This window comes from Anser anser (assembly GCF_964211835.1).
Source record: "Anser anser genome assembly, chromosome: 1".
In the NCBI taxonomy this organism is placed as follows: Eukaryota; Metazoa; Chordata; class Aves; order Anseriformes; family Anatidae; genus Anser; species Anser anser.
The window spans coordinates 141353061-142484693 of record NC_139720.1 but is presented as its reverse complement, the minus strand read 5'-3'; the positions used below and the strand labels follow the sequence as shown (position 1 = coordinate 142484693).

At 42.0% G+C, this 1131633-nt stretch overlaps 22 protein-coding genes and 2 long non-coding RNA genes across 74 annotated transcripts; 17 read left to right on the top strand and 7 right to left on the bottom strand.

Annotated features, from left to right (window-relative positions):
* Positions 1-104316: 104316 nt before the first annotated feature.
* On the bottom strand, positions 104317-111409 carry PDCL3 (phosducin like 3). Its single transcript, XM_083811620.1, has 6 exons — positions 111260-111409; positions 110152-110281; positions 109474-109564; positions 108643-108786; positions 107594-107802; positions 104317-105261 (listed from the first exon to the last, which is right to left on the bottom strand). Exons 1-6 carry the CDS (start codon positions 111263-111265, stop codon positions 105119-105121), a joined length of 723 nt encoding a protein of 240 aa, XP_083667746.1. The 5' UTR covers positions 111266-111409; the 3' UTR covers positions 104317-105118.
* Positions 111410-123258: 11849 nt separating this feature from the next.
* Positions 123259-123678, top strand: LOC310900456 (histone H2A-like; the record flags this gene model as incomplete). Its single annotated transcript, XM_083838486.1, has 1 exon — positions 123259-123678. The coding sequence occupies one exon, from the start codon at positions 123259-123261 to the stop codon at positions 123676-123678; it is 420 nt and encodes a 139-aa protein (XP_083694612.1).
* Positions 123679-137562: 13884 nt separating this feature from the next.
* On the top strand, positions 137563-139536 carry LOC310902251. The gene is made up of 3 exons (XR_014586582.1): positions 137563-137731; positions 138405-138491; positions 138641-139536. It is a non-coding gene; the product is annotated as an uncharacterized lncRNA (long non-coding RNA).
* A 1616-nt stretch (positions 139537-141152) lies between these two features.
* NMS (neuromedin S) lies at positions 141153-149577 on the bottom strand. Its single transcript, XM_083843466.1, has 8 exons — positions 149470-149577; positions 149296-149351; positions 148927-148977; positions 147645-147704; positions 144092-144127; positions 143609-143650; positions 142606-142636; positions 141153-141388 (listed from the first exon to the last, which is right to left on the bottom strand). Exons 1-8 carry the CDS (start codon positions 149555-149557, stop codon positions 141372-141374), a joined length of 381 nt encoding a protein of 126 aa, XP_083699592.1. The 5' UTR covers positions 149558-149577; the 3' UTR covers positions 141153-141371.
* A 13950-nt stretch (positions 149578-163527) lies between these two features.
* CHST10 (carbohydrate sulfotransferase 10) lies at positions 163528-181073 on the top strand. 4 transcript variants are annotated; one of them, XM_083832973.1, is made up of 7 exons: positions 163776-163792; positions 167072-167208; positions 168625-168759; positions 171035-171132; positions 173867-174101; positions 176784-176889; positions 178440-181073. In XM_083832973.1, exons 2-7 carry the CDS (start codon positions 167079-167081, stop codon positions 178975-178977), a joined length of 1242 nt encoding a protein of 413 aa, XP_083689099.1. In that variant the 5' UTR covers positions 163776-163792; positions 167072-167078; the 3' UTR covers positions 178978-181073. The 4 variants fall into 4 exon arrangements, with proteins under 4 accessions (XP_083689101.1, XP_083689099.1, XP_083689102.1 ...); XM_083832976.1 differs by lacking the exon at positions 163776-163792 and adding an exon at positions 167677-167770; XM_083832975.1 differs by lacking the exon at positions 167072-167208 and having other exon boundaries at positions 163528-163792.
* Positions 181074-201980: 20907 nt separating this feature from the next.
* Positions 201981-236626, top strand: LONRF2 (LON peptidase N-terminal domain and ring finger 2). Its single transcript, XM_083820176.1, has 12 exons — positions 201981-202871; positions 217564-217682; positions 221122-221244; positions 221987-222148; positions 222627-222852; positions 224878-224974; positions 225334-225448; positions 226113-226234; positions 227061-227219; positions 230109-230271; positions 232244-232393; positions 232749-236626. The coding sequence occupies exons 1-12, from the start codon at positions 202082-202084 to the stop codon at positions 232905-232907; spliced, it is 2385 nt and encodes a 794-aa protein (XP_083676302.1). The 5' UTR covers positions 201981-202081; the 3' UTR covers positions 232908-236626.
* Positions 236627-293488: 56862 nt separating this feature from the next.
* On the top strand, positions 293489-630224 carry AFF3 (ALF transcription elongation factor 3). 3 transcript variants are annotated; one of them, XM_083821502.1, is made up of 21 exons: positions 293489-293808; positions 341558-341678; positions 347088-347891; positions 442397-442441; positions 485535-485621; positions 494754-494790; positions 500025-500076; positions 529744-529795; positions 545533-545573; positions 576769-576934; positions 584751-585803; positions 588300-588424; positions 592635-592836; positions 595398-595522; positions 607642-607705; positions 610372-610508; positions 612570-612641; positions 615208-615301; positions 618326-618375; positions 618503-618717; positions 620098-630224. In XM_083821502.1, the coding sequence occupies exons 1-21, from the start codon at positions 293756-293758 to the stop codon at positions 620217-620219; spliced, it is 3717 nt and encodes a 1238-aa protein (XP_083677628.1). In that variant the 5' UTR covers positions 293489-293755; the 3' UTR covers positions 620220-630224. The 3 variants fall into 3 exon arrangements, with proteins under 3 accessions (XP_083677628.1, XP_083677627.1, XP_083677629.1); XM_083821501.1 differs by having other exon boundaries at positions 576766-576934; XM_083821503.1 differs by lacking the exon at positions 293489-293808 and adding an exon at positions 336666-337021 and having other exon boundaries at positions 576766-576934.
* LOC310893039 lies at positions 531697-544056 on the bottom strand. Of its 6 annotated transcripts, none has more exons than XR_014578660.1 (4): positions 536245-544056; positions 534800-536068; positions 533908-534090; positions 531697-533489 (listed from the first exon to the last, which is right to left on the bottom strand). It is a non-coding gene; the product is annotated as an uncharacterized lncRNA (long non-coding RNA). The 6 variants fall into 6 exon arrangements; XR_014578661.1 differs by having other exon boundaries at positions 531697-534090; positions 534800-534943; positions 535942-536068; XR_014578663.1 differs by having other exon boundaries at positions 531697-534090; positions 536245-536477; positions 537232-544056.
* Positions 630225-647872: 17648 nt separating the features above from the next.
* On the top strand, positions 647873-705043 carry REV1 (REV1 DNA directed polymerase). Of its 4 annotated transcripts, none has more exons than XM_083826906.1 (24): positions 647873-648028; positions 659854-659962; positions 661511-661577; positions 662372-662504; positions 663528-663696; positions 668823-668972; positions 671416-672125; positions 673993-674100; positions 675203-675319; positions 679941-680070; positions 681099-681227; positions 681978-682132; positions 684416-684535; positions 687222-687442; positions 688500-688672; positions 691537-691639; positions 693206-693359; positions 693664-693866; positions 695689-695922; positions 700502-700610; positions 701606-701817; positions 701988-702144; positions 703050-703152; positions 704612-705043. In XM_083826906.1, exons 3-24 carry the CDS (start codon positions 661521-661523, stop codon positions 704721-704723), a joined length of 3759 nt encoding a protein of 1252 aa, XP_083683032.1. In that variant the 5' UTR covers positions 647873-648028; positions 659854-659962; positions 661511-661520; the 3' UTR covers positions 704724-705043. The 4 variants fall into 4 exon arrangements, with proteins under 4 accessions (XP_083683032.1, XP_083683031.1, XP_083683034.1 ...); XM_083826905.1 differs by having other exon boundaries at positions 679938-680070; XM_083826908.1 differs by lacking the exons at positions 647873-648028; positions 659854-659962; positions 661511-661577; positions 662372-662504 and adding an exon at positions 665649-665754 and having other exon boundaries at positions 663558-663696; positions 679938-680070.
* Positions 705044-707849: 2806 nt separating this feature from the next.
* EIF5B (eukaryotic translation initiation factor 5B) lies at positions 707850-742466 on the bottom strand. Its single transcript, XM_083826928.1, has 24 exons — positions 742301-742466; positions 728634-728759; positions 728467-728551; positions 727420-728065; positions 726716-726936; positions 726462-726612; positions 725461-725556; positions 724208-724300; positions 722762-722851; positions 720295-720599; positions 719519-719626; positions 719274-719384; positions 718164-718231; positions 716857-716998; positions 715644-715775; positions 714873-715055; positions 714549-714710; positions 712980-713111; positions 711833-711964; positions 711630-711706; positions 711344-711508; positions 710225-710363; positions 709487-709648; positions 707850-708639 (listed from the first exon to the last, which is right to left on the bottom strand). The coding sequence occupies exons 1-24, from the start codon at positions 742333-742335 to the stop codon at positions 708532-708534; spliced, it is 3669 nt and encodes a 1222-aa protein (XP_083683054.1). The 5' UTR covers positions 742336-742466; the 3' UTR covers positions 707850-708531.
* A 497-nt stretch (positions 742467-742963) lies between these two features.
* On the top strand, positions 742964-753787 carry TXNDC9 (thioredoxin domain containing 9). 2 transcript variants are annotated; one of them, XM_083843398.1, is made up of 6 exons: positions 742964-743299; positions 743663-743736; positions 744916-745132; positions 747294-747412; positions 749792-750046; positions 752273-753787. In XM_083843398.1, exons 3-6 carry the CDS (start codon positions 744944-744946, stop codon positions 752388-752390), a joined length of 681 nt encoding a protein of 226 aa, XP_083699524.1. In that variant the 5' UTR covers positions 742964-743299; positions 743663-743736; positions 744916-744943; the 3' UTR covers positions 752391-753787. The 2 variants fall into 2 exon arrangements, with proteins under 2 accessions (XP_083699524.1, XP_083699525.1); XM_083843399.1 differs by having other exon boundaries at positions 743222-743266.
* Positions 753788-756592: 2805 nt separating this feature from the next.
* LOC310902229 (lysozyme g-like) lies at positions 756593-767075 on the top strand. 3 transcript variants are annotated; one of them, XM_083843441.1, is made up of 6 exons: positions 756593-756650; positions 763366-763440; positions 764062-764151; positions 764519-764715; positions 764980-765118; positions 765953-767075. In XM_083843441.1, exons 2-6 carry the CDS (start codon positions 763398-763400, stop codon positions 766081-766083), a joined length of 600 nt encoding a protein of 199 aa, XP_083699567.1. In that variant the 5' UTR covers positions 756593-756650; positions 763366-763397; the 3' UTR covers positions 766084-767075. The 3 variants fall into 3 exon arrangements, with proteins under 3 accessions (XP_083699567.1, XP_083699566.1, XP_083699568.1); XM_083843440.1 differs by lacking the exon at positions 756593-756650 and adding an exon at positions 762005-762032; XM_083843442.1 differs by lacking the exon at positions 756593-756650 and adding an exon at positions 762223-762244.
* Positions 767076-774985: 7910 nt separating this feature from the next.
* LOC310902223 (lysozyme g) lies at positions 774986-780018 on the top strand. Of its 2 annotated transcripts, none has more exons than XM_083843417.1 (6): positions 774986-775092; positions 775808-775881; positions 776135-776236; positions 776410-776606; positions 776719-776857; positions 779285-780018. In XM_083843417.1, the coding sequence occupies exons 2-6, from the start codon at positions 775839-775841 to the stop codon at positions 779416-779418; spliced, it is 615 nt and encodes a 204-aa protein (XP_083699543.1). In that variant the 5' UTR covers positions 774986-775092; positions 775808-775838; the 3' UTR covers positions 779419-780018. The 2 variants fall into 2 exon arrangements, with proteins under 2 accessions (XP_083699543.1, XP_083699544.1); XM_083843418.1 differs by having other exon boundaries at positions 774999-775088.
* A 3320-nt stretch (positions 780019-783338) lies between these two features.
* On the top strand, positions 783339-789801 carry LOC310900016 (lysozyme g-like; the record flags this gene model as incomplete). The annotated part of the gene is made up of 4 exons (XM_083837233.1): positions 783339-783391; positions 783969-784157; positions 785539-785723; positions 786500-789801. 4 exons carry the CDS (start codon positions 783339-783341, stop codon positions 786625-786627), a joined length of 555 nt encoding a protein of 184 aa, XP_083693359.1. The 3' UTR covers positions 786628-789801.
* A 133-nt stretch (positions 789802-789934) lies between these two features.
* On the bottom strand, positions 789935-792552 carry MRPL30 (mitochondrial ribosomal protein L30; the record flags this gene model as incomplete). Of its 2 annotated transcripts, none has more annotated exons than XM_083806735.1 (5): positions 789935-790118; positions 790207-790280; positions 791134-791280; positions 792102-792182; positions 792415-792552. In XM_083806735.1, the coding sequence occupies 5 exons, from the start codon at positions 792550-792552 to the stop codon at positions 789986-789988; spliced, it is 573 nt and encodes a 190-aa protein (XP_083662861.1). In that variant the 3' UTR covers positions 789935-789985. The 2 variants fall into 2 exon arrangements, with proteins under 2 accessions (XP_083662861.1, XP_083662862.1); XM_083806736.1 differs by lacking the exon at positions 792415-792552 and adding an exon at positions 792269-792307.
* MITD1 (microtubule interacting and trafficking domain containing 1) lies at positions 792511-796734 on the top strand. The gene is made up of 7 exons (XM_083806724.1): positions 792511-792805; positions 793124-793225; positions 793352-793488; positions 793568-793654; positions 794293-794408; positions 794765-794825; positions 794913-796734. Exons 1-7 carry the CDS (start codon positions 792652-792654, stop codon positions 795006-795008), a joined length of 753 nt encoding a protein of 250 aa, XP_083662850.1. The 5' UTR covers positions 792511-792651; the 3' UTR covers positions 795009-796734.
* A 3243-nt stretch (positions 796735-799977) lies between these two features.
* Positions 799978-802779, bottom strand: LIPT1 (lipoyltransferase 1). Of its 2 annotated transcripts, none has more exons than XM_083806682.1 (2): positions 801736-802779; positions 799978-801468 (listed from the first exon to the last, which is right to left on the bottom strand). In XM_083806682.1, exon 2 carries the CDS (start codon positions 801185-801187, stop codon positions 800066-800068), a length of 1122 nt encoding a protein of 373 aa, XP_083662808.1. In that variant the 5' UTR covers positions 801188-801468; positions 801736-802779; the 3' UTR covers positions 799978-800065. The 2 variants fall into 2 exon arrangements, with proteins under 2 accessions (XP_083662808.1, XP_083662807.1); XM_083806681.1 differs by having other exon boundaries at positions 801741-802779.
* Positions 802780-803921: 1142 nt separating this feature from the next.
* LOC310884682 (centrosomal protein of 135 kDa-like) lies at positions 803922-810970 on the top strand. 2 transcript variants are annotated; one of them, XM_083806757.1, is made up of 5 exons: positions 803922-804143; positions 806574-806717; positions 808421-808637; positions 809322-809376; positions 810833-810970. In XM_083806757.1, the coding sequence occupies exons 2-4, from the start codon at positions 806712-806714 to the stop codon at positions 809369-809371; spliced, it is 273 nt and encodes a 90-aa protein (XP_083662883.1). In that variant the 5' UTR covers positions 803922-804143; positions 806574-806711; the 3' UTR covers positions 809372-809376; positions 810833-810970. The 2 variants fall into 2 exon arrangements, with proteins under 2 accessions (XP_083662883.1, XP_083662884.1); XM_083806758.1 differs by lacking the exon at positions 803922-804143 and having other exon boundaries at positions 804730-806717.
* Positions 810901-839227, top strand: LOC310884597 (testis-specific gene 10 protein-like). Of its 6 annotated transcripts, none has more exons than XM_083806581.1 (16): positions 810901-811033; positions 811480-811635; positions 812315-812488; positions 812648-812725; positions 815282-815433; positions 816865-816980; positions 822525-822679; positions 823878-823933; positions 824165-824333; positions 826263-826373; positions 826926-827111; positions 828814-829023; positions 831349-831551; positions 831856-831960; positions 833714-833836; positions 836322-839114. In XM_083806581.1, exons 1-16 carry the CDS (start codon positions 811007-811009, stop codon positions 836329-836331), a joined length of 2031 nt encoding a protein of 676 aa, XP_083662707.1. In that variant the 5' UTR covers positions 810901-811006; the 3' UTR covers positions 836332-839114. The 6 variants fall into 6 exon arrangements, with proteins under 6 accessions (XP_083662707.1, XP_083662706.1, XP_083662709.1 ...); XM_083806580.1 differs by having other exon boundaries at positions 836588-839112; XM_083806583.1 differs by lacking the exon at positions 826926-827111 and having other exon boundaries at positions 836588-839111.
* A 1281-nt stretch (positions 839228-840508) lies between these two features.
* On the top strand, positions 840509-902469 carry CRACDL (CRACD like). 10 transcript variants are annotated; one of them, XM_083806410.1, is made up of 11 exons: positions 840509-841455; positions 876279-876355; positions 877314-877476; positions 880247-880382; positions 880744-880908; positions 881529-881597; positions 884758-884988; positions 887088-888696; positions 898957-899156; positions 900864-900999; positions 901815-902469. In XM_083806410.1, the coding sequence occupies exons 1-11, from the start codon at positions 841097-841099 to the stop codon at positions 901958-901960; spliced, it is 3291 nt and encodes a 1096-aa protein (XP_083662536.1). In that variant the 5' UTR covers positions 840509-841096; the 3' UTR covers positions 901961-902469. The 10 variants fall into 10 exon arrangements, with proteins under 10 accessions (XP_083662536.1, XP_083662534.1, XP_083662540.1 ...); XM_083806408.1 differs by having other exon boundaries at positions 840520-841455; positions 901812-902469; XM_083806414.1 differs by lacking the exon at positions 840509-841455 and adding an exon at positions 841482-842779 and having other exon boundaries at positions 901812-902469.
* Positions 902470-917324: 14855 nt separating this feature from the next.
* MGAT4A (alpha-1,3-mannosyl-glycoprotein 4-beta-N-acetylglucosaminyltransferase A) lies at positions 917325-996057 on the top strand. Of its 5 annotated transcripts, XM_083806630.1 has the most exons (17): positions 918134-918228; positions 919763-919837; positions 920305-920597; positions 946252-946419; positions 948972-949112; positions 950934-951067; positions 962302-962348; positions 962884-962997; positions 963594-963669; positions 965148-965262; positions 974702-974832; positions 975462-975569; positions 975959-976152; positions 986969-987047; positions 989209-989275; positions 990059-990171; positions 990341-996057. In XM_083806630.1, exons 3-17 carry the CDS (start codon positions 920504-920506, stop codon positions 990365-990367), a joined length of 1608 nt encoding a protein of 535 aa, XP_083662756.1. In that variant the 5' UTR covers positions 918134-918228; positions 919763-919837; positions 920305-920503; the 3' UTR covers positions 990368-996057. The 5 variants fall into 5 exon arrangements, with proteins under 5 accessions (XP_083662755.1, XP_083662758.1, XP_083662756.1 ...); XM_083806629.1 differs by lacking the exons at positions 918134-918228; positions 919763-919837 and adding an exon at positions 917325-917427; XM_083806632.1 differs by lacking the exons at positions 918134-918228; positions 919763-919837 and adding an exon at positions 917504-917814.
* On the bottom strand, positions 995969-1001419 carry UNC50 (unc-50 inner nuclear membrane RNA binding protein). Of its 2 annotated transcripts, none has more exons than XM_083806700.1 (6): positions 1001280-1001419; positions 1000706-1001020; positions 999741-999861; positions 997020-997159; positions 996841-996942; positions 995969-996278 (listed from the first exon to the last, which is right to left on the bottom strand). In XM_083806700.1, the coding sequence occupies exons 2-6, from the start codon at positions 1000983-1000985 to the stop codon at positions 996142-996144; spliced, it is 780 nt and encodes a 259-aa protein (XP_083662826.1). In that variant the 5' UTR covers positions 1000986-1001020; positions 1001280-1001419; the 3' UTR covers positions 995969-996141. The 2 variants fall into 2 exon arrangements, with proteins under 2 accessions (XP_083662826.1, XP_083662825.1); XM_083806699.1 differs by having other exon boundaries at positions 1000706-1001016; positions 1001280-1001415.
* Positions 1001420-1001504: 85 nt separating this feature from the next.
* Positions 1001505-1077452, top strand: COA5 (cytochrome c oxidase assembly factor 5). 3 transcript variants are annotated; one of them, XR_014574330.1, is made up of 5 exons: positions 1001505-1001639; positions 1001799-1001882; positions 1003961-1004125; positions 1074695-1074758; positions 1077234-1077452. XR_014574330.1 is itself a non-coding variant. In XM_083806780.1 (3 exons), the coding sequence occupies exons 1-3, from the start codon at positions 1001538-1001540 to the stop codon at positions 1004000-1004002; spliced, it is 228 nt and encodes a 75-aa protein (XP_083662906.1). In that variant the 5' UTR covers positions 1001505-1001537; the 3' UTR covers positions 1004003-1005161. The 3 variants fall into 3 exon arrangements, 1 of the variants encoding a protein (XP_083662906.1); XR_014574331.1 differs by lacking the exons at positions 1074695-1074758; positions 1077234-1077452 and adding an exon at positions 1006984-1008900; XM_083806780.1 differs by lacking the exons at positions 1074695-1074758; positions 1077234-1077452 and having other exon boundaries at positions 1003961-1005161.
* Positions 1077318-1130017, top strand: INPP4A (inositol polyphosphate-4-phosphatase type I A). 10 transcript variants are annotated; one of them, XM_083806507.1, is made up of 24 exons: positions 1077318-1077452; positions 1078279-1078323; positions 1079853-1079971; positions 1080087-1080203; positions 1081175-1081254; positions 1083767-1083878; positions 1084894-1084984; positions 1085636-1085783; positions 1089033-1089163; positions 1089515-1089619; positions 1090418-1090526; positions 1094571-1094585; positions 1097195-1097378; positions 1098727-1098945; positions 1101878-1102016; positions 1105229-1105261; positions 1109458-1109630; positions 1111034-1111157; positions 1112029-1112155; positions 1114504-1114644; positions 1116020-1116117; positions 1119072-1119184; positions 1119538-1119692; positions 1127069-1130017. In XM_083806507.1, exons 1-24 carry the CDS (start codon positions 1077347-1077349, stop codon positions 1127199-1127201), a joined length of 2817 nt encoding a protein of 938 aa, XP_083662633.1. In that variant the 5' UTR covers positions 1077318-1077346; the 3' UTR covers positions 1127202-1130017. The 10 variants fall into 10 exon arrangements, with proteins under 10 accessions (XP_083662633.1, XP_083662625.1, XP_083662632.1 ...); XM_083806499.1 differs by having other exon boundaries at positions 1101878-1102154; XM_083806506.1 differs by having other exon boundaries at positions 1094568-1094585.
* The last annotated feature ends 1616 nt before the right edge of the window (positions 1130018-1131633 follow it).

Here is a 1131633-nt window from a genome sequence, read left to right as displayed (position 1 = left end):
CAATGAAGTATAACATCAAATCTTCAAGCCTTGTAAGGTTAGAGAAAAGGAACTTCCCATGATTACATACCACAGGATTTGATAGTCCAGCCCTTTTGAAAATGTACCAAAACCCTGCCCCGAAACAGTCGCACAGGCTCAAAAGCTGGGGAGAGGACTGCCTTGAGGACAACGCTGAGATGAGGGGCAATCGGCGAGGCACTGGGACGCGCATGGAAAACCACATCTGTACCATGTTTTCACACTTTCCCTGTGAATGCGCAAGGACTCCATTGCACAAGTGGGCAAGTGAAGCTGGTTGAGGTGTGTTTCTTCATTCATTCCCTAGGTTACCAGCATAAACTTTAATTAGGGCACCAACCAGCAGGCTGGCAGAGGGTGAGGCAGGGTTTTCCCAGCGCATACCTGAGCCCCGTTGTGAAACACCAGCCTCTCGAGGCGCGCAGACCTTCCTCCAGTCCAGTGGCAAATGGAAAATAACTGAATGCTATCAGTGCCGCGCTTGGCTTGGAAGTTAACCAAAGGACTACGCTGGGTGCCACACACAAGGGCACTGGGGAAAGAGTCCAGCATTCAATTTTAAAAATGAAATCATTTTATAATCGCAAAATATTGGTAAATGACTTCTCAGGCATCAGGAGTCGCAATGCCTTTTGTTTCGACTAGAATGGGCTGGCCAACCTTCACGGCCCAGAAATGCCACACCAGGGTTTTCAATGGGCCGCCGACCACAAGATAGGTGCCTCCCAGGGCGGAGGGCCGCGGTGAGGAGCGGGAGAGGACAGCGTCTCCCCCGGGACCCCGCTGCTCCATTGTGGCGAGCCGGTGGGTGGGCCGTGGGGCTGGGTGCGAGTTCAGCTGGGGCGTGCTGGGCTTAACCCCGCTGGCTTTGCTTTCTCTCGCTGCCAGGGATTCGGGTTATGCAGTGCCACCACCACCACGTGGTGCAACCCTCAAGGAGGAGCAGAAGCTCCAGAGCCACAGCCCGGCCACCGCACCCCAGAAGCATGGGCATCACCTCTGCAATGCCAGTGCTTTTAACCTCTAGTGGGTGCAAATGCACGTTGTGGGGAAGTAGGATGCAGTTTGCGGCCAATAACTTACACGTAAAACCTATATTTGGATCAGCGTTTGTGGAGGAGGAAAAAGCGGTCCCGAAATAATCATCCCCCCAATAATCATCCTCTTATCAACATAAATGGCAGAAGTGATGCAACAGTCCTGGGTGGCATGGTGGGAGAGGGGGCATGATGGAAAAGAATAAAGGACCCTCAAAGAACAGACCAATTTACACTGAATATGAAGCTATTCTCTTAAGCTTTCCAGTAAGAAGGAGTTGGGCAAGGATTAATTTAATTATTTCTACCCTGTATTAATTCAGGGCCAGGACAGACCTTGGGCCACTTATCTCCCTGCCCTCTGTGCTGAAAGAGACGGCAACAGGGAAAACTGCACAGCAGCTAAACCTGGTGGGAGCACAGGGGCAGATGTGGGGAGCTGCTTCTCTGTGTAATACACCTCTGTAACCAATTTTGGCAGAAATTTCTGCAGAGAGGAATGGTCTTCAGAGGATCAGCATTATTTTTCATTCTGCGGCTTACAACTTGCTGAGGGAGGGAGAGGTAATGCACACTTATCAACCAGCGGCACTGCTGCTGAAGCAGAGGAAGGCAGAGAGATGCCACAGAAAAATGGACTTCAAATGCATCCTACTGGATCCATTCCCAGGGTTTTCATGGAAGAACTCAGCCTCGTGTACAACCTTCCTGAGGGGTTGATTTTTTCCAGCTTATTCAAAGGAGGGTGCGCAGATTTTCTTGAAGTGTTTAATGCGAGGAGGAGGGAGGAAAAAGGCATGGGTTGAAAAACATGACTATACATTGAGTAGATTTCATGTCTGGAAGGGCTGAAATTGCTGCTGGATGTACAGAAAGCCCTAAAGCCTACCGCTGCCTGGCAATGTTGAGGCTGAGCATTTACAGCCTTCTTGCGAAGCAAAACTGTTCTGCGGTGTGAGCTGAACACATGCACTCAATTGCTGCAAAGGAAATGGCATGTGTGTGTCAGCCTGGAGAGCCCAAGCTCAAGGCTGTGGAAATAATTCTTCCTCGTGTGGGAAAGACAAGATGATCCATTTATCCTCTGGTTGGCAGTGGCCTTGGTTCCTCCTGGCCCATACAAGGCTCTCGCGCTGGGCTGGGAGCACATCTTGCAGCAAAGTCCTGTTCCTGTGCTGGTTCATATGAACAAGGAATTACCCCACAGCTGTACCTGGAAGAAAGGCTTTGGTCTGAAATCAGGCTGATGAAGTTTGTTTGGCTTTGAGAGCTGTTCAAGAAAATGAAGTTCAAGCTCAAAGCCGGCAGTAAAGGTTCTGTTATTTTTCTCTGGAAGTCTCAGTGAGACAGAAGATAATAAAGGGTTGCAGCACCACAACTGAATTAAGAACAGCTGGGAAAAGCCTCAATGCAAACGCAACATCTTCAGTTTTACCTTGACTAAGAAAAGCAACCACATTAATGGATCTATGGATCTGTACAAATATTTTAATTCCTGGCAGGTTTCAAGAGACTTTCTACCACTTCCAGAAGCTCTTGATCATCAGCAGGAAGGTGCATCAAACCATTGCCTCTCTCCTTGCAACAGCAGCCTGGTTCCCCTCTCAGCTGACTTCAGGAGGAGATGGATTAAGCCTGTAGTTCATCATCACTTTCAGGATTCTGCACATTTTCCCAAATTCTTTGTTAACTGCTCTCTCTTCCTTTTTTTTTTCTTTTTTTTTTTCTTCTTTTTTTTCCCCTTTTCCTTTTTCTGAGTACTGTACTTCTCACAACCTTGTTGGCACACTACTTACCGCCACGCTCGTTCTTTCAAATTCTTCTCAGCTTTCTTTGATTCTGTGCAGCACTATGATCTTGCACTTAACTTCAGCTCAAAATATTTAACGCAAATTAGTAAAACTATGGAAAATTTAAATGTGAAAGCTAAGTAAATAACAGAAGTAGTAAAAAAATCTTCAGACTTAGGGGCATATGGACCTGCCCTTGTATGTAAGTGTTGCCATCTATGACTTTCAAAGGATTAAGAAGCTATCAGTATCTAGAGAATGTGTTAGCCTGAATTTAGATGCTTAACTTGAAAAAAATCAGCTCAGAAGATTTTGCTCCAGGATGCTTATAGCATACACACTGAGATCTTTCTCATTATGTTCTCTTATACAGGCCCTGCATGTGAGAAAGGACTACTGTGGCCATTGATTTTGACCTCCTGCACCTCCAGGGCACAGAATTTCTCTTGAGTGCATCTGGTCAGGTATCAGGTATTGTTAACCTGAAGCCTGTTTTAAAAAGATGTTGGTCTTGACTTAAAAAAATCCAAATCAGCATCATTTCTTCATCATCTCTTTCAATATTTTGACTGGTTTTGCCTATATTGCGGAAGCCAGCAGGTACTGTCAATGAGGCAACAGAAATGTTCCTCAAGATATTCTCTCCTGCCCAAAGAGAGGCTAAATTCTTGGTAGTAATAAAACAAACAAACAAATAAAACAAACACATTGAATTTAATCATGCAGTTAAAAACTAATTACCTTGCTTTTTTAAACTTGGTTTGAGCATAGTCATCCAGTATATATATATAAATATATGTATATATATATACACTAATTACAAAACTTCTTTTTTTCCTTTGGACTAGTTCATTTCCTTTTTATTTGTCAATGGCAACGAGCTTCTTCATGGACTGTTCCTTCATTTTTGTCACTGTCAGCTCCTCTCCGTGATATTCATGCAACACGCAGTTCTGCTTTCACTGTGAGTACTCCGGGACAGTGCTGATACGCAAACAAAACCTTAGAAAACAACTTCACCAATGTGAAATCCGGTGAGGTGTTCTGTTGTTTTTAGCAAAGTCAAAAGCTTTGACTCTTAAACCTTGGAGTACGTGTCTGACGGCGGCTGTCAGTGCGGGCTGGTGGGAGAGGCTGGGCTGTTCTGCTCGCACGGAGCCTTATGGGAGGGGAGGAAGCAGAGGAAGAGAGTGTTGAGGAGGTAAATATTGACTCAAAGAAAGGAGACATAAAGGAGAATGTGGGAGAGCTGCAAATGAGCCAGAGAGGATGGAGAAAATTCTTCAGCAACTGTAATTAGGTTAGATTTCAGAAGTAATTGCAGTGTTCCAGCATCAGCAGATACTGTAGGCAATATTTGCCCTCAGCTGCGTTCGCAGAGAAGCAGGCGAAGTTGTTTCAGCATGCAGGGCCTGATCCTGACATTGCTGCAGTAATTACACCCAGATGTGAGCCCGCCGCCCCGCCGTCGATGCGACTGGAAGCGGGAGCAGCGTCAGGCCTGGCTGCTTCCAGCCCAGGGAAGTGGCAGGCGGAGAGACAAAAACACAGCTGTGTGTGGACACAAACACACAGCGCCTTTTGTTTCTCTTGCCTAAGTGGAAGAATATGCAGCTAACGGAGCTGCCCGCGAGTTTGTGTTAGCAACTCCGTATTGAAAAAACGTGTTGAAAAGAGGCCTCGAAAAGAGGCTTCGAGGCGGGTTCTCGCTCGTGGCCCAGCTGCGGCCCGGTGGTGCTGTGGGTACCACATGTCTGGGAGCCAGGTTATGTACTGCTCCCCCTTGGAGGGACACAGGTTCACTCTGACATTATCAGCCTGACCGATGACATCAGACAGGCTGGCATGAAGACAGGGCCACAGGTGAACTGGCACCAGTGCCTGGCTGGGGCCGCATCCTGTGCAGAGGGCCTTAACTCGCCCCACAGGTGTGGGGAACCATGATGCCCGACCTGTAGCCCCCTCCAGTTCCTTTAAATGTCCTTCTGCTTTATAAGACCAGATTAAGTAGGCTGTCTGTAGGGAAAAGAGATTTCACCTGTAAGTTTTCCGCAGAGGTTTTACATTAGCAGTTCACGCATCATCAGAAAATCAATTACCATCGGTATTACATGCAGATGAACAGCACAGCATAATGGAGAATTCATTTTACACAATGCATTTAATGAAATGCTAAATACAGCAAAATATTTTCCAAAGGGCTATGTACAGGCTCTGTGTCGGAGGCAGGTCACTGCAGGGAAATCTGCTCCTTTGTGGTCTGGATGAGGAGTGAGTCTCACCCTTCTTAGTACTGACATTGGTCAAGTGCATATTTCTGCCACCATGGGCTGAAGAAGACGGCGGCCTATTATCTACATTGCCAAGGCCTGAGCTTCACATGGAAAGAATAATTTTTCTTTCCAAAAGTAGAGTTTCACAGACTGTGTTATTGCAGTGCCAGTTGTTGCAAGACCCTAAAATAACTGAATTGTTCCCTCGTTCTTGACACTCTTATCATCTTCCCCTGTTCTTAATGCCAAAGCAGTTTGCTGATTAGATTTACTGTGTGTATTTGAGTAAATCATTGACATCAGCACCTCTTTACAGACATATCTGAGACAACAGCCCTATCCCTACCTAAGATTGTGCATGCAGCTGGGGCAAAGAAAGGGACTTAGATAGCTTTATCAGGAAGCAATTATGAAAATAAGATCAGCAATGCAGGGCCAGACCAAAGTATGCTGCCTCTATCTGTGGCCAGAAGGAGATGTGTGAGGGAGTGAGTAAGAACAGCACAGGCATGCACTTCCCTGGGGTGCTCTCTCAGCCATCAATTGTTTATGCTCAGGAGCTCCCCTTATGCCCATGTAACCACCATGGGCAACATCTTCCTGCAGGGAACCCCACAGCTTAACTATACGCTTTATGAAGAGCCATCTGGTTTTGCTCGTTTTGAACCTGCTAGTTTTATGTGGCATCCCTTCATTCTCATGCTGGAAGGGAAGGGGAATACTCAGTCCCTCTTCACCCTCATTACGCTGCTCACAGTTTTATAGACCCTTGTCATATCCCTTCTCCATCATCTCTTTTCCAAGCTGAAGAGCCAAAGTTCCCCTTCTTTGCTCCTCATATGGAAACTCCTCCATGTTTTTGATCATCCTCACTGCTTTTCTCCTCTGTTTTACTTTCTTTTCCTTCCCTAATAATTACTAATGTGGTTCAATGGCTCTTGTGTTTTTAAGATCTTCTCAGATTAATGGTACATTTCAGCTACATGAGCTCAAGATTTCTTATTTTTCAATAACCCTGTTGAATCCAACCCTAAATAATAAGAATTTGTTATAACTTATCTACATATTTAGCTTTATGGAAAGAAAGGAATGGCTAGGATTGCTAAGGAGAAAATGTGTTCTTATTCATTGTGACTTCCAAAATTTCTGGAGGGGTTATATTAAGATACGTACACAAAAAAAAAAAATAGCCTTTCTGAAGGGGAAAGGGGAATCCATCACAGAAAACTTGAACAGCAAAGGGAAATGTTTCAAAATGTGCTGGGCTTCTGAAAATAAACGTATGCTAGAATAATAATAATAAAAAAGCACGTTGACAATTTCCCTACAACAGAAGGTACTACTTTCTTTTAAATATTTTTGTTAGAGCTAAAACCCATGAAACCATGAAGACAACTAAAATAACAGATGAGTCCTTCTTTCAGTTGCTATTGCAATCTATTAGTTGCAGGAAGGAAGCATGTTTATTTAAAAATATCCTCCTTGCCCTTAAAGATGTAGTCAGATGTTTGTATTACTTGAAAACTGTTGTAAATATCATAATTACCCAGTTCCTTTTTCATTTCGCAATCCTTGCTAGGTATATGACTTTATGTCCTACAAATCTGCGCTGGTGCTATTAAGTAAGATTGATATGGTGCTACAGAAAACCAGCAGCAATGGCCTAAGCTGTGTCAGTCTGACCTTTTCTCCTTCCAGGGAAACATATTTCTCACTGGGCTTTACCAAACAAACCACCAAAACGCTGTGGAGCGCATGCTGTGCATGACACACAGCACATGTCTGGCAGTGTGATGGGGAGCACGTCTCAGTTTCTGCCTGGTGAAACCAAAGCCTGTAAAAAAGTGATGGAGATGCACTGATGAGGATTTGATATGAGGGGACCCACGCTGCTGTATGCGAGGCCAAATATTTAGCATGTACTTTAAAATGCCTCTCCAAAGTTATGCCTAAGTATCCCCAGCTCCTTTATGGGAGTAAGTAAAATAGACAGAAAGCTTCATTTCAATTAAAATAATCCCTGCCCTATCTCTGCTTGCAACAAGCAGGAGAGGCATTCAACTTTCAAACGCTGATGGCAACACGATATTGGCAGGAGTATGCTGGCCTGTTCACTACTTCTGAGGAGAGCAAACAGCTCTGGTTCTACATCACACAAACAGAACTTTGCATTTTTCTAAACCTTTGATCTGTAAATTTCCTACCCTACCACTCTGTCTTGGTTTAGATATTTGAAAGTTTTCCATGGTGATGCAGACATTTCTTTGGGGCACGATGAGCTTTTGACTTTTCCCTTTCTTTGATTATTTTTAGCAAGAGAGAAAGCAAAGATCTTTTCTGTGAGCACGCCTGCCCTAGGCAGCTACTATTCACAGTGGAAGCTGAGTAGCAGTTTGCTATTCAAACAGAAATCTGTGCCTGTTGTAGAATTGCAACAATACAAGATGGACATGGAAAGATGGCATGGAGCCACTTCTTCTTACCTGGCAGAGAAGGAAACTCTTGAAAAGGCAGGTGGAGAGAAGGGTATGGGTGCTATATTGGCAAGGCATGAGGTGAGGGTGAAGAAGCCACCAGCAGATGCCTGGAATGGGGCATGGAGAGAAGGAGAGCAGTCAGCATGAGATGCAGAAGGCTGGTGGGAGGTATGGACTACTACCTTAAGGGACTCAGTGTGCCCTAGTGATGTGGGCACTTTGCTGAGACCCTGGAGACTTGAGGGTAAGTCTGACGTTCAGGGAGCTGCCTTATTGCCTCTGGCAAGTCACTTCACCTTCCCACGTCTCAAATATTCACCCCATCTCTTTCAAACACTGCTTGCCAAATCAGCATCAGTGATGAAGAGCCAAGAGTTGAGGAAGGAAAGATAAATTGTGCTGGTACTGAAAGATGAGGACAGAGAGCCTGAGTCTGAGACAAAGGCGAGATGAGTCTGTGCTGTTTAGGGGAAAGAGAAGAGATGACGTCAGCTCCCTTCAGCTAGATCTTAAGCAGAAGATCTGACATCGTTATGTTCTCAGCTCTAAATGCAAAGAGAAAGCTGCTACGGATGAGGTACAGAACGTGCAACACGCAGCCAGCACGGCAAAGTCGTTGCCAGGTAGAGATAAATGTAGGACAGCTGAATTACATAAAGCTCAGCTCTCTTGGTCTTTGGCTGCTGAAGAAAGGCAGGGCGTTCAGCAACCCCTCCCGTGTGATAGGGCAGAGCACAGGGAGCCAAGCGGCCTCTGTAAGAGTGCTCTAGGAGTAACACATGCCAGAGCTGCTCTGTGAGGATTTTTTGTTATAATAATTAAAATCAGAGAGGCTGTGTCCTCACGGATATACTCATGTTTGTTTTCACATCTCACGCCTGTGACGATGCAGTTTATCACGCACCAGGGGGTTAGTTTGCTTGCACAAGCGTGGCTGCAGAGGCTGAGTGTGGAATAAGCACAGCCCAGCGGGAAGTGCTGCAGCCCCAGCCTCGAGTCGTGACCACCGTCTCCACTCAAATGGCCCCACAAAGTGGCACTCCTGTCCTGCTTGCTTCACCCACATCCCCTCAGAGGTGGATATCAAGGCTGCAAGTCAAGTTTTAAGTAGTTTTGGAGACATTGAGATGATGACTCCAAGCCTTTTGGAAATTGCAAGCTGTCTATGTAGACACAGTCATAATGTATCACCTTTCCAAAAGTATCCATTGCTTTGAAAATCTTCTAAAAAGTCAGAAAAAGAGACTTACCTGCAAATCTCAAGAACTCATTTGGTGCTTCCAGCTGGCAAGGTACAGCCCCTCTGTCTACCAAGACGGGGGAGTTTAACCCAGGCTCCTAGCTGCTGTTACAGAAGAAATCCAATGAACGGTATGCTCTCCTGAACATGTTCTCCTGAAATAACCATTCCTTTCCATGGAAAAAAGAGCCATTGATTGGTATGAGGGAGATCTGGGGCTCCTGAAAATACCAAATCCATTCAGCACAGATTAATTATTTATAACTCCACAGGGTTTAACTGAAATTATGAATGAGTCCGTCTTCACAGTAACAGCTCCAAATTTCAGTGTCTACACGTCAGCTGGGTGTCTGAGCTTCTGTTATAGTCACTGGACATCTAATGGATAAGGTCAGTTGAGCCTGAGGTAACCCAGCTAGGAAAATGTGGGAGTTTATTTTACAATGTCTTATATGACCCTATAAAGAATTGTCTCTCTAAACTCCATTACCTATTGATGAATTTCCCTTGACTACAATGGGAGCCGAGACACCTAGATTATGTACAGATATCTTTACTCCAGTCCCCTAAATTTAGGTGTCTGTATCAGTAATTAAATCCCTCTCTATCAGGCTTATTAGGTCAAACTCATCTGGGCAGGTGTCTGGCCTTCTGTTCTGCGTGCATTACTTCAGTGCAGAACTTCTCATTCCGTCAGGATTGAACATTGAAGTGACAGGTCTCAAAACAGAATAAATTGCTTCAGAATATGCTTCATATAGATGAAATGTATTTGATCTTTCAGACTCCTGAGAACTAAAATTAAATGTGCTACAGAATACCCGAATGCACCATCCAAAGAAAATGATCCTGAAATAGCCTGCCTTAAATAGTGGGGCTGATTGGCACCATCATGTATCATAGTGGCTTAAGAAGCCTGAATTAGGCCAGGGTCGAGGTCCATCTAACCTCACACCCAGTTTTCAACACAGACGATTAGGAAATAGTTCAAGAGGAAGTGATCCTTCCCTTTCTGTGCCCTTTGCAACTTCCAGCAATCAAAAGTCTGGGCACATCCCGGCAACTCTTTGTAGTGTCCCTATGGGCTCCCTCCTTGATGAAGCCATTCAAACCCTTTTGGAATCTGTCCATCCCGTGGATGGTCTCAACGTGTGTTTCTTCAAGATGTGAAATTCAGGACCTCCTGCTGTGACAGTAAGCTCCACAATTTCAATTTAATCTGTGAAAAATAGATATTCCTTTGGTTTGCTTCAAATGTGTTTCTCAGAGGTATCTCCTTGTTCTAGCATCATGAGAAATAGTAAAGTGTCATTCTGGACTCATTTCTCCCCCACTTTTCTGATTTTATAGCTTTATATTGTATTCTATTTCTGCCAGAACAAATGTTATTTATAATGAGTTGCAAATGTTTGAGGAGACATTAGTGTATATGAGAATCAGCTGCAGGAACCTGAGTGAGAGCTCAGTGTGGGAAGATGTCCCTAAAGAATATGAAATATCTGGGAAGAAAAAAAAAATAATCTTTAGAGATCTAATACTGGCTATTCGCCCAACGGAGTCCTTTGATTTGGCCAGACATTCTTAGTACATGAGTTTGTCAGTTCCTGTAAAACAATAAGATGTAGGATGATCAGAATCTTTCTCCATTTGTTTGAATTCTCACAAGAGATCCAAAGTTTGAAATCCTTACCATTCACAAAGTCAAGTCAAATGCATTATTAGGGGCATCTTCAGTTTTCATTACTTAGGAATGAAATCTGTACATCTTAAAATATAAATATTTGTAAATGTATATTGTGAACCCCTAGTTTAGATAAAGCTTGTCTATATATTTCATATCACCTTAAAGCCTCAACAAGTATTTCAGTCATCACAGAATATCATGTTTAACAGCAGTTTTTAATACGGCCATAATAAAATGCACAACCCTAATGGTCATTACCTTGCAGTTCTAGATAGAGGGTATACATGCCTTTTTTAATATGTTGATGGAAGTATACTTATTTTAGGTCATTTTAGTAGGTAATTTTGTTATTCAGTGATAAAATAAGGAGACGATACTCCGCTTCTATTGTTGTATTACTCGCACATTGCTTAACGCAACCTGGGGAAATTAACTAGAAGAATTTCAGATGAATTTCACAGTAAATACTCTTTATGTATTTAATAGATCTGCTGAATAGTACTTATGAGAGATAATTTCAACCATCAACAGGAATATGCACTGAAAAATTGAGTGCAGATTACTGAGAGGAAGATTGGAAACTGATAGATGAGCATGAGAAATTAGTACCAATAAATGTAACATAAATTACAGAGAACTCAGTTTGCTTTAGAACAGATTCCTTATTATGTCTGAAGAAAAACTTGGGATCTCAAACTCTGGGTGCTAATGTGAAAGCCCTGCTTTTCCCACATGACTCCTAGTGCGGTGCATATGTTCAGTCTATCAGTGAATCACAGCTTTTTGCTGAACCCTTTCTTTTGGGACATGCTATATTATCCAATACATTTTAAGTGGGATGGGGAAATGAACCATTTTAAACAAATTAGCTTCCTGAAGCACCTGCCTTCCTTATAGTTTTTCAAATCAAGACCTGGTCTGGAAAAAGCTCCAGGTTCAACATTTCATATATACAATTAAAATGCTTAATTGTGCAGAGCATTAGTCAGTGCTGATCTCCTGAGGAAATAGGAACTTTATGAATGATGCCTGCTTCCCACTGTGAGGAGCAAAATTACACAGTTTAAAGAATATATGTGTTAAGCACCTAAGGCTGTTTAGAGAAATCTGAGATCCCATAATACACCATTATGATATTGTAAAAAAGAGTTTTGTGAAGCAAGGTATTTAGTTTGGAAGTTAAGAAGAAGAAATTGTGCAACAAAATTGGGTAAAATCATTTTTACTTTACTGGTAAGTAATTTACTAATTAAGAAGAGGAAAGTGATTATCTTGAGCTATGCTGATGGGATTTTTTTTTTTATTAAAAGGAACTAAAAGTCTAGCTGCCTTTTGGAGGGAAAAAGGGAAATGAGATTTGCAAGAGCACCATGTGCATCTCAAAAGCATGCTGATGAATCTTAGTCCGTGAGCAACTCTAACTCATGTGGAAGTGTGCTATCAAGTAAAATACTGAGAACAAACCTGTGGTCTGCTAGGCATAGAACTATGGGCTCTGATTGGGATGCCAGCACTATGGCCTTGGGCAGCTGGTTTAAACATGCACCTATACATCACACTGCAGGTAAAGGGGCTCTGCCTGCTCTTGGGAGTGCAGCAGAGAGGCAGCCCCAGTTAAAAGCCAGGGAGATGCTCTCGCACAGCAAAGGTACATCCCTCCCACCCCCAGCACTCTCATCGTGCACAGTCTGGGTGGCTCTGGTGTGTCTGGTGACAGAGGGACAGAGGAGCCCAAGAGCTTTACCCAGACCCGGCTGTCTCAGCTCCACTGCTCCCGGGAGCCAGCCTAGGAGCTGGGCACCTGCCTGGGAAATGTGCTGCAGGACATCGGCAGAAGAATCATGAATGCAACCACAAGGAGTGGAAGTTTCAGAACCAGGCTAGTCTTTGGCTTTGTTTTGGCTTTAGTTCATAGTCCTGCCAGCATGCAGTCCTGGTAGCATCCCTTGCATGCTGCAGGTCCGAGGTGCTTCCTTAACTCATCCTGGAGCAGGACACTGCTGACTGCAGTGCCAGTCGTGTTTTCAGTGACAGCGATGCATGTGCCTGCCACAAAGCCCTGGGACATGCCAAACCTCGCTGTTTGGAAACTTCAGTTGTTTTTCATGGAAGAGAGAAAGGTGTTTTTGTTTTTTTTTCATTGGTTTGTTTTGAATGTGTAAGTGACACTACTGGGAAAAAAGGTGGTGTCTCATGACAAAAGAAATCCCAAAAGCCATGTGCATCATCTAACTTCAAGCCTTCTCTAAATATTGTCCAGGTAACATCTACATCAATAAGGATCAAGCAAGACAGATGTGCAAACACACTTACACCCTCTATAAATTCCTACTTTCATCTGCAAGTCAGGAAAAGTAAAAACAAACAAACAAGCAGACTAACAAAAACAATAAAAAACCTGCTGGAGTAAATACTGTCCATAAATATTTTATCAGTTTATTTTGTTTTTCTTGTGGAGTACAATTAGAAAGAGAAAGGGCAATAGAAGAAGGGAGAATGGAGAGGCAGAAAGTACCTGCAGATTTCAAAAGAAATACCAAGAACTTTTCCAGAAGGCATTTTTAAGCTGAAAGTGCCTTGGCAAATCTGTAACATGATTTTCCAAATGGTGCTCAAAATGTCATCCAATTTTAAATCTGTAATATTGCTTTAATCTCCAAAAAGGAAATAATAATGTTTTTCTTTATTATGGGTGATCCAATCTTGTGCTCCTTTCCAGGCTCAGCTCCTACCGATTTTAGTGATCTGGGCCCAATAATACACATTTGACTTATCAGTTTATTTACAGCTTAGATCTGCCATTGCCATTAGGTATCTAGGATACATATTTTGCACACATACGGCACATACAGAAGACATACTTGCAGACACACTTTCATCGAATATGATAATGTAAGAATCACTACCCTACCTAAAGAAACGCGTTTGAATTGCATACGTCTAGAGCTACCCTCCAAATACCAGATAAATACCTTCCCAAAATAGCATCACTCAGTTTTCACAGCAGGTGTCATTCATCAGGTACGAGGCTGCATCTAAACGTGTTAGCAATAATAATTCAGCATGGTGTGCAACTCCGGCTCATTACCAGCAGCCCCGGGCGCTGAAGGCTAGCGAAGTCACTGCAGCAGCACCGAAATATTTAATCCCATAACAAACATATAGTCCTTTGACAGGAATATTATACAAATATTGATCCCGTAAGTCAAAAAGACTCTGAAGAACCTGGCTTTTCTCCTTCAGCCACCTGTGGGCCACCCGCTGCCCTTCAGCCTGTCCTGGGAGCAGGTGGTGGCACAGGAAGGGGACCACGGCCAAGGGCAGCCACGATGGCACGGGCAGTACCCCACAAACAGCCTGTCAAGGGCAAGCCCTGTTACGGCACGTTCATCGCATCGAGCAGTCAGATGAGAAATGCCACCACACAATGGCTAATTAGGAGTCTGCAGGGAACCTCATTGCGTGTTTCTGCATAATTTGTAATATTCACACCAGGCCTGACAGAAAACCGCTGAGGGGACGGGACCGTTCTCAGCCACTCCCGAAGGGCTGAATGCACCAGGACACCAGTGATGAAGGGCCAGTTTGCACAGATGGTGACAGGGCTCTCTCCAGGCCCCACCAGGCACCAGAGACTGCTGGCCTTAACTAAACGCCATGTCATGCTTGGCTCAGCCCCGCAGTAATTGCTTGGTCTTAACACGTGTTCTCTCTCCTAGGCCGGGCAGCACAGGGCCTGGTGCCCTTCTGCCAGTGGTGCCCTGTGCATCTCGTCCTCACGTGCCTCCCTTCTCCATGTCCTCCTTTGGTCCTCCTCCCCTCCTGCTCTTCGGTCCCTTCTGGAGCTTTCAGTGTGGTGAATTTCTTTAGCAGCGTGGCAGTGATAAATAATTGCTTTCCCAATTATTACTGATTACTACCACTATAGAAACACTTCCAAGACTTGTTTACACCCCATGTGCACAGAGCACAGAGCGGGAGCCAGTGTCCACTTTCCAAGGCCTTACCACCCAGAGGTCTGCCAGCTTTGTTTTCAGACCTCAGCTCTCTGGGAAGAGACTCTTTATCAGGGAGGGCAGTGACAGGACAGGGGATGATGGCTACAAAATAAAGAGGGTAGAATTAGGTTAGGTATCAGGAAGAAATACTTCTCTCAGAGGGTGGTGAGGCCCTGGAACAGGTTGCCCACAGAAGCTGTGGATGCCCCATCCCTGGAAGTGTTCAAGGCCGGGTTGGATGGGTTTTTGGGCAACCTGGTCTGGTGGGAGGTGTCCCTGCCCATGGCAGGGGGTTGGAACCAGCCGGTCTTTAAGGTCCCTTTCAACCCAAACCATTCTGTGATTCTACAGAAACACAAGACAACCTGAGGTCTCCCTCTCCTTATCTCTGCCCTGAAGAAAGGACCTAGGCCTGTGGGGATCAGATTTCCTCCCAGCAGCCTACAGACATAGACCAGAGTCTGGAAGAGACATTGGGAATGAGCAAGCTGATGGGCCTGAAGTGGCTTGGTCCCCACAGGAGGGCACAGGGCATGACAGGTGCTGGTGTACACACAACATAGTATTCAAAGAACAATAGAGCCAAAGGATGTCTGTGGGGTGCCAACACCACGGGAGGGGAGGTATCAGGATCTGGCCTCACTGGCTGGGAAGCATGGAGGGGATGGCCAAGGCTGGTGGAGAGGGGTGCTCTCACAGGGTAGGAGGCCAGCCCAGTGAAGCCCATGACTTTGTTCGCACTGGCAGACCACAGACCTAGAGAAGAAAATTTCCCTGCAAGCCATGAAAGTTTTTATCCTCCCCTGGGGTCTCAGGGAATACAGTGAAGATCCCACCATCTCTCCCACTTTTTCTTTCTTTGGGGTCTCCTGGAAAGAGAGATTTCTTCCCCAACAGTCCCCAGGAAGTCAGAAATAGAGTCTTCAGGCTTTGATCATCCCCTTGAGTGAAAGAAGAAAAAAAAAAAAAGTAGAGAAATGGGCAGAAGAGTGTATGCAATGCTGAAGAGACAAAAGAAGGGTGAAAAGAGGGGAAGAAGAGGCTCGGGTGAGGAGAGAACAAGGAGAGGTGAGGAGTGGAAGGGATGGAAAGCCGAGAACAAAGGGGAGAAGCTCTGAGCATTTGAAAGAGCAGGTAAATGAGGGAACGAGTGCAGATAGGCACGGGAAGAGGAGCAGTGCCTTAAGAGAGACATTTAACAAAGGGAAGAAAAGGGAAGTCTTAGCAATGTTTTAAATAGGGAAGAAATGGGGAACAAGCAGCTAAAGAAAGACATAATCAGAAAGAGGAGACTTCCTTGCAGAGAAAGAGAGATGAGAGCAGACTGACTCAAAAGGGAGAAAAGTCCTGGATTCTGAAGAAATACGTTAAATACATTACAAGCTTGACATACAAAAGAAGAGGCATAAACTACATAGAGAGAAAGAGAATGAAGTAGAAAAAGGAAGCAGGTGGAACAAAGGGAAACAGGGCAAGTAATGTAGTTTTAAAATATTATTAAAAGTAAAAGTTGGATTAAAAAAATTCTTATTGCCAAGCTCATTTCTCCCTTTAGAACTCTACGATATGAAACAAAACATATGTATAGTCTGGCATTACTGTTAATATCCCTTCCTTCAAATCCGCTTTTAATAGGTACAGATAATAAAGCTGGTAACCATTTAAGAGCAAATGCCATTACAAATGATGACCTGTAATCCACTATAAACTCTTATCCTCTGCTTACACAAACAGACCTGGGTGCTTGAAATGAAAGGAGACTTGTATTTTCTTTCTTTCCATGCACAGATCCTCAATCTTCTGGCCAAATTTCAATTGCCAAAGTACAAATGGCTAAAACACTGAGCTGCAAAGTCTACCTAAAAAGAAAATAGTTTTCCTTGATCTTCACTATTTGTGATGCAGAATTGTATTTTGTTTACTACCTCAGAGTGGCATGTGGAAGATTACTGAACAATTTGGCAGAGGGTAAGTTCTTTTTCAAGTGGTAAGGTGGCCCAAAAGATCTGCTTGCTGGCAGCACAGCCTCTTGCAAGCTCCCTGGAAGGCTCCTTGCTCCTTCCTGCCATGCACAGCACAGGAGGTTGTACACTGTGCTGTGCCGAGGAAGGAATAAGCCAAATGCTTCAACATATCTAATGCTGTCTTACCAGGCATGCACTTGAGCACTGCAGGGGCAGAGGGTGTGACCCTCAGCTCTTCAAACTCATGCTCATGCAAAACTCTGAGGCTTTTAACCAGTATTACTCCTCACAGGCTCACCCAACTGCTACAGCTCCTTATGCAGTAACTGAATGTACGATCACATTGCTTGGCAACATTGTCCTTCCAGAATCAACACTTTTACAGCCGCCCCAGCCCCTTTCCTTCTCCCTTTTCCCCATTTTTAACAATCACTTGCAGCCCGCTTCCCCCTTTCTCATCAGAACAACAGGCATGCGACCTCTCTGCCCTCGCTGCGTGTGCTGCAGAGACGGCCCCAATTAGAAGTCTAATTTTAATGTTGTTTTAACCATCACTGCATTTGTGAGATGATGGCAAGAGACTGTAACGAGGATGGACAAAAGACATACAAACCCACAGGAAAAACTAATGATGAATCATTGTTTGAAAGGTGAGTCATGCCTGAGTGCATGCATATGTCAAGCATGAGACTGGCATAGCTTCACTTGATTAACCCAAATCTGCTTGAAGTCTCCTCTTGCAGCTATGCTTTTAAGGGAACAGTAACACACCACAATTATTTGTACAGTGATTTCCTTCCCTGTCTGTTTCTATGAACATTTTGTTGGGCTCCAGCATAGAAGGAATGGCTATAAGAGACATCCAGTCTTGCCTCTAGTCCCGGGATGGGGTCAGCTTCACCTTAGGTAGACCCTGCAGCTCAGTGTTTTAACCATTTAACAAACCTTAACAGAGGTTTGTATAGTCTGCTCTTAACATTTTCTGAAGCGGGGGATTCACAGCATCCCCATGCAGAGCACACCAATCTGACACTGTAGATCCAGGCCTCTCACAACCATCACTGGATTAACAATGAGAGCTGGCAACCTCATTTAGCAGGGGCAATTTCACGACCACGAACGAACGTGTTGTTTCACTGGCCATGTGCTCTCCCCGGGTCCCCTGACCAGCTCCAGGGGGCTGCACAGTGAGTGGGGTTTGCTTTTGCACGGGGGTCCCTGCCGGCCACCTACACGCTGGTGCTGCTGCCAGGGACGGGGCAGGGATGTACGGCCCCGCGGGCAGCATCTCCAGCTTGGGTCAGCATGGAGCGATGGAGCGGCTGAGCCCCAGGTGGTGACCTCTCATCCAGCATCTCCTGACAAGCACTTTCAGCTCACACGAGGCAGCAGTGATGCAGATCGAGGTGGTGGTGGGACTGCAGCCAGGCTGCCTGCTCTGCCTGGAGGTGAGATGTCCCCTTCAGGTATGGGTCTGCTCCATGGTGCGTGGTGAGGCTCATCTGCTGCCAGCAGCACTGGTGCTAGCGGGGATACCTTCCCCATCGGAGGTGGGCTGAGTGCCCTGCTGTCCCCATCCATTTGCAGGGCACTGCAGCCCATCAGCACTGGTGCGTCTACATCTGCACTGCTCTCCAGTCCCACCTCACTGCCAGCATTGTCAAAGCTCTGCGGGCATTATTCGTGAGTGCTACCAAAAAAAAAACCACCACACCAAAAGATGACCTATTATACTCATTTCTATGTATTTTCTGGGTAGTAGGAGGGAAGATCAGCTTCATGACAGCAGAAAGTGTGTAGCATCTTTCCATGGTAGGCATAGAGAGTTTTATGCCAAATAAAATTTATTCATTTATTGCACTGAAAGGCACTTGCATATTACTAGCTGTCCTTTTTTTTTTTTTTTCTTTTTTTTCTTTCCTGCCCTGATACAGAAGGATTGGGGTTTTGTATGCTGGTGCAGGTGATGTAAATCATTCAAAATGGGATCTAATGCTGGTAAATGCACCAAAATGTGCTAGGCAGCCAGGTGGTCTGCAGAAGCTGAGCTCAGATCCCCCGATTCCTAGTCAAGTGCTGAGCTGCACGAACACAGAGATAATGCTGTGTAACTCTTGCAAGCATTTAGCCATTGGCGAACAGCTGCCTAGCAATCTCTTTATGAGATTTATTTCTCTCTTATGGTTTTGTCAAGGAAACAGTAGCTGTTGATAACATTCAGAAGCACAGAGGTGCTATTTAATACTCGGGACAGTGAGCAAGCCAAAAATCCTCTGTGAAAAATAAGCTTGTGTGATCGTTTGACTTTTTTGTCATTTTACAAATCATATGTGCCCAGGGTTTTTCATTCAGGGAATGTTTATTTGTAAATAACATCAGGCTTTAGGAAAACTTTGTGCTCTATTTTATGCAAACAATTCTATTTTAACTGGTATTTCACATGGCATTCAGACCGTGGGTTGCAGCAACATCACTCATCTTCCTGCAGGCAAAACTCTGCCTTGTTTTGACAGTTGTTCCTGATGCTTTTTCCTTTTGCGAAGGAGACATACCCAAGATAAGAGCTGGGACAGCCGTGGGGGACTAAAAACTAGAATGCACGTAGCAGGCCCCAACGTGATGAGAATTTATGCTTTTCTTCCTTCCGAGCAGCGCAGGATCATCTCCCTGCAAAGGGACGAGCTGGGCAGCCAGTGCCAAGGTCTCTCTACCATCTAAACACCTCTGTTTTTCTCCAAATGCAAGCACTGCCTGCATCCCTGCGCCCGCAGGAAAACCACTCCTGACAGCTGAGCACCGTGAGCGCGGTGTTTGCTGATTCCTTTCGGAGGAGAGAAAGGGCAGGCTGGGAAAATAACACCAGAGAATTTATTCCAGAATATCAGAGGCAGCTCCATCCCCCTCACCTGTGCAATTCCGGCAGCTGAACCCTGCGAGTGGCTGCTAGGAGGCAGAAAACCGTGCTGAATCTGTGCTGCAGCATACACCATTTCGCCTTAATTTTGGCTCACCTCCCCAGAACCCCCCCAGGAAAGCGTTCCCCCAGGCTCCGCAGGCAGCGTGCGGCTGAGCGCCATGTTAAATTAGCTCTTTCTTTCCACGCAGCACGGCGGTATTGGCAGAAAGGAGGAAACGCAAAAGCAAATCAAATGAGCGGAGGCAGGTTTTGAGCTGCAAACTTACCCTCTGCATTGTGGCAGTCCTATAAGAGCTGGGTGCTACCCCTAGGGGGAATGATGGGATTTGGCACCACTGTGCTCCATTTATTCTCAATTAGAAGAAAAAATCCCTGCTATGGCCAATTTATATATTAGTGCTAGCACTGAGCTTATGAATTAGGAACCTGCATTTTGTTTGTTTTCCGTGATTGCTGCTTCCCCCCATGAATGTTTCTCTGCTGCTTGTATTTCCCTGTGTAGCGATCCTGTGGCATTTGGGAACCTCCACATACACGTGTGCATGTGTGGTGCAGGCCAGCTGACCAAATCCAGCTTCTGCTCGAGTTTATAGCAAGCGTTTCACTCCAGCACAAATAACCCAGATTTAAGAGCAAGAGCTAGGCACCGCAGTGCCTCAAATGCACTCTTTTTCCTCCTGAAAGCCTTTGAGTCGCAAGCGAAGAGTGATCTTTGGGCGCATCCCGAGGGCACACATCTGCGTGATCAAACAGCCCCAAATCTGACAGAACGGTGTCAGTTCAGCCAAGGGGACAGCCGCGCTCGGTGAGCTGACAGCAGCAAAAGGAAGGGGTCGTGGCAGGTCACCGCTCTCATGCAGCTCGAATCCCGATGCGTTCCCTCCGAATTCGCCTGTTCCTGGGCGAACCTCCCGAAATGTGCACGGCTGGAGGCACGCAGACCCGCCTGGCCTCCGGAGTGACGGCAGGGAGGAGGAAGGCGGAATTACCCTGGCGATGCCGGCCGTGCTTCCCAGCCGCTGCAGTCCTCAGCTGACCCCGGCAGGCAGGGACTGCGGGAGTTGCGTGGGATTACGGATCCCCGCTGCTCTTAATCCGGGGGCAGCCGGCGTTCACCGGCCCCCTCCGCAACCTCCACACCAGGGACTGCCTGCATTCATGGTTTCATTGCGCCGGGTGCTTGTTTATACACTCCTCTCCAGTTCTGTTTGTCTTTCCTTTATCCCTGAAAATCCTCTCCTTCCTTAGAGAGTCCTTCCTCCATCCTTTGGTACAAACTGGGACATGGCAAAAAGCCCTCGCCCAGCCAGCCTGCCCAGACACCAGGCTGGTGTCCGGTGGTGGAGCGACTGTCAGCCGCAGCACAAGCGTGCTGTGCTGGCATGAATTGCCTGGTGGTGGCTGGGACCTCATCACTTTTCCTTTTTGAGTCTGTCTGAGAATTCACACCCCTTGTGCAGAATGCATCCTTGCTTCGTTTTGGAGAAAGAGGGTGCATTTCTCCTTGCTAGCCCCGGTATCTTTGTCTTCTATATTTAGCCTTCTAGGAAAAAAGTATTTATACCATCTACATCACTTCTCTCCCGATAGCTTGTTTTTCTGCTCATAGTTATTATATGTACAAACACACCTGGCTGGCTGGATCGCCTACATCTCCCACCACTGTCACTTCTCCCGCTGGGAGCCCCCCAGCACTGCTGCCGTGCATGCCCAGAGCTGTCCCGTGAGAGCAAGGTGGCACCGGGAGGAGGCCCCTCACCTGGGCCTGTCCCCAAGAAGCCTTGGTCAAGTCAACCATGCATGGGGGGTAGCAGCAGAAGGGTAAAAAGCAGTGGCAAAACTCACATCGGCTTTGAAGAGAGAGAACATTTCCTTCGATGTACTCTACTGCTCAAATCTATTTATGGTTTTGTTGTTGCTGTTGTTGGGTTTTGTGTTCTTGTTTCGTTTTCTATTTTTTCTTATACTAGAAGAATTACCTGTCTGTCAGGTGTGTTACATGTGCGGCCTCAGGAAAAAAAATAAAATATGTTGGTTTGTTTGTTTTTATTCTTAAATATTTCCCATTGTTTCCCTCTCAGATTCCTACCGCAGAATATATGGTGTAACAAGACTAAACAGATCTTCCTGGAAGGGCACTATTTTGGCTCCTTCGCGTACATCTAAGTCACTCTAACCCTTAACAGCTGATCAAAACCTGCATGCAACAAGAGAGCTTGCATTGCTAAAAACACAACTTTAGAAGATGCTACGAATAACAGAGTCAACGGGGTCCTTCCCATGGCAGAATATGGGCCAGGATAGCAAGCAGCGCAGACGTGGGACCGTGAGGACCTGAAGTGCCCGGCCAGTGATCAAAGGATCTCGTGTATCCCACAAGAACTGTCCACAGTTTCACAGATTTGGGGGTTAAATTACTTGACATCAGGAACAGAAACTCCTACGCGCTACCCTCACAGCACAGCAATAAAACTGCTATTCCAACACTTTCTGTTAAATAAAATCGGAGCCTGCTTTGCTTAATGCACTGGATATTTAAAACTTATTATTCTTGATCTGCATTTGTGTGCTACAGGAGAAGTAGCCAACTCCAGATGACAGGACAGATGGAGTTTTACGGTGCATAAAAAAATGGGTTCTCGATAATAAGTCATATGTTACACTTGCACGTTCTTCTACACAATTAAGATATTTCCTTTAACAATTAGCAAAAAAATGGAAGAGAATTGGCACCGCGGTGTTTTGACTGAGCTGTAATAAAACTGCAGAGCTGAGGCGGAGGAACTTGCATATTCTTCCCACAGGACTCTACCCAGAAAAAAAGATTTCAGGAAGCACTGTGAACTCATTGAGATATGCTACAGCAGAAAATGCTCCTCTTTCTGGGTCGGAAATAACTCTTTCGATAAGGAAAGCCCGGTGCTTGTGGCTGCTCTCTCTCTGCACAACAGGCTGCCCAGAGTCAGAGAAACCTCTCCAAGGATGTGCCATGGGAAAAGAGAGCAGGAGTGCTCAGTGACTTGTATTCCCTCCCCCTCCACCTCCTTTTAGCAGCCAACATTGGATGCAACCTTTGGCTCCCAGCCTTCCAGCAGCCCCCAAATCTATAAATGGTGCTGGATAGGAGAGAAGAGATAACAGGTCCTAAGGAGGCAGGAATCATCCACGTCAGGTGCCTGCAGCCTCGGATCTAGATAGCAGCTACAGCTGTTTACAAAGATTGCCTAAAGGACTCTGGAAAACACATTGAAGGCAGGTTTGCAACCTCATCCGATGTAGGTCTGGCAGGCACCATGCTACGCCACAAGCCAAACCACGCTTGTTATGCAAACCTGCCCCTTCTCTTCTCAAGGAGGTTGTTTGTTTCCTCCGTGATCACCAGGACCTGCAGAGTCCATCTCTGCTTGCAAAGAAAAGGAAGAAGAAAAAAGCAAAATAAATACAGGCAGAAAGGTCTACTAAAATGGTTTTCGTCTCCTTACTAACTCCAGTGATCATCCAGAAAGGAAAGTTGTCACACAGTTGTTTGACTGCCTACTTTTGGGTGGCAGAGTTTTACTCAATCACTGCGTTATCTGGAGCACGACATTGCAGCCACTGAAGCCAGTGGACGCTGTATTAGTAACTGAAGGAGTAGCTGGGCCAGATCCTGGACCTGAAATCATGTCACTGGAATCCTACCACCCTGGCTGACGTGCAGGAGGGCAGCAGCGATCAAGCATTCTGGTGAAGTGCTGCATAACCTACTTGCCCCTGCCCACTGCCTCAGAATTAGCAGGAATGGTGCTTGCCATCAGGTTACATCAACGTGCAGCACAGCAATAGAAACGCACCTCTTCTCCTCCACCCCTTCCTCCCTGAGTCTCTGCCAAAGCTGTCCTTCGCTCAGCGCCATCCTCTTCCTCCCGAGTTTTTGCAGGAGCAGATGTGGCAGCCCCAGGCCAGCGCGGTGGAGCCTGTGCCATGTGTGCTGGCACACCCTCCGGTCCCTGAGCAGCGCTCGCTGCATCTCTAAATCCCGGTGGGTGATGTGTGTAGCTTAGCATGAGTATTTCTGGTTGCCCAGAGATAAATCTTCCCTCTCCCATGGCAAAATAAGGCTCAGCCTCATGACGGCCACAGGAGCAGAAAACTTTTCCTGGTGATTGTTCCCATAACGTGGCTCAGAGCTCAGCCGAGCACCGTGCTCACCGCTGGGCTGTTGGGATGGGAGCAGTCAAGCAAGGGAAGTCAAGGCCTTGGGCTTCCCAGAGGAGACCCTCAGCAGTGGGAAGGTCTGAGCCTTCTGCTCTTCCCAATGAGCCCACAACTAAGCAGCACTGGAGCACTATGATTTTCTGAGTGTTTCCGCTGGTATTTAAGGTTTAATTGTTCTCTGTATTACAGGAGGTTTGGTCATTTCCTCCCTATTATTCTTGCATAAAGTAACAGATACCGAGTGTCATTAGGCTCATCCCGGTATCAGTGGGTGGGGAATGACCCCCACAAAGGCATCCACCAGTCTGAGTTGTAAAGGAGACAGAAAACTATGAAGTAGACTGCTGGGGAGGAAAGCCAGGGAGCCACAGACAGAAACCTGCTCTTGGAGCTCGCAGGGTCCCTTTCCCAAATCACCCCAATGTGCAATGGCTCAGTCCTTCTCTTTTGGCACGAACCATGTAACACAACTTAACCCTAAGGACAACATTAATAAATTGTGCTCAAGTCAATTGAGCATTGTAGGCAGCTCCTACAATGCACTCTTCTATGGGGCCGAATACCGAATTTGAGGTAACCAGCCCTGTCTCACATCATCTCAGCAGGTTGCAGTGGGAAAGTGTGAAAGCTTTGGGGGAAGAAACAAAACACACGAAGAAACAACTATAATTTTTCTTCAATATTTCCTTTAAATTTTGCTGAAAGAATCCTCTCTCTGGGGTCTTCTCACTTAAAAAATACGGTCTTTTTTTCTTATGAACTGGTGTTTTAATTGTGATAATTTTGAGGTAAGGGCAAAGATCCTTTTCAGCTGCTATGGGTTATCAGGGGCAGTTTATTTGTGCATTCCACCTTATCGAGCACTTTTATGAGTAATTCTATTGAATGTTTGGCTTCCTGTGACCTTGACCGACTGCCTTATCTAACTGAATCATGCCCAGACTTCCTGTAGTCTCTGGATATGTCTATTTTGGTGCTAAAATGGAAGTGACTATATTTACTTGTAGAAATTGTTGGACATGAATACTGTTATGTGGACATTAGAAGCTAAGACACAGGGATGACCTGTTGGTTTCTTTTATTATTATCCAGCTTTTTAAACAGCTCCAAATACCCTGTCCAGCTGTGAGCATTTTTAGTTCACTTTTTCAGTATCATTATGGGATTGTCATTTATTTTCATCTATTTCGTGCAACACCTTAGGAAGAATGAAAACTAAAGAGGGATCCTGAGCTTAATGAATCCTCCCATAGGGAACATTTGAAATCTGCACATAATTGCTTGTTCATATGTAAAAAAGACCGAGGATCATGCTGATGGTAACATGAACCTCACAAGAAAGGATAAGCAACCACATAATAGATCACTATGGAAAGACCTACCACAGGGAAACTCTCTCTTCCAGGGCCTGGGTGTTTATCTTATGTGCTAAACTTTGAGGGTGTCTGTTCCTCCTATAGTTTATCTCTTTCCATTGCTGACATTTTCATTGTCTCTATGTGCTTTAAATCCCCTTTGAGACATGTGTGTTTGTGTTTTCTGCTTTTTTTACACTGTGCGAGGTTCCCAGTACCTGCGGCAGTCCCTGGTAAAGGGCTCCTCGAGTTCATTATGAATTGTGCGACCAGGAGCCTGCCCGTTTTGCCTATTTGCCCAAACACCTCTGCTCCAACAGCAGCACCTCTGCAAGTGCATCTCCATGGCAGCACCTCTGCAAGTTTATGGCAAAGTCACGGGTCGGCTGAATGCTAACAGTGTCCTGTGGCTTGCAAACAAGTTCTTAGGTAGTCATAAACCAACACGCAGATAACCCCGGTAGGGAGATTAAATGAAACCTGAATTATAATTTGATCCAAAGTCCTTTTTCCAGAAGTGAACCACAGGTTTTGAAGCAGGAAGAAGCTGTCTTATTCCAGAGGTGTTTCTAGCTTTTGGCAAGCTCTGAGGGGAAATGGCGTGCCCTTATACCAGAGCTGTCCCTCACAGATAGTTGCCAGGGATGCCTGCCCCTCCATATCTGAACTCAGCTGTCCTTTGACCGTGCCTTGAAGGGAAAACAATTCTGGCACACCCTAGAGAGCACATCAGCTGATCTTGTGATCTCCTGATATCCTCCTGAAGAGCCACTTTTCCCAGAAACCATGACTTTAAAGGAGACCAATGATCTCTGTTCTGATGGGAACACGGTGGCTGATTTCCTCCAGTTGCACTGTTGCTACTATAGATGTCCTCCTGAAAATTTTAAAAAGTTCCTGAAGAGTTTTCCTAGCTCCTGTTGTCTAATTGCTGGAGAAGCGAGGTTTGGTTGTTTTGGCGATTGGAGCCTCAGAAGGCAGTGACCTAATGAGAACAGCTTGGCACCACAGGAACCATGCTTCTCCCATTTAGTGGGCAGACTGGTGAGAAATGAGTGACCTGCATCCAATGGATCTTTTCCGCTATTTCATACTGAATGAGTAGATCCTTTAACTAGCCAGTTGCAGGTTTGGAAATCTTTTTTTTTTTTTTTTTTTTTTTGGAAAGGGGCATAAAGCATCTTGTCTAATGAATCACATCTCTTAGTTTATAGCCTCTGCCTTGCGGCCAACCAGTATGGCACTGAAGTAGATATACCACCCCATAAATAAAGCTGTACTGGATGAAAAAGGAATAAAGATGCATGAGCTTTGCTGTAGTACTGAGGGGAATAGCAACAGGGCAGTAAAAAGACAAGATATTAATTTACCTTGTACTTCCTTGACACTGATATGCATACACGTATACACACCAGAAAATCATCTCTGTGACCTCTGCTTTACAATGATAATATGGCAGTAATTGACTTTTCACTGTTGTATAGCCATGAGAACAGAAATAGACATACTTTTAGAAGCAAGGTTATCATCAGTTACAGCTCCATCAGAAATTCTTCCAGGTATTTTCTACCTTAATTCAGCTCTGGAGCCTAATTCTCTTTGTAATTAGCAATTACAGTGCATATTGAAAAAGCACATAGAGGAGGCAAATTGATGTGAAATTAATGTGTATCATTCGCACCAAGTTCCTTGAAACCCACTATTTCTGTTTTCCTTTTTCATAAAATGGACAAGCGAGTCTACTTTAAAGAAAATTACTCCTTGGCAACAGTGACCTGAGAGGCCTGCAAGTCTGCATAGCAAGCAGGCTCAAAAACTTGATTATTTGTTATAAGAACAGGTTTGAAACATTTAATCCATAGAGCACGTTATGATTTCAGCTGAGAAATTTCATCTTCAATATTCCTGAGGACTGAACTAAAGTGAGAGGCGGGCAACTGCAAGTCACTCATTAGTATCCACACTGTGGTTTAATCCTTGTTAGAGGAGAATAACAAATGTAGAAGGGTTCATTTTTCCCCTCACATGGGAAATGTGATTCAAGAGTGTATTTTTCAGTCTGCTCAGAAGCATGCAAAAATAATGTTCATTAATGTTAGGGAAGATACAGATGCTGCATGAGAAAAGGATATAGCGATGATCATTGATTCTGGCAGAAGACTTCAGGAGCTCTCTTTGAAGTCTGACAACAGGAATCTGTGCCCAGATTTATGCCAGGCTTTAATCTGTGACAATTAAATTAGGGGATAATGAAGGAAGATGGTGCTATCTTTACTCTCGGTTGAATTAATGATTTTTGAGTTGTGAGGGATGCTTACCTCTCCGGCTGGCAGTCACAGAACTTCTGTTCCATCAAACTGTGATTGTAAGCTTGGATTTAAAGCCCTGAAACTGCTTATAATTCCTTCCTGTGGCCCCAATGTTATTTCTAGGGACCGACAAGCATACTTTGTTAATGCTCCTGGGACACGTATTAACATAGCTAATCCAAGGATGCATGGAAGGGATGCGAACGCCTGTTATCCCTGAACAAGGACCTTGCTCACCGGGCGGTGCAGGCAGACACAGAGGGGGATGCATCTTATGGCAGGGAGGGTGCTGGTGACAGGATGCGGGCAGTGCAATTTCACCTCTCTCCATCCCTCCCCACGCCGCCTTGCTGCTCCTTCCTCCGCCACATCGCCACACGCTGAGCTTTGCTCCCACCTTCAGCCACCCGTGGTCGGTGCCCGAGCATCTACCACACGCCTGCATTGCTCCCGTGGCTGGACCAGGCTCATGTGACCTGTTACAAAACCATGTTATCGTCTGGCTTAAAAACGACATAGTTTACAAATGCCTCGGAGCAGCTCAAAATTTTCCTTCTGGAGAGCTCTTCAAATAAGATTTACAGTGCTCGTGTTTAAAAATCGTGCAGTTTAATAAAAAGAGACGACTGTTTTCTTCGGATGCAGCTGGATAACGTATTGCCAGAGGTACAAAAATAATAGTGATTTGGAGATTATTAATATTTGTCCTCAATTTTTTTACTTGGAACATTTTGTCATGTCCTAAGGCCTTTCCTGTGGCCCTCAGGTGATATTTATTTATCATTACAGTCAGTGTTTAGAATGTGTGCTATGACAATTAATATTTATACCCGTGGCACAGAAAAAAAAATACTGTGTTATTCCTTGATTGAGCAAGCGATCTCCGTCTAACATGGACCACGATCCTTGAAATTCCTGAGGAGGAGGTGAATTTGCCAGCAGTCAGGTATTTTGTTTCCAAAAAGTCTGTTTTACTTCAGCTACTAGGAAAAATACGCTTATTTTTCATAAATTCTTCTAACTATGGAAGAAACCCAAGGTTTTTCTCCCTGAATATAGAATGACAAGATACATAAACATGGAAAAAGAGAGAGAGTTGCGTTACCTCAAGATGAATTGCTACCGGGGCAGGGAGACACACACCACCGTGGCTTTTTAAGCTCCAAATTTGGAAATGAACTAAATCTTATTAAGCTTCCAACATATTTTATACAGTTCCCTCCAGCCGTGCCCTGTCTAGGCAGGATATATCTGCTGTAGCTCAGGCATCTGAAAGTCAAACATCTAAGTTTGACTTAGTCACCCAGGCTCCCTTTATAGTCAAAGGAAGGGGCCGACACCTGCAGAGGGCAGTTCAGCTCATCCCCACGTCCGTGTTTAATGCAAGGTCAGAGCTGCTGCCCTGGGGGAGTGCCCAGCTCTCGCCACTGACTATAAAGAAAGTCCCCCAGGGGCTCCATCTTAGATCTCTCCAACACCCCGAGTTCGGTGTGATTAGTCCGTGCTCAAACAGAAATATCTTCATAACGCTGCTGGCGGCAGAATACTCATGTCCACTTACAGAGTAGATTTCAGCCTGGTTCCCATTAAAAAAAATAATAATAATAATAATAAAAAGATAAGACGTGTGATGTGCACGAGATATATAGGAGTGATTTCTCTATTCTATGATATTTGCTTGGGTCTCTCTGAGACTTTAAAGGCACTAATGGGTGCCAAACTTCTTGAGATCTGATTAGTTTCAGCAATGCAAAGCCTTTATGGGGATGCTGCAGATTTGCTTTGAGAAGAAAGCAAGGAAAAAGTGCTCTGCTCTCTGTGTTACTTAGTCAAGGCTATCTGGCAAGGTAGCCTGCCTGCCTTTTAATTTGCAATCCAGCTCCAACAAGAAACTGAGACAAAAAGGAGGCAGGGAGTTAGCCTGAAAAGCAGTTGTCATGGTGTAGGCAGGCATTTCAAGCACACACACTGGAGCCACATAACAGTTTTGAATTTGTTGGGATTCACATTGCAGCTGAAGTTGTATGTGGTATGTCACAGTTCTGCTGCTGCTGCTGTTTGCCTTGTGCCCCAACAGAAAATGAGAACTATTGTCTTTGGTAACATGAAAGATAAACGTTCACATCTTTCTTCCACCTAATTTAATGGAACTATTCAATTATTTAACAAGTTATTCTATTTTCACACCTACTGCCTTTTTCTGCTTTGGATTCACCTACCAGCCTTTGTGTTTTTGGCTGTCTCTCGGCTGTTTGATAGCACGAGACAGCCACCTGAACCCCACCTTGAGAAAAGCCTTTGCTGCTCTCTTCTGCGTGGAGAGACTTTGTATTTTCTTGTCACCCTTCCCAAGCCCTGCCAGAGCCTAGTGAGAAAATCAAACTCTGCATTGCTCAAAAGTCATCCCAGACTAACAGAGAGAAATTTGTCAGCATCCCAACAAGACGAACTACTGTTTGTGTCTGGTTTCAGTCAAGAGCCTGCAGATTGCTGTATGCAGCTATCCTGTTGAGGTGTTTGTGTCGTGTGCTCCTGCTACACAAACAGCGTGCCACAGGATATAATGGCCAGAGAAATGCCAAGCAGCCACCCAGGGAAGGAGACTCTGCTGACACAACATTGCTCACTAGCCAGTTAAATGCAGGGGATGATTCTCAGCTAACAGAGAGGCATTTCCATATCTAACACAGGAGAATCTGTTATTTAACTTATGAGGTGGCCAGAATGCAGCCTGCTAGAGGAAGGAATAATGTCAGCTTCAGGATGAAAGATTAAACCTGCCTGGACCCTGGAAGATCTCAAAATGAAGTCTGAACACACAAGCTAATGTGACTGTGAACAAGAAGTGACCTGATGGTGAAGGAAAGGTGAATTGAGGTGAAGGGAGGCTCTTGGAGAGCGACTTTTTACACAGGCAGATAGTGATAGGATAAGGGGGAATGGTTTTAAACTGTAAGATGTTAGGAAGAAATTCTTCACTCAGAGGGCGGTGAGGCCCTGGCACAGGCTGCCCAGAGAAGCTGTGGATGCCCCATCCCTGGAGGTGTTCAAGGCCAGGCTGGGGCTTTGGGCAACCTGGTCTGATGGGAGGTGTCCCTGCCCATGGTGGGGGTGCTGGAACTTTGGGTGGGCTTTAAGGGCCCTTCCAACCCAAGCCATTCTGTGGTGTCCCCCAGGCAAGGTCCCTCGGAGGCCTCCCAGCAGAGGCACCCAAGAGCGACACGCACAGCATCTGGAGCCCCAGCCAAACTTGCTGGGTCTGCTGGCCGAGGGGCATCCTCCCAGTACAGATGCACACCTTCCTCTTTCATTTCCTTGGCTGCCTCTTCTATATGCACCTGTAACGGTGTTGCCTGCTCCGGATGTTATGAATAAACGACAGTATTTGCCTTTTAGCTTAACCTGGGTTGAGCAAAGTGTGATTTCAGGTAACCCGATAACAACAAGTCATTCTTTCCCCAAGGATGTGGTGAATCTGTGAATGAGGACCTGGTTTGGATGACAGGTCACTTCTGATATCTTTTTCTCTGCCATCTCAAATGATGAGTGTCCGTGCGGGGTATCGGTTCAAACTGCGGCGCTGAACCATGTTGTAATCAATATGATGTCCCAGGGTGGAATTTCAGTCTTCCTCTTTGACTTTTTTATAAACTTAGAAAATTAAAAACACATACCTACACACACTGTAGAGAAAGAATATTAGTAAGGTGTAGCATCTAACAACCAAAAGTTAGTACTAGAATTATGGTCCCCTGTGCAAATTTAATTTGGACTTCTTGTAAGTATGAACAGCAATAATGTCTGTAATTATGTGATCAGCTACTGTTTGTTTTCTCTGGTCCCTGCATCATTTAGTATACATTAAACTCACTCCAAGGACAATCAGTGGTATACAGGACATCACTTCCCTCTCATTTTGTATATGGTGAGGAAGATTGTCATGAGCGAGACAGCTGCGTCCTGCCTGGGACAGGGATTCTCTCCCTGACTCCTCAGAGAGCCTGCTAAAGGCTGGAGAAGTCAAACAAGTCCCCTCTGGGTGGTCACCAAGTCCCTGACTTGAGACCCTGAGGTTTTACCGCCAGGAACATTGAGCACTAACAGCTTCAGATGGCACCAAAGATATGGGGCTGTGCTAACGAAACTGAGCATCCCCCATCACCCCCCCTCCAATTAGCTGTCACTGTAGCCCCTTTGCACATTTCTTGGTATGTCTGTGGTCACTTCATGAGGACAGGGTGAATTTTAACTTGTTCCTACATCACATGCATATTGAAGCTTGAAAAATTTTCACTAAATCAGAAGAAGAGCTACCGACTGAACAAGAAGACTGTTCTCATTAACTGAGCAAGTGCTATCTGCTCAGCTATCTTGTGATCTATGGGGAAAAAAAAAAAAGTATGCAAACATTTATAACACAATATCATATTTGGTATAACCCAATGGCTTTTTAGTATACAACTTTGTCATATCACTTTTAAGTGAGATATATTGAGATTGAACAGGCATTATCAAAATTTGGACAGTTCGATTTTGCAAAGCCAGCAATGGTGGTATAATATTGTTTATAAGTTGTGTAAAAAGTGCATTTATGTGCATGTTACCTATATCTATGTCTACAATGTATGTACAGCATGCATGGATACATAAATAACACACCCAGACATGTATGTATAATTTTGGATGCCAAATTCTATGTCAAGAAAGGCTCAGTCCATCTCCCAGAACTTTGTAGCTTGCATAAGACTTAGTCAGCACTGTACATACACATAACACTGACCAAAGACAAGATCATTTCAAATCTCTCTTGTCTCAAGATGTATATGGCGTATTTTATCATTTCATTGCTGTTAAAAGTATGCCATGAAGGGGCCTTTCAGGATATTTTCATACCACTTAATAATTAATGCAAAATATATCCCTGTGTTATTGTTGATTCTGGGAAAGTTAACTACAGACTCAAGACCAGATCTTCAGTGGATGTAAATCAGCATAGCCACCGTTGAGGTCAACTGAGCAGAAACAGCCTGTGGATTTATCGTAGGAATAATAGGAAAATTCACATTGGATGGGACCTCAGGAGGTCTCAGGTCCAACCTCCTGCTCAAAGCAGGGCCAGCCCTGAGCTCAGACCTGGTTGCTCAGGGCTTTGTCCAGTTGGGTTTTGAAAAACTCCAGACAGGGAGATGGCACATCCTCTTGGAGCAACCAGGTCCACTGGACCCAGGTCCTCATGGGCAAAATCTTCTCCTTATATCCAACCTGAACCTCTCTTTTTCTGTTTACACCCATTATCTCTCACATTCTTGTTGTGTAATCCTGTGAGGAGCCTGGCTCCATTTCTTGACAACCCCTGCTAGCTGATGGGGGCCATTAGGTCGCCCTGAACCACTTCTCCTCCAGGCTGAGTAAGTCCAGCTTCCTCCTGCTCCTTATGCCCCACATGCTGATGCACAGGAGTTGCACTGCTTCATCTTCTGAAGGTGAGCAAAAGCACTTCGTTCCTCCTCTGGGAGTGGACGGCTGAGCCCTCATTCATCCCACTAGCATCAGGGTGTTTTGAGAGATGGATCTTGCAACATGCACTGATTGATTCTGTTTTCTACACTTTTGCTTAAAATTCTGCACAGGTATTAGAAGGTGTTTTTGTTGTTTGTTTTTTTTTTTGTTTTGTTTTTAGTGATAATGCTGTCTTTGTCTCTCCTTCATCAGAGAGTGAGAGAGATAGGCTGGATTGCGTTATCTCTCACCCTCAGCTTGGTGCACTGAGCTGCAGTGTCATTTTTCAACCAAAGCTGAAAGACTTGCTCTATCTGGGCAATTTTGATTTCTTACTTTACCCACTCCCATCTCCCTCCTCCCTGCAACAAGATGAAAACATCAATATCTGTTTTGGGCTCCCAAGGTATGACACAATGTCAATGGAATTTGTTTTTAATCTGGGTGACTAACAGTTATCTGACAATTCAAGTAATATTTTTCCACATCCATCCATCAAACTCTAGCCAACTTACAAGGGGAGACAGCATCAGATTTAGCAACCAAACAAGCCCATTAACACCCTGGGATTGTACTTCTAACTCCCCGTGATACAGTTTTCCCCCAGCCTATCCTGAGCTGCCCTTTTCATTTTTTATTCATGTAAAATTACAACTCTTGTGCTTGAAAGTCATCCTCTTCGTTTCTGGGGCCATTTCCTACAGTGAGTCAGGTCAGGCAAGCTATTATTAGGACCATGTTTATTTATAACAAGCAGTTTAGCATCCAGCAACGAGCGGGGACAGGCTGCGTGGTCCTGGAGGACGATGGCAGGCTGGCGGTGCTGTTGTGAGCTCACGCTGGAGGCGCAGGGCTCCTGGCCGTGCCGTGCCGCGGGCAGCTCACTGCCTTTATGAAACAGGATGTCGAGAGCAAAGAGGGCAGGCTGGAGCCGGGTGACATGGGCAGCTCAGGGCTGACAGCCCTCCCTCCCAGGTCACAGGCAGGGCTCACGGGACTTAGACCAACATTCAAAAGCAGGGTCTTGCGGTATCCCTCATTTTGCCCCCCCCTCCGCTTGCTTTCCCTGACCTTTTTGGTTTATTGCCCCTTTTCTGCCGTGTTTAATCCAGTTTGCTGGGCTGCATTCCACAGTTTTCTGCACATTTCAGCAGCACATTCAATCAGCATAATTACAGAATCACAGAATGGCTGAGGTGGGAAGGGACCTCTGGAGATCATCCGGTCCAAGCCCCCTGCCGAGCAGGGTAACCTAGAGCACTTTGCACAGGATGGCACCCAGGTGGGTTTTGAATATCTCCAGAGAAGGAGACCACAGCCTCTCTGGGCAACCTGTCCCAGTGCTCTGTCACCCTCACAGTAAAGAAGTGCCTTCTTATATTCACCTGGAACTTCCTGTGCTTCAGTTTGTGCCCGTTGCTTCTCATCCTGTCACTGAGCACCATCAAAAAGAGTCTGGGGAGCTCAGAACTGGACACAATACTCCAAGTGAGGCCTCACCGGGGCTGAGTAGGGCAGGATCACCTCCCTCGACCTGCTGGCAACACTCTTCCTAATGCACCCCAGGCCACCATTGCCCTTCTTGGCCACAAGGGCCCATTGCTGGCTCATGGTTCACCTGCTGTCCACCAGGACCAGCAGGCCAGCCCCCAGCCTGTACTGGTGCACGGGGTTATTCCTCCCTAGGTGCTGCACCCTGCCCTTGCCTTTGTTGAACTTCATGAGGTTCCTCTCGGCCCAGCCCTCCGGCCTGTCCAGGCCCCTCTGAATGGCAGCACAGCCCTCCGGGGTATCAGGGAGTCCTCCCAGCTTTGTGCCACCAGCAAACTTGCTGAGGGTGCTCTGTCCCTTCATCCAGGTCACTGATGTGTAAGTTGAACAAGACTGGGCCCAGTCCTGACCCCTGGGGACACCTCCAGCTGCAGGCCTCCAGCTGGACTGCTGATCACTCCAACACCGCTGAGCACAACCCCCTGAGCTCTGCCATCCAGCCAGCTCCCAATCCACCTCACTGGCCCCTCATCTATCCCACACTTCCTGAGCTTGCCCATGAGGATGTTGTGGGAGACAGCATTGAAAGCCTTGCTGAAAACAAGGTAGACAATATCCACTGCTCTCCCCTGGTTTCGCCAGCCAGTCATTCCATTGTTGAAAGCTATCAGATTGGTTAAATACGATTTCCCCTTGGTGAATCCATGCTGACAAGTCCTGATTGCCTTCTTTTCCTCCACATGCTTAGAGATGACACCCAGGATGAACTTTTCCATCACCTTTCCAGGAAAATTATGTCATTCATTCATCTTTATTCTATCTCATTATTCATTATGTTGACTATTCATGTTTATTCTAGCCCATCTCACCTGGCAGCTCGCTATACCGTAAGCCCAACAGGAGGGCCCTGCCCAAGGCTGCAGAAGCAGAGAGGGGTGTGCTCCTGTGGTGATACCAAAACTGGAGCAGCAAAAGGGGCCAAAGACCACAGAGATCCTTTCCTGTCAGTGTAAGGTTAAACAGACAGTAACGCACAGCTCAGGCTGCCACACCAAGTGGCAGCACCTGCAAACTACCTCGTTTTCCCTCAGATGAAGAAGCCACTTCTCTTTTGCAATCTGGTCCTGTGACACCACGGGGAACTTGTCCCAGCTGAGTAACTCCCTGCAGACATACGCCAGGCTCAGGTGCATCATTTTGCCTCTTCTCCCCTCCCAGGGACCTCAGCAGCTCATTTCACACAGTGAACCCTGCTGTTGGAGGCCCAGGCACTCACCATCTCTCCAGGAAGGATGTGACCTTCCCACATGGGCAGGGGTAGGATGCAGGTGTTGGGGTCCTCACTCACCTATGGTCTCTTGCCAAAGGCAGCCCCACACATCAGGCTCACAGCTGCAGAGGTTTCAACCCTTCCTGTTAACTCCAGCACCTCCTCTCTCTCCCCATGAATGTGAGCAGTGGCCAGGAAAATGGTGCTGGGGATTGATGAGGGGCTAAGCTCTCCTTTTTTCCTTCCTCCAGTAAATCTCCACCAGCACTTTTCATCTTATCGGTTTGCATTTGGTTGATTTCTGCTTATGCTTTTGAGGAGATAGGTGCCCTACTTCGATGTCTAGCATCCCACAATGACATCTGTGCTTTCACATCCATCCCTCTGAGTGGGAAACTGTGACCATGGCTGTCAGGAGACCGATGTCCAAAGCAGCTACCACTGAGATAAATCCCGCAGCCCTTATTCAGTTCTTAGCTTGGCAAAACCCCAGTGAAGATAAGGAGAGTTTTAACTGATTGAAGATGTCAGGTTCCAATAATGAGCATGGCCATGGTTCCTGAAATCTGTTTTCATGAATTTGCTCAAGACTATTCAGAGGTGTTTCTGACATTTGGCAACATTAATATTTAAGCCTTCCTGTGTTATTTTTGCTAAAGGAATTAGAAATTAGCATGTCATGATCATAATACAGCAGCTGAAAATAAAGGGCCAGATTGTGCCCTCAATCCACACGCACAATTCCCACTGATGTCATTGGAAATTGTGCGTATGCCTCTGAGGGCAGAATTTGGCCTAGCCTGCCTCTTCTCTTCTTGCAGCGTGCATATTGCACTTGCTGCTGCTAACAGTAGTGCTCTGCAACAAGAGAGGAACACATGCCTAAATTATTTAGCACATTGATGACCTGCAGAGTTTTTTTCTTCCTTTTTTTTTTGTAAAGACTGAAACTGTAACTCTTCTTATAGCTTAAATTGATGCCTTTGCAGACAGGTCCTGCAAAGAAGGGGATGTCTCTGGCAGATGAGCATATTGGGGCCTGGACAAATGGGCTCAGCACGTTTCTGAAAAGAGTGACAGAGATGTCACCGGGACTGCCGTGGGGCAGGGGTGATGGCAGGGGTGACCACCTGTTGCTCTTTCCAACTCTGGGTGATAAAGCACTGCATCATTTCTTCCCCTGAGTTGAGACCTGATGGACTTGGCCTATACTACATGCTGTCCTAAAGAAGGATGCTTTCCTGAGCCAAGACATTTGGCTGTAAAGTTTTTTACTTCATAAATCATCAGAAGAATGGATGCTTACATTGGATTTATAACTATTAAAAAAGTCTCTGATAGAAAAAATGCTCAGAAGATAGGGATGGGGATAGTTCTTTGAAAAATAGTCTTTTTCCTTTGCTTTCATCCCCCAAAATATTCAGAAATAAACCAATCTTGAAAACAGCTTGATTCATCAGCAACAGAGTACTCTCATGTAGCAAAATCAAAAAAAGGTGTCAGCTGTGACAAGACTGTATGTGCTATATGTACGCTTTAAAAGTGAGTGGTAGCAGACATTTTGAGACACCATATTGTGATGTAGCAAACTACATAAATACAAATCTTTGCTGCTGAATCCAGGGATCTGACTCAAACCCTGACAAAGTCTGAATGACTGCTTTTCCATTGACTTTGTTGGCGTCCGTCCTGCTCTAGGTGCTCAGAAGGGCAACTTCCAAATTGTGCTCCACTGGTCACTGCTGCTGAAACTGCAGAGAGATGAGTTTCCACTCCCCTCGCTTGTCTCCAGCTGTTAAATAGCAGTAAGAGAAACACACCAAATACTTTCCAACTGCTCTTTACCCGTGATAATAATTGCTTTATCATAGTTACCACAGGGATCCAATGCCATCATGACTAGAAGGAGATATATTCCATATGGGGGGAGATGGTCTATTACATATCTTGCTGTTGAATTTGAATCACCCTGTAAAAAAACTGAGAGGACTGAGAGGAGTCTACCACATGCTGGATATTCAGAGGTGATTAGTCTTTCCTGGGCTTCCACTTTGAGACAGTAGATTTTTTAAATGGTGGACATGCAGTGTAGGCTCTTCCCCAAAGAAGAGCATGTAAACTGCAATCCCTACCCCAACGAAGCTACAGTCCATCACTTGCCACTTCTGCAAGTTTAGGATTTCAGGCACACAGAAACACACTGGAAAAAAAACAAAATCCAACTTTTTTGGTCTGTGACTATGCCATGCAATCAGCAAGACCAAAGCCAAAAACATCAGCAGCAGAATTACACGTCTGCTGACATAACTAGAAAGAAGAATTAATGCTGAAAGTAGTGAAAAGAAAACCATCACACAGGATTCTGTACACTGTACTTTAGGATCGGAGAAAATAAGAGGCTTTCAGAGCTCCAGGACAGCGTTTCTGGCATTACTATTATTATTAAACATTTTGTATGAAGTAGTTATGGCAGACTGGGGAAGAAAGGGTCAGGGGTTGCAAATCTTGCTGTCAGTACTAAGGCCTTGCTCCTGCTCCCAGTGAAGGGAAAAGGACATCTCCTGAGGCACATCAGAGAAAATATATGAGTTGACACTTTAAAAATTAAGCGTCCTAGAATTGCTGTGTCGATTATTATCCCAGAGACAGCTTAAGCGATTTGCGCACAGTCACAGAGCGAATTGGGGCTGAGCCAGGAATAGAAGACAGGGCTTCCAGTTTCTGGTCTTGCTCTCTTACCACTAGGCACATCCCCAGCTGTATGCTGAAATCCACGTGGGGAAGGAAATCCAAAATCAAAGATTTATCTCACTTTTAATGCAGCTTCCTACTGCTCTGCAGCACAGACACAGAGTCAAATGTTACTGCCCTGGCTAAGCAAGATAACTCACTGATTTCAAAGGAATCGCTCACCTGATGGATTTTGGCTTCACAGCACCAAACAAATCATTCAAATCCCTACAGCATCAATGCTTGTTGGGAGAAGAACAGACCAAGTGGTAGTCTGGGATTAGTGGCTTGAGCAATTTTAGATAAACCTATTATAAAAAATTACAGTTGTGTGTTACTAATGGGTTCTTCACTCATTAATATGCAAAGGAAAATAACTTTGCTAGAGCTCTTGGTATCACCTGGCTACGCGGAGTGGAGAGGTTAAATACAGAACAGACCATACTTGTAAGAAGATTAACGCATACAACAGGGGTAGTAGCAGGCTTCTGCTGGCTCTAATCTGGCATCTGACCGGGACAGGGAGAGAGAGAGAAGGAAACTCTAAGCCAGTTAAAGTAGTGGATTATTGATGACAGAGGATTCACAGCTGATAGGGGAGCTGGAAAGAGCAGGTAGTAGGGATGAAACACAGGGCAGAGCACATAGCAAAAAGACAATACTAGATTTTACAGGGAATGCCTAACACATGGAAAGGAAAGCAGTGGGTAGGACAATGATAGGAGCTTTCCAAGAGTACAGGGTTGGGGTGAGCAAGGAGAAAAGAATCTGTGCAGGTCCCAGCTTCCACTCTAAAATTACATTTTACACACCAAGCTTTTGTTTTGGTTTGGTTTGTTTGTTTGTTTGTTTAAAAAAAAAGACACCAAGCTATTTGAGTGAGGATTTGAACTTGGAAAAATAAATGATCTGAAAAGGAAAAAACTCCAAGACCTCCCTGCCATCCTCTGCTCAGACAAACACTGGGTGGAGAAAAGCACTGCAAATTACTAATAATTACAGAAAGTCTGGCGAAGACTTCCATGTAGATAATGTTACCTTGGGAAGGAGGCAGCTGGGAGTAGGCTGGGGTAACACCAAGCTTCTGCAGCACAGCTGGCTAGTCAGGATAAACCCCAAGAGCCACTTTTAGTGATGGGTAATCTTAAAGAAAATGACTTTGTTAAAGTTCTGAAGTGATGTTTAGCAGTGACATTCGGGAGCAGCTTGATTCTTTTTCTTTGCTTGCTTGGTCCTGAAGAAGGGTGGTTGAGGCACTGAGTAGGGCCCCAAGGTATCAGAAGTAGGTGACAGATTTGAGGGGAGAAATGGAAATCAGTTGCCTTCGCCAGTAAGGAATTTGGCACAGCAGAATGGCAAATTCACAGTCGGGAGGCATTTATTAGGATTTTCATATTATACCTGATGGGCTGAGTGGAATTATTAATATAATTCCATTAATATGCTTCTAGGCAATTAAAATCATTACGCTCCCAGGGTTTCTGCCCTGGGATAGAGTTTGTTAAAACCAGCACTGTTGGAACTTCTTAGATTTTAAATTTCTTTCTGTAGCTCCTCTCCTTGTCTCGTAGATCCTGGTGATGCTACAGGTATGACTGAGATGATGTCTCTGTTCCAAGTTGTTGGCATTTTAGTATGAATTTTCTTTTCATTTGGGGTGTGAATAGGACAACTTGTAGTGATGTGTTAAGAAACCGTACTACAGTCTGGGTCATGATTAAGTTACAGTAAAATTACAGACTGTCTAGAAGAAAATGAGCAATCTCAGCTGTGAATATTGTAGAATGCATTATCTCACAGATTTATTTATTTCAATACTGCCTGTTTAAAATTCTGCAGGGCTCCTTGAGCTGTATATAGGTGCTAATTTAAGTCAGAAAGGAAAAAAAAAGGATGTATGTTGAATTATATTTGTGCATAGAATTCACAAAATGAGATTGGATTTTGATCCACTTGTTTTTGTTGAGACAGTAGATACTACTAATAGTTGATACTTCAGAGTAAGTTAAAGAAACTAAAATCTAAATGGCTTGGAAACATAATTTCCATGACAGCTTTGTCAATGCACAACCTTTTACTGATTTTCTTAGAGGAATGTATTGGCTATGTAGATAATACAACTTAAAAGCAACTCATTTTCTTTTATCTTAGATCAATTTCTAATCAACTTAGCCATGCAGAAATAAAGTAGCTTTAAGTACTTAAGTGTTTATTGAACATCCACAGTTCTAGTCCCTTGCCTGTGCTGGTTTAAATCTACATCTGTAGTTAAACTACTCCAGAGATGTGTGTAGCCATGTGCCTCTTGTTGGAGCATCCTAGTCATGGAGGCTGCTTGACTGCTTGGTTTCTCCATGGCCTGGCGATGAGCTGTTGTAACTGGGGGACCAGTCAGCCCAAGGTCTGCTCCTCAAAATCAGTATGAATAAGAAAGCACCAGATTTTACCTCCTCTACCCTATCCAACCCTTCTGGGAATGTATGCCCCTCTGCTACTGCCCATTGCCCTTGGTCCTCTCTTGGTCAGAAGTAGATATAACCGTAAGGGTTGCCTTTTGAGCAGTTGGGGTTTGGGGTCTCCAGGGACAAGGTAGCACAAAATAAATTACAACAACAGTAAAATAAAAATTCTTACCTTTTGATGTATGGACATGTGCAAGCTCGTTCATCTGCACGCATGAATGTAGCCTTCCTGTTGTGCAACAAGCTGAAGGTATTTGTTGAGCATCTACACTGAAGCTGAGTACCTGAGTTCAGCCTGTGTGTGTCTTATTTAGTGGTGCAGACACCCCCTCTGAGGGCCAGAAGTGCTCGGGAAGGTCCAGAGGACGCTGGAAACCACCACAGGTAACCTGTGTGCCAGGAAAATTCATCAGCATGAGTTTGGATGCATGTGGATAGCTCACAGCCCTTTGGCTCTTTATTCCTACAAGTATTGATTCCCTGTCATAGGCATCAGGAATACTGGGAAATGCTAAATCAATGTTTATAATCATCACAGCCCCCCAAGAAAGAAGACAATAAAAGTCAATCACTAAAGCAAGAATCAAATACAGTATGTAAGACCTGAGTGGCTATAGCCAAAATACAGCCTTTCAACCAGGTTGCAAAGGATACAATCATACCTGGGACCTGCACGTTAACTGAGCCACCCTTATCATTTTCTCCTGGTCGAGTCATGGACATACCTGCAAAAGGAAGAAAAAACCTTCCACCCCTGGGAGGGGGATGGAAACCAGGCTGCCAAGCTCTCCATTCCAGCTTGTGTGGTCACTGCTGAATTTGGGTGGCATTTTGAATGCACTGGGGAGGCTGGCTGATACCTGAGACTGTAGCTGTGCCCACACATCCTTAGGGAACTTTGAAATAGCAGAGATAATGTCAGCCCCGTTACCATATGCTTTCAGTCTGCCCGGGCAATGATTGTATAATAATCCCTAACAGAAAACTGAAGACGAGATTTCAAGTGGCTGCCAGAAAACAGTTTTTCACTTAGAGTGGCAACTCTGAATAAGGAAGCATCTGGCACATTTGATCAGACAAAGAAAATTAGGTCACTCAGAAAAATATTTGATGTTCTTCCTGAGGAACATAACACTAAAAATGCCTCTATGTAGAATGGCAGTATTCTCTTCTTCGGCACCGCTTCTCACATTATTATGTTTTGTACTGTTCTGAGTTGCTGCACTATATTTAGTATCTGTTAAATAGTAGAATATAGATTATATAACCTATCATTTTTCTCCTGCCAGTGACAGGAGTTTAAGAGCAAAGAGGGCTGTTTTTTTGTTTTGTTTTGTTTTGTTTTGTTTTTTAAAGGATTCAAGGACAATTGGTTTGATGTAATTAACTGACAGATGTTTTCTATGAGTTTGTTGTTTTTTTTTTTAAAATTGCATTTTAAATGAAAAAATGTAAATGATCTTTTGCTTTGTACTTCTTTTCTTCTGGTTTAAGCACTCTCCATTCATCTGTCATTCCCGGACAGTCAGCGTAGCGAGGCTTCACCTGAGGGGTCCTGAGGGCAGGAGGAAGCTGCTATATGGCTCCTTGTTGGGGTGGGGGGAAAGAGGGGTGTCGTGAGGGTCCTGCCATGTGCTAAGCCTTGCAGGAGGGATGGAGAGAGAGCCTGACCGTGTAAGGCACAGAGTAGTATTTCTGCTGAGTATGATTTCCTGAGAGCCGAGTGCCCAGCCTGTCCCAGGGAAGCACCTTCTTGAGGTGTTCGAATCAGCTGGGGGAATAAATACCAATATTTAAAGAACCAAGGTGCTCTGATTATTTCAAAGAAGGGAAAGCCCAGGAGCTGAAAAGCCCAAGCGACTGCAATCATAACAAAAAAGCCTGCAGTGAGAGAAGCTCGGGCCTACGCCTGGTGGCAGGGCCTGGCTTCTCTTCCACCAGCTGGCCGTGCAGCAGCACAGCCTGGACACCTGGGCATCTGTCTGGAAGGGAGCTGATCCTGACCCTGACGCTGCCAAGCAGCACCTGGGTGGCATGGTTTGTCACCCCCGTGTGCTGGATGCTGCTTGGGGAGACTGGGGAAAAGAGGAGTCCCGAAGGCGAGCCCTGGCTAGCTGCAGAGCCAGCCTCATGTGTGGCTTGCGGTCTAATTGCTCATGGAAAAAACACATATCTCCAGCAATCTTGCTCCATTTAGTTAATTTCCAAGAATGTCTCCTCAAAGAAAGCAACCTAGAGATGTGTTTTTAAGGGAAAAGTGTTGTTAATTTACCTCGATTTTTTTTTCCAGCTTCCTAAAACCAGGAATGGAAGCAGTGACCGCAGATTTTTCAAACCCTACAGACAAACTCCAGCCTGATTTAACACGTAAAGACATCACTGTTCCTACATTAATCTCCCCAGCTGGTAAATGAATCAGTTTGTGGCATTTTCATTTGGTTGTGAGCATGTCAGGTAGCTGAAAAGGAGATCCAAGCTGCTGCCTTGGTCTAATTTACTGCAGTGTGGCACTATGACTGGGTTAGTCGCTATAAGCCTATGATTCTTCAAATACTATATAAAGAATTGGACTGAAATACTTGCATAATACACATAAAAAGTGGTCTTGGCTTTCAAAATGGTTTACACATTGAAATGAATGCGTCCTCATTCCTGGGCATATTTAGTGTTGCAAATTTTGTCAGCAAATAAAAGAAACTTTTGCAAGGTGAATACTTGCCCAAGGTCAAGTGACGTGTTAATATAAAAGGGGAATTAGGCTTCAGGAGGTTTCTGGCACTTTGTCATGAACTTAGTTCATTTGTCCTGCCTCTTTCCAGTTTCTCCTATTCAGCCTTTAATTTTGTACCAAGGGCTCAACTGCCCTCATAAATCATAAATGAAAAAAAAATGTTGAGAGTCTCCCTTACTTCAACAGCCTCAAAATAGAGTTTTTAGCTTGAAACTGTACTTTTGAGAGTGTACTAATGCCAAGCATCTGGCGTAAGAGCTGGCTGAACAAAGTGGGTTGTCTCAGCTTACCAGCACCCATCCCAGCCTGGAGGAGCTTCACCACACACTTCTTTTTTCCCTCCTTCAGGCTAACCATTAAATCCCCAATTCAGAAAGATGAGTTATTTCACTTTCTCCTTATTGTAAAGTTGTATTAATAGGTAAATAAAAACCTGCTTGCACTACACTGTTCTGGAGTCAAGTCTAGTCCACACCAGAGAGGATTTGCCAGCATGGGTACATCCACGTGCTGACACAATCTCACCCCATAGCCACAGCTTTTTTCCTGGAAGATGTGTCTTTGGGTTTTGATCACAAATTTGATGCAAACTCTATTCGCAAAAGCACATTTTTGCCTCTGGGAACTGTAGATAGAGTAGGAGATTTACTAATATTTATATTTTATCACAGGGATGTCCCTAACCTGCGCTTTATACCAATGGCCATTATTATTGTAGCTTTGGACAGAATCCTAGTATTTTGCTGCAACTCCCAGAGAATACTGTACTGAAAGAAACTGCATTTTATCCTTTATTAGGTGTTTTCTTACAAAATAAAATCAAACAACAAAAAAAAACTTATTTTGTAGCACAGCAATATTTGCTTTCTTTCCTCTATTGACCCCCCAAAATGCAAGTTCAGGGAGCATATGTCAGCTAATCCCCAAGTCTGTGCTAAGAACACAGAGGAAACTCTCAGAGAGTTCAACAGAATCTCAATGTCTCGCTGGTTCGGTACAAGATTACGCTCCCAGCAGATAAGCCCCTGCATTTTGACTTGGAAGCTCAAAAGGGATAAATAACATTTCTGAAGCCAGCCAGCCAACAAACGGAATTTCTTAGTACAATGCAATCTTGCTGTGGGGGTTTTCCTGGGCATGTGTTTCCCATCAGGCGTTATTACACTGCTGTGTACACGGGGCTTATCTCCGAGCGAAGGTGGTGACACCCGGCCATTGATACCCTGCAACTCACTGAAGTTGTAAGACGGGTGAGAAAGGATTAGTTGAGCCCTTTGATTCACAGCTGATACTTATTAAATAAGTTTAAGGATGTGACATCACTATTTGTCATAAATTTTCTTGTTATGCTAGGGTGTGTATGGGGCAGGAGCTGTGAGGAGTTGTCATCATGCAGATAACGAAATCATTAGTAATGAATAATTCACTGTGCAGAAAACAAGCAACAGACAATGTCAGGCAACGGAATAGTGCTAGTTCAGTTACGTCTTTTCTTGTGTCTCTGATGAAAGGTTTTTAACCCTGTTTACACCCTATCTTAACAGTGAGGTTTGCTTTCTGTAGGGACATTCAGCTCCAGGCAAGGTAGAAGGATGTTCCCAAATCCAGTAACTGGGTCAAGTCTAATTATCATAGATAATTTGCACATTTCATTTATGGTAAAGGAAATTTTGTCTCAAGGTAGGTGAATCCAGTTTGGTTTATCAAAGACAGACTGAGATAGCTTCTAGACCGAAAGAAAAAAGGTCTTTTGCAAGATCCTAGACTGAAATAGGAAGACAATGTTGAAACCCTCGTTCTGAACTATTTTCAACAATAAAATTAAACAAAGCTGTCACAGGCAGCAACCACCCTCCTGAATTTCCTGTGTCCAAACCGTGGAGTTCCCCCCTTGTCCGAAAGTCAGCATTTCTATTTGGAAAACAGTTATGTTGGATTTTAGAAATTGATTTTCATCACTTGAAGCTGGAGTTGGAAGGATTGTTCATCAATGCCTTCTTTGCTCTCTCTATACATTGTATTAAAAGCAGCCCAGCCAGATGTGAGAAAGCTACAGAAACTCTCAGCGAAGAAAATAGATTAAAACATCTTTTTGGTTACAGTAGAAAGCTTATTTCTTTGTATAATCAGTTTCTTTAAGAGACTTTTCTAGAGTATGTGTTTGTTCCCTCTCTGTCTTCTCTGTCTCTCTGTTGAGATAAATAATAAATTCAGAACCCCTCATAAAAATGGACACAGCTGTAAAGACTGGAGATTTTTAACATTTTGGCACTTAGTATCAGCAAATAGCTTTACAGAAAAACATCCAGTGCTCTTGGATAAGCAAATTCCAGTACACATTCATAAATGTTCCTAAATTTAATATTCAGTGTACATGTCAACTTTCTGAAAAAGGATGTGCATCTGGCATATTAGATGCAGCATTTCTTTATGCACAGAGTGTATATATACAAGTATTTGGGCCCAGGTGCTTGGTGAGAGCAGACTCAATCAATATGTCTATGTGTTTTTCTCTGCTTCATTTTTCCACTGTAAGGTATTTGTTCCCTAACATAGAGATGTGGTGCAAGTATTCAAAATGCAAGTGCATCTATTCATAATAGAGGCTTTTTGAAAGGGAAAGAGGAACAAGAGGAAAGGGAAGGGAAGGGAAGGGAAGGGAAGGGAAGGGAAGGGAAGGGAAGGGAAGGGAAGGGAAGGGAAGGGAAGGGAAGGGAAGGGAAGGGAAGGGAAGGGAAGGGAAGGGAAGGGAAGGGAAGGGAAGGGAAGGGAAGGGAAGGGAAGGGAAGGGAAGGGAAGGGAAGGGAAGGGAAGGGAAGGGAAGGGAAGGGAAGGGAAGGGAAGGGAAGATATACATTGTAGATTGTTCCATATGTGTTGTATAGAACTGACTGATGAAAAATCAAAGAAATTACAGGAAAAGACCTTTTCTTTTCTCTTTTCTTTTCTTTTCTTTTCTTTTCTTTTCTTTTCTTTTCTTTTCTTTTCTTTTCTTTTCTTTTCTTTTCTTTTCTTTTCTTTTCTTTTCTTTTCTTTTCTTTTCTTTTCTTTTCTTTTCTTTTCTTTTCTTTTCTTTTCTTTTCTTTTCTTTTCTTTTCTTTTCTTTTCTTTTCTTTTCTTTTCTTTTCTTTTCTTTTCTTTTCTTTTCTTTTCTTTTCTTTTCTTTTCTTTTCTTTTCTTTTCTTTTCTTTTCTTTTCTTTTCTTTTCTTTTCTTTTCTTTTCTTTTCTTTTCTTTTCTTTTCTTTTCTTTTCTTTTCTTTTCTTTTCTTTTCTTTTCTTTTCTTTTCTTTTCTTTTCTTTAATACTAGATGTATTTCACTACTTTCACCATAAAATCCAAGGATGTTCAGATGCACTACTTCAGCTTGTGTCCAATTTTAATACCTCAGGCTAATTTCTGCCTCCTGACTTCTTCTTTCCTTATTCAGAAGGAAGTGGAAAGACAGCTGGGCATGCTGTCATGCCAGGAGTCTCAGAAGGTATCAGCTCTTTCATTAATTACTTCTTTGCTCTCCCTCTGCTTTATGTTAAAAACAGCCTAGTTGAGTATGTAGAAGTTGCATAGGCTTCAGTGAAAACGTACTTACGGGACCCTTTAAACTGTCAGGTTACATCACATAAACGGAGGGGATCATATTCAAACAATTGTAAAACTATTTTCTTGCCCGAAAGAGCACACCATGATGCCATTTAGCTGGAACCTGAAGCTATGGGTATCCTGCTGTGGTATCATGTGCAGCAAGCGCATGTGATTGTTCTCCTGAGGCATTTGTTACATGCATCTTGTTAACCCTAGTTCAGTCAAAATAACTGCCTTCTCTGCTGCTTGACCTATTTTAGCATAATTTAGCCCTGAATGCGGTGCATTTCAGTTGCAGAAAGCTATTCAGCTGGCATTAATAGCATGGGAACTGAAAATGGAACCATAAGAGTTTGAAAATATCATTCTTATTAACTCAACAGTTTGGTTTCGGTAATTTATGCATCTTTCAGAACTGACCTAATGCTTAAATGTACATAAAAGAGTGAGCAGTAATCAATCCCAGACTTAAAAGATTATTTTCCTGGTAACAAACCAGCCTTTACCCAGTCTGTGGAAAAAGGAGTGTATTTAAGACTTCTCTAAGCCTTGTTAATAGCTGTACCTATAGGAGTCATAAAATTACATCATTGCTAACAGTGAAATGAAGATTAACTGCCATTTCTGCAGCAGAAAGAATAGACTTAGATTTGTTTAGAATAGACTTAGATTTGTTTAAGGCTTGAGCACTAAAGGCAAGATCCAGACTGCTTCATTACCAGGATAAAGGTCTGAACCCACTAGCTCTGGCTTAGCACCAGGCTAAAGAGGAAACAGAGCAAATACAATAGGAAAATGCTGTGGTGGGTAACTCTTGTGTAAGGGCTTCTGCATTAAAAAGGGGCAGAAGGGAGGCCCCAGACTTGCTCCCAAGACTGTTTCTGATTTTCCCCACTAACTGTCACATGAAAAAAAACATGCGGGGTGCAAGGAGCAAGACCCTCCCAGATGAGACCTATGACCACCATGAAGGGGGTAGCACCTCCCCAGCTCCTAGAAAATCAGTGCCTTGGATGTAAAAGAGGACTGCAAGGCAAAGAGGCAGGTAAGTCTGGTCAGGAATCATGTCCCCGTGCTACAGAGGAGGTCTCTCGACCATTGCCTGCATCGTGGCAGCTCTCTGCTCAACAGAGAGGACTTCTGGAGTGCCCCTCTGCACCAGTTACCCTCCCCTCTGGCAGAATCAGATTGCCAGTTACCAAACTGGGCAGTCTAGGTGCCTCTCCTGAGGCCAGGCAACTGTTGCTGAGACACCACAAAATCTAAGCCAGACACTTAGAATTATGGAGTCTGCCTCATGCACCAAAATCTGGTTTAGGACAGCTCTACGCAGCTAGTAAAGCTGCCATAAACCTCTCATCTATTAGCACAAGGATTGGCATAGCCTTTTGTTTTTCTTTTTTAAGGATCACTGTGTGCCTAAGGATAGGCACACACTTACAGACCTTGTTGAAGCGGGGTTGCAGAACGCGTCTCCTGGTCCTTGCTTCGGGAACTGTTGTACAGTGAGCTATCGTGACCTAAATATCGTGCCCTGTCCTGACATTCCATGTCACGAGGGAAGATCCATTCTGCAAGTTTTAAGGGTATATAATTCAGCTAGGGGGGAGAGAGACAGGAGTTGAGAGTTAACCAGTACCGGGGCTTTTCCTTCATTCCCTCAGGTTTAAATTAGCCGGACATAATTCAACCCATACTCGCAGCCCTTTGGCAAGGGGGGTAAATTACCGCTTTCCACGTACAGTCTTCTGCGTGAGCTAGCTGACTCACACCGATGCCCACAGTTCAGGTTTCCAGGTGTGGCCGGGGACTCGTGGTCCCAAACGAGCATCCTCAGAGGCGAAGGTCCATCCCAGCCTGGGTTCAGAGGAGGGAGCAGGAGCCGGAGCTGCGCCCAGCAGACCTCGCGGCAGAAGGGCTCTGCAGTAACTTTATGTGGAGTCGAACTTGACTTCACTTGTCAGCCGGCTCTGTGTGACTCACCGAAGGTGCTGAACAGACTAACGAGTGGGAGGAGGAAACAGGGGGAGAGGAAGAAAGGGAGACAGGCAGCCGAATGGAAGTAGGAACACTGATTTATGACCAAAAAAAAAAAAAAAAAAGAGGCTGTGTTTTAGAAAGTTACACCAGTCCTTTTCCTGCTTTAATATGAGTGGCATACAATCCAAGATCTCCCAGGTTTGAGCAAAAAAAAAAAAAAAAAAAAAAAAAGTGTGAATCAGAACTTTTAGCTAAAATGAGATAATAACACTTTTAACCTGATCGTTATGATGGAACTCCAGGGGTTTGATTTATTCAGCTGTCACTTACCGCACATCCCAAGTGTAACAGAAGACACGTTGGAACTGCAACCTTTATTTAGGGTTTGTTGGCATGATTTCATTTTATACTGGCCTTCTGGGAGTTATTTTTCATCTTTAGGCAGTTACCACTGCTAACAGGAAAAGGGAAAACCTTTTTTTGTTAGCTCCTAGTGCAGCGTGGTTATTAAGAAAGGTGGAATTCGAGCCTGCTGGGGTGCGAATCAGAGCACTGTGGGGGATGCCTCCCGGCCCGCGATGGGAAGGGGATGCTGCAGCCGTGCCTTTTCGGTACAGCACCAGAACTGGGGGGAAGAAGAGCCTACTTTGGACTCCCCTGATTTGAAGATACTGCAAAAGAGCAGGTAATCCTGAACACTAACCCAGATTTTTTTACTGGCATTGAGAAGAGGATATTTCGTCCAGGGAATCATGATTGGCAATGGGATGTGTGATGGCTCTAAAGGCCAAAAGTCAAGTGTGTTATTTCTCCGGGAGAGGCTCCCTGCATCCTGACCTGGCTGTGTTTCCCCCGTCTCCCCCATCCTACTTTGTGTCTCACCAGGCTCTCCTGGGAGTAGTTTCTCATCAGAGACTGTGGGTTTGCCAAACTCTGCAATGGTGCTGAGAAGTACACACACACACACACACACACAAGATTTTGTTCAGATAATTATGTTCACTCGAGAACCAGATTGAGATTTCCGCCCCAGTGTCCATAAATAAAGGGCCACGGAGTCTCTGGTTTGAACACAAATATCGCTGCCCACCCGCTGCCCCCGGATGAACCTTGTGGGGGGGTGACTGCAGGATTCCTCCAGCCGGACTCCCGCGAGGCATTCCGTAAGTATTGCGAAGTGGTTTTCCATCCAAAGAAAGGCTGACATGAAGGTACATCAAAGAAAACAATGAATGCCTCCTGCTCTGACCTACATATTTCATTCCGAGAGACTCAGCTACATCTGCTAGATCACTTGGAACAACTGTTATCCTTTAGAAATGAAAAACCATTTCTTCGGGCAATAAGATTGGGAAAGGGGGGGACCCTGTAGTGGCCTGCTAGGGCACAGAACATTTAAACTCTGCTGTATTGATTGTAGTCTATGATTGAATGCAATCATTACTGTGTCTATATTTTTCTGTTTCAATGAAACCATCAGGCAGTGAGTCATGCTGTGCATGTAACCTGGAGGAAAGTGCAAAGAGGCTGCTGAGGAGCAGCAGCACAAAAATACCATTGGCATCTTTTCCCTAGGAGAGCAGGGCTCTGGACAATTTCCACAGTCCATTGCTGTTTTTCTATTACATGCATTCTCCACTAAAATGTGTAATAGAATTGAGGACACAGTTATGAGTGAAGAGTCTTCTCGCACATGCTGTTCCATAATTAAAGAACAGCTATAATAGAAATCCTACTTTTTTTTTTTCCTCTTGCATTAACGAGCTCAAATTCTTATAGGCATTAAAAGGGCATATGCTTTTTTTTCTAATTTAGAGATTAAAAAATCTCACAGCAGATCAAGAGGGTAGTTTGAACTCTTTAGTGAAAGAAGATGCACTATCATTAGCAACAAAACAATTTTAATTAGCCCACTCCTGGATATGCAGTGACACACGCCAAATGTATAGAAGTTTGGGAGAAGAGGAGATATTATCCTCTTGGCTTGCTGAAGAGGGTTCAAGTCCATAAGAATTGAACACCTTTCAAAGCATTCTAATTTGCAATTTTTAATTACCTAGGCTTTGTTCTGTCTTTTTTTTTTTTTTCTTCCAATGAACGTAGTCAAATCTGTTTGGGAGATTTCCCCCTCCCCACTTGAACTGTGCTTCTCTCAGCTCCACTCGCGGATGGAGCATATTTTTATTAAGCCTGAAGAGGAGAAAGCCATCCTAATTAGCAACGCCTCGTTGCATCGAGGTCTGTGGCTACCAACCTGCGGAGACGCAGTGGGGAGACATGATTGCAGTTTGATTCAGCGGTACCAGGCGCTGAGCAAAGATTACGCACTCAAAGACAGGCACCCTGTCTGGGAGCACAAGCGAGGGACGCGGTCCTGCCTGCACTGAGCGGGGCTGCAGCGCTGCGTGAGCAGCGACAGCACGTCCTCGCTTTTGTGGTTCAACCAGGGGAGCCAGAAGTCTCAGCTCTGCTGTGTTAAAAAACACATGATTTTAAAGGAGTTTCCCACAGACCTCAGCTCTGGGACACGCTATGTGCCAAAACCGCCCCAGCAGCTGCGTGCTGCAGCACAGTGGCTTGCCTCTTGCCCCAGTGGAGCCTGGAAGGATTTTAAAGGGAAAGGCTAATTGCAACGCAGGGTAGCTGCGTGCCTGAGCTGGCTAAAATATAAGTCCCAATTTCTCATCCCCCTTCTTGCCAGCTTATACCAGACATGGAAAGTAGCTGTGGAGCTGCCTTGATGGTGTCTGGTGGCATTGTTTTGGAGGCTTACGACTGTGGCATAGCTCTGCGATGGTGGCCCTGGCCACGGCATCCAGCTCAGTGCTGAAAATGGGGGCCTTGCGCCAGGGCCACGGGGAGTACACATGGGGCTGGAGTCATGCCAAGGCACCCCACTTCGTACGAAAATCAGATATTGATTCTTTTCTGAAAAAGGTAAAAACAGCTCCAATCCCAGAGCCATCCCCAGGAGGAGCAGTCAGCACCGGGTGCTCCCAGGAGCCCACACGGGTTGACAAAGCCTCTTCAGACCTGCAGAGGCATTTAATACCATTTGAGGTGTGATTGGTTTTTCTTCTGTCTCTTTGGAGATTTACCCTATTTTTGTGCCTTTTTTTTTTTTTTTTGAGGGACAATTTAGTCTTCCGGCTTTTAAGTCCATTCTAGGTATCCTGGCACGTATCAGTATGTGCTCCAAGGTGCTCTCATCAGCTGGGATTGAAAGGACCTTGTAAGTCTAGCAGGGGTAACACTGCTGGTGTTTGATGCGATTTGCTTTGATAGGACCTTCTCCCTGTTGCTGAGAAAGATACACTCCGAGTCTCTCAGTAGAGAGTAGGTTTGATTTTTCACCCTTTTTTTCAGCAGAGCAGTGCAAGGTGACATTTTGGCACATGGCGTGTGGTTAAGCCAAGCAATGTGACACAGAAATAGAGGTAAATGTGAATAAACTCTTTTTTTTTTTTAAAGAAATACTAAATGAGAAACAGTGTTATTCTTTTGAAGAATCTCTTTCTTAATGTCTGTAAAAAAATAAAGTCACCGCTAGCTGAGCAAAAGACCTTCACCCAGTGGCTTTGCTGAAAAAAAGGGCTGGCACTTTGACAGCAACATCTTTCTAGCTTGTTGAATCCTATGTTGCATGGAAACGGCATAAAACAAAGGGCAGGAATCAGAGAAGTTGGTAACTACACAAACTGAGAATTTTATCTTCTTCCTTTACCCTGGGGCAAAAGTTCCTTGTAGAGCTGTCACGTGCCACCGACCCCAGGGGTGACCCACGCACCCTCCCATTGCCACCACTTTGCTCCCAGTCCAGGCTGGCAGCTAGAAACCTTTTTCTCTTGCTGGTAAATAAAATATATTTGAGCTAGATATCATTCACATGGCAGAAGCCCCAGAATAACAGCATAAAAGTCCTTTTTTTTTTTTTTTTTAATATGAACTGTATTTTAAAGAGATTTGAAACTTATTGGGCAAATAACGTCCACCTTGAATGTACAAATGAATGGTAATGGTAGTCTGCGTACTAAAATGTACAGCTGTTATCTATTTCATTAGTCACTTCTTGGATCTCAAAACCAAAATCTGAGATTTGCCAACATTGTCAAAATCCTACAGTGCTTCCACAAGAAATAAATACTTTGGACAAAACACATTCTGAGGCAGCTTTGATATTTGCATTAAATTCCTGTTCAGAGTTATTTCCTTGGGTGCAGCATTTCACAAAACCTCTTCCTTTGTTTAATTGCAATGTATCATATGAAAACACAGGCATTTGGATTTAATTCACAACAGCGAGGTTTACTTCATGATGAAACAGGGCACCCTCTTGGCCCGTTCTGTGTTTCCTGCAGATGGGTTAGATGTTGTGAAATAATTTCTAGCATATTCTTCTTGCTTTTTTATTTTGTGTACCCTTTCCTGACAAACGCAGTGTACTGTGGTACTCTTAAAGCCTTTTCAAAAGTGAGGCAAATTCTCTTTCTTTTTGGCTTGTTTTCTGGAGCGACATACTAAATTATAATGATGAACTATTTCACGTTCCACTCATCCATCTCAGGGAAATAAGCATAAAAGTATCAGAAGCCATTCATAATCTCCAGAAAATGTTGTTATACATAAATGCAAGGGAAAATGTTTTCCCTCTCTGCCACACAGCCCTCACAAAGAGCACTTGGTGAGTAAATGGTATTTCACTAAAGCCTAGCACTCAAGGAAACTGAGTTGATCAGGAAAATATTCAGGAAAGTACACTCATGTGCCCCAGAGTGTTTGTTTCTCTGTTAAGATAGCAAAATCCATGTAAAGCTGGGACCTTTCAGCTAGGCACCACTCACATCTGTGTCTGGATTTGTGTGCGCATACATATGCAACCCTTTAGTCCCCCTTTAATGCTGAATTTGCTGATGGGTAGATGGATAACGACTGTTTCCATCTCTGGGTGCTTAGATATTTGTGCTACAGATACATTTCATTAAAAGAAATAGTCTGCAAAGGGTAATTTTCGGACACCTCCCATAAGCTGTGAGTTTTTGCAAGTCTACTGTGTGTCCTCAGCTATGAGAAGAGTGCTTGAAAACTGAGCTAGCTGCATGAACAAATCACTGGGGAGCCTGAGAGCACGTCCTTCTAAATACACTTTCCTGGGTCAAAAAAAGGCCACGGAGTCTTGCCCTGCTCTGCACCAGCATGTCTGTGACCATGCTGGTGATCGTCCACACTCCCCCTTCCCACTCCTGGGGAGCTTTCTGCCCAGAGAAGAGGTCAATTGCCCCCATTGCATCTCCTGACAGTAGCAGAGCCCAGTGCCAGGTATTGCTGCCCTCCAGCTAACCAACACCTCCAGCCCCCGTTGTCTGCCCTGGGGTATCTGAGTAGACGCATTTTTTTCCTTAGGTCAGTGTCACGGTGTTTTCTGCAGGATTTTGTCATTTAAATATTCCTCAGTGCACCTCCAAATGCATGTTCATTTTTCTTACCTTTTGAAAGAAAGGCTTGGCTTCTCTTCTTTATCACTCAGAAAGACTAAATTTGCTTTGCTACTGATAGTAGACAAGATATACTTCATATTCCGGAGGCAATCTGACTACAAGACCCGAACTGAGTAAGAGTAATTCAATTGACTTCACTGAAGCTGCACTAATTTAGACCAACTATAAATTCATCTTTTCTTGTGAAATATGTCTACGAGTGACCCTGCACTACCCAACCAACTGAATTTATTCCGGGCAGCATCTCACCCTCAAAATAATGCAGAAATTGGGGAACTCCTTTTTTAGGAAATTGGCTGAAAATTCACATTTCCACCCTCACAGAGTAAGTCAAAGGGCACTACTGGAATAAAGATGAGGGCAGAATTAGGTCAGTGTCTTACATCATCTGCTAACTATAATTTATCCACAATGCTTTCAAGATACGGATGAGGGAAACACAGTATTTTTGACAGTATCTATCTTTCCTCTCCTTGCTTGTTCCCTTCTTTTCACGGTAACTTTTTTCTTCCCTTCAAAGATGACTTCTTTCTGGATAAAATAAAACAATAAAATAACCACTCTGTATACTTTATTGAAGATTTATATGAAATGCAGAAGATCAAAGATCCAGGTGGCTACATAAAGACTGGGAGTCTGCAAGAGAGATCTTTGCAACCTTTTCTTAAGCCATCTATGTTTCATTTATCTGTTGGAGGTCACAGCTCTTGACAGGAGAGTCAAGAGAGTGCAACCACAGGGAGGACCGTGGTGCTTTTCTGGAAAGGCAAGGGATAGCAAGAATGATCACAGGCAGTTTTCTGGACAGGGCACCCAATTTCAAGCAACGAACTAGGGCTCAGGCCAGCCAAAGCCAGCCGTGTCATCCCACCTGCAGTTTCTTTACAATCACAGTGGAAATCCATACACGTTGGCTCATTCAGATTGAATGCTGCTGGGATATTTGGGACAGCAATGGAAAAGACCTGTTAGCATGAACCTTCCTGGCTTTCCAAAGCCAATGTGAAAAGGTCACTCTCAGGAGTATTCAGGAGAGCAGGGGTGAAGAATACACATTTTCTTTTCTATGCAAAAGCTACATATTCTAAAAAAAACAACAACAACAAAAAAAAAAAAACAACCAAAACCACCACCAAACTGACAATTCAGCAAAACCTGACTTTACTTACTGTCCCTTCTCTGAAGAAAAGTTGAACCGACACCTCATCTCCCTTTCTACCTGACAAATCCGATCTCTTTACTTAAAGTAAATAACTGAATACATTTGCCTTAAGCTACCCTAGCTCCTTTTTAATCAGGGAAAGAAAGCACTTACAGTAATTAAAGCAAAAATCAGTGTATAAAAATCAGCTTATAAATGAGTTTCTCTGCATTGCCAATTATTTTAAAAACATTTTTGACTGCTGAAATTAATTCCAATTGGAAATCAAGATGCACGCTACCACAGAGTGAAATTTAGGATACGATTTTTTTCTCACCACTACTGAGTTTTACAGTCATATCTTTTCTCCTTATTTTTTTCTTCTGCTTGTATTGAGTCATCACTAATGAAAGTTCTAAATATAGGTATGACTAACAATGCAAACTTTAGAAACTGTATGTAAACTACCACAAGAAAAACAGATCAGAGAGTTATGCTCACCAGAAATTCAAACAACTGTTGCCAACTACTACACACGAGTAATGATTACTGCATTTTTCTCATTAGAAAGGCAGCTGTCATATAGCTTACGGTTTGGACAGAAAGAAATAAGTTAGCATATTGCTTAAGAGCTGTCTGCTATATCCCTAAATGTGACTCTTTTACTGCATTTTGCCAAAAATATGCTAGAACATAAAATCCTTCATTCTGCAGAATAATAAATGTCATGTTTCCATTTCCCAGTGTCTTGTCAGACTGTTTAAGATAATCAGGATCAAATAAGACACACACGGTGTGCTCAGGACCTCAGATCTCAGAGCAGTGGTTTTGACACTGCCAAAGACAAGTGACAAGCTGAGCAAAGACTTAGATGCTTGGTAGCACTGCTGAAACCACCACAAAGATCTGGTTCATATCTTTCAGCCACAGCTTTTGACAAGAAGCTCCCGATACCACCTGAGAACTCTGCTATCAGACAATAACACCTACAGACTGTCACCAAGATACAGTCAGGAACAACAGCAATCAGCCTGCATGCCCAAGCAGAGGCACGTAAATCAGCCTGGTGTCATGTGCTGAAGGACCCAGGTCTACGACCAGTTCTGAAAAATCCCAGCAAAAGAAATGCAGAAGTAAGTTTTCAGCATGTGTTGCTTGTTTAATCATATCCTACTGACACCAGTCTTAAGGAATGAATGAATGCTTCTCTCTTGTTCCAGGGACTTTCTGCAGATGGAGTGGAAGTAAAGCTGCTTAGCACTCATTACAACTGGGACCAAAACAAGGATATGTCATCTATATTCTTTCCATAGTGCCTGCAAGTTTTCTTTAAAAAGCCCAGAAACCTATAATTCTGATTTTACCCTTGGATGGGTAACACAAAAGAAAGTTCACTTTTCCCCAGTCATTCTCTGCCACTAATTCTCTCAAGGTCAGTTCAATCGTCCCCACAATTGCAATACACTGCCAGGCAGAAAGAATCGGGGTTGATTATTTTTTGCATATAGTGTAATTAAGTATCCTGTGCTTTGAGATGCAACTTATCACCAAATTGTGTGAAGAAGTAAAAACAAATTTGCAAATAACTTGACCAAAACCTAAACAGTGCTGATGCAAACTCAGTGATGCTGAATTCAGTGGAAGCCTACCATCCTGTGTGGACTTTCACTGGGAGTCTTCTGGTCTTTCCTATCTTACTCTTACTGTATTCAATGCTGTAGTGTCTGAACCCATAAGGATAGCATTGAAAAAAATCTGTCAGCTTGAGATGAGATACTCAGTGGGATTTTCAAAAGAGCTTATGTGTTTTTTTACCTTGGCGTTTATAAAACTGCCACATTGATGAGAATGATTCCCCAAGTTTTGCTATACCATATGGTCCATGTGCTGTTAGGAGGCCATCTACTGTGTTTCCTTGTTAGTCATTCAACTACATATTGCGTCCATCTGCAGCTCTCATATGTAGTTTCGCTGTAATTGCCCTTTTCAGAGTAGTGCATTTCATTCTGCTTTGTGCCGGCTTGTGATAATGTTCTTTCCAAGACACACTTCACCATATACTCCTTAAAAGGTGCAGCAGTGCCTCGCTGAATGGTGCAGTAGATGCGTGCAGAAGGCTCAGCTATGATGTAAAGGAAGAGGAGGACTGGTGTTCAGCTTGGGGATGAAGAGAGCACATTCCTTTCCTTGCTCTCCTCCCCATGAACCTGACATCACCAAAGCACTTCAGCTGTTCCAGAGATGCAAGGGACCTCCTCAGCCAGCCAGGTTTGCACTTACTTTTCTTTCACTACTGCCACTCTGCCACACTTCAGAAGGCCCTGTCCCGGCTCAGTGCCTCCTGGGAAGTTTTTAACAAAACCACTACCTCGCAGCATCTGCAAGATCCCTGGAAGCAGCAATATGAGTGCCATTCATGAGAAGCCGGAGCCATGGATGTGTTATTACCCTGGAGCCACAGAGAAGTGCGGTGATCACATCACACACTCCGACCTGGACAGGAGCAGCCAGTGTGAAGGTCAGACACTGCACTCTGGTGTCAGCAGAGTGAGCAGAGTTAACAGGAGGCACTCTTCCCCTCTGCCAGGACTCCACAAATCCTTCAGCACAGCACTGGGTTTCGGGATAATTTCAGACTGACACAATTTGTATTCCCTTAAAGACCTCATTACACATATTGCTCATTTAACCTTTAAAAAAGCTTGAAGAAAGTATGCCAATGGATTCTGGCTGATAAATATCTAAATTAAGTAAATTTAATTAAAAACTGATGTAAATGTCATCTAATCTGCGGATGCTGTGACAATTATGGCTGTAGCTTTGAACCAATTTCAAAACGTGTAAAGATACCCTTACACAATTTTGTACTGAATGGTTTTTTTCTTCTTTGTTTCATGAGAAGAGGCAGGTTGGACTTTTATTGCTCAGTAAAAATACTGAACTGAAATCTTGGAGAACTTTCTTGCATCTTGTTACTGCCAGGTGATGTTGGCTGGAACAATGGTTTCTCTCTGAAGCCATTATGTGTTTTTTTTTGCCAGACAAAAGGTGGGGGAGGAAAGAAAGATACACGCTAAGTTTCAGCTAGGGAATCCTACTTCTCAGTACACAGGAAATGAAAAGATCAATGCGTTTTTTCAGCTTCTATTCTGGACACATTGTGCTGTTTGGGTGAACACACCATCAGCCCCTCTGTTACTTTAGTGCACACCAGTGATATCTACTCAGTGGGGAGCACAGTTTGATGAATTTAGCAAAATCTTGTTGGCTGACCTTTCCGTGCTGGAGACATGATTTCATTTCTGTTGTCTGAAAATGAGCACCAACAAGACAAGTTATTTCCATGTCCCAGCTGGAATACTGCAGTACTAATGTGTTTCCAAATATTTCTTTATCTGTACAAAGCTATTACTTTCAGGTCTATCTAAGAAAAATAACATTTATTTCCTTTCTGCTTTCTTCAGGAACCAGCAAAAATCAGTTTATTTTGCACTCTTTTTTTCCAGTCAATTTGTATGCTGCAAATATCAAACCAAAAATTCATTCTTGGAACAGCTAGGTAGAACTGCTCACAGAGATGTACTGTCAGACAGATTCTAAGGCGCAAGCAGAAAACAGTTCAAGAAAAACTTCACTTGTAGCATCCACAATATTTGGGATTCCATATAGACAGAGTAGAGTACTGGTGATATGAGTTCAGTCATTATTTTACTCCAGTCACCGTCCAATATTGCTGCCAAATTAGTTCTTCTGGTTCAGTCATTCCTCTGTTGGTGTCATTAACACTCAAGTTTAAAAGCCCCCTCCTATTATAAAGGGCATTTCTTTTGCTTTTGATAAAGGCAAACAGGATCGTTCAACAGAATGGGCTTAGAGAGCGATTGGGCAAAGCTACAGCAGCATAACCGAGGTGCTGTGCGGCCAGGAAAGTAAAGGAGCAACATACAGCTATAGTGGGGCAGAAGAGGTAACCCACATCAACAACATGAACAGCTTATCAGACTGCACCGTCAGACTGCTCTCTACGGAGGTGTGAAAAATAAGCATCTCTGGTCTGTTCCCTTAAAACCTACATCGAGGAAATGCAGGCATCTCCTGTAATATTTCAACAGGTGGCTAGTGCCTGAGTGCCTTTTGTGATTTTGCTAACATTCCTCTGCAATTGCACCCTGCAGCAAAGTGGTTTATGAATCCCAAAGAAACCCAAGAATGATGTAAAAAATGTTCAGATAATTCGAAATATTCAAATCACCATTCACTAGGTCACAGGTCAACTTCTACCATAGTTTGAAAAATGCTTTCCTCTCACTTAATAATTCACCTTTTGAAGACTTTTGAAACCTTTCTCTGCTGCTAGAGAACAGATTTGGGCCTAGGACACACTCACAGTTTTATTGCTTGTTGATCAGATAGTCCAAGACAGGAAACCAATCCTGCTCCCAATGAAGCCAGTGGCACCTGTAGGACTGAACATATGGAACAGATTTTGTATAAGGTGAAATAATATAGCTAATATGCAAATGGATGTATAAAAACATGTTTTGGGTCAATCCAGTTTTGTTACTAAGAGAGGGAACAAGGACTATGCTTCCCTTTCCCTGAGTCCAGTTCTCAGGTCTTCACAGGTATGTCCATATCAAAGGGAATTTCATTCTTCTTTTTCTTCTGGCATCTCCTATGCAGAGGTGAGCAATCTTTTTTTTTTTTCAGTTTTGGTTAAGGATTATTATAGCAGGTACAATACAGAAAATCATACCTAAAATAGATTAATTTCCATTTACAAACTTACTTTTCAGTTTTGCCCACAACTTGCTCTTGAGACTTTTTTTTTTTTTTAACGCATATATTCTATTAGTACTCACAAACCCCAATTAAAAATAGCCTTTGCTTGGAAAAAATGAGATCCCACTAGCAGATCCAGATCAGGCCCAATCTGGCTAGATCTATGTATACCTAGCCCAGCTGATCTCAGGACCTCCTAAGACCACGGTCTTTTCCTTTTTTTTTTTCCTTTTTTTTTTTCCTTTTTTTTTTTCCTTTTTTTTTTTCCTTTTTTTTTTTTTCCCCAGGAATACTAAATCCCTGCATGAGGCTTTTCTATCCACAGCTGTACCCTCACCCAGACCCTTTGCCACAGAAAGGCATTTCCAGGCAGGGTCTCCCGCCAGAGCTGAGATCTGGCTCCTAGTGGTCTTCAGCGCACAGCCAAGAACAGACCTCAATTACAAGCCTGACCAAGTGAAGTTGCTCAGGTCTGGGGACAAAAGCAGTGGTACCCCACCTCCACTATCCTCCTCCACCAAGCACCAGGCCAGTGCGCTCCTTGCGCTGATGCTGCATGGGGGCAAGATTGGAAGAGAAGTGGCATCAGCCTGCATGGGCCTCAGCCAGGGAGCAAAATCTGCCCTGTTCTTACTGGCATTTCTGCACGCATCCCAGTGAGGCTTGCAGCAACCTCCAGCTCTGTGAGTGCAAGTTGTTTCCTTCTTCAAAATCCGGTTCCAAGGAGTAGTCCCATAGAAAGTGGAGGGCCAATTTATGTGAATAAGCTCCAACCATATTAGCAACAGCTTTTAACACTGAGCTGTAATGAGGCCAATTCAAATTTGAATGCATGTAGCCCCAACTCTTACTGTCTGAATTTCCATAGAGACTGTCTGCATTCAACAGAGCAGAACATTCAAGTGAATTAGACTAAAAATCACTATTCTTTAACATTAATTTGCACACATTTTCTTTCAATGCCTTCTCCCTCTTAAAAAAAAAAAAAAAAAAAGAGGCTATTTTCCCCCTCAACATTCAGTCACAGGGCTGATGCCTTTGCATGCAGAGCCAGCAACAGAACCGGCAGGTGAACCGCTCATTCTCATGCCTAGGAGACGCATATTGTGTTGCTCCCTTATAGCACTTGTGCTTTTCCGCTGAGCTGGACACCCAGCATTGTCACTCCTAAAATATTTGTGAGTGCCACAGGATTTTCTACGGAAAGATTTCTCAGGGCAAGATTTAGTCAAATTTAATCCGAGTCACTCGGTGCAGCTCTATTTGTTAAGAACGGCTCCTATGCAGAGAAGAGCCCGTCACTGTGTTTTGCCTCACAATGTTTCAGAACACAATAACAACAACATTAAACTCAATACCCTTAAGGGGCAGTTGTAGTCAAGGGTCACATTTTCCTTCATTCCAATTAACCTACTTGTCATATTGGATGGTAGATGCACTCCGCAAACTGCCCTCGAGTGTTTCTCATGCTCTTTTAGCAATAGAAAGTGGGGAGAAATAAAATAGATCATGCTTTGCTGTTTGACTTGTCCTTGGTATTTTATATTATCGGTAAACCCACAAGAAATGAATACTCTTCCAAAGATTTTAAGGTTTTGAAAGTACAAACAGGCTTCTGACTTGTGCTAGTATGCCTGGCATGGCAGCACTTGTAATGTTAGTCTTGGGGAGAAAAGGGACCAGAAACCTGGGGTGACCTTCCAGGTTTTGTTCAACCCATCTGGCCCCATGCCAGACAAAGAGTAAATAAAAAGAAAAAACTGTACAGCAATATAATATTATGTGAGAAGAAGAACCGCTGTTACTTGAGAAGAAGAAAGGAGTCACTTGCCCTGAAGGTACCACCAGGCCTGACTGTCCCTGGCCAGCCCCACCAGGACCTCCAGCACTCCATTTCAGCCCCTGAGGCCTTCCCCAGGTCCAGAGCCACACATCAGCCATGGGGCCACCAGCTCCTGCCCCACTGAGGCCACAGCTGGGCCAGGGCTCCCTCCCGGCCGGGCCCATCCCCGTCCCCATGTCCCCATGTCCTAGCCCAGGATGGGCCCACCCCAGGGAGGTGCCCAGTTTCAGGGCCAGGGCTGCCATGGTGCTCCCAGCTGCCCTGCTGCTGGCTATGGTGGTGGGACAGGTCTGGCTGCTAGGGCCTGCCCTGAGCCCCCATGGGAAGCCCCCATGCCCCTAAGAAGCCCCCAGCCCCACAGCACTATGGCTGGCTGTGCTGGAGGGTGCTTAGGGTCTGATGTGTCCTGGGCCTCAGGTGCTTCTGCTTATGTCTCTCTGCCTGCCTGTGCACATGCTAGACACCTTGTGCCCTTCCCCTTCTCGTCTCCAAATTTTCATCCTCTGAAGTTGCTGTTTGCAACACTACATCTGCCATTCCCAGCAAGATATTAATGGCAACAAGGTTTATAACAACTCCTGCCAAGTTCTCAGAGACAAGCTCTTCACCAAACTCACTGACAGGGTCAGATTAACCTTGGAGGTGGCTTACATAGTCAAGTGAACCTTTGGGTCTTTCGTCATACATTATGGGCTGAAGGCAGTTAACCCAGAACTTTGTCCAAGGGCTTCTTGTCCTTATCCATACGCAACAGCTCTTGTCTGAGCCTCCAGACAGACGGGTTGACCCAGTGCCATCCAAAGAGACCCTCTCCAGAAGGAGAAGTGTCATCTGCTGTTGAATGTCCCAGCAGGCTGACAATTTCTTACAGTCTCCAAACAGCCATGTCTCTCTTTGCAAACATTAGTGTCCATGCCCAGTTACACCTGGACAGTTGCCCAAATTTATTGACCCCCACTCATGATTTCCTTTGAATGACCTAATCTGTTTATTTGTACACTTGCAAATACCAGTTCCTCTGACATGAATTTCTGATGTTATAGGCATTCTGATCCTGAGTTTCGTGTTAAATAAATCATCAGCTTATGGCAGTGTGTGTTTCACTGGCAACATCCTGTAATTCTATTACATAAAATATGGATCAGTGGTTGATCCTGCCATCTTTTACCGGGTGCTTTATTTTTACTCCATATTCACCGCCCCCCTGGGCTGATGTGATACAGACCATAGGTTTCATGTCCGAACCACTGCTCCACTGCAAACCACTTGAACTCATGCCATTATATTGTAACCCCTTGTTAAACAACATATCAGACATGTCGACTGACAATGAACTTGGCATGTAAAGAAGTCTTTTGGACTCTAATATCCACTAGTAAAGTCAAATCAAAGGAGTGAGCAAAATAGTTTAGAATAAGTACTTTTTTCCAGACAATTACAAAAATAATAATCTATGCTTAACATTTTCCAAGGGAGCAGTGGATTTTTTAAGTGTTACTATCCACTAGAACCGTATCTTAGATTTTTAAGGCTCTAAATTAACCCCTAGCATTTTTTTAAACATAATTTCCTGTGATACTTAGGGGATTAACATCCTGGCGTCTCTAAGTAGAGCTCTCTCAAGAGCTGAAAGCTTTCTTTTGGAGGGCAGAAGAATGCCATACACATCCTGGCAGGATGTCCAAGTACTTTATGACTTTCTTCTTCCTCACAGTAGTGTTGGCCTGTGGCTCTTCTGTGTCTTCTTAGGTTATATTTCACATTCACAACTTTTAACTCTGGACTGTTCTGAAGCAACTTTATCAAATGCTCCATAGTCATTGTCCATGGACTAGGTCAAGGTGTTCCTCTGAGGCTCCTGGGGGTTGTTTTTAGGTAGGCAGGAAAGGCAACATGCAGCTTTGTACTCTTCAAAACTGCGGATAATGACGTTCTGGACAACATGTTTGCAGCTACCCTGTTTCTTCCAGGGTTGCATTCAACTTCCAAATCCTGTATTTGTACTTGAAAAAAAAAAATACTGTGCTTTCTGGAACTGATTTTGCCCAGTTTCTATTAAAGACATGTGCCCATTTTGAGCTAACTTTCTCCATAAATAAAGGCAGGCATTGTTTTGTACCCCTATTTCTCCTTTCTCAACTGAATATGTTGTCCTTTGGAAGAGAATGTAATTCACCTGTCAGAGACACCTCATTCGTGGAGACCAAAGATCTCCCATTCCTTGGTTCCCCAGCAGATCATAATGCATATTCACCAAATCAATAGCTCCACTACTTTTCCTGAGAAACAGCACATCTTGAGCTTGAGACGTTACCACTTCTTTGCTCTCCCTGCCATTGAAGGAGCCAGAGGGGACTTGCGGGTGTCAGAGCGGCGTGCTCTCACGTCTCACCTCCCACTTGCTGTGAAGTTGCATGCCAGCCTGCACCATGCTCCCATGCTGAAGTGCAGCCACAGTCCATGAGGCTTTGCTCTCACTGATACCTCAGAGCAGCCAGTGCTGTCATTGACATCTTCCATATCTTAACATACTTCATGCTCATTGGACATCTTTATGAAGATTACTTATTTAAGTGATTCAAGTACAGATAAATTTCCCCTCTCCAGTTCACAATTTCAAGGAATATTTGTGTCCCTTCATCTGGTTAGAACAAGCATTACAGCAACAGCAAGCTTCTGTGAACTACCTGTATGTCCCACTGTGTTAACTACTTTTCATTTCTGTGGGGGAGTTTGGCACTCTTAACATTTCCGTGCCACAGTTTTATTGTTAACTTCCCCTGCTTGAGTTAACTGAAAACTATAAAGCTCCTGAAATGCCTCAGAGGCTTCTGCTGTCAATAGTGAGATGAGCTTTCCACACATCTTAATTTTCCTTGGAAAACATTGCTTCTAGATACAGAATAAAACACAGCTTGAACTTTGCTTGGTTGTTTCCTCTGTTTCCAGCTCATTTTGAGCTCAGATGAAGCTCTTAACTGTTCCAATCTTCTTTAAAAAGGAAAAATAAAATAAAAAAAGCATAAAAATGGACCTTGATACTGAGAGATGTTGGGAAATCTCTCTGAAAGTGACCTCTGTGCTGTAGCCAGGAGGTACACTGATATTTGCAGATCGGAGAGGCTTGTGGCTTTTCAGTTAGCAAAAGCTGTTGCTCGCATACTGAAAGGGGCAACCAGTGCTGGGACAAGGGGATCCCTGCTTCCCAGCTGCAGAAAGAGACCCCCTGAATTGCAGGGGCCACATGTTGCTCCTGCACTGGTGGCTGGCAGCACCAGGGATGCTAGCCATGGCACTGGCTTGGTACACATCTTCTCCTTCTGCTGGCTTTGCAAGAGGTGGAGGCTTTGCAGCCATGGATAGCAGGAGCCCGCTGTGCTTTTCCTCTTAGATTTTGCCCAAGCTGTAGTTGGATCCTCACTCCCTGCCAGCATTCCCCATTCACCACACCCCTGACCATCATATGTTGTTCTCTGTTTTGGGTGTTCTGGATCTTAAATCATGATGTCCAACAAATCGTGTTTTGTCTGGACTGTAATATCCCTGCCTGTAATATCTAAGCCTGCAATATCCCTTTATAGCAGCAAATTTGAGGCTTGTAAGCAGAAGGATAAGGGGAATCCACTCAGCTTCAGGCTACAGCTGGCTGATGAGATCTGCTAAGAAGTGGAGAGCACAAGGCAGTCATGAGGACAGGAGCCTGCTGGGACACCCATCTGCATGTGTGCCCTTCGCAGGTTGCTTGCAGGTGACCTGGCATCATACTGGAGCAGTGGTAGCCATCATCCTCCATCTCTCATCTGTATGTGGGCAGAATGACTACCTGGCACATTCTTCCACCTCCTTGTGGCGTGGGGTGAAGGGCTGCCACATGCAGCTGTTCCCAGTGAATTGCCAGCTGGCTGGAGAGGCTGCATACCACCTCCTTGGGAAAAGAAAAAAAAAAAAAAAAGTGTTTGTCAGTCTTGCAAGATCACCAGGGAAAGCAGGGAGCCCCAGAAAGCATTTGTCTCTTAGTCACCGGTGCCTTCACCTTCTGGGGCTTTGTCTGGGGCTCTGAGGCTCACCTTGCCTTGAATGTGAGAGCTGTGCAAAGGTACCCTGATTTAGCCAAGAACTTAGGTACATAAAGCCATATACATGCTGAATTTTAAAAATAATGCACCGAACTGTCACAATATCCAATCCAGACTGACAGGGTTGCTTAGAATCACAGAATTGTAGAATCGTAGAGTCATCTAGGTTGGAAAAGGCCTTCGAGGTCACCAAGTCCAACCATCAGCCTGACCTACCATGTCCCATCACTAAACCACGCCCCTTAGTGCCACATCCACATCTCTTAAATACCTCCAGGGATGGGGACTCTACCACTTCCCTGGGCAGCCCATTCCAATGCCTGACCACCCTCTCCATGAAGAAACTCTTCCTGATATCCAATCTCAAAATTGCTGTCCTGATGAAACTTGAGGCCATTTCCGCTTGTCCTATCACTTGTCCCCTGAGAAAAGAGACAGACACCCTCCTCATTTCAATCTCCTTTCAGGTAGCTGTAGAGAGTGATGAGGTCTCCACTCTGCCTCCTCTTCTCCAGACTAAACAGCCCCAGTTCCCTCAGCCGCTCCTCATTTGCCTTGTTTTCTTGTCTCTCTGCTAGCTTCATTGCTCTTACATGCCCAGGCTCAAGAAACTCAATGTTCTTGTAGTGCGGGGCCCAAAACTGATCACAGCACTCAAGGTGCAGTCTCACCAGTGCCAAGTGCAGAGGGACAATCACTTCCCTCATCCTGCTGGCCACACCATTTCTGATTCAGGCCTGGATGCCATCAGCCTTCTTGGCCACCTGGGCATGCTGCTTACTCAAGTTCATCCAGCTGTCAACCACTGCCCCCAGGTACTTTTCTGCTGGGTGACTTCCCAGCCACTCTTCCCCAAGCCTGTACTGCTGCATGGGGTTGTTGTTACCCAGATGCAGGACCCTCCATTTAGCCTTTTTGAATGCCATACGGTTGGATGTGGTCCATCAATCCAGCCTATCCATATTCCTCGGCAGAGCTTTCCTACCCTCAAGCAGATCAACACTCCCATCCAACTTGGTGTCATCTGCGAACTTACAGAGGGTGCACTCAATCCCCTCATCAGGGTCATTAATAAAAATGTTAAAAGCAGCCCCAGTACTGAGCCCTAGGAAACACCACTTAGATGGGAAACCTCCGGAAATGGCCACAAAGGAAGGTTCTGAGCTGGAAGCACTTTACCATTCAAGAACTGGAATTTCAAAAAGACTGGGTTTTTGTATGATAATAGAAAACATCTTCCTCTCAGGCCAAAATCTGGGAGCAATCAATTTGGATCTTCCTTGCTAGCTGTTTTCGCAGAGCATGGTGGTTTTGTTGTCTGTTTGTAAGCAGGAGGAGGGAAAGGTCTGAGCAGAGACTCACAGAGGGCAGATCCCACCAGCCTGACATCAGCCTGATGCTCAGCCCCAGCCCACTGCTGCAGGGAAAACCCTCGCAGCTGGGGACCCAGCCACAAATGAACACTGTCCTGATTGGGCTTGTGCCTTGAACCCATGCAGTTTATCCTGACCCTTGAAATTCAGCTCTACTTGCTACCTAAGGAAGCATGAAGTTGTCTGAATATGTATGAGCACAGACTCCCCAACATCTCTTCTATTACAGGTACCTAATCGAGCAGGCAAAGTGACACCCATACAGATAATTTATTTCTATCATCACTTCCCCAGTTTCTTCTCCCCAGTGAAAGTGTCTTGAGCATCCAGTTATCTGACAGCTAGAGTGATAATGGGAGGATTTTTTTTAACCGCGGTGCTATTCAAGATCAGAAGACTTCACATCATAAAACATCATTAAAGTGTGAATATAAGGTTGGGAAAGATGAGGTCTTTACAAGACTAATGCAATTAATTCTGCTCGTTAACTACAGCCCCAAAATACAGAGACTGATCTCACTTCTGCTGTGGAGAGTTATGTCTGAAAAATGATTCCTTTCCAGTGGATTTCCCAGTGATAAGGGAGCATGGGAAGCTCCTCATATCACATACCAACGAACACAAAGTCATTGCATGAGGAACACTGTACGCTCAAAATCTTTTGGTGTATAGTAACTTCTTGTCAAAGTAAGAAGCTTAAATAAATTAGGTTCAATATTAAATAATTTCAGTAATTGAAATGTGCTAGATTGAAAGTGGGTTTCTTTGCTTTTTTTTTTTTTTTTTTAGCGTAATCCTTCTCACGCTGCCATCCGCCTCAGCACTTGAATTCTGGAAAGCCTCAGTTCTTTACAGTTTACCAGAGCTAATTCCAACCTCAGTCTTTCTTGCTTTCTTTTCAAAGAGGAATTTGCACAGTGGGACATTTTTAATATATGGGAACTTTGATGCAAAAAAGCAATTTATTTTGCCAGCAGCTTTCACTATTCCTTTTGCTATAGCCAAAGGTGTAGCAATAGCATCCTCATAATCAGTCTCTTCTTTCTATCTGGTCCTGCAAGAAGGGCTGTGCTTGTCTTTGCCCACAATCATTAAATCAGTGTGTTTGTGTGAAAGTGAGAGAAAGAAGAAGAGAGGAAAGACACATCTGTCCTACCAAAATATAGCCCTATTAGCTGGGCCCTGGGGAGCTTTCTTCTTTTCCTGTCCCCTCTATGCACATTCACGTGGCTTTCCTTCTCTCTCCAGTGATTCCCCACACTGTATTTCCACAGTCTGGCATTTCCTTGGGGCAGGGACTTTATTCTGTATCTTGAGAAGCATAACGTTACCATAAACTAGTTATTCTGCAATAGTACATCATAGTGATGAAGCCTGCTCTCGTATGGACATGAGGGGAAGGGTGAGAAGAGAAAATCAGGAAGCTCTTAGCTCTGCCCTGCAACGGGGAGGGGGAAAGGGTGGCTTTAGAAAATGAGCTCACAGAAAGATATTATAGCTAAGAGACTAATAGCTAAAGCTAAGGAACACCAGAAGCCTGATTCAGTGCAGTGCATTTGGTATTCTCCCTTGCTTGCACTGAAAATGTTGCCCTCAGTTTATTTTTTTTCCTCCTATGGATACTTTTCTTTAATGCTTGTTTCATAGATTTTTGTTTCCATCTTATGGCCTTAATGTCTATTAGAAACACAGCCTTGAGGCAAACTTTCTCACAGTAGTGCCTTACTTTGTTGTATGCTGCTGTACACGTAGTTGGCTCTGACAGCGTTAGTTCTGCACTGGTACACTGTCAAACTGGCTGCAAGAAGAATTGTGAAAAAAACATGTGCTAGCTGAAAAAAAATAAATCCTGATTTGGGTTTTTATGTGAATATTTAACTCCATTTCAGTGTCCTTTTTCTCCACATCTGAGTTTCGCAATGAAAATCTTACAGCAGCAACCAAATTTGACTTATCTTTGCAGTTCTGAGTCCCACTGATTATGCTTAGGTGTGCCTTCAGACTCCCTGTCTTATAAGCCCTTCTCTGAACTGCCCAAAAACTCAAACAGCGTTGCAATCTAGCTGGTTTCTTGGGTCCTTCTTTAATCAAAACTAACTGAGATAATACAGGCTGAAAATTAAACTCAGATGAATATGAACGTCTCTCCCAGGGCTGTTTATTCAACCTAGGCCAAATATTCATACCTAGTAATGACACTAAGAATCAAGAAATTTTGCAATGAGAGGTACACACTGTTCGTACTGTATGGATAACTTAAATAACTTGAACAGAGTCAAATTTATGACTAAGCACTTGCGTAAAGCTTTGTAGCCTGAACAGATCAATCACAGAGGTGTTTCAGACAGGGTCATGGTAAGTGTAACTCTGACGACAAGTAGGATATTCCTTCTCTGTGGCATGGGAAAGACCAAGTAATATGCAGTCTTCTTTTAGGCAGATTAAAACAAACGCAGAGGTTTTACCTGCTAGGGAAAATTGCTCAAGAGGTGATGCCCTGCTTGCACTCCACGTCTCTGAAGTGCTTAGGGATGGTTTATAGGTGCTCCAAAGGTAAGAGTAGCTCACAGGACACCATGGTCTCCTTAAGAGGAGGCAGACCACTCATATACTCATGTTCTCCAGAGGCCAAAGGATTATTCTTGCCTTCAGTCCCTCCTTCTCATTTAACAAGCATAAAGCCATGACGTTACCATCACCACCCGAGAGTGGCTTACAAGCAACAGGCAGTTGTGTACACAGAAGTGTCTTTAAATCTTGGCTGTGTGGTCAGTGCAGGTGTGTGCAGGGTAACATCCTTGCTGCCTTTTTTCTTGTCTCCCTGGAAGGTGTATACTTCTGCACCCTGGTTAGTGGGAAACGCTTCGTGTTACTCATATCTTCTTTTCTCTGGTCGCTGTAATGTAGCTCATTATTTCTTCTCACTTGACTGGAATTCTCCAGCTGGCAGGAACGTAATGAGAAATTTACTCTTACAAGGGCATTAGGTAACAAAAAAAAATATATTGTTTTCAAAAATCTCATAGATGAAATCCTGAAACCATGTTTGCATTGCTTTTAATGTTTTGCCACATTGTTTATCCTTAGTGAAGCGCAAAACTGAAGCACATCAGTGTTGCCTAGGAATTAGAACGAGGCAGCTAAGACAATTTGTTAGCATTCACTTCTTCCCTTACAAGAATTTTTCTGTATTTGTGTATGAAAGACTACAATGAACTTTTCAAAACACTGCCATTATTTAACTGTACTGACACCATGTTTTTCTTTTGAAAGAAGGAAATGTGTCTCAAATTTATATAAAGGCTGCCACCCTTGTCCCTGCTTTTACTATAATCCATTGTTTGTGCTGTGACACTGACAAAGTCCTTATGTCCCTGAAGTTAATATAAAATACAAGAAAAATAATTTGTCTCTGTATCACTCTCTTTTTTGAATTGCAAGTGTTTAACATAACAAAAAAGTATTTCACAGGCCTCATATCCAGAGTATTTTTAGAATCGTAACCAATAGCATTAGTTTAAAACTGCTGTTCCAGTTTGTGGCGGGTTCATTGGTTCCTTTTCTCAGCTGAACTCGGGTAGAAACTTGCTGGAATTACAGCTGGAACTACAACTGAACACAGAAATGTCTCGTCAAGTCCTGTTATGTTCCTGTAAGAATAAAATAAAGCAAATCTTAAATAAATTAATATCGTTTGACTTTTACGTTCATTTGATTGACTCGCTGCTCACAGAAACGTGGAATTTTACTGCAATCTGGTTTCAGTTTTCAGTCCACTGGTTTACTTGGATCAAATACTGATGAAAAGATCCAGGCTAACAGATCCCACACTGACAAGAATCAGATTCTGGCCCCATCAACATCAGTGGGAATTTTGTCATTTAGCTTCATAAAATCCAGATTTCATGTAGCTTTGCAAAACAGTACCCAGACAGTAAAGGTGCTGTCTTTCCACCTGGTATGCTGCTTCTTTTCTCTCTTACTCTCCATCCATGGTCTGATAATCATGAGTCTGCTTCAGAAAACCCTTCCTGACCTTGTTTGCTCTGTCTCAGTGAGAGTTTTGCATCCGGGGTGAATCATGGAAGACCAACCCACAAGGTCTTAAACTAATACCATGAATTAACTTCCATCATCTTGTCTTAGAGGTGGCCCACAGCTGTGACTGTACATCAAGTCAAAGTTTAAATAGTGCCCAAGGTGTGAAGTGTCTGTGGCTCCTGATGCACCTCTTGAGTGTGGCAGAGCTCACACGCAGTCTCTGCTTGCACACTTGGACACATCCCCTCAGCAGTGTGTCCTTCTCAGTGCTCTGTGTCCTTCTCTGGTGCTGCAGGGATGGTGTCGGCTTTTAGAGGGGCTGCAGCTGGAAGGTACACCAAGGGATATTTATCCAACCCATCTTTGGCTACTGAACTCTGAAAAACTGCCTAAGCCAGTGACAAGGCTCCTTATGCTCTCCAGATGTTTGGGTGCCCCTGGAGTGCCTCCTCCAGCTTGGTTTCACCCCAAAGGAAGCCAAGAGCTGCTCTGCCATGAAAACCAGCCATAAGTGGGGATGATCAGGATAGTCACTCATAAAGCACACTCCTGATCTGAACAGAAATACCTGGTGGCACTGCCAAAAAAATGACTCACAGCATCTGCTCTGAGCTGCTCTCTGGAAGCCCACTGTCTAAAGAAGGATGTAAGGGAAACTCTACTGAAATGTCACTGGACAGAGCTGTCAAGAACTGTCTTCATTTTTTTCCCTTCCTGCCCTGCCCTACAACCTCCCAGTAGCTTAGATAATTCTTCCGTCTCAGCTTTTTGTAAATGAAGAAAAAAAATTTAGTTGTTGGTCTGTAAGTCTTCTTCTGTCATCCACAGTCTATATTTTGTGATGCATATTTCTGGTATCCAGCTTTCCCAAGTCACAGTGATATACTGTAATTAGGGAGTATGTTTGGGATTCAGGTTAAATAAAACTCACTTTTAGCTCTTGATTTTTCTGGCAAAGTTACAATAGGAAATCAAAGTTTCCATTTCTCAATTTAGAAAAAGGGTTGATCAAGGAAGAGCTCAGAAAAAAAGTGTTTCAGAATTCTTTTTTTTTCCAATGGGAGTCAGAGAAGGAGTTGGGTATTTGGGACACAAATACCGATTCATTGTGTACTGTCCTCATTTTCCCTATGCAAAGTACAATTGGGAAGAAAAGCTCTCATTGACTCACATGCTAATTTTTCTCATTGCCTCTTTAACATGCACAGATTTTTCAAATATTGACTAGGCTTTGAACCTGACCTACTTAAAACACTGGATATGGTTTTCACTTAAACAAACACCCCTTCAGATCATGTCAGTATTAAAAAGGGGCCTTGCAGCTACTGTGAACATTGAGAATATTGGTATCTTAATACTGCTTTGTGTTGCTAGACATATTGTGAGGGAAGTCAGTTGTTGTTCTCTGCTTTACATGGCTTTCATGGCTTTCACTTTTCCTTAGGACCTATTTACACTAATTGGTATGGGATTTAATTCATGTTCAAGCCTGGACCTGCTGATCACCCCTGTGTTAAATCCTCTGGATCAACCTTCACCCATAGCCAAGCCTGAAGCAGGAAGCTCTTTTTGAAGGCAGGGGTTGAGTCTGAGGTAAGACACCACTCCCCTCTGTGTCCTCTCCTCCCCTGCCAGCAGCGACTCACAATTCATCTTGGTTGACTCCTCATTGCTTGGGGAGACATTTTGTGCTTTCCACAAAATCAGCCCCCTGGTTTCTGATTATTCTCAACAAGCAAAGAAGCAAAACACAATTCAAAGTTGGGGCAGGTATGAAAACTCACAGGCATCTGTTGAAAGAAATAAATAAAAATGATGCGGTGCTGTGGCTTGCGTGAAGTGGCAGCTCACGTGGATTTTTTGGTACGTAACATCCTTTTCCTTTTACACAGTTTGGCAAGGAATACTCTTGCAGCCAAGAGTATTCTCAGCTCACCTGAGAGGAATAAAATAGTCTTGCAAAGTAGAAAATTTTTAGCAACCCAAGAAGAGAAAAGCATGATCTTTCTTCTACTCCAGCAAAATCAAAGTACGCCAGTCTAAAAAAAAAAAAAAAAAAACAAAAAAAAACAAGAAGAATGATATTAGTAATAATAATAATTTTTAAAAATTAAATTATTACTTTTATGGTCTAATCAAGATTGCTGCAAGGAAACTAAACTTAGTCTAGGGTGCTGTAGGATGAATAGGGCAGGGTGTGAGAAGGGACAGAGCTTTATTCCAGGCAAGGGGGTGGCTGATGGGCTGGGGTTCATGAAGCGAAGGTTGTGGATGAGGGCAGGAGAAGTCAGAGCAGTGCATCAGCCCCACCGCTGAGGAAATAGGAGGTGGGTAACACATGGTGCTGCCTGTGTCTGCTTGGCCCCTGGGGCTCCCAATAGTGCTAGCCCCATGCTGCTGCAGCACAACCACCTGCCCCGTGCTGCCAGCACGACAAGCCTTCAGCCGACAGCCCAGCGTTATTTAATTCTTAAAGGCGTGTGTACTTTAACTGGGTTCTCTTATTCAGCCTGCTGAAAAATATTCTGTTTGATGTTTACGCAGACAGCATCTTAAGGCATTAACTTCGGCTCCTTCTTCAGCGCTGCCCTTTCCGAAGTCATTATTACTCATTAGGTATATTGTGCAGAAAGCAAAGTAGGTCACGGATGAAAAGCCCCATCTTAGCAAGAGGCACCAGTATTGCACAAAGCTATTTTCAACTTTCATGAGATAAAAAATGTTTTCTGTAGGATGAAAGCTGTCACTGCCAACTTACAAATGAATGCCAAGTATGTAAAAACTTTCATTTAGGATTCCCGGCCTTTCATATGTTAAATGCATTGTTTTAGAATTCGTTTTCAAAGATTACTCTCCCCGTGTAACCTATGCTTTCTGGCTGCCGAGTACAGTATGCACCAAGCTGAGGACAGCTGGTGTAAGTCACTGTTGGCTTTGCCAGGACAGGACCTTTTCCCCACACGTGGATCCATCCCTGAGAGTCCCCAGGAGGGATGCAGCAGAGGAGATGCCCCCCAGGGGACAGGTCGCACAGGGTGATGACCCAGAGCTCTGCTGCCCCTAAAGATCCCTGACAGCCCCTGGCTGGCTGCGCAGGGCACTGGGAGGGTGAATTTGCATCCGCAGTCCAGCATGACCTCTACGGTGGAGATGACAACTTCAGAGCAAACTGTTCTCCCATCGCTATCACTTTGCATTGTGACCCATTAGTTAAAATGAAGCTTTAATTTCTGCTTGGCTGCCCGCCCAAGTTCTGTTTTCCTGTTACCTGGAGATGTCAAATAAATACTTAGACTTCCAAAAGTGATCCTTAATCTCTGTAAATTGGTGGGCATCCCTCTGCTGGCTCTCAGTTTAACAAAACACTCAGCAAATGCTTCATTTTGTTTGATTTCCAAAAGGACTTAAGCATGTGATTTCAACAGAAATTAGACTGCGCTCATAGTATGTCCCTCCATCAGCAGAACGCACCTGAAGCACTTTCAACTGCTATAGAGGTAATTAATAAAATTATGCTTTCAAGTTATTACTGTGTATAATAAGTTGGCATATATGGCAACAGTAATGCTGCTAAATTTGTTTTGTTGGTATAATCACCTTGCTCCACTGATTAGAGGAAGGTTGGTTAATCTTTTCATTAAAAGTTTGGATTCATTACAGTTGAAATTAGATCGTTATTTTTCTCTTTAAAATAATGGTTGTTTCGAGCTAAAATGTAAAAATGGGAACATATGGGAAGGCCTACATTTATTATCATATATTAGAATAATATAAATTACATTAAAAGTAATAAGCAGTGCATGTTTTGTGCGTGTACAAGCAGCTACACTTGTAAAGAAAACCATCCCACAGCTGGTGGAAGTTATTCACTAAGTCCTTGGAAGTAGGTCTTGCTACAGTGACAAACCATTTTTTTATCAGAGATAACTTCTACTGTAAGTACAGAAAGAACATTTTCTGCATTACATTATAGTCAGGTAGCTCAGGGCAAGATGACTTGAGTTGAAAACGAAGTACTCACTTAAAAACCAAGAAAACTTGTTTTCATCCCCTGGTTTCTGAGTGAAAAATAATGTGAGAGAATGAAATCTACCAGTTCTAAGATAATCAGAAGACTGTCTTTTGATTGACCATAAATAATCAATTTAATTTGACAAACAGAAACATTACAACTCTTGTTTAATAAAACCGTTTGCTTGTTTAATTACTGTGGCACATTTACTTTGTCCCACGCATACAATACATATAAGGTAGCACTACTGAGATAATTCAAATGATAAAATGTTGATTTCACACATTTTAATCCATTCAATTTCCATCCAAATAGTAAGTAAGAAAGAAGTATCATCTGACGAAAGAGGGTTGTTTCTCTGACATTTCAAAATTAAATAAGTTAAAAATAAAGGATCTGAATAAATGTTTGTAAACCACTACTCCACAGATAAATTCCTTTAGATTTTGTTTACTTTCTAGGCATGCAAAAATAAATATATCAAAATTTATATTAATTATTGAGCGTGGGCTTTTGTGAGGGGACATATTTTAGAAGTAAAAGTTCAAAACAAACTGCAGACAAGATTAACCATTCTCTGTTAATGACTGAAATTGTAATTAGAAACAACTGCCTTAATCACTTTGATTTAAATCGGTACAACCTGTAGATATCCATTAGTTTTTTATGTGACTCCTTCAAGGTAGTGGGAGGCTTGTCATCTGTTCCTTGCCCTGTTGCAGAACTGCTGCCTGCGTCAGGTGAATTATTTCACTCTTGAAGGGGTCACAGACTGTCCTGACCAGAACAAGACATCAGGATCCACAATCCGGAGCAGTCACCCATACCTCTGTATGGAGATGTGCTGCGTTGCTGTAACATACACAGCTTGCCGACTGCCATTACCTGCCGTTGTTGCCCTCACCCTTTTGCTGGTTTTCTTGCTCATAATTTCAGAAAAGTTTGAGGCAAACCAGGCAGGACAGTAACTGGGGTGTGGCTGGCTGGCATATGTTATGGTGCTGTCTCTGTGCTCAGTTTTTCCAAGCGGTCCCTAAAAGATATAAAGTTGGCAAGAAGAAGAAGAAAAAAAAAAAAGGTCAAACAGGTGAAAAGAAATCAAGGAAATTATTGCGTGGAAGAGAAATGAGAAATCTTAACTCTAAATTTCTGTGCTTGCTTATATGGATTTTTTAATGACTCTACCCTCCAAAAGACTAGTGTGTTTATCAGATGTTTTCTAGAACTAACATGTTATGAAGGATGAAGCTGCAACAGGTTTCTTAACTGCTGACTCTGAAGTTCCTGAAAGGGGCTTTTCAACGGGGGAAATCCAACACCGGAAATCCAAATCCTCCCCGTCACACCTCCCTTGCCGTGCATAAGGTGAAAGCCGCAACGTAACTAAAGGAACGAGGAGGAAGTTCCCAACACTGCATCTATCGCTTCTTCTTGGAAAATGAAATGTCAGAAATACTTTGGGCTCTCAGGAGCTAACAGAAAGATGACAGGCATGTTAAGGGTTAATTGCCTTCGTCAATAACAGAAATAAGGCCAAAGAGGTTTCTGAAAATGATTTGCAGTGTACCTAGGCACACAGAAATTATAACATATGTTGCTTTTTCAGTGTGAAAAACCCACTATATCTCTAAAGCGATTTGTGCGGTCTGCACAATGAGAGGATGAAGGCATTTCAGTCTCAGAGATGTCCTCAGATCTGTGATTTGGCTTGCAGTATTTGAACTGCAATGCCTATTTAGAGGCAATGATATGCACACAGTGCGTCAAATGTAAGAATGTGCTAAACCTCTTGCTTTTCAGCGGGTCTGGGTTTCTTTCCCGTCAGGTTTGCATTAATGACCCACTGACCTACTTTCCTGATCCACCTGGCAGAACTCTGCATCCCTGAAACCTGAGACTCCGGCTTCACAGATTTGTTTTGTTTAGATTTTGTGACAGAAACCATTAGGAGAGTGACACTGCAGATAAAAATGAAATGTGGGCTGCTCTTTCGTATTGCAAGCGTATTTTTATTTAATTGTGTAAGCGTTATCCATCACGATGGCATTGTCTGCTTTTTTTTTTATTTTTATTTTTTACAGCTCTGTGTTTTATAAGGTTTTCTCCTCCCTCCCTCATGTTAGAAAGAAAAACGAGCTGTGTACATTGATCCAGCAATTTCTAACCAGTGCAGCTTCTTTGCCTGCTGCAGACCAAGAGTGAAGGGAAGAGGCAGACATAATGGATCAGTGAGGAAAAGGCATCTTCTGCCTGTCTTAAATCATCTACTTTACAGAGAAGCTTAAATTGCTAGAAATAAAAAAAGCTCCTTGGCAGCCTAACAACTGCATATAAAACAAATCATATTTTTCAGTGAATTGTAAATGTCACCGTCTCAGATAACATTTATGCTTTCATAGAAATAGGAACTTAATTTTCCCCAGTTATATCATTACCTCACTTTGGTGAATCAGATCACCTACATTAAAACAGAACGAGCCAGTGACTCAGAACAGCGATACGTTTAAAGATCAAGCGCGGCGTATGCGAGCACCGAGCTGCACGCAGATGGAGCGGCTTCGCTGAGCCACCAGATAGAGACTGATCTGTTACAATTCTGCTAAAAATGGGCACCAAATGCTTGTTGTCAGAAGTGACTGGCAGCCTGTGTCCCGAGCCGAAATGAGGTTGTTTTTGCCTATTCATTCAGCGGGTACACAGTGACAGCACAGGAGAGAAGGAGGACTGTGATGGGCTGTCATGTGGCAAGCTGATTGTCATCTCCTTATTGTCCTTTTAGAAATTCTGGTAGTTTTAAAAACAACACTGTTATTGCAATATATTAAATAACATTTATCATTTAACATTTCAGCCTTTCTGATTTGCTCCCTCTAACTTGGTACTTGTATGGCCCCTCCTCACCCTAGTATGCAAACCCATCATGACCATTTATGAAGATATCTTTGAAATTACTAAAAAACAGTACCTTTATCCCAGTTTTACAGATGAGGAATTAAGATGGGAAGAAAAGGAATAACTAGACTAAAACCAAACAGAAAAATGCAAAAGACGAAACCTGGACCACCTGAGGTTCATAACCACGAGCCTCTGCCCCCAGGCTGTGCACTTTATTTGTTTCGGAGCTGGGCAATGTTGAATTGGACATGCCCAAAGCACGCTGCAGGCAGAAGTCCTGCTTTGCCCACGCTGCACAGCAGCCAGATTTGTGTTGTTCTGAACCGAAAGTGGAGTGGCCATTGCCAGCCTGGCACCAGGGACAAACCAGTCGGCTTTGCCGTGTCTTGGGGTATATTAAATGGAGCACTAAAATTCATGCAGCTCCAAGGGCACTCGGAGCACCGCCAGGATTTGCTTGCTTTCTCCTGTAGGTTTATCCTTAGCAGTAACACAGCATTTGGGGCAAAGACTGGCCTTTCCAGGAATGGGAATGTCCTCTACAAAACTCAGTGAGTTCATTTCCCTTATTATGAACATTAATGTTCAAAACACTGAAAAAAAAATAGTTTACCTAATTCCTAGAAAGTAAGGGGCTGATAGTTTCATATAAGATAAGTATTACTTGATTACAATTTAATTTATGCTTTACTCATCTCAATTTAAGAGTAAAGAGATCCTGCTTGTGACACTGACAATCTTTTTCATGCAGCTATTTGTTTGACTTAAAGCAAAAGAGCCCAGAGACTGACACAGATACTTTGAAAATATGAGCTGTAAGTCTAGCTCACACAAAAATGTGTGTGAATGATGATAGCAAATCCTGCATGCCAGCAGAACAGTAGCTGATGGTAGTATTTCAGAATATTACCTAAATGAAAGGTTTTCTGCTAGTTTAGGGGTTGTGGCATCTAATCTGCATTTTCATGAATTAGTGGTTTTCACCATGTGACTGAAACATTTTGATATATTAATGAAAGCAATGAAAAACATATGTCGCTGTCAGATTTCAAGCTGAAAAAAAAAAAAGGGGGATGATATTTTCTCACTATGCATATTCCATCCATTCTAACTACATGTATATTCCATTTCATCCTAGCATCCCTTACTCATGAAAGCAAAATGAATCACAAGGTAGATTGTACAGCTATTTGATTCAGTCCCTGCAGATTGCATTGATTTTTGTAACACAATAAACACTCTCTTCACCAGTATGCTTTGCTCAAAAGATGTTTATATTCCATTTATTAGACTTCAGAGCTGTCGAGTTTGGAGCTATCTTTTAAGGCAAGTCTTTAGAGGTTTATTTTATGCTTCAGATTTTGAAGGCCGACTTGACATTTGGCTGATTTAAGTCATTCTTTTAGGGTGCTAATTTTGAGTAAAGAAATTCTTAAGATATCACTGGATTTGACCATGGTTCTTTTATAAACCCCAGTGTGCCTACAATTGACCTCAGCAACATAGAGACACAAATGATGGCCTGACTTATATATTTAACTATGTAGCATTAGACTCTGTGACCCAAGAAGCAGTTGTTGAGGAAAGATGTTGAATTGTTGAATGCATGTGAGCTGACCCAGTTTGAGCGTTTATCTGTATTTGAGTCCTACGGCTTAAACAAAATCACAGTCTAATACAAATTTCAGGCATCTGGGATTCTTTTCAGCATTTTTCATTTTTTACATACTTCTCAGTCTTCATGACTTACCTTCATGATCTTTGGGTTAGTAACGGCTTGTTTTTCAAGCCAAACCTGTGTTGAGCCAAAACCTCATATGCACAGTGGCATACACATGTTCATAGATGTTCCTTCATGAAAAATAGAAGAATACTTTAAGAGTAGCAAATTCAAGGGTTGCACTAGGTTTAATATGTGTTGAGCTGCAGAAAATCCTGGGCATCCTCCTTTCACAAGCCCTCATGTGGATATGGGGCACACAGCACATCAAATGCCTAGCTTGGTATTTTGCAGGAGCAAGCCCCTGGGCCTCTGTCTTTCCTCCTTGTCTTTTCTTTCACATAATCAGCCCAAGAGCTATCTATAATTTTTGTCACTTTCATTTCCAGTATGTCACCATGGATTATGAAAAGTAAGCCACCGTCCGCCCATTTAATGGAGTGCATCACTGCAGATAATCGCTCTGGAATGTAAATCAGTTTACTGTTACCTGGTTACTGCTGGTACATGCACGAAACGGAGAGGAGACAGCTCTAGCATGCTGAAGGTTTAATGTGCAGTGGTGAATATATATCAAACTCCCCTTATTCTAATAGTTGTGCTCAGATCAACACAGCAGTATGACGCACTTGTCTGCGTGAACGGGAACATGTCTGACTGTATTTACAACATCATGCTGATGAGAAGCATTCCCACAAGCAGGCTTTAAATGGAGGTTGTCTATCACATCCGCTTTTCTTCCAGAAAAGCTGGTGTGGTCTTCCTAGAAGACAGCAGAGCAGACAGGCTGCAGGGAAGGAAGGCCAGCCTGGGTTGCAAACCTCCCTTCCTAGCATGGAGTCCAGCTCCAATGGTCTGGAGGAGCTCACAGCAAACAGCCTCGGGAGGCACAGCACAGCCCCTCTCATCCCTGCACATCACCTCCAAAATGGATAAAAATGTTGCAGAAAAGAGCAAGCCTCAAACAGAGCCCTCACTTGCAGCTATGGGAGCAGGAGTAGCAGGGCAGAGGAGAGGGTGAGGAAGAGGACCAGGGCAAAGATGCTACAAGCTCTGGGTACAGTGGTACTAAAACAAGCTACCAAGGAACAAATTGCCACGTAGTGCATGAAACATGGGGCAATTAAATACTAAAAATTACAGGTCCCTGTTCCGTTAAAGGAGCAACATGAGAGCATCATCGCATTTGGTGCTGCCTACTTACCTGACAACGATGCTGCCACTGTAGTTTCAAGTGGATTGTCATTGAAGTGTCCAAAATCCTTTAAATCAGTTTTTCTCTTACAGGCAGACTTTATTCCACATAGTCTGAGAAAAGCTCTGCCCTTGAACTTGAGCCATTTCTTTGGCTGTGCTCAATGGAAAAGTACTGGATGGATTACAGTAATGATGCAGGTTTCCCTTGCTTTTGTCCCCACAAAGTGCTTAAGTTAGACATAAAGAATGACATAAAATCACAAAATCACAGAATATCTTGAGTTGGAAGGGACCCAAGGGATCACTGAGTCCAACTCCTGGCTCCAAACAGGACACCTAAAAATCAGACCATGTGTCTGAGCGCATTGTCCAAGCACTCCTTGAACTCCGTCAGGCTCAGTGCTCTGACCACTGCCCCGGGGAGCCTGTCCCAGTGCCCGACCACCCTCTGGGTGCAGAACCTTTCCCTAACACCCTAATGCCTGACACTCCCCTGTCCCAGCTCCATGCCGTTCCCTCGGGTCCTGTCGCTGTCCCCAGAGAGCAGAGCTCAGCGCCTGCCCCTCCGCTCCCCTCGTGAGGGAGCTGCAGGCCGCCATGAGGCCTCCCCTCGGCCTGCTCTGCTCTGGGCTGAACAAACCAAGGGGCCTCAGCCACTCCTCATACTTGTTCCTCTCCAGACCCTTCACCGTCTTTGTAGCCCTCCTTTGGACACTCTCTAGTAGTTTTATGTCCTTCTTGTATTGTGGTGCCCAAAACTGTACACGGTACTTGAAGTGAGGCCGCACCAGCACAGAGCAGAGCAGGACAGTCCCTTCCCTCTACCAGCTAGCAGTGCTGTGCCTGATGCACCAGGGTACAGCTGGCCCTTTTGGCTGCCAGGGCACAGTGTTGGCTCATATTCAACTTGCCATCAACCAGAATCTCCATATCCTTTTCCACCGAGCAGCTCTCCAGCCTCTCCTCCCTCAGACTGCATGTATAACCAGGGGTGCCTCGTGCCAGGTGCAGAATCCGGCACTCACTCTTGTTAAACTACATATTGTTGGTGATTGTCCAGCTCTCTAACTTGTCAAGAGCTCTCTGCAAGGCCTCTTTACCTTTGAGGGAGTCGACAGCTCTTCCCAGTTTAGTGTCATCCACAAACTTACCAAGTATACCTTCAAGTCTTCCATTCAAGTCAGAAATTAAGTTTACAAAAACCTTCAAGAGAACTGGCCCTAAAATGGAACCCTGGGGAACCCCACTACTGACTGGCTGCCAGCCTGATGTAGCCCCATTTGCTATAGCACTTTAAGCCTGACCCATCAGCCAATTTTTCGTCGTGTTGCCTTTTTGTCTAACTGTACGCTGAACATTTTGTCCGGTAGGATACTGTGAGAAACAATATCAAAAGCTTTGCTGAAATCCAAAAAGATTACATCAGCTGGCTTCCCTTGGTGAACTAGATGGGTAACCTTGTCATAAAAGGAAATTAAGTTTGTTAAACAGGACTTTCCCCTTGTGAACTTGTGTTGGCTGTGACCAATGACTGCATTGTCTTTCAGGTGTTTTTCAATAACTCCCAAAATAATCATCTCCATAATTTTACTAGGCACTGAAGTGAGACTGACAGGCCTGTAATTACCAGGGTCTTCTTTCTTGCCCTTCTTGAAAATTGGAACAACATTTGCCAGCTTCCCGTCGACCAGGACCTTTCCAGATTCCCAAGACCATTGAAAAATAATCGAGAGATGTCTCACAATAACATCAGCCATCTCTCTCAGTACCCTGGGATGAATCCCATTGGGCCCCCTAGATTTGTATGCATCCAGCTGGAGCAGCAAATCCTGCACAAGTTCAGGGTTGGCTGGGAATTTATCATTCCTGCCATCACAGTCCTTCAACTCAGGGCTCTGGGACCACCAGAACTCCCTATTTGTGAGGTGACCATCCTCATCAAAGTAAAGGGCTAATGTTATCTCTGGTCCTCCTTTTGCTGTCAACATATTTTTAAAAGCCCTTTTTATTGTCCCCCACAGTACTGGCCAGCTGAAACTCTAATTGAGTTTTAGCCATACGAGTTTTCTCCTTACTATGGCAAACAGCATCTCTGTAGTCCTCCCATGTATCCCAACCTTGCTTCCAGTGGCCATATACTTTCTTTTTCTGCCTAAGCTCTAGAGCCTTGTCTCTAGAGCCAAGCCTAGCTTCTGTCCTCCCTGCTTGACTTTTGGCATTTTGGAATTGCCTGTTCCTGTGCTCTTAAGAGGTGGTACTTAAAAAGTGACCAGCACTGATAGACCCCAATGCCTTCAAAAGCAGTTTCCCAGGGGACCTTACTAACCAATTCCCTAAAGGTTGCTCTCCCCATATCCAAGGCTGAAGTTTTGGTGGCACTTTTCCTCCTATTACCAAAGATTTTAAACTCAACTACTTTGAGATCACTATGGCCAAGATGGCCACCAATCATCACTTCACTCATGAGAACCTCTCTGTTTACAAGCAACAAATCTAGGAGGGTTCCTTTCCTAGTTGGCTCCCTTAGTACCTGTACCAAGAAGTTGGCAAACTTCTTGGTGCAGGCAAAATGTTTTAGGAATCTTCTGGACCTGTTTGTTTCAGCTGTATGGTATTACTAGTTAACATCTGGCAAGCTGAAGTCACAACGGTGGCTGATCTAGAGGTATCTCTTAGTTCCTTAAGGTTTAACTCCAGGGTGTCATCACCCTGGCTGGGTGTTCTGTAGACTCCCGCAACAACATCCATTTTGTTTGTCCCTTAATTCTAACCCTGTCCTGTCCCATAGTTTATCATTGGTGGGCCTGGTTTTATCTCTTTCCCCCTTCAAGTGTAGTTTAAAGCCCTGCCAGTGACACCAGCCTCTGAGCCATGTATTTATCAACAGGTTCTGCCTGTTCCTTTCAATATTGTTCCCTGCTAGAAGGGAAGGATAGAGGAAAACACTACCTGTTCTTTTAACCAAATGCCCCAAGGCCCTGAAGTCCCTTATGGTTGCCCCTGAACTTCTCTTTGTTACTTCATCACAGTCAACATGAGAAAACAATAATGGATAATAATCAGAGGGCTGTACCTGGCTAGTGAGTTTTCCAGTAATGTCTCTTACCCAGACACCAGGGAGGCAGCAGGATACAGATTGCGTCTGCTTGGCATATCGGGCCCTCTGTTTCCCTCAGAAGGCAGTCATCTATTTTTTCTTCTTTTTTTCATGGCAGAGGTGGTTGTGATACGGGGCGTAGGCTGACTTGCCTTAAGTGACCCCTCCAACCTGGATGGACCTTCATCCGCACCATCGTTTGCCTGTCCATCGAGCTCCAGAGCCTCATTCCTGTTGCGAAAGCACACCTGGGAAGATGGGGTAGGCAGGGAAGGTGAGGTCGGCCCTCTTCCTCACAAAGCTCTGCCACCATGCTGAGCAGCTCTACCTGGGCACACCTCCCACAGGTGTACTCACTGCTGCTGTCAGACACTGACAGAAAACTCAGGGACATTTTGCAGCCTGAGATCTGGGTGGCCACATGTGCCCTGGGCAGCTCTGTCTGGGTAGCTGCTTCGCTTTGTGTGGCTGGAAAGTCTACAGGGGACACAGAGGAAAGCTTTCTGCTGGGTGTATACCATGACTGGAGCACCCTTCCACATGAACTGCTGTACCTTGCCCCGTTATCCCCACCCTGGTCACAGTGCTCCTGGATTTAGTTATAGGTGTCCGGTTTCCACAGTAAAGGCTTGTGAAAAAGTGCACCGACACGTACATACATGCATACACACACACATGCCTATGGCCACAGAGACACTGACATGAAAAGATATTGAACCTCTTAACAGATGTGTCAAAACTAACGTTCTTTGTATTAAAAATAACTGGCAGTGTTTTGATAGTGGTTCAACCACTTACATTGCTGTCCATGTTTACTACCAGAAACAGGGGCACTTCCAAGCAACAAAATCCATAGCACGTTGTTTATCATATGTTTTAGCACAAAACCGTGCAAGCCTTACATCTTTGACCAGCTCTGCCTGATGTGACCGACAGTGACAGCACGTGAGGCTTACCCCTAACGACACCGAGCAAGCCCCCTGGTGACACTGAGCAAAACCCATTCTTACTCTTCCAAGGTGCCACTTCTTCAGAAGGTTGCTTATTCACCGTGCCCAAACTGCAAGACAGTTGTTTCGTATCTTACTGCATTCCTGATATGGTCCTCAGAGCCTGCCTGGAGGGAGAAATCCCCACTGCTAAGGAACTCCTTTGGGAGGAGGATGGGGAGGGGGAACAGAACTGTAAAGCTGTAAAACAGAACTGTGAAAGTGACTAGCTCTTTTTTGTCTGGGGACAATTCAAAGGCTACTTCACAAGGAAACCTGATGTGTCGTGATCTCTGCATAGCAGTGACCTCAACTGATGATTTAATGGGAAGTTGCAACGTTAAGGGTGGATCTAACCAATATCTAACTTGACCTCTGATTATTTGCTAAAATTTTTGAAATATGGAATCCTCTGTTTATACTGTCACTACTTTTTATTGTGAGCCTTTGTTTTGTGCCATGGAGCTATGACTGATTAGTGGATTTTTTTTCTCAAAAGGGAAAATATTTTTCTCCCCTTCCTCCTGCCCAGGTATTCAAATCACCCCTTTCTCTGCCAGCAAAATCACTCTGCAATAGTTCTGATTTTACTGCCAACATGACTGAGTTTAGAGACACTTTTCTGAATTATACTTGACAGTTCATTCAAGTAGCCCCTTGAGTCTACACAGGTATCTTCTACATTATCTGTTGGCATAGATACTTTTCCTACAATTCTTTCTAAAGTTTGTGCATATTCCTTTTTTTTTTTTTTTGGGTTCCTTTACTTGAAATGTATAAAGTTAAAAGAAGAAACATTCTTGACAGCTTATTGTGTAAATCCTTCTGACACAGTTTCCACATTTCTGTAGGAGATGAGAACTGATCGGTACAAAGTAGGTCAAGAACTCCTAAGAGACACGGTGACTGCCTTTGATTTTTCTACCTTGAAGTTCAAAGAGCATGAGTAAGTTCATTGAAAGAAGGAGAAGTGAGTTATTTAAAGAAATAAGGATTCCACTTTGCATGTTGTGCCCTGAGTACTTAAGCAAGAGCAGGTCATGAGTCAGGCAGAGTGTGCATGCATGTGCGCGTGTCTGGATGCACTTTCCAAATACTGTTTGGAGCCAACACTCTCATTAATTTATGATGAAGACTTCCCAGCACTGAAAGCTATTCTTTTAATGAAGAGTTCAATGAGAAGTTTGATACTGTGTGTTACACTTGTGTACTATGCCTCATATCAACCTGAGTAGAGCAACTATCTCTTCAAGCAATTTACTTGGGCTAAAACCAAGTGGACTAAAATTTAGAAAAGAGAACAGCTACCCTCTCCCTCAGATTATGTGAACTGAAAGTAAGATTTTAGAACAGGAATTGTACATTTGTATAGAAACTATACCCAGTGAAACACTTGTTTGGGGCATCAGTCATTGGTACCTAATGCAATTTTTATTTGCAGCACAGGCATTGCCTACAATATTACAATGTAGAGCTACCACAGAATAGAAATATTAAAGAGATGATGCACACTGGTGTGGAGTTAAAGGACCAGAACTTAGATCAGTGGTGACAGTGCTGCATCTGCCAAGAAGAGTGCTATTTTTCACTGTTCTTCTATTCAAAGGGCAGATAAATTGGGGAACTATTCAGGAGCAGCAGGCTCAGCTGCCACAGTAGTGTTGCCTGGTGTATGTGTGCCAAGCCAGGTGGTGAGGAAAGACCTGAACTGCTACAAGGCCTTCCTGGCCACGTTGTGGCCACATCTGACCTGGTTAGCTAGCATTTAGAAGGGACAAATCAGAGGAAGGTTAGCCTAACAGATGGAGACAAAATGCAGAGAAATGATGGAGACCTTATCCCAGAAACGCTAGCGTGGTCAATTTGAAAGCTGTTGCTTGGATTAATTCCTCTTACGAGCAGTGAAAGATGTTCTGATTAAAGCTGTGTAGGTGGCTGATTTTTTGTTGTGTATGGCTGTATCACAGTTAGAGACGTTCCCTTTGTTTCATACCAGAGAGGGAGAGAAAGTAAGCCTGTCTGCTGAATTAGAGGTAATATGAATACAAATTGAGAGTAAATAGTTTCAATTTACTTTCACTTTATTATATATATTTTTGTTAAACACCACACGTTACCGCCATATGAAAAATAGGTTTTTCATGCTCCACAGCACTGGGAAGATGTGCTATAGCACTGCAACGTGCTCCTCTCTGCGCATGTTTTCTCTGGCTCACTCTTAAAGCGGGCACAAGACGCTGGGAGGACATACCTCCAGGGCTGCTCGTGGATGAACTCCAACTGTGCTTTAAGGGGAGTGAGAGGAGCCCATCACTCATCTCCTCTCTTCCCTCCCTGATGCTATGAGAAGCAGAGCCTCCTGCTGCAGAGGATTAACCTTGCATTTGACCAGAAAGGGGTGGCCTTTGGAGCAGTTAGGCATGGAAAAGCTGTATACAGGCAGGAACAGGAACATTAGGGGTGGTCTGTCCCTCTTGTAGCCCAAAGCGATGGTGTTTGGCTCTCAGTGAGTCCAGCACAGGACAGCTGAGCTTTGCTGGTGACCTGAGAGCACAGTCTGTCCCATGGCATCAGCTGCCTCAGCATTAACAGGCAGCACGCATAAAATTTAAATAGACAAAGCTGTTTACAAACAATATAGCACTGAACTTCACCAGGATATTTTAACAGGGACCTGAGCCACTCAATTGTTGAATAGTGACAGGAACTAAGAGCAACACTGCAGTAGCTGTGATTGTCAGAGATACAAGTGAGCCATGATTTATAGTGAGGTGCTATTTCTTCCTAGACTGGCTGATGTAGCTGCATGAGGAGCCCAGATAAACCCTCAGGAGCAGAAGCCCTTCTTCAGCTTGCCAGGCTCTGTTTCAGACTTCATTCACAGCCCAAAAGCTAGGCTACTCTTTTCTTACTGGATCAGCTGGTGGAAGGGAAGACGTTACTTCTGCTAACAACCCTCATCTGGCTCAGGGGGAGAAATCAGACTTTGCAGCTCTGGGATAGGCTGCTTGTGAATAGCTCTGATTTTTTTCAGCTGTGCGGTGACCTCGGCCAACACGAAGTACATAGCTCCTTCTCGCTAACCTGTAAGCCTAATTGGTATTCTGTAAAACTCCTCACAGCACCTTTTAGTTGAAGCAAATGTCAGAAAACACAAGGTCCTGTTTTCTTTGTGAAAAATCCTCCAAAGGGAATCACACGAACCCCAACTGCGCAAATGCTACCCCTCAACACAGGCTGTGCATCCAAGCACTTAATTTGGGCTTTTCAAAGCAGGGCTGCGCAATACAAGCTTCAAGATGTTTACTTTCCTAAGTCTCTCTCCGGCCAAGAAGAATGACTTAATTCACAGGGTGGTCCAAGCTTTGTTTTGTGTGCCTGGAGCCCAGATGCCCGCTTTGAGGCTCCTCTCGCGAGCCGTGTGGAGGCAGCACATCCCCGGGCTGAGGGTTTGGCTGTGTGCTAGCACGGTAGGAGGCATTAGGAACTGCTGGACCTCACCCAGGGTGTGAACAGCTGCTCCCCATCACCTCCCATCCCACCACGGAGCCGCGGCGGCAGCAGCAGAGCTGCGCCAGATGGAATCAGCCCACGGGCTGGATTTGGCCCCCGGTTGGAACTGCCTGACTTCATAGCTTGGAGCTAATTAAGCTAATGATTGATTATTAGGTAGTTTTTTTTTTTCTCTCTCTCTCTAATTACATTTAGATAATCTCTGAAAAGCATTGCAGTTTCACTCCGATAGCTGCTGGGACCCTAACTTTGGGTTCCTGTGAGTCAGATGTTGAAACCTGAATTGGTCCCCTGAGACTCATCATATAGATGATGCAGGGAAATGGGCACCTCCGGAGGGTGAGTTGTCCGATCACCCTCAGCCATCTCTTCCATTTCTACCAATTACGAAGTCTGGGGAGCTCATTTTTCTCTTAAGATGCCTAATTTAAGGTAGATGAATTTCTTGCTTGTTAAGGCAGATTACCAAATTAACTAGAAGCATCCAGTAGCCCCTTTCTCCAAAAAGTGCTTCCTAAGAAAGCTGATAAACAGGATCCTCAAAAAAAAAAAAATGCCCTATATGTGCAAAAAATAAAATATGCCCTATATGTGCAAAACTTAAAAGAAAAAAAAAAAAAGTTGGTCTCAAGAGTATGGTGGTTTTCTGGCCTGTTTCTGGGGCAGCCTAGTTTCTTGTGCTCAAGAACTCTCCTTCTATAAGAAAGGGTAGGAAATCTCTACCAGGTTTCTCTCTTCCATCCCCGTTAAAGAAGGGGAGCAGCACTGTCAGCGAGCATGGGAATACTGGTGGCCTGCCTCTCGCTGTTGTCCACCCCTTGCCGAGCAGCTAAAGGTGAATGCTCAGCCACTCCTGCCACAGAGCCTCGAAACCCAGCCACATCTCCAAGCTGAACCCTTTGCCAGGGAGCTTCTCTCCAGCAAATTTCAACAGAAAAACTGGAGAAGCCCCGCTCGCCCCAGCACTTCTGTTCCTTCCTCCTTGACAAGAGAGCTTTCAGACGGTGAATGGGTATTGAATTTCTGTGCGTCTGAGCCGTGCATGGTGCAGAGTGAGGTTAATAAATTTTTGCGGCCAGAGGGAGCATCCTGATCACCTCAGCTGACCTCCAGCATAGCACAGGCCACAGACAGGAGCTGTAATTACACCAAGTTTCCAGCAGAAATGAAGGAGCGCAGCACGTACGTAATGGTCCTGCCAATCAGGTCGTCCCACCAGTCCCCAAATTCTTTCACCCTCGGTCATTTTGCTGGGGAGAGTTCATAATCACAAGGCAACTCAGCATGCAGCTCACATCTTGTGAGAGAGAAGATGGATGTCTTGGGCTTCGGAAGAGGAAGAGAAATAATCCATGCATAGCTTCTTGTGAGATGATTTTCCCTTTCCTCTCCTTTCCTATTTTTCCTATTCTTTTCTCACAAAATAAAAGCAAAAGGTAGGAGCAGTTTTCTGCTTCGCTGACGGCTGTTTACAGCTGTTTACAGCTGTGCTGAGCTCACTCTGGCTGAGCCAGGCCAAAGGACAGAGTTTCAGCTCCTGTCTAGCTGCAAGGTAATTAACAGCAACCATTGGCCCTCCGAAATCTCAGCTGGTGACGTGTCCCCAAATGTGCTTCCACACAGATCCAAGCTGGAAAGACTCCCTCAGACAAACTCACGTACTTAAAAATACATGGAAGGTGGAGAGACAGCTCCTAGACAAACTTCTTGTTGATTTTCTTCTGTTAGATGGGTTAATAAAATGGCATTCTGGTTTAAGGAAACTTGGATCAGAGAGTATTCAGACACTATTGAAAATACTCCTCGGAGCTGGTCTCACGTTATCTTCTGCATTAATGAGGGATAATCTCTATTTGCTCCTGTTCTCCAGCAGCACAATCAGCAAGCAATTGATCTCCAACAGGCATGAGGCTTGAGAGAGGACTCCCTGCACACGGGCACAGGCTGCTTGGGCTTAAAACAAACCCACGCAGGGGCTGTAACTCTCATCTTCCATCCCAGCCATCAACCCGCCCAATATATAAGGATTTTTTTTCACTTAGTACTGAGCTGTTATTTCATCAGCTCCTATGGAATGTGTACGTTGTCCCTCTGCTAGTGTCATCCTGTTTGGCAGCGCATTGCAGGGGCTGTTGGAAAGGGCACAGTGGATAGTGCTTGCCAATGTGTCCTTGGGTGTGGTGGCCAACTTGGCAATCGCCTGCTTATCGTCTTCCCATTTCCACCTTCTGACGCACCAGCTCAGTGCTCGGCCATCGCTCAGAGCAGGTGTCATTCCTCCTCCTGGATTGCCCCGACAACGCTCTCCATCCGCCTTTGGCAGCAGAAGGCCCCCTGAAGAAGACAGGAGGAAAATCTGCCTTCCTCACTTGAATGGCCTGGAAAGAGATGAGCTTTCCAGAGAGTGATACTGCTCCAAGTGCCCCCGGGTAAGTCAGTGGTTCAGAGCTGCCAAGTGCAGCCCAGTATGGAAACCTATAAACATGTCCCCTTCACATTGTGTTATTTTTGTGTTTTGATGCTGGCATACCTCATAAAACTTAGGATGCTTGACCGGATGATTACAAAAGGTTATAAGAGGTAGGAAAGCATTAACAAAAACTTTATTTCCTTTTCCCAACTTTCCTCTTTGACAGTGGCCGAGCTTTTTTCCAGGTGAACAATTTTCCGCTAACATGCCATGGTAGTCCCTTTAACATTAGGGCTAGGATAGTCCTCCCGAGGTCATCTGCTCCTTTCCTTTGCCCAAGAGGACAAATTGCTTAACGTGGTTGTAAAGACCTCCAGTGGGGTCTGTTTCATCAGACAAGCCTGCCCAGTGTTTCACTTTTCTTCCTTAGAAAGCTTTTTCATAATGCCTAACTTAAGTCATCCTTGCTGCAATTTGAACCCATTATTTCTCTTGCTTTCCACCAGGGAGAACATTTTTTTCCTGCTCTCTCAGCAGCAGTCTTTTGCATATTTGAGGAATATTATCATCCTCCCTTCCCCCCCCCCCGCCTTAATCTTCTTTCCTTTAAGCAAAGCAACCCCGACGCAGTCATTCTTCCCAGTGGGTCATGATTTCTAGCCCTCTGATCCTTCCTGCAGCTCCCTTCTGGATACACTCCAGCTGGTCCGTATCTCCCCGGGAGCATGGCACCCAGCACCACGTGAAGTGCTCCAGCTGAGCCATGATCTGTGCTGAGCAGCGCAGACAGGTATTTGTTCAAGATGGTGTGCGCGTTTCTGTGCTACGCTTAGTGATTTCCAAAGGTGAAAGAGAATCCTCTCTTCTACAAAGAGCAACAAACTATGCCTTTGATCATGATCCAAATAGGTTTCCTTACTTAAAAAAAAAATAAAAGAATACTGGGAGAGAGTGAAATTAATAGAATTCAAAACTTATTTTGAACGTGTCTAAGAAAAAAATACATTCTTAATCCTGTGCATGGTGCACTAGAGACTCCTGCATAAATAGACGTTTGCTGAAACATACTGGCAAAACACGTTCAGGAAGTGAAAATAAGAAGGTTTAGTTGGGACTGGGGAGCAAGGGCTTGCCTCTTCCTGGTGATCTTGGATAGCAATCTTCAGTCTCAGTTTTCTTGGCTCCCAAAATCACCCTTATTTTGGGGAACCCTAGGGTACATCACGCAGTATCAAATATCAAAATAAATAGCATGCTGAAGGGAGTAGTTTTTGTTATTGTAGTTCTTTGATTTGTTTCGTTTTTGTTTTCTAGAAAGACTAGATTAGGATCTAGCTTGTCTTTTGCTATCCTTGTGTGCTTGCAAGTCTCCAACCATATGAGTCAGCACCGACAACCCTGGCTATACGTACAGACTGGGCGCCGAGACGCTGGAGAGCAGCCCCGCAGAGAGGGATCTGGGGGTTGTGGTCGACAGCAAGCTGAACATGAGCCAGCAGTGTGCCCTGGCAGCCAGGAGGGCCAACCGTGTCCTGGGGTGCATCAAGCACGGCATTGCTAGTTGGTCGAGGGAAGTGATTGTCCTGCTTTGCTCTGTGCTGGTGCGGCCTCACCTCGAGTACTGTGTGCAGTTCTGGGCACCACAGTACAAAAAGGACGTTAAACTGTTGGAGAGTGTCCAGAGGAGGGCAACGAAGATGGTGAAGGGCCTAGAGGGGAAGACATATGAGGAGCGGCCGAGGTCACTGGGCCTGTTCAGCTTGGAAAGGAGGAGGCTGAGGGGAGACCTCATCACGTTCTACATCTTCCTCATGAAGGGGAGGGGAGGGGTAGGTGCAGATCTGTTCTCTTTAGTGATCAGTGATAGGACCCGAGGGAATGGTGTCAAGCTGAGGCAGGGGAGGTTCAGGCTGGATATCAGGAAGAGATTCTTCACTGAGAGGGTGGTTGTGCATTGGAACAGGCTCCCCAGGGATGTAGTCACGGCACCAGGCCTGTTGGAGTTTAAGAAGTGTTTGGACTATGCACTTAGTCACATGGTCTGAATTTTTGGGTAGACCTGTGTGAAGCCGGGAGCTGGACTCGGTGATCCTTGTGGGTCCCTTCCAACTCGGGATATTCTGTGGTTCTATGATTCTACGACAATAAGGGCCAACGCGTCCCAGTCTCAAGCAATGGTATTTAAATATGAATGAGGTTTCAGCTGGGACCCATAGCTAGCAGCATAGCAAGGCATTTCAGCTGGGGTGCAGTGAGAAAGAAGGCCCCCCTTGCCCCATGCTCAGCCCCACTGGTACAGGCAGAGCTGCTGAGCCCCTGGCAGGGTGAGGCACCCCCAGCCAGGTGCAGGGTTTCCACCGTGTGCCTCTCGGCCGTGTGTGAATGTCACCTTTTAGCAGAGATGACTCGCCGGCTTTGTCTGACTGACAAGCACTTGTGTTTCGCCTCGAATCTTCGAAGGCAGGCAGGCACGGGGGCAAAGAGCACTAATAGAATTCCTCAATGTCATTTCAATAGGATCACTCTTTTTTGATGGCTATTTTTTCCCCCCTCTTTATCTTTCTCTGTCCTCTGCTAAGCTCTGTGTTAATGCCCTCTGGCGATACCGAATTCCTTCCAAGCTTCTCAAAAATAAATAAATAAATAAATAAATACAATCCCACCAGCATTAATTATTGTTCCAGGAGGATATCTTGTCTTAAAGATGCAAGGTTTCTCTGAAGCCATCTGCCTGGGATTTTCTTCCCTTGGGACAGAGAGAACAGTTAGCAACTCGGTGTTTCCAAAGGGCGACTTGCAGCTAGAGGAGATAATACGAGTGACCCAGTTGCCCTGGGAAGGGAAGCGCTGTCTCGTGTGCGGTGTGCTCCATATGCTATCCATCCACCTTCCTCACTTAATGAGCCTCAGACTTCTTCATGCTGGTCAAGACAAATATAAAGCTTCCTAGCCCTGAAATCACCATAGTGAGGTTGCCATGGTAAAAAGAGGAAAAGGAAAAAAAAAGTTCAGTCCATCACAGATTAGGCTAAAACCTGATACAGAGAGGCACTTGTACTGCACTGCGATGCAGAAACATGTATGTGATGTTCTCCAAATTATCGTGAACTAGGTACAGTTTAGATTTTTAAAAACATCCTATCCTCTTCATTTTTCTAACAAAATACACTGGGATTCTGTCTTAAGGGAAGGTGTTCTGAGAACAGGGCTGGGAAATTGGAGCTTCCTAAGCACCTAACTCAAGTATTGATGCTGAGCCATGCCAGAACCAGAAATCCTGGCCCAGACCATTTGGATTAATGTTTTGTGACCTGACCTGTGAAAGAAAAGGATATCTCATCCAAAATCTAGATCCTAACTCCACATTTCAGTTCCACTGTTGATAAGCAGGCGGCTTAATTACCTCCCAAAGTGATTATGAGGCTAGGTTATTTAAGGATTGAAAAGCTCTGTGGAGGCTCTAATAGCAGAATTATTCACCTTACAGGAGCAGAGACGAGCGGGGCGCATCGTCTGTGGGCGCAGGCAGTAAGCTTATACAGGCACTGTACAGGACCCAGGGCTCTTCTGGCCCGCCGTGCCCACGCACACGGAGCCCATACCCCTGGAGAGCCCTTCAGCTCTGTGTGAAAAATGTAAATTGGGGGTTGTGCCTGACACAGCTTTGTTTTCTCTCAGTTGCAGCATCCCAAATGGGCAGGGGTCTGAGGGAGAGGGCAAAATGCCCAGTGGCTGGTCCATTGCAAGGAACTTCACTTATTGCCTGAAATTTATTTTTTTGTTCTGTTCTGAGTAACAATGCACTTTCCAAGCAGTAACCAGTTCACCAAGACACAGGATCTTCAAATCTCACAGAACAGTGCTATAGCTTTGCAAAAGGCAGGGTTAGATCCTGAGATTTCAGAGACCACACGACCAACCTGAATATAAAGGGGAGATGTCCACCCTGCTGCTTTTGTAACTAATGGGTACATTGGATGCTGCATGCTCCAGTAGTTCCAGGCAGGTCCTCTTTGGCCATTTCTCAGTCTGTTCATCCAGAGTCCAGCTGTGATTTGGAAACTGCCTGGATTGATGCCGCTTTCCTCTTCATCATACCTGTTTTTCGCCATAAAAAAAAAATATTCTGATTCTTCCATCATAAATAAAATTGCAAAGCAATGCAGTCCTGCACAAATGTGCCTTCAGGAAGAAAGAGGAAGGTGAGCCTATGAAGATGAGCTTGGGCACCACCTGTAGCAGGGAGCTAGGACAAGAGCCTGGGAAAAAGTATCATGTTAGGGCTAAGATCCCTCCTAGTCTGCTCAGTGAGCGATAGATGCTGAAAAGCTCCTGAAGTGATTACACAGTGTTGAGCACTCCCACTGTTGGTGGGAGATGTGAGACCTCCTGCTAGTCCCTGAGCTCTGCCACAACAGGACCGCACTCTGCTTACAGCTGCCAGGAGCTTCGGTACCGTACAGCAGGAGAAAACAACGCGACTTTCAGTTATTAAATGCCCCACAGGGCTGTGCCTAGGTGTGCCCTCATCATATCTAGAAACTAATTTTTGCTAGTGGGGACATCAAGTAAGTCCCGCTGCTTTCTTGAAGAGCTGCCTCCAGTGCCTCTGAATGGCTTAAGCAAGGGGGGAGAGCTGTGGCAGTGAGAGACAGCGATGGCATCTGCCCGGCAGCATCCTGGGGCCTGGCTCAGCTGCAAGGAGGCTGAGGGCTGCTCTGCTCTAGTGGCTACCAAAAGCCATCTCTTTATGTGGGCTTTTCTCCAAAACAGAAGTAGACCAGCCTAGAGAAAGGCATGGCAATGATCCTGCCTCCAACAGGGACTGAAATGAGGAGCTGGCGCAATTCAGTCCTGTGAAGACTTCCACACGTTCACCTCAAGCACTGGGATGGGACTGCTCTAGTTCACACAGGCCAAGCCCATTCCTCAGCATCTGCTGGATTTGGATCCAAGGAAATTTTGGATCCTTCTTGCTGAGGACTGATTTAGATGTGACATTTTTGTCGACAGCTTGCCCGAAGCTGTGGTGATGGGTGAAACAGAAGTGTGTATGACCAGCTATTCCTGACCAACATGGCGACAGAGGTACTATTCCTGAAAAAACTGTTTTGTGAAATTAATGCTATAGATGCCGTGTTCATGTGCAGTAACAGAGCCAGGTCATAATGCAGGAAAAACAAGCTGACAGTCATTAGCTAAAGCTAGTAGAAACCTGTGGGACATACCTGAACATTCAGCTGGTGTGCACACCTCACTGTAAGCATTCACGGAGACTGCGATCCTGCGTACAGCAGAATTGAACATCTCAAGTACTGCCACTGGTATTTCACTGAAACCAGCATTATGTCTAAAAGTACACAGACTGTAGCAAAGGAAGAGAGGTCCTTTTCGTGGAGAACATTGCCATCTTGTGCACGACTGCAGTCACTTTGTGCCTGGCACACTTGTGAGAGGTGACACTGTGGAATTACTCATCCCTCCCACGTTCCCTGAGAACTCCAAAATGCCTGAAGCAGAGTTTGAGCTCCTGAATGAAAACGTCTCCCTAAATAGGATGAGTTTGTTCCAGTCCTCCAACACTGAGAACAAGACCTGGACTACTTTCTGTGATAGAAGAATTTCCTTTTTATCTTGCAAAGTGCTTTAAAAGTACAATCCATGACAAAAAAAAAAAAAAAAGGAAAAAAAGAGAGAGAGATGCATCACAATGAAACCAATAAAATAGTAGAAAATCAGGACTAACAAAGACATTCAAAAGCCTGCTACTCTTTAACAACTGGAGTAGCATCCTTTACTCACAGACTATCTGCAAGTGCTGGCAGCCACAGGAACACATTAGGTATGGTAATAACAGAGCACTCCAGGTACTTTTTTGTCTCGCTCAGGGAAGCTGGGAGTTGAGCAGAGAGCTCCAAGCACTCCCTGGATGTTGGTGACTCCGACGACCTGTCCTGCACAGCCCCACTGGCTGCTTGGCCTCAACCAGGATTGTATCTACATCAACAGCATCGCCCGGCCGGCCATGATACTCTATGTTTTCCCAGTTTGAAGGAGTAAAGGAGTACAATCCATCAGCACTGATGGGGAGAACATGACTTTTGTGCCATTGAACAGAGGTGCTCTGCTCCAAGGGGTCCTTTGCGAAGAGGAGGAAAATGCTTGGCCTTTTGGGGGGCCCTCTGTGCAGGCAAGCTGAGCCTCCCACCACGAGAGGAGGAGGATAGGGGGTTCTGTAGAGATGCCACCAAAGCTCTTTCACCAGTGGAGACCCCTCATCACCATTACCTCGTCAGGAGAGGTTTTGAGGCTTGAGGTACCAACTGTCCGCCTCTCAGCAAATAGACAAAGCGATGTTTTTTCCTCTCTCTTTTCTATATCAGCATGCTTCAAAGTGCAACAGCTACAGCCAAGCCAATGATGGCATTGCTACTGAACTGCTTATAAAATTGCCCTGGTATCTCTTTTAAAATGGAACATAAATAGGGCAGTAGCTAAGTTTGAAAATGTCACTACAGTGCTATTTAAGGGAAAACAACATTTGACATGTTAGTGGAAAGAAAGGCCCACATTCCCAGCTGGGCTGGATCTGTAACATATGCCGGGTGACATGATGCCACCAGTGCTTCATATGTCTCGTAAAACTGGATATAAGCAGCTCCCATCACCTGAACATTTTATAGCCTTTGCTGAGCTTGAAGGAAACTAAAGACAGCTTATTAGTATGTAAATATTACAGCAGTGCCTTTCCCTGGCTTGAATTAGGTATGTTTTTTTTTAATGATCGATTCTACCTATTGAAAACCTGCCTGATTACTGCTCTCATGGGTAGTGGCACTTCCTTTGCAGTCTACCTCCTAATACTTCTCTATGGATCAGCACATTTGTACTTATCTGACTTTTTTCTTCGTATATACTGAACTCAGGGATGAAGCTTGTATGGTTCTGCCCTAGACTTGTCCCCTTGGTCTGATTTAACACTCTCATCCACTCTGTTACCCTCTGTGCAGTCTCCAGCTACACAGGTGAAGCTCTTCCTTTGAGAAGAATAATGTTCTACTAGTACATCCCAGCACCAAATACCCTTGGATTTTCCTCATAATGCCAGCCCTTGAATTTATCGTTGTTATCTTGTTTCATCTCTACCCTTCTTCCTCAGAGATGGAAAAACTTCTCATTGAAGCCTCCCACCTCAGCCCCTTTTAACTACCTGTGTCTATCACCCTTCACGATAAAGGTTGGATGTGGTGCTTAGGGACATGGTTTAGTTGACGACATTGGCAGTAGGGTGTTGGTTGGACCAGATGATCTTGGAGGTCTTTTCCAACCTTAATGGTTCTATGATTCTACGTATTCCACTGCCTCGAGGGCCTTCCCCCTCCCTGCTTGTTGAGAAGCAACATCTTCAAGCATTTCCAGGACCAGCCCTTTGGTCTGGACTTGGTTCACCCTGCAGGATCTAGTTTCCATCCCACTCCTCAGCACCACTGAATTTGCTAGCTAGATGTAACCAGAGGTTTGAAGAAGTTTGGGGATGTTTACCGGCCACAACTTTTGATTCATCCCATCAATTTTTAACTGTTTCTTGCTAAAGAAACTAGCCCCTGCCTTGGTGCTGTGGCAGAGGTCGACCTTCACTGGTGTCTATTGCTGGCCTTCTCCTGCCACAGAGGGGCCCTCACAATTGCTCCTCTAATTGCCCAAGCCCAGAAACAGCTACACCCCAGAAAGCAGGCGCCAGCTTGAAGGATCCAAGATGTCCCTACTTTCAGCTTTACAAAACAAATATCATCTGCATCCGAGCAGATAATTGATGAAGTTTCCCAGCACCCCTAGAAGGTCTGTACTATTTTGCGGATGGATAAACTGCAATGAGGCAAGTAATAAATTTCAGCAGCTGGTTCTCCTGCCTTTCTTGCTAATGGAAGGATTCCTGTGGGTATTTAAGGGAGTGGGATCAGGATGGCACACGCCATAGCACGAGTCAGTGTTACTTTGGGTATAGGCAACAGCTGTCTGGAAAATCAAGACCTGCTCTTGCTATTACGTGTTGTAACTTCTGCATCCATGAGCTGCATCTTTGTAAGTAGTTTTGTGCTTAAACTGTTCAATATACTGGAAGAAATACACTTCTTATATTAGATACAGTGATCCAGAGGCTTACAAATATGAATAATTACATTCCTCTCATTAATTGTCCATTAACATCTGTTACACATGGTTGTTCTGCCTTAGGTTATATAATTCCTTGCCCACTTAACACTTCAAGTGTTAAACGGAAAGGACCTCAGATGTACTTGATATTTAATATCTGCCATTTCTGATCAGACCTCAATTCCTTCAGTCAGCTCTGTAAATTAAAATTAATCTGGTGAAGGCCTGAAAAATGGTACGGTGTCAGGAAATGAAAGATTGAACACATTACATGAAAACAAGTCAAGAGTGTTCATCAATCTCCCACGCAAGTCTAGAGTGATTCTCTCACTGCTTGGATTTTCTTTTTAGTGGTTCTTATCTGAAGCCCAGAACCGTATTCCAGGGGAGAGGATGAAGCCTTTCCTTGCATCACAAACGCCACCTGCAAATAGGCCTAAGGAGTTCAAATTTTTTTTTATAATTCTGTGAAGAGCTGAATGCATCAATAAAATACTTTATGCCTCTCGCAATCCTTTGATGACTGAATTAGCTAAATGAGATTGAAATGAAGAGTGATTTAAAGCTGGCTGTAATGAGAAATGAGTTCAACTGGATACGTACGGCATTCCAAACAATTGGCAGGGAATAGATTAGGTTTAGCAATGCAGTGATTTAAAAGTATGTGACCAGCATATGGAGAAGGGAAAGCAATCCCCTTTGATCTTAGCAAGAGCGACATTTCTTTAGACATGATCCAATCCCAATAAATATGCAGCAAAAGATTCATATAATGATGCTTTTTTTTTTTTTAACCTCCTTCACAAAACAAGAGCTAGTCCAAACTAAGTTACTGAGGTTTGCATTAGAACTCTCATTTCTTATTGCTACCCAGCCTGTGAAATATAAAACTTCCCTGGATTTCCAGAGAATAACGATAAACTATTTTGACCTTGGCCTTGCAATATAGGAATAATAAAATAATAAAAATGATAATAAAAAATACAGTTTTCGTTTCATGGGAATCACTATAGGTCAGAGCTACTTTCTTCATGAACTCTACGAAGACAAATAATTATGTTCAGATGTTGTGCTAAGTTACGTCCTTAACATTGGGTCTTTATTCTGTACCCCAACCCAGGAGCTGGAAGCACACACCTAGCTTTTTCACTGTAAATCAACTCATTTAAGGTAAACTACTCCCTGCAGTGAGGCTAACCAAAGACCAATCTGAGCATATTTGGGAATGAAGATGATGGTTCAGACCCAAAGCCAGGCATGGCTGAGCTGAGCCCTGGGAATGGAGTACCTGAGCAAGACAGGGGTATGACAACATGGGTATTCACAGGACACTCCTTCATTTCACCTCCTGAGATCCAAGTCCTGAAGACACTTCTGCCTATGTGCAGTACCCTGAACACGGTAGGATTAAGTACCCAGAAAGCTGGCTGCCCCTTGCCCTGCTTGTACAACACTGGGCTTGGTTTGGCAGGGCTTGATGAGTGCAAACTATCAGTGCAAGTAGGTCTGGGTAAAGTAAAATCAGAGCAGTGACTTACCTGGATCTGGGCAGCCTGACATGAACTTAATGTGGCTGCGCATATAACCTGGGTAAAACAGCAGACTTCAGCCACATGCTGCGAAGAAAACACTCTTTATTACTAGAAGTTCACTCACATTTCACACAAGAACTCCATAGTGACTGGGCACTAATGGCAAATCATCTGCACCCCTCTATGGCCCGTGGTTATTTTTCCACCCGCTGTGTGGGATGAGTCAGGGATGCTCTCACAGCAGTACACAGAACAGGGACTTCCACAAGCCTCAGCACTGTTTACAGGATCAGTGCCTCTGATTCTCCCATGATAGCTGATAAAAAAGAGCCTCCATGCACTGGTGAGAAGTGATCATCAGTCTGACAATGACTGTTGACAAGCTGCAAAAATATTGATAGTGCTTTTAGCAACAGTGCCCCAAATCTTTGCAAATGAGAGTTGAGGCTCCCCAGTTGTTTTCTCACATTATATTGCCTCATTGTGCTGTGTATATTAATTGGCTGGTTTCATTTGTGATTTAGCAACTGGCTTCCTTTTAAACTAAAGCTCATTCCCCTTACTGGGTGCTTCCATAGCTTCTGTTATGCTGAAAGGTTAAACAGAGCTCATTATCCATTTCCAGCAGAGATTTAATTTCTACAAAAGGCCTTGAGCAGAGAAACATGACTGGCAAGAAAAGGAGTAAGATTACAAGAAGCCATTTTCACACTTAGTCAAATACCAAGAAGCTCAGCGACCATTCAAAATCACGCTCCGTGTGGGTCTCAGCAGCTCAGCAGAACATTCAGCCTCTTGTTTTCTAGTTACTGCTCCACCTGCATTGTTCAGCGTAGCATCTTCTAATGGCATGCCCCAGCACGTCAACACATCTCAGAATAAAAGCATCTCAGGATAAAAGATGGTACAAATCAAACTTTGTCCACATTCCTCCTAATTGTTGAATGCTGATGAATGACACCAGACAGCCCCTGCTGTAGCCCTGACAGACAGCGGGGAGCAGGCCAGAAGAGCCGATCCCCCCTTCCCCTACCCAATCTCATGGGTAACCCAGGAGGCAGGCCTGATTCACTCCTTGCAGAGGAAAGAACTAATACCTTGGGGTACCTCTATTTGTGGGGCAGGGGGTGCCATAAGCAGCGTTCATAGGCACACTCTAGCTGTCCTACCGTGGCCGAGCAGCTTGGAGACAGTGCGATGTCTCCACACAGCCCTAGTCCTCCTTGGAAACTCAGTCCTCTTGGTGGACCCAGCGCCCACACATCCCATTGCACTCCTGTATAAAATGCTGTGGTTTTCTTTTAAGACCCTGCTGGAAGAGAAGATTGTAAAGGAAATAGTCCAAAAGAAGATTGTAAAGGAAATAGTCCAAAGTCCCACTTTCCCCTTGTATTTATTTTGAATTAAACACTGGGCACAGAGGGGGCAGGACCACAGCTCTATTTGGTAAAAGGACCACTAAGGGCTGCCTGCGACAACTGACCGAACTCGGTCACTGCTTTCAGGAAGGAGGACTTGTGAACTAGTTACTGTATCACCCATCAGCTAGTTAGGGTGAAGTCCTTCCTGGAGCTCGCTGAAGCTCCATACTACGCAAGCTTTATAACTATACAAGGATGACAGCTGCTTTTTGGAATCCATTTAAAAAACACCTGAGGCAACAATAATGACTTCATGGAAGATGTGCTTGGTTTCCATACTCCTTCAGCTTACAAAAGGAAGAGAAGAGATTAGGCAAGTCTTATTAAAGGACCTGGCTCTTCCCATTGATGAACCTCAAAGGCACTAACAGGATGAAGGATTTATATTTTAGAGATGGAAAAACGTAGGCACAGAGCTGTTGACAGTCAGCAAATACTGGATGCAGCACAGAACACAGTGCTCGTTTCTCCTGTTCTGGTCTATGAATCAACAGCCTAGAAAACCAGAAAAGCCCACATACAGAGTTATTGCACTCTCCCTCCTTACAGAGGATCAAAAGAGGGAATAACAGAAACAGAAATGTATCCGAAGTGTTACTTACTTTTTAAATCTGATTTTAAATTTAAGCTGTTGCAGCAATGACACAAAATAGACTGTAGATTTTACCCTTCTTCCTAGAAAGTTTGATTAACTTCAAAAACAAAGTGAGAGGAGTATGACAGCTGTGACTGCATTAAGTCAACTGAAATGCTAAGAGCAGCAGGTGTGGAGAGACAGAGGCTGAGGATGTGACATTCACTCCACACACGTTTCAGAGGGTCTCATTTCAGACTAGCTTTAACTTAGCTTTTTGGATCAAATGCCCTTTGGTGGCTGGGTTGGCTTCCTCCAAAAGAAACTCAGCTGATGTGCTCAGAGGTCATTCTAAGATGTGAAGAAGAGTACAGTTAAATGAGGACAAGCAAAGAATAAGCAAAATGTGCTGACTTCTGCTAGAACCTCTTTAACACAAAGTAGGTTAATCCTCTATAGAGGTCACTTCTTGGCTTTTCTGGGCAGGAGGAGTTGTCCTCTTCCTAGACTGTAAGAAGATGTAGGTAAGTACGAAAAGAAAACACTAGGTCTGACAGCATTTCGGATATTCCAGTGTCAAGAGAAGTGTGTCAGTATGTACAATATGTAATAATCAGTATTTATCAGTTTTTACCCTGCTGCATTTTTGCTCACTTCCAGTGTTAATGTTTTACCTGTTTTATCAAAAAATACAAAAAAGAAAGACAAAAAGACTGAAGTGAAACCCAAATCCCCATCCAGATTTCAAAGATAAAGCTTTGCATCAGGGTCTTGTAACTGTTTCTTGAGCTTCAGGTGAAGCTGTTTGTTGTTTAAGCTACACATTAAATTTTACTGGGGAGAAAATTTTACTGCAGGAAACATGCTTAAGTTATTATGAAACACACACAAAACTTAAAAACCAAACTTTTGCTTATGCAGTGTTACATTCTGTACCACCCATCCACAGAATCCACCAGAAATATAACATGTCCATGGCACAGGCTTCTCAGCGAAAGCTCAAAGCTTGTTAGCCCAAGCTTAGACAAATTGAGAGCCTTCCTTAGAAAGAAGATAGGAGGTTTTTATTTTTGTTTTAATATAGGAAGACGTTTTCCAACACCATTTTCCCTCTCATTTGGTAATGCCAGTACTGTAGTAACACATCAGACTTCTGGTTCTGTGCAAGAAGTCACCAACTTCACACTGGAGTACCACCATCTCAAATTTTCTTTCCCGATTAGTAGTGTGGTGTTGGAGATCCAGCCCCCTGCAAAAGGGGAGGTATTGCTGCTATGCAAATAATTGTGCATGGAAGGGAGTTCTGGACTTGGCAGGTCCCAGGAGATGACGGCCATCACCAGCATCTCTGGAGATGCTGGCACCCCCAGCTCTCAGCCTCGTGCTGGTCCTTCTGCCAACATCTGCACATGATGGGCTAACAGAAGGCCAAATTCAGAGCTGTGCTATAACCTGTCACATTAAGACCAGCTGTTTATACACACAATCATGTCAAAACTATTAGGCTTTAGGCCACTTAATATTTCATATTGTTAAAAAGTCATCAATTTATTAAAATAATAACAAGAGACTTTTGTGTCTACTGATGCCTGTATTTTAAAACTGAGTAATATTTACTCAAGCTTCATAACATAAAATGTCTTTCGGGATCTTAAGTGAAATTGCAATAATTTCCTCCCCACCTCCAAAAAAAAAAAAAAACAACCACCTTTAAATTTCTAGATAAATGTCTGTCTTGAAATACCACTCTTCCAGGGTTCAGCAATATCTTGATGATCATCTCCAGTGCTTTAGATGGGAACACTGGCTGCAGGCCTATTGTATCACTCTTGATGCTGATGCAGGAGTTAGTCATCCTCTGAGTCACTCTCTCCCCTGGTTGGGGCACACGCCCTAATCGAGGACATGAGCTGGTCCTGGATCTGCTTCCTGGGGTTCTCCTCAAGGTCTGTCTTGATGGCACCTGACTCCGAAATCTTCCACTCCAATTCTGCATGGAGCAAAATGAGAGTGCCTTGAATATAGGGAGCAAACTGGGCTTTTTCCACATCTGACTCTTTTTGACACATGCTTATTTACCTCAGTACACAGTTCTTTGCCTTTCTGGTTTACTCTCAAAAGGAGAAAAGGACCTCAGACCTTGACAATTTTCCCACCCCTGCTTTCCCAGCTGACTTCTCACCCTACCATCACACCCACCAAAACCAGGGCCCTGCTCTATTCCTCCCTGTCCTCCACCACCCTCCGGTCCCGGTCCCAGCCCCTGCCCCATCTCCCACACCCACAGCAGCCAAGCTCTCCCTTCAGGACTCAGGAGGGCTGGCATGGATCTCACCCCAGGGCACAGATCCAAAGTACAGGCTCACAGCACTGCTCTGCAGCCCGCCCACGTCACACCCTGTGCCCCCCTGCTCCCTTTACAACTGGGAGCATCAAAGAGAGAATTGATACAGAGCAGCAGCTTTAGATAAGGCAGCTCTCCTGGGGAAAGAGAATACCACCTCCTTCTACCCACATACGGACAGAAATCAGGTTTGCACATCTACTGCCAATACATTACAGCTGTTTGCATCGTACAGCAAGTCCATCACAGGCAGAAGACGCAGGGAATAGATTGTTTGCTGAGTGGCAAAAGAACAGTAGCAATTCCATTTATACATCTGAATTCTAGCTATTTTCCAGGGATGTACTCCATAGATGCAATCTACCCCTTTCCCACTACTCCATGCACTGATTATTAGTTCCTTTCAAGACAGTAAAAGAAACTCCACCATCAGTAGTGGGCCTGTTACTATATAGACCCAAATTGGATTGCTTCCCAGAAGCGGTAGAAAGTCAATACAACACACTCAGTTGAAACCTCTCTCCTAGTTCTGCTGCAAAACCCATCATTAAATCTAATTTCCTTCAGACATTACAGACTAATGAATACAACCTCACACTTTCTTTAATCTCCAGTGGAAGTCACCTAGACTTAGGGGATAAAGAAAGAAAAAAAAATAAAAAAGCGTAGAATTTCAGTACCTAGCTTTTTGCAATGACTGAATTAAGCTGGCTCGGCTACCTTTGGATCCCTCAAAATCAATTATTTATGAGCTCAAAACGGGAGAAAGATGACTATGTTCTGCTACCATTGCTCCCTTCAGTGCATAATTAGGCAACCTCTAAATGTGGAGTTAGTTACTCTCAAATTAGCGATCTCACTGGTGAGCTTTTTGCCTTCTGACATTTCAGACAGAGAAGTGTTTTCTACAGCACACATTCAAGGTAATCCATAAATTTCAGGGTTTTATTAAAAAAAAACAACAACAAACTCTTTGCACTCTGTGCCAGTATAGGCAGCTGCCATCACTCAGCAGGGTCCTGAAATGCTCCTTATTTGTGGTTCACTTCAGATATAGGTGCCCTTAAGTCTGACTTTGAAAAAGCTTGAAGGCATCTGGACCAACACACCTACTCAGGAAGCTGATGAGTATCCTTCTAGCTCCAATAAAATCCACTGAACTGCATCACAGTTGCATTACTTTCCAACAGGAAGAGCCTTTTCCACTGCTGACCTCTGTCTTCAGGCACTGCTTTATGACACCATACCCTGCCAACCTCTCCAAATAACAGCTTTTCCTGCAGAGCCACGGTGCTCTGCAAGATCTGTGGCACAGCCCTACGACCCTAACCTCCCGAAGCACATCATCCTGATAAGGCTGCATGACCCCTGATCTGGCACCAGAAGGGCTGAAGCAGCAAGGAAGAAATAATCCAGGCAAAACCATGATCTCCAGGAAAGGCTCTCCATCTCTGAGATAGAGAGGAAAAGGGAGCAGCCCAACTGGGCAGCGGGAAAGGCTCTCCTTAAAGGTTAATTAGGAGCGGAGCCTGTGTGTCAGGAAGGTACAGACACTTATATGCCTTCAGCTTGGAAGTGAAACAAGATGCCTTGCAATGCAATGAGCAATCACCAGTTATCAAGTGCACAGATTACCAAGCAACTGGGGGCAAGATCAGTCTTTCAGGTTAAAAAAAAAAAAACAAGTGTGGGGGGTATGACTTGCCCTTTTAATATATTCAGGAAAATTTGCTTCACAGGGTATGAATACTTGCATACACATTAAATAAATAACTGTATCTTGGCCTACTCAGCCACTTGCTGCTTGTACAATATAGCTTCAATCACGTCATTAAGCCAAAAGGGTGGGGAAGAAAAAAACCCTCATGACTTTTAGTGATCTCCATTCTCCTATTTCTCACTTTACTTCTTTCTTTCCCAGCAAAACTGTTCACTATTTTTACTTTTCCTTTGGAATATTTAAGATGCAGACACTCACCATCCCTTGTCAAGTTCATGCCACCAAACACCAAAGGCCCAATGAACTGAGCTTTGATGTCTCCTTCAAGGTAGACAAATATTGTAGGCAGATTCTTATCGGGGTAGTTGGGTATGCAGGTGGTAGAGATAGCTTTGATGAATTTCACATCTCTGAACTTTCTTGCAAGCCCATTCAAATGCTGGTTTATTAAGGCACAGAGTGGAATTCTGTAAAGAACAGCAGTAGACATGCATAAGAAAAACCAGAAGACACGTTGGACAGTAATCTTCACCAGAAGAAAGGTCAGAAATAACAGTTCAACAGCAAGACAAATGTACCAGAAGCAACTTCTGAATAATTTTGTTGTCCGGTACTCCAGCATTCAGAGGAAGTCAGCATCGCTGGAGGTTTTGTTTTTTAATAAAAAAAAATATTAGCAGTACCACTTTCCCTCTTTTTATACAAAAAGTTTGGTTTACAAGATCTGATGTTTGAAAATTGCACGAGCATAGGCAGAACAGAAAGAAAAGCGACTCCTGGAAATGAGAAAGCTAATGACAACAAATACCTGTGAGGCAGTTAGAGACCACAAACAAAATCAAGTATTTCCAGCCCTTCCCAGAAAAATATATCTACTTATAAGACCTTTTTAACAAGACATTCCATCCTGTTGATGGGACTGAAAACCTTGTTCACTCTGTTTTTATACATCTAGCAAATAGGTCAAAGCCACACAGCTATCCTTCTAAGAGCAAAAACACTTTGCACTTTACTCAGAATAATTTTCAAAGATTAGTATTTCCGTAGCAGAGGAAATGGGAAGACGTCTATAGGAAGACTAATCACACAGTGCAGTGTTTGTGTATATACATATATAAAGAGAGCCACTTCCTGGTAACATCCTTTTAAGAGCAAAGTTTGGCTGTCTTCAGCCAACTGTAAGGAAATTATTAATTCAATATTTCTTGCAACTCCAAAATCAGTTCCTTAATTTCCACATTAACTATACGCTTGTCTAGAGTATTTTCAGCCATTGACAGCGAAAGGTTTAAAAGAAAATTTCTTACCCTTGTTTGTACAGGTGCAGGACTACCCATATACCTTTTCCAGCTTTTGTAACCTCTTGAACATAATCTTTTCCAGAAATCTCCAAAACTTCCCCAAATTTATTCTTCATTTGAGCTGCTTTCATTTCTGCTAACCTTTGCTGTCTGAACAACAAGGAAAGAAAGCTTAAAAACAGATGTATTTTTGACAGAAAAATCTTTATAGTCTAAACCTAGACTTCAGAGGCAGATTACAAACATCTTCAAAGCCCAGAGCAACAAAAGTAAGTTAATGTAGGCTGTAGATGTTCTTACATTTGAATCACAAGTTAAAGCCATCAACATACAAGAAGTACAACTATGTTCTGTGAATGGAATTTGTCATGCCTGCCCCCAGCAGACATTTCTTCTGCAGATACTACACTACCAAACTAGATGGTAAAAATCATGAGATGAAAAAAAGATGACGATAAATCAACACTGCAATCATAAATATGCAGCACCTTATTGTCATTCCTACAAAAACTGAGAAAACTTGAAGGTGATTATCAAAGCTCTAACAGTCCCCATTTCACTATTCGCTCAGTGGGCGTACATTATCTCTGCAAAATTGGGTTGTAAATAAAGGACACTGAATTTAAACTCCAGCATCCTTTTAAAGGCACTCAGAAGGTCCACGTGAGATCAAAAAACACATTGCACTTTTTCTAGCATCAGGCCTAAGAACATCCTTCCTCTTTGATACCATCTAATAGTGTGTATCTACATCTAGAAAACAAACAAAACAAAAAAAAAACGAACAACTACATGCTCCAATTTTCATTAAAACCAAGTTCTGTATGATTCTCTAACCTGTACATTTCAATAGCTTTCTCATCTTCCTCATTAAATTCATCTTCATTTTCTTCTAGCTCTTCTAGAGTCATGTCCTCGTAAGTCTTCACTAGAATGGAAGCAATATCAAATCAGCAAAAATCTAATTCTGGGAAATCTCAGCCTTTCAGACTAACGGAATTTATTCATTTTAAGGATAAATTAACTATAGGAAATGTGGTGGGTTTTTTTCCTGCAATATTATTGTTACTGGATTTTTAGAAAATATTATGCACTCTATACATGTAAATGGAAAGACAGTGATGTAAAGGACTGAGCCAGAGGCTGGCTACTCTAGTACAGAAGTACCTGAGCTAGCTTTCAAGTTCTGTGACTGCAGCAGAGACATACAACACAGCAGGGATGCCTGAATAATAGGGGAAGCATACAAAAGGTAACGATCATGTTCATTAGATACTTTCGTTTGTGCATCCATATGACAAACTCCCTTCAGACTGCTCTTATTTCAGTTTTGAAACATTTACAAAAACATGGCACTGGCATTGCGAACAAAGTCTTCCTGTACTGGAAGATGCCATGTATTCAGGAACATATTTGTCTAATACTGGTAAGACATGGCTATGCTATACAAGAATTAGCTTTGGTATCCCTTACAGGTTTAGAAAAGGACACATTGCTTCACAGGCACAAACTCACCAATAGACTTCTGTAGGATCATGAGCTGCTCCTCCTCCTTTGCACGCTCCTGTTCTTCGAGGTTCTCCTTTGGAGGAAGGATACCTTTCTTGCGCAGGATGTCATTCCACTCTGTGTCTTTGTCTGGGTCCTACAAAGAAACAAGAAACGGATGACATGCATTCAAGAAGAACTTTGACACATCCAGAAGTTAACAGACGCAAGTTTTTCAAGGAACACATGGCATTGATACAGCAGTAACTGTCTTGATAGCATCAGGAATTCAGTGGGCACCCTCCTGAGGCTTTTTTGTGGCCCCAAGAGGGGCCAGAAAAAAGTGACTTTGTTTTATTTCACCCCACTCACAGCATGCCTTGGCAAGCCACGAGAATTTGAAGTGTTACAACCACCACTGCAGCTCTCGCAAGGTGAGAGGGGCAGAAACAGGGTGACAGGGGACATGTGCTGGCCACAACGCTAGGGAATGGAGCCTCAGCAGAACAGATCGTTGTCCTGGGAAGCACGGGTTAGAAAACAGGTGGGTGTCAGCCCTGTGCACACACTGGCAGCCTCCCTGGTGGAGTCTGTCAGCGTGAGGACAGCAGCGCTCGGAGAGCAGCGAGCGTGGTCACTGCTGAGTAAGGGCCGCTGCTAGGGAGCAGTTCTAAATCTATGCCTAGGTTATTCCTGAATTTTAAAAGCTTTTGTAAGGAAACAGCTCCAATAATCCCAAAAAAGAAGGCCAACAGGCTCCTATGCATTGCTGAAAAGCTCAAGTATTTAAGTTACACCGCAGTTTCTTGTTTTAAACAGGAAACACTCGTGCTCTGATTTTGGTTCCTCCCTGACTTGAGCCAAGTCCCAAAGTCCCCTGAGGTCCAGCAGCAAAACAAACGCCGTACTTCAAGATAAAGAAATAAATAAAGAAATAAAACAATAAACAGAAGTAAAACGAGAGACCGACGAGAGCCCAACCCGCAGCGCACCCCCGCCACGGGGGCCATGCCGGGCCCGCCCGCCCCAGCAGGCAGCTCCGGGCTGCGGCGGGGCCCGAGCCCGGCCCCGCGGGGAGCACCGGGGCGGCCCTGCCCGGCCCCCCGCGGGCTCCACCGCACCCCCGGGCCCTCACCTGCATCTTGCCGGCGGGGCCGGGTCCCGGGCCCGGGGTGCGGCGGCGCTGGGCTGGGCCCGGTCCCGGTCCCGGCGTGCGCGGCGCGGCCTGGGGTGGGCGGAGCGGGGCGGAGCGAGGCCGGGCCAGCGCCGCTGCTTCCTTCAGTGCCTAATAAGGCCCGGCCGGCTCGGCCTGATGGGGCAGGGTTAAACATAGCGAAGGGTTTCGGCCCTGGGAGTGAGGCTGAGCGTGTGTCATGGCCCCCTCTTAGGGTTTCGTGTGTTCCCCTCCGCGTGCGGCTTCAGTCTCTGCTGCCGCCCAACGCTGCGGCGTGATAACAGGAAAAGGGTTTAGTATCAAGCACCACGTCCGTATTAACAGGATACAACTCATTAATCGAGGTGCCCCCCGTCTTGGCTCCCGTTGGGAAGCCTGGCAATGTTTGCTTTTGAAAAGCCCGTTTTTAGGTTCTAAATTCCAGGCAAAACCACAGCATTCCAAGGAATGCTGCTTTTCACAGAATCACAGAATCATCTAAGTTGGAAGAGACCTCCAAGATCACCAAGTCCAACCTCTGACCTAACACTAACAAGCCCTCCGCTAAACCATATCACTGAGCTCTACATCTAAACGTCTTTTAAAGACCTCCAGGGATGGTGATTCAACCATTTCCATGGGCAGCCTATTCCAATGCCTAACAACCCTTTCAGTAAAGAAGTTCTTTCCATCAATCCCAGTGAGAATACAGGCAATCCTTTCCAAATCACTCTTGCCCAGAGGATTTGTGGATGCCCCATTCCTGGAGGTGTTCAAGGCCAGGCTGGCTGGGGCTTTGGGCAACCTGATCTAGTGGGTGGCATCCCTGCCCATGGCAAGGAGTTGGAATTAGATGGTCTTTAAGGTCCCCTCCAACCCGAGCTCTCTATGATATGACTCTATAAATTATAGGCTTGATGGGGCCTTCTTATTTTCTCTAAAGGACTGATAGCAGGCTTTCCTGGTTAAGAAAACCCTGTGCCTTTTCAGCTTTGATTTCAGATACCAACATAGTATCCCTCACCTTGGTGTCAAACTGCCTCACACAACTAAGTACATCACCACAGTCTTCCCCAAACAGTAATTATTTTGCACTGCTGTAAAGGGTCCATGACTCTCAAATTGGTGGTGTTCTCCATTTGGAGCATTTAAAGCCATCCCACGGTTTCCCAGTCATTACTAGATCCCAGGCTCATCTGTCCCAGTGACCCACTGAGTCTGTGGCATGAGGCTAGTGCTAAGTGGTCTCCATTTCCTCGGGGGCCCTCAAGATCTGCGTTAGAGCAGACAGCACTGCATTGCCTTTAACAGACAATGCCCAGTGCCCCCCTCAGTGGGGCTTTAATGCAATAAAAGCCTTAATAATTCAATTACAACAAAACAATGCATACGGAGATGCCCCCACCCTGTCCTCATACCCCTCAAATCAACATCAGCATGGATGTGATGGAGGAAGAGAAGGTGCATTTTCTGTGGGTCAGAACAGACGTTCTTACACTCCCTGCTCTAACATAAGTTCATGGGTACCCTCGTGATGTGGCCACAGAGCCCTACTGCTCCTGCCCAGCCCCGGCTAGCTTGTCCTTGTCGGCCACCAAAGTTGTGCAGGGGAAGCAGTGTGGCCCTGGGGCATGGTATGCCTAGCAGACAGCATGCTGAGCTGGGCACGGCCTCAGCTCCTCACCCTCACCAGACAGCTTCCTGAAGCTACACTGAACCTGTTGGTCCTAGAGCAACCTGCTTTAGGTGTCCCTGCTTGAGCACAAGATGGCCTCCAGAGGTCCCTTCCAACCTCAGCCATAATGATCTCGTAAACATGTAAATCAAACTAAGCACCATCACAGAAAAACCCCAAATAAATTGCCAACCATAAGGAATTTCCCTATAAGCATGCAAATACATTTGGTGAGTTTTGGGGCTCTCCTCTGCCTTAGTTTTTCTCTGTGACACTTTCCTTTATTCTGCATTGAGTCCATTCTTGTCTGTCTGTGTTTCATATCCTGTGTTATTGCTTCACGGGCTCCTCTCCTCACTTTTCTTTTAATGCTCTGTTTAAATAAATAAACAAATCTAAACTACATATTGTCTATTTTTAACACATAATTATCATCCGTACCCCCGCCATTCCATTTAGGATCAGCACCCCATTCCATAAAAATAGGCACCTCTGCCACTGAAAAGAATTGAGTGGATGTGGTGCTTAGGGACATGGTTTAGTGGGTGACATTGGTGGTAGGGGGATGGTTGGACCAGATGATCTTGCAGGTCTCTTCCAACCTAAATGATTCTATGATTCTTCTGAAAAACACACAGCAGCAGAGAAGGGGGAAGATGCCTGCTCCCGCCTCCCCCTCCATTTTGTGCTCACCCAGGAATGGGGAGCTGAGCTCTGGGTCCCTGGAAAACTGCCTCACCACAACCAGCCCACAGGCCTCAGGATTGTGCTTGTTCTGATCATGCAGAGAAACAACTGTCTATCTCTGAATTAAAATAAATGGGTAGCCACAGCTGTGCTTTGAGAGGACATCAATCATTATGGTGAATATTTAGATGCATGGAGAGTGTCCCATACCCACCTCCCAGGGCCCTGGAGGGGAGGAAGACTCTTCTTGGTGCTTATGTTAGCGTAGCAACCACGTAACCACCAAGTGATTATATGAAGGTGCTTTATTCAGTGCTGGAAGCCGGGGCAGGTGCCCAAATCTGGCTTCAAGTCCCGTTACATCCCGATCGTTATTTATACCTTCAACATTACGTAAGGTATACATATTCATTACAGGTTGCAACATCAGCCTCGCATTCCATTCTACTTAGCTCTCCTCCCATTTGCACATGCGTGGTGCCCTCCGGTGGTCGTCCAGGTGGTCGTCCAGATGAAGTAGGGAGTCTTCCTCGCTGTTAAACTTTTCACCTTTCCCACTCGACGCATGCTCTCTCCGCTCCTTGGTTCTGCTTCAACTCGTTTCAACATTTTCAGGTTCTTATCAAAGGTCAGGTTGTACCTGTTCTCTCTCAGGGGTCCCTTTCAAGGATTCATTTGACCGTTCGGTATACTCCCTATAACAAATATCTCAGTATACATAGATAAATTTGATAATGTAGATACATTTAATAACGCTTATCTATATTTTATGACCCATCACCTAAGAAACATTAAAACATTCATTTGGTTTTCCCCAACACTAACATTTCCCCCCTTTGAAAATACTTCACTCATACCAAGGGCAAGTATTTTCATTATTATTAAGTTGAATCAGGTTAGTAAAGGTTAGTAAGTATAGCTTGATATATCTTTATTAGTCTACTATCTTATTGATACCTCCATGCCTACTTATTAGTGCTAGTACTATAAGGTGGGGGTGGAGTAAATGGGACAGGGTGTTCTGGGTGATCCTTGGTAAGGACTCTCATTATTCGGCGATTCCATGCACTACTCCTAACTATTTCACCCTTTACACACAAGTACATTACTCCCATTGCAAAGAATACAATTAGCAGCAACACAATGGTTTGTAGGAGAGACTTAAGCCATCCTTCCAGGTGGAGGCCTAGTCCCTCAAAAGTTGCTCCCAACCAATTTTGCTCAGCTTCATGTTTCTCTTCCTCTAGCTTATGTTCCACACGAGCTAGTTGGGATATGTCATTTTCTACATCTGCAGTTACATTTGGAATATGCACACAGCAATGATCAATTCTATCTTTCAAATATCCACACACCCCATGCTCTTTTAACAAAAGCATGTCCAGAGCCATTCTGTTTTGCAGGGTTATTTTGGTTGTGGCCTGTAATTGTAAGTTTAAATCTTTGAACCCCTTCTTGCTTACCTTTGCCAACCTGTTTACCAGTAACATGTATATTCGGATTCGGTTCAGGAGACTCGTAAGGTTTCCCATACATGATTTCATAGGGACTTACTGACATCCCACTTCTTGGCTTTATTCTAATTCTTAGCAAGGCTATTGGTAAGGCCTGTGGCCACTGTATCTTAGCTTCCTGACAAATTTTGTTTAGTTGCCCTTTCAAAGTTTGGTTCATCCTCTCTATCTGACCACTAGATTGAGGCCTCCATGGGGTATGTAAATTCCAGGTAATTCCCAGTAACCAACTAACCTCCTTAACCACATTGGCAATAAAATGTGGTCCCCTGTCTGAAGAAATACCCAACGGTACACCAAATCTAGGGATTATTTCCTGTAGTAACCATTTTACCGTTTCCTTTGCTTGGTTGGTGCAACAGGGAAGGGCCTCCGGCCATCCTGAAAAAGTATCAACCCCTACCAATAGGTATTTGTAGCCTCTTGCTTTAGGTAATTCCATGAAGTCAATTTGCCAATAATCTCCAGGCTCTATCCCAGTCCTAGTTCTTCCCATCTCAGCATGTTTCCTTGCTACCGGATTATTCTTTAGGCAAAGCTGGCACTTCGACATTACTAACTTTGCCATTGTTAACATGTGTATTGAGATGACAACCCATTTCAAATAAGTCACCATTGCTTCTGCACCCCAGTGACACTCATTATATTTTGTTTGTAAGATTTCTCGCATTACTACAGGAGGCACTATGACTTGCCCTGTCGCAGTCACATACCATCCGTCGGAATTCTTCTGAGCCTTCATCAAATTCGCAAGTCTCTCATCTTCTGACGAATACTTTGGGTCTTTAGGTAAATTAGAACAAGAAAGGCCTACCTTTGATGGAATTAGAGCCATCACTTTCCATACTTCGCGCGCAACGTTCTGGGCCGTCAAATCTGCCAGTCTGTTACCTTCTGCAATCTCTGACACCCCTCCTTGATGGGCTTTACAATGCATTATAGCTACCTGTTGGGGTTTCTGTACAGCTGTTATTAATTTCAATATTTCTTCTTGGTATTTTATATTAGTCCCTTGTGAGGATAGCATTCCCCTTTCTTTCCATAATGCCCCATGTACATGAACTACTCCAAATGCATATTTCGAATCTGTCCATATATTCACATTCTTACCCTCGCTTAGTTCCAGAGCTCATGTCAGGGCAATTATTTCTGCTCACTGGGTTGAAGTTCCCGGAGGTAGGGAGTTTGCCTCAATCACTACTTTTGACGTAGTTACCGTGTATCCTGCATAGCGGGTTCCATTTTCCACAAAGCTGCTTCCATCCGTGAAAAGTTCCCAATCCGGTTTCTCCAGAGGTTGGTCCTTTAAGTCTGTCCTGCTGGCATAGGTATGTTCGATGATTTCCACACAATCATGACTGAGGTCTCCTTCCTCCGTAGTTGTTCCTAGAAACACTGCTGGGTTCAATAGGTTAGTAGTTTTTAGAATTACATCATCTTGCTCAGTTAGTATGGCTTGATATTTCATCATTTGGCTGGGTGACAGCCAATGGCCCCCCTTTTGCTCCAATAACATAGTCACCATATGTGGCACGAACACCTCAATTCGTTTTCCTAATGTGAGCTTCCTGGCTTCCTGTATCAAAAGGACTGTGGCTGCCACGGCCCTTAAACACGAGGGCCATCCAGCCCTTTCTGCATCCAATTGTTTAGAAAAATACCCCACAGGTCTTTTCCAGCTCCCAGTCGCTGGGTCAGTACTCCTAATGCCAATCGTTGTCTCTCATGCACAAACAGTTGGAAATCCTTTGATAAGTCCAGCAAGCCCAAGGCAGGTGCCTTTATCAGGGCTTCCTTTAATTTCTTAAAGGCCTCTTGTTGTGGCTTTCCCCAAGTAAATGTACAGGCCTTTTGGGTTTCACAGAGGGGCTTTGCTATGAGTCCATAGTCCATTACCCACAGTCTGCACCACCCGGCCATACCTAGGAAAGCCCGTAGTTCATGCAAATTTCGCGGCTCGGGAATTTCACAAATAGCTTGTATTTGGTTAACTCCCAGTTTTCTTTGTCCTTGAGAAATTTCACATCCCAAATAAATTACTGTTATGCACGCGATTTGTGTCTTTTGTTTAGAAACCTTGTATCCATTTAGTCCCAATTGATTCAAAATATCAATAGTTACCTGAATACATTCTGACTCTCCTTCGGTAGCTATTAATATATCGTCCACATATTGTAATAGCAAGTATTGATCCCTTGGTACCTGAATTTGTCCTTGGTTAATCCAATCTTCTACTTCTTTAGCTAGTTGACTGCCGAAGAGGGTCAGTCTATTCTTGAATCCTTGAGGTAACCTTCTCCAGGTCAGTTGCATCTTTCGTCCGTTCCGTGGATTTTCCCATTCAAAAGCAAAGAGTTCTCTACTATCCTTGTCAATGGGTATGCAGAAGAAGGCATCTTTTAAATCTATTACCGTAAACCACTTATATTTCTCTTTTACAGATGTTAACAATGTATAAGGATTAGCCACCACTGGGTGAATGTCTTTTGTTATTTCATTTATTGCCCTAAGGTCCTGCACTAGTCTGTATTCCCCATTAGGTTTCTTTACTGGGAAAACTGGGGTATTATATTCAGACTTGCATTCTTCCAGAATGCGGTAGCTAAGAAATTTATCTATAATCTTTACTATTCCTAGCCTAGCTTCTAGCTTCAACGGGTACTGTTTAATCCGTACCGGTCGGGCCCCTTCCTTAAGTTCAATTTTTACTGGCTAGGCTACTTTCGATTTTCCGGGTACGTCTGTTTCCCAAATCGTAGGTATTACTGCATTTTCTACCTCCTTTGGTATACAAGGAACAGCCTTCTCTTTAATCATCAATATTTGTCCCAGTTTTGATTCCGGGATTCTCATAATCAATCCCCCATCTTCAAACGTTATGGTAGCATTTAGTTTAGTTAACAGATCCCGTCCCAAAAGAGGAATAGGGCATTCTGGTACATATAAAAATTCATGCGTAATTTCTTTACCTCCAAACCATAAATCAAGGGGTTGTAAGAACGGCTGTACTTCCTCTTTCCCGGTGGCACCTACAATAGTAGTTTTCCTTTCCCCTATCCTACCACTTAATTTATTGAGTACTGAATATGTGGCCCCTGTGTCAGTTAAAAATTTTACTTCCTTATTTCCTATTTGAATTTTCACTAGGGGCTCTTTAGTTTCCGTTAGCGAATCTCCTAGTCAGCTACTATATTCCCCCAGGACCATCGCCTTTGCTGCTTCTTGGTTTCAGAACAGATTTCCCCCACCAACAATCAGCTGTCCACGGAGAGGGCACTCGTTTTTCCAATGACCTTCCCTCTTACAATGGGCACACTGGTTAAGACTTAACCTATTTCCCCCTGAGCTCGGATAGCCTTTCCCCGTTCCTCTACCTCAACCATTAATATTTCCTCTTTCCCTGCCTCTTAATCCTGCATGTTCTCTCCCTTGAATTACTGCTAACAAATTCTGTTGTTGCCTTTTTGTTGTTTCTTTTTCTCTGTTATTATACACTTTCCAGGCTATTTCCAACAGCCTATCCAAATTTCTCAAATCTGCACCTTCCAACTTTTGCAATTTCTTCCGAATATCCTCTTGGGCTTGTCCCAGGAAAATGAGTGCTAATTGAGCTTTAGCTTGCTCAGTTTCTACGTCTAAATCCGTATATTTCTTAGGAGTTTCTTTTAATCTCTCCAAAAAGGTGGAAGGTGATTCTGTTTTTTCTTGCCTGACATTATACAATTTTGACCAATTTATGGTCCGGGGCATGGCATTCTGTACCCCGACTTGTACCCAATCTTGATATCTCTTCAGCCTCCTTATTCCATCCCCCGTGTTATAATTCCATTGGGAATCCTCAGTGGGGAAGTTTTGACCTATATTCCCAGGCACTAATCCGTTTTGTATATCCTCTCGGGCTCTCTCTCTAGCTGCCCGCAATACCATGTCTTTTTCAGTCGAGTCCATTAAAGTATCCAGGATCACCTGGAGATCATCCCAATCGGGATTTTGGGTTTTAATTATCATTTTCATTACCCTGGCTACTTTATCTGGGTTTTGTCTATAGGTGCCGGCTGCTTGTTTTCATATCATTAAATCCCCAGCCGAAAAAGGCACCTTAACGTATACCGGTCCTTCCGTCCCCACTCCCTGCCTGAGGGGAGCGATTATTTTCCCTCTCTGTTCATTTATAGTTTCTCCTGCCCTCTGCTGTTGCCGAGTCCTGTGTGACACAGGGGAGACTAAAGTCGGGGGTTGTCCATCACTACTGCTATCTTCATTCTCCCTTTTCTCTCCCTGTCCTGGCTCTTCCGGAGCCGACGGCGCAACTTCCAGATCAATATTTCCATTATTCATTTCCCCATAATACTTATTATTCTCTATTGCCTGATGCTGCATACAGCGCCCTTCCTTAGTACATGCACAGCAACGTTCCTCGGTCGGAACTTCAAACACCATTATTCCACAAGCATGCTGCCATTCAGGCTTTCGGCGCAAATAAAAGAATAGTTCCACATACGGGAGTTCATCGTATTTTCCTTCCCGCTTGCAAAATAGCATTAATTGTAAGATTGTATTATATTGCAATGTTCCATTCTCAGGCCAAGTTTCTTGGTCCTCTAGTTTATACTGTGGCCACCAAATATTACAATAATCAATCAGTTTTCCTTTCCGCATCTCTTGACCAAAACCTCCCTCTTTCCAATGCGTTAGCAAACATCCCAGTGGGGATGTTCGTGGGATAGGTACATCTTTTCCCAGAATTCCTTTAAATTTTTCCATTTCGAGCTTGTGATACAAACCCAAAAGCTGCCGAAGCAGCAGCAAAAGGCTGCCAAAGCAGCAGCACACTAACCCAGAAGCTGTCAAAACAGCAGTGTGCTTTACCAAATACCAATAATACCAAGTGCTGACCCTTCCGCAAAAAACAATACAATTACCAATACCAAACCACCAATGCCGAACCTGCAGGGCTTTCGCTCTGTCTAACGGACGGCGCCTAGGCTTACCCCAGGAGCTCCCTGCCCAACCGAGCGTGGCTTTCGCCGCGTCTGACCGGCAGGCTTTCCCAACCAAATCGGTACCGAATACCCAAAGTAGAAAGCACCTTTGCTTACCACTCCAGTGGTACGTCATGAGCAGCAGAGGTCGGTCGTGGTCGACTGCTCCCCGAGAATCCCTCGGTGCTGACTGGAGCGAAACCGAGACACGATCCGCCTCAGCAGTGCCCATGCCATCCCATCTGGGTTGCCAAAATGTTAGCGTAGCAACCACATAACCACCAAGTGATTATATGAAGGTGCTTTATTCAGTGCTGGAAGCCGGGGCAGGTGCCCAAATCTGGCTTCAAGTCCCGTTACATCCCGATCGTTATTTATACCTTCAACATTACGTAAGGTATACATATTCATTACAGGTTGCAACATCAGCCTCGCATTCCATTCTACTTAGCTCTCCTCCCATTTGCACATGCGTGGTGCCCTCCGGTGGTCGTCCAGGTGGTCGTCCAGATGAAGTAGGGAGTCTTCCTCGCTGTTAAACTTTTCACCTTTCCCACTCGACGCATGCTCTCTCCGCTCCTTGGTTCTGCTTCAACTCGTTTCAACATTTTCAGGTTCTTATCAAAGGTCAGGTTGTACCTGTTCTCTCTCAGGGGTCCCTTTCAAGGATTCATTTGACCGTTCGGTATACTCCCTATAACAAATATCTCAGTATACATAGATAAATCTGATAATGTAGATACATTTAATAACGCTTATCTATATTTTATGACCCATCACCTAAGAAACATTAAAACAATTCATTTGGTTTTCCCCAACACTAACACTTAGGTGCACTAAATGCACATCCTTGTGGAAAATGCAGTTTTCTGAATGGCGTTGGAGCCACAATTAGAGGTGATGTGAGACCATTAAAGCAGGAATTAGTAGGCTACAGCGCCTTCCAGTGAGGCAACACCTGAATTCAGGTTTTTGGGATCACAATTCTGAAGTCTTCTGCAGGCCCTCTTTAAGAAAGTCTTTTGGCTCTGACCCACAGTTAGTATCTGGCAAGCAGAACTGAAGGCTTAGCTGTCTGTGCCAGTTTTCAGCGTGCAACTGTTTTATCAGAGCCTGGGCTTTACAGAGGACGTGTTAGTTTAATATTCATCTTTTGTGCCTGAAACACCACTCACCACCGTTCTTGCATGTTGCTGGTTGGAGCCTATTCTAAACACCAGGAAGCAAAGAGAAAGACACGAGCACAAACAAAGCATGCTCTCATTTTTTAAAAGGTGAATGAAAACATTCACTTGCATTAGGTGAGATTCTTGCCCAGGTTAATTCAGAGGAACTAACCAATGACCCTGAGCACCAGGAGCCCCTGTTCCCACAGCAAACCCTGGGTTACAAGAAGAGCCCCAAGTCTTAGGAGCAGCCCCCTCCTGTCACTTGATGGGGCTTTGTTCACACAATACGAGCAAAGCTAACAGTCTCTCTGTCCCCTTCACCCAACAAAGGCTCCCTCTGCCTAGGGCACACATAATATGCTGTTTCCACCTCTCTCACCCAACTAAAAATACTTGGCATTTATAAATCACATTTCCCCTGTGTACTTTTGAAAATCAAGCCTCAGCAGGAAAGAGAAGATTGTTTTTACACAAGGTGTACGGACAGAAATACTCCAGGCAGAGTGCCTAAGAGCTGGCACTGTCACGGAGAGACTGAAATATAGCTGTAGCTTGGCCCTTCGAGACAGATTTGCATCCCCCCAGAGAATTCACTTCAGGGTGTCTGTAATGTATTTCTTCCTTTTCCCTCAAATCTAGGGTTAGGAGGAAGGTGAGCCACAGGTGGAAATGACTCATTAATTGTCCAGGTGACCCACTAATGAGGAGAAAATGTTGCTAATAAAAAGGCACTGCTCCCTGGAGTTAGGGTGAATGATAGGTGGCTTGTTTGCCTTTGAGTGTTGGCTGTAGCAAGGCACAGACTGGGCTAAAATAAGATTTTTTTTTTTTGAAGGTAACAGGATATATTTTTCATCTACAGTACATAGTTAAAAAATTGGGGTTATTTATATAAATATGGGGTGTATTTATAGTACAGCTATAATGAAAATAATCAGAAAATGAGATATATATTTTTGGGGGGGGCGGGGGGATGTCTGATAATAGAGGTAATGATCTATGGCTTGGTTTGCTTGGGTTTTGTTATGGGTTGGTTTTTAGTGGGTTTTTTTTTTGGATTTGGTTTGGTTCTTTCCTCTGTAATCTTACTCTGATTTTTCTTAAATATTTACATTTTTTCTATAAAAACTAAACAAAAAGCTATGTTAATCTGGTGATGGATGTTCTTGTATATTACAAACAGCTGTGCTGAAACTTACTCAAATTCTAAATAATGTTTAGATTAGTATTTTTGCCATTCTAATTGGACTGAATTTCATTATTCTTCATTCTAAATTGGCTATAACATCTATTTTTGTTAACAGTATTCTGTCTAAGTTGATTCTTCCTTTTACTAGTGCAGGACAGCTTCAGTATTCTCAGGGCAGCTAGAGAATGTCCCTCAGGGAATTAATTTAGGAACTTGTGTGAACTCCTCTTGGAGTACCTCAAGTGTAAGATGCTATGGGTAGTAGGAATCTTACACTTTTCATACTTAAAATGAAGATCTGAATAATGGGAGAACTTGGAATACAGATTCCTCTAGGATAAAAAGATAGGCTTAGCCTCAAGTTAAATTTGAGAAAACAGTTTAGTGTTTAAGAAGTCTTGTATAAGAAGAACCATTGTGCTCCAATCTCCAATACAAATTAAGTACCAGAGAAAAAGACTTTTTTTTTGGAGCTCTTCATATCTGCTTCAGTAAGTCTTTACAGCTTTTCAAACTACTTTGGTTTTATGAAAAGGCCTCTCACCAAAAGGCAGGCTATAAAAGGGCAGTAGAAGTTAAAATCCTAGTTCTGCTGTTAATGAACTGTAGTGGGTAGCTCTCCATCCCCTTGCAAAAAGAACAAGCTTTCTCCTTGATGTGGAAGAGTAGGAAGTTTAACTCACTTGGCTGTAATCTCTTCTCGCCCTTCCAAGCACCTGGGTAATGTAAAGGTCTCAAATCCTCTGTCTCTTTGTGCCAGTCAGGATGTCTGGACGTGGAAAGAAAAATGCAGTGGCTGGCAAACCTGGAGCTACACCAAGGAAAACTAAATCAGCCCTGGCTGGTCTGCAGTTTCCCGTGGGTCGTGTCTACAGGCTCCTTAAGAGAGGCGGCTATGCTGACAGGGTTGGTCCCGGCTCTGCCATCTACCTGGCCGCGGTGCTGGAGTACCTGACAGCGGAGATCTTGGAGCTGGCAGGGAATGCTGCCCGGGAAAACAAGAAATCCAGGATTCTGCCCCGACACATCCAGCTGGCTGTGAGAAATGACGAGGAGCTGAACAAGCTCTTCTCCTGCGTGACCATTGCTCAAGGAGGGGTTATGCCAAATATCCTTTCCGAGCTCCTTCCGAAGAAAACTGTCCAAAGTGCTGCTCCTTCTGAAGAAAAACCTGGTAGCCAGTGAAACTTGCTTTTCCTGGTCTGTTCTGTGCGCTTATGGATGATGGAACTCAGTAGCACTGATTTGTATGTGATTATCTCTTTGTACTTTTTCCACTGATTTTTTTAATGTTTTTAAAGCTTCTAATAAACTTACTAGAAAGCAACATTGTTCTCCTTTCTCTTCACTGCTCTCCTTCCAGGGATCTAAGAATCCAAGAAATGTGGTTTTCTAAGTCTAGCATACCATCCAAATAACTCTCTTAAAAAGTAAGAGTATACTAATTTTTGAAAACATGTTTTAAGTAATAGTTGTGGAGCAGGCAGAGGAGTCACAATGCATTGCCATTCTTATGAACTCTTCTGCCATCACAAACTTCCTAATGCAGTTGGTTCAGCACCTTGTAGGTTAACTCTGCTTCAGAAGTTACTGACTTACTGCTTTAAGGCTCACTGCAGCTCTACAAGCCATAGAGAGAGCCTCCAATGTGAGTCTAAACCGCTGTCCCCTTCTTGTATACTGACTGTAGGAAGTGTATTTGAAGCCCAGTACAGTGTTTGTGCTGCTAGTAGAGGTGACCGTCCTGCTTCTGTCAGTGCAGAATAACACTTCTCCAGCTCCAAACAATCCCCTAGGCCACTGCTGACCAACTCACCAAAAGTCTTCCTTCAGGAGGGCTCCTGGGATTTTCTCTCTGTTTGTAGTGGATGTTGAGGCTCCCTGCTGAAGGGGAAACCAGTGGTCTGGTGCAGATGTGTTAGGATCAGTCTGGCCCCAAGGCAACGTCTCACAAAGTTCGCAGCATCTAACACAAGTGCTGGTAAGGACCAGCTTCCTAACCTGCAGCCAAAGCATCAGACTGTTATTTGAATAAGATCTGCCTGTTGTTTTGAGTTTGACCTAGCTCCTTTGCCCTCTTCAAAGCATCATTGTGTCAGAGCCTACAGGTCAGGTTTTATGATCCTGAAGGACATCAGAGCTGTGTGAGATACGCAAAGTAAATGTCTCAAAATTGCACTTGGGCAAGGAGTGGGAAGAGAGAAGGATACCTGGCAGAACAGCCACCTTCATTTCTACAGTGGTAGGCAACTGAAAAAGTCAATGTATATTGCTTGCTTTTAAAGAGCAAATTGATGAGATCTTGGCTAGCCTGCAACTAAAGTAAAAACGTGAGGAGTAGGTCTGCAGCTTTGTGCATATAGTAAAGATGTGCTATGTGCAACTTCAGATATGTGCTGTTTACGCCTGTTAATGGAGAAAAAAAACACTTTAAGGGAGGCATATGAGAAATGAACATATGAAACTCAAATTAGTTCCTCCATCTGACCACGGCAAAGGAAAACAGGTCTTGGAATGATTATTTCTTTCAACCAAGCAAAAGTCTACATGTTTGCAGTAATGAGAGAAGACTCAAGTAATGTACTAATTTCATGCAGTTTTAAGTGTGGCATTTATAGCACCATCTATAGCATCATCTGCTGATCTAAGAGGACTGTGTTTCAGTGATCGTGCTGCTCCTGTGGCTCTGCTCTGCACCACACCAAACATCCCTCCAAGGCATGTCCAGCCTTCACTTGACATTTTCTGTATGACAAAAGACTGAGGGAGCAGTGTGGCCTTGTCTTTGCTTACACCCAAAGACTGCGTGGGTACACCAAAGACTGTGGTGAGGTACTGGTCCAATTCAAAGGTCCATTTTTTTGGTATTTCTTTGATCAAAATCAATCTCAATGGCTTTCTTCTAGCCAACAGTTTAAGCCATTTGTGAATTAACCAGATATCAGAGTGATCTGAAAATTTACCCCTCTGGCTTTACAGTGACAGAGGATGGATACCTTCTAATCCATCTGCTCAGAGAGTTTCTGTTGGGCCAGGGCTCAACCCTTCAGCACTTACGTATTGGAAAAAAAAAAAAAAAAAGATTCAATTACACTCAACTCTAGAATGGACATATTATGCCCTGTAACACAACTATGTATGACTTTGGAAAAAAAAAAAAGTGTAAAATGGGGATAAGACATAGAATGCAGACAACCCAATATCAGAGGTCCTGAGCTTTCACAGGCTCTACAGTGGGGTCACTAGGCAGTGTGGCCAATGCTGGCACCACAAACCACCATGATATAACTTGTGTTTAATTCTTTATGACTACAGCAGGATGAGCTGTGCCCCCTTCCAGCTGTAATAAATGAACTGCCAATCAGGGGTATTGCCGTTCGTTAAGTCAGTAAATAATATACATGTTTTCAGAGGAGAACATCAGCTGACGAAGTGCTAAGCAGCCCTACAAGGAATAGTGACAAATTCACATGCTCTTGAGTGCTGTATCAAGTTGCTCAAGTGTTGTGACCTTGATTGTTTTCCATTTTGAGTGGCTGAATCATTACTCACCCAGGTGGCATTAAATGACAGAAGAGGTGCTAATGATATGGCTACCACTACAGAGTTTAAAAGGGGGCAGCTCTTCATAGGAAGTGTAGTCTGGCAGATTTGGGTTATGATATTGTTGAAGAAAAGGATAATAACTTGTTCAGGTAAAATTTTGTTTTTAAGAATAGAAACTTTGTCTCTCAGTGTTAGGTAAGCTCTTGAGTTTTGTAAGTTCTGAGTTGGCATAAGGCTGTTGATTAAGGTGGTTATTTAATTTTATTTACTTATCTGGGCTATTTCTAAAATTCTTCTTTTTTTTTTTTTTTTCTCTTAGGGCCCTCAGAAACCTCCTGTAAGAACCTTTTATTCTATTTCTAAGGGCTTCAATTTGGTATCTGATTTAGTTCCTCATCAAATCTGTGTGGAGTCTCTTTTTACTTAAAAAAAAAAAAAAAACAGCTAATGATCAAATCTTAAAAGCAATCCTATACACAGGAGCAGAACCTTCCTCTGTTCATCTTTTAGCTGCTTTGTGTTATACATTAAAGAGGAGTTAATGCTATTCAATACCAGAGACTTTATCAGTAACAAGTAATAGAGACCCGTTGAAATGGGAGGAATATTGTACAAGCAGATGGCACTCGTGCATTTGTAGTAGTCTGACTCATAGTGTGCTGAGTAGAGTAATTTTGGTGTCTGATGTGAAAAACAAAGTTTCTCTTCTCGTAAGTCTTGTTCCTCATTGTGACCTGTTACTTTGCAGCAATAGGTCCCTCACCTTTGGCAAGATCCCCTTGAAGTGGTTTCCAGCAGATATATTTTTCTGATGTAACAACAGGAAAAAAAAAATATTAACTTCTAGTATGGGTTCTCTCAAGGCTATGATTATAGAAGCTGCTTAGTGTTGTGCTTTCTTGTTTTCTTTTACTAGAGGTAAGTTCAATGAAGATTCCCTGCAGGCTTTCTGGACACTTGTGGGTATGTTGAAGCCTTGTTTGCTTAAATTTTCTCGTTAAAAGCAATACTCATCTGATGCTGGTTCAGAAGGCCTTGCTCCTAAGTTCCACTTTACTCTCTTGAAAAGTCCTGGAGGTCTAGCAGATGGCTGGTCTGCTGCTCTGATTGAGCCTGTAGATGGTTCTTGGCTGGAAACTTCTCAGACTCCTAGAGGAGCAGCCAGACCCATCTGCTCCTTCAGACAAAAGTATGAAACAGCTAGCAATCTTTCTGGGAAAAGAAAACTGACTTCTAAGGAATTAGGCAGTGGAATGAGGAGCATGGAAGGAACTTAAATGCTAAGCTTTTGTTGGTGGTGATTTTGTTGTTTAATTCCTCTTCCTTTCGTACTAGATTGATGTTAGAATGTCTGAATGCAAAAAGAAAAACCCAAAGCTCCTCCTTGTGCCAAAGAAAACTAAATCATCCATGGCTGGTCTGCTGTTTCCCGTGGGTCGTGTCCACAGGCTCCTTAAGAGAGGCGGCTATGCTGACAGGGTTGGTCCCGGCTCTGCCATCTACCTGGCCGCGGTGCTGGAGTACCTGACAGCGGAGATCTTGGAGCTGGCAGGCAACGCTGCCCGGGAAAACAAGAAATCCAGGATTCTGCCCCGACACATCCAGCTGGCTGTGAGAAATGACGAGGAGCTGAACAAGCTCTTCTCCTGCGTGACCATTGCTCAAGGAGGAGTGCTACCTAATGTTCTTCCTGAGCTTCTGCCTAAGAAGACCATGTCTCTTAAACCACCCCACAAAAGTGTCCGGTCACAGGAGTTCTAGCTGCCACCATGCTCTTGAGCTTGTGTTGCTGCTAGTGCTGGCATTTTCCACAGCCTGGACCTCTACATGCTTTTTGGCAACTTTGGTTTACATTCATGTGTGTACCTAGGTGCATGTCTGAGAAGTGCTAAAGACAGGGTTGCTAGTTCGGTTTTCCTACGTCCTTCAAAAGAATGTTGACAGACTACTTCTATGAATGTCTAAGTGTAAAATGGACTCATGTTGATCTTCTGTCCTTCTATAAAATATTTGTTGCATCATTTTCTTCCCAGTGTAGTTATTTAGGGAAACCTGGCCTTTTGTCTTTAAAGAATGGGGGTGGGTAGCTGGGATCTACTTATTCAATGTGTGAGAGTCTGCTTCATCTGACAACTGTGCCCATGAGGAGGTCTGAAGTGAACTACTTAGTGTAAGTAGACGCACTCAAGAGACTTACACTGGACTTCCTTATACATCAGCTTTACTGTCCTTATAATCTTCTCTCATCTTTGGATGCTGAAGTAGGGCTGTGCTGTAACTTCAGAGTGTCACCACGCACGCCTTGGTCCAAGGATGGTGGAATTGTTCTCTTAAGTTTCGGTATTCATGGAGTACAATCTGAGGAGTCTTCAACAGACAGTGTATAAACATGGTCAGTGTTTGAGCCTTAAAGATCTAGGAAGTCTTCTTAAGATTGCGTCCTGATGAGATGCTCCTTAGTTTCTTTGAGGCTTGTTCCATTAGGATCCAGGTCAAGCAAAGCTATGCATTAAAGGGCAATCCAGAAAGTAGCCTTTCCCAGAACCTTCCAACTCTTGTGTCCTACAGCTACACGGTTTGAAAGGTTACCTAAGCACTACTGGGTTTTTACTCTAGATTGTAATACCAGTGAGGACGTACCAAATTTGTTGTGCTACAGGTTTTATTTAACAGCTTCACCAGCAGGATGCCACTTAATACACTTGTAATGTCCTAGAATTTATCAGCCATTTGAATTTCTCTACTTATAGCACAGCATCAAAAGACCCTACTGTCTACTAGGTTCAGATATATTAATCCATTCAGACAAAAAGGTTATTTGGAGAACTGCCTCCACATTGACCCTACTAGGCCAAGATTTGGGAACCTGTGTTTGTTGAGTTTGCCCCATAGTCATCCATAAGGTGCTGCTGCTTTCTGTAGTGCAACTTGGAAAAACTCCTTGTTTTTCTGGTCTTGAGGGTATTGGGAACACTTGAACTGTTTGCAGAGAGCTCTTCTCCTTGTTTAGGCAGGCTAGAGAATTTAAATGAAAGATGGGAAGCCAGGAAAAAGCAGTCGTGGGACTGCCGTTGGAGGACTTTCAGTATGTAAAACCTCTGTTATGTATGCATGTGGGTATACTGAAAGCTCCTACTAGAGGCAAGGCCATGAAAAGACAGATAGAGGAGAGTCTGTAGGTATCAGGTCAGTCCCGGTATAACTGGCTGCTATGAGCACTGGAGATGAGTGGTCTGTAGTGTGAGTAGTAGATGAATGTTGTTTAGAGGGCAGCCGGAAGATCAGCCATTGCTAGCTGTGTAATCATAGGCAACTTTCTCCAGAGATTTAGAGGGTGAAATGGTGCTGAAGCACTGACCTGTGTAATACACTATTGCCTTGGAAAGTAACAGCAGCTCCTTAGGGGGCCGCTGGATGTTTTTCTACAGCAGTTTCAGTCAACACTGACAATATGAGCTGTGTTTGAAGAAAAACAGTCCCTTGTTCCCCTGTCAGGCTGGTGGTTACATTTCATGCTGTGTTGGCTCAGAGACCGGCTTCTGGATCATCCAAGATGCTGTCCACAGCACGGGTGCTCGAGCAGCAGCATGGGCTCATGCAGCTCCTGCAGTGCTGCACTGCTCCCTCCGCTGGGTCAACACAGCTGCTCGCAGCATCTGCTGGCCTCATGCATGTTAAATTTCTTTGCTTTGGACTTGGTGGCTTTTTTGTCTTCCTAACAAGCAAAACCCGTGGCTTTTCAGCAAGCTACTTCTGTGCATGCTTTACCCTGGTGCCCCAATTTGGGGAGCTGCATAGTTTGTGCTGAGACAAGCTGGCCAAGAGGCATTGGTCCTGCCCAAGGCATAGGATTTGGCCTCAGACTGGGTCAGAGGGAAGGCCACCATCAGGGTGGTGCTGGTTGGTGTTCATATATTAGTTGCTGAATAACCAATTCTATACAGCTTATAAACTACCTCTGCCAAAAATCTTACATACTTAAGCACTACCTGTGGGTGGCTGGCAAAAATGAGGTGGTGTTCCATTGCCCTATAAGCTGCAAACTTAGGAAGATGTGGTCTTCCAGGGCTCAATGCCCAGTAGACACTCTGGGGTCTCCAACTCATATCTGCGCAACTGCAAGGGCCAGTTTGGAGGCTGGTAACTCGAAAAGCTGCCTGGGGAGAGGCATCACCTTTGGCAGTGTCTCACCCACTTCTTTGGCACAACTGCACAAGCAAGCATGACCTGGAGGAACACTGGTCCAGAGGGAACCACAGGGAAAGGGCATTCCTGGAGCACACAGGAGTCCCAGCAGCTATCATGCAGCTCTACTGTCATTAGTAGTTTGGGCTGACCTATAGATGTGCTAGTTCCTGAAATAGGTCTTGCTAAGGCTCTTCTGTTCTCTGTGCTCGCTGCTAGAGCTTTTATGTTCCATTTCTAAATGTTAAACCACTGATGCATTCATTTCTGTGTTTCTTGCAATGTCTGCAGACAATTAGAAAGAGAACACCTCATATTAATTTCAGGGAACTCTCATTAATTCTCCAATACTGTTTCTCTCCTGCAGCTGGGAAGCCTGTTTGGTCTTTCTTTTGAAGATGCGTATGTTTACAGCATTATGCATGCTTCAGTGGGGTGCTCTTAATCTTTGATTAAAAATCCATTGTCAGTTTAAATATAATAAAGCATAATTTTTCTTTTAGCATATCCTCAGCCCTGTTCGTTACCAGACTGCACACTGCTATACCCCCAAATAAATACTTTGATGAGATGTGAGGCATATGGCTTGTGGAGGCTGCCCCAGCAGCTGGGTCAGACTTTGCCCCTGTTTCCAATTCTTTCTCAGTCTCCCTTCCTCAGCTCTCCGTGGTGTCACAGCTTATGTACTTTCTTGACTTCAGGGGGCAAATTGCTTATTTACTAGCTAATGTTTATTGAATGTTTTGAGGCTGCTAAGTATTAGAAAGGCTGGAAGCCATTGTTTTGTTTATACAAGCGCTCATTAGACTCCCAAACAAGGGGTTATATAAAGAGTGCGTGGGAGAGAAGGGAACAACTGTTTCCAGCACTGCAGTGAAAGCTATGCTCTCTCCAGCTATCTGTGTGGCTTTCTTTGCAGTGCTGTGCATAGCATCTGGGAGGATATTTTTGCCAGAAGTATCATGGTGGGTCGTCTTAATTGTTCTACCCCCAAAAAGGACAAGCTCACTTAAACTCATTTTGTAATGATTTTAACATTTGTCATGCCAGCAACAACTTGGCAGCTGGGGAGAGGAGGCAGTCATACTGTTAGATGTATGTGACCAATGAACCAGTAAAATGTGCAAGCTGACCCCGCACTATCTGTGCTCTCATCTCCCTTGATAGCAAGGAGTGGGGGACTTAGTCACCAAGCTGCATGAGAGTTTAAATGTATTTGTCAAACTGAGAGGGACAGAAAGAACCTTCCCCGTGTCCTAGTTGCATCCTTTATCAGAGTTCAAACACAGAGCTCCAGGCCAAGGAAGGCATACACAGAGTCTCAGATATTTCCTGGTTTGGGTGTACCTCTGTTCTTCATTGGCATCAGGGTTTAGGCATCTTTCTACACAGACTCTTGACAGAGGAGGTCTACCTAAGGCTTGGTTTGGTTGCTATACTTTCTTTCAGACTTGCTGCTGTCAGCCCAAGGCATTAGACCTTTCAGTTCTGTTGCTAACAGCCTACATTGGAATTGTATCATCCCAGTACCTCCCTTTGCTCCCGGTGTCGGATCTAGGGTTCTGTCCAGCTGCCAAGGACTTGCAGTAACTGAAGATACCATGCGGAGCCAGCACAGCAGCAGAAAAGGGGAGCCTGACTCCATTAATCAAAGGCTGGGTACATCAGTGGGGATACTGACGATTCTTGGTGTTTTTGTTTTTTTTTCTCCACAGTGTTCAGTCCAGATGTGATATCAGCCTACAAGTACGCTTCTAGGTCATACCATGTTGTGATAAAATGGCAGAGTCAATAGGCCTACCTTGCATAATGGAGAACGCAAGAGATGTGCAAGTCAGTAACCTGAAAATAGCCGTCCTTCATCTAGGTCAGAGGAGAAACTTGGCTCTTTTTCCTTGCAGCAAGCACTGAATCCAGGGTACTGGTAAAGCTGAATTAATGACACAAAGCAGCAAACAGTGAGGGGCTGTGCCAAGCCATCACAACGCTTGGCCAACTTTTTCTTTTGCAACTCAGATATCTCTCCGTCTTTCAGACGTGCTTGGAAGGCGGTGAAGATTGCTGCTTGAGCTAGGAAAGAGTTTGTTTTGTTTTTATGAGCTTCTCTATTCATTCAGACATGCAGTTGCTTGATGAGGCTTAAATCATACTTTGCTAGCTGAATCCACCAAGGAATGCACTCACTTCTGTAAGGGAGCACGCACATAGCCCATGCATCTGTTGAGGAACAATTAAGCATCTGTCATACATCTCAGTCCTTTTCCCTTTCCAAGTTTTAACATCCCTTCTCAGTTCAAATTTAGTTCCCTCTTTTTGATCTCTCCTATGAGGGTCATTGTAACATATCAGATAACTTAGCTGGGGCCTAACTTTTCCAGGGTGGGTGTATATGTGTACACTATGCGCTCTGGGACACCATTCAGTAATAGACCCAGAAAGCCTTCCTTTGTGGGCTTCTTATTTAGCAGTTGAGGAGCTTCTTCCTACATGGCATTACACAGGCCTGATTCTTCTGCTAAACCACTAGGAGTTAGGTGTCCATCTGTTTGGACTGATGGACATATGCTGGTGTAAAGCTGCCTTGCAGTGTGGATCATGGCCTACCTCTGGCTCAACACTTCCATTGTGCCCTCCACTCTGGTTTCCCCGGTGGATGTAAGTGGCTGTCTTCCATGAGAAGACAAGGGGAGAATAAATCCAGGTAAAAATAATATCTTTGTAAACGACTGAGCACTTCACCATCACTTAATACTTACCATTGAAGCATTCTTCTGAGAAACTTCATAGATACATGCACTGGGACTGCCCTGCCTTTAAAGCGTCTCTCTGTGAAGAGCACTCTCTTTGGAAAGGCCTAGTCTTCCTTCCACTGAGATCACGGCAAAAGATCCAGAAACAGACAAAACCCTGTCGTCATCTTTAACACAGATTACAAATTAAATACTGGTCTGTGGCAGAAATTAGTATGCATTAGTTAACAAATGATCACAGCTGAGGGTTCTCTATACTGCCCCTTCTACCCTCTGCAATCCATCTCTTTTCACAATGGATCTCTCTCTCTAGAAATATCTTTTAATTGTCATTTTAAAAACAGTAAAATGACACTTCCATATCCAGGAGGTTTTATCTTGCTTTTGCTACATTACTGACCTACAGTTCCTCTCAGAGGAAACTTGCTCTGGTACCTGCTTCAGACCATGTTCCTCCTCAGATCACAGACATAGCCTTCTTTGTCTGTGCCAGGGCAAATGGAGGGGGATGGCCAGTGTAGAAGTTGTTGGGAGAAATGTTGCCAAAGTGGTGAAAAACTATGAAATAGGAGACCAGAGATGAAAATGCTGTAAAAACAGAAAGAGAGATGTAGACAGTGAAGGAAAGAGCAGCATAAACATCAGCAGGAAGTGAACGTGAAATTTATTGTGTGGAGTAGCGTTTCATGATAGAATGAAGCAAAACAAAGAATAATTCCCTTCGTGGCAGGAATTACTGAGTGATGTTCTTTGCTTTATATTATAAAAGTTATCAAGCAAGATGAATGTCAGGGTGTACTTTCTGGCCATTATGGCTGTGCATTTATACCTGTGTGTTCCATTACCTACTCAACAGGACCACTGATATTTTCCAGACATATTCTTCCTTCCACACAGCTTGTTAAAACTGAATGTAGCTCATTAAGTTTAGTACCAGCCCTGGCAGGGGCCACCAACAGATCAAATGTCTGCTGCAGGAAGGGAAATAAATATGACACTTGGTTGCTGCCTGCCTCATAACGCATCAACAGAGAAATGATAGCTATCCGGGAACCTGTGGGTAGAACAACAACAAAAGTTTTTTCATTAGGAGTGTAACCAGCCTAAACAGGATGAATGCAGAACTGGGTTTGGCACCTGGTTTTGCAAAACATATGCTGAAGAGTACTTAGGCATTTACTGGGGTAGAGCTAATCACACTGATAAATAATGATGCATAGAGATAATAAGATAACAGCTATTATTTAAGGAAGGATTTAAAAGTAAACATAAATTCTCTCATTTGATTATAAGATAAACTTAATGAATAAATATTACTGGTTTATTATAATTAATTTCATTATTTATCCTTGACATAATGATTGGGAGCAAATTCAGACAAGTATCTAGACCATCAATATTTGTCTTCCTTGGATGGCCTGGGTTTTAACAGGGTTGATTAATAGGTGTTCTTGTTTCTGAACAGAAATGAACTGGGTATCATAACAAAACTTTGAAGCTGACAAGTAACCATACCCATGTTTCACCAATGGGGAAGCTGAGGTAGAAAGGTGCCGTTTCAGTAGCATGCATGCAATAACTCATACACAGGGGTAAAGCCCTGTTCAGCAAAGCACTTGAGAAGTATGGAAATCATGCACTTAAGTGATTCACTGAAATGCAGGCTATTACTATACATCAAGAGAGCCGGAACTAGAATTCAGACATCCAATTTACCGTTTTATGCCCTACCTACTGAGCTGCCTTACTGCCTTCAGTTTCTGGCCTTACTCCTAAGAAAACAACATTTATGGCAGCGTACCATTTGCTTGCCTATCCATCTGTCCCCTTCTATTAACTTCTGAATCCACAGCTGTAGGCAAATATGATGGAGAGCTGAAACCACAAGCTGATCCCTATCAATTGCATGGCGTTAGCTCTGTGAAAGGAAGAGATCCTGTGAATGCCCTGGCTGAAATAAGGGCCACAGCATGAGATTATGCTAATGAAATGATAATAAAAAGTATCTTTCATTAAATACAATATAGGAAATCCTCCTTGAGTCGCATATCTAATAGAAATAACTTCGCTAGTTCTGCTGATCACAGAGCTGCTCATTTACTTTTCTGAAACAAGACATTAATTGCACAGTAATTTCACACTTGGCTAGTTCCCTCATATCCCATGCTACACATTTCAGCTTATGTCAGCCTAGTCACCTGTAGCCAAGGCTGCTACATGACTTAGTTGTAAAGCAAAGCAATGAAAAATTTCAAAATGCAGCTCCTCTGGCAGCTCTCTTGTTACCAGTGCTGCAAAACACGTTTATCTTGATGTAGCGTTACTTTCTTAACTCGATTGTGGTATGGTGCAATTATCTGTCAAGGAAAATGGATGTTTTCAATAACAGCCATTAGAAAATGTGTCTACATGGTACTCCACAATTCAATGAAGCTGTGGGCAGATGGAAGCATGGAAATGAAATGATGCCTGGAAAAAAAAAAAAAAAAAGCTCTTCTGCTACCCGTCTAGGGGATTGATCTTGCTGATGGATGCATCAGTTTTGCAGAGTGCCTGCAGATCACTCTGTGCTGAGACTTGTGTGCTTACGAGTTTGCCACCTTTTGTCGCTGCTTCCTTTGTGAGGAGAATAAAATAAATAAATAAATTACAAGTTATGGCCTCCGATAGCTTTGCCCAGGTGAGTACAAGGGGTGCGCGGTCTTAACCCATTTGTTACCCGAGTTAGCGTCGGAACGAGCACGTTGCACCAGCGGCCGCAGCACGGCAGTGATGCCTCGCAGAGAGCGGGGTGGGTCCTGGCGTGCCTCTGGTGTTAGCATCCCAGGCTTGCTGGCAGCGTTGCCCTCTGCTGCCCAGCCCCAATATTGCAGCGCTAAGCATCCTGCCCCCTTGAAAAGCCAGCTACACCCCCTGCTGCAGTGTACCGGCTGTCATGAAATAACAACTTTCAGGTATCCCAGCGCCCAGTGGTTACACTACACAGACTATACATGGCTATGGAACTAGAGGAGACAATTTGGTATAGACTACCGAGTTATAAACAAAGGCTGTTTGGGGTATTTACATAGCAGATCTATGGTGCAGCCCATGGAGAACCCACGGTGCCCATGTGGCTGCGGCAAGTCCTTCACTCCAGGGTCGTGCGAGGAAGCAGGAGCTCGGCCCTGCACTGAATTACCCTCCCAGATTTTGTTTCTTTTCTGACGGGTCACAGGATTGGTGATCCTTTGTACTCTGGCGTCAGTTTATGTGCGTACTGTATTTTGCCTTTTCTGTTGGAAATTCTAGTTCGTATGCTGGTCTTTCGCTGCTTTACGTTTAGATGGCTGTGCTCCAGAAATATGTGTGCTCCTCACCCCAGGCAGGAATTCAGCAGGGACTATCTGAACTGCTGTGCGGAGGCCCCTGGGCTTTGTGGTTAAGATATTCAAAAGCTTTGTGGCAAAGATATTCAAAGCATTTTTTTCTTTAAGTTTTGTTCTATATTCTCCTTCAGACTTTGTCTATTGATCTCTCCGTAGGTTTAAGGATAACAGATAGGTGGTATTTGGTGTGCAACGTTCTTTCCCCTAGAGAAATGTCAAGTTTTTAGGTGGTGAATCATAACCAGTTATGAGACCAGTTACGTTTTTGTTCCTTCACTGTAGAAAAAGTAGATCCAGAAATGACCAGAGAAGGAGAGTTGGCAGCTGCTTCTAGTTGTTCGGTGGAGAAACCTATCAGGGTGATAACTGCCTGCATTAAGACAGTTTATGGCCATCCAGCCCTGTCAAACACAGGCTTTTTCTCTGTCTGGTAAGGTAGAGGGGTGGCAAAAGCGATGTGTGAGTTGTCTGGAGCAGGCAGGTAAGACAAGCCTTCACAGCGATCTCCACACAAGCATCCATCCCAGCTGCCAGTAGCGATCCTGCAGTCACTGCTCGATTCTAATAGCCCAGCAAATAAATAAACATTTTGGTGCTGTCTTTAGAATAATAAGCATATCTGTCTTGTAGCAGGGGGTTATTCTGTGGCCTCACAGACACAAGTAAAACTGCTACAGGGTGCAGGGAGCTTTTGGCCAGCCTGTCAGGAAGCTGCACATCTTCTGTCAGATTGGTTTTGTTAAATGGTTTTAAATCTACAGCAGGTAGATTTGCAATTTCTGCAGCTACTTCTGTCTCATTACCTGCTGAGGGCTGTGAAGAGGAGACAAGCAGTCAGCTGATGTGTGTTTAGATAATATTTCTTGTTGGGCATATCTGGCAGTTATCTCACCGGCCTTTGGTTTGTCCTCATTGCCATTCGTCTGAATCCCCCCATTTGTTTTCAAAGGACTCCAGTTTGTATGCAGTCTGAGTTTGCAGATCCCAAATGGGCATTTCATTTTTTATTTTTTTTTCTGTAATCCATATACTTCTTTTTCCACACTGGGATGTCTTCTCTTGTGCTACACAAGCATCCCAGAAGCAAAGACAGCGCCCTTCCCGGGCTGCCCCATAGCTGCATAGTATGTGCAGCTCTGGGAATAAGGTGGCATTTGTCACAGTTTTTACTAACACAAGATGAACTGACCTTTACATGTCAATGCTATGAATTTCTCCTCTTCCACAGGTGGCATTTGCATTGGCAAAGGTTTCCGCTGAGTGTCAAACACGATGAACTTTCATCTACGTACAGTCTAAGTGCTGAGCTCTCTGAGATTGAATCTTCCACCGCAGAAGCAGTCAGAGTAACTTCTCTCTGAAGTATGCTAGATATTCAACAAAAGAATGGTACTAAATTTCATTAAATGAAGCATAATTAGCAATAAACATTGCACTGTGACATAACACAGAGGAGAGAAAATGCTGCTCATGGTTATTTCAGAGCTAGGACTTTTGTAATGTACAGTCCAAGTCAGGTTTCAGCCCACCTGGAGAATTTATATGACCAAGAAAAGATAACTCTGCCTATCAGTCAGGGCTTCATTCTCCTGATTGTCAGATATAACGAGAATCCTTCCTCATTTTAAGCTTACTGCTCCTGGCTGTATCCATGGGCGGTGGTTACTGCCAGGACCAGTAAGCTTAAAATGAAATATTTTATCACTCCCCGCTTCAAACCTTCCTTCTTGCAACCAACCCATCTTCGTTCAGGGTTACTAGCTTCCCTAGCCTGCCTTTCCTCTCCACTGGGCTCTCCTCTGCTGCCTTTCCCTCTTTCTCCTCCAATGCTACTCTGTAAGTCTTCCCTACGGCAAGCAGTGCAAAATCTCCCATGTCTGCCTTTACAGCTTCTTATTCACTTCTCATTCACTCCACATTGTATTTTTGTGCTCTCCCAAACATTGATACTTGACTGCTTGCAGTTACCCACCCGTTTCTGCAAAGCTGAGACTAATTATTCTTCTGCACGTATGATACCTTGTTCTCATCCTCAGTGAGCCATACATTTTTTTTTCCACAGATATATCTTTGCCAAGACCTTCCTGAATGCTGACTCTGTCCTCCAGTACTTGCAGTCCCTCCCGGCTTGCCATTGCCTGGAGATTTAGTAAGTGTGCCCGCCCGGTGGGAGCCAGGTTGTGAGCGAGTGCTATCAGCCCTGCAAAACCCCGCTCATTGCATTTCGGCAAAGAAGCTTCAGGAACAAATAAATACAATTTGTCACGTTAATTCTGCCACAACTTTTTTGCATCCTAGGTTCAGCAAAGTGTTTATGCAATGCTAAAGGGCTAGCCCCTTTGCTAGAAGCAGGAGTTGATGCCCGTGAGTCCTGCCTGACCTAGGACTGTGGGAGAAGCCTGCACAGTGCATTTCACCTTCCACCTACGGTGCAGAAATGGAGCAAGGGGGACCGGCAGGGAGCGAGGCTGTCCAAGGCAACAGAGCATGAAGGGACCTCAGAGAGCGAAGCAAAGTGCCAGGAGGGTTTTCCTCTCATGCTTCGTGCTCTGGCTCTTTAGCAAGCAGCCCGTGGTGAGGGCACGCAGCACTCACCCCCGCCGGCCAGCCCATTTGCAGGTTCCTCGCTGTGCGCTCTGCTGAGCGGTGCCGTGCTGCGGGAGCCGCTTAGCCGAGCCCCGGCAGCCCAGGCTTTTAACACAGGAGGTCCTGGACCAGCCTGGAGTGATTTTCGAGGTAAATTAGGCGGCGTGAAGTTGTGCCTGCCTTGCTGAGAGCCAGCAGAGCTGTCTCGCACGGCATGCTCTAAGCTTCAGCAACTAGTTTCAGGAGTTGATTAAGTGTCAGAAAAAAAAAATAAATCCCCTTTGTGGCTTAAATGTATTGCCTCTCAGAGTAATTGAATCTCCCCTGTTGCTCCTTTTCATTACAGGAGGATGGATAAGCTTTGGATTTACTCTTCTAAACATGCTCATTACTTTGTATATCCTGTCACGTCCCCTTTTATTTGTCCCTTCTCTTGCTGACATGGGGAACTGAGCTTTTGTTCCTTTTTCTCACTGAAATTTTTCTGTCCTTCCGATTGTTGTTGTCACCCATCTGGACTCCTCAGGTTTCTGCTGTGGGTTTTGCAGTGGGATGGATGTTCAGAAAGAGTTTTGGGCCAAGGATGACCTCTGCATGTCAACGCTATGAATCTCTCCTCTTCCACAGGTGGCATTCGCATTGCTCCAGGGAGCAAAGGTTTCCACTGAGTGGCGAACAAGAGCTCTCCTGTGCATGTTACCGAGGAGCCACAGTTACTACAGAAACACGGCTGAGGAATCTCAGCTAATTAATTACCTGCAGATTACCATGCGTTTATCACTTTTATTTAGCCAGCTTTAAGGCCTCACTAGACGTTATTCTTGAAACCTGCTGTGGGTGGAGGAAGGCGCTGCTGCCGGCGAGAGCACAGCATGAGCTGCCTGTAGTACAGTGCTCACGCAGAACTAGCAAGACTTGATCGTCTTTAGCTTTGGCCTCTGATGTGAAACAGGCCACAAGTGCCATTGCTGTGCTTTAGCATCATTATCTTGCAATTACATGCATTACTGCAGCGCATCCCCACCACTTGTGGTTGGTTCAGCTTCCTCCCAGCTGGCTCCTAGCACTTCAGGAGCTGGAGGAGCCAGCATCCCTTTGGCAGGCCATTAGGTGCCCTGAAGCCATCCCTCCTCCAGGCTGACCCAGCCCTGTTGCCCCTGCATCTCCTCATGGACCAAGCGCTCCAGCCCCAATGGTTTTGGGGGGGATCTACATGCGCTCCGGTTTGTCTATGTCTTTCCTGGATTAGGGTCCCACAGCTGGATACATTAACCTAGATAGGGTCCAACCAAATAACTCATCACTTCCCTCTGTCTACCGGCCAAAATTCTGCTAATACAGCCCAGATTGGAACCTTACCCAGTTGAAAATAAAAATAACACACAAGACGAACAAAACAAAAACACACACACAAAACCACCACTAGTTTCTCAGGGTATGTTTTTGAAGACCGTGGACGTGGCAAACCCCATTCACAGACACTTATCCCAGCGTAACAGAGATGGTTTCATGCCATGGTACAAGGGCTGAGTTAATGGGAAGATAATGTTAAGGGAATTCCCTGAGCTAAGGGAAGATAATGGAGAACCTGAGGAAACCACTGCTGTGGGACAGCTTTTTACTGGAGAATCCTAACCTGGTGTATTTCCACCAGGTAATTCTTGTAACCCAGACCCCGGCTTTTATTATACTCTTTTCCGAAGGAAGTAACTATTTCAGTACTTTAAGCTTTCTGCCCCTAAATAACTCCAACTTCCCAAACAAATCACCCCACTCCTTATAGTGCAAACACACTTGGCTGCACCACAGATTTTAATTCCCCATTTCAGTAAAAGGGGCAGATGTTCAGAATCTCTCTCATAAGTGACTCATTTGTGCTTTATGATAGCTGGTAAGGCAAGGTGGAAAAAAAAAAAGTATCATCTGATTGAATAGCGCCTGTCTGAACAGCAGTATGTGTTCCACTTCCTTCAATGTGCTTTGGGTTCATCATTTATCAAACTCAACCCCTTAATTATTCAAATTAATAAATAATTCATGAAAATATTCACAATAATTTTAATGTGTTGTTTAGGATGTATATCCTGAAATTATAGGAAAATATATTTTCTTGTCAGAAGGACAGCTCATCATTCATGACCCTATTAAAGAATATGCAATAAATATAAAATGCATTGTTGAAAGTATTTGAACATTATCTATATTCAGATGATTGATTTCCTCTGAATACAGTTAGAATGAGACGATGCTACAATACAGCCCGACGAGGTTTAGTACCTGCTACAATAAAAAAGGACAACAAGAAGAATTACTGATTGCAAATTTATTACATGGAACACTAAATTCCAGACAACTGAGTCACATAATAGACGAACAGGGCAACAGGAAGTCTCTTTTCTTTGTATAAACCAAGTTACCGAGCTAGTAAACCGACCCACAAACTTCATATTCCATGGTATTCTGAAACAAATTAACACAAAATCATATTTTATGTTGAGAAGTTGATCTGAATATGATTTAGCATTCACTTATGTACGTCTGGTCCTCAAATCCTCAAATCCTAGCACCAGAAGATAAAAATAGGTGAAAGTTTGAAATACTGGATAAGTGCCCTGATCTGTTACTTGCATTCAAATATGTATCCTCCCTCCGGATATAGTCCTTCTCTCTCCACCATGTCCTAACTTCACTGACTTTCATTCAAAGCACTGAATGCAGAGCTGATCCTGCAGCCCAGATGATTCAGGGCACTGAGCTGTGGGTAAGACCAGAGCAAGCACACTGCAATGCTGCTCTTTGATACTCACAGTCTTTGTCTCCTTTCTTTCTGAAATGCTTTAATCTTGAAAATACAGCAAAGGTATTATTTGCTTTATTTCTTTGCATTATTTCTTTGCTATTCTCCTGTCTTGTTCCCCCCCCAGAAAAACAACCCTTCCAGCCAGGAGTTGGATGTAATTCTTATGCTGCAAACAAAAAATATTTATCTTTTATTGTGGGATAAAAGATTGGAAGAAGAGTAACAAGGAGATGCATTTACATTGACTGTTTTGTGCATTTCCCATTAAAGCTAACTGATACCTTCAACAGGCCCTTCCAAGGATGGATAAAGAAGAGCTACATGATATTAGATCTCACTGTCCTCCTTCTTTACATCACCACCCCACCTCTTTTTAGTTAACGTTTACTCAAAAAGAGATCCTAATGCTGAGGTGAGAATGACTCCCTTCTGCATGCAGAGAGCTGTATTAGTGGGTTCTCACATGGGATTAGGTGACTGAAGGTCTCTTGGAACGTCGGTCAGTGCACATATTTATCACGGCGAAGGACCTGGCTAGTTTTTATGTTCAAAGTACAGTTTACAGCCTCTAGAAACAAAGGATTGTTTTCAACCTTTATCATTTTTGTATCACTTCTATAATTTTTACAGGGGATGAAAGCTCCTCCTGAACCAACCCTGAAGAAAGAAAACAGTCCTTTTGTCAAAAGTATACACTGTAACTCCTTGAGCATGCAAGAAAGCACTTCTACCCTGACAGCTTTCAGAGACCATTTGAAATATCCAAATGGGTATCTAGGTTTTTACTATAATACTCCTCAGTAACTCCTTCTGTCACAAGGATCATCATAACTGAAACACAGAACAAATACTTCTCGCCTTTGGATGGCCTACTCACCACTGCTTTCAATAGTTCTTCCATTTCGAGGCTGAAAAATACAATAAGGAGGTAGCAGATTTATAAGATGGTATTTACAGTAGTATTAGATGCCAGATTTATATGCACACCAAAATACACCTCCCAGAGCATGTGAAAAGGCTGCAGTAAGATTTTCTTTAAAGGGACATGTCAAATACCAGGAGGAGCCATGCAGGCTGGGTTTTGCCTTTGAACCTGAGAAGTATTTATTCAGCCTCTGTCTAAACAGTTAAATAGTCTGAGTTTAATTATTCTCATTAAGGATCTTGGTCCCACTTCATCAAGGTACTAACCTGATGACCAACAGATCATATAAATACCAGGATTGAAAGTACCTGGCTGGCCTAAACTGGGACTCTGGTTACCTGCCAGAATCTCCTTTTTAACAGATTTCTTTTCTGATGTGTTGACAACATTCCTAATAACTAGTTTGGTGTTAATCAAATAAGATTAATCATATAATAATAGACCAGCATATTCTGCTTTAGACTATGCCATAGTTCATCAGGCCAATGGGTGAAAAAATTGAGGGAAATGATGATCTCTGTAACATTGCTTTGGCTTTCCACCCTAATACACAGGGTACCTTTACTTACTAACCGGACCTTTCAGACCATGTAGACAGTCAGCTCAGGCACATGTTTCATGTGGTGAATTTAGTACGAGGGTACCTTGGTGATTTCCGACACACAAGCCACGTACTACTTCTATCTTTGGATGACTTGACTTGAGGCAATAATTGCAGAGTCACCTCTTCCAAGAAAAAAGGTTTAGTCCATTACTACCCCAGATCTCATTATCTTGTGGTCTTTTAGCTGAACCAGAGCTTTTTAAGCAAATGGCTTCTTCAGCTTTCAAGGAAGGGTTATTTGGTATCTAATCAAAACGAGTGCAGCAAGAATTTGTAACGGTAAGCAGTTCCTCATATCCATATATAACATTGTCTGCTATGCAAATCTTTAAGAGCAAAAGATTCAGATACCCTGAAAAGGAAAAACGGCCGTCCCAGAGTCCCGTGACTATCCTGTAAAATAAAATACAAAACCATTAACAAAACACTTTAAGCTCAGTTCCACAGATCTGTTTACAAGTTTTGGTGTCTGTCCATCAGATTACCAATAATTCAGGGCATTTTTCAGCAGCATGCAAACAATGAGATGCTGATAGTCTCCAATGCCCGTTCATCTGGCATGCTCATTAAAAATTAATACCCAAAGGGCAATGTCAACAACTATCCATTCTGTCTAGTGTAAATATACTAAATTACCATAATTAAAGATTCACAGGCTTGAGAAAAATGTAGAAAAGAAAGCTTTATACACAGTGCATTTCTCTGCAGAAGCAGGGTCAGCACAGCTTTCTTCCCAACCATCAAAAAAATGTACTTGTATAAAGCAGCAAAAGAAACACAGAAATGGCCATACACCCCGTCTACTGCTACTCGCTTGTCATTACATTTACATACCTTCTTTGTAAACTCTGCAGTAGCAATCTGTGATTCCTGCAAGTTGACAGTGTAAATTAATCAAGATGCTGTCATTTCTTTGGTTTGTTACATTAATCCTCTGTCACTGATCAGATTCTCCACTCCGTGTGAGAAGAGAGAGAACAGTACAAACTGAGAAGACAGCTACAAGAACAGCAGCAGCAAACGGATCTTTTTAAAGATTTATTTTAAATCTCACTTTGACCAACCTCATCATTCAACATGCTTCCAGCTCTGGGGGGCAAAACAACTCAAACTGCGGTGAGCACAGCAGCTCCATTCCTCAGGCTTGAATGGTACTGATAGCTCTTACCTTCTTAAAGTCGGCCTGCTTTCGGATTGCCCTTCTGAATTACCCAGGCATCATAGCTGTTCTTAAGCCTTTCCCTGCACCCTTTTTATTCCTCAGGAAATTCATAATTTTTCTATTCATCCTGACATCAAAGAATAGAAACTTTCCCCATGACTTCATGGGAGCAGACCGAGCCTAGTGTCTAACGAAGCTCTGAACCTGCACTCTGGTACACCTGTGAGGTCTGGGAGCCCTCCTGCCTGCAGCACAGCTGCCTGGCTCCACACTTATGGCTGGCCAGAAGCTCTAAGCCAGAGCCACTCTTACATCAGTGTATTGGCTTTATGTGGCAAGGGCTTGGCAGCACGGGGGCTGCAGGGGTGGCCTCTGTGAGCAGAGCCCAGCAGCTGCCCCAGGTCAGACCAGAGCCAGCTCCAGCCGGCTCCAAAAGGGACCTGCTGCTGGCCAGAGCTGAGCCAGGGAGCGACGCTGGGTGGTCCTCTGGGAGAGCAGAGTTAAGGAAAATCTGATGTGCAACAGCAGCTGGGAGGAGAGAAAATGTGAGAGAAGCAGCCCTGCAGACCCCAAGGTGAGTGCAGCAGGAGGGCAGGAGGTGCTCCAGGCAGGCAGCAGCAGTTCCCCTGCGGCCTGTGGAGAGGCCCCTGGTGGAGCAGGCTGTCCCCCTGCAGCCCACGGGTCCCACACGGAGCAGATCTCCACGCTGCAGCCCGTGGAGGAGCCCCCGGTGGAGCAGGTGGATGTGGCCTGGAGGAGGCTGCGGCCCATGGAGAGCCCCCGCAGGAGCAGGCCCCGGGCCGGAGCTGCAGCCCGTGGAGAGGAGCCCACGCAGGAGCAGGGGGTCTGGGGGGAGCTGCCGCCCGTGGGGGACCCGTGCTGGAGCAGTTTGCTCCTGGGGGATGGATGGACCCCGTGGTACAGAGCCGTGTGGGAGCAGTGCTTGAAGAGCTGCTGCCTGTGGGCAGCCCCCGCAGGCTCAGTTCGGGCAGGACGGCATCCCGTGGGAGGGACCCCACATGGAGCAGGGGCAGGCAGACGCAAAGCGTTAGGGACTGACCGCAGCCCCCCATTCCCTGTTCCCCTGCATCACTTGTGGGAAGGACGTAGAAGAAGGTGGATGGAGGGGAAGGTGTTTTTAGTTTGACTTTAGTTCTCACTGCTCTAGTCTGTTAGTTGTCTGGGGTGAGCTTGAAAAACAAGCACATATAATGAGTGAGGATATGAAGACAAATGAGGAGATCACATGAAATGTGTGCACACGGGAAACTGGGGAGTAGGAATTTGAAAAGAAAAATATACATGAAAGGAGGGAATTGGGATTCAGGGTATGAGATGAGGATTTCCTCGTTAACCTGTTCTTGGTTCAAGCCTTGAGGCAATGATTTATAGAACAAGTCCCAATAATGCCAGCTCAGTATGAAACAAAGAAGAAAAGTACATGCTCAATCAGGATGCTTTAAAGGATGCAAAGAAGGAGAATACAAAGATTGTTTGTTCTCAGATGATATATATCAAGTAAAGAGATACCAACTCATGAGTTAGACTCATTTTCAAATATCCTATCGAATTTATGATTTTATCCTATGGAAGAAACATGGCAACAAATGAGCCTCTAAACAGTGCATTGGCTTGATTTTAGGAGGGGATTAATGGAGATTATTCTTATGTAGCTGGGTTTAGATATTTAGTTCCTATTGATATCTTTGAAAGTGCCATCTACAAGATATACCTGAAGATTAGATGCAGAAACTGAGTAGTCTGTTAGTTGTCCCAACAGACTGTAAGTTCCCCAAATGAAGCTCAAGTCCCATTATGCCAAAATTGCCATTGACTTTGCCTTTCATGATGCTGAGGCATCATCTCTTCTCTTGAAACGCCATCTGCCTTCTCTGCTTAATCTACAACTCTGAATCAAAATTTAAATAAAACCACACAAACACAGGATTGTGAAGAAAGTTCAGGTCCAGGTGAAATCAGTAGGATTTTATAACTGTTTCATTTGCTGCACCACATATAGACTCACGTTTGCAGTGTCTTCTCCAGAGTCATCATGGGCTGAGAAAATACAGCTTCATGTTGTAAGAGATTTGAACAGCCGGGTAACAATTAGCATTTTTGTTTAGTTCTTCCATATCTCATTTAGCTTCAGTCCACCACTTAATAAGACTACACCTAGAAATCCTACTGCATATATGTAACTAGTATTAGTCGTACCTCTTGAAAGGATACTGTATAGGATACAGCTCCCAGTCTTGAGGACTCAAAACAGACGGTGAATTTTTGGCAAGTTTAGTAACTAAATCAGCCTTAGAAATAGGGCTGCACTCAAAGTTACTGGCTGATTCTGGATGTCCCCTCATTATCTAAGCTGTAGAAGCACAGGAGTTAATGCTGAACTCAAAACATTCGGTGGACATTTAAGATTGAAATGCTAGAATCTTTATATAATAAACTTCAGTATTGTACATTCTTATAGCTGCTTTAAGAAAGCATGCATGGAATTATAAACTACAGACAATGACAAGAAGAGAGGTGAAATACACGTCAAAATACTTTCTATTATTGTCTTGAAGGCTCTTTTTTATTAAATCACAACTATAGGACTCAAGCTCCACAAGTGAATTAGCTTTCATAACATACCTACAGGCAGTGTGAATTTTATGGGAAAGGAACTGTTGATTAACTGGTGATAATAAGAAAGCAGTATAAAGCAGAACTGACATTGAGCTAGGTCCTAATACGACTGCACCAATGAGGAAGTGCTATACTCAATAACTCAATCTTTCAGCTTAAGTTTTTGAATCTGATTCAGGCACACACCCACACACACAAAAAAAGCTTAAATAAAGCATCAAAAAAATCAGTAAAGCAGCTCATAATGTTTCCGTGTTCAGCATGATCTTAAATATGCTGTTGAACCAATTTTTTTTTTTTAGCATATTTAACCCTTTATTATTCAAAAGTAAGGGTCAGGTTAAAATGCTAGCCCTAGTCGCAAGGGGACATTTTGGCTCTTGAGGTCTAAAAACAGCAATTTGATTTATAATGTAATGGAATTAAGAATTACATGCAAACCACTAATGAAAAGAAATATTCTATTATATACTTCATAGTTACTCTCCTGCATCGCCTGATTCATGACAATACTAGATTACACATTATTTTTTGGAGAATCATTTAAGTAAGGGATGCTTTTAAGTAAACGAAGCAATTACACCTTACCTCATTTGTATGCATGCTGTTGAATATGGAATAACAAAGATCCAAAACAGTGCTGGAGATCTGCAAAGTCAAACAGCAGTTTAATACATTTCCTGATAGGATGTAGTATACAGGGTTTTTACACAGAACAGGCTTAATTGTGACCCCAGTGCAATTTAAATTGTACACAGTTCCACTCAAACCACTCAGAGCAAGGTAAGACTTCCTAAAGCTATTATGAGATGAAAAACAAACATTTTGCACAAGCAGAATGCACATAGTACTATTCATGTTGTCAGTAGAGTCTCTTACTATAAAGAGATTTAAATAAGTCTTTCATATTTAAAATACACTTTCCTGTGCTAAGTGTTCTAAGAATTGGCTGGTTTTTTGGCATATTTAATGTACGCATTTTCATCTATAAGCATTTCAGCTGAAACTGTTTGGTATGTTTGACCACAGAGCCCACTATATTCAACAGGGATAATTCTACCATTAGATGCTAAAATCACGATGGTCCAGTTGTACACCTGTAGGATAAGTGATCACGGGCCGAAGAGTAACTGTGCTGAAGTCAATTACCACAGCTCTTTTAATGGATTTTATCTCAGGACTCTCAAGGAGCAAGAGAGAAAAGGTGGGGGTGAAATAGACACCCTCGGAAGAGCGTGGTGCGGGGTGTTGCACACTCACTTGTACAGAATAAGGGTTTGCTTATGTACACAGTCATGTCAGATGAGAAATAACTACAGCGCAGGAGATAAAATGCAAGACATGCGAATAACCGGCTTTGAGAACTATTTCCCACCAGTCTTACAAGACTGAAAGGTATCAGAAAAAAAGCTCAAAATTTCCAGGTAACTGCTGATCCTACGAAGACTTTCTCAACCCTTTGAAAATGGAAATGACCCTTGGGCTCGGTGCTGAACGCAGCGGGCTTGCTCTTTCAAAGTCACTCGGCTGCCTGAAGTGCTCGCAAGCTCCGGGCCAGCGGCACCACCGCAGACACGAGCTGCGGAGCCTCCCCCTGCTCCCCAAGCCTCTGAGGACCTCAGAGAACCCCCCTACACCATCCAGGACCCCACTGGTATCTCCCGCAGCACTCAGCAGCGCTTTGTGCTCCACTGTGACGGGAAGAAAAGCACTCCGGCTGTCCCTAGGACCGAGTTAGCCCTGCGGGGAGGACAGCACATCCTCCAGCAAGCTCTCTGGCTCTCGGGGGTCCCGCAGCATGCGATGCTGGGGGGCACGGGACTGTTTGTGAGCCTGCAGAAGAGGAAACGCATTGCCAAAGGCAGCTTACCTGGGGTTGGTGAGACAGCTCCATCCACTGACTGAAGCACAGCGCCAGTTGCTTGAGGAGTAAAGACCAGACATTAACAGAGGGTTTTGCATAGCCGGGGGCCCGCATTTAGCCCGGGGAGCCAGGACCGGGTGCCTAGGAGCCTGCCTGGCTCTTGCTGTCCCGTGTGCCCGATCCCTCACACCAACCCCCCACATCCCCATCCCACCACCTCCCCGGGCTGCAGAGGGCTTCACCCCCCCTGCCGCCCTCACCAGCCGCTTGGGACCCCCCCGTCGGACCCCCAGCCCGGCGCCCACCTCCCGCAGGGCTTTCACACGGCGGCCAGCCCGGCTCTGCCCTGGTGCAGGAGGAGGAGAGGAGCCGTACCTGACTTTTGGGCAGCTCCGCGCCGTCCCTGTAGCGGGAGAAAGGCTGGGGAAACCCTGCGGGGGGACACAGCGCGTACAGAGAGATGCAGGGAGACGGGGCGGCCCCGAGGGCAGGCACCCCTTTTATTTTAAAATTAATAAATATAAAGGGGAGGGGTTGTCGCCGACCTACCTGAGCCCCGCGGCAGGGCGCAGAGGCAGCAGGCGGCGAGCAGCCAGGGCAGGGCGGGCGGCGGGGACGGGGACGGCGGCGGGGACATGGCGGGGGGCGGCGGGCGGGCAGCGGCCGGGCCGGGCCGGGCTCGGCCGGGCCGCCGCCTTTATGGGCCCGCGCCGAGCCCCCGCCCCCGGGCGGCTGAGGGGAGGAGGAGGCGGTGGTGGCCCCGGTGGTGGCGGTGGTGGCCCTGGTGGTGGCGGTGGTGGCCCTGGTGGCGGCGTCGTGTCAGGGTTTGGGCGGTCTGGCACCTCGGCGCGGCTTGGGGAAGGAGGTGTGCCTCCTCTGGAAGAAGGTGCACACCGGACAAGTGCTGGCCCTCTGTTATATCGGTCTTCATGAGGAAAGACCTTGTATCTGTTCTTTATTTTTTCTTTCAACTCACCGCTTCCAGCCCCTGGTCGGTATGGTTATGGGAAAACCAAGGCGCTGCTCATGGTGGTTCGCTTTTCTTCCCGATTTAATCATTGCCTTCGGCTTTGGGAAGTGCTTCCCTGTTATCTCCATGCTAGTTCTCAGGGCAAAGCTTTCCCTTAGAGCTGAGACAAGAGAGGCAGAGTCCTCAGCTCTTCTTCATAAACTTTAACCTGCTGAAACAAAAGCGTAACTTCCCTTTCTCCAACTTGTAACATACAGAGGGCAATGCCCCGCTGTGGGATGCAGGGCATAACAGGCTGCCGGAGGCACTGCTGGCACAGGGTACCTGATACCGCACGTAGCTGCAATCCAGATCCTCATGCACCCCCACCCCACAACCTCCACAGGCTGCGCCGTGCGCTGCAGGGATCATGGCAGGGCTGCTCCTGGTGGGAACATCTCGGCATCCCAGGGTGGCTGGAGAGGAGAAGAGGAGCATGTAAGGAGGCACGGAGCAGCCGAGTGGCCCTGGCACCATTAGTTTAGTTCCCCCTTCACTTCTTCCCCTGGTAGTGGTGGCTGTCCATGCCTCCTCACAGCCCCCTGGGTGCGAGGCGCTGAGTGGAGAGCCAGCGGGAGAGGTCAGGCCTTGCCAGAGCAGCACCCACCTGCGACCCTCTTACCCGTCTTGACTAGAAACGGGACTTTCAGGCCAGGTCAGTATCCAAAGAGATCGCTCCTGCTGATGGCAGAATGCCTGCCCTTTATGGAAGCTGAAGCAGATTGCAGCGAGTTTTGTGGTTATGATTCCTCAGAGCAAATCCTCATAGGCTTTGAGTAGGAAGGAGATGCAGGGTTTCAGGAAATCCATGCCCTTTTTCTGCAGTGACTGCTGGCTGTCCGAGCCCAGGCAATTCAGGAGCGAAGGGACTGTCTGTGTTTGTTAAATTTTCTCAGCAAAGGAGGATGGCATTTTAATTTTGTCAGCAGCAAGAAGCGTGTTCCTGCTTGGTGTAATTTTATTTAAGCTGATGTAGTCACAGAAACATGACAGCAGAGCCCCACCAGTGTGAGAGGTAGATGACAAAATGATAGATGGTAAAGATACTCTGATGGATTGCACAATTCATATTAACCATCTTCCCTCTGTCTTTTGACATTTTACTTTTAACCACACTGAAAATTGTTGTTCATCAACAATGTTTCTGTTGCCACACTTATCACAGATTATGCACCCAAATCACTCCCATGGTGCAGAAACATGGCATCCAATAGATCCGTTCTAGATTCAGTGTTAGTTGCTATCTTTTCAAACACTAGTATATTAAATAGTAATTCTTTTAAATACTAATTAGTTGTATTGTACCCTAATTAGAGGCTACCAAGTCGCTACTAATTATTCACTGTAATGGGACGTGGTTCTCTGGCTTTCCCCGTCTGGTAAGAAAGGCACAGTCTGCTGCTTTCTTCCTCAGGATATTCATTATCTGCCTAAAATCACGCTTCCATCCCACGCAGCCTGTTAAATAATAGCCCCTTTCAAACTATTTAAGTACGTCCAATTTCAGGAGTGTGCAGTGTTTGCTATAGCATAAGGAAAGAGGCGTATGATCATGTTGGGTGGGTAAGACCTACCCCTCTTTGAAGTAAAATACTGGATGCTGCCTGAATCTTTCCTTCCTTCTTTACATGCACAACGCAGCATCCACTGCTTTATTTCACTCTTTTCCGATGAGTACCTTAAATGTACACTTCAGCAAATCTTGCCTACATGTTGGTCCCATGAAGCCTGTGGAGCTGCTCATTTGCTTCAAGTGAGGCTTATACTTAAAGATTAGATAAAAAGTAAGTCATACAAGTTCCATTTAAAAAAATAAAAAAAGTACAACTTATTACCAAATTGAAAATAGGATTTTATCAGTCACAGTGCAGTGTGAGAGAAGAATGGATAAAAGTGTTTAAAAGTAAAATTTTAAATAGCTGAATGTGTCACATTATGAACCCGTCCTCCTTCCTTAAATCTGAACTCTCTTCTGCTGCTGTACATGTCGTTTCATAGGTGTTAGCTCGGGTGCAGTTCTGCCAATAGATATAGCACCAAGATAGATTAATGAGCCATACTTTTAATGCACAAGTGAAATCCCCCCTTTAAGGTTCTCGGCTTCCTGTGTGCAAAGAAAGAAATAGGTTAAGAGTTATTATCAGTTATTCATGAACAAGTTAAAATGAAGCTTTGCTAGGGGGGGTCAATGGGAAATGAGGATTTTTTATGGTGAGTCAGGAGGCTTGGCATATATTTAGTACCAGTAACATTTTGGCACCCATAATTTTAGATTAAAACATGCTGTGATAGATAAATGAAGAATAAGAAGAAAATTTGTTTTCAGCAGGCATACAGGTGAGGGCTGGCTTCCTTTTCGTAAATGATCTCTGCAATGAAATCAGCAGGTTATCACGGACAGTGAGGACACAATCCATAAAATGTCACCATCGTGCAGTTCCCAAGTGCATCTGAACTGCCTGCTGCTGCCTCCTTACGCCTCGCACCCTCTGCAGCTTGGCACTATTTGGTAAAAAACAAGCTGTGTGGTCCGTTGGGAAAGATGGAAAAAAGCTGCAAAAGTTGCAGGATATTTATGAGGCAAACCTGCCATAAAGCTTGCAGATATCTCCCAGTACTTGTCCTGGATTAAATATGACAGTGCCTGCTTATGCTGAAGTTTAATGTGATTTTAAGTTAACATGCATTTGTGTTCCCAGCACAGACAAATGGTCCAAACAGTGAACGCTCTCGTCTCGTTTTTGTTTCAAGCTGGGCAAGACTCAGCTCAGCACTCGGAGCTGTGGGCCCAAACCTTGCTCTCACCAGCACTAAGTACGGGGTAGGTTTCTTTTCTTTCGTTTGTGGTTGGATTGCTGTGCTTTGTAGATATAAGTCCATGGTCTTAATGTGCTGTATGTCAGCAAGTCTTTAAAGAGGATCGGTACAAGTATGCCTCATACAGTAGGAGATCAAAGACAAGCTAACTGAGAGCCTAAATGTGGAGGAGTAGTGCAAATGGAGGAGTTAGGAGCTAGACTGGGAATCTAAACTGTTAAATTACGTTGGATCACTCCTTGGCTATTTCTTGGATAAAGGAGATTTTATGATTGTTAGGTTGAGCCAGAGAAGCGGAAACTCCTCTGAAATGAAGCAATTTATTCCTACTATGTTGTATTGTATGGAAGCAGTACAGTGTGACGGGCTATATGGGGCTACGCTGGGCTGAAAGTTCATTGTGATTGGCATGCTTCGAGGCATTTGGAAAGATCTTCAATCTGAAACTCCCACTTGCCTTAATTTTAGCAGTGTCCTGTTCAGCTCAGGCAGAACAGTGGGATAACTCTGTCAGTTATCGGTGGGATAACTCCATCAGTTTCAGTGGCTGAGCTTTCATTTGTCCGGAATGATTTGTTCCTGACTCCTCAGCTTTTGCCTTACCAGAAATTTCTGGTGGTCTCCCGGGCAAATAGTGGAGTGGCTGACATCACCAGCTGAACAGATCTGATTTTAACAGCAGCATTATAGTGCTGACACTCATTCATCCACAACTCCTGCATGTGAGGGATTTATCTCGTAGCTTTAATTTTCTCTGAGTATAGTTACGTGTAAATTATAATTCTGTGTTTAGAGAGGGACCACCACAGTCTGTGGTACTGGATACCTTATACTGATTTTATACTCTATTATATATTGTGTAACTGGGAGCTCACGCCTCTGGGCACCCCGAGTTATGCTTGTATGACAGCAAGGAGTATAACCCAACGCTTTGCTTCCTTCCCTTCTGCGTATCTAGCAGCACTTACTCCCACGAGAGATCTGAGTCAAGTGGCATTCAAAGTGAGTAAGTACTCAAACTCTGTCACTTACAATTATTTCTGAAGATATCTGTATTTTTCTTGTTAAGTAATTTGACTCGCTTAATATGAAGGCAATTAATTTTCTCACTCTGTTTCAGGCAGGAGAGATTTATACAGAATTTTACTGGTATTGAAAATGAACTGATGGCTTCCCTGACATGTTAAATTTCATTTGCATGAATTCTTGTAACTAGTCGACTGACTCTTGGTAGCTGTAAGACTTGAGTTAACTTTTATTTTTGCTTTTTGGCAGAAGTGGTTATGACCTGGACACTCACTGGCCAGAGTGTCACGCAGTTTTTCCCTGTGACATTTATGCCTCTGGATGTTCTTCAGAGCTAGCAATAGTGTACAGGACATGCAGCGAGGTGAGCTCTCTGTTCCCTTCTGTAGTAACACATCTTGAGGATGCATCTTTCCTGTCTTAAATGACAGCTGCTGCACTTTCACTGGCTCTGAAGGTTCTCAATAAAGAAGGAATTATGCTAAAGCCAAAAAAAGAAAGGGGAAAAAATGAGAGAAAACAAGCATGACTTGTGGGAAATAATGACAAAGAACGCAGTGATGAGCCAGGTCTCTCAGCGTGAATACCCATAGAGAAAACAGAGTTGTGAGGAGTGCCACATCACCCCGATTAGGTCAAACCCAGTATCTTCCAGTCTCAGCCCTGCTGCCAAACACAAGCAGAGGCTGGAGTCTCTCTACCTTTCTTGTCTCCATATAACTGGAGAAAACAGATTTCATTTTTGTTCACTCCACGGTATAATTTGCTAATATAATTTATAATAATATAAACAGGACAGACACCTCCCCTGGTTTAGCGCCATACAGCTGCTAGGGAAAAAATAACTCTATCCCAGCCTAAACCAGGACAACATCACACTTAGAAACAAGCAGAATACATGCGGTTATTACCTGAAAAGGCTTAATTCCTCGGAGAGGACTAAAAGCCAAAACTTGAAAAGGAAACAAGCAGGCAGCAGTTGTCAATCACTCCTTCCTAAGCACATCCCTCTGGGGAGAGGTTTTAGCAGAGATGACATATTGGGACTGGATCTCATCACTTGTTAATGTAAAAAGATACAGTGCAGTAACTGGTGAATCCTGTTTGGCTTATCACTGCTGTCCCCAAATACTTCAGATGGCTGCGGCTACGTGACTCTCATGGAGTCATATGAAACTAGAGATCACATTGTGTTGATTTAGTTGGATGAACAGTCCCAAGACAGGAAAATTCATTGCATTCAATTTAAATTTTCTTTTTCTTTCAGTTGAAAAAGTTATCATGCATATTCCTGGCCAGCAATAAAATGTCCAAAGAAGGTAGTATTTAATGGAAGAAGAAGGAGGGCTGCAAAATTAAAATCTAGGTCATCTGTGGGAAAGACGGTCAGATATATGAGAACATTAAAGAAGCCAATAAAGACTATATTAAAGCTTCATGATGCGTAATATAAAATTTCAAAAGCAAGTTCTAGAGGCTGTACAGGATACGTTTCCAAAATCCAAGCTAGCAATTGAAAATATTTTTGTGTGTGCCCTGCTCTATATGAGAAACATATTCATGTATACAATTTCAGCTGGTTTTACACTTAAAAAAGAATTTACATATTCACTTTGCAGTGTAGCCTGACAGGTTCTAGTCCTTTGCTGATTTTTTGGTACATAGCACTGATGCTGCTACAGTCCATGATTCTTCCCTGCAAGTCTGAAAGGCAGGGCTGAAGTGACTTCAGTATCAAACTACCATTAACACATGTTTTTTAAAGCAGCTCTGTTTTCACCATGGAATAAATAATGCACTTCACTTATCCGCTAGTGAAATCCTAGTGAACAAAAGGAATTTTTCCTGGGGAAAGGGGAAATCGGACAAGGTGAAACGTGTGTTTGGTGACTTAACATTAACCTCATACAGACTACGGTGTGACAATAAAACAAAGGCAGATGCAATCAAGCAATGCTCCCCCAACTTCTGCTCAGAGAAAACGTAGCCAAAATGATTTTTCCCTATTGCAACCCCAGGAACATCACCAAGAGAAGAGCAGAAATTGATTTGACCCAATCATTTCTGTAATAGGAACACATTTAGACAACAACAGTGCTAGGCACAATTTAACACCATGAGTTGTCCAACAGAACGAAGCTTCGTGTGCTGCGGGTTTTATTGTTACTGGAGAACAAAATAATCTGCCCTCTTCACATTGCCTGGATCAGCGAATCACTGTTCAGTGACATGGTTTCCTTAATGAAGTAAGTGCTCAGGGAAGCTGCATGTAAATTAGGAAATAAGGATGTTGCAACAAAGCACATGCTAACTGCTCTGGTACTTTTTTTGAAAGCAGGGAAAACCTACTCGTCGAATGATGTCAAAAATAAAAGGACAGAATGTCTAGAGGGAATCGTAAGTGGGTGGATGGATGGCAGCCTCCTTCTTTTCTGGGGATGCAACTTAAAATAAATACAGTGTTGCTGGGGAAACGTGCCTAAATCGTGTGATGCTTTGAAATGCAGGGCTGGGGTGTCCCTTATGCTAAAAAAAGAAATAGTTGTGGTTCTGTGAGATTCCTGTGAGTGGGGCTTGAGGATGAACATGGGATCTGGTGCCCAGCAACAAGAGCTGACAGCCTAAGAATGGGAAAGGTTTGGCTCTGAACGGTCAAAAAAAGATTGTATTCAATAAGCGTTTGTTATGTTAGAGGAAGAATGTTTGACACAGCTGATCTGGGCTAAGCACAATATTTATTAGGGAAGTGGATAGGAACTGAGAACAGAGTTAGGATCTGTGCTCTGAGAAGATATCCTCAACCACTCAGAAAAACACTTTTTGTGGTAATACTAAATTCACATTGGAAAATTGTCTTTGATTTGTTTGGTCGTTTTTTTAAATTTGTTTCATCATTTTGAGTTCAGTTGTAGATTTTGTAATTTAGAGCAACATCAACTGAAAAAAAAAAAAAAACACATCCTGATACTTGTTTGAACACTTCAGTGATTGACATAAAGCATAGTCTAATACATTAAACAACAATGACATTTTTCTTTGTTTGAAGTACAAAATCAAAACCGGCACCTTCAATACTGCTGTTTATCAAGCAGCAGCTGCAGTGGCAGCCATGACTTCATTTATTTGTGTGCTTTGTAATTGAGTAACTTATAATACTCGTGAGAGATTGCCTGTGAGCGCAGATTTCATCGCATTAACCCTTTTCCTTTTAAGCAGAAAGTGAGAAGATAGTTGATAGCAAGAAGATGTAAAGTCATTCTCCCTCCTTTTAGGTGAAAAAATGCCTGGTGATAAGCCGTGATCTTTCTCATGGTTGGTCTATCATGGTGAGTGCTCATATATGGCTTGATGTATGGTTGGTGTTCAAGCAGATCCAAAACACCAGCTACTCTTAGGAGGAGTTGAATAAATGAAGAACTTGGTTGTTGACCATCAATTATACTTGAGGACATTCCAAAGCTTTATAGTAAATGTTGAAATTATCTTACAATCTCAAGCCTTTCCTTGTAGTGAGGCTGAAAGCTGTGTTATGATGCTTTCTACATTTACCCAGCCCCTCATATTTCAGGGCTCTCCTTGGTGGTTGTTGCCATAACAGCTTAAAATATGCTCATTTTAAATACAGGACCTTTCAAAATTAAGACTTCATGATCTTAGAGGTCCTGTCCAAGCTAAATAATTCAGTGGTTCTGTGAGTCTATGAATAGACGTCTAGTCTCCCATTATCACCTCAGTGAGAAGATTTCACTGGTACAGCCCAGGACCTGCTGTGCACCAATATCCTGGGCAACATTAAGCTGAAGGAGACCAGAATTCTCAACAGAAAATCAAGGTAAAGCTAGAAGATTTTGTGAGGGGTCAGAAGGCCTGATGTCTTTCAAGGGGAAGAAACTTCAACGTGTAAGTTTCCGTGGCCAAAGAACTCTGTTGACTTCTGTGTTGCAGGTCCAAAGGCCACATTCTTCTCCACCTTAACTCTTCCTCCTATCCCTATTTCCTTCTACATGTTGATTGGGGAAGTTCCATGGTTTTTTTTTTGTTGTTGTTTTATTATTTATTTATGTATTTATTTCTTCCCTTTTAATATTTCAGCATGTGAACACGCACGGCAAGTTTAAACATGGATGTGGTAACATCATTAATAGTTGATGGCTGGGAATGCAGAGGAGTAATCCCCTGGAAACATACAGGAATTTCCACCTTGTGTTTCTCAGTTCTTTTTAAAGAAAGGATCAAGGAAATCCTGGACTAGGCCTTGAATTTGGGGGAAAAAGAAAAAAGTAGGCTCTTAATTTGCATTGAAAACACTCAGGTATAAATAATTCCAAAATTACACTTTGTTAGCCTAGCTTCACAAGGTTTAGATGTTGTGTGCCACCTAACCCTTAATGGCCATGGCACCCAGAGGGCCAGCACCAAGGTAAGACACCTTGGCTGGGAGGACGTGCCAAGAAGAGCTGTGAAGTACAGTCCCAGCCCTCACAGATTTGCTGTCCTAAGTTTGGGTTGCAGAGCAGCGACTGTCATTTTAGGACTGCACTTCTGGACTTACATCCCCTAGAGCTTCTGGTATGAACATTTTTTCTTGCCTTCACAGGAGTGGTGCTGTTCCTAGCTAATTACTGGGCTGCTGGGATGTGGGAAACAAACGTTCAGCTTCCTCCTGATAGATACCACATCTGCCACTTCCCAAGAGCCAGCCCCAACCAGCAAGTTATAAATTATTTGAAGCACTCAGTGTCCCTGTGAAAGCTGTTCCATTTAGTGTAAAACTCATGTCTTACACGCATCCATGAGCAAATGGGACCCCGGTTCTCTGCCTGCACCTTTTCCAAGCTCTCCCTTTCCCTGCTCACACTCCTGTGACCCAAAGTTATTCCATGTGTTTCTGCGTGCCCCAAACCTGGCCGGTGCCCAGAGCAGCTCTGCTGCTTTGTGCCTGCCCATGGGGCACAGCACCACGTAGGCATGAGCAACTTGCACTTGCTGGAGCCAAAATCAGCTCTGTAATGGCAGTGTCACAGCAGCTTCGGCACCTGGAAGCGGGCTGTGCTGGTTTGCCTGATGGTGGATCTGGTTGCTGAGTTTAAGGCTCAGCTGCTTGTCAGTTTGTTAGCCACAGAGAGAAATGAGAGCCGGTGAATGCAGCTGTCTGATTCAGGTCACGGCTAAAGGAGGGGGTTAAGGGAGCGTAGCAGGTTGGTTTGAAGCAGACTAGCTTGTTTTGAATACTAATTGATTCAATCAATGGTTTTAATTTCTCTATTTGGGAAAATACCCATAACTAAGGCTTAAAACTCAATTGTTATTTTGTTATTTCTTCTTTTATTTATTTATTTAAGAATTGATTTATCTTGCTACATTAACATAATAATTTGCTTGTTGGCTGCACTCATATGATGACCTATATAATTAATCTTGAATTATTGGGTTCGAATTTAATTGACATTGATTTGATAATTAAATGTAGTTCTTAGCTACTCTAGGCCAGCCCTGGCAACATGCTAGGCTCATTGTTGTTAATAAACCCCACAAAGCTGCTTTCTCTTTCAAATGACCAGCTCAGACTAAAAGTCTTAACAAATCAAGGTAAGCTACATGGTTCAGCTAATGACCTACTTACCTCAGTCTACATTTTTTGTCTCATATTCAGAATGAAATCTAATGGTGTGCAGGTACACAAAGATTTAACAGTTTCCAAGGCACTTATCATGAGATGAATTTTTCTACCCTGAAATTAAAAGTGGACTTAATCTTCAAATGAAAATAAGTCTCATTTGCTGCTCATGGATCTGATCCTGCCCCTGCCAGAGGATTTTGATAGTTATCAGCCCTAAGCTCCCCACTAACACAAACACTTAACTAGCTCAGTCCTTCCTATATACCAGCTATTTTAGACATGCACCTTATAGGTGATTCCTTGCTTATATTATTATTATAGAAAAATAATTAAAGAAATATATAATACTTGGCTGTATTACATTACTTATAACACTTCTCATTGGAATTACTGTTTAGACCATACCAGTGAATCCTGCATCTATACGAGGATGTACACCCTTGCTAGTATTGCAGTATTCCTCGGCCTGATTTTTTTTGGATTTTTTGCTGCAGTGTAATGGCTGTAAACGCCACAAGGTATTCTATCTTTTCTATCTTGCATCAACCAGATCCACATTTAAACTAGCTTGCTTAAGTTCCAGAAAGAGAGTGAAGCTGGTGATGAAGATCACACCCTAATAAATGTACTACATGCCAGAGGCACCATGTCAGACCAGTTGCAAAGCGTGATCAGTCGTGCCTCAGAAGTGCAGCCATGAAGCAGAACAGTAACCTTCCCAATAATGACACCTCACCAGTAATGAAAGGAAAAGCATCTGTTCCTGCTGATTTAAATAAGATTTATTCTTCCCGAGTACTTGATGTGGAACGGGTGACTTGTCTTAGGGTCAGCTTTTATGGAGGCAAAGCATGACTGATCCAAGTAATTGGCATTGGATTAAAACCAGAAATAACAACAAGGAGAGAAGGAAAAAAAATCAGCATAAGGTTAGCAATACGGGCAAGCCTATGCTTTTGCTGAATACCATGAAAATGTCCTCTCCCCGCCTTCAGGTTCAGGTTTAGTGGGTGACATTGGTGGTAGGGAGATGGTTGGACCAGATGTTCTTGGAGGTCTTTTCCAACCTTAATGAATCTGTGATTCAGCAGTGTGCTTAGGCTGGGTGCATACAAATGCAAACTGCAGTGTGGATGGTTGCTTATCTTGTCCAAGCCAGGGTCTTGCTTCAACATGTAGGTATGTTTAAATGCTATTTAGGATTAACTCATACCAAGAGCAGTCAAGAGGATCTGCTGCTGACAGACAGTCATTTCTTAAAATGCTTGAATGTGCCTCTTGCAGCTCAGATGCTCCGTGCCACACCCGGTCTTTCTGACCGGCCAACCTGCAAATACTGAGCTTTTGCAAGTAGGACTCTCCTGGGAGAAACATCAAATCAGCAGTAACATTATACAAGAGTTATTAGGACACAAAAACCTTTCTAACAGCACAAACATTGCAAGTGTTATTAAGATCAATTTTTCCAGCTTAGACCCATGTCCTTGGAGGAATCTGGGTGCATCACTTCCACTGGCTGCAGAGGTATAGAACCATAAAACCATTGAGGTTGGAAAAGCCTTCCAAGATCACCTGGTCCAACCAGCCCCCTAGCACCAATGTCACCCACTAAACCATGTCCCTAAGCACCACGTCCAAACTCTCCTTGAACACCCCCAGGGACGGTGACCCCACCACCTCCCTGGGCAACCCGTCCCAATGCCTGACTGCTCTTTCTCAGAAGAAATGTCTCCTCATTTCCAACCCCTCATTTCCTCATTCCCATTCCCCATTTCCTCCCCTGGCACAACTTGAGGCCATTCCCTCTAGTCCTATCACTAGTTACCTGTGAGAAGAGGCCGACCCCCAGCTCCCCACACCTTCCTTTCAGGTAGTTGGAGAGAGCAATGAGGTCTCCCCTGAGCCTCCTCTTCCCCAGACTAAACAACCCCAGTGCCCTCAGCCGCTCCTCACAGGACTTGTGGTCCAGGACCTTCACAAGCTTCATATATCTCTGAGGAAGCTGTGGTCACCCTAGAACTTCCCAGAGAGAGCAGGGTGGCTTTTCACCAGCACAATTGTTTTCCATGTTGTTTTGATAGTATGAAAAAATCTCTAGTATTAAAAAAAAATGGACTGAAATATTGATTTTGCTGCCAATTTAAAGCACTAAACCCCACTACAGTTTAACATTCCTAGTAGCAAGAATCCTGTCGGTCTGGACTAGCGACTGTATAATCCAACTTTACAGTTGCCTATGCGACACATTCTTCAACTTCATCAGACACTTTCAGGGCCAATTACTGAAAACAAAGCTTATTAACTGTGCTTAGTCTGGAAAAAAATGGTTCCTTTTATACAGGATTAATTATTTTACATGTCAGTAACAACATACTTGAGAGGTTAAAATGCTTGGGTTGAGGCTGATAATCTGTCAGAAATTGGTTCTACAGCTGGAGGTTGCTTATTAATGTATCTACGTGGCTGCAGCTGTAGAAAGAAGCAACTTCCAAAGCTGCTAGCCTATGCAAGACTCAGACTGGTGACAGCCACAGACTTCCAATGTGCTTTACCAGCAAGGTAACTTTCACAATTTCTAGAGGGATGAGGTTGTGGTGTCCCAAGATGCTGGTACAAGCAAACAGTACAGTCAGGCAGAGGACTTGGGTTTCTGGTTAATGTTCTTTGGCCACTGGTTCACAGCGAGATCTGAGTTTCTACAGCCTCGTCGGTGTTTATCTGCCAACAGCGTAGCATTGAAGGCACTGCTGTTGATATATCTGCATTGGCCTGATCTGCTCCAGAGGCTGGCCACAGCATCTGTACCAACAACTTCCTTGGGCTTCCTTGGGCTCTCTTGGCCAGGCTGTAGTGCAGCGCATCATGGTGGTCAAGTCTGGAGAGGCAAGGATTAGAGGGACTAAATCCTGCTCTAGCAGGGAGGACTGCTGCCTCTTGGCCAGAGATATTTAGCAAGGCGTATGGAGTCCTTTGGCTTTTCTGTTTCTTTTATTAATTGGTAACTGGACACAGACAGAAACTTCTCCTACAATTCTGTCTCTTCTGAATTTGTCAGCTCTTGAGCTGTTGATCCTGACCCTACAGCAGGCTTCCCTGTGCTCCTCATAGACCTCAGAGGGTTCAGGGCAAGAAAAAAATCTTCCACTGTAAATCAGTTTCAAGGGGCTGGGTGTTATTTAGGTATTTACTTATTTACACAGTCACACAATTATAAATTTTCTTATGTTCACCACATGAGATTTTACAGGAAAAACAGGGTGAAGTGCCACACAGCATGAACTATGACACTACTGCAGAGGGAGCCAGCCCTGCACAGTGTGGACATCAGATCATTTTACCTGGGAATCAGGGATCCCTCCTCAAAACCTGAAAATCCACTCAGATTTCTCAGTCATGTATTCTTCCTCGTGTGGATTTTGGGTCTCCCACCTGTCCTGTGAGTCTTCCTGAGCACAGAACATGTTCAGGGAGAAGATACAGAGATGTAAGAGATGAAGGTATGCAGTATGCGTATGTCTGTATGGCTAATTTTGGCTGACCAACAAGACTCTTAAGGATGCCGTTTACTCTGACTTTTCATCTGAAAGATGGGGTTTCCGTGTGTCCCTCATTTCGTTTACCAGTTCCCAGCAGACAAATCGATTCTTATGACTGGACTGAGGGGACATGACCGCTTTTGTGCTGGGTCAGATAGCAGGAGCACGTCTCTTGGGGCCTGTCCTTGGTGTCGTGCCATGATTTCACACTGGAAGGTGCATGAGTATCCAAGGAGCACCAAACGAGGTGGCTTTGCTCTGGTACCACCGCTTCCTTCAGAAGGCCTGGCCCCCACGGTGTTTTGATGGCACTCGGGGGTAGTGAAGCCCTGCGAACGCGCAGAGGTCCTATTTTCAGCTGCCTGTTTTGAGACGCGACCGCTAGAGGCGCGTCCAAGACCCTTTCTGAAGACCAGATTGGTAAATACACGCCAGCCCACCTGCCTGTCGGCTTTAGGGCCCCGGGGACGAGCCCCGGCCGCCCTGCGAGCGCCGACAGCCGGCCGGGCCGAGCCACCAGGCCGCGGCGCCCGGAGCCCGCCGGGGCCAGGCGAGGCGGGGCGAGGCGAGCGGCGCATCCGTCCCTCCCTGCTGCCTCCGCCCCGGGGCGGCCGGGAGCGGCGCTGCGGCTCCTCGGAGCGGGGCCGAGCCGGCCTCCGCCTTCCTCCCCATCCCCGCGGCGGGGCCGGGGCTTGCCGGCGGCGGGAGGAAATGGAGGCGGCGGGGCCGGGCGCAGGAGGAGGAGGAGGAGGAAGAAGAGGAGGCGGCGGCAGGAGCTGAGCGGGGAGGCGCCGCCGCCGCCCGCAGCCGGGCGGGGGGGATGCGGCGGCCGGGGCCGCCTCTCCGGGCCGCCGAGTGAGGCCGGTAAGTCGGGGCCGGGGTTGGGGAGAGGTGGGTGCCCCCCCCCCCCCGGCCCGCCGCCCGGGAGGCGATTTTGGGGCGGCGGTGGAGGAGGGGAGGGGTGCGGGGCCGGCTGTGCGCTGCCTGGAGGAGGGAGAGGAGGAGACCCAGCTCCGTGGGCTCGGTGGAGGCTGCCCTCCTCGCCCACCCGGAAAGTTTGCTGCGGTCCAGCCTGCCTTCTGCTGGGGGCCCCGCCGCTGGGCTTGGCTCGCCCCGCGGCAGACCCCAGCCGTGCCCCAGAGCGGGCTCCCCACGCTTTTATCCCTCCCTCGGGGCAGCGAGGGGAGCCCCCAGCGCCGTGCCAGGTGGGGAAGCCACGGTGCAGGGGAGACAGCGAGCACCGTGCACCCCAGCAGCGTGGTGCCCGCCGCGTTGGACCTGCTGTGATGGCACGGGGCCTGCTCCTGAGCACCTCGGCGCGTCCCGGCGTGGAGAAGGTGCCTCGACGGGCCGGCGTCCGGGGAGCTGGCACGCTCCTTGGTGCCCAGCCCGCTCGCGGGTGAGGTGGGTCGTGCAGCTCTCACAGGGGCTGCTGCTCCTGTGGCGAGTTCGGCTCCTTCCTGCTGCCAGGTGGATCCCGTGCGCTCAGCGAGGGCTCGGCTCGCCAGCAGTAGCTGCGAGAACAGACCGTGGGCCTGTTAATGCCAGCAAGGTGGTGGAAAGCCTTCGGAGAGAGTTGGCTGTCAAAAATGCCTGTTACGATGTGCGTTAGAACATCTGACAGCACCCCTCAGTTTATCGAATGAGCAGGTGCTAGGTTTTAGCCTAGATGGTTTTTTTTTTAAAGTATAAGAAATTGTCCAGATCTCTTCAGATAACAGAAAGGAGGCCTCGATGAAAGTGAATTGGGCATCCCAGCTAGCTGCTGTTTGTTCTTCGTTACAAGTTGTGCTTTGGGTTAGAGCATTAGTCACGAGCTAACGGGCGAGCAGTTGGTAGTCAGAGGCTACTGGCGTGCTGCTGTCATTCGCTGTGCATGCAGAGAGTGTCCTGCCAGGGAGCCCCCGTCCAGGCAGCAAGAGCTGCAGAGCAGGGGCCTGTGCTTTGATTTTTAAAGTTGTTTAACTCCTCTGCACTTTGTTCTGTCACTCACATGAAAAGCATCAGTCTTCCCCAAAGTCCTAGTGTTTTTTCCAGCTAACGTTACTCCCAGACCGCGGGTCAAGCCTGCCACTCTGCCTCTTGTTCCTTGGTTCATGGCTGTGCATATGTTTGCTATCACGTTTTTGCACGTTGCATGTGCTTTACCGAAACTGGCGTCTGGCTGGTATGAGGGAAGTGTGCCAGCTTGGGTTTGAACATGTTGCTTGGAGAGGGAAAGACAGAGTAATAGATGCAGAGAGAGTGGATTTTTTTGTGTATGTTCCTAAAATATGGAATTGCAATTAGACTGAGAACCCTGTGTATTTCCTTGTGAGAAGATGGACTGAGACTTCAACAGCTCCCTTGCTTTTTCTACCTGCAAGGAAAAAATATTTTAGGCAATAGGAAGTTAAAGTCACATTTAGAAGCCAAAGGAAACAATTAAAGAGGAAAAACAGAAGCTAGTATGTGTTCACTAGAAAATAAGTAACAAGAGGTAAGAGAAAGGCAGTAAAATTGGAGGTATAGCAGGAAGTGATTACCGTATGTAAAAATGATAAAGCTATCTTTATTAGGGAAGAAGAAGCTAGAGAAAGGGAAACAACATAAATGCCTTCTTTTAGAAATGTTAATGGTCATTGCTTTTAAGTGAGAATAATGACCGAGTTGCTTCTGTATATCGTTTTGAATAGTTCTGCTTCTTGAGATAGATGTAGTTTTGTTTAGGGTGCTGGCAGTGAGTACCAGTGCCAGCCATTGTAATTACATTATGATAAATCCTCTGACAACACAGTGAATTTGGTTGTAGATTTGCTGTGTGCGTAAGTCGCTTAATACTTTCCTCTCGGCTCCAACGTCTTGAAGGATAATGATGGTGGTCATTACGGATGTGTCTGCAGTTCTGTCCCCGTTCTGGTCTCTGAGCCTTGTCCACGAGGTAAATAACGCGGTGCTCTCGAGTGTCTGGAGCACAGGGTCTGGCTGCAGGGTCCTGTGTGTGCTAACTGCTGTCGCTTCTCAGGTCAGAGCGCACTGGAACTGCTCTCCCCATGTCGTTTAGCACAGCTTCTTAGAAACCCAATACATAAACTACATAAGGAGATATAAATCAATATTTCTTACTGAGTGGTGTGTATCCATCATCATTACAAAACTTGGCAGACCGGCAGGGATACTTCGAATGTTGTAGGCCCACTTCTGCCGCTTTTATGTAGAGCAGATGCAGTGGGTTAGACAGGAGGGTCTGTCCCAGACCATTCGGCACGTCTCTGAAGAGCCAGCAGCTGATGGTTAGAAAGAGATTTTCCTTCTGCAGGCAGAGTGTTCTCTGCAAGCTCCTGTCAATCTGCTGCCTTGAAGATGGGTTAAGTAGTGTTTTGCATGTTGAATGGTTCTCGTGATATTAGTAGAGCTACCCAAAAAGCAAAAATGTCATTGCTACATTTTGTGCCCCGTCGCCTGATGTCTGCTTTGCATTTCTCTCTTACTTGTTGGAGTCGGTAAATTTTCCAAATCATTGTCATGTCTGAAAGCAAAGGTGGTAAGTTCTAGTGCCTGAACAGGAGACAGCAGATGTTGTGGCACTCTGGAAAAAAGAACCTCTGAGACCTGGTGGTTTCCAGCAAGAATCTTTGGGCAACTTCGGCATTAGTGTAATGGTACAAAGAGAATGACTTTGAAAACGCTTTGCTGAGCTGAGCTGGAAAGAGTCCGTGCTCTAGAACTCCCGTGGGATACGCCCATCCTGGCCAACAACTTTTGATGTTGAAGAATAAAGTGTCCAGGACATTGCATGCTTAGTTGATAACCAGGGAAATGCAGCAAAGAGTGGGAGATGACAATCATCATCCTCATGGAGGTCAAAGCACTGGTAATTGTCCAAAAGACAGTTGATCTGTCTTTTTTACTTAAGTGTGGTGTTTTAAGAAGTTTTTAGAAATGAAATCTTAAAGGAAGGTGGAAATAAAGGGCCTTTCAAATCCAAACTGAAAAATACTGCTCTGAGAAAGTAAAAATAGGCCTGAATGCTGCCAGCCAAGCTAAAAATTGTGAGTTCTGTTTTTGTAATGGGAGATGCTCTGTTCTTTTCCTCCTCTCGCCCATTTCACTTACATCCCTAGGTTCCCAAATCTGTTTTGAACTGCTTGCCTGTCTGCACAGGTTTTCAATGTACCCTGAAGATGTTTCATTTCTGTCAGCTACAATGAGAACCCTTCTTGGAAGCACTTGCATTGCTCGAAGGCAAAAGCTCCTTGGAAAAGCAATCAGCACCTCTAGCAGCAGTACTGATGTAGCAGGTGGACGCGTTGGAACAATGTCAAAATAGGCTTACTTCTGTTATTTAAGCTTTGTGGGAACGGAAAAGGTGAAACATGAGTATACAATCAAAAACTTAATACAGATTTTGCTCAGGAGCATTAACTAGCATGATTTTAGCTGGGAATGAATGAGGGCCTCACTTACTGTCTGGCATTTCGCTCCAGTGGCTGTGCAGAAGGTGTGCTCACAAGGCCACGCAGGTGTGCTTATCTTTGAAGCGGTGCATGGTTCCTTTAGGACTGAGTTTGATCCTGGTGCTAGATGTGTGATTTCTATTTATTTTTTTTGTATTTGCGGCTACATGTACAAGTCTCACAAGACTCTTGTAAGAATCTCATTTTATGAGATTTTTGTTTCAAATCCTCTTTGGTGAAGTGTTGTTTTATTATCTGTATCCTCAAAAGGAAAAGTTCACTGACATTTGAACTTTCATCACCTGTGTTCAGCCTCCCAGGTGTCTTATCTCTCCAGCAACAACTGACACAGCAGTGCTTTATTTTTGCAAGATAAATATTCAGGCCTGATAAGCCTCAAGTTTTGGTAGGTAATGATGTTTCCTGTTAGATTTCTATTTTAATTAATTTCTTTTAAAGTTATGTAAGCTTAAATTTTGCAGTGGGGCTTTCATAGATGCTCAGTGTCAGCCCCAGTTCTTCCACAGATGTGTTGCCCATCAGAAGTTGAATATTCAGCAAAAGATGCAGCTTAAAACTATGCATTTGTCTTAATGGTCGGGACTTTATTTTGTAATTGGCTTTCTTTATATTACTTCTTACTTTTTAACAATTAAAAAAAAATAAATTATAAGGGCTATGGTTTCTAAACTCCAGCTAAAAAGTACTGGGAGCACTCCAGCAAACATACAAGCTGTGGGAGGTAGGCCATATACCACGTGCTTTCAATGCTGTGCTGTGTCCTCATCCTCCCTCTGCCTCGATTCAGTTGGTGCCTTTTGGTTCTTTGCGCACTAAATCTGCGGTCTGAGTTCTTTGGGTAGCCCTTCCTGCGCTCCTGGGGAGGTCATACCCATGATACTTGCGTGGATTCAACTACAGGTAGTAGGCACTGCTGCAAGGAACCCCCTTCTGCTGGTTGTGTGGATAATGCCTAGCATGATGGAAATCAAAAACTTTCCAGTTGATACTTTACTGGCAAAAAAAGGTGGCAAAACAATAAGAAACATTACTACCTGTAAATGTAGCAGCAGGTTAAGCTTAATAGTACCAGTTTAAAACCCAGCCAAAAGAACAAAAAATAGGAGGTGAAATCTGCTGCTTTTGTTATGTTTTAGGACCCACGTATATAATTACAGATTTGTCATTTTGGTAATGGAAAGTGTTTTTCTGAAGTGGAACAAAAAGAATTAACGTGTCAATCTTTCCTCTTTCTAACAGGAAGCAGCAACTTTATATGGCTCATGTCTGACAACATGCACCACCAGTGGCTGCTGCTAGCTGCATGCTTTTGGGTGATATTCATGTTCATGGTTGCTAGCAAGTTTATCACATTGACTTTTAAAGACCCAGATGGTAAGTTCAAGTTTAATATTTGATGAGAAAGAGAAAACTGAATTAGTGGTTCAAACATATACTCTTTCTGTGCAAAGCAGTTCTCAGCACGTTCTCAGCGCTCTTCTTCAGTAGGATTGAGGACAGAACAGATAAATTTATAGAAATAGCAGTGCTGATACTCAATTTCTGCTTTTCTTGGTAGTAGTCTGCAGAACTAACAGCGGGTCTTTTTTTTTTCCCTTCATCGTTAAGAACAGAGGGGAACAGGTTTTGCAGTTCTGTCTCGTGAGGCCTACTTTTTCAAAAGTATTCAGTGTCAATATCTTCATCTACTAGGAGGAGAATTTGTGTACAAAACAGCGGTCAAAACTACCTGTTTAAAAACAAAGGAGTTTCTTAGGCATTAGAATCCCTTTCCCATGATACTGGTTTCTGTCCTCTTGTTACTGCTTGTCCTGACACTTAGCCTAGCTACTTTTACCCTGCTTCTTGCATTCAGTTTTATCCTCTGCTGTTTGACTGACAAACAGCTTATAGGCTTTTCCTTAGCATAAGTAGCCCAGCTGGTGTTAAGCTGGAGAGGAATTTAAGCCATTTGATGACACCACACAGTGTGTTACAGCTTTCTGTCTATTGAGGAGCTTCTGTTAGGGGAAAAAAAAAAGTCCTGCAGGGAGTTTATGGTGAGGGTGATGAGACAGCCTACATAGAGTCCTGAGGGATCTGTACTTCAGCATCTTCCTAAGATATGCCAAAAATGTGCAATTTTTGAAGCACTAGGATTACTCATGTCATTTGTTTCATTGACTTGATAGCAGATAAACATGCTAGGTGTACCTTTTAAAATAGCATACCTCTGTGTGAAGATCTATTCAGCAGGTCTTACAGATGAGAACTGTGGGCTGACTTTATGGATTTCCTCACTCCTGGCTGTGCTTGAGCCTTAGTACATCTGCAAACAAGCCAGTCTTATGTTATGTAGTTAAATGTTCCAGCATGTCATGTGGTATCAACTCATGTTTCTGAGCTTAGGTATTCTTGGAGTAGTTATTTCCACCAGAAGTTGTCAGGGGAGCTAAAATGTACTTAAAAAAAATTACTAGAGTACACCCTTTGCATTTTTTATGCTTTTTATTATCTGTCTTGCCATTTTTATGCTTTTATTATCTTGTCTTGCCATTTTTTATCTTTTTCATCTGTGCTGAATCCTCCTTCCTCTTTGAACAGCTCTCTGAGCAGAGACTTCTTAAGCTCCAGTCCTGCAAGGGCATGACTGTAGTTAAGCGTATGTATGGAGATAGCAGCATTTGTATTGGGACTGGTGAAGGGGAGTAAAGTGAATATACCAACAGAGTTTTGGAGGAAGTCTAAACAGGATGGCCAGGTCTGGAGGAACTCATAGACTGAATACAATGTGGCTTGTCAGAAATTTTCCTTATTTGAACATGTCTGCTTAGGAGCTAGAACAAAATCACAGGATATTATGAAGTAAGTCTGTGCATCCAAGCATTGGATACTAACCTTGCTTTCAGTTTTAACTTGCTTTTTTATCTGTGTCCTTAGTTAAAATCCAGCGTAGGCACACTTGAGTACTCCCTTAAAAAAGGGACATAGTGCATATTTTCTTGAGCATAAAACTGTAAGCCATCATAGATGCAGTTGAAGAAACTTTATTCATAAAAGAACAAACTATATGAAGGGTATCACTTAGAGCACCAAGGAAATTAAAGATGCTCCTTAATGATGCTTTTTTGTTGTTGTTAATGTCTAAGAGTTTACAATAGATGAAACATACCTACTGATACAGGGGTGAGGAGAGCCCAAACCTGGTAAATTACATTTTTTTATTTGCATGTGCTGCAGGAAGCCTAGTGGAAAAATAAAAATCTCGTACTGTCACGTCCATATAGTTGTTCATCTACCAAAGAATATTAAATTATCATATATTGGCACTTAAAACATATCCAAAACAAATTATTTTTTCCTGGTATTTGGGTTTATGATTTCTGTTTCTCTGTACGCAGTTTGCTTTAAATAGACCAAAATAAAATACAATGGTCATGTTTCTTTGATGAAACTAAATTAAAGTTGCATCCAAAACTCCCACAGAGCACATACTTTAAAATATTCATAGCCTGTCTCATGTCTTCTCTAGTACCTTCCCGTTTGGAAACAAATCCTAATGTTTTGTAGGCTTAGTGCAGAAAGTGTTGTTCCATTGTGTTAGCTGTAAAACAGAAGCAGTTCCCCCTCCCCTCCCTCCGTAATGCTCTTCTCTCTCCTCCTTCTTTAGGCTATGGTGCCAAGCAAGAGCCGTTAATACTGACAGCTGTGACAAAAGTGGAGGAGGCACACAAGCCAGAGGAAGAACGTTGGCCTGAAGAATTCCAGGTGCATACCGTTGAGATAAGGGCTACATGTATAAGGAGTGGGAGAAAAGAAGGATTAAGTAAGGGCTTCCTGTGGTTAAAGGAATTGCTAGTCAGGAATTATTCAGACTGTTCAATTTACATAGAACCAACAGAATTCATTTCAGCTTCACAAAGCTAGTTTCTTATGGTGACTTTCAATCTTGTTTTGTCAGAATGATTCAACTTAATGTGTTTCCATTTCTAGGAGAAAATAGTTACGCTGCTACTTTATCAAGTCAGGACGATTATTTTTTGCTAGCCTTTCATATATAATGGCCCAATCTTGGGTTACCTGTAGTCTGCCTTGTTATAGCCATCAAGTTTGTGGTTCTTGAGGGAAAGCCTGTGTCTTGCCTCTTCTTTTAGTTCCTTTTGGTTCTTTGCCCAATCTCTCTGATTCTTTTTAACAGACTCCATTTCTTCTTCATGTTTTGCACTTCACATCTCAGAGTTTGTCCAAAGTAGAACATGGCTACAATAGCGTTCAGTACAAATTGATCCAGGTGCACAATTCTGTGCTTTCAGAAATAAAGCAGAACAAATGTCATATGTGCTAACTCACAAGGAAACTCTGAAAATTCTGTATGCAATTGTGAACTAGTTGCATGGAGGGCTAAGGCCAATTTATTTTTGCTGTTGATTAAATAAGTAACTAAGGTTTAGAGTATTTTTGTAATGTAGCATGAAAGATGCTACAAAGATGCTCTCTCTATAAGCATGGCATTTTTTGTTTTCTTACTTGAAAAAAAATGAAACATAAGTTATCCTCAAAAACATTTGGGAGAAAGATCTGCCAGCTTTTCAACTGAAAAAAGCCTATGTAGCAAGTTTTAATATCTTCCTTTACTTGAATGGAAGAGGATAATAAGGTTTCTGGATCCAAAACTATTCCCTCTTGACTTCCTGACAGCATGAAACATAGAACAATAATACTAATTCTGGTCATATGGAAAAGGAATTGCTTTGACAGATAAGCAATCTGTCAGGCTGTCCAGATTACGTCCTGAGCAGGGAATATCGGGGAGGAGTAGCAAACAAAAAGCAGGATAAGATATTTCTTTTTCTTATGAAGAATTGGGACAAAAAGTAAAATCATCCCTTTTTCATGTGTTGCTTGGACACTGTATCTAAAGGACTGTTTGTATGAAGACATGAATGACATGCTTGGATATAATGACTTGGTCAAATGCTTCTTAAATTTACCTGGGTAACAATGAAGTTCCCACAGCACAGTGAATGTCTGGGAGTTATTTGTGAAAATGAGACAGAAAAAATTATTTTACAGTATATCTTTTTAACATCATACTTGCTGCAAAAGGTAGTGGCATTTAAGTAAGGAAGTTATGAAAGTGAAGAACAGTTTGACACCATAATGTGCTGTGCTATGCCAAAACTGTAAGTGAATTTTCCTTGTGTGTTAAATTTTGGCCCGTTTCTAAATGCTCATTTTCTCCAGCTGGCAAATTAGGTCAAAGCAAAAGTAGATTTTTTTACCCCTTCCTACTCACATGGAAGCACAAGAAAGCTAGAAAATTCACATTTAGCAAAGTTCATGAAACCAGTATTCTCCAACTTTGAGAGGAGCAATGTGGAAAAAAAGAAAACAGGTGACTTGAACCAAGTTGCTGAATGTCTGTAATGTTTGCTCTCTTTGCATGGCTTATCAGAGTAAAATTCAGCTAACTTCACTCATCTATTAAAGATGCTATACTCGTGCTTAAAGATGAGTCGGTGCAACTGACAGACTTTAAAAGAGTACTATCTGGGTAGTTGGTTTGTTTTTCTGTGCTCAAATAGGGTTTAAAACAAACAAAGAAACAACACTTCCACCCCCGCGCACACACAAAAAAGGAAACCACATTATTGACAGTGTACGTTCTGTTTTTCTGAAGACAATTTTAACTCCCTCCTTTACCAGATCCAATTCTGTAAATCAGGTAGTGGAAAGTGAAGATTTTTTTCAACATAAATTTTGAATTTCACATCATATGTTAATCAAACAAGTTTATTCCTCCTCTCTCCCTATTAACTGTGAGGCAGAGGGGTTGTGGTTGTAAGCACAATTCCTGTCTTAGTCTCAAAAAAGTGGGGTGTGTCAAACAGGTCATCCATTTTGGGGTAAGTGGAATGCTGCATGTTTTTTGCATTTGCCACAGTAAGTGCTGATGCTTGTTGTGTGAATTTTTGTCCACTTAATTTTGTCGCAGGTTGGGTGAGTGAAAACCCTGGATGCCTGCAGATGCTAGAAAACAACACAGAACTTTTATCCTAAACGCTTCTGTCCCAAACGGAAGGGTTAGCTGCCTGAAGCCCCACCTCCTCAGAGATTAAAGCATAATTTCTGTGGAAAGTAACGGTTCTGCCTACTTGTACCAACCCCTTAGAAGTTTTCTTACTTTCTGTTGAAACTTTGGGGGAGTTCCAGTCTTTGGTCAAGGCAAAGACTGGAATAAGGCCCAGCTGCTCTGCGAAGAACTTTAAGTTGTATGGAAAAGCTCTTACTACTTCCCTCTACTATTTAGTGGATTATTTGTACCAATATCTACAGCAGCAGCACAGGAGGGAAACAGTGCTACTCCTTCAGTTAATAGCCAGCCATGTTTTATTATGAGCCTGGGAGTCATTAAGATGCATAGTTTGGAGATTTTTATGCCTTAGAATTTGATCTGAAAACTAAACTTCTGCACTCTTTTTTCTTTCTCTATTTTATAAAGCCAACTGGAAAAGCTTTTACTGGAAATCTGATACGCCAACCCCTGGTTCATATGGAAAGGCTTGAGCTTCTCCGGAATGTCTGCAGAGACGCTGCATTGAGAAATCTCTCTCACACTGCAGTTTCCAAATTCGTCTTGGACCGAATATTTGTGTGTGACAAGCACAAGATCCTGTTTTGTCAGACACCGAAAGTGGGCAACACTCAGTGGAAAAAAGTCTTGATCGTTTTAAATGGTATCTACTCAGCTGTGGGTGTGTGGGTTTCTCTGCGGAGGAGGAAGGAGCAGAATTGGTCCAACTGGGACAAGATTAAAATGGATTCTTTCTGCTTTTCTGTACACTGATACTTGATTTTTAGCTGCTCATTCTTCACAGTTGCTTCTAGCCCTTTCAAAACATCTCTTAAAGAAAATAAACCTGCTCTTTCTGTGGAAAAAAATTGTTATTGTTTGGCTCAAAAGTGTTTTGAGTCATAAGAGAGTACTCATATGCATGTGGTAGGTAGAATGGTTGTATTAGAAGGGCGTGGTACTAATTTAAAGAATGTGAAATAAGTAAATTAAAGGTATCACAATTCCCTAAGCAATAATAATACAAAGTCTCAGACTTGAACCTGCCAACTTATAACTGTAGTTTATTTAGGCACGAGGAAAGCTAGTTAAAATTGAGCAGCCACTTTAGGTCTGTAGTGCTGAAATCCTATGTATGTGTAATCACTGAGCCATCATATGAGTTAGGAGACTGATGTGTTTAAGGATATGATGTTGTCGGAATAGGTATGTTATGAAAGACTGAAGAAGGGGTAAAGGGACTGGTGTGTTTGAACAGCAATCTGTGAGGTGATTACTCTATCTGCCTGCAGCCTAGCACACTGTTCTGGTAGCATGGCGTGCCAATACAAATAACTCACTTCCTCAGGGTTTTCTACTGTGCCACTGTGTGCACACAAGCTTAAAGTGATCATATTTAACATAACGCACCATTTTTTGACGTAGGAGATCATCTTGCTTGTCTGTGCACCAGGGCTGCAACCTTCCTACGTATAGTCAGGTCGGTTGGGGCCCTTCTGTGGTTTTGCAGGTGGCATAGCTCAGCAAGATGTGGGTAAAACCTGAACACAGTAAACACATCTTGTTACATGAACCCCAAGAACAGCCACCTCTGCGCTTACGTTCTTGTATATACCTTGTGTGGGGTAGTTCACACATCAAGGAGGAAATAGTCACAAACTGGCAAAGGAGCTGTGTCCCTCGGGATAACTTTTGGAGTAAGGAGTATGTCTCTAGAGACTTGAATATTAATTTCAATCTTGATACATGGGTTGGAGCTGAAAATCCAGAAGTATGGATGCACATAGGTATGCACACGTATCTTAAGTGCCTATGAAAGCCACACTTGAAGAAAATACTTAGTATGAAATTAGTATGAGTACATTAGAAGTACTTACTCTTACTGGAATTTAACAAAGGTAACATGCAAAGAATTGCTTAGGACAAATAGGTGTTTTTAGCTGTGTTCAGTGGAGGATAACTCATGTCTTACCAGCAGGATACCTTTCACCTTGAGGTTCCTGGTTCTGGCATATTGGATAGTGATAGAAAATTGTTTCTGTGTAAACACTGGTTTCTTCTGCCTTGAGCTTCCAGTGCGCTAGTATCTGCTGATGAAGACTACTGCTGCAATTGTTCAGACTTTTTCCTCTTTGGGTAGTTTTTCCACAGACAGAATTGATACTTGATGGGGAATGCTTTGCATCCAAAAAATGGTATTTTGAGGTTCAGGATGGAGAAACGCATCTGTGGCACTGTGGGGAAGCTAATTCTGATACTGCTCGTACTGAACCTCAGCTCTGGATGAGTATAAGCGTTCAGTTTCTGAGGATGTCTAATCTGACATCTGTTGTGCACATGTAATTCCCCTAGAGCACCAAAAAATATAATTAGAAAAATGTAATAAAATACTGCCCCCTCCTCCACCCCCAATTAGAAAACTGAGAATCTGAGTGGTGTGGATTATTCACTGCAGTTCTGACTACCCCTAAGATTTTTATTGAAACTTTAATTATCTGCATTACGCCTGCGGTAGGAGTATTGGAACAGAGAATGCCATAGAGGCTTTTACCTGAAGAGCTTGTTTTGTTTCAGCCTGTTCTCGCTGCAGGTTTGTACTCTGAATTGGTGCTGTTGTCTGAAGGCTTATTTCTGATGCCAAGCATCCACATGAGATACTTCTCAAGGTCATAATAACTTCAAGGATCAGGATCTTAAAATTAATGCATTAGAATTTAGTGATGTTATTTTTCTTGTCAGCTTATGTGTTTGAAAAAAATGAGTATCTGGAGGCTTTCTGTTGTTAATTTTGGTGCTTTTTAATCTGTGTAATATTGTATGATTGGAATTTTTGTTTGAGTACAGTGTAGTCATTAAAGGAACTTCATGGATCCTGACAGCAAAGTGCTTTTGTGTTGACGCAGTTCCAAAAGCAGCCCACAGCATTTATTTTTTGCTGGTGGTGGAAACTGAGCCAAAAATCCAGTTCCTTCTTTGGAGTTAATTCTCAAAGTCTTACTCTGTTTTGTACGTGTGGGCAGAGGGACAGGGTGGGGGGACAGTGAGGTGGGGGGCTCTAGGCTTAGGTATAATTGCTGATGAAATATTTGTAACATGTGTTTCTGAGGGTTTTCAAGCCATGTGGTCTTGGATCTTTATGTCACATGCCCCTAAGAATTTTAACAGTTTTCAGCTTTGCAGTCAGAATCTCTTATCATTTAACAGTTTTAAATATAGTAACCATAAACACTAAAAATACAGGAAACAGATAAACCAAAGAGCTATCTGCCAAAGGCATGCTTGCTTGTGCTCACTCTTTTTCCCCCTCCCTTGAAATACTCTTGCTCTCTCTTTTCAATTTGCCTAGGAGCATATTCTTCCATAGAAGACATCCCAGAAAATATTGTACACGATCATGAGAAGAATGGCCTTCCACGCTTGTCCTCCTTCAGTGACTCTGAAATTAAAAAACGGTAAGAGCTGGCTTCCCAGGGAGGTGGCAGGGATTTGGATTCATAGGTGGGATGAACAGTCACTAGGACAGTTAAGTCCACACATGGAATTGAGGACAGCGGGGTTTCTGTTCTGCCACTTGTATTCTTCTTTTATCCTCTTAAATGTTACTGGAACGACCTCGCTACTGGCTTTGAAGAGGAACACCGACGTTGTTGTTGATGTAGTTAAGCAATCCAACCAACTCCCTCTGGATATAGAGTGTCTGTAGTTCAGCACGTACCTACTTGTTGCTTAATTCACCTTCAGAGGGGGGAAGGTTTAGTGAGAAGTTCCACCCCGAACACTTGTAGAGCAAATCTTGGCTCTTAACATGTAGGATTGTCATTGCAGTCAGATTCACTTGCCAGAACTGAGCTGGATAGGTTTAAAAAGTTATTGCTCCTTAGCCTGAGAGTATTGTCCTTTCAGCTGAAACATTTTATCTTCCTTTTTGAGTGCTTGTAGTTCTTCTCAGAGCAGAAAAAATACTTCTCTGCAGTAGAACCTTCTAAATTATTTTGGCTAGATTTTTGACTCTGTCTACTCTCATCTCTAGTAGAGCCTTTTCCATAAATAATCCCCACAGGGTGATACAGCATGGAGAGAACAGGAAGCAAGTTGACAGTGGACAGTTGTAAGGTTGTGCTTGCATGGTTGTTGTGTATATTGAGCCATTCTGAAGAGTTAGCACCTTCTGCATGAGGTGTCAGCTATCATTAGAGCTCCGTGGTGTTGATGATCTTGTGTTGTTGATCTAGTTTGCTCACCTCTACTCTTGCCTGGTTAGGATTAAGTCAGGAGAACTTGAAGATTGAGTCGAGTGCCTGTTGCGGCTGGAAAGTGTCCCTTCACTTACTTCAGCGAGGACTGCGCTTTAAATCTTCTTGCCCTGCTATTTACTGAAATGAACTTCTGGTTTTGGTTTACTCCTACAGATAATCTCTGATTACAGAATCTTACAGTTCAGTGGCATCACAACAAAATGTGAAATTCTGTTGAAAACTGTTGTTCTCATTAAAATAATGTTCTCAGACATTATTGAAATCATGATGAAACTTCAAATATATTTTTGTTTTACTGAAGCAGTGATTTGTCTAACTACCTGCCATTGAAAAATATAACCCTCTGTTGCATTTAGCTGCAGAATCACTTTTTCTATGACATTGTGTGTATTTTGCTTTTCATTTTGAGCTTAATCTCATGACATTAAATACCTTGAATTCAGAGCTTTCAGCATCACAGAAGGTTTGGTCTCCTGTTTATATGGGTTGAGATAAACTTAGCTCCCCCAGTTTGAATAAAACATGAAAACTAGGAAGCACTGTTTACACTTTGTACTGTATACAAAAACTGTTAGTTAAAAATACAGAAGTCCTATCGGTTATATTGTTGATTGACTGTGCAAGTGGTATAAGATTTATATTGCGTTCTCTGTGGTCAGGGTTTACATATGGTTTATAAGTCATTGTTAAACACTTACATTTCTTTAATTACTCGATTTCTGATTTTTTTTTCTTCCTCTCTTTAGACTGAATTTATACTTCAAGTTTTTTATCGTTAGAGATCCATTTGAAAGACTTATCTCTGCATTTAAAGACAAATTTGTGCACAATCCTCGTTTTGAACCTTGGTACCGGCATGAAATTGCTCCTGGCATCATTCGTAAGTACAGAAAGAATCGCACAGAGACCAAAGGGCTGCAGTTCGAGGATTTTGTGCGCTATCTGGGCGACCCTAATCACCGCTGGCTGGACGTTCAGTTTGGCGATCACATCATTCACTGGGTAACATACGTGGAACTTTGTGCCCCCTGTGAAATTACGTACAGTGTGATTGGACACCATGAAACCCTGGAGGACGATGCTCCATACATCTTGAAAGCAGCTGGCATAGACCATCTGGTGTCGTACCCCACGATCCCACCAGGCATCACAGTGTACAACAGAACAAAAGTAGAGCGGTATTTTTCAGGAATTAGCAAGAGGGACATAAGACGCCTCTACGCTCGCTTTGAAGGTGATTTTAAACTCTTTGGTTATCGGGAGCCAGATTTCTTGCTTAACTGACACCTGGAATAAGCTCCGGAGAAGCGTCTAATGGATTAATCTAAACCTGGGTGAATACCAGCTGCAACACTGATAGAGCTGAGAATGACCATTTTGTTTTCTAGCTTTTTGATGTTGCTCCATTTTTCAGTGAGATATTTGTCATATGAAAAATTAGGGGCTTATAGTTGTTGTTTACTGACCATATTTTCAATATGTGACATTGCAATCTGTTAGGAATGAAGTCTGTTATCTAAAATACAGAATTCTACTTCTCCCCTCTTTTCCTCCAGGAAAAAAAAAAAAGAGGAAGATTGAATGGGTGATGATCTTCCCCCTCCCTCTACCAGAGAGAATGCAATTTAAAAAATGTTGCGAAGTATTTATAAAGATGGCAATTTCACTGTAGGTAACTCTGACATGTGGGTGAACTTGATGATTCATGCTCATGAGAAAGGCATGTAGTCCCATGAGCTATGAAAATTAAAGGCCAGTACAGGACTAAAAATTGATTGAATGCTTTACAAGTAAAATCATCTAGGTTCTGTCATGTGGCTGCTATAATAATAGTAATGCTGATCTAATCCCATTTTTGTTTGTCACAAAATGAACCGAATTTGACTGAAGCTTCAGAACTGTTCAAAAAGGGGCTGGTTGCATAGCCAGTTGTCTTTGTATTTTTGTCAAGTGTTTACTGTACTTACTACTGGTCTGATGAGTCTCATAATTCTACTTTTGATTTTCAAAGTACTGTTTAAATCCCAGCTGTGTAAATTATCTGAGAACACCAGATGCAAGTGGAGCATAGAAGAAAAACAAAACTGTTAAGGAAACTTTAGGGAAAATTAATTTAAAATAAAGAATTAATTGTATTTGTGGGAGTACATACAGAAATCGAAGATGATTTCTAAATATCACACGCTTTAACTTATTTTGTCTTCTAACAGTTAAGATTAATAAGAAAGCCACAAAAGCAGGATACCCTGTAAAAGAGCTGCTAGAGTTACTTGGATTAATGATCCACCTTTTTCTCATATCCGGCCTTCCTCAGTGTTCAGTACCTTAGAGAACAGATAATTTCTTTCTGAAAACTCATCTCCCTACTGCTGAAGGAGGCAGGATTTGAATCCTTGTTTTTTTTCCAATGATTCACTGTCGTGGTGTCCTGGGTTAAAAATGCCCAACACTTGTGTTACTGATAGGTGCAGTGGCAACTTGCCAGGAGTTTGAGTGTCACTGAAATTTCTGTACACATTTTATACATAAAAAAAAAAAAAAGACGAAAACCAGACCTGTATGAATGCAGCCATAATATTTGCCTGTGCTTGCACTGTGTCTGGTAAAGAGAAGTCTTGTGTTTGAGTTCACCAGCAATAAAAATCACTGTGCTGCCGCCTCATCCTGCAGTACGTGGGAGGGACCACATACCTGAATTACAGGCACTGGTCTGTCACGAGTGTGCACGTGAGCTTTTGTTTCAAAAATCTTGGTCCTAAAGGATTACTTTTCAGACCAGTATAACATTGCAGGCTAGAAAAGCTAGTGGTGGTCAGTGCTGGGGAATCTGCTCTTGAATCCAGCCACAGTATGTTTTCGATAGCTCCCTCTGTCAACACGAGGAAGCATCCTGCACTTGTGGAAAAGGAAGGTTGTGGCAAACTGATGTGCTCTGCTATCCACAAAAACGAAGCCATGTTGTAGCTGGAAGTGAGTTCAGAGACATCTCGACAGACTAATTGAAATAAGGGAGACTCACTGACCGAGCATCATTAGCAAGAGAATAGTCCAAGGTGGCATAACCGGAAGGTGAGATTTTCTTGTTTTATTTTTTGAAAAAGAAGCAGCAGCTACAGTGCCCTAACTTGTTAGTTCTTAACCAATGATAAAAAGATGTTAACAGCTCCAGGTTTCTTTGTGTTTTCCTTAATACGGGAGCTTAGCAAAATGTATTGTTAAATGCATTTTGGAGCTAATGAGCTGATTGATTACCTCTCTGCCGATTTAAAATGTAACAGTGTGAATAATGTATAGTGAATTCAGGCCTTAAAGTTTAATTCTAATAAAGATAAAAGTAGAATTGTTTTCCTCTGAAAGCATAAGCTACTGATCACACAGAACACAGTTGTATCTGGTTTTATTTTCTTTGGTAAGTTACCTAATGTATCAGTTGCTTAAAAATTGCAGGTGGAAAGTGCTAGGTAAGTATTAAGTCACTTTTTTTTCTAATGACTTTTTCTGAGTTGAGTTCTCTGGGGCCTCTGACAGCAAATGTGGCAGAGCTCCATATGATGCAGCGAGCTCTGGCAAAATGTCCTGTGCACTGCTCCCCCCGGATCTGTGCTTCTTTGCTTTTCAGGCTGGCTCTGGCATGCTCCTTTTCTTCAATTCAGACATGAACTTTCTCCTTTCCGTGGTACCCTCCCAAGCTATATTTTATTTCTGGAAGCAGTTGTGGGTTTGTGGGTTTTTTTTTCTCATGTGGCTGAAGTGATTAGTCAGGTTTGGTGCAGGTCAGGGTGGAAGTTCTTGCCGTGCTAGTTATGATGAATTAAATGCTTGCATTTTGTTTCAACTTAATTGGACTTTCTTCAAGACTTACAAATTTAGTCCCAGTGGCATGTATGAATGCTGTTAGGACATCATTTGCATACTGCTTTCAAATTGCAGGTGATATTTATGTCTTGTTTTTGGAACTGGTGGCCTGGAATGTTACTTCTTTTTTTTTTATTGTTACAGTTTTGGAAAACAAACTTGCATCCTTACCTTGTGAATATCTGTCTGTTTCTTTTTGTTGTCTGTCAGCAGCTTTTCAATCCTTTGGCAAATTGGAAACACGTTTTACGGAGGAAAATTGAGTTTTTAGAGATAACGAATGGCAGCCATCTTCCCAAAAACAGGAAAGGAGAGAAGTGTTCTGTGCACATCAGAGTCTGTGCTGTATATTAGTTTTAGGAAAAGTACAAGCAGGAAACTGAGCTTTGCTGCTTCTGCTCGTCACTGAACTCTTTGTTTCTCAGTTTTCCTTCCCTTATGCTCTAAGTCTGCCCTCTGGTCTGAGCTAGCAAAGACCAAAATAGTGGATTAAAATGTTTTCCATGGCTCCGTTATCTTCATGTGCCATATAAAATTAAGAATACTTCTTGACATAAGCTGATTTTTTCTTAACATGTGTATCCCTCTTTCTTGCAGTAAAAGTGGATCCAGAAATTACTTGTTTGTGAACCAGCTTAAAGAGTGATGCCTGTCCTCTTGTCTTTTAACTTCACACTATGAATTAGCAGAAGTGTGCTTTGTAATTCACGTGCTATGAAGATGTTTTTCTGTAGTTAGTATACACACGCAAATTTTTATTTTGGGGAACTGTTCCTTAAAAGAAGGAGCAATTCAAAAGTGTCCTGAAAATACGTATTTTTCACAGGTAACCTTGTTGTTTTTCTATTCATTATTTCAATATTTCCTTAGATGTCGCCCTGTTTGTGCTGAGGGTAACAGTTCCCTGCTGCTAGCGCTTGCTCTGTAGTCAGATACACGAAGCCATCAGACAGCTCTGGCTTTATTGTAATGTTGCTTCTTCCTTCAGGTGTTAATAAGTTTGTTGGCTGGGAAAGTCACCTTTGATCTTACCTGCGCTCCAGAGAGTTTGTGAAGAAAAGAGTGATTATATAGGGATTGCTTAAGCTTACTTAGATGAAAAAGGATGTCTTGTCAGTGTGTCTGTATCTGATACCCCTTAATTAACAGTGGGGTAAATGATCTTTCTACTTAATGGTCTTACTGCGATTTACACTGAAGCCCCATCCCATTATGGCAATGTGAAGGAGCCCAGAAGGAGGTGTAAATTCTACCTGTGCTGGTTTTAAATGTAACGGTGTAAAGGAAACTTGATGTAGGAATTGGGTCCTGACGATTTGTCTTGGCTAATTGCTTGTTACGTATCATCCGCAGAGGCTGGTGTGGTTCCTTCATGGCTTGCACTTGAGAAGGTCTCTGCAAGGTAAAGAGAGGTGTGTGGGTGGTGGAAAATTCCCTTTCAGCCTAAGTTAGCTGCACACATTCCTGGCCCGCTGCTGTGGGGAAGGTTTTGGAATTAAATTATCCTCTTAGCAGCAAAGCCTGCCGTGCTCAGGCTGGGGAAGGCAGAACGCTCCCTCCCTCACGCCGATGTGTTCTGCTGACTTTGGTGCAGCCTTGTATAAATCTCTATTTTTGTGCTTTTAATGCAATTGCGTGCAACTGAGCTGTTGGTTTGTTTTCCTGCGTGTGGCTGTAGCCTGGGGTGCCTTGTCTCATCGCCACCAGAGCGCCTTTGAAAGGTCTGCAGCCTGTTTTGCTGGGCAGCAGCAGAAGTTTCCTGTATGAAGGGAGCAGCTTTAGGCCTGCAGTCATGCAGCTGGTGGCAGCAGGCCAGTGTAAGATCAGAGTTGTTGCTTCTCAGGGCTAGCTACTGTAAAGTCATTATTTTCCCTTTCAATCCAGGAAGGAGTGAAAAGGAAAAAAGCTGTGTGTCATAAAAAGAAACCCTGCTGGTAGAAATTCCTGATTGTTAAACCCAAACAACATCTGGATGAAAAATGCTGAAAAAAGCGGCGACACTCACTTCAAAGCCCCCAGAGATGCTGGGCTCCATGCTGAGTGAAACTTGCTGAAGCTTTACAGAAAGTGTTAGAAAAGCAATGTGCTCCCCTGTGTTGTGTATCTGCACACCCGAGAAGCTGCTGCCGACAAAATGCACGTGGCAGACTTAAAACATGAACTATACGCTGTAAATGTCTGCTTGAAATCACAAAAAGGGGGGGGAAAAAAAAAAGAGCTTTGTAAAGAAGTAATTAAAAAATAATCCTGAAGGTCGCACACCTGGAAATGCAATACCCACCTAGTTGCCATATACACTGCCCTGGGAGTGTATAAGTCGTTTCTCAGTAGCTCATGGGACAAAAGTAAGTTTGCAGATAGGGCGTACATGGACCATATAGCACCTGCATACCCTCTGGAAAGGTATTTAATACTGAGAACCCAGCCAAGGCTCCCAGTCATGCCTAAACAAATGGATCTCATCTAGGAATAATGTATGGCTACGCTGGAAGCTTACAAGAAGAAGAAAAAGCCTTTGTGGAATAACTAGCTCTTTCAACAACTACAATTTGGACACCTACTGTGATTTAAGAAGTTAGAACATTTTGTCTTATCGATCTTTTTTTTTCTTCTTCCTTTCTGTGGCCTTTCTTTTTTATTCAGTTTTCTCTCCCTTGCCCTGGGAAGTCTTTGGATGATATGCGATAGCATGACACGTCATTCTTCTCCTGTCAGTTGGGTGGGAGAAGCTGTAGGAAATACAAAATCCTCTCCATAATTTTGGGGAGGACAAAGAGGAAATTCAGAGCAGAGAATTGTTATCAATCGCTCGTGGTGGCGGTGAAACATCCAGATTGCATGCAGCTACTAATTAGATGTTTCATGTGTGGGTCAGGAATTCAGTTAAGGAAAAATTGTTGCTGTTCTGTTCTGTATTTGGAAGCTTTGTTCTTATGTTTTGAATGAGTTCCAGTAAGGTTTCACAACAAGTAAATTTGAAATGTGCCATACAACAGCTTCACTTTGGATCTGCCTGTTCTACTCTCATTCTGCTTTGAGTGTTGGAGTAAGAGTAGACTCTTTACCCTTACTCTCTTTTCCCTATTTCCATCTGTTCTTTGAAATTCCCTACCTCTTGTTCCTTTAAAAAGGCAGCAAGCAAGAAGATTCAGAAAGCATCCTGAAGAAAAACAGGACTCCAAAGCGCGTCTGTATTTGTATGCCTCTGTCTGCCTCACAAGCTGCTTTCATCTGACAGCATCTCTTTTCCTTTCATTGTCTTTTCAGTCTAGCTCTTTGTCGGAAAGCCTGTCGAGGTATGTATTTATGATTAAAATTACACATTGAGAAATGTGTGGGAGTAAAAGGGTTAGGGAAAGCGTTGGAGCAAGAAGAAAAGCATGAGGAAGGGTCTTCCACACCTGTTTTACAGTTCCACCCCATTTGCTCTGGTTTTTTTTGCTCTTGCTTGGATACTTTTGGGACCCATTGGTGTCTCAGTGTCATTTTCTTGATTTGTAAGTGTTAGAATTGCATCTAGAAGTAAGAAATGGGAGAGGGGGAAGCTTGGGGCAGGGGCTTTCCACCTTTTTCATGAAAATGAAAGCAGTGGCAGTGCATTGCTTTGCTCCTCTTGAGTAGCAGGCGGTGTAATGTCATTTTTCTGTAAGCTGACCACTGAAAACAACAGAACTTTAGACAGGTTTTAATTTCAACACACTGTTTGAATACATCTCTGTGTAAGTCATTTCAGTAAGTTGCTTTTTTTTTTCTTTGTGGGTTTGCAATTGACTTAATAAGTTCTTTGAAATGCCATCTGATGGAAAACAACTTCGGTGTGTTACTGCTATCACCAGGTAAGGAAGGGTCTATCGTATGTTTGCTTGCCAGATAGAAAAAAATCACTTCATTAGATAGTGATACTTTTTTTTTTTTTTGTAATCCTCTTACCAATGGATTTTGGGCTTAAAAATACAGCATAGCAGATTTACTTTGTACTCTCCTCTCCTGTACAAGAGTAGTATTTGCAGAGTTTTTATATTTCTGTTGGTTTGGGGCCTCTTTTCTCCAGTTTCTGGTTGGAACTGGTTCATATTTAAACACTTTGTGTTGGAATTAAAGGAAAGTGTGTAACTGGTCCATAGGTAGGCCAGAAGGACAATGTGAAGCCACGGTGGACTTTAATGCAGAGCCATACGCCCGCAGTGTAACAGGGCTTTGAGAAAGCTGCCACCTGACGCTGCATGCATCCAGCCAAATATTTCCAGTAGCGTCCCACGAATGTGAATGTGGTGAATAAGGCTGTGGAGAGACCTCACCTTGCCCCCTGCTTCCAATTCTCAGCGGTGATCGGGGGATCTAGCAGAGACACGGAGAAGGGCCGCTAGCCTTCAAGCGGGCCGAAGGGCCTACGTCCCGTGCAGAGAGCGGGGCTGCTGGCTTGTTGAGCCTGAGAAAGGAGAGGAGGGTTTATTGCTGTCTAAATCTGCATTGGGGAAGATGAAGGAGTAATGGGAGAAGCTCACATCCAGAGAAGGAGGAGGGCCAAAAGACGACTCAGTCACGAAGACAACCCAGTCTGAGCTGACCAGCAGCCAGCTGAGGCCAGAAACCAGAAGGACATTTCCCACGTTGAGGCTCCACATCATCACTTCGGTGTATACAAAGGAAGCAAGATAACACGAGGGTGCTATGCTGCTGCCTGCTGAAGCAGCAGATTTCACATCCTGGCTGACCCTTCAGGTCCCATCTCTTCTCTCCAGCCAGTGAAGCGTGGCTGCGAGCACAGCGGAGCGGTGTCAGGGTGTGAGGGGTGGGCGGCCTGACCAGGAGGAGGAGGATCAGCAGGGGCAGATGGGGCTGATCTCACATGGCTGCGTATGTTCAGCCTGCTCTTACATGCCAAGTTATAGCTGTTGTCATCTCCTGCCTCTTTACTTCTTTAGCCCAAGCTAATCGTAGTTGGAAGAAACGTGAAGTTTTGTAAGGAGACAGCAGTATAAAGTTAGTTGCCTGACTATTTCTGTAGTGTAAATCTTAGGGTGCTTCACCGTGTCCATGTCTGAGTTGGATGACTGACACAAACATACGTGACTTGGTAGGAAACGAGAAAAGGAAGAGCATTATGGAGTGACTCCTTCATTTGGTCAGTGATGTAGTGGCACCCTTCATGACTACTGTGCCCCCTATGAGTTTCTGGGAGCCCCTGTCCTACCTCCCTAATCCAAGGGCGAGGTAGGGCAGCACACCAAAACTGGATTTCTGCTCCAAATCCAGATCTCATCCCTGACTGACCAGGCTGACTCCAACTCTCATTGTGGTCCAGGCACGCAGACATCCTTGTGGTAGGAAGGGCCTCTGTGAGGCACTGCTGCTGCAGGCTCTGCTGATCCTGCTCAGACAGGTACAGCCTTCTGAAAATGAATCGCGAAGCTTCAGTCCTCCTCTTCTTCCCCATCCCTTAAGGGGGGTATGATGAGCACTTGCTGTGGAGGGGAGCTGCCATCGTCAGACATGAAGGAGCGGTTGCTGGAGGGACAATGCATCAAATCGGTTTTATTGATGACTGCACCTTGTAAACAATACTTTCCCTATGAGGCCGCGAGTATTAAAGGTATTTGTAACGTGTTTAGAGAAGGTGGAAAGTTCCTATAGGAGACGGAGCAGGAATAAAATATTAATGGCTCCATTATCAGCAGATACTTTTAAAAGACAATTGTAACCTCTGGGTTCGATCATGCAAGGTGAATTTAGCATGTAGGCTGCCAGCGCTTACCGCTAATGCGGGTTATGCTGAATATTGTCAGGAGCTTAATTTGATGCATTATTTTAATTTTGCCCTGGCACACAAACGATCGGAGGTGCATGTGTTTGCAGTCAGTGCCGCAACCTAGCACTCCAGACGATGAGTGATACTTTCATTAGGCACCTGGAACTTTAACATGTAGTTGAGGGCTTTCTTTGCAATATTTTATTCTGAAACGTATTAACTCTGCTTTGCACTTTACTTGAGCTAAAAGCGGAGAAAGATTTAAAGAGCTGAGCAATCTTTCTTCTGCTGCCCGTTCTTGTGCTCTTTCAGTTTCTAGCCCGTGGTCTCCATGAATGCAGTATCATTTAAATACACAGGAGAGTGCAGGAACTGGTGAGAGTCCAGAACCTTGGGCTCTGTGGGGTTACTTGGGTTTTGCTTTGTTCAGTGCACTTGTTATTTGTGGTGAGTCCTGCAAGTGTGACTGGATCCTAGAGCACCTCATCTCGTCTGCAACTCTGAGGAGGTTACCACGGGCTTAAGGCATTTGGCTGAGGCAGTTTCCTATATGGGATGTATTGCTGATAGTGCCAGCTGTAATTAAGTTTTCTAAATACTTTCATTTTAAATCTCTGGCTTTGATTGCCTATAATTTAGATAGTCTTATAAGTAATCAGGCTGGCATCTCCTGTAGCACGTGTCTACCTTAAGCTAGCTTGTTAAAAGCTGAAATGGTCATGCCATTTCTGGGAATAACATTTGGGACAACTACTTAGGTTGTGTTGTGCCCTTGATGGGAGGAAGAAGAAAAAAAAAAAAACACTTTACTATGCTGTACCTTTATTATTATTATTTATTTATTTGAAAGGGATAAAAGACAACTCAGTGAGAAAGTGAGGTCACTGCTTGAAATGCGCTTTTGTTCCTTGTGTGATAAAGCCACTGGAGAAGTTGCAAGTCTGAAGAATTCAGGCCACGCAAACTGGGAAAAACCCTAGTGTCTAAACTCTTCCTAGAGGGTATGACCTGTCTCGGCCTGCAAATGGTGAAGAAGGCTCTTTTATCAGTCACTGCTCCTCAGTGCAGGAGCCTGCTCCAGCCCCTCGTGCTAGACCCAAGTGGTGGCTTTTCCCTGCCCTTTTCTCCTTCAGTTCTTAGCACAGTTGTTGTTGCATTGTCACATGCTACTGTTTTCACAGAATCCATGTCTCATTCGTTGCACCAGAGAGGTGGGTGCTCCCGTCTCGAAGAAGAGTAAGATGCCTGTGGTTCTGCTTTATCTCTTCCAGCAGCTAGAAGGTGGGTACTGAGAGAGGGGAGAGGACGAAGATAATCTTACAATCTTGTCAGCAGTTGTCACAAAAGTTTTGCGTGGTGCTAATTAAGTCATCTAACCCTGACTTCTCAGAAACGGTCACTGACAGGTTCCTCATTCACTGACCACAAGCCTTGGGATGTGCCTGGCACAAGCACTGCCTGTCCACAGCTGCAGCTGAAGTCAGTCAAGTCTATAGCCTGAATACAATATTAAATCAGGTTTTAGGTGACTCAGATGAAACTCCAAAATGGGAGGACATTATTTCCTTAGGCTTTCTGATGTCAGATCTTCACCTATAAAGCTGGGTTAATATGTGTTCCTTTGCCTCATTGGCATTTTGGGAACGTAATTTCTGGCTGGAAAACTTGCTGGCAGCCAGGGGGTTACGTGGGGCACCTTGTAGTCACCATTATCACATCGTGTGACAGCATGCACATTTCCTTAGAGGCCAGTGCTGCTGCATTAATGATGGCTATGAGGATATAAAATCACTGACCCTCTAGTGCGTGTCTGTATTAATGTTCTAGTTTGGGTCGGGAGCATGCCTTTGAAATGAAGCTCTGACTGACCCTGCTTTGATTCTCTGGTTTGTGTGCTGTGGTCCTGGGGCACCAGAGATGGGCTTCTGAGCTGAACTTGAGAGCACCTGAGGTGTCCTACTGTGAACAAGGAATAGCCCGTGGTGCCAGGCTAGAGCTAGTCTGAAGGGAAATGCCTTGAGTGTGGATGCAGCTTCCTCTGCACATCCACTCCGGTCAGACTCTGTCCTTGCCAGTGAGGATAAAGCCTGAGTATCTCTTTGTAAGCTCACACCTGTTTAGACCGCTCTAACTTTAGCATTACTTAACTCTTGAACTTGACTTTGCAGCCTCAGCATTCAAGGAATTTGTGGAGAATGGTGTTGGTGTGGGTGTGTGCAGTGATGGACTTGGTGTGTTTCTTGAGGGACAGTCACACTGGTTCACTCTAGTGGTGAACATGTGAAAAGCACACGCTAAATAAAGCCACGATACACAAATTCCTTCACTGCGATCTTAATTCCAGAAAAAGCATTTGTCTCCTTTCCATTATGATACGTGTATTAGTGCACTGCAGAAGTATTAATCTACTGCAGGCATTTTTCTCACAAATCCTCGGGGCTGGATGGGATTCATTCAGAGGGCGACGTGAGTGCTAGGCTGCTGCCATCATCTACAGAAAATCATGGAGACCTGCCTTGTGGTGGGAGAGGGATAATGCTAATGAACGAGGATCTAGGGAGCAACAGGTCAGCCAGCCTCCCCTCAATCCCTTGGGCAGCAAGGATTGCACAGCACGTGCCCCAGGGATTCATTTTCAGGCTCATGAAGTTGCCAGGTGGCAATCAGGATCAGTCAGCACGGATTTACGTTGCATAATCATTTCTGGTTGGCCCAATTGCCTTCCGTGTTGGAACGGCTGGCTCTGAAGACACGCGGACAGCAATGCACATAGTGTGTCTCGTCTCTAAAATGACTTGGCATGGCCTCACGCAGGATCCTCATTTGAAAGCTGAGGAAACGTGGGCTGGGTGAAGGAAGTGGAAGGTGGGTTGGAAGTTAGCTGAACTGCCAGACTCAGAGGTAAGTAATCAATAGCACGACGCCCAGGTGGCACAGCCTAACAAGCAGAGTGGCCCGGGGTCAATACAAGGGGTCGTTATTGCTTGATATGTTCATCACTGGTCTCAGGTGATGAGGCAGTGTGCACCTTCAGCCATTTTGTGCGTTGCATTAAATTGGGTGTTGTTTGCTGTCCTGGATGGTAGAGCAGCAATGAAAAGCCTGAGGACTGGGCTATCAGATATGTGAAACCTAGCTGGATGCAGCAACCTGCTTGACTGAGCGTCTTGATCTAACTTTGAGGCTGGCCCTGTGTTCAGCAGGGTTTGGAGTGTGTGACCTCCAGAGATCCTTTGCAGCCCTCGATGTTTCATGATTATGGCCTGGGGAGGCAGTAAGCATAGTTCTTACTTCTTACTTTATCTTTGTCTCCTTTTTCTCTTGAAAACAGAAGTTATACAGGGTAGGAGGAACCTACGGAACATGCCTGTTACAGTTTCATGACACTGCCAGCACAGAGGGTGAAATGCTGGCCAGATTTCATCCACTGCAAGCACGTTAGGGAGACTTATGTGGTCCTTTCTGCTACTAACCTTTACTCTCCAGGTGATTAATGTCCTCTCTCACCAGCCCCCTAGGACCCCAAATCCCCTATTTGAGACACAAATGGAACAATGCTTGCTTAGCTGTTCTCCTGACCTCCTTACCTTGTTTTCCATGAGCACCTTCTTACCCTGGCAATGTGATCTCCTGCTCACACGCTGTTTTCAAAGTGGCATGCACTGGGTGTGACGTGCTGAGCAAAACACAAACAGCAATTTCACTTGTCAGGAAGTTCCTCTGGCTTGACAGCTCATGCTGTTGACTCACTGGCAGGTTTTTCACCTGGAGAGCCACTGCTACGGACCAAGTGTTACCGGAGGACAGCACTGCTCGTGCACCTGAGCTGCACCGTGCGTGTGCTGTGCGTTTCAGAAGCATACAGCGAGCGTATGATGGCTGCTAAGCGTTGTATTGGTTCACGCTTGACACCCACGTAGCAACTGGGGTGTTCAGTGTGTGGTAGGAAAGCAAACCCCTCTGTTTGTTAATAATACTTGCACAGCTGCATAAGCCAGAAGGTGTGAAGGTAATGAAACATGCGTGGAGAAAATCCTTGTAAATGCGTAATGGTTAGCTTCCACCGTTACTGCATATTTGGCCCTATGGGGTTGATGTTTTTTTTTTTTTGGTTTGTTTTACAGGCTGGGAGGAGGTCCAGCATCAGACCCTGGAAACAAAGAGAGTCTTTTTTGTTAATTAAGAAAAATTATGTTTGAGTTCTAAATTAAGTCAGAATACTCTTAAGCTGCCCTGCTGTGAATGCTTTTTTGCAGATCTTCTGGCAGAGAGTCAAGCGTTGTCACCACTCCTGTGCCTAGTATTTGCTATTTAGGCATTTATTCAGGGATTTCTGGTGAAGACAGGGCAATATTAATGCTGCTGCGCAAGCCGCAAGTGAAACTTCACCCAAACATGGGCACGCAACTCCAAGACAGATTGTGTCCAACCAGAACGAGTGCAGAGGGGCTAGAAAAGAGTTGCGCTAGGGATCTGTCTCCTGGACGGGTATATAAAGAGACTCTGTAACCATCTACTCTGATTTTCTGCATCACACAGCCATTATCAATACTCCTGAAATGATTCTGTGTTGACTGAGGGTGAGGAAAGAGGAGGAGGAAGGATTCTGACCTGAACTTACAAAGGTCCATTAATGGAGAAGTCACCACAGCCCTTAGTAAAATGTCTTAGTTTTAATTACCTGCACAGTTAATTACCTTCAATTATCATCACAGTTAAGTATTTATTATTTCTAGTCCACACTTTCTTCAACCTTTGTCTGTCAAAACTTGGGATGCTTCAGTTTGCTACGGTCAGGAGATTAGATGTGATATCTCTTTTGGCATAGATGCTGGTGGAGGATCCTGGACCGTACCATAACAGTCATCAGCAGTGGAAAGAACTGGGACTGACCCGAGCAGTGGGGTTTCTGCCTTCCCGAATTTTTTCACATACGTCACAGCTCATATAACCTTCCACGGAGCAAAGCTCTGTTCTTGGCATGGACTGCAAAAGCATTGTCAGCTTTTCAGCTTCTTTGACCTCATATGTCAGCCCCATGATACATGGTCTCAAGAGAAATGGAAAGGGGAAAATTAAAAGACAAAAAGAAAAAAAAATGAATTGCACCGCTCTGTTTCTCCAGCCCTCTTTCCAGAAATTTGCTTTAGGAATCGAATCAGGTTGGCCGAGTCTGGAATAAGAGAAGCATTAGGAGCGATTTTATTCCCTTGTGGCTTAAATCTAAATCACTTGCATGCTATTGAGAAGACATTTAATTTTGCAGCTGTCTGGCAGCAGCTTGTATCTTTCTGGAAATCACCTGCATTTACTCACAGTGAATGGTACTTTTGTTTGTTCTCCTTGACCTTACAAAACAGAGATGCGAGGATTAGATTTCCAGACGCTGCAAGCCTTTCTCTCAGGGACCAGTTTGAATTTCAGGCTGAAGTGATCCATTTTGCTGGGCAGCGAGGCGTAGCACGCCTCGGAACTAATTAGTCACAAACATGGCTGTAACTCGTTGGTGACGTTTGTCTGGGTTACACTACCTGGCTAGCTGACACCGATTCCCTGGTACTTGAAATCTGCTGACTTTGTTGAAGGGTTGGGCTTGCCACCCCACCTAGAAAAATAAGGAAGTTGAAAGACACTGTCTAAATAAAGTTTGTAGAGGATCTGAGCCAAACTGTCTGGGGAGAAGAGGCATCTAGAAGGGACAAGAGAGTCGTGAAGTCTGCAGATTACTAAATTCATAAAACCAGAAAACGGACATGTGTACGTGCTCAAGGAGAATAAAGGTAGAAAACAGGTTGTGCACAGGTTGCTTGCTAGTAAGCTGGAAAAGGGTAACATACAACTTCATGGTCAGCTTTAGCAGTCAGCTGTGGGTATTCCTTACTAGGATTTTAAAGGGGCAACTGTTTAAAGTATATTTCCCAGTACTTCTTAAAAGTAAGTACCATATCCTTCTGACTGAGAAACTACAAGACTTTTACTCATGTGGTTGTATGAGAAGAAGAATGAGCTTTATGTAGGAGCTTCACACGCCTTTGAAAGCCATACTTGGTTCTGCTTAGACCCATTCGTTGCTAAGAATAAATTTCACTGGAAACCTTAATGGCTGTAACAGATCTTATCCTAAAAATCTCGGTGGAAGAGAGATCCTTGACGTGTTTTTACTCACCCTGATCACGGCTGTGTTCATTAAAAAATACTTTGAATCAAAAGGGCTCCAAACTCGCTATCCCTATTTTTGCACTGTTTCAATTTCTGAAGGTTTGCTATTCGGGAAAGCTGTATGCTAGGTAATGCACCACAATTGAAATTAATCACAGAAGTGCTTTTCCCTCTTTGTTTTACTTTTTCTTTCAAATTGTTAGTTTTAATTGGGGAGATGGTGATTATTATTACACTGGCATTCACTTTCCAGTGCTCTTCTTTTGCTACCAGACAGCATGATTCACAAAATAGCCAATGTTCATTTGTATATGACCGAGTTGATACCTACGTTTTGCTTGCATGGTCCTCCTGATATACAGAGCTGCTTTCAGTTATTTCATTAAAGAGATTGAAGTTTTACTATTGGCTTCCTTAAAATCTGCATCAATCTTAGACCTGATCAGTTCTTGGCTGGATAACACCCTATTAATCTGGGTGAAGATATTGAGTAAAGCAGCATGAGGGATTTATCTTTGTTGCATCTGAGCCAACCTACACAAATGCACACAACCTTATCTTTGCCTGCCAATTCCCTAGCATGATTTTGTTAAGTAAGTAATGCATGATTCCAGTGGAGGCTTTTTTTTTTTTTAAAAAAGAAAAAGAAACGAAGCATTTTACCTTTTCCTACTCCTCTTCCATTCTTCCATCTTTTTGGTCCTGAAGCTGAATTCAGTATTTTTTACTTGAAATCCTCTCTGCTAGGAATCTTGCTCATTTCTTCGAAGCAAAAAGACATTCGAGAAGACCTCCCAACCATTTGAAAGACTCCATTGTGGTTCAGCCCCCCCAGCACTCCTGCCATGGAAGCTTACAGCTGCTTGACGTCCTCAGCCTCTCCTTCCCCAGCTACTGCAGCCTCTCATCTGTTGCCATTTCTTATCCTTCACCTCATTCTTTCCCTCAGCTTCTCCCCAGCCTACGTGGAAAACATCACTTCTTGTAAACACCACCCAACAGACCGACCAGCCCCTCTATGTAGGGCCCTGCCTTTCACCTCCAAGCATGGTCAGCGTGCTATGTAAAGCCACCAAGTTTTACCTTCCTCTACTTAGATCCCTTCCAATCTGTTTTTGTCCCCTGTATGATGTGTTTTGTTGTTACATCCTGTCATCTCTGGAAGTTTGATGACCATTGTCTCCTGGTTGCCCTTTCTTTCAGGTCCTAGTCCCATCTGTGCTTGGGCAGAAGGATGCTGTCCCCCAGGGCTGCTCTCAGCTTTCCTCTCCAGCGCATGTGTGGGCAATGTCAGCCCCAAACACAGCTTTGACTATTACCTTATTTCTCCCCACAGCTAAAAGAAACCCTGATGTCCTCCTGACAACCCTTGGTGGATAGCTAGCCATGGCCAACAGGCTAGATCTTTTCACACTTCATCGCAATTGTCTGTATCATTGTGCTTCTTGTTATACAGACTTGTAATCTTGGTTTCCTAGGGTTTGGCCCTAATGTTCACACTTTGTCTAAATATCTTTATTCCTTCCTGCACTGTTCTCTAGACAAGACCTCACATCTATTCACACTCCTGTGCTATTTTTCCAGTCTCAGCTATGCTGTTCCCGAGGGACTGGCTCTGCTTTACTTGTGCCCATTCACTAAAAAGCTGTTCAAACCTCCTGCCCTGTTGGTTATTCTGTTATTCCTCTTCGTGTCCTCCTACCACCTCACCTCTTTGCAAGCAGAAACCTCCCTCGGTCTCCTCCATAACTTCACTCAGCCCTGTTTGCTAGGTTTTTTGGTTTCTGAGGTAACGGGCTCTCCTTGGCTGAAGGCAGGGGCAAACAGGACCTTTCTCTGGTGGGAACCCCCTCACCACATAACCTCATTCTTCATCTCAGCACCTCCTAGAGAAGCCCAGAGCACCGGTTTTCATTCCTGTGGCAGCAAATACCAACTTCCTTCTCAGCTGAGACTCCTGGAGCTGGATCCCCCTCCAAGTCCCCAGTGACCATCCAGTGACCTGCCCTGAACACACGCTTCCCCGGCCCGGCCCGCTGGATGGAAAAACCTAAAGCTCTGACTCAGAAATAGAGATGCCCTGGTTTGGGAAGGCTGATGAAATTTATCCCCTCGGCCGCACCCTGCAGGACAGAATGGCTGACCTTTCTGCTGAAGCAGCTGCTCTGCTACGGTGACCCAAAGGCAGCCTTTAATCAAAATCTGAAGAGCCACTCTGCTCTCCTTCCAACGCTTGCCTCTGCCAAAAAAAAGAAAGAAAGAAAGAAAGAACGAAAAAGGACAAACACTCATTGTTCAGGAAGTGGAAACTTGCCTTGTCCTGTCTGCTCTTGACTGGCAAAGAATAACAGGCATGTTATTATTTTGCTATGTGCTCTCCAGTTTTTATCTCCCAACCTGCCTGTGCATTTTGTAGGCTCAACGCTTTGAGGGCCAGGGATGACATTTGGAGGCCTCTCATGCTTGAGCTGATTATAGCAATGAGGTTCAAAGTGACTGGCACTCCAAGAGGGGCCCACGCCGAATACCCCACTAGGAATCACTTTAGGATTAAAAAAGGATGTGCTGTAGCATGGTAGCATGGATCCCCGGTGTTTCCTGAGCTGAGGTCATGAGGAGGGTGATCAGTAGTTTCCAGGGGAAATGAGACACTGAGCTTCCACCTGTAGGACTGTGATCTCTTTTCTGCCTCAGCAGTCAGCTCTTCCTTATGCTTTTCTCATCTGACCCACATTTAATTTTGTACGCATAATGTCTGGGAGTTTCAGGAAAATGTGTCATACGCTGACTCACAGTAAAGAAGTGATCAAAACAGGACAAGAGACTTTCTTGCGGGCGAAGCGGTGTCTCATGCATATATCTAACTGACGTCACCCACCTTGCTCATGCTGGATCGCAAGCAACCAAGAGCTAAGAATATTAAAGTGGGGAAGGAAATTCATGCCCGAGGTCCAGCTGTGCCTTTGAGCACTCCTCATGTGAAAACACTCGTGCTGCTAATTAGCAAGGGTAGATCCTGGACCTCAGCACACAAACCATGGGAAACCATGGCCATAGGATGCTTGAGTATAGCGGACTCCTAGAAAAAGTGATTCAGAGCACATGGTCTCAAGGAAGGCTTGCTGGTTTGGGGTGTCGCACCTGCATTGTCAAGCTACAGGGGGATCCCTTCTGAAATGGGGCGAAATACTACATTTCAAGGGTACTTTTTTGCTGATAACAGTCAGAAAACAAGATGCCCCTCATTGCAAAAAATACCACGTGAAAAGCGGGGTGTAAGGTTATGTGTACACGAAAGTTGAGCATGCCAAGGGTGAGATAAAACACCTGAGGTGATAATTACGTCCTTGCAGGACCAGGAGGGACAGTACGTTGAGAAGCATGGATCCCACCTGCATTTCCATGGCAGCCCAGCTGCCTGAGACCTGTTTCTGCAGCAGTGACAGGAGAGGCCCTGGAGGATGCTCGATGTCCCCTGTGCCTGCGGGGTGTCCCGCTGTGGCACCCAACGCCTGCCGGCAGGAACACCCACCCCGGGCTGTTGGCACACGAAGGGATTTGGCACGACACCAACCACGATGTGCTGTCCTGCTTTTTAAAACAAGCTGGACGCCAGGTACCAAAAGGGTCCCTTGCCACGGTGTATGTCATCTCCCTTTGCTTTAGGACGTGCTGGCGCGCCCTGAGCCTGTCGGCGGCACTTTCCACCCACGCCGGGTACGTGTTTGGGCCATTAGCTTCCAGCTGGATCCAGATGCTGTTGAGCTGAAGCACGTGTAGCAGAGCAGGAGCAGTGCGAGTGGGGCTGTGCAAAACCCCACTTAAAAAAAAAAGAGATTGCAACGCTGGTATCACTTCACCCATTTCCACCGCGGGTTTGTTTGCAGAGCACCCTGCAATGGAGCCCGTGTACACAGTGGTGGAGATAGCAACAAGAGGACATCCTGCTCGAGCCCTGCGCCTCCCGAAAGTCCTGACGGCACCAGCAGCAGAGCAAAACAGAGGTCTTGCTATTTCATCAGGCGTGTGAACCAGCACAATGGAAAGTATTTGGGATATTCTGAAAATCCAAGCTGACGCGTGGCTTACCAAACGAGACTGAAAAATTCCCTGCCTCTACGTTAGGGAATAACAAAGCAGTTGAAGAGCAGAGAGACCTCATTCAAACGAGCTAACCACATCCACAGCATCTGGGACAGCAGCTGCTCCCCAGCCCACTGGGGGCTGCTGCTGGCGTCGCCCTTCCCCGTGGCTCCCCCATTGGAAAATGGGCGCTTATCTCGGAGAGAGGAGCCACTTGCTCCGCACGGCAGCTAGTTGAAGGGAGTCCAGTAGGACTCTTCAACTAATTGGCTCCTTCTGCATCATAGGATGTGTTAATGATTTGTTGGACAGTTAATAATCTGTTTAATCTTCCAGTCAGCCCATGCAGGATGTAGTTAAGAATAATATCTTTCGTACATGATACGCGCGTGTCACGCTGAAAGGACAGGACCCGTCTGCCGGGGTGTTGCAAGGAAGGAGGAGAACCTCCAGAAACAGCCCCTGTGATTCACAGCATCTGGATTAAGCGTATTAACCTTCTTCTGGGGGCGGGAGGGGGGATTCTTCATCATGTTTACATCAGTAGCTTTTAGCTAGCACCATTTTCATCACTGGCACTACCCTATGCTTCTTTTATAAGAATGATGCTTCCGAAAAAAAGGCTTTCATACAAAAATAAAATAAATAAGAGTAGTACTATTGCTATTTCGGCTAGGGCAAATTCATTAAACTGACAAAAAAAATGGTAATAATAATCACAGAATGACCTTTTCTTTTGAAAGCTGGAAAGCTTGTGATAAATGAGGCCGTGATTAGGGAAAGAGAAAAGCAGTCGAGTGCTGGCTGGGAGAGCAGGGCTCTGCACTCTGCTGCAGGCTTTCTGTTTGCCAAAGTGTAAGTCATTTAAATCATGCCTTCAGAGAGGGATTGCTAATTGTATGGCTCTCATTTTAAGAGTGCTCAGGCCCAGGACCAAACTCTGACTGAACTCTGAGTACTTGTGTCCAACTGCAGCTCAACCAGAGGAAACTGTGCTTCTGACAGCGTCTGCATATCTGAAAAATCCTATTCTGAAATGTCAAGCTCCCAGAATCAAATGCCCCAAATTAGCAGCAGCTCCAGACTTAATTCATGTGTACCTCGACTCCCCCTCTGCTAGAGGGGGTAGTATTCATCCCTTTTGGCTCATGCTTTTGTGGAAAATGTAAATATGAAATTGTGAAATATTCCAGTGCTGTAGCCCTCAATTTTATGCTAAAGCACATGAGGAAATGTATAATTCTGCTCCTGCAGCTAGGTATGACTGGTACAAATTAAAAGGCATGGGGGGCTGTGCGGTGACTGATATCATTGGGATGCCCATTAGCTGAGTATCGTCCTCCCCGTGCACTGCAAGAGGTGTGTGTCCTGTAGAGAAAACAGTGAATTAAAAACAGATGAACAGATGAATTAAAAAATGTATCAGTTAAAGGAGACACGGAGGAGGCAAATTAAATAAGCGCACATGGCATTAATTATGCTCTATCCTAATTTTGATGTGCTTGACTTTACAACTTCAGTAACATTTCAGTGTGGTGTTACGTGTGTGTGCCTGTGCATTGATTATATCCTATCACTCCTCTCTAATTAAGCTATTCCAAGACAATAAAAGACAGATTTCCTCCGCAAGAACATCAAAACAAACCGGAGTTTAACACTTCAAAGTATCTTGGAATAGAAACGTGCTAGAGGAATTAAAAATGTCCTCCAAATATGTAACAGCTCTCATTTCCAGCTCGCTTCCTCCCCTCCTTTCTCCTTCAGGGAAAATTCTACCCCGAAGGAAAATGTTGGGGAAGCTGGGCCTCAGGAAGAAGTTGAAAGTTAGACTGCAAACGTAAAGGAAAGCCAGTGTCAACTCTGAAGTGTTTAACAGTGACTCAGAGGAGCAAGCACCTGTAATCCTCCCCTTGGAAGGCAACTTCTGCAACTGTGTTTTGCTTGATACAGCGTTATGGGGCTAATCCAGGGTGGAAGCATGTTATTAACAGGAAAAAAAAATAGTACTGCTGAGAACCTACTGGGGAGCACTTCTAACAGCCGCTCACACAGTGGCTAATTTGGGGAGAGGGTTTTTTTTTTGTTTGTTTTTTTTTTTTTTGTGCTGAGGAAGAAGCCAGCAGAAGTTTTGCCATGAGTACAAGAGGAGGTCCTTCATCTCTTGCAGAAGGCAACGTTTTAATCCTATGCAACAGCTACAGCCTTTTTTTTTTTTTTTTTTTCCCAGTAAAAATTATAACTTCTGATCGGTGTTCAGGTGGTTTATGAAAAGTCTACTCTGCTGTTGCAATCAGTCACTCTCAGCTCACCCAGCAAGGAGCCTTAAGCCACACGGCTGTGTCACTGGGAACCTGCTCTAAGGGAACTTCTTGGCAGGATTTTCCCACGTCACGTTTCCTGACCTCGGTTGAATAACCTGGGCATACTACCAATAGTCTCGGTGAGAAGCATGAGCTTTTAAATTATAGACCGTTAATCGTTTTCCTTTAGTTTCTTGCCTTCCATTTCTTGCTGTTTCTTAGGATATCATTCCTACCTGCAAAGTATTAAGAGGTACCTGGAGCCGTGTTTCAGCTCCACGGCCACTGAGAGTGCTCCGTAGCTCGTTGCCTTTCTCTTACTGCACCACATTTGGCCCAGCAGACTGGCAAAGCTTTAAGGGAGAAACTGGGGATATAAGTGCAGGGGAATGCCATTTCTAGACGTGCAATGAATTGCGTTCTGGAGCAGAAAGACCAACAAAAAAGAATGTGGTCCCTGAAATAGGCATCGAGGACAAGAGAGAAGCAGGCGTGCTCACACCCCGGTGGCAAGCAGTTCTGTACCGGGGAGGGGTGAGGAGGGAAAGCTGCCTCGCTGAGCCAGTTTGAACAGCAGCGAGGTAATTTTGTTCACTCGCCAGCAGATGCCTTCAAAAACCCAGAGGCTGCACACCACGGGGCCATCGATCGCGGCGCTAAATAAAGTAGCGGCCTCCCTCCGTGAAAGGTGCTGCTGGAAGCGCCTGCTAAGCACTGATGAGAAAAGGGCCGCGGCCACCCCAGCGTGAGGTGACACGCACAGCGGCACATCGCCTGCCTGACCGGCACCGTTCGACCGGGAGGGACGGCGAAGGGCTGTCAGGGAGCAGTGCCGAGACACGTGGGGAGAAGCAGCGTGGCAGGACGCGCTCGCCTGGTGCCTCCTTTTGCAGGAGGGCTGCAGGGAGGCTCCCGGCAAGAGCCGGGTGGAGCCATCAGCAAAAATGCTGCTCCTCGTCAGGGTCCCAGGAACCAGAGGCAGCGCTGGTGGGTGGCTCAAGAGGCGAGTCCATGTTTTCCTCGTCCTAGGTTTCTGCGAGGTGGCCATGATGGGGCAGAACCACACCACGTCTGCCCCATCTTTTATGTGCCCCATCTTTTATGAATAATGTCCCCAGCGGACTTTGATAAAATGGCAATGGGATTTGATCCCATCATAACTCCAAGTGAAGATGTCGAGATAGGGAATGATGAATGGATGCGAGATGCGGAGGTCAGACTTTGGATGGAAACCTCGAGCCCTGGAGGTGATGCAAGTGTCAGAGCAGTGAGCGTTGCTCAAAGAACCAATATCAGAAGCACCCATAGTGCAGAACGGGCACGTTGGGGAAGCAGCAGGGCTGCAGGCAGGCCAAAACCACCCGTGGGCATCGCCTGCAGTGAGGTGTGGTGATGGGGTGACAGGTCCTCACCAGGGGCCTTAAGGCCTTACAGGAGATAGGCAAAGACCCCCACAGCCTCCCCTGCCCAGCTGCAACCCCAAAAGTGACTGGAGACCGGCACTTCCTCACCGGGCTGACAGCCTCCCCGTTCCCCCAGACGCTTTGTTTACAGCTGTGTCTAAAATAAACGTTGCCTACTTTTTTTCTTTCCTTTTTTTTTTACTCCTGTTATTCCTGCGGAGCAAGTTGGATTCCTTTCTGACTCACGCCTGATTAACTAACTTCCAGCTGCATTATCTTTCTTGTTGCTGCCGATGCACAAGCCAGCGCTCAGCACGACTTGCAGATCCCAAGCTGAGTTGGCAGCGCTGCCGCTTACAGAAAAGGATTTTTTTCTGAGAGTTGGGGATTCTTTTATTAGTATTTTATTTTATTTTTTAAAAGAGAACACGTGCTCGGCTTTCTCGGGAAGCATGGCGGGGGACACACCCCTCAGCAATCCCCCCAGGCACCCCCGGCGCTGAGGGGGCTCGGCGGGGAAGGGCCCGAGCGGCGCCTCCGGGGCCGGGCACCAGGAAACGGGGCCGGGGCAGGAAGGGGCCGGGCGGGCACCTGGCGGCCGGGGGGAGGCCCGGGGGCGCCTTACACAACCGGGCGGCCCTTGCATAAGCCGGGGGCGGTGCGGGGAGGGCGGAGCGGGGCTCGCCGCCCCCCTGCTGCAGCGCCGCGGCCCGCCCCCGGCCCGCCCCGCCTTCCCTTCCCGTCGCCGTCCCCTCCCAGGAAGGAGCCGGAGGAGTCGGCGGCGGCGGCGGCGCCGCGGGCCCGGCATGGAGTAGGGGCGGCCGGGGGCCGGCGGGGGCATGGAGCTGGGCCCGGGGCCCTGCGCGCTGCCCCCGGCCGGGACCGGCACCGGGACCGGCACCGGTTCGGCAGCCGGGGCGATGGCGGCGGCGGGTCCGTGCTCGGAGATGCTGCAGGTGGCCGAGGAGGCCTTCCGCGGCGGCAACTTCGAGCTGGCGGCCGAGATCTACGGCTCGGAGCTGGCGGAGCTGCCGCAGCCCGAGCGGGGCCTGTGCCTCCGCCGCGCCGACGCGCTGGCTCGGGCCGGCCGCATGGCCGAGGCGCTGGACGCCTACGGCGCGGCGGCGCGGCTGGCGCGGCTGCGGCCCGACGAGCTGCGGGAGCTGGCCGAGAGCTTCGCGCTCAGCATCCGCGACAAGGAGCTGCGCCTGCCGCCCTGGGGAGGCGGCGGCGGCGGCGGCGGCGGCGATGGCGAGGGGCTGGGCGACCCTGCCTGCTGCCGGCCGCCCGAGCTGTTCGCCTGCCCGCTGTGCCGGCGGCTGCTGTGCGAGCCGGTGACCCTGCACTGCGGGCACACCCACTGCCGCCGCTGCGCCGAGCCCGGCGACTGCGGCCGCTGCCACCGCCCGCGGCGCCCCGCCGAGCCTTCCTCCGCCGCCTCCGCCGCCGCCGCCTCCCCGCCGTCCCCGGCCGCCCGGCCGCGGGTCAACGTGGTGCTGGGCAACCTCCTGCAGAAGTGGTTCGCCGCCGAGAGCCGGGCCCGGCGGCTCCGAGCCGAGGGCGACGCGCTGCGGGAGCGCCAGGAGCTGCTGGCCGCCCTGGAGAAGTACAACGAGGCGCTGGAGATGGGTGAGCCGCCGGGGAGGGTCCCCCCGGCGAAGGGGTGGGGAGGGCTGGGGGAGCGGAGAAGTTTCGGCACCAAGTTTTGGGAATGAAAGCGTGTTGTGTGTCCCCCCCCCCCCACCCCCAGCACCCAGTCAGGGCGCTGCTATTTTTGTTCCGCTGTTATTTTCGTGGTGGTGCTCGCTCTGGAAGGTGCCTCGCGTTCAGCCGCCCGCAGCTGATGACTCATTGCGCAGCGTTTCTAGAAAATCCTCCCTCCGTGTTCGTGGGGAAACCATCTTCTGGCGGAGGGTACGCGGCCCTGGCTGCGCTGGGCGCCGCCGCGACCTCGTGGAAGGAGCCGGCTGGTGGAGCAGATGCGTGAGCGCCCAGCCACGCGCGGCCGTCTTCTCAGCAAACAGTGTCTGTCGGAAGCAATAAAACATCAATAGGTGTGCAGGCCCGGAAATAAATCTTCCCGTCTTATGCTGTGGCAAGAAAAATCCGTGATTCGACCCGTAGAGACCAGCTGCCTGTGTTCTGAGCGTAACCTCCTCAGGCATGCCGTAGTTCTGCACGCAGAGCGCTCTCCAAAGAGTCAGGATTTAGATAAAAATGCCGTATCCTGCCTTCCTGCCCACCCAGACATGTGGCAGCCCCCGTTTGCCCAAGCTGGGTTGTTTTGGGTCCCTACTCGCTGGGTTGTAGCCTGGTAGTAGTGCTGGTGTGCGTGCGTGCGCCCTGCTCACTCGCCTTGAACGCGGCGGGGGGCGGCACGGCGTGAGTGGTGTGGAAAATGCATGAGGAGGCACGGGGCTGGGGGGAGCAGGGATCTCGGCAAACCCCCTGGGATCCTCCAGGCTGCCCACCGTGGGCATCTGTCTGCTTCAGCTGGGGAGGAGGGGGAGAGTGAGGCTCTGCCGTGCTAACGGGGATGAAAACCCATGGGCAAATCTCTTCACGGGGAGACGAAGCAAGAAGGCAGTGGTGCTTCTCCTTGGTGGGAGAGCTCCTTCCCTCCTTTCAGCAAAACTGCTTTCCTCGCTCCTGGTGTTGTCACCCAGCGGCAAAGGACTGAGATGTTCCCCATTGTTCAGCTGGTGGAGAGAAACAAACGCACCACAGGGAGAAACACGCTGTGGAGAGAAACACACCGTTATGCCCTGGCACGGCTGCATTTCTTTTGCCACGGCTGCCTGAAGGGCACCTGAGCGGCGAGCGCTGCGTGCAGCACAGCATGCCACCACCCCGCAGCTGGGGCTGGCCGCAGGAGCCGGTGGTTGTGCTGTTTTTTCCACTTCTGCCGTCAGATGTGGCGAGTGCCGCGCGCTCCTCGCCCGCTCTCCGTAAAACTATTACACGGTTTAGCTGAAGTAATCTCTGTTAAAGTAGGGCAGGACGGAGAGCTCGGGGAGGAAGGTGAAGCGGAGGGAGGGGAGAGGCTCGATGTAGGTCACTGTTGGACGCAGTGAGTTTTCACCAAGGCAGCCTCTTTAAAAAAAAAAAAAAAAAGAAAAGAAAAAAAAAAAAGAAAAAAATATTTGGGTTCTGGCCCCGCTGCTGGGCAAAACAGCATCTTGTGGGTGAAGCGAGAGGCTGATGTGGATTTCGGAGAGTTGTTAGCGGCACGGGGAGAGGGAGGTGCAGCTGGAAGGCACGTGCGGGGAGGACGCAGCGTGGGGCCGGGGGCCTGTGTGTGCTGTCCCTGCAGCACGTGTCCCCAGCCCTGCCTGCTGCGGGGATAACAGTGATACCGCGGCCTTCGGGGCACAGCGGGAGCCTGTTCAGAAGCTCCTCGCTCCGTAAGCGGGGCCGAAGCTGCTTCATACGGTTTTTCGTTGTTAAATGATAATTGGGAATGATGGTGGGCATCTTGCCAGCTTTTGAAGCCCTAAGACTGGAGGCTGCCATGAGGTGACTTCCCAGGAGCGGATCCAAGTCCCCACAGTCAAAGGGCAGGTGCCCCCACTCCATCCCCCAGACCGTGACCTTCCTTCGTGTCCCATGTGTACCTGCTGTGGTTCCTCACAGGCCAAGCTGCTGTCAGAGCATGGCTCTGTTTCAAGCTTTCTCCACCTCTGGGCATTGCTGCCGGGAGTCCCGGCAGTGGGTATCTTCGTTGCTTTTCCGAAAGCGGAGCAGAAACTGAAAGACACATGACCATGTGGGTTGTATGATTGCCGTACAAAGTTACAAAGTTAGGAGGACTCCAGGCCTCCTGATGTGTGGTTCGGTGGGGTTTTTACTCATGTTTCCCTGCTCTGCCCATTGCATGTGCCTTGGTGTGACAGCAGCTGTTGTCTCAAAGCGAGCTTTCCGCCTCACAGTTGGCTCTGTCGTTCTGGTTGCGACCTTGTGTCTTCTGGTCTGAACACCAATCCTTGAGGTCCCCTGAGCCTGCTGTGAGCAGGCTGGGCTGTAAAAGGCCACTTGGGGTGGTCTTCCCTTCTTTCTGGCAGCATCTGGAGTATCTGCTCCTATCCGCAGGTCTAAAAAGACACCCGCGGCCTTCAAGTTGTCGCCTTTTCCCAGTGAAACCAGTCAGTCTCCAGTGGAAATGGCTTACTCTTTGCTGCAAGTATGTTCATCTTCTGTCCTGAACTGTCAGATTTGGTGTCCCCGCTGCTTCTGTCTTTGTTCTGGTGGATTCTGCTGCGGGTTCAGGTGTGGGTGTGGGTTTTTTGGTGTTGCTGTTGAGAAAATTGGCTTTAGGATTTGATCCTTTGAGAAGCCCACAGCTTGGTCGTTTCCACCGCTTTAAACAAAGTCACTGGCTTTTTCCCTGCCACAGACGTTGGAATAGATCTCTGGTTATTGCAAGGTATCTAATTACCGCTCCTTCAAAGCAAGCACGTGTCAGGCCACTTGAAAGGAAGCGTTTGTTTCCAGCTGGATCGCTCTGGTGCCAAGCTTTGTGCCGTGCAGCCATCGCAATATCGAGCGTTGCCATTTGGGCAATGCCCAGCGTGCTGGCTGCTCCCCAGGGAAATGAGGCAGGGGTATCAGAGGTGGGTTTCCTCCCTGCCACCCCTTCTCTTCTCCCTGGTTCTCTGACCTCATGGGCTTATGTGGGACTGTGTCTGGGGGTAGTACGTTTGTTTTGTGTGTGTGCAAGCCTACAGACCCTTCAAGTGGAGGGAAGCTAGATCTCGATGGCAAATGAACAGGTGTTTTGAGGATGTGCTTTTGAGCGCGTGGTTTCTGTCCTTGTAGGAAGCGAATCCCAGTTTCAGAGGTAGCAGGTGGCTGTTGCTTAATGGGGAGATAACGAACAGGGCTTTTCCCAAGTAACGTGTGTAACTTTATAGGGCTGGAGACTGCATCACGGCGGGGGAGGGACACGGCAAGGCGGTTCATTCTCAGGGAGCAGTATTTATCAAGAAATAGGCTGTCTCGTGCAGGCCAGGCGGGAGCTCGTTGCACATTTTGTGCTAGTCTGCTGGCTTTAAAATTAGATTCAGCACAGATCTGAAGGAGACCGTGTTCTTCTCAGGGTGAGAGCATGCTAGTAAGCAAACAAACATAGAGACCGTAAGGGGATTTGGGTAGTGGTGACTCATTCCTTCAGCTGCCGATCCTCTGTGCCTTTCTTCCTACTGAGGCAGCCTATTAGCATCCCATGCCTTTCCTGTAAATAAGCCTGAAAACGCCTGCTCGGAGCGCGTGGCTGCAGCGGCTCCAGCCTCCTGCACCAGCTTCAGCAGAGCTGAGGTTCTCCTGGGGGGGATTGCCGATGCACACAACCACTCAGATTGCCCAGCACCTTTGTTTTTAATCCCCCCAGGGGTTCAGAGTAAGGCTGTAGGAGATAACTCCACCATGCTTTTCAACCTTGGTGAAGGACGGATGGTACAGGTACAAGGGGGCTTTTTCTTCCCGAGCCCACAGAGAGGGCCGCCTTGCCTGCACGTCCCCATTTCCCGTGGATGAAGGGCTGAGGAGACGAGTTCATACGCAGTCCACCTTAGTATCTTCAGGGGTGGAGAGCAGCGTGCTGGCCCTGAGGCGTGGGACATGGTGAGAAACAAAATGTGGGCACTTTCCTGGGCTTTGGTGGGAGGAGGAGGCTCTGCCTCTCTTGGGTGAGCCTCAGTGGAGAGACGTTTCTCCCTTTTCCTCATCCCAGTGGAGGTTCACCAGAAATTGGCCCGATCCAAAAGGAAACTTAATGTGGCCACTCAGCACTAATTTATTTTGTGGTAAAGCCATTCATGGAAATTTATCTAGCGCCTGCTGAATTCTCCCTTGGTAAGAATTCAATTACGGGGGGGGGGGAACAGCAGGCTGGGAGGCAGCAGAAAAGAGCCATAAAGGGAGAACCAGGCATGTGAGGATGACGTCCCGAGCCAAACCGTGCCTGCTCTCCAGCAGATGCAGCCTTTTCGGACAGCTGCTCAGCGCCAGTTCCCGCTCTCCAACCCTAGCGTGCTGTGCTTCACCTCCGTGGGGATGTTGGGGTAGAGCACCTGCAAAGCAACCTGGTCTTCTTGACCTTCACATCTCCTCTGGTCTGTACGTGCAGTTGTTCACGACAATGTCTTTGCGTACAAGATCAGTTGTGCCACGCTGCTGGTGTAGGTACACAGGCAAGTCATAGGTGTTTTTGGCTTTCCATCCCTCCTCCCTGTAGTTCCACATCAGTACAGAGGATGCATTTTCACTATCATCGGCTTTGAGACTTAAAATATGTTAACAAAGTGCAGATTTTGGAGCCCAGACTTTCTTCGCTATAGAAGTGTGTGTCTGTTCCAGTGTGCTGGGCCAATGTGAGGTTACCCCTTTGCAAGCCAGGGGCAGGGTCTGTTAACAGAGCTCATGTCTGTGCCCCAGGTTGGGTCCGATTTAGTAGGCTGGGTATGGTTTTACATCAGTAACTGTTAAATGAGAGGGGAGAAGTAAAAAGATCTGTGCTGTAAATTGAAAAATAAGTGTGTCTTGCTGTGCCTTTTGACCTCCTATACTGGCTCTCAACCTGTTACAGCTGCAGGCTTTCTTGTTTTAAGTGACGCTTCGGTGCAGGCTGATTCAAGAACAGCTGCCTTGGGTTTTCCTGCTAGATAAAAGCGGAGTTGTGGGGGAATACTGCTTCACGGGGAGCACGGCGTGGGTGAACCGAGAGCAGAGCATTCCTGGAGCTGGGCTGAGTGATTACAGCGATGAGTAAGAAGGCTTTGGGCAAGTGTTCTGCCGTGTTCCAAAAACGATTTGCTGGGGTGTTTGCCTTCTAAGCCTGCTTCTGAGTTTTTTCAGATAAGGGCAGAAAAAAGACGGTGCAGCCTCCTTTTCGTGGGCCGGGGCAGCTTCCTGGCGCTGCCACGTTGCAGGAGTGGTGGGTGAAGGGTTTGATGTCTTGGTTGTGAGCGAAGGTCAGAAGAAGCAAAGAAACTACGGAGTCCCCTCTCTGCTGGGGGAAGCTGCTGAAGTGTTTGTAGAACGCCACACTATAAAAATATTTTATAGAGATGACTGATGCCACAGGACACGTTCTATTAACTCTGTCACTGTTTTCTTAGGACTTGTGCTCCTTAGTGATGTACGTGCACTGAAGAAGCATCGTTCAAAGAAAACAGCTAGAGATCATTCGCAGACCACATATTTGAATCGTGTGTTAGTACGCTTTAATAGTCTTTTCTGGTCGGTGCACTATTTCTAGAGGGCTGCTGTCAAAGATAAGGTCAGCTGTCTCTCAGATGTTGTTAAAAAATAGATTGACCAAATCTTCTTTCCTCAGTGTCTTGAGAACGCTGCTGATTTCCAGTGGTAAAGAAATAAGCCTCTTGACTTTGTACCAGCCATTATATAAAAGAAACAAAACACAAAGTGGGGGAGCTGGTAGATGACTGTCATGACTCTCAGAATGGCAAATAGTTCAGTCGTTTTAATAATTTATCAAAAGAATATCTAATTTTATAGCTACTGAAGGAAAGTATGACTTCTAAATGAAGAATGAGAGGTAGTCTTTTTGAAATTGCATGCTGCAAAAGATAGTAGGTGCTTTCTTCTTGGATGATCTGTGCTAAAAAAAAGAAACTCTACCATCCTTTTGTAAAAGCATCTCTTGGAATCTGCCCAAATTAAGCATGTCCCCCAAACCTGTTTTTTCTGTCTTACATGGGCACAAAAATGTGTAAAAGTAGGCATTGAGATTACCTGGAAATTTTTGAATAGGGTGAATGTTATTTTGAAGCTTAAAATATTTTGCAGGCTCCCCCCCCCCCCCTTTTTTTTAAACTGAGGTAGTGCTTGAAAAATAGTAGTGAATGCTTCACATATGACACTGCTGGAAACCTGTGAAGTGCTTGGGAGCAGGAGCTCGTATTACTCTTGATTTGCAAAGAGCTCACAGCTTAATGCTTAGATCCCGTTGTTGGATCTCTGACAGCGCTGTCTGCTTGCAGAGGGCCTGCAGAAGGCAGGGGCTTTGCAGGGTTGCAGGACCAGGGGCAACGTGAGACCTGGGCATGGTGAACGGGAGCATGTCCATGGTGGCCACCAAGGGAAGGAGGCATGGTGCAGTACCCTAGGCAGTCTTTGAGTGTTTTTTTTTTTTTTTTAAATAATGTTGCTCGTGTAACTTAGTGTACTACTTAGGATAGCTTCTCCCCTCCTGCCCTCTGTGTATGTTATCTAGCTGTAATTTCTTATAAATAATTGAGCTGCTTCCGAAATTCTTGAAACTTTCTCACGTGTAAACATAGTTCCCTCTCTAGGATTGCTCAAGTCTCTTCAGCATATTCTCTTTTCCTCTTACTGTTTAAAATAAAGTGTCTTCTGCTTTTGGAAGAAGACATCTATGAAAATGACTTGGGCTTCCTAATCTGAAAATGAGTAGGATACTTCATCACTCTTCTTCTCTTGTACAGATGTGTTACATGATCTGCTCTGAGGACAAAAGCAGTGGGGTAGTAATTGAGAAACAAGAAGGTCCTTCTTGCAACTTGCAGAGAATCAGAAATTCTAGGCTGAAATAAGCTTTAACTGGAAAAAGAGAAGGTTACAGAGACTTGAAGAGCAACTGGTAGAAATGCGGTTTTTATACTGGTGGTGGCTAAAAGGGCAACTAGGTAATCACCTGTAAGGTCGTGTTATGATAGCATATCTCACTGTAAATCGATCTTGTTCTCTGTGATTGTGGCAGACCTAATTGTCTGGTCTTGCTTGGCAGTGAGGCACAAGGAGTCTCAGGAGTCTCTGCAATCACGGACTCGTGTGCACCTCGCGCAGCTGCCCATTTGTATGGGGCGTTCGGCCATTCACTTGAGTGTTTTGAAGATCGGTTAAGGGTTTGACCGCTTGGGTTTGGTTTGTGTTAGGTTTGCTTGTTGTATTTCTACTTTAATCTGTTATCATCTTGTTTTGTACCTGCTGTTTGAGAGGGTACTTCAGTTCTGAGGCTGCTGTCCTCTCTAAGAAAGGGCTTTGTTAGGAAACCTTGCCTGAACCCCAAACTAAATGCTGTGAGAGCTAGTAAACATTGAAAATGAGTCACATTTGTGTGCTCAATAGTTTTATTATACTAGTGCCAAGCAGCCACAGATGGAGTTGGGGTATGTCACCTGAGGCAGTGCTCAAATGTCCAAAAGGTAGAGTGGAAACCGAAAATGTGACGAGGTGGTGTTGATTCAAGCAATTAAAAGTGGGAGGGAGTAGCGTGCATCTAGCGAAAACGTGGAAGGATTAGGATTTTGATAGGTGGTGTGGATAATGTGGTCTGTTACATTTAGCTGTATGCCGGGACGTTCTTGAATTGAGGACTTGTGCTGTACCATGAAATTCGCCACTGTAGTTGGTTTGTACGCAAGGTTCTCATTGGCTTTACACTCGTGGGAATGCAAACGAAGCCGTAGGTTAATGTAATTGGTTTGACATGCTTCTGCCTCATTAAGCCAGAGGGACAATCTGAAAGTCTGGGCATGAAGCTAGCTGTACCTTCTTTATGGCAGCACTTCTTCCAGGCAGCATACAGCTTCTCTTACAGTGTTTCTCTTGAGTAATGAGGGGAGGAGTGATTAGCTGTGCTGAGTGGTGATGACAGTCCAGCTTTAAATAATATACAGAGCTTCCTTGTTGAGAACTTACTCACTGAGCCCGAAATAAAACCACTGGGAATCCAAAGCATTTTGTCAACCATATAAAAAAAAAAAAAATCTATGTTCTTATGTCTGGGCTCTTCTTTTTCTGGAGGGTGTTCTCAACAGCAGAAGGCAAAGAACCGAGGCCCAGAGAAAAGTTAATTCAGTCTGGAAATTGTATGTTCTTAAGAATAGCCTAGCTGATCTGTCACCCATGCTCTTCAGTCAAAGTGATAATACAAGGGAGTGTCTTGATGTCTTCATTTCCCCCAGACCAGAAGCTATCTATGCAAGCATGCTCCAGGGCAAGGAAGCAAGTGTGTGGATGTTCTTGTATTTTTGTGAGGAAAGGCAAAGGGATGTAGCTTCAGTGCTGCTGGTGAAGTAGTGGCTGTAATTCAGGCACTCCAGCTGTACAACAGAATCATAAGATCATCCAGGTTGGAAAAGACCTTCAAGATCACCAAGTGCAACCATCAGCCTGACCTCCTGAGTCCCATCACCAGACCATGTCCCTTAGTGCCATGTACCTCTATAATGCCTACAGGGATGGTGACTCCACCACCTCCCTGGACAGCCTGCTCCAATGTCTGACCACCCTCTCTGTGAAGAAATTCTTCCTGATATCCAATCTAAACCTCCCCTGGTGCAACTTGAGACCATTTCCTTGCGTTCTGTCGCTTGTCCCTTGAGAAGGTGACACTGTCCTCACTGCAACCTCCTTTCAGGTAGCTGTAGAAAGCAATAAGGTCTCCGTTCAGGCTTTTCTCCAGACTAAACAACCCCAGTTCCCTCAGCCACTCCTCATATGTGATGTTTTCTAGTCCCTCGTGTAGGTGAAGAGGGAAGATTTTGGTTTGGGGTGGCATTTTGAAATGTGTAATGCACACCTCCATTCACTGCATGTAGTTACCTTCTCAAATAGTGTCAAGTCATTTGCCTTACAGCTATGAAGGCAAATAACTTGGTATCTGTATGAAGATTAAAAAATAGAGCTGTATGGCAGACAGAACCTGAAGGAAGAGGTTATGTATTTTTATTATGACAACTCAAGGCATTGTGAATGTGGAAGGAGGCGGCTTTGGACAGGTAAACCCAGCGCTACAGCAGCTGCGTGGCACCCGCTGTGAGTGGAGGAGCGTGATGCCCCATGCCGCTGCTTCTTGGGGCAGTCTTGCAGCTTGTAAACTCGTTTGCTGACCGTCTGGCAGCATTGCTTGTTTGAGGCACCACTGTGCTGTGAAGCAGCGTGCTGCTTCTGCATGACAGAAAGTTTATGGAAGGGACTGGTCATAGTCTGCCAAGTTGTGTAATCTTGGAGATAGATCTGAGTTCAGGGCTGGGAATGTCCTGGGGTTGCTTCATCCGATCCTATACAGGGTCATATTCTGTCTGCATAGGAACTACCGATAGCTGTCCTATTTGGCCTTACCTTTTTCTTTAATTATAAGATATCCCAAGTTGGAAGGGGCCCACAAGGGTCACTGAGCCCAACTCCTGGCTCCACACAGGACCACCCAAAAACCAGACCATGTGTCTGAGAGCGGTGTCCAAAGGCTCCTTGAACTCCAGCAGCTCGGTGCTGTGACCACTGCCCTGGGCAGCCTGTCCCAGTGCCCGACCACCCTCTGGGTGCAGAACCTTTCCCTAACCCCCAGCCTGACCCTCCCCTGTCCCAGCTCCGTGCTCGGGTCCTGTCGCTGTCCCCAGAGAGCAGAGCTCAGCGCCTGCCCCTCCGCTCCCCTCGTGAGGGAGCTGCAGGCCGCCATGAGGCCTCCCCTCGGCCTGCTCTGCTCTGGGCTGAACAAACCAAGGGAGGGACCTCGGCTGCTCCTCATACGTCTTCCCCTCCAGACCCTTCACATCTTCATAGCTCTCCTTTGGACACTCTCTAGTAGTTTTATGTCTGTCTTGTATTATGGCATCCAAAACTGCACCGGGTAACGTGTGCCCTTTATAAAAGGACATTGCTGAAGCCCCCGCGCCTGTCCAGGCCATCAGGTGCGTTTGCCTGCACAGTGCTGTTTGCAAGTGCCCACTTCCAAATCAGCTGAAGTGTGCCTGGCTGCAAGAATGGGCTGGTGGAGAAGGGAGCTCCCACGTCTGGATTCTTGCGTGCTTCCTCTGGGGTCTTAGTTTGCTTTCACGTGCTAAAAGACTGACAGTGATACAAATGCAAGGAGGAAAAGCCATGAGGTTCAGAAAGCCTTTTTTTTTTTTTTATGTAATCCATTTAATGTGGGCTGCTAAGTGAGAAACTGTGGGTTTGCTGATGGCAAGCATGCATCATGCTTGTCATCCCTCTTCAGTTCTGGGGAGCTGAACTTGTTTTTCATCTTTGTTGTAGACTGAAGTTTTATTTGAATGCCCCGAGTGTCTTTGCTGCTTCTGTTAATTATCTCATCAAGTGTGCTCCTGCCTTTGTTCCCCAACCAGACAACACACCCCCACATGCTGTTCTGGGTTTTTTTTGAGCAGACTCATGCTTGCATGAAGTCTGGAGGAGAAGAACTAGATTGCTACTCAGTTAATTAATATATACTACTAATTTGTAATTGAAATGAAAATAGATGTTCCGTATTATTTTTAAAGCTTATGAAAAAACTTTCACTACCAAATTGTTCAGAACTGAATGCACAACATAAGAGCAAGGCAAATTTCGTCCTCTCTCCAGTGGCTGGAGTTACGGTAAAATGGGGGAAGCTTTTCCCCTAAAGTCCTGTACAGGTTGACTCTTGCTAGCGAAACTCGGGGGGTTTTGTAATGACGCTTTTTTGGTTATGCTCATTTATTGAGGAAATATGCTTAGGACTGAAGTAGATTTGAATAAAACGCTCTTCTAGGAAGAAATGTCAGATAAGAAGGATTAGGGAGTTCTAGCAACTTTCAACTATTTTTTTCTGTGCTCCATTCGTGAAATGAAGAAGAAATCTCAGGAGTAGTTTATTGCAGAAAAACTCTTATCATCCACGTCCTATTTGGAGAACTCTCTAATTGCTCTCGCTTTCTTTTTAGCACAAGGAGGTTTTGGGGAGTGATGTTCTTCTCTGCCAGACTCCTGAACTCAACCAGTGTAGTATTTTTAAAACATGAAGGCGTGAGCATATCTGGAAAAGTAATTTTGGGTGTTAGCTGCTGTGTAAGTAGAAGCGCAATCTACCGAACATCTGCAAATGAGTGCAAAGGTGGTGTGAGCGGAGCTGATGTTGAATTCACAAAGAGGGGTAGAAAGTTAACATTTTTGGAAAATCTGAGCTGGCTGTTGCGTCTGTTTGAGCAAGTTGGCAAGCACAGTCTGTACTGGTGATATTTGGCTGTCCCAAAGAGGGTCCAGGATGCGCAGAGTCACCGAGTCCCTCAGTGCTGGGTGATGCTCAGGCATCATCTCATGCTGTAGGAATAAGGCTGGGAAGGAGGATGCCACTTGAGAAGGTTCCCAGGACCTGTGGCTCCTAGGAAGACTCTGTGTCCTGGCTGCCCGGAGCCACAGATCCTGGGAGCCTCAGCGGTGGATACACGATGCTGACAAGAACATAAATTTTGCTGTGCAGCTGCAGGCTCCCAGAAGACTTTGATTCAGGAAATGCCATCTGTTGGTATTGTGGAAACAGCAACATTTTCTGCGCTTCGCTGTTTTAATTTGGCCTGAGATACGAAGTCATTTCATAGGAGAAATCTTTTATTCCTTAATATTCCTTAACCTCTGTGAGAAAGAACGGGTACCTTATCTTAAAGCAAACCACTGGTTATTGTGTGATTTTGTGGCTTTGTTTTAAATGAACTTGACGCTTTTTTGTACTATACTAACATCTAGTAGCATTCATAAACTCTGCATGTCCTCAAGCCTTCTCAATCTACCTCCTCTGACTAGTTTTTTTTCCCCACAACAAATAAGAGTGAAACAACTCAATAGCACGGTGTTTATAGAATCCAAGTCGTTATTTAAGCTATACCTGGATACTTGCTCTTTCTTTCCACTTCCACACCTACCTGCAGCTAGGTTGGCATCAGCCAGCTGGGACAGCTCTTCTTGGTGCTGGTTATGCTGATTGAGAATAGGATGCCTCAATCCATCTGACCTTGGGAAATCACATAGCCCAGCGTTGTTTTGTTTTGATTTTTGGTGGTGGTTTTTTTGTTTGCTTTGTTTGAGTTTTCCTGGCCCACAGTGCCTTTTATCACCTAATGTGGTTCTGGTAGCTGTTAGCTCGTGGTTTGCAGACTATCCGTGCGGCACAGCCCTGCCACCAGCCCTGCTTGCTCCAGTGGATGGGTGCTAGAAGACCTCCCGGACCTCGCCAGGTGCCAGCTGTCCGCAGGCTGGCCCTTAGCCCTGTGCCGGTGACGGGACGTGCCTGCAGGCATCGCCGCCTCGCCTCCGAATGGGGTGAACTTGAATGAAGGAGGCTGGGCAGGGCTCCAGCTACTGAGTCTTGTCTGGCTGCCTGACCTCCCTCTAGAGAACCTGTTATGCTGTATTCTCATAAATACTGTTCCTTGAGCAAAGCTGGGAACTTGTTCCCCCCGTTCCCTTTCTCTCTTGCTCGGTTAACTAAACATTCCTGGCCAGTTATTCATTAAAGTGGGCCACACCTTATGCTTTCTGATGGAGACTTCATCAGTGCAGGAACGAGCCCTGGTACATGTAGCTTTTTCTGGTCTGGCTTAGTTTTTTTTTGGTAGCTTGGTATTTTCCCTTCACGTTGTGGGAGCCTGTGAACTTTGCTTTAGCAAGAGTTGCAGCCTTTGCGACACCCTTGTGCTCTGCAGTGGCTTTTTTGTTTAAAACACAAACTTTTGCAATTGAGACAAGATCCCATGGAAGAACTGATGAAGCTGTTCTCCGAGTCTGCCGAATGTATGAAATGCTCTGAATTGTCTACTGAAAAACATGAGGAAATGTCAGCATGGCTGAAATGTCAGCACTGCGGTAGTGAACAGAAGCAGGAAACTAGTTGGCCTGCCCAATAATCTTGCAATGCTTCCTTTCCCTCTGTGGTGCCAAAAAATACCCCACCCAACGCTAACTGATGGAGCTTTACCATCTACCCCCGTCAGTGCACTTTGCACAAATACCACGCAGCAGATACAGTGATGGAAATACAGGCAGAGTATGCATCTGGATTTAATACAATCAGAAGACACAGACTATTAAATGATAACTAAATTGGATAATCGTATATTTGAGCATCTATGGAGCGGCAGAAAGCAAAGAGCTGGCTTCTGAAGGTATTAGGCTAATTGTTTTCAATTTAATTCAATTCGCAGTCGTCTTCAGAATTCTCCTCTAGAAGCGTGGATCGCTGCAGCAGTCTGCATGTGTAATATTAAAAGAAAAAAAAGCCAACAGCTGACAAACCACAATGTGAACTAGCTTTTACAGAGCTGTTTTAGGTGTAGTCTGCAGCCTTTGCTGTCTGTGGGGCAGCATCAGCCCATGTCTGTCATCCTGCAGTTAGCAAATCTGGCATCGCTCCCTGCGACAGCCAGAAAAGGCAGCGGTCCTTGCTGCTTCTTTCTTTCTCATCCCGTGTCCTGGCGCTCACATTTGTGTGGCTGCACAGTGAACCAGTTGAGGGGAAACTGATCCTCTTAAACCTTTTTATTTATTTGTTTTCATTGCATTAGCTTTCAGTCAATTGATTCCTTGGTCTGGTTCACTGTGCAACCACGCGGACCTGGTTCGCTGCGCGAGCGCTCGCGTGAGCTCCAGGGAAGGGAGGGGATGGCAGGGTGGTGGTGAGCTAATGCTTCTGGACAGGTGCTTAAACCCCGTGAGCAGTGGCACTGGTACCAGTTACATGCTTATTGTATGTCTGCACTCACTTGTGTGTGTGCCCAAGCTTCACGTGGACAATGTGAGGCGATGATGTGGGGGCTGATGTGGTTTAATATCCTATAGACAACCTTGATGAGCGGGCAGAGCGCGCCGTCTGCATGTCGCTAAATTGGGGGTAGGAAGGAGGTTAATGTGCTGGAGGGGAGGGCTGGTGGACAAGCTGAACGTGGATCAGCCTCAGTTTCTCTGTGCTTCTCTGAAACTTTATGCTGGAACTAGATTTCCATCTTAAAATGTGTTATAGGGGTCATAGGAAAGGACTTGAGACGTTCCTAATCCATGCAAGCTGAAAACAGTTCATGAATGTCTGATCACCGAGAGGTTTGCCTGCTGTAAGGATGGCAAGGTGAACTGGTGGCAAGCATATGGAATTTGTCGACTGCATTCATTTTTTTTTAATGAATGGCTTCTGGGATGTGTTGTCGATAAAGTTCTGCCTCAGTGATTTCTGCACATAGTTTTTTGCTTTCAACTAAAACCACACTGGAGGGAGAAAAACTGGGCAACTTTTTTTTTTTCCCCCTTGCTTAAATGTCATGTAAGCAAGGTGAGGGAAAGAGCAGGTGACATCCTATATGCGAATATGAAGTCTGTCCTGCTAGATAAAATGCAGAGTTTGCTCCAAGCTGAGAGGAATATATTTTAGGAAGGAAAGAAGGAATTACCTTTTTTCCATTCATTACAGGGGAGTATAAATGATTGTGCGGTTGTGCTTTTTAGGTTACCCTGGCTGAAATTAGGTTACTGCATTTAACACATGCTAGCACTCCTTTTAACCTTCTTGTAACCTTTTTTTTTTGTCTTGCAGCTCCTTGCAAGTGTTCACTGATAGCACAGCGAGCAGAACTCTGTACGTCAATGAAAAACTACCAGCAAGCTCTCCATGACGCGGACGTCCTCTGCCGAAACAAGCCCCACTGGCCTGCGGTACGGCGCTTGCATGCTGCAAAGAACAAGATGCTTGTTCTCAGGGCTTCTCTTTGTGGTGGGGATGGCACCGGTGAGGTCATTGCTGGAGGAGCATTGTGGCGTTGTCAGGGCTGGAAATGTACTGAAAGCCAAGTCCTTCACAGGACAAGTCTGTGGAAGGTCCTCAGCGTGGGGTTTCTGTGATAGGCAGCCAGTGACATGAATTTGTCTGTACTGGTGCTCATTGATCTGTTCGAGCTTGTGCTGTGGCTTGGCAGCAGAATCAGGTTCACGAGTCACCAGTGGCAGGGGATCCCTGTTCCCTTCAGGATGGCGTGCCCTGGGCTTTGCAAACCTCCTGGCCACCGTGTTTTTCTGAGGAGTATCCCAGGCCCTATTTCAGGAATTCCTTGTCTTTTTTTCCTTCAGGACTAAGCATTCATACGTCTGATTCCTACCTTCATGTCATAGTGAACCTTGGTAGGGTGGGAGGTTTTTTTCATACTGAATGAGGTGCGACAAGGAGCGCTGGTTGCAGGCAGCGTGAAGCAAGTGTCAGAAGCGGTGTTACGGGAGGAATGGAGAGGCACGTGGTGCCTGTAGTTACCGCCTGTCGCCTGAGGGTAGCCTGGGTGTCCAACAGCTCGCCCCACCTAGGCTTACACCTCCAGTCCTTCACCCATTGCTAACAGAACTGCAGCACGGGTTTGACCAGATAAAGCCCCTGGGCTTGGAGGGAGTGTGGCGTGGGAACCTGGGGGAGGATTCGAGGTGGGCCTTGGTTTCTCCTTGGCCTTACAAAGACTGAGAAGGTATTGCACGAACCTCTTGGTGGCCAGCCTCAGCAGAGGGGCTGCAGCCAGCTCTGTTCAAGCTGTATGGGATATGGGGTGAGCTGAGAGGTGCTGTATGAAGCATCTAGCTTCTGACAAATTAGGTACTTGTCTTCCAAGGATATCTGTTTTGTCACCCGTTAAAACATTTTCTATTTGAAGGCAGATCATAATCTTCCCCCCACCTCCAATTTTGCTCTTTAAAATTTGACATTCTGTCTCAGATCACTTGTCGTCAAGTCAGGAATCCCATCTCGGGCAGTCCTGATTGAGTTTCTGTGCGGAGGGAGACGGATGAATTAAGCACATTCGAATGTTTTCTTGAGGAGTCTTGTCTGTTTGCCTTGAATCCATGGAAATTTGATGTGTGTCAGTCGTAGGCGGATAAAGATTTCGTTAATCGCATCTCTGAAGAATGCTAATCAAAAATGAAACTTGTCATCATGGCATACCAGCAGTATCACAGATACATTTTGCCTGCGTATGCATGTGTCAGAGTTTCCACAGAAGCTTTGGTGATCGAGAATTAACATTCTCAAGGAATTCTGCTTTGTTTTGTATCCTGTGACTTTTCATCCATCCAGCAGCAGAGATTAGCTCAAATGTGATTGTAGCAAAAATAAATAAATAAAAATCCACAATAAAACAGAAACCATTCTGAGAGCAGCTCCTGGGAGGTGAGCATTCACCACCAGAACCTTTTGGCTTATTGCTAACTCAAATTTAATGGCTCACTGAGTTCCTGAAGCTCTTGGGTCCATTGTAGTAAGTAGAGCAATAGACCAGTTAGTTTCTTTTCAGTTGCTGTGAAAGCCACGTCCTTGGACTCTCTGAGGGAGAAGTTTCCAGTTGTGCTTTGCAAGTGGCAGATAGAAACAGATGCCCTTCCTGAGGCTGCTTGAGGTCCTGGCAAGATCTTACCCTACAAATCTGGTGCTTCCCATGACAATGTGAAAATAGGAGAGGGAAGGTGGCAGTGGTAGTCTCATAAGTGCAGAGGTCTGTTGATCCTCAGTGTAATTTCAGGTGTTGGATCTTGAGATATTTCTTCCATAGACAGCCCAGATTAGCCCTCACTTTGCAGCGTGGACAAGGAAATTGTTCTTGCAGCCCCGAAGGAAGACACCAAACAGCCTTGTAGCCTCTCCAGGGCAGTTGAGTAAACTTCTCTGCACTGTTGCAATTGTTAGGAGCTCCTTAGAAAGGTCTTACAGAGGCTGTGCAAGTCTCAAAATAAAAAGATCGGGGTCAGGCCTCTGCAGTACCTCTCTTACCATGTTCAGAAAAAAAATGCAGATCTGCAGATCATGCCTCCAGCATGCTAACTCTGTCCCAGTCTCCAGAAGCCAAAGGGCATTTCTTGGGAATCAGGTCAGGCTCCAAGTGCTCCTTTGACCCAGCCTCCTATTGGGAAATGTGCTTTCTGGTTGCTGGAATAAATAGGCTGCTGCTTTACTGTGTTTTGGGAAACTCAGTCCTCATCTGGAGAGGTTGCTGCATACTGAGACTGCTCGTTCAGTTCACCAAACGGCGTATGGTAACTAGCCTGTCCTACAGAGTGCCTGCTACTTTCTTTTACTACAAGCTTCGTTCTTATCTTCCTGACACTGGAAAGGTAAAGATTGTAAGGGGCCTCAGCTTGAAGGGCTGTACTGAAAGGGTGAAAGGAAGTGTACCTGCTGGGGAAGATTATATGATACTGGATCTTTTGGCATTAATGTGAAGAACAGAAAAATACATCTGCTTATCTGACCAGTCCAAGAGATACACCAGCCTAGAGGTAATTGTGTAAATCAGAGGTGGACTGGAGTTTGCAGAACATGCTTCTGTCTAGGAAGCAAGACACAAATGTTCACATACACGTTTAGTTTCTCTCTGTCTTTAAGGAAATAATTTCCTAAGTCAGATTTGAACTGCAAATTGATACCGACAGGGAAATTCAGAAGTGAGGCATTGCTCTCTCGCCAGTAACAAGCAAAGTAGGATTTGTCCCCAGGCTGACTATCGTACCTCTTGGCCACAAGTGTGTCACTCTACGGCTTGAACAAGTAGGATGGACTAAAAGATTTCAGGTTAAGTGCTGGCAAATTGCCCAAAATTCATAATATTTTGGTGTTTTCCACCCAAATAAAACAGAACAATTCTTTTTCCCCTGGCAAGACACCCAGCAAGAAGTGAGTGTCCTACACCTGAAATCGTTTTGCTCTGTCCAGTGCCATTGCCAAGCCTGCACCATGCCACTGCTTTTCTCATGTAGCTTCATTACTGTTCGGAGTGCCCTGGTGTGTGGAAACCCTTCTCCACGGTTTGGGAACCCTGTAGGATATGTACTAGTCTCAGTCCCCGGGAAGACAGACGCGGCTCCTCAAACTGCATCAGGTCCTCTGCTGAGGAAAGGAGTGGTGTCTTTGCCTGGGGGTGACGCAGCAGTGGGTTCCTGGTGACACGTCGTTCAGCACAAGAGAATGGCTTTCCTTCAGTCACACAGATTGAAGAGATTGGTATCAAAATAGCATCTTGTTCTTCATCATCGGAATGGAGGGAATGGCCAAGTGTGTGTGTTGGCGTCTTGCTGCCACCTTGGAAATGATCTCTGGATTTGTATGTTTTCTTTGTGTGAACAGGGTCATTATGTGAAAGCAAAAGCTCTTTCTGGATTGGAAAGGACTGAGGAAGCACTGAAGGAATTTCTCTATTGCGTTGCCTTAAATCCTGAATGGAGCTCAATGAAGAAAGAAGCCCAAAAGGTATCAAATGTGCTTGCTGGCTGCTTCTTGGCTATCACACTGCTCTGTGGAGGTGCCTACATCACAAGGATGGTGTATTTGTGGATTCTGTTGCAAATCTGTAGGTTGGGCCACTCTTCTTTATAGATGATGCTTGCAGTATGTCAGCAGGATTTGAGCACACCTGGATTTTGTAGGCTCAAAGCTCTTAATTTTAGTGCCCATCAGAAAACCTCTTCATGTGGAAAATGGCAGGGGGTTGAAAAGGGCAGCTCCTGTCCTGGTGGAAAAAAAAACATCTATGGTCCCTGTAGGAGTTTATATAACCCCCTCTAAAGGGGACACTGCTAATTGACCCTAGTCAGATTCTCTGTTACAGTTCATAGAGGCAGCTTTTTCAAAAAAAGAAATGGGGATTCAGCAGGGTGGTTGGTGGGGACTAGTGAGAGGGGGACCGGGCTCTACATAGCATCAGCAGCAGGGCAGGGCACAACAGGCTGCCAACCTGGTTGCTCATGGGGAGCAGAGACCTTCGGGGAGGGAGGTGGACACGGAGTTCCTGGAGAGAAGAGGACCTTGGAATATGTCTGTGGTTGTGGTGGGGACTGATGCACGAGTTTCCTGTGGCCATCAGGGAATGCAGGATCTCCCACTTGTTACAAGCCTCTTGACATTCGGGAGCTCCAGAGCATGTTTATCTGTTTTTGCACAACAGAAATTGATTATTTTTATTGTTCTTCTTTTCTTCTCTCTAATTGACTAGATAATGTGTGAGATGTTTTTCCCAGCCTTTGAAAATGTGCATGATAGTCTAACAGCACCTTTCTCTAGTCGAACATCCCATACGAGATTGAAACCTGCATTTTTGAATAGCATAAACACACAATCAGCTGCTGAAGATAGCTCTATTGCTGGGTCCTCAAAGGTAAAGTAAAAAGTATTCAACCTATAAATACCAAAAGTAACATAAGGACCTGTCTGGTCTGTGTGACGTTGTCGTTGTCGGCACTCGTGTAGGCACTTATTTCATGGTAAGCCTGTTCTCTTTGGCTACTGTTGTACCTCTTGTTGGGACATAGTTCCTCAGAAAAATAAGAGAATGCAACACTTCCTTCAGAAAATAATGTGATGCCTTCCTGTGAAAATCAATTCTATTCTTTCCCCCTCTACGTCCTTTATGCGCTTGGGATTTTAATATGATAGGAACACAGTTTGTAGAGATGGGAGCCATAGAGAAGTGTCCTCATTTAATGCAACTTGAGAGTGGCCTTGTTTGATACAGACCTTTGTCCCTTTCTAAGCTCAGTATAGTGACATTAATCTCTTACTGATGTATGTAACTCAATAATCATAAAACTAAGCATGTCTCATGCTGTATATAACTGTTCTTAATTCTTTTTTAGGATACTGTGTTCAGGTTAACAAAAAACCCGTCCCAAGAATCTGATGTATTTAGAAGCACTGATTCTCCCGTTGCTCATCATGTACTGGATCGCTATTTTGAAGACAACAAGAAGTCTTTGGGAGCTATTCTCTCCAGTTTACCTGGGGCTGGCTTAAAAAGAAAGCTGTCCAGCGATATGAGGGATTTACAAAGCTTGGATGTCCCCAACAAGATCCCTAAAAAAGGTTTGTGCTGTGGCTTAGAAAGGGGGTTTCTTTTGTGTATGCTTAAAAATGATACTGTTTTTTCCTCTCCTTTTTTAGGTGTAAATGAAACATTTCCTATATGGATTGGAATAATTCTTTTTTTCTAGTATGTCGCTTTCTGCTCTAACAACATTACTCAGCCATTCCTGTCTTTTCAGAACATGTAGAGTTTAAGATGTTAAAGGCACTGAAGTTCAAATGCTGTTTACATTATTCCAGAGCAGTTTCAATTCATTCAGTGAACAATGCATTTTTCTTTCTCAAAAAGGGCATTTCTAACATGTAATCCACTAACAGTTTAGTCTTTGTATTGCTGGCAGCGTTTCAGTTTTCTAGGTCTCAGAGGTATAGGTGCATTTCATTGTCTTTCTATAGGCAGGAAAGATACAGTAAGCCTAGAAATTAATCTTTAATTGGCATCAGAAAGAGTCACATGCAACTTTACATGAAATTTTCCGAGCAAACAAAGAAGCCCTTTGAAGGATAAGAAGCCCACCCAGTTTTCTGTCACTTGATAGCTGTGCTTACAGTTGGTATGCTTCTCAGGCTTCCAACAACGACCTCTGAAGTGTTTTTAGTACTCTGGGAAAAAAATGCTGAAGGAAATACATTGCACTGAGCAGTGAAATAATTGGTTTAAAGGGGCTTTCAAAATTCCACCGTATTAGCGTGCATTTTTTCCCTTAAAAGAAATAAAAAAAAAAAAAGTACCTCCTTGACCAATCTGCCTTGAAATATCACAAGTCTTCAAGTGCTGCTGTTTGCCTTCCACCTCTGCAAATTACCAATTTATGGCCAGTTTCTGATCGTGGTGTTGTGAAGGGAAAAATACTGTACTTTTCTGTGAACTGCAGACTCAGTAAATAGATTGTGAAACCTGACACTCCTCTATCTTCATAGCAAAGGCCAGAGATCGCATTTTACCCATGGCCATTAATTTCTGGTCTGTGCTAGATCCTGATGCTGTGCTACTATTTGCAGAGCGACACAGGTTCTTGCTGTTACCAAAGGCTAACGTGGAAGATGTAGGTTAAAGATAACGCTGTTTTGCTTTGTAGGCCACACTAGTGCCCTCTCCCCTGTCCTGTCTGTGCTCGAGATAAACCAGATGCTGAGCATAAGTTATCCTTTAACAAAACATCCCAGTGTTTTAACTTAACATAAAAAGCTGAGCATTTTTTTTTCCACAGTCAAGAGTTTGGTTAATAAAAAGGACACGGAGGTAGTATTTGCGGCTCTGTTGCAACTCTTGCTGAGCAACAAAGATGCGGATTCTAAAAGAAGTGGCAGAATCTGCTTGTATTACTGTCATCAGAAACTGAAGCCTAAGCTGATACCTCTTGAGCTTAAATACTGCTGTGGAGTTTGAGGCCTGTGTACTTCAGCTGTGTTAACTACAGTGATACACACCACCTTCACGCGAAATTCTGCCCATCCTTTTTCTTGAAGTGTTTTCTCTCTATCTGCCAGTGCTGCATTAGCTCAGGTAACTCCAGTAGTCCTTAAACTTGAAGCTGTCTGAAATGTGGGATTTCCACAGCAGGGTAGTCCAGAAGAGTGTAAGCCTTTTTATACTGGTAAGAAAAATTACCCCTGCTGAGAAATCTATAATAAACACTGATGAAATAGTTTAACTGTGTGTAAACAAATTAAATTCTGGACTTAACATGCTTAAAAACATCTGGCCAGGCTGATGTGGGAGTGGTGGTGGCGGTGGGAAAGCAATAGCAGAATATTTTAAAAACTAGACTTCGAAAAAACAACCATTTTTGGAGAAGCAAATCATGGGTATTCAACTCTAAAATGCTTTCTCTGGCCATAGACATCATCCTCTGCTCTCCAAAAAATTTCCTGCCAGAAAGTCTAAAACCTAAATGGAAAATGTTTTCTTTTTGGAAGCTTTGTTTCAAATAAAGAGAGAAATTAGTTTATGGAAAAACAACTTAGCATTTGAAATTGCAGTAATACTGAAATATTCGCTGTAATTATCATCTTAACTTCTAGATGCAGAGGTTTTACCGGAAAACACTGTCATCGCTTCAGGCGAGATACCAACAACTCTTGTTGACGCGTCGGACTTCGAGTGTTCCCTCTGCATGAGGTACGGCTATGCTGACCTGTGATTAAGATCTGAAAGCCTTTCTATCTTCTGAAAAATGTTTTCATAGTGTCAGAAGGGAAACCAGCCAAAGAATACCTAAATCATTGCTTCATTCCTTTTTCCTTAAACTTGCATCTGATGAGTCTTTACAGACGCAATCTTCATTAGGCACCAACTTTGTTTACCGCTTCTAAAAATGAAAACCTTTTTTATGTCACCGGATAAAAATGTTACCTGTGATTTATTCAAAAGCAGGAAAGGATGAGATGGCGAGGTCTAGTCACTCGTTTCCACAGTTTCGGAATCTGTATTGTTTATGTTGGCAGCTTAGTTTTTTTGTTCCATGTTTTCGTGTGCAGGTTGTTCTATGAACCTGTTACCACTCCCTGTGGACACACCTTTTGCCTCAAATGCCTTGAGCGTTGCCTTGATCATAATCCACATTGCCCACTCTGCAAAGAAAAGCTGTCAGAAGTAAGTATGTCCTTGCCCCACTTAACGAAGCAAGTACAATACCATGTTCTTCAGAAAGTATGTATGTGGGGGTTTTCTGTGCTCTACTTACAGAAGAGAGCAGTAGTACCCACAGCATCAAGCTGTGCACGGACCTCATTTGCTCCAGAATATATTTCGTTGTTCCCGTAGGGGAAAAAAGTGGGATTTGCTGGTGCTTAAGGGAACAGAGACACCCTTCATCGTGTCAGTCTGGTGTCTGAGGACTCCCAGCTGTAGCCTTGTTCCTACCACCTCCCCAGTCTGTATCTCTGCTACCAGTTGAATACTCCTTGGTCAAAACTTGTGCTCCAGTAGACGTGTCTCTTAGTGTCTTGGGTAGCAGTAACCTGGCAGCTGTGGGTAAAACGAATATATGCATCTTCTGCAGAAGCAAGGAAGAACTGCTTTCTCTTGGTAGTGGTACAAATTCTGCCAAAAGAAGGGCACGGGGGTAAAATTAATGGGTGTTAGTGAGCAACGTACCCAAAAGTGGAAGTTTTGATGCCCAAAAGCTGGATATGTGGAGTAGCCAGTACAATCAAGAGCTAATGTGCTGTTTCCCCTTAGGGGTGAGTTGGGCGGAAGAGATGTTACCTGACTTCTCGTTATCAGACTTAAGAGTTGACTTTTTTTTTTTTTACAGTTTCTGGCAAGCAGAACTTACAAAAAGACCGTCCTTACAGAAGAACTGATAGTCCGTTACTTGCCAGAGGAATTATCTGAAAGGAAGAAACTTTATGAGGAAGAAATGAAGGAATTATCAAAGTAGGCTCTCTTTTTACTGCTGGTAGCTGTTATAAAAATGTATTTCTATCTAAACTGCTGAAGAAACTTTTTGATTGCTTATTATAGTGCACAAATTTAATGAATTTGTAAAAATGAACCTGCCACACTTCATATTTTTGACATGGTTGTTACAGATAAACAGAAACAATAGGCTTGTATGGTAGGGAGGCACAACGTTATTCTTAAAATAAAGATAATTGCTTTATTTCTCTGAATCATTATAATATCAGCTTTGCAAGTTATAATGGGGCTTGGCTGGCAGTAGAAGCCTAATTATAAATGTGTTATGCTTCAGGTCAGGAGAAGTTCAAAGATTCATTGCGATGTCAGTGATGTGCAGTGTCTTACCCTACAACTCAACTAAAAAGAAAAACAAAACATGCAATTAAACCTTAAAAAAATAATATGGGGATTAGCGGCCTTCAAACTTAAAGGGCTTTACCGAGCTTTGGAATTCTTCAGCACCTTGCTTTGAATGTGATTAGTTCTTAGATTCTATATTACTATACACGGTCATGGCCAAAAATCTTTAAATGTGTATTTGAGCTAATGCATCTATATGTGCACATCTGGGGAAACAGGCTATTATTTCCTGACTTCTCCTCTATAAAAGTAGACTAGATGGATTGTTCCCTTAATATATCAACAGAAAGTTTGTCTTGTGAACATGACAAACCACAACCAGATATGCATTTTCAGAGAATGAGTCTAAGGAAACCACTGGAACCAGTGTTGTATTAAGGCTTTATGCTGTATATAGCAGTGCCCAGGAGAAAATTGAACTTTTAAAACAATTATCTTACAGTTTGAATAAAGATGTTCCCATCTTCGTATGCACCATGGCCTTCCCTACCATCCCTTGCCCACTTCATGTCTTTGAACCTCGTTATCGCCTAATGATAAGAAGATGCATGGAGACTGGTACCAAACAGTTTGGCATGTGCTTAGCTGACGAATTGAAAGGGTAAGGAGATGAGCTAGAATGTCCTTTGTTGCAGTGTCGTGACGCTGATGGGGTACTGCAGCACAGTATGCTTGTCTCCCTGTAGTTCCTTCCAGTCCCGTACGAACCATTACAGACGTTGGTGGCTTTTTAGCTTAGCATATCAACCATTCTTTTGGACACGAAAATGTAATTTTTATTGCTCCCCTGTTGCATGGATAGCAAGAATACGACTCATCCTGCTACTACGGGCTCCAAAAATAGCACTGAATTGTGTATGTGTTTGGAAAGCTTTCTAGCCTGTCTGTTCTAGTGAAAGCTGAGTCTGGATGAGGTTGCTCCTCTGTCTGCTCAGCTAAAAACAAACAACAACAAGCAAATCCAAGCCTTGCACAGCTTTCCTGCATAGGCAGAATCATTTGAATGAGACAAAGTATACCCTTGGCTGAGGAGCCTTTTTTGCTGCTGAACATTGCATTTCATGTTTGTCTTTACTGCTGTGTTGCAATGTCTAAACTCTGCAGTGAGTGGGTTACGTTGTCTTTCTATATGATCCTACCTTTAAGTCTTTTTTGGGAATTCTGATACTGGTATGTTTCCAGCTCCTTATGTACAGGCTATATACTAATCATTAGATAAAAGTCTAGATGAAAGCCTTCAGTTTTTAAGCCCTTTATAGTTAGTGGGTTTGGGGGGAGAAGAGGATAAGCTGCTACTCTCAGAAAAAAAGAGGTGGTCTTGAGAGATCTATCTTACAAGCTATGATAGGTAGTTGTTGACTTCAGGAGAGTAATGCAGAATTGCCAATGTGGGAAGCCTTAAGAACACATTAAGTGTCCTCAGGAGCAGCATTTTAGTAGTTGACGGAGGCAGGAGCAGAGGGAAGGGCAGTCATATCCAGGTTTGGCAGCCTTTCCTTGTCAAGTTGGTTGGCTTTTTTATCTTTTTTTTTTTTTTCCTCCTGGATCAGAGCATGAAGGTGGCAGTAAGAACACAGGAGATGCTTCAGCTTTCAGCTGGCTCTGGCTGTGCTTCATGCCGTTCAGATCGTTCTCGATGGTGCACTCACAGTGGAGTTCAGGTTCCTACAACAGCTGACATGCCGTGGTCCCTCCCAGGCCTGTTATCAATCTTCTGGAAGCAAATACTTGTGAGGAAAAAAATGACCTTGCAACATCAGTGATGTCAGATTTTACTTGGAGTCAGGTCTAATACAGAGGGCCAAGGCATTACAATCCTAAAAACATGCAAACGTATTTATTCGGTAGTGCCACAAAAGGTATTTTAAAAGGCAACCAGTATGGTTGGATATGGTTAGTATACCCTGTCTGCTTTGAGCTATTGGAATAATTAAACACATTAAGCATGGTAACTTTCAGTTAAATCAAAAACACTGAAGCGCAGGAAGCCTTCATCTGTAGTCACCTGGCAGGCTGTTGTAGCTTCTTACACAAGTAAAGAAATTATTTTGTTTATTCAAAATTGCGAAATCAGATGGGAATAAAAAAGTAGAGAAACTTGTTTTGCCTCATCTGCTAAGACATGGGTATGGAAGGCTGAGATTCATGCCTCCCTTGAAAGACAGGGTGACAGGGCATGTTCAGTTCATTACCTTCCTCTATTGTTTTTTGTCCATTTTAAATTAGAACTGAGAGAAGAATTGTTTTTATATGCTAGCGCATTTTATATCCATCTGCAGGTGCTTTATTGTCTCTCTTTGATAAAAGTCACTTTCCATCCAAAAGTAACTTCTCAAAGAATGACAAAAAATTAATCACTTCCAGATGAATTTTTAAACTCGATATGAATGAGATTAAAATCCTTAATTAAAAAAAAATTATGTAGCTGTTTAAATAGTGCTTAGGCTGATTTTGCTGTAATAAATTCACTTCTTGTTATCTCAGCGGTCGAGCACACAGGGCTTAGTGGTGTGCAGCTGTACTCCTGTTTGCATAGTGCAGTGGCCAGGAGAGAAGGGTTGTTCACAGCAGTCAGCTTTTTTCCTCCCCAAACTATGAATTCTAGTGGAGTAGAAGCAGGAGTCCTTTCTCGGCAGCGTCGCTTTTCTTCATTACTCCAGTGTCACAAATGGCCAAGCCCTGGTATAACAAGCATTTCCCTGATGAAGCATTTATTGGACCCCCTAGGGATTTGTTATCTTGAGATCAGGCTAGATACAGTGTGTTCTCCTGGTTAGCCGTAAGCTGAGGTACGAGGCTGCAAATGTTGGCAGATCAGCTATCACGGTGAAGAATTGCTGTGTGATCAGCTTCTTTATTGAACTAACTAAAGTACGGGCACAGAGTAGGTAAGACTGATACTTTAAGTGAAAGAAGCATGCAACAAATTTTTGAGGATGCAATTAAAATCTGTGCTGACTAAATCTAACAGATAGAACTGTGCTTTTATAAAGAGGGTGGGTTTTTTTGTTAACTTTAAGGATACAAGTGAAAGAAGAGTCTTGCTATGTAGAAACCTTTTCCTTCTAAAGCCTGTAATCCTCTGCTTACACCTCAAAGTAGGGGGATTGCCCTCCCAGCCCTGCGTTTGTTTCTCAGTTTCTTGACTTCCTTATGGTATCTTTACCCATCTCGTTTTCTTCACAAAGCAGGTAAATTAGCCACTAGCTGCTGGCAACTCACAGCATGAAACATGCTTCGTTTAGTTTTCCTGTCCCTTCTCTACCTCCCCCAAATGCTTAGGCTCTGAAGGTGCTGCTGCTGCCCCGGACCTCTGAGGGAAGGCAGAAAGGGTGGGGGTTGTGTGGCTTATGTGCATAAGCAGAAATGTATTGTCACCTAGGCAAGGACCTCTTTCAAATAAAAAGTGGTGAATTAGGCCCAGTATTTGTCCTGATGTGTATAAACGCTTGTTGATGACTTCCACTTTTATGCCCTTCTGTCATTTCAGATTTGCAGATCATGGCTGTATATTAGAGATCAGGGACGTAAAGTTTTTTCCTGATGGGCGCTCAGTTGTTGATACAGTTGGTGTCCGTCGTTTTAGGGTCTTAAGCCATGGCCAGCGAGATGGATATAACACAGCAAACATCGAATATCTTGAAGATAAAAAGGTGATCTATGGTGCAAAGTTATTCATACCCATGTATTGCTGGATTCACTTAAATAGCCTTTTCTTGTTGCATTTCAAGTTAGCTGTGCATTATTTTAAAACCAATACCATTATAAATACTGCAGCTCTATTTTGACAACCATGGAACAAACTTAGCTTGTCTCTTACACACTTCCCTTTCTTCCTTTCTGTCCTTATAATTATCTCTGCTTGAAGTGTTGCATTGCCTTCGTGAATCTCTAAGTAGCTTCTGATACCCAGGTGTTGAGATCTGTCATGACGTGTAGGTGACATCAGAGTCATGTTTTAAAATTGATAGGGGCTCGTCACCCTTCTAAGAACACATGCCTCTGTTAGTAGAGAACTGGCTATTCTCTTCTTCCACTGAACACGGGATATCTGTTTCTAGCTTTGGCAGACTTTCTGTGACTTCCCAGCTCTGGTTTGCAGAATACCTCCTCAAGCCAAGTGTGGGAGACAGTTCTTAAAATGAGATCTTAGTGACATATGGTTATTGTGCCTGTACATACATCCGTCAAAGCTGGCTGAGAGCAGAGAATTGCAGGGAGGGGAGTAGTTTTTAAAAACAAGTCCTCTTACGACACCTCTATCAAGTGAGGTGCTTGTGATGGGTGTTGGCCAAAGTATGAATTTTTGGCCTTGCTTAATTATGGCTTCCTGGATCATCTTCAGAGCACATCTGTAAAACCTTGATATCACTTAACGTTGAGTTTAGTAGTGATCTTGTGCCTACTGATGAAATCAATTCTGGTCTGGAGGAGCTACGAAGCTCTTCAGCACGCTGTTGTAGTTGAAGTGCAGATCTGTAAAATCCTGGTAGGGCTCTTCCAGCTTGTACAGGATGCTGCAGTTGTTTGCCAGGGCAGGAGAGGCAGATCATGGAGGTGCCTCCCCCCACAAAAGTTCAAGGCATGTAATTTGTTCACACTGATGGCTCTGCTGTATATAAATACCCAGAGAAGGGTGGTGGAACATAGGTGTAAAGGCATTGTTTTGTAGATGGTGCCAGAGACCCACCTCTTTATAATTAGTGAGATTTACCTTGTCTCACTTGAGAGGCTGATGTCTGAGTTCAGCACCCTGTGTTCCTGTTACATTTGTTGAGAAGTCTCAGTCCAAAGCTGCCTATTTATTTGCTCTGTTGTAGATACCTACCTTAAGATTAGCTTAATTGCCCTCTAGAACTGTTTCTCCTTGCCTGAGAAGGGCATCCACAGCAGCTAGCTCAGATGTGTGTCTGAGTAGCATAGATGAATCACACCATTAGTGATTACAGATCTAAAAGAAAAAAAAAAAGGCAGTGTTGTTTTTTTGCTTATGCTTTTTTTTCTTTTTACCTAATGGCTAATAGTCAGACCTATACAACTAAAGCACTCTTTGCCTCAACGAGGGTCTTTTTTTTTTATGGCCATTCCTGTACTGGGAAATCATCTGCTTTCCCTGCTTCCTGCCTGCTCACGTCTGCCCTCCTCCACCTTCTCCTTAGCTGTTCTACAATGACCTTAACACTTCTAGAAAGCATTGCAGATTTCTAAATGCTGTAGAATCCCTGTCCTTTTGCTTGCTGGCAGTAGAAATTCTTTCATTTTACCAGACAGTGTAACGATGTTCAGAGGCCCTTTTGTGACGGGGACTTGAGGTTGTGGGTTTGAGATGATTAATATGATGACCCAGGATTAGAGGGCAGATTGTTCTGTTGTGCCAGTGTTTAGCAGCGTTATTAACGAGGCAATAACTTCTCCAAGAAATGTCATTTCAGAACATGTAGGGGAGGGTAAAAAGACTTCACCATCACAGGTTTGAAATACGAGGTTTGAGTACAGTTTGCTTAGATAAGGACATTTGAACTGCTGTAGTCACTACATTATTGTGCTTCACTTGCTTCTGGGAAAGCGTATGAACTCCGTAGTATCAAATCTGTTTTGTTCCATCTCCCTTCTCTTAACAATAAGGTTGAAGGACCAGAATATGAAGAACTTGTCCGCCTTCATGATTCAGTTTATGATCAAGCTGTTGCCTGGTTTACTTCTCTTAAGGACAATATGAAAGCGCAAATTCTCAATCATTTTGGGTCCATGCCAGGAAAAGAACCAGAGCCGCAGGTAATAAATCCTTACGTATTCATTCTTATTCTATATATATAGTTTTTACACCAAGCTATTTTCTGACAGATTTTTGCTGTATTTTCATAAGTTCTAAACTCTTATTTACCCAATTTTGTTCTCTTAGCATTAAGTATGAAAAACAATTATCATATATCAACGTAAGTTGATATCTTAAAAAGATCAACCTTAAAGGAGGAAATAGACAAGGAGAGCACCTGAAATTAAGTGCTTAGTTTCTGGTTTTTGTTTTATGATGACTTTCTGAACAAATAAGAGGTGGGAAGGAGGGTAGTGGCCTTTATCAGGCAGTGTTGCTGAATACATGATTGAATGTCTTTCCGTTCTTTTACAGAGCAACCCCAGTGGTCCTGCGTGGTACTGGTGGCTCTTGGCAGTGTTGCCTCTGGAAAACAGAGCTCAGCTGGCGATATTGGCTATGACTTCCCTTAAAGATCGTCTTATCGCCATCAGACGCGTATTGATATTTGTGACTCGCAAAAGACCCAGATAACATGGACTTCAGTTGTGAGTGGGCACTGAAAACATCTCATGACAGGTTGTTTGGGGGGGGACAAAAGGGGAGGGGTTGTTTTTTGTTTTTCAAAGATTCTTTCAAAAATGAACAGCCCTTTCTGACTGTGTCCGGCATCCATCAGTTGCATTGGTTTGTTATCCTGGGTATTCACCAAACCTTGCACTCTCTCCTGTTGTCCTGGTGAAATCTGAGCCTCTACAAAGCTGTGCTACAGTTAGAACATAGATGATAGATGTGGATAATTGCTTCAAAGTGCTATGATAGAGTTAATATTTCTAGCCTGTAAGAGAGTTAAGTATTAGAGTAGCACCATTGGCCTGCGTGTGCTTTGGATTTCCACTTAGTAGGAAAAGGAAGCTCGACAGTGGATTGAAGCGGTGTTTCCTTGACTTTCCTGAAGGTAGTGAACAGAAGAGGAGCTGTGCTTCCTGGTGGAAGTATGCATGAGGACTATAACGAGCAGTATGCTCTGTTAGTGAACTGGTAGGCAGTCTGTCGTACACCCACATCTCTCTTTTTCATGAAATAGCAGTCTGTGAGGAAAAAAAAAACTAAGCCGTTTGTGGTCAAGGCATCTGAGGATGTTTATCTGAACGAATAATAGCTACTGAATAAGTATACTATTCAGTAGCCTTAGGTAATCCCTTGTGTTGTGATTTATGTGTTGTAGCGGATTTAGTATGTACAAATGCCTGGAAAGGTGTACTTTGGTTTATTTGGAAAAAAAAAAAATCAAAGTAATCCTAGCTGGTCTTATCACTAAATTCAAATCAAACCAGCTCCCTAAAGTATGATGAACGCTGCTGTGAAATAATGATTTCACTCCAAGTACTAGGAAGGCAGACTGCAGTTTTCTTCAAATGTGTTCTGCAAGTGGGACTGACGAGGATAAAACACATCTCCCATTTGCCTGCGGTGTCATGCCAACCTCATGTTACGTTGGAATGATCTCTGTTGAACGTGTTTCAAACCAAAAGTATTGTAGTTTAGTACCAGTTGCTGTATGTGATGGAAATCAGTACACAATAACACCGTGAAAGGAGGCGCAAACCGAACACTATAAAGGCAAGTCTCAATGCAAGCTCAAGTCAGGTGTTAACATTCATTTGTGTTCTTGATTTTTATATAGTGTTTTGTTAGTATCTTAATTTTCATAGCTATGGAATTGATCGCTTGTCAGTCAAATGATCAACGTTTGCTCAATTGCCAATGAAATAACTAACAGTGTTACCAATTCAATTGGCATAGTTTCCTATAAGTAGGATTGTTACTACCAACCGGAAAGAAGTTGACTTGAATCTCGATGTGCTGCAAGCGTAGCAAGACCAATTTAAAGACTTGTTCATGTGCAGAAGTCTGGTAAGATGAAATGGCTGTTTACCTAAATGGTCAAAGTGCCTGGTTTCTTTTTTAGTTCTTTTGTCCTTATTTGTCAATGAAGATGTATTTAAACTTTTTTTTTCAATTTGCACATGAGTTCTGAAAGAAGACTGCATTCAACTGCAGTAATTAAATAATTACCTGTTCTTTTTGGGTATTGTAGTTATAACCTGTGTGGTCTGGGAAACAAAAATACAGAGTTTTTTTCCTTTCAGCAAGTGGCTACCACAAATGGTTTCTGTAACATACCCTGAATGTACTGTAACTGCCTCTACCTTGAACACGCCTTTTCTATTTAAATAATTTGTAAGTATATTCTCTGAATTGTGAAGTGCATAACTTACAACCAATGATGTAATAACCTCCACAGTAGCCTTCTGCAAGTTCTGCTACCATCGCCAAAATACTAAAATTCAAGTTGAGTGCATTTCCTCCAGGATTTGAAGATGCTGAAGAGAAAGCATTGAAATATAAAGTAATTTTCAGAGAATTGCTCTATGCATGAGGGAGGAAATGTCAGAATTCAGTAGGTCTTCAGCCCACTGTCAGTTCAGCTACCGAAGGGTGGTTTTACAAACTAATTCTCAGACCAGAAGATGGACTGTCTGATCTTGCAATCCTTTCTGTTCAACTTCCTGTTCTTCCCATCCCTTTCCATGCTGCGTATTTCTTCTAGATTCACTCATCTCGTTCCTTCCTGTGTGTGGCCTAGTTTTGAGTGTTAATAGTTTGGCTGCAAGGGACACTGATGGTATTTGTATATTGCTGGTCCCTGATCTTACATGTGCTTAATTTTGCTTTTAGGAGTGCGTTTAAGAAAAAAAAAAAAATCAAGGTGCTAGTTAGTGTCTTCTTGGCTTTGCCTCAGTAACTAATGTGAATATTCTTCTTTGCAAAAGTGATTTTTCAAGATACCTACTGTTGAGGTACTTCTGAGAAGAAACCCTACAGAACAAAAGAGGTTGTTTACTGCTGTTCTGTAATGTGTAAAGACTTTTTACATGAAAAGTGACATTACTGTGTTCATGAAGGCGTGCATAATTAATGAAGTGATAGATATCAATGAGAAAGCTGAACTGTAGAGGGATTTTTTTTTAGTCAAGGTTTAAAGCAGTTTTTGAGTATGTCAGTGGCTGATGTTTTGGATAACTGATACAACTTTGGAATTGTCTGTGTATGGATGCAAATAATCATATTAGCAGCCCAAAGCTGACATTTCTTCCAAAACATTGAATGCTGATCAAATAGCAAAGCTTTAAGAAAACAAGAAAATCACCACTACCCTGTGGTACTCGCTTTCTGAGGGAGAGTATCCATTTCTTTGTTACCAAATTATCTCTGCCATATAGTCTCTACAGCATCCAGTAGTACCTCACTGGACCAGCTAGCTATCTCGTTCCTCTCTTGGCAGGGGGGAGTGTCTGCGTTACGGCCGTTCCGCGCTTTGGTGTAACTTGTCACCAGGGTACATGTGGAAGCATGGAGCTGAGCTCCTGGAAGAGATAGACAGGATTTGTTGCCTTTCTAGCTCATTACACTTTTCTTGCTTGCTGTCCAAGCAAGGATGCTGGGGTATATGATGAGTCTTTTCACTGTGGTGAATGTGGCCCTTCTTTATACATCATAAAGAGGCCAACAACAAAAAAAAATCCCTCTACCTCTACACCTGTTGTTCACCTGTAAAGCTTCAAGCTACAAAATTATATATATTTTAACCTTTTTTTGTCTTTCAGAAGCATACTAATTGTTTGCCACTGAGGCCTTTTATCTACTGTATTTTAATATGTTCATTTGATAGTCATCGAGATCTCTTTGTACTTCTAACCTGTAGATCTTGTCATGTTTCTTACTGCTCCTTTTTCCTTGTTCTCCAGTCCACTTTTAAATTGATAAATAGAAAGCTGTACACTCTCTATTCCAATTACATTTTACACTAGTGGAACTGGTATTTTGGTAGCGCCTTAATTTTGCAGTTGTGAAATGATTGTATCAACTCTTATCTGGGGCTTCTGACCAGATTTAAATGAGTATGTTTAATGTAGATAAACTTGAAACCATTTTTTTACTGTTTTAAAGCTAGTTATGAAATGGAGTGTGTACATATGTATAAATATAAATTATTAATCTGCACCTTTTTGTATCTAGTAAATACCGGAGAAGTTCATGTTCTAACCACATTTGGCACTTCTTGTTGCATAAGCAAAGCCAAAACTTTTTTTAAAAATTGCGATGTTCATTTCATGTATATTTGCAATATTCATGGGAAATGTATTTAATTTATGTGATATTTGGAATAAAACAGATTGAATTTATAAGCATGTGAGTTTATGGAAAAACTTGATCACTTTGTGTTTCTGGAGGGAGAAACTTGGCAGGGGTGGCTACCCGTGTAAAAGTTTGTATTATAAATCTCATCTCATGCAGTTGCAAAAATGTGAGATGCCACAAACTGGATATGAAGTGCTTTCCATTTTCATAATGTGCCACTGACTCTCCAGCACCTCTGGCTTTTAGCTGCAAGAAAGACCGGAGGCATGTGGTGTGGAGATGAGGAAAGTGACACCAGTCCCTGTGGCTGCTGAAAAGGAGATGAACATTTCACAGCAGCACTGGGATGTGACAAAGAAGGGGAGAGGTCACAGGGCTGGCTTCTTGTTTTGTAGCTGCTCAGATAAGAAATGGGTTTTTAGCCCTAAATCATAGAACCATAGGATCATAGAACGGCTTGTGTTGGAAAGGACCTTAAAGATCATCTAGTTTCAACCCCCTTGCCATGGGCAGGGATGCCACCCACTACGTTTGTATGAAATGTACCATATCTGGTCCCATGGAATAAATGCTAAAAAGTATGGTTATAATTCAGGGCTCAAAACACTGTATTGACAAAATCCAGTGAAAGAAAATGGCTCTATGGTGCTGCAACGTTTAGATGAGGTTCCACCGCAGGTCAGTAGGTGCGGCTGGGTGTACCCCATGAAGAGCCCTGGCACATGGGCTAGGCTCCTTGGGCAGCAGCACCAGAGTGCACTTGTGAGAAAGCAAAGCAAGTTTCTGGAAAGCATGTCCCAACTTCTTGGTGCTAGCCAAGCAAAACCTGTCTGAGTTGACTTGTAGATATTAGTGTTTTTTTTCTTCGCAGATTGACTTCAGCCTTATTCGTGCTGCCTTTGTGCCTGTATTTACTAGATGGTCAAGCAAACATCAGTCATTGGAACACTTACTTAAAATAAGTGGCAAGTGTGTGTTGGAGCACACATGTAAATGCTGCTTGAGCTGATTTGATAAACCAGGTAACAGCATTCCTCTTGTCACCAGAGGAAGGCAAAGGAAGGATGTGGGGAAAGATGACTGACCTAGCTTCCCTTCTGTTATCCAGATACTTGCAAACCTCAGCTTTGAGATCACTGGAAGTAAAATCACTGCATAAAGATTGTAAATCTTACTAAGATTTTTATTTCCTTCTGCATATCCTTAGCTAGACAATGTAAAAAGGTAGGTACAGTATCAAGCCCGTTTCCATGAGCCTTAGAGTGATGCCGTTCCTGGAGCATGTAAACCTAAGTGGTGTGTTACTCTGTTTGCATTGTTTTCTGCTTCATCAAAGCAGGAACCCAAAATAACTAGGTTCTGTCCAGCAGCACTTAGATTTGGAAAGCTGAGTACTCGCTGGAAGCTGTTTACTACTCAGCCATGGAATTATAAAAATGAGTAATCTGGACCAAAAAAATCTAAGGTCCTGTGTCTGTGGGGGAAGAAAAAAAGAAATGCATGAATCCATGCCAGCACTTTCCTGAGTTCATTTCATGAATGTGTATAGTACACACAGCTGAAAGACAAGACGTGTTTCTAATCACATTTACATTACGTGGTAGGGATGTGTTGTTTCTAAATGGAGATGAGTATCACTTGCTGACAGCTTCTGTAGCTCTGTTCTGCCATACGTGGGCTTTGGCCTTACCTGCTACGTTTGGGAAATTGTGTCTACAGAAGAAATGTCCTCCTTTTTAAATGATGATTAAGCTTTTCTTCTAATACATATTTGCTTCTCTTTTGAGGCAAAATCCATGTTGGAGCCTGGCTCCTGAAAGGACCTGGATTTTGAAGAGAAGCTGGACCAGAAGGTGTTCCTGAGGGCTGGGCCAGTATACATAGACAAGACTTACTGGGCCATAGACTTACTGCAGATTAAGTCAAGGAAATGGTTCTGGTCCCCATTCCCCTCTCCAGTATATTCAGAGGGAGAGCCGAAACTTTTGCCCTGCACCTTTAATGATTAGCCAGCAGAAGGAAGTTACCAGTGTGCAGGCACAGTAAAGCAGCCTTCCAACAAATTCCTCTAAGGCATCCTGGTATTGAACACGGACCTGTCTCTGCAGAGATCCTCAGCAGAGTTACGGGTAGGCATGTCACTGCAGTCACCAGTTAGTCCCGGGAAAGTATGCCATAGTCTCAGCTGAGGCTGGATAGTTCAAGATAAGGGCAATTAAAAGAGGCAGGCAGCATGCTGGAAGCATTATGTCAAAAATTCTTTTCAAATTATACTCCTGGTTTCCATTCAGACTCGAGGATGGCATACTGCCAGTGCCCAAGAGCGTAACCTTTTTCTTAATCATAGCAGCAAAGGGAGACAACTCTGCGCAGCCCCTTCAGCCCAGCAACTCATTCACATCAACTGTGCATGAAATCCTCTCACCCTCGGTTCAACCCACGGAGCACGTAGGAGACCCACCACTCGTGACTGTCATGCTCTTTTCTGTGATTCCCATCCCCTGCTTGTCACTAGCCCTTGTTCTTCTTTACCTTTCTGTTTTTTCTTTTCAAGGGAGAGAAGATGTAAAAGGTAAGAAATAAACCAAGCACCCCAGAAAGTTTTGCTGGCTCAGCAGTTGCTGGGCTTTTGGTCCAAGCTGCACTCTGTAACAGAGAGCAGGTTCACTCAGCAGGACACCTCATAACCTGCCACAGCAGATCTGACAGAGAAAGAAAAACATTTTTAAAGAAGAAGCAGAGAGAAATACGTAATCTGGTGTCCTTCACTGTAAAAGGAAGGATAACTGGCTCTGAGCTCTGCCCTGCTCTGGAGCAAATACCTCCCGTTTTATACCGGTGTGTGAGGCACCTCACAGCGTTGGCTGGCTGCCTTTGGCTAACCAAAGACAGTTTCTAGCTGATGGACTTGCTGTGCCTAAGTAGTCACGGTGTCAGAAAATGTCTAAATGCTCCCTGCCAGCTTTATTTCTTTAATCTGAAATCATTCTCCTTGGACGGGAGGAGGCAAGGCCACCTAGCCAGCCCCCGTATGTTTTCCCCATTCCCTCTCGGGATGTTTTGCAGTGCTCAGGGAAGGCCATGAGGCTGCATGGGGACTGAGCCTCCACCAGCATGTGGAGCATGTAGCAATGCTGGTTAAACCGGTGGGGATGTTCTTTGGTACACAGAGCAGGTAACAAGGCTGCCAAAGTCAAGTTAGTTTCTGCAGCTCAGGTATGCCAGTGGAGACTGATATTCAAATAAAGCGATTAAAAGAAAATCAAAGTTATTTACCCAAAGGCAGAATTCACTGAGCAAGTGAGCCATGTCTTTTCATCTCAGACTGCTCCCTTCTCCTCTCAGTTCTTTGTTTCTTTGGTCTCTGCTGTGTCTGGAGAGCAGGAGAACACGTTGGGGAGCACCCTAACCTCAAGCTCCGTGTTTGTGGTGTGACCAGAACAACTCCAGGGGAATGGCAAATACTGAAGCATCCAGGCTGGGGTGCTTAAGGTGTGCCATCACCAGAGCTTAACTGTATTGTGGAGACATTTGTCCACACTGGAAGAAATGAAGTTACTTTGGAGTAAGTTTTTATGCTCTTTTACTCCCTGTTGTTATGGATCAGCTCTCTTTGTGCTCTGCTCCCACACCAGGTGTAACCACGAGGCTCAGAAATAAGCACATCCAGTCCCAGCATCAGAGCTGAGACTCTGTACATCTTCCATGAGAACTGGATGATATTCAGATGTCCTTTCTCAATGCTTACTAGTACCAGACGCTCGAAAAGTACAAGAAATGCTTGAATGGGAAAAATGAAAAGAATCTGGCAAGATATTTCTCCCCAGTTCCTCAGTTAGAGGCTTATATATGTCCCAAAAAGCTTTTTCTTTCTCTTGGTGTATAGAATTTGAGGGAGGCTCTAATCTTTAACAAGTAATGCTGGACAGTCATGGCATTCATAAAAACTGTCCGTTCTCTCTTCAGCCCTGCAACATTGTGACCTCTGTGCCATGGCATATCAGCAAATTCCTCAAATTAATTGTGCATGGAGGTCTTTTTACTTCTTTCTCTCTTTTCATTTTATTTTTGTCCAGTTTCAGCATTTCTATTATTTTTGGCATGTTTTCTCTTGCTAAAGAGGCCTAAATTGATCACACTTTCCTAAAACAAATTGTAAAAAACCCTGTACCTCCCTCTCGTCACACATTTGGCTGTTTTGTTTGCTGTGTAGGTAGTTGCAAGACTGCATTCAGCAGCTTTGTGCCTAAATTTTGGGCTCCTTGTTTCGCAGAGGTGCCTCCTTACCAGATGGTGCTTTCAGGCAAGTAATTTTCCTGTTTACTTTGCAGCAATTGACTCTGCGTAAGTGTCAGCTTTGGCTAGACCTTCTCAAATATTGTCATTACACGTTAATACTGCAGTGCACAGGCTTCTTGATTTTATCTTTATGGGTAATAACAGGCAATTCTTTCTCAGGGATATGTACTAAAGAATGGGTAAGAGCTGGTGTTCTTCCAGTTACAAGACAGCCTAGGTGTACCTCTTTTATTAGCAGAGAAATCCACCCCCCTTTAGAGACCCAACTGCTGATTCCAGCTTGCCTTTAGCTCAGTGCTCGGTTACTGCTGTGCTTAGGGCTGAAAAATCCGCTGGCACTGAGGAGTTAAATATTTCTGAGTTTGCACTTGAGTCATCTGTCCCTGCTTCGGGAGTCAGTTTGCTTGCAAGCATGTATGGGATTGGATTCAGTCCTGGAACACGAGCGCACGGCTCACGTCTGACATGCACCCACTCGGGCAAAGACCAGGGAACAGTTCCTGCACGTGCAAACATATCTAGAGGAGAAAGGGACGCAAAGGACTCAGGCAGGATTAGCTAAGGACATGTTGTTGCTTCGCAGCCATTCATTTTAGATGGGAGAAAGAATCCAGGGAAAGACGTGAAGTTTTTGGCTGTGCCTCTACTCCTGAACTGTGTGTGAGATTGTTCCCTGGCATGGATCCTGCCTGGCACAGAGCAGCCTGTGTCCATAGTGTTAAACCCTCTTTCCCAGACAAAATGTGAGGCTGCACATAAACTGCCTGTTGGGAACATTCCCCGGGCTGTGCTAACTCCTGAGCTGCATCTGCAAAGCCTTCCTCAGCCCTCCCCAGTTTGCTTGTACAGAGCCTTGATTTGTTTTTTTTGTTTGTTTGTTTGGTTGGTTTTTTTTTTTGTTGTTTTTGAGCCTTGATATTTGTTTTTAGGTAACAAGAAGTTTCATGATGAGGGATTAGGGCTGGGAGGGAGGCAGTTCAGCTCTGTCTGGCTTCAGATGTGGTGCTGGTGTAGGAAATCGTAGCATGCACCTCCTGGATGAGCACATATGCAAGGCTTCACCGTGTTCTGGCTTGATGTCTCTAACCAGAGTATAAGGTCTTGGTCCTGCAAGTGTGCAGGAAGGGGAAAAAGTGGAGGACTGGAGAAGTAGCAATGAATTTTGGCTGAAATCACAGGAAAATGTCCTGAGGTATATATATGTTACATGAAGACAGGATATGAGCTCAGGCTTCTGCATACAGGGCTGATGATGACCCAAAAGCCATGCAGTACACTGCACCAAAAAGGAGCTGAAGAACACCAATCTGGACTGGAATAAAGGTCTGTCTGGCCCAGTGCCCTCCTTCTGGCAGCAGCCAAAAACAAAACAAAACAAAACAAAACAAAACAAAACAAAACAAAAACATCACTACCACCACCAAAAAACAAACAAACAGGGGGAACTGGGCAATACGAACACTTCATCTCCCATCCTGCAGCACTGAAGAGACTTCCTGAGCCAGCTGCAACGTCTGTGTGTTTTGGAGCCCTCAACAGATCTCCATAAATTTGATGCTATCTTTTTTCAACCCATGGGAAGTTTCAGCATCCACAACCATGTTTGACAAGGATGTTCACAGGCTGGCTGATGGATGTATGATGGACTACTCATTCTGTTTTCTTTTGGACGAGGATAGAATCATTAATGTTGGAAAAGATGTCCAAAATCATCTGGTCCAACCATCCCTCTACCACCAAGCCATGTCCCTAAGCACCACGTCCAACCTTTTCTTAAACATCCCCAGGGACAGTGACTTGACCACTTCCCTGGGAGGTGCTCCTTGCTTCCTTCTGTGCTTCCCAGCCCTTGTGTTGCAGGTTTAAAGATGAACTCTAGCACCTTGGTCTGTTAAGGGCCCAGGTAGAGGGATGCTGGAAAATAAAGGCAGATTTTTGGAAGAAGTCATGTGGAAGTGGCCTTACAGTTGGCTTTTTCCCTCTTCATATGCAGGAACTAAGAGGCACCAAAGGGAGGCAGGCATCAGGAGCTGAACAAAGAGAAACAAAGAGAAAGGATTCTTCCTCCCGGCCCACAGTCTTTCTCTTTTTTTTTAATTTTTTTATTTTTTGTTGTTCACAGACCTTCATTAGACCACAGAGTACAGGCTCAGTCATTCACTCCCTTAGATTCCTCCTGCAATTCCTCATAATTAGCCTTCATCCATATAAGCCTGAAGGACTTAGTACCATCAAGGAAAAAGAGACATCTCCATCACAGGCACACAAGGGCTGTGGCTGGCTTTCTGAGGTCCAAGTGAGCCATGCAGCCAGGCAACCTCAAAGGCGGCTGGATAGATGCCACTGTTTGCCTTAACTCCGTGTCTTCATCAAAATAAATGAGATATGGCAGAGGCTGTTTCTGCTGGCAGCAAAGTTTGTGTTATGTGATAGAAGCATATTTGTAGCCATTTTTTTTTCTATTCAACAGGCAATTTCACTGTTTCTTCTGCCCACAGCTTTAGAAAGCCAGACAGCTAGCAAAGCAGAACAGATGGTAGAGAGAAATCTGCCTGCAGCACCCTCACTAAGTAGAATATGTTTCTGCTATCTGTGAGGGAAGTATAGATGCACAAAACATAGATGCTAATCATACTAAAACCCCTTTAAGCCACCACTGGAAGGTGGAAGTTGAGAGGTCCCTTCTGAGCTCTAGGAGCATCAGATGACAGCAGACTGTGGTAGGGTTGTCAGTTAGGCACTGCAGTAAAAGTTGCTGCCTGGTATTTAGGAGAGTCAGAGATACCTCCAAGTCTCACTCAGCCTGGACCTGTTCTGGCCAAGATCTGGGCTCAGATTGCCTGCTGGCTTCTTCTTCTGCCTGTCCTCTGGCTTCTGCCTTTCCATCACCAACTGCAAACTCCTGTTGGCATCTCTCTTCCACTGAAGCTACTGACCTTAGTCAAAGCACATCGGTGAAAGAGGTATTCACAAGAAAATGAAAAGAGAACAAATGCTAGGGACTTCCTGGCATGCTTTGATTTCAACAAGTAGCACTGATGCTGCTGTGGGCTGGATGTGGTCCCAGCTGGATGTGAGGGCTGGTGGTAGAGACCTGGGGTCCACACCATGCCAGCAGGAGTGTACTTCTTGCAGCTGGGACTGCTGTCCTAGTTCCTCCTTGGTGCAACCATGCCTTCGGGGCTGAGTGGGAAAACTCACCAGAACAAGGTCCAGTCAAGATGTTCTTCACTGAAAGTGCTTTTCATAGAATCATGGGATGGTTTGGGTTGGGTTGGAAAGGACTTTAAAGATTGGCCTGTTCCAACCCCCTGCCATGGGCAGGGACACCTCCCACCAGACCAGGTTGCTCAAAGCCCCATCCAGCCTGGCCTTGAACACCTCCAGGGATGGGGCACCCACAGCTTCTCTGGGCAGCCTGTGTCAGGGCCTCACCACCCTCGTAGGGAAGAATTTCTTCTTAATACCTAATCTAAATCTAACATCTTTTAGATTAAAGCCATTAGCCCTTGTCCCATCACTACCTCCCCTGAAAAAGAGTCCCTCCCCAGCTTTCCTGTAGGCCCCCTTTCGGTACTGGCAGGCTGCAGTGAGGTCTCCCCAGAGCCTTTTCTTCTGAACAACCCTAACTCCCTCAGCCTGTTTTCCCCTCCAGCCCTCTGTCCATCTTCATGGCCCTTCTCTGGACTCATTCTAATGCTTCCGTGTCCTTCTTGTGCTGGGGGACCCAGACCTGAACATAGGGCTCCAGGTGGGGTCTCACAAGAGCGGAGCAGAGGGGGACAATCACCTCCCTCACCCTGCTGGCCACGCTGCTTTTGATGCGGCCCAGGATACGGTTGGCTTTCTGGGCTGCAAGCGCACATTGCTGGCTCATGTTGAGCTTCTGTCAACCAACACCCCCAAGTCCTTCTCCTCAGAGCCACTCTCAAGATAAGAGTTGCACACATTTCTTCTGCAATCTTATTAATCTATGAGTGCTTTGTATGCTCTTCTCCTGCTCCAACACCTTTTCTGTCTCTCTCGTCCCTGTACCAGCAGGCAAAGGAGCTGTAGGGGAAGGAAGGCACTGGGGGAGGGGAAGGGAGTCTGAAGAGAAGCAGGAGCTTGCATGGTTTTCCTGAGCCATCTCACCGTATCACACAGACTTCACCCACTCCTCAGCTCACATCAGACCCTCCTGAACAATACAGGAGGCTGCTGAGCTGTGTGTTTATCCTTACAGACAGGGCTGTAAGCCTCTGACCCACCTCCCCCTTGCTGAACATGGCCCAAAGCCCAGGTAACGGGCCCAAAGCGGGCCCAAAGCCCGAACACCAGGCTTGGACTGTCAGCCCTGCTTTTCTCAGTTTATGCATCCCCAAAAATTCAGCCATCTGCACTGCGCTGACCCAAACCAAGGCCTAACCCCAGACCTGTACTTCAGCCCCTCCCAGCAAGCGGCTGACAGAGCACTGTGCCAGCCCCTCACACACAGCGCTGTGTCTCACCACGGCTGTTTCTGTGCATAACGTTATGCCTCCGAGCTGGCCTGTGTCATAATTACTACTCACTGTTGTGGTTAAGGCATACCCAGAGTGTATAAACCATGAAATAATCCCTCCCATCTTTCTAGACTATGCTTGCCAGCAGTGACAGAAAGGTGCCTCGCAGTGGGATTTAAAAGATCTCTATGTTAAGGCTAAACATGAGAGCAATGCAGACCTGGCAGCATCACTTTTTTTTTGCCTCAGCACCTATGAACAGACCCTCCCTTCGTGTCCCTTACAGTTCGACAGACCCTTCTTGTCTTCCTATGGCCTAGTCCTGTGTTTTTTTTCCCCTCTTTTGCTCCCACGGCAACCTCTTATGAGCCTGGACTGACTCCCTGAGCACCAGCGGGAGTTCCAGATGCGAGAGCAGAAATTACACGTTGTACTGCTGTTTTCTGCTGTTTTCTTTCTTCAGACACATTATTTTTTGGGGGAAGGGGTTGGTGTGAGCAGAGCAGTATTTAGCCTCCGGCCATGTGAGTGACTCAGCACTGTTTTAATCTCCGTAGCCTCCCAGACAGGAGCCTGGTTGTCCTGCCATTGTGTCCATCCTGCTTCCTTGCCCCGGCTAAGGCAGTTTTCCCTTTACCCTTTTGCCAAGCAGTGGGACTCGATGACGGTCCTCTGACAAACGAGTGTTGCCTGGAGTTGTGGCTCCTCGATGCTGGCTGCACACTGTGAGGCGACGTTGCCCAGGAATCACAGGGACTCTGTGTCTTAGCCTCCCTCTTCAGGAGGGCATGTCTTGGGCACAGAATAATAGCCAAATAAACGCTGCTCCATTTAGGATTTCTCACCCACACCCTCTGCCCTGGGAGCAGACCCTTTTTCCTGAAGCAGACTCACCCTTGTCAGAGTTTCACAGGGCCTTCAGGGAACACCTGTGTGAGTTGCAGCATGGGTTTCATTTGCCTTGGCTACCATTGTGCTGTGGGAGAACCATGGTCCTGAGGAGGACAATGATATGACTGTAAATGACCATGCCTCGCTTTCGAGAGAGGTAATTAAACAACTGGAGGCCAGAGACTGAGATTAATGACAAGAGGGCCCAATCAAAAGCTGTGGGGTTGGTGACACTAGCTGGATGAAACGTTGATCCCCTGGCTGCTAAGGGAGCACAGAAAGCTGCCTTGATGCTGTGCTGCTGTATCTGAAACTTGAGAGAGAGGTTTTGAGATGTGGAGATTTTGAAATTATATTAAGTGATGAATGTTAAGAGGTAATTACAGAAAAAGAAAAACAAGCAAAATGAACAGTGTTTTTTCCCTTCCTCCCCCAAGTGAAATGGTAATGGAATATGGTCTCCTGGTGTAGTATAATGCTTTAAGTACTGTGTGTCCCAGTTTCACAATGCTCAGTACAATGTGTACAAAAACAAATATGAGTGTGTTGTGGTTAGGCTGTTTATCAGATATCTGCTTTGCTGAATATATATATTTGTATATGTGTGCTATTTTCCCTGTGAAGTAACTGTAAAATAAAGCAAAGGAAAAATCCATTACCAGTCAATTAAATTTCATGGGGTCCTGCAAAAAGCTACAGAGGATGGTCAACATCAGGAAGCAAAACCATCGCATTGCTTTTACTTGGTGATGTTATTAGTGTTAATAACTATCCCCTGGATAAAGAAAGCAACCACAGCATCATTTTGCAAAGCTTGCTGTGTGTCCCATCCTCTGCTATAAACCCTCCGATTATGGGATTACTGTATAGCATTGCCATCATTCAGCCAGTGCTAATAACTGAAACTGTCATCATGTGCCAAAACTCCATTAACAAACACTGGTTCACGTTTCAAACGATTGCTCATTTCAGCCAAGCATGGGCATTGTTTTATTTGCTGTTCATGAAGCAGATTGCTTTTTTACATAAATATAAATTGTTGCTTATGTCTACTCCACGATATATATGGAAGGGATATTTAGTCTTTCTTTTGCTTCATGGCATTCTGTTTGCAATCACTTCAGGCTACTCACATTATCATGGGACTTCAATCCCTTACCTACCACAGGCACTGACTGGTCAAGGCAAAGACTGTGATATGCTTCCAGGCTCAGTAGCTAGCACATGTTTTACAGATTTTTCCTTCTGTGTCCTTCAGCTCAACTGTAATCATGCAGACTAACCACAACCCTCTTCATCCCTCCTTTTGCTGAGATGGGTAAACCACCTCCCTCCTCTTCCCTGATAGTCCAAGTAGTCCAGCTCTGCACTTGATCCTGTTTTGAGTTTCTATGTTTTTAACATACATGCCTAGAAATATGCACTGTATTATACTCCTGTATTTCCTCACCTGTACTGGACATGTCTCCCTCAAGACTGAATCTCCCCTTAATGGATCCCAGTGCTGTTGGTGGGTTATGATAAGCTTTTTCTTTTCATGTTTTCCAAGCATCAGTTCATAACTTCCAGATAACATTTCATTGCTAGTTCCCAAATATATACTATATTGCTGAGTTTCATGTCCATTTAGTTCAGCCCTATGGGTCTTCAAGCACAATATTCTTGTCCTCCTTTGTACTGATGTTGTTCAGCTTTATGAAACACTCCCACTGCTTATGTAAACCTCAGAAGTTATTAAACAGGAAGGACTTTTCCCAAGACTGATCTTTGAGAAAAAACACAAGACATCTTTTCCCACCTGTGGTGAGACCCTTTGCTGACCTATATTGGCAAGGTTAAGTGACTTACACAATCCAATAACAACGGAATACAGGTTAGCAGGTGCACTAGCTAAGAAAACGTGCTGTCCAGTTCCTCTTTATGGAATAGGCTTGCACTGTTCCATTCAAACTGGGAACAGTCTGAAAAAATACATGTTCCCAACAACCTGAAACAAGGCATGTTCCAAAAGGCAACATTTCTAGTTCTCAGAGTCAAAAATAATCGGGTGACAAAATTCACCAACGAGAGAAAAGGGGTCCCAGCCTTGGTATATTATAAACATACAGTTTGTAACGCCACTAGTTGCAGTCTTTCGACACTTAGACCAGAGGGGCTGCCCAAGGAAGGAGACATACAACATCATGACCGGGAAATGTGGGACCAGTGTGCAGCGTGGACCCAACTTTTGATCTCTTTGTGGCAAGAGACTTAACCAACCTGAGTTTTAGCAACAGCTTAATGCGTTACTTTCCTTCTTTGCTATCCAGTTATGGCCTTTACTGGCAACTAGTATTTTGTTTCTACAATAAATCACTGTTAATCTGTTTTTGCCTCATGTATCATTTTGTCATTCAGTACCCAAAGTACTTTCTTTGTAGTGTGACACCATCTCCAGCCACATAGCTCCTTTCCAACTTGTCGTGACTGCAACCCAAAAGCTTTATGATTTGTCTATTCCTCACCATCTCTTTGAAGTTCATTGGAAGGATCCCGTGTTGAACAGTGTCAAGAACAATTGAGACTAATTAATTTCTTAGAACAAGGAGATGCAGCAATCTGCAATTTTATCCCATTTTGCCTTTAACTCTAAGTCTTTAGTTATCCTTATCTTAGGGCTGGTCTAAAGTCTTACATTCTGTTAAGGTCAGCTTGATAGCTCTGTAGGTGCCTAAACAATTATCTTTCTTAAATATTGGCATTCCATTGTTTTCAGAAGGTAACATTTCTAACTGGACAGACACATAAAAAAGCCTGTCCACCATTAAGAAAAAAAAAAAAAGAAAGAAAAAAGAAAAAAAAAGCATGCATTGACTCCTTCAGGAGTGAGGTTACTTGTTATCTCTGTAGTTAAGTGAATAAAAAAATACACTTTTTTTCTGCATTGGTTTCCATATCCACATTTTCAATCTCCTTATCCATATCACATTTAATTCCAGTGAACATTAACGTCTTTACCAATATTTGCAATCTTACCTAGACCATTTCTATACCACCTTTAGCCACTGGTTCCTTTTTCTTCTATTCATTTTATACATGAAGTTAAAGAATCTCTTCCTAGCTGTTGGCATACTCTTTGAAAGCTAGAGTTTTTGGCAATAGAGGTCTGGCAAACCTTCCAGTGGCTATTAGATGTTGTTGCTGTGTTTATTGACCCCATCTCTGCAAAAGCTACCAGCTCCTTTAGCAAAGTGTTGATAAGACTCAGCTGCTTTGGTACTAAGCTCAATTTTGTAGCTTCTCCACAAGAGGTCACTGTTATCATTAGCAATAGATAAATCTCATTTTAGGACTTGCGAGGCAGGCATAATTTCTCCCTTACAGAAAAACTAAGGTCATTTGGAATAAAATTTCCCCACATAACATCTCCCTTATCTGCCTTTCAAAATGAATCTACTGAGATAACAATTTCTTCATTCCTAAGTTCACTACAGGAATCCAATATTTTGAAGATGCAGAGACTATCCCATATTGTCCTTGCCAAAGAATGAGCTTTGCAGGCGAAGATATTTCAATTAGAAGGACTTACAAGAACATGCTAAAGGTTCTGTTCACAGTTTCTTAGGACACCACAGCAAAACCCATAAATAAATAAGCACTGAAATTTTCTGTTACTTATGTAGGTAGAGGATGACAACCTCACTATGTTACAGGTTCCTTGTCCTAGCAGGTGACCTTTTCTCAACTTAAAAGATGAATGGACTGGGGACAATTTGTGAAATTGTTGCCAGAAGTAAAAGCATCCATTAGGGTATCACATCCATAAATTCTTCTAGAGAGAGGTTATATAAAATACTAGCATGATATCCCAACAGTGAAATTTGGTGGAGAAAAGGAAGTTTTTAACCAGGACCTCAGGAATGTCAGATTTTCAGTCACCCCAAAGTAGAAGGGCTGACTGTAAATTTCTCCACGTCAAATGCTGGGGCAGAGTAGGATCTGAGCTATTTAAGCATTCTCCTCTTTCAACAAAATTGCTTTCCCTTATCGTGAAGGAATCTCAGAAAGGCAGCATATTTGACTGATTACCATGCACACAAGGGCTTCTTTCCTTTTTAGATCCTCATATGAAATGGAAAAGAAAGGCAGGGAGGTCACTGTAATGCGCTGTAGACAGTAATTCGTCGCAGCAGCAGCGCTACCTGCTTAGCGCGAGTGCTTCAAAGTATTCTGCTGTCAAATGGAGGCAGTCATTCCTCACAAAAACAGCAGCTGGCCTCCTCAGAGGGAAGCAGGATGGAAAAAGCAGAGGGATATTACTTTAGGACAGATGCAGATCAAATGAAGCAATGCTTTGACTTGGGCTTTCTGCCCAAATAACAGCGTAACTGCTGTGTTAATGGAAACCCTGGAGGTGGAATGAAAATAGGTCCTTCTCTGGGCAGGCAATAGCTGGACCAAAGTAATTCTATACCATGATTGAGGCGCCAGCTATGGAGACAAAAATAGACTTTGCTCTTTTTTTTCAGCATCAATTGTGCGCGTACTGAAAGCGCTTAGGTAAAATCTTCCACTCCATACCAAGGAAAATTGCTCCTTAACCTCCAGGTAAGTTGGTCCAAGAGCATTTCTAGTCAACACCTCTACAGACCTTATCTATCCAAGCACACCAGCTATAATAACCGATGCAGGCTACCAATCATCTCGCAATAGCTGTTTGGGAATTGCTCCCACTAAGGCATGCTGTTTGAAGAAAAGCCATTATATTTCCAGAGGATCATGATTATTCAGGAGAAATAAACTTCAGGAAAGCAAGGCCACCTGGCGAGCAATTCCAGACCAGCTCTTGCACTGAGAATCACTAGTGGTTACGTGAGTGTCTCCCATTGTTGCTAGCAAAAGATGCAATCTGTAAAGCACTGAGTAAAGCACTGGCCAAATTTTATAGTGCCTTGTGCCTGGTTTGGACCATTTCATGAGCAGAACTTGATCCCCCCAACCTGCAATAGAAACCAGTTGTGACAGGGGCAGCAAGAGAACAGGCTCTTAACAGGCAGTGCACCACTACCAGAACACCTCTGAGACAAGCCATTTTCATATGACTGTCTCAAATAGTTCAGGTAAAATCATTTGTATTACTTGCAGGCTACAGCCTACTATGGGTTGGCCCTTCGCTATGAAGTATAAGGCTGCTTCTGTTATTGACACATCTTGTAGTTCTCCTTAAACTTAGGCATCTTCTACATGTCTCTGACATAGCCTTAGGTGTCTTAAAATCTTGAAACCATCCTTTTGACAAAGATTCCTGACACCTGTGGCTTTGTCCTGGGTGGAGGGGTGGTAGTGGCATGAACCACAGCTTGTTCTGAGCTTGCTCTTGAGCACTTTTTACAGCAGCTGGAAAGCCCAGCAGAACCTGAAATGGGGTGTCAGAGAGGAGAGCAGTAGGGATGGCAGCAGAGAGCAGAGACACCATCCCTTTTGTGGTGGTTTTCCTGTGAAAAGTGAGGAAGTGATCTGTTGAAAAACAATCATGAAAAACAAACTCTGGAAGTGCTGCTTTGAAAAACGAGCATAAACCTTTCTGGGACATTAGTTTCCTACATCTGGGACGCAATCCAGTCTGGCAGTGTGTTCCCAATCACCTTTCCTGGTCAGCAAGGGGTTTCTCCTCCCTGAAGAGGAAACCTTTCCCAGGGCTAGGTGTCCAGTAGTGCTCTTGCACTAATAATAACTGCTTAAATAGGGCTGAAGGACAGGAACCTGGGAGACTTTTTCATTTTGTTCAGCTATAGCTACTGTAAGGCAGGCGACTCTGTGGGGGTGCACTCAGATATACCTTGCCATTGAAATTCACATCTGTGACACAGTTTGATTCACAGTCACTGAATATTAGAAAAGCAACATTCGTGATAGTGATCAATATATGTATTGCATTTCATGGTGGTGGTTCAGCTAATTAGGAAGGATGCCTAGAAAGAAGCTGGTTTATGAAACCTGCAGGTTTCCTTCTAAAGAAAGACATAAAGGAGTAAAGCAGGAGGAATTATCAGATTTGTCCTTTGAGCCCTGCGGAAAGATCCTCGTCACCGGTGGCAGAGGCACTATCAATAGGAGCAAGAAAAGGATGCCTCCTTTGAACCTCTCTGCTTTCTAACCCCATAGAGTTTCGGATCTTATCAGACGAGGGACACTGGCAAATGTGTGTGCACACAGCAGCAGCAGGTATGGGCATTGTAGCCACAAGAAAGAAAGGCTTATTCCATTCAGCCCTTGTAATCCTGGGCAGGGCTTTATTTAGATGTTTCTAATTACCACACTATGTTTAAATAGATACCCAGAGAAATCAGCAGGGAGCGACAGCTCTCCTTACTGCCTGGCGAGGCTGATGATGACAAGGGTCATGTAATGGCTTAATATGATGCCACTTAATATCCTACTTAAGCAATGTAATTATGGGGTTTATTTGATAGAGCAAGATGGTTTATCTCCTGTAGAAGGCATGAATGAGATTGCCAGATGCAGGTGCTGCTGGGTTACAGGATTCATTTTTTATATTATATAGTTTTTACAGCCTTGTCCACTTGGGTGATTTTCATTTTCTAAATCCAACGCAGTCTGTCTCTTCAGTCTGTCTCAGTGGTGCCCCTGTATAAATAAGCCACTTTCCTCTAGTAGTTGGCAGCTCTCATTACAAATATTTTCTGCCAGCTGCTCTTGGAAGATTTCTTTATTTGAGCTCTTCACAACAAAATGGAGATCTCAGACACTCATCCCATGCTTTAACATAGTGTGTCTCAAAGGAAGTGACTCAGTCTTTGTATACAGCCTTAGTCGACAGCTAAGTTTTCATGCAGAAACATAAAAAAGAGATTTATGTAACTAATATAACACTGAAAATAAACAAGCCCTCCGACCAAGTTCAAAGCACCAGGTTAACACATACTTTCTAAATAAATATGATGCTTTCAAATTTGTCTAGACCTCATGATCTAAATTTTAAGATACTCAAAGAACTGGGGTGGGGCTGAAATTTCAGAGCCGTTGGGGATTTTCTGTAAGGATTTGCAGATGCTGAGCTCCTTCCATATCTTCTGAAGTACTGGGCAAGAAGAGATGGGGTGCCCATCTTGGAGGCAGGGGGAAGGAGTGTCTGGGGAAGCGTGCCCCAATCAGTGCAACCCCAGCTCCTGTAAAAATGCTGAAGCGAATAATCAAACACCTGGAAGGGAGCGTGGAAAGAGGAACTGCCAACATGGATTTGTCAAACCGCTCGTATTTCCTTATGTGACAGGGTGACAGATCTCGCTGACAGAAGCAAATGCATGTCTGGTCACGGTGTCTCGCGCAGAGCGCTCACAGGCAAACGCAGCAAGTGTGTGGTTGAGACAGATCTACGGCATGGTGGGCACAAAACGGCTTGGAAAGTGTTACTCGGAGAGTGCTGATGATTAGCTCGTTATCAAAATGGAAGTTTTGATCAGGAAGGGCTCAGCAGGAGGCTGCCTAGGCTCTGTGATTGCTCACTGTCTTTGGCAGTGAGAGCAATGATGATGATGATGGACTCAAGAATGATCCCAGCCATGGTTACAGACAGCAGCAAGAGGTGAGGACCCTCTGTGGTGCTGGGGGTAGGCTTCAAATTGCTCGGTGCCTTTGAGATATGGCCTAAAGAGAAGAAAGAAAAAGGAAAAAAAAATGCATTTAACAGGGTAACAGGGAAATGTCCAAAGTACAAACAGCAAATGCCAGAGAAGGACACGCTCTGCAAATAAATAAAACTATAAATCAAAAAATCTAGAAACGATATGACCAACAATCTAGAAACAATACTGACCTTGGCAGGAGGTGTCAGGAGGAGCTGCCAGGCCTCGCACCAGAGGCTGAGGAGCTGAGACAGGCGGCCCCTGGGAGCAACGTGGATGGAGCCAACCCTGATGCAGGTGAGGGAGATGGTAGGTGACTCTGCAAAGACAGCAGCAAGGTCTAGTGGGGAGATTCAGCGGCTTCTGACACCTGCGTGTGGTTTTAAGGCAAACAAAGTTTTGCTGAAGCTGATGGTCAGGGCAGTCACCTTTGTTTCACGCCGAATCACACACACAGTCCAACCTCAACCTCAACCACAACCACAGAGTGGTTGAGTTTGGATAGAACCTCTGGAGGTCAATTAAAGTACTGAGTGTTCAAAGAGTTAACTTGGGAAGGGAGAAAGGGATGAGTAGGTGGCTGTGTGGAGTCCTGCAGCTTGAAATTCTGGAAGATATTTAGGCACCTTCAAGTCCACAAAGGTATTTAGGTGGGACTTGAGGTACGGGCCCTTAGCATCTAGCTTGTCTGAAAATAGGCCACTTCTTGCATTACTGCCTCTTCCTTTATCTAGTCACAGGGCACATTCACCAAACATACCAAGCGTTTAAAGACAGCAATGAGAAGAACCTGCTACTATTGCCACCTTGAGAAGAAGCAGCTTTCTGCCCCTGGGGAGAACACAGGTTAATGACTACCTAAGGGGAAGGACATCCCACTCTGCCTGTCAGCCTCTGAATGTCAGATTGTGCCCTCCAGGCTGGCATCACTGAGCAACCAGTCTTCCTTATGGCTGCAGGGAACGAAGGCTGACTAAAGCAACGCAAAAAAAATCTGAACTGATTCAGACAAGCATGACTCAGCCACCACGTCGCAGTAAGTTTATGATGCCGAAGAAGAAATTTACTCTTGAACATATTTTAATTGACACGCCAGATTACATGTACTGAAAGAATATCTTTCAAAATAAAAGATGACAGACTTTCAACATCTGCTCTAATTCCCTGCAGCTACACTAGCAGATGTAAACTGTTATGTGTTCTATTAGTAAATATCCTTCCTTTATTTTCTTTTTTTTCCTAAGTATATGAATGTACTTTTATTTTTTTATTATAGCTATAATAATATACTTTAATTTTATACATTTATGCTCAAATTCTGGATTTAAACAAAAACTGCTCAGGGTGGGCAAAATTCTGCTTGTAGAAATGGGTAGGAGTTTTGCAAATTACTTTTGTGGGGTTGGGTTTTGCTCAATAAGATTACACGTCTCAGGAGTTTCCAGAAGCAGAGAGACTGAAGAGGCTGAAGCTGAAGTTGTGTTTATATGGCACCATAATTGCAACAGAAAAATTCTGGGGGTTTGTTGTTGTTTTTGAGTTAATTTGCATTTTGTTTCCCCTTGAGCTGATTGAGCGAGGAGTGCTTGTGAGCCCTTATTTTGGCTGTCTCACAGTGATGAGAGAATGGCAGAGTGGAGGAGCTGTGCCAGCCCCAGCACTGCACCCATCCTACAAGCCCTCTGGTAGGGCTTGCACAAATCCATTGGGGAGTCCAAAGGTTGGGGAGTAAAACCTGCAAAGCTGCTGGTATAGCTGATATTTTTTTCTTTGCCTGCACCAGGTCTGCCTGAAGAAGCTGCCCAGCTTCTGTTCCCCTTGGATCTGCCAGCTCTCATCTCATGTGTGCACTCCTCAGCCCCTGCCAAACCCCAAAAGCTGACTTAGCAGGGACTGACCTTTTCTAGTTCGTTTCCACAAGAGTAGCTCAGCTGGTAAATGTGAGGGCAGTAACCTCCCACAAAGCGGTGGTGACAAGTACTTGGGGGGTGGTGACCTTTGCCTGTGGAGCAGAAGCAGCCAGGACAGGATGCCCTGCATCCTCTGACCCAGCACCTGCTGCAGTCTGTGGCAAAATCCCTGCTTTTATTGACCATGCAGAATTGGTTTGGTAGGGCATTGCTCAAAGCATATAGCACACTTAGCTGACAAAGTGCACTAATGGAGTGGGAGGGGGAAGCCAGCCTCCATAACAGCAGTAGGCCATCAGCAGATGCACCATGGTGCTCATTCATCCAACATCATCCTCTCCAAACATCCACGTAAGTTAAAAAGTAAGCTTGGAAGCCAGCCCGGGAGGTAGAAATTGAAGGAGAAGAGAAATTTGCATCTTTCTGTGCATTCAGTCAAAACTGCTCCTGTAAAAACACATAAAAGCCCCTAACCATTATGGATTTGTATATGCAGATTTAGCTCTTCAGCTGCTTTATGGTAAGACACAGAAACCTGTCAACAGAAGCAATGTCACTGTGTTCCATTAGCATGCATTTATTTACATGGCTATCAGCAACCAACCGCTTAAATAAATCATTGTTAGGGAAGTGGACTACTTAAGGAATGTGGGGCCCATTTGGCCATAAAGCACTAATTATCACAGCTTCACCTCTCCAATGAATCACTAGCAATGAAACACCATTATGGAAAGTATCAATTTTCATGCACAACTCAGCCACACTGTACATGGTCAAGTAATTGTACCAAAGTGCCTAACAAATAAAACTTTTCCAAGAATACACATTGTTCTCTGAGCAAAACCATCTCCAAAGAGGGCATGGTGATTTTTGCAATTGATATTATGAATAAATAACAGCTCAATCTGTATGTTGCTTATTGCTGTTTGGAAACACGGGCAGCTCTCAAGTTACAGCAAGAGGAATTCTGTCAAAACCTTTCTTCCTCAGGTTTGAAGTCACTTTTGTACGTCTGTGCTCCTTATCGGGCAGAAGACTTACAAGTACTTTAAAAGCAAACATAATATGGTTTCATGATGTGGGTATGCAAATGAAAATATTCTCTGTCCAATACTCCTAGCCACTTTTTTTTTTTTTCCTTAGCATCCAGATGCAGCATATCTTTGTCATGAGGTGGACAAAACAGGTTTTTCCGATTTCCTGTAAGTCTTCTCAGGACTCCCATGGGGAGCATATTTCCATACACCAAGAGGGAGAAGAGGCAGTTTAATACTCGTGCAGAACAGGGCAGGGTTTTGATCCATGGGAAAAAATATTAAAAAATAATAAAAAAAAATCTGCCTTTACTAAAAAGTGGGCATCTATTGCGGATCTTCATGAGTCCAGCGTATCATTCCAAAGCAGTTGAGTGGGGTGGACGCCTGGTGCCCACCATCAGGAGGCGTACATTAATGAGGCAAAATGGGTCCATGAGACTCACGGTCCGTGCTTATCATGGAGGCTCTAGAAAAGAGAAGATGCAACTACTTGTCTCATTCTTGATCTGTATACAGGCCGAGAGCCTGTCGTAAAGAAGCACTCGGTGATGAATGCATGGCATCAGTCAATACAGAGGATGGAGCATTTCCTCCTGTCTGCTCTAGTTCCAGTGGCAAGCTTGCCTAATGCTGAAATGCACTCTCGCATGGATGTGGGCTTCTCCTGCATCCTCTGAGGACCGCAGTTGCACACTCACACACACCACAGCTCAGCACATCTCATGTATACAGACAGACTTCTCTGAGAAACCAAAGCTCTGGGTCACTCCCCGTGGGCTCTGTCCCTCGCTGGGGACATTGCTTACTTTCTGTGTTCTCAAGAACAGCTCCTGAGTGTCCGCGGGTTGCATGTACAGAACCGTGCACTGCATTTCTCTTCTGTTATCCAAGGGAAATAGCTTGTTGTGGTGGCTTGCTGTTGTAGGGCACCTGTGACTACAGCACAGCAGGTCATGGAAAAGGTTCTGGCTGGTAGCTTTAAGGTCATTTACATTCTTCTCATGTTTCCTCAAGCAGCAGCCTTTTCCTGGTGTGAACCCCGTTTTTTCTGCCTTAATCAAATCTCCTTGCTCAGGTCTTCATTGCTAACCATTTTTTTACTTTCTTCTCCCGTATTTACCTGCCACATACATACCTGTGCCAAGGATTTGGCTATATCATAGAGGATGGGTTTACCTAGAGGTTGAACAGACACATAATGGCTGTGCTCCCTGCTTCACCACAATCAAGCATAGGCCTGGGAGTAGGACATGGGGCTCTGTGACTGCAGACAAGGCAGGTCCATGGCTCTCACCCACGTCCTCTCCATGGGTGCTGCCTTTGGTGGCCACTTAACTTGCTCCTGGCACAAGCCAGTGAGTAATTCAAAGCCACTGGTGGGCAGCTCTGCTTATGGCAGGCTGGGTGCCTTCCCTGATCCATGAAACATGGCTGAGAGGTGACTCCACACACCAGTTTTCTCCCTGCAGAGACCCCAAGGCTTCACCCCAAGGCTCTTCACCTTAATTCCTCACCCAGCTGCCCCTCACCAAACAGTGCCCTGGCCCAGGGAACGAGGCTTACCCCTATGTTCCCAAAAAATGCTATATATCTTCTTTTCGAATTACACACCCAGGTGGGCTATAAATGGAGAGTAACTACTGCACTCGAGAACAAAGGCATTTGCTGAGCAGCGATAAATAATAAATTGCACAGGAAAAATTCATCCCCTACCTTGGGTTTTGTTTTGCTTTGGCTTAGCACAATTTACACAAAATTTTGGCAATCATGCTGCCATTATCTTTTGACGGCGGTGGCCCCAGGAACTTGTTCAGCCCGCAGCAAGAGCCCTTTATGTACCTACTGATGTGTTGGTTCACAGACAGGCTGCGCGGGGCTGCTGATCTGAATAGCAATCAGATGCCAGTGTACGCCGGCTCTGTGCGAGAGCCGTGGACATTAATAACGTCTCTGGGGAGTGGCTGCAGCTGTAATAAAGAAAAGATAGCTGCAGTGTTTGCACAGCTCTCCTCATTCATACTGAGATGTAGTGAAGTGTGATAACAAGGACTTTACCAAATTTAACTGACAGCCTTGGGGCGGGGGGGGGGGGGGGGGGAGCATTCTTGACGAGGGAGAAAAGAGGGAAGTAACATTTGTTTTGGCTAGACATAGAGGATTTGCAGGTTTTTAAAACTTACCCTTTGTTTTTTGGTGGATTTTATTTCTTCATATATGAAACAACGGTTGCAGGATGGATATTACCTAAGGGGCTTTGCTTTAGAGCTCTGACTCTGGAAAAACATCACAGCACAGGTCTACATACACATTTTAACCCTCCATCTCCTAACAACATGGTTTCAAGTGCCTGGACATTGATTTCAGTGCAAAATCACCAATTTCCTCGAGACGGGCACCACTAAGAGCTGCGGGCAGCTCTGCGGCCCCTATTGCAGGCAAGCTTTCAGTGGCAGTAAATGCAAGAAGATGGGAAAACACCTGCAGGTGACAGAAGAGCCTCAGTAATTAAATGCAAGAAAGCTCATGTGGATACAAATGTAAATATGCATAGTGTCAAAAAATGGAAAATTTAATGTCACATTGAGAGTTTTTGCCAGGTATTTTTTTATGAGTTTCAAGCTAATTGACACTATTAAAGAAATCTTAGTTGCTGGAGTCTTTTGATTGCAGGAGAATCTCATCTTCCACTTCAAATAATGGTTGGACTGCTAGTCTTTCGGCTGAGCTTAAATATCCTGAAATTATGACTTAAGGACTCAGAAACTGAGAGACAAATAAAAGAAACCTCATTTGTATTAATTTTAAAACTCTTTTGGCTCTTAATTCAACTGAGTCTTTCAAGGCCTGTGTTGAGTACTTCAGTTTTAGCACATCTGAGCATCTTACACATGCTCAGTGTAAGGCTTTTCTCCACATAGCAAATGTATGACAGGCACGCGGGTGGGAGTAATCACACATGCGCATATTAATGCCTTTCTGCACTTTCTGAAGATATCAGGAAGGTGGATGACAATAAAGAAAGTCCCTAAGTATAAAAATGTATGTGTTTTCTTGTACAGGTTGGTTGTTCCTTTTCTTGTTTTGTTTTTTGACAGGCTGAGGTACATCAAGGGGCATGTCATCAGCACAAGCCACCAGGCTGCCTCTGTGCAGCTTCAAGCATGGTCTGGGGGAAGAAGAGCTGCAGAAACACTCAAAGGCTTGGGAAGCAGCTGGAGATGAAACTCTACATGTTTGTGAAACTTCGAGCTGCTCGCTACCAACGCTCCTGTCTGGAGGGCAGAAGCGCTCCACCACAAGTGCTTTTCTTCACTGTCCACAACAGATTCAGCCAACAACGTGATCCCTCGTCTGCTGGCTCATGTTTGAGCTCATTCCAGCTCCCAGTTATCCCGGCTTGGCTTAGTTCAGAAAGCATGTCTGAAATGTTCAAACAGCAGCAGTGACAGCAGCGGGGCAGCCAGGCTGGCCGCGAGGCTCTCATCTGACACTGCGGCGGGGCAGGGGGCCTGGTCTCACACCGCCCGTAGGAACAGCACCTTCCCCTCCACCAGCTTTGTGAAAAAGCCCCAAACAGACTGGGACCACATGGGCAGGAGAATATTTGAGCTGTTGCAAAGGGACCTCTCAACGGGGTGCCGCAAAGCTGGAAGCAACCCCACCTACCTTTATTTCTTAATTCCCAGCCTAACAGGGAGTGACTGTTCCAGTCACAAGAGGGAATCTAAAGGATGTACCACAGAATGGGAGACGCTTGCCTACATGTATTTTTTTCAGATGAGTGAGGCCTCTGAGCCCCCGTGGTCCCACTTAAATTTCAATAGCTTGCCAGTGTCTCGATCCATTTCACCGTACCTGTGCATTTTCTGGTCAGAGGGTCGGTCGCCTTTGTGCTGCTGTGGCAGCACAGGCATCTGCCAGTCCTTCAACATGTGCTTTAGGCCCGGCTTATGTATGTCCAACTGATTAATTAATCTCTGTGCAGCAACTGGAAAATGTAAAGTGCTACATAAAAGATAAGTATTACTATTGCTAAATCTGCACTCGACGAGTGTGACTTGACATAAAGTGGCAGGTTTTATCTCGCTCATTGCTACTATCTGAAAGAGGCCATTGAGAGCAAATTTCGTGAGCATAATTTATTCTCCAGACATAGTGGGATAAGTGGTGCACATGAGCAACTTACGCTGCATGCTCAATGGGAAGCTTTTTTGCCTGCAGAAGGTTATTTTTTTCTCACACGTTGTCCCGCTACCTGTGACTCAGAGCCTCGCATGCAAAGCATGGCACGGAGGGACATCATATGGGCAGGCGATGCTCCCTGGGGAAATTTGGACTAATAAACCTGTCGTGACACATGGTTTCAGAGCTCTTGGCAGCATGTGGAGGGTGAGTTGCTGAAGTAATGTGGCAGATTGTAATATGTGATGGGAGAGCGGTGACATTCGGGGTGCACAGGGTGGAGACGCTGGAAAGGATGGAAGGAGACCCGTGGTGCTGGAGGGCAGTCTGGCTGAGCCACAGGAAAGCCCTGTCTGCTGCTGGACCCCCTTTTCTCTATTTGTCCTCAAGAGATGAGGACGGGACTGGAGGAGTCCCTCTGTCCCCCACCTCCCTCCTGGCTGCCCCCTTCCCACCTCTTACCCATCCAGCGGTGAAGCTGCCTGTGGCCCACACATCACCAGGGTGGTTTTTTTGGGTGTAGATGTACCTGAGATGGGACAGGGAGAGATGCTGCCTCTTCCCATGCCTGCACACCTCCCTTGGTCTGGTCTCATACAGACATTGCATAGACTCCCCAGCTCCCGGTGTAGTCATCGGGGATGAGTGGGGAAAAGGTATTTGCCTTCAGAGGACAATTTGGAAAACTTAAATACCAAATTGCATGCATTTTTCCGTAGGGCAATCCACCACTCCATCATGCTGAAGGTAACTTGGAAGCAACATGCCTCATAACTACATAAATTAACTAATATTTACATCTTGTGTGTTTGTTGAGAACCTTGTACTACAGGGAGTTAATCCTGACTATTCCCTCTGGGCCTGATGGTAATATAAATATTTAATAATAATGATAATAATAGTAAAGAGCTTTGAAAATGAAGAACTCCATAAGCAGTTCACACTGGTATTTTTATTAATAGGAGTACGGCATATTTGTGACTTAATAGCTACTAAACACTTTCAATTGATCTGAGACTACAAAGCCAACATGAGCACATATTCAATAAATTGTACCCATGCTGTTCCAGCATGAAAGTGGGTCAGGATCCTGTACTTGGATAAATACCCATCTCTCTGCATTAAGTAGGTCAGCCCTCGTCCAACTGCTCAGCATGGCTCGGACCTGAACTAGTACAAAACTGTTTTCACATTTACTTAATTTGTCAGCATTTAAATAAGTGAAGCACAAGGTCAACAGGAACATGACCTTATTTGTTTTAATGGGGAAAAGCAGGATGGGCAAGGGTTACTTCTGCTAACGTTAAATCCTTGCCGTGAGTAGCAGATACCCGGCTATGCCCAAAGAGAGTGACGCCACATGACCCGAACTCTTCCCCTTCCTGCCTTTCCACCAAAGTCTAGCACCTTTGCATCTCACTTAATTTCTTTGAGCTTGGGCTTCTTTAAAGAAAAAACATGAACTTTTTCCTCCTCCGTGTTACTGCTGCTGGCTTCTCTTTTCTTTTTTCAGCCTTTCACATTTCTTGGCATATCTTTGCAAAAGAACGAAGGATCCAGTCGCGGTGCTTGTACACAGAGAAACTGCTCATGTAAGCACAACCTCTGGCTTCTGCCCTTTCCCTGGTTTTCCAGTCCCTGTAGCCATAGCCTAACAGCATGCACGTGTTTGGCTGCGGCAACGTATGCTGGAGGGTGTAAATCCACCTGGTTAATGATTTAAACACCGCTTTCTTAGTCAGGTGAAGCAAGGCTCTGCTTAGGATCAAGCTTCCTCCCCTAACAGATGTGGTATTTTGTTTCAGCCTTCAAAGATTTCCCTGGTGTTCTTTCTGGTCATCCCTGTTCCTCATCTTCCTGGGTTTCCCAAAACTGTGTAAGAAGTACTTTACTTTTAACGGGTTTTAAGTTAATAAATGATAAATCCAGCCATTGTGGGGTAATGTGTCATAGCCTAAGGAAAAGAGAAAGGTCAAGAGCAAACCTCAGACACAAAATATGTGGTTTCCTTGAAAAGCCTCAAATGTAATGGGGAAAATTTTTCTTCTTGTGCCAAGCAGGGTTTCTGGACAAGCTCCTGAGAATCACTTTCTTCTGGATCTGTTGCAAAGTCCCCAAATCTTCACTTAAAAATTTTAACCATCCTCTGAATTCACAGGAGAAACAAAAGTAAGGGAACCATAAAGATGAAGGGAAAGAAAAATGCCTCTCTCTTTTTATTCTTACTCAAAGCTATGAAGGGCTAGTTAGGCAGTGTTGTGTAAAGGCAAGAAGAGGGGGAAAAGAGCATCAAATAGAGGCAAACGCAGGGGAAGAGCAAGGAAGAAGGGAATCTTTGCTCCAAGCATCAGACTGGCATGCTACAACTCACCATATTCCACAAGATTTTCCTCGTTGTTAGCTCATTTGGTTATCATCCTAGATGTCACAGCAACACCACGTGGGGTTTGCTTGGCAAAGATGGTGATACCAGGGAAAACTGGAAAAAAATTTCATGTGATCTGAAGGTAACATACTCCAGAAACCCTGGCATGCTGTGAAGACAGTGACCTGGAGTATCTCTAGGACCTTAGGTGATGAGCAGAGAAAACATGTTAGTTTTAAACTAGTTAAGGTCAAAGGCAAGGCAAGGCTTCAAGTGCCTGGCTTGGCCCACAGCCCTGTGATCTTGCATCTCTTCAGATGGTATTCAGGTGTGCAGACAAGGGAAGAGGTTTTTAGCTGCCTCAGCATCCCAAAAGAGTGTTTTTGGAGTGGGTTTTTGTTGTTTGTTTTTCAAAGTTGTTCCACTTCTTTCTTTCTTTTTTTTTTTTTCTTTTTATGTTCAGTGTCTCTGTGAGTACGTCACTAGCTCTTGCTTGCAGTGGGCTGTAACTGCGTGTCTTTGCATTAAGGTGCTGTAATGGAGAGTTATTTGATTCAGTATCAAACTGTGCAATATAAAATTATTGACTAGTCTTATTTTTGAAATAAGTCTTTGGTGTCTCTTACATTCTGATATTGGACCTCTTCCATTCATTTCTGCATAGTCCTGCATTTGGAAGTAATTTGTGTCTTGGAACAGCACCCTGAAATTATTGGCCAGCATTGTCTATAACGTAATGAGTGCTAGACGTTTATAAGCTTAGCAGGTTTGTCAGGAGAATATCAGCTTCCGCTCCTCACCCTATTACCAAAGGTGTTCTGGCTGACCCTACAGTTGCCCCAGAGTTTTAGTCATCTAGAAGTTTGGGCTTCAAAATCAATACGAGTTTCAGTTATGCTTATATATCTTAAGCAATAATAGAAAGAGTGGTGTCCACATCCATCTGATGTTGGAGGCAATGTTATTGAACAGCTGGCAGAGCAGACAGGAGCTCAGCTGGCTTGGGCATGCTCTGCTGCAATGGGCTTTTGATGGGCAGCATGACATCTTGCTATAGCTGGGCCACGTCCAGTGGTATGGAGTGTGTATGTTATTTGGACACCACATCCACAAAAAAAAAAAAAAAGGCAAATAAATGTATGCAAAATGTGACAATTGTTTCACATTTCCAGCTTGGTTTATTCACAGTAAACAACTGTGCTTCACTTTCCAGAGAAATCTGTTTCTTGTACTCAGTTTGTAAGGCACTTTGAACACGCAACAAAGCCGCTTGATAAGAAAAAGGAAATGGTATCAGAGAAGCAGATTGGACTTTGATTCGTTATAATTCTTTACGCATATAATAGTCATTCACCTCCTAATATAATAGCTATCGACTTTCTAGGGTTTTCCAGTAGCGTGGATGAACACTGCCAGTAAAGATTTAGCTCCCAAGCTGGGTTCTGTTTCTTCTCCTGGACAGATGATGGCATTGTAGCCCTGCTGTATTCTGCAAACCCAGTGAAGGTACTCCCAGAGCGAGATCTTGATTTGATTGTGCTATGCACGCTTTAGCAGCTTAAGATTTTGCCTTTTGCTTTTCATGTCTTCAGTGAAACAGATGAATGCTATAATAGCAATAGTTTCTAAAAGGAAGACATGAAATTCCTACATTTATAATAAAAAAGTGTTACAAACCTCATTGTAATTCAGACTTGAACTGTTCACCCTGTGCACGTCCAGAAACTCATTCTCTAATACTAGATGCAATGATCTCTGGAGGGAAGTTTTCCATCTGTTTCCTTATGATGTTAAGCTGTTAGTGCTGTTCATTATTTATTACATCTACTGGTGTATGTTAAGCTATGATTTTCTTCTTGTCTGGTATTAAGGATTCAACTTGGTTAGTGTAAAAAAACCCTAGGATTTGCATATTATACATTGATATTTATCGTATTTGGGGTGGGGGGAGATAGGGGACTGTAATTGCTCCCAAGCTGCTTTTGTGCTGGCAGATAATTTATATTTAATTCAGTGATACAGAGCTAAATTAACCACTTAAGATGGAGATAAATATAGACGTGCTATATATAGGTGGAATCTGCCACCATACTCAGATTGAAGAGCATTATCTCTGCTTGATTTCAGTGGGACTACTGCAGGGTAAGCTGCCTCTCAATATGACCAAGGTAGGAAGAATTGGGCCCATCATAAATACGTATGAGTATAGATTTCACCTATATGAATGAAAGTGTATACGTGGGAGAGAGGGCTTTCAAAATATAAGCATGTAGTTACCAGTGTGCATATTAAGTGGAAGCACACATGCATATGGTTTATTCTGTGTATTTTCACATATTCTATTACTGGAATATATGGCGGACTTTGGTTATTACTATTTTTTCTATATAGGATAAATGACTAATACTCTCTTTGGAGTCAGGAGTGGTTCAGCCCTATTTTCTGTTCCTTTGCAGAAATTATTACCTTTTTCTGGAAATAGAATTCTTTTTGAGTTTATCCTATTTCATCACTGGTTGCATTAAATACCAGCACTTCGGGTGTCACAACATAGCTGGGAGGGATAGTGTTTGTGTTATTATTTGCAATTATTGTATCAGGAACAGCTCTTTACATTTAGCATCTTGCTCACAGATATATCTTGGAATATTTTACAGAAATAAGATCAGTATCTTATTACACTGTAATTAAAATATCAATTTTGGCTGTGAAACATTATCTAGATCAGCCACTGAGGTTACTGTTCACAATACCAATTCCTTTAGAATAAATATGTGTTTCCAAACTGCATAATGGGAAGTTTTAGCATATCATTCTCACATGTAGTGTCTTTTGATGTGATGGAGAATTGTAGATGAACTGAAATGTTCACTTTCCTGTCATGTAGCTGGTTCTTTATCATAATATAGATGTTATTAAGATAAAATCTGTCTCTCCATATTGTAGTATTATAAAACTCAGAATTAGAAATGCTTTATCATTTCTGAAGAACAAAGGCTATGACTGCTTTAAGCAATATCAAAGTCAGACTACCTTTATCAAGGAGGAACATGAAGGAAACCACCAGTATTTGCCAAAGCGTAAGTTAATTCTTGTTAGACTTAACATGGGATGTTTGCAATTACCGGGTAAAATAATCACTGAAAGATAAAATAAATAAGCTTTCTTAGTGCTTTTTTAGCACTTTTATTAAGTGGTAGCAAAAATCACCTAGCAGGGAACAAGATTGCTTGATTGTACATCTGCTCCTTTGACTTCCAAGTCAGATGCTTATTTGGAGTAAATCAATACCACTTTGACAAGCCAGTGGAGCTATGTTGACCTACACCTACTGAGGTATATGTGTAAGGTTTATAAGTATAATGGCATTATTAAGATGCCCTGGGCAACAGAAAGAAATCTTGTTTTGCACCCATTGGAGATCATCTCTAGAAGACTGCACCCATCTGGAGGAAAAGTTTAGATGCAATTGTTGATGGATTGTGATCTGTCTTCTCACAGTGGCATCATTCAGCAGTTTTTGGGAAAGGACATGGGAAAGTGTGGTTAGTCCCCATATAGCAAGGCTCGATTGTAATCTGCAAAGTCTATCTTGCATGCTGAGGATCTGGAGGTCATCTCTGGAAGATGTTCCTTACAGAGACAAGCTTTCCTCCCCCATCTGACATTGTTTGCTTTTCAGATGGTTTTAAAGGGAAGTTGTGGTATTAAATGAATGGGAAGGTGGTGAAATCAAGCAGTGAAAAGCCAGGAAATGTCAGCACTAGGGTTTTGTATGCAGGCACTGAGTAACCATCAGTAACGATGTGAGTAACTTCTCATGGCATGTGAGCAAGGCATTGCAACCCTGATCTACTCCATTCAAGTCCTAGGCTTTCCTAGTTATTTTTCAAGCTTTGGGTTTGATGCCAAAACAGTTAGAGGCACTGTACATATTCAGAGAGAGAGGTAATTTTTATTACCAATTAAACAGAAAACAAGTAAGTGCCCACAATTACCAGACGGATTATATTATAAAATAAGGATTATATAAAATGTTTTTTAAGCTGTGCTTTCACAGTGAAAGCACCTCTGTTGAGCCTCACTGAGTTTGTAAACCTCTCAGAACCTTTCATTTGGTGTCAGGAAATGATGTATAAAAGTGAGGAGGATGCTTGCCTTCTGCAAACAGAGATTAACAACATAACCAATGGCAATTCCTGTGTGTTGCCTTGTAGCGCACTGGATATGAAGCAGTGGGGCCTAACCACAACTCAAATGATTTTGATGTCAAGATGTTGGAAATGATTAGTTGGAATGGATCCTTAATGACTGATATAGTTTTTCAGCTGTTTAAAGACAGCTTTTCAGTGTTTTGAGTTCACCCAAAACATTTGTACCGACTGTGTACTCTTGTAAAATCCCATATTCCAGTCAAAGAAAGAGAATGAGAGAAAAAAATGGAAGGAAGGAAGGAAGAAAGGAAGGAAGGAAAAGAAAATCTAAAAGAATTTTGTTCAGCCTCCTGCAAAGGTGGAGCTACCTCCCACTACTTGCTAAAGATCCAGCCATATCACCACGTTCGTAGACATGAGAATCCTCATGTCTACATATCTACACGTGTCTATGTAGCCTGAGGATCCTCAGTGAGCTGGAAAATCCTGCTTGTGTTAAAACAAAATAGTGTGGGAGAGGGGTGTGAGCTAGAAGAGACAGGATAGGAAAGAGTGTGACAGTGAAAGCATCTACCTGAGTTCTTCACCTACAAACAGGCCAGGGAGAATGAAGGAATTAAACAGAAGTTATCGACAACAGATGTTTTGAATGCTTACTTTCCACTTCTTAAAAAGACACACCTGGGAAGTCCCAGAAAAAAACAGCCTGAAAATGGGAACACCCGACCCATCCTTTCCTCCTGCTGCTTTTTAGGCAGAGAGCATGGCACAGCATGACCACCGGGTATGCTCAGGCAGCAAGATTGGATAGCTCTGTGCCACTTCTTGTGATGGTCTTGGTAAAGATATAATTAACCTCAATGAGAGGCTACCTCACACTCTCCCTGGAAAGTGCACTGTAAGGATTGCAGAGCTTAGAATTTGCCAGGTCTATACTTGTGCATATATAAAAAGCTATATTTATCTCACCTTGTTAAATATGCTTTTAGCAGGAATATTATGCCATCATGGTAGTTACACTCTGAAATGCAACTAACATGGCACTTACATTCTAAACCCTTATTTTCATTCACTTTTAACTTTCTGAGAAAAGTAGCTTTTGCATTGATTTATCATGCTCCACCTGGGACCAGACATGATCATTTTGCAGACAAAAGGGAAGTTTTATTAACATCCATCCAGTCATTTAGCCAATTCAGAGTTGTCTGACTGAGAAAAAGCCATTTTCACTTTTAAATCCATCACATAAATTCTGGGGGCTGAGACAACTCATGACTTGTTTTGTTTCATAAAAAATACTGGTTTCATATGGGTCAAGTGGGTTTTTTAGCTTCCCCCTTTCTGAAGAAGAAATAGCAAATTTAGAAATAACAAAATAGTGCACAAGTACTCATGCACTTATGCATACGCATGTATGGACCAATTTCAGAAACAAATTTGGACAGGCAAGAAAGTCTCAGACATGGGTCCCAGGTATGGAAGCAATCACAAACACATGCCAATCTTTAATATGCTCACCAGGACTGCCCACACACAGAAAGTCAGGCATAAGTTTAAGTCTGTGTTAAACTGGAGTCCTAATAACTTAAAAGAAGGGAGATATTAATTATGAGGGTTGACAAATCTCCTTAGCTTTTTGACTGTTACCTGCACAGCAGTTGATAAAATGTTCAAGCTAATGATATAAAAAAGTCAAATAATGATATTGCAGACTTACAGGTTTATCCTGGGATTAATAAATTATAGGAGTCCACAGTGAGTTGTGTTTGAAGGGATAGCAGCTGGATCCTTGAAAACAGATGGCCTTCCTTGTCTAAGTAGGCTTGATCTTGTCTAATCTTAAAAGCTAAGCAGGTTTGGGTCTGAAAGATCCACCAGAGAATATCTGATGCTCTAGGTTGTTGCTTTTCTATAGCAGCAATTGCTGCTCATAATGTGATGGGAAATTTAATGAGAATATTGTAAAAATAAATAAATAAATGCAAAAATTATAACTTGATTTTATGTTTTTCACATTATTCCTGGCAGCATATTGCTAGAAATTTGCTGTGTTCTCAGGATGATAGGAATTTAATACAAGCCTCTTTTGTCTTAGTACACGATGCTTTGTTAAAATGGCAAAGAAATCACCAGCCTGCTGCAGTGACCTGCAGCACGAGTTTTGAGAATGATTGCCCATGAATTGAGAAATTTTAAAATGACTTAATAAAAGCCCACCTCAGTGATGTTTACAATATTTGCTGTTTCATGAGCAGCATTTTGGTTGCAGCTTTTTGTTTTGTTTTGTTTATTGTTTTACATGTACTTTTCTCACAGGTTTCCTTAAAAATGCTGAGCATTTACCAAACTACAGCATGACCTTTCGATCGTGATTGCTCAACACCAAACTAGTCTGGTTCACATCTAAATATTTGCACTTGTAACTGTGCTAGGTGTTGCCACAGGAGGCTACAAGGCTCTGTAGAGCTCATTTTGTGTCTGTCAAAAGAGACAAGAGGAGATCAGGTTCCTCCTTCAGCTCCTGAATGCCTCTTGGATTGGGAGGCTCTTGCCAGACAAAACCACTTGCAGGTGTCCTTAGGAACTTGGTTATTCAACTTTCAAGGAACACATTTTCCACTTATAATTTTGTATTTTATTTTATAGGAAATTGGCAGCTACTGAGTCAATGGTACTCAGTATTCTAAATAATAATAACATAAAAATGGGATCAGTAAAGATTTAGCCTTTGGCTTTTTTGAGAGAAACACGATGCCCTCAGACAACTGGTTTATGGGTGACCACTGTAGCTGGCTGCTGCAAGCTGCTGCCTACCCGCTCGGTGCCATCGCTCACATAACAAACACTGGTGTTGAAGAATGATCAGATTAATTAGTCTGTCAGCATGGAGGGATCTGGTTTATAGCCACTTGACTGTTTGTTATGGTGCTTTTTCTCTGAGCACTGTTAACCACATACAAATGCTTGGAAATTGCACTATTCATGAATCAAGTGAATATGGAGAGAATAATTGTCACTTCCCTAAAATGCAACAATCCCAAATGCTTTATATAAGCATCTAGAATTAGAAAAATGCTGTTCTTTTCTGGTAGTTTATTTTATATTGTACTGTATGATAGTCAGTGTGGTAAAAACCTATATCAATTACAGCATTTCATTACACAGTAGCACAAAACATAACGTCGTATAGTAGTTTGCTTGCTCAAGAATAGGCAACTCTATCTCAGACAGTAATACCCCGTCAGAAATTCACAGTTAAATCATATCAAATGTCTCATTCTCTTGCAATCAAAAGAAGCATTTTTATAAAATCCAGTTGAGCAATATTAATCAATTCTACATAAACCAGGTTTCAACAACAGAAAATTTTACTTCTTCCCTAAAATCTCTTAAATGCTAATTTTATGCATGTCAAAGAATTTCTGATGACAATATGTTACCTCTATCTTATAATATTTTCGTACTGAATTCCTAAAAATGACAGGATTACATGCAAGGTTAATATGCATGTACTTATACAAATGTGTTTCTATATCCCCTAAATACATATGTACATACAGATACACATGCGCAACATACAGATACCTATTTGTGATCACTTCCCCTTTGACTGCAGCGTTGTCCTTTGTAATCCATTTGCCCTACAGCATCAGTTGTTCAAATGTTTTCTAGGAATTGCACGTCTCTATGCAGATCATGATAACAGCTAGCAGTTGTTTGCGAGGCCTCAGACTTCATTTGCATGTGTCTTATTTTTGTAAATATTTTTTGTTGATGTAGTGAATGGAGGCTTATTAAAAATCCATGTTCTCAAAAGTCCTCAGATCCTGTCCTCAGAGGTGATGTGCTATAAATGAACAGAAGATCAGCTTGGTAATTTTGATCTGATGATTTGATGAGATAAAGAGGCAAGAAATAAACAGTTAAAACATAAAAATTAAAAAAAAAAAGGAATTCTCCACCAAAGTATCTCTTAGAAGGCTCATGCTTTCACAAGTATTAGACAAACTACCAGACAACTCAAGTGATTTATGACTTAATAGTGCTGAAAAATCACCAGTGGAAAAGAAAAATATCCTCAAATGTAAAACCTTTAGTAATTTCCTTAATTTTCATTTTTATGGAAATAATAATATAGAGTAGGCAAAGTTATGGCTAGTTATTAAAGTGTCATCTGAATACATCACCAATTTATAAAGACATTTTAAAAAATAAAGCTTCAAGTCTGGTCTACATATAAAATAAGATATGACAACAGTCTTCACAGGAGCAAAAAATCCTAGCTATGTGTTTTGCCTTGAAGAAATGAGTCAAGTGCCCCTACCAACTCAGAGAACAGCTGTGACAGTAGCACTTTGCATTTCTACAGTGCCTTTCACCTCACAGTTTAAAAAAAAAAAAAGGATGCTTAATGCAACTGCTTCAATGCCATATTTCATTGACTCTCTCTCTGTTTGAAGAAAATTTTGCTCACTTCTTAGAAAGTTTAAATTCCTTTGGTTTTGGGAACTCAGCTTAAGCTGGACCAGACTGTATGTTTAAAGGTGCTGGAGTCCCCTGACCAGGATTAGTCCCAGCTCACTACAACAGCAGCATCAAGTTTCTCCTGAAAGAAGGCTGAGAAGGATGAAGAAGGGGGAGGAACGAGTAGGCTGAGGAAGCAGGTAGGTTTATCAACCTTTAGTCCAGCCACCCAGATATTGTTACTGGCACTGTGTGGTACAGCATCAACAACTGCACTTGCTGCTTCCCCAGGGGCAGACCTTGAAATACCCGTTTTTTCATTGGAAGAGTAAGCAAATATTAAAATTGACACATTGTAAGACGTTTTTCTCAGCTGCACTGAATAAAAGCAAAAAACAAAACAAAACAAAACAAAACAAAAAACCTGAAGCTGTGTCAGATTGAATAAACCACTAGGATGAAAGGAGTGAAGTGATAAAGAGTTAGATACAAGCTACAGAAACAAACATGAAAACACTTTTTTTTTTTTAAAGTGAATGTGGTGTTGGGTCAGACCCCAGTTTGTTTGAACTGTGCTTTTGACTGAATGTGTGATCTTGAAAAAACAGCTTCCATGATGGAAAAAATGGTGGAGAAAGGGGAAGCTGTTGCACTTTCTAACGCAAAACAACTTCAAATGGCAAAGCTGATTATTGGACATTATTGGCATATTCACTTTATGTAGAACAGTTTAAGTTCTACAACCTGATTTTTTGTGTGTGTGTTTGATGCAAAAGAGTATAGATAAGTGTTCTGAAAATCAGATGTAGACTTAAAGAAGACATCTATTCCAAAACATGGGCAGCATAGAAAAAGTATGCCTCATTTTTGAATTATTGGCCTACAAAAGGGTCTTGTTATTGTTCACCTGCTTTTGAAGGGGACTCGTGTATATATATATGTTTCAATCTGTCCTAGACATTACTATTCAAGACATTTTTAAATATTATATGTCAGTTTGAATAAAAATATGCATTCGCTTTTTCATTTAATTGTTTAGTGTTTCAACCAGAAGCTCTAAGACATTTCCTATATCCCTGATATGTATTAAATGGTGGGAAAGCGGTAGGAAAGTGTAGCACAAAACAGATAAGTTTTCATAGTCTCTCTTTTTGTGCTGCTACCTCATAGATTAATTATCTGCCAACACTTCATTTTCATAAGAATTCACAACATCCAAAATTACACTTGCAGGAAAGTCGATGTAAAAGTTGATTTAAATGGGAAAGAGTTAGCTTAATATTTAGTTTTAACAAACAGACAAACAAACAAACAAACAAAGACACTACAGACTGCCAAATCCTGGTTATTCAAGAACAGAATCACTTAAAACATTTTTTTTCTTTTCGTTCACAGAATTCTACTGTAGCTCTTTTAGATGTAAATTTAACCTGATGACTCCCTTCTCTGGCTAATTAACACTGGCTTCACCATCGTGCTTTAGGATTATAATTGGCTCAACTTGCACACTGACTTTAAGACTATACTGTTCTCTTAATTGTTTGACTTCATTAAGAAACTCAGCATTTAACGTTGTTTTCTTTTGCTGAAAGAGATATGTAAATTCTGGGGACTTGTTCCAGCAAATAATTTCAGTGGGTTCACAGCTTAAAATGTGTGAAAAGCCCCATGGATTTCTTCCATCTGGGCTATATTCATCAGTGTGATATTTTACTGTGTCATCTCAAGTACTGTGTGCAGCTTTGGGTGCCACAGTATAAGAAAGATATAAAACTGTTAGAGAGTGTCCAAAGGAGGGCTACAAAGACGGTGAAGGGTCTGGAGGGGAAGACGTATGAGGAGCAGCTGAGGCCCCTTGGTTTGTTCATCCCAGAGCAGAGCAGGCCGAGGGGAGGCCTCATGGCGGCCTGCAGCTCCCTCACGAGGGGAGCGGAGGGGCAGGCGCTGAGCTCTGCTCTCTGGGGACGGCGACAGGACCCGAGGGAACGGCATGGGGCTGGGACAGGGGAGGGTCAGGCTGGGTGTTAGGGAAAGGTTCTGCACCCAGAGGGTGGTCGGGCACTGGACTACGTCAATGGAAAAAGTGGACAAGTTTTCAGGCTCTCTCAAGATTCCCAAGAATCTTTTTCCAGTGACAGCAGATGTTCAGTGCAAAGAACCCTTTCCCTGTCAGCCTTGCTTTTGTTTGATTTGGGATCATATTGGTACCTTTGGGTCAATTCTGTGACTTTGGGCTAGTCAATGAGATCTGGTCCAGCAAGCTTATGAAGTATTCTTTTAGTGCAACAAAGCAATACATTGAGCTCAGGTTAAGATGGGCCTACATCGCTACTGGAAAGAACTCTCAAGGCCCAGTTCTGCTCATATAGTTCAAACAAGCAATGATAATGAAGGAGATCTGACACATAATCCCTCTTCAAAGGTGCTAAGAGACCTTTATGTGATGTTGCTTTCACAGTGTTCCTTGGAGTTATTATTGGCTCCACCTACACCAATTCACTCTCATGGAGCCTGACCCAGAAAAGAACTAGTCCATGTTTCATCTGACACCATCCTCAAAATTAAAAAAAAAAAAGAGTGAAGAATAACTCAAGAGGTTATTTTCTAATGTATACCTTCAATTCTTCAATCGGAAAAGGCATTTTACTTTTTTCTAATAACTCCATCTGGTATTTTTCCAGATGTAAGTCTTAATTCCACTCTTTAACAAAAACGATAGTGCTGTAATACCCAGGCAAAAAAAATAAAAAATATTTGCAAAGTGGAACAAACATATTGAGAAATCTTTACTTGGTCTTTTTACAAAGGTCCTTGTTAAAATGCCAGTAAAGCCATTTTAAAAGACCCCATCGAGAGACAGGGTCAAGTTAAGGTATTTTGGCATCCGTAAAATAGAACAGTACTATGAAAGCTCAGGAAAGGCTTTTAAGCTTGACAAGCAGCAAGATGTTGTGTAGGTGTGTTTGTGAAAGAGAGAAGCATGCAAGAAAGCATCCAAGGAAGGCTCACTTGCCTGGAACTAGAAGCAGATTTAAAACTGTGTGGGGCTGACAGACTGAGCAAGATCCAAAATGTGATCTTCATAAGCCTGGAAAAACACTTGCCATGCTTACCAAGTCAAATTGTCTTTTCATCTCTTGCTTCCTTCCTGTGTCCACTTATAAGATTTGGTCTTTACACCCTCACTTCATTGCTAGGATGGAAACTTGCTTTATTATACTGAAAATTCTCATCCCCGACTATTGTGACCTTCTTTTATCTGGCTGCATTGAGTGGACACAACATTGCTGCCTATCAGTACACTCAGATTATGGCTGCTGTAGGACAAAAAAACACATTCAGTTTATGTAGTTTAAACCAAATCAGGATTGAAGAAGTTTATTGATTTATTAACAGCACCTAATTATCCAGCAATCAGTGAACAATACTTTCAGGATCAGTATTGGCAATACAACAGACAAACCACAACACTAGACTCTCCCACATATAACATAGCAGCTACTTGATTTCAAGCACACAACCAGTTCCTTTGAGAACAAATCTATTGCGACATCAAGACCACGTGGAATCACGTTTTCAAGTGATTTGTTTCTAGCTCAACAGGTTAATTAATTTCTTGAAGTGTTACGGTTTTGCAGTAACTCTGTCTGGTATGAAGGTATATGGAGATGCCTAGAACTGAAATACATAATTAAGTCCAGATATGGAAGCAAATCTTTTAGTGGTGTGATCAGCTCTCTCTGTGTGTGGTTCTGACTCACAATTCCTCTGAAATTGTTCAGTCCCTCCAAAATGCACGTGCTTAAATCAGGGTTTGATGGGCTGGAGCCCTCTGTGTCTCATAGAAAGCTGTGCAAGTCTGAGCTTCCCAGCTCCAGCACAGACACATCTCAATTTCCTGTGAAAATGCTTTCAGCCCTGAATCAGAGTGCAAAATGCAGTTATCAAAACTGGCTTGGGCAGCTCTCCAGTTGGGTGTAAGTAACTGGTCAGTCGCTCCACCTGAACATTGTCAGAAGCCTCTTTTACTGAAACCTGCCTCATTTTTTTAACGAAATATGCCCATCTGGAGAAGATGTTGTACTTGGTGACCTTGGAGAGGCATGTAAGTATGAAAGTCATTATGAGCAAGGGTTGCTGAGTCAGAGAAGGTGATACAGAAACATGTTTTATTATATATATATATATATATATTTTTTCCTGGAAGGAGTAACCTTTCCAAAATACTCACCTGTATAATTCTGCATCCTAGCTACTTACTAGCAGTAGCTTTTTTTTTTTTTTTTTTTTTGACCACCCGGATTGGGTGGGTAGGGGTGTAGTGTTGCTCTGTAAGTGAGTAACTTCTGCAGAGCAAAGGGCCAAGAGATGCAAGTGACATAGGGAAATCTAGAATGCATTTTCTTCCATCTTTTTCACAATGCCACCACATGGAATTGAGCAACACATCTTCATTTCTTTCTGTGTATTGGCATAATACCTCTTTACCCTTCCTTTTCACAGTCACTTCCTTCTAGTGATGATGAATGTAGTACAAACAGCACAAGCATAATAAATTGGTTCTTAATTTCCTTCTAGCTGATCTTGAATTTGGCTGGTGGCTATAAGTGAAGTAAATGTACTAGAACAGTACATGGTAGAGTTTGAAAATAAGGATCTGATTGTCATAGCCAAATAGTCATTATGAGTGTTAATCACCAAAACTGAATTCCAGCGTATACTTAACTGCACACCTGTCTGACATCTGGAAAATTGAACTAATCCATTTTATGAAAGGAACTCCAACTTGGAAATCACATTTGCTCTTGGCAGTGTTATGCCTACTATTGTTACAAATAGCCCTGAAGATGATTAGAATGGAAAGGAAATGAAGGCAATCTCCTTTGTTTTTCAGGCTGTGTATTTTGTGAGTTTGACAGCATTTGGAGGGAGTTATTTACCTTGTTTTATCCATGCCTACCTCACACACTGCACAGAGAGGGCTCATGCACGGCTTGCCCCAGGCTCTGCACAACTGTCTTTACAGAAGCAGAAAGTGCAGAAGGCTTGGCAGCAGGGCAGGGGAGAGGCAGCAACTGGAAGGAGTGAATCCCACCATGTGGTGTGTTCCTCCGTCCCTTCCAACTGCCCTTGAGAGACCAGAGCGAAACAGGGAAGGTTTCATGCTGTTCCTTTCGAAAGCATTGGAGACTCCTTTGGAAGGTTTTGCTGGATTAAAATGGCCAATTTATTAGTGGTACTGTTTCAAAACCCTCAAAATCTTCAGATTTGTTTATCTATCTGTCTTGAACAAATGAGAGAGAAATGTATTTCAAACATCACCTAGAGCTTCTCAGGACCCCCTGAGCCCACTGGCAGCCAAATACAGGTATTGCTGGCAAACCATACAAATAGTGCCCAAAACTCAATGTGCCAGAGATGAAACAGAGATATTCATCTTAACTTGAATTTGCCTTACATTAGGTACTTTATTATTTTTTTTTAAATTATAACTGCTAATTGTCCTATCTGCCAACACAACAGTATATCTTTTATTAATGGAAGTGGCAGTTATTATAGCATAGCATTGTATTTCCTTTCTTAAAGGAATCTACAGAATCTTACAAGCTGATGTATTTCTTCCATATGTCTTAGTTGTTTTGTCATAATAGCAATAACTTAAAAAAATACACATTACAAAACCTGAATCAGGCAACTGATTTTAATTTTGGATTTTTTAGTCCTCTTATAATGTGTGATTGAAAGTTTGTGAGGTACTCAGTGTGGTTTATAAAACCCTGTCAAGTGCTTGTAACTTTGGCAAAGAAAGACTTCTTAATACACAGTTTTTAATGTGAAATTACCATATTTTCAGTTAGCAAGAAAGGTCTTTTTCAGCAGCTAAAATTAACTGTTGAAAAACGTTGGAAATGTGCATGGTAATGAGTTCATTCCTGTCAAAATGAAATCATTAATATTAATTTTTACCCTCCTCTGAGTGACTCCTGCACCATTTTTCAAGTTAGAAAAAGAGTTAACGAATTTGCAAGACCATTTCCTGCAGTACAGGATGAGCAGGTCTCCCACCACCAGCAAAAGACTATTTTAAGTCTTGACTTCTCCTTTGAGAAGTTCCTTCTTCAGTGTTTAACTTTTCCTCTGATTATTTACAGGCACAACCATCAAAATTACTGTAAGCTTGTTTACTTCTAAAACACATATGATGTACAGACCCTGAGATTGCCACGAGATGGTTTTCTGGAAGGTTTTTTTACCAGCTAAGTAGAGCAATACATCTAAGTTCAGACTATTCCCAAGGGACCTGTTTTCACTGAAGTCGATGGAAAAAATCCCATTGATTTCAGCATAGCTGGATCAAGTCCAAAGTTCAGACATTTCCAAGAGGTCTCCAAGTACAGCAAAAAATAAGGGTATTCGGAGGCAAGTGATTCACTGAAAGATTTCAGTATGTATTTAGTCTACGCTGATTAAATTACAATTAAGCATACAACTGAAGTAAGTATGAATTTAAATGTCTTTAAATCTATTTATTCTAAAAAATCACATGCCATACCACAGCCACACTTACCGAGCAGACAGGTGACGTGGAGGCTTGGTGACAATAGCACATAACAATAAACACGTTTGGTTTCTGTGCTAAAAAGCGCAATTTTAATCCCACAGTGCATCATAAAACTTTCAAAAGATGGCATTAACAGTGATATCTTTGCAATTTAAGAATGTCTTAGTATTTTTAACTGGATGCGCATTGTTGGCTTTTGTTTTAATATGGGGGGGAGGGGAAACGATCAACTTTTGTCCTCATTTAATGCTAACTAAATATTCCTTAGCTACTGAAGTGACTTAATGACATGAGTATGTGGTCTTATCAAAGTCCCATTATTGTTCTGACAGTATCTCATTTGTATGCAAATCCACTTGCATGCAACTTATTCTTTGGCAAACGGTGCTAGCAAGCCAGCGAGCGTCGTTTTAATTATGTGCATGTCTCTGTGTAGCATATTTGTTACTGCATATGAACATTATGCTGCTGTAACAACTACTGTACCTTATATCATGCTTATGAACAGCAGTGCAGATCATCGTGCAATTTTTATCATGAGTGATAGACGTGCTCTGTCAGTCACTGTCACCCAAGGGTAATCGCAATACATAAGGCATCCTTTTAAATAAAATATTAATGGGGCACTTTTTCGTGATTGCCCATCTTTTTCATAATGATGCCCACTGGATATCTGTTCAATCAGTGCCTCATCTGGACTTACTTTGCATATTCTTGACCATTAAGATAAATTAATCCTGTTAGACTTGAACTGAAACAGAGACCCCGTGCACCTTTACCATACAGGACAGCTTTCGCTTAGTAGACGTAGGCTGGTATCAAAGGATGACCAGGGTCAGTAGATGTGTAAAGGGGGAGAGGAGTGGGGAGTGTGCGGGGCCAGATCTCCCATGCCAGGCATTTGTCACTGTAGGAGCTCCTTTACAGTGACTGTATATGCCGTGTATACCCCAAAACGAGGGGACTCTGCTAGGTGGCCTGCAGGCTGGACACCCCAGGAATCCCCTCCCAGCAGATGTGTGGCACTCGGTGTTTTTCTGCAGTCTCCAGGATGGGGCAGACAGAGCCTTTCCCTGAGGTCCTATGGGCAAACCTTTCCTTTTCTGTGTTACATCGGGCCAGCAATATAAAACTGCCCTTGGCTGTTTCATGTCATGAAACCAGCTCAATGTCTTGTAAGACAATCCATGCTAAGGGAAACACGGTACAAGAGTGAATATTGTCAGAGTTGGAAAAGTGGCTTCAGAACTGCAGGAGTTCAGAAAAAATTAAAAGGACTGTGTCAAAGTCCCAGCTTCTAGTCAGAAAAGTTTTAACACGAACCTTTGGAGGAAAAAAATGTGAACCTATCAGGAGAAGAATAATGATGCAAAATCAGCCAGCATTAATACAAAGGCATAGAGAAAGTACAACATTCTCTGAAGGTAGCCTCAGCTTACATGGTTAAATGCATGTGGATTGACTACAATAGTGTATCTGTGTGTGGTGCTGTGGTTTGATCTATTGAAGAAGACAGGGCTGGAGGAGCTGTCTAGGTCATTATCTCCAGTGCTTTGCAATTGAAAGTGCTGCATACATCCCTGTGTATGCTTGTGTACATGCACGTGTACAGGAAGAGTAAGATCCTCACTCCTACAAAGCTACCTGCATCTCGAAAAACATCTCAGAGCTACTGAAGAGAGACCCTAGTCAAAGAAGACAACAAAACTTCTGCAATTACTAATAAACCTGACAAACTGATTTATGGCTGTTTTTCTTGCTGTGATTTGTTGACAGATTGTTCTTTATGCAAAAATTACCAAGGTTTAAATCTGCATCATATGGCCCCTAATTCAGCCGACAATATGTTACCAATTAAATTCCGCTTAAGCTATCATCAACTAGCAAACCACAGACTGTGTTAAAGAGAATGACAGTCAGATAGCCAGTAAAATCATTTGTGCCGTGATTCCAAAGGCAAGCCTATAAAGGAGGGACATTAAATAACTACATGAAAGATAAAAGAGCTTTTTTTTTTTTTTTTTTGTAGTGAAAATGAAAATGCTGCCAGTTTTGCGTGTAATGTTGGAGGAATATGCACAAAATCCCTGTCCTTGGTATCCCATACTCTCCTCACATGCAGGAGGAGCTGCACTGCAGGGGAAGTGCTTAGTGAGAAGAGTGTTAATGAAACTTAACTGTTTGCCCTTTCCTTTGATCTCCAATTACTCTTTGGCTGGACTTAGGCCCTTGCTTTTTGGTATTGTTATTTTCACTGGCAGAAAGAGGATACATTTACTGCCAGGGAAAAGATCAGATCCCACAGAACAAAGAAGGTGTTTCCAAATTAGCTTCACTTCCCCTAGATGTTTTCTTCTTCACTAAGGTGTCACAGAGTGCCATTGGATGTCACAGGACCTCTCCAAATGCTGACAGTGGCAGCACACTGCACCAGGCAGCGCACCATCTCATTTCCAAATTCTGATAGACAACCTTACCTGGGAAAGGAGCATTTCAGATTTTGCCAAGAGATAAAAACTGCTACTTGTCACAGACCTAGAATAAAGGTGCCTTCCCAAGCAGCCTTGGGCTCTGTTTGCTCCAGGAAAGAGGATGACTTCCTTGGAGTCAGACTCGTGCTGCTCTACGTGGGCTGAGGTCAGCCTACAGGGTGGAGGAGGACTGATTTGGCTTTTGGCTTAAGCACAGCACCAAAGCATTCAGTTGCACAGTGGAAGCACGCCTGTAAATGCTGCACTGTATGGAGCTTCCCACTGTGAATTTTATCTCTCTCCTTATCTCAGCTTTAATGTTGTGGTTGTGTATTAAGTGTAGGTAAGAAGGGATAGTAATCTTTGTTTAGAAAATCGAGCATCTAACTATTAACCCCAGTGAATTGAAAATTTACTCCTTTTCCCGCTATATGATCATCGCAGTCATTATTTACTTAAGAGCTTTTTAATGCTTTGCTGTCTGCATTGATGACTGCAGTGTCCTAGCAAGGGACTAGAATTTGGGATCTCATCGTGAGGTGTCTCTAATGAACACTTGAACTCCCCTTCCTTTCTGTACATTGCAGTACAAAATCATAAGCCAAAAAACCCCACGGAGAAGCAACTAAAATTATAACACTTTCAAAAAATACAAACATCCCTCTTACTGAAGATTACAATGTAAATCAGGCATCTATTATTTCTGTGTCAGTATAATAATATAAAAAGAATTTGTGCATGATAAGAGGCATCCTCTAAGGATGACAAATTAAGCATAATAAAACAGTTAGGAGAGAACATAAATAAGAAGGCATTTGGGGCAAATCCTCTTCTTCCTCTACAGTCATGCAAATAAACGGCTCGAGGGATACACGTCCTTGCTGACAACATGGCAGCCAGTCCCACAGAGGCTGATAGAGACCTCAACAAGTCTCTCTTCCTAGCTATCCTGCCCAAAAAAGAAGGGGGGTAGCAGCAGAATCTTTGGTCTCCACCCCAACCATGCCTTTGTGGTCACACACATGAAGAATTGCAGTGCCATTTTACACCTCTCTGTCATCACACGGCACACTGTGCTTGCTGTCTGGGATGGTAAGGCCCAGGATGGAACAGGCTACCCCTCTAAATGGAAAATTAACGTAACGATTGTGTATGAAATTACATCTATGGATCTGTAATGTCTTCCAGCATTTCTGTGAGGTCTTCATCAGCTCGTCTGTACAGGCATATTTTGGTGTAACTCAGCTGAACTTGGTTGAACTGCTTCTCATGTGTTCCTGTATGAAGTAAGAGTCAGTCCCTGTGTGATTCAGTAAATTTCTTCATGCATCGGCACTGTCAGGACATAATGTTTTTGTCTTTTTTTTCTTTTTTTTTTAAATCTTGCCTGTGCATCTGTGTGTGGTGCTGGAGAAAAAAAACAATCCTACAGCATCAGGCAAAGCCCTTGCTGAGTGCTCCGCTATGGTACATTTGTCAGTGTTTTTCCTGCTTTCTCATTCAGATTTTTTCCCGTTTATTTTATAGGTTGCCCTGCAGATCGTGTGGGAATGCAGATCAGCCACTGCTGAAGAAGTTAGTCACGAGGGATGTCACACCAGGCATGAGGATAGCTTTCTCTTCTCTGTTTCCTGCTTAAGCAGATGACACTGCAATAGTCCTGTGTGGCTCAGGTCTCTGCAGCCCAACTCTACAGGGTCTGGCAGACTGCACACTGCCTCCAGATTTCTGTGTGTCTGCACTGATGGACTCAGGACCCACCCCTTCTCGGTATCCTCTGGGATCCACCCAGCCCCTTTTCCTCTAGATTTCCCCTCCCATGAACAAGCTCAGCACCAGAGTGTGATGATCATTTCTGAGGGAGAGCAGCAGTCACCTCAGCTCACTGCATATGGTTTTTAATTACAGACAAGAAGAGGACTGATGGAGAAGTTATAGAGGAGCCGGGTTGTCACCTGGGGACCACGTGCAGCTGATGGAAGTCATAGTGGACTTTGTTCTAAATAAGCACACCTTGTCCCAAAGATTGGCTGCAATAGTCCCTGTGCATCTTAGCACAGCACTGGCCTGGTGCACCCATCAGCTCTGGTTCTGGAGGAGAATGGGTGCTTTGGGCTGCTGCTATATGTGCTTTCTTATAAAGTATCTTTTTTCCTCCTTGCTTGATTTTTCAGATGGAGCTAGATCTGTCCAGAGGCTCGATGGTGGTGAATGCATGCATTAGTTAGACATAATGAACAGCAGGCTGCATGGCATTTTGCAAGAGTTCCCTTCCTGCTCTACCAGCAAACAACAGAGATAACTGCTGCCTCCTAAATTTCCATACTCTGCTTCTCTCTGGGCCCAGTCCAACTTGCACTCAAGGTGTCTGGGAAATTTCCACTGTTTTTCATGGGTTTCAGGCTAGTCCATCCTAAGAGAGAGGAGAAAAAAAAAAAAAAAAAAAAGGAAGCCAAAGTTGGGTAATTACCCACTGGCATCTAAGCTGGATGTGCCTATAGGAAGGATACAGGGAAAACAGAATCTGTGCCACTTGAAATGGTGTCACCATCTAGTCCCCAGCCAGTGTATCTGCTACAATTCCTAATTTATGCAGTGATTTAACATCACTGTGGGTCCAGCTCATTGAAGCAAATTTATATGCAGGAGCACTATTTTAATCTTAGACTTAAAATAATTTTAATTAATAATAGCTTCCTTTTCCAGTCTGTCAACATATCTCCACCTCTTGGCTTTTTAAGAATTAAAGTAAATATAGAAATAAAAATATTAAATTATTGCAAGACAACCAGAACAAAGAAAACAGCAGAACCCTGAAATCTAGAGATGTGAAAAATGGCCAAGTGTTTTCAACTCCATCCTGTCTACTCAACACTGCTGTAGCTAACTCCATCTTATTTAAGGCTTGCTAAAACTAAATGTTGAAATGAAATAATCAACATGCCATAATAGGCCATCTCACCCTTATTCTATTCAATCTGTCCTTTATTCTTTCAGTTTCTCAGGTGTGAGGTTTCTTTCCCACCCCTGGTTGCTATTAAATATCACCTTCACAACTTTGCCTGTGGCATTTATCCTGCTGCTACTCTAATTTTGCTTCCTCTTCCCTGGAAACAGCTGGTCTACGTGGGTAGCTCGTCCACAGCATGGTGGGACGTTATTGGGAATCTTGTTGTTAATGCTAATGGAGCTGGTCCAGCTGCTGGCACAGACCATATGGCTTTACAGGATTTCAGACCCGAAACGCTTGCCCTGTATTTTGGGAGCACAGAGCATGGAGGACAGGGCTCAGCCAACCTCCTTGCTTTTAGCCCCGTCTTCCCTGTGGTTTATTTCCAGGAAGGGACACGGTCCCACTGCTGGGGACAGGTGAGATGGCCCACAATCCTGCTGCTGCACCTCTCCAGGGAGAGGTTTGTGGCTCCGCTCTCTATAGGACTGGGGAGATTATGGGCTGTTTCACCCCCCATGACTCAGAACTGAAATTTAGTGTGTCTACATTGCCCTTATCAAAGCAAAAAAAAAATTGTGCTCAGAAACCAACCACCACGTTGCTTCCAATAGGGTTAAAATTTACCCACCAGGGTGCCTCTTGAAGGTGTGGGATTTTTAATATTGAATATAAAATGATACACCTTTCTCTTTTTCTAAGGATTCACCCATTTAATGGTTAAACATGAAAAGGGGCTACGAGAAACATCCTGAATTACAGTTTAAATGAGTTTAAAATTCCAGTTGCTTATAGCTTAAAAAAAAAAAAAAGTGTCTGAAACCAAATGGTCTCAGTGGGGTGGTGCATGGGTAAAATGTAAAATGACACATAATGAAATAAAGTAATTTTATTTGCAAACCTGTTCAGAAGCCTGGTACAGACTGTAACGATCAAGCAGAAGCAGTCTCTCATTTCTCTTGGTGTTCCTTTGCAGAATTATGTGACCCAAGAAAGAAAACATTAAGATGTTCTGATTTCACCCTATAGGACAGAGAAATACGCTTTGGTTAATGCTTACCATAATTCTATCTACTTGGCTCAGACAGTTATATTTTTATGAATCTTACGTTACTTTCTGTCACCCTCTAGGCAACAATATAGAGTTATTACAGTATAAAGGAAAATGCTTCCTGTTGAGCTTATACTTGAACAAGTCTTAACCAAGTGGAAGCTCTTAATAAAAGGGTAAATATACTAAGGAATAAACAGGTACAGCGAATAAAAAGGAATACTGGATTTATTGATGCTCAGGTTCATGGCACAGACCAGCGAAATGTAGAAAACGCCAAGGTAAAGCTGACAGGCTGAGCTCGGTCAGAAATCTGAGGGAGTTAGAGTTTTGTTAAGTGAATTTAGTGCTCATTAAGGGATTTGTGGTGTCAGCATTACCGAGCGAAGTCCTCTCTCGCCCTCGCATCAGGAAGAGCGTAGCGCAGCAAGATTAATTCTGCGTCCGTCCTCTTCTTGGCCTCCTCAATAAAATTATCACCCAGGGACCCAATTGTTCGGAGCTAGCCGGTGCATACCTGCTCGCCAGGAATTTAGCTGAGATCACCCCCTCCTTTAATGCGGCACGTGGATCGTAGTGCCCTGCGCTGGGCTGGGTTTCAAGCACCGGATTAACTTTGTGGGTTTTTTTTTTTTTTTTTTTGCTCTGTAATGATTTATTTGCATACCTTTAGTAACTGCATAATGCACAGAAGCCTTTATTGGCTGGCCCGTGCACTGGCATCGCTTCTTCATTTGATGTGTGCCTGGGAGGAGGTGTCCTTCTGCTCTTTGCAATAACGGGTAGAGGCGGGCACCCCGCTGTCCTGGGAGCTTGCTTGTGCCAGCTCTTGGTGGCTGGAGACCCTTCTCCCAACCATTAAGAGCTGCATACACCCACTGGCTACAGATAACTTGCAGACTGAGTTGAAAGGAAAATACTGTCAGTGGTGCTGGCTGCTTTCGTTAAGAGCAATGACAATGCTTTGCTTCTCTCTGAAATGCCCACACAAATTGTTTCCTTCTGCTTTACATCTCTCTACCATCATTTTTTCCCCTTGTTCTCACTCCAGTTATTTTGACTATAAGTTTGTTTTGCACAGCAGAGGAAATAGAGATCTGCAAATACTAAACAGACTCAAGCAAAAATATTGGTGCATATGTTCTCAAATTAGTTACTTGGAGTGTGGCTCTAGAAAACACTGGTGAGTTTGGAAAAAATGAACTTATTTGGTCTGGCTGTGTATCTTTCCCTCTCAGCTGAAACCAGCTAGATATAGTTTTCGTTCTACTGGAAACTATTCACAATGAGTATACAAGTATATTGCAAACCCTCTCTCCCTATGGCCCCGTGTGGCTTTTTAAGCCCAGATATTAAGCCTTCCTCAGCATTACCTTATCCTTTCGTCCAGACATCATTCAAAGGTACAGTTGACTTTCTAAATTACATCATATGTAAGTAGATTTATTTTTCCTTTTCTGCAGATATAGTTTAATTTCCTTTTCCAATTTGCATGGGTGCACACTCATAAATTTTAAATATATTTAACCTCTTTTCAAAAGACCCTTTGAATTTCTCTAAGGTCTGTGCCCTCTAAGATGGATACACAATCTTTTGTACATAAAAACACACTGAGACTTCCAGAAGTGCTGCATTAAACACCCCCCTGCCTTTCCAAAAGGCTCTCTCTTTCCCTCATGAAACAAAATGTTCCCATGCATGATGCTCCCGTTAGCCCAGAAACGGAGAGACGTTCACTGGGGCTTTGCTGAATGTGCAGTTCATCGAGTACCAAAACAGTGAGGGAAGGTCAGCAGGGCTGTCCTGACCCCAAATGGTGATCCTGCCATCCCAGGCTCCTGGACATGGCCTCGACCAGAGCCTACAGCTGCTGGAGGAAAGCAGAGGTATTTCAGCATAGCAGAGATGGGCTGACCTGTGCCCATGGCAAGTCCTCTGAGGCATTAAGAACTGATGAAAGGATCCCACCCCAAACTCTTTTGCCTTTCTTTTTTTTTTTTTTTTCTCTCTTCTCAAATGCCTGTTACATCTGAGTAGTCACCTTGCCATCCAGGTGGCATTACCACCATTGCCTCTCTTGTTCCTCACCGTTAGATTTCCCTTTTGGGGAGCACCCCCTTTGGGAAGCCCACATCTACACCCACTTTCCAACTGAATGATGAGGGTGGACCATTTCTTTGTCTTGCCAAAGAGAAAGGTGAGGAGCAAGAGGCTCCTCAGCAGGACCTGCCTCCCAGGCAGAGCGCTCCACTTGGGTTTGGGGAAGAGTAGCTGCTAGGGGGTTGTATTAAACCTGGCCATGGCTGCAATTGCTGATTCAATTTGAGTGGCCGGACTGGGAGAGCCCATTTTGCACACCAGAGGTGACCTGGGGAATGCAAAGGGTGGCAATGGGAACTGCATGGAAGCTGTACTTCTGTCCCCACTCCGTGCCCCACGGCACATCCTGGCTGCTGGTACCCAAGCCCAGCTCACCGCAACACCAGAGCCCCCCGGAGAGCACACAAAAGACCTGTGGTTGTTCAGCGAGGACCACCTGCCTCTCCTCCTTGTTTTGGTTTTTAAATGTAATTATCCAAAAACATATATATCATCCTAATCTTTCCCAGATGTCGTGGTGCTGGCTTCATTCGGGTCTTGCCAGTGCGGGCTGGAGGGGAGCTCGCAGCCTGCCCAGCTCGGCAGTGGGGCGGGGGGGCTCGCTCTGCTCCGATGCCTTTGTCTCCTGCCTGTTCTGCCAGCACGGAGGTTTTCTTTGGGGAGCTGCTGCTCCGAGGATGCTCTGAGAGGATGCAACCTTAAAACCAGCGCGGTCGCAGAGAATGATAATGAGGGAGTTTATTAAAGTCGTTTACCAGGCAGGAACAGAGTGCACAGGAAGCATAGGATAGAAGGGAGTGTGGAGTAATTGCTTAACTAACCCTGCTGCTGCTCACAATTTCAGAAACCTTCACGGGAAAAATAAAGGAGAGGTTAAAACACGCTTCTCCCCTCTGCCCCCATCCCATGCCTGGCCCCAGAGCAGCCACCCCAGTCCTTGGACCCCTGGCCAGGTGCTGTGCCGGGAGCAGGGTGCGTGCCTGCCGGTCCTACCCATCACCAGCACCGCAGGTCGTGCCCTCCCCATCGCCCAAAAAGCCCCCATCCAGCAAAAGGTCTTTGTTCGAGCCGGCCCCCAGGGAAAGCCCAGTCCTAAGGCTGGGCTCAGTCCTTTTGTTTGCAGGTTAAAAACTTGACCTTCCCCTCCCCTGAGCCCCAAACGGCCCTCGTAGCACTTCTGTCCAGCAATTACATCTTCTTTTTAGATCTTACTCAGGCAAACAGAAGGACTGCGATAACATAAATAGGTCTCAAAACCTTTTGTGTGGGGGAAAAAATATACAGGAAAGAGAAAAACGAGGGAAAAGAAATGCATGTGTCTCTAATTGGCATAATTCCTTCAGCCCTGGCTCATAATTTAAGACGGATCAATTCTACAGCTGACATGATAGATGTCATCATCAATACTCGGAAACAGCGATTTATATTTCTTCGTTCAGGGACACGGCCATCGACGCACCTCGGTGGGGGTCCTACATGCGAATCGGGAGCAGGATGTGGCCGGCAGATGGAGACTTGGCTGAGACTTCCAGCCACGCAACTTATTAAAATAATAAATATTTTCATTATCCACGGAATCCATTATACTTCTCCATTTTAGCAATAGTTAAATAATAATTTGGATTAATTACCAAGCTAAATCATTAAAAATTAAATCCATATATTTCTTTTCTTTAAAAGAGTGATAGTTTGCAACCATTTGTGTATTATGCATGTTAAGTGGGAGGGTGATGAAATATGTTGTGTTAACTGAGCTTTGACAGCATCTGTATCCATGCCACATTATGCTCTGGTCTTATCAAATCTCAGAAGCTACTGTGTATAAATAGACTGTGATGATATTTGCAGGAGAGAAATCATTCACAATAATTTTTTGGCATCTTCTGTAGTGACTAGAGAAGAACCGTCTAACGAATATAGCATATAATAATGCAATAAAGGGGTATATAAGAGCCCGGGATGAGGAGCACTTGTACTGAATCAGAGTTATGGTTCAGCACACGCTACCTATCAGACATAAACACAACTTTCATCCTAAGGAATTTCAGAGCAGATTGCAAGTTGAAACGAATAGGGAAACCCAATTCAGAGGTCATTTTGCTCTCTGCTGAAGCAACGATTGGCATCGTGATGGAACTTCGCAGTTACTTAATGAAACATTATCGGCTTGACATATAGGTATGGGGGGAAGTAATGCTGTCCAGTGAGTAAAATTATTTATGAATGTGCATTTTATTATGTTTGGAATACTAAACTATGGGCTGTGCAGCTGCACAGACTGCGTGTTACTGAGCTCTGTACAGGAAAAAAAAACTGTGAAACTGGATAGGCTGTGATATACAGCTGGCTGGACTAGATAATCCAGTGGTTTTACCTTGCCGTAAACTCTACGAGGTTATGAAAGGAACTACGTTTAAAACTCCATTACGCTTAAGCCTGTAAGTATCTAATTAAAGTGGGGCGCTGTACTGAAATTTAAATAGCAACCCTCTTGTTATAAAACATATTCAATGGACTTAAGAGCCCACTGGACAAGCAAAACATGTCCTAAAGCTCTGGGGGACTGATTCTGCAGCACCTACTCTAATTTAGGAGCACTTGTCCCTGAGGAGCCGATACTGCTCGGCGTGGTGACGAGTTGCAGGAGCAAGACTAAATAATGCTTCCTGCCTTCTCCATCCTTTGGAAGAGATTTGTGTCTGGGCTTTATGTAAACACCCACCGAGGAGCTGTATATGTCATGTCCCAGCTTACACAGGAGCTCGGAGTGGCTTCTGGAGCTCTCTATGAAGACTGACTTGCAAAGAGATGTGCATTGCACATGGAAAAAAAGTGTACCTGGGCTCGGTGGCCTTCCTTCTGAGCAGGGTAGCAACCTGCCCTCTGGAGGAAATGCTGATGGATTAGTTTTTTTGGGCTAGAGCACCTCTGCCTTGGTGTGGCACAAGTGGGGTAATGAAGGAGAAAATCGTATCCTTGAAACACACCATACTGGTGCTGAGGAATTTCCTATGCTAGTCACCAGAAACTTGTTTAAACTCTGCTTATTTCTGTATCTCACAGTACCTCTGGAACTCCTTTCCCGATCTGCGAAAGCGTTCGGCTAAGGTCCCGTGAATTCCCTGGGAATTAATTCATTGCTTGCTGGGTAAACGTTGTTTTAAAGGTAGGTTATGCTGAAGAGATACTAGAGAGAGATTTTTTCACACAGGATGTGAAGAATGTAGTATTTCTCACCTCCCCCTTATTTTATGTTGCATTAAAATTATCTTTACTCTTCCTCCGGCAGTTGCTATGCCGCACTCAAGACAGAGAGTCTGGGAAGTGGGAAATGTCAACTTTTAAGATGATGTTCAGCTTTCTCGTTACACGCATTCTTTATGTAATGGGTTTGAATTACGTGTTGTTCACAGGCTTTCAGCTCTTCTTAGAAGGTTAGCTTGACTGGGCACAGTTGCTTGCTTATTCTTAATAAAGAGTTGATGACACTGGAGAGAGCCCAATGAGGGGCCGAGCAATTTATAGGTGAATCTTTAAGAATATACATGCAATGAGCAGGATTAGATGGCAAATAGTTTATTTGTATTTATACAACACCATGCTTTCCTAGAGAGGCAAGCTTCACTCCCTGCAAGAGCTGCAAACCACATCAGCAAGGGGTGGCCAAGGGGGATCGGTGACTGCAGGAAAGCCATGGGTTGCAACAGGCAGCATAAAATGTGTTCCTTCAGTCAGGGTCCTGAGCTCCTTCCAAATCTGTGCTCATTTATTGCATGTTACGGTTAGGATCATGCTATGCTTTGTCATATATGGGACACACATCATGGAGAAAGAAAAATCAGGGCTGGAAGGGTAACCTGCCGGTGTGGGGTCATACACAAGGAGCTTCAAAAAGGCTGTCAAGGCCAGCACTTGGCTGCTAAGTTGAGATTTTCAAGTGATATTAATTTCAATGCGGTTAGTCTTGATGTACTCTGCTCTGCCTGAGAATCATAGCTGATGGAAAAGAAAAGAACACAGCAATAACAATATACATGCAAGAAATGTAAAAAAATAAAATTAAAAAAAATCTCATGTATTAAAACATATTAAAAACATAAAACATGCCGCCTATGTCGCTATCATTATATATTACCGTCTGAAATTTAATTCACTCAGCGCTGCTCACGCTGTTTGTTTACTTTTTTTCTATTGATCTCGGTTTGGGTGATGCATTTAGCCTACAGAATTTCACTTCCAACTTTCCACCGGGCTTGAGCGCTGCCACCTGTTAGCACCTCGCAGCGTGACTTACGGTCAGCTCCACCACTGATGTAAAGGGGGTCTACCTCCAGTGATTTAGGCCGTGAAGACGGCCCAAGCCTCCCCTGCCCTAAATTCCACTTGGAGGGTGATTTAAGTGCTACTGCAAAATCACTGTGCAAGCTGGGGCTCCGTGGAAGAATCGGGTCCGTGCTGCAATGCCAGTTGCAAAATCTCACTTGAAACACGGAGAGTGGTGCAGCATGGGTCGTGGCTTTAAAAGGTCAGCCTAAATATGCTGCCCTCACTCCTTCGCTCATAAGTAATATCTGTGCTGAGAGTTTTTACCCGTTTTTCAGGCTGTCTTCAGCCCCGCTAAGCGTTGCCCCAGAAAAAGCTGTTTTCAGGTGGCTTTACTAATGCTGGACCCAGTGTGGCCTCTGAGCTGGCCTGCTTTTCTGCCTTTTCATCCTCATCTGCTGTGGCTAGGCAGGGGGTGTCTCAAGCCCTGCCGTCCCTGCCCGCATCCTCCTCCATCCCACCGGGAAGGTGAGCAGACGGAGCGGGCAGGAGCCAGCTCCCGCGGGCCTCTCAGGCTGAAGATGTGCCACTTCCACAGGGTCTGGGGACTTCTGGCAGTAGGAGGCAGCACCACCTTGGCTGTGCAGAGGCACAGAAGCAGCTCTGGAGTGGCTCGGGATTTTCAGAGGGCTTGCCGAGAGCCTGCCGTACGGACGTACGGGTTTTCAAACCTTTCCCTTGGAGCGTGTCTACACGGCAGCCAGAGGTGTGCCTGCAGCTGGAGCAGGGTGACCGACGCAAAATGAAATCTGGCTAGCTCGGGAATGAATAACGTACAGCACCACGGCCCCAAAACTGGCCCAGAAGGCTGTAGAAATGGGACTGGCAGGGCTCCACGCGTGACAGGGCATCACCTTCAGCCTCCAGCTGGCTTGGCTTGCTCTCCGAGAGCAGGGATCTCCCAGGACGGGATGGCCCCGCGGGTATTCGCGCTGGCACCGTCACACCAACAGCCCCCTCCTGCCATCGCGGGCTTTGCACATTGTTTCTCCCTTCTGTGATGACATGGCACTTCTCCGGCAGCTTGTCACTGCTTAGCTAAAAAGCATGATTTTCTGGAAAGTAACACGCATTACCCTCTCCTGACATGGTGCAGCAGCTACAGATGGGACAGCCTGCCCCAACCGGCCGGCCAGATCCCACAGGCAGTGCTTCGCTCAGGCTGGGCACCCAGACTGAGGGGTTTCGCTCCCGTTGGGTGGCAGGCACCAACCGCTGGCACCTCCATTTCTATCCAGACATCCCTTGTGTTTGAAGGATGTGCGTGCACCCGGGTATCTAACCTGCTGTGCAGATCGACGTAGACTTTCATGTAGATGGAGCCTGTAGGTGTTATGGTTTGTACACGTCCAAGGAGGAATCAGTGTGGGATTTGCACAGGTGTAGCTTATCTCACATCCAAGGAGGATGCAAAAAGCGCGTTAACCCAACCCCAGCTCATGGCTGAAATGCCCCATGGGCAGCAAGGGCCTGAGCAGGCACCCAGGGCTGTGGCTGAGAGTGCTGTGGGACGAGGCCCACGGCCTGCCCCATGGCCACGATACACCCACCCCAATTTCCATGGGTGCATTGGTGGTGCGCGTGGGGCTGGGATCATGAGTGGGGCTGGGATCATGAGTGGGGCTGGGATCACACCTGGGGCTGGGGTCATGCATAGGGCTGGGATCACACCTGGGGCTGGGATCACGCATGGGATTAGGATCACGCGTGGGGGATGCCAGAGGGGACTTACCAAAAAAACACAGTAACACCCCCAAAATCCCCCAAACAACCCCGATCCCAACTTCTGCCGCCGGAACATTTCCGGGCGCAAGTTGCCACCGGTTCCCCCTTTCCTCCCCCACCCCCAAGTGCCGCCGGTTGGGCCCTCCCTCCCCCCTCGTCCCCCCCCGTCCCCCCCCCCGCGCCGGGCGGGCGCTGCGCGGGCGCTGCGCGGGTGCTGCGCGGGCGCAGCTTGCGCGGGGCGGGCGCCGCCTCGGCCGCGCTCCCGGCGCGCAGGAGGGAGGGAGGAGGCTCGGGGGGGGGGGGGGGGAGCGGGGCGGGAGCGGAGCCGAGCCGAGCCGCTTGCAAACGAGCGGTGCGCCGCGGGCTCCTTCTTATTTTTTTATTTTTTATTTTAATTATATATTTTTTTATTTCCCGCCCCCCCCCCCCCCCATTTTCTGGTGGTGGCGAGGAGGGGAAGGGGAAAAGGAGGGGGGTGCCCCCCGCCGGGGTGCTCCGCGCCCCTCGCCCTGCCCGCGGTGCGGTCGAAGATGCGCCCCGGACGCCGGGTGGTCGCAGCGCGGCGGCGCTGACATCGCTCACCATGGACAGCTTCGACTTAGCTCTGCTCCAGGAGTGGGACCTGGACTCTCTGTGGTGAGTGCGGAGTGTGGGTACCGGGGGGGGGGGGGGGGGGAAGGGGGGTCGGGAGGGTAAAAAGGGGGAGTGCTAAGAGCCAAGGGGGGGTGCGGTGGGTGGAGGGGGTGCTGCAACCGGGGGCTGTGCGGTAATTGGGGGCTGCAATGATTTGGGGTGGGAGGGCGTGCGCGTAGCGGGAGGGGTGCGATGCGCTGGGAGGGGGCAGGAATGGGGGGGGGGTGCGATAAGGGGGTGCGGTGCCTCGGGGGTGCAGCAGCCAGAGAGGGGGCAGCACCCCGCGAGGTGCCTCCCCCGCCTCTTGCTCTCCCGAGAGGGGCAGCGGGCAGACGCCCCCTCGCCTGGCTGCCGGGGGGGGGTCCGGGAGGTGAAGGCGGTGCTGGGCTGCGGGGGCCCCTGCACCCCCCTCCCACTAATTCCCGGTGCTCCCCCGCCACGGGCACCCCGGGCCGCGCTCCCGGAGCTCAGCCCCGTCCCCCTCGCACGCCCCTTTCCCCCCCCCCCCCACCACCTTCACGTCCCCCCCCTCCCTCCTGCCCCTAATCCCTCCAACCCCCCCCCATGCCCTTGACCTCCCCCCGCGCCCCCCCTCGGTCCTGCCCGCCCCGGCGGCGGGTGCGGGGCTGCCGGGGAGGAGGGGAGCCAATTTCGAGAAACGGCATTAGCGGCTCGAGGTGGGAAGCGCTGCCCTCCCCCTCCACCCCTCACCTTCCCCTCCCCAACCCCACAAACCCCATCACCCCCCCGCATCACCTCCCCGGGGCGCTGCCGCTGCCAAGTCCCGGAGTTTGCTGCGGGAGGCTCGGCACGGCTCGGCACGGCTCGCCCCGTCGGGCCGGGGCTGTTTCGTGCACGGTTGGGGCCGGGGAGGCGACTGCAGCTTGCATACAGCCTGCTGGCTGCCTGCTTTGGGGAGAGGAGATGAGTTTTGCCCGAACTCAGCGGCACGCACCCCTGTCCCTATATATCTAGATTTTAACGTGTTGTGGAATCCGCGTCTGTAGGGTGCAGCGCCCGCTTATCCCTGCGGCAGCAGGTGTAACAAAATCAGCCCCGAGGGTCCCGTGGGTGAGCTCTGCTCCCCGCAAAAGAGACCTCGGGATGATGGGGACAGCCCGCGCTGCGTGATGCCAGTGCCTCGAAGACGCCTATGTTGAGAGCATCCAGCCCCATAAAACTTTTATACTGCTGGGGGAACTTTAAAGAGCACGTATAATACAAAATTAGTTACTACCCCATAAAAGTTTTTAATTACAGTGTTTCTGCCCGTGACACAAGTTAAGGTTATGTCCTCGTTTCAATTATAAATACCAATATTCGGTTTCTATCCGGACTATAGCATTTATCTCTGGTCTGGTTTTAAGTCTTCAGTCCATACGCACAGTTTTACAATTAAATTCCTTTTTTCTTTCTATTAAACAAGAACAGGAGAAATAATACTTTCATGCATTCAAATGCTTTTCCCTTTCTTGGTGAATGAAGGCAAACTTTGGAGCAATTTGCTTTTTTTCACTGCAAAAGTGTGATGTTCATTAGTCTGTTCTGTAAGCTAGCTGTTGAAGTAAATATTGAATTTGAAAAGCTAACAGTGTAACTCTGGAGAGCCGGGGCTTTTGACTGCGTCTAGAAATTGCTCCTTTTCATAACCTTTTTAGTACACTTTCTGACTATTGTGGAGGCACTTTGAAATGACCACCATAAGCATAAAAATCAGGTACAGGTCCAAAGAGACATCAACCTCTCCCCAGCTAAATTACATGCTCAGAAATGTCTCTACTGGTGTTAAAAGTGATCTTGTGGTTTCATAGATTTTTTTTCCTCTGCTGTTGCTGTTTAGAAGATAGGTTCAAGAGAAGGGCTTCAAAGAGCACATTAAAAGCCAGCATGTAGTAGCAGGCCTGCGCTCCTTGCCAAGCTCTCACCCCTGTGCACGGCTTCAAACCCCACATGTCCCGAGAGAGGAGGTCGGATGCTTCAACCAGAGCTCCTCCGTGGAGCAGGGGCTTACAGGGGGTTCGTGTCGGCATTGTTTTGGGGCCCCATGGTTTTTCTCAATGGCCTTGACTTGGAGCATCCGAGATCATGGGCTAGAGGCCTGTCGTGAAACACTTGCTTTGGCAAATGCTTCCGAATCATTGTTTTGAAAGTTATACAATTGGTATTTAAAAAAACAAGAAAACACACAACACAATGCAATGCAAGCTTACAAAGGTGGTAGTAAAGGTACCTAGGTGCTGCAGCATCTGTGCAAAGGGTGCTGGGCTGGTCTCTGACTGCAGGCAGGGTGCCTTCAAATGAGTGCAATTGTTACCAAAAAGGAAAATAAAATATACCACACAGATAACAAGTGAGTACTTCATGGCAAAGAACAACACTTAAGAGACTTAATTTTCTCAGCAGCAAGAATGAATGTTGTCCTTTATTCTTTTGAATGTTGGTAATAACGACATTTTGTGCACTTAACTTATGACTGAAAATCCACTTTTTGCAATATTTGGCAAATGTTTTCCTTAAGAGTGCAGTAATTAAATATTAACGTGCTGTTCTAAAGTGCTTCTTTTCTTTACTTGGTATGTTCTTGGAAAATCAAAAGAGTATGGAAAGGGATTTCCAGATGAACAGTAGCATGCTAATCAATTCTCATTGATTGTTACTTTTATACTGTTAATGAATTTGCTCTCCAATTAATATGTGTTATGTCTTTTACTCTGCTGTAGCATCAAAAATGTAGTAATGTATTGTGTCGTGGCTATAACACAATATTGAACTAGTAAAGTGAAATGGGAGAATATTGTAAGTCCTTTTCTACTAAAGAGCACTTTTTCCAGGTTGTGTTGATGCCAACAACACTTCTGCTTCCCAGAAAACTACTATAATTCAAATAGTGAAAGCTGAGTACAAACTCAAATAGAAAATTTAACAGAACATACAAATCTGTGGTGTAAACAAAACTCGTGCCCATTTGGTAAGCTTTTTTTCTGGAACATTTAGGGATGATCAGCCCAGCTTCACTGAGGGCTTCGTAACTGCTGACTAACACGTTTGTCCCAAACACACAGCACTAACGACTTTGAAGCACAGCCCTGTCTCCTGTTTTTCTTTCTGCATGCTTTTATTTGACTCCAGTGTGTGTAGTTTGATTTGTCCAGACTTAAGGAGGTGGATTCTCCAGTGCCTTATCATCCAGTATTTGTTTATGCCAGAGAAAAGAGATGGAAAATCTCCATTAGCGGTGTTATATATTCCTTTTGTACAGCAGAAAACACATTATACATGACAGAAAGAAGCAAATGAGCAGACCAAAGGACTTAATTGGAGTGCCAGGACTAGTTCTGCATTACAGGCATTGATGTTGTTATTTGCCTTATTTAACAAATCCCAATCGAAATTCGGCCAGCCCCTTAACTGTGCTCCTAGGTTTAGGCACAGAACTAGCTCGAGGGAAGACCATTTAGTGAAGGGTCTCCTCACGTGCCAGTGAAAGATAAATGCATAGGTTAAAGTTTTTCGCATTCGTTAAAACCAATTTGCAGATTTACTAAATTACTTACAGCATTGTGTCAAAGAAGAAAATAATTTTGAGTGTGATACATTTGTTAGCCACAAACAAAACAGTGTTTGTTTAGGTGAAAGAAGCCAAGTATATAAACAGTTTATTTGGTACTCATCTGATACTTCTGGATATTTTGAGATAGCATCAGTTTTGTAGAGGTTGGATAGTCATGTAAAAATGTATAGTTGTGTAGCTTCCAGGCTGAGATCAATATCAAATGCCATAGTGTAAGGTGGCCCAGTGTGTTTTACAGACCTTGTATTGAATTACTAGTTCATTTGCTATCTTTGGGTCTGTTCCTGCTCGATTTGAAGTCAATGAGAGTTTTGTTTGGAAGTTGTTATTAACAAAAAGTGGCTAGACATCCAGCAGTCTTATAAATGAACCTTTTGTAACTTCTTGATCCCAGGTTGTCTAGCTTTTAGTCACTACATTTTATATTTGTGTAAGTCAAGATTTTTTATTTTTTTTTCTTCAGGTAGCGCAGTGTTTACTGGAGATGATTTTAGAAAGCTAATTCTACAAATGCTTCTTCAGTCAAAGTAGAATATCTAGATGTTTATTTTCAGATAATAGCAAGTAGCTGTTTTGGGGTTGAAGGTGGGAGTCACTCAAGCCATTCTCTCAGTAGGGTAAGATGCTGGGCTGGGCTAACCTTATACAGACAATACACAGCAATTTTGTCCCTCTCACAAAAAAACAATTAAGTACTTCCTTTTATCTCCCATCTCCTTTACAGCTCTGTTCCAGCCTATGTCTTGGACTTTGTCCCTTATTTCTTTTCCTTTAGCTCTTGGCCTCTATCTAGCCTTGGTAACACTTGAAATCCTATTTATCTCATTTCTGTCGCTGTGGTGTTTTCCCTTCTGTCTTCCTCCCACTGTCAACTCATGGTTACCACCTTCCCCTCACTGAGATCCCAGCTAAAAATTTGCTCTCTCTGTGATGATTATAAGTTGTGAGCAAACAATAACAAGAGTAATAACTATAGATTGTTCCCTTCCTTTGGTTTCACAGCATGTTCTTTCCTCCTGATGCCTGTTGTTTAGGCTGTAAGTCCTTCGGGTCAGGAATTGGTTCCATTGTTCAAGTTGTTTTTTTTTTCCTTGCAGCACTGAAAAAATTGTATGTGCTAAACATAATAAGTATAAATAATAAGAAGAGTGAACTTTTTCATGGCCATAATACTTTATAAGTATCAGCTGAATAATATTATTTTAAGAATACATCCGTAGGGCCATGTGAGTGCTCATTTACTGGATGTGATGTACCACATCTTCGTCTGTTTTAAGTCTACAGAGCTCCACCGAGTCCTCTTTGCTGTTTTATATCAGATGTGTACCTGGCCCATCATCTCTGATTTGCAGTATGCTCAGTCACCTTTCTTAGAACATATGTATATATATTTATCCCTATACTTTTTTTTTTTTTTTTTAATAAATGAAATTTTGGTACATCGGTTGGACAGGGAATGTGTTTTTGTATCTCTCCACTGAGGACTGTTTGAGTGCCTAGGCCCAACTGTTTGAGGCAGGAGGATAACAGCTCCTTGGGCTTTCCTGCTGACACTTGGACTTGCAGATTTGTGTTCCTCTGGGTGTGTTTTCCATGAGAAGCCAAGGCAGAAACCTCCCTAGGTTATTGGAGGGGATTCAAGAGAAGACATGAAGTGTATGTGGCATTTCACATTTTCTGTGAATATTCTGAGGAAAACACCAGGTTTCTTAAAACTAGCGGAAGAGATACATGGGCTATTAAGGAAAAATAGACACAGGAGAAATATAGGCTATGGGCACATCTTTCTTGTCGTCCATATATTAGGAACAACATCATACTCAACTCCACAGTGCAGTCATTAGAAAAAGCAACAGCTTCATTGCAAGGTTTTTAACCTCATGTAACAAATTAATCCACTTGCAGCCTATTTATGACTAGGAAACAACAAAGCATGGATAAAAAGAATTCCAGCAATTAATTCACAGCATGTGTTCAGAGATACCTAAAAGTCTGGTTATAACTTTCTAAACAATAGGAGTAATAAAATAAAATCAATAGAAATGAAGAAAAAATAATATTACAGCTAGAAAACAGGGAGGTTAAATTCTGTGTGAGATGAGTGTCCCATCTAACAGTCACCGAATTGTAACTTTGAAGTGACATCCTCACAAAATGAGATTTTGAAAATATAGCGTTTTCTATGAAACCCAAAGACAATTTCTTTGTGTATGGGCTGGTTAGCCGTAAGGCTAATTCCACTTGAAAACCAAAAGGGTCCTTTTTGTGAAAAACTGAAAGTAGGAAAGGGGAAAGCTGCAAGCTTCCTAGATTTTGAACAAAACTAGCTCTTTGGAAACCCTGCCGTGCTGGTTTATGGGAGTTGCTATTTCAGAGCCACTGCCCAGTGCTGGATTCCCTAGGTGGCGTCTCCCTGAAAATCCACAGGTCCCTGCGCTGGCCAAACCCACCATGAGCCTTGCTGCCCCTGCCACCCTGGCACCATCCCGTGGAGGTGGCCCAGCTGCGAATCCAACCCGAAAGGACAAAGAGGTCATGTAGCCACCAAACTCTCAATTTGCTGTGTGTTCGAGGCGGTTTATCTGACCATCTAAACAACATCTTGTGTTGGCTTTTGAAACTTTCCACTGCATTCTGGTGGAAAGTTGCATGTTTATTCAGAAACTGGACACTCTCTGCAAATATCTTGGGGTGGCTGGAAAACACTGTTCCATTAAATGTTTGAAAAAAGTGAGTGAATCTGCTGTATATGGAAAACAATGTTTGCAACATCACCATCGGGGCTACTAACTGATCTTCTGTCTGTTAAAATCAATGTTAGGACACTGATTATGCTTGCTGCGGCTGCCTAAGGCCTCAGGAGAGCAAAAATGGACACTTGTAGTTGAATACTCGGGTAATCATCTATATAATTTCTGAATAATTTGTGGGTAGCAATGAATTCTTGTTTAGGAGAAAGAGTGAATGAACTGTAACAGCAGTTAAATGAACACAATGGCAATTACTAATATTTTGTGCTAAACATTTTCTATGTCTTTCCAGTGGTAAAAATACATGAGACAGATACTTAAGTTCCTCCCCTACAGCTTGATATCTCAGCTTTACTAATACCTTAAACAAACAGCTAGTGACTTAAGTTGACTGCATTTTATTTTGTTAGGAAGATTTTAACCTGTATGCGTGTACCAAGGACCTGGGTAGGGATGCATCCTGGGAAATGTGACAGTAGGAATGCAATTTAAACTTATCCTCAGAGACACTTTATGTATTTTTTAAAAAATAAATTAGTTTCAATGCAGCAGTGGTGGTCTCAGCAGACAGGAAACACTTACAATTATGCAGGAGGGACCAGAAATCTCTGCTAAGAAGCTTTTTGTTGCCGTGCTTTGTTTCTCAATAAAGATGATCCACAACTGTAAGTATTTAAAACTAAAAACAAGAGGGTTGTATCGGACAAAGCCACACAACTTCTTAATGTAATCCAGTCTTTCCGTGTGGTTGTTTTCACATGTTTCGGACCAAAGAAAGAGTCCTTTGTGGCTCAGGCTAGTTTGACTGAATGGCAGGACTGGACAAATAGAGGATGAAGGGCAGTATCTTCTTACACTGCATATGTTTGGATTGCTTTGAGCTGTGATCAGTTCTTATTGCATGTATCACTCTTGAAATCCACTGGGGAGGAACTGGTGGCCTTCTTACTCCATGCATTGCTATGAAGGTACAGTCTAGCTGCCAGGGAACGATGACCTTATGGTGGCATGAAAAATGCAGATATGACAGACAGATGGATTAGGAAGGAAAAACATGGGTGAAGTATGCATTTCCAGGATTCGGACTTAGAAGTCATCTCAGCAGCACTATCTCCTACCATTCATCTCCCTGTTTCTATCCTTGCATTCCTTGTTGTGATCACTGTGAAGGTTTTGGGGAGCTTGTTCTAATGCATGGGCACAGGTAGATATCCTAAACCTTCTCAATGAGGATTTAAATTTTGCTCTGTCATTGCTAGACAGTGCCTACCTCATAGCAATGCACAAAGAGAAGGCTGATTTTTTTCTGTATCATTGACCACTTCTGATTGACCACGAGGGTTCAGATCTTTAGATTATAGGAAGGAGTGACATAATTTGAATGTTTTTGTGTTCCTTTGTCTTAGAACAGCAAGTGCAGTAGACAGTTGAACCTCAGTCCAGAAAAAATGAATGAATTCTGTTGTCAGAGATACTTTGGAGAAGAGAATTATATTGGTATTCTTCCAATAGAAGGAACAGTTTTACATTTTTTTGTTTCTGAAGCAGTCAGCGAGGGAACCTGTCATGTCATCGACTGTTTTTAAAGGACAAAGTAACAATAAAAGCTAAGTGTGCTTTTCTTCATTGTTGTTTGGCAAGGAGAGTATAGCATTTTCTGCAGGATGATGACCTTGAGTTAACTAAATGTCACCAGTTTAAAGAGTAAATTAATGTTACAATGTGCTTTGTTTGTGGTTAGGCTTGAAGGCTGTCAGGAATTTCTTAGTATAAAAGGTGATTCTGTGTTAGTCCATTTATTTAGGCTCCCTGCAAGAAAACCACCATTATCCCAACTGATCTGAATTAGCATCAACACGTTGTCTTGCGTATTTGGATATACCAATGTGTTTTGCAGCTAGCTTATGGATCTCTACCCCTTTTCACTGAGTAGATCAGTCCAAAAGGACCACAGGAGTCTACATTTTTTCTTGGTCATTGAGTCAGACTGCTGCTGTCCCAGATCAAAGAACCCTTTTTTAAGAAGGAGTGAATCCCTTCAGAAACTGGTCATGTTCTGTCTTAAAAGTGACAAGGTTTCAGGGTTTGGATTTTTTTTTTTTTTTGTCACTGCCCCTGCTTATGAAAATCTGTTCTGAAACCACAACATTTGTAGGAAAAATGTGCACGTTTCCAATATATGTACATTAATGTATTCCTGCCCATTTAGCACAGTTGATTCTGCAACATCTGAGGTAAAGTGGCATAGAGATAACCCCATGAAAGGAAAGTATAGATAAATGTAGTTCCTTTCAGACCTGCACTGGCTTTTGTAGATCCAGGCAAGGTGTCTTTTACAACACTCTTCAAGGCTTTGCATTGCACAAGAACCTACCAGCCTGGGTGCATGGCTGCGTGAACACGATTACATCCTACGTGGTAGAAATGCAAGCTTTTTTTGTTGTTCTTAGAAGTATATAAGTAGCAATATCTTGAACTAATTACAGCTGATGTAAAGCACATTTAAGGAAACCCATTAGAGGAGAATTAGAACTAGAGCAGATTAGCTAGTCTTTAATGGCCTTGACTGTAGATCTTTTGATGCCTTGGTAGCTTTTCTAACACTCATTGCTCATCTGTCTTGACTAAATGACTGAAGAGCTTCTTTCAACTCACAGTCTGGTTGTAATGTGAAAAAATTGCTGTTTTCAGCTGAAAAAATGATTATCTGGAAAGGTAAACTATACTGAGTCCTGTACTATATTTGTTGTCGAGATTTAAAGCATTATTTTACCGCTCAATGTGACTGTGTAATAGAAAGAACAATCTCTAATATGCTTCCTTGGAGCTATTAATTATTTACTTTCTTGAAACACAGATCATAGACAATTCTACATGACTTCCCTTCTTACAGACTTTCTTGTCTCTGTCTTTATTTTTGTATGCTTTGCAAATGCCTGTAAATTCATTTTCACTGGAAGGGGAAATAAGTAATTTAGACTATTGCAGCTGTTTCATAATTAATTAATTTCAATTTAAAACAATCAAGTAGTGCCTATCCATTGTTCTGTGTGCTTTTCTGAGGCACTAAGATTCACAATATCAAAATAAGTTCCAGATGGAAGCACATACTTTATAATCAGAGAAAATAATCTGTTCTTTTCAAAAACCTGAAAAGTCCTGCCCTGATCAAAACAAGGTATTACTCTGAAGCACATTTTTCAAGTTTTTAGCCATTATTTTAAGAATTACTTAAAAGTACCATTTTTACATGTTATATAGGGCATTAACTTATAAATAGAACTATAGAGGGAGAGAAACAGTGATGCAGGAGTGTTTGTTCATTTGTTTCCTCAAATATTTCTGGCATCTGTTAAAATGTAACAAGGCTTAGCACATTTTCCCATTTTGGCACTTTGTTTTCTATGAAAATGAGAAATATTTGCAATGATAAAACCTATCTTTGCTAATAATCAATAAATAACATGTTCTCATGAGGAAAAAAGAAAAATGGTAAAATGAACTAAAAAATATTGAGCAGAAGGAAAGCTGATCAGAATGGTACACTGAGAAGTTCTGTATGTTCCCATATGTTAATAAATGTTAGGGTTTGCAGAGGAACTTTTAATATGGCACTTTGCAATAGGAATAAAATGTCTTTTCTGAACACAAAAGACACTTACGTAAGAGGTTTCTATTATGTAAATGTTACTGTTATTGGCGATAGCCCATTATAAAGAAACGTTTTATATTCCAAAAAGCATTTACAAATAATGGGATAGATGCAGCAGTCTGTAGTCCTGACTTGGACAACTTTCTCTTTGAAGTCAATGGAAGTTTTGCCTGAATAAAGGTGGAAGGAATTAGCCCATTCATTATTATCTAAATTACATCAAGAGTTGACTGCTAAACAATAAAATCATGATTCATAACATAACGGCTTCACTTAATTCTTTTGTAGTCTTAATATATCTCATTATATGGTACTTCTGTTCTTTCCTCTCTGTGCAGTATTCAAATTAATAACAACCACCTTTACATAACTGATGGTTAGACATGTTTTGCTGCCTTAGCAAGATCAAAGGATTTTATATACCCTTTTTGGATAGATACCAAGAATAGGGTGATCAATCTCTTCTGTAACCATTAAGCACAGTGTAAATATCTCAGGGTACCCAATTAGACACAAGTGGTTTGCCAGATGCTGAGAGCATCACCAGTTGTCAAGAGCTTCCCAAGTCTGTGGGGCAGTGCAGAATTTATTAGGGGTTAGTGGTGGTCTGAGTTGTCACTCCACTGATTTGTGCTCTTTCAGCTGTGCCCTGCCGTAAGCCACCTGTACGATGTGCGGAGATAATGTTCGAGCAGCAGATACCCTCCTTTCCTCCAGACACCTCTGGGTGGGAAGGAGGCAGGGAAGGATGCTGGTGCTCCAGACCTTCTACTCCTGATGACCAGAGAGGAACGGAGGTTAGAGTAAGGGAGACAGCCAGATGAGAATGGGGAGCAGAGAAGGGCATAAGAGGAGACCGAAGAGAGTAGCCCGAGAAGAGTGACCCCCAAAATGGCTTTAATCCAAAGCTGGAGTTAACCCCTCACCAGGAAGCCATCTGTAGCCTTAGGGCTTTAAGAATTCTTTTTATCTGGAAATGTAATTGAAACAAGATGTGTAACAGCTGCAAGATGTCAGGTTTGTCAAAGTAACTAGAAAAATGAGTTGTCTGACACACACGCAGCAAAGTAACCTATAGTTAAAAAAGAAAAAAAAAGTATAAATTATCATATGTGTTAAAAAGAGGAAGGAAAATAGCCAAATAATAAAAGTTGTGGTTTATTCTGGAGCATGGATGATGTGAATTAAACTACTTTGAAGGTTTCCAAAAGAGATACAGCTTAAATCTTTACCCCAAATGAAACTGCTCATCTCCCCATCATGACTAGCATTTCATTCATGAACTAGAATGGTTAGTGCTCTGCATTTACCCATGATAATTTACCCATTATTTTACCCTTCTGCCTGTTGCTGTCCTTGTTATTGCATCATTGGACTTTGCATCTTTGGTTATGGACACAGATTTGCTGCACTAGGTGCTGTACAGGCACAGAACAAAATTGGTTGTGGGACAAAATCTTTGCAGACAAAATGGAAGAAACAAGACCATAATGGATATAGGCAAAACTGATTGGGAAGGAAAGATGGAGAGAATTATAATCACCCTAATAAAGAGTGGGCACAGCAAGCTACCAGCCTGGCAGTGCTGCCAGATGTTTGAGCATGGGTATGATGGGAAAAAAAAGCCAGAACTTTCTTACCAACAACTTCAAAAAGAACAATGAAGTGATTTTGTGCATGTTTATGAGGGCTCCTCCCAAGCATGAGTGACAGCACAAGGATACCCTGAAGGTGCAAGTTGGAAACTCGGAGGGTGAATTGCCCTACTGGGCCAATTGAAGATTAGAGACAGCTTTTTTTTTGTAGTAACTTTCATAATGATGGGGATAGCCCACACAGAGCCTTGGGTGGCGAGGACAAGAGGGAGCCAGGGAAGAGCTGTAAAGAAAAAGGGGTCATAGTCAAAACATCCTGCCTAGAAAAGGCTGCTTGCTGCGACATTCCAGCTGGAGCTGGTCCTCTCCTGTGAAGTCCAATTGTGCAAGCTGATATATGTGTAGCAGCAGAAAAATGCTCTTAACAGAGCTCTCAGTAGATGGGTATGCTAAACGTGTCAGTAATGCATTGCAGTTTAGGGTGTGAAAACTAAAGAACCACAGAATGGTTTTGGTTGAAAGGGATCTCAAAGACCATCTGGTTCCAACCCCCTGCCATGGGCTGTGCAGGACTCCCCCATGTCGGGTGGTGTATCCCAGTGCTGTGGGGTTATCCGTGGGAGGGTTGGAGCCTGAGGTCATGCAAGGCCAAAGGCAATGAGTGCATTTGAGCAATCCCTTCCTCTACCAGCTGCCACAAAGAAACGCTGCCTCCATGTACATGACGTTGCAACCTGCAGAACAACCCAGGACAAGTGCTGTGAAGTGCTGTTGAAGATAACATGTTCAGCTCCAGGAGCAGCAGCAAAGCCAGGTGTTTGTGTGGCGGAGGCATGAGGCATTGTTCTGCAGGCAGAAATCCCCTGGCTGGGTGAATGAATCTTCTGGGTAGGATCAGGAGGGACGGTACTCAAAGGGATGGATGGTCACGGGGTTGTGAGAGAGTTCCCTGAGCCTGTGTGCAGAGAAGCAGGTAACCTCTCTCTTGCTGGGAGCTCTTGAAAAATGAGCTGGAAGAGAAGAAACTCCTCAGAGCTGAGCTTACTGAAATGGTGATAACTATTGGGTATTCTTTAGGGCACTCTAGCACATCATCAGAATATGTGTGGCCCCAGTGGGAACTAATTAAACATACCTATTGTGGTATTACCGTGGAGTACTGCTGCAGTATTGCTGCTTCAGATCAGAAAGAGAGTCTTGGAGCCCACACCTGGATACCAGTCAAATGCACCCTAATTCCCACTTCCAGAAATGAATTGGAAACACACCTCTCACACTTTCTTTTCTGCCTAAAAGAAAATGGAATTCTGTTTTTTTGAGCAAATACGTAATACAAGTGTTTTCATTTCCTTTACTCATATTCAAATGCAAAAACCAGCTAATAAAATTTCAGTGGTGCTTATACCGTAATTTGGTTGGTGAAAGAAAAGTCGTCTGTTAAAGCTCAAGTCATCATAACTCATTAGGTGCTAATGTATCTGCTCCGTGGTACAGGAACAGACTAGCGCTATTGAAATGCTGCTAGTTTGCCCTTAATGTGCTCACAGTTCCCTCTTGAGGATTGAAAGTACAAACAAGTTTTCTCACAATACGATTTAGGATTATGTTAAAGGAGCTGCGTTTACCTTCCCCCAGAAGTCTTTGTCTGCGTGCAGAGAAGTGCAGAACCAAAGTGAATCCAGAAGTTTGAGTACGGTTCCTGTATTTCCTCCTCGCAAGTCTCAGGAGGAAAGGTGATTGTGCGTGCTCACAGATGTCCCGTGTATGTGCAGTAAATCCAACATGCTCTAAACATGCTGGCCTTGCTGCACCTGGTAATAAACCATGGCAATAAATCAGGTGATCAGCACATGCATAATAAATCTGATGCACCTGAATGCAGGCATACAGGATGGACATGCTGTGCACAAACTGGCCGCCTTCCAGGTCTTCTGGACGTCAGGCTTCCGCTGTGACTGGCTTGCCTGGGAGTCCCAGCAAAACTGCTGACTTCTGCTTTTCATGTCAGAATTTCCAGGGCATGTCCCAGAGGGGCGGCACATCTGGGACACTAAAACCATGAGCATAATTTTTGAGTGTGCCCATACCCATTCGAGCCAGGATATCACCCTGAGAAAAAACAACTCCACACTCACAAAGGTGCTCTTTCTGATAGCTTAGGCATTTGTGAAAATTATACCTCAAATCCTTACAAACTCAAATCTATTCGCTATTTGATTTCTTTGCACAGAAGTTTTGTATGTTTCAGGTGAGTGCTCTTATCACCTCAGAGTATCGGCATCCATTCAGTTAACATCAAAACATTAATTTCATAGGAGAGCTGTAGCTTAAAAGCTGTGAATGTGCAAGGATGTTCCAGAGGGTGATGGAGGTCAAGGTGTCTCAGATGGGGAGGGATCGGAGTGTGGTAGTCCCACAGTGTGACTGTGTGTTCCCCTCCCGTGCCTGAAGACATTCAAAAGTGTTGAACATCAGGCCACAGCGGAGATAGTAAAATGGGCCATGTTGACCTCTCTGCCCTAGAGGTTAACTGGCCTGGTACAAATTGTCTCCATGTGATGGAAAACAGGGTGGCCACATGCAGATTGCCTGTTGGAAATGCTTCTGTTGATGGGAGCTTTTCCTTTTTTCCCTTTATTTATTTATTTTTAATCAGAATGGGAGCAGGAACAAGCTCCATTGAGAAATGGCAGCAGCAGGACTGCAACTGACCAGATCAGTGCTTCCTTTACCCCCACCTCTGCCTTCATTTGAGGGCTAAAGGACCTCATACCTGTAGGACAGGATGACTGATTTTATAAAAATGAAAATATTTCCCTTTTTGCTTTCTCTGGCAAATGAGCCTTCTTTGCCATCATGATATGGGCTGCATAGAAATGAAGCCGGGGACTGTGCTGGATTGTAAATCACTGCACTTGTGTGTAAATAAGGAGTACATTCAGAGGAAAGATGTTAGCATGATTTCAATAAACCAGAAAGCCTTTAAGATATTACGAGACCCTACCAAGTTATAGTTGCAAGTCTCCCTGAGACTTTCTCTCAGTGGTTTTCTGTGCCAGTGCAGGACACTGCCTTTAAGCTAATTAGCAATTCTGAGCAAAGTTGGAAGGAATTCATGTTTTTCTTCAGCTGGGCGACATGCTTATCAAGTCAGCTACCTCCAGACTGATGCAGCAGGCTGCCAACAGACTTGTCACAATTTATGAAGAGAGTTTTGTGGTGTAGATAGAGAGTATAATGAAAACCACATCCACCAATTAAACACCTACATTTCCGTTTGGAGTCCAAACAATGGATGGCTTTCCTTTTGCAAAAGAGATTTCTCAAATCAAAGCAACTCAGAGAAGAAATATAAATTAGGAAGGGAGTTTTGAGCAGATCTTTAACAAATCTCTGGCACAATGAAATAGTGAGGCATGACACATTCATGAATATGATCTAATTGCAAAGATTCAGCTCTCAGCAATCAAGAAAAAGTAAAGCAACAAAATACGGGACGTGTTCTGGTCATGTCTTCAGTACGTGTGATACCAATCTTTTCCCAATAGGCAAAGAGTACACCTGATGCTTTTTGTAGTGTGCGATACGTGGCTTGAACACCAGAAAACTAGCATCAGTCATATTTTTACTCACATGAACAAGAACTGGTCTTCTCTTAATAAAGGCAAGACATACAAAAGGATCTTCAAAAAAAAAAAAAAGGGACAAAAGGACTTGTTAAGCAGAAATCAGATGACAAAGTGGAGCCAGTATATGACTCTGCAGTACTGCAGATAGAGGGGTGGCAACAGGAGCTTTGGGAGCTGTTTTCTTTGAAGAAAATCACTAGTATCAAAACATTTCATTCTGGGGACACAGAAGAACAGAACAGACACTTCAGAGAAAGGGTGTCAAAATTAATTTTACATAATTTTACTGACAAGACTCAATTACCATACAGTTGATACAGGCGAGATGCAGTGAAAGATATTGCAAAAATACACAGAGTGATGATAAAAACAAATAGTATTATTATTAACACAGGGGCTGTATTTACCTCAAGTGGTGCTCTGATATTTTTTGGCACCGCTTACACTGAGCATCGTGGCAGTAGGTCTGTAAACAGTTCGCCTGCGTTCATAGGGAGCAGCATCCAAGCCCATCCCGTGTTTTTTTCAGGAGGCAAGATGTTATATTTTGGGCTCAGCATCACATGAATAAAGCCACGTTTCTCCTAGACCTACGTTCATAGGGTTAGGTGTTACACGTCAAGCTCCACTTCAGGCTCTGCCCCTCCGGGCTGTATCCACATGCACAGAGCTGCCCGTCATCACGGGCCAGATGAACCTTTCCTGCGGGCACGTGCTGTGTACATTTGACACGGACAGTGTGTCAAATGAGTGCTGCTTTGGGAAGCTGTTGTATGCATTTCCGCCCTTTTTTTTGCTGCCTGGGACACCTGACAGGCTGACAAGGAGAGGGGTTGAGCCAGTCTTCTCTCTGAGGCTGTGTTTTCTAACGATGATAGAAAGTCAGTAGATCATTCATTGTAAAGTACTTTAGACAGTAAGACATCTAAACCTGAAGTCTGCGATCTAAGGTGTGTGGTTGCTGAGAAAGTCAGTCAGTTAAGGCAAAAGGCATAGTTTTATTGCTTATGGGGAGCACACATTAAAGGAGCACAGAAGAATCGTAGGTCTCCAGTCTAAAGAAAATGCAAGCAGCTCTGGAAGGTCAGAGTACAGCACGTTATCCACAAAGGATGCTTGTTAGCAGCCTGAAGACATACATACCTAGGTTGGAAGCTGAATGGGGTACTAAGGTACTAGCTGCCTATCTGAACCACTAAAAATCACTTTCATTATAGCTGCTATTTAATATGCCTAATGACTGCCACATCAGCCAGAAATAACTCTGCATTGTTTGGAGACCGCAGCTTGATTTTCTTTGTTTAACCAAGTACTACAGGTTTATGCCAGGAGTTTAATTTAGCTGGTTGTGTGCCATCAAAGCAGATCCTTACTTCAGCCTTTACAGCTTCTAAGGAAGGTGCAACATAATGGTTTGTGCACACAGTTTAGGCAGAATTATCTTACTGAAATCACCAACACAGAAACCCCACACAATCCAACCAGTGCTTTCTGGTAGAAATACACTTTTTCCCGTTTTGCTAGTGCACGTGCCCAGAGGCAACCTGGGGACAAGCAGACTCCGTACCCCAGTACGTAAGGGCCTGGAGATGCCCAAGATGTACACTGCCCACAGACCGTACTGCATGTCACTCGTATACAGGTCGGGGATTATGTCACCTGAAGGAATTTTTGTCATGGGCTCCCCATTTTCTTACGCTGGTGTTTTAACCACTAGGATGTTATCAAAACAGTGTGCTTGTCTGTGTCCTTGGTTTTCTTTTTGAACAGAGGTTGTGCCCCCATCGTCTGACTTAAATGCCCAAGAAAGTGCATGGATGGGATTCAGGCTATGAGTTCTGCTCACCCAGTGCAATCTAATCACAGCAAAACCTAAGTTCTCTTTGACATTTGCCTGGTCTGGCTCCCAGAGTAGCCTGCTGGGTATTGAGAACTTCCTTGTTGGGTTCCGGCTTCTCCCCATCCTCAGTGTAGGGAGTTTTGGCAGCCAGTGCAGCACTGTGAATTGCCTTTGGGACCTGAGTGCCTAACTCTGCACCCAGCCACGCAGCTCATCCCAGTACCTAAGCCTTTTAGAAAAAGTTATAGATCTTAATGTCGTTATATTTTTTAATTTTAGTGTTATCCCACAAGATTAACTGAAGTCAACTGCTTCTCTCTAGTGAAGACTCGTAAGTGTTATTTCAGAGGGGACAGGAACATTTTCACTATCTTTTAGATTTTCAGAGAAAGAATATTTATCCAGAAAACATACCCAGTTTTGTTAATGCCGAAATGGTCTAAAAGACAGAAGATAATTCTTATCTAGTCTAATCTATTTAGAATATTTCAGGAGAGCGCATTACTGGTGTCTGAGTGACAAATGATGATCTAGATTGCACCTGCTAGGTATGTGTCTAGGGAAAAGGCATGTGCAGCACGTAAGGGTAAAAGCATGTGTGTCCTCACACTCTCACACAGGAACTATTCCCCATGTCAGATATTTTTTCTGGTGAGACATAATAATTCCCAGTAGACAGCAGGTCAGATTTCTAGAAGAATATCAATAGCTATGGACTTGCCTATATGTGAGCAAGCAAAAGACTTGAGGATGTAAACCGAGTAGCCTGCTGTACAGTCTGCAGGGTGCTGGCACTGGTATGTGGAAAATTACACACATATGTGCCATTATTTAACTGAATTTGCTTATATAGATGTAAAATACAGCTAACATAATGCCCATACCAAATTTAAGGCATTTCTTTTAAAAATGAGAGGTGTCACTATACGGTAGTCAAAATTAGTGGCTTCAATCCAAATTTTGAAGATAGCCTTTATCTGTAATTGGCAACTTCTGTCATCCTCCTCAACCTGGTGCAGACATGAGCATGATGCACAGATTTCAGCATTAGCAGTAGCAGATGATTTCCTTCTAGAAGGAGGATAGGGACAAACAAGCATCCTGTTCTGTTCCTTTCAGCAAGAACATCTCTCTGTTCCCACTGCAGTCGCTCATTCCTCAGGGCCAGTCACACCAAACAGTTTGAGATTTCACGCCTAAGGCTTCATCCACTTGCCTGTAGCCACCTCTGGACTGTTGCAGCAAAGTCCAAAGCTGGTCCATCTTTTTGCTCCCTCTCTTAGTCTTTTACATATACTTCACCAACAACAGAGGCCTAGGGCCAAACCTATCTTCCTATCTTCACCCAATAGGGGAAAGGGAAGATGCGGTGTAAAGGATTTTCTGGATGCCTCCACTATCCAGTATTTTCTTATCAGTGAGAATGGGATAGGGAGCTGGACAGCAGCAGAGCTTCCTCCTTGAGCCTTGTGCTGTTGGAGGGCTTCTCAGGGTAGGAATACTTTTTTGCTGGTTGTGGATGGTCTCTGGGATCACAAAGCAGAGTAGGGAATCTGGCTGTTAGCGTGTATCCTCCATAGACCCCAGCCTGCTTTCACGGATGCTGGTTATTTCTGGAACTGGGTAGAGTGCAACATGTATACATTAGTAGAATCAAGTCCTTATGCTGTTCAGGAAAATTTGGCTCTGAACTGTATAGCTAAAAAAGCTGTCTGTCTGAGCTGCTTAGAATACTGCACAGTTTTTGCCAGCTGAATAAAACCAATAGAATTTCTATGAACAGAAAGCTTTTGACAACAGTCTTTGAATTATGAGTGGCAAGAACCATTCTCTTCATTTTTAACTTCTAACCTATGATGTATAACGCAACCCTCATTTGAGGATAAGAGGTTAGTATCTTATTGACTTGGCTTTAAATTGCATTTCATTGTATTAAAGAGTATCTGTCATTTTTTTTTTTCCTCTGGAGCTAGATATACTATAATGTATGAAATATTTGACTTGCATGTAGCTGTAAGGCTAGACTTTGGAAAACATTCAGCTGCAAAGCTAAAATGGTATTTAGTGAAAACATTCCAAAAAATTATGATTTTACAATTACCTTATTGGTAGTTTGATTTTAATGTAGTTTTGCTGATAGGTACCTTTGTACTTAAGGATTGTAAATTAATTAGACATACTGTTTCATCTACTCAGGAGGCAGGAGAAGAGCTGAGCTAATAGCTATGGGAGTGCTGCACCAATTTGAGACTGAGGCTAAAATGACATGATAGAGGGAGAGGTTAGTCCTCTCCCAAGGTTGTCACTCCTGGTCACATTTTAATGTGAATTTATTGGACCGAAAGAGGTTAAAGAGGTAATTCTGTACAAGAAGAGAGAAATTTCTAACATAAAATGGAACTCATCAATAGTCCTGGTGTCCATAGGGAGTTGTCAGATTCCATAATATTAACCATGTAATTAACAGGATATATAAAGCGATGTGCTTTCAAATAATTTATATTTCAGATGCCTTTGAATGTGCTAATAATACTTTTTTTTTTTCCTTTTTTTTTTTTTTTCCCCTGGTCTCTTGGAATCACTGCATTCTTTCTTATTTATTTATTTATTTTTCTTCTGTATAAAAACCCTTCACATCTATCAGAGAGCTCTAACTAGAGCTCATTCCCAAGGGTGACTTAATGGACAAAGTATGGATAAATCCACATGACAAATCCACTTTACAATATGGCACAGCTGGCATTCTCTGCTCAAGTTCAGCTCACAAATAAACTTGTACGGAAACTGCATCGATGCAGAGTGCAGGTCAGTGCATATTGCTTCATCATGTCCTGGAAATGACCTCTCATGCTGGTGGTGGTGATGCACCAACTTTTGCATCTCCCTTTCAGACAAGTCAAGGTGCAAGGGGTTGTTTGCAGAGCATTTTGGAAGAAAGTGTTCATTTGATATTGTTGGAATTTTTTTGCTTTTCAAAACCTCAGTTTTCAGTCCTTAGTGACTGGGCTTTGAATACTCATAGGTTCTACATAGACATTGTCAGGACTCAGCATTTATTTCATTTTATTTATTTATTTATTTTAACGAGTAATGTAGGTAGAAGGGGAAAAAAGCTTCCTCAAGCTCTGGACTTGACTACATTGTACGTCATGCTTTAACCCAGCAGGCCCACTGCACAAACTCTTTGCTAGTGATTGAACCTCCCTCACACTCCCCTTGATAGTGTGGGCAGAAACACCCTGATTTTCTATAGGACTTTTTGGAAACCTCAGTCAGATTTGGTTGAAATCAATTATCAGGTTCAAAGTCACTGCTGAGAGAAAGGGAGCTGCTGATGGGCTGACACTGTGGTCTTATGCTGTGTTTCTTTAGGAAACCACACTGATCAAGCAATACCTATCAACCTGTGGAGCAGAACCGCATTAAAAAGTATTTCTTGTTTCAAAAATATATTTACTTGGAACATGGAAAGAAAAAGTGCAGGCTGGGTATTGGCTTGGAGCCCAAAACAGATGCTTGCAGGACATTTCCTGCTGTAGAAAATCAGGCCTTTCAGGAGAGGCAGTGAGGAGATGGCTGCTCGTCTGCCAGGGGCAGTTGTGCCTGCACCAGGCTTTGTGCAGTCCCTAGCATAGGAAGAATCCTGACCGCTGGTATCTGCAGATAAAATGGTGTAAAATTACAAAAAAAGAGCAAAGGGAGCCAAAGGCTGGACCTCAGCCTGAGGCAGCTCTACCTCCCCATTGCGTGCTCTGCAGCATTGTGAAGGCCAGGCTTTCACCATTACTGTCTTCTGCTCTCTTTGCATGCCAGAATCTATACTTGCATGTAACATACTGGATTTATAAACCGACTTGGCTGCTTGATAGTCTGATTACATTTCACTGTGACTGAAGAGGAAAATGCCTGGTCTAGTTGCTGGACACTGGCCTAAATATAGATCCGTGCAGGAACATAATTCTGCTAGGGGGGCAGCTAAAGAGTTTCTGGCTAGTTTGTCCTGCTGTCTAGAAGTAGTGTATGGAAACAAATACCATTTCTGTGCTCTCCTACTGTAGTAGAAATACATTTTTTCTTATAGCTTTGATACTTTTAACTGATAAGGTAATGGCATTTTAGACATATTCTAATATCTGAGCATATTTCTATCCAATGTGGACAAACAGCAGTATTTTATAGTAACACTTACAGCTTATCAGAAGTTGGAGCCTTTTCTCCTCCTATACCCTGTCCATGCTATTGTGAAAATTCACTTATATAACCACTTCCAGCAACCGAACAATAAAACATTTCCAGTCACCCTACAAGTTCATTTCATAATAATTTAAAACTGCCTGTTACAACCAATAACTTTGGTTCTGAAAACCAGTGCAGCAGTTATAAAGTCCGGGCATATAACTTTTCATGGAAGGCAGTGGTTTTATCACAGCCATGAACACACGAGTGACCTGGGGCATAAAATTACTGCTCAAAAAAAAGAAAAAAGATCAATCTCCACAAAATGCTCAGATATCCACTTATAACAATTACAACAATGATGATTTCACATCTGTTAGGCAGACAGTTTTAATCTGTAAAAGGTTAAGCATTTGACAGTTACTTGTTCTTACATACAGATTAGCTGCTTGAGGTTTTAACCTTTAGATGTACTTAAGCAACTAGTCTTTAAAATTTATTGTGTAAAACCACCCAAATAGAAATGGTCTCATTACTTGTAACTAAAGAACACAGAAGGTCTGGGAGACTTTTCCCTCCTTTCTTGCCGAATTGCTCAGCTAGCTTTGCTTCTTCCTTTGTATTTAAAAATATTTGTACACATGCCACTTCAATTTCTACAGCTACCGCTTCCTAATTAAAGGATAAAAGAAGGAGTCTGTGATTAAACTTGTGGAATCAGTTATTTCTACTTAATAAAGGATTCTGCTTGAGAACGTTATTCCTGCACATTGAATTTGGTGAAGTACCCTGAAATACAGAGAGAGGGAAAAGAAGGAGAAGGTATGAATCTTCGTGTGCCCTTTGCACTTCCCTGGGAGTGGAGACAGAGGAATTATTTATGTAGCAGCAGGAAGATCTCCAGATTTCTGCAGATTTTTATTAATATTTCCAAAGTATCATAAAACATCGGACATTTTAAACCTGTCACATGGAAATGAATTAAATTAAAAACTATCACGTGGAACTCAGATGGATGTGTTTTTTTATTTTCAGGCTAGCATTTACGCAGCTACAGTGTGTCAGTGGAAAGGCTTTCTCATCTTCCCATCCCTCACTTTTTCCTTCAATATATGTATTAGACTACCTCTGTCTTCCTGTCATGTTTCTCACAGTCATGAACTTCTTGTTCTCCCAAAATAGCCATAATTTGGGTCCCTGGGAATATGGCCTTGGTGGCATTGCAGGGTCATCTCTTATGGAGAAACATAAACCTTCCTGAACAAGCTTTCTAACATATCAGGCACAAATGTGTTTCTTGTATCAGGCACATAAATGCTCTGTATCTGTGATTTTAGGGGATTTAGAGGTAAGAGAGAAACCCTTCTTGTGGAGAGCTTTCTCTTCTTTTTCTACACGGAGTGTCATGACTCAGAGTATGGGGACAGCAGGTTATCTCAGTGGTGGGTGTGCAAAGCTTCATATTTACCACGGAGAGTAACGGATTGGTAAGTGCTCTGTATAGAAAGCATGTGGAGGGCATGCAGCTAATGGAGTGGAAGCAAACCCAGAATGCACACTGGGCAGCCCCATGCTGCTCAACACCAGTGATGTTGCTCTACAGACCTGCTCATCCTGCTACCTACATGCTCTGGTAGACTTCACTTTGGTCACCTGTGCTAGTGGAGGCTGGCTCTTACCTGTGCAAATCTATCCATACAGACCCACTCGGGAGGCAGTTTCTTTTATTCTTGCAGTGGCAATAACCATCGTGTTTTTATGCCCCACTCACCTTGCATCATTATAGATGAGACTGCAGTAGGTCTGCCAGCCCCATAATACTGTGGACTATTTCAACCCCATTAAAGTCTAATGGATATCTAGTGACTGCAAGTGTACCGTGTGCCAATTAGAATATTTAAACTGGGCAATAAAAAGGAGTTAATAAAATCACATTAGAACTTGAAAACATGATTGAAGGTAACTTTTTTTTTCTTTAGATGTTTGAACAATAGGTTTTTGAAAGAAAATTGATCTGACATTCTTTAAAGGCCAAGGAATATGCAGAAGTATGCCTTCTTTCCATATTTTCTCTATATATTTTACTATATATTTAGCAACCTAGTGAGTCTTTTCCCCCTCACATTATAATGAACTCTTTCAAAACTGATAGCTAGTGAAATCATATGCTTGACTATATGTTTCACTCCATACATAGAGCAGGAAATTCACTGAGAGTACAGAATGCCAGTGGCACTAATATGTAATAGGTGCACTTTTAAAGTTTTTTCATCCTTCTGTCTCTCTCTGGGATTGCCATTCCCACCTGTCTAGTCTCTAAACCTCCATACAGGTATTTAAATTTCAAAAAATAAAAAATAGAAAAATATTAAATGAAATTTTAGAACTTTGAAACTGGGAAATTCTCACCTTATTTGTTAACTGAAAAGTAGATACAACAACTTCTTTTCTGTTCTTTTGAGTTTCTGTGATGCAGTATGCGGTATTTCAGTTCAATGTAAGAGATTAGAGAGCTATGGGCCAGCCACACACTGCTATGAATTGGTAGAGCTCCATTAACCGGAATGGAATGAGACCAGTTGATTGATGGTAGCTGTGGCTGTGGCCTGCATCTTCATCAGAAAACACAAAATTTATACATTAGCTATAGCTGTCATGTGTGGAAGCTATTATTGAGGTTAATTGAATTAATTCAAATAAATATTTATGTTTTAAGCAAAACAGTTTATGTTCTAATAAGATAACAGACACATTTTGCTCATCCTTTTCTTTGCTGGATTTTCTTCCCTACAGATAATGATCTTTCAATCTCTGTTCCATAAATATGCATGTCATGTTCAGGTTTCTATTTAAATGCATGCATGAGTAAGTAGCACTGAATTTGATTAACTTCATTAACAATAAATAATGAGGAATACTATTTTAACTGTTTTAGAACAAACACTTACTCACTGGGCTAACGTTACTTGCTTGAGTTACCTTCTTCATCCTAATGGGATTGCACACTGGGGTAAAGTTACTCAAATATGTATGTGTAGGTTCAGTCTTTTATTATGTAGCAACCTTTAGAGCTTTTACTATCTGGCAAGCAATCATTTATATCCTTTTTAAAAATATTTATGGCTTCTTTGACTAATTGCTTCTTACATGACTTAGAGCCTTTTGCATTGGTACCATTTGTTAAAACACATCCAGAAGCAGGCAGAGCAGAATCATTTTTCAACTTTTTAGTGTCATTTTTATAGACAAATAACACTTGTAAATGATGGATAATAGCCAGCAGAATGCTGTGTTGTATAAAATGAGCATGAATTATATTTGCTGGGAGATAGAAGGTTAACTTGCCGATGAACTAATTGAGGAGCCTCATGGTAAATGCAAAGTGGTGCGTGCACATTATAAACATGTCTTGAACTAGCTGAAAGAGGGATTTAGGATAGTTCTGTATTTCAGGTCTTATTTTGGATACTAGCTGGTCTTTTCGTAAAAGAATAACCCTCAAAAGCCCTAACGAATCATAACGAGCCTGTAGGAAGTACAGAAAGAGAGGCAGAGCAGGTGTCTTCAATAATAGGACATGTTAACCTGTCACAGTCTTGGGGAGAAGAATCTTGTGCTCCTCCATGTCTGGTGCAGGTTTTGGTCACTTCCATTTGCAGTTTGAACTTGAACATTTGTTTCTTGTCATGTAAAATACTGCTTGCTTGGCCAGTATTTGAAAAAGTCACTGCATTTTTTTGTGTTCTGCAGTTCATAGTTTACATTTCTGTCATATTTTATGGCAGAAATCAAAATAACTGCCTTTCCTTTACCCAAGTAATATATGCAGTTGCATATTACAAACCTGTGCGACTGGATAACTTTTCTATAAGAAAGTGTTTGACAGATGCCAGTTAATGTCAAGGGATACAAATGCTCAGTGCCAAGCGATGGCAGAATATATAAATCAATCTGGCTACAAATTTTTTTTTGCATAAACAGTGCAAGACTGTGACCTAAGAAGGCCCTATGCAAGTGCTTAACTGGCTGCACGGGACTGGTTCCAGTGATTTAAATGGAATTATTCAAGTATTTGGAGTGCATGTCTTCACAGAATTGGGGCTAAATGAAGTAAAATCAGAGTTTGTGCTTGCAAGCTCGATGGAGGTCTTCAGAGATCTTCTTTCACTCATGCAAAAAAAATCCAAATATTATGGTCACTTTATGATTGGATGGGTTGGATCCAATCTGTCAGTATTACTTTGCACTTTACCAGACATGACTGCAGAGTGGGGGACAACCTTTGGTCTGTCCGCTGAGTGGAGACTCTTGCAGCCTGTTACTTGCAGGCACTTAACCTCCCTCGTTGTGGTGACTTCTTCAGGTGTGGGCATGGAGTAAGCTGTAGACCATCTGAACTGTCGTGATGGTTTACAGCTGGCTCATGTCTCAAGAGTTGTCAGCATGTCCCCCATGATATGATCAAACATGCCTACGGCATAGCCAGAATGAAGGCATCGTCCTTGCGTGTCAGCTATGTGCCAGGTCCTGTTGTGAGCTGAGCTCTCTTGCACTGGGTCACATTTTATGCCCACAATGTGGCAGGTGGGGCCCATTGTGTGTCAGGGGTGAGCACTGTGGCTGCTGTACTGGCAGGAAGAGGAGCAGCACAGAGTCCTGCTGCGCCCACCCAGCTGCAGGGGCAGGCACCAAGGCTATTAAATGCCTCGTCGCTAGTTTTTCCTCAGGACCTCTGTGTGCTTTCTGAAGCCCAGCCGAAACAGGGAGTTTGGGATGACCTCAGGACTCAAACCCATGTTCCCATAGAGTTTTCCAGTGCTTCGGTAGGGCTTGCTCGCCCCTGTGGGTCACTGTAAATACTTAACATTGTATTTACACATCCTGTCTTTAATTTTTGCAATGGTTTCAATTTAACTTTTAAATAAATATTTAGGGTGGGGATAGAAATTAAACAGTTGAGCTCCTGCCAGCATCCATTTTTTTGTCCTTTTTCAAAGGCACTCATGAGACTCAGATGTAAAACTCTGGATAATATCCTTGCAGTTATGGCATCTGGCTTCTTGGCAGCCTCTTTGAGAAGTTGGCAGGCTTGGTGTTGCCTTTAGATCCAAAACTAGCTCTCTGGTAATTTTTTTAAGATGCTTCTCCTTCTGCTTGTCATTTTTGCTTGGTTTACCTTTGATTCGGAGGAATTTCTGCATTATTAATCATCTGAGTCCATGGTGCTTGCCCAGCTTTCTGTGCTAGCCAGAATTCTATGGCAAAAAGAGGCTCGTTAATGGTTTAAAGATAGGTACATATATTGATTTTACAGTGGTCTGCAACTGTTTACGCAAATCTGATTTTTTTTTTTTTTTTAGTGAACCAGAATAAAGGAAATCTTAACACCATTGGACTGGAATAGCCTGAATGTTTTGTTTCAGTAGTTTCTTTATCATTGCAGTAGCACTCAGATCTGTCTTTTCAAAGCGGGAGCTCCTTGGAAGATAATGCAATAGTTTTAGTATTTGTGTAGCGAATATTTGAATACTGCCACATTTCAGATATTCTTTTTTTTTTTCTTCTTCTTTTTTTCTTGCCATTTCTTTGGCTTTCAGAATCTAAACTTACCACCCTGTGGATCCTGAGTACATCCTTCAGTCTCTTACAACTCCCCGTTTTCTGTATTTTTTTTCCATATTGTGCATAATGAGCAGCTGTGTATGTGTGAGCTTGTGCCTGCGTATGAGCGTGTGCGTATGGAGCAGTATTGCCTCAAGGCAGCCAGCAAGCCCTTGGAGGGGAGCATATCTGTGCACATGTACGCATGCTGTGGGCTGCTACTGACAGCACAAAGTCAGCGTAGTTCCCCTGCATTGCTAATATTTAAGAAATCAGTGTCTGCGTTTTAGTTTGCATCTTTACTGCCATGCTGCTCCATGATGTGCACCCTTTCCTGAAGCACTGGAGAGAGAAGGGCTTGAAGTCTGTGATATTTCCTTCTGCACCTGGGGAGCAGTACTGCCATGTGGAGGCCAGCACTAATTGAAGCCTTTCACACCACAGCAGCAGGAGCTAGCACCAGGCAGGCTCCCCAGGCAGCAGCGTCACCTTGCAGATAGTGTCAGATCACAGGCGCAGCGTCACGGAGTCCTCGCTTCTCCTACAGCCCCAAGCGAAGGCTGAGTGCCTTTCCCCCTCCCACCACATCCTTCAGCTCCGTGCCTGGGACGCTGGGTTAAAATATTGCTGCTTTCTACCAGGAGTGATAAAGAACACACGGCTGTGCCTTGCTGTTTGGGATGGTGGGTTTACACTGGATGGGAGATTTGCAAACCTCTTGCAGTATCTTTGGATCATCCCCTCTTCTTTTGGAAAAGGCAGTCACACCTCAATCTTTTTATTTATTTCTTTATTTATACATATTTTTTTAGGGGCAGGAGAGGAAGAAGAGTGTAAATGCAATGCTATATACATGGCTGTCTGTAGCTGCAAAAGCAAGGCAGAATGCCTGGGTGGCTGGGCAGGGCAGCCACTGGTGTGCTACTGCCCACTCAGTGAACCTCAGTAAAATTACCTGGGGGGGGTACTGAAAAAATGCAAGTGAGAAGCTCTGATCTGGGCCAGCATTGCAAGCATTGAGGAAAATACCAGGCTTTTCTATGGTTTTTTTTTGTCTGTTTGTTTGTTTATTTGTTTGTTTTGTCAGAATATGTTCTAGTGGAGCAAAAAGAATTAGACCAGGGTGAATATTTGGTCAGGAAAGCAGTATCGTTGCTCTTTAGTCAATTCTTGCACATAAGAAAACCCTTTCAGGGGGATTCACATCGAACAATTTGAAGAAGAGCCAGCCTATGTTTAAAAGAAGGCGTATGTCAGAGGGAAAATATTAGAGTGCATCAATATATTTCTCTTATAAATTAAGATTATTCTGAAGTCTCCTTGCAATTTAACACCTCCAGGCCCCTTTATAAAAGGTACGTCTACTTTACATGTATATAACATAGCACTTAAAAACTCAGGTTCATTACAACTGTATGTACTGCAAAAATGCGTGTCAATGTATTACTGCGTTAAACAAAATAATGCAACCAACATTATTTCTGTTTTAATTGATGATGCCTCTTCCCTGCTGTTGCAAAGAGAGTAGCCTAATTACTGAGGCAGGAACAACATGCCATCGTCAACATTTCATCAGTGTACCAGCCCAGAAAACTAAGTCCAGCTCATCAGTTTCTTTGAAAAAAAAATATAAATAAATTACAGGAATCCAAGAAATTCTACAGAAAGCAGAATTATTCAAAGCCAAGACACTTGAGGAAAGGCCAGAAGTTACTTGTGCATAGGCTTGAATATGTTACAAAACACTGATTTCTCCAGTTTAATTATTGACTTTATAATAAAGGCACTGCTCAGAAATTTTGACTAATTGCATTCATTTTCAATTCCCATTTCTTTTAATTAGTTATGACTCAGACTTGATTTGTTATCTTACACTTCATTATTAAAGATAGTTAGCTATTGGAAATTGCCGGTGCACTTGGTATAACCTCCCCGCGCCCCTCGTCCCGCATGCAAATACAAGAGAAGGTGCTGTCAGTGAAAGGTCAGAGATGGTGTCCATCAAGCCAGCCTTTGTTATCAGCTGCCAGGCGGCGTGGGGAAGGGCAGCACCAGAGAAAGGATGGCCTCACTGACTCCTCTAGAAGCGCTCAATGCAGACTTAGAGGCGTTTTGAACCCATACGTGGGCTGGCTTGGTCCGGTCTCAAGCGAGCTTTCATCACTGCAGTTGATCCCTGTTCCTTTTGGAGGAGGGATAAGCTACCATAATGTATGTTCATCTGGCAGGGAACTGACTTCATTCCCTCAGCCGATTTGCCTTGACTTTCAAGAGCCCCTGTGAAGACAAATCCTCACTTGCAGCAGTATTTCTCTCCTCTTAACCTACAAAATAATTGCCTCAGCTGAGATACATCTCTATTAGCTTTTTAAAAATGCTGACTTTTTAATAGCAGCCTTTTTTTTTCTTTTTTTTCTTTTTTTTCTTTTTTTCTGAATTACATCAGACTTTCTATTTATACACTGTTTTCTGCGTTGCAGTGGATTAAGAGAAGGTAGGTCTGTGATCTTTGACCACACAAGATACTGGCTTGATTCTTATTAGAGGTTTAGATTTTCATCGTTTTTGCTATGCTCTGCTTCTTAAGGAGAAATTTAAATAGGAAAGAACTCCTTTTGTGGTGGAAGTTATAAAATGTGACCCAAGCAGTCCAAAATGTGATGATTTAAATCCAGGTGTTTGATCATTTCTTTTACATAGCATTGCCGATATGCAGAGCTGTGGTACTTCATTCTACAAGGAGAGGTTGCCCCAGTCTTTGGGAAACTTTAACCGCACAGCCATCAACACCATTTGGACAGCATCAGCTGTACACTTTAAAGGACCATAAGCCATACAACCACTATGCCTATGCAGTAACAGTAAATGCAGCAGAAATGCAGCAGCTCTGATCGCTGAATGCTGAACGAGGCAGAGCGCCTTGTGATGTAGATCTCATTGGGATTCCCCCCAGCCTGTACAATTGTATCTTCAGCTTTATATTTCCGACTACTGAATTTTGTTGCAAGTGATGAAATAATGCTATTCAAAAGCAACAGTGTGTAGTACTACCTGCCATTACCATTTACATAGATTAGGAAAATCAACTATCAATTAAAAGCATAACTCTTCTGTTTTTGATTTTTTATTTTTTTTAATCCTCACTTCAGGTTTAAAACAAAATAATTAGAATGAGCTTCAGGGAAGTCATTTGTAAAGAAATTTTACAGCTGTCCTCCTTTTTAATCAGCCAGAGTGGACAGATAATTCAAGTTTCCCTGGAAAACTGCTCAAAGACTCATATTTGTAAAGGATAAAGACATTAACTTTTTCTTCCCAAGAAGTTTAAATTGCACTTGGTTTGCAAATTTGCAACTCACTGTGTAATATGTAAGGGTGGCTCAGGATATCAGTGGATGACTGTCTGTCGTAGTTTCATATTGTGCGGATAACTGAATGAACTGAATGTTTATCTGAGTATTGATTCTGAGTTTATGAATGCTAAAGACAGTTCTCCATGTCACTGGTTTAAAATCTTGGATTAAAATGGTTTGGCTTGTTGCTTGAATAAAATGTAATTCTGGTAATCTGCAATTACTGAATAAGCATTAGCAAAAATGGGAGAAAGCACTGAGGTCACAGAGAGAGTGATACCCAGTCACTGTATGTATTTATTAGTGTCACCTACGAAAATTTATGAAGCAAAGTAGTGCTGAAAGAGTTTGCTGTCTTTCTAAGCAATGCTCATTTGAGGAATTGCCTAAGATAAATGGGTTTGGCTAATTGAATCATACACTTTCAGAGTGTGCTACATATAAAACTAGACTAGGAAATAAATATAATTAAAGTAAACATGCCCTTCTAATTAGTAATTGTTTCTGCTGTTTTAAGCAAATTTCAGTGGCACAAAGTAGCTGTTCCAGTGTAAACCTAATAATGGAGGCTGTAATAACAGGTGTAAATTAACACAATGGAAAACATTTACAGTGTAACATTCTAAATTAAAAATGACATTAACAAGTCTGATTTTTTAAAAGCTGGATAATTAACATTTATTCAACCCCTGACAAATTAGTGCTATACAAATTCTAAATGATTTTATTTATAGCTTATAATATTTTTCATGCTTTATTTTTATTAAACAGTAAATGGAGTGAATATGGTTAATTTCTCCAAGAATAAGTCATGTAAGGGCAGTGACAAAGGAAAGACAAAGAAAAACAGAAAGTAGAGATATTTACCCAAAGGCATTCTTTTTATAAGTGATGTGCAGGAGTTGTTTGAATACTTAACAATCATCGGAGTCAGTGTTCTTGGTGATGTACTCTCAGAAATAAAACATTGTGAATGGTTTGAGTTTGGAGGAATGCAAGTGCAAACAGAATGATATCTATTGTGCAATAAAATACTTTGATTCCCCCAAGTGCATCCTCAAAAAAAAAATAATGTACTGCTAAGTGCTTAGCATTGATGTTTGTCTCTACAAATAAATATTACCAACAATATTTTCTTTTTATGATGGCAGCTAATAGAATGCCATGAACAGGTACAGTAAAAATACCCAAACTAGAAAAAAAAAAATTGCTTACCTTAATTTGTGACAAAAGATGCCATGATTTCCACATTACAGAAGTTGTCTCATCAGATTCCCAAATACATGTCAAAATGGTATATCTGCACCATAAGCACATTTTTTTTCCTAATATAACGATATTGTAATTTTTTTTTTTTCAACTTGCTTATGAAAAAGAAATCTGCATTGTCTAATTTGCATTGTCTAAGGAGGTTGCAGTGAGGAGGTTGTCAGTCTCTTTTTTCAGGGGACAAGTGACAAGATGCAAGGAAATGGTCTGAAGTTGTATGAAGGGAGGTTTAGATTGGATATCAGGAAGAATTTCTTCAGAGAGAGGGTGGTCAAGCATTGGAATGGGCTGCCCAGGGAAGTGGTGGAGTCCCCATTCCTGGAGGTATTTAAGTGGTGTGTGGACTTGGTACAAAGGGACATGGTTTAGTGGTAGGACTCAGTAGGTCAGGTTGATGGTTGAACTTGAAGGTCTTTTCAAACCTAAACGAGTCCATGATTCTATGATAAATTGCAACACATGGTAGGAGAATTCAAATACTGTCACTTCATATTTCCCAAAGTGAATCTGTTAGACTGTATTTGCCTTATAGCTGCTAATCCTGAGAGAAGGTGAAATAGTAGCTGTTTTAATGTACGGTGAACTTATGCTCCAGGGCTCAGCTATTGAGGCGGTTGGCTCCTTGCCAACTGTGGTTTTCAGTCACATCCTGGATGTCCCTGAAGTCTACGCCGATGACTATTTTTCCGAGTTGTTTCTGAATGGCCTGTACTTCATATTTGACTTTATGTATACAGTTGGGCATAATTAGGATCTTACTCCAACCTTATCCAGAATAAATTAAAATAGTACACTTGACATGAGAAGGATTATGCCATTTGTATCACCTGAAGATGTTAAAAATTTGAGTTTGGGGACTGAGGGACCAGCTGTGACATTTGGTCATAAAATCCTCATTTCTTTGCCTGTCGTTTGCCTTCCCTGTTGTTGTAAAAGAGACTTCAGATCTTTTGGGCACCACAGAGTTTGAGAGATCAAAAGTAAATTTCTAATAGAAAATATAAGCTGCTCTGGGTAGCAACCTTCTGGAATTTTTAGCATCAGAGATTAAGTTCCTGATCACGAATACAAGATATTTTAGAAGCTCTATTTGTTTTTTTCACATCTCCTTTTGCATGCCCTGCATGTCCCTGTAGCAGCTAAACATGCTTCATTTGGAGATGATGAATATATTCCTGCTCTCACATGGTTACAGATCAGTTTCTGAATTCTATGACTGAATACAGAAAATTTCTCTGTCCTTTAGTGTATATATTAAAATTGCAACCACAAAAAATTATTCCAGATGCTTGGCTGTGTAGATCCCTTATTCCATCCTCAGCTTTGAGGCAGAACAAGTATACCTAGGTCACCCTGACAGATAACAATACAAATGTTTTAGCCCATATTATTCCCTCAAGAAGATTGAGGAGTAGCTGCATAGGTGCTAGGGACTTCCATAGGCCCCCAGCCCAGAAGTAATCCGTGTTTGATGTTTGTTCATAATGGAAACATCTCTCTATTGCTGGGGAGTAGTCACCTTATTTTGGTAAGTGCTAACAGGAAGATACACGTGGAGGAGAGGTTTCCCGCATGACAATGTGTAAGACACTGTTGCTCATCTGGACAGAGGGCAGGGAGCTGGGTCACTCATTGGGTGAGTTTTCCTATTGTTTATTTTGTGGATTAAACCTGGCTGAGAAGGTGAAACCGTAACAGTAAGAGGCTGAATGGTGGGGACCAGGATGGGAGGAGGACCAAGCAACCAGTTCTGACATAGAGAAGCTGTGAAGGAAGCTGTGGAGCAGGTAGCCAGCCTCTTCCAGCACTTCTTTTTTTAGTTAGGTAGCATTTCTAAAATCATACCTAAATCTCCTCTGCTGCAAATTAAGAGTGACCTAGCAGACAGAGAACACAATTCATCATTGTCTGCTCTGCACCAAGTTTTTATAGGTGAGAAGATCATTATCGCGTGTCTCCCAGTCTTCTCTTTTCTGAACTAGACAAACCCAATTAGTCCTTTTCCATACCTCACTCCTTAATGAACCTGTCTGTTCTGTTCTGGGCTACACCACGTTTTTCCTACAGCAGAAGTCCCCAGGGACAGACACCCTATTCTAGATAAACCCATTCCCCCTCCTGCTGACAGTAACTCCTGTATCTTGAGGCACCCTGGGTTACTCTCCTACCATGACTGGCCTTTCGGATGCAGCACAGTTAATTAAGGTTCCACTTTGTCCACCCTGCAAAGCAAGGTCTACACCTAAAATAGGAGAGGCTGTTTCATTTGTTGAGTACCAGTGCTCCTGACTGTTTGAGGCTGAAGAAGGCACAGTGCGCGCTTCTTCTCAGGGCCCAGCTGCAGGCCAGTTTGTGAAGAAGGTTGTTATCAAAACAGCATAGGCAATAGGAAGATGGTGAACGGAAGACCTGTAGGATATGAGATGTTTTGTGTGCTTGGATTGCTAAAATGTGACCCAAATGGACCATGAATCATTCAGCTGGTGCTTCTGCTGCAGGATACTTTCTGGGTCATATAAGGTTCTGGGAAGCTACAGCCTTGTACTTCTTCCCTAAGACTGGTGTTATTTTTACATGCCTGTGGTGTTTCACAAGTCAATTCTGTGTGGCATTGAAGATGCACAGTAGAGAAATTGCTCCTCCTTGTAAGCTTTCATGACAAAGGACATTAAATAGGCTACACAATATGACAGTTCCCCCACTGGAAGTGGGAAGCTGTTAACTCTATGAAGTGTTTTTGTCTTTAGCTTCAGACAATCAGCTAATCTTTTAGGGTTACACATTTTATTTAGCATTTGAGCAAGTAAATTCATTAAGGGAGATGAAGTTCTGAAATTTATGTTTTGTTTAATTTGGCCCCAGGGAGATATGCAGAGCAACATGTTTTTTCTGTTTTGTGTATATAAAATGAGATATGTCATAATATGTTAAACCTAGGCTTTTAAGTTGTTAGAGAACAGATTAATTTGAAACAAATAAGTTTAAATAATAATATTTTCAACTTGATACTCAAGTCTACCCAGCTCAACTATTCCTTTTAATTTAGTGCATTATCCATTTCAGAATTTATTTCCTGAGTTTCTAATGAAATTTGCTTTCTCTTTATCATGGTGTCCTTAGTATCAAGTTAGGTAGGTTAGGTATTCATACATCAGGAGCAGCAAAATATTCTGCAGGGTCATCTAAAAATTCAGAAACCTTTGACAAAGCTTTGTTGCTGAGTTGCTGAGATATTATTTTGGTTCACAGCAAAATTGAACGTGAGTATTATTACAACTATTTCATGGTTTTCCAAGAAACAGTGTCAGTTTCAAAACTAAACAAATTCTCTGAGCTTGTTTTCTTTTAATTGTATTTAAACATATATAAGTATATATTTATATCTTTATATAAGTCTTTTGCTTTCCATCATCTAGAAGGAAGTAATTCTCTTCCATTTCCTTTGTTACTGAGAAATTATGTCAACATTGTTATTTGGAAAGTTTTAAGGAATGCTAAATGTAGTAACAGCTTTCTGTTTAACCGTGCATGCTAGCAACAAGATACTCTCTCGCCTAATAACAGCTTCTGTTTATTTTTTTTGCACTGGGATATTCCAGTTACCACATGTGAATTGTACTGCACTTTGCTTGGAGTCAAATAAAATGTTTTTTGCTCTCTCCCACCCTCACCCAGGTCATTTTGTCCCCACAGTGGGCCCATCCAGCAGGGTGGAAGAGGACAGCAAACAGCTCTGTCAGGTTTCTGTTCAGTGTTATTTCAGGTTTCTTCCATCAGGCAAAGCTTGTGGAGTAATGCTGCTCTTCACCTGTGTTACAGCCCCCTCCAGGAATACCATTTTTCCAACCTGGAGAGATGTGCTTGTTTTTTGTGGAAAAAAATGTGGTATTAGAGCTTCAGAGTCATCCCATGTATTTAAAATATTAAGCACCTTCTGCGAGGTTCAGATATAATTTCTTGACAAGAATTTGGTACTGCGGGAGGTTTATTGTCACCACTTCTAAGACTGCAAAGCCTGAGAGCATGTGAGCAGCCAAATCCAACCTGTGTCATTAACATCCTTATAAGCATTTGATTTTAGCACTGCGTACGTGAGTTTCCATGAAGTTCATGGATCACTATATGGCCAGGATAGAGCTTATCTTGTCATCAAAATCCTATCCATTCTTAACCAAATGAAGAACAGAGGACTGAGGGATTTTAGGCTGATAATCTGTCAATATAATGATGCAGGATGGGTTCCTCCCATACTGCTTTTTTTTTCCGCTGCAGATCTCCTATCTTAAGCATCACCATTTTGCTGGCTTTTCTGAACTGGAAAATCAGGAGAATTCCTTCACCTTTGTTTTCCCTTTATTCTTTTGTTCACCAGTGAGAAAATGTGCATTTTGACTCCTTTTGGTTATATTTATTACCCTATTGAAACAGGAAAATGAAACATAAAAATGTTTTTATGCACAACCTGTCAGAGGAGGATTTTAGTCCTCCTAAGTTATTCCCATGAAAACAGCGTGCTTTTGGGGAGGACACACAAATTTGATGTGCTTGAATGCTGGAGTAAGAAAAAGTCAAATTGAAGCCTAATGTTTTAAAACATTTCAGAAATTTGCAGAAAAAACAATCCACGGATTTCTAAGCTTTCTAGAATAATAAAAGGTGATCTTTGCCACAAAAAATTCAAATGGAAATGCTGTAGACATTTACAAAACATGTAAATTCATGCTTTTAGAATAATATATACAACTTAGATCCAGCTTCATGTTCTTATAATAATATATAGAATTTAGATACCTCTTCTTACTTTCAAAATGAATCACTGAATAATTTTACATCTTATACTATACAGGTAAATGATATCCTTATAATTTACTGTGACACAAATATGCAATTATGAACTCAGACTTAAAATATACAATAAAAATACAGTATTTCTGTCATCATCTTTTCTTATTGTCGTTAAAACTGAAATTTTCTGAGAAAAAACAGTCCAGGCGAGACATCTGTTGGAGAGTGAGGACACGATGCTTTATCCTGCTTCATCAGGTCACTGGCTTTCCCATGTTGGACTGGAACCAGGCTGATGCCCTTCAACACACAGCATCTGCCTCTTTGGCACAGTCTCTTCATGGGCATCTCTGGAACAGCTTCTGCATCTACCCCCACCATTAATGCTTCTGGGTAATCTTTTGTCATTTTTGTGTCATTGCCTTCCAGTTCAGAAATATATAAAGACATTTTAACCTGCTTGAAACTGGGGCACTCACACAGGCACTCTATTTCTCTGAGTTAAAATACAACAGCTTATTTTGTGCTTTATACCTTTATCATGTTTTCCTGATGTTATATTTGGCCTGGATTTGTAGCACGGTCATGTCACCACCACTCTTCTTGAACAGAAACAGAGTGTCAAGAAAGGCACAAACATTAATTATAAGATTGTTTCAAATGTGTTTTTTTTTGGATGCAATTAGAGAGAAAATACACTCATCCCCTTGCATGTCACTTAAGAAAGGGAGTGCTTGGGTGCTTCTCTCTGTGACTCTGAAGATGGGCAACATGAGTCATGACGTAGTTGTCTTCACAGGCAGAATGAATTAGAGTTAGCATGGGTAAGGAGCATACATGATTTACACCAGCCACAGGATATGAAAGTTTTAACTTTTTCATCATTTTAGAAAAGAAATTTAGTAAGAATTAGTAAGAATTTAGTAAGAATTTTTATTCATGTATAGATATAAATTGCTCTTTTATGCATGGGTATGCTGGCTTTGGCTAACTTTGCTTCCTAATTTTGTTGGCTACATGTCAAAATATGACAGAGCTGCACAGGGCGATCAGGGTGTAATGAATAAGAAGCTTAAAGCCTTGTGATTTCTGTGTGCTGTGCACCTTTCTCATCCAGGTTCCTAAGAGAAGTGATATTTGTAACTGGTCAAGTATCAACCTCAGTTTACTTTAAGTAGTCCACATTCAGAAGAAAGAACTGGGAAGTAATTTTCATTTTGCTGCAGCTTAAATATGTAAATTGTATTTTATAGAAGCTAGCTAGTTGCATGGTACAATGAAATTTGTTTGGCTGGTACTCGTTTATTGTGAAAGGAGGGTGGAACACCCTCTATTAACTATTTTTTCATTGTTTGTAGACTGAAGTTGTATATAAAACACAACTATCATAGTTTCTTGAACCCAGACTTCTTTCAGTGGTCCTTTTGGTTTCATTAGAGCAAGCTGTCTGCATAGGTGTTAGGTAGACAGACAGCTAGATTTAGGCTAAGGTTTTGATTTGGGTTTAGGTTTAGGCTGAGATTTAGGTTTAGGTGTATATGTCATTCCATTTTCTATTGTTCTACTTCAACAAAGCAGAATGAATACAGAACCTTGTAATTCCCCTTAACAGGATTTTATGCTTTCGGACTCATACAAACAAAAATCTATTGCTAAAAACAATCATGGTTTCTTTGTATAGTGAGCTACATATTAGGTGCTCATATAAACAAAACCAGAGGTTTTAGTGGATTCATTTTTTGGACATTTGCTGCTGGATTTGTTGTTGTTGTTGTTGTTGTTTTGTTTTGTTTTGTTTGTTTATCTGTGCATCTGGCATAGGGTTTAACAACTTTGGTTGTTGCTTTACCTGCATGTGAAGTCATAAACATCATCCAAATTTACTTTTAATCTGTAGACATGTTAACACACATCTATTTAAAACTTAGCTCAGCCTTATCTGTATATTGTGATGATTCCTCTGTAATATTATTTAGTAGATAACATGCTACAGTAAGGTCTCCATCTATCCATAAAGAACAGAAAGAAAAATTAATTAAAGCAAGGCATCTCAAAACATTAATTCTATTTCTACGGAGAAAACAAACTCAGTGACTCTCCACTGAAGTTCCCAAGAAGTGATTTTCTGGGAATACATAAAATCTGATGACTTATACACTGACTTGTTCATTATTTGTTTCACACTGGGGCTGTTGTGTGGTTTCCATAACGCAGTAAATTACGATTTAACAAATAAAAAAGATTGTCACCCAAGATCCATTTTAAGCCAAGTGAAACATAATACAATATAAAATTTACATCGTTTTCTTGATTAACCCTGATGAACCTTCAGTCATTATCCATTACAGTAAGAGTAAATTGGAAATGTTGCTTAGTTAATAAAACATGTATAGACATTTTCATGAGTCATAGATTTGATGGTTGCTAACAGCTGACACATTCATAATGAAATACTGTACTTTGTCTTTCCACGAAAGTACAATACTATATGGATCTGAAATGCTGTGTCCTGCACTTCACACAGGAGGCAGCCAGTGCTGTAGTTTGGTGCCTTTTGGACATCAGATAATTTTGAATGCTGATCTAAAATAAAGAGTGCACAATGTAAACTCAGACAAGATTTTGCAACCTTTACATTTAGGTACTGAGTCTCTGCATGACCTTCAGTCATGTTTCATTGGGGCTTTTTACAGCGCCAGAAGGACTGGAGCTAAACAAATTAAAACTACTGAAGAAATCTTCAGAAATCTTCACAGTGATCTGTGAAGCCCTGTAAAGTTTTGTTCTTTTTGCTACTGTGCCAGGAAGGTTTTCTAATAAACAATCCTGTTACCTCTGTAGTGGCAAGGTACTCTTAGATCTGGCCTTAATGTTTCATTACAGTCTTTGCTATTGCTACTTTGTCAAGTTGCACCAGAGTAAATTGTTGATAACAGTTTTCTACTGGTTACAAAGCCCTGAATTACAATTATTATTAATATATATATATATTTTTTTTTGTGCTATGTGAAGTATACCTCAGTGTACTTCTCAGTCCTGCAATTAGCTGTGGATAGATGCATCACTGTTCAGAGCCCCATTGAAAGAATATCCTATTTGAGCTGCCAGAGAAAAATGAGACCAAGGAGGTTTATTTTTGTTAAAAAAATTTAAAAAAAAAGTCATTTTGACAGTTTTTTCAGGAAACTTGTTTGTTTGCTTGTTTAAATTATTGAAACTACTACTGAAAATTTTCAATGTCTGAAGCCCAGTTTTCAGCAAACATGTCAATAACAAACATTGTGAATAAGTTATTAAACATTTACTGCAAAATATCAAATAGGTTTTAAAAGGCCAGATTTTTTCATTGCATTTAAAATGTTTAGAACATCCCTAGAAATTATGCGTCAACAGGAGTAAATTCAGCTTATTGCAAGATTCAATCCATATACTCTTCAGCGTGTGCACCAAGACTATATGAATAATTTGCCTATGTATGCACATCCCCTACAGAGATGAACTGAATAGCTGATTAAATATATATAATTTTGGACTAAATATGATTGTAAGGAGCCTAAAAAAGAAGTTTCAAGGAAAACCAAAACCAAAAACAACAAACAAGAAACCACACACACAGGCTTGGCAAAAGATAACTGGAACAGTTTCCCATCCGTAAGGACCTGAGGGAACGTCATGAAGCTGAGACAGGGAAGGTTCAGGTTGGATATTAGGGAAAGGTTCTTCACCAAGAGGAACAGGCTCCCCAGAGCAGTGGCCATGGCCCCCAGCCTGCTGGAGTTCAAGTTGCATTTGGACAATGCTCTCAGACATACGGTCCAATTTTTGAGTGTTCCTGTGTAGATCCAGAAGGTGGACTTGATGATCCTTGTGGATCCCTTCCAACTTGGGATATTTTATGATTTTATGACTCTAAGGATGCCATAGGAAAGAGAAATCATTGTGGAGAAAAAACAGACAAGTGGGGCATTGTGTCTGACATCTTTGGCATCATTTTCAAGGATGTAATACAAAACTGGATCAGATGAACAGCAAAGTTAGGTAAAGCCTTGTTTAACAGCCCAGGGAATTTAGCTGTGTTAGATTAGGCAGAAAAAGAAGGATTCCTCATCAATGCCCTCAGCTCTTGTATTTTTTAACTACAATGTAAAAGTAACACTAACAAAATCAAATGAAAGAGCTTTACTGTGCTTTGTCTGTTTTGTGCTCTTTCGTCTTGCTTTTTTTTTTCTCTCCTCATGGAAAATATGGATGAGGAAACAAGAAGAATAATGTCCTCTATCTCATCTACAGTATCTGTTTTTTAACAACTAAACTCTCCATTTAATTTAAGAGTTTTCAAATGTAATTTTGGATTGTGGAAAAAAAAAAAAAAAGAAAAAAAAAAGAAAAACTCATTCCAGGTGTAAGCTTATTAATAGTGGTGAATTTATAACATATTAATATACTTTCAAACAATAAGTTGTTAGAACAGTGCACTGAATTTTCCCTTAAAAGTTTAGGTCTTAATGTGTGAAATTAAAGGTAATAGTAATGTTCTGCTTCTCGCTTGGCACACTGTCGTTATTAGATCTCCATCCATTGTAGGTAGTTTTGCTAGCAGTTTTAGGGTTATAAAAAAAAGAGCACCAGAATTTAATAGAAAAAAAAAAAAAAACAAAAAACGGTAGGGCATTAAGTGTAGGATTATCTATTACTACTGAAAGATTAATTTTATGATATGTATGTATATTGTGGTTATGGATTGGTAGAATTTTATAATATGATGAAGTATTTTTTCTTGAAACTGTACAAAAAATATAAAATCAGAATTATGTCTCAATTCCTCTCATTGGGCAAAACTTTGCTGAGGGAAGAAAATGTGCGTGTTTTATCTGTAGCAGAGCTGGAATAGGTATTCTTGCACCAGCAGATGTTGAACTAAATTGGATTCTTTTTTAATGTTCCTCTGTTGTGATGTTTACTGCTGTGATTCAACAACCTAGATTCCAGTCTCAATTGCCGTCGTAGGTTTTTCTCAATATTTCAACACGTATTTAAAATTCAGTCAGGTTACATGTAAAGCCCTCACATTTTGAGAGTGCCTCCAAGATAACAACTACACCCACAATTAGCCTTTTCTTGGCTCTTTCCAGTTGTCCAGCGTGGCTTCTCAAAAGACCTGCCTTTGACGCTCAGATGCTGATTTTGCAGATGTGGGATATATATATATATATTTGAATATCCATTTGTTTGGTGGATGTGATATACCTAACCCTCCAAATGCAGCCCCTGGTTTCCATCTCAGCATTTCCAGTCACATAATTAAAGCAATCTTGCACCTTCCAGCCCGCACCTGCCACCGAGCATGTGGCCATCCCAGCACAGCTCCACACGAGCATATTCGTGTTTGCGCGGCAGTGTTTCATGGTTAATACAAATCATAAACAGGCTGTAAAAGATGAAGCGTCAATGAATCCTAGCTTTAAAATTGCTGGAAGCTAGAAGTTTTAAAACTGATACTGCAAAGTGAAAAATGAAATTTAACCAGGCATTTTGGTGAAGGAAAAATAATTTATTGGATGTAAGATGAAAAGCTGTGAGAGTAAACATCAATCTCATCTTAGACACATGTCATTGATTGATGTTTGCTCTGTGCTGCTGCCTGGAGGTAAACTCTTTGAAATAGCAAAGTAGGTACTTTATCTGTCTGTGGGTAGGAGCACAGTTTGCTAAGTTACTGTTTTTTTGAGACCCCGCTACATCTTTATGTTCAATCAAAGAGAAAACAGTAAATCAGAGTAATTGCTTTACCCCACGGCATTTCTGTTTGTAAATGGGAAAAAATACTGTAAAAATCCTCAAATTAACTTCTGCTGTTTAAGCGAGATAAAAAGTCTTAAAAAAAAATAAAATCAGTTGCAACCTAGGAAGGTATTTTATTGATTATGTCACTTGGTCATCAAAGGCAGCCCCTTTGTTATAATCGAACCAATACTTCAAGTGTCATTAGGGAAAACATTTACGGCTCAGAATGTAAGGCTGCCATCTCTAAGGGCTCACCGTATCCCATTAGCAATTAGTTCCCAAATAGGCATCATTTATACTTAGCTGAAAATGGAACTGGTACTGAGAAACTGGCCAGCAAAAAACATGGACGTGAACAGTGGAAGAGAAAATAGACATTAAATGATGGCACTCCAATGTTGTCGGGCCATTCAGCAAGAAAAATAACCTGAATTGTTGTAATTAAATTGTCAGAATTTGACTGTTTTCTAAAAATGTTTGGGGTTATTGCCCTGACAAGGTCCCAGGTTGGCTAGGCCTTTTGTGTTTTAAAGTATTAAAGAGATATGAGAATGATAGCTCTATTAAACTCAGACCCCAATTTCCATTCTGAATTCAGTTTTATAGTCACTGTCCTGCATAAGGGCTGAGCTGTTTTTATTTTATTATTTTATTTTATTTTATTTTATTTTATTTTATTTTATTTTTTATTTTATTTTATTTTATTTTATTTTATTTTATTTTATTTTATTTTATTTTATTTTATTTTATTTTATTTTTTATTTTTTATTTTATTTTATTTTATATTTTATTTTATTTTATTTTATTTTATTTTATTTTATTTTATTTTATTTTATTTTATTTTATTTTATTATATATATATTTTTTTTGGTGTCGAGTGGTTGATTAGTTTTGTGTTTTGTTTTCATTTGGAAGATGATCATCTTTGCACACACCCTGGGGATAGTTAGAGCTTGCACCTGGGAGACTGGAAGTGATATTATTTCCACAGTGGTGGGAGGGGCTGATGCCATCTGATGGTGTTTCACACGGAGCCTCTTCATATGGTATGAGAAAGGAAGGGTCGGTTTGGGCCCAAGTGAGGATGTCTGGGTGTGAGCTGACAACATCTGGGAAAGCAGCTCAGACTTTGCAAGAAGCAGTTAGGTCTGCTCACAGGAAGTATCCAGGAACTGGGATTTTGCTAATTTAAGAGATCTTTCCATGTCACTGTGAGTCATCAGCTCTGCTTTTGTTTTTAATATGTCTAGACTTCAGAAAGTTTTGTATGAAGTACAACATGTAGCTGCTGGGGCAAAGGAGATCAAACTCCTGGGTCACAAACATCAACTGCAAATAATTAAGCTGCTTCTGCTAAATCTGTATTACAATATTTATGTGCATAGGGGGGCAGAAAGAGGTTGTGGGGGGTGTTACAAAAAGTAAACTGATAGGAGGCAAGGGGAGCACCAGCGATCTTGCCCCCAGTTTACCCACCCAGGTCTTTTGCAGTCTCAAAGCTGCCAGGTGTTAGAGGACAGTGATCTGGTGGCCAAATGACCGTATCTTTCCTGAATCTCCTCTTGGGGATGTGGTGATTTTGTGGTTTCTGGAAAAGTTGAGCAGTATCATTAATGCCCACAGTACAGCTGTGAAAGTGGGTGATACTTCAGTAAAGGTGCAGTGCTTCATTGGAGTGCAAAACTTGAGGGCATTCCCTACAGCTGAAGGGCAGGAGAACATGTTAGTGCATTGTCTCCATCCAGGTAATCATTAGGTTAAACCTTTTTATTCCACTTGTTCCAAATAGTGATGTCTGAGGGAGGGCAAATTGAGTCAGAAGTAGCGTGCTTTGGAAAAAAAAGGAAAAAAAAAATTAAAAAGAAAAAAAATAAGAGAGAGAGAAAGAGAATCCTCAACACTTAAAACTTTAGGCTTTTTATATGATTGCTTTCAGCCTAGCCTGAGACTACATAACTCTTTGGACTTTGTAAGAGATTAAATCCAGTCCCAGGTATTTCAGGTAAGGTTATTGCTCTGCTCCTTGGCTGTCCCCTGAGTCGTCTGTGTCTATTTCTAATTAAAGACTAAAGAATATAGTTCCTTCTGATGTCAAGCGCGGTGTGAAGAAAACTGTGGGTACTCCTGGCAATGCTGTGGAGGGGCCGGTGCTGCTGCCACCCTCCGGGCGCACCTCAGCTCTCCGGTTCGGGCAGCTCTCGTGGGGCGCCACGGCCAAAGAGGAGGTGCCCAGAAAGGGAGCCTTCCCAAAGCCATCGCAAGAGCTTGGCATTTATTAAACGTGCCTCCTCTGAGAAGTGTGGCAGCCCATTGGCATGCTGATCTGTACAGCACCAGAGAGTGAAATTGTTGAGGGTATTCTGGGAGAAGCGGAGAAGGTAGAGCTGCTGTGACTGGGATGACGTGTGCTGCAAGTGCTTTGAGCCTGAGACACTGGTGTTTGGACGTAATTAACTGGTAGATGTTTCCTTTTCAGCATGTCTCTTGGCAGATCTTAGGGCTAGGATGAATCAAAGTGTGGTTTTTAAAGCAGTGTGCTAAATTCAGTATAATGCAATTTTTGTAATTCAACATTTAGTCATATATAACTTTTGCATGTATTTGACCCATCACTCATGCTTCAGTTCATGTCCTTTAAGCATGAATTTGAAAGAGGCACAGCATTTTAAAAATAATAATATACCATTTAAAATCTGTTTAAATTCATCCTTTTGGAGTTTGACCTCTATAAAACAAATATAAATGACACTGACTGTTGAGAGATGACTGGTTGTATGTTCTTTGGTTACCCTGTCTTGCAAAACTGCTTCAACATTTTAGCCCACAGTACCAAAACTTAACCTATAAAATGATGTGTGAGTGTGCATATAACATATTATATATATATATATACATATATATATAAATATGTACACCACACACATATGCACAGATGATCCAATGGGGAAAAAAAAAATCTGGAGATATTTTGTGAACTACACAGCTTAGCTATGGAAATGATGAACATAGTGTAAATGGTTAAAAGGTACATGTGCATTTGGGATTGTTTTAAATTACAAATTAAACTAAAAAAAAAGGAAGAAAACTATTAAAAAGAATCATTTTCCATTAACTGAAGTGTTTGCAATAAAGACAATTGTAGCAGTTGGCAGCATTCTCCTTGAACCAAAATAAATAAATACATTTGGTGACATACGTTCAAGGAAATGTGATTCTGCAACATTCATGCAAATAAGGAGCAGCCTCACAAATGCTGGAGATTTCACCATCTGTATTACCAAAGGAATACAACTCTTGACTTGTAGTTCTTCCTGACTTACTGCTTATAGATGGCATATTAGGCATTGTCACACTGTTTCTCCATTTCCATAATTATTCTGAATTATTGCAGGTTGTGATTTGTGTGGCCAACAGTGAGTGTCTCATTCAGGAAGGGGGTTCAGAGATCTGAGGACTTATATGTCTTCATCAAATAGTTCTTTGTCAAATGAAGGGATATTAGAGACTCGTATGTCTCCATCAAATAAAGGGATAAAAAAAGTCCCTCCACTTCAGGAGAATCACACCACAGCATTTTTAAATTTGTGTGAGGCGTAGTGAAGATCGGTGCACTTGTTTACTTCCTAGAAACTAGGTAGGGATCAGTATTATAATTAATCTCAGAGGAGCTGCCCATCTTTATTTGACTGCAGGCTACAATCCAAATGCAAAGCATCTGAAAGAGTCAACAGGGGATGGGGAAAGGCAGCTGAGGATGAAGCTATAACTGGATCCCTGCAAATTCAGAAAAAGGAAAAAAAAAAAAAGTTTTTTTTTTTTTTAAAAAAAAAAACCACCTAATAACAGTTATCCCTGGGGGCAGAAAGCTTACTTTAAAAACAGAGGTGTTTGTTAGAAAGTCTCTTATCCCAGCTTAAACAATGGGAGTACAGGGAGATGGCATGCTGTCGTGACTGAGGACTATTGGTCATGCAACAGTAAATGACAGCTACTCAGCCTCCTGGCCTCAGTGGTGTGCATAGTATATGATCTCTTCTCTGGACCCCTTTGGGATGCCTTTGCTAGTCCCTTCTTCCTGGAGGATGGCGTTTTCCTGCCCCAAACTCCACTCCTACGAATGCCTCCTCATTACACTGCTTTTTAAAGAGGGAGTATTAGTGTGAATAACGTGCTCATGAAAAATACACTACAAAAGCAACAAAAACAAAATAACATCTGTAAGCAGCAGAAAAAAAATGGTGGTTGGAAGCTGTCTTAAACTTGCTGTACTAAAATCCTGTGTTCACAACAAAATTCTGTTCAATCTTGGGCATCCGCCCTTAGCTGGCTATCAGGAGGGTCACCTGAGAGCCCACCAGGAGCTGGTCTGATCCTACCTCCTAAGTCCTCGTGTGAAACCTATTTGTTAGGGCAGAAAGAGTCCAGGAGGGGTTAGCAGCATTTACAAACATAAGGTTTTGTGTTCGTTTGTTGACTGCTAAGGCATTGTTTTTAAATCCTACTAGTGTCTAACATATCCAATGTATTTTCAGCTCTCTCAAGTCTTGAATTAGAATCAGATAGCTGTTGGCCTTTTTGCAGCCTTGCCTGAGGCATGCTAGGTAACATCACGTGGGTAGCCAATGCAACATATGTTTAGCAAACTGGGAAGTGGTTAGCAAGGCAACATTTCTTTTTTTTTTTTATTAACACATGGTGCACTTACATGACATTAATATATATTTCTTCTTTACAGATTTACAGTGCCAGAAGAAAGGCATTAGCTGAGCTAGGCAAAATAGGCAATCGGCGCACTCGTCACATTGTACTGAAATAGCATGTAAACCTCATTGAATGCCTTGGTTTCCTTTGTGATGAGAATGACAGGATGAAATGTCTAAACCTGTGTTGTTCTGAGGAAATTTAGGGAAAGGTTTCTCTGGTTTATGATGTCATGCATTATACCAGAATTCTGGGGGAAAAAAAAATGAAAAAAAAAAGTTATCTTTTTTGTGTGTCTGTATTGGAGCCAGACTAATTCATTTCTAAAAATTAATACTGTTGTGTAGTGCAGTGATTTTATTTCCTCTCCAGCTACACTCTACCAGCCGTACATACCATATCATGCCAGTATTCATTTATTCGTGCTCTAAAGTTGTGATAGTGTCAAATCCATCAGAAAGAAGAATTGTTTCAGCAGTAGTTTCACGACTTGGCTGATTAACAGAGATCAGAAGAAGCAGCCTAACTGTGGAAACCACTACAGCATGTAGTTTTAACAGCTCTTTAGGGAGCTAGTTAATGAAAGAATCACTACAGAAACACATCCATGTAAAAAAAGGAGCATTCTCATACAACACTCAGAGGATATGTCATAAGTGGAAATATGTTCATAATTTCTATTTACTCATAGCTGTAATTACCATCTGCCTTAAGAGTACTTTCAGTCTTTGTCAAAGTTGCTTAGATATTTCCTTTGTCACATTTCAAGCAGAGAAGTTCTGCACAGACTAGATCCTGCCCTGCGATTTCTTTTTTATTCTTCTGCAAGAATTTAATTATCTATTCTCTGTGTGAAGAAAGCAACAGCATTCCCAGAGACCTGAGCCTCCCCAGCCTGCTTGGACTGGCATTCGTCTGATTCATGTTCTTGCTTATTTTTGCCATCTGTCTGCAAAACAGAGCTCTTCACTTTTAAATTCACAGTGGTTTATATGTTGCCCGCTAATTTTTAACTCTAAAAAAATCTATTCCACTTTTTGCTGCAGTGTCTATGAGCCGGATAGAAACGTGCTGCGCAGGAAAGAATGGGAAAGGAGAAATCAGGAGGCCCAGCAGGAGGATGGCACGTTTAACACAAGTTACTCCCTCTTCAGTGAACCATACAAGGTAGATGCTTCCCATCTGGGTGGCTCTTTATTTATTTATTTATTTTTATTTGACAGTATAAAATCACAGCCTGCAGAAGGCATTGTCCAGGTCTCAGCAACCTCCCACAAGTGCCAGCCTCGCAAAATTTGCATAGAACATTTATGGTTCATTGAGAATCGGATTTTTCTTATGTTAGCTTCTTACAGTGTTCAGCAGCACACGAGAATGAAACAAACGAGAAATATCCTAGCAATATTTGAGGTGGCATTAAAACTAGGAGGTGAAGGTGATGGTGCCCTGTTTCTGCTACACTTAGGAGAAAGTAATTGCGTTAGAATTGTGTGTGAAGGACAAGCCATACAGTAAACATTATGCTCTGGCCAAGGTTAATGTGATGAAATATCTTTTTTTTTTTCCTATAAGCATTGCAAACAACATTTGTCTGCTAGGCATGTTTTGCCCTCAACAAAGGCAGAAGTAACTCAACTCCTTTCTTTATCCCTCGTGGAAACAGTAATGCGATGAGGCACCACTGTCTCTCCCCACCTCCTGTTAGGAGGGTCAAGCAGGATCCTCTGCACCTAACTGCTGTCTCCAGAAGCTTCCAATCAAGTCCTTGTGAAGGGACCAGAGAGCAGCATCCCATGGAGGCTGCTCCTCTCCCCTAGATAACCCATGACTTTGCCTGTGTGCATCAAAGCAACGTCACGCATTTTCTGTTTTGACCTTCCGGTAATGCCCAAGCTGCTGTTAAATCCACCATGTTGTGAAGCCTTTCCCCTCCACGCTGCTTCACTTGTCCTTGGTGCTTTGGGTGCTTTAGTGCCTCTTTCCAAGAATCCCATCTAGGACCTGGCATTTGGCTCCTGCACCTGACTTCAGTGCTTTCATGTTTCTGCCCATGTCCCAGGGTCAGCTTTTAACCTGCTATTCCTTCCAGATTGTTACTGTTTCTAGTCCCTAATAAAAAAGAAAGATCAACCACTTTCAAACCATGTCTCTTGATAGAAGACAGCTCTGTCTGCCTTGAAGCTGACCTCCAGCTGCCCGAATTTCAGATTCATTACAAAGACATTTAGAAATCATGGGAAATGTCTTGAACTCCTCCTGACGGCTCCACTTGAAAAAGTCTACTGTGAGACCAATCAAGGGCTAATACATGGAAAAATGCCTGAAAAACTAAAGTTAGCTGTCTCTTGGCATTTAGGGAGGGCTCCACTGCAACAGGGACTAATAATTTTCCATTTGGTAGATCCAAAATAGACCCCTCAGAAAAAAAGGGCCTGTCTTTTTTCTGGGTCGCTGATACTGTGTTTTTTGTTTGTTTGTTTGTGCTACAGTATTTTGCACACTTTGATTATTACCTGTGTCCCAGTTACTGCCACAGACTTCATGTATCATGGACACATCAGTAGTTTCTGAGTTATTTATGATGTTTGAAGGCATCTGTGTGCAACCACAGTATAATTCCATCCACTGTAATGGGAGTGGACAGAAATTCATTGCGTTCTCTAGAAGCAGTGAGGATACTTAGTGGGTATCCCATGAGGAGGTCAGAATAAAGGTTCCATCCATACTTCTCATTCTCAAACGCTATGGCTCTATTTTGGACTAGCCTGTAAAAAAAGTGCTGCAGAGATACATCCTACAGCTGACTTACTCAAGGAAACACTGAGAAAGGCAAAGCACAAGACAGCTGTATAAATTGCCCACTGCTCTTCTGGCATGACAGTCACAGCTGCTTGGGAAGAACAGTCATTCTGACAGCATTGGACACCAAAACTTCAGCAGTGGGATACTCTGCATGTCATGTCCACACTGGCAACGGACTTATGGGGCTGTCTGACATCATGAAAGCATCAGTGTGGGGATGCAGAGCTGTGCCTTCATCATTTTTTTCTTATTGTAGAGAGAGACAGAAGAAGAAGAAACCTTTCTGTAAAAGCAAAGCTGAAACCGACTCTTAACTTATTTAAAGACCGTGTACAAGTTTTAGGTGTTTCCACAGGGGAATGAAGCTACAGCAGACATTCACTGCAAGCTCTGATCAAATTCAGTATTCCTCTGCACAGCTTGAGAAACATGAGCTAAAGCCAGAGGATTTGCCATTCAGAAGGTCATATCTGAAAATCAAAGACAGACTGGAAATCTCTTAAATCTTGTGTCTTCTCTCACCTTGACTTGTCTCGCTACTCCTGAAACATCAGATTTTCTGAGAAATCCTGACTCTTTGGGTTGCCCCTTATCCTCTTCGTTTCAAAGTATCCATAGCAACCCTCTATGAAGGATTACAGGAAATCCAGTGTGTTTTACTAGAAATGTCTTTTACGGGAGGTAAAAAAGTAGGAATTTCATTCTGGATATTTTCTGGACAGAATACTTTGCCTCATTAACCATATCAGGGCTTTTTATCAAGAAAAAAAACTGATGGCCTTCCATGCAACCATCAGGTTTATTTTTAGAAGGGTTGGATCCTGCAGGTCTTCAAATGTATGGATACATCTTACTTAGCAGAATAATGTAAGTTAGAAATGTTTGCACAGAATGCTTTTCCCACTTACTCATTTTGTGATTATGTTTTCCCTATGTGTATGGTTATATAAAGCCAGCAGTATTTCAGAGCAAACAACAGGACAAACTTTAACATCTAAAGCTCATAAGAAGTCACCCCAGATCCCAGCTTTTTTCCCTGGGAGAATGTAGGTCAGCTCTTCCAGATGAGCTCAGCTCAGCACAGAATCTCACCTCAGGATGTCCCCAGTTTATCCAGAAGGAATAAACAACACCAATCAGTTGACAGCCCATGCAATGATACAAGCATTCAATCTGTTTGCTGCAATTATTGTGGTTATCTGGCATCTATCAATAAGATGCATCTCTGTATGACATACATATCATATCCATATAGAAGAAAATCTACTAACTTCTCTGGGCTAGTGGTAGTCTACAGATAATCTGCAATTAGGCCTTTATTTTTTCCCATTCAAAAAGCAGCAATCAGAAAGAATGAACCTTCTCTTAGGGAAGCTGTGTTTCCTGGGGCAAAACTTAGACATAAAATTCTCTTACATCCATAGACCAAGAGGCAGCTGGGTAGAGAGCTGACCGACAAGCTGTATCAGGGGCCCTATTCCATTCTGTGGTCCTTGTTGACATACTCCTGGAATGCGAGGAAACCTGAGGCACAGGCTGGCTGAGACAGGCTGGGCACAGGCCCAAGGGCAGATCTCCATCCCTTGAGGAAAGATGGAAATGCATCTCTCTGCAAGGTGTCTACACAAGTTGGAGGATCCACTGGAAACGCAGAAGGGATCCACTCGGTAAAGGAAACATCTCTGTGTTTTCAAGAAAATAATTCTGCTGGTCAAGGAGATGCCTAAGTGTAGAAACCATTTCATTGACCCTAGGAAACACATATATGTATGTCCAACCATCTTCAAGATCAATCAGCCTAACTCCAGGTAGCCATGAATCTGACCTCCAAGTGGCCCAGGATCTCCATTGTCAGCTGGTCTTCTTTTTTTTTTTTTCCTCAATAGCAGCCAAGCACTCCCATGTAGATGCCTTCTGTGCCTCTTAATCTGCCTGAGTTAAACATGCTTTCTACCCCAGTTAAAGCTGTGAACTAGACAACTCATTGCATCTGCAGCACTTTCTTTTTAGATGTATGTGATGCTTCCTGCTTTTGAAGCCCCTTTAGTAATAACCTTTTCTCTGGGACACCAATGTGGTTCTTGTAAAGTGCAGAAACATCACCACCTTAAGCCACTTGCTGTCTGTGAATTAATGGTTCATAATTCTTTGTGTAGCAGATTACTGTCCTTGTGACAACAACAGCTGCATATGCAGAGAGAACATCAGGCTATAGAAGCTGATCCATCTTACCGCAAGTTTGCAAAGCAATGTTTCAGATGCAACATTACTGAGCTTTTCCCTTCCTCCTTCCATTCAACATATATTATTGCGGTATATTCAGCTGTTAGACAACATTGTTACATGCATATCAGAAAGCTAGCCATATATTTTCAGTAGTTACAAGGTACTGTCCCTGAAACTTGAGGGAACAAGTTGCAAGCAAGACAAGACTGTTTCTTCTACTGTCAACATTTACAAGGCATTTTTGCTTGGACTTAGTTTCTTTTTCAAAAACCCTTTAAAGAAGATTTTGAACAAAAGGAGTTTCAGTCCTTTTCCCTTACAGTTTTTCTGAGTGATTCAATTTTATTGGAAGTCTTAAAAAAAGAAATAATAAAACACCTCCACATTTCCAGAGTGACTGGTATTGCCGCTACGTCCTTCATATTTTTATATAACTTTAAGGGGGTCTTCTCCCCTTCCTTTACCCCCTTCTTTCTCCAAGATACTGATTCCCTCTTAAACCAAGATCCATCTCAAGATCTTCTTGGCCTTCTGAAGCCAATGGGTGTTTCCCCATCCAGGCTCCATGTCCAGAAGAGAGAAAGGAGAACACCACCAGCTCATTAATGTCTTCCTCTGAAAATGTAAAGCAAAGAACATTACACAACTGATTCTTGGCAGGGTTCAGAAAAATATTCACTGCAGAAAAGCTAATGATACACACTTTTGCTTGCAGCAGCTTTTTGAAGAAATATTTTTCAACCTTTCTCAGTATTTTTCCTTCACTTGTTATATTTCTTTGTGGAGTTTCTGCCTCTTTAGTCAGGAAGCAAATGGGTGATTTCAAAAACAATGATTAATCTTAAAGCAGAGAAATGTTGGCTATGTCCCTCCTGCAACCACTGAGCATTGTGAAGAATCTGGGGAGTTCTTCTCTTTTTTTTTTTTTTTTTTTTCCAAAGAGGAGAGTGCCCTGGAGTAAGCATCTCAGCAGAGTACTTTCAAAGAAGGGACGTAATGATCTATAGTTTTAGTTTTCCCATCATCCCATGACCTGTCTTCAAGTCACCTCACAGTGTTTGGCTGGCTTAGACTGGGGAGTTCATTCAACACTTACACTGGGCCTTGTGTGGCTTCCCAGCTGCAATGTGGAAACTTAAGCAGGCAGAGAAGGAAATCAAGAATGCAATATTTTCATTCATGGCTGAGGGAGAGCCTGCACCGGGCTATAGGAAAAGTTTTATCATGGTCAGATTTAATCCAAACCATTCTGTGTAGTTGCAATAATAAATTTTCTAGTTTCCCGGTAATATATTTTAACTACAGCATGATACCAGTGATAGATTTCTTTTTTTATATACTCTAAGGCCCTTTATAGCTTTTCCAGTTCAGGGTAGATTTAAGATGTTGACAAGTGTCTTCAGAGACAATAAGGATTTTCGATTTCATCCCTCAACGCTGCTGCTGAATAAGGCAGTGCTACTTCAGTAAGGATTTCAGCAGAAGCAAGCAGGGAATTTTGTTTGTCTTAGGCTGACTAGTGCGGAACTCTCACTTTTTGTTTTGCAGACCAACAAGGGGGATGAGCTATCAAATCGCATCCAGAATACCCTGGGCAACTATGATGAAATGAAAGACTTGTTAACTGACCGATCAAACCAGAGCCATCTTGTTGGGGTTCCCAAACCTGGGGTTCCTCAGGCATCTCTCCCCAAGCCCGATGAACATCTTATTGCAGACTCAAGACCACCACCTCTTCCCTCTATTTCCAGCACTTCTTCTTCCACACCAGCAGCTCTACCTACGCAGCAGAGCAAAAGCACCACGATGGGTTGGCAGAAGGCCGGGCACAATGCTGCTTCAGAGGGCCAGCAGAGAGCCAGCAAACATGGGCACCACTCGCTGGAGTCACACAAGGGCGACTTCAAACTGGCAAACCAAAAATCCAGTCTGGAGAAACTAAAACGCTATGCATCCAGTCCCACTTCCTCCTCCTCCTCCTCCAACGCTGCTCAGCAAAGCTCACTGAGGGCCACACTAGGTGACAACGCCAACAGAGTACCGCAGCCTGCAAAGCTAAGTTGTAACACAGAAGGAGGAGCTCAAACGCAAGAGAGGCCCTCAAAGCACGGCGGCGGGCACTGTGTCCAAAACTTCCCACCGTCTCTTGCTTCGAAGCCCAGTCTGGTTCAGCAGAAACCAACTGCTTATGTAAGGCCGATGGATGGTCAAGATCAGGCCCCCGATGAGTCTCCAAAGCTGAAGTTACCGGCAGAGACAACCAAGTCATACAGGGGAGTGCCTTCTAACAAGCCTGATTCGGCCAGGACCAAGTCAAAGATAGCAAAGTTCAGCATTCCTAAGCAAGAAGAGGTATGTGTTTTGGTGCTTTTTATGACATCCCATCTTGCGTAGATGGATGAATGGAAGCTTAGAACTGCAAGCTGCATCTGTCTCTTCACACATTTTTAAAGTCTTAGCTTGCACGTTTAAATTTTCTTTTACTCTTCTGACATTGACATACTATATTGCAAATAGCAGCCTCACAGTAATGTAAAGATATCTTAACAGCAAAATGCTCACTGTCTTTAGGATTGTAACACCTCCTACAGTGGCACATTTTCTAATAGTATACATTCACTGACATTTTTTTCCTAAATGTCCACATATAAAGTCTGGATATTTTTAATTTTTCTTTTTGCTAGGCTTGTGTGTTACGTTGAACTGTTCATATTTAGTTGAATTTTTTCTCTTTGGCAAAGATTGAATGAAGTGGTTGTGATAAGAAATAGTTTTGCTATCCTCAGTGATAACAAAGTAGTTTTACAATCTAAATAAACTACATAACAATATGAGATCTACAGAATAGATGGAAATGTAGCCATGAGACTCTCCTTTTAGTTCATTACATCTGTTTCTGTTTCAAACAAATTTCTAAGAAGACTGGGATTTTCTTCCTAAAACCACAATCTGTAGAAAACCAATCTTGCTACAAAGATGAGAACGTCTAAAAAACTTCTACACAATATTTCTGTTATCAGCAGTAGATTATGATGATAACTGCTTGGAATTATTTTACGTTCATTTATTTCATATTCCATTGACTTCAATGGGACACCATATTTATTGCTTGTATAATCTGTGATTTTCTGTCTTTGAGCTTTTTGAAAGGGGAGGAAACGGCTGGTTTTGGCAGAACGAAGGATGATTTCTTTTGGGGATGTATTGAGAGCCGTTTAAGTCGGTACAAAGATGGTCACATCCTCTTTTGCGAACTGATAGAGCTACCATGACTTAAACAATTTATAGTATTTATTGGAGTAAATGATTCTATTTGACTGAATCACTGGGACGGTCTCAAAGCAGAGATACTGATTTACTCTTATTTGACAGCTGTGGTGTGCCTTGAGTTGTTTTTAGTCTTAATATTTCTGTTTCTGGTGTTGTTAAAGGAGAGGAAAACTCTCATTTTCAGTTCAGTTTCAAGTTCTCTGGCCTTTTAATGCCTGTTTTTCAGAAATGGAGTTGACTGTTGTATTCCCCCTTCAGTTTGGTTTAGTAAGTTTCTCTGGAAGCAATTACTTCTCGCAGCTCCTGTAGGCATTATACCTATGTGTTTTTTTTTTTTTCCTCTAAGTTTAAGTTCAGTCAGTTCCAAACAACTCTGAAGTGATGTATTATTCCTGAAAAGTGGTTGTTTTTAGGCTCTTCAGCTAAATTTGATAAGCAAATTTAGCATTTATAGATTGCTGTAATTGTGCAGATAGATCAGGTAATGGCATATACTAATATCCATTTAGCTATTATTTCCTCCTTCAGACTTGTGCTTCTATCTGCAAGTGAGAAGTATTGTTAGAATTAAAGAAGCCTGTGGCAATTGTCTGAATCTTTCAAATTTCCCTCTTTACATGTATGCAATACCCTAGGGACCAGTTTGGAAAGGGGTTTTGATAGGCAATCATTTGCATGTCTGAAATTCAGGATTTACCATTTGCATTCCAGAGTTGCCTACCTCAGTAGGAAAGAAAGCTTTCACTTGTTGTATGTGATCCATAATGATGCATAAAGATAAATTATACTGCAGTTTCTAGACATATAGACATATTTGACATTGCTTTAAACTAACTTGCTTAGATACTGATGGCAATGCAGGATGTGGTAGGTACTAAGTGTTCACCAATTTCTCACAGATTTTGTGGGATGCAGTATTTTTGAAACAGTATTTGATGACATAATATAAAAATTTAGCTGAAGTTGAAGGAGGTAGACAAAAACACTGTCTGGTAGGTTAAAAAAGAGGTTAAGTGGTCATAAAAATGATGGACATATTGTTCAGAATAAAATAGTAGATACTATGGGTGTTGTTGGAATTTGAATCTTGAGCTAGTGAAAGACAATGTTTAGATTTCATATTTAAGGGCTGAAAGTCCTGGTGATAAAAGTGTGCAACTTTTTTTTTTCCTTTATCCTGACATTTTCTTTGTTCTAACATTTTCCATCCTAAGTGACACAAAATGAAATTGGTAACCCACTGTTACTGCTACAGGGAGAAGTATTGACCAAGACTGAAATGTTTTTGTTGCCTAATCCACCCTCCCTTTAATTTTCAATCATGCTTCTTTTCGTTTCAAAACATTTTTCCATTCTTGTTATTTTTATCATACATCTCCTAATACCATTTTGTAAGAATTTCCATGTTGTTTATTTATTTATTTATTTTATTATTTTATTTTCTGCTTTCAAACTCATAAAACTTCTTCTCTACATCAAATGGCCACTGTTCCTCATTAGGGGCAGAAGGTTTAAACTGCTCTCAGCACAAAAGCTGTCACAGTTTTGTGAACCTGTGCAGGCAAGAATAAGTTTCTCTTGTTCAGGATGGGTCTAAAGGTGATGGCCAGAAAAGACATGTATCCCTAGCGGCCATGGAATAGCCAGAAGAGTAGAGATGCAATATAGGATGATCGTGAAGGGAAACAGGCTGACAAACAGGCTAGGACAGTGTCTGGAAAGCTATATGGAAATGGAAGTGAGTGGCAGAAATCTGCCTGAGGGCAGCCAGGAGAATATGGGAAGAAAGAGAGGAGCAAATAGCATGGGGATGGGATATAGTGGAAAGAAACTTGATATATGCTAAAATAAAAGGTATATGTCTGAAATGGTAAGGCACTTACTACGCTCTGGGGGCTTAGTGTAGGCAACAACAAGGTCTTTAAAGGAGTCATAGAATGACCAAATGGTTGAGGTTGAAAGTGACCTCTTGAGATTCACTAGGCCAATCTCCCTGCTGAAACAGTCAGCTTGAGCAGGCTGCCTGTGACCATGTCCAGTTGGGTTTTGAACATCTTCACAGATGGAAACCCCAAAACCTCTCTGGGCAATTTGTGCCAGTGTTTGATTTCCCTCACAGTAAACAAGTATATTCTTGTGTTCAGATGGAATTTCATGTCTTTTAGTTCATGCCCATTGCATCTTGCCCTGTCAGTGGCCACTACTAAGAGTCTTGCTCCCTCTCCTCCGTTGCCTCCCATCAGATAAGTGTTTATATTGCTGAGTTCCCCCAGCCCTAGCCCCTGGAGCCTTCTCTTCTCTGGGTTGAACAGTTCCAACTCTCTCAGCCTTTCCTTGACTGAGAGATGCTCCACTCCTGTAATCATCTTTGTGGCACTGCACTGGACTCACTCCAGTAGGTCCATATCTTTCATGTACTGGGAAGCTCAGAACTGGCCCCAGCACTTCAGATGCGGCCTCCAGGTCTTATTCTGTTCATCTAGTCAGACCCCAGCCTGTACTGCTGAATGGGGTTATTCCCCCCTATATTCAGAATTTTACATTTCTTCATGTTGAACTTCATGAAGTTCCTGTTAGTCCATCTCTCCAGCCTGTCAAGGTTCCTCTGGATGGCAGCATGACACCTGCAACTACTTTTGGACTGTTTGGATGGCAGAATGATTCCTGAAATCACTTTTCCCAGTTTTATATTACCTGCAAACTTGCTGAGGGTATGCTCTGCCCTATCATCCAGGCCATTAATGAAGACGTTAAACAGTGTTAGTCACAGTAGAGACTGTGTGGATACACCATTAGGAACTCATCTCCAGCAGGACTTTGTGCCACTTGTCACAACCTTCTGGGCCATTTTTATAGTCCTAGCTCTCTGTCTACCAGCCTAGTTTTGTTTGACCAAGTAGAGAGGTGAATGGTAAGAAATAACCATTTTCTCAACTCCTGCAGGCTAGATTTTCTTTTAAAGGGCAGATGTAGTGATAATCACTTTGGTTTTATTTTGAAAATCACATGGCTACAGGCAGCTCCAGCTTCCACAGACAGAGAAAACAAGGAAACAAGAATATATTGTTATAAAGCACTGATCTGCAAGTCCACTTTCAAAGCATTCGCACATTTCCATGCACTTGCATCTAGCTTATGGTACTTTCCAGAGTCTATCAGTATATCTAATAGTTATGCACTTTCATTTGTGTTTATCAGTTTGAAGGAACAATCAGTGGAAAAATAAACACAAAATGAAGCAAAGTTAAACCTCATATAAGAACTGAAGAATAAGAAGCAATGTCACACAGCATGTGTGAGTCTTCAGCAGGATACAAAATTGTCTTCTGTACATCCCTTGAGGTTTTCAGAGAAACAGGGCACAAAGTTGGCTGCAATACAATTATTATTCACTAGAAATAAATGCACTTGGATACAAATTATAGACCATTACTTTTCAAATACATGAAAAAGGTTGATTTTTAATGTAGTTCAATACCTCATTTAATATTTTTAATCAGTTTTGGAAAGCCTTCAATATCTTGACACAGACTGAAGCTTATAATTCTTTTTTAATTGTTTTAATGAGAGTAACTTGGATAGACCGGTGTGTAGAAAGGTATCAGTTACTCCTTTGGGAATTTAATCTTTAGGAACCAGGTTCATCAGTGTTAATTAGAATCCATACCCAACCTCCCTGTCCTTCCAAAATTATCATATTGCTCTGTATAAATGATAGCTTGTCATCTCAAGTACTGATATTTCACATTTTGAACTACTTAGGAATTGTATTGCTGTAGGTAAAAACCCACTGTATTGAATAGAAGGGAAGAGAAATGTATAAAGGAAAGGAAACAGGAAAAGCATGTGCCTTTTATTTCTACAATTTTGTTACAAGTGAGACAATAAGAAAAACCTAAGATGGTAAATCATGTTCTTTACATCTGAGCTCTGTTTTTGAATTTCATCTTGTGGGCTGCATGCTGATTTTTATTATTACATTGAAGAAGCCTTATCTAATCTCCTTTGCTTACTTCTGTAAGGGTTATGGAGTAAGAAAATCGAGGTTGCATTCAAGAATGACTGGCGGTCTAATGGTAAAAAAGATAGATTTTGTTCTGTTAAATTTGGGAACACGTTTATGTGAAATGTAGATAAGGTCATCATGAGGACGTGTTTATTTCACTTCATGGAGTACTTACACAACTTCTTCTGCAGCAGAAGTAATGCAAAATAGATTAAATGTTGAATCTTTTTTTTTTCTTTTTCATTTTTGCCCTGGCCTTACTCAGGCAAATTCCTATTTGCCTGGATAAGATACTCTCTGCAGTCATTCTCGTTTGAGTGGCTATATATAGCTATCAGCATCTGGCATACACAGTAGCAAGTGTTCTTTAAATCTGCAATTTTTTTTCCTATCAGTTCTTTCCCCACGTATTAACGGAAACCCAAAACCAACCAACCAAAAAACCCCATCTCTTTTCTTCCCCCTTGCCCCCTCAGAAAAAAATAATCCCAAATATAGACTTAGTGTCATTAATTTGCTCAAAATTACATTCTTTTAAGGAGAGATTTGCTGCATAGCATGTACAATAAGTAGGTCCATGCTTAAAATTGAAAGTGAAAGTTCCCATGTGAAAACACAAGTGCATCTCCATCTCATTTGACTACACAAGCTCCAGTGTAGATTAAACAGGGAAGATAGTCCTGATCGGCGCATGCTTCCTCTGGAAATACCATATATCTGGACCCCCTGGGAATCAGTGTCAAGGAAAAGGGTTTAGGGGAGATCTGACTAAGTGCCTTTCCTCAAAGGCATGGTGCTGTCTTCCCCCTGCTGTGACAGAGCCTGTTGGGCTGCTGCAGGAGGAGGATCCAAGCAGGAGTTGAATCCAGGCTTTTTTTTTCTCTCATTCCTGGGGTGTTTGATTCTGACCCAGAAAGGCAAAAGTGAAAGCAGAGGAGCAGTTAAATATGCTTTTAGATAAAAAATGAAGAGATGAGTTGAATGTCTTAGCAAAAAGAAGTCCAGAAATCCTCTGGCATCATTCTAGTAGACATAGGTGCATTCTAGGCTTGAGACAGGCACAGAATTAAGCGTGTTGATACTCCTCTACCATTTATCAACTTTACTGAAGAATTGCAGTGCTTGAGAAGCCAGTTAGCAATCACAGCACTCGAGTACTGTAAATATGAGCCAGTTGTAGATGTTTTCTTTCCCAGATGTTCATGGGAAAGAGTTAGCAAGCTGCATTTACAAGAAGACACAGCTCAATTCATCCCTGTAATGTTACCGCTGACCTTCCCCACAAATAAAGGATGTTTTCCCACGTTAGACAGGAAGAACTGGACAACAAGAGCAGTGTGGTGCAAAGATCCCTGCTAGTCGTAGGTTATTCAAGACCTTCTAGTGAGTCCGTGGGAGGGCTGTGCATAACTGCCCATTTTTGTGTAAGAGAGTTCAGCAGACTAGGACTGGAGAGAAAGAATGTATTAAATAGACAGAGCAGTGTTTGAAACTCTTAATAAAAACAGCGGAGACCACAATGTGCAAAGATGGATTTTCCATACAGATTTCAAGTTGTGATACGAGCCTCTCCCTTTCTAGCAATCTGCAGTAATGAAGGCACACAGTAACTGTGTGTGCAGGCAGTTTTGCTGAACACATTGGGCTTAATTTTTCTAGTTATTCTTGCATGGTTGTTGTTGGAGAAAGAAAATGTTGTTTAAATACATTTACTTGACTTCTAGAGCTCTCTAGTTTTACTGTTTCCAACAGTGAAGCAGTTTCATTTCCCTTTTGAATTATTATTATTATTATTTTAAATTTGGGAAAGCACTAGCTAAACTTATAGGTTTGAAATTAAAGAATTGTTTTACTTAAACCTAAAGTTTTCTGTATGCGTTGCTTTCCATATGGTGTTTGCTACGCATTTGTTGCTATGGTGAATCTCTTGTTGTCCCTCATTGTTTTTAACTGGTAGGATGACTATCATCACAGAAAAATTTCCTGAAACTGGATGTAAACTTGCATTTGTCAAGGGAATCCCTTAATGTACACACCTGCCTTTTCATGAGTTTTTCCCAAGATTGTTTTATTCCTAATTATTGAAAAAAAATATTCTGTGCAGCTCATTGGGGTCCCTTATAAATGAGATCCTCCCTTCAATAAAACTGGTCTTCCCATCTTTTCAAAAGATGAACAAGTAACTGCTTTTCTAGAGTTCAATAAACGTAATAATATGGTTCATTGTGATAAAAATGTGTTCCTCTTGCTTTTCTTTTATTATTATTATTATTATTTTTTCAATCAGACAGGGTGGTTTGGTTTATGAATCAGATCTGGAGTTGATACAAAAGTGCACGCATAAATTTGACCACAACCCTGTATAATTGCTTCTTCAGTTCCTTTTGGTAAGCAGTAAAGATATTGATGAAGGAAATAAGATTTCTAGGAGGACAAAAACATTTTTTAATTGCACATTTTGTCTAATTTTTCTAAATCCATCAGTAGTATTTATGATGATGGTAACGGGATGTAATTAAAAATCCTCCCTGCCAGAAACAGGTGTCACTGCTATCACTTTTCCACCTTTGGCCCTATTAGCATGGATTGCTCTTAAGGTCTGTGACAGTGTTCAGCAGTTGGAGAAACCCATCCTTTTCTGGACGTGCTGCAGAAGCTGTGCACTGTGGCATGGCACTCCTGCAAGCACAAGACACTCTCCTCAGCTCCAGGTTTCAGACGAGCATCTCCTCCCCATCTACTTGGTGGCTTCTCAGCAAAGGAGTGCTTAGAGAGGGCAGGGTATGTGCGGAGAGCGAGGGGGGATTTCAGATAACCAATGAAGTATTTAGACACTGCTTCTCAGACCTCACATTGTACGACACTAGAGCACTATGTCGGTGTGCAGTCAGGTGTGGAGTCCAAGCCTGCATTGCTCCTGCAGGGACTCACATTCCCCTTTCCAATAATTATAATGAGGTGGAGCACTCCTGTCTACTCCTTGTCTTCACAGCAATCTATAAGGTATCACAAAGGATTTAAAGGTAGTTAAATGTCTTTTTGTTGTTGTTTGATCAGTTTATGTAGGGTGTTTTATTTTATTTATTTATTTTTAAAGAAAATACAAGAAAAAAGATTTTATGGATTTGTTCTGTAGTTTTCCCCGTCTTTCATAAATTAGAGTGGCATGAAACTACCATCACTGTACATGCACACTGGGGTCAGTTATGACTGATGAGCAGGAGGACCAAATGAAAATACAAAGAGCTTCACAGATCACTGTTAATTCCAGCTAAATAAATAACGTATATGTGCCACTTGATACGTAAGGTTAAAAAGGTCAGACCTCCAGTAATTGTTGTAAATGCACCCAGCTAGGCCAGAAGCAGTTAAATTCTTTATTGTTGGTCACATACTCTCTTACAGTAAATGAAGACAAATATACCCTTAAATATCTGCATGTAACATACTTTATTCACCCTGCACATCGTAAAGTTGTCATTTCCGTAGCACTTCTGAATAGGGAAGATCTATCCCTGTGGCACCACAAAATAGCTTCCTAGAACAGTAATTAACAGAAGGCTGTTTTTTGGTTTGGTGTTTTTTTGTTTTTTTTTTTCAAGTTCAGAACAGATAAATAACATAGGCGTCTGATTTCCTGTCACTCTTGGTTAACTTTGTATGAAAATGGATAGCTTCCAAATTAAAGCAGGCACCGGCCTGTCTGGAGAAAAATGCATCTCTAAAGAAATGTGTACATTACATATTCATGTAGTTCCAAATCTCTTAATTGTATTTTATGTATAACAATCTCATGTACTGAAATATGGTACCCTTATTATTTCTTGAGTTAAAACCAGCATGCCAGAGAGGCTGAGCTTGCTTTGTACATGGTTTAGGATAAGCATTTCCTTTCCCAAATTCTCTCATGTATACCCCACTCTCTTCCCTCTCCACCAACATGTTTCTCTAAGATATGGAGGCCCAGTGTGAGGTGGCTTTACACCACATTTTATTCAGAAGATAAATATACAAAGAACATTCAAGACAGTGAACCACAGGGTTGAGAATATAGAGACCCAACATTTTCTCTCAGAACCAAAAGTTGATATTTATATTCCTCTATTTACTGCAAATGGCTGTGATGGAAGCTTGTGTAGGTACAAAGAGAGAAAAAACAAGAGCATTTCTTGTTAACTCTTATCATTGTGTCCCAATACCTGTTTAAGGAGTGATGGGATTTGAAATGTTCTCTCTGCTTTATAACCCTTTTGAAATGATGTTGAAGATGATTTCTTTTTTCTTACATATGCTAGAGATTATTAGCATTCACACACCGACAGCATAATCTGTTGTTAATCAAATTTGGCATTTGTTTAAAGCTAGCTGTACAAGTGCATCCAAATACAGAGACAGGAACTCTGCGACTATTTATGTGACTACTCCAACTCCTAGACCTGAAGTAGAAGACAGCTACAAGTTTATTGATTACAAACACAGTCAAAAGCAATTTTATATAGACTGGCCATGGTTTGGCAGTTAGGCATTATTTTAAGAAGCCTTCTTCAGTTTAATTACAATCTCAGGGACATCTGATACAAAGAAACTTATTAGCTGATTAATTGCTGATCTCTTGGAAGTACCAGTCTGGAGCTGAAATATGCTGTCCGGGCAGAGGGCATGGAAAGGAGAAGTAAGGGCAACGTGAGATGGACAATTTGAAAACCACCGTAAGCGAATAATGAATGTCTTTCTTGGACCAAATCACAAATGTTTAGCAGGCAGGGAAAGTAAAGCATATACAGAATGAAAGGACACAAGAAAGATGTAGGCCCCATAAGAGTGGGGGGGTCTGAGAAGAGAAGAATTATGCCAGAGCCTGAAGAGGAAAGAATGAAGTTATGCTTTGAGAAACCCACCAAAATTGCTGCTGGTATCGCAGCCATAATTTATGATAAAGTCCACGTGCAAGATCTTTCAGGAGCTTAAAGATGGCTGGGAAGGCCTAAAAACTATTTGTTTGTTTGTTTGTTTGTTTGTTTATTGTTGCTGTGTGTTTTTTCTTGTACCTGTGAAGAGCACGCACCATCACATATTCTGTAACCACACCATCTCTTTGGTGTTTTTTTTTTTTTCTCCACTTTTTTTCCCCACTCTGAAGGTTTATAGCTTCTTATAATAATATCCTGTTACATTCTCATCAATAAACCAAAAACGATGCATCTTTTACTACTGTAATCTCATTCGGGAGTTTCAAAGCCCTTCATAAGCATTAACAGCAACTCTGACAAGAACATACTAAATTCATTTGCAGAGGAGTCAGCTGAGGTGCAGGCGGGCGGGGACACCTTTGCGGATGGCACCCGTGCCACCCCGAGTCAGTATCAAAGAGGAGAACAGAGATGGATAGACTGAACTCCTGGCTCTGCCCTCAGATATCTGCAACACAACTCCCTGTGTAACAACATAGAATATAAAACTCTGCCATAACTTCTGCAGTGGAAAATAAAGTTATGCAAAAGCATAAGCAAAGGCAGCTTGCTGAAGTCTGAATAATGTTGCTTGCTGTATTTCTTCCTACCATTTAGGTCACTTGAGGCAGAGACAGTTCCTGAGTGATTATGTCACTTATGGTTTACCACTTCCATTTGAGTTATTCACTGATCATGCTCCATTTGAAATTAATAGGACTTTTGCCATTGAATTCAGCAGTAGCAAGATCAGGGTTTGACAGGGATGAATATTTCTTTTCTACGTTGTATGAACTTCCTGTGGTCAAGAAGATATTGCTTGAGGCAAGACAGTTCTTTTTTATTCAGTCTCTCTTTGTTTTGTTCCAGAAACAGAGATGCAATACTTGTGGTTGTTTTTGACATCGTTATTACTTTGAAGAAAGTCAGCAATAGTAATGCAGAATAATGGTCGGTGGCAGAGGGTGGTATTTGAATTCATAAATGCTATACTGCATTAATCTATTAGCTTCAGGACATACCTTTAGAGCATCAAAGGAGCTTCTTGACCAGTCCAAGGTGCTTGACTCATTTTTCCTCTCTGGTAATTAAAGTTTCTAGCATCCTGTTCAGAATCAGTTTCTTCACTGTCTTTTAAGTGAATAAATCTAGGTGAGTGATTTCATGACAGTTGCACATTAGGAGTTATGGCATATCCCTGCACATAACTTACAAAACTATCTCAATACACGGAGAAGAGACCATAAAACATGCTGAATGGGGATTTCTCAGATATGCTAATTGCTGCTATATAAAGAGCACAGGATGAAGAGCTGACACAGAGGAAGTTCAACTAGAAAGCACCTGCCACAAATCTTTGAAGGTTCACGGACGAGCAAATCCTGCAGCTGCTCTTCACCACAGAGCTCTGCATGGTGATGACTTTGTATATGCAGGGAGCGAGCTCCAATACGGAGGGTCAGGGCAGCAGGAAGGCACGGGCTGAAACACAGCTCTGCCACCTCTGGGAGCTGCTGCTGCCATCAGGGTGACAGAAGGGCTGGCAGCTTTGCCAGCACCCCACATGGGAGCAGTTCCCACCCTCTGACTCTTCACTGCCTGGATGTGGTACCCAGGCCTGTCCCAAAACCACACCAAATACAGTTCTGATGTATTTTTCTTGAAATGCTCTGGATCACATTTCCTGTTCCCGTCTGTCCATGAGTCTGGTTTATTGTTGCTTTTGTTAGATCAGATTTTTGTGTATTTAGAGCATGGGCTGGTCTACCTGATAGACTTCCACTACCTATTCTGTGAAGCTTAGGTTTGTAATTCTGTGAAGCTTAGGTTTTTGGGGTCATACTCTTTCCAGTGGTGCCCAGCAACAGGACAAGAGGCAATGGGCACAAACTGAAGTACAGGAAGTTCCTGCTGAATATGAGAAAACACTTCGTTACTCTGTGGGTGACAGAGCACTGGAACAGGTTGCCCAGAGAGGCTGTGGGATCTCCTTCTCTGGAGTTATTCAAAACCCACGTGGATGCCGTCCTGCGCAATGTGATCATGGTGATCCTGCTTGACAAGGTCTTCTTGGACCAGATGATCTCCAGCAGTCCCTTCCAACATCAACCCAACAACCATTCTGTGATCCTGTGATTCACTGACAGGAAGGTGCTGTATGCATCAGTGATCCTCTTTTTTTTTTTCTTCTTTTTTTCTTTTTTTCTTTTTTTTTTCTCAAAATTTGCACTGAATAGGCATCTATGCTCAACTGTGAAAATGAGCTTGAGATTTCTAAATGACTGAAAAAGAATTTACAATGTGGAGGGGAACACGCAGTTTAGCAAACTTGCTGAAATCACCTGTGAGTTACACTGTTCACTGGCTTATAGATAGGCATTGGAGTGGAGTGGGGTTGGATCACTGAACTCATTTTAAGTAGGCCATTAAACATCACCGTTAATACTGATTTTCAGCCATTGCACTTGAACCCTTCGCCTAAGGTTGACCTGGCAGACAGAAATCATAAGTGCTGTGCCCCAGCAGCTGATGGCTGTTCGGCTGCTCCTACTGATATCGCGACGTATTGTTTTTATACGAGTTTCCTGCACTATCAGTGAGATACTTGTCCTCCTAAATGTAATAATTAATGTGGAAAGATGAATCCAAATACTCATTATTCAATGATTTTAACTTAGAATTCTTCTTTTAAATAAATCAACTAGGCAAACCAAACAGTATAGAAATGAAATGTGTCTTTGCAGGCCCTGTGGGAAATTCAACTAATGAACTGAAAAGGATCAGTTTCTAGACAGGCGAGGAAGTCTGCTTAATTTTAAATAAATACATTCAACTATTTGCCTCCTTATTTTAAAATCATGGTTTTGGGCATGATCCCATAATATGAAGAAAGTAACTTGAGTGCAGCCTATGTGATTTGAAACACCAAGCAAAATACAATTAACTTTAAAATGGCAAATTGTAATGCTATTAAAAGAAAATCTTCTGCCTTCCGGGTGTGACTATCTTTTAAATGTGATGATGTCACCCCGTGAGCCATTAAACCGTTATCAATGAGCAGGCTGTGCATTTTCTAATGATTACTGTGGAGCTGAAAAAGACTCTGTAATGTTCCTCCAGTTTGTTCATCATTTTTGTTTGATAATTGTCCTAAAAATCAATGACAGCTACTGAGTACAGAAATTTGATTGAACCAAGTATAAATATAGGCAGCAATTTAGGCTGCTCTTACTCAATAGGAAAATGTCTTTGGATAATAAGTGGATTCCTATCTAAATTCATGAGTCCTTTTATGACATTTTGGGTTAAGCCTGAAATAGATTAATCTTTTTCTGATAAAGTTGCATAAGCTGTGATTTCTCCGGTGACCACATTTAATTGGATATTAAATAAAGTGCTTATCTTTACACCAACAGGTTTTATGGGCTGGATTTTTTTTTCTGAACTGTATTTCACAGATTAAGTAACAAGTAGTAGGTGCGCACTAAAAAAATTGTTGATTAAACCGTGATATGCTTAGGTTAAAAATTTGACTGTGTTGGAGTAGGTAGGCTTTTGAGGTGCATGACTGTGATTAAGGGTTAAATGCAAAGGGCAGAGGGAAACTGAAGATGGATGCAAAGCATGGTGAGGTCTTCTTCCTTTCCCAAGGATTCTCCTGCAAGCATACAGTGGGGTGGTTTTCCATTGGATTCAGCAAGAAGCTTAAATTCCTTATAATGTTTTTGAAAATCTTGAGGTCAGGATTCATTATGCAGGGTGCTGTACAAGCACACAGTGAGGCATATCCTGTGATTGGGTATATCAGCCCTGGAAAGGCACGGGAAAGGTTAACAGAAACCTGGAAACTAAATTAACCTATTGCACCTGGAGGAAGGAGATAGGGATGATGCGGAGAGAAGTACCCAAATGGAAAACATAGATGGCATTCAGGAGGGGGAAGACTTAATAGGGTGAGCAAAGACCACACTTGGAGGAAGAGTGAGAACAAGAGAAGGGGGAGAAGGTGAAATCACAGGCTGGCTGGTGCTTTGGTGCTTCACTCACTGGAGAAGGTGGTACAAGAAGCTACAGAAGATAGCCAGGACTCACTGTGTTCCTTACTGATAATGAAGGGCACTCTGGAGCTGTGAGGACATTTCTGTCCCAGAAAAGGGCAGGGTGTTGGAGGAATCTGTCTGGGTACACTTGAGATCGGTGGAAGGAAACAGAGCAGCTGTGCAGAGTGAGAAGGGAACCACCAGTGTGAGCTAGAGGCATTGCACGGGGAGGAAATAAATGAAGACATTTGTGTTGAGTAAGCTGCGCTGAACCAAATGATGTGGAGCTCACACTAATTGCCATTTTTTTTTTCCCACTGGTATGACATACTGTGAATGTGAGAACAAACTGATTCCTGCCTGCGTAATCAAGCCTACTTTTGGCTTTCTGGGCATGGAGCTGGCAGCCGTGTAATAGAATTTTCTTGGTTTCATTTTCCACCTGTATGGGACAAGAGAATTGCTGTGATGCTCTGCAACCTGCTAAGGAACTTGGACAACCCTTTCCTGGTGGAGTTATTCTGACTTTGGCAAGCTGGAAGTGGTGTGGCATGTTTTTTTTTTTTTTGTTTTTTCACTAAATAAAATTTACCCATTTCACAAAGCGTGCAATTGCTCCAGAGCTAATGTCAGGCTTTGAAATTTTAATTGCTCACTGAAGGGAGCTCGCTCCCTGCAGCGAGCCGGAGGAGGCTGGCAGGGCTACAGGTGCCACCGCCGTGCCGGCTGCGGTGACTCCTGGCGGCTGGCGTCAGTTGGCTGAGGTTCAACGCACAAGGTGTTAAAAATCCCACGTGTGTTACTTGAAAGATAAAAATAGAAAGCAGTTCCACAGAGTAATGGGGACATGCATAATGGCCTTGTGCTAATTTCAGTCTAGGGTCACTGGGCCCTCTCTTTTTTGCATAGTTGGGATAGCTGTGTCCAGATGATAAAGATGTTGACAATTATCGTCTCAGTCCTCCAGAGACCACACAAAGCTACGTCTTTTTTTTTTCCTTTTTGTTTGTTTGTTTGTTTTTCTTTTATTTCTAGTTTGTCATGACTTTTGACATTGGCATGAGGCTACTTTCTAGAGGAATTTCCTTTGCTTTCTTGGCTTTTAGTAATGTAAGCATTTTGTTAAGATTTTTTTTCTCTGAATCCTTTTCTTTTGTCAATAGTTTTTAGGATGTTTTTCCCTTTGCTGCCTGTCACATGTCAGCTAGTAGTTTAGCAGTCATTATTTCCCCCTAAGCTACAGGAAAATTGCAAATTATTTACAATTTTTCTTTGGCTTGTTTTATTTCCAATAAAATAAGCATTTCTGATAAAACACCAGGAAAAGGATGACAAGCTTCAGAGCTCCTGTTGTTTCGGAGGCCAACTGCCAGGCCAGGGGCTACATCTCTGTTCAGCCCCCAGCTGTGTACACTGGTCTCTGTGGCAAGGGAGGCTGGTGGGAAGGTCTGGTGGCAGCCACAGCCTGCCCTGGGAGACAAGCCATGATGCACCCTGGTGCCCAGCTGGGAGTTCCTGTGGGTGTCTGTAGCTGTCTCTGTTAGCAAGCCCGCTACAGCAATCCCTACACAGCTGAGGGGGTGACTATTATGTGACCAGCTTGGTGACTTTGGGACTTTTCTTAGCAGAGCATTATCTGTTTTTAAACCTTGTTCAAAACCCCAGAGAACATGGGTAGCTGCGTAGCATAACCTTTGAGGCATGACTTGCCACGGTGATGCTGGCGTGTGGACCTCATTTCCTCATTTACCAATAAGTAGATCTGTGCAATCGTTTGAGGGAAGGCAGATGTGTATGAATGCCTCCCCTCTGTCAGAATGACAGTGCTGAGGTTGTCCAAACAGTATCCTGACAAGCTCAAAATAGATGTATGTTGCTTTTGCATGTACCACGGACCAGGGCCTCTACAGGTATAAACTGGCCTCATGTCACCAGCACTCACAATTTACCTTTTTACTTTCTCATCTCTTACAAGCGTGCAAAGAATTCACCCAAATACCTTTCCAGTGTCCATGCACCCCAACAGTAGTTTAATCTTGGGTTTAACAGAGAGACTTTGAAAATCCATGTACACAGATACAGTGTTTCTAAATTGCCAACACAACAGCAGAAGCTTAAGTGCAATTTTTATTCCAATAAAGATCTGATGAAATTATGCCTAATGGTCTGCAGACTGCATTTTTATATGCACTTGCATTGCTCCCATTGACTTCAACTGCTGTTGTCAAGGTATTTCAGTACTACCGAGCTAAGGATCATTACCCTGTGGTATGATAATACATAAAACTAATGCCACCATTTTTCCACTATAACAACAATACCTAGTGACTGAAGGCTACCTCCAACCCAATAACATGCAATCAAATATTTGTTTCAGATTTCAACATGCATATAAATTTTGAGACTTTGACAAAAGTGGCGGGATTTGATTAGCCCATGTCTCCAATTTGATCTTTGATTCTTAGCATAAAGACAAAACAAACTTGGCACCAATGAACAGATTAAAGATATTAAGATTTTTAAAGCATGGGGATTTTAGTTTGGAAGTTGAGAAAACTATATTTGAACTAAACTTTCATTGGCTTTCATGCAAACAACATTGAAATGATATATCTAGACTGTAAATATCCCAGCTCCCAAAGCTTGTGTCTTTCTAAAGCAAAACCATCCCCTGGCTCCTGTTGCTGTAGCATACACCAGGGAGTATTCATACATGTCCTGGAGCTGAGCTTAGTTATCTGATTTCTGATATTAAAAATGACCCAGCAATTTTCTCTGATTGTTCTAATGTAATGGAAAATACTGTACTTAAGTGCTGTTTGGGAGATAGTTTTGCAGAGATTACTTTTCTGGTTGCTAAGAAATTAAAAATTTTAAGTACGTCAAGGAAAGCAAATTCAATGATTATATAGCCTTTGCTACACTTTCTTGGTTTTTATTACTTTATCTTTTGTTTACTGTCTAAAACAAAGAAAACAATATAACGAAAGTACAACTGTAAATGTCTTGAAGAGTTGACTGGTACTACCTTTATGATAAAATTGACCATGGATTAGGTGGGGAAAAAAAAAAAAAAAGAAAAAAAAGCAATGACTCTGAGTTCCCTTGGAAACCTTGCAAACTCATCTTAAAAATGTACATCTTCCAGAAAAAAAATAGAAATGAAGGCTCAACAACCAAAACAGAATTCAGACGTGCACAAAAATGTCTTCTTGCTGTTTCTCCTACATCACTTGCGCTGTACAACTACAGACAAGAGATATGCAAAAACACAGTTGATTCATATGGCAGGTCCTTCTGATATTGTTTGCTACCCAAAATCCTGGGGTTATTTGTTTATTGCTATATGTTGACTGCTGTTAAGATGGGAAAAGACATTTGCCATATCTAAATTTTTCTGTACCCCTTTCCTTTTAAGAACCAGCCATTCTTCAAGAATAAAAAATGAAAATAGCTATGAAAGAACAAACAATAAAGCTACACACAGATTTGGAAAACTGTGTTTTTCAGGATATCAGGCCAAAAAAATTCATTGCAAAGGTATTTCACGGTTCATCAAACACCAGGCTCATTCGAAAACACTGAAGAATTTTGCTTGTGGAACAGATTCAGCCTTGATTGAAGAAGTCCTAATTTGGTGTCCCTTTTCAATGCATTCAAAGTTACAGCTACAGAATCACCTGCTTGTGCACTTTTCAAGCTCTCAGAGCTGCATTGTCTGACTCTTGCATATTTTATGTGACAGATTATCAATGCATAAAGTCTAGTACCCTGCACACCAGTATTGGCATCATAGAAGTCTTCAAACATAACATTACTCAGACAATGTGACACCTCTCGTGTCCCTTACTGAATAGACTAGTAGAACAAGATAGGAAAGGCTTGGCTGGTGCAGCATCAGAATAGTCCTGCGTGAGAGGACATGGATCTGTGGCTCCAGTTAGGTTCAGGAGATCTGGGCTCCATTTCTGGTACTGTCTCCTTCTTGTGGGTATCTCCTGCTGTCTCCGAAGTGCACAGCCAGCTCTCCCTGTTTCTAGAAAATACCAATAGAAGGTGGTCAGCTGCTATCCCCGAGGCTGCACAAATAGCCTCACTACCACAAGTGGGTGAGAGTGGTAGAGGCAGTTGGAAGGTTAAAGGCAGTAGCCCCTGCTGCAAAATGCGAATAAGCTGTACACAGAAGCAAAGTGTACCTATCCTCAACACCACTCTGCTTTCCTGGCTGTGTAGCACCCTCTTTATTAATGGAGAATTCATCTGAATTCTTTGCACGCTGGTTTGCCGTTAAGTCTTGACATTTACCATGTGCAGGTAGTTACATACTTCTGTGAAATAGCACTGATGATGCTGTGGCATTAATTATTTGTATTATAAAGATGTCCACTGTCTAGAAACTGGTGCTCAGGCAATAATGTTCTTTGTAAGTATGTAAAGATGTGTGTGCAAATATCTACAGTAATGCTTTACAAGCCCCAGCCCCTCTGTGTAAAGGTTCATATCACTGAAATGTGCAGGTTTTAAACCCTGCCATCTGTAATACACAGCATATCAGCTTCTGAAATGAGTACCATAACAGGTCTGAGTATGTGGAGCTTTGTATACCTACAGTAAGAGGATGTGTTCAGGCTTCTTTGATCAGGCTTGCGTCTGTCTGAAAAATAACTGTGCTCAAACTTAATCATCTAGTTCTACACAATACTTAAATTAATTCTGCAGAGAGGTTTAAATTGAACAAATGTATTCACTAGGGAAAGTATAATGGCATGACTGACTCGCTTAAAATACATCTAGGGTGAAACTGTTCTTAAAATTGTCAGTGGATCTGTAGATTGGCTCTATAAACGATTTGGTAGACTATGGACCCCAATAATCACATCCTCTTTCTTTAAATATCACAAATTTGCAGGGAGAAAACAATTCCAGAATAACATTGTGAGAGTTTGCATGAAAACAGTTAGGTTATTTAGCTGCAAAATAGCTGTAACTCAGAAATATGCATCTTTGGAGTGAGGAGAAGAGAAGCCAGGGATTCTTTCTGTGTTGCAAGAGAGGCTCTCAAAATACCATGTGCAACTTCTGATGAACATGTGTCAGCTGTGAGGGTTTGACCACTGTTATATTAATAATCCTACCCTACCTTCACAGGGCATGATGCTATACCCTTTTTTCTTTAAAAGGGTTGCATTTCTTCTCTACTAGATCATGCTAGGTGGCCTTTTAAAAAGTGTGGATAAATGAAGGAGCAATAAATTTAGTGCATCTCATGATTAAAAGAAGACTCTCTCATTTCTCCCCCTTTTTTTCTTTTATTTTTTTTAAACATGTCATTTACAAATAGTGGTGCTAGAGGACAGTTGGACAGTTCAGAAAGAGATTTGAAATTGTATTTTATTGGACATGGTAATAAATTGTGGTATTGGATTGCACAGCCAAAGGGTGGACTTATTAGGTAGTGGTGTTGCATTATATTTCATACGCTGACTGAATGAATTTGATGAGCAAAGACAGAGGATTAGCATGCAAACTACCCCCATTGTTTCATATTAAAAAGTGAATATTTAAAAGCTGAAAATGCAAATTTGTTTCAGTTACATGGCGCACATTTTTCAGTATGCAAATGTGCCACATCTGTGTATTTGTTTTGCTGCAGACACAACCAGCAAGAGTTTAGTGATGAAATCTGTTCTTAATTATGATAGCAGCTGTTGGAGCAGTAGCCATTTTTTTCCTCCTGATGTGAAGTTGCCTGATTTACTCATTTTTGTCTGCATTTGTCAGGGCTGCCAGTGCAGAGAGAGAACTCTTTGTGAGAGGTTGCAATTTGTTTTCTGTGCAAGAGCCAGTGAAAATTGACTAAATCTGCACAGCAGGGTAGTTTTGTCTTTTCTTTTCCTGCACTGCAAGCTGTTGTACCTCTGCTCCAGCACAAGAGGCCTATAAAACTACCAAACAAATGGGTGAGCTGTTAACTGTTCCAGCAAGTATCTTAAGCAGCGGTTCGTGTAAACTAACTATGCTTTAATGAAGAAGGAAAAAACTGCCTGACATCATAGATGTGGGACAGATGGTATTAATATGATGCATTGATAAACAGTTTGGAAGCTTATTTTTCCTTCCTCAATTATTTCATTTCCATATATGAGCCCAGTAGATTACTGAAGTTTGCAAATGACAGAAAGCTTAATACTTGTTTCCTCAATGTTTTGATGATGGGAAGAAAGAGTGGGAAGATTATAAAAGGATGATAAAAAAACTCCTTTCTGAATACACCATCTCTTACAGTAATTTGTTAATGAGGCAATGCTGTTGCAAATCAACACAGAAAACGAGCAAGAATGCTTCATAGCATAATGAAAAATTGGCCAAAAACTGCAGTGAAAATGAAAACAGAATAAAAAGAAGACATAAGTTATTGATACTAAAACTTCTGTGCTAAGAGCCTACTGAATGAAACATTTACGGTCTCTCTACAGTCATAGACTAATAGTCTGTTTCACACTGGATTGTTTCCACAACAATATTTTATGCCTTGTTTTTTTTTGATCTAGACAACAGTAAATTTAAATAGGTTTCAGTCCCACTCCTTTCTTGGTTAACTTTGCCTTATCCTGCATGACTGAAACCTATGCAAATTTGCCCATAGAATATACTGAGAGCAGGTAAAGGCTCTGCAAGAGTATGCAAAATCTGGCATTCTTTATTGCGAGAAACAATTTGCTTTTGCTTCCACAAACAGAAAGAGTTCAGTGGATTGTGTAGCTCTTTACTTAAGAGAAGGATTCTCCCTTTATTTTCTGCAGTTCAGCTTTTCCTGTTTCTCTTTTGACCTTTAAACCTTACATTTATCTAAAAGAAATGCAAGATGACAAGCATATGAGAGGGTGCAGGTAAACTTTACTCATAAATGGAGGATATCTCAAAGTTAAGGTATCTGACATAGTAAATCTGTAAATATAAAATGAGTTGACTTATGGATTATTTCTCAGTACAAGAATATGCTTAAATATCATGGGGATGGGCACACTGGAAACTGATGTATGGGCATGGGTATGATGGGGTAATAGGAAAAAATTTAGTCCATGAGTAGTTGTTTTCTTACAGAAAGAGAGAAGAAGAGAGAGAGAGAGAAGGAGAGAGAGGGGAAAAAAGAGAAAGAGGATCACAGAGTGAGTTATGGTAAGGACCTGGAATAGTGTAAACATGTAGTAGATGGGCAAGAAGACAGTGCTTTATCCAGTGACAGGTAAAGCATACTGTGGCAGGACTCACCTTGGGGTACCACTGCCTCTTTGCTGACAGAGCAGCCACCTTCATGATGGGTGACTGCAGGGCATCATCTGGAATAAATGGCATGTACTAAAATTAACAAATTGTTCTAGTTTGCTTTATTCTTCTGAGCTTTCTAAGATGCTTGTCCATTGCCAGTTTTACCATTTTGAACTGCATATATAACTCCTATTAGCCTGAGCATGAGAACTGTGCTGTTAATCTCTCTGGTTCCCCTTATTTTTCTTTACGCATGACTTCCTTCAGAGAGTTTCTTGGTATCCTGTCAGGAAGCCCAGACGCTATTGCTAGGTTATAAAACTAGTGGAATATAAAAGCTTTTTTTTTAAAAAAAAAAAAAATACAACTTTTTTTAAACATTTGTTTTCATGAGAAGGAGAGTTGGGATGGCAGAAGGAGTCATAAGGAAGTAACCTGAGGAGGGAGGAAGGTCTGGATTTTCCACTGAAGTTATATTTAAAAGGTGCCTTCCCTGAATTTTTGTTTTGTCTATGTCTTGCCTTCTCAGTGGACCTGGCATTAGGTGTTTCACATACAGACATGGTCATGTGAACTAGCGAATCAAGGCTCCCATTGCACTCAGTTGAAATAGACTATTTTGGGTTGCAATTAATCTGACCTTCCCAAATGTCCAGTTAGAATATGAGAAATCCTTAAAAGCATGCAATTCCCTCCATTGACCAGCAAAGGAAAGTAGAGCAGTTAGCTTATGTGTTGATGTCTACAGTTAGTGAAATAAATCCCCAGCTTTCTGTGCTTTGTATTGCTGCTGTGCCAAGCCTGTTGCATACCTAAATAATTACTGTAGGTTTGAACAGTAGTCACTGAACCTGTAGTTGTGAATTGCATATTAGTCACTTAGTGTTTTTTTCCCCCCTTAAAAAAGCACCATTTGCAAGAGGTTATAGGTTTTAGCAAGGTGTCTTCACACTTTAGTATCATGATTACAGTAATAAATATACAGAAATGTTGCTCCCTAGCATTATGTCACTGAAATTTGCTGACACAGTAAATTGAAAATGAGATACAGTGAATTATGACTTATGACTTCAGCATATGTTACAGAGGGTACTTTAATAGAAGAGGTGCATATGATACTAATTGCACTGTGAAATCACGCTATAATACTTCAAGTAATCACACTTCAAAGTGACAAAATTTTCTTAAAAGGCATCTTCCCCAGAGACGCTGTCTGTTCCAACTTCTTATGTCTTCTCCTTATTACATAAAAAAAAAAAACATTTACTTTTGTGTTGGCAAACATTTTCAAATATATTCCATATAAAAACAAATGTCTGATACTGCATTTGGATCAATGCATGTGGGTGTAAAGCACTTGAGGCAGAGGAGTCTTTGACCCCCTAGATGAGTTAGTGTGAGAATAAGGGAGATAGCTTCTTCCCATTTAGGCGGAGAAAAGATTTAAAGACATACTAGAGATGTCACCTCCCGCTGTCTGGTAACTTATTGGCTGTCAGCCAAGATAAGGAAAAAAGATGCCCTGTATTCAACACCCCAGTACACGCTGGTTAGAAACGTCTTCTCTCAGGAATTTGGAGAAGAAACCATGCCTGGTCCCCGCTGATCAAAGCAGCAGTTTAGTAGCAGATCCCCAGGGCTACTGATGAAGAAGTGGGACATTTGCCTGCTTCTTCTGCTTCTCCACATCACTGCCCTATGTTCCCACAAGTAAGACATTTATCCAAAAAAGAGATAGGAGGCAGACCTGTGTCCCTGAGGGAGGTCCACACAGACTTACCCCAGGGCTCACCTCCATCACCCCACCCCATGTGAGACGTTCTTACAGTGTTGGGTATTTTGCAAGCTTCATTGTCAGTGCAAGGAGGTGTTTGTCAGGAATTTTTTCATTGGATAACATGACATTTTTCTCCCAAATGATTCCCGCAACTACATAATTCCTGGAGCTACAGTTCAAAGAATGAAGGAGCATAGAAAAGTGTATAATGTATAAAATCTACATTAATGTAGATTCAGAATTTAGAACTGTTTGAATACCAGGTTTGCTCTCAGCCATTTCAAGCAAAAGGACATCATCTTTAATATGTAGATAAGGAAAATAGGACAAGTCCTGGCTCCACTGGAGGCAAAGGTAAATTTCTCACTCATGTCAAGTTGTTTTGTTGTTTGTGGTATTTTTTGTTTTGGTTTGTTTTTTGTTTTAGCTTGGCATGTTTTTGATACAGATAGGTTAATTTACTTGTTGTGAATAGTAGATTCTTCAAAGCAGTTGGTATGGAGACAAACAGAAGTAAGAGCTTTCACTGGAAGGGAAAACAAAACAACAACAACAAAACACACTGAAAAATGTTGAAATTGTTAATTCCAAAATTTCAAAGTCAAATATTTCAGAAGTTTAATGTGAAAGAATTCCTTCGATTCAAAATTTTCCTTCATTTCTTATTTTTTCAGGAGATAAAAATATAAAATCCAAGTATTTGGTTTCAAATCAAATAAAATGTTTTGACTGATGTAGTATAATTAATTTACTATTCACTTTCTCCTTTTTAAAGAAATAACAAAACAAAAATATTCAGCTCAAACAAGAACAGTTTTTCTTACAATTTTCACTTCAGCTGCTAACCCAGAAAATCCATTACTTTCACATTTTTAATTCATGCTAAAGTCTTAGGAGCTATTTTGGCCTGTCACTTGATGGGCATATTGCATAAAATATCTTAAATATTTATGAACGTATCAAACTCTATGACACGAGTAGCTTGCTTATCAGATTTGTTTTCCAAAGTAAACTTTACAGCTGTAACTCTGTATAATGAAGGAAGTCTTGCTTAAACTTATGTCAGAATATAAGAAAGCTTTTCATTATAAAACACATGGTTTAAAATAAAAGAGTGGAGGAACTCAGAAGGTATTTTTTGTCCTTCCTATGCTGGGTGTAGACTGAACTATACTAAATGTTTAATTCATGGCCAAGAAATATGTGATTTTTAGTAGGTTTTCCTGCTGGAGTACAGCTCTCTGTGACTTAATTGGAAATTTAATTTAATTTAAATTGAAAAGTGTTTTTCATTTGTGAAGTATTCCCATCAGAAATCTAGGGTATCTTACAGAATTAAATTCTGTATCACTGTTAAACTCTTACTTGAATATTTCTCATCCGTGTTCTCCCATAGTCATAAGTCTCCATGTCTGAATTTTGCATTGTGTGTATTTGATGAGACATTCCCTTATTTAATGCACCCATTTTTTTCCTAAAGAAAAGGTGACAATGAAAATAAATAATTAACAGAGAGGTTGGGAAGTGATTAATTTCTTGAGCATTTGCTGAGGTAGTGTTGCAGTAAACCCAGAATACAGTTGTTTAGTATGCTGAAAAATCAAAACCAAAAGGCCTCACCGTTGCCCCACGGGAACCCACTGGCACCTTTCCAAGAGCATCAGGACAGCATTTATATTGCACAGGGCAGACTGTCACTGCCATTTTCTTTAATACAGATTTAAGGGCTGCAGAATCACAGCACCACAGAGGTGCTGAGGCTGTCAGGGCCCTCTGGAGGCCACCAGGCCCAAGCCCTGCCCCAGCAGGGCCACCCAGCGCAGGCTGCCCAGGCCCATCTCCAGGCGGGTTTTGAAGGCCTCCAAGGAGGAGACCCCACAGCCTCTCTGGGCAGCCTGTGCCAGGCTCCGTCACCCACACAGCACAGAAGTGCTCCTGGTGCTCAGGGGGAGCCTCCTGGGGGCCAGTTTGTGCCCAGGGCCTCTGGTCCTGGCACTGGGCACCACTGACAAGAGCCTGGCTCTGTCTTCATTGCACCCTCCCTTCAGGTATTTACAGATGTTGATGCAATCCCCCTGAGCATCCTCTTCTCCAGGCTGAACAGCCCCAGCACTCCCAGCCACTCCTCACAGGAGAGGTGCCACAGTCCTTGATCATCTTGGTGGCGCTCCCATTGGACTCTTTCTGGTATATCCATGTCCGTCTTTTACTGGAGAACTGGATACAGAAGCCATTGTGCTTGGAGTTCTCCACCTTGATTGGAGTGACTGCCTTCTCCTACCAAAATGGAGCATTGCTTCTCAGAGCCAGTAGTCTTAAATACCACGTCAGGCAGAGGAGGTGTAAAACTAATTATATTGAAGACAACAAGGATGAAAAATGCATTAGAGAAGTGCATGTCTTTAATAACACTTCAGTAAGCCCTATGTTAAGTTTTAGGGGAAAACCAGTTTAATTGTCTTTTCAAAAAACTACTTGAATTTCAGTTGGCAGTGTCATCTGGAAAAAAACTTAGTAAACCAAGTCCTAGCATTTCGGCCACACAAATTGCTTCCATCAGTGGAAGAACTGCTCATCTAGCTGCTCAGATAGTTATTTCTGCACTGGAAAAGCTGGAAAAAATATGGCTTTTCTTGTAGAATTTTACTTTATTTTCCATGAGGGTGGAAGAAGAGATGTACAGAATGGTGTTCCAACATCAGTACTGGGAGCATGTACTGCTGCACAATATTACCATTTGAAAACCAAGCCGAGTCTTTCCAAAACTGGGAATCTAAATACCTATAGGCACTGACCTGATGTTCTTCATTGATTCATCATCACACCCAGGAATCACTGCTGATATCAAATGAAACAGTGAGGTTTCTGCAAAAAGTAGAAAAACCTGAGGGGGCTCTTCTTTGGGAAGTTGTTGCTCTTTGTGTTAGTCTGGCTACTCTTTCTGCGGCTTTAGTTAGTCATAACTGAAGGAAGTTTTCGTGGCTTTAGCACAGCATGAGACTTTTCTTCAGGCAAGAACTGTGACCCAAGGAGTGCCACCACTGGAGTGGGGAGGACCTCAGAGTCTGTTGGATGCCCAGGATCAAAACCCCAACCCACCAGACCATATATACTTTGAGAGTTTAATTTTGAAAGTCCCGGCTTGGGTTTTAAAAAAAAATCTTTTAAATTGTTTTCCTAAGCATGATGCACTGGAAAAACAAAAGGTGGGAAGCAGGTGGATCAATATGAGCTATATACGGCCTTATTCTTATTTATGATATGGTCCCTTTATCTTGCTTTGGCATTATAAAGGAGCCCTAAAATTAGTGTAGAAATTGCAATTTAAATTCCATTACGTTCACTGTAAAGAGATTCACTGTCAGGATGAAGGAGGAGAGGCATGGTTTAGTGATAATGAGAATCAGGCCCATTATTCCCAAGAAATTCATTTTGTTTGAGTGAGAGAAGGGGAACTTCTAGGTCATTTCAGTAGTTATTTTATTCTGTAAAGAATAAATAGAGGAGACTCTGTACCACTGGCAAATTTGATCTATAATGCCTCGTGCACAAATCAGATTGTTCAAATGAACCTTGATCGCTGCAGAGAAGCGTAAGAGAGACTGACAGGTAGTACTTGGTTTGCAGAAAATAAGTCTTTGCTCTGCAGCTGATTGACTTGCTCACCTTTGCCTGTAGATCTGATAAATGTATTCTACCAGTGAGTTTGCACATAGCTACCTCTGTTCTTAAGTAAGCTTTTTTATTTCCTGGTACTTTTGACAGACAGTATTTGTATATGAATACGCATACCATTCGGGAAATATTATGCTTTGTTCCTTATTGTGCTGTTCTAAAACACTTTGACTGCAGTTTCCCCAAGTCAGGAGTGCTTACTGCCATTGATAAAAATGCTCGTCATGTTTAGCAGTGTTTCAAGGCCTTTCTCCCTGTTCAGAAAACAGTAATACACCATATTTACTCACTTTTGTTGAGACTTTAAAGATGTCTTAAGAGATTTAACTGAAGTAACTTATCAGATAAGGCCAAATGTGAACCAATTTAGCCAAAATGGTAAATATTTTGAAAAACTGTGAGCTCACAAAAGCAAGAAATGATTACAGTGACTATTTTGGATTAGGTGCAAGTAAATGACCCTTATGAAATCTGGTGATAAAAACTTAATTTTATTCTCCCATTCATGACATATTGGGGAAAGTTAATGGCATTTTTAATTTACCTATTTTATGTACAATGGCACTTACTAAAAATATCATAATGTTTGTATAAGGCAACCCAATCCAATAATCCAATGATGATTATAACACTAGTATAATGCACTTCTGTTATCATGCTCTTCTTGCTTTGCAAATAATGGCATGTAGATCAAAAAAAAAAAAAAAGGTATATCTTTTTGAGCTGTTTATTCTTCGCTTACTTTTAATTCCTTAAGGGGTGTTAATACAATCAGTTGGTGAACACGGAAAAGAGAACTTGGGTTAATAGTCTGTAGATCAGTCTCTCTATCTCCCTGGAGGATTTTATCTTCTAGCTACAGCAGTATGATGAGGTATATGGCTGGGTTTTGTTTTAATTAATGTTTTAGGCTTCCCTTCCCAGAGAGCTTGGATGGATATGGTGTGATCATATTGCACCACTGTGTCAGAAGTGTTGAATAACACACTTATTTCTCTGCTTGGAAAGACTCAATAATGAGTTCACAGGTGTTAAATTAGAATTATTTCAATCTATTGTATAAAGTCAGACACCAATTAATTTCTCAGTCTTGGTTAGGGAAAACTGAAGAACAATCAGGTAAAAATTTTAAAGCCCTGTACTAAATTGCTTCTTTACTCCAAGGTACTGCAGCCTTATATCTAGCATGTTTAGAGTTTTGTTTCTAAAGAAAGACTAACCTTAAAGATAGGAAGCACAATTGGTATGAGACACAATAAATTTAGCTAACTATATCTCTCACAATAATACATAAACATGCTCTCACCCCAAATCACTGCAAAGGTTAAATTCTGTTTGGAATAATGTTTAAATGCAATGCAGAAATGGCGGTTTTCTGGAATTAATGAATGTTTCTGCTGGTTTGGGTGTCTCTCGTGTTCTGATTACAGGACTTGATGCAAGGCTCTTATTAAGAAAATGTCTCATTAATACACTACCTCTAGAAGGGAACAATCCTCAGCAGACATTCCCTCCCATTCAGCAGATCACAACACAAGGTCCATGCCACAGCCATTTAAACATGAAATGGAACCAAGCAACCTAATTAAAATAATATCTGCACAAGCTCTATGTGCCACCAAAGACCCATACATGAAGTAATCATTTTCTGTTAAAGGTTTCATAAACAGAAAACAAAGGAAGCATCTAGTTTGAAACCAAAGCCCCAAAAAATTCCAAAGGAGGGAACAAAATATTTATTTATAATTAAAAACACATAAGACCAGCCTCAATCAAAACTGCTTTTAAATTAATACAGAAAGGAAAAGACTGAGAGAGTGTCGTGTTTTTGCAATATGTATTACCCCAGATAATGTTTTCCAAAAATGTTAAATGCTACAAAATGGGCAAAGGTTATCTAGCAACCTTGACATGATCCAGACCCAAAAATATACACATAAACAATGGCAAAAAAAAATAATAGTGGATAAAACTCCTCCTTCCCTCAGCAGAGTTATGACAAGGCCTTTTAAAAATCATTTAAAAGCTGTTTAATCCACCCCCCTGCCCTCCTTCCTCAAAGTACATGAGACTTGTGCTGGATTCAACCAAGGATAAATTCATCCAGTCTGAATTAGCAGTATTAGTAGCACTTCATTAGAGTGGGAGAGGGGAAATGATCCTTTCAGAGCTTGTTTTAAGAAAGCTTGCATTCAATGAGTAAGTAGCTTCTGTTAATAGGGCGTCTATAAAAACCCTTCCTTTATCTATGTTTGCATTCAGTTAATGCTAACGTAGAGATAAGCTACAAAACATAGGAGAGGGCTTACTGCCGAGAGTTGCTTATGTAGCTGATGACAAGGGATGATAGAAGTTCTGCCAGGGATGAGCGCTGGTGGAGGATGCTGAGAGGAGCAGGTTTAACTTCACTGAGCAATCAGTATACAGCATCTGAAGGTCAAGGGAACTCCAGAGCATTTGAAAAATACATAAGGTATGTGGAATGAGACTTAAGGGGGTTGCAAACTGTACATCTTTCTTTGGGTCATTTTCTGGGCAGACTTGGAGCTGATGTGATTTTTTCGCAGCACGTGTTAAGAGTGTATTTTGGTAGTGATATTAAGGCCAGGTATGACAGTCATTACCACTTCTGAATAATGGTGCAGGTATACCAATAATACTGCTGCAAAGCAATTGCAAGTGGCTCATTCACATCTTATGTGGCAGTCCTTGCTCTGCCCATTGTAAATGATGAGATTAGGTTGGTCTTTGAGGGAGTGACATCTTAATTCCACTGGCAGAAGGTCTGGAAATGTCAAATCACTCTACAAGAGCACAACAGAAATCCCCCCCTCAAGCCAGGCAGCGGTTGAAGACAAGACTGGGTGAAACCTTGAGTTTCCATTTTGCAGTTTTGACATTTCAAAAATTATTTTTGTTCCTATTCAGAACAGGCTATTTAAAATCCAGATAAAGTAGATTCTCTCTAATTGGAATTCTCACAGCAAAAGCATTGATGCTTGGTGTTTGCAAAATGGAATATGCTCCTTGTGACACTCCAGGTGTCCAGAGAGGTGATGCCAGGTGTCCTGGGTGGGAAAGCAGTGGCATCCCCAGGACACACCGGGGAGCAGCTCCTCCGACTGGGACGTAGGCAGTGCCCAGAGTCCCTGGCTCCTCTGGAGGCCCAGCAGTAATTGCTCCCGGCTCATTTGCCCAGCAGCGTCGTTCCCCGTCCTTCCGTCCTGGTGAGCATTCGGGGAACCACACTGTCTGACAGAAACCAAGCAAATCTGGGGACCCCCAGGTGGGAGCTGTGTGTCTGAGGTTCACGTGTTTTTGAGAAGTAATGCACTACCATGAGACAGACTCCGAAAACATGGTCCCTATTCAGACAGCCCCTGAGCTGGAGCTGGAGCTCGAAATGTACATTATTAATTCAAGTTGCCTCGTTCCAGCTGCTATGCATAAAACTGGCTCCATAGTTATTATCAAATATGAATGTACTTCTAACAGCTTCCTCTTAAGTGAACTAATGTCATCTGAAGCATACTTATGTCTGTGTCAGGTACCTGTGGTCAAATGAGATAATTTCACTGAAAGTTCTAATGCACATTATTTCAAGTGGTGTTTTCCCAAAATGTTGCATTTTGTGGAGGAGCCAAAGATTCGTCAATATCCTTTAGACTGTCTGTTTCTTTTCTTGATCGCCTTTCCCAAGCACGGTGTGGTTTCTATACAATTCCTTTCCTTCACTTCCTTTCTTCATGAAATGTAGATAAACAGCGTGGATCATACATTTGCTTGTCTCACAGAGGCAAGTGTTTTGGAGGATCATTATCTGTAAAGTTCAGTGCCAGGAAAGGTGAAAGAGTGTCTTGCATATATACAGAGTATGTTATACACAGCTATTATTTTAAGTAAACCTGTAAAAGAATAATTGTAAATACATGGTAAGAATTTTAAAAGGTTCAGCACTGATCTAAATTCCCACTGACTCCAATTCAACCTACAGAGGTAGGTTGAATTCAGCAAGAGTGTTCTTGAAAATCTCAGCCTTGTGCTTTTTTTTTTAGGAAACGGCAAGGTTGGAGATGGGAAAACAGCAAGTATGTTCTGGTCTCTGTCAAACGACGTTTGCTGTCACTAAGAGCAGAGAAAGTAGCAGAAATGGAGGATATTTAGGGGAGGCAACAAAAATACCTTCCTCCCCTATCATGAATTTGATAAATAGTGTGAGTTCTGCTGTGTTTCTCTCGCAGGGCATTCAGAAGCAGTAAAACGACACATGCACTCATTTTGTTTATATGACAAGCCTTCCGTTTGGAAAAACTGATGAATGAAATGCCACGTACAGCGGCGCAGGAGATTTAATTTCTGTTCAGGCTGGAAAATGCTTATTGCGCTGAAGTCATGTAATTGTGTGCGTGCTGGTTTGCGTAAACAGGGCGCTGCTGGCTGTGCACACCTCGGAGCTGTGCTCGGAAGATGCTGCTTGAACCTTGTCCAGGGTTGCCCGCCAGCACCTCTTGCAATGAGGCCGTGGAGATGGTGCTTCCCCAGCCTCGTGTGCTGCCAAAACATTTTGCCGCATCATCTCGCCACTTGACAGACTAAACCTTTCGGGCCAAAGGATGCAGTCTGTTTTGCAAGAGTTGTCCTTCATCTGGCGAGCATGCCCAACAGCTCGCACTTCCTCCCGATTACCATGCTGGAGACTCTCCTTCCCACAGTTATCTCACTTCTCCTGCCATCCCCTCAGCTCCCCGGAAATAATTCATTTCAGAGGCTGGAAGTCCTTGCCTGGCGGCTTTCTCAAAAGTCCATGTCTCTGTTGCATAGAGGAGTTGGGAGAGCATGTGTGCAGAATGGTTTTGTTTTTACATCTCAGGCGTCCCTTGTCTCTCCACATAGGCTTCGTGTTTCTCCAGGGCGGTGGTGCCAGCCCTGTTCTCCTCACAGTCCCCTTGGAGCAGTCTTTGTCCTCCATGATGACACTTTTGAATTAGACAAAGCTATCTGTGTTTTCCATTTTGCAGCATTCTGTTTTAATGTCTTCACTGCCTGTTTTTTTTTTCTTTTTAATTTTTTTTTTTTTTTTTAATTTTATTCTTGTGGGGCTCTATGCCGTATTGTATGCTTCTGATTGTGGTAAAATCCTCCAAGCTTAGTCCTGTTTTCTTTTGACACCTGCTTAATCATCAGCAGGCACATGTGCAGAGGTACATCTTTCTTTTCTTTATTTCTGTTATGTGTACCTCTTGCATCAGGTGCAGAAGGAGATGGGTGAGCATTTATCCCAGGAATGATCACAAAGTGTTGCTTGTAGAATTTTTGGAGAGTGACCATTTAAACCATCTCAGCAATATCCAAAAGGATGTATGTTTGAGTATACTATGTCTGTGCTACCTGTCTCACAGAAACTTAAATTCATGCAGGCGGATTATTTACTTGGGGAAAAAGCATGACAGGTCAGTGAAGGGGAAAAGGAGAAATGTAAGGAAATGATTTTTCTATAGTACACATGCTCCACTGAAGAAAGACAGTGATTTATTTTTTTTAATTTCAGGAGCTTCAGCGCCCCTCAATATTGTCTTCATATTGTCCAGGATTAGTGGGACCAGCTGCACCCCCCTCAAAGTCTTTTTTTGAGCAATCTGTGTCCAACACGATGAGACCTCTTCAGGGCAGTGTCCTTGAGGCACCTTGTGGTGGATGCATAGTAGCACAGTATATCCCACCTGTGGCTTCTCTCCAAACTACTGGGGACAGCTAAAGTCCATGGTAAAGTGTTTTGGGAATTTTCCCCTTGGAAATACTTCAGACTCATCCCCAGCCTGCAGCTCTGTGTGCTAGGCCCCATGGCAGCCAGCTAGATTCGGTTGTTTCCGCTGCCTACCCTGAGAATTTCTCCACCAACTCACATCCCCATGGTCTCATGCTCTCCTTTTCCTGCTGCTGAGTTTGCCCCAGCACAGTGGCATGCTGCAAGCGTGGTGGGGTTTGGGGCCCTGGGTGCTTTGCTGGACCAAGGGGAGAAGCACAATCAGCTCAGGATTTCTACACTTCAGAGGATTGAGTTTGGCCACTGCAGAGGTGCAGGGCCTTATGTGATGGGGTGGGATGTGCGTGGAGGCTGGATATAGAAATGCTTGGGATGGGAAATGGAGACAACCTCTTGTAGCAAAGAAGGAGGGAGCCCGAGCAATCAAGCTTGAAACTGGCCAGCAGTCAGAAGACAGGCAGAATCAGAGCTGTTTATTTTAACTGCATCATTTGACATGAGGAAAGTAGCTGACTGATTGTGACCATAGCATAAGCAATATTACTTGTGTGGTTCGTGGTTTTGTTTTTGTTTTGTTTTGTTTTGGGGTGTGTATTTTTTTATTTTTTTTTTAACTGCTTGTTTATATTGTTTTACCTGTTTCCTCACCCCTTATTTGTCTCCCTGTCTAAAGTCTTTAAGAGTCTCAAATCCAGGTAGCATCTGCTTCTTGTTTGGGAACCACCTCGTGTATTGAAAATTCTCCGGCAGTAAACAAATGAAGATGATAATAATGGCAGTGTAATGCATACAAGTTGCAGAGCAAAATAACTGATCCTCCCAAAGAGTATGGAGGTCTGGGGCAAATTTGACTGTTCTTACGTTCACATAATACAAGTAGTAGCAGGAAGCTGCTTGGGTTTGTGGGGAAGCAGAATTTTTTTTTTTTTCTGGGCTCATATTTAGATTGGAAGGAAAAAGCAAAAGAACTCTGTTCCTGATTATGCTGTAAATCAAATTAACTTTACATGTCTGTTATGTCTTTCAAGTTTAGTGTTCTATGAATTACTGCCTTCATGTTTACACTGTTAAAAGTCTAATGCATTAGTAAGCAGCAATCACCACAGCTTTGCTCTGCATTAGCAAAAAGCGAGGGGGGAAAAAAAAAAACTCTTTACCAAGAAGGACTGTCAGGGATTACTGTGTGCGCACGTCGTGACAAACCAAACAGCCTCCAGGGTGCTTATCTCCACTGCTGCTCACTTCATGTTTTATCCATTAAATGAGCATGATGACGGTATTTCTTCTTATTTCCTGACATCACTTTTACTACACTGGCGATATTTAACATGCAGTCATCTTGGCTCAGTTCAGTTTTACTGAAGCAGCAATGTCTTATAAATTGGCTTTGAAGAAATAGTTTTCTTTTTAATAATAGAATTAAAAAAACTCCCTCGTTCACTGGGTGCATTTTGAAGAGAAGAACCTGGGTTAAGCAAGTTTAAATTTGGTGAGATTAAGACAGATATGCAAGGCTTTTCTCACATTACCAGATTTTTTATTATTGTCCTGTTTTGTAGGAAATATATCAATTTTAAACATATTTCAATAATGCAATTGGGTTAGTCACACAGAGAAGTCAACAGTTAAGAGAATACTACTATAATCCATCACTATTTTTAAAGGGTCATTCAAAAAGAAGAGGAGTTGTTCGAGGAAATGGGTTTCTTATAAATGTATTGGGATTACGTTCAAATAATGGAGCTGATGTTCCCTGGGAAAAAGCTTTCCCCTTCTTCTCTGTTGTATGTCACTCCTTATTTGCATTTTTTAAACATTTTCATTGCACTCTGCGGAGTTTCCTCACTTCTTCTGTTAAGAATTTAGCATAGCTGAAAGTGATATTGTCTCTAGTTTCTCTGGGAAAAGAATAACAACTGCTGCAGAGAAGACAGAGAATTTCTGATTGTTGGGTTTTCCCATAAAACTAATTACAAGATTGCATATTGCCTGGCATGATAGTCTTGGAGCTGCAGCCTCAGTTGGTTGTGACAGGATGAGAGGGCATACATGCCTGGCTGCCAGATGGGATTTGTATTTGCAGGAAAATTCTGGTTTTGACAAGGCTATCATAGTGCCCTGCTGCTCGCCTTCCTCGGTATCGTACAGACAGCTCTCTTCTTCAAAGATTGGCTCATCTCTTGTGCGTCTGATGTAGAAAACGTATCAGACACAGCAAGAACTTCCCAGATCCTGAGGTGGATTTCCCCTGAAAATGATTTAACTTGCTGCCTTTATCTTCAATAAATCTTGGCAGCCAGACAGCACAATCCGTTGCCACTCACATCTTGCTTTGTATGAAAGTTACCCTTAACCTAACAGGAGCCATTTGATCCTTTTAAAACTGCAAGCTATCTGTGGTGAGGCCCTGCTTTTCAAAAACTGCACGGTGACTGAAACAATTATTTGCCCTTTTTGTCCTCATCATCCATTGTTCTTTTTTTTTTCCCCTAGTGTACTTAATCACCCGTATCTAACTCCAGCCCTACATGTAAATAAATACAGAAAAAATCTGATCATTTGGCTGTGTATGATAATGTTTAATAAAAACAAAAGACATTGTAGATACACATTCAAGAATGACACAGATGCATGTTTAATGTGAAACTCATTTATAGAATGAAGAAAAGCTGCAATACCTTCCTTGTTACAATATTGTCTGTATCCTAGAGGAAAAACCAAACATATTTTGAAGAAAAAAAAAAAACAAGAAAAAAAAAAGGAAATCTCATTCTAGGATGTTCTAATACACGTGGATATTACTAATGAGTAGATGTTGCCCATAGCTAGGAATGGATTATATCCTCTAACCTTGGTGCACATTTGTAGGGAGAGAGAGAGCACTCTCATCCCTCCCTCACATCAATGTTTGCCTCTCAGAGGCACTAAAACACCCGTATATTTTTGGTGTGAAACCAAAAAAATCTGGATTCAGAGCCCCATGCTCTGGGGACTGGAGTGGGCCTGCCGTGCTGTCCAGAGCTTAGCTCCTCTCCATCCCCAGTTCCATGCCATGAACATCCAGCGGTTCACATCCAGTAGGGCTGGAATGTGCTACCACATAGGTGTCCCCACAGTAATTTGAAATGTAAGACAGTAAGGTTTCCTCACGGGATGGGAAGAAATGAAAAAGGATCTATGGACCTAGGTTCATCTTGAATGGCAGTCAGAAGATGGGAGAGCCTCAGAGGCTTCAGATAGCAATGGAGCCCGATACTGGTTAACTAGATCCAAAGCTAACTGGCCCAAGGATTGCAGCCACTGCCTCTCGTTTTAAGGTAGAAGTGCAATATATTCAAGAGCAGCACCCTGTTTTGAAAACATATGAAATAGGTGAACTTAAGCCATCTGACATTAAATTTTTCATTCCGGGTTTCAGATTTTTCAGCCCCATTTTTCTTTACCACTCTGTCTTCCTTCCACCAATGAGGAAATCACTTTAATTCCTTTAATTCCTCCTAATTCCTTAATCTTTTGAGTTCAAACCTTGATGTTCTTTCGATACATGGTTTGGAAATACAACGTGCATTTGTAATGTTAGAAAAATATTTTCAAAAATTAAGAATTAAAGCCTCAATATTAATTAAAACTATGTTGTTCCAGATTGAAGTACTTGATGATTAGCTCCATAGGACAGTTTATAACCATTTTTGTCTCTGGTTAGTTGGCAGAAGACATTTAAAAGTCAAGTTCATATCCAGTAGGAGTGAATGCTAGTAAAACATTTGTATTTAAACATTTTTCAGTGAAAAAATAATACTAAAAAAAAAGGCTTTTTTTTTTTCTTTAGGAAATAGAATCTTTCTTCAAAAATCTTTGATTGGTTCATTCTTTTTAGGCTGAAAGAGCCAAAGACTGAAAAATACTCTGGGTGTTGTATATGAATAGCTTAAATCTTTTTGCAGAAACTTTGCAAGCAGTTCTAGTAGCAAAACTGAGACAATAAAGCTTGCCTGGAATTCTGGATCATTAATCAGTGCTCTTTATACAGAAATGTTGCTTGAATTGGCACAGTCCCACACGTTGATGGGAAAGAACTGCAGAATGAAGAAGTCTTTTTATTTAAAAGCAAAAAAAAAAACCACTCTAGAAGCATGACTAGCAATATTATACTAAAAATAGTTGCATTCTTTGACTTTTTAGCTGATTAATTGGTTATGTAAGAGAAATATTTATAGCTTAGAAGCAGCTCAACCTGCTGCATGCCCAGAAAGGCATAGCATGACATGGAAAATTTTGAGAGAACAGCCCAAATAAAAACGACTTTTCTTCACTTTCTTGTCATTCTAATGTAACACAATGTAATGCAATGCAATGTAAAGGTGTGATGTGATATGATATGATATGATATGATATGATATGATATGATTTAGCATTTAGTCCAAGAGACAGCAACCAAAAACTGGATATTATTAGCCCCTTAGTTGGTCCTAGGGCTGGCAAATTTTTCTTTGAATGAATGAATGAATAATAATATATATAATATATAAAATAAATGAATGTCCTAAACGCAGAGGTGGTTGATAGAAGCAAGTTTGATTGGTGGGTCATAGTAAATTGAACATAATAATGATAACGTCTCAGATGGCAGTGTCATTTCTTTACCATTTCGACTGATTTTACTTTGCTACATATAATATTTTCCTTGCAGAACAAGTGAAGGTATCATATGCCAAGTATATTTCACGTTGTGGCATCTCCACTGACTCACAATGCTATATTACATCTGCCTTAAAAATTTGACTCCTTTTTAATAGACGTTGTTTAAGAATGCTAGCATTTTCTTGAAGTGTGTAAAGTCACTAACTCATCAAGCTGTTGCCATCACTAACAGCAGAGAGAATCTAAGAGAGTCTAAGTCAAATGTTTTTTTTTTTTTCTTTTTCTAAAATGTTCTCCACATCTCATTTCCCTGATTAGGGATAGGATCAGGAAAACGAACTTTCATGCTCTGCATTTTGTCTGTTTCCACTCTAGGTCTTTTATTCTATGTGGGCTGGAACAAAACTTTTCCATTTAAATAGAACATATGAGATAAGTTAGAAATAAGAGAGGTGAACAGCAAAATAACTGCTGAATTTCAGCTGTAGCCAAAGTAAAGGAGACAAGCCAATGTAGAGGGAGAGACTAAGGACTCTGGTGGTGAGAACACGCATAAGTGCTGTCTGTAGTGTGTTGGTGTCACTTGTCTGCAGAACGGACTCATGCAATCTTCAAAGTTATCGGCACCCCTTCTCATTGTGCTCTGCCCACTAGCGTTGTCCCTAACTTCCTACTCAAGAAGATTGCATTCCACGTAAACACTCAACTTCTATTTTCTTGAAGGCAAGATAAGAAAACAAGCCCTTAACGAGGGATGGAAAACTTATCTTGCAGTTTGAAAGTTAAAGTTAAGATTAAAAAGCATTATTCTGTTTTTCAGTTGCATCTACATTGGAGCTTTAGGTTGGATCAGAAGTGGCTCTGAAGTCAATCTCTTGGTCATCTCCACTTACCAGACTTCGGTTCACCTCTCAGAGTAGTGTTAGAGTGTGCAAACTAGATTGCTTTCAGATGAAACTAAACCAAAACTGCTCCAGCACCATACCTCATGCATTCCCAGACACTAATGGGCACTCAGTCAATAGGAGCAGACTAGCACTAGTCTGAAGTCAAAAACACTGAAATGCAAGTAGGGGGGTCTTCGCAATGAACTGTTTCCATCTACAGCTCCTCTCCAACCTTGCTTGCCGATGAAATACTCTTCTTTACTCAGGCTCTCTTTCATTTACCGTGACCTTGGTTCAACCAGTCTGTGCCTCTTCCCCAGTTTTGCCTGCTTCGAGGCTGCTTCTTTCTTTCACTGTTAAAAGGTAGCAAAGCATGAGGAAATGAGTGAAGTCATGTAGCTTAATGCCAGCTGAAGATATCAACTCCAGTGCTTTCATCTGCCAGCTCTGTCTCTCTCATGCTCAGAAGATTTTTAGAAAGAAAGGCTGGCAGAAGAAGAATGACTTGTTGGGACACATACAGCAACACTTTTATGACAGCTCCAGCCAGCTTCACCCCAAATTTACTTCAAGCAGCAGTGCACCTTTGGTTTGATTTTTAAATGGTAATGTTTACTCCTTATTAATACCAGGACTGCTTTATAGTAGACAGTTTTGAACCAAATCTGTCCTGTGCTCACACTTTTAAATAGTCACAACAGAATTTTAACAGTTGCCTATAAATTTAATTGCTTCATAGCAATTATTATGTCTGCTTTACAGAATACTATATGTTTTTTATTACCCTTAGGTCCCTCTTTAATAGGAGTGCTGTGCTTTGTACAAGTCAATTATTTTTGATAGTTACAGTAATTAATGTTTAATTATATTTTATTAGCCTCATTTTGTTCAACTACCTTGGAAACAATCCAAGCATTTCTAAATGCTATACTTTGTGTGTGCATGTGTGCACACATCTGCATACTCTTCATGTGTCCATATATGCAACCAGTGAGTGCATTATTCTCACAGAGGGGGAAATGTGAGACTCATCTCAGAAGACCGGAGAAACATATGGGCTGTCCTCTTTCCCATGGCTATCAATGAAATCCCTCGTGCTCATCTCACAACTGCAAGCAGATCTCCCAATTTTCTCCTGCACAGACACATATTTGATGTCTCCTGGTAGATATTTCTGATGACTGCAGAACTGTATTTTCAATGGTTTTCAGTAGCCACATGTATGAGTGACTTTTTCCTTCTTATGCCTTTATTTTTACCTTCTTTTCTTTGTTGGCTTTCTGCCTCCTTCCCCTTTCATTTCTCTTTTGCCTGGAAATGAACTTTGCTATTTATTCTCCTCTTTATTTCTGATCTCTCTTCCTCCAGTTTTCTTTCTTTTTCTCTAAACTTTCAATGGCTTCTCCCTTTCCTTTTCTGTCTTTCTTCCCCACTTCAAAGTGAATAGGAAACCTCTGTCTGAAGAACCATCTGAAGTGTCTCTCCTAACTCTTGCTCTCCACTAGGTGTATATCCCGTCTCAGAGTCTGTACAGTTCTAGCATTTTATACTTTGGTTTGCTTTTTCTGTCTGGGGTGGTGCTCCTCTCCTCCACTCTCCTTTCCTTCTTAGAGTTTTGTCTTTCTCACATCTTTTCCCTCCTTCCTAAATATGAAAACCGTATGTAGTTTGCTCTTTAAAAAATGCCTACTTTTTAATTTCTGAATTTTCATTGAATCTTCATGATCTTCATATATTTGTTAATTTTCCTGTGAGAAAGGAGACAGCACCACAGAACTGATAATAACTATGTAGTTGTCTATTGGAATTTCCTGTTCTTGAAAGAAGATGCCACCATTTACATTGCTGCCACCAAACTTAATTTCCCAGCAAGTTCAAGAGACTTTTGTACTTATGGATGATTCTCAAATGCCAGAGAAGACTCCACAGTTATGGAAAATCTTTCGTCTAGATGTACACTACTATCTGCACTCCTTCATGTTTGCTTTTTCACAGTTTCCATAGTTGGTCTTTTTCCACCAGTGCAGCAGCTGTGATTAGTTTTGTTTGGAGTAAACATTTATGTTATAGAAGTATCCGAAAGCCTTAATCAGCCTTGGAGCTTCATAACCTGCATGGCATACATTTGTAGAAAAGAAAACTCCTTCAGCTGGAGGAATTCTGCTTAAACGGCTGCAATGCAAGCTTGGCTCTATGTTGCTTCCAGAGCTAACCTTTCGAGCATATTTGCCCGTACAACAGTGCAGTGAAAAGCAGCTGCACACAACTTCTTGAGGCTGTCATTCCACTGCCAGGTGTCTTCTGTTCCTTTCAGTGATGATTAAGCTCACCATAGTGAATTTTGCACATAAATCACAGATCAGAGTCACAAGTGAAGTGGGGGAAGGGACCTCAGTTTTCTCACTCATTAATTCCCCTTCATTGATATATCCGTGGCAAACCAATGTTGACATACATGTCAGATTTAGGAGGTGGATATTTTGCACATTTAAAGACAGCCAGTGTTTCCTAGTCACCTCTGCCTGCAACACAGTTTTTAAAATCAGACCAATACTCCATGCTCCAGCAGGGAAGGTGCTGCCTAGGAATTAGGTATTCAATGCAGTACTCAAATTGGTTTAATAATGCTTATTTGGCATCAGTTATGAAGAAGGCATTGGAAATAATAGAAAGGGTTATACTGACCTCATGTTAAAGAATATTTTAGAGCTGTTCAAATGAAAGCTGATCTACACAGTGTATTAGAAGGAGAAATGGAAACTGGTTATGAGATAGTAGGAAAGGATAAATATAAAATGATCTCCAACAGTAAAAAACAAAACAAACAAACAAACAACAACAACAAAAAAAACACCGACAAATGCCACAAAGAGATATAGCTGTTAAGAACAGATCACTTCTCAGGAAGACATCCAGGAGAAACAATGGGCAAAACCTACAGGGCTTATACAAGTGGTCATATACAAGTTCACTTTGAGACTTTTTGAAGATTTCTGTGATGAAGAGTTGCTTGACCCCCCTCCAGGCAGAATGTTTTCACTAGTACATATGTCAGACCAGATATTTGCCTATTATAAAAAAGTTAGGTTCTGCCCCAATAAAGCAGAGTGGGGCCTTGGGTGAATACCTAATGATTCGTCTACTACAAAGCTTACTTTTTTTTTTTTTTTTTCCACGAGTCCATTGTGCCCTAAGGAAACCTTCCAAAAACACTTAATCAAACACAATATGTTCCCATTAAAAGATTGAACAAATCATCATTTTCCACTGCTTATCATCCAAAGTTTACCAACTAGTTCTAATTGCTCAATTTAATTGCCAAAGGTCAATCAGCATTTGTAGAGAGTCTAAAAATGTGTTTCACTCATCCACCCTTAAACTTTTGCCATAGCAAAGACTATTGATGGCACAAAGAGCTTTGACAAAGGTACTGCTGGTCCTTTCTACTGAAAGCAACCCTGATGACCTCCTGCTCAAAGGTGGTCACCTCCACATAAGGACATGCAGTGAAGGACTTAAGGGGTTTCTTCAGACATATAATACTGTTCAGGAGTTATTCAGCCAACTGAAACAGCCCCTTCCCTCACTTCACTGCAGTAATGCTCATGGGCATGACATTAAACAAGCTCTTACAATGCCTCTAAGTGGGAGCTGAGCACTGTACCCCTCTGCGTTGTAATGCAGGGTGTGAATTCTTCTGTGGCTAACTTGCATCAAGCCAGAGAGGGCTGGTTTGTAATGAGATTACAAGACCTGATAATAGCTCCCCAGTTATTAGCTATATGCCAAGACATTTGTAACTGTAAAAGGTATTACAGATAGGAGACTGGAGAGTGCACTCCCAAACCTTCTAACTAGTAGATGGGAAGCAGTTTTACAGCTTGAGCAGATTTACTACTTCCCCCAAAGAAATCTCTCTCTTCCAGGGCTGAAAAAGAGAAATCACTGGAGAATGCCCAGATGTGACTGTGTGCAGCCACTTTTGCTTGTCAGCTCCAGTCCCATGCATCTGCTTGCGGGCTTGAACCCAGGCAACATCAATCAGATAAGCTGATATTGCACATGAAGAAACACCCATTCTGAAAAACACATGGGAATTTTGTAACTTGTATTTCCCAGCAGAAAACTTTAGAAAAAGTCTGAAAGCATTGATGTTTCCAGTGTTGCTGGTACTAACCTAAGAAGATACAGGCAAACTCAAAGAGAAAACTAATTACAAGAGATAGCACTTAAAAATAGTGAAAATACCAAGGACTGTATAAACTATTTCTTAATCTTAGTAATAAATGTAGACTGTAAAATATTAACAAAGATAATGACTAACAGATTAGAATTTATTATGCAAGACTTGATTCACCATAACCAAGAGGGATTCATTAGAAATAGATTACAATGTACAGTAATAATAACAGACAATTATTGAACATAATAAATCTATGTAAAGAGAAGGATGAGTTAATGTCTGTCTTTTCCATTACAGGAAGAAAAAAATCATCCAGTCATGTAAACTTGAGTCACTCCATTCTTATTGTACTCAGATTTTGCAGCAAGAACAAGCAGGTCTGTGTGACAGAAGAGACATGAATAACCAGAAATGGACTCTTGTCTCAAGAAGCTTTTGTAGAAAAAGGCATAAGCTCAAAACACCTTTCTGCTCTTTACCTTTTCATTCTTTTTTCCGTATTAAAGTCTAGTCTTACTAATGTAATGACCACAAATATGTAGAAGTGAGATGGGTTGAGCAAGGATAAAGTAAATAACTGATAAATAGTACATTAATATTTCTATCACAACCAACACATGCTATTCACTAGCATTCTATTTGATTTAATATTTTTCTTTCTATTTAGTTGATTTAGATGATAACAAAGAAGGATGTGTGGGTTTTTAATACAGCTTTAGTTAGTATTTGGAACACATAATGGCAATATATTTCTAATATGCAAACTTCAATGTTAGAATAAGTGTTTTACATTTTATTGATAAATTGATTCCAGCAAGAACTTTTGTATGCTGTGAGGTGTCAGAAATAACATTCTTGTCATCTATGGCAAGCTTTCTTCGATTGCACCTCCAGAAAACATCTGCTTTGTAAAATGTTCAAATAGGAAGCAGTTCTTTCTAAATTCTCTCGGGTTTTATTCTGTTTTTCCTCCTGCCTTTAGGTCTTGTACCATTCAGCTCAAGAGCTATCTTCTGAATAATCCAGTGATCACGTTATGCCATTTATCATAACCCAAATAGAAGTCCTTTTCTAGACAGTTGCCAGATGACTGTGTGGATGCCCAACGTGCTGAACCCACTCTTGAAGCTTCAGAGGTCTTAGAGTAGGTCACACTTCATGTCTGTCTTACGGGTTATAGGTAGGTAGGTGTCACTGCCTTTGTCTTGTGCTCCAGTGGACAGTCCCTGTTCCACTGGCCAGCTACAAATAGTATTGTTCTTGTTATTTCTGTTATTACTGACAAGAACCATAGTAATAAACATCTTGCTGAGAGATACTTATTTAGACAAATGCCTTTCCTTCTGCTTTTTCACTAAATATCTGTGCTTTCAATTTCTTTTTTTTTTTTTCTTTTAGAAGTTACAATGCTTTCATTTTAATGAGACAGTTAAGAGCAGCTGGCAGACATACAGTGTTCCTCTGAATGACTGACCTTAAGCAGAACAGAACATTTGTAAATTTAAGATTAAAAAAAAAAATCTTTACTTTGAAAACAAGCCTCTTGATGCTATCCTGTGAATTTTAGATCGGAATCTAAATTTCTGATCTCTGTAGTGAAATACAAGTAAAAGCTGAGGAAAGCTAATAAATCACTCTCTGATCTGAACCGAGCTCCATTAGAAACAGAAATTTGTTGTTTATAATGTACACCTCTTGGCTCTCATTAAAGCCTTGTAGGAATGATACACTGTACTTGAAAACCATAGATCGGAAAATAAATACATTCGAGCTGCGTTGCTGGGCCAGTGCTCTCTATCCCAGTGGTAAACTTAGCCTATTAATGGCTAATGCTTTAAAGAAACACAAAAGCCCTAAGGCTAGACTTGTATTGCATTGTAGCTGCATAGTAGCTGCAAATATTACTCAAAGCTTTTGAACTTTTGAAGTAGCTGATTGTCCTTGATCATCTGTAACTGAGTCTAGACCAACTTTTGACACAGTTGGGATAATTGCTCCTACCTGAAAATATCTGGTATCTTTTCTAAAACAGCTTTATTACCCAAATAAAAGAGACATACTCAACGGGACAAGCAGCAGTGTTTTGCAAACACCCATGTCCGTGCTCATCTGCTCTGATGGGGTGAGTTCTGGAAGCCCCAGAGAAGCGCCCTCTCACCCCCTATTCTCAGCATCTCCATCCTCACCTTTACAGGGAGCAAAGAGCCTCAGCACTGGGCCTCCTTTTCCAACCCTCTTCCCTCTCACTTTCCCATCCCTTCCTCTCATCCTTCCTATGCAGTCTGTATCCAAGGTTCCTCATGACAGACAGGGAGCAAGATCTCTTGCTGCCCACTGATGCTGGAGTGGCTGAGGCCACTGGGACTCCCCAGCAGCCGCTGAGGGGAGAGGAGAAGAAATCCTCTCCTGAGCTCTTTTTTTCACTGAGACTAAGGGAAGCAGGAACATTAGAGGAGCTTTTCTCTCCTGCCCTGATGTACATGGTGCCAGTGGGTAGCATACTGCCTCTTGACTGGCTCAGTAGAGCCAAGAGTGCTCAAAAGCCAAGTAGAGCCAAGAGCCTTCAGTGCTCCTGCCTCAGATATGGGCTTGAGGAACCAAATGTTTCAGTTTTCCAGCTAGCCACCGAATATATTATGTAGCATTCAGAGAACCACAGTGCAGAACCTCATACAGGGGGATTGCTCATGTTTTGTCCATGTTTCCATGCCTTTTTGTGTGGCACAATTGCAGGAGTGTTTATGGATGAGGCAGCCCATCACTTTCAGAGCTTCCTCACAGGGAGCACACATGCCAGCTTGTGTGTCACAAGTGGCTGCGAGGCTCTTGTGCATTAGACCTGCAGTGACATAGAGAACTTGAGCTGCGTCACAGTGAAAAGAAATAGCACTCGTGATGTGAAGTGAGTCACCCCCGTGTGGCTGACTGTTGATTGAAGGCCACAGTACACTCCTTGGGAAAGTAATTGCTTGAGTACTTTCTTTTCACAGCCTCTTCTCTGAGGTAGAAGGAAAAAAAAATATTCTGTTCACTTTTCGAACTCAAGAAAGGATGTCACTCAATCTGACCTTTATCAATTTGGAAAGACATGCAAGCAGCTGAAGAGATGCTCTCCCACCCTCATCTGTTTGGGCAGATAATGGACGTATGGGCATAGGCTTCCTCCAAGCCCCAGGCTTGGTATTCTGAATGCGAAAGCTGTTGGGTTTGGGCTGGGTCTTTCATAGCCTGGTTTTGGTTTTGTTATCGATTGCTCTATTTAAATCAGGTTTATGGGACTAAATTGTTGGTAGTGTTGCACTGTGCATTTAAACCACTGTAATGCATTTCCTTTTAATTTTGAAACTGCTAGCTTTCATCTGTGTATGGCCATTTATTTCAGGATTTACAAATCTGCAGTGTAATTTGTTCACAGTTAAAGTTACACTTACTCACAGGGAGAGCTGGAAAATGAGGTGCAGATTGCTGTCAGAAGACACAGATCATTATTTTGAATATGCTTTGTAAAAAGCCATTTATACTTTGCTTATACAGTGTTATATGAGAGGGTGATAAGAAGGGAACTTACTATCGGGGAACATGGCGGATATTCCTCTAGAAAAGGTTGCTTTTCAATAGTTAAGGAGAGGTAGAGGTACCATTTCACCACCTTGTTCCAGGTTCTTTTCTAAGACTTAATGGTTTAGGGTACATCATTTTACTCAGATGTCCACAGCTTTTTGTGAATCAACGTGTCAAAGTTTTCTGTGATCATGACTTCTGTTGTCTCAAGAAGAAAAATTGGATGGTAAAACTGATCCACATATTTAAATTAATTTAAATCTATTCATTAGTAAAGAATAATTAGAAAGATAAAAATAAGTAGAAACCTCAAAGGACAAGCTTATGTCCTGTACGAGTGACTTGCAATTTTGCCATTAAAACGGAAGAAATAAAGCTATTTTTTGAGTTATAAATGGATGAGAAAAAGCAAAGTTAGGAAACAAATTTATATAACAACACATTATGCTGCTCTTTTCCAGATTTGCTTGAATTGATTAGGGAGCAATGTAAAATCTCAAAACTCAGAGAATGCGAACAAATGTTTTTTCAGAAGCGTAAAACTGAATTTCAGTGATTTCTTCTCACATTCATGTACCAGAATCAGCCTTGACAATAAACATGGTTATAAGAATTAATACAATTATTTGAGGGACACAGAGTCTTACAGAAGGTTTTCACTGAGCAGAAATATCCTTAGCTGGTATAAGTCAGTATAGCTCTATTGACGTCAAAGGAGCTGCAGCAATCTCCACCGGCTGGGGAAGCAGTCTTCTGTGGCTGGGAGTGAATTTTCCCCAATCCGGACATGCTGCTTTAAGCATTTTAGAAAGAACAGAAAAAAACTGCCTCATGTTCTTGTGACAATTGCTTGTTACTGCTGGAGAAAATATTATACTCTGTGTACCTCAGCACAGACTGCTGGAACAGAAAGACACCTTCATTTGTGAGAATTATATCTGAGCACTTTGGACATTATTCAGTTTTACTGGGCTGTATTTACTTTAACTGGTTTTATTTATTTTCTTTCTGTATAAGAATTTACTGCATACACATAACACTTTCTCTCTTCTTTATGATTGCATTTGCCTTATCAACTGATCTCACTCAAATTTGTTTTGGTAAGAACTGAGCTGTTACTTTTTACATATAAACACTGAGACGTAGGAATTGCCATCCTGGGCTGGACCAGCTGTCCATCTGCTCTAGTACTCTGTCTCTGGCCTGAGCTCTCAGCACAAGGCCAGGCACTGAATCACGAAATAACCTGCCTGAGGAAGCACTGCCTCCATGTTACTAGTTGGTTTATACTGAACCCTGACACTTTGTGCTTCTCGTTACAAAACCTGTGCACTAACTAATGTAACAGAACGCGTTCTCCTTACCTATATAAAGGTCCAGTCCCTCTTTAATTCTGCTAAGCGCCAGGCTTTTCTTGTTACTTTGTGATGGTGAATGGCACGGTTTAATTGCATTTCACCTAAAAGCAGTTAAATCTGTCACTTTTCAGTGTCATCAGTTTTTCCCTTATTTTTGGATTACAAGAAAAGGCAAATGGCAGCATCCAATTGACTTTTGCCGCAATAATCCGTGACCCATTCTTCCCTCAGCTAAACCATTCAAATATTTTCCATCTGTCTTCATCTGGAAGTCTACCCATGCCTCTTATCATTTTTATCAGCTATTTCAACTCCTATTTTCCCTGTACCCTCGTTCAGTCTCTGTCCCAACTGTAGGGCAGTTGGGTGCCTCAGGGCATTTCACAGACCCAATCTCCCATTTGTCAGAGGATTTCTGGAGAATATTTTTGCTTCCTTTCTGCCTACATTACTAAGTTTCCACTAGAAATCTAAGCACTGGGTGGTGCTTAAAGTCTAAGCAAAGGATGTTGCATGACCAAGCATTAACTGGTCTTCTTCAGTCAAGAGACAACTGTCGGGACCTCGGAGTTGACAAGTTCTCACACAACCCAGAGTTAGACAGCAAGAACTAAACACAGTATTTCAGAGAAGGGCATGTCACTGACATATGTCAAAGTTGTTTTGCTGACACTTCACAGGACACATTTTGCTTGCCTGTCAGTATGGCATTACTGAAGTCCTTAATTACACTTTCCAAGACACAGTGACATTTAGATTTTTTAGAGAATCTGACTTTTTTTTTAAAGTAGCATTTTGTTCTAAATTATCAGCAAGGTTGTAAGGAAACCTACCTCCAATCTCAACTAAACTGATGTTGGTTTATTCTTCATATGAACATGTGTCAAGGAGAGGAGCAGGACTAATGCAAAGTCCTTGTGCCATTAATTTCAAATGAACGAGCCTGATCTCTTCTGGTTGGCAGAATGGGAGAGATGTGAGAGGAAGAATCTCACTAGATGTGATCTTTTACCTGTACCTTGTGAGATGTGGCCTCGAACTTGAAATTAAGCAAAACTGAATGTAGATTTCTGCTGTCATCTTGTCACCTTCACAGCGTGATGACTTTCTCTTAGGTGTATTTAGCAAGCATACAGAGATCAGAGTGAATAAGCTAATGATATGACACATTCCATATGACAAATATGACCCAGATGTAAAAGAAAAAAAAAAACAACAAAAAAGCCATTACAATGAGATCAGTGTCAGAGCAGAACAAAAAACGAAAAGTTTAAAACCTTTAAGATTACCTTGGCAACATAAAATCCACAAAATGACCTGCAGCAAGGGGAAAAAGCAAAATCATCATGCAAAATAAAAGATAACTGTGTGGCAGAATCATAGCCTTTTAGCCCATATATATATATTTATATATAGTGTTTTTACTAGTAATCTAGTGAAAGAGAATAAATATAAACTACTTTTCATCATGAAGGATCCCCTCCTGACAGAGGAATTGAAGTGCAATATTGTTCTTCACAATGCTATACTTCATATTTCTGATAGCATTGTTCATTTATTTAAAACAAAAGCTTCTTAAAACGCTACTTTTCTTTTGTTCAATGTAAGTTTAATGTTTTTTGGAGCTCAACAGACAAAAATACTCAGCTGAAGCCGATCCTTCTTGTAGTGTTAGTAACTAAAGTGAAGGACAGAGAAAACATTCTGTTTGCTCAAACTTATTGCATCTGTTGGTGTGTCTTGGTGGAAAGACATGGCATGGCAAGGTTCTGTCCCTCTTTGCACAAGGCAGAGCGGTTGCATAGCAAAGTTTTTGCTATATTCCCAGCAGAGCTGTTTAAAACTATGATTCACTTAGGTACTTTGTTGTGCAGTGTCCCCTGCATTCCTTCTCTCACATGCAGCCTTCTTCCTCAGCAATTAGGCTGAGCACCTCGATTTAATTCAGTCTATGGCTGAGAGGAAGATCTCCTCCCCTGCTAATGAAAGCACGAGGGCTGGTGAGATGGCTTTGGCAAGGCCTCGTGGTTGGGGATGTGTACTTGGAGCAGGACCCTGCAGCCTCCCCAGCTGCTCCCCAGCCTCCAGCAGCCTGGAAAGGAGGACGTGCACCTGCACCCACAGCAAAGCTGCCTCCGGTGCAGATATTTAGGGTCGCTAATGCCAGTTGACAGGTACAAAGGACTCTTCCTCTAGCAGCAGTGATAGCTGAACCATTAGTTCTCCATTAGCAGCATAGGAAGAAATGATCTACAAGAAATGGTCCCAAGCTGTTTTTCGAACAAGTGCAATTTTCCAGAAGTTCATTTTCACACTCTGTCATGGGCCTTGAAATCCATCAATATTCAGCAGCATTTAGGCAAAACCAACGTTTTCAAGACTGCCTCTCTTCTTTTCTCTTTTTTTTTCTCTATTTTTTCAATACAGTCAGCTCACTTGAAATTGCCAACCTGTGCTCTATGAGTGTCTCAAGTTTTGTTTTAACCAGAATTAATACAGACAGCCTGTCAGCAGCCTCATTGTGTAAATACTCCATTAGTTCCCTAAGGAGCCATCTTGCTTTGAGCTACTTAGTGCTTGGTCTACTGGATGGCGGCTGCAAGAAGGCCAGTGTCCCCAAGGAGCAAGGTTAAACAAAACCCCATAGCTTGTCTTGTCTTCATTTTTCCCCTCCTGCCTTAATGAATGCAGAGTGCTTTTGTTGGCGGCTGGGAAATGGATCCCTGACATTAAAAAAAGCAGCAGTTTCTATCACTGCTGGCCATAAGGCTGAGTTTGCCTGGGAGAGAGGTGCAGAAATGGTTATTGTGGATAATGGACCTTGGTTTGCATGTCAGAAGTGTACAGCATCAGCAAGCTTTGACCATATCGTGCCTCCTCAGCATCTCCCCCAGTCTAACGGCAAAGCAGAAGCAGCTGTCAAGATTGCCAAGAAAATATATTGAAAAGGCAAACTGAAGAGATAAACACACGCAGACCGTGCTGCCGGACTGGAGCAGCGCACCAACAGTAGGTACTAGCAGCCTAGCGCTACATTTCATGTCACACTGTTGTGCAAGCTCTCTGTTGCCTGCAGCAAATAAACTCTCAAAGCCATAATAGCAGAGAAAGTGACAGGATGAATTAAAGAGCTGCAACAGCAAGCCAGTAATAGAAGCACAGAAATGTTCGTTGGATACCAGAAAGGACACCCAGGAAGGCTACAGCCAGCATCTAATGACAAAAAAGATGGCAGGGACCTCTTTGAAGAGAGTAGCATTATGGCCATAAAGTAGCATCCATGCGGTGTTACATCAGAAGCCCTAATGAGTCATCGCCCTCCTGGGGTGGTCCAGGTGAATCATTCCATATGGGTGCTTTTAAAAAGAAAGCAGGCACTGACTTCAAGAATGTCACATGCCTATATGCGATTCTCTGGAACTGGATCTATGACCCCTAGTAGGACAGAAATCTTTGGGGAAGTGTGGGGAGATTCCTTAGATGTTTCAGAAAGAGCAGAGCTGATTAAAGCTGTTTGATTTCTATTGCAAAATAGAAAATATTGTGAGAGGTTTCTATATTCAGGTCTAATTAAAAATAGATGCGTTATAAGCCACTCCAAAAATCCACATATGTTAGTGTATAAATATATGTATAAGTATACAGGTAAGTAAATATGTCTGTATTTGTGTATATATGTATATAAATAAATATGTGTGTGTAGACATACTTAGGACACCCTGGTGAAAGTGGGAAAAGGGGTTGCAGTCTCTCCTTTTGAACCACACTTCATTTATTAACTTTTCATTGGAAGGGAAATCAGAAACCAGAAGTCTTCATACCTGGATGAATGCCATGACCACCAAACCACACAATTATTTTCTTGTCTTTAAATACTTGTTCTGTCTTACTGTATGCCTTGTCATAAAAAGTTTGCTGAGTAAGCACCTACCTTTGCACCTGGGCATTGTGTGATAACAGCAAGGAATTTCCATCACCTACAAAAAGTCATTTAATATTAATGAGGACACAGCTAATATTAGCATCTCTGTGTAAGTCTACTCAGTTTAATTTTGAAAGTTCTCTTCAGTCTCCTTCTACCATACCCATAGCATCAATTCACAGAGATGAATTTGGAATTTCACAAAAGTTGGGTAGAAGATTTTTTTTAAGATCCTAAAGCAGAGGAAAAAAAAAAAAAAAAAACATCAAACAGAAGCAAACAAAGCCCGGCACCCAGAAGTGGGTGTCTCACTGCCAGCCTCTTCCTCTAGGGGAGGTCAAGCATCACTGTCATTGTCACTGGAATCTACCCAGAACCGGGCACATAAATGTCAAATCCAGGGAGGATGATAGTGGTATAGCACCAGCCTCCAGGAGGGCATGGTTTTGCTGGAGATGAGAGGATCCTGTGCATGTGGGTGCCTACAAGCATGATCTCAGGCATGTTTGAATATGCATAACAATTTATAAATACTTTTTGATTGTCAAAAGATCCAGTGTTAACTCCTGCTGGTGATGAGCAGTCCTCATCAGAGTCTCATTGCCTCCCCTTCTCCCACCCCAAACAAGCTGTAATGTTCCCAGGTTACTTGTAGCCAGTCACTGTAGTGAATTAATGGAAATCCATTCAGGAAATAACCATTAACTGATTTGTTTTGCTTAAAACTCAGAAGATTCAGTTCCACTATCATCACAGTCAGGAGAGGTAGAAATATTTCAAGGAAGGAAAGAGCCTTGAGTAAGCTGTGTGTGCTTTGCTTCAGTTCTCTAGCCAAATGAAAAATGTATTAAAGCTTGTTTAAGAATTCGGTGAAAATGAAAAGATTTTTTTTTTTTTTTGTCATCAGAATGAAAAATTAGGGGAATTGTTCTAATGGAACACAACATCCTGCTCTAACCCAAAGGTAAAATGCCACTGTGGAACAAACTTTTTCTAAAAACAAAGGCAGTGTCTAACTAGGTCAATAAAACAGGATGAGGAGAAGGTGGCACAGGTACTTGTATCCAGAAGCTCCATGATGTAGACATTTGGCTCAGATGTGGGAAATCCATTTCCATCTCTGCTTCTGTGTAGGGCAGAATTCTGTGTTGTGAGTGCTGTAAACCACAGCATCCAGAAGACTGTCCTGACTGCAAACACATAGTGCAGAGAGGACAGGGAAAGGGTTTCCACTTTTTCTTTTGATGCTGCTCCACTTTCTAGTCACAAACTGGTCCCTGGCACAGAGATCAGAGCCCACATCCTGAATGAATTCCTCATCAAGCAAGGGAGTTATTTACTTGCTCTCTCTCTCTTGAATATTAAGTATTCAGTGAAAAGGAGTGGAACAGCTTTAACAGGAGAAATTGCATTTGTCCCATCTCCACATTGATAAGTGACTTGATGTTGCTTGGACCGGGATGGATCTAAATGTAGCTCTCTTTTCTTCTTACTGTGCCTCTGCTTAGTACATCATGGACACAGCAAGGCCAGGCTCATCCAGTTAATTTTGTGGGAGCTCTTCCACTTTTGCAGCTGACTTGCAGTGAACATGCAGTGAACCAGGGAGAAAAGAAGTGGTGGTGACATGGGCTCACATCCCTTCTTGTATTCGTTCAAGTTAGTGAGTGGATCTGAACCTGGCTCTCATACACACTGGGTGCTAAAACTGGGGTTAACAGCAAACAGATCACTTATCAACAGTCTTAAAAATCCAGAGCTGATGTTTTTGCCACCTGAAACTATTTAGTGAGTTTATAAATAATTCTGTGAAGGCCAACATTGAATTTTTCAGTGCAGTACACTAAAATTTTCAGTCTCTTGTCTCAAGAATGTGACCCAGGCTGTCCAGGACTCCACAAATTAATTGCTGAATTTCCATGGAGAAACAGCATGGATAGCTGTAAGCCCTTTGTGGTGTATGATCCAAGCATGATGTTCCTGCAAATAAGCTGCAAAAAGAAAGTCCGGGATTTTATTTTTAGAAAGCAAAAGTGTGCTTCATAAGGCAATGGATTATATTTGATCTCCATTTCTATTGCTCTTCTCTAACCTCCAGGTCCAAACCAAACAACAGTTCAAAGGCTCAGTCAGCTGTAAGACCTGGACCTGTGGTCTCATAGGCAGGCCAAAAAACTGATCAGAAATTTCAGTTACTGATGCAGTGTAACAGGGAAATCATTAACTAAATCCAGTACTGTATTCATTCTAGTACTGGCAGTAGGTTTTTGCTGCATCTAATCCAGAGAAGCAGTGATGAAACTGTATTTTAGGATGGCTACGCATGTTGCTTTTTAAATACCTGCTAGTCATTAAATTATTGTTTAGAGAGAGATTATCTTTCATTCATTTCATTAAGTATTTTACTGTAGTGATTTCAGTTTTAAGGGTCAACAGATCAGTGCGAGACCCCAAAATCATTCACAGGTCACTGTGTATTCATCACACTTTTAGTTGAAAAAGACATCAGTGGAAATACTGAAAATGTATCTAGAGACCATTTACCATGGCCATGAGAGTCACCAGTGATCACTGGAGCAGAAATTAGGAAAGAATCACACCAATAGCAAAGCCAACATGCATCACATATTTAGAAGGGTGTTTGTTACATCTTTTGCCAGGTTCAAAGCAATGCACTGGTGTAGATCCCCTTTTTTTTAACAAGTTACTTTAAAACAGTGACACCTGAGAATTGAATGCAGTACAGAATTTTTGTGATACCAAATAAAGCAAGTGAGATATGCTGACTTTGTCATTAAATAGATTTTACTGGAAGGCTTTACAGGTAATACAAAGTCTCAAGATTTTTTAGATTATATGCCTGTTTGGTCAGGGTGTGAAACCGAAAGGTTTAATTGGAAATCACTGGTCATTTTGCTAGTAAATACTGACTTTTCCCTCACCAGTAAGAGTTTGAAAAAGACAATTTAAAAATAAACGTTTAATTGTGGGTTTCTCAGCAGAAGATAACACTAATGCAGTCATGTGTTGTGCTATTTCATGCATTCATTTTCATTCTCACATTTTTAAGATTATTCCTCCAATACTTTAAAGATGAGAAGAACATTTCAGAAGACAGTGTGGAAAATGTGTATTTTTTTTTTCTTTCGTAATGTTTCCCCAACCAAAACACCACATTTTTTTCCCTTAGGAGAACTACTGAGAATTCTTTATTTGTGAAAATGTGAAAAAATCTGCAAACTGTAAAATCTGTTAGATGGAAGCTTTAACTAAATGCCTAGAGCCCAATCTAATCCTCTAAAAATGGATGCGCTTGGGTATTTGGGGTTGTTCCTCTCCCAGAAATCTTGGGTTATGGAAGGTGCTGGAGATGCTCCATCCTGGGGATGGGGAAGCTCCTCTGCGCAGCCATGAATGTGTAGAGCATGGTCTCCTTTTAGACAAGGCCACCTCTAGTGTAGGCAAGCTGCTCCAACCTCTCTCTGCAGGGCTCTCTGATAACCATGTCAACTGCAAGATGGTTTATTGCCAGCTGTGAACCAGTTTGACATCACAAGCTTGTATTTAGGTTTATTAAGAACAAGTGTGTGCATCTATAAGCTATGTAAGGTTTTCATTTGAAAATGCTGAAATCATGAAAGTCTATATCAAAATGTATCCAGGTGGCCTACACTAGCTTCAAAAATAAGGAAAATAAAATGTACACCTGAACATTTCTCAAGTCATCAACCTCATGTTAGCAAGCTCACTTGACTGAGGGTATCCTCTACATGCTTAAAGAAGAAACAGATCTACAATGGTCAAAATGTAAACAAAGAACACTTTATGTGGTAAATGCAAAGTAGAATAATTTTTTAAAAATAATAGGAGAGAATTGCTGGATTGAACAAGCAGTAAATTATTTATTCCCTTTGGACAACTAAAATACTCTGAAAGAGAAAAGCTTTTATAAGAATTGATTGTGTACTAGCACATTATGACTGGAGCAATACCATACCATACTAGTTCTTCAGGGTTTTTATTTCTGTAATATTTTTGTGTAATAGCCAAAACAATAAATAAAACCCTGAAATTTCTTTGTACTCTTTGTGTGGCGGGATAATGCAGAACCCTTGTCAGGCAAGGAACTATGCAGTCTGTCATTTGTTCTTATTATTGTCTAATATAGTATCTGATGTGGGATGTTAGTTCATGAGAAATTGAGACAGGAAATAACAAGAAAGATTGTTGATCCCCATTAAGAAGAATAACAGTGCCATGAGAAATACTAGGACAGTGTTCCATTAGGGGTGCTAAATGATGGGAATGTACTATCCCAAGAAACTCTGGCTAACGTCCCTTCTATCTGCGGGTTTCCATGAAAGTGCATTTTTGACCCTTTGCACAGCATTCGTCATCATGAACATAACCTTTTGAAGGTTTCCCTGGTCATCTCCTCTGTCTCTCCCCACTCTAACAATTGGCTTGGGCCACAATGCATCTGGTCCTTACCACTGCAGGCGGGTGGAGGACAAGAAAGATCTGTGTTTGCACACAGCCGGTGCAAACACCATGAAGATTACAGCCTCTGGCTGTAGGGAGGCCATCTCTGCACAGAGGAGCAGGCTGTGACCTTCTGCTTGGTTTTGTCAAGGTCTCCAATTTCCTGGTAAAAACGCTTGCATCTGAGTCCAGTAATTTAAATATCACAGTTTGATCATTAATTGTTGTGTGAGTGCTAGCCCTAAATCAAAATCTGTAAAAAGACAGCCATAAACCTTGGGATAGAGATTTCACTGCTGACCTCTCTCTGATTTGTTGCCAATTAAAATTGTTAAGGTGTGCTCACTGTGCAACATGGAGTCTGAAGTTCAGGCCTATCTCCAATATGTAACTTGCAAATGTTACTGCCCCAAACACCCTATTTGAATACAAGACTGAAAATGTCTGTAACCTCTGTATAATTAAGGAAAGTTGTTAGAACAGGACCCATGAATGCACACTGAAATACCACTATAAGCATTTTTCTTAGAAAGTACTGTTTTAATCAAAACATTCTATAAAGCAGCTATGGAAAATGACCTTTCAATTTTTAGAGATAAATCAAATTTTTTTCAGTCTATCACATTTTAAAATTAATTCTGTGATCTTATGTATCTAGAAAGTCAGCTTCTTGATAGATCTTGATTTCTGTGGTTACTTCTATAGCTTAGTTTCTAACACTTTAAGGTATCAGCCTGGTATAATTTATCCCTTTGCCTCATTAGACAGTACCTGGGAAAACAAGATAAAACAAAACAAAAACCATCACCACCAACAAAAAACCCTTAATTGTTAGAACAAAAAGTTATTTACTGTATTTTGAACTAGAATATTAATTATAACTATAAATCAGAAAACCTACTGAAACAACTAATAGTGTGTTTTGGTGTGGCAAGCCAGGGGTGTGACTCCTAACTAATAATTTGTACTGATGGAAAGTATGAAGTGACATTTATGAACTGTATTTGGCATAATACATAAAACTTTAGCTAAATGTAGAACTATTGATCTGCACTTGTGCAGGCAAATACTTTTCCACAGGTCACAGTGGTTTCTACCCTGAGTCTTTAATAACACCAGGTTGTTAGGTTGTTAAGGTAATAAATGGCAAGTTAAATTTTATAGACTAATCACTTCCACTAATCAAAGTTTACTCCTCCGTAATAAGGAGAACCCAACATTTTTTATACATTGAGCCTTATATTTCTAATAACTGTAACTTTATAGCATGGCTTTTCAAGTTATTAGCAATCTATTACATCTATATGGCATGATGCATAGAGAAATGCATCTGAACACCGGGTTTGAAAGTCCTACCAAGGCTAACTAGCTGGAAATGCTGCAAATGGGGCTGAGTTTTAGAGCTACTCTCCTTCCCAGGGCCTGTACCCCTAATTGTGGGCTGTGAATAGTCTCATCTGACTACTACAGATTCACACCCTTGAGATACTCCTGACTCAGGCAAGGCTTCCTGAGGCGCTCCCTGTTCCCTTCTTTCCCCTTCACTCACTGCCTCTCCTGCGTCAGCTCAATGGTGAGAGCACTCACCTGGAAAGGAGAATACACATTTTCCAGTCTCTCCTTGGCCTGGCAGGTTTTCAAGTCCACGTTATTTGTCTGCTAGACACTTGCAGCATCTGGTGCCACTCGTTCCCTGAGGGCAGATGGCTCTGAATCCATCCCACTGGGCTTTTTATATCTTTAGGAGTGGCTCTTCAGCCTGCTGGCACTATGTTCCCTAACCTTAGCAGAGCAACCTTGTCATGGAGGTCCTGGCTAAAAGGAAGCCCTCGTTCTTCAGAAGGCCACGTGTCTTGTGATGCCAACCCCACAGGTTTGTTACAGGAGGGCTGCTCATGGCAAGACCAGCAGCTGGACAATAGCGGTCTGGGAACCTGTGGCAGGGCTCTGGCTTGAGCTAAGGGGTATAAGAAAATTCCGAGCCTGAATAGGAAGGTACATGAGCCTGTTCAATGCAGTTATGGTGACCACACTGGGTGATACCTAAATCCCATTATAGGCCAAGCCAGCATTTTCCCAGCTGTGGGATATCCCTTTCTCCAAGGCAATAAATATGTGTTTACAGTGGTGGTGGGAAGAAGAGGGAAGCTCAGCAGCACAATTTTAATCATCTTGGAGCATCCAGAAGTGAAAAGGATGTAGTGTGTGCAGGAGCCAAATGGGTTTTGCACCCTTAGGTGCAACAAGAGCCCTCTAAGGGCCCCTGGACTCTCATGTAGTGGAGAGACCAAGGTTCCTACAGCAGCACAGACTGGGTCTAAGCAGTGTGTTTGCTACTAGTGTTTACTAAAAGCACTTTGCTCCTAAAGGGAAGCACGGGGCAGGAGATGTTCTGATGCAGCTACCCACCACTCCCTGCATGATGTGAAACCAGTGATATCTAGCACCCAACAGGAAAGTGTGTGATGAGTGACAGACTAATCTTAGTGGGCTGGTTTTGGATTGGGTTCTCTCTTTTTTAATATGGGGATCTTCTTGGATCACTTAGTTGTATCAGCTGTATTTATATATTCTAATTTGTCCAATCATTGCACTTTGCTACTTTGCTTTGCTCTATTATACTTTGTTAACTTATGCATTTTTAAATTTTTGTTTTGTTTCATTTTGCTTTGTTTTGTTTTGTTCCCCCCCCCCCCCCCCCCCCCTTTTTTCCCTACTGCTCATAGACTTAATGGTATTTTTGGAAAATCATCACATAATTGGATTTAAACTTAGAAATATTTTTTTTCCGGTTTGTGAACTTCACAGTAATGAGTCTGTTTGTATCTGATATAGTCCAATAAAGGTGAGAGAGAAAATAAAATCCAGGCATTTTACTTGTTATTTTACAGGAGGAAAAAATAACAGGAAAAAAAAAAGTGCAAATTCACTTACCTGAATGAAATAAAGGTATAATTAGTGCCTGAAACATCTGACATCAAGGCTATAAAATCATCAAGGACACGTGAAGGAGGCTGAAATTTTTCATTTAAAATGAACCTAAACAGATCTTTCAGTGGCTGGTTTGTAATATAAAATTAATTAGCCATGATACAGTAGAGAAACAAGAAAGACTAGAAAAAGCTACAAAGAGTTAGGATTATGCCACGCAGCCCACAATGCAATTATTCAGGCATTTCCATCAGGTAGGAAGGAGCACATTCAGGAAGATGTAGGTAGGATGGAGGTTATGAAATAAAAGGTAGGCAGGGAAGGTATGACTTGGGTTACTGTCAATTTCTCACTTGCCCGAGAGGTGTCATGGCTCTGCCTGGGGCTGATGGCAGGATGGATCATGTAGCTGGCATGTAAGGATCTGCTCTTCTCAGTGAAGAGCCCTGCATTCTCACATACATAGGTGATATGTGAAGAAAAAGAAGACAAACTGCATCTGTGTCAAATTTGGCCCATGTTGAATTCCCAAAGCATTGCCCCCAGGCTCTCAGCCCTCCTTGGTCTGGGTGGGATCTGCTTCTGCAAGCACCAGTGGGCAATACACTGCCTATGCCGACTGCTCCCACATGGTTCAGAGTGGAAGTCATATTTTTAGAAGTATTTGAAGGGAGGACATAGGAGATTTATGGCCTTGGACATGTTTGTGTTGTTTAATTTGTTTAGCAGTAGTTGGTAGGGATAATCTATGAGTGCACATCTCATGATGGAATAGAGCCTTTTATGTCCGTAATGTATGACTATTATATTACTGTAACAGACAGGACAAGGAAATAACAAATGGGAAGATAAGAGATTAGTATAGTCTTTAAAAAATGTCTATTATTATTCACAACTGTATAACTGTCATTGCTGAAGATAAACTGTATTATAAAAATACAGTATAACATTATCCAAATTAGAGAATCATGGCTTTTAGAGGCATAAATACCATCTTTCTGGCATTTGAGCTACAGTGTCACTGACTGGTTCTGCTTGTTCCGTAGATTATGGAAAAGCTAAATCAAAATTTCCTGACAACTTCTGATTCAGCAATTTTAAAAATAAGTAAAGGTTACACTTACCTGAAAGCCTGTTTTGGGAAAATTTGAAAGGTGAAATAAGAGAGACAAAAGTGAACAGGGAAGAGATGGAGGCAGGGAAAGAGACCAGAGACCTTGGAGAGGTGAAGGAGAAAGAACACGTCAGACAGAATAAGAAGGATACCTGATGTGCAAACGTACAAATCAATCCAGGTTAATTAGGTCAATCTATCAAATTGTTAAAAAGGAAGGGAAAAGACCAACTTCAGACAGCAAAAATTAATTGCACATAAAATTTATGATGATGGAATTAAATAATTTTGGCTCTTCTTATCCACGGCCTTTGTGAATGACTTCTCCTAAAAACATCACTGTTAGCAATGCTGCTCAATTACCATTCATTTTGAAAGTTCCTAGGTGTTATTTCTAAAACACACTGAGCCAAAACATCTCAGACCTACAGTGTTAATTTAGAATACTAGGTGTTATTTAAGACTTCAGTATTTCCAAGCTCCATTGTCTGTTATTTGTGGTGTAAGTGAATGCCAAACTGAATAAAATCTGAGGCCAACAAGCAAGGTTAAGGTATGGCTATTATCCAGTTAACTCAAATTGACTTGCACATGGTTGGAAAGGGTGTTCAGCTGCCCTGGTTAATGACTGGTTCATGAACTGTCACTCTTCCTGTTCATGTAGAGGAGAACTGGGTGTGCTTTGAACAGTCTAAATGCATGAGCAAAATGCTATAATTTCAGTGGCATCTGTTTAACTGTTGTAGATGACTTGGGGTACTATCTATTTCTCAGGACAGTTAATTTCATTTCCTATCTTCTTCGCCCATCTTCTAAACAGGCCAGAAACCATTGAGGAGCCTCAGCTAGAAAAGAGGCAGACTCTCAGCTTCACAGCAATACAGGTTATTTAGGTCGCACATCAGCACCTGCAAACAGGTGCAGGTAGAAGGCTGCTGGTTTTCCACTTGGACCTCAAAATCCAGTGCCAGGATGGGAACCTGTGCTACTGGGGAGGGGGAGAGCAGGCGGCTTGCAAACAGGACAACTGGGAGCACATGCTCCAGATAGGAATCATAAATAGGCTGTGATAGTCAGGAGTCCTTTGGGGCCTCGTTTTACATAGAGATGCTTTTCATTTGTTAGCCAAAGCAAACTTCTGCTTAGGCTTCTGGAGCCAGCCTCTGCGTGCAAAGTTAAGTCATTAACAACCCCAGAAAATTTCCTTTTCCTGTCAAAATCTTAATAAATATTCAAAACTGGTATTTTAATACTGTTTTGTGTACTTACAGCCATTTTTCAACAATGGTTATTCACAACATTTGTGTAATCTATGAGTGATTTGCAATATTATACAGATATGGTGATTTTTAGGCTAGCAATACTGTAAGTGGCCAGTGTCAGTAAGTCAGTTTGTCCCACATGGTGCTGCAGCTTGATTTTCTCAACTTTTTGAAGTTAGTCCCCAAATCTTTTCACAATAAGAAGCAACCCATTCCCCCTTGTCCGCCACAGTTGCAAAGATGGGATTCATCTGATCAGATGCATATCTTCAGTGTCGGCATCTGAGCTAATTGCCTAGACTCTCCTTACTGTCAGAGGAGAGAAACAGGGACACCTCAGGCTTGGCTAGGCCAGACGAGTGACATGTTCTGGGTGCACACTTCTCTCTGGTGACTCTCACATGAATCAAGGTGATGAGAATGTGGATGCCTTAACGTGAGTCTTTCCAACCTGTGAGTGACATTCTGCAGGGGGAGGACAGTTCCCCTTTAGCAAGCAGGGAGGGATGAATTACAGGTATAAGAGTCTGCAACCCTTACTGAACAAAACTGGTTCTTGATGATTAATTTCCTGCTATATTTCTTATATACCACCTGTCTCCAGTGGAGGTGTGCATTTCATAGTCATTTTTACATACCGGGCTTCTGATGGACTGGCTGGGGTTTGAGGAGGGAGCTGTTTTGCTTTTCATGTCTTTTTATTTTTCCCTTGAAATATTTAACTATGGTTTGGTCAGCCAGACTTTGTTGTACGTATGTTGCCCAAATGTCCATATGCAAAGCACAGTAATCCTTGAAGTCGTAGCACTGAATTTCATTGCTGTTTAAAGGCCTTTTAGCAGATTCCTAGAATCAGCTTGGGACCAGGAGGAAATGGTGAATATTCACATTTTAACACAAATTGTCATTCAGCAGAGTAACATCTGCTGCTACTTTAATGTGCTGTTTTATCCAGGAAACTGAGTCAGTAACAGTTAAGTTTTATTTGGAATTTGTGCTGATATCATGATTCTTTGGAGGGGAAGGGGAGCAACGGAGAGCTTTCAATGTTCTGGAGGTGTTATGAAAAAGTTAAGCAATTTTTATGTTGCAACTAACTAAAGGAAAACCAGCACCAGATATATCAAAGAAAAAAGAGCCAAAATAAACCCTACCTCTGCCTGGCCTGCTGAGCGGATGAACAGAGTTCATCCTTCCTAAGTAGCCCAGGGTTTTGCAGGCTGTGTGTGCAGGAGCAAAATTCTATTTTATGCTATTCTGATGGTATCCAAGGCCAGATCCTTGATGACCTACTTTTTATTATTTGGTCAAACAATATGCATTATTCAGCTTTACTTGCTTTTCTACCTTTTCCAACCTATTAATTGCTTTTCTACTCTTTGGGATATAAGAAATCAAGCCAGTAACATAGGTGGTGATCATGATGGTAGCACGGACAGACAACATTAATAGGAAATAATCAGGCATTTTTTTGTTTTTTAACTGAAGCAGTTGAGTGGGTCCACCTGTTCATTAGAATTACATTTAAATTGGCTTAACTATACGTTCATTTTGCTTTTCATAACTTTAATATTGACAGGAGTGACACCTCCCAAATAACAACTCCCTTCCGCTTTCAAACATGATGTTGACCAGGCCTGCTTTAATATTCTTTCACTGTTTAAAGCAAGTGAATGAAGCAAACTCATTTATCAAATGAAACTAATAAAACCACCGAAATATGATTACTTTGCTGGTGGCAGTTGAATAGGTACTATATTTAAATGTTTGATAGAGTACCAAACAGATTCATTACGATTATTGCTCACAATAAAGATAACCTTTTTTAGGTTCTGATCCTTCAAGCATTTGTACATCTGCTTAACTTTACAAATGAGTTCAAAGCAACAAATCCCGAAGGCATGTTTTCAGGACTGATACTTTACTGCCTGGACTCTTAAATAAAATATTGCTTAAAGTGTAAGGAAGCGGATGACTTAATTATTTAGTTTGTTTATTGCAGTCTTTAACACAGTGGCCAGCAAATAGAACAGATAAGTAAGAAGAGTCACAACCTGTAGAGATTTAAAAATACAGAGCAAAATAGAAAGCATCATTTCACCATTTGCATAGATTCCTGGAAGTAACAGAGCAGCTCAGCTTGCAAATCAAAAATTGTGAATGAATTCAGCAGATTTGTCAAATGACATGATTTAAAAATAACTGATGGGTGTAGCATATGTCAAAACAACCCAGAAGAGGCAGCTTCACTGCCCCTGCTCCTTCTTCCGCAGGAGTCAGCAGAGATTTAGTATCTGCCTTACCAGGGAGGAAGGTTGCTGCTCATTGCTGGGAGAGGGCAATTGCACTCGAGCCTACTTTTGCCCTCACCCCAACCCATTGTCTCTCTGCCATGGTCCCAGCACACATCTGCAGAGCTTTGCAGAGCTGGGGCTCTTTTTTTTTTTCTTTTTTTTTTTTTTTTTTTCCCCTGGTAACAGAATCTCTGTCTTCCTCTGAGTCAGTTGCCTTCCCTGTCCTTTATGGTTTTGCTCAGAAACACGCTGCTTCTTCAAAGCTTTTCAACAAGAAGCATTTGACAATCTGTTGGTGTTAAGCCAGGTTTATATCAAAGCACAGCAGTGAAGTCGTATCTCATCGAACGGTTATGGGAATGATTTTTTCCCTCAGAGGTGTGGCTGATTTGCCATCTTTCCCAAACATGCATATGATCTTCACAGAGCAGTATTACGAAAAGGGAATAGTTTTATAGTTGTCCACTTTGTGAGCCAAAACAGCATCCCGGGCCATAGGAAACATATATCATGTCATCATATATGAACCAATGGGCAGTAAAAAATTTGGGGAAAGAAATAAATTTATACCATATATATATTTATATAGAATATATTACCATGATACACTGAAAAATGTTTGTATACCATACATGAACATCGTTGATGGAACATGGGAAATGTTATAGCTCTGCTGTTTGTTTCCTGTTACCGTCAGAAAATTAATGTTTTGCTGAAGCAAATAGATCACCACTTGGCAGCTGTTACTGGCAGGACAGACAGTGAAGCACACATATGCTGTGCACAATATTTCTGTCTCCTTTTCTTTCTTCTGACAGTAAATGGAACAAAGTACTCATTGGTGTTTCCAATTGATGTTAATTTTCTCTTTGTTAGTTTCTAACCAAGATGAGTATGCGAGGATTGGCCGTAGTTGGTTTTCTTTAGCACTCAGCCCTAGTTGATTCTGCAAGCTGAAGTTATGCACATGGACAGATTCAGACATGTGAGCAGTTTTCTGGAAGGACCTGTCATCAAGAAGGGTCAAGATGACATCTTGAGACTGTTGTGGTTTAACCCGGCTGGCAGCTAAACACCACACAGCCGTTCGCTCACCCTCCCCCCTCCCTCTCTGGGATGGGGGAGAGAAACGGGAAAGTGAAGCCTGTGAGTTGAGATAAAGACAGTTTATTAAGACAGGAAAATAATAATAACAATAATAATAATAATAGTGATAATGGTAATAGTATTAACAATAATAATGTGTAAGAAAACAAGTGATGCACAATGCAATTGCTCACTACCCGCTGACCGATGCCCAGCCTATTCCCGAGCAGCCGGCCCCCCCACCCCGGCCAGCCACCCCTATATATTGTTTAGCATGACGTCAGATGGTATGGAATACCCCTTTGGCCAGTTTGGGTCAGCTGTCCTGGGTCTGTCCCCTCCCAGCTCCTGCTGCACCCCCAGCCTGCTCGCTGGCAGGACAGAGCAAGAAGCCGAAAAGTCCTTGGCCTGGTGTAAACACTGCTCTGCAACAATTAAAACATCAGCATGTTATCAGCGCTCTTCTCATCCTAATCCAAAACATAGCACCCTACCAGCTACTATGAGCTACTTAACTCTGTCCTAACTGGAACCAGGACAGAGACGTACCCTCAACCTAGCTGAGAATCATTACCAAAAAGCAGAGTATCGTGTCCCCCTCCTGAGTTCTCCAGATGAGTTCATGTATGGAGGTCTGACACTGCAGAAAACCTATACCTGACAGTCATCTGCTAGTCATCTCAGCTCCACAAGGGGAGGTTGCATGGTGAAATTTGTCACTTCGTAGAGAAAAGCAGTAGTTGTTTTCCTTGGCTTTCATTAAGGCTCTGTTATTGTTAAAGCCTCCAGTAATTTTGAATTTCTAGTCTCACTTTTCAAAGCCAGAGGTAAAATACAGAGTTCCCTTGGGAACAGCTCCCAGGATTTTCTCCTCCTAGGTCTCTGAGGCAAACAGCAAACAGCCCAAGGCTCTTGCTCTGGATGGCCATCTAAAGAGCTGGATGGACACGCAGAGCTCTAATGTCATCAGAAGAGACGTGGATATCACATCTCTAATTGGCCTGATGTGTTTGTGGCATGACTATGTAAGAGTGAACCACTTTACTTTGACCTTAGACAGCAAGGCTGGAAGGGACCGAGGAAGGCCAAAGGGGCTGTGTCCCAAGACTAGGGTACAGTGGCACTTCTCAGATATCAACTGAGATGTCTAATCAGTTTGATCCCTAGGGATTAAAGAGCACAATCCTCAACTGTATCAATGTATTTAATAGAAGTTTACATGCTAAACAAAAAGGAAACCTGCTTATTTGTTAAGTTCCGTCAGCTTTTGTTAGCTCTCCTTTTCTTCATGCCGTTCATTTTCTTTCCATTAACCAGCTAACACAGTCCTTTTTTCTCATCAGCATATTTTTATTTAGCTAGCTGTGCTTTTGTAGTCCTTCAGACTTTCAAAAGCCTCTGCGCCTCACCTTTTTATTTCTTAAGAAAGCACCTCTACCTCTCACTGTAGACTTTTGTGGCTATTCATGGTGAACTTTTTGTAAAGTTGCCTCTCTTTGTTTCTTCCTGTCCCTGTCACACAATTTCTTTCATGTAGCTGCAGTGCCTTAGGAAGGGAGACCTCTGAATTCTCAGTCTTCAGGGAGAGCAGGACACTGCATCTCTTGCAACCCTGTGCTTTTCCATCAGCAAAATGTTGGTAGTTTCTTCAGCAGCTCTCCCCTGGTTTTCTCAGGAGTCTGCTGATGAATTTTTAAGAAAAAAAAAAAGATGTTCCAGATTTATCAATGATGTCGTTACTCAAACTCATGCAACCATTTCAAACCACTTAAAGTTTAAAGACATAAAGACATATGTAAGTCCTTTTTTTTTTTTTTTTCTTCCTTTTTAATGCAATGACTACAGGAAAGGCAGCTTTGATTTTTGAACAACTACCTACTGCTCTCTCACACTGATGAATTTAGGATATCCTCTTTATCACTGTCATGTTGCACAGGATTCATATCTTTTCCCTTGCCATCTTTAAAATGTGGATGTTCACATCTAGCCTAGACTCCTTTTACAGTCAAAAGACCAAAACAGGTATCTCCAGAGGGAGATTCATCCAGTCTTTCTTATGCACAGACCTTGGAAGAAGAATCATTCCTGTCTGCTTCTGTCCATTGACTATGAGCAGAGCAGACGGGCTGTGGGCTGAGGTGTCTATTTTTTATACTTTAATTCATACGGATAATACTCACCTATTACCTCAGCATGATACCAAAAAGATTTATAAACCTTCTCTGTGTCATCTTATGTTGATGTCGTTGCATTTTTCTATTTACATGTATATCTTTACAAAGTTGACTCATAGTTTCTCACTTTCTCACGTCTTACGCAAACCTCATATTTGTCTTAATATTCTCTTACCACCTTAAATTCACATCATAATCACATTGTGGCAGACTCTGCATGACTTTTGCACTGTAATCTTTATAATAATGTTGTAACTTCTTGAAGTAGCTATTATGCTGCTTACAATTAAAGCTACATAAAGTCACTTCAGAGCATTCTCATTACTTATCTCATCAACTCAAATACATCAGCTGTTACCAAATGTTTTATTTTTAAAATACCAAAATGAACTAGTACAACTGTGACTTAGATTCATTACAAATACAAAAATAGAGGCTCTTCTCCCTTTTCTTTCCCCACTCTTTGAGTATTTCTTACCTTGTAGAATATTCAACTTTACATACTGTAGCACTCATCCAAAATTGCTGGGCCGCATTCAAAACTGTAAACTTTCAATTGTGCCTCACTGGTGAAAAAAACATTTTTTGTCCTTATTGTTAGTACTCAAAGCAGCATAAATATAACTCCAATTTTGCAGATCAGTAGTGGCAGACTAGATATTTTCACTCAAAATCTTCATATCAATAGTATTTCTTTCATGATAACATTTATTTATCAAAGTTTATGCTGCTTTGACTTTTTATAAAATAACAGCAAAGATAAATGGATCGATTGACCCCAAGAGCAGTTTATTTATCCCTTTAGTCACACTTCAGTGGCAAAATCAATACCCTTCTGAAATATCTGATATTACAGTGGTTCCAGTAAATACTGACATTCCTGAGCTATGTGAAGGGGGAACAAAAATTTATTATCAACTTAGATTTTTAGTACCTTCATTGATTTTTCTGGGAATGCTTGTGAATTTTTATTTATCTGTAGCTAAGTAAGTGACCTTTGTTTCAAAAAAATAAAAATAAATACCATGCACCCCAAAGCAAAAACAAAAGTCCTTAAGTTTAAAACATGTAAAGGGGGAAAATGCACACATCTAACAATGCCAGTGACAAGAATCTTGGCAGAAGTGTATGTCTGTGTTTAAATGATGCATAGCACACCACAGTGTGTTCTTTCTTATACTATCTCTGCGTTTGAAACAGCATAACGTAATTTTTTTTACACCGATATTGTTGACATCCACTTTGTGTGACAGCTGAGATGTTTCTGAGTCTTGCATTGCTACCAATTATTTTGATACAAGAATGGAAGAGATGAGTGACCTGAAAGAAAATGAAAAAGTACTAAACGGGTTACATACTTCAGCTGATAAACAGATCTAACTCCTGCAAACGTTAGCAAGAATTGTGCACACATATGGAAGAAAACTTTCTGTCTTATTTCTTATCCCTCAAAGCTTTGAACATACAGAAACTGCACGAGAAAGATAAGAATCAATGGGGTTCCTGAGGGCAACACAGAATTTCCAGTTTGGGGGATCTCACTGAAACAGTGTTTGGACAGAGTAGCAGAGAACAATTATCTTAGTTGTGCTAAACTGAGAGGAGCCCACTGTATCAAAATTTAGATGATGGGTAGTCCCAAACCATTCTAGTGTCTGGGACAGAGATGGTCTGGAAAATCTAAGTTTGGCAGGCACCGAGAAGCATGGGGTCATTCCGGGTGGACAGAGCGGCACAGGAGGGAACCATCAGGGTCCCTTCCAGCCTGGCCATACCGTGCTCATGTGCTCTGAATTATAGGGTAGTTGTTCCAGGATTTGGCAAAAAATGACCTAGCATTCACTACATAGCTCAGAAGATTTCATGTGTCTCTGCTTTCCATTCTGAGCAGACAAGGATAAAGAGGAATGAAAGGGGTAGGTGGAAAACTCAAGGTATAAGTCAGCTTTGTATCTTGACCTCTTACTGATACCCATGTTACTCATCTGTACATAAAGAATGGAATATAAATTTTAAGTGCATATGCAGAATTGCATGTGTCTGTATATTTATATAAAACGGTGAAGTTTCTTAGAAAAATTATCTTGGAAGTACAACCTTTCCAGTAGTAGATTATTCAAGACCTGAAAAAACATAGTCTTAAAAATCTGAAAACTTACTATTTCTTGCATGTCCATTTCCTACCCAGGATTAGTGTGTTTGTTCATTTCTGAACTACCTTAATATTATTTAAGCCAAAGTTAGATTTAAGTCTTGAACAGTCTTAATCAAACTTCACACACACACATATACACACACACAAATAGGCAAAAAAATGATAGTGAGTGCTCTGACTTGGTTTTCATGCCTTCAGCTGTCACTTCATTCAGTCCTTATCGTTAACAAGTTTCTTCTGGCTTCCATTGGCACCGCTCTTACAGAAACACAAACTGCTATCAGCAAGAACTAATGTTGTATGTTTATTGTTCCTTGATAGAAGTGTATTTCTCTTCAAGGTTCTTATCAAGAGCAAAAAATGTTCAATGGTCCCGTGCATGTTTAAGAAGTAGACCAAAAGGTGTGAAAAGCCAGCACAAACCTTAGCTATCAACAGGTAGATACTTCATCGAGTCTTCTGTAAAGTATAGATCTTTTGTGAATATAACCTCCTCCAAGGGCTTTTCACTCTTTCCTGTTTCCTGGTGCTAAAGTGTTCAACAAGCCAATCTAGTGGAAAAAATATATATATATTTTCTGTTTTTTCCCCATTCATTTCCAGCTGCATCCCTTGATAATCATTAACATCACCCAGAGAGAATTATCTCAAAGTACATGTCCTCCTCCTTAAGACATAGCAAAAGATTAATTTTCTCCAGAGAAAAGGAATTCCATAGCTTCATTACCTCTATGTAGACCAGAAAATCACTTTGCTTCAGAAGACAGTATAATTAAAATACATTTTCAGAATATGTATGAAAACCAGAAAAGTTCTATATGCATGAAAACTTAAATGGGTACATGGTTTTAAGGTTAGCTATTCCATACACTTTGTGTAGTCTACAGATTAATGATGAGCTTCCCCCTCTTTGCATAATCAGGGATATGTCATGTCAAAAAAGAAAATAACTATTTCAAACTGTACAGCTAGCAGAAGAGGACTGCCTTATTGAAGAAAGATCTGAGTGCAGATAACTTTGAAGAAGTTTTGAAAACATATGGACAATCATTGCAATGTCCTGGAGCTGTCCTGGGCAGTGTACATGGGGCTAACCTATAGGTATTTTCATGCTGAATCTAATATTGAGAAAAATAAGCTTAAATTTTTCTAAAGGACAACAGAGAGAAAATAGCCAAAACAAGCAAACAAACAAACATTCAGAATGGCTGCTAGATGATGGAGTTTTACTTTCCAAATGTTACCTTTATTTATTTATTTTTTTTCCAGCGGCCTTTCCTAATATACTACTCTTGCAAAGTACTGAAAAGTTCTGTCTTATTTGCCTGTCCTATGTCTTCAATTACATGCATATATTCAGAAATGTGTTGAAAATCAAATATACTTTAAAATTTGTAAATAAAGTACCACCAGAAAGTACCAAATATATTGGAGATCTTGAATAAATATTCTGAAAGGAATGTTCCTCTCATTTTCACTTCTACTTGAGGTCTGTTTCTCAGAGTTTATGCCTATGGACTGAGCATTGATTCCTTACTACTCAAAACAAACGAACAAATAAAAAACCCACTCTTTACTAGTAGGTTCAAAATTAACAAAAGTTTTGTAACATGAGACTATTTATAAGTGAAAGAATTTCTCCAGTTTCAACCAAAATCAGCATGTCTGACTAAGCAGAATCACATCATAATTAAAACTTAGAAGACTGATCAGTTTTATGTTAAAATAGCCCTGGACCCAACGTTATGTTGCTGCTGGCTGTATGAGCCATGTTCCCCATGAGGCTTAGCATGTCAGATAATGAAATGTTATACTGTACTGAATTGTTGTCTGTGCATCCTCTCCTGAATACAGGAAATATAAGGATTTTAATAGACATACAGGAGGGGATACTTAGAAGTCCTTGCATGCTTTTCATTTCGACCACCTTCCCTCTGTGTAAAGTGCCAGCATATGTGCTTGAAGTGCCAGCAATGCTTCTTGCCATATGCCAGCCCATTTCAGGGATTTCGACTGTATGTGCTTGTATGTATATTCGTATGCATATATGCATACACGTGCAAATGACATAAGGTCAACTGTTCCGTGCCAGATGCTGAAAGCAGTCAGAGTAGAACAGGGAGAGAATTCTAACTTTGACTCCTTTGAACTCAAATTAAATGTGAAAATGAGTAGTTACTTGAAATGGATTTGTCAAAATAGCCAAAGGGAGTGTGGTGCTCATCATTCATATTTGAATGGCTTATGGACAACTAAATCCCTTGGCTACTTTGAAAATCCCAAATTTAAAGGATATTTCTTGAGCTAGCAATGAGACAGTGTTGTGGACTTACTTCTGAGAAATTGGCATCGTGAACCTTCAATCTGATTAGTTACACAGGTACTTGTGAAATTGCTTTATACTAAAGCCTTAAAAAATTACAGAATGTATACCAATGCTTAGAGAAATCATCACAGAAAGAAATACATTGTGCAAACAGGAAAAAACAAGTCAATATGCCCCTGCCTTCCTATCTAGGCAATCTGCCTATCCAAATATTTTTTGTAAATTTAGAATAAATTTTAAGGGTTTAAGGGCATGCAGTCGTATCATCATTTTTATGGCAGCCAAATTAATTCTTTCATGCAGTGTTTGAACCTAATGGAGATTGACTGTCCTGTTTTCCTATTGTAATGATGTGTACCGAGTTGAAAATGAAGATGTTGAAGGATAAAAAATAGTGCTGTGACTGCTATTGATTAGCTGTCTTGTTTGCTTCATTGTTCAGGCTCCGTTGGCCTCTTGGGCAGAAGGACACCCAAGTATAACATCCCTGACATTTTCCTGAAAAGATGCATGCCTTAAAAGTGACAGCTTTACTTAAAAAATACAGTTTTGATGTATAAATGTGGTAGTTTTAGCTGAAAGGATTCTGATGGATTAGAGCAGACAAAGAGAAAGATTTCTGAAACATACCTCAGGTCAACCTTGTATTGAGAATAGATTTAATAGCAAGTGTCTTACATGATGATGACACTACTGGAGTCTCTCTGTATTTCAGTGTATGTGGGAATGAGTAAGAAAAGCTGAGCTTATCTTCAAAGACAGAGCGATTAGTTTATTCTAACTAATGTGTTCAGCTTTCATTAAAGGCTCTGAGCGGTCATGAATTCCAGAAGACTTGACTATGTGCACTGAAGAAGAAAGTGGCCCTCAAACCAACACATAATTTTATTAAGAATACAGACTGTATTGTTATAAGCCCCCGTACAGATTGTTTTTCACAATCTTCTGACAGTAGGCGATTTGATGCCATTTTGTTTATTCACTTGCCTGTTTTTAATGCAAAATAATTGGTGTGAGTCATATAATTAAATTTGTAAAACAATTACTTTTAATTGCATGCATATGCATTTAATACACTTGAATGTGTCTATTAAAATAACCCTATGGCTGTTGCTTATACAGAAATCAAGCCATAATTTACCTAACTCTCTGTCAAAGTATTTAAAGGAGTCAAGTACACTAAGTGATTTCATGTATCACCTTTAACGAAATGCACGAACATATGAGCATGGCTGTAAGACTGGGTCACAGCCAACATTAGAAATGCCTCCGCTCTTATCAGCGTTATGTTAAAAAGGGCCAGATTCTGCCACGAGTGCTGTCATGCCTGGGAGAAAATGGAATTGCTCAGTGAATGACCTGTAATTCAGTGGGGGTGGGGATATTAATGACTCAGTGTGCTAATGACTCTGTGGCAAAGCAATGCTTTTTATTAAATCCTCTAACTAGTTTGCAGAAACCTGGGCAATCTGTCAGTCAGTAAGTGGAAGCCAGCCAGCACAAATCCAAGGTTTCCAATGCACTTCAGCTGGAGGTTTCACAGCACTGACCTGACTCCCCTTCCTCTCATCCTGTGCACCTAGGAGTGAGACCAGCAACTGCTTCTCTTTCATCCGTGCTTTTTAATGATCCTGCCTTTACAAAGCATGTCTAGCCCTGCCTGTTTCTTGGCATGGTGCGTCTCATCTCCCGGCTCTTGACAAGGTCTTCTCAGTCTGCCCTTGCAAAACCCTCCCACAAAGATCACCTTCCCTGCTGGCTATGTCATCCCATTTCTTGTCTACCAGGTCAAATTTACATTTCTCCTTTTCCCCTTCAAATCCACTGATAAATCTGTTCCTACCCTCTCTCCAGCCTTGTCCCCAATGGGCTGAAAGCTCTGCTCTGGCAGGGACACCGTGTCTCCTGCTTCTGTCCCTGCCACTATGCACAATGGTGCATCTCTGTTGAAATGGCCCACAAGATCTCTTTCCTTATTGCAGTATCTCCAAGGAATTAATCTGTGTTACAGCATCTACTAGAGATGCAGCAGTTTCCTTTATTTGTTTACTCATATTTAAAGTAAAGTAAATTTTAGATTTAAAAGTATCTCAGTTTTGGTAATAGCTATCTGAATTGCAATCTTAATTTCTTTCTCATTAGATTTATGCATTGTAATCGGGTATTTCATTAGATAGTCTTGTGCTATTTCTCAAATAATGCAGCATATTTTTGGCTGAACTAGGAACCATTAGGTACACATTTGCTGTATCGTACAAGCATACAAATATGTGATAGTACTAGTGTTCAACTTATCTAACAGTCCTTGATAGATGCAGAGTAGACACAGTGTAAATGGCACGTATAGACAGAAAACATAGTAAAATTATTTCAAGGAATATATTATCAGATAAAATTTATCACTGAATTGACTGCATACATATTATTTGAAACACTACATCTCTTTTTAATCCTGTGAGCACTCATTTTATTTCTAAAATTTTAAGTCTAGGACAAAGAGCACTGAGGAAAAATGAGTGTGATGGCTCTGATATCCATTTGCATCTTGCAGTACTCTCAGAAGTCTTCTTCTTCTTCAGCATGTCTTACACATTCTTGTTAGGTTTTGCTTCTAACTCCTCATTTGTGTTCTACAAGGATATCTGGAGAATGTTTGCAACTTCCAATGTAGCAAAAACTGCTAAACTATACTACATATTTTTTTTTTGTTCTCACTTGCTCTCTTTTCTCCCCATTTTTTTCAGTACTAGTCATTTTTGAGCCTGTACTGTCTAAAAAAACCCTTGAGTGAATGGAGGAGCCGTAGCTAATGGTGCCAGAGTCAGGCTCCCAAATAGCTCCCATGTAGCAAGCAGCAGCAAATGAAAACAGCCAAGGAACAGGATTCATGTGCTCAAGGGAAATGAGAACATTTTACACAGAATGAGCTTAATTCTACTACTTCCTTCATGCTTTGGTCTTTTTCACTTCCATCATTATTGTTGTCAACATTGTCACTGAGATAAATCCCACAAGGATGTGGCCCTCTTGCCAACCAAATGCCATCAGCCTCCTGTCCTGTCATTTCCTTAAAAAGATCTGCGTGTGCCTGTCACTGTTGATCTTGGAGGACTACTGAAGCCTGAAGTGATTTGACGATTGCCAATCCCTACGCGGTGTCCTCGTGTAGATGTCTTGTTAGACGCTGATAGTCTCAAGGCTGAGGAAGCAACTGGAGATAAACCAGGGTTGACAGAGGTTCGAGGGTGGGTGTCATCAACCAATTGACTAGTCCAACAAGATTACTTCTGATTTTGTCCTCCTCCTTAATTTGGAGCAACTGGTGACGGCTCCTCAGCCCTGGCGCTTCATTGCTGCTGCTGGTCTTCATCTCACCATGGGAAATGTGGCATTGTAAGGTTTCAGCTGGCCATCTAGCAGTGGTGGCAACGGCCACCCAAGGGTAATACAAGCCATCATCGGCCTTTCCTTGTTGTAGCTGTCATGAGAGGTATGTGGCTGGCAGCTGAAGGCTTCTTCATAGCTGTGGACTATGATTTTGTACACGCCTGAATTAACAAAAGCAAACATTATTTCAAATTTAGTGACAAGCTTCCAGCATTCTACCTCACTTTGGGAAGTGTAAGGTAGGAAGCGAAACAATCCACTGTCAGCACCTTACCTGGGGCCCAGATGACAGATTTATTTAGGGGTATGTTTTCACTGGCTGCAGGTGCCAAGGAAGAGCAGAGGTTGCAACTTCTGTGCAGCACTGATGGCTAACCTTCAGGCAGCCTCCCAATCCACTGCAGGAAGCATCGAGGCTTCATTCATGCTGAGAAAAGCCAGAAAGACTCCAGGGCAGATTGGTCATGTTAGCTTTTCCTTTGTTGTTATTTCTGTTATATTTTAAAAAATCAAATGGAAATTGATAAAAAAAATAATAAGCTGCAAAACCTAACCCTGTTCACTTCTATGTATGCAATTAAAATTGTGGATCTGTGGATGAACATTTAAATAGTGAATTTGTACTGTTCTATGATGAAATGCATTATCTCACTATTTTCTGGTTGCTACAGGGGAAAAAAAAAAAAAAGATTCAGAATTAAGAGTTTCCATTGCTTACTTTCTTTTTTCTGACTTCTTGGTTGACCTAAGGTCAAACAGGAAGATTTTCTGGAGCCTCTATTCCTTCTTCATGCTTTACTTTTGGACAACCAACTGAACAGACTCATTTGCAGCAATACATAGGATCCGTGAATCCATGTTTCAACTGCAGTGTAAAAAACGAGGTAAAACTAGTTACTGAAATACATATGTGTTTATGAAAAGGAAACTCAATAGAAATACAGACAGTGTACCTAGGTCTGTATGTGCACAGAGATGGAGAAGGCAGACCTTTCATCTAGCAGCTCCTCTGTGCTTGAAGACTAGTCACACAGAGCATAAACTCTGCTTCTGTTTCTTATGACTCTCTTCTACAAGTTGAGTGTATTTGAAGTGTCTTCAAATGTATTTTCAGCTCCAGAAACTTATTCTGTGGGCATAAAGTCTGTCCTTAATTTGTAAATTACTGTCTTCATTTATAAACTACTATACTGTACGCATTTATTTTAATCAGCCACTGCAGTTATGAATGCCAGTCTGATTTCTGAATCAGCACTCAGAGATAAATGATAGATGGTTTATTAAGTTCTCTCATCTAGGGTTCATGATGCTTAATTTTCTTAAGTGATAATATTTCATACTATAAACCTGATTTTTTTTCTTCTTTCTGCTTAGTGGAGTTTAACCTAATTACATATGTGGTCTCTTTAACAGTGCAGTGTGGAGCCGTCACTGAACTTCCATAAATCATTATTTTAACTTTTTTAGGAGAAACTCTTCAAAAGGCCACCTGTCATCAGAGATATTCTAGCTAAAAGTTGCAACACTTAACTGTCTTTAGGTTCTCCTAACTCAATTACACCAATGCATCACTCATCTCCCTCTGGGTTTGCTGTAGAAGTATTGGTCTAGGGGCATTTTTTGGATCCTTGGCAGCCAGGCACCATACATGTACTTACCTCTTTCACAGCTGGATGGTTTCATTGTAACCCCTGGTGTCTCTCTCCAATATTTTGACCTCATAAAAGCATAATGTCATTGAATGTTGAGATTTTATGGTAATTTATTCTGAAGATTCTGGCTTTTAAATCTTCCATATACAGTTTAATAACAGCATTCTTGTGATCAGGCAAACTTTACTTCCTCTGTTAATATTTTCATCTTCATTTTACATACACACAAACATATACAGATAAAATAATCTGGAGATGATTTACAGAAACATTGGATAAAGAGGAAGAGAAAGAAAGAGGCAGATAACGAGACAACTGAAGATTAATCACAGCAAAAACAGACATGCTTTTTTTTTTTGCCTTTTTTTTTTTTCCATTCCTGTTATATTTTTGTTTGGAGTGGCTCCAGAGAAGCCCTGTTCCTTGTTGCTCTTGTTGTGTGTGTGTTCATGCATAAATTCAGGTCAAGTATGAAACCTCTTTGCTACATTCTTGGTAAGAATGTGTAATGTCCGTATCAACAGATAACAAGAAATCTGAACTAATTTAGCTCATGACCCTGGGTTCTTTTTTTCTGCCATTACCAAAAAATATGGTGTTTGCTTAGTTGTTTATGTATGCAGTTTAGTAAATTAGAGCTGCTTGAAATTTCTCCTAATCCTTTCCCATTGAGGGTTTCCCTGGACTAAGTGACGCTGAGTAAAACAAAAACCACATGCATGCACAGGTTTCTGAGATTTTCCGGATCAAATATAATTTAAGGGGCACAACATCTTTAAATGAGGTTTTTGTTTTTGTTTTTTAGATTAGTGCATCAAAAGCACCAATGAATAAACACTGTTTACTGAAAATATGCTTTGCTTGAACTTGGCCATTAAAGTATACAAGGGCTGAGGGGTTATTTTGCAATGAAAGAATGAACCAATATATAAGGATAAAAGTAGAAAAATGGTTTAACACACAGCACAAAGATGTTTTTGAATGAATCAGTCTTTGCTATTTAATTTACATTTTGAGGGCTCATTAGGATGATGAATGACACTGCTGGAGAATAAAACATACTTCCTGAACAAAAGAAAATCTCTGTAGCCTAATAACATTTTATGCCAGCACTTACATTTGTCAGAAGTGGATGCTATTTATCCCTATGATTATTTAAAAATCATTTTTATTGTCCTTTGTGCTGTGTCCTCTTCTGGGAATTTTAATTCAGAGTTTGACACCTACTTATTAACTTCCATGAAGTATGGAGTACAAAGGCTTATACTATATAAAGAATTCTAACCAGCCATGTTTATATTGCCTGCAGCTGTATACAAATTAGCTCAGTTTGGATTCATCTCTCCTAGAGATGGAAAAAATTTGAGTTGTGTAACCTTTACCACCCCAACAAAGTAAATGGGAATTGAGCGTGGCTGACCTGGACGTATCAGGAGACAACAGTAAGTCAAAAGAGCAAAGAGGAGGAATTTATGGCATTAACGTCATGAATTAGGAATCTCTACAATTTGAAAACATTCATTTCTCTTCCTTCCTCCTCTGGAAGGATGAGGATGAAATAAGAATGCTAATATTTCAAACCTCAAGCCAATCCACTCCTTAATCAGTAAATAATTACTTGCTGTCTTGCCTTCTTCAGTGCTTAGGCATGCCTATACTCTAGAGTCAAAGGTATGCAAATACTGGAAAACAGACTATCTCTGGAAAAATGTCAAAATATTTTGGTAAATTATACGCTATTACAATAATTGCATTTCTATAGTTTGTCTTAGAAAACACATCGCTTTTTCACCAAACATTAGGAATAAGAACTTTATTGTGCGCAAACTGTAATTTCACTGTTATTCCCTCTTCCACACTTCCTGCAGTAGATCTGCTCAGAGGTAGTGATATCCAACCCTAAGGGTGGAATAAGTCAAGGGTTTCATTTGCCTTGCTGAGGGAGTGCTCCAGTTGCTCAGGTAGCTTTTTGTGAGTGCATGTAAAAGAAGATGACACAGTTTTGCTTTGTTCATTATATTGTGAGGTGGGAATGTTTTCTCTTGTGGTCATTCCCCTTCCCAAATCCACTCTCATCTCCTTGCAAGATGTCCAGCTGACAATAAAACAGGTTGCAGAAGGGAGGAAAAATTATTTCCTTACATCTAATCCTGCAGATTCTCATGTTGATTTTTGCATGGTACCAATCATCTAAAAGGTGGGATCCCAATTTAATGATCATTTTGATTTCGGAGGGAATTTCTAGTCCACCACCGATATTTTCCATAGATTTTTGGCATTTCGTATTTTGTGGACAATCATATATAGGAGAAAATTACCTTGGTAACATTTCATAACCCTGTGGCATCTGTCCCTGTAATCAGTGGGCAGACACAACAATTTGGCTCAGTTCCCTTACAAAAGTGTGCTAGAGGTATGTCATGGCACAAACTGCAGACTGCAGTTTGGGGATCTGCTACTGAGTCCCCCTGTGGTTATACCCCGCGGCCAGACCCAAAGCACTCAAGACTTGGTCAAGTGTGTACCATGTGCTGTTCCCCAGCCCGTAAAGGTCTGCATCTGAGAAACCAGCTTAAAGTCTGCTGTCTTGACCTGGAAAAGCAGGTCTCATGCAGACAGGCCTGGTTATTTTCAGAATACCCATTGTAGGTATTTAAGGTGTTTTTAAAGGGATTTGTTGTTGTTGTTGTTGATACCCTTATATCCTGGTGGAATTACATTCTGCCCACGGAAAATAAGTATTTTTAGACAGCTCTTTAGACTGCAAAATGTCCTCTTTGTTATCCTTCCTAAAAATATATAGAATAGAAAAAATATAAAAATATATAAAATATATAGAATAGTAGCCATATCACATATTTAAACTTGTAAATGTCACTACATATCTACGTGTACTATATTACATACACATACATTTACATATGTGTTTCTGTTTGTGTGCTTGTAAAGCGCTATACAGGCCTTCGTGGTAACGTGCATGTGTGCAAAGTACAGATTGTTGCAGACTATTTTAAACCAAGACAACCCCAATTAATCCTTTTCAGCCATCACATGGAAGGACATGCCACTTTCAGAAATCACATCTTTGGTGTTAGTAACCTTGATCAATCTCTGGACTGCGTTCAGGCACAGGTAGTAGGTTACTCTGGGTATGCTCATGGTGCACTCGCTACCGTTCGTGCTTGTACCCACAGGGAGGTCTGACTCGTGAGTGGGCACAGATGAAGGGTTCCTGCCTCTGCTGTAGGGATCTACCGACTGTTTATGCAGCAGCAGCAACTGCAAAACTGCAAATTGCCAAAATCAGTGCTAGTTTATTTTAATATTCCAGACTGTAAACTGTAGCAATTTAGCAGCTGCTCTGCAAGCAGGGACCTCCGAGAGAGCATCGGTAGAGAGAGATAAGGATGGAAATGTAAGCTTGGCTCCTGCCTCATTCGTGCTGGTTTTTCTTTTTTAGCTCAGAGGTACAGACATTCTGGGTAGCAAATGAACCAACAACATGTTTTTGCAAAGGCAGAGGTTTGATTTAGGAATTATTTTCTAGGAATGAGGAATCCCATTATTTCCTTGCGTCTTGAATTTCTGTACAGTGCCATCAACAAGGTAACTTGGATAGTGACTGCACGATGACAATCTCCATGGATTAAGAGCTGCAGGCATTCAGCCCATAGTTTCTGACTGAATTCCCTTCTGCAGGTATTTAAAATCCTGTTGTGTTTATAGCATAAATGCATACAAAATTTAAATCAGCTGGGGACTGCTCCTTAGTGTGGATTTTTCCTGTAGCCCTACAGCAGAGTTAACAGAGATGGGCCAGCTCTTGACTGCCAGGGCTGCACCTTTCCATGCACAGAAACAGCCAAAAATCCTTGCATGCAGTGCTTGCTACCATATCTGGTTTCATAGCTGTGTTTCTGCAGCAGAAATGGGATCATAAAAAAAGCCAGTTTGCCAAAAACATTCCTCTCTGTTCTTCACTAAGTATGTATTGCTGCAAACAGTACAGGAGCATCCATGATTCTGTGCATTTTCCTCATCCTTTACCTGCCCCACTATTTTGCTGGGCTGCTGGGGACTTAGAATTACATCTGCAGATAAAACATGCAGGAAATGCTATTGGAAGTACGACTGGGGAAATGGAGCCAGAAAGTCGAAGGAATCCCTTAGAGTATGCACAGCTTTTTCCTTCTTCTACATTATCATCATGTGTTATTACCCAATGTCCCTGCATGGGGACATAGGTCCACAGGCTTAAGGCTAAGAGCATCCTTTGCCGTTTTCTTTTCCCAAAAAACAACTGGCACCTAAAGCTCTGAACCCTTCACCAAAGCGTTAATTCTCAGGGGAATGAGCCACTCATCATTTCTTCAACAAACAAACAAGTAAAGAAAAGATACAAGGGCTTGATCTCTTTAATGTGCATTCTTTAAAAACCAGAGTGTAGACTAAACATAGTAATCCGATGATTACAAATTACTCAGTCCCATAAACAAAGCATGACAATTGATGACAATGTGGTATCATATATCATAAATGCACAGCATCCTCTCTCATCCAAAACAAATAGTTTGGAGTATTTCAAACCCACAACAAATATATTTAATGCAGATTGCTGTGAAACAATGTGTGTTTCTCTGTTTCTAATGCTGTATACAAAAAACAGCCAAGGGCTTTCTGTGTTTTATGCATTGTATTCATTTATGCTGCCAATTCTACTTATTATTCTACTATTCTGATTTGAGAAAAAAAAATACCAAGATTTTCTGTATTTCAAACAGCGCTTGATGCGTGTACATCTTAAAATTATAGCAGGTGGTTTGTAAAGTAAATTATGAGACCCTAACATAATTCCTGAGTTCCAGATATATTTCTATTCTTGCTAGTTAAAGTATTGATCACAACCCTTCTACATCTATCGGTAGCTTGTTATGCGAGGCAAATCAGCTGCCATTGTTACTGATACAGAAAATCTCCCTGGGTAACCCATGATAGGTTTATTACATAGGAAGCTTTGATCCTCAGGACTCAACTAAGATATTTAAAGTTCTTACAAAGGTGTGCTGGAGTCTGCAATACACATTCAGATGTCTGCTGTCAAATGACTCCTATTCAGCAAACCTGTATGAGCCATGTTTGAAAGTGAAACAGAAAGATGACACCATTCATATCTTGGCTTTTTGAGAGGTCTTTGTGCTCCCCTGCCTTTTGGTAGCTGACAGCTCATTCCAGGCCCTATCAAAGTTGCATAACAGAATTTGTAAAAGGCTACACAGAAGGGTTTAATGTGTTGAGAACAAATAACTTCTTTGTAGATACCCACCGCAAGATCAAAGAGATGGAGGGTAATAGACCCAGGACTTCAGTTACCTTCAGTTATGTCGGGGAACAAAAGAATAAAATAAAACAGTGAAAGGCAGCAGAGAACAATAAAAAGGAAAATACTAACAAGTTTAAAGGATTCAACATCCTGAAACATGAATAAAAGCCACTGAGATAAATTCATCAAGATCACTTAACAGTGAAGCTTGTGGCTTCTTGGCTCAAAGGCTTTCCTACTGTACTCACGTTTTTGCACAGGTTGTTATAATTTGGGGTGCCACAAGACTTTCCAATTCTTAGAGGGACAGAGATCTGCCCCTGCTGCTTAAAAAATGCAGATTTGTTGTACTTGACCTATATGGAAATTTTTGTGAGCTGGAGCAGTATTGCAGATTTTTTCTCCATTCAGCTTCCATTTAAAATTAAATAGGGCTACACTGAACAGTTCTTCCTCTAGAGACAATATATAGCCAGTTCTTAAGTGAAGGATCACCTCAGCTGTTCAAAATAAACAAACAAACAAATAAATAAATAAAAATTCAAGAGCCAGCTCGCTTTTTTGAATATAAACAATGAAAGCTTTGGAAATCAAAATCAAATCAAACCTAAGAGCAACCTAGCCTTTCCAAGAAAATTCACAGACCCCTCTACTGCAATGTAGCACTGATTGTTGTCTGCAACCCAATAAAAATTAACCCATACCATCACTGCTCTTTTCTCTCTTTTATTTTCTACCACTGTGTTGTGTGTTGCGTGCACGCAAATGCTGTTGCATACAGGATTTAAAATTATTTTTGGCAGTAATACTGTGAAGAGAGTAGTTGTCTGTAGGTGCCAGACAGGGCATTTCAGTCCTTGCACCAGTCCTGCTCCTATGGCACTGCACTACTGTAAGTTGCCTTATTGCTAGCTTTCTGTATTAAAAAGAAAACCATTAATGTGACAGTGATAAGTATTTACTGCCCCTGACTTACATGGCCAATAGTTGTGGGTTGTATAGTTTTGTATTTCTGGGGTTTATAAATGATTGTCCATTAGCCTTTAGCTGTGTGGGAGAGCTCTATGCAAACAGATGGGGACTGGCAAATTTCTACTGGAAGGGTAGGCAAACTCTTCCAAAGACACAAAAACCGGAAAAAAAGTGAGGCCAGTTTTTCCTTCTTCTTTCTTTCTGTATTTCATTGTTACTTGTAACAGCCACAAGCAAAGGGAAAGCCAGAAGCATTGTGACCTTCAGATGCAATATACACTTTAAAAGGAATGCCAGCTTGAGAATATATGGAAATAAGAGAAAAGTGAAAGCCCAAAGAGAGATTAAGTTAATTTTAAGATAACCTTTTGTCCTCCAAGTCTGAGGAACCAGTGTGGCACTCATCAAAAAATGTGAACTAGTAGCATACAACTAGTTGGGAGCTGCCTACAAGCTTTCCCATGCTTGTGATATAATTTGTGCTCCTGCTTCTGGTCTTCTGATTGCCCAAATCATAGCGTGTGGGCATGGAGCCCACAGGAAAACAGGGATGAGTGCTGGGCAGATGCCACTTCTTGGGGCAGATGGTTTTAGGGATGTGGAAGTATCCCGAGTTCTGGAGACAAGTCCTCTGCAAGGCAGCACAGTGCTGCCTGGTTCTTGCCAAGCTGGTCAAAGGGCTTTTGTCCCCTCCTGAAGAGAACCAGTGTGGGCTTGGAGTGGTTTGGTGGGAAAAGAAGTCTTTCTGTGGGATTTGAAGAGGAGGGGCAAGGAAAACAAAACAAACAAACAAAAAAGTGGAAGGTATTTGTCTACAATGCAACTTTATAGATATGCTGAATTTGTTGATTCCCATATCAAGGCTACAGTCGATAAGATCGGACACTGGCTTGGTTGGTTTGGTCATTTTCAAGAAACATTTTTTTCAAAGGATTTTGTATGGTGTATGCATACATACATATATATATTTGTCATGATATATTCATGGTATCACACACATTCTTAACAGAAAGGAACTGGAATGTCTGAGTCGTGAGACCTTACAGCACTGACATTTTTATTTGAAATTTCATGTGTCCTATTAACTCTGCAAAACCTTTAGAGAGTACTATTTTTCAGTAGCTGTGCAGTGAGTGTGTTCCCATCAGTCTGTCAGGGACCACGGTATGGCTGGGTTTTTCTTTCGACTTCCAGGAATGCTGAGAGCACAATAAAGCTCTGCTGAGATTTTCTCTGCAGCTTGGAGAATTGTGCTATTTGTCAACTTCCATGCCGAGAATCACCTGAGTGGACCAGAGGTGTGAAGGGACTGCTTTAAAGATGCAGATGCATTTGATTGCTCATCTTCACTGGTAAATCTTTGGGTATCTAGTAGCGAATTACATCCTTCATGGGCAAATAGGTGTCCAGGTCATAATTACCATGACCAGAACATGTTTTTGCTGCCTTATCCATGAGACTGAGCTGCAATTCTCAAACCATTGCATATCACTGTTCCTTACAAATAACAGACTTTTTTATTGTTCTTTTTTTTAAACTCCCAGTCCTAATCCATGTTTTCAATGAAACAATTATATTTTGTGTAGAACAAGGAAAGCAGTGTATTGTAAGTGTTTCAGGCTGAAACTCATTCACTTCAAGTCACAGTCCAAAAAAGAAAGGAAATACATGTGAATTTTGCCCAGACGAGGCAGAAAAAGCGGTTTCTCTCTGGATTAGCACAGGTTGTTTAACTCTGCTGCCTTCATGACCAGATGCTCAGTGCTCTGCATGTACTTCAGACCTGCTCTGCCAAGGGTTCTTTATGGTTGCTGCCCTCACCAAAACATTTGTCTTGAAACGATGAGTTTTTTGTTTTTTTTTTACTGGGAAGGAGACAGTGTCAAAGCCAAAACTGTCTGCTTCTCAGATGTCAGTGACATCCTTGGACTAGCAAAAAGCTTTGGTAGAAAGCCAAAAGTTACTCTGGTCTCCTGGCCATAGAGGCTTTTACCTATTAGAGTAGATCAGGGTCTCAGTCTCCAAAACTGAAAACGCAGTTTTCAGCAACAGGCATAAATGGAAACAAACCTTTTCTCTCAGTGTAGCAGTTGATCATGAGCTAAAGTCTGGTGTTACCTTCTGGAGATACAGGCTGCTGCTCAGTGTTTTGGACTCTGGGCTGCCTCTTGAAGATTCCGTAATCCTATTTTAGCCCTCAGTGAAAGCCAGACCTTTCCTGGCCCTATCTTTGACTGAGGTAGTGGGTGAAGCATCATCTTTGTTCCCCACCTTGGCAGAAAACACCCTTGTTTCCTTTGTTCTGTCCTCAGTTTTATTAAGCAGATATCCACCCTGATTTTTAATAGCATTTCTACGTCAATCTCTATCCTTTTGACTTAGAGCAGGTATTGTTCACATAATGATGTTTTATCAACATTGATTTCCTCATGCCAGATTCTGCTTCTTATCCCTACCACCACCGCCCAAAGGATAGGTTTTTTCCCCATGAGCCATTTCCAGATGTATGTAAACAGGCTTTAACAAACACCTGATAGATGTTGCTCTCCCCATCAAGCCCTCATCTGGGGCTTTCTTCTACCAGGGGTCTTTTGTGGGAGAGATTTCTGCAGAGCTCTGTACTGTAAATCCATATATATGTAAGAGGATTAACCCTTTCTGCATGATAGTTTGTAATCACATAACCTTTAGCTCAGTGGGAATGAATACCAATTATCATTTATAAACAGTTCCTCTCATTATGCGCCTATTTATGGCATCTTTTATAGCTTGCTAATTACAAGCACACAAAACAGAAATGTTTGGAGTTAAATAATGTAAACAGGGATGTAATTGATTTTCATGTTGAATAGTTTTTATTGATTTATTGTTAATTAACATTTTAAAGGATCTCTTGGCAAAATAATCCCTTTAATTTATTGAATATTATGCTAAATGATGGTATATTCATATTAAAATGTCACTAAAAGATTAACATTTCCACAATACTTGTTTTTCCAACTGTTGCTGCTTTACAGATGTTATATAGTCTCCCCAAATGAACACAGACAATACACTAAATGCAGTCTATTGATCTCGGTCCAGGTCCTAGTGGACAAGCGGCCACATCACTAAAAATAGTGCATTCCAGTTGACACTAATTGGCTATCCGTGTAGCAGGGAGAATGGGCGTCTAATGGGGAGCCAAACTGATCTCTGTCACACACAGGGCGGGCTCCTTGGGGCTGCTGTGGAAGCACCATGTAGGCTAAGGGGAGGAGCCCTTTTATTTGCAAAAAGAGCCTTACTTGCTGCAAACCCCAGTCACTCTGGGGTCCATAATGGAAATTTTGCAACAGATAGACAGCTGTGTCTAACAACTAGTCAGTTAATACACTCAGAGTATGCATATAGTGCTGTAGAAAATGTAACAAGCTGAAGGCATTTCCAGAGGACCCCACTGGCTCTTTCTAGTTTTCGGATGGGAAGGGGGGCTGTGGAATCCATGCAAGGGGTTGTCGACAGCATTTTGCTGCATGTCAGTTGCCTTCAGGTCACTTGCTCAGCACCTCCCCGGACTGAGCACGTAGAAAGGATTAAAACTGCAAGTTGCAATCTTCATTACTATCATTCCAATATATTCTTCAGATGAGTAGCGAGAAAGTGTAATCACATCAGCCCCTATTTTTTCATTAGTGAAGAAAAACATTAATATACTGTGACATGGTATTGATTTGATACAATCAATCTTTCCCAATAACAATAAAACCTTTATAATTTATTAATAGAACAATGCAGTTCTTCTCCATTACAGCTCCCTTTTATTGTTGCTGGGTCAGTGTAATTCTGATGTGTTTAGTTTTGTTTTTTTCTTTTTTATGAATGTAATGTAAAAGCCTATAAAATTGTTCCACCGATCTGCCGGTAGGTTTCATTTGAGGCTCCCAAGCATCTTTTATTAGATGAAATGTTACCAGTGCAGCTCCAGTAACTGATTGTTTGATGGCCCTCAGGGGTGGGGAGGGTGAAGAGGTTTCAGAAGGGTTCTTGTCCTTTCAGCCTCTTGATTTTTTTGTGATGTGAACTTGAACTCAGACCATCTCATCAGTGTGAAGAATCCTACCCTAACCACTCCACCTATGGCTAGACCCACTACTTCTAAATCCCATCTAAACTAGGCTCCTAAGTTCAAGAGAAGTCCCCAGCAGCAACCCAGACTGTGGCCCCTCAGCATCACCTCACTTCCTGACCTTGGGATTTCCATACTTAGTTCAGTTCCTACATTCCTCCTATTTAAAAAGTAAAAATATAATTGAGTGAGTGCCTTTACTTCTACAACCACAGTAAATCCATTTTCACCTAGATGCTAGCCTGGACATCCTTGGCCATTGGCTCCTTGGGTCTGCATGTAGGGCCAGCACAGCCTAAGGCTGGTGGTACTCTGGACTGGGGGTTCATTAACTCCTCTGCAGTTTTCCTTCTCAGAGGCTCTGGTCTCCAAAAGCTGCTGTCCTGCCCCAGTTGTGGGTGAGCTGCTGAGCAGGCTGTTCTGAGCGAGTGTTTCTCACTGTGAATAAAAGGCACTCTTGGCCAATTAGCTTCTCCTCTCTAGTGTGCATGGCAAGTTTATTCTAATTTTCTATTCTACATTTCTCTCTCTTTGTGGATATTTTTGATTCATCTTCTTCAATTTGATGGAATATCTCCCAGTTCCTGGTACAAGACTGGGGCATGATGACATTCCAGTTACAGTGAGACCCCCAATTAGTATACATGGATACTTCCATTCAAGCAAATGGCTTTCATCGCTTGCTCTTTATTCCTCTTTTCTTTTCTTGGAATAAAATCTTTGTTAACCTTTCTCCTCTTCCCTTTTGAAGCAAGACCAATGTTTCAAGATCCCATGGTAGGATAAATAATCCCCATTATAAATATGAAGACTGTTTCAAAAAAAGAATGAGCATATTAAGGGCAACAGTTTATTAACAGTGACTGTAAATTAGATGGCTTTAATAACTTTAATTAGTGCAACACTTTCTGACACAGAGCTTGAGCAGAATTCAGCCGTTCATCCCCATCTCCCTCCTGCACATCTCAGTGTCTAAGGAAATAGCAGCAATTCCTTGTAGTAAAAGTGAAACAGCTCCTATCACAGCAGTGCAGAGCACAGGAGAATACTCTATCAAGACTGTGGCCACTGGCACTCTAAATCAGTAGAAAGGAACAGCGTGATTGCAAAGAAAAGCTTTCAAAAAACAGGAACAACAGAAAATCCAGCTTCCTTGGCAGTCTCCTCATTTCTTTTTCCTTGGCATAACCGTGCACTGCCCAGTCCTGCTTGCTTGCACACTCGGTGAGCTACGAGGGCTCTTGGCCATTGAACTGGGCAGCATCACCAAGGCCAGTGAGTGGCCAGTGAGTGGCACAGGGGGACAGCAGTGTGCCCCAGCTCCCTGACACCCAGCCTGCTTAAAGTAGAGGGAAGCACTGCTGATGGGGAAGCACTTCACCTGTGAAGGTCCAGTCCCATTAGTCATCGAGAAAAAAGAGGCCATTCCAAACTCTGATCTGGTCAGATGTTTTGTGTACTTTGTCATTTCCCATATTGACCCTGTCCGTTTGTCAGTACTGAAAAGTGTCTGCATGTGTACGTGTGCATCCTATTTTAATTTTTGTTTGGAGAAAACATTTTTTAAAGTCAAAAATTACCAGAGTGAAACATTTCAATATTTTGTGTTTATGACTTCTTGATTTGGAGCTCTATCTTTTCTTTAACTATAATTTTTAATTACATTCATTTAAATTTGGTATTAAAATGTTTCAAATAGGTCATACCTTCTTTTCTCGGATGGACTGAAGTACACTTCCTAAAATTTCATTCTGCAGCCAATGCCACACTTGATATTTTGTAACAGGACATTAAAATAAAATTAACATCGCCAGTGGGACAAAGTCTACACCTCAGTGTCTGACCCCCAGTTCAGAACAAAAATGAATTCCAAAAAGTGGACATTTCCTGAAGGACAAAAAAATGAGTTTGTAGCAGGTTCAGATCTAATGTTTTAACTAGCCCACCTTTCGTGAGGTCAGAACTCCTGCATGTCTCCAGAGAATCATGGGTTTAGTGCAGCTACCCCATAGAGAGCCTGTTAAAGATCTACCATGTATAAGGAAATCAACAGCAAGTTAAACCTTAAATTTCTACAAAACTTTACAGGGCATGTGCAAATTAATTTTGCATAAATTAATTTACATCCTGGCTGTTTTTCCATAAATGCCCCAAAAGTCAGCTCTCAGGTCTCAGGCACATCTCCCTGCTAAAATTCATCATTTTACTCCGTAAACTGAAGGTGTTGAGATCTCTTCAGAGAAATGATTGAAGGGAAATTTTGGGGAGGGCAACAGTTCTCCACGACCGAACAGGCAGAGGCCACACATATGAGCAAGTAAAAAGATAAGGAAAGCACCTACAAGCTTTGCCCCACAAAAGTAATCTAACAAAAATAAAGTTTGGGAAAAGCACATCTGTATGATGCGAGGAATGATGCACATGCATCTGGATGCAGCACTTCCAGAGAAATGACTGCCAGTAAAACTTAAGATTTGGGACTCTCATTTCATAATGGGAATGAATATTTTTCTTTTTTTCTAAGCACACAGCTGTTTCCTTGTACTGATGTCTCCTGGATCTCCCTGCACTTATCTTTCCCATATTGTTTATTTTACAGTCTGTGAAGTTCTTCTATAAGAAATGGATAACACACAAAATGTTACGTATGCTTGTGCATGTGTGTGTATCTCCATACTGTTATGGTCCTGCCTGGCCAAGAAACATTTCTGATGCGCTTTCAGATCAAGTTCCACCCATGTGGGTTATTTTTATTTTTCCTTTTTTTTTTTTTTCTTTCTTCCCAGTCTTTGGCTTATGCCAACATTTCCTGCCTAAAACCTCGCTTTGGGCAGCAAAGCTGGGTACATGGTGGCCAATGGTGGCAGGTGAATGGCAACCCAATGCGACACAGCAAGCCTGGGTCACGAATAGAGCAGCGAGGCTGCTGAGTGTGCGCCTCAGCCTCCCAGAGATCTTAATCATGCCTAATTTGTGTTGGAGGCTAAATTCAGTAACTCCCGGAGGCTTTGTAAGAGCAAAGAGCACAAATAGAAATAACACCAAAGGCTTGTACCACAGAAATCTCCTAGGTTAATCTGGCAAAAGATTCCTCTTTCTTTTCTTAATGCAAAGATTTGAAAGGAGGGAATCAGAGACAGGCAATTCCTTTCTGAGGAATTTCTTTATATACCTCCACGTGAAATCTGTTGGTAAAGGAAGAAAAAATAAAGTAATGCTCTGCAATAAAATTTGTACAGATGTAGTCTTTTTTTTTTTTTTCCTGAAATGACATACCATTTCTCAAGGATTTGGTGTAGCCTTTAGTCATCCTCGTTTCTTACGGTTCTCTGTGCTTTGCATGGTAATTAGCTCCATGTGTTATCAGTGGCGCAATGCTCCCGGCTGTTTCTCCAGCAGCCACTGCTGTGCTCCTTGGCAGCAGCTCCTCGCAGCCTCCCACCTGACGATGCCCCACCGCACGTGCATGTGGACGTCTGCAGATCCCCAGGCCACACTGGGTGAGATGCAAAGGCAATGGGCACAGCAACGTTGCAGGAGGAAGAGGCTCGAGCCCTCTTCCCCCCACAGTTCCCCAAGGGTCGCCAATATTTTGCCAATATTTTCACCAACATGGTTTGTTGGAGGGTCAGTAAGGCAAGTTTCTTAGGAAAGATCTCAAAATACAAACAATCTGCGTTCATCAATGTCAGGATGAATACAGGGTAGCAGTTCAGCAACTTAGGGAACAGCAACCTCAAAACCTTTTTTTAAAGAAATTCAAACGTTTATTGCACAGGTGTTCTGTGGCATGTACACTATCAAGAAGGTGGAATGACTGCCCTGTGCAGATTGCAGGCACTTTGACATCATCCTTTTGCAGGTGCTACATCATGCAGACAGCACCAGCACAACATTGTATGGATCAGGCAGGTCCACTCATGCAAATAGAGCTCTGTGCAATTTGGTGCCCACAGGTAATGTAATCTCTGCTTTTAATTCAGATTTCAAGAAATATTTGCTAGTTTTTATTTTTTGTAGTTATAATACAACCATGAAGTTATATTCAACTTGTCAGATTCACAGGCAGTGATGGTTCCCCTGTAGTGTAAGTAGAGATGTAGTGGAGAAGAGAAGTTTTAAGAATGAGAATGAGGAATCTTTTCCAAACCCAGGGCTCAGACACCTTCCAGACCTGTCCTAGGTCCCACAACACTCTGCATTGTATTATGCGATAACACAAAGAAAAGCATTATGGCTGCAAGCCACATGAAATAGACTTTGCCTGTTGTGTGTAAGACATGGATTCTAACTTCTCCACCATTACTCTAGAAACTTTCATATTAACAGTAATGGAAGATACTTACAAGCAAGTCAGGATTCAAAGCAAAAATAAATGTATAAATTTATGTTTGGCATTCAAAAGATGAAGAACAAAGAGGATGGTGTAGAAATCATTTGTTTTTATCTTTTCCAAATATTACTTTATTTTTTTCATAACGTCTTTGGTCTTGCATTTCCAGATTTATTTTTGCCTTTTGAAAGTCACTGTGATCACACTAAGAGAGAGAAGTGAAAAGATTTTTTACTCTCTGCCCAGAGATTTGATTTGCTGGGGAGTATAGCTATAGTTTTAGTTCTGTGGTAATGGAAAGTGTAATTTCTTGCTGATGAGCATCTGCAGACTTATTTCATTACACTTCTAGGAGGAATATTTAATTTTGAAACAGAAGCTTGTTTCTAAACCTACTCTGAAATACTGTTGCCAAATTTACCTTCAGTAACTTTGCCTTGAGAAAAAATAAATAAATAATAGCAATAACAAAAAGCTGTATTTTAGCATCTATGCATTTTATACAGCATAAGGTGATAGGTCATCTCATGCCTCCTTGTATAAGATGGCTATGGAGGAGAACAGTGAACTTTGTGTAGGGCAGCAGATTCATTGCTCTGTAAGCAAAGCACAGAGGATCAGGAATTTACACTCTCCACTGTAGTTAGTGGGATCACAGAATAGAGCAACTGAATGGTTTGGGTTGGAAGGAACCTTAAAGTTCTTCTTGTTCCAACCCCTCTGCCATGGGCAGGGACTTCTCTGACTAAATCAGACTGCCCAAAGCTCCATTCAACCTGACTTTAAACACTTCTAGGGATGGGACATCCACAACTTCTCTGGACAACCTATTCCAGTGCCTCACCACGCTCTGAGTGAGGAATTTCATTGTAATATCTAATCATAATCTGCCTTCTTTCAATTTAAAACCATTACACTTTGTTCTATCACTACATGCCCTTCCTTCTGTCATGGCATCCCTTCCTTCTATCGTGTCAACTGTATGACTCAGCTTGGTGTCATCCACAAACTTGCTAAGAGTGAACTATATTGCACTATGTCATTAATAAAGTTATTAGACATTACCAGTCACAATATGGATGCTCGAGGGACACCACTCACCGCTGATCTCCATAAGAATATATACCAGGCTCTGGGGAAGGAAAAGAAGAAAATAGAGGGAAACCCACACAGAAGAGACAAATAAAAAATAGCTAATACAATTTCTAAAATTCTAAAATGTCCAGAGACTGTTGTGCAGTTTCTATATGCATGTTTCTCTCTGTCTTGTTAGCTTCATTGACAACATGAACTATTTTGTTTGGTCTCCTACCCCAGCGGCAGGGAAGGTGGGACACAGCATTGTGCAGCTCGTGGAGACACTGGTGTGATGAGAGCAGGCCTGTCTGAATGGGACTGCAGCTGCTCTTTAGCATCAGTACACAGGATACAAGTAATTCTCCACAGACTGACTTCGTAGTACAATTTTTTCCCTTTGAAATCAGTGGTGTAACTCCTGGTGACTGTAAAGCTGAAAGGATGTGTTACACCAAGAGTTAATGCAATTCATTTGTCTAACCATCAAGGGCCATACTCAGCAAAGATCAGCTAGAGTGCTGACAATAAAGACCTTATAACTTTTTATGAATTGGCATGAAAATAACAGCCACAAAAAATTATGAAACATAAATTGTTCCCTTACTTATGCATGGCTGTGGTGCTTCTGACCTTGGTTACAGGTGCTAGGCTATGGGAGGCTGTGAATTCAGGTGTCCTCGGTGACACAGCTCAAGCTGGGGAGTGGCAGTGATGGCATTCAGGAACACAACTTGCACGGACTGGCTGATTGTATCATTTGGGTCTGGTAGGCACAAAGACACCCATTTTTGAAAGTCCCTCATGAGTTTTTGAGTACCTAAATTCAGATATGGCACAGAACTATGGTTTTCAGGTGACAAGGACATGGTTTAGTGGGTGATATTGGTAGTAGGGTGATGGTTGGACCAGATGATCTTGAAGGTCTCTTCCGACCTTAATTATTCTATGATTCAAAAACTCAGGACATTAGAAAATCAAATTCCTTTGATATTTGGTGACAGGCACCTCAGAAGTCAGAACCTCCAGGTGTTTTTTGAAAATAAGAGGCAAAGACAAAGCTCACCTCTCTCCTAGCTCTTTGAGGACAATAATTAATCACGCTGACTTTGCTTCCATACACACACAAATGAAAAGGCCTCAAGCTCCAGTCTTCTGTCTCCTGAGTTAGTTCTGTTCTGCAAAAGGAAAACAAACAAACAAACAAAATCTTTACTTTGGGGATTTTTCAGGGAATTTCACAGAACCAGAGTAGCTGAGGCTGTCAGGGCCCTCTGGAGACCACCTGTTCCAAGCCCTGCCCCAGCAGGGCCACCCAGCACAGGCTGCCCAGGCCCATCTCCAGGCGGCTTTTGAAGGCCTCCATGAAGGGAGAATCCAGAAGATCTCTAGGCAACCTCCACCAGTGCTCAGACACCAATCACATAAAGAAGCATTTCCTGGTGTTTAGACGGAACCTCTTGTGTTCCAGGTTTTGCCCGTTGCCTGTTATTCTGGCATTGGGCACCACTGGAAAAAGCCTGGCTCCGTCTTCACTGCACCCTCCCTTCAGGTATTTATGGAGATTGACAAGATCCCCTGAGCCTTCTTTTCTCCAGGCTTAACAGTCCCAGCTCTCTCAGCCTCTCCTCACAGGAGAGATACTACAGTCCCTTCAGCAATTTTATGGCCCTTTGTTGTTCTTTGATCTTCTTTCCAGTATGTCCAGGTACTCCCTTGTACTGGAAGGCCAGAACTGGACACAGTATTCCAGGTGTGGCCTCACCGGTGCTGAGCAGAGGGGAAGAATCATATCTCTTAACCTGCTGGCAGCACTCCTCCTAAAGCAGACCAAGCTACCATTAGCTGTCTTTGTGGCAAGGGCACATTCCTGGCTGATGTTCAACTTGGTGTCCACCAGAAAATTTCATGTGTTGAAGTAAACCCCCCAGAAAATTTGCTTGATGCAACAGCCATTTGTGTGTTGTGGAAAGCTGCTGGAGATGGGCAGCCCCTCAGCTTCAGTACCTCCATCCCATCCCAGCACCACGGCGTGCCCTGTCTTCCCAGTTGTGCTGGGCAGCGCAAGCAGAGCATGGGCAGGGGGCAGCAGGAAAGGTGGGACCACAAGCAGACACTTCTTTGCTGGAAGAAGTCAGGGTCCCAATGGACAACTGAGCAGAGCATGTAGGAGAGGATCGTACCAGCAGGGATAGCTGCTCTGCCAAATCCCCGATTTCCCCTTTCCAGAATGGCCCTGGAGTAAGCCGCATCATTCAGAACTGAATTCCTCTGCTCCCTCAGCCCCACAGTATACATGCTGGTTTTAGGGGTCAGCATTTTAGGGAATCACAGCCTTCTCACAACGGCCATGCTGCCTGCCTGGTACTCGGTGTGGCAGCTTGTGTCACAGCCCCTGCAGCTCTCCTTTCAGCATCACTGCTGCCCATACCCTATATATTGTCAGACTTCACACAGGCAGTATTACTGCAGAGTCTTTCCTGCACAAAGGATACAGACAGATGTTATTTATTTAATATAAATAAAGGCACATATTGGATCTATGTACAGGCACTAACCGTTTTGCTTATGCCTACTTATAGGCAGTATATCTGAAACAGCATGAACCACGCACAAAAGTGGCATAAACAAAATCCTATGAATTTATACAAATATGTGCCAGCCATATGTAAACATTGCAAATATTACATCTTCCTGTGGTGATGATGGGGAATAATTTGAGAATTTTCAGCGGTGCAACTTTGCAGAGGCTGGAAAGACTTGGCCTCATTTCGAAACTGTAATAGAGTTTTGAATATATTTCAAGTGACAAGCGTGTCCTCAAACCTGCTATTTGTTATTTCTTTTTAAAACACAAACAAACTATTTTCTCATTTTGTTTACAGGACAGTGGAACAGGAGATAACAGCTGCATTGAAGAAATATTGCGGGTAGGAATTCTAAAAAAAATATTCTCTTTCTAGTGCCATTTTGTTTACTCTAAAAAGGCAAGAGAACAACAAGGATATTGCAATTACTGCTGTTAAAAATCCTATGCTTGTAGATTGTGATCTTTCTAAGGAACAAGTAGGCAAAAAATATTTACCCACCAAAAATAAATAAATAAATAAATAAATCTGTGTTAGCAACCTTCCAGAGCCTCTGGATATCGCTGCTACTTTGTGCCAGTGTGGCTGACCTTCATGCATGCAGAAGCAGATAATGGGATAAATTATAAACTGAAATGTACTACGATGTTTCAGGTTTACAAACCATGCAAAGTGCATGTTTCCATTAATCATGACTGTCAAAAATCTTAATTTTGAAGGGAGGTCTAGGAAGGTCATTTTCCACCTGGATTTAATTAGAATCCATTATGTAATGTCATTATGTCCATTATGTCCATTATATAATGACAATGTGCAAAATCTGCAGTTATTTCCATATTTCATTATTATTTCTTTTATCCTAGTAATTTCTATTTTATTTTCATGGAGCAAATTAATACACACCCAGACAGATCTGAGCTTGAATCAACTTTGATATTGATTATTTTCTGAGGCAGACAAACTAATAAACAGTGAATCACTTTTATAATTTTAACTCCTGTTCTTTTCAGTTCTCTTTCTACACTGATAATTCAATAATTTGCAATGCTTATCTATCAGATATAAGACTCAGTAAAACACCAAACCAGGTAGAAGGAATGTCAAAACCTCCCTATTATTGTCTGTGCATCCACAGCTTGGACAGCCACTACCCAAATATTTCAGATTGTTTATAAACTACAGGGCTATAAATATTTGGTTTAGAGATTAGTAGTGCATTAAGACTGCTGTTTCTAAAGGCATTTCTCCATTCTCCATGAATATGTTAAATACAGCTTTTAATTCGTAAACTGGACAAAGAGTTTATCGAAGGGTGATTATGATGGATTGCTTATGACTTCACTGGCAGAGCTTTTAGTTAGCTAACATTTACAAAGTAGGCTTTTGTAGGACTGAACTGCATATTCAACAACCCTTAGCCTCAGTCCCTGTTGTTTTGTTACAAATTAGTAGCAGACTGTATAATTCATGAGAGCTTTTTCCATTTTTCATGATGCACTGAGTATATGATGTGGTGTGAGGCTCATTCGCCCCTTTTTTATGCGGGACTTAAAAAAGAGCAGTGAAAGAAGCCAGTCTTCCTCCTTATAAGTGTGAATTGTTCAAGTACACAAAAATGGAGAAAAGACATGGTTCCTGCCATGAGTAGGAAAGTGGCTATATAAGAGGTCCTAGTCTCATACAGTCTCATATGATGCAAAGTGCACCGTATGACTAGGGATTGTAAGGTACACCTTCAAGCTGGTGCTGTCTCTCTACTTCGACTCTTGGGCACATTCCTCAAGAAATATTTTTATGAAGCTTCATGATAAAACATGCAGCATGTTCTTGGATGAATAGGACCCTTTTCTTCATGAGGATTAATTCACAAATTCTTTTACTTTGGTTAAAACCTGAATAAATCAACCCACTACAAGCAGTATTGCCAAGACCTCTTTTTCACGTCTGAACAGATCATGGTGCTGGATGCAATCCTGTGTCTCTCTGGAGAAGGCAGCTTAAGAACAAAAATACCCACCAGGGTGCCTGGGTGAGGAGCTGGGCAGAATAACTCTTCCTTCCAAGGACTGCCGAGCTGCTCTGCAGGGCACTTTTCCCAGTGTCCCCCAGAGCAACAAGCTCCTCGTTCCTCCAGCATCTTTTACCTTTACCATCTTCTTTCTGAGTTAACATTCTGAAAACTCAGGTTCAGAATACCTTAAAGCACACAAAGTGATACATGGGGTTTTCAAACCTGGGAGTCTGGCTTCTCACAAAGCAGGAGGTAGTAGGCAGTTTAAGCATACTTAGAGCTCAAAAGACACACTTCACATCAGTATCTCCCTATCTGCTGAGGCTTAACATGGCTAAAATGCAGAGTGCACCATTTTCATCCTCCAGCTCCTGTCCTCACATGATTACTCAGTCATTGTGGATAACCTCTCCAATCTGCCCATCCTCCACGTCTGTAGCCTGGATATCTCTTTCTATTCTGAACTTCTCTTGCAATGATTTGTCTGAGACTAAATGTAAATCTTGCAGACTGCTGCTCTGTGCCATTTCCAACTGAGACTCTTTATTCACAAATGTATAATTCTGGTCTAAATTCTCTCTAAATTCTCTCAACAAATGTAATGTTACCCATGTCCACTCACGCTGCTGCACGGATCATTTTCCTAGCTTGATGTCATAGAATCATAGAATCACAGAATGGTTTGGGTTGGAAGAGACCTTAAAGATGGCCCATTTCCACCCCCCTGCCCTGGGCAGGGACACCTCCCACCAGACCAGGTTGCCCAAAGCCCCATCCAGCCTGGCCTTGAACGCCTCCAGGGATGGGGCATCCACAGCTTCTTTGGGCAACCTGCTCCAGTGCCTCACCACCCTTATAGGAAAGAATTTCCTCCTTCTATCTAATCTAAACCTACCTTCTTTTAGTTTAAAGCCATTACCCCTTGTCCTATCATTACCCTCCCTGACAAAGAGGTTTCTTGTAGGCCCCTTTCAGGTACTGGAAGGCTGCAGTGAGGTCTCCCCAGAGCCTTCTTTTCTCCAGGCTGAACAACTCCTCCTCCCTCAGCCTGTTTTCCCCTCCAGCCCTCTGATCTTCTCCATGGCCCTTCTCTGGACTCATTCTAATGCTTCCGTGTCCTTCTTGTGCTGGGGCCCCAGAGCTGAATTCAGGGCTCCAGGTGGAGTCTCATCAGAGCAGAGTGGAGGGGGAGAATCACCTCCCTCACCCTGCTGGCCACGCTGCTTTTGATGCAGCCCAGGATACGGTTGGCTTTCTGGGCCACAAGCTCACATTGCTGGCTCATGTCGAGCTTCTTGTCAACCAGTGCCCCCAGGTCCTTCTCCTCAGACCTGCTCTCAATCCATTCTCCACCCAGGCTGTACTTGTGCATGGGATTGTCCTGACCCAGGTGCAGGACCTTGCACTTGGTCATGTTGAACTCTGAGAGGTTGATACAGTCCCACCTCTCAAGCCTGTCCAGGTCCCTCTGGATGGCATCCCTTCCCTCCAGCATGTCAACCACACCACACAGCTTGGTGTCATCAGCAAACTTACTGAGGGTGCACTCAGTCCCACTGTCCGTGTCATCGACAAGGATGTTAAACAGTGCCAGTCCCAACACCAGCCCCTTAGGGGCTCGTCACCACTCGTTACTGATCTCCACCTGGACATTGAGCCATTGACAGCAACTCTGTGAGTGCCATCATCCAGCCAATTCCTTACACACCGAGTGGTCCATCCATCACATCCATGTCTCTCCAACTTAAAGACAAGGTTGTCATGCAGGACAGTGTCAAATACTTTGCACAAGCCCAGGTGTCAGTTGCTCTTCTCTTATCCATTAGTACTGTAACTCCGTCGTAGAAAGCCAACAGTTTTGTCAGGCATATGTCTTGCCCATATCACATTTGTCTTTGCATCTCATCACTGTCATCTCCTTCTCTATCACATCCAGTAGAGCTATTTGTTTCCACTTTTAAAGCCTCAAGTCTACCAATCAGTGCTGACATGTTAGCTACCACTTTAGCACACCCAATAATGCCAGCTTCTGTCACCCAGCAATGTGCTAAATTTTGCATGAATTAATTTCTCCCATACTTCCCATCAGATCAGGGAAGAGCCTTAAACACTTTCCCTATTACCTCCATGCCTACCATCAGATCCCCTCTTAAGAGCTTCCTTTTTCACAAGAACTGTGGAAAAACGGTGGTAAGGTCAGGGGTATACCTCTGTTTCCCATGCTTGAACATTGCTGTCCCACATGTCCCTTCTACAGCCCAGTCAGGCCAGATGGATCCACCTGCTCTCTTTTGTCTTGAAAAGTGAGCTCTCTGAGTCAAGGACTTGTATAATACAAAAGCCATTCTTAGGTAATCTCACAGTACAAATCAGTATCAGCAGCGGTGGTTGTTACTGATAGTGCAAATAGCAACAGTAATAATGTGCCACAGCTACTCACTTCGTAAATTACTGGCATCCAGACTTTTCCAGGTACTGTACTCTGGGCCCTCTTCTTGTGCTGAACAGATCCATTCACTTTTAACGTGGATTTTCTGGTTTTCAGAAACAGGGAAGGTCGTTTCCATGGCTTTGTTGGAGGTGCTATTTGCATGATAAAGCTAAGGTTTACTTCTGCTAGGACAGAATGTAGGCAGTTCCCATAAAGGTGTCCAGAGGCAGAATGACGAAGATCCAAGGAAGCTGCAAGCTTTGTTTCTCCCTCAGAAAAGATGCCTTATCACTGGCACACTTAAATGTGTTTATTTTAGGAAGGGCCACTTTCCCTTTCTTCTGCTGCTTTACAGAACATCAGAAAAGGAAGAAGATGCTTAAAAATTTATCTTTTTAAGGAACCCCACTATAGCTGTCTCTTTGACAACACAAAGCAGAAAGCATCCACCCTGCCTAGATACTGCGTTCGTAGCATGTCGGATCTTCCAAGGGATAGACACTTCCACAGCAAGCCCCAGGTCCTACTGAAGGTCCCAGTCAAGATGAAGGGCGGTAGGAGTAAATCACACCTGCTCCAGCTGCTTCCCTGTGTCTCCTTTCCTTGGTGTGTGAGAGGAGGCCCGGGCTGGTTTGTGCACAGACCCCGTCACCCACCCACAGGTTCCAGGGCACAGCCAGAGCTAACGTCTGGACTTGGGCTTCCAAATCAGCTTAGGCATAGCTTGAAAATCACCGAATCTTATCTTGCACTAACTGTGATGGGAATGTATAGTTTTTTGTGCTGTCTTGTGCAACGCAGGGTGCCACGGCGTCAGTTTTTGCTGATGTGTTTTTGCTGCACGTATCAGAGCTCTGTAGACTTTGTAAACCGACAGATCATTCTGCACAAAACGGCGGCTTCCAAAGAAAGCCCCCAAGAACTGAGGCGCAGAACCGCTTCGAGTCCTGAAGGAGGTTGATTAACAAGACAGTAACCCTGTCGAGATTGGAGCTGTTGTAAGGACTCCCGCTGAGTTTATAATCACTGCAGGAATCCTGAACCTAATCTCACCCCGTGCACTAATTCAGAGCAACTTCTTCAAAGTGTAGTGACTTCTCTGTCCAGCTGCAGGCACGCACGTCAAGGATAGAGAGACTTCTAAGGAGAGACTTCGAAGTAAATAACTGCAGTAAGACCAAGTTGCAGATGTAATGTCAAATTGAGAGAGAAAAGATGCGTTACTTGACTGTAGCTATAAAAAGCAATTCCTTGTAAGCTTTTGCATTGTAGGTGGAGGACATGGTTGAAAACTTTGAAGCGGAAAATACGAGTTATACTACTCAAATATCCTTAATTCCACTGTGCCCTGAGCATTTGCTGCCTGAATTGCTGAGACATACCCAAAGCCGATCTATTCCCTGCCTCTGCTAGAACACAGGCTTGCTAAGTGAGATTCATAATTTTGGCTGATTCCTATTTGCTTTTATTAGTGTGTGAAAGTGTATATTCTGTTATTACTGATGGGGTTTGGAGTAAATGTTTATTTTGCTGTATTACGTGCAAAAAAAAATGGGAGCAGCAAGGATCCTGTCTCTCCATTAGGTTAACTGTTGAAACCGATATCTGATACACTCAGATATACATTCAGAGTGTATTTGCAATGGATTTAAGGAGAAAAGGGAGCATGTTGGGCGTAGGCGATTCAGGGTTTGTAAGATAAGTGGTTTGAGATTGATCTTCCAGCCTTAGCTGTGATTTCCTAGAGCTGCGGTGGCTTTGTTGAAAGGAAACCCACATGCAATCTGAGCTCTGGGCCTTGTGAGTTCCCTCTGTTTTTTTGGGTTGACATGAGAAGTGTCATTGAATTGGGGAGAGGCGTTTGCAGTGTGGAGTGCTTGGCCTGCAAACACCATTTGGCTGCAGGAGGCAGAACCAGCGGGAAGCTGATGGAGCTTCCCAGAGCAACAGGAGCACAAAGCAAGGACTGCAGGGAAACCAAACACAACCAGTCAATGCAGAAGAAGCCGTTCCTTTGGGACAGTGAGGAGCAGTGGGGAGGCAGGTTGGGATGTGGGATGGAGGACAGGTAAGGTTTTTTTCAGGAGAGAAAAATAAGCTAGGGAAGCAGTGAAAGGACTGAGACTGCAGCTGCAAACATGCCAGAGAAGGATAACTGCTTGGTGCTGCAAGCCTCCTGTGCAGGGTCGAGTGCCCTCAGGTGCCCTTACAAATAGGCTGTGACTCCCCCTGGCCACAGGACAGCCACTTATGAAAACATGGCATTTTAAATGTGATGGCTGCAGTGAGTAATTTGCTTGAATTTCTCTACCTTGTAAAACTAGTCATAGTATGTAAAACACAGGACTCCTTATTTGAGCAAGGTAAAAAAACTGAATGAAAACAGCATCTAATTCTCTATTTTTCCCTTTCCCCACTTGGGATCCCTTGGCTCATTAGCAGCCTTGCTAATTCTTTAGCAGAAAGCATTAAGGATCAACCCATCAAATATTCAGGGTTTTTTTAAACCTGAACAGCCATATGTGCCATGAGATCAGCTGCACTCCATCAGCTGATTGAATTAAAACAAGAGCAGAGGTAAATTAGAAACTGTCTGCACAAGACAAATCCTGTGAAAACATGAAATCCTACCAAACACACCGTCACTGTGAATAAGCATCACAGTCAGCGGAGCACATGTCAATACTTAGAGGGGAGAAAAATCAGTTTCTTTGGGGTAGGTTGTTAGTTCAACAACTGTGAACTGCTGCCTTGTAAATGTTAATGACTGTAAGATCCCACTGGCTTCAGTTAAGCTCCTGGTGGAGTCGGACATGTGAAGAATTACAGAACACAAATATGGTAATCAGCCATGTATTTCTAACCACTCGCCTTGCTTTCCAACGCAGAGGGAAAAGCCCACAGGTGGAACAGGACCCACGTTGCCGCACTGCACGAGTACAGGCGTGCAGATCAAGAGCTACCTCTCTGCAAGCAGCGTGATTTATTGCAGTCTCCCTGCTGGAAAGAGACTGCTGGGCAGCTCTGGGAGAAAGGTGGGGAGGCCACCCTCAGCATGGCACCTTGATGGGGAAATTCGGATTGTTTTTTGTGTCTGAGCCGAGGGGGAAGCTGCAGGGGGAACCCAGCAACTTCAGGCAAAAGAGAGGCGGTGGGGGAGAGGGAAGGTATGAAAACCTAGAAGAAGCCCCGATGTGCTGACACAACCTTTCTTGTTCTGTCTCATAGAGTACAGAAGTACTCTAAAGTGATAGAATTGCATTAAAAATGTATCAGAGGCATAAAATATCATTCATTTTCACTGTAATCTTTCAGAAGAACTTTCACAACACTGCTTTGCTTTCTGTATCCTAAATTTCAGAGCAATTCAAGCACAATTTTGGCAGAAGTATACCATTAATTGCATTTCTTCAATATCATTCTTTTTGTATTTCTTGCTCAAATAAATGAAAAATCGTACTGAAGAGTGTTTAGAAAATGTGCCATTTCAACGAGGGCACTAAAACCCAGAAACATTAAGCCGTAGTTAACCCATCTAATTCAACCTCCAAGAACATTGTTCTTTTTACCACACCGTGACATCCAGCTCTTTTATTCAATACCTTTTCTACAGCAGTTGCTGTTTGCAGCGATTTACCTAGGTCAGCTTTCCTCCAGCCTGCCAGCCTGGGTACCACCGGTGGTGTGGATGACAGCACTGTGGAGCTTCGTCAAACTCTCTGCCTGGACCTCATCCAGCTTCTCAGTGAGAATCTGCAGTCCTATGGTACCTTGTGCTGCTGTAGCAAAATTAGCAACCATAGCACAGCCAGGTGAAGATGTTTTGGCTTTGTCCATGTAAGCAGCAGTGACTACAGAGTAGGCATACCTTTGTACACCGTCATCCCTCTGACTCATCAAACCTTGGCAGCTTTCTGGGTGCACCATCTGTACGTGGTGCCTTGGCCTTTCTCTGCCTGTCCTCTACTGGCAGGGTCTCTTTATTACCTCTTTCTCCATCCAAAAGGCTGTGGGAAGACTCATGACTTTTCACAGCTTTTGTTCCTTGGAGGTGGCCCCAGACTGGCTTTCTCAGGTCATCGGAGTCTCTCTCCAGGTGATCCGCTAGTCGTCATCAGCCTGTCTGAGCAGAAATTGCTTCTGGTTTGGGAACCGTGCGTGGCACATCCTCTTTTTTGCCCACATTGTGGCTTTCACTTGTCAATAAACATTCAAAGCCCATTCGTCAAACCCAGGCATGTCTCTTCCCTGGCCCTGAGCATATAAAATGGCTGTACAATACAATGCTAACAGTGATAATGTCAGCCAACTGTTAATTAGTTGTACGTCAGCAGACCCCCCTGAATTGCCACACTTGGATTTTTGCTGTGTTCACTGTCATTGCTGAAGACAGTGTGTCAAAGCAGTCTGAGGTTTGTAGTACATGGTATTATGCATAGTTTGTTGTGTGCAGTGTATTTAAACCTTGAACTTAATGAATCTCGGTGTCAATGAAAAATATCACTCTAAAAAGGCAAAAACTATAAATAGTTTAGTGGAAATAGGAGATCAAGCTAGCAACCCTTATGGTGGGAATAAGACTTACAATAAATGCCACTCAAAGGTAACCTCTGCTTCTGTCTCCTGGGTCCTGATGGGACATGGAGGCACCTTCTGTGACATTAGCCATTCATGTAGTGGGGCACTGACAGTTTCGTGCACAGCAAAATATGACCTGTTTTGAATTGAATAGAGTGGTGCAGAGGAAAGAGACACGTATTCTTTTTAGAGCGTAAGTATCTGATGTGTGATGGATTTGTATTAGGAAGAGGCAGGCCATTATAAAAGAGATGGTGAAACACTACCATGCTAATGTGGTGGAATTAATTTTCCAAATTGCTGTTTTGTAGTGAGTGTGTACACCCTGTTATTTGACAAGGAGAGAGAGAATCCAGAATGAATTATCCAGCCTCTCTGCAATACAAAAATAATACAGTAAAATACTTTCTAATTTTTTCCTCTGTTTAGAGTGTTCCACAAAGCTGGAAAAGAGGCACAATCACCATCTTGTTCCAATACAGATAAATGATTCCTTGTTATTAATGGCAAAAGGCCAGATAGATCCTCATTTTGTCTCTCCCTGCCACAGCTCCTCTGAGGCCAACAGAATTATGCATATTAATACCAGAAAGGATCTGCACTCTCAGTCCTAATGAAAGAAGAATAAAATTTGGGTAATCGCAGATATTCACACTGCTATGAGCCTGAGGTTTGGTGCCTTCAGCTGTCAGCTTTAGAAAACAACCTACTTTCTACCCCCATTGCTAAGATTCACTTAAAATGAAGCGACACCACAAAGGCAGCGTGACTTGAGATGGGAGCATCCTCCAGTATGCTGAGAGGAACCATCCTCCAGAGGCTTTCTTCTTCAATGTGTATTCTCCCCTCTACATTTCTGAATTTCTTAACAAGTAGTTTGTTTTCTTCCTGGATTAAATTGGGCATTACGGAAGCTGGATCATTAGAACTAATGCATCAAGCTGCTTTTATATGGTGTACTTTCCGCCCAGTCTAATGTTCCTGTTTTCCTCACCATGTTGCCAGTTATGGCTGTAGAGTAGGGGAAGGAGAGACAGAGGTCTTCCTGCAGTGTGTGAATGTTCTGGGATGGTACACTGCAGTTGTGGCTGCAGAGCTACACAGGCACTGCCCCACTGTCCCCCACGTGTAAGGATGCAGCCCTGGTTTGCCCAGCAGTTTGTGAACCCACAGGGTGGCAGACCTCCTGATGGCCCCATACTAAGATGCATCTCTGAAAACCTGCATTAGCTTGGATTGTGGATTTCAGTGGTTGTTGTTACACGTGTACTTTGGCCATGTGCCTTTTCCTGTCTCTTGTGCTAATATTTTCAGTAGACGTGCTCTTATATCTAAGAAATTTCTGTGTGGTGCCTGATTTTCCACAACTGAAGATGATCAGTGGGAGCACTCCCACCACTCTGTCCCATTTTGGTCTGACCCAGGAAGTGTGAGCTCTCTGTTTATGTCTCAGAGAGGTGATTTCCCTCATTTGGGAGCCGAGACAAATATTCTCTTGTTAATCTTGTTTAATCATATTTAGGAGCAACACATGAGCTAAAAGTTAGCTTCACTTGGCAGAAAGACCAATTAAGGAAATTATGGGAGAAAAGAGGAGCCTGCTAAAAGGAAATTAAATCACTTTCAAGAATATTCCATTGCAATGTCTATACTAATAAATAAAATGGACTAATAACCATTCTCTTGCCCTGAGGCCAATCAGCACAGCATGGCTCATGTCCAAGGAACTAAACTCTTACAGCCACAAAGCAGAGTGGTTTCACCCAAGCTGCCTGTGCAGAATGGCTCCTGGGCATGCATGGATTTTGTCGGCAAGAACTGGCCCAGGTCACAACTTATTGGTGTCAATAATTTAATAATATGGACGACTGTGAGTCAATGTTCAGGCATGTGGCCCCGTGGAGTGTTAGGATAGGTGTGGTCCAGCTTTTCCATGCAATGTGCTAGGCTTCCTTCTGCCTTGTACAGAAACTCAAAGACCCTGGAGAATACAGTGCTAGCCATGCTGCAAAACTTATGATTGGAAATCTTAAACAGTTTTAATTCCATATATTTTGGCATCTTTTTGCTTTTGTAGTTTGTTATGCTTGGGACATAGTTAGTTGTTCGTTTTTTTTTGTTGTTGTTTTGTTTTGTTTGTTTTTGTGGGTTTTTTGTTTTGTTTTTTTTTTTGGTTGGTTGGTTGGTTGGTTGGTTGGGTTGGGTTGGGTTTGGGTTGTTGTTTGTTTTGCAAATGTGAAAAGTAAAAACCATTTCTTAAGGAAAGAGAAGAATGTACAATCATTGGTCTGCATGATTCAAAATGCTCAAAGTTCAATAGAATATTTTAGGAGAGACTGACTAAATACCAATCAAGTTCTGACCAACCAAAATGCCATAGCATCCGTCCTTTATGGTTAGTGCTAAATGCTGTTTGCTGTGCATGGTGCATTGTGCCATTCTTAGGGTTACTTTAGGTTTAGAAGATTATGGAGTAGAATGCTGTCAGGTGTGCTTCAAAACTGAAGTGCTTGGAAAAGACCCAACTATTTCACATAGAAATTATTGATATCGCCCTAAATAACGGTGTTCCGAACTCAGTCCTCCAGACAGTACCAGTGTACAGGTTATAATGAAGATGGTGATAAACCATCACACTTCTGACAGTTTCTGAAAGCTTCATTTTTGCCAACAGAATTAATTTAATTAAAAATACATATCCCTTACAATAGTATTGACTACACTTAAAGACACCAAGACATAAAAGGGCTTACATATAAACTTCAGTTAAAAAACATGCAATTTTATATAGAAATTGCAGACCTGTCACTTTACCCTTGGGGAAAAGAAGTTATTCAGAACAATAACAATAACTTGGTGGGAGAGAAAGTGGGCTTCATGCAGTAAAAAAGTTTCTTTCCAGCTGTGTGGGTTTTCCACGGGCTTTTTCTCATGGATCTTATCAAGTTATTTGTTATTTACTCATGAATGCTGAACAAATATCGAGCAAATACAAGACATTATTAATTTTCCTAGCATTGCACGTATGCATATGTAATGGTTCATTATAACCCTGAGTTTTCAACATATTCCAGTGTAAACGAGAAGAGCCAATTAAAAAAATTGTAGACCCTGATCCAACCTTTGTTGACTTCAGATCCTGATGTTGAATTGAGCACCAAAAGAGAAAATTATGCCTATTAAATCGAGTAAACATTTTCTTCATTTATCTGGGTGGCTTTTTCTGTCAGTGAAAACTATTTTTTTGCTAAAAATGCCAAGCCTTAGAAACTTAATGAGTATTAATGAAAAGCTGGAATAATTTAGCATGGACAAAAAGAGGGTAATTTTCCTTAGACGTTTCGTTAGTATGAACTGAATCCTAAAAGGCCTATTCTCCTTGTGGCTTGTCAGAATAATTCTCATTATAGTCAATAGGAACCAGGTATGTATGCATCAATAGCAGAAAAGACTGCTAAATATAGTTGCTGCCGTGGCAGCTAGTTCTCTCTCTCGTTCGTCAGATGCGGAAGCTGAAAGCTGCAGCAGCCTCACAGCACAAGAAAGATGAGGCCTGAAGAATTTTTTTTCCTGGGAAAAAGAGGTATGAGCTCAATTTCCAGGCTTTTTAGACCTTCCATATGTGGATGAAGAGTCTGCAGCCTGCTGCGTTTGGGCCCACAAGGGCCAACGTGCGGTCAAGCTTCCCTGAACCAGAGCAGACTACCAACATTAGTCATATATGTCATGTTTTCTGGCATATGTGACCACCATTGCAGACAGACATGCAGGTTCTGCAGTTGTTCCAAAACAATTTTTTTTTTTACTTTTTTTTTTTTTTAACCTTTAGCCAGAGATGCAGTGTACATCTCTAGGGAAAGCAATAAAAGATCTGCACACTTTGCCTTGCCTAAATTTCCCCATCATTTTTTTTTTTTCTGTCACTCCTCTGCTGCCTTGCTTCTGTACATGACATTTCCACCCTATCTTCCGGGCTCAGCCTGGCTTTCCCTCTCCCCTCCCTCCTGGGCAGCAGCATCTTTCATCCTCCTTGGTGTCTCCCCGCTCAGAGAGCTGCCCCTAGGCTGTCTCCTCCTAAACAAGCTGCCTTTGTCTTCTAGGCCCCTGGGGTCTCACAGGAGTCACTTAGGCTCTGTGATTTTTTTAAGACTCAGGATTAGTATCTGATATCTTTTTTCTCTTGTCTGGGATTTTCTGCTGTCCAAATCTAGACCCCCATGGAGTGGGGGAAAAAAAAAAAAAAAAAAATCCCTTAACCTTTTGTTTTCCTTGGTTAAGATCTATACAGGTGCTAATAGCTATTAACCTTTTCACGGGCAGATATTAACTTCTTTTCCTTGTCTTCATAGCACATGGAGTATAAAGCATTACAGAGTAAAAAACAGCCATAAGGAGTTCATAAATTATACATAGGCAGATTCCCCAAATCATCATGCGGTCCCTTCTGCAAAAGATGCTCTGTATCAGTTATTGCTTCAGTTGTTTATGTACCTTTCTATATCTTATCATTTAAGCTTTCATGGATTCATGGATTTTTTCTTTCTTTCTTTTTCTTTCTTTCTTTCTTTCTTTCTTTCTTTCTTTCTTTCTTTCTTTCTTTCTTTCTTTCTTTCTTTCTTTCTTTCCTCTTCTCTCTTTTATTTTTATTTTTATTTTTTGGTACTTTTACTGAGTTCTGATTTAAAACAATTCCACAGGAATCTGCATTCTTATGCCTCTCTCTGTCCCTTTTTCCCAGTAGAAAACATGCAGATTGGATGGACAGGTGGAAGGAGTTCTCAGCTAAAACACAGACTTGCAGTCTTTGGTTTCGGTGTTCCATTTCTTGAACCCATGACACTGGCGAAGGACCGAGCCAGCCCACGACCGCCTGTGCTTTAGGCACTGTCATGTAGCCCCTGGCACTGTTTCTCACTGCAGCAGCTTTGCAGACACACGAGGCTGTGAGCCGAGCTTGAGAATGTCCCTTCTCACACACTTCACTTGGCAAAAGCTAGTTCAAAAGTCATATGGCACTGAAAAAGCCATGCCAGCTAAATAATGTATGCAAGTACTGGCAAGCTCAACATATACTGAAGTGGGCTGGTCCGTGATGCATTTTTTTCTGTTTATTCAATTGCCAAAAGATCCTTTACTTGGCCAAGAGCCATAGGATTGGTTATCATTGCAGAGCACATCCTAGAAACCATGCAGAATTTGGGGCCAGTAAGAGATATCTAAGTATGGTGAAACCTTAATTATATGTTCCTTTATCATGTGCATGTCCTCAACTTTTCCACAAAAGATTCAGCTCTTACTCAATTTTTAAGGCTATGTGTTATCCTAAGCATGAGTTTTTCTACAGTAATGATAAAATCAGGTCTTACAAGTAAAAACTTAGGTGTCTTTAAAAAAAAAAAAAACAAGGTAAGGATTTTAAAGCATTGTTACCTAGGCAAATGCATTTTTATGGAGCTCATATCCCAGAATAAAAGCACTTTAAGAATCCTACAACTAAAAGTGTGTTAAAATACATGAAAATTGAGCATTCTGCAAGGCAAGGATAATGGCAATTAAATGCTGAAGCCAGTAGGGGTAAAAGGGAGAACGTAGCTGGTCACACACCCTTCCATCCTAGCCATTCCTCCCTGTCTCACATGTGGCTGTTTCTGGATCCAGATGGCTGCAGCGTCATCCCAGCCAAGCACTGCACTTGTCCCTGGTGTGCAACAAGTCTGGCTCCTGCTCTGAATCACCTCCATGGCGTCCCGGGCTCCTGCTCACCGGCTCCTGTGAGAGCAGGCACCTAACCCAGAGTTCAGTGTGCAGGCAGCTAGCTTGAGTGCCCCTTGCAAAACAGACACAGAAGGGGCTGGTGAAATCTTTATTGACAGCCAAACTCTTTGCATTAGCTCTGAGCAGAAGGGATGCACGAACCTCACGGAAGATCTAAAATGTGAAACGTTTTATAAGGATCCACAGAATTAAATATATTTTTCAACAAAATGCTGCTGGTCCACCTGACTCCATCTAAACTGGTGGTGGCTAAGACGTACTTCTAATCTTATGTGTCTGTGTCCTACCTGTATAGCATCAACTTGCATGCATCAACACATGCAAGTTTCCTGCACTAGAGTTTCAGCTCAAAACAAACAAATAAACAACAATAGTAATAAAAACCACCTGGATTCATGGATTGAAAAGAGTCACAATATAGTTCAGCTGGGTCTCACATCTGGATGGTGGGAGGACAAGGAGCGTGGAGAGTGATGCACTGCACTACAGGGAATTTGGACTAAGCCAGAAACAAACCAATATGTTCCAGAGCTATCGAATGTTTAAGTTATTTATCTTTAAATAGAGATAAGGCGTGAGAAAATCTATAAAATGCACAACCACATTTCTCTGTGAAATTACAGAGTTTCTTCTGTTTGGAATAATGATTGTAAATTCCTCAGTATCACGGAGACTATTTAAGGTCACATCTACCAAAGCATATTTGAAGAAAGTTCGGACCTTTTGCGTCTGCCACTTACATTCTGATTATCTGTCTGGAGGCAAATCTCCTCATTTTGGCGTGTAATGAATAAAATGCACAAGTGGAAGGAATCAAGATAATGAATTTGCAGGATAATTTTACTAATTATCTTGTTGCTGATCATAGAACCAAGCCGCTGCAAGTCAGTCCTTCCACAGTTATTAATATGCAATGCCTAAAGCTGTTCTTGTAACATTTATTACTCATCTCGCTGGCTCTACACTAGTTGATAGATTTCTATTAAATTTCTAAAAGTGAAGTCAGTAGCAAGTTCCTCGTTTTAAATGTAACACGGTAAATTATACAGATTCACCAAAATGTAAAGTAAATGAGAGCATTTAAAATAAGATGTTTTCTACTGCATTCGTGTTAGGTGATGAGATGAAATTTATCTTGCCTTGTTGTAGTTATTTGTTGATAGGTATCTAACCTGCATTATGAATTTAATCTCCCTGTGTCATGGGAGAGAGGCTGGGACAAATTGTCCTCTGGAGATGCCTCTCTCCCCATTGATTACAGAGGGATTCCAGTCAGTTGACAGAAATGGGCCATGAACTTTTTTATGACTAAAGCGATGAGAGATGAAAGCTTGTTGTTGAGGAGTGAGAAATAGGAAACTTTTCGACAAGAAAAAAATAGAAATAAGTAATAGTACAATGAGATAATGATTGCCCCCCAAACTGTTTGGTTGGCAATGTTTAGAAGATGATAACTGGAGAATGCAGCCCTAGAGCCCATAATGATCATCTGCCTTTGGAAACAGCTCAAGAACATGAGTAAGCATATATCAGGGCAAGCCACTGATATCCCAACTGCAGCAACGTGACAGACAGGCTTGGGAGCCGTGGCAGGATGCTCAGTGTGGCTTTAGGATAAAGGAACAAATATGAACAGAGATGACTGAGGACGAAAAAATTTCAAGTCAAAATACATGCAACAAAGACAAAAGCGAACACAGTATTGGGGAAGTGACCGGTGGGATTTTACTTTTCTCTTCTACACTCGAGATGACCAGAAGGAGCTCACTGTTGGGACAGCCTCCTTGCTGCCCAGAGCAGCTCAGAGTTGGCTCCCTGGTTTCATTGACCACAAATTTGAAACTCTGTGTGCTGCCTTTGTTACTGTGACTTCCTCACACCCCCTCCAGCCCTGGGAAAGCAGCATAGCAGACCCCCTCTCTGTGCCCTCATTTCTGTTTCATCCTAACCAGGCTCTGTAGCCACCTTGTCTCTACCTTGTTCAGCATTGGTTTTAACAGATTTAGATCTCCAGCCTGTAGTGCTTGACACTGCCCAAGTGATGGAGAGCATTGCAATGGATATACAGTTTTTGCTTAGAAAAAAATAAAAATCATCCCAAAATATCCATTCAGACTACTCCTGCAGCAAGCTAAAACACCATAAAGTTTTTGATAACTAAATCCATTTGGTGTTTTATCTCTTCCTTCAAATCATTTCCCTGAATATTATACAAAACTACAGCACAATAAAAAACAGTAATGGTCAGGCACTTGGCTTAATAAAAGAGTCTTTTGAACTGCTATTATAACATAGAAAAGAGGTCAGCCATTTCAGCATAGATCTTAAAGTTAGCTGGATATATTTGTAATATTAACAGAAAAATCAAAGCTGCTTCTCTGCCAACCATGCTGCAAATAGGGATGCTGCAAATAAGGACTTTAGAAGCCCCAGAGGATCATGCTTTAATAACTTAGTCATCTAAAAGCACTGTTGCAGACAACCAGAGGGTACAAAATAACCCAGACCAGAAATGATCTGACTGCAGAGAGAAATTGGAAGGCAACAGGTTTTCTCTAGACAACTGGATAAAAACCTAGATGGTTTTGAAAAATAAGCATTTATCATGCTGCCTTTTTAGTTGCTGTTTCATGGTTTGGTTGTGTTTTCTCTCCCATAGAAGTTCATCAGAAGCATTAAAAGCAGAAATCAAGTGCTATTTGCAAGTTTTGTTTTTGTTGTTGTACAAAATTGAGAGCATACTGTGCTATAAATAAAAGCTTGTAAGTAAATTCCCAGCATATTAAAACCTGCCTAACAGGAGATTAAGATGGTCTGAAGTCACTGACTCAGATCATAAACATTGCGCTGTTAGCTGAAATGATTAATCACTTTGGTACAAAAGAAAAGAGGAAATTTGTTAAAAAATAAGCAGGGGGCACGATGCTAACTCCAGGGGCAAGCTGATTGGCTGTTTAATAATGTATAACGAAGTGTGTGCCAGATCAAAAGCAAATCACATGCAGCTGGCAGAAAATGAAATGGCATTAGGCAAAGTATTTGTCTAGCTATGCGGCTATTTAGGAAAGTACTGTATATTAATGTAATGTCTATTAAAGCTTTTCGAATTAATTTTTGCTGATAGGGACCCATAAATAAAACACGATATATGCATTTTATATAGGGGCATGCACACATATATATGCGTTATCTATTGTAAATACTGCAAACATCCAGTTACATCTTTGCACAATTATTGACAGCTATTCAGGTTAATTAAATAATCTTGAAATTCTTATTTTAATCGTTACAGTGTGGGAAAGTGTGCTGAATAGTTGTTACTTGGTTTTGTTACAACAGTATTTTTGCTGTGACAGACTTTGACAAAAATCTATGGTAGAGGGAAGAAAAGAGAGGTGCACTGATGTAACACCCCTGCTCCTCACGGGTTACATCGCCGCCTTTAACATCTGAAAATGAAAGAACTGTCTGCCTTGCTTTTGGTGGCATTTGAATGAGCCAACGCAGCAGCAAACATGGGAAACCAAGGAGCTATGCTCACACATTATGCTTTTCCATCATCATTCAGTTTTTAAGACGCCGATACTCCTCCGTGGCTGAGTCTCGGCTTGGGGGAAGTCTGGAGGCACATGCTTGTGAACCTGAGTGCAGTGTGGACCTATTTTTAATCTAGCAGAAGTCTGGAATACAATGCCTGGCCTGAAATCCCAAGGCTGTCTCTCTCCTCTCCTGCCCTATGGTCTAACCATTAGTTTGTAAATGTGACCTGTTGTGCCTTCTGGGCTCACAGCCTGGGTTTTCCGCCTTGCCAGAGGTCCAGCTTCAAGAGGAGGGAGTGAGCAATGTTCCCTGCCAAAACTTAGTGTAGTCTGAAGGTCTCCTGGGGAGCAGGAGCCACCTCAGTCTGACAAGTGCCTACAAGTCCCTGCTTCTGGGCCAGGTGCTATTTAGATTCTTGCTTCACCAGCTTTGCTCCAGCTGTAGGCCCGGATCTAATCTCAGGAATTAATCATAGGAGCTTTCCAGCCTCCTATGGAAGGCAAAATCTTTTCTATCTTCACAAATCTTTCTCTAGCTCTCCTTTCCTTGCATTGGGTCATCCACCACATGGAAAGGGCAGCCCTACATGTGCTGCCTAACAGGTACAACACTCACTTAGGGGACAGAGCAGCTCGAGGTGAGCCCCAGCACTGCACAGGACATCATTGAGCTCACGATGCCAAGGGGGAGAAACTGAGAAGGCTAAAAACACGTTAGCCTTTTGGACAACCTGTTCATGGAATCGTGGAATCATTTGGGTTGGAAGGGACACTTAAGATGATCAAGTCCAACCATCAACCTAACACTACCAAATCCACCACTAAAACATGTCCCTTAGTGCCACATCCACATGTCTTTTAAAGACCTACAGGGATGGCAACTCCAGCACTTCCCTAGGCAGCCTATTCCAATGCTCGACCACCCTTTCCATGAAGAAATACTTCCTGTCTAAAACCCCCTTGGCACAACTGGAGACCATTTCTGCCTCTTGCCTAATGCAGGGTCCTGCTTTCTCCTTGCCCGTTCCCAGGCTGGTTGCTCTCCCCTCCGCGCTGCCCATTGCTTCACCATTGAAAAGCCAGCACAGAGGGAAGGACCCAAAATTAAACTCCTGGGTGGGCACTGAGGCTGACCTGAGCAGTGGAGCACCAACCGGCCTCTCTGCACTCCACACTCATCTCCATTAAATATTTCAAGGGATGTGCTGCTCGGTGTCATTACATAACAAGCGACACCGCTCTGCCGTCACGCTGTCCTATTCTTGTCACTTCGCAGCAGAGGCAATCAGCTGATGCAAGGCGGCACGCGTTTGGAAAAACAGAGCTCATGCAGATTGGCAGTTCTGTGCATTTCTGGAATTATAAACAACAGTTAGTTTCTGTCACCGCTTACTAAAAACATAGCACAGCTACCGAAATAAGTGAGCACTTAAGGGAAACCCAGACCTTTTATATCTGCCACTTATTTCCTGATTATCTTCCTGGAGGTCAGGCCCTTCATTTTGACACTTAATGAATAAAATGCCCACGTTGCAGGAAATGGGATAATGAATTGTGAAAAGACATAATCAGCAATGACTAAATAATTAAGGGAATTGAAATGTAGAGTCATGTGGGAATGTATTAATAATAACATGATTTTTCCATATGCTAAAAAATTCTGCCTGTTTTTAGAAAATCAGTCATCACACATGCTCTGTGGCAAAAAAAAAAAAAAAAAAAAAAGTTAATGTAGACTAATAGGAACTGTAATTAGATGTTCTGCTTTTAAACAGCTGAATAAAAGATGAAATCATATAGAAAGTATATTTAGATACAAGCCAGAAAGTAAACTGATTATTATTCATAGTGCTGTTAATAGGAGCTGTAATTTATGCATCTAGTGGGAATCATGTTAGGCAATTAGGAAAGGGAGTCACACTTGACTTCCCTTTATGCATTTACATATTTATATATTTTTCTGTATCTTGCCGATGTCTCCATCTTTCCAGTTACCTTTAATCCAAATAACTGCCTAGAATAATACCTTTTACAATGAAATTCTCTGTTGGAGTTCAAAGTTGGCCTTCACTTAGATTAAAGAAAATCACACAAGCTCCTCTTTGATCATATTTGTCTCCTGACATTGGACTTTCACCGGTCCCTGGTACTACATGAAGAATGGCACTTTTTAATTTCTCGCAGCACTTCACCTTCAAAGGCCAGTGGTGGAGATGATGGTGGAAGTCGGGCTGGGCTGTGCCCCCTTCTGCTGCCCTCTGCCTGGATCACCCTCAGCCCACTGACTCAGAACCCAGGTGCAAGTGCCGAGTCCCTGTGGCCTGCTCCTAACAAAACCTGGAATCAGATAACCTACCAACCCCCAGCACTAAAATCCCAATGATACGAATTTCAGTTCCAGTTGGAGTGTTGTTTTTGTGGAATATCTGGCCCTTCATATATATTTAATACATTCAGCTGTTCAAAGCCAGGATGATTTACGCTTATTTTGTGCAACAACACGGTTATTGTTTTCATCCAAAGGTATCCTAGTGTCTAATCCCATGTTAATGCAGTCTCTCTGTGATCCAATAAAATATGGGTCAGCCCGAGAGGGTAGCATCGCCAGATATGTTTGAGCAGATGGGTGGACTGAGGTACAGAGAGCTGTCGTGGTTTGCTCAAGGTAAAAAAGCAAGTCAGTGGCAGAGCAAAGATTAAAATTCAAAGCATGAGATCAACGAAGGATTAAGTGCCGTGTTCATCTGCCTCATTTCCAGACATATATAATATGTACCTCAGATAATCTGCAGGTATCTCCGTGTGGAAATATTCAGCTCATGGCTCTCAACAAACAGAGGCAGGGACACTCCAGGATCAAGGACAGGAGCCTCAGGGACCTCACTGAGGGGTGGACTTGTTTCTTCTGGCCTTTTTCATTTATGGCATTGCTAAGGCTGTTCTTGCCACCTCTTTGCTGGCGGGTGCTGTGCCTCCTGGGATCACACCGGTGCATCCCCAGGGTGCGGGATGCTCTTCCCCCTCACCCTCTCCCCCGCCACCCCTCCTCGAGACAAGGACCCGGTGTCCTGGCACGGCCGCCTGGCTGCAGGGCTCGTGTTTTGGCTGCGGACCATCTTCCGTAATTGGGCTGGCGAGCGCTGCTCTCCTGCTGCTGGGGGCCAGGGCTGCCGGTGCCAGCTGCTCCCCCCGCTGCAGATGGCCCTACCGACACCCGGCCGCCCGCCCACCGACGGTCCCCTCCTGCCGTCTGTCCTGCCACCCTCCTCTCCTACCCCATTTGAGAGCTGGGAAGCAGGAGGTGCTCCTGGAGCAATGCTGGTTAAGCTACAAGGCACAGAAAAAAGTGGTTAAAAGGAGTAAAAGCAATCCCGTGCATTCCGATACTGCCATTTTTTTATCAGAGCGTGTTTTTAATTCACCCCCCTCTAGCATCCGCGGTGCGTTTCCCTCCCTGGCCATCCTGGGCGTTGCACGGGTCTGGCTCATTACGTTTGCTCTCGGCAGCCGTGCAATGCCTTGGGATGGATTCTGCAAGGCTTAAAATAGAAACATTCCTGCCTGCTATTGCTGATGTATCATTGGGTAATCATTAAATAAATTCAGTGTTTTACTGCATTAACAAAAACACATGATTGTTTAACAGAGTATATTACAGAAGATGGAGGCTTTAATGGTCTCTATGGATTTTTAGTTTGTAAGAGTACATTATGAAGCTGTCTTGGTAGGGTGCTGTTTTCATATGTGAAAGAAGTTACTGGCGTTATACATCATTTTTATATCTTGTTGCTAGGCAACATATCATAGTGCAGTTATTGCAAAGGTGTCTGCTTCCTCGTTAAAAATCTTCATGTTGCCCCTTAATTCTGCAAAATTAGCTCTGTTATCGATCCTATCCCGCTTCCTCAGATATCTATTGATTGAGGTTTCATCCGTTAGGTTTGGGAGAAATAGAACAGTTTTCTATTAACTGAATTTCGGGCTGAAACCTAAAGCATATGCATTAGTGCTAATCTGTAGTTTCCCTGTTCATCACAATTTGTTTTCATGCGGGGAGCTGTGTGTTTCCATTCACTTGGGATTCCAAATCAGAGAAGTAATTTAAGTGGCGCTGTATTTATGGTCTATGACAGCCAGGCTTAAATAAACAGCGGCAACAAAAACAGGAGCTACACTGGGTGTTCTGGGAAAGGTCTAAAAACTGCCTTTAAAACCCATTTTCTTTCTTTCTCTAAAATAATCCACTGTTCCTGCTTCAGCACCCTTCTGTTGCGAGCTCCTGTTACATTCAAATTTCCAATCTGAGGGCAGTTTTGCCTCAGCTTAGGTCAGGCTGTGTAGGATTTGGGGCTTTACAGGACCTAGCCAACTTCATCACCTCACTTCATTCGCATCTGGAGAAGGCAAACCTATTTCAGAAAGGCGCGTTTGGCAATAGCAGGTGGTATCGCTCGCAAGTATCTTCCGCACAACAAAAAGTGATTTTTTTTCCTCTTTTTTTTTTTTCCAAGTGCCAGCATTTATTCCCTTCATTACCACTCCTCCCAAGCTTCCCCGAGTTGGAGAGCTGTGTGCCAGGGCCATATGTGCTCCCCAGAGGCAGGGGTGGCTCTGGCACGTGTCCCCTGATGCCTCCGCAGGCTCACGTGGAGCAAGGGCACGTGGTGGGGGTGCCAGCACCAGGCTTTGCTCCGGCACAGGGGGGACCGGGGGCTTTCCGCAGACCTCTGTGTGCAGCAAATGGCTCTTTATTATCCTCATCCCTCATGCCTTTGTTACTAGCATATTGTAATTGCTTTCATTAACCAGGCTTAATGCAGCGGTGGTTGGTGTAGCTACTGTTCATTTTGGGGCAAATGGTACGGTTATAATATCAGGTTTTAATTAAGCCATTTTGGATAAAAGCTGGCATGCTAAAAGCTTCTAAAAATGCTGTTCCTTGGTACACACCCACGCAACAACAACCAGTAAATCAATGGGATTCATCTAGCCTCTCTCTTGGAAGATGTAATATGGCACGTGCAGTTGGGGCAGCTATTTCTAAAGGCATGTGCTCCAGAGGAGGCGGGGGGGGGGTGATGAAAGAAACATGAAATAAGTTCATTCTGTTATTTTTTAAGCTAAAAAAGAGTTAAAAATAGATATAAGACTTTGTTATGCTCTAAAGTGTTGTTTGTTTATTTGTTTGTTCAGAGATGTGCGAGTAATTAATTTATAATGGGACTAATTAGTTCTAAGGAATCTTAATAGATGAAGTTGTAAGTGAAAGAAAAGAAATTGCAAAGGCCAAAATGTTTAACTTCACAGTCAATCAATGTACTTTCTTTAAAAATGTCTGCAAGTAATTTTGGCAGTGTTTTAAAACTGATGGTTACATTTTCACTCTCGAATTTCACCCCTGGAGCACCCTGGGCTCTCCCTGAATAGCAGCATGGCTCCCTCCGCACCTGACCTGTTCCCCTGTAACTCCCAAGGGAAGGGACAGGGTGGCCTCACGCCAGTCTTCCCTTTCTTCTGATCACACAATGTGCTTTTAACATTTGGGCCTTGGGATCATACAACACCTTTATCTCTGTTGTTGGCACTACGGTTGTTTTCCCACTAACAATTCCCCTGCTCCACACCACTGGGCTATGACATGGAAAGAAGAGTTTTGGTACATCTGAGAAGTCTGACCAGACTATCTCTAAATCTTTTTCATTTGATTGCTTGTGTTGGAAAATCTTTTTCTTCCTCAGGATGCTCAAGAAGAGATAATCTCTGTCTGACCCTGATAGTAGGGAGTGATGAATATCCAGCCTGACCAGCTTGGGCTAATTCCTTTTCCCACATCTCTGATGTCTCTGAGGCAACACCGTTAAAATGGATGCAGCTCACTGTAGTGAAAAAAGTGTTGCCAGAAGAAAGGAACAACCTTACATTTCAAAGAAGAATGGATTTTGGGAAACCAGTCTCTCTTTCATTGTCTCTTTATCCATAAAGTCATATTTTATTTGTGAAGTTTTGCCAGTTGACCCCTTGTTATCTGGTTTGGTCTCTATGAAAACCCCTGAAAAGGTGATTGCATGGCCAGTGAAGTCAGTAGTATACCTAACTGGATGGGAAATTTCCACCATAAGTAGATGAGTTGGCTCAGTTAATCACCCATTGTTTCTCCATGCAAAAGACAGAGAAGTCTCTCAACCCACATTCAGTTTAAAGAATTAACCAAGAGAATTTATCCAGGTCCTGGGAAACAAGGTTGGCTTTTTTTCCATTTTGTCAAGGAGACACATGTCTTTCAAGACGATACATATTTTTGGCTGCCACACACTGACATGGTCTGTACAACTCCCTATCACATCAGCTCAACTTTTCATGGGTCTACAGGGATTTCTGGATGAAAAAATCTCCATGACCAGGAAGAGCCATATTACCAGCTTCTATTTGCTATGCACTTCACTAAAAATACTGGATGTTTTACTCCATAAAATTCTCTGCTTCCCCACTGCCTCTCAGGATGCCCATAATTCTTAGAAAACTCAAGTAGTAGGCTGGATCCGGGTAATTTTGTTTCTCCAGTGTGATGGATCTGCCAGCCCTGTCTGTTGCCTTTCTGTGAATCTTAGTCTCCCAGAACCAGAGCCAAATTTCACACCTGGTGCCAGCCAGAACCTGATAGTCTGACATTTTTTGGACAACACTCTTCAAAACATCTTAGTGCCAAGTGCAGAAACCTCTACAAAGCTAAATGCAAGAAGTGTATGGACTGGATCGCTTCCCAGCAGCTCACTCTCTGATCAGCTCAGTCAGAGCACATCTATCAGCTTTGTTGTTGGATCCCAACAGCAGGGTCACATCCACTCATGTCACGATGTTTTTGGCCTTGTCACTTTCATTACAGTTAGATCAGCTTGGAGGGAAGAAAAAAAAAAAGAAAAAGAAAAAAAAAAAAAGAGACACTGAGCCAATATGGAGCTTCAGCCATGGGACCATTTGCTGGCATCTGTTTTCCTGTATTGTCAAACATAACATCTCTTGGCCCTTGCTGGTCTTGCCCCTAACTTAATTATCATCTCTTGTATAGGATATAGTGGTGTACGATGCTTCTGATCAGCCCACTTGTCAAATGCACTGTGATACTTCTAGGAAAAATAAAGAAAAATCACAAATATGCCTGGCAGAAGTTGGGCTACCAAAATGCGTCAATACAATCTTATTGAAATTAAGACTGTCCAGCTAATCAAAATTAAATCGTAGTTTCCGTGTATTGTTCCCTTTCTCTGCATCCATCTTGAGTTTCATCTCATATGTTTGGGCTGCCAGCTCTTTGGGGCAGGAAATGCTCTTTCATGGTGTGTGTAGAGCACTTCACTGAGTGGGTCCAGAATGTAACTAATCATTACTCAGGGAGATCCACTTTTTACACATGGGCACATAGTGATAGGGCAAGGGGGAATGACCTTAAAGTAAAAGAGGGAAGAGTTGGCTTAGACGTTAGGAAGAAATTCTTCACCCAGAGGGTGGTGAGGCCCTGGCACAGGCTGCCCAGAGAAGCTGTGGATGCCCCATCCCTGGAAGTGTTCAAGGTCAGGCCGGATGGGGCTTTGGGAAGCCTGGGCTAGTGGAAGGTGTCCCTGCCATTGCAGGGGGTTGGAATTAGATGATCTTTAAGGTCCCTTTCAACCCAAGCCCTTCTGTGATTCTATGATCACCAACTCCTCGTCATGATTATAAGTAGTTTCACATCCCAAAATCAGATTATTTGCAGACAGCATGTATTCCTAGCTGGAGGGAGAGCCCGTTCTCCTCCATTTGATGAGGTACTGAGATCTGCTTCCTAAAGTTGCTTACTCACTCACCTCTCCAAGACCTCAATTCCAGTTGGTAAACGGCACTGATAAAGTTGTCTTCCATTGCTCTTTGGGTAAGATTTCTCCTCCCACATCTGGATGTGCACCTGGGACCACAGCAGATGCTGCTGTAGGGGAAACCAGTATCTCGTGCACAATAAACTTGTCCCTGGAGCAAAATCTTTGTGGACAGCCCCTCTTCAGGAACTACTATTAACATAAAGTTACCTTTTTTTCCCCCTCATTCTGTAATTAGACATCCCAATTATGTAGTTTAATCTAATTAAAGTAATGATGCAATTATACAATAATTGATACATAATCGGCATGCAAAAACCTGCGTAAGTATTATTTAACCAACAGAGCAAATTCTGGATGAATCTTTTCAATCTCTTAAAAGTATATCATTTTAACAGACAGCTTCAGGAAGGGATTTTACCTCCTCAAGCATTTTTAAATCCTTACTGCTACTAGTAGTTTTCCCTTTCCTGGGCATCTTATTTCCACTGACTTCAACAGGAGCTGTCTCTGAGCACCCATAGACATGAGTAAAGCCTCTGAAAGACTCATCACGAGTATCTCATCTGAAGATGCTGAAGTGTTACACAGAAATTTCAGGAATGCCTAATACTGGATAGCATACTGTTAGTGATTATAAAAAATATAAAATAAAAAAATCACCTTGTCAATTACAAGAGAAGACAGCTCTGTGGTAGCTACACTGGTACTTTCTCAACAAACTTTACCCCTTAAGATACTTTGTAAAAAGCAATTAAAATTTACTTCCTTATTATTCAAAAAAATGCAAAATTGATACACATAAGCACCACATTTACAGAGGCATAAACTATGCTTTAGCTTTGTGTATACCCGTGGTCTCATGCACCAAAATCGTTAGGACATGCAGATGAATGCAGGAGTCCTCACTCTAATGGCATGGACAGGAATCTATTTTCCTGTATTGGCTTATTTTTCTGTAGCAGATAAACTGAGAACCCTGTGTTTTGTGGTATAAGGATGTTAGCTGTATCTGTAACAGCCAAAGACCTGTGTTCTGAAATGACATCCGAGACCTGGGGGCTTGTCTGATAAGAAATGGGATTTCTTCTCATCCTTGGATAAAATTTCCTTTCACGCAGTCTCCACCCTCTTACTGCTGTGCTGTGAACTGTGTATCCTATATGGCTTTTCCCACTGGTGATGTGGCTGAACATCAGTGATATTTTAGCCTTGTTTTGTAAAACACTGTGGAATCAAATTCATACACATTTATATAATGTTCTATAATTAATCCAGTGTGTCTGGATACGTGAAGAAATGAGAATGTCCTGTCCCTTTCTTTGTCTCAGTTGCATAACTCATGGTTTAAACTAGGTACATTATCTTGTGAGATGTTATATGGTAAGTTTATTCAAAATGCCTGAGTAGCTGTGTTGATAGAACTATTCACGAGCAGGGAAATTTCAAAGTAAAATGTGAATGTTTCCTGATAAGCAGTCACTTGGGCTTTTTTTGTTGATGTTTCTTTGCATGATTTGCTACTAAGGATCTAGTTTTAAGTGTTATTACCCATATGTGTGGAAGTATAATTTTGATTTGATCCATATTCTCTTTAATGCCAAGAGTGTTGAAAAAAAACTTTTTTAATTTGGTTTCAAATTCAAATATGATGGTTTTACAGTTATCTTTTAATTGTCAGTATTCATATTGCTAGTATAAGTGTTTGTGTTGCCAGCCATAATCTTTTTTCATGACAGACACTGAAAATACATTAAAAAAAAAAAAAAAAGCCTATGACTGTATGACTGAACACTTGCTTTTTCATTGTGGTATAAATTCATTCCTATGTATGGAAGCCACTGAGAGCGTGCACATCTGGCCCAGAGTTTCCAATCTTAAGAAGAACTTACAGGTGCCCAAGTGATCCCCTAACCTCTGCCAAGGTTCACAGAGAGAACGTCTTTGTCTTCCAACATTTTTCTTCTTTCCCCTTGGTGATAAAATTGATTCTAAGGGGTCAGACTGGGGTGGGCAGAGTATGAAGAAGGTTTCAGGTTTCAGTCTGAGCCCTAGGTCCTTGGACCTGAAGGGTGTGATTGCTTCAGAGACAGAAAAAAAGCCATACCTGTCATCCTTAGGTGAAATTCTCTGTTTGATGGGCTAGAGAACATTGGTAGGTCCTTCTGGTAACAGATGTCTGGAGACTGAAAGATATCAAGATAAATACAACCACAAGCTATGGGAAGACTCAGTAAGAATATCACTGCACTAAATAAATAAATAAATAAACAAACAAATAAATAAATAAATGAAATTCCATGAAATAATTCAGCATAAAAATTGAATGTCCAGGTATTTCATGGTTTTGCTTGCCTTTGATGCTCACAGAGGTCTCTGTAATGTAGCTCACAGGGAACACCATGCTGCTAATTTTCCACCAACCTTTGCCTGCATCATTTCGGAAGTACACTCACCCATATTTGACACAGGAATTTGACCTGGATTTACCAACAGTTTGGTAATTCTGATAGGTCAGGGGCTGCTGTCTTTGGTGAAGATACAATAACAGCCAGAGTATACCTGATCTCATATTGCTAAGTGTGATTTAAAGGAAAATCTTTGAAAGAAGTATAACTGCCTGAATTACTACTCTTTTATATGTTTTTAAATGAGAATATAAAGGCCAAGGGCATTTTTTCTTATTTAATGCCATTAAATCCATCATTAAATCTCTCACTGAACACTGGGTGAATTTAATGGTGCCCTCAAGTGCCGATGCTGATGCTTGACTGTGTTAATATTGTTGTATATACAGATACAATAAATAACACTTAGCTAAGATAGTATTAGCAGCCTTATTGGGTATATCAATACAAATAGCTGTACTAATGAGATTAAGCATCAGAAACCAATGGCAATGCGAATCCAGGCACTGGGGCTAAAATATGGATATGGATTCAACACATTGAACTTATCAATAAAACCAAAGAGACTCTACTAAGAGCTTTACTGCTAGTTGGCATTAAAGGATTAATTTGAAAGTACAGTTTTTATCTTTTCTCATCTCACTTTATAACGTGCTCTGGCTTAAAACGTCTGCCTGCCTTGTCCACAGGTATTATCAATGCTTCCGTTTGCTGAATAATCTCTGCAACCCCCCTGGCAGGCCACTCTGCTTTGCCTGACTGTAACCAGTTCCTTTTGGTTGGTGTGATTCAGCACTGGGGAGGACTGAGTTTGTACCAAGGGTGTTTTTCATGCCTAAGATTCTGTACACAGAGTTGCACTAGCTGAGTCATCTCTAGGTAATTGTTGTTTCTCTTCTCAACATACACCAGTTGGATGCAATTGCCTTGCCCATGCAAATTATTTTAAGCCTCCTGGCATAATTCCAGGATCCCCTTTTTCTCACACAAAAAGCATGAAATGTTCTGATTACAGTACTCTTTTACCATTGAAGTAATCTCTAACTCTCTTCATTTCATGTGGAGGGTGTTCCTTATTTACACTTTTATTGCTCGAAGGAGAAAAGCTCTATGTTGTGATATTTCTTTTGATGGGATTCTACATACAGTAAAGCTTTGAAAGATACATATGCTGCTGTGTCTTACTAAGAAACTTTTCCAAAGTGAAAAAAAAAAAGTGATCTAAAGAACCACCTTTAATCAACAGTGGTAAAATCTTTCTTTGGGTAGGAGACTTATTTAAGACTTAAGTGGAAATTAATTGATACCTAGGCATAACGTGAATCTTCTTATTCCAGTGAACAGCAGTTTGATGGTTCTCCTGAAGAGAAATTAAAAGTTAATACTTGCTGCTACAAAACAGCCCTTTTAAGATTTTACATTTCCACTGCTAAGGCTTCTCATCCTAATTTCTTGCTCTTTAAACAATCAGTAATAATTAAAATGTGATAATGGTGTGCACTGTTTCCTTTTTCTTTATGTATTACTTCAATTTTTCCACATATTTTTTATGAGGTGAAAAAAGAACATACATACATTCTCATTTTCTTTCACATGACAGCAGAAGAATGTTAATTTTTCTGTAAAGTGAACAAGTAAATCATGTGCAGTTAAGAGCTCAAAAATAAACAATCATTTGTAACCATTTTACTTCCTTTCATGCCTCTGTCATGACACAGCCCATAATTTCATAATCACCTACTGTTTGCTGGCAAACATCTTTAGGAATGTTTCAGAGAGTTGTAAAAACTTTTGTTAGTGTCATTTTTCATAACATCCTAGCTGTAAAACCAAGCTGTCTTCGTACTGCGATTCTCATACATTACCAGCAAATATCTAGAAATGGTGAGGCAGCACAATACAGTAGATCATGAAGGCTTTCTGTGGATACGAGCCATTCATCTAATCAAGTTTACTCATTTCATAACCAGACTACTTATAAACTGTTTCAAAGATATTTTGGGGTTTGGAGTTGGTTGTGGTTTTTTGTTGTTGTTGTTGTTGTTGTTGTTGTTTCCATTCAAAATAATTTATCTCATTTGGTTTTAAACAATTCAGGTAAATTAAGTTCATTTGGCTTCAGTTAAAAAAAAAAAACATTCATGCAGTCTGTAACACTCTGTAACACTGTAAAAGAGGTTTAAAACCATTGCGTTTTTTTTTTAAATAGTTGTGAACTGCTTATGCAGATAATGTCTATGATAATGAATAAGGTGGTAGTGTTACTCTGAGTCTTAATGAAACAAAGGGTGTAATGGAACATGTGCTTTGGGAGCAGAGTATATTTGGTATATATCATACCTTCTCTTACTTTTTCCAAGTGGAGTTGCAGAATGGCATTGTTACCCTCAATACCTTTTGTGCCAAGATAGGGAAATGAGAAGATTCTCTTAGGGGATTTTCTGACTGAAGAGTCTTTCAACCTTAATTCCATTTTTATGTGTTTTACCTCATAATGGTAGCATAATACTTACAGAGATTACAAGGGTGCTGCGATGCTTAATTCAAGTTTGTAGAATACCTTGCAAATGAAAGACAGTGTGTAAAATAAGCACTAACTATTATTGTTTCAGGGCTTAAAGCAGACAGAACTCGAGACAATGATAGCTTTGAAGAACCACTTAATATAAACAGTAGATAAGAGTGAATTGCACAGTTAAAGAAAGGTCTCCTTCACTGCTCTATGGGCATATTTGCAGCTCAAGAGAACCACAATTCACAATCAGTTTTAACAAGAAATGCCAGATCACCTAGGGACAACTGGAGCAAACAAATGGGCCCTCCTTGCTGGCAGCAAGCTTGCCAAAGGCCACCCCGCAGAGCAGGGAGCAGTGAGAAGTGCTGATCTATGCTCCTGAGAACACCATGGGGAGCAGTGGCAGCCCAGGTGGGAGAAACATCCTTGCAAGGGCTTCCAGAAGCACCATGCTGCTGGCAAACTTAACATTTCACAATATAGAAACAGTGGACTGGCCTCAAGGCTTCTCCTCCCCCTTGCTGGTCTTTTCAGGGCCCAAATCTGGGTCCCTTTTCCAAGGCTGAAGCTGCAGCCCCTAAATCGCACCAACAGTGGTTGTGCCAGCTCTGCAAGCAGGGGCAGTGCCCTGGGTGCCCATCCTCCATTTGGCCCCTTCACAGGATCTCTCTCCTAAGCATGCAAAACAACCCACAGATTAATTTGAAAAACAGTCTGTTTGTGTCTGCTGATTGGTGGCTTTGACTCTGAGAAATGGATAAAAATGATGACAATGGGATGCCAGCGCGGCCTGCTCACCAAACCCTTTACTGCCACACAAAAGTCCTGGATTATCTGTCCGTGCCTCATTAAGGCAAACAAAGACTGGAACATAGCAGTAGGACAAGCGTCTTATCACTTCCCAGATTTTAATTTTGCCTCTGCTCTGAACAATGAAACCTCCACAGCTGTTGCATGTAGTCTGTACAGGCCAATGTTCACACTGTGCATGGATGGGGTCTCAGAAGGACTTCAGGGACTTCAGATAGAGAGTGCATCCAGTGGGACTTCTCTACTAAAATCCTCAGCTATTCTGAGCAGTCCTCTGGTGCATCTTTTCTTCCTCTTGTCTCATTTTGGTTTTGAGACACATTTTCAATCAAATCATTCAAACATCGGCACTGGAAGATGTCAAAAAGAAAAGGAGATCACTTCACCTCTCTAAAATGCTGTCAGATATTCTTGTCCACAAACATTTCTGTCAATTCACAGGTTGCTAAATTCAACAGTTGAAGGTGCAGTCTTATGGTCGTTTCGAGGAGGTTCAACTACATGTTTTATCATTTCCAAGAGAACCTCTACCATTGTACTGTGAAAGATTTAAGATTTCATTTTCACTGCAGATTAAGTTCCAAAGTTATCTAGTAATTTATCTAAGAGGGACTACCCTGGTTCTCCAAATCTCTGCCCACATGTGCTATTAAAGTCAGTGAAAACTGCTACTCCTCGTAACTTCTGAACAAAATCATAGCGTAAGTATGCACTGTGCCATGCACATGCCGTAAGACTCTGCTTATCACAGAGATTATAACCTACATCTGCATATACCTATAGGAACTGGACTACTTCTCACATACTACTGCTCAGTTCCCCAAATGCAGCAGGCTCTGGCCAGCATTTTACCTCATGGTGAACCTTGGAGCAGACCCAGCAGTCTCTGGCTCTAGTACCAAGCCCCACTCTGCCACCTTATCACCTAAAGTGGTTTTGTATCATTCCTGCATCGATGGCAGATTCTCTGGAGAGAGTTTGGGTTGTTTCCCTGGTGAGCCCTGGGGGGAGGAGGACAATGTTTGCACCTGGCCCCCACTTCTTGTCAGGGCTCATTCTCCAGGCCCTGAGGTAAGAAGTTGGGAGTACATAGACCCAAGTATTTCCTCTACGCCTATCAGGGGAAGGAGGGCATGTGCATTACTGAAGATGACAGGAGTCAAAGAGCCAGCTGGTGGCCTAAGTGGACCTGCTGGAATACCGTTCTGCACGGCCCGGTCCCATCCACAGGGAGTGAAGATGAGTACCTAATGGGGAGCACCACAGCTTTCCTCTGCTGTCCGCACCCCAACCACTCTCCCAGGCTGAGACAAAATCCAAATGTGACTTTTTAGAAGAAAAAGGTGACATAATTGTAACCAGCCTAGTAACCTGTTTGCCACCATTAAAACTGGAAAACCTAAAATTGGGCTATCTATATAATTAAGGAAAACATTTTAGGTGATCACAGCTGACCTTTCCAGAACACCAATGCATTTTTAATGTGAAGGTATTAGAAGGTCATGTGGAGTACACATGTTTCTAGGAAACATAGGGAAGGGAGCAAAGAGGGGCATTATGCATTCCTGAGCCTGATCCTGATAGGAAGATGGCCAAGATACAGAAATATGGTAGCACTGGAGATACAGACATGACCTACAAGATGGTGTAACATAAATGTTAAGGGTTTTGATGGACTGAAAAAAAGCTCCAAAACAAAGAACATGAATCCAACTTTAGGTACATTTTACGTGTGAGTCTGAACATTGTATTTTATCACCCAGTCTGACTAGTGTTCTGACCTGTGTAACAATCCAGATAACTGCAGTCATTCTCCCCTGTTTTAAGCCTATTACCTTGTATTTGGCTGCAGCATATCATTCAGAAAAGCATCCTTTCTTGATCTGAAGACTTCAAGGAATGAATACAGGTATTTCTGTAGCAGTATCCCAGCAGTGAACCACCAGCTCGTGAGACGTTGTTCTTTTCTGCCTAAATTCAGTTTGCCTTTTTCTCCTTCTAGCTGCTGGTTTGTGATACAAGAAGGCAGCATTTGGCTGCAAACAAGTTTTCTAAAAGTCATGTTAGAATAAAGGTGTTTGTTTACATACACACACACCCCGCAGATATTCATGAGATTAAAACATAGTACCTCTTATTCTACTGGGGCTGATCTCTCTAAATCTGTCATCATTTTTGATCCTCTTTTCACCTTCTCTCACTTTCCAGCATTTTTGAAGAAATGTTGACAAAGGAAACAGGCCATTCCAACATCAGCCTCACAAAGTTCTACTGCGTTACTTCTCCCTTTTTCAAACACACAATGATTGAACAAGCTCTTTGGGCCAAAGCATGAGATAGAATCATAGAATCATAGAATCATAAAGGTTGGAAAAGACCTCCAAGATCATCTGGTCCAACCATCCCCTGACCACCAATATTACCCACTAAACCATGTCCCTAAAATAGTGGAAGATTACTTTCAATTGACTGTGCTCTGTGCACTGTCCCACTTTACTAGGAATATCTGGTATCCTTCATTCATAGTAATGAGTTTGTCCGTGCTCAGCTCTTTGTATATCTGTACTCTTAGCTGAATTGGTCTCTGTCAGCTTCAGCCACCACTTTGTGCCGCTGTTCTCCTTCTAGAGTAAGAATCATCAAGATTTAACGTCTTTCTGTCAATTCAGATCTAGGAGGTACACAGGCAGCCTTGAGAACAGATGGTTGAATTCACATACACTGAAGCATGCAGTGCTACACTGTTTTCTTAATCTCATTCAGAATAAATGCCTTGTATATGAACAGATTCCCCAAGTTGTCAGAGTGTCATAAACAAAATTGTTTGCTAATTGCAGTCAGCCACATCCATGTAAGGTTGTCCAGGCAGGATTTACAGGCCACTTTGCCTTGCAGAAACTCTCTGTGCTACAGAAGGGAAAAGAGAAAAAGAGCACCTGCCTTGGTGCTCAGATCCGTACTCTGAGGTCCCAGCCTGCTGTAATTTTTACCTGCAAATTTAGCACATTTCTTCTAATGTCATGAGAAACTGTAATGGCAAAACCTTACCGAGCTGTGCTTCATAGAACCACATTTCAGACCACTTTAAGTTCTAATACTTTAATTCTGATTTCTTTCCTTCTGTGGACTTTTTTTACCCTCTCTATCACCTTTTCACCCTAACCAAGGGGGTTGTTGTAGTAGCAGGAAACAGAAGCCTTCCCTCACCTTGTTAAGGCTGGCAGCTTCGCAGGTCCATTAGCCAAAAGGTGTTCTGGTAGTACCTTACACCTCAACACAGGGCACAAGATGTTTATTTCATGTAATGTCTGCACATAACCTGTGCACAGAGCACACAGGCACTGCTATACTACCCATAAGTTTGTGAAGCTTGAAATATTCAATTAGTTGGCTGAGTTAAAATTATTGATTCATACCCACGGGTGAGCATCCACTGTAGATGCATAAAAGCACTCTTTGTATGAGCCCTCGGGTTCCCAGGGACGATGTGAGTCTTTCTGGTACCTCAGTCCTCTTAAACTGGCTTCACAAGTATAAAAGACTGGAACTAAGATCAGCTTAGGCCAATCTGGAGACTATTTGACCTTCTGTCCAGGGGATGAATCAGTACCATTAATGTACCTATCAGAAAGCTTCCAGAATCACACAGGACAAGAATCCTGAAAAAAAAAAAAAAAAAAGCCTAGTTTCAGAAATGTATTTTTTTTCCCCACACACACAAGTCTTTCTTTGATGACATCCTTACATTTAGCAGCATATTTTTGTCAGATATTTCAGCACTGCTAAATATTTACCATGGTGGCATTTTGTGTTCTCCAAACCACAGATGTTTTTCATAGTAAATGTGTCTGTTTTGTAGCTTTTGGCATTTTTTTGTTTGCTCCTTTGTCCATATTAATACAATCATCCATCAAATACAAAGTAAGACCCTGACCAGTGTCTTGGTCTTTATTTCTGATAGCCTTTGTTTTAATTTCTTGAAATATTTCCAGAGCAATCCTGAGGCTGCTACCGTTCCTTTGTTAGCAGACTGCACAATTAACATGCTTGTTATGATCTCTGAAAATGTCAACTATGTGCACTTTTTCATTATTATTTGAAATCATGCAGAGATCTGGACCTTGAAGTATCCTAGGTCTTTTCCTTTCCTCTTTCTCCTCCCCCAACTCCCAAGAGGCAGCTATTCATCTTCATTAGCCACTTCTGTTAGCTTGCTGCCAACTGAGACCAGAAAACTGGCTGCATCAGTCTTGCATGGCAATTCAGGAATTAGAATCCACAGTCCTTGGGTGCAGGAGGTTAATGCACTAATAAAGATTGTACCTTGATTAACCACATCATCTCAGCTTGCCCAGGCAAGGCTGGTTTTCAGACAGTTTGTCATATCATATGGCCCAGTGCATTCAGTTAAAAACATAGCTTCCCAACTAAGATCATAGAGGGCAGTTTTGTCTCCTTTTTTTTTTTTTTTGATGTTGTTATCTGAGTGAAGAATATTTAAAAGTTTTCATGGAACACCCCTAAATTCTGTTCTATGATATACCTGTACATGTTCTTTCTTTCATGATAGGGGTAAGAAATCTTTCTGGCTTTAACTCTGGTATGAGAGAGCTTGGCACAGGTTATGCCCTAGCTAGCACTTGCTCTTAGGATCAAGCTGTTATTCTCTTGGATATCCATAGCTGATAAGCTCATTTGGACCCCATAAATGAATAACAATATGCAAGACTCCTTGTTAAAGAATTATAATCACACATTGAAGGAACTAAGTAAGTCAGTTTGGTAAGTGGATGTAGAATTTTTTCATGTTTATCTGTCCTAGATTGTTGAACCTTGACTAAATGTTGCAGGTTATTTGCAGGATGGTTCCACTAAAGCAGAGATATATTCCAAACATAAATTTATTGCATTGGCATTTGTGATTTGCTATAGAGTGATTTAATCCACAGATCACATTACAAATGTTCACGATTTGGAGTGGTTTAGTTCTGCAGATACCAAACATCTGGAGATTTAATGCTGAACACATTATTTAATGCTGCAGTCTGCAAGATCTCTGACCTTGTCCCTTTCCAAGGGCCTAATTTCTTTCTCTCTTTCTCTCTTTCTCTCTTTCTCTCTTTCTCTCTTTCTCTCTTTCTCTCTTTCTCTCTTTCTCTCTTTCTCTCTTTCTCTCTTTCTCTCTTTCTCTCTTTCTCTCTCTCTTTCTCTTTCTCTTGCTTTCTTGCTTTCTCCCTAAGATGCACATACACATGCACACACACACATAGAGTCCTGTTTCCATTAAGCAATTAAGGTGATGTCCACCTGTGTGGGTCTGAAGAACTAAGCACAGCACAAAAGACTCTGTCACAAGCTACACAATTGCTTTTATTTCTTTGCTTAAGACAAAAAATTCCTTGACAAACACTCTCCCAGATTGTCATATATCTTTGAATGTTATTCTGATGAAGCCCATTGAAATAAATTCATAACATAGAAAGCAATAGGACCTTGGAAGGGTCTTGGGACTGGAGGCAAAGGGGAAATATGGTAGCATGTAGCTGGTAGCATGTAGCTGGTAGCAGCAGATTGCCATGAAAAAAAAAAAAAAAAGACTTCTAGAAATCATTTGAGCAGGAATAAGGGAGACAGAACTGCTGGCTGTGACTTGGTGCTGAACCAGCACCCAGCTCAGCACAAATGGTATCCTTAAGACTATTTCTTGTTCCGTCACAGAGAGCTCATAGTGGTTCCCTTGTGTCATCTTCCAGTTAGTGTGCGTGCAAAACCATGTTTGTCATTTATCTCAAGTTTAGAAAGCATTTGACACCATACATGACGTAAATATTAACTATAAATCAAAATCTGCGTAAATAAGTGGATGGAAATGAAGTAATACATTAAACAACAGAAGATGAAAAATGGCAAGATATTTTGTTGGGTCATGGTAGTTCTGAATAACACGTTGCCAAAAGGATAATGACAAAATAAAAGATGTTCAAATGGAAAGAAGAAAATGATCAAGTGTTCAATGGAAAATAGAGAATTTATGAAGAAGAAGAGAAAAGGAGTGTAGGTGTAGTTTGGAAAAGTGACATCTTAAAGAAACAAGAGGAAACAGCTTTATCTTGCTATTTTACAGATGTATATTTGCGGCTTGGGTGAGAAAAGCAATAACAGACACTAGAGAAATCAATTTTAAAAAATGAAAATTTGATTCTTCATATCATGAGAATCTTATCATAGTGAAATGCTGTCAGCTTCAACATAGTATCCAAAAGTTTCATTGTCAGACACTTTGCTTTGGATGTTTGACACTAAAATCATAGCCATATTGTCAACTAGTGGCAGTGGAGCTTCACTGAATTGAAAAGGATCTTTGCCAGCTGACAACACTTAAAGAGAGAGTCTCCTGTGTTTCAAAATAAAAATAAAAATATGTTCTGTGAAGAGAGAAGAGTAACTGGATTAGAGGTTTTCATACGGTGTTCTCTGGTCACTTGCTAAGGGTTCTTGGAAAGCTCTTTGTTAGTTTTGTGTTGCCTCTACTTCCAGCTGAAAAAATATATCCAATGCCTACCTAAAAGCTGCATTTCAGTGTAGGTGACTATAGAGAGAGCCCCTCTGTGGTCCCTGTGTGCTGTCCAGCAGAGTATTTGCAAAGGAAAATTGTGTCTCACCAATCCCCTATAATTCCTGTGACACGTCAGTAGAGCTGTGTACGAAGTTGAGCCAGCTAAGATAATTTTCAAAAGGTATTTGACAGGGTCCTTTATGAGATGCTACAAAAATTTCTTAAATCACCCTCTGAGAGAGACAAAATATTATGAATCAAGAATTGGCTAGGTGAGCGCCAGCAAAGAGGAGGATTAAACAGTCAGTTTTCTTAATGGGCCAATGATACGTTCGAGTTGTGGCAGTGAATGAACAAGGTAATACATGTGGCAAGAACTTAAATTTGGATGAGACTGAATTCATAGCTTGTTTTTAATTACAATTTTTCTGAATCAGTTCACCCATTCCTAGAATCATACACCACACAGCAAGATTGATAGCACTAGATAAACAGCATTGCCTTGAGTTTGGAGTAAATACTATTATTTACCTCTGCATGGTACTTTTCCTGAAAAATTACCTACAAGCTAGGGTTAAAAGCCCCAAACAAAACACCACAAAGCTGACATTAATCCACAGGAAATGTCTCGTTACTTAATTGTTGCTGCAGAAACATTTGGAGCAAGGATACACGGTACTATAGATTTCTTTATCTGAAGGTTTTCCCTTCAGTGAGAAGAAAAGCATAGCTTGTATGCTGACTAAGATTAACTAGGTTTAGACATTTTTAACTTGTAGAGCTGGACATTTACGTATGACTGCTGAAAACTGATTTACGACAGGCAGAGAAGAACACGGTTGCAGAATTACAATGTGCATGTGGATGAAACGTGCCGTTGCCACCACCACAAAGATGTCAGCTGGAAACAGCATCACTGTAACCCTTACAGGGAGAAGCATATGTTAATAAAAATGGGGGCAATCAGAGGTCTACTGAGACCTCTACTGAGTGGCCTGTTGCAATTTGGACGTCCCTTCCCATAGATGCCTCCTCTGCTGTCCCCTTGCCCACCTTGTCCCTGCACATGCAACCTCTGCTGGTCCTCCCCATCCCAGACCATCTGAGCTGGCCTTTGGTCTGGTACATCTCTGGCTGCAGGAGGAGGAGGGTTGTCACCGTCATCTCAGATAACATGTCCTGCAGATGGGCACGCATGCTTCTCTACATCCATTTCTAAGCAGTCTGGTCAGGGCTTTATTCTTCAGACTAGAGATCTGTTTTCCACACTTTGGGACCCCAAATGGCGTCTCAGTGTTTCTTTTAGTTAAAAACATTATTAACATTGTTCAGGACTCTAAGGTTAGTGCAATCAAGACGGGAGAAAGATCTAAATTGGTTTAAGATCAGACCCTTACCTTGTAATGCCTGGAACATTACTTGGTTCAAGATATTTCAGAAATATTTTTTGTCCTATTTATGTTTAAAACATCCCAGGATTATTTCTCTTTCTGATTTCAAAAATCATTTGCACCAATCTTTACTCTTAACATCAGTTTGAAGGTGCAGAGGATCTTAAGAACATTTACATTGTTAGTGCTGTTCATCAGTAGCTTTGAAATGCTGGTTTCAGTCCAGTGGGTATTCTATGCCAATACTGCCAATCCCTAACACCAAAGACAGACAAGTTAGCTGACCAGAAAAAAGAAGCTGTGCATGAAATATTATTCTCACAATCCTTTTGAATTCCAAGTTGAATCCTTTTTATTTAGTTAGTTAGACAGTTGCCTTTCAGGCTTACATTTTCAAGCATTTCACACCATGTACTAAAAAAAAAATCTTTACATAATAATATGCCACCACTAGTGCCTTTAATCTGTGTTGAATATCTTCAGAGAGAGCCTAAAATCACAAGAGTTGGTGCATAGGGACATATTCTATACATGTTTCTGGTTGCCGTTGACCTTTCTGGACACCTAAATCCTTCCTTCTGTTTTTTGAGATTCTCTTCTTGACAGTCAGAAGGAGACTGTGCCCATAGCTTAATGCTTCTCTCTTTAAAAAATATTTTACTGCATTTAAAGCTTACCACTGCTCAAAGTTGACAACCCATATTTTTCAGATTTTTTTTTTATATTATGTTTTCTGTTTATATTTTAGTTCTTGTTTTCTAATTTGATTTCATTTCTAAGTTGTCTGAATTTCAGATGGTATCAATAAATAGATGGTAGGATCACAATTCAAAATATTATTCTGGTAAAATCACATTCAGATATTCATTATAATAGCAATTATTAACCAAGGCAAATATCAGTGATATTACTAAATCTGTGTGTCAGAAAAGGTTACATCAAATTTAAATTATGTAGAAAACTTTATTATATACGACAACTCAAAGTACAAAGGGAGGAGAAGAGAAGCTAAATGAAAAAAAAAAAAAGGACGATTAAGGCCATTTTTCATTGAAGTGTGGATGAGAAATAATCTTGGGGAAAAGAAGAAATGAAAGATTTTGACATGTCAAAAAAAAAGGTCACCCTTATTTTTAATCAGCCCTCTAGTCCTTTCCATGGATGAAGGTATCATTGTCAGACTTGGGCAGGCAAGGAGGGAGGGAAGAGCTCTGCTCCTGCTAACAGATTGGTTTCTGCACAGCATATAGCAGACTTCTCAGAAGATGTTTCCATGAAGGTGACAGTGGGGGATCAGCCACTGTATAACATGGAGGAACTGCTGCTTAGGCAAATGGAAATCATAAGTACTCAGCAGTGTATTTCACAAGTACGATGACTTTAGGTCAAAACCACCAGAAGCTCCCAGGCTGTCTGGCCCAATTCTTCAGTTGTCAAAGCTGTTCTTCAGCTCTTCTTCAGTTCTTCAAAAGAAAGGGCTACATAATTCTTTCCTATGCAAGCTTTGGGACTCAAAACATCAGCTTGTAGGGAAAAACACTTTGGGAATGGAGTTTTACAGGTGGAAGCACCTTTCCTCTGTATGCGCAATATTTGATTTTCTAGAAAGTAAGCAAATGGTCATGTAAAAGAAAAACAGAGGAAAGAAGATGAGGAACTGATCCATTTTTAGATCACAGCATTAAGAGTAAAAGTCCCCATTGCAACTCTGCTTTCCAACAATTTGCTGTCATAAACTCTTACAGTTGGAATATTTCTCAGTATGTAATTCATTCATCTTTTGTAAATATTAGCACCTATGCCAGGTACTTGCAGCTGTAGGACTGCTCCCTTCCAAATGTCAAACTGCTTGCCTCTGTTTTTAGTAGCCTGTGTTTTTGCTTGCCTGTGTTTAAAGAACTTACTGTATATTAAAACTTACTATATAGTGCAATTGCTGGCACTTATCAGATAAGCGAGTCATAAGACGAACAATCTTCCTCAAAGAACTGAAAAGCAAAGCAATTCTGATACTGAAACTGCAAACCACATGATGTGCTGATTACAGGCACCCACGTAGATTACAGAAGTATAATAAATCGTGTAACTTTTTAGCCTCAAATAAAATAAAAGAATGTAGTTTTTATTAGGAAATAAACTGTTTATCAAGAACGCTTTAAAGGTGACATTTATTACTAATAAACTATGTTGAAAGGGCTGATCTGTTCATTGGCAGAAGAGCCAGAGACTTTCTTTTATGTAAAAAATGCCCCATCTCAGTCCATGCAGGGTCAGTAAGCACTTCCATCAGCACTCGTGAAGGATGGGCAAGAGATTCACCCACACCTTCTTTCAAACTAGAACAATTTCTTTTCTCTTTAAAAAGAAATGAGTCATGGAAATATAACTCCAGTATTATTCTGGGAGTGATCGTATTTCTCGGCACATCTCTTTGGAATATCACTGAGAATCAATTCCAGAGTCAGCTAATAGTATCAAAAACCCACAAAGCATCTGTCAGGCAAACTCTTGATAGTGTCAGTGAGTCCCATGCTTAGGCAGGATGTTATTTCCTCTTCAGCTCTTGAAACGTATGGGTTGGCTCTTCAGGATTGTCATCCTCTGCATTGCTTCTCATATAACTTCTGTTAAGCTACTGTGCACCAAATATTATAGCTTGCTGCTGAACACGTCAAAAACCACATCCATCTTATAACAGCCTACACTAGAGAGGAATATGAAGCCTCTCTTAACAAAGCGTCTCTTATCTGAAGTGTTTAACTCACACAGATCCGTTAGCCCCTGCCTTCCTAAAAGCAGACTTGCTTTGGAGACCAACTCATTCTTCCTTGACTGGTAATGGCATTGAAGGTGTGTCTACCTGCTACCTGAAGCTGGGTCAGAAATGACTGCATGCAAGTCAATTCGAGCTACATGCATCTCTTAGCTATTAAAAATGCCTTTAAAAAATAAAAATAAATAAAATAACAGGGCGGAGGCAAAGGTGGAGTGCAGCACACCTTGTTTAGGGTTTGCTGCACAACTGTCACCTGTAAGGCACAAACAAGTGGCAGCTAGGAGCTTATTCAATTCCTTCAATATGAAAAAGGCAATTTTAGGAATTAACCATTGGGCAAGTTCAGAGAGTTAAACATTTGTCATTCTGACCTTGCCTGTGAAATCTACTTTATTAGTCCATAGGATGTACTTCATTGCTTGGTCACAAACTGAGATTTCTGTTCCCATACTACAAAAAATAAAAATAAAATTATTCTGTTAGTCTCACCAGACAGACTACATTGCATGGTAAAAATGTGGTTGCTGATTGTCAGAAAAATCAAACTTCTTGCACTTAAGATGCATTAGCTATTCAGGAAAATGAAATGGTACTTAAGAACTTCTCTCAAGAATGTGCGCTAAAAATCAATGTAGATCATGTATTGTCTAGATTATATGTAAACTGGGCATTTCCTAGAAGCTACAGTAACTTATGTATTCCACTACCCAGACATTTGTGCTACTGATATACTGTTATTGTCTCCTATTCCATTGACTTTCTAAATACAGTCTGCTGTACAATATTGTTTTTCAGGAGATGACCCATTCTTGGCCTCCACCATTATCAGCTATTCACACACCAGGGAAGGCAGAACAAAGCAAGTTTTCCTTCCCAAACAAGGTAAGAGATGTAGCAATGTAGAGTCATGCCTTCTGCACCTCAAAATACATCCTACATGAGTTCTGGCTAAGCATGTGAGGGCTCTGGGCTGAGGCTGATGAAGTGCTGATGACTTTTCCATGTGTGTGCCATTATCCCCTTGCCTTTTCCTTGCCTACAGCACCTGCACCAGTACATGGTCTTGTTTGCATATTTTATGGCAGCAACACTGACCCCGGTGTGATGGTCACAGGTTCCTCACCCCAGGGAAAAACACAGGTGTCGTTGGTGGGGTGTCCAGAAGTGGTGCCTTCTGTGGGCACCGGCTGAGGCTCCTGACCAGTACTTCAGGGCATATACAGCTGCTGCAAGTCAAGAAGCTCCTGCTCAGATCCAGTAGCTCTTACTTCATTTGCCCATCAAGGACTGAGATGGTCTTTGCTAATACACTGGCCTGCACAGCTAGGGGCTGAGGAGAGGGCGGACATCCCCTGCTACCAACCTGGTTTTAGGGGTAGCTTTGCTACAGAGGCAGGCAGTTCAGTGCAGTGATGCCTGGAGGGGCCACAGAAGTACTTGCTGGGGAAGTATTTGCCTGTCCAAATCCAATGGCAGTGGACCACAATGTTCCTGGTCCCAAAGGACCAAGGCCACTGGTCCTGCTGATGGTCCCTTGAAACCAGCTCGACTGATGTATATGTATCACAGGTAGCATATGGTGGGGTACAGCAAAGCTTATTGGCAACAGCTTGGGGAAACCACGTTATTTGCACTTGGTAAATCAGGATGGAATGAGGTCAGATATCCTATGGATGAGCCAATATAATTCTCACATTGCATCATCATATACCGTTTATATGCTTTATATGCTACAAGCATCTTTCTTGAAATATTAAAACTTGAAAGATGGTATTGATGCCATTTATAGCCTTTTTCCTGATAAAGAAAGTTCCTTTGGTAACTGTAAGTCCATTCTGCAAAATTTAGTGCACAGAATAATTGTAACCACAAAGCCAAGAAAATGTCAAGATTTGCCTACGGTAAAACAGCTTTTCCGTGGATGATAGTGTCATGATTTTGAAGTACCAGGGGTGTAAACCAAAACATCTCTGGCATGTTGTGAAAGAAAAAGAAGGAAATAACTCACTGTCTTTGCTCATTGAAGACAGACAGTTGATTGAAGATGGTAGGTGGGCTATAGGCTTCCTAAATTAGAATAAGCCCAGTAGAAGATAGCAACTTACCAGCTGGTGAAACGTTCAAATGTGAATGACAAAAATGAAGTGGTGCTTGCAGCCCTGCAGTTTCTGCCACAATTATTACCATGAAATGTTTTTGTGTAGCACACGTGCAGATGTGTATGGGCAAGGTGTGCCCCTATCAGCAAATGTGTGTGACGGTCATGAACTCACTTCCTCACAACTAATTGTATTGTGATAAATATAGGAATAGCAGAACCACAGACTGTAGGGCAAAGATATGTGAATAATGGCTGATATTGACTTTCTCATCTTCTCTCTGCCTGTTCATCCATCTCTCTGGGAAATACTCTGATAGCTTGAACTGCAAAGCTGTTTTGGAGGTCTACCATTCATTTTTACAGAGACCTTTCTAGTTGGTTCCCTCTTGTCCTAACAAAGTAGAATCCCCATTTTATTTAAGCTAAGGATGGATGAGATTTTATCTAATAGTACATGCACATACCTTTATACATATGACATGGACACTGTATTGTATGCTGGGTGGCCTGCATAGCCAGAAATTAGAGTTCTTTGTGTGAGATGTGGATTAAGTACCCAGTGAATCTCCTCTTGGAAAAATCCTACGTTACTGGCCATAAAAAACGATAAATTTAGATACCATCTCTATTTGTAAATATATTTTAAATAATTAAAATATATTTATTTAGCCTTCTCTGAATCTATACAGTTGGATACTCAAGAAGGCATCTGCTTTTCAGGCTCCCAAATGCAAATAATGGTTTCCTAATTTTTCAGTTGTGTTTTTGAAATATGCATAAGCTAACTATTGTTTTTCACAAAGAGTAGTGAAAAACCTTTGTTGTGTCTCATAGGAGATAACTCCTTAACCCTTAGGAAGCTTTCCCACAGATAAGCTACACAGCTGTCCCAAGTTGTTAGAACCTGAGAAATACACCGAACTGTAGAGGATGACAAGTTACTCAAAAAAATGGGCCTGTCAGTCAAGTAGTGGGCAAGACCAGCAAAGAGGCTAATAGGCTAACTTTGGGGCATCAGCTCCTTCCTCCATCTCTCCATCACCATGCAGTGTATGGTACTGTGAATTCATTTCCAGCCTTTATGAAAGTGCTGAGAGATCAGCTGAGGTCATTTGCAGTTTCTCTTCAAACCAACACCACTCCAGAGGAGTAAATAGACTGCAATCCTTTAACAACAACAACAAGAACAAAAATCCCAGGTGAAAAGGTATTCATGATCTTGGGAATGAGAAAAAGCTTGTAAGACTCCCACCTCGTTGCAAGGATGCAAATCATTCTTACTTTGCTGTCTATAAAAACTGAGTGTCAGCATCATTACTTCCTGTACATACCAAACTACTTTTCACCTGCAACTCAAGTAAGTAGTGATTTGACAGCCTGAAACTTGAAATTTATTAATTAGGCTATTAAAGTTGCAAAGGCCACAGGAACTATAGCTAGACTGGTTTTGAAATCAGTCTAGCAATAAAAGCTAAATAACTGAGTTTTATGTATTACACGTACAACAGAATTACATTTTTGAAACTGTGTGTGTGGATACATCCACCTATATAGCTCTATATGCTCCGTGGATGGGAGGTTGCATGTGCATATGCTACACGTGCATATAAAATCAGACCTCACTAACACTGGAGGTCTACACTAATCCACAAGAATGGAAGTCATTGTCAGGTTTGAAGTGCTAGCTACTGCCCAGTAGGTTTTCTAGCACAACACTACCAGGAGAGCACATACAGGGAGCTGTCCTTTATATAATACAGGTCATAAAGTTACACTTGATCATTAACTTTGAATTTTCTTTCTCTGTGGAATTAATTTGTACTCTTGAATTTACTAGGAAGGGGCAACGACTGTCTCTTTATTTCTTGTTTTTCAAAGCTTGAGGATAATTGAATCCGTGTGTGATGTGACAGGCTGCATGTGCTTTCTTTTCTCCTATCTCTGTCACACTTTGTTATGTACAAATGATTAGGCATTATTTGATTGTAATTTTATTAAAAACATCTTAATAAATAAACTTTAAATGAATAATTAAATTTGATGCTTGTATGAATGAGCTTTCATGTTCAGGCATTAATTCTCTACTCTTCTGTGGGGAAAAAATGCTGTTAATTCTGCTGCCTCCTTTTCTAGAATACATCCTAGAAACAATAAGGTTGGAAAAGACCTGCAAGATCATCTGGTCCAACCATCCCCCTGCCACCAATGTCACCCACTAAACCATGTCCATAAGCACCACGTCCAACCTCTCCTTGAACACTCCCAGGGACGGTGACGCCACCACCTCCCTGGGAAACCCGTTCCAATGCCTGACTGCTCTTTCTGAGAAGAAATGTCTCCTCATTTCCAACCTGAACCTCCCCTGGCACAACTTGAGGCTATTCCCTCTAGTCAGTCTCACTTCAGTGCCAGGTAAAACTATGGATTTTTTATTTGTTTGTTTGTTTGTTGTTTTGTTTTGTTTTGTTTTATTCTGGGAGTTATTGAAAAACTCCCAGAATTGAGTTTATTGAGGTCCGCTGATGGGCTCAGTGTACCTGCCAAGGGTCAAGCTGAAGAATCTGCCTGTCCCAGACATCCCCTGGGTGCCGGTGCCTCAGGACTGAGCACATCAGACACACGGAATACACTGCTCAACAGGCAGTGGGAATTGCTCTTGAACAGCTTCTCTGCAGCCAAACTGTATTTGGGGTTCCAGGTAGCTTAGGAAGATGTTGTGTGGAGGCTTGCAACAGAGACAGCTGCTAGCAGCCAGGCAGTGACCACCCAGACTCTTGAGAGACTCCGTTCCCTCCAGGAGTTTCTGGCTATGAAGATGCCAACAAATTGCTCGTGTTAACAAACGTTCTGTCCATGACTGCCTGTGCAGCACTTTGTGGGGGAACGTGGACATAGCGTACTAAGTGCACTGCTGACACACAACACAGTGCCCACAACATGGTAATTACAGGCATGTCAGTCTCGCCTCAGTCCCAGGTAAAACTTAGGAGAAAATTATTCTAGGAGTTACTGAAAAACACCTGAAAGACAACGTAGTCATCAGTGATAGACAACATGAGTTCATGAGGGAACAGTTTTAGAGACTGTGTAGGTACCTCACAGTTTTAGCGACCTTATGTGTGACATGATAAGTCTTCTCATGTCCAAGAGCTGCAAGGACCTTCACACAAACTTAGAGAGGCGAGGCGAGGGGGATTGCTGTGATGCAATGTGACATCACAGTGGTGCCAGTGACATCACAAAGGATGAGTCACAGCGGGGGAGCTGTCATCAGGGCCAGCAGCAGGCAGCACCACCACACTGTGGCCTGGGCCGTCGGTGAGTGCAGCTCGCACCTCCTGCTGGCTATGGCTCGTCTGATCTTCCTCGCCCTGGCTGTGCTGGGCATTGCCCAGAAGCCGTGGTTGGTGGATGATCACACGGATGTGGATATGCACGAGAGAATGCAGCAGCATGCAGAGCAGCTGAGTCAGGGCATGGCTCGGCTGCTGCAAGAGATGGAGCAGAAGAGACAGGAGCAGAGTGGGGTGGCCCTGGGAGCTCTGCTCTTCACCGCCTTGCAGCAGTGGCAGCTCTGGACCTTGGCTGACCTCCTTGTCCTGCTCTTTGGGCTCTGCCGGTGGCTCAGGAAAAGGAGCCGTGAGCTGGGCAGCCGCAGCAAGCAGGGCAGCTCTACAAGGAAGAAGGAGGATGATGGTGATGCAGACCAAGACGGTGACTCTGATGACATCTGGGAGCTGGGCAAGGTTTGGGACGATCGCACCCAGTGGCCAGCGCCGTACATGGCAGACAAGTGCAAGGTGGTGGAGGAGCTGGTGGACGAACTTCTTGGGGCCTGCCGAGGACTCTCCATGATCTGTCCCTTCAAGCCACAGCTGCAGCCAGCCATCGGTGTGGGCTGCCTCTACGAAGGCTGGAGTGCCCGGGAAGACAACGTCCTGTACCGCCTGCTCGTGCCCCTGAGGCCTCCCCCTGGACACACCTTTCACCCAGAACTGGGCACCGTGGGGAAGACGGCGAAGAGGAACCCTGCCCTGCGCGTGGAGCTGGAGTGCGCCTGTGTGAGGGAGCAGCTGGTGGGGGACATGCTGTGCTTCCTCCACCACCCCGAGGACGAGCTGAGCAGAAGACAGGAACCCAGCCTCCTACGCACCCTCTGCACCGGCTCCTACCTGAACATGGAGGAAACCACCCGCTGGTTCCAGGCGTTGGTGAAAGCAGCCTGGGAGCTTCTGCCGCAGTCGCGCCGCTGCCACCTGACGGTGCTGCCCTCACGTCGCTCCTGCAAGATCAAGTTGGTCAACGCCTCCAAGAGCACCCTCTCCATCGAGATCACGCTTGGGGTGCAGATAGATGGCTCAGGCACCTTCCTGAGCCTGGCGTAGGCCGCGGACAGCTTCACCAGTAGCCCGGCGCCGCTGCACGGCACCAGTTTCTCCAGCAGCGCAACAGAGAAACCTGTTAGCAGCCGGGCAGTGACCACCCAGACCCTTGGAGAGACTCCATTCCATCCAGGAGCTTCAGCCCATGCAGATGTCAATAAACTACTCTTGTTAACATACACTCTGTCCGTGACTGTCTGTGCAGCACTTTGAGGGGGAATGCAGACATTTCCCTGCTCAAGCAAGGCCACCTAGAGCAGGCTGCCCAAGGCTGTGCCCACAACGTGGTACTTACATGTTAGAATATGCTCACATTCTTGAAACAATAAGGTTGGAAAAGACCTCCAAGATCATCTTTCCTCTCTTTCTTCATTTTTACTGCCTTGAGAGCTTGATGATGGGTTTGATTTCTATTTATATGTTTGTGATGTTATGATCAGCCATCATTTTGTTATTTGAGAATTAATTTCTCCACTTCAGGAAAACTGGTGTCTTGTCACAAAATTGGAGCAATTATTATCAGAAGCTAAGATATGATAATAAGGTTGTCTTTTCAGTGCCCATTTCATTTACGTTTTCCTTTCTTGTTTATTTTAACAATCTGGAGGAAAAAAAAAAAAAAAAAAAAAATCCTCCAGAAGTGAAGCCTTCACCTTTTGTTTTTTAAGTTACATAAAGGCATATTTTTTCCTACCTCAGTGAGAGTATTCTCTATTTCATGACTGTATTTTTAGTAGCCTTTTTATTAAGAATAATTTGTCGAGAATCAAGACACTTTAAAGAATCAGTTAAAAGGAGAAGTGAAAATGTTATAGCTCTTGTTTTGCTGAAGTGAAATTTGAGGCAAAGCAAAGTCAATGGCAGAGGTAAGATACCATTCTAGACGGTTAAAAGGTAAGGGCGCATTCTTCCTGAAGTTGATGAAAATGTAAAAGGGTAAGCAATTTCCTTGTTTAGCAGTTTCAAACAATCTTACAAACAAAAGGATATTTCCATCAAAATAACACTATTTCCCAAAACGGAAAACAATCTCTCCACCTATAGGTACATAAATTCACTACTCTGGAAACCAAACCTGTTCTAAGAGCCTACTTTTATTGGCAGCCTGACTGGCTACTAGAATAACATTTAAATTCAAGTGTATATATCATTATATCAGCACTGCAAGCCAATTCTGACTTCATAAGATTATATTCAGTCACGGGGTGGGGGGTGGGGGGGAAGTCTTTAATATTCCTTTATCAGAAACATTCATAAAATGATGAGGTAATATGTCAAAAGCAGACAATTTCAAATAATTGAGAAATTATTTTCAGATATGAAACACGTATCGACATTGTCAGCTTATGAGACATTCTAGTGTAGACGATGGTAGAAACTCTAATATTTGCCCCAGAATTTGATGTCTCCCATTTCAGATATATAGGGTGTCACTGAATTACAGATGTGTGCTATGCCATAAAAATTATACAGATTTAAGTCATGCAGTCCAGAAAGCCTTTACTCCAAAGCAAATGGTGCAGATGGAGGAGATTTGACCAGCCAAGTCTTCAAGAGCCCAGTGCCCACCATTCGGACAATCTCCTTTTGGAGTTGCCAAGAAACCCTTGGGCCCTCCAGCCCCTGAGGCATGTTTCTGCAGGACCCACAGCAAAATCTTAGCTTGGCCAGGTCAGAGCATCCTTGAGCTCTCTGGGGACTTGCAGTTCCTTTCTTCAAATTTCTACCTTGGAGATTTCTATGGGTGGCATCTCTGTGGGATCTGGTGAGCAAGTGGGGAGATAACACAGACAGGAGTTGGAGGAAGAATGAAAAAGGGAAATATTTTAAAATGTGTTTCTGTGTTTTTGTTGTTGTTGTTGTTGTTGTTTTCTTAAATTTAAGACCAACCTAAGGCCTGAAGTCTGGCTTCTGAGCTGTAGCAAACCTACAGACTTCTCAGCTGTTTCACCTCTTTAAAATGTAGCAGAAATGTACACATTCCAGCTTTTGCCTAGAAGTAAAATGAACAAACACATGAATAGGAACCTCCCGCTTCCAGCTGTGTGTCTGGCCCATCACTCAGCCTCTTTGTACCAGAGATCTAGTCCAGGGTCTGATTCCTCACCAAAAATTAATGTTACGTGTGCCTGGCCTCTCAGAGTAGTTCTTACTGTTGTAATTGCAGTGTGCACTTGAGGTGGTACTCCTGTGTGTATGCATGTTATCTAGGAGCAGAGCTGCACAGAGGACACCTTCCCTTCAATCAACCATAGCCTGCCACACCTCGGGCTGTTTCTGGCATGATACAGGGCCCTGAACTGAGTTAATGGCTGTATTAAAAGCCTTGCGGGCACAGCAGAGGTACTCAAAATATTTCAGAGAAATAACTGGACAGAGGCCATTTTCATATAGCCTATTCTGGGCTGATTTTATGGTAACCAAGATTCGAATATGAGGTAACTAGAGGAGTAGCTAGTGAACATATATAATAATATACAGTAGTGCGCTCATACCACCAACATGGGGCCAGTGACCCAAGTTTTTAATGTGTAAAGCTTAAGAGCTGCCTATCACTGGACAGAACTATTTGAAATGTAGCAGATTTAAACAAACCTACTCAGAAGATTTAGTGTAAGGCTGATTACTAGCAATGCATTCTCAAGAAGTGTTCAAGGAGCTTCACAGCTTCACAAAACACCTGACATTTCTACCGAAGTAAAATTACAATATCATTAACATTGTGTTGGTCAACAGGGACCAGACTGAGAGACCCCAGATATATTTAAAGGTCAGGTGTTTGCTTGACAGAATTTTTATGTTAACCTCATATTTCAGTATCTCCAAAAGTGTTCTTTTTTTTTTTTCAGATGATAATTATTTTCTTCTTGTCCTTGTATTCTTACTTTTTTTTTTCCCAATTTAAAAATATTTTATTATAGTATCTATTTATATTTCCCTTTTATTTATAGGCTTCTTTCACATTTTTATGAATGTAAGCAAATTATGTGAGTAAAATATAGGAACATTTGCATGTGAAAAAAAAAAATATTGTACCATATTCATAAATATCACAGTTGTGATACAAGGCTGACCTTGTAATGTCAGGGACCCAGTGCTAAAGTCTGTATTTCCATTCTCCGGTGCTGTCAATATCAATGTGTGAGAAGGAAAGATCAGCTGTGCTACTACCTCAAGAATCCAATGGTCCATGAAACAATATTGGTCTTCACTCTGTCTACTCATCTAAACTAGTGGAAAATAATAGACAAGTTTTGGTTGATCAATAAATGAACAGTAAGCAGGAGACTGGTAATAACTATACAAAGAATTGCACCTTTAAAGGGTTGCTGTGAAATAAGTTTACAAGCCTTTGGATTAAAGCATTTTCAAAGAAATACTGGATTTATTCTTGTAATTGGAAGTGACTTTTAAACCGAATGAACAATTAACAATATTGTTTGTATTGTTAAGGTAATGTTCAAGCAAGTATTACAGCTAAAAAGTGCCATAAAAATAACACATTGTACCTTCTTTCTGTTATTATTGTAGGAGTCACAACAGGGATCTACAGGACACAGCAATACAAGTAAGTACTGACTCGTTTATGGCTGCATTGGGTGGAGGGAATGACAATGACTGTGAAAACCAAGGGACTGAGAAAGCAACGGTAGCAGACTGGGACAGCACAGAGCTTTCCCAAGAAGTACTCTGTTTTAGCCAAATGTGGGGAACTGAATTCAAGGGTGACCATCAAAATACCATTTCTTTTGGTGGACTGGAAAGAACAAAAAGGATTCATTTCATGATGTCTATTTCATTACCTAGGTGAGAAAGACTGAAACAGCAAAAGAATGGCTTTTCTAAAATGCTAGAAAAGAGATGACCCGGTTGCTTGGGCAAGGGCACTGCCAGATATAGGCTGCCAAAATGTTGTGCTGAAAAACCTGTTATCACTTATCTGTCATAAGCAATGGTATATTTTGTGGCTATTGCACCATAATAAACAACATAATCCTACCAATCCAATACCAAATAATGCCTCAAAGACCATGTGGCTGTGGGTCTTTTTTGGCTAGCAGTGTGGGAAGGGAAGTGATGTGTGCTTGCATGGCTCCTGGTTGTTGCTTTTCAGTGGACTCCAATATACAAACCGTGGTGCAGATCAGCAGCACTTTAATTAGATTTAGTTATGGTGAAAAACTTAGCAGCTGTATTGAAAGGAAAGATTGAACTGTTCCATGAAACAAAGTATTAATCCTCTCCCCTGACACCTCTGACTGTTGTTAATGTTGTCTTGCATATTAAAAATACATGATCCTACTCTGCTCTCAACATAAAATCGTCTCAACCAAAAGAACCATTTTGTTAGCTTCCTGACCTGTCAGCCAGCACAGAGCCCTGTTTTCAAATTACAAGGCTGTGACTGAAGATGAAAAATGCCCTGAGCTGGTAGGTAGGGCTTTGAAAGTGGCTGGTCACCCACTGCATGAGGGAGAAGACATCCAGCAAGACAAGCCTGGGAGACGTAGGCTATTAAAACAGTGCAGTTCTTTCTTCTGCAGTTCTTCAGGGAAAGGTCAGCAGGCGGAAGACAATGTTGTGAAGAAACACGCAGTGGTGTCACTTAATTGCCAGTGTCAGTTTGATATTGCTGTGAGGACCAGCACTAAGGAAATAATAAAACGCAAAATGGCTGAGGTCCTGTCAGAAAATAATGAATACAGTAATGAGAGAAGGAAGCGCAAAAGGGCCATAAGAGAGAGGGCTATGCAAACATGCAAAGAGTCATGAGCATGACAAACACACAAACTGAGCTGAGGGCTTTGTGATGACATCAGAGGCCACAGTGTTTGGATAGCTTTGGTCATAGTTTCATTTAATGTATTTCCTTCTTGCAACACTTTAATAAAATAGGTTGTTCTGCAGTTCTAATGAAACATGCTCTCCTGTGGATTAGGGAAGCAGTCCTGCCCCCTTACACCTTTCCTCTGCTCCTTACTCCTGCGGAGTCCAACCTCACTTCACTTCCAGTTCCCCCATCAGCCCTCCTCCCTGTGGTATTTCCAGCTTCTTATTTTCTCATTCATCCTGCTCAGCAAAATCAGTGTGTGTTTGCTGCTGGGATAGAGTGCACTTGATACTGCCTGGCTGGGTGATGGCAACCAAACCAAAGAGTGGCTGAACCCATGCAGAAACACTTTCTTCATTGGTATCAAAATTTAGGGTTGCTGTCAGACACTAAGACACATCTCCTAATGTTGCAGAGGAATTTGACTACCTCTGAGATGTGTATCCATGAGGATTCTTGTCAGAGTGTTAGAAAAAGACATGCAATAAGACACAGGTAGAATAAAACATAGACCTTACCAGTCCTGTACAACAAGCTCACAGAAAACTCATGGAAAAAGTATTTGGATGTTAGGAAATGCTACCAAATGACTCCATATGGAAAAGAAATTTAATGGTCTATGTACTGCATTATCCAAACACACATCTTCGGAGTCCCAATTAGCTGGTATTCCCCATTGCACCATGTCTTCTGTGGAGTGGCTCCTGAGCCCATCATTTGCAATGTTCTTACTTCAGCTGCTAGCATTGTCTTTCTCATAGATAACATTTGCATTTCTCTCATCCTTCCCCCACAAGGAAATCAAAGCATTTAAAAACCCTTAATGGCTGAAGTTGTATTGCTCTGTTACAATAAGTATTATTTATCCTTGTTATCCAGTGGGGGAACTTATGCCAGTTAGGTTGAATGATTCACCCAAATTCCTACTCAGAGGAGAACACTCCTTCTCTGGTCTTCCGCTATTCAACAGGGAAATCCTACAAAAGTCCATATAAAATATATTTTGAAATGGGAGAAATCTAATCTTCTCATCCGGTTATATTTAAAACAATTAGGAAGTGAGTTGTGTGAGAGTTAGCAGGAACTAGCAAAGAATTCCCAGGCCTGTGGCTGAGGATCTGAGGGCTGATGTTTTCCGCCACAATCTTCTGGAGGCACGTGCATGCACACACACCCCAAGACACAGGCATGCACACACACACGTCCACATCCTTTTCAGAAGACATACACAGTGCATAGCACCTGAAATGAAGTGTGCTAATAGTAGCCTTGTGAGGTAGGTAATGTATCCTTTGTCAATTCCCATCTGACTCAGAAAAACAACAGACTACACAAATTTGCCCACTAAAAGAAATCAGAGCTAGACAGGTTTTAGCAGTCCAACAAGTGGCAGCCTCCCACAATGGTACCTGCATGCATTTGGCAGGTAACATGGAAAATGGGAATACAAATCTTGGCCTAGCCAAGAGTGAGTGTGGGGGAAAAAAAAAGAAAAAAAAAATTGTTCTGACAGATAATTCCCTTTTATTTATCCAATAGCTTAACAACAGCGTATCTGTGACATTCAACTATGCTTAGCCTATACACATTTCTCAAATTTCTGTGATTCAGTCAAGTGTGAACAAAGTTGGTAAGAACTGATAAAGCATTAATGACCAGATATTCTACTCTGGTAGGCTGGACTGATGCATTTCTATCATCTGCAAAAGCTTCATCCTTCCCCTCCACACAGAAGTATGTTAAGTGACGATTAGCATTAAAGCAGATGCAAATGCTTACTGTAGGGTAATTCATTAATATCCAGTTTGGCTAAATCACAGAGATTCTCTTTCCTCTCTCTCACAGTACTTGTGCTGTTTCCCTTGTTGCTACATTAACATACATTGCTGAAAGTAGAACTGATGTGAACTCTGGCAAAGCACTCAGGAATCCATATTCCTCCTCACACTCAAACAAACCAGTGTTCATGGTAATAATTCATCACTTACACAAAGTCTAAGTTACGAATAGAAAATCTTTGAATATGTGCCAACTGTTACTGTTGGTTTCTTGTTCCAAATTACCATAATGCAGATGAGCTCCAGGGCTCCAGGCATCCTAAGGCTGACAAACATGCACTGTAGCAACAGCTTTCTAGCCAGCAGGTTATCATCTGGATATGCTTTCTGAAGTCTCTGTTAAAAGTGAAAAGTGACCTAGAGATTATGGACTAGATGTATTCCATCCTGTGTGGCTGCCCAGCTTCTGCTTAAATTTTAGGCACCTTTAGCTTACCTAAAGGTTCACAGAGGGACACTGGTGTTTTTGAAGTCATCCAGAGCTTCCTTTTCACTAAAGATTGGACACATAAGTTGGGTACATTCAAACCTTTCTACAGGGGAGGATGAGATCTACAAGCACCACAGCCAGGTGTTTGCACTACCCAAACCTCCTTTACTAGACACCCACATTCAGAAGTTTACTTTCTAGAGTAAGTCCTTCAGCATGCTTCTTTACAGCAGTGGAAAGACATTGGTGGCAAAATCCTGCCTCTTCCGATGGCAACAGCAAATTTTCCAGAGGTGCCCCTACCAGCCATTGATGACACCTCAACGCTGTATGAAAACTGAGGGTGAGAACTTTGCCATCAGAGAGCGGATGATGTGTAGTGTTCATGCGCATGGAATAGATTAGGGGCTGATCCAAAACCCGCCCAGCTCAAGTCAATGAGTAGAAGATCAGACAAGGGAACGCTGATACAGCCTGACCAAAACAAACACTTTTTACAGTTTTTTTCAGAAGGCACAGGTGGATTTTGGCTTAATGAAGTTCGTTAAAAGGTAGTGGAGGAAAACACATCCATCACTAAGCTAGTCACACACAACCTCTGTGCCTCCTTGTCTGCTAGGCAACATAAACTCATATGTAGACAGCTATTTGTGCCCAGCAACACACAGGAGGATCAGCATCTGCAGTCATGAGGTACAGAATTCAAGTTCAAGGTGATTCAAGTGGAGCAGCATGCCCTGTTCATCCACGTTAGAGCTAAAGAAAAACCTTGTGCTGAACTGTAACTCTCAGGTTTCTCAGAGTGATAAGTGCAGTAAAGAACAACCACCTTATTTTTGGAAAGAATGAAAGAGGGAGAAGGAAATGGCCTGACATACCATAAACAGTACCACCCCATCAGCCAGCAGCCTGCTTCCCTGGTGTCTGTGCTATGTAACTAAGTTACTTTGGGCACATGTGGTTTTGGACCACAGAAGAGGTCATCACAAGCCAATGTACTTTTCCAGGATGCTTGTGAGTCATAAGGAAACAAGAAGAAGAGGAAACCCTTGACCCCCTGATACTTCTCAAGTATTTAGGTACTTCAAAAAAAAAATAACTTAACTTGAAAGTTAGCTTTTTCTTACACAAAATAGCAAAGAGGGTTTCTCCAGACCCTAATTACAGCAGCTGAAGATCAGGTCAAAAGGTGTCAAAACACTTACGGTGTCAAAATGAGCATGAATCCAAACATCCATCTGCAGAAGTGTGTCCTAATCTCTGCCTTAGTAGCTTTTGCCGGTACTGTTCTCCTTTGTATGAAATGGTTCCTGGAACAGGGTGTGGGAGTTTGTGCATGTTGGATGGGACGCACTATCAATAGTACAGCTGTAAGACCCTGGAGAAGTCCTTTCTATGCCTCCAAGGTCTGCTGTTCCTTGTAAAGGTTGAGTTACTTGAGTCTTTCTGTCTCCCCTGTAGAGTTTTCTTGCCTGACATTGCCAGAGTACAAGTCCCAGTGACAAGAAAAGTCAAGTCAGGGTTGACTCCCAGCTTGCAGATACTCCAGCAGCGCCCCAGCAGCCCTGTGATTGCCTCAGCAGTATTCTGTGCATGTGGCAAGAGCAGTCAGCGTTAGCAATGCGTACAGCCTTGACATATCACATCTGAGCAGTTTCCATATTCACCCATTTCTGATGTCATTTTCTTTTTCTCTTTTAAAGGAAAAAGTGATGTAGAGCCAAAGAGTCCAGAGAAAAGTGCAACCCATACATCGTAAGTCACTTTTGCTTTTATGATCAGAGAAAGCATCTATGTTTTTATCAGATTGGTTTGGCAAAATAGGATTTGTCTGTTGTGGTTTTGGTTTTGTTTTTGTTTTCATTAAGATAAAGCTCTTTCACTGATGCTGTTCTTAAAAAGGCTTTTTAGATAATGACTAAACATTAATTATTCCTAGAACTTTTGCATGTTAGTAAGTCAGAGATCTTCACAGGTGAAATGGTTCCCTATCATGCTGAATAGATATGAAATGATTTTTGTGGGGGTGTGAGGCTGGCCTTTACAATCTGACTTCAACATTACCTTAAAGCTGCTGGAGTTTGTCACACTTGCTAAAAAACATCATGTCACATATGCCTTTGATGTACTGATGTAATTTTAAAAGACTGCAGTCTGCAGCTTCACCTCTGAATTACTTGAAATCCAATTACAGCTATCTCTGGTCTCTCACGATTTTGTTGATGTTTTTGAATTAACAAAAGAAGTCGAGAAATAGATAGGAACAGGCACTTGTAATATATCAGTGTTCACCTTCACTCTAGTGCAACAATAGAAGCTTTTACCATTTTTAACTCCAGTATACAAAGGACTGAATTGTTTTACCAACATAAACCAGTCTACGAAACAGATGGGCTGCAAGTTAGAAAAATAAATAGCAACAGTCTCCCAAACTGAGCTAGATAAATGAATGCCTTTAATATTTACCATGCAAGAGCAGTATGAATTTCTACAAAACCATTCACCTTTTTAATCCCATTTGAGGGAGCGAAGTTCTTGTAGCAGTCAGTCATGTGAATTTTAGAGTGCGTCTTGCCTATAATTTATGTTTCCTGATTCCTGTTATTTAAATTCAGAGCGTTACATCATGTAAATCTCACAAGGTGTCACCATTTGTTACATGGCCAAAAGTAGTCACAGAAGGAGGTACTATAACGGTGATTTGTAGTGGGATGTTTTCATTTCTGCTGCAAATACACATTAAAAATCTTCTGGAAATGAATCTAGAAAAAGATTTGACATGCTGTAAGAAATAGCTTGTCCTGTAGATTGTGTTGTGGAATGTAATTACAGTATGTGAGCATATTTAGCCAAACTTATTAAATGAATTAAGCATTAGCAGCCTTATGCCTTCTGATAGTATGATTGCTGGGAATGGTTAATAGAATGATTCCAATAATTATCATTTTTAAAAATAATATTGCAATAAAAACCAAAAGAAGAAGGGTTTTAATGCCATCTGGAGGTATTTTGGAGAAATGAACACATTTATTTTCGCTGATATTTAGCAATATGTAAAACATGAGCCATACTGCACAGTGGTTTTGCTAGTCAGATGGTATTTTATTCACGAGGAATGTTTTAACTTTCCTTTCTTCTCCTTTATCAGCTTAAAACTTTAAACCTTAGAACTTAAAAGAATAGGGGTTCAGAGATGTGCCCTAATATATTTTGCTTTGATACTACATGTTGTGCCATGTAGTATGCCATTTGAAATACAACAGACTTCAAAATCTGCTTAGGTGTGAAAAGTTCCTTGCCTAATAAGACAAAGTAGTGCGACCTTCTGAAATGATGTACAGTTTTCTATGTACAGGGTGTTTATAATGCTTATCTTTATGCTGTTGCTATATTCTAAGGCTTCCCCACAGCAGATACTGGTTCCTAGAGCAAATTTTAAAAGCAGAAAATACTTTTACCCCTGACAAATGGCTGTATTCAAGAAGCAGAGGACCCTCTAGTTCGAGAAATTGTTTGTGTGGAAAAGGAAACAGGAGAGAAAGTGGGACATGAACGGGAGGGAACCAGCAAGTAGTGCACCAAAAAAAAAAAAAAAAAAAGAACAAAAAAAAAAAAAGAGAGAGAGAGGCCTGGAGCTAAGAAAGAGGAGAAAGATTGCAAACACTGAATTTTCAGAAAGATATATAAAATTGAGAGCAATGGCAGAGAAAACCAGAGGTCAAACTGGAAAAGAAAAAGCAGGGAGAGCAAAAGCTGTTAGTAAACTAAGATGTGTCTGTTATTGAATAGTGCTGAATCCCTGAGTGATACAGTGATGCAGATTAACACATTTCAATGTGTAGGTAAACACTGACATCCCAGTTCTTGTTCTGCTACATTTTGTTGGCCTTCCCCAGGCTGCTTCTCATTTACACCTTCTTCTAGGACAGGCTTTTACCCCTGTTTCTCAGACAGCTGTGAATGCAGACTTGTCCTTTTTGGGGATGCGGCAGCTCACACCTGAGCGCAAGATGTGCATGGAGAGGACACCCCAGCAGGACCCTCTGTCCTTCTGGTGAAAGGCCCATGTCTTCTTGCGAGGTGGTGCTCCCCTGAGGGTCGCAGGAGTCTGTCCATCTGCTCCTGGTAGGGATGTTGAGAAGGAGAGACGCTGATGTAGGAGAGGTGGCACCTTCAGGCCTGGCTGGCAGAAACCACGGGGAGCCAGAAAGGATGCGCTGTGGATTCATTTCGTTGTGAATCATTGTTTCCGCATGGAAATGAAACAAACAGCAGCAGAAAAACCCACAAAGCGAGGCGTGTTGGCCTAGATAAAAATAACAGAAAAGATGGGGAGGAGCGAATTAATGTTTCTTTCTTGCAAATGTCTTTTTTATTTTCCTCAGGCATGTTACAAGCCACATACTCAAGCCAAGCTTATATGACTCAGTGGCAGTTAATTCATCCTTGGTGTAGATTTACTACCACCATCCAAAGATTATTTATGCAGCTCCAAAAGACAGGTTGATTGCCCTCCTGAATCAGGCAGTGAGGCGCTCATGAACCAAGCATTTACATCAAGTCTCCCCTGAAAAGATTCCTCTTGCCTTGTCCACCGGGCTCCATCCAGGGCCTCAAAATCAGGTATTGGGGCTATGCTCTGGAGCCAAAGGGATGAAGGTGCTGCTCGTAACCCCTGCAAATATGGAAATCTAGAGTACAGGATATGTGCTGTGCTGTTCAGAGGGGTTTAGGTATGGGAAATGCATTGTTTTGAATAGCATCATGCATATTTTTTTCCTGTATGCATTAACTCTGTGGATGGACTCTGGTAGGACAAAGCTCTCCACTGATAATAACATTAAACATTAAGAAACAGGCATACTTTAGATGATTCACATTAATTGATGCAACATCCTAATTAGGCAGATAAATAAGGGCAGTCATTACAATGCTAGAGATAACTGAGATGAATGTAAGAGAATGAGAATTATGCAAAACCATGAAGGAAGAGCAGAATCTGAGCAGATTTGTGCCCTTTTGCACACTGTTCCTATGGCCTTCACCGTGTCTGCATGCACAAAACTCACCTGAACTGGTACTGAAGGATGGCAATAAAAGGTGCAAACAATACAAAGGTGTTAAGCTGTCTTGAGTCTTCTCCAGTTGATTCATGTTCCTTGTAATTGAATGCTTTTAAAGCCATAAGAATTCTGGATTTGAAGGGCTTTTTGTTGTTGTACTCAATATGTACAGCTCTCTATGGGTCATCTGATTATAGCTTCACTGCACATTTCTAAACTTTTAGGACTGCTCAGAAATATTCAGCAATGTTTCATTCTTTCAGTTTTGTGACGGAAGGTCAGTTTTCAATGGTTAGAAAACTTTCACAATTTTGTTAAAAACATCTAATTTTTATTAAAATCCCTTTCCCCCCAGCTTTACCAGTTGTACGCTGAAGGACAGGGTTAAGGAGGGTGAGAGAAATGGAGAAAGAGTGCTCTTTTGGTCTTTTATATTTTTAGATATGGGGTTTTAGTTTTTCTTTGGAAAAAAAAAAATTATTCCAACCAGTGCATGTGTTTCAGAGGGTCCAGTGGTGTCACGGTAACTCCTTATCTCACCAGGGGTCTGAGATCACCCATCCTTCCACATGCAAAATATGACAACATTCAAAAATATATACAAATATGCAATACACAAATATACAATACACAAAACACCCCAAAAAAACCCCGCTCTTGGGATGACTTTCGATGTACTGTCTGTTGCGGTGTTCTTCAGTACCTTCGTGTTTGTAAATGATTTCCAGTTCAGACTACCCAAGGTTAATCATGCCTGGCTGTGATTCACTGCTATGCATTTACCTCGACATTTCTAGCGCACTTACTTAATGATATCAGCACTAGCGATGAGATACCTCGGTGCTGTCTCTTTATTATCCCTCCCACAATTGTTTTCATGCTGAGCTGCTCCAGATTTTTCCCTCCCTTTTTACAAGAGAATTAACCAAGATTGAGGGAGGCTTCTATAATTTATGGCAGTTATGCAAGTTTTGTCCTTTACTAATACTCTCGGAGAGTCACAGATCTCACTATGTGTGTTCACTTGTTTGCTTTTGCCAGGCAGAAATAGATGTTGGCTCCATTCCTTCTGTGAGACGGTCTCAGGCATCACTTGGAGAACAGTTTGCTCAGGGGGATCTTCATTAACAATACTAAATTCAGCAGTTTCCAAGCTGCCCATTTGCAGAGATTAGTGCTTCGGTCTCTTGCCCATCCAGCTGCTAACATCATCCACATCACCCTGGAGGTAGAAATAGGAAACAGGTACTCAGAGCAATGTTACTCTTTTTCTTCCTCGATGCGACCTATGTCTATGTTGGCACAAGCACCAATATATTTTTATTTCTTGCCTTTTCTTCCTCCTTTGTATCTTACTCCTTGTATCTCCAGTGACCCACAGATAGCATTTATTAGCCAAAAACTCCCGCATTTCCCATTTTGCAGATGGGAAAACAGAGGCAGAGGCATTACAAGGTGTCTCCTAGAGAGCAGGGAGAATCAGTCTCAAATTCAGGAGACCAGCCTGAGCAAGTGCTGCCAATGCACCACCGTGCTCTGAGCCCCGAGGAGCTTTGGCTTCCACATCTGCCTGGCGTCTGATCTTGAGCCAGGACCACAAGTCTCTCAGGCAACCGCTGCGACCTGACTGAGCACCAGAGTTGGAAGAGGAGCCCTAATCCCACCTCACTTTCAGCAAAAGGCCTGGTGCAGGTTATTTAAAGTTAGCCTTGGCTTCCCCCCATCTAAAATAATAATTAGACCGCCATGGAGACTAGCTCATTAATATTTGTACGAAGTGTTGAAAAATGCAATGTTCTGTAAAAATGGCTAAGGATTACTCATCCAGAACAGTAACGGAAATGAGTGGTAGTTTAAGTTTTTAAAGACAGACTCGGGTATTAAGTGGTGAATGTCCTGAGCAGTGCCAGCAGCAGGCAGAGGCTGAGGGCTGGGTGCAGGGAGGGCTGTGCTGATGCCTTTCTCGGCTGCCTGCAGAGATGGGGAGCTCGGGCAGCCCCTGCCCCATCACCACTAGCCCATCCTGCCCCACAATTTCAGTCGTAGCTTCTTGGACAGTCGCCACCCAACTTAAATTAGGATTTGGCTTTTCTCTCACTGTACCTGAGGGAGGGATGGCAAACAAGGAAAGGGCAAAGGATGCAAGCTGGAGAGCAAAAAGCCTTCCAGTGGTACACCTTAGATATCCTTCTGCCTGCTTGCCACAAAGACTGTGATGGCTCAGTAGAACCAGAAGATAGGTGAAGGGTCTGAAAGATGACGGAAAGGGTGAAATTCATACAACTGTGGAAGGCAGCCTCTAAGGAAAGGTGCCCAAATTTTTCTGTGTATAATCCACTTTTAGCTTTCAGATTAAGATACCAAGGCAACTTCTCAAACAGCCTTGCACAGCTCAGATTTGGGGCATTTTCAAGGGCAAGGACATCTGCAGCAGACACACATCAGCCGGTGATTTCGTCCTCTTTCAGCAATTGCATGGGTTCTATTGCAGGCCATCATGAGGGTATCAAACTGGTGAGCCACAGTTCAGCATCATCCATCCAAAAACACGACTTCCAAGGGGTGGTGGACAATTTATAAAAACCAATAATTTTTTTCTAAGTTTTATTGTTTCTGAAAACACCAGATACACATTGCATCATTAATGGCTTTTAATGTATGTCTGTGATGTATCTGAGAGAAGTTTTGAAGTCCATACTAAAACAAAACAAACAAAAAAAAAACACACTGAGATGAATGAACACAGTGTTCTTCAGAGCGATGGAGGTCTTGAAAACCATAGAAGCAAATGTCTAGTATTTATCCATGAACCAAGTAGCTGGCAGGAGAAGAAGGCTGGCTTCATTGCACTATCCCACCTGTTTACTTGAGCCTGGGCTTGCAGAGCTAACCCCTAACACTGCCAGACTGTCATTGCCCAGCCAGTCCAGCAAGAGCAGCTAAAATTTAAAATGCACTCCTCAGCTCTCAAATTCCCATGAAAAAGTTCTTTTTTCTGCCATCTCCCCTGAAGCATTACCCTCAGAACATGCACAGAGTGCTTCTCTGTGTATTAAACATACAGACCATTAAAAAAATACAACTCCACAGTAACTTCCTGCTCCAAAAGACAGACCGATTTCACCTGGGGGATGCATCAAAGCCCTGGCTGTATTGTCACAGTACTGATGTAAATGTTGCCTGCCAGTTCCTAACCTTCCCTTAGCACAGATTTTTGGATTTGTGGTATACAGTGTTGCTGACAGTCCACAAAAAAACTGTTTTAAGTTGATACCAACAAATCTATTTTCTTCAAATCCTATAAAGACATTTTCTTGGAAGATATTTGCCCACACATGTCTCAACTTAATCTGTCTTTGAGGCTTAGCTATGTTAATGAGGAGGAATGGATCAGTGTTTTGGGTGATATTTTTTTTTGCCACATAAAAAATATAGATGCATAGCAGTCAAAGGTGATACAATTAAAAATATTTAAAAACATATAAAATTGTATTAAAAAAAAAAAAAGAAAGAATGATATCCATGAAAGCAGATGAGATGGTTTTTATTTGCTGGATTTAGAAAGAAAACACATGGAAGCCCAAGCTGACCATAATTGCAGCTGTGGTTATCCTGGGATAAAGTTTAGCTTCCGTAGTGTTTCAGTCAGACAAGAAAAGCCTTATCTGAGATGTCAACAGGAAGGGGGATAGATGAAGTCTAAATAATAGCACCTCTGAGATCTGGGGAAGTTTTGCGATTGACTTGCATGGGAAGAGATAGGGCTTTCACTGCCCTATTTTTAAATGTCAGTCCTTTCTTTTACCAGATGCAGCCAACAGCTGGAGATAACTGCCCTTATTGCTGCAGGACTCAGCACAGGGTTTTATTTATAAAGTTCCCCCTTGTTTAGCACCTTTCCCTTCACTCTCTACCTGTACAGTGCCCAGGAGGGAGAAAAACCCGGAGCTGCTGGCTGCTGCCCTGTTTGGTGCCACCCCACTCAAAGCCGAAGGGGAAGGTGCAAGAAGTCCTTGCTTTGAAGCAGATGTGCTCAGCAGCTTTTGCCCAGTTGGAAAACTTACTACAACCTTGGCCATTATTTCTAATTTTTTCAAGTGACAAATGTTTCACTAGCACTTGTGTTCATTTACAACACTTAGAATAAAACTGACCAATTTAGCTAGCTAAAATACACTTATGGTTGAGGAAATGTTTTCCCGTGTTGCACCAAAAGCATATTATTTTTCTCTTAGGCACTGTTTTCCTTGGACTTTGTCATTTGTAAGGGACTAATTGGGAATCTTGAATGCGGCACAGTGGTTAAAGAGGAGTTGCCAGGAAAATCAGATGTGAATACCTGGGAAGAACTCGATTTCATCGGACGTGCCATCAGAAACCATCTACCCCGCTGCGTATTTCCTCCCTGAAGGAAACGATGAAACTGAAGCTGGGTGTCTGGCACGCCGGAGTTGCATTGTGCATGCTGTTGGTTTTGCCGGGTTAAAGTTCCCAGATGCTGGCTTGGAAATCCTGCACCCAGGCGAGAGCTGCAGCAAGGGAATCTGCCCTGGGCACTGCTGGGCTGAGGGCAGGGAGGAACGAAGCACCATGCAACATGTCCAACAGGATAGAAACGAGATCAGGGGCATTAAATATATCCGGGCTCACAAAACCTGTGTTGTTTTTGTTGTTGGTTTTTTTTTGCCCTTTTCTGCCAGTCAAAGGGCAGGGGGTGACCTGGTCCCAGGGCTCAGCCCATGGCTGGAGGAAGGCGAGGTGTGTGCAGGGTGGGGAGAGGAGGAGGAGGAGGGACAGGGAAGCAGAAAGAGAGATACAGGTCCTGGCCACCTGCCAAGGCAAATAACCAGCATTTTGCAAAAGAGAAATCCTAAGACTGAGGTCATAGTATGGAAAAAGTCTGTTTCACAGACTCTTTAGCCTGAACACAGGCCAAGATTTTTTTTTCTTTTTTTTTTTAATATATTTTTTTAAATGCAGGCATCCTATTAACATTTGAACACTAAAGCTCGTCCAGGAATGGAAAGATTTTGGAATTTGAAGTAACCTAGTTTTCTACTTTTTTGTTATGCTGATATATATAATTTTTAATTATAAGAAAGCAAGGCATTGAACAAGAAGTTCTCTCATTTTGCTTTTGAATTATTTTACCACTATGAAGATCAAATTAAGGGGATCTAAAGAAATGCCTTTTTTTCCCACAGAGTGACCGACTCAAAAAAAAAAAAAAAAGAAAAAAAAAAAAGAGGCTTTTCAAGCTTGGTGGACAATATTTATTTGCCATGCAAAACAGAGAAAGATACTGAAACGGTCATGAATTTTCCTGTGGGGAAAAGTTCTACTGTTCAGCCATGAATAGCTACATTTTTTAAAAACCTTTGTAGTAGCAAGCTGACAGCTTCATGACAAATTACTTTTTGTACCTAACTAAACTAATTATTGAAGCTCTTCTGCCTTAATCTCTGGACTTGGATTTAATGTCAGAGCGTGGATATTTTTTAACTGTGGGAAAAAATAACTCCTTGGATTTGTTAGGATGTTATTGCAAGCAAGTTTTTTGGTCTTTGATTTGCTAAGCTACAACTGGAGTCTACCTTCCTCAGGGTAAGAATATTTCCACATTATCATTTCACCTGTGGTATTTTAAGAGTGAGAATATTATATCTTCATGTGTATCTCAGCTTTATTCATCCTATTCTTTGTTTAGCATGCAGACAAGCTACATCTCCCAAAAGAGATGTGGAATATATTTATTGGCAATTTAGAATCGATGATAGATTTGACAAGCAAGCAGGGTGAGGCACTGAAGCTATCAAAGCTGGAGATGAATCAGGACAAAGGTTCGGATGAGATGCATTGTTCCAGAGATTCAAAAGGATTTTACTTACAGATCATTCCAAAATCAAGGCAGCTGTACCACTGACTTACAAAGCGAAAAGCTAAGTTTTTACTGAGAAAAAAACATGGCTTGATTGGCCCACAGACCTTTTATGGCAAAATTACAGCTGACATTTCTGCATGATGTTTTTTATTAGTTTTGTAAGCTATTTTGTCAGGATTCATTTGTGTTGAGTCTCTCTTTCATGTTATAAACCGTAAGCAGTTGTAGGTAGAGAGAAGGAATCTCTTGACGTATTTCTTTGCAGATACGCTCCAAGAAGTGCAATAGGTCAGGTATGCTGAATTAAAACTGAACTGATCTGCTACCTGATGAACATGTGAACTTACCGTTTATTTCTTTGCATTATAATTTAGTGTAAGTATAGGGGGAAATTCCATAAACTCATCACAAGCTTTCCTACTGTCAAAGCAAAGAAGACAAATCAACACAAATAATCTCTTAAGGGTATTTAATAGCATGGTATGCACACAGTATGAGCAAATTATCTGTTTGTATGTTGTTCAGTGACCAATTTTTGTGCCATTTGAAATGGCTGGTTATGGGGGGCAGGCAGGAGTTGGGGATGAGGGTTTCTGTCCTGAAGTCCCCTAGGAGCTGTGGCAGGCAAAGCTGACACGCAACCTGCCTTGATGTAGCTAGGCAGAGGCCCAGAACACCCCAGAACGTAACCTCAAAAATAATTTGTCATCACTCTGGTTTGTGCTTTTTTAGCTGTCGGGGTTAAGTCAAAAATTCATGTGGCTACTCATGTGAAATCCACATGCTTTCCCCATCAGTATAACTTATACAGTAAGTGTAATATGAGACACAAACTGTTTAATATTTGCAGTCACTGTCAGCAACAGCAGTTTCTGTAGACTTCCATGGAGGAAAGGATGAAGCCTTTTGCCAGAAACTGTTAAAAAAGCCTCTGTCAGAAAGTAAGGTTTTGATCTTGCAAATAATTACAGACAAGCATGATGTTTTCCAGCAGGACTTGCTTCAGCATTATTGTTTGAAAGACCAAAAGTTCCTGTGGGTAACTGGCCTCGTGTTTAAGCTTTACTGCCCATCTCCAGTTCAGTTAAAAACCATTTCCCTGTCAGCTGCACGCTTTACTGTGAGCACTGTCGGTAAAGCTGGATGAGTTTTGTCTGTCGAAAAAGTGGCCTGCTACAGAATGACTGCACATGGAGACCAAGGGGACAAAATAAGGAACCTGTGTTTACCAGGGCCTGCTTCTTCTCCCCATCCCTCGCAGCTGCCACTGCCATGCCAACCTTCACGTCCTTTTGGTGCAGTAAGCCCAGCGCAGCTCCGGTAAGCACTGGGGCTGGGAGACGGCCATATGGTCCACCTCTGAAGAGCTTTTTCCAGCTTCCTATTGAGAAAGAGAGAAGGAAACCTCTCGCTGAGGATGTCCCCTAGGTTTCATGGCTGGTAGCACTCTCCAGCTAACATGCAAGGAGCCCTGCAGCACTCGCAGCAGCCTCGTGTGACAGCTGCTGAGTAGCCAGGAGTGGGGAAACAAGCCTCCAGCTCTGAAGCATGGGAGACAGTGACATAAAAAGACGAGGGGGAAGGCTGGAGAAATGGTCAAAAAAGACTTGTCAGCTAAATAGGGTTTTAGGATTTTTGTTATTACATCCAACGCATATCACTAAACAAATACAAAGACATATATAATGCATAAACAGTGAGACATGGTTGCAAAGCTGGATGGTGGTGGTTAGATTGGTAGAGGGATCTAAAATATTGATATTTTTCCCAACTTGCATATATTTCACTATGACCACAGTAGGTAGATGACTTACCCATCATACACAGGCATTATGGAAAGATTATAAAAGGCAACAGCCGTCCTTTCAAAATTATTTTGATTTATTTTTATCTAGCAGAAGTGGCCAAGTACATCTTTAGCGTGATCCCATTTGGCTCAGTGACATTGCACAGCTATGAATTTGCTATGAGAAGATCAACTCTTTCTGTACCCTAAAGAACATAAAAGCCTCAGTGCCTAGCTGGAGAGCAAATGCCTCTTGCTCAAGCCGCTTATGTTTTTCTACTTGAGAAAAATTAAAATCTCATCTTATTTCTTTGCATGCACTTGTCATCCACTCAGAGTTTTATCCAAATAAATCTCTGGTTCTTTTCAAAGAACATCTTCAGTATAAGTTGCATTAGCTTTAAAGACTCACCAAGAACAGAGCGGTCCAGGCTGACACTCTTGGTTTCCAGCAGAGAAGCAACTGCATGAATCTTATCCCACAATCCTGCAGCTCAGTTAATTAAGTATTTGATGTCCTGAGAAGCTGCTGCCTCCCAAAGCCGAGGAGAGGGAGCTGCCAGGCCGCTTTCCCTTCTCTGGCCACCACACACAGTGATGTCCGGAGATTTTCCACCCATCACACCATCTTACACAGCTCTTCCCCTCTCCCCACCCCACAGAACTGATGAAATTAAATAGCATCAAAAATTAACCCCACCGTTATTGGAATGCAGCTGGGTAACGCATGGCCTCATTTGCCACTGGGGGAGAATATGTGTTTGCTGCTTCAGTTGTGGGGCCTCTGTGTATGGGACAGAGGAGAAACTGGTAGCACGAGCCCCAAGGAACACCTCCCCTGCGGGACCACCACCCCTTTGGGTGCCCTCAGACACCTCGGGCCCCAGTACAGGATGATTTCTGATACCTCTTTGCCTCATTATCTGCTATTCTCCCATCCTGGCCATGACCCCTTCTGCATTTCTTTTTCTCTCTCCTCTTTCTTGTTGCATCTTTTCTGCTGCCCTCTTACTTCTGTTTTTGTCAGGTTCATCACCCGCAGCCTCATTTCTCCTTGCTTTTCACTTCTGCTGGCCCTCCCTTCCTCATCCTTCCCTTCTTCACTTTTGGCCCAGAAAATATGTCTCCCATGTCTCCCCAGAAAAATGGAGGTACATGTAGCAAGGGATACACAAATATGCCCCCAGCAGCTCGGGTTCCTAGATTAATGCATATGTCTCATTGTCTGCTCCTCTCCACCTTTTTCTCTTGATTTCTCCACCGTGTTATCTATGCTCAGTGGTAAGCCACTGGGATGAAGACCAGCTTTTAACTCCTTTGTCGGGTGCCCTGGTATGCCCAGATCTTCCTCTGGGTCACATACTTTTCTGTTAATTCTCTTTTAAGAATCATGTAGGAAAAAATGAAACACAGAGAGATGAATATGGAGAAAAATTTTAAAGTTAGCTACCAAATGCTTTCCTTTTATAATTTTCAGCATGATTGGCAGGTAGATTTATTTAATCAAATTGCCTTTTCTGACAGTGTATTATTTAATGAGGGAGCTCTTTTTTTTTTTGATTGCATAGGAAATGTAGAAGCATTTGAGGAACTCTGATGTGCTATTTACTCATCCATTATGTTGGGAATCAGTTTAATTTCAATGTCAGTAAAGTAATTAATAATCATAACAGTTATCTGTCACAGAAAGATTTATTTGGGGATTTTCTCAGCAAACCGGGATATATTCCCCATCCTTTCACCAGAGAAGAAAGTTTTTTAAAATAAGCCACATTCGAATGTGTTTTTATTTTGATTATCCCTTCCAGGCTGATAGCAGAGATAAAGTATTTTCAGGCTTTAATTCAGTGTTGAGTCATTGACATGAAATCCTTTACTAGCTTGTTATCCATACTGTTTTTTCCCCCCATTAAATTCACTCTGAGTTTTTCAAGCATCAGGAAGGATGGCTCCCCCAGCAAAGTGCATGCTCCTTTCCTGTAACAAGCAAACGGAAAAAAAGAGACAGTCTCAGAGATAATGCAAAGTCCCCTTTTGGCAGTCGTGCTAATTTGGGCTGGCCTCGTTCTATTTTCAGTGTGGCACTTCGCTGTCAGAGGAACAAAGTGGCTTTACGGGTGAGAGCAGCGGGTGCTGGAGAGGATGGTGGTGAAGGGGCAGGGGGCCCAAGCCTGGTTTGGGATGCCTTGGTCTCTGCAGTTATGTGCAGCCCCGCTTAAGTAAATAACTGATAAATGAATAAAACCTTTCAGCTGATGCATTTGATGAGTACCAAGACTTTTTATATGGCTCTAAAGAAAGGGCAGTAACTGTTAAATGAATTGCTTTTTAAATAAAACACATAAGAGAAATTTTTAAATCCTTCATTGTTCCTTAAAATGTTTTAGTGCCTCATTAATTCTTGATTAGCCCCCGTTGTTAAGAGGCCATTATTATGTGGAAATAAGCTGTAGGAAATTACCTCAAAGACTATAGCCATGTCACACTGTACATGCTATAGTTTGCACCTCATCAGGTGCTGAGACCAGATGCCTGCCATTTAAATGAGGTGGTGGGGCTCATGGTGGTGGTCCTGTGTTGTGTGGTGGTTCCTGACGTGTGGGTCTTCCAGCATGGTGGCCTCTTGGAGCAGAAAAGTGGAGAAGACCTGGCAAAGCCTCCTCCTCTCAGCAGCCTCCTGTACTTCAAGGGCTCCCCGGTCTTGCCTTTGGCAGAGCACAGAAACCTCTATAAAACAGCAGAATAAAATTAGTTTGCAATTACGTTCATTTCAGTAATTTCAGATATGCGTGAAGCTCCCACAGATGAAAGTCCACTCTGCTGTATGATTTGTTAGGCAGAAAATGTTGTAGGACATTTGGTGCTGGGCCAGCAGAATATCCCCAAACTGACAGCCTCGTCAGGTCATTAATATTGCTTTTGAAACCCCCTCTCTTAAAGCCTGCAAAAACTATTGGCAGTGCTAATCATTACCTTTTTACAGATAGGAAAATGAGCCTTAGGGGCTATTTTTATTGTGATTTGCTGCAACATTAATTAGCATTCTGAAAAACAGACATTCTTCAATGTTCCAGGTTGCATATATTTATTTTTCACCAAGTATAATGCATTTTTCCCCCTAAATCTCTTTGAGGCCACTGCTCTTAATGCTCATGCTATGTAGCTCCCACTGATTACCTATACAGGAGTAATCAGTGGGAGCTTCATGCTTCATAATTCGTTTTTGAAAATTTCATGAAAATAATTAGAAGCAAGTTGTTATATCTTTTACAAGGGTGGGGTAAAAACCACCAAAAATGGGTGTTTAAAGGGCTGTTCTGAGTGCAGTTTCAGATCTTGCTGGAGGAGCATCTGTAGTCCAAACCAAAGATAGTTGGGAGTTAACTGAAAGCACATAGTGCAGAACATCAAGAGTTAACAGCCCCAGCGAGACAAAAGTTTATTTAATCCTATTCTAAACAAGCAATATAACAAATCCCTGTTAGGAATGAATGATCTCTCACATGTTGCTTAAAAGAATCGAATTTTGATTTAAAACACCAAAATAACTCAAATGTTATGGGTTCTTCTGGAGGAAATTCAAATTGTCCAGTCCAATTTTATTTTTTATTTGTAACATTTTACATATGGATAAATGTGTTCTTTACTTAAAAATCCACTTACCCTGTTTCAGGCAGGAGCATATAGTTTCCGGAGGGTTACAGACTGATATGTTGGCATATTCTGCTCCAGGCGCTCTGCTGTGTTCTGATTGTATAAATATTGTTCTATATAAAAGGATGCAGTTTCAGCACCTCATCACATTTCCACCTTGTCCTCGGCCTTCTTTCACTTAAAATTTCCTCCTAGCACAGGCTTCAGACATGAAGTAGAGCCTGAAGAGCATCATGAGGCATATAAGGTCGTGGACATATCTGAAGCCACGTAGATGGGTTCTCAGACAGGACTTGGCATTGCCTTCCCCAGTTCTGGATCTGATTGAATAGTGAGATTTTGGGATAAGAAGAAAAAAAAAAAATTATTTGCCTCGTTTTCCTCTTTCGCATTGAATTAGAATAATCATGTGTTTGTTCGCTTTTGACCTCATAGCATGTTGGGAAATTTACCTAGATGGAGGTATCTCATTACAAAATAGTGTTAGGGTACAGACAAATAATAAATTGATACCTGTCTTGATATGATAGGTCTTATATCTTACTAGTTAATGAACCCAGTAGTGAGAATAAATCCTTATGCTTCAGTGTTCAACTGTAAGGAAGCACTGGAGAGAGTACCAATAAGAAAATCCTGACAAACCTTTCATTCAGTCCTCATTGTTCCATGATACTGCTTTAAATTACGTTTAAATTTCAAGCACATATGCCATTTAGAAAAATATTGAGCAAGGGCTGTTTGTTGCATCTTTTGAAGAGTAAAAACATTTTTGCTGTTAGTGTGAGGATAATAGTGCACTGAAAAATACAGAATGACTTTTTTAGACTACTAAAGACTCTGTTAGAGATATTCTAAAGGTTTATACAACTTCTGGAAAGTTATTGATGTATTTCAAAGTTATTTATTGTAAGTATCCTATATTTTTGCCTGTTTTATTCAGCATTTTCATTAGCTATCTATGCTGTCTTCAGTGCACTAAAAATATTTCAGTGCCCAATAAACCACGTGTAGCCGAAGCCCTTTCACTTATCACTAAAAAATCATTTGACTTGAAGGTAATATAATGGGCTAAATTAATTACTGATGAAACTCCATTGGTTTTACTAGAGTGACACTGATGATGAAACTAACCCAATATATTCAGTTTTGGAGATCCATTTTTGATCACTAACATTATCAGTGCTAAACTGAACTATTTAAAAGTCAAGTGGCACCACTCATACATATGACTTTTAAAATATATATTGCACGATATAGATACAATATTTATATATATTTATTTATTTTTGCAGATACACTAAGTTAACTCATTACTATTTGTAGGATTTATGTTTCTTTAAATATCAAAAAGATAATTATCCACAGCTCTGTGACTATTAAGCACTGCATGCTTGCTGTGGGAGGACATAACTTACTGTATTTTATTTCCACACCCAAAAGTACTTCTGAAATACTAATGACTGTTTTGATTAGATTCAATTTGTCATCAAATAACAACAAGTTAAATAATACTTAGAATTATATTTTTTTTCAAATGTGGAGGGCATAGGTAGATCCTGAGAAGTCTATGTAGAATTAATTTCCTTGGAACTCTAGCGTATCGGATAATCATCAGTGTCAAGCATAAAAAGAAAACAACCAAATGGTTGTGTAATGGAGCAGATTTGAACAAGTGGTCTTAATTCCATTCTAATTTTGTTTATATATAATTTTTTTTATATATATGCATATATATATATATACACACCAAATCCTTGAATTTCAAGCCTGCAACAATCTGAGAATCTATATCCTGCATGCTTGGTTTATATCTCTTGCAACACTGCTATGGTATAGAAGTTTATTCCTCTGGATGGCAGTATGACAGGTGATGACAGAAAAGTATTTCACGGGAAGTTTCAATTAACAGCTTATGTGTGGGAAAAATGAAAGAAGAAAGAATAACTTCTGAATCAGCATGAATAAATTATATTTTGTTCAATACAATTAAAAATCAGATAGGTCAGCAACAACAACAACTAAAAGTTGTGTTCATTTTCTCAGCAAAATGAAAAAAAAAAGAAAAAAAAAAAAGAAAAAGATATATTTAGGGCTAGTCATTTTGTTTAACTTATCTCACTCCAGAAAGTGCTTGGGAGACCTTAGCACTTAGCACTAATCCTAGATATTAACGTATTTCAAAATAATGTTTTTGTCAGAAGAAAATAAAAGCATAGCATCTCAGAAATGTTGAAACAAATGATTTTACATTCAAATTAAAGTTTTTTTAGTTATTTAGTGGAAAGTGTTTCTCAAATCTAGCAATTGTCGAGCATTGTGGCCAGTCCTCACACTGCTCTTGATGACTGAACTATTTGTCAGAAAATTCCACTCAGCCCTAAATCCCTCACACCAGGCTTTAGTTAGAGCCTTGTCCACGCTCAAGCCTTTGTGAAAAATGATTGTCGACATTTTCTCAGGATGACTCAACATTTCCAACGATTTAGGACAGCAGAAAGCTTTATCAGACATAATTTAGACTTCCAGGTTATTATGTTTTACAAGATGGTTGTGGTAGTTAGCAGCTGGGCAGTAGAATTTGGCAATCAGAATACAGTAGTGGCTAATTCGTTTTTACACAGTACTCCTATTAGTTAAAAAAAAAGGATATTTCTTTGGAAGTGACATTATGGCCCTGACATATGATTTTCGAATACAACTTTTTCTCAGAAACTGCCAGCATGGTATTGCCAGCATGCCAGGCTGGTGTCCAGAAGAAAATTTAAGAGCAGTGATAAAATGAAAGGGGAAAAATAGAAGCCCTTCTTGCAAACAGGAGTTTGTAATAGATATTCTGACACAATATGAATGATGAGGGATGGAAAATTCATAACGGTGTGTAGAAGTGCAACACGCACTCTGTGCGTAGAAGACCGCCCTATAACTCATAAGATAGTATGTGTCAAGTGAGTTATGAGAGTTGTTCCCTGGTGTATATTTTAAAAGAGACATTAGAAAGGAGATATAGCGTGGTTTACTATTTGAGAGCTAACTTCATAATTTTGTCCAAAACGTGTTTTTAAGGAAAAAATATGCTTTTCTTTTTTATATATATTGCAGGGCAGGTGGTGTATTTCTGCACTGCATGTGCAGGATCTGAACACAGGGAGTAAAGCCCTTCCCCTACCCAAAGGAGCAGGTCTCAGTGGGTTATTTCTGCTGTTGTGGTATCCAAAGTAGATTATGTCTAAGGAAGGCGAATTTCCCATTCTGACTCCCAGAAGGGGTTATCTCAAAATAAAACAAGCATTTTGCAGGCAGAAGCACTGATGCCAAAGGAAGACCTGTCAGCGTTCCTCCTGTATTTTGGTGGGAGTGCTATGGACCAGAGGGGTCTGCCCCGCTGGGGTCACCTTCTCCCCTCTCAGCACCTTGTGATCAAAGTGGAACCAGAGAGGAGAAAAGAGAATAACATCACCGATGTACCATCTCCCAGTAAGTTTGCTCGTGTGCCAAGCTTTGTAAAAACATTGGAAGTGTCCTGGACATGGAGGTGGCCCATCAGTGAGCAGCACTACCCTGTCTCTGGGCCAGGCACACTGGGCTCAGCTCTGTGCCATGACCCACGGCTCACTCACACTTCGTGGCAGAACACCACGTGGCATTTCAGCTGGTGGCTTTGATTTGCTTTTGTAGCCTGCCCTGTAAGGGAAAACCTGATTTTTCCCTATGCCTAACCTGGCTGCAAATGAAAGGCACTGAGACACCTACTCATGGGAGACATTTCAGCCTGCTCCTGCAGAAAAAGAGAGGGCTGGAAATTCTGACAAAAATCACAGCAGGCACTCAGCCCCTTCATATTTAATGTACAGAGCTCTCTACAACCCACTTCTCAGTGTCAAATGGTCACATCAGTCTGGCCATGCATGGACTCTGAGGTCTTTCTACCCCTTGTTTCTTTCTTTTTTTTTTTTTTTTTCCTGGTACCACACTCAGAATTAATTATTTGACAATATATTCTGGCACTGTATTATTTCAACAACAGTGGAATGTAACAGTATGTAATTAGGAACCAGAATATAATAGTGCTATGAAGATGGTTTGGGCAATGAGATTTTTTTTTTTTTAATTAAAATTTCATTGAGTTGAATGTGTCATGCTCTTGCCCTTTCCAGCATGTGGGCACCAGTGTCCATAAGGGAAGGGGAAGGCCCCTGGGGATGCTTGGTGGTGGAGCACTCTCCCAACGCACTGTTCCTCCTGAATCGTGACAGCCTGCATGGGCACAACATACCTTAATGTCTCCATAAAGTGCCAATTTTACAGTGAAACTCCTTCTGCTTCTGCATTTTACTTGGTTGTGGTTTTTGGGGGGCGGCTGTGAAGTATTTGGGGTGGTAAGGAGCTCGTTGCATCACAGACCCGTCTATTTTCCATATTTTATCCTCGCGGACCCTATCTTTAAATGAAACGGCCTGCTCACTTCCACGGTAGCCAACCAGGTTCTTGTCTCTTTATTTGCTTGTTTTAATCATTTTGTCTCCATCTAGTCAAATAAACCTGTAAATTCAGTGTGTGCTCTGTGGGACCCTGTCCAAAACTATACTGTCTCCTTCCTGACAGGGCTGACAGAGAGTATAATCACTTGTATTGTCCAGAGTACTGTTTACATAAAGGAGCAATAAATACCTGTTGAAATTTTTACTGGAGGCCTCCCAGATGGATGGTTCATTTATTATTACAGACAGGGTTTCATTTACTTAGTTATTAAAAGAAGCAGGCCGCTACAGCCCATTTATAACTATATTAAAACTAAATGAAGCCATAAGTATTGGAGATGGGACCGAGCAAAATACATACAGTGCCCTTCCAGGAAATGGCTAGGAGAAGTATTTGAAAGGAAATGCTGAAAACTTTGGGGGTCCTGTTGTGTCTTTCACAAGCAGCAAGCTGCTGCTGGCTGGAGCTTGCTGGGGTGTAGGGAAGGTATAGATCCCATATGTTCCCATCCTGCTGCTCAGCACCTCTGCTGTGTCTCTGCCCGTCACCCATACGCCACCTGGAGAGACCAAACCAGCCCACTCACGCCCTCCCATAACCTTCATTTACATGGAAAGCTCTGGCTAGGGCCATCGAACAATCCTTTAATTTAGCCCAGAGCCAGAACATCATTGAACAAGGACAAAAAGAGTGAAGGTAGCCCATGGAAACTTTGCAGAGCTGGCACTGCACAGCTGGAGTGCTAGTGGCTGTGCCTTAGATGCTCAGGGAGCAGTTCGGTGCTGGGGGACACACTCTGGTCTCTGCTGTGCCCCCAGCTCCAGTCACAGCGGGGGACAGAGCTGCTCCATCAGCACCGGTCTGCGAAGCAAAGGCAGATGCAGCAGGTGAATACCCAAGGTCTCAGTTTGCCACAAGAGGTCCAGTGTGGCCGGCCACTAAAATAAAATAAAGGCTGTGCATGGTCTCTGTGGCACTTTTCTGGCACTGAGGACATTTCACCAGATAGACTCACCTCTGCTTTGAATAAAGGTAAATCAGTCGCTGGATTGGAAGCACAACATTGCATGGGTGCTAGATCTTGATTTTATTGTATCCAAGCTTGACCAATAAAGGACAGTCCCAACACAGGAGGGCTGGTGTCCCGCAGTGGAAGAAATTACTGACCAGAAACAGCTGAGGTAGAAAATACTAGAAACAATGACCTGAGTAGAAGTTTGGAATTTTTAAATCAGAGCCTATTAGGTTATCACAAGACTGCATTTCCACAACCAGGAGAAAAAAAAAAAAAGAAAAAGCTTTGCCGCAAGCTAGCTCAGCTTCAGTGGTGAAATAAAAGTAGCAATTAGTACTGAAAGAGCAGGCTATGCAATAGAGACAAAATATAAAATAAATGTAACATGAAAGGGGAAAATAAGAATCAATCTAAAAGAGAAATTATAAAATACAGAATACAGATAAAAGGAGCGGAGGATACCAGAGGAAAGTTCAAAGATAATGGGATTAAAGATGTTCTTTAAGTGCATAAAGAACAACAGAAATAAGGAAATTCTAGCAATAGCCCCTTATCAGCTGGAAATATTGATGTTGTTAATAATAGTAGATTCAATGTATATTTTTTGTAAGAGAAAAAGCAAAGAAACCAATAGATAGGAAGTTGAATAGTGTCTAGATTTAATTTTTTTTAAAAATCACTTACCTCATAGACAAATATCCGTAAACCTGAGAGCTTCCAAGCTGCCTTGTAGCCATCAAAACCACTAGCTAGTAAAATCTGGGGGAGAGCTGCCTGTGATGCACCTTGGGATGTAGGGGAAACCCCAGGAGACAGCTCATGTCGTGCTGTAGGCCAAGGAGGAAAGTTTAAGGTTTCAGACAGCTTGCCTGGCACCTATCCCACACAAAGTTTTTGGGGAGGCCAAGTAGGGTTCCTTTAATTCCATGAAGGAACTGAGTGATAGAGCGTAATGATTGCCATTCGTTTTTTTAATTTCAAGGGAAAAAAAAAAAAAAAAAGTATGTTCTTATCAACCAAAGCTGATTTCATTCTGTGAGGAGCTGGCAACTTCAGCTGATAAAGTTACTAATGAAGCTGTAATAGACCTTTAAGGCTTTAAAAAGTACAGCATGCAATATCAATTAAATGTAAATTAAAGGAATCCTGGCTCTTAAGCCATTCCGAATGTCATGGCAATGAGGGATCCTGGCCCAAGGAGCATCTCTGGGAGCAGCTGAACAGGGATGAGTAGGAGATACAGCATTGTTAGCTATGACATAGAAGGAAATTACATTCACCAATGGTAAAATGTCTGGAGGATGGCTGAGCAAGAAGCAGTGAGGCTTGAACACGTTATCTAACAGTTTGAATAACTTAATAGTTCCGCCTCACTTAAAGGAAGGAGGCTTGAAGGAAACCAACCCAACTTTTTATATCCTGGAACAAGGAAAGTTCTTCTCTCTCCCCTGTTCTGAGTAGGGACTCTGTCCTGGGCAGCTGCAACTCTGAAAATGCTTCAGAGATGGAGGTGAGCAGGATGAGAAGCTTGTACCCAGCAGGATGCCCTGGCACAGAGAGATTGTGTGAGCCTCCAGTGTGCAGCGGGTAGCACAGGGACAAGGAGCTGCTGCTTTCCCCATTGCTTTGATGATACAAGACACTTCTCATTTCAATGCAGCGGTACCTGACCAAACAAAGTTTGAGAACCTCTAACCTACACAGTCTCATTTCCCTTGCCCAACCAGCACGAGAAGAATAAACACCACTGCAGCCTCAGTTATGAGCACTGCTAAATGAACGGTCAGCATTTTACAGATGACTGCAGTCATCCAAAAGGGAGCAAGAGAATAAAAATGTGTGGGATGATGATTCCAGCATGAGGACAGATGCTTATTATGCTGGGATTAGGCAGAAAGAGGCTATTCATAAGAAAATAATCACCAAGTGCAAAATCAGATACTGCACCTTCAGCGGGAAGACGTAGCAGCGGCAATTTTGTCTCAGACACATAAATTCCCAAAGATTTCTGCCACAACAGCTGACACACACGGCAGCAGCACAGTTCATGCACTCTTATTTCATTTCACATTTGAAATTAATATTTTGTAGATGGCAGCATCCAAAATTGCTAGGAAATCAGAGAGATAGAGTTAGCAAATAACTGCTAATCACACCCAGAGAGCCTGGAAGGAGCAGGGGCAAGGAGGCAAGAAATGGATTGGAAAATTGCGAGCGGCTCATTCAGAACTTTTATTCCCCAAATGTGTTTCCTCCCATCACACAGAGCATGATTAGACATAAAACTTCGGCAAGTCCTCAGAGTGATTGGGCTTCTTAGGCTGGTGCTTAGGCACAAGCCACTAAGTAGCTCATCATTTTTCCCTCTCCCTAAGTATATGTGCATTTTAACGTGGCTTCTTTGCTGGGGAAGTGGGCTCACAGTAGTTCTTTTCCTCACTTTTCAAAAGAATTTCTAATTTCTAAGGAGGTATTTTGGACCCTCTGCCCAAGCACCATGCTGGTGAAGCTGCTGTGGGCCGTGTGGTTGTGAGACGCTTTCCTCCCACCCCACCAAGGAGATAGGAATTCCAGTGTGTGATTCAACTCGATCTGTTTTCCTATTCTTTTCTTCAGTTTGATTTCTGGCTCTGCTTTCCATGCCAGCCCTTAGGAACCATCTACACTGGCAGTAATGGCACACACCATGAGTTTTTATGGAGTTCAGGAAGGAGCAGGTATCACGTCTAGGGTGTAACACCATGGTAAAGCGTTTTCTCCCATCCCCTCCTTCCTGGGGACATCCCTGGGGGTGGAGGGATGAACCCAGCTTCGTGCAAGTTGCAGAAGCCTTATTTCAGCTTCTGCTCACAGGAGAGAGTAATGGCTGCATTACTCAGAGAGGACTACCTTGCATTTCTAATGAGACCGCCGGTGTAATGGGAATTTAGCAGAGCATTTAACCGGTTTAAATGGTTTTGGAGAGTGGTGTAGACCATCTTAGATGGATTCAAGCCAAGGACCGAAAACTTCTCCTTCAGAGCATCCATTTTTTATTGGAATTGCTAATTCTATTTCTATGGACTGGGTCGGCTTTTCAGGCATTTAAATTGTACGCTCTAGAATTAAATCTCACGTTGATATATATACTTCATTCCAGCATTAAGTACGTTAATATTTCACCAGCCAGATTTTACTGGCCTTCTTCCTCTGTTTTTAATTAGGCTTGACAGTATCCTATATAATCATGTTTTCCTACATGTTTCTGTGTAGTAGAACTTACACAAACTGTTTGTTGACGGGTTTTTACAATTTAAACATCATATATTCAAACTGAATTTCAGATGCTGCAAGCAGTGCTTGCAGAGGCCTTACAAACCTACTGGAAGCTCAATTACACCATTTATAAAACATCCTCTTGATCTAGTTGTTTACCTTAATACATAAGCTTTTGACTTTATTTTGTATAAAACAGGAATAAATATTACACTTTTCAAATAATATAAATGCATGAACTTTTTAAAAGTGAAACATTTGCATCAGCTATGACACTAAAGTGAAAATTAATTTTGGTAATCAGAATCCAATTAATTAGAAATTACTGCTGTATAAAAACAGCTACTCCTATATTTAGCATTAGTAAACAAGGCTATTTGAAATACCTCTTTTGGCTTTAGATAAGTAGCAAATATAACTGCCCATCTGTTATGTTCAGGTAACCAAGGTAATCAATGCAACATTAGTTTCCCCTTTTATTTATTTATTTCTGTAGGGAAGGAAACCTGCTAATTTATTAGGAAGCCCCCAGACATATTTTTGCGACTATTTATCTTTTAGAAAACAAGCAAAGAGAGACAGAAAATGAAGGTACATTCGTCTTATTAGTGCGTAAGTCATACGACATATGTGAGTACTCCTAGCCAAAATAATCCCAGTAACATAAGAGCACAGTCTGGATAGGAAAGGTAAATCCCACCTGGCATTATCTCTTATTTTTCTGGGAACAAGAGTTTAAGGTCTTGCATAATGTGGAGCTTTCAGGAAAGTTTGGCTTCGTCTTCCTACAACGTGAAGCAATACTTTTTCTTCTCTTTATATGGGTGCATCATTTGTGACTTTAAACAGCTGGAGCCAGTCTGAAAGCCTTCCAGCATACCGCTACTTAGAAGAATATCTATTTTCTTCCTGGGTTTCTCGTAATATAGAAACTAATGCCCAGTTCTTGAAAGGTCACTATGCATTTATTGGAAAGAAAACAAAATGTCAATGTTATGTATTAAAAAATAAGATAATTTGCCCCAAAGCGGTCTCATTGATCTGAAATGTTGTGGTGGTATAAACTTGAATGAGCAGTTACTTCTCCGATTTTCATATTTCATCACAGCTCTTTGCTTTGTGGGGTTCCTCTTTACTTAAAATCAAGGTATTTTTCCACTACCGAAATCCCTTTCCTACATAATGAGCAGAAATCACAAAAGTCCTTAATAAAGATGGTATTCTGACTGAGATGCTGCCTAGCATTAAAATGGAACAATATACTTGATCAGATTAACACATTCATGAGATCTTTCACAAATTGCAGAGATGGTGACTGCTGAATTTACTTAAATGACAATCACAACATTCACACATTTGTGCCCCAGGCTTGCAAAGCATTGGCATGTTCTCTCCTAAAGCATTAGTGTTAATGATTTAATTACTATTGATATTTTTCCCTTTCCCATCTCATTTTTTTTGTTCTAATTATCAGAATTGTCATGAAGAACCTGTCTAGCATAGTAGCTTAGTTTCCCCCCTCCTTTTTGTAACCTCTCTTGAAGCCTCTTCTCTTGCCCTTTGATTTGCAAGCCAAAAGGCAATCTCTCTAATCACTAAACAAAACCACCAAGGCATTTTCTGAGAGTTTTACACTTCAGTAAGTAATTTGCAAGGGGGAAGGAAAGAGTTCTTCAGGCGAAGAAATGTGAAATGTATCAAGAGGTCAATGTAAACCGCAAGGTGTGAGGCTTGGTGCTGCTTCTGTGGTCACCAGCAGATGTGGAGAGTGACTACCAGTGTCTTCACCCCACTGGTGTTGAATGAAAGGGAATCAGACCCCAAACCCTTTTGCAAATCTTAGGCCTTGCAAACTGCACATTAGTTCCATCATTGCTACAAACCCAGAAAGAAAACAGATAAGTAGGAAAAGTACAGAAAGAAAACAGATAAGTTGCCTACTTTCATAAGTAGGACTTTGCTAGAAGGGTCATAACAGCATCGGGCTCCAGATGCTAAAAGTCACAGCTGATTCCCAAACTGTCTGATGAGGACCACCTCTGCCAGACATCGCACCATGAACATCTTCCGCAGCAACCCCTTCTCCTCCAGCTTGTTTGAACCCCGAAGTCTCTGACCTGTGCCCTGGCTCTACCCTCACACATGAAACTTTGATGTTACTTTGATGTTACTTCCAAGAGGGGAAACTAGATGTCTTCCTGCAGTCCCCTGGACCCCGGCTGGGTCTGAAGATAATCCTTGCTTAGGACTTGGCTTTCCAACAACAACAACAAATCGGGACAAAAGAAAGACAGACAAAACAGCGAATCTGCAAGTCTCAGCTTAACCCTATAATTTGAACATGCCCCTCTCCCCCATCCCAAACCCTGGGTAATTTTGACCAGGAATGTCTCCTGCCCCTTTGACAAGCTAGGATGAGCAGTGGGACCAGGTGCCCCCCCCCCCACAACAGCCTACTGGGTCAATGCAGTGAGCAGCCCCAGATCAAAGAGGTCAGGCTTTTTGAGAAGCTATGTAAGAGATCTAGACACGTGGTCACATTGAAATTGGCAGAAAATGGATATCGGTGCCCTCTAGAAGGCTTTCTGGCTATTTTCCACTAACTGTACGTAGCCCTTCATCCTCTCCTTTCCCACCAAGTGGCACAGCACCCCTGGCTTAAACTCTGTAATTGGTTACTGGAGAAAGAAACCAGCTGCCTTGCTGCGGCATTTTGCAATATCCCGAACTCATCCTCATTTCCTTTCATTATGACTCTACCTGTTACGTTCTTGGCAGATAAAGGAACAGATGCATTAATTAGAGAGCAGAGAGCGCTCCCGCCCGAGACTCCCTCCCCTCGCAACCTTCGTGACCTCGTGGAGATTTCACTAAAAAATATATAATTAGGTTCTGCAAAGTAACTTCCTGACCACTGGGATCCGTACGTGCTCTCTTCAAGTGCAGAAGCCCTACATGGTGTGTGCTTTTCAGAGATGATTCCAACACCACTTGATTTTTCTAGTTTTTGTTTATGAAGTTGTATTTACCTGTACTTCAGCATGTCAAAGCCAAGTTCACATCAAAAAAAAAAAAATCTTAAAGCCCATAGACGATGCCACTTGCTGGCCTGGATTTGACACATTCTGGAAAACTTGTTAGATAAAATAGCTATAGAGAGGCAGTGTTAAAGAGGCTATGTTTGCACATTAGCTTGTGAATGTTTGTCTGCCTGTCATTGCACTGGTTTGCCAGCATGCATAAAGAAATCTGGTCCTTGCAGGGGTTGATTTAAATGTGATCTGAAGTGCTCTGCTAACAAAGATGCACCAACTCTCATTCTTTGCTGAATCTTTGCCAAAGTGCTTTTCAGATAAAGCACAAATTAACATAACATCTCTTGCTAGCTTGAAGTATTTTCTTTCTCTCCTGTCCTTCCCCTTTCTTCAAGTGGGGTCTGCTGGTCCAGCTGTGGGCTTTTTATTTTAACCATCATCATTGTCATGGTGGAGGTGAGTTGTCAAGCTGTACCTCAAAAGCATTTGGACTCAAAATCAGTCTGGTCGTTTAGGATGTTTACTGCAAACAAGAATGCCTCTAAAACAAATACCTCCTCCTCCCCCAGGGTGGGCTCCAGCCTGGGCTTTGAAAGCTGCCCAGGCAGCCTTGCTCTCCAGGGCTGATGAGGGGTGAAGCTGGAGTCGCCAGTGACAGTGTGTCCTGCTCTGGGCACAGCTTTGTAGATCAGGGCTCAGGGTCTGACCTGGCAGTGAAAGCAGCCTGGGAGCCAGCTCAGGCACCGGAGTCATTCCTGTGTGGTAGGAAAACATGTCTTGTCTTTTCAAGATAGACCTCTACGTATGGCAAGCTCTCCTAACCTGACACATCCTTGTGACAAACACAGGGATCAGGAGGGCCTGATCCCACTCTAGGGAAAAACAAAAAAGCAAGCAAGCGAGCAAGCGTTTTATGGTGACCTGCTTTTTCCTATCGCCAGCATTTGGGGATTGTTTGTGCACTTACAGTAGTTCCAAGAGGGGCCACGAGCCCCAGGCAGGCAGTGCTTTTCTTGGAAAGCAATGCTTCTAAAATGAGAAACAGACAAGAAAAATAAAGGCAGGCTAAAACATACAAGCAGGGAAAGCTGGATAGGCCAGCACTGTGGTTTCTTGTTCCTTTTGTGTATGATCCCTGCATACATGTCTTGTGTCTTGCCTTAACTCCGCTTGCACTTCCACTCAACCTGGAGCCTTCAAAGCCTTATGGTACCAGCGAGCCACAGGCTCACAGTACACACTCTTTTATGTTGATACAAAAAGCCAGACAGTAATAAATACATAGAGCTACCTAGAATATTTCACTATAAGCTTTTGTTTTTCAACTTCTATATGGGAGAATAGCTAACCTGCTGAATCTTAAACAATGTACTGAAGTACCACATTTCTAGCAGGAATACAAGCACCTAAAATCAAGGAAGCGTGGGCAGTGGCATCAGGAGCTCTCTGCTTTTCACACTATAAGCAGATCTCTCTCTGCTTAAATAACTATCCATGCAGTGTTCGCCACATTTAATTACATAATGCCAAATCTCAGATCTGTGCTTTCTATTTTCCAACACTATTTTTCTCAGGAATGCCCTAAACAGAAAAAAATGAGTATCTATATAATGTTGCTATTTTGAAAAGATCCCCTGTAAGCGTCAGGATCCAAACCCAGGGTAGATCTTACAGTGTTTATAGGAAACTTTTTCTATTTAAGCATCTACAAGATGAATCCTATGTCGCTGGTACCTGTACCACGTGCCAACTGCTCAGCAGTTCACGTTAGCTTGCCCTGTGGCTGCATCCATACAGTCACAAGAGTTTCTGCTGACTAAGGAGATGGTAGAGTGAGTTTTTTCCTGCCTGTGGACATATTTCCCAATAAAACCCAGGAGGGCCTTGCTGAAACATTGTCAGCTTGAAGGGTGTCCTATATACTTTTCATACTTGAGATGTCCGCATCACACCAAGATTTTGTTGAATTTGCACTGTTGGTTTTACAGAGGAAAAATCTCGGCGTAAGTAGAAGTAAACGTGGGGAAAAGCGAAACATGAGATTTTAAGAGGTGAGCGAGTAGGAGTTCCTTCTCTGCCCCCAGTTCTGTTCTCCTACACCTACGTCCTCCTGAAGGTGCTGCAGGGAAATAGGGGCACAGCTGTGACCGCAGCGACTGCACATATAGCTGCACATGGTGCCAACAGCTACTAATTTGGGGGAGGGCTCAGTGCTCGTTTAAGACCTGGCATGCCAGGCAGCCCATTTAAGATCCACGCTTTTCAGGCACGCTCTTGGAAGATCCAGGCACAAGAACGAGGAGGTGGTTTGAAATTACTACATATGTCTTCTTGATATATTTACACTCCGGGGACCACCCACATCACAGAATGTGTTTAAATTGTTCCCCAAGCTTTCTTCTGGAGTTGAGGCTAAATTACAGATTCCCTTTTCCCAGAACACAAGAAAAATTAGCAACTTTCTGAATGATTATTGTTATTACAGAGGCGTTTTTTTTTAAATAGGTCCCGTTCTTGAAGACCTTTCAAGCAGTGGGGAAAATCTTTGCACCTCTTCAGCTCCTTTAACTGATGGTTACTTAACCTTAGCTTGTAAAAAAAAAATGCATGGAGGTAAAGACAAACTGCTTTTTTTTGAAAGCCAGTTGAAACAAGTTGAGGAAAGGATATGGGAAGGGAAGATGAAATCCCCTTTCGAAAAGATGCATTATTTTCTATGACAGTGAACTCCTCGTGCATACTCCTGTGCACTGAGACAATATATTTTAGTTTTAATTGTTTCAGTCAATGTCATTTTTACATCAAACAGGCAATAAAGTAAAAATGGCCTTTGGGAAACATCAGTGAATCTTATTTTGTGCTGCAGTACTGCCAGTGTAAATATCTAGTTCTGTTTTGTAAGCTCAAAGCCAAATGGAGCAAAATTTTCCTTTCAGAGAGACTACTGACCTGTCAGCATCAAAAATATTATTTTTAGCATACAAAAATTGTTTGTCAGTGATTGTAATAACAATAATCTTTGCAAAATCCATTATTACTCCAGTAAACATTTTCCCTTAGGCACTAATAGTATGAAACAAATTAAGAAGTTAGTTGATAGCAAATGGATAAGAAAAAAATATAAAGACATTGTCACTTCTACAGAGTTCCTGGCATAAAATATATTTCTTTCTATCTTTTTTTACAGTAGCTCAGAGATCTGAAACATTTTAGTAAATCATAATTATTAACTTATTCTGCTGCTTGCTTTCCAGAATGCTAGAAGATGACCTCAAGTTAAGCAGCGACGAAGAAGAGAACGACCAGGTAAGAACCAGACAACAACCATGTAACTTGTAGCATGTTTCATGTCGAGACAGAGCTACTGCAAATATTTTGCTAATGCTTTTTCAAAATATACATCAAGGTTATCAAAATACATGAAAGTACTGTAAATGGAGTAACAGATGTTCTTGCTCTGCGCCAGACTGCATGTGCTAACTGTTGTATTTGTGGGGAATGTTCTGCAGGGGTCTTGATTTATTACCTTGATGCAACCCAGAAGGTTTTTGTATCAGTCTCCTCCTGATTGGATTTTGTTTTGTTTTAAAGAGCAGCCAAGGAGGGGAGAAACAGGAATTCGGATTAAGACCAGGCCAAATCCTTCAAGCACGACCTGGGCCTGGGGGACCAGCCCCTGGGCTGTTGACCTGCCTAGAGCCTTGGATGGGCTCTTGGATCCCTTCATCACAGAGCCACTAGGGAATTTGCTTGGGCTTTAAAGACACCAAAATGCCTGCCTGGGAGCAGATTCTTCACCCAAGGTTTTCTATGGGCCAGGAGAGATCAGTTTTGTCAGTGTAGGGTTCTTCTCTCCTTGAAGCACTGCCATATTTTGTCCAAATTATTCTGTAATCACTGGAGTAGGGCTGGATCTTGGTTTTCCCATGGCTGGCTGAGTCCCTAGTTGCAAAGCTGTACTATCACAAGGTCTCTCTCAATATACTGGTGTAGATTTGGTGGGGGTGAGAGGGCAAGAGCCACTTCCCTTTCTCCTTGCATTAAAATGCACGTCCAGTGCCTTCACCGGAGCACGTGAGGGAGGCACTGCCCCTGGTTGCCTCGCAGGTGTCTCCAGACCAGGATATAACATGGCTTCAGATGTGATTATTTCAGTCAGGGGTAACTGGAGCTATTTAGACTTCTGAAATTCAGGGCCTTAGGCAAATAACTCTAGGTATGTAGGCCTGAAAATCTTCCAGGTTTTTCTTTAACTCTCATTATTAGAAGTCTATATTTTACAATACATTCCAAGCAACAGGTAAGTCAAAGCCTTCTCATATTTATATTAAACCATTATTTCATCTATTTTGAGCAAGCTTCTTTGTGTTGAGAAGATTCAGCACATGAATTCAATTATTTACATATTTATACAATTTCCTTTTTGTTTAATGCATTTCATCCTGAAACACTTCACATTTAATTACTCTTCCTGCTTGTCTAGATAGTTTAAAATACATCACACAGACAGCGTAGGGCAAAGTCCAGTGAGGATCAAGAAGGGATGTCTGAAGACTACCAAGGGCACGCAGCAACACGGTGGTGCTGGCGGGGGGGACGGGGTGGTGGGGAAGGGGAGAGGCAACGATGGGGAGGCACAGCTTGTCCTTTGGGTAGGGTGCGAGGTAGGGTTCTTCTTCTAATGAAGAGCAGCATGGAGCTGGCAGAGCCCATGCTTGGGTAGCTCCTCACTATGTGTGCTTTGCCAGGTCTTCACTCAGTGACCAGAGCTTCAAGGTGCAGCTGGTCCACCCAGGGCTTTCTCCTCTGTGCTCCCACCCACAAGACCCCAGAGCCAAGGCAGCATTTGCCACCAGCGTGGCAAGCAGCAGAGCCGAGGTCCCATTGCTCAGCACCAGTCATCACGTCAGCAGCCTTCAGCAATTACCTTGTGGCAGTCCCCTCTCTCTAAAATGGACCAATCACATTTTTTTTTCAAACTTGGCTGTACAGATAAAAAGCTCCTGGGGGCACAGGCTGCCTCTGGCCATACAAAATGCTTTGCAGAACCTCACTTGAGACCTGCAAGTTTGCTTAAGGAGCAAACCTAAACGATTGTGCCTGTTGGCTAAACAAAAGACCATGTTTTCATACCTAACAGGAAATAGGCCCCAAAAAAGAATAACACAGACCCCCCCCCCCCCCACTGCCAAACACATTCACAGATTATTACATGGATACGTACCTAAATGTCAGAGGAAGAACCCATTTTTTCCACTTTTTAATTCTGAGGCTTTTTAATCTCAGATTGCTTCCTGAACTCAGGAGCAAGAAAGTAGGAAATCAAAGATGAAGGGATAGGAACAGTACATGAGTGATTCCCATACTCTCCTTACTGAATTAATTGGCATTTCAGCAATTGTACTCATTTAAGTAGTCCAGTTTCTTAAACAACTGAAGATGAGCTGTGCAAGAGCTGGGACGCTTTTCTTTTTTGCTACTTCCGATGTGGAGAATTTTGGGGGAAAAGATGTGGAAAACTCAGAAGGTGATTTTGTGCATGCATTTGAAATCACCAGGCAGAAATGGAAAGTTTCTGCAGCGGTGCAGATGGGGACAGGTGCCATAGCAGCCCTGTGGCCGGTACTTGGGCTGTGCCCGACCCACAGAATGTGAGCAATGAGCGAGGGAGGCCAAATGCGAGACAGACGCCTGATTCAGAGCCTCGGGATCCCAAACGCTCCCTCCGTGCCAGCAATTAAGGTAGCAAGATTCACAGACCCAGGAGAGGCAAAAGAGGCTGGGTTTGAGCTGAGCGTGTGTGTGCCCACAGTAATTACATTATCCACACATATTAGTCTCTTAATTTTAATTACATAAATGTATTTTTCCTCTTTAATGAGCATAGTTTATCCATTTAAACTGATCGTTTTAATTTTACAGGCAGTGATCTTAGGATCTAATATGCAGAGGGAAAATTTCCTGTTGGCATATTTTACATCACACAGATTGAAGAAAATATATTTTTTAATCCCCAATCAATATCTGAAGAGCAAGCAATTAACAGATACCAAGGTAGTTAACATAAATCTGCAAGTTAAAGTGCCAATTCATTTTGATTTATAACACATAAGGTAATAATTTCATCATCATCTCTCCCAGAAAGCATCTGAAGCTTTGTAGCATGAAGATGTCAAAATTGTACTTAAGATTGTTCAGAGTACTGAATTGTAGTGGTTATTGCCTTTTGGTTCCTTGAAGTGTGGCACAACACATGAAACTGCCCCCATTATAATACCCTGCTCTTCTCTGTAGAGGTCACTGGATAACTTAAATCAGTCTTGGGTGAAATATTGAAAGGAGATTGTCAATTGTAACATGAACAATTCTCTTTTTTCCCCCTACTTGTCCTTTTACAATATGAAAATTTTGCAATAGCAAGTAGTTCCTTTAAGGGGAAAAAGATCCCTGGATCCATTTGTGTAATTCATGTCAATCAATAGACAAAAAAATTAACTGACTGGTACACATACATGGAATAATAATCTAACATATTTTTGCAGCCCGAGTCTGCTTCCTTGCATGCATTTTTTCTGTGCAGGATCAGGTTGGTTGCCACTGAAGTTTTGTGGCTGTGAAAATTTATTACCCACAGAGTCAATCTGCGTTCTGGCTGCCAAGTCTGAATAAATAGAGTCATTGTGCTTGTCTGGAATATGTAACCAAAGTTCATCCAGTCAGCTTGACTTTCACATCCCATGAGATTCATAAAAGCCAACACCCTGGTATGTGCTCTTGATTCCTGCCAAAATTTTGTAAAATTGTATAAACAGAAGTTGAAGAAGCAATCAGAACACCCTCCCAGGGACGCAGCTCCAAACTCAAGCCCCTGCTGCATCTCAAAAGGCAAGACAGAGCCTTAGTCCTTCTTCTTCATTTTTTAATATCCCGTGGCTGCAGCAGGTAAAGATGGGGGCTGAATACCCCCACAGCACATAAGGCACAGGGTTTTGCTTGCACCCTGCATAAAAGAAAGAGAGAAGGCAACGTCTGCCAGGGAGCTGCTGCCCTCCTGCTGAAGGGACAGGGAGGGGGACAAGCATCCCTGCAGGACCTCAGGCAGCCTGAGCTCACCCGTCCCCTCTGCAGGGTAGCCAGAGCCAACTGTGGGGGACCTCAAGGGAAAAGCAGCCTCAAGGAAGTTCACAAGGAACCACTTTGGTGCAGTGAAATAAAAGTCTCAGGAGCATGTTCTAACCCACAGCCCTGGAGAACACGGCAGCCCACCCAACCCTGGGGGCTCCCAGGGCTGCTCCCCACCCGTCACAGCCTGGGAACAGCCAGGGTGGGCTGCTGCTCCAGGGGGCACATCCTAGCTCCTCTACTGCTCCAGTAGTGGCCGAAATGGAGATCTCAATACTTATTCAAGTTGTACCCACAGCTCCAGTGGGGACATCCATGCTTGTGCTTCCTCCCCATCACATATGTGCTGAGGGATGCCAGGGCTCAGCGTGGGAAGTGCACGTTTCTGGCACGGCTGTCTGTCAGGCAAATCCACTCTGCTGATGCAACAGGGCAAAAGTCCATCCCCATGGTCAGTGGCAGTCAGCATGGCCCTGTTCCTATATAAGTAGCATTGGAAAATGACTTTTTAAGTCCTAAATTTGTGCTTCAATGGTAGCCAGAAACAAGTGAGAAGAATGTATTTAAGGACAATCTCTTTAATCAGGTGCAGGACTTTTCCTTCAAATTTCTGGATATGGACCAACAATCAACAAAAAGTTACAAATTACCCTGAAACAGTCAGGCATACACCTTCTTCCAGAAGGAATAATTTTTAGCAGAGTCCAGATAAGCACTACTTCTGCATATGAAATCTAATATTCCATCTAATGTGCAGGAATCTGCAATGAATTCTGAAAGAAATTAAAAAAGAGGCAAAGTGGCTGCAAGCTTTCTTTCCATCAGACCTCCCCTGTTACGACAGCTCTTTCTGATGTCAAAGATCAGCCAAGCGAAGAGCAGAGCCAGGTACATCCAGAGAGAGCAGCTAGATTAGGCAAATTATAGGATGCCATTGCATAGCCCTGTTCATCATTAGAACTATTTTTAGTCAGTGCTAATTGCATGCACATATGCCGTGTCCAAATATTTTAACCACATTAAGTCATTTTAGTGTTGTGCTCCCTTTTATTCACCCCTTCATCGGTGCAATACTTGATGCTTGATCAGAAGTGAAAATGAGCAAAAAAAAAAAAAAAGAGATCAGAACACTCAGCCCTGGGAAGAAAAAAAAAAAAGAGGAAGAAAAAAAAAGCATGGAACCCGTACCTTTGCTGCAAACGAACTTGACTTTAAAAAGTAGACTGATAAACTTGAAGAAAAATCTTTCTGATGAGAAGATTCTCACTCCACTGAGCCAGGGAAACTTACTTCATGAAGTCTGCCCACGTGCGAGTCTGACTGCAACCGAAACTACACAAAGCAGAGATAAGAAAAAATGGAAAAATTAAGTTTTGGGTTGAGGAATGGCTGGAACCTCAGGTGCTTTTGTACTTAATCCAAATGGCTTGCTCAGCCCTCTGTCACTACAATGTGAGTGCATTTTCAGACCAGAGGAATAGCCTTTGTAACAGCCTTACTTAACTCAGATAAGTCCATTATTTCCTCTGTATTAGAGAGGCAATCCTTTTGGTATCCAACATAACTAAAATCCAGAGCAAGATTTAAGCCAGCTGAGCCAAGCTTTTTTGTGGTTTGCCAGCTCTGACTTTAAAATCTCTGTGACATCTAAATTTGCACTTCCACTAGGCATGACAAGAAGACCAAGATTGCCTCACTGAAACTGTCAGATGAAACAAAATCAGAGCTCAGTCTTGTCCTGCCAAACTTGGCTCACATCACTGCCTATCTTACAATATCAGATTCAATGTCTGTCATGCACTGGCAGGCAAGATCAAGCTCTAAATTTGAACACCACCACCATAAATGACAGTGAAAAAGGTTAGAGATCAGCTTGACTCTTGGGAGTATGCAAAATCTGGGGAAATTCAAACACAACACTCTGATCTCCATGCACACCTCTAAAATTAGACTAGAAAATAAGTTTAAAATACAAGGGCATCTTCCTTGTCTCTTCATGGTGATGCTGTGACTAAGTTATAGCTCTAGTAAATCCTGTAGGTCTGCCATTTTCTGCTGGTATCGCCCTTTCCAAGGCAACACTTCCTCACTGCCTTATGTGTCTTCCTTTACCCTGTCTTCTTGAAATCTCTGGTTTGCTTTTTCATGTGGTGATCTAGAGTTCCTCTGTGAACATCTGCCACGATGGCAATGGGAACATGTCCTGATGCAATTAATTCGGCAGTGCCTGCTGATTTGGGGCATAAGGAGGGATTATCCCCTATGTCTCCAGGCTTGTTTTCCCTTGTCCTTGCATAAGCATTTGCAAAAACTCAGTTAATTAGTTTTACCATCTTGCAGTTCCTGCCGCCGCAGAAAGAGCCCTTGCTGGAGTCAGCCACCACCTCTGAGCCCGCTCCCCTCACAAGAGTGGCCATAAACCTCTGTTTGCCTTCAGGAAAATTCACTGCAGCGTGCCTGCAGGAGGACAGTTAAATAACCAACAGCCATGGATAATTTAGAGCACAAATTAAGGTTGTTTGTAATACCACTGCTATTACAGGCTGTAACAGGAGAACATACCCCTGACACATTCAGGATCTCACAGGGCATGTACTTACTTAACCCACCCCATGGTTTCTCTGTTGCTGTACCTGTCTGTCCCACTCAGCTTGTGAGCTTTTAGTACCAGCCCAGCTTTGGGGAATCATCAGCACCAGCACAAGGGAAGCAGAAAGGAGAGCAATGAGGAACAGCTCCGGCCACAGCCATGCCGTCTTCACTCCCCTTGGGCGTTCGGCTCCGGATGGGGTGCTGCTAGCAGGTGGGGTGGTTTCGCCCAGCTGGGCAGCTGAATTCCGCCACAACCACTCTCTCATTCCACCTCCTGAAAGGAAAAAGGGGAAGAAAATACGATGGAAAAGACTCAAGGGTTGAGATAAGGACAGGGAGATCACTCAGCAATTACTATCATGGGCAAAACAGACTCAGCATAGAGAGATTAATATAATATAACTAAATGCAAACTAAAAACACCTTCCCCCCATTCACCCTCTTCTACCTCCTCCCCCCAAGCAGCACAGGGGAACGGGGAATGGGGGCTGCAGTCAGTCCCTATCACTTCACCTCCACCGCTCCGTCAAGGTCCCTCTCTGCCCCTGCTCCCCGTGGGGTCCCTCCCACGGGATGCCGTCCTGCCCGAACTGAGCCTGCGGGGGCTGCCCACAGGCAGCAGCTCTTCAAGAACTGCTCCCACAGGGCTCCGTACCACGGGGTCCATCCATCCCCCAGGAGCAAACTGCTCCAGCACGGGTCCCCCACGGGCGGCAGCTCCCCCCAGACCCCCTGCTCCTGCGTGGGCTCCTCTCCACGGGCTGCAGCTCCGGCCCGGGGCCTGCTCCTGCGGGGGCTCTCCATGGGCCGCAGCCTCCTCCAGGCCACATCCACCTGCTCCACCGGGGGCTCCTCCACGGGCTGCAGCGTGGAGATCTGCTCCGTGTGGGACCCATGGGCTGCAGGGGGACAGCCTGCTGCACCAGGGGCCTCTCCGCAGGCCGCAGGGGAACTGCTGCTGCGTGCCTGGAGCACCTCCTGCCCTCCTGCTGCACTGAACTTAGGGGCTGCAGGGCTGCTTCTCTCACATTTCTCAGCTTTTTTTTCCTTTCCTAAACCTGCTCTCACAGAGGTCCAACCAGTGTCACTCCCTGGCTCAGCTCTGGCCAGGGTCCCTTTTGAAGCCAGCCTCAGCTGGCTCTGATCTGACATGGGCTCTGCTCACAGAGGCCACCTCTGCAGCTCCCCATTACCAAAACCTTGCCATATAAACCCAATACAGCAGGATGTCTCATCAGCATGAGGAGCTGTGGGAAGGAGATGTGAAGCATGGGGATGGGTGACAGCAGAAGCAGAGGCAGCTGAGAACATGTCAGAAAATAAAAGGATCATGAAAAGAGAAAGGGGTTAAGGGAATAAAAAAGAACTGAATGAAGAAAAGAAAATGAAATAAAATGTCATTATAAGAGGGGCAGCAGCAGCATTAGACGTGATGAAAAAAATAAGGAAAATGAGCCATCATCCCATCCATCAAAACTAGTATTTAAATAAAAGGGACTGGAGAACCATTGCTACAATTCCTCCTGCAACTAGGATAAAATCTTGCTCCTCTGAAGGCCATAGGAGTTTAGCTACTGATTTCAATCATCTTAGGATGCTATTCCCTGTTTTCTTTTTTCCTTTTTTTCCTTTTTTTTTTTTTTCGTAGCACAATCCAAGCACTGCCAATTGGGTAGTAACAAATGCTTCATAGACAGTTGACATAGCACCTCACTGGGCAGAGTTACTGCTATATATGGAACTTAGGCTGGTATTCCCCCCATTTTCACATACATGGGCTTTTGGAAAAAAAAAAAAAAAATCTCATTTAATACTGACCTCTCAGACTCCCCAGTAAATCCTGTAAAGCCTGTGGCATAACACTGACATTTTTCCTGAGGTATCCCGAGTGTTAACAGTACTTCAGCAACAGGGCCTGTTCCTAGATAAGAAGACTACTTTGGAGACAATGGAAGTTTTCCAAGGTGACTACTGCTTTGCTTGCAGTGACTGAGACCTTCCTCCAGAATTGTTGAAAATTAACCATTTTATTAATGTAAAGTATCAAGGACTTTCCAAGTACCAATGTAAAGCACAAACGACCTTCTCCTTGTCTCCACTGAAAAAGATTAAAGTTAACTCCTCTGTCTTGAAACCCTGTGCGCTTTTAAGAGGCAGCATTCAGGAGAAATCTGAACAGATGCAGGGCAGAAGACTCAACATTCACAGATTTATAAAATTCTCTGAATTGTTAATACCCATGCTGCTTTTACAGTAATTTGGAGATCCAAATCACTTAACAAGTATTAACTACTTAATGCAATGCTCCTGAGAGGTATTTAGGTACAGTTAAGCAAGAATTATTATCTTCGTAGAATTGACAGGGAGACAGAGGCTGAGATGTGGCTCGTTTGAAACCACATGGCAAGTCAGCTGCAAAGCCTGGATTAGCACTTGGGTCTTTCAATCCCAGGTGCCATGTTCAAGTCACTAGATTGTGCTGCCCCTGAAGATTAATAAGGATTAATGGGCAAAGCAGAGGAGAAAGAACAATGTACGCCAAAAAATATAATAATAAAACCCCAGGGTGAAAAATGAATACAGAGGTGTTGAAAGGCCTGGAGAAATCATGAAATCCAGAAAGGGTTTTAAGGTTTCTTAAAAGATGTGGCTCTGATGATGACCAACTCCAAAAGGGGAAAGAAGGGAGACCCTTCTAAGTCTTACAGCCTGTAAATCCTAAATAATTATCAACCAGACAGTGAAACTCACATTCACAGACTTACATTGCAAATTTACAGAGAAACACTCACGCTACAGTTAACAAGTGCTTTTAAATCCCTCAGAAATCCACACTGAAAAGTGATCCTCAAAACAAAACCCGTAGGAACACTGTGGAGTCCACAGTATTTCATTGAGATGAGGCACATTAAAAATTACTTAGGATAAACTGCCTGAACTGGACTCCTCAGGCAGCTCCTCTGGCCACGAGGATGCAGAGGCGTTAAGCATGGCAAGTCTATGGATCTGAAGGGGTTTTGTTGCCTCTGTGTGGAGTCCTGGTGGGAATGTCATTGCGGCAGGGTGCAGCTCTGCACTCCTCAAAGAGAATGCTGAAAGCTGATGAGAGTTTCAAAAGAATGGAGAAGGATGCCTAACATGTTTGGAAAGTGTGCCTTGGAGTGAAAGCTGTCTGCACAGAGAATTCATAGAACCATAGAATGACTTGGGTTGTAAAGGTCCTTAAAGATCACCCTGTTCCAACCCCCTGCCATGGGCAGGGACACCTCCCACCACACCAGGCTGCCCAAAGCCCCATCCAGCCTGGCCTTGAACACCTCCAGGGATGGGGCATCCGTAGCTTCTCTGGGCAACCTGTGACAGTGCTTCACTATCCTCATAATAAGGAATTTCCTCCTTATATCTAATCTAAACCACTCTCTTTCAGTTTAAAGCCATTACCCCTTGTCCTGTCACTGCACTCCCTGACAAAGAGTCCCTCCCCAGCTTTCCTGTAGGCCCCCTTTAGGTACTGGAAGGCTGCTGTAAGATCTCCCTGGAGCCTTCCCTTCTCCAGGCTGAACAGCCCCATCTCACAGACAAAGGTATAGCATCCAATGCAAGAAGGTGCTTATAAACAAAGCTGGGCTAAACTCAAATCTTAATACGAGAACCTTGTGAGTGGTTGGATCAAAGTGGATTCACACTAAAACAATTATCGAGGATTTTGCCCTAGGTCCACAACAGCTCCCAGATCTGAAGTAGAAAAAAGCTCTGGAGAGACCCATGGTTCAAATTATGGTAAGCAATCAGGTTATGCCATTCACAAAACTTCTCAATGGCTTCACTAACTTAGGAATAAAATGCATTTAAGTTAAAAACAAATGAAACATTAAGAAATTAAAATAGAATCAATGTGGAAGACATACGAAGAGTGACACATGAAAGAAGTATAAAAGTGTTTGTTCTGGCCTGGTTGCCAAAAGGCAGAATACAGGAATTACATCTTTCCTTAACACTAGCTTGGAAGTTAATCTGCAGTTCACTGGCTGCAGTCTGATACACAGCAACATCCATTGGAGCAATGTGGATGGCTGTTAGTAAGGGAGATAGTCACTGAGAGCACAAATGGCTTGCTGCAGAGTCTTTCCAGGGGAAAGTCTGTGACCCAAGGAAGACAACCCAGATGCTCTGGAAGCAATGCAATTTATTATCATGCATGGACAGTTAATATTGCTACACTGTGACAGAAGAAATAGTTCAAATTCTCACCTTATGTACACCTGCACCACCTCAGTGAAATCTCTACTGTACTGATATAACTCCACACAACTGCCAATAACTGAGCCCTCTCATTATAACAGTGGTTACTCCACAGGACAAGAAAAAATGGAAGACAAAATGTCTGAGTTTGCCATTGGTCAGTTTATTGGCTTTTATTTGCCAAATCATGCCCTGGGCAATGTAAAAGAAAATGCATCCATGATCAGCCTGCAGTGTGTCCAAGACACTCTTCCAAGTCCAGCAGAACGTTCTTCATTAGTTGTCATTTGCTTCTTTTCCAAAAATGACTGTAAACCCAGCAGTTTATGAATTCTGTTCCAACTAATTTTAGAAATAAAATAAAACAAAACAAAACAAAACAAAATAAATAAAATAAAATAAAATAAAACAAAACAAAACAAAACAAAACAAAATTAAAATAAAATAAAATAAAATAAAATAAAATAAAATAAAATAAAATAAAATAAAATAAAATAAAATAAAATAAAATAAAATAAAATAAAATAAAAATCTGGAGACCACTCTTAACACTCCTGGATCTCCAGCTCAAGCTGTGTATTCAACCCATTCTGTTCACTGCTCAGTCCCAATTACAATGCACTAGCTCGCTGCTCAGCCCCAATTACTATGAAAGTATTTAACTTCCTCTTTGATTTCTCTTCAACAACAGCTTGCAACTTGTGACACTTTGAGTAATTTTGGTAGCTCATTTAACACACACACTGAAACCTGAATATCTGCTGATTATGTTCCCAAGCTCCGGCTCACTGCAATAAAAGATGGAGAGAGGACATGCAATCTCTGGAGATTGAGAACCTGAACATGATTACTGCTGCCTGAAAACTTGCTTTGTTTCAGTAGTCTTAGGGTACAGCGAGGATCTTTCATGAATGATTAATGAACTATAGGCAGATCAATGAAACTCTGCCCTAAATGTATCTATAACCAATTCAGGTGTGGGACGAAGAAGTCTAACCAGCCGGTATCCTGTAATTTACAACTCTTGATGTACTGAAACGGAGTAATCCATCAAATGTACTGTGGCTGCTTTCTCAAGCCCAAGTACCTGAGCCACCTAAGTGATTTTTTTTTTCCTCCTCTGCTTCCTACTCAGAGTTAAAGTTATTATGTTGTGGGTTGGCCTCCAATATCCTTGTTCATACTGAGGAGACCCTCCCTCCATGAGTAAGCCCACTGATTCCAGGAACTGAAATTTTAGGATTATACTCATTACTGATGAACACATCAGAGTCTAGCACAATCGCTTATCAGGAGAATCGCTTATCAAGAGCACTTTTTAGTGGTAATTCTTGGAGGTCTTTAAATTCTGTCAGCAGCATTGAACTTTGAAAATTATTTCTTATCCCTAATTTCTGTAGCCAGCATAGTCACTTACTTCCAGGAATAATAAAGAATGCATAGCATATTCTCATTTTCTTTCTTGATGGATGGTGAGCTGGCCTCAGTAATGTTCTTAATGATGTAAAATAAAATGCAAATTAAATATCACAATCAAAAGGAAGCTATTCAAAAATAGCAGTGCAGGCAGGACACAATACTAAGTACCACCCTTTTGCTTACATTGTTACAAAGATAATGCCAGCATATTAGAAACATAATAAATCAGAGAAAGCCATTTCTATAACAAGAGTTTTTCTATGGGTCATGACCCTCCATGGGGATTCATGAACGAGCTTAAATGGGGTCACAATAAAACTGTTAGCAAGAACCAAGGGCAGATATTTCTCCCTAAGCTGAGCAGCCAAGTTCTCTAGCAGGGGAACAAGAGAGCAGACTGTAATTAGTGGCCACAAGTATTTATACTTGCTACAGAACTGCTAACTACTTTTAATTACAACAGCTCACTTTCTCCAGGAGAGGGGAGCAATATAGGCTAGAATTAAAATTGCCAGATAGTTGCTAACTGCCTTTCATTGCAGGTAACAGATCTGCTTCTCCAGGGAGGAAGGGTAAACTTGCAAATGAATCGCACTCCCCCATCACTCAGAAATGGAGCCATTACCAACTCAAAGGGTCACACAAATACGCAGTCAGACATGGCTGTATTTTCAAACAGTGTGAGTAAGAAATCAGTAGTCTCATCTGTAGAATGTGACACCTCCAGGCAAGGAGTGAGTTGCAACCTGCATTGCATCCTGGTGAAGAAAGACGCTTATTAAAGGACTTAATATGAGAAGCTAATTGAAAAAATAGAATGATGTCACTGAAAAATACTTGTACATTTCTCCCTGCTGCCCTGGCTGTCATCTGAACCCACTTGCTGGCCCAGAAAGGATCACCTTTTCAAGGCTGTCAGCGGCTGGATGTACCAGCTTGGAATCTGAAGATTGGCACTTGAGGCTGCAGTCCAGCCCCACATGGCCTGGCTCAGTTTAGCACTCCGAACAAATCGAGACAAATCCTCTCCTTTTCCCTCCTGAGAGCTGCTTCCGCCTAGACTGGAAGATGAAGTACACAGTTCTTCTCCCTCTCTCAAAATTAGGGATTTTAGGGAAATACAAGAGTGGTAGGCACTCCACATCCCCATGTCAAGGAGCTTTTAGGACCATCAAAGTCCATGTGTGCTTTCTTGAGGTCTCTGCAAGGTCCCTGAGGAGGGTGGCTACAAAACAGAAGTCTCTTTCTTGCTCCTGCAGCCACCACAAACCTTGCTCAGGTTGAGTTCTGCATCTCCCCAGAAAGAAGTAAAAGAGACGTCAGGTGAAAACAAACTCACTGGCAGATTTGCCCTTTTCTTGCTGCCCCCTCAGTCCTGTCCCCATTCTCACACCGCACCCTGCACTGCCTCCCTTCCCCTGGGGAAGCAGCTCAGAAAAGGCATGCAGGTTACAAATGACCTGGGAAAATAGATAGATAGATAGATAGATAGATAGATAGATAGATAGATAGATAGATAGATAGATAGATAAGGAAGAGTGCTACTTTCCAGCTGGATCAGTTTTCTAACCTGCTTCATTGCACAGCCACCTGTGGTGGTCTAAGCCAAGAGTAGGAAACACTAAAAGTGGCTTAAACAGCACTGCCACGTAGTGGCTGCCTGTGAGGGAAAGATGTGAGAGAAGAAGGAGTGGTGACTTGCATGATGTCTATGTTACTTGGTCATGGGGAAGGGCTCTGATAGTGCCAGGAGGCTCCAGAGCTTTACAGGCAAAGGCATAACACAGTGCAGAGGTCAGTGTTGGGAGCCGGGCAATTTGAGACCCACGATGGCCAAAGGTTCCTGCTAGTGAGAGTAATTAGATATGGGAGGAGATGGGCTCACATTGGTCTGGGTCGTTTAAGAAGAAATTAAGTCATAAGACATTCTTAAACCCAAGGTTTGGGTCTCTCCTGTGTTTTTGTGCAAGAAGTGGGATGAAATTGTCATAGCAAGTCCCCCCTCAAAGGTGAGAACAAACAAGGTCCCAGCCTGCTAAAATGAAGGGCAGGTGCTCCCCTTAAAACCTGTCCTGTACCCAGTGTCCTGGTGGACCCAGACAGGGTTGTACCCAAAGAGTATGCAAGTAGAATGAGCTATTGGAGACAATAAAAGACCAAGATCCCCATATTATTTTCCTAACGCTAAAACTAGCAGGTTCATGCCATGGGCACATTCCCACTGAGCTGGTGGGACCTTTCCAGCTCTTCCTGTGGGCTCTCCGCCCACCACAAAAAGTGAAAGCTAAGGGAAAACCCTCCTGCAAGCCGTGCTGCCAGCAGGGGATGTGGCATAGCCCTTATCTCCAGAAAACCTGGCATGGGACACACAGCAAACCACTCATCCCCGGGTAAGCCAGGAGGCATAATTATTCCTGAAATTACCAGCTTCCAAAATCATGCAGAAACCCTTCCCAAAGCACTTCTGCACTCCTGTTAGATCTGCACAGATCCATTCAGGGGATCTTTTTACCCCTGTCTGTGAAATGCTCCAGTCAATGCAACTGCAAGAGAGGTTTTATCCAGCGTTTCTTTGCAGCCTAGCCAGGAGGGCTGCTTTCATGCTCTCTGGTGCTGACCAGGGTGCCAGGATGCACGTTCAGGGGTGAGGATGCAGCCCCCTGCAGCCTGAGGAGCCAGAGAGATCGGTTGTGAGACATGCTTGCTGGTGGCTGCAAAGAGAAAACCTACATTTAATTTTCTGCCCCTTGACTGTCTGTGCTGCGTGGCTTTGTGTCCCTTCTGTGCCAGGCGAGGCACAGCCCGGACAGGGATGAGTGGGAAGGAGCCACTCTGGGCAGCTGCAAGCAGAACTGGGGCTTTAAAGTAGATTTTCAGAACATTATGGATTTCATCTTTGCTTAGCAGCTAGTTACTGTGCTGAAGTCATGAATCACCCTGCTTGAAGTGATTCAAGGAGGGGAAAGAATAATAATAATAAAGTGGCAAACCAGCTCAGGGATAGGCTTGGGAGTCCTATTAAACTTGAGAGGCTACGATTTCTATTCCCAGGACTGCTGGCTAACACAAGAACGAGCACCATGCCTCCCCACCCCATCCAAAAGAGTTGTGCTAGGCAAAAACTGAGGAGCAAACCAGCAACAGGTCAATCCTGTGCTGCGTAGCCCAGAGTTGCCAGCAGATTAACATGGCAGCGCTCATGAAAAGTCTGCGGCAGCTCTGGCAAGCTTTGCAAAATCTATAATTATAGCTACAGGCTTCGTCGCACAAGGAACCAAATATGTGATGTTTGTTTCTGTGGAAGAATGGGAGGAGACTGATGGTAAAGGAGAGGGAGTGGGAGTGCGGAAGCGGGGAGAGGGGAAGGAAGAGAGCTGAGCCCTGCAGAGTTTTCAGAGACCTGCAGAAAACCGTCTAAATAGAGTAGTTCAGACCTCAAATACTGCGCTGTGCTTTGACAATCTCCTGGTTTATGGCGTACTTAACAAAGTGTTCTTACATTTACCAGGCTGGAATGTCCATTTTGCTGTAGACTCTCTGCTACTTTGCTAGTACTTTAAAATTTGGACACGTGACAAAAATGTGTGTAACGCATTTTTTAAAGTGTTGATTGTACTCGTAATTTTAAAGTCAGAATATAAAATAAACATCTCTGCCCTTTCTTCCAGCAGGCAGCACAGAGATCTGCTCTCCGCGTTCTGTCTGACAGGTACATTTTGTCATTTTTATGAACTATAAATTGCTTTATGAAACGTTGAGCCCTATTTATTGTGGCATATAACTCATAATCGGATTTTGTCCCCAAAGTATCTGCGAACTGGGATGTTAAACATTTTGCATGCTTGGATTTGTCATGCATGTGTAGAGTTTATTACTGCAAAAATCACAGTCTTGTTGTATTTCATACAGAGTATGCAGAATCCCTTGTTGTGATACCAAACGAGAGATAAGAAACTTACTGGAGAAGGCATGAATGATGCAGTAAATTCTCAGCTTTAGAGTTTGCTGAGATATATCTAAGCTCATTTTTCAGCAATAAGTACTTCATTTATTTTGAGATGTTCTCTTTTGACTTTTTCCAAATTCTTTCCCTGGGAATTGCTCCTCTTGTGATGAGATACTCCGTACATTTCAGGCACAAAAACAATGCCTTTTTTTACCCCTTAAGTTGTGAGGGATCAGTATTTTAGAGGAATTTAATTCATTTTTTTTACTTCTTCTGGAACTGCAGCAGTGCTTCAGGCAGATAAGAAAGGGACCAAATCCTTAGCCAGCTTTCAGGTTTTACTCAGCTCTTTTTCAAGCGAATTTCCATCAACTTCAATGGGAAACTGGCCTGAGCAAGGAATTCAGGATTCGGGCCATAGTAAATGTTATAGTTGGGCCGTAATCTGCACAGGTATTTACCTTAAATGACTTTTATGAAAGAGGATTGATTGAAATATAAGGTAGCTTTCTAAGACGGTCCTGATTTCTTTTCCAGTTTTGGGAACAGGGGGGAGGGAAGGGGAAGGAGAGACTGTACGTTTTAGTGCCTGTGAAAAAGAACCAGCAGATTTACATTTATCCACAAATGAGGTACTGTGTCATGCAGGCTGACACAGAGTAAATTTCCCCCTGCCTTGCTGGCAGCCCCCTGCGCTCCGCCTGGCCCCCCGCCCCCCGCCTCCCTGGGAATAAGCAGTAATTGACTCTCGAAGCCAGCTCAGGCCAGGATTTCTCCAGAGCAGAGCCTGTCACTTAGGCTGAATTATATCTTGTGCACGGATGAATAACATTTCTCTCTGGTCTGAGGCTAAGACTGCCAAAATTATCAACCTTCCCCCACCCCCCCCACCTCTGCCAAGTTTACAAACACCATTTTGTTTAGGATTTCTTTTGCCCCCCTTAAGGAAAAAAAAAATCCAGACTGAAACATATGGGATGCGGGTGAAATCACTGGCTGGGTTGTAGAGCACATGAGTATTTGCTGTAATGGGGACAAATGCAAAAAGAAAGAGGAGTCAGGGCAGCATCGTGTCCATCTCTCTGGAGGTGTGCAAGCTCAGCCACCAGGCCAAGCAGCTTTCACACGTGGTGGGGCAATGGTGTGACAGTGTGAGGAGGCATTTCTCAGCATCCTTCCCCTGGGCTGAGCAAGGAGCATTCCCACAGAACTGCCCCTGGAAGCAGTCAGCAAGCCCCCAGCCCTGCACTGTCACCCCTAGGAAGAGCAGAGGATCGATGGTCCCAGACCCACTGGGGGTGAGGAACCTCTCTGCATCGAGCAGGGGCCCAAAACTGGCACTGTAAAGGGTCTGCCTAGCCTTGGCTAAAGGGATTGCCTCTGTGATGTTGCTGCTCAGTGCTTGTGTCCCAGTAGCAGCGACGAGTGCCTGGCCACACACCAGCACGTCCCAGCGCCAAGGGAGGTGAGGTGGCAGGTTAAATCAAGCTCTCGGCAATTTCACCCACCATTCTTTTTTCAGATTTATTCTCCAGTAGTTCCCATTTCAGTTTTTGCTTTCAGGTTCTGTTAAAAAGCTAACAGTTAGCTAAACTGAAAGAGGCAAAAAAAGGGGAGTTTTTAAACCTGTAGCCATTGATTTCTTCAGTGAGCTGCACTCAGTCTTGTTTTCAGACTGCCACAGTAACCCCCAGCAGATTTATGTGCAAACACAAAGATTAGTGACCCAGAAGCTCGACTGAAACAGCTTTTCTGCTTCCAGAAGACAGGTTGCTCTGCACATGCACTGACTGTTTTGTCAGGAAAGATGCACTGGCCCCATTCACTTTTCATTCTCTCATGGAAAACCTTAAATGTTTATACAGCACAGCTTGGTTTTAATTTTATTATGCTTTTCAGTAAAGTGGTCTAACTATAAAGATTGCTCAATTTCTGGGACAGAGAAGTACAAAAATTTAACTCATACACCTTAATGGTATAGTGCTAGCATATCTTCAATGGCATGACTCTCGAATCCACTGCCTGAATAGCTTTTAAATTAAGAAAAATGTCTGTACCTAAAATACTCAATGCGTTCTGCTATTATTTAACAGTGAGCAGTGTGGTTAAGCCAGCTCTTAAACCTGCTTAATCCCACTGAGCTAAATAGATTTTATTATTGACTCCCCTGGTCCCAGCACTCTGACCTCAGGACTGATGTTAAAAGCTAATTTTTTGCAGGCTGTTTCGCTAACCCAGAAGCACTTGCTTGCTGGATACATTTGCAATGGGGAATGTCCAGCTGTAAATTACAGATGTTTGTAATCATACCCAAACACAACACTCATTATTATTCTTTTGTTCTTTTTCGGCTGAAAAGCCCACCATGAGGGAGACCGCACAGTACTTAATCCACACATTAAATTTACTCACAGCTCATATTCATGTACAAGATAAGATTTTCCATGAAGTAAAGATTTACAGTGGTCCTACGGCACTTCTATTCCCCTAGCTGCTTTTATTTCTCTGTGCTGTAGTGCAGGCCAAGTGGGTCTGACTAAGAGTCTTGGATGCTTAGAGGAAAGCCTTGTGCCACCGCTGAATTTCCTCTCTCGGTGTAATAGGGAAAAGCTGTCTCATTCCCTGCAGTGCCTGGGTGGTACTTATGGGACACGCTTAATTCACAGGCCCAGTCTATTATCCTCTTTGTGTCCCTACCGTGGAGGATGCAGACAGAGCCTGCTAGCTCTGCCCGCCCTCACCCAGGAGCAGAGGTGGGAGCTGATCTGGCAGCGAGGGGACCCGCGCAGCCCGGCCACCGTGCTGCTGTGCTGGCCAGCCCTTCCACCCCACCTGGTAAGAGCCAGCTTACCAGCTTACACTCAGCACCTGGTTTATATATGTGTTTCATCGAGGCCTGAACTGTTCAGTACAGGCTGTGATAAAACTGTTTGATTTACCACCCTGGGCTGCTGATAGACAAGGCGTCTCAACACAAACACCAGTTTTGCACTGTAGAAGAGCTCCATTCATGAGGTTTGGTGAGCTTCAAAGCCTATCTGACCTTTTGTCCACCTTCCTGTGGGGTGTACTTTACATTTTCCTGTAACCATACCCTCTCCATCCATGCTTGGTCGCTGATAGGACACTGAAATGCAGGCTATGCCAGGCATGATCTGGTTTACCCTAACAGGTCTGACTGGTTGCATTAGAGGTCTTGAGGGACAAAAAAATTGTCCCCATTGTCCTCCAGAGTGCTGATCATAGAATCACAGAATCATCTAGGTTGGAAAAGACCTTTAAGATCACCAAGTCCAACCATCAACCCAACCTACCAAGTCCCAAGATGGGTGTGCAGAACTGAGAGACGGGTCATGAGAAGCAGCAGAGCAACACATCTGCAGGCAGAGAGATGGTTTGGAGGCAGAGGTGCTGCCGAACTACCTCTCACAGGTGTGTGCCTGCATCTAGCACTCAGCTGTGAGGAACACTGAATGGAAAAGGTTGACCTGGGACAATCCCTTCCATTCCTCTGATACTGTAAGCAGCAACGGGGTCGGTGATTAGTCCAGCGGGATCTGTAGCATGGCTCTTCTCCTTCAGACAAAGCCACATTGAGATACACCATTTGAGTTATGAGGCCTGGGAGGCACTGCCTGTAAAGAATTAAGGCAACAATAAGAGGCAATGTAGACTTTTAATAGATCATTTAAAGTAGGGAACACAGCTGTCCAAGCAGCCCTAAAACTTTCGGTGGACTGAGCCAAAGATTTCTTGTTCTCGAGTATCTGCTCGAGCTGTGATTAAGCAAAGCAGTTAAACTTGTGATACCCTAAAGGACGTAAATAGCCTGGTGGCAGCTAGCAAAAATACTCACGTGCTTCATGTCACCCACATACTTCTGTGTTGGACTGAGTTGTTTGATAACATCGCCTTTCATGCTGTGCGAGTCCTCCACTCGCGAAGCTACGCGGTCAGCTTAGCGGAGTGACTCAGCTCGCTGGCTGGCCAGCAAGCCGTGATGTGACAGGTCTGTGCGACCAGTGACAGCCGAGGGGAAGCCTTGGCTCAGGACAGCTGATCCGTGTCCCAGCAGAGAGTGAAGGAACTGAGATCATGGGGGATGCAAAGGCTGGCTGGAGAAGAGCATGCACGCATGGTGCTCTTTGCCGTAGAAACAAACACATGGCTCCCTCCAGCAGAGTTAGTACATTGCTTGTACTTTGAAGATTATCTTTGCAAGGAAAAAAAAGAAAGAGAATATCTCTGACAGGGGATATGGATTTGCCATTAATCCCTTACGTGAAAGCTAGGCTGTTTGGAAATGCTGGTGCCCCACAGTTGCAACCCTCCCACTTGGTACAGGGTAGCAAAGGGTGACAGGTGCTGCATCTCATGGCAGAAATGATCTAGAGTTTCTTAGCCCTCCTAGGTACAGAACTTGAACAAGAGTAATGTTATGTATTGCATATAGGATATTATTTCCCTTACTGGAGTCTGCTGTGAATTGGTGAAAACGGGCTTCAGAAAAGAGCCTGTGTGGAAGGCTTGGAATAAAAAGGAATAGATATCTCTGTAAAACTGGGTTCTATTTCCTTTTATTTAACTTGCAAGCGAGATCTGTAGCATTCATCCATTCACCGTTGGATGCTTTCCCTTGACTGTTGCTGGTGTTTGTTTGGAACTGTTCTACAATAGCTCTGGAGATGCAATTTGGATGTATTGAAAAGCTGCATGAGAAGGTGAAGCAGAGCTGTTCCAGGGAATTTTAGCAATTTTGGGCCCTAGCTGCTATACTAAATACTGAAATTCCTTTGGTGTTTAGAGAAAGAGAAAGAAAAGTTAAGCTGCATTTTTTCTTCAGTTTGCTGTCATGATAGCCAAACATTTCGCAGCTCCCTATGGGCAACCCCATGCACTCTCAATAGCTCCCCAAAGATATTAGAGGGGAGACGATCGGTTCTAGTTCACAGAAACATTAGCATTTTGAAAAATATCTGTCTGCTAAAAGAAAGGTCTGACTAGTAATTTCTCATGTATTTTCTTTGGCTCGCTTTTAAGAATCCATGTGTGGATAATTACAGAATTAACATGGGGTGAAAAAGAGACAAGGTGCATGACTGTGGTCTTTTAAATATTGGTAAGGGGAAAACAGGTCCCATTGCTGGCTGGCAGCATGAAGAATATGCAAAGTGCTATTGGGAAGAAGAGTGTATATGCGTGCAGCATATGAAGTGCCTCAGCATATGATTAACCTCACTGGGTATGTAGTAAATAGTAGATAACTGTGATCAAAAAAGTATTCATGTGATTTATCAAGCTGAGCAACTGTGCATTTTGCAGTGAAGCAGGAGGTCAATCCTGAAATCTAGGGCAAGTAGAGCAATAGGAAATTGCAGGGACTAAGAAGTTAATCATACCGTTGGACTGCTTCCATCTGGTTTTGAAAGACAGAGTCAGTGCAGTGCTAGCAAGGGCTCTTCACGGCAACAGATCAGGAATTAATTTTTTCAGCAAATCTTCAACTATCATTTGCAGTAACACGGGCTTATAAAAATGTAATTTAATTTCTTGGGAATAAATCACCTAGGACAAGAAGTGTGAGAGAGTTTTTTAATGTGTGTACATGGAGCAAAAAGAAAAAGAAAAAAAAGGTGAGCAAAGGAGAAACAGTAAAAATCCAAGAGGAAACAAACATTAATGATACGAAACCTGGAAGGCATAAATGGCCGCCTGGTTAAATCATGCAGGTAATTGTCTTTGAAAAATCAGTTTGCAATTGGGAACCTTCTACATTTTTATGACCCTTGGAGGCATAATCTTCTGTAACCTGTCTGTCCATCTTCATCAGCACGGGTCAAAGGAGCACTGACTTAAAGTATTGTTGAACTGATGCTCTGAATACCGCTCCCATATATCATGGATACATAGCTATGGGCAGTGAATTTGTTAATGTATTCTGTGTTTTCTTTATTATTGATATTACTTTCTGATATTTCAATGAGACTTGAACATTATGCTCCCTTTGGGCAATGACAGTGCCCTTAAGCAATGAACATGTTGTAAAACAAAGGGGATTTTAACCTTGATAGCAACACTGGTAGCTGAAACTTGCTTTATTGGAAGAGGCAGGGAGGGCAGTTAGCTGATAACATTATGCCTTTCTTTCTTCAGCAGTAGGATAAGAGAATAGAGAGACCTGTACTATGAATGATGTATTGTGCTATTTTTAGTGCTATGCTGCAAAAGTGAAATCTTATAAATACTTTTGTATCTATTTCCTGGCAGTCTGAAGAAAAAGAGCTCAGGTTTACACAGCACTAATAGCAGGAAACCGGGGATCATGCTGTTCCCACAAATCACCACACTTCCATTACCACCGTATTTTAAGAAATGCTGAAATTTCGTAGCAAGCAGCGTCACCTCAGCCTGGCCCAGATACATGACGTTAGTGGGGGGCTTTTGACCCTTTTGTGTCTGTCGACCATGTTCTAGCTGGAGCTCAGGGAGTCTCCAGAGCGGGTACAGCAACATGAAGGAGAAATTTCAGTTCCCTGTCAGCAAGCTAGCTGTCCCTGCAGCAGGTGGAAGGAGATGCCCCCTTAAAGCTTTAATTGCTCAGTAATCAGCAAGGCACAACAGGGTTTTTCTGGCACCAGCCCCACCAGCTCCGTGGATGATATGCTCAGTCGAGTGATTTTTTCTTGCCTCTTGCAAAGGTAATTTAGAAATTGTAGCTGAACATCTCTGTTTGACTTGTTGCTGTAAGGCTATTTGCCCGCTGCCCTATGTATATATAGGGCATATATATATATATATTTTATTTATTTATTTATTTTAAATTTTAGCTTCAAGAGCATTTTCTCCTTGCTCTTGGCTTTGTTCTTAGCAAGGCAACAATGGAGGTAAAAAGGAAAGGAGAGCCCAAGTTAGGCTGGGGGAGAGCGGGCACTTTCTGTAGGAAGCCAGTCCCCCAACAGAGCTGTGATTGTGCCCACAGAGGGCAAGGAACTCCTCAGTATGGTGTCTTTTGGCCCCCAGTTGGGATACACATAGTCTGCACCTTGGCTGGCCCTTTGCTTTTTGAAGGGTGAAGAGGACACCACACAGGATAAGCAGAACTGCAGCCCGGTTCTTCACAGGCAAAAGGAAAGGACAGTATGTACAAAGAAAGAGACTCCCCCAGATTTCCCCACAGTGATCATTGTGTGGCTGAATCACTCCTGAGATGTTCCTGTGAGGAGATTGTATTGTCATGGTCTGAGACACTTTTCTCCCCCATGCAGTCTAATCAGGTGCCTCTGCTTTTTCTTCATAACCGCCTTGGAGTTGATGTAGGCTGTATGAAAGCTTTTATCCTTTCCTCGCTCCTTGACTTTCAGAAGAGTTGGATTTACTCCGCTGCTGAGGAAGGGTTTGCTGTTCTAGATTTTTTGCATTTCAGTGAAAGAAAAGAAAAGTGTGGTCTTTAAGCAGCCTGGGTTTCCTCACAGAGAAAAGTGGGAACATCTCTTAAGTCTGACAGGGCTCTAAGGAAGAAAAAACAGTTTCCCACTTAGTTATTTTACATACGCCAATGTACAGCAGCAGGCTGGTAGGGTCCTGAAGCTCAGTGTGATCCACCAAGTCTCATAGAAAAGCTGGGTACCTCTAGAGAAGTCCTTGTCTAAGAAAGTCTTGGGAAAGACCCACATCCAGAACTCTGAAAAATGGATCAGATTCACAAAACTGTTTTTGTCAGCTTCCAGGCTCCTCTTCCTTTGGCAATGCTTGCTATTTTCAGGTCACCTCATGGTTGAGACTTTTGGCCAAAACAATAACATCTAAGTCGCTTGAGGACCACCGAATTCCTACTGCAATTTTGTGAAGGGGCTCTTCCACAGCCCAGTTACAGATACCCATCGGTCTTATTCCCAGAATCATGGAGGTACTAGTGGTTGCAAAAGTCTCTCTCCATCTGAGAAATACTTTTTTTTTTCATTCATTCCTCTAAAAACAACTTCTTTCTTCCTGTGGAGTACAATGAAATCTAGATACTGAAGCAAAGCTACATTCAGAGAAGTTCTCTGTCCTGCGGAGCTTCCAAAGAAGGGACTTGACCTCACATTCCTGATGTACACAGAAGCCAAATTAAAATCTTTGGGAGTTGTTGGTGGGTAGGGAATGTTATACCAAGCTGTAGGTCTTGAGCTGGTTAAAGAGGAATACTTTTTCCGTGCATATGAAACGTCTTTCATGCAGACATCAGGAGGAGGAGGTATGTTTATATGCTTTTCAGCCAACATTGACAAATTGGCTTTGCATGCAAACCTCTTGGTTTACCCAAGTAGTTTGTGGCAGCAGGGAGCATTTTTTCATGGTAGATGTGAAAAGTAAATAGAAAAATGACAAGTTTCTGGTTTAGGATGATTGAGGGATTTTTCTGCATGAAATGGAAGCTTAAATCATGTAATTGTTTTTAACGTTCTGAGTCCCACAGTAATTCTCTGTGCGGTTCATCAGTGGCTCAGATAGGAGCACACTAGCAATGATTCTTACTTTACACTGAACTCCACACTTTAAAACTCTGTTTTAAATTTTAGTGACCAGATTTTCAGTGGTACAAATTGAAATAACTCCACTGAGTACAGTAGTGTTATCTCAGTGTTCATCCACGGACGACCTGCCATCAGCAGTTTGGAAGCATTTCCAGCTCCTAAAAAGCACGTTGCTTCCAAAGGTTGCACAAGTGAATTCTTTAGAGGAGCACAGCCGGCACGCAGCTCAGGCTTCAGGATCTGGTTACGGTTCTTGTTCAGCTCATCCTGACTGTCTATCAGCTCCCCTGACACACTTGTTGGCAGCCAAATGAGAAGGGCTGCATTTGGGCTCCTCAGCCGCTGGACCTTTCTTGATGGAAACCGAGATGTCAAAAGCTCAAATGGCTCAATTTCCAAAGTTGCAAGGTTTCTCTCCCAGCCAGCATTTCCAGGAGGTCTGCCTGGTGACATTTTCTTCACAAATGTTCAGAACAAACACTTTCTGCTTATTTTTCACTATTATTGCTTTCTTCTGGGGCTCTGTTTCATGGGAAAAATCAGAATTGGAAGGCCTGGTTCCAAACTGGAATGGCATGAAATTTCAAAATCCTTCTCAAAATGAAGGAAGACCTTCCTTCTCTCAAGGACTCTATTTATAGTAGGCTGCCCTTTTTGCAGTTAGAGAGGGGCCAGATCATATTATGACTGTGTGCTCTCATGTGTTTTTAACTTAGATGTAAAATTAGGTCTGGCTTGAAACTAGGTGTAAAGAGTTTAGGTTCAGACATTACATTTTTATAACCTGAAAATGATATAATTTTGAAAGGCAGAAATAAATAGAAATTACTTAAAGTAAATTAGATTTTTTTTTCCAAGGGATATGATTTAAATGAGACACATGCTATCCTTAATATAGTCTGTAATCTTCTGGCATTTTAGCAAAACTGGAAAATTATTTATTTTAAAGGAAGGTATTTTCTGCCTAATGAAATTTACTTTTCATACCAGTGTACCTTTGTATTAGATTGCTGTAAAGATGTTAAAGGTCTTTTTCATTCTCAACTCAAATGTATAACTTTTCTTCATGCCTGTGGGACTCCCTCTTCACACACATTCACACAGAAGAGAATAGGCCCTTCTCTGTGGAAATCCAGCAGCACAATAATTCACGAATAGCACTCACTTATTATTTACTGGGACAATCAAGCATAACTGCTCTAAATGAACAAACAGTTTGTCAATTTTAAAAAAAAAAAAAGAGAGAGAGAGAGAGAGAGAGAGCAGGGTAAAAGAATCCCATGATTCTGATTTACACAACAGATAAAAATCACCCCAGAAGTCATAGAGACCTGCCAAGTAAATCTCTAGCTTTGTAATGATCCTTTAAGACACTTTAATTCGCTTTTGTGAGTATCTACACCAGCTCTGGCTTTAGCTCACACTGTACATGACCGGGGAGATCTGTGTTGGTCCATACCTGGATAGGTGATGGCTGTTGACGGTGCTGATGGTAGTGCCTGGCTCCCAGCAGCTCTGCAGGAGGTCACATCTTCCTTTTTCTTCCTTTCCACAACCTCTTTAGAGAGGAATGAGGAAAAAGACACTGAGCCTCTACCACAGGCATCACCCCCTTCTCTCCCCCAACTCTCCATGATGTCCCCAGCCTGGCCCTCAAATTTCCCCTTTCAGTTTCCTGAGGGACCTCATCCCAGAACCTCCCTTGCTGGCTCTCTGACCATTCCTCACAGTGCCTTGCCTCCCTGCCTGTCAAGTCTGCCCTTTCACTGCTCCTCAAAACAACTCCAACCCCACTAGGACACGTGGAGCCTTCCCCAGGACACAGTTCAGCACCCACTTCCAAAAAGTTGACATGGACACAGTCGCTGGAGGGGGTTGGCCTACCTTCCTACTGCATGGGAGAAATGGCCACAATGTGGGGCCAAGACAGCTGTCTGGTTTCACAGCCCCAAGGACACCGGCACAAGACTTTACCAGCATGTAAAACTGTAGGGGGACGTCACTGCCACCTACCCAGCCAGGGCCACCCCTCAGCCACCGGCTCCATGGTGAGGTTTTCTGCATGTCCGCTGAGTCTTCTCCCTTTCGTTCCCCGTAATAACCATCACTCATCCCCGCTAATAATGCCCTCAAATGCTGATTTCCTGAAGCCACTTCTTTTAAGGTCATGATGTCCCTTCTTCTAAAAGGTAATGAGCTTGATACTGACCATGTGGAGCTAGAGAGGTTTTGTAAATATTTGTATCCACAGTATTATTCCTTTGATAGCAGATACTAGGACAATATTTCCCACATTAAAAGGGCTCATGGGGAGGGTTTAGGAACTCAGGCCAGGCTAAAATAGTTGCCTGAAGGAAGAGGAGAATTGGAGAATTACCAGACTCTTTTTTTTTAAATTTTGAGACAAATGGACTTTTCAAACTTTGCCCTGAAAAGAGATCTGGTCATGACCTACTATAAATCTCATATGGCCATTTAAAACCTCACAGAGCTCTGGTTAAACAGCATCGCACCAGACAAAACCTCCAGGGCATGAGGACATTGCTGCGGTTTTTCCCTTTCAAGCTTGTATATTGTCCTCATAACATATTGCCAATGTTCACAGGACCAAATGAGACTGTGGCCTTTCTTTAATGTACTCAGTGCTCTTGTGTTGAGAGCCTGTGAGGTCAACAGGAAAACATGGGATGAAATCTCGGCTGAGTGTCGGTCTTTCCCAGGCTTCCTGGCAATTTCCAACTTCTCACTCTATTGTTTTCACTTAATAAGATAGAACTTGTACTCTGTTCAGAAAAAAAAAAAAAAAAAAGGCAAGCTAAAAGAGCTAAGACTCAGAAAATGAGCAGTTTTGTAAAAGCCTGGCAGCTTCCCAGTGTGCTGAAACTAATAACAAGCACACTCATTTTTCCAGTTTGAAACTTCTTGGTGCAAATCCCTCATGCAAATACCTCTCAGGACTTGCATTAGGAGGTGCAGTGTACAGAAAAGAAGAGTGCTGGGCTTCTGACATGAAGGCCATAGCCCATGTTTTTGAAATAGGAATGCTGAAAGGTGGAGCTCTCAGAAGAAACTCCTGTGGGACTCTTCCAGCTGTTGAATCACTTTTTCTCCTCCTGTTGGAGGGATTCACAACACAGCACCCCTCTCTGTTTAAGCTGAAGAGGAAAACAACAACTGCAACGTCGGCTGTGCATGCCCAGAGAGCAGTTTGAGAAGGCAGCAAAATCTAAATACTCCTCTGAGATTATCACTCTGTAATTGATACAGAGATGTACTGTGACCTTTGGTTCAACTTGTCTTTTTATGCCATTTTCTGTATTAGCATGTTATCTGCCTGTCAGCTACCACTGAATTTTAACCTTATACTGCCAATATTTTCCAAGTATTGTGTAAAAAATGTATGTATTTTCTTAAGTAATTATAAGGGATTTAATGCCAGTGAAAAGTACAAGGTTGATACCTGATTATCCAGGAATGTCTCAGTTGTGTTGCAAGGTTATCTGCCCCCCTCCTGCAGCCTTGTGCTATTCCCATGCATATTCTTTACCTGTGCAGACAAAGGGCAGCATTAAAGCAAGCGAGTGTCTCAGCATTCAATGTAGAAAGCTAAGCTGAGCCAACACCACATAATTTTCAATGAAATGCATTTTATCCTTTCCTTACATTTGGCCAAAATGTAGTATTAACCATTTATTAGTATTATAAGAGCAATGAAAAATTTCTGTCATTGGCCACTGTACATTACTCTCCTCCTCTGCTTGTGTAAGGTCTCCAGGTTGATTTTACCAGGCAATTAGAACAAAGTTGCCCTACCCAAATTATTGGGGTTGTTTTTATGGCCAAAAGTCTGGTATCAACATGGAGCAATAGTAAATTGGGGATCTGTTTTGAATTGTTCATATGCCAGTAATTTACTACATCAGTCTTTTAAATACATTACAGCAAATTCTATTCCCTTTATGGTTAAATGAGAAAACATCCAGAAAATTAATTCCCACTGCCCCATGTGGAGAATATATACTACAGTGCCACAATGCATGTTTGGTTGCTTTGGAGTTGAGCTGCACAGGGGTATCATGCAGCAATGTGCAACTGTTGAATTGGGAGTTGCTAGTCCTCAAACGGACTAGCAACTGCAAAAGCCATAAATGTCAGGACCCACCAGCCTTTTCTCCAGTTAATCCAAAGGCTACAAGGATGAAGAAGTGGTGAGATGTGGTTGGCCTGGCCAATGTAAAAAGGGAGATCACTGGGGAAAGTATAAGCTGGAAGGAGAAAAGATGAGCCCTTGTTAAACTAAGAAATTCTATGGTACTTTTTATTGAGGCCATACCATGCCTGAAAGAAGAGATTTTATGACACTATTTTCAAGTTGTGGTAAGCTGCAGTTTGATTGAGTCAAAGCTCAGCTTGTGTGAACACTTAAGGTACTAAAATGCACTCTGCACCTGTGCTGAAAAATAATTACCCCCCAAATGTCACACTTTCCTATTTTTTTTCTTTTTTTCTTTTTTTTTTTGAAGTGACACCCAGCTTGCATGGCAACTGAAATCCTAAAACTAACGACATATGTTTCCAAAGCTGAGATGTAAATGGGGTTTGCTTGGTTAGGAAGGGATTGCCTCAGGTTTGTCTTGCACCTGGTAAAGAGCTTGTTAAAAGTAGTATTGCAACCTTGAGGGGTTCTTAGTTTAATTGCTAACTAAGACAGCATTTTAATAACATTTAATGTTGCTACCATCTTGTAGGGAGTAGAGTTATTTGTTTGTTTGCAGAACCACATAGCTAGTAAGTATCTTACTGAAGTTAGATCTTCGGTTGACATGACTCATGTTACAACTGGACCAAATGAACCAGAGCTGTGCACTAAAACTAAGCAAACAAATGTAAAATACATCACCGTATTACTAGAACCACAACAAGCTAATTAATGATGGGCAACACAGTCATCAAATCAAGGTCACAATCAAGACCTGAACCAAGGAATCAGAGCTTTGAGTTACAAAAAAATTAAAAAAAAAAAAATGCAGAAGGTAATCAGCTTTAAATTATAAGCTTGACATGAGACAGAACTACTTCGTTAGTTTTGCATGAGGAAAAACTGAAGAGAAGCCAACTCGTGTTTCGACCAACTTCCCCATGAATGTTGGCGCAAGGCACTGACTAAGGCAATCAAGGACTATACTCTTCAATCCTTGCCAGCGGTGCATGGAGGACTAATGCTGGTGTGGTTCAGCCGAGGGTAGTACACCCCTCAGAGCGAGCTCATTAGTGATGCCCAGTTTAGCATTTCCTTCTTACATCACATGATTAACCTGAATCAAGACTTTTGCTCTTATCCACTCCTGATCATCAAACTCGAATCACATGTCACTGAAAATGATACACAGTCGCAGCTTTTATATTAGACTCAACATTTATGAAAAATGCTTTCTGAAGAATTACTGGGTAGGAACTATGAATAACTTTTGGAATAATTCATCAGCAGTTAATGACAGATTTAAGGGTCTGGCATTTGGTGCTAGGCTAGGAAACAATTAATATAGACCTTTTCCCCTTTTCCTTTTTTTTGGCCAAACACCTATGCACTTATGCACATGTGAAATAAGGAGGGATCCTTTCCTTAAAGGAAAAGGAAGTGTTCAGACGTGCTTTCTTCCAATGGATCTTTATGTTGTATAGTTGCTGGCTGCCAGCACAGCTCAGCAGAAGCTGGGACAAGCATAATGACTGAGCTTATACTGGCTTCTCCTCCCTGGTCGCACACTGCACGCATCTGACTTGTTTGGACAGTCTCGCTGTGAGGTCAGTCTCTCCCCTGGGGACCTGGGGCTCTTTGATCAGGTTCTCCACAGACATCAGGAGGAGCCAAGGCAGGGTACAGCTGAGAAGCACAGTTTTCTCCCGGTCTCAGATGACAGTAAAAGCCAGAGAAGTGGTAGCACTTCTCACATCCCCATCCTTTATCCTACTTACTCCACTAGATGAAGCCTAGTTTCATACACATGGTCAATGCAGCCTGGTCTCTAGTTTGTAGATCGTTGCTGAATATACCCGTATCTTTGCAGATGGGGACTATTGTCTGGGGCGTGACCAATGGTCTCCTGCACGGTCAGTGACCAACACCAACCTTCCTGTGCAGGGAAAGCACTTAAAACCCACACTCAGCAGGAGCCACCTCCTAGGGACTTGCTAATAACCTCATTGGCACACACACCCTCTCCACGCCTTGTCTAATGACAGTCACTTCTTCACCTTAAGTGAGGAAGCTGATATGAATCCGTTCACAGCTTGCCTTGATGACTTCTAATCTAAGACCACAGCTGGCCTTTGTGCTTTTTAACAGATGAGTTTCAATAATCATTAAACAAAGTTGTCTTGGGTCCACTTCAAGTCTGAGCCAATGTACTTCACAGCCCTTACTCTTGTGTCGTACTTGCTGGTGTATTTCGTCCTGTAAAATAAATCAGTTACTGCAACCTAAATGGTTAGTTGCTGTATTTGTGCAGCATTGGACCAATGCATATTTCCAGATAGCTTTGCTGCTTTTCATTTTACCTAGAATCATGCTGTTTAACCCTGGAGAGCACAGAGTAAGTGTGCAAAGTCTTAGTCCATGAGATCATCCCGGTAATTTGTAACTCCAGGCGCTGTCTAACTTTATTTCCCTGTGTTAAATAATTGTGATATTGTTTCTTCAAAACCCATGACAACAAAAATCAAAACAACCTTAAATAATCCACAGACATATGGAATTGTTTTGAGAAGGAAAGTAAATTGCTGAGACCCCTTAAAAAATGGAAATCTACCAAGGAAACCCCAGCAGTCTCTTTGACAGTCTGCTCTAAAACTTTTCACTTGCTTTGATGTTGTTCACAATTTATGCTCCTCAGAGGCTCTTGGATGAAGGAAATCATCTATTTCAATAATATGAAACCTTCTTCTGGCCACCCGAGATGGGAATTCCTGCTCTGTTTCCTGTGCCTCTCTGATGGGGCCAAAGGGGGAAGGAAGGCTTAAAAACCACGTGTCTGCTAGTGATCAGCACTGCAGCATCACCTACCACTCAGAAATGGCTGCACAAACATCACCCGTCTGTTGGGAGCTTTCAGGAGCTTATGTGTTTAGGAGAGCTGTCTTTTTCAGCTCATGCTCCACAGTAATGTTATTTCACTGTATTAGTGATTCATAAGGAGAGCTTATGTGGTGGCGATTATCGTACAAAAGCAATTATTGGAATAGTCTCTCTAATTCAAAATTCTTTTAATTACTAGTGATACCTGTCCTTTTTTTTTTTTTTTCTGTGCTAAGTCTCTTCATGATTCGAAAATTGCCACTAGGCTATCACCTTTGGTAATTGCAGTTCTCTGAGCTGAGTGAACAAAGGAAAAATTAAACTGGAGTGTGGCAGGCAGGCAGAATAGGAAATATATGTTCCTGCAGGAAAGCTACTCTCCTCCTAATTACCCTGCAATTGCCAGGTTCAAAATCTAATTTATGAGCAGTACAGATAGAACGGCCACATTAGTCCATTATTTCATGATGATCTTTTCTACTCTTGATTTCAGAAAGGAAGGATTTTGCAGCTCTCAGTGCATTGGCATTGTCAGCAGCTGCTCTGGGCAGTGATGCCAGACAGCTACACTTGAGAGAGAGTCCAAAAAAAATGGAAAGCAGTCTCCTAACAGCAAGTTTTTACAGAAGGAGGGAGTGCTATAAAGTACGGTGAAATAAATAAAGCATGACCTGATGGGCTGCCTCAGACAATGCTGACCACATTCAGAAACAGACCCAGAAATGTATGAAGGAGAAATAAGTTTTCCAGCCTGCTGCTGCTGCACCTTCCACCTGCTGTAAAATGCACCAAACACAGCAAGTAAATCTCTTAACACCCCCAGAACCAATTTTACCCTGACGGGCATGGAGTAGCCTGCTGAAGCATGGAGCAGTGGGTGAGGCTGCCAACATACAGTGTCTGGATGGTCCATGGTTTCAGCTGTAGTGCTGGTGCCTGAGGCCATGCCTGCCCTTTGGTCAAGTCAATGACTTACGTAGCCATCTCAGTGAGCTTTAAACACACAACGGGAGAACACTCACAGCCAAATGGAGCTCAGCGATTGTTCACTTCCTATGTATTTATCCAGCTTCTTCAGTGAGCATCATACATACCCCCCTAAGCTTCGTCTTCCCACATAGCACCATAGCTTGTGATACCTGAGCTAGATGCACAGGGTCATGGGATGACTGAGGTTAGAAGGTGCCTCTGGGGTCGTCCAACACAACTTCTGCTCAAGCAGGGTCAGCTACAGTAGGTTTTCTTATGTTTAAATGGAACTGTTACTGAGCACCACCAAGTAGAGCCTGGCTCTATTTTCTTTACTCCCTTCCATCAGGTATTTTATCCCTCCCAGTTCTTTCAGCCTCTCCTCAAATGAAAGATGCTCCAATCCTTTATTCATCTTCATGGCACTTTGCTGGACTCACTTTTAGTGTCTCTTGTACTGGGGATCCCAGACCTGGACCTCACACTCCAGCTGTGTCTCACCAGGACTGAGTAGAGTGGAAGGATCACTTCCCTTGGCCTGCTGGCAATGCTTTTCCTATTGCAGCCTTGGGTGCCATTGGCCACCTTTACTGTGAGGGAGCACTGTCGGCTTATGCTAAACTTGTTTTTTCCATCAGGATCCCCGCAGCCTTCTCTGCAAATCTGCTTTCCAGACAGTTGATTCCCTTTGCTTATACTGATGCATGGGATCTCACATGAGTCTACTCAAGCTCAAACCACAGCAGTCCAAAAATGATGTCTGGTGTTGCAGTGAAGTGCCTTGCTGGAAAGAAGATCTGCACCATTCCCCTACTGTACATGTTTCAGTCAGTAGGCCCACAGGCCACAGATAAAACAGCTCTGCAAGTTTCCTTTCCCTCCCACCGCCTCTGATTCTCCTCCAGCCTCTTTTTTACTTGCCTCATGTCCCAGATCTTAATCCACAGTTATTTTACCACTGAAACCCTTCCAGTTAAAATAAGAGAAATGAATACTTACATTTAAACTGCCATTGCGTTTTGCAGTCAACAACCCTATAAAGCTAATTTTGATGGGAATGTTTATACCATTTTTTTTGATTCTGGTTGTCTGCAGAGCCAGAAAGACAGTAAGACAGTACTGCTTTGTTTTACATTTGGGCTCATATGGAAGGATTTCTTCAGGACTGTGGGATGAGAAAGTTAAGAAGTGATCCAGGTACCTTAACACAGGCATCTAAAATAACTTGAGATGCCTTAAGATAAGTGAGATATCTTTATGGTCCTGGCACTCATATTGCAAAGACTGCAGACACAGGGCATAGGCAGTTGACAGTGGCATAGAGGCAACTGAATGTAATATCTATCCATTAAAAAATAAAAAATAAAAATTTTTTTTTAAAAAAGTCAAGGCAAGGGGAGTAGGGAAAGCGAGGCGAAAAGGGACAGACAAGAGGAAAGCAAAAAAAAAACAAAAGGGGAAAGGCAAACACAAAGGCAAATGGGAAAACTATTTTGCTCATTCTGGGCGTGACATGCAAGCCTCAGAGTCAACTGTCCAAAAGTTCATTGTCTCTAAGCTGTACACAAAGCCCATCGATATCTTTCCCTGTTGCAATATAAGTCCATAGAAAGTGCTTGCCCCTTTCCTGAGAAAGCATTTTGTTATATTACTTGGGAGTTTCACTCTTAACTATTCCCTTTCAGTTTTGAGTGCAGACTGTGAACAGAATGCTCATAGGAAAGGGAGATGCCTGCCCTGATTCATTCTTCTGAGGTTTTGTTTTTTCTTTGCCCCTGAGGAACTGGCTATTTTTAATGACTTTTATGATTAATAAAACTGTCTGGAAGCCTGCTGGGGTCTTCATGCTAGTTATCAGAAAAGTCATCTAGCCCTTTCCCCTAGTGTCTAAGCTAATGGCAAAGACCCAACATTTGATCTTCCTCCCCAAACTGCGGCTTGTCTAGCAGGGGTGAGAGTCATGTCGAGATGGTAAAAAAATCCCAAAGAGTTTCTTTCTTGCTGTACTGCCAGTGGAAACCCATACTGTCCGGGAAACCTATCTGTCTGTCTCATCATCTCTGCAAAGCCCTTGTGCAGAATATTCATTCCTCTTTCCCCCAGCCACCTCCCAGCTACAGGCAGGTGACCCGGTACATGGTTAAAGAAACGCCGAATGCATATCCTCACAGCTGGGCACTGAACTCCTAGCAGCCGTGCACGTCGGCTCCTACACCTTCAAGAGTCCCCCTGCTGGATCCCACCACTAAACATGAAGAGGCCCCCCCACTTCACACAGCACATCCAGGAGCACGCAGGACCTCAGGCAGGCGGGGAATGGAGGAGTGTTTGAGATACTGCGAGAAGACCAGAGTGCCATCAGGGCCTTCTTAGCCTGCGGGGAGGGAGAGGAAGGAGGTGGCGGCAGCTTGCGGTGGCACAGGGAGGGAGATGCAGCACTGATGAGCAGTGTTCTCCCTGCTCCCCTGCCCTCTCCCCGCTGCCGTGTGTGCATTTCCTTTCTGCCGCTTTGCGAGAGTCAGGGAGAACAAAAGGCACATTGAGGGGATAGGCAGAGGCATCTATGCATGCCTTACTGATATTGTAATATCACGAGAAATCTAAAAAGATGCATAGCAGTTAAAGAGCAGCAAAGCATACGAGATACGGATTGAAAGATATATTGGAAGATATAAGAATAACTACATCAGGACACAGCATGGTGTAAGACTGATTTTTTTTATTAAAATGTCATACCATTCGGGTGCTCTTCCTCCTAGTTGGTAGCACATTTTACAGAAATAGAGGATTGATAACATCCTGCAGGAGGGTGCAGCTGGGGAGCCACTGAGTCCAGACACATCGGTACCACATTCTAGATTAATAAAGCAAATAAAATTATATTTGCTTTGTAATTTATTGCTGCCTCTCCTCATATTCTGTGTGTGCATAAACAAACATCAAGTTTGCTTCCCAAGGATGACATCTAACAAAAGGATGCAATTCACATTTGATTTTTCCTTTGAATTGCAAAGGGCAATTTACATAACTCTTTCTTAACGTAGATTTTTATATTTGTACTTATCATACTTTTTCATTGCTTTTCACAGGCCACCTTTATAAACTATCATTGAGGAAGGTACAGCAAGAGCTACTAGCAGGGGCTGTTGTTTATTTTAAAATCCTTCATCAAGTATCTGCACACTGTTAAGCTGTGTTTCAGTGGGACATATCCTGATACCCTCAATAGGCAAAGCATTGCTGGGCTTCATGAACACCTCTGCATACTCTGATCCAAGCTGTAAAGTACAACGCTACTAAGCCAGAGTACGGGGTCAAGAATCTGAGCCTGGCTGGAAGAATGGGAGTAGTTTTTTTTCCCAGTGGCTCAGATCCCTGAAAACCCAAGGCTACCTCATGGGCAAATACTCAACAGCTAAAAAATTGGTTTTAAACATCCTTTACTTTGAGCTAGTATGTCAATAATAGGTAAAGAGCATTTCCTCAGCAACTTTCTAAAAACATGTTGAAATAGTTTTGCTGGAAAATAGGCTGTACTTACATCAGAATGGAGAATAGAAGAACCTTTTACAAGTCTTCAAATAATCTCAAAGTAATTAGCTTTTAACATCCTCTCTGCTACAATTCTGGGCTTTATTAGCTGTTCTGCTTGCCATTCCTGACTCTGCCTAATGTCTTCTGTAGAACAACTATGCATTTTTCCCAGGCATTTGTCATTTCTTGAAACATATAAAAGAGAGCACTTGGATTCAACTAACAGACCATCTAAATGCTGCTCTGCATAGGAAGTGATATATGCTGACAAGGAGTAGAAGTCAAATTTTCTTTATATGGTTCTTTATGGTGAGCAAACCTACTTAAAACAAGCTCCTTCTCAAGGCAGCATATTGATTAGAGCTGACGGGCCGAAAAGACCTTTGGGAGACAACAGAATATGGCTCGAGTCAAAGAGTAACACTAAAGCTGGCAGCAGCAACATTAAGAGTCAGTAAAACCTGAGAGAGTTTGTCTCACGCTGAAATTTATTGCACCCATTTGGACAGCCATTATGGTAGTTAGTAATTTTATCTGCACAAGTTCATCTGTATTTGGACTCTTAGAGCTTAGCAAGAGGTCTCGCAATACAGAGCCATACCCAGGGCCCTGCTGACTGAGGCAAAAGACTGCCGTGCTGAAGCGAGGTGCAATTGTGTCTGAAAATTATAAAAGGCTGCCTGTTTAGATGGGTAGCGATGACAGGAGTTATGTTAACAGTAACTCTGAAATAAGGTGATGGTAGGCCAAAGCAGACGAGAATTCTCCTAGTCTGCAGTGCAGTGGTTGTCTTCTCTGGCTTAATGAAGCTGTCACTCAGCAGCAAGAATCGCTTGTGGTTTTTTGGTTTTTTTTTTTTGGATAGAAGTGCATCTATGCTTCATGTTTTAAGAAATAAATGAGACAAGCAAAGCAACCACCAGGTTGATTTCCAGAGAAGTGGTATAAAATTCTCCTGATGAGACATTTTGAAGATGGCGGATTAATGCCACACTACATTTTCCACAGAACATTTTGCATTGCTCCTTGCTCTGACTATTCAGATATCTATCTACTTTATATCTTTTTGTGCATTTTCTCCTTGTCATTTGACCTGCAAGCACAGAATGTATGCTTCTTAACAACCTCATCTGTATATTTACCCACAGAAATTCAAGCTCATCTAATCCTTTTTCATATAACTAGACAAGATTAATCCTGCCTAAACCTTTCGAGGAAGCTCTTTGCCCAACCTAGTTTCTGACACTTCATGATGGATAGTCCACATTTTCACTGATGAGCTGTTCGAGTGCTTAATTATGTTTATCTTTACAACGTCTCTCCCAGAGGGTTGAAACTTCTTCCTCCAAAGACCAAGCTGCTGGGACCACCTGCAAAATTTTATTGGAGAATGTGTTCCTGAGATGAGGAGTACTCATATCACTGAGTCTGATAAGAGATCAGATTTGATAGTGCTCTAATGAAACAGTGCAGTACCAAGTCGGGAATTAATATAGGATTTCATATTGCATAAAACCCCAAATCTTTAGCACAAGTGGAAGGGAGCTGAATGAACCCTGAAAGGGAAATTATGAAGAAGAGTCTGAAATAAACCTCCCTTGCTACCCATCTAAGTCACAATGGATATAGTGTTAGGCATACCATGCATACATACTGTTTAAGCAGCCCTTAGCACCGTAAATTCCCTCTAGTCAATCAAGAAAAGCGAGAATCTCCAGAGGGCATTTCTGAGTGCTTAAGTTAAGTAGCAGTTAGGTCCCTTGTAAGTTAAAGGCAGAAAAATTGTATGTATGCAAACCCACCACCCTATACCTCACTGTCTGGCTTTATCACGATCTGACAAAGGGGGTCCAATTCCACCTTAACTAAGTTATGTTCTTTTTCAGACCTTTTTTCAAGCCTTGTACAATAGGTAAAGTTCTGACTGTACGAGTCACGTGCCTTATTTATTCACAAAGTCAGCAAATTGCCTTGGTTCAGATTTGCAGGTGACCTCCTGACAGTAGATTTATAAACAGTCCTGAGTCTTTGCCACTCTTTACACTCTGTTTCCATTCACCCCTTACCAAACTGAACTTTTCTTCCTATTTTCATTGACTTCAGCTGAAACTCCCTATTTTCTTGTTTTGCTGAACCACAAGGATGTCCTCCTACTGTCATGTGTGACAACAACATTTTGTGAACAAGAGACCCCTATGGAGCTCTCTCTCTCTTGAAGGGCCATTGGTCCAGAAGTCGTTCTTCAGGTGGTAGGATTCAGCACCTCAATTGCTTCCCCAAGACCAAAAGAACTTGTGTAGAGCCTCACAACTTTCACATTAGCCCACTCTAATGAGACCAGCTGACCGCTGAGCCCTGAGCTCAGCAATCTGATCTCACCTGGGCAAAAGAACTTACGCTCTCTGGAGACAGCTGGCAATTGCATGCAGCAACTCCTGATGCTGCCAGGAAACAAATTTTTTCAAAGCACGGTGGGGAAGAAAAACAGGTGGGAAAGAAGAAATGTAAAGGAATGATGTCCATAAGAATGCACTTGGTTATTAAGAGTAACCAGTAAGTGCCAGAAAGAGATCCAAAGCTTCAGTTTTATCAGATATGGAAGAACTCTGCCTGACCACAGTTTCAGCTACTAGTACCATATACAAGTGCCCAAAAGAGTCCTTTTTCCTTCTTTAGGCCTTCTTTCCTTCATTGTGCCTTTTGGAATTAAAGAAAATAATTACATGAGGGCTAGATTCCAAAATGAAAATGTATAGATATAGTTGAAATATTCTAGAATGTTAATTGATTTGCTTACCCTCCCTATTCTCTTTCTCTCTTGCCTTCAGAACATGGAAGTAAAAAAAAGTCTACAGTGATCATTGAGAACAGTCCTTTCAACATTTCTCTTCTGTTCAGTATATGTTGCCATTCTGCAATAAGAGAGGGGAGTAACAGAGGTGATCTCAGCCAGGGCATCCCTTCTCATCTGCTTATTAGAGAAGAGGAAAGGGTATATCTCCCAAGAGAGTCCTTTGAGTAACACCGCATCCGAAGTGTGGTTTTCTTTCTGCAGCACCTTAGCCACTGTGAAGGAGAGCCCCCACAAATAGAGGGCATTACAGATCCAAAAAATAAAAACGTGTTCTGCATTCTCTTTCAGATGTGTAAATCAAAAACACTGTGTCTGATTTCTACCCAGCAGCAGAAGCTGGCCTCACCTAGACAACAGATGGGATCTCAAATAGAAAGTTCCCAAGATGATCAAAATGATGAAGAAAAGAGAGGAAAGTAAAACTTTGGGGGTGCATAGAAAGGAAAAGACACAAAAAAAACATTGCATTTGATTGCAGGGAGAAATGAAAAGTGCAGTGCTGACTGAATCTTCTCCACAACTTTTTACACTTGCAACTTATTTCTGTCCCCACCACCCACCCTGAAAAGGTTTCCCAATTTCACTGTGGGGACAGGAGGATGGCTGTTTATAGGCTATTCTCAAAGCTGTTCATCATTCTCCAGTCCATTGGTCCAAGGGCATGTTTCAAGGACAGCACAGGGCACTTAGGCAGTGGCTGACACTTCTTTTTAAGCCACCAGACTTTGAAACATTAAGAGACTAATTATACTACCAAAGTAAAAAGATTCTTAGTGGTCCCTTCTACTAAAGAGTTAATTTTCCTGGACCAGAGAACCTCTCCACTCATATTCAGCTGATGCAAGGTCAACGACAAACACACTGAGGAAGTCAGAGTTGCTTTATTTTTCTTGTGAGCAGGTCAAATAAAACACTGCTGATGCTCCATTTATCTGGAGCGACAAGCAAACATTTGGCAGCGGTGGAAAGCATACATTGGGATCTGGCACTGGGCTTCTAGCACAGCTGTCAGCCTGCTGACTAATCACTTCATCCCCACGCTAATGCTGCTCCAGGTCTATTGGACCCTTTCATCTCAGATACCCTGGCACACGCTCCTTCTGATAGAGCTATTTATACAAAGATGTCACTATTAATTGCTATGTAGCATTTTATTTTAGAAGGGGTTTTTAGCCAAGTTTTTTTCCGTGATTTTTCTCTTTCCTACCGTAGGCATCCAAGGTGGGAGCTGTGATTCTGCTGCTTCCAGTAGCAACCAGACCTTAAATAGATACCCCCTAGCCAGACTCAAATTTGTTGAGGGTGGGGTGTGTGTGTGTACATGAGCTTCATAGCTTGTTTTTCTAAGCATCTGTTCCTATTAATTTATTTTTCTTTGGTGACTATTCTGGCAATTAAGCTGCAGTCACACAGGGCACACCTTACTTTCTGAAAAGACCCGATTTACCTTAGGTTTGCTTTGTCAGATGATACTTGCAGTCTTGTCAGCACAAACTATTTAAGCAACTCCCAAGGACAGTGTTAAAATATAGGTGGAGCCTATGAACTCTGTTCTTGGCAGTCGTGCTTTATTAGTTGTGCTGTGCAAAGGTGGTGCGACTAAGGTAATGCAGCGCTTTCACAGGAGCATTATATATTGTGACAAGCCAAACAACCTCCAGGACTCTCACTCATCATGATTCCCATTTCATACCCCATCTGTTATAGGAATGAGGTATGAAAACATTTCTCTGTTTCCGAAAGATATTAACAGACTCCTGGGAAATCGTTTACCTGGAGAAAGGGAAGTGCCCAGCCTCATTTTTTGCCGACCATGGCAGGGCTAGCTGCTTTTTTTTTTTCGTTTGTGAACAATAGGTTTTCACAATGGGTAACTGTAAAGAACTCAGGCAGCTAATTGGTTTCATGCTCTCAGTTAGCAAAGGTACAAAAGCATAAATTTGTGTCGCTTCTGTACTGTGTTTGCACTGAGGATGTCCAAGTGCTTTTTAAACACTTGCAAAGGACATCTCCAAGTACCTTAAAGGCAGGCAAGTTCAGTCATCCCCATTTATCACCATGATGGTGATCAGATAAGGAAGACAGAGCCTTAGAAGTTCTGATGACCTGATTTGGTCATTCAGCCACCACATGGCAGACCTAAAACTAGAGCAGAAGCTCCTTATAGTCACATTTGTGCGTTAAATGCAGAAACAGCCTTCATATTTTAAACCCTGGAGATGCCTGGCTGTCCTTAAGCGGATGCGAATTCTGGAGTTTATGGTATCATCTCCCTTTTCTCAGCATGATTTTGGACTGAAATGAATGGATGATATCCATATTCATTCTTTAAAGAATCCTTATGGGATTGTTTCTTGGCATTCTACAGTTGCCTCGGAAAATATCCCCATATGTTCTGTTACAACATTGGGATGGCCTGATCGGCAAGTCCAGAATAGACCCCTCTGGTAAGCGTGCTTCAAATGTCCTCACTGAAAGAGAATTTGAAAAATACTCAGGGGCAGCAGCAAGAAGTGGGCATTTCCATTGCCCCTGTGATTCATTCACAATTACCAACACAGGAATTCCCTACTGTGCGCATGGAAGGCTTGCGGCATCTTCAGTGCCAGGCAGCAGAGATAATTACACTGATCTTGGCACAGCGTTCTCAGTTTGTGCTTTGAGGAAGCACCATGTGGAATTTGCTTCTCACAACAAAGGCATAAAATGTTTTTCCTAAAAGACCTTCACTATATTTTAGGTTGGCTTCAAGGGTAGAGAAGGACGTGGTGTTTCAGATTCTTTAATCTGGAATAAAAATAGGCACTCTGCCAACAGATCTCCTTTAAACCGTGGAATATGTTTTCGTCACTGAGTTTGAAATAACATTTCAGAGTCTTGGTCAGATTTATGGTTTGATTTAAAACAGTGTGGCCTAATTGAAGTCAATGGAGCTATGACAGTTTATGCCAGCCGAGGGACTGGCTGTCTGTTTCAGAGTATTGTTTTCCCACAATCGTCCTTGTTCTTCCAGACAGTGATGGATTTCCCAGGCATTTCAAATACTTCAAGCATTCATACAGCCTTTCTTAGGATTTTCTTCTGTAGTTGTGACATCTGCAAATTCAGATCACCTTTTCCATGTTTACCTCTCAACATTGACAACATGATCCCTAAGAGCGTCATTGGTATTGGTTTATTCAAGTCAGATCTTTAAAGTAATTGTAACACTGCTCTTTCCTAGTGGGAGCCTGAGCCACTTGGTAGGGGGACAGTACCTGGTGGATGTTCTCACTGCAGAGTGAGATTTAGAAGAAAACTAGTTTAGATGATTACAGCAATGCCAGTGACACTAGCTAAATATTGTTCCATCTCCAGACAAAGAAAAAAATAGAGCAGATAGTGTCTGGTTGTGTTACTGAGCTTTTTGATAAGAAGGCTCTAAATACAATTGCTGCAAGATGAAATTAACAGATCCGAAAATATGAAGCATGAGTATGTTAATAGCCGTTAATGTGGCCAGAAATGTATTTCAGAGTGTCACTTCAATATGTTTTCATGGCACAGGCTTTTCTTCAAGGCCTGATTCTCCTTTACTTTGCATTCTTGATAATCTTCCATAGCTGTGTCAAGTGGGTATAATACCATTATGGTATAATGCAATGAAGAGCTGGGATCACAAATTCTCCAGAAAATGATTTTTTTTTCCTTTTGAATCAATTTAAAATTGTTACCAAACACTTGAAATTTGGTAAAGAACTGCATCTGTTTTATGTATACCTTGATCAGGCATCAAACTTTTCTACCTTTGAAATATTGAGACCGAATTCTTGCAATGCATTGTACACAGCTACACAGGAATTTCTTGTGCCCAATGTTCAACACTATTATTTATTGTCACGAAAAGTGTCGTAGCTGTAAGCAGTGGCTTAATATGAAGCATGAAGTAGGGCCCAGACCCAGTCTAATTAACCTCAAAAAGTCCCCCGAGGTCAAATGAGGCAATCTGATTTGGGAATCTTTCTCCACTGACTGAGTAGCAAATGCCTGCACCTTCGCATGCAAGCGTTTAAATCACCTTGGTACTGTTCAACGGCTGTCCATGGCCGTGCAGTCTGATGAAGACTATAACTGGTCCCACCACACCTAAAATCTCAGGCTCTTCTAGGGACTGAGGTGGCTCGCCCTCTCAACTTTGATCACATACTGCTTTGAGTGCAGAAGAAGTATTAATCTCCCCAAATCAAGGTGTTTCTGAGCCTCTACATCTGAGAAACTTTGACACTACAAAAAGTCTGGCAGTCTATCAGAGAAGGTGACTTGATCACTAGGCAATGCAGGAAAATACGTCTCTGGGAACTTGCATGGAATTTGGGTGCCCAAGTTCCACGTAGCTGGGATCACAGGACTATGGTCAGGAACTTCAAGTGTTTTGTTGGTTATGACGTGCTTTACTGAGTTTCCAGCACCTTCACGATGTATTTAGTCTCTCTCTTAGTTTGCATGTTACTGAGTTTCCAGCACCCTGACGATGTCTTTAGTCTTTCTTAAGTCAGAGGTTGCATGTTCTGTTCAAGGGCTTTAAAGAAGAGTGGTTCTTACCCAAATTGTTGTTCAATTGCCTAAAATAAAAATATCACTTCTATGATGCAGTAATTAATTCTGGGGCATAAGCCACTAGCAAAATATGCATGAATGTTATGTGTCACAGTCATTAAAATGCAAATTGGTGTTTTATTTTGACTGCATGATCTTGCTTACATGCTTCAGAGAGAATAGTCCAAAATGGAAGTCACAGAATTAAAATAATGGTCATTTTTCCTAAGAAAGCATGAAGAAACATGTAGGTGTTATCGCCCTGATCACTATAGTATAATGAGGATCCTTATAAAAACACACTACATTTAAGAATGGAAAAGGTAGAAGGGGAACAGGAGACTTCAACAGTATCAGCGCAAAGGGGAAATATTGTAATGCTGTTTAGTTTCCTTAGTATATTGGCTACCATTAGAGCAGCAAACATAGATTTCCAGATGTTTGTGAAGAGTCCAACAGTTATATTTTATATCTATGGCTGTAGTAACAATTTCTATTCAGCAGCCTAGAAAAACATTTCATGTCACAACAGGAAAGAAATATTACTGTGGGGTTTTTTTCTCCCTCATCCCCTACATAGCAATTCTGAATACTTCAGTCAATGCCAAACAAAAATGATGGTTTAAAAATTAAAACCACAATCACTAGGGGCAGGACGTAAATGTGCAGATGTTCTGTGATGCTGAAGAACTTTTCAGGCAGCAGTCACAATGGTGTTGGGGAGAGGACAGGGAATCCATCAGAGTTGGACACTGTCAAAAGCATTCCCTAAGCTACGCTGTCAGAAAAGGCACTTACATTTTCATATTCCCTTAAGAAAAAAAAAAAATCAAAACCAGAAAACCTACTCACAATGGCCTCTGTATAGCTCTCGCTATTTTATTAGCAAGGGATTGACTATAATCTGTTAATATACGTGAGCAACTTAGATCTGGAGTTTACTAGGCAACCTGTACAAGTGGAAAAGTGCATTGTCCCATAGCAGCATACAAAACATCAATTTTCCTTCTCTGGGAAGGAAAATTTTTACAAGCTTATTAGCTGTTACTGTTTCAGGCACCTATGTGCCTTAATGCTGTTATACAAATGGCTGCCTGAAAAGCTTGCATTTTCCACACCTACCTGGCCAGACAAAAAGACGTGATGAATAGCAGCAAAAACAGCAGAAGGCAAGTTTTTAAAGGCACACTTTGTAATCGGTACATTTAATGCCCGTGTATGGTAACAGACCTCTTGCCTCCCACGAGTACACACAGGCACTTCTGCCAGCTTCTCCCTAGCAAAAAGGGAAGGGGGATAGATATGAGAGAAGGCAACATGGTGGGAGTGCTGGCCTGGATGGGATGGATGCTCCAGTGAGGAAAGGTTGACATATGTTGGGGGAGGCAGGGATGGGGCTGGAAAGTGTGCACCTTGGGGAATCACAGAGTTGAAACCACATCCCTGCTGGCCTGGCCTTTTTTCCAGCCCCAGAAATTGCGTGTTGTATGTGGCTTGTGTCAGGTATCAGACGCTACTTCTCCAGAATGAAATGCACCATTAGTAGGTAAAGACAATTCATTAGGTGCAACATAGCTGAACAGTAATTAATTATTAGATATTATTTCTCACAAAATGCATCTCCAAAGTTCACATCGCATTAGCCACAATATTGGACTGATGGAGCATAAACAAGGGTAATGATAAACACTGGTGAATGGAGTTGGGAAGAGATGGTTATTAGGGTACTAGCATGTTTCATGTGGGGTTTATTTAACAGTCTTATTAATGATCTGGAAAAGGAAGTGAATAACTATTTAATTAAGTTTGTATTTGATACTAAATTAGAATTTGCTGTAGACACCTCTGAGGGCAGAGAAATAAATCAAAAGGAGCTAGGAGCATGTGCAGTAAAGAAGAAAATGAGATCTGGCATGGGAAAAAAAAAAAAAAAAAAGCAAGCTAATCTCTCTGGAAGCAAATAATCTCAAGTGTAGCTATCAGTGGAGGAATTCTGGAGAAGGAGGTGTTGAAAGAGATGTAGGAGTGTTAATGGACTATATATTCCATCACAGCTCTGGTATATGTTTACAGAAGCAACGCATCAAGGAGCAGAAAGGTAATAGCCCTTCATTGTAGGGCTCTAGTGAGAACCATCTATAATGCAGCACTCCGTTTTGGGCATCCTGTTATCAGAGAGATATAGACAAATTGGAATGAGTTCAGAAAAGAGCCATAAAAATGATCCCATATCCCTGGAGATAATGACTTATGAAGAAAGATCAGAAGAAGTAAATGTGTAAGGCCTTGTCTGAAAGATGACTGAAGTAGGGCAGGAAACCAGTCTGCAAATACGTGAAAGGAAAAAGGGAGGAGGATAATTTATCATAGTAACTATTAGTAATAGGATGAAATAATAAGTAACAACAATAAATTTTAAAAGGGCAACTTCAGGTTGAATGTAGAGAGAAATTTCTGACAGTGGAATTTGGGTTAGTTTGCAGAGAAGTTTCCCAGGGGTAAAAGTAAAAGCTGCATTCAAGTCATTTAAAATCAAATTGGACAACTCACTAGAAAATGCACCCTGCTATGGGGAACAATCTTCCATTGCCCGGGGAATAAGCTGGATGACTTAATAGGACATTTCACACTCAAGCCTTTATGACTGTGATATTTTAATATGCATGGTCAACTATTTTGGGAAAGTATACATTTCTTGTGCTGTCAGGCCTCATAATACAAACACTTGCATGGAAACATGACTTTTAAGATGGCAAGCAGCTCTGCTGACAGCACGGCACTGCTGATATGCAAAAACACAAGCCTGAGCTCCTCACATTTCTTCAGGATCAGAGTCTTAGATCTTACAGTTGTCAATATCAAGCAACCACATCACTTATGGGTAGGTGAAGAAGTGCACAGGAACAAAAGACAGGGGTAGGAAGGTCCAGTGAGGATGTATCATTATTGGTATTATTATTGTTATTCTATTACTGCTAGTAAATGGCTGGTACCGTGGAGTTTAGCTTAGTTTCTTGGCTGTTCACCTTTTCCATCTCCAGCTTTCACCTCTGCACGGTGTTCATTAGACACTGTAAGACTGCTTCCTCTACTCTGTTTTTACCATGTTTCATTTTTTTTAATGTATCCTAACATTTCTGTTGAATGAGAAAAGAGACAAGCTGAAGGGAAAGCCCAACCCTCCCTCGTGTGAAGAAGGGATGGCAAAGGCTGTGGATGTAAATGAACATTCAGCTAGCCCTATACCTTTCCCTCAAATTACAATGATACAATGTTGAACGTGAACTCTCTTCACCATTTGTTAGCAGGAGAGGCAAGCTCATAGATAGTTATGCTCCCTAAAACACTGTGTTTTTTACGTTTTTCTTTGTCTGTGTGTGTTCTTGTTTTCTCCTCTCCCCTTCTCTCCCCGTGGGCTACACGTGGGGCCAGCAGCCTGGTGGTGCCGCAGTCCAGCACCCGAGCCCCGGGACTCTCCAGCAAGGGGTCGAGCAGCAGCAGCTCCAGTGAATCCGAGACCAGCTCGGAGTCTGACTCAGAGAGCGAAAGCAGCTCCAGCGAGAGCGACGGCAGCAAGCCCTCGCATTACTCCAGCCCAGAGGTAAGGGCTTCTGCTCTTCATGATTTGGGGTGGCGAGCCGTTATTACACCCACTCAGACTTTTTTTCCAGCCAAGGTGACACAAGGAGGCTGGGGGGAGATGCACAAAAAAAAAAAAAAATAAAAAAAAATAAAAGGAAGAGAAAAGCACAAAGATCTTCCTCCTGGCACCCTGTGAAATGCAAGTGGCAGGGGATGCTGGGGTGGATTAAAGCATTTGAAGCAAAAATGAAGAAGGAAATGACCATGTGATATTTTCCTCAAACTGGAGCTCCTCACAAAGTCACAGCTTGCTTGAGGTTTTATGCAACTCTGCTTCCATAGCAATGGCTTGCTTAGTGCTTAAGTCCTGATGCACTCCTGATGCAGTCCTCTCAGCACTGCAAGGGAACTAAGGCTTCTCTGTGCAGGGAAGCTATTATGAAATCAGTTTGAGGGTGGATTTTTAAAGCAAAACAGTTGTTTTTCACTCACACACTTCCCTCACCTCACTCCCCAAGTGAATTATTCTCTGCTACTGCTGCCTTTCTGTGATTTAGTTTAATCCATCTCTAGCATGGACTAAACTGAATTACTCATGGTGCAAAACATTAAACCCAAACTTGTCATCTGGAAAGCTAGCACTGAAAATTTCCACATGTAGACAAGCCCTAGCCAAAGTACAATTAAGCTGCCAGTGCTACCTTCTGCTTTCACCTCTGCAGTGTGCTCAGCAGACACGCTATAGGGCTGCTTCCCCTACTCTGCTTTTCTACCAGGCTTGGCATTTTTATGTGTTTTGGTCAATGTACACCTTTAGTATAAAGCCATGCACTCCACAGCCACATCACACACATTAATGTATGTAAAAATATTCAAAAATCTAGTGGCAGGATTGTAAATACCCATGAAATACAGTCAGTGTATTTTCCTGCTCCACATAAAGCATCCCCTCACCAGACTCCTCCCCTGACAACTAAGCCTCACAGATTCTTTCACCCTGAAAAATTATACTGAATAACCAGCAAGCCTTTCTTCATATTTTGCTCAGTATCTGGGGCCATGTTTCCCATCAGGGAAAATGCAGCACTCACAGAAACATCATTTCTATATTTTTCTCAGGTTTTTTTCCTTGTTTAACACTTATCTTCTTTTCTCTTTTTCTTCCACAGTGCTTTCAGATCCATTTCCAGTTAATTTTCCTCCACTATGTCCCTTTCCTAAGTCTCTCTCTGGTTCTCTCCTTCCTTTCTTCTCTGTTTTCTTGCTTCCAGTCTCTCTTTCCTTGTTGCCCTCCCCGTGCTATCCCATTCCTCATTTCCCATCCCAGGTTCTCTCATCTGACCCATTAAGACCTTGTTCTGTCTCGTTCCTGGCTGGTTTCATTGCAGAGGTCTCACGCTCTCTCTCCTCTCCCTATGGGAATCTTAGAAGGTAGAAGAAAAGGGATGAAGAGAAGAAAGAGAAGGAACCATGGTAGGGGGGAAGGAAACACAAGATAAAAGGGGGAGAAGCATAGTACCCAGGAAGAGAGGGGTATGTATACTAAGATATAAGAGCATCTAGGCAGATACCCGTGATGCTTGGACACGAGAGAAGCAATTCCTCAGGGAATGCAGGAAGTGAATTAACTAAGGCAGGTCATGGGTTTTGTAAAGTCAAGCAAGGGACCGAGAGCCACGGAAACGTGGAGGAAGTGCCTCCTCTTAAACATTTTATACATATTCTCTCGAGATCTGTGCAACCACTTTTGTGTGGAGTCTGAGTTATCAGTGATCATTGTCACGAAACAGCTGCACTGCTCCAACAGATTGCTTGTCTCTTTGCATTATGTTTGTGTGGTTTGCCTTCTAGGACATGCTGTACAAAACAGGCTTATATGAAAATGTAAAGGTCTCAAAAGTGTGATGGCTGCAGTGGTGTTCATAACTTACTCTTTGGGATATGGGAGAGACCATGACATTCACCTGGATAGGGTCAGGGTGTCCCCGGGAAGTAGGATATCTGTGCTTTCCCCAAGGGATAGTGCTCTTCCAAGCCCATCATATGACTGGTGGCACCAATTCCAAACATGTTTATGTGATATCTCTGAGTGGAAGTCCTGTCTGCCTTGAATTAATGCTTTAAGTTACATTTAGGAACCCAGTGAAGCCGTCTTCCTAAAGTACATGCCATGTTCTTATCCCATAAATGGAGAGAGACAGGTCCTTGGGAGCTCTTTAAAAGGAGGTTCTGTCCACCTGAATTTAATTAGTGGGCTCAATTCCAGTCATGGCCTCAAGATGAATTTCATCTATTGGATAAAATAAAAGAAGCAAATACATCTTTGTCATTACATAAGTATAAACTAATAAGGGTACAATTCAGGTACAATGAACCTGAGTACTCTTGCACAATGCTGGGCAGGAAATCCATATGTCCAAGTTGGGAGGAACTTCACCTGGTAATCTGCAGGCCATTATGAGCCCTTCATTCTTTTTTTGTTTCTTTTATTTTTTCCCCATAATTAGAAATATCATATGTATATATTCAAAATATTTTCTAGGACAGGTTATCTTCTGCATTCTACATTATACAAAAATTTAACTGCTGTTTCATTTCTCCTGTAATTTTTCTTCATCTCATTTTGAGATCTTTGAGCTGTTTTCAGGTGTCTAAATGCAGTTGCCTAGAGTGTAAAAGCAGCTCATTGTAAAGCATACATATAAAATAGATTAGATGAATTGCACCCTAAAAGTGTCCGTTTCTTTCCAGTGACTATTTAGAGGCTGTAGTGACTAGCTCAGCTGTCTACACTTTATGTCTGCAGTAAACTAAGAGTAATGGCTGAGCTAGAACAGGAGACAACATTCAGACTGGTTTCAGTGATGTGGACAAATTAAGGTGCCTCAGACAGTAATGTGAGTAGTTACAGTTTTGTGGACTGCCAAACCTGAAATTATGAACAAGGGACTGAGACTTCTATCTCCTGTTTCTTTGCCGAGGTCATGAATTCTTTGTATGACCTTAATTAATGTCATAAACGAGGATTCTGGAAAACGGTGACATCCTTCCAATTATTTCAGATGGTAGAAAAAAATGCGGGTCTCAAGTCCACAGAAGAACTACATTTCAAAAGCTAAAAATTCGGTTTGTTTGTTCTTCATTCAGTTGAATTATCATGCAGACCTCTAATAGGACTGGGTCTGGTTAGACAACTGGGGAAGTCCCATTACACAGGAAGGGCCAGACAGAGGAATGGCCAGGAGGGAAACAGAGAAGCCATTGCACGGAATGGAGCACCAGTGGCTGTTCAACAGTAACCTGGCCAGAACAGGGAGGTGTGCTGTCTTGGACCCTGCCAGCACCCCACCCCCAGATACACCGTCCTTTACAGCCTCCACTGTAGTGACCAGTTCGCAACCATCGAGGGTTTTTACCATGATTATTCCATCATCACGGGGTAGTTTTGGCCTCACATCCACACGTTGTGTCTGACCTGGTCAAAGCTGAAGTGATTGGAGATGCTCTTCCCGGCCTTCTTCCCTCATCAACAGAGACCCACCTCCTGCCCACAGTACTGTGCATCCAGTCCTTCAAGTGCATGGACTTTAGTACTAATAGCCACTGCCCGTAAATTCAGGCTGTTCCCTCAGGAGTTGTGTGGCATTGTCTCTCTTCTCCTTAGCTCAGAAAATAGGAAGAGCATATATATATAACCAACTAGCTAACCGGTGAGCATGCTTCTGTCACCTCATCAGCATTTCTTCACTGCTACATTTCCTCAAGGACTCAAGGGAAGAAGAGTTTAGTTTCAGGGCTGGTGTGTGTCTGTGTATGTTTTCTGTATCTGTCTTGTTTTCAAAAAAGGTTTTGCTTCCCATCTGAAATGTCATGATTTGATTTCCTGAGTGGTAATTTCAGAAGAAAAGGGAATTTTCATCACTAGACCAACTGTAGACACTATCTTCACATTTGCTCATATGATTCGTGGGCTTTAGCTCTCCTATGCACTGTTTTTGGCAAAGACTACAAACTAAACTTCCCCGTCCCTCTAGAAAACTCTTTGAGGCAGGAGCCACCTCTTAGAGTATTTGTGCACCATGCCTAACAGATGGGAATCTCCAGTTCTAATTTGATGAAGTGCTAGCAGTACTAATAGTAGAAGCAGCAAAATCATCATCATCATCTTCATCTATGTCTTAAATACAATGAAAAGGCGTCACATTTGTATGGGAATTGCTCTGAACCAAATCTTTGATAGTAGGACAGCACAAACAGGTTATCATATCGGTAAATTAATGTGTGGATTTCCAATAGGTCAAGTATGCTGCGGGGATGGCTGATTGCTTACTCCTACCCTGCATTGGATTAAGTACATGCACATTATAGGCTATCCAATTTCTCAATGAAAGGGGTATCATGCTTCACATTTACCATGGTATTAGCTACACCTTAGGTTCCTATTTGTAATGACAGACATAGAGTGATCCTGTTACGTTTGCATTGTTTAACAGCCCTTCACCCCAGAAAGTGTTTCTGGATAATGAGTGTTGACAAAAGTTTCATTTGGATGCATGCCACTCGTGCCTCTGGTTGCACTTGTAGCCTTTAAGAGACCTGAGATACATAGACACGCTTTGTGTGAGTCGTCCCACCCAAATTTGGACATTTGTACTGTAGATACTTATATGTGCTCACCACCTCAGCCTCCCCTTTACAGTTAGTGGAGAGGAATGGACATTTTTAGGGCCCAGCTCATCTGGCCTATTTTGGATGTCTATTTAAAGATGAAATGGTTCACACCCTAGGAGAGTAGTCCGCTGATTGGAGAGCAAACTTTTTGACTAGCTCAGATATAGCTGTCTATAATATACAAATGAATCCACACACATTTTTTAAACAAGCATATCACATTCTTTTATTTCTTGTTGAAATGGCACATGTACATGTGTAGTGCCTTGGTCCCTGGAACCATCTGTCTCTGGAAGAGTTTCCTGGTTTGAGTTTTTGTGACAACTCATTACAAGACAGCTCATTACAAGTCAGCTTTACTACAGACCATTGTTCCTACTGCTGCTGTCTATCGGGCCAACACCAGCTTTACTCCAACTAAAAACTGCCCAGTTCTCTTCAAGACCTCGAAGGCAGTATATTTCCATGACGTAAGACCATTTTGCTACTTGATCCCTCTGGATCTCAGTAGATTTCCATCCTTACATGCTGCTGAAAATATCTCACTGCAAGCAAACCAACTTTAATTACGCAGGTTCGTGTGTGACCTGCTAAGGGAGGTAGCATGGACTGGAGAATTAGGGATTTTCTGTTCCTCCCACAAACAATTGCAGTTGGGCATGTGAAGTGGACTGTTAAAAAATTTTCAGTGAATCTTCCCAATCTTTTTTTTCACCAGGTCTGTTTTTCTCTCCTGGCTGGTCCCTTGCAAGTTACATTGTTTTTAAAAGTGATTTCAAAAAATAGTAATTTTTAGAGAAATCAATTGAGTAAATTACTTCCAAAATAAAACTGACATCACTTGTATACATTGACAATCTTAAATATTCCAAAACTGTATAATGGCCCTAAAATAATTAGAGAAGTTTAAAATTTTTGATTTTCTAGAATTTATATTCTTTAAATTTACCTTATCGGCTTCAGGCCTTTTGCTTCTAGCAGATGCATCTTAAAGGTTTTTGTTTGATTGACTGATTGTTTGCAGATACATCTTTCTTTCAGCAGCCACATAGACTTCAATTTTCCTTTAAATAAACCCAGGATAAGTATCTAAGTTCATGACTCTGAGAGCTGAGCCTTTAAGAAAATACAACAAGTGTCCTGAAAGCCCTGACAAAATTAGCAAAGCTGGCAATATTGCTGGTGCTTTTTGTTAGACTTCTTAGTTGGCTTACAGGTTGGTGGGAGTGTAGCTATTCCACCTAAATAGCAGATATATCACTGTAGGAAAGTACCATATTGCCAAGTTATGACGCTTTAGCAGTTAATCACTGTTTTCTGCTGGTTTACTGTTATCCCTTGAAATCCATATTTTGTGAACCACTGTTTTAGAGAATGACAAGGTACATAAAGAGACAGAATGGGATGTAACAGAAAACCTGGAAGATTTTTTTGAACTTTCAAGCTGCCCTCACTCTGGCCTATACTTATGGGCAGAGGTGTATTTTTTCTGCACATTTCTGATATATGTCCTTTTGTTGAATATAACTCCTGAACACTGCAAAGGCCTCCATATATAGTGAACCTTTTATTATATATGTAATAAGTTCAGTATGTACATAATGAATGGCACAAAACGCATCCAACTCTACTCTCAGCAGCAGTCTAAAAAAATGTTGTTTATTTTACACAAAGAGTTAAGAGTCTTAAAAATACATCTTCATCCAAGAGAAATGCTGCCCATTCATTTTCAAGATTTACAAGTCTGGAAAGAAATTCATCATGTAAGATATTAGGGAGTACGATTAAGAAAAAATAAACTTAAGGCAATCCAGCAAGCTTCCTGTAGGTATTGGCTAGCTGGATAATGAGTAAATTAGACACTTCAGAGGAGGAATATTTTTATCATATGAATTCCAATGTCTAACTGTTTTGCTTATTTTAGGAGACTTTGCTCCCTGTAGAGTGAATACAGCCCTCCGTGGGTGACTCTGAAGACATGCTTGGCTATGCAGGAAGCCTGTGTTGCTTTCAGGCACCTCCTTTTAATAGAGGCTCCTTTGTGTTGGAGACTGTCTTAAGTTAGGGACTGTGGATATTCTCTCTTGAGCAAACTTTCTTCCAGAGCATCAATAGTTTTCATGTGCAATTGCTTAGTTGATCAAATTTTGGTTCCAGCTCAAGAAATTAGGAGACTTATCACATTGGCTTCTGTTGGTTTAGAATATGGCTGGCCATCCACTCCATCTTTTCTTTTTTTTTTTCCTTTCCTTTTCATTTTATTATGCTCAAATTACTGATTGCAAGAAGCATTATAAAACACTTGCACATTGTTCTGAAATAACATTTTCTGAGCTGTGGTTACATTTGAAATCATAATTATCCCACTACTTCACTGTCCAAACACCATTATATTTTAGATGTTCTCTTATAACTTGATCATGTTGTGACAGGAACAAAGAGAAAAACTAACAGCCACACAATACTTACCAAATGAGTATTTGACAATACCACCACACAGCAAATGTTTGTGTGATCTCACAGGATTATAACATCAATACCAGACAGATTATATGCACCGCCTGGTTAGCCTTCCCTCTCCCAGGAGAGACTACATGCCCCTTTGTATGCTGTTTAAATATTTTTTGTATTTAATGCAAAGGTGAAATATATATATATTATATATAGGGATATACATATATATATATATATATCCCTAGCTTTCCAGCTACCTATCCTAGTTTAGCCTCAGATGTACCCCTGCCTTGTTTTCCATCCTTCCTATCACCATTATATTTTTCTCTGTTTGGAAACTTGGTAGCATTTCCCAGTAAAGCCAACACCAGTAGCTCTGCATGAATCATCTGTAGAAATTATGACTCACAGAAGCTGTCCTCATTCCCAACCTCATCCAGAAACCAAAAATATCCCCACCCATGGGGCATGCCCCCTGTTTCCCAGCCCTAATGCCAGGCCAGGACCTCTGTCAGGGCAGCATGGTGTATCCTCACCACCTCACCTTTCCCATCCACGGCCAGGGCCAGTGGGTGCCATGGGGCTTGGGGTGGCCCCTTGCCCAGGGTAAAATCTCTTCAGTACCAATGTTTTGGTGTCCATGAGGGGACCCTGCAGGCCAGGGCAGAGGGGCTTGGCGCTAAGCTCTTTGCTGTTTGCATCTCTTTCAGCCCGAGCCACCCTCGTCCAACAAGTGGCAGCTGGACAAGTGGCTGAATAAAGTCACCCCTCACAAAGCACCCATCCTGACCCACCATGACGGCCCGGCACTGGAGGCCCATCCCTACTACGGCCACGTGAAGGCGGAGCGGCAGGAAGGCGAGAAGACCCCGGCCACCGGCCCAGCCGAGCACCGCAGCGGAGAGGGCCGCACCACCAGCGTCACCACCACCGCCACCATCGGGGACGGGCCACGGCCCAGGACCGCCAACAAAGCACCAGGCAGCAAGGGCGGCCGGCAGAAGTCGCCCCCCGCCGCCGACGGCGGGCCTCCAAGGAGGGCGGCGGGGAAGAAGGCACCACGGCGGGCTGAGAGGACCTCAGCTGGGGACGGCTCCCACTGCCGTGGGGCAGAGGAGCCCGCTGGGAGCCACAGCTTTCTGGAGAGCACCGCTGGCGAGGCACCAAGAGCCCGGCCTGTTGGCGGTGGCGGCAGTGGAGGCTGCCGAGCAGGGCACCGCCGGGAGCCCCGCTCGGCCACAGCTGGCGAGAAGCGTCGGGCACGGGGGCCGAGCAAAACGGCACCCAAATCCAAGGAGTTCATCGAGACTGAGTCCTCCTCATCGTCATCTTCCTCTGACTCAGGCTCCGAGTCGGAGCGGGAGGAACGCCCGCTGCCCAAGGCGCCGGCGGCAGCCGGGGCCGAGCCGCGTGCCAAGGACGCAGGGACCGGTGCCGCTAGCAAACCCCACGGCGGCTGCAGTGCCTTTGGCTCCATTAATGCCAGGACTAGTAGTGAAATAGCAAAGGAGCTGGAGGAACAGTTTTACACCCTGGTTCCTTTCGGTAGGAATGAGCTCCTGTCTCCTCTGAAAGACAGTGATGAGGTAAAGTCACTGTGGGTCAACATTGACTTGGCTCTTTTGTCCAGGATTCCAGAGCGTTTGCCCGAAGAGCCGCTGGCAATGAGCGCCGGAGCAAACCAGGCTGCCAGCCTCCCGCAGGGTAGTAGTGCTGACCCCCCCGCAGAGAAGGGTTTACCGAAATCTAGAAGGAAACGCAAGGTGAGCTCCGGGAGATGGGGGTGGCTGCTTGGGATGGGAAGGGGGACACAGCCCAGCCGCGGTCAGTGAGCATCACTTGTGCCCATGTCCAACACTCAACGGTGGTGCCCTCACTGGGTTTTGTCCCCTCACACCACACTGGAACCAACAAAACCCCTCGTGTGGTCAAACTTCTGGCCTCGAGGAGCTGGCGTTGTCTGCTGGCGCATGGCTTTTTGTACCCTGGTGAAAGTGAAGGCAGATAGCTTTTCCTCTTGAGGCTTCTTGCAAAACCAGAGCATTTGGAGGTGATGCTCATTTTGGCATAGGGAACATTCTGGCACAGTCTGCACAGTATCACCACATATCTGGAAAAAAGGAGAGGAAACATCCTTTTTCCCTTCATATTGACAACAATAGGAGAGAATCCTTCAGTCCCTGCAGACAGCCCTGGCTTATCAGGGACCTGCCTAGCTCTGCTGCTTACTTCACTGACACCTCTGCAGCCCCCTGCTACCTCGGGACTCCGACACAAGTGTAAGAAGTGAGTCAGTAGCTGATGAGCCGACCTGTCCCCAAGCAGCACCATTGCAGCAGCCAGGTGGGCACAGCCCTGTGGTCATATCCATCCCTCTGCCATGCTGCTCCTAAACATTTTCGGAGCTGCCAGGTGCACAGGCTTTATCCCTGCTGAGGAGCCACTTCCACCCCATGGCTGCAGCTGTCCATCAAGGAAGCTTTCCAGTCCACTGGTACCAATCTGCCCCCAAAAGTCACTCTGAACTGGAATTACCATCTGCCCAATTTCTGGATGGTTTTACTGTGCAGTTGTCTGTCACCCCCTGAGCTACCATATGTGTGCAGACTGATCTGTATGTTTCTTGGTATCATTTATCCAAACAGGTCTTTCATTTTTTTCTCTCTCTTGTCATTTTTTGGTTATATTTTTAGTATCTGGAAGTATTTTTTTTTAGTATCTGAACTATTCTAGCTACTGGTAGAGCAATAGCAGAGAGCCCTGCTATGTTTTGAGATGCATTTGTCTGCATTTTCTTTAGGAAGTAGCATGGAAGTAATTGCATAATACAAAATGATGGGGACCAGGTCAAAGAGTGGCAGAAGTAAAAGATTGATGTTTTGTGCAATAGGAAATGTCTGTGTGATGTTGCCAGCTGGTACACCCAGAATAAAACAGGGGGATATGATAGAAGAGCAAAATAAATGCAGCCATTCTAGAAATTCTTAATTTGACTTTCCATGGCACAAATTATCTTTTACTCTTCTGTCTTAAAGCATTGCTGTTGTTGGTGGTTTTAGTGTTACAATAAATACAATGGAGTACCAAATTGCCTCTCTGCCTGTAGTAAGACCCTCACTGTGATAACTGCTATGCAAACACACAATATGCGATCCCCCTTCTCAAAATAAGTCTAATAAGAATGGATTATCAGGCATAACTGCAGAATTAGATAGAGGTCCTTATCACTTCCACATCTGTCATGATCTCAAGAAGGGCAAAGTAGAGATGGAAGAGGATGGTTAAGCACTAAGGTGTAAGAAGATCTTCACTCCTGTGGGGTGTGATCTATGTTAACCCCACAGCAGCAGCCACAGTGGCAGTGGATAACACAGAATATGTTGTTGCCATGCAGTAAAGCAATAAATACAGGAAAATCAAGAGATCACGAGTAAAACTCAAGTCATCAGTGGAAATTGGATAATGTTAGATGTGGAAAGGGATGTAGACTTCATAGAAGGCTGGGAAAACAGGGTCACTGGGAAACAACGGTAGGACCTAAGGAATTCAACTGAAGTCAAATAGTGGCAGGAAGCATTGGCTGCGTTCATACTACCAGGAGAGATAGGGCCAGGATGTAGCACCAAGCAGTGGCACACAGTCATCCACTTTGTTTAATTGTTAGCATGCTTGCTAATGTGGTTTTGGCCTAGGCCAACTTCTTCTCTTCCAGAAGGTGTCTGGCCCTGGCCTGGGACCAAACCAACTAAGGTGGCTCCCTAAAAGGCAGTCCAAATGTGGTATAGCCTGGTTTGAAGGAGGAGCAAGTTACATGCATGGACGTGAGCTGTGCCACGCCAGCCAGCCTCAGGGCCTGTTGCTGATCTGTTGTATTGACTAGCACAGGCATAGTCACTGATGACAAGAAAAGAGTGGGAGAGACAAGAAGAATGATGTTGAGGACTAGGCAAGAGAAAAGTGCACAGGAGCCAGGCAAAGACAGCAATATAAAGAAAAAAAATATCCTGAGATGCAAGTGGGAATATGGTTGAAGCAATTCAAGTTTTATATTCTACTCTATCTTATACTCTACATTTACGTACTGCCTCTTTAGATTTTAGTTTTTCAAGACGTGAACCAACCTTCTCTGATCGCTGTTAGGTATATGCTTGAAGAAAGCATCAAAATGCCAGAAAATACCAGCTCCTGATTTGTCAAAATACTTTCAGATCTATCGTAAATCCAAAACCTACAAGATTATTATTTTTCTCTTTACTCAGTGTGAGAATGAAGAAGAATACAGAGACATCAAGAAGACTCATTTAGAGCGAGAGAGTTCTTCACGATTAGCTGCCACTGCCCATAACATCACAACAGCAAATCACTGCAATATGAATGAAAATAGGTAAGCATTTTCCTTCTTATTTACCACTGAGTCATACAACTAGTTGCAGTTTAATGTCGTGTGTTATTTTTGCCTTTAATAGGATTTATTTTTTAATTATCACATTTTATGTTGAAAAATTGCCCAGTTTATTCTGCTTTCTTCTAGTTTAATGAACAAGTTAGCAGCTCTGACACATTTATATACTCGCATTTTTTTGTATTGCGCAAAGTTGTGAGTTCAAGTGCAAGGCTCATGGAACGAGTAATTATGGCTAGAATAGTGCGATCATCCAAAACATATTCTCAAACACTGTCTTGTAGGCACCAATTCACATGTGCAGCCATCTTTTCTTTCCTTTGTGTTATGAGTTTCAAACTTAAAGTTTGACTGTATGTTTGGGTTTAAATGCAATTGTCTGTAAACTCTGTTTAGATTGCAAAAAATATTCATAACAATGCCTGCAATACTCAGTTCCGGAATATACATGAGATCCAATATTTTCAAGATTACAAGCAATCTATTCTGTTTAATTAGTAGGTATTTTAGTGCAAGGAACTCAGATTTTAAAAACAATTAGATTTTAAAAGGATGAAGGGTGTGAAAAACATTATGAAAACATTGTGAACATTTAGCTATATGCTGGCATGATTTGTGTACACAGACCCCTATCAATGTCAGATCAATCATCCTGAATCTTTCTGGGGCATTCTAGCAGTGAAACTTCGACATCTTTTCAAAGTTCAGCTGCATGCTGTTTAGTACACATTGGCCATCAGTATTTCAAAAATATATTTTTTTTTTCTGGCAGTACTAGGGTATGTCTTAGAGTGGAGTTGCTAAAATTTGAGAATATTTGTATTTATTGTAGTAGGATTTTCTATTGTACACATCACTGATGAGTTTGAGCAATTCTTGTTATTAACACTGGACAAAATCATGATGAAAACTGGTAGATATACCGCTTATTCTGAAGTTTGAATTCAATTTATTTGTCCTGGAATAAGTCACATGTTTCATAAAGTGCAAAAAAATACACAAAACAGTTTGTTTTATTGTGGGTGATTGCATGCAGGCATGACATTCTTGTGTGGAACAATTGCCAGAGGTGACTTAGAAATTAAACTCATATTCAAATTTTAAAGAAAAGGTATAGCATTGAAGAAACTTCCAGGGTGGAGTGTAGCTGCATTCCATAGAAGTTCCCTAGGCCTCCAACCTTAGATGTTGACCACACTGGGGGAACTTGGTGTGCTGACTCTAAGAGGAACAGTACGGAGGGTGGAGCGGAGTGGAGACACCGCGGCCAGGCTCTGTGATAAGATGGGAACTTGAAGGTACATCAGAACCGATAAGCTGCATATTTGTTATCCTGGGCTAACAGCCTGCCACATTTTTGACAAAATGCTGTCCTTTTGGTGAACTTTTCCCATTATAATATCATTATAATACCAAAACACACCTCCATCCCGAAGGCTACCCGCCTCCAGGGTGTAACCGTGCCTCACTGAGCTTTCGCTTTAAATTTTTCTAGTCTGCACCTTTAAAAGCAAAGTGAGAAAATTTCACACCAATCATAACAAAGGTATGTATGACCAGAGTCACTCAAGCTCCACCTGAAAGATAAAAAAATGATATAAATTAGCTTAAGGGAGAGAGGATGTTAGGGAAGATATCATCACGTAAGGGAAGATACCATCGCATAAGGAAAGATACCTTCTGACTTCTGGGATCAGTCAACAGGCCGAGCCTCTCTTCCCCCCTGTTGGGACGCCTTTGGGTAAGATTTGAACACTTGGTTATGCCAAGTGCCTCCCCGGGAAACTTAGAAATCTCTGTAGAGCCACTTTATATCTTTAAATGCATTTGTAGCCAGGCTTACTTATACTCTTGGTATTTGCACGTGCTTTGCAGACAGTGAATTTATCACAGGCAATCCAAAGAACCTGTGTATCTGTTACTTTAATAAACTGCACTAGCTCATTAATCCAGCTGTGGTAGTTCTCACTGAACACACCAAACTCTTTAAGAGTGGCCGTGGCAGTTCATGGAATGCAACTAGACTGAGGGTGTATTATGTTACTTGTGCATCTGTAATTGTATTAAAAATTGTATATTAAAAACATTGTATTAGGTACTCCTGGTAGCAAATGTATATTAAAGAAATAAAATTTAAAAAAAAAGGTCTTAAATGAATATTCACCCCCTAATTCTTCCTTGGCCTGCCCTAATTCCAAGAAGTTCAGGTGTTTTATGCTACTATAGGTCACGATATCAAGCTACTGAGGCTGTAGCTAAACCAGCAGCATGTGTGTCAGGACATCCTGTCCCTCTTGCAACCAGCAGGCACTCATTCTAGCACATTCCCCTCCAATTATGCCAGCAGCATATCTGCATGTAAAGCCCTCCTGTAAATTCACTCAAGAAACTTTGTCTGAAACTTGTATCAGCACAGCTAGGGGTTGGTAGCAAAGAGGGGAGCAAAAACACCTTCAGACATGAGCATTTTATATTCCAGAACTACAACCTGATGTGCAGACTGACGAAGGCCCTGTTTGACACAAAAGGCTGCAGTGTCAGGCAGAGATACCCTAAATATCTTGCACTTACATCCGGTGCCACTATTCCAAGTCTCAGCAGAGCAGAGCTCACTGCAGGTTGTTTTGTACGGCTTCTCAGTATAATAAGGTCGTGCTGCTGCAGCTTGACTGCTCACAGTATACTTCGGTGGGCATAAGCGAAGTGCCAGAGGGCATGCAAAAGGTCTGCCACACAACTAGAAATTGCATCTACCCCTCACGAGCCCTGGGCCAAGCTTTTGAGGCTTGGGTAGGAGCCCTCCAAGGAGCAATGGCTTCCAAGGAATGATGGCTTCTCTTGGATGCTGTAGCCCTGCACTTTGACAGTGATGTATAAACATGGCTAGCCAAGGCATGGTTTTATGTTTAAAAAAGGGAAAGGAAATAACAGCATCAGCCTGCACTTTGAAAACAGTCCTAAAGATCTTATTTTCCTTAGAGGGAAAAGAAGAACACAGTTGTCCATTTTACACACCCTGAGTCTTGCATTCATAAAGAGCATTGGTCATTAAAGTAAAACAGTTCATGTTGTATTTTAAAAGTACTACACTGTGCGAAACAGGAATGGTTCTGAATTATGATTTATGGCTTCTCTCACAGATAGTTTTTAAAGACATGCCAGATAAATGGACAAATGTATGATAAGTGCACATTTAATTAGCTCCGTTCTCTGAAATGATGTACAGAAATAAAGTGTATTTTGTACCATATTCCTTTTTGCAATTCCATTAAGTGTATACTGCCTGATACAGTAACTATAAAGAAGTGAGAATTGTCCATAAAAAGTAATAGGCTGAATAAAGGGGAATATGACAGGGGAAGGTATTGTGTTAAAATAGTCTGTCTGACCTTAATCACAGTTGTAGTCTTAATGCAAACCATTTTCATTAAAAAATGTTTATTTTGTGTGTGTTGCTTTAAAATTTTCAGATAAATATTTTTTTTTTTTTTCAAATTAGTGCAACTAAAGCTTATTTTGGGGATATTTTTATGGTTTGTTTGACTTCTTATCCAAAACTTCCCTCAAATAAATGAAAGCTGAAAATAGAGTGTAGCTTTCTTCTTCAGAAGATGGAGCAGCTCATATTGCTGTGTGACTACTGTTTGCATGTGTTTCCTTTTGTTTGCAGTACCAGCTTACCTTTCTTTGTCTTCAAAATCTGTGTTAGATTAGTATAAACAGCTCTACCAAAAGCTGGTCATTGAGCACAAAGACAACAGAGTCATCTTTAAACACATTTCCTGTTTTAGTTCACGTATGGCTTTATTGCCATGGCTTATAAATTGTCACCTGTAATGGTGAAATAAGGCTCCATAACCTAACCTTACACTTCAGAGCCTAGTCTTTGTCTCTAGCTATCCCTTAAGAGATGGTGAGCAAGTGGCCATTTATCTCTGTATTTTTTTCAAGTACTCTGATACAGACTTTATATTAACTCCAGAATTACAATTTGCCTTGAAGGGAAAGAGGAGAAACACGATACAAATTTGTAAATGAACTCTTGGTCCCCATACTGTAAGCTTGTTTCCAGATACCAATAGACTTTATCCTGCTAGCAGGTTTTAAATTCAAAGTTTTGGTAATATATAAAACATTTACCTTTCTCAAAGCCAGCTTTGTGACACTCCATTACTGTAATTTCCATTTCCAGCTTGGCAATACCAATAAATAAAAATGAGAAAATGCTTCGGTCACCTGTCTCTCCCCTCTCTGATGCATCAAAACACAAATACTCCAACGATGATTTAACTTCCTCCAGCAGACCTAATGGCAGCAGTCTATTACCTTCCATCTCCTCCAGCAAAAAACATAAGGGTGAAATCCAGTCTCAGCCACATCCCGGAGACTTCAATGTAAGTTTATGCTGTTGTTCACAATATAAAACCTAGCTGTATATTTTTTACTTTGTATTGCAGTCCATGATAGCTTTGCAGAATGTTACGCAAAAAAAAAAAAAAAGCAATAATGAACGTTGTACTGTAAGTTCAGTTTTTCTGTTTTCGAGTTTAGCAAGGCACAGAAGAAAGACAACAAGGCAGGCTGTAAATTAGACAAATAAGAAAGGCTACATAAGCAGAAAGTAAATGCTAGTGGCCCAAAATGAATGGATTTAGGCCTCTAGAGTATTGCTTGGGCATAATGCAAGACCCGTACATCCAAAAGTGTAGTGCATAAGGCCTCTAATGTATAAGGCCTCTACTCAGCCACTGCCTAACCGTAAGTGTGCCTGCAGTTAGGTAATCCTGTATGTCTTCCAACAAACATTCTCAGACACTTCTGCTTATTGCTGACACCAGTGACCAGCTTAGCACCAGCCTCACAACTCAGCTCCACCAGAGTCCAGACATTCAGACTTACCCCATCATAGTCTTGATCACACTAAATGTGTCCAGGGACCCTCTCCAGGTAAGGAGCTATTACTAAACCAGGTGTTAGTCACTGCCTTTAGAGCACAGAGAGAGTGGGAGTAGATGCTCCCCCCCATTTATGCATGAGCTCTGTGATTAGGATGCTGGAGTAAAGAGTCTGTTAGCACTTCTGGTTGAGGGGATTTGTATCTGTCTCACCTCTCAAAATAGTACTGTACCTTCCAACCTGCAGGACATTGTCATTAGGAGATTAAGGACAGAATACTGTCATGTCCTCCCCTGGCAGCTCTGTGTGAAATACCTTTATGTGAAGAAGCAATTTGGGTACCACCATATTGATGTGCACTGCTGGAATATCCAGTCAAGTTGCTAAGCCAATCTCCTGTTGCTAGAAAGGCCTACGCTCCTCCCCTTGCTACAGAAATGGTTTATATATTTTATCCAATGCTTATTTGTTTTTTAATTATATGTTATTTGAAAAATAAGAGGCTTCAAAAGCCTAAGTATTTGTGCCTAAGCAACTTTCAGGAAAAGAAAATACCTGAGTTGTAGCAGTGGTCGCTTCCAGACGCTTTTGTTTTTGGGAACCTGTGGGGATAACTGCCCATAAAGTCAGATGTATATACTTTTTTTTTTCTTTTGACAGTGAAGGGAGAGGTAGTAAATATAATCTTAATTTTAGACCAAGTTATTGTAAGTTATATTTTTCAAAAATATCTCACAGATGCTTTTGGTAAATTGAAATAAAATTAAGTGCATAAAATATGCCAATAAAAAGGCATTTTAACATATAGTAGTGATAAATTTATCTTTTCATGGATTAAATGTAAATTCTTAAACATTTAAACTTCTAAAACATAAGTTTAGAGGTTTATAACCCATTCAGAATTATAATGATATGAGTCTTCACTGGATATCTTGAAAACAATTTAAATTCCTTCACAGGCAAATGTGCTGGAAATCAAAAGTAGAAGGTGATTGCTTTATGATCCACACCCTTAGCAAATGCATTTCACTGAGATTTTCTGCATAGCCTAGCAATGCACCATTTGGTCAACATTTTAACAACCTTTGCAATAAAATTCTTATGTATCTGATTATTCATCTGAAAACTTTAGCCTACTGAACTGATCTGGATGTGCCATATAGAATATGAAAGCTCATGAACTATAAATGTTAAACTTATCTTTGTTTTATCCCATCTTCCCATTGGGTATCTAGCTGGCATGCCTGAGTGGTCCCTTGAATTTCTGTTAGAGACCACAAGCCGGGGAGTTGTTCTTATCCATTTTAACTTTTTGTCCATTTCCCTATTAAGTTTCCATCTTCCACCTGAAGGAGAACTAATAGTGATTTCTGGCAGTGGTTACAAACCAAGAACGACCTGAGGCTGCCTGCTCTGCACTGTACCAGTGCATGGCTGCCCACACAGCAGGTCACCAGGCGGTATGAAGGGCTCATGAGGCCACATGAAGAACAGGGCTGCAGCTGAGAGAAAGCATGAGACCCTGCCGAAAGGTGTGCTTCAGCTGTGGTACGGAGCAGTGATCTTTCAAGCTCATCAGAGACCCAGAGAAGAAAAAGAGCCTGGGCCTTGGGTGACAAATTCTCACCACACAGGCACATTAGCGGTGCGGTGTGGAATAAGTCAAACAAGCGAGCCTTGCTCTCCTGGGGCTAGGTACAATGCTAGTTTGGAAGCTGAAGACTAGAGATGTAACTCGATCTTCTAAATGACCACAACAGATCTATTCTTTAATAATTTCACTGACTGTGTCACAGAGCATTTTGATAGTTACTAATAGTTCAGCTCCATTTCGTCCGTATATCGCATTGAAACTCGAGCCCTTTACAAAGTGCTCTGAGTGATATCTGTGAATTCATGGCTATCAGTGACAGGACAGTTATACATACTCCCTGATGAAATAGTAGGAAAACTAACTGGCAATTTATAACACAATGCAAAGACACTCTGTTGTTTATTAGTTGCTTTTTTGAAGTTAGTAGCCAATTCCTCAATGTCTTCTATGCTGTTTGTTGTCTAGAAAGCAACTCACATCAATTCAGAAAACGTTCTCTGCAATAAGCCACAGTCCCAAACAGAGCCTTGGTCACCTCTGTCTGGCGCACCCAGGGACTGCAGAAGGACAAAGCTTATCTTTGATGATATGTAAGTACAGATGGCTTTAAAATAAAGTAAACAATGTAGTTTTCTGCATTTAAAAAGAAAAATACCATTTGTTCAACAGGATGTTGAGACGTGTCCAGTAGTGTTTTAGTAATGCTGTACCCTGAGCAATGAAGGAGACATACTGTATGAAGTCTTTGATTTTGGTCCCTTCCAACCCAAGCCATTCTATGATTCTATGATTCCGTGATTCTATAATCCTATGATTCTACCATTCTACGAGTAAGGCTATTTAGTGCTCTTAGGGCTCAGATATTAATTCTGTACACCTCAGACTACTTACATGTACACATTCATATCAAGGCAGGGTGAGAGGGGATGCCTTCTTGCGTGCTCTTTGAAGCAGGGGAGAGGACAGATGGGAGCCTTGTATCCTCGAGCCTTGACAGCTGCTTTTGTTACTGCTACTGCTGCTCAGAAAAAAAAAAAAAAAAAAAGGTATTACAAAGGCAGGGTGAGTAGGAAGCAGCAGCGGTTGCATGAGTATCTGAAGGGATACTTGCCCCTCCCCCCCTCCAGTACATCCTTCAAACATCCCTGCCCTCCTCTGAAAATAATTTCAGCTTGTAATTGTTTTTATTTTCTTTTTGGTAAATTAAAACTGCTGGTTTGTTTCCCAAGGTCGTTTAGGATATGATCTTATTTAGATAAAGTATAAAGGTGAAACTGAATGTTGGAATCCTAATATCTAGAAAACCCAGATTCTTTTTGCCTAGTAATATTCTGGCCTGAAAATACTGATTTTTCTGGCTAGTGTAGAAGAAATTTTGTTCAAGCTATGTCTCAGACTGCCTCTAACAAATACAGCTCCATGAGCTGTGTGACCTTGACGCACCTTTTGTTCTTCCACAATTACACCCACCACATCACTCACTCTTATATACCTAAGGAAACCCTGGGAAAACAGCCCTATTTCCTCATGAACTGTTTTCTACCAGAACAAGTATTTTTAATAACTGGTAATAAGAATTGTAATAATTGTAAGGCTCATTCATATGACTTAGTCTCAGAGACAACTAGAGGGATGAGAGCATCTCATAACAAGAATCCAGGGTTCCTACTGTAAGATGTAAATAATTCACATAGACTTCTAAAGGATGTAAATGTATTGTATGTTAGAAAAGAAGGCTGGTGAGATTAATTTCTGCGTGCATTCATGGAAGTCATGAGGAGATGTAAATTCAATAAATGTAATCATTCTTTCTGCCCCTTTTGGAGAAAACTCTCCCTTGTGTATATATCCTCATTTTCCCTCCTTCTCCACTTCCCTCCATGCTATTTTTCAACTTTTCCAACACATTTATTCAACAATTTCCATTGAGGAAACTTCAAACTGTTTAGAAGTACTACCTAACTCTTCATATCTCTTGAAATACTATATCATCCGTAATTTACTTGCAACTGTTCAGTTTTTCTGCACTGTAAACGCACGTACAAGGCAAAAAGGTAATATTGTATTTGATAAAAGTCAAAATGTAGGATGTGCTCATCTGTTTGGATTAGAAAAAAAATACAATCAGAAACACCTACAACAGAACTATTGTGTATCTTCATCAGATTTTCCCTCAAGATGCTGACAAAACACTGGGGGACCATTTTGGTTTTTTTCCCCCTAGAATACTGTCATAGGAAAACTGCTTTTTCTGACTGTCTCTATCATTTAAGAAGCCATTATCACTTGCTTTCTCCATTAGTGATACATGTGATTTCTCTGGCAGGCATCTTCAATAAAACTGTTTCACCTTTTCAGAGGGAGATACAATAAAACTGTTGGTGTATAGTGCCTTCCATGTAGAATGTCCCCGAGCAATTTGCAGCCCATAAAAAAAAAATAAATCTGAAAAGTCAAATAAGATAAAACACAGAAGTCAAATATGTCTTAATTTGGCCTTGAAAATAGAAATGGTTAAATGCCCATTGTGCTAACTAGAGGAGGGAGATTTTCATGTCATGCAACTGTCATCCACAAGCTGTATCTAGGAAACACCACCAGAATACCAGCTATACTAGACCTTGACTCTGAAATTACCATGTAGAGAAGTCACTGAAATGTAGCAGATTGGACTGGCTGCAAATGTTAAGTGTCAACAAATTTGACTCACATGTTAGAAGGATCAAATTAAACATGGCAGCCAATGTCTTTCAAATCCTTGTACTACCACAGCAGAATATTTGAAGAAATGCAATACAGTGTTTCTAAAATTATGTGGTAACCCTAATGGCAGCATTTTGTCCAAAATGATGCGCATGTATTATTTCATCTCATAATCCATGAAGTTCTGATCTACTGTAATCCAGTCATGGCTTTAATCAGCCTCTATAGTTTGAAGAGACTAAGTCTCTTATATTTGATTTAAAACAACAACTAATTTTTTTGACCAATCAGTGTCTCTTTGCTTTATTCTCAATTTATTTTCTCCAGATCATTGACAACAGCTGTCACTAGCAATAAATTGGAACACAAGTAGGTCAATAAAAAGTATATCTTGCTTGGCAGAGTGCTGTATACACATGCATCAAAATAAAGAAGTAAATATAGCTCACAGTCTTCAAAAGGCAGCCAAAATACTACTTTCCCTGCTTTGCCATTGTTTACTGCCTGTTCTGAATATGCTTCAAGGTACCCCGCATGGCACGTGTATAAATGACATCAATGCTGTTTCTAGTATTAATTCTTAACAAGATTTCCTGGATTTTTGGCCATTTCTGACTCTATAAAGAGAACATTTTAAAGGCTACATCATAATGCTTCAAGCCAAATTCAGTCCTGCTGTAATTTCGCTGAATGATAGAATTCCCAATAACAGCATTTAGGAACGAAGTCTGTTGTCCTTGAAGTGATAAGCACAGACATGCTGTGGGTGCCTGAGGGCACAGTTCCACACCCTCCTCCAAATACTGCATGTGTGGTATGAAAGGAGCAGAGCACACCCAGCTTTCACATTTCTCCTTATGGCTAAACCATGACTTATTCCTTAGGATTACTTTCTTACTTTCGTTGTGCCTTACCCTTTCAAACTTGGAGTGAGGTTTTTTCACTTCCATTTATTTTCCTTTTTTTTTTTCTGGCCTTCTAGGAGCAAGGTAATACACCTTTAGCATTTTTATCCAAGTTTTTTATCTTTTGCTGAATGTTTTTTTGTGCCTTTATGGTTTTAGGTGTTGCATACATCAAACAGGTGGATATTCTCCCAAATTCAGGGACATGCACTGCTGTGGGATAGCATTACTGCGTTTGTTTGTCTATAGGTAAATCGTATGTGCAAGAAATATTCCAGCTGTAAAGATGTTATGGATAAAGCTCATAAGGAGCTGAAGAGAACTTCTTATCACATCTCTTAGTTTCGGCTTGGACATCAAATCTCTCATTTTCAGTGTCCTTTTCGTTGTTCCTCTGCCTCAAGGCAGAAAGGAAAAGGTGCTCATGAGTTGTGGCTCCCACACAACCGCTGGAATCCAGCACACTTTACCTTGCCCAAAATTCCTCAAGGACTCCTGGTCTTCTGAAGTCTTTAGAGAGATTTCTGGAGTGCTGAGCACATTTTTAGGAGCATGGTTAAGGAAAAGGGATTCCTTCTTCTTTCTTCTCATCAGCAGTCTAAAATATTACTGGCCAGATAGACTGACATCTACTGTACCAAGCTCCTCACAAATTCATACGCTTACTTTGAGGTGTTCCCATTTTCTTGGCCTTGGGGGATTTCAAGACTTCATCTGATCGTTCCATTCTTCCTCTCTTTCCCTTTTAACTTGTGGCACTGAATTTTCTTATGTGCACACTGTTCATGAGAAAACAACATTAAGCTCTTACATAGCAGACACTGCCTCGGTGATTAAATAATTAAATTGCCTGTTCTCTGCATGACCACCTACCCCCCTTCTTTATAGGGCCACTTTGTAAGAGCTTGGTTTGGTGGGAAATAGATGCTTAATCGGCTCCAGCAGGAGATTCTCACGGGGTAAAGGATTTATAGCCATTATTCCCTGTTGCCAAAGAAAAGCCGGGGCTGTGGACCTCGTTTGAACTTACAGGCTACATCCATGCCGCTCCTCTGTCCCTATGGGCAAGCGATCCAGCACTGCTTATGGTTATATGATTAAACTGTCTTCACTCCCCAAAACAAAGAACACTCACTGCCTCCTGAGAACAGCCCCTGGCCTGTGCTGTCCCCAAGCTGTGCCCAGGCATTGTCTGGGAGAGAGCTCAAGGCTGTGCCAGGGAGAGTATTAGCAATTAAACAGCATGGACATCAAATGATAGAGCTGGTATCCTTGCTCTGTTTATTTCACTAGCACAGACATAGCCAAGGTTTCACACGTACTGTCACCCAGCAGTTTCACCCGCACCTTGGCTTCTCACTCATCAATGCTGGGATCACCAGAGCTGGCTGCCAGGTACTCTCTCTCACAGAAGTATCTATCTGCCTTTGGCTTTCAGTCGCCTCTTGGGAACTCAGGGTGTGATTCCATGACATTTTAAAACAATGTGAGTCTGGACAGCTGTGGTCCTGCCCTCTCTCCCTAGGTTTGACTGTAAAGGCTTTCCTCAGCTTCTACTGAAATTAGTTGATTTCAGAATATTTATCTAGCATACAACAAAAGAGATACAACTGCAGTTTATCTGCAAGGCTGTGAGATTTTCTCCCTCTGCTTTTAATACAGGAGCTCAAGTGCCTATTGTTAATACCTCTTTCATTCCTCCCTCTTCACATGCACACTTTGCCCTCACATGTTTTAGTCCAGGTATTGATTTCACATGAATATCTTTAAGTCATGAATCTGGGTCATGCCCAGGAATTTGTAGTGGATTTTGACTCTTTCTCTCAGTCTCTCATATTTCACCACATTGACATAGTTATTCCGGGGAATGTTGCATTTTTGCCAAAATAGGAATCTCCACTTATTTTAACTTTCTGCATTTCATTTAAATTAGGTGCCGTGCTTTAATTTTGGTTGCTATTTTTTTTGCAACAGTAACTGTCTTTCTAGGTATCTGAACTATTCATCTATTTATCTAATCTAAGCCATTGACCTGGTTATATTAAGCCCATCAAGATAGCAGTTGTGTAGTTGTGTGATTGAGTAAATTTTTCTTACATTTGGCCTGATTCCGATCAGATCCTTTGTTCCCGTGTTTCTGAAATGCCTATAGCACTACCTTATAAATGGGTCACCAATACTTCCTCTGCCCTCTATTACGCTCCTCTGTTGAACTTTCCAGACCTGCTGGGTCTACCACAGTGAGCATGAGAGTCGCATAACTGGATATCTGCCTCATACAGTGCCATGGGATCCCTGTGCGCCATGTCCCAGCCACAGCAGTTAAGCAGCATTTATTTTCAGTTGTGGAATGGGCAGGAGGCCATTATTCATCAGGGGAGAACACTATTTTGTATAGTAATACCTGCTTCCCAGCTTCAGCCCCATTCTTCACCCCCAGGATGACTTTTTCCCTATGACCCAACACGTCGGACATGATCCTGACATATCTCCAGGTATAGCCCCACCCAAAACAGCAAATAGGCAGGACAGTATGCACCCACATTTTACTTTATGTGGTTATCTTGCCCTTACAGGATTTTCTTCTTTTCTTGGACTGAAAGTTCAGGGCCTGCTGGCACAACTTTAAAACTGGACATGGGCTGGCCCTGGCTATACCAGTATCTTCTGATTTGCCTCTAGCTCTGACCAAATCCCAAGGTTGCTCGTTTTGTTCTTCTGCTCCCATCTAATACACACACTTTTTTAGGGTCTAGATTACTAAAGTTGTGAAACTGGTCCTATATTTAGAATTATGATTTAAGCTGCTTTTATTATGTGCAATTGTTGTACACTAAGGAAGCACTAGTTTGTTTTTTTATAACGCTTCAGCATCATTATCTCTGAAGGGTATTAAAATATGCACTTGGCTACATTTATGATGTTTAATTGAACTTTTATTAGTTTTTTTTTAATGTATCCTCATAAAGCACCATACCACAGTAAGAAATAATGTTCAAGTGGAAGATTATGTAAATGAAGCAGAAAATGCTATAGTTTAGTATTTAGTTCATATAAAATATAAAAATTAGATGAAAAATGTGCTTTTGAATGCAGTTATAATTAAAATTGTATATTTGAGTCTCAGCTATACTGTACTCTGTAAATACCAGCAGTTGCGCTGAGTTTCAAGATTATGTTGCAGTAGATGCCGATAAATTACTGTACGAAGTAAGGCTTTTATTGATTCACTTTTTTTGATTCTCTTCCCCCTTTTTTACTGCATGAGTTTACGTTTTTGCAATTATCTGCTAAACTGGAGTAAATTAAATTCACAGAAGGTAGCAAAAGACAAAGGTGGCAGAGATGCACTGTAATGGCATACAGCTAAATAGGATGTTGAGGGAGAAACATACACACACTAGCATTTTACCTGGGTAATAGTAACACCACTCTCAGGAGCTCAACAGTCCGGAAACTCTCAAAGGCTGCTTCTGGAAAGGGAGTAATTACCATGCCCGCAGCCATCTCACCTCACGCTGGGATCCTGTGCAACATAACAAGCAATGGAAATGCTGTATTTCCTGCTGGTTTTCGACAAGCTCCCACAGAAAGTGGTGGCAACGCGAGTGAGAGAAATTCTGGACAGTAGCAGATTGTTTGATAAATCTCGTCCTGGATTCAGCCACAGACATGCTACTGAGGCTGCCCTTGTCAAAGTCATAAATGGTTTGAATACCACTGCTGAAAAGGAAGCCTGGCCTTGTTTGTACTATCAGATCTAGCCATGGGGGGGTTATTCTGTAAAAGGCTGGATTCTGTTGCAGTGCCTAGGTGACTGGCTAGCATTGACTGAGAATGCGTTGAACTGGTTCCAACAGTACTTGATTGCTTTCCCCAATCAACATAGTAAGGTAAATTCTCCTCGAGAGCAGCCAGTTTCACATAATGACACTTGATCCCAGGGAGAATTCACCAGCAGCCTGACTTAGTTGGCACTGATGCTTTACGCTCTTTCTCTTGCCTTTCAGAGAGATATATGAGATGCATTAGAGCAGTGTATTAGAACTCCTTTTTGGCTTTGTTGAAGAGGACTATATTTCTACAAGTACCAACAATCAGATATTCAGAAACAAAAGAGTTTTTTTGTGCAGTCAAAATTATTAATAGAGATAAAGCTCTTGTTTTTACCTGTTAATTTGAAGTCAGACTTCTTTAAAAATATTTTTTTAAATAGAGGCCTGAATTCTGTTTGTAAATCTGGAGTGACAGTGCTGACACCAACAGATACAGACAGTTGCAAATAACTTAAGAGGAGAATCAGACTCAATTGCCTGAAAACCAGAAGTCAGAGAATATCTTTCCGTCAGACTTCAGTTTATATTTATGACCAGCAAGCTTTTTACCCTAACAAAAAGACTCCAGTGCTAGTACCAATTTAACCCTGTGGAAATTTTCTCTATTCCCTGGCTTCTCAGGCTGTAGCGAGGCTGTGATCTGCAGAAGGATTGCAAACCTTAGACCAAAGACCTGAAAAGGGGTTTATCCTCAGACCTTTCTGAATCTCTTGTGTGAGGAAACAGATTTACTTCTCCTCAAGACACCTCTCAATAATATATCGTATCTGAAATTATCATGTAGTGAGATTACCTATAAATTCTTCAGTCCGAGGTTACCACCAATTTCTCTAAAGGGGCCAAGTTACAGAGGAAATTCGGTTGAACCTTAATGTTTGTAACAGATACGGGTTCTCAGTCACTGTAACTTAAGGGTCTGTAAAATCAGATTATGATTAATAGAGTATTCGTGAACTTCACAGATGCAAAATAAGCAGTATGCAAAAGAGCAATCCTCAGAACTTAATTTATGCATCAGCTTTTTCAGGTGTCTTCATATGTCCATGAACTGAGGTAACCTGCTGCCTTCAAGGAGCATACAGAAGAGAGGGGTTTATTTTGCTTCTTTGCTTCATAACATAATAATTTAAACTAGTATACTGGATTTAAAAAGACAAATGACTTTCATATACAACAGTGGGAACCTAAACAAAACTGATTTTGGGACCTTTCTTTCTCATTAAAAAATAAATAAATAAATAAATCGAAGCACATCCTTATTTTTTTCAAAAATAATATAAGAAATGCAGTTCTATGCAGTGTACATAAACGTATTAAATTTATAGAGTATTTCAGCTTTCCATTTTCACACATGTACATTTGCAATCTGAATTGCAAGTTTATTAGCATGCAGTGATCTAGAGAAGAATAGAATTGCATAGATAGCATAAACAGATCAGAATTTGACTTAACATGTTTATTAACACTATTGAACAAGCACTGTATAAGCAACTAGAAGAAAATATACCCAACCCATTTTTTCCTAATGAATCTTAATTTCTGTTAGGCATCCACTGATATGTAAATCAGTCTTGTATTTTTCCTACAAAAATATCTAAACGTTCCTACTGTGAATATATACACTTTGCTTAACAATGGTCTTTTAATAGCTTCTTTTTTATATTAGGCTTCCCCCCAAAACAATTGGCCTTAGTACAAACTGATGACTTCAATTTTTGCACATTGCATTATGCTATCCTATAGCAGGGCCCTCAAAGAAGGCCTCTTGGCTCGGTGCTGTATATGCCTACTGCTAATGCCTTCCTTGCTAAGCATACTGGAGAATAAATCCTTCCGCAAGTTGAAAACCATTTTGCAATTAACTTACTTATAAATAGACCATAATTACATTGTGTTATCTTGCTTTGTTTTTACAGCCTCTTCCCATGCTTCAAACAAGCAAATTATATATATAGTGCTGAGTGTCATATGGGAGGGTATATTGCAAAGGATACATTTTAATGATCTGAATTTGAAAGGATCGTGTAAAGGTTCATCACTTTGATTATTTCAGAGAGCTGAGACCACTGCTTTGTTGATTTGCTCTGCTTTGCTTTGTTTTCTGTCTCTTCGTAGTAAACTATCTTACCTGGGTCATTTCACAAGACTTAGAGAGACAGGACATCAATTTTTAAGAATTCTTTCAATGGTTCTGAAAACATAGCTATTTTTCCACATCAGACTAACACTGTTGCAATGTCTATTATTTCATAATTGACCAAAATCAAATCCAGATGGTTTGTATTATTAAGATAATGTTAGCATCTTGCTGGGTACAGAAAGTATTTGCAGCTGTAGTAGGTTATGAGATACTGGGACACAAACCTGTCTTTAGTCCCCTTTCTGACCTACCAGCTACAGTAAGCTAGGGAGAAATTCCACTCTAAGGGAGAACATTTTAAAGAAAGATGGAAAAAAGGAAATATTTTTCTTTGTATCAAGCTTCTTAGGGCAGACGTCATTCAAAATTATCCAGACTTCAAATTTTATTTCTATCTAATGATATTTAGCCTTCCTTTTCTTCAAAATAGGGTTATGACTAACCTTCTGTGATACAATTAAATCTCCTTGAAACTGTGTGCATGTAAGTAGATGGAAACGGACTAAGTAGACACATTAGCAAATACCCTTATTGTCTCAAATAAGTATTCATGGCTGTCCTCTTCTGTTGAGAGGCTCCTCCTTGTTCCCACTAATCTGTTATGGATCTAAAAGTGTTCTTACTGCTGTCAGCAAGAATTTTTGATTCATACATCCCATTTTTATATCTGTATCTTCTCTGACTCACACAAAAATGTTTTTAAATAAACATGCTGAGAAATCCCAATAAAAAAAAAAATAGTTAGGATTGCTAAGTGCATAATACTGTATTTTTGATGAAACCAAGCACTTAAAATCATGAATAGCAAGAACATCACTATTCATTCTGTGAATACTCTGGAATATATCTCATTTTCACTAGAAGGGCAAAGGGATAACTCTCTAAGCATTTCTAAGAAAAGGCTAAACCTTCTCCAAGGATAAACCTTCTCCTCAGAGTGACAAGGAGTTTGCCTCCAAGAACATGGAGATACTGTCTCCCACAACATCCTCGTAGGCAAGCTCAGCAAGTGCGGGATAGATGAGGGGCCAGTGAGGTGGATTGGGAGCTGGCTGGATGGCAGAGCTCAGGGGGTTGTGCTCAGCGGTGTTGGAGTGATCAGCAGTCCAGCTGGAGGCATCCCCAGGGGTCAGGACTGGGCCCAGTCTTGTTCAACTTACACATCAGTGACCTGGATGAAGGGACAGAGCACCCTCAGCAAGTTTGCTGGTGGCACAAAGCTGGGAGGACTCCCTGATACCCCGGAGGGCTGTGCTGCCATTCAGAGGGGCCTGGACAGGCCAGAGGGCTGGGCCGAGAGGAACCTCATGAAGTTCAACAAAGGCAAGGGCAGGGTCCAGCACCTAGGGAGGAATAACCCCGTGCACCAGTACAGGCTGGGGGCTGGCCTGCTGGTCCTGGTGGACAGCAGGTGAACCATGAGCCAGCAATGGGCCCTTGTGGCCAAGAAGGGCAATGGTGGCCTGGGGTGCATTAGGAAGTGTTGCCAGCAGGTCGAGGGAAGTGATCCTGCCCCTCTACTCATCCCTGGTGAGGTCACACCTGGAACATTGTGTGCAGGTCTGGGCTCCCCAGCACAAGAGAAATATAGGGCTCTTGGAGGGAGCCCGGGGCGGGGGGGGAGCTATGAAGGTGACTGGGGGACTGGAGCATCTGTCATAGGAGGAGAGGCTGAGATAGCTGGGACTGTTCAGCTTGGAGAAGAGAAGACTGAGAGAGGGTCTCATCAATGTGTATAAATATCTGAAGGGATGGTGTCAAGATGATAGGGCCAGGCTCTTTCCAGTGGTGCTCAATGACAGGACAATAGGCACTGGGTACAAATTGTAACACGGAAAGTTCCAGATGAATATGAAGAAACACTTCTTTACTGTGAGGGTGACAGAGCACTGGCACAGGTTGCGCAGAGAGGTTGTGGGGGTCTCCTTCTCTGGAGATACTCAAAACCCTCCTGGATGTGATCCTGCACAATGTGCTCTAGGTGACCCTGCTTGGCAGGGGGGTTGGACCAGATGATCTCCAGAGGTCCCTTCGAACCTCAACCATTCTGTGTGATTCTATTAAGGATATGACAGTAACCACAGTATATGCTGAGAAGAACCAGAGCACACTTTGGCTGAGTATTATAAGGAAGGCGATGTCCCACACCTAGGAGACTGGAAGAATCTGTGAGGTCAGGAAATGTGAAAACTATTATGAGAGGTTTGAACTTAAGATGTTAGGTTATGTACTGAAATGACATGGCAAATGGCTCTCTTCACAGTGATTGAGAAAGGCACAATAAAGAGAGCTTATGGGAGGATGTGAAGAAACCTGCCTCAACCATGAGGAGCTCACTGGGGTATTGCCAAGGAGACATCAGTTTGTGTTTGCAGTTTGAACAGAAGTGGATAAGTCTGGATCAGAAAGGGACTTGTGAATTTCAGCAAGAGGTAGCAGCTGAATTTGTGCCCTACAGTCAGTAGGTCAGGTAGGCTAAGAAAGGGATGGAGACTCCGAGATTTATTCGAGGAGAAATCAATGGAGAATTTGGCACGAGCAACACCAGTGGCATGCAGCAGGCAGCCTAGCACTGAGTCACAGATGAACTCAGAAGTAAACAGCACTCTCAGCATGCTTACAGATAAGAGGGAGAAGGGGGATGAGATGGTAGCTGCGGAGGCAAGCAGACTCAGTGTGTATTTTCGAAGTGGAGACATTAAACACACACTTGTTTTGAGAGGAGGGAGAAGCCGAGGCAAATGACAATGTACAGAGAGGAGTAGAAAAAGAGGTAAGCAAACACAAGGGAGAGGAGAAGATGGAATAACTCGTTCCGCTTAATGCTTGCATCCATTTGGCAGATCAAAACTGCACTAATTTGGGAAGCAGTTTATATAATCCATAAAATGCATTTTATTAGCTTTTTTTGCTTTGAATCACTGACTTCTAAAGAATGAGAACAGCCATAAATGCTATTGTCTCCACAGGCAACAATTTGAAAATATAAGATGCACGGTTACATGATAAGTGTATTTTCTTCATAAAAAGTGTTTGCAAATCAGGTTTAAAATAAGGGAAAAATAACTTGAAAATATTCTGCACTTCAGAAAATAATAAAGTGTCTTCTTATTTTCCCCTGGTAGGCCACGCAATGCAGATTACTTTATGCAGGAAGCTAAACGGAAGAAGCATAAAGCAGATGCAATGGTGAGAACATTTTCTTTCCAGTTATGTTGCTCCAAATTATTTTTGTAATGCAGTTTCTTCATCAGTGCAGTATTGCTGGGGTAATTATAAAATCTATTATAAGGATGGCTAGGCTTGTTAAATTAAGAAATGTTTATATAATCAAATGTTCATAGCCCAATAAACTATGACTTAACAAATAATGACTTACTGAGATAAAGGCCTGGATAAATAAAACTTTCCATTTATTCCTTTGCTTTAATTAGTAACTATGGTAATAGAGACTGTATAAGGTATCCACATACCTATCTTCTCAGTTTAACGAGCTGGTTAGGCTCTATAATTTCATCCCAAATTTGGTCTGGTGCCTGAGGAATTTGCCCTTTTTTAAAATGCTTTGTATCTCCGGTGCCAAAAGAATCCTAGTTTCATGACAGACCTTCCATAACACAATCAGAATCACACAAGGCGTCTGTTTAACCCTAGAGGAACATGTTTCATACACAGGAGTGCTGCAACAAACAAGTTCTTGATCCTAGCTTTGACCTGTCTAAAACCATAGCCAGAAAGACCCTCTTGAAAAAGGGGAACTTGGGGCTATATGAAGCACTAAAGTGATCCTCTTCTTTCCAAAGAAAAGGGTTCAATGAAGTACACAGTGCTCCAGGATAGCTCTGCTTAGCCTTCTCTTAGCTTTCTCCAATGCTGTGTTTGTCTACCACTACGAATAAGCTAGCACAGCATTAAAAATGCCAGGCTTCTGACATGACAGAGAGATGCAATATATGGGGTGGAACCCTGCATGAGTATGGCTATTTTGCAGGAAGGGGTAGCTGCAGTCCTGCCTTGCTCTGTTAGACGCTTTGTGGTCACAGGAGAAGGAAAGAAGAAAGGTAGCTCACGCCCTGTTTCTTCACCTCCTTTTCTCAGTTGTGCAGAGTACGAAATGGCTAAGGAGGCAGAACTGGGCCCTTAATTTAGGACACTAACACAGAGTTTTACACTTTACCTGAGTTTATTAGCACAAATTTCCATGGTTTATTCAGCTCCGTATTACTTTAAAGCGAGTCTTAAATCAGAAAATATTGTGGAGAAGTACAAATGGTACATTTTAGTGTGTTGCTTTAAACAGAACAGAAAAAAAATCACTTAATATGCAAAGTAAATTCTGTCTTAGCCTGAAGAGAAATGTTTTTATGGTAGACTCCCAGAAATAGGAGGTACAAGCATTATTCTCTGCTCTGCCACAAATTTGCTGCATGAAAGTCACTTAGGCACAGTTTAAACAGCCTCCCATCAGAGTCAGGTGATTGAAATATCCTTCACATTCAGCCTTCCTTCACAGCGGACCAGCACCTTACTTACACCTTCTGAATCGCTCTTTGCAGGTACTTCTTCTGCCTCCTTAACTGTGTAGGGATCCTGGAGGAAAATGGCAGCACTTTGAATCACCTTGCTGGGCTCAATACCTCCTCTTTTGGCTCTGCAATACCTAATATAGGCACTTAGAGTGAGCAGCCTGAAAATGACTCTAAGTCTCTCTGCTCCTTAGTCCCCCATCTGTGAAATTGGGATAATAGCACTTCCACCCGCACAAGAACGTCAGGGAGAGAAATATAATAAAAAGTTTGTGAAGTTCTCCGGTATGATCGCAATGGGAGTCATATAAGAACCTAAAATAGATTGAAGCCAGTGTGCCATTCCAAACTTACTATTTAAAATCTTTATCCCTTAGAAAAGAATAAGGTCCATTAACCTTTCACTGTGTGCATCAGATTTCAACCAAATGCATCCAGTCCATTAATGGGCTTTATGTACCGCAGGAGTTCTGACTGAAGGAAAGACAAGTCAGGACAAAGAGGTAATAGTATGATTCATCCCTATCCACATCAAAAATGAAATTCTGAGAGCAGATAAGTGGTGTGTAAGTGTACACATATGAACGTTATGTGCACATATGCATATACACTATCATTGAGGTCATACATGTATATATATCTGTTTAAGCACACAAATACACACACAAAGTATGGAAAACAGGAGAAGAAACGGGGCAAGAAAGAAGGATGTCAGGAGAAGCTAAGGGAGCAGAGCAGTCCCTGAAAGAAAAGAGGGATACAGAAAGCAAAATCCGAACAAGAGGTCAAGCAGTGCTGAAAATGGTAGGGATAAAGAAGAAATGAGGACAGAGATGAGCCTTTGAATAAAAGAATGTTAGTAGTCAAACTGTTTAATTCTGATTCTCTTAGTTGAAGATATTAAATACCTTTCTTTGTTGACTGATGAAAGACTGCATTTGCAAAGAGGTGTGAAACTGTTTTTACTGGTAATGATGCTTGAAAAGCTGGGGCAAAAGGCCTGGTAGTCAGTTCATGGAATTCCCAGCACTGGAAGATCTTTGACAAACATCTGCCAGGAATGCCTTAGGCAGAGTGTATCCTTCTTTGGACAGAAGAGTGTGGACCAAATAACATCTCATAGCCTTTTTCAGCTCTGCTTTCTGTATCTTATGATTTTCAGTGATGCACAGATTTTGATGGGCTTTAGCTTTCTCATAGGAAAACTTACGAATCTGAAGATATACTCTCTTGTGTCAAGTTTATAATTCATATTGAGAAAATCCCATCAAATGTAACCATATCTTGATGATTACACTATTTCTCTGTGTCCTTATTTTTTCCCTCTAGGTGGAAAAGTTTGGAAAGGCACTGAATTATGCAGAAGCAGCATTATCGTTTATTGAGTGTGGAAATGCAATGGAACAAGGCCCAATGGAATCTAAATCCCCCTATACAATGTATTCAGAAACAGTTGAACTCATCAGGTAGGAAGGGAGGAGATGACTGCAGGGGTTACTCTGTTTGTGCAAACATGCTCACCTACATCATCACATAATTCCCTAGATACAGTAAAAGGGGAGAACTGAGGGCCTCCCAAGTGCCTGGTCAGTCATATGTAACATGTATGGATTTTCTGTGGTTTCAGTGGAAATTAAATTAGGAAACCGTGTAGAATGCAAAATAAACAAAGCTTTTCATATTACTTGAGTTGCAAATTACTTCAAGAGTTTCAAGATATAAGTCCTGTGCTCCTCAAAAGTGGAAAAAACTGCTACATAATAGTAAAACACTCATGGAGTAGTAATTTGCAAAATGTTGAAACATGTTTCAGACTGCAGTTTAATGGTTACCTGAAAGAAGAAGTGAACAGCGGTAGAAAAATGGACGTTTGAGGTCCATTTGGTGTGTGTGCTCCCACTGTAGACAGTGGAGTCCTGACAGCAGTCCAGCTCTCACTCAAGCAGACCCCTACATTGATCAGCTGCATGGCTCTCCAAATAGGACAGTCTAGAGTTCAGTCCGACCTGCAGTCCCTATGAGGAAAGTTTCTGTCTCGTAAGTTCTTTCCTCCATTACACTTAGTACCAGTAGTTACCATTACTGACAGCTCTGGCAGAGGAAAAAAAAAAAAGGTCAAAATCATCCCAGTATCTGAGATGAGACTGGGAGAGAGAGTCCATGAGAGAGAGTCCAGCCACACTAGCAGAAAAAGCTGTACTGTCAGTGACCATGGCATAATTCCTCAGGACAGTCAACCATGCAGGTCTCGTCAGCACTAAGTCCATTGAAATTAAAACAGTTTATTTCTTAATCATATTCATAATGAAGCAAAGCTCCTAAAACAATTGCATTCTTTTGGACTTAGTGTTGATGCGATGATTTTCTCACATATGTTAACAATTCCATTGGCATTTTATTCCACTTAGGGCTGTCTTCTCATGCATTTCAGTGGATTGAGGCCAGCTTTCTAACTGGAAGGTTATTAAACAAAATAATTTATTTTTTTCAGTAGGAGAATAGTACAGTGCATCTCTGCATTTCTTCCCTTCTTTTTTTCAATACTTGCGCCATCACAGGCAGAGAGCTCTTTCTTTGTCTGCCCTGTCTTTTCTCATGATAGCAAATATATGGTCCTAACTCTGGAAATGAATTTTGCTTGCAGATCCATAGCTTTCAATAATGTGTGTAGCTGTGGTTGTGTTGTAGTGTGAATTGCTTTTGATCTCACTTGCTGTGCAGCTCAGAAAAATATACTAGGTTTACCAGGTATGCCTGTTAAAACAAAATGTTCACACTGAATCTTTGCACGGGTATCAGGATTAAAGTTTGAAAACAAAGATAAGAAAAACCACAAGCAGCTAATTATAGGGAACAGGTATTTTTCTGGAAGCAAGCCCAGAAGCGCTGTGTGTTGTCCTAACCTTGCCCATTGTTCAGGTATTCAGCTGGAAGCCAAGATTTCCAGAAACTAATTTATGATTGCATAGCACATACACTCTTGAAACAGCAGTGCTACCTCTGTGGATGTTTAATATTTATAGAATTTGAATGTAATGTCATATGAGCAAAAATAGCTCCGAGCCACATGTTCCCCCTCTGCTGTGCTCTGCTTGGAGGTGCAAATCTAGGTAGACGCGTTCAGAATTGGCAGGGTGAGGGCAGCACCAGCTTCAAGGCAGGCTGTCGTCTGCCTTCGAACACTGTGAAAACCTTCCTGCATGAACTCCGTGTAACCGGGCTCCACGGCAGCGGAGGTTATTGTGGCAGGACAGCACCACGAGCCAGGAAGCAACACTTTGCCCTCTGGGCTGTACTGACGGATGGTCAGGGGAATTACTGCTGTATAAGGGGTGCAGGGAGGTACTGTTCGTGGCAAAACAGCTCCAAAACACAACCAGAAAAGGATATGTGTGTTTGGTAACTTCAGCAAATACTTGTAAGGGGGCAGCTCGAATGACATCGGTCAGCACAGCTCTCTCAGGAGCTGATTGGTAATATAAAGCTGTCTCAGTTAACTCACGTTGGCTTCTTTCCTTTTGCTCAAGGTACGCAGTGAGACTAAAAACCCACTCAGGCCCCAACGCCACGCCAGAAGACAAACAGCTGGCAGCATTATGGTTAGTAGATCAAGATTTCCTCAAAAGGCTCTTCTGCAGTGAGCCAGTTCTTGAAAATCAGATGCTGGACGCAGCCAGATAGGATTATGTTGTCTATTGAAACAAAGAGAGTACTTTCTGCTCCGGGAAGGTCCAGCCCTTGTATCCCTGTAGCGGGTCTGCATTCTGTCTCTGTAAATAAGCAATTCGTACTTATTGACTGTGACAGATCAGCTATGGTACATCAGCGTAATTAATTTTTAAATGCCTGATGGTTTGTTGTTTTTATGAGTGATGTACTTTTGTGCCAATAGTTTGGTAATTTTTTTGTGGCTGACATTTTAGGCTCAATAATCGTAAATTATATTTACATTTCATGAAGAGAGATACGGTGATGGTGATAATTAAACCTCTTGGATTACCTTTTAAATTGAGAGTTCTGGATATACGCAGGCACCTTAAATTCTATAGGGTGGTTGCTGATTGGTAGTAAAATGCTAAAATGTTATTAAAATCAAATTTTAATTTAATATCTATGTAGTTAATACATAAAATACCTATTACATGGTTACTGATTCTCAGTAAGTGGGCATTTACAATCAACAAGTGTGTTTTTAACATCTATTAACCATCTGTTAAAAAATCCAAATTAAATGCATCTTTAGCCTCCAAAAATAAAGAGTCCTAATTAATCAGCTGTACAAAAAAGAACAAAATATTCAGAGGTGTTCATTTCTTTTAAATGCCCTTCGTCACGGGTCTCCTGTGTGATTAGGAGGAGCACAGAATATGCGAATGGAAATTGCTTTAAAAACACTTAGGTGGGGAAGGAAGGAAGGAAGGAAGGAAGGAAGGAAGGAAGGAAGGAAGGAAGGAAGGAAGGAAGGAAGGAAGGAAGGAAGGAAGGAAGGAAGGAAGGAAGGAAGGAAGGAAGGAAGGAAGGAAGGAAGGAAGGAAGGAAGGAAGGAAGGAAGGGAAAAAGAAAAAAGAAAGAAAGAAAGAAAGAAAGAAAGAAAGAAAGAAAGAAAGAAAGAAAGAAAGAAAGAAAGAAAGAAAGAAAGAAAGAAAGAAAGAAAGAAAGAAAGAGAAAAGAAAGAAAAAGAAAGAAAGAACAGAAAAAGAAAGAAAAAGAAAGAAGAGAAGAGAAGAGAAGAGAAGAGAAGAGAAGAGAAGAGAAGAGAAGAGAAGAGAAGAGAAGAGAAGAGAAGAGAAGAGAAAAGAAAAGAAAAGAAAAGAAAAGAAAAGAAAAGAAAAGAAAAGAAAAGAAAAGAAAAGAAAAGAAAAGAAAAGAAAAGAAAAGAAAAGAAAAGAAAAGAAAAGAAAAGAAAAGAAAAGAAAAGAAAAGAAAAAAAAGAAAAAGCAGAGACCACCCGCATGTGCCCGCACCTGTGAAGGTGACAGAGGCAGCTCCGAGGACGGGGAGGCCGCTGCCAGGCCGCCTCCATCTGCTGAGCAGAGGCTGTCCTCCAGCGGCGAGCGGCTGCAAGTCACCGGCTGCCGGCGGCGGAGAGAGCCTGGAAGGGTTTTTTTGGAGAGCCGCTTGCCCGGCGGGGTGGTTTGGTGAGGTCTGGGCAGCTCCTGAAGGTGGGGAGCAGGGCACAGCCCCGCGCTGCCTGACTGGAGCCGCCCAGCGATTCAGAGACCCGATATCGCTTTTACAAATAGGGCCTCTGCGGCCACAGGAGAAGTGCAACACACCAGCTTTGTGTTTCAAAAACCATGCTGCTGTGGTGCGATCCCACACGTTCCACTCAAAAAATCTTACTGTGAAGAGGTGGTGGTGATTCTTGTTTCAGAAAATAGACCGGCACGCCTAAATCCAGTACTGAAGACAGGAGTTTGTGCATCCTGAACGCTGATTATCAGTTATCATTACGTAAAATTAAGCGCTGATTATCAGTTATCCTTATGTAGAATTAATAGCTGTTACTCTCGTTTAATTATGTAGCATTAAAGGTAGCTGCAGGCTACCGAGGAGCACGGGGCAGACAGCTCCCTACGGCATGCTGAGGTTCTCAGCCTGCTCCTGGCTCCCTCCGGGGAACAAACCAGGCGTGAGGCCCAAGGCTCCTCCACAGCCTCCAGCCTGGCCTCCCACAGCAGAGCTTGCCCTGCAAACTGCAGACAGGTCTGAGGCGTTTGTCTGTTTCCCAGCTGGCTCCATCTGCTGGAAGAGGCGACAAAGTGGACCCAGAGCGACTCCAGTTCGTTATACAGGTGCCAGGCTATTTTGTTGTACTCCCAGGATAAGACACCCCAAAAGGCTGCCTTTGCGTTTGCAAAAAGGAAGGAAATAAAACATAAAAAGATGTTTATGTTGGGTTCCAGGCTTGTAATGACTTTTTGATGGGCAAGGCCTTTGGCCAAGAGTGCAGGCTCCAAGTCAGGGTCAAGGCCTGGGAACCCAACTGTGCAAGGCCTGCTGAGCACAGTGGGTTTCGTAGCACCCTGCTAGCAGAATGCTGATAATTACAGTAAGCAGGGTGCCGCCAGCCTTCCACTGCCTGTTAGTTTGGGAATTTAAGACAATTCACCGGGATTCCTGTTTGGGGGCACACCTTACCTTCTGCTCTCCCTTTTGTTCTAGTTACCGCTGCCTGGCCCTTCTGTACTGGAGGATGTTCCGACTCAAGAGAGACCATGCTGTCAAGTATTCGAAAGCGCTTATCGAGTATTTTAAGGTACATTTTTTATGACATTTTAAAATCAGTGCATCTTTATAGTAAATACAGAATTTTACTAAAAATAAACAAAACAATAGTTGTGCTGGGTTTAGTTTTCTTCCTGTCAAGTCCACGGAAACGTTGCTACAGACTCCCATGGCAATACTTGGTCTCCATTCAGATATATTGCCGTCATGAGGGCCCCTCTTTGCAATATACAAGTCATGGCCCTTCACAAAGGATAAAAACTTTATTGTACCAACAAACAGGCATTTTCAGATTGTTTTTAATCAATTATCTAGTGCTATCCTGCTCTGCTGTGAATAGGTTTTGGAGATTTTGCTCTAAGGATCCCCTCCAGGATTACACTTCCCACTAGACTTCCTGTGAGCTGATGGCTTTGATCCAGATCAGTCCTCAGCTGTAGGGCGTCCACTTAGCAGCGTTCATAGGTAAGACAGTGCAATGGGACATGTTCTCACCCAAGGAACTGGCAAAGAGCCCACACTGACTTCAGTCATACAAACGCATCAGAAGGCAACCAAACCACCTGCCTTGAACTTGCCAGCACTGCTGGCTTCCCCTTCCTGCTTTGCTCCACCTGCTACTACTTTCCTTCTCCACTCTCTGCCAGTACCACAGCCTGGTTATTTTGAATAAGACAAGAAGTCATTCAACATATTTTAATGTATTTTATTTGACAGACAACTTTCCTCTTTTCCTCTGAAAGTAACTCAAGAACGAAACCTTTCTGATGGAGCCCTCATAGCAGTCAGTCCATCCAGCATTTGATCTACAAACAGAAAACTAGCCTCTATCTTTAAAATAAGAAAAAAATATGTGCATACAAATGTTTTAAGACAAACTGTTTTGGGAACCTGAATAGCCATTTGTCTTTAAACACAGGACTCTTTTTTTTTCAGAAGAATATACCTTGAAATGAAAAACATCCATCCTTTGACATTTTGTTAATAAAAAATTTCAAATACAAGCACAAACATTCATGACCAGATTCTAAACACAAAAAGACAGTGAAGGAAATTGACAGATCTGTTATTGTCAAACTGAAATTGAAGTCACTGTAATTGCTTCTAAAAATTTAGCAATATATAATTCAGCGTTATGTTTTTCTAACAATGACTTGATTTCAGGGGAAAGAAATATGTGCCCATTATAACACTTTATTTTTCTTTACCAATTCAGAGAATGCCTGCATTAAGAACAGGATGGTCAGGCTCTCAACCATGTAAAATGTCTCCTACTTGCAGACAGAAACTGTTTCACAGCAAACATAAAATGGACTTTTACTCTGTTATAGCCAAGATAAGCTTGTTTTTTGCAGAGCTCCTGCCGATGTAATGATATTGTAGTTTCACATTAGAAAGTATTTTCACCTTTGAAAGTAAAAATGAAAAAAAAATCCATTTGCTATAATTTTCGGTGGAAAACAAGCCAATTCTCCACTCATTTCGTATTTGGTATCTAAAAGCTTTCAAAACCAAGTGACGTGAAATGCTGACTACATTAAGAACTTCCACATATTATCAATCAAAGAAAGATTTTAAACCATGTCACACATATTTTCAGGTAAAATTAGACATGCTTTTATTTTGGAAAAGAAAAAGAGTTTAAATCTACTTTCAAGTATTTTATTTCCATTATATATAAATTTTAAAAAAAAAGCAGCAGAGAAGTAAAAAGAAGCCACAGATATTCAGGGGCTAGACACATCCCAGAGTATAAAGAAACCAGGAGAATGGGTAGCAGTAAGCAAAGTGGGATAAGAGATGGTCTCTTACAATATTGCACTCTCTTCAGAATCCTTACTGCACCCTTCTGGTGCAGAATTGAAAAGAGGCTGGAGTAAAACACCTAAAACATGAGGAAAAAGGTTTTCTGAAGTTGTACAATAAGGCAGAGGATAGTTAAATTTACAGTGGAAGTACCCTTGATTCCAGTTTGATTTTCTCATTTTCCTGCCTCCAACTCTGTAAGTAATTTACACATACTCAGTTTCTCTTACACTAGAAGGATGAAGGCCAGTAGTTCTGAAACAGACCAATAATAATAATAATAATAACACTGAAGGAAGAGCCCACTGTAGGACACTCCAAAGTTAATTTTTCATACCAGTTAGCTACGACGTAGAAGGCCCAGTGTCAAAATGCAGGAAGGATGCCAGGGCACACACAGCACTGATGTGAATACTGCTAAAATACCATAGCCAGTTCTCATGTGTGCACGAAAGATCTGGGAACACAAGAGGGAATTCAGGGAATGCGTCAAAACAGAGTAAACAAGCTTTTTGAAGAGAGGCTCAGGTGGTGTGTCCATCTTAGCGGAGAACAGGTTAAGAGAGGATGTGATCACTGTGTATATGGAAACATCGCCGATAATGCCAGGTGACATGCAGGTTTGCTGGCACCGGACCAACAAAACCCCAAAGCTAGCACTGAAGTTAAGAAAAATTCAGCCTTGAAATCCTGAAACAGAATCTGTTTTCATAACTCAGAGGCCTGCTAAACAGTAGAACAGGACACAGGAGAGCAAGCAGGATAAATAGTGTTTTAGGATTTCTATATGACTAGCTATCCTTTTTTAAAAAGAATAATAAAAAAAAAGTTTCTGGGTTTCTGGTAGCAGTCCCATGACTGGTGGAAAAGGGATATTGCAGACTGAGTGATCTTTTGGTTTTCTGTATTTTTTTTCTATTGCAAGAAATTCCAGCCTAAACCTCACAGAGTCCTAACAGCACTTTCTTCTGAACACCCAGGATTTCTGTGAAAAGGCTCAGTATCAATTAACATGTTTTCCTAACAAGCCCCAACCCTGGGTGTTTAATAGCATGTGATTTGAGTCTGAGCTACAGTACTGCTTCATCACAACACCAAATCAGGCTCAGTGGGTTTATTGCATTGTAAGATTTACATACATCTATCTGCACCATTTTTTCTTAAATTTTTTACTTTTATACTGTTTACTGTTTTTCATTTCATTGTTTTACATAAGTTATATGTATTATGAATTATTTTTCCTTTACAGAATTCATCAAAAGCTGCCCAGAACCCATCTCCTTGGGGTACCAGTGGAAAGTAAGTTCATGTCACACGGAAACTTAGCTCAGATCAGTTGTCAGATATTTTCTGCAGTATGTTCTGATACTCACGTGTTTTTGAACCAAACATCCTCTTAACTAATGGTGTTAACATCTGATTTCAGGAGCACAGGAACTCCATCACCCATGTCCCCTAGCCCTTCTCCAGTGAGCTCTGTAGGATCCCAGGGGAGCACAGGGGCCCCTTCCCCATCTCCTATAATCAGCATCCCACAGCGCATTCATCAGATGGCTGCCAACCACGTCAGCATCACCAATAGCATCCTGCACAGCTATGACTACTGGGAGATGGCTGACAACCTGGCCAAGGAAAATAGAGGTGAGTGATTCAAGGCAAAGGACTACCCTAGAAGAATCTCACATGATTTTGATGACAAAAATAACTGTTTTAATAGGAAACTTATCTGCAAAGTAGGACTGCAGAGGTGATTTTTTTTTCTTCAGCCTGTTCCTAGCCTGTCCCAAAATTGCCCCCAAATGCAATTTTGATAGCTGTGTCACTCAGAAACATCTTTATATCACCAACTTCTTTTTTCTTTCTGCAACTGGTCAGGACTGGTGGCAGACAGGTCACAGAGCTGCATGCAGTGTTCACTGCCATCTATGTCATTCTGGATAGGAAGGTTTGAGAGAGTAAAGGCAGCTTTCTGTCCCCCAGAGTCATGGAGCTGGATGGGATGCATCTAACCAGACCGTGTCAAAAACCAGGAGCACCCTTCCTTTCTGCAGAAGAAATGAACACCTCTCCACCCACCCACCCAGCTTACCCCCAAGCAGACACAGATGGGAATGAGGTGCCCTCACTCCCTCTTCAAAGCAAAATTCTCTCAGCTGAGCTGCTTTCCCTGAGCGGGTGCCTCAGCTTCTGATGATGATAAAGCATTCCTTGTTTTTTTAGGCTATGTAATTACGTATTTAAGACAGGGTTATGGCAGGATTCAAATCAAAATGAGGACACCTACGCGTAGATGTCTGTTTGTGAGCTGGGAGGCTAATATCCCATTACAGTTGATAGAGCTTTGTTCAATACAAACAGCAGAGCTCAAAGAGCTGCTCAGTTCACCCCGAAGATGACAAAGGGGTACAATACAGTTGCCAGACAATAGCTGCCAAATGCTCTTTAAGGTGTCCTTTCCTACGCTGCTGCTCCAGAAATCTCATGTATGTCCTGTGTTAGATCTGCCAGCCCAAACTGTATGTATCAACTGCCTGAGGATATCTCAAATGGGCATTATATGCCTCTACATAGGCAACTGAATTAAGTCCCTCGTGGCTAGCTAAGCAAATTACTCTTTAGACTGGGATGACCACGTTGTATAGGCCTCTATTTGTCCATCAAGGTAGTTTAGATGTCTAGTATATGTATAGACAAACGTGTATAGACTTTTATATTTAGTTGTCCTTAATCTCAGAATAAATCTTGCCCAGCATCTGTTTGCTTTATCAAGACAATGGAAGTTAATGAAAGGCAAAGCCGAAGAACTCACTGTTTTGTTCTTTCAAAAGAAAATTGTTGTGCATCAGCCTGTAACATCATGAACCACAGGGCTTTAAAATTAATCTCACCAGCACTAAACTTTCATTCCCATGAAACGTTCAGCTCGACTCAATTTGCAAGAGAATAAAATCTATTAAAGGTTGACAAGTAGCAAACACAGCTTCACTCTTCTGATGCCGAATCTTTTTTCTCTCCCTGTAGATTTTTTTAATGACTTGGATGCATTGATGGGACCTATCACCTTGCACAGCAGTATGGAGCATTTAGTTCAGTACACTCAACAAGGACTTCACTGGGTGCGGAATAGCGCTCACTTGTCATAATGACTGTGTGCCATTCACGTGGACTGTATACCTTTCATGGATAATTCAGTTATTCTGGACACTGTGCTACAGAAATAGTCAACCACAGCATTGATCCAAACAAAGGTGAATATTTCTTCAATGTTGAGCAAAATTTTTCTGAGTGTAGACATGTATCTGTGCATATGTACAATATACAATGATGTCTTTTCAGAATGAATAGTTCTGTACCGCTCTCCAAACATTTTCATACCCTAGAAATACTAGAAGAACTGATCGATCTTGATGCACAAAACATACCCTTTCTATTCATGTGCTGACAAACTCAGAAACCAAATCTCATGGGTTGATTGAACCAAGTGCAATAAGCACAAATCCCTATTCAGGAAAGCTCTCAGCAGACTCTTACCTTTAAGCTTGTACCGAAATCCCACTGACTTCAGTACAGCTTAAGCACATATACGAGGGCTTTCCTGAAGTGGAATGAATGAGGGCAAATCTCTGCCATGGAGAACTTTTACTGCGAGCACGGACACTTCACAGAAGTTCCAACAATAATGTTCCATCTCCCTGTAACCTCCCCACTGGGGCACACAGAGGAGTTGTGTAGTCTGCATTAAGTTGGAGAAAGACGGCATTCCTTCATGTGCAATAACTTTCAACAAATTGCATGCATTTCTTTATCTCCTGTCTTTTTAAATAACTTTACCTCTTGTTCAGCTCCGTACCAACAGTACAACCTGCAGTATCGGGCAAAAAGCCTGAAAACAGATATGCTGATAGCAAGAACTTTTAAAAGAGATGGTGGAAAATTGCATTCTGTTACTGACAGTAAATAGATAAATGAAAAAATATGGCAACCTGCAATCCACTTAGTAAAGAAAATGTGTTAATTTCAGCTGCATACAGACAGAGACATATCTGTAAGAGTTGTTGGCTTTGCATGGGAAGGCTTCATCTTACAGATTTCGATTTTCATATCTTTGTCATCTAGCAGAAGCTCACAGCCTGTTCTTCAAGGGTATATGGGAACATTACATGCAATTTCCTTTATCTGGGAAGCTGAGTTTGCTGTTCATCAGGCTAAGAACTGTTTCCTATCATAATCCTCTCACTCTTCATCCATAATCCTCAACGAGGCTTTAATGTTTCTTGATTTATTGGATGTTTTCTGTTCCTGTTGACAGGCTATGTTTTTTGTGCCAGAAGAATTAATCCCACAATGATTGGAGTTTAATTTGGGTCAGCTGAGGTCAAGGCCAGGTCATACCAACTGTGTTTGCATTTAGTGCATTCGTGTCCATTTTCAGTGGTTTTGGCACATTTAGTTTTCTTCCTCTGTTATTGGCAAAATTTTTTTTTGCTTGCTTTGCAATCAGATTTGCAGCCCTTACTCAAGTCAACAGCCCTGGTGACTTCAATTGACTATTCTTGCCCAAGTCACTGACTGGACCCTTTGATTGTTATTTCCTATTCTAATTTACAAATATATTAAGGAAACATGACTGCAAAAAACTCTTTCAACAGAAGATACAAGTAGAAGTAGTCACTGATATTGATGGTTGATTGATTGGTCTTTGCTGCCTTTTTTTTCCTCCCCGATTTTTGAAGAGATGCATTGAAAAAAAATATATATATATATAAAAGATACCAAACAAAGTGGCACGTTTGCTCAGTAGAACAAAGGTTGTATTTACCCTGTGGTAAAGAACAGGCTTGAGAACACACAGAGCCCTACGTACGTGCATTTTTTTGTCTAGGCTACTTACCATAACTGCAGCTACTGCTCAGACTCAGCACGTCACTCTGTTCTTCGAAGCAGCTCCGCAGGGTAACTTCCAAGGGACTGCTGAGCCCCAAGCCATGCCAGGCCAATTTTATGTGCCGGTCAATGCTCAGATCCTGCCCAGGAGAACTCCTGAGCTCAGGCTGTGGTAACCTCTTAATACAGCCTTGAGTGTTATAGCGTGGCTGGCTTTAAGAGTGGACATGGACCTGCCTTTAAATGACAAAATACGCATCCTCCGAGTCCTCCAGTCACTCTTAATTCCAGTCACCCGCCCTAGAAGGAACACAAGTTGTTTGGTGCCGAGTATCGTGGAGAACTTGGTCAGTGCCTTTTCTGTTTATTACTTGCCTGATCTCCAGCTGTGGAAGTCTGCCATGATGTACTAGACTAGCAGCAGCAGATTCCATCAGCTGCTTCAATACCATATGAAGGTACTGTGGGATTTCTCCTCAGATCAGGAAAGTGAAATTCCGATTAGATTTGCTTCTGTTTTCTTTGATGGTGCCTATGATGTTTATCTTCAGATAAGTTTGGGGGTTTGGGAGCCCTTGTTGCTATTTAATGTTGAGAAATTTTAGACATGACATATATTACTTGCCTTAAACGGAGTTTAGTTTTATTGCACACGTGGCATTTGAGTTTCAAGTATGGAACTTTGAAGCATGTTTATTTTACTAAGATCGGGATATTTTTCTTAATCACGATGAACTCTTTGTATGGATGTAATATGTCAAGCAACTTCAAAGAAATGCAAGAATTAATGCTGTCCTGCTGTAACATGTTTCCAGGTACTAAGGATCTCTTGCAGATGATTGTCCTTTCTTGTACATTGTTCTTATATTTAATTATTCCAGCTAAAATACCCACTGCTTCCATGGAAAAACACTGGTTTTTTTAGGTATTGTGCTGGCATCATCCATGTTGTCCGATGAGCACAACCAAGCCTTAACCTCTGGTGGTGTAACAGGATGAAATAGCAGCCACATAAACCAACTAGACATAAATGAATTAGAAGTTTTGGCCTCCTCTCTGTAGGGTTTCTTACAGCTGTGTTTTGTAGAGGTTATTTAGAATACTCTTCTGTGTGGGCTATTTTGCTGTATAATGGTTGCTGCAGTTTAGATGACTGGAGCTGAATGTGACACGGTGACAACAAATACTTCATTCGTCTTCTTAGGGCCAGATTTGGAAAAGATTATGTAGCTTTTAGGTCTGGTCCAATTAAGCATATGCTCCACATTAAGAACCTGAATAGTTTTAGACATTTCAACATGACTCAAAGGTGCTCTGTGTGTTCTGGATGAGATCAATAGAGTCCAAGGACTTTTTTGGGGTTCAATGAGAGATGTTTACTTGTTTCAGCCAGTTGTAAAAGTCCAGGAACATGCAGGCTTCTTTACACTAACATTTTCAGGTTCATTTTGTGAAAGTAAGAAGTTAGTCCGTACAAACCTAGTAGGATTATACCTGGAGGGGGAGGCTGGTGAAGCAATGGGAATGCATTCAAAGGAACTATATATTGCAGGTAAATGCAAGAAATGCAGTGCAGCCTATGGGATCCTCACAGACAGCAAGATCATGCAGACCCCTTGGCCTTAATCGTTTATAGTATTCCATGGTGGCATGAATGACAGATAAGAACAAATTATATGCAGAGGTTCAAGAGTGGCTAAAAGCCAAGCAGAGTCCCCCCTGACACGTGGCAGGATACCCCAGCTCCTTGCTTGCCTATTTCTTTCATCCAAATATCACAGGGCTCCAAAGGAACAGGTTTCAGTGAACAGAAGACCTTAGGTAAAGGAGGTTAAGAAGATCAAGCCCTAAGTGTAGATACAAACATGTATGTATATACTGTAAATCTAAATAGTAATAAAAGTCACTCAGCATGAAAGATATTATTAGTGCCTACCATTGATCATCAAGTACTCATCACTGAGCAGCCATATCACCTCAGAACTGCAGTAACTGTTATCAAAATAATTTGTGCAGCTAATTAATTTATAAGAAATGCACCTTCGGGACTGTGCCATAGTATCTCTTTTGTAATACAAATGTTCAACCATTTTTCATGGCTACTGATTCAAATCTACATCACTGAAATGTCAGGATATCTTTTTTTTCCCTAGATGAGGGCATATACTTAGACCTGGCTAATCTGTGCTTAGTTTATCTACCCAAGAGACTTCAGTAGTCGCCAGCCTTAACGCATGTTCAGTATATACTATTCACTGACTTAGTTGTAGGTTTTAATCCAAATGAAATTGGAATTTGCAAAATGACTTGGATTAATGGTGTCTGTCTCAGATACCCTGCAGATGTGACATTAAATGATTCATGATTTTAAGCAGGAAAGGTTGAATTTTATGTAAATAATGGGGGTGAGTTCCAAGAATTTCTACAGGAAGATTTTTTTTTCAAATTAGAAGATTGTCAAAGTAATACATTTTTTTAACTCTCCTAAATCTTCTGAGGGTCATGGGTTCATGTCAAAGCTGTATTAAGAACTTCTCCTTCTGCAATATGCCTTGCCTTTGCATAATCTGCTTAATGCTTAATACGTCAAAAAGAAATGTTTCTTTTTCACAACAATAGCAATGTTTCCCTCCCCACCTCCAGGGAGAATCCTCAAACTAAAGAATAAAATCTCTTGGCACAATAGAAATACAAACAATGCTTGAAGAATATGAACTTGTTAAGATAACGATAGAGGTTTGGCTGGCGTAGACCTAACATGCCTCTCGTTTTAATATCTTTCTGTTAGCATTTACATCACATCTTTGAACTCATTGTGTTCGAAACTAGAGAATTAGTCTGACTTTCATGTCTTAAAAAGGCCTGATAGGTCTGATCAGTATCATAATTATAATTGTTACATTAGCTTATGTGCTATGCACTGAGGGCTGGGAAGGCATGTAACCATAGATAAATTTGTCAGAATTCATTTAGAAAAGCATTTGGATGATCTTATGTGAAGAAAACCAGAGAGCAATGTCTCCCACCCAATACTGTTAGCATGAAGATTCAGCTACTTTCATGTCTCCGCTAAAGCTGCCAGTTGCCCTTTCTAAGGCCGAGACTCCATTTCCAGCCTTACTGGTTGCCATGCTGTCAATTGTTCTCAGGGTTGATTAACTAACTGGGAAGGCTACTGTAGGCCCTGTTTGCCCTCACCTCACTAAAGCTAGAGAGAGGAAAAATACCAAGATTTGGAGTATCCGAGGCTCTATCGTTCCTTCAAAAGACTATGGATTTCCTCACTGAGATTCAGCTGGAGACGTTTCTTAAGTCATTCCTTTCCTCTGCTTGCTGTCCACCTCCTTTGCTCTTGGAAGTCCTCAAGTATGAGTGCCCTTTCAGGGATGTTTTCTTCTCTGGTAGCCCAAGCTGCCTTTCAAGCGATGTGCTGGAGCATGGAGTAAGTAACCCACGGGTTGCACAAAGAGCCTTGCTTTCCCCCACAAAACCAGCAGCAAATACAGCAAGGTTTGCTCTCTTTCTTGATCTGTGTAGCTTGCACCTTGCACACTGTAGCTTGAATCCCAGACTCATCCCTGCTACCCTGAAAGGGCTTCACTGGGTCCAAGGAAAACAAGGGAATGACAAAAAAAATGGGAGATTTCCTCTGTCCCAGGGCACATATTCCTTTTGGGGAGTGAATATAAAGAACAGCACGGATCATGAGGCACTCAGGTCTCATGTTTCTCATATGTACTAACACAGGGATACTTAACATTTATCTGCCTCATAGGGTTTTATGAGTATTAATTAGTGTTTGCAAATCACACTGCGTCCTCAGAAGGAAAGTGCTGTAGAAGAGCTATGGAAAAGACTGCTAAGCACACTGGATGAATTTCACCCCTGAGTCCAGAGCTACAAGACCCTCAAATTCCTTAAATATCATCTAAACTCTCAGTGTAAGCACCAGAGTATATAAAACTAGTGCTTAATACTGAAGGGAGTCATAGAGTTGCAGTCTACGTGAAATTGCCATTCCCAGAGTATCTGTAACTTTGATCCTCATAGCAAGCAAGAGCCACAACAGTGATTCTGGGACAAACGGTGTAGGTTAACCAAGTGGTGGGGAGCCATCCTAAGAATTACAAATTCTTTTTGTATATAAGACACTTTGTCTTTCTGTAAAAGAAATTTGCCTTTCCAGTCTTACCAAGAGTGTTTTTCAGAACAGCCTCAGAAAAGTTCGACTTATTTGTTACTACAAATCTGGCTTGAAATGAATTCAGACTAATAGATACTGTCCTTTAGAATGGTGCATTACAGAGAGGACTAGTCGCTTATCAGAACAACAAAACCAAAAAAAGTGCCTCTCATAAAATATCCATCTGTCAGTGATGTACATTACCAGTCTCTAATCCGGGAAGTCAGATATGTTGGAGCACAACGTTGCCTTCCCAAATCATGCCATCATCAACCAGTGTCATAGGGTTAAATTCTGTGCTCTGTTCTGACACATTACCTCTAGAAGTCAAGAGTAAAACACTTCACCAAGGACTGAACACCAGTCAAATCAACAAAATGTTTCTACTGCTGTTCGTCTTATTCAGGCAGTACAAGCAAATCCTTCCTTACTTAGCACTACTTGTCTTTTTGTTCTTACTTATGGAATCTTCACCCTAGCCACAGACATGAAGGGAAACATTTCCTGTGGGGACAAGCTAGATGTGGATAAGATTTACCAAAGTAAGGGCCCTTCTTAGTCTTTTTTCCCACTTCTATGCCTAAAAATGTTGGCATTTTAAAAGAATAATTTCATCTGCAGTTGAGATTTTGGAGTCTGCCTTCACCCATGACAAAGAAGTCCATCTTCCTTTTGCTCACATAAAAAGCTGCCTGGCATTCCCCAGGAAATCACATATAGCTAATTACTGCCATCATCAATACAAGTGCACCTTGCATCTCCTCAGACTTTCATTTTACCTCCCTGGTCACACAGTCTGCTCTCCCTGCAGCTTCCCCTGCCCCACAATTTTCAGCCCCAACTCCATTTCCCAGCCCGGGCTGGTGATGCACAGGACAAGGGACAGAGCAGAGCTGCTCCAAGCAGCTCAGGACCTTTCTGTTTTCTTCTTGTTCCCACCCCACTGGTGGGACTAGCGCCCACCTTCTTCCCGTTACTGCTAGCAAGAAACTAGTTCCCTTCTTAGGAGGAGATGGTGAGTGCTGATGACTCCATGCACAAGTTCTGACCAACTCTTCTTCTCTGGGTGAGCAGATGGATGAGAGAGGGCACTAATCTCGGGACCTACAGCCCTTAGTGCTGGTGACTCAGATACCCCAAGTGCAACTGCAGTGCAACTGGAGGGGTTGCAGCTGTGCCACCGGGGCCAGCGGCCTTTGGCTCAGGTGTTACTGATTTGCTTGAATGAGCACCAAAATTTGGCGACCCTGCAGTAGAACCAGCAGGAACTGGTAGCCTCACACCTGTACAAGGACTTTCTGTAGGTCATTGAGACCATGCAATCAGCCTTGTAATGATTCTCCAGGGTTAAATAGCAATAGAAGCTGGAATGGAAGAGAAAAAAAAAAAAAAGTCCTGATTTAAACACAGAAGGTGGGTTTCACCTCATCCTATACTGAAAGTCTAAAATAAGCAAGAAGAAATACACCCTAGAAGTGCTGGTTTCTGTCACTGGCTATAGAGGGAGTCTAGGTGATGAGCTCAGATACAGAGACAGTACAAATCCCACCCCAGGTTTATGACTGCACCTGTTGCTACTGAGAGTGCCTGCTGAAACTGGTAAAATACCATGGGGTAGGCTGAGGCAGGGTATGGCTGAGGGAGCAGACAAGCAGGAAAATACATATGAGGTAAATAAATTTATTTCTGAAGTGTTTAAAACATGTGTTTCGGACATGGACAATCCCTAGCCCACTCTCAAACTCACTAGGCCCAAATCCAAAGGTCCCCGAGGATTGAATGCGCACCTTTCTTCTGTTAAGATTACTGAAATATCCAGAAAATATATTTTACTGTTTAGTAAACTCTCTCAGGCATACGCTGCCTGAAAGTAGAGCTTTTTTTAACAGAAGAAAGTGTTTCTGTAGATGGTCAAAGAGATCAGGCTGGCCATCAGCCCACAAGGGGCCAATGTTACTTTCTATGGAAATTCAACAAATGATGTGAAAGAACTCGAACAACATTGCAGTTTTATCTACAGCGAATAATCTGTAGGCAACACAAGGCCACCTAACACTTGTGGCCTGCCTGCACGCTGCCAGTCCCATAGCAGCTCCTCCAGAAGATGAGGCAGAAGAGTTGAGAGGCATCAGGGCTCCTCTCCATGTTGGCCCAAGGCCAACACCTGGTCATGGCCAAGCCAGGCCTTCCACACAGGGCCTCTCTGCTGGCCACAACGGATGGAGATAATAACCAGTGCAACAACACATGGCCGTACCAGGACTCATGCTTCACCTAGGGCAGCTCCCCACCCCGCTGTGTTCATTACTGATCGAAGCCTGGGCGGCAGCGATGCCTGCTGACCAGGGCCCTGTCACAGCGGGCGTCCTACAGGGAGTGACCCACAGACTTTCTTCCAAAGAGCTGCCGTCATACAGAGCCAAAACCAAACCAAACTGCAGGTGGGCAAGGAAAATAAAAAGGGAAGAGAGTACAGGGCAGCCAAAATAAGAGGATGTTTAAATTTGTCATTGCTTTGTCATTACTTATCCAATCGGCAGCAATAATGACAGTAACCACAATTCCCTTCCCATTTTCTAAGGGTAGCAGCAGTGGTTGAAACGGCGATGTAGGGGTCCCAGTGTGAGGTCCAGCCACCGAGAGTCCCCTCGGTCAATGTGCTGGACGTGCAGGCAGCACATGGTGGGTGCTGCCACATTGCAGCTCTCCACCCCCCCGTTCAGCTGAGGTACTCAAGGGTCAGATAGTGACCAGAATTATTTTTGTGTATTTTCATATTTCATTTCTTGCAACAAACTTTGGCTTTTTTTTTCTTTTTGTAAAATTATTCAAGACGATATGGCTTCATCTACATCTCATAAAACATTGCTTACCTTTCTCTCTGAGGGTGTTCCTTCTGAAGCCTCACCCACCCTGCCAAAGCTATAGCAGTTTATCTTTCCAGTGAGAGTAATCCCACAACACATCCCTACGTTGCAGGCAATATTGTTTACACAGGTTAATAAACGGAGTATTCTGTACAGTAATTTATGCTGTAAGATATGTACATATATCACTGTAGCAGTCACAAATGCTTTAAACTGCCTTATTTATTAGATCAGTTAGCATTTCCCCCCTTGCTCCAGAATACTTTAAATTATTTTTATCTTTTGCATTAGGTAATTTTTTAGTTACTGCATTTTGACCCAATTATTGAAAACAAATGGTCTTTACAGTAAATAGATATCTAAAAGTAGAAATAGCAAATTTACCACCCATCCAACTAATATAGCTCTAATTATGATTAAAAATAAATATCTTATATTCTTATCTGTGTATTATAGTATATGCCACAAATCATATTCCACTTGTGATCAATACAAACAAGAGCTTTAGTAACTTTCACCTATTTCGTTCTTCCATTCTGAGACAAAAACGTAATAAACCACTTAATCTAAAATATTCCCCATGAGAGCCCTGGTGTTATTCCTCCCTCAGGCAAAACTCACATTGGCTTCAGTGGGAGCTTTACCTAGGAAAAAGTACAACATAGGGACATTACAAAACAAATATATCATGTATGAACAGCACTTGTGCTTGGTACTCCTTCCTTTTTTTCTTGTTTTTTCTGTAGTAAGAAACATAGGGTAAATATTACATCTGTAACAGTTGTCTGCCTCACTCCTTCCTTTTTGCTGTACAAGTAAAAAATTAAGATTCAGAAACAATTGTATTGGTTCCAGTCACTCAAGCAAATCAGAAATCTTATGGGGATCAGTTCCAAGCCAAACTAGAAAGTAAAAGAAAATTTTGCTTTTGTTTGTCTTCATGTTAAATTTTGTTACACGACTAAACAGGTTCATGTGTACAAAGGCAATGAAATTATTAACTACTTCTTTTACTGTTTGGAGATTTTGCTATGTCCACAGTTCATATAAAACTCATGTAGCACAGTTTCTGGGATGGTGAAAAATCCTACTGTAATGTAACAGAATGAGCCTTAAGGATTTGTAAGAATAAGCACTTTTATATTAAAAAGCAAATATTAATTCATCAGTAAGATTACTTTTTTAATGTGACAATAAACCATGAAATCAACATCCTTCCGTCTCAAGTACGTCTCATCTGTCTCTTTCTTAAACCTTTGTTTCCGAGTGAAAAATTTGCCTGTTTTTGTGGTACAGCCTCTGGGTCCCATCGCAGCTGCCTGTGCTCCAGCCTAAGCCACCTGCCCTTCTCCATGGGAGAGGTCTTTGGAAAACTTCGTACCAGGAAAAAGGAAAAGCACATCGCAGTAGGCCTTATTAACAAGGCACCAGAAGTAGCTGGGGTGTCGAACAGAAACAAATATATGGGATGAGGCAGCTCTTTGGGGAAAGAAGAGTCACTGCTGCTTTTCGGTGAGGCACAGGATTACTAAATAACCAGTCCCAAGTTTTCATTAGTTGTTTAGATTTAGGAGACAAGCTCCTGTACCTCGAGATGACTGATGTCTGTGTGTAGTGCTGGGAGACCCACAGCCTCTGCAGTTGCAGAGCAGCAGCTCACCTCTTGTAAGAGGCTGGTACCAGCCAGTATTATGCGAAAACCATGAGAAATGCAAGTACCAAGTCACCCTCCACCCTGCCTTTCCCTGTCTACATACACGTGCACATTTTTTTTACTGATCATTTCCTGATGCCTACAGCTTCTTCCTGCCTAGGATTGTTCCCTCTCAGAATTGCTTATTCCAGCATGCTCTGCCAAAGCCAAAATGCTGCTGTTTTAACATGACCTTTTCACAAAATGGTACCTCCTAGCAGTTTTCTCTCCTCAACTGATTCCCAGGGTAGGTGGGAGGGGAGCTGGGTGTTTCCTCCTTCTTCCTGGGGAAATCACATTTTCCCAAGCAGCCTCTGACAGCAGGGCAGGTACTGGCTGGATGTCCTGGGGCAAGCCAGAAGGAATGAGCTTCCCCAGAAACCCTCTCTGCTTTTGTGACTCACCACTGTCCACAAGCACGTGCTTTCAATGCACTGTAACCATCGAGGCACACAAACGGAGAGCCTTTGCTGGTGAGGGTGGGGAATGTGTTTTAGCCACGATCTCTGGCCTATGAAACACCACAATTCAAGGCAGGCTGACACACGATAGTGCTGCTCCCTGCCACCAAACACCACCAGGAGACTCCTCTTGAGGACAAGGGACGGCTGAACAGGCAGCGGGTGCCCTCCCCAGCCACAGCCATCATCGAGGGGAGGAAGGAGACAGCTTCCCCAGCGGCTTGTGGCGCGTGTTATCCATGCCCTACCTGGGTCTCAGCTCAGTCCTACACACCACAGGCAGCTCCATCCAATTCTGCCAGGGCGGGCCGGCGTGCTTCGGTGCTGCCTCCCCTCCTTGCACACGGCTGCGGCTTGCCGGCAACCCTGCCAAGCAGTCTTGCAGGATTTCACTTCTGGCTTGTTCCACAAAAACCTTCTCAGCTTAATTCAAGGTCAGGAAAGAAGTCAGGCACCACCGAGCTGGAGACCTGGAGGGCTCATTATGATGATCTAGTCTTACTTCCCAGGAAAACACGGGCCATAACGTTTCATCAAGGGATTCCTTAATCAAAGGCTAATAACCTGATGAAGAGAATTCTAACCTTTTATTAAGGCACCCAATCTTGATTTAAAGACGCAAAGTAATGAAGAATTTACCACGTCTCTTGGACTGCTATTTGCTAAAAATACTGCTCCAGGGCTTCAGTTTGAAAGGTATCAAAGCTAATTGCAAAGCCAAACCAAAAGGAAAAAAAAAAAAAAAAAGAGAGAGAGAGAGAGAACTCAAAACCTGAAGATGAAATAAGCACACTGACAGGAAAAAAAAAAAAAAAAAAAAAAAACAATTTGTGGGGAAACTTTGCATTCTAGTGGAGTTTCTGGTCTTAATTTGAGGAAAGTGTGCATAGACGTTCGTATTTGCTACTCAGAAACAGAATAGGCTGTGACCTTGTTTACTAGGTATGCAAGTCCACAGACAAAACACAAAAGGGAACTTTGCTACCGGCACTGGTGAAATGCAGACCCTGTTGTGGCCCTTTCACGTTTGTGCCAAGCCCACATTTACAATAATGTGACTCTTAGTTTTCTTTAAAGTAAGAATAGAAACCAGCAGAAACCAGCAGCATGTGTGGATGTTTCTTAAAATGAAACCCAGGCTACCCAGCTCTCTGGATAGGAATTAGTTCAAATCTCCTGTCCCATAAGGGATTACGAACCAGTAGAGATGTACAGTTACAATGTCTCCTAGGACCGTTTATGCAGCTCCCGACAGTGTGAGTTTCTACTGATTTTCTGTAGTCATTTTTCAAATACCAGCATTACAAATCAGAAGCTAAGGTTACATGTCAAGAACTCTGACTTGATAACACATATGCTGACACGTAGTGTAAAACAATAGACAATAAAGTCCTAGAGACACAGATTCTCCTCTCTCCTCTCCTCTCCTCTCCTCTCCTCTCCTCTCCTCTCCTCTCCTCTCCTCTCCTCTCCTCTCCTCTCCTCTCCTCTCCTCTCCTCTCCTCTCCTCTCCTCTCCTCTCCTCTCCTCTCCTCTCCTCTCCTCTCCTCTCCTCTCCTCTCCTCTCCTCTCCTCTCCTCTCTTCTCCTCTCTCAGAAAGGTCACACAGTGCTGTGGACACCTTACGATATGCAAACCCCTCTAGGTAAAGAAGAGAGAGGACACTAGGTAGAAGAAGTATATCCAGTTTGAAAAGCAGCTGGGAAAAGGGTGCATGTCTTTGAAAAACTGCCTTACAAGACATCCCCAGCCCTCTCACTGTTACTGAGCTTCACAAGAACTATTAAAAGCAAGATTTTGAAGCTACGACCAATTAAGGGTTTCGGTGTTGTAACAAGTCACATTATTTTAGGTGTCTGGACCCAGAGCACAAAGCCCTGTGCCAGGCACAAGGCCATCATCTGCATCATGCAAAGAGATCTGGATGACTCGGATAAACAATTTAAAATCTTCATGTGAGGAGAAGCCTCCTGGAGCCAGGTGAGTAGCAGCACCTACAGTGAACTCCAAAGTGTCAGCACCTGCTACGGGGCCGGCAGCAAGCCCTTCCACCCAGGCAGATCGAGCGCCTACAGGCAAACCTTTTAAGAAACAACCAGGTGACAGTAGTGACAGTATTTTTCTGTTTGCAGGTCAGCGTAGCAGGTTATTTGCTAGAACCTGGAAGCAAGCTGTTCTTAACATAAATAGGTTCTCTGTCGGGAAAGGACCTGACTTCAAGCCTTGTTTTGTGATGTGACCATTCGGCGTGAAGCTGAGCAGTCCAGGATGCAGGACTCAAAAGCACAGAGAGAGAGAAGAACAGTGAGAGCCCAACTCCCAGCCTGACTGGTCAGGGAAAGCTGCTGGGAGAAGCCCAGGTTCTGCTCTGCTCCCAAGACAGCCTCTAAGGTCCCAGCACCAACCACAAGGCACCCTCTGCCAAGGGCTGGGGACATGCTCCACCACAGCATGTCTGCTCCATCCATACCTCCATTCTTGCACATCCCACACTAGCCACATCCAGAACATGGTCCTTTGATGTGATCAGTAGAGTAGTTCTTACTGGCATCCAAAACTCACTGATAACCTGAAAAGAGAGGAAGCTAAGACCTCTCCTGTGAAGAAAGGCTGAGAGAGCTGGGGATGTTCAGCCTGAAGAAGAGAAGGCTCCGGGGTGACCTCATTGCAGCCTTTCAGTACCTTTAAGGGGCTTATAAAAAAGATGGAGAGTGACTTTTCAGATAGTACCATAGATAGTGATAGGCCAAGGGGGATAAGGATAGGACAAACTAAAATAGGGGAGATTTATATTAGGTGTTAGAAGGAAATTCTTCCCTCAGAGGGTGGTGAAGCCCTGGCACAGGCTGCCCAGAGAAGCTGTGGATGCCCCATCCCTGGAGGTGTTCAAGGCCAGGCTGGATGGGGCTTTGGGCAGCCTGGTCTGGTGGGAGGTGTCCCTGCCCGTGGCAGGGGGTTGGAACTGGGTGATCTTTAAGGTCCCTTCCCACCCAAACCATTCCATGATTCCATGATTCTAAGAATGATAAATGTTATTTAAACTTCAAAGACAAAAAACAAGGTATCATCTGTTTTGGCAAGTGGCTGCAACCTGGCCAATCTGGATTCGCTGGATTCTTTTTATAGCTCTCTTCATGACGTTGCCTGGAGTAAAAGCTTCAAAAAGGCTTAGATGGAGCAGACGTAACTTGTTCTTGTGTCATCAGAACATAAATTTTGACTAGGGAGAGATTTAAGGACCTAGGCTTAGGTATTCAGGTATCTAGCATGAGCTTGTATTTCCTAACCAAAATAAAATATGGTAAACTTTGCTGTGTATTGAGTTGAGTTAAAACACTGTCTGAGTGGAGGATTTGAACTTAATGAACAAAGTGTACACAAAACACGTACTTTGTCTTGTCATGCTGCTTTAGGTCACAGTCTCACAAAATTCCTCCTTCCCCTCCAGACAAAGCCACGAGCAGAGGATGAAGCTATATTGTCGGACTCCGAGCATACGAAAGGGGTAAATTGATACCCACATCACAAAGCTCCTATCAAAGCACAGACGGGTGCTTTGTGAAGACAGAAGGCAGCTGGAACCCTGAAAGCAACCCAAAATTCACTTTTGATTATACCTTTGTGTGTGTGTGTGTGTTCTGAGGATTTTACACTAAAGAAGCAGAAGTGACCCAATTGGTTTTGCTTCTGCAGCTCAGCTCTGCTCTTTGCCTTTCCATTTGCCTTACAAGTGCCAATTTAAAACATGTGTCAGGCACAACTCGCACATAATGAAAAGATGACGTTCAGATTGTACTGCCTTCATTAAAGTAATACAGAGTTTCCACTCACCAGCGTCTTCCTCATTTTAAGCTGCACTGCAAACTGTTCACCATCCTAGTTGCTCTCTCGAAAATTGACCAGACAGATCCCTCCCAACATTTCTGCTGCACCTTTTTGAGCCAGACAGCAGAAACAAGTGCATTGAGGATTTCAGCACAGCGTGCCGTGACCTCAGCATTAAATCCTCTCAGTGGCACTTTCCCAGGTGACGTTCTTCGGGTACACTCCCAAACTTCATTCAGTCCACTCCTAATACGCTCCCAACCTCTTACCTTCAAGAATTTATTCATTTCTGATGTTATATACCAATATGAAAGACATCTTGGTTTATCTAGACAACACAGCCAACCAGCACTGTGGTATGAAGTAGGCTCAAAGAACAAGAAACACTTGGAAGAAAATTCCTTTTTCTACTTCAAGAATGTTTTTGGTTTTAGTTCAAGAAGAGGATACTTTGCAAACAGGTTCCCGTACAAAAACCACAGTCCACAACAACTGCATGTGAGAGACATCACAGCTCCAAAACTGCAAGAAAGCTTTCTGCACTGTTATAATGGGATGGGGAATGGGATATTCTATGTGACTGAGATGCATTTGAGTGCCAGGCTCCCCAGCAGTCCTGGAGGTCACTGCCTAATCCCACATGAATTATTTTTGCCCTTCCAAGGAGCTTTCCACATGAGCAAGGAAGCATAGTCAGAAAAGGGGATGCCTCACATCAGAGTTTGTAGTACCCACGGGCAAACATATATATGTTGAAGTAGTTGTGGCTCTCTTGACACGGCAGGCACAAATTTGGCTTTGCTCATGTTACTGCTGCATGTATCAGTCTGGGCAGAGCGGGTTTGAAGGGGTACAGCTCCTGCTAAATGCCAAGTGGAGCTCCACCTTCGTTGTGCTGCACATGCCTTCGTATCATGTCCTATGAGGAGTGGCTGAGGGAGCTGGAGTTGTTTGGTCTGGAGAAGAGGAGGCTCAGGGGAGACCTCATTGCTCTCTACAGCTACCTGAAGGGAAGGTGTGGGAAGCTGGGGGTCGGCCTCTTCTCACAGGTAACTAGGGATAGGACTAGAGGGAAGGGCCTCAAGTTGTGCCAGGGGAGGTTCAGGCTGGAAATGAGGAGACATTTCTTCTCAGAAAGAGCAGTCAGGCACTGGGACGGGTTGCCCAGGGAGGTGGTGGAGTCACTGTCCCTGGGGGTGTTCAAGGGAAGGTTGGACGAGGTGCTTAGGGACATGGCTTAGTGGGTGACATTGGTGGTAGGGGGATGGTTGGACCAGATGATCTTGGAGGTCTCTTCCAACTTTAATGGTTCTGTGATTCTGTGATCTCAGCACCTCTGATGGACATACCGTGGAATTCCAGATTACCCTGCACTGCTGGCCTTCGCGGTGTCCTGGAGATAAAACCACAAAACTAGGCTTTAAGGTGGTCAGAACAACTACAAAGTAGTAGTAACCTTACAGATCAGCACAGAAAAGTTCATCCCATGCAGACTGCATGGGCAGTGTGGGAAAAGCATGTCAGAACTACTCATACATGAAAAGGAGGCCATGAATACTTTGAGGATGGCATAAAAGCAGGCAGATAGCAAAAAGAAGCATTAAAAAGGCCTTTTTTAAATGAGGGTAAGACCTTTCTTCCTGATGTGGTAGAAAAAGAAGTAATAAGGAAGGTGAGATAGGGTCAGGTTGCTGGATAATGCAGACTTCCCGGGTAGCAAGATACCTGCCAAATGAGGTGAGACAGCATGACTGTGAGAGGTGCCAGAGAGAAGGTGGTTACAGAAATTAAGGTCTGAGGTGAAGAGCTCAGCACCAACTGCCTAAACAACACTGCAGACAGTTCACTGAAGACATCTGCTCGGGGTACAGCTGCAAGCCAAACATCTAAGAAAGTGTTTGGCTACTCAGCGGATGAGATGGTGAATAATGCAGAAAATATTCTCCCTTTATACCATTCAGTGCTGAATTCTCACCTGGCATACTGTCCATGCCCCTCTGCAAGCTCAAAAAGATCCTGTGGGAACAAGTGGAGGTCAGAGAGTAGGAGTGAGAATAAATGAGTGGGCAGTGGAGGCAGAGGCAGGACTATGGCAGGAAGAGCTTGAAAAGGCTGAGGTTTGTTTATCTCAGACTGGAGACAGAAAAGAAGGGACGCAGCAAGATAAAATACCAAATACTCCAGGATAAGATGTCTCAGACACTTCTCTTTACCTTGCTGTGTAACACAAGAATAAAGGAATGTACGATGAAATGAAGAGCTCATGCATTCAAAGACGATCAAAGGAAATTCTCTGTCACGTAATGTGTAATTGGACAGTGGAAGATATCACCACAGGAAAGCACTGAGGTCAGGAACTTTGCAGGATTCAAAGAAGGATGGGATGGCTATATGGATCACAGGAATATCCAGTCAGAACAATTATGCTAAACTTTGGAAGAAGTATAAAGACGGGGTTTCAGAGTTTAAGCCAGTATCTGACTACGGGAGAATAAAAATTAGGTTTCTGTAGGGGTAGATTATCCCACATCTGTCTCTGAGGTCCTTCTTTGCCAGCAGCTGATGCCGGTCTCTTTAAGGCCAGATCATCAGCCTGCATGAACGACACGATTTCTGTTTTCCCAGCTATGCATCAACTTCAGGGGCACTGAAAAGCTTTGTCTAGCTGCAACAATGTCAGCAAATTCAGACCTGCATTTTCCCACTGGTGATACACTTACGGCACCACCTGTAGTAAATCAGCACAAGGCACTTTTATCACAACACAATTTCCTTTAACGTAGGCTAGCTCTGACTGCGGAGCCGTGGCCATGTAGACGTGGAGTGTGAGAGTTTGATACCTTCCTCTCTGCACGCCAGAGTCAAGCTCAGTCTTGCCTGCTCCTGCCTTGTGTTCCCTTTTACAGAGTTGCCAGCATTCACAGGGAGAGCAAAGCTTAATCATGACCTGAGCTTAATCCACAGCAAACAGCTCTCTGTTAGGAGGCTCGTGCATACAAACCACCTATTTCCTGACAATATTCTCCTTAAGGACTAACCTTTTCTAAAAGAAGCGGATGTACCTTCTTCTCTGACCACGACGCAAAATGAAGGGAGCCCCCGCCTTCTGTTGAGGTCCATATAGCTAATCCATATGCTCAAAGCTGTATCCACCAGCTCCAGGACCCCAAGGCTAGGCAGGAGATCCGGGCTCCATCCAGCTCAGCCCAGCTGCAGCAGCAGCAGTTTCAGAGCCCTCATCAATTTATTTACTTCAAGAGCCTCTATCTGACGCCTACACAGCCAAGCACAGATTTTCTGCGTAGTTCTGGTGCCTGAAGCCTATGTAATTGCAGTTTAAATGCTTATATCCCATTTTGCAGTTAGGAGGGCTTCCAGTTTCACCCTCCTTCCCTAGTCTTGCAAACTACCAGCTGACCTCCAGTTCTCTCGCTGTCCCCAAGCTCTCTCAAGCAGCAGCCCAACAACTTTTCTCTGTCTTAACAACACCTGAAGCTAGCTTATTTACACCCAGCATGATCCCAAGCTTTTTAAGGGGCAGCATTTACCTTCTCCCTACCCTTTTCTCCTCTTTGCCCCAATCCACATCCATTATGGCTTGTGTGCAAAGGAAGATCTTCCTACAAGCAGACAGGTACAGTTTAGGAACCTGTAGAAGCTGAAACCAAACAAAACCAAACCCTGAAACACTGCAGTGTGGATTGTTCCCCTAAACCATTTTGCTGTTATTTCTGGGCCTTTCCTGCCCTCCCGCTTGTTCCACAGGAGAGTCTCATGTACTCACCAGCCTGAGTTAAGTGTTCCCGAGGCTGTATTCACCCTCAGCTAACGCAGTGAAGTCAAAAGGCAATGATCTTTTCTTTTTCTGCAGCGGTTTGTGAAGTTTCTGTTCTCTGCTCAGTACCTCTTCCTTAATTTTTATAATCTCAGAGCACTCTAAGCATTGTCTGGTAACTGTGCCGATCATTACTATAATTTTAAAATCTCTTTGAGGTCTCTTTGACCCCTCAAAATGAGCCTCTTAACTTTGCCTCAGAACTGAAATCACTGAAACCATTACCGATTAGCTGCTTCATAATGCACCTTTCTCCAAGCATACCCTTCCTGAGACGGTGACCCATGCTCCTTGCAGTATTCTAGCGAGGCCTAATAACCATCTTCCAGAGGACTGTATTGCCTCTTTCCTGGTGCATTATAGCTCATTGTTCCATCGGGCTAGTGTCTTGTTTGCCTTTTTTATTGCAGCTGTGCACCGAAGTGATGGTTTCTATGATTTTTTTTCCACGGTAACCCCTTTCTCTCCCTGAGCAGCGTGCCGGATGTAACACCCATTCCTTACATTTGCTCTTTGTTCCCAGACTAATCACTTTTCATTTTCTATACCAAGCAGCATTTGCCATCTGCTGGCTCATCAACTAAATGATCCAAATCCCGTTTGAATCCGCTTGCATTGTTCCTTATCGCTTCTGCGTGCTTCCAGTCTTACCGTCCCACCAGCAGAGATTTCACACGCACGGCGCTCAGCTGAGGCACAGGAATCCACGGGATCTTCTCACACCGTGGGCAGAGCGTCCCGCCCGGATCTGCCGCTTGCTGCCTCCATACAGAAAAGAAGGGTTGGCTTTGGCAAAAAAAATTAGGCTCACATATGCTTCAGGCTGCTTGAGATAAAGGATGGCTTTAAGCCCAGGAGCTGCACCAGGGGATGGTGCAAGGCAGCGTCCTACAACACAGATACCAAGGATTGTGGAAGGGCTGCTGCAGCTTTCGGAGACACCTGCTGGTGTGCCCACAGCAAGAGGCAGCTCTGCTTCCCAGCTGACAGCTCTCCCCACCTGTGTTGGAAGGACAGGCACATGCCACATCTCCTTGCACCACATACCATTTCTGTCTGTGGGGGGAAAGGCAGAAAGGAAACAGGAATGTGGACAAAACAAAACTTCGCCCTTGGAAACCAGGGCCCCTGGCCCCATGGGCTAAAATACAAATTTCCTCTCACCCCAACAGTGCACTCTCCAAAACTCCAGCACAAAGAAATTGTCCTGAATCTTTCTGGGAAACGCACGGAAGGCCAGACGTGTGGAAGAAGCAGGGGTCAGCTGGGGACACACGCTCTTTTCCCAGCTCTCAGCACCAGTTGTGGCAGAGTGGCGTGCGCTAAGCTCTGGTGCTTTTAAAGCAGGGTTTATGGGCAACACTTCTGCTGTGTTGATGCCTGTGCCACATGGCATTCTCTTGGAAACTCTTTTCTGTCTTAGCAACAGCCAGCCTGACTTGCTGGTCTATTGCCTTCGCCTTATTTTGTTTGTCATTTCAGGAAAAAATTGTCTGAGATTACCCAGAGTGAGCAATCTTTTGGATGATCTTTTCCGGCCTTCCCTTAAAAGCATTGCCTGCACTTGGGGCATTATCAGTTGCCTATCCAAGAAACACTCAGGCAAGAGAAGAACTGGACAACCTGTGCATTCTCTAGCAAATTTTCTAATCATTTATTTATGGGGAAAACGACCACAGAGTGGTCAGTTCAGAAAGCTAAGTTTTTGCAGCTGTTTTGTGGTCCACATGTAAAAAGATCTAGTTTTTCTTTAAAGTGTGTCAATTTTTCTGAATGCCAAGTTCACAAGGGCTAGGCCTGATTTCAAACAACATTTACTGCTCCCATTTATAGTTTTTTCTACATGGGGATTTGAGTTAGGAGTGCACAACATGAATAAATCTTTAATAAGCTACAAACATCAGCGGAAATAACTTGTACTATGCCTTTCTCAGGCAGGAAACCAGCATACCCAGCCTAACTGACTTGCCCTTGGCTATAATTGTGATTGGAGATACCAGCTTTTATCCCAGACTTTCCACACACTTAAAACCAGCTTGGGTTCTAGGTGCTCAGCATTTCTGAAAGACAATTTTTACCTTTATTTGAGCGCAGAAAATCAGCACTCGCTCCGTACTGTTCATATGCTCTTTTCTGCTGGATAGGGTGGTAGGGGAAAAAAAGAGTTTTGGTAACTAATGGCAGCATTCCAGTGCTCTTTATTAATACATAAGTCAGAGGAGTTCATCACAGGTATGGATAGAAAGATTTTTCATAGTCCTTCTCTTAGCCTTACTTAGGTCTCCAATAAGAAAATGAAGCTCACAGACAAATTTAACTTAGTTTCACGTCTAAAGAATTTGCATTCCATGAAAAAAAAAAAAAGAGAACAATGACAGCCCAAATTCAGCCTTTTTAACAATAAAAGTCCTGCAATCTGGTTTAGACCTGTTCTTGTGCATTGTAGCTGTATGATTTGTGCAGCATGCAGCCTCATTAAACTGCCTGAAATTCATGAGTGCGATTTGAGCATGCACCTGTAATATTATTTGATTCACTGGAACTTCTGAAAACCTCCTCTATTATGACATTTAGACACAGCCTGGCTCTTCTGTCTTTCTCTCCCTTTTGGCAAATTTGCATCCAGAACAAGTAAGACAGAAATCTTGCAAAAGGGGTAGAACTGCCATGTCCCTTCAATAAAAGTACAATTTTCCCTATTTATCTCACCATCTGAAGCAACCAAAATTCCCTCCGAGAGTACTGCAGAGGCCTCTGCCTACATGCAAAAACATATAAATATATATATTGATCAATCTCTTCCTCTAGCTCACAAGCATCCTCCAGATCTTTTCCTATCTCTAGCCTCAGCACAAGATTTCTCTTTTCTTGTAGTAGGAACCACTAGGTCAGTTGTAATGTTCGTGCCGTTTCCTCCTGCTGACGTGCTGTCCTCTTTTCCACCGTTAACATCCACTGTCTACTTGTTTACCCCTTCCTGAAGTGTTGTGGAAATTCTGTCTCTCTCTGGCACTCCACGTTGGGCTGAGAGCCTGAGCAGGGTAGAACAATTCAAGAGGCTGCCTTCTCAGGAGCTGTCAGTGGGTTTCCCAGGAGCCCAGAAAATTCAAAGGATAAAGTGGCCCCTGTTGCCCTCACTGCACCTTTGATGCACTGATACTCGCACGATTCACAGGACTGCCCAGAGCTGGGTGTGAACACATTGTCTTACCAAGTTTTCCTCATTTCAGAATCATTAGTGTCTCCTACAGCCCATTTCCCAGGCGTCCATTACGTGTGATACTTGGATTAGTAGCAAAAATGTTGTTTTGCCTTATCCAATTGTTTCTTTCCTCCCTATCCCTGTCTTTCCCTGAATCTTTTGTTAACAAGACATAGACAGGTTCTGATCCTGCAGTCAATAATATGACCCCACGCAAGAAGACTGTGATGCACGGCAGAAAGGTGAGATGAGTGTGAGATTGACTTCTATGAGTAAGATTCATCTTAATTAATATCAAATATTTCATAGTGTAGCCCTTTACATACGAGCTAGTCACCCTAGGGTCTCTTTATACTGGGTGGAGACAGGTACAGTCAAGGCTAGCCCAGCTGTAGGTACCTAAATTAGGAGAAATCAATTCGGTCCTTCATTTCTGGTTCCGATTGCATTGCCTGTGTCTGTATTCACCAGATTCACTGCATCTACTTCACTGATGTCAATGGCAATTTTTAAAACTTGCACTCTTGGAGGTACCACAAGGCATGCCATGCAAAAATATGCCAGAATACATCCCTGTCTTCCAAACTACCTCAAGGTCCTTCCTGACTGTTAATTGGAAGTTCTAATAGGATCTCTGCAACTTGATTTTCTGGACATGCCACTCACTGAGAGAAAAAAGGTGTCCACTAATTTCTATCACTGAAAAGATGAGCTCTTCTGTGGCTGTATAGAAAAAGAACCCCTGCAATAAAGCTTTGCTATCTGTGCAGTAAGAGGAGAATATGTAAGCCTGTTTAAATGCTTTCAACAGCACTCATTAAATCTCTTATCACCATGGGGAAAAAAAAGAAAAAAAATAAAAAAAGGAAAAAGAAAAAAAGAAAAAAAAACACCTTGGCAACACTAAGAAGAAGTAAAATTTAGGGATTTCCATATAGCTAAGATCTCAAACAGTTCTGAGAAGGAGGAAACTGACTCCAGGTAGAAAAAGGGACAAAAATAATTGGGAGTGACTGACGTAGTCAGAATAATTCTTCCCCTACCTTAACACAAATACAGACCACATAGTTTACAGCAGAGAACTAACATTTCAGAGTAAGAACCCCCCTCCTACCTAACCTGTGTATAGGTTGACAAGGGTCTGCAAAGCACAGCATGCAGCAGGGAGTCTATTGCATTCACTGCAAGGAGAGATCCACCTTTCTGAAAACAGAGAAGCCGGGGAGTTAGGTGAGAGACAGAGCTTTAGGCTTCTTTATGTTACTGTAATCCAAATTGCCTATTCAGTGTTTGAGTAGGGTATTTTTTCCCAGTTGCCTAAAAGTGAGTGGCTTTGTTGTTCTGAACAGGCCATCCCCAAGTTGTAGCAAGCACCTGCTTTTGGCAAAACTCCAAAAATTGAGTGTTTGTGCCCAGCAAAGCTCTAAGCGCAGCTGGGTATGATAAAGAAACTGTAATAAGGAACACTGCAACTGAAATCAAGGACTCCATCTCATCTTATCTTTGGATTGGAGATGCAGAACTTATAATCAGTAAGGGAATATGAGCCTAGAAAGACTACAAAAAAAAAAAAAAACAGGTCAACGGCATAAAGGCATCCATTTTATTATACCTATATAGAGAGAGTATATTATTATCTAACAATATCTTTGAGTACTGAGTCATGGTTTCAGATCCATGAAAAGCTAGGCTGCAGGTGGCAATCCACTCATGCATATTTGCTCTTCACAAAACCCATTTTGCATTGAGGGAACTGCTAAAATGGAGATGCCAGAACGCTATCAGGATGATGCAGAAATCTTTGCAGATGTGCAATTTTCATCTAAAATAAGTTCTACTACTGCAGAGTCCTAGAGTACTTCAGCACAAAATTAGCCAAAATTTATTTTTATGTAGTCTTCCCAGTTTCAAGGGCAGATGCAGCCCTGCTGTATGAGTGGAGGACTGTTACCACATAATTAACACCACTTAAGCGTTGCACCAGTCAGTGGTAATAAGCAAGGGGAAGAGAGGACAGAGGGATCTTTAGACTCCTGAATAAATCCAGACTTTGTGCAAAATAGGTTTGATATATCGGCTACCTTAACACCTCTTCAGAATGACTACTGGGGAGTAAAGTTGGATAAATAAAGCCAGCAGAAGAGTCTCATGTGCCAGCATTTTTGTTCTTCTGGGTCAGGCTAGTTGAAGACAGAGGAGAAATATCCACTGGTGACATCTTTCCCTTCAGCCACTGGACTGCAGCAGTAACCTAAGAGCTGTATTGCTCCCTCATTAGTAAAATGCCCAGAGCTGTTAGCTCTGGTTCTTTCCAACAGCCTTTCCAGGTTCATTTGTTTTTCATAATTGTTTTGCTTCCCACCATTTTTCAGCCAGGCCTTTGTCATTGTCTTAAGAGTGCCTTCTGTCCAGAGCCCCACAGGCATTTTCCCTAATGCCAGACCCCAATGCAGACTGCTGGTCTCTCAGTGAGTTTCATCTTGTGCTGCTTTAGCCTTTCACAACTGCTCTTAGTAACATGCTCAGGAAAAAAAAAAAAAAAAAAAAAAAAGAACAACAAAAACAGATTGTTTGCTAGTGTAGATTATCCTGCAGAGGTTTCTTTTTCTTTTTTTTTTTCTTTTTATTTTTTCTTCCTGTGATATTTAAAAACCATGCAAGAGAGACAGGGATTTCCATCCCTGGCTAGAAATCTTTCCTAGCTTCTTTCACTCTTGAAAGAGCAAGAGTAGCTCTGCCTAGCAGAACTGATTAATTGTGGTTATAATAAAACATATTCCTTCTAAAAATATCTGACTGCATTGTGTTTTAGGGGCTAGAGAAAATTGGCATCATGGCTAAGATGTATGTGTACGTAGCAATAGGCCTTATGTAACACATTAATGCTAGAACTAAATGCTGCAGATTAGATTTTTACAACAGCATTTTTCACCAGTTACCATGAAACAATAGTGCTTGGTCAGGAAACTACTGCAATAATCCTGCAGCTTTTTACAAGTCAATATTTAAGGCATCGCTACAGCAAGGCTGTGTTACTACAGCATTGCAGGAGCTGTGAAGTGAGCCTCCGTCATTCATAATTACCTAGACGTAGGAAACCGCCGATGAGCACGTCCTCAGCTTCTCCTCGGGGGCCGGGGGTGTTTCCAGCGGTGCAGCCTAAGGCGACCCTGCGGATCACCACCAGAGGCAGCGCAGCAGCTGCCTGCAGCCCCGGCCCGGCTCCACGGGGTGTCAGCAGCGGGTTGCGAGGGCAAAGCCGGGTGGGGAGGGTGCCTTCGTCGTGCCCTCACCTCCCTGTTAGACGGTGTCCAAGTGAGGCAGACGTAGGACCCTTCCAACCCAGACCGCCCCGTGGGTCTACCACATAGTGCATGACAAGGAAACGGGGTGCTGTCTGCCGCCTTGCAGCTGTTCCCAGTGGGTTGTCGGTCTACCAGGGGCTGCTGGCACGGAGTAAGAGCTGCAGAAGCTGCAGGACAGTGACTTATGGAAAAGTAGAGAGCAGTAACTGGTAGTCAGTCGACTTCACCTTCCTTAGCTTCTGGAGCTGGTATGAGGATGGTGAGCCTTCTGTTACCAGATGATCACCGTGGCTCTAGCAGGGCCAAGTAAATGCCAGTCCTTTTCCTCTGGAACATAGCTAACTACAGACCAGCACAACAGGAATTGTGAAAAACACAAAAAACATGGCCAATGTTAAGTTATTCCTATTCCTCCTCCTGTGGCATAGCAGTGGATTGAGTCCCTGTTGGCCCTTGTATTTACGTGTATTATGATGGCCCAAGACCAATCAAAGGAACACACAGAAGTATCAACGTGAGGACAGGCCTTCAGCTGGTGGCTCTACATGCCCTTCCTGGCACAAGGAGGCCCAGAGTTATCCTATATTTATGACAACAACCTTCAAAGCTCACAGCATCTGCAGCCACTGCTAGGTCGTGTCTCCCTTATCAGGCTGCAAGAAGCATGACACGAAGCCTCTCATACTTCACCTGAAATTCCCTCGTGCTGAATTGATTGAAATTATTTATTTGTTTTTTGTTGGTGGGAGCAGAATTTGACTCAGACAGTAGGATTTATATGGACAAGCTGCTTACCAGTCACACTGACCCCACTGAGATGCTCCAAGACCACAGTCCCATTGAACTGAGGCCTGTACATATGTTGCCTCTCTCTCCCCAGCCCCAGATTTGATTCCAAACTTGGTGAAGATAGCAAGAATTATTTTTCTGAAGTCAACATGCTTTAAGCTGGGCTTCACCTTGTAAATATTTACACAATGAGTAAGCATATGCCCCGGTTCCTGATCTGCCTACTATAACCTAAGATTTTTCTATGTCAGCTTAGAAGCCTGCCAGTGCAGATGAAGTGCAAAATGAAGGCTTTACAAGACACAGAAGTAAATAATTCCTGTTAATATTTGTCCCTTTACCTAAATTTTTATACTTTCATCCTCTCTTTAACAGTAATTCCTTTCTCTTTTACTTATTTTAACTAGTTATATGTAATCTTTGCTGAAAGTATTGTATGGTTACTTCACCCTTTTTCACTGTTACCTCTTAACCTAGCTTTACTTCACGAAACAAAACAGTCGTCCCCACATGCCTCCCTAAATAATTGTTGGTTCCTCTTATAATTTGCTTATATGCCAGCTTCTATTTAAAAAATAAAATATAATCGTTGACTAACCATTTTAAAGCTGTTCTTGCCAACCTAAATTAATCCCCGCTCCACTTGTCTTTCTGCCTTTCTGCTCCACAACTGCCCCCTAGAGAAATTGCTCTGGAAGGAAACAAAAGCGCACACATCCACTCACGCAGCACAGGTAACAGTTGGTTTGCTCCAGACTGGCAAGGACTAAGCTTGGTAGAGGCATTTCTCAGCAAAGGTGGAAAATGTTGGCCCAGTGAAGTGGATATGCTTTAGATAATGTACCTTTTTCTGAACAGTATCTTGCAAACATGTTGTTTCAGGTAAATAATGCAATTTCTGATCTAAATTAGAGAGAAAGCAGACAGCCACAACGTCTCCGGAATTTGAGAGTTTAAGGCTGGTCTAAACTCTGGTTAGCACTTCTACCTGGCAGGGAACACCCACCTTTTGAATATGGGTTTCATTAAAATTCTGAGTAAAAACCGATTTATTTATTTTTTCTCATGAAGGTGCTAGGAGGTTTCCCTTGAACATTTTCTGAGTGAAATGAAGAAACCACGCCCTGGCTAAAATAGCTGAGGGTCACCAGACTTCAGTAGACATGAACTTCATGAACTTGACTGTTCCTTATCCTGCCTGGATACTTTGACAAGTATGAATTGGGTGTGGGGAAAAGCCTGGCCAGTCCTAACGCTCTTGGCTCCCTCACACAGCGCAGGGCAGGGAAACACTTGAAAACTTTTTTCTAAAGCATGGGACAACCGTTTCTGTGCTCTGACAATGCAAGTGGAGGAAAGAAGGTTATGGATAAGGGCTTCTCTTACAGAGAGGCATGTATCTTATTACTGAAACTGAACCTGTGTGGGAGGACTGATGGGCAAACTGGGGTTTTGGCCAGCACGAGTGGGGTTCTATCAGTGTGGATTTGTGGGACTGGGGCCATTTTCTCTGTATAAAGCGAACTCAACCACGGCCCAAGTTTCCCGTTAGCAGCAGGACTAACGAGGCCTGCCTTCCTACGGGCACGTCTCGCTTCCCCTCACGGGGCTCCCCTCAGCGCCCCGCCAGGGGGCGCCGCCGCCCCGCGGCCATCCCGCAGCGGGCGGGCGGGGAGGGGAGGGAAGGGGAGGGAGGGTCGGGGAGCGGGAGCCGCGCGCGCCCGTCCCGCCCCGCGTCACGTGCCCGGCGGGCGGCCGTTGGTGGCGCGAGGCTCTCCCGTGACGCGCTCGCAGGAAGGGCGGGGGGAGGAGGAGGAGGAGGAGGAGGAGGAAGGCTGGCGGCCGTTACCGGGGGGAGCCGCCATGTGAAGCCCCGGCCGGCAACGCGCGGCTGGGAGGCGGCGGAAGGTGAGCGGCGGTGCGGTGCTGCGGGCTCCTTGCTTCCTTCCTTCCCTCTCCCCCCTCCCCCCCCCGTCATGGCGAGGCCCCCATGGCGGTTGGCCTAAGAGGAAAAGAGCCGTGGGGGGGGGGGGGAATTGGGGGGGGAGCTGCGGGGCCCCTGCCCTGCCTCGGCCCCTCCCTGCGGCCTGGGCCTGAGGAGGAGGAGGAGGAGGAAGGGGGGTGAGGGGGGGGGGTGTTATGTAACCGCCGGCGGGGGCCTTCGGCGGGGAGGCGGGCGTGGGGGGGGAGGGGAGAGGGAGGGGAGGGGGTGGGGGAGGGCTGAGGGGGGGTGTTAGGGCTTGAGGGGGGAGGGTGAGGTTTGGGGGGCCGCAGGTGCCCCTCCCCCGCCGGCACCTGCATGGGTACCCGTGGGGGGGGGGTGTTGGGGGGGTCGGCAGCGAGGGGTCACTGCGGGGAAATAGGGGAGGGGACGCGGGGATAAGGTGGGTGGTTTGGGGGGGGGGGAAGCCCGAGCCCTGTCGCAGCCCCGCCGCCCTCTCCTCCCCCCGCAGCCGGCTGCGGATTTTGCGCCCCGCGTTGGCTGCGAGTCGCCTGTGCTGAGCGAGGGTGGCTGGTGGGTGAGGGGGGAGGAAGGGGCACGGAGGGCTCGCCTCTTCCCCCCCACCCCCCCTCCTTCCCCGCCTGCTGCTGCTGCTGTGTTTTGCTACGTAGCCAGCGCTGGCCTGACCCAGCAAAAGGCCCCTGATGGGAGGTGCGCGGGGATGGCATGTAAACCTTGAGAACGGAGGGGAGGGTGATAGCGCGAGCACGCGATTATTTATTATTTTTTTTTTTGGGAGGTAGGAAAGCTGTGGTGCGTGCTGCAATGTTCCATTATCCCCCGTGCTTTACGGTTAATGTCAGCCTTCGGAAAGGCAAGGCCTGCAAATGCTCCATTTGTGTTAATTAGAGATTTTTCTCCCTGAAAAGAAGAGTTGATGTTTATTACGGATCTTGATTTAAAGTCTAGGTCCAATCTCAAATTTGATAGTGCAATGCAAAGAAGCAAACCCAGCAGATTGCAATTACATGAGCTGAATTTTAACTATAACCTCTTACATCTAATAGCAATTAGGCAATAGTTTAAAACAGTCCTATCGGAGCAACAACAACACCTAATGAAAAGGTTACAGCCAAAATACGTTTGTGAAGCAGCCCCATTTTATTAAGAAATTTAACGTAGAAATCCAGATCTCTGACAAATTCTTTCTTTGCCATCTTGTCTCAAGCGTGTAGTCGCTGCCCATCCCCACCATATTTGTCTTTCACTCAGCCCAATTCTTCCACTGGACGGTACACCAAGTCCCTGTTGGTAAATAATCCCAAGCTGTCAGACTGGAGGTCACTGCTAGGACAGTTAGTAGAGGCTCAGTGCAGACACCTGCCTTGTGACTTACTGCTGTTTAACTACTTGGAGATAGATTGTTTTTAAAGTAAAACTGTAGTAGTATACGGGAAAAAAAAAAAACCACCATATTTCAGGCCAATGTAGTAAACTCCATGTGTGTATTTTTGTGCACAGTAAATGTCTTCAGTGCGTTATTCAGGAATTGGCCTTCCAAGTGTATCGCCAGTCTGTCTTTCTGGATGGTGTTCATCCTCTTACTTAGCCATAGCCTGGTGTGGTGCAGCCAGCGTCTCGTAAGTGGGTGCTGAGTTTGCTCAGTCTTTTCTCATCCCTTGACCTGGATGTCTGTCTTAAGGAAGCTTCATGGCAAATTTTCAATCTTGCTACCATCCATTTCAGCTACTAGGGAGATTTAAAAAAAAAAAAAAAGACTCAATACAAAACCTGGTTTTGAGTACATAGGAAAAATGTGATTACAGACTTTTTAATGAATTAGTTGTTCAGGACAAGTAGGAAAAGAATAGCTTACCTGACCCTGCCATGTGCTTTCCCCCATTTAATCTGTAAGCTATTGTTTACGTTATGAAGAATGATTTTTTTATTGAACATCTTTCTGCTTTAATTAAAGGAGTATATTATCTCTGAGATCTCTGTCGGCTCTTAAGAGTGTGTTTGTCTGGTACAGATGTAGCAAGGGAGCTAAATACCCAAATGCTGAAACCCTCCCCCAAGAATACAGTGTAGATAAGTTTGGTGACAGTGCCATGTGTTTACAAAGCATAGCAAAAGGAGGAAAAAGTGGAAGCAAATAGAAACGGGAACGTCCAGGTAGTTATAAAGAATGTTGAAAGTAAAGAGAGCAAATCTAACTGGGTGCAAAAGAGCATGAGGAACAGGCAAGGAATTCTCAGACACGGTTCATGCAGTATGATTGTGGAAATGTCTCTTTTTTTAAGAGTCAAATTTGTGTAGAGCTTCTTCTCCCTGAGAGCAGCTTTCTGCTCTGTTGTGGAAACCAGACAGCATTTTAATTGGAGACACAGCTGGTTTTAGGGAGGAGGGCTTCTCATGTCTATGGTCCCTCTGCTTCTGTATTGCATGCGGAGTAGCTGGTGCTCATAAGATAGGAATGAGAATTAGGAAACTCTTCTTTCTCGCTCCTTAGCGGAAGAGAGGTGAGTACGTAGAACAGCTTTAAATTCTGGGCAGTGATGATAACTTCCATTCCTGTTGCTTGTCTCTTCAGAGCTAGCTGAAGGGCTGCTGCTACTGTAGTTAAGGAATCTGTGACAGTTAAATTCATCTGAGAGATACTTTTAATTTGGTATACCCACAGAAATGATCGCTGTATCTTCTATATTTTTTGCTGCAACTGTCTAAGCAGACCATGCCTCCTGAATTTCAGTGTTAACTTTTGGGAAGAGTAGATGGTGTGCTTTCTTTTTCCTAGTTCATTTCCTATTTCAAAGCTTAAGGTCTCCCAATTGGTATTCTTCCTGTTTAATAGTGCTGAAGCTGGGGGTTCGAAATTTGCTGGCATAAATAAAGTTTAGCCATGTTGTGGTTAACTCTTTCGTGTTAGTTTTGCATCCTGTTCCCAGCTATCTGTAAATACTTTAACCAAATCCCAACGTAAGGAGGTAACAACTGATAATTTCCTTATTTGGTTTGCTTGAATCACAAAGACCTTTTCAGCTTCTTGATTTATGGAAAAAAAAATAATCCTGAAAAAATACGTAATTCAGTTCAGGATAAGACACTGCTCAGGTTCCTTGCAGGTAAGTGCAGGTGGATTGGTTCGAATGCCAAAACTTGAAAGCAGTGCTGACGCTGCGCAGAGTAGGGTTGAGATCTGCTGCAAGGCTTTTCAGTGCTGGCTTAAAGACTGTCAGTCTTCTGGCAGGGTGGGTTATGCAGTGTGTTTTGGCAGGGGCCTTGGGGCCATTACTGCACCTTTGGGGTCAGCTTCTAGCTGTCGGTGCATCTCCAAAGTGAACTGCAGTTCTGTCCACCTTGTTGGCGAGTTCCTCCTCCTGAGGTGGTTCCCGTCAGCTCTTAGTCCAGGACACCATGAGTAAGCATCTCAGGCTCTTCTGGAGACCTAGGAGCTGCTGGTGTTTAAGGAAGTCATGACAGTGTTGATAATTCTTACAGGTAGGAAAGCCCACGATGACCCTGTGGCATGTAAGGTGGAAGATTACTGTAATTTACCAAGTAGGGTAAAGCATTTTACCATTTTGAGCGTTTTTTTTAAATGTAACTCCCAGTTGAGCTAAAGAAATGAAATAATGATGTTTAGTGGAAGGATAGTGTTCTGGTTTGAGTCCACCAGTTGTTTTTAGGAAATATTGGAGCATTGGGAAACTTGAAAAAGGGGCTTGTTAGTCGCTATTTCCTGGATTTCCATGCTGAAATCACATTATTTGGTAAACTGTTAATCCTATGATAAAATGGTACTGGGGAAAGGGTGTAATGAGTTTTCGCTCTAATCTGATTGATCAGAAATTTGAAGTGATAAGTGTTGCCCCTCCATAATGATTCCGCTTATTTCTATGTTCATTTTTAACCTAGTAAGATCTACAAGCCTCCTGTTTGCCTGAGGAAGGCAGTTTTTGCTCTGTGGCCTTTTTGTATTGATCTGTCTCTACTAAGTAGCAGTATAATGCTGTTGTTTCAATGTCAGAGGTACTTACAATACCAACTTGAAACCACATAGGGCCAAGAACACAATTCTGATGCCAGTTTTGTTTAGGGATCCTGAAGAAATACAGCATTTTTGTTTTCTTGTAAGAACGTACAACTGTTTCCAATAAAATGTAGAAACACTGTGCCTGAACCCTCAGTATCACTTTCAGCTGAATCTAAGAGGAAACTTGAGAATATATAGGATCAAATCAGAAGTTTGCCCAGCACTGAACTGTTTCTAGAAGTTGCAAATAATGGATTCCAAGGTAATACTAAAGAAACAAGTAAACTAGGCAATAGATTAAAAAATATTTCCATTTTGTTTTGATCTCTCCAGTTACAAGTTTCATCTGATTTCCTGCTAGTTGTGTTGGTCTGAGTGGATGATAAGAGTAATATCAATAGATTAAGGAAAGATATAGGTACATAAAACTTCAAGGCCATGGAAGGCATATCTTGTGAAGATTTTACTTCAAAATAGAATTTGCTGCTTTGAGAGTTTCAAAGGCAAATCCAGAAAAAAAAATGGGAATGGGACTATGCAATGACAGTTGCATTTAAGAAACACCATTCAGAAAGTGCTGCAAACAAAAAATCAACCTATTTAAATGTTGACTCTGTAGTGAGCACTATTTTTGCTAACAAAGTTGCTTCATTTCCTCCAGGTTTGCTACTGTACAAGGTTAGTGCCACCCATACATGTGTGGAGAGATGGTCCTCCTTAGTATCTGACATCAGGTCCCACTTGAGATTTGCAAAGTGGATGTCTTATCTCTCTCTCTTTTTCCCCGAAGAGCTTGGCCTGCTCAGCATCTGCTCAGTGTACGCTGATAACATTGAGTTCAGCATAAAGCACAACTGCCCTGGGCGCTTCCACTGAAAAATAACTTGTGGAGAAGAAATGGAGCCTTCTCTTTACGTTAGTTAAAATGTTGGTCCGAGGGCAGATCTGTGTCTATGCCATTCCAAAGTAGTTAATCCGGGTACTGGGTAATGAGATGGTCAGCAGCAAAGGCAAGTTGAATGTGTGTATGTACACGCACACCTGTGCATGCACAGAAACACATACATGTGTATCGAAACAAATACATGACATTAATCAAAAATGTCATCTCTTCTGACAAGATTTCACCAGTCTGCTGACCCGATGTCTAGGGAATCTGAGAGACCTGAAGATGGTATATGTCAGAGGTTTTTACCGTCAGCTTCTCTGAATTCAATGTTAACAAATTCAGAGTGTTCATAGGTCCCTTGTTTTGGTCACCTCTTGAAAATTCTTCATTGTTTTTATTCAAGAATGGCTGTACCTCCTCTTACCCACCTTTTCTGCATTGTTTTCTTTAGCGCTCCAGTCGCTTTCTTTAATTGTGCTTAGGAAGTCTTAAGTCACTCAGTAGCAGCAAGTCTGCTCGCTATCTGGGAAGTGGGATCTTTGTTTATTTATTGTACCTACCAGGGCTTTACCTATGCTTCAGTGTATGCTCTGTGTTTAAGACAAGAGTTGTAGGACTGGATTGTGATCAGACTGAGGTGTGCACAAACCCAGGTTTTCACTTCTAAGCAAGTTCTATCAATTTATTAGGTTAAAAAAAAAAAAGCAAACAGCCCACCCTTCCTCTTCAAAGAAAAAGTAACACAGCTCCTGTTCTCAAATACTATAGCCAGCTAAATATATATGGACTTGAAGAATACCCAACTCACGTATTCATCTCACTTGTCCTTGCAGATACTCACTTAAGTCCAAGAGAGAAAGAGAATTTCCTTTTAGTTTGATTTACAGTCTGTTCAGTATGTTGCTAGAGAGAATCCTAATTCTGCAAGCTGTTTCTTATCCCAATTTGACTTACTGATTTTATTCTGGAATCTAGGCACTTAGAAGATGGCATAAAGATTAGGAGTGTGCTACATCCTCTAGGGATTGAAGTCCCAAAGGAAGATGAGTAACAGAAATAATGAAGCCAGTTGCTGAGGTCTGCTGAAATTTGCCAGCGTATTGTGGCAGTATGAACAGTTGTATCAAAGAGGTCATGTTTGAACTAAAAAGTGAATTGAGCTACATGGTTAAATCTGTCCATGAAAATTTATGGGGAGGAGCCACTCATCACTGAGGAACTCTGAAGTGTGGGGAAAATATTACCAAACAATGCAGAAATGTGGAAACTCAAGCCAGAGTCTTCTGTGAGCAGAAGAAAAAATTCAACCAAGTTAAACCACTGCTTTTGACAAGCTCTAAATGGACTGTAGCTGCTACTGAATGTTATTCCTAGAGGGGAATGAAACATTGACAGTTGGTCTCAAATTGAATCTGGCTTGCTATTTTTCAAAGAACTAACCATCTCAAATGCCATGTATAAAAGCAAAAAGAGTGTCTTGTTGAAAACAAATTGCTCAAAGGTAGTGCAGACTGCAGAATGATGCACCACCTTGTTCTAGGACAGCAAGTCCTCTGCTGTTCCCTGTACCCTGTGCTCATGGTTCCTTAAGTTGTGACAGTTAAAGTCGTCTGTCCCAGGCTCCAAGTTGATTGGGAAAGACCTAAATGTTGTCCTGTACAGCTCTTGTATAAATTGGTTGATTGATGAACAACCGCTTCAGGGTGATGTGATGATTAGTTGACAAAATAACTGCATCTTTCTTAGTAGCTGCTTGTAGGTAAAGTATTTAGTCTTTGATGTTAAAGTAAACTGATCTGAAATAAAGATCATTTTGAGTTCCAGAAAGAGTTTGGAAACTGGAATAATTTACTTAGCAAAGAGTTCCTGTGTCATCTTCTGAGAGAGTGCTAGCACTGAAGGTGAGAGTGTTGTTTCTTTGCTGTCAAACTCAAATAAAAGCATGGTTGGAACACAGCCTTAGAGTAGTCATCTACACATAGGAGTTGATTCTGAAGGACTGTTTATTCCATGTGTTACGGGGGTTGTATGGTATTTTGCCTCTTTAGCACATGCCATGGATGCTCACCTTTTTAAAAAATACCATTTCTAGATTTCTCATACTCGCTACCAGTTCTATGTCCAGTGCTTAATTTGCTCAAGATTTTCACGATTGTTGTCTACCTCACAGTCTTAGGTTTACTTACAGGAGAAGGGAGTATTGTCAGGTGGTTTTGGGGACAGATTTTTTTTTTTATGTCTTTCAGCCAATTTGATTTGTGTTGCTTTACAATATCATCAGAGATTGGATTGCAAACCAGAACTTGCTGGTTGACCCTGTAATACTGGTGCTTATAGTTAGAAGTGACTGTAGTACAGGCACGTGTGAGTTAGGATGGAGAACAGACTTAGGACTTCTCTGTTGTGCGACTCTAACATTCTTTGAAAACTTTCTAATTCAATGGAAAAAAGTAAGGTAGTCTACCCCAGTTGTTTACTAGGGGGAAGAATATAAGCAGGGCTGGTAGTGAGGAGCAATTAGCTTATTGCAAATCCACATCCCTATTCACAGCACAGTTGGTTGTTTATAACCATGACCTAAAAGCTGGTTTCCGGAAATGGCTGAGGGATTCACAAGCTGTCACTGGCACCGCAGGGAACAGTCCCACCCGTCCGCCTTGGCTGTGTGTGTGACCCTGTTGTGACTCGGCTCATCTTGCTGACCTGGTAGAAATTACCCCTTACAGCTGTGTGGATTTTCCTCTGATTTGGCCCAAAGTGCCAGGCATAGGGGTCGTGGGAGTGCGGAGCTGGAGTGGAGAGGCTGGACGTAAAGGAGGCCAGCTGGTCTCTGCTGGGCCAGCAGAGGTTGAGGGGCAGCCCCGTTCCTTTTGGTGGCAGGCGGCCATCAAGTTGACTCAACCCTCTTGTGAAACTTCACCCTGAGAGTTTATTTCCCGCCTAGAATAAAATTCAGTTGCTTTGCAACATCCAGATTTGTTTATTTTAATATGGAACAGTATTGTTAACTCGAGTGCCTAAAATCACAGGGGTTTAAAAATAAAGGAGCTTAAAAAAAAAAAAAACCTCTTAAACTATCTTTTTTAAGTTCCTTTACTGGATTCTGACATTTTTAGTACATAGTAAAAAATAGTTTTAGACCCTGTAGCAGCAGCTCTTTTCCAGAAGACTCAGCCAAGAATAGGACTCTTGTGCTGAGAAATGTGTAAACACGTAAGACAGTTCTTTCCTCAAAGAGCTTGCAGCCTAGTGCCAAGCAGGGTGGTGAGTTTGATGTGGGAGCTGGAATGTAGATGCATGAAACTCAAACAGGCCACAAAGTACCCATTTGATGGAAACAACTTCTAAGCCCTGCTGAGTAGGGATGGATTCAATCTAGGGTTCAAGCAAAAGGTTCTGATATTCATTAGTGGTGGCCTGAGATAGCCGTACTTCTGTTAGTGTTAGAGCTGCACCTTTGAGAATAATGTTTGTGGTATTTGAACACACTAATTAAATCAGGTCCTTTTGTACTAGAGGACGTCGATAAGGTGTTTATTCTGGTCAGAAAAGCAAAATGCCTGTTGCTGTGTTCTGCACTTCCACACAACTTTCTGTTACCTTTGATTGGATTATTTGGATTAGAAGTTACTTGTACTGTGTATTTAGACACGGGTCTGGCAGGGTTATTTGTTGAGTCACGGTGCAGTGTCTAGTTGACTTTGGAAATAGTTCATTTGCTTTCCTGTAGTACAAAATATAAAATCTGACAGTCTGAAGAGGCAGCAGAAATGTCTCTGCATCATGGAAAAGGGAATGCTGCAGAGCATGGCACAGACAACTGAAGTTTGGGCAGGACTGCTACTGACCTGGAATCAGAAGGCTTGTGAGGATCCATACTCACTTCTCAGAGAGCCACTGAGAACTCTTCTGTGCTCCCAAGCATTGTGCCCGTAATACCTATGGTTTCGGTCTGGGTTTGTCTGTTACCTCTGTAATCCCAACTATCCCAGTTAATGGAAAGCCACCTACCCTATACAACACCATCCTGATCTTCAAGTATTTTAAAAGAAATATCTTCCTTGAATCAGGTACTCAAATACTAACATCAACATTCACATCTACATCACTTGTTGTGCAGTCTGAAATCTCACAGTTGCCATGCAACTCTCCTATATGCATGCACGTGTTTATAGAATTCATAAAATGTAGGGATAGCAGTTCATTCCATTCCATGATCTGTACAGTTTGATTAACAAGCAGCCTTTAATAATAAGATTAAGTGGTTGTGAATTGGGAAGTATGATGTGAGGCCATGAATTAGTGTGCAGTGGGATGTGTTATATCTTTTCCTAGTGTGCTGTCTTGACTATTTCTGAGCTGCCAGTCACATACAAAGCATCAAAACCCTTAGTTCCTCTTCTAGCTTCAGTTTTGAAAAAGATGTCCCAATAGAATTTTGAAATTAAAGAACTCTGTTTTGTAGAACAGTAAGATTTTACAGTTTGTGTGTGGCCTTCAAAGATGCAGGGCCAAATTGTGTTAATTTCGATGACAGGAGATTTAATATGACTTTTTTTCTTGAAAGGTTGTTTCTTTTGCAATGAAGATTTGGATTCTGTTCCTAGGGATACTGTTTCTGTCACTACAGACTTTTTGTGCAGTTTCAGAGTTTGTTGGGATTTTTTTTAGTTTACTGAATATTTGTGTTCACAAGTCCAGAATGTAAGCATTTCATTTTTTTTGTCTGCTTTTCTGGGTAAAGGGTCATTTTATCATTTGTTCTTGCTCTGGGCTCTGGAGGTGCCCTGCAAATGAGTAATCGTGGTGGTTCACTTTACCTGAGTCACTATGCATTTATGCTCTTGAATTTTTGAAGACTGCTCTGAAACAAGTTAGTATGAACAGAGAAAAGATGAATTCTTGTTTGATCACAAGCAGGCAAATTTCAATGTTTGTCCCTTTTTTGCTTCTCCCCCCCACCACTTGAAGAGTTCTTTACAAAGCATTTCTCCTGCTCACCCCTTCATCTTGATTCCTATAGAGAGGGCTTTGTATCTACTTTACAGTTCTTATTTCGTGAACCAGCGAGTATGCCTCAAATCTTGCCTAATTTTTTCTCTGATTTAAATACATCCTGTGCAAGATGTCTCTCATGTTCATTAGTTCCTTAAGTTTCAGATAAGCAGCTCTAGAGATTGTTAATTTTCAAGGAAAAATCTGCCATGTAAGCACAAGGACTTAGCAGGATCATAGAACAGCCCAGGCCGGAAGGGACCTTGGAAGATCATCAGGTCCATGGGAAAAGGGAGCCTAGGTGAGGTTATCTAGCACCTGTACAGTCACATCTCAAAAACCTCCAGTGATGGGGACCCTACCACATCACTGGGGAGGTTGTTCCAGTGATTGATCCTTCTCACTGTAAAAAAATTTCTTTCTTACATCAAGACAAAACCACTTCTGACACAGCTTGTACCTGTTGCCTCTTTTTTCCATGTGGCTCCTTGTGAAGAGGGAGCAGCGAAGATCCTCCTTAGTCCAGAAACAGTTCCTGGAACTACAAAGGGAGAAATTAATCTCCCAGGTTTTCATATCAGCACTAAGTAAATAATCTATAACTCTCAGGAAGTAAGCCAAAGGCATTTAGTAATCATTGAAATACCATGTTTCTAACTTGTGTGTTTAGAATTGAAGTGAACAGGCTGAGTCAAAAATCACATCTGCCAAGGAAATTGTAAATATTATCAGATGTTGGAAGTAAGGCATTATAGCCTAGCTTCTCGAATTTTGCAGGCTCTAGGAAGACAACTTCTGAGCGATTGATATGTCATGCTTTTAACACACTAAGCTGAAGGAGTCATGTTTTCTGATCTGTAGTTTTAATTAAACTAGGTACATACCCATGATTATGATTTTGATTGGCCCCACAGGTTGTGGTGGCCTGATCTAACGGCTTTTAGACTAGAGGTCTTCCTCGCCTCCCAGTAGCCTAAATAACAATTAAATGTTTAAAGGTTTCAGAGAAGTTTACTCTCATGAAAGGCAGTTCATTGGTTTAACAGGCATCGGATGTTTTTGTTTCTGTCTTACTGATACTGAAAAGACTTCTTTGAATAAGCAAAAGGTCTGTATAGGGGTCAGAATAACTGATGTTCTCAAGAACCTTGTGATTGGAATGAAGAACACCTTAGACTGCTGGTGACATATGTGGGTCTTATACTGCATTGAGGGCTCTCTTTTTCACCAGAGTAAGATAAATGTGTGTGTTTATATATGTATGTACACACGCACACAAAAGATTTTCTGTTTGACAGGCTTTTTCATCCTTTATTGGTAAGGAGCAAGAGTAATCAATGCTTAAAATCCTGGTGATTCTTACAATAACTATGATACCTAAAATCAGTATGTGACATTTTCATGAATAAACATTTTCCTTTCTTGAACCTACACCTTTGTTTTCTGTAAGAACTTCTCAGCCAGAAGTGATATATTTGAATTACAGTTTACTTGAGTTTATGGGAAAAATACAAATTTTCCATATGAAGGAAATCATCCAACCATTTCCAATTTGTACCTTCTTCTACTGGAGAAAAAAGTAGTCAATTTTCTATTTCATGTAGTCATCCAACTCATCTCCTCTCATTTTTCTTCCCTTCTCCTTAAGGGTTCTGTGGTATCTGTTAGATAAAATTCAACACCAACCCCCCCCCCCCCCCCAAATTAATTTCACAAAGCTTAACATATTGGAAATTGGTCCATGGGTGAGAAACACAGGTACCTAGAGAGAAAATACAACATACTGGGGAGGGGTGGCTTTGTTTTGGTTGTTGGTATAAAGCTAATCTCCTTGACAAATGATTAATCATGATAATTCTATATTTGTGTAGGTTATGTAACAGATTACAAGAAATATGAGAAGAATAGAACCAGGTGCATCATGATCTTCCTGTGTTTGTGGAGATCCTGAAACATACTACTGAAGCGTGTCTTTTCAAGGTACTTACACGTGCTTTAACTCTGTAATTCAATGGTTGCCTGATTTGGCATATTGACGTTATTCCATGAAAATGATCGTATTTATGAAAACCTTCCTGCAGCTCTCTCTTATTCTGCAGTGAAACTTGCCTGCAGTCCAGGGTGGGTTAGCTGGATTTCAGAGTCCGCCTACTTGGTAGCTCTAAAACAAAAGGGACTTAAGAGATGAAAGCTGGAATTCAAGTTTTAGCCAAGTTATTCAGAGGAAACAAAATTCTAATGTGATAAATGAGGTGGTCTCCAGGACACTGTAGTAGAAGTTGCTTCCTGGATAGGTAAATGACCAAAATGGGTAATTATCTCCAACTATAGTTGTGCGTACTTTCTGTTAGGCTGGAGACTGGGTGAAGCTTCTGTGCTCCGCTACTGGATGATTCTATGGATAGACCAGAGAATAGGTATCCTCTTAACAGCACAAGAGGAAGGAAAAGACCAGTTGACTTCCTTTTTTGTATGAACTGTAGTTTTGTGTATTTTTATGGATATCAAGATATATCTAATAAAATAAAGGTGACTGGCTTAAATTTTCTTCCTGTTAGTTTCAGGGTATACAAGGTCCTATTCCTGTCATCCCGCTCTTAAGAGCTTACAGCCCTAAAAGACAAAGCAGTGTTTTTATTTAGGGGACTGATTAGAATAGAAAGTGAGAGATGTAGTGTAGCAGGCAGTGACCTCATGATCAGACTACACCATTAATCAATATTTTAAAATCAGTGTTACAACAGCAATAGTTAATGTGGATCACTTGGGTACAGTGAGCAGTTGGCCACAGTCCAAAACATTTCTTTTTCTCTCCACCAGTTCTGTTTCAGCTCACTAATCGCTCATCTGGGGATGCTGCTGTGTTCAGCTCATGGTCCAGGGATAAGTGTATTACATAAAGGAAAACTGTAATTTGCCTGGTTAGGTTTGTTTATTTAAAGAAACCTAGCTATAGATCATACTAGATCACTTAAATGACTGGCTTTTCCTCAAGGAAAACATGACCTTTGCTTTTTTTTTTCTTTCTCTTTTTCTTCTTTCTTTTATGTAACTTTATTGTTTTGTGGAACAACAAATGCTTGGACCTCTTATGATTAGCTCTGAACCCATTGTTAAAATTAATCCAGTCTCTCATGCCAGGAGGTGTTTGCCTGCATCCCCCCATGTAAATAGTATCAAAAAAGAAAGAAAAGATTGTTCGTGATTTAGGCAATATTTTGCAGGAACGGTAGCAATTTTATATAAGAACCTCTTATAGGAGAGGTATGATGAACAGGAAGAATTTAATAAATCACAATGGCAACTGATCTTTGTGATGACTTTTTTATGTGAATTACTACAAAATTGAAAAACTGGAATTCATTGCAATTTTTAGTTTCTATGTTAAATACAACTCATATATTTCAATGCATACACACTGAAAAATGTAATCTTTGTGATGTTCTGTAGATGGCCTGTAATGCATGACTGAAATGTCACTGATATTACTAAACATCTAATTGATCGTGTGTTTTTCTTTCTGTGCAGAAGCTTCAGTATGAGGCGGGGTGGATGGAGGAAACGGGCTGCTGATGGCGATGGCTGGGGAATATGGGTATGTTTAAAACCAACTGGCTTTTTTTCTTTGAAGAGGTAAATGGCAAAATGGGTAATAAGGGTTTGCAATTTTGTTAAATATGCTAAAGGTATGCTATAAATTGAAACCTTTTGCTTCACTTGAAAAACACAATTTTTTAAAAAAAAATTTTGAATTTAATCTGGTGTTGAAGTCTTAATTCGTAATCATCCACTAAATTGCGTTATTAATATGTGCAGACTTTTTGAATAGCTTTAACCACCATTTAAAACTAAGTAATTTTAAAATTATTTTTAGAAGTTGTCACCGCTTTCTTTATAGTTGGACATACAGTAACTGAGGCACCTGATTTACTTATGCTTCTACTGTCTTATCTATATTTAAGAACAGAAAATATGTGGAGTTTGAGTATTCTCTGCATTGTTTCTTTGGTCAATGAGAACTCTGGCTTAGCATCCAAACTTGCATTACTCTCTGATCTCTCTTTTCTTCTTTTTTCTTTTTCTTCTATAAGGGTTTTTATATAGATGGAATATCTTCCTTATAGAATAAGAAAAAAGGAGTATGAAATAAATCCTGTCGTGTTGGTAACAAGATACCGTACCTTGCAGATAAATTTTAGTGTAGAGGACTTGCTATTTTTTGTTTAGGGAAAAAAGCATGTGTCTTTTATAAGTCAACAAAAATAGATTTGAAGGAATGCTGCATACTTCCAGTTTTCTCATAATTGACTAGTTTCAGTCTGTAAACACAAGAAAACAGCACTAGCATCATGGGTTTTGTTTTGTTTGTCTGTTCAACTTAAAAACTAGGGAGGATACATGTCGGCAAAGGTTAAGAAATTGGAGGATCAATTCCGGTCAGATTCAGCCATAGAGCACCAGAAGGATGGAAATTCATCAAGTATCTTTAGTGGAGTCGCCATCTATGTCAATGGCTTTACAGGTGAAGCTTTTATTTTTTAAGGATCTGTTCTGTTTTGTTCCAGTGTCTGTTCAATGTCCAAAGTGTAGTAAAGGACTATAAAACACGTGTGTTTGTATCTAAGTAAATATGTAACAATTCCCATATATCTTAAATTTTGTGTATTATGTTCCTTTTGTATTTCATTATTTAGATTTTCAATATAAAGTCACATTTAGTTTCTGAATATATCTAATACTTTATTAAATAGTTTACATGAATGGTCACTGTTAGAAATAGGAGTAAATTTTTCCACCCTTCACCAGAACTTTCTTGATTTGTGTCCAATTCACTATTCAGAACATTGTTTGTGCTGACCCAAACCTTTTGTTGCCAATGTGGCACCACTGCAAAGGTTCTCCAAAAGCTTTTTTTTTTCCTACTTCTTGCAAAGAATTCTTTTTTACATGATGAAAAACATTCCTAATGTGAATAATTACTGGGGTGATCAGTAATGTTAGAGGGAATAAGAATAGATGTTAGTTTATAAGGTAGTCTCTCTTCCTTGCAGTAATTCAAGAATAGTCTGGTAAGGAAGTGTTACCTGCTTTAAGTCAGAAATTGTACAGTAGGAGTTCTTTGCTGTTGCTAAACCCTTTTGATATTAATTTTCTGTTCTGCATGTAAACTGCTCTCTCAAACCGATTAAAATGCAAGTGAGTTAATCTAATACTGGATTTTGTGTTATGTTGCAGTAAAGTGGTTTTTTTTTTTAGTTTAGCATTAAATCCACTTGAGTATTTTCCCCCCCCCATCCTTTATACATATTGTGGAAAGATCCTCTGTAACAATCAGAATGTTTGTGTTTTGAATCACTCTTTTCAGAAATGTTTTTCTACGTTTCTTAAATGCGTTTCTGATTTGGTCTTTGAAAACTTGCAAGGTTTTCAGGGGAAGAACAATGCTTTGCACTCGTTCTGATCATGACATTGTTTCTCAACCACTGTTTTTCTTAATGTATTTGCTGACACAAAGCAGGAATATTTCTGTTTTAAAATTTTATAGATCCCTCAGCTGATGAATTAAGACGGCTAATGATGTTGCATGGAGGCCAATACCATGTATATTATTCCAGATCAAAAACAACGCACATCATTGCCACCAATCTTCCAAATGCCAAAATAAAAGAACTGAAAGGAGAAAAAGTAGTTCGCCCAGAGTGGATCATGGAAAGGTGAGTTTTGATCTACTGCTTTTAGAGATTTCTTCCTTTGTGGAGAAAAAAAATGTAGAAAAATAGCTTTATAAAAGGTTTCATTTTGGGATTATGGTTTAGTTTAAAATAAATCTATCCTTGCAACAGCTGAGTAAAAATACCACTGTCATATTGAAGATTTGCTTCTTTGTGATTGTTCCTTAGGTAACTTTGCTAAGAACGTTCAGAGAATCTCAGGCATAGCACAAAACCGAACATTAGCCTGTTAATTCCATTTTAATATCCAGTCAATTGGCCAGCCCTCATCTCAATAAGTTTTTATAAATGTCAGATGATGTTTTTTAATTAACCTCTTGCCTTGTGCTTTGCCTGAGTTTCTTATTACCTGTAAATAAAGAAAGTCAATTTAAAAGCATTTTCATAAAACTGAAATTAATTCACCCAAGGATTCATCATGTTATACGAGTTTGTAAAAACAAAATGAAACCCATGGTTTGATTTCCAAATAACTTAAGTCTATTGGTTCTTCTACTCGCTGAAATATATAGGATCAACTAAAGTTGTCCTCAGGCCCTTGAAAAAGATGATAGCAAGGCTCAGAGCAGTTAATCTGGCTTGCATCTGTCTTCTTCCATCTGAGGAGCCCATGGGAAATATGGCAGGCAGGAACACATTCTGGAAATCGTTTTGTCAGTGTCATACTATTCTTAACTAGTCTCTCCTAGATGCCCAGCAGAAACAGGCAAAGAACTGTTTCTGTGTGCATACTTGTAAAATGCTGTTCTCAGTTCCATATAACTTTTTGATTTTGGATTCAAATGTTTCATGTCGTGCAACTTCTTAAATGTGATTGCTGTTTTCTGTTTGTTTGCTTTAATTTAGGTCAGAAATGACAGGTTCTTTGGTTTGGAAAAGATGTTAGTTATTTGTTGTTTTTAAAGCTTTGGTGTCTTACCCATGAACTTCAGTACTTGGAAAATTGGCAGGAGATGTGTTGTGGTTTGAAAGTTGTGGATATTTTCATTGCCCATTAAAGTTCCTAGTGATTTTAACCAAGTTGGAAAAATCAGTTTACTTTCAGTAGAGACCTGCTAAAACTTAATCTATGAAATCTCCTAAAACTTTCCTTACGGTGTCTTGTGTTCAGTTTCTGCATCTCCTGTTTCTAGAAGGTTATACTGTAAGGTAAGTCAGAAGAACTGAGGCAGATTCCTTCAATTAGGCACAAGGAAGCAGGGAGCTGACTGTCTCAGTAGAACAGGGCTCATGTCAGAATCTGGAGTAAAAGCTAATTTCACAAGAACACCCTGTTTTTCCTGTTCTCTCAACAATATTGGAGAACGCTCATTAGTTAAATACTCTTTCACTGTGTAGTACCTTGCCACATGGAATACCAAGTGATGTTATCCTCAGTAGTTCAGTTGGTGAAAATCTGTGCAGTGGATCTAGAGGTTTGAAATTTGCTCAATATTCTTATGCACTTCATGACAGTGCAGTCTGATGGACTTTATTTTTGAGTTTGGTTAAAATCAACCCTAAAATGTTACTGTCATGTATTGCCAATAAAACAGTGTTGTTAGATCTTTAGTCCTGCCAACCAAGGTTGCAAAATGAAAGATTGTTTGTCCGTCCAGCTTTATTTCTTTGTGTACACACACTTATGATTTTGTTCTTAATTATATGATCACGTCGTCTTGTTTCGCTATGGTACTTGCCACATTCTCTACACAGAAAAGATTGAATTCAGGTTGCAAACTGCTAATTCATTGTCTTGTTTTCTGCTTCTTTCCTTTGTAACCCTATTCCTTATTTACTGCATGTGACTTGAAATCTTTGCTGAAAAATGTAATGAATAATTAATTCCCGTCTTCTGTTGGTGCTTATCGCTATAGCATCTGACTGCTTTCCAAAGATTAATGAACTTACCACAGCACTTATCACAATAGCTGTTATTTTAATTTTTTGTTTAGGGGCCACCAAAGAGATTTTGGTAAAACACCAAAAATGTCAGTAATTTGGAGTTTGCCATGTGAACTGTGTAAGATAGGATTTTTCAGAGTTACTTATACAAGAATGGTAAGGCATGTGTTGAAGTTTATTTCTGCATTAAAAGCTTTGCGTATTCTGAACTGTGAACATTCTGATCTATGGTCCAAGTCAGACATTTATAAACCTGTTGTTAAGTGCAAATGGCTGTATCAGAAGCAAGTGGAAGGCCAAAGATGTTGCTGGCCTGCTCTTGAATGGTGGGGGAACCTTGTGACAAAGAATATGGAAAAAGCTGAGGTGCTCGATACCGTGTTTTCTTCAGGCTTTACTGGCACAGTCTACTTTCATGCCTTGAAGGCCTGTGTGCCTAGTGGCAGAGTTTGGAGAAAAGATGTGCTACTAAAGGCATACAAAGCAAAAGTTGTGGTTCCCTTGAGCAATCCTGACATAAACAACTCTGTAGGACCAGACAGGATGCATCCAAGGGAGCTGAAGAAGCCAGCTCATGTCAGTGCTGTACCTCTCTGTCATCTTCGAACATTCATGACAATCAGATGAAATCACAGAAGATTGGAAAAAGGCAAATGACTTGCCATCTCCTAAAAGGAAAGAAAAAGAAGCCAGGGAACTGCACTGTGATCAGCTTCACCACAGTCACTGAAGATAAAGGAATGTGCCTTCCTCGAAGCTATGTCTGGGGTGGCACACCATGCCTGACCGGTCTGGTTGTCCTCTGTGGTGAGGTAACTGGACAATAGGAGAGCAGTAGATAACATTTGCTTTAACTTTAGTAGGGCTTTTGGCACAGTCTTCTGTTGCATTCTTTTAGCCAGACTGAGGAGATGAAGATTGGATAGTGGGCTGCTAGATGGGTGAAAAACTGTTTCTTGACTGTTTAGCTCAGATGGTAGTGGTCAGCAGTTCAGTTGAACTAACATCTGTTTACAGGTGACGTTTCTCAAGGGTCCATACCAGAGCTGTTGCAGTTTAATGGCTTTGTTAACAACATGGCCATTGGTGATGGCCAATCTGTCTGACACTTCTGAAGCTACATCTGGAGTTCTGTGCCTAATTTTGGGCTCCTCATTTACAAGAACGAGTGCAGTGAAGAACCACCAGGATGCATAGGGGCCTGAAGCATGTGATGTATGAAGAGAGGCCAAGGAAGCTGGTTTTGTTCAGCTTGGAGAGAGCACTTCGAAGGGGGGATCTAATTGCTGTCTTTCATTACCCATGTGCAGGTTAAGGAGAGCATGGAGCCAGATTTCTCTTCAAGGTGCACAGCAAGAAAAGAAGCAATAGGTGCAAATTGCAGCAAAGAAAAATTTGAGTATAAGGAAAAGATTTCTCATAGCGAAGGAGAGTAAGCAGTAGAACAGCTGCCTGAAGAGGCTGTAGAATCTCTGCCCTTGGGGATATTCAGTATTTGGATGGAGTCAGCCCTGAGCAACCTGAACAAAGTTAGCCTTGCTTTAGGCAGGCTTTGGACTAGAGACCTCTAGAGGTCCTTTCCAACCTAGTTGTTTAGTCATTCTAAATTCTGTGATCTAGGGAGCGTGAAAAGGGGAAGGATGTTGAACAGTGCTTCAACAATGAGATTCCCACTGCTGCCTCTTAATACAGCTTGGGGGGAAAAAAGAAAACAAAACAGCTAACTGTGTATTGATCTGGTAGTGCAGCTACTCCAGTAGCTAAAATCTTAGCATGAGCAAAATCTGTAAATGCTTTTTTTAAATGACCTTGAAATTAATGAAATGATCTTGAGATAATTACCTGGGTGGTTATGCAAGTTCACAGAGTGATACAGGAAACATTATAACCATGCATTTTAACAGCTGATTGGCTGCATCACCATTTTCTATACAAGGAAGCTTTGGAACTCTACCATGTTATTTTCAACTCTGGCAATATATAATGTAAATCATATTCCTTTATAAATGCAATATATTCATGTATCAAACAATATTTAAGTGATATATTTAAGGGTTGTTTTTACTATCCCATTTCCATAGAAACCTTACCATGTACCTATGTGTATGCTAGCCAGTTTTAATTTATCTAATTGGGTAATGCAATCTCCCATTGCATTCTTCTCTAATTGCAGCAAGACAGCTCCTCTGAAGGGCTTCTGTTCCACTGTTCAACTCCCTTGACTGTATTGCAGACTGGAGCTTGTTAAAAAGCACATCTCCAAGAGCAAGTGTTCAGGTGCTGAAGAACAGCAAAGGAGTTTGTCACCGAGCTAAATTCTCTTCAAAAAAATTAAATCCAAGTGTAACTTCAAAACTGGACGCTAATATTAAGCTGCTTTGATGTGAAAGAGGTTCCTCTGTTGCAAAAAGCTTCTGTATCTGTGACAGCGTTCAGTATGACAAGTAGTACACAAATAAGAGGTGGAATATAGGCTAAGAATGTTATCTTTTCTACCAGCAACAGGCATTGGGATGGAGAGATGAAATCATGCAGTGGTGTGTTTTTGAGAGGATTCCACTTCAGTGTCCACGATATCACTAAGGAATTCAACAGTTATTGAAGTGTAGTTGCAGTTTCAGTGGGAGAAGGAAAAGAAGAGGGAGATACAGTGGGCCGTGTAGTACAGAACTGGAATGATTGTGGAGTAGATAATTATGGAACATCTATTTGGATTTTTTTTCTCTCTAGATTTCTTCAGTGGATTTTCTCACAAGAAGGGGTAATTATCCTTTTGGAATGGAAAAAGTGGGAGTTCCTCTTTAATGGTGAAACGCATCCTAGCAGAATTCTTTCAAGTTGTGCCCAAATTTGTTTGGAACACATGTACTTGAATTGTACCAACTTAGAGATCAGTCAGCATTGCTCAGTTAGAATAACCTGGACCATTCATGATAGATACATATTTACTGTTACCACTTTTGACTGGTTGGTGTTTGTTTCTGAAATGAAATATTTGGGTATGACAAACTGACCTAACACAACTGTGTAAATGTCTTTTTTAGTACCAGTCACCACATTGGATTGAACTGAGAAGTAATTTCTAGTTATTAGAGGGAAGAGGGTTTTAGAAGGGACAATAAGTATGTATTGCAGAACAGAAATGGTAATCACCAAAGTAATAGCTTATTGTATATTTTTAAATGCTTTTAAATGTAACCTATTCCTTTTTTTGCTTGTTTCAGCATAAAAGCTGGACGTCTCCTCTCGCACATTCCGTATCAGCTTTACACCAAGCAGTCGAGTGTTCAAAAAGGTCTCAATTTTAATAGCATATGCAAACCTGAAGATGCCATGCCAGGTCCAAGCAATATAGCTAAAGATCTCAACAGGGTGTAAGTGTTTCTAATCATATATGCTGATGCTAATCATTCAACCATAACTATATGGCATTTTTAAATTGATTTCAGATTTATAGGTGGCAAACTCTGAGGAAACTGAAATAAGGTAGAAGTACATACGATATAAGTATAATATATTCTTCAGCTTAGAGACAATGAGACTGAGGGTGACCTCATGGCATCCTACTGTGTCATCACGAGGGGAGTGGAGGGGCAGGTGCTGAGCTCTGCTCTCTCGGGACAGCAGCAGGACCTGAGGGAACGGCATGGAGCTGCAACAGGGGAGTTTCAGGCTGGGTGTTAGGAAAAGATTCTTTACCATCTCCCCAGGGAAGTGGTCACAGCACCGAGTCTGCTGGCATTCTAGAAGCCTTTGAGCAATGCTGTCAGATACAGGGTTTGATTTTTTGGGTAGTCCTGTGTGGAGACAGGAGTTGAACTTGATGATTCTTGTGGGTCCCTTCCAACTTGAGAGATTTGATGATTCTGTGATTCTATAAGTAGTTGAAGATGGAACTTAAATTACCTTGACTCCAAGGTTTGTCTCTAATCTTTAGATGACACTGCTTGATAACATGACCTGGGAGTCCCTCTATATGTAGCGTATCTGTATGAAAGCAACAGGCATACATTAAAGGATTCTGACTAGTAACGTTGAAAAGTAGGTCTTCATTTCAAGAGTATTTTTTGATTACTTTGGCCGAAGGTATCTAGGAATAAATATTAATGCATGCTACTGGTTAAATTCTTAGTTTAGCCTCTTTTAAAAAAATAAGCGTACCTTACATATGGTAGCACCAAGATTTGAGTGATGCTCAAAAGAGAAAATGGATTAAAAAACCCTATTACAACAAAGAATTTTCTTAAAAGACTGCTAGAAGGGAACAGAATCAAAGACAGTAGCAAAACTCTGGTAAAGAAGTTAGAAGGTGAAAAGAAGCCTTCCACTTGAACAGTGTGTTCTGTAGAGGTGAATTTATTTTTTTTTAATTAAGATGGTTATTGCATTTTTTTCAGAAGCACGTGTTTTACTTTCTTGTACAGAGACAAGAATCACAGAATGGTTGAGGTTGGAAGGGACTTCTGGGGATCATCTGGTTCAATGCCCTTGATCAAGCAATACCAAAGATGCTGTACAAGATACTATAGTTTGGTTATGGTGATCTCTGTTCTTCCACAGTCCACTGATGTATTTAAAATCCAGTTGTGTGTAATGCTGGGGAGACTTTACCATGAATAAGATTTTTATATTTTTAGGAATAAATAAAACTGGAACACAAAATGAATATCCTAAGCAGTGTTTCTTACCCATATTTTGAACAGTGTGTGATACAATCACCATCACCTCTAGCTATTGCATTGTTGATGTTTTTTTAAATGAGAGGAATATTCAGACTTCTAAAAATATTAATTTAATCTCAAATTGTAAATTTAAAAGCCTTCTTTACCCTGTAATACTATGTACCACTGGATATACCATTGTCGAGCATGCAACTCCTGAAAGCTGTTATATTGAATATAATTTATAATTGTGATAATCTTAACAAAATTATAATAATTAACTGACTTTCTGGTATACTGGATAGTTAATTATTACCCATGTTTTTTTGTAAGTGTACTTAAATTGCTAGCTTTGGGAGTTGGAAGCGGTAGTTGTTTTTTCCAGCAGACCTAGAGTGTGCGCAACTTTTGAAGGCTGTGTTTTTAATTCTACTTAAGATTTCTATAAAGTTAATTTTTTGGAATAAAAGCTTTGTCTTTGCAGCATCAAAGTAAATATAAATTGCCAGTGCACTTGTGGAAGAATATTTTGTTTTACATGCTTAAAAGATGAAAATCAGTTTGTTTTTTTAAAGGGCAAGAATATGTTTGATTTACAGAGCTTGAACAGGTTTCTTCTTGAGAGAAGATTAAAAGGAATCTAACACATTGAACTAAATCATTTTCTAAAAAATCAAAGTTTTCTATTTGTACTTTTTTGGTAAATAGAAGAGGAAGATCACATCTGTTGATTTTAAAAAACAAAAAATTAAAAATCTCCTGATGATTCCTGCACCATTTATGCTGTCCATGGCAATACAGTTCCATTGCCAAATAAATAATTATTGTAATTCCGTTGGAGACTGATAGTCAAAATAAAGGGCTTGGGAATAGGAGTGCCCAAAATCATGCTCGCATTAGAAAAGATGTGCAAAATCCTGGTAATGCTGCAGTAATAACACAGCAACTCTGTGAAATTTTTTGTACAGCTCTACAATATTTTGTGACATTAAGAGGACATAGCCCAGAATTTGAGATAATTGTCTCGAGACTGTAAAAACTTCCCAGGTATATACTGATAACAACTGATAAGATAATACCTAGCACTTTAAGTGACCTGTAAATGTGTCTTTTTTTTAATAAAAAAAATGGTATTAAATTATCGTATCTGTTTCAGAAATCATATTAAGAAGTGTGAGATGGAAAGTGAGATCACACCCAATGGAACAAGTAGCTGGAATGAAGAAGAGGAAGAAGAAGATGGTGGTTTGGCATTTACGGAGCTGGAGCAGATCCTTCCCGGAAGGAAACAAAATGGAATCCTGTCTCAGAAGGACAGCACTGCCATTTTTAACGGACACACACACAACACGTGTACCAGTGCCTTAAAGACGCAGGATTGCTTGGTGCCCTCCAGCAACAGCGTTGCGAGTAGGTTCTCTCCAGGCCCTGTGCAGGAGGAGGACAAGACTGAAAAAGGCGTGGTTGACTTCAGAGACTGCACAACGCAGCAGTTGCAGCAAAGCAACAAAAATACAGATTTTTCGTGGAATCCACATAGGACTATGAGTAATTCATCCTCGTCTTTGCACAATAATACTAAAATAAATGGTGCTCACCACTCCACTGTTCAGGGGCCTTCAAGCACAAAAAGCACTTCTGTACCTAATCCTAGCAAGGCAGCTTCCTTACCTGTGTCCAAACCTTCAGATTGTAGTTTCATTTCTGACTTTTATTCGCGTTCAAGACTACATCATATATCAACGTGGAAGTGTGAATTGACTGAGTTTGTCAACAGCCTGCAGAGAATAAACAGTGGTGTCTTTCCAGGAAGGGAAAAATTAAAAAAATGGAAAGCAGGCAGGTCTGCACTTAAAACTGACACAGGTAGATACTTGTTTAAGAAGGTTTATATTGAGAAGGTGCCTTATATCTTTGTTCACACAGTGAATGTCTAATGAGGTGAATTAGGTTAATGTTCAATATTCACATTACAGTCAGGCTGTCTGGAAATGCCTGTGACTTCGATGCGCTGAAAACTAAAGGATTAACTACTTCTGTGTTTGTTTGTTAAATTGTCACTTAATGCAATACTCTGGTCTGTGTTTAATGCTTCCTTATAGAAATACTATTCCTGACTTTACAAAGATATGTAGATTGATTGAAGGGGTGAAAATATATCTATCAAAATATGCAAGTCTGTAGTTGCCATGTGAAAGCTTAAAGGAAAAAAAAAAAGAAAAAAAGAAAAACCTTGCTGTTTTTATATAGTTCAGTGTGAAAAATTGAAAGATGAATAACATTTGGAAATGAGATACTAACAAAACTAATTTAGATTTCTGTGTACCTCCAGGTTCTGTTTAAATGGGTAATAGTGTCATATGAGACTTCTGAACCTGGCTTGTGACAGAAGAGAAATGTTTTGTCATTATATTGCACATCAAGGGCCAAAATGAAAACATGTAATTTATGAGAGGCAAAGCGTTGCACGTAGAGATTAAGTATTTTGCATTTTTAGAATCTCTAATTTAGTCTTACGCAATTAAAAGGCTAGTTCTGTTCCATTAAAGAGATTCTGACTCTGCTATACTGCAAAAATGTTCGCTTATAATCATATGAAAATACGCTCAAGGTGATAAATTACCACATTCTAAAAATTTATTGTTAGATAAATAATTTAATGTATTTTGTGTTTATGCTATCACACCCCAGTTATAAAACATGTTAACTTATAAACTACCTTAATGTATAATTTTCTGACAAAATACGGTATAAGCTAATACATCTTTACTATCTCTTTGATTTGGCCTAGAGAATTCGAATAATTGCTGTGTTACAGTTGACAAGTAGCAAATTCTGAGGCACCAGCTTGATTGCCTGATGTGTAAATAGGCCCCTCATAAGACAGTCGTCTTGGTTTGGTTTTGTTTGGTTTGGTTTTGTTTTGTTTTTTTTTAAGAATGAGCCCCCAGTGGTAAATTATAAAAAACATGAAAGCATTTTTTGATTATTCAGCAGTTGCCACTGTTGTCAAGCAACACAGTTCGGTTGATATGTGAAGTATTTTTTCACTATTACACATTATGCATTGTTCAAATTAAGATTTTTTTGTTAGCTCTAGCCTCCTCTGGTAAGTCAGCAACATAGACATGCAGACTTGAGCATCTAGAATACTTGACAGAAGAAGTATTACTAGTATGTTAGCAGTGTAAGTTCTTCAGTCGGTAGTTGTCTTGCTTATGTTTGCATGAATGTAGTACAGCAGTGATGAAATCCAGTTGTGTAGAACGTTTAACACTCATTTCGTGTGTTTGATGAAGAATCAAAGGTAGTTTTCAGTGCAGCTGAACTTTTTTTAATCTTTCAGAACAGTCTTCTGATCAATGAAAAAAATGTTCTCTGCTGTGTATTGAGTGTTAACATAGTGGAGTTAAGATTCAGTTTCTATAACATGCATTAATCTCCTTGGGTTGAGGGAACTTGATATAGCAACGTAGAAATTGTTAATTGCAAGAAAATAAAATAGAAACCTTAAGTTGATGCATTGTTTAGGTTGCTTAGGTACTGTATGTTTACATTTTTCTGAGTTTTTAGGAAACGTGTATGTTCTCTTCGTGTGAAGAAACAGAAGTCTTTTTAACTTATGATGGTTAAAAAAAATTATAGTCCTTGATGACTGCTATAATCTACTATAATTAGTACTAAAGTATAGAAATTAGGGTTCAAGTTTTCTATTGGTATATCTTCATACTAGGTAATGTGTCTGTTGCGAGCTCAGCCAAGCCACAGAGCTGTATAATGCACGTGGATATGGATTGCTTCTTTGTGTCTGTGGCTACCCGAAATAGACCCGATCTCAAAGGTCAGTATTTCATTCAAGATGCTACGATTTACTCTGTTGAGCCTTTTTAAAACAAACAAATAAACAAAAAACACCAAAAAAAAGGAAGCTGTACACTTACAAAATGAACTTTGTTATTCTTTTTTTGTCATCATTATTTTATATTCAGACCATGTGACCTTCATATCCTTATTTTCTCACAATCCAAAAGCAAATGGAAGAGAGCTGGAATTGACATTAGAAGTTGGAGCATGTGATCATCCTTAGGACATGAGAAGAGTTAGTGGAGCACTTTAGCAAGTTGTTTGTTTCCTAAAAATGTAACATTCAGAAATGGAAATACTAATTGTTCTGTGCAAAGACTGAACTTTGCTGATGCCCAAGTCTGAAGACTTGGTACAGTGTTGACCATCTGACACCCAGCTATCATAGACCTTGGGAAAGAAGAAGAGTAAGCTGTGTAAAAGCAGGAGCAATAGTGTCAAAGATGGTTCTAGTCTGTGTGTGTCTTTAAAGCTTATTTCCTGCCAAGTTTCAAATTCCTTTACTAGAATATAAAGAACCTAGGACTTTCTGCAAATATTTTTTTTTCTGTTCCATAGAAGCTTGCCAGAACTTTCAGTGTGTAAATTAGCTTTCTGTAGAAAAATTATGGAGGTGTTGATATTACTGAAAAGTCAAAAGTTTAGCTAGAGATTTGATGTTATACAGGTAATTTAACAAATGAAACTGAGCGTAATGGTATGCATGTGCTCTCTTACTTAAGCTAAGTATTTAAAATCAATACAGTGTTTGCTGTGCCCTAAACTAATGAATCATTACGGCATTGGTGAAGCTTCGCAACTTTGATTTGGAGTAATTATTAAGGACAAACAAATACGACTGCTTTTTCACCCTTTCAAAACTTCTCTCTTTGCTTTCTAATTGCAGTCATGAAATTCATAGCCACAGTGCAAAGTCACTTTCATAGCTGTTTCCTCCCTAATGCTGTGAGAGTAAGCTTGAAAGAAATCACTAAAAATAGAGCAAACTTCTTTATAAACTTACCTTAGTTACAGAGTTATTAAAATGTAAGCTATTAGCAGTGTTGACAGAACTCAATACATGCGTTTCTTCTCCACAGGAAAGCCGGTAGCTGTGACTAGCAACAGAGGTGCAGGAAAGGCACCGCTGCGCCCTGGTGCAAACCCCCAGCTTGAAAGGCAATATTACCAGAATAAGCTATTGAATGGCAAAGCAGGTACAGATAAGTCTGATTGTTTAAATTGTTTTGTTATTGAAGACGTTTTCCTTAAAGTGCATAATGGATCGATTGTTTTTGTTTTTTCATGTGCGGAATTTCAGAAAAGAAACATCTTTGGACACCATAATGCTCTGTGGCCTCAGTAATGATGTGCCACTGTGACTTTTTTTTATCAGTTTTCTTTGCGCGATATGGGTGGATTATTTTTGAGTAATTTTAGATTTTATTTCATTGAGTATAAGGTATAGTAAGTAATTCTTTTAAGTAAGAAATACAGACTGTCTGGGATCATTCGGTTCTGAATAAACCTATTATAGAGAAGAAGGTACAAAATGAATTTTGTAAGGCTACTATTTTTTTTAATTATAAAAGTAGAAATGACAGTAAATGGTCAGTTAGAAAATGATCAGTTGAAGTTGGCTTCTGAATTGTATGGGTACAATATCGGTGTACAGTGAGTTAATTTGGGTGCTTCTTAGAGCGTTTTGGGTGCCTGGAAGTTCTGTGGCAACTCCCGTGAGTATTTTGTTTTCTCAAAACCAGGGCATTTGATGTAATTTGAGAATTCATTACTTTCCTACAGTAATTTTGAAATTTTTTACTTTGTGCGTAGACAAAACGTACTATTATTAAGAAGCTTTATTACTGTTTTACTGCCTGAACTGCATTTACTATGAGAAAGTAAATTGCTAAACCTAAGTAGCAACTTTTCTTTTTTTTTCTTTTTACAACAGTCTGCATAATCAGTTTGAAGTTTTAAGTAACTAAGTATCTTTGTGCCCTTATTTAATTTCAGTTTAGACTTGGAAATTTTCTCCTTTGCCCCTCATAGGTGCACTTCTTACCTACCTTGCAGTAGGAAATACTGTTGTTCTAAAATTTACCGTTCAGTTAGTTTTATTGTTGATATAAGAGGTGGAAAAAGCTTGTTCTTCCATGGTTGTTTCTGAAATGTTAGTGCTCTTTAACAAAAAAAAAAAAGCTCTAAAATTTTTCAGATTTGCAAAGGCATTTGGAAACAAGATATTACAGGAAGTGCTGCCGTTTTGTGTTTCTGATGCAGTTTCACACTTCGAAACTGAAGTAGAATATATGTTAGTGGAACCCATTGGCCTTGAACTTTTCAAAAGACTCTTCAGGATGCTCCAGACTTAGCTTCTGCTGTGTTGGCAGTGCCATGTATAAGCGTGTTACAAAGATAGCTGTGGTTTTTATGGAGTTGCGTTTTCTGTAGTAAGGGCTTGTGTATGAACTATTTATTGGTAGCTCAGTTTTATGCAGTGATGTTGTAATTTTTATTAGGTCCTTAGAGTGGATAAGGATGTGACTTGATATAGTCAAGCAATATCTGGAGAGTGAGGCGGTTAAAATTAAGGAAGTTTAGCTGATAAGCAGCATGTTCTTTATGATTCACAAATTCAGTAGTATCTTTTCTAGTATATTTATTGCTTAAAGGTACAGCACATTTCAGCCTCATTGTATAACAAACTCAGTTTCTTACTGCAGCAGCTTTTTCTGAATGTACGCACATTCGTGTCTTTTAACTTCACCATCCAATCTCACTGGCTTGCACACAGGCAGGCAGCTATCTCTTTCCTTCTTGATACTTAGTCTGATTATACAACCTGTTGTTTTGGTGAAAGGATTTTTTTTCTTAACACTCTTTTTACAGTCTCAATCTTATTACCTGCAGGTTCATAATATATTTTGGTCTCTAATTTTTATCTCCATATACAATGTTTTTATCAACAAAAAATGCAGCTTGCTGTTTCTGCTTGCATTTTCATAAGTTCATGGGTTGTCTTTTGGGGAGAAGAAATTACAATTAGTTATAGTCTTAGATGAAAAGATGGAAGTGCAGGTTAGGTTTTTCTAACACCACAGTATCGTAGAAGGTGTATGTGAACCACTTAACAGCATGTGCTTAATTGTGCCATGCCACAGGTAAATATGGTCCAGCAGGCATATATATAACATAGAAAAGTGCTTTTTCTAAAATATCAAAAATACCAAATGCTAAATTGTACTCTGTTAAACATACACAGTTGAGTTTGGGGGAATGTTATATAAGTTGAAATAAAAAGGCAGTTGGGAACAACTTTCAACACAAACATTTTTACATTCATGCTTCACCATGGAACCAACTTCATTTTGTAATGCTTCATGCTTTCCAGACTGCTGTCTGATTTTTGCCTTCTCCAGGTCTTGCCTATTAGAAAAAATGTTTTAAATTAACAACCAGCAAAACAAAGAAAAGAAAAAAACTTATGAATCACTTAGTTTCACCAAATACTGAATTCTGCAGCTTCAGCTACTTCTTTTTTTTTTTTTGCAAACCACTTCTTTAGTGATACTGGTTTTCCTGCCTTTGATCTGCATTGTTAGACAGATATCTAGTGTCAAGAGAATCTTGGATCTTTTATGAAATACTTTCTTTTTCTTGTTTGAATTCATCCAAATATGTATAACTTCTAAATTTTTTTTAAAAATGGCTATCATTCTCTAAATCTCCAAATTGGAGATGGACTTTCTGGGTAATAGAAATTACTTCTCTACATACATGCCATCTTTAACATTCATGTCCTAAAGTTAGAGGATTAACATATGTTAATCAAAATTCATAGTTTGGGGTCTTTTTTTCCATGGCCAGGATGCCCAAGATGTGAATGTTTTTTAGGCTTCCTTTCCCCCCAACCCTAGTGTCTCCCCCCGTTTTTCATTCTAAAGAGCAGCAGTTTTTAACCATCATATTAGTCACAGATTTATTCTCAGCGATTTCTTTTTCACAGACTTGGGTCCTGGCCTCTGATTTCTCCATCCGTTGCTCCACATTCACCATGTGCCTGTCTAGTTTCCCAGCTTTTGATGAGAGGTTCTCTACCTTGCCTTCCATTGAGGACAATGTGTTCTGCATTGCCCTGAATTTCACATGAAGTGACTCCATCAGCTCATGGGGGGATCTGCTCTGCTGCGATGTGGAAAAAGTCGACGAGTCCAATGAAGATAGACAAGATGACAGCATCATCTCAGGCCAGGGCACAGGAAGGCACGGACTAAAGAAATTGTTCTTGTCATTCTTACATTTAGTTGGGGCACAATTTTGCTCTAATTTTCAGCTGCAGACATCTTAGGTAACTTACTGAGCTCATCATACATTAAAATATTTACGACATGAAAAGGTACATGAATTTAGCAGAAATTCTGAATAAAAGCAACTTTTCACATGAGTTAGGTTCTGCCCCTGCTGTCTCCACTCATTACACCACTTTCTCTGGTCTGATAACTACTTGAATGTGCACGTAGCACCATCTTTCCTTCCAATCATATGGTTAGTGTGTAAGTTGTTGGTACCGTGAAATATAATTAGGCACTGTGACACTGAAGAAAACTCCCTGTTTATTATAATAAAGGTGTATTGGTATTAAATAGACTATAGAACGAAAAAGAACTATTAGATACATAGTAGGTTTCATTTTAAGTAAACAGACATTTTTTGTCTATGTGATACCTTCTTGTTTTGATTCTCATGAGAGGCTTGGGAGGGCATAGTGGTTATTGCATCTAGACATTTTTTCAGACTGATCAATTGTTCAGAGTACAGGCATGTATCTTTCAAGGTTTGCATACCATGAAAACCCCAATAGAAAGAAATAGAGAACGCTTTACTTGAGTCTGGTATTATGTTATGAAATTCTGTTCTAGTATCTGGTGTGTTGTGGGCCTGATGGGCTCGTTAAAACTTACCTGAGAGATGTATAGAATTAGGAAAGGTCTGTCTCATTTTAAAAGTCTGGCTGCAGCGTTTATAATTTTGTCTTTTTGATCCAAGAGAAATTTATGGTGATACTTGAAAGAAGTTGATATATTTGACATATTCTAATAAAATATATGGTAGGAAGAAACAACAAGTTTTGTCAATTAATTTCCCCATAAGAGCGTTAGAGAAAATACAAGGTACTAGCCTGTGTTCTGTTTTGTTCTAATTTGATACAATTAGCCTTCTTGTTATTTCACTTCATCCCTTAAAAATCACTTTGAGGTATCTAGATTAAGTAATTATTAGAATGTAGTTTTAAATAATAGGTTTTAAGTATCATGAACAGTGGAATTGTATTTTGAATGTAATTTCTTTGTTCTGGTGGTAGTCATGCATTCTAGGAAGGAATATAACTAAGCATCTTGTTCTGGCAAGCAGTTGACAAATTTGCTTACAGGATAGGCTTGTAGCCGTCTCAAGCGTTTGATCATTTTATTGTCATTAAAGCTAACGGAGATAAGTCTTATTTTACAGCATGGTGTATGTAGCCACCAACAAGCTGTTGTCGAGTATTTTGGGGGAAAACAGAAATGGAATTTTTCTGCAGCACAGTATTCTTTTCAGTAACGTGTGCAGACCTACCTGTAGAGAGAGGTTACTATGTGGGGGCTTCTATGTTTTTCTTTGTTTTTTTGTTTACCTTGACTATGATGTGAATCAGTATAGTATTAACTTCTCACCAACAGTAGTATAGAAATTGTATCAAATACAATCTATTATTTTTACTTAATTTACATTGATTCTGTTGAACTCCTAAGAAAAATACTATAAAAATGAATATAAATATTATTTTCCAAGCAGAAATTAGAGTACCTGATAAGCTGGACCCATCATTCTGGGAGCATCCGGATTCCACGCACATGAATGGAGGTGACTTCAATCAGACAGTTCTGTCCATGGCTGAAATTGCTTCTTGTAGTTACGAAGCCAGGTAGGAAAAAGTTACCTATCAATTGCTTGAAAAAATCTCATACAGATAGGCATAAAATGTAAAACAACACAAACAAAAAAAAAAGGCAGTTGCTAGGTCACATTTCCTTAATTAACTAACCCAGATTAAGAAAGGTTTTTGTTTTCAGAAGTTGTGGTTAAATAGGCTGTTAGAATTTAGCACAAGGTTTTCACTGTGCATGTTGCTACTTCTTAAACGCTGTTTAATAGCTCTCAGCCTAACCTACATATTACTTAAAACAAAACCTATTAAGGAAAACCTTATGCCATTCACAGTGATACTGTTGATTTCATAATATTATCTTTATTTCTTTGCATCCAAACTGCATTATTTCATGGAATTAAGAACAATTTGTTATTGAAGGCTTTAGTTAAAATGAGACAAGTGTTATTACTAAACTTAGAACTTTATTGCAGATTACGTTGAGCACCAAGATAGCATAGTTTATAGATATTCAGAATATGAAACAACTTGTTATAAACAACCACAGTGTTGAAAAGTAAGACCTTATTCTCTAATAAAAGTAATACTCCAGAAATCGTGCATTTGTTGGAACCTTTCTCAAGAGTGCTAGGGTAGGCAGGTTTACATTTCTACATTGAAAAGTTAACTTTTTTATTACAGGAGCAAAATGTTATAAATTTGCACAGTGTTATATGAAAACCAGCTATCTTAGTCACTGTAGTATATGTTTGGATTTTATTTAAAAATAAAATGGCAAGTATTGCTTTCTAGAGACTTTTTGTCTTAAGCATGTTTCCAAGGACAGGCTGTCCAAGCTGCATGCCTGAATATTATACAGCTAATTCAAATACTTTATTTGCAGTTGTTTTTCTTACCTATTCAATTGCTAGCAGTTGAACTAAATCCTTTTAATTGATGTTATTGAATTTGTTTATTTTTGTGGGAAAAGACTAAGTAACTAATTTGGAAATAGCACATATTAACATAATTTGTGGAAAAGTTGGTACTGTATTTATTTGTGTGTTTTTATTGTTTAATTTTAGACAAGTCGGCATAAAGAATGGAATGTTTTTTGGCCAAGCAAAAAAGTTGTGTCCAAATCTTCAAGCAGTTTCATACGATTTTGATGCATACAAAGAAGTTGCACAGACAGTGTATGAAATACTAGCAAGGTAAGGTGTACTGTGTGATTACATGATCTTCCGTGGTAAGATTATCAAACATATTTTAATATGCTACTGTTTAATGCAATTTTTTGTTTTAGTATTTTCATTCCACTTTACTCTTTCACTTCATTAAAACTATTACTGTTTAAATCTTTCTTTTGTAGTATTTTCGTTACTTTTCTTACTTTAAGCTTCTGAGCATTCTTTTATCTTGAAGCCAAACAGTCACTGTCAGGCTTCCAAAGAAGTCATTGTTAAATTTGCTAGTGATTAACACTATGAGGAGAAACAGGTCTCTCCTTACTAGTGAGATTCTTCCAAGGTGTTTTTCTTGTTTTCTTCCATTTGTTTGGTTGATTTGGGTGTTTTTTGTTTGGTTGGGTTTTTTGTTTGTTTTTGGTTGGTTGGTTGGTTTTTTGAGTAATTTAAGAATGGATTTTTGGAATAACATCTATTAGAAACTACTTTCTGATTTAAAATGTGCTTGAACAAAACTGGAAATTTGTTAGTTTGACTGAAAAATAGGCATTCATCTCTTGCTCCAGCTGTTCCTTTAAAAGCACGATGCATGTTGAAATTTGTCCCTACATTAGTAATGTTACCGTAATGTGCTGTTCTAGGATTTTTAATATGTTGTGTCATACAAAATAAGCAGGGAAATGCCACCACAAAAGGAAGACTTTATTTGCTACGTATTTGTTTTAACAGATGGTGAGCTGTTGCTGGTGTTTCACCTCCTTTACTTTGTATTGATAGCTATACTCATAACATCGAAGCAGTCAGTTGTGATGAAGCACTAGTAGATATCACTGAAATCCTTACAGAGACCAGATTGACTCCTGATGAGTTTGCAAATGCTATCCGCACCGAAATCAAAGCCCAAACTAAATGCACTGCTTCTGTTGGGATGGGTAAGTCCCTTATTTCAATTCTATTTACAGGGACTGCCTGCTTTTGTTAGGCGTATCAAAGCTATGTAAGATTGCCATAACTCATAAGTGTTTGTGCTATGTGGAATATATTGCCATTTACATTAAATTACCATAAATTAAAACGCAAGTAAATCTTCATAAGTGGAAAGTTTTAAGCAAAAACTTATGAAATTGCTATCACTTCTCCTTTGCTATCTGAACAATAAGCTAAAATTCCATCTGTATGATATTCTTACATACATTTTAATGAAATGCTACTGTATTTTTCCAGTAAATAGAAAAATGGGTACAGACTCTGTTCCTTATAGGAGAAGGCAGTAAGAGTTTATGAGGATTTAACATAAAGTGTTGAAAGCAAAGATTTCTGTGATTTGTAGTGGGTATTGTATATGAAATTACATATCTGAAAAGACTTTTTTTGTTGCTGTTCCTGACAGTATTAGACTTAAGCATCTGTAAATACATATGCTAAGTGTACATAAGTATATAAAATCCACTTGTGATGTAAGCAGAATTCTCCCTTTATTTCTTATGATATCGTAGTAGCAGAGACTATAATTCTCTAGATTCCTGTTTGTTTTTCACTCTCTTATATGTATATTTAGTGTTTTATTTTTTCTATAGAAAGAGCAGAGTTACTTTTAAAAGTATTTTTTTATAATCTGATATACTAGTTCTCTTTCTGATTATAAGAGACAAATACACGAGGAAATATTTTTTCTAATAATCAATTTTTGTGAGATATTTGAAAAATGTTTTTCGTGTCCTTTACAGAAATATGGTAGGTACTGTACAAGAACTTTGTCTTTTCACTCATAATTCATAAAGTAAAAGAATCAGAGGAAAGGGTTGCACTATTACATGAATGTAGAGACCTGATTTCAAAGATGTGGTCTATCAGAAATATCGTTTAAGTGATCTGTATGTTGCCTGATGGGAAAGTTGTACCAATATAATAGAATGTAAATTTGAACAGATGCTGCTATACTATAGAGATCTCTCAACGCTATTAATTTCTGATTAGAGATAAATTAAGGATATGTTTATACCAGTTGAATAAATTTAATTTTTACCCTAGAGATTTTAATGTCTAAACTGAACTGACTTAAACAATGCTAGTAAAAGATTAAACGCTCATCTGTAAACATCCTGTATCCTGATTTTTCATTTGTTAAGTGAGGTATTAGTTTTTTCCTACTTTATTTCAGTGTTCTGGGAATAATGATTACAGAAGATAGATCAGTAAGATTTTGTGGTAGTAGAGGCTATGTTGGTATGTTTGGTAGATAAGAGGATCAGAACTCTTCAGTACTCTATGGACAGAACAGGGATCTCCAGAGTTAAACAGCAGATTGAATGGGGACTGTCAAGAATTGTTTCATCAATTTAACTTCTCAGGAGAAACAATGGACACAAAAGTCTGCGTTACTGTTCTTACTTTCTAAAATTTTAGAATAGACTAAAAGAATATGAACACAGATGGAAGGAAAATAGCAAAAGTAACGCACAGTGCTGAGAGCTCTGGATTCCCCTGACCTTTTTATTAACTTGCTTTATCTCAGAACAAGGCACCTGAGTGGCAATAATGAATCTATTTGGGTATCATTTCAGAGAGGTTGTTGGCTGGGCATGAATAAGTCTATGAACAGGGAAGAAAAAATGCTGAAATAAGTCTTGTTCCCACCACATGTAATGAGTGCACAGAATAATTTAACGAAGTCACTGTTTTTTTAGTGAATACTTGAAGCCTAAATATTAGCTTAATTCCAGTATTTCATGTGTAATATACACTTGATAGAGTTGTCACCTAATTATTACTTACATTGACCACAGTAGACTTTTCGGAAGTTATACAGTGTTAAAGTATTACCATTCTACGTTTTTAGCCATTTGCAGTTAGTTAACTGTTTTCTTTACCTCTACATGTGTAGAACATCACCAAGACAAAGATTCGACGTTCTTCATGAAGTGTCCCACTCGCATTGGTTGCTTTGTTTTGGGGTTGTTTTTTTGGCTTCTGGTTTTGTTTAATTGCAAATGCAGTTACCACTAGTTACTCTGCTGTAATCATAAATACTGCTGATTGCTAATTTTGGGGTCAATATAGCAAAATACAAATGAATATATTTCATTGATAATTTTTTTAAAATAAAGAATTTAACTGTACTTTAGTCATTTTTTTTCCATGACTGTTGAACTGCAGAATTCTACTTGAGAAGACAGAGGTTACTACAGACATACTTTAATTTTTCATTTTTACAGGTTCGAATATTCTGCTGGCCAGAATGGCAACTCGTAAAGCAAAACCAGATGGACAGTATCACTTAAAACCAGAAGAAGTGGATGATTTTATCAGAGGTCAACTTGTTACCAGTCTTCCAGGTACTCTGTTCTTTTACAAGGCATTTTGTCCCCTAATATTAAAAGTTTCAGCTACAAATCTGTATTGTTCCAATTGAATCAAGCAATTGAATCAAAATCGAATCAATCATTGATTTCTGAAATTTTCTGGAAAGAATCTGTGACTTTTTTTTTATCTTTGAGGAGCATTTTTTTTGTGAAGAACCTTACAGAGCCACTCAACGTCATTTGTGGAAGAAGCTCAGAGTTTAATGTGTTATACAACCTTATATGCTTTAATAAAATTATTTAAATGAGTCATCTCAAGCAAATGCTAGCTTGCTGTAATGTAATGGATGAAATAAAATGAGTAATGTCACTAGTTATCGGAGATCATCACAAAGACAGGCAGGATGTGCTTAGAAAATAGAAATAGCCCAAGAATAATCTCTCCAAAAAGGAGTGTATAAAGTAAAGTGTTGGAAAAAACAGCATAGATATCATAACAAATCAAGACCATGTGAAAGGGAAAAAAAGGAGAGAGGTTCATCTGCTGCATCTAATAAACTATGTGAAGCACTGAAGAGTGTAAGGGTAGAAGAGAAAGAAAGAAAATTTGTCAGAGGAAAGTTTTACTAAAGTAGATGCTTCTGCTAGTAATATGAGCCATAATAGAGTAGCAGATAAACAGAAAAGAATGTGAAGAATAAGGATATTGTGGAGGGTTACCACTGTTACGCTTTGCATCCAGCTGTAGACAGTTTTTTGTTCTAGTAGATTTAGAATACAAATTAGGCATTTGTTACACATGGAATTATTTTTTTTGTGTAAGGATCTTTAGGTAATGGTGTGCTAAATATTGTGACAGAAAGTGTTGATTCTATAAGAAGGAACAAAAGGCTTGAATTCCAACTGTTCTTTGCCTAGTTATCTGAGGAAATTATTGTGGTGATGATAATGATTTATAAGTGCGTGTGACAGCATTAATAATTTTGTGAACTATTTGGCCATTTCAGCTAAATCTTACTGAGAGGTAGAAGTTTTAAAGATGTTAAATGTTTCAGTGTTTCACACAAGTTTTCTGAAAAACAACAGCTTGACAGAGAGGAATGGTCCAAATCAGTATATCCTTTGAGGGACAGTCAGTCAAAATTCAACTATCGTACGTTTTGGCAGTAGTTGCTCAGTCATCATACGTATACCCAGAGTACATGTTTTTTGTCCTGCAATCCTCAGTTGTGTAGGAAAGAGAAGGGTTTTTGAGTAAGGGAAGAGTTATTGAGTGGGATTATTATTATTATTAGAGTGGGATGCCTGTAGGTAGAAAGAAAATCTAAGGAAAATGCTATAGGGGAGGCATTTCTGGCCCACAGATTTTAGGGAGGTTCTTCAAGGCATAATGGAATTCAACAGACGGCAGAGATCTGGAGTTACAGTGAAGGAAGAGTGATAGGCAGTAAGGATACATGGAATACACCTTTATAAAAATGGTTTTCATTATATATATATGTATTTTATAGTTCCAGGAAAATACTTAAGAGTTGTAAAGTAAAGTGTTTTCTGCCATGTAACTCTGTAGTGTATTGTTATTCAGTACTTTAGTAGTATAATATGACACAGATGTAGTCCAAAAAGTGCTGAATAAGCACTCATTTATGTTTTGTGTGCTAGCGATCAGCTGAGTTCAGCCTGCAGTTGTGCTCACATTTAATGTTAAATGTTAAAAATACCTTTCTCTGTTAAAAAAGAAAAAGGGAGGAAGGAGGGGAATATTAAAAAAAAAAAAAAAAAAATGACTGAAATGGAAAAGTGGTAGGAATAGCATGCATACACAGGTGCAGGTTTATCAGAAATTCTCTCTACGCATTCCCTTTACTGGACAAACATAATTTATAATGCAGGATCACTTCTCTGGCATAACTTAAGGGAAATATTTTTCCTCTAGAAAATGATTTGTAAAGTGAAATGACTTGAAAGTCAAAAACTTGAAAATATTCATTTTCACAGTATCTATTTCACAGATAGTAAAAACTTATGAGTGTTTGTCAACAATATCACTAGATAAGGAAACGGATCATGGAAGATAGAAGCTGATTTTCTAACTTTCACAGACTTTGGTAGTGTAAACTCCTAAGAGCAATATTTGTGGAAGTAACAGCCCATCTTTCCCAGTCCCAGAAATATACTTAAGTTTATCACACTTAGGTATGTGCAGTTGCCATGGATACCTACAATTTCCAGTGCTTGGTAATTCAAAGCACAAGTGATACACATATGTTATTGCTTCTCCTTGAAAGAGTATTTTTTCTGCCTAGGAAGCAATGGAACAGTAGTCAAAATATTTGTTGGTTTTCTTTTAGATTAAATCCCTTGTATATAAGCATATTACATGTTGTACAGTCTTTTTGGACTGAATGCTGTGGTATTCAGAGCTATATACACTGCAACAGGCAGTACCTTGTCAAGAAGATTTATAGGCAGAAGTCATTCACACTTCAGACAAATAAAAAACATTCTACAGTACGACATCTTAAATCCGTAATACAAATTAAATTGAGTTGAAGACAGCAAAAGTTTGCATTTGAAACATGTTTCATTGAGTGGAATTTATTGTCTTTATTTGTTTGATACAACGTAGTCTAAGTTTAAAAGGGCAAATTTTATTTGTTCAAAACCTGGATGGCTCGGAACTGTGTAGAGTTAACAGAACTAATTGCTTTGTTGTTAGGAGTTGGCAGGTCGATGGAATCTAAGCTGGCTTCTTTGGGAATTAAAACCTGTGGAGATCTGCAATGTGCTTCAATGTCAAAACTGCAAAAAGAATTTGGTCCAAAAACAGGACAAATGCTCTACAGGTTTTGTCGTGGTTTAGATGATCGACCTGTTCGCACAGAAAAAGAAAGAAAATCTGTTTCAGCGGAAATCAACTATGGAATAAGGTTTACACAGGTAAATTCAATCTTTCTTTTCTGCAGTGACTTCTTTCAAGTGTAGAAGAATCTTCTCATATTCTGATTATTTTCACTTACACTTTGATCTGTTAGAGCACCATCTTAGCCACCAAATAGAAATGAGGAAAATGAAGAAGTAGGAGACCAAACGATAAAATGGGAGGAGAGACTGCAAAAGTATTGGACTGAAAAGAAGCCTGCACAAAATTAGCTGGCTATTCTGCATTCGTTATACAAGTCTGGTACAGAAAAAGAGAACTGCAGTAGGTTTGTTAGCACCTAGCATTCTCTTTCATTTAAATGCTGATTATTCAAATATGCCAGTGCCTGAAACAATCACCAGCTTACTCCAGCAGAATGTTTTTGCTAGACTTTTCGCAAATAGTTTGGGGTGGTTTGTTGTTGTTGAAAAAATTATAGTAAAAAATAACTTTGTTGCAAACTTAAGCATTTATAGAAATTACTGGAAAAAATAGGTTGGGGGTGAGGTTTTGTACTCCAGCCTTTTTCTCAAAGCAGGGGAAATTATGAGATCAGGCCATTTGCTCAGGGCTTTATCCAGTCTGGTGTTGGAAATCTCCAAGAACAAACACTGCACAGCTTCTGTGGGTAACCTCTTCCCCTGTTGAACTACCCTCAAGATTAAAACATTTGTTTTCTTACAAGCCCTACACTCATCTTCTACATGTGTGCCTAAAATTAGAAATTAAATTCTTAAAAACAGACTTAAATTTTATTTTTAAATATTTTTTAAAATACTTGCTTCCAGAAGGGCTTAGTATTTACTGCTTATGTCAGCATTACAGAAGGAATCTACTGTCTTGCCTAACTTCAGCAACCTGCAGTGTAAACAAAACACAAATAAGACAATTGCCTGTGAGTCACTTTGCTCTTTTAAGTTCATAAAATCATGCGTATTTTTAAATTTTTGTGACGCCTGCTTCAACACTTTGTGAAGTGGAATATATTGAAGCTTAATGATTTACCTTATATATATATATATATATGAAAGAACAGTAGTCATCTAAACAGTGGAATGTTGTTTTTCCTTTTAGCCTAAGGAAGCAGAGGCTTTCCTTCTGAGCCTCTCAGAAGAAATCCAACGGAGACTTGAAGCTGCTGGTATGAAGGGTAAACGACTGACCCTTAAGATTATGGTCAGAAAGGCTGGGGCACCAGTAGAGCCTGCAAAATATGGAGGTCATGGAATCTGTGACAATATTGCCAGGTAACTATGCATGGGGGAAAAAAGAGGTCAGTAGTAGGCACGAACACATTTCTGCAGGATGTTGAGCACTGAAACTTACAGTAAGACAGGACAGAAATTTTAAAGTGCTTGGTACCTCTTTGTCTACATAGCAAACCTGTACTAACATCAGAATTAGAATATTATTACCAAAGTTCTCTGTGCCTGTGTTTCAGCTATTCAAGAAGGCAACTTGTTCACTCACAGTTAAGTTTTTTCATACAGTCATAAGCTCCTCATCAGAAGTTATCTTGTTTTCTTGTGGATCATTACCAACATAGTAAAGCACCTTTTTGCTTGGTCTCCCTGCAGCACTGTTAAACTCGCTGAGATGCTGCCTGTGGTGGCTGTCTGCTCATCCCTGGTGAAACAGAATAACCCAGTTACTCCGACTAATCAGTTGACAGGTCACTGCCAATGGAGGAGGAGAACCCTGTTTCCACAGGCAGTCCTGTGACTCTTACCCATTATTTATTTCCTATTCTTGTTTGTTTCCAGTTGTTTGAATGGATGATGTCAACTAAAGATTTTTTTTACCACTGATTTATTTATATGCTTGCTATGTTCATCAAAACACGAGAATGAAATTCAGGCATATGGCATCTTGTAGTTGCATCTTGTTTCATACAGGATAGTGTCAGAACCTTCTAAATACACCTTTGTTTTTCAGGCAGACACTTCTGTATCAAAACGTTTGTACCTTAGGCAGTATAGGACCATCCCTCTACTATTTGTATGAGGGTGCATTTGACATCTTCAAAGAGAGTTCTTTTATATTTCTCCCTCCATCTGAGGTTATTATAACAGGTGAATCCATTCTGAAATGAAGGGTCCTTTGCTTCAGATTGTTGATAACTGAGGAGGTAAGGGTGTTAGAGTTCAGCAGTAGGACATGCATACAGAGGGTCTGTCTCATACTTGTGAGCTTATGACATAACTCCACTGTATTAAAAACCAGAACAGTACAAAAATAATCTTTTGCTACCAGAAGTTCATGACCTTCTGGGACTGATAATATCAAGAAGAATATACATCAGTCTGTACTTTTGTCTTCTGCGTATCCTGAGTTCAAGTTGAAGATCCACTGTTAACACCTTTTTAGGACTGAGGACATGTAGATGAAGAGATTTATTCCTCCTTTATCAGTAGCTAATGCCATGCTGCTTTCTCATGAATAAGTCAATGCTTTGGATCTCACTTCCATAGTCAAGCAAGCTAATGTACATGTGCCCTGAAGTTTCTCTATTTCTTAAAGTAAGAATTAAGGTAACATAATGGGGACATCCAGAGATGCTAAGCTGTTCACACATAGCTGAAGCAGTTCCGATGCCCATATCTCTTCTGGCAGCTTCTGTGTTTCTGCTTCTGCCTTTACTGATGAACTTGGCAACCCCAGTCAATCCAAATCATATTATTTGATGAGACAAGTGCTGGATTACTGTCTTTGTTAGAGCATTTCCATACAATCCGGTGAAAGGCTTTTTAGCAGCAGCAAGTTAAACTGTGGAAATTACATCCAAATGAATGGATTAGAGTCTCAGGGTGGTGTTCTCTCAGATGTGTTTTCCCTATGTTCAGCCTAGTTCCAACAGTTTGGGATTATTTGCTGGAGTTTAAGGTGATAAGTTTCTCTTTTATTTCAGTTTAAGGTATCTCTGGTTATAGCTTATGAACTGTTTCTTACCTCCTCACCTCACAGGTGAAGGAGTTGCTGTGTTTTCTTGTCCTACGGGTCAAGACTCCCTAGAATAGTAGATCACGGTCCTACAAAGGAACTCAGACCCACAGACATGCTTATTACCAAATTCATCTTCTGAGGTGTTAATTATACTACTTTGTTGATATCAAGTTCTGATGATACAGCACACACCTTTATAAAATACACTTCTGAAATGGCCAGTACCTTTAGACCACTTATATGTTTCTCCCTGATATTTTGCATAGTAGCATCTTAACTGTGATACTGATCTCCTTTCTTCCTTTTCTTAAAATTATAACCTGTAGGTCTCAGGGAGTTTTTCACATTCTTGGCAGCAGGAAGGCTTTCATTTTCATATTGGCAGAACCAGACCTTTCTGGAGATCACTTGGTTGTTCATGTCATTTTCTGACAGTTTCAGAAGCAGAGTGAAATTTAAGGAGACATCAAAGTAGGTAGTAAGCTGTCCTGAGGACACTGTCAAAACACTGAGGTGGAACTTCCTGTTGTCTGTAGAGCCCAGTTAAAACTACGTAGGTTACCTCTGAGAAAAATTTACATCCCACACGTTTGATTAGCCACTTGAAATTCTGTCCTTAATTGTCTCAAATGCTGTGCTATTGGAGAATCCAGAACTACTAAGTGCTACTAATGCCCTACAAAGCTCTCAAGGGGAGATTTCTAAAACTTAGAAGCAGATACTTCTGTATGAGAGTTATTGCCAAAAGTTGCCCATTTCTCAGTTTTCAACTGAGATAATACTGGGCAAACCCTATATTGAACTGAGCTTCAGTAAAGGGTAGTGTGTAAGTATGCTTCTGTGAGTACTGCCAAGTGAAACGTTTTTGTCTGGTTCAAAAGATAACACGTGTACAAATATTATATATGGTGGACTGCACACTGGGAATGTTCAATTACTAAGTAATCTGATTTTTTTTTAAGTTTTGTGTTTTGTTTTCTGTAGGATATGCTTAGTTCTAATTACCTTTGAGAAGAAACCACAGGGAAAAAATAGTGTTCAGTTTCTGTATGCAAAGAAACTGATGTGTCTGTCTTTGAGGTCCTCTCTGGAATAAATACAGAATTTTTGTTGTCTTCAGGATTTGTGAAACAGTTTACTTGGTAATACTGTTTTTTATCCTTTTTAGGACTGTGACTCTAGACCATGCAACAGACAGCGCAAAAATAATTGGAAAAGAAACTCTAAACATGTTTCACACAATGAAACTGAACATATCTGATATGCGAGGGGTGAGTTAATGGGAAAACCCAAATTTATTCTCTTTATCAACTTTCTTTTTTCACAGATTTTTAGTTCTCCATGGTAGGTGAGAATTAAACTTAAGCAAAAGAGTAGGCCATAAACAGCTTTGGTAAATTAGGCTATCCAACCATACTGTGTTTTGTACATTTACCACTATAACATTTGAAAAGCACAGTTACAAAGCCATAACTGTAAAAAAAAAAAAAAATTCTGTTGTGACCTGGATTAATCCGCAACTTGAATAAAACAGTTTACGGTTACAAAGACTGTATATTCTGCAGTTTTATTACTGCATGTAAATTTTATTTTGTCTTAGAATTTTCAGTAAACTTTTACACAGTTGTTAGTTAAGCAACTAATATAAATACTGTTTATAAGTCCAATCAGAGATACAGATCAGAGGAGCTTTTGATCTAGACTGCAAGTCTTAGAGCCAGAATAGTTACCAGCCCATGGTTTAGCCTTTGTTTGAAAGTGAATTGCTGGCTCTTCTGAATTATGACTTATTTTAGAACACTTTCTAATCTCAGGGGTTCTGTCATAGCAGTGTAAACCAATGATGAAACTGTTCTGGCATCAGCCATTTCTTGAAATGGAGCTGATTAAAATTCTTCCTCTGACCAGATATCTCTGTTCAGTTCTGGAGGGGCCATTCAGTCATAGATTATATCATCAAGTGGAGGTATATCTGAGGTCCCTGAGTGGTATTCATTTCAACTGACTTCAGTCATCTCCAATGCCTATGTCTGTATTGGAGCTAGTCCCCTTAAGCTTGAGTCATGTGCCCTTTTTCTCTCTCTCTCAAAAAAAAAAAAAAAGAAAAGGGGGGGGGCGGGTCCTAAAGTGATACCCTTCACTGTTGATGCCCACACTTGGGCAGGTTAATCCACTTGTCTTGCAGACTTAGTGTAACACTACCTCAATCTCTCCTCTTTTAAAAAATAAATAAAATAAAATAAAAAAAAAATCCCTAAGTTGTAGAACACGATCTAGAAATATTTGAAAGCAAAAAGATAAAGGTGCAAAGAAAAACTTCTTACAATGACGTTTTAATAGCCCATTAATCACAACTAAAAAACTGGTAACAAATAATATCCTTGCTATGTGTTTATAGAAGAAGACCTGGTGGAAATACCCTCACTGGCTCCTCTACATGCTTTGAGTCCTATACACAATTTTTGGACGTGTAGCTATATTTAATACTAATCACTTTTCCTGCTCAGTACTTCTGTATTTTTAATGTCTAAGAAATTTCATAATAAATGCATTGTTTCATGGGCCTGTTGACAGCACTTTTCTTTACCAGAGAAGTTAAGATGGTATTATCTTTGTAATTTCTTAGTTGTTGGATTTTGGTGGATTATCCTGGGATTTGTTTGGGATATTTTCAGTGACTATTTGTTTTTTTCAACGTACCTTTTCTCATTCTCTTCCACCCCTACAGCAGGTAACCAGTTTAAGAAGGAAAAGGGAATGCTATTGTGAACTTATTGTTGTTTCTATATTTATTATTTGGAAAACATAAAATTAATGTATTAATGTTTTGGATTTAGGTTGGAATTCAAGTACAGCAGTTAGTTCCCATTAGTAAAACCACTTCGGCTCATTCAGCAGTACAATCTGGACACTTACCTGGTGGATCACATTCAGTTATTGATCTTTTTCACGTTCAGAAAGCAAAAAAGTGCTCAGAAGATCATAAGGAAGGTCAGTAAGTTTTGTCCTTTGCACGTGTGATAATGATCGGTTCGTAAAGGCTCGAACTTAGGTTATCTTTTTGAATACTTTTCCTATATTACACAAGTATAAATTATTTAATATAAACTCATTGAGAGCATGTTTTGCTGCTGAAACATTAACAGTAACTTCAAAATAAAAAGTTACATGATTATGCCATACACTGTATAAGGTATTGAGCATTGAGAACTGGAAATTAGCTTCACTGTGTCTTGAAACTTCACAGTTTTTAACTATCAGATGATCATTCTGTGTTTTGTTTTCATATGTATAGTATTTGTTGCTGCTATGGACCTTGAAATATCTTCTGATTCAAGAACTTGCACTTTCATTCCGTCTCGTGGTACCCATCTCACATCTGGTCTCAATTCTAATGTTAACAAGACTGAGTCTGCTGTCAAATGCAATGGCTTGCATACTCCTATCAGCGTAAAATCCAGGCTTAATTTGAGTATTGAGGTTCCTTCTGCTTCCCAGGTAAAACTCAAGAATATAAAATAACTTTTTTATAAGCCCTCTTTAAGTATTGAAAGACCACAATGAGGTCTCAGCCTTTCTTTATAGAAGAAGGGCTCCAGTCCTCTGATCATCTTCATGGCCCTCCTCCGGATTTGCTCTAACAGCCTCACATCCTTCTAGTGCTGGGGTCCCCAGATCTGGATGCAGCCCTCCATATGGGGCCTCATGAGAGCAGTGGGGGACAGTCACCTCCCTCGACCTGCTGGCCACTCCTCTGGTGATGCAGCCCAGGATGCAGTTGGCCTTCTGGGCTGCAGGCTCCTACTGCTGGTTCCATCAGAACTGCCAAGTCCTTCTCTGCAGGGCTGCTCTCAATTAGTTCTTCCCTTCCTTCTGTTGTATCAGCTGCACCTCTCCCTACAAATACAAATTATGGTTTTTTGGTTGTCTGGCTGGTTTTTTGTTCCTTTGTTTTTTAACAAAGGAAGACCCTTATTTCTAGCCCCTATAAGCAGTCAGCTGGTTTTAAAGGTCAGTTATGAGCAAGTTGCACTGAATTCTGTAGGTGTCTTAGGTGTAAACAGACTTGAATACTTTACTTAAAATTCTGTAGTTTTAATTTCTGTAAGTCTGCAAAAGCAATTGCTGATGTTTTGTTAACAACTTTCCCAAACATCTGTACGTTTGTAGAAGCCAAGTGTGCTTTTGGCAGAAAACATTTTTTTCTGTAAAGCAATACTAAAGCTAACTCAGGACGTACAAGCAACCTGACTGAACAATGTGGAGCTCCTCCACTTTCTCAGATTATCCTATAGAAGCAGTATGTAAGATTATTACATTAAAAAAATGTAAAAAATGCAGTAGCTGTGCAGTATAGTTCCTATAGCTTCGGTGACCTTATGGCACAATAGGCTCATCTTTTCTTTTGCATAATAACCATATCATAATATGTAAATAAGTACAAGGAAAGAGTGGTGACAGTCCTGTAATGCTGCTTATATACGCTGTGTTAGGAAAGGAACAGCAAGATTATTTTAAAACCAGGATTTCCAGAAGATCTTTATAGGATTATTATACATAGCAATCTCCAAATCTTCTTCTTAAAGGTGAAAGGTAAAGTTTTCTAGCAGTCCTATGGAGTCTCCTTTAGTAGAACTTACAGGAAAAACTACATACTTTGACTCAAATTTTACTTGTGAGAAAAATTACACTTTAAATCTGCTTGTCATATTCATTTCCTCACTTCTGCAGCTGTCACTGTATATGCCAACAACGTTTGGTACTGAGCAGTCATCTCAGTTATTTCAAGTTGATAATTGATGGTAAATACCAATTGCAGTAAGGAAAAAGTTGAATCTAAAGCTCATTTCTTTGTCAAAATCTATGGCAAAAATCTGACAGCTTGCAAACATATGTAATAGTGTTAAAGTAAGTTGATAACATTTTACCATAGAATGATATAAAGAAAAATTAATTGCTTACTGTTTTGAACCAGATAACAATTTAGCATTCATATCAACATGTCACCTGTATAATTTGAACTCAGAATTTGTTTTCTTATCTGTAGAGGAAAACTTGTATGTAATTTGTGATGAGAACCCTAAATATCATGAAAAGATAAAATTGAGCATTCATATTTACTGGTCTGTGTTAAATGACTTTTTTTTTTAATTTACATCTTGCTGTTGCAGAGAGTGTCAGGTCGCCAAATGTGTTTGCATACGCAGATTAAATTTTTTTTCAAAATTCAAAGACTATAGAACTATTTTTTTGGGGGGGGGTGTTAAAATTAACTTTGTTATATATTCCTCAGACCCTAAAAGCTTTTTTGTATTTGTAGCTAGATAAGTCTGTGCTAGAAGCTCTGCCACCTGATCTCCGAGAACAAGTAGAGCAAATATACACCATTCAGCAAGGAGAGACTTACGGAGAGAGCAAAAAAGAGCCAATAAATGGATGTAGCACTGCACTTCTCTCACAACCAGTTGGAACAGTGCTTTTACAAGTACCTGAGCTCCAAGAACCAAATGCCAATGTGGGAATTAATGTAATTGCCTTGCCAGCTTTCTCACAGGTAGGATGTTTGCACAGTATCAGTAAACGTCAACTTTCTACCTACAGGGAGAGTTAACAGCTTTTTTTTGAGCCAGAATTACTGTAGTCTGTTACTTACTCAAAATTTATTTATGATCCTTTAATATCGTTAAAAAGTCTGTGCTTTCAAATGTAACTTGCTCCATCACAAACCAAGTATGATACACATTTATTAAAGATTTATAGTCATCTGTATGTCCGTGGTTTTGCTGTTACTTAATGTAAAGCCCCTTATTTACACTTTGCTTTGCAATCTAGTGTGTAAATAGCTGTTTTTCTGCATTGCAGCTGAATTACACTGCACCATCAGTCAAAAGTCAAGCCATCCTAAAATCAGCTTAGCTAGTCACAGGAGACTCACTCTATTTAAGTGGATGCTCTGATGGTGTAAAGCCAACCTACTAGCTTCTGTAGATGTGATTGTTCATATCACATTCCTGGGAGAAAAGCAGGTATGGCTAAGATTGTGCATATCTCCATAATTTTGGAATGAGAAGCTGGTTCAGGACAAGGAAAGAGCAAAGTTGTTTCTCAGAATAGTGGCCTGGAAGGGGAGCCAGTACCTGGTAATGATGCTCCTAGTGATATTCCACCCTTCAATCCAAGATGGTGCTGAACCGATGTAGGGTTAAAAATAAAATAAAAAAAATCCAAGATTGAAATACCCAAAGATATAATATCTTGCATATGCATCATTTAAAATTATTGTTAATACTGCTCTATTTTATTTTTGTTTGCTCTGTCATTGCTACGTGGCTGTTCTCAGATGAAGTGATGTCACCAAATCAGATTTAGAGAGATGTTTGCTGCCGTTTCTGAGGCATAATGCTGCTTAGCTGACAAAGAATGCTTTGGAAACTAGAAATTCCTGACCTGCTTTTGCTAAACAGTAATTAATGCATAATTATTATTTAAAAGATGTGCAGTCCATTCTGCTACTAAAATTTCTTCACCTTAATCCAAGTTGATTGGTTCAAAAACAGTTGAATCAGTTTTCATTCCTGAACCACAAAGCTGGCTTTTCCATATGGGGATATCGTGAGAACAGTAAAGGAATTCTCCATCCCTCAGCTGTTTTAAATTACACACTTAAACTCTTGCCTATCAATGAATGCATCTTGGACTTGCGGGTTAAGTTATGCTGTGAAATCACATTCCTCCTCATTTGGTTTACCACTCAGTACTCTTTTTCAGAGAAAGTTATAACTATGTATGTCTTTCTATAAAAATTGCATTTAGTTTATCATATTTATGCCTTATCTATATATTAAGCAGTTGGGAATTAATTATTTTTGTGGTTTTTTTGGTTTTTAATAACAGTATCACTTTTTGAAACTGCATTAGAAATCTGTAATTTGCACGCTCAGTTTGCACTGTTTTCCTGTCTCTTATCTCCTAGTGCATTTTGTGACTGTGTTACTTGATCCAAACACGTCAGCTTAGGAGAGCATCATTTTATTTTGAAGATGTAGTTCAAGAATAGGCTTTTTTCTATTAATTTGTAGGGAATATTGTTGTGGTTTAACCCCCGTAGGCAGTTCAGCACCACATAGCCGCCTGCCCACTCTCACCAGGTGGGATGGGAGAAAGAATTGGAAAGGTAAAAGTGAGAAATCTCATGGGTTGAGATGAAGACAGTCTAATAGGTAAAATAAAAGCTGCATGCGCAAGCAAAGCAAAAAAAGGAATTCATTCACAACTTCCCATCAAGAAGCAGATGTTCAGCCACTTCCAGGAAAGAAGGGCTCATCATGTGCAGTGGTTTCTTTGGAAGGTGAATACCATCACTCTGAATGTCGTCCCTCTTCCTTCTTTCCCCCAGCTTCTATTGCTGAGCATGACACCAGGTGGTACAGGAATCCACCTGCTCACCTGCCCGGGCTGTGTCCCCTCCTAGCTCTTGGTGCACCCCCGGCCTCCTGGCTGGCAGGGCAGCATGAGAAGCTGAAGAGTGCTTGGCTCTGTGTAAGCACTGCTCTGCAACAAATGAAATATCAGGGTGTTATCAACACTATTGTCATCACAAATCCAAAACACAGCATTGTGAGAGCGCCTATGAAGAAAATTAATTCTGTCCCAGCCAAAAGCAGGACGAATATCCATACTGTCTAGATATCCATACTATCTATTTGAGAGTGCCTTATGCTTGTACTCCAGATTTTCTCCTGAAAACGTTTAAGCTTCCTTTATTGGAAATAAAAAGGGGAACTAAGATTCACAACTTTCATTTTCCCACTGAGGTCCGAGTTTAATGCATAATACATATATGGTTATATATATATATATATATACATAATACATACGTGGTTGGATAGCTCCTCCTTATTATTGTCAAAGTCTTTGTGGGTGCATGTATTGTGTGAGTATATACAAACATTTAACATCATTTTCATTCAAAACCTAGTAATAGATTTCAGGTATAGAAAAGTGGCAAGTCATTACAAATTGAGTGTTTTACTACATCTCAGCAAGTGTAAATGATGCCCTGCCATCTTTTTATAGCTTAATTAGGTTTGGTTTTCAGCCTTTCATTCCTTTTGTCTGAACTGTGTTTATATAACTAGGTGCCAAGTTGATAGTGATTTATTCATTAGAAAACAAGTGGAAAATGTCATTTGTTGCTGAAAGTTCTCCCATAAAAAGCATCTAGATATGTTGCATTCATTTCGGTCAGCTGCCGAAGTAATTTGAAAATTTAGAAGTTGTAACTCTCTGCAGAAGCTGAATCCTGTAAAAGGAAAGGATGCAAGAAACAAAGATTACAGATGCTTAGAAACAAATGATGTGTATTAGTGGGGTTAACTCCTGGTGGCAAATTTGCACCATGTCCTTACATTGCCTTAACATGGTAAAGATGCTTTTTAAGAAAATTTGGACAGGACATCAAAAATACTGGTATCTATGCTGAATTTATAAACATTGACATTTTCCATAACGTGAGGATGTGATACAGCTATGTGAAAGCTCTACATTAGGACAATGTCACTGGAGTAAATGTTACACTTTCACAGGGCAGTGGTGGGGGGAATGACAAAACCATGGTCAGTTCCCTGTACTGCCTTATTTTTGAATGAATTAAGTCATGTCATGGAACAGTTGCAATTCACATACACAAAAGATGTTAGTACTGGGCCTCCCGAATTCCTGAATTCTTGAGTGCCTAGCCAGTGGACATTAACCTTTAAAAATAGTTTTATTAAATAAAATGTATATTTAAAAATAATTTAAGCCTTGATGGTGACTTCTAAGAGTTGATTGGTGATTTAAGACTTGATTGGCGACATTCCACTACAATGCTTCGTTCTGTGCAATGCGTAGAGCAATTGAGGCCAGAGTTGTTCCCATTTCTTCCTTTAATTAGTGCATATTTCATGCAGTGAAAAATATGTTGGCACATGGAGTTCTAAAAATGCAAAAAACTTTGTTCTGACTTGATGACTTTTACCTGTGGGAGCATGATGTGGGAGACATAACGTGTGAATGGCACAGTCTACTCTCCTGACAAATATATACATTTTACAGTTGAAAAAAAGGATCAAATATCCATTGAAAATAAGGTGTAGCTCTTAGGTGCATACCAGTATTTTAAATACAGTATCTCCAATAATGGTAGAAACTGTATCGTGCACTTAGAATAGTAATACAGATTTCAAGTAATTTTTGTTGTTTGTACACATCTCAGAATTTTACCAGAGAAATGAAGGGCATTCTCCCACTGAGCAAATTTAATCCTCTAAATGATAGGTTTGCTTTTTATGAATTAGATTTTGCAGGCTATGAGTTTGAAACACTGTTCAAGAATATTGGGCAACTCAGAATACAAGAATAGAGGGACACTAATTTGCTCATTCAGCCACATAGTGAGGGAAGATGATACATGACATTTTGTGTTGTCCATATGAGTATGGCAGTTGGCATACTCACAGACGGTTTCCTATCTAGAATCCAAGCCCATAGGCCAATTGGAAGGGACTCTGTTTTTATCAGTCAATGAAGGGATGGATTACTAAAACCCTTTAGCGGTAGTTCAAAATATAAGGTAGCTGGATTTGTGTTTCTCGTATTTAAAGAAGCAAGACTATTCCCAAGGATATTTTGTCTGAGGAATGTAGCAGTATCAAAAGAAAAGGAGGAACAGAAGTCCAGTTGTCAAAGTGTTCATGTTTGGCAATTGGAAGGAAATGTTCTCCAACTCAGGCTTAATTGTGCTGTTAATACAGCTGTACTGTATAATAGTAGGTGAATAAAGATGGAACATCTCGGGGGGGAGGGGTTATTAACACCTGTGATCATTTTTAATGGTTAGTGTGTTATATGCCTGTAAATAATAAATCTGTAAAATGTAGCGTAATGTTAAAAGGAAGGTTTTGTAGTTGTTACAAGCATAGGTACATGAAGAAAATGTACAGCGTATTTTATTTTACAGTGTTTCAGCTGTATTTCATTTAGTTTTGCTTGGCATAAAACGTAAATATCGTTCTTACGTGGGTAATCTAGAGGAAAGCAAGCAGTGTTGCTCTCTGGTAAAATAATCAAACGAATCTTCTGTCACTGTTCAGGTGGACCCTGAGGTTTTTGCTGCGCTACCTGCTGAGCTGCAAGCAGAACTGAGAGATGCATATGATCAAAGGCAAAAGCAACCAGAACAGCAACCTGCTAATACTTCTGGTAAGTATATATTAGTTGTACAATAGTTTGTAATAGGAGTTGTTTACTATTTGAAGAGATTTTCGCAACCCTAAATACAAACCAGAAAATATAAACAAAGCTTCTAGGACGATACTGTGTTAAATTGAATTTCTGTATTTTTGGTAGACAGTGAGTTACCACCAGCTGTGGCCTCATTTTGGAAACAGATGCCTAGCATTACTGAAATGGGTAATTAATTCAATTCATTGGGACTGTGACACGAAACGGCTCATGTCCTTATGTTTGCAGAATGGAATGTAAACTTGGTATGTCTCGTGATTTAAAGTACTGCATCTTCAGTACTCAGTTTAGGTAAACGTGTGCTCAGATTAGCATCCTCTTGGTTTGTATAGCAGTAGTACAGGTTTCAGGGAACTGGAGAGATGATACATCTCGCCGTGTCTGATGGATGATTTTACTCTGAGCTGATCACTTAGGTCTCCTTTTTATAATCAGTTGAAGAAATGAGGTAACTTGCCTGTGAAAGTGAGTGCCATAAAATAGGTTAGAAATGCCAGTGGTTTCATTGTCAGTTTAATACTGCATTATTACAATGAAACCTTGATTTCAGTCAGTGGACTACTGCAGATTAAAGTAGTTAGGGGGCCTTTTTGCTGCTGTTTTTTTGATAATCACTGGTGGAAAGTCTTAGCAGGTATCTAGGTTGGACAGTGCTCTAGGGTGAAGCAATTTGTCCAGTAGGCTTCGGATTTCACTAGCTGCTCATATTTGAGCGCTGAAATGCTTGATATTTAAAAGGCTCATAATTAAGTACACTAATGTCTAGCAGTGCTGTTCAAGTTCTTAAACCATTGCCCAAATCCGAAATGGCATGTGGAAACTAAGTCATTTTATCTAGGTTATATTTTCCCAATTGATCCATAGATTGTTATGGAAGGTAGAGGCTTCCTTTTCGACAGAAAAGTATTAAATTTTAAATGTATCAATCACTGACTGTTCCTGTGTTTTTTCAGCATCCAAAAACCCTTGCCTACACCTGAAGCATGCAACAATGAAAAACAAGAAAAAAATCAGGAAAAAAAATCCAGTCAGTCCTGTAAAAAAGATTCAGAGTCCTTTGAAAACCAAACTCCTGGGTAGCCCTGCAAAAAACATGCCAGCTACATCTGGAAGCCCACAGAAGCTAATAGATAGTTTTTTGAAACAGGAAGGAACAGCTGTTCAGGTAATTTTAACAGCTTGCTATGTCCATTTCTTTAGGCTTTGTCCATGTTCACAAAACCAGCTTGTTTTCTTTCCTGGATTCTTTAGTGTATATGCTTATCTATACGTGCATGTATATGGTGTTACTGTATTTGTCAGACTGAGCATTACCAACTTTTATGTTTGGAGCAGCTGGAAGCAGTTCCATCAACTTCGGATTGTTCAGGCCCATCAGCTCTGCAGACTGAACAGCCTGGTTCATTCAGGCCACAGGCACCCAACCTAGCTGGAGCCGTTGAATTCAATGACGTAAAGACGTTGTTGAAAGAATGGATAACAACTATTTCAGGTAAGGGATGGCATGCTAGCGATGATCTTGCATCACAAGGAAAACTATTTTTTTAGCAGGCTTTTTGTACTTTGTTCCTTTTTCGTTCACTCTTCCTTTCACTGGTTACTTTTCACAGTGATCTTGAAGTCTTACTGCTTTGAAGTGTTGCGGTAACTTGATTCTTCCTGCACAGTTGTTGTTTCGTGTTCTTGCCTGCTCCTGTTTCTTGTTTAGCACCATGAAAATCCACCTGCTCTCCCTTCAGCCCTTTTGTCAGGCTCTTGTCGTGTGCCTTGATGTTACTTGTATGAAAGGTTTTCCTTATTTTGCCCACTAGGTTAACAGCCGTTAGAGTGAGAGATTTTTAAAAGGAATTCTTTTCTTAGGAAGATGTCTTTTTAGAGAGAAAGGAATGCATATTTTTCCAAAAAAAAAAAAAAATGCCAGAAAGAACTAGGATGAAGTGCAAAAGTTTAACACCATTGTTAAATTGTGATTTGAATTTCAACAAGATGTCACACAATTAGCAATCCCTTATTATCTTGGAAAATCTGACCTCCAAGATTCTTCATGTCCTGAACACTGCTATTCTCCTAAGAGTTTCAAAAGAGTTATTCCATTCGAAATCCATATTTCTTTTCCTTTTGGTTAATATTAGCCTGGCTCTAATTTGTTCTTACAAGTGAGGGGGGGAAAAAAGAGGAGAGGTTGACAAGCCAGATGTTTCAGGGTGTTGCAGTCCATTTATGTACAAAACTTGTGATGTTGGAGGGAGATACAGGAATACAGCAGTTAGCACCTGATAGGCTAACGCTGACATTTTTTCTAGTATATTCTAATTATTCTATAATAATTATTTAAATATACTTGGAGAAAGGTTCTCTCAGTTCTCTTCATTTTTTTAATGTATTTTTCTTTTACAGATCCTATGGAAGAAGACATTCTACAGGTTGTGAAGTATTGTACTGATCTAATAGAAGAAAAAGATTTGGAAAAGTTGGATCTGGTGGTTAAATACATGAAAAGGTAGCTTAATTGCTAATGTTTGTGTTGTTTGGGCTGGTTTTGTTTGCACTTATCCACTAGGTACTTCAGTGTGAGACCACAAGTCTATTAGGCATTCCGTTGATGAGTGTAAATATTTTAAGCTTAAATTTTATTTAAAAAATGGGGTGAAAAAGGTTGGGCTGATAAAATAGGTAATCTGTGAAAAAGCAAAAGTATCATTTAATATTATTTGCTACAAAGTGTTCTGTTTCCAGCCAGAGGATAATTTTTGTCATCATTGTCCCTTCATCCTGTTTTCATTTGTCATTGCTGCCTTAGATCTTTTCATCTGTTTCATCTGATTTCAGTTCTGTATCCAGATCTGTCTCACCTCTCCAACCCTATTAAATCTGTTTTTATTACTTAGTCACTGTGCTCCTTTTGCTTCTCCCATGTGTCAGGAAGCCCAAGTTCCCTTCATGACGTGTTTACTCTCTGATAGCTGTGCTGCTCAGCTTTCAGTGTCTTTGGTTTGGCAAATACTTAATTCTCAGAACTAATCAGCACCCAAAGGACTACAACAGTGTAAAAACTTTGTTACGCTTTTGTATTATGGGATGTCTTTAGGCTTCAGAAAATGAGAAATGCTCAGTGCAGTTAACTGCTTTGTTGAATGCTGTATATTCTTTATAAAACTCTTGGGAAAGCATCACATCCCGCTCCTGGTGCTCCATGTATATGAGATGATGTGCACTAGTAGCAGTATGGCTCTCTGAAGGCTGGTAAGTGTAGGACAAGGAACCAGGAGTCAAACAATACACAGTTGTCCATATGAAACTGATACCAGGTCCTACTAAATTGTACGTGGAGGGGCCCCCTGCTCTCCTGTAATAGCCATCTAGAAGGGGATTTAGAGAGAGGAGACACGGGATGCATCTAAAATGCCTGCCTTGGGCATTTTCTTCCTTTCATTTGCTTGTAGTGGCAGCTGAATGACGGAGGTAGCTCATACTTAGCTCTGCGTGTCTGAGACTCTGTTCCACTTATAGCAATACACACAACATAGTGCCCTCAATATGTGTTATTAAAATGCCTTAATTATGACGGCATTTGTTGGAAGAAAGTTGTAGCATGTATGTCTTGGTTTGAGGAAGGAAAGATTCGGATCCAGAATCTTGCCATTTTTAATTCTTTAGTAAAGTTTTCAGAAGCCTACTGCTTTAATTACATGCTTACAACCACTGCAAAATGCTAATGTTTACGAACTGGTGGCACTGTTTACATCAGAAATATTGCTGGTGAATGTCAGCGGAACCTGTGGCATTAGCTAAGACTTGGTATATTTGAAGAGAGAAGGCTTTACCAAAATCAAGTCAAAATACAGCGTACCATTGTGATCTTGCTTTCCAGCGAGAAGACCAAAAGTAAATGTAAAAAAAAAAAAAAAGGTGGTTCTGTAGTTGTAATTTTCTCCCTCTTTTTTCCTTCTTCCTTTCAGGTTAATGCAATCATCTGTGGAATCAGTTTGGAATATGGCATTTGACTTCATTCTTGACAATGTTCAGGTAGTTTTACAACAAACTTACGGAAGCACATTAAAAGTTATCTGAACTTGTAGTAAAGAGCTTGATGGGAGCCTGGAGCTCTCTGCTAGCTGTGCCATAAGTGCTTGTGAGGTATTTGCAAAGTGCATGATAGTAATGCCCTGAGTTTTTATAATTTCAAATTTCTTTTTAAACAACAAAGTGTTTTGTACATTTCTTTTCAGAAAGTGCCAAATTTGTCAGTATTGCATGTAAATAATTGTGTTAAAATTCTTTTATTGTAGTATAGAATCTATTTACAAAATGTTTGTTTATAAAGTTTTATGGATTTTTACAGTGAAGTGTTTACAGTTGTTTAATAAAGAACTGTATGTATATTTTTGTACTGATTCTATTTTGTCATGCTTCAGTTGAATATAGCTAATCACTTTTATTAAAGCTGCAGCTTTGATTCATTTACAATGACATGGTTCGACACCATGACCCTCCACTGATGTTATTACAGATGCAAGGGAAGAATATTGGCTCGTTTTCTGTTTCATCCTTCAAAGACAGGAACCAGGGTGGCCCGGCCCATCCACAGCACGCGTGGCGCTAGCTGAGGCCTAATTGATCTCGGAGCTCTGTATATCCAGGTGCACAGCTGTCCCTGGAGCTGCGTGCTCTTGAAGGAGAACAAAGGGTGAGCAGTTACCCAAGGGGGAAGCACTGTATGTCAGGGAGTAGCTAACATGGAGCATGGTTTAAGTCTGTCTGTACCAGGCCTCTGAGTTGCTCTTGCTCTGGACAGAGCCACATTCTACTCTTCAACTACCACCCCAGAACATTTATTTCCTCTGCAAGGTAACAAAACAGGTTGTAGCGAGTAGCAGAAGCCTTTCAAAAAATGGGTTTATACCTGGAACGACCCCAACAGTTTGTGTCCATGGCAGGGATGTGTATGCTTGCATCTCTACAGTTGTTTTGGACAAGTTTGCTTTTTCTAGATGTATACCAGCCTCATCCAGTAACATTTGGCTGTGTATCTTGAAGTAAAGCTGTTCTTCTCATTCTGAAGAGAATGAAGACTGCAGCAGGCACTACAGCTGGATGCAGAGTGCTCTGCCGTCAGTTGACCAGCTGTAGCACAGGGGACAGGTTTGACATGTTTAGTTGGCACTTTAAGCTTTAGGTTGCACCCTCAGCATCCCTTGTAACCCACCCTGGGAGAGGAACCACTGTGACAGCCATCTGGAACAAGGCGACTACCTTGGTGGATGAGGGGAGCGCAGTAAGTGTGCATGTAACACAGACTGTCATGTGAGGCACCAGAGGGTTGTACTGCGTCCAGAGGGACAGCAACAGACTGAGAGGAACCTCATGAAGGTCAGCAAAGAGAAGTGCACAACAGATACAGACAATCCTGGACCAAGTCCAGATGATTAAGGGAGTGGAGCATCTCTCATAAAGGGAAAGGCGCAGGAGAGCTGGGGCTGTTCAGCCTGGAGAAGACAACTTGGGGGTTCAGGCAGATCTTACCCCTGTGTACAGATAGCAAGGCGGGCAGGGGCCGGTTCAAGGAAACCAGAAACAGACCCTACTCTGGTATCAAATGACAGGGCAAGAGGCAATGGGATGCAGTACAAAAAAAAATCTCCAATTCCAATTAAAACAACACATATTGTTTTCCCTGTAAGGGTAAACAAACCCTGCAACAGGTTCTCCACAGGAGGTATGGAGGGTCAAGCTGTGGAGATTTTCAAAATGCAATTGGACAAAGTCATGGGCAACCTTTCTCCTTCTCCATTTAAGAAAACCAGCTTGGCAACTGTTTCTGTAGAAGAATATATTTGCTGAAAGTCAAGACCGTATTTTAAAAGTTAGGTGTCAGATACACAGCTTTGATCCTGTGAGTGCTACTCAAGCCATGCTCCTAAAGAAAAGAGGATTACTTCTGTTTTCATTCTCTCTCATTGATCCCTGCTTCAAGCCCTTAAATATTTCATTCAAGGTACCTGCTTCCTTAAAACCCCTTACTGGAGGTATTTCTACAAGGTTCATAACAGCAGCCTGCAAAACTAGCATCATCCTTTTCCATGCCATACCTGAGGAAACAAGAACACATCAAGACCACATTGTTTCACATCAGTGTTCTTAACTTAAGAACTTTTTATTAGAGTAGCTTTCATGATTGCATAGTTTGCGAAAGGAAATCATTACAATTAAATGCAGTCTCCTCACTGTGACACTTGAGAGCATTCTATTCTAAATCACTGACACGCCCAGTGATGTGAATTTGTACCACACTCCAACCATACTGAAAAGGTCCTGGGTCAAGGGCAAGTTTAAAGTCTAACAAACAAAAAAAATAGTCTGGTAAGTTAAATTCCATTATCAAAGGTAGCACGTTATTCAGTGTTCCTTTGTAATGGAGGTCATACACTCCCTATCGTGAAATTCATGTTTGTCCAACCAAAGAAAATAAAGAAATTTAAGTGACAGAAGAAACGTGAGCAGATCAAGCTGCTTGTTACAAGTTAGATTTTTTTTATAAATATTTTAAATGCTAAAAATCTCAGCTACATGAAAGACCATTATCAATTTTGCTTCAGCTTGTGCTTCTGAGAAGTATTTGTTACGCATCTCTCAACATGAGTTGGCAATTTCTAGGAGAGCACCTGACTACAGGTCGCTGAAGCTGTCAGCTTAGGAGGGCAACCAAAGGGAACGAAGGGTCAGGCGATACTGGGGTTACAGACTGATTCCTGGTCGTCACAAACCGCACTGACCAAATGCCTTTTGAACTGGTCCAGTCCCGCGGTGCTGGATGACTCAACTGGTCTGAGGCAGCATCCGAAGTCACCGCTTACTTGGGGACGAGCGCTCTGCAGGTGCTTACTGCCACTCCGAATGGTGGTCAAAAGATGCTGCATCTACGCTCCTCCCCGCAGCGACCTCCGGTAATTCTGACCTGCTAAACACCGGGCCTGCAACACCGCTACTGCTGGAATACAATAAAAAGCGTGAGCCACCGAGAGCGCCACGCACAGCGCACGCTCAGCACAGGGAAGAGAAGCCAGAAGACGCCTCTGCTGCAATGCGCGTCTGTGACTTGGCCAGGCAGGGAGAGGCAAGCCTCAGCCCGGCACTTCATCTGTAACGGCCCAGGAGGTGACATTTTTTTTATTGAAGCAAACTGTAAAACAAAGGGGCTACTATGTCCATCTCCTTTATTTGCGGCTCTGCGTTATAATGATTACAGGTCGACTTTGATGAACTGTACAAGCAGTAAAAGGCGGCCAACTACGCTTTACATCATTGTTTCACACAAAGCAAATACAGAAATATCCAATTGCCTAATTTTCTATTTAAAAAAATTTCTATAGGCACAAAGCAGAAGAATATTGGAAAAGAGAGTCAAGGGAAGAGGTATGCATAAATAAAGAAGTACTTCTTACATCAAAAATGTCCCAAGAATCACAAAGTCTGCAGAAGCTTGGTTAATCAAATACTGCAGTACTGATCTCATCAGTATAAAAGTGAAAGAGCTTTAGTTCTGTAATAAAAATTCAATTTATTTTACTTTATTTTGGAGAGAGGAGGGAAAAAGGGTGGAAGGAAAGTGTAAGAGAAGAAAGGGCAAACTTTAAAACAGCAGCCAGTATTAGGAAGGGCAGTGGGAAAGGTGAACAGGCACATTGGAACCGTGGGAACATGTAAATTGACCACTGTCAAACCAGTGTAAATTTCTTGGTTTCTCATGGAAAACATTTTATCCACATATTTTCCTCCCAAACATATATCCAACACTGTCTTCAATATACGACTTTGTTGGTAACTTTTAGAACAGGAACAGCAAGTTTATTCCTGCCTCCCCATTGCTGTAAAAAGTTATCTAGATGATTTCAAACACTTTCTTCAGCTCTACTATAAGCTGCCAGTCAGACTTCTGCATTTCATCTCTGAACCAGTCCTTCAGAGCATCGATGGACTGACGACTGATCTGTAACACACAAGACAAACCCATCAGAAACACGTATTAATAACAGTAACTGCTTCCACCGCGTGAAAGCTGATCCACAGAGAAGGCACCCGCCTACAAAACAGGAAAGCTACTTCCAAACCCAGTTTTGCTGCTCATCTGCTGCAGAGCTCGTCTCATTCATTTCCCTTCTTTGCTCCTCACATCTTAACCTGGACTGCGGTGACTGCAGAAGCACAGACCATCTCGCTCCTTGCGCAGGAATGCAAGCACCCGTGACAAGGGGTGTTATCCTGCTTCCCCCAGTGCCACCAGCACTACCTCCCAGTCCTCCTAACGTGTGTGGAGGGCTGCCTTACTGCACGGTGCATAATGCAGCTGGGAACACGGGGAGCTCCGGCTTTGCCTCTGACAGCAAAAAAATGTGAGCAAGGGATCATCTCCTAGCCTGAGCCCAGCATTCCAGAATCGGAGCGAGTGAAGCTCTGCTGTTCATTGCACACATTCAAAACTAGGCAAACATGACCGCGCTGTAATGCCACGAGAGACTGCTACACTGCTCTGAGCACCAACAACATACGAAGGTATGCAAACAGCTCATTTGCCATTTACCCTCTCTGGTGCAATAAGCTGCCAGGTATTTTTAGTTACAGTACATCGTTCCTTCGGTTCTCTCAAGCAGCACCACTACAGATCTCAAAACAAGGCTACAGAGAAACGCTGTTGAGCAATGCCATACATGAATAATTTCAAGTGTCTCAGTCTCTGATGCAAGGTTGCTAATATTAATTTTCCAGGCTTTGCGCAACATTTCCACTTCAAGCAAGTTACCATTGCGTCATAAACCAAAAATACAGATGGCTTTTACCTTACTGACGAGGATGTCTGTTGCTTCAAAATGTCGCCCATACATTTTAGGTGATTCACCAGGAATAGGTTCTATTTTAACACATACTTCTTGGCCTTTTTTTGCAACCTCCACTGGCTTGTGGTTTATTTCAATACTTGTAACTATTCCAATTTCAACAAACTGTAATACAATGAAGAAAGTGTAATACACATGAGCAAAACCCGTGCGCACACCCTTCTCCAAATTCCTGCCAGTTGCTCATCCGAAGCAATGCATCAGAGCAGCCACCCCAGAGCTTGCAAAGCCATGCATATCGCACAGGAAGCGTGTACAGAAAAGGGCAGCAGTACCAACCCACCTGTATTTCATCTGCCATGCCAATTTGTTAACCTTCAGAATATCAGGACTTGAATTCCCCCCTTACTAGCAACCAGGAAAGAATTTTGCTTGTTCCTTTGTATCACAATACAGAAATTGGAAGGGAATTTGGGAGGGAAGGTGACAGCCACAGCCACGCTTCTTGGTAGGGCACTGCGGAGGTCAAGAGGCTGTCTCTCTGCTGCAGGACGCAACTGTCCCAGCAGAGCACAATACCATGGCTGATCACTGGGAAGGAGACTTGATGTAACACTGAATCTCATCTCCTACCAAAATTCTGTGCAGTGGGGGAAGGCACACAAACGTTTCCTGGCGCCTCATCCCAGCGACTACCCGCTCGAACAGACGTCCATGGGGAAGAAAGAGGCTCTTACTTACGTTTTTGCTGGGTACGCACATGGGAGTGCCCTGCTTCACCTGGCCTGCCTCCACGACGACACCCATCACTATTGGGTCACGGGAGTTGAAAATAAACTGAGGGAGTATTTTCATCTTGCAAGGGAATACTGCTATATGCCTGGGAGACAACAAAGAGAAGGCATTTTGAAATAGTTGCTGGAACGGTGCGGGGAGTATTAATGGTTCTGCCTTCTACTGCACATCCTGGGCATTTGTTCTAGTAGCGTCACTTGGGGAAGAAATAAGCAGGAAAAATCTCTCTTGCTGTCTTGTTAATCTAGTCAACGCTATCTTAGAGAACTATAGGCAACAATAATCGAGCATGGCTGGCATGGATTTTATTTTGACTGGCTCGGGCATCGAGACAAGACCAAGACCAAAGGAACAAAAATTACAGTATAATTATAATCTCAGAAGAGCATGGGAACAGAAATATTGTTGCCAAAATCCAATACAGTGACTCAAGAAATTCTACATTTTTGTTTGTGAAGAAGTATTTTTAAATGCTGAGCTATACAAACTCAAGTTTTGATTAAAAAAAAATGCATATTTTTTCCCCGCGTATTTAATTTGTCATTACTTTACTGAGGACCAGCTAATTGCACAGACTCCAAAAAATAAGTTTTGGATCCTTATAAATCCTTAAATGATGGCATATTCATGTTACTACAATCACAATTAAGCTGTGTACACTGGAATTGCATAAGCATGAAACAATAGAACCCAAATCCTTCTGGTTGTTTTCTCAACCCTGCAAGACTAACCCATCTGTCAGAAACTAAGAAAGGAAACCAAGTATATAAAGCAAGCCTTAATAAAAACACTCCATATAACATGATGGGTTTTGCTAAATCTTGCCATTGCTTCACAACTCCCACCCTACTATATCTAATCCCAGATGTAAACATTTAGACTAGACTGCCGAATTCCTGAAAATTAACAGTTCATTGTCCTTCTTTCCTGCCTTCCTTCCTATCAGAATTGCATGCTAAGTAATAGTATGCAATCAAGAAGTTAAATGCAATTTCATTTAGTAATAAGACAATTAAAAGACTGTGTTACTTGGGAAGCACACAGACTAGGATTGCTTTTACTTACTTGAATTCTTCTTGTTTCTGTTTTTTGTAGTCTTGTCTATATTTTGTGAAGGCATCAAATAAGTGATAAATAATTTCAGCACTAAAAATTCGAACTCCTAAACTATCAGCCATTTCCTGTGCATCGCGTTCAATCCTCACATCAAACGCTAGGATGACTGCGTATCTGCAAGTAGAGATAAGTCAAACAGTTTACCAGACAGACCACAAAACCAGAGCTAGGAAGGGGGCCTTCCTGAAACAGCACTGTGCGTTTTTCAACACAGTAAAGCAAGGAATTTACTTACTGTGGGTCATGCTCCAACATAACTGATGCCTTCATAACGTCCTTTTTATGGACAGGACCTATATTAATTCCTGCGTACTGTTGAAGAGGAAAGCCACAGAAATCAGTCACTGACCTTTCTGAGTTGAAAGGAAACAGTTATCAACTAAAACAACAGAACAAAACAATAGAAACAACATTAGATGTAGCACAGAAAGTACTTACTGGCACTTCTGATGTTTTAAGAAATTCAAGTAATGCTTCCAAAGACCCTAAAGTAGAAGCCTGGACATAAACACCCTTCTCTTCTAATTTGATTGCATTCAGTGTTTGCTTCAGTTCGTGTATTAGTTCATCCTTTAGAAAGAAAAGCCACGGTTAGTTCTATTGCCATTATTCCTCAGATTACAAAGTCTTTCTGTTCATGAGCTGCTGAAGTATGACAGCCACGCTGACAGGTACCAACTCACAGACTTGCAGCACAGGCCATACGCAGCCAGCCCCGTGACATGCTGCAGCTTGTTTCTGGCATTAGAAAAGCCTGTACTGAACTATACTGGAGGATTTTGCAAGACGATGATCACGTAACACAAAGCAAATGCCCATCTTGGGAGCTGGTAACATTTCTCCACAGACTACACGTTGTTCCACCCAACGCAGTAAGCTTCTGCCATCACGATGAGTGAACACATGCAGAACACAACGTGTGCCAATACCTTTGGTTGCTCAACTGAACATTAACAAGAACAGAGGCCCCTAAAACCGTTAGCTGAAAAGGATTATGAATGCCCTGTATGCAGCAAGGCCTAGGTGGATATGAAAGCAGAAAGGCCATCTTGATGCTTTCACAAAAGTTAAAAACTCTTAGTTCAAAGCCATTCCCTCTTGTCCTGTCAGTACACCCCTGACAAGGAGTCCCTCCCCAGCTTTCCTGTAGGCCCCCATTAGGTACCAGAAAGCTGCAATGAGGTCTCCCCAGAGCCTTCTCTTCTCCAGGCTGAACAACCCCAACTCCCTCAGCCTGTCCTTACAGGAGAGGTGCTCCAGCCCTCTGATCACATATAGTCAAAATATAGTCAGACTGTGCTATTATGTTTTCATTCCTTATTCTGTAAGCAGAGGACAAGTCATCAAAATATCAAGGAAAGCTAAGGATCAAGATACCAAAAACATTACCAAAGCAACACTTCACATGGACACAAGGCTACAGCATGTTATTATAATAGTTTTTAAAACATAACACACACACACACACCAAAAAGAAAAATCAAGTTACTTGCATGCTGAACTCTCAATATTTGAATGAGCTTCATCACCAGAGAACTTAGTCACCCCCAGTGTAAGTGTCTCATTTCAACACTAGCCATCTCACCTTGAGGACTGGGACTTCATCCTCTTTATAAGCTACAAGCAGTGGCAAACCAGCCAATGTTTTTTCCAAATCCTTCCCAAGAATCTTCACACCTTGAGCAGCAACGACCTCTTTGTGCTTTTCATACTGGTTCTGAAAAAGAGAATACACGCTGGCAAAGAGTCCACATTGCTGCTACACAGCAATATGAAGCGGTCCAGAGTTGCTGAAGATCTTGCCACCAGCAAGCACAGAAGCCAGAATGACAGTGAAGTCCAGCTCTCCCCATCTATCAGTAATTTTGTCTCCTTCAAGTTCCTGACACGCATGTGTGTCTGTGTTTGTCTGCATGCTCCTCTCCCATCACATTTTGGGAGGGAGAGGGTGAAGAGCAGGTGCAGCAGCAAGGGAATTGTCTAAGGCAGAGATTCCCCATGCTTTTCTTTAAGCTGCAAGGCAGGTTCCTTTCTCAAATAAACAATTCCTGCAAACCTCTGCTCTTTAGCCCTGCACGCCCAATATTTGGGGTCCTTTTTCAATGACGACATCTCCTCATGGACTGGCTGAACTGAAATGTATCCCCATTGCCTGCTTCAGAAAAATCCAGCTTACCTTGACCCACTTCCCCAACTAAAGTTTCCCAAATCAAGCGTCCTTCATCTCAGTGCTGGTACTCTATACCCCATCTCCCATCAAAGTACCAAAACCCATCTGACAATCTGGTTGACCTGGGAACCCATGATCTGTTATATTGCTGTTTAGTGCCACAAAAAACTTCACTCTCGTAACAGTTTCACACACCAGTTTATCTTCCACTTTAAATAAAGGGAAGCACATGGACAGAAATGCTTTCACAATTCATACTTCACAGTAAACCGAATATATTCAACAGTTTCCAACAAAGCAGAGGATGTAACGTAAGCACAGATGTCAATACTCTTCCTGTCACTCTCTTAACAATTACTAAGTTATTACTGTAAAGCTGCAGTCAAGAGCAGGACATCAGACTTAAGGTTGTCCAAGGCCCTACCCCATAGCTGCATCGGACTGCCAATCATTCAGGTCTATTAGGACTAGGGCAGCAAAACCTTCAACGCTCTTGAAAAAGACACAACAATCCTGCAGAGGTCCTGGGCTTCACCACTCACCAACTGCTCCTAGAAACTTGCTTGTTCAGTTTTCTTAAATCTAAGTGTATGGGCTTCCTGTTATAGAAAACACTTTAATGATGCATATTTTGACTCAGAAGTCACTGCACTGGTATACTCTAATTGCTACGTAAGATAAATATCTCCTCCTCACAGGTAGCCACATGCTTGAGTCCCTTACTGAAGTGTACACATCTTAATCCATGCTGCAAGGGAGCTCCTTGATACTTTTCTTTGCCACTCTTGTAACAGACACACCAGCCGTTATATGCATATACATTCACCCAGAAACACTATGTACGCACTGCCTTCCCCTTTAAAGTCATCCTCAGACTCTGCTCCTGTAACTGAATCCTACTACGTTATCGGTTTTATCAAAACGTGATTTTTGTTCTGGTTCTAAATGTTCTCTGCATGTCAATACACTAGGCAGCTTCCATACCTTAACTCGTAGCTCCTTCATAGGAGGAGGCAGCAGAAGACCTCTAATCTGAGTTACTATGGGACCTTCTACCCCAGGAACAATAATGGTGTCTCCTTCTTTCAGGCGCCCGTTAATCAAAATAACATCTATGGTAGTGCCCATGCCTGGCAGTGCTTTAACCTGAATGAAAGGGGAGGGAAAAAAAGTTACTCTCCATTTAAAAACATGTTGGTTTGTTGTTTGTTTGTTTTTTTCAATTTAATTTAATTTATAAGCAAGGTAGAAGGAAGCGGGGGAGGGAGAAATTTCTAGGTAAATTTCAAAGAATAGCTGTTGAGTTACCTCCATGACTTGAGCTCTCAGTTCTTGACACTCAGCCAGTCTCTTGGTCAGCATAGTTTGCGTTAGCTCAACGAGAAGAGCTATCAGACTTCCCATGCCATCCCCTGTGTGAGCAGAGGTAGGTACAAGAGAAACAAAAGTGCGGGGATCCTTATTCTCATAAAACAAGGCAGCATTCAAGCCCTGGAATCAGGATTAATAGTTACTTAGGGAAAAATACATACATACATACATACACACACGCACACACACCCGTATTAACAGTAACATCCAATCCTAGCCAACCACTACTGTATTTTTCAAATTAAAAAATAAAAGTTACTGGCGGTATACCATGGAACATGTAGCTCAAACCCACGGTTGGATGCAGAATGGGATAACTCTACAAAGCAAATTGCCACATGTAGCTTCTGGACACCAATGTACGTCACCAACAGATGTTCCCAGAACCGATGTGACTCATGCCCTGCCAGTGTCCGAGGGAACAAGGGACAGATGGGTTTCCCTCTGGCGATTCCCATGGAGGGAAAGAATAGGGACAGAGAACTTGATCTGCTCTTCATGACTTCACTGACCATGCACAGCAATTAGCTGTTACTTTTCTCCAGACCAGAACTCCAAAGATGGAGCGGTTAAAAGAGCTGGATTTAACAACAGTTTGGTTCATGTGTGGTAAACATCAATGTTTCAGAAGAGACCAAAAACACCACACCCACACACACCATTTTTGCTACCACTTCTAATAACAGAAGTTTGAATATTCCAACCTACCTGTTTCGCAAATTCCACTATAATGGCTTTTGCACGTTCTTCAAATTCATCTTTTGTATTCTTTTTCTGCTTCTTTAAAGTTACAGCTACATCTGTATCTGGACTTTTTTTCCAGTCATATAACCTATCAATCTTGAAAAAATACAGTAATATATCATATTATGCAACTTAAAGGGCATCTTTATGTTTAAGTCACAATGTGAGAAATACTTTACTAGCCAGCGTAGCTAGCCATCCATTTGCTCCACTAGACAAGTTAAATCTATTTGCTTTGAAGCAAATATTCTTTGTGTGTATTTACCCAATGTCACAGTATTTCAGGACAGCAATACTACTTCAGATATTAAAATTTCAAATTATAGTATCAAGACTCATATGGAAAACGTTTATACACATTAATTACATCAAGTTTAGGATAAAACATTCAGATGAAAAAGATCTATATATAGCTTCATGTACACAAAAACATGAGGTTGGCTTTTTTTTATTATTATTATTATTTGAAAAGAGACTGCATTCATTTTACAAATGAGTAAAACTTACTGGTAAATTTGAACCCTTTCCTATCCTGCTATAGAGAAGGTTGGAATTGTTCAAAACACACAACTGGGTGATTTCCTCATTATAATTCATATAAGTCATCACAAAAACAAACAGCTCTACCACCACAATTTCTTATGCAAGGCATTTCTACCGACAAAGCTGAAAATAACTAGCTTTACCACCTAATACTGCAGAACCTGAAATCTTTCCCACAGTGATCAAATACTAGTGTTCAATGAGCCCTAAAGACAGCTTGTCTTCAAGTCACAAACTAATGAGTATCAGTAGCTAAAATAAAATAGGACTTTTAAAGATGAAGTTAAGTCTTTCAATATTATAAAAAGATAATGCAACTGTATGCAAGTCCATGTAAGTACTTATGAGAAAAAAAAATGAAGTACAACTTCCAGAAGTGTGAACCATTTACTGAAGTTCTTTAAGATAAACTTATCAGTGAGAACTCTGAAACAAAGTGCCAGATTGTTCTGCAAAGCTCCTGTAAAGCACCTGGGGTATCAAGGACAACAAAAGATGCAACAGAACGGATCTAATAACCCCTGCTTCAGACTTTGCACAAACAACTCAAGTTCATGAAAGAAAACTGAAAACTGTCAGATGCAAAATACATTAGAGTAAAAGAACATACTATTAGAGTGAAAAGCGATCTTACCTTGTTGAGAGCTACTATAAAAGGGCATTTCTTAGATTTCAACAGATTTATTGATTCAATTGTCTGTGGCTCCAAACCATGCATGATGTCAACTACGAGAATGGCGATATCACAAAGTGAGCTTCCTCTATTTCTTAGATTGCTGTGGCATTAAAGGAAAAAAAAATTGTCATGTAGCAACAGAACTTTAAGAAAAATACCAAATACCATGTCAAACTTGCATTGACCAAAAAAAGCTAAAGCTGATCAAGTAGTTATTTTTGCTTCAGAAATACAAAGAACTATCAATCAATGAAACACTGAAATTACACTGTAAGCGTAAAGCCCATTTAACAGAATATATCTGAGTACATGTAAGCAAAAATAAGAAGAAACTACAATTCTCCTGACAGTTTTCCTACTATTATATACTTTTTTCAAGCTAAGCTACATTGCTTCGTTTTGAATGAGAATTGAGAAGGTTATAGTGAAATCTGAATGAGACAGATCATAACAAATTACTGCATGAACACTAAGATTATCAGACATATGTGGTATTGGATAAAACCTGGATAGAAGATGAAGAGTTGTAAGTGACAGGATTGTAAGTGACAAGATGCCAAGAAATTGATCAGAACATTATCAAGGACCTGGTGTTTCAATGCTTTTGAAGGTTTATGTTTAAAAATGTCACATCAGTTTTAATCCATCTGTTTGGGGATTTTGTGAAAGCACCACCTCATCAAGAATAGTTGTGCATATCAACTTTTAAAGTTAAAAGTTGATTTTGCATCTTGCCTGTATGCCACTGGTATTCCTAGACAGAATATGAACACTGGTAGGAGTTAGCCAACTTGTGCAATTGGTAACTTGCAGTCTTATGAACAGTTACCTCAACTGGTACACTGAACTGGAGGCTAGGAGAGAAGTCCTAATTTTTCATACCAGAGTACTTAGGTCACCTGCCATCCTCACCTGTTCTCTGGTTAGCTTCCCACCTCCATCTTTTCTCTTACACTATTTAGAGAAAAATTATGTTGTTTTTTTTTTAAGATACTCATGGCTCAATCGTCATGAAGATGGGAAATTAATCAGATGTAAAAGGCCAGGTATTAACCAGACATATAAAGCACCCAGAAAATAAGCAAATCCACTTATTCCTCTACTTTAGTTTTTATAAAGGGAGAAGAAACACAAATGATTTAGGCAAAGACACAGTACTTTGTTAAAATATATATATATATATATATATATATATATATATATATATATGCAGATGCTTCAGCCATCACTTCTGGGAAGTACAGTACTGTGAGAATGAAAATTACCTGAAAGACTCATGTCCTGGAGTGTCAATTATCAGCATTCCTGGAATTTTTATGTTCTCTCTGTCAAACTAACATTTCAAAATATTAGTCATCTTGGCAAGATCATGCAAGAAGAAAAAACTTAAGAGCTGGCAGCTTACTGACAGCACTCACTTCAAAAAATGCAGTTACATATTTTAAGGAAGGCCAGCGCCCTCCATAGAAACAAATCAAAGCTGATTTCAGTATAAAAAAATATGATGCAACACAGCCCCTATGTATCAAGTAGCCATAAGCTCAGATAACATTTTAAGATAGGGAGGAACGACACAAAAAACACGTTCAGTCTAGTGAGATTTATCATCCTTATTGTGAATGGTTTCCTCCTTCTCCACTGATTTTACTTTTTTTTTTTTTAAACAAATTGAATTAAGTTTTTGTTAAAAAAAACACTCATTATAAAATTAAGAGAGATTTTACTGTTTGGGTTTTACAAGAGCTAAATGCCACAAACTCATCACTACTTTCAGCAGCAACCAAATGTTCTGGGCAAACTTTCCTCATTAAACATCTCAGCACTTAGCTGACTAGTTTTAGAATTACTGAAGTTCTTAAATTACAAGTAATATTTCCATCCCTCAGAAACAGCCATCACTGCCAAGGTTTTTCAGTAAGTTGCTGCAAGCAAAATAGTAGTATCCAGAACAAGCAATGCACAACAGTTACAATAAAATTCATTACCTGTGAATTGGCCCAATTTCAGCACACACAGTAAAACAAAGTTGTTTTTTTAAACAGAAGATATACTCACTAAGTTTCAAAAGTCTTGACTTACAATCAAAGTATTGACAAATAAGCAGGCCATGAATGGAGCAGGCAGTTATTTGGGTATTTTTCTGAAGTTGCAATGCATTAACTGAAACCAAATGTATCAAATAAAACTGAAAATTGAGACAGCCTCCCATTTTAGTTTGGAGATGGGAAAAAAAGGGTGGGAATTAAAAACAAATCAATACTGGAAATGGTGAAAAAGGCATCTGCCCTTGTTGGGAAGTCTCACAAGGACTAAGTAGTAACGAGCTTACAATTAACATTTTTTAAAAAAACAGTCTTTGAGGTGCTATTACTTACATTTTTCACCATCTTAGTTTGTTCATTAATAGCTTCAAGGGGTACATTAGTCGCACCGATCTGCTGAGTGATACCACCAGCTTCACTGTCCTGTACATGAGTATGGCGGAGCTAGAGACAAGAAAATATATATTTACATTTAAGAGGCTATTAAAATAGTCTCTTAGAGTGCAATTCTGTTTTCAACCAAGAAAACAAACACATACAAGATGCATGGATGGGTGCCTTCACAAGTTGTATCTTACCTTATCTAAAATTTTGGTCTTGCCTGTGTCTACATGCCCCAGGACACAAATAACCGGTGCTCTGAGTTTTTCAGTGTTCACATTTTTGCTATTTTCAGCTCGTCGCTTCTATGTAAAAGACACAGAAAAAACGTTAAGTGTAAAGAACCACAGCTCACCTCTTGAACTATTACATGCATACAGAAAACAAAGCTAACTGTGGGACTTAAATTTTCAAGGCAATTCAAAGACTGCCATTCCCCTTTTGGGAATTCAAAAAAACTTACAGCTAAGAGTTGAAATGGAGCTGGCTGTTGTTTGTTTGGTTTTTTTTGACAGGGTGGGGAGAGGGGGATCTGTTTTTGTTGTTACAGTCTAGTAGGCTAAGCTATTATATCCACTAACATGTAGTTTTGTTGATGATGGAGTTTGAATAAGCATCTTGAATAAGCAAACAGAGGGCATAAACAGCCACAAAAAATGTTGAACAATTCAGAAATACGGCTTTTAAACACTCTAAAATATCCATCTGTAAAGGATAAAAGCCTCTTTCACCAGAAGGGAGAAAGGTGGGGAAGAATGACACTGAAGTACACATTCTTTGTGATCAAGTTGTCTTGGATAAGCAAAACCAAGTACTTCTCCTCAATTAACCCAATTTCTGGACCTGCCTAAATATTAGTTACAACACAGCCATCATTTTGACCAATATGACTAAAAGGCCTTTCCGTGAACAGAAAATTAAGTTGTTTCTTATGCAACGTGAAAATTCCTCAAATACAGCTGCATCCTAATACCTCAATTCTCCGTTTAGCTTTGTCATAAGCACGTTCTTCCTTAGTGCGGTCATCATCCGAGTCATACTCGGAATCAGAGCTAATTTCCTTGCTGGGCTTTTTTTCCATAGATTGTTTTCCAGCAGCTTGGGAGTCTGCCTCTCTCTCATCCGAAGTCTTTTCATCTTCATCATCACTCCCTTCACTTTCTCCATCTTCAGATTCTTCACTCTCCTCCTCTTCTTCATCCTCATCCTCTTCCTCCTCCTCTTCTTCCTCATCCACTTCATTTTGTTCTTTGACTTCAATGTGGACAGGTTTGCTCTCTGTCAAAAAATATATATAAGTTAAAATTCTCTTAAATTCAAATTTCTGAGGGAAAGGGCAACAAAACAAAGAAATGAAGAGAGTCTACTATCAGAGTGAGGATTTGAGATTAGGTTCTGTTCAAGAAGTGCTATGCAAAATCATTTTTTAACTTTAAATATAAAAAGTGCTTATTGTTCAGAGTTACAGACTTAAGTGCTTAGAACCTGTGAAGGCAGAATAAATTTGGGGTGGGGGAAGGAACAATATTATCAGCACACTTGCACTTGAAGTCATTTGCAAAAATGCTGGGAAGTGACATCCTTTAGAACTCTATGAGCTTCAAAACTGAATGGGTGCACTAACACCTCTAAACAAAAAGAAAATCCAAATTCAACACAATATGGATTCAATGAATTACTGAACAGAAATGTATACTTAAGCAGGAGAAACAATGAGAACAACTGGTCTCTTCTACATCTTTAAAAATCTCATCCTAACGTTTTATAGAATGTTAAGAGGTGATCAATATTTTTCAGACGAATTCTTCAGTAAACAGACAAAAACAAACTATCAGAAAGTAATTTTCTTTCTTTAAAAGCTTCCCATTTATCATACTTGCAAAATCATAAGAGACAAGCTAATGGACACTCTTTGAAGCTCTACACTGTTTTCCTTACAGAGTTGCGAGTAGGCTCACTACTCTTCAATATTAGTGGATGTTTCCTTGCTACACTGAAAGCCAACAGCTTAGTAATACACTAAATCCAGTTCCCAGGAAGGTTCTTTTTCTGGATCACATTTGCAGATCCTTCAAATCCAAGCAGCAATAAGTGGGATGTGACATTCTCCCCTAGGATAGTGACGACAGACTTTTAAGAAGGTACTTTAAAATAGAACATTCCAGCAGTCCAGGAGCACAAGAACACATACTTGTAACGAAATACGAGTTTTCAGGGCTGAGCAAATCAAAAATACTTGACAAATAGTTTTTGATTTCTTCTTAAGAAACAATAAAGACAGATCATGGAAGTACTAACTACAGTAATCAGCTCCTGTTCAGGAAGATTTGCAGCAATACAACTTTCTCCACCACTGGAGGAAAACCCCTGAGAAGTTATCCATACAATCTTCCCCAGCTCTTTAACTCTCCAATAAAGATAATTATTGGCTGCAGACAGAATATGAGCTTTGGCATATACACTCAGGAATATAGGTGTTTGGGTAATTCTTCCTTTTCTTCTGCACTTGCCTCTCAAAGAAAAGTAGAGAAGGTATCTAGTACTCACTATAATGCATGCATGCTAACCTCCACACCACCTCAGTCTCTCACTGCTTTGAGAACCTAGTAAAACTGTTATGGCTTTGGACTGGTTACTAGAGAAATACAGCACTGGATAAAAGGTTTCCCTCAACTCCCACACGAGGCTTAATCAGATATTTAGAGGAGGGGATTTTTACTTTTTTTTTCTTTACTCCCATTAAAAATAAATAAATAAAAAGGAATTCAACTGATTTATTTCAGATGGTAAGTGCCCATAAATTTCCAAAGGACAGTCTTCAGCAATATTTGTACAGTTCACAGAATCACAGAACAGTTTGGGTTTGGAAGGGACTTTAAAGATCGCTCAGTTCCAACCCCCTGCCATGGGCAGGGACACCTCCCACCAGACCAGGCTGCCCAAAGCCCCATCCAGCCTTGCCTTGAACACCTCCAGGGATGGGGCACCCACAGCTTCTCTGGGCAGCCTGTGCCAGGGCCTCACCACCCTCTGAGTAATAAACTTCTTTCTACTGTCTAATCTAAATCTATCCTCTTTCAGTTTAAAACCATTACACCTTGTCCTATCACTCCACTCTGATGAAGAGTCCCTCCCCACCTTTCCTGTAGATATCCCTTTAGATAGTGAAAGGCCATTATAAGGTCTCCCCGGAGCCTCCTCTTCTGCAGGCTGAACAACCGCAACTCCCTCAGCCTGTCTTCATAAGAGAGTTAATGAAGAGCTCTGCCTTTCAGGAGTAGAGGACCTTATATCTACTTCCTATTACACTTGCCTTGCGACTCATTTAACCGGGGGAGGAGGGGAATCTAAACATAATATTGTTTTCTACAGAAACAAAAAATAAACCCAAAGAAACCTGTCAATCAGAAAAAGCATCTATTTGGTATTTACATGCCCACCTTTCTCTCCATCTTCATCACTAACCATAGCTTCCCAGTCATCCAAACCCGCATCTTCTGCTTCTTCTTCTTCCTCCTTCTCTTCTGAAACTAAGAAATCCAACATTAAACGAAAAACAAAACAGCTCATCCACATACGAAGTTTAGATGGCCTTTCCTTCGGCATAATGACAAAAGCTCACAAGTTTGCTACCATAATTCTACCGAATTATCTCCACATTCCCTGAAGAGAAAATGCCACGTACTTAAGAAATATGTAATAGCGCCTGCATAATACATGCCACGCAAACTTCTAACAAAATCATGTTCCTTGTCAGGAGCTGCCCAATTAACAGTTAGCCAAGTGTAACAAAGTGACAGAGAAACAAATTAAAACTGTAACCAAACTCGCACTCTTTAATTAGTGATAAAATAATGAAGTGTCTATAGAAAGTGCTATTTTAAGACTCCAGGTGACTTAACACACTATAATACATCATGAATTCTAGAAACATCAAAATATTAATTCCAGCAGGAGCTCAAACAAATATGAGACTGAAGCTTTTAAGTGACAAATGGAAAAAAAATGCAGACTTTTAATCCTCTCCAGAAGAAGCATTAAACAATATATAGTCATGAAATTTCAGGTACTTCAAATGGAAAAAAAAAAAAAAAAAAAGTAAATTCCAGACTGCTAGAACATTAACTAGGAACTAACATTCTGCCAGACAGTCCTTCTCTTTTATTGCACTGGAATTGCTCCCTCAAGAGATAAATCAAGCTAGAATTAAAGTATATATTCAGCTTGATTTTCACAAAGCTGGAACTTTATCAGTACTTTTCTGACTTAAGAATAAAGATAAAAATTGAAACTGTCTCCTCACTGAAGATGACGTCCAGTACAAAGTTATTTTGCCAAAACAAATATTGTGTGTAGGCAAAAGTAAAGGCAACAATCACTCACTAGGCTGATACTGCCTGTTTCACAAGCTAATCCACATTCACTGCATCCAGCACTTAGGAAAAACAAAACACTTGGAATCAAGAATACAGTCACAGTGAAGATTACAGTATTGATAGCAGAAGCAGCATATTTCTCCCCCACCCCCATCTAACAGCTGACAAAACAGCCTTTTAAAAAAGCAAATGAAAAGTCAAAGGAGCTAATCATAAGGCACTGAATGCGCCTATATGACAGCTGCCTAAGCTAATTGAGCACTGGAGTACACCCTGAACAAGGGACCTTTGCAATCTCATTCTGAGGCTTCACGCCTTTTTATTCCACAAAATTCCATCAGTTCTTCCTTTAGAAAAAAAAAAAAAAAAAACAGCAACTGCCTCAAGAAAGAATGGCCACTCAATCAACAAGGTACTGACGAAGGGTGTTAAAAGCAGTACAATACTTGCCATGCAGTACTGCCACACAGTCTTATTACACACCTTAGGTTTATTAGCGTTACTACTAACCTGGCTCTACTGGAAGAGGAGTCTCTTCTTTCACTGGTGTTTCTTGTTCTACAGCATCTTCAGCTGTGGAAGTTACCTCCAAGCTTTCTGAAACTACAAAAAAAAAACCAAAAAACTAGTTGCTACATTCTTTCAAAGTGCAAACTTCAAAATATAGTTAGACATACAGCTTCACATTTAAGGTCCATTTTTAAGTTGTGCTATTGCAAGTAAACAAAATTTGAGTTCAATACCAAACTAAGTGAACTCCCATCTACTGGGCTAAAATAAAGTTAAAGCGTACAGCTGACTTGAGAAACATCTGGCCTGCCATGCAGTTAAATACATTTGTGTGATAAGCCAGTTACTGGCTAAAAGGATTACCACTGCTTTTGAACATCAGAAGAAATCCCATTTTCTTACAAATACAAGAGAAAATGAACCAGTACTAATGAACTACCCTCTTCTTGTTCTACTGTTCCATGAAAAAAAGAAAAACACCACTTCAATTCAGATGACCAGCTTTCACAATCCTTTATACATTCTTAAGAGGTAGGTAGCCACATAACTCACTGAATGTAAAAAAACACAGCTGAACAACAACAATAAAACTGATACAAGTGTTTGGTTTTAAACCAAGGAATAATCTTGAAAAGAGCCACTGTAGTACCCCCAAAGAAAATCAAGAAGCATGAGAGGCAAAAATTGTGGCACATTCCAATCTATATCTAACTAGCGCGATAAATGCTAAGTTTTCAGAAATACAAGCGCTCTAAACTACTTGTGTCCTGGAAACTGAAAAACTGTTTTTATATGTAAGTAAACAAAAAAAAAAATCCCTCCAACCTAAAAAGAGAGGAACTTGAACTGGGATCAGTCCTCTTTCACCCTAGAACTTTAACTTTGACATAATTACAAGTCATTGTTACTTATACTACATTGATTTAACCTACACACACAGGCAAAGCATCTATCCTCACTTTCTTAAAATCCTGTTACATTCTGTATAATTTTTAAGTGCTGGATATGTAAAGAAAAAAAAAAAGGTTAGAGGAAAAAAACAGTCAAGTAGATCGTATAGCAAAGGATTAAGTGAGCAGTCTTCAAGAAACCTTTCAGATCTTAATGTATCAGCACTTGCGTGGGGAGTGGGGGTGTCAGAAGAACCTTGCAGGCACCCTGAAGTGCAATTAGTTTAGGATTAGCTAATATATTCCACAAACATTTCCTGAACTGTGACTAATAAATTAAGTATTCCTATATGCAAACCACACCTTCCTTATTTTCTGGCTGCTGCTGCTTCTTTTTCTTTTTGTCTTCATATATTGGCCTCTTCTTTGGCACAGAGTCTTTGGATGGCACTTCAACACCTGCAGAAACATTATTAAAAATCATTTAATTACTGTTGTACCTTCTGAAACACTCAACATTCTTCCAGGTTCCCACGTGATTTACTGTGTTGATTTGAGCAAAACAGAGTTGTAGCAGTGCAGAAATATAAGGTATCTAGTAATTATAACAAGGACTGAAGAGAAATCATGGCTTTAGCATATCTTTAATGGATACAAACACAGTGGTTCTCTACAAATATAAAACGAATGATACTCTGCCTCTGGAATTCTCTTCTTTCCTCAGCCACATAAATAAATTACCAGGCAGAAATTAGGAGATGGGATTACAATATATTGGATAAATTTACCTCATGGAAAGGGAGAAGCAGATTAAATTTGACTGAAAAGCAGGAAAGCTTCTATATACCCTTTTCCTGACAGAAATGAAAGAAGATGCTCTGTTCCTATAGACTAACTAACTGGAGGCAAAGTAACCTACTTGCTTAAGAGAGCACCTGAATTAATCCAAGAGGATACAGATCACTAGTCTTACAAGAGCTGCAGCCCAGCTCATCTGCTTTTCCTGACCTTTGGATTAGGCAATGGAATCAAGTTATTTTTCACAGAGTTCGATAACTAGTGTCTTCAAACGACATGTGGAATGTATTAAGAAGCTGGATATTTTAAGTGCAAGATGAAAATATACAGACATCTAGAACTACTTTAAAAAAAGGCCACAGCTCAACACTGCTAAAACACAACTACAGCACAGTAGCTTTATGTGGAATTACTGTGCTGATTTGAGCAAAGTAATTGCCCACCTGGCCCCAGATAGAAAAAAACAAATGCAAAGAGCAGTAAGGAGAATGAAATGAATTTTCTTTTTCGTTTGGTTGGTTGGTTGGTTTTTCAAGAAATAAACACACCACACCTCTACAGCTTACCCTGAGCTTGGAGCAGTTTAAGCGTAGCCTCTGCTCTGGCTCTGGCTTCTCGCTGAGCTTTTGTTAAAAGTTTTCCCTCCTTCTTCAAACGCTCCTTCCTCTCTTTTTCTTTCTGCTTCTTTCTTTCTTTCCTCTCTTGTTCTAATCGTTCCTAGAAAAAGGTTAAAAAACACACGGAAATTTTAAAGCACACTTCGCACTACACCAGCAAGGGTACAGGTTAAGATTACCCTGTCCCTTATTTTATGCAGTACCTCCTCTTTGCGCTTAGCTTCTAATTCCTCTAGTCGTCTTATGCGTTCTTCTTCTTCTCTTTTTGCCCGTTCCTCCTCCTCTTTCATTTTAGCCAAGGCTTCTTGCATAGCTTTAACTGTGGCTTTACTGGGCCCCTTTTTCTTCTCTTTTTCTTTTTCTTCTTTCTCACCTTTCTTTTTTTTCTTGTCTTTTTTCTTTTTGTCTCCCTCATTGTCATCAGCTACGGAAAGAAGAGGCACAAGATCAAAGACCCCAGAAATTTTAAGGACTCCAAATACAATTACTGTTTCAAATACTATAAATAACTCCAAATGAGGAACATTTTCACTTGGCTACTACATAAGCACTTCATTATGAAAAAATAAAACTCCTAAGTTACAAAGACAGAGCCTGAAGTCTTAATGTAACAGATGTCTAAGAATGATTGGATTGAAAAATGATGTTTGCATTACAGAACTGTTACGTACATATGGTAATGAGAAATCACCATCTGGCTTTTGTTTCCCCCTGTACCTGAGCAAACTATGAGCCAGGAAAAAAACAGCCACACGTGAGCCAACACAAAGAGGCAGACAAGGCTACCGAATGTCTAGGATTCACGACTTAGAATACAGCAAAAAAATCATCCTCGAAGCCTGCCAACTTTCTGGTCTTATAAAAACTACAGTGTTAAAATTATACTTTTAGAAACCAAGTTACAAACCCTCTGCTCCTGCAGGAGTCTCTCCTTTTTCCCCTGTGGCAGAGGCCATGACTTCAGGAGAAGCCTTCTCTTCAGCTTTTTTTGGAGCTTCCTTCAGCTTTGCTGGTTCTTTACCGCCTTCTAATTCTTCTTTCTCTTTTTGTTTCCTCAGCTTGGCTTTTTCTTCCTCGCGTTTTTTCCTTTCACGTTCTTTTTTTTCTGCCTTCTTCTGAGCCACTGTTTTTACTTTGAATGAAGACTCTTCTTCCTCATCTCCACTTTCAGCTGCAGGAGCGGACTTGGGTTTTTGGTTCTTCTTTTGTCCTTTTCTAGGTTGGGAGACGTCATCTGATTCATCACCGCTCTCACCTGTAGACAATGTCCCCACACGCTCTTTGCTTTTCTTAATGTTAGTTTCATCTTCTGACATATCATGCTTTTTATTTGACTTCTGAGTTTTCCCTTTGTTTTTCTTAAGCTGAATCTCAAGATCATCATCATCGCTGCCAGAAAGCATGTCTTGTTTTGCTTTCTGAGTTTTTTTAGATTTTGTATCTTTATGTTCCTCTTCCTCACTGTCATAGTCATTTTCAATATTAGCTTTTTTATTCTTTCCTTTTCTTTTTTTGTCTTGTTTTGATAAGCTTTCTTCTTTGTCATTTTCAACCTGGTAATTAAATGATTAAGAAATCAGCCATGAAAAATGACATGCTACTGAGAGCTAAGCAGCAGCATTCAGAGATGTCAAGAAAAACTTCTCTTATTGAAGACCAAGTTTGAAAAGCTGTAACTGTTACTGATGAGTATACTACACTCGGCCCACAATTAAAATTTATTCTGATTAACTTTGAATAATTATCTGCATTGGAGACATTGCTTGTGGTAAAATATTTCACAACTGACATGTACTATTAAATTAAGCTCGAGTATAATCAAAAATATATACTGGTTGCTACATTTCCCCTAGGACCCCCAGCCACACTGCAACACCAGAACTATTCTGGGACAGAGGTGTCCTGTATTCCAGCTATTTCCTAGTAAATAGCCCCCTTCCTTCCCATCGTTCACCTTTCCTGCAGAAGGTTCCCTGTCAGCTTTCCCTCCTTGTGCCTCTATTGACAGTTCTTCCAGCTCCTTCAGGATATCATCTTCACTAAAATAAGAAAGAAGTTATGGTACTTAAGTAAATGAGCTTTTGCATAATGAAATAAAGACAGACAGGAAAAAAATCTTACTCAAAATCCTGTTTCTTCTTCTCTTTTTTCTTTTTGCCTTTGGATTTCTGAGGTTCTTGCTCCTTCGCAGCTCCTGCACCTTCTATCTCAGCAGCAAGGGCATCAATATCGATATCATCTTTTGCACTAAAATATAAAAGGAAAGCAGGGTTTATCAAGAGTTTAAAATTTTGTGCAAGTAGAAGTCATTTGCATAAAACAAACAAAAGCTTCAAAATATAAGATCAAAGAGAACACGAGCAAGTCAGGGACCAAAAAAAAAAAAATTTAATCATTGTATTTATTTTACCCAGTAGGACAAAAAGGAAACTTCACACATATTGTCTGCTTCAAGGGAGATGAAACGGTAAAATATGTTCAGTTCATGAAGTACTGACTTTAAAGTTCAGATATGAAATTTGATAAATCTTCTTGGAAGAATACAACCAGACTGTTTCATTTTGTTCCTCCAAAAGATAAATCATTTAGCCCTCCATATCATAAAGGTGCCACTGGCAGAAACGCAAGCCCCCAAACTGAAAGTGTAAAAATGATTCAAAAGGAACAGAGTACAGTCCCTACCAGACATGAAAGTGGATCATAAAAAAAAAAAATACTAATGCAGTATTAGCAACACCTCTCCCAGGACGAAAGAAAGCCAAAAGAAGTTCCACTAGGCATATGAAATATGCTTCCCTCCTCACTAAATCTCATTATATCAAGTTTCTCTTTCTAAAGCATTTTCCTTTCTTGCTGCAAATAATGTCACCTGCAACCAAGCGCAAGTGGCTCTTTTCCTTTCCTTTCCTTTATCAATAGCTGTAGTTCAGATGCATTTTTTCCCTTTACTTATACCAGCAGGACTGAGCAAAGACCAAGTCTAATACTCAGAAGTTTTTCCTGTGATCGTACTCACAATGCAGCTGTCAGAAAGGAGTCGTGCCTATTCCCTGCTTCACACTTAAAATTTAGGTATTCAGACCAAAAATGGTCTATTAAAGTAGCAAATATTAGGATGCTACTCTTACAACTGCTTACAGTTTCAAAAAATCGTTTTATCCATATGCTATTAATACCTCAATTAACTCCCTCTTAGTGAAATTGTGAATCAGAGAATAATTTTCTGTCCATGTATATCTATCTCATTTATTGCCACCCACTTACAACACACAGTTGACCCACCAAATATTTGAATCTATATCCACAAAACAACGGAAACACATTTCTGCCAAACTCAGGACCACCAAGACACCAGCAAATTCCCAACTACCAGAGTTTCAGCATGGCCAATTTATAAATCCAGAAGTCAAATATTAACAGAGAAAATCAAGTATTTATTGAATATCAGAATTTTGAAGGACTACTTAATACGTAAGCAAAAGTAGAGGGCTCAAAGAACCATTTTACAAGTGAATGCTGAAATCCACAAACCCATTTTATCCCCAAAACTGGGCATAAACAAGTCACCAAATACTGTCTGTCTGTTACAACAGCACAAGCAAGCATCAGTGCATTTCCTCTTTGTTTAAAGATTGACTATTTGCATTTTCAAGACCTTAAATTTTCTTCTATGCTGATAGAACAAACCAAACATAAAGCAATATGATGAATCTCCTCACTGCACAGTGTATTGCCAGGGATACATATTTCTAGTTGAGAGGAAAAAAAAAGCACATCTCAAATATACTTAATAGTCCTTCTTACATGCTGACACGATAAGTAGTACATTTCTTAAAGAAATGTAACCCTCAAAAAGAGAATGCAAGATTTCTAAACCAATCCCCACAGGCCCCAAGAGGAAAGAATCAACTTTTGGGCTGTTTGCACCTTAAAAACAGCTGACTTGATGTTTCAGCAATTTAAGAGCTGTTTTTATACGCAGTTAACTGGCTGTGCACCAGAGGTAGCATAGACAGCTGAAATAAAAACGCCAACAATCACCTCTACACCTAGAGTTAAGCTCTAGTAGCAGGCTAACTATGTCACATGTAGGCCCATGCACAGGCCTTCGCGCTTCTTTTTTGCATTGAGTGCAGCACGTCAGTTCATTAAGCACAACTGCTTACCTTCTTCTACTCTTAATGGAGGAGATCAAGTCAAATCCAAGCCTGAAACAGCTTGAAGAGACCAAACTATAAGGTCCACTACTACCACTACTACTGGCTGCCCAACTCGCACTACTACAGGGGCCTGACCAGATGGTTGCACAGGTAGTAAGCCTTTAAAACACCTCATATTTTACATGGATAGTCTCAAAAATGACTTTTCACACTGCAACTTTGCAGAAAGTATGTACAAACATAAAACACATGCTTTTATGCTACTAGCAAAAGGTGCTTATAGTGCTTTATGTTTTCCAGGCTTTAAGGGGAGGGGAGAAGGGGCATGTGTATTACAGGTGGGTTTTTGTTTTGTTTTTAAAATCTCCTTGAGTCTTGAAAAGGAAAACTTCTTTGAAAATATCTATCTTTGAAAATATTTGAAATCAAACACTGAAAAAACCTAATTCACAGACATTAAGCTTTAACACCCACCAGTAAGAACAATTTAGGAGTAACAAGGAAGACAGTTCAGCTGTCACAACAGTGGCATAAGTATAGCACAAGACTCTTTCTAACCTTGGCTTCTACAGCTGAAGAGTCAAAGCTTTCCAAGAAATCTACACTTCGCACCACATTTCCACTTGGAAGAGGAGACAGAGCAGGCTTTGAGCCTGGATGAAGTAAAAATTAAGGCTGCATGCGTTCATCCGCAATATAGAAAGTTATGATTCTTTTAAAGAACTGTAAAGCAAGAATTTCATCGGAAAGCCAAGTTCAGATATTGGCTTCCATGACTGAGAGTTTATTTCCATACTGACCTTGAACTTCCTTATCTTAAAATTGTGGTCTAGGGCTTTTAGCCAATTGAGTGTTGTTGTAAAGATTTTGAAATGTATAACAGTCAACAACATAATCATTTCATTAATTGGAATTAGGATTCTGAATTACATTAATGATTCTCGACTTTAATATTATTCCATGAGAATTTCCTGATATTATTCCACAAGAATTTCATAATAAACCAAAGTGGAACAGAAGATTGGGAAGGTGCCCTCCCTCTTCTTCTGGGAGATTCTTTTGTGGTAAGAAACATGTTGCATTTAAATACACAACAGCAGGGCTTTCCTATTGGCATTAGAAGACGCACCTAGGAAACTTTTTCCTATAAACTTAAGTACTTCCCAACCCCAAGTTTCAGAAGCCCAAGCACCCTTGCAAGGAACCTCCTCCTCCAAGCCCTCCAGAAGGTCTCACCCATCCTCCCTAGGCCCTTATTTCAGCCCTTGCACGGGTCCTCACCCCAACCCTAAGAAGTATCCTACAGAGGAACCTGAAAGCACCAGTATACTCGAACAGTTTTCAATTTTGTCACCAAATTGCTTTGGCATCACGATCTTTATATATATAAAACTATATGTGACTGGAATGACTTTGGCTATTCAAGCTCATCAAGATTTGGACTCCAAGGAGGCTTGCTGTTGATCAGGTTCATGCGCTGAAATATCCCCACGTTCCCCCAGCACAAGAGCCTCAGGGAGGCCTGGAAAGCTCGAAGCTGAGAGCTGAGTGCTACTGCACTGCTGAGAAGGGATCATTTGCCTAATTTTCTTCTGACGCTGCTTCAGAAGCAAAGCCAGAGCCACCTTTCTTATTCACATGCTTTTGATCCCAGCCTCTATTTTCAATGCCAGATATGAAGAGAGTTCACTCATTCCCTAGTTCTGATATTGGTAAAACAGCAGTAAAGGGGAGTGAGAGTTAGGTGTGCATACTCCACTCACAAACCGAAACAAGCAATTTTCAGAACATTAAATGGCTGCCTCCAAGGGCATCTGTGCCAAACACAGGGCAAAGCTATGCAGTGGGAGAAGAAACAGCAGTCAGGCTGATTAAAGGAGATAGCAGTAATCCATAACAAGTATGCAGCAATTACCGCATTTCTGATGCCAAACAAAACTCTTTTTTCTTTAGAATTATATCCCTGATCAAAAAAAGGGTTCTGTACTTCCCTTGTGCAATTTCACTGCTGCTTGCCCTTTAAACAGAATTATAGGACTTGAGAACATTCAAAAAAAATTTTTTTACAAGTTTTACAACTTCACATTTTACAAGTAGCACATAGGAACATTCACACTGAAAAAACATCGACCTTGCTGACCTAGATAGAACATTAAGGAATCATCTACTCCAGTATTTTAAAGATGCTGTTCTTGCCCAAAGGGTTCCAGCACTAGTTGTCTGCACAGGCTACTGAAAACCTGCATCACACAGTGAAAAAGCAAGAAATTTACTACTAGATTCCTGCATATTCAGTGGGCCACCAGCTAAATGCTGTGCCAGCACACCATTCTGTATCTAAGCAGGATCAAATACACCCAGACCACTCCAAATACGTACTTGGAGAATGTTTAAGAAAGGTGGGAGCAATACAGGAAATTCAGCAACATCCCTGGTGCAATCACAGCATCGCCAGGACAGTAACAGAAAGTGATATTCAAAAAAAATAAAAAATCCAATCTAAGGTACTTGTGTTACATGTTTACCACATAAAATGACAAAGCTACAGCACCAAAATCTGCTTATAAGAGAAAGTACGAAACATTTGCAGTGTGAAGATTAAAACAGAGCTGGGAACAAATGAAGAGCTGTCACCTACCTCTGCTCAGTCAGATGTACAAAGATGGCCAGTAGCTCTCCTACTTATAACATCCCAAGCAGTTGCAAGGTATTGAGTCAGAAAAGCAGAAAGTCCCTGTGACTGATATGCATATGGTCTGTAAAAGACCATCCCACTACTTCTTTTGCTTGTACACCAAGGAATCAACATTTAAGACTACAACCCCAGTTAAAAAGAAAAACACACAACCTCAGCTATTATAACATCTGACAAAAAATACTAAAATAGCAAGTACCTTAAGGTGTTGGTTGGTTGGTTTGTTGTGTGTGCTTTGTTTTTTCAGTTTAACATGAGGAACAATCATGGGCTTGGAACAAGTTTTTTGTGTTTTTTTTTTTTTTCTGATGCAATGGCCTGCAACAGCTAGAACCTAGAAATTCCCCATAGAAGACACTGTGAGGCCAGAGTTCACCCTAACACAAAGTATGATTTATGGATGTCCAGGCTTATGTTAATCTTACTTTCCATACACCCTGGTTTGCTTTAGTCTTTTAAGGGCATTCTTTGCCTTTTTGCTTCTAACTCGTGCGTACAATTAGAGACTGATTTTTGCAGCAGCTAGAAAGTTTGAAGTTTTGCCTTTTCTTTTGCAGTCTAGGAGATTACAGGGGTTAATTAACTCAAATCTCACCAGAAGTTGTCATGCTGCAGGATAAGATTTAACTTAAATCTCTCAAATATGATAAAAACGTGGTAGTTTTCTAATGAAGTACTTCAGAACAGTTACAAGTATTTTAATTATTGCTCATTTCTTCCCTGACAAGTTAAAAAGTGACTCCAAGTACTGCCATAGTTAATATATTCAAGCGATTTTTGCAGCTTGACAAACAGAAAACTGGGCAATAGAAACTTCAAAGGCTTCCTTCCTGAGCACTGCCCCAGAAAACAAGGCCAAACGTGGGGAAGACAGGGCTACAGCCATCGAAATAAGATCAGTACACCTTGCATTTTACTTTGCTCAGTGAACTTCTGCAGCCCAAACGTGTGACTCCCTTTCCTCACCAAACAAGCTCCTCCGGCTTTCCGCATGGGTAAAACACCAGCAGCATTTCATAGGGAATCTGGTAACAGATCAGCAAGACCACCAGCAAACACCCATGGTTTTTTTGTGCTCTTCCCTAAGATCTTCCACAATTACGACTGCGCACACCTATAAGAGCACCTGCAATGCATGTCCCCAACACAGAGCAGAACTTCATTAGAAACAGGCACCGTGTGCCTCTGAGGCAGGGATGGCATCCCGACTAGGCAGTGGGAAGAGAAAGGGAAAAGAAAACTATTAATCCATGCATGAACTGAAAGAGTGGAGCAATGGGATTAATTAGCAGCATACAAAGGAGCCGAGCTGCCCTCATTTATATCAATTTCACTCCATTGAAATTAGTTAAATGAAACTCAAAAAAGAAACAGGAGAATTTAGCTTGGGATGAGAACGAGATTTTAACTACTGGAAATCCAACAGCCAGCTTCGCAAACAAAGTCAGAGAGATAATACTCTCCTGCCAAAACAAAAAAGTACATGCAGACCCAAAGATTACAAGTACTTTCTCTACTTTTGTACAAAGAGTACAAGTACTGCACAGAGCAACACAAAAGTTTGCCTGCACTTTAAAACTGAGATAATAAGTAAAATTATGTTACAATATTTTAATCAGGGTTGCTTTCAAACTGGCTCTGTAAAGAAGTTCAAACGTCAGAAAAAGCTGTACAATTAAAAACAGACTAAAAAAAGCATTCACGCGCATGGGGCAGAAGAGACAGAAAGTTGACACAGCAAGAAAGTTGCATCACTGCTGCGAACTCACTGCCCACATTCCTGCATAATCAGAGGGCTCATTTTTGCTGAGGCCACTTTGGAGATATTTCATCATTTGCATGACACCAGCTCTCCTAGCCAACTTCAAAGGAACGTCACTGTCATTAACTCGTTTGCTTTTGCTTAAAAAAAAAAACAACCTGAACTTCAAAAAGGCTGAAAGAAGCTGAGCCATCTGTTTGGCTTTGCATTAGTGTGAGACCAAACGAAAATGGTATCTTTAACCAGGTCTTTACCATTACCCCCCTCAAGCACCTTACCCATCCTCTGTACACGTGGGTCGCTAAGCCCAGTAATAAGGATGTATTTCTAAATACAAGCTGATCAGCTCGTAACAAAATTAGCAAGTTACACGGGCTGAATGGCATATCTGTAGATGTTTTAACTCATAGCTGTTAAGGTACGTAGGCATTTTCTCTTCAAAAAAAGGTTTTCTGAGAGTAACTGGTTTAAAATGCTCCGTGACATAAAGCACTTTGGAACTGTTCAAAACCACCAACTTTGTTCTCCAAGTGGTTTATGAAATTGAAAATATAAGCACTTGCTGTCTCAGCCATTCAAAACATGAAAACTAAGCTAGAGCTTTTTTCTCTTTCTTACCTCCCGCCGAATAAATGAACAATACAAACTTATAGGCTGGAAGAAGCCACCTGGTTTCTCCTGCTGAAAGCATTTTGATTATATGCCGGAGACTGAATATTGGGAAAGAATGAGCTGCACTCCTTCCCCTGGCCATGAAGTGAGGGGTATCCACGTGAGCACCAGCAATGCAACCCACTGCCAGAGATAAGAAAACCACGGCCCCAGGAGAGGCCACCCGCTCCTTGCCTTTTCCCAAACGATGGGGAAGGGTAGGGCAAGGCGAAGTGACTGCCTTCCCAGTTCCCAGCCAGGCTTTCCCCTCACCAGCTGAGGCAACCCTGCGGCCGCAGCTTCTCGCAGAAAGCACTCTCTTAGCCGGTCAATTTTTGATGGCATCACAGCAGCGGATCCAATACAGTGGTTACAGCACGCAGCCGGGACAGCAGGAGTAAAACCACGAGGCCTGGGACAGCTGACAGGTCGACTCAGTCAAGCGTGATGCAGAACTGCACCTCCCAATTTTCCCCAGGAAGAGAAGGAAGCTGGGGAAGCTACCTAATTACATGAGGCAGCAAGGAAGTAAAACCTGACTAAAAGGGCAATTGGTTTTTATTCCGGCTCTCAAGATAAATTTTATAAAACGAAATCATTAAGAGTCATGCCTTCTCTTTCAAGTTTGGCCACGGAAGAAGGCGAGAGGAATAACTATCAGCTAAGCCAAACCTTCTGAAAAAGGCACAGAAAAGGCAACCCTTAACCCCAGCAGATTCTAGGGAGGGGAAAAAAATAATAAATAAATAAATAAATAAAATAAAACACAACAGACAAGAAAGTTTCCTTTACATACCCTAGACAAAAATACCCCTCACCACAACCTAAAATTCCCACTTAAACAAAGATATAGCAAAACTTCAAGAACTTCAAGCTTCTGTTGTAGCCAGTAGTTGACAGCACAAGAGCTCTGGGAGAAAAAAAAAAAAAGGCAGTTCTTCAAGGCTCCGTTTAAGTGTTTAGCACCCAAGGTGGCTAAAAGCCTAAAAGCATGGAATATGAAACACTACGTACAGAAGTATCATTCAGTTGCCCCTGAAAGATTAGTTTCTGGCTTTATTTATTTAGAAAAGCACACATGACAAAAATGACCTCCAAGTCCACTGCTTCACAGCTTCCATGTATTTCTCATGGTATTTTTGTGATGTGTTTTGATTTTTATACAATTTAAACCACTTCATGAAACACACTTTAGATAGTCTGTAATCCTGAGAAGCAAACGATATCCACCTACATGAACTACAGCTAAACCCATACTTCATCTAGCAGCGTGCACCTAAAGGAACGCATTTCAGCATTAAAATAGCACATTCATGTTTAAAATCTCCAGACTACTATAAAAAAAATTAAAAAAATGACAAGTAAGAAGAGTAAGTCATCAGTGCTGCAAGCACCGGGATCAAAACACGCATCAGCTGTGAGATACCAACTGCTTTCAGACCAGAACACCCGCCAGGCTACACTGCACTTTTTTTTTTAAGCAAGTCAAGCTTAGTGACTGAATTGATTACATGCACACACAGTCCATGTGCAGAATGATTTCCTCATAGTCCAGGGGACTTTATTTTTTGGCAAAGAAATGAAAAAAAGGAATATCATGCAAATATTAAGAGTTATTGAACTGGAGGTTTCATCCAGAGCTACACCACTGAGTCCCAGGCAGCTTCTGAGCGATGAACTGCACGGAACCAACATATGGCAACGCACACGAGCCCACAGTCAGAAAAACAGGACAGTGCTAATGCAATTAAAACTGGCAGAGCTATGCAGAGCTGTCAGCTTGTCTGGCTGGACAGCACAAGTGTCAACAACAGCAGCAGCAAAGTTTAACTTACCATAAAGCCCTTTATTCTGAGTGAGGTTTTCCAGAGATAGCGCTTTTTGGTTTATGCTGGCATTACTGCAAATATTTGCAGATCCTTACAGTGTTTATGCAGCAATACGATGCTTTGCTTTCAAAAAAAAAATCCAACAAAATGTATAAAAACAGTTTTCTTACGAATATGCAACGCTTAGGTTAAAAAACATAGCTTTGGGGAGTACATAAATATACTTTTGAGTACAACAGGCCAATAGATTTCTCTAATGGAGGAGTTATTTTGCATTGTTGTACTCCATCTTTCAGTACACAATCCTGGCAGCTCCCAGATGAGATGTGCAAAACAGGGATCTCGAGGGTTTATCAGCTGTTGGAGAAGCTTTGTTGTGGAACTATTCTGGAGAAGCAGACAGGGACGGTTACTGTAAATTTTCTGGGGTACAGAATGTTTCTAAACTACAGGTGTTTGCAGGCTTTGGAGCCTTCACTGAACTTTCCAAGGCAACAACTAAAAGACTTCATTTAATACACTAACAAGAAAGGGCCAAGCAGAATGATTAATAGACGGTGCCAGCAATTTAATTTGCAGAATAGGAAGCAATATATAGCATCAGCAGCAGCACTGTAAGTCTTATTTTAGCAGCAGTGTTCATTCTTGGCTGCAGAATCACAGCTGGCACCTGTAGCTTCTAAAGCAATACGCATGAATGATCAGAGCGGTATGCCCAGGCACCGGCTCACAATATCAAAGGGCACAGGAACAAACACACCTACAGATTATGTATTGGAAGCTAAAGAAAACTACGTAGAAGAAGAGAAGAAAAAGAGGACTAAGCTGGGAGAAGAGGAGGAAAATGCATATGAAAAGCTACAAACTACAAGGGGAAAGATTCAGATTCCAGGCAGGAAATTATTTGTAGCTTACTGCTTATAGAACATTTACTCGAAAAATCTACAGCAGCAGCGTGAGGCTTGAATTCAAAGCACACAGTTCTGCAGTTTAAAACAGCCCTTCTTCCCACACGTTTAAAAAAAAAAAAAATCCTATACTAAACTCACAAAAACAGCAGGGGAGAACCTTGACATACCTTCTGCCATCGCAGCCCTATCCAAAAACCAAAGCAGAGCACATCGCTCCCGGGAGGTGCCAGATTACACATCAAAACACCCACACTTCCATTAGGGGTGTCTGGATGATCAGATGTCTTGTATTCTTATTGACAGCTTTGCTACGAGGTTTCATCTGAAAGCGAGCGATCAACACAACCGCACGGGCTCCAAAGAGGAAGCCATTAAGGCAGCTTCCATGTGGCCCAGGAGCGATTTACGACCCAAGACGCTCTTCACCTTTACAAAGCACCTCTAACACGCCGCCTGACCACCCTACTTAAACACATTCTTCACTCACGGACCCACGCACACCAACCCCGTGGCAGGAGGCAATAACAAACTCCACAGGAGCATAACAGAGGTGTTGGTAGAGCAGAAACAGGTTTGAAGGTGTACTTGTTTGGACAGCAGCGTGCGTTCGTAACAGGCAGTGAGTGATCCCACATTCCCATTCCTGCCCTGCTCACCGCAGCTATCGCCTCCCTCAGGGACTTGTCCTTGTGTACTTACAGCCGGCTCCCACGCCACATTTCTTCCTCAGCCTCATTTACCTGGACATAATTCATTACTAATCAGCATGGCCTCTGCTGTACTCAGCAGAAATACAGGAGGGGGAAACTACTCAACCTAAGTCAAAGCTGTGGGGGTGAAAAGGGAAAAGAGGAAGAGAGCAGAGTAAAGATGACTGGTACCTTCTGTAACTTGTCTCAGGACAAAGGCAGAAAACCTCCTTTCTGTCACACCAGTGCCCAAACCAATATTCGCAACACCGACACACACCTGCATCTTCCCACGTGCTCCCTCTGCGCTGCAAGTTGTGCCCTTGAGCTGCTGCGTGCTCTCAGAGGCAGCCAGAAGGGATGTAAGGGACTGCATCTAAAACGCAGCTGCCAGGGAACGAAAGGGGAAAAGAAGAAGGAAACGAACAGCTAGGCATAGCGCAGAACTGAGTACGTGGGAAACAAAACTGACTGGAAGCCGTGGATTCCAGGCAGCCATTCCTCCCTCACTTTATTGGAACAGAAAAGAGATGGACTGGGGGTGTCCCAGCCTTGTCCAAGCCAATCCCCCAGCTTACCCCTCGCTCCGCCATGTAACTGTGCAGCCCCGTGACACGGTATTGCCACTCCAGTAGCAGTTCGTGAGCTGTGCTGCGTTTGCAAGGCCTCAAGACTAAAGCTTGTCAAGCTTGCTTTGGCTGAACTTCTCCTAACCTGCCTGTAACTTTTGCTTGATTTAGCTGTGACAGCAATCTTTCTAACTGACCAGGTGTCTGTGCCTAATTGGGCTTCACTGCTGTTTACCCTGGCATGCTGCAACCACAGCTTCACACAGAGAGCAGTGGCAAGCAGTTACCCGTGCAGAATGAGGTATTCCCAACCCTAACACAACGTTGTGGCAGAGAAATACAGGCCTGGTATGAAAGCAGAGGCACTGAGAGGTGGAGACGCAGGCACGGGACATAAACAGATGCCTCGTACAGGGCACGGCACTGGACACCCCACAGCTCTCCAAGGTCAGCTAAAAGAAACAGGGACCTGGACAAAAACGGTTTAAGGGTAATAAACAGAACAAAGAAATCGTATTAAATATAGGCCACCTTTCAGGTGTTTGGATATAGCAGGCAGCTGCAGACCAAGAGCAAAGGCATAAAAGCATGTTAGCAAGCATATAAAAATGATCTCATGTGGTTCCTACGGTGAGGAAGACAAAACCGTCAACACGAACACTCGTATCGCTCCTCGTGAAGGACACCTGACGCTGACAGCTCGCCACAAAAGCTCACCACCCCCAGGATGAAACCACTGCGCTTAGGGCTTGGAGCAGCAATGAGATGGTAAGCTATTTTAACTGTATCGTTGTTCCTTCTTTTTCTGTAACAATCAGATTTCAGTTATTCTAACAATCAGCTTTTGGCTCCTCTTTTAAGCTTCCTTCTTTTAGCCATAAATGAGATTTTGCACACAGCGTCCAACAGAGGCCTGAGCCTGATAATTTACAGACACACGGAAGAGAACAAGGCAGCTGGTGGGCACTAAGGCTCTCCGAGTCTCTCCCACACACCCACCACTACCACTGGAAGGGCCCAGGAGAGCAGCGCTTCAGTACCCAAAGGTTTCTGCATGATTGTGGAGCACAAGTCCCATGAGGAGCGGCTGAGGGAGCTGGGGTCGTTTGGTCTGGGGAAGAGCAGGCTCAGGGGAGACCTCATTGCTCTCTACAGCTACCTGAAAGGAAGGTGTGGGGAGCTGGGGGTCGGCCTCTTCTCACAGGTAACTGGGGATGGGACTAGAGGGAATGGCCTCAAGTTGTGCCAGGGGAGGTTCAGGCTGGAAATGAGGAGACATTTCTTCTCAGAAAGAGCAGTCAGGCATTGGGACGGGTTGCCCAGGGAGGTGGTGGGGTCACCGTCCCTGGGGGTGTTCAAGGAAAGGCTGGACGTGGTGCTTAGGGACATGGTTTAGTGGTGACATTGGTGGTAGGGGGGTGGTTGGACCGGATGGTCTTGGAGGTCTCTTCCAACCCTAATGGTTCTGGCATCTACTGCAGCAGGTACAAAGAGCACGAGGCCAACCCTCCTGCAGAGCACAAAAATCCAACCCCTCCTTCTTCCTTCCCAAGTGACACTTGACTCATCTCCTCACCAGAGCTGCTCCCGAGGCATACCTGTGAAACACAGCCCAGGAAACAAGATGATGACAGACACTACAAAACAGCCTGCATGGTGTGACGAAAGGTGTGAGGAAAAAATAGTTAGACAAGGTAAATCTTTACTAACGAAATACTCATGTTACCCAGAAAGTATCAGGAAAGAAAAAAGCGTACAGTCTAACCTAAAGGTTAACAACCTTAAGATAACTAACAACTTCCGTAATGTCTTAATAGAATGGGCATGGAGGGAGTCAAAAACTATTAGACAGGAAAGGAGAACACACAGATTGTGAAAATAAAATAACACAGCCACATTTCAATCAGAAAAGGTAGAGGGCATGAGTGTCACAAAGTGACAGTTTGGGAAATAGATTTGATAGGGGTACTTTCAAAAAAAGGAGCATTTAGCGACTCAAGAAGGGTATACAGGCTGGGCAGATGGGGTAAGGAGAAAGATCCGCACGGTTTCTGTTTAGCGAACGCTTTGGGACAGATTTCATTTTGCTTCCTTGGCAGCATTAAGGAAAAGCACCCTCCAACCTGGCTGCGGACTTGCGGTTACGGCCTTATACCGACAAGCGCCAGCACTCTGCCTCCTGAGAAGGCGCAGACGCCTGCCATTACCCGGTGGCCGCTCGGTGCGGCTGCGACCAACCGCCTCCGCCTCCTTTTAAAAGCCGCCTCACCGGCGAGGCGTTCCCCGCGAGGACCCGCACCCGAGCGCGGAAGGGCGGCTCTCACCGCACCTCGGCCGGGCACGCGGGGCCGGCTCCACCGACGGCCCCGACGGCCCCAACGGCCCCCCCGCCGCCACGAGGCCGCGGCCGGGGCCTGACTCAGCGCCGCCGCCGCACCGGCGCTGTCACGTTCCCGGGGAGGGACCAGCGGGGGGGGGGAGGGAAGGACAAGAAGGGAGCCCCGCCGCCGCCGCCGCCTTACCCGTCCTCGCTCTTGTTCTTCTGCTTCTTGCCCATGGCGGCGGCCGCCCCCGCTCGTCGCTCGTCGCCCGCCTCAGCGCCGCCGGCCGCCCGCGCCCGCCCGCAGCCCCGTGCATACGGCGAGCCGCCCGCCCCGCCCCGCCTCGGCCTCCGGCCCCGTCCCGGCCTGCCCCGCGCCGGCGCGGCCCCCCCCCCCCCCCCCGCCGCCCCGCAGCGCCGCCCGCCGCCCGGAGGGCGAGACGCAACCGCTGCCGGTACCGCCGCTGCTGGAGGTGGCGGCGCTCGGCGGCCGGGCGGGAGTGGGGGGGGGGGGGGGGAAGAGAAGCCGGGGCGAGCCCTGTGGTGCGCCCCGGGAGCCGCTAGCCAGGCGCAGGAATCTTTCATTTTTTATTATTTTATTTTTATTATTATTATTGTTTTATTTATTATTTATTTATTTATTTATTTATTTACTGCCGCCCTCCCAGCCCCACCGCCCCCGCCCCGCCCTTACCGTCCCCTCTTCTTATCAGCCCCAGCCGCCGGGGAGCTTATCTCCCCGCCGCACCGCGCGGATTTCCAGGAAACAATACAAAAAAAAAAAAAAGCACAAAACTTTTTTTTTTTAATTCTTATTTTTTTTAATCATTTTTAATACCCCCGTCTCTCACACACCCGCCGCACTCTTCCGCAGCCGCGGCCCCCGCGGCCGCCCTTACCTCGGGGCCGCTCCACACACCCTGCCCCGGGGAAGGGCCGCGCGCGGCAGCGGGGGGGGGGGGGGCCTCAGACCCCGCCGCGGCCGTTAACGGCCGCCCAACGGCCACCGCACGCCGCCGCCACCCTCACGAAGCGCCGCGCACGCGCGCTGGCCGCCCTCGGCAGGAGCGGCAGCCGCCTCGACCAATGGCAGTGCGGGGAGGGGGGGTTGTCCCGCCCCTCGCTGGCTCTCGCGAGACTCTGGCAGGGCGAGACCGGCGCGGCTGAGGTGAGGCGGGGCGGCGGCGGCTCCGGCACTGAGGTGAGGGGCGGCGGGGCCGTGGGGGCCGTGGGGGCCGGGGAGGGCAAAAAAGCCACTCATGGGGCCGGCAGGGAGCTATTTGGGGCTAAGGGGCCGCGCCCCCCGAGGGCAGCCGTTGTTCGTCACGGCCCCGCGGCGCCTGCGCCGGTACCGGCCCCGCCGCCCCCCTGTGGGGATCCCGGAGGGCTCCGGGGCGGGCGGCTGCGCCTTGTGAGGGTCGGGACTGGGCCCGGCGGGGGTGTGGGTGTTGTGGGAGGAGCGGGGGTCACCGCCCCGGTGGTGCGGCTGGGAGAGCTGGGAGCTCTCAGGCCGTAGTGGAGACTGGAGAGTCTGATTTCTCTTTTTCCTTGCTGCTTGTTTCAGGACACACCTTCCTAACCCCGTCCCAGCAGCGTTCGTGCCTTTCCTGAAGACCTAGTGGACTGTGAGCCGTGCCGGTAAGTTCTTTCCTACCCTTCTATTCTTTAAAAATACAAGAAAGACAAAGGAAATGCTAACAGAGACCCGAGATAAGGTGCTGCAGACAAGAGCAGGTCTGGCTGTGGTGTGTGTGGAGTGTGGCATTAATGCAACGCTGCTGACATTGCATTAAACTTGGAGTACTGCCATGGTGCTGGTACCCTGCCCATCACGACTTAAAATGGGTTCTTGCCTCTCTGTGCAAGGTGTTTACAAAGTCAATGGTTCTGGTAGTTTGGCTATTTTAAAATATTGCTGAGAGTATTCTAGAACCCAAATCTGGTGCATCAAATCAGTGGCCAGCAGCTAAAGAATCCGATTAGGGTTGTTGTGTGCTGTCCTTGTGTTTCCATTTTAAAGCTGTCACTCATTACAGTGACAGTTTTTTGTAGCGTAATGTGAAAAATTATTCAGGGGAACAATCAGTTTTGTTCTCCCAGCTCTTCGAGCACCCCCAGCCTCGATATCTTCTGCCTTGTGAAGAATTTGGATGGGGGAGTTTTAGAGGAAATGATTTTAGCTGCATTTCTTCACAAAGCAATTAGGTAGTGGCTTTTGGGGTTTTTTAAATCCTTTCCCTGGCTGCCATAAGGTGGTGCTTGCAATTGCAGTTTTCTTGTATTAATTGAAGCAGCGTGTTTGCCTAAGGCGATTGCTGTTGAGCACCCTTCCTTTTAGCGAAGGAGAGAGGAGCATTAATTCAGATTCAAATACATTAATACACATCAGGTACTTAATGCATTTAAACTAGTGAAAACATATGCTGAACACTACTTAGACTTAATTCTAAGACATCTCTTTCTCCCAGAAGGATGGAGCTTTCCGACTGCATCTTTTAGTTTCCCAGTATTAATTAAAGGTACACAGATGTGGCTCAGGATGTCTGTTCCTTTGGAACTTGTTAATTTTACTTCTTTATATTGATTAGTGATTCCAGGTTCCTGTGCGCTGTCGGTACCTGGCCCTGGGGTGGAGAGAATAGGACCTGACTGGAGTCCTTGTTGCTACTCTGAAGGGGGTTTCGATACCAAACATATCCATGTGCTGCAGTCTTTAAACAGCATTGCATTTTGTTTCTGGACGATGCATGTAAGAGAGATCAGGCTTTAAATTAAAAAGTCTTTACATGTAAATTCTGTGTATTGCTTTTTTCACAGATCTGAAGGGATCGCTTTACGCTTAAAGATGGCTGCTGATACGTCTGTTGAAATTCTCCAGAAAGTTCTGGAGAATGAAATCCTTCAGACCACCAAGGTAGTAGAAGAACATCTGGATGCTGAAATGCAGAAGCTGGACCAAATGGATGAAGATGAATTGGAACGCCTTAAACAAAGGAGGCTTGAAGCACTGAAAAAGGCCAAGCAGCAGAAACAGGTAAGTCTTCTACTAATATAGACTCCTGATGTGCAAAACATACCAGTTTTTGGAAATCCTAGGGGAACTGTACATGTGACCTAAGTGTTCTCTTCTCTTTCTTCACCTTTCTGTACTTGTTAATTTTAAGCTATTCAGGAAAGCAGATCTCTGTCCCTGTGTGCTTGGTTTGTGGTTTTCAACAGGAGAAAGGAAGCTGTGTGATTATCTTACAATAAGGACAGGACAAGAGTCTAATACAGAGATTTCAGTGTGTTGTTATTCACTGAATGTTATCATCTGAAATCATAAGGCTCACAGACAACCTAATCATAAGCCTTTTTGGTACCTTATACTTCTGAATTCTGGAGAATCTTAGTTAAGGCATGTAGGTGGTGCCTGTTCTTTTTTAAGGTATTTTGCAGAAGAAAGATTCAGGGTCTTTTTTTGTTCTAGGGTGGAACTTTGTCCCACTCTTCTTCTACTCCAATGAAATGTTGGCTGTGTGTGACTGGTTATTTTTTCTTGCAGAGAGGAATTCTGCTTTGGTCCCTGGTATATCTGGCTAAATTGTAGTCCTTGTGCTCCCCCAAAAGTCTCCTCGAGCATAGATGGTTCTTCCTGAAAAGAAAGCTTTGGTAACATATGGTGTGAAAGCTAAATTCTAAATAGGGAAGCCATAGGTTTCTTAACTTCATGCAAACCTAAACAAAGAAATAGGGACAAGGGGGAGGTGACTGGGTTTGAAAGGAGATGTTTTGGCTGTGGTGGCTAATGCCGTGCTTTCAAATGGGAATGCAGTAAAATGTTGCTGCGTGGTTGGGATGCTGCAGGAGAGGCAGAGTTAGTTGCTTTGATTCTCTAAAGATGGAAGTAGAGAAGGTGTCACACTGCTTGCATGTCTTCAGAGGTTCAGTTTATATTTGACTCCAGTGTTGTCCTTTTTCAAAAGCCGTAGTGCTTGGACGTTCTCTAGATGCTAATATGTTAGTTCTCATGTAAAAAAATGTTCATGCTAGTTGATCTCACCTCATTGTTCTTGTGCATTTTCACATTTGAAGTAGGATACTGCTCCGTAAAAGGAGGAAGATGCCCCACGCTCTTCTGGAATAACAATGTGCAGGAAAATTAACTTATCCACTGTTGAAGCATAAGTCAGTGCGTGATTTGCATCATTATAACTTCTTCACGTAATTTCTGCCAACGTTCATGTTAAAATGTTCAGGAAATGCTTTGTTCTGTTGTAATTTAGTCTACAGGAAATTTTTGATTTGCTAGGAGCTCCCCCCCCTTTTTTTTAATCTCTAACACACAACTGCAAGATCAAGAATGGTGGGGTTTTTTTTGCATTGAAAGCTGAAATGTCATGTTCTCGTCATGTTTTTGTCGTGCTTCCCTCTTAATCATTTAGCTTAGTCTGTATATGCTTTAATACAGTATAATTTTCTGTATCATGGGAGCTGTTTTTGTTGCGTTTTTTTCTTAACTGCATGTCTTGAAAATCTAGGAGCTCATCTTTTCCCAGACTGTATTTGCACATTTAGTTGAGCAGGTTTGAAATAGCCTATAAATGTTAGCTTGTGAATTTCTGTTTCTTCCTTCACTTTTTGAGTAACAGGTATGCACGCCTGTGTTGTCAGGGGTTTTCTGGAAGCCTGGCTCTTAGTAAGATACGTTCAGTCTGTATTCAGCATCGAGTTTTTGCGGGCTTATTTCTCCCTATTTTTTCACAGAGAGAAAGATCGCAAGAAATAATAGCTGTTATAACTTGAATCAGTTTTAGACAAGTTCTTTTAGGGTGCAAAAACATTTTGGAGTGGCCCAAGTTGTAGATCTACAGTTTTCAAATTCTGACAATTTTGTTTTCATTTTTCTCTTTGAACTAGTCTAATCTTACGGGGAAGCTGCGCTGCAGAAATGTGAGCAACTCTGTACAAGACTTGTATTTGCAAACAAGAAAGGTGCTCAGCCACCTGCCTGCTCTTGAGAAAGAGGCAACCTTAGAAGTATTGTCTGGCCTAGAGACCTTTGCCTAATTTGTTTCTAACTATGTATTCTAACTGTATGAAATGGGTTTTCACTGAAGCCCCCTCCCTTTTTTTTCTTAAAAGCTGTAGAGCTGGCATGTCAGATGCAGGACTAACAGACTAAATACTAATTATTTCCTTTCCTTTTCCATAAGGAGTGGCTTTCAAAAGGACATGGGGAGTACAGAGAAATCCCAAGTGAGAGAGACTTTTTCCAAGAAGTCAAAGAAAGTAAAAATGTGGTTTGCCATTTCTATAGAGATACAACTTTCAGGTATGGTAAATAAGCTATGTTCAAGAAACCTTTTGTTTATAGATGTCTACAAAAAACACCTTTTTTCAAATCTCATAAGTAAATACAGATTTTTTAGAAGCATGCAAATTCCTTGATTTTCTTTTTTTCCAATTCTTGCTTCCCTCTGAAAGCTTTTTATGATTCCAACTAAAGTTGATATGATTTGACAAGGATTAAAACCCTCTTGCATAGTTGATTAGAATACAAATGCGTAACTTCTTTGACAGCGTTTGAGAGATTGCTGCGGTTCATTATTGATTTAGCTTGAGGGAGCCAGCTCTAAATGTAGTGACCATAGCAACTTCAAAAAGATCACTTTGGTTATTCCAGATGGAGATATTCTGGACAGTTCTGGCAACCAAAAATCAAAACGTAAACAAAAACCTGTCTAGGCATCTTCAATATTCAACGTTTTGACTTTGAAAGGATTTGTGGATACCAACCAGCTCTTTCCCTTTGGGCCTGTACCTTTGTGATTATGTCACTTCTTTAGGGTGTGAGAGACCTAGATCTATGTCCTGACTCAAAATAGGAACCTAAAATAAGATCTCCCACTTACTTGGAAGAATTTCAGAAGTTCTGGGTTGTAGGCTATTCCTGGGTGGGTTTGTCTCAATGTCTTCTGTTAAAATGCAATTGCAAAATAGAGCTGTTTGTCGAAGGAGGAGACGGTTGCCCTATTTTTTTTCCCAAGTTGTTTTCTCTGATTTACGGAACATAAACTGAAACAGCTTCAATGTGAGAAATTGAAAGAGGTCAAATCCAGATTATGCAGTGAGGCATATATGTCTTATGTTTTCTAAGTTAAATTTTTGCCTCTCATAAGTAGAGAGTTTATTTTTGAGAGAGCTTTCTGTGAGACCTCACCTGAAACACTGCATTCAGCTCTGGGGCCCCTAACGTAAGAAGGACATGGAGCTGTTGGAGTGGGTCCAGAGAAGGGCCACGAAGATGATCAGAGGGCTGGAGCCGCTCTGTTATGAATGAAGGCAGGCTGGGGGAGCTGGGGCTGTTCAGCCTGGAGAAGAAAAGGCTCCAGGGAGACCTTACAGTAGCCTTCCAGTACCTAAAGGGGGCCTACAGAAAAGCTGGAGAGGGACTCTTTGTCAGGGCGTTTAGAGATAGGACAAGGGGAAATAGTTTTAAATTGAAAGAGAAGAGATTTAAATTAGATGTTAGGAGGAAATTCTTCAGTCTAAGGGTGGTGAGGCCCTGGCACGGGCTGCCCAGAGAAGCTGTGGGTGCCCCATCCCTGGAGGTGTTCAAGGCCAGGCTGGATGGGGCTTTGGGCAGCCTGGTCTGGTGGGAGGTGTCCGTGCAGGGGGACTGGAATGGGACTGCATGGCAGGGGAGCTGGAATTAGATGGTCTTCCAACCAAAACCATTCTACAGTTCAAAATATCTGAAGCAGTTGTATTCGGCTAGCTTTTACTCAAAGAAGTTGAAAGAATATCTGTGCAAATAATTAGCTTAGAATAGGTTTGGGGTGTTTGGTTTTTCTGAACCAATGAAGCCTGTAGACTCAGACAGGAGAAGGAACTTTAGAGAAAGTTCTTTGTGCAATGTGTAGTGGTGACAACCAGCTTGAAGCTGGTATGTCAGGTTTACCAACTACAGTATCAAGTTGCTTTCATCCTTGCCCATTCTAGCTTTTTGATCTACTCAGCCTTCCCTTTTAGTTAAAGGACAGCCACATCACAGAGTTTGTGCAGCTAAGCCACACCACTCAAAGATGACAAGCCTACAGATCACTGCCATCTGACAATTATTTTGAGCAGCTCATGTTACTGTCCCTCAGCTGAGAAACAATAATCGTATGTTCATTCTTACTACATTTTAACAGAAAAGTGAAATATTTGCTTGTGGCACTATTGAAGCACTCTGAAAATAATTTCTTCTATGCAGCAAGTTACTGCATCTCAGCTGTGGAGGCAGTGACTAAAAAAATACAAAGCTCTGTAACGTGCAGAGTACTTTTGTGAAGTTGTCCCAGCTCACAGTCAGTGGAGCTGAAGCAGGAAGAATAGAAGTCAGAGGGAAATTCCATCGATAAATGGAGGCCTCAAGAAATGAGAGAGGCTGTCAAGTGCATGGGCGGTGTAATTAGGAAGAAACAAGAGAAATGCAAGGTGTAATTGTGCATTAAGGGTGCTCCAGGGCGTTATTCTATTAGTTGTTAAATCTGTCTACCTTTACAACACGGCTTCTCTTGGGACTAAATTTTTCATTGCAAAGGTCATATCCGAGGAAGTAACATGATAGAAATAGCTCTTTACAGTTCTTCTTTAACTTGCTGTAAAGCACATGTTCTTCAGCTTATTGAGTCTAACATTTTATATGTTTTGTTTTTTTCAACAGGTGTCAAATAATGGACAAGCATTTGACTGTATTGGCAAAAAAACATGTTGAGACAAAATTCTTGAAATTAAACGCAGAAAAATCTCCTTTCTTATGTGAGAGACTGCGCATCAAAGTAATCCCCACTCTAGCACTAATAAAAGACGGAAAATCGCAAGACTATGTTGTTGGCTTCACTGATCTTGGTAACACGGATGACTTCACTACAGAGACCTTGGAGTGGAGACTAGGCTGTGCAGACATAATTAATTACAGGTAATTGTTTTGTGATTGGTTTATTTTCAGATACAGCGCGAGGAGAAGGTACTTTGCAGACAGATTAGTCTCAAAGTTTGTAACTTTGATGTGTTATATGCTTTAAGAGACAAGTGAGTTCAGTCCAGTTATTTATTCTGTGTACTTTGGCAAGGGAAAGAAAAGAATATCTCTTTGGCAACATACTGAGATGTTAATAATGATCATTATAACATCTTTTTTGTACAGGAATAAAAAACAAACACAGTTCCTGCTGTGAGGTATTTAGGGTAGCTACTGCTTTGATAAGGCCTGGCCCAGCCACGTGTCTAATGTAATCCTTTCTACAACAGCTTAGATGTCACGCTTGCAATACAGTCAAGCTTGAGCATTTTAATCCCCTTAAGTGAAAACTGTAGGTTGTACTTAAGAGGCATCTTAATCCATATTGCATATGACTTTTTTTCCAATTGACAGTATAAAGAAGTGCAAATTATTTTTTTGGCAGTACAAGATAATCATTATAACTGCCCGCATTTAAGACTTCAGTACACAAGGCAGAAAAAGGTCACAATAGCCTAATTTTTCTGGAAAATGATACAGCACCTTCTGCTTTGCTTTCCAGTCTTGTTAAAAATGTCATCTTTATCTTTTTTAGGTTAGTCTTCGTTTTTGTTTTGAGTGTCTTTGGTTTTTTATTTATATTTTTATTCTATTTTATATTTGTGTGTATAGTTTATATACTTATGTAGTTTATTCCAATGACTATTTCCCAAATTTTGACAAGAGGCATTGTTAAATCTTAAAGGAAAAGACCTAATTAGCTGTTGAACTTCAGATGAGTGAAGTGGGAATTTATAATTCAAAACAAGTTGTAATCCCACTTAGCAGTTCAGTATCAAGCAAACACACAGCGGAATCAAAGGCAGGCTGGGTATTTATTCTAAACAGCAACACCCTTTTATGGGAGAAATAATTCAGTGAAATTGAACTAAGCTGCACTAAATTTGTTAAATTTTAGTACATCAGCTCACTACATAATTTTACTTCGTACCTGACTGATCGTACTGTGTATTCTGCTCCTAGTGAAAGAGTTATTTGATTTTTTTTGTTTTGGTTTGGTTTTACATCTTCGGTTTGGTACCCTGGTTTTGCAAAGTGAGCCATGATACCTGTACAGCCCAGATCATTCTTGAACACATCCATTTATGTGTTCTCTGGAGTTCCTTCTTAGAGTCTAGAAACAATTTTTTTTTTCTTTTTTTTCTTTTTTTTTGCTTGTTTTTGTTTCCTTCAGTCTGTGGGAGAGCAGATGGTGAAAGAATATATTGTATTTAAGAGGAAAAAAACTGTTCAGAACTGTTCAGGTCACATCATCTCAGCAAAATCAGGATTCAGGTGGTATATTGGCTAATTACTGACGTGTTATTAACTAACAATCAGTGAACTGTGTATTTAGGATCAATATCAGCAACGTGTTATCTACAAAGTGTTAATAAGCAATTTCCCACCACCCTTCTGTAGCTAATTCCAGGAGGTTCTAATTGCTCGCTCTCTGACATCGAGATGCAAGCCCCTCACGGGTCATGTGAGTCAAAAGCACGTGTACCCTAAGCGAGGCGGGGGACCCCCCTCTTGCACACCCCTGCTGTAGGAGATGGGGGACTTCCAGCTTTATGTGAACGTGGGGATCAGCACTTAGCGACAAGGTGCGGGTCCCTCCATGCCCCACCAGCTGCACGCAGTGTCAGATAAGGACGTTGCTGTATCTGGCCTAGGCAGAGGTGGACCAAAGTGTCTTCTGGTGCTACAAGACCCGTTTTTGACTCTGTTTTTATTCCACAGTCTCTTCCTGGTTTATTTTCTTTTGTACTTTTGTCTCTTCCTTTGTTGTAAAAAGCCTCTGGGTAATTCCCTGTTTATTGTTTAATAAGATGAATGTCCTTAGAGTGATGGGTTTTCCACAAAAAGCCCTTTCAGACATTTTTTCTGCAGAGCTCTGATCACAAGTGCTGTATACACTCGCATTCCTGTCTTAGCTGTTGTTGTCCAGGCCCTTCTGCCCAGAATGTGCTGTGCTAGTCATCCCACAGTGCTTCTTAGGGTGGCTTTAGGGAGTAGGGTTTGTATTCTCTTAGTGTTTTGTGGGTTGTTTTTTTTTTTTTTGAGGAACAAGTAATCAGAGATGCTGCTTTCTGTCTGCAAAAATATGGCTTTAATCAACACCTCTTTGCTCTTTTCCTCTAGTGGAAACCTGATGGAGCCATCTTTTCAAAACCAGAAGAAATTTGGAACAAGCTTTACAAAGTTGGAGAAGAAGACCATCAGAGGGAAGATATATGATTCAGATTCTGATGACGACTAGAATAGTTAAATGTATTTGTAAATCATCTTTTGTTTATGCTTGGTACATTTTTAAGAATGTTTTTTATAAAGCTTATTGCTTTTTCACTACATCTGCACATAATGCTCACTTTTCTATACAGTTTTATACAACTGGGTCATATCAGAAGAAAGCTTAAATATTTTTTTTCCTCTTTTGGAGGTCATTTGTAATTCAACAATCTAAGTCCCATCTAAATATGTTGCAAATGATGAACTTTGTCTGAGAGTACATATATGAAGCGTTGTGAAGTAACTGTTAGAAAAAACTGTACCAAGACAGACCAAAGGTCCATCCGGCCTAATATCCAGGCTCAGTGGCCAAAAGCAGATGCACAAGGAATAGAGGGGAGAAAAAAAAAAAAAAGGGTGAGCAGATAGCGATGCTTCCCCAGAATATACTTTGAGCAGTCTGTGGCTTGGGGAGCTCCGTATCTGAAAGCATTTGCTGGATAAAAAGAAATCTTTTGAAGTCCTCATTGCATCTTCTTAGCATCCACCTCATATGGCAAGGAATCCACAATTTAAGTGTGTTGTGTGAAGAACTGTTTCCTATCGTTTTCCTTGAATCTGACAATTCCCTTTTTTTCTGGTTTTCTTCATTAAAGGAACAACAGACACTTCTAATAATTTTCTCTATCAGTTCCTTTTCCAGTTTACTTTAATCTTATTACTTGTTATTGGTGAAAGCACTGCAAATTATTAGCACCAGGAATTGTGCATTTTAATGAAGATTGCTTACCTTATGGTGCCATATCATGACTGAGTAACTTTAATTATATTGCACTGTAAGTTGTAAAAACAGACAACTTCTGAAATCGGTGGTCAAGAGAAATGTCCTTTTGCCATCTACGTACGCTGCACGTAAAAGCTGATACAGCGGGTAATAGCACATAGCAACAAGCATAATGAACACAGCCCTGTTTGCAGGTTTGTATGATTCTGTGGTTTTGAACGTGTGAATTTTACAGCAGATGCTTTGTACAAGAGGGTAGGCTAGAGAAAAGCGTTCGGGAGAAGCCTTGATCTGTTAGATATAGCGCAGCATGCTGTGTACCGTTTCTTCAGTAATGGATGGGATTTTCAAGGGAGATCTTCCTTGGAACACAACTTAGAGCTTCTGCCTAGGCAAAGTGTTGATGACTTGTCTTAGTTTTCAAAAACAGAGTTTGCTGTGTGCTGGAGGACCCTTTGACGGTAGTACTTGGAATCCACTTGGCCCAAAAAATGATAAACTGGGTCTAGTTACTCTTGCTGCCTTGTAGTGGGAGAGTGCTTGTGATTGGGCCAGCCCAGCAATATTACTCTAAGTTTAAAAATATCAATAATTCTATTTTATTTCAGTTCATGTACATTGAAATAAAATTATTTTAATTCTAATGTTGACTTTTGCATCCTTTCAAATAAAGTCGTCTAGGTGCTGTGGGTCACTTTCTTTTAATAAGGGTCTGTCAGAAAGTTGCAAATGCTCTTTCTAGGTTTCTAGTAAGCTACGAACAGTTCTGTCGGACATTAAGGCATCGCTTTGAGAAAGTAATCAGCTTCGGATGTATGCAGCCACATGTTAGTGTACTAGAAGCTGGAAGTAGGCTTGCTTCAAGTTGATCTCATTTTCAGTGCAGAAACTAAATGAACAAGTAAGTGTTCTTTTTTGCATCTGGTTGCATGGAATTAAATTTAGGGAACTAATATTCCAGCAGTCTTGCTAGGAGTGCCTTAGCAGGACTTAACTCTGAGCCCTAATTACATTGTCTAGGCTGTGGGAATATTAAATCATGTTTAAAATTGTTGCATTCTCTCTGGAAATGCATTTAGGCAGTAGCTCGTTAGGTTTCTGACATACTGTGGTGTTAAAGGTTACTCAGTTCCACGTGTGAACAGTCCCGTTACAAACTTGGTGCAAATGTTAGTTGGAGGCAGTGGTTTCATGGCAGTTGATATTTTTTTTCTAGGTTAATCTTCATTTTGAACTGTTCCTTCTTCTGGCTTCTAGTAGGGCCACACAAGCTCCTGTGGTGATACAAGGAGTCCACAGGAATGTGCAGCTTGGATAAAAGGGGGGGGTTGAGTGTATACTAGTTAGTTTAAACTATTTTGAAGTCGCAGTGTCATAGATGGATCTGTCTGCTTCAGATCTTTACTTTTACATCTGCTTTCTCCCTTTTCTGTCTTGAATGAAGATTTAAACTGTCACTGAATGGTCCTCTTGGTGAGTTTTCCATTCTTGATCTGCATACTGTGATATAAACAATCCAAATCCATTGATTTTGTTTTGGGTGGGATGTAGAGATTCTTTAAAATGTGGAAAATTCTTTGAGTATGGAGGAACAATTTTTTTCTTCTGAGGTAAAGCTCAGGAGGTACAGAGGTACAGATTGAATAGTGAAATGTCCATGATACTAAGACGTGCTTCAGCAAGCTAGAAGAGCAAACAATACAAAGAACATTAATTGAACAGAATGTCAGCTGTACAAACTTGAAAATCACGAAGCTTGGCTTTGTCAACACTGATGTAGAGGCAATAAAGCTGACAAAAAAAGGCATTGAGGACACACGATATCTAGAAAATGCAGGGGTTGTGTGTCATCAGTTGCTTACAGCTGCAGGATGGTGTATGTAAGGCCGTGACTAACTGGGACTCCTGAACCCAGGCTAATCACAAAATGGTGCCTGGCCTGGCACGTGTCAGCCGTGAAAGGGTGTTACGCAATGAAGAGATGAGAAAATGTTCACATGCGGCCCTTGGAGTTATGGGGCTTGAGCATGTAACATTAGCAGCGATTAGTGCTTGACTCTGTGCTTGATGCTTCCGTGAAGTAATCCTTAATGCATGGGGAAAATAACAACTGGCCAAGGTCGGCGCTGCTCAGCTCTTAATGCCGGGTGATGTGAACTTGTCTGTGCGCTGATCCTCGACTGAGCCCACGTCGTGCTTGGGATGCTCTGAGTGAGGAATCCACCCAAAAATTAAATGGAGCTTTGGGATTTGAGAAGCGTGGAGAAGTTCAGACCTTGAAAGAGGTTGGATGAGATGCAGGTTCTGGAGCCGGTAAAAAATTAGCAGCTGCTCTCAGACCCCTGGTAGGTTGGGCCCCCCGTGTTTGTGGTAGAGGCCACTGAGGAAGGCAGACTGATGAATTGATCCCTTCCAGTCCTGTGTTCCAAGTTATCCACGTTGTGCTATTTTCCTTCTGGAAGTTCCAAAAGGAATACTTTTCTATAGAAATTTCTATAGGAAATTCAGGTTTTGAACAGCCAGAATGTTGACACTGCCATTTTCCTCTTACACACACGCCTACATGTATGCGTGCACACATAAAATTGATGCAAAAATAATCTGGCTTCTGGACTCATTGCATACTCAATAGCTGTACTCTGCTTTTTCTGAAGGGATTTTCTGTCAGTAATTGGTTGATCCATCTTTTTAGAGTAGCTGTATCCAACAGCTAGAGAGTCAGGATTATATTCCTGAGTTTAAAAGCCTCTGGGAATTGGAATTGGAGCATATTTGATATTATTGGGTGTTGCTCTTGATCCCTCTTTTAAAGAGTAAATAGATAAATAGGTAAATAGTTCCTCCACATCTGAGCAAATCGTTGCTCTGAAGGTCTAGCCTGATCCTTTGTTCTTGGGGAGCCTTCAATGTTAACTCTCACAAACACGACTGCGGAGATCTTGGATGTTCCAGTCTCCCAGACGCTCCTTTTTATCCATCCTCTGGAGAGTCCCATCCTGTATCAGGTGTGAGAAAGGGGATGTATGCTCATACCCTTTTCATCCGTTTAAGCTAACACATCAAACAGGCTAAAGTAGTACAAAACCATCACAAAATAAAAAGTTCAAATTTGGTGAATTAATTTCAAGGGCGTGTACGCTGACAGATACTAGATGCTTTTTGTTGAAAAGGGGGTAGTAAGAAAACCTGCTTTTAGAGGTCCCGCGCAATGCGTACTCTTAAGGCTATGTTTTTTCGACTAGCTATTACAGCCAGGGGTTGAGCTACCTGAAATAAAGCACCACTGCTCCGGGAGCCGCGTAACTGTGTCACCTCAGCATTGAACCTATCTTGTTAGGCTTTGCGTTTTTGAGCACAGCCTGTTCAAACATCATCTGCCCTGTGGTATGATTTCAACATCAGACTCCTCTTAAATATGTTTGGACCTAACTAACTTATCTTCTGCACAGACCACGCAATCTTCAGTAAACGCTGTTTTTTCCCAAGATGGCATTGTATGAAAATCAGGTGAGTACACCATATAAAAACAAATTAATTCCTCTCCTGTTCTTCCTCCTTGCTAATTATTTCTCTTGTAAGTGTGCTGCCCTAGAAAAAAATGTCAGAAAGTGTTTCCTGTTTGGTTTCCAAAGTGTTGACAGCCCTCGGTGCTTTGTATCATGAATTCCAGGCACACAGAAAAGCTCGTAATAGTTATCATGATTAATGGGTAAAGTTAATTATTCATAGATGTTACTTTGCCATCCCTGTGAGTCACTAATGTACTATCCTCATTTTATACGTGGGAGACTAAAACAAGATTAGTTTTGCTGGAGGAGGACCTGGGCACATCAAGAACTAGGTGCTCCACTATCTCATTTCAGCCGCTTCCTGAAATCCATATTTTGGGAGTAGGTTTGTCGGTTTTCTCTGGTGCCCCAGGATAGGATTCAAGGCATCCAGAAGGCTGCCAGAGCGAGCTGCTCCATGAAATGTTTTGCCCAGCTGCAGCATTTCTCTCTGCCCTCGCTTCCGAAGCTTTGTACAACCTAGCGTAAGGCTTGTGGGATTGGAAAGAGGGAGTACGAGAAAACGTGACTTTGTAGCTTATGGATCTGAGAGAGGTTGAGGTTCTCTTCCCTACTCCCAGAGCTTTGTGTGTTTTCCACAGTTAGGGTGTTGGTGTTTTGTTTTAATTCCCCATGTAATATAAATGCCAGTGTTCTCAGGAACATGGAGCTGATGCAGCTGCGCCCCTTGGCACTGAAAGACCTCGCTGCCAGGCTACAGGGCCCTTCCCTTGTCTTCCCCACGGCTTCTTCTGCAGCTGGTGTGCAGTAACACAACCTCCACGGGCCGAAAAGCGAACACCCGTGCATCTGGTCTCGGTGAGGCGCGTAAGTGCTTTACCCAAAAGGGAGTTCAGTGGGGGTTTCTGCCTTCACGAGGGTATCTTCCAGCCAAAATTGGTCCTGCTACTGCCGTGGCTGGTTTAAACAGAGTAGGCACCACAGCCTATTTTTGCGAGTAAATGCATGAGTGTGGGCTGCAACTCCCATCCACGCAGGGATTTTGACACCGGGACACAACGACCAGAGCGCAGACTTTAGGAGGTAAGGACCACGCTGCTCTGGCTGGGCCACTTTAGACTTGCACAGGAGCAAAGTGCATCTTAGTGGAGTAACTGGAACACAGCTTTGGAGCATGACAGATGCCTCATGAGCTCACACCCTCTCATGGCTTGAACTCCAAATGACTTCTTTTGGGTAATATTTCTGTGTCTACACTGGGATATGAACCAAAGTCTCCTAAGATCCAGTCCAGTGAGCAATTTACTAGACCTTCCCTATGGTAAAATTCAAAGTCTTATTTTAGAGAACAGAAGGAAAAATATATATGCTGTTTCTTCTTTTCATAAATACCTCTGGTCTTAGTTTTCTTACACAATGGCTAGAGAGAGGCTTTGTGCAGCGTGAGCTGTTTCGGTGCCAACCCGTGTTCTTCAGTACAGCAAGATAAGGAAGGAGACTGCCCCTCAGCAGCTGTTATCTCAAAGCACAGTGAAAACTGAGCCTCGTGTCTCACAAATTTGAAGCCTGTTTCACTTCACTTTTGCTATTGTTACTCAAAGGTATATTAGATGCAGAAAAGAAATGCTATTATTAACTTGTCCTTGTCTCTTTAAACACTGGGAGAGACATCTCTAGAGGATTTGCCTGAGATGAAAGGCGTGGGTCTAAAACAAGCCCATGAGGGGAGGCTACAGATGCACCTTTAACTGGCCAGTTAGTGCGAGGCATCCAGCATGCATCAGTTGGCATGGGCAGCTTCCCTATAAAGTAGTTGTAAAGTCTGTGAATACCTGGTGTTACCTATAATTACATCCCAGACAAAAGGGATAGCCTGAGAAATGCATCTGCCAGGTGATGTTATGAAACCGGAGTTGAAACGCATAAAAGAGGCGGTAATTAGCACGGATATTGTTCCAGGTGGTTTTAGATAGTATTCTCACCATCCCTTGGAACATGACGATATAGCCCTCAGCCTGGCGGAGAACGATATGCAATACGTAATGCTGCTCAAAATGATACTGCGTTTTGATTACACCTCGATTAAATGTGGGGAAAAAAAAGTGGTAGATCATGTGGCATGAGAAAACAAAACAAAAAGGGTGAAAATCTGTGAGTAGAAAAGAACTAGTGGTATTGAGTCTTGTGCTCTTGTGTGTGTTGAATGCTTTACATCTCAGGTGCACTCCCTTCTAGCTTATGTAAAATTGGCATAAACTGCTGTTCTGGAGGGTAGCATCTTTTGACCACTCTGCACTCCCTTCAGTTCAGTGTAACTAACAACTCTCAGTGAAAAAACATGGGGAAGCTGTGTCTGTGGTGCCTGAACGCAGCTGATTACCAGGGTCTGACTGTCAGTACCAGGCAGCTTTTCTGCTTCTTAATCTTAGGAAGATGCAGATACCATCCAATAAGTGAATGCAACCTTCCATCCCCTCCCTCTTCTTCACACACTCCATTGAATGAAATCCATCAGAAAGCAAGGCATCCTTTTTGCTTAAAAATTACACAACAGCAAAACGGGCTTCAAATTATGTTGTAGGTGGGTTTAGTAGTAGTAGTAGTAGTAGTAGTAATAGTAGTAGTAGTAGTAGTAGTGTTTTCTTTGTATTCATTTAATAATAACATCATATTTCCATGGCTTTCATATCCTTTCCCTACTAGCAACCATAAGGGCAAGCAACTTGTTGTCCTTCTAAATAAGTCTCCGAGTATCATACGAATCCAAAAACTTGTGCTTCTAAACAAAAGGGCAAGAATAATAAAGAAATATATAAGAAGAGGTATGATAAAGTTATGAGAGAAGGCAACGTTTAGGAACATCAGTCCAGTGCATTACAGTGTATCTCTTTACAAAGTCCAGTCGCTTAGAAAGACCTGCTTTAGTCACGTACACAAAGATGCCTCCTAATTCATCCCCTCTTCAACCTATCAAAAGTAGCATCAACTAACAAAGAGCAGCATCAATTACAGCTGCGTCGTCATCCCTCCTGTCGGTCGGAGGTAGATTTTATCTGGCACTTGGCATCATTTTCCAAATTAAATCTAGCACAAAAATGAAAAACGCTGCTGCGCTGGTGGCAGGTGCGGCTCGCTCTCATTAAGTGGTTCACCTGGATCTGCTGCTCTGGGTTTACACCGAGCAGACCAGAAATCTTGCTTTCTGACTTCCTGCAGGTCCCTTCACATGGTGGTGCCCTGGACAAGCACGCTGGCTTAGAGCCCTGCCACATTCAGCTACGTGAGCATGACCTTGTTTCCACAAAGGCTGCCTGCTTTCTGCATTCGGTTGAGGAGACGGCAGTCAGCAAATTTTGTGTAGATAGAGAAGTGTTTAGCACGAAAAAATCTCATTCATAATGCTGCTGAGAAAATGACCTCTTATTTGGCCTTATACTGGAAATGGTGTGACTACAAAGAGTCTGCTGTGGGGATCTAACAGCATACAGCAGCATAGATAAAAATAATTGTATTTTAAAAATAGCATCCACAATTCAATAAGTAAATAAACAACAATGCAATGCAGAGCAGGCATTAAGAATTCATGTGACAGTACTGTGAATTGTAAAGAAAATCTTTGTGTGGGCAATAAATGAGAGAGAACATACATAACAAAAAAAATCAGTATTTAAACTGAAAACTCTCTTAAGGACCATTAATGAATGACAGACCCATTAGGAAAGAAATCTTACCTACGATCAGAGGGTACTTTCCAAGAGGAAAAAAGTCCCAAATCATCAACTTGAATGCAGAACGCAGGTTCAGTGACAGAGGAAGACTGGTTTATTACCACTAATACAATGCCATCTTTATAAAAGGTAGCTGGATGTCAGCACACAAATATTTCCATCTATTTGAGAGAATGCATCTCTTTCCAATACAGATCATCTTGTTCTGTAGGAGGCAAATGAATGTATCTACTGGTTTTGTTGCCATCAAGCTGTGGACTCTGGCCTCTTCCCAGCTTGTTTCTTCTGTCTTTCCTCTCCTCCAGCATTTCTTTGGTCGCTGTTCGCTTTGGAAATGTTTACAGCCACATTGTACATGTGATGGCTCTATTTTCTACCTGTTATTTCCAAAGATACCACATAGATTAGTACCTTATGTCTAATGTTACCTTGAATTATTTAAAATCTTACACTGTAGTAAAAGAATTAAGATTTAGTCTCATCCAAGACACAATAACAAGATACCAGGTTTGCACATGAAGAATGAATGCCTAGCCATTTTGTGGTCTTTGGATAGACTTCTATTATTTCAATGTTTTCGCCCAAATAAACGAGTGACTTCAGACTCACCTGAACTAACAACCCAACCCTTGTGTAACAACAGGGCCAGATTCTCCCGTGGAGCTTCCCTCCTTCTTACTAATGCAAGATCTAAGTCCTTGATAGCTGTATTCAGGGATTTTAAGGTGACAAGGCCCACTTGATCATCACCCGCGCTTTAACGACTAATAACCATCGCTTGTTTTGAACTTAGAAATGTGTATCTGTCCAGAATAGTGTTTCATACTCAGCAGGTCTAAAGCACAAAGGAGAGGGAAAAAAGGGGGAATACATTGATTTCGCATTTATTAAATAATGAAAAGAAAGCTATTTGAAGGAAATCTTGCTTTCCTAGCCTCCACCTGTGCTAGGCAGAGTCTGGTGAAGAGAAAAATGTGGGGAGGGAGACAGGCTTAGAGGCCCCTGGCCTCCCAGACAAGCTTTCAGTCTCCTAGTTGGTTTTAGTAACTTACACATGCAAAAAGTGTCTCTGCCACACAGTGCAAGTCTGTCCCAGACCCTCTGTGAGCCCACACTGTCTTCAGCTGCTGGGATATCAGTACCCTTCCTCCTTGTCTCAGCAGCAGCAGCCCTTTTTGGAAATCATGTGAAAGTATGATACTCAATTAAAAGCTTTCCAATCTAAACTCCCTGGGGAGACAGGACAAAAACTCTTCCCAAAATGTGCCCAGACTGATCTGAGATGTAAAGGAAGGAGGGCACCAGGCAGGGATCTGAATTTTGCCTGGCCTCTGCCACTGATTCACTGCAATGCTTTCTGTAAGTCATTTATGGAGCATCAGTGTAGTCACTGATGGAAGAAAAACAATATTTATTTCCTTTCACAGAATTGTCCTGAGTCTTACTAACAACTGCTTGTGCAAATCTTTGGATGAAAGGAAACATAAGAGTTCAAAGCTCTTATTATATATTACCTGTTACACTTTATAACAAATGTCATCACACTAAACAGGAATTAACATTCCAAAACCCAGAGGGTGGGTACCTTTTCATACCCATATATATAAAAGTCATCAAGTGACCTGCCTCAGAGGAAGGCTGATTGAAGACAGGTGAGTCTGAATCCACTCAGAGAATATCTCTTTAGATGTAGAAGCCTTGATTTTTGCTTTGATTTGTCATTTTGTTAATTTTGTGATCATTTCCTTGTTTCTACTTAAGACTTGGGGTGATTTTTGTGATGGGACTGAAAAATATGTCTGATAACTTAAAATTTTATAACATGAGATTTTTTTTTTGAAACAGCTACAAACTGTAGCATTAGGTATGGATTTGCCATTGAATTAAGAGGTATTGGTTCAGGCTGCAGTGATCCAGGCTTGCAAATACTTGGTGTTAGGACTCAGAGTGAGCTGCTGAGAACATACCCAGCTCAGGCAGCGGGCATTTGCTGGACTGAATAATCTCTCTCAGGGCAAGGGAGTCTTTCTGATGACATTGGTGGCCTGTTTGTGTTTGGGCATCCGTGCAGTCTGGTTTATAGTGGAAATACCTATTAGACTGGAGAAAAGGTCAGGCATTACTAAAATCAATAAGGCATTTTCAGGTGTTAATAGCATTGCAGGATGACTGCCTGCAAGGCTCATGGCATTGTTTCGTACTCAAAATATTCTTGGGGAAAAAAAAAAAAAGGCATTTCTAAGCTGTAAAACCTGCTCAGTTAAATGCCCTCTCCAGCAAGGCAAGTGCAATCAATGTGTTTTTTTCCAGCCGATAACTATTATCTGACGATGTTTTGGAATTTTATTAATAAACACAAGAGGCATTCATTACTAAAGTGATTATCTGCCGTTGTCACACACAGGAATTAATGCAGAAATATTACTTTACCAGCAAAACCTTGGAACTGCCTTGCATGCTCTCAGCAGCGAAATGAGGGCTGTATTGCTTGATTTTTGGCAACATGTTTTTCCCAAAGCCTAACAAAAACCACATTGCCTTTTGAACAGAGAGTTCTATGCACTCTGTAGTACACTGGATGTCAAACACCTGTATATTTAAAGCAAATGTACTGTGCCTCCTCATTATAAAGACATGCTGTGGGTGTTCAAGAGGGGCCATGAGAGCAAGCAATGGGCTAAAAAAATCCCTGCTGGCCCTGGCCACAGGTTTGGTGCTTCCTTTTTGATGTGATGGTGATGGCAAGGTGGCACATGAGATGGAGGAGCCGTCCCTCCAAAAACTCCCAAATAATTAGGAAATAAGAAGCAGACAGGGCTCCATCACCCACCTCTCCTGCCACCACCATCCTCTGAAGCCAGCAGCTGCCAGGAGAGCCCAGGGCTCGGGAGGACCAGGGGGAGCTCTTGGCATTCACATTTTGTTCCAGGGCTGTTGAATTCCACCATCAACTTCTTCACGTTTTGCACCTTGCTGTGTTTTCAGGTGTCCTGGGGCAGCGGAGGAGAGCCATCACCATGGTCCCCGCGCTGCTCTTGCTGGGCCTTTTGGCCCTGATCGGTGAGCCTGGGCGTGGGTTTGGTTTGCTGGGGAAAGCACCCTGCCCTGAACTCTTTGCAGAGTCACAGACATACCCAGCTAGCCTTGTCTGACCTCTCTGCCTACTCAGAAACGGTCTCCCAAATGTCACGGGCTGTTTGATGGAGCCTATTCGTTTCTCAGTTACTGAGGAAATTTGGGTAATTTGCCCAAGGCACACACTCCCCTCAGCTAATTCCCCATGAGGTTGTGGGGACACACGGGAGATGTTCCCATCTGAGGGGTGCTGGGCATCGGGGGGCCTCGGACAGGGAGAGGCCTCTGAGATAAATGTGGAGCCTTGTGGCTCCTTCCCCCACGCCAGCTTTTAGGCCTAGCAGGGCAGACGCCTATTTGTGTAAATCATCATTAGTTTAATTTGCTTCAACCTATTCAAGTAGAAAAGAACAAATTCCTGTTCTCTGTCACTGGTTATGTCACTGACAGGGAGCAGTGGCCACGATATACGCTTGGCCAGCACAAGGTGGTTTGGATTACAGGCCTGGATGAATGCCTCGTGCTTGACTTGCATTCACCTGCAGCAAGCTGTGTGATATTGCTGTGAGATCTTATGTTTTCAAACACCTCCATTTCATTTTTCAGCTCCGTCTGCGAGTTACAGTTGCTATGGCGATATAAATGCTCTTCAAGCCCCCACGATTTCCTGCACAGCCGTGAGAGCCCCAGACTGCGGTAGGTATCACGCACCGCTTGATTTCTCGGCCTACCTGTACCTGCTGGAGAGATGCTGCGCCTGCCTGTTGTTACCACCAAATTAAATGTGGTGCAGCTATTCAATTAGCCAAAAGGGAGAAAGAAAGCCCTCCCCCCTGCCCCAAAAACATGGCAGGTGCCATGAAGCCTCTAGACTTGGTGGGAAGCGGGAGGGCAAACTCCACAGGCAGGATCCTCAGCTTCTGAGTAGAGGGGGCCGGAGCAAACCCCCACTTCAACCCATGCAGCTCTTCGCCAGCTGGGGCTGTAGCATTAACACCAGCACCCTCCCCAAACCCCGTTTTGTAAGGGCAAGTGGGTAAGGCTGCCTTTCCACCGTCTGCAGGCGTTGCTGCTCTGAGGAGGACGGCGGATGCGGACATCATTCGCCTGAGGAAATACGAGATCCCCATTAAGAGAGTCGCCAGAAACCTGTGCTTGGACCCGGCGCTCATTGCCGCCATCATCTCGCAGGAGAGCCGCGCCGGCCTGCTGCTGGACAACGGCTGGGACCAGGCGCAGCAGAGGTTCGGCCTGATGCAGGTATGGCCACAGGATAGGAGAGAGGAGAGCCCACAAGTGGCAGCACAGCAGGGGCTGCCTGTCTCGGGACTTTGCCTTGGCCTGTGACCCTCCTGTGTTCAACACTCGGACACACTCCCTCTGCAGACAGTGTTTTATCACCTCAGTTTTATCACAAGTAGGGTCGCTACTGTGAATTGTGAACTGGGAGTGTTAAAAACAAGGTGAAGCTACACTGCTGGTTGTGTTCGGAGGGAAACCGATCTTCTTGCTTGACTTTTCCAGATCGACAGGCGCTACCACCAGCCTTACGGGACGTGGGACAGTGAGGAGCACATCAACCAGTGTTCGACCATGCTGGTGCTTGGGATCAATGAAATGCGGGCAAGGCACCCTACCTGGACCTGGGACCAGCAGCTGAGAGGTACAGCATGCCCCATGCAGCAGTGGGGACATACTGGAGGTTACGTGTGGAAACAAAGAGCAACATTGCATTACCGGCACCATCAGGGCATTAAGGGCTGAGATTCCCAAACCAGAAAAAAACAGCCCTCTTCAGCTTTTCACCATCAGCACTTTGGTCTGTGAATTGCACTGCGGTGTGCACATTGAGGTGCTTTCACACAGGTGTAGGTTCAGTGTGATACCCTACACCCTCTTCCCATGGGTTCCTTTTTCATTCCCACACTGCCTTTTTTTTTTTTTTTAATATGAATATTGCAATAAGCTTTCTAATAACAGTTAGTCAACACCAGGTGATCGCTTTTTGTTTCTATGAGGTGAAGGCCTCTGAATGATGGGAGTGCTGTGCATCTGTTGGTGTCACTTTTAAAGGGAAAAGGTCAGCAGCCTGGCAGATTTTATAGCATCTCAGCATCTGTTACTTTTTAAAAAAAAAAAAAAAGTATATTGGGTCAAGGAAGCTTGGGATCCAGGTTTGTTCATCACCCATGTTATCTGTATGCTGCTTTATTCACTCTTTGTTATTTCTTGCTCTCCCATCTTTTTAGACTGCAGCCTTTTGTGGGACCAGCATGCTGTTCCTACCCACCTTTGGAGAGAATCAGGGGTTTCTTAACTATAGAAATAAGCATTTTGCAAAATGAATCACTTTTCAGTAAAAGGACCCAATTAGCAATTTCCCAAGCTGTTGTATATGTTTGATGAGATGCATTGCCCTTTATACTAGGAATTTTTACATTTAAATCTGTATTTCTCATCTATAAGCCCATAATAACTCTTTTTTAACTCTTCCCAGGGGGAATCTGCATGTACCGTGCAAGAATCGGCAACGTCCCGGTCTACGACGAAGACCCCTGCGGCAGAGACAACTACTACGTCAACAGTGTGATCGGGCGGGCCCAGTACTTCAAGAGGCATGGGTTCTAGCTCAGCAACCAACCCCACCACTGACCCTCTCCTCCACGTAGTCTAGCCCAGTAGTGATGGTAGTACCCAAAGCAGTTCCTCCAGGGCTCCTGGCAGGAGCAGTGCTGGTGGTACCAACAAGTTGCTTGCTCCAGCACACCCCAGCTCTCCGGTTGTACAGGGGCACACTCAGTGGTGCCTTCCAGGGGACTGACAGGGGCAACACACCAAGAGCTCAGGGCCCTTAGAAGGCAGATGAGGACATCCCCGCTGGGTGAGGAAGCTCCTTGCATTAGGATCTGAACCTGGGGCTGTTTGTGCATCCCCAATCAAGCAGCTCTCCCTCGGCATGGGCTGTGCTGTTGCCATCTCTTCTCTATGTCCACCTCCTTCCTTCTCCCCGGCCAACGGGAGGGAGAAGCCCCCGAGCTAAGGTCTTCCTCCCCCTTGATGGTGCTGGCTGCTTGGCAATGAAGAGGCTCCTCTCTGAGTCTTTCATCTCTGCACACTTCTGTTAGCTGCTTATTCCTGGGGCCAGCCTTGTGGGGGGAACCACCAAGCATTCTCCTGGTGCTCCCATGAGCCCAGGAGCCCCTTAAGGGCTGGTTACCCCTACAGGGAGAAAAACAGCCTTGCACGAGGGAAATCCTCTAAATGGGAAACGCTACAAGTGCTGTAGTGGGCATGCAAATCACCTTTCTGTTACAGAACCATCCTCTGAGCAGGAGCTGGCCCCAGGTATCCCTGTCCCAGGAGCCGCATTGCAGTAATAGTGCTGGTAAAAAACTCACCACCTTCCCTCCTTTCCTTTGGCGCGTTTGTGCTGGGGCCTGCTGAGTTTAAAAGCGTGCATATCGTCTTCTGTCCTTCTGCCAGGAATCCTGACTTTTAATTAGGAGTGAATTAGCTCTGGGTGTATAAATTCTGTTTGAAAGTATTCTTCAATGTGGATGGGTCTGGGTGCAAATTTTGGTTTAATGAGAATCCAAATAAAGAGAAACGATGTATTCCAATTTTTTTGTTGATTGGCAAACAACTCATCTTTGCAGTTTCACGAGGCCGGGTGGGTAGCAACTTGTGACTCTGGTAAATAACCCAGTGTGGGACTTTCTGAGAAATGAAAGAGGAAACCTGAGCTGCAGAGCAGCGGAAGTGGGCTCAGAGGCAGATGCATGGCAGCCCAAGCCCAGGACAAGGGAACTGGGGCATCCGTGTTTAGTGCTGATCACCATTTCGGGGGCACCAGGGCATCTTCCTGGCAGCTGTCACCACCGCTGGTGTAGAAGATGTGTCTGGTGGTCACTGCTGGTCAGAGCTGACACAGGCAGTGCGAAAGCTGATTTGGAGACAGCTTTTGCAAGCCAGGCAATTTCAGCTCTGTGCTCGGTTTCCTACAATCTCGTCAGTCACTCATCTGCTTACCGTCACGGCAAGGACTGTGAGTAACTGAAGTATTTGCAGGCAAATTCATGCTTTGTCGTCTCTGGAGACCAGAGGGAGCTATAGGGCACCTCTAACATTACTGTGGGTTTTATTTGTTTGTTTGTTTGTTTTTAAGACTACAGGAACAGTTCAGTGTTGAGCCACCGGAGATATTCAGCTATGTATTAATTAGTCTCTAGTGAATTCTGTGCTATACTCAGATAATTTTAGTAAAATGACTACTTTGTAATACAGACTTGTGAGACATAACACACAGTTTCATTATCTCTTCTTGAAACAGCTTACGTAAAATTAATTGAAATCTTTGCTTCATTATGTTATGTAAATCTCTATTATACACACACCTTACACTGTGTGCGACCTATATAAACACTTTTGGTAGAACAATATAAACATCACAAGGGCTGGGGCAGGGAATCTCATTGCTGCCTCTGTCTGCAGAGTTGTTTTTTGAGTTTGGAGGGTGCACAAGAGTGGAGCTTTCTTTGTTCCCCTCACATCACCTTTATTTGCTGCCAGCAAGCTCCATGACACTAGTATGAGTTGCCATCCCTGTGGATCTGTGGACACCTCGGGAGTCCAGTTTCTGCGTGCATTACCTCTGAGGCTGCTGCTTCACATTAAGGTAACACCACCCGAGGGGCTGCAGATCTGCCTGCTGCTTTCTGCAGCATTGCACAAGGAAATGTTTAAAAGTTTATTTAAAGGTCCTGATTTCAGCAGTTCCATATTTTGTTGCACATATTATTTTATGGTATCAGCAGATTGTACAGAGGAGGGAAAATCCCTGTGGAAAGTGAATTGAAATATAATTGCTTGATAAATTGGCAGGAAGGAGTAAATAATTAAGGAGAGTTTAACATCAGCATATTGCTTTCAGGTTTGAGCAAAAGCTTTCTTAACAAGCAGAGTTTGCCTTGCTTTTGCTCTCTGATCTTTCCCTGGTCACTCATGTCCATTGTACTCGGAGCTGCTTGTCCAGCTGGGACGCACGGGGCTGCTGTGGCAGCACGCTCGGTCACCAAGCCTATTGTGAAAAACAGGCAGCTTGCAAAGCGAGTGATCTTCTGCCATGTAGCATGTCACAGAAAGCTGAAGTACGGGTCAGGAAAGAGAAGAGCTAAACAAAAGGAGAAAGAAAGGTCCGGAGAAGCATAGACTGAGGAGCCCAGCTGCAGCACCTGGACAGACATAGGAATAAAGGATTGAACAATCACTTTGTGAGCACCTGGGGGACAACAAGGCATCAAGAAGCAGTCAGGAGGGCTCTGGCAGTGTGGCTTGCCAGGAATAAAGTGCCTCAAACCAACCACAGACCTTATCTCACTGGGTAAGTTGCCAAGAGAGACGCTGTGGTTGTGCCATATCATGAGCTCGATAAGGCTTTCACCAGTGATCCGTGAAGTACCCTGATATGTCAAGGGCCTTAAGAAAAGAACAAAAATCGCTGCTTGGAGAAGTTATCAGCAGCTTCTGGTCAAACTGGTGAGATGTTTCAAGCAGAGCCGCACAAGTCTGTCCTGCAGAGATTTATGTACAATTTGTGGTTGTGATGTGAATGTTGGACTAGAGCTATCAAACTGTGGGTGAAGACCACACTGAGAGGGAACACAAGCACTTCTACTAAAGGTTAAAAACTAAGGAAACCCATTAGGAATCAAAGTACTGAAACTGAGTAAACACAATTGCAAAACACTCAAGGAGCTTTAACACAGGCATAAGCAGGGGAGGAGCAGGCAGGCGGCCATCCCGTGAAAAGGGCTGGGGCATTCCTGTGGAAACCCAATGAGCTGATGCCAGGAAAAGGGAGAAGGGAACAAAAAAAAAAGAGGGACAATGCCTTTGGGGGACTTATTTTTATCATAGCACAGTGAATGTAGCACCTGGGGTAATTCTCCTCTCTGTTCTTCTGAAGTCAGCATCAGTGAGGCTTGGTGTTTGGATGTGTTGCTCCAACAAGAATGTTATCGGGAAAACTGCAAGTCAAGTGGAACGTACAGCCTATAATAAAAAATGAATTAGACTTACTTTTTTTTTTCAGAAAAGAGAAAAAATGACAGTCTTAATTTTCTAACAAGCAAAAGTAAAGGAGGGCAATGACCCACATCCTTCCCTTCCCCTAGAGTGTAAGGAAAGTAGTGTTGAGTTTGGCAACAGGTCTGTGTCGGTTATTTCAAAAATATTCTAAGGGCAGTGAAGCAATGCAATGTTCACTGAACGTTTTAAGGAACAAACAAGACCTGTATTTAAAATGTGTGTATGCCATGCTGCTGTAGATCTGGGGAATGCACGAGGTGAAGGAAAGACCTTTTTCAGGCCATTAGACTCCACAGTCAGCAAATAGGAAAGACAATAAATTGCAGACAAGTAAGCAAGAGCTTCTTTGTTAGGATCTTGTGCACTGTTTCTGCTACCAATCTTGAGAAGAGTATTTAAATGTGCTTTTTTATAAAAAATAGCACACCTGACATGTCAAGTTTTCTCCCTCATCCCCTGGCTAAGCTGCTGGTGGTGTGGGCTGACCCCTCCACGGCTCAGGCACAGGTCTGCCTAGAGCCTGGGGCTGCAGTGATGGACTCCCATGGACACCAGGCAGAGTGAGCAACCAACACAGGAACAGCTGAAACGGCAGGAAAACACTGCCGAAAGCAACTCCCCACGGGCCAGAGCCGTGAGCCATGTGGGTGTGCAGGTTCCTTCGGTGGCTGACTCTGAATGCTGGATTTGGATGGATCTGGGCTACATGTCCACGTCTTCTCTCCAAGAGACATAAAACAATGGGAAATGCCACCACAGCAATGCAGATCTGAAAAGCCGTTTGTTCTGCTTTGCTGCCTGTTGAAATACTGGGCTGGGATTTCCCAGCTAAGAACCTGTTCCCCTGTCTGAGCTTTTTTGTGGTTGCACAGGCAGAACCACACCCCAAAATATTAGGCTCATCTTACGATTTTTCTTCCTGGTAGAAACAAGTTCATGTTTGTACAGGTCAGAAAGGGCAACACTGGCCCTTCCTTCAGCTGGTGATGTCAGATGAACGTGAGAAACGCCTTGTGGGTCAGACCAGTGGTCTGCCACCCCACAGGTCTGCCTCCAGCAGCAGTAGCAGAAGATGCTGCCTGGGGAAGGCATGCACGTCCACTCTGTACGATGCTGCTGAATCCATCCAGTCATTTTGGGAAAGTGTCGGTGCTGTCAGCCCAGAAGTCCACCTTCTACTGCAGAAAGAAATGTTGCCTTTTGCCTGTTTTAAACTGGTCTCTTCCTGGTTTCACTCAGTGCCCCTTAGGTTTTATGCTGCAGGATGTGGTGACCAACATTTTTGCTTTCCAGCCTCTTTCATCCCCTAGCCTCTTTCATCCCCCCTCATCACAGGGCTGTACCATTCCCCTGTTGATTCTAGTCAGGTTCCTCCTAGTCTACATCCTTGTTGAGAGGCAGAGACCCTCAAAGTGGGCTTCCAACAAGTTTATTTTTGAACAGCCTCCAGGATGCTTACGGGCTTCTCTGGTTTGGGGCTGTTCCTTTTTGGTAGGCACTGTTGCTTTTAATGTTTGCCTCAGTTTTCTTAACTGGCTTCCTTGAAACTCTCATACTGAGGGAACATGACCTTCATTTTCCACTTCATCTCTTTCTGATTTATTGCCACCAAAAATTCTGTTTCTGTATCTCACCCTGACAAGGCATTGGCCTAGCCTACACGTAGGCTCCTGCTCTTACCACTGTCCTGTATTTGCTGCTTCTCCAATCTCACTGACCAGCATTGTCTTCATAGAGAGACAATAGTACAGTCGAACCATGACATTTTTTTTAGTATTGTCTGGGATTTCCACCCACGGGATTTTAGGGTGCCTCACTTTTCATGAAATATTTTTATGGTGCTACACTTGTATCCTTCATATACGGCATCCCTCCTCCACCACTACATCTCATTCCTGTAAGGCTGGCAGGCTGGCAGTGCTGTATCCCATGGATTTTCTAGCCTCCACCAAGTCTCTGAGATCCCGTCAGTCCAAATCGGGTATTCCTCTGCATCTGCCAGCTTTCCCCAGCTTCTGGTTTAAATGTCCCTCCATGACCTTCCCAACCTCCAGAGCTGCAGCCTGGCTCCATTACAGCTCAGGTGGAGCCCATCCCTCTTAGGCTGGTTCCTCTTGTCCCTGAAGCTCCTCAGGCTCCTCACATGGCTCTCTAAGCCACCATCTCATCCCTGCACTGAGGATCATGCCCCCTGCCTACCTCTCCCACCTCACTGGTGCTCCAGGCCCTATTTACGGCCCCCCTCATTTCCCCTCAGGACCAGGGGCCTCCTGGCACCCAGAGCCTCCCACCTCCTGTCATAGACGGGGTGGCTCCCATCCTCCTGCACAGCCTAAGTGGGCTTAATTGCACTGGGAAGCTTGCAGAAGTCTAGTTTCTCCCCTGAAGGCGTAACTAGGATCACTCATTTCTAAATTAACCCTTATTGAGCTAATTAGCAATAGAGGAGAAACTCTCAAGAGCAGGAACAAGCCTGGGTGCTGAGGGCGAAGCTGACCCGGGACTCTCCTGGGCCTTCACCCCTGCAAACTGCCCTGCTGCAGCCCTTGCTCCCAGCACCATGCCTCCTGAAGAACAGCAAAGGCTTCTTGTTGCAAGGCAGGTGTGGAGAAAATACCCCTGCTGGTGGTCCCATTTATGCCCTTTAAACCAGCTGTTATTTCATTAATTCCCTGCCTACTCAGCCAAACCTCAGTTGATTCAGCCATAACTCAATTTACCACCATGTTGAAGAAGTTTAGTACAACCACCTATTGTACCTAAAGGCCCACAAAGGTAGGTTTTCTATTTTTATTTTTATTATTTTTATTTTCAGATAGTGCTGAAAGTTCCTAATTACTGAAATTAAACCTTTCCACGTGCCGGCTCCTGGAATGGCACAAGTTAGGGTACAGGGAAATAGGAGGATAATATAGAAATTAATATTTAAATTCCACTCCGTGTCCCAAAGTAGGACGTGAGCAGACAGCTTGTGGCAGATCTTGATGGACATTACACAAGACAAGGAAGTTCAGTAGTGGTCACCTGGACTCCAGCAGATGAGGGATGTCCTACAAAAAGAGCAGGGGAAAACGAGTGCTGCTCAGTTAAGAGGTGAAGAAGGCAACATACCATTAAAGAGTAGCTGGTACCAGGTCTGACCCAGTGCCCATCAGTCTGACTTCTGGGTGAACCAGAGTCGCCTCTCCCATACGATTGCTGTGATAAATTAAGAGCTGCCTGCTGGTAGTTCATGAACACAATTTATTGACTGGATCATTGAGACCCTTGCTATATGTGCTGTAGGTGGCCACAGTGCCACATACCTGAGCTATTTCAGTAGTAGGATTATTGTCACCCTATACAGAGGATGAAGAACTGACAGACCATTGTGGCCAAAGGGTGATGCCTTAAAATTCAAAGTCTTGCTGGTTTCCAGCTACTCGTGCCATCCTTTGGGGACCAATCCTGTAACCTGGACTGTTTAGTGTCCTCAATCCCTACTTGGACTAGAGACCACTCCCAGCAAGTCCACAGGTGCTTACCAGGACACTGCTGCTGGTCAGAGGGACACGGACAGGCTGGACAGGGATCTCTTGAAATTCAACTATAGGCAGTGCCAAGTTAGATGGAAAAGCCCCATGTACCAGTACTTGCTGGGAACCAGCCAGTTGGAAATCAGCTCCACAGAGAAGGTCCTGGCTATCCTGGTGGACAACAAGTTGACCATGAGCAGGTAACGCACCCTTGCAGCAAAAAAGGGTGCAGGAGCTGGACTTTGTTTTTAGAGCTAAATATGCAACCTTTTAAGAAGGTTGTTTTTTATCATGGCATTCCTCTGGCTACCAGAGGGAGTAAACTGCAGAGGTAGAGCAGATCGGAGTGGCTGGGAAGGCACTGCTGACACATTATCATGGTGATCCCACCATGGGAGCATGGTACCTCTGGGAAAGGTGAAATCATGGGGCTTGAGAGGGATCCTTTGGAGAAGGCATAGACAAGGCACAAAGAGAGGTTCGGCTAGCCCCAGGACCACAGCAATTAATTAATAGTCAATTTATTGTTATTTACCTTGTTCTTTCCAACTAAAAGAGAGTAGAAATCCCCAGTCCTTTGTTCGTTATCAGCTTCTCCTTCTGTGACATTTCAAAAAGATAATGTTACAATAACAATATTCTTGAGCAAAATTTCCAGGCCCCTAAGCACTCACCAGCTACCGAACAAGGGAACAATAAATGTAAACCTGGGGGAGCAGCACACTGCTCCTTTAACCGCTGCTAGCACCATGCAGTGGCTCTGTGTCCAGGATGTGCTCTGGGAGGTGGAGTGATGCTCACTGCATCACTGTGTACCAGCGAAGGCAACTTGTGAAGAAATGCACTGGCAGAACTCATCAGTCCCACCACAAATACAGTTGGTCATCTCTGGCCCAAGATGTCCTCACTGCACTTTCTACACACCCTTTGGAGACTTACCACAGCCTCCAAAGAAAAAAAAACAGAAGCCACAGAAGCCGGTACTCTTTCTTCTGCAGCCTTCCAGTGCTTAAAAGGGGTCTACAGGAAAGATGGAGAGCAACTCTTTATCAGGGAATGCAGTAATAAGACAAGGGGTAACAGCTTTAAACTAAAAGAGGACAGATTTTGATTAGGTATTAGGAGTAAATGCCTTACTCAGAGGGTGGTAAGGCACTGGAAGAGGTTGCCCAGAGAAGCTGTGGGTGCCCCATCCCTGGAGGTGTTCAAGGCCAGGCTGGATGAGGCTTTGGGCAATCTGGTCTGGTGGTAGGTGTCCCTGCCCATGGCAGGGGGTTGGAATTAGGTGGTCTTTAAGGTCCCTTCCAACCCAAAAACATTCTGTGATTCTGTGATTCTCTGATTTTTGGCACCGCTATGGGGAGATCCCCACCACTGCCCAACAGGCTATAGCACAGCACCTTTGGCCACTGAGCTCTGCTGCATCCTTTTTCTTCCTCCAAGGGCTGCACCTCCCCAAAACTGGCTCTGGACAGAGGTGGGGCAGGAGAAGAGAGGGGTTTCAGAGAGCAATTGAAGTGGTGGGGAAAGCAGAAATGTGTCTGGGGAATGGAGGGAGGGAGAGAGAGGTCTTTCTGGGGCCGGTAAGGAGTTTGTCAGGAGAAGCACAGCAGCCAGCCCTGAGCCAGGGGGCAGCCCCAGCGCTCTGCTCTCGAGCAGTATGGACACAGCCCAGGACACCAGGATGGGACCAGGACAAACACCTGCATGACAGGTGGATGCTCAGCCCTCACTGTGGTTCCCTCCAGGAATAGGTTGTGAAACACAAGAGTCACCCAGAGAAAAACAAGGTGTTTTTTTTTCTTTTTGACATCTGGGAAATACCACTCCCAAGAACGTACTTGCCACCATGCCAATGTTTATAGTGCAACAGGTTCTGTTCACAGTGGAAAATTGCTGTTAAACCTTACAAAACCACAGCCCAGTGCATTTCAACACAGTGTCAGATTACCACAGAACGGAAGGCAGCTCACCCTATATATTAAACCTCCCCAGACCTCAGACCTGTGGCAGTAGCTGAGCTGAAGAAAAGTAGGTAAGATACCACTTCGGGTGAGGGGGGCTTCTTATTCCCTTCAGCAATACCACCTCCTCAGCAGCCCAGAGGCTGCAGGTTTTTGCTGCATGAGATTTCTGCTTGCATAAGGACAAGAAGATTTGTCCTCTAGACCCAGATTCATCTCACCTGAATTTAGATGGCTCCTATCCACATGTGAGCCCATCTCCCCTGGTTCCCTTAGCAGCCAGCGAGGGGAAGCGGGTGCTCACGGAGTACAGCTCACCCTGAAATAGTCATCCACAATAATTTAGACAAAGTGTAGCTTGCAAGTGCTAATTTCTGCATATAAAGCCTCTGAAGACTCCAGCAAAGCTGACATGATGTCATGAGGGTGGTTTGCTTAGATTATGGGTACAGAATAAGGGAATTCATGGTGGGAGCACAGCAGCGAAGAGCACTGAACATCACTCATTTTATTTTTTTCTGAATTAAATATTGGAGCTGGAGGAGGTTGGAAGGAGGTTACTAAGAGAGTGTAGAAAATGTGTGCTGGAAACATCAGCAGACATGAGAGGTCCCAAGGCTCTGGTGAGAGGTTGCAAGCCAGCAGAGGGACATGACTGCACTTAAATATCGCTTTGCACATCCAACCAAGAGAAATAACCCATCAGCTCAGAAACAGTTCCTTCGTGTTTACTCAGCAAGCAGTGAGACGTATTCATTTCCTCTTGTTTTCTGATTGATTTTGCAGGTTGCTTTGTGTGCTCAAGAAGAACTACCCCATGAGCCTGATGCTCGTGCTGCTGGGCCTTGCTGCCCTCCTGGGTAAGTCAGCATCCCACACTGCCCCACCACACTCATCGCCCGAGCAGACCCAGGAGATTAATACACCTCCCTCTGTCCCCTCCCCAAAATCTTAGTTGCCATCAAATTGTGTTGGGCCAGGAAGATGCTCAGCTCCTCCTGTGAGTCTTGCCAGAGGGGTCACCTCTGAGGGAGGGGTGGGTGCAGGGTGCCAGTTGCAAGGCGCAGGATGTAGGGTGCTGGATGCTTAACTCTTTCCATGCAACCTTTTCAGGTGCCTGCCAGGGCCGCACGGATTGCTACGGCAATGTAAACAGAATTGACACCACCGGGGCTTCATGCAAAACTGCAAAACCAGAGGGCTTAAGCTACTGCGGTGAGTATCACTCTTCTGCCAGATTGCTCTCTTCCACGGTAGCACAATAATCCCAAGTCTTTCAGATTTTCAAAATGCTGGACACACACTGGCTGCTGAGCCTGCATAATATACCTAGAGGCATGGTCTGCCTCCTGAAGACAAGGCATCTTTACTTTTGGTTTTAATTACAGGAGTTTCAGCTTCAAAAAAAATTGCTGAACGAGACCTACAAGCTATGGATAGATACAAAACAATCATTAAGAAAGTTGGCGAAAAGCTGTGTGTTGAGCCCGCTGTGATTGCTGGCATCATCTCTCGTGAATCTCACGCTGGTAAAGTACTGAAGAACGGCTGGGGTGACCGTGGAAATGGATTTGGTTTAATGCAGGTATTTGTTGATGCTCCACTAAAACCCGACAAACTAATGTCATATGAATAAAAGTAAACCTCCTAAACATGTCATCTGTTACCACAGGGAAATGACTTTTTGATATTTCTAGGTTGACAAAAGAAGCCATAAACCCCAGGGAACGTGGAATGGGGAAGTCCATATCACTCAGGGCACAACAATACTTATCAATTTTATAAAGACAATACAGAAGAAGTTCCCAAGCTGGACAAAGGATCAGCAGCTGAAAGGTAATGTGCAGACCACAGATTTTGTCCAGGAGAGAAGAAAAAGTCTAGGACAAGAACACACTGAATGATTTCACAGAGTCATAGAATGGCTTGGGTTGGAACTGGATCTCCTTTAACATCACCCAGTTCCAACACTCCTGCCATGGGTGGCAATGCCACCCACCAGACCAGGTCGCCCAAAGCCCCATCCAGCCTGGCCTTGAACTCCTCCAGGGATGGGGCACCCACAGCTTCTCTGGGCAACCTGTTCCACTGCCTCACTGTCCTCTGAGTGAAGAATTTCCTCCTAACAGCTAATCTAAATCTCCCCTTTTAATTTAAAACCATTCCTTCTTGTCCCATCATTATCTGTCTTTGTAAAAAGTCACTCCCCATCTTTTTCTAAGCCCCCTTTAAGTAATGAAAGGCAGTAGTGAGGTCTTCCCAGAGCCTTCAGGCTGAACAGCCCCATCTCTCTCAGCCTTTCTTCATAGGAGAGGTGTTCCAGCTCTCCGATCATCTTTGTGGCCCTCCCCTGGACCCACTCTAACAGCCCCACATCCTTCTCGTGCTTGTGGCTCCAGGCCTGGATGCAGCACTCCAGGTGGCAGAGTAGAGGTGGACAATCACCTCCCTCGCCCTGCTGGCCACTCCTTTGGTGATGCAGCCCAGGATGCAGTTGGCCTTCTGGGCTGCAAGCACGCACTGCTGGCTCCTGTCAAGCTTTTGTCCACCAGAACCCCCAGGTCCTTCTCTGCAGGGCTGCTCTCAGTGAGTTCTTCTCCCAGTCTGTGCTCATGCCTGGGATTGCCCCAACCCAGGTGCAGCACCTTGCACTTGGACTTGTTGAACCTCATTAGGTTCACATTAGGCTCACCGGTCTGTAGTTCCCTGGGTCCTCCTTCCTACCCTTTTTAAAAATGGGACTGATATTTCCCGTTTTCCAGTCACCAGGGATTTCACCTGACTGCCAGGTCTTTTCAAATACACTGGAGAGAGGGTTGGCAACTACATCAGCTAGTTCCCTCGGGGCCCCTGTCAGGGCATGTCATCAGGCCCCATAGACTTGTACCTGTTTAGTTTCATCAGGTGGTCTGGAACCTGCTCTTTGCTTACAGTGGGAGGGACTTTGCTCCCTCAGCCCTCACCTACAGGTTCAGGGAAACGAGAGACATGGGAAGCCTGACTGGCAGTGAAGGCTGAGGGAAAGGAGTTGTTGAGTACTTCAGCCTTCTCCTTGTGTCATTAACAGTTCTTCATTATCATCCATCAGAGGGAATAAATCCCCTTGGTCTTTCTTTCCTGGCCAATGTACCCATTGAATCCCTTGTTATTTTCTTGCTTCCCTTGCCAAGCTCAGTTCCATTTGTGCCTTAGCTTTCCTGCCCCCGTCCCTGAACATCCAGACAGCATCCCTGTACTCTTCCCAGGCCACATGTCCCTGCTTCCCCTGCCTGTGCGTTTCCTTTTTGCACCTCAGTCTTGCTCAGCTATCCCAGCTTCCTGCCCTCCCTGCTGGATTTCTTCTACATGAGGACGGAGAGCTCTTGCACTCTAAGGGAAGGAAGTGTCCTTACAGAGTTGCCAGCTCTGATCAGTTCTTCTGTCCCTAAGGACAGTGTTCCAGGGGCCCTCATCCACTAGTCCTGCAAGTTTTCTCTTTCAAAGTTCCTTTGTTCCTCAATGACTACATTTCTAAGAGTGTCACTTAGCTTTTCAGAGCTTTTATTTCACAGGCAAAAGGCAAGGTTTGGCAAACTGTGTTGTTTCTGCCTTTCCTTAACGTGGCAGCCTCTTTGTGTTTTCAGTGCCATGCAGCAAATATTTATACAGCTGAAATCTGATTTATAGAAGAGTCAAACTCTCCTCATCTGACAACAAAGAATCTCCTACAACCACCCAAGTTAATAAGTAGCTCTGAGTAGCTTGAACGCAGCCAGCAGCTCTCTCTGTGTTGCTGTTGATGGGGAGAAAGAGGTATTTGGGGATTGCAAAACGGTGTCATGCAACATGGAAAAACTGCCTGCTGCTTGGCAGCCAGGGAAGCCCCTGTGCAGTGCAAGGTGTGATTATGTTTTAACACTCTTTAGAGAGCAGTAGTTTTCAAGAATGAGTGAGAAGTTATGAGGCTGTTGGATCTTATATTGCGTTGTGAACAAGCCTGCTGCAGCTGGAGGCCTTGTGCTGGGCCAGGTGGGTGATGCAAATTCATCAAGCTGCAAGTGTCTGTGAACATACCCCCCAGTATCTTTACAATGTGTTGGCGGAGGCAGCAATACATGTAGGCCTTTTGTAGAGCCCTGGTTAAGACAGAGAAGCTCTGATAACACCACATCCCCAATTCCAAAGTCCTGATAAGTGAAAGCTTCCTACACAAGCAAAAACAGGATGCATCAGGGTGGAATTTTGTTTAAAGTCTGCATGACATCTTTCGGCGTTTCATTTCAGGTGGGATTTCTGCCTACAATGCCGGAGCTGGGAATGTCCGAAGCTATGCAAGGATGGACATTGGCACTACCCATGATGACTACGCCAACGATGTGGTCGCTCGAGCCCAGTATTACAAGCAGCATGGATACTAGCCCGGGGCACGTGCACTGAGTGACTTCCCTACCATCGCCTTCCTGACACCCAGGAGGGAGGCAAAACACAAAGGAAGAAGATGTATCCAAGTCCATACAGATGCAAATGTACAGGAACGACTTATGTGAAACAAGAATTTGCAGGCTAAAGCTCCCATTTGCAGAAACAATATTAACTGAGACACTGGTAATGTAGTTTCTTTAAAAGCAATATGGTTTGGATTTTACAAAGGGAATATTAACAGACTCTTTTGTGCTATCTACATATTTCTCTTAGTTTAGGGGCCTATCTTGTATTGCTTTGAGGCCTATCTTGCATTGCTATTGATAATTTTCTGCCTTCCAGATCTTAAAGTGCATTTCTGCTCAAACCTGTTGTTCTCTTAAGAAATCAAAAAGCAAAATACTTCCTTGGGTATCTGCTTAATGATTTATTTTTTCAGAGCTGCCTGATACTTCATATTGTGGAGTAGTCATTTTTTTTCTGAATTCTAATTTTTCATATAAATGCATAGAACAGAGATGGATTTTTCTCTCAGCTTTCAGTCATACAGAAATAAGCAAATAGAAAATGAATAAATGTGTTATTAGCAAATGAAACAGGACTCCAGTGTACTCATATTTCTGTAGGAGCACTCTTCATAGGAGAGGTGCTCCAGCCCTCTGGTCATCTTCATGAGCCTCCTCTGGACGCACTCTAATACATCCATGTCCTCATGCTGCGGGCCCCAGAGCTGAACACAGTGCTCCAGGTGAGCAGAGCAGAGGGGGACAATCACCTCCCTCACCCTGCTGGCCACACTGCTTTTGATGCAGCCCAGGATGTGGTTGGCTTTCTGGGCTGCAAGCACACACTGCCAGCTCATGTTGATTTTTTCATTCACCAGCACCCCAAGTCCTTCTCCTCAGGGCTGCTCTCAATCCATTCTCCACCAAGATTGTATGTGCGCTTGGGATTGCTCTGATCCAGGTGCAGGACCTTGCTCTTGGCCTTTATGAACATCGAGCCCATGAAGATCAACCAGGACAAAGGCAAAGCCCTGGGACGGAATAACCCCATGCACTGGTGTAAGCTGGGGGCCAGCTGCCCAGAAAGTAAGCTGCGTAAAAAGGGCCCTGGGGCCCTGGTGGACATAAGCCCTTGCAGAGATGTTGCTGAAGAGTTGCATTAGCAAAAGCATGGCCAGCAGGCTGAGGGAAGTGATCATTTCCCTCTCTTTGGTGCTTGTAAGACCACATCTGGAGCACTGTACCCAGTTTTGGGCTCCCTGATACAAGGAGGACCCATACATGTTGGGGGTGATTCCAGTAGAGGCCACCCCGTTGGCTGGGGGCTGGAGCACAGGACACACACAGGGAGCAGCTGAAGGAGCTGGGTCCTCTCAGCCCAGAGAAGAGTCGGCTATGGGGGGACCACACTGGCTGGGCCCTGACTGCACTGGCAGGTTCTGCAGTTTCTTTCCCTTCCCTCCCAGCGGTCTGTCTGCCTGTGCTGAAGGTCAGCTCTGATGTGGGGCTGTGAGGAGCCTCATCTACAGCCACTCCTACAGCTCCCATGCTACCGGGTAGGCCTAAAGGCCTGAGTCTGCAGCAGCTTCCCACACTTGCTGGAGTGTCCAGGCTGCTTTGTATCACACACGTCAGGGCTTTTGTTGTGAACCACAATGCAGACATGCCATTCTCTCCCAGGAGGCTGGGTACAGATTTGTTGAGGAAAACATTTCTTAGGACATAGAATCAGAGAATCATCTAGGTTGGAAAGACCTTCAAGATCACCAAGTCCGGCTGTCAACCTGACCTACCAAGTCCCATCACTAGACCATGTCTTTTGGTGTCACATCCATACATCTATCTATTAAATATCCCCCGAGACGGGGACTTCCCCGTGCAGCCCATTCCAAAGCTTGACCAGCATGTCCATGAAGAAATTCTTCCTGATATCCAATCTAAACCTCCCTTGGTGCAACTTGAGGCTGTTTCCTTGTGTCCTATCACTTGTCACCTGAGAAAAGAGACCAGCACCCTCCTCACTGCAACCTCCTTTCAGGTAGTTGTAAAGAGCAATGACGTCTGCCCTCAGCCTCCTCTTCTCCAGACTAAACAGCCCCAGTTCCCTCAGCCGCTCCTCATAAATCTTGTTTTCTTGCCACTTCACCAGCTTCATTGCTCTTCTCTCAATGCACTCCAGCAACTCGATGTCCTTTTCGTAGTGAGGGGCCCAAAACTGAACATAGTACTCAAGGTGCGACGTGAGGTTCCATGCATGTATGGATGATTAAATGATAATTTCTGCACAGGACTTCAGAAAACACAGGAGATCTACTGCCTGCTTCAGTTACTTTGTTGCAGACTAAGCAATCTAGTACATCCTTTACAATCTTCCCCCAGCAATAAGGGAGTAGCAGCACAGGCCATTTGGAGATTATTGGTTTGTAAATCATCTTTATTGTTATTCTCAATTTTCAATATTTATCTATGTCAATTCTGTATGAGCGTATCTGCTTCCCGTCCAAGGTAATTCCCAGTGTTTCAGTCTTGTTTGCAATCTTGAACATGAAAAGCTCCACACAGGGGCTGCAGGGACTTTTTGCAGCTCATTCTTGATTTGAGGTGCCAACAGTATAAGAAAGAGTTATGGAATTGGTTTTCAAGACAATGACACAGGATGAGTTCCCTGGCTTACAATGTGAAAGAGCTGATCGGAGTAAAACAGCATTTCATTCTCACAAAACTCAGCACAGGGGAGGCATGTCAGCACGGACGAGGAGTGACGGGGAGGTCTGCCATCCAGTGGCTAGCCTTCTTATTTCCAAACAGCTACTGTGGCTTTGATACACGCTGTGTTGTTATTTGTATGCTCATTTTGAGAAGGGATAAAACCAGAAGCCTCGCGTACCCCCTGCATACCCAAATTCTCAGTAACTGCAGCTCTGTTATGTGGTAGTGTTGCGGGGTCTTTGCTTCCAGTAACTTTATTACATCCAAAAGCTCAGGCTCCTCTTTTCCCATTGCCATCACTTTATTGCTTCCAACGAGAGGCAGCCTGCTGTTTTCAGATGAGGCTCCTCCTACTTCCAAACAATTAGCAGCCGGGTTTTGAATCTGATTAAAAGTTACTTCTTCTCTGAATGGTGGCTAGAGAAGAAACCTTGCGTTTGGGTGGCTACACGGGGAATTGTTGGGCGTTCCCATTTCCCGTAAAAGCCCTGGTGTGTAGGAAGTGCCGAGTCGGCTGCGCCAGGCGGCTGCCAGCAGCCGTAACACCTGCACATCTCTAGCAAGCGCCCAGAGACGGTGGGGAGACATCCTGCAGCAAGCATGTCAGCTCGGTGACATTTCTCTAATATTCTTGTAAATAATTCATTCCACCAAAGTCTCTTTTCCATTAACTGCTGAGCCCAGGTTGGCATTGTTCCTCTCCGTTGCTGTTTGTATCTTACTTACCTTCTCCAAGAGTGTGGTTAGGCAACAGATAAACGTAGCTAAATTGCAAGTAAGACATTTACAGGATGCTTCCCTTTGATTTTTTCTGTTGACAGTAGTTATAGGAAAGCAAACTGGAGCCAGTTAGTTGTGCGGGCTTTCTTTTGACTCATTGATTTTTTATTTTGAAATGGATAAGAGCCTTTTGGAGGTGCTTTTCTGCACTGGCTCTGCAGGAAGCCCGAGTGGCAAGCTTACATTGAACACCTGAGTTTTATGCAAGCTAGAACTAGGAAAAATTAATTGTGCACAAATACGATGCCATAACTTCATCTCCTTACATGAAAGTCCATGCTAGTATCTAAATGATGTCAATCATTTTCACTTCTGGATCTGAAAATATTTCAACGGCACATGCTGCACACACTGCTCTGGCCTGACTTTTCATTGCAAATGCTGCTCTTTTGGCTGTTCTGATCTCTGTGGGAAGATATTGGATGTCAACATGTCTAGAGTTTCAGAGTCTGCAAACTGGAACGGTTAGCACCAGGTGTGTGATAATTTGGTTGCTCATTTCCCCTCAAATCCATGCACAGGCCTGCGGCAAATCCAAGTCCTTGACCATCAGTGCCAAGTGAGCAGATATTTACACCATGACAAAGATCCTACTTGGGCACATACCTCTCTGTTGGGAAGGGAGGGGCCTTTGAGATGCTACGAGGAATATTCAAGACCATCACAGAGAAGACACAAGGTCCACTGGGCACATTCAATCCCTGCCGTCAGACCTGTTTTTCTCTCTCCCTTATGAGGGTTTTGTCACGATCTAAGTTTTTGAATGTTTCCCTAGTGTAACCTTAAATTAAAAGAAATAAATCTGGAACTAATCCAAACAAAGGCTTGGATTTAAAATAGACACACCTTTTAGTCTGCACATTATAGAACTGCCCTCTGGTTTTGAAAAAAAATATCTTTTTCTATTAGCCGTCTATTGATATCTAGGCTACTTCACAAAAATTAGTTGATTCTGTTAGTGCCTCTCTCTAAAGAGATTCAAAAGGATTCCAAACATCAGCTCAGTCATAATAACCATTTGAACAATTTGTTTCTGATTTTTAAAATGAAAGGAAAAGCGATGCACGTTTTGCTGTAGGAGTTCCTGCTTCAGAGAAGTTTGCTGAAAAAGATTTGAAGAACATGGAGAAATATAAAGCCAAGATTATGAAAGTCAGCAACAGCGAGTATGTTGATCCAGCTGTGATAGCCAGTATTATCTTGATGGTCATATGCTGGGACACTACTGAAGGATGGTATGGGTGACCACAGAAATTGATTTGTTTTAATGCAAGTATGGCCTCTTAAAAACAGAAATCTCATCCTTGTTTTTTGAAGCAGAAAGCTTCAGTAGGGGCCTCATTGAAAGGCAACCCCTAATCTTGCTGCCAAGACATTGGGTTCAGCTGAGCAAAAGTTTACATCTCTTTCGAGGCAAGAAGTAGAGAGGTGGGACTTGGCAAGGGAAGATCGCAACCTGGCCTGTTCCCCATCCCAGCCCCTCACCCCCTCTAAAACTTGGAGCGATATCTTGGCTGGCTATTATTACTTAAATTAGGCAGGTCCAGCGGTAAGGGCTGTCACGCTCCACTGCCAGAGAAATGCAGTACAGTCCCAAGAGAAAGACGGATAAAAGGTAAAGGAAATGAAATGCTGCATCAAGCACCGTGCTGCTTACTCAGCTCAGACTTTCCGAGTTTGAAGTATTTTGTGAAGTATGATAGGCCTAGCCAGAACTGGCTACAGTGTCCACCAGAAGGCTTTTTTTTTTTTTTTCCTTTCCCCAACACTTTTCAGACAACTTTTTGGCCAAATATAACTGGCATCGACCCATTTTCCAGCTGCCAGCACCAGGGGAGGGATGCTGGTTAGTATCAGGGCAAGAGCAGCTGGCATCTACATGATGAAACTGCTGCTTGCTTCCCAGGGCTCTCTGGGGAACGAGGAGATTAATTGTTCCTATTTCATACTTTAGATAATAAATCTTGTTTCAAAAACCTTTTTTTAACTAAGTGTAGAGGCCCAGAGGCTGCAGCTGCATGCAGTCAGGTTAATTACCCTTTATGCACCGCAGGGACTGAGCTAGCGGGGGGAATCTTGCTTCATTATTCATGCCTACACTCATGCCTCACTTGTTTGCCAAGTTGTACGCTTATCCGTACAATCCCCAAACATTTGCTGCACACATTCAGATACACTTCCCTGTGACCCCCATCCCTCTGAGGGCTGCACTGCACTACCTCGCGGGTAAGAGGCAAAGCTGCTCCTCCTGCCCTGGGAAGAGCAGAACAGAGACAGAGCCAGGGGCCGCCCCGAGGCAAAACAGTGTTTTTGGCACACTTGAGGCAGATGGGGAGGACAGGAGCAATGGTCTTACAGCTGAAAATCCTTACACAGCAGTAACGCTGTGATTGGCACCCTGTCGTCTTTGCAGCAGCAGCTGTCTTGGTTTTATAAGGCTCGGATAGACAGAGGTGGGGCAGGCACTCCTCTCCCATGCAGTGCACCCATAGTCTGATGTTCATGCATCTGTTGGCTTTGCCCACTCCTTGGGCTGACCTTGCTTCCTCTCTGCACAACAAAAACAGTTAAACTATGAGAGTAAAGATCAAAATGAGTACAGGCAGCCTGTAAGTGATGAAGAGCTCTAAACTTTTTTTTTTTTTCCTGGTGCATTGATATTCCTTTCTTCCAGGCTGACAAATGGCATAAGACTGTTGGGACACGGGACAGTGAAGAGCATGTAAGACAAGGCACAGGGATTTTGTGTTGGATGATAAAAATCCAGAATAAATTCCCAACGTGGAAAAAGGAACAGCAGCTCAAAGCCATGGCTTTGTCAGCTCTAAAATGGCAGCTTTATAACACTTCACACATATAAAAGTCAAGCATGGTAACGCTGTAAAATTGAGCACTTAAAAAAACTAAACACATCCCAGTCCCCCTGCTCATTTTATTGCTGTGTGGAATAGTATTTCATTGTACTCACCAAAAGGAATAGAAAAATATGATGTGTTTAGCTTTCTAGCAGACTTTTGGAAAACTCAGCAAATATCATGACATTTTTCAGTTGCAAGCTTTTTTTTTCTCTTCACCCTCCCATTTGCTTTCTTTTATATTTCTATGCCTACCTATAAAAAGCTACAATCCATACAACTCCAAAGACAGACCTTAATTCACATTAATTCCTAAACCATATGGTCCTCACTGAAGGAAACATGGTTTATTCTTGAGCAGCGATCACAGCTGAAGACGTCACTGTAGCTGGGGCCCTTTATTCCAACTACAATACGTCTGAGGTTATTAATGCCATTAGAGTTGAAGGAATACGAACAAAAGGAAACAGTCCTACAACTGAAGATGTTAGATTAGCAAAATACAGCAAGGAGATAATGAGCACCAAGTCTGGATGCAAATCATGATTTCTGCACAATGCTAAGACACAAATGGAACACCCCAGTGACAAAAGCAGCTGAAAATGCTAATACTGTGGCCAAAAATGCTGGTGAAAAGAGACGCACAAACTAAAACAATACATTTAGGTTGTGACTTTTGTGTACTGAAGAAATATCACCTCTGTTTAAGTGTTTCTTTCTCATTTCAGGTGGGATTTCAGCCTATAATGCAGGACCTAGTAATATCCAGTCCTACAAAGGAATGGATATTGGCACAACACACAGTGAGTACGCCAATGATGCAAGAGCCAAGATTTTTAAGAGAAATGGTTACTAAGAAAGATATCTGAGTAATGATTAGATTTGAGTTACTGCTTGGAAATTTTCTCCTATTTAAAAAAAATATATCCTGCATTTCTCCCCCAGAAATGGGCTGGGGTTTGGGGGGTGGGGGGAGTGAGGGGTGTGCAAAATAAAGGCTTCCCAGACTGTATGCACAGCTCAACCAAGGGAAGAGATTATGTGTCTCTACTAAGCACCTGTTAGACCACAACTGGAGTGGAATTGTTTTAGGCCCCTTGACACTGGGAAGACCAATTAAGTAGAGGGAAGTCTGCAGAGAGCCCCAAGCTGGTTGGGGTTGGAGAACCCCATGAGGAGAGAGAGCTTCAGGGGCACCTAATAGCAGACCCCTCCTTATCTGTAGGAGATAGAATCATAGAATCGTTAATATTAGAAAACTTGTTGTTATCTGCAAATTTACTGAGGGTGCACTCAATTCCCTCGTGCAAATTATCAATAAAGATATTAAAGAGGATGGGCCCCAACACCGACCCCTGGGGAACACCACTGGTGACCGGTCACCACCTGGATTTAACTCCAATCACCACCACTCTGGGCCCAGCCATCTGGCCAATTTTTAACCCAGCAAAGAGAGTACCTGTCCAAGCCAAGGGCTGCCAGCTTCTCCAGCAGAATACTGTGGGAGAACACGTCAAAGGCTTTGCTGAAGTCTAGGTAGACTACATCAACAGCCTTTCCCTCATCCATCTGGTCATAGGAGATGAGGTTGGTCAGGCAGGACTTGCCTCTCATGAGCCTATGCTGGCTAGGACAGATCCCCTGAGTAACTGAGGGGGATGGAGCCAGGCTCCTCACAATGGTGCAAGGTGGGAGGACAAGTGACAGACATAAGATGAAAGAAGAGAGGCTTACGCCAGTTCAAAGTCTGTATTCTGCATGTAACTTTTTCTCCCACGAAGACAGCTGGACAGCGGTGCAGGAGGTTGGACCAGAGATCTGCAAACTACCTGCTAACCTGAATTTTCCTGTCGTCTCAAGTCAGCTCATTTGTTTCTTCCACAAAAAGACAGCGTCTCTTACCTGTGCTTCATGAAGAGTCACAAGCAGGACAATGCTCCACTAACAAAGTTATATGGACACACATTATGTTTTTGCACTCTGGTTGGTTCAGGTTTTACACCTGAGGACAAACCTTTAGCAAACACGTCTCTATAGAGAAAATCTGGGAAGTTCTCATCACAGACTGACTGCTGTGACCTCGGAGCAAATACAATTTGAGAAACACTCAAACTTACACATACATTAAAAAAAAGAAAAAAGTACAATCTCCTTTTTCGTAAAAACTGCCAGCCTGTCAGCAGTAGGCATCTCCTTAAGCTAAATATTACCATGGAATAACAGGTGCTATCTAAAATGTTGTCCATTCTCTGTACCTGGGAAGCAGTGATTAGCTCTGCTCTAACTTTGGTAGCTTACCTAACACTTTGTAAATTGCGCCAAGCCAAGCAAGTTTGCTCATTAATACATTCTTTTCAGTTTACATTTCAGTACTTTTGAAGGTTGCAGCATCTGCAGCGTAATGAATCCTGTATTTGGATACATACTGTGTATAACAACCGGCAGTGCTCCCTCTGTTGGGGATTCACCAGGCCGCAGCGCTGTGGACACAAATCCCAAACATGCTTGGTAAGGGCTGAGAGATCCCGGCTTTGTCACTTTAGGCCACCATTCTTAGCGAAGGTCTAATACCTGCTGTCCCTCAACAGCAATGTGAGCAGACTATGTGCCTGCTTTCCTGGGTGCCAGTACTTGTGCCATCTCTTTTAAGCATGCTCAGTACTTTGGATGCACTACATGTCCTTCTTCAGGGCTGAAATTTCAGCTTTACCGAGTATCTCTCTGTGGGAACATGGAAACCACCACACGGACTGTAGGTACACTGCAGCACAAGATGCTGTGCAGATACTGAAAGGAAGGAGGGAAGCAAGAAAACCAACATTCATTTATCTGCCTCATTTTTTCCTTGCTACTCTATATCCTTTGGACTGACATCAGTCTTTTTTGCGTCCTTCTGACTGCAGCCTGTAATTCCTTGAAAAATTGAGTTTTTTCAGCTCAATTTTGCATTTCTGCCTTTGGCCTGTCTGCAGCAGCCATTGCACTCTTCAGTGTACTACTGCGCCTATCCTTTGTCCTTCTCCTGCACACAATATCTCTAGCTTTTATGTCCCTCTACTGATACGCCTATTCCTTTGAACTCCTACTGGTTTTTACTCTTCTCTGCAAGCATGCAGAAAGGATAAACATTCGTTTTCAGCCACTTGTATCCCTCTGATCTTCTCACAACATACAGTCATTAAGATTAACTCCTCTACAGTGCCTCTAGTGTGGGAGAGGCTCACAGCACGGTAAACTATGGAATTTATGCTTGCTGGCATGAAAATTACTTTATCATTTGATAGAGCAACAGCTTCCTAATTTTAGCCACAATTCTTAAACTGTAAATAGAAATAGTCTTTAAATCATTGCACACAGCACTATTCAAGATAATCCCATGAAAGGTGTTATTTTTTATGTTTGGAGCTCATAATTACTAACCTAAATCAAACAAATATGCTTTAAGGTCTCCAGATTTCTTAAGTCTGCAATATTAGCATGAGAAAAGCATTAACTTTCACACAGACTACAGCTCTTAGGCTATTATTACTAAACACTCAGAATCAAGAAATACGTATGCAGTGACACAGCATGTTTCCTGAAAGACAAACTGTACAACCTAACAAGATGTGAATCACTCCTTCTGTCACTCCCAAATGGGGAGTTCAGGTCCCTATTTTAAGATACATGTGAAGCCAGATGAGACTGTCTGCTAAGAAACAAGTTTGATATTTGAATGACAAAGCCTGACTCAATAAATTAAGCTGTCAATGGATATCCAGTCAGTTCTCAAATAACTTTTGAACAGAAGCCATTTCAATTCCTGTTCTTTTCTTAGCACAGTAAAGGTAGAGTCATGCACCTTTGTTGTAAACCTTTACTATTAGCTGAGAAATGCACTAACCATCATTACTTATATCTAGTCTGCTTACTTTCCTGCTTATCTAACCTTGTTTATAAAGGTCTCTAAAAGCTGGCCATAAACTGCAATAATCTAACCAAAATGTTTAAACATGAAGTAAAAACCCCAGCCATCTAGTATTTCAGGCAAACGTTAGCAACACTGGATTTTATATTTGTGCACATGTAACCCTTCCACAAATCTTTTAATCATCAGCGTCATCTCTGCCACTTGTACCAGACGTGGTAAGAATTAAGCTTCCATTTCATACACGGACACTTAACACAGGAGTTAAATTATTTATTTTAGAGAACATAAATGCAACCAGCACACCTTATGACTTAATTTCTTTCTGCTCCACAGGTTTCAGACGACTTCTAATGATAAGTTCTCCCTTGCTCGTAAGAAAGGTGTCTGACATTTCCTCTTCTGTTGGCAACCCGTAAGGTAGTTTCAGCGGCTGTATCCTAAAGGCAGAAGAGTCTGCTTAGTAAGGTTCTACGACTAGAATGGAGTTATATTAAGTATTCCAAATAAAATAAGTAGCTAACAAACCTTATCAGATGTTTAACAACTTTCAGTTTGGAATTCACAGAAGGGATATTTTTGTGCAGTCTTGGTTGATGTGCCTATAAAGGAGAGCATAGGTTTTAAAAATACACTTCTAAAGCACAAACCTCTGTTCACTGAACTTTCCACACTATCAGTAAAGATATAAACCACATATGCATATTTAGACCTAGAGAAATAAAACTCATGTATTCCGATAATACAAAAAATATGAAATCAATACTCAAATTCTTGATTCCAGCAAAATGACAATTCCAGCTTTATTCCCATCACATTATTAATACAAATTTCTTCCAACTGTTCAAAATACCTGTAAATGTAAATACAGTAGTTTACAGGTGAGACTTGATTCACTTAGGCCTTAAATTGATCAAACACTTTTTTCCTCCGTAATATAACATTGACTAGATGAATCTTTGCACAGTGTGCAATTTGGCCTATGAAAAACTGGAAAAACAAATTGACACAAACTTTTGGAGTTTATTTGAAAATTCATCATACCTTTTAGATTTGAAAGTCTTTTCAGTAATAAATGAGGCCTATTTGCCTGCTTGCAATAACTAATTAGTATCACCCAAAGAAAGCTGAGTTCTGAGTATTTACAAATCTGTTTTTATTTTAGCAGGATTCTTAAGGTAAAGTTCTCCTCAAGCACAACAGCAATACCATACACATGTAATCTGAATTCCCAATAAATAGGTATTTTCCATTACTGTTCCTCTCAGCTCTTACATACGTAATCCATTGCTCAGTTGTACTTTATAGTAGCTGTAAAGAAACTGAAGTTTAGTGACTGTAAAAATTGAAGTCCTTAAAAATGAGCAAACATGCAAGAAAAACTGACACCTGAATTCTACCCTGTTTCTCTACATATTTGATGTGCATAATACCTTATCAATAATAACACAATACCTTATCCAGTCCAAGATTATGTATTATCATCTTTTCCCAATATGGGCGACCGATTACACTTTTTATTCTAGTAACAACATGGATTTTGTGGGGCTGCTCAGGGTCGCCTCCATACTTTTCATGATCTTCAGGCCGTGGTTGAAATACCTAGAATAGAAGTGTCACAGATTGTTTTTCTAAACACGTGAATTATTATTACACTTAACAAAATAACTTTCTTCAGCATTGGTAAATATCTAACATCTCCAATTACATTTCTTTTCAGAAGGTAAATGCACCAAGACCTCAAATTTAGCTTTATAACATTACCAAACATATTTTTATAATGGTTTGCAGATTAATGCATTGACTCTGAAATTAAGCCATACGACTGCATGGAGATACACAGAACCATAGAATCATTAAGGTTGGAAAAGACCTCCAAGATCATCTGGTCCAACCATCCCCCTACCACCAATGTCACCCACTAAACCATGTCCCTAAGCACCACATCCAGCCTTTCCTTGAACACCCCCAGGGACGGTGACCCCACCACCTCCCTGGGCAACCCATCTCAATGCCTGACTGCTCTTTCTGAGAAGAAATGTCTCCTCATTTCCAGCCTGAACCTCCCCTGGTGCAACTTGAGGCCCTTCCCTCTAGTCCCATCCCCAGTTACCTGTGAGAAGATGCCAACCCCCAGCTCCCCACAACAGCACTTCATCCGTATGTATCTCACAAAAGGACCTCTGTTCAGCCTATGAACGGTGAGTTTTTCCACAGGCTTTACGAATGATTTTAGGAAAAGTGAAACTAAATGGCATCTTACAAAAAGATAAGCTACGATACAAATTAAGCCCAGCTTGCAGTCTGTTTGGCTTTAGAGTCATTTACCCACATCTCCAGAAATCTGCCACAGCACAGAATTAAGCCCCAAATTAAGCAGGCTGATGTCTCTTCTCAGTGTCCTCAACTACGGCAGCGCGTACCTCCTTGGGAATTCTCGACCTGGTGAACATCTGACGGGCCCAGACTGCGGGCGCTACCCCCTCGGTCCTCTTCCCCAGCACCTAAAAAACAAATAAATAAATAATGTCATTCGTGGCCTTACAGCCCTGAACACCCGCCAGCAGATTGCGCAGCCGCTTGAATTCACATTCGGCGAGCACACAGCCTGCATTTACTACATCTTGCGGCGGCTGACGGCGAAGAGAGTACCCCGGCACTGAGGTACTTTCCCGGCCAGCAGAGACCCCGACCGGCCCCCACAGCCCCCCAGGACCCCCGGGACCCCCCGGCCACCTTCCACACAGCTCCTAGCCCCATGCCGCCGCGCCCCGCCGTGGCCGCCATTTCGCGGCGCTGTTCCCCGGCCGGGCACCGCCACCGCCGCGCTCGAGTTCCGAGGCGGGGGAAGGACAAGGGTGAGGCACAGCCCATTCCCCCGCCTCAGTTTCCATTTCCCCGGCAGCCGGTCGCCGTGCCCCACCCGGTCCCCGTCCCCGTCCCCGTCCCCTCCCGGTCGCCGCCGCGGTGCCCATGTCGCGGGCGGGGGGCGATGGCACCGCGGCGCTGGAGCGGGCCGGGGCGGAGACGGTGAAGCGGGCGGTGGAGCTGGACCTGGCGTCTCGTTTCCAGGAGTCGCTGGTGTGTTACCAGGAGGGCATCGACCTGCTGCTGCAGGTGGTCAAAGGTACCGGGCGAGGGCTGCGAGTAAAGCCGTACGGGGGGGCTGCGAAACCCCCTTCCCCGCGCCCTCCCTCAGGGACCGCCAGCCGCCGTGGTCCTGAGGAGACGCGATCGGTGTGTGCTCCCAGGGCCGGTCCCCGTCCCGGTCCTTGTCCCCATCCCGGTCCCAGTCCTCGTCCCCATCCCCATCCCTGTCCCCGTCCCCATCCCGGTCCCCATCCCCGTCCCCCGTCGCTTCAGGGGACGAAGCGGCGCCGGGAGGAGCCGGTGCCCGGGTGGCCGAGGTCTGGAGAGAACTGACCCGTGCGGTTTGGCTTTGCAGGCACAAAGGATGAGGCAAAAAAGCAGCGTTACCGGCAGAAGATATCTGAGTACATGACCAGGGCTGAAGACATTAAAAAGCACATTGAGAAAGAGAAACAAGGTGGGGAGCTGCGACTGACCCGTTTGTCTTTAAATGTCCGTCATAACGTGGGCAAGGTGGTTAACATCGGAATTCTGCCGGGGTCTTTACTGAAAAAAGATATATATATATATTTTTTTTTTTCAGATGGCAAATACCATAAGCAAATCAGGATAGAGGAAAATGCAACAGGTTACAGCTATGAAAAGCTTTTCCAAGAGTATCTGACTGAGATTGTTTCTGAAGTTTGGGTGGAGGACCCGTACATTAGGCACGTTCATCAGGCAAGTGGATATTCAGCATAGCATATGCATGTAATAGCTTAAAAAATCCAAGTTACTAAATTAAACAAAACTTTTACAGCTGTATAACTTCCTACGGTTCTGTGAGATGCTGGTTAAGGGGCCATGCAAAGTGAAAACTATTCACCTCCTCACTTCCTATGATGAAGTAAGTGCATAGATCTTGGTTTCTTTTTCCCCGTTCTCAGGTGACACCACACAAACACATGCAACATGTGTATATATATATAAAACTGAAATATAAACTTATTCTTACTTACACATACTTGTTAGAGAAAGGCTTTGATGCCTTTGATGCAGAAAACACAAGATTAAGAGAAAAATGAAATGTGATAGTCGAATATAAATAATTTCATACATTCAGAGTTCTTTGATAAGTCTAACATTCTTGGTAAGACGGATCTTAAATGAAAAAGATACTTTTTGTGAAAATTTTGTTGTGGAAGATGTCATCAAAAACAGTGTCAATTTTTTTCCTTTTCAAACAGCTTATATAGCTATCATTTTAGATGCTTTGATGAGCTAAAACCTTTCAAACTATCTCTGCATTTATTCTATATCAAATAGTAATCTATATTTAGTTCTCAAGGGCTGAGGGCGAGCTCTTCCTCTACATCCTGTAGCAAGTGTGCCTGTAATCTGTCTGCTTCTTATCCTGTCAGCAAAAATGCAAATCTGCTGTCATCCAAGAGACTTTGAATTTAAAGTATTACTAAAAAGGTTTTGTTGGGGATTTTAGGAAGAGGTGACCAAAAGTAGAATGTGTAATATTTTTACTTTTATCAGGGCAGTGGGAGGAATCAACAGACAAGTGGCTTGGAAGAAATAAAACAGTCATTGAGGAATTATGGAGTAACGCTGAATGTTGCATTTTCATCTTCAATACATGATCGAGAAATTAGGTGAGTGATATAAAAAATCACTGAATGGCAATTAAAGTCAAACTACTACCTAACCCTAACTTCTGAGATAATTTCTAAGTACAGCTGTAGTTAGCAAAGTAGAAGGCACTGGCCCTCACTGGATAAAGTTAGTCCTCCACACCTTGACAGTTTAGTATGTTCTAACTGAACACAATATTAGATATCTTTTTTTTTTTTTGAACAGAAGAGTGCTTTCTATTGTTCCATTGTTTGTACAGGTACCAGCTATGCTAGGAAATAATTGTGAAGGAGCTTGTAAGTCATGTGAATATAACTGTTTTTCTTCAATGTGATCATACACTTACAGTTTTAAAATTTGTTAATTTTGAAAACAGATTCAACAATGGATGGATGATTAAGATCGGAAGGGGTCTTGATTATTTTAAGAAACCAGAGGTAAAAATACTTTGACCTCTTTAATTAACTAACACTGTAGAATAGCTTGTTCTGTGTTACCCATGTCAATTCTGTCAATTTCTGTAGGGTCGTTTCAGCATTGGATACTGTGACTTTGACTTGCGACCTTGTCATGAAACTACAGTGGACGTCTTTCATACAAAACATACAAAGAAAATGTGATCACTGCTTTTAGTGAGTGTTTTTATAAGCATAAAAATGTAATCATGACTGGAAGATACTGCTTGGGTCCAGCTGTCCACCACCAGAAGCAAATCCATAATAGGTATTTTGTCCAGCACTCCTTTTATAATCTATAGGTTTAAAAAATATTTGTGCCTTTTCACTCTGAGAAAACAAAATTATGCACCCACTGTACTTATATCACCCACCGTACTTATTTATGCTATAATCTTAAGGAATACAATTAATGTCTAAATTTGAGCTTATGGAGAAGGGGTTTTATACTATACCTCAGTACGGTCTCTCAAAGGCCTCTTTCCTGTCATTTCTATTTTTACTATTAATTTTCTTTGTCTTGAGCAAATTTTTGCGTTTGTGTCTTTAATTGACCACCTCGCAAACTTCTGTGGCTGAGGCACTGCTTCAGCCCATATGTTCTCTTTGATAAACAGCCCACGTATTTCATCTGATTCTTGTATTCTAGTCAAGACGACTGTTCTGCTGTGTTTTAATCAATCCCTTAATAACTGACTTCACGGACTACAAGTAACCCCAAATGTAGCATTCCGTTCTCTAAGCTCCTTGCGTGCAAACATTGTAGTGTTCAGTATGTAGACATTTTAGAGTCTTCTTGTACATTTCTCTGAATAATGGATTTGGGTCTGGAAAGGATGCAAGCAACGTTCTAGCTGTATTCTTTTCACTATTATTCATATATGTTCTTTTATTCCCTGGTGCATTTCCATCCTTTGCATTAGGCGTGGAAAAGCATATGATCCTCTCCCAGTCTTCCTCTCATTTTAATGTCTGTCCTCTTACTGCTATCTGAACTGCAATGACCTATTGCCCTGCTACTTAGTCCCCTAAAAAAAGTAATAACTAATTTTTAAATTATTCTAGAAGTTGGATACCCAAAACTTTGCTGTTAATATTGATCCTAAGGAATATGCTAATTGAAAAAAAAAATGACAAAAAACTTTTCCGTCTTCCCTTCATCCTCTGGAAACCGGAAATTATCACCTGAGCTGCTGCTGCTTTTTCTCCTAAAACAAGATTTTTTAACGATTGCCAGAAAAATTGCGCATTCTGACATGCAGAACAGGCAGTGGCCTCTTTTGCAGGTCCCATAAAGAATTTTCAACCTCAGGACTGACAGGTGCCTTACGCTTTCTATGCCTTGTAATACAGTATGTTTCTCTATTCTAGTTTTAAGCCCCTGGGCTGTGGTCCTGTACCAGGACCACAGGAGGCAGCCCTGGTCTTCCTTCTCTTGCACATTGCTAGAACTTTTTCCTATGTTTCTTTTTCCTGATGGCTCGTGTATTCCACTATCCTCTTTTTTTTTTCTCTTTTTTATTTTTGCTTTATTCCTCTTTCACCTTCTGTCACTGATTGCTGTTATTCTTTTAGTCTTAACTCTGATGAAACATATCTATTCCACAGCTGTCAACAGCTGCTCTTTGCCTTGTTTTCTGGGTGACAAGTTGCCTTCTTCATCTTTTTGCATAATAATGTCTCAGCTTTTCAGTGTTAAATCAGAAAAAGAGTAACATGTGCCACAGAAGCTATACGCTATCAGTTGGTCTCCCTAAACATTCCATAGAAGCTCTCCGTCGTGCTGCTGTGAAAATGTGTCTAGTCACTGTCATCAATTTTACTCAGTTGTGTGTAATATGTGCCGATTTTTAATGTGAATAAAGGTTATTTTTTATGATTTGTAATTTTAGTCATCTGTCTAAATTCTTTTCTGTACTACATAGGGCAACTCCAAGAAGCCAGGTAATGCCTCAGAGATCAGCCATTTATGGAAGAAAGTTTACTGTGAATACATTAAGCACCCTGAATGTGAAGTTTTGTCTGTTTTGACATAGCCCAGTAATTTCAAGCATACAGGGGCTAAATGAAAAGCCACTATCGATATTTTAGTTCAACTTTAAATTTTAGTACTTAATTGGAAATTTAGATCTTTTCAACTCAGGACTTTTGCTTTCTGCATCTTGAAATACAACATCCTCCTCTGTTCCACTAGCAAGCCCCAACGATTTGGTCTGGTACCGATACCACAAGAGGCAACCCTGGTTTTCCCTCTCTTCAGTGTTAGATTTTTTTTCTGTTTTCTAATTGTGAAATCAGAAGCTGAGGCTATTGATTTCCTTCCACTTCTTGTGGATATGAAGTATCTACACACGTACAACTAAGCCTTCAGTGACATACTAGTTGGCACTGTGCTGCAATTTTTACTTGCAAGTCCTTTATCCCTGTGTAGTTCCTTTCATTGTCAGTAAGAACAATGCAGGAAGAGGAATGGGCATCAGAAAATGGAAAATAAAAATCAGTTGCCCTCTTCAGCATTTATGTTGTCAGAGCAATTTAAGAGCACAAGTTTTGCAATCATTTTACTGATTTCAGGCCATGTTCTTCTGTGATACCACATGTATATAGTCAGGTCATCACCTGGATTGAGGAGTCAGGGCTGTGCCTCCCAGTACCAGCTTAAAGAGGGTAAAGGTAATGGTAATTGTGGTAAAATAAAAAGGAGAAAAGCAAATGTATTTCTGGTAAAATCTAGGGGTATCCCCCAAAAGGGACTCCAGTATATTTTTGGACTAGATGATCTTGGAAGTCTTTTCCAACCTTAATGATTCTCTGATTTCTCTCCTAAAACATGGATATTTAGGTAAACAGAGTTTCTGGACCAAGAATCCCTCTGAACAGTTTTGAATTTAACTTAGACAAAACAGTGCACTTGAGTAGCACCTTGGAGTACAGAGTGCTTAATGTGCCTACTTTCAGTGGCATGCATTTTTTTGACTGGCACAAGGAGGCATCCAAAAGAAAAAAAAAACAAACAAACATACAAATTTGAGACTCAAGGGAAAAAGCAAATGATTAAACATTTTAAAGGATAGTTAGAAAAACACCAAATTCCTACTAACCCTTTGCTTCCCTAAGAATTGCTACAAGAGGAGGAAGAGCCTAAGGAGGGTATTTGTGTTTTCCCTTGCCCTCCCCCTGTAATACTGGCGGACCCATAAGCATCACTGGATTATCAGGACATGCCCTTTTTTTCTGCAGTCACCAGCAGAACCTGCTGTCAGAGGGGACCTGTGATGCAAGCACCTTTACAGCAACTGCCAGGGCCAGGATGTTCACGCCCCGTGGACTCCTGGAGATGTGAGATAGCCAAAGGATTTCCAAACATGACAGGGAACCTCAGAAACTTAAGAGAATTGTAAACTGTTACCGGTTGTTATAATCCAAGTTGGGCTGAAATAAACCAGCTCTTGTGAGCTGTTAAGCCTCGTGAAATCAGACAGTGATTAATAGACAAAGCTGGCTGGCCTTCCAAGGAACAATACTGAACTTCGGTCAGCTGGAGATCATCTTCAGGCGACACAGCAAGTCTGCCCAGGAAAAACAGACTGGGCCAAAATATGTAATTGTAATAAACAAAGTACGGGGGAATCCCTTCCAGACTACTTGGACTACCCCAAGGAAGTTTTTCACTGGCATTCCAGCGTAGACAATACTGCAGAAAAAGCTCCAGAGGCTGTGGCAGCTGCCTTTGTTGTAGGCTTTCAGCCAAAAATTCAAGAGCAATTACGATTTGTTGCTGTTGGGTGGCAGACTAAGCCTCTTAACTAAGGAGTTACCATTGCTAATCTCTGCAGTGCATGTCAGGAAAGAGAGACAGCGACACTGAACTCATGGCACTGCAAATTCAACATTTTGCTCCTGTAAATACCAGCAGAAATATAGGAGCTATAAGAAACTGAGGCAGGAGAAGAAGAGGAATAGAAAAGACTCTTCCTCCACACCGCAGTCTCAGAAATGTAATTAGGACATCCCAAAGGATATAAACATCATTCCTCCTTTACTTTCTTTAGACCAGACTGGTCTTTTTCTTATCTTGCCCTATTAATGTCAAGATTGTTTCTCGCCTACTTGACACTGGTGCTTCTTGATCCAATTTGTGTGCTCTGATTTTCCTGCAGCCCCATTTCTGATCACCATGCTTTCCTTTCAAGTCTTGCTGCCCCTCTTAACCTAGAAAAAGACTTATGAAAATTGCTTGTACTATTTACCGTGCCCCAGTTGGAATCTACCTTGGTGTGCCTGCACCTAAACAGGGCAAATTTACAGCTTTTTTTGCTGAACCTCCCATTTACAATTTAAGTACTACTCAAGGGTAATTTGGTGGAGTTGTATAGCCTGGAAGTACATAAGCTCTGTAACAGCCTCATTTGGGCAGCGTTCCTATCAGCAGAGGCTGTCACTCTGCTGCACTATGTTCTCTCCTATAGCCATGGCAATAAACTGCTTCTGTTCTGACCTCGTCAAAATGGCATTCAGGTTATTCTGCAACAACAGTGAAATAAATCTTCAGCCTTTCTTTCATAATGATACTTCTATATTGAGCTATTATTATGATTTAACATGAAAACTGTCACTTTCAGTTCACTGTTGCCTTCCTGTAGCACGTTGTCTGCTAGTAACACACAAGGAAGCTGTTCCTCCATCTGCATTCCCACTTTTGGCTTACATACCAATGCTTACAGCAGCAGTGACTCCCATCATTGTAGCTGGTAGGAAGGAGGCACATGTAAAGGGACTGAGACATGGCCTTTGAGCTGCTATCTGCAAGGAAGGAGATAAGGACTAAGAAGCCAGTGCATCAGCACAGCAGCAGTTTTCCACCTACCCCATCCGGTCCCTGTCAGCCAATTTGTACCTTGTTTGCCACAGAACCAGTGTGGGATGCCTGCACCATTCTCCCTGGTTTAAGCAGCGATGATGTCTGTCAGTATGGAGCAATAAAGGGCTGCAGCCTCTTCTTACAGTGACTTACATCCTACAGCTTGGGAACCTTTAATACAGGCAGAGTGAAATCTAACTGCTAGTAGGTAGTATTTAGCAAAAGCACAAGATTAAACAGTTTTGATAGCTAATAAAGAGGAGTAAAAGCTTGTAGAAATTAACCTTTTAATTTTGTTTTCAATAAATTAGCAGCAGAGGATATTCAGAGCAATTCTTAATTAAGAATTTCAAAATGTGAGTCACATTAACATTGTCATATTCTCACATAACAGATTCCACTTGCTGTGCAACTCATCATCTTGTGGACACATTCTTAGTAATGTGCTTGATAGTGCAGTGGTTTCATTTGGGCAAAACTTACTGCCAGAAAGGCTCTTCACCAGTTCACTGCACAGTGCTGGTGGCAGCCACTCCTCTGGCAGATCAATATTACAGGCTTCAATTCTTCCATGCTTTACATCCATATCTACTTTAACATCAAGAACAGAATCCTTATAGAACATGTTAAAACATGTGCTAACGCTGAACTTCGGTGTCTTTCCATAAATCCATTCCCAGGTTTGTAGTTCTTTAGATTTATTATTAATTCCAGGAAGCACAGTCTCATCAGTTGGGTTTATTAAGGTGATATGATGATCTATTTGGTGTTGCATAGCATATTCTTCAGCAATGGCATCCAGGAGCATCTCACAAGTTAAACTAGGATCCTCTTCAAAGAGATTTTTCACTGATGCAGGCACACTGGGAGTGGCATTGCTTTTTAGTCCTTTATAAGGACTCTTTAGCACATCAGATAAAACAAACTTATCCGCATTACAGAGTAAGGTACAGTGGTGATAAGCTGTTGTCCTTCCCAGCTTTGCAGCAGTACCTGAGATTTTGTATTGCCTATCTAGCAAGATGTCATACCTGTCAGTGACGTGGATATTTAACTGTGGCCGCAAGGCTTTCAGTGCCTTCACAACTAGTTTCAAGTTTTCCATTCGTTCATATTTTTTCCTCGTTGTGAAGAAAGTCAAATTGATATTGCCTAAGTCATGGTAAACTGTCCCTCCTCCACTTCTCCTGCGTGCTAATTTTATATTTTTTTGCCTCATTAGCTTGAGATTGCATTCCTGCCAGGGATTCTGATGTCTCCCTATTACCACAGCTGGGGAATTTCTCCACAGGAAGAGGATCTGCCGGTTCTCTAAATTCATGTGGTCATGGATCCAGTCTTCCACTGCTAGATTGTGGTAAACATCATTAGAAATAGACTGGATAATGAGTCCTCCACTAGCTGTGTCTCTGAAGCCAGCTTTTGGAGTCCTGAGAATGCATGATAACTGTAGGCAGTTCTTGAATGATGACTGGAGTACCATGTTTTTAATAAGGAAATGGTAGATGGAAAGAATATGTGGCCTGGTAAAGATGAAAGTGGCAAGCGCACAACAGCACGTTGTTGTAACAGCAAGGAATTGCTAGCTGCAGTCATGGTGCAGTCATGCTCTTCCCAAAGTAAAAATGATCCCAAAGTGCTGTGAGTTATAATGCAGTCTTCTCCTCCCGAGGCTGATGACGCTGTTCCAACCCTGCTGTGCACTTAACACAAATGCTGGGGCTGTCAGAGGAGCTTTTCCTTGCAGTCGATTATCTGTGGTGCCTGAAAGACCAAGGGAACAAGTGGAAGCGAATCGTATTTTCTCCCTCAATACATTCTTGCTCGTGTTTTGTGTATTTTGCTAAACTGAGCTATGGCAGTACAGCTTTATGAATACTTTTTCACCGAGCTGATACGAGCAACACACGAGTGTGCTGGCTCAGTGCCCCACCGAAATGTCAGGGGACCCCTCAGCCCCGCGCCCCCCCCGCCGCCATCTTCCACCCCTCCCCCCCCCGCCGCCATCTTGTCCCCCCTCCACCCCCCCACCTCACCGGCCGGCCCCGCGCCGCTCACGGCGGGGCGGCGAGGGAAGGAGGGCGCCGTTAAAGCCGTTGGCGCCGCCTCAGCGCTCTCCTCGACGCCTTCCGCTTCCCGGGTTAGAGGTGCTGGAGCGTGCGCCGCGGGCAGGGGCGGGCTGAGCTAAAGCCCTGCTTTGAAACAACAACCGCCCCCAGTGAAGGAATATAGTAAAAGTTTGTACGTATGTAAGTGGTATTGAACGGGACAGGCCGGTGCTGATCTTCACTGGGATCATGCCAGCTAAAGGCAGATTCACAACATATAAAAGCGGCGGCTTGTGCAAGGCCAGTCTATGCAATTAGTTCCTTGCCACAGGATGTTCTGGATGCTAGAAGCTTTCACGACTTCAAAGGGAGGCTGAACACGCAATGACAAATGTACAGAGGCTTATCAAATTCAGAGAAAATATTCACAGTGTTCATGAAGATACAGAGACTAACTGTGATGGCATAATTGATAGCAAGATGAAAATGATCAAAGGCTAGATGATTACAGACGGTGTATTCACCAGGTTGTCTTCAGATTTGTACTGATGAGGGCAATTCTTAAAGTCTGCGAGACCCAAGCCATAATTCTACAAGACCTATCATCTGTATTTAAATTTAGACTGCGGGGCAATGCTCAGAGCTGTAAGTTTAAGTTTTATCCACAGTGGTACCCATATCTCTTGCTGATCAATGTGTATTCATAAAGGATATTTTGCATGCTTTTCTCTGTCATTCCTCAATAACAGGACTCCCAAGACGTGAAGGAATTGTAGACAAAAAGGTTGGGAGAGTGGGTTGTGAGAATTCATGTAGGCTATTCCTCTTGAAGATGAGTGACAGGAATTTTTTCTTTCTTGTTCTAGAAATAGGTGACTTAGGAAGAAATACCAAGTTGGTATTCAGGTGAAAGAAATCATTTGAGGAAGCATTTGAATTTGGAGATGTAATTCCCAGCTATTTGTATATGTTCACTGATATGACATTTGACATATGTTCACTTTACCAATAAAATTGTTTATCATAGAGCCTGAATCGACTTTATCTTCTGAGTGAAGAAACAGTTCTAGGACACCTATATTCCTTGAGATGTGAAGGAGAAAAAAAGGCAGATAAAATGTGAGAGCTTAAAGATGTGAGCTTGGGGTTGTTTCCCACTGAAGAACTGGAGCATTCACAGCAAGAACATAACTTACAAAACTCTTAAAAGAAATGTGTGGGTGTAGTAGGGCAAGTGAACAGTAAGAAACTGCTACCACATGAGAGAGAGAGACTAAAAGGAGCCTGACGTGACATGTGCCCCAGCACTTGGCATGTTGCGTTATCACATTAAAAAACAAGTTGGTAATTATTCTAAACAGTTTGAAATGGGCATAATTTGTTGCTAAATTAGACTGGTGATAGCTCAGCTTGGCACTGGGGTGAACTGTTCTGTAATACATAGCATAAAAAGCACATGGATTTCATCCGTAAAAGCGTGTTGATTTAGTGTTCCAAATACTAGTTGGTATAATGCAAAAGTGAGCTTGGGCCCTTGAACGCTGGTCGGAGGAAGTGAAACGCATCCTTTGGGATTTCTGATGTTCCTGAAAGAAAAAAGATGCCGGAGCTTTTGTTTCCATTTTAGCACTTAGCCCTCAGAAATTCGCGATGCGTCGCTTCCACGTTTTGCCACGGGGTGTCACTAAAAACATACCGTGAGCTGTTGGACGCCTTGTTTCTTAGGTTGGAAGCAGGTAGGCCTAACCAAGGCAGCTCTCCTTTTTTTTTTTTTTTTTTTAGTTAGAACCATAATCTGCTAAAAATATCGTGTGCAGAATACTAGGTGGACAGTTAAAAATGCCTTGGGGGTGTTTCTCAAGTGCTGATGAGTAAAATACATATTCAACGAGAAGTACTTTTCCTGGAAAGTGGCTATTGCTGAAGACAAACCCAGCAAGATAATTCGAGATATTGTCAATATGCAAAAAGTGTGAATTTATAAACTGGATTATATTGAATTATAAACCAGAAAATCCCAAGAGATGAATAAATCTGGGAATATGCATTCCCCCCCTTGGCAGGATCCAGCAAAAGCTGCTTAGTGACACTTTTCCAGATTTCTTTTTTTTTTTTAATTTCTAATCTCGTTTGTTTTTGCCTCTAGTGTTTCAGCCCTGAGACCTGTGAGGACAGCAGGTCTTTGAAAGCGGGATTAAGGAGCAGGGGAGCTCGTCGCACGGCGCTACGGATGCCAGGAACGGGGAGGCGACCGCGGCGTGAGGCGGGCGGCACGCGGGCCGTTGCCCGGCGCCCAACGGACGCGCGGGGCGCAGCCGTTGGGGCGTGGCGGGCCCGCCCCGGCCAGCAGGGCGGGGGCACGGCGGGGAGCGAGGAGGGGGACGCAGCGGGGTGAGTGCCTTGTTAGTCTGGCGAAGGGGAGGCTCGGGGGAGACTTTATTGCTTTCTCCAACTACCTGAAAGGAAGGTGTGGGGAGCTGGGGGTCGGCCTCTTCTCACAGGTAACTGGGGATGGGACTAGAGGGAAGGGCCTCAAGTTGCACCAGGGGAGGTTCAGGTTGGAAATGAGGAGACATTTCTTCTCAGAAAGAGCAGTCAGGCATTGGGATGGGTTGCCCAGGGAGGTGGTGGGGTCACCATCCCTGGAGGTGTTCAAGGAAAGGTTGGATGTGGTGCTTAGGGACATGGTTTAGTGGTGACATTGGTGGTAGGGGGATGGTTGGACCAGATGATCTTGGAGGTCTTTTCCAACCTTAATGATTCTATGGTTCTATGAGTGCTTCAGGGAGCTGGATGATGTGAAGCTGTTCTGGGTTATCTTTGAAAGGCTAGGCAACCAGGAATGTTTTCAGAGAACTGTGGGAAAGCAAATGTCACTCATGCTTTCAAGAAGGAAGGAAAGGAGGATCTGGGGAACTACAGGCTGGTCAGTCCTTCTCTACTGTTGGGAAGGTATGGAGCAAATAATCTTGGAAAGCATTTTGAAATATTAAGGAAAGAAGGTGACTGGGAATAGGCAGCATGGATTTATGAAGGGGGACCTTCATAATATGAAAAGGGACCTGAATATGTTCTGCATACTCTGTCTCCGCTGCAAGTGATTCTCAATTAAATAACTGGGTGTGAATAGTTCAGGTTTGGTGGTGTTTTTTTTTTTGCTTGTCTGTGGTTGGATCCCACAAGTTTTGTCACTGACTTTGATGAACAGTTTCACCTTGTAGTTGCCTGAACATAAGTGTCTGTAAGAGCAGATCAAACTACATTTAGCACCAAGTACAAAAATGATATCAAAACACTTGAAGTAATTACACTGGTTTTTATTCCTCCCAAAGGTAAGAAAGGAGAGGATTTTGGTGTTGGAGAGCTAGTTTCTGACACTGAGAAATTTTCTGAATTAGAATGCTGCTGTAAGAAAAAAGACAAAACACTCCATAAAGTGATTTTAAATGTTCTGTTTTATTATTATTTTTTTCTGCATAAAATATTTAGACACGAATACTGCAAAATACTATGCTTCAGTACTGTAGACATTTGTGCTGCATGTGATACAGGAGAATGCCAATTGCAAAATCAAAACCACCTTTTGATTAATTTCTTACTTACATTGAGGAGGCTGCATTTTAGGTACGGTTGTTGTGTGCACTGTGGAGAACAAGGAGCCAAAGAGCACCTTAAATGATTAAGCCCAGCAAAACTGGGAACTCAAAAACAGTTTTAGGGACTTAATCAGTCAAAACTGTACTAACTGGTCATGCTAAAAGGCTCGCTACAGGAGTCATTTAGTGCTGCATGAAGCTTAGAGTGGTCTTAATGTGAGTTTCATTCCCATTGCAAGGGGGTTGCCTTATCGCAGTTCAGAGGATGGTGGTGAAATAGTGGTAGTTCAGTTACACCACTTTATGGCAAGCATAAATAATTGTTATTTCAGGAAATATAAATGTTATCAGATTTTTCAAAAAGTTCTTTTCCACAGATTGAGTAAAAGTAGTATTGTGAGGGAGCAAATGCTACATATTCTATCTAGAAATTTGAATCCTTAGCACAGTGAGATACTGAGGCATTAACAGCTTGTAAATGACTGATCTGCTCTCTTCCCTTCCTGGAAAGACTTGGGTGATGCATATAATTGGAGACAGTTGTGTATCTCGGTCAGAGAGAACAGAATATTAGGATAGGATCCATCTCATCTAATTTGATGTGTCAAATGATGATGGCTATAATAGAGATGTCCAGGCTGTCTTCATTGTCCGAGGAAAGAAACAGGTACTCCTAGAGCATGATTAATTTTAGGATGTATGTCCAAAATGGATCATGTGAATTGCATTTAGAAATCTCTTTGTAGATATCCAGAATTGTCAGCTGAATTGTAGTCCTAAACAAAGCCGCCACTTAGGTGGCTGCTTAAAAACACTTTGAGGCTACTGTTCAGCCTGATGGTGACCGAGATTTGACTCAGATTAGGTTGTATGTGGTAGTGAAATAACACGGTGAACCAGCTGCCCTAAATTTCCTTGAAACTCTTGAATGTAAGTATGGACAGAAGCTGCTGTGGTCATGGTGGTGGTGCTGAAGAACTTCCTGCTGGTGAACGGTTGCATGTTTGTATTCTATTGCTAGATCTGTGGGCTTCTTTCAGTGTCACAGTCACAGCAGACTGGCAGGTACTGAACAACACTGTGAGGCATCGGTGTGCTTGCCACTCCCCCCACCTCGCTGGCTCTTCTTTCACTTAGGGACCTGCTCCAGCAACCTTTATCATACTTATTCTTAGAAAGTTGCCAGAGAGCACTCTATCTTCCTCTCCTTTCTTTTATTCCAAAGTGTTTATGGATTTCTGAGGAATCACAGGCTGCAGTACTATGAGTTGATGATAACTAGCTGCATGTCCCTGTGTTCAGCTGAATTGAATGGAGTTTGAGCGTTTACAAGTGTTTCTGCCCATGCTTGATATTTTAGAAGATGCTGGTAAGTGGAGATAATTTGCACGTTATATCCACGTTTCTTACTAACATATATTTCCTCTGTTTTGTTATAGCAAATAATAATAGTAATGCTATTCTCCATCCTTTTGTGGATGGGGAGTAAAGAAGTGGTACTGTTCTCCTCCCGGGTTTATGTTGCTGGAACAGGCTGTCATAAGCTAGAGCAGAGTGCAAAGACATGCTAGGGGCAAAGGTTGTTTGTACTTCAGGGATTTTGTTGGCTATGAAGTTTTGTTGGTAGAGCGGTATTGGGTTTTGAGTCCATAAAGCCTTAAGGGATTGGTATTTTTGTCTGCTTAGACACTGCTTTCATCATATAGCATCATGTACACAACTGCAATTAGTTAAGGCACTCAATTACAATTCCTGCTTCATAAAGGAGATTGCTAAAAAGTATTTTCCATGAAGAATCCTTAATTTTGTAGTCTAAATATGGCAGCTCTTAGTGTGTGCCAGAACTTTCTTGGTTTTCCAAGAGTAGGAGAAGGAGGTAGAAAGGTATAAATTGGTTGTATGGAGCAATGCAAATGCTTTTGGTATCATTGGCTACTCGTGGCTTGTCATTGTAAGTGTTCGTGTAATGGATGATCTGACGCAGAGTAGGATTTAGCTTCCATGCCCTTCGTTACCAGTTCTGTTCTCACTGTCAAAAGCGGACACCATTGTGAACTTTCTTCAGTAACAGCAGAGCTGTATTCTCCCCAACCTATATAACTCAGTAAAAGGGCAGGAATCCCAAACCACAGATGAAGATGCTGCCTCTACTGCTCTTTGTGCATGCTTTCTGTGTTTTTCTTTTTAAAACTGCTTTTTCACTCAAACACTCCGTAATTATCACGTTTCTAGGTTTGTGACTGTGCTTAGTTATTAATTCAGTAGCATTAGCTGGATCAGGTTTGATGAAAACATAAAAAATAAAATTATAATGAAAATCAATTCATATTTTGTTCACTGACTGTTAATGTATTTGCATACCCATTGAGCAGAAGTGGTAAAATTAGACGCTGCAGAATGTCATGTGACAGAGTCCAGCCAGCAAGCTTTTTTTGCAAAGCATCTTTTGTGTCTTTCCAGATAATTCAGAATGCATTTTTTTGTGCTGCTAGTAAAAAGAAGAAAACCCTTGGATTATTAGAATCAGGTGAACGTCAAGTGAACGTCACAGAATTCAGTACTGAGATACTGACTTTTTCCATGCATTACATGATCAGTCTGATTAAACAAGGGACTTTCTGCATCACAGCGTATTCATTTCTTGGTTAGACTGGGATTGTAGAAATCTGAGGACTCAAAACATTGGAAAGCTGTATGAGGAACTGATGCTCCTTTAAACTGAGGTGTTAAAGGTAAGTTGATACTTGCCAAAACAGTTAGCAACTCTCATTTCTTAGAAAAAGGCCATATGTATATAATATATATATTTTAAGACAACATTGTTTCAGGGAGATTATTAATCCCATATTGATTAATTGATGAATTAATATTAATAATTGATCTGATGAATTTCTGCCGGCCTTTAGTATGTATGGCCCTATCTCAAAGGTGATTGAAGGGCTCTCCTGAGATCTGACAGAGCCATAGTGAGTAAGGCTGTTGGAAACTTGAGACCAGGTCTTTTACTGTGAAGTAGTTCCTGCGGATCCTTGAAGATGAAATAAAATATTTTATTCTTCCTTGTCCTCATAGACTGAAGATCTGAAGAAGATAAACCATGAGCTAAGGCAACATGTCATACAACTGCTTGGGAAGGAGGAAGTGGTTGAAAGTCAAGTGGGTAGGCTGTCCTGTAAAAATGATCATCTGCGTAAAGAACTTGCTGTAATTGCCAACCTGTCTGAGCAGCTGCAAAAAGGAAAACATTTCTTACTGAATACCACTGATAAGGAGCTTGAGGAAGAAAAAGGTATCTGCTTATTAGAATTAATATTGTACAGTGATTATTTTAATATTATTTCCTAATATGGAGAAATATTTGCTTGACCTTTTCGGCTGAATTTTTAACTTTCATCTCTGCTTTCAAGTATATTTGCTGGAATGAAGGAAAAGTAGCTTCTGGCCACTGGGATCTTTTTCAAGTGTAAAATGGTTCAAGGATTAAAGTCACATTTGCAATTGAAAATACTGTAATTTCAGCGCGGATTGCGTGATTTAATGTAGTATTCAGATGGGAGAAAGGATAGTTGTTGGCCATTAGTGTAACTACACGCACATTTCTTTAGTCCATAGGTATAGTCAGACTGTCCCTAAATTCAAAAGTCTCTTAGTAAAACAATTTTCGGAACAAGTATCGCATGCTTCCTTTTTCATTTCCTCACCCGAGAGTAATTCAGCTGCTACTGGTTTTCTGAATCCTGGACTGCATCTGAAGATAAAACTTCTAACTGATTCCCCTCTAGATTAAATTTATTGTTGGTAAATAGTGTTTTCAGCCTACGATAACTAAACAGCATATACAAAATGCTAGTTGAGATAAATAGCATGTACATAATAGTAGCATGTACGAAAGAATATTTCAGATAAAATGCTGGATCTGCCCTAATGATTATAAAAAATGAATGCATCTTTTCCTCTCAATTTTTTATGATAGATTCAAATCCGACGCCGGCAGATCAAGATAAAGAAGCTGTCACACACTAAAATCTGTGAGTTAAATATGCATTCTTAATACGTATGTTGCTATGAAATCAGACAACTTCCATATTAAATTGTTATTTCAACTAGTTAATTTCACTTGCTTAGTTTTCACTGATAACAGGTGAGTTATAGAATGGATAAACATGTCTATTCTCATTTGTCATTCTGTTGCTGAATGGATGGGAATCTGTTTCTGGTTTGCAACTAGCTGTAAGGATTTTGCTTTTGAGAACCTTATTGACTTTTTTATGAAAATATGTTTATCTGTTTTGAATATCTTGTAAATCATTTATGAAACAGAAAGAAGCAACATTTATATTTAACGTTTTTATCTTATTATTCTATCTTGTTTAAGATGTCACGTTACTGTTGGAATATTTAGAAATATCTACAATGTTGTAGAAATATTTGCCAGTGATAAATGTTACTTATCAAATTAACATTTGAATATATTAAGTGGATTCCTGAAACATAAATTGATAAGGATTTTTTTTAGTCATAATTTTAATTTCTTTCCATAATTTTAAGATTTGTCTCAAAATTCTGGGGTGGGGGGGGTGTGAGGGAAGAATGCTTTTTATTTTCATGTATATTATATTGGACCTTATGGCACAATTCTGCAAAGAATCCCCTCTGAAAAACAAACAAACAAACAAAACAAAAAACACAACACTGGGCATGTAGAGCTTACCGCTCAATTACCCCTGAAAGATTTTGATCCTTCAGCCAGAGAGAGGATTCCTTCTTGGAATTTAAGAGCTAGATTCACTGGGACATTTAGGGGACTTCTATAACTTTTTAGGGATTTAAAGTCTATTTCTGAATGTGTCTTACAAAAAAAAAGGGGGGGGGGGGGAGAAATTTGTGGAGCTTAATATTCCCTAGCTGCTTAAACTTTCATGAGTTCAACAGATGGATTGTAACAGAGAAGGATTAGTTGTGCAGTTTTGAACTCTGGAACCACAGTTCATCTTCAAAATCTGCTTTAGGCCCCCGCATTACTTTATGGATTTCAGCTAGAATTAGTTACACATGATGTTATTTCCATTTCAAAAGTTCATTTTTCATGGATCTGATGTAAACATAGTGACCTATTTTTTTCATACTAAAAAATTAATTAGATATTCCAATACAAATCTACTTAATTGTCCTCCTTAGTTATGAACTGATATATGCCAAGTCAATTAACACTTAGCTTTTATGGCCTTTTCTGTCCTGTTAGATCAGCTTTAGAAGGACATTCGAGCACACTCTGCAATTTAACATAAAAGAGAAAATATTGTCATTCAGAAGTTACTTTGAAATATTATTTTTAAATGTTTATTATATTTATATTATAAATATTTGGATATTTAACTAGGTATCTTAATTTTGAAGAGTATGTTTATTCATTTTATACTGAAGTATCATTCATTACAAAAGTTCTGTTTCAGTGAATGAATTATTGTACTTCTTTATATACAGGTTATTTTACAAACAGAAGGTGAAATAAAGCAAGGGAAGCCACCTTCCAGGCTTGATATATTTATTAAGGCATTAGAAGAGGACAGAGACTACTATAAAAGTGAACCTGAGAATTTGCGGAAGGTATTTAGAAACGGGTTTTCAAGTCATAAGCGGAGCTCTAACTGTGGCAGCATGTCAAAAAAAAAATCAGCCATCCAGGTGAGCTTGGAAAACACTTTGGAACAGAAAGAACGATATAGTTTTTTTTTCAATATTGTTTTATCTGATGACAATTTACCAGAGCTATAATTACCAGGAAGAAAAACTTATTGTTTATAAATCAATGCATACTGATTGGACAGGCAAAAAATGTGAAATTAAGTGGTGCTTCACACAGAATATATGTGTATGGCTTTAACTGGTTACTTATAATTGGTTACCTTTTAATAATTTCTTAGCCTGATTGTTAGTACTATTTGTAATAAATATTTGCTGTTCAAAAGAAGAGTTTATAATATTAAGAAATGTGTATGAACAGTCTTGACTATCTAGTTTCCTAGGTTGAAGGCTGATTATACCTTTTACGTAAATTTGCAAACCAGATACAAAAAAGGATATCAAAATTTGTTTCTCTACTTTAACTTTATATCACATTATCCTTTAAGGAACTGAGTTCTGATCTGGAAGTTTTGAAAATATTGAGAGAGCATGAAGGACTTAAATCAACGCTGAAAAAGTATGAACGCCATGTGGCAGAAATTCAGGGTAACTTGAAAGTTTTAACAGCTGAGAGAGACAAAATTGCCAAGCTTTATGAAAGGGTAATTTTGTTTATGTTTTTCTGGTTAGTTAGAATAACTTAAGGTGATGTGCAAGAAAGATTTCAAGTGTTTTTCACGATACTTCTTTCAAGAAATATAAAAAGTTATGAAAAGTCTGAATTTGACAGTTAAATGCAAGCTTGTAAGTGCTGTCCTGAGTTAAGAATGCTTTCCTGAATCAAAGCATATATGCATAATTCATTGCTTCATCTGTGATATTGCATAGTTTTGGGATTGCTCTGCATTACCAGCCATGTTTGCCTTATTATATTGACTGTAGTCATATTTTTTTTTCCCACACCAGAAGATTTTACAGTTTTGAAGTAAGAAACAAAAATATTTTTACCGAACACTGAAATAATTTGATTTGAAAATATTGCTGAAAAGTCTCATGAGTGTTATTGGTTAGGATCCTTATTCTCTATTTTGCTGCTAAAATTCCATTTGCTGCCATGATGTGCTGATGTAATGCATTGTTATATTCATTATCTTTTTAGTAGGCCAAAATTTTTGTCACTGATAATTGCTTTTTGCAAGCTTTTTAGAAGGAAAAGCTATTTCTTCTGTTGAGCAATTCTAACTGAAATTCTTTAACAAGTCCTACTTGTGGTTTCTGTACACGGTAATATGCTACATTATTTATTCCATGTTTCCGCTATACTGCTTTTTTTAAAAACAGGCACAGGAAGAGATTTCCTGGCTTCGTCAGGAATTTATCAAATGCCCCAGGACTCCTAAAAGTACTGTGACAGCTCAAGCTGTGTTAAGGCATGTGGAGACAGAAAGGGATACAGCACTGTCAGATTTCCAAAGGATGACTACAGAGCGTGACAGTCTCAGGGAGCAGTTAAAGGTTTGATTTTTTCACTCAAGCTTATTTTGATGCAAAAATTACTTAGTATTGTAATTGAAGTTGCTAAAGATTTCTATTCTAATACTGAAAGTTAATTGCATTACATGTCTGTGGTGAGCTCTGACGTTCAATATGTGATTTCATTGTTATTTGACACAGATTTCCCAAGAGACTGCATTTAATGAAAAGGCTCATTTGCAGCAGAGAATTGAAGAGCTAGAAACCACTATTCAAAATGTAAGGGCAAGTAATTATTTATAGAATTGTAAATATAATACAGGTGACATTTAGGGTTAATCCTTCAGGATTGACCTGACTGCCTTCTGTGAGGAAATAACAGGAGGAGAGCAGTGGATGTTGTTTGCGTAGACTGTAGCAAGGCTTTTGACACTGTTAATCAGTGTTTTTGTATCCAGGTTAGGAAGCAGTGGTCTGGATGGGTGGGCAGCTAGGTGGGGAAAAATTTGATGGGTTGGTCAGGCTCAGCAGGTGGTAGTTAATGTCTCACTCAGCATGGGGGCTGGTAACGTGGATCACCACTTGGGTCTGTTCTGAGGTCTGTCCTGCTTAAGCTTTTCATCTCATAAGGAAGCAACTGAACATGTGCTCATAAAGCTTGCAGATTTCCCCAGATTGGAGAGAACAGATGATATGCTCAAGAATAGGGCTGTTGTCCACAGGGACCAATGTCTGGGAAGAATGGCCCACAAGAACCTTACGGAAAAAAATACTTAAGAAAAAAAGATAAATGCCGAGCCCTGAATTTGTGATCAAGTGTCCCTGGCACCAATATGATCTGGGGACTGATGGGTTTGGGAGCGGCTCTGCTGAAAAGACCCTGAAAGTCCTGGTGCACAGTGAGATGTACATGAGCCAGCAGTGTACCATGACAGCAAAGAAGGCCAGGAGCATAGAAGGCTGTGTGAACAGGACACAGCCAGTAGCTTAAGGAAAGTGATTGTCCTCCTTTACTGAGTGCTCGTTAGACCACATCTGGAATACAGTTTTGCCCACCAGTACAAGAAAGACACGGCTAAACTGGGGCAAGTTCAACAAAGGGCTCCAAAGATAGTCAGGGCTGGAGCACTTGCCCTGTGAGCGGAGGCTGGGGGCAGCTGGGCTTGCTTAGCCTGGAGCAGAAGTGGCTTCAGGGGGACCTACGAGCTAGCTGCCAGTACTCAGCAAGAAGTCAGACAGAGACTTTTCATAGCAGTGCGTGGTGGAAGGATATACAACAGTAGCCATAAGTTGAAATGAGAAAGGTCCAGGCTAAATACAAGGAAACACTTTTTTCCCCAGTGAGGACAGTCAAGCAGTGAAACTGTCTTTAGCCTTGGAGATTTTCAAGACTTGACTGGACAAACCTGACTTCAGAACTACTTTGAGCAGGACTTTAGTCTAGAGACCCCTGGAGTCCATTCCAACCTCAATTGACTTATGATGGTGTCTTACTAAACCCCAGTGCTCCAAAAGAAAATGAAATTATACTGTTCTCTCCTATATACGTTAATATGGTGTAAATTACTTATATGTTCAGTTGTTTGCTAATATATGGTACTAAAATAGAAAATGAAAGCATTAATAAAATGAATAGAATTCTTGAGTGTAGAACTTGATTTTAAATAGGTAAGCATTGATTTCTGTAGTGCCTCTTTCTCTTAGATCTTGTGGTTATAAATTATAGTTCATTTTCATTTTCCCCCTTCAACATTTTAAATTCTATCAAGCTTGTAAATATAGTTCTAGGGATTACCTTATTAAACTGAATGCATCTGTAATGAATCCACTGAGTACTCTGAGTAGTAAATTAGCTTTAATCACACACTTGACACATGGTGTGTAGTGATATCAGGAACAGTCTTGTTTTAGGTACATTGTTTTATTTCTTCAGTTTATTTGATGTCCTTTGAGGATGATACTTCAATATGAAATTTATGGCACTAATATTGAGAAAGGTACTGTACACCAGGAGCTTACTGACTTGCTCTTCAGTGGCCTGATCTTTGATTATAGTAATGCAGAAATTAGCACTGAAAGAATCAGTAAATAAGGAGAGGGATGAAGTGAGAATTTTTTACCTTAAAAGAGCTGTTTCAAATAATTTTGAAAGGACAGTTCTTTGAATAGTAAGAGAATATATAATATTACATTTTAATAATCCAGCACAGCTTGCTTTAAACTGGAAATTCTAAACTAGCTTTGCTAGAGTCTAAGCAAGAGTTTCTGGAACAGTTCTTTCTATGTTCTAGGTACATGCTTAAATGCCTCATGGTAATCGCTTGGACATATGGTGCTTAATGGAAGTGTTTTGCAGTGACTTCTCTATCCAGTTATCAGCATAGCGATATAACTTAATAGAGGCCTAAACCCAGCAGCGGTGGTGTCATATCTTCAGCAGTGATTTCTGCCTCCATACAACTATAATAGTGTCTTCTGTTACCTAATTTTGCACTGAAAACTTTAATGCTGATCAGTGCCAAACATTTTTGCGCTAGGACATAATTACCAACCCCAAATTTACATTAATAAATCAAAATGTTCCTAGGGATCTGAAAGATGGGAAATTGTACATCAAAGGTAGCAAGAATCACATTTCAGCTCTTTGTCAACTATCTTTAGTAAGCTGGGAAGCCCTGAGTAAACAAGGTACTTGGAGATTTCTCTTTTGGTAAAAGATTTGTGTTAAATACAGATTTGAATTTGAATAAATAAGAGAAAAAAAAATGAAAATATATGTGAATCGGATTTTTTTTTGGTTTTTCATGTTTAATTCATGTTTAATTATATTTATAGTTAAATAGTGAACGGTTAGAACAGATGTCCAAAATGGCACTAATGAAAGAGAACATAAATTCTCTGGAAACCGAGATGAAAATACTGGCAAGAAGAGCCCTGGAATCTGAAAATGAGCTGAGCCACCAGAAAGCTGAATATGTTTCACTTAGGTAAGCAAAAGTATATAATTGCATTAGTTTGATAAGTAATGTTGGCCTATGTCTGTTGGTTTTCCTGTTATTTAGCTCAAAGGGAAAAGAATCTATGATAGTTGTTCTTGTGAGCCTTTTCTTCTTTTTGCAATGAAATGGTTTTCCTCACTGCTTATTTATATGTAAAATGTTGGCCTGATGGTATTACGATATGCTGAAAACCATCTTCAGTAAAAAAGCAAACTTCACTCTGACTTAGATTAGGAGCTTTCTGTTAGAAGCTGCAGTGTGATTTTTTTTGATGGATTGCATATTAATAAATCATTTTCATTTCTAGTTGTTGTTTTTACAGAGGCAAACACTTTCAAGCTTATGGGTGTCACATGCTCAGTTTCAAACACCCTTTTCTTAGTCTTGCATTCTTTTCAAGAGCAGAAATAAAACTGAAGCCTTGCGTTGAGTTTTTGGCCTGCTGCTCAACTGGAGTTCCTAACCGTGCTCAGAAACATACACTGGCACTAGATAGACTCAAGTGAAGCTGTTAGGGAAGAAAGCATAGGGCAGTGAGTACACGATAAAAAGGATAATTTAGTGACTGGAGGGGAAGATCAAGCACGTGTGAAGTTTCTGCAGAGAGGTAAGAAGGGCTAGATCACAGACTGAACTAGGCTGCAGAGTGAACAGACTGCAGGAGAAGATACTATGGTTCTTTCTTTTGTATTTCATAAAACGTAATTTAGTTGGGCAAATAGTTTCCTAAACCCATGTGTCCTTAAAAGTGACTGGTATAGTTGATGCATAGCTGTTGTAGGTTTTTTTTTTTTGTTGGATTTTGATTGTTGGGAACGATGGGTGTTAGTGTGCTATATCGTGCCGGCCCACTACACCTTTCTAAGGATACTGTGGTTTCTAAAATAATGTGAACTCCTTTGACAAATCTTGTCCTGAGTTACTGCTGCTTTATAAGATGTCAGATTTATGAATATTGTAAAAACTTGAGTTCTTGAAGATTAGTTGCCACTACTAAAATGTTTTTTTCTTCTCCCCCAAAACCATGTTAACAGTTCTCTTCAGTTTCTTCACTTATGAACATTAATGAACATTAATATTATGTGATTTGAACACATGACTTGGGTGTAACTTAAAATAGGTCAAGCATTCCAATTTGTATCCTAAGTAAAGATTTTTATTTTAATAATTTTGACAAATTTTTAGTTCCCCCTGTTGTAAAAAGTTCTTACTTTCCTGTGATTTTTTTTTTTACAGGGGTATTCAGACTCTAATGTCCAGAGATTAAGGTTAACATTTATAAAATATCCTGAATAGTCTAAAATATACAGAAGAATCTTGCTTTTTCTTAACTTTGGCAAGTTTAGTAGCATTTCAGAAAGGAAAAAAATATGTATATAAATATCTGAATTCTCCTGTTTAATGCTTCTGCTTTTCCAGCTTATTGAATGAAGAGACAGAACAGAGTCTTTCAGAGACTCAGAGAAGCCTTATTAAGAAAAAATATGAAATGCAACTTTCAGAAGAGAAAATTAGACTTTTGGGTGAGAAAATTGGTGAGTGGTAGATAGATATTTTCTAATAAAATTCTGTAGGATAACTGTTATATTGCTACTTTTTCTTTTGTTTCTTATGGGTTGCAAGAAGAGTGGTGAATGCAAATAAATATACTTCCAATAGTTTTAATTTTTTTGTGCAAAACATCTTTTCTTGCATCGTTGGAAGGTTTTTGCATTTTAAAATGTTACAAATAAAGCTCTTGCAACTAAGTTTTGGCTGCTGCATGTACTGTTTTCTGAACGAGGTATGTTGATGCCAATGTGCAGTGTCTGAGCCTATCCGTTAAATTTGTGAACCACTAAGGTGGTGGTTGCACCTCTCAGCATCAGTGGAAGATGACATAATCAGGAAAACATCCTTTATAGAGTATATCCTATATTCTATGTTGCACCTTTTTCATATTATGGGAGTAAAGAGGTGGACACATTAATTATTCCTAGTGTGCCAATGAATATGTTATCATTTCCAGAAATACAACTGTATCGTGTTATAAGTCTTTTATTATTTCCTACAGATGCAATTGAAAGGATGTATTGTTAATTGCAGTAGTGAATTTGCGAAGAGAAAATAAAACTAAGCTACAGCTAATGACATCTAATGTTAGTGTTGTCTTATACTATTAAAATACGTTTATTTCCATTAAATATTTCTTTATTCCATAAAATATCTAAAAAATAACAAATATCAAAAATTTCTTTATTCGGTAAAATATCTATATTTCCATTACTTGAAACTTTTAAACTCCAGTTATTTGGGTTTAAGCATTTCACTCGAATAAGCAAAGTGAACCTAAATTTTTGAATGCTTTGGCTAAGGTGTTTAAGCCACTCCTGAGAAGGCTAGAAAAGATATTTTGTCCATGCTGTAATCTACATATTTTGTTCAAAAAGTCCTAGACCCCGGTATAGTGAAGTACGGACTTAATGTTTGATAGCAGTGTCAGTCTGTGTGTCGTTGCATGCTTTAGATCATTCCCAGAAAATGTCTGAATTAAGCATATTTTAAGCCTCAGAAAAATGGAAGTTTTTGAAAGCTGAATAGAGACTTTTCAGAATCTGGCATCAGCGTGTTGCAGCCTGGATTCAAAGAGATGTTTTCATTACTGTGAGGCAAGTCCAGGCAAAGAAGCCTGAAATTAATGGAGACTGCCTTTCTTGTGCTCTTGATTATCCTGTCACCACAGGGATAACAGAGGAAGATGCTGACTAGAAGGAAAGAAACTACAGTGTAGGCGTGGAGAGAGAAGGTACTGAGCTGAGAGACTTTTAACTGCAGAATCAATAAGGAATGTATACTGAGACTACAGTTTGGATAAGACAGCATATTCCTTATGAAGCAGGGAAAAGTAAAGGTAATAAAGAGCTGAGAGACAAATTGAAAAGTTGGGATATTATGCTGGACAATAATTTACAAGGAGGATGGGTTGTCAGAGGAGACTTTTAAGTAGGAAACAGACTGGGAGCAAGGGAGTGGAGAACCAGAGTGTGGATGTGGCACCAGGAAAAGCTGGAGCTATGCAAGAAGTCAGACTGAAAAATAATAAAGGGAGTTAATAAAGAAGGATTGGAGACGTAAGTGAACAGACCTAGTATCTAAGTGGTTAAAGAGACTAGGAGGAACCTTAAAATTGTATGACTGGTTCAGAGATGATAGGTAGGACTTGCAGCTATTGGACTCACACAGGAAATAGAACCAGTGAGCAGCCATACATAAAGAAGATTTAGGACATACAAATAAATCTGAAAGCAGGAGAAAGATTGGAAGTAAAAGGAGATTGAGTCAGAAAATGTGGATTTAGGAGCTTAGGTTTGGTAAAGAAGGAGTTTAGGATGAAAAACCTTAGGACTTAGGGCTGACCAAAGTGAAGAGAAAGGAGTAGCAGCTAATAGTATCTTCTTCTTGGAAAGGTAGAATTGGAGGGGATGGAAAGAAAGTATGTGTGTGCCCACTAGAGAACCTTTTTGCCTTTTGGAGTCTGGAATAGAGCTCAGAATTCGCAAACCTTGTGTTACCTTTGCTGGTCAGCAAAATAATACACTTGGCAAAGCATCTCTTCCCAGTGCTCTTCCACAGAGAAAATGGCAATATATACCCTGCTGGTTTGTCTTCTATGTCATGTGACACATGATAGGAATCCAAATCCTGCTTTTCACACAGATTTGGTAACATGGTACAGAGACTATGACTAAAAGGTTGGGAGTGCCATACATAAGGTTGTCTGTACTGCTTAATCAATAAACCCTGGTGGTTTTTTAAGTTATGGTATTGTCTTTAATTACACTATCATATGGTGTTTTTCTCTCGGAGCCTTGCTGCAACTTTTGCAGAGTTTTGTAGGGAGTAAATCAGTGTTGTCTAGTGAAGCAAGCTTGTCTATCAGATCTTCTCCTTAGATGAAAATACAGGGAATAATGCAGGTAATTGCAGAAAGAAGCACATGCTATTAAAACTGTTAAATATTGTTATGCTGTAGTTTGTACTATTGCTGTCTGTACCTTAGAATTCTGGGGTGATGCACAATCAAACTTCTCAGAATTGCTCACTAACTATACATACAACCTATTCTCAGAGTACCCGATTTGAGATATCAGGTAATGATTTCACAGCCATGGAAGGAATCCATGATTGTTTTTATTGAACATGTAGTACTCTATACTGAAAATTCAGGTCATAATTCAGGCATTCAAAATACTCAGGTAGCATTGTGCGTTCATCTTTGGGCCTCCATTCATTCTCTGTGAAATGGTGTTAAAAAAAAAACTTTGCTTAGAATATCAGAATGGTTGAGGGTTGGAAGGGTCCTCTGGGGGTCATCCGGTCCAACTCCCTGCTCAAGCAGGGCTACCTGGAGCACATTGCACAGGACCATGTCCAGGAAGCTTTTGATGATCTCCAAGGAGAGAGACTTCACCACCTCTCCGGGCAATCTGTGCCAGTGCTCAGTTACCTGCATAGCACAAAAGTGCTGCCTGGTGCTCAGAGGGAGCCTCTTGTGTGCTGGTTTGTGCCCACTGGGTACCACTGAGAAGAGCCTGCTGCCTATGTGTTTGAAAATCACCTCCCTCACCCTCCTGGCCGTGCTTCTTTTGATGCAGCCCAAGATATGGTTGGCTTTCTGGGCAGCAAGCGCACATTGCTGGCTCATGTTGAGCTTCTCATCGACCAACACCCCCAGGTTCTTCTCCTCAGAGCTGATCCTAATTCATTCTTCACCCAGCCTGTATGTGTGCTTGGGATTGTCCCAGCCCAGGTGCAGGACCTTGCACTTGCCCACGTTGAGCTCCTTGAGGTTTGCACAGGCCTACTTGGAGCCTCTCCAGGTCCCTCCAGATGGCATCCCTTCCCTCCAGTGAGTCAACCGCACCACACAGCTTGGTGTCATTGGCAAACTTGCTGAGGGTGCACTCGATCCCACTGTTCATGTCACGGACAAAGATGTTAAATAGTGCTGGTCCTAACAGTGACCCCTGAGGTCCACTCATTACTGATCTCCACCTGGACGTTGAGCCATTGACAGCAACTCTTTGAGTGCCATCATCCAGCCAATTCCTTACCCACTGAGTGGTCCATCCATCAGATCCGTGTCTCTCCATTTTAGAGACAAGGATATCATGGGGGACAGCGTCAAGTGCTTCGCACAAGCCCAAGTAGATGATGTCAGTTGCTCTTATCTACCAGTGCTGTAACCCCTTTGTAGAAGACCACCAGATTTGTCAGGCACAATCTGCCCATACTGAAGCTATGTTGGCTGTCACCAATCACCTCCTTATTTTCCATGTGCCTTAGAATAGTTTCCAGGAAGATCTGCTCCATGATTTTTCTTCAGTCTGTTCCATTCCATGACCTTCCTTCGTCTTTGTGTCCCTTCATTAGACTTCCCCATAGATCGCTGTCTGTCTTGTCTTGGGGAGACAAGAACTGGATGCAGTGCTCCATCTGTGTTTCACCTGTGCTGGAAGGATCTCTTCTCTCCACCTGCTGGCAGTGCTCTGCCTAATGCAGCCTGAGATACTTTGCAATTGCCCTTGTTGAACTTCATGAGGTTCCTGTCAGCCCATTTCTCCAACCTGTCCAGCTCCTACTGGATGGCAACATTACCCTCTGGTGTATCCACTAATCCCCCCATTTTTGTGTTGTCTGCATGCTTGCTGAGGGCATACTCTGCCCCATCACCCAGGTCATTAATGAAGCTGTTAAACAAGTCTGGACCCAGTATGGACTCCGGGGTACAGTGCTAGTTACCGGCCTCCAGCTAGACTTTGTGCCACTGATCACCACGCTCTGGGCCTGGCCGTTCAGCCAGTTTTCAATTCACCTCATGATCTTCCCATCCAGCCTATACATCATCAGTTCGTCCATGAAGATTTTACGGGGGACAGTGTCAATGGCCCTAATGAAGTGCAGGTAGACAATATCCACCTCTCTCCTCACCTACCAGGCCAGTCATTTCATTGTAGAAGCTTTATCAAGTTCATCAAGCATGACTTACTCTTGATAAATTCATGCTGACTACTCCTGAAGATTTTCTTGTCCTTCATATGCCTGGAAATGGTTTCCAGAATTAGCTGCTCCACCAGAATTTTCATTAGAGCAAGGTTTGAACACTGTCTTAGTAGTTTTTAGAGCCATACATCCCAAATACATTGTGGAAATTTGAGTGTCTTTCATCCTGTGTATTAAAATAGGGAGAGGATCCGTGGAAAAACTGGAATGTGAATATATGGTATAATGTCCCTGAAAGACTGAGCCACAGATCATTTTAGTTCTGTTGTTTTATCTCCTGGAAGTACTTTAAAAGTCGCATTCAATTTGCCCAGCTATGCTGATATTTAATGAGTAATTTGCAACCTGCACGCTTTTTATGAGAAGTAAAATTCAATGTAAGAAGTTCTTAGTTCGTAGTTCTCCCCTGTGAATGCAGTGTGTATACTTCATAGAAGAACTGATTCTCTGACCTCTTAAAGGTAATGTGTAGCACTTTGTTAGCTGAATGAACATGGATCTCTTCTCAAACCTGATTTTGTAATAAGTATATTAATTGTTTCCCTCATCATTATCTTTGCATTTTTAAGTGATGTTGATTTTTTTAAGTAGTCACTTTATACACATGTACGTAAAGTTATTTTAAATCAAGGACTGTTTCACAAAGACTGTCTAATATCAGGATATCCATCTCTCTTACTTCATGTCAGTCACTCCAGGTTGCAGCCTACACATGGCTCCTATCTATTGTAATTCTATTTAAGCCATTTATTGTTATAATACCTAATAAAGCTACTTTGAATGATCCCAACATTTGCTGTTTAAAGATATTTTTTTTTCTTTTTTTAAGCCATGCAATTTAAGGCCTTGAAAGAAGAATGCAGTTTTACAAGTGGGATAATCAGTGGGATTATTTGTGTTTCTGAAAATGTGCATGCTTTGGTATTTTCTTGAAGGGGAGCTTTTGCCATGTTCTTTCACTTCTCAAGTGTATCAAAAGAATTTTTGTCTTGAATGGGTTGAATTAATAAAAATGAGACCTTTCTGATTGTGTTCAGATAACTTTTCAAAACAAAGTCTTGTACAGCAAGAGAAGATCTGTGCTTTGAAAGAAACAATTGTGCGACTTGGTAAAGAGAAGGAAACTTTGCAAGAGTGTGTGGAAGAAGAAAGAGAGAAGATTGTCACTTTTGAGGAAAACCTGACAATTAAAGTACGTTCTAACATGTAAATAGTCAGAATGGGTTATGGAATCACAAGAGATGAAATAGAGGAAGGATCTGTTGGGTCATCACACCTATCTTATTTGATATTTACAAATAAGTACTCAGTACTGATATAGTTCTGCTCAAGTTTCAAGGCAAAAATAAAACTTGTGTTAGTTAACAGCAGTGAGTTTGAGCAGTGTTTGGTGTTTTGCATAATTTATACCTATCAAGAGAGGAGACTTTAATTACTTTCCTAAAGTGAAGAAGGGTAAATTAGTCAACCAAATATTTTGTTTATCATAAAATTTAGCCTGAATTCTTTCTTGGGGCTCATTGATGTTAAAGATACAGTGCCAATTAATATTGCTTTTCTCATCATTGATGTTGCATCTGAATGATATCCTTTGCAACTTAAAGTACTAGTTTACCTAAGTAAATTGCATCAGTTTGTTGCATAGTATGATTTCAATCTGTATAACGAAGCTGTTTAGTTCAGAAACATCTCACTTCTGCTTAAGTTATCTGAATAGATAACTGGATAATGGATAGATTTAGGATAAACTAAATAAGGTACTTCATAACTGTTGTGATTGTTAACTCAAGAATTTGCACTGATTTTAACAAAATATCAAAGAAAGGATATTGCAGGGCAGACTATAATTATCTTGCCGTAAGCAATGGCTACACATTTTAAAAACTGTAAACTGTAAAATGGTGTCTGTTTTAGAGAAGAGATGTCTGTCTCTCATGTCTCTTGTGTTTCCAGTGGAAAACATTTCCTTAGCCTATTTATACTCCTTTTAATATCTGTATCCAAAGATAATGGAGTGAAATGATATAATTTGTCTTAGTTTTTGTTTGTTTGTTTGTTTAAATGGAAATACAGTGGCATTTTATCAATTAAAACCTACCAGACTCTGGTAGTTTATTAACTGTAGAAAAACTGTGATGACTTATCTAATAGATAGAAGACATCATTTACGTTTGGGCATGTGAGCCAAATGCTACCTTTAGAACCACAAAGGATTAAAAATTTTAATTAAAATGGTTATATTCTGCAGAAGATTTTTGTCTAAACAGTACATGATGAATCTTTGTAAACCAGAATCCATTTTACATTAAACAGTTAAATTAATCAGCTGACTGAATAAAAGGAAATTATAGCAGTGAGGCGTTTATATTGATTTTGTATTTCTTTTTAAGGAGAAAACCATTTCAGATTTCAAGACTCTGATTGCTGAGCTGGAGCGTTCCACAAAGTAAGGATAGTATTTCAAGATCATTATTAAATTTTGATTAATGTTTAACGTTAACTCAAAAAATGAATCATAGTATGTGCTAATGTATACATCATTTTTTTTTACTCTATTAGATATTAAAATGTTACAGCTTTGTTTCATGACTTGCAAACTTAACCATTGGAAAAGCTATCATTTTTAATAGGTTGGGCAGTATTGTGATACCTGAAATATTTATTATTTGCTGCATAGAAAATCTGCTGAAGCGCTCTGTATCAGTGAGAAAGATATCACCAGTTTGCGTCAACAGCTACAAGACACCAACAAAGAACTTGCACAGACTAACAAGAACAGAGAATCATTAGCTCAGGAGAATGACAGGTTACAAAAGCATCTTTCTAATATTGAGCAAGAAAATCAGGTATATTTGTATAAAGAACTCTTGACTAAAAAGGCAAATTGGGTGTTTTTCTTGTAGTGCTTGGAATTAGTGGGCCCTTATGAAAGATAAAGCTGCAAATGAATTTTTAAGCTTGTTTTTCAGACTGAGTTTTTTCACTTATTGCTTAGGTCACTTGTATAAAGAAGACCAGCTATTCTTGTGTAATGGTTTTGCTGTTTATCTCCAGAAACAACTAATTAATGCTTTTCTTTCTGGTCTTCATGTAAAACATTGTGGCAGTTATAACCACTCCTCCCGTGGAAAAGTACTATAAAGGGCACAGTGGATATTTGTTATACTGTGCTGCGGCTGTCCCAGAGCACTTACAAGCTTACATAAAAGCTTGTATCAAAACCTTTGATTTACTAATAATTTTAACACATTAAAGTTATTAAATTTCACAGCTTTATTAATAGGATTGTACTTATGGTTCTTTAAAGGGGCTTTTGGAAATACTTGATTATAACTCATGTTACCTAATGTGTTACATATTTGTATACAGTTAATAATGAAATTAGTTAACATACCTAGACTAAAGTGTAATCTCATGCACACATAATGTTCATGCATCAATGTGTTTTCCAAGAAGCTAGAAATTAACCTCAGTATCTGTAGTGGGTCATCACTGTGTAATGCTCTGCTTTTTCTTCTTTTTGCTAAAGCTTCTGCCTTCATTTAGGTTTTCTGATGTTTGCTTTTTCTCCTCCCTTGTTCAATTGCTTAGAATATCTTAATCTTTGAACATACTTTCCTACCTCCTGACTTTCTCCTCTTCTAGAAATGCTTTAATCACCAAAGGTAGGTAGCGAGTGTCAACAGAAACACGGATTGCTGAAAGTGATCACGCCAATGAATCACTATTCTGAACCTTCTCTCAGAATCCATTTCGTTACTGATACAGTCAGCTGGCACAAAATAAAGCCACCTGTTCCTTCTAGCTACTGTTAAAAGCTTCATGGTTTTCTTTGCAATGTGCCTGGATGCTTGTAGAGCTTAGAAACAAACAAACATCTTAGCATCACATGATTAACTCCTTTTTAATGGTCTTGCCTCTATAATATGCATTAGTTCCTCAAGGTTTTTCTGTTAATATAGGTGAAATTCAAAGTGTTTTAATTAGCATTCTCCTGTCTTCACTTGGGCTTGCTGGAAAAGTTCACAGAATTCCAGAGCACCTTTCTCAGCAACTCACAGCCCTTTCACAAAAGGAACATGGGTTTCTCTATAGCCTAGTGTTTTTTTGTTTGTTCATTTTGTTTGGTTGTTTTTGTTGTTTTTGTTTTGTTTGTTTGTTTGTTTGTTTTCTCACACATACTGCTTCTTGCAGCTGAGTGTTCTCATAGTAACTTTGTAAGGAAGGGAGAGCTTCTAGAACTGCCTTGTTCAGAAACCTTTCTGCGATTTTTTTCATTCTTTTCTGTTTCACAAGCAATAGTTGCCAGAACTTCTGTATGCATTCTCCTAATACTTGTGGCTGTATTTTTCCTGATTAGAACATAAACACTCAGTTTTTTTGTTTGTTTTAATTTTTTCAGTCTTCTGCATTTTCAGAAGTGGAATTTTAAGGGGTTATGGCATGTAAAAAAGGGGGAGCCCCTTAAATGCGGTAGGCTATTTTACTGACCACCTAGCTGCTGAATAAAACATCTGTCCTTTTCTAGCTAATCACAATATTTCCTGATTTACTATTTTCTTCATATTAAGATTTAGTATTGTTTTTAAGTCAAAGAAGGTAAATATTTTTGATACATGCAACATTTTGTTTGTAGAAATCCACATGGTTTAGATTTTGTATAGCCTTTAAAAAGTTACTTAATAAAGCCATAGGCTCTAGATACACATTGATTTTTTGTTAAGGTACAAATAGTATACTTTAACTTCATAAAAGAAAGCAATCTTTCTTTACAGGCACTGTATAAAAAAATAGAAAACTACCAGAATCAGCTTGATGACATGAAGCTGAAAGCCCAGGATTCAAACACACACATAGTCAGGCTGAAGGGAGAACTGAAGTCTAAAGTGAGTATGTGGATTAAACCTGTTAGTAAAAGTTGTTCCTTTAACTAAAATTGAAATCATAACCGTGTTTCCATGGAAGAATTTTCTTCCTAGCCAGAACTTACTTGGATTTTGTTAATATGTTTTTAATAGTTTGAACACATTTTCTTAGCTGATTTTCCAGTATACAAGTAATGAAGTATATTGCACTGTTTTATATATGTGTGTCTCTGTGTTTATTAAATTTAAAAGTTCAGTGAATTATACAGGAACTCGTGACTCTTTTGTCTTTTACCGTATGGCATTAACAGTAATAAATAATAAATAAAATCTACAATATATTGCTATGCCTCCTATTTTTAATATTAATTTAGCCATTTTTAACAGATGTCTCTTGAGCATCAAAATACGATCATCTGAAACAAAACACTGTTTCCTAAGAAGTGTCCCAATGTTTTTTGGTAAATGGCAAAATTCTCTATAGAAAGCGAATTTTCTGTAATATCTGTAGACCATCAAATATCTCAGTTTGTGAAACTTGCTGGAAGTTATAAAACGAGCTTTATGTGTTAGGAGAGAGAGAACTGCGAGCTTTTGGAGAATTACCACCAAGCACGTGAACAAGGAGAAAGCTGGGAAGCAAAATGCCGTCAAGCAGAAACAGATTGTAGCTCTGTTAGACTGGCACTAATCAGTGCAGAATCTGAGAACCGCAGGCTGAAAGAGAAAATGAAGTACCTTGAAACAGAGATAGAGCAAGTAAGTTGAAATCATTATTTCTGTAGTTCACTCTTGAAATGATCTGGCAATATTTTTAAGCTTGCAGCTGTTTGAAATTATGCGTAATAACACATTTAACTCATATTTTAGAGATAGTTGCTGCAATGAATTGTATGGAGTTTGAATTTACTTAATAACATAATTAGACTTCCATTAGTCACACTTGGGAAAAAATCTTTAAAAATAAAAAAAAAGCGTATTTCAAGGAAAAAAGTTATAAAACAGCTCGCACATTTGGAATCAGCTGAAGATATAAACTCCCACAGAACTCCACAGCATACCTGAAACATGTCTAGTGCTTTGTCACCTGTTACATTCCTGTCCCTGCTTTTCTTGCTTCCAGCTTTTCAACCTTCTTTCCAGTGCTTTAGGTGTCCCAAAGATCCTTTTCCTACTTGAAATTGTGAAGAACATAAGGGGAAGTGCACAGCATGGCTTTGAAAATACATTATGAACATATAAAGTATTGAACATATAAACTATCTTCTGGTTTGGGGTTGCTGCAGTTTTTGCTGCAGATGATCTCTGCTTCCTAAATATCACATAGGCTACTGAGGACTGTCTGTGCACATTACATATTCAAGAGGAACTGATCTGCAACTGTTCATGAAGAGGGATGAGAGAACACAGCATTAGCAAACGAGCACAGGACATCTGTGTGTCAGATTTTGATATTTTTTTAATATAACAAAACTGGTTGGTGGTCCTAGTTTGTGCACTCAAACAGGTAGAGATTTCATCCTTCTTCCTCCTTCCCACATGCCTTATATTAATTATAGGAATAAACAGACCTCTTCATGAAAACTGTGTCAACAAGTGGAGTCAGAATTCCAGATGGATATGTTCAGGTTTGTAAGGCATGTATCTTAAGTAACTAATTTTTATTAAGAAATCTTAATGTGCTTAGTAGTGCCCTTGTGCTTTTTTTTAGGCAAGACAGAGCTAGAATTAATGCGATGTACTCCCCCTACAAATAATCTCTTTTCATCTCAGTCGTAAGAAATCTCTCCAAGAAGTCAGTGCTTTACATCTCCCCTTACTTTTGTCAACCTTCCACACTCTTTCTGCCACCCACTGAATATTAAATGGTTAAAAGTGACTGGAAATACGAGTCAGGTATGACTGGGCAAAGTACAGGCATTTTTCAAACAGGAAAAAATTGGTTATGTTAATTTAAAATACATAAAATTCTAAAAGTCTCTAGTCAGAACTGCTGCTGCTGGTTTGTGGACTACTTTTTAGTGTGGCTTCTGTCATCTCTTCATTATGCCTGAGTTTATGAGTGACAGCGGTATAAATATGACTGACAGTATTTCAGCATTCGCCGATTTTCTGCATGCAAGAATACATTTTATTGTAAAAATAAGAAGGTCTAATCTGAAATGGAGCCCGTGACAGAATTTTGAACCTTATTAGCTCTGTAGAAAGAGTAGAATCCTAGGAAGAGAATTTAAAATGTCAGTAGCTGGTTTTGCTAACAGAAGCAAGAATATTTTTTTTCTAGTTATTTTATATACAGGAGTTATTTAAATAAATAACTTTAAAGTTTATTCCAGAATAAACTACTGCTGCCTCTTAAGGTTCACCACAGCTTTGTAGAAATGTTTTTGTAGGATTTTGAAAGCGTTTTTATAATTTCTTTGCAGTACAGTTTTGATTATCTGATATTGCTTTATTGTAGCATTTAGCAACAGAAGAAGCATACCAGTCTCAGATTTCTACTTTACGCAAGTCTCTTGTGAAAATGGAAGGAGAGCTTCAAAACATACATCAGGAGAGAGCCTCTATACTTGCAAACCTCACATCTACACAAGAACTTTGCATTAAATTAGATGCAGGCAAAGAACTATTAAATCAGCAGTTAACTTCCACAGCAGAGAAGGCAGAAAGGGTATGTGAAATACATTAGAAAAATAATTTGATATTGTTGTTATACTTAAGGAATGTCAAACTATTTAGAGATCTAGAATGATCAAAGAAATCCCTATTCATCATTATTGTCTCATTTTTTATTTTTATTTTTTTTACGTTTAATTTGGCATACCTCCGGAACTTTCTCCTCAGAGGGTGGATGCTGTATGCTATCTGAAAAGCTCACTCTTTTGCAAGATTTTACTTTGAATACTGAAAAGTAAGGACTTAAAATTACTGATTGTTTTCTCAACAGATGTCTTGGATTTTACATCCAATCACATAGTAAGCAGAATAGCTGGAGTAGTTTATTAGCAAAGAAACTTGACACGGACATTAAAGTGCTTGGCTGTTTTAGGAATTTACAATCTCTCTTTAATAATTTCTCCTTATTTTTCCTTGAAAAACAGTTTCTGTTGGCCTTGATTTTACAAAAAAAAATACAAAATTAGTATTTGATACACAAAATTAAAAAAAAAACAGTTTGGATAAACTCGGAAAAATTGTTCATACATACTCAGAATATTCAGATATTTTCTGCATAATTCTATTGCTGTTCTGTCTGTTCCCTGCTCCAGCTGAGATAATTTCATGTTCCTTGGGCTTCCAGCATTCTCCTTTAACCTTTACGCCATTTCTATATGCAACGAGTAAAGTTGCTGTTTGACAGCTGGTTATTTGTTCCAGCCAAATATGTTGCAAGATGTCTTTTGTATAATTCTGGAATACTCTATGATGCATTTGATCGGGAAGATTTCCAGCGTATGACACTTGTCTGAAACTTTTGGGAGATTTAATAAGACTTCCAGTATCCTTCTGGGAAATTGTCAGAGAAGGGGCTTGCTGGGGTTTTGTGGAAAGAAGCAAAAGTTTCAGGAGAGAAAAACGCAGAAATGCAAGTGGAGAGTTTTGTGAAAATTCTGAACCTGGGAAATTTTCACTGTTTTTTTTCATACCTTTCAAACAGTACTCTTTCATCAGCTGCGTATAACCCTCAGATAGGGCTCTTATTTTACGTGGTAATCCGTTGGAGAAAGCTACGTTACTAGATTGCAGCACATGTTTATTCAGAAGTCAAAACTAAACATGATGCTGAATAATGTTTTTTCAGTGGTTTTAATACAATTTATTTTCTTATAACTTATGCTGTCTACAGTTTTTAGTATTCTTTTGTTCTGAAATGCAAAAGTAAAATTGAAACAGTTTATAGGCAAGGGAACTAGATTTTAATTGACAGCTAGTGGAAATTTGGATCTTCAGAATAAGGAAAACTTTCATTTTAATTTGTTAAAACCATATAATTTGGATTTTGCTTAGTGAAATGAAAAATGCTTTTTCTTCTGTTGGCCTATTACTGGAGTTTTCTCAGTATTGTCCTGGTTTGAACACAAAAAGGGTTATCCTCTGAAAATTCTGAGGAATGTGTTGGAGATTTGGGGTGTTTGTTGAGGAGTCTCAGCTCCTAGATATTCCACAACCATTGGCTGAGCGTTATTGAGCATAATGTAAAATAGGGTTGAAGAAAATACAGACAAAAGTGTTTACAATATCCAAAGTGGACTCGGTTAGATATATTAAAATGAAAAGATGAAGCATCTAGTTTACTTACTAGCATTAAACCAGGCAATTTTCTGCATCTTTCATTAGCTAACTCGATACAGATTTTCCTGATACACCTTCTCTGGGATTTATTTATTTTGTGTGTGTGTGTGTGTATATGTTGCCTTTTCAGTGAAACATACAAGGTTTTATGGGTATTCTTCTTTTGTAGGTTCCCCTGGGGGTATCTAGATGTTTAATCTCTTGTTTGGGATTTTGTTCATTTTCCCTTCCTCCCTCCTAAATTTATTCTTGATGCTCTGTTAAGTAAAATAAGTGTCATCTCACTCTGCTGGAGATGCAGATATTGTTTGGTTAAATGACCAATCTGGATGTCATCTCCTGCATGAAAATAGTTAAATCAGAATTCCTTCCCTCAACAAAATGTAAATCTTCCGTCCTTCTCTTTGATAATTGTGTTTTTCACATGAAGAGTGTGTCCATTGATCCATATATTTCATAGCAGTTTGTCATTTGTATTAAATATGCTTATGTTCAGATATATACATTGGGTGAATTTATAAATCTGACCCAGGGTTTTGATTGAGGTCAAATAAAACAGTTATCAACCACCTTGGAGTAAGAGTGTTTCTGGGTCATTGATACTAGAATTTATTTATTTATTTATTTTTAAAAAAAGGCTACCCTAGCAGATGGCCAGTAAGGTTAACAGACATACACCTAAAACTCTAAAATCTTTGTTTAGTTGCAGAGTGAGTGTGAGTCTTCCTATTCTGAAATAGAGCTGCTGAGAGAACAACTGGGAAATGAAAGAGCATCTCTGAAAAACCTGGAATCTTTGCTTGCGTCCAATTGTGAGAGAGAATTTCGGTCACAGATAGCAAAGCAAGAAAAAGACTCTGAAATTCAGCTTCTCAAGGAACAGCTTTCTTTAGTGGAAAATAAGCTGTGAGTAAATGACCAGGAGAATATTGTACTTTTTTTTTTTTTTTTTAATTCTTCCCAATTATGAACAGGTGGTTTATATTTAGCTCCATTTTTACCTTGGATACCTTAATAGCAGAATATACCAAAAACCTACTTTTAATTCTTCAGCTATAACCTGAAGGACATTTCCATGTAGTCTTATATTTTACTCCAAAACAGAGTCAGCTGCATGGTGTAGCTCTTCTTTTCATTTTGCTTAATTGCATTTGGTACCATACTTGGAGGGTTATGGCTGCTGTCTAATTAAAGTGTATTGGCTTTACAGTGCTGTGCAGAGCCAAGATTTTACTCAGCTCAGAAATACAACAGCGCAGCTAGAGTCAGAACTGGACATCACCAAAAGACAGCTGGGGACTGAGCGGTTTGAAAGGCAAGTACACGATTTTGTATTGTGCTGCCTCCACCTAATTGGGGTGAAATACAATATAGTACTAAGATTTAAACTAATTAGAAGGATAAACAGCAAAGATTGTGTTTGCTTTGCTGTACATCTCCTGTGTGTTCAGAGGCTACCCATGTCACTGAACTTTGTGTGAAACATGCATTCTGTCTAAATTCCTTGTCTAACAATAGAATGAATTACTGACATGAGCTGCCCTCTGGAATGGCCTGTTTTAGGATGGGGTGGATCACTTTCCTGGAAATGCTCGTCTGTCTGCACTCGTTTTCCTTGATTTATGGTGAGGGTCTAAGTGATTAGTTGGCTAAATGAGTAATTTATAGACTCCTAGTTCTGTGATGTGAACACTATCTTTTGGCAACATCTGCAGTGGAGGACTAAAACAGATCATAGCATTGACTTGAGGGGTACATACAATTTAAGCATTAATAGATACTCTGGAAGAATTTAAGCCCGTACCAACCTGCCTTCTTCCAGGTACTGCTCGGGACACAGAAGGTGCCAGGGATGGTTCCCAAATGACAATATGGAGGAAATTTTATTTTTTATTTAATGGGAGTGGGGTGTGAGGAACAGCCTGTACATACTGTTAAACTAATCTAGCTGCAGGACCAGAGAATAGTCTCTGGCCTGCTTTATGAGTTAGTTTAGCTCTCTTGTTTTGGCGTCTTAAATAGTTTCTTATCTGTGAAGCAAAAATAGCAGTGTTTCTCTATTTCATGGATGTATTGAGGATAAAAATACTACAGTGCCAAGCATTATTTTGGGTACATAAAGGAGATGACTAGAAGAAGCAGAGTGATGTGATTATAGCATAGGTTGAGAATGAGGTCTCCTGTTTAATTGTGGCAAATTACTTTGTTGATATTGTTCTCTCCTAAGTAAGGATGAGGGCTTTGAAGGGAAAACCTCTACACTTGAGATTACGTATGTCTTTTTAAAGATGAATTTCTTAAATATCACAATGTATATTTCAATTTCAAACTGGATTCTCCTTTATCCTGAAGTCATGGCAAAAGATGCAGAACTTTGGTGTTAGATGTGCGAGTCAGTTAAGGTGGCATTGCGTGCTTCGTCAGCTGCGTAAAACAAGCAATATTGTATACTAATGTAGCAGTACGTTTGTTTCAAAAGAAACTCAGTCTTCTTTAAACTCTACTCACTTTCTACTCTTCTTTCTCCATTCACTCTGCCTGAATTCATCCATTTTGTAATGTTTGGGTATTCCCTGGTGGGGAGTACTAATGTTGCTTCTTGAGGTGTTCAATGGCAAAACGTTGAATCAGCCTGGGTACTTAAGCTCTTCTCCTAGTTGAGGATAATTCGTTACTCACATGGTTATTTACAGTTGCAGTAACATTAAGATTTAATTTACAATTTGTTAGCACCATAAATATTAGTGAGCCTCTTTCGGAGGCACAGATCCTTTGTTACCATTCTTGAAAAAAAATTCTCTTCAACTTCAAGGGAATTACAAACACAATCACCTGAATTGTTTTGGAAAGAACAAAGTTAGGTTGCGTTATGCAGTCTGTAAGTCAGTAGTTGCAAACACACTATGCAGAAAGAGATTTGCTAATCTGTCTTTCAGCGTATATTATGAATACCATTAAATCATTTAAAAAAAAAAAAAAAAAGATGGCAAAGGAAATGGTAATGACTATAAGATAACTGATGATTTTTGAAAAGTGCTTAGCCTGTGTCTAAAATGATTTTTATCTAGGGAACGTGCTGTACAGGAGCTTCGACGCCAAAATCATACAATCCCCTATCAGTTAAGCTCTACGTTAAGAACACCATCACCTGAACGTACACACCATCGATCTCCGGATTGGTCCCTGGAAGGGTAAGCAGTTCAACAACATTTAAGTTCCAAACACTGAAAAAAAAAATGTTAGACTCTGATATTTCTTCTTGAAATATTGGCTCAATTCCACAGAATTACACTGCTCAAAAAAAGTTACAAGATTCAGGACCATACTCTTTTGATGGTACTCCTTTTATTTTGTTTTATTCAGCTATGTCAAAACTATATTGTTGATAGCAACTACTTGCACCAGGATGCTATAGCCATAAATTCTTGAAACAATAATAGTAATAATGTTACATAAAATCTCCACTTGACTTGCCATCATTTTGTGCAGCTATAAATATTTTCATATTTCCTACATAAAAGCTCATAACAATCCAGCCTTTCTTCTTGTAGTAGCTTTCAGAATCGTTTTTACTCCTTATATGTATATATCTGTGAGCATTTTTTCCAAGAAACATAAACGCATTCTAAAAGTCTTCAAACACATGTAACACTACAGAGGAACAAAGTCAATTTTCCTTTTAGCAGTCACTGAAAGGAACTTCCCTCATATACAGCTACTCCCGTCAGATTCAGTCTGAGCTTGATTTCCTATTTGGTAGCTGCTTACTTGTTGCATCACAATTTTTATGGAGATAGGTGGCAGCATGCATTAAAAATAATTGCCAGTGGAGAGGGAAAAATTCTCAATTCAAGATTTACAGGGAATTATTTCTGCTTTTGAGGTAGTTTTGTACTTCTAAGATGAATTTTGTTAACTGTTTTGGTACCTCAGATAATTGATTCATCTTTGTTATCATGGACTCCTCTAAGTACTGAAGTCCTAGTAATACAAGGCAGGTTTCTTTGGGTCAAGGAGATGGTCCTAGTGCCCTTAGCTGGAAAACACAGCAGTGCAAGCTTGTTATTTGGTAACTCTTGGTAGCAAGTATAGGGAGTCTTCATTCCTCTGATAGAACCGTGTCCACTTCTCCCGACTCAGAATACAGCATAGGTTTTAAATTTGTTGGAAAAAGCTCTGTATCATTTAGAACAATTTAATTTATTTTTTATTACCATAACATTTTCTTCTATTTTTGATAGTCTAAAGAAAAGAGGGTTAGATCATTGTATTGATAGGGGTGATTATGGTGCTGTTTCTATTTGTATCGACCCCTTATCAGGGTGATAATATTCCTTTCTAATTAGTAAACTAAATAAATTGGTTTAAATTAAAAACTGTTTAAATTTCATATCAAGACTAATCTTCTACAAACTAGATTATGAATTCAACTCCTTTCTTGTTTGCTTTTTGTATTGTTTTTCTCAGTACTAGCCTGATGTGCCATGATCTGCTTTTGTAATTCCTATGGAACAAGGAGTTTAAATAAAGACTAAAAATAAATGATGTGAAGCAAGTACAAATACTTTGTTTGCTTAAGATCTTCACCTGGTCTAAGCTAAAACTTTCTCCATTAATTCAATGTAGCTTTTGAATGTAAATGAACTTCCATTTTTTTCTACTAAATTATTTTTAATTTTTGAGTGCCCAAGATACTAATATCACTCATAAATTTTTACTTAACCTGTTCTTTTTTATAATTTCTTGGACAAGTGAGGAGAACTAGGGTTGTTCCAGATTAATTTGTTTTAATAAATGGTCTGTATATTGATACAGTGATGAACAAAATAGCCTGTTTGATAAGACTCTCCTGAGGTAAAGAGGTCTAAATCTCAATCTGTCTTTTTATATAGGTGATTTGTATTTGTTTTACCTATGTCTGGGTGAGTGCTCTAATGTCCAAAATACTAAAGTTCTTTATACATTTGATGTTAAGAACTTAAGAGTTTGCATCAAGAAGACAGAACAGTAGAAGTTACTGAAATATTTATAGATGATGAAATCATTTCCCTCCCAGCAAAATCTAGAAAGATTCAGAAAAAAATTGTTGAGACCAGAATGAAAGAAAGAAAAGACAATGTAAGGTACAACCTGACAGAGATTATATTAATGCAAATATTTGGGTGTAATCATCAGCAGAATCACAGAATTAATTAAGGCAATTTAAATGTATATACGAGTTGATGAAATGTGATCTAGCTGTAAGTTCCTGTTGGGTTTGAAGGAGTGCAATACCAGAAGTAGACTTCTAGGAGGTGAAATTTCATTTTTTGATGCTTGAAGATAACTTACCAGGGATTCAAAAAGATACTGTAGAAGACAATGACTTACTGGTGGAAAGGCGTCTTCCACATCTAATGTCTGCCTCTGCGGTTCACGAAGCATACTGAGACAGCAGTGCTGGAATCACTGTTGACACCCTTCCTCCTCTACAGTATTTTTGTGTGTTATTTCAGCACACAGACTGTGGTGGAAGATGAGTCAGGCAATCACCTTTTTATTTATTGAGAAGGTGCTATCAGAAGTAAACTGGACAGTAACTTTTCCTCATTCTCTCATCTATCTCTGTGTCTTTATTGCCCCAGATTCCTTGTCTCAGTACAGTGAAATGAACATGCCTTGTATTTTGTCTTGCAGACCTGATTGAAAAGACTTTCTGTACAACTTTTGTAGATGATAGGAGTGCCAAGATTGTCTTTCTCTTCAGAGAGCATTATAGCACTTTTGCACAATACAGTCTAATTCTTCAAATCATCTGGATTGACTGCTGAAGAGACTGGAAGGCCTGCTTATATTGCTTTCAGAAATCTTAAATTTTTGCACATGGAAACATCAGGAAGTATTTCTATATTCACCAAACATTAAACAAATTAGACTTGGTTTTGTTCTGTTTTGTTTTCTAGGAATTCTTCATTCAAGGACTTTTAATGCTATATTCACAATGGCCTGTGAAGACCCTGCACATGATCTGGAGAGTTAGAGTTCAAGTTTAATTTTAATTTTATTATCATTTTACCCTGCTGAATGCTTAATTCCATTAAATCTATTTGACAAATGCTTTCATGGGCTTTTGGACACTCTTAATGTTGTTCAGCAGGAAGAAATCAGTCTAGATGGCCTCCCTTCCCTCCTCTCTCCCATCTCTTTTATTTTTGTATGATACAGCCCATCTCAGTAAACAGAGAAAAATGCAGGTTCTGTTGAATGTACTGACACTGTGCTTATTTTAAAAAGTGCCTTAATTTAAAAAGTGATATAACTGAAAAAGGGGATATAATATAACAACATGAAACTTTATAAAGGCGTCTATATTCAGGTGTTAGAATTTGAATGTATTGTTGCTGAACTGTGTGAAGATTATGCTTGAAAGAGTTTTTCTTTTTTTCCCCCTTAAAACCTGACCTACTCCTTAATTTGGCTAAAAGAGGATAGTGATGCCAGGAGATACAGCAGTGTTGTGATATCTGTGTATGAAGATATGTATTTTTCGTGTCTCTCTGATATACATATACACTTGAGGTGTGTTCAACTTTTGAGAATTTTACTACAACTGCACTGATTTTCTACTTAAAGAGCTTTTTAATATGAATGAATACTGTTTGGTGATAGTTATTGTTGCTTAATCTTGCTCAAAATTTCAGCTCTTTATATCGTAATACTTGTCACTGTTATGTATTCGCCAACTTTAAATGCCAGGAGGGAATGTAGAATTCTCTCCTAGAAACCAACTGGAAAATCCCTGCCTCTGTCTTTGGCAATATATAAATAATTCCTATTTAAATCAGTAAATTATTCACTTTTTGCTTTTGCTTTTTTTTTATTTGTTTAAACAGTTCATCCTTCTTACTGTATTCCCATCCTCAAAAGAAACAATACTTTATTCTTCAATGGAGGTGACTTGATTTTAATTTGTAGGTCCTGATCCTTCATTCTTTATTTATGGCACTCTTACTCAGCCACGGAAGTCATTTCAGCAGTCACCAGTGTTAATGGGACTACTTGCAAGTAATAAAGACAGCGGGATCAGACTTAATGATATTGTACATTTCCTCATTATGCAGTTATTAAAAGGTACATTGTACACTATTCCCAGATGAGAGAAGATGATCATCTCATCATCCCAGAAGATATGAAAGAGTGATACGTTGTTTTGCAGTCATATTGCCATGCACATTTTTTAGAAGATCATCACAAAGAAGTTTGAGAAATGTGATCTTAGTCTGTAAAACTAGTACCCTGTAATTCAGAAGACAAGATTGAAAGGTTAAATTAATATAAAATAGGTGAAACTAGGTTCTTCCTGGAAGTGGATATGCTGTGCAGAGGGCTGTGTCCTCATATGTAATTCCTTAGTTGCAATGATGTTAACGTTTCTGTATAAGATCATAAAAAAGTCAGTAACTAGGTGCTCCCCTACCAAATGTTACAGAAGGTAAAAGCTGAAGATTCTTAAGCAATTTGGACTTTTATGTCTTTATGTAAGTAGAAAGGATTACAGGAGTATGAGATTAAAAATATCAAGATGTAATACACCTACTTTTTGTTAAAAAAAAAAAAGTGATAAAGTGATAGGCTTTAATACTAGGGTTAGCCTTTGTTTAGAAAACAGTATGGAAACGAGAACTTTATTTTTCTGCAAATTGCAAAAGGGTCATCAGGTCATGGATGGGGCCAAAGGAGCTTTTGTCAGTTCCAATGGGTTATAGACCTCAAGTGACTTCTGACAGCAATTAGTTGCTGTATGATTATTCATAGTTTAAAAAAAAAAATCATTCAGGTGAGCATATTCAGAGAGCAAAGAGCAGTTGCACTGTAGTGGCAACCCTGCTACTTCTGACTTAATGCAAAGTCAGAAACTGAAAGAAAAAGAAAGAAGAAAGAAAAGCGAAAAAAGAAGAATGAATTGAATTTGCTTAAATTTGCAAATAATACATTTCAGTTTAACAAAAAGCCTGCGTGTTGACACAAAATGTTTGCTGTAACCAAAGAGGACTTGAACAGTGCGTGTTTGTTGGGACTTGTGTGTATTGTTCTAGCAGTATATTCTAAAAATCTTCATACCAATGCTGAATGTGAAAGTTTGCTTCATCCTTAAATAAAAATAAATAATGAGCTCAGAATTTTGAAAGTTTTCTACTTCTGTAGGCAAATTCTCAAATCTTTTTTAACACATCTTAATTTTTCCATAAAACAGGAAGTGCTATTGAATATGTCTGAAATGAAATGTATTATATTTTGTGACAGTGTCTATTTTCTTATCATGTTGTTTATGCATCATTGGGCGATTTTCTTGCTGTTGCTTTATTATAGTATTTTGTTTGGAAATAAACATATAAAAAAATCTATTTACCATTTGTTTACATTTGTGATTTATTTATAACTGTGAACAATGCTATACTTAAAAACTTGATTTTTATACATTTTTAAATTACCATTTACCACAATATTTTTACAAAGGCAAGCCTAAATAAATATTTTTCATGAAATAAGAGCATGTTGAACTTGATCTCAGACATTGTGCGATGATCTAAAATGATCTGTTTTGCACAACAAAGGAGCCTATAGTATTTTTGAAAGGGTTCAAGCTCTTCTGCAGCAATGTTTTTGTAATTTCTAGCCACTGTTTTTGGAGCTATTTAATTTAATTTTGCTTACTTGTGGCTGTGGAAACTGTTACCATTAACCACTAAAAGGTATTTTCCTTGAGCATAACTGGTTGTCAGGATTTGTAGATTAAAGAACTTGGTGCCTTTGGTATCCTCCATCCTTAGTCTCTTCTTCATCCTAGAAGAAATAGAAGCTACTACTTACAGGAAACTGTATCTCTGCTTACAGGTATAGTTCTACCAAAGAGGAAGAATTCATTGTTTTGCTGAGCAGAAGTATTTCACTGTTTTTTTTTGGTTGGTTGGTTGGTTTTTGTAAAATCTATGCAGGCAACCTTTCAGCAGCATTTGAAGCCATATATCTACATGATTTCTGCTGCTGTCTCCACTGAAAGTCAACCAGATTTATTTATTTTTTATTATTTTTCTGTTCGGTCACTAATAAAGCTTGATCTTCACTAACGTGTAATCAGAGTTAAGATTCTGTTGCCAGTGTTAAAACAAGTGTTTTTAGCTGTTATCCTGAAATAATGATCATGGCGTGGAGTGGCAGTGGTAGTACTAGAGAGAACTATTTTTCTCCTGTCTTTCTTCTGAGGACAACTAATCCGGTCAGTGTCACTGCAGGCTGTAGAGTTTTAAGACAGCCACCTGGCTATTAGCACCAGATGCACTTTAGCAGCTCGGTTTACTCTTGCTTTTTGTGTATTTATTTTATCTGATTTTGTTCTTAAATGTTACAATAAAATGCATATGAGGTTAGTATATATGGAATATTATTATTATATTATTAACTCCTATTTTCATTTCTTGGTGATTTCAGTATTTCAGCCATGCAATGAGGAATAAAAGCGTTACTGATACAGACTATACAGACTGGACTGTCTGTAAAAAAAAAAAAAGTGTGATCTTTTAATAAAAGGAGACTTTGTTTTTTTAAAACATACCTTGCACTCTTAATAATCTTTCCTCTGATCTACTGGACCTTCACATTCATTTCCAGCAGAGGGAGTATGTGGAATGAAGATGAATGAATTACAGCTGTTGTGGTATTCACACACACAGTTACCCAAACACGTGGAAAGATATTTCACAGTTGATTTTACACTTCAGACACTTCCCATGCAGAAGAAAAACAGCTTGATTAGATAGACAAAAATTTCACGTGACTTGACTTGGTTTGACCATGCTGAAACACGCATCCCCGTATCATGACAAGGATCAGATTTTTTATTAACAAACTTTAAAGAAACAAAGTTTGCTTATAATTAAAACATTTTGTATAAGACATGGCCTGAAATGATGTCTCCATCAAATGGATTTTTTTGACCTGACTCCCTCGTAAATTGCTGTTTTAGTTTTTTCTGAAGGTCTCCCACATTTGACTTGTATTAAAATCCATAAAGCAGTATTATCATTTACTTTAATAGATGTAAAAGAAGCCCAAACTTAGTTTTAGGTGTCCTAGGTTGTGCCTTCTCATGCACTTTGTATTTTCAGAGTTTTTCTGTATTTTCTGAGGTGGGGGAAGAACAAACATTTTTATCTCGAAGGCAGCCAACACCCAGGCAATTCCATAGAGTACACAAAGCAGGAGCCTTTGTTGGAACCTCGCAGGTGAACAATGTGCTTCTCAGGCCTGCTTTGGACAAAGACACGTCTTTCCTTCACGCAGTGATTTTTTTTAAATTACCACTGACAGAATAGCTCGTGCGTTTTAAAAACGGTGCTACTTAACAGGGGGATAAAACGTTTAAGTAGATTTATTTCCTGGCCTGCAGCGGCTGCTCTAGAAGTAACGCAGAAATGAAGTTTGGGGGCCAGGCTGATCCCGCACCCCTCTTCCCTTTCCTCACCCCTCCACCTGCCCCCAGCCCGCCCCAGAGCCCCGCCTCGCCGCCTCCCCGACCCGGCCTGCCCCGGCTGCCGCTCCCTGGGCCGGGCCGGGCCGTGCCGGGCGAGGCAGGTGGCGGCCGGGGCGGAGCGGAGCGGATCGGAGCGGGGCGGCCCCAGCAGGTGGCCGCAGGTCGGCGGCTCCGGCGCGGAGCCCTCGGAGCGGCCGCTAACGCCTCGCTCGCTCCCCGGGGCCGCCCGCGGGCACCGCTCCCTGCCGCCCGTGTCCCCCCCTCCACGGGCTGCGGCCTCGCTCCTCCAGCCGGCCCCAGGTGAGTGAAAGCCGCTCCCCGCGGAGCCTCCGGCCCCCAGAGGGGAGGCAGCGGCACCGGAGGGGGCGAGGGAAGGGCCCGACCCCTCGGGGCTGCCGCCGGGACCCCCCCGCCTCAGCACCCCCCGGCCGCCATTTCGCGGCGGGCCGGGGGTGAGGGCGCTGGAGGCCGCCCGGGCTGGCACCGCCGCCGGCTTAACGCGGCTTAAGCGCCCCGGGCTGGCTCGCAGGCGTGTGCAGGGGTGCGGAGAGGCGGCCGCTTCCCCCTCGCTGCTCAAACTGCTCCTAAACTGCCGGGCCGGCTTTGTAAGGTCGCTGCTGCGTGGTCTGAAGTTAGCCGAAATGCTGGGGCTTCTCCCTGGTGCGCCATGGACGTGGACTGGTGCTGCTCGCCTGTGTTTACAAACTTCCTAACGCATTAACTTGTGTTAAGAGACTTAACTCGTTAACTTGTGTTAACAAACTTCCAGGTATCTCCCCTGCTATGTGGGAGTCTTCACGTTTTAAGAGATTGATGTGGGGACTGAAGGCTCCATCCCACCAGCTTTGCCATACAATTAACTTATCCTCAATACCAATATAAACTCTTAATTGTTAGCATATCTCCACTCCTCTTACAAATCTACGTTTTTTCTATAACTCGTTTAATTCCATTTACCTTCCCCAGACTCATGCTCACCTTAGGCTTTGTGTACATCTACCAAGGCAATACGAATGCCAGCTAGAAGTGTGCACTGGACTGCGCCTCACATCATTTATCTGAAAGTAAATTGTTATTCCAGGTTGACACACACACGAAATCTTCCAGAAGTTTTTCCTCTTCTTCTGTTTTTCCCCTATAAATCTAACATACCATAATTAGCTCCCATAAATCTTTCTTCAGCTGGAAGTCAGCGCCGTGTATTCTCCTCTATTTGTCATCATTAAAAAGCTCGTTTGCTTTATCACTCGCATGTCATTAGCCTCCCAAAATAGTAACCATGCATCAAAGCCCGTTTGATGCTGATACGGGGCCGTATATCATTTCTGCCTTGGAGTAATTTCTCGTTCCTTGTACCGCCATGGCAGTAACACCAGGCTGGGGCACCAGCCCTCTGCGGTGCAACACGATGCGGATTGTTTTTATGTAAATCTTAAGTGGGAGCGAGCTCTCATCAGCAGTTTCTACAGGGCAAAGATTAGATTACGGAAGGCAAAAATGTAACGTTATTACTGGCGCTTGCCTTCTAGCTCTTTAATCATTGAAGGAAGGCAGGTTGGTGAGAGGAGTTGGCTGATCATTAAAGGCAAGGGAGCAGGTGCGCCTGGCTCGATCCGCTGATGAGGTAGGAACTTTCCGTGGTTGGAACGAGGGGTAATTAATTTGCCTATCTATAGACGTCAGAGTTTATAGACGGTAGGCAGTCTGGTTTTGTTTTCATAATGACCTTGTGAACTTCACTTGTACTGTGTTTTTAATTAAAAGCATTTTCTTTCGCACGAAGCGTGCCTGTGGGTGTGTAGTCTGAGCCTTCTCCTGACGTGGAAGCGCAGCCTCTGCGGTCGTGGCTGCTGCTGCTGCTGTCGGGAGTGGGGCTGTGATTGCCCCGCAGGAGCTCTCCGGAGACCGGGGTCCTGCTGCATGCTGCCTGCAGCCGTGCCGGCATCTGGGGCTGCCTCGTCTCGCAGGACACCCACAGCTGCGCCCCGAGTTCAGTGTCCGTGGTCGTGGTGGGAGAGCAGCAAGGGAGGGAAAAGAAGGAGCTTCATGGTAACACAGGCTGTTACCGAGAAGCTACAAATGTGATTAAAAAATTTAGATGTCTCAGGCAAATATTTATCGCAGTAGCAAAGCTACATTTCAGATTCAGCAGGACTAAAGCGAGCTCATCGATGTCCAATAATTTGGAGTTTCCTTCTCTGGAGATGCTCAAAACCCACCTGGGTGCCATCCTGCGCAATGTGCTCTAGGTGATCCTGCTCGGCAGGTGATGGGCCAGATGATCTCCAGAGGTCCCTTCCAACCTCAACCACTCTGTGAGCCTGTGATAACAGGAGACCAGTTCTCTCTGTTTGAAGATTTAATGAAGAGATGTTGCCTCCCAGAGCATCCTCTCGCTCCACTCTTGGTGTCAGAAGTGCAGCTTGATACCAGCACAGCCAGTATCTAACTGGTATGGTGTAACCAAGCCGTGCTGTGGGCAGAAACCCTGCCAAGCACTCGTTGTGCAGAAAGCAAAGGTTTTTTTAAGTCTGTTTTCAGTGGTGTAACGTCCTGCACAGCTGGAGTACATCACTTTTCTTGCCCTCTGAGGTCCTGTTACCAAAGCACTGGCTTTGGTTCTTTAAATGTAGTATATATCCAGGAATGCACAACTTACTTACCTCCACATTTCCAGGTGTCTCAGGGTGCCTTTCTGGGACTGAAGGTGCCAATGAACTGAGTGTGTTTGTTTTGTATCAACCCAAAATATTAAAGGGCATGGATCTGAATGAACATGGGAATCTGTCTTGGCAGGCAGTAGAAGGAAGGCTGTGTGTGCCGGGATTGTAACACGCTCATGTAGAAAAAACTACTTAATTTCCCAGCTTTGTGTGCTCTGAAATAGAGTTAACAATCACAGGAGAGAGGGAAATTTATTCTTATACCAATCAAATGTAATGTGCCCATGGTATTAAATATACAGTCTTCTCCTACGGAGAGATTTGGGGTTCTGTATTATTAAAGAGCAAAGAGAGGCTACGCAAAAAGGTCAGGGAAGGAGACCATTTACTTGCACATCTTGTTATGGAAATTGAATTATTACTCTCAATTCTTCAGGTTTGGCAAGGCTGGGTCCTCTCAGTTTATGTTTTTGAATCAGCCACAAGTCCCTCCTCGTACTCCCCAGAGCCTTCTCAGGGTAGCGCCGCAGCCTCTTCACCGCCCCACATGAAGATGACTAAGCTGTGATCTGCTCGTGCAATGTGTGTGGTGCCATAAGTCACTAGCAGAAACGTTTTTCTAATCTGGGAGCAGATTTGATTAACGTTTTGCAGGTAGATGTTGTGGATCCTCCCGAAGTGCAGCGAAGAAGGCAAGGGGGTCTTTGGCTGCTCCGAACTACGTTTAAAATGGGAGGTTTTAAAAACACATGTGAAAGAGAGTGGTGCGATCGGAGCAGTAACGCTGGAGTCATTCAATTTTTGGTGTCTGCAAAGTGTGAGCATTGTGTATTGCAAAATGGTGAGTGTAAAGTGCCTACAACTGTTCGATGAGTTACATCGAGGGGGAGCTAAAAGCCTTGGCAGTCCAAAATGAAGCAAATGGGTCTGTCGGCACCTGGGGGAAATACGGACAGCAGTCGGGAGGGTAGCGTGAACGTATTAGTAGAGGTTTCTGCAAAAGCAATCAGCAGTGATGTTTTTAATGTTGCTGAGATTTAAATAAGTATTGTTTTGATTTCAAGGGGAACATTTTATTGCGTTCATACCTCTTGCAAGTCCAGCAACACCTGGTGGCCATACCCTCTGTGCAGCCTCAGCTGGAGCCAACGAAATTCCTCTTGGCAGTCACGGCTCATCCGGCTGTGTTTGGAGGAACTGACCCAACAGCAACTCGTCTTGGTGCCCTTCAGGCAGCAGGTGGTGCTTTGTGGAACGCGTTCGAAATGCCTTCACTGTGCTTGCTGGAGATGCCTTAATTTCTGTCAATTTTTGAAATAGTTCGAGAGGAAAATTAAGTTGATAACTCAGGAAATGCCTGTGTCAAAACAGGTATAAGAGACCCGGTGGGATTTCTTTAGCTGTTTGTCACCGTTGAATTGACTCTTGGTGACCCTGAAAGAGCCTCGCAGTGTGTATTTGCTTAGGGCGTGCAGACTTTTAGCCTGTTGATGCTCAAAGAGCATGCGATAAAACTGGACACAGATTTCGTTGGTATGTCTTCCAACACATGTTGTTTCCCTCGGGAGTCTCAGGCTCGTGGTTCTCCTTGGTGTCAGCTGGTTCAGGACAGACCTTATCAGTCAGCCAAGGGAATATGTGAAGATAAGGATGGGCCAGAAACCCATGTGTACACGGTGGTCGGTATATTCGGTGGTATCCTCTACAAACAAGTCCTCTGATGGAGCCTATTGCTAAGGCAAGGCAGAAGTAGCTTTAAAAAGACTCCTCTGAGAAAAATATCTTGGTAGACCAAAGTACAACCTTCTCTTTTATGGGTACACTTATGGTCTTAGGTATGATGCACAGGTCTAAATTTACAAGGGAAAGACACACTTTAGAGAGTACACGGAGTTATAAAAAGCGCTTGAGCTCTGCACTGCTAAGCGACAGTCTCCATAAACAGTTTATTATATTCTATGGATAAAAATACACAATAGCTCCAGCTTTCTACACAGCAAAGCAGTTTATTTTCTGTGAAAGGCAATTTGTTTTGAATTACAACGAGTTTCCATTTTTTTTCCAGGAGGTAATTTTAAAGTGTGCTTTGTTTTTTCGTCTGTAGCACACGAAGGTACTGGGCAGGGGAGAAAAGTAGCGGTTTTATACCTTGGTATCTGGGAGTGATGAAGCGAGATGGAAAGATTACCCAGTTTGTCTTCCTTCATGCCGTTCTTTTCCTATCACATCAGCTTCAGCAACTCTGCTATTTAAGGAAGAATAGAATAACAAAAGCACATCTTCACCTCCTAATTCGCTGTCTAATACTATAGAAGCTATAAATACCCAATAACACGGAGCTTAAAGAAGGTCTTAGATGCATAGATAAAAAGGCACTGCCTGTTATAAAAATTAGGAAATCCGGAAATCTTACGGTAGTGATGTGCTTCCCCAAAAAGCTCAGTCTCTGAGCTTTTTGCAAGGTATTGGGGTTTGGGGCAGAAGCAGGGGCTGCACCGCATTGGCTGACCACGGGGACTTCAGTGTGGGACTGCAAAGGGGACACTGCAAAGTGCGGGGACACTGCAAAGCATCCGTGTGGCCGAGGTCTCCGCGCTTGTTGGGCTGCAAAGCGGAGAGATGCTGAATTACCATCCGTTTGCCTGCTGCCCTGCAACAAGAAGGCATGCCTTTCCACCACGGTCTGTTATTTACTTAATAATGCGTTAGCTTTAAGAACATGTTGTACAGGAAAGCAGTGGGACAGGAGGAGGATTACTGGCACTGCTTAGCGGTACTCACCGGTGGACAGGAATAGGGCAGCAGTGAAGCAGAGGAGTAGCTGGTTTAGTCCCGCTGAAACTTTAGGTTTGGTTTCCATCTCTGTCTGTTGCATTGTGGGCTGGAAGGCGTTGATCAAGTAGTGTGCTCCGGCACACTTTCTGGTACATGGAAGTAAGCGCTCATGGAGGCTGGGTAGGCGTTCACCCCAAAATCTGCATCAGAACAGGCAATCTGGGAAGGTCTTTGGGGCTGGAAATCACAGAGGTGACGAGAGAGCGTCCCCAAAACTTTTTATTTTGCATTTCTCTTGGAGATGGGGGGTAACCAAGGTTTGTATCAAAGGATAAACGATGTCATTTTTATAAATATAAATTAGAATCAAAGCTGTGCAGGGGTGATGTGGTCTTTGGAAAAACTATAGGTGGCAGCATCCTAATGAAATAGCTCAGTTGGTGTCTTTAGCCAAAGAGGGATCATCCTTAGTGCCTTCACCGATGCGTCGTGAACAAAGGTACAGAAGAGTGTGAATGAAAAGAGCAGATGAGAAACTTGTGGGAGCTGATCACCGGTTAAGCCAGCAGTTAAAACGGGTCGATCAATCTCCTAAATCCGTGTCCTGGGTTTTGTAAGCATGAATGAACGTGCAGGCAGGCACAGCTCCTCCTGGCTGCCTTGCCCGGTCCGTTCAGGCCAGCACCCGTAGCTGGGTTTTGCTGGTTCTGGCACAAGATCCAGGCGTGAAAAAGGAAGTGCTGTCCTCATCAGCAATTCTCTTCCAGGATTTAGAAAGGGAGCTTTTAAAGAAAGACAAGTTCGTGTGAGTGCAGGGAGGCGCGCTGAACTCCTGTAAGTGGCTCCTGGCTTCGGGGCACGGGAGGTGTGCTGAGTCCCAGGCAGCCCGATTTGTTGAGAGGAGCGCTCATGCTTTATGACAGCCAGGCATATTCCAGGTATCTTAAATTTGCTTCCAAAAATAAATGCGTACAAGTTAAATTTGGGAACAAAAATAGTCTTTTCATTTATTTATTTATTTTATTTCTGTCCCTCCTGCTTTCCATTAAGGCTTACGGGACCAGTGAATGTGGCATATTATCCTGGGTTGGTGCATACTATCATTTTTTCCTAGTGTGTTAATTGCTTTATAGCAGAAATGGGATTTTTTTTTTTTTTTTCACAGAAGGAGGGGGCTTTCAGGCCCATTTGGCAGGGTACAGGTTCACTTTCTGCCTTGTACAGATGTATCCCCCCCAGATCACTCAGCTGCAAGTGATGTAAGTCGTAGACTATATCTGGTTCGTGGGTTTCTTGTTCCTTACAAGCTTGCTTTATAAAATGTTGTCCAATTTACTGCTCTCCAATATTCCTATCACATATGTGCTTATCTCAAAGTTTATTTGATTCAAAATAATGGGAGCTATGGTAGACAATACACACGATTTATTTTATCTCACAGCCTAGCTCCTTTTCACATCTTTCTCGAAGTGAGATGAAAGTAGGAAGAAATTATGCTGCAGCAGACTGTGAAGTCAGCTTATCTAATTGCTGCTGAACATGTTGGTGGAGAGTGCTGTGATTCTTTACTAGTTCCGTTTCTTAAATAAAGTTGGGGTGATAACTGTGGCTGGGTGTTTTATGTGGGTTGCACGGATCAGAGTTCTGGGTAACGTGCATCGAGGGAGGATGCTGGGGAAAAAGCAAAGCGTCACTGTGCAAATAATGTGTTCTTATGACTTCAATTCCCTTTTAATTACTTCCTCAAAAGCCCTTTCACGGCCTACTTAACTATTTCTGCCTGTCTGTTAACTGCCTCGTGCTGGCAGGTAATGCTGGAATTTCCCTTTGCAGCTTCCATGACAGCTTTGCTTTTTGCTCTCAGATAGACCTGAAGCAAGACCTCGAAGCAGAATATGGAGGTGTTATTTTTTATTCATCTGGGAGAAGAGGGAGCAGGAGGGAAAGGCTTGTAGTATTATTTTTGTATCGTCTTCCATAAGCCAGCAAAATGGGTTGGAGGCATTATTCTTGGGTGCCTAGGGATTAAAAGAAAAAGTGACTCTAGGACTACGTCTGAACATGGAAAGCTCAGAGTGCGTCTGCATTACTGAACGTAGATGTGCTGCATCAGTGTTGTTGCTCCGTCTGGGTTGTACCTGTGTCTCTGTTATTGTCCCCCTCTTTCCCTGCTGACGTGCCTCAGCTTTCAAGGAGAGGAAGGTTGGGCCTGAGGCTGAGAGGCAGCTGCAGAGCACCTCGGGCATGCCCCACATCTGCGTGGTTTGGGGAACTGGACACGGACGATAAACCTACGCTCCCGACCAGTGCCCGGGAGCATCCCTGAGCTGGATCCTGTGTCCTGCCTGGAGCACGATCATCTGTGATCCTGGACTGCTGGGGCAGAGCTGGGCACACTCCTGGAGGCACGCAACAGAGGGCAGGAGGTGTGGGCTGGGCTGCACCAGTCATACCATAGAAAGAGATTTTGTCGTTGCCCCGAGAGATGTCAGCAGGTGAGGGTTTCGTGATATCGGAGGGGAGGGGAAATTGCTTCTTCTATTTCAATGTGTTTTTTTAAAGCTTATTTCTATTTTCTGTGCCAGCCTGCGGTGCATTTTTGCAGCACCGTATGAATGATTTGAGTTTGATCCCGCAGTGATAGAGAGCTCTTCCCGTCAGCAGGGCAGGAGAGGTCACTCGTACGTTGCTTTGAGGGGCAGTGGGAGCAAACGCCGAGCTTCCCACAGCCACAGCCGATGCTTCCCTCGACACGTCTGAGGCAGAGGTAGGGTCAGTGGGCAGCGGGGTGCTGCTGAGGGTAGCGGTTCTCTGGAACAAATTATTCAGCTTACTGCTGCCTTATTTTTTTCCCCATTAGATTATAGCCCCAACCCTAAAGATGATGTCGCGCGGTGCTGCTGTAAGCAGGAGACATTCTGGGTTTAACCAGGCTCTGTGCGCTAGTGATGGATCAGGTGAATCTGATAAATTCGTACGGCAGGACTCGTGGCTTTGGGGCTCGTCGTTGAAGCCAGATTGTGCCTTATTTGCTGCTGAAGGCGTAATAGAATTGCCCATTGATTTCTCTGCAGCCAGGTCCCCCGAGGGATTTATTCACTCAGGGATTAAAATTGTTCCACGGTTGTCTGGTTTGTTTAAAACTTATCTTAAATTCTTAATTGGAGACAGCAACCTCAAAAGTAGCCGAAACCTTCCATTATCCTTATGTGGAAGAAGAAGATGTACAAAAAACAATATTCTAGCCACTGAACCATTTTTATACCTCCAGTTTTATATACCCCTTGTTTCTGTTTGTCTTGAAACTCAAAAATGAGTTTATATATCTGCCTGATGAATTTGTTTGGAGTGGAAGGAAGCCAAGAATTATTTTAACAAATGTTTTAACTTGACGCTGAATATGGAGGCTTAGTTTGCCAAGCTGGAAAAGTGAATAACGAGGCAGTTTTTGTGAGGCTTGTGCAGGGCGTGGGTCATCTTAAATGTCAGCTCCAATCTGTGTTACATTGTTATCCGTAGAGGAGCATGTACCGTGAATGAATCGACACGTTCTCCTCACCAGCTTCACGTTTCTCAGAAACAACTGATTAATTTTGAGAAACCGTGGCGCACGCTGCAGTCAGCGGAGAAGCCAAAGGAGCTTCAGAAAATCTGATCTTCTCTTTGCTGGGCAGAACTTCCCAGGTGCCTGCTTCCCCCGTGTACGTGTCCGAGGGAGGGCCGTGCTGGGTGCCGTGACGGCGCGGTGTCTGGTAAGCTGGGCTGCAAAATGCCCTGAGGGGCATGGCTGTGAAAGACTGATGGAGACCGGGACGGGAGGGGGGGCTTTTTGGCACAGCTCTTGTTGTGGCCTCATGGTTGTGGCTCACCGGCTTCTGTGGGCAGGTTTGCTGCTGTGAATTCTTTCTGCAACCGTGAAAGGGATCCACAAAACTCAACCAAAAGTGGGGCTGCTGCTGAAGCTGCTGCTGCTTCCACTTTTGCACGGGCATTTGAGAACACGGAGTAACGGGTGTGGATAAACCGTGCTTGGGCAAGTCGGGACGAGGAGCTGCTGCAAGGTCAGAATTGGGGCGGTGGCCCTGCATTCGCTGCAGTTCAGGCAAAACCAGGCAATTTTAGTAAGTTTTAGCTAATGTTAATTTCTGGTGATGAAAACCAGAACAAATCCTGATGATTTAAAAACAAAAAACCACCACTTTGGGTCCGTGGATGGATCAGGATTCAACTAAGAAGAGGGAGGCTTCTCTGAGCATCACTCCTTACTTTGTTCCGCCACCAGTGAGGTGGTGCTCTGTCATTAGGCCTTGCAGGGAACTTTTCCCAGCACCTGTTCTGGGTCTCTCATGGACTTGCTGCTGCCATTTCTGTATTGTTTTTCCTACAGGGTGTCTTCCTTCCTTCCTTCTTTCCTTCCTGCCTCTCTTCCTGCCTTCCTAGCGATCTTCAGGGACACCTCTTTTGGCCCACAGCATCAGCTGCTTCTGTAGACTTGCCATGCATCCACAGGTGATGGTTCTGCTGCTCTTCTTATCTTTTGGATGAAGAGGCTGTGTTGCATTTTACACTTGCTTTGAATTAGAGCCATTGATTCAGTAAAACTTAACTCAGTCGCGACAATAACTTGGGTTGTCAGTTCTCCACAGTTGTTTTTCAGCCTCAAATTTAACAATGGAAAGATAATGAGGAAAAAGACAGACATTTCTTTCCCAGAAGCAAGTTGAAATCATGAGCGTGTGATAATGCAATACTGCATATCTGATATTCCACCATCTCCAGGTGGGCTTCAACCCACGGACAGGCAAAGGTCAAAGTTTTTATGGGACTTAAGGTTGGTTCTTTTCAGAGATACCAGAACCAAGGAAACGATCCGGCTCCTCTTTGACATTTGCAGTGAGTCTGTGGTATTCACAAGGATAATGCCAGCTGACCTGCTGTTTTGACGAAATTACACCCTTTCAGCTTGTTACCGTCTCTTGTACAACTCAGCACTGTTAGCACAAGCGCATGGAGTTTTATATTAGGACTCTGCTGAAGTGCTTTAAAGGAATTAAATTCTATCTGCTGGAGAGAAAAGAGGTTTCCACAACCTTTCTCATGGTGAGAGGACTTTTTAGTAAAAGCTAGTTCTGTGATCCTGATGCCAAGTGACTCCAGGAGCAAAGAAAGCTGGAACTTTTGTCATGTGTACACAAAAGATTTCCAGTCAGTTTTTTCAGTCTTTGCAGAGATTTTCTCTGCTACTCTTCCAAAGAGCCTGATGTAGCAAGTTTCTTAGTCAAAGAAAAATAAATAAAGGGGGTTAGCGGCAATTAGACCAGAACCTTTAAGTCTAATTCTGTGATTTTTATTCATGTTGCTTTAAGTATCTGGTTTAGTAACCAGGTTAGCTGCATTGCACTCTTTATTGTGAATGAAAGCTGCTGGCTTTAGCACAGTCACTGCCCCAATTTGGGTTATAACAGGACCGTGTGTGCAGATAGGCGCGTCTCAGGGTGAGCCTTCCTGCTGGACTCCTGGGGACTTTGGACCGGAGCGGTTCAGGCTTCAGCCCTGTAGTTGGTAATTGAGCAGTGATGGAGCTGTGAGGCCTCGAGGCCTGGAGAGAACAAAATGACCACGGAGGCGATAGCTTCCCGTAGGGGCTTCCTGGCTTCATCTCCACAAAAAGAACTTGCAAATTCTTATGAAAAGTATTTCACTGTTTTTCCGGTCACACCTACAGCAGTAAATTTTGTCAGCTCTATCTCCACAATGTAACGACTCATTTCCTATTAGCTTTTCTTATCAGACTAATTGGTACTGCAATAGCCTGTTTCCAAAAAGTGATGCAAAACAAAACTGACCAACATACAGATTAGTTAGTTTTCATTGTAGTATTTATAAATGACTACACCGTTTCATTTTTTTCTGTCCACTCTTCAGGATTGAATTAGGCTGGAATTTCCAAAAGCACACTCAGCATCATCCTAACTCTGTTTGCTTTGGTATCGGATTTGGACTAAAGCTGAGAGCTCGTATTAGCTCAGCCCAAGAGTTTGCTATGGAGTCATTGCATCATCTTATATTCCACAATGGGTTTGTACAGCGTGTAGTGACCTGGAGGCAGTATTGGCTTTAATAGGCCAGGATAAGGAAGCAGAAGATATTTGCTGGTGTAGGAGAGAGGAAAAAATTACATTTTCCTACCTACATTTGAAGATTCTTCATTAAAATGAGCTTCAGATTTCTGCTTAGGAATAGCAGGACTGTTAAATACCAGCAGAACAACACTTCGGTTTTAAAACATTTTAATTAATTACGTTGGATGTGGATTGTCTGATAGCGTGCTCTGGCCAGCGTCAGAACGTCCTGACCACCTTGTACAAACTGCTTGAGAAGCCCACAGTTTACTTTGCTGAGTCAAAGTGTAAGTCTGAGTGTGTCAGAACCGAGGCTCACTGTGCAGCCACAACCTGCCTCTTGCATGTGGAGTCAGCTTCGACACAGCTACAAGCAGCTGAGTGTGTAGAAGGAAATTAATACAGGTACTGCTATTATTTCAAATCTGGTAAGATCACTGGCTTACAGTGAAAGCCAGAATGGGAGTTAATCAAGAAATGAAAACACAGTGTGCTGCATAAATCAATGCTCATTTCATGTAGCTGGAGAAGTGGTGGTGCAAATAGTTGACATACAACTGTCAATTGTAAGACTTCCAAAACCAACTAGGAGAGCAAACTGCCTTTTTTCCTGAGCTTATATGTCCTTGGAGAAATAAAAGCTAGGTAAGTCGCATTTTCTTAAAAATATTGTAGAATTTAAAAGATTTGTTTCAGATCAGCAAACTATTCCTATTCTGCTCTGCTGCGTGATTATCAAATCATACAGTATTTATTAAAAAACTGTGCCCAACTTGTTTTAGAACAGACTATTAAAATATATCCTGCAGATAGTATTAGAAACAGAAGATATGTTTAAAAAGGAGAAGGAACTTTTCCACTCCTATTTTGGTGTTTGGATGGCTTTTGGGGTATGCTGAGGTTTTATTGCCTCTGCTTTCTCTCACTCCCCTTTTCTTCTTGATGTTGCTGTTTCTTGCCTCTACAAAGCCCAGGGAAAGCCTGCACCAGGAGTGAGCCAGAGAAATGGACCACATGCAGAGGGCTGTCAGGCTCACGCATGGAATAAACTGAAATCCGTGCGAGGGGCAGGAGTATAAGGAGAGCAGGTTGTTAACAGTAACCATATTGGTATTATTTTTGCATCCTGCTCCTTCAGAGGGTACGTGCAGGGCACACCATGCCTGTTTCTTTCATCTTGCCTGGCAGCTCAGCACACGGGTACCCAGCAGCCAGCACACTCCGTGTCAGCCACGGCATTGCCCTGATGCCATCTGGAAGGAAAAGGAGAGAGACGGTGCTTCTGCCAGGGTCCTTTGGGGTGTGCAGCAGAGGGGGAGCTCGAGGGGGTGCCCTCTGGACCGTCAGGGCAATGCAGCTCTGAGGCAGATGCAGCAGGAGGCTGGTATTGCTTGTAGAGATCCCAGTTATATCATTGCTTGTGCAATAGCTCATTCTTTTGCTGGATGCTGTCCTTAGCCAGTCAAGGAAGCCAGTCAATTACGAGTAATTATAACACACTAAAGATTGAGATTTGACAATCTAGAGCGGATGCAGTTACATGGTCATAAATGTGCTCAGAACATACTTATCATCACAAAGAGAAATGAGCCACACTGGTACTTCGTACCTGAATGCTGAATAGCTGCGTAGCAGCCCATTGTTCCTTTTTTTTTTTTTTTTCTTTTTTTGAGGCTTACACGCCTCAACCAACAGGTGTCTGGCTTGTGTACTGCGCTGCAACGTGCATATTAGAATGGGTCGTCTGCAGCGTGACGGGGTGTGTTCGCACCAGTTCAGCCAAGGTGGAACAGGAGCTGAGGACAGGCAGAGACATGGACCAGAGAGCAGGCTTGCCAAGCCCCCCGGGGAGTGAAGGAGCTGACAAACCCACATTGTTCTTTTTCTGCGTTTCTTTTGTTACCCGGGAGTGGGCATGGCCCCAGCCTAAATAATCTCACTGTATAAAGTGAAAGCTATTTAGCCCTAATGAAAAGGGGAAAGGAATAAAGCTCCTTTGTTCCCCCATCTCGTCACTCCTTTCCCCAAGAGATCCTCTCTTAGTTACCATGGATATGCAGGCTGGTGGTACAGTCTTGTCCTTTATGCAGTACACCTACTAACATCTGTACCAGAGCAGCTTTCAAATATAGGCCTGCCTTGTGCTATATCTGGCGCTGATTTATGCATTTCTGTGACACATTATTTTTGGCTGGTTGTTCCACCTTCTTGAAGCAGATGTAACATTTCATAATTTGTCACTGAGTTCTCATCCCTCCATTCATAACGATGACAAGCAGAAACCCGATTGTTGCAAACCACGAACGTGAAGTTCATAAAGCAGCTGGGGAACTTTAAGGAATCAGTTTCTCAGCGCCACTCCCTTGAACACGAGGCGTATGAAATATCAGGTTGCATTAAGGCCTGGAGTAGGCGGGTCAGTGCAATACAGTTGAGGAGTAAAGGAATTTGCATTGCTAAAGGATTTATACATCTTGTTCTTCAGCTGTGCTCCGGTCTAATTGTGCTTGATTTGGCACTCACTGAATAATTAGGGAATCTTCCCTTTGGCTTCAAGGGACGTTGGATCAAGGCTGCTGAGACCGAGGACACTGAACAGCTGGGTTATGTTCATGAATTTCCTAACTGAGGTTGGAAGCTCTGGTAAACTAGCACCAGCTCTGTAGTATCAACATTGATCTGAATGTTAAGAGATCTAGGCTGTGCAGCCCTAGCGCTGTTCCCACTTACTTCCCTATGTGATCCAAAACTGAGAGCCAGCAGGCTATTTGGATGTTGTCTGTGCCACCAAAATACACAGGAGAAACAGAAAAAGACAAGTGTCTTCGCAAATTAAAGAATACAGTGAAACGTTGAAATAAGAGCTCTCACTTTTGCATAAACAATTGGGCTCTTGTGGTATTCAAGAATGAAATGAATATTTTTTTTTCATGGAATGAATGTGTTTTCTGTCCTGAAATACCTTTAAGAGAGAGCAACAATAATAATGAGAGGATTAGAAAATGTCTTTGTTTAGAATGTTGCTGTGCCTATGATTTGTCCAGAGCCATGCAAGATCTTCTCCAATATGAATAGCACCAAGCTTTTTACTGCTCTTATTATTTAATTGTATTCTCATGGCATTCAAAGGGCTCAACCAGCACAAGAAGCTGTTGTGCTTGGAGCTGTGTGAACACTCCAGAGAGTCTTCTCTAAAAAATCTAAGAATCATTTAGGTTGGAAAAGACCTCTAAGGTCACCTGGTCCAACCTTTGTCCTAGCACTGCCAAGTCTGCCACTAAACCATGTCCCTGAGCACCACATCTGCACGTTTCTTTAATACCTGAAGGGATGGTGACTCAACCACTTCCCTGGGCAGCCTGTTCCAATGCCTCACAACCCTTTCAGTGAAGAAATTTTCCTCATATCCAGCCTAAAACTCTCCTGGTGCAACTTGAGGCCACTTCTTCTTGTCCAATCACTTGGTGCTTGGGAGATCCCTAACTCACTACAGCCTCCTTTCAGGTAGTTGCGGAGCACAAGAAGGTCTCCCCTGAGCCTCCTCTTCTCCAGACCAAACAACCCCAGCTCCCTCAGCCGCTCCTCACAGGACTTGTGCTCCAGGTCCTTCACCAGCTTCGTAGCCGTTCTCTGGACATGCTCCAGGGCCTCGATGTCCTTCTTCTGGTGAGGGGCCCAAAACTGAACACAGTACTCGAGGTGCGGCCTCACCAGGGCCGAGTACGGGGGGACACCCCCTGGTCCTGCTATTTCTGATACAAGCCAGGATGCTGTTGGCCTTCTTGGCCACCTGGGCACACTGCCGGCTCACATTCAGCCGGCTATTGACCAACACCCCCAGGTCCCTTTCCACCAGGCAGCTTTCCAGCCACTCTTTCCCCAGCCTGTAGTGCTGCATGGGGTTGTTGTGCCCCAAGTGCAGGACCCGGCCCGTAGTATTGTGGTACCTCATACAGTTGGTCTTGGCCCCATTGGTCCAGCCTATTCAGAGCCCTCTGCAGGGCCTTCCTACCCTCAAGCAGATCAACGCTCGTGCCTAACTTGGTGTTGCCTGCAAGCTTACTGAGGGTGCCCTTGATCCCCTCATCCAGATCATTGATAAGATATTGAAGAGAAGTGGCCCCAGTACTGAGCCCTGGGGGACACAGGTTTTTTGCCCAACAAAGCGTGTGCCCATCCAAGCCGTGAGCAGCCAGTTTCCCCAGGAGCATGTTGAGTTTAAACTAGCAAGATGGGTAAAACATGCACATTCAGGCAGCTCAGGAACATCTCGCCATTAAATGTTTAGGTAGGTTGATAGCAAGACCGTTTGGCACCTTTTCCTTCCTCCTGCCTCCATGCTTCCTCTGTCCTCTTCCTCGTGCCCTTTCCAGGCAGCTGCTGGTGGTGTTTTGCAGCCTGGGCAGCGGTCACTTGCCTTTCCCTGGGCAGAGTGCTGCCCAGCTGGGTGCCATGCAGGGTGCATGTGTGGCACCCATATCCACATGAATCATTTTCCCTCAATCCCTCTACCTTGTAACTGAAGAGAGGAAGACGGTTCCCGGAGCCTCTGAAAAAATGGTGCAGAGGAGCTAAGTAAAGGTTTTTCCATGCAGCATTTGTTTCTCTTGGAAGTGTGCGTGCAATTCTCTGCCGTTAGCTGATGCACAATATCATAGCTTTTCTTTGTACAAGGCCACATGATGCCAACAGCTGGGGCTGGAAATCCTCCATCCAAGCCACAGCCACTCCTCAGTCCACTTCCCACCCTTGAGGCAACATGCTTCAGGTCACCTCGGTACATGTCTTTCTTGGCTTTGTGCTCTGTTCCCTCTTAAAACTTTTATATATAGCTCTCAAAGGCAGAAGAAGAAAATTCCTGTTGGTCAAGCGCAGCCTTATCCAGACCTTCCTGTCTGCCTGCTTTTCTATTTTGGATGCCAAGTCAACAGCAAGAAAGAATCGATGCTGCGAGATTGAAAAGCAAGTGTATCATTTAGCTGCCTGGACCAGCAGATGGCAAGTGTAGAGGAAAAAATCAATCTAAGAGCCAATCTAGGGACTAGACATTAAATAAAGCCATCTGGCAATGTATGAGGGGAAAGGAGAAGATGAGACCAAGGGCTGCTTTAAATACCTGCTCACAACAGAGATGAGGTTGCTGGGAATTCATGTCATGGCAGAGCAGATCTTGACCCCGTAGGAAGTTCTGTGAAGTGTTAAAAGCTTTGGCAGGGCTGAGGACTTAAACGTAAGGCACCAAATTGCCAAGCAGACAAAGCCTAAGAGGTAGCAGCGTTTCTGTCTTTGTAAGAGCACAGTGGTACTCCGTGTTGAAGAGTAAATACAGCTCTGCTTACCCCTCTGTGGGTCTGAGAAGATGACATACAGGAATCTGTCTCATAGAAGAGGACTAAGAAGACAAGCAGGGAGTAAGCAAAGAGGGCAGCCTGGTATATTCCTAATTCTGAAAGTTATTTATAAATCTGCTTTTATGCTGCTGCCATCACAGGTTGTTACTTTGCCACACTAATTCCCAGAGAAGGGAGATGCGTGTGGTTTTGCACTTAGGCTTTTAAATAAAGCTGCTGAAGAGAAGCACAACTCATTGGAAAGGGAAATGGTATTTCACGTAAGTGCCCAGCTTTTCTTTTGGAAACTTGCTTTCAGGGAATGTGATTTCAGAGCCCAGAAGTCTAGCAGATGTTATTACAATTTCTGTTGTACGGGTCAGTGCTTTGTTTCTTTTTTATAATCTAAGTGCACACAGCTGCTAGCCTGTCTTTTACATTATAATAATTCAGTTCTGTATCTTATTCTTAAACTTATGTGTGTACTTTTTTTCTGAAAGAATGTGGAGACTGTGGCACATCCTGAAAATCCAGGTTCTCCAGTAACTGCCAGTTTTATTGGCAGACTGATTCTTCTTATTATTCCCATAAAGAGCAATTGGGGGATCATTTTACAATGAGTATTGGTCTTGTTGTCCAGGCCTGTGGCATTAAACAGAAAAAATAATACCACCACTCAGGCATCAGCTGTAGTGAAATGAAAAAAAATCAGTATCATAATGTCAGTCTTTAATGCCTCTGTTGATAGTAAGGTTCATGTACTTGATGGCATAGCAGCTATATTTTGTGCATTAACTGTCAGTTTCAGACACTTACATGGAAAATGGTTGCAACTCTCACTGAAAAAATTTCCTTCCAACTTGACTGCATTGTTACTGATCAGTTATTGCATCTGAGAAAGTCTGGTTGTCTTTATTTTCCCTCAGTCTCCAATAACCAGACTAACAAAAGACAGTATTTCAGTCTCTCTGCTCAGATGAATAATTCATTGCCCCGCACTTTCTGTAAATGCAAACTATTTCTCTTGTAAAGGTTATTTACAAGACAGCCCCGGACACACGGACGTTTATTTGCTGCCTCCTGGCACGTCACTCTCCTCTCATTGAGAGGGAAGTAGCAGTTTATTTCTATGAAACGTTGGTTAAGGGTTTGCTCTCTGTCTCCTTGGAGTGGTGGTAGGTATCCCATAGCGGGCAGCAGGGAGCCTGGCAGGATTTCAGGGCTGGGAGGAGCAGCGCTGGCGTCGAGCCAGTGACCCTGCTCAGCTACAGTCCCTCTGCCGAGCCCACACTGCACCCAGTCGCTGTCCTTCCCTGTCCTGCACCACGGTGCACACCAAGGTGCACCTTGATTGCCCACTTGATTTCCATGAGACTTGGCCTTTGCAGAGAGATTTGAACGGTGCAGTCATCGGTCTGTGGTTAAACTCAGGCTGTGTTGAACTGTCCATTTTTTGGAACACAAATTTTGAAACATTTTATTACAAGGTGTGCTTGACGAGGTCAGTACATTAGCATCCGTCTGTATTCATCAGGAAGATCAAACCCTTCGTTAAGCATCTTCCCCTGGAGAAGACACGTGCCTTGCCGAAACCTGCCTGCAGGCAAAGTGCAGCAGGTAAAGGGAACTGCTGCCTTCCTCTTCCTCAGTGCATTTGGCTGGCATCTTAAGCTGGCATAAAATGAAGCCGGTGGAGTCATGCATGTTTAAACAATAAGAAGATCTGACTGTTTGTTTTTAACCATACGGTGTGGCTTTTCTGCACCCCACCCAAAGCCGTTTTACTGCTCACCCATTCTTGCTGTTCAGGACTCAAACCGAGGAGATGTTCAGAGGGAGGAAACATGGCCGGTTTGGGCTCTCACTTCTGTCTGAATTTCCAGCAGCATTGTTCCTATCTGCATTTTTTTTGCTAACTGACATAAAACTGCTTTATTATTTGGCAGTTCTCACTGTTTTATCGCCTGTTATCATTCTGCTCCATATACCACTCATAACCCCTTTTCCACCCAGTAGAAATGTAAAATTTCCCTTGATTCTTCACAGTATTTTGGTTGTGCTCGAGAACAGCTGAAAAATTAATGGCCATACGACAACTGGCAACTTTGCCAGCAGTGTCAATGATAAAAAACTGAGGTATTTGCTCACCCATGGCCAGGAGATGGTTGGATTGTGGCACTTACCTGAAGCAATTTCTTCATCACCAAGTATTTCCCTTGGCTGTCGACCCCCATGGCAGTCCTGGTAAATGCCTTTCAGTCTGTATACAGAAAAATTTGAGAACGTTTTTCTCCTTATTTCACTACCTCTTCCTTTCTCTTTTTTCCTTTTCTCTCTCGCTTAACACCTTTTTACTGTTGGACCCTTCTCTGCAGTCTGCCCATACTTGTAAGATCTGTTTCACATCTGAAACTCCTGCCCCCTGAAAGGCTTCCCCTTCTCCTCTCTCTTTCAGGCTCAGCAATTCTCTGTTTCATCTCAAATCTTCCATGCTTGTGTCCTGAAATTTCTCTTTGCCTCTAATAAGGGCCTTATTTTTGAAAGCTTGTTTTTGCTGCACCTTTCATTTTGCCAAGCTTTCTCTTTTTCTTCTGATTTCTGCTGTTAAGTGTCAGCTTGTCTTCCTCAACATAAAAGCAATTTGGAAGAATTTGTAGGAAACAACTGCACTGAAATCCACTCCATTTGGTTTGCAAAAGAAGAATCTAGTAAAAAAATGAACTTAGTGCTATCTAATATACAGCTATTGCTATGAACAGGGTCTCTGCATCATTCTGCCTTCTGATGATGCTGTCTTTTGGATGGCCTTTCATAAAGGAAATTGTTTCAGAGTACCTGTACTAGTTAAAGTTCAGCTGTGCTGCACAGAGCTCTGATTTCTGACTTACACTCGGTACTGTGTTATGTGATCAGCTTTTCTTTAGCAGCAGGCAAGTGTATATTTAACATCTTAAATTTTCACAGTTTACTCCCTCCAAATGTTGCTTGGTTATCTACAATGATTTTTTTTATTGGGACTTTTTAAAAAATCTGGATTAATTCATCTTTGCTGCTCCCTGGCTCTTGACATCTCTAACTGCGTTGTTTGGAAATTTCAGTGCTTTTGAGATAAGACTTAGCACTGAGCTCTTCCTATTTCTGCAAAAAAAAGGTGAGAGACGGGAAATAAACAAAAAACCTATAATTTTCCTGTCAACATGTTGGGCTTTGGCTCTTGTTCAGGAAGGTATTTGAAGCACCACAATATTCATCTGCTTTTGGGCTGTTGCAGTTACTGAAGGGATAGACTGATTCTCTGCGTAAACACAGACTTTGTGAGGGAGGGGTGGATTTCAGGCACGACCAAGAGATCGTCGCCTGACCCTGAGCCTGTGTTGAGCACAGCTTTGTAGGGCTGCTGAGCCTGGCTGTGCCTTGCAGTGTCAGGAGAGCCACTGCTGAGGTACACACACAGTAAATGCTAGGTGTGCCATTGCACGGTTGAGATGGTCTGGCATTTCTGCAGATGCTTGTGTGCATTTCCCTTCTACTAAAACCTTGTTTTGTTTTTAACAGGTAAAAATGTTGTAGTAAGTGGTGGAAAAAAAAACATTTTAAGGTCACAGCTGGACTTCTCTAGACATAACAGGCCAGTCTTCCTCTGCATGGGACCCTTCTTTGAAAGTGCTTCTACCCATGGGTTGGCTGGCTGGTGTATATGTGTATCTGCTACAAACCTTAGGAATCTGGGGGTTCTGGTTGGTGGCAAGTTGGACATGAGCCAGCAGTGTGCCCTGGCAGCCAAAAGGGCCAACCCTGCCCTGGGGTGCATCAGGTACAGCACTGCCAGCTGTTCAAGGGAAGGGATTGTCCTGCTCTGCTCTGCGCTGGTGTGGCCTCACCTTGAGCACTGTGTGTGGTTTTGGGAACCACAGTATAAAAAGGACACAGAACTATTAGAGTGTCCAAAGGAGGGCTACAAAGACGGTGAAGGGTCTGGAGGGGAAGACGTATGAGGAGCAGCTGAGGCCCCTTGGTTTGTTCATCCCAGAGCAGAGCAGGCCGAGGGGAGGCCTCATGGTGGCCTGCAGCTCCCTCACGAGGGGAGCGGAGGGGCAGGCGCTGAGCTCTGCTCTCTGGGGACAGCGACAGGACCCGAGGGAACGGCATGGAGCTGGGACAGGGGAGGGTCAGGCTGGGTGTGAGGGAAAGGTTCTGCACCCAGAGGGTGGTCGGGCACTGGGACAGGCTGCCCAGGGCAGTGGTCACGGCACCGAGCCTGACAGAGTTCAAGGAGTATTTGGACAACACTCTCAGACACATGGTGTGATTTTTTTGAGTGGTCCTGTGTGGAGCCATAGGTTGGGCTCAGTGATCCTTGTTGGTCCCTTCCAGCTCGGGATATTCAATGATTCTGTGTCACTCTTGTGCAGAGAGTAGCGGGGTTTCACGGGTACTGTTGCCTGGGGCTGGCAGAGACCGCTCCCACTAGGCGGGAGCTGCTCCTGTAAGAGAAATATGCCCAGGTGCGACGGGGAAGCATTCAGCTGGAATCAGAAAAATCACTCCTGCAGTGACACCCCTCATCCTCCTCACTCTCCCTGGCCACCTCCAGCTGTCAGGGGTAATACCCAGCGTGGTGTGCTCGGCACTGCTTTCTTACCCTTGTTGCCCAGAGTGGGCACGTTCCTCAGAGTCAGCAGAAATCAAACAGGCATATTTTTTTGATACTCTGCTCTGTGAAACACATATTATGCTGCATCCAAGGAGTCATTATTTTCTTTAACTATAAAGGGTAACTAGGGTCAATTATTTGCCATCCAAGGGACCCGGAGGTTCTTTAGCTCTTCAGGTCTAATTCAGCTCTTATTTTTCATCTTCTAGAAAATGCATACTGAGGAGGCTGCAAGCTAAACAGAGTAATGAATGCACTGGCATGACAGTAACTTAAAATATCTGAAAGGTCAGAAAATGCAGATTTCGTGTGTCATCTTACCTTTCCTGACTTGCTTCTCTTTCTGTTTTCTGGGTTAGGAGTTTGGCTTTAGAGCATTCTTTGTAGCACAGATGTCTGGGACAACCTTAATTTCTTGGGTTTGCATGTTTAACATTCTGTCATTTCATCTGTTAATGTTGAGGCCGAGTGCGTGCTGGGTGGTTTCTTCCACTTTCTCTAATGACAAAGATTGAAATACAAAGATCTTATTTCAAGGTTAAGAACTTAGAGCCTCCTTGGCACAAAGGATAGAAAACTCACCCCCAGTTTTTGCCCATGCGCTCCCCATTTTCACGACAGGTGCCTTTTTGTCATAGGAGCAGCTCATTGTCATCCCGTTGCCTCTGCAAACCCAGGAGTAACTTTTCCCTGCCTTGCCAGGAGAGACCCGGCTAAGCTCCCCGAGCAACATCAGCCTGCGCTAAGAATTCAGGTCAGGATCTCCCCGCTTGTCTCCTAGCAACTGGGGGATACTGGTGCTTTCTCCCTCCACTGACTCATTCGGCACCAGATGCAGGGATCGCCTGGTGGAGGGACCAGGGCGGCGTTAATAGCTCACGCTTCGGGAAGGCAGAGCAGAGCCCGGTGCTGGATAACTGAGGGGATGTAGCGTGCGCCGCCCAAGTCGAACCGAATCGAGGCTTTACAGGATCCTCCGTGCAAACCTTAAAGTACCTCCGTTGTGTTTGCTAGCGCTCAAAAGTTTGGCAAGGTGACAGATCTCTTTTGAAGCACCAGTAGCCTTTTGTGTTATGTTGAATCTGGCAAAACAGGAACGGATGCAGGTAAGCAGCTGACGAAAGTTCACGTTCGAGTTGCCTTAAAGGTTGATTTCCTGCAGGTGCAGTGCGTTTCTTGGTTACACAGATGCACAACATTCAATCGCACAAGTATTTACCTGTCTTTGGACTTAGTTAAGTTTCATCGGAAGGTAAGTAAAAAAATAAAGTGGAAAGATGAACTATCTTCCCTAGTTCCTTGCGGTATCTGCTTATATAGTGCTGAAAACAGCTTTTAAACTACTCTGGTTCATTTATTGTAGAATGGGCTAGAGTAAAACTTGTAAGTGGTCAAGAGTTTTGGTTGCCACGCTCTCACAGAGACCGGCTGCTTGTAGCATGTTTACAAAATGGAAAGCAGCAAGTTCTTCTGACTGTATTGTTTGCACAGGCTGGCAATCACTGCCTGTGGCTGTTAGCACAGTGGGGTTTGTTTCGGATTTTTTTATTTTCTTCCCTAGATTGCAAGTAGAAACCCTTTGACAAGTGCAGAAGTTGAAGTAATGTGCCTTCTAAAACAATGTTTAGACCAAAAGAAATCTCTTCTGTGTGCTGTAGCCTCCCTTCTTTACTCATAAACACCAAAGATCGTGGGATTTATACCAGGGTATATTCGTATCTAGTGCCGGCACAGGGATGGCATGATAGTTTTCTGAAGGACTGTTTCTCACAGAAAATACAGTTCTCATATTTTGAAAAATGTGGGAATGAATGTCGCCAGGTGCATACGAGCGATTCAGCCTGCCTTTTTCAGCAGTCTATGAACAGTACGCTCCAGCTCTTCAGCGGTGGGATTTGGCATAGCCCCAGTTAACTTGAGCAGAGGCCTGCCAAGTGGCATCAGCCAAAGATCTGGCTGCATGTCTCTTGGACAGACACGCTGCAAGCATGTGTGTGGGTTTTTTGCACTGGAGGCTGTAGCGGGGTATTCTGAACAGGGATATATATAAAAAAAAAAGCTGTATTTTTTAATTATCTCTAATACGGAGCTGTTTAGTTTGAGTGCTGACTCTAGGGCATTCAGGACCTGATTTCTTAAGAGAGACTGAGTAAGTGCGGTTTCAATTGATATTTTCCATGCTTAGTATTCAGAAAAACAGCTCCCAGAGTCTCACATTGCATGCCTGATACAGTGGCTGCTTTTCAGTGCTTGAATGTCTGATTTGGTATCCCAAGCTTTTTGTCTGTATCAGTATATGGGAAAACTCATACCTGCATCCCTAGCACATACATCTGTATGTGTGCAGTTAAGAAAAGAGAATAAATCCATACTGGGCCAGGATCTTTCTGCAGTTCAGGATGTTCTTGATTACAAAAGGATCTCCTAAGTGGGTAAACTTCTCACTACTGTGTGCTCAGGTGATACAGGATAGAGAGGGAGAAATATCTATTTGAGCTTCACGTTTCATTTAATTGTTCCTTTCTCAAGATCAGCAACTTTCAGGAGACAGTTAACAGCAGAAACCTCTTCAGTCACTTTGATCTAGCTGTTTTAGTAAAGCAACACCCTCAGAGGATAGCGTGGGACCCGAGAGGTGAAGTTGTCTGGCACTACCTGCATTTTTTTGTTCACAAAGCCTTGCGGTGTCCTCTCAGTAATAGTCTTCTGTCAGAGCTGGGAACTCTGCTAGAGACCTCATTCCCTGACTCAAGTATGTTTAAATGTCTGAAAAAAAAAAAAAATTGTTAAAAGGAAGGAGGCCCCTAAGCAAGCAGGGTCAGATTTTCCTCATCAAGCTTGAGCTAGAGAATTTGCCAGCTGGATGGAAAAGGCTAAATATTTTCCTGCTACACCTACACTGGAGGCCCTCTGCGGATGTGCAGATGGCCAGGCACTTGAGAGTCCAGCCAAGGGAGCGTGTGCCAGCGCTTAGGGGTTTAACAAAAATCTGGAATGGGTCTTGTAGGTTGGTGTCAGCAGCCAGCATCACAAATCTGGGTGCCCGGACATGTGGAAGAGCCAAGTCTGGGAAGATTATTGGGACATAGACCTTGCAATGGACGATGTTTCTTGATAGGAAACGCAGGAGATATGTTCTACTCTGCAGTAGAGAACAGGCCAGAGGTGGAAGGCGAGTGCTTTCCTCACCTACCAGCCCCTGCAAGGCTAGCTGGGAACTGGAGAGCTGAAAGGGGAGACGACTGTCTTCTCTAAATACTGCTGACAAGAGACCAAAGCTGCCTCAAGAAAAGGGTAGTGCTGGCACCAAAAAAATTAGCTGTAGACTGGCTGTTTAGTCTGGACATTTCTAACAAGCTCCCAGAGTAGCATTTCGGTCAAAGGAATGGGGAAAAATGGAATTGTTTTCAAAAATAGACTTTAATTGGCCTGTGAAAGGATTATGTGAAGCGTTTGTCAGCACCAATAGGGGACTGAATGCTCGGGAAGTCCCCTCTGGTAGTGTGTTCCCAAGGTTTATCCTGACACACCTACGTAGAGCTCAAAGATTGAAGTGTACCAACACATTGCTGTTCCTCTGGGAACTACCACATGAGAGAAGGGAAGGAGGCGAGAGAACGCATGGAAGCCCTGCGTTGGAAAGGGACTGACAGGAGAGTGCGTCTGATAGCGATGGGTCTTGCAGAAACACGGCACTGAAGAACCTTTGTGGACAAAACGATTTATGACTAACATGCTTAAGACACAGTCTTTCCAAATGGTATCCCTTCCGCTCCCCACAGGGAGCTCGTGCGCATCTCTGCTCCCGTTCCTGTGTCTGGAAGAGCATCCTCTGAAATTAGATTTTCTGGCATCCGAACGCCAATGCCATTTAATTTATGAATGCCGCAGTACATTTTGTTGTGCTCGTTTCAGGCAGAGCTCGAGTGTCGTACAGTCACGTGTAAAGGTGGCGGTGGATGAGAGCTCTCTGTCATGCTGGATTGCTGCGGCTCACTTACATTATATCTGCCAAATTGCAGGCAGGAAATTTTTGAATTAATGACAAATATTTCCCAACAGTAGTTAGTTAAGTGCCTGCACATGTTAAATTAACCATAATAGCTCTTGTCGTAGTCATAAATTAATAACTTGCATCCCATCAAGCTTTCGGTACTGAAGTGAGATGTTTGTGACGTATTCAAGGAAAGGAGCCCAAAGAGACAAACAGGACAAGTTCCCAAATTTTTGGTTTGGTTTGGGGGGATTTTTTCCTTCCCTTTCTGCCCATTGTAAGCACCACTTTCAGGTTCCTGTGTAGCCTTTGGGTCTCCCTTGGCACAGGGGTCGGGCAGTGGGGACGGGAAGGCAGAAGGTACCCTGTGAACACCTGGGAACCCCGGGGTTCCCGTTGTCCTTAGCAGAGAGGCTTCTCCTCCGAGTGAGGAGATTTAGACCTGTTAATTCCTGAAGTGTCGTCTTTGCTCCGTCGCCTGGAGGGAGAGGCAGCCAGGAACAACTGTGCACGGGGGAGCTTTCTGGCAAAAGTGGCAGAAGAGAGGAGACTGAGGGCAAATGGGCAGTGTGGGAAAGGGATAGACAAGGAGCAGGAGCCCTCCTGGTGAACGTGTCCCTGGCTTGCTATAAACACTGCCAGGGAAGGCTTGTGCTCTTCAGTGCCATCCTTCCTCGTACTTTCTCCAATCTCCTCGCTTTGTTCTGCATTTAACATTTTTGCGTATGTTCCTCTGAGTATCCTGCACACGTGCTCCCTGTCACTGGTCCTGGACAATCGGGCACGTCCAGGGACTTGTGTGGATAGCGTAGGGCACTAGAGACTCGTCTCTGGTCTTCAGCAAGGTAGCAGTAAAACCTGTTAAGCCCCACCAGGATATTGACTTCCAAAAGCCCGCTGGTCTGAAGCGGCAGCAGGAGGTGAATCGTGCAGAGTGACTGGGGGGATCTCCTGCTTTCCTGGAGGTTATTGCTGCAGGGAAGGAGCAGAGGGGAGATGAGAATCGGAGTGAGTCACGGGAATTTCCATTTGCTCATATCCCGTGTTTTGGAGCGCAGACCTGCAAGTACACAGGGATGGGAGGACTGCAGGAAAACAGCTCCTCTTATTTCAAACACAAAAGAGCAAACGTGACCTGAATGGATAAGAGGAATGAAGAGTTTGGAAGTACACGTAGCGAGGGAACAAATGACACAAAACTAGGGCTCTTACCTTTGTGAAATCCCAATTGTGTTTTTCTTTTAAGTTGTGGAGGAAGGTAGTGAGGAAAGATGCAAGGACTCAGCGGTGTTGTTCGTTGTGACGGGGTTGGAAGGCAGCCCTGTTCACAGGAGAAACCGTTTTGGTTAGGAAGGCTTTCCAACTTCAGCAGGTCATCGTGCATTGCTGTGAGCTTGCATTAACGCTCTCGTGCTCCTTTTTTCTAGAGGTGATCTGAGAGTTTCTCGGGGTTCACATGGGCTCAAGAAAATGACTATCAATTTGACAGCGGAGCAGGACTAAATTAGGAGTCAAAAGATGCTCAGTAAGGTCGTTCCCATTTAAAAGCCTGCCACCTGCACCTTTTCACAAGGAGCCTTGTGCAGCAGTCAAGCAAGGGGCCAGTCGCTTGGCCTGTGGGGTTCAGCACGACAGGAATGTGGAATGTGTTTACCAGGTAGCGGTTATTGCTGAAATATGTGAGCGCCGTCGCCTGGGGAAGTTTCAGAGGATTGAGCCTGCGCTGAGCGTGGCCGTCCCTCTCGGACAGCCCGCGTGGACCTTGGGGAAGACACTGGCCTCTGAGCCCGCAGCCAGGGACCGGCAGAGGGGCGAAGCAGGGCAGGATGCTCCCCTTCCCCACCGCCTCCCGTTGCCCTCCCCGCTGCTCCTCGGTGCTAGGATGACCCCGGAGAGGGACCGGTCGGTGGCCCGGAGGCATGGCCGCTTTCTACCGCTGCATCCGAGGGGACTCCAGGTTAGAGCACGACCGCAGCCGGCTCGGCAGAGCGGCCGGGCTGCCCTGAAGCAGCACCGGGGGAGCGCTGAGGCCTGGGGGCCCCCGATGGCACCTTTCTCCAGCAGCTCCTGGAAGTCAGACTGCTCGTGTCGGGCTCATCTCAGACGGTGGGCTGGCGCGTCTCTGCCTGGAGGGGCTCAGGCTTCCCTTAGGATATTTAATTCATTCTCTTTACGTTCCCTACCTTCTTTTTTCCCTCTACTCTAAATATTTAATATTAAAGCTATTCTGCACACGGTGCATAGATGATCACAGTGCTTGTTTCATCTCTCCAGCACAGGAATTCTGGAGGAACCCAGTAAAGCGCGCCCTACTCTCTTTGTTTCCTGCACTTTTACCTGTGCTCGGCCAAACCATGCTCTATTTTTCATGGCATATTTGCAGGTAGGCCTGGGATATAGCTGTGTTCTGCGTTCAGGTGAACACGTCGTTTGAAAAGACTCGTCCTTAACCTCTAAGGAAACAATAGGAGTGTTGGAATAAAGCTGCTGACGACCTCACGTTTATGTAGCCAAGGGTAAACAGGCAACGCACTATAGATGGGCTCAGAAGGGACGCAAATGGGGCCGCGTTCAGATCTGATGTTAGCAGTTGCAATTGACTTCATTGTCTGGGTAGCTTGGAGTTTTGCTCTGAATAGCAGATAAAGGTGAATAAGGATCTCCTTCTGGGTAGTCCTAGAGCCTTTCGGCATCCGAAGCTCCCATTAACCTCCGCACTCCACGAGAGCGTGCTTACATTAGCCTGATTGATGGGGCTGCAGGTGTAAGGGCCTGCAGCTCCTCGGGGCTCGCTGTGCTTCCTGGTGAGGCTCTTTCTTTCTCTGCCACAAAGTGCGTGTGTGCGTGTGTATGTATAGGGACGATTTATTGTATTTACGGTTCCAAAAAGCACGGGGGGATCAATGAAAGCCCCGTTATGTTTCGCTGAATCTAAACCCATGGAGACCTCAGAACAACGTTGATTTTTGTACTCTCTCTGAATGCCAAACGACCTTGTGTAATTATTTTTGTGAAATAGCTTCAGGAACGTTCCCAGTGCTGAATTCAAGAATAATTGCAATTGCGGCATGTGGAATCAAATGTAATTTTGTTCTAACTAAAGCAAGACATTTTACTTTCTTTTCTATTGCTGTTCAAGGAGAGGCACGGTGAATTTTTAATGCTTTACTGACCCTTGACTTTCAGTGATGTTAGCCTGCTACTGTACAAAAAGGATGAGCTCCTTCAGAACATTATTAGCCAAAGTGCTCTGCGTGCCCGCTTGATCCTATTGAAGTTCAAAATAGAGACTGTGCTGCCATCAGTGGAAAGGCTGCTCAAAACCCCAAACTCTGGTAGTTTGTTGAGCTGTTTGTGCTCCTACATATAGCAGAGGATCTCTGGTAGGGAGCCAGCTGGGGGAGGTCTCGGGTCTTTGTGCAGAACAGCTACGCTTCTATTATCCCGGTATGCTGAGAAAGGAGAAGGGGAGTCAATGTGCTTTTATTACTCTAAGTGTTCTTTTAATAATGCTTTCCATGTTGGTGGAATAGCTCTCCCAGGCTGTCTGTTAAATCACAAAAAAAATAAAACTTCCATTGAAAGGAAGAAAGGAGGTGTTTTTACATAGGAATAATGCATTTCGCATGAGTTTGTTCCATTCTTTTGCCAATGTAAACTTTTTTTCCTGTTTTTAATTCTTTTATGTGGATGTTTGATTTGCTTTTTTTGTTTGTTTGTTTCTTTAAAGAAAGCGTGCAAGCTAAGGCTTTTCCCATGAGCACAATGTGACCTTTGACAAGGTGTTTACCCCTAAGTTACTGAGCTGTGCTAGGGAAGAGGAGCTCTCATCACCTTTCTGGGACATAGTCTGTTCCCTGTACCAGGAAATCGTCCTGGGCGATCGCAGTGACCTCCTTCCTTCTGACCTCACAGGTTTGTGGATCTTGTGGCAGCACACTTTTCTAAAAAAAAAAAAAAAAAAGAGCAACCAAAAAGCTTGCTCTTCTCTAGCTGCTTGGGAGGAAAGTTTATTTTATGCGGTATTTGTCTTCTAGCCTCTTGCTTTCATGCAGAAAATATAGGGGAAGGGAGGTCTATCAATTCTTGAAAAATAAACAGGTAGGGAGAGCAGATTTTTTTCCCTGATCCTTGGAAATGCTCTGTTTGTAATAGAGAAAGGAATGTGCTGCTGGCACGGGGCACGGCAGAAGGCTTGCTGAGGATCCTACATGAGAGCCTGCACGGTCTGTGGAAGCAAATACAAATGCACCAGAGACAAGTTTGGACTGCTAGGCGAAGGAACGAGTGGCCGGGCACTGCGCAGATTTTCGGGTAACATGAGAGCATGCTGCAAGGGTAGCAGTAGCTGGAGGAAATGTCAGCCCCATTCACCAAGCCTTTCATTGACCAACAGTACAGATTAAAGAAATATGTTGTTGAAGATGCCATCCCTATGGGCATCCATAAAAAACCTAGGTGCTAACAGCATCCTCACTAAATTATTAAAAACAGCAGAGAACACATGAAGTCAGAGACTTTGCAAAGTAATTCTTTTTTTTGTTGCCTGTTGCAAAACATTTGAACAAAATGGAAGGAAATAATTGTCTGCCCAGCTCCGAAAACAGAAAGCAAACTTGTATATAAAAAGCGACGGGCTGCTTGTCTTCTTGGTTTGGCATTAAGGTTGGACGGGATGATCTTAGAGGTCTTTTCCAACGTGAATGATTCTATGAATCTGTGATTCTGTAAAGTTTGTCTTTGGTATTTTATCTGGGTATAACAAAGGGAAGCATGGTTTTCTCAAAACAAACAAACAAACAACAGGTCTTCTCTGGGTAAATTATTTTTAGTGCATCACCCATTCAAAGAGGATGGGAATGGAGTTGGAATTTGTACAGATGCTGTTATAGGTGCTTATGTGCAGCAGAAAGGGAAGGTGGCCTTCTGGTCACAGTGACAGTGCCTGGGACTCCTGACAAAGCTCCTAGGATGACTGTGTGTGTGTGGAAGCATGCTCTCGAGTGCAGCCGTGCATTTGATTTGAAAGTCAGAGGCTGAAAGAAATGGAATTTGTACTCCTTTGACATCAAGAGAGGTCTGGAGCAGGGAGGTGCATGGCTTCGGAAATGGGGAAATGGTGTTGCAGTCGTTATCAGCTTCTCACATCCCTTTCTGTGCGCTTTTTGGATGCATTTATACAAACTAATGGGATTCCCAGAGACCTGTACCTCGCTCACGTGGATGCTGCTGGCACCTGGGCTGTGTGCCCAGTGCTGGCTCAGGTGCAGCACTGCTCTGCGCTTCCCACACCTCCTCTTGCAGAAAGAGGGGACCAGGGCAGGGAGAAGAGGTTACTCTTAATAGCATAAGCTCAAGGTGATGGATGACTTCTGGAGAAGATTTTATAATTAGGCGTGCTCTGAGAGATTTACTTCGGGGTTGGTTCAGGCTTTACCAGCTGGGAGCACGGACAGTGGTTTGGGAGCTTGAAGTGGGGGTCGTGTTGGGGTCTGTATGGGCAGGAGGGGGTCTGAGCAGGAAGGTATGTTGAACAGAGGGGTTTCTTGTGCTTGGTGGATACAGATTGTGATCTGGGGCATCATCCAGATGGTGCCTCCACCAGTCCCATGTGCCAGAGATGTGGAGCATCTCCAGAGGCATGGAAGCTCTGCTGATGCACCTGCAGCTAGCAGAGCATTGCAGCCGATGCCTTGGGCTTGCTCCCTCTCAAAACATGGAGCTGTCCCTTTCCTGCAGTCCGTGTGACATGAGAAGGGACGGCCTGGCCCAGGGATGGAGCCTTCGTTTCAGGTCTGAGCCCGCGGGGAGGTGGTGGGTGAGGAGAAGCTGCTTCAGTCCTAGTCCTTGGTATCGAGGATGTTTTCTCTTCGGTTACTGCCTCAGCTAGGGCAGTCCTTCTGAGTGTTTGGGTTTTCTACATATATCTCCCTTAATTCCTGCATTTTTTCCCCCAAATCCACAAGGCTGTGTAAAACCAGTAGAAATTTCAGTGCATATCATGATATTGGAGAGAGGATAGGGCAGGTCTTCCTCTCGTGTGGATGATTTCCCTAAATTCATATTTTTAAAATCACTTTAATTGCTGATGTTTCTTTGCCTACTAGCGAGCAAATGTTCTTGAACAGCGCTGGAATAAAAGGTGCAAATTGCTGCCATTTGGTTCAGCTGTGCTTTTTTGATACTCACTTTTGAATGCATTGACATTTGGGAGGGGTAGGGAAGGGAATAAGCACCCATTGTGTTGCCATATTCCCTCTCTTTCCCTGCGCTCACGTATTCTCAGCTGTGTTTCCTGTCTTGTAGCTCATATTAAAAGGCCATGGGAAGGAAGGAGGAAAATGGAAAAACAGTCTCTGCTGGGAAAAGTCCAATACAGAAAATATACTATTATAAGCTTGGGTAATACTTAGCAGTTTGTCATCAGACATTTTGGCCTCATAAATCGTGTAATAAATTGACAAACCAGGTATCTCTAATATTCCACTGTGAAAAGAACCAAAAATGAAACCTGAAGGGAAACAAAAAAGAGAAAAAGTGCAGCTGCCAGAAGCGTGGTAAATCTCGCCCTTGCTAAAAGAGGAGAAGTAAAGCAGACAGCTCCTGTAGGATGCGAACCCCACGGAGTCTTCAGAGCAGAGTATGATTTAATTAGCCCTTGGAGCCCGGCAAGTCCTTGAAGAAACTGGAGGTGAGAAGGCTCGGCCGTCCTGCTCCCCGCCGCAGCCTCAGGATCCAACCGCAAGCACGCACCCATGCACGTGGGTGCTGATTCGAGGCATCTAGATAGTGTCAGCGTTGTGTTGCACAAATCATAGATGTAATAGACATCATAGATTTTAAGTGAAGCTTTGAAGAAGATAACGTTTAACTCACGAGTAAACAATCAAATCTCCATACGTCAGGGAAGTGGCATGCAGGTATGGTCATACCGAGGTGGAACTTTGGCCTCTTGGTGGTTTCTTCCTCTCGTAAGTACCATGTTTTAACTGAATCTTTCGTCTGATGGATGAGGGTTTGTTACGGACGCTGAGGAAAAAGCTTGAGAGATTGAAATTCTGCCTCAACATACCGTTAAAATAACTTATGCTGAAGAAAAAAAGGGGAGATATAGATAGAAGATAGAAGAGCTCTCCAAGTTCATATATTTGGAAAAAAAAATAGAATTTTCTTTCGTGCTGGGTGGTTGGTGAACAGGTGAAAAACAGCATTTCTCTAACAGTGTGCCACAAAGGAAGAGTTGGGAAGGAAAAGCAACTTCTCCCCACATCAATAAAAATGTCACCGTCCGTTTTAAGGCAGAAATCAATGTAATTGCCTAATGCTAGGTTTGGTGGGACGCTGAGCTGGACAGCCCTGTCCTCACAGAGCGGTCTGACAGCCAGGTCAGTATTCCTGCGCGCCGTGTTGGCTCATTGCTTCAGTGGAAACCCTAACTCAGCAAAACACTAAGTTTCAGCTCAACCATTTACTTAAAACCAAGGTTGGCCAAAATGACCTGATGCCTTCTGAGTGTACTTCTGAAAGCCTGGCCACCAGCATCACTGTCCACGTCCCAGGATAACTGGCTGGGCAAACAGGCTTAGGCCTGGTGGCTGCGCATGCCGATCCCTGGCCAGACGTATTTCTGTGTCCTTCACCAAGCGTTTCGCAGGGATTTTTCAGTTCCAGTCCCTCCCTGAACTGCTTAGCTCCCCTCCGCCGGCTGAAGAAGAGGATGCCCTTTCGTCTCGTGGCGCAAACAGATCTCTCCTTGGTAACAGCGGCCATAAAAACTCCTCCCAGATCCTTGACGCTCAGTCATCGGCGCGTGGCCGCGCCTCGCCATCCCGGTCACAAGCCGTGTGTTTCCACAACATAGCAACTGTGGTGAGGGCTCACAGCCTCCCGCTCCGCCGGCACCACGCTCCGTCGATGAACCAGCACGGGCCTGGCAGAATGAGGCCAGAATGTCAGCCCTGGATCCAGCCTGGGGACTCTCCTTTAAAACTATAAAGCTGAGATACAGCTGCCTACAACGGAGCGGATGGGTCTTCCCCCAGGTAAAACCGGTGTCCAGGCCCAGGACACTTTTTAGGAGGACACACCGATTCCTAAAATAACCTCAGAAAACAGCAGAAGTGTCACCGACCTGGAGAACAGCCATGGGAGGTCAGGAGCGGGGGCCTTGCCACCCATGGCTGGCAAGAAGGGAGCTCTCCAGGGTTCAGGGTCTTGCTGCTTCCCTGGTGGAGGACAACGTGTACCCATCCAGATAAAAAAAGGAGACCCTCACCTGGCTGCAGGTGGATGCAGTGGCCGCAGCTGGGGATCTGAGTTGTGGCACCCATCATTTATGTATTACAATACAAAAATACAACATGATATAAAACCCAAGGGCTGTGGGAGGGATCGTTTGACGATGAAGGCATTCATCCGGCACAGTGGAGAAGCGCAGAAGCTGCTGGGCCGCAGTGGTGGCTTCGCTGGTACCATCCCACAGCCGCTCGTCACAGCCTGGCTCGAGTGCTCGCTGGCGTTTCAGGCAATGCGTCATGGTTTGGGTTTGAGTAATAAATGTTTCGTTTCCATTTCACTCACTCTTTGAATTTATGAGCCTCGTTACTTAAGACTGCTCTTATTTCTGGGGATCGAAATAACCATGGTGTACTCGCGCTCTGGTCTGGGTTCTGGCCTGAGCATCTGTCACCAGCACAACCCCAGTAGTTCCTCTACGGTATTTAGGTCACCCTCCAGTGAATGGCATCCATGACTTTATTCTGACTGAACCATGAAATCATAGTTTTCCAGATGGAGAAAAGAGAGCACAAACTGACTACTGCTCTGAAAATGCAGTTTAAATTACAGATATTCTGTTCTCAGGCTTGGGACATATACAATTTTGGATGTATTTTTTAATTTTAATTTTATTTTGCTTCAAAAAAGCAAAGAAGAAAGAAGAAAATTTATTGTTTTATTTTTACTTGTATTTTTGTCTGCATGAACAAAAGAGTAAATAGAATGGTTACCTTTTCACAAATGGTTTAAAAAAGGAGAAACACTAGAATCCGTAGAATACTTCAAGTTAAATATAAACAAGAAATGCATGCAGTTCTTTACAAAGGTTACTGAGATGTGGTACCCAAATGCTGTGATTATCACAAAGACATTACGTCTGTGGTCCTGAATAGGAGGAGAGAGGGAAACTCAGAGAAGCAAACTTCTGATGCACACTTTCAGAAGCATTCAAGAACTTCATTACACTCAATTTTCAGTAAGGAGAGGCGAGCTGATTAACTGAACTGTAATGTGCCATCACCTTATTAAGTGGAAATAGTTCTGTAAAACTGGTACACTGTAGCCTAAGAAGCTTTGTCCTGTGGAATATTTTCATGTTGTTTATGTATTTGTAAATATAATACATGTATTTAGACATATATTGCTTATGTATTTATATACTATATTACATTTTTATATCTTTATATTTTAGTAAAGTATATCTTTATATTTAGTATTCTTTACTATTTCTTAGTTGCTTGTGTGTGTGTGTTGAAGTATTGTTATCTATCTCATTGATAAGATGGACACTTTTTCTATCTCCTTTAGTGACTGTCACATGAGTTCCTCAAGGATAATGGACCCAAAGGTGCGAGAGACCGAAGGATATGGAGAAGACAATTCAGGTAGAATTGCTCCCTTCCTCGGTGAATGAAAAGTGCTGTAGCTTCTTGAGCTTTAGTACCTTAGCTCTGCCACAAAAGTGAATCTGTTTATTTAAAGAATGCATTCTCCATTTCTCTCTTTCTGTCTCCAAGACCTGTTGCAGCTTTGACATTTCTAGAGGCTTGAAGTAAGATTTTTGTAGCATCTTTTAAAAATTACTTTTTTACCCAACAAGATCCAACAATAACTGAAACACAGACAGGGATGCTTTCCAGTGCTGTCATCCCAACATATACAGGACGGGCACAAGTTGTTGGGATGTCTTGTGCAAAACGCTGATTTCATTTTAAGTACTTTTCTTCATGGATCTTGGAACTGATCCTAATTCAGGTCTTTCCTCACTGAGCAGACTAACATTACCTTTCAAGATTATTGCTTGATTTCTATTTTAATACTTTATCATCCATTGAGACTCATAATTAGCATTCAAAACATTCTGGGATGTATTATAAAACTGACATTATAAAAGCATTAGCCTCCTGACACTGCACATTCCACCTAAGTAAGCTATTTCTACATTTAAATTGGTTTTGGTAACAGCATTGTCCTTATCATCACTATTTAGCTTGCTGAACAAAGGCAGTGTGTTCCCGAGTTGCAATTTCTTCTCTATATCCCAGGCTGTTAATACCAAAGTTTTTCTTCATAGTCTAATTATCTCAAGAGGCAAGTAGAAACTCTATTAGGAAAGATCCTTCACTGTAGGTTATTTTTATGTCATAAACATTGCAATCCATTCTCCAAGATAATAGTAATTTCATGCTATCAGTATAGTCTTGAAAGATATTAATGCAAGAGCGGACTGTGTTGCCTCTTCCAGGAAAAAAACCACTTATGAAGAAATGATCTGGGACATGTTATTGTTCCAAAAGCTTGCAAATGCTGCTGGTTGCATCTTCTTTATTTTTCTTCACTTAGGAAAGAAAAAATCAAAGTTCAAATCTTTCAAAAAGTTTTTTGGTAAAAAGAAAAGGAAAGAAACGTCTTCTGGGAGCAGCAGTCTGAAGCTATTCCAGTCAACAAGTGATGTGGCGGCCTCACACAACATGCACGTTAGTTATTATTCAGAAGATGAACTTGAGTAAGTCTTTGGACTGTGGCTGGTAGACAAATACAGAGCTGCTATGATGTTTATAGATTAAAGATACCCCGAATTGCTTACTCCTTTTGTTCAGAATGGTTGCACTCTCAAACAGTTGCCTTTTTAACGGAAGTACAAATTAAAATGCCTGATGCAAGGCAAATCACAAGTGGATGGGATGCAGCAATAACTAATAGCTAGTAACTAAAAAAGCCTTTGTTTAAGCATAAGTAATCCTTGGGTTATCATTTCTAAATAATGTAGTTCTCGTCTTCAAAAGTAGAATGAGGTACTCAGCTTAAATTTGATCAGAATTGTCTTGTGCCCCTAAGATGCATCTCCTATGGATTGTTAAAAAATGTAGATGCCTGATCGTTTATGCTAGTAGGAACCAGAGGCTGCAGAGCCTTTGTTTCCTCTGTATAACTGGGATTCATCTGACCAAAGGATAAATGCCTGCATCTGAGGTTGTCACCGACTGCCTTTTGTAATCAGCAGAGAGAAGTCAACATTGCTAAGAAAGCTGGTAACGTTCTTGTGGTACATCCTGAAGGCACTGATGAACCATGCTCTAGAAGTGCCTGTTTCTCCTCACCAAGTGTAAGCAGGAGCCTGGGGTGACCAGCTCCGATGCAGGTACCTGCGCTGCAGTGTTTGAGGTTTGATGAGGTGAATCCCAGTCTGCAGATCTGGATGCCTCTGAACATCCTGTCTTCATGCAGGCATTTCCAAAAATGTTATCCATTCCTTCTCATCCAAAAAGTAACCATGAGAAACATGATACAAAGTCCAAATGTATTCCTGGGTGGACAGGTGGACTTGTGTTCCTGGGTGAAGTGCAGCCAAGAGCTGCTGCTGTGCAGAGGGACTAGAAAGGCAAACCCATCCCATCCACTTGGAACGACGCTGCACGATACAGCCACTAGGCAGCGCCAAACAACTGAAAGAAATTACTCACAAATGTCTGTAGCATTGGCAAGAGTAGTGGTAGTCCAGCTTGAAGCCCCAGGAGTTCCGGGCTGGCAACGTCAGGTCTAACAGTGGGCGATAGCATTTTTGTTCAACAACATATTTTTAAGTTGAGGAATGGTGAAATATTCTCTCCCTCATGTGCTACTCAACAAGGTCATGACCGAGCGGGTACAATGTTTGGCTGGTTTAGCTATGTTCCCTTGCCATTACTCACAGGGTTGTAAAATTATTGTTCCTTCACATTTGTTTAAATAAACAAAGACCAGAAAATACCTTGAAAGGAAGGAAAATTAAATAGAGCACTCATAATGTGAGATGTTTAGGAAACCTCCGCTACACATCCAGGAGGTACGTGTCTACTAGAAAGAGAAAGCAAAGGTAGCACGCAGGGCTAAATGTGCACATGTAACAACACTGCTTAGCTGGCTGCTGTTCAGCCTTTGTAAGATGTCGGTGCATTAAACAGCCACTGCAGTCCTGACTGGCACTTTCTCTGCAAATTGGTATAGATCTCTGACCTTGGACGCTTTGCAGAGATCACATTTTCATGTAGATAAAGTGTTCTTCTAATGTCTCTAATGCATGAAGCTGAAGCAGCAGGCTTTCCTTCCTTCTGCAGCAGTCATACAGATTAACTTTTTCCTGCAATTGTGTTATCAAACATATTTATAGCAGCCATTACAAGGAAAATGTTACTTTTTGCCATGTTTGTTTTTGTTTCTGAATGTCTCTAAGAGAGTACCTAAGATGCAAAAATACACATTACTATTGCTTTTTATAGACAGTCTGTTCAATTAATTTGATAGTTACTTGAATCCGAGCAGTCATGTATTCTGGTTTGCCATTTCCCATTTAAAAAAATAAAAATAAAAGAAAGGAGTCCTAGAAGAAATGCCATGTGCACACATTTCTGGTCCCTGCTCAGCTGTGCTATGAGCTAAGCAGAGGAAAATCAGCACAGGAGACCTCCTAGCAGCTAGCTGTCTGTCCATGTGTCTCCCTGCTGTTTCCGTGAGGAAACAAGGTTTTCATTCCCCACACGTAACATTTTCAAAAGACCTTACATGCTGCAAGCATCAAAGGTAGGAATCAGAATAAGAGAGAAGCTTTCTTCTGCTTCCTATCGCCAGCCAACGAAGTGTCTGTGAAAAAATGTGTCCCCAGGCTCCTAAGGGAAAATCCCAAGGATCTTGGCATAGAGCACAGGACCTCGCAAGGATTTTATGTAAATGGTTCTAGGTGAGAACTGTATCCCCTGCAACATTTTTTGTTAATGACCTGTGTGGTAGGGATATGCAGTAAATGTTCTACTATGCTTAAATAGTGAAAGGCACTATTTATTTTTCATAGGGTAGCGCTCAGTCATTTGCAAGACATGTTCTTGCATTAGCACAAAGTTAGTCCACCTCAGGCACAGGCTGGGTTATGTGAACTCCCTTCGATTTGCAGCTGGGCTTGCCTGTGGCACCGTCGCAGCACCCAGGTGGTGCCCCCAAGCCAAGGGGCAGTAGCTTTTAAATAAACCATAGCTCAGCTCAGTTGCTGGGGTTAAACCGTCTCTAACCCTGTTTTGGTTTGCTAACACGACAGATACTGACACTTGCATATTTTGGTTGTTTTTGTGCTATGTAGATTTGTCTGAATGACTGTATATTGCATTCATGGAGAAGTTTGGAATCTCAGGCGTGATGTGTGCTTTACACATCAGTCTCCCACTCCAACAGACCACCAGAGTTAAGAATAAGAGGACTGGCAAAAGAAATCTGTGTGCATTTGCTTGTTTGTTGTGTTATTCTAGGAGCCATAAGGGCGTTATGGGGAGCAGAGCTTTGTCGCATGATAGCATTTTCATCCCTGAGACTGGGCAAGAGCCTGCAAGGCCAGTAAGAGTGTTTTCACAAGAAAATGTTTCTGATCGGATTAGAGCATTGCAGGTAATTTACACAACATTTTTTTTTTCAACTGCTAGAGGTAGAATGTCTTTCCAGGCTTGATTTTTTGATGATATTTGTAGTTGAGTATTTGATCAGCAAGTAATATGTGTCTGCAGCTTCCATCAAGTGTTGCTTTTATTAATTAGACAGCAGTATCTTACCTTGGTTCTATTTAAAAGGTATTTGTAAAATGGACAGGTTGTTTGGCCTCCTAACAGAACTTCTGAAGTGACATGTGCTGGGTTCTGGGTCATTCAATTGTGAAGCTAAAATAAAGGTAACTCACTGATCTGAACTAAAAAATGTACTGGGGAAACCTCCCTCATTATCCCATGCTAACGTATATTGCACCATGCTAAAGATGAAACTCCAGCCTACCATGAAGCTGGGACCTCCGCCTGCGTTTGGATTTCATGCAAAGCGGACAGAGGATGCTGGGACCAGTTCTGAAGATGATGGGTTACCCAGGAGCCCTCCAGAAATGTCTTTGCTCCATGACGTCCTAAGTTCAGGCACAACAACAAGAGTGAGTAGTTCTGGTGCTGACAAAAATCAGTGTTTAATTACTTGTTTTACCTATGCGTGGGAGGTAGAATAAATTACTTGGTTTGTAGTATGTATCACTACTTTACCTCTGAACAATTCAGAAATACCTTACTTGAGGTGGAATATCTGTGTAAACAATCTCTGTTCCTGTTGAAATATAAATATAATTCCAGAAAATGCAGAACTAGGAAAGAGAGGGTGTGTTTCTTTGCATGCATGGGGATGCTGGTTTTTTTCTAGGGACTACAGAGAGCTGCAAGGCATAAAAAAATAGTCTGAAAAATCTGTATGCTCCCTTGAAAGTGCTGATAAGAGAGTTCTCTTAATGTTTTTCTAGTCTGTCTTGGGCAAAAGAAACATAAAAGAATTTGAAACTGTTTTTTTTTCCTTTTTAAATGATAGTTTTGTTGTACATAATTTCATTCTTTATCTGCATGTCTTATACTTTATGTTTGTAGTATCCTTGCTAATCCTTAAGACTACAGATAAGAACAACTTACATTGTCAGCATCTGTGTGCACTTTGCGTAGATGGTTTCTGCTGGTGTATCCATCTCATTTGTCGTCTTTTACTGAATCTCTTCCTCATTCCATCCCACAGTTCTCTGACTCTCACAAGCACCTTAGCTCTTTGAGTTTAGCTGGAACAGGCAGTGAAGAAGAAGAACAGGTAACTTCTGCCAAATGTATTAAGGGCCAAGCAATTATGTACAGTAGTCCTTTAATGAAACACGAGGCATAAATATTACTTTGTTGTCTGTCTGCTACAAAAGCAGCCTCGTATGTGTGTAGTTGCATGTCTGTCTGTTTTGCCTTTATAATGCTTGTCCTTCTAATATAAAGTTATGATTATTTATCAACATTATTCTGACGCCAAGTAAGCTCCCGTTAACAATAATTATGCCCTCTAAAATAGCTCGTATCCTTTAGCAAAATTCACAGACATGATTTAATCTCCAGAAACAATCAACCAGATTTTGACATTAAAATAGTATCCCTTTTTTAAAGATGGGAAATTGCACTAAAGACTGCTTAGGTTACATGCATAGGATAAGGGAGAAGGCTCATTGAGGGGCCATGAACAACATCTAGATCCTCTGAAATCTGCCCAGACCCTTGCTTTAAATGCAAAATTACCTCACACTGATGCAGAAACAGTTCGCCTGATGACAGTGGCTGACATTGCTGCTTAGGAGACCGCGGTTCAGTCTTCAGTCAGATTCTGGCCACGTGAGCCAGCGCGAGCTGTGAATTCTGCTGAAGGGATGTTTTCAGGACTTGAGTACAAGCAAATAGATGGCTTTCTTCAATCAGCAGTCAGATGTTCTGGCTGATTAAAGAGCTGTTTTGAAAGGCTCTAAAGAGTCCCTTTTAGATGTCCGCAGCTGGAGACATGGTAGAAACAACACAGGGGGTAAAGAGGAAAGTGTTTTCTAGAAATAGGAGGAATAGAAGGGAATTGCGGAAAGGAAATAGAAAAGCTAGTCCTGAGCTGACTATTCCTTGGTAACTATGCAAAATGTATTTTAAGGCCAGCTGCAACAGCGCCCAGCAAAGATTTCTGGCCTCGCTTGTTCGATTCCACATGAAACTGTTTGAAAAACTGCGTATATGCAGCTAAGCCCTAATATTTTCAAAGGGAAAAAAAAAAAAAAGGAACATGTGAAGAAGGTATTTCTTGAAAGCCGGTGCAGGCAGACTGTAAATATATTGTCCAGCCCGGATGCGTGTTGGCTAAGGGAGGATTTATGTCTCCCCGTGGTTCCATTAACATCACTCTCTGACTCACTCGCTGACTCCTGAGGCGCTGCGGTGACGCTGCGGTTGCTCAGCTTTTTCCACATGCCCCATCACTTAGCTCAGAGCGCTCCTCATCCCAGTCTGGTCTCGGAGCGCAGCCAGAAAGCAGCACCATGGGAACGCTTTCCTCCCGAACCCCAGGGTCTACCTGGAGCTTCAGAGAGATGAGCCCTGCTCCTACAAGTCGGAGGAAACCGGCTTGCAGAGATGGGGAGTTCTGCCCAACATAATGCTTGAGGTTTTGGGCGGCAGCGACACCCTGTCGTGTCTTGGAAGCCTTCCTGGCTCAAAGAAAGGAGAAAGATCACACCACCCCATCCTTCCTTTTAGGATGGGGCTCCTTCGCTGCCCCTCGCCTTGTGCTAATCAGCGCTACCAGCTGAAGGACAGCTGAGCCATGTAAGCATGAGGTTTTGGGGGTCTTCTAGCCCCTCCTTCTCCAGCAGGCTTGGCCAGAGCCGGGCTTCCTGAGACAGGCGGCTTTTGCAGCCGGCTCAGAGCTGGCATTCACTTGGGCTGCTGAAACAGAAGAGGAGTAACGAAGCAGATTCTCAGTTTTCCAGTGTAATGGCCAACGCTGAGCATTGCCAAGGAGAAGACATGCAAGTTGTCGAGGAAAAGCGGTAGCCAAAAAAAAAAAAGGCAGGCAAATAATGACATGCCTTGAAAGAGAACATGTGCTGTGTCTTTGTCATGGAGCTGAAATGTCAATGTATTCACTGCTAGGTACTAATGTATAATGCAGCCAAGTATCATTTGTTGTACATTAGTCATGTTTCAGCACTACACTGCAGATATCGTAGAGTGGAAATTAATGAGAGCATCCATTATTTAGCGTGGCTGAGGTGCTTTTTTTGTAATAGAAAGCATGAACGGAAGCTGTGGATCCAGCATCCCCTAAAATCAATGGGAGTTTTCCCCTGGCCATTGAGGAAGCTGTAGCAGGCCCAAGCTGTACTACAGGACGTCTGTTAGCTGCAGTGCATGCTGCAGAACTCTACTTGCAGAAAATGCTGATGCCTTCCCCCTCCCTAAATAAAATCAACGCAATACTGCTCTCCCTTTCTCCTCTTCAATAAAATACTTCCAGAGCCTTCCAGAACAAAGTGTGACAAAGGAGGAAACCTTTTCTGATGAAATGAACTGGAATTTCAAGCCTACAAAGGGAGACTTATCAAGAGGTGTCAGAGGTTATGTTAATGTTATGACAGATAGGTTAGAAATATCATTTTGCCTGTTTGCACAAACTGAAGCAGAAAGAAAGGAAGAACCCTGTTTAGAGTCATTTTTCATAATTTTTTCAGCCTCCTTTTTCTGTCAGTTTTTGGTGAAGCACACAGGCAAGCTGAATTCCAGCTGCATGAAAGTACTGCACCCTTTGGAGTATTCAGGTCAGAAGTAAAGGCCACTAGTAGGAATTGTCTGTCAATTCCTTCCCTAGAATAGTCTATAAATGAAATACTATACTTCAGGTAAAATCCCTGCTTATTTTGCAGATGTAAGTACTTGAGGTAAAAATGCAAACTGCTTTTGGTATCAATGCCATTGATGTTTGATTCTGTTTTAGGAAGGTGTTGTGGAGTTGGAAGGGACCTGATGCAGTATAGGAAGCTAGAGATGTTCCAGCCCAGCAAAACTGTGGGTAGGAGCCTAGTAGGCAGGGATGCTGGAGGAGAGACCCTGAAAGGAAACTGGCCCTTTAGGTTCTGTAGCAGAGTACTCTTCATAAATCTGTCTTCTAAAATGTGTTGACCGTGCATTTCTGTGCTTTATATCTTCTAGTTAAATGTGGCCTGTTCTTCCCCACTGGGCAGTATATGATGGTATTCAAACAGCTAAAACACAGAATTGCCAACACCAATGTTCCACATACAACAATAGGAAACGCATTGTATTTTAAAGGGCGTCAGAAAGAAAAAGAAGCAACCTTAAAATGGCAATAAACATGGCCCCTTCTTTGTAGAATTGTTATATTTGTATCTTGGTTTCTTTGTTTAATTGTCTTCTTGGGGATTTATTTCTTTTTTTAGGTTACATTGGGTCCTCCTTCTAGATCTCGCTCTACGGACGGTCAGCTGTTCCCTAGGCGTGGAAGTGCTAAAACTGGAGCTCCCCAGACACATGATGTTAGCATTTCACCTGCGGCCGATTTTGACACTCCACCCGAGCTGTCCTCTTGCCTGGATAATTCTGCTGCTAAACACAAGCTTTTAATAAAACCTCGGAACCAGAGATCCAGTAAAATGAGAAGATTTTCTCAGGTAATTGTGAAAATAGGCAATGTCACCATTGACATGAAACTAGGAAGTTCTTACTGGACTTTGTATTTCAGACTCAGATATGACAAGAAAAGTCAGATTGCAGCATGGATATCTTCCTGGTTGTTAATAGCTGTTAGTTGATGAGACTGTTTCTGGAGTAGACAGTAGCAACAGACTAAATATTATCAGATCACTTGTCAGCTCTCATAATACAGCAGTTTGTGTCACAATTTCTTCTTAAATTAACCATGCAGTACAGTTTAGTATTTTGTTTGTGATGCAGAAATTGGGCTGACTGCTTGATTTCTTACTTAAAAGAAATTTTTAGAAGGTGTTACATTCAACTTGTTTACTTACTCTGAGAGACTGTTGATGGAGGAGCTGGTTAAAATTCCCAAATGTAACTGGGCTTATATTTTCAGAAATGACAGAAATAATAAGTTGTGACCTAGTAGTTGGAGCCAAGTTCTGTACATTAGAACTGTTCTGAATTCAGCCTTCTCCTTGCCCCCAAAACTTGTAAGCCTTTATGTGCACTACAGAGATTTACGAGAAGTCTCCACAGAAAAAAACAGCATGTAACTGAAACTGTTGTTTTTTAAACCATCATTATAAAGCACCATTTTTCTGGTTCTTTGTCATATCTTGTGAAGGGCATAGCTTCATTTTTCTTCTTTCCCTCCACTTTTTAGAATTAAAGTTTACAGCTCTTCTTACAGTATTTACACTTTATTGTTTGTGGTTTCTTTCAATGTTTTCAATACATTAAAGCTGTTAAATTGGCTTGCTTAACAAAAGGAATATTATTCCCTCTGTCCCTAAATATTACTTAGCTGCTATTCAGTATTTTTCAAAATCTCTGAGTGATCTTTGGGCTTGGTAGAGCACTGCTGTGAGCAACACAATGATGAGGCCAATTATTTAGAAAAGCATATAAAGCAGTAACTGTCTGATCAAACCTCTTCTTCTATTGTAATTTTATTACTGAAATACAATTGCTTTGTCCAGTCTGCCTACAAACTACCAGATGATTGAGCCCTCCTGGTTTTCCGTAAAGAGAATTTCCACCTTTAGATAATGCAGTTTTTAATATTTTCCTGCACAACTCTGCCTGTGCACTTTGCTTCTGGCTTACTAATACCTTCTTCTACATTCCTGGGCCCTCACCGGATATGCAAGTGGCATTGCGGCTTTGTTTTTGCAATTGCACTTGCAAAGCAAGAAATTGGGAGAATCCTAAAAGTATCTTCAGAATGCAAGTTTTGTGTTCTTAGGACGAGGGCCCACATTCAAAATCTGTATTTACCCAGCAGACTACAGTGACTCAGTGAGCTCATACAAGCACCATATGAAAAAATGCATATTCAGCGGTTTAATAACATGCTTTCAAATAATCCTGTGTATTTAGCCAGTCCTTACCTGAAGTTTAATCTCCAGACCTCACAGGTAGCTACGTATGTATATATAAACTTTTATCAAATAGTGTAATTCTTGAAAGAAGAAGAAGACTTGAGCACAAAGGAGGCAAGATTGTGCTGTATCACAGCGCAATTAGGCAGAAGACTGCCAAAGAAGGGTAGATAGTTAGCTGGCATGGTGTGTCAGAGCCTGATGGACTTGCTAGTTTTCTGCTCTTCCTTCTATGTATCCTTCCCTCTTCAGAGTCACGCTTTAGGAAGAATGGGTTGTTTTATTTTTAATGCTATTATGGAGTAGCAAAATACAAAGGGACAGATTTTCTCTTTCAAGTGCTGCTTTTTGCCGAGGAGCAGCACAACATACCCAGTATGCTCTGGGGAATCAAGTGCCAAGGACAGTCCAATGGTCATTGTTTTGATGAACTTCCCATCTCTAAAGGCATGAAAGCGCTAGTTGTGCAGAAGGAAGTGTCACTGATTGCTTTTATGTTGGTTAAATGTGTTATTCCAGGATCTGCATAGATAAAAAAGCATCTAGTAGGTGGGTTAAGAAAAGAGTATGCTCAGCATTGGAGGCAAGTATTGGCTTCCTCTGTAAGATCTTGGTTGTGAATGCCACGATAAAGAAAAAAATGTGCATCTGTACATGGTGATGGGGCTTTCTAAATCTGTTTCTTGCAGAGGACCCAGTCTGAATCTCTGACTGATTTGAGCTGTACCCCAGAAGAAGAAGAGGATGATGAAAAGGAGATGCAGACAGACTTGCCAGATGCCGTATTCAAAACCAATGATCAAGAACTGCCATGCGGCACAGCTGCAGCGCAGGATGTGGCTTCCTGGCAGAAACCCAGAGTGCCTGAGGACCTTCCCCCTGCTTTGAGACCAGAGATGACTCAGCCCACTTCTGAGTCTGCTGTTGTACAGGAAGCTCTGCTACCAGAGAATAAACCGGAGGGCTGCCAACCAACACTGGAAACAACATGTGAGAAGTCTGAGTCCCCATTGCTGTTAGAAGGCAGAGGCTCCATAACTTCTCCCTGTTCTGGTCCAGACAGAGAAGTACAAAACCAAAAAGATTCCCCAGGAACATCGGTTCTCTTGTCTGGGGATGTGAGTAGTGATGTGTCAACCCATCAAGAAAGCGAGGAGCTTCCTTCTGTGTTTTCAGTGAATAAAATACCATCTGAGGAAGATATTTCAATTAGTAAGAATAATGATATTTGCTTGGAAGGGTCAGAACAAAATACACAGAGGGATGCTCAGATGCCTGTGGAAATGTCCTGTAATAAAGAGGCAAAGATAGAGGCTGATGTGTTGTCAGAGCCTAGCAGGCAGTTTTTCATAGGTTCTTCACAGCCCACGGATTCATTCCATGTTTCACATCCCACTGCTTCAGCCCGTGTGGGATCAAACGCTTCCTGGTCTCTAGAGAAAACAAAGACTGTACAAGAAGCAGCTGCTTCTGATAAAGAGAGCAGTCAGCTTCTGGTCCACAAGGAAGAAAGTTTGGGGAAGAAAGCTGAAAAAGCAGCTAGTGAACTCAACGCCTTGAGAAAGTTTTCTGTCTCCTCTGCACGGGAGAGGCCAAGGACCAGGAGCCTACACTTTCCAGAAAGCTCAGAGTCTGACAACCCATTAAATACCAGGTTCTTCCTGACCAATGCAAAGGCCTCCTTGAAAAATGAGAAGCGGAGTGAAGATTCGCAGAAGGGATCAGATCTGGAGGAGGGAAAATGTAGCAATAAAAAACAGACTTTGCTGCCAGAATCTGCCTCTGAGAACATGGGCCAGTGTACAGAAACGTTAGCTGCCTGTGTGTCTGCAGCTGTCGATGCCGTTCCGGTGCAAAGCGATTCTTCTGTGGTATCTCAGAATCAGCCAAGCTGTGAAGATAAAAGTCCTTTTCAAGTAAAACTTAGATCCACCTCGATGTCCTTGAAATATAGAGACTACTTGTTACCAGAATCAAAAGAAATTAAAAGGTACAGTGCAGAGTTTAATTTTGAAAATGAGGGATTGACTTCATTTCTAAAAGGTGATAAAGCAGAGATCAAAAAACCAGCTGATACAAATATTGATGGCTCTTCAAACGAAAAGATCAAATCCAAAGCAAAGTCCTCTGAACAGCTTAGCAGCAAGCCTCCGTTGCCTAAAAAGCCAGTCTTGCAAAACATAACTGTTCCAAACACTAATGCAAACAAGGAAAAGCAGGACAAAGCTGTTCATGCTCCCGAATCCAGAAGTGAAGACAGAGACTTGGAGAAAAAGCCAAATTCTTGTAAAGTGCCTGGTAAGCCTCCCGATACTTTATAAAGTTATCTTAAGTAATGAGCGGTGGCCTTATGTGTGAGGGAGTGGGAGGCAGCCCTGTTGTGTGACTCTCAGAATTGGTGAGCTTGAGCTGACGGCTCTGCCTTCGGTGATATCGCTCCCCGATTCTCTTTCTGAAAAGATTATCACAGCAGCAGGGAAGAAGCAGCAGACAGGTATTTTTTACCTGTTTTCTTTTTGCATTTTGTAGCATTGTTTAAAGGATGTTCAAAGTGACACTCAAAAAAATAAGGTACATTGGCAAGTATTGTGAAACAGAAATATCGAGCTACCAAATGTCCCCATTCGGAGCTGCTTTATGGAAATTCAGAAGGCAGGAGCACACATTAAGTGCAGTGCTCTGTGTGAGATGAGTGACTCAGATCTGTAGACCTTCTTTCTCACCATAGTATTGAGGCAGAAATACTACTAACTGCCTGGCATGCTCAGCATGCTGTTTGTATGTTGTCTCTTATGAGCTTTGCTTATTCATTTATCCATCTTTACCATTACTCACTTCTTGTTTAGAAACAAGAATTAGCTACCCTGCAGCTCGCCGGAGTTTAAAGCCAGAAGAGACATGAGGATCAAGTCTACTGCAGACTGTTAAATTTCACCCGGTTGTCTGTATTGTAAGCCAAAATATAATTGGGTTAGAGTAAAAAAAAATCAGTCCTCTGAAGACTAATATATTGTGTGCCACAGGCAGGGAACAGAAAAGACAGAAAGCAACACCAGTATCTGAGGTCTTTGCAACCACACAGTAAACAAGCTCAGTAAAGTACGTTCGAGCAATTCGAGCAGAAAAAAACCTGTTCTTACACTCAAAGAGTGGCCAAAAGGGGAAAAAAATCCTTAGGTCTTTCAATATTTGGGAGAAACTTCTTCCCTGTGCTGAATCTGTCCGGTCATGAGTCTGATGTTAAGAATGTGGGAAGGAGATACAGAGGTTTCTTTGTGCCGCTGTAGAGCTGCCACACTTTTGTCGCTGTTCTCCACTGGGGGTCAGGCTCTGAGCTTCGGAGTGGGGAAACACCAAGCCAAAAGAAGACCTCAGGACATGGCCTCGGGCCACTCGTCCTGTAGGGTGGCAAAAGCCTCCTGCTGGCCCCACAGGCCGCTGGCTGAAGCTGAGCAAGACCGGGCGCAGCAAGAGTGCGGTGGAAGACAGTGGGCACCTGAGGAACTGGAAGGGGGGAAATGGAGCTGGGGAGCACATTTCTCCTCCTGGCTTCTCCTCTGCTCCTGTGGCCCAGGGGCAAAGGAGACTCCTGCCCCTGGCTCAGGGCTGCCCTCTGCAAAACTGCCTGTGGGTGAAAGCTGTGCCCCAGCCTCCCTGGCAGGGCTGTGCACACCAGGAGTTTGGCCCGGGGCTGCTGGTTTCAGGCGTGTTCCTCTCCACCTGGCAATGTTACAGCAAATTTGGATGGCCTGGGATTGTTTGGCGTGGAGATTCAGATTGGTCTGTGATGGTAAATAGTCTTCTTCCTTCCCTGCTGCCCCACTGTTATTATTATACCACATTAAGCAAAGCTGCTGCAGCTTTCCACCTATTTCCATCTTTGAACAGCTTTGCAATGCATTCTGCTATTTTAGCGTGCCAGGGCTAAGATACAGTTTAATTCTAAATACAAAGCACTCTGCTCCAAATGGACCTGAGGTCCTTGCTATCCTACTACGGACCTTTCTCCTTAGAAATGTGATGGAGCACCTCCTTGTTCTAAGCCACCACATCAGCCTGAGGTGGCTGCCACAGGTTGCAGGTGAATGAGGTGTGCTCAACTGTCTGGGCACAGCACCAGCTTGGGGGGAACGGGGGACTTACCCAGCATCACCCCAGGAGAATTCGGCATTACTTCTGCAAAGGGCATCTTAGAATCACAGAATCATAAAAATAAAAATAAAGGTTGGAAAAGACCTCTAAGATCATCTGGTTGGACAAGACCTCTAAGATCATCTGGTTGGACAAGACCTCTAAGATCATCTGGTGCAGCCTTTAACCTAGCACTGCCAAGTCCACCATTACACCCTAAGCACCACATCTACACGTTTTTTGAATACCTCTAGGGATGGAGACTCAACTACTTCCCTAGGCAGCCTGTTCCAATACTTCACAACTCTTTCAGTGAAGAAATTTTTCCTAATATCCAGCCTAAACAACTGGCACAACTTAAGGCCTTCTCCTCTTGTCTTATCACTTGGTGCTTGGGAGAAGAGACTGATGAGGCTCAAGAGATCTTGAGCTGTAGGATGCAATGAGGGAAAAATGGCTTTGTAGGGCAGTGCAATGCCCCTGTGCAAGTGTCATTTTAAGCTCTTTGAAACATTTGCCTCAGCCCAGTGAATCAGGAGAGTAGCTTTGTTACTGCCAGCAGCAGCAATGTGAAAAGCATCATCAGCACGTCTCTTCCAGGGATCGATCGCGTGGCTTAACAACAAACTGGCCCTCGTGTATTCTGGGCCACCCACTCTTTTTTGTCTAACCACCATCAGCGCTGGCACCCAGCCCTCCTCTATTCTTTGCACTCATGAGCCCTTCCAAAGAGCTGTGGTTGCCACTGAGGGACACTCGACGCTGTCAGGGAGTTTCTGCCTGCTGCAAGTCAGGAAATTCCTCTGCTGAACGAGAAGGCAAGCTGTGAAATCACGATGCAAGGGGGTGCAATTCCCTTTCCCTGTACAATCAGCTTGAGAAAGTCAGCTTGCTGTGTCACGGGGCGAGCAGGAGCAATTTGGTTCATTCGGTTCAATTTTTGGCTTTTCAGCACTCCTGGTACCAGAGGCACCGCGAGGGCTGCGGGCAGGCTGGCTTGCCACCAAAGGTGACAGCAGCAGTCTTCTCACCGGCATTTTCTGGGGAACTAGCAGGGGATTGCTTGGCCTCTGCGGGGCTGCAAGGTGACTTTTTTAATGGATGTGTGAAATCAGTCACCCTAGCTGCCCGGAGGAGTAATTTTTAAGTTTCAGGAGCTACAGGCACAAGTCTTTGCAAGAATTGAAACGCTAAGCTGTGTTGTTTGGGGCTGGTATTCTATAAATCCTGTAAAGGGCAGAAACAACACACGCTAACGGGTTATTACAAGAGCAAAACCATAAGTAATACCTGTGAGAGTGTGCACGTTAGGATCTATAAAAATCAGTGACTGGGGGGCTATAGTAACGAGACTTTCTCTAAAGGAGAAAAGGAACTCGGGGAAGAAAGGTGACTGTAATGGCAAATAAAATCGGTATGCATTGTGTGGCAAATCTGGGCTTTGAAATGACAGGAAAAATGTTTCTCTCTACATAAAAAGACATTGCTCTAATGCTGTCTGTATCTGTCTATAGCTGAAAGAAGGCTGTCCTCTTTTTTTTTTTTCCCCAGAAGAAGTTGTTTTTTAGGTTGTGTCAGGCTATTTTCTGATGTTGCTGTTTTCCAGCAGTGAAACAGACTGTGATGCACACATAGCAATTTCTTCTGTAAAAAAAAGAAACAACATCAGTGGTAAAGATCCAACCAAAAGACAAATCCCTCGCAGAGCAGCTTCAAAAAAAAAGGAATTTCAGAAATATATAGCCAAATCTTTTCGAATTGCTTTGTCTGAAGTTAAAGAACTGGATGTGTACACTGACACGGATGCAGAGAGTACTTTAATAATGAAGGGGAAATATTTAGAACAGAGTAAACCAAATGCCATGTGCATTTTTAAAGCACTTCATAAAATATCTGCTGTTTCAAAAACGAGCAAAGATACAACAATGGGGAATGAAATATGTGGAATGCAAGCATAAACAGTCTTATAAAACAATGACGCGTGTATACAGGGGCTTTATATCTCTGTGTAAAGTTGTTTGGATTAGTTATGAGTATGTTTGCTTTCACAACACACAGGAAACACAGAAGCTAGCTTTGCTTGCTCTCAGAGGTATGTCTTTCAAAAGGCTGTAATATTCTGCCTCAGACCTTTTGTGTGGCAAAAGTAACCACTCTTTGCAGTCCTTGCAGGCATAAGATGCAGTCTCAGGTACAGGATCTAAATGTTACAAACAGCCTCTGCTGTAGTTTGTCTGCATAAAGGCTTTTAGATTTAAAGGAGTCAGGTACAGTATCTGAGGCCATATTTAAACCAAATCAATCCCTGAAGTTCAGGGCTCTGTTAAATATGTCTTTGCTGTGGTTATTCATGTATGCAGTGCACACACACAACCCTGCACACATCTGAATACACTGGGTATATCTGTCTGTCAATAGACAGAAGTAGGCATGTGTTACTCTCCCACTTTCTGTGTGTATATAAACCAAGCCACAATAACGAGGCAATTATAGATCCTCCATATATAGGTCCATGTTATAGATCCTCCTTAAATATAGGTCCATGAAGAGTTGTGTTGTACCTTCATCTTACTGTTCACACAACCAGCCAGATACACGTGAAAGAATAACATCCAGCTTTCAGTGCGAAGTGGACACATTCATTTCCCCAATATCTAGGCAGAAGAATTCTCATCTGTAAGAGCAGAGCTGTGGTCTCTGAGAAAATAAAATAAAAATTAAAAAAGCTGCGTTAGTAAGATAGAGAAGGAAACAGATACCTGCATTTAACAGCAGCAGCAGGGGAATTTTCCCCTTTAAGGAGCATTGAGCCAGCTCTGCTGCTGTCAGACCCAGCTGAGAAGAGCTTAGGTGATTCTTATCTGCATGAAGGAATTTAAAAGGTACGATAGGGTCTTTGGTGGTGAGCCTTGAAGCTGAGGAAGTGGTGAGGAGCTCAGGGCTGGTGGAGCAGTGGGGTTTGTCTTTGCATGTGCTGGGGTGGAAGAGGTGAAGGAAGAGCTTCAGAAGCCTTTGTGTGTGGTTTCAAGAGGCAGCAGACTTGAGCAGTAAATACTGAGTTTTCCTGTGTGGTGACATTACGTGCAGAGCAGTTGGACAAGTTCTGACCTGGTGCCCTCCTGTTTTCTGTGACTTACCCCGAAGGGAAGAAGGGGCTCGCTCTTCTTTCCAAAAGCTTTGGGCCAAATCCTTTCCAAGGAAAGGAACAATCATGAGATTAAAACTGTGAGTGAACGAGAGATAAATCACTGCCAATGCCATCCTTTATTAGTTCATTAAGTTATTAGGTAGAGGGTTGAATAGTGCATTGTTTGAAACAACATGTTGTAATCAGAACTGAAGGATGTGATTCAGAATTCAGTTTTATTCAGAAATTCCTGAGTGCGATGTGAGAACGAGAGGCTCACCCCTGCTTCACAGAAGGAGAACTGAAATGCAGAGCACTTGTCGAGTTGGGGGCATGCCAGCCCTGCACAACTTCCAAGAGAGGATGCTTCTGCTTGCGTTTTGGGCCGTGCTGTCTCCCTGAAAGCGGGGTGTACTTGCTGGGAGCTCTCGTGTTAGCTGCCGTGTGTGTGACTTAGGGGAGAAGTGGGAATTAGATCGGTTTTCTGAGTGCTTCTTGGTTACGCTGCAGCTAGCCAGTTCCTTAAATGCTGAGCTTTGTTGCACGGTGAATCATGAAAGCATCCTGACTGCCTCGTGACTGGATGGGGCGGGATAAGATAGGGAGGACTTGTTTGGGCTGAGTAGACAGTCACTGAAACGAGGAAGATGTGCAAGTAACACTTCTTTTGTGAATAGTCACTTCCAGAGAAAGGTTCTGGCCTTTTAGCAGTCTTCAGGACTTCTGAGTTTCATAGGAGAGACTCAGACAACCTTCAGCTGCAACGGTGACTCGCTCCACGTTATTTTCTCCTGTTTTACTGTACCACCTTCCATCTTTTGCTGGTACCATAAAGCAGCTGGAAGAGCGATGCATGTACACTGCCACGCTGCCTTCCCTAGTTAGAGGCAGTAGGATGTAAAGGACCTCTGGGCAACGGGCAAGATAATAAATTGTGAATGCATCTCTTTGTCCCCTTACGGTAATTCTGGCTGACTGATAAGGTAGCAAATCCTGCACAGACTGCATCTAATTTTCTTTTTGCTGAAGAGAACACATTTCCCCTGCCTCGCCTGCCTGCCTTGCTTCCTGTAGCAAAGACTCTCACAACAATGAGAGGAAAAACAAAATTGCTTGAAGAAACAAGAGAGCCCCTCCCAGAAGCTCTTGATCCTCCTTGGTGTAGGTGTTACTACTCTGCTGTCCTACTGTCCTAGGTCAGGCCTGCACAGGTACATATCTTTATCTTTAAAGCTGTTGATGAAGAGCTTTTTTTATTGCTATTATCACAGGAGCGTTCTGATACCATCTCTTACAGGATGATGTTTGGCTCTAATTTGGCTGCCTTTTAATTAGCATGACTAGGTTGTCTGGTTTCTCATCAAGGAGAATTATCTGAAAAGCCAAAGCATTCGATGCTTCCCATTGTAATATCTGCCTTACGAGAAACATTGTTATAATAGCAGTCTCCTGAGATATCACTGAGGGATCGGGAACCCTGTTGTGCTAGGAAATGCATATCAAAACAAGAGAGAGGAATTCTAAATACATGAGGATAACAGAAAGGGGAGCACAAGGAGCAGTAAGACTATTACACGTAGCACAGTAAGTAGAGCCTGAACGTAGCAGTCACTGTCAGTATTGATTGTTTGGTGGGAGCTGAGGAAGAGCAACATGTGGTTCAGCTGGTGTTTACAGAAAGCCCCTGTGGTGTGACAGGGAAAATGGGACAAAACACAAAGGGTGACTTTGGATCACAAAGACTAAGAAGTAAAACCTCCTGCAGGCCCAAGGCAGAAGCTGGGTTCCCAATGTTATGGAAGGGCTGGTGGGTGGATTGAAAGGGGACTTCAGAGTAAAGGATTTGGTGTTTGTGAAGGCCAAGATAAGAGACAGGGAAGGGCATTACAAAGGTGCTAGCAGCTGGGGAAAAGTTGTACTGGTGCCTCTGCAGCTGTACAGTCAGAGGAAAAAGCCCAGTCTTGAAACTGAGGCCTGGACACGTAGGGAAAGGGGATGTTTGGTGGGATGGAGTTACAGGAAGAGTCTGGCTGGCCAAATGGAGGCTTACTATCTAAAAAGGTACATGGGCGTGACCTGCAAAACAAATGAGAGAATACGATTGCAGATGTATTAGCAGGCATCACATCGATTCAGCTCTGTGGGTTTAGTGGTGAAGCTCCTGATGAAATTCTTCCTAAGAGACTCAAAGAAGACTGGCTAGTGCTTGACCTGCTAGTGGTTATCTTGGAGAAACGTGGAAGGGAAGGCTCCAGGAGGCCCCACATCTTGAAAAAGGAGGTGAGGTGTGGAAAAGAGAGAGGGAGAAAGGGTGTTATATAACCCTTAACTTAATAGGAAATACTGAAAGGAGTAATTGAGCTATTTCTAAATGTCTACAAGACAACATGGATATAAGTTCCAAACACCATGGGTTGATGAAGAGAAGTCAAATCAAGTGATAACTTCTATTACAGGGCAAATGGGTAAGTGTCATTACATCCTCTTACGACATTCCCGTAAATGCAGTCTTGGTGAAGCTCCTCGCTGGGTTGATGCAAAGCTGCTGAATGTGCCAACTAATGATTCACTGTCATATTAACAGTGGTCATCCTGCTTATGGCACTATTCGGTATTTTTAAGGACATGGGTGATGGAACTAAGTGTGTGCTTCTTACATTTGCAAGTACTACCAAGCTGGAAAGCCTGCGGGCACGCTGCAGGACAAGAATAGAAATCAGTGTTCTCTTGAGAGATTGAAACACAGTTTGAAAAGAATATTTTTGTTACAGACAAGTACGAAATGCTGCTATGTGTGCAAAAATAATCGGATGCACAGATGCAAAAAGAGAAGGGAAGTAACACGAGCTGGAGCTCACAAACTAAATTTCAAACAAGAATGATATAATCCTGAAAAAAAAAACTCATTGTACTGACCAATGTCTACAGGAGAATATCTCTATGGCATGTGGAGTAGCCCTTCCACTCCACCTGATGCCAGCACCATTTCATCACAATGATACTTGCCAGTTTTGAACGCCATTATTTTGAAGAAGATTTGGACTAAATTAGGACAATTCATATAAAGCATCTAGAGAATACAACTAATCAGAATTGTATTTTTAAAAAATGAAATGTGGTCTAAGCGTAAAAAGGCTGCCACAAGGATGATATGAATAATCTGCTCACGTCCACAGCGTATAGGAGAATTTATGGATTTAAATTAGAGCAAGGAAGGTTTACCTTACCCAGTGGGAGAAGATCTAGTGGAAAAAGAACAGCCAGCTCTCTGGATAGATCGTCTAAGAAGGCCATGAGATCTGGCCCATCTTTAGAGGTTTTAAGACCAGCCTAGGTGTTGGTGAGGATACAGTTTATGTCAAATAGGTCTTGCAACTGATTTTTGCCTTCCAGCTGAAAGACAGACTAGATGACACCTGGAGATCTCTCCTGGCATTAAAGTCACAGTCTGTGAAACGAGACAAAAATGAAGCGAGGGCAGTGAAGAGGAGGGGAGAAGGTTATGTGAGGAACAGCTGTTGGCACGGAAAGGTGGGGCGTAGGTGGGACGCAGAGTACTGGGGGAGGGAAGCTCCGTCAGTGTCCCGGGGCCCTGCTTCATCTGTGCTGCCTTCGCACCACTGAGTTCCTGGCTTGTTTCTTTCAGAGGTTTCCCTGCGAGATCACATGAGGTGAACGTGAAGGGAAACGCGGGTGTCAGCTGGCAACACATCTTCCTTTGGCCTTAAAGAAAACCTTGTTTTCTCTCTCTGTGGTTTTCAGCTGACACAGGCTTTACAGTGTTTCCTTGCTCAGCTAACTAGTCTGTCACGGTGAGGTACAACAGTGACATGAGAAAAGCCCTGAGCAAATAAACTTCATGGACCTCTCAAAATGTGCCTGAGTTCACAGACTCCAGCTCGTGTGAGAGCTGCCTGGGCGAGCAGCATCCCCTTCATCCCCCGTGCCTGCACGAGGCATCTCAAACGTGCCTTCAGAGACACCTGCCTGCTTTTGTGACGGGGCCACGTTCTTCTAAATTAGATCACGGCTCTCCAAAAACATTTGCCACCTCCTCGGGGTCCTGAGGCAGGGTGGCAGAGCTCTCTGCCAGCACAGCAGCCGAGCATGGGTCAGCGATCCCTCCCGGCTGGATCTGCCTCACCCCTGGCCCCTGAGCAGGGTGCCGAATAGGTAACAAACTTTATTTCTAGGGGGCAGAACTAGGTATGATTTTAGGAGATGAAAATGCTTAACTTCTGCTCTGAGGTAGCCTTCCATAAATTCGGGAACATGCTGGCCAGAAGCAGCTGAGGAAGCTTTTTTCGCTGTGCCCCTGTCATGGCACATGGCAGCATTAGCACTGTTCTCATTCCTCATTTAAACCACCCAGAGGCTCTGTATTAGTTGGAAAACTGAAATTTGGGTGCGGTGTAAGGCAAGGAAGAAGCAGAGAACCTGGGGACTGGAGCCAAGAGAGGACCTGTGGCTCTTCTCTTCCTCCAGTTCTCTTCAGCCTACAGACAGGATTTCTCTTCACAGAGTGTTTGAGTATACGGCGTTTCACCTCCCTGTAGCTCCGGATACTGCTTGTCCCTTAACAGCAGTTGTGAGAATAGCAGGGTGGCACTTTTGACCCTTTTCTGTAGGAAATACGTTTTTTTCATGTCTCGCTGAAATCTCGGTTCTGGTAGAGCATGCTGAGGATGACCGGCCTGAACGCAGGGCTTGGTCAGTGTCAGCAGGGATAAGTCCAAGTAAGTCTTGTGTCAAACACTGGAATTAACCCTGTGGTTTTAGCAGTATTCCTGCGTGCTCAGGTGACTCCGACTGCAGGCAACGAGGGGCTGAGCCAGGGAGGCCGCTCCTAAAGGGGCCGCAGGAAGGCAGGAGCCAACCTGAGGCATCACCCGCTGCTGTTTGGGCATGGGAGCCACGGTGGGGAGGAATTGCCTTTGTAACCCCCTGGCCCAGCTGTGTCCAGCTTTGAATCGGCTGCTGCTCATCTCCAGGGAGAAGAGGAGACCTTGGAAAACGGGTAGTTTGTTGAAGCTTGGCTGACTTCCCTGCATCTCCCTCACGTGAGGGCAGTGATGCTCGACTCTGGCTGAACAAAGATGAGAAGCGTTTCCTCACCAGTAGATTGGTAACTTAAAATGGTGAGCACATGAAAATTGCTCTCTGGAGACCAAACTAAAAAGAATTCCTATTTCCCCAGGCTTATCCCACTTCGTGTGACAAACCAGTGTATTGAGCAAGTGAGAGCTGAAGCTAATTACAGCTCTTTCGAGTAACCGTGTATATAAATAATCTGCCAACAGAGAGAAGCATGCCTTCCCTGGTGACTGCTGGAGACTCCAGAAGGGATCCCGACAGTCCCACAGAGCCCGCCTGGATTACCATCGCCAGGCAGAAGCAGAGGGGCACACAGCAAGAGCAGGAACTCGACAGAGAGAAACTTGTGACTCCAGATGCTAAATCAGATACAGAGAAACAGAATAAAGAGAAGGAAAGAACAGAGGTACGTTCAGTACAAATTTGTGATGCTTTCGTATCCCATTCCTCTAGTAATCTTCGTATCTATTGCTATTCTACCAACCAAATGCTGCAGTGATTACAGATACTGAATGAGCATAATCGTAAGTAACAAAGACACTGCTCTCGTAAATGTGTTACAGATGCAGAGTCCCCTGGTTATTCAGATAAGTAATTTTATATCTCCAAGAAATCCTGGAACTAAGAGAGGTGTGTAAACTTCCTTGGGTTCCCAGTACATACTTACCAGACCTAGGGCATGTATCATATGCTAAAATAACCAAAAAAGGTGCTAAATTGTACAGTCTCTCTCAGTACAGTGGGAACAAATTCCCTTAATTATTCTTCTAAGCACACCATTTCACTGAATCTCCTGTACCTTCTGGCTGACTTAACACTGAATGAAGAGCTTGGTCCCAGAAGGATTTTAGAGCAACAATTTTTAGAGCTTTGAGAAGTGAAGCAGGATAAAAATAACTTTCACACTTCCAGCCGGTGCCAAGATATAAATTCTGGTTCTTTGTACACGGATAACTGAGGCGCACATGTGGTGCCACGGAACATGGGCCGGTGCTGCCTCTTCAAAGATCCCCTGCAAAACAAGGTGATACCTGTAGCAAGAGATCTTCCCGGGTGACAAAGCTGTGCTGGCAGAAGCACTTGCTGTTGATACAGAATACTAACAAGGCTTCCCTGTTGCTGGGCTGGCTCTTGGAGGCAGCAGCGTGCGAGTGCTGCCTGTGTCTCCTCGTGCGCAGTAAGAACACGGCACTGATGCAGGAACGCGTGTGCCTATACCAGTTTGCCATTCCCAGTGCAAATGACCTAGTTTCTTGCTTAAAATGGTAGCATAAGAAACCCAGATCACTCTATTATACCCTGAAATGAGAAAAGATGTCTACATGAAGAAAAGTAGCAGTGGTTAGATTAATAAGAAGTAAAATCTAATAAAATGCCGAGGCAAGATTGCAAACTGCAATAATACTCAGCATTGTCACAGCAGTTAAAACACTGCGGGTTTAAATAATCCCAAAGTACAGTTTCTGTGTCAAAATAGGAAACTCCAGATTGTAGTTGGCAATGTTCCCTAAAACGCATGCCATGCGTTTTATTTGCCTGCATCAGCTAACAGAGAAATATGCCAAGATGCTCCTGACTGCAGTGTGTGAGGCGTGGTGCCACTGTGCTGCTCCCACTTCCTCTCGCTCTCGCGTGGCACCAGGCACTATCACTTCAGGGTACTTCTTGATACTGGCAAAAAAAAATTCACGGGAGGATGTGTTTGATTTCCTTTTTATGGGAATTTACATTCAATCCTCCAGAAAAACAGTGCACTAAAACACAAAATCTGGGAGGTGGAGGGGAAACATGAGAGAACAAGGCTGTTTCTAAGTCCCGTATATGTTAGTAGAGGTTTCCAAAGGGCTTGGAATACATTTTGACTTTATATACTGTTATGAAAAAGAAGATATACGGAGGGATAGTTTCAGTTTGTAAAGTTGAGTACTGTGGGCACAAATGTGAACCCCCCAGAGCTCTCTGTACAGTTACTGGTTTGAGTGAGAGGAGTGGAGCCAGTGTGTGGTAAGTCCTTGTGGTTTGGACCACGACAGTTCTCTCCCTTTGCTCGTGTTCTTCCAAACTGGTCTCGTTCTCTGGGCATTGTTTGGATTTTATCCCTCTCTGTACCTAGGAGTCAGTGAAGCAGCCATGGAGCAAACCTTCATCCTTGGCACTTAAAACCACTTCTGAAGAACAGAGGAAAGAGTCAAAGTCTGAAGTGAAGGAGCCGCTGATGAGAACCAATTCACTGTCACATTTTATCCCCGGTAGGAAAGAAAATGCTTAAAATGTAGCCTCTTATCTCATAACCTCGTCAGAAGAAATCCTGCTTGAGTGTGCTGGAGGAGTAGGGGTTAGATCCTAATCTCTTCCCCAGTCCCACATCAGCAAGAGCAAACTGTTTTCTCAGCACTCATGCCTGGAGTTTTATGGTGCCTTATTCCTTTTACCTCTTCGATCACACAGTAGTCAAAACTCACGTTGAAAGAAATGTGAATCAAGATTGCCGGGCCATTTCACAGGATTGGATCCCAAATGTAAAAAGCAAAATGCATGCAAAATTATTTTCAACAGTGTTCGATTTCCATGTGTTTTCCTAAGCAAGCAAGAATGATGTGATCACCAGCTATCTGCCCATCAGTCCTCCCCCAGTAACTTTGAATCTACTTGGTAAATTCAAATCCGAAAGAAGGGCAGAAGTTTGGATGGTAATAAAATTCCTGTGAGTTGAAGGTTGGGTAAAGGAGGAAGTCTCAAATGAGTGCTCTCGCTAATGGAAAGACTTGCTCTTGTTTGGCCTGGATGTTAACACAGAACGTGGCAAGGAATCGAGGTCACCTTATCGTTTTTAGTAAGTTTAGGGACCAAAATGTATCAGTCATTCAAAACCAAAACAAAACCACTGCATTCTGTTGTGCTCAGAATGGTTATTGCCTCAATAATGTATTGTAGAAGTTTTGATGTGAAATGCGAAGATTTCCTTCTGCAGAGCAAGACTCAGCAAGTTTTTAATGAGAGAGTTAGGGTGTATAGATGCAGAGCAAGCTAACGTAAACTGTACCCTGTGTTTTATTCACAGTAGCTCAGTCACCAGCACTGATGGATAAAGAGGAGGAAATAATTCCCTTTAAGAAAGCCAGTAATGCTGCTCCAGACCAGCCGTCGTGGATGGAACTCGCCAAAAAGAAATCTCAAGCTTGGAGTGATATGCCCCAGATTATAAAATAGAATGATGCAAACAAATGGCATCTTTTCTAATTAAGTCAACTGCTAAATCGAACTTCTACAGACCAGCTAATCACGATGAAGAATCTCTGATACCGGAGAAGGCTCTTGCTATACAGCTGTGGAGAATGTGTGCAATAGGTGCAGTCAAAAAGTTTACCTTAAGTAATTGCAGCAATCAGGTTTGCAATGGATTGCTTAAATTATGCTGAGGACATACTTACACTTCGGAAAACAAAATTTCTGCCTTAAGTATTTCCTGTGTTTTCTGCATTTTAAGATGTTTGCATCAAAAGAGGATCTTTTTAAAATTTTGCTGAATTTCAGTCATTGCTGGAAACTTCTGTTTGTCATTTTTTTCCTCTGTTTACATTTATAAATTGTGCAGTAACATCCTGATTCTGTTGTGCTCCACTGGAATTGCCTGACGCTTTTTCTATCAAAGCTCTTTGGACCGCAGAGGTTTTCATGAATAGCTACTAGTGAGTACTCCATTAAAATGTGTTGCTTGAGCTCTGTGTTTGCCTAGCTGAACCGAGAGTGGTACAGCCTCTGGTTTTAGGTTACATTTCACGAGACACAAGTGTGCACACTTATGCATGACCATGAATAAAAATTCCTCAGCTCCTTCTGTGAACAACCTTGGTTGCACAATATTTGCTAGACAGTGAGCAATAAGGAAACTGAACTGAAGTAGGAAGCTCATCAATGCATTCAAAGTTACTTTCCCACCTGAATTTATCTGGTTGCAACTATTTTTTCTTTGTGAAATCAACATTCTCAATTAGGAGCATAGCATTAGTGGCAACGGGCAATTTGTATGTTTAGTTAAAAGAAAAGAACTGGAAAGCCTTGAGCTACAGCCCAAACCGAAATGTTGGAAAAAACTGTGAACTCCATTGCAGTGTCAGCTTCAAATGTCACCCCCTACCGACTCATAATTATTCTCATTAAAAAATAATAATAGCATCTCTGCACTTTACTACATTTATATAATGTTCTCACACTGTTCAGCTTGAGTTTCCAGCACCAGTTCGGGACTCCAGCTCGTGAAGTCTTGTACACAATTCACCTTCACCTGCTTAACAAGGTTGACGAGAGAAATACTTGCTGCTGATTGACCAAAATCACTCTGAATACGTTGTAACACTTCCCCATGAGCTATGCAATTGCAATTAAAGAAGCTAACAGCAAAACCTCTACCACATTGGGAACTGAATGCACCACTGCTAAGGCAAACATTTCTCCTTGTGTATGGGTGTACGCATTAAGTGTTGCCTTAACACTGCACTCCCTAGGTTTATTTATGTTTGTATTTGTGATTTTGGATTTGTTGTTGTTGCATTTGCATTCTTTTCAGAAAAATATGCAGGGAGACCTTAGGAAACCTAGGATTTCCCAAGAAGCACATCTGCAGTTTTGAAGCTTTGTTTTCTCTGAGGAGGTGGGGAGTAAAACCCAGCCTCGCTCAGCAACAATTATTTCATTTCATAACAAATAAACAGGGCATTGGAACATGTGAATATCCGAGACACTGACAGCAGTTTTTGGACAGATATCTTTCATCACAGAAAACAGGAGGACAAAAACCAAGTTTTGTATTATTTATCAAAGCCTTTGGATAAAGTCAGTAAGCCCGCATGGTTGCCGAAGGCCTAAGGCAGATTTTTGCGCAGATGCACCCAGCTCACCAGCCAGCCGTCAGTGGTGCTGGCTCCGAGTTGGTTCCTGCCGACTGGTCCCGGGGCTTTCTCTTTTACACAGGCCACAAAGGGCAGTGCGGGCATTCCCGCTGAAATTGGAAGTGGCGAGACAGCTCTCTGTTAACACAGCCTCAGCAGAAATAGTGACTTGCTTACACGGCAGCAGCCTTGGGCTATGCTGTCCAAAGGCTGGTTGTGCAAACGCTTTTTGTGTTGCCCCCACCATGAGAATGGGTGCACAGTCCTTAATCTCAAGGTTTTTTTTTGCTTTGTTTTTGTATCCAGGTCATCCTCTAGGACCTACAGTAGAAATAGGCACATTTTTTCAGATACCATAAGCAGCATTTTAACTCCCTCTCCCTCTGTAATAAATAATTCATTAGCATAAAGTGTTATTTTAAGATACATTGTTACTATCTGTAGCAATCTTGAGCAAACGGTCTCTGTGTTAAAGGACTATAATATATATAAAAAAAGGACCCAATTTGTGCTCTCCAGTTATTGCCAAGTCCCAACCCACATCCCATGCAACGGATACCGTGTTTTCAGGAGATGTAAAGGTACGGTCCATCTCCTTGCAGTCCTCTTGCTGGTTAAAATTACGAAACCCGATGAATTGTGACTATTTCTGGAGTGTGAGCTGTGCAGCAGCATGTGGGGAAGCCTGGACACCCCTCGGACCATCTCCTGTTGGAACAGTCTCAGGAATAACAGAGCAGAAAGGTGGAGGTCTGCTGGCATGGCCTGTGCGATCTCAAGGAAAGCAACACCCGGGTGCCCCCCATCTCAGACAGGTCTCAGACACCTCGTGGGGTGTTCTGGATCTGAGCGGGAGGCTGCAGACACCGGGGTGACTTCAGAAAGCAGCTAACAAATCTGTGGAGTCAAAACCTGTCAAGTGCCACTCAACACGAACAATGCGGCCTTGGCCTGGGAGGTTGCCGAAGGCGCTGGGAGGCGCTGGCTGGTGGACTTGGTTTCTGCACGGCCTCCTACCGCAGCCATCGGCACTGGCCTGTGTGAAAGAGCAGACCCTCGGCCCTCCGGAGCTTTGACCTGGCCAACCAGGGGAAATTTCATCTTCTCACAGCGTCGCTCTGCGCCCTCGTTTCTTCATTCTAAGTCAAAGGGACGTGTGAGTAAGTCCTGACACAGCTGCGTGGTCAACAGGTAGGCAGAAAACAGTTTCTGAACCCGTGTATTTTGCTTTGGACAAATGCCTCATCTGTGGCAATGAAAGCTGCAAATACAAATACATTTTTCTTCTCTGTATGAACGGTGATTTATAGTTCACACTTCATACCACCGGAAAAAGCCTTTCAGATCTGATCAGCTTTCCTAAGGACGTCATTGCACGTTTCCAGCTGAGAAGCAACATGACTGACTCAAGCTGATCCATTTTGCTCAGGCAGCTGCAATATATATTGTTGGTATAGAACATCTAACACTGGCATCAAATCTAAAAATTCACCCTTTGTTCATGACTCATGCACATAAACGAGCGCAGTTTGAATTACAGTCAAAGAACAACAACAAAACGCACTTGAAAAACAGAATGGTTTCCTCTCCCAGAAGTGATTTGTGATAAGTCTTTGGCCTTCTGTTTGAGGAGCAAGGTGACATTTGGCAATCAGTTGTTGTCCCCAGTGGTGAAGCGCCACGTGCAATGCAAATGCAGTTGCGTGCTGTGCATGTTTCAGTGCAAAACCTGTACATTCGGTGACTTAGTTTACGAGTGGGATTATCATAATTAGCTACCTCCTAATGTTCAATAATTTTAAGTAAAAAAAAATATGACTAAATGATTTTTAATGTACAGCAAAGCATAATAAATGTTTAAGGCCAAAATAGCCCTCCAGCCTTTACTTTGATATGGTGTTAGGTGCTGTGTTGCTTTTGACAGTAAAAGCATTTATTAAATGTATTGCATTTTTTTAAAGATGAAGAGGAATATAAAATCTTGTTGTCAGTGAAAATATCCAGCAGCAGCGTAGCAAACAGCTCGCTGTTATTTTGCAACGCCATTAATCCCCTTTTAGTTTAGAGGAGTGCAATAGACATGCCAAAATGTTTGCTTTGTATACGTGATGAGCACTCAGCTGTGGGCAACAAAGGTTTAATTACAGGACTCCGTGTTTGCGGCTAGCAGATCACTTTTGTACTGTTACAGAGTCAAAGGAAAAAAGAGGGATTTGCGAGCACGGGGCCGCGCTGCGCAACTCATTAAGCCCCAGGGCAAGGCATAACCTGGGTGACCCGGCACGGCCTCACCACGCAGGACTGACTTTTGCAGGAGAAGGCATCTCCGCTGGGAGCAGGCACAGCTCTGGGGCTGTCCCCCTGCCCTGTGGTGAATTTTACCTTAGCTCGCTTCTTCCCGAGGTTCACCAAGCCACCCAGTAATCAATGGGAGATGTTGAGCTTGAAGAGCACGCGATCCTCTGCTGTCTGATCTCAAATACCAATAGGAGGTTTTTATGGATTATTACTCCCAGGTGGTTCTCTGCCTCGTGGTACTCTTCAAAGCTTTATGCTGGTGTAACGTGTTTTCCCAAGGTCCTTCAGATCTTCCTTCTTGTGGGTGCCTTTGCTTCACCCCCAGATCCTAATTCTCTTCTCTCCGTTGGCTCTATTCCCAGAAGAAACCCTTCTAGCTCACCTAATGCAGCTTAAATGGAGGTCGTTCAGGAAATGCTGACCTCCCTCCCTCCCTCTCCAGGATCCCAGATCTCTGTCAGGAGCTGCTCCGAACACAGCTCAGACTGCACACAAGTTTCTGAAGCGAAGCGATGGAGAACCATTTTGCTTCCTTCCACCTCATGTATCTTTGCAGTCTGTTGTTGATTTCTTTTTGTTAGCTTGCAAGGCTTTGTTTATTAACTGATTTGCATATGAAATGGTACGCGGAGCAGGCTCACAGTCCCACTGAAGCCTATTCTGCTGTCTTCAAGGACACAGAGCCAGGCACAGTGGTACCTGGGGGCCACCTAATTCCCTGTAGCAAGGAGTCCCCATTTTTCCCTCATGATTTCTGAAGTCTAGAATTGACGTGTAATTTCCTAACCTGCCTTTGTAAGTAAACCCTGCCTGAGAAACAGGCTAATAAAAGGAAAAGCACTGGGGAAAAAGAGAGGAGAGGGAAGTGTCTGTTCACTGCTGACTGGAAAACGACGTGCTGCAGCAATGGTTCCTGCGATGGCCAACAGCACGTGGCTGCCACGCTGTCCCTCCTCACGCCACACTGTCCCTCCTCACCCGTGCCTGCAGCTCCTGGATGACAAACCACCCGTGCTACTCTGGGGCCAGGCTGTGGAAGAGCATGTTTCCACCAGGGATGGAGAGGAGGAGCCTGGCAAGGCCCTCCTGAGGCAGAGCTGCGGGTGCCACCTCCCGAACCAGCAGCCGGTACCAGACCACCCTGAGGAGAGGCAGCGGGGTGTACGTGTCTCTCAGATCCAGCTCACGGGGCTCTTCGCTCAAGTGACAGCTCAAGGTGCCACAAAGACTTCAGCGCTGGGTTATGAACTGGTGATTTGCCAGGTGGTCCTTAAAGGGCCCTTCCAACCCGAGCAGTTCAACTGGGAGTTTGAACTGGAGAGCCAAGATTCTCCCAAGTCATGCTCTGGTAATAGTGTTTCCCCCCAAAATCCCATCTTCACTTTATTTTATTCTTTTTTTTTTTTTTTTTTTTTTATTTTACCCCTCCAAATTTAATGTGACTAACCGTAACCCCTCCAAACCATTGCCTACACCCAATGAGAACAGTCTAGAAAGATCAGAGGCAAACACCCCAAGTTATGACAAGAGGAGAACTCATTTAACAGCAGTTCAGGAAAATTAAGCCACCCTCACAAAAGAAATAACAGAGAAGCCTTAATAAGCTGCTGGCTCTTCCTCTCCACGCTCAGCACAGGAGATGATTTTGGTGGGCACGCTGCCTGCCGACAAAGCAGGGGAATAAGGCCCTGAGCCTGTCCGGACAAAACACACGTCGTCCCAGCCTGGCCACTCCTTTAAGCAAGGGTTGCCTTCTTTTAACTCCTTTGCATCTACCAGAGGCGAGTGATGCAAAAGCGATTGCTTTTTGCCTAATGAAGCCTTTTGTGTGGTCATGTCCTTACACCGAACCACAACAAAAGGACTCCTGAGCAAGAGGAGCCGCGGTGCAGCCCTCTACCGCTGCGTGGGCAGCAGTGCCAACCCAGAGGACGCAGCACGTCCGACCTGACGGGGCTGCTCTTTGCTGCTTGCTCTTGTGATTTTCCACTTGCCCCCCGGCAGCACGCAGCCTGCTGCTGAGGCCTGGCTGCTTTTCTTTATCATCAGATCCAGCCGCCGAGCTCCTTCCCGCAGCGGCGAGCAGGGCACCGGCAGCCTGGGGCAGCGGGCCGTAAGTCACTTCTGATGGCGGATCACGCTGTCAGCTGCCCTCCAGAGAGACACCGAGCTTTTGAATTGCCTTTTCACGCCGCATTTTCCCTTTAGATGCCTCGATTAATGCGATGATATGATTTATCCTACCTTGTGATCGCAGGCAGGAGATGCGGGTGGGCAGATTTTACTTTGACCTACTTCACTACAGCAGCAGCGAAAGCAGAGCTTTGCCTGGGCTGAGGGGAACGGCAGCAACCCCCAGCAGAATTCACTTACGCGTGCTTACGCTGTCATGTGGGGAAGGCAGAGGGTCGTTATCTGAAAATATAAACTTGTGAAGGATTTCCCATTTGTTTTTTTTTCCCCTTTGCACAAACAGCTCCTCAGCTGCTCCATGGGAGTCCGTGGGCCAGCTCCTGCTGGGCACGGCCGCGGGCACCGCGCTCAGCGGTGCTCAGACTGAGCCTTAGGCATCGCGCCAAGGATATGGGAGGAGACGAGGTGGTTGCCTTGGCTGCTTTTATACAGATTGATGGACAAAGAGGGAGTCTCTCAACTGTATGCCTGTCTCAGAAGCTGTCTTGAGTAATTTGGAGACCTCGTTAGAAAGTAACGGATGAGTTTTGGAGAAGGCAGAAGGACACGAGCTTGATTTCTTATGTAACGTTGTTGAAATACTACTGAATAAACTCATATTTAAAAGGGATATAAATCTCCATCTTGCCTAAATAAAATAACTTTTGAATTTTATGCTTCCCATAAATGTAAGCTAAAAAGTTCCACTTACGAAAACACTCGATATTAGAGAAGAATGCTTGCTCCCAGGACATACAAGATTCTTCCTCTTAATTTAGTGGGTGATTGCACCTTTAAAAGGAAACAATTTCTGGTCCCAGATTCTGCCTTTACTTTGATCACCTTGGGACAACTCAGAGCTTGGGCACAGGAGCTGTTTTCATCAGACTAGAGTACGTGGCCTGACAACCAGCACAGCTCTCTTCTGTTGCAGCGTCTGAGTTTTACTCACTGAAGAACACCCCCGAGCCTTGCCTGGAGCCGGGGACATCCCAAACACATTCAGGAACCTCATCCCAGCCTCTGAACCTCACGAGGAGCCACCTCAAAACCCAGGCCCCACAGGCCTCATCCTCACGAGGAGTCACCACAGTGCCCAGGCCCCACGGGCAGCCTGTGGGAGCAGGGGCTCACAGAGCCCTTCCCCAGAGCACAGGCCTTCAGGTGTCCCCAAATGTCACCTGTCACAAACACAGGGCTCGCTTCAGCTGACCCAATATCATCAACTGAGTCTTTTCAAAATGCTGCGTGTTGATTAATGAGTGAATTAAGCCGTGAAATTCGGGCTCCCCCATCTCTCTGAGGTACAGCGCCTGATCCGCTGTGCTTTTGTGTTCCTCTCAGCTGCCTGTAGGAGTTTCTGCTGGGCTCGCCATGCTTGGCGACCTACCTTCGAGTGGCGTATTTTGATTACTGTAGCTAGATGTAGTTACTTGTCTCTTTGTGACTAATACGCTTTATGAGCTTCCCCTGCTGTTAATAAACATAGTGGTGTTTAATTATTGAGACATTTCATAAAAATGTTTTTGAGAAGGAGACAAATTTTATGTTCTGACTAAATAATTGAACATTATGCAAATGCTAACAACTCCAGCGCTCTGGTTATGTAAAACAATACTTGGATGATGGCCTTGTTTGCACACTGAGTTAGTATTGTTGGGCTGTAATTAGCAGCAGATAGAAGTATTACTCCGATTTAAAAACAAAAACAGGTTTTGGTGGAACAGGAAGAGCACCAGGGTAAGGCTGCGGGCCAGGCTGCAGACACGCTCTGAGTAGGAGAAGGTGGGACATTGTCCCCCAGGAAGCCCTTACCATCCCAGTCCCATGCTCTCCAGGAAGCAAGGCCAGCCCTGGGCTGATCCTGCAGCTGGCAGCGTCTCCTAAATGCACAGGGAAGGGGCAGGGCCAGGGCCTGTGACACAGCCCGTGCCGTGGGAGAGCAAAGGAAGAAAGCCACTGCTTGCCACCAAGCCCCTCACCTGTGCCCAGCGTGATGCTCTCCACCTTGGCCTTGCACTTTCCTCCCTTCAGCTCTGGCAGTCAGGGACAAAACGTGGCCCTTGACAGTTTAAAGGTTTCCTTACCCATAAAGAGGTTCATTGCGAGATGAGTCGTCCGGACGGCTGACTTTGAACGCGCTGGTACACATCTGCCATAATTCTGTAACCTGGGGTTAAGTTGTAATCACCTGAAAACACAAAGGGCTCTGTGTGTCAGCACTGCAATATGTTACGGCTTTTTTTTTTTTCAGGAATAACAGCAGCAGTAAGCATGGCATGAAATATGCTAGTGGCACAGCTATTGCAGATATCAAACGTGTCATCTCTGACATGCTACAGACTTCAGAGAGAGTTTAGTAATTGCTTGGTGTGCTCCGGCTGCCAGTAGTATGCCTGCCTTTGATGGTGCCTGTTCCTGACCCCGTCCCATTTGCTCTCATTACCTGCGTGTTTGGTGGGTGGAATTAGCATTTGCCCACGCGGTTGTACAGCATGTGGTATCACACCAGGAGCTGTCATTCTGAAAAGTACTTTTTTTGGTACAAAATATGATATCAACATATTGCTCTTAAACTGCTGTTTTTCTTTTGTGCACGAGGAGAGCAATTTGCATGCGATTGAGAGAAAGCTGAGCGCCTCGTTTGCATGTGGAGACGGGAAGCTAAAGCTTCCTTTGAATCTGCAAAGAAAGGGATACACCACTTTATTTTAAAATGTGCGTTCTCGGTGTCCTTCCTAGGGAATGGAGCTGCCTAATAGTCCCAAAGCTCTCGTGCTATTACTGTCATTTCTTGTTGCTGGTTGGTGCTGCAGCAGTGCCTAACTTCTTGCTACTTACGCCTTATTCTAGATATTCGGTTAGAGCTCCTGTTTGATTGAGGCTCATTTTTCTTTTTCCTAAAACCTTGGTCTAAAAGGCCCTAAAATGCAGGAAAATGAACTCATTTCTAAATGCCACGCTCCTGTCCTACCTCTATTTTCCTGGCCATCTACCATCCTCCCACTGCTGCTGGGATAACTGTAGGTTCACTCTGCGGGGAAGAGATGGGATTCTAAATTGGCAGAAAGATAACTCTCAGATGAAAGAAACACCACTAAAACCTTTAAGGCCAGTCAGGATGACTTAATATAGCCTGGATTCCTGCTGCGACAGGGCAAAGAATGAGATCTTTTCATTACAGCAGAGCACCAGCTCTGCTGGTTTAAATGGAGAGTGGCTTTGATAATTATTTTCAGTGCTCCCAAGTTCACGCGCTCGCAGGGATGGTCTTGACGCTTGCTGTGTCTCGGGGGGATACAAGTTAAGGTTAGCGAAACCTACTGCAGGTAATTTGAGCAGAGGGGGTCTAAAGATGTCGTTCCCTTATTCCTTCTCCCTCTCCCCTCCGCTCCAGATCAACTGCTGGCAAAATCACTTTGGCACGCATGCACCTTGGGTTCAAGTGACAGCTCTCATCCTCCCCGCGCTGGTCTCAGCTGCTCAGCATTTATGGCCACTTGTCCGTGGCCCTGCTGCGGCGCTGGAGGACACGCAGTGGATAAGGTATTCGGGGCAAGGTTCAGAGCAGACAGGGCCATGGGGAGAGCTGCAGGGCTTTGCGGAGCTGGTGGGCAGAGGCCGGGCAGCTCGGGTCAGCTGCAACTCTTGAACCAAGGCTGTTGCAGGTGCTTGTGAGCCTGTGCCATTCGGCAGCTTCCAAAAACAGTATTCCACGCTCCTGGGGGTTGCCTTGAAGTGAAATCTAGCATTTCAAACCGCTCCAAAATACACTATGGTCTTTGCTTTAGAAATACTGACAAGGAAATTTGTGTTAGACAGGCAGGAGACCAAAAAAAAAAAAAATGTTACCAGTGATAAGGGATGCATCTAGAGTTTGAGCTTTTTACCCGTGTCTGATGTGATAAGGCTGGGCATGATTAAAAGGATGCGAGTTGCAGGGTAGTACTTTGTCAGGGCACTCATGAATCTCTCTCTTCTTCCCCTCATGCCAGTGTGAGCTTGTTTAAGATTTTCTGGTTGTTCTTCACACTTCTGGTAAAGCATTTTGAAGCAAAGCAGTCAGGGAAGAAAGGAGAGTGGCACAGAATCACAGAACCATTAGGGTTGGAAAAGCCCTCCAAGACCATCCGGTCCAACCATCCCCCTACCACCAATGTCACCCACTAAACCATGTCCCTAAGCACCACGTCCAACCTTCCCTTGAACACCCCCAGGGACGGTGACCCCACCACCTCCCTGGGCAACCCGTCCCAACGCCTGACTGCTCTTTCTGAGAAGAAACGTCTCCTCATTTCCAGCTTGAGTTCATTCCCTCTAGTCCTATCACTAGTTACCTGTGAGAAGAGTCCGACCCCCAGCTTCCCATGGGAATGAGGACTGATGGTGAAGAGCTGGGTTGGACCCGACCACAGGAGAGATGAGTCAAAGACAATGATGCAAAGACTAACGTGCAGCCAGCCCACTCTTTGGCAGGGGAGCCTACACCAGCTCCTTGGAGTACGTAGCTTTGGCCTTTGCTTCTTGGCAGTCAGTTTTTTGTTTGTTTGTTGGTTTTTTGTTTTTTGTTTTTTGTTTTTTTTCCCCAGATTTTAGCTCAGACTTCACAAGAAAGAGTAACTTCAGAAATCTATACACACCGAGGGCCTGATTCAGACTTCCCTTTAGCTGCATTTTCCTCACCAACAGTGGACTAGCCACCAAGTCGCCCCAAAGCAGGTGAAAGGAGACATCTTTTTGGTGTGTTTTGCTTATGATGATGTCCAATGCACAAAGATCTCAAAAAAAAATCCAGAAAATGTTTCTTTTCTGTCTTTTAAAAGACTCTCATGGAATACCAGTAGAGAATGCCATGAAGCAGGCGCATGGAAATGAGCTGGCAATCAAAACGCTTAACTCTTAGCATGATTTCCTCTCACTTGAACTCTCCCCAAGAGTAACTGTATCTGACTGTTCCTAACCCGTGTGTTGGGCCTCAGCTACTGTCAGCACTATGGGCGCAACATGAACTTCACGGTTTCCAGGTTTATGTTTATGTCATAGCAGGAACTCAATTGAAAGCTTCTGTCTTCAGAAAGAGATGGGCCATGTCTGCAGTGCTGTGTCCGGTTCTGGGCTCCCCAGTACAACAGGGACATGGAGCTACTGGAGCGAGTCCAGAGGAGGGCTATGAAGGTGACTGGGAGACTGGAGCACCTCCCTTATGAGGGAAGACCAAGAGAGCTGGGACCGGTCAGCCTTGAGAAGAGAAGGCTGAGAGGGGATCCTATCAGTGTATCTAAATATCTTGAGGGAGGGTGTCAAGATGATGGGGCCAGACTCTTTTCAGTGGTGCACAGAAAAAGGACAAGAAGCAACGTGCACAAACTGAAGCACAGGAAGTTCCAGCTGAATATGAGGGGGCACTTCTTTATGGTGAGGGTGACAGAGCACTGGCACAGGTTGCCCAGAGAGGCTGTGGAGTCTCCTTCTCTGGAGATATTCAAAACCTGCCTGGATGCCATCCTGCACAATGTGCTCATGGTGACCCTGCTTGGCAGGGGGGCTGGACTAGGTGATCTCCAGAGGTCCCTTCCCACCTCGGCCATTCTGTGAGTCTGTGGTATGGCAGAGGCTTTTCTGGCTCAAAGAATGTTACCACTTCAATGAGCGAAATGCTGATGGGTGTGAGGGAACAGAAAAATGAGTTTGGAGATTCAGCCCTGTTCCTACATCCCCCAGAGACTTGGACAAATTATTTGCTCTCCCCCACCTCAGCTATTTTGTTGTGAAAGTGAATTGATAATTTACCTACAGAAAAGGAGTCCTGAGGTTTCCACAGGGTACTGTCACGCCTGACTTCTGGGTGAGGCACAGGTCTGTGCTGAGAAGCAGCATCACAACATGTAAGAGATTTCAGAAGGCAGTCATAGAAAACGCAGAATAGATGTTCTAAATGCGGCTCTTTTTTTTTTTTGGTAACTGAGCATTTGCATCTGCAATCATATTTTAATGTATTTTTCTACATCCCTTTATTTATTGAACATCAACACTTCAATAGATGCTGCACAAGCCACACATTAATACATGAACTGTACATCTAGCAGCTTTGTGTACAAAACAAGTTTACAACATCACAAAACAAAAAATGTTTTTTTCTTTTTGCAAACTAGCTCAGCCACTGAAGCATTCATTTGTTTTGGCTTATGTCTATAAAAATGTAATGAGATCTGAATTTCTATGAGCATCAAAACTGCCTGTGAGATGGGGAAACCTTCTGTATTGTCACAAACGCACTGTTACCTGGTCATACAGAGGAGCAGCTCATGGGCAATCATTGCCAATCCTTCCCCAGTACACACCGGGTGCATCTGTGCCCCTCTTCATTTTTATTGTTGGTATGGGAGTGCAGGAAAGGCCCAGCAGAAATACAGGTTCATTGGGGTAGGTGCTCCTCTGGCAGATAGCAAAAAAGATTTGGTTGTGAAAGGCTTACAGGTGAAAAAGGGAAAACCGGGGTGAGATGGAGGGAGAAGCACTGAGAGTCACAAGGTGTTTGCTCTGTTAAACAACAAGGTTACTGCCGAACGGGGAATAAATCCTGTCTCTGAGACAGGATTCAATTACCAGGTGGTAGACACAGACAATTTTTGGGCTGCCATTTCTCAGCCCAGCCACTGTTAAGACTTCTGCTGCCCACTGTTAAACACCTTTGCCTTTTTTGCATCTTTCCTCATGCCCAGGAAAGCCAGAGCACTAGCGGCGTGAAATGCAGGAACAACAATGCCTTCATGCTTCTGAATGAGTCAGGAAACATGCCTGGATAAAAAGAGCTCCAATTTTATGAATGCCAACAATTGTGCAGCCCTACAAAAGCAGACTGACCAGGTGTGCCACAGTTACTGCAGTATACATGAAATTATGGCAGGCCTAGAGCATCTTCCACTGTTTTGTCTTTACTCTGACACTTAGGTAATACCTTAGCAAAAATATCACAGCATGAAATCTTTCCAGTGACGAAAGGTAGAAGAGAACAGTTTAGCTGGAAGGGACCTTCAAAGACCACTGAATCCCAACTGCCTGAGCTCTTCAAGGCTAACCAAAAGTTAAATTATTTTATTGAGAGCATTGTCCCAAATGCCTCTTGAACACTGATGGGCATGGGGCATCAACCACCTCTGTAGGAAGCCTGTCCCAGTGCTTAGTGTCCCGCTAAAGATTTACACTTCCTATATTTTAGAAACAATTTCTGCCCCACTACGGCTGCTCTAGCATTTGCACCCTTAACACTTACATGTCAACACAAAGTGTTTGGAAGCGCTTCATCTGCTCCGGATTCAAACTGATTCTCCAGTTTAACAGTGCAGGGTGAAAGAACAACTAGACAAGAAGACCAAATTTGGAGATCTGCAGGCATTAAAAAATGTTCAGGCCAAAAAGTGAACCTGAACCTAGCAGCATTTAAGTGTGTCAGCCAAACAGCCCCAAATCCTTTTCCCTGGCAGCTGCAGTATTCTCCTTCACCACGTAGTTTTTCTATGCATCAAGCCATGGAACATGCCAGGAGGCATTTGTTTATTGCTGTAGCAGGTCAGATGAGGGCAATGTTGAATTAATTTTTTTTTTTTCTCCTGCACTTTGCCTTCCTTCTCATGAAACTAACTCCAGGGGCAGATGTCAGATGAACTGAAAAACAAGCACATTATCACTTACGCTATTGTTCGTGGAAGTTAATAGTTAATTGGATCCTGTCAAGGTCTAGTTGGTAAACCTTTCTAATGCAAACGTTCAATCAGCGAAAGAACAAAAAGTAGAAAGTGTGAGATAGTCCTACTCAAATAAATGTCATCAAACTCACCTTGTAACACATTATTTTCTTCAGCAGACTGATCTCTCCTGACAAAAGGACTTTCATGTGAAAATATCTCCACCAGTTTGTTTTTTTTTCCGGCACAGAAATGAAAAAATTCATATCCCTAAGCAACACTAATCTATTAAAGCCAAACAATGGTGGCTCTGATGTTTTTGGCTTGCTGGGATCTCCACTGAAAATGCTGCAGTAGATGTGTGCGTGCTTGTGTACATGCACATACCAGTCTTTGTTTGAAAGGTATTGTACTGATTTTTATTTTTTATATGAAAATATCACTTGATTATAAGGAGGAGGACTGAAGCACATAACTGCACAATAAATGCTCACCACGCAGTGAATAACCTCACAGAACAGCCCAGGTGTAAAGACATTGCAAACTTCTCCTGTGCTTTTTGCCCTCCCCTTAGCTGCTACAAGCCCCTCTTTTTGCAAGAGTTAAGAAAACAAAAACACTGAGAGCCACTGTGCAGGTGAGTGGATGGACAAGAATACTGTAATATGTTTAAACTTTGGTTAAAAAAATCCACGGAGACTTGTTAAAAGTCACTCTTAGGACAGAATAACTAGAAAGATTTTTGTGTGGTTTATAACACAAGGTTTATTTATGCCTTGTTAGGCATTGGAATAGGCTGCCCAGGGAAGTAGTTCAGTCACCACCCCTGGAGATCTTTAAAAGACATTTAGATTTAGAGCTTAGTGATATGGTTTAGTGGAAGACTTGTTAGTGTTAGGTCAGAGGTTGGACTCATTGGTCTTGAAGGTCACTTCCAACCTAGATGATTCTGTGATAAAGTTCTGGTAGAGAACTATCCCACAACACCCACGGAAGTAGCTTTAACTGAAAGCAAGGGCTTCATCTAAATTAGGTGGAAAACAAACAAACAAAAAAAAGGGGATAGGCAGAAAAGGGCTGGACACTTATGCAGTTAGCAGTGTACAGCATGGTCCTTGCTAGGTATGCAGCACCCTACTGTAGTCTGAGGGCACTGGTCTTAAGTAGACCCTGCAGACCCAAAAACACGTGAGGCAGCAGGACCATAAACACACCCTTTGGCAAGAACTTCACCCTGGAAGGACATGGTGTGTGTTTACAAGTTTGGGGCTGAACATCCTCCAGTGCAGTAAACAACGAAGTGCTGTGGCTGCTAAGCCCTCCTCCACCACAGCGCCCCACACCTCAGAGGAGAGCTCACCTCAGAGCACAACCCCACGCTTCCTCCGCGCAGCTCCGACCCCCACCGCAACTGAGAAAGGCCTCGCGAGACCGCCTATTTATACCCGCACCCCAGCGGAGCGACAGGCAGCTCGACCAATGGGCGGCGCCCTCGGCCTCCACAGCCCATTGGCGACCGGGGGCGGGGCTTACGCGCAGGAGGGGGCGGTGCGTCGCTGGCGAGAGGCGGGCGCCGGGCGCGTTGGGCTCATTTGGGGGCTGCTGCCCGACGGTGCCGGATCGCTGTGCGCAGGTGAGTGAGTGCCGGGCACCACTGCCCCCTTCTACGGCTTTTTTTTTTTTTTTTTCCTTCCTTTCCTGGCTTTATAATGAGTGCGGAGTCGGTAGCTGAGCAGATATCGCCCTGCCCAGACCCTTCGAGGGCTGCTGCTGCGGGGGGAACGGGGTTAACGGTCTCTAACGGTCTCTTAACGGCCGCCGGTTAACGGCTGGCGGCCGGGGCGGTCCCCGCCGCTCACCTGCGGAGCAGGTGCCCGTGACACCCATCTTCGTCCTCCTCACGGGGCGAGTTGCAGCCTCTCGGGGTCGTGTGTCCTCCATCCGGACCGCCCCTCAGCTCGATTCCCTCAGCTCGGCTGGGAATTACCGAGAGCACCCGAAGTGCCCACCCGGGGGTTAGGTAACGTACGTCCGCGTGGGCTTTTGCTGCCTTAACTGGCTCCGGTTTTTAAAAGCTGGGGCGCTTGTGGTGCGTGCACGGCCTGGCTGTGTGCGGCGGTTTGGGTCGCGAAAGGCTCGGGCGGCCGCCCGAGTGCCGCCGAGCTGCGGCGCTGGCAGGGGAGGGAGAAGGGGCACAGCGCTGGGAGAGAAAGGGGGAAAAACCCTCAGAACCAGCTAACAAGACGATGGCAGTTAGCGAGTCGGCACAGTGTTGGGCAAACTCATAGCTAACCGAGTTACGTTACAGCTCAGTAATTATTTTTTCTAAATTGTTTTAGGCTGCATTTTCCTGAGCACAGTGAGGAGCCCCGATCACAGCCTCTTGGTTTTTATTGCTGCAAATGTACGAGTGATGCCCGGGTTTTCTGGCAAGGCAGGCAGTTCTCTTTCTTACCATTATCAGTTGGTATTTTTTATGTTCCTGGCTGTCCTCTCTGTGTGCACATTGGACCAGCTGTCTCTTGCCCCCTCTGGGATAATCCAGCCTAACTTGCAGCCTGGTCCTTTGTGCACACCTGAGTTGCTTCGGAGCGATATGGCTGCTGCTAGAGTCGTGGTGAAGGTAGATTACAGTTTAGGCATCCTTACTTCAGAGCTACTTCAGCAGCATGGGCTGTCAGTGTTGCTGTCAGAAGCCCAGTTGCTTATTCTGTTAGTTTGGGAATCACCTGAACTCTTTGCACTTCCTGCCCTGCAGACAGGCCTTGTGAAACTTGGGGGTTTTGACATCTTTTTCTGCCCTTGCTATGAAAGTTCATACAGGCTTTTATCTTTGACCTAATTATTCTTGCATACCCCTCTGGTGTTTATTATGTCCATCTCCTGCTCAAAGTACTGGTGATGATGATGCTTCCTGGCATGCCGTGCTCTCCACCTTAGCTTTCTTTAGCTCTCTCAACTGTCTTTTATCTTTTATTGTGGTAAATTCAGGTTTCTCATACCGTAAAGCCTTTCACAGTTTCTATTCCTTCTCATTACTTGGTTTCTTACCTAATCTTATCCTCTGCTTTGTCCTCTTTCTGTGTGCTTGCATTTGTTCTCCAACTTTGAAATCACACAGTACCTCTAAGGGAAAGTTTAAAGCCACCGACCTATCTGTGCATAAATTTCCTCGAAACAAAGCGTGCTACTGGCATTGTATGTGAGGTAATCGTAGTCAGAAGGTAAACACTTTGTGCAACCTGCATCTTGTGACCAAGGCTCGAATGCGAGAGTGTGTAGTTCCGTAACTGTGTGGTTCTCTTCCTTTCATTTGTTGACCAGGCCCTTTTGTTGTATCTTGTTTTACAAGCTCTTGGGTGAAAGTAGCGCGTGCTGTGGTACAAGCCTGGTGAGAGCAGTTCAGACTTGACTGGAATCTCCAGTACAAGCATGATGAGAAGTACTTTCCCCTGTTCTAAATGTACCCAGGCAAGAGAGTGGCAGAGATTGCTTGTAAGGAAAGTCCAAAGTCAGTCTTTATTTACTGCTGGATAGCATGCTTGTATCAGATGTAGCTTGCGATGGGGAAAAACTGCCTCCCTTTCTTTTCTTTCTTAAAAGAACATCAAATGTTTGAGCTACTGTAAATGATACTTTAGCTCTCTGTAAATCAAATCCCCACCCCCCAGCTTCAAAGCAGGCCATCAGTTAATTTATTTCCATCTTCTCTTTGCCTTGCTTGGTTAGGACAGCATGTTTAGATGCTAGCTGGCTTTGGCCAGTTGGGGATTTCCTAGTCCCACAGTCTGGAACCTCCACCTGGGGCGAAATTGAGCTGTGGCTGACTTCTGCCTGCTGTCCTTGCCCCTGCACGGTGGGGAGAGGAGCGGTGTGGTCACATCGTGCTGTTTTTGTGGGGTTGTTGTGAGCTCTTACAGATTGAACAGTCTCTGCTTGCGTGACCGTCGTCTGTCCTTTCCCCGCAGCTAAGCGAGGGGAAAAAAATGGTTGTGGATGGATCAGATGCTTTCTCACTGCGCAGGGAGAGATGAATGATATAGGTTTGTAAATGCTATTTAAAGCTCTGGTCTCTCGGTTCACTGGGGGCGGTTCCACTGCTGCAGTTGCATCAGGGCTCTGCTCGCTGACCTCGGAGAGGCTTTGCTGAGGGGAGTGCTTAGCAGCGGGGCTCTGAGCTGCCGGCTTCCCAAAAAGCCTCCTGTATCCCTTCTGTGCCACCAGAGTGAGGTGTGATCCTGCCTTGGGTTGGTGGTAACATCATAGTGTAGGTGATAGGTGTGTTTGTCCTTTAACAACCAAATTCGGGTGACACGCAGCTCCTCCAGGTACAAGCAGTTCTAATGTAACAGGTGCTGTTCCCTGAGCCGAGACTGGAGCAGTGCAAGAGGGGTGCATGTAAGCCACAGTAACGGGCACACAGAAGTGTTTCTTTACCGTACTTTGGTACATGGGGGACACTTGTAAATATTTTTGGTCTAATTATTGAAACTTTGTTTTCTTTAAACAGGGATAGAAGAAAAAAAAACTTATGAGAACTACAAGAAAGCTTACAGCAGTTCAGGATGGATTGATTCGTGATTCCTTTGATATGTGAGAGCTACGTTTTGTGCTGCTGCTGCTGGACTTCAGCTGACTTTGTTGCAGCAAGCCCAACAGATAGGCCCTGATCGCTAGCAGAACATAAACAAGTGTGATGGTGAAATGAGATGAGGCTCCGAAATGGAACTGTGGCCACCGTGTTAGTTTTCATCACTACTTTCCTCAGTTTGTCCTGGTATACTGCATGGCAAAATGGGAAAGGTAAGTAAAGGGCTCCAAAAACAAATTGACCTCTACGTGGCTGTATGGCTGAGGAATGAATAGTACAAGCGTGTGCTTTGCTGCTCTGTTAGCAATGTGTAAACGGCTTGTTGACTAGCTCTGCTCCAGAAGGTATTGCCTTGGTGAGGGATTAACACCTGCTAGTAGATTCAGGAAAATCAACTTGGAGGGATCCTGACTTTTATATAAAAAAAAATAAATGAGGAGAAACAAATCCTGCTGTTAGAGGAAGGCTGAATAGTTTGTTTTGTTTTTCTTGGTTTATGGTTGTTGGAAAAACAGATGTTCTTTTTTTCTTTTTTTTCCAAGTAACATATGGCCAGTGGACCAGGCTGGACAATGTTATTTTTGGTGCAGCTTTCTGTCTTCCCTGATGATTCGGTGATGGCAGTGGCAAACTGCCAAGCAGTGTTGTCCAGAGATTTTTTTTTCTTGCTGTCTTTGTAGGAAATGTAAAATATTTCTTGTCTGAGTATGGTATGAGAAATAAAGTAATATGAACAAATTGACTGCGTAATGGGAAGTGTATCTATTTCATGAGATTGCACATATTATTATGAGTAACTATTGTCTGTAATAGATTTCTGCCTTTTTAAATGTGTGTTGATTTTATTGCATTTCATGTGAACTCTGGAAAATTGAGTTTTTCTGCTGGTCAGGACTGTTTACTGCAAGTGAAATGTTTTGATTTGTCTTTCAGTAAAGCAAATAAACTTATTCAGTAATGCTTTCTAGAAGAAGGTTTTTTTCCTTTATAAACATCTGATCTCTTGGAAAAAATACTAGACTGTCCTTCAAAGATCAAATCATCCTGAAACACATTCTGCATTAAATGAGATTGCTACATGGTTTGTTCTGACTATTCTGCTGAGAATGTTATCATCAGTTTTGCTTCAGGTCCAGTAAGAGGAGGCTGAGTTTTTCTAGAAATACTGTCAGTTTTAGAACAACCGACTTGCAACCCTTCTTTTATACTTAAATAAGAAGGGAAAAGATCCTTTGCGAAGAAGCAGATGAGTTCTGTGGCATATTGTTTTTTTTTTTTTTTGACACTTGTAGGAGAAGCAGATGCTTTGTGGTCTGATCTCTGCTGTAGCAGTTGGTTGGCAGGCCTGCCCTCTGAATGTAAGGATCAGTAAAAATGTCAGGTTCTTGAGGTTGGGGTAATATACAGATCTTTTAATTTCACAACAAAGTCTGGAAGTGAAAAACACTGACAAGAGAATATTTGAATTGCATTCTAAGTAGTATTTTATTCATTTTGGATAATAACACATTCTATAGTTAAATTTCATGTTATTGATTCTTCTCTTGTTGAGGAACCTCAGGAAAATTTCGCTTTCACTTCAGCAAAGATACAGATATATGAAATTCTGTCTTTGTGCTTTCATTCTAACTGGACGTAGTTTACAGGTCTTGCTCTCTTTTGCCAAAGAATAACACAACCTTTAACTAACAAAAATCCACTGTTGGGAAAGTACTAATATATATATATATATAGTGCTTGGTGACAATTCAAGCTTTTGTTGGTCAGACAGCTCTATTTTTTATACTTTTTTCCATCTGAGTGCTCAGAATCGATACTTTCTTAATGGTGGTGTAAAAGTTCTGCGTTTATCTTCCACCAGATCTTTCTTTTGAGCATTATGACTAATTTGTTAAATAAACACTTGTGTAACAAGATATCAGTAATGTGTTAATTATGAATCACAGTTATGAAATTACAGTGTTCTAGAGAACTTGCTTTTAAGGTATGGTTTAAGGAGAAATTTATACAGAGAACATTGTTTTTAAAAAACTTGTTTTAATTTGCACAAGTTAACAAAACACGAATCAGGTTGTCTAAAACAGATTTGAGTTCATTTCAGTACCACATTTTAATTCCAAGATGCTTCTACACCAATGGGAAAAGTTGAGACACTAACAATGCACGTTTGTTAAGAATCCATATTTTTTTCCAATTTCCAATCCTTTTTTTTAATTATTCAATAAGCATTGCATGGTGGTCTCTTAATTCACTGACTCTTTCACTGTAAATTGAGTGGCTCGGTTAGAAGGAAATAAGGTGCTTGCTGTTCCCATCAACTGAAAGGCTATGAAATGTCAGGTATTATGGTCATAATCTTTTGTTACCCATTACAGTTATATGGCATGCATTACGTTCTTATAGGTATCTGTCAGTCTTTGGGCAGCAAAGTAAATCTAAGCTTAGAAAGAAAATATTATTTTGCATTTTAAAAAACTAAAAGGTAAAACACAAATTATTAGCTTCCCATTGGAACCAAACAAAAACCCTAATCCAGTCCTCAGGTGATTCATTTTAATTGAAGAACCAAGTTCCTGGATGACTGTTGCTTAAAGTGCAGAGCCACTTGTAGAATAATAAGACTGGGATGACATGGTGCGTTTGCATATCATGTCCTCCTCTAGTAAATATACCTGGTCCCAGTCGGTGCAGGACAGAATTTAGGCACTTCAAAGCGATACAGGCTTTGCTACTTATTCAAAGTCCAAAAAAAAATTGTCTCTGCAAAACAGAGCTTTACAAACTTTGTGGATGTGTTGAGAAGTTGTTGGCAGTTGAAGGAAATACTTTGCCTGAGCTGCCATCACTGGCAACAGCATGGCTCTAGCTTACCCCCTGGCTGAGTTATGTAAGTAACCTTTCACGGGGCAGATGCTGTTTTTGGATGAAATGGCCAATTACATGCTTTCGCTTCTAAAGATATGTTTGAAGAAGGCAGACTGAACTACTTCTCATCTCTGGAGAGTGTTTTCAAAATTAGGGCAAGATCCTGGGCTCTTTCTGGAGGCCCTGCGGTGCCGAGAAGCACTGGAGTTGTAAAGAAGCAGGGCAGGGGGCCCTGGGAAAAACCTCGCTCTTCTGTGGGATTCATGAACAGGAGCTGTAAGGCTGCTTTTTGTATGTTAAAAGCGTGCTATGGTTAGCTCTTAAGTGAAAACAGGTACTGGAAATCCAATCATACCAAAATGGATTACTTGGGTGCGTGTAAGGAACAGTTTTAATGAATCTGCTGTTATTTCAGAGCTAGTTCGGCTTAACATGTCCTTCACATCCTCCTGAGGCAATTCCTCCTTTTCCTCTTATGCCAGTGCTAACTTTGTGCTTAACACCATCTCTTTTGACTAAACCGTGCTTTCCAGTACTACTGACCTGCTCAGGGTCACAGGCCTTCACTGCCTCGTTTGTGAGCTACAGAAATAAAGTATTTTTTTATCCTAAAGGCACTGCTCTTAAGAAGATCCAGCTAGTAGAATACTGCTTTGTACCTGGCACACCACTCACAAAAACTGCATCAAAGCTGTTGCCTGCTATGTGGAGAGTGTAGTCTTGGTGCTTTGATATTTAACGTGACCAGTGATCTGAGTGCGTAACGCTCCAGGAGAAGCTGCTGGGGCCCAGCAAACTTCCAGATGCTTGTTAGCGGAGCATGGAAATTGGTAAAGAAGGTAAAGAGCTTTCCTGGATTAGGGCCGGCATGTTAGGATGAACTTCCTCAGCAAAGCTCATCGCTTGCTTCCCATGTGAAAGTCCTGCTCTGATCCTGCCTTTTTTTTTTTTAGGAAAAAAAAGAGCACAGCAGCTTTTTGTTTAAAGTATGCGTGCTTTGTTCTTGGAGCCAGACAGTAGTTGGCAGTGTCTTGTGTCACTTTCAGAAGGCACTTGGCTACTGGAAGTGATGAGGACGTGTATGGAATACATATTGTGAAAATCCGATGCAGCTTAACCCTTCAGCATTGACTAAGCTACGTCATTTCCAGAGCAGTCTGAAGCTAGCAGTGTGTGCCATCTTTTTCCCTATGTAAAAAACATTCTTCTCTTACGAAGAATTGTTGAAAAAGCTCCAGCAATGCTTGAATTGTTGAAAAGCTGCTGTTTTACAGCTCTTCCAGGACTGTTGTCATAACCATAAAGTCTCCTCACTGTGCGAGGATGGCTGACGCTGGTACGCTGCTTTAAATCCACATGGAAAGATCTCCGAGAAGACTTTGACTTATGAGATGTTTAACCACTTACGGGATGTTTAACCAGCTTCCTAGTTTGCTGAATGTTCCCTCATCCTTAAGTAATGATGGTAGGAGCTACTGTTGTCTTGTGTCAAGCACCACCTTTTCTCTCCTTTGGTGCAAGAATGAAAAATGTTCTGGGCTGTGTAATAAAAGCGTTGTCATCTTTCTTCCCTGGCTACTTTCATAATAGAATTATCCCACTGAGTCTCAGCCACAGTAACCTTAAGTGCTGAAAAATATCTAAACTTAACAAGGATAGGAAAACCGAACTTAGCCTAAAACAAAGGTATCAGCCAGTGATGGAAAATTTTGGAATAAGATCTGGGAATATTAATTCCCAGAGGGAGAAAAGTCCTACAGGGCCATGGAGGAAATAGGGCAGGGAGGAGAGGATTATTTTTTCTTGGCAATGGTTATGCGTATGCTCTCCTCAGATGCAGAATAGAAAGCTGGGAGATACACGTTAGCGCTTTGTGACCATAACCCTTTGTAGTTTACGCTTTGATCCTAAGAGAAGCTGTTAGCTGGGTAAATGCTGGTTACGGTCCCCCGGCAGCACATTCTGATTCTCAGTTACCTGCCAATTTCCCAGTGAGGTGAATTAAGACGGATCAATGAAAAAAAGTTAAATGGACTACAAACTGGGAGGAGTGGAGGCAGGGGAAGGGAAAGAATGGGCTGCTAAAGTAGAATACGCATGTGAAAATGTGTATTGGTTAGCTTGTTTGGGGGGCAAGAGATGTTTGTGTGTTTTTTCTCCCTGTTTAATGGAAAGGAAGTATTGGTTTCCTTTGGAAATTCTGTTGCAAATCTTCCAGGAACTGAAATTAAAGGAAATAGGTGTTTCCTTTTTCTTAACACCAGCACATAGATGTTACTCTTTTTTTTTTTTTGATCTGAAATACATCCCGAGCTTGGTTTCTAGCGCTGACAACCTGACATATAGATTACTGATGTTAAAAACAGGAGTTGGTTTGCGTTAAGGCTGGTCAGGAGCGCAGGTTTGCAATGGTTGCTGCGATTCCTGTGCAGGTGGTGGTCCTGCTGTCCCAGACGAGTGGAACCGGAGCGGCGTCTGCCCCAGCTGCTCAGGTGGGCCGTGCTGGGGCACGCAGCATCTCCGCGCCTGCCTTGCCTGCTGCAGCAGGACTCCTGGCACGGTGATTTGAATGAGCGGCGCTGGGAAGGATCACAGTCAGAATCACAGTCACAGGGGCTTTTTCAGCCCGGCTCTGTCCTCCTGCCTTGTTTGCAAACTGCTAGCTCTGCCGGCGTGCCAGTCGGTGGGGTTCTGAAACGTGGTTGCCGCCAGGGTTTTGTACGGCCAGCCTCAGCCAACAGCTTGAGGCACTGCTCTTGATTGCCATCCAGCCCTCGGAGCTGGGGAAAGTCGATGCTTTCGCTCTGCGTGGGTTCTTTTAATAGCTCCCCAGCCTGAGTCGCCTTTGCTTGCGTGACTCCTCCGAAGCACTGGCTGCTGCTCTCACGCAGAGACTATCATAGGAGTGATTTAGCCAGCCCAGGAAAGACCATTGCATCTGACACAGCTGCTCATAATAACAGCTCTACTGCAAAATACATTTCCACAAGTTTATCTAATAAGATGCATTTGCATTTATTTATTTTCTTGTTCATCGTGTCTTCCCAGAGCAGTTACTAACAGGTGCATCCTCACATTTTTAAGTGAGCGAGAAGGGCTTCACAGTGATCTATCCTGGTTTTGGGGCTAGCTGATATTTCTGTTAGTGAACCTGGGTGATGAAAAGGAGCAAGCGCTTCCTAAATTTCAAACAGCAGCATGCCGGGAGGAGTAATGGAGGTGGGCTGAGAGACTGGGGTTTAAAGGAACTCAGGCAAGGCGGAGACATCAAGGAGGGGAGTGATGGAGGGTTGGGACAGACCCAAGGTGCTGTTGAAGGTAGAAAAAAACCCAGACAAAATGCAGGGTGCAGTAAGGCAGAAGATCAAATGTACGCATACAGGATGGGGAAGAAAGGTGGTATTAGGGTTCTGGTTAGGAATGACAGTTTGCTGTAAGTCATATGCTAAACGTGAGTCATCACATTGTTGCAGAGGTTGAAAGCAATTGAGCAGAAAAGGGGTGCTTAGGAAGTAAGGGAATAAAGAGTGTACTATCCCAGCAAGATGCAGGAAGTGTTCTTTCTGCTCTGCTTGGCACTATTTCTGCTTCTGGAAGGTGCACTGCAAAGAGGACATTCGTTGGGTAGGGTTCAAAGAAGCAACAAGTAATCAAAGATCAAAATAATGCGTACAGTAAGGAAAGAGTTTGTACCGGCATCGCTTAGCTTGAAGGGAACGTGTGAGAAGAGAGGAAGATAATTTTCAAATATTTTAGAGTCCTTGCAAAAACAAAGGACGTAATCTGTTATTCATGGCCATCCTGGATAATAGAATATAATGGACTGAAAATGAAATAGAGAGCAAGGTTAGATCGTGGAGGAAGTTTTTGTAATGGGAAGTACAGTTAGGTACTGAAGTGGATGGTTGGGAGGGGTGAAGAACTTCCCTTGCAGGCATTTTCAAGAACAGGTTACGCTGGTGATGACAAGTCAGGCACCGATTGCCTGTCTGAGACCATTGGAGGTTAGGGATGGCACAAAAAATGAGTCTCGCTGGTTTTTAAAGCCAGTATGACAACCCCAAAAGAAAGCTCAGGTGGGGATGATGCACAGCTGGCAGGAACGGTCCAACTTTGAACCAGCTGTGCTGCTGAAACTAGATCTGAGGGGACAGGGTTTGGACTAGATGACCCCTAGGAGACCTTTATAACCTGAGTTGTTATGAGGTCTGCTTGACCTTGGCCAGGTTTCTCTCTCCTTGTGCCAGGACTGACATGCCAGCATGTTTCATCACTAAATAATAGCAATGTTTGCGTAAGATATGCAGGAGTTGCCCCTTATTATTGTAAACATCCAATCCCTTAAAATACACAAAATGTTTGCTTGTATTTTAGCAGATTCACTTCACCTTTCATTGTTAATGTCCACGGACCTTTCTATGGCTAGGAACCTTTAAAATATGCTGTTAGAAAAACCACAAAGTTGCTTGTTTTTATTTTTAAGTGCAATTTTTTCCTTACCCCCACAGTTTAGAGCAGTATCTTATTCAATAACCCTATTCCTGCTGTGTAATCACAATTTTATTTGCTGCCCGGACAACAAAAAAGCTTTTTCCTTTATCGATGCGATCTCTAGGATTAGAATCCTGGAAGCTGTTTCTTTGTAGGATGAGACACTGATAAGTCTATAATTTAGTTCTGTTTATTTATAATGCACTGTGTTTTCTTTTCCTGAACATGGCAGAAAGGGAATAGAAAGTGGTTTCCTTGCTCACAGCGCAAGGCTTTTCCCCAGCTCGTCTCTGCCTGAAAAGCAGTTGCTCTAGTTTGTATTTTAGAGCTGTGCTTCCAGCTGCTTTTCTGGTTGTCTCCCTGGCTTTCATGCAGCTTTCTGGCTATTCCTGCAGATGCTTCCCACAGCCGTGCCACCCATCCATCTAGTAATCAACAGCAGAAACCCTATTTGTGCTCGCAGCACTAGATCATTTCACTCTCTTGTTCTCAAAAATCATTTGTTCCCTGCGCTCATCGCGCATACCTGTTGCTTTTGCGGTCAACAGCTGCATTGCGGTCTTCGCATCTCAACATCACGGACATGCAGGTTTCCTCAGGTGCTTCAGGTATGGACGGAACTAGTTCTCTTTTCCATTGCAATTTACTGGTTAAATAATTGTGTCAATAAACAGCCCTCTGCTTTGGTTGCACAGTCCCTAGAGGAAAAACTGCGGAGGTGCTGTTGAAGAGAGATTTGAATATTACAAGTATGATGGGATCGCGTTTCACTTGAGGTGGTGGTGTTGATTTGCAACAGTATGGGAGCGTGGTGGAGCTTTGATTCTAATTTTTTATTTTTTTCCAAGAGAGACAAGTTAGAAAGAAGCTGTACTTGGAAACCAAGCTTGTTCAACACAGTGATGCACAGAGAAGCATCGACAGCCTCAATCCGCTTGCAAGTGCAGAAACAATAACCAAACTTATACAGTACTTGAATTTTGTGCCCAAGCTACTGAGAATTTCTAGAAGTTTTAGCTCTTGGAATAGCATTGTTCATTGTGAGGTGGTAGCGCTCTCTGGATCACTGTTACCTTTTGTTAGATGGATTTTTTCCTAATGTATGAGAATGTTAAACAGTTAGCTGTGGACCTATCATTACTAATCTTACTATAATTTAGGAAACGAGTTTTTCTTGCTGTAGTTTCTGGTTTTTAAGTATATGTTCTGTGGTTTCTGAGGGGGAGGAAAGGATTGATTTAAAGTAAGTGGCTCGGTTTACATGTACAGACTCCCAGATAGTTATTGACAATAATGTGGTAGAAACAAATCATGTTATGATTTTCAAAAGCTTTCAGGTTGTAAGAATGGAAAGGTTGGTTTGTCTTCCTGCACCGTGGTTTTGTTTTCCTGTGTGCTTTGTTTTCTGTGCCACGTTGGTCTGTAGCTGAGTTAATCCATCCAAGACCATACAGCAGCTTAAAAGTCGAGCCCTGAACGTTCAACAGTGCCTGGAACAGATTATATCAATGATGAGTCTTGGAGAAGGCTTGGGGTACCTGGGTGTTGCTGGACATGACTTCTTTTTCTGTATGGAAACCTGGCTGACCGGATGACAGCGTGACCAGAAATCCCGACTGCAGCGATCGGTTGGGCGTGCACAGTAGGTGACACCTTTAGGAAGTTTCATGCAAGTGCGGATCTGAGATAACTCCTCACTGAGTGCTTCCACAACAGTGCCTTGGGCATGACCCAGAGGGGTCAGCTGCTCAGCCACTGCCCAGCTGCTCGCCGTAAATCGTGCTCCGGAGAGTGTGTCGAGGTGTTGTGGGTTTTGTTTGCCTGTAAGCGTGAGGGTTAAACATTTCTGCTTTGCAAAATGTATCTGGTGATCAGGGGGGCTCTAAGCAGAAATTCGTGAGACCTTTCTGCAACTCCCATGTGAAGACACGTGCTGGCGTAATAGCTCTTCTCTCTCCTGATGGAAATGGGACGTACACGTTCAGAGCTAGAGATGACCTTTATTAGGTCAGGGCTCATTTTCCCTTGTTTTCCTCCTGCACACTGCTTTACTGAGAAGGCAGTTGAGTTGTTTGCAATAAATGTGCATTTTTATAGCACACAGAGACGTTTAAAAATAGACTAATGCTTTGCCCTGTATTTACAATGCATTGCATTAAAACTAACAGTATTTAACTTAGTCTGACAAAGTTTTTATCTTGGAATGAGCTAGAATTGAATCGAAGAGTTTACTCTCTTGTGTTTTTGGGATGAGTTGCTTCAGATTTTGAGGTATTTGAGCTATGTGTAGCTTGCAGTGATCGAAGATTTGAATTGGGTAAGGCTGAGAGTTCACCCCCATGCAGGAAAAAAAAAAAAGCTAGAACATTCATAATATGTCCCTATATTCAGTATCTTGTTACAAGTGGTACCAATGACTAAGTTGTTCTCCCCTGAAGTCAGACTGATAAACTGTTTACTTAGGTGATGAAAGTAGGAGGTTGCAGTTGACTTTTTTCAAGAATTGAAATGTCTTTGCTGCTCCTTCTGTCACAGGACATGCCCCAGTATTCTTTTCCCTCATGTCATTTGAACCATGGTTCAAATTCGGTGTTACAGATGGTGCTGTATTCCTGCATGTGCTGAGGAAACAGGAATAGGACAGAGCAAGTCCTATGAGGAGTGGCTGAGGGCACCGGGGTTGTTTAGTCTGGAGAAGAGGAGGCTCAGGGGAGACCTCATTGCTCTCTACAGGTACCTGAAAGGCAGAGGAAGGGAGGATCCTGGGCTGTGGGAAGGAGCCTTGGGGAGCAGCTGGAGTTCATGTCCCCAGCAGTGAGAAGGTGTGGAAGCAGCTGTAGGAAAGCAAATCAGTGGAGCTTGCACGGTTGCAGTATCTACGTTGGTTTTTGGGTGTTGCCTCCCCACCCCGCAATCTTGGCTCTCGCTGGTCACATGAAAATACCAGAGAGCAAGGTGACAAAGGGAGCGCTGCTTCATTTGAAACTCAAGCAGACGTTTGCACACAAATTGTGAATATTGTTTTCTGGTTGTTCACGCTGCTGCCGGTTAAATCCTGCTTCAAAGCTGGAGCAAACTGCTTCTGATTGTGCTCACGGGTGTGGTTTTGTGCTTGGTCCTTTTTTTGTCTTAGCGGAGAAGAGCCTCCTGGCTCTGGCGAGAATCTGTGCTTAAGCTGTTTGCTCTTATCTGTGCCTGATCTCGTGCACATCTTGCTGTTTGTAGGATACGTGTACCGTTGCTAAATGCACCATAAAGGAAAAGGACGTTCATGGCAGCTTTGCTGTGTTCTTTACTTAGAGGTTATAAATGCATTTTACAAACAGAAATTAAATGTAGGAAGCTGATGGTTGAGCTTTTTCTGATAAAATGGGTGTTGCCACTTGTGGTGTGTAAGGGAAACCGTGGAGCTGGTGGCTGATGCCGTTGACTCTGCTCTTCACAGTCAGATAAAAAGTTGCACAGCAGATTGATTTACATTCTGCAGGAATGGCCTAAGAGTAATGAGGCTCTTGCACCTCGGCTTTTGATAATTCCTGCGCTGGTCTAGACCTTCCACAGAGTGTTTGCTTCCTTGTTACAGAAGAGATCAGTGTGAAAGTTGTCATTGTACCACGAAACCTTAACCCGTTTGAAATACAAAAGGAACCATGGCTCCCTGTGGCACTGTAGCATCACAAACTAATGTTGAATAATACTGATGAAGAGTAGTGCAATGGAAAAAAAATATGTATGTGTAATTAACCCATTGATTTGAGAAAGTTAAACCAAAGTGTTAACTTCAGCACTGAATATTTTGTACTTTTTTTGTGAAAAGCACAATCTTTCAGCTTCTTATTCAAGTGATACATTCCGATGGCTTTAATCAAGTCTAACTCGAAACCAAGTAGCGCCTTCTCTAACCTTGTGAAAACATGTTTCTTGCTGCTTTTAGGCCGTTCCTTTTCTTTTACAGCTTAATTTGCCATGATTGAAATTCTGAGCTGTTGAAATACATTAGTTGCTGTAGCGTTTGCACACGACATAAAATCAAACGTGTCACCTCCACCCTACCCCCGCCGTCAGGATTTTTAACCTTGTACTTGTTTTTATTCAGGTAGAAGTTAAGTCTGGGGAACAACGACAGAAAATGATAGGCTGATTCCATGTTAGAATTGGGATCAAACTAATTTCAGGTGTCCAGCTAGGGTTGAATTTTTAATTGCTCTAATGCTGTAATTATAGCGTGATTGCCGTCTCTAAACCGGAGTACCTGACTCTGTGTTTTTCCAAGTACAGCCCTGTCTGTGTCTATTGTAATCCTTCTGCTAGCTAGTATTTAACTCTGTCATCAATATTTTCCAAATTATAGTTATTTAAAACTTACAGATACTTCCAGAACAAAAAGGACCAAACTCTCACCTTATTCTCGGTTCTTAACCGAGACTTTTTGATTTCATGGCTTCAATCAGGAGGTCCCTCAGCTCTGGGCGCCGTGGGAGGCACTGGCTGGCTTTGGTTCCAGCTGTGTATTTAACAGTGCGTACTGTTAACAACATGGTTCAGTTGTGTAATGAGAGCTGGAGAAGGGAAGTGCAAGCTGATTTGGGATTAATTCATTTTTAAGTTTTCTAATATGAGTTACATCATGAATTCAGGGAATAACATGAGTAACCTTTGAATAAAACTTTATTTAAGATATAGCTGCAACTCTAGCTGTTAAAGCAGAGAGTTGGTGTGGGGGCATCAGATATGCAAAAGATTAAAAAAAAAAGAAGTAAAAGTGTAGGATGCAGATTCAGTTAATGAGTGGCTGTTACCAAAATGTGAGTGACTGGTAGTCATTCAGGCTTTCTCTGATCCTAATTGATTTGGAAATTGGTTAACTGTTTGTGCGCACTGGTTTGGATAATAAACTTGTTCAACAAAATGTTTTTCCTGTGGGCTTTTATGCAGACTTTTTCTTCTTTCAAATTCCTTTCCAGTTTTGACCTGTCAGATCAACAGCAAGGAAAATCAAGGACCCCACTTTCATAAAATTCTGTTATGGTAGAGAACACCATTTTAGTAAATTGGGTTAGAAGTTCAGTAGCTTATCAAAAGGTGGTTTGCAGAGAAATATATATATCACAGTATCACAGATTTCTAGGTTGGAAGAGACCTCAAGATCATCGAGTCCAACCTCCGACCTAACACTAAGTACTCCACTAAACCATATCGCTAAGCTCTACATCTAAACGTCTTTTAAAGACCTCCAGGGATGGTGACTCCACCACCTCCCTGGGCAGCCCGTTCCAATGCTTAATAACCCTTTCGGTAAAGAAGTACTTCCTAACATCCAACCTAAAACTCCCCTGTCGCAACTTTCGCCCATTCCCCCTCGTCCTGTCACCAGGCACGTGGGTGAACAGACCAACCCCCACCTCTCTACAGCCTCCTTTAAGGTAACTGTAGAGAGCGATAAGGTCGCCCCTGAGCCTCCTCTTCTCCAGGCTGAACAAGCCCAGCTCCCTCAGCCGCTCCTCGTAAGACGTGTTCTCCAGACCCCTCACCAGCTTGGTCGCCCTTCTCTGGACTCGCTCGAGCACCTCCATGTCCTTCCTGTAGCGAGGGGCCCAAAACTGAACACAGTAGTCGAGGTGCGGCCTCACCAGAGCCGAGTACAGGGGCACAATCAGTTCCCTAGACCTACTGGCCACACTGCTTCTTATGCAAGCCAGGATGCTGTTGGCCTTCTTGGCCACCTGGGCACACTGCTGGCTCATATTCAGCCGACTATCAACCAATACTCCCAGGTCCCTCTCGGCCAGGCAGCTTTCCAACCACTCATCTCCCAGCCTGTAGCGCTGCTTGGGGTTGTTGCGCCCCAGGTGCAGGACCCGGCACTTGGCCTTGTTGAACTTCATACAGTTGGCCTCAGCCCATCGCTCCAGCCTATCCAGATCCTCCTGCAGAGCCTTCCTGCCCTCGAGCAGATCGACACACGCACTTAGCTTGGTGTCATCTGCAAACTTACTGAGGGTGCACTGGACGCCCTCATCCAGATCATCGATAAAGATATTAAAGAGGACCGGCCCCAGTACCGAGCCCTGGGGGACACCACTAGTGACCGGCCTCCAACCAGATTTGACTCCATTCACCACAACTCTCTGGGCCCGGCTATCCAGCCAGTTTCTAACCCAGCGAAGCGTACGCCAGTCCAAGCCCCGAGCAGCCAGTTTCTTGAGGAGAATGTTGTGGGGAACTGTGTCAAAAGCCTTAATTATATATTATATATAATTATATATTATATATATAATATTTATTTTTAAAACCAAATCAGTAACACCCCACAAATTTGAGACCGCTTGACAGCATGCATATTTTGATCAGGTGTCTCAATATGAGTATATGCACTTGTCTGTAGAAAGTAGCTGGACATCTTGGGTGATTGAGGTCTGAAGAGGAATACGAGATGTCACAGATGACTTCTAGTCCAGCTGACTGAAAGGGGTTGAATTACCTAAAGGTAGTTACATTTGTTTACACTGCCACCAAATCTCCCTAAGTACTTCAGGTGAAAGGGTTGTCCCCTGTTCTCTTGTGTCAGGTGGGAAAGAACGGTGTTGTACCAGGGATAGTTTGTGGTATTATATTTAATGGAGAAATTGCAATACCACACAAATTGTTATAAAGCTACTCTCTGCTGGAACTACATAAGCAGTTATGGCTTCTTCTCTATGTCTGGTTAGAAAGCAGAACAACCAGCTATTCTGTAGTTTTAAGAAGATGCTGTTTTTATATTGGTAGCAATAACGTGTATGAACTCAAGGATGGAAACAAACCTAACAGGATGCAGTGCCTGCTTAGCATATTTCTGCAGAAATGTAGAGTGCAATGATTTGGTTTAACATATAAAAATAAAAAGCATGCAATCGGCGTGCTTTCAGCTCAGGTGCTTCAGTCCCTCAGCACTGCCAGGAGTGCAGTCTGGGGATCAACCCGTCCTGTATCTGAGTGTTTCAGTGCTCCGATCCTGACGCCTGCCCCGACAGGAGCTCCATGTTGCTTAAGCAGTAGTAGTTCTGCAGGACATTTTAGTCAGAGTTGTAGCGTGGCTTTTTAATTAGTAGTTAATCTGAAAAATAATCACGACATAATGAGCTTTGTAACAGCTGTCCCTGCAAATTGCGTTTTTGAGGCAATGCTGTGACATCACTATTGACCACTTCCCGGTTTCGGTTGTACGCTTTGAGTCTCATGCAAGACAAGCAGGAACTGTTGAAGTGGAGGTTTTTGATGAAGGCTGTTTAAAGGGAATGTATTGTTTTTTTTCTGACACTGTGAAGAGTTAATATCCAAATTACATAAAATCAATGGATTGCATGCTCATCTGAGCTCCTATTAATTTCTTAAACTGAACTTTTTGAGCTATATATATATATATCTAAAGCAGAAGTTAGAATATTTTTCCTTGGTCTGCTTTGCCTTTTGGGAATAGACTCTCTGAAGCTCATATTTATTCCTTACTGTTTCTGTTCGGGGTTAGAGAGGTGTTAAGTGCTGATTGCTTATTGTGGAACTGATTTAGCAAATGATTTCAGTGACCTTTTATATCACTTTCCCTTTAAAGAAGAAATGCCAGCAGAGTTGACAGTGCTTCTTAGCACTGGGGGGTTTATTTATTTATTTATTAAAAAAAAAAAAAGCTGGAACCTAAAAACCTTTGAGGATTAATTTGTCTATAGAGTCCTGGGCACTGTTGTTTACTAGGCAAAGGAGAGTGAATGCTATTAGATGAACAGTCAGGGCAGGAGAAAGCAATTGCAAATGTGAGATTTATTATTTTTTTTTCCATCACTGTAGCTTGCTTTTCTTTCTTTTTAAAGGAAGACCAGATCAAGTGCTGCCAATTACTCTTCTCAAGCAAATCATGTGTTTAATTATCCTCATTGTCTGAAGCCAATGCACAGACAGAACACCATATGCTTCTGTTGACTTGACCTCCTTAGTTGTGGTTGCCTGAGTTTTCTGATATGTTATTCTTTCTATTCCTTGCGTCTGAAGTAACGTTCAGAGCCTCTGTCAGCCCTCATCAGTTGACATTTGAGAGTGGTGTCGTAGCAGGTTTTATACCTGTATGGGAAATCTTCTAAATTGACCTTTCTGGTTTGATGATTTGTATATAGAGGCAAAGGTGAGCCTTTGCAGCTGGAGACATTTAAAGCTGTTCCTGGCTTCTACATTCAGCTTTTAAAATACCCCTTCAGTAAAACATTCATTAGTTCTCACAATTCTAGTTTGGCTTTTTTTTTTTTTGGTTTTCTGATTGCTCAGGATAGTTTTTTCTCCAGGAAAATGTTTTATTCTGGAGTTTTTTTAAAAACAACCTGCCTGAAATACTACTATATGCCTCCTTTCTGATGTGCAAGTTGCAGCATTTTTAGTATCTTTAAAATACAAAAATATTTTAATTAAAGACACCAAAAATGGGGTTCTGAAGATTTCAGCTATCTTGCTTTCCCATTTTTTCTGCTTCATGTAAGTGGGATTTCTGAGAAAGTAGGGGTGTTTTTACTACTTCAGAAGAATGTTTAGAAGTAAATTGATTCTGAAGTTTGCATTTCAGAGTGGAAAAGCTTTACCAGGTTGTATTACAAATGTTTATATTCAGATTGCTTTAAAAATTTTAGTAAAAACATCTTCAGCTCCTGCTGCAAAGGAATGTTTAAACAAAAGTATCTGGATGTTGATTGGATCGGGCCCTGGTATTTTCAAAGCAAGCACTTGAGACTTGTGCTAGTGCTTTTAGGATCAGAACAGAAAACATCATTTGTTTACACAGAGCCTGGAAGTGCGATATGTGAAAAAGCTACAATGGAAAAAATAATAATTCTGGTGGTTTTTTGTTTGGTTAGTTTTTAAGTTAGGAAAAGCTGCAGAACCTTCTCTTAAAAAATAAGGTGCTCTTCACAGGGCAAGCTACTTGAAAAAGCATTTTTTTAAATACTTCTTTGTGAAAAACAAGGGCAATAAACAGTAATTCTACCTGATTGCTTGGGTAGATTGAAATACAAGGTTGCTAAAATGATCTGCCAGTTTGAGTAACAAGATTACAGATAAGAGAATGATTCGATCACTTGTTTTCTGAGATTCTGGCTTTTGTTCCATGAAGCATGAATTACTATTTTTTGTGATTAGTAGGATTACCCTACTTTACAGTCTTTAATTCCACAGAATAATATATTTTTAAAACAATTACATACTCTGTAGTCATGTCAGAATAATAACTTTATCCTGGTTTACGTATGACTTAAACAAAAAGGGCCCAGGATGAAGCGTTCAGATAGGGCTGATGAAATTTGACCTTGAGCAGTTTTCTTAACAGCTTTTATTTATAGCATGTCTGTTGTTAGCATTTACAGTATACTGCTTTATTCTATGATTTGCATGGTTGATTACTTTTCTGCTTCAGATTTTATAACTCATCATAACTTGCTTATAAAAGGTTTTCATTTCACTTTAGGAACAAGGAAGCTAATTAGCTTATGGGGAGTAGTCATCTGTGATAATGTATTGTAACATTTCAAGGACACCATTTATCAACGTTTAGGCAGTTTCAAGACAGAAATTCAGAATCTGATTTGTAAACACACTTGATTTAATTTTTTGGGCCAATTTTTTGAGACCTTCTTTGATCATCACTTAGTTTGACATTTTGGTTACAAATATGATTTGTACCTACATACAGTTTTTCAACACCCGATCATTACCTCAGCTTGTTACAACATTTCACCTTTTTTTTTTTTTTATAAGCCTAAATGGCATGGGTGGTTTCTGGAACCTCTTTAATGTCTCTTTTGTATGGACAGAGCTTTTTGGCCACGTCTCTCTGATTGGTCTGATGTTTCCTCTCCTCAGCTGCAATGCTTTCGCCTGCTTCATGGGTATCATCTGAGCGCTGGAGTCACTGCTAAAGGGCAACCAAAGTGATGTATTGTATTTTCTCAGTCAACGCCACTCTGTATTTCTTGTCTGTGTATCTTGGGTGCTGGGTGGTTGTACAGTGACAGTGAGAGCAGGATTTTGTATCACAGTATTGAGTATTTGTATTTACATTTAAGTTTTGCAAAACCCACGTGAAATAGGAAGTCTTTGTCAAAAAAAGGTGTCAGCGTTAAGATGTTGAAAATCATCATCAAAATAAATGCCAGCGTAGTAAGAAGAATTTTGTTTGACTTGCTGGAGGAATTCAGGCTTTCTTTTTTTGACTGACATTGAAAATAATTTAGTCTGCCATGCATTAGCATAGCAGGATTTCAGTTTAAAGAATATCTGTGTGTGAGGGACAAAGAGGAAGTAGAGATGTGATAGCTTGTAAGCTGCTTGGATATTATAGATCAAGCATGGTCTAAAAAAAATAAATTGCACGCATCCCTGTGGGAGTGAAGTGCAGGTCAGTGCAGGTATTGTCATCATGTAGCGGATACTGATTTCCTTGATACCATGATCTGATGGATCACGTAAAGCATCTCAGCGAGTTTCAGGGGATGTGCAGAACTTCTTTTTTTTACACCTTACGTAACAGAAACAAAGAGACTTTCTTGTAATAGATGTGCCAGATGGAATTGCCTGGCGTGTTGACAAGTCCCAAACTCACCGAGGAGCAACATGCCGTTTGTGCTCCTGCCGACCCTACAGAAACCGCGGGGTGGGAGCTCTCTGTCCATTAAGCTTTCTAGTTTGTATCAACTTGTAAATTGATCAACGTTCTTCCTGCAAGTGTAAGAGGAATTAATTCATGAAGCTTGTTGCTGACTTGGCATAACAGTAACTGCTGCTTTATTTTTGTAATGGCAGTGAGTTGTAGAGTAACTTGGTAGTGAGTGCCTGAATTACTGTTTACTACAGCGTGCTACCACAGATTCACTTATTTACTGGCATTTCCATAATTTTTCAACAGAGCGCATACAGAAAAATATGATGTTTGCTGTGGAACCCTTTGACTTGTAGCACTTCAGCTGAAAGGTTTGGTTTTGTTTTGTCAGGAGGCGCAGGCTGTTTTGCTTTTGGGTGAGGCGCTGAGAAGGAACCCAAGGGCTGGAAGAGGAAAACTGGAAGGGTTATCACTAGGGTGGGCCATGAACTTGAGCGTTGCTGGATTTGGTAGTGTTGCCAGCGAGACGCTGTTCGTTTGAATAACATTTTGAGTATCCCCCTGTTGGATAGAGGAAAGATCCTGCCCCATCAGGTGCCTGTTCTTGCTCCTACCCGTTTTACTAATCGAATATTTGTGTGCAGTGCTTTGTTGCCAGCCAAAGCCTTTTGTCGGTGTGTCAGAAGGCAGTCATTCTTCCTGTTCCCATTTAGTGAACAAAGGGTCTGAGAGGTTTCAAGAGTTCAGTATGGTAAGAGCAGGAAATATAAATCAGGCCTACAGTGTGGCAAAACGAAGCCTTCTGTACTTGCTGTCTTTTATGCATGCCAGGTCCGTGGCTGGTTATCTTTTTCTCTGTGAGGCAGATCCATTACCAGGGTGTTTAGCTGATTTGCAGACTGAGGGAAGACTCGACTGCCTGCTGTTGATATGGAAAGGTCATGCAGCTTTTTGTGATTTTTGTCGTCTGGTGCATCTGCCTTTGGAGACAAGCAGCTGTACCACCATAGAGCTCTTGACCAAATTACAGCTTACTTTTTTTTTTTTTTTAAATACAGTCACCTTAGTTCAATATGTCCTATTTCCAGTTGTGGAAATGGCCTGTGATTTAACATATTTGTGAAGCTGCTTGATTGATTAGACAAATAACAGCTTGCAAAGCTTTCCTGCTGCTTTTTATGTTGTAGGTAGTGCTCCCTTTAGCACACAGTAAAAGGCTTTCCTTGAGGAAGGATTGCAATACTGAGAATTGCTGAAACACGCCTGGGGATTGTAAGGGTCTTCATGCAATTCTGCTTTCCCCAGTCTCCCCTTTCCTGGTCTCACTGCCACCCCAAAAAGAAGAGGTGGCATACTGAGATGCAGTCATAGATCTTTTGTTCTTGTAGAGCAGCAGGGTTTTCACTGGAGCCACTGGCTATCAGAGCACGCCTGTTGCAGGCTAGATGGAATAAAGCTTTGCAGAGATTGTCAGGAAAGCAAACTCCCATTTTTAGATGGTTTCTGGCTCCTTGTCCAGTATTTTACTCATTCTTTTTGAAAGAGATGCTGTCAGAGGCACCAAACAACTTGGATTTTCATAGTGCTTGTATCTCCTTTCTCCAGTGCAACATTAACAAAGGTGGTGTATGCGCATCATCTAAATATGTACTGTTCTTTGTATCTCCTCTGCTACTGCCAAAGATATGTGAACAAAATCTGAATTCTCATTTCAGCAGACGTGCAGCTTTGGTCTTGTACTTGCATGCTCTCAAAAATACTAAATTGCAACCACAACCTGACTGTTGGATCAAGCAGTTCTACAGACTTCTGAATAGTGAATTGGGTATGTTCCAGCGATTGTTGCTTTAATAATACCAGGGTTTTGACCAGGAATCCTATTCAACTGTACTTTCAGTGTTTTAAGATTTATGCCAACGTATATATGGGTTTTAATATATGGGTTTCAAGTGTGCATTGTGATTGAAGGTTAGGTGCATAGGTTCTTTCTTCAATACTGACCATCTCTGTTTCCTTTTTCAGTGGTTTACGGCAAACAAAAAGGCAGTCACGGCAGAATTTTGCTGATGCTATAGGTGTCCGTACTCCACTCTTGACAGTTTAAAAGTGTACCCAAAGTAATTCCCTCACTAACATTTTTAGAAAAGTGTGTTTTTTGTTTGCCTTTTTTTTTTTTTAAATGTGAAAACTAACACAAAAAAACTAAGAGCTGTTGATGGTTGTAAGAGCACTGAAGTTAAATATCCATAGAATTGCTTAACTTGTGTTCCCAGGATGTTTTCACTATCTCAGTAGGCTCAGTATGTTTTCTATTTGAAATTACAATACACCGAGCATTCTGCCAGTAAAGGTAATTTACCTACAATTCATACTTTAGCTATTTTAGTGCTGAGATAATCAGCAAAATGCTTTTGTAAATTCCAAGTATAGGATATTTTCTTGTTCCTTTACTTTGATACTATTTTTTTTAATCCAAAGGGAGAGCTCACTTTGCTCTTAAAAATCATGTGTTGAAGCACACAAACAGATTGTAAGTGTAGTACGGAAAACAAAATGAAGAAACTAGATGTATGATAAGATATTCAGAAATTCCATGTTGAGTTTAGAAAATTGGCATGTGGTTTAAAACTTGGCTTATGAGCTGTCTAAATTTGGTGCAAAAATCAAATGATGTAATCAAGAATGTGGCAAATAGGAGAATCGATTGAGTTTGTTACTTGGGGTAATGTTGTCTTGTGGGGATGACTACTTTTCACAGTAGTTTAACAGGAGAACCATAAATAACCCAGAGAAGGAAGAGTAGGCCAAGAACTGCAATTCCATCTCTGGCCAGAAACTTGCAAACCTTCGCAGTTCATAGAATCAGTTTGATTTGCATTTTTAATTTTCAAAATATTTCATCAACGTTTGAGTGAGCTTGTCTGAATTCTAGGTTAGCATATTTAGAAGAACATCTTGCAACAAGGGAAAAAAAAAGTTGAGAAAACAAACTACAGAATGAGTTGAAATAGTGTTAATTTTCCAAGAAACGCACAGCATCAAGCCAGCTAAAATATTTAAGTTTTAGCTTCTGGGGTTTTGCTGAAAGTACTAGAGTTTAAAAGAAAATGATGAAGAATTAATGCTTTCAGTTCTCAAGTAATTTCTTAACAAGAGTATTCTTATTTGAAGTGTAAGGGCCAGTTATTTTTATTTGGTCTTTTTGGCTTCCAGAACAAAGTATGGAAAAGCATCACCTTCTCATTTCAATGTAAAATAGTATAGCATTCTAAAAATTATGACTATATGCTCAAGCTATTGGAGACTAAACATTTTACATTTGCTACCACTGCTGTTAAAGAGGGATGTTTTATTTGTCAGAGATCAGATGTGTTTTGGGGTTCTTCCATCAGCTATGTAAGGCCAATAACTGACTGTCTGAATTCCTTCCTCTGTTTTGTTAAATGATTCTAGATTTCAACATTAGAAGAAAAAAGTCATAATATTGTAGAAACACAAATATATTCTTTCAGAACAGTAATCGCTGGTCTCTGTGACTGTTTACTTTGTGGTTTTAGGTTCAGAATTTTTCTTTTCACCATAACAGCAATGGAAAAAGTGGTTTGATTCTTTTTGACAGAAAATCAATTCATTTTTTTAAAGTTTTAGAGAAACCTTTGAACAATAAAATATTAAATGGTCAAATGTCTTTTGAAAATATTGGCTACACTATTGACTTTGTGTGCATATATATATATATATATATATACACACATACACAATACTTGTAAGTCAGCTTGCCATACATAAACATTTCAGAAAGACTGCCCTGAATTTCTGGAGAAACTTGTACAGTCATTTGCAAATTTTCATTCCCTCCTCCTTGTGAGGAAAGAGGTGAGGTTTAAAATACAGGAGAGACTCTACATAATACAGTAACGTGTGTCTTCACCTCAAACCCATAATTTTTTGATAAAAAGATTTTACTTATGTTCGTGTAAATAGAAGTGAAGGGAAAAAGCTGTCAAATGAATTCATATTTTGGAGAGGGGAAAGAAAAAAAATACCAAACTTGAGCTAAGTCAAAGTTTAAATAAAAATAAGACCTTAAAGTTAGTTTTGTAGGCTTATGCCTAAGTATTTAGGAGTGAGATTTGATTTATTTATTTTCTTTCAGAGTTTTTTGAGTATTTAGAAACTCCTGCCTTAAGGGACATTTACTTTTCCAGAGTTGGGAGGGGTGGGACCACCGAAGGTGGTACTGTAAGAGCCCGAGCAGTATTTTCTCCTTCACGAGTGCCTTTCAGTATGAAATCATATTCGGTGTTGCTGCAGTTGTGTGGTTGTGTTTTTTTGTTGTTTAACTAGGTATCTGAGCAGTTGATCTAGGTTTTGAAGTACTGCAAGTATACCTTTTAAAGAAACTGCTAAGTGCTGTTAGAAACTTAAATTTAATTCATTTTATTTCAAATCACAGCCAGTCATATTGTAAAACAAGTACTAAAAGACCAACTTACACGTTAATCTCCAAGTACACAAAAAGAATAACGCATCTTTACTAGTATTAGAGATGTGAATGTTTTGTATTACCGCAGTTCTTGCAAAGAATGAATTTTACTTCATTTTGCATAAATAAGTAGAAAAATTCTTATAGGTTAGTGGACTTAAAATATGATTACGTACATCTTGTTAGCATTTTCTGATTTTACTTGGCTCAATAATATTGTAACCTAACAAAAGCAGTAATACGTTTTTAAAGGATGTATTTCAGGAGTTTACATGTCTTTTAGAGCAGCCTCCTTAACCCAGATGTGTCTGGTTGAAGAAATTGTGCGAAGTCGACTACTTTGAACCAATTAATTGGTATTTCTTAAAGAAATTCACTTTTGAGGTCTGAAGTAATATAAATGTAATACCAGTACAGCACACTGGGAGACCCAGAACTACTTGCTAATACTTATATTGGGAACAATTTCATGGTGCCACAGCTAGAAGCCTGAATTCTCAATGGTCTTTGCTCAAGAACTGCTGTGATAAGTTATGAAAATAACATTTTACTTCCATTTATATTATTCTAAATTTATTTAAAGAGAAATTAATTTTTTATTTTTGACATTAATTATAATTCGAAGATGTGATAACGACTGCCTCCTTTGAAAGTATCCTGTTTTCGGTAAGCGATTTTTATTGGTAGCGCTTAAAATTGTGATTTTCATTCCTTCACATGATAAAAAGGCCTTTTCATTTGGCTTTTAAGTTTCTCATGGTTTTAGGACTAAGGTTTTTAATTGCTATGGAACAGCAAGGGTCCTGTAATTCTAATTCTTACTACCCACCTGAATTAGGAAGGTAGAAAAATCTTAATTTCTGCATACAGACTGAGTTTAGTAGTAAGACATTACTGATTGTGCAGTATGGATTTTGCTAGGTGGAGGTGGCAGGAAACTATTGCAGTTCTCCACCGACTGACATATTCCTAAAGGAGTTGTTCCCCCTGGACTCTGCTGCTCCTTGGAGCACCGGAATCATCAGAGCGCTGAGCGTGACGCCTTACCTTGGTGTAAGTGCCTGGAGAGCACCGGTCTCTGCCAAAACTTCCTCTTTCAGGCAAAGGAAGGAGGACATGAATTCATCTCGAGGTGCTCTTCTGAACCACAGGGTCCTATTTGTTTTCCCTGGAGAAACAGAGACTCTGCCACAGCGGAGTTTAGCCTTTTGGAAGTAGGAAGGTCGTTACTGGTAAAGTTTGTCTGCTATCTTGTACCATAAAGAAAGGCAAGAAGAGAGATCTGATGTGCCAGGCTGCTTTGGAGGCTATCCACTGCTATGGCAGCCCTTAGACATGCTTTGGTGGCTTACCTGGTTTTTCCTGTTTAGACAGAAATTGTCAGGGATCTGTGTAACCTGCCATCACCTGTTCTGGGGAGGGATATCAGTGTATTGGGCTTATGTGGCAACGTTTTGGTAGTGTGGGTGCTGCAGGGGTGGCCTCTGTGAGCAGAGCCCAGCAGCTGCCCCAGGTCAGATCAGAGCCAGCTCCAGCCGGCTCCAAAAGGGACCTGCTGCTGGCCAGAGCCGAGCCAGGGAGCGACGCTGGGTGGGCCTCTGGGAGAGCAGAGTTAGGGAAAATCTGATGTGCAACAGCAGCTGGGAGGAGAGAACGTGTGAGAGAAGCAGCCCTGCAGCCCCCAAGGTCAGTGCAGCAGGAGGTGCTCCAGGCAGGCAGCAGCAGTTCCCCTGCGGCCTGCGGAGAGGCCCCTGGTGGAGCAGGCTGTCCCCCTGCAGCCCATGGGTCCCACACGGAGCAGATCTCCACGCTGCAGCCCGTGGAGGAGCCCCCGGTGGAGCAGGTGGATGTGGCCTGGAGGAGGCTGCGGCCCATGGAGAGCCCCCGCAGGAGCAGGCCCCGGGCCGGAGCTGCAGCCCGTGGAGAGGAGCCCACGCAGGAGCAGGGGGTCTGGGGGGAGCTGCCGCCCGTGGGGGACCCGTGCTGGAGCAGTTTGCTCCTGGGGGATGGATGGACCCCGTGGTACGGAGCCGTGTGGGAGCAGTGCTTGAAGAGCTGCTGCCTGTGGGCAGCCCCCGCAGGATCAGTTTGGGAAGGACGGCATCCCGTGGGAGGGACCCCACGGGGAGCAGGGGCAGAGATGCTTTGTAACCTTACTGTAACTTGTAGACATGTCTCCAAGCAATCTTTGATTTCTTTCGGTTATCATTGGCAAGTAAGAATGCCCTTCTTGCCAGAAATTCCAGAAAACTTTCCTGGCCGTCTCAGTCCTGCTGACTAAAGCAACAGGTCCAGTTTCAAGCAGCAGTCTGGATTCACTTGTCAGTGTGTAAGCATTGCATTGTGCGACAGCATAGCTGTGTTCTGGGTTTGTTGGCACAAAAGCAATAACCATTTGGTTTTAATGAAAAAGGAAAACAAGGTTGGCAAGGGAAGTGTTTTCGAGAGGTAGTGAACTATATTTTTATTTTTCTTTCCTCTACACACAGGGCATTTTAGCTAATTATGTTTTCAAAATACAATCAGAACAGTACATCCCAACTACGAAAGAAGAAATATGTGAATTGAAAGAAGTTGGAGGAAATGCAGCATTATTAACAAGGGAAAACCGTAATTCCTTCATTATTCCATGTATTACTGTAATGCAGCAACAGGAAGAGACTCAAATCGCTTGCAAAACTTCTGCTTCTTTACCCCTGCAATAGGTGACAAACCAAAACAATATCTCTGTGGATGGCAACTGTGTGGTTGCAATATTGATGACAAGATACAAAGTCACTTAAGATACACCGTTCAATATTTGCAGATTGGCTAAAGGAAAGTGATGGTAAGCAGGAGATTTGAGAAATGATCAGTGGGATGAAGGAAAGATGCACAGGACAGAGATGCTTATTTTGGGTAATAAGAGCATAGGCAAGATGTGAACAAATGAGCTGTGGTGTTTCCTTCTCCCTTTTGGTCTTCTTTCGAAGAAGACATGCATTTATTCCGCTCGTTCTTACAACGTATTCAGAGAGGGCTTTCAAGAGACATGACCTGTGCTCTTTTTAAGGCACTGCTCCTGTCATGCTTTTTAAAACAAAGGGTTTGTTTTAAAAACAGGGCATCTGTTCCAAAAAAGGGACTCAGAATTGCCTTGTGGTGTTGAGTAATGGGAGCTTAAAGGTTGCTCCTGTCTGTGGCTGTGGTGATGAGGAGCATATCCCCTAGCGCCTGCCTTGCATCCCTGCCTGGTGCAGTTATTCTTCCCTCTGTATGGTGTGTAAATACTCAGGAAGGTTTGTGCTGGGCTGCGTCCTTGCTGGCTGTATTTCAGGTGCTACATAGCTGAGCAGTCTCTGTCCCTTGTTGGAGCTCTCTGTAGTCATTTGTTGCCCGAAATAACCAGCATCGTTTTTTTTCTCTGTAGAAAAGTTGATTGCATATCAACGGGAATTTCATGCTTTGAAGGAACGTCTTCGTATAGCTGAGCATCGGACTCTGCAACGCTCTTCTGAGCTGAATGCTATCTTGGAGCAGTTCAGGCGTGCAGTAGCAGAAACAAATGGAAGTAAGAATGCACTGAATAATTTTTCAGGTACATACTGTGATTGAGCTTTTTTTTAATAAGTATGGACTATGAATATCTCTCTATTACTATAGAATAAGAAATTAATACCGAGAAATCTGAGTGAAATTGTTCAGTGGTGTGAATAACAAATCTATGTAATATGTTGCATCTGGTGGCTGGTTTTCTTTTCCAATTTCTATTCTTAGCAAGCCACCCACTCTTTATTCTTATGACTTTAGAGAATGAATACTGATTCCATGCTCTGTTTGGAACTTCTGGTTGTTTATTTAGCAGACTTGGACAATAACTTGCCTCACTTTTTAAATAGAGCTTGAAGGGAAAAGTGAGCAAAGTCTTTATGAAAAGGATGAACTTGAATGAATTAAAATATATTTAAAAATCAGATGGATGATTAAAAAGCATACAGGCAACCTGAAGTATTGTTTGTGATTTGTAAAATGTACAAGTAATGCCCTTTTTAATAACTAGTCATTAATTATTAAATTAGTAAAGTCTTCTGTATTTTTTTATCCATTTCTGAGGCTGATGCTCAAGTTTACTAACAGCTGTGTTTGGCAATGTTAGAGAATGCCTTCACACTAGTCATGAAATTATTAAAGTTACCTTTAAAATCATGCTCTAATTGCTTTAGTTGCTCTGATTATTTTTTTTAGATGGAAAGTGAATAACAAATAAATACAAACTTTCTGGCCAGAAGTCTGATTTGGTCATTTGCAGAAATGTCACTGTATTGGCCTAGTGAGGATAAGAAAAACAAAGATTTTTGCAAATCCAAAAGTTGGATAGTTTTTAAATCTGTTGTCTAGTTGCATTTGTGCAATGTTTTACCATCTTCTATAACTTAAAAAAAATTTTTTTTTGAGGGTTATGATTGTAGGCCCTTAGTGCTGAGATTAATATTGTTCTGATATTAATAAGAGTTGCTCAGACACTAATGGCCTGTCCAGCCTGAACTGTGTAGTTCCCTGGATCTCCAGGAATGGTACGCATAAAGGTTACATTTGACATAGTCTGTGATTCTTGTCTTACTCTTCTGTGTGTATCTTTCTGCTAAAGTAAACAACTATAGAGGAAGTTGTGTAAATTTGATACTGGATTTACAATTGGATTTACAATGTGGTATTACCACATGCATTTCTAAAAGTGAGTTAGCTCGCTTATATGCATGGTAGTCATAGAGAATTACTCTCTTCTGATGCAGTTGAAGTTACTGATTCACATTTTTAACATTTTACCATCTCTGGATCCCAACTGCCTGTGGAGCATCCTTTTTTTTTTTCCATGTGGAGCCATGACTGGCAATCAGCTGAAGTCTGAATTCCTGAGCTTTGTCCTCACGATTTAGGATTAGATAGATTTTACTAAGTTTAATGTACTTAAGTATACATAATACCTTGTACTATTTGCTGTCTTTGAATCTGGAAGAATTCTGGATTGTTTTATGTAAATCATTATTCATTCATACAAAGAAGGTCATATTTTGAGGGACTTTTAGGCCTTTTTTTTTTTCAGTTGAAACTGAACGAAATGTTAGCAAAAAGAAATGAAAACTTGTATTGGAATCTATCAAAAGTAGCATCTCTACTATGGCATCTATTTTCAAAGCATTTTTCAAGAGCAGAAAGTGCTATGAATTGTTTCATTGCTCCCCCCTTAAAAAAAAAAAAAAATCCTCATAGCAAACCGAAAGACAATGAGCAGGCAACCCTTCTGTTTTTGTTGTAGTTATGCTCAGAATCTGAGAGGAGTGACATTTATGGAATTACTTTAGGCACTTCTGTACAACTCAGATTTTCTTGGAAACCTTGAGTCCAGTTTCTCACTTAACCTGTGAACCTTACAATATGAAGTTTTTAAAAGCCCATGTGCTATCATATTGCTTGCTTGAAATGAGAGCTGTTTTCACCCTTGATGTAAGAAAATTAACACATAAGAAACTGTTATTTGCAACTTTATGAGAACCACCTGGGTGTCCTGAGAGGCAGTATTCTCTAGAGAAAGCAAGAAGTATTTTAAATAATCTAGTGGAATAAATTAAATTCACATCAGTGTGTGCTTTATTGCAGAAACACTCAAAATCTTGATTATATATTTAATATTAATTTTGTGTCTATATTTACAATCTATCCAACATGTATTTATAGTTTTGAAAAATTAATTATTTGCAGTAGCATTACTACGTGGTGATGACTCTGTAGGTTTATGTAAAAAATAATCTAGGTAAACAGACCTGCCATTTTGATCTGCTGGAGGGGAAAAAACAAAAACCACTAAATAAATGGAGCATTCTTTACTTTTGTGATTAGGCACTGCAAGTCTTGTGTTATCAGGTGAGTATTAACTGTATCTGGAGGAAACTAATCCTGACGATTGTTTACTTTAAAATTTAAAATGAGAAAAGACTTCCTTTGTACACAAGATACAATGCCTCAGTAAAATGGATCATTTCTTCCTTTTTTTTCAGTTAAGATCAAGCTGTGAATCTTATATGATTTACCACTGCATAAAACTTTTCACTGTTTGTTTTTCTGCATGGCTGACTTCATGTGTGTTTGCAGATGAGACACTGAAATTGTTAAAAGAACTAACAAGTAAAAAATCTCTTCAAGTGCCAAATATCTATTACCATTTGCCTCATTTGTTGAAAAATGAAGGAAGCCTTCAACCTTCTGTGCAGGTTGGCCTTGGAAGGACAGGAGGTAAGCTGATACAATGTTTGTTTTATGTTTTAAATCTGGAGGAATTTCTAGTTCTTGTAATACAACATACTGCATTGCTTAGTAGATCAAGGACATCTCATTTAACTTGTGTGATATTGATATCTCTCAGAATTCACACTGAATCCAGGATGAAAGGAGTTTGGCTTCAGCTTTGCTCTTTTCTGCATAATCTCAGTCACGCCCCACCCCACGTTAAGGTCCGCATTAAGAAGCATTTAGTTTGGATGAATTTTTGTAACTAAGTAAAAGAGAACAAAGCACAGAAGTGTTACAGTTTCTGAACTGCTAATGGACATACCCCTTGGGCTTTTTCAGATTTGTGTGGCAACCATGCATAGATATAATTATTTTAGAGTTGGTCATAAATTAAAGTATAATTTAGAGTTGGACACACTAAGATAATAAGATAGAATTGCGTCAATAAAATGTGGGCATTGGTTGGAGGGGAAGAAATAAATATTGTGCTGCAATACCATTGATCCCCTTTTCTTTTTAATCCTCCCAAATTCTGAACTTTGGTCATTAGGATAGCTCCATTGAATCCCATTCTTATAGCTCTAGAAAATAGTTAGGCTGAAGCCAAACCAAGCTGGCGTACCTCAAAGCGTATGTATGTGTTTCCAAGCATGAAGGCCCCACCAGTGAATCCGCAGGCATGCCTCTGTGTCAAATGTGTGGGCTCAAGCCATGAGGTTATTTTTCTGACTATAAACACCATTTGTTTCGAAGTTGTTAATCAGGAAGGCAAATGTTCATATTCCTTTATTGTTTTAAGTGAAGCCTGTGTTATATTCCACTGGGAATATATGACAGAAGTTTGAAGTTAGAAAACAGAAACTGGAGTCAGGTTTATTTAATTAAAAAGAGGGAGAAAAATGAGCTTAATTTATTTTCCTATCTTCTCCTTTCCTGATCATGATGCTTTTTGAGTGTTTGTTTTAAAAAATCAGAACTCACTAATGTATAGTTGCTAGGTGAAGCAGGTGGTGTAAGTAAGGATAAACAAAATTTTTAATAGTTGTTTGATTTTATATATTTATGATCTGGTAAATCATTTCACACAGGTGGCTCGGAGCACTGAATGACTTCATGAAGTCTGGTCTATCCTTTTATTGTGTTCCTGTTGTTACCTGTTGTGTTTACAGTAGGGTGCCAGCCCTGTGTGCAGGGTGGGGTGAGGAAGAAAGAAGACTATGGTGAAATTAAGGAACTTAGGAGCTGAATGGCCATCTGGCCAAAGAATTGTAGTATGGGCCAGAGTGCTTTGCATCTGAGGTACTTTTAACAGGGATGAGAGGCTTGAATATGGAATTCTTGGGCTGCCCTGATGACCTGAGCTTGTTTTTCTAGAAGAACCAAAATCCCATGCAAAGGAAGTAAGAATTTTTCACCAGTACAATTTTAAAAGACTTCTGAGGAGTTAAAAATAAATACTTGAGTTGTGAAGAATGATTATGCCAGCTTGAAAATAAAACTAGGTTAGGGAGGTTAATCATTCTGTGAGTCGTGGTGCAGCCTTACCTGATTAATATCGTGGTGGTTGATTATTACCTCTGCAATAGCCTGGCATGTCTAGGATTACATTTTTTTGTTTGTGATGTTTGCTCTGAGCATTGGTGGTGATTATGTTAATCATGTTCCTGTTGATGGGTGTTATATTTTTAAACTATTTTAAATTACTGCTATCTCAACCTTTTAACTCTTTGTGTTTCTTAAGTGATACTTTATTATGAGACAAGCTTTTTGTTTTCACCGTGTATGAAATTACTGAAAGTACATTTCTGTTTTGTTTGATTTCAGTTTCCATTGTAATGGGAATACCTACAGTGAAAAGAAAAGTCAAGTCTTATCTTACAGAAACTCTCCACTCCCTTATTGATAAGCTGTCCCCCGAAGAAAAACTGGATTGTGTTATGGTTGTCTTTATAGGAGAGGTAATCACATAAATATTTTTATATGCTTTCTAACCTGCCTTTAATCACAACTATTCCTTTCAGGAATTGATGAGGAGCTCCTTTTTCTTTGCAATTTAGACAGATGACTGTCTGTGCCTCGATCTCCTTTACATTTAAGGAAAAGTCTTGTTTCTCTGAGATAAATGATTGTGAAGAGCCCAGCCTTTTCTATTTATGAAGTGGGCGTGGATTCAGTGGACTGCTTATTTTGCACATCTTCTGATGTTATACATAATGATTGAGATGTCCTAATTATCTTACTCCTTCAGTATCAGCATAGTGGCTGAGGCTCTATGGTATGGTAGGGAGTTTTTTTTCCCCTTCTCTTCATGCTCCTTTTTAGTCAGTCCTTCCTCGGGTTGGTGCTGCAGTTGGGGAAGTTAGGTGCAGATTGTTACTGATTTTATTTTTTGGACTTCCTGGACATTAAAAGTCCAGACCTTTTTGATGGACTAATTCAAACATTTTTCAGTTGGACTCTGGTCAGTTTGACTCTTGATTTAGCTGAACGCTTAAGGAAAATGATAGACTGCTTTCAGAAGTAATTTTGTTGGCTGCTGAGAGTTGTGTATGCTTATTTTTTCTTAAGAGTCTGACATGGAATGGGGGATTTTTTTTTTTACATATGTTTGATCTTCAGCCATCTAACCATGTAGTGCTCTGTTCAGTGTTTTGTGAATCCCACAGAGGAAAATTTGAGTCCTCTAGTTATAACTGTGAACACCGTTTTAATCTTGTGAGCCAGTGTCCTTTCAGCGATGATTAAGTGAGAAAACAGCGTGCTAATACATCTAGTTCTATTAACAACAGATTTTAAATCATTCTTTTAGAAGTTTATAAACTCTTTTGCTGTACCTGAGACTGACCCTTATAGTCTTCTAATATAAATCGCTCTGGTTTGTTTTTTTTTCTGACAGTGAGTCAGTCAAAAACCATCAGTCTAATAGGTACTGCTTTTCTGCAGAAAATGCTCTTAAAACATCTCTTGGTTGAGAATATCAAGTGATCAGAATTAATTTAGGAATTACTGGAGCAATGGCATTCCTTCTCTGTACTGATTGGAATAATTTTATTGCCTTTTAATACGGCTTCTTTTCAAGGTTTAAAACTTTCAAGGTTTTAAAGTTCCATTTTGTTTTGTTTAAGGAGGTCTGAGCTGTGAAGACTGTGTGTTATCATTGGATTCTCAGTCTTCTACAGATCTTAGAGTAGGAGTGAAGAGAATCCACACCCCGTCCCCAAATGCACAAGTTTCCCTTGTAACCTTAGACAAACCATGTAGGTATGCTTGAGTTTTCCATAGTTAAATAATTTTTGTCCTTTGAGGTGTTGTGAAATTTTCTTTTGTCTTGGGAATGATGCTGTGAAAGCAGCCTTGAAGAAACTCAACATTTTAAAATGGGAGCTATGGCATCTCTGAACAAGGAGACTTGTGTGTTTTACTCTGGAGTGGGACCCTCTGTATCTTTTGGATATGGCTGTTCAAGGGGAGCACGATGTACTTACTCCCATGTCTGCTTTGGGCACAGCAAGCCATGAATGTCTGGGAAAATCTGAAGAGCCTAGGTTTGGATTCTTGTCCCATTATAACTTTTCCCTAGCTTTGCATTTCTTTTTCCATCTAATTTCTCCATCCGATTTTGTCTCCCCTGCTTTACTTACTCCTTTTACCATGCTTTATATTTCCTTAAGTTCAATATCTTATAGTTTGTTCTGTAATTATTACAGAAAACTCTTCCGGTGAATAATATGGTACAGTAAATTCGTTATCCTGAACTGTGCTGTGTTATTCTCTGGGTTATGCTGTATTTTTCAGCTTCCTTTTGCAAGATGGATTGTGTAGGTTTAATAAGCATTTTCTCTGGCTACTTGAAGGAAAATCTATTCCCCTATTGGACTTCTGTTTTTTCTTAAACAAAAGGAAGGGCTTTTACTCTTAAAATAACTTTAACTGTGGAGTTTCCTAGCCTAAAATGTGTTAGACTGTTGCTAGCACTAACGTTTGCATTAATGAAGGCAATTCAAAAATACATTAGGACTTTGATCAACTATGCCTGTATTAAAGATGATGGCAAAAGCTTCTGAAAAATGGTATGGCCTCTGCTAAACATTTGTGCAGCCTCAAGTACAGCAAGAAATGGTCATAGTGTGAGGTTAGGTAATGTTACTAATAAATTTAAAACTACTATTTGTGCTTTCTATATAGCTTGTACCACCACCACCACCACCAAAAGCAATAATTACAAAATTATTTTTACAAGAGAACTATATGAAAAGTGGTATTTTGGAAGGATTGCACGAGTATTTTCTTGTTGACTTGAACTGAGAAATCGAACTGACAGTGTTTAATAAGCATTGCTGGGAGACAGTCATAAACGATAGTTGCACCCTAAAACTTCTTCAATGGTTAATTTCTTTCTTTTAGCAGTTCTACCTCACTTCTGTCTCACAAATTTGACTTTTCTGGAACACAAGTTGAAAATTACAGCTAATGGCCTTCTGCAAACAGCATGAACAGTGTAAACAGATAAGCTAGCAAATATAGGTGCATTATGGTTGCTAAATAAAGAGATCTGCATATTCATTTACTGTATGGATATTTCTCAGTAATGTGATTATACACAGTAAATTTCCATACTGAAAGTTCAAGGAATTCTAAAATATCTTGGTTGATGTGATACCTAATCACCATTTTAAATAATTACTAGAATTGCTTGACAGTAAACTGTGCAATTGTCCCAGTAACTGACATATGTCTGTGTTCTCCAATTTGTTAAAATAATTTTATTGCAGAATAATTTGCAGGGATTAATTAGGATGACTAATAAATAGGCATGAATCATTATATGTCTATACTTAAAATCTTTTTATTCCCCTTGACTGTGTAGTTAGCTCAGATGCTCATCAGATGATTTGAAACAAACAATTCATCTCTTACCAACCCGGTTTGTATGAAAACCTTCTTTCTGAAGTAACTATAGGCTCTGGGTTTAAGGAACTGTGAACTCCACATGAAAATGAATGTCCAGTTTTTTATTTTTTTTTCATAGGGATTGCAAATAACAAGGGAAACAAGGTTTTGAAATACTTTACATCATAGTGAAACAACAGATATAAACATGTATGCTACTGAATATGAGAGAAATTAAAATATTTTTCTGGTATCTAAAGATTTTTTTTTTGTATGAGGAGATCTCATTTACCATGAAGAAAGTGCATCTTAGACTTGTTCTAAATATATCACAAATAATCGTCAGTCCACTTCATTAATCAGTGACTGTGGTTAGCACAGCCTTTTGTACAAACAGTAATCAATGTATGTTGGAAAGATCATAAGTCCTTGATTTGACCAAGAATATCAAAAAGGCACATCATTTCAGAAAGAATCAGAAGACACTTAGAGCTATGCAAAAGTACGTTGCTAATATTATATACTACTGATTACATCTGATTGGGCAGTAATTGTCCAGCCATTTACTCTTGGAGCACCAGTCCACATGCTATGCTTTCTCACACATTGCTTATTAAATCTTATACTGTTGTTTCACATGTAATCCTAGCATAAACACACGCATGTATACATATGTATGAATGTGTATATATTAAATAAATAAATTAAAGCTAAACAAGGCTGTTTTGCTAAATAATATAATCATCACCAGGTAATTTTAAGGGCCTGCACAGGTGGTAACCTTAGTTTTGGATTCAAAACCAATCAAGATGACCGCAGTTTCTAGTTATAATGTTAGCTCTTGTAACTAGAAGGCAGCTTGGCATACCAGTTAGAAGTTGAGATACCTATTTAAACTGCTGTTTTATTCTAAGCTTCTTTGGCATCCGAAGACTGTGGACTGTTGATACTGGGCACCATCACAGGATTTTACATTCCTCTTTTCATGGTAATGGCTAGCAAAGTTTTATATGAGATTAAATTGGTGATAAAAATCTTTCTTAGATCTTGGAGAAGATTTTTGACAGGAGTTTGAAACCTGCTATGGACCTGAGACAAATTTAGTGTCTCAACAGAAAGATGAAGTTGCGCTTTTTTTCTCAAGCTCTAGATTTGAATGACTGAAATGCTTCTCTTTATCTACAAGATACCTTTTGAGATGTTCCAGGCCCACAGTAACTATCTGATGTTTCTCATAAGGGAACATCACTGTTAGTAGTTGTAAATGTTCTCACCAGTAACATCTAGAGCATCTATTTGTGAGATGAAAAGTAGCAGTAATAATCTTATTTCAGAAGCCTTACAGTAGGCGACTTTGTACCTGGATGATTGACTGAAATAACACTGTATTAATAAGCAAGTTTAGGACAACATTCTCAAATTTTACTTCTGTGGTCTGCCTTGGCCTAAAGACAATAAGGATGAATTCCTTCTGTCATCCAAGTAAACAACACAGTTCACTGAAGTGTGCTTTTGATTGTACACAACTGCTCCCTGCGTTTGACTGGAAAAAATAGACCTTCTAGACCTTTTCAATGATTTACAGGCTCACCCAAGGACACGAAAAAACTTCCCCAGGTTTCCAGGCCACATGTTCTGCCTTCTTTCAGACTCTACAAAGAAGGCTTTGTCTGTAATACATTACAAAGTTAGCTGAGAGCTATATGATGTTAACATGATTTCCACCTAAATGTGCTGTTCTGAGTTGTCCCTTGACTTTTTGTTCTGGCTGGCCTTCTTAAAATCTAAACTTGTTCTCTGATGTGGTGCTGTGGTTCACAGCGCAACTCCTAGGGACTTGTGCCTTCATGACTGAGGAGGTGGCATGCAGGATACGAGGGTAGGGACAAATGAGAGTGGAGTGATAGAAGAATAAACTTGTATTCCTGATACTGCCGTGAAAGCCTTTGCATTGTGAGACCCTGTCCATTAGACTTTTTTTTTCTTTGTGCGTTGTTCTCCTTGTTCCTGTGTTTAACTTAAAACTGCTGCTTCAGATCTGAAAGCAGAAACTGTATTCCTGAAATAATCTTTTTCAGCTGTATTGGTTGAACTTTAACAGATACTGTTACCTTTTTCCACAGGCTTTGTTTATATCCTTACACTGTTGAAACCACTGGAAAACACTGCTGTACTTCTATTCCTTAGGGCTTTTTCACTGTATAAATCTTCAAAAATATGTCTAAATGCTATTTTAGTGGATGATTTTTTCTAGGTGAATTTTAAGGTCTTGTATATAGGTAATCATATTCATATGTACTTCCACCATTTTGTCAAACACAGGTTTACTTTGCCTTTTCTGGAGGTTGTTCAGTTTTGCATTGCTTGTTATTTAAAATACACTGTAAAAATATTCCACCCGTATTCTACAAGGATGGTGAAAGATCAGATAAAATTGTTGAAATGCATAAGCAATTAAATTACTACTTTTTTTTTGGGTGGGGGGGTTGTTTCTTGAATAAGTTAAGACTGATTTATAGTAGATAATCATTTAAGAATTAAGATCTGGGCAAGTTGACAGACTAGATAAAGCACATTGTTTAGAAGGAACTGTACAGTTGATGTCTCAATTCTTCACTGTTTTCCCTGCAGCTTCCCATCTTGAATTTATAGTATTTTGATAGTTTTAGTGCCATCTTTGATCTATTTGCGCTTCTCTTCCTAAAACCAACTGTTAATAACAACTGAAATAGAAATTTAATCCGAACAGATGTTTGGTCTGCTGAGGCAATACCCAACAGACTCACAAAGATTGGAAGGGACCTCTGGACATCGTCTAGTCCAAGCCCTCTCCCCTGCTCAAAGCAGGGTCAACTGCAGTAAACCTGTGCATTTTGCAGAGCATTTCAACGTGCATCTTGAAAATTACAGCTTATTAAAAAACTTAAGCTTGGTAAGTCAAGCTTCCAGAACAAGAAAATCATAGAATCGCAGAATGGTTTGAGCTGGAAGGGACCTTTAAAGACCAGCTAGTTCCAACCCCCATTCCATAGGCAGGGGCATCTTCTACTAGATCACGTTGCTCAATTGCACCGCTCAATTGCTTGTACGTGGTATCATGGCATTCCATCATGTTTTACCTGCTTTTTTTTGTGTGTGTGTCTGTGTTTTTTTTCTACTCCACTTGGAGAACCTAATAAAGGAAGTGCTCATTGGCTGGGTGTCAGCGTTGATGCATAGAGTTTAATTTTGTATAGCTGCTGCTATTTTGTAGTGCTTTATTTTGCCTAAGTCCAGTTTTTAGCACTTCTGCTCACTTGTGGTGGAAACGTCATGGAAACTGGGATAAAGTTTAGTGTTGAGTGGCAAACTATGGAAAACTTAAAATTTAAGTGATGTCTCCCGTAAGAGTAGAGAAGCGTTTACAGGAAGAGTGGGACAGAAAATAAAATAGGACAGGAATCCCATGCTTTACAATGGAATGTAGTTGTCTGAAATTCAATTCAATATTTTTGCTTCTTCTAGCTTTACCATGTCTTGTTCATTCTGTGGTTTGATGCAAAACACTTGTGCACTTACTGTGCCTGTGCTTCAACCAAGTTCCAGTCCTGTTTGGACTCACTGTTATTGCTTGTTTAGATTTTATATATGTGGATTAGAGCTGAGTCTCTGTGGTGGTATGGATGCAATCTGGATGCCTCTAAATGAAATTAAGAGGCGAAATCTGAAATGAAGACAACATTTCTCATAGAGTACATAGCTAAATTGTGAACCTTGTTGCTACTGGATATTGTGAAATACAAGTGAGTAAATAGGTTCCGGAAGGCATTAAGCAAATTCACAGAGAACAGATACAGAAGGAGTTAATGAATCTAATGACATGGATGCCACTCAGGCCTAGCAATTATAAATTGTTAATTACTGAGAACTGGGAGGTGTATGAAAGGAAGGAAGATTTGTTCTGTACATACCCTGTTTATTACTTCTTTTTTTTTCTGAGCATCTGCTACTGGCTAAGATCGCACATAAACTTTAGATGCAGATAGACCTTTGTTCTGTACTGCCATGGTTTTGAGAAGCAGTTCACCTTCTGTATGCTTGCAGGTATTAAATAGATAGGTTTTAACAATATGAAAGAGTTGGTTCTTAAAACTAGAAATCTTTTTCTCTGACAGTTGGTTAGCCATTAATGAGAGCATTCTAACCTCTTGTTTTGTCTGCTAGCTAATGTATTCTACTGCTTTACTATGTGCATCCTCGCTCATAAAATCAATAAAAAAAGATTGGACTTTTGTTCACTGCTGCTCTTGTTCTTTGTGCATTTGTTACGAATAACAGTGTTTGTTCAGACAAACCTTAGAATAATTGCAAATTTGAAATATGGCCTCACATAAAGTAGAGAAGGTACTGTAAGCAACTGTAGAGCAGCATCTTACAAAAACAGGAAATTTGAGAAAGACTCTGACTCTCTGAAACTTTTTTTCCACAATGGACTCCAGGTTTTCTTTTAGAGAGATTCATCAAAGCACTGTGTGTGTCTGTCATCAAAATAGCTGATATATGAGTTAAACCTTAGATGTTGCCAGTTCAGGCTTATGAAACACCATAGATTTCATAAGCTAAAATCTTCTTGTCCTGCTGAAAGTTTAGGTAGGCTCAAGGGAGGATACTGGCGAGGTACATGGAAAAGGGGTCTACTGAGGAATATTAAGTATACAAAATCACACCTGGCTCAGGAAGTGACCTGAACTGAAGGCAGTCAGAGCATGGATGGTAGCAGGAGGAAGTACTACGTGTGCTTGTCCTGTTTGTACTCTTTTCTATGTATCCATTTTTGGCTGTTGCCGCTGGAAGCAAGATGCTGAGTTGGGCGAATCTTTGGTCTTGATCTAGTATGAATGAAAAAAGGAGGATGTCTCACCCCATGTGTTCTTGCTTTGTCTGAGATCAATAATTTCTTATGACTAGGAAGAAAGAATGGGCAGGAAAAATTTTATCTGCTGATATTGAAATAACCACTCGTGTTTACACCTTTCATTAGTCCTCAGAGATCTACTTAACAAGACAAACTTGTTTTTGAAGCTCTGCAATTCATTGATAAGATGCATCTTTTTGGCTGGCGGTGTTAACTCTTTGGCTGTGGACTATCACAATTTGGCATTTAATCTTTAAGGGGATTAGTTCTTTAAATATTAATTTTTGCTGCTTTTTCTCAGGTTCCAAACTCCTAGGGATTATTTCATCTTCAACCTTAAGAGTTTTGTGAAGGAACGTTAATGCCTTCTGATGTAGTACATCATTCATTGTTGTTTTCTTACAGGTTGTGCTGCTTTGATTGGGATCACCAGTGACATTTCCTTTCAATAGTTGCAAATAGCGCTGATACCATGAGCCAGGTTCTTCATAGCTGTTCCAAGGTCAAACTGGTATCTACCAGATGATCTTCAGTGGAAGCCTGAAGAACAGTTACACTTTCTTTCATGGATGATTTCCTTTTGATTAATCGGGATTTGTCTTGTCCTCTTTAAGGTTCTTGGAGAAGACAAGGTCTCCTTTATATTATCTGTTGTTCATACTTGTTTTCAGCAGTCTCATGTCCTGTAGGTCGATAAAGAGGACCCGATAAAGAGGTCTTATTTTATCAGGCAGTAAATGCCTTCTTCCTCAAAAATGGAGAATAGATCTTGGTCAATAATAGATTTTTCCATCACTCTTCAGTTACTGGCTGAATTTATTGATAGTGCTTGGAAGATCCTTAGGCTAGAGCAATTCTCTGACTATTCCGGATATCCTGCTATTGCTGCACTATGAAGTCTTCTCTGTAGTTTTAACTCTTCCCTTGGGTATTGCGACAGATTGATCGAATTAATTGGACTCTCTCATATGTATTTCATCAGGTTGTGTGAAATAACTTCCGAGTGCCACCGTCCTGGCACCTGTCCACAGCTGAAGGGTGTTGGCAAAGATCCCATTGAGCATTAGGCTGGGTAATGAGAAGAGGTGGTTGCCTCTGGAGGTTCTGACGTGGAAGGATGGCGCTCAGCCTGCTGACCTGAGGGGAGGAGTTTGGTGTTGAAACCCTGCTTCTGAATCTCAAATGCTGCTGGTAGATAAAAATACCCTTATTTAGAAATAATGGCAGGATATCAAGCTTTTAATGCATTTGCTCGCATAAAAAACGGCATCAGCAAGGTTACTACTAAACCAGCAGCAGCATTTGCCTTATCTTCTGTTTTGTGTAGCTAGACCAGGCAATCTTGACTTGGTTTGACAGTAGCACAGGTTACAATACGAAATTGAAAGTCTACAGGCTACATCACTTTAACGTGAAGCTATTGTGATTGCTGTTCTGACTGGGAAATTGCCAACCTTGTATGTTGAGTGTGTGACACACACACACACAAAAATAGTTGGAAGTACGGAAAAAATTCTTATTCCAGACTTTCTAATCTTTCTGGATGTGGTCCATCCTGTATTAAGGACATCAGGTTTTAAAAGCACTGTAAAACAGGACAAAGCTATGTTCATTTTAAGGAGAGTTAAAGTGAAGCATGGGCTTGTTACTAATTATATGCTTCCAATTACGATAAAATTCTGCTTTTATTTTAATGTCTGGAATACTGTGTAGAGACTAGCTGTGCTTTTGGTGTCTATTCATTTAAAAACAAAATGAAAAACCCCACAACTTTTTTCCTATGTAATTACATTATGGACAGTTTAACAAGTATTTAACTTATTAATCCTAGACTAAGTAAGTGGCGTTTGGAATGTCAACTAGAAATTCAGATTGTTTCTTTTTCCTATGTTGACTAAACAATTTTTAATGTTTAAAAGTAAAAAAAAAAAAAAAAAAGGAAATGTTTCAGTAAAAGATAGAAATATTATTGAATTATCTTTACATAGTGATTTGCAGCTATTAAATCACAACAGAAGTTGTTGTCTTAGACTCCATTCTTGTAAAGAACTGTGCCTGAACAATCCATATGTGTAATTAAAGACTTAGTGATATGTGAAGGTCCATATGGGTCTGTGAGTCTGCTTGGGTGGAACTCATTGTGGGACAAGTTTTAAATTGCTAACACCTTAACTGCTTATTAGGATTTCTATCCTGTGAAGCACTAGGAATAGTGCGTACAAAGGAAATATTTATGGAAAAAAAAGCATGAGAAATGCTTTCAACTCACTTCTTCATATAGTGTTTGCAACCTGCTTTTGGAAGAAACCCACTGCTATCCTTTTTGAAAATGTGCGTGTCACTGGCATTATGTTGGATTTTATAAAAGTAAATCTTTAAAAATAGGAATGGTGATTTCTAAGATCAAAGAGTAAGAACCTTTATCAAACAAGATTAGTGGTTCTATAGAAATGCTTGGGAAGGACTTATTCTCGGTGTGTATAATCCTTTAATGATAATCTGCATTACAAATTCATCAGAAAGATAGTATGAACTGTTCCTTTGTTTCCAGCATTTCAAAGGCAGCTGTTTCTGCAGAATCCTCTTGAGCTACCAGAATCTATATTGATTTACAGACTGTAACTTTTCTTTTTAAAACTGATAAATAATATGTCAAATTATTAGGTTAGTAATACAGCAGAGACTAGTTTTTCTTAGTCTAGTTTATGAATTCAAAACCTCTCCTTTCCTGCATGCATAAGACCAAGTTAGTAGGCTGCATAAGAGGCCTGTTCTGGCAAGTTAGGTGATCTATACTCTTCCTGAATGTCAGAATTAATTTTTTAACCGACAAGTAATTTTTTTAGAATATTTGCATCTTAAGAACCAGGTGATTTATCAAATTAATAGTCCCTCAAGTTTAGTCTCTGCAAAAAAGCAACCCTTGTTAGGAAAACAGCATGTTCATTGTTGTCTGAGGTTGGGGTATCCATGCTTTAAGTGCAAAGTTTAGGAGATGTATTTATGAAAGAGGTGTCTGTTTATTGCCCTGTTCTTCAGAAGTCTTTCCTTGATAATATTTTTGTATAATGTAATATTGTTAACAATATGTTCTTCCTACACAAACACTGGGTGATCATTTTGTCATTAAGACTATGAACTGCAAGAAAATGCCAGTTTTGAATTAGGACTGTCTATTAAAAGCAGATATAAAGCAAATGTTATTTCCCTGTGTTTACATAAAAGAATCATTTTTTCTTCTGTTAGTCAAAGGACACAGTTACCTGAGTGATGTGTTCCTATATTACTCAAATATCTTACACGCTGAAATTGATTTTCAAGTACCTCACCAATTGTTACTGGGTTCTTTTAAAGAGTAGCTGCAAAACGGTTAAGTATTTTATTTGATAGTGTGTTTTTGTTTTTCAGACTGATCTTGATTATGTTAACAATGTTGTTGCAAGCCTGGAAAAAGAGTAAGTTGTAGTTCTAAATAACATTGTGATAAGTAATAAAAAGTATTATGGAAATAGAAGTTCATACATTTTTGTATTTTGGGGAATTTGTACTTTCGAGCCAAAAGGTATTAGATAATAAATTAAGAGCAATGATTCAGTCAGTTAAGTTGTAAAATAATAAATGGAATTAAGTTGATTTTGTGCACCATAAATAGATGTAATTGCCTTTAAAATAAATGGGAATTTGTGACATCTCTGTTACTGTCTTGTATTCCATACATTCCAAGAGAACTGTAGGGAGGAAAAAAAAAAAGCAAGCAGTGTTTAGAATCTAGTTAGAATTCCAATTATTGGTCAAGAAACTAAGAGGCTATGCTTTTCTGAAAAAGCTATTAGGGAAAACAATATCTTCTTATATAGTAATTTTACTTCACATCCCTTATTTGAGTAAGTCCTTGCTATAACCAGGCATAGTAACTATACCAACAGAAAGCTAGCAGGAAGTCTACAGAACTCAAAATATCTCATGACTTTATGATGATTCTGTTGGCAGATTTTCTACAGAGATCAATTCTGGCTTGGTGGAAGTAATAGCCCCTCCTGCATCTTACTATCCTGATTTGTCAAACTTGAAAGAGACATTTGGAGACTCAAAAGAGAGAGTGAGGTTAGTTTATTCCTCCAAATCCTTTCCCATCTCCTCCCACATTCACACTTTTCTTGTTTATAAAATGACAAGTGGGATGTGAATTCTTTAAATGTTTTCTTACTGTAATTCTTGAAAGTGTGGGGAAGTTAAATGAGCACTGAGTCCTTTTCAGTCTTATCTGCATGCTGTTCTGTGCGTGATCAGAGCCTAATGCTGAGCTTGGTTGAACTCATTTAGTGTTAGATTCTGGGAGGTGAACAGAGACTTTTGTTGCTGTTTTTTTGTTTACTGTTTTTCTTTCTGAAATATGGTGTAAAACCGAGTAATTCCTGCTGAATTACTATTTAAAATGCACATGTGTTTGTAGTGAAATGCCAGGTAGTTTTCACAAAATTGGAATCAAAATAAACCAATTTTTTGTCTGTATTAAAACATAAGGTGAAAGCTTTGTTCCTTCTTTTCAGACAGAGGATTTCCTGAGGGAACGATGCCAAAAGCAGTTGTCCTAACATTTCACCAATATGCGTCATTTTTCATAGTGAGATTTACTTTGAATTACCAGTGTGTATTGAAATAACTTTTTTATTATCCTTAAGTTTTTAATTGAATTTCAGATGGAGAACAAAGCAAAACTTGGATTACTGTTTTCTCATGATGTATGCCCAGAAGAAGGGAGTTTATTACATTCAGGTAAATTTCTGTTCTTTCTTTTCAAATGAGTCTGCATAAATTTTCAAATGAGTCTCCAGAAATCCTGCTGTTGGGTACACCAGAAGGACCTACATAGAGCAGAGATAACATGGTTCTATTCTTGGAGGGCACTGAGTATGGGCGTAATGGTGTCTGAGGAAGTAATCTGTGGAGGACACTGTCTCTGAAGTAGAAAGCTATTTGTCATACATGATTGATTTTATCTTAAGAAGCTTAGCAAAAAAGGTGAAGGAATGTAGACAGCTTAACTACTGTTTTCTCCCTTGTCCCCCAACTGAGGTACAACTGAGTCTCCTAGGCAGAAAACACCAGCATAGTTTTGAGTGGAAATTAAGCTAAAATCTGTTCTTCTTTCTCTTGAAAGCAGGCGCAGTGTAACTTTAATATAACTCTGTGGTGTATAGATATATTTTGAATGTGTTGCTAGACTTGTTTTCTTTTTTGTTTCATTTTTTAAAAGAGGTTTTCAAGAACACAGTTAAGCAATTAATCTTAAGTTTAATCTAGTTCAGAATCGTTCCTGTCATGCCTTCCTGCTTTGAAGTAGAAGCCTTACCTATAGGTATGGCAGATCTAGTGGGTAGCTGTGCTTATGATCTTTATTTAGATTTTGGGACTGTATCCTCTGGGTGTAACGCCCCACTCATCTAGTTTTTACAAATCAAGCTATGCTGTCTGCTCTTTGAAAGCTGTTGGAGACTGATTTTTCCTGGAAGCTGTGCAGCCAGTGATATATTGACAGCCTGTTTGAAACTAGGCAGTCACACAAATGTTAGTGCCAGCACAAGGGGGAGAGCATGAATGTTCTAGGAGATAGGACAGGAGGAGCAGCATCCTTAAAGCAGCAGCCTTCACTTAGTGTGAATTAAAAGGATTGTAGCACAGCATCCTGGGAATTGCACTGTCTGGACTAGATTGGACTACGCACCTGTTCTTCTCTTTGGCAACTGATGTAGAAAATGGAGAAATGAATCCTGGCTCTGTAGATAACGTGTCTCTTAGCTTCTAAGAGGAGAAATTATTTTAGTACTAGTAGGGAAGTGAGTAAACTGAGTCACATTTTTGTACAAATAGTACAGAAGTTCTAGTTTTTCTCCACATAATGTCCTGATGATGTCACTTAGTCCAAAATTATTTCATGGATGATTCTTCTTTGAAGAAAGAAGCTAGAAAAGCAATGTGATTTTACTACCTAGTTTACATCTCCATTATGTTGAGATATATTCATGGATTCTTATTACAGTAAAATTCTGGATTAATTCTCCACAAACAGACAAACTGTGATCCCTATAATAGTTATTTTTGTCTGTAGAGTCTAGGCTTTATAGCAGTGCTTGCACTAGAAATACGTGGATATGGGTTAGCAATATATTATAAATCAATATTTCCTACTAGTACTTTTCCTATTGCTTTGGTGTTATTTTATTTATAGTGATATCATTGCTACCTTCCTCTAGCTTGAAGACGACATCGTTGTCAAGCAGAATTATTTCAGCACAATAAAAAATTTTGCGCTTCAGCTTGCTTCTGAAGATTGGATGATTCTAGAATTTTCTCAGCTGGGTTTCATTGGTAAGAAAATGTTCGTTTCAATAGTTTGAAAGAACACATTCATCCTTAGATGCTGTGATTAATAGACTTCAAAGCTATCTTCTTTGTACTGGAAATAGACCAAGAATTAGAAATTCATTGGCTTTTTTAGGAACTCTGTGGTTTAACTCATGTTTGCTTTTGTTAGGTTTTTCATCTATTTTTGTATAGCAGTTAAATTCAAACTGTTGGAAATGGAGACATTTTTATAACCAAAAGTTGGTTTATTTATAAAAATATTAACAGTTCAACTGCAAGGAATTACTTATTTTAAATTTGACTGCAGTTAAAATAGAAATATCATTAAAACGAAATGACTGTGAAGTAAAAGGAAAGAAGCATAAAAACTAACTCCACCTAAAACAGTCTCACTGGTGTTTATGACAAGAGTTCCCAAAAGAACCAACAGACATCAGTTTGTCTTGGTTGCTGAGCCTGTTCTATCTTCGTCATTCTGCTCCATCCAGAAGTTAGGACAGTCCTCTCCTTAGAGTTAGGTAGAGTCTGCCTGTCATTTGCAGTCAACTACAGTGAGAGAAACTAACGTAGCATCTGGGGCTCTCATGCATTGACTACCAGGGGACTGATGAAATTACTTTATGAGTATTTGTTCTGTCTTACACTCACACGTTTTTACAGAGAGATACTAGTCTTAACAGAAAAACAATGAAAGAAGTTTTGAAGGGATTTTACACATTGAAAAGGTATTTTGTTATTGCAGTGATGTGTCATGAACTAATGAAAAGCACCAAGGTGGAGATACGTGAGGAAAAATTAAACTAAATCAGGCTGGGGAGATTCCTGTACTATCCTTTTTAGAGCTCAGCATCAGATGTGTTGCTGAGGCAATAGTTTCCTGATACTCAGCATTTCAGAGACTGATAGATTTGAAAGGAAACCAGCAGTCATCTCCTAAAATACTGCTAGGTTACAAAATTGTGCTTTGTAAGTTTGCCTGCCAGTCTCATCTGTGATGAAGAGCAAGAGAGGAAATGGGCAGAGGGAGGTCTCCTAATCTCCTTTCCGGCTACCCACATAACCAGTCTGCTTGGTTGCCTTGGGCTACCAGCAGAGAACGATTTCAGCTGCAACATATGTAACTGGTATCTTTGCCTCAGAGTTGAAGGGAGAAACAGGAAATGGAGCTGCCTAGCATGGAGAAAAAAGTATTTAAATAATTTACTGGAGCTTTTGCCTTAAATAGACTTGTCTCTTGCTAGGGGGCCAATTTGCAACTCTTGGCTCTTTGTGGTTCTTGTGGCTGGAGAAATTGCTTGAATAATGGCATCTGATTAAACTTTATTTCTACTTTTTTTAATTGTGGACTTAGATGGGGTTAGAGTTTTAACTCCTGTCCTAATTGCACTTTGAATGTAAATTCTGTGTGAAGTTTCTAGGCTGTAGAAGCAGCTTACCTCCATTCTGCATTTGCTTAATTAGCGCAGTACAGATGGAATAGTAGAGTGCGACACTTGCAACTTGCATTTTCATAATACTGAGATATCAAAATGGGCATAAAACCAACAGTTTAGGGCAAGCACTGTCTAGCGCCTGCAAATATATTTCAGAAAGCTTATTTTCGTATTTTGCCTTTCACATCCCTATGTTCTCAGTCCTGCTATAGAGGGGACAGAGTCTAAGCCAGAAGGGTTAGTTAGATGGTTCTCTTTAATACTGAGATTTGGCTTAATCATATGCAAAGCTGTATAAAAATATTTGAAAATTTGTTGTTGTTCCTGCATTGTCTACATGCTGATTGTTTGCAGTGTAGGCTCTAAAGATAATTGTAATTACATGTATTTGTTATCTCCTTTGGCTGGGCATCCCTGTTATGGTCCTTGTATCATATTTGCTTGCCTGGTATCTAATTAGATACTATCAGTAGATTTTCAGATGCATTTAGCTACAGTTGCACATCTTAATGTTGTTTTTTACCCAGAAAATTGTTTTTTTTCCCACTGAATTTATCTACTTATCCTGTTTTTAAGTTTTGAGAGAAGAATTAGCATTCATGAAAGGGATTAATAGTTCTGGCTTGGAGACACATTGGTGTACTGTAACTATATCCTGCATAGAAGTTTTATGCAAGTAATGTAGATTTGTCTTGTCTCTAGTATTGCTTTATGGATCTTGATGCAGACTGATAGTATGATAATTTGGTAATGCAGATAGCTAGGGAGAAGAGCAAGAGTAGTTGCTTGCAATTTGGGATGATTTTTACGTGCAGATATCTGAGAGAGAAAGCAGAGTGCTGAATTGCTAGTGATTCAGAAGTAGTAACTTGAAAAGAGGTATGACTGATTCATCATAAGCTATTGCAAGCCTTGATCAGCTTGCAAATTCTGCTAGGAAAGTGATTTTTGTCATGGTGTATTTCTGAACTGAAAATCTAGCTTACGCAAGTAGTACATGAGGAAGTGGCAAATGCAACTGTTTAGGCTGACAGCAGAATTACAGAATTCTGTCACCTCTGCCATAGAGCAGAAGTTGCTTTCTTTGATTTTTAAAATTTTTTTTATATTTTATTTTTGATACTGAAAGCATAACCCTAAGTGCTGTCAAGGGTCTAATAAATAATGTATGAGATGTATGCTGTTTCCCTGAGAAGCTCTGTGGAAGGAGGTGTATCTTTTGGATTCTGGGCTGTGCTGCAGTCCCTGGCATAACACAGTAAAGTCCTGCCAGACTTTTATGAGAAACACCGATTTGTCTTCCAGCTGCTTGTGAGCTGAAGTGCTTTCCTGGGGATCTGCAATACCTTGTCCTGTTGCTATAATGTCAACTGTCAATTTTTTAATGGAGCAGTCAGAGATAAGCCTCTTGGTTGAATTTTGCAGTTCCTCTGGCTCTTATTTTATCCTGATGTTTTAAGGCCTGTTCTGATTTTTTTAAGTTGTTCTGATTACAGTTTTGCTCAAGTTGTTCACATAAGTGGAAGTTTGGGAAAGAATAGATCAAGTCAAATATCTGAGATATAAATAATTCTAAAGCCATTCTGGTTCTAAGGTCAGTAATTTGCATATCATAAACAGGGAAAACATTGAAAGGCTTGAACCTTAGAAAATATGTGCTCACAGGTATAAAGTTATTGTTGTAGACTGAATACATGCATCATAGTGCTTATACAGAAGAATGCAAATGAATCTTTGCAGTCCAGAGAACTGTAGAAAAAGTTATTTTTTTTATTTTTTTTATTTTGCATGTGTCTTAAACTTGCCAACAGAATGCTGTGAGAAGGTCAGAACAGTTCACTAGGGATAGCATTTAAATGCACTGAAAATGAGATGAAAGCCTTGGAAGGGCACAATAAATAGCAAAAAAAATGTTCCACAATATTTTTTTCAGCCCTAGCACTCACTTTTGTCTATGTAAATAAAACAAAAGTGAGAAAAGAAGAGAGAGTTTCTTCCACATCTTGTAAACCTCTAGGGATTTATGGAGCATCATCTTACCTTTGAGTCTAATTCTTTTGTGTTTTGAAGTTTCCTTGCAAGTGTAGCTTGTGTGCACCCAGAATCTGAAACCTCTGAAGTTTTGTCAGCAGTATCTCCCTGATGCCTGTCTGTTCCCAGGCACTTTAACAAGTGCATGAACGTGGTGCAAAGCTAGCCATTGCTTCAATTCTTTCATTTCCTCTTTGGTTTGAGGCAGTACATGTAGACTCTTATTTTTGCTTAGGTCTCTGGCTTAATGATTTTTGACTGCATGTTAGGGATGGCCAATGGGCAACCTGCAGGCTGGATTTGGACGGCATCTGAATGACTTGATGGCTCACAGCCCTGTGGGAGGTCACAGGACTGTGGGGCTCAGGCAAATGCTGCTGCTTGTTCTCAGGCCCTGGCTATGCCCCAGGGGAGCCAGGCTGCTGCCGACACCCTCACTAAAGAGAGGCTAGGCAAGGGCTTGGCTGGTTGGGATTCAGAGGGGCTGGGCTGATGGATGTACTGGGCTGCTTACATCGCAAAGAATAGCTGTGGATGGTCAGGGGTCCAGAGCTTTGAAGAACGGTTTTGCTGCAGGCTCCCCTGCAGAGGCCTGTTCTTGGGCTGCTGTGGGAAGGGTGTTCTGGGGCAGCGATCCGTGGTAGTGTGCAGCTGACAGAAATGACTGATGGGTGGATGTTGTGTCGTACCGAAGGGCAAGGAGCTGGGGGAAAGCTGTGCCAAGCTGTGTGTGAAAAGTGGTGACAGCATTTCAGCAAGCAGCGTGTATGTGTCTGTCCTTGGTTAGAGGCAGCGTTAGTCAAGGTAGGTGTCTCAGGCTTGAGGAGCAGGGTGTTGCCTGTCAGTCTTTGCTCCAGTGCTCATTGTGAACTACCATGGGAAGGCTTTGCCTGCACTATTGAACCCTTCCACAAGCTGGGGAGTGTAACACAGAGAGGCCAGCTGGGTCTGAAGGTCCTGGTGCAGGAGGTACAGCCAGCTGATGCTTACTTAGCACCTTTTGACTAGTTGCAGTTGAACGTGTCAGGCTGTGTTTTTTTGTTTGGTTTGTTGGTTTTGTTTTATTTCCCTGGTCTGTTCTGTAACATCACCATATTACCTGGAGTCTTCCCTGAGTCAGGGATGACTGACTGCAATGTTGACAGTAGCATGCCAATGCCAGCTTAGAGGAGAATGCCTCTGGACCTATGCCAGTTTGCCATATGGAAGTAAATACATATATGTGTATAGTTAATATATCCTGTTTCTCTTTCAGATGAAATGAGGATAATTTAAATTAGGGAGAAAGAGTATGTTCCTACTCTTACCTTCAGTCTTGTTCTCTGCTTATTTAGTTGTAGGTAAGGATCCTTTACCTTAACATTCAGGTTTTAAGTGGCATGTTCTGTGAGTGTCTTTTCACCACAGATGACAACTGAAGACTACAATCTTTGTACTCTTCAGAAGATGAGGTAATCAAAGGAAGATGTGGTGCTATGCTGTGTCCTTGAGTAGAGAAAGAAAAGGATTCCAGAGCAGCTTGAGTACATATAGCTCCTGGAGGAGGATAAACTGTTTCTTCAGTCAGTCAGCTTCCACTGGGATTGGAACAATAGTGTGAGGATGTTTTTGTCTTCCGGTCGTGTGGTATTGTGCATCTCTGTCACCACATGGAAAGGTCCATTTCCTGTGGAAGCAGGTGTGACTGACAGACTGCCTCGACAGGTGTCATCCAGATGGTTTCAGTCCCACAAACACTTGATGAGCCCCTCCATTTTTCAGCTGATCTTTGATTAGGGTTTCTTGTATTTTTCCCTTCTCCTGTGCTGTGTTGTTGAAAGCAGTAGGCAGAGATGAATCATCAGGAAAATTGGGAGCCCGTTTAGCTGGAAGTGTGACAAGCTGAATGAGCTGTTATTCCACATGAATATTTTACACAATATTGTACAAATCATTTGATTGTTTCCTACACAATTTTAAATATTTACTTCTACAAATAATGTTAAACAATATGACAACAATAAAAGTATGCAAATAGTAACAATATACTAATAAAAACCATGACATCTTTCTTATGCCTTTAAACAAGAAAGCTCTGCAGTAATCCTTTGTTTAGTGGGAGTTGTCCCTTGTTTAGTGGAGCCTCAACTTAGTCACACACAGTATTTTCAAGTGGAGATGTCTATTTGAGGACCTCATTGCAGCAGGCACTAACAAGTAGTGTCAATGTTTTTGCAGTAAAAAAAGCAAAATTTAAGGTTTGTGTAAGGGACAACTTCCTGATTTAGCAATGTCAGGTCAGTTAATGTATGTTACCACACTTCCTTCTCCACCCAGCTGCATGAATGGTCTCCTTTATGATCATAACATCATTCCAAAGGATGAAATAATTGGGGCTTATGTCAGATGCTGCTTCCATATTGTACTGTGTCATGATATAGTGGTTTTTTTTTATTTTTATTATTTTTGAAAAAGATCTAAAATTAGTGGTTGGTGGTCCACCTCTGCTTTTTGTACCTTCAAAAGCTGAACTTGTGTGACTGGACAGATAACACTTGCAACAGCTCCATGTCTCAGATGCTTGAAATTTACAACATGGAGAATAATAGACACACATCCATAACATTTCTTCCTCTATTTTTGCAGACTGAAAATATCTGTTCTTAACAAGACTGTGTTGTAGTACACGCTGAATATTTTAGTGGCATCCAGATACATTGCAATGAGTTCTTGTTTGAATAGTTGTTCTGTTTTATTTAGCTTTGCATAGCTGACAGCTATGGAAGCAAGGACAGCCTGGGAGCAATACAGAGAAATTGTCCGAGCAGCAAGGGATCAGGTTAGGAAAGCTAAAGCCCTGATATAATTAAATCTGGCTATGGACATCAAGGGCAACAAGACTTCCGTAAGTACATCAGTGATAAAACAAAGATTAGGGAAAATCTGTGCCCTCTCCAGAAGGAAATGAGAGACCTGGTTACCTGGGATATGGAAAAGGCTGAGATACTCAACAACCTTTTATCCTCAGTCTTCATTGACAAGTGCTCTAGCCACACCACCCAAGTTACAGAAGGCAAAGGTAAGGACTGGGAGAATGTAGGATTGTCTCCTACCTGCTGTAGGAGACAACTGGGTCTGAGACCATCTAAGGAACCTGAAGGTGCACAAATCCATGGGCCCTGAGGAAACCGGTGGATGAAGTTGCCAAGCCACTGTCCATCATATTTCATAGAATCATAGAATCATAGAATATCCTGAGTTGGAAGGGACCCTTAAGGATCATCAAGTCCAACTCTTGATACCGCACAGGTCTACCCAAAAGTTCAGACCATGTGACTAAGTGCACACTCCAATCTCTTCTTAAATTCAGACAGGCTCGGTGCAGTGACCACTTCCCTGGGGAGCCTGTTCCAGTGTGCAACCACCCTCTCTGTGAAGAACCCCCTCCTGATGTCGAGCCTAAATTTCCCCTGCCTCAGCTTAACCCCGTTCCCGCGGGTCCTGTCACTGGTGTTAATGGAGAAAAGGTCTCCTGCCTCTCGACACCCCCTTATGAGGAAGTTGTAGACTGTGATGAGGTCTCCCCTCAGCCTCCTCTTCTCCAGGCTGAACAGGCCCAGTGACCTCAGCCGTTCCTCGTACGTCTTCCCCTCCAGGCCTTTCACCATCTTCGTAGCCCTCCTCTGTACACTCTCCAACAGTTTCATGTCCTTTTTATACTGTGGTGCCCAGAACTGCACACAGTACTCGAGGTGAGGCCGCACCAGCGCGGAGTAGAGCGGGACAATCACCTCCCTTGACCTACTAGCGATGCCGTGCTTGATGCACCCCAGGACACGGTTGGCCCTCCTGGCCGCCAGGGCACACTGCTGGTTCATATTCAACTTGCTGTCTACCACGACCCCCAGATCCCTCTCTTCTAGGCTGCTCTCTAGCGTCTCATCGCCCAGTCTGTATGTGCAGCCAGGGTTTCCCCGTCCCAGGTGCAGGACCCGGCACTTGCTCTTATTGAACTTCATGCGGTTGGTGATCGCCCAGCTCTCCAACCTGTCCAGATCCCTCTGCAAGGCCTTTCCACCCTCATTCGAGTCCACAACTCCTCCAAGTTTGGTGTCATCAGCAAACTTGCTCAAAATACCTTCTATTCCTACATCCAGATCGTTTATAAAAATATTGAAAAGTACCGGCCCTAAAATGGAGCCTTGAGGGACCCCACTGGTGACCGCCTGCCAGCCTGACGCAGCCCCATTTACCATAACCCTTTGGGCCCTGCCCGTTAGCCAATTGCTCACCCATCGTATGATGTTTTTATTTAGCTGTATGGTGGACATTTTGTCCAGTAGGATCCTATGGGAAACCGTGTCAAAAGCCTTGCTGAAGTCCAAAAAAATCACATCAGCTGGTTTCCCCTGGTCCATCATACGGGTGAATATTTGAGAAATCATGGCAGTCTGGTGAAGTTCCCACTGACTGGAAGAGGGGAAACAACCCCCATTTTTAAAGAGGGAAAAAAGAAAGACCTGAGGAACTACAAGCTAGTCAGTCTCAACTCTGTGCCTGGCAAGATCATGCAGCAGATCCTCCTAGCGTCTATGCTAAGGCACATGGAAAATAAGGAGGTGATTGGTGACAGCCAACATGGCTTCACTAAAGGCAAGTCGTGCCTGAGAACTTTGGCCTTCTACAATGGGTTTACAATATTATTGGATAAGTGAAGAGCAACTGACATCATCTGCTGGACTTGGGCAAAACATTTGTCCCCCATGATATCCTTGTCTCTAAATTGGAGAGACATGGATTTGACAGATGGACCACTGAGTGGATAATGAATTGGCTGGATGATCACATTCAAGGAATTGTAGTCAATGGTTCAATGTCCAGATGGAGACCAAGTTGATAAGTGGTGTTCCTCAGGGGCTGGTATTGGAACCAGCGCTATTTGACATCCTTATTGGTGATGTGGACAGTGGGATTGAGTGCACCCTCAGCAAGTTTGCTGATGACACCAAGCTGTGTGGTGCAGTCAACACGCTGGAGAGAAGGGATGCCATCCAGAGGGACTTGGACAGGCTTGAGAAGTGGGCACCTGCAAACCTTGTGCAGTTCAACAAGGCTAAGTGCAAGGTCCTGCACCTGGATCACAGCAATCCCGAGCATAAATACAGGCCAAGCAGAGAATAAATTGAGAGCAGCCGTGAGGAGAAGGACTTGGGAGTACTGGGGGATAAAAAAAATCGACATGAGCTAGCAATGTGCACTTGCAGCCCAGAAAGCTAACCGTGAGGGAGATGATTCTCCCCCTCTGCTCTCCTCTCAGACCTGACCTGGAGTGCTGTGTTCAGCTCTGAGGGCCCCCAGCATAACCAGGACATGGAACAATTAAGAGCAGGTCCAGAGGAGGGCCATGAGGATAATGAGGGCCTGGAGCACCTCTCCTGTGAAGACAGGCTGAGTGAGTTGGGGTTGTTCAGCCAGGAGAAGAGAAGCCTCTGGGGAGACCTTAAAGGGGCCTAAAAGTACCTAAAGGGGGCCTACAGGAAAGCTGGGGAGGGACTCTTTGTCAGGGAGTGTGGCTACAGGACAAAAGGTAATGGATTTAAACTAAAAGAGGGTAGATTTTGACTAGATATTCAGAAGAAATTTTTCACTCAGAGGGTGGTGAGGCTCTGGAACAGGTTGCCCAGAGAAGCTGTGGGTGCCCCATCCCTAGAGGTGTTCAAGCCCAGGCTGGATGGGGTTTTGAGTGACCTGGTCTGGTGGGAGGTGTCTCTTGCCCATGGTGGATGGGTTGGAACTACATGATCTTTATGGTCCCTTCCAACTCAAACCATTCTGTGATTCTCTGAAAAATATAGAGTTTTTAATAACATTGAGATTTCAAGTTGTTCATCACTAACATACCTTGTGATGGTACATACTTATCCATTATCTCAGTGATTTCAAAATACAATGTTATCTTTAATCTAAAGTAACTCCAGTTATTTTTAATGTCATTGCAGGTAAAATGTTCCAGTCTCCAGATATCACTCTTATTGTAGAGTTCATATTTATGTTTTATAAGGAGAAACCGATTGATTGGCTTCTGGACCATATCCTCTGGGTGAAAGTATGCAACCCTGAGAAAGATGCTGTAAGTTTGATTTATTAAGAAGCTTCTGAAATGTTCTCATGTTAGTGAACAAGTTGAGTTTGGTGAATTGAAGGCTAGCATACTGTGTATCCTGAAAGAATCTCTCTTCCTACCACAATTTTAATCTCAAATAAACCTTCAGAGACAGTTTTCAGAAGCATTATAATTGTTGTTTCAGATTTCAGAGATGGATGCGGTAGCTGGTGAAAGAAAAAGTCTGGTTAGTTTCTGTATGTAACGCTCCTAAAATAAATTCATTCTTGTAACCCCTGCTGAGGCTCTGCAGAATACTACTACTTGGATAACAGTCATAGAGAAAGTTCCAAATGGCGATAAAATAGAATTTTTGTCCTTCATTCCTCAAGTAGTAGCTCCCTTGCTGAAAGACTGAATAAACTAGTTCTGTGAACGAAGGAAGAGATGTAAATTTCTCCTTTATTAACTAGTATTATATTTGCACAGCAGTCTTGCTCGATTTCTGGAACAAAACCAGGAAGAATTCAGTAAATAAGCCTAGGTTCTTGTTGAGTCTTTTTGGTTCATGTAACATCACATACTTTCAGTAAAAACTCAGCAACCTTTTGTTGAATTTACTAATGTGTTTTTTATCCCTCCCCTCTTTATTTCAGAAACATTGTGACCGACAGAAATCAAACCTACGAATACGTTTCAGGCCTTCTCTTTTCCAGCACGTTGGCCTCCATTCCTCCCTGGCAGGGAAGATCCAGAAACTTACAGTTAGTAGCTAAACTTTTCCTTTTTTCCTAGAACAGGCTGATTCAATGAACAATTTTTTTTAGCCTTTGAGAAAGCAGGCATTTTCTTGGTTAGCATTTTGAATTGTGTTATAGCAGTTGGAATGAAATCTGATTTAAACTGGTTGCTATCAAGTATAAGAACTACCAATCTTAGCTTATTTTTGTGGATATCTGTTACTGAATATTTTTATTTTTTACTTGATGGCATGTTCATCTTATTACTTAGATTACAAGATCTGATATATTCAAAAATGAGTAATGCATTTATTTTCCCATTTTTTCCAAGTGTTTATTTTAAGTGTAACTACTTGAGAAAAACAGTAAAAAAAAAAAAAATCTGACCAGCATAATATTTGTCTTTCAATTAGGATAAAGACTTCCTGAAACCATTGCTGCATAAAATCCACGTGAATCCACCTGCAGAGGTTTCCACATCTTTAAAAGTCTACCAAGGGCATACACTAGAAAAAACCTACGTAGGGGAAGATTTTTTCTGGGCTGTCACACCGGTTGCTGGAGACTATATTCTATTTAAATTTGACAAGCCTGTCAATGTAGAAAGGTTAGTAGTTATTTGCCTTTGGTCTCATATCTAAAGCTGCTTGCTTGCCAAGAATGCTTGAAGGTAGAATTTGAGGCTGTCATAATACACTAAAGTGAAATCATCTGGGGTATTTGAAGTCTAGCTGAAACTGTGATCATCAGAGTCTTTTCCTCCAATTCTCTTGCTGCTTTAAATGTTGTCTTCCTCTTTACTTTTTCTTTTAATTTTATCTGGAGCTTTTTTGATAAACGCAATTCAAACCCAGTGTTTCTCTGGCAGGTCATAAGGGAATTCAAAAGAAGTCAATTTGATTCTATTTGTGTTTGGTTGGTCTGCTTCTAATTACAATTACAACTGTGCAACATGGTGTGTGCTCCAGAATGTTGTGCCCTGCAGGCTCAGTCCATTGATTGTCCAGACCAGCAGTCTTGCTGGAGCATGTCACAATGTTCCTGTACCTGAAAGTTGGAAACTGGGAAGGGTAGCATTAATTTATTTTGTTAGATTTTGCTTTAGGGCTTGAGAAAAAACACCATGCTAAGACTCCAAGTTGACCTATTTAAAAATTAAAAAATAAAAAGACTTGAAATAAAAGTATCTGTGATTTGTTAGAGGACTAAAAGTGACTTTTCCTTTGGATTTACTGAGACTTGTTTGCTGTTTTGGTTTTTACTGTCTTGCCAACAGAATAGTCCTAGACATACAAAATAAATTGTTTATTTAGTGTCTGTTTAAGTGTTGCTGTGTTAGTAGATTTCTTTTTCCTTTCTTCACATACTTTACATGCTTTTTTAAGGTCAATACCTATAGTCTGGTAGAGCAAAGTTTCTTTGGCTCGATTGACTGGATGCTTTTCTTGTGAAGGAGCCCTTTCTGCAGTTCTGAACTGAATCCAGTTAGTCAACTTCTGTGCATGGGTACATAATCAAAGACTAAGTCTTCACCTTGGCTTAGCACAACAGTGAGGATCAGTAGTTTCCTTGTTCTATGTTGTACCAAACTGGTCTGACCTATGAAATTCAAGTTTGTTGTGTGACATGTCAAATTACTCTCCCAGTTGATTGCTGTGCTTTAAAAGACTTTCTTGGATAGCTTTCACAACAAGATGTATGTGTTGAGAAATATGACTGCCATACCTCCTTGGATTAAAGGCAGAATCTTTTTTATCCTGTGCCAGTAGTATTAAAAAACCTACATATTTTTCAAATCAAGTGTATGAATTCATTGATTCTTTTTTGATCAAGTTTTCCTCTTCAAAGCTATGCTGTGAATGTTGTCATTTTTAAAATAATTTTTTAAAGAATAATATGCCTCTACTATATGAATAGGGTAACTGTAACCAACAAACATTGATCTTAGGTGGATTGTTTTTTTATTAGGATGAGTCAAGTGCACAATGGCAGTTCTGGAAAGCGTTGCTAGCAAGTGTCTTAGGTCAGCCCTGTAATTCAAAAGTCAGCATGTGCAGGTCTGAAGAAAATAGATATTTTTATATATACCACCTTAATGGTGAGGGAATTGGGGGAACAAGTAAATACTAATTATCTATGCAAAAAAAGCTGGTGAGGGGTCTGGAGAACAAGTCTTATGAGGAGCGGCTGAGGGAGCTGGGAATGTTCAGTCTGGAGAAGAGGAGGCTCAGGGGCGACCTTATCGCTCTCTACAGGTACCTTAAAGGAGGCTGTAGAGAGGTGGGGGTTGGTCTGTTCTCCTACGTGCCTGGTGACAGGACGAGGGGGAATGGGCTAAAGTTGCGCCAGGGGAGGTTTAGGCTGGATGTTAGGAAGAACTTCTTTACTGAAAGGGTTGTTAGGCATTGGAATGGGCTGCCCAGGGAGGTGGTTGAGTCGCCATCCCTGGAGGTCTTTAAAAGACGTTTAGATGTAGCCCTTAGTGATATGGTTTAGTGTAGGACTTGTTAGTGTTAGGTCAGAGGTTGGACTAGGTGATCTTGGAGGTCTCTTCCAACCTAGACGATTCTGTGATTCTGCGAAAATGTGGGAAGACGGTGTTCATTATTATGCTTTGAAAAATTGTAGCTAGGGCTAAGGTAGTTGTGTCTACCTGATGTGTTAAGAACAGTGTCAGCAATAGAGGATTATACAATCTTTTTTGGTATTTCTACTTGTCGAAGAAAGTCATTCCAGTTTTAGAAAAAAGGGAGCATCTTGGATCCCATTGCTTTCTCAAAGGAAGTCCACTAATTAGAATGATGTTACGTGTTTAGACTTAAAAACTTAGGTTTACCATTGTTTAAACTATCATTATAGGCCATTTCAATATTTATTGCGATTTGTGTTTCTGTTGCCACAGGATCCTCAAAAATACAGTATTTTGCCTTTGTATATATTGTTGTTGTTAAAATTATTTTATTTTTTTATTTATAATTATTTTATTTTCCCTTCCTTTTCCGTCCTATTAAACTGTCTTTCTCTCATGAGCTTTACCTTCTTTTCTGGTTTGCTCCCCCATCCCACTGGGGGTGAGTGAGTGAATGGCTGGGTGGTGCTGAGCTGCCTGCTACCTTAGACCACAACAGCATCCGGAAAAGTTGCCCTGTGGGGAGATGTATCTGATTGTGGCAATTAAAAGCAGAAAAGCCCTCTTGTGTTTGTGAACCTACATAACAGGTGCTGTTTGTTTTATGTTGTTGTTTTTAAAGTAATAGAAGAGCTCCTTGAATTCACACCAAATGTTGTCTGCCAAGTCAGTTTGAGGTGCAGCTGCTTAATAGTTCCAGTAATAAATTCTTGGTAAGCAAGCTTTCTAATGGAAGTATTTACCACAACTGACAGAATGAATGGCAGGTCTGTTACGGTGTGACAGAACACCAACTTGTTCCTATAGCTTGTTTTTCCATGCCAAATGTTTTACTGAACTGAATTTAACGTTTCTGTTGAGTATAGCAGTACAGTAATTAGCTTTCATCGAGTCTTTAAATATTTAATTTCTGAGACCTGAGAATATTGTCAGGGATAACAGTGGCAAGGATCTCTTAATAATCTAAAGTGAGATCTGAACTCATGTAGTGGAGCAGAAAATAACATTTGTGGCTATTTTGTGCAAGGCCTACTTGACATAGCCCTGCTGAATGTTGAAGTCTGCTGCTGATTGTTTTAAACCACACCTGAAGAACAGGGATGTGTAAATTGAAATTGTCTAATGTTGCCTAAGTTTGAGCACTCCCTATAGGTTTGAATGACATAAGTTGGATAGTGCACGTGTTTTTTGAAAACACTAACTAACACCAAGGAAGTCCTTGGAAGTGCCTAACCTATGGCCATTTTGATTATCGTCAGCTTTTCTGCAATAGGAATTTAGAATAGATATTTACAAAAGTAAAGGGTTCCAGGTTTAAAAAGGAAAAAAAAAAGCTGTGGAAAATGACAAGGGTGTATTTTATACTGTGGGAAGGGGAAAAAAAAACAACCTCACCAATTTATGTTAATTTGCTTTATAATTTTTGGAATATGAGGCTCATTCTTTTTTGTATGTGACTGCTTGGCAGTGTTAGTTTGAATATCTTCAAGAGGGTTAGCAGAATTTTTGTGGTTTTGAGTGTTTTTGGAGGGGAAGGGAAAAAGGGGAGGTGGTGATTTATTTAATTATTTTACACCCCATAACACTGCTTTTAACTCTGTAGCTGCCCAGTAGTTGTCCTTGCTTTTAACAAGTTGTTGGTCCTAATGTGCCGTTGGTTGTTAATAAAGTGATTTTTATGAGGCCCAACTTGCTGTCCAGAATTTCAACTTTAAACTGAAATCTTAATATTTTGACAAATCAGCTTGTAGATTACACGTACTTCTTTGCGTTCTGATGTTGGCATAGATAGTTGATGTGCAGTATTTGAGACTAATCATCTAATTTTCTGTGCTGTTGACCCTAGAATCGCAGGGAATGTGTGATGTTAACCTTGCACGTATGTCCTATGGTGGCTCCTTGCAGTGCACAATTCTCACTCATGCGAGAAATATATATTTGACTATTTAAACTAGAAAATCATTGTATTGTGTGAAGAATATCTTTTCTGGCTCCTGATAACATACGAGTTAATTTATCTGCTTTTAAATTGTTGTGACACTGCTGAAAATTACCTGCACAAAAGGTGATGGTTGCTTGCCTGCTATTACTGCCACTAAGTTTGTAGAAAAAAAGAAGCACAGCTTGTAAAGCATGTTCTCTAGCGGTGAGAGTTTGTGTTTTTGTTTTTTTGTGTGTTTGTTTATTTTAAGTAGAATAAAGTTGCTAAAAATGCATCATAGCACCTGGTTATATATGTATCTAAAGTATAGTTAATTATCTATGCTGTGGGATGCATGTCCTCTTTTTTGAAAAGAGATCCACAAAATCAAGTGTATTACAAAGGAAAAAAAGGTTTTCTACAACAGCTTTGCAAAACTGGCAGTGAAGTGGAGCCTTCTCATTGTTTCCTTTTGCAGTAACAATCACGTAAAACCTAGGGAATTATGAAATCATTGGGGTTTGGAGTAACACAGCAGTAACTTGACTAATGCGTAAGCTGTTCTCTGTTCATAAGCAGTGTCCAGTATAGAAACTCTCCTTGCACAATGCAGTATGTTCTACTTTTCTTGTGCAATTTTAGCTGAAGTAGCACACACATACATGCAGCCACACACAGCCACTATGTGTATGATTTAGAAATAATCTTTGTTTTGATTTCAAATATGTAATTATGATATAGGTTGTTAAAGCTTAATGTCAGCTTCATTTTATTAGGCTTTAATGGTGGTGTCAGATGATAGAAAATGTTTGGAAGTCTCTTAAATTTATTAGACTTTTGGTTTGTCAGTGTATTTCAGGTAGGCTAACGTTTTTAGCATGTATGAAAAAAAAAGAGAGGAATTGAGGACTTGATTTCTGTGTTTATATAAGATTCTGTACTAATGAGCAGAACATCCTCCAATGGATACCCTGACAGCAGGGATTTGGCAGACAGGCTCCCAGCCACTGATGCTGTTTGCTCCGGGCATGGGAACTCTGCCCACAACGATGAGGCAAGAACTTCGTAGGAAAAGAAAAATAGTACAGATCAGAGACAGAAGAAGGGAGCTCTCTGAGCCAAGGACATGCTGCTTTCTCCTTATGGCACTAATATTCCAGATTGGAATTTGCTGCTTTGGCAGCATTCCCGGGTTTACTGTTCTTAGTCAGAAATCTGAGAGGTTTAATGCAGTTGCCTAAATGTTAGGTGTCTAATGCCACTTGAGATACCCTAAAATGTTTCACCTGATTTTCAGAAGGGCTTGAGTCTCTGATATGTCACAGTTGCATCTGCCAGCCTGTGAGGACGTCCATACCCGAGGGCATCCCAACTGACAGTAAATGCTGATGTTTAAGAAAACTGAAGGGAGCTCCTGGTGTCTGTGCTTTCTGGAGAAATAATATTCCAGGTGTGTATGTGTATATATAAACTTAAATAAACACATACACACACACATCTCCAGTAAAATGTGGAAAGATTTTTTTGTTTTATTTATTATAGATATATTATAAAACATATATTCCAGCTTTACATATTTATGTATAGAATATATGTATATGACCTATATAAAACAAAAATAAAATCTGAAACTTTCTACATTTCATTGGTTTAAGAGCTTAGCAGAATTAACCTTGCAGAAGAACATAAGGGCCTTTTAACTAATGTCAATCAGATTGAGAAAGAGCTAAATTTCTTAAAGAAGAGTGAAGATTTCATGAGAGAACCCCTCCCTTTAATAATAAAACAACCCCAAAACCAGTGCTCTCTGAAACCTCACGTTAGAAACAGTGAAAATGAATTTAATGCCAACCCCTTTTCTATTACAGTTGACCTGTATGCACTCCAGAGAGCACACTGGAGGTTTAGAAAGCTGTTCTCATAGTCCTCACCGGGACATAATATATATGTCCATAACATATATTGACAGTGAGACTGGCTATTTTGGGCAGAGAAAATAAAATCCTACCAAGCATTGTGCATAAGAGTTAATGGGGTAACCGTTCCTTCCCCACCGCCTCCCCCCCACAGTGTTTTTGGATCAGAAACTAACAAGATGAAAACCTCTTATTGGTTTTCTTGCCTCTTATGAGTACTTGTGTGTGTATATATATAGGCTTGCAGAATTAAGCTTTTTCTTTTTTTCCCAGTTATAAGCAATTTTTGCAAAGGAATGGGTGAGAAGCATAAAGGATAGGAAAAGAAATTGAACCTGAGAGAGGGAAAATAAGTTATTCATCTTTCTTTTATAATATATACAAGAAAAACAAAAAATAATGCATGGTTAATACCTGTTTCCAGTGACAGTAAATTAACATTTCCTGGTGAGGGTTCTGGGAAAATGACAGAGTGGGGTTAGATTAAATTTCTTTTACCACATTTGCATCCAGTGATCAAAAATCCTGGACAGGATTGGTGGATAATGACTCTTGCAGGGGTGACAGCGTTTGTAGAGAGCCAAAAATTTGCTGACTGAATGTTGCTTTTATAGAAATTCACACTGTGTGGAATTTAAAAGTGTTGTCCTGCAGATAGTGCAAAAGTGGAAGGAAACATTTCCTCTCTGCCTTCCTATCTCTTCCTTTTTCTGCAAATGGGATATACTAACATATATCAAATTGCTAAAAAGAGACGTAAGGAGGATATGCAGAGAAAAAGATTTGATTCCTGATATTTACAGCGGACAAAGGCCTGTGTTCATAAATAGATTCTTAGAATGTTTTTGTTTAGCATCCAGTGAGATAAGACTTTTGTTTCTTTCAAAACAAAAATGTATTGGTAGTCGATGTGAATTGTGCTTTTTTTTTTGGTGTGTGTATTATTTCCTTTTATAAAGCTGCTATTTACTGGTAAGTTTTTTTTTGTGTGTCCTGTTCTCTGCTCTGTTTTTAATGGCTCAACAAAGCAGAAGATGCATAGAATTGCACTTTTGTTTAAAAAAATTTAACACAATTGGCATTTCCATTTTTTTTGAATAAGATATAAAAGGCAGTAAGACACACTTGTTAATGCCTAAAAGGAAACAAATCAGGTAATGGAAAAAATTACACTTTTCTGAGTCTAAATATACTTTGATGTGGGGGGAAAGAAGAAAGATACAACCCCTCCATAAGCAAAGTAAGAGGAGGGTAAAGAGGTGCGTACTCGCTTTGTTGTTGTTGTTTTGTGGTGTGTTTTTTTGTGCCAAAAGTGCAAGTGATGAACTCGTACTGAAAGATGGAAAAGTTTAGCCATTTAAAGAATACTAAAGGTAACTAAAGTTAACTGCATTGGCAAGCTAATGATATCTTATGTCAATGTATTAATGATGATCGTGCTTCTGTCCTTCCATTCCTCTGTGTTAGGATGTATATGAGTACTGGTTTAGCTGAGTGGTTTTATTTTTATTTTTTTCCTCCAGCTGACTTGACTGTGTAGGTGAATCTAGTTCCAAGACAGAAGTCAAACCCGCAGCTTTCATATTCAAATCACTCAATATGGAAACTGAAATCTTATTTGCAACTTTGACTTTGCTCCCTTTTGTGTTTGTTTGTTTTTTAACCTTTGTTGCTCTTTAAATTTTATTGTGTAGGTTTTTATATGCCACATGAGATGTTAATGTTTAGCATCCTCTTTTACTCTCTTATTACACTGAGGTCAAGAACCGAATGTATGTGAGCTGGTTCATACATCTAGGAACTTCTGGCAGATAGGAAGTTGTGTCTATTCTTGAATATATGTACAGTAGCTAGTTATTATATTTGACCCTTGCCTCTTTAAAGAGAGACTGAAAATGGAAAAAGGTTCTCTGAAGTTTAGGTACATTGGTATTTCACTTAGCAGTTGTGAGTTAGTTACTTTTTGCTGATGACTCCCATCAAGAATGTCCAAATGTGCCCATCTTCATGTTTGGTAATTAAAACAAGCTGTGAAGTAATGTTTTATAAGGCAATAGTAGTTTGGTTTTTTTTTTTAGGTTAATATGTATTTGTTTGGGATTATTATATTTAGAGGTCTGTGGCTTTCAGAATTTTAATTGGAAGGAACGCTTCAGAAGGCACTAGGTTTAAACAGCAGGTGGACAAAAAATGTCTTTGATTCAACCCCAGGAAAAATGTCAGGTAACCAGAGGAGAAAAAAACCCACGTTTTTAGTATTTACACAGGCTGTCACCTGCAAATCCCAGGACAGATGTCAGAATAACTTAGCCAAAAGCACAGCTACTTCCGTGGCTTTCAGTTTCTGTCTTTCAGTCTTCAGAAAAACATTTCATAGCCTGAACGCCTTGTGATTTAGCAGTGTGTCGGGGAGGCAAGTTTTATAAAAGAACAGCTAAATGATGCTTCTTTCAGAAGCTGTAGAACAGCAACTCACTTGTAAATGAACTGTTATTCCTAAGCAAATTTTCTAATTCATAGATTTTATTTCTAAGCAAAAGATTGATTATAGACACGAGCTGTGTATGTGCATTCATACTTCCATTTTTAATCTCTGTGTAACTTCTGTCTAAGTAGGTGTTATCTAACAAATGTTCAGGCAAGGCTCAGATTTAAAAATGTCCCTTCTGTTCTAAACATAATCTGAAGTAAGATGTGGAACATATGCATATGTTATAAATGTATGTGCATATGGCAAACATACTGGAAAAGTGGTTTTGACTACATGGAAATCTGCAAATCCGTTTTTATTACTTCCATAAATTGTTTCAGCTTAGTGCCAGTTTTTGAGCTCGGTGCCCTAATGGCACAATATCTGTGGGGAGTGCAGGGGGAGAATCCTCCCCCTTTAATTTCAGAAGTCGATAGCACTGTAGGACAAACAGCTGGCTGTGTTGTTCTTCAAACCAAACCACCACCTGCCCCCACAGCACCCCTGAAGCATTATCTTCTGTTGAGAGCGCAGGATCACAGAGGAGGGTTATTTTTAATTTTTGTGGCTTTTTAGGTGTGTCTTCTCAGAAATGAGATTTGTGAAATAGAAAGCACTACAGAGAAGTACTGCACCTGGGGTTTGGTAGGAGAGTTTGATGATGGCATCTCAGATGCAAGTGTTCAATCTCTGGCATTTAAAAATATAAATCTTGGGATTTTCAGTGTTTTCGTGAGAAGAATTCCCGTGAATGTTTAGAATAATCGACAGGCTAAAGGAGAGCAATTCAGATCTGCTAGGTCAGAATACATCAGAATATACTTATAGTCCTCTTCTGGTCAGCTTTGCCAAGAGTTTGTTTTGCTTATTAATGAAACATACAGTAAAAACATTTTCTCAGAATGGAAGCATGAATCTTTGTGGGTGTTTAGATAAAACTGCTTCTAATAAGATTCATGACATTTTTCTTTAAAGAACTGTATATGTCTTAGGTTGCTTCTGTACATTAGAATCAACTAACCTCTATATTATACTGCTGTGAGGAAAAAGTTCTTCAAGCACGTACAACACCAGAGCTTTCTGAATCCAGTCAGTGCAATAGAAATCAATGTAGCTTTCATAGATCTGAGTGTGTGATTTTTACTCCTCTTCTGAGCCTTGATAGAAGACATGCTACATGCCTCCGAGTGTCTGTGTATTTTTAAAATACTTCCTCTCATTTTAGGATCACAGACCCTTTTAATTCAGAGTCAGAGAGCTCTGTTTTCTTCTACTTTTTGACTTGTAGCTATGGAGAATGGATTAATGGCAAGTACTTACCTGGCTTCAGACGTACTGGATAAAGACAAACTGGAATTTACATCTCCAATTACGTCTTAATAAATTGCAAATTGAGCTAATGTTTGTAATTTTAATCAAGTGATGATTTCTGAACTAATTTTGTCCCTGGCTGGTGATGTGTGTAATGTAGAAGATAGTGCTTACTGTTTATTTCTCCAGTTTCCATCTGAAGGAAGGTTTGAAATGTGTTGATGGATTGTTACATATTCATTTAAACGCATTAAAAGGAAAATAGATTTGTTAAAAGTGACATTTGAGTAGGTATAATATATAAGTAGTTTTCAGATAGTAATCTGAATAAACTCCTCTGCGGTCTACTAGAAAAAAATGACAAGGAATAATTTTTCAAGCATTGATACCACCTAGTGGTAAAAAAAGATTGTTACTTATTTGCATAGTGTGTATTTGACATCAAAAATACTATCAAGTTTGTGTTATATATAAAGAAAGGTAAATTAAACCCTGTCTTTTGTAACTGATTATCTACAGGTGCATAGTACTGCAAAAACTGTTGGAGAGCGGGTACTTAGATTTCTAAGACCTGCACTTCACCAGGTGATACGTATAGGGATGGTTTTGATACAGTTCTTGACATTAAAGAATTGACAGTTCTTTGATACAGTTCTCTCCATTAAAAAAAAAAAAAAGTTCATTAAATGCACTTCTGAGTGAGGGTAACTTTGTACAGGTTTAAAATAATAATAATAATCCTTCTCTGTGTATACAGTTAAAAGAAAATGCTTTTGTAAAAATAATAGTCTGTCTTTGGAAAAGAATTTTATATTCAGATAGCGTTATGCTGTGCGTATGGGCTGGGAGTTCCTGGCACAATCATTAATGAGAGTGTGCAGTGAACCAGAGCAGAGAACTGGTCTTAGGGAAAACTGGCCTGGCAAAAGAGTTGCTGCAGAGAAGTTCCCTGACCTGGCTCTGAATGGATCTGCAGAGTTCACTCTGCTGGAACAAGGTGGGGGTGACCCATGGTGGGAAGCATCTTTTACTTATAATCAGCTGATGTAGGTCAAAATAGAAGATACATTATTGTAAAACATACAAAGCGATTATTAAGATACAAGGTTAAGTTATTAATACACTTAGCTAATTCTGACTGATGTATGTAGGCTATTTTTCCTTTTCCATTTACAGGTACTTGTTTCACAGTGGCAATCCAGAGCACCCAGGAGATATACTTCTAAACACAACTGTGGAAGTTCTGCCTTTTCAGGTATGAATGTATTGATTTGTCTCTTCTCCATTCTAGGATAAAAGCAAAGTCTGCTAATTGTATTGATTTTTCTTCTTTTATAACTGTAGGCTTTTGATGCTCTCATACTTTTTTTTTAAATTGGATCTATTCACAGAGAACTAATGGAACTATTCAGATGTTCATTCAAAGTGCACCCTGCTATATGTGCTGTTGGTAATTTGGGGGTGAACAAACTCATTTTCTTCCAATTCACTGTTACTATTTAAAACAAAAAATAACCAACCAGTCTGCCATCTCCAATGTATTTTGGAAAATGGGAAAGCTATGTCAATCTCCTTTTTGACTTAGTAAAAACAAAACAAACAAAAAAAACCCTCTTGGTTCAGGAGTTGACATGCATCTAAACCATAGCACAAATACCTTATAGGAACTTCAGTAACTGGATTCTCAGACTAAGTCTGAAATTTGTTTCAGGAGGGCACTATACTGTCTAAAGTATATTCTTGCTTGAAAGAAGATGATACAGGTTCTTTTTCTTCAACTGAATATTGTACCTGATCATTTATATCACAAAACTCTGTGTGAAGATTAAGATATTACTTAAAATAGGTTTATTTTATTTAGTCTTAAAACAGCAAAGTATTTCTGTCTTCTTCCATACACCTCATGCGGGTATCTTGAAATTTGTGCTTTAAGTGCTATACAAAAAATTAAAACAAAAACAAACAAACAAAAAACCACAAATGATCATGGAGGGATTCATTTCACTATTCCTGTAGTCCACTGTCCTGGAAGTGGAAAAAAAAAAATACAGATTTCTGACCAGCTCCATCTCCCAGTAGAAGTTTGATTCTAGTTATACGACATGATACCTGGGCTATCATGTTGTACTATAAAATTTAAACAATTTTGTTTCTCAAGACCTCAATACCATATAGGTAATTCAGTATCTGGATTCTAAGTCTGTTCCTTTCCCCTGATAACTGATTTTTCCTGATAACTGATATTATACCTTTCCTCAAGGAAATATATTCAGCCATAAAACCAGCAGCAGCCCTTACCTCATCTGGCCCCAAGATATCACGGGAATGGTTATGTCTGACTTTCAGGTGCCCCTCAAATGGGGACATCCATTAAGCACATAATGCTCCCAAACTTCCCTTGCTATTGATGCAATGTGCGGAAAGGTGAACAGGAAATTCTGTACCTGGCGCATTCCTAAGCCATTGGTGTTACCAGAAAATGTCACCAGTACAGAGACAGCAGCTGCAGAATGATAGGTGCTGTTTTGAGAGAAGGATTTCTCCACCATGGACTTGAGTACAGCCAGAAGCCCATTCATATACTTCTACCCGGATCCCCCATAAGCAGAAATCAGGTTGGGGGCAGGAGGAATCCTTAGAAAACCAGTGTCCCTAGGCTGGATTTGTCAAGGAACTCAAGCAACACACTCAATAAGTAAATAAATAAAAATCCACCAGACCAAAACCAAACAAAACCGCTTTTCAGCACCATCCCTTCAAAGTAGGAAACAACAACAAAAAGCTGATGGATTTAATTTTCTGGGCCTGTCAAGAATTTTTAATTGATTCCTAGAAATTTTTATAGGGGTCTTTTAGTACTGGGTCATGTGATTCTGGTTGCAATTTCCAGGCTGTTTTTGAAGCTCTGGTCTACAATTTCATTTTTCTGTTCTTATTAAAGAAGCTCATTGATATCCACCCTTTTTAGTAAGGTGGCGATAATTGAAATGCTTCCCTTGCTGGTCTGAAGGCTTTTCATTTTACCCAAATTCTTACATCAAGAAGTGAGCTGCAAGATTCATTTGTCATGAGAGAAATCCGGCTCAGCCATAGGAAAAGAAGGCAAGGTTTTGCCTTTGCTTTTCTTCTTCTCTGTTTGCCAGTATCTGCTGTGTATTCTGTTCATGTGGCAATTAGCATATCAGTTAAGTGGGGCACCTGAAGTACTTCCTTTTTCTACCTTGAAGCCAAATACAGTTCAGTTCTGGAGCACTGCTCCTTTTCCTTTTCTGTGTTGGTTTGTCTAAGGCTATAAATAATTATTCTAGGCTTGTTCATAATTATTTAGAAAAGGTGGATGCTGGATACACACATGACTTTCGCTGGCAAAGTTGTATGTCAAAATAAATGATCTTATCTGTGCTTTGTTGTCGTAGAATGAAGAATTGGTATTGAGCAAAGAAACCAAAGACAAACGCTTAGAGGATGGTTACTTCAGGATAGGTATGCCACAGACAGCAATGCTTTTTTGTTACACATGTAGAAAGACATGTATTTTGTTACTGTTGCACACGTTGAGACACTTTAATTAAAAACAAGACAGACTTAAAACTGAGTTTTTTGATCCTTCATTTTGGGTGTGTGACCTTATGTAGGCTTTCCTTACTATTGCTTCCAATATTTCTTCTTTGAGACTGATGGTCTGGCACCACTCTCGTTTGGATTGCAGCTACACCCAACTTATCTGCCAGAGTAGACCCACTTAAGTTATTATAGAGGCATCTCCAGGTTGCTTAAGATCACCTCTAATGTCCTGTGACTACATAAGTGCCTCTCTGTGAGCTGTTGTGCTCGAGTGTGTGCCGTCAGGGTCTGGGCTTGAACCAACCCTACAAGTAGAAAATCGGCTCTCTCCTCGTGGGATGAGATTGGCGTTTCCATAGCCAAGCAGCTGCTGGGGCAAGTGGCAGGATACCTGTTGCCAAGGAGGAGAAATTTTACTCATAGGTTGTATTTAGCTTGTTGGACATAGGTTGGGCATCCCTGTTATAGTGAAAGCAAGCTTTTTCATCTTAATGAATTGCAGTTGGTGTATGCATGGTTTAAGTGTAAATTCTAACTAGACTTTTAAATTGGATTCTTATCCGTCCTAATATAGTTGAGGATTCTTTAAATTGGAGTACATTAGGCATGAATGGTGTCCCATGTAGGTGCATTTTTCTGGGCGTAGATTCTGTACTTTGTTAAGAGGAATTAATGGAAGATATACTTTCACTTCTTTCGCAGGGAAATTTGAAAACGGCGTAGCTGAAGGAACAGTTGACCCTAGCCTAAACCCTGTTTCATCATTCCGGCTTTCAGTAATACAAAATTCAGCAGTATGGGCGATTCTGAATGAGGTGAGAGGTGGTATATTCTTTTAAAAATAAAAAGACAAATGTGAGATTTCATTCTTTCAGTGTGTTTGAAGCTCAAAATTTTGGCTACCACTGAGAATGTTTACGTCTGATTACTAAGAGAACTGTAGTGTCCTTAAAATATAACTTTCTTTCTGATTCTTTGTTTCAGATTCATATTAAAAAGATTACAAGCTGATCATCGAATCCTCCTTTAGAGGAAAAAGAAAGAATCCTTGAAAACTTTTCCTGTAAAATCTGACATCCTTAACAAGTCATAAATTGAAAATACTGAGCATGCACCTTATCCCAAATTTCTTTCATTTTCACTTGAACTCTACCTCTTGTGAAATCTACTGTAGATGAGAAGATTGTATTTACCCCTTCTTATCTGATCCATCCAGAAACTGATGCTCCACACTGATATTGTTCATCTGAGGCCTAGGTTGCCCTCCACTTTAATGTGACTTTACCATCTTATGGTTGCAGAACCCTACTACGCTTAATCTGTACTATTTTGATAGTATAGTAATATAGAGAAGTTGTACATATTGTTACATTCCTGGAAGAAGAAGAAAAATATAATTATTGTTAAATATGTTTTATGAAGGGGGTACTTTCGGAGTTCCATTTATTTTCTATAACAAGAACCCTCTTTTATAGATTGTCAGGGATATATATTAAAAATGTTAGGGATATTTAATTTATTAAAATAATTTGAAAAGTACATATTTTTATGCAGTAAAATTTTAAATTGATATAGTTTTTTTTATGAATTCTCTAGTTTAAGTTATCTTTCTACATTTTTCTTTGGAGATGCAAACATAAATTAATACCATATTTCAAATATACTGCCATGTTAAAAAAAAAAACTAGATTAAGTTTCTAAATTATGTAGTTTTGTACACAGAATCTGAATTATGTTCAGTGGCATTAACAGAGTTCTGAAGAGCATTATTCTTTGGAGCTATGAATTTCCACTATGTACAGTTTGTAGCCACATGGAGACCATGTTGAAATGTCTTATTTCATATTATGTACTAAATCTGCAGTGATTTTAGATTTAATCCATTGCATTTTAGAAGAATTTTTCAATTCCTAAGTGTTCTTTCTTAAAAAAAAAAAAAAAAAGAAGAGGAAAAAGAAAAAAAAAATTTTAGACATTTCCTAGCCTGGACAAATTCATTTTCTGTACTACAAAAATCAGTCCCCAGCTTTCCTTGGAGTGACAGAGGTTAACCTCTTTAAAAAGAGTTAGTAGTAATTAGATATACTTGATCTACAGCAGTATCCTCTTAAGCAGTTATTGCAGTATTTATTTTAGATACATTACAGTGAATAGTTCTGGTTTACTTTTATTTTGTTCCATTGTTCAAGAATAAGGTTTCAGTTTGACTCTCTTTATCGATCAGTGTAATAACTCGCACTAATTTTACTAAGAACTGAATTTGGCCGCAAGTTAGTACCCTGCCTTTTTGTTTCAAGGGAAACAACAGTGATCTTGAATCAGAAACTCCGTCAGGAACATGAAATGGTTTGGATTAAATCCAGAGTGGATTTGTTGCAGTATTAATGCTGCCAACGTTCTTAAGAGTTTTTCTGTTAGGTGCTAATGTGTAAAGGACACAGGCACAGGAAGATTTAAGTTACCCAGTCAGAAATGGTCGGGAAGGAAAGAGGCAGGATCTTCTCTCTTCACTAGGAATGAAGTGCCTGATTGACACCGGAGGGGGGCTGCTGCCCTGGCTTGGGGATTCTCAGCTGCTGTGAAACAGCCTCCTCGAGCTGACATCTCGAAAGGTGGCACAGTTCTTGTGGGGTGGAGGAATTCCCTTATCCCCAACAGCTCCGTGGCTAGGGCACAGACATGGAAAACTGCTGCGGGGTCCCTAAACTAGGGCAGGGATCTTGAATTCATGTCTCTAGCAGGAATGTTCTTCTAATGGATTTGGTCTCTTTTTCATGACCTATTAATAAGGATTAGGAGCCTAAACCTGACTCTCCAGCAGTGCAAGCTGAGAGCTGTCACCACTGGGATATGGAGTCAACTTGTGTTTTCTTCTGCCTTCCTGGCTAATTGTGCTGTATCTTAGAGACAGTTCAGCGGTATTCAAGTTTGTAAGGTTTATAAAGCTTAACTACTTCTACAGACCGTAGTCATTTTCTTTTAGCTATGTCATCTGAGAACACAGATAAGATAAGATTTGTACATGGAAGTAAGATCTTCTATTTAGACTAACTGGTGTAAGTTGAAAAAATAAGGAAGCTACTAGGCAGGCCTTGTTTACTTTTTTTCTGATTATATCGGATGCTATAAATAAAATATGTTATTTGGAAAGCTTGCCTTGCCCACAGAGACTGTGGACAAGCTAAGCACTGGCCTCATACATAGAGTTTATTGTTGGAGTAAGGAAGGTAAGGTAATAGGCTCAGAATCCTACCCGAATCTAGCCTGGTATGATGCACAGCCCAGTTTGTTATATGTGCAATGCTATTCCATCAAATTATTACCAGTGGCTTTTTATCACAGATCAACTAGCAAAGGTCTAAGGAAGTATTTATGTTTTCTTCTCAGCTGTGCCTGTGAATGAATGATGCAGACAAGGTAGGCTCTAGCTAGTTACTACAATTTAGGTTGCGGAAGTACATTAGATACTGCAGTTTCTTAAAATAAGTAGTTCTGTTGGTAGTGGCTTTCATCTTTTTCTGTGAGTTCGTAAGTTTACTGGTACCATTAATCAAGGATGCTGTGTGCTTACTCTCAAAGCATCACCATTCCTGATGTTTCATAGTAGTTAAGATGAATCATTGATAATACACCTAATCACACTGAACCCTTCCAGCACTGATTGCAGAACTCTGGTGTTACCATTATATTTAGATCTCAAGAACACCAAGATGGAATTTATCAAAAGCAACAAATTAACTAGTGCTTGATAAAGTACGTTCGGTTGGTTGGTTTGGTTTTCATAAAGATTATTGCATTTTTACTGCATTGTACTAGAAGGAATTGGAAATACTCAGGGCTCCTTTGACACTTGCAATGCTCTTGAGCATATGTACTATTGAGATAATTGCCACATTAATACAAATCGTGTTCTGTAGATTCAGGTAAATCAGGCTCAGTGTTTTCTGAAAGTTCTGCAAATTTGCTTGGAAATTATCTCTACAGACAGCTATTTTGGGTTTTCAAACTTTCAAATTCTAATCCCCAAGTCAGTCTAGTGCAAGTCTCCTTCCTGGAATTATGCTTGAAATGAGAAAGCTTCAGCTGTTTGGCTCAACAGTCACTAGCTTGGGTACTCTGTGACCAGATGTGCTCCGAATGGGCTGGTCTGTCTTACATATGTCACAAGTTACGTTATTACCGCAAGAGTTCCTCTCAGCATCTTAAACCAATTACCTGATTTTGGGGGAGTTTTTTTCTATATTTATTTAACTTCAAATTATTTTTGTTTTGGTCTTAAAAATCCCCAGTAGGTCAGTGAATCTTATGGTAATCAAGTAATAGAAAGCGTTTCAAAATAAACTGCATTATCCTATTAGCTCTTTCTGATGTTGTTAAAGCCTCAGAAAAGAAGCCGAAGTTATTACTCAAAAACTTCATTTTCTGGACAAATTATTCTTGACTTCATGTATTAGATGATAAACAGACCAGCTGATTACAGCTCTGGCTTTTCTGAGCTGATCATGACTGCTCTGGACCAAGGAAATACAAGTCGCAGTATTATCTTGCTTTGCTCGTTTGGTGGGTAGACTTACTGAAACCCTTGTAAATAAGAACAGGATATGATCCCAAGTTAACACTTTAAAAACAAAACAACTGAAGAGTATTTCTAAAGCTCTGTATAAGGCTTCATGCTTTTGCAGACATCTTAACCATTTGTTGGCATTGATAGAAAATATTCCTATAGGCACATTTATTTAATTAAACATTTATTAAATTAAATGTTACTCACGGACCAATGACAGACTGGACTCCTGTTATATCACTGCTTTTCTAGCTCTTCCAAAAGAAACTTTTAAATATCTTGAGTCAGTTAAGAGCAAAGCAATTTATACTTTGCCCATATGATATATGATTCCTTGAATGGGCTGGAGTATTAGTCTTTGGCAAAACCGTATGAATTTGTAATGCTTTTCTTTCATTTTTTTTTCAAATATATATCATTTCAATAATGCTTGTTTTTTGTTGGAAATGCTGCAAATGAAATATTGTAGTAATTTGTAGTTTGCTTCCAACTTGGCAAAACATTAATTTTTTAAAAAAGAATCAAATTTTTTCAATCCTTACTCCCTTGAAATAAATCAACCTTCAGTTCTATATTCGTTCCTACCAGGTAGGATGTGTTCTGAAAAAGCTAAGGCAAGTAACTGTAGTAGAAATGGGAGAAAGCCCTACATTTTATAACATCGTTACAATCACCAGCATAATGCTGAAAGACTTTTAAGCAACTGGTGTTTTCAGGCTAGCATCAAATACTCATTTAAAAACACCCCACCCAGACATAATGAATTGTTCTTTAAGTGTTGCTTTTTTGACCTTGGTGTTCTCCTAAGGGTTTTTCTGATTTCTGTTGTAAACAGTGAGCAGCTAACCCTTCAGGAAGCTTAATTTTGAGATCTGAAGCCTTGTTTCAAGGGGACAAACTTTGATCTCTCTGAAGGCAAGGTATACAGGCCCCGAGTCCTCCATTGATTTCAATGGTATTGCACTGTAGGGCACTAAACATGAAAAATGTTCACAGTTGAACTTCCCTGAGTGGGTGGTCGCTGGTGCTAGGATTCCTGTTAGGGAATGCTGTACAGTTTAGGCCATAGCTGCCTGCAGGACAGGAGCTCGTACTTTTAGCCAGGGCGGATGGCGGTTGTGACTGGAGTCCTTAGCCTTCCTTGGATCCGCGGTTCAGCGCGCTCCTTCTTAGGAGGGGAACTTTGCTCAGTGTCTGCTGGGAGGGGAACGCAATTCTCTTCAAGCCTTAACAGTGGCTGAAACACACAGTACTGTAAGATGCACTGCCAGCATATTTGGTATTTTAAGGTAAATGTGGTTTTTCCTTAGAGATCAAATTCTAGTACTGGAATATTAAGTCTTACTGTATCCAGTTTACTCTCGTGTTGTTTTTGAAACTGAATCCTAGTACTCATGTTTCATATTGAACACAATCTTTGGAAAATTGTCATCTTCATTTTCTGGAAGGTGTTGTTTGTGACGGTCAGTTTATACTCCTGCCTTGTGGACTTCACAGCTGTAGGCATTGCCATAAGTCTGTGTGGCCAAATTAACTTGGACTTTCCTTCCCTTTTCATTAACACGCCACTCGTAATAGTGGATGTAATAATACCCAGTGGACTTCTTTAGATTAGGTTTAAAAACTTGCTGCTATATTTGGGAACCTGATATGGGGTCATGTTAATTGTGCCTTTCATCACTGTTTCTTCTGTGTGCCAGCATTGTCCATGTATAGTTGAAGTAATCACGAAAATGAAGTGATCTAAAGTTCTTTCACAAAAGGAAGGGACGGTTCTATACCTAGAGCTAGTTGTTGCTTTACCATTGCAACACTGTTAGGAGTTCTACTTTCATGCAATCCCAAGGCAAGGTATTCCAATATTCTTCTATAAAACTGCTCTTTGGTGTCATTTGAAACCCTAGTAACGTAGAGCTTATGCCAGTATGTGTAAAATAGCTGCAGTAAGAGTTATGCTAAATAGACTTGTTGCAGTTAAATTTAAGTTACAGTGTACAATTGTTTTTAGGAATGTACTGCAAAAGTATTTGAACAAAATTGCTAACATGTTTACTGTTGTAAATATTTTAATAAAAATGACACTTCAAACTTTTTTTTACACAATTATCTACAATAAAGAGAAATTTACAACCATTTACAATAAGTTCTTAACTGTTTTTCTTTATCATCAAGACAGCTAAGGTAAAACCAAAGTAAACATTAGATAGATGAAGTCCGGTTTTTATTTCACTCTGTATTTATAGAAGGAACAAAGCATTTTGGTGAAGTTCCATCCACATGCTAATGAGATCAAATAGAGCATGATGAGAAGTGCAAACGGGTACAAAAGAATAGCTGTGTTCTTCAAAAATGGCAATGCTGAAAAAGAAACAACAATGAAGCATGTGTAAAGTAGTGCTCTTTCAAAAAAGGTGCTTCGTCTAGAATGGCCTTGGGGAAAAACAGCAAGAAAAAATAGTACCCCTCTAGAAGGGGTTCTTAGAAGAAGAGGCTTAGAAGAACAGGCTGGTCATCTCTATGCTCTCAGTCCTACTCTCACCACGGACTTAAAGAGTACTTTTGTTATGCAGTACAGGTAAAGTCCCGAGAAACTGTTTCACCTAAAACTGTACACTTGAACTTGATACAGAGTTTTTATCCAATGCCACCATTTTGAAGTGGATTTACAGAGGAAAAAGAAAACCAAGCTGAGTTGTTACAGGTCTAAAAGAACACGAGGCTGGTACGGTGAAGAACATAAAGCCTGCTGTTGTTTACCCACCTGAAAATATACATTAGGTACATTTTTATCAAACTTTTTACCATGAAGAGCAACTTCAACACCCAGCTGAGCCTATGCTTGAAAAATTAATAGACTAAACTCAAATAGACTAAAATAATGCTCTTATTTTCAGTCAAATAAGGTAAGTCAAATACTTACCACTGTATCCTAGGAATGTCACATAGATGTAGTAGCCAATTGCTATCAGCCATAACGTGTTCCCAACAAAATATCCGATGACTGAATCAGATATGATGACATCTGAAAGAAACAACTGCTCTCAGCTGTTGCAGTAGAGCATGATTTTAGAGCAGAGAACACATAAAAAGTCTACTTACAATTGATGAAAAACAGCTGGATAAAGTGCAAAATGACTAGAAGTGGATAGAAGGCATTCAGATGAACATCAAAGGCATATCCCCACTCCACATCATAGTCTCTGTTCTGCTGCTTCACCAAGTACTTATTAGAAATGAACCTACACAAAGAGATATTTGAGAACACGGTTAATGCAGAGCTTCGAAGGTGACTGACAAAACACTGGTTTGAGACAGTCAGCCATATGTGATCCCAACTCTGTGCTCTGACGTTTCTGTTATATGGGAGAAAGATACCCAACAATGAGCACTGCTGGTGTTTTAGATTACAGAACGAACCTCGAGACTTTACATTTTCTTCAGCTTAAGGCCTGCCGACATCAGAAAAACGATCCCTTTTACAAGTGGAACAAGAAGTCAGTACGTCCTCAGAAATCAGAAGTTGAGACTGCAGATTTTGTGGTAGCTTTATCTGTAATACTCTTTGCACCAAAAGAAGGGTCAGAAAGAGGCAGACCCTAGATGCAGAGTAAAGCAAGGCAAGAAGAGGTTTAGATTCATTAGGCATGCGGGAAGCTTTTGCAAAAAAGTTGGGTCTGTACAGAAAGAAAGGACTTGAACCAAAGTGGAGCCATGTGACTGGTATTTAGGCCTGTAGGAAGCTAACGCAAGGACAGAGGAAAACCAGCAGATGCAGAAGTGTTTCTGGTTTGGGACAGCACAGCCTGAGACACAAACTGCTGGAGGAGAAGAAAGGCATTACTGATTCTATGATTCTGTTTCAGGAAGCATTATACTTATGCTCCTCCTCAGGCATTTTATGGGCTGCTGCCCCAGACAGGACAGAAGATGAGATGGGCCTTTCATCTATCAGATGCCATTCTTGTATGTATCTGATTCCTGACTTTTCCAGTTAGAATCACAGAGTCATTAAGGTTGGAAAAGCCCTCCAAGACCATCCGGTCCAACCATCCCCCTACCACCAATGTCACCACTAAACCATGTCCCTAAGCACCATGTCCAACCTTTCCTTGAACACCCCCAGGGACGGTGACCCCTCCACCTCCCTGGGCAACCCGTCCCAATGCCTGACTGCTCTTTCTGAGAAGAAATGTCTCCTCATTTCCAGCCTGAACCTCCCCTGGCACAACTTGAGGCCATTCCCTCTAGTCCTATCACCAGTCACCTGCGAGAAGAGGCCGACCCCCAGCTCCCCACACCTTCCTTTCAGGTAGCTGTAGAGAGCAATGAGGTCTCCCCTGAGCCTCCTCTTCCCCAGACTAAACAAGCCCTGTTCCCTCAGCCGCTCCTCACAGGACTTGTGCTCCAGGCCCTTCACCAGCTTCGTAGCCCTTCTCTGGGCACGCTCCAGGGCCTCGCTGTCCTTCTTGTAGTGAGGGGCCCAAAGCTGAACACAGCACTCGAGGTGCGGCCTCACCAGAGCAGAGTACAGGGGGACGATCACCTCCCTGGCCCTGCCGGCTGCACTATTCCTGATACAAGCCAGGATGCCGTTGGCCTTCTTGGCCACCTGGGCACACTGCTGGCTCATGTTCAGGAGAGCATCAGTCAGCACCCCCAGATCCTTTCCTCTGCACAGCTTTCCAGCCACCCTGCCCCAAGCCTGTAGCACTGCATGGGGTTGTTGTGGCCAAAGTGCAGGACCTGGCACTTAGCCATGTTGAATCTCATCCCATTGGCCTCTGCCCATCGATCCATCCTGTCCAGGTCCCTGTCCCTCTGCAGGGCCTTCCTACCCTCTGACAGACCGACACTACCCCCCAACTTGGTGTCGTCTGCAAACTTACTGAGGGTGCACTCAATTCCCTCATCCAAATCATCAATAAAGATATTAAAGAGGATGTGTCCCAACACCGACCCCTGGGGAACACCACAATTACAAGTGGGAGTTTCCAATGTCGCTGTTTGAAAGGAACCTATCCTCTTCTGATCAGCATCAGTTTAAGAAGTCAGATACATTACTGAGAACTCTTTTAAGTGTCCTTGATTCCTTGTACATTTTTCTTTCCACCACTACCAAGAAAAAGCTCTTGGTAAGATAAAATTTTTTTCTTTTGTGCCCTCGCCTTGCCACACTGCAGAAACACTGATGTCCTGTTTTACGGTTCCCTTGCTGAGGTAGAATATATTAATAACATGCTGAGGCCTGGGTTACAAACTGTCTTGTCACTGCCTCTCACCTTCTCTAACTCTCTAGAAGTTACAAGGTAAAACTGGTAGTGACTACCAGCAAAGGCAGTATGCACGAAATAAATAAGAGAGACATCGCTTGTAGTGGAAATAATAGCTAAAATCTTCAGCAAGAAGCACAGACCAATTTTATATCACCCTACTTAAACATAATCATCCTCAGGCTTACATTATTTAACCAAGCTGTTCAACCAAATTAAGGAATGAAGATTCTTTTTTGATTACCAACTTTCTGATCTGGAATTATTGCTGAAGGCCAACCAGCTCAGGAAGAAAGAACGCAGAATGAAATGTTCATCATAATACAGACTGATTATTAATTATCTTCTCCAGGAAACGGTAAAGAAAACTATGCCTTTTTTAAAAAGCAAGTTTTAAAATAATTCCATCAACAGCACAAAACCTACAGTCAACACTGTAGTTTACTTTATAATTTTGCCCCAGAGAGGGAACCAAGTGTCTCACAAACAGCAGAAGACTATCAGTGTCCCAACAGCAATACTGAACTCAGTTTCAGACGTTAATACTTACCACATTAAAGTTGCTATCAGGAGACCAACGCCTACACAGTCTATGAATACTACCCAAAGAAGCAGCTTTATTGTTTCAAAAAAACCCATGTCCAGCACAAATCCAAATCCTACAGTGGACACTAAAAAGAGAAAAAAAATATTATTAAAGTTAACTGCAGAAAAGAAAGGATGAGATTGTAAATCAATATTCTTTTTTGAGTATGCTGTTAGGAAATCTCCAGTTTTCTTTTTCACCTTGTGATTTTTTCGGTCCAACAGTTCATTTTTCCTCCAAATACTAAGTGCATCGCAATTAGTTTATGATATAACTCCTTTACAAATTGAAGAATGCTAACATTAAGCCCAAGTGCAAATTAACACCAAACTTCTATTGCCCTCCCAATTATTTTAAAAATTCACACAATGCTAAAGCAGAATATTCTTAGTTTCATAAAAGCCCATTGTTAACCAAAACCATGTATCTGGTGGGGTATGCTTTTATTTTGGAGTTAACAGCTTTGATATAAGTAACAGCAATGTGCTATATAGAAGAGAAGTCAACCAGGGTAATACTTCTGGGTTTTCAATTCAGTCTAACAATTATATGCGAGAGACTGTGCATAGTTTAATTCTGCAATATACAGAATTGCTCTTAAGGCCTTTATTGGAAAACAGTATTTCATCTATGTTAGATAAACTGGATGTTCAGTACTTTTTAACCAAAGTATTGCTATGTGACGTGGCTTTTATTGTTGTCTGTGAAGTTACAGGGAAGTACCTAGTTCGGAATGCAGTAAGAAGCGAGTTGCAAGAGATTTATTCAAAAGAACTACAGCTCTGCTTCTGGCTTTCTAGCTGCCCAAAGGATGGGCCACCTTCTTTCACTCTATTCTGATTAGAGGATACTCCATACAGACTGGACTTTTCTCCCCTGGAGTGAGAAGGGATACAGATGTGGATCCCCTCCGTCTCCCCCGCACTCACCGCAGAGCCAGATGCTGAGGAGCACCAGGAACGCGGGGTCGTCCCTCGCCCACTGGTCCTTGGTCTGCTTCCTGTAGTGGAAGTTCCTGTAGACCCTCTGCGGCGAGGTGAACAGGTAGAGCATCTGCCAGAGGGCGAACTCGAAGTCCATCTGTCGGAAGTGGAGCAGCCTCCGCAGGTACTTGTAGCGCTTCGCCCCGGCCGTGTGCCGGGCCGCGTCGCGGGGGCTCAGCGCCCCGTTGCCCTGGCTGCGGGCGCTGACGGAGGTGGTGGGCAGCATCGCGCCGGGGCGGGGCGCTCAGGGGCCGCACCTGCCTTGGCACACCGAGGGGGAAACGTCCGAGTTTAGTTTGCGTTACGCAGGCCCGAAGCAGGCCGCGAGCAGCGCCGGCTCGGCTGGGCAAGCTGCGAGCGCGGGGGCGGCCATTTCGCGACCCCCCCCCCCCCCAGTCCCCCCCGGGGCGGCCATTTCGCGACCCCCTCCCCACCCCGGGTCGGTCATTGCATCGCCCACCCCCTGCTCCCCTTCCCCCCCCCAGCCGCAGGACCCCCAGCGCCCCCCCATGGCTCGCACCCCCTCACGGCAAGGCAGAGCCGGCGGGGGGACGGCGGGACCCCGGCTCGCTTCAGCCCCTCAGGCGGCGGCGGGGAGCGGGCAGCGGCGGCGGGGCCCCTCGGCGGTCCCCACCTCACCCGCAGCCTCTTCCGGCAGCGCTGCCCCGCGCCTGCGCGGCGGCCGCTGAGGGAAGCGCCAAGATGGCGGCGGCCGCCTCGGGCCGGTGGCGGTGCTCGTGGGGGGCGTAGCGGGCGGCGAGGGGTCGTTGGCGCCGCCATGCCCAAGTACTACGAGGAGAAGGAGGAGGACGGGCGGGCCTGCGGCGGGGTGCGGGAGGACCTGCGGCAGTGCCTGCTGGAGAGCCCCTGCGTGCTGCAGGTGAGCGGGGCGGGCTGAGGCAGTGCCGTGAGGGGCAGTGCCAGCCCCTCTCAGCCCCGTCCCCAGCGAGCCTCTCCTCGTGCCTCTCGGCGTCTCCCCGAGCTGCGGAGGGTCCTCAAAAGATAAAAAAAAAATAATCCTTTGTTTGTCATCCAACAGGAGAACAAAAGCCCCAAGCAATGCTTGAGGGAAGGACACTGTAGAAGTTTGCAAAATACGTTTTTTGCATGCAAAAGGTCGATGGTAAGTGCCCGTGTGTTTTCTTCTGCCAACGGCCAGGCTGCTTTCTGTCCCTCTCCTTGTTTTTTTAAACAGAACACTTCAATTCGGTAAAGCTGGTGTCACTAAGCAGTGTCACTAAGCAACGTTTAATGTTCTTACTTCTGAATTTCATGTAATAAGTGTGAATATTGCTCACTGTTCTCATTGAGAACAACACAATTCTAGAGCGAATAAGCTAGAAGAGATGCATGTCTAAATTGAATCAGACTTAAAATGTGGCAGCTAGGGTAAATGAGTTACACGTTCTTAGTATTGCTTTTAGTAAGGCTTTGATTTAAGCACTATTTATGGATCGTGTAGTCTTAAGATACTGACTTAGGCTAATATTTTTTTTTTTCTGTGAGGTCACTGGAAAAAATGTGTGTAGATAATTCTTTAGTTAGAAGGATGTCCTGCTGAAAGGGACTTTCACTACTGATGCAGGCTTCTGCGTTTGAAGGTAGGCAGACATTGTTTCTTTTTGGAGGACTCAAAAGAGCAGGAGTTTCTGTTTTTCTTAACTGAGTTGTCAAGAAAGGTAGTGAGAAGCCAGTTGTAAAAATGTAATTAGATGATGTTTCCCCAGTTTTGATAGGAGTTCCTTATCCAGAAATGCCTTGCTTGTGTTTCCGTAACATTTAAAATAGCTGAGTCATGGCAAAGATGGTATCAGATGGTATCAAAACTCTGTAAACACTAGTAATAAAAGCTCCCCCCCCACACCTCCCCCTTTAAGCCAATTTTGATACCTAGTGAGGGATACACAGCTGGAAATCAAAGTAAACATCCTGTCCTGTACAAATTGCATTAATTTGTGACAAATGGATGTAAAGATATGCTATGTATGTAATACTTTAAATATTTACCATTTGATACTGCAGCTGCAATACATGTGTCTCTAGATGATGGGTCTGTGTTTCTGTCTGTAGATCATTAAGCAAGCCTGGTGAAACATGTGTTCTAGCAAAGTGTCTCTAGTCATGTGGGAAGAGGCCTGGCTCTCACCTGCTTCCATTTAACTGCTCCAAATTCTGAGGATGAAGAGTGATGTTTTTCCTGTCCTCTTAACTCTGTAAATCTTTGTGATAGTGCTCTGCCAAAGCTGTTACTTGATATAACAGTGAGGCCAAAAAGAGTAGTTTTTTTAAAAGGTAGAAAATAAATGCAACTGTAAACTTTAGTATGCTTCAGATATAAAAGTAGCAACAACGTTTAAAACAGAAGTTGCTTGGTTATTGGACAAGCCCATTGCAAGTTAGCTCTTTAATTTTGCTGCAGTTCTGAATTCTGAAAGAGGGTCAGTTATTGGAGATAAGATACCTATTCAATCTAATATCTAGATGTTCTGGATGTGGCTCAATTGCAATCTGTATCTGTAATCTTCAAGACTGACTATCTAAATTCATAAGAAATCTATCAAAATCAAAGTATGTTTTTCTGCTTTACTGGGAAAGAACTTGCCATTTAGTTTCAATAGGGGTTGCGTGAGAGATTATATTTTAGCTTTACTGACTTGCCCTCTATTAAATGCTGTTTTTTTTGTAACTGCCAAGAATAAACTTAAAGTTTTAATAGGCTGAATATTTATTTCAGTTTTTACTGATTTTTTTTTCCCAGACACTTTCTGTATATATTATCCCTGTCCTCACTGACATTTCCAGTGACTCTCACTTAAACCCAACCTGAATTTTCCTCTTTCTGCTCATCAGTTGTTGGGGGGGAGCTCTTAGCAGATCTACATTCCTTTGTTTTCATGTGTTCCTTGCCAGCCCCCAATGCTGTTCTTTATTCGTGGTGTTACAGTGTTTATTTCAGAATGCACAGGGTACTTACCACTTCGTTTTAACTTTATATGAGATTTAAGGTAGTATAATATCTGTTTAACTGGAAAAAAAAACACCCTATGGCATGTTGGTTATATCTCTAATTTTATGTACAGTGACTTCTGCTTTATTTTGTACTTTATTCTGATGTTACCAGTGCCAAAATAGCATAAGCGCTCTGAAATATTTCTTTTGTAGGATGTAGTATGATCTTAATATATTGCCTTCAATTTTCAGTTGGATGCCAGGGCAAGATTCAGAGGAAAGAAGGGATACTGAAGTCCTTGTGAGAAAGAGAGCCAGCCGCGGGAAATCAGGATTCATCAGCACATTAACCAAAACAGAGGCTTAAGTAAGAAGATTGTATCTGCTGCATCCTCTCGTGCAGTATTTTCATAGAAGGTATCTACTGCTGAGAATTCTGGCAGGTTGACCTGGATGTGCATTTAAATGTTAAAAAGAAGGTGTGCATAAAGCTGCAAGTTCTGGCCAAAATGGGTACCTGTCATGCACTTGTAATAAAATATGTAAAATCAGAATAAGCTGCAAAAGTTATCACTGTGTTTTGAAGTTAAATTTTGGTTATATTAACTCTGATAACGTTTTACAGTTGCAAATAATACAGAATTACAGACTTGGGGCTGGTACTTGACAGGTATGCCAGAAGATACCTCAGGACAGAGATGTTTCCGGAGTTGATGAGTTGACCAAGGTTATGAAATGTGTGTGCAAGCTGCTTCCTTCCCAGTAGGTTTGTTACACAATAACCCTGCACTAATAGGTAGGAGTGTCAGTGCTTTGCAGTGCCACGTATATACAAGGGTGGCATCTTCTTCCTTGTGCTACAAACGCCCTTTAATATGATGTTGGCATACCTGTTTGTTAGCATGGTCTAGTTGTCAGATTGGACAACTAGATTCAAATATGGTTTCTCTAAATTAAATGTCTTAATTAAATGTCTGATTAATCTTACAGTAATCTGATTTCTCATTGTATTGACACAAGTACAACAGAATGATACCATTATTTTATTCCGTAACTTGAGTGCTGTATGCCAGGACATGGCTAGTTATATACTGTTGGATGGGGGAGGAGGGAGTTCCTGACAGGCCAACAGGTAAGGAGACCGTGGATGCTGTCACCGTATTCTAGAAATAGTTACAACAGTTTTTAAGTTCCTCTGGGATGATGCTGGACCATCCATTTGCGTTATTTTTTCAGGCAAACATAGAATACTCATCCCAACATACGTACAAACTATGAGTGATGATTTGGACCTTACTGTTTGTTGGAAATTGCGTTCCATAAACTGTGAGAATATTCCTTGTTTTCACTTCGTCGCTTCTCTGAATTCTTTGGTTTGCATTTATGGGTGTAAAAAGTTCAAATTGCCATTCGTGTTCAATTAAATTTTAACTGGTTTCTATTAGAACTTAAACTCATGCTTCCTTTATTTATTTTTTTTTCTTGTGCTCAAGAAAAATTTCATGTAACTCCATAAGTTATGGAACAGATGCAGTGAAAAAGCAAATGAATGGAGGAAAATGATGTTTTGCTTTACGTTGATCAAGGGTGACTGGCAGATCTGCCTGCAGCATGGCAGTGTTCTTTCATATGTAGGTAACATCTATGTTAGTCTCTTGCCACACCTTGGTAAGGAAGCAGGATTTATGGGGGTAGCAAACATTAAATAACACTTAAACCATGACTAGTCAATATTTGCAACTTTTGTTTAAGAACTTGTTCCTGAAGAACGGGTTTCTTTCCCTCAGTTCCTTCCTTCCTTACCTGCCTTTTATATAAGAAATAAGTAATAATATAACTCACGTAGAAACTCAAGTACTTACAGACAAGCTGATTAGAAGCAAGATTAGGAAAGAGTGAGAAGGGAGAAAGCCATAGTAACTTCTTTTCTTGGCTAAAACTTGCAGCCATGTAGCTGATTTGCATTTAGTCTGAACAGATGGATGCAACACTTACTGTTGCATTTCATCAATGATAAAATTGATGGCTTCTGTGAATGAGCATGTTGATGATGTAATTCTGTCTTAAGAAACTTCTCTGTGATAGTCAAAGTATGTTTATATTGCTTGTATATGTAGAATTTGCATATTTTTTGCAATCAAATCAGCACTGATGTCACAGTTTCATTTTCTGATGATCACATGAAAACTAGTTCATTTGTTGAAGTGCTGCAAATGTTGTTTTCCACAATCTAGGTACCACATTATCTATATATAGTAAACTGCTGAATTGATATGATATCTTTGAGACATCTTAACTTTGCCCAGGGAGGTGGTAGCATCACCGTCCCTGGGGGTGTTCAAGGAAAGGTTGGATGTGGTGCTTAGGGGCATGATTTAGTGGGTGACATCGGTGGTAGGGGGATGGTTGGACCAGATGGTCTTGGAGGGCTTTTCCAACCTTAAAGATTCTATGATTAGTGCTCTAATTTCAAAATATCACTCACAAGCCTTCTTTGGAAAAAGGTAATTAAATGGGAGTAAAAACAAATTTAAATCTACTTGGCAGATAATTAAATGTCACTTAGAGTGAATGCTACAGAGTAGGAATGGGATGTGGTTTGGTACTCAAGGAGTCTTCCACTGGCTGCCTTACCACAGGGGACTACAGGCTCGATGCTTCATGTGGTCTGTTCCTTTCTCTCAGCCCTAACCACTGAACTTCACCTCATGGTGCTGCAGAAGCTCCTTTGGGGAAGGAGCAGACAGGAGAGCACAGGCAGGTGACTAGCTGAAGCTATTTTTAGTCATTGGCTTAATCCAAGTGTTGAAATTACATCTAGCATTTGGTACTGAATGCATCAGGGTTTCATAAGGAATTTAACAGAAGTCTTACGAGATTTGGTTTGTTATAATGTATTGGTGTCAAAACTTCCTAATGGTTCACTAGGTTATCTAGACCACCATAAAAATGCATGTACTGCATATCTAAATACTGACTTGCTCAAGAGACTGTCATTGTTCAATTCCAATATTGTGTAACATCATATTCTGTCTAAAAATGACTAATTATATAATTGCCTTGGGAGTTTAAGCACTGTTCTACTTGAAAGCTGTTAGTGTTTCCTGTGTGACTTCTAAAAATAATTTGTTTTATTAATGGAAAGCCCTAAATACTCCAAACTTGTGCACATGATTGCAGCTTTCTTTCTTCTATTGCAGAAAAATGTTTTCCTTTGAACAATCTGACATTAAGTCTTGTGTGTTGTGCTATTCCAGTTTTATTTAAAAATACAGGTTTCCAGCCCATGGAAGGTTCTGCAAGATTGACCATGTAATGTCTTGGAAGTTGTGAAATTGGACTGCTGAGAACAAAAGGTCAAAATGGTGCCCAAAGGCTCCTGGGTGTTTTATAACCACTCCTACACGCAGTGGTAATAATTCCTGTCAAGGAAGTACAGGATGCAGCTTGCCAAAACCTTTCATTGCTGCTCTCGCTTCTCCCATTGGTTTCACGTGGTGGTGGAGTTCAGGGGTGTTGGATGCTTTGAGTTCCACACTGCAGATGGGGCTCAGCCGATGTTGGGACATGTCTGTGTTACCACATCTCATTTTGTCAGGGAGCATGTTCTCTCCTTAGTCCAGTCCTGCAAACACTTCTGTATGTGCATAGCTGTAAGCACCTATTGCAGAGCTACTCACATGTTTATTATGATTTAAAAAAAAAAAAAAGGTTGCAGTCACATACTGTGGTCTGAAAATTCTTTAGGACAATTCTTGCTGGTTAGTATACAAAGGTAAGCACGCTGTTTAAGCAGAATCTGTTTAATGAAGGCCCACCTGTATGTACTGAGGCATGAAAGAAGGGGGTTGGCTTTTAACAAGGATGCACTGAGTAATGCTAAAGTGACACCTCTGAAAAGAAAGGACATGGCACCCTAAAAATAATCGCTACTGAAAGCTGTTCAGCTTCCTGAATGCATGCATTTGTATTACAAAAAGCTTCTTTAATCACTGGTTGAACAAGTTACGTATCCTTTCTTCACTTCTAAGTTTCTGGAGAGTAGCAGGTTGGATGATGGAGCCTGAACTTTTGAAAGGTACTTTTAATTTTTTTTCCATCATAGACTTTTTAAATAATAGTCTTATTTGAGTGGAACCCCCCAACAAACTAGACTGATACCTCATACTCATAAGAAAGACACTTATTGAAGTCATCTTCTAAAAATTCAGCCCCAGAATGTAGGTGGTAAGTAAGCGGTAGCTGTTGTTTAAGCCTTTTGTTGGAAAGCTTTGAAACATGGAATTGCAGCAGCTTTGTTGATGTGATGAATTTCAGGAAGTATTCATGCTGCCGTAGCAGTTGATACATGATTGTTTAGGTTATGTATATTTATTGTATGTGTGTATATCGACCATTGTGTAAAACTAAGATCATGGCAGAGTTTTCCATCATAAACTGCAGTTGACAGAACAGTAACCAGAAACTTAAAGATCCTTTCTCCTTTCTTTATCCAAATGTGCATGCTGAATTTTTGCTTTATCTGTCTCTGTCATGGTTTTGCTGCAGTTATCTTCAGAAAATTATTTACCAATTATTTCTGTAAGTGGTGCACTCCACAGTGACTTACTTGGTTGACTCTATCCGGAAAAAAATCTGTAAACATAGAAGGTAGCTTCTTGAAGTGAACTGTGCTTTATTTTCAGTATTTACAGTAGGTTGATTAATAATGCCCTTAAACATTGAAGGGAGAAGCTTAATAGCTGCTTAATGATGTTAATAACAGGTGATAGATTTAAAATGTTGATGTATTTAACAGATAAACATTGAATTTATTTTTATATCAAGCTGAGATTTTTTTTTTCCCATGATGAAAGCTTTCATGTGCTATATTTTTATTTTTTTGCAGCTAGGTACTAATGGGCTGCAGTGAAATGGAAGGGAATAATTTCTTAAAGATTTCTGGTAGCAGAGGAAATAAGTGAATCTCTGTGACTTAGTACAAGATCTCCAAAATGATTTTTGCAGTATTACTACTGTTATTGTAAAAGGAGTTAGGGAGAAAACAGTGAATCTAGGAATTGGTTTGTAATTCATAAGTTTTATCATAACCATGCTAATGTAAAATTGTGTTGTCCTTCATTATTGTGAAGGATGAGGAATATATATTTTTTCTGACAATGCGTTTAAAACTAAATAAAAATACCATAACATTTTTTGAGGAAATGCATACATTGAGTTCCTAAAACCTTGTGTTATGCCTCTCTTAGTCCCATCACAAAACTGTAGTGTTTTTTTAAGGAGATAAATCCCTGTTACAGGGGTTTTGAGTGATCTCTGTATATGTAAAGTCCTCTCTTCTTCCCTTGTATACTGTTGATTGTGCTTCTTAGGTGTGTGTCACATTTTGTCCCAGTGTGAAGTTGGGATCTTGTATTCAATTCCTTCTCCATTATGACCCTGATTCCATTTTCAGTCATAGTTTTTCAGTCTGCTGTTTTCCCAGTATTCAAGGTGTGCCTTTGTAATCTTTGCCTGGATGTATAGCCTATAACCTGAGATTTGCCTTTATAAAACAAACAACCCACATACATTTTATCAACTGTTCCAGATCTGTCGTGGGATGGCCCAGTCCTTCTGTTTACCATATTGCTCTCATTGGTGGTGTCCACAAAATCAGCAGTGAATTTAAACTTGCTTTCATGTAGTTGAGGAAAATGTTGAGCAGTCCTAAACCTACTGACAGTCCCAGGGCAACTGTGGCAGTGCCTCTGCTCGAGTACACCTCCCCTCTGGCAGTTAGGTTTTGAGGTTTGCTACTTAGGTGTGGTTGGCTTTGTTCTGAACTATGACCAAAGATAAATGTTAAAAATCACATATGTTTGACTAGGCACTGAAAGCAAGCTCTCCTCTGTAAGCTCTGTCTATGGCTTTGAAACAGAAGTGCTTGGATCAGTCCTATTGCCCTGCTAAAAACTGATCGTCACCACTGACAGGTGGAAAGAAAAATGACAAATTCAAGCCATGTCCCCTGGCTTCTCCCCCAGCTTCAGCTCATGTTGAGGTCTCAAGCTGACAGCTTTAGCGGCAGGCAAATTAAAATCCTTATACTAGGGTGATGCTGGGACTGACTCAACTCGGAGCTGGCAGCAGCCCTCTGCAGATCTTACAGGGCAGGCTGGGGGGTATCCAGGCAGCTGTGTGCCTCCCTAAATCCCTCTTCAGTGCCTTTTCTCCCTGCAGTTCCCCCAGGACGTGCCCTCTCCGAAACGCCTGGTCCTCCGTAGCCGCGCCCGCGGCGTCCTCTCAGCGCCCGGGTTGACCAGGCGGCCCTGTGGCTGCCGCTCAGGGCGGGCCGTGCGGGGCCCGCAGGGGGCCGGGCCCGGTGGCGGGGCGGGGCAGGGCAGCTCCCGGTGCCGTCACCAGCGGGCTGGCGGCGGAGCCTCGGCGGGGGCCGGCGGCGCTGCGGCGGTGAGCGAGGCGGTGAGAGGCCCTGAGGGGCGAGGGGCGGCCGGGGGGGCGGCCATTATGTGGGGTCGGGCCGGGGGGCGGGCGCCATTTCGTCGCCGCCGCCGCCCGCGCCCTGGGGCGGGTGGACGCGGGTCTCGCCGCCCGCTCGGCTCCGTCCCCGGCGTGCCCGCGGCACCTGCACGCTTCTTGCCCGCCCCGGGGGGCACCGGGCACGGCTGTCGTGGCCGGGTGCCCCCGCCCAGCCCTGGCGGAGGGGGAGCTGCGCGGCTCCGGCGGCGATGCCGCGGTCGGGGAGCGGCAGCGAGGGGCGGAGAGCGGTGCGGTGCCCGGGAGCCCGTAACCTCCGGTCGTTCCTTCGGGTTTTGTCGTTCCCGAAAGGAAGCGGGATGCTCGTAGGGTTTGGTGCGCGGCTCGGCGGGTTGCAGGGCACAGCAGACCTGCCTCCGCGGTGCTGATGCGCCCTCGCCCCTTTCGCTTGGCTCTGGCAGAGCGGCGGGCGAACGCAGCTGTGGCTCAGCCCCGCTGGCCTACATTTCCCCCGTACAAAACCCAGCCGAGTCAGCTGGTGATGCTCAAAGCCCGGCGAAGTCAGCTGCGGATGGCCAGGGCTCGGCGTGGACTGCACGACGGCGGAGGGGCTCTTTTGCCACTACAGCCCGGCACCCTGTGCTGGCAGCAGCCCTCCGTCTGCAGGCCGATGCGATTCTTCCTGCACAAGTCTGTAATATCAAGCTTGACCATACTAACAGCTTGCAGGGAAGGTTTTGGTCTTTAAGCGACAGAAGCAGAGGCTCTTGTATGTTTTTATGCCCTCAGACTGTAAAGCAAAGGAGATAAGCTTGCAAAACCCTGTTGTCCTGGAAACCAGATTATCTGTTTCCCCTTGAGAAACCGCCATATGCTAATGCTTATTTCAGAAGGTTGTATTTTAAAAACTTAGCAAGGTTTTTCCTGCATCTGAAGACTTAACTCGGTGAGCTACCTGGCTTCTAGGAACTCAGCGGGCCCGCAAAGGAAACGCGATGTTTTTGTAATTCTCCCTCAAGTCTCTCAGACTCTCGATGCGGATGTTAGGTGGAAGCAAATGGGGGCAGAAGATGGACATAAACCATTTTAGCAAGAGTTTGAAATTCAGTATTCTTAAATTTGGAAGTCTGGCGCTTTCCAAACTTTGCAGTGGATGTGGCCCCTCTGATTCGCTTCTGCCTATTGGCAGTACCAAGTTGTTAGCAAGTCATGATTTCAGAGCTGTTTTCAAGTATCCATGTCTAGGTTGTATGCGTTTGTCTCGATAAATGACAGTGTTGCCAGTGGTTTAATTTATTTTTAATGCTCTGATTTTAACTTAATCTATAATGGATGGCAGGTTGTAGAGGTCCACGGAGAAACAAACAACCTTGCCAAAATGCGACAAGAAGTTGCGTGATCTTAGGAGGGTGGCTCTGTTACCAAAGACAGTGATCAAACCTCTGCAAAAACTCCTTTACTTCTGTCCCACTTGCTGTCAGCTGAGTCAGAAGGCATCAGCTCTCTCCCCAGGCTTGTTTTAAATGTTCCTTCAGCTTAAGATCTGAGATATGTTGAAGGTTGGACATCATCTGTCATCTCAAACCTCTTTAAGTTCAGTCTGGTAATGCAGGTGCTGTATTGAAGGGAAGAATTTCTCCCTGTGGAGCGAAATGAGTGCTAGGAGAAGTGGCTGCTCTACTTCCTACGCGTTCTGGTCTCCTTAATCTTCTTATTGTTGTAGTAGAACTGGGAAGGAAAATAGGAAGACCAAGGATCCCCTGCAGCTCTTGCCTTCCTGTTAAGGTGAATCCAGGCATCTGGAATGTGCTTGGTTACAGCAAATTTTAATTATCTAATTACTAGTACATAAGATACAAATTTAGAATATAAGAATACCTCCTGGACCCCCTTTGTAGATTACTTTGCTGAAAATACTTCTCCATTTCTTGCCTGAGTGTTGCTCGGAGATGAAGCTTGAAACCTCTACCTGTGGGGAGGTAGCAGGTCGAGTACTGCAGGCAGCGTAGCTCAGAGCCCTGTTTTACGTGCTCTTTGTTTCTGCCTGTCACTCCTGTTCCTGTTTCTTTTCTGACAAGCCAAATTTCCTCTCCTATTGTTGGATTATCTACCTAAATCTCAAACAGACATCCTTTGCAGAAAGGATGTTGGAAAATGACCTTGGAAGAAGAAAGCTTTGGGGCGTATCTACCTCATCCACGTCAGTCAGGCAGCTTGGCATGGCCTCACGTGTGTTTGTCCAACACGTTGCTGTTTAACCTAGTATGATAAGTTCTTTACCATAGGCGAAGTTGTTTCCTCTGGCCTTCAGATACAAGAAGTTTCCCTTTCCCATTTCACAGCCATTTACTGCTCTCTTTCCTTCACTTCCAGTGATATTTTCCTTGCAGTGGTCTGCGTACTGCAAGGAAATTGTCACCGCGGATCAGCAGCAGGCCGTCCTGGGAGGCAAAACCAAGCAACAAAGCAAAAGGCAAAGCAGGCTGAGCAGTAAGCGTGGGCCGAGTGAAGTAAGGAAAATAAAAGGGGCATTTGCAAGTTCAAGAAGTGACCGAGAGAAGGGTGTGTGTCTTGGCTGCGCAGGGGAGTGGTGGAGTCATAGCTGGCTTTTGTGGTTTGTACGGCACGTGTTAAGGGAGGCATGCAAGAGATAGCAGAAGGAAACTCCCGGGTCGCTTACCTGGCGGTTGCTGCTGTATTTTCCCTGTTTCAGGAGCTGGGGTTAATTGCGTTACATTAGCCAGCACAGGTAGAGAGATCACACTTCTGCTTCTGCCAGGCTGCTGAGCTGGCCGCTTCTCTCTCTCGCAGAGGAAAGGGAGGTGCCAGCTCTGCAGAAATACATTTGCACTTCTTGAAAACAATATCTGAAAGCTGCAGTAAAGTGCATTCACTCAGGAAGAAGGCTGTTCCTGGTCATTTGTACTTCTACCAAGTGTGAATTTGTTGAATTTATGATATTTTTTCCAAATATGCAATAAGTATGGAAATGGAAGTGCCAGGGTATGTCCTAACTTAGCTAAAGCCATACTGATGAAATATGAGAGAGTAACATGATTTTCCCTCTAATCTTCAGGATCTTGATCTTAGGTGAAGGAGATTTTCTGTGCTGCTGACATGAGAAAGGATTTCTGTGCAGCTGAGGTTTGTGTGAGGTTTGTGTGCCTGTGCTCACTGAAAGTTCATACAGCAATGAGCTGTTGTTAAGACCCAGTATGAAATCAGCAGAATACATTGAGAAAGCCATTGACATTCTCGAGTTGTTGCGTGTAGACCTGGCCCACTCACGGGAATATGACCTCTTCCCTGTTCTTGTATTTCCCATGAAGGCCTGCGTCGCGTTTGTGGCCTTCTGCTCTGTCATGCTGACAGAGGAGCCTGTTGTGTGCGAGCTGCTATTCCCTAAACGCGGCTCTGTTCTTCCAGTTTGCTGCGGGCAGAGCAGATTTTGTGGTGGAGATAACTGAGTGGTGTGAAAGGGAGTAGCATGTGAGGAAACGAGCGTGGAGACAGAGGGGAAAAGTGAAGGAGAAAGCAGAGAGGGTGTGAGCGTAGATGGTCCCTGCGGGAAAGAGAAGAGACTGCGACAGAAAAATACACGCAGCATGGTTCTGATCCGCGTTTCGTAATGCTTGCCTGTGGAGCGCTTTACAGCTGTCCCTTCTGCAAAGAGCTGGAGAAGGAGCCACGAGCCCGTTGTGCCAGCAGGGCTGGGCGATGCCTGCTGGTAGCGCTGCACCCCATGGCAGGCCCAAAGAAGGGGAACGAGCGCATCCTGAGCCTGGGCAAGGGCCTGGCCCTCGTCCTGCCTGTTCCATCTGGCTGACAAAAATTTTATATCACCTCTGTAAACATTACAAGAGCAATTATTCTTTCCACCAGTTCATGTTAATATGACTAATTATAGGAAGCGTAGGTGTACAGGTGTCACCCGTCTTTGGCAACAGCACCAAGTGCTCAGAAAGAATTAGATGCCTGGAATTTCGCCTTGCAATGAGTAGGACAAGTCTCTTAAGGTAGAAATTATGACCAATAGGGGAGGAACAGAAGATACTGGATTTGCTGAGAGTTTGTTCTTCCCCTCTCCCTAACTCAAAATGTATGGGCGTTGCCATGTTGCTTGAGAAAACTTGAAGAAATACTTGAGAAAGCTACATGTGCTTTGACCGAATCCTTTCCCCAGCCTGTTTCTCTTGGCAAGAACAGATTACCCAAGAATAGTTATTTTTTCCTGTTAGTTTGACCAGATCTGTATTTTAATAAAATTATCACTTTCCAAGAAGTATTGATAAGAACTGTATTTCTGATAGAAGTGCTGGTGGCTATGGTAGCAGCATTTGCGATACAGGCTTCCAGCATGAGGCTTAGGTTTGGGCTAAGAGATGGACAAGGAACAAGCCACATTAACGCCGCATCAGGTTCTCGCGTAGCTTTCTATCTCTGTTTGCTATTTCTGTGTCATGGTGTCTGAAATGTTCTGTACTTTATATATTAACGGCAGATTACAACCCTGTGTTCCCAAGAGGCTTTCTAGCTGCGAGCAGGCAATCTGTTATGACCCGTAGATTATATACCCTATAAAAAGATCGTACAGCAAAATATAGTCCGTCAAGAAATCTACACAAAAACTTCGAATCTGCAATGAGACTTTGGATGTGTGCGCTCTATTGAACTTTGAGAACATTTCAGGTTAAATATCTAATGAATATATTGAATGAACGTGCCTACATAAAATATTTAGCAGTTCCATTGTGAAGCGTAGGTAGACCTGTAGGTAGAGAGATATATATGTTCAGGTGTTTTCAGAAACAGGGAACTTCAGCACCCTGCGGGCTTGGGTGTGAAATGAGCAATTGTATTAAAATCTGTTAGATTAAGTAAGCATGCTGCTAAAAATGGGCTGGTGGGATGTAAATGAAGCCATTAGAAGTTATCAAAGGCTCAGCGTTGGCTTTTTGTATGTGGACTGTGCTGCTTTTCAGTGGGAGCACAATGCTGTCACCTCTCCGCAGGACAGCACTGCCCTGGGCGAAGCGATGGTGGTGGAGTGGAGGCTTCTGCCCTGCTGTGTAGGAGCAGCTCAGCAATTAGGCTGGCTGAGAGGCACAGGGAGCCTTGGAGAGCTGCCCTAAACACACCCTCCAGTCCTAGTGGAAAGCGGGTATGTGGGGAGATGATTAGGGGGGAATGAACTGCAAGGCATGGTTGTAGATCAGTGTTATTTATAGTGAGATTTTCCTTTCCAGGAAGAGTAGTGAGAACTTTAGATGTCTCCAGGGGCTAAAAACATAGTGTAGGAATAGAAGTTGTTTATTTTCATGCTTGTCTTTTGTTGCCTCTGTGTCCTGTTGCTCTGAAGGGACATTTCCCCCCCTGCTTCCCCTTACCTCAGAGTTAAGGTGCTACTACTCAGAAAGTGACGTGCTACTTGTTACCCTTGGAAAAACAGGGCGATATTGCATTGTCAGCTTGCTGTAGCATTCCTGGGTCTAGCTTTGAACATCTCCTGCCTAGCTTTGGAGTGTTAAAATCCCCAGAATGTTTGCTCCTGGGGTATCTGCTGTTGTGTGGAGAAGGCAGGGCAGCACAGTCTCGTCCACTGGTGCGTATATATGAGCAGGGTAGTTCAGCCCAGCAGTTACCATTAGATGAGCAAGCATTAGGTAACAATCTTCCTTTCCATACCATGTCTAACAGGTCTCAGCTGGAGAGAGAAATGGTGATAGAGTATTCCTCCTGCCAGGATGCTCCCGAGACCTTTCAGTCTGTGTGTGGAAACTTATTTTGCTGTAAGTGCATCTTTCCCCCCTCCCATTTCTTACTCTGGATATTTGCACTTGAGCCTGGCACCTGATGAGCTTTAAGGGTGACGTTGGCAGGAGGGGGAAGAGAAACAGTTCTATGAAATTAGTTGTGAGAATCCAGTGATAGATTCTTTTAGGACAGACCATGGTGGTCATGTCCCAAGTAAAATAAGGCCATGAGTAATTCTCTCTTGATCAAAGGAGTTGTAAGGCCTGCCTTTTACATGCAACAGTTGAAAAAGAGTTTCAGAGGATGTATGTGGCAGTAGTATTATCAACCTTGGGCATTTGGAAATCACGAAGCCTTCAAAATCCTGAGAGGTTTTTGAAATAATCTTTGTCACGTACTTCATACTTGTCTTCCAGCTTTGGAGCTTTTAGGTGGCTCCCAGTCTTGATGGCTCCTGTTCAACAATTTTCAGTACAGTAGCAAGCTGTGGGCATCTTATACATTGATCTTCCATTTTCACCTCATGTTTTAAGTTTTATGTGCCTGTGAATGGTGTTGAGGAACTAACGTGTCCTGCCAGCTTTAGGAGTTGACCTGCAAGGTGTGTTTACAAGCTCTGTGCTGAAACCAGTAAGCTGAGAGGTCTTGGCTCTTGTCTTTCCTATGTGTAACATGTCCTTCAGGGAGCTGGGGTTTTCAGGAAAAGGCCAAGTACTGTGAGACTCGGACAAAACAGTCAGAAAGACCTGAAGGATCCCTGATGGAATAATTGCTGGAGGTTCTACAAAGCCCGTGTGTTTCTGGGTTTCTGCGAGGCCTTTAATGATGGTTGTGAGGATGGGCAAAACCTACCTTTATTTGGACTTCTGAATACGTCTCGACTTGTGTAACTGTGCATGGTCGTTGTTTCCGGGGTTTGCGGTGCAAAATTATGCGCAGGATGCCAGTTTGATGCTAACACCAGTATCTGTATGTGTGGCACTTACCTGGGGCTTTTAGAAAGCGAAAAATCAGCAAAATGCAAAGCAGTCCGGTTTGTGGTATTTCTGCAGCAGAGCAATAAAAGGAGCTAGGCAGTCTCTGACCTGAAGGTTTTGAGCTGGGCGCTTCATGGAAAGCGTTTAATTTCGGGCTGCTCCCATAGCCAGCGTGGTGACCCTCCTGTCATGACAAAGGCCTACCAGGGCCCTGAGAGCACAGCGTACCCTGGTGATTTACAGCTGGGGCCTAGTACTGAGGTTTGTAAATTAGAGCTGACAAACACTTGGTCTGGGTTAAACTGCGGCATCTAAGGGTTGGAGGAGGCAAGTGGTAGTAGAAATCCGTCTGTACTTCTGTCATTTTTGGATTTATTGTTTACCAGCTAGGCTGGGGAGCCCAGGAAGGCATATGTCTCTGGGAAGCATAATGCTGTGTGGCTCTGGAAGGAGAGCTTTGAGTTCATCTAAAAAGTGTCAAGAGCTTGGGAAACAAAAGAGAAAACAGAAGCGCTATTCTCTGTAAGTAGAAGGAAATGTGATTTCTTTTGTTCTGTTTTTTGATGACCCCCTTTTCTGGAATGCTGCAGTTATGCTTACAGATTAGGCATGGACTAGAACTGAGACCTTTGGAAACAACGAAGCCATGCTGGTGGAAAGAGATACGCCTGAACAGAAAGAGTACTGTCAGAGCACAAGGTGAGAGGCACGGGCTGTCTGTGAAAGCTGAACAGCGTTAGGAACAGGAAAGCCCATATCTATAATTCCCAGGGAAACAGACTTCAAAACACCTTTATAATAATTTGTGAGTAAGACAGGGAAAATGTCATTTCTCTGTCATTATTTTTGTAATGTAGTTGATGGGAAGGGGATAGTGAAAGAACCTCTAGAATTATCAAAGACTGTGACAGTGTAACTTACAGAACTGCAAGAAACCAAACGTGATAAAAAGGGGGAAAAAAAATTAACAAGGAAGTGGAACTGCGAGCTCTGAGGGAACTTTGGTAGTACCAAAATAACAGAATTAGCAGTCAGAAAGTGAAAGTGTGCAGGAGTATAAAAACTTCTATTTTATATTTCTCAGAAGGAAAATGAAAGGAGAAGCAGCCTTCTGTGCAGTAAATATTCCAGATTTTGAAGTGACGATTGACGGGCCCACCTTCAGTGCATTGTGTGAGTTGGAAGGTCTGTTGCAGGGGCAGCGTAACAATTTTAAGTGATAAGAATTTGTTGTACTTTCAGAATCAGCCTGGTAAAACACAACAGGGAAAAAACAAAACCCCAAAACGAAACATGAGGTTACCACATTGACATCTGCAGTCAATACCTAAATCAAAGGAAACTATTAATTGCAGTTAATGCATATAGAAATAGCATTTCATTTCTCAGGGCTATCCTAAAATATTCTGGTTGGTATGCTCTGATTTTTAGAGATGATGATTACTAATATAAAAACTTCCTTTTGGTTAGCCTGTGGGTGAAGAGAAGTATGCAAATTTAGTTAATTTCCAGAGAGGCAGAAAGATGACTTAAAAATAAACCTCTGGTTGTTTATGTGACTGTGTCTTCAGCAAGCCATTGACACCGAGGACATTGCTAGTTGACCTGCCGTTGGTAATCCCCAGGCATGATCTCATCTTGCCCATTTCCGACAGCTCCAAGATGCACAGCAATTTCTTCTGTCTTTGTCCAAAGGAAAAGCTTTTTATTTCTGACCAGGCACTTTGGTAGGGTATTTTTTTAAGGTCAAACTCTTGTGGCTGGAACTTTGATGGGTTCCTGAAACGCTGGCTCGTAGCCTTTCTGTTTGTTAGCTCTGAGTACTGCAGCGTATTGGATGCAAAGGGTTCTTTGTTTCCTACTGAACCAAAAGAGTGGGCTAACATCCCATGGGTGAGCTGCTCCTCGGTCAGTTCCTGTCCGAGGAACAGCTGCCGGTCTCCGAAGAGCTGCTTCCTGACCTTCCCGAAGCATGAGCCTTTCCAGTCTGTGCAGTGGCAGCCAGCCCCGTCCCCATCATGTCACCTGCAGTCCCATTTACTTGTGCACAGCTGCCATACTCTGTTACAAGGTGAGGGGGTGTGTTAACCAAACCCGAGGAAGGGTTTGGTTGACAGCCTTGAAATGCTTTCTGCAGGTGGGTAAGTGTGTGTGGGGGGGGGGAAGATTACAGGTGGTTTTCTTTTTTAGTGGAGATTCTTTGTAATAGAGTTCTGTATTTGCCTGAGGTGGTTGTTTGCAGACAAGAATGAGTTGATATAATGGTGCAGGAGGTATTTGTGCTTTCCTGTTGTGGTACGTGTGGTTGGAAGGAATCTGGGCGTAGACTTGTTTTTCTCCTGAATGATGTTGCACAGGGCTGAGAGTGGGAGCTGTGAATAAGGTTGTGGGGACATGCTTGAGGACTTCCTATCTGGAGGTTGAAGAGAAAGGGAAAGCAACACGCTTCCTTTTAATGGTTGAGTAGTTTCATTTTGTTGTTGCTTTTTACATGTTTTGGGGCATTTGTTTGAATTTTCTTTAACAACGTTTGGTGAAGATTTGAGAGAGACTGCACCTGTGTGTGGATATAGCATGTGCTTATAATTACCAGAATATCAGTATGGATGATAGCCCATCTCCTCTTGTGACGGCCCAGTTAAAGCCATCTTCCATGTTGCCTTTCAGGCCCCTGTCCTGCTCTTGCCCCAGATTTATACAAAGAAACCCTGCCATATCCAGTCCTGACTTGATACCCTGGCTTACTGTGCTCTGGATACTCAAAGTCCTTTCCCAGAGAACTCTTCTTCTGTCGCATTCAAATTTGAAAGTGATATTTTGGTACTGATGCCTGCGTATGACTCTGCGTGTACTGGATGCTCAGTCCCCCTGCACCATTCAGTATTTTGTGCTAGCAGAGGTGGAAGTGAGGGAAAGGTTTAGACCCAAGAAGAGAAGTGTCACTGGCAGCGACGGCCAGCATGGAAGCCCTTGACGTGATGCACACGATGAGCAGAGTTTGTAGGGTGAGTAGGAAGGGAGTGGTTTCCTCTCTGGAGAACAGGACTTTTACTGGGTGGCAGTGGATGACGAGAGGGATTTGCAACACATCGGAAGCTTTCAGAGATGTGATACTGCCGTTTGTTCGCGCTGTCAGGCTGACTGGCCTACTTTTCCTCCGAAAAGGGTTCGGTAACAGCTGTGTTAAAAGCCCTCCTAGTGCAGGCCCAGCCCCACACAGCAGCAGCAGTCCCTACCTGTTGGAGCTGGAGTTCCTCTTTTCCATCTGCTTGAATGTGAAATGTGCTGCTGCTGGCAGCAGCTCAACCCCCAGGCTTTAGCTGAATTTCCATATTCATTGCACTAGTTGTTGGCTCGCAGATGGAAGCGGAGACAAGTTCTCTGCTAAAGAGTCACAGAAAATCTGCTGCTGTCTGCACTGCCGCTTTGCTGATACCACAGCGTTTAATATGGCCAGCGGGGTAAAGCCACCACAACTGCTAATTAACTTTATACCCCGCTTCCGCTGCCAGAGAAGTGCTTGAAGCAGTGTGGGTTTGCTCCTGTTGTTGGAGTACTGATTTCAGGCAAAGCTGAAATGAAAGAAGAAGGGGGGGGGGGGGGCCTCACTGCAGCTTGATAACACATTTATATATTTATTGTTTTAAGGTGTGATGCATCAAAATCAGCTGTCTGTATTTTTCAAGCAAGTTGTTTTTTAATTTTGTTAATATAAAGATATTTTGGCATTACGAAATGTGTATGCAACACCTGGGACGGCATTGCACAAAGTTCCCATTTAATGCCGGAGCTTTAGCCTCTGTAGGACAGAGTGTTTGCTTAATCATACCCTGCTGGATCTTACCTTCTGCTTTTTCCACCCCTGTTTTTCACCCCCAGTTCAAACGGGTGGCTGAATATATGTGCTTTGGATGCCTCAGCATGAAATTTTGCAGATGGCCACCAGCCTTAATACACGCAAAGCTGTGATCACAGTTTTCTAAACAGTGCCAGAGATGCTGAATTATGTTTTCAGTATTGCCAAATCTCTTTAATCAGTCTTGACTGAAAAATGATGGCAGAAATCCCGGATTAGTAATGGTGCTTCAGTGAGTCATTAGCAGTGAGAGCTGATTTTATGAGATACTCCTTACAGGCACGAAGGGGCTGGCGTAGGACGGAAGGGGACCGCCAGGGTATGGTTGAGGTAAAGCCATTTTGGGTTTCTTGAGCATGTACCAGAAGAACCTTCCTACCTAATTTTCTCAACCCAGTCCTTTTTGTAGCTAGGATCTAGAATCCCATGCTCTCTGCTGGTAAGATTTTGTAAGTCAGGACTGGACAGGTGCCACTTTTCTGCTGTCTCAGCAGCAGCTTGAGAGCTGTGGGGCTAGGGCTGTGGGGCAAAGGGTGACTCTCCTGTCTCCGCGTTAGAAACGTTTGATACTAAACAAAAAATCAAAATTGTCATCCGCAAGGACATTCAAGCTTGCACCAGTATCTCCATAATGAGTATCCTGGGGGACACGGGGGAGGCTTTCTGTTGGTGGTGGTTCCAGCCTGGCGAGAATTGCCCGTTGCAGAAGGCTTTCGTGCCAGCTCTGATGCAGGCCAGGTTTCCCCTTGTGAGCCCTAAGGTGTTGGTGAATGTTCTCTCTTTTTTTTTTTTTTGTTTTTTAGCTTTAACTTTCTGAAAGGTTGTGTTTTGACAGCTCTGAGGAATTAAGACTTAAACAAATCGTGTATAAAGTTTGAGCAACAGGAGCATATTTTCCTTCACACTGCAGGTCTTGAAGTGGAAGGCCTGCTTTTAATGAAAAAAAGACACCTACAGAGAAAAAAGGCCTCTTTGTTTGGATCACCTTGGTTTCATACAAACACTAAAAAGACCATTTTCTAAGCTCCTGTCCAGAAATATTTCTTAAATGTACAAGCTTAACTGAGCAAAGTGATTAAACTTTTTCCATTATCCAGACTAAGAGCTCTGTTTGAAGAACATGAAGCACTTGTCTTCTACTTGGATTGAATGCTTCTACTTTTAAAGCAGTCTATTTCTGCTCACCACTTAAATAAGAAACAGGAAAGAGAAATGTTGTGGTGTTTTTAATCCTACTTGAAAACATTTACATGAGAAAAATGCTGTATGTTTTTCTGGACTTGTGCTTAAGTTATAGGAGAAAGGATATAACAAGTTTTATTTTGTGCCAATTTAAGTGGCAAAGGTGTGTTGCTTATTTTTGTCCTTGAATTTTGTCAGGATACTTGGAATAGTGATCACTTCTATATGTGCAGACATGCATTTTCTAGGATTTTGTTCAAAGTTTCACTCGTCTGATCACGAACAGTCCTGTTGTTAGATACAGAATTTCACATTTATATGCCAGAGTTTCAATGTCTGTAACTGTGATACCATACACCTTCCAAATTCTTTCACAAGTGTATGCTCCAGATTTTGGATCATGATTTAGGTTACAATTTTTGCAGATATTTTTAGAAATTTCTTTAATATTTGTTATTCAGTGCCTGTGGTTTCAGATTTTCTTTGGCTTTAAAGTTAGTGAAGAAACAAAATATTCAAGAAAAACAGTAAGTTTCTGTTTATTAAAAAATATACATTTTAGCAACATATATTTGAGCTTGAGATGTTTTCCTGGTGAAGGAAAAGAGAAGCAGTTCAGACCAACCACAGGCAAATTCATCTGTAAGATAGTCAAATTACTCGTTTTCTTCCAGGTAACAGTAGTTTAAATAGAAGAAGGGAATAAATGTATTTTCATGTCTAATTAATAGATGTCAATGTCTGTTGAATGTAATGATGGTGTCTACATAAGGCAAACACGCATTCTGTGCTCTGGCTTTGGGACAGTTTTGTAGTTTTTGTGTGTGTGTTTATTTTTATACGCTGTAAAGCTCTGGACTTCAGATGCTAAATTTGTTCGGATCAATCTTCCTCCCCACCCCCAAGATAATTCTAAATGTATTTAAATGTACTGCATTATTGTTATTTTCTTCCTTTCGTCCTCCCTCCCTTTTTAAGTGAAGAAACCAAATCCCACAAAGCGCATTTGGTATTTTTGGATTCCCATGTCTATTTTTGGCTGCTTGCATGATGGGGGGAAAAATGTGACACGGCTCTTAGCAGAGTGACATACGAGGCTCCACGCGTCTGTTCCCTGGTGGGAGTTTTAGTCCTTTGTGAGCGTCCCGAGGAAAAGCGTAAGCACGAACATTGCAGTGGTTCTTTACGGCCCGGGGTGTTTCGGTTGGTTTGTTGATACAAGTCCCCGCCTGCATCAGAATCTGCAACTTTCCTCTCCTTCCCTGCCTCTGGTTTTGTCCCAGGCAATCACTGACGGCGGGGCAGAACCAAGGAGGGACCTCCAGCGGCACAAAAGGAGCCTCGTTGGCATTGTCAAGCCAGCGCCGTGCTGCCAGGCGAAGCAATCAGCTCTTTGCTTGGTCCTGGGCCTCACCTGAGCTTGTGCTGCCCGTGGGCTGTGGGTTTCTCGAGTTGTTACGCCGGGTGATTTTAATCATCTGTCTCTTTTGGGGCAGTTGAATGAGGCTGGGGTCCTGAATTTGAGAGGGAAGCTTTTAACGTAATTTTGGGTTTGCACAGGGATACGAGGTATATGGCACTTGCTGGTTGTTATGGTATGATCAGTATTGACCTTCCTTTGGAAAAAGGGTTTGGTTTTCCCTTGCAATGTGAATGTAAACTTTAATACAAAGAATTGTGTTAATGTGTGAGAAATTAAAATGAAGAATTCCTTATTGCTCAAAGAAAACAAAGTATCAAAAGGGAGATAGCTCAGGACAGTAAATTATTATGATAATTTATTTGCTGGACAAAATTGTTGCTACCCTTGAAAGTGGCTTTTAATTTCAGTGAAATAGAAAACAGTTAGTAGCTGTATCTTTTACTGTGTGGAGGTCTCCAAAAATAATGAGGAAGCCATTCAAAATAGTTTTTTCTTCTGACCCGTTGGCTGCTTTCCTCTTTGAACTGGACGTAATAATGACAGATTTGCTTAAGAAAAGTTGTGGGCACACACACTTAGTATTCTTTGGTGATGGCCACGGAGAGGGCAAATAAATGAGACAACTGTAGATGGGATTTTGTTCAGGAATAGTTGTTTGTATACACATCTCTGGGGGACACACACTTATAAACCTGTGAACTTGTACATCCATGTAAGTTACCTACATGCACAAACTCCTAGATCTGGCTTTATGGCTGTACAGATCGCATATTTGGCTAAGTAGGGACAACAGACCAGAAATTGCAGGTAAAAGAAGATAGGCTAATATTTTTTTTCTCCAATATTTTTCTAAGCAATTCCTTTTTAAAGAAGAATTTCAAGTTCTGTTTTGTTTCAGGAACATAAATAGGTCACAGCAAGTGCATAGAGTTAATGCTGACTACGAAACCCAAGAGAATGAAGACTACACAAAACCCAACCCCATCTTTGCTCACGGTATCTGCCGACTCTCAAGCTCAGTAGTCTTTGTTCTTGGCTCTTGCTGGTGTGGTTACAGACTGCTAATTCTAGGCACTAAATTGGTCACAACAGACCTTGTACAACCTGGCTATTTTCCTCTCTTTATGGTCTGTTTGTCTCTTCCTCTGACATCAGTGGGTGCTAGATCAAACTTTTATTTCAGTTAAAGTCTTAGAGATGGGAATTAAAAATCTCTAAATGTTTGCAGCAGGAGAAAATGCAAGCAATGCAGGAAGTAGTGTTATTTACAACAGCCTCATAATTTTGGCTTTGTAGCAATTGTTACAAGTTTGTTGCAAGTTCATTAACTGACTTCCGACCCTGGTTTGTGCTGCCTGTGGTTGTCACAGGCAATTAAACCTGAAAGTCTCACAGTCAACGCTTGCCATACTTCTAGGTGGAGACGTGTCATCTGGTGTGCAGGAAGAGGCCACCTTCTCGCGCTGTTAAGTCACAGTCCTTGCATCTCGGCCTCTAAAACCAGGCAATCTGGTGAAAACATCTAGCAAATGCCTTACCCACTAGCATGAGTTTGCACCTCTGCAGCTGTAAATGTTGCAAAATCGTATTACTTGCTTATACACGTTTTGCTATTTATTTTAAGTGCAGTGAGGTGTCGTATTGCAGGATTTTTATTTTACCTGAATTCTTCATCTCAGCTATTTTATTGTGTAATAGCTGTTCCTGCAAAGGTAGAACTTCAAAGCAGAGCAGACCAAGGAGGAAGGAAATAATTTGTAACTAATCATGTCAACAGATAGGGAACAAGTTGTTCAGGATTATAAAAGTATATGCATTTCTCTCTTATGATATACATAAAAGAAAAAAATCCTTCTGGTGGGCCACTGAAAATAATTTTTTACCGAGCTGTTCTTTCCTCTTGGAGTGTAAGTCCTCAAGAAGTTTGAAATAGGACAAGCAAACATGAGGCAAGATAACAAGCAGTATATGGGGAAAAATACTGCTAGAATTTGTAGCTTTTTGGTTTTAGATGGGAAAAAAAAACATGACTTCTTTTAAACAAAAATGGCATCATATTCTGGTTCATCAACAAAGTCTTGCCAGGTGAGAGTGGAGGTGTCTGCACGTAGCTTCTTTGGGGAATAGAAAACCCCTGCTTTAGCTTCACTGTCTCCTTTCTACCCACAGACCTTTGGACCCCAGAAATGATTAAATGTAAGAGAAAATACAAAACTGGTTGTTAAGCATAGTTTAGGCAAAGTTAAGAGGTTTTTAGGTAACTGTTGGAAACCAGCTAAAACAAGATGTGCTTGTTCGCATCAGCATTGTTGTTTTTGAGGAGGATGCCTGCATGCTCCTTTTTGTCTGGGCTCTAACCCCGTTGCCTGCACCCTGAGTGGCGTGAGCCTGCTGGCAGAAGCTGGGTGGGAGTGAAGGACTGACTCAGAATGGTTTTTCCTGCAGGTTTTACAGGTGTAACCAGCACCGATCTGGCTTGAAACAACTTGCTTAGGCTTCTGCAAGTAGCCATGTTAGAAAGTCTGGTAATAAAGAGGTGAGAAATTACACAACGTATCTGTGTCTGTGAGTTCTTCTTGGCGAAGGGTTGTGGGAATAACGTGCACAAGCCAGCTGAGGCCTAAAGCACCGATGGATTTCAGCTGGGGATAGCTGTCTGTAGCCAGAGGAACCTGAGGTCTCTGTAGAGTTAAATACTCTTTTTTTCCTTAATGTTTTTTATTCCTGCCACTCAGTTATTTAAAGTACTTTTGCTGTATTAAGCAAAGGAAACAAGGAAATAGTTGCTAAAAAGGATTTCTTAAGTAGTTTACGTTTTACAGTAGAGGTTCTCAGGTTTTGTGGTCACTTTTTCATTTTTGTGGTCACAAAGCCTGTCAAAAGAAACACCAGAAATGTGGATCACAGATGTGTTAGGTCTGCTAGTCTCTGCTTTATTGTATGCCTTGTGTCCCCACAGATTCTCTTGCATTCTTTTTATTCATTGATAAATGGAATATTTCAGCCATATACAAAGTGAAGTACTTCAGAGCTATGTATATCTGTTGATCAGTGCTTCCTGTCTATTTTCTGAAGGGTACAAATTTGCACAAGTCTTGAGACACTTGGGATTGACAATGTGTATTGGGTTTCTCTTCCTTGTCTGGTGCTGTGCTCAGAGAACCCCAGGCACAAAACTCTCACCTTGGGAAACTGGATTCTTCCTGTGTTGCATCCAAGCCTACATATTGAAAACAACTTAATGTCATGTGTTGGTGCTTTTCCTGTGCTGAGGTAAGTTTCACTGACATCAGTGAAGTTACTTGCGGAATAAGGAGGTATGTGAGTGGACTCAGTGTTTTAGATACCTTCTGTTAAAGAAATTATGCAGCCATAGGGAAAACCAGTTTGTTCTTAAGCATTTTTCATTGAAATTGAAAGGAGTCACTGGAGGGAGAAAGGGAGCTGGCTTTGTGGCGGTGGAGTCAGAGGGCAGGAATAATTAAGGTGGCAGCATCCAGTGACCTAACAACGCGTAGGAGATGCCTGTGTCTTTTTAGGGGGAAGTCTCACATTGCTGTTGTCCTTCTGAGAGTGAAGCACAGTCCTTACGAAGGGAGACAGCTCTCTTTTTACAGGGTTATGGAGAAGGAGAAACAAAATTCATTGTAGAGATCCAAAATCAAACCACATTGCTAATACTTCTGACCTGCATAGGCTGCCTAACATAATGTTAAAAATTAGGATGGTACTTGCACTGATACTTACTACAGTATCTACTTATTTCTAGAATAGGAAATTTGTCTTCAGATGCTTACTTAATGTAACCACTTGAGAACTTCAAGGAGTTGCTAATTTGTGTGGAAAACCATGAATTGGGAAAACCTCTCTCTTGTTTAAGTAGCTGTCATCTTTAAACCTCTCTAGTCCCAGTGGTAATAACAGAGGTAAATATCTTTTTAATTGGAAAACCTCTGAGTAGTAACCCTGTTTCTTATCTTTGACTCACCTGTCTCCTGACTTACTTCTTTCTGTATGTGACTGTCATATTCATATTCACCATGCAGCCGTCTCCCCCAGGGATGGTCTGAGAGGTCAGAAGGTGTTCTTGCGCCGTGGCTTCAGCAGGTCTCAATCTGTGAACAGTCTAGCTTGTAAGAGATGTATTTGGGATGATTTTGTCTATTCAGGTCAGTGACCTGAGAATCTGACCTCTTACCCTGTCACTGATGTTTAACTAGTAATCTTATGCAGGTGTATTCTTAGCTTGCTGCAGCTGTAAAGAAGTTTATTTATCTGTGTGTGTATATATATATATATATATAGTTTACAGCAGAGCTTGCTTAAGCTAAGTGACCTTGGTTTGCTGTGGTTCAGCTGATGTGTTATAACTCATTAAACTTCAGTACTTTGATCCTTAGCTTTTATCTTTGTAGCCATAAATGTAAAATGTCTGATCATAGCAAGCAGGTCTTCTGAGTGCACGGTTGGCATTCCTGTCTGTTGCGTCTGTGCTTTTCCTGTGTCTAAGATTGTGTTATGCTATTTTGATTCTAAGAAATATTCCTTGAACTCCTTCCTCCACCTCAGCACCCTGAATGCCAACGTTCTGGTCCAGAGTACAGTTCTTACAGCGTAGTGTCTGGATTGCATTGGCTATTCTTCATCGGTCCCTTAATCATATCAATCACAGAATCATTAAGGTTGGAAAAGCCCTCCGAGATCATCTGGTCCAACCATCCCCCTACCACCAATGTCACCACTAAACCATGTCCCTAAGCACCACGTCCAGACTTTCCTTGAACACCCCCAGGGACGGTGACCCCACCACCTCCCTGGGCAACCCGTCCCAATGCCTGACTGCTCTTTCTGTGAAGAAATGTCTCCTCATTTCCAGCCTGAACCTCCCCTGGCACAAGTTGAGGCCATTCCCTCTAGTCCTATCACCAGTTATCTGCGAGAAGAGGCCGACCCCCAGCTCCCCACACCTTCCTTTCAGGTACCTGTAGAGAGCAATGAGGTCTCCCCTGAGCCTCCTCTTCCCCAGACTAAACAAGCCCTGTTTCCTCAGCCGCTCCTCACAGGACTTGTGCTCCAGGCCCTTCACCAGCTTCGTAGCCCTTCTCTGGACACTCTCCAAGGCCTCGATGTCCTTCTTTAAGAGAGATCATATTCTAGGGGAAATAAGCTTCAATTAATTCTGCCCTGCACACGTGTTAATACTACAATGTTACTGCACTGAACTGAGCTTTACTTTTATTTGGTTGCTGGAAAAAAAAAGGTGGCAGGAACCTATTTCTGTAGTTAAGATCTAGTCTGGCGTACTGCCGGAGCGAATCTTTATACACTTGTTTCAATTATCATGAGCATTTTTATGTGAAGAGCTGCTTGTTTCAGACATCACTGGCCTTGCTGGAGGGACTCACAGGAGACAGGAGGTTGCGGCTTTTCACTGGGCTAGCTGCTGCTTCTGGGCCTGCGGCCGAAATGCTGTGGCTGCAGGTTGCCTGGGCCTCCTCTCTGCTCATGGAGGAAGGCTTTGGCACAAAGTTAACATTGCTTAAAAGTTGCCAGGAGAAAACACTTCTGCCTTTACTTTAAGAATTACCGCTGCCTGTAGGCCTAGCTTTCAGGTAGGCCGTCAGCTCCGTGCATTTTTTTGTCAGGTGTCTTTTAATCATTTGAAGGGTGACAAAGCAGGTAGACTTAGCAAAACAGAACAAACTGGCTAACAGACTAGCTGCTTGATCTTATTTTGTGTTTTTACCAGCAAGGAAAGTTAAATGCTCGATTGTGGTGCCTTAGTGGGACATTACCCTTAATCAGCCCCGAATGTACAAGTCTCACCCTTCTTTAGTACCCATGTGTCAGTCTGTATGCTGCAAAAATAGATTATATTTTGTTTGTTGGTTGAGCTTTTTTTTTTTTTTCCAAACTGGCAACATGATAAAAATTTTCCAGAACACTGACTGCTGTTTGGATGTTTGACTGTTTAGTTGATGTCTAAAATAAGACGTATCAGTTTACCTACTTGAAAAATGTTATTGTCTTTTTCTTCTTTTTTTCTTGTTATTATTAAGGTGGTTGGCTCTCAGGCTTGAGAGACTGAAGGCAAAGAAAAAGGACTAACAGTCTTTTCCTTATTTTTCTCATTTTTGTGCTTGCAGATGATGATAGGAACACTGTGGGACTTGATAACATCGTAGAGATTAGCTTGGAGACATCCTGCTCAGCACCAGCTGCTCTCAGTGCTCTCCCAAATTGAGTACTAAGGATGCTATGTTCTGCTAGGATTAATTTTAGGCTATTTTGAAAAACTAGGGCTGGCCTGCTTTGGTGCACAAATTGGTGTATGTTGAGTGCTACGTGAGCTGAAAACGATTTTTCCTTCTGACCGATGCTTTATTCTCCACAATGTCGTGTCTATGCTAGGTTTGTCTTGCACATCAGCTGCTACTGCCTTTAGTTTTTGGAGACCAGGCAGCCCCTGGCTGAGGCTGGAGTACCGTAATACGTGATTATGTATCTGTCTCTCCATCTGTCTTTTCTCACCTTCCTTCACTGCTCTTTGCACTGTGAGAAGACTGAAGAGGAAGCGATTTCTGAGGAAAAAGGGAGATGAGCAACCCCCAAAAGTTCCAAGATCCAAAAAAGCAGTCCTGTTAGTTATCTCTTCTTCAAGTATTTGTCATCCATCTCCTCAAGAAGGCCTTGTACTTAGGAGCTCCTTCTGCTAGTGCTCAGTTGACAGGGAGGAGAACAAAAATAAATCAGGAAGAGGACTGTGGCTGGAGAGCAGCCACTCATGCGTGGCCCTTCTTGAAATAACCTGTGTTCCACCCAGATTGCCGGGCAGATCTTAAATCTGGGTTTTGCCCTGCACAATTTACTCCTTAGAGTATAAAAAGCAGTGTGTGGACTTCAAGAGGACAATAAAAGGCAACTGCTTCAAGCAGCTGTGATATAAATTTCAGGCTGTTGGTAAGAGTATCGTAGGAGGCTTAAGCATCACAGTACTGTTTTTTCCTTTCTCTGCGGATGTGTGGGCTCTGCAGCAGTAGAGGCCAAGCCTGCCCCAGTTCCTTTCCAGGCCTATAGCCTGTACAGCAAAACGTCCCTTCACACCATGTAGCACTTGACTGGATGGAAGAATTTTTTGCACAATGAGAAGTGGTTAGTCCACTGAACAAGGAAGGCTTGATTTTGAACTGAATGAATCTTGAAGCATCTGATATAGAGTTTTAAGGCTTAGTTTCTCACCAGGTTCCTGCCAGTCAGACTGAAAATTTTGAGAAGTGAAAGGTTCGCATCTTAAAGTGCCATTGGCCAAGGGACGATTTGAGCCTTTTCCCAGACTGATGCCTGCGGAGGTCTGCATGGCTCTTTGGTCACCTGCCTCAGTGGAGAAGCCCTATCACCGTGAAGGAGTGCAGTTCAGCAGGCGAAGTCTTAACAACGTTAAAACTTTCTTATATTCTAAGCTGAAGGTACAGGAAACAGAGCTTAAAAAGTTTTTTTCCAGAGACCTGACAAAACACTGTTTTTCTTGCCAAATAACACTTCACAATGCTTTCCTGATGACTTCTGCCCAAGTCCCTTTGCCTCCTCTCTCTCCCTTTACTGTTAGAGAGCTTCCCTAAGCATCTCATTTTCTTGTCTTGCCTTCTGAGCAGCCTGTCAGTCAGGCAGCTTACAAATGTCTGTCTGTCTCTATACCAACTACTCCTTTCCTGAATCCACTCCAGATCTTTCTCCATCATACTATTAAACATATGGTTTGACTTGCCATCCGTTCTCCATTTCCCATTCTCTAAACTAGTTTGCCCTCTGCTTCCCTGGCTCCTTAGCACAGCCATTAGCAAGCCACTGCAGTGCCATTAACTTCTCTCCTTTCAGGGCCACGTGCTGGGAACTGCACACAGGTTGATATATTAACTGGAACTCATTTTGCCTACTCTTTCCTCTTGATGCTAACATCGATCTTCTTTGCCTTGGTGAGAGTCTTGATTCACCAGCTCTGACATTTCCTCTATCTGTCATCTTCTAAAAACATCCATCTCATACCTCACAGCCAAATCCTTCCCATCTATATTCTATTTTGAGCTCTGCTTTTACTGGATAGTCTGCCTATTTAACTTTAGCACTTAGAAGACATACAGAAATGCTGCAGTGGCCTGTGGACTGCTTTGTTCTTTGCTGAGCCTGGTTGGGGCATATTAGCACGAGCAAACTTCAGCCCCTCTGCAGTTTTGAAGGGAAGCAAGTGCTTTCAGAAGGTGATTTCTGGCACCTAAGACAGCAAATTAGCTCCTGCTCAGCTTACGTGCTCCGACTCCCCTCCTTCCTGCCTTGTTTCTGAGGAAGTGGAGAATTCAATACGTTTTCTGACTCTCCTGGACTTTCTTGTTAATGTAGTCTGTTCAAACTCTACATTGCATATAATGGGTATGCATGGACTGAAGTAATTTTCTACCTATTAAAGAGATCAGAAGCATTACAGAATGTTAAAATACTACTTTTTGATTTATATTCTTAAATAATCCTTTATTTCTGGTTAGCAGGTAGGAGGAATCAATAGATTTTTCTTTAATGCAACTTCTGCAGTTCCTAGTTTTCATTTTTTTTCTTAATGGGAGATTTTTCCATAAAAAATAACTCTACAAACTAGATATTTGCTCTTAGTAGTACCTACATCACAAGTTTTTAGCCCATAGTGATAAGGATCATCAGAGTAATAAAGCTGAAAAGGCTTCTCTTAAAAACAAACCAAACGAACCAAGAGATCACAAGTAAGATGCCAACAATATGCTACTTTCCTGTGTGGAGAATTTTTTATGTGGGTTAAAAAATAATTATTTCCTTCTCACACTCTTAAAAAAAAAAAAAAGCTACAATTGCTACCAATTTAATGCAACGTTTGCTAGTATTTGTAAAAAGGCTCAGGCGGGTCTCTATGATATTTTTTGAACCTTCAATCAAGGACTTTGGGGAAGAAGGAGCAGGGGGTAAAGAGTGGGTAGACGAAATGCGCAACCACAACAAAAAATGGCTTGTGCTGATTAGCTGCTATCTAAATTATAGACTATAAAAATGAATATTAAGCACATTTAAGTGACAGCTGGCAATGTCAGGTCCTTTTGAAAGTGTTTGACCAGTACGGGTTTCAGCTTGTTATACTGCTTCCTTTTTATTTTTTTATTTTTTAAAGAAGCAGGCTATTTAGGCACAGTGCATAACAGGTACTGCTTGCATCTTCTCCCTTTTTAGACTTACCGTAAAAGGAAAGCATACTGTGAGGATGGCTTTTACTTGTCTTCCTTTAATTTTAATTTTATTGTGTCAGTTTCCTTTTCCACCTTAACCACAGCTGTTATGCTGTTTTAAGAGCCCTATTTTAAGAGTCCATCCATAGTTAGGGGTTTGGCTCACACAATTGCGGGCTCCGGCTGCGCCTGGGTAGGACTCGAGGAACCTGCAGTTTAGCACCAGTGTTCATCCTTACGTGTGATTTCCTCAGTGAACCAGTGCTGTGCAGTAATTAACGGAGCTGGGGATAGTTCGCTGGTTCTCAGGCAAAATGGACGGTTCTGAAGCTATAAATGACTATTCTTGTGTCAGGGAGAGAATTTCTTTCTCAGACCGTGCTGAAGACTTGGTACGGTTTAAGTGCTCTGTCTTCTTTCTCTTTGTTCATCTTGGTGTCTCCATTCAATCTTGATACAATCAACAAAGAAGAATGTGCTGTGTTCTATTTCAGAAGCCCTCTGATGAAGAGAAATTTTTCCCAAGAGAAATTAACAGAGAATTAATGCTATTTTGGACTATAGTAATCGATACAATATTTTTACACTACCTGTCTTTATGGATCTTGCTGGCTTACGCTTGCATCAGTGATCATGACTTAGAGTCAGCCCTTTTCAGTAGATCTTCTTTATCTCTACAATTATTTCATGAGTGTTTGAAATCCTCAACTTGCAAAACCGAATGTATTTTGGAGCGTGTCTTTATAAGAATGTGACTGCCATTTATTAAATAGTTCTTTAAATAGTTCTGCGTTGGTTAGAACCAGCCTTACAAAGTTTGTATGGTGGATAAAAAGATATCTTCCTTCCAAAACTAAGAATTCTCTCAAAATTACTCAACACTGTCTTGAAAGAAAGCTCATCCAATGTTAATGCGCTAATCAGAAATTAAGATTGGGGCACCTCCCACCAGACCAGGCTGCCCAAAGCCCCATCCAGCCTGGCCTTGAACACCTCCAGGGATGGGGCACCCACAGCTTCTCTGGGCAGCCTGTGCCAGGGCCTCACCACCCTCTGAGTGAAGAATTTCTTCCGAATACTTAATCTAAACCTACCCTCTTCTAGTTTAAAGCCGTTACCCCTTGTCCTATCACTACAATGTATGAATGAATATATGCCTTACACTTGATAGGAAACTGAGTGGATGAAGGCTTTGTAGAATCATAGGATATAGATGTCAAAATATTACTTCTAAGAAGCACAGTTACCGTTATTTTTTCCATGGCCTGATTTTGGGAAAAATCCCAAATGATCTAAAGTCAATTAAGTTCTGAATGTCAAAATTTAGAATAATCATGAAATAAACACTTTTCCATCATAAGCGTTTTTAATAAGCTTTTCCACCTCAGGCTCCTGCTGGTGTTGATTCTGATCCGCAATGCAGTTTGTGCAGTACTTTAATCTTCGAATGGTCCCAGTGATATTTGGTGGCATTAATCTGGGGAATAATTTATGGTGCACCACAAATAGAGGTTGGATTCACACGAGGCAATTTTGTGAGCTTCTGGATAGCTCTTTCTGATTGAATTGTTACATAATTTATTCTGAAAGAAGAAATTATCAACTTGGAGAAGGAGAGACAGATGAAAAATATTCAACTTTGGCTTTCCTCCTTATTAGATCTGTTACTATTCCACATGCATTTGGGGTTCCTCTTAGCTCTTGGTGTAGTGCTGTATTATACTGTACTGACAACAGGGCTTTTTTTGCAAGGCAAGGGCAAACAATACCAAGAATGGGAATAACAGGACAAGGTCCCTAACGTGTCTAGGTAGGCAGTTCCTCTTCATGACCTTACTAATGAGGAACATAACAGAAGATGATTTCCCTGCTAAAAATCGGAGCTGATTAACTTGCAAAGGAGTACGGATGAGTTGAGAAGACAAGACAAAGCATTAAAAATCTGTTGTGCAAACACAGAAATCTTGCATCACAGTTCTTTCTTCTTGCAAATAAGGGGGAGTACATTATATTAAAAAAATGCTGAGGAATAGTCAGCAAAATTGTCCAGCTTCACATTCACAGTTTTACGTGTTGTTGGTTTTTTTTTTTTTTTTTAATTTAGTTTACCCAGTGCAGCAGATGGTATTGAGAAAACAGTAAGTCTTTACTTCTACTTTCTTCCTCCAGCACGGACAATTGTTCTTTCTGAGGCATTTTAAGAACCTACCACTCACAGGTCACAAAGACTGGCATGAGATCTACAAGTCCTGCATTGTGAAGACAGCAGGAAGAATTTAACTCAGAAAACGTATAGGGTATAATGAATAAGCAAAATGAGTGGATGTAGACAATTCCCACCAGAGTACAGTGTTTTGTTTGATGGTGCAAGGAAATGAAATGTTTAAGTCATATAGTAACATCTGAATGCCTCAAAATGAGTTTACACCTGGGTTTGATCATCTCTTTCATTGGATTCAGCTGAACTCATTGTACCAGTGCTGCAAACAGGACATGCTGGTTTGAAACAGAGAGGCAGTTGTGCATTGTAGAGAAAAATAAAGATGGTTTGGAATGGGAAAACTGTGTCTATGTTGGTGGAACAAACTATAATATTCTCAGAAGCCTGGGGAGAACAGGTGTTTTCTGAAGTGCCTTCTCTGTTATCCAGAGTGATTTTTAAGGCACATACATGACACTTGAGATTACAGATGCTTCCACGTTTGCACTATCTAGTTTTTTAGGAAGAGGCAGAGCTCTGAATTAAGGGGAGTAATATTGGGCAGATGTTAATTGGAAATGGTGCATCATTTGATTGAGGTTTAATGTATTATTAGGCTTGCCGACCTTCCCTGTCAATGCAAAACACGGGCAGATGTTGGCAGTAAGGAGAAAAAGAGAACAGAAGTGGATAGATATGAGCAGGCTAGCTGCCAAAAAAGATCAGCTGACACTATGCTGACATCAAGGGCAATCTGGGGAGTCCTTATGCCAGCGAGCTTTCCTACGCAGCAAATGTGTCCCTGTCTGGGTCCCTGCTCTGCAGCAGCCACAGCAGTGTCCGTGAACTCGGCTCTCATCCGGGCAGTGCGTCTTTGTTGTCATGAGATACGTTTTTCTTGTCTTGGTTTAGCTGCTTTCTCTGATCTTAGTGTCTCAGTCTCTGGTTTCATCTGCTGAGGACAGAACGTAAAGAGGAAAAGGACAGTAAGGTCATCTTGTACATTGTCACTACGTGCACAAAAGTACTTCCCTCTGAGAGAATGATCCTTATGGGTCCCTTCCAACTCGGGATATTCTGACATCTGTGCGCAGCGTGTTACAGGTGTCCCGGAACTGTGTAGTTGCTTTCCAGTGCAGGATAGGGAGCTTTGGGTTGGTACAGGAGGAATAAAAAATGTCTTGCTCGGGTCATAGCCGTAGCAGTAGCTTGAGGAGGTGATCTCTATGAAGAGATGTACTTGTGTGGTATGCTGGAAATGGCTTCACACAGCTTCTTCTGGCTTGCTTTGCTAGCTACTTTTGTAGAGATGGGTGCAAGATGCTACCGAGATGTTGGTGGATGAGGTATTGATGGTAGAAAGTAGTGCCTCCTGTTATTTATCTTCAGAAGCCTTGAGATGAAAGTGATAAGTGCATCCTCTCCTCTCCTCCCACACCGATCAGTCAAGCTCCACTTCCACGTGTGGCTTCCTCTGGCGCTGATGCTATTGCCAGCAGGATTTTTAATTTTCCTGAGAAGCACAGTGCTTCTGTCGTGGTGTATCACAATTCCCACGAAGGGTGATCAGCTGGAAGAAATGTCCTTGCTACTGAGGTGCACTGGAAGGGGAGCCTGAGGTTCATTTCAGCAAGACACTGAAGTCTAGTTTCTGCTTTTGGCTTTGCTATGGACGTGTTAAGCAACCTTGGTCAAGTAAAGTAGCTGTGCTTTGTAAGATGGAAGGGTATTTCCCTTCTCAACTTGTAATCTCTCTCTCTTTTCAAAATATGTGCTCCTTCTGCAGTGGGTCTCTTCTGTATGCATAGTGCTTACCTCCATATGTGGCTGCTCGCTGGTGAGGGCTTATGGAAAGCACTGTAATGCCTGTAACAATGATAAAGAGAGTATGAGCCTGTTCAGAAAACAAGCTCTGCTTTTGTCTTGAAAACAAATGTCAGTGCTCCTCAGCAATTAGTCTCTCTGAACACCCTCCTTTCCATAGGGCTCAGATAAACAGGGCTGCAAACCATCGTCAGGATGCAGCAGAGTGCATAGCGGATGGAAAGGGGACTGGAAGGAGGAAGGAAGGTGTCACTGTGGGTACAGCCAGTGGTCCTTGATCTGCCTCTGTTACTCTATTGCAGTGGAAGCCAGCTTTGTCCTTGAAGAACATGAATGCGTTTTTTTCCCTCTTACAGTACAGCTAAGAAGAAAAAAAGGCTCAAGAACAGAGGTGCAGTTAAATATACTTAGTAAGGACAATTTGACTGTAGACCGAGCTTTCATAAGAAAGCAAGTTAATACGGAATCGGATGACCTGCAAGAGGCAGCGGGAAGCCGTTTCCACCATCACTGGCATCATGATGGCTTAAAAAAAAAAAAAACAAACAAAACCAAAATCTCCGAGACAGGGAAATGATAAGGAGGAACAGGATTCCCTGCCCTAGCGTGTTCTGGAGTACCATGTTGAATAGGTACTATAGAAGAGCCATGGCTTGTTTGTTTTCTAAAGGAGAAAAAGGAAAAAAAAATATTATCTCTAGTCCTTGAAAAGTGTGTAATAGTCTGCAGTGCCTTTAACACAAAATCTCTTGCAGTAGCGTTCAGTTTAGCAGGTTGTACAATACTCATGTTCAAGATTTCATCCACAGCAGTGTCAGTTTTTAGGTTTTCACTTCTCCTGGGGCAAGAGTCTTTAGGTTTTCCCACTTTCAGACCCGGGATCCAAACCCTTTCTGCAGCAGAAGGTTAAGCCAGGGCAACTGAAATTAGGCAACACAGAACTGCTGCTTACAGCAGCTGGATCACTTCTCATTTTTAGGTGGGATCATTTGCAGATACGTATTTGCATGTTAGACAGTGTGTGCTCGCTCTTGATGTGTTTCGTCTCCCTATGTCTTTAACAGCTCTTTTCTTTGAGTCGTCTTTGATCCAAATCTATGCTTTTAGGTGAACCACAGCACAAAACTGAGTGTAGAGATATAAATGCATGCCATACTTTCAAAAAAACAGACAAAAAAACAACAAAAGAAAAAAGTGTGAAGTACTGCCCCGTTCGGTCCTCTCTACCTGTGTCATAGATGCCATTCGGACTGTGTCCTGGCTGTTACTTTTAATATTTAAAAGACTTAGGGGTCTTGGTTGGTTTTGGGGTTTTTGATTATATTTTTCCAGGCATGCTGGGGAGTTTAGCATTCTTCTGCATATGCAACATTTTCAAAACAACAAAGCCCTGAAAGCTTGGCTGGAGCAAAAACTCACTGCCATTAGTAAATTGAGGAAAAGGGTGGGATTTAGCAGCTCCTGAAGATATTCCAAGGGATAGATATAATACGGGTGTTTTTAGGGGAAAGACACCAGTCATTCTTTATCCCTTTGTTTGTGTTATCTCCATGGCCATGCTTCCAGGATTGTTTTGCTCAGCTTGATTCCTTCTCATCTCGTGATCCCTGCCAAGCCAGTGTTCTTGGCTGCTTCGAGATACAAGGAAGGAGTAAACATTACCATCAATAGTATGAAGTTTGTTCAGCGGCTTTAATAGCAAGCAGATACAGTAATGAAGGGTGTAGTGCACCTGCTTGGATCGGACGGAGAGGCTTACCTTAAATTTGATTGGGCTTTGCATAAGAAGTATGTCTTTAACAAAACAAAACCCCACAAAACCTGTGAAAGTCAGTCATGCTTTGCTATCAGCTTTTCCGTGAGAAATCTCAGCCCAAATCTGCTTATCTGGGCGATAGCCAGCAGGACATTTGCTAAGTATGAGGAAAGATGTTTCGCTTGTAAATGCTTTGACATAAACCAAGTGCCTTTTCCCAGACTGTCTGGGATGTTTATATGAATGGCTGATAAGCAGGTCTGCATGTTTTAATGGCATAGTTCTTGGGCCAGCAGCTTCTTCTGACAATGCTCTCTCTTCATTCATCCCATCATTCGTTTCTGTGGGGTTGACCTGCTGGCTCGGTAGCAGAGGGCTTCACCTGCCTTGCTCGAGCCTGGGTTTGCTCAATGCTTAGTGTAATATGCCTTTCAGAAATAAAATGCAATCAGTACTGCACTCCGTCTTCACACTGCCTAGCATTAAGTGCCTAACAGGCTGCGTAGCACCTGCCCTAAGTTAAATGTGGTGGGGAGTCTGGCAGGCCTGGCGAGTAACCGCATGGATCGCTGCTGCTGCTGTGACAGTGGCCACCAGTGCCTGGTGAGACAGGTGACTATGGGGGAGGCTGCAGGAATCAGTTTTTCCCCCAAGGCACTGCCCCTGGCCGTCATGTAGCGGTGCTCTCTCCTGCAGACGCTTCGCCCTGGTGTCAGGCACGTGGGGCTTCTGCTCGCCTGCATCCCCCAGCTCTCCTCTCGCTGCATCTCAGGCTCAATTTGCCCCCAGAGGCACTTTGTTATACACTCATGGTGGGTAAATGGATATTGCCCCAACTTATTTTTTCTTCTGGAATCTTTCCTGGGGTAGTTGAGTTCTTCCCTTGAGTCTTGATGGGAGGCGTGAGCTCACAGATAGGCGCCAGTCGCATACCGCCTGGCACACCACGGGACTGACCTGGCTCGCAGAGCAAGCTTCGCATTCAAGACGAATATATTTACAGCGAAGACAGAATCAGAGTTGCCAGCCCAGAAATAAAAAGCAAGATTGCACAAAGAAAGAAGCCCAACTCGCTGCCGAAAGGCCGTGGCCGTCTGCAGGCGTGCGTACACCCAGGCACACGGGCGGCGCGTGCGTGCGTGCCTGTGCGACACGGAAAGGAAGCCCTGAAACTTAAACTCCTCCTGCAGCTCTGCATCTGCTCTGAGTCACTGCTATGACTCAAGCTGACAGCGTTCACGTTTGCTAGCGTGCAGATGGAGCAGCTCTGGCAACAGGAGAGGCAGGTTGCATTATTGATTACCTGCTGCAGCAGACGCTTGCGCCAAGGTTTTCTTTTATGAGCACAGACGAAACGCAGCAGGCTCTACTGAGCACGGTTATGGTTCTTGCTTGCTTAAAGGTAAGAATGCCTGTTATTTACTAGGGAAAGACAGGAAGGGGAAATTAGAGCTTGGGAAGGTTGAGTCTTGCTGCTGCTGCTGCTTGTTCTCAGAGGGAGCTGCGTTACCGCAAAGCTTTGTCTTGGCTTTGCAGAGCCGTATGGGGAATCGTGCGGCTAACGGGCAGTGCATGTCCGAGGAAACAAAATAACATGTTCTCATTCATTGTGTTATGTAAGGCATGGCAGCCATGTTAAGGACAGAAGACCTCTTTCGAAGAAACGGTGCTGCTAGACATCAGGGCAGGGAGAACGGCGGGTGTTTAAGCAGCCCTCTGCCTGCGCTTCGCAGATCGCTGCAGTTCCCTAGCTCTCGCTTCCGACTAAGCGGACCCACTTCTGAATGGCTTTGGTAATAGAATAAAGAGCAGTGGCGGTAGGAATAGCAAAGTAATGATTGTTTACCTTTAAAATCACAGCGCTGTTTTGCCTTCAGCGTTCAGGCTGGGAGCGTGCACACGCCGTGCTCTGTGCAGTGCCTGGATGTAAACAGTCTCCTCACATACTCGAAACGCTGTATCCTGGTCCCGGGGTTGTTTTCATTTTGTGCTGCCAAAAACCCGTGTATACGTCCTGCTTTAACAATTGGTTATATGCAAAAAGGGGGACATGTTCTAGTTAGTGTTCACTTATGCAGAGTGAGGAAAAGCAGGTTTTTTGTAGTGGTTTGCTGTTGTTTTCTTCACTCTGGTGCAATAATTTTAATGTAGTCTAGATTTGTATTGCTAATTATCCTCAGGTAGAACCCACTGAGTGTTGAGCCTTTGCTTTGTCCCCAAGAGATTTGCTAAGTTATGAAACCTTTGGTTTTGAATTGCGATAATGAATTTATCTTAAGTTCATTCTTCCTTTTTTTTTTTCTTTTTATTTCTTTGCATTTATGTTGTATTTGCAAGACAGCGTCATTTTCAGGTGCATATAACAGTGAGGTCAGCAGCTGCTCTTAATAACAAGGGAGTCTGGTCACTTCTGTGTATTATATTTCAGAATGAAAAAAAGAGGATGTTTTTGAAAACTCATCATTTATTAGCTTACTCTCAGCTTCTTGAAACTGCCATGCATTTCCTTGTAAAATCTGCACAGAAATCACTGCTCTCGAGACGTAGTAAGCAATGTAGTAAGATCATTTAAAATGACAGCATGCTTTAGGTTCTTCTTCTGTTTATAATTTACAGCGTTCACTGACGCACAGTGTTTTCATTGCTATGAATTAATTACATTTGGCATGACTTCCTTAAAAAAAAAAAAGATTGAGTTTCATAACAAAATGGAGAGCAAGGTTTGTTAGCACATCAGTAGTGTCTGTACACATCTTGTGACATCCAATTTAGAAAACCACTCTGAGTGAAGCTTGTAAAACAGTGTCACTCATGGACTCCCATCTCCAAGAGCAAAATTTTTGTCGCTGAATTTAATGATTAATGTTCTGGATATAAAATATTTCGGATGTTACAGTGTTATGAATGCAAGCTAATTTGTCCATTATTTAATTTTAGGGTTGTTTTTAGGGCTGCTTACTAACAGAGTTCTGGCACGTGGCAGTCTTTCCTTCCCCTCCCACATCAAACAAATCTGAATAAAACACTCTTTAAAGTCCTAATTTTTCCACTGATTTGTATCTAAATTATTGTTTTCTGAGATTGTGTCAGAATTGTGTTTGCCTTCACGTCTGCCTTTCAGTATGTATACATTTAGACTAGGAACTCTCTACTATGTCAAACCAGAACAAATAATTTATGATAATAAAACTTAAATATCTTCAATTGAGTTTACTACATTTCCTTATTAATATGTTGTGGGTGCATTTAAATAATTAACAGTTAACATTTTTGAAAAGAAATTGCAAGAACGTGCTTAAAATCAAAAAGAGAGGATGATGGGTAGCCCGGGAGTCAACCCAGCCCTGAACACAGCCTCTCCGTCCCGATTGTCCGTAAACCATCCGTGGAAGAGATAACCATCAGAGAGGCTCCTTCTCTGCAGGGATTTTGTAATAAGTATAATATGGTTTGTCAAAAGTCTGCCCTCTGGTCACCCTGAAAGTTGTTTTTTCTTGCCTGAAGTTGGCTTTGCATTAGGCCATGAAGGCAACATGGAAGAAGCTGCTGGGGCCATTTCACCTGTACTTTTAGCAGAACACGAAGCGTGAGAGTTCGTGATCTCCTCGACTTTCTTTTCTGCAATAAAGGTACGGTGTTCGGCTGTCCTTTTATTTGTTTCCTCCTTGGTCCAACCTGCAGCTTTTTCCTCCAGTTTCCCATGTGGCTCTGCCCTACCGATGTTATTTTGAGCCCTTAGGCTGCCTTCCTGGCATGTGCAAAGAACTTTGAGGAGATCCAGTCTCCTTATTAGAATGAGTTTGCGCGAATCGCATTTAACATGGGTGATTTTTGGACCGTATGACAGCTTTACCCGGTTATCAGAAATGAAGCACTGTTGCATCAGATGCTGAGTTTATGCAGAGCAGAAAATGGCCCATGCGTTGAGTAAGGATTTATGTCACAAAAAAACGATCACCGTATTTTATATGGTGATTTGGTATTGATATTAGACTTTTTGAAAGAGGGCTCTGCAGTATATGAAAAAGCAGCAATATATCAACGTTTATTTAACACTTCTTTGTGTCACAGAACAGCATGGCATTTTTATTTTCAACTCAAAATTTGAAAAAGAGGAGGGAAAAAGTTTGTTGGAGCTGGCTTGGTTACAAGTTTTTTGTTTCTTTTTTTTTGTGTGTGTGTGTTTGAAATAAGCTCCTGGAGTTTATATGGGAATAAAAATCCGTGCACGTGGGCAGTATGAATAGCACTGCTTGCAATACTGAACCGTCTCGTTTGTTGGAGAACTCACCTTTTGTATTTGAGTGATTTTTAGAAATGGCAACTTTTCTGTGAGTTGTTTTGGTGCTCTTTCATTTATATGTCTGTACACATCTACAGGGCATCCACTTTGTCCCTATAGCTTTTCCTGTTTTCTGAATAAGTGGTTTTGTGTGGATTAGATTTGTTCCCTGGTTTTAAAGAGGAGGGGGAAAGAACTGTTAAATCTTTTCACATACCATGAAGCTCTTTACTTAATCCTGGGGTAGGTTAAGCGGGGGGACGCCGGGAAAGGTGGTGGACTCATCCCGTTTGCCCTGGAAGGCCCCTGTTGTAGAGGGCCTCCTGCCTCATCATATCGTGAGGTTTTGTATCGTTTATGATTTTTGCCTGTTGAAACTTTTGTGTATTCTTGAGTGTGTGCAAATTTAAGTAAAGGGCAAAGGGTGATGCCTGTACCTCGACTCTATCAGTGATGATTTGCCTTCAGGGGCCAAGTTTCCACCTGACTAGTTCTTCGTGACTGTAGTCTCTTTGCCCCCTGTTCTGGAATCAGAGCCAGTTTGAGGATGAGTATAGTTCATTCTGCTCTGGTTAAATGAGATTATGGCCTGGATTATGATGATGTGTTATTTCTGTGCTGAGTTCTCCTTGTATTTTATAGGGATGTAGAAATCTGGGATTAATTCTGCTTTCAGTTTGGTGCTTCATCTGTTAAAGCAGCAGAGTACCTCAGAGTTTGCTGCGTGGGCTTAAAGGAAGAATAGTGAATTGGTAAATAAGATGTCTTGCATGACTGTAAAGTGACCTCCTGTGCCGAGGTAATGCAGAATTAAAAAGGAGTGGGTTCATGATCCTTAATTCAGATTTATTTTTTAGATAAATGCTTGGTAGTGCCAGATGGCAGAGCTGCTGCGGGCAAAGGTGAATGACGGAGCGTGTCATTCCTGCCTCCATTTCTGCAGGCTATTTTCAAACCAGTAAATGTGATTTTTAAAATGCAAAACAACACAAAAGACGCTGCAGTATTCTGGACTGCACTAAAAAGCCACTAATTTCAGCAAGTTTCCGGTGTGTTGTGGGTAAGATTTTAAGCCCTGGATCTGTGAAAACAAGCTGCTATAAAAGATTTCTTCTTTCTCGCTTCAGAAATAGACACTAGTGGTGTGACTTTAAAGCCAAAGATATATTTTACCCTGTCATCGGTGTGATTTCTGTTGGGCAGGTGGGTGGGCTTCTCCTGGGGACTTACGGACCAGCATGGCAAAATGTTGGTTCTTTTAATGCATGGAAGGCCATGAAATAATCACATCATGGTGACAGTTTCTTCTACTGTTTCAGGAAAGTTTGCAAGAAGAGAAGTTTCAAGCTCTGTGCGCTACTGTAGTGGGTTTGGATGAAAAGGATCGCATCCTGAATGTTGCTAGCAGTAAATGTAGTATCGTGGCTATGAATGTGTGACATAAAAATGCATGCAGTTGAGCTGGCTAGGATGAGGTCTTTCTGTTTTAAATTCTCTCTGACGTGATTGCCTGGGAAAAGTTAGTTAAATTATTCTCTTCCTGAGATAAGTGGATGACTTTCAATGGCATTTTGGTAAACAGGAGGTAGTGAGTAATAGGAAGAACGTGGCCTTTGTGGTTTTGCCTACATAAGAAAGATTTCTATTGTCCCATACCTTTGGAGGTTCATTGCTGAGAATACGAAATTCAAATCACCGATACTTCTACAGAACAGCGATTTTACACTGAAAAGTTGTGTGGAAAAGTGACTACTGTTTCACCAGTATGTATGCAGTGAGGCAGACTTGCAAACTGGACTACCAGAGACGGGCTTTGGAAAGAGAAATGGGGAATTAGAGGAGATTTGTCGTCTTGGCTGCTCTTCTGTGAAGCCTCCCCAGTTCAGCTGGGGAATAGAAGAGGGCTGGGACAAATTTGGTCTCAGATTTGTGGATTTCAGAGAAATTGCTCACGATCTTCTTGCAGAAAGCAAATAGGGCGTGTCTATATTTGCAGATTGGCCATTTTTAGAATTTATAACATACTGTAACTACTCATACTCTTTTGTAATTTGCTTTTTTCCAACAGTAGGTATTGCTACCATGCAGAAGCAAATTAAATGAAGCTTTAGTCCTAAGCTTGTTTTGAAATAACTTGGTGTCTTATGGATACTGAGAGAGCTCCTAGAGGGCTTTGAAGTCTATACTAAATGTTCACAAAGGGCTTGTACAATCAGGTTATCCACAGCACTTACACTAAAATGTATGGTGAATGGAAGTAGCCAGTTTAAGGGTGTGGGTAATATGATAGATTAAGGTCAGAAATGTTGAATTGAAGGGAATTGTGTCTGGCGGTGTTTAATCCGTGCTCCAGTGATCCAGACCTGTGTTCTATGGAGGGAAGCCACCAGGACCATGACTGGAGGTTTTTGAGAGACTCGTTTTGGGGAGCCCCATGAAGCCATAGCTGGAGGGATTGGAATGAAATAGTCAGACTCATCTCCCCTGCCGTGACCTTAATTTGTCACATTTATTGCTGTATGGTAAAATTGCATCCTTTATTGTTGCCTCCCTTTATCAGCAGCTTTTGCAACTGAATGCACGTGAGTATTACTGACTCTTACTGTCCTTTCAGCTCAGATGGTCTGAGAGAGACTCGGGGCCTCGGCCACCTGAGGGCTCCTCCTCAGTGAAATTGCAAATGGCGCCCAGCAGCGAGCCCCTGTGGCGGGCAGGAGGGCCCCGCGGCAGCCTGGGGCTTACAGGATCCTTCTCAAGACTCTGAGTTGTTTCAGTGCATGGGGGTAGTGGGAAGGGCTGAGCGCCTTCAGGGTACAGAGAGCAGTAGAGAGGGAGCCTGCTTGGGCACCTGGAGGGACAAACTTCCATTTGCACAGGGAGCACTTGAAGGAAGCATCTGCTTTTGTGCGTGGAAATAATGCGAGGCTGCCAACGTGTGATTGTGTGGGCTGAGGAAGGGAGGAGCTTGGCTTCAGCACCAGCCTGTCTGAATTTTGGCTATCTTGTAAATGCTTTGCCTTTTCTTTGGGGATGGAAGGATTTCCTAATAGCTCAGGAAGAACAGAACATTCTTTTCTGTGCTTGTTAGGAGGATTTATGTTTCGGATACGAGAACATCCTCCGTCTTTAATCAATGGCAAATCCAAGAATGTCAGAAGGAGACACTGGTCAGGTTTTATTGAGGGCTAGAAACAGTTTGGCATGTGCAATAATTGTCTCTTTAAACACTGGAGGTGTCTAAATACCAATTGCGTGTTACATTTAGCAAAAAGAAGAATGGAAGACAGAACAGTCACTTACCATTCTGAAGATCTGTTTAGCTGGTGTTATATTCAGGATAAGCAGCAGACAGGTACCCACTAGTAACTTGACTCAATTTGCCTGAGGAGTTGATGCCCCTTTCTGCCATGAGCAAGGCACCCAGGATAGATGGGAAGAGTGGTTCCTTCCTAGCACGTGGCTGACACGGCACTAGGAACATTTGCGAGCCTCAAAAAGGCTTCCAGGAGAAAGAAGGCAGGTGGCACACAGGCACTTGGGAGGGCTGTGGTAGCTGATGGAGAGTGCAGTATTTTGCAGCATTTAGTTTTTGAAAGTTTAACATTGCTTTCCCAACTTTGCTACATCTTGCACTTTTTTTCCCCACCATTCCTCTTTGGTTCATATTTCTGGGACCCAGGAGAACAGTGTCTTCCCAGTAAATGTGACTGTTTGTGTGACTGTAATACAGCCTAAAATTCCCCGCGTCACACTGCACGTTCCATGGCAGAAGTGCCCAATGTTCCAGTCTGTATCAGCCCTCATGTTGCGTTTGGGGCTACATAAAATCTGTGTGTATGACAAGATCAGTGTGGTGGATTACTCTAGAGGGAAAACTGCTCTTAATGTCATCTTCCTAGGGATTTTCATAAAACTGAACTAACTCCCTTGGAAAATTATCATATGGTTACATTGCACGAAGATAATTTTCATCCGTTAGTACTTGAATGTTTGGCTTTACAGTGGAATATTATTTAGCCTGAAAGCGTAGCCTCCTGTGGCAAGAAAAAGAGGCACGTGGACATTCAGTAGCTAAGAGAAATGTATCTTGTTTATTTGTGTCTTATTTACAGTGTTCCTGTAGGCCCCCTTTAGGCACTGTCAGGCCGCTACAAGGTTTCCCCAGGGCCTTCTCTTCTCCAGGCTGAACAACCGCAAATCCCTCAGCCTCTCTTCGTAGGAGAGGTGCTCCAGCTCTGATCACCCTCGTGGCCCTCCTTTGGACTTGCTCTAGTACTTCCATGTCCTTGTGCTGGAGGCCCCAGAGCTGAACATAGTGCTCCAGGTGGGGGTCTCGTGAGGGCAGAGAGGAAAATATTAAAAAATGGAAGAAGGGAGAGAGAATTTTAGGTACTGGACTCAATTTATTTTACTGTGAACAACATCACAAACCTGTTAAAGTTCATTCACTGTTATCTGGGTGTTCTTCATGTACCTCATCTCTTCTGCACAAGCACATAGTGAACAGTTGGGCTGGTCGCACTTGTAATAGCAAACCGAGGCCCCTCCTTAATATTTAAAATGGAATGTGAAAGACAGGATGCACTCGTGTAAACCAGTTTGACCTTGAGACTGTGTTTTGTAATCTTGCTTTCCTCTCTTGCTGTGTTGTGGGACAGCGCTCGCTAGCTAGACTGACTTGTGGAGGTGGCGGCTCTGTGACGACTTTGAGGAACAGGCCTGATGTCGGGGCATGCTGCAGGAGGTTCTGGCTCCATGTTTGTTTGAGCTGGGGAGGTATTGGCATGTACTGTGATTTTCTTTCCATGAAAATCTAGTGCAGAGTAAGTAAATGGTGGCTGTGTTTCTGCCCAGCAAGAAGCTGCGACTCATTCAGGAGCACAGCCAAGCATTAGGATGCTAAAGAAAGCACTGCTGCAGCCAGGAATATGGATACAGCCATAGATGAGTGTTTTATTTCTTTCCAAACTAGAGCTGAAAATAGCTGAAACTTTTATGTTCTGAAAGCACAAGCCGCACACATAATGCAAGGAAATGTGATACAATTCTGAGGAATCAGATCGAGACAGTTTCCTCTCTTTCCGTAAGGCCTCTTGATATAAACGTGATTGCATCTTGTAGAAGTCACTACTTCAGAAAGAGTTCCCATACTGATCACAGTAATCATTTTCTCAGAATGGAGAGAGCTTTTGTTCTTTAAAATCTTGAAGACTGGTATTTTGAAATGTGGAATGTGAGCTAAGACTCGAGGAAGTAACATACAGTTAGTCTGTGAAAGAGTTTAAAGAATCCTGCGTTTTATTTGCCACAAGGCAAAGGACAAGGACAGACAGAGCACAGCAGGATGGATGCACGGTGTCTTCTACCTTCTGTCTAGTTGAGGTTTGTAGCAGGGGTCGTGACTATCTTGACCTAGAAAAAGAATATGTTGCCTGAGTTTGCAGGCTGATTATTGGAAACTTGAGCCTTTAAAATATGTTCACAGGAAATGTCTTCTGTGCTACACTGAGTCTGACAACTTGCTTTGAATGAGCATTTGTTTGCAGCTCTTCTGTCATGTGGTTCATCTGCAGCTGCTTGGCTGCTGCAGGGGTTCCTGCTCCTCAAATTTGCCATCATAAAAAGCTAATATAGTTGTTCCTCAGAATGATACTGTCAAAAGGATTTGGTTTAAATTGTTCCTGTTGTAAAGTGTTTTGTTTTATTTTTTTTCCTGTCCAAGTATTCTAGGTCCAAGGTCCTAAAAAAAAAAAGGTTGGGTGGTACCAACATGCGATTATGCTGACAGATACGAGGTGCAGAAAAATGAGGACAAGCAGCGGGAGGCAGTAACTTAGATTGGCTCAGCTCCCATGGAAATAAAATGTCTGTTGGACTGAGTCAGGATAAAAGCTAGCCTCTGTCAGATTAGCTTTGTTTTTCTCTGCTTAACTAATGGACAAAATCACTCCTTGTATCATGGGTTGCAGGTACCCTTCAGAGATGTTGACAGCACATTTAATTAGAAAGGAAAAGGGTTAGTCATTTCGTTCCACTCTGGAATGATTTAGCTGTTCTCTAGTGAGTGAGAAAGAAGGAAGGAGCATAGGGAGGGAGAGAAAGTGAAGAATTTCCAGTAGAAGCGCGTGCTCCCAGTCATTTCTGTGTTTGTTTTGTATCAAACTTTCAGGAGGTTTCTCCGCAGGGAATAGCATCACATGCTTTGTGCTCTGCAGTAAGCAGAGAGCAGGAATAAAAGTATGGTGGATTTAACTCTTAACTCAGAACTGGCATTCTTACCAGTTTGCATGGTGACCCTGGTTGCAAGTACAGGGACTGGGGGAAAAAAGTCTCACTACACAGCATCTCCTTACAGTGAAGGATCTGAATGGCTTTTAAAATCTTGCAGCAAGCATTAGGGTTTGAACTGCCGTCGTCAGTCAGTTGCATACCAATTTCCATTTAGTTTTAATTAAGCAAAAATATACTGCAGTCTTTGAAGATTCTTTTCCTTATCATCATCATTTCTTAATGCAGGAAGCCAGAGGCGGAGCATGCCAAGAAGAAGCTGGTGCTCTGGTGTGCCTGTAGTGCATTACCACACTCTGCTGTGGTCTTACTGCTATGGCAGGGCCGTGTAATTTAAAAAGCACACAATGTAGGCTAAAGCACAGGGGTCTGAGCTTGCACCCAGTCAGTCTTTCATATGCAAGTGAGGTTGGCCTCTTTGGGATTACTACCTGGGCATGTACCTCCCTTCGGTGGTTCTACATCCAGTGCCAAAGCAGAACAGAACTGGAGTGCAATTCAAAACCACAAGTGGTTGTGTCAAAGAGGAGAAATCATAGGCAGACGAGAAGTGCAGTTAAACCAAGTTTCTTTTAGAGTGCAGTTCAAAGAGGGCACCTGCAGGAGATGGCAACGTGCTAGGGTATTAGTAGGTACGACATGCCTTCTGTACAGAAGCTGCAGTATTTTTCTAAAAATCTCTTTGACAGACTAATGATAAGACCTGTCACTCTGCAATGTGTGATTTCCAGTGTAGCTCTGCAAAGTAAGTGTGACTTCCTGATGCTAGGGAGCAAGGTTTCAATGGAACTTGCCTGCATAAAAACTCTTAGGTATTTACGAAATCACATCATCTGTGTGCAGATGTGCTAACTAAACCACAGAGGTGATGGGACTTCCCTGTGGCCACTGCAGTAGTCATAGTATATTAATAGGATTTCTAAATTCCTCCATCATCTCTTCCATTTTCATATCTTTATTTTAAGTGAAATGAAAGATAATGTACCATGTTTATGTATTTATATTAAATTTCCTGAAGATGAATGGTGGTATAACATGTTACAGGGTTATAATGTAGCACGTCCATTGTATCAGCCCTTGATCTTGTGACTGTGGCTGGCTGGCAGTGACTTGCTTTGTGAGTAGCTTTTACTGTGCCTACAAGCTTTCACAGCATGTGCTCTGCTTTTAGAATGGAAAAAGAAAAAAAATAGCTATACTAAGTAAAAGCAGTTATAAGTTATAAATAAGGATACCAATTAGGAACTTTATGTGCCTGCACTGAACTTACCAAAATGAAAATGATTAAAAATAGTAAATGACTTTGCCAAAAACTATTGCACATCGCATTTAACCCTGAACATGGCTCCACGTAATGTCATATGTCTCTGTCCTTACTGAGCAACTCTCCAACAGACAGGGTAAGTAAAATGCTGTCTAACTTCTGTGACTGTCAGTTCAGATGAGAAGTGAACCTCAAGTTTGTTCTGCCTTTACCTTGGAGAATGAAATGAGAAGAAAACTTGAGTTACCTCGTAGGCCACTTCTGTGAGTGGCCTACTTGAGCTGCTGAGTCTAGTCTCCTGTTAAAGTAATAGCATAGTGTTTCTTTTGTATGGATACCATTTTTCTCCTTGGTTAAATTAGCTTTCTTTGTTGCTGTTACTCCAGTTAGGCTAGCTGTTTCGGTGACATCATGTTTGTCATAACTCTGTTTTCACCCCTCTGGTGCTTATCCTTTGTCATGTTTTTCTGGAGAGCCAACTGTAAGACATCTTAGCCTCCATTTTGTTGAGCTTAACAATCTTGTGTTTAGCTCTGGTGAGGATGGCTCTGTTTCCTCATAAGCCTTTCTCTACACCTGTTACCGACTGAGGTGGTCAGTGTTTTGCCTGCACTATCCAATATTCTTGATTCAGTTTCATCTCTGCTTTTTGTGCAGGTCATTGCCTGGTACACCCTAACAAAATATCTACCTCTTTTGTGGGTGCGCTGTCTGACGCTGAGGTCTTCCTTCTTTGTTCTTCTCAACTGATAAAAATTATAGCGGAAGCTCTTCTTGTTAGTCTGCAGGCGTGTGGTTTCATATTAGTGCTTTCTAACTTCATCTGCTTTCTTTTATTTCAGTGCTGGTGGATCTTTAATAGTTTGATTTTCCGAATGTTTACCAGCAACATTGTAAACTGATAAATTGCATCTGAACTACTGTATTACAGATCTGAACACTGTTTGCTTTAGGTATGAGCTTCCCCTGAATTTAACATTTTCAGAAGTGTTTTGCTTGTGACTGGTCAGTATATTTTCCTTTGAACTGAAGTTTTAGCTTTGTTAATCCTTCTGTATATATGTATGTATCTGCCCCACTTGTATATTTTACTGGAGAACTACCTTCTCTACGTAGGAGCAACCTGTTGCCTTGCCACAATTTTGTGGTGTCACAGTCTGAGGTTTCTATCGTGCACTGCTGTAGCAAAATGGCCAGTATTTTAGGTTAAAAATCATCGTTGTTCTCATCCCAGAGAGCATAGTAATTAAAGAGATTTTGTTTTAGCCTGAAGATTGAAAAAAAAAAGAAAGAAATTTCCCAGGTACCCAGTTAATGCCTTTGTTCTATAGTTTGGAAATTCAGTGAGAATAGGTGGGCGAAGATGTGAAACCTAAAGATCATTTTGCCTCAGTTGTGCAGTAATTAATTGTGAATAGATTATTGTTTTCCTTCTCTAAAGCTTTTGGAAATGTGAAATAATTGTACTACTGGTTCTAGCAGCACTTGTAATAACAGGTTATCTAGCAGGCAAGCAGCGTGCTGAGAGAGGATGAGCAGTTTCCATCTTTGGAGGTTTTAAGACCCAGCTGGAGAAGCTCTTGTCTGACCTGAGAGGCAGCAACTTCAGTGGTACTGCATTAGAGGAAGCCTGGCTGTTGTCTTCGCAGTGTGAGGATGAGGAGAGCCAGAGCATTCGGCTGGCTGCTGTCCTGGGCTGCCCTGTCGCAGCCCATTTCCCATCAGGTTTATCCACACGTTGCTTTCCAGTTCACTCCCTCATGCTGATCCCTTGCTTGTGGTGTGACCAAGGACAATATGTTCCCTATCACAATGGAAGAGCTGTGAGTTTTGGAAACAAGAAATGAAACTGTTGAACCTCTCTGTCAGTGACATCTGAATTCAGTCTGGGCCTGCAGGGAGTGAAAATTGCTTGGGGACCTTCACAGAAGAGGGCAGGGGCTTGGTGCCGTTGCTGGTGTTCCTTTTGTGTGGAGAAACCTCTCAGGGAAGGAGTTGTGGTGTCGTGCAGTCACCCAGCACTGACAGCAGCTGGAAGGAGCAGACAAGACAAGGTTAACAAGAGTTAAGAAGCTGTGCTGGGAGAGCGAGATTGTTGCTGGGGACATGAGGCAGCTACGTTATTAAGCTTCCTATATCATGCACCGCGTCTTTATAAGGTTAATAGAACAGTCACCTTACTTAAATGCATATTTTCGTCAGTATAGTAGAAGGAAGATGAACAGTCCCTAAGCGTAAAATGGTACAGTAACAGTACCCAATTCTGAAATTTCTCATCCAGCTTTATTCTTAGGTTCTCTTTGCTCAGAACTGATCCACAATCCAGATTCTATTGGATTCAAATGGCAGAGGAACTAAACTATAAAATGTTAGCACTCTGCGTTTTTAATGAGTTTTTAGTGATTTTTTTTCTACTTGTTCCTATATTTGTTGTTTTCCCTGTAATACTAGACTGTTTATTTCGATCCATTCAGTCAGAAACACTTTGTCCTTTTTAATCTTTCAGGCTTTATTTAAAAAGAACTGGGTACCCATGCCAAATTTCATCTCTGAAAGCATTGGTAAGGTAACACAAATTTAGTGATTAGTACTATCACATGTGGTGATCTATGGGCACTGAATGCAGAGGTTCAAAGATGAAAAAAGTTAGAGGCAGGTGAAGCAAAAGGAACTTCAGCCTTAGAAATACCAAAGTGGAAATTTGTGAGATTTAAAGTACTTCCTGTGCTGAAAGGCCCATATTTTAACCTATTTCTGCTATAAGAACAAACTGGTGATTCTTTAGATTTCCTCCTTTGAACATCCTGAGGTAACGGAGAGGGAAGAAAGCAGATCTGTTTTTTGTCGTCAACTGAATATTGCTCTAGCATAGAGCAATATCCTTTAGGTCAGGAGCTGAATCCTGTCGGGCACATCACAGACATTTGTCAAGCATTTCCTTCTCAACAGTTAAAGAGCATTTAGGTCCTGTGATGTGGGAGTGTGGGGAGATTGACGGCTGCATTACCAGGCTGTGAGGTGAATGTGTGTCCTGGTGGGGTTCCTGTTAGCAGAAGACTCTTGTGAGGTGACCTTCTTCCCCTCTTGCTCCCGGAGATCAGCCATGGGGCTCTTCTTGCCTCCTCTGGGCCACAGTGGCTCGTGGTGGGCCTTGTGTCGGTCTCACCAGCTGCACCTCACGTCTGGGATTTCAGGGACTGAGAGAAGCGGTGGCACACATGCTGGTGGTGTGAGGGACATGGCCTTTACCACAAGGCATTACGAAGCAGGCAGCCAGTCCATTAGGTCATCTGGTAGAGGCAGAAGGTTTTCCTGGCCTGGGAGCCGGAGGCCGTGAGAGGTGAAATACCAGACTCGTGGCCATGTGGTTAATCATGTGCAGGAGTTGGGAGGGAACCCTCCTCAGCCCTGATGCAGTCTCCTCAGGGTCGTTTTACAGAGCTCAGCAAACGGTGTTGTCTTGGAGACAGTGGTGAACAGTTGTTAATTCTCAGAGACATTTTTTCCCTACTACTGCTGAGGGCGAACAAGCTTATATATATCTCAGGCAGAGTCAGCAAACGCACTTTCTCATGTAGCAATTGCCTTTCTTGTGTCAGATGTGTGTCTCAATGCAGACTGAGGAACAGTTTCTGAAAAGTCCAGGGAGGGGTATTACCACGATTGTACCTGAATCTGGAATTAAAGCAAGCAGTGAATACCGTGGACTGGGCTATTTAACTGGGGCAGAGTGGAATGCAGTGCACAACGGGATGCTCCGGGGTCTCGTGTGTAATTTTTCCTTGTGCTATCTCATACGGTTCAGTTAAGAATAGTTTGGGAGTCAGGCAGGCACTTACAGATCTTTCTGGATCCCAAGAAGGCGGGGATGAGGTTGCCAGCAGCAAATTAGCATTGCCAGAGCCTGGAGCTAGCTTTACTGAGACTTAAAAGGAATTGCAGTAATACTAGTCATTCATGCCATCTTTCTTTCTTCTGTTAGTCATTGTCTCCATTGGAAAAGATATGCCTGGGGCAATCCTGCATCTCCATCCAGTTCAGTGCTGCTTCTTACTGAAGAAATTAAAAAGGAATTTCTTATTCTTCCCCAAGACAGCCATGCCTTCTCCCCTGTGGGGTCTGTCTCCACACTTTAAAAGAAATCCGTAACAATAGAGGAAAAAACAGCATTTAGGGCTGCCCTGCAGGGACAGCATGTCATCCTAATTAAGTGTTTCTCAAAAATGGCCCTGGCTGCGCAATCAACTCCTTATAGACAGATCCCACTACTCATTTGAAGCTTTGTGTTAAGTTGGGTCTGAAGAGGAAATGTGAAAGAAAGAGAAGAGAATGCCACCCACTTCTGTTTGCCTGCTTGCTTGATGTTGTGGTGCATGCTTTCTTTCAACTAATTTGGATTCAGTGGTTTCTTCATCAAGAGTCAAGCTCAGTGTTGTATGTATCAAGCTCCACATAGCTTTTTTGGTTGTGCCTCCTTAACGTGTGCGTATGAAACATAATTTGTTTCCAGTGGCACCCTTTTTAAGTAGCAGTCCTTGCCATCTCTTCAGTCAGTGCCTGGGTGACATCTACTGAAAATGTGCTCTGCTAAAGCACGTTCTGGTCTATGTGACTGACTAAGGAGAAATGTTTTTTCCGAGCACATAAAGCTTCTTTGTGACTGTTAATGTTAGTTTTTAATGCAAGGGTGCTATCTGCTTTTGTTATGTTTTTTTTTTTTTATAAAAACCAACATTAATTAGCTTGTTTCTTCCCCTCTTGCTTTTCCCTTCTTACCAGTTTGGTAAAGTATATTAAAATGCAGAGCAGGCCACATGTGAATACATGGCTGTGTTAAATATGCAGTGATTGTGTTTCGTAGACCATCATGTTCATCATCCTCTTGTTAGTGCTGGAACAATTGCATATGCCGTGACTGATTAGTGTGTATAATTGCAGTAACTACGTGTGCAGCTAGTGCGTAATGTGAGGCAGTTGGCCTTTTGATAATGTTCTACATTACATTAAGTGGTTTTCTATCTGACTGTGCTGATTCTAGTCTGAAGAATTAAGCATGACACCAGCAATGCAGACAGAGACAAAGGGCTGAGTCTGAATAACACACTAAACGAAGGCGTAATCAGATTGAATAGAGCCTGAATGCACGGAGAGAGACCGACAGCAGGGTTAGAGGACATGGTGATACTGAGCTAATGAGAACATCTGTAGAGGGCAGAGACTTAGGGAGAAGAAAGAAGCAGAATTTCAAATGTTTTAAGCATCTGGAGAATACAATCGTCTGTGGGTTATTACTTTGTTTCTTCACTGTGATGACTTCTATGTCTTTTTGCAAGTATTTAACCTACATTAGGTTCCATGCAAGCACAAAATAAATGAAGGGTTTTCTAGAATTAAGTGCCACTGTTATGTCAAGATATTAGGAGTGTTTGAAACATTATCCTGTCCTAGTTTACATTTGATTCAATAACATACTAATTTTACCGCTGTGCTTGCATTTTAATTATAAAGCTATTACAGTGTTTAAATTACAATTTTTCCAGTACCTAGTTGTTAATAATCTCAGTGTTATCCTTGGGGGATACATAGCCAAACTACCACAGAATAATCATTGTGAGCATTTCAGGAAGGATGGTTTCACTAAAACATGCTGAGAGGGTAGCATTTAATCCAAAACATCTAACCCAACCCACAAAATCAGCTCCCTGTCATACTGCTTTCATTCTTGGGAACTTCGTTTATGGATCATTTTCTCTTTCGGGGTCAGAGTTTGCCTGCAGCGATATTTTCCATATAGCTAGGAAGGTAAGATTGGAAGTGACCGTGTGAGTCCTCAAGTCTAGACCTCCATACATCAAAAGCAGCCCTTGGTGAAGTCAGGAGCAGTTGCCAGTGATCCAGGGCTCCCAGGAAGATGGGCCAGTCTTAAAATCTACATCAGGAGAAATCTTTTGGTAGAGATATAAAAGTGCTAAAAGAACAGGAAATTTCTCATAGGAAAAAAAAAAAGAAGGTTCTTAAGTGCTATTGAACTATTTTCTTGAACTGGGTAATGTATTTATCCTTTTAAAAAACTTTTAAATTTTATTAGGAAAATCATGGCTCAGCACGAAAACCTCTCCAGATCTAGAATGCTTGAAAGAGACCCAACCAATCAGAAAGTCTACGTGAACGTGGTTAACAGTTTGTGAATGTAAGGAATTGTCCTGAACGGTGGCAGTTTAAGGTACTATGCACCTCTTGCAGAGGTTGTGTAACACAGATCCCAGACAGATTGGCAGGGGGATTTCGCTTGGCAAGTTAAAAAAGGGCCATAGCTATATCTTGCTGTATATCTTCTCACTTGGAGGTCTCCGGAGATTTCAAGAAGTCTTGGATATTTCACTCATAATTTCACATAACTCCTTGTAATCTCAGAAGAAGCATGCGGTTTTTGAATCTTGTGCTTCTTGCTGTAAAAGCAATCACTTTCACGCTGTCAGAGTGGCTTGTTAAGTTGCCATGCAATTAGGAATTTCTTACAAGAACCTTTTTTACTGTGTAATTAAAATATAGATCAGCTAAGATTTTTTAAAAGGATTTTGGTAACTTGATACTATTGGATATAATATAACTCTCAAAGGAAATGGAAAATATGATTTAGGCAACTTTAGAGTTGTTAATTTCACCTTAAAAACCTTACAAAAAATTTGAAGGAGTGAATAATTAAAGACATGGGAGGTGAATAGAAAGAGGATAAAATATAACCTATTTTACTAAGACAGGTCATGTCAGACGGACCTAATATCTTTTTTTATTTTATTAAGAAATTAGGTTTTCTAGAAAAAGAAAGCTGTGCTAGATCTGGTCTCTCTGGATTCTACTGAAGCATTTAATATCGGGTGCCTTCAAAGTTACTGTTTAAGGTGGAGGAAGGTTAGTGGAGTACTCAAGTAGAGAAATGGCACAAGGGGGGACAACAGCTAGATATATAAGATGAATTAGTTATGAAGTTAGTTGACTTTTTTTTTTTGAGTTGTTATTGTTGTAATGTATCGGAAGCAGGCTGTTGAAACTTGCTGGTGGGAGAAGGACATTCATTCATTCCCAGGGCGGTGTCTTAGATGAAGTGACTGTACAGGAACAATTACCTGCACTATTAGATAGCACTAAAGGGGTGGAATTCAACACAGCAAAGTGTCAGGCCTCACGCTGGCAGGAATTCACTTACCGACTTTAACCTTGGTGTCAAAATTAGCAGGCTAAGCTCTTATATAATCAGTGGAAAGAGGCAGATTTTTAATTAGGCACCCAGCTCCTGCCTTTTTCTCTTAACAGAGCCTAGGCACCTGACTGGAATGCCTGAGATTGAGTGGTGCTACAGCTTCGGTTTAGGAAGTAAGGCAAGACCTTTTCCCATGAACAGGAAGTTCAGCAGCTGAAGACTTCGAAGGAGAAAGGCCTGTGTGAGGGTAAGTGGGTTCGGGTTGGTATCTGGCCCATCAATCTGACACCCTCATGAAAACGATAGATGGGATCCAGGAAAGTGTCAGGAGTATTTCCACTGAGGGAGGGCACCTTAGCTGGTGCTTAGTAAGTGAGCAACGCTTACTGCAGCATCCGAGAAGCTGCAGCTCAGGGTGTAACGGATGCGGAGAAAGGCTACGGGGATGATCGATGGCATGATGTTACAAGAGGAGTCTGGATATGTCAGGGAGGCTGGCAAAATGTGGTTTTTAATTGCTGCAGCTATGTAGCTGGAGTAATAGGGAGCTTGGGAATGCGGCTGGTAGCAGCTAGGTGATAACTGACAAGCAGGATGTCGTAGTCCACCAGAGGACTAATGACAGCCTACGTGTAACAGCGTGGTACTGTAGGAAGATAGCGGCACAGAAACAGAAGTGCCCAAATATTTGATTTAGAGGTGGTGTGAACTGGTTATGGACAAAATATTTCACTAGTGTAAGCATGCATATCGATAATACCATAATGTCAGACGGTAGTCGGTAGGAGAACTCTTGCTGTATATTTAAGGAGCAGCTTAAAGATTTATGAAGGACAGCTTGGGTTCTCTGGATTTAGGCTGTTTGGCTGCCTGTGCTTTTTGATCACCAGTATACAGGTGAAACTTGCTGTCTGCTGTATTGCCCTGCAGTTTCCCAGTAGTACACAAGGAAATCTGTGATAAATGGGCCTGAAGTGAATTTGTAGGGCTGAACAAAGGTGTGTAAGGTTAGCCTGTGATAAGGATGCATTTAGAGGCAGATTGTTGGGCAGCAACTCATGGGCAGTGGAAGAAAAGCTTGCTCTGAAGTGAAAACTGTGGCTGAAGATCCCCGATGTGCCTGCGGTGACAAATGACGGGTGCAGTACTTACCGGCAGTGACAGCCCTGCCCCAGATACCTTCTTAGTTTGACAAATGCTTAAACTTGCAACTGTCTGCTGGCGAAGGACTGCTCGTTGTGTAGATGCCAGTTCGTCTCAGCACCAGGTTCAAAACAGAGCTGAATTCTTGGAGTAAGGGTGAGTAACCTGCTTGCTGCTGTTCTTGTTCTACATGGCTTTGTCAGCAATTAAGACATTGATCAGGTCATTCTTTAAGAGAATGATCCATAAAACAGCAGGAGCACAATGCCGCAGCGAGAAGCCTTTTAAATGGCTTTTAAGTGGTGCCTACTTCTGGCACCACTGTGTTTAGTTCTCCAGTTACTTGTTTATTAATAAGTGCTTAGCTTGTGTTTTTGAGGTTTTTAAGTGCCTAGCAGAATATCAGCAGAGAATAGTGCAGCTTCTCTTTTTTTTTTTTCTGCTTCCTAATTAATGATTACATAGTGGTACTAAGTAGTTATTGTTCCGTGGTAAAAACAATTGTGTGGTGATCTCACAGTCCTTACTTGGAAAATTGCCACAGTAAAGAAAAAAAAAAAAAACAAAAAACAAAACACTGTTTATGGACCGAATTGTTAATAGTTTGGAAGGGGAGTGCTCTGTTGGAAACACAGAGCTTTGAGTGGCGATCCGAGAGGGTGGATGGCAGGGGGGAGGACTGAGGAGACAGGCATGAAAACGTGTGAGTGCTTTTTCAGAGTTCCTGTTTTATTTATTAGAGTCGTGGTCTGTTTCCTTAGATTTAGAATCTGTGTCCCAGTTTGGGTTTGGCCTTTTTTTTCAGTATTCTGGGTTTTATTTAGCTCTAAGTGAAGCTTCGCTGGCTAGTAAACATCCCAGAGTTTTAATTTGAAGTTCTGTCTAAGCCTTTTCCTGAGAGCTGACACTTGAGAGAATCTCAGACTTGCACGGCTGTTGCTTATAGGATTCCCAGAAAAACGGGAAGAGCATCAGTTGAAGGTGTTTCTGGTTTAAGTTTCAGGAAAAAAGGCACCTCACATTCCTACTGAAGAGAGAAATAGAGGAATTTGCAGTAAACCATTTTTTGTAGAGTTAAACAGAGCCTGTATGAACTGTATCTCTGCTAAGCTGTAGGCAGTACAGAAGAGAAGGTAGTTCCAGCTCAGTTGGAGCTTTCTGTCACGGTATTTTTAACGGTATGTTTTCTGTTTGGAGAGATTCTATGCTACAAAAACTAAAAATAAGATGTGCCAAAGTATTTTGGGGGTTTGTAGGCAAGCATGACAGGCAGGGAATGTCAATTTCTTTTTCAAATGTGTTTATGCTAATTTGGCTTTGAAATGAAAATATATCCATTTGGGAATAATTATGTTCAAGATTGTTCTGTAATTTCCATATTAAAAAAATCGTGAGGCAACTCCTGCTAGATTTTAACCCCAGAAATGCCTAGAACACGCAGATGAGTTGGTCTAAAAGATGGATTGTGGCTCAGGCCTCTGCAAGAGCGTAATTGTCTTTGAATGAATTTTAAAAGTACGCTGTCTGAAATTGTACTTTCTTGTTGACTTTTTGCCCAGGTTAACTTGAGCAAACAAAGACAAAGAATAAGAAAGCACTGCTCAGCTGTTAACACCAAGCTATTTTCAGTGGAACATTTGAACATCGATCTTGTGCTTCTGAAAGGAGGCGTTTTCACTGTGACTGTACACGTTCTCTTTGGTGACTTTCCTTTAGTCAGATGTGCTGTGATTTTGATAAGGTGATGTTGGGAATTGTCCCAGACAGCTGCCAAGTAGAATATTTGTGTGGAAAGACACCGGTTGTGTGGAGAAAGCTCCAGCTGTGTAAACCTATAGGCTTGGTAGAAAGTCCTGTAAACATCCTTGGTTAGCGGGGTTTCCACCACTTCAGTTGGGAGCTTCGCTCCAGAAATGTAGAAATCTCCATCTTGAGGTGTTTTTCTTGTTTTTCAGCAGACACTCTCATGTTCGTTAATGCCATCCCACAAGGTGACACAGGCTCCATTTGATAGACGTGCATGTTGATACAGACAGGTACCTTAGTCTTCAGTGAAGGTGATGAGCACTAAATGAACAAGGTCTGGCTTTAGAAGCTAAACCTGTTTGAACCAAGGCACCAGCACTGATTTTTATGGGTGGTGGGAGAGAAAGCAACCACTGTGAGACACCTTTTGTTGATTTTCTTCTTTTTGGTGGTCTTCGCTGGGCATTAAGATGTGGAGTAAAGATATTGTCTTCAGGGGGAATTTCTAGCTAAACTGACACAGAACCTAAAGGAAAACACTTCTGAAATATTTTTCAACACCTTTATTCCTTGCATAGAAAATGGGATTCCCTGTATTCTGTTTCTTTTAATGCATGAGCCCAGGTTAATACAGGAACTCTGTGATTTTACTATGAAGAATCTGCATAGTCTTTAGGAAAGCAAAAAAAAAAAACAAAAAAAAACTAACACCTTCCTTACAAAAATAAAGTTTCCTTACAAAAATAAAGTAACAGCTTTAGGAAAGAGAAGAAGACTGGTAAAAACAAAGCTAAAATTGTGGCAAGTTAATCATTCAGATATCACGGTCATGGTCTCTTTGTAATAGGAATGCAGAAAAGATGGTAAATAATCAGACTCCATTCAGTTTGGCTTGATACCATGTCCTGCAGCAAGAGCCAATTTTTAATGTAATTCTATCCACTGTTACTCATTGGGAGAGGGATTTCTTGCTTTCTAATTATGCATGTACATAAGTAGTTTAGTTTGGTTCGTGCTATATATATATGTGTATTTTTTTTTCTCTTGATGGTTCTTCAACATTTTAGCAGAAGAGCTGTTAGTATTTTCACATTCCAGTCTGCGGTGGTTTAAGCTTGGTACAGAATTGCAGTTATCAATCCAAGTGATTTTGATGCTTTCATTGTTAGTGGAAAAAATGTTTCTGCTGCTTTTGCTCGTTGCTGTTTCATAGTTTGTAGGCTGTAGAAATAAGAACTAAGGAAAAGAGAAATCAGAGGTTAGGGGTAGGAAGTAATATGAGGTATTCTAGATCAACTGATGCACTCTCAAACAAGTGAGTTCTTTGCTAGTGTTCAAGTGTGATGTCTTTAACAGTATGCTAAAAAGATGGTTGAAGAGAAATTCTAAAAGAGTATCTTTTGTAAACATTTCACATGTGTAGCTAGGAAGGTAGCATTTCGTTTCTGAATTGCAAGCTTTAGTATTTTATGTTTATTTCCCTGCTATTTCTCTATGAATCAACTTTGAAATCCATATACTGTAACAGGAAGAAAACCCTTTTCTATTTTGAATTGATATATATGACAAATCAGCTTTGTTTTGTATGGTGCCTGTTGGTGCGCTTCATACGAAGATGAACAATGGGTTACGTGTGTTAACCCATTTGCACTGCTGGGTTAAGTGATAAAGTCAAATAGCATCGCCACCCAGCCTTTTATTTCTTTGAGAAGGAAAGTAGGAATATAATATCTTTCAGATAGTATTTGTGTGGAAAGAGGAAAAATTGATTATTTTTTCCAGATTTTTCAAGAAGGCACTGTTGGGAGCAGTGGTTGTGGATAAAACAGCCACCCAGAGCTTTGAGCAAGTGAGCTCAAGTGATTGTATTTTGCCGTGCAAGTTTGTTGGTATTTATTCAGCTTTATGGAGAAATGGATTTGGTGGTACTCCAGATTATCTGTAATTGAGAGCTTGGATATCTTGTTCTGCAGTGAAGGGAAGAGACAGCACAGACAAAAAAAATTCTGATGATTTTTCTTCAAGACTTAAAGTAAAAACAGCTTGTAATTTCCCCATTGGGTCTTGTTTAAAAACTGTTCTTTTTCTCTTTTCCCAGAAGCACCGGTAAGTACCAGTAAGTACTTGGCATCCAATACAAGATGTCTTTTATTGGAGTAGACAAAATAAGTGCACTAAATAGGAGCATCACAGACTAGTCTATGACCAGCTGCATCCATCACTAGTGAGATGACACCGGCATATTGTAACTTAACGTTCTGGCTTTGAAATCATATAGCCCAAAAAGCATAAGGTGTATTCTGTCCTGAGGTCACTTTCCATACTCGTGATCAAAAAAGGAAAATCTGAATGTGAAAGCTGAAAAGATTGTGGTAGTAAAGGTGCTTGAAAAGCAGATGCAGCAATTACCACATGGTCACAGCTGTCCCAGAACCGGGAAGAAAATCGTGGATTTTAAACTATTGACTCCTGCAGTCTGATCTGTAATCTTGGCAGAATAAAGAGTCCTTTTCTAATATGACTGATTAGATTGGGAAAATCCATGTAGATAAGTCTGTGCAAACTTTTTTGTCACTTATGCAGGAGTGACTTGTGGGTGTCACTGGGAAGGAAAATAGAACGTGCTTTACGCTGGTTGTCTTGGTGCCACCATTGTCCGCTCCCAGATAGAAAAGGCAAATATAGCTGCAGTTTTGTGGTGTTTCCTGTTACACCAGTTTAGCTGCACACGAAACTGCCCATTTGTGTAGTGGTCATAGTGTTTTAAAAAATGAAATCTTAGTAAATATCTTACGTTTGCATCTTCTACTTGACTGTACTGTCAAACTTTTATACCTTCTCCCCCGTATAGACTTCTGAAAACACTGATCGACTTGTAAGATTGGACTTCAGGGTACCAATCAATCGAATTAGCTACACTGTGAGTGGGGCTTAGATCATTAAAAAATTTATAGTACAGCAGAAGCATAGAGAACAATATTGTTGTGACTTTATTGTGAATGGAGGTTGCATCCCTGAAGGTTGTCTAGCTCTGCGTTTCACAGACGAGATAATGCTGCAATTCTGTAGCTCGTTGTCTGTGGAGTTGTCTTTAAAATCTGTCTTCAATATCGCAGAGCCATCCCTCCTGTACTTAGCCTCAGGGCTTTTCAGAGTGGAAGAGTTAACAAAGAGCTGACATTTGTTGAATGCACACTGATACCAATGTTTCTGCATCACCCATGGGTAGCCTGAATTTTCATAGGGGTTTGGTACAGTTACAGGTTCGGTATTAAAAGACGTGCTGGGCACAGGTCAAGTGCTGGTCTCACGCATTTCAGCCAGAGGTGCCTGGCTTCATTCGCTGTAGGTAATGCCAGACTCTGATTTTTTTTTAACTCACTTTCATTGTTGTTAGTGAGTTGCTTGTTTGTTTGCTTTTTCTAAGTGCATACCTCACAAAGAACTATTTGCCATGTAGGATTTCAGTTACAGTTTGGTTTTATTTTCTTTGTTGGAAAAAAATGACTTTTTTTTTTCTTAATTGGATAAAGAGGTATTATTAGGCTTCCATTTTTCACTACTAGAAAACGCCCAGAAAGGCTTATGCTCACACTTCCCGAATACAAATTTTCTTCTAGATTAAGACCAAACATGGAAAAATGTAGAATGTTAGGTGAATAATTTGTGTAGTCCTGAGCAGATGGAAGCAATGTAAAATGGAAAAACAAAGATTAGTCCTGACAGTCACAGCTGGTTTGGTTCTTATAACGTTTAAGTCAGTGGTTTTACATTGTCCATCAGCTATGCAAATAAGCCCATGAAAAGTGACTAAGGAAAGCAAGCCTACAATCAGTAGCTTTAAATTAGCTGATACTGAAATGTTCTTCCACTGGAAAATTTTCATGGAACTTTCAAATCAGAAAAGACAGAAAAGAAAGGCACGTTATAATTCACAGTGATACCACTGCAAGTGGGCAATCATTTTTTGTTTTTAGTGGAAGCAAATAGATTGTGCTTGGAGCATGGATCCCAGCGACCACAAACTATCCTGACAATGTTATTTCTCTCTCTCTCATTCTTGCATTGTTAGTCCATAAGGACTCTCTAAAAGAAGCTACAGATATGAGATCTGCAGGACTCAAAAAGCTGGAAACTTAGTAAAATTAGTGCTCCCAGCTGCTTAAAGATTTCTCTCCAGAAATACAGGATGACAGGAGCATCTGCTGGTGCAGGTAAATGGTGAAGAATGACATTAAATTCTACATCTGTGCTGCTACAATAAAATCTCTTTTTATGGGCAAAGATGAATCACTTTATATCTAATGCCAAGAAGCTGTTGTTGTTGATATAAATAAAATCTTTGTAGTCTAATTCAGGAATCATTCTTTGTCCAGATCCAATAATTACAGGAAAAGAAATACTTAATGCAATTAAAACGATTGGGCGCGTGCAGTGCCTACCTCTTTTTCCTGCTGTAATGCTCACCCTTCCCCTGCTCCTCTGGATCCTAAGGTTGGTGGTTTCATTTTGCTGGTGGGGATGGGGGTGTTTCAGCAAGCTGTCAGCATCTGAAGTCCTTCACTGGGAGGAAAATGATGTTTGTGTTGAGGGTTTCTTCTTCTTCGCTCTAGGATCCACCTGGGGTCATTTTTCATGTTTGCTAACAAGCTTTCAAACTTGCCTCTTTCTCCACTGGTTTGCAGTAACACATTACATCCGAATTTGGCATGTGTGGTACTCTTCACACACAGGATACTATTTCTTTCTTCTGTTTATGACCCCTAAAAGCAGTTTTGGCCATCCTCACGTCTATATTTCTTTAGGTGACCATGGGTGAGCCATCTACAGACACGGTGCCTCCAGTGTCTATAGTCTGTGCCCAATCTCTTGTTCTCCTCCCTGCTGCATCCTCCATCTCTGCTTCTCAAGACCTCTGTTATCGTACCAGGCCTGTATTTTTCTACGCCACATCATTGTTTTAGAGTTGTAAAATCATGATGGTACCACGCAAAAATAAACAGAAGTAATAACAGTTAGTCACAGACATCTGGGCAATCAGGAAAAAGGGTTGTTAGAGCTGAACCGAGTTAAAACAAAGTTGCGGGCAGGTCAAGAAAAGTTCAGACAAGGCAAACCTGAGAAGCCTCAGTCCGGCCTTGCAACCCCTGCAAAGCCCAGGGCCAGTCACTGGTGTTGGTGTAGGCTACCACAGGGCTACAGGATAACGGTGCTGCCAAGTGCAGGGCAACACTGAGTTGTTGCCCTACCAGTGACCAGTAAATGTGGTCGTAGTTTGGGGCGCTGACTCCTGGGGTGCTCCTCACCCCAGTCTGGGAGGCGCCTCACAAGATCCCAGCCCTGCCCGTTGTGGTGTTTGCCTCAGTGTCTGTCACTGCCCACTCTCAGAGGGGGCCGCAGGCTTCATTAACCTTTTGCTCTGAGCCAATTTTCATGTTCAGCTCTTGGTCCTGCTCTTGTGCCAGAGGGTAGTCCCTCTAGTCTCTTAGTTTAACCCAGTGCTGAAAGCGGTTTTGATTAGGTGGCAGACTGTGATCCAGCAGAGCCGAAATGCAGATACCTGCTCTCAGCTAGGCCGGAGGAGCAAGGCAAGGAGCTGTGGGCAGAAGCACCATCCCTGCTGCCTTGCCTTGGAGATTTGACTGCTGGGGTTGGCAGCTTGCGTATGAATTCCTGAGAAGGTGTGGTGGGAGGAAGGCAGGAATACTGAGGCGCCAGGAGGTAGCAGGAGAAGCTGGCGTCACTGCTGCTAGCCTTCAGCATATAAAAAAAAAAGTCAAGTACATCAGTCGTGAGAGTGACTTATTCATGAACTTTAAGAAAAGCAAATAATTTGGGATGCATCCTTTGCATTTCCAGGCTTTTCTGCATCCGTGAGAAATGTGCTTTAGAAGAAGTGAGATCCTGATAAACTTGGCCTGCAGCAACACACCACTTTTATAAGGAATGCTAGCGCTTGGAGAATTGACAAAACCATGACATTTAAGCTCGTATTTTTGAGTACTGAGTGCTGCAAGGAACTCGGCACTAATATTTGCCCTTTGTCCTTGCATAGCGTTTGTATCTTTTATGGTCGTTGCTAGCATCCCTGCTGCAGTTGTTATTTTTTCAAATAAACTTCTGTAGCCCTCAAAATTACGTCAATTCTAAAGACTGATCATTAGCAATTGCTGAAAATAAGCCAGTAGATTAAGGATACAAGTATTTGAAAATAGTTTTTAAAAAAACTGGATTCCGGAAATGCAAGATCTATGGCCATAGCCTGTAGGAGGCTGAAGTTTTCTCTGAATTTGTGACTGAATGTTTATTACATTTGGTCTGTTAGTGGATGGGAGTGAAAGAAAAGAATATTGTTGGAGCAGGACAAAGAAAATGTTGCACAGCACATACTGCAGCTACACAAATCCTTGCTACCTTCACGTGTTGGACAGACTGCTTTCATCTGTACTGTATTGGGGTGAGGAGACATGAACCTGTGAAGAGCCCACAACAGTTTTGTTTGTCCATGAGTGTTTCTATGCTTGTTTATTTTACACATTAAACTGATCAGAATAGTAGGAATGCTTCTAATTACTCTTTTCAAACTTTGTCTTTTCTGTCTTAGAGCTGGCATCACAATGTCCCCTGCAAGATACTTATTTTTTGTAACAGCTCATCACACCTCAAGAGCGAATACAGTATTTCACTAAGGCTGATATTCAAAGCTAAAAAACCTCATGCAAATTTTCACAAGCTGGGGACAATTGTTGAAATATGATATTCTACTAGAAAGCTGCTGAACTTACATTGGAGAATTATTTGTAGTTAAATATGTAGAAATATTTCAGTGATATTTGGTCTGATTTCTATAAGTAAGTTTACTTCAAGGACACACAAGCCACTTGTGGTCTGTTTTTTTTTGTAGGTCACATACTTTAATCTAGTTTGTGTTACTCATTTAGGCCTTTTTAGTTCATCAATCAAGTAAGGCAGATTTCAGTATATTCCAAATATTTTTCCGGTGTGTTTTAAAAACCGCCCAAGTCTGTCAATACATGTAATCTTTTCCAGAGAGTTGTTTTTCAGTAGCTCTGCTGGAAGTTAAGAACCCATTCAGTAAATGACGGTCAGGTCCTGGTGGCAGCAGTTCAGTTCGTTCTTGCTAGGGACATTGATTTTTGCAAATGTGGTGAAACGTACTTTCTCTTAAAATCTGAGTGTTAAAAATATATAGGCAAATACGTTGGTCAGCAAATTTGTGTTCCTGATTTCTATGAACTGTTTCAGTAGGCCTTGCTTGTATCTTCCTATTTCTGTTTTCTTCTTTCTAGCTTGTAGTCTTTCTGTCCGCTGCTGACAATTCCTACCAACACAGTTGCTAAAATGAAACTATTGCATTTGAAGTGTAGAAAGGTTTGTTGCTCTGAAGTTACGGTCTTAACGTGTTTTTTTTTTTTGTTTGTTTGTTTGTTTGTTATTTTGACTTTTCTGAAAATCCTCATAGTGTCTTTGCTTGTGACCTGGAGTGGGCAAGTGGTGACATCCTGCGACTTCTGAAAAGCTGCTTCTTAACGTGGTCAGGGTTTGATGGAAAATGAAATCGTGGCTTCCTTTTCTGAAAGAGAGATGTCTGCAGCTGTTCCTTGCCTATCTAGCAGAAAGCAGTTGGACAAACTGCTGTGTCTCAGCCCCCGTCGCCTCCTTTCCCACTTCCCCTTCTCATTGCTCTTCATGAGAGTGCAGCTGCTGTGACGGCGCTGTGCGGGGCAGGGAGGACGGGCGGGTGGTGGCGTGAGTGCGGGCGTGTGGGAGGGAGGGAGGCACAGGATGCGGGGGGCAGCTGGGGCAGCACGTCTGCATCGTCTGCCCCAGAGCACAACCATTGCATTGGGCACTGAAGGCAGAGGATAACATGGTCCCGTTAGTTGTCCCTGTCTTGCAGCATAGCCAACAAGTGATGAGCTCTGCGTTTTGCTCCATTAGTCCCAAGCCCTACCACTTCTCGAGAAACAACTCAGCTCTCCACCTTTCTTCAGACCTACCGGCTGTCCTCCCTTCTGGCTGTTATCTCCTCACCTCACAGCTGCCCAGAGAAGCTGTGGGTGCCCCATCCCTGGAGGTGTTCAAGGCCAGGCTGGATGGGGATTTGGGCAGCCTGGTCTGGTGGGAGGTGTCCCTGCCCATGCAGGGTGGGTGGAATTGGGTGATCTTTAAGGCCCCTTTCCACCCAAACCTTTCTGTGATATACCAGTAGCTTCTGGTTCCTTTCTGGAGGCCCTAAAGGCTGTAGCTCAGCCAGGGCCAGAGGAGTATGATAGGGGCCCCTGTATTTTCACTTATGCTTTGTCTCGTTTGTTTTTTTTTCATGGAAAGGACAATGGCCAGGAGAACTACTGTGCCTTTCCATGTCATTTCATCCCACAGCATTTCCACGCTGTGATTGGATTTCCCCTCAGAGCACAGCTTTCCTCAGCTCTACAGAGCAGCAACTGAGGCAGACGTGCTGGCTGCCTTCTCCACAGTTTCTCCTCACAACTTGGACAAGAAAGCAAACCAAATCTTGGGGGTCTTTGGCCCAGCTCCTAAGAATCCTGACAGGATTTTCTGGATGAATTTGGTCTCTGACAGTGCCAATAAGCTGGGGTCTCTGCATGCTGTCTAAATAGATTTTCAGGGAAAGTAAGACACTGGCAAATAAGAAACTGGCAAGACACCGAAGCAGCAGTTGCGCACATACGCACGCACACCTTTTATCTTACAGGGTCGTCTTACTTTTAACCCACAGGGTAGGACTGGAGTGAAAAAGGATTCCTTTCACCCTGACAGCTGTCCCAGCGAGGCGTTGAAATGAGAACAGTGGTGGGAAGTGTAGACTGTTGTTGGATTGTGTGGAGCTGGATGCTTTATGCTTCAAACCGCCAGCATCCCACTGCTTGGGAAGGGGGGGCTGTTTACGTGACTGCAGAAGTGAGTCGAGGGAAGAGCCTTGCAGTCAGCATTTTGGCCCACAACAGCCCTCTCCCCCACTGATTTGGAGAGATTGGGGTAAACAAACAAATCTCTTTGTTTTCCAGGAAGCACGAATGAAAGCAGCACAACGGAAACAGATATCTGGAACCAAACAAGAATTATTTTGTTAGAAAAGACATACAAAATCATTGCCAATAGGCACAGACTAGGCATGCACAATATAAGAAAAAAGATGTATCAGAAGTACACACACACACCCAGTTTAGAAGTACAAACCAAATGTTGATGGAGATACGCATTGACAGATTTGTGTTAGTTGCAGCAGTTTTGCTATGCTGCATCACTGCTGGTAATAACCTTTGAGCAATATTACTCCCACACTAGCATTTATTTCAAACTTTCTAAATACATGACACTGATTGTTTCATTTCCTGAGTCAATTAATTATGTCTTATTGAAAGCCACATATGTTAGAGAAATAATCTGTACGTTTCTGGCTTGCCCTCTGCTGCTGTTTGGTATTTTTAATTTATATAAACGTTTCAAATGGTAAGTGTAGGAAGCAGAGCATGTCAGATGAATGCCACATGAAAATGAAGAGTGCTTGGGAGATTTTCTGGTGTGTTTGTGACCTAATGGAGCATTTTTTTCCATCTGGGAAAATTCAGAGTCAAGAAAGTAAACTAATGTTTAGTCTGTGACCCCGGAGTACAGCTGAAGCTGAACACAACCCAGTGGTTTCCGAGCAGAATGTGAGATCTGACCCAGGCACACAGAGGACAGCGCTAACAGTAGCTCGTCAGTGATTCCCGGGTTGTTTTGACCAGAATAAACTGCCTTTAAGTAGTGCTACGTTAGTCTGTGAAGTGGATAAGTATCGCAGGCAGACAGTTCAGATAGTTCCCTGGGCTTTCTGTTGTAATCAGATTTGAACCAAAACTTCCCACTGCACATGCAGTTCGCGTGCTTTTATTCCTCTGTGTTTTCTGTGGTCCCCACAGCCTCTCACTGCCTGTGTGATGGGGGATATTTCATTGCCACCCGTCGTGTCGGAGAAGAGAGCCAGCCATCTGTAATCAACAGCTGTAATGAACACTGCAGCAAATGTAAGGGTGTATCTGGTTCATCTCCAGGCCATAAACTGCCAGATTTTTTTACTTTTTTTCTCCCGTTCCTCCCTTCTCCCCCACCCCTTTCCTGCAGCAGGAGGACCTTGGAGGAGGAGGTTTAGCTCTCTGCTTTGCCAGCCATTACTACACTGTTTCTGCTCTGTGAGCATCAGGTTATGGGGAAAGGTGGCTTCAGAAGAAGGAGGCTTTAGGAGGGTGCCCAAAGGACCGGCACATTCAGCCGTTTGTTCCCCGTCCAAACTCCTCAACAGTGAATATGTCATTCGCCAGTCTCGTGGGCTTCTTCCGTGTCTGCGTGGGCAGTGTGAGAGGCCCAGGTGGTATGGAAAGAAGTCATCCCGTGCACAGGAAGCTTTACTGTAACATACCCTGTATATTTCTCGTGAAGATCCTAAAGATTAACCTAGAGAAAAGACCATCCGTAAGCTGTTGGTAAAACAGTGGAGGAGGCTGAGAGGGCTGGACTTGAAGCTGCTCTGTAGCAAGGCTCGTCGTTTTCCATGGCGTTGTGCCGTGTTCAACATGATAAGAAATCTGCAAAGCGAAAAAGAGCTGTGCTTTTTCTTTTTTAGTTAGCAAACCTGCACCTTACGGATGCTCTCTTTCACATGGGCGTGTGCACAATCTTGCGCTCGCAGAAGGAGTACTGAAGAAATAGAAGCGTTGTGAGCACAAGAAAAAATAAAACGGTATCTCATTAAGCTAGGAAGAATGTTAATTGTGTTTCGGTTGTGGATATAGACAAACGGTCTTCATTTGCACAAAGAACTAAGCGGCCTAAATTGCACTTTTCTATTAGAAGTACCTAAATAGATTGAGGAGAGAAAATCAGGTTTTTAGATTAATTGGGTTTGCTGAAGCTTCTCATGACTTTGTGGTGGGGGTGAAGGATCAAGAAGAAAGAGTGTGACTTAGATTTGTGTAAGTAAGTGGGAGAGGGTGGAAGGGAAAACAAAGAGAAAGCAAGCTACTTCCTGCTGCTGAACAGGCATTTTATCTAAATATCACCGAAAGGTCGCTTTTGGGGATTTCCATGCTGCACAGCTACGTTCATTGTGTCTTGCAGCAGTTGATTTCTTTTTCTTGTGGAGGATGTTTCCCTGTTCTTGCTGAGGTCACCCCCTTGATCAGAGTCCTCAGGAGGGCTTCCGGAGGACAAGAGATACCATTCAGGGCAAACTTGTTTTCTGTTCCTGATAGTGGGGTTTCTGGTCAGTGAGAGGAGGAAACATTGAGCCGTCTCAGGAGGGGAAGCTAGACTTAAGGAGCCGACTGAGGGGGGAAGGCAGCCTCTCTGTGGGGCTGACGGACTAGCACCTGCTGAGGATGTTTTGGTTGGGGAGGTAATCTCGGTGGGAGGCAAAGGTTCACACTGGGTGCTGGCACCGCTTGCTTCTTTCCGCCTTCCCAGGTGGCCTGGTAAAGGGGATGTCCAGGGTCACCGAGGGCGCGAAGGGGAGTGAAATTTGTCAACCCATAGATCTGCAGTTGGCGTTGAAATAGTTTATATTTGGTCAATGGCAACAGCTGGAGCATTTGCAACTCATGGGAGGCTGCTGGTAGGACAAATAAATGAGCCATAGCTGGTCTTATGGCTGCATCCATCTCCGCATTTTGTTTCAGATTAGGAGTCCATTTCGGAAGTAAATCTTGCGATCATCCCCAGTCACTGCATTTTTTGTTCGTATCTTGGAGCACACGAATCAGGCTTCTTGCCTGAAGCTAAGTTGGAGAGGGCACACTGTTTAATGTGTGTTCATTCCCCGGAGCCAAATTAGCTCTGGACCATAGTGCTAAGTATCACCTTGAGGTGTGCACTGGGTGGATATCAGCTTCTTGCACCAGCTGCTTCATTCTACAGATCCCATCCTTACTAGCATCGATATCCTCTGTGTTGTTGCTCCCATGGGCTTGGCTGGAAGGAAAAATCTGACTCCAGGTATCAAGCTCATGCCTCCGATTTTTCCTTTTGTTGTGTGACCTGCATCAGATTCAGGACATTCAGTGTGCTGTTAAAAAAGACAGAAGAGCAAAGTGCTCATGAGACTGCAAAAACAGCAGTTAATTGGTGTCGGTCTTAGGAGGCTTTTGCTGGAGCTGCAGACCTTGAGCTGGCGTGCTGCTCTTGGGCTGCCTCTGCAGCCCTGAGTGATGGGCTTGGTCCAGACCTTCACCTCAGACCCTGAGGCAGGGTCAGTAAGGTTCCTTGCACCCTCCTTTGAAATGACTACTGGAGATGGGATGCTGGAACTGCTGGAAGATTGGTCCTGAGACAGCGTGGCAAATCTCATTTAAATACTGAGGTTTTCAGTAATTGGAGGTAAAAAGGAAGAAAAAAAAGTATCTGATAAGCATACTAGAGATGGTGCTGTTACATGCAAGGAAATGTAGTCATAACTTAGTGTCTGGTATTTCATCCTTTCCTTTGTTTTGTCCATGATGATACAGTTAATAAGATGCTAATTGAAAACCTGGCTACGTTGCAGATTCAATGTATTGTTTTTCAGGCAGTATTCGTTTCCACTTTTTTGATCACTCACTGTATTGCTAAAATATTTTCAACCTGAGCACAGGAGACTTTTTACTATGATGTTACCTGAAGAGGCCAGTTGGCTGGAGGTGCCCTTTTGATGTTTCAGAGTGGATTGTTGGGAAGCAGCAACCCTAATTTGTAAGGTCCAGAGAGTGGGCCTGGCAGTACAGAGAGCAGTAAAACAGTTTGTTAAGTACCCACAATTACTCTTTTTCACTCCACCTTGGAGATGATGGTAAACTGTCAGCAGGATTTCATCCCCAGACCTTTTTTCAAAGCATTAAATGAGCTGCCACATTTTCCATTTCTCTGTTATGCTCCTCCTGAAGATTTATCAGCAACATCCACTGTTCACAGTATTAGTAAGGGCAAAGCCAAAGGCTATGTGTAGGTGTGTCATGCTGTGTTCCAGATGAGATTTGCCTGGACATGATGACTGAATTACGTTGCCCTTTGGGACAGGAGTGATACCTGTCTTAGGTGCCATCTCAGGAAACTGCCAGGTGTGTTTGTACTACCTTTAATTCAGGAGGAATCACGCCTCCACCGATTTCTATCAAAAACACGATCATAAAGTTGCAGTGGTAGAAATGGTTGCAATCCAGGAGCAGCTATTGTTTGGGTCTGTCAGGCCATGCAGTGAATGGGAGGAAGTCATCCCTGCCTGAGCTAGCACAACTGGGGGAGGGATTCGGTTTGCCCAGCTGCAGTGTCAGGCCTAAACTAGTCATCTAAATTGTTTCTAAAATGAGAGCGAGAGGTATCTTCATGGCGTGATTCATCCCACCTACCCTGGGAAATGGAGAATCATTTTCTGGAGGTGCCTGTGTCTCACCATTGATTACGTAGAGAACCTGGGCAATGAGGTGAGATCAGCTACTTGCCTCCTACGCGAATGAAGTTAGGTGAGATGAAACCCTTTCCGTAAGTGATGATAAGAGCTCAGACCTGTTTTCTTAAGCAATCCTCGGTTATTGGTAGGGCTGGCGATGAAATCCAAAAGCTGAGCCTCGACTCCCTCATCTCTTTTGTTTGTATGCCATACATGTGAGGTCTTAAAAGGCATATCCTGTTCATGTAAATATACTTGAATTAGATGGTACATTTAGCAAATGCAAACCTTCAGGTAACCTGTAGTATATTTATAAATAATTCACTTTTCCTGTATGCCTATTGCTAGCTGTTCATGGAAGCCTACCTCACGTAATTTCACCAAATGGAGAAACAGCCCTACGTCCCGATATTTTGATTTTCTGTGTTTTGACTACTTTGCATGATCTTTCCTTGTGATGTTTTAACTCTTATAACTCTTCCAAACAATATAAATTGGGAAGTTTAACTTATAGAAAAGCAAGTATAGTAACTTTTTCATTATAGAAGCTTTTCATTCTTAATGTGTATCATCTACAATCCTTTTTCTTATAGCACCAGGCCTTTCTGTAAACATTTTAATGTATGTTTCTTACAGCCATTGCACCTACTCACCAAATTCTGACCTGAAGTCAGTCCTTTTCAGCATAAGCTTATTTCTTTGTGTTCCTGCTCTGTCTGGCTATTGCTATCACCAGTAGTGGGTCAGGTTCATCAGAGGATTGTACTCTTCTTTATTTGCCTCTTAGTTTTCAGTAGATTTTAATGCAAGATCTAGTAATCAGAAGTGAAACTTACAGTTAATCTAAGAAGGATACTTTTCTGTTGGCAGTGATTTACACTGTATAAAAGATTGATTATTTATACTGATTGTTTTGTTCATTTCCAGATGTGGACTTAACCGATGTTATGACATGCAAAATCCCTCCGCACATGAGGAAAAGAGCCCTCTTGTAAGTAAGATTATTGTAAGCTATTGCCAGTAAATTAAGAATTTATCATATTATCATAGGTGATAAATTAATATTGCAATGTAAAGGAACAGTTGAGGACTTAGGCTTGGAATATTATTCTCAGTAATATTTAGATAGAAATAGTTTAAAAAAAATCTATCCCTATTTTAACTTTTGAAAGATTGACCCTTTTTAAGGATGTCAGCAATTACAGAGATTCTGATTTAAAAAAAAAAGTAGACTCTTTCACCTATCTGCTGTTTGATTCTTAGCTATGAGAACATGTTAGTTATTGTCTAATAGGGTATTTGTAGGATTTGGGGGAAGGGACTATGGCATCCTGCCTAAATCTCTGCAACCACATTTTGTAGCTGTTCTGTTTCATTAGGCACTTAGGTTTAATGTACTTACAAACCATTAACATTACATTACATAAAGAACAAACCAAGAAAAATGTATTGCTGAAAGAAGGAAAAAGAATAGAATTGTGAGGGACTTGTAAACTGGCAAAGAGTTCTGATGGAAGTTTTATTTGACCAAATCTTAGGACATTCAATACTATTGCAGAAAGACTGGTGGTTCTCTAGCCACTTTACCACTTAAATGTTAAAAGAAAAGATAAAAAGCTTTTTTACTGTCAGTAATCAGACATGGGAACAACCAGGTTGCCCAGAGAGGTTGTGGAGTCTCCATTCTTGTCCACAACTCAGCTGGAGGCAGTCCTGAGCAACTTGCTCTAGGTGACACTTCGTTTGAGCAGAGGGTTTGGGCTAGATGAACTCCAGAGGTTCCTTCCAACCTCTGTGATTCCAACCTCGACTATTCTGTGATTCCGCAAGAACTGGAAAACTACCTGCTCCAATTTTTGGCTGTCATTTTGCATGCTGTTAGAGTTTCAAAGCTTTTGGAGATGGGATGTTCAGAGTTCTCAATTTCTGCTTCTTCCACTCAACAGTTTCCTTTTTTTTTTCTACTTGGAATTAGTTTATGACATCCTATTAATGATTTAGTACTGTATTGAGTACGACAGTATTCAGTTGTGAATTGAATCACTGAAGGAAATTACTAGTTCTAAGGGGCAATAGACCGGCCCATCTGCTGGACATGGCCCAAATTCCTTCCTCCTTAGAATTAGTTGCCCATTTCAAATCCCATTCCTAATCTCATGTAGATGGCCAGGACTGTGCTCAATTCAGTAGTCTTTGGTACTTAACTTGCATCTAAATATTAGATGTTTAGTGAACCAGAGCTAGTTAAGGAGACACTTGAATTCCCTGTGGAGAGAGGGAGATTATTTTGAAGTGTTCCAGAGGGAGGTGCTCATTAAATTTAGAGTTTTGAGTTAAGCAGGTTGAATATTCCTCTGGGTGGCCCTCAGACAGATTTAAAATGCCTTTTAAAAACACAAGTAAAAGTTAGGTGGTTTATTTAAATATAATGCATCTTGTCCGTTGTTAGGTCCCTCAACCTAAGAGGAAAAAAATGCTACCATTATGCAGTGTGGTTCAAATATTTTGTAATATGAATAAAGGGCTTCTCTGAGGGCATTAATCATTGTATTTCTACCTTTCAGTTTTTCAGATTTTACTCCTAATGTCACTTTCTAAATGAATGGATTTTGTCAAAATACTGTGAAAGGAATAGAAAAGTTCCGTAAGTGCAGTGCTGACGTGGCTGATGGAAGGAAAATACAAATTTACCAGTGAAACCAAGTGCACTACATTTAACCAAATTTAACAACGTAATCAAATGTTCTGTGGGCACTGTGTTTCTTTTCTAGCATAATAATTGACTTTATAGACATTGTGAAAGGAAGAAAACCTTTCAAGTACGTTCACAGAGTACTGGGTGAACAAAAAGCACAAACGCTGCTGTATGGCACATCATCAGTCATCCCGTTTTGCTTTTTCTTTACATTGCCATGCCAGAATTTCAACCTCACCCTGACCCGGAAGGTTTTATTTGTAGTTTTCAATATCCCATTCTCATGGTGATAGAGCCTAGAAAGACACAGCTTGCTGACACTAAAAACATTTCCTGCTCTTTTGTTCCACATTCTGCCAACCCCGTGTCCCTTTGTCCTAATCTGTTGTCCTACCTCTGCAGACGGAGGCCCCATCTGACAAATTTACTTGTGCTCCCTAGGGATTATGAAAACCAGGAAGCTTCATTAAGCGTGATTTAATAACTTAGACAAAGGGGAAGAGCAGCTGGTCTGTTAACGAGTCTCTCAACCCCTGTTCTCTGACAGAAGAGCCTTTCTTGCGTGTGGTACAGTCTTCAACAAGTTGCAGTAAAATGCTACAGATGTACTGTTCATGAAAATTGACTTACTGTGCTTTGGATCTGCCTTGAGTGGTTTATTTGAGTGACCTGAGGCAATTTTATGGCAGGAAGTTTGCTGCTGTTAAAAAGAGCAACAGCTGATCGTGGCCTAAAATTCTGGTGTACATTTTTTCTCCCTTTATGGTTTAGCATGGTAATGTTAGAGGAATAGCACTTGGAGACAACCTGCTGCACTCTGCTGCTCCATAAGACAAACATCAGTAAAGCCAAGCAGCAAGAAAAGAAGGGTTCTTCATGAAAAAATGACAGCAAGAGAACACAGTCCCCGCCATGGTGCAAAGTCCCGCACTGTGCAACGGGCCTCCACCATTGATGTCACCTCAGACATGCTAGGCCTTTCTCTCGCAGGTACGTACCTTCTTATCAGCTATTGCTTTATTGCCCCTTTCAGAATCTGCCCTTTACTAACATTACCGTTTTTTAATTCCCATTTCTAGAAGATTTAGATGTGTCTTATTATCTGAAGTGTTCAACAGTCTTAAAATTGTCATTCTTAATGCAGACAAAACACTCAAATTGGAGAGGGAAGAAAAAAGAAATTAAAGTAGATTTTGTGCAGTTATGTTTTTCAGTGAAAAATAGGCAACGGGGAAAAAAACAGTAAAAGAATTTCAAGGTTGTCTAGGAAGAGTCTTGGCAGCCTCCTAGTTTGACATTGCATATAATTTTCAAGAGAGTTCAGGAATCTTAGATTTATCTTCCCCATCTTTTACGGTGAGTAAATTAGCACTGTAATCCCTGGAGTCTTTATTTGATTAGTGAGAGAGACAGGTACTTTCCAACTCTTCCCTGTTCACTGATCACTGAGGAGATATATCTGATTTAATAATTTGGAGCTAATAGTGGCTCAGACACTAAGTGGCTTTAATTCTTTTATTTTCCACTGAGATTTGGCATTTTGTATTCCCATATTCAGTATAATCTTGTGTAGTTTTACATATTTTAGTCATTGTTTTAACATATCTTAGAAAATCAGTTCATCTCAGGTTTTTAAAATAAATTTTAAGTACCAAAGATTAGCTAATGAATATTCTAAATATTCATGGCTCATTGAATTAAGAATGTTAATATTTTCTATCAAATTTAATTTCTTCCCCTGTAACTACAATTTCAAGGACGGGTTCACATGAGAGCAATGCTTCGCTAACCTTGTGCTAATTTTTTTGGTTTACAGGAAATATTCAAGATCCAGATGAGCCGATATTAGAGTTCAGTTTAGGTATGTTTAGTGGTTTTTAGGATTGTTTAGACTTTTGATAATTTTGACTATATGTTCTATTAAGTATATGTGGATTTATTTTTTTTAATTTTGATTTTGAAGTGCCTTTCATATAGTAAGGATTGAATCTTTGCTGTGATTCTTATGGAGATGAGGTACAGCTTTCTTGCTGCCTGTACTGTAGCTTTTGATAGATAGCCAAAGGATTTTGTGATGTTTTTAAAAATCTGCAGTTAAAACATCTGCCCTATAAACTTCTAAATGTTTGCTATGTGAATGTTATTTTTAAATGTACATTTAGTTTATGTGAAGATACTATGAAACTGTCCTCAGTCTTAGTATATCAACAGTTCAAGTCTTCAAGCAAACTGAAGATTTGGTGGAAACACCATTTTCAGACGGAATATTTTGTAAGAGTTACCAACTATCACACATACCTTTTTTCCTGTGGTCTTTGCTATCAAGTGATAATGTGAGATGCTTCAGTGACCTAATTTCTGGGATGTTTCAGTATGGACAAGAAACTTGTGCATTGACTCACCTCACTTGAAAAATAAGTGAGAAACATTTTTTTCATTAAAATTCAGTCCACATTTTCAACTGCAGCATGCTTTTCTTGCTCTAATAGTGTTCAGTTGTTTGGAAGTTTCTGCTCTTACCAGTATGATTGAAATGAAAATTAGATAATTTGCACAGATTAGATAAATTGCACAGATGTGTATAAGAATACTATGAATAATAATGTTAACTAGAATTCCTCGGAACTGAATAAGGATTTTTAAATATTTTCAGATAAATTTAAAAATACACAGAACTGCAAAGCTGTTCAGTGTACATTTAAGCATTTTGCTAGCCCAGGTAAATTCAAAATTAACCTTGCACATCTAGCTAAAGCAGAGCAAGACCATGCTGTAATTACTTGTATCTAGCTAGCTAGAATTTAGCTCTGAATTGCAATGTAGTTGTGTAGAGTCGTTCACTGGAATTTCTGATAGTTGTTTTCTATTCACTGTAGTCCCTTCCCAGCAGTTAAACTCTCTGTATCATTTTAGAAGAGATAAATTATTGTCCTTTTGTAATTACAAGCTAGTTCTCCTCATAGTAGTGCTTCTTGATCAACGTTCAAGGACTCCTTTTGGTTCTCCATGGCAAAATAGGGTTTGTTAAAGGGGTTATTGGAGTGTGACTTCAGGTCAAATACAGCCATGCTCATGAGATTCCCAGTGGAAATTCTCTGCATGTACACTGTTTTAATGAGCTGTGCTGGAGGGATGGATAGGCAGGTGTTGGAAGAGAACAAGCTTAATGTACAGTTGTACAGCTTGGAGCAAGAGTGATCTGATGGCGTATTTACTGTCTGTATGCACAAACGTGAATGATGTCTGCTTTCATGGTGTAGTGGTAGACTGAATCCTAGGCCTTTCATGGTTTTCTTGCTCGCATTATATGCTTTTAAAACAATGTAGAGTCTTACAGAATTATGAGAAAAACTGTGGATCTAAATTTATTTCTCTTTTACATGCCTCAAGCTTGCAGTGAGCTGCTAACTCCATCACTAGACCGAAAGCCAAATAGTTTTGTAGCAGTGAGTGTAACTACACCTCCTCAGGCATTCTGGACGAAGCATGCACAGACAGAAATTATTGAGGTAAGTGTTGAGGTACTGCTGGATTAGATTTAAAATTGAAGTTAACACAAGAAGTATTTCCTCCTAACAAACATCACCTTGTGTTATTCTCTGCCTCTTTCGTTTATGATTACAGGGAACAAGTAATCCTATATTTCTAAGCAGCATTGCCTTTTTCCAAGACTCTCTTATCAATCAAATGACACAAATCAAACTCTCCGTGTATGACGTCAAAGATAGATCTCAGGGAACAGTAAGTATTCGTCATTCTGTTGCCTCCCCAGTCAGTGTGGAGCAAGCAAATGAGAAGCAATGAGATAAAACTAGGAAGTTTTGTGGAAAAAAGCGAAGACATAGCAACATGCCTCCTAGAGAAAAGATGGGTAGGGGAAGGAGGGACAAATGCCACAGGGTGGACTTAACAGAGTGGGGAGTACTGCCAGTTTTCTCAGATAAGGCTGGTCTGTAGCAAGATTGCCCTTAGTTTAACCACAGTCATTTTCTTCTGTAAGATAGCAAGGCAGAGAGAGCAGCAAAAAAGTTTCTGGGGAAGAATGTTTTTCCTTTGCTCTCAGAAATTCCCCTGCCCTGATCCCTTAGTGATTTTGTTCAGGGATAACATTTGCTGCCTTACAGAAAAAAATGTAAGTGCCAGCCCTCCCACGTAACTACCTGAATCAGGGGGCCATTCGAGCCGATTGTGCTCAGGCTGTTGCCCAGCATACTGATTCAGGCCCCGTTTGCCTGCTTTCTCGCAGCTTCCTCAGGGGCAGCCGGGCTGTCCTCCTCTGTAGAGTGCTTCATGGGGGAGGCTGTGGGGAAAGAGGAATACCTCCTGAAAAGGTGTGTTCTTCACAAGGAGCCAAGTCTGGGTCAGGGAGGGACTATGAAGTGCTGACCTACTCAGTCTGAGTCCCATTCAGTCATTGCTTTCAGTGTTCCTGTATCACTGGGCCTTAGCTTCTAAATACTGAGGTGCCTTCTCTTAAATCTTTGAGAAAGAAAAGGACTTACCGTCCTCAGATAGAAAAAATATTTTTAATAAATTACTAAATTTATTAATTTTTAAAGGGTTTTAATTAGTTATATATGGGCATATGTAATTAGGTTTTTCCCCTCAGACTTTGAGGAAGAATAGAAATTGTATTTTGGACTTTGGTGGACACAGGCTTTGTTTGTTGCGAAGGTAAATAATTACAGTTTTGGTAATCATCTTCTTTCCAGATGTATCTGTTGGGTTCTGGGATGTTCACCGTAAAAGAGCTTCTTCAGGAGAAGAATCACAGGTTGCACTTAACACTAAGGTTTGTAGTGTTTTCCTCCATTTAGGAATCATCTATCTTAATTTTTGGAAGCTGGTTAGGATGTAGTGAAAGCTGTCCATGAGATGGGATGAAGACTTTTTTGTTTATTTTATTGTTTTTAAGTTCCAGGCCACTACTAAGGAAAGAAAAAAAAAAATTAAAAAGGGGGAGATTTTATATTACATGGCAATTAAAACTTGTGGAACAAGACCTTTTCAGACATGCTGAATTGTGTTAGACTTTGGTTCTAGTTCTACAAGTCAAAGAGTGTTGTCAAGACCAATTGCATTTTTGTTAATTTTGTCCTATCGTCTCTCTGTATGTGTGTGTGGAGAGTGGCAAAACAGAACATTTTTAGCTATGCTGATAGGTGAAGAGCTTGTGGGAGGGAGATTGGAACCCATCAAAACAGAGGCTTACCTTACCTGTTTGGAACACTTTGGCTTAAATAGGTAATAGAAGAGAAATAATAGATAAAAAGTAGGAAATGAAAAAGAAGAGGGTGTGAGTTTGCTACACATCCTGAAGGTAATAGTTCTAATCAGAAGAGTTAAACCGCACACATGAAATCCAGTGTGGGATGAAGTTAAGTGGAGGCTTGGAGAAGAATGAGGAAAGCAAAGTGAGGTTAAGAAAAGAGAGCCTTGGAGTGTAAGTGTGCATTGTAGTAATGTGTGTTGAAGGCTGGACAGGAATTCTTGTCGGAGAAGGCAAGGGAAAATCACTTGAAGGGGAGAAACATAATCAGAGAGGCTGAAGAAGAATGTGTTTGTAAATCAGCATTATTAGCACTAGAAACGGTGACTGTGACAAACATTCAGAAACTTCATAACACAGCTAACCAAGCCATGGACAAAGCTTTTGACGTGAAGAGGAGAGAGAAGTAAAATTTTGGGCTTTTCTCTCCAATGTTTTGTAAAGAAAAATAAATACATGATTTAACAGGGGGAGCAGATGAGGGAGGTGAGTCAGAAAAGACACCAAAAGTATGACACTGATGATGGGTGGAATAGTATAATTTATCGTAACTGTGAAGATGAGGGTGAAAAAGAAGAGGAATGCGATAGCTGAAATTTCATGGTTGTGTGATAGATGTCATTATTCTATTAGATTTAATCTTTCATGACACAGTTGAAAGTGGGCTTTAATAAATGCCCTTTGTGATATCAAGTGTATTCTGATTAGTAGAGCAAAGTGTGTGAATACATGCATACCTTTTCATTGTCATATTACCTGTCGGATGTGTAAGCTGGATGCTAAGCAATGTTTATAAACATACTGCATGACTTGGATGTTTAGACCTTTTCTTGTAGCCTTCCAGTGTGCTTATTTCTTTTGTCTCTCCAGTGTTGTCTTTTCAAGGGTGGTGGTGGTTGTTGTTGTTGTTGTTGTTATTGTCTTGATTGTCCCAGCATATTTCAAAATGTAAACAACAATCTTAAAATACCACTCAGAACTTATCTTCAAATAATAACATATATCTCTGCCAAGATTACTCTGTGTCGTGGGAGAGACAGAATAAATAGCAGCTGTGGTAGATGAGGGTACTGGGGTTTATTTAAAAACCAGCAAGGTTAGAGCTTTTACCTTATTGGGTTCTGTCTCACACACACACTTCCTCCCTCCTCTGTGATACGCTCATGTGGTCTTGACTTCCATCCCCAGCAGGGAGATTGCTGCTGGTCTGGGAAGGTTGGGCAGAAAGTTGTGTCAGTTCATGCTGTGCGGCTGCTCAGCTGTTAGTGGCTAGGGATCCTGGCTGTCCTTGGTATTTGTGTCCTTGCACCTCCCTGATCTGTAGGATAATCCCTCACCTCCATCCTCACCTTTCCTCCATTGAGGATCTTCACCTTCTTCTTCCCTAGACCACTTCCTTTTGGGATCCGTCTCTCTAGCATCAGCTCTTCTTTCTGGAATGTCAGGCCCCTGATTTTCCCAATCTAAACAACCTAACTGCAGAAGCACAAAATGTGATCAGACTCCTAATGGGTGGCTTTGACTCAAGTCTCTCTTAACTGGAGGGTTTTCAGTGTGCTACTTCTATCTAGTCCGTGCATTATCAGAATTTACAACCAGCCTGTACCAGTTGCTGCATGCAAGTAGCAGGCTCCTGATTGAGAGTTAAAAGATTAGATTTTGGATGTACAGGCACACATGTGCAGGTATGCATCCAATTATCTGCTCTCTGTTAATGTTCACAATTTCAGATCTTTATTTTTTTTGACTACAACAAGCTAATTGTAAAATTTGAACCCTTTCTGGTTTTACAAAAGTATTGAAACACACTCATGGTTTTAGGTTGCCTTCAATTAGGAGGTCTGACAGTATCCCTAAGGAACGAGAACATTTTCCTATTGGAATAGCTTATTGTAAGAATATGTAAAATTAAATTGAAAAGCTTCCTATTTAAAATGTTCATCAAGTCTGAAGATTAATAGCCTTTTATAAGTGTTCCCTTGTTGATAAACAGGTCCACCTCCAAAAAAATTTCAACGCAGAGTGTTTGTTGCAGGTCTGCTGAAAGTGACCGCGTAGGTAACATTACAGTTATTGGATGGCAAATGGAAGAAAAAACTGACCAAAGGCCTCCAGTGACAAGGTCACCTGATACAATTAATGGAAGGGTGAGTATAACCATTATATCAGCTTCAGAAAGATGAAGATTTATTGCTAGCGTTGAAATAAACTGTGTTGAGACCTGCTGTCAACTTGCCTTGTAATTTATTGGTGCTTTCCAATTTCAAAATACTATGAAGAGCAGCCTAATGCTGTGGAGCACTTTCGTATTTGGCAGAGATCTTATTGCTCATGTTTGGAGTTTAAAATCTAGAGGAAAAAAATAGCTTACAGTAACTAAGCTTTAGCTTCAAGTGCCTTTCATCAGAATAGGCTTGTGGTAGTGTATGTTAGTACACCTGCTACACTGAGGCATCCACAAGCAGTTTCACTAAGCTGGGGTATTGCACACTGTGAATTGGACAGTGGTATCAAGCAAAGCTGTATGGGGTGGTCAGGGAACATTAGGCAGAATTTCCAGAATTTTCCCAAGCACCTTTTAAAAACGTATCTTAAAAGTAGCATAAAAGATTTTAATAAAACTGAACAGGTTACTTGAATACTGCTTTTTTTTTTTGTGATCAAAAAAAGTTTTATTAGAACAGGTATAGTGATTTCTCAACCCAGACATATGCTTAATTCTGTAAACCTTGTGTGCTGAATGTACTGGTGATAATTGCAGCCATATCTGTGTATCACAGTTGCAATGTGTATCAGTATCACTTTATATCAGAAAAAACCTACAGCTGGCGTATGTTTGAGTAGCTCTGAGGACTCTGGAGCTGTGCTAACATTAAGTAGTTCACGGACTAGATGAAATTTTTTACAGCATTTGAAACTGCAGTAGCATTGAACAAGAATGTTTAAATTGTTGCATTTAAGTGGATTTATTATTTCAACCTGCGATAGTTTTTTTTTTTTTTTTTTTTTTTTTTTGCAGTGAACATATCTGGAATATCTTATTTTTAAACCTGCCTTGTGTCGAATATTTCCTTTAAGTCTGTCTAATAGGGTCATCACTTCATGTTGCCTTGACACTGAGGCTTTTTTCTTTATTGTTTGTTTTTGTTTGTTTTTGTTTAGACCGTGTTACCAGTTGACGAAAGTTTAACAGAATCTTTAGGAATCAGATCCAAATATGCTTCATTACGGAAAGATGCACTACTGAAATCTGGTAAGCTGCTGTGGACTGTAACAAGTAGGCTTTCAGCATCAGTAAAAGCTAAGCTCTTGCTCTTTGCTTTGGCCCCAGGGCATTTAAGCAGATGTTTCATTTGAATAGGAACAGGCTGCTGACTGAGCAGCCTATTTGAGGGTCATACAAGAATAAATTATTTTATCATTTGCGCTATCGTTTTGTATCGTAAAAGCAGCAGAAGCAAACTTTTTAAATTGTTGATTGTGCTATAAAAGTTTCCATAAAATTTGCTAGTCCACTCCTAAGCATTTTTTTGGGGTGGGGTGAAGCAGAGCAGTTGTTTAAATTTTTTATCTTGAAGAAAGATTAGCTTTCCAGCAACTGCTTACATGAGAGGAAAGTGCAGGAAGTGAGGAAAATAAAAGTTCACAAGTTGAATCTGTGTTTTATTTCCTTACCAGTGTTTTAAATCATTTCAAGACTTTTCATGTGAATGCTGGAAGAATGATCATTGCAGAATGTGCCTGTTTGGAGAAGCTAGATGGCTACCTAGTTAAATTGGATTTTTATAGCAGTGTGTTACAGCATGTTAGTGAATCAAAGCCTCTCTAAAAAAAATAGTAGGAGAGACTTCGTATGCTTTTAACTCAAACCCTCTGATTAAATAACATGTTTTTATTACTTCAGTGTTTGGTGGCGCCATTTGTCGGATGTATCGCTTCCCCACCACCGATGGAAACCACTTGAGAATCTTGGAGCAAATGGCTGAGAGCGTGCTGTCGCTGCACATACCCAGGCAGTTCGTGAAGCTTCTTCTAGAAGAGGATGCAGCAAGGTGAGTATGGACTGGTTTCACATGTGGTAATAAAGCAGTGATGTGGCTGTTACTGACTTACCAAGGAATTTATCTGTGCTTCAGCAGCACTGAAGGAGAAATAGTACAAGCAGCAACTTGCTGACTGTGCTGTTACAGTGAACAAGATTTTGTGTCAAAGTACAGACTTTGGGCTTGAGTATATGATAACATGAACATACAGAGGTGTTAATGGAAGAAAATTCTTGGCAGACTGAACAATTAAGATCATACTGCAAGTATCTGCACTTAGGTGTTATCTGTTCTTCTTTCTGAAGCAGTTATCTCTCTTCCAGGCAGCTTACCCATTTATGTGTATTACTTCCCTACATTTGTAGGCTGTGCTTTGCAAACAGAGGGTCATACAGAATGGTGTATGTCTTCTTTAGAAAAGACAGGATTTCCATTGGGATGGTAAAAGAATTTTAGCCTTATTTCTGAGTTTTCGGTGTGTGTTTTTGGCTGCGTTTGAATCCCTCTCCTAGAGGCCTAATTAAGCCCAACCTTACCTAAAAATAAAGCTATTCAGTGCTCTCAGTGTCCTATATTAAAACATTTCAACCCTCTTGGGATGTTCTGAAAGAAAATCAAGTGTTAATCCATATGAGGAGGCAGAAGCAGTCTACAGCGTTTGCAAGTATTTTTCATGTTTTGCAAAAATGATAACTTCAAAAGAACATTGCAGTGATTTTTTGGTAATGTATAGAAAAACTGCACAACACAACTGAGTTTCTGAGGTTCACACTGATTTTACTTGCTATTGCCTTTTGTTGTTTAGAGGGCTGCACTTACTTAAGAGTAGTCAGGTTAAGTCAAGTTAAGGCTTTTAAGTTCTTAGACTTTAGAGAAAGAATGATGTATCTTGCATAGCACTGCTGCTACATCCTTGGTGGTGGAAGGGGCTTGGGATGTGCCATTACACATTTAGATATGAGTTATTCATTGTTTATTTTATACTTCGGTTCTCTACAGCTTTCCTCGCAGTGCATTTAAAAGCACATATTCTGTGCAAGGTTCAGTCAAGATCATGTAAACAGTTGGCATGCTTACCCGTCAGGTACCATTTGTGATAGATGTGTATTAAGGACTTGAAGATAAGGAGAAGAGAATTCAGGGAGAATGGGGAAAAAAAAGATGTGGCTTCCTTTAAGACTGTGGGCAGTGAAGTTCCTAGAAGTCTTAGCCATAAAATATGATCGCTCAGAGGCTCTCGCTAAAGTCATATAGAGATCAATGGATGCATACTGCATACAGTTCTGGGTTAGTAACAGCCCAGGTGATTGCTAGTATAATTCTTTATGCTCTAAATTGCATGGCTGAAAGGTAAACACCATTTCTGTGTAATTAGTGAGAAAGACTTCCTTCTCTCCTTTCAGCCAAGGGGACCCTCAGTGACATGAAGAATTCTTTTCTGTCAGTGCTTTTATATTTCCAATGAATAATTGTTTTTCTTTAAGGTGTGTTACTGCTGTGTCCATGTTGAATTAGTGCCCTGTTTTGTTCTAGTGTGGGAAATAGCACAGTCACAGTTTGTATTCAGTAGGATATCTCAGATTTGGCCAAGTGCTCTTTTCTTCAGTTTCTGTGCTGTAGCCCAGAAAAGTGGTGAGCAGCTACATGGGCACAGCTGCTTCTGTCTTAACGTTATGGTGACTTCTAAAATACCCTTGGATAGTCACAGCTGCTGTCACTTACATAAAGCCATTCTGGTCCAGAGCTCTTTGAAAGGAAACATATAACGAGGGAGATATTTTGACTACATAATTACTTATGATATGCACATCCCCTGCTGTCTTAGCCTCATAGGGTAAACAAAGAAGCTTGTTTTAAGCTGTGAATTTACTTCAGGAAGACCTGGGCTCAAATGCATGTTTGTTTGTTTTGTTTGTTTGTTTGTGTTTTGAGTAGGGAACTGGACAAGGTGGTTACAATAGTATATCATGTAGAAACAGTTTATAGGATGAAACTAGAAGCATCTTTTTCCAAGACACTGATACATATAGTTTACAGTGTTGCCTGTTGGCAAATCAATATGAAGGGTTTTTTTGAAACATGCCTCCTTCTAATAGTATCTTAAATAATATAGGTAGAAATTATTCTGTCACATGCTGCCTCAAATTTTGTATAGACAATTGATTAACGCTATGGATTAGGGATATTGAGAAAACTGCAAAAAAACTTCTACATCATTTTGACAGATGATCTACCTTTTCTATGGTAATGTTCTGTTGAATTCTGTCTAATGTTGACTTGTTTACTTTTTCCCGTTTCTTTATTACAAATAATGTATTAGTTCAACAAGGCAATAGTCACAAGCATGACATGAGATACACTGAATATTTTTTCAGCAGCGCTGTTGGGGAACACTATGTAACATAGGATAGCCATGCGTGACTGAAAATTTGGCAGTCAGGGTACAGTGGAAACAGATCTGGGGGGATTTGTTCATCCTGTATTCCACCCAAAGTGAAACTTGAGTGCCTAAATTCTGGAATCCTAGGTGAAGGCTTTGTTGGGTTACCTCCTGTCTTTCCAAACCCTTATTAATGCTTATAGAATCATAGCATCATTAGGGTTGGAAAAGACCTCCAAGATCATCTGGTCCTACCACCAATGTCACCCACTAAACCATGTCCCTAAGCACCACATCCAGCCTTTCCTTAAACGCCCCCAGGGACGGTGACTCCACCACCTCCCTTACTTCATAAGACTTCCCTGCCTGGCCTTGAAAACTGTCATGTAGATATATCTGGCCAGCACAGATATTCCTTGTACCTAATGTCAGGTGCTTATCTCCCAGCTACAGTCTGTCGTAGCTCTGATTTAATTTAGAGCCATAAATGTTCTGTGGAGTGTCCTAAAAAGGTCATCATTGTCCCAAGTCACCTGACATGATGGCAGTGCTCATCATTTGCAAATCATCGTATAATCTGAGGGCTCCTGCAGAAGGTGGGAAGCTTTGCTTTTGACTAACATCCTGGGTTCCTGGGGAAACACGGTGTATTCAACCTGCAAAGAACCTCTGTTCCTTGGGACAGAGCTCAACAGAAGTGCTTTGAGACATATGGTGGGGAGCATTCCCAGTCTGGTGACTGGGTTAAATAGGAGTGAGTTCACAATGCATCAGCTGAGGAAAATGCTGCATTGCTACAATGTGAAACTTATTCTCCGTCAAGTAGACAATGGAGCTAAACACCTCTCTCTTTTTTTTTTTTTTTTTTTTTCCCCTAGGGTTTGTGAACTAGAAGAACTGGGAGAATTGTCTCCTTGTTGGGAAAGCCTTCGTCGACAGATAGTAACTCAGTACCAAACGATTATTTTAACTTATCAGGAAAATTTAACTGACCTGCATCAGTATAAAGGTCAGCAAGATTTCTTTTTCATAATAAAGTGATACTAAAGTGATACTTGTCAAACATGACTGTTAGTGCTTATCTTAAACTGGGAACCTGGAATGTTTTAGTTTGAGCAAAAAATACTATTTAGATTAGTTTTCTTTATTATTTGTGAGGGAATATTTGCTACTCTATTCATTCCCTATCTTTACTCTTAGAGTATGGAATTATAAACACTAACAGAAAGACACATCTTTTTATATTTATTTTCCTCTGCTTTATTTTCAGCATGTAGCCAATGATGAATGAAGCCCCTTGAGTATTTTAACATAGGCAGATGCAGTATTTTTATGCTTACTTTTCTCCTGCATTTCTCAGGTCCTTCATTTAAAGCCAGTAGCTTGAAAGCTGATAAAAAATTGGAATTTGTTCCCACGAATTTACATATACAGAGAATGAGAGTCCAGGATGATGGAGGATCAGGTATTTGTTTCTTTATGTCTTTCTTCACACTGTTCTGTTTCTTTTGTCTTTTTTCATAGTCAGGTTTCCACAAACTACTGCTCTGTAGTATTAACACTACATGGCGTTTGTATAACACTTTCTATCCTTGGATTCCAAAACTCTTTGCAAAAGAATATGTGTAGATATAATTATACCTGTTCTATAGGTGGCAAAACTAAAGTTTGGAGTTAACTTTGCCCTAGGTGACACAGGCCAGCCTTTGTGCTAGGGAATATATTGGATTAAGCTGCTGTGTCACTTCTACTTGTTTTGGTTTGTGTCAGAATAGCAAAGATTCTGATCATTAATTACTGTTAAGTTTGTATGCTTTTTCTCTCGAGTCACCGTGTAGGGTTATGCAAAATTACACCAGTTTGTTCACGTCAGGCTTGTTTCTTCATAAATAATCTAAGTTATGTCTTCTTTTAACACTGATTCCCAGATTCCTACTAACCATGGGCACACACTTGTCCCGTGTGTCCATGTGAGCAATTCCAGTAATGGCAGGTTGGGTATAAAGGCCAATTCTCAAGGCTTTCTTTTCACTGTCAGACTTGCAGATTAAGAAATGGAGGACTTGCATTCAAGTAGAGTTCTTTCACCTCAAAAGTACTTGATGGATTTCCAGGGCCTCTAAAACAATATGGGTTTTACATGTCCTTCAAAACATTGGCACAATGCTTTACAAAATTATTTACAGAATAGTTTTTGAATTTCCACAACTGTTTATGTAAAGATGATGAGCTTTCATCTGTAAGTCCTTTTTGTCCATCTTAGATCAGAACTACGACATAGTCACCATAGGAGCACCAGCAGCTCACTGTCAAGGCTTTAAATCAGGTGGCCTGCGGAAAAAGCTTCATAAATTTGAAGAGGCAAAGAAACAGTAAGTAGAAATGTTGTTGTGTCAGCTGATATCTTGCCCTTTCCTAGCAGCCCATGTTCAGTGATTTAAAAAAACATTCCATTCTATGTTTTCGTTGCACCTCATTCAATAGTTCTACTATACAGTGTGAAGATTGTTCTGTATTTTCTTCCAAAGGAGGTGAGGAAAAACAGTTTCCCCTTTATATTACCGTATTCGTTTGTTTAATGATAGGTCCTTACTAATAGTTCTTTTAGTGAAATCTTTAATTTTCCTGAATACTTGTTGATTCATTTATTTAGCTACTTTAAGTGTTGGGTTTGAGTTTACCAAATTGTGGTGTAGAAAATTTTCCTTTAGAAGCTCTTCAGCTGCACTACATCGTGCTTTCAACCCACAGCTGTGCCTGATGGGCAAATGCCTCATTGACAATTTGTGTTTATTGCTTTTCTCTTGAGGCTTTTCTATATTCCCTCAATGTTTATGTACAGTTTAGGCTTCTGAATCTGGCCTCACTCCGCTCTACAGGCAGGATACTTGACCTCCATGGTCCTGTCTTCAGGGACTGTCTAGTGATCTCTCTGGCAGTACAACTACATGTACTACAGGAAGAGTCAGAAAATGGGAAGATCACATATACTAAAGGGAGAGTCAGCAGTGTGCCCTTGACGCAGAGAAGGCTAATGGTATCCTGGGCTGCATTAGGAGTGTTGCCAGCAGATCAAGGGAGCATGCCTGAAGAAATGCATCCAATTCTGGGCTCTTCAGAACAAGAAAGGCATGAACATACTGGAGAGAGTCCAACAAAGGGCCACAAAGATGATGAACGAACCAGAGCATCTCTCCTATTAGAAGAGGCTGAGAGATCAGATCTATGACTGTTCAGCCTAGAGAAGAAAAAGCTCAGGGGGATTTCATCAATGTCTATAAGTACCTAAGGGGAGGGTGCAAAGAAGACAGAGCCAGGCTCTTTTCAGTGGTGCCCAGTGCCAAGACAAGAGGCAGTAGGTGCAAACTGGAACGCAGGAGGCTCCCTCTGAAGCCCAGGAAGCACTTTACCATGCAGGTGAAGGAGCACTGGTACAAGTTGCCCTCAGAGGTTTTGGAGTCTCCCTCCCAGGAGATCAAAAGCCGCCTGGAGATGGTCCTGGGCAGCCTGCTCTGGGTAGCCCTGCCTGAGCAGGGGTTGGACCAGGTGGCCTCCAGAGATCCCCTCCAATCTCAACCATTCTGCATTTCTGAGAGACACTGCATGGCATCCACGCCAATTACTAAGGAAAAGATAATATCATTTGGGTCTGCATTAGTTTTGCTGCAGTATGGAGAATTGGAGGAACAGCGAGAGCAGCATTATACAGAGTCATTGTAGCCTGGGAAAGGAGAGTTTTATAATGCCCTTCCAAAGAAAGGATTTATACTCTTCGGAGCTGATCTGCCAAGTGCAGCATCAGTTTTGGCAGCTGATAATGAGTAGCAACATCCTGTGGACATCAGTCAGATATGTACTGGAAAGAAAAATGCAAAAATATGCCTGGTGCAATTATTCCCAACTTAAAGAGTGTGCTAGGATGGGACTAGGGAAAACTGTAAACCAGGAAACACTGTTAGGCTAGGCTTACTTTTCCCATTCTTTTGACACCACTGTTGCTTTCTGAAATACTTTATTTCTATTAGGTTAGGTACTTAAGTGGGCCTTACTCCTGCAATATCTAAATTCCCATGTCTTTCTTTTTCTTTTTTTCTTTTTTTCTTCTCACTCAATAACTGAGCTCATCAGAGAGCTTAATTTCTACCCAGTGCTTTTCCTGTAAGCGTTACTGAACTGTTCTTTCTGGGTCCGTTAAAACTGCAGGTTCCATATTTGAAGAATAACATTTCTGGGGTAGTATGCTCAGCAGAAGATTACACAGGTTGTGGGCCCTTCTTCGGCTACCCCGTAGAATCAGTTTGGGGGGAATTTTGTTTCTCCAGCATTCCCTTAGAAGACAGGTAACAGTAGTGTAGCAATTTATTCCTAGTCATCTAAAAGCAAGGAGGCACGTATAGTGTATCTATCCAGAGAATCAGAGTAGATTTTTGATGCAGCAGAACAGAGAATCAGGCATTCCATTTCAGCCAGTTTATTCCATTTAAGTAGGCATTTCTGTCTTGGAGCAGTTGCTACACTCATTATTTGGGAATGTAGAAAGCACACAAAAAAATGAAGTGCTCTGATGTTTGAGGCTAACAGAATACACTGTGAAAGACCTTGTACTGTATAATTGAACCCTCCTGTCATGAGCTTAAAGTGTAAAACCATCTCTATGGGCTACAAAAAAAAAAAAAGAAAATATGAACAAGTGCAAAACAAATTCAGTTAATACAAAAGAGTCTCTTCCATGTGAGTAGGTGTTTAAAAAAAAACAGTGACACTCCCAACAACAACAGTCTGCAGAAATCTGCAGGTAAAGACAATGTTTCAGTCAATTTCAGTCAGGAGTGGTAGAATTCACGTCCTTCATCTTTAGATATCCTCAGTGCAGATGTAAACATCTGAGCTAGTTATCTTGGGTTGCCTCCAGAGTCAGCGGGGGACATGGTAGATACCTGCATGTGGTGGGTCAGCCAAACTCCCAGCCAGCTGCTTGCCACCCCCTTCTCTCTCCAGAAGGACAGAGGGAAAAATTAGGAAATAAACAGGAATGGAAAAGCTTGTGGTTGAGATAAAGACAGGGAGATCACTTACCAAGTACTATTGCAGGCAAAACAGACTTTTATTTGGGGAAAATTAGCTTACTGTCAATTAAAACAGATTCAGATAGTGAGTAGCTGAAAGACAAACAGTAAAGCAGCACCTTTTCTCCCCTGTCTCCCAAGGTCAATCTCACTCCTTTGCTGCAGTCTCCTCTCCCCCTGCCCCGAGTGGCTCAGGGCAGGCGGAGGTGGGAAAGGGGTTATATTCAGTACATTGCAGTTTCCCTCTGCCACTCCTTCCCCCTCATACTTCTCTGCTTCAGAGGGTCCTCTGTGGGCAGCAGCCCTCCAGGAATACCCATCTGCTCCAGCATGTGTCCTCCGCTGGCTGCTGGAGATGTCTGCTCAGGCGCCTGGAGAACCCCCTGCTCTGACCTTAGTGCTTCCTCAGCTGCTACTCACCAATTTTGCTCCCTCCTCCTCTCTCCGCCAGATGTTTTTTTCACCTTTTCTTACACACATTTTCCCAGAGATGTCACCAGCATGGCTGCGGGGCTTAGCTGTGCCCTGCGGTGGGGCCATTGGAGCATGGGGTGGCCCCTGACCCCTTCTCACAGAGGCCACCCATGCCATGCCCCACTGCCAACAGCGTGCCAGGTAAATCCGATGCACTTCAGTGCATAAGTCCTGCTTCTTACCATGGACTGCACAAAGAGACCAAGACTAGCTAAGGTTATAGGGTATAGGTACATCTAGGTTATAGGTGTCTGAAGCTAGGGGAGTTGTAGCTAGTCCTTTAGCTCTGTATACATCAGTATTGATTTTAAGGCGTATATTTCCAAGAAGTTAGGGTTTGGTATTGCAGAGGGCCCTACTAGCCTAAAACACATCGGGAGTGAGATTCTAATTTGGATTACTGATTAAAAAATGCATTGTGTTATGAATGCCATGTCTTGATAGCTAACTCAAGATATGCCAGTAAGCTATTCTTTGTACCACTCTGGAGATACGAATTTCATCTTGGCTGTTAATATAAAATACAATTTTAGGATCTCCCTGGTAAGATGGCTCTTTTATTATTTCTATGCTATCATAAAAACACTATAGTAGAACTGAGTTCCATCTCCTCAATTTCATCGTTATATAGATATTGTTCAGTTCTTTCTCCTTTCACTGGCAAAATTGTGTGTACTGCATCCCCAACATTTCCCAAAACAACACACAGTCCCCTGGCAATCTGTGTTTTTTTGCTTAAAAGTTTAATCATATGTACCTGCCTTGTTGAAAAGATGACACAAATATGTTATTTCCCCAAGCATTTGTTTTGTTTTCTGCTTTTGGTATTTGCTAACAATCTGCTAATTTTATTTTGGTTTTTGTTTTTTTTAGCAGTTATGAGGAGTGTTGGTGAGTTTTCTGTTTCTGAGAGTTCTGTAGAGAGAGCTTATGTTCTTTGGGTTGTTTTATTTTCCTTTTCTTTCTTTTCTTTGGCAGAGATCTGGTGTGTTTTAATGTGTGCAGGGCTTTTTAATGTCATGCATCATGGCATCCCTAATTGTGCTCTAAATAATCATAGCTGCTTTGTAGAACACAATGTGTGAATGAATTTCATTTCATCTGCAATGTTTGCTTATAATGAACAGCTTCCTGGCTCTCTCTGAGTATAAGAAGTTAGAAAGCTGAAGAACAGAGCACGAGGATGTTGTACTTTTTCCTCTGTTATTTCCAGAGAGAAACCTTCTGCCAGTGATGAAAGATAATTAAGACAATGCTACAGATTTTTGAACCTTTGTAGCAATAGATTGGGCATAGGTTATATTTTTGTGATCCATGTCTGCATTTAAACATTTCCACTTAACTCTTGTTTATTTTTCTTCATGTTGTGGTGCTCAGTGCTATGAAAATGAAACATTACTTGATGGTTCAACAGTGCAGAAGTTCTCTCTAAATTGCTTGTATTAAAGGTTGAACCCCTAATTCACTGAGCATTTAATCCAGTGTTCCAGCTTCCTGATATTATGCAATGAGAGCTGTTCATTTGAAAAAGCAATTGCAGGTTGGAAGGTGAATTTATGTGAACTTTATGCCATAAAATTTTCCCCCAGTCATCCCGGCAAATGTTTGTGATTGAAGATGTAATAATTCTAAATCAGATCTCAATACGCTGCATGGCCTTTCCTGCCAAATACATCTTTGTGCATGTTGTCCACGTTGTTGTGGAAAGAAATTGCTCAGAGGAATTGTCACTAAGATCACTTGTCAATACAGAGCACAAATCACGTTCAAAGAAAGACCTAAAAGCTAAGATTAATTTGCTATATAGCATAGCAGTACTGGGCAGTGGTTGTTCTCTGCTCCACTCAGGTGGGTAACCAGAGGGACACAAACAAGGAAACTCTTTCAAGAATCATTTCTGCATTATGTCCTATCCTTGGAAAATGAATCCCCCATCTTTTCCTGTAACAGAGCTCAAACAAGATAAGGGATTAAGTTCCCCCTTGCCTTAATACCTAGTAAGGGGCAAGAACTGGTATTTGTGGCAATGATTTTAAAGCATGCTTCATGCAACTCTCCTGTATTACCTCACAGAGACACTGCAGAAATGAATGGTATCACTCTAGGAATAGCAGAGGAATTCACATTTCCCAGAGGTAGCGGTCTGAGGCAACTGTGCCTGGAAAAGAAGCTCCTCTCTGTGTAGTCCCTCGGCATTGCTGTGTCCTTCAAGCAGTGCTGAGATCGATGCGCACAGCAGGTTCGTCTGTGCTGTGACCACACTGAAACCATTTGTGAGTGGAAAAAAAAAGAGTGTAATTAAGATAATAGAGAATGGATGCTCGTGCTTGATGCCACGTCATGAACGGGCATCACACTTGTCACAGCTGGAGCTGAAGTAAAGGCTTGATCTTCGTGTAGATTTCCCTCCAGGGAAAAAGAGTCTTCTGTCTGGCAAAAGGAAAGGTGGTGGGTGGATTGGTTCCAAATAGCTGTGCCCTTTTAATTAACTTCAGTTTAAATTAATTTCCTAAGCTAGAAGGCAGCTTTTGTGATTTTTTTTTTCTTTTTCCATCAGGTAGGATTAACTCATCCTTTAGATGAGTTAACTACTATCTCCCCATCAGTTAGAGAGAGAGAGTCAACATCTGTCTTAGGTTAGGAAAGCAACTTCTGTAGGTGTCTAAACAACATGTGAACATTCATCCTCTCCACTACCAGGTAAATGGTCTTAGTGGACCTGCAGTGTACCAATATAAAGATACGTTTTACCTCAATAGTTTTATATAATTTAGTAGTATAATATTTTTATAATTTGCTTTCCTAGATGGAAAAAGCTAGTTTTTTACAGCTGAGCTTGTACTAGAGTTTTACCAGGTCCCTAGTTTAGTAGAGTGAGGGTGTGCTAACAGAGGCTAAACAAAGGATGGAGGCCTCGGACTAGCCTAGAGATACAATTTGTGTTTGATATATCATAAGATTGATTTTCCTGCTGTAACTCCAGTCAGGCCTGCAATAGAGGGAAGGATATGCTAGCAGAAGGAATTTTTGTTAATACTACACTGTCTCCGTTACAGACCTGGGTGCCATTTCTGTATTGGAAATAGTGCAGATTTTCTTTTCACAGCACTGATAGCTGTGTGGTAATACTGTTTTGCAAACCAGGCCTCAGTGAAGTGTCTGTGTTGTAAGGAGAGGGAGAATGGGGCAAGCTGTCATTGCAAACGCTGGTTCTGTCGCTGACAGTAAAATCTATCTCATCAGCAAAATTGTCCCTCTGGTATACACGCTCTGCCCACAGTCACTTGGCATAAGGGATGAGTAAATCTGCATCTGCCTTTCAGTAAAGGCAGAGAAAGCTCTAGGATCATGTTCCTGCTGTGCAATTGCCCACTGGCCTTTCACTGTTGATTGCTAGCTCAGGTAAAATTTTGTTGTCTGCCATTAATTCCCCAGCATGCTGCCGTAATGTGTGTACCTCTAGAGCATTTTTCCGCCTTAAATCCATCTTTCTTTTTCAGCACTTCAACAGGTTCCCAGTCTATAATATACATCCCCCAGGACATTGTTAGAGCAAAGGAAATTATTGCACAAATCAACACCCTGAAAACTCAAGTCAGCTACTATGCAGAAAGGCTTTCAAGAGCTGCCAAGGACAGATCAGCTAATGGCCTTGAAAGAACACTTGCCATCCTGGCAGATAAGGTAGGACAATAATATATCTTCACACTGAAGCACACCTTTTTTTAACCCTTCTTTAGTAAATTTTCTTGAAACATTTATTTTACCTTTTCAGTAGTGTATTGTAATATGCATAGTCCTAAATAAAAAACGAAATCAGACTAGCTTTTAGAATTTGTTGCATTTTATTTGGGTTCTCTCCTACTCTTCACACTCCTTTGCCTTCACCTCCTCTTGAGAGTGCAATGAAGAGCAATGTCCTCTGTTTGCCTCTCTTCAGTTGTCCTATTCCAGAAATGAGCATTTGTTTGTTTTCTTTTATACACTTTTCTCCATAACCACCTTTTTTTAAATTCCCAAGTCACCTGTCAAGCAGCAGCAACAGGACAAAACTTAAGTATATCAAGCTCTTCTTAGTGTTCCACTGGTGAAATAAGGAATAACGGTGACAGCCTTTGCCTGAATTAGTGATGTCAATCAGTTATTTTTTGATAGCTGTTAGCAGAAAACAGACTGAAACCACATCTGAACACAATCTTATTTACAGAGATAAAAACAACTACAGTTTTAGTGATGTCTTCTGTCCCAGAAGCAGATCTGAAGGTTGTAAATGGCAGGAATAGCAGTGTCAGATCACCTTGCCATAAATTGTTCCAGCTGAGGGGATATGTATACAGCTTTGTAGACCGCAAAAGATAATGTGACCACATGTAAATGTATTAGTTATAACGTTCACTCTAAATGACTACAGTGTGTATAACTAATCTGTGGGATTTTCTAAAGCTGGACAAAGTGTGTATATATAAAGAGAAGTTTGTTTTCTTAATAGACAAACAGGCCAGAGCCTTTTCATATTCACATAACTTATAGAAATCTTTTGATATAACATTACTAAATAAGGAAGCAGGTTATATTGATTCGTGAGTTATAACTTCAACTTTTCCTCTTAATTGCTGTGATTTGAGACAGGTTGGTGGGGCTTAAGCATTGTCCGTCTGGTGTGGTAACTATAGTGTGGGCTATAAAAATGTCTGCATGTTGTTCTAAACTTTCATCAAATGCAGGGTGAAATGCAAATAAAAATGCTAAGAATTGCACATCTATTAGCGAAATTTTCATCAACAGCAGGGCTAGTATAGTAGTACAGACTTTGGAAATGTACCCTTTGTGTTTTGGTACCCCATATAGCTTTTTAAGGCCATGGTATAAAATGATTTAAAGGCACCTCATAGATTCCTAAACAGTGGCTATTTTCTTTTATAGGATACTAGTGTGGTTTATTTATTTATTTATTTCTGTGAAAGAATGTAGTATAAATTGTATGTAGAATAATAGAAAGGTGTTAAAATTTGAGGGGTTTATTGCTTTTTAGACCCGGCAACTTGTCACAGTCTGTGACTGCAAACTGTTGGCAAATTCAATACATGGACTGAATGCTGCAAGGCCAGATTATATAGCCTCAAAGGCATCTCCAACCTCTGGAGAAGGGGAACAAGTGATGCTGAGGAATGATCAAGATACACTTGTGGCCAGATGGACAGGAAGAAATAGCCGATCTTCTCTACAGGTGGATTGGCATGAAGAGGAATGGGTATGTTTGCTCAGTGGAGTGATGAATATTTTTTCCTATTTTTTGTTTTTCTCTGTTCTGTTATTTATAATGTTTGTAACTGCTCACCAGATATGCATAGGATTTTTTTTTGGAGTATATTTTTATGCGTCTTACTCATCTACCGGAGGTACTAGTCAACAAGAAAAGAAACTCTCCAGCCTATGCGCACTTACTCCTTGGCATGGAGATATAAACTGGCCTTAATAAATAATTCTCAGTCTCCTAAACATCAGAGATCGCTACAATTGGTGCATTTTTTTTTAAGTCAGTTCCAAGGGAAAGTAAACAGCGTTTAAAGTAAACTGACCGTACTACAAAGGGCTCTTAAACTTCTCCAAAATAAAGCATATTTTGTGTGTGTTAGCTATACAGTTCAGCCTTCCAAACTTTTCTCTGGTTTTATATTCTCATCTAAATATTTAGAACTCGCTGTCCATCTCTGTTTTGATTATGAACAGCTTTTAAAAACTGTTTGCACAAAGAATATAAATGGTTTTCCATACCACACTGCCAATTGAAATGAGACTTGGCCTGTGTAAATTTTGTCATTGTGTAATATAAACAGAAGTAAATTAAATCTCAAAAATAGTCAAGATAAATTAAAACAATGATTAATATTGTGCAATTCCACTTTAGAAATGAGATCCGATTTGTTTTTGAAATGCATCCTTGTTTGTTTTAATTGTTCTGGCATGCTTTGACTTAGAGTCAGACTCAAAATAATGAGATACTAATAAGGCCGATTCAGTTCATTAGATACCAATACGATACAGTAATTTTATCTGTTACTCTGATTTATATAGGAAAAAGACATCTGTATAGAATTATTGTCATCTTTCTTATTCATAAAGTGTTTCTTGCTATTATTTCAATTAACAGTATAGTTGAATAAGTTTTTCTGCAATACAAAATGGTAGATCATTCTGAATCTTTGTAGGTATTCCAGAAACATTTTAGATAATTTGACTGTGGTGTTTTTACCCAGCTGGACAGCTGAGCTCTACCACAGCTGCTCTGTCACTCCCCCTCCTCAAAGGGAAAGGGGGAGAAAATGCAATGGAAAAGTCTCAGGGTTTGAGATAAGGACAGGGAGATCACTCAACAATTATCATCACGGGCAAAACAGACTCAGCATAGGGAGATTAATTATTTATTACGTATTACTAACAAGCTAGGGCAGTGAGAAACTTAAAGCAAACTAAAAACACCTTCCCCCATATCCACCCTCTTCTCTGTCCTCCCCCTGAGCGGTGCAGGGGAATGGGGAATGGGGGCTGTGGTCAGACTATAGTGCTTCTCCTCTGCTGTGCCTTCACGGTCCCTCTCTGCTCCTGCTCCATGTGGGGTCCTTCCCACGGGATGCCGTCCTTCCCAAACTGAGCCTGCGGGGGCTGCCCACAGGCAGCAGCTCTTCAAGAACTGCTCCCACACGGCTCCGTACCACGGGGTCCATCCATCCCCCAGGAGCAAACTGCTCCAGCACGGGTCCCCCACGGGCGGCAGCTCCCCCCAGACCCCCTGCTCCTGCGTGGGCTCCTCTCCACGGGCTGCAGCTCCGGCCCGGGGCCTGCTCCTGCGGGGGCTCTCCATGGGCCGCAGCCTCCTCCAGGCCACATCCACCTGCTCCACCGGGGGCTCCTCCACGGGCTGCAGCGTGGAGATCTGCTCCGTGTGGGACCCATGGGTGCAGGGGGACAGCCTGCTCCACCAGGGGCCTCTCCACAGGCCGCAGGGGAACTGCTGCTGCCTGCCTGGAGCACCTCCTGCTGCACTGACCTTGGGGGCTGCAGGGCTGCTTCTCTCACATTTTCTTACTCCTCTCTCCCAGCTGCTGTTATGCAGCATTATTTTTTTTCCCCTTTCCTAATTCTGCTCTCCCAGAGGCCCACCCAGCGTCGCTCCTTGGCTTGGCCCTGGGCAGTGGTGGGCCCCTTTGGAGCTGACTGAAACTGGCCCTTACCTAACACGGGGCAGCTGCTGGATTCTTCTCACAGAGGCCAACCCTGCAGCTCCCCTGCTACCAAAACCATGCCATGTAAACCCAATACATATTTGTACATATTGTGTCTTTTTATTCCTTCATCCCATAGAAAGCTAGAATGGCTTGCGTCAGAAGAGACCTTAAAGATCTAGTTCCACCGCCCTGCCATGAGCAGGGATGCCATCCACTAGATCAGGTTGCCCAGGGCCCCATCTCAGTTCCTTTCAACAGCTTCTCTAAAAGTAGCATTTACACTTGCAGAAATAACCACTTTTAAACATAGAGCAGACACACCCACTGTATCTGACTTAACAAGTCTTCGACCAAATTTCTAAAATGATTTTAAAATATTTTCTGCATTTAGCTAGCTTTTGGGCTCATCCATGTTTATAAGGGAATGCCAGTTTTGTTGTTGTTTTTTTTTTTTTTTTTTCCCTATCTGATCCTAGCTTTGAAAGGAATGGAGGATGTCAGCTTCTGCTATCCTTTTGAAGGGAGGAGAGGCTGTCACTGAATTTTAATTGCTCTGGGCCTTAAGGAAATACAACTTTAAAGGAGAAATGTAAACATTTGTCAGCAAAAGTGATTAGGCATTTCCTAGTCAAACATTAGAGTCTAAAGAATAAACAATAGTGCAACTGGAAACGCGACTAATTGGCGAAGGAAGAGGCACTTAAAATTGTTCAGCAAATTTACTTTGAAAATAGTTTTGCAATTTAACACTCATTGATTTTACTACATGTTGCTGACTTGATCGTATATGTTATTTACATATACAGAGCTTGTGTGTGCACAAATGTAAGCATGATAGCCCAGAGGAAACTTTGCAGAGGAATTGGGACTGAAATCATTGGAGGAAATATATTGCCAAGGGATTTGTTACCTAATGTCTCTTCTTACTAAATTGAGAAAGGAATGTTTTCTTTTAAGGAGAAAGTTTGGTTGAATGTTGACAAAAGTCTGGAGTGTATTATACAAAGAGTGGACAAACTTCTCCAGAAAGAGCGCTTGCAAAGTGACAGCTGTGAAGATGTTTTCCAGTGCGACATCAGCTGTACTAGTAAGAAAGGTAATCGTGACACTCGTGCCTACTGGATAAATCCAGAAGATTTAAATGAGAGCTCATCATCCTCACCACCACCACCATCATCCTCACCACCACCATCATCCACACCATCCTGTGCATGCCATTCTCTCACAAAGACAAGTGCGTATGCCAGACACTGCTTCTCACTGCTGCTCTCTCGCTGTGCGCTGGCATCGTTCCTACGCCTCTGTTACATCCTTCCATGTGTTTTTAGTTCGGTGGTGTTGTTAGGCACTGACATCAGGCAGAGAGGGCTGGTGGCGTACGTGGAGCTGCGAAGTCCGTAACTTACTTTGAAATCGTGATCCCACTGAAATCATTGCTAAATCTCCTACTGATGACAGTGACATTTGGGTGTCTTAAGCTAGTAAAGCAGAGATTTGGGTTAGCATGTGTAGCTTTCCTCTTAGCTTCAGCTTCTTTGCGGCAAAGCTTAAAATGGTGAACCTCTATAAAAGATTAAAGAAAACGTGAGAGAAGTGCAAATACTACTGCAACATGAATCATCCCAACTGAGCAGCAAAAGTGTAGGAGGGGAGCCAAGTAGTCCCATGTAGACTGAACTCAACTTGCATGAACCTACCGGAGTTTAACCCAAATTATCAAAAGCTGTAGTGCTGAAGGACTCAGTTAGTTAGACTTCATGTAGCTGGAAAGTAAGAATTGGCAGTGCAAGCTCTCAGTAGAATAATCCTAACAAAAATTGAGGTAAAGTGGATGCTGTATTGAATGCAGTTGCATATTACCACAAACATGCGAATGAGAGGGACCCTTACCAGTTTAAGGCAGCCTTGCATTAAATTTCAAAATTATTTCATTTTTATATGTACTTCTTTGATTTACTCTCACATTCGTTACATGTGGTCACTATGATATGACCACTTAATAGAGCAGGTATGCCAAATTAAGCTATAGCAAGATTGGTTTGTGTTTTCGTTTCCTTCTGTTTTGTCTTATGTTTGATGGATCTTTGTCCCTCAGTGTCTGTCTGTGACTTCACGTCCATTCCATTGGTAATGTTGCAGAAAAGTTAGAAGGCAATACCTTTAAGAAAAAGAAAACAAGAAGAAAGTTAAAATAAATGTTTAAATATCTTTGTAAAGCTCTTGTTACATGTTAATGTATGTTTTGCTTAGTATTTTAAATGACCATATTTTTCTAGATTAGACTGACATTTTTGTGTATTGTAAAGGAGAGCATAATAGGAGAGTTGGCTCTTGTTTCAGAATGTGTTCTCTATTAATCTTTGACTAAGTTTGTTCTAGCAGTTTGACACCTTTAAATGCTTTTATTTGCTGGCTAGTTTATATGAACTTTGGTATGTATTTACATGAAAGTTTTATCGGTAAACTTCAATGTACCTTCATATCAATGATTACCAGTTTTGCATTGTTAATATTAAAAAAAAAAAAAAAAGGAAGAATCTGTTGTGGGTAATATCAGAAGCTTTTCCCAAGGCAATTCTATGCTGAAAGCATCTTAGAATAGTCATTTTCTTTCCATTTACTCAGCATTTTCAGTCAATCTTACATCTGCTCAGGATCTTGATACCTATGCAATATTAAAGCGGTATCAAGCTTTAAAGCTACGGGGCTTGGTGCTGTTTCCCATTGCTACCTAAGCATAAGGGCTAAACCTGAAGTCTGACTGTTGACCAGTGTTGAGCAAATGTAAAAAATCCTGGAGAGGCAATCCTGTTTCTTAGGTACCTGGTCTTAATGAGGAATTTGAATTGCACATTGGAAGTTTACTGTAAGGCCAGAGTGAGCCAAGTTCTCAATCACATTCCCATAAGATTTTGTTCCTAGTCAATAGTCAGTATTTTTGACAGAGGAACAGGTTCCTATGGAATAAATAAATAAATAAATAAAGTTTTGCATCGACTCCACACCAAACCTGGCCTCTAATTCCCTTTCTGTGTCACTTTCCACAGCTGATCACAGGAAAAACTGAGAGACAAAGAAGATCCTTTCTCTAAGTTTAGAATCAGAAAAATTTAAAGCTTTTCCTTCTCATATATTTAAAGAACTAACGCTTTTTTGTTAGTAATTCTGAGTTTTGAATAAATGACACTGAACAGATAGCAGCCAGAATTTATTTTTTTAAACAATGTAAGAAACAACAAATCAAGATAGAACTGGTAGAGACCAGAATGTTATTGTAATACTCTAGATCATCTCTCTGTAAATGGATGATTGTATAGAAAATACTGCCTGAAATAGTAGAAAGAAGAGTTAAGGGATTTTGTTTGTTTTGTTTTTGTTTTTATTTTATTTTATTTTATTTTATTTTATTTTATTTTATTTAGAGGTATAGGTATTCATTACTAAAATTGCATGGGATCATATAGCATCTTTAATGAATATGAGTTTTAATTTACTGAGAGGTTATCCCAGATTGTATAGCTCAGCTGATTGCCCTAATGCATAAAATCGAATGTGATATTTCTGTTGTTATTTTGGAATTCATAATTCATTGAGTAGTGAATCCAGATATAAATAGGAGAAGTTTAAATCTTGCCAGTTGAATAAACTATTTTTCAAAAACGCAGGTGTATGCAGGGTATATATTATCCTTTTACTCTTTGCACTGCACTGCAGTGTTTTTTCATCTGAGAGCCTGTTCTTCCCACCGAAGTGAGTGTGACACACTTACAGGCTTCACTCGTGAGGTTTCAGCCCTCAATATACAATCTAATTTTTGTGTTACCTTTCTTAGAAATTGTATAACAGAGATGTGTCTAAAATAGTATGGTAACGATTCTCTATTACTCTCGCAGTGTGGGTGCCTTAATGCCTTTTTCTGTTAAGTGCATTGAATTTACTGCTAGTCTTTTGCTATTCTGTTTAGCAGCCTTTCAGCCAGCTTATTCTATAATTGCACTAGACCAGTGGTTCTCAAATTGTGCCCTGTGGATCTCTGGGGATTGGCAGTGCACTCACTGGTAATCCACAGCGAACTCCTGAGCTAGCAGGTACTGGCTTTCCTCCAAGTCCCCATCCTCGGGTCTCTCTGAAAAGAAACAGTGGAGTGGAGGAGGCAGCCCACGCCCTCAGGGCCCACAGGTATCTGCTGAGCTCCTGTTCAGTCAGCGAAAGTGTTTGAGAACCCTGGCGTTGAGCATTTGAGTTGCTTATGTTGGGACTGTGTTGCCGCTCCTTAATCATGCATGTTGCCCCTCCATTTCTGTGCAGATTGCAGCCCCGCTCCGGAAGAATCTGGCCCAGGTATGTGCATTCATGGCTTCTGCTTCTTCTGAAAATTGCAAGTTTTTGTTCATAATTTACAACTGAACAACTGCCTTGCTGTTAAGAACGACCATTTTCAAATGGTAATGCTCTGCAATATCACATGACCTACCTAAAGATACCGAGAAGCGATTATTTACCCATATAATAGTGCAAGCAGGTATCTGGTAACTTCTCAGCTGTGGGAGAACGCTTGTTAATGGTCACTTCGGTTTCTCCAGTTGACATGTTTTAGCAAAGTAATGCGGGTGACAATGATTTTCCAAATGTCACTGAAGTCTGTGAGGGTCTGATCTTAATGATCTTTCAGACATGTCCTTTCACATGTGCTGTTGAGCTTGCCTTTCTGAATGAGAACTCGAACAGAACACAGAGCAGTCAAGAAGAGTGATGGTACAAACCAGTCAGTATCAGGCACTGCAAATCTAATGTTTCAGAATACAGAATTTAGAAGACTTTCTTCATGCTGTTAGTCTTTCCTCTCTCATCGTGCTTCTGTACATTGGTGTTACCGTTACATGGTCTCCCAGCTGGATGGCTGTAATTTCTCCCATTTCAGAGTGGCTAATTTGAGTTCAGTGAAGGTTCAGTCTTCGAATTGTTACAGCATGGGCTCCTGGGTTTAGTGAAACCCATGGGAAATAAAGCCCCTGTGCAGGTGTGATTTTCATCTTCAGAGAGACTATAATGAATAAAATTCATTATGCACTAACTTTTAGTTCTTGGAACATCCTTTTAGTTTTCACAAAACAGGAATGTGGTACATAAATGAATACGGAGTTATTTTTAAGATTAAAAGGAGTCAGGTTACCCCAGCTGGGTACCCAGATGTACCCAAAACTGCAGCATAAGTGGCCAAGGCTGCAGTGCAGTGAAGCACGTAGTGCTTGCTTCCCTCTGAAGTCAAATGTGACATGACTGTGTCCTTAAGTGGGCTCTCAGTTACTCTTTACTGGATTAGGGCTAAGCAATTCATTTAATAAGTAAGCAATTTATTAAATAAATATTTCACTTTTTTTTTTTTTTTAGAGGTGAGTCCTTGCAAGCCTGACCTAAATCTAAGGGCAACTGCAGGTGCCCAGTACTTTGATTTACAGTTGATAGTTGTTTGGTTTTTTAATATGAAAAGACTCAAGATATCTTTTCAAGGCTCTGGAGGCCAGTTACTTTAATAATGATATTATTGTTCTGGGGAAGAGAGACTCTTGGGGGTGGGAGGAAGCAGAAACTTTTCCCACCTGCTATTAGATATTTCCTTTATATAGACGTATGTATTAGGATTTCTTATCACATTGACATTACTTATCCCTCACCTTTGGACAGTGTATAGTCAGAGAACTTCCAGTATGTGACTTTGTAGACGTTCCCAGCATTTCTTTTATGTATGTATGTATTTATTTATTTATAATGCCACATTTCAAAGAGTACATGAAGGTATGAATTCTGTCAGCAGTGGTCATAAGAAAAACAGCAAAGATTTACAGGGTCACATCTGGCCCTTATTTACTGGGCAGAATTTAGTTATAGCTGCCTGAGTGGAAACTGCAAGATTTGTCTTTAATAACACCTAAAGTAAATGACAGGCTTCCTGTCGGTTTGCCTATTGCCAGTTTTTAAACAAAATAGCTTTTAGCATGAAGTAGAAACTTCTGATTAAGAAGTGGGGCTTGTGTTCAGGATATATCAACAGTTAGCTTGGATCAGATCTCTGTCTGTTTTAAATCTATAACAGCTTGTTGAATCTTCATCGTTTCAGGCACTTTGCCAAATCGTTCTACATATGGATCTGCACAAGGGAGTGTATAAGTAGTTTTAAAAGGTCTGGTCATCTCACAGAACATAAAAGCAGATCTCAGAATGGTTTTCACATTAGAATTAGTGCCTCATGGTGTTTAAAGATGCCACTGATTGATTAGATAGAAAATATTCTTTCAATAATAAAAGTTTTGTGAGGTAAATTACAAGCAGTAGACTGAAGAAAGGTGGAAAAACCCAAGTGAGCACTTACAGTCCTTTCAAATTCATTTAAACGCTGTCAGTGAAATATTTCAACCTGATTTGGGCCTGAATATAATTCCTTCGATTCTTGTTTACTGTTAATGGCAGCTACCATTGAGCAAGCAGTTAAAAGCAACACGTGACACCTCTGTGAAGCAGTGTTTAGAATTTTGTAGGCTGACAAGGACTTATTTTTTTCATGACCAATATCTGAAACCAAGAAGTGGATGATTTTTGCTCACTCCCTTAGATGAGCCATTGCATTGCATGTGAGCGCTGGGAGAAGAAAGCACCTAAAGATTGTTTTCTCTTCAGGCATGCAGTATACCACCAGTATACTTTGTGATTACCACAGATAAACTTATCTTTCAAATGAAGTGCTGCCCCACACACTACAATCTTAAACCTCCACTGAGTTAATAACTACATGCATGTATGTATATCCAGGCAATGAAATGATGATGTTCTAGATGATCTTTTCAGTTCTTTCTGTCAGTTTTACACATTTATACAAAAGCTCTTAAATGTAGTAAGAGAAATGCTCTATTAGTATTATCTGTACTTTGCTTTATAATTATTTACAGGTCCATGTTACAGTGTCTGTTTTATTTTGAGAGAAGAACAATTAATAGAATAGAAAAGCTGTAATTCCTTACCTGCTCTTTTGATGTTTCCTGCTTTCTTTGTGGCAGTGGAACAGAGCCAAATAACTTCCCCTTTGTGTAGTTTGTAGGTATTGCTATGCAGTTTATCTACCACATAACAAAAAGGATAGTTCTGTTAATCTTGTCAGTTATGTTTTTGTTAGCCAGTTTCCAAAGTTCTCTTTGTGTCTGGTTATCAAAATATATATATATATGTATATTAAAAAAAAATTATATATATATTACTAGCTCTTAGTCCAGTTGAGTCAAAATCACAAATAACTTCCTTTCAGGGGCTTGAACTGACTCCATTCTTGAAGGTTTTGATCTGTACATTGCCTTGTTTGTACAACCTACCAGGCTGGGGTCACACATCTGCTGTTTGTGGTGCTTTTTAAATATAAAACAGTGTCCTTTCCTTTAAAAAGAAACGTGTTCTTCTCTTTCAATGTTCTTTACATTCAAAAGAGCAAATTTTCCATTCTGTTTTCTTTTTATATTGCAGAGAGAATGGATTTTGATACAGTATCTGAGTAATATTTTATACAGTCATGGAAATAGGTTTTAAAAATTGGTGGTTGATTGAGACAAAAGATGAAAGAAGGAAAGAAAAGAAATTGAGCCTATTGGATATTTTAAAGCAGCCCAGTCCCTTCAGGGAGAATGAATGGCACAATGTTTGGGGTACTAAAATAGGACTTTGGCAACCCAATTTCATTTCTTTGCTTCCTGTGTAGGACCTTGAGCAGAGTCACTCTGGGACATATTTCACGTGTTTCAGTGCAAGTCAAGCTCATAAATACTTCAAGGATCTGGCCAGCTCCCATCTAAGTTACTGTTCTTAGTGTTTCTTGCTAGCTAGCTGTAGGCCTTCAAAGCCACTCAGCCCAACAGACAGGGCACATGTAAAAGAGTACCTACACAAGTTTTCACCTCTTTACTTTATTACTCCTATGCTGCAAATGGGGAAAAGCGTTGCCTTACCTGACTGAAAATAAATATCTTTAAAATTGTGAGGTAGTTGATTGATACACCCAAGTCCACAAAAGGTTCAAAGGCAGAAATATCTGGGAGAATTCTCATTCATAGAAATGGCCAAACAGATGTTCACTGTATCTGTTATGCGATGGGCTCCATACTGTCTGTCAATGAATGCACTGTGAAAGGGTGTGTTTGAACATGTACACACAGATCTGTACACTTGTGTGTATAGATATTCGTCTTTCTGTTATGCTTTCCAAATCAGCTATTGTATGGCCTGTTCTGTGGGCACAAATCTGGGAGCTACTACATGGCCGGGAAAGTCATAACAGCCTTAGAGAGTGAAATTCTCCATGTTTTCCCTGTGCAATATCCACTCTGTAAGATTAATTATTAACAAGCAGGGAGTAGCCAGCCAGCCAAAATAAAATGAGCACCACATGTGGATTATCAATAACTTTTACTTGCAATGGGAAGTTTCTTCTTAATGTATGTTGGGTTTTTTTTCAAATAAAGTACTTACAGTGCTGTTAATTTTTTTCTTTCAACCAGGTGAATGGAGCGAAGCTCTTTATCCCTTGCTGACAACACTCACAGACTGCGTGGCCATGATGAGTGACAAGGCAAAGAAAGCCATGGTCTTTTTATTAATGCAGGACAGTGCCCCAACAATAGGGCTCTGCCTGAGTCTTCAGTATCGCAGGGATGTTGTCTTCTGCCAAACTGTAAGCAAGCAAATTTACAGGATTTGATTACACTAGGACCTGTGCTGGGTTTTTATGATATATGAAAGATGGCTATTTTCAGAATTTTTCAGATCTGTTCTTAACGCTGTGGTCTCCTCTCACAGACTGTGCTATCCTCTCCTTATTGGTCACTTACATGCATTTGGCAATATAAAACTTAAATGTTCCTTGGGATATATATTCCCAATTTCAAAACAGATTGTGACAGAAATACTGAAAATTCTCCTGTGTAAAGAAACAACCTTTGTCATCCAGTGCCACCAAACTAAAACCAAAAGTGAGATGTGATGTGAGAGAGGTTGAAAAAAGAAAAAGTCCCATGAGCAGAGAGTGTACTCCTTTGATTACCTTCTATTGTTTTCAGCATCAAGAAAACCAATAGGACCAGCAGTCCCTAAGGAGGAGAGAAGCAAGGAGGAATGAGTGCTGAGGTTTCTCTAAAAGTTCTGTTTCTGGGCCTACTGGGGTCTCTTTTGTGTCAGTCACTGACTAGCAGATGTCTGTAATAAAAAACCTTCCACACCTCATCTGCCCAGTGCACTTCTGCAGTGTGTCTACTCCCTGTGAGATTAATATCTCATTCATTTATTTCAAACAGCTTATCTCTTGGACATTGTTTGGTAGGGTTGTTGTCCCAAAACATAGTATCTCATAAATTCAGAGAATTTTCCTATACAAAGCCCACTTCATAACACAGCTTTTTTTTTTTTTTAACTCAGTGCATTGAATATGTTTACTCATCATAAATATAACTTTAGTCCTTCCTTTCTGGAAGTCGTATCCCTGTGTATGTAGCATCTGGCAGTCACCTTGGAAATTCCTGTGTTGACAGAAAGGGTGAATTACAAATAGTACTAGTTTTAGATCTTAGTACCGACCTTAGTACTAGATCAATCCAAGAGCCTTGTGTAGAATATCTCATAACACTACAGAGTTTGAATCTTTGCATAATGCAGACATCACATTTTTAAGCTTTCTTAAAATATCGTTTTAAAAAATCATTTATTCATGCTATCAACATTTTACCTTAGAACTGGTAGTATTGCTTTTCCATCTGTAACTAAAGTAATTCTCCAAGGAGACTCTTTTGTAATTCATAAGTTGTAGATTCCAATACAAGTGGTTGTGTCAAGAAAACAAATAGCACCAAGTCCACCTTGGAAGGGTTTGCGAGATGAAGGCAGTGTGCCCTAAATCAGTTTTTATGAGTGTTTTGATTTTTGTTGGTTGGCTGTCTCTCTTTAGCTGCAAGGAAAGAAAGAGTGTCATTTAAGGTAAAAGAGCATCAGTCTGACAGATTTTATGGCACCTCTTTCTTATGTGCAGTGTTGTTTCCATTTGGGGCTGAAGAGCCTTTTCTGTCTTTGTTTTCTCTCCCACAGCTGACAGCTCTCATTTGTGGTTTCATTATCAAGCTGAGGAACTGCCTGCATGATGATGGATTTCTAAGACAACTCTACACCATTGGCTTGCTGGCGCAGTTTGAGAGCCTGCTGAGCACTTATGGTAAAGGCACAGGGCAAATGGGAGATAGCAGCTGTTGAGTCAGCAAATTCTGCTTTAAATTGGCTACAGCAGAACATGAGTGTTTGGTACAATCTGCAGCTCAGCTACACAATGGTTTTGAAAATTGAAATGCAAAACCAGATTATGTATGGGGTATGTAATTTGCTAACAACTCCGAATTCTTCACTTTTGATTGAATTACTTCTAAAAATAAAATGAACTTGCCTTATGACATAATAAGGCCAACGCTTAAAAAATAATTTTGATTATTTTTAAAACAAAGAAATGGAGTAAAATTCCAGTAAGCTGGGAGAAACTGTGCACAAAATATGCTTTCTGGATTTTCTTTGTAATTTTTCTTTGTAATTTTCTGTTGTAATCCTACAGTACAATGTGAGATTGAAGAGAGAATATAAAAAGGGAAAGTACTTCACTAGTACTGTTCTTGTGTCAGAATAGCTATCTGGATTCCAGTTAGGGAATAATTTACTGAACAAATCTGGAATACCTTGTAAGGTACTGCAGTACAGTATGCCAAAAACAGATTTCCAACACAAAGGATGGCATGTCTGTGACAACGCAGGGAAGATCTTACTAGCATTGTCTAAATAAGAAAATCAGTGTGCAGTCTACATGAAGGACAGTAGCCTGGACTGTGCTAGATAATTGGTGTTTTCTAACCTTGGTAAACTCATAAAGTCAATCACGCCATCATCTGCAGTCTGTAGACCACGGAGAAGTCATGGGCTCCCTAGCCTTTTCGTCCACAGAACTCCATGAGATCGATGACCTACAGCCTTAATCAAATCGATAAAGGGAAGTTGTACATAACAACTAGTGATTACGATCCACTTTTTCCTCCTTGGTTTAGGTGAGGAGCTGGCAATGCTGGAGGACATGAGTTTGGGAATCATGGACTTGAGGAATGTAACCTTTAAAGTAACTCAGGCAACATCAAGTACATCTACTGACATGCTGCCAGTCATCACTGGAAATCGGTAAGAAAAAATGGGGAGGGGAGGAAGTGGGGTGGGAATGCAGAAGGGAGAAGTAATGATACTGTGCTTAAAATTCAAGTGAATTATGAGCTTAGAAACCATGCTGTATTTTCCCTCAGAACTTTAGAGAAATGTCATGAAGCTGACTTACCGTTTTTACTGATGCTTCATTTTTCAAGGAGTTAAGCTGAAATGGGATATATGGCAAAGCTCAGACTGACAGTATTGTTTTACAAATAAATATAATCTCAACCTCGCCTTCTATAATCACAAGACAGAAGTATACAATCTTTTCTTAGGCACTTATGCTGTTTCTAGATTTCAGACTGACTTTTGAGGCTGATCTCTTCTGAAATTCACTGGGGTTGATAAGTTAGTCAGTGCTTTACTGTATGCCATTGACTAACGGGTCACCATTAGCACAGTAGGGCATGAAATGTCTTATCAGGCAGTTGATGAGCTGCTGTTGAGGCCTATTTAGCATCAGTTTCTAAACTATCAGGGCCAAACTGGATTTAATGTATAGATGCTTGTGAAACACAAGACTGCTTCTCGTTTTGGCCACTTGTCTAAAAAGAGCTGTTTTCAAGTTTGAGCTTGCAAGCAATTAAAAAAAAAAGTCTGTCTGAAGTAACAAGCATCCGCATCCTTTTGTAGCGTGAGAGTGATCTGTTACAGCTTTATTGTGATGGGAAGCTTTTACAAGTCTCACTTCCATCAGGCTGCTCAGCCTGCTTATCAGCTGTCCTCACACTGGCTTCTGAGGTGATGCTGATGGGCGCCTGCAGGAGAGCTCTTGCCCAGAGGAAGCTAGTGCACAGATAGGGATAAATGGATGCGAGGACAGTTGTCTCACGGAAGTCAGAGTTGTAATGTTTTAATGTTTCTGTGTTTTAGAGTCTGTAGAATCTTTTAGTTTTGAATCTGATTTCTGGGGGAAATAAGGCTTATTCGATTACAGTTTGGTGTGACGAGCTCCATTGAAGCTCTGCCCAGCTTCATCCACATATGAAAAACAGCTAGAATTCTCTAAGATAAGGACTTTAAGAGAAACTTAATTAAGTTTAGGTTAACATGCAATGAAAAGTGCACTAGCTGAAGGAGGACTTCAGTGAAATCATGTACGTAACAGAAATTGATGAGACCGTTGAGAAGGGCTGAGAGATGACAGAAAATCCTGTTCAAAGAAATTTTTTTTAGTTAAAACTTGCTGTCAGCCGTAGGACACAAATCAGTAGGAAACCAGTCTCCACTAGATTCAGGCCTTGTTTATTATTTTGCTTTAGAGATTTTATCCTAGAAAGAAAAGAAAAAAACCCTGCTTATTTATTTTGTGCAAACTACTGGAAGCTTTAGAGTCAGAGGTGAAAACAGGCTTTTTGCTTTCAGACACACTCCAGGATTTGTACCTCCATCCAACGTAAATGTGGGACAGGCCAATTTTGATTACCTTGTATACTTCCCAGAGCTCTTCTGCTATGCTTGAAAGTATATGCTGTACTTGAGAGTGCTGCTGACAGTGTCTTGTGAGCAGAAAAATGATCATAGGAATGTTGGTTGCACTGTAAAAACTTGGACTTGGACTGCTGCTGTTAGGTTAGCGCACAGCGCTCAAATCAGAGTAACTTTTGTCCTTGCAATCCCTCAGCCTATAGCAGGTGTAAGGTAATGTGACTTGCCTTAGTATGCTCTTACGTTATGTGTGAAGGTAAGTTGCATTACCTCACATTTATCAGGAGACAGAGCATTCACATTGCTCTTTGGTGTAGCTCAGCAGACCCAAGGTAACCTGCTGTGCAGCAAGAACAGGCTTGTAGGTCTGAGTCACACGGTTCCATATCAGGGCTTGTGTTAGCTCCCCCTTCAATTTACGCTTGGGTCACTCCTATCATTGCCTCTGTCCTTCAGCTATGAAACGTCAACACTACTTACCATATCCAAAAATGTATCCTTCTTTGCACATGCATCATCATCAGCCTCTACCAGTTTAAAATCAAGTGCACTTTACTCTTGATGAGACAGAGACATGACAAAATTTGGCTTTTTTTACCCAACTTGTATGAGAGCTGCGGTATTAATGAGAAGAGCAAAATCAGCTTTTATTAGTAATTGGCAGATCTGATTGAAAAGTCCATGATGACATAAAATCAACATTGCAGGTTGTTGCTGGTTTGGGTTTGAGCTAGAATAGCTTGTCTGACTAGGAGCAAGCTGTAGCAGTTCTTTCAAGTCCTCAGCCTTGACCGATACTTATTTTTTTAATAACTGGGTTACATTCTGGATGTAAGCCCATTCTCAGAATGTTGCTTTTTGATCTGTATGTCTAATATCTGTTTCTTTATTCACAGTGATGGATTTAATGTGAGGATCCCTTTGCCAAGCGCCTTGTTTGATTTACTGCCGCGAGAGATTCAAAGTGGCATGTTACTGAGGGTTCAGCCTGTTCTTTTCAATGTGGGAATCAATGAGCAGCAAACCCTAGCAGAGAAGTAGGTATTCGTTCATGCAAGCTTGCCCTTAGTGGCAGTTCAGCATTCTCTTCTGATGGTAGTATGTCTCTGTGGCATTATACAATTGCATTATTAACAGCAACTTGGTTTCTCCTCCAATACAAAAACAAGGGAACATTAAACGAAGCTGGCAAATTCGAAACAAACAAAAGGAGATACTTCACATGGCACATGGCTGTGGAGCTCCTTACCTCATGGGTTTGTGTCTAGTACAGGTTCAGAAGTGGATTTACGGAAGAGGAGATGTATCGTGGGCTGTTTAACACAGAGGTGCTGCTCGTGACCTGAAACCTCTGTGAGCAGTAAATCACTAGAGGCTGAGATTATTCTGAGTATCGTTGTATATTTGCCCTTGTGCTTTTGCATTCTTCTCTAGACTTCCTCTTCTGGAGGAAAACTGTCAAAAAACAGGATATTGGGCTAGATGGACCTTTGTTTTAATGTATTGTTGCAGGTTTTACATAATGCAGCATCGCTCTAGTAAAGCTGAACAATGTTATCACGTAACAGTTTTTGTAAGGGAAACTCCAGTTCTGGAATAGCCACCAGAGCTTCCCTTTGTTACGGCCATATCTTTAAGAAGCACGTTGACAGCTTCTGCTTTAATGGAGAACTCCGTGAAGTCAGGCACAGGCATATTGTGGCAGCAGGATTGTGCAGACAACTAGAAAAATCTAACTATGGCATTCCAGGACTTGCTTTTGCCTACAAAGGAAGCTCAAGGTGACTAGCATAGCTGTAGATGTCAACACCATGTGCATGCTTATATGCATGTATGTGTATATATGTATGTACATATACATACAAGTATATATATAGTTAGGTGAGTTGTATCACAGCATTGATGACTATTACATTCACATTTTATCACTCTTGGATCCATATTTCTCATTCACATGTCTGAAATCAAAGTTCTTAAGCCTGTGTCCTGATGCCATGGTCATTATTAGTTTATGAACTAAACTGGTAAATCAAAATTCAAAATCAAAGTTTATGAACTAAACTGGTAAATCAAAATTCAAAGTTTGAGTTTTGGCAAAATGATTTACCAGATGGGCATTTACTATTGAAAGAGAGATACAAAACGGAAAGTGTTTTAAGTATTGTTTTCTACAAGGTTTTTCTTTCTGCCTTCCTTCCCACTTTTCCCATCACACCCAAGTATTTTCTTTTTCTGGAGTGAATCGCTGCAACTCCTTTCTTTTCTGCTTTACTTTGCATTTAAGTGTTTAGGAATTTTGGGAGATGAATCTCTGAACTGTTTTCTCATAGTTGTATCACCAAGTGAAGTTGTTTTGAAGAAAAGGAGAAGGATTACCTTATGTTTAACTATTCCCTTCTTCACCCTTTAAAGGTTTGGAGACACCTCACTGCAAGAAGTAATTAACATGGAAAGCTTAGTGCGGTTGAATTCGTATTTTGAGCAGTTCAAGGAAGTTTTGCCTGATGATTGTAAGTATTTGATAATCCACAGCAAATTTGGTTGAACAGCAGTTCAGGCTGATGTTCTTGTTTGCTTGCTTCGAGTTAGGTGCTTACACGTTGATGATAGGCTGGAGTCAGTAACCTCTAAGAAATGATGCGACTCTATTTTAATACATTAGTACTAAGTAGAGTAAATTCAATTTTTTTGAAGTTCAGTCTGATTATCTTTCCTTTTTTAAATTTACTTTTGCACCTAAGTGGCATTATGTATTGTATAAACATACAGATAGTAACATACTATGAGGGGAAGGCAAAAATGTGACAGGTCATAGCAGCAGCCCTTCTATGTGCAGTTTTTGGTCATGTTCTGTTGATGACCTGTACAGAGAGCAACTGACATTTTGGGGAACTTCTTAATCACTTTCCCTCTGCTTATTTGGCACTTGCATGAAATCGTTGCATCTGCAGCCAACAACAGAGAAGTCTAGAACCTGAAAGAGAGACAGTAGCTACAAGCTTGAACTTCACTGGCTGTATAGGAAAATGTCTTGCTTACTGTATTTTGAGGAGGCAGTGGAATAAGCTGCCCCCAGAAACGGTGAGAATTCATTGGTTTGTTATCAGTAGTACCAAACATCTTGTAAGCTGATTTCATGGGTTCCACAACTGCAGTTTATTGCAGAAATAGAATATTTTGATGCAGATGAGAGCTCTCTCTTCCCAGTTGTTCACAATTGCGCATAATAATTTCTCTGAAATTTAGCTGCAAAATTTTAAACTGTGTTTTACTATATGGTAGTCTAGCATCAGATTTTCTTGTAAACTTCAGAAGTTAATTAGTTAACATTGATTTTTCTTCCACTTTTCTCCCCATTCCTTCCTGTTTCTGTCCATAGTCTTTCATAACATATTTCTCATTCAGTTCCTTCCTCTCCTTCTTGGTTTAGCTTGCTTTTTTTTTTTTTTTTTAACTTCAGTCGTTTTCCTCATTCTCAAACCTCTTATGCAGTCATCTGTTAACTTTTGCCTTTTTCTGTAAACATCTTTTATTCTGCAGTCTGTTTTCCGTCCTGTAATTTGTTCATTCTTTTCCATGGCTTTTGAATTCTGTTTTATCGTTACACTTACTCTCCTCTGTTTGTAAGGAGCACCGGTGCCACAGCTTTGACCTTCTCATTTGCCAGTAACACTTCCTCCTTATACCAGAGGTTTTTCCTCAAGCAACTTGAAATTCTGAATAAAACTAGAGGCAGTGTTGGACAGGTGGTGTTGACATGCACCTTAACAGTAAAACAAAAGAAAACAGTCTTGTGTCCACCTGCCTTTTCTCCTTCAGTCCAGTTACCTGTCATTACACTAAACTCCCTGCCACATGAGATGAATACCACTAAGGGGAAAAATCTGCCCTCTGCCTAAACTTCATTCTGCTTCACTGTTTGTCCTGGGTCAGTGCAGACATATTTTTGCAATCCAGCTTGGATAAATGTTTTGTGGTTATAAACACTGAGCAAAAATTTGGAGTAGAAGTGTGAAAAAAATACTGCAGGTGTCCCAGCAGATTTGTTAGAGATACTCTGTGAAAAGCTGGGACTATATGGACAAACCTTGGGATTGTGCTTGTCCTAAGAAAGGTCTGAGAGTATGTTTGGTACCTCCTCTGTGGTGATATTTGGGTTGTATGTAGTGAAACATGCTTTTCCATGAAGCTTGTCAATAGAAAATAATGTTTTCTTTAACTAGAAGACCAGCTGGTAGTATATTATACTATGATATAGTATATTATGACCAGCTGGTAGTATAGCCTGTGTAAGTTTGGGAAGAAAAAAAAGCAACAACAAAAAAGCTCATTCTAGGGGTCAAGTGAAGTATCTGCTGGCAGCTTGTGGAAAATGTTCCCTTCGAGAACAATGCATAAGGAAAGTTGATGCCTGCTCCACTGTCCTTTTTCTGAAAAATGTGTGCTATGAGTTCTAAGCACTGCAGAATTTCCAACAAGCCAGCTACTGCCATAGTTGCTCCATTAGATCTCCTTGTCTTTAGACATACCTGGATAGATGGTCTGTGCCCTCTTTTCAATCACAAATATGTCTTTCCAGGTGTATAGTTTACATAGAGCAGACCAGGACAGGCACAATATTAGCTTACATACTATTTGAGATGAGAAAAGATGTGTCCCAAACTAAAACCTCATATACCACCCATGCAGGGACTTTTTAACACAGCAGTTTTCTAACAGTGCATACCACCTTATTTATCTAGTCACAACTTTAGTTGGTGTCCTCTGTAGATAACCCTTAAAAAAAAGAAAAAGACCTATTTAATACTTGTCGTTGGTTGTCATTGAGTACATTGCTACATGTGTGAGAGACAATGTGTAGCACTTCAAACATGTAGGCATGAGACAGCTGTTGAAAACACTCTGGCATGCTGAAAAATTTCAACAGCTTTATTTGCACTTACTGAAATATTAATAAATGAATTTTGGCAGTTCTATTGGAGTGTGTGTTTCTTGTAACCGAAAACTGCCTAGGCTGCAAATTGAATATGTGAGCAGAACATAAACTGATACCTTTAGGGTTTCTGTGGAGACATATATGTTATCCTATCACCTCTGAGGGGGGAATGATACAGTTACATGTTTATGCACAGTTCTGAGCAGTATGTCAAAGGAAGTATGCCCAGGACACACCAAACAAGACAATATACCAATCTTTCTCCCTTTGTTCCCTCTATTACTATATTGCCATCATTATTCTGGATCTCTGAATTTTTAAATAACCTGAATGCATATTTCCAATTGAGTTTAATTAAACTTGAATTTGGTTTGTTAGTGTTACTAAGTAATTAAGAATTGGGTTAGTTGTAAGCTTTGATAGCTTCAAGAAAACATGACTGCCTTTCCAATGGACATATAGGAACACTTCTCTTTATAAAAGTTGAATACAACTAAATAAGTGGAGTTTGTGTTTTTTGTATTATAGGTCTACCTCGATCTCGTAGTCAGACGTGCCTGCCTGAACTGTTAAGATTTCTGGGACAAAATGTACATGCAAGGAAAAATAAGAATGTCGATATCCTTTGGCAAGCTGCTGAGGTATTTATTAGTCTAAGCATCTCTGTATAGTTCAGTTGATTTTTTTGTATATGTGCCTATTTTCTCCTTTTTTATTACTGATATGTTTAGATTTCATCATTTGCACGCATGTTGCTTGGAAATGCTGCCTTGCTCCCCTGGCCATGGGGAGATAAAGAAAATGTTTTTATTTTCACATCACTATTTTCCCTACAACTCATGCAACAAAGTACTGCTGCACCAAAGTTGACAACTTTTGACATCACAGTCCTACAAAAGATTTTTGTCTATCTAGGGAGGAGAAATACAGGTGTGTTCTCTGATGGAAAGTTGTACTTGAGGAAGGAATGATGAATTTCATATCTCGTTTCTAGATATGCCGCAGACTAAATGGTGTTCGGTTTACGAGCTGTAAAAGTGCCAAGGATAGGACTGCCATGTCGGTCACCCTAGAGCAGTGTTTGATCCTACAGCATGAACATGGAATGGCCCCACAGGTCTTCACCCAGGCTCTGGAGTGTATGAGGAGGTAAGAGATTGACTGTGTCCCTTATTCCTAAATGAGGAACCGTGCAAACTGCAGAGGAGCAGTGGTGTCTGTTTCTATCAAAAGAAACAAAAAGAAAAATAAAGCTAGAAAACTGCAAAACTGGCTGCTAGGATTCATCCCTCACTTGCATGTATTAGTGTGTTTTATATGGTAAAGCTGGCGGTTCCCAGATTTGCATCAGGTGGGTTTTAGTTTTCAATAGTGAATTGGAAGTTTTCAGAGAAGCATGTAAAAACATGTTTTCAGTTAATGCTGAGCTTAACAGAACAGAAAAGTGATGCTTCTCTGAAAATTGTTTACTGAGGTTGCCTTTACTGTCATAGTAGTGGGTTTCTTAGTTCTAGATTAGGCAAGTTTGTCCGAGGTGACTTGTATGTTGTTCGTTGAAACGTAGACACCTGCAGTTTGCACTGGTTTGCCACCATGTATTCTTTAGCAGTGAAACACTTTGCTCACTGGGCAAAACGTTAGTGTGAGTGTTTCACAATACAGCACCCAAATTTCATCACAGCGTGTCAGTGTGCTGTTGTCATATCAATATAATGATGTTCTGTATTCTGAAGCAGCAGAGATGTTTGCAGAGTTAACTACTGTACTAAAAAAATCTGTTTACTGTTGTTCAATGCCTTGTTTCAAGCACTGCTGGAAAACTCCGTAACTCACATACCAAAAGAAAGGATAAGAAATCTAGCTTTAGTCTTTATCAATGTAGTTCAACAATGCTGTTCAGTCCTGTTTTTCAACATTCACTCTTACTGAATGTACTGTACTGTGTGTCTTCTCACCAAATTCTCTAGAGTGTTCAATTCTCTTATCCTTTCTGTATGTTTTTGCTGTTTGACCCTTTCTTACTCTTCAGTTACTTAGAAGGAAAATATCTCTTATAGTAGTACTTGCAGCATCTCACACTAAAAATTTGATTTTCATTTCTACATCTAACTGGATGTCACCGGACTTTTTTATTTTCACGTTTTTGCTGCACTTTTTGCTGGATCATTACACAGTTGCTCCAGGACATGAAAACTGTGTATCCAGAGACTAGCTGAACCTTAATATTAGAAAAAAAAAAAAAAAGACAGCTTGGACCAGCTTTGTGAGGGAGAAGTTACTGACTTAAAAATGGAGCTAAGTGTCTCTCAGATATCTCATTATTTAAATTACGCAACTTGTTGACTGAGACACCTGAAACAAAAAGCTTTGTTGCACAGTTTCAGTAAAGTTGTTATTAAAACAGTTTAGTAAGTTTTGAATAAAAACTGAACAAGTATATTGCTAGAAATCTTGCTATTTTCTTTAAGTTGGTTACTGAGTTAATATTTTTTAATGCAGTCATGGTCACAGTAGAGAAAGAGATCAATAATAACATTGTTTTGGACCATCAATTTAATTTAACACAAAATCAAATAAAGCATTGACACAAGAAACACATTGCTTTATGTCAACCAACATTGGGATGTTGAAAGTGGGCCAGCTTAATCAAAACGTTTGGCTGACATGTTCTAGCAGCATCGGGAACTTGCTCTAATAGGTGAAAGATGTGTCATTCTCTTCTGTTAAATTGTTGACCAAGAGGGATTGTGCAGAACAAATACTGAGTAGACCTGATGGAATACAAAGATTGGATGGGTTTTCATCAAGCCCATCACTCTTCCTCACATCTCATTGATTTTCAGGGTAGGACGTGATTTGTTGTTGTTTGTGTGTTTTTTTTCATAAGTTCTCCAATTCTATTCGGAAACAATGGCACAGAATTAACAAAGCTTGAAGAGACATATAGGATTACAAAACAAATATGTAGGAACCCAACTCCACCCAAAACCATTTCAACATGGACAGGATGACCTGACCAAGATGACATATACAGGAAGTGAAAGAGTTGCAATTTACTTTTAGGGCATTCAAAAAGCTTCCTTTTTCTGGTAACTGGGACCTTTGATTTATGTAGTTGTACTAGAAAAGGAAGGCTTGGTTCAATCTTGAATCCTTCGGAATTTTCTGGGCCAGCTGGAAGGTCAGGGAAGAAGTTATGAGAGTCAAAGACTTGAAGTGTTTCATCTCTTTGCTGGGAAGTTTCCAGAGAAGAAAAGCATCTTTTCTTACAAGATCCTTTTGCTCTATGGGCTGCAGTTTCCTTCAGGAAGTATCCAGCTATTATGTTGTGGGGTCCTCCATGTGAATGTCTGCCTGGCCATGTTCCTTTCCACGGGCTGCAGGGGAACCTGCTCAGGTGCCTGGAGCACCTCCTGCCCCCTTCTCTGACTCTGACTTCAGTGATTGTAGGGTTGTTTCTGGCACTTTTTTTTTTTTCCTTGCTTCTCACTTCCATGCGGCATATCCTGTTCCTTAAGTATGTTTTCCCAGCGACAGCACCAGCGTGGCTGCCAGGCCCAGCTGTGCCCTGTGGTGGGGCCATTGGAGCCAGTTGGAACCAGCCTTGTCCAGCACGGGATGGCCCTGGCCTCTTTTCACAGACAGCCCCCCAGTTTGTCACCCCACCTCATTGCCTGCACCCAAAACAAATATTTTGGGAAATCGCTCAGGATTCATGTTTTGGTTTTGATAAAAACACATTTTTAGTTGGGCCAATATACAGAACTGTTCCTGAATCTTGGAGAATAAACCAAAGCACTGCTGCCTTATTATTCTTTGAAGCATACTGACAGTATATCAGGTGTATAAAGTTTTCCCTGCCTTTGTGGGAACTCTGGGGAACTGATTTTGTAATCTACGAACAAAATAACACAGGGCAGGTTACCTGAAGAAGTGTATCCCCCGATAGGCCCTCTGTGCTCAAAGCAACGTAGGAAGCAGGGGCATAATGAGATGGGCTGTGCAACATCTTCCCTTCACACGTGTACATTGGGGCACTCCAGAAACAGGTATTTTGGGAAGTGTATTGATACACACTTGAATTCATTCTGAAGCTGAAAAACAAGCGGGTGGTTTGGGTGTTGTGTTTTTTTTGTTTATGTGTTGAGCAAGTAGTTAGGAGGTTAAAGTATTTCACTGCAGCTCACATGGAAAGATGTTTGAAAGGGTCAAATACGACAATGGTTATTCATGTTCAGCTTGCTTTTCAGAGCTCCACTTTTTTGCAGCATGTGGGAGCATGGCAGAGCAGCATGGGATATTGCTTGGTAATCTGAAAGAATGAACATGGAAAACCATTTATGTTCAACCTACATGTGTTTATTTTCAGTAGACTACAGTACTTCTTTCTTATTTTTCTCTTTTATTCTCTTTCCCTCTCCTTATATCTGTAATTGTGCTGATATATATTTTTGAGATGTTTTTCCACTCTTTCTTTACTTCATATTCTGGTTTTGTTGTGGCTTCTTCCATCTTTTTTTCATCTTCTTGACCACCTTGTGTTGCCATCTCTTTTTATACATTCATTTGCATGTCCGTCTTCCTTTCTGTTTTATTTTCCCTCCTCCCAACCTTCTTCCTTTTCACAGCATTGGAACACGGGAGGTAGTCACCCAGAAGAACTTGAGTGGCTTGGTGCCCATCCGAGATTTCAGACTAGATCCCAGCCTCCTCTACTCTATTCCTTTACTAGCTCTCAGCCCCAATTTACTGATTGTGTGGCTGTTTCTGAGCATAGCATACCTGGTGGCCAGATTACGTTGCAAGTGAAGATACAGTTAAAATAAAAACAAAACAAAACAAAATATTGCTTGAATGTGTATTGCCACTTGGTACCTGCTGGACAAAGGAATGTGTCATAGCATTGTCTGCCAAGAATTATTATTATGCCTTACAATTTTACGTTTCTATTGTACTAAACTGTAAATATACATCAAATTATTTTATCAAAAAGAATTGTATCGAAACTTTAAATTATTGTTCTGCTTTCAGTGCTTGTAACATAGTCTGACATTTGGCCTGTTACCTCGTTACTTTAGCCGGCCTGAAGATCTCTTACCAAATATAGTTTTGTGTTATTTGTTTCATGTATTCCAGAGAAAGGAACTCTGAAAAAAAATTTGTATCTTTTGTATATCAAAGATGTATGGTAATCTTGCCTTTCATTTTTACGAGGTATGAAGAGAAAAATAAAAATATGGGTGGGGTTTATAAGAAATTATAAGAAATTTATTTAAAGAAATAAACAAATTTCTACCTTCATTTCAAAGCATAACAGCCAAATTACATTATTATTATACAGTTTGTAGAACCATAGTCGTGTTCCTTTCTCATGGTTAAGTATGTTCCAGTAGACTAGTGTACCCACTCAAAATGCAACTTGCGGTGCGCTGCATGCAGAATTATTTCATTATATTTGTAGATCTGCGTTTTGTAATGTATTAAAGACATAATGACTTGTGGTTAGGGAGAGTATGTAATCGGCAGAGCCTGCTAATGATCCATTATCAGTTTCAGGTGCTTTGTTATATAACTTACTCTGGAACAGGGTCATTGTCATCCTACTGAAGTTAGTCTTCAGTATTTCAGGCGACAAAATGAAGCTGTTAATTAGCTCCTTCATTTAGGTGGGTTCTAGGTTTTCCATTGGGCTTTGTGTTAATGACACTAGGCTAAATATTATTGTTATTTTCACTGTTAAGTGTTGGACAGCTTTAATAAATGATGATGTTGATAGACGATGACTTAGAGATAAATGAATTATGGTAAGTTAACGTTTATTTAAGTGGTGATACTAAAGAAACTTACCAATTTAGTCATGAACGATGGTAGAAGAAATTTGATCACCATTTATATCTAACACCAACCTGGCAGATGCCTGTTTAAATTGAAGGGTTTTGTTGATGTAGTGGTCTGGAAGAGCTTGTCAATAGCAATAGTTCATCAAAAACCTAACCTCATTTAACATAGTTTGCTAATTTCATAAAGGGATTTACTTTGCTTGGTGCCTGAGATGACAGAAAATTGGGCTTGATGACTTGAGAAGAACTCTCGTAGTACTGTGATTTCTAATTTCTACTGTTACTGACTCACTCAGAAAACATAGGTAGCTGCAGCTTGTATTATTAATCAATTTTGAAAGCTCCTGAAAGAGGCAAGCCTAAAAAAGTAGAGAAAAAATAAGATAAAATCAAATGCTGAATTTGGTAAATATTCTGACTAATTAAAGTACATATTTATATTTGTGTCTTCATGAAATAAGGCTGTACAGTACACTATCTCCTGGTATTTTTCTCACTATTCTTCAAATGTTGTTTTTAAAATAGAAAAAAAAAGCCCACAAAGACGTGTGTATACACACACACACACACACACTATTTATTTATTATTTTAATGAACTTAGGCAAAGCCTTACTGCTGATGAGATTTAAAATCATAATATGATGGTAATGGTCATTTCCGCATCCTGTGCTGCTACCCAGTACCACTGCATCTCTGTACAAATCATTTCTTGTCTCTGAAGAAGACTGGTTCATTTGCTATGTGTACCAAAATCTATTTTTTCACACATTGAAGGAATGTCAGGTTGCACTGTAGCCTTGTTGTAGCAATGCATTGAATGTCCTGGGTTCAGTCTAACAAGGTGTGAAAGTAACTTTAGCAGGAGCATCTCCACTGAACTCCCTGGAACAATTAATCTGTTTTAAAATAAAGTATGAAGTGACTTTGCTTGTGACTGTTGATAGGCCAGATTAGGACTACCCCTAAATGAATTTAGAAAGAAAGCCTCGACCTTTTGAAAACAGTGTGTTGGGGAGGGGGTTCCTAAACTTCAGTAGGGGCAAGTTTTGTTTTTCTTTTTAGCTCGGTTTGTGCTTTCACTCAGGGTTTCAGATTTAAAACGCTGCAGTGCATACTGCCCACGTGCCTCTGGCAGAACCACGGCACATGAAGTGGTGTGAAACATGTCTTTGTCACTGAACGTGGTCAATAACCAGATGCAGTGGAATAGGTAATGAACAGGATGATCCACCTCCGACTGAAAATGCTCAGTCAGCATCCTGTTATGTTTTATTTAAGCTTGATGGTTTCATTACTACACTGAAACATATTTTCTGCTAATTCTTGATTAATCTATTTGTCTGCAACAGTTGGCGAGGGTGTCTGTAAAACAGAAAACAATGTCGTAGAGACAGTGTCATAATGTACGGTCCATTCTATAAAAGACCGTCACAGAATACACTGCAGAGACAAATTCCAGACATAAACTGTTTCTTGGAATGAAAAGTTATAGTGCCAATACATTGTGAAGCTAGGTGGTGTATATATATATATGTATATCTGTAACAAAGCTACAGTCGGTTTAATTAACCAAAATCAGACGAACAATGAGATCAGGAAGAGCAGAGAGCTTTCACACTGAACCAGGATCCAAACCCTCCTTTTAAAAGAGATTACTGACATTTACCTGATACCTGCTGCAGCCACCTCCAAGACAGGAGCAACAGGACATTTCCACCATAAGATTGTGTACTGTACACTTGGTCATGAACCTTCACTATTAAATGGTTGTTTAGGTTCCAGTTCTCTATCAGGGAAAGATGTTCTCATGCAAGCCTAATTTGATTTATAATATATATTTAAAACAGTGCTTCCTCTTTGTATGTCTGTTTTGGATATAATCAAAGGAACTTTGATGTAGATTTACAATTGTAAAGAAGCCTTATAACTGGAATATTTTTTTTTTTATCGTAGCGCAGGACGTCTTTGTAATGTGGGGCAGTTGCACCAAAACATTGGGTAGAAGTTAAGCTCTACGTTCTGCACAGCTTTGTTTCATTGGGGTGATGACTGCCAATGCAGCCAATCTTTTTTGCACCCACACAAAGCTGATATTTCATGATTAAGATTTTTTTTTAAAATATGCTGGTTTTCAAGTCAATTTATGCATGCAGAGATAACTGGAAAGCCATTATTTTTGTATCAGCTCTAATCTTTAAGTAAGTTCTGATAATACCGACATGCAGGGAACAGGAGAATTACTTTAAAGCTCCTTTGGAGAGATCAGCGATTTTTCTTTTTCAGCTTAATGTACTAATAAATTAGCAGAACTGCTTTTAAGCAATCTTTTGGGATCCCTTGTGCAATGAAGCGGCATGTGAACTCCACAACAGTATACCTGGAAATACATGAAACCTCCGTAAAAGAACTTTTTCAGTAGATGCACTGCTGCTTTTTAGAAATGCAAAACTAGCAACCAGACATAGCATGTGTCCATTCTGTGTGCTTCTTACTAGCATTGTATGATGAGTCATCATTTTTAATATTTGCAGTGGCAAATTAATTAAACGCTCATTAAATATAACCAACTTTTTTTTTTTTTAATGCTATAAAATAACCAGTTCATTTCATCTTAGTTTAAGTCTTTTTTTTTTCTTTTTCCTTTTTACTGCTGTCATTTTTTTGTGCTTGTTTTTTTTCCCCAGCGAGGGTTGTCGGCGAGAAAATACAATGAAGAATGTTGGATGTCGCAAGTATGCGTTTAATTCCCTGCAACTGAAGGCTTTCCCAAAGTATTACAGGCCTCCAGAAGGAACTTATGGAAAAGTTGAAACATAAGCATACCATGTCCTTTAATTGCTGTTCCATTAAAACGTGTGGATACACTCTAGATTAACACCTGATTCTGTCATCCAGAAGAGATAAATAACCTTTTTGTACGTTTCACTAGGTTATACAGAGCATGTTACTTACCGAATTGGAATCTATAGTAACAGTTATTCTGACACCTTAGCTTGAGAATAGTGTGATGACTGTGCCCATTTAAATAGCCTCCAGTGTATGTAAGGTGAGCAGATATTGTACTACTCGATAATTACCTATATGCAAAGCGCTAGGTACCTCCTGGATGGGCAAGGACTCTATGAATGGCATTTAGGCAGCTGTTTCACACAACATCTTTTTATACTGAGTTGACTTGAGATTGAGCTTTTCATAAACTTTTTAAAACAGAGTAAAACTCAAAAGTTGTAAATAAAAAGAGATTGGAACCTGGGCAGTCTAATAACTGTAGAATGCATCGTTACAATCAAGAAACAGGTGTTTAACTTTTAAAAATAATCAGCACAATAAAAGCCAGGAGTAGAAATCGTTTCACTGTATATAGGATACCATCTTGATAAATGAAAATAATAATACATAAAAGGCATATGAGGTCTAGTTTCTAGTTCTGTCCAAATAAAGACAAATTCCTGTCATTTTCAGCACAAAAGGACTTTAGCAAACATCTTAACCAGTTTTTAAAAGTGTTTTTCAAAAACGTCATGATGCTTAACCATTGATGCCAGCAACAGTTCCCCCAGCCCTTCCCAACTATAACATGTTGAGTATGTCTCATGGTACTGTAAATTAATTAACACATTTTTTTATCCATGGCTTTTTTATAATCGCTTCTGGATTGTAAGCATTAGTATATCAGGAGGTTAAATTTTTTTGACTGATTTTTTTTCAGTATCTGTCAATTCGAAAATGCTCAAAATGCCCAGCACATCCCTGTTACTCCATAACAAAAATTTGTTTCTAGTATTTTAGGACTGTAAAAAATAGCTTTGCATTTTACCTTACTGAATGTTCAGAATCATGTGTGGGCAGCATGACTATTTTCAGAATATTTCTGAAGAAGATAGCAATGTCCCATTTTGATAGAAAGTAAGTCATGTGCTAATGCACGAGAACCTCAGATGTGTTCTAGCCTAAGACTAAGGTGATCAGTTTGATAGCATTTGATAAAAAATGTTCAACAGATCTCCTTGGAAATCATGTCCCAACGAATGCCTTCGAAGATGAGATACCTTCTTAAAAAGCAGCTAAACATTAAGTTCCAAATTTTAACAGGATTAGATCATTCCTAGCTAGCTTCATCCAGCCCACTGTGCCCTCCCCCTCTTGGTTTCTAGGGCAGAAAAATCTGGTCGTTTGTTCTTGTGAGAGTAGCAACAGCCAGGTAAGTATATGGCTGGCTTCTTTCTCCCTCGCACTGATGTTTGTCTGTGCTGTCACTGCTCTATCAGTCATGTTCATTCTGCTCCCATACAGGTTTGGGGGTTTTAAGTCTAGCAGTTTTTGCATTTTGCTTTCTGCAGTTTAACACTGAGCAGCATGTCACAACGCCAGTTAAGAGAGTTCTGCTGAACTAGGTTGTTACCACTTCTTCAGTCTTTCTAGGAGAACAAAACAAAAAATTCTGTGCAAATTCAATGCATTTGTACCCAACCTGAACAAATCATCTGTAGAAGAACAGTCCCTTGGAAACTTTATGGACCTGTTCTCCAACTAATAAATGTGTTGCTTTTTTTTTGGTTTTTGCAAATACGTAAACAAATATACAGTGGAAAAACTTTTCAGTGGGATTTCTTTAGACATTATTCCATTAGTTCTGCTCAACCTTCAGTCCCTGGCCTGTTATTAAATGCTACATTTATTTTTGTATAAACTATACTCTTTGTATCCCTTAGTTTTTATGAGTTGATGATTTTATTTTGTATATTTCAAACATAGTTAATATTTTAAGTCCTGTATTGTTACACTAAAAACCTTCCAATGTTCAGCTTCAGAAGAAAATACCAAGAGGTCTGTTGTAACAATTAGCAGAGCCACTCTCTTAGGTTGTGGCCAACAATCATTAGACCTACTCTAGAGCTTAGTGAGCCTTTATTTATTTTGTATACCAGTGTAATCAGAAAAAGTTCCCGACTTTTCTATATGCATGGTTTTCGCTGACCTTTTTAAAGTGGTGGCATACCAGTCTCGAGTATTGTGTTATTTTGTTTAAAATATTCTGATTTTAGTACGCTTACATGTAAAACATCATCGTCCAGCTAACGTTTTATATATACAACGGTGTCAGTACATGCACGTCAATGGCTTGTTTTAAAGGGCATAATGAACAGTAAGATCTTGAGCAGTTCATCGACAAAAACTGTGAAACTTTAAATCCACATAGGAGACTTCACAGGGGTGAAGTAAGCTTTTCTGTTGCACAGGAGAGGCAAATTTAAGGATTACTGTAAAATGAAGTTCTGTCTAATGTTCTTTTTTGAGTAATTTTTTAAATTATAAAACATACAAAGGTAAAAAAAAAAGTTGCCAAGTATGTTCTGTGTATGTTCTGTGAAAGTACCTACAGCACAGTTGCCTTTTGTTTCATTTATACATGTAAAATTATTGTATAATACAACACTGTTTTGTCCCAACACAATTGTATTTGCCAAGCTTTGTGCATTGAAATATTTTTATTTATTTGTTTTTGGGCAGTATTAATATATCATAAACATATGGCTACTGTTTTATATATTCTAGTTCATCCAATCCATGTATGCTGTAAATGTGCTAGTCTTTAGGATGAAAACCAATAAAGAACTGACAAGAATAACAGATGGTGGCTTACTTTTACTGCTTTGGGGGTGAATTAATCAATGCTTTCAGGTTGCTTGGCTTGACATGCTTTATCTGTCGGAGAATATATGAAGTTGTTTGTGGAGATATTTTTACACGGATTTGCAAGTTGGGAACTCCTAAACCCTGCCGCTATCAATTTTCTGCGGTGAACTCAGGCACTGGTTTGTCCCATGCGCTGTACGGTCTGCAGCAACAGTTAAAGAAGTGGTAAGAGATTTGGGGGTTTCGAGCTTGTTTCTTCTCCGTTCATCTTCTGTAACACCTTCCTGAGCTTCCTTCTCCATTTTGCACTCTTTCTTCCAGTAACAATTCCTCCTCTCTTCCTCAGTCAACGCATCCCTACAGCAGCTTTGGTAGCTATGCTGCTTTTCAGTAGAGATGGGTTGTCATTGTTTATTCTCATTTTGATATCAGATTAAATAAATTTCATGTGGGAGTGTAACAGACAATCATCCAAAGCATTCGGGTTTCAATAAAATAAAAAGAATAGAACATAAATATTGAATTCTTATGTCACTGGATGTTTGAGAATTGCCAAATATAATTTTATTTGTGTGATAGAAGACCGAAGGCCACAGATGGGGAATGACTTCTATGAATTTCTTTTTCTGGTTACACAAAGAAAAACAGTACCGGGGGAAAAAAAAAAAGGAAAAAAAAAAACCACACTGATTTTGTTAAAGATGCAGAAAGAGGAGATGCTTGACAGGTGGGATTTCCTAAATGGAATATACAAAATACATCTACATATGTGTGTGGGTATATATACATACATTAGTATTTCGTGACTTTTTAACTGGTGTCAAAAAAAGTTCATTTTAATTTAAAATAATCAAAATCCTACAAAAATAACGTTTTGGATTTTGATGCATACTCATAGCAATGATGAGCACTGGGATTCGTGGGTCTGCAGAACAGAGCTGGTTCCCACGTTGCCATGAGTTTCGTTAAGCGATGCTTTTAACCTGGGGCTATTGATTAGTGCTCGACTCACTGGAGCCACCCGGGGTGCCTGCAGTGACTCGGTGTAAGCACAACGTAACCGCTCTGTTCACAACGTGAGACCCTCAGGTGCTGCTTGGCATAAAATGCAGGGTAACCCCTAAGAATAAGGGTTAGTTACAGATGAAAAAGCATCGGGGTCTCTTCTGTGGGACAAAGATGCCTTCAATATTTGCATTGCCCTCTTCTTACAGCTGCATACAATACACAAATCACCCAGCTCAGCCAGCCACCAGACCGCACGTTGTGCACAAATACAATTCGCTGCCAAGCAGTTGCTCCACAGAAGATTCGTGTGCTAAGGGTTTTAAATCATGTTCAATCACAACAGAAATACAATGCTTAAGGATTTGACTTTCATAACCAGTTTTTAATGCCCCAGAGCTGACGTACCAAGCACGTACCTCTCTCCTAACATAAAAATGTTGCTGTGTAGCTCTTGCCATGAGGTGTTTAAAAGATGGCTGGAAGTTTAACATCACTAAAGGGCAATCTGAGCTGTTAGAGAAGTGGTTTGTCGCTGGTTTGAAGTTGATGTACGTCTCCACAAAGACTGCGTCTTTCCAAACCCAAGGCAACGAGGAATCCAGGC

Excerpts from the sequence above, each read along its gene's own strand:
- PDCL3 (XM_083811620.1), bottom strand. Across the intron at positions 108,787-109,473 it reads AAAGCTATTGAAATGTACAG|ACAGCAAAGGTTAGCAGAAA; the intron begins GTTAGAGAATCA and ends CTTGTTGTTCAG. Across the intron at positions 105,262-107,593 it reads CATGAACTTGACAAGGGATG|AATTGGAGTGGAAGATTTCG; the intron begins GTGAGTGTCTGC and ends TGCTCCATGCAG.
- NMS (XM_083843466.1), bottom strand. The coding sequence starts at position 149,557 with ATGTCCCCGCCGCCGTCCCCGTCCCCGCCGCCCGCCCTGCCCTGGCTG. Across the intron at positions 149,352-149,469 it reads CGCCCTGCCGCGGGGCTCAG|GGTTTCCCCAGCCTTTCTCC; the intron begins GTAGGTCGGCGA and ends GTCCCCCCGCAG. Across the intron at positions 147,705-148,926 it reads AGCTGTCTCACCAACCCCAG|ATCTCCAGCACTGTTTTGGA; the intron begins GTAAGCTGCCTT and ends TTGACTTTGCAG.
- CHST10 (XM_083832973.1), top strand. The coding sequence starts at position 167,079 with ATGTACCCTGAAGATGTTTCATTTCTGTCAGCTACAATGAGAACCCTT. Across the intron at positions 167,209-168,624 it reads CAGCAGTACTGATGTAGCAG|GAAGCAGCAACTTTATATGG; the intron begins GTGGACGCGTTG and ends TCTTTCTAACAG. Across the intron at positions 176,890-178,439 it reads GACTCTGAAATTAAAAAACG|ACTGAATTTATACTTCAAGT; the intron begins GTAAGAGCTGGC and ends TCCTCTCTTTAG.
- LONRF2 (XM_083820176.1), top strand. The coding sequence starts at position 202,082 with ATGGAGCTGGGCCCGGGGCCCTGCGCGCTGCCCCCGGCCGGGACCGGC. Across the intron at positions 217,683-221,121 it reads ACAAGCCCCACTGGCCTGCG|GGTCATTATGTGAAAGCAAA; the intron begins GTACGGCGCTTG and ends TTGTGTGAACAG. Across the intron at positions 224,975-225,333 it reads GAGTGTTCCCTCTGCATGAG|GTTGTTCTATGAACCTGTTA; the intron begins GTACGGCTATGC and ends TTTCGTGTGCAG.
- AFF3 (XM_083821501.1), top strand. The coding sequence starts at position 293,756 with ATGGACAGCTTCGACTTAGCTCTGCTCCAGGAGTGGGACCTGGACTCT. Across the intron at positions 529,796-545,532 it reads ACGAAGAAGAGAACGACCAG|CAGGCAGCACAGAGATCTGC; the intron begins GTAAGAACCAGA and ends CCTTTCTTCCAG. Across the intron at positions 595,523-607,641 it reads AAGCTTATCTTTGATGATAT|GCCACGCAATGCAGATTACT; the intron begins GTAAGTACAGAT and ends TTCCCCTGGTAG.
- REV1 (XM_083826905.1), top strand. The coding sequence starts at position 661,521 with ATGAGGCGGGGTGGATGGAGGAAACGGGCTGCTGATGGCGATGGCTGG. Across the intron at positions 684,536-687,221 it reads ACTTGTTACCAGTCTTCCAG|GAGTTGGCAGGTCGATGGAA; the intron begins GTACTCTGTTCT and ends CTTTGTTGTTAG. Across the intron at positions 701,818-701,987 it reads AGGAAGGAACAGCTGTTCAG|CTGGAAGCAGTTCCATCAAC; the intron begins GTAATTTTAACA and ends TGTTTGGAGCAG.
- EIF5B (XM_083826928.1), bottom strand. The coding sequence starts at position 742,335 with ATGGGCAAGAAGCAGAAGAACAAGAGCGAGGACGG. Across the intron at positions 709,649-710,224 it reads TGTGCGTACCCAGCAAAAAC|TTTGTTGAAATTGGAATAGT; the intron begins GTAAGTAAGAGC and ends ATTGTATTACAG. Across the intron at positions 708,640-709,486 it reads CAGACATCCTCGTCAGTAAG|ATCAGTCGTCAGTCCATCGA; the intron begins GTAAAAGCCATC and ends TGTGTGTTACAG.
- TXNDC9 (XM_083843398.1), top strand. The coding sequence starts at position 744,944 with ATGGCTGCTGATACGTCTGTTGAAATTCTCCAGAAAGTTCTGGAGAAT. Across the intron at positions 745,133-747,293 it reads AGGCCAAGCAGCAGAAACAG|GAGTGGCTTTCAAAAGGACA; the intron begins GTAAGTCTTCTA and ends CTTTTCCATAAG. Across the intron at positions 750,047-752,272 it reads GCAGACATAATTAATTACAG|TGGAAACCTGATGGAGCCAT; the intron begins GTAATTGTTTTG and ends CTTTTCCTCTAG.
- LOC310902229 (XM_083843441.1), top strand. The coding sequence starts at position 763,398 with ATGGTCCCCGCGCTGCTCTTGCTGGGCCTTTTGGCCCTGATCG. Across the intron at positions 764,152-764,518 it reads CGTGAGAGCCCCAGACTGCG|GCGTTGCTGCTCTGAGGAGG; the intron begins GTAGGTATCACG and ends CACCGTCTGCAG. Across the intron at positions 764,716-764,979 it reads AGAGGTTCGGCCTGATGCAG|ATCGACAGGCGCTACCACCA; the intron begins GTATGGCCACAG and ends TGACTTTTCCAG.
- LOC310902223 (XM_083843417.1), top strand. The coding sequence starts at position 775,839 with ATGAGCCTGATGCTCGTGCTGCTGGGCCTTGCTGCCCTCCTGG. Across the intron at positions 776,607-776,718 it reads ATGGATTTGGTTTAATGCAG|GTTGACAAAAGAAGCCATAA; the intron begins GTATTTGTTGAT and ends TGATATTTCTAG. Across the intron at positions 776,858-779,284 it reads AAAGGATCAGCAGCTGAAAG|GTGGGATTTCTGCCTACAAT; the intron begins GTAATGTGCAGA and ends GTTTCATTTCAG.
- MITD1 (XM_083806724.1), top strand. The coding sequence starts at position 792,652 with ATGTCGCGGGCGGGGGGCGATGGCACCGCGGCGCTGGAGCGGGCCGGG. Across the intron at positions 793,489-793,567 it reads ACATTAGGCACGTTCATCAG|CTGTATAACTTCCTACGGTT; the intron begins GCAAGTGGATAT and ends AAACTTTTACAG. Across the intron at positions 794,409-794,764 it reads ATACATGATCGAGAAATTAG|ATTCAACAATGGATGGATGA; the intron begins GTGAGTGATATA and ends TTTTGAAAACAG.
- LIPT1 (XM_083806682.1), bottom strand. The coding sequence starts at position 801,187 with ATGGTACTCCAGTCATCATTCAAGAACTGCCTACAGTTATCATGCATT.
- LOC310884682 (XM_083806757.1), top strand. Across the intron at positions 808,638-809,321 it reads GGAGCTTGAGGAAGAAAAAG|ATTCAAATCCGACGCCGGCA; the intron begins GTATCTGCTTAT and ends TTTTTATGATAG.
- LOC310884597 (XM_083806580.1), top strand. The coding sequence starts at position 811,007 with ATGTCAAAAAAAAAATCAGCCATCCAG. Across the intron at positions 824,334-826,262 it reads ATATTGAGCAAGAAAATCAG|GCACTGTATAAAAAAATAGA; the intron begins GTATATTTGTAT and ends CTTTCTTTACAG. Across the intron at positions 833,837-836,587 it reads CCGGATTGGTCCCTGGAAGG|GAATTCTTCATTCAAGGACT; the intron begins GTAAGCAGTTCA and ends TTTGTTTTCTAG.
- CRACDL (XM_083806408.1), top strand. The coding sequence starts at position 841,097 with ATGAAGTTTGGGGGCCAGGCTGATCCCGCACCCCTCTTCCCTTTCCTC. Across the intron at positions 876,356-877,313 it reads ATATGGAGAAGACAATTCAG|GAAAGAAAAAATCAAAGTTC; the intron begins GTAGAATTGCTC and ends TTCTTCACTTAG. Across the intron at positions 899,157-900,863 it reads AAGAGAAGGAAAGAACAGAG|GAGTCAGTGAAGCAGCCATG; the intron begins GTACGTTCAGTA and ends CTCTGTACCTAG.
- MGAT4A (XM_083806629.1), top strand. The coding sequence starts at position 920,504 with ATGAGGCTCCGAAATGGAACTGTGGCCACCGTGTTAGTTTTCATCACT. Across the intron at positions 949,113-950,933 it reads TGGCCTTGGAAGGACAGGAG|TTTCCATTGTAATGGGAATA; the intron begins GTAAGCTGATAC and ends GTTTGATTTCAG. Across the intron at positions 976,153-986,968 it reads AAGCCTGTCAATGTAGAAAG|GTACTTGTTTCACAGTGGCA; the intron begins GTTAGTAGTTAT and ends TTCCATTTACAG.
- UNC50 (XM_083806700.1), bottom strand. The coding sequence starts at position 1,000,985 with ATGCTGCCCACCACCTCCGTCAGCGCCCGCAGCCAGGGCAACGGGGCG. Across the intron at positions 999,862-1,000,705 it reads CCTCAGCATCTGGCTCTGCG|TGTCCACTGTAGGATTTGGA; the intron begins GTGAGTGCGGGG and ends TTCTCTTTTTAG. Across the intron at positions 996,943-997,019 it reads CCAGCTGTTTTTCATCAATT|ATGTCATCATATCTGATTCA; the intron begins GTAAGTAGACTT and ends TGTTTCTTTCAG.
- COA5 (XM_083806780.1), top strand. The coding sequence starts at position 1,001,538 with ATGCCCAAGTACTACGAGGAGAAGGAGGAGGACGGGCGGGCCTGCGGC. Across the intron at positions 1,001,640-1,001,798 it reads AGAGCCCCTGCGTGCTGCAG|GAGAACAAAAGCCCCAAGCA; the intron begins GTGAGCGGGGCG and ends GTCATCCAACAG. Across the intron at positions 1,001,883-1,003,960 it reads TTGCATGCAAAAGGTCGATG|TTGGATGCCAGGGCAAGATT; the intron begins GTAAGTGCCCGT and ends TTCAATTTTCAG.
- INPP4A (XM_083806499.1), top strand. The coding sequence starts at position 1,077,347 with ATGACAGCAAGAGAACACAGTCCCCGCCATGGTGCAAAGTCCCGCACT. Across the intron at positions 1,081,255-1,083,766 it reads AGGTTGCACTTAACACTAAG|GTCTGCTGAAAGTGACCGCG; the intron begins GTTTGTAGTGTT and ends TGTTTGTTGCAG. Across the intron at positions 1,119,185-1,119,537 it reads TCCTTTGGCAAGCTGCTGAG|ATATGCCGCAGACTAAATGG; the intron begins GTATTTATTAGT and ends TCTCGTTTCTAG.